Below are 1,027,917 nucleotides of genomic sequence, written 5' to 3'. Positions count from 1 at the left end.
TAGTAATTTTTTTTTCATGAGATAACTTGCCTTATCCCCTGAAGAGTTAAGAAAGTTATAAACAACTTGTATACTATTTCAAAGCAACAGCTTCTTTGTAGATCACTACTCATTGATATGCCCAGTCCTTTTGGAAGACTATATTATTTCATAACTGCAATTACCACATCAAAAAGGTGTGAAAGTATCTTCTCTGGGTAGGTACTATTAATTAAAATTAAACTTACAGAGTCTGTGTAGCTTATCTCTGTATGATTTATGAGCTCTTGTATGATCTTCTAGAATATATCATAGAAAGGAAAGATACATACACATTTATACATATATGTATCTATATATGTTATACAACAAAGTTAAGCCTTTAATAAATGCCATTTACAATAAGGCTATTTGTAGGGCCCTAGTACACAAGGAGCAAAGGTAAAGAAAGAGAGAATATAAGGAAGATATCATTTCAACTCACATTCAAGAAATTTACAATGCACTTTTAGGTGCAGCACAAAGACAATTATTTTTTGATACTGGAGATTAGCTTTTCTAGAGTTCCCTAGCCCAAACTATGCTGCAACCTGTTATCTAAATGTTCTTCTTTGGGTTTCCACTGTCTCTTTGCTATTCCTGGGATACTGATCACCAATTTGTTATTATTTGTCCTTTATTCTTCAAAGAGGACCATGACATCAAGAAGATGATGTCATGATATGCAAATAAATTGGATTGATATGAGGGAGGACTGTGCAAGATCACACCTCACTTTCCCCTCCAGAGCCATTTGGGTCCAGTGGCAGATAGAGATCTGAACAACTAGAAATGGCCCTGGATGTAGTAGGAGCAGATCACCTTCTAAGAAAAACAACAACAAAAAGGTTTATTAAGCATCTATTACCCAAAGAGTAAAGTTTAGATGAGATTCAGTCCTTGCCCATAAGGCAGGGAAGTCTAGTATGAGTATAGAAATCTAACATAGAAATCTATAATGAACAATATTCTTACTAATAATAATGTTTTCAGTATAGCAGTATATTGAATATTTTCAGTATAGCACTTTGCCTTAACATATCTTATGTCTCATTCAAAGAAAACAGAGTCCTTCCTAAGATTCAAAAGAATATTGATCTTGGGGGAAGGAAGGAGGAGTGGTAATCTACATTTCAAGAAGTTTCTGAACTTCTCCCTGCTTCTGTTTTTTTATCTATAAAGGGAATGGACTGGATGGCCTCTGAGGTCCTTCCAGCTCTGAATCTATGATCCTATGGAGAAGTCATAGTAAACCTTAATCCTCTAAAAAAAAAAGGGGGGGGGGGGGGGGAAGGGAGGAGTGAAGGAGCCTGGTCAAGAAAGCAGGAAACAGCTTTTTTTTAAGTTTTAAGAAGAGCCAAACTTTGGCATTAAAAGTTTTATGAAACAAGTTAAAGATTATCCCACATTCCCCATTATGGAAATGACAGTTAGTAAAAAGAAAGTCTAGTCTAGTCAAAATTCCCTTCAATCTCTCTCTCTCTCTCTCTCTCTTTCTCTCTCTCTCTCTCTCACACACACACACACACACGCACGCACGCACACACACACACTCACACACCAATTTTACAGAGAAGAAAGTTAAATCCCAGAGAACTTAAAATAGCTCAACAGAGATAGGACTAGAACCCAGATTTCACTTTCTTAGTCCACTGCAATTTTCTAACTGTACCATTAGAAGTCATTGAAAGTCACAATTTTGAGAGACATCATAATGTGCATTTAATATACAAGGATGCCTAAGTGCTTAAAAAAAAAAAAACACTGAGGGATGAGCTGGAGGAAGAGGAGGTTTATGTAAGTCAGGTATCAAATCCTTAGAGGAGAGGTGAATTTTTGATTCAGTGTTTTAATGCTTATTAACAAGTAACAAGTATTAACTTGTTACTAGATCTGTAAACATTAAAGAAAAAAATGTCTCAAAGAGTTTCATTTATGAACATCTCTAAAGCTGTTAAGTATTGTTTATTGCCAATGAATCTATCGGTGGTTCCCAGGAAAGAATTTTTCTCGACTTTATTGATAGTCTTCAATTAACAAAGTGCTTATGTTTTTTTTAAGTACTAAGAACCCTGAGGTGAAAATAACAGACAAAATTTTCATTACTTTTATATGATTCATTCGAAATTCTTTTAAACATCTCACCTCTACATGAAGTTTGATGGCAAGATTTGTCTCTTCCCAAATCAAATTTTTTGCATTTTCTTTTGTGCAGCATATACTTTAGTTTCTAAGTCTGTCAATCAAGGAATATATTTCTCCAGAATTGTACTAAACATTTTTAAAGTAGCATTGAGAGTCTTGGTTTATTTTGAGTTTTAAAAATCAGTGTTTGCAAAGTTGTGGTATGCAGTCAATACATTCAATAATAGGGTTATGGTTAATAGAAACAGCCATTTCTTACAATTTCAAAACCTGCATACTAAAACACCTAGCAAGATTATCCAAGATCAGAGATCATAATATTTCCCTGTAAATATATATGTGTAAATGGGGTAAAATTAGAGAACAATTCCTAAAGTTTTTTTAAAGAAATTATGACTTTATTATTTACAATGGAGTAACTTTTTCACATCTCTATAGGGATTCCATTAACTCTATCTTTAATTATATTATTCTGCAGTACACATTGCAACAATAATGCAACAAAGTTATGTATTATAGAACTATGATATACATGGATCTCAACTGGTAACAGTTGGAATTATCCAGTGCGTAAAGGTTAGCAAAGAACTTTAGATATATTATCTTATCATAGCTGAAAGGCAATTCTTGTGAAAATTTACCTAAGATTTTTTGGGGTGTGGGGTAGGGGGATTTCTTGTTGTTATTGTTTGCTTTTAATGCTCTACAATATGAATGTGGAAGCTAGAAAAGCTAAAGAAGTCTTAGACTTCATTAAGAAAGCAATAGTAACTGAGAATGATAAGCTAAGAGTCTACATGCATTCCAGCCTGGTCAAATCACATTTGGACATTGATAAACTGCAAAGTGTCCAGAAGGAGGCAAATAGAATGGTCAAAATCCCTAAGTTCATTTCACATGAGAACTAACTGAAAAAAACAACAACAAAAACTGGGAATGTTTAGCCTGGAGAAGAGAAAGGATTTAGAAGAAACATGATGTTTGTCTTCATATTTTAGGTCTATCACAAAGAAGAGGGAATAGATTTCTTTTATACTTGATCCCAGAAGACATAAGTAGGGGCAATAAATCAAAATACAAAATAGCAAATTTATCCTTGATGTAAATTGAGCTATACAAAAGTTAAATAAGCTAAATGGGGAGGTAATAAAATTTTCCTCACTAGAAACTTTCAAGCCAAGGTTGGATAACTACTTATCAAGTATATTGTAAAAGATATAGATTTCTGTTTCAGGAATGAATTGTACCAGATAGCCATCAAGACCCCATCCCACTCTGAAATGTTGTGATTCTGTAAACTTCACAATAGCCTTTTAGGCAAGTTCACAGGTGTTAACCAATTTTACAAATAAGGAAACTGAAACTCCTTACAACTAGTCCTTACAACTTGTCCTTACAAACTTGTCCTTACAACTAGTGTCATACATAGGGCTTAAATTAGATTTTTCTGACAAGCTTCAGTATTCTATCCATGACACCATGCTGCCTCTGCTGCCTACTTAAACTAATGTTAATGACTCACTTTCATCTGCAACAAGTTAGTTACTAAACTGTTCATTCTTTATCCCACAATCTAATGATTTTTCCCCATTAACTGTCCTCATTAAGGACTGTTAGTACAAAAGGAAAATTCTCAAGTTCCTGTCAGCCATAGAAATAAGAGTAAGCCAGAGAAAGAGAAAGGTCAATATAGTTATGATTTGCTCTTTTTTATATTGTTGTTGATCATTAGGGTTCTCTATTAGATCTAATCACAGGTTAAAGACTTCTATACATCATTTAGTCAGGCCCTCCCCTACAGGTAAATAAAGTGTTATTATTCTCATTGTCCAAATTCTTCAGTTTCATATTTGAAACCCTCTAGTACCTGATCTTAAACTTTCATTTCAATCTTATCTCCATTATATTAATCCAGCCATTCCATTTAATTTATCTATTCATTTGGAGCTCATAAACTAGTGATATTTCCCCAAATACCTTTGTGCTTACTTGTTATGAGTTCTCTACCTGTATGAACTCTGGGTGTATATCTGATCAATTTGTTTGACTTTTTAAAAGACATGTTATAGTTATAACTGCCATATCAGGCAGATAATGGAGAATTGAAGATCTTAATTAATTAAAATCTACAATCAAATTACTGTGAAACAAAAGTAAGTTTCAGGCCCAGTTTTATCCAGATTTCTTTATCTATGCTATTAAAATAAGCTTAATTCTTATCTATTCTCCGTCAATTTGCCAGTATACACTCTTAACAAAGGATCAGCTGTACTAGGTAAAAACTCTACATTTCTATATGTTCTATATTCTTTTCCTCAATACTGAAATTTAAGTGTTTTGCCATCTATAAATTTGTGCAAAATACAATACAATCATTTACTATTATATACAAAATATTATGCTAGATGCTGTAGGAGATACAAAGTTCAGATATAACACCATTACTTCCCTGAAGACGTTTATAAACAAACTAAATAGGGAAATGATACCAATATAAGTAGTTATGGTAACAGTAGAAAGTTACAAAATAAAGTACTATGTGAGAATTGAGGAAGAAAAATTGGGGTGGCCAGAGATCAGGAAACAACTTCCTCTTCCTGTAGAAGATGGCATTTGAGTTGACTGACAAAGAATGACTCTTTCACCTAGAAAAAAAACTAAATAAATCTAGGAGGGGAAGACCCTCAAGATTTCTGGCCAAAACAGGTTATAGAAAGCCTTGAGTATCAAGCAGAGATATTTGAATTTTACTCAGGCAATAGTTTGTTCCTGGAAATTTTCAGCTGAAGAGTGATGCAAGCCAAAGTACATCACCCTCCCCAAAATTCCTCCTCCAAAGAGATCTATAAAATACAATAGATTGAGTCCTAATGGGAAAATCTAAGAAAAAAATATCAAGAGTCATTTTTGTACCAAGGGAGATAGAAAGGTCTTCCGACACTAGGAACTAGGTCTTACCAAGAACTCAATGTTCCAAACACTCCAACACAAGGAAAGAATATGCTCCAGATCAATACAAGGGTACCATACTTCCTGAGGGGTATAAGATCAGATGCCAACTGGCTTATTGGACTACCTGAAAGTCGTGACCAAGAAAAAGCCTAACCTTTGAGAATTTTTAAAAGAAAACTGCCCAGATATTTTAGAACCAGAGGGCAAATGGAAACAGAATCTACTAATTACCTTCTAAAAGAAACTAAAATGAAAACTTCTAAGAACATCATAGTCAAGAATCCATACCTTTCAAGTCAAAGAAAAAAATACTCCAAGCAGCCTGAAAGAAAAAATTCAAGTATCAAGGAGTCACAGTAAGTATCACAGATGATTTAGCAGTTACCACTATAAAGTGAGAAGTGTCTCAAAAGTCAAATCCAGAAGTAAAGGACATACAATAGGCTTATAGCCAAGAATAGCTGACCAGAAAAGATTTATTTTACCGGGAGAAAAATGGAGAAGGTTTACTAATTCCTGATTTAAGAGCTCAGAGTTGTGTAAAAACTCTGAAATTCAAACACAGGAGTAAATAAAATATAAAAAATAATAATAATAATAATAAACAAGAATGAGTAATCATAAAGGATTACACATGGATCAACTGCTTATAGGAAGATGATATGTAGCCCCCCTAAACTTTATCATCATTAAGGATTATAGAAGGAACCTAAGGCCTGGGAAGGGTTCTATTATATCTTGATTATCTAATAAGATGAATGGAAAGAGAAAAGAATGCATTAGGAATACAGAAGGGAAAGGAGGATTAGGGTAAATTATCTCATATAATTGGAGTGCACAGGTAGAATTGTATACAAAAGAGAAAGAAGGGGGAATAGTTGACTTTTGAACCACACTCTCATAAGAAGGAAGAATACACACAAACACACACACACACACACACACACACACACACACACACACATTTCACTCAACAAGGAAATAAGAGAATGGGAGATTAGAAGTAAGTTGGTAAAAAGATTTGTTCTAAGCAAAATAAATTAGTTATAGCTCTTTATGCTATTTATAGCTTTATGCATTTTGAGGTGGCAAAAAATGGAAATCTGAGGACATGCCTATCACCTGAAGAATGACTGAAGAAGTCATGGTATAGAAATGTGATAGAATACTATTGTTCTGAAAGAAATTGATTGGGGGGGGGGTGATTTCAGAAAAACCTGAGAAGAATTGTATGAATTAATGCAGAGTGAAGTAAAAAAAATGAGAGAAATTTATATGATGATAATAATATAATAAAACAACTTTAAAAGACTTAGGAACTCTGATAAGTGTGATAACCAACCATACTTCCAGAGGATTAATGCCACCTTTCTTCCTTCCTACCCCTTTCTCCTCCTTATATATTTTGCCCCAAGAAAAGAAGAATCTGTGTTGATGCATCAGAAAGAAATATAGAAGGAATTAAATGGTGTAGCATTAAAGATATTTTTTTAATTTTTATTTTTTATTTAATGATTACTTTATATTGACAACATTATTCCTTGCACTCCTTTCTTTTCCGATTTTTGCCCTCTCCCTCCCTCCACCCCCTCCTCTAAATGGCAAGCAGTCCTTTATATGTTGGATATGTTGCAATATATCCTAGATACAATATATGTTTGCAGAACCGAACAGTTCTCTTGCTGCATAGGGAGAATTGGATTCTGAAGGTATAAATAACCCGGGAAGAAAAACTAAAATGCAGATAGTTCACATTCATTTCCCAGTGTTCATTCTTTGGGTGTAGCTGCTTATGTCCGTCATTTATCAATTGAAACTTAGTTAGGTCTCTTTGTCAAAGAAATCCACTTCCATCAAAATATGTCCTCATACAATATCGTTGTTGAAGTGTATAATGATCTCCTGGTTCTGCTCATTTCACTTAGCATCAGTTCATGTAAGTCTCGCCAGTCCTCTCTGTATTCATCCTGCTGGTCATTTCTTACAGAACAATAATATTCCGTAATATTCATATACCACAATTTACCCAGCCATTCTCCAATTGATGGGCATCCATTCGTTTTCCAGTTTCTAGCCACTACAAATAGGGCTGCTACAAACATTTTGGCACATACAGGTCCCTTTCCCTTCTTTAGTATTTCTTTGGGATATAAGCCCAATAGAAACACTGCTGGATCAAAGGGTATACACAATTTGATAATTTTTTGGGCATAATTCCAGATTGCTCTCCAGAATGGTTGGATTCGTTCACAACTCCACCAGCAAGCATTAAAGATTTGATGGATGCCTATGAAACAGAATTACAGAATCTAAAGCTAGAAGGAACCATCAGGACTTAGAAATCCAATTCTTTCTTTTATAGATAGGGAAACAGAGTTCTATAGAAGTGATATGCCTTATTCAAGCTTAGGCAGCAAGCTAGTGGCATAGTTGAGAGGGTCCCTGGTTTCTAGTTCTATGTACTTTCCTCTATACAATACTTTTTCAATAAATGGTGACTGGAGAAATGTTGACTTGTTGAGGTAGCTAGATGGTACAGTGGCTCTGGAATGAGGAGGACCTGAATTCAAATCCAGCCACAGATACTCACTGTGTAATCCTTCAAACATTTACTAGCTATGTGACACAACCTGACTGCTCTCCTCTGAAAGGTATGTTGCAATGTAATATGTTACATTAAAGAAACATACTAAAGTGATTGTTCTTATACAATACCATGGATCCTTCAAAAGTCAAATTCCTCTCTTACAGCCTTCGTTTCCCTAATATCTAATTTAGATAAATTTTATCTAATCCCCTATAAAACCTACAGCATCAAATCGAATGCCTTAGAACTGCATTGTAGCATCTTTAAGAATGCACAGAACACTAATAAAGTGTCCAAAGAAAGCTAGTGAAGTGTAAATATAACAGAAAGGGAAAGAAAGGAAAGGAAAGAAGAGTTTTATTGAGAACCTATGTTCTTGCCACCACAAATACCAACAATAATAACTCTTTTCAAAGATTTTTATCTCATTTAAGACTTTTGGCACAATCATTCCATGTTGCTGGATTATTTCTTAAAATGAGAAAATCAGACTAAATCATAAAATTTCCTTTTGTTGCAGTGGAATTCTGTGATCTCTCCAAAAATGAGGAGAAAGTGCTTTTTAAATCATGGGAAAGAAAAAGGGAATAAATAAAAATAAAAGCTACATGTTGTTAGCTTCTATTATCTTTAGAAATGCTACCTCTGACACTTATGGTACATTATATGACCCTAACAAGTCAGCATCACTAAGACTCAGTTTCCTCATCTGTCAAATAAGGTGGTTGGACTAGATAGCCTCTGAAGTCCTTTCCAGTTCTAGAATATAGGATCCTAGAATCTATGACTTTATGAAAGCCTTCTTTGAATAACGTATACCCAAATATGAAGGGATAATGTGGATAAGACTGATTTGAATCTCTATATTGAATTAAGAACTTGACTATGGAATTTGATGTGGCTTTGGCCAACTCTATTCTGCTCTCTGAGTCTCTATTTTCAAAACTGTAGGAATAATATGGTTGACTTAGATGAGTTCTAAAAATCCTTCCAACTCTGACTCAGTAACTTGGTTTGGAACTTTATAAATGAAGTAGAACATGTGTAGAAAAACTACAGAATAGCTCAGAGATGAAAGTGCCTACAAAGGAAAGTTAGAAGAAATTGGTTTATGCAGGCCAGAAAAGTATTTTAGGCTAGCCAAAGAGAGACATTTACAATCTCCCAATGAAAGAGAAAATGTTTGGTTAGTGTAAGCTAGCAGCTATTAAATTTCTGCTGACAACAACTCAAGAAAAAAGAGCTAAACTATAGTAAAAGATCTTTAGGTAAGATGTATGCAAAATGCTTCGTAACTCAAAGTTCTGTCAGTAGTTGGAAATTGGAGTATATGACTTGTGAGACATGTTATAATTCTACGATTGTATGATCTTCAGAAGTAGGATAAAATTAAAATTGTAAAACCAAAAGGCAGAGATGAAAAATAAATCTCAAGAAAATCTATATAGACATTTTTCTAAAAGGGAAAATCTGATGTTCCCTACTTTGCTATAACATTAGTATTTTTCAAGTCATATATTTGTAAATTAATGTTTGGAAAAAAAACAAAAATATAAAGTTTTAAATTATAATATATTTTACATATATATTACAATTAAAAGTCTTAAATTATAGCTGTGCATCTAGAATTATCTCTTCAGTTTGCTAAATGACTCAATTCTTTATTATTACAGGTTTGACTAAACGGCTTTTTGTATTGTCATAATCAAAATACATTTATAGTCCTTGTAAAAACACATGTCATTTGATAAGGGTATAGCACACACACAATACAGTATCTGCAGAATGACATTTTAAAAACAAAAGACTTCAGAAAGAGTGATGTAGTAGGAAAAGTACTAGCCTTGAAGTCAGGAAGCCTAAATTCTAATTCTGGTTCTGCTACCAAATCGTTATATGACTTTGGACAAGTCTACCTCTCTGGTGATAAATCATCTGATTGGCTATATTTCTTCCTCTGTGAAATAAAAGCATTGAACTACAGCAGGCACGTAGTTGCAGATTTAAGAAGTAAGAGAGCCTTAGAAATTCAATCTCTTAGGAAAAGGACCTATATGTATAAAAAAAGCTCTTTTCTGGGGGCAAAAAAAAAATGGAAATTAAGGGGATGACCAACAGTTGGGAAATGTCCAAATAAATTGTGGTATGTAATTATTATGTAATACTATATAAGAAATGATGAGCAGCTAAATCATTATTGATTAGAGAATTGCAAGTTAAGGCAACTCTGAGGTACTATTTTACAACTCTCAGATTGGCTAAAATGACAGAAATAGATAATGATTAATGTTAGAGGTAATGTAGGAAGTCTGACATGCTTACATTGTTGTTGGTGTTGTGAAATAATCCAATATTCTGGAGGACAATTTGGAACTATGCCCAAAGGGCCATAAAACTGTGAGTGTCCTTTAATCTAGTAGTGCCATTACTAAATCTGTTTCCCAAAAAATATCATAAAAAAGGGAAAAGGAAGAACATTCACAAAAATGTTTGTAGCAGCTCTGTAGTGGCAAGGAACTGGAAACTGAGTGGATGCCATCAATTAAGGAATAACTAAATAAGTTATGACTATGAATGTAATGGAATATTATTGCTCTTTAAGAAATGATGAGCAAGCTGATTTCAGAAAAGCCTGGAAAGACTTACATGAGCTGATGCTAAGTGAAGTGAGAAGAATCAAGAGAACAATGGACACAGTAAGAAAATTATGTGATCAACTGTGTGATGGACTTGGCTTTTCTCAGCAATGCAGTGATTCAAGGCAATTCCAATAAACTTATGATGGAAAGTGCCATCTGCATCCAGAGAATTATAGAGATTGAATGTGAATTAAAGCACATAGTTATTTCATATTTTTTTGTCTTTTTCTTTCTCATGGTTTTTTCTCCTTTTGTTCTGATTTTTTTTGTACAACATGACAAATATGGAAATATGTTTAAAAGGATTGCACATGTTTAACCTATACCAGATTGCTTGGTGTCTTGGGGAGGGAGGGGGTGAAGGAGGGAGAAGGAAAATTTTGGAACACAAAATCTTACAAAAATGAATGTTGGGAGCTATTTTTATTTGTATTTGAAAAAATAAAATACCCTTGAGGTTTAAAAAAAAATGATAAGCAGGATCTTTTCAGAAAAACTTGGAAAGCTTTCCATGAGTTGATGCAAAGGGAAATGTACTATGTACAAAATAACAGCAATATTTTAAGGTGATCAACTATGAATGGCATAACTATTCTCAGCAATACAATGATCCAAGACAACTCTGAAGACTTATGATGAAAAATTCTTTCCATACCCAAAGAATGAACTGATAGTGAATGCATATTGAAGAATACTTTTTAAAAGTTTATTTTTCTTGAGGATTTTTTACCTATTTTCTCTCACAACATGACTATTATGGAAATATTTTGTATTACTACATGTCATAACACATGTCATGTTACACATGTATAACCTTTATTCAATTACTTGCATTCTCAATGGGGGGGAAGAGGGGGAAGGAAGGATAAATATCTGAAACTCAAAATATTAAAAACAAATGTTAAAATTTTAATGGTACTGGAAAAAATAAAATACTAAATTCAACAAAAATTTAAAAATACATGTTAGGTTTAATTGACAAAAAAATCTAATCTCTTCATTTTATAAATAAGAAAAACTGAGGTCCATGCTAGTAAAGTCTTTGAAATGACATTCAGCTCTAACAATCCATATAGTTATAAGAATTTTTAATAGAAAGAAGTGGTGGAGAGGTTTGGGGAGGGAAGAATTTATTGCTTAGAGAGAATTTTGAAATTAAAGTAAAAATTTCCATGGCCAATTAAAGTGACAAGAGAAGTTGTCAAAATATTACGTAAGTAAATTGGAAATTAGTATGGCAGAATCAAGGCATTGACCCACACTTAACACCATACACCAAAATAAGGTCAAAATGGGTTCATGATCTAGGCATAAAGAATGAGATTATAAATAATTTAGAAGAATATAGGATAATTTACCTCTCAGACCTGTGGAGGAGGAAGGAATTTGTCACCAAAGAACTAGAGATCATTATTGATCACAAAATAGAAAATTTTGATTATATCAAATTGAAAAGCTTTTGTACAAACAAAACTAATGCAGACAAGATTAAAAGGGAAACAACAAACTGGGAAAACATTTTTTACAGTCAAAGGTTCTGATAAAGGCCTCATTTCCAAAATATATAGAGAATTGACTCTAATTTATAAGAAATCAAGCCAATTTCCAATTGACCAAATGGTCAAAGGATATGAACAGACAATTTTCAGATAAAGAAATTGAAGCTTTGTAGCCATATGAAAAGATGCTCCGAATCATCATTAATTAGAGAAATGCAAATTAAGACAACTCTGAGATACCACTACATACCTCTCAAATTGGCTAGGATGACAGGAAAAGATAATGCTGAATGTTGGAGGGGATGTGTGAAAACTAGGACACTGATACATTGTTGGTGGAATTGTGAATACATCTGCCATTCTGTATAGCCATTTGGAACTATGCTCAAAAAGTTATCAAAATGTGCATACCTTTTGATCCAGCAGTATTACTACTGAGCTTATATCCCAAAGAGCTCTTAAAGAAGGGAAAGGGACATGTATGTGCAAAAATGTTTGTGGTAGTCCTTTTTGTAGTGGTTAGAAACTGGAAATTGAGTGGATGCCCATCACTGGAGAATGGCTGAATAAATTATGATATATGAATGTTATGGAATATTATTGTTCTGTAAGAAATGATCAGCAGGATCATTTCAGAAAGGCTTGGAAAAACCTACATCAACTGATGCTGAGTGAAATGAGCAGGACCAGGAGATCATTATATACTTCAACAACAATACTATATGATGATCAATTCTAATGGACATGGCTCTCTTCAACAATGAGATAAACCAAATCGGTTCCATTTGTTCGATAATGAAGAGAACCAGCTACACCCAGCAAAAGCTCTGGGAAATGAGTGTGAACCATAACATAGCATTTCCAATCCCTCTATTTTTGTCCCCCTGCATTTTTGATTTCCTTCTCAGGTTAATTTTACTTTATTTCTAAGTCCTATTTTTCTTATGCAGCAAAATAACTATGGATATGTATACATATATTGTATTTAACATATACTTTAACATATTTAACATGTATTGGTCTACCTGCCATCTGGGGAAGGGGGTGGGGGGAAGAAGGAGGAAAGTTGAAACAAAAGGTTTTGCAATTGTCAATGCTGAAAAATTATCCATGCATATATCTTGTAAATAAAAAGCTATAATAATAAAACAAATACTATATAAGTGTCTTTTCCCCAGTGTCAATGTCAGTATCTTCTTTAGGATCTGAGAGAGAGAGAAAGAGAGAAAGAGAGAGACACCACTGTGGTGTCATATAACTACCAAATTTGGGGTTAGAAGACCTAGAGTCACATCCCAGAATTGCCACTTCTTTAGTCTTGTCACATACTCTTTCTGAGCTCCACTTTCCCTATCTGTAAAATAAGGGGACCAAACTATGTAGCCTGTAAAGCCCCTTTCAATTTTAAATCTATGATCTTATGAAATATATAAATAACAGAAATACAATTTTTTCACCAAAATATATATTTTCCCATCAGAGGACTATATAATAAGCTAGGTTTTCCTCAATATACCTTGATGGTGTCTCTAAGATCACAAAATAAACTGTGGGCTCTTTTGTCAAGACTGAATGGGTTTGGAACTGTCCAAGGTGTTCTAACTTTGACAAGCTAAAAGTATAATCCAAGATCCTTATTTCAAAGGAAAATCTTTTATACTGTCTTCTGATGTAACTAGGGCAGTTGTTTTAGTCTGTTAAGTAAAGGATCTTGCAGCTAGTCTCCTTAAATGAAAGCCATATGAAATTGTAAGGGTTGTGACTGGAAATTTTCGCTGTTGATTGAATTCTGACACTAATACTGTTTCTGATTTAAATCACACATGAAAAGAAAAAAGAAAGATTCCACCGGGGTTGTATTCTTTTTATTCTTATTCTTATTTGATTTGATTTTGAAATAACAAGCAGGAATGAGTAAAAGAAATTCTGAGGAGACTTTTTTTTCCCTAAACTAGTCCATGAATTGAAAAGTTTAAGGATAACTGATGCAGATAGAATTCAAATCCTACCACTTCTACATTCAAAATTATTTCCACAAAAAGAGAATGGAAAAGAACAGAGAACAGGATTAGTTTAGACTTGTACAGATTAGGCATCACAAAAATTTTGGTCAGGAAATTCAAATTTTGATTAACTCCACTTGACAGCTAGCCAAAGAACTAGTTCTAGAAGTTGACTTCAGAAAAATTTGCTTGTCTGCCCTCAAAGGAGATAATAGATAAGATTATCATCTTTCAAACAAATGTATTGACAGCAAAAGGAGCCAAACAGTAAGCCAGCTGAAAAGAAAAAAGCCAATAATTTCATATAATTTTTTATAAGTATGATTAAGCTTATGTTAATATGATTGATCTTTTTTATATTTGTCAATACAGAAGACTCTACAGAGTCTAGTTCAAAAAACATTTTGAACTAAAAAAATTATTCCATCTCTTTTTGTTTTATATCTTGATGATGCTGGGGAGTAAGAGGTACTTTAAGCAAATCCAACATGTAGTGCTAGCATGTGGTCACTATCATTTTTTCTTATAGTTTAACTTTGAAATTTACTCAGAATTGCAGTGGTGCCACAGCTAAAGAGTAATCTAGCATGGGAAAAAGGACTTAACTAATTTGAAATGTACATCAAGTCATTGGGAGAAACAGAGGGAGAAGTTGCTGAGTGCAGATCCTAGAGGTGTCTTTTGTGGTTTGTTTTCTTGCATCAGCATGTTATATGTAAACATCAGAACATCATCTTATTTTAATAACACATTTAACTGCTAACACATACACAGGAGATCATGGTGTTTGCCAATAAAAAAAATAAGTTTTAATCCCAGATGCAGGTTTCACAAGCCAGCAAGTTTTGTAGATTATATATAGCTAGTTCTAAACGGTCTATAATTTGCTACATAAGATTGGAGGCATTAAAAATGAAAGCACTGAAATTGGCATCACAATGCTTTTTATATCAAAGTTACTTTTGGGGATGGAACAACTTGACATCTCATTGGGAAATGTGGGGAAAGAAAGGGCAGCCATGCATTACTTCTATTCATGTATCTCATCCACCTGACCATAAAAATAAACAAACCAAAAACCTGACCTTTTTAGTGACAGCTTTTATGAATTTCATTTTGTACAGTCTTTAAAGTTGAACCAAGTGAAATTATTCAGATCCACTTCATTTATGGATCAGGGTGTTGTTTTTTAAATTCCTTGTTCAATATTGTCTTCCTTCTCACTCTTAAACAAAATGCTATCAAACTTCAATTACTGGAAATGTTCCATGTAATAGTACATTGTGAATAATTGGAGTTTCTGAAGACTGACTTTTTTGGGTCAAACATTTTTATTAAATAGCAACAACCTACAGCTTTCCAAACTGAGTTATCCTCATCTTGATATAGTGATGAGAAGCATGGAGAGTTGGTTTTAGAGCCAGGAAGATATGAATTCAATTCCCACCTCTGACTATGTAAGTCTGGGTAAATCAGTTAATCTCTTTCTCACCACTCTAAGCAACTCTGTAATACTACAAGTTGTAGAGAAGTTGCAAATCCACTTTTGTAGGGAGTTTCCCCTTTGGGAGTTCCCTATATCAGTGAAATCATGTCTAGTCCCTGATTTTGATTTTTTTTAATCCAATTTAATATTTCTTTTAATGTTCACAAGTAATTTATTACTATTGCTATTCTTCTTATGTATTAAATTTTGATCTGAGCATTAACAAATCATTGACTTGTTATTGACTACGCACAAACATCTGACTCATGGATTATAAGGGTTTTTTTCCTCTATTTGATAAAATGTAGTCAATTTCATATTTTTATTTTGTTGTATTATTTGATATTCACCATATCATGTACTTACTAATTTTTTAATTAAAAAAAATTCATAAGATACAGCTAGTTGGCACAATGGATAGAGCACCAGCCTGAAGTCAGAAGGACCTGAGTTCAAATCTGGTCTCAGACACTTAACACTTCCTAGCTGTGTGACCCTGGAAAAGTCACTTAACCCCAAATGCCTCAGCAAATAAGAAAAAATGTTCATGAGATAGAGGTATAAGATTTCCTTATAAATGATTAGTCACTAGTTCCTCTTACTTCTTTGCCTTGAATCATACTTTCATATATATTTCTCCCCATCTTTACTTTTTCCCAATTTTGAAATGAAGGCAAGTTATGTAATAATATATAGATTTGATTCTCCATATAATTTCTCTATACTTTATTCTCAGTTAGTGATGCTGGGATGTAAATTATAATTATTTTGTTGCAAATACTTTTCATTACTATATCATGGCACAAGAAATTCTTTTTAAAATAACTTTTGAGTATATACAACCCACTCTGTAAAACTCTTTTCTTTGCTTCTCCTGTAATACCTGTGAAATCATCCTTCCATTTAGTGGAATTTTCATTTTCTACTGGTTTCTTTCAGGTCCATAGCAATGTATCTACTAATTGAACAATGAAAAAGAATGTCACATATGGAATACCAATAGTCAAATTAAAGTTTGTTGATGGCTCAAGAACTTTGTGATTCTTCAGAGTCTCTGTTGTCTTTTCTTTCCATATGTCAGTGACAGTGATAAAGCAGAAGGATCCTATTGCCATCAAATTTTGCCATGACCAAAGAAAATATTTTGTCACCAAGTGGCCAATTTATTAGTGATATATTTCTTGATCAGCTAGATGTAACCTGTTATTAGGGCCATTTTAAAAGTCTTTCCAGCATAGTAAAAATTTCGAATAGCCTTCAAAGACCCAATCTATCTAAACACAAAGTGGAGGCGTCTGCCACTGATCTGTCAGGGCGAAGATCAGAATTTATAATAAATAAGAACAAAAAATAATGATGAGGAAGAGATATGGTATACAACTAAAAATATGTACATCAGAATTACTTAATCTATCAAAATAAAAAAAGAAACATGCAGTAAAAATGGAACTTTCCTTGACTATAATAATTTTATATAGAAATGGAATTAAGAGTAAATTAATTAAAGAATCCAGAAAGTCATTAAATATTTTAAATACTTGCCAAACAGAGAAAGAGGACTATAAACAGAAGAAAATGAAAAATACTTGTAAAAATTAGCATGAAAATTTTTTTCTTTCAAGGATAATTGGAAATATAATCCTAATAGTTTCTGAGGTATTTATGGAGAAAGTAGAAATGGTTTAAAGGCAGAACAACCAGATCATATCAACTCTTCATAGATAAATTCTTTCTGTAGGCAATATGATTATAAGACTATTGAAAGATCTCTCCCTTTAAATAAGGGAGAGATACCAACGGTGTAGGAGGAAAAGAATCATGGGATTCATTGATTAAAAAAAAGGTAACCAAGAAAATATGAGCAACTATTGATCTATATATTTCCTTTTCAATCTATTTTTTAAAATCTTTATAAAAGATAAATCTTTGGAAATTTTACCTGCTTTAATTTTAAAGATTAAAAGAAAAATGAAATTCATAAAGAATTCCACTATGAGGCATTTGTTTATTTTGGTCATGTAGATGAGGTACATGGGTAGAACTGAAACACTGATGCTTTATCTTTTTCCATACTTCTCCAAAAGATGATGGCTCTTTAAAACAAATATCCCTTAATGCTGTAAAAATTACCCTGGCATGCGTTCTATCAATAAAAAATTATTAAAAAAAAAAAAAGTAAAAAAAAAAAAACAAAAAAAAACAAATATCCCTTACCTTATAGAGCTAGAAAAAAATAATAACTAAGTTCATCTGGAACTACAAAAGGTCAAGAATTTCAAGGGAATTAATTTAAAAATGCAAATGATGATGGCCTAACTGTAACAGACCTAAAACTATATTATAAATCAAGAGTCATCAAAACCATTGGGTACTGTCTAATAAATAGAATAGCTGACAAATTTATAAGAATTCAAACCATTCTCCAATTGATAAATGGTCAAAGGATATGAACAATTTTTAGATAAAGAAATTGAAACCATTTCTAGTCATATGAAAAGGTACTCTAAATCCTTATTGATCAGACATGCAAATTAAAACAACTCTCAAGTACTACTACACACCTGTCAGATTGGCTAAGATGACAGGAAAAGATAATGATCAAAGTTGAAGGGGATGTGGGAAAACTAGGACATGAATACATTGTTGATAGAGTTATGAACTACTTCAACTATTCTGATCCAGCAGCATTTCTACTGAGCTTGTATCTCAAAGAGATCATAAAAGAGGAAAAGGGACCAAAATATGCAAAAATGTTTATGGCAGCCCTTTTTGTAGTGGCAAGAAACTGGAATCTGAGTGGATACCCATCATCAGTTGGAGAATGGCTGAATAAGTTATGGTATATGATTGTTATGGAATATTATTGTTCTATAAGAAATGATCAGCAAGATGATTTCAGAGAGGCCCGGAGAAATTTATAAGAACTTATGCTAAGTGAAGTGAGTAGAACAAATAGAACATAATACACAGCAACAACAAGATTTTACTATGATTAATTTTGATGACGTACTCTTTTCAACAGCAAGGTGATTCAGGCCAGTACCAATGGTCTTGTGATGAAGAGAGACATCTACACCCAGAGAAAGGACTATCAGAACTGAGTGTGGATTACAACACAGCATTTTCACTCTTTTTGTTGTTGTTTACTAGCATTTTTTTTCTCATTTTTTTTTCCTTTTTGATCTGATTTTCTTTGTGTAGCACAATAAATGGGGAAATACATATAGAAGAATTACAATGTTTAATATATTTTGGCTTATTTACTATCTAAGGGAGAGGGTGGGAGGAAGGGAGGAAAAAATTTTGGAACACAAGTTTTTGAAGGGTGAATGTTCAAAAATTACCCATGCATATGTTTGGAAAATAGAAAGCTTTAATAAAAAAAAATTTTAAATAGTGTCGTTGATTAGTAGAATAGGTTAGGTTCACAAGACACAGTAGTCAATGACTACAGTAATCTAGCATTTGATTAGACCCCAACCTCTGGAATAAGAACTCACTGTTTGACAAAAATTGCTGGGAAAATTGGAAAATAGTATGGCAGAATCTAGGCATTAACCAACACCTAACACCCTATACCAAAATAAGATTTAAATGGATTCTTGATTTAAATATAAAGAGTGATACTATAAGCAAATTAGAACAACAAAGGATAGTCTACTTCTCAGATCTGTGAAGAAGGTAAAAATTTGTGAATTTGAAGAATTAGAGTACATTATGAAATGCAAAATGGATAATTTTGATTATATTAAATTTAAAAGGTTTTGTACAACCAAGACTAATGCAGAGAATATTAAAAGGGAAGCAGAAAATGGGGGGAAATTTTTACCTCCAAAATTTTTTACCTCTAAAAATTCTGATAGAGCCTCATTACCAAAATACGTAGAGAATTGACTCAAATTTATAATAAGAGCCATTCTCCAATTGGTAAATATCAAAGGATATGAACAATTTTCAGATAAAGAAATTAAAACCATTTCTAGTCAAATGAAAAAACAATCTAAATCACAGAATGATAGGAAAAGATAATGATAAATATTAGAGAGGATGTGGGAAAACTGAGACATTAATATATTGTTGGTGGGGTTGTGAACTGATCCAACTATTCTGGAGAGCAATATGGAACTATGCCCAAAGGATGTGGTGATTGTCTTCTTTAAAATATTTTAAAAATAAATATGATGGTTCTCTCTGGGAGAAAGCAGGTTTCTCAGGGGAGGTTTTCTGGAAGCAGCTTGAGTTGCAGTTGAAAGTAATAATCACCTCAAAATGCAGCTAGGTGATAAAAGTTCAGATCTTTTATTGCTTCCAAAATAGCCCCGTTAGTTGAGGCCTATCTCTCTGCTTGGTTCTAAGAGCTCTTGCAGCTTTGTCCTTTGCTTCTGCCTCTAATTTCTTCAGCCTCCAGAGCCAGCACCAAGTTGAATCTGTCTTGCCTCTGAGAGAGGGCTTCTGGCTCTCAATCTCCCAGAGTGCTCCTCTCTGACCTCAGTCAATGTTCTGAAGTAAAACTCCTCACTCAGAGGGCTTCTGGCTGAACTCACTTGATGCTCCCCTCTCAATCTAATCAGCTGAACTCCCGACTCATAGCTTCTTCACTCTGAAAAACTTCCTTGACTGGCCCATTGAAGCTCTATTTATGCTCCTTCGAGAGAGAGGGATTGTGGATTTTCTCCCAGAGTGCTCTCTGGCCCTAAGAGCTTCAAGGTGTGAATTCACAAAGTTACACAGTTAACTTTGTGAATCTCCCATACTTGTGAACTCCAATGAGTAAAGGTGTAAACACAAGCATTGTATCAATTAGTTCTATTTAGTACCTTGTTTTCTTCTGGCCCATAACATCTCCTTATAGGATTAGATCAATCATACTGAACCATGCTAAATTAGATAATTATTATCTCTACCAACTCTAATGACTTAACAGTTTGTAAAGATTCCAACAAAAGGGTATCCAACTGTGCATGCCCTTTGATCCATCAGTATCTCTACTGGACCTGTATCCCAAAGAGATCATAAAAACGGAAAAAGGACCCACATGTACAAAAATATTTGTCACATTTTTTTTGTAGTAGCAAGGAATTACAAATTGAGTGGATACCTAGCATCTGCAGAATGTGAATAAGTTATCTCATAGGAATGTTTTGGAATATTATTTCTCTTTAAGAAATAATCAACAAGATAATTTCAAAGAGACCTGGAGAGACTTGCACGAACTGATGCTTAAGGAAGTAAATAGAACCAAGAGAACTCTGTACATAGCAAAAACAAGATTATAAAATGATCAACTTAGCTCTTTTCAGCAATGAGGTGATATAGGCCAATTCCAAAAGACTTGTGATGGAGAGATCCATCTGCATCCAGAAAAAAGGATTGTAGAGACTGAATGTGGATCACAACGTGGTAGTTTTACCTTTTTGTTGTTGTTTGCTTGCTTTTTGTTATTTTTTTCCTTTTTGATCTGATTTTTCTTGTATAGCATGATAATTGTAAAAATACATATAGAAGAATTGCCCATGTTTACATGTTGGATCACTTACTGTCTAAGGAAGAAAGTGGGAGAAGAAAAGGAGAAAAAATATGGAACATGAGGTTTTGCAAGGGTGAATGTTGAAAATTATGCATATATTTTAAAAATAAAAAGCTAGAAAAAATAAATAAAAAATAAAACAACTATCTCATACCAGAAAAATGTCTTGTATAATTTTGTGCATGGTTTGAGAGCATCCTTACTGAAAGTGTTTGTAGAGTATAAGTAGAATTTTGCAAATCATATTCAACAATAAGATCATATATTTATTATCTCACAACTGGCTGGAAAACATTAAGAATTTAAGACATTCTTTTGCATATTTTTCTGATTATCCACACATACACAACAAAAGGAGTTTTGACTTAGTAAAAACAAAATACTATCTTAGGTTATTTTACAAGTTGTCTCTTATTCACATATCAAGATCATTTAAGATTCTTTGGAAGACATAACAACATAAGTCCAGTTCAATAATCCTCTGATAATAAACAATACCAGGACATAAAATAGGCAGATGCATACTTGCCAAAGTATAAAAAAGATCTATCACAGATCTGCTATTGTAATATATCTCTAATGCCATCTTTGTTCTGAGATGAAGTGGGTTCCTCCAGCTTATTCCCAGATTTTACCATGCTAGGAATGATTTAAATATTGTCCCAGGGCCACAGGTCAAGGAGAGATTCCCTATGGAAAGTAGGACTTCAGATGTTCCTAATAGTAGATGACATTGTGTTATTTGTATACGTTCCCAATATATTAGAGAGGCTTCTGGATGCTATGCAGATATCAAATAAAGTTTGGGCTTTTTATTCTCAAAGAAAATGTAAAATAGATGAAAAATTCCTAATGCCCAGATTTCAACAAGCATCAAAATGGATATCCTATAAAACTCACTAAAGACTATGTTTCTTTAGGATGAAATACAGGTAGATCAATAAGCTGGGCCCAGATTTGAAAGCAATAAAGACAATGGGTTAGGTTACTTCTGGGAAATCACAAAGCTTTCCTACACTCATAAAACCAATGTAAATATTTTTCCAGCAAAAACTGGAAGAACTAAAAAGGGGCATCACAAAGAAAGAAAAGGAAAAATACATAATAGATGTGATCAAGCTGCAATATAACCAACTAATGAGAAACTCTGAAGATGAATAAGAGTTTAGAATGCCATCCAAAAATTATAGATAAAAGAGATGGTTCACAACTAGCAAGAGTGAGGGGTTATGACAAGTATATGTCCAGAGTAGTACTCTACCAATTTCTGTTAATGTAGAGAGAAAAGGAGAAAGGGCTTCAGCTCATTGAGTGTGTCCCCTGTAATGCACCTTTGGGAAGAAATGGATAAGCGTTGTTTGTGCAGGATGAGCAGATATGTATAGATTATAATTTATATCATTTGGTTCTTACTCTAAATTTAAAATATTTTTGGTGGGCAGGAAAAGACCCTCCTTCAGTTCCTTCATTCATAGAATGAGGGAGTTGTAGAAAATGATCCAGTTTGATATTCTATGAGTCTATGATTTATGAAATGAATCATTGAATGCTCATTATTTCTGAAATTCAAGTAGCTACTCACTAACTGAATGGTAGTGCCTAGATTTGGCTGTCTTATCCAAACATTTAAATTTTCCATAAACCTGGATAACTGAGCCAATTATAATCAATTATGGTTATTAATAAAAACAAGTTCCTTATTAAATTAATACAAAACAATGAATGAAGTAGAAATTAATTATTATAGAGATTCAATTCTAAAAACAATTTGAAGAAATACAAACACATGGATAAAATGTTATATCCTCCTCACTAAACTTCAACTCAATAATCTCTGTTTAATCAATCTATTTATGAGACTGAGTAAGCAAGAAAAAAAAAAGAGGGTAAAATCTAACTTTTGACGGATTTTGTTATTTTACCTTATAATTGATTAAAGTTTGACTCTGGTATAATAAGATGAGGAATAGAAAGTGCCAGGCAGATTTTTTTTTCCAAAATCAAATATGAGAATGTTGTGGTGAGTATGCATGTATGATCATAAAATAGATCCTGATTTCAGTATGACCTCTGAAATGCTTTCCTCCTACTCTATCTCAATCCTATTCCCCCTCCCCAATATAAATCCTATCTATATTTCAAGGCCCTTCCTATTTCTTCTTTGAGTTTTTCACCTAATTCTTAAGCCTACTCTGATATTAACCCTTCTCTGAATCCCTATTGTCAATACAATATAAATACTATTTTGTATTATCCTATAGTTTATTCTTCTGTCTCTAACTAGAATGAAAGTTCCTTGCATTCTATCTCCCATAGCACCAAACATAAAAGGTTTGCAACAAATTATAATGATGTGGAAAAATGGCAAAGCAGAAGAGATCATTCTGAAGAATCTAGGACTACCTTCCAACAAAGAGTTAAAGAGTTAAAAATAAAATAATATGAATGTGAGTGAAGATCTCCATTTTCTAAAAGAGAAAAATCTTACTATTGTTCTCTTGTTCTGTTTCTTTAAACTTGCTTCTTTATGGACATGAGAAAAATTAAAGAAGTAACCACACTAACCAAAGATCAGTTAGTTAATGCTGGATTGAATAATTTAATATTTCAAATAACCTCTCAACATCTCCTATTCAGCAATAGAATATTAATGTTTGGCTCATGTAATGCTCTGCAGTAGAGAATTAAGTACATATCTCTTAGTACCTCAAATAAGAATTATTTCTTTTTGTTATAAATTCAATTGTCTACTGACCCAACTTATTTATTCTCAATCATGGATATTTTATGTTACCAAGCTTCCATTATAGAAACCTAGGTTTCCTTTTCAATTCAAAATCAGAAATAGCTATTATAAAATATCATAGAATAAATATTCTGAGTGTTACAACCTCAGCCCAAGATTCCCTTTCTTGTAAAATAATAAACACCAGAACCAAGTAAGCCAGAAATCAGTGGTGTAGCATTGTTCTCAGGCTCAGGTGCTGTGCGCAATGTTCTCATCTGATGTGTGTAACAGCCTTACTACTTCTGCCTTTAAAATTAAAATAAGCTGTCTAAACTATTTCATATTCCAAAGCGAGTAAAAAGGAAGAGAAAAACCACAAATTCCAATGACAGGTAGTTGGATAAAGGAGAATTCACAAATCCATTACTTCTACTAACTCCAACATTTTGGAAGAAACTTTATCTAAAGGCTATCCTTATCCTTCCCTTTGTAGGTATGAATTAATATTCATTGTTTTTACATCCAGCCATTCTGGAGAGCAATTTGGAACTATGCTCAAAAAGTTATCAAACTGTGCATACCCTTTGATCCAGCAGTGTTTCTACTGGGCTTATACCCCAAAGAGATACTAAAGAAGGGAAAGGGACCTGTATGTGCCAAAATGTTTGTGGCAGCCCTGTTTGTAGTGGCCAGAAACTGGAAAATGAATGGATGTCCATCAATTGGAGAATGGTTGAATAAATTGTGGTATATGAATGTTATGGAATATTATTGTTCTGTAAGGAATGACCAGCAGGATGAATACAGAGAGGACTGGTGAGACTTACATGAACTGATGCTAAGTGAAATGAGCAGAACCAGGAAATCATTATATATCTCAACAACGATACTGTTTGAGGACGTATTCTGATGGAAGTGGATCTCTTCGATAAAGAGAGCTTTAATCGATCAAAGATGGACAGAAGCAGCTACACCCAGAGAAAGAACACTGGGAGAGGAATATAAACTGCTTGCATTTTTGTTTTTCTTCCCGGGTTATTTCTACCTTCTGAATTCAATTCTCCCTGTGCAACAAGAAAACTGTTCGGTTCTGCACACATATATTGTATCTAGGATATACTGTAACCCATTCAACATAAAGGACTGCTTGCCATCTGGGGGAAGGGGTGGAGGGAGGGAGGGGGAAAATCGGAATGAAAGTGAATGCAAGGGATAATGCTGTAAAAAATTACCCTGGCATGCGTTCTATCAACAAAAAGTTATAATATATATATATTCATTGTTCTTTTCTCTCCACTTTTCCCCGTCCATGTTGGCTTTAAACATGGATTCAGTTCCAGGATCTATGTGAATTAGTATCTGTTCTTTTTTTTTCTATCTATTATTCCCATTGAAAAATAAAGAATGGGAAAATAACGTATTTGGGCAAAGTTTTTAAAGTGGTCTCCAGGGATTTCCTTCCTCCATCTGAGTCCCATTTAGCACAGGTGTTAATATTGAGTTCATGCTGGTAAACTCATCTTTGAGCAGTTTAAACAAGTCCAAGTGAAAACAACCCCAGTGAAAGAGAGGTTAAATCCACAAGACAAAAATTGGAGGGGGCAGTTTTTTAATTGGGTAATTGCTCCCCAATCAATACCTACTTCCTAATCTTTAATAATGTTCCCTTTCTAGGAGGAACAACACAACTTTGCTAAATCATTCCTAATATGTTATTGTTAACTCGCAGGGGTCCTCAAACTACGGCCTGTGGGCCAGATGCACCAGCTGAAGATGTTTATCCTCCTCACCCAGGGCTATGAAGTTTCTTTATTTAAAGGTCCATAAAACAAAGATTTTGTTTTTACTATAGTCCGGCCCTCCAACAGTCTGAGGGACAGTGAATTGGTCTCCTATTTAAAAAGTTTGAGGACCCCTGTAAGAGTTTGTCCCTGGCTAGGTAACAAAGTAATAAACTCAGTTGCCAATTTAATATCAGCTAGTTGTTTTTGTTTTGTTTTGTTGTTTGGTTGGGTTTTTTTTTTTTTTTATTTGTTTGTTTTTGAATAGAAAGGGAAAGAAAAAAGTTGGGGATTTAAGAACTTCACAATTAGAGAAATAAGAGTTCCAATTAGTCCCCAACCTTAAATTACAACCTCAAAGACGAATGCTAGTTTGGGAGCTAAAATGGGGATCTTTGAAGGCAGTAGGAATCTGTCTTAATTAGATTATAGTAGGTTTTAGTTTAACCTATTTTCATTTCCACATTAAGCTTTCATATTCCATCTTCTATACTCCTTCAGACTGACAATGATCTTCTATGCTTAGAAATCAGTATTAATGAAGTAGGTGGACCTCCTCTAAACAGGACTCACTGCATTTTTATGACAATCTAGTCACATATTCCTATTGATATCTTTTTTTGCAATTTATTTATTAATAAAAGTTTCATTCAAATGAATCATAGTTTATTGAGGTTTTGCTTTCATTGCACTTTACAATCTGCCTTCAGTGAGGACCCAAGGGAACAGGTGATGTTTGCAGTACTATTCAATGAGTGGGTTGATGACTTAGTTTAAATATGATTCTTGGGATTCTCCTGCTCTTCAGTCCTTTGTGCCAGCCCTGCTATATAAGGGTACAAGCTGCTGCCTTCTTTCCCATTTAGCTGACAATAGGAATTTCTACAGCAGCAACACAACTGGAAAAGAGGCCCTAAACATTTTTTGATGATGTTTGTTGAATCAAAAAATGTTAAACCTGTCTTATCTCCTTTTGACCATACCAAAGAAGAACCAGGAAAAAAGAGATCTACAACAGGGATATGTATAGAGTATATCTAAAAGTAAACTTTGCTTTTCCAAAATGCGGTAGAAGCTGTGGGACCAGTTGTGGTTCAGAAACTTCTAGTTGGGACCTCCAAACCTGAAAAGTAAATGAGATTAGATGAGCTCTGCTTTCTTTATTAAAGCCAAGGGGAAAGAGATGAAAATTACTGGACTTAATTAAGGATTGTATTTTTGACTCATTAGGTCTAAAAATGCCCATAGTTCATATTTAACAAGTTTTAGCTAATTTTGTGTGATGGACCAAAGTAAAATCATTATTCTTAATTTCAAATATATGGTCTTCCTAGAAACTCAGAAAAAAAATTAGATTTTGCCCTGCTAATTTATATTATTATATTTGGTGAAGTTTTGAGGAGCAAAGTAATTTGGTAAAAATAACACAGAAAAACTTTAAGAAGTTATATTAGGTTTTACCTAATTTTTGTTTTTTGTTTTGATCCAGAGCTGTGATTTCATCAGTTTGATGAGCTCATAATATAGAAACTCCTGTCACTGAGCAAATTATTTATGATTTGTAGATATTTAGAGAGTCACCTGAAGCACAGAAAGATTAAATGATATAATCATGTTCACATAGCTATCAATCAGCAAGCATTTATTGGCTGCTATGTGCCAGGCAGGGTCTGTGGTAGACCCTAGGACACAAAATTAAAAATTGACTATTCCTACTTTCTAGGAGGAAACAACATTTTTAGGAATTGCAAGTAGGATTTAAACTCAGGTCTTCCAAACTCCTAAGATACCTAACATCCACTATATTATGCTGCTTCCCATATATTGTAAACTATTTTTTTTTAAACTTGAGGCTAGAAATATCAAAGTAAGCAAAGTTAAGATCAGTATGAGAGCTATACTCTTAATTTGAACATATTCCCATTTTCTATAGAAATCTGATCTAGGGATCTTACAGTTATATTTTTATGATGTCTAATGGCAATAGAACAGAACCACAGAATTTGTTCAGAGGAGACTCAGAGATTAGAACATTTCACATTTGATTTTCTTGACAGGCTAGAAATATGAGCAAGATCTAATAAGATGATATTTAATAGGAATAAATATAAAGTCTTATAGTTAGGCTTAAAAAATTAAGCTATGCTCCAAAACGATAGCAATTCATCTGAAAAAGATCTTAGCATTTTTAATAAACAAGTTTAATGTGAGTCAACAATGTGAAAAAAAGAATGTGTTTTTAGGTTATGTTGAGAGATATGTCAATTATTTGACAGTTGACAATCTGTCCAAGTCAAACCTCATTTTGAGTTTTGTGGTCTGTTCTGGGTGCAACATTTTAGAACAATGATATGCTAGAGAGCATCATGAAGTAATTAACCAGGATGTATAGGTTAATTCATTATCCAATGAGTTTTAATCGAAGTTTCTGGTTGCCATTTAGCCAGAAATATGTATCAATAAATATTTTTATCCAGGAAAGGAAAGGGGAAGGGGAAGGGGAAGGAGAAGGACAAGGGGAAGGATAAGGGGAAGAGGAGGGAGAGGGGGAAAGGGAAAGGGAAAGAGAAGGGGAGGGGAAAGAGGAAGGGGGAGGGGAAAGAGGAAGGGGAAGGGGAAGGGGAGAGGGAGAGGGAAAGGGAGAAAGGGAGGGGGAAGGGGAGGGGAAGGTGTTTAGAGACAGGTCAATTCTCCGAGAGCCTCTACAGTTGTGGATAACAACATTGGAAGGGGTTGCAAGGCAGCCTTTGCTGACACAGGTGTTGCGCACTGGGAATGAAATAAATTAAAGGCAGAGGGAAGAGGAGAGAGGTCAGATGATACAACAGTCTCTCAGTCAGAGAAATCACAGAACAACTGCCTCTCAGTCTCCTTGTATCATCCTTTCACAAGAGGAGATCCATTCTGGGTTGGATCTCCAGCAGCCACTGTTAGGTGGCTCCCATGTATTTCAGCAACTCTCCCATGTATTCCAACAGAAAGGAAAGGAAAAAGGAAAGGAGAGGAAAATTTAAAATGTGCAAGGAGTTTATTTTCTAAAATGGGGAAAAACATAAAGGACATTTTAGCTTCAAATCATATGGAAAGAACTAGTGCCTCAGAGGGCAGAAGTAAGGAAAATGTTAATAATTACTCTCCTCTAAAGTCATTTTCATTGATTTAAAAAAATATATCTTTTTCTGATGTTGAACACTGTTAAGAACTTTGATGTCAAGAACTTTCTTTTCAGGATGTTGAGGCACTGTGGCTAATAAGGAAATATGTGTTATAGTGCCTACAAAGGCAGTTGTTATGTTGAATCTCACAACGTTTTCCTGAATGATAACTTCAAGGGACTAGGATGAATACAAGTGTGAGTAACACGGATATTCCTAGTGTTGTTGGATTTACCTGCTCATTGCTGGCAATTGGGAGGCAATTAATATTGCTGCTGGAAAAGATGGCAGCCTCTTCTTCACAAGGATTGCTCCCCTCAGTGAAGGTGAGGTGGGGGAAAGATAGATTGGAAAGCAGAAGGAGTGGTAAGGCACTGCTAATCCTTGAATTTTTCAGTTGAGGGACCTAGACTGATGAAAACGATGGGAAAATTCAGAAGTTGCTAAAGGAAAAATGATAACTCCCCAGGGTGTACCAGTATGATAGTTCATCCATCCCTAAGAAGATAGCATTCAATTCCATCAAAACTTAGAGAAATGCAGGATTCTTGACTCAGTAAGAAGACAGATAAAATTCAGTTTTATGCTAATAGTAACAATACAAAATATTTTTATGATGCATCGAGGGTTATTTACAGACCAAAGATCTATGAATCTCAACTACTCAGTGCTGATAATGCCATACTGATTAATGATAAGGACATGATTCTAGAGAGATGGGCTGAACACTTCGACAGTGTTCTCAACAGATTATTATCAATCAATGCTGAAGCTTTTGACCATGTCAGAGGTGTTGCTTGTCCTTCATTCTTGAAGAAGACCATGACATCAGGGAGGTGATTCAAGATGTTATAGGAACTATGTCTACTCAATTAAGACTAGCTAGTTTTTTCCTTAAAACAGTCACTTTTAAACCCATAACATCTTGAAAACAGGTCATAGAAAGAAATGAGAATCCTTCTAGATTGGTAACCACACAGCCACCAAAGTGATTTTTTTAGTTCTAACTATGCCATCTCTATGCCTCAATAAGGGTTAATGATTACTTATTATCTCTATGATAAATAAATTCTTCTTTGCCATTTAAAATTCTGTATACCAGATCTATATCCTTTTCCAGCCTTTATGTCTACATTACTCTGCTCCAAACACATTATGATCCAATCTTATTGTCCTACTTGCTATTCTTCACACATTATTCTCCATTTCTCATCATCATTCTCTGCAACAGATGTTCATACAAAAGTTATCTTCATGGTGGTCTTTTTGTTCATACTCAATCATAAGCACTATAAGACAAGATGATGAAGTGCTTCATGAAATTACATCACTGATTGCTTTTGAACTCAATGAAAATAAAATTTTAAAAGTATTTTAGACTGCCTTAACTAAGAAAATCTGAACTTTCCTTTAGATGCAACTTTATTTTATCTTCCAGTTTCATTTGTTTAATATTGGTATATGTTAGTTCTCCAAGTGATATGCAAATTTGTTGTTCATTAAACAAAGACTTCAATTTATAGGGTGATAGTTATGTTAATGATTAGAAATAGTCTAAGAAGTGGCTCTCTTCAACAATGAGATGATCCAAACCAGTTCCAATTGTTCAGTAATGAAGATGGCCATCTATACCCAGAGAGAGGACTGTGGAAACTGAATGAGGATCACAACATAGCATTTTCACTCTTTCTGTTGTTGTTTACTTGCATTTTGTTTTTTTTTCTCAGTTTTTTTTTTCTTTCTTGATCTGATTTTTCTTGTACAGCAAGATAACTATAAATATGTATTCATATATTGGATTTAACATATATTTTAAAATATTTAACATGTATTGGACTACTTGCCATGCAGGGGAAGGGGTGGAAGGAAGGAGGAAAAAATTTGTAACAGAACGTTTTGCAAGGTCAATGCTGAAAAATTACTCATGCTTATGTTTTGTAAATAAAAAGCTTTAATAAAAAATTTTTTAAAAGAGTTTAATAACTGTGTGACTTAGCTTCCTTTTATACTACTTCTTCTTTGATATCATAGAATAACTGAGGAACGTTTTACATTTTTCATTGTTTTACAAGTTACTCTAGCTAAAGGATTGCTGATGAGCCTTTGAGGCAGCTTGATAAGTGGAAAGGGTACTTTGGAGTCAGAAGTTCTATCTGTTTGATCTTGGACATAGCACTTCACCAACCTAAACCTTAGTTTCCTCATCTATAAAATGAAGTGGTTGGACTAGATGACCTCTTAGGTTCCTTCAGCCCTCAATCTGATCTTCTTTAAAATTCTTATAAACCTCCATCCATTAAAAAACAAACAAACAAACAAAACACTATAATTCCTAGTAGAAAAAAAAACTTAAAAATTAAAGTGTGTGTGTTCAGTGAATTCTATAGATGGAGAAAAGACGATCAGAATGAAAAGGAACCATAGAGATCATATCTTTGGTCCTCTATTAGGCTTCTGACTTTAACAGTCTGAAACTATTCTTCAAGTCACCAATATATATATATATATATATATATATATTTTTTTTTTTTTACTAAATCTAACAGAGGTGTTGTATGGTTTTTTTAATGTCCTTATATTTCTTGACTTCTTTGCAGCAGTTGACAACTTTTCTCTTTTCTGAGTTTTCATGACAACTGCTCTCCTACCTCCTAGCTGTCTGACCAACATTTCTTAGTCTCTGAAATGTATGGGAGTATCTAAGGGTGAAGATCTCTTCTCTGTCTACATTCTCTTAGTAATCTCAGCAGCTCCCATGGGCTCATCTATACCTCTAAGTAGATGATTTCCATATCTACATATCCACCTATTATCTCTTTCCTGAGCTTCAATTCCACATCACCAACTAGATGTCCCATGAGTATCTCAAACTCCATGTATGAAACTGAACTTACCATCTTTTACCTTACCTTAAACCTACTCCTGTTTCTGCCACAATCCTAACTTCTTAATTTCTCTGAAGGGCAATCACCCAGGTTCATCTTGGAGCCATTCTCCACTCTTTCATGTTCCTGACTCCCCATATCTAATCTATTGTATTGTATCTAATCTTCTTGATTGTATATCTATATTTCTTACATTAGATTGTTCATCTTCTCTACACTCATATAATCACCACTCTGGTTTAGTTCCTCATGACCTTTTGCATGAATAATTACAATAACCCCATCATTGGTCCCCCTAATTTCAATCTATAACCTCACTAATCAATCCTCCATGCAGTTGTCAAATTGGTATTTAAAATGCACAGGTTTGACCACCTCATACTTTTGTGCAAGAAATTTTACTAACTCTCTATGCACTCTTCTGTTGATCATTTAAAACCCTCCACAATTTGGCTCCAGCCTCTTTCCAGATATTTTTCACATTGTTCCTTTTCACAAACTATCTTCCAGCCAAACTGATCTATTTATTGACCTCCATAAATGACATTCTATCTCCACAAGTTGCACCCAATTCCTACAATGTTCTCCCTCTTCATCTCTGATCCTTGGAATCCATTCAAGGCTCAGCAGAATATTGCTTCCTATAAGGTTTTTTCCTTACAATATTATTAATTCCCTCAATTGTTATTGTTGTCCCTCCCCAAATAATTTTATATTTATTTTGAAGATAATTTATACTTATTTAACTATATTTTCTTAATAGAATATAAAATTCAGGGGGGAAGGATAGAGTGAAGACTATTTCATTTTTTTTGTCTTTACATCCTCAATATTTAGCATAGTATTTGACATATAAAATTAATTAAATAGAATGCTAGAGAACCATAAGAAACTAGCATGAAGAATCCAGAGCATAATGGAAAGATTTATATGAACTAAAACAAATTGACATGAATAAAAGTAGGAAAAAATGTGAAATGATAACTATAACCTAAATGAAAAAGTGATAAAATAAAACTGAATGCTGTGTACATGTTATGACCAGTCACAGAAAAGAGTTGATAACATGTACTTACTTTCCTTATAGATATGGAATATTATCAGATATAGTTGGTGTTATGCTTAGGAGTGACTTAAGGGCAGGTAAAGAGATATAAATGAAAATAAAGTTGGTATATAAACAAAAATAACAGTGAAATACAATTTTTAAAAGCATTGGAAAGGACAGTTTAAAAGGGAAAATAAAAGTTTTCCCAATGAATCATAGAAGGCATTTCTTTATTTGTTTTATATAACACAAAAAGATTTTAAAGTATCCCTTGGAATCTAAGGTGTTTATGGCACCTTAAAGAACTTGGCCAAAGTCCTTGCCCAAAAAATGCCTCTGAGACAAGAAATGAAAGAAATGTTTGTGTTCTTTAGGTTATGGCTGTTTATAAAAAGGGATCTGAATTTGTTTGGCCACTTATGACTGTGACTAATCATATTTTAATTCTTATTTCACTAAATATTTCTACTATGGGGATTGGGGTCATAGTATAATTAGGGGATATGAACAATAATATTTGAACCAAGAGTTACAAATCTATTTAAATTCATTGAGCTTCAAGTTTGCCTTATATCTAAGTCTGATTTTTCTTGTGCAGCAAAATAACCATATGGACATGTATACATATATTGTATTTAACATATACTTCAATATATTTAACATGTATTTGTCTGCCTGCCATCTAGGGAAGGGGATAGAGGGAAAGAGGGGAAAAGTTGGAACAGAGGGTTTTGCAAGGGTCAATGCTGAAAAATTACCCATGCATATATCTTGTAAATAAAAAGCTATTTAAAAAAAATAAATAAATAAATAAATTCATTGAGCTTAAAGGAGGTTATGAGAGAGAAAGGTAGGTCTCCATATAAAAAGTTGGAAGTTGAACAAGGAGCAGGTGCATCATAGCATTATTTAGAGAAAATGTATATTAAAACATATTGTATATAAATGATACTAATAAACATTAGAAACTCAAGAATAGCAGATAGTTCAATCAAGATTTTAACTCATTATTCCTCCCTATGTACTTATTGTTAAAATAATTCAAAGAATATATTACCAGATAAATGGTTTGAGCCTACATTAAATGAGTCAGATAAAATCAATTAATTTGTGAAATCTTATTTTTGGAAGTCATCAATCTTATTTCTGTCCTTTTCCAGTCAAGTGATATTTGAAGTTGATTTGCATACATTTCTTGAAGCTCAAGATATGAATGAGTTCACTTTTAAATACAATATTTTTTATCCTTGGGAAATGGGGTGGTATGATTAAGAAATTAGTTAATGATCAGATAACTACCATGAGCCTAGTTCTAGGCTAGGTATTATATAGATTATAAAACAATTATAAGACATAGACCCTATTTATAAGAGCTTAAATCTAGTTAGGAAGACAAGTCCTTTGTACAAGTCAACTAGAGAAAAGGATAATATACAATTATCAGTTATACTGTACAGCCAGTAAATATATAGGACCTAAAGAAATGATTGATTAAATACTGTGGTTAGGAGAGTTAAATATCATATATATATATGACTTCAGGAAGACCGGAGTTTAAATCTGGCCTCAGACACTTAACACGTCTTAGCTGTGTGACCCTGGGCAAGTCACTTTAACCCCAATTGCCTCATCCAAATATATATATATATATATATATATATATATATATATATATATATATATATATATATATATATAACATGAAAATTGCTCTGGATGTATTTTAATTTTTATTTGTTGATTTAAGAAGGAACTTCAATAAATTACAGACCTTCAGGATCATCATTCTAAATGGAGCTATAAATGGTAAATCTGCCACCAGGGGCAAATTCAATTATTGGTAAATATCTCAAAGATTGTTCAATCATTTCTGACTCTTCATGACTATGACTCCATTTGAGGTTTTCTTGGCAAAGATACAAGCAGTTTGCCTATTCCTACTCCAGTTCATTTTATAAATAAGGAAATTTAGACATATAGGGTTAAGTGATTTGTTCGGAGTCACACATCTAGCAAGTGTCTGTGGCCAGATTTGAATTCAGGAAAATAGTTTTCCCAACTTCAGACCCAGAACTTCCTAACTTCAGACCTTAGCTGCCTAAGGCTTATTCTATTGTTGCTATATGTTATAGGTGACCAAGTCAAGAAGCGTAAGGGCAATCTGCCCTATTGAGTCAAGTTACATAGGAGGGGGAAAGCTGGTCCAGTAGAGGGGCAATAAAAGAATAAAACCTTGGACTTGTGAGGAGAGGTGTGATGTGAGGGTGCTTCTTCCATACAGAAGGACATGGAGATAGAAGTTAGAGATGGCTTCTCCTTTGATGTGATGTTGTGCTGCCCCTAGATTATATTACACAATTGCCAAAGAGAAGGTCATATTTCCCCTTTATGCTTTCAAACCACAGGAGTTCAGCACCTTGAGATAAAACCTTAATCAATCTGTGAAGGGAACACTTCTGATTCTGAACATCAACTTTCACTCTAGTGTAAGTAGAGGTTAATAAAGTCTTCTGGTTAGTGGAATGCTATATAATAAAGACTAAATAAAATTATAAAAAGAAACCAATGAGCCTTTAGATTGCTCAAGAAAAAGCTAAATATTTCTTCTGCTATTATGCAGTTCCAATAGTTAATGTGATTTAACATATATAGGACTGCTTGCCATCTAGGGGAGGGGGTAGAGGGAGGGAGGGGAAAAATAGGAACAGAAGCAAATGCAAGGGATAATGTAAAAAAATTATCCTGGCATGGGTTCTGTCAATAAAAAATTATTATTAAAAAAAAATAGTTAATGTGATGATTAACACAGAATGGTAATATATATATGTAAAACAATCTATAACTAAAATATAGCAACAATGTTAATGATGGCTGTATTTCTTAGAATGGTCAAATCAATTAAATTTTTCATTATAATCTCTTACTTTGTCAGCCATATTGGGTTTTTTATATAATTGGTCCAAAGGCAAATCCTGTCTTTGGATAGATGGTTACAGTATACAGTCTTACAATAGGATTTCCAATTGGTCAGAAAATCTTAAAAGTTGGAGTCTTCATACATATTCTTCCAAAGAAGACTAAATTAGCCCAATGGGGCAAAGTATCACAGGGCAAAATTTTGCTGCTTGTTCAACAACTTTTTATTGAGCCCTTACTATATGTTCAGTATGATGCTTTTGGCTAACAGATGGTTATGTGGAGAAAGATTTAATGTTGGGCATTTAGCTGTCCTCATTCAATAAATGTAATACAACCATAGGTCTTCTGATATAGTCTGAAGTTAAAAAATAAATATGTAATGTTTCTGCTCCCAAGACACAAATTGAGAAATACCCATAGTAACATAGAATATTTTCAGAAAAATTCAATAATGGGTGAAGGATGGAGATTTTTAAACATTTTTTTTTCTGTTAGAGAATTCTCTAGAATTTTAAGGCCCTCAGAGATAGGGAAAGGATAGTAGCAAAAACACTCACTAGAAGTGTTTTTTTAATATATAATTTTAAACTCTGTTGTTATAAAACCAGGATTCTATAAACCCTCCATTACTAAAGGAATGAGTTTTCTATCTCCTAATAACACATCATTATTTCTGACTACTCTGCGTGGAAACACTTAACCAGGACTTATATTTCTCAGTTCACATGTATGCTTTTGTGTAACATAAAACTATTTGATTGTAAAATCATAGAATTTTAAAGTTAGAATAGATCTCAAACACTATGCAATCCAAATATATGTTTTTAAAAATCTAGACAGGTGAAGAAAATTGTCAAATAAATAGTAAGGTAATTTTAATTGAGAATTTTTATTACTAAGTGATTAGATAATATAGAACATGGATGCTGATTTAAAAAAGAAATAGTCTTTTTTTATGAAAATGAAATATAATTTAGGTTTTAAAATAACTCCTCCTAAACTTCCTGTGATAAAGGTTACTTGATGTTCCATACATTAATATCTAATAAAATCTGTTAATTCATTTTTAAATTTTTAAATCTTTTACCTTAAAAAATTTCATTTTATGACAATACTATCTAAATTAACCTACTTACTCAGTATCATATCGATCAAACTCCCAAGAAATTATTTTATAGAGCTAAAAAAATTAACAAAGTTCATCTGGAAGAACAAAAGGTCAAGAATCTTAAGGAAATTAATGAAAAAAAATGCAAAGGAAGGGGGCTTAGCTGTATCAGAACTAAAATTACATCATATAACAGCAGTCATCAAAATTATTTGGTACTGGCTAGGAAATAGACTAGTCAATCAGTTGAATAGGTTAGGTTCACAGGACAAATCGGGTGTTTGACAAACCCAAAGACCTTAGCTTCTGGAATAAGAACTTACTATTTGATAAAAACTGCTGGGAAAATTGGAAATTAGTATGTCAGAAATTAGGCATTGACCCACATATAACACCATATACCAAGATAAGGTAGAAATGGATTCATGATTTAGACATAGTGATATTATACCAAATTAGAAGTTTACTTCTCAGATCTATGGAGAAGGAAAGAATTTGTGGCCAAAGAATTGAAAAACATTAAATACAAAATAGATAATTTTAATATATTAAGTTAAAAAGATTTTGTACAAACAAAACCAATGCAGACAAGATTAGAAGGGAAGCAATAAACTAGGGGGAAAAATTATATTCAAGGGTTCTGATAAAAGCCTCATCTCTAAAATACATAGAGAATTGACTCAAATTTACAAGAATTCAAGTCATTCTCTAACTGATAAATGGCCAAAGGATGAACAATTTTCAGATGAAGAAATTGAAATCATTTCTAGTCATATGAAAATGTGTTCTAAATCACTATTGAGCAGAGAAAGGCAAATTAAGACAACTCTGGGGTACCACTACACACCTTTCATATTGGCTAAGATAACAGGAAAAGATAATGATGAATCTTGAAAGGGATATGGGAAAACTGAGACACTAATACATTCTTGGTGGAGTTGTGAACTGATTCAACCATTCTGGAGAGTGAGTTGGTATTATGTCCAAAAGGTTATCAAACTGTGCAGACACTTTGATCCAGCAGTGTTTCTACTGGACTTGTATCTCAAAGAGATCGTAAAGGAGGAAAAGGGACCCACATGTGCAAAAATATTTGTAGCAGTCCTTTTTGTAGTGGCAAACTGAGTGGATGTCATCAGTTGGAGAATGGATGAATAAGTTATGGTATATGAATGTTATAGAATATTTTTGTTCTATAAGAAACAATCAGCAGGATGATTTCAGAGAGGCCTGGAGAGACTTACATGAACTGAGGTTAGTGAAGTGGGCAGAACCAAGAGATCATAGTACATAGCAACAACAAGATTACACAAAGATCAATTCTGATGGATGCAGATCTTTTCAACAGCAAGGTGATTCAGGCCAGTTCCAATGTCTTGTGATAAAGAGATTCATCTGCACCCAGAGAGAGGACTATGGGAAGAGTGTAGATCACAACATAGTATTTTCACTCTTTTTGTTGTTGTTTGCTTGCATTTTGTGTTGTCTCATTTTTTTTCCTTTTGGATCTGATTTTTCTTGTGCAGCATGATAATGGTAGAAATATGTTTAGAAGAATTGCACAAGTTTAACTTGTCATCTAGAGGAGGGGGTGGGGAGAACAATGGCAGAAATTTGGAACACTAGGCTTTATAAGGGTCAATGTTGAAAAATTATCCATGCACATGTTTTGAAAATAAAAAGCTTTAATAAAAAAAAGTATCTGTGAAACATTAAATAAAATAGACATACATATATATACTAAAAATATTTTCATTTTAGTTTATCTCCAAAAGGCTACATTATAGACTTCTACCAGGCCCCATCTTTTCATTCTGAAACTTCATTCCAATGCTAGAATTCACTCATTGAAGTACCAACATGTCTCCCTCTAATTGGATGACTCCCCTTAGAAGCCCATCTAAGGAGGGTTTTCATATGAGTCATATCTTATTCCTCTCCAAGATCTATTATCTTCTACCCATTTCCTCACACACATCTTTTCTAGCTTCCTCTCTTTTCCGTATTTTTTTTTTTTTTTTTTTTTTTTTTTTTTGCTAAGGCAGTTGGGGTTAAATGACTTGCCCAGGGTCACACAGCTAGGAAGTGTTAAGTGTCTGAGGTCAAATTTGAATTCAGGTCCTCCTGAATTCAAAGCTAGTGCTCTAACCACTATGCCACCTAGCTGCCCCTCCAGCTTCCTTCTATGTATTATATTTCCCATTAGAATATAAATTTCTTAAAGACAGAATTTCTTTCTACTCATATCAATATTCCCATCACTTAACATAGTTAAGCATTAATTAATGCTTAACAATTAATTAATCAGCTTGTTGACCAATTTTATTCAGGCAGCTCTTTTGCTTCTCACTGTCCTAGCCAAATAATAATAAGAGTCAGACTCACTACTAAAGGAATTAGATTTCTTACAAGTCATGAACTGAGGTGCATATATATAAAGAGACAAGAATCTCTGCAAGATAAGAGGGAATTCTGTTGAGTAGCTCAAATCAAAAAACTTTTAGTAAAAGTTTACTATGCACTATACCATAGTACAAAGGAATACATATACAAGGAGAGAGAAAGAATCCTTGCCCCCAAAAAATTTACATTTAGGAGTGGGATTGAAAATGAATGAAAATGAAAAAGCCTAAGTACTTTCTTTAAAATGAAGGTTCTAAAAGGAACCAAAAAAATCAAAGGAAGGGGGTATAGGGACAAAGCATACTTTCAATGTAAGATCTCAGGTAATGTAAATTTCCAGAATGAGAAGAAAGCTATGGCATGTAGAGAGGGTAGGAAGGGAGAACAAGAAAGATAATTTTGAGAAATAGCAATAGTAGCTCTAGGAAACAGGTAGTTGCAACAAGTCAGTGGGTGTTGGTGGAAAGACAAATAGCCACAAGTATTTGAAACAAGAAGGGAAGAGCTACAGAACAGGCTAAGGAGGAGATGTAGCTAGATGAGAGGTTCCAGGGTTATAGGAGGAATACAACTGCAGAAGTGGACTAGAAGATACTACAAACCATGGACAGAATTCCTCTCCTACTATTAAAGGTGATAAATGGAAACATATAATTTGTATTTGCCAAAGGATTCTGGCAGAAATATACTGAGGCTACTAGGACTTTTTCTACTGATGTTATGAATCTGCCGTGATACTAAAATGAAATTCTTGGGAATAGGTAGAGGAAGGGGAGGAAAAGGAAATGATGCTCACCTGGGATAGGATATATTTGTATATAGCTATTCCCTTTAAAAGGGGTTAAATTCTTCCTCTGTTCACAGCCATTCTAACAATCTTTTATTTAATACTTATCATTAGACTGTGGTTTGTAGGAAGGACACTAAATAATAGAATACCTCCAGAAGAATACTAAAAATTAATCAAAATCAGATGTTCTTAAGGGAAACATTAGTAGTTGGGTAGAGGCTATGGTCATCTATATAACATGTCTTAAAATTCAGAGACTGTCTCAGGAGAATTTAGATGTAATATTCTTGAGCAAGGACAGACATTGGCTCCCACAACTAATTGAGAAGTGATCAATGAGTCTTTGGAGAGATGAATGACATTTAGTTTTTTCTCTGACTTAGGTTGCAACAATAGCGAGTTTCTACAGCTTCTTGTATAAATGCATAGTCTATTCTACAATTAGGATACATTATTTATAAATACTACCTGCATAGCTAATTAGATATCCTATGTCAAAACTTGAACTCCACTGTATCATCTTTATATATTCATAGTACTATTTTGTTCAACCTAATGATTTATGTATATTCCCACATGGCTATCCAGAACAAAAAAGGGAATAGGATCATTTCTCCTGATGATCTATGGATCACTGTGAGTATAATGTGGTATTAGCATATTAGAATTTGGTTTGTAGCTCAAGATTGGTGGTTCCCTTGGAGACTGGTCAGTCACCATTCTATCAAGTGACCAGGACTAAATGATAGTATCTTTGAGGATAATGCAACCTTTAAATTAGAAAAAATGTAGACAAGAAAGAGTAGGCAGGCTGACTCTAGTCCTTTCTTTTGATATGTAGGGGATTTTCTGATTGGACAAACCACAATCCAGAATTAAGAATCTTTTGATCCAAAATATTTTGGTAGCTATGTAGCTGGTAAATCATGAATACTTTCTATATATTCTTTCTTTCCTATTTGCATTAAATGATTCAGTTTAATTCCATTTAACTTCAATTCAAATTTAATCCCAAGAACTAATAAAGAGCACAAATTCAGGAATATGATATTTTTGAGATTTTGTAGATAATTCTTGTTTATATACTACAGCCATTTCCTAATATCACCTTTCTCTATTGAAGCTTCCTTAGTAAAAAAGAAAAAGTTAGATAAAACCAACTAACACAATTTTTATGAGTGGTAGTACATGTAAGATTCTAAATAAGTAATCCTCCTCACCTCTTTACTAAAAGTAGTGCTTTCTCATCTCTTCTTCAATACCAAGTCCAGATCATTAAAATTAAAGAGTTCAAATGTTTTCTTTGTGATGCTTCCATTTATATTATTTTACTGGTTATGCTTTTTTTTTTTTGCATCAATTCATGTCTCTCCATAATTCTCTGAAGTACTAATATTTGTCATTTCTTATGGTACAATAGTATCTTATTTTAAACTAGAGTCTTATACTACAACTTGTCATTCTCCAGCTGACAAACATTCCCTTTCCCCTATTTGTTGCTTCTACAAAAGAGTTGCCATGAATATTTTATTTTATATGGAATTTTTCAAATCTCATACCACTTTCAGAATGTGAACTTTGGTACATATTAGTCCAGAGCTGCTTTTGGCCATGAATTATATTTATAAAAACATATACAATATTAAAAACATAGTTACAGAGCAACTGGACTAGATGGGAGACTTCTTGTCATCATTTTTTCCATTTATACTTTGAAATTCAGGATGAAAAAATATAACTTCTGTTGCTAAGAAGACTCAGTAAATGAAGATAATTTTTCTGCCCACAGAGATGCCCCCATGAACCAAACTTTACTGTTCTCCCCAAAGCCATAATAGGCACAGATGTATGTCTGAGAGACATTTGTTATGACTAGTCATTTTAATTTTGAATTTAGTTACAAATTCAAAGTATAGAAAGCAAAAGAGAATCTGAGTGAACAATATAGCTTCTCTTTACCAGGCAGATTTTACTTATCTGTTTCACATCTAATCATGGAAAGGAACATATGGAAAGTTCCCTTGAATAAGAATCAAGAAGTCTGAGATCAAGTCCTAGTTGCCAATAACTGGGTAACCTTGCACAAGTCAACTTCTATATACTTCAGCTTCCTCATCTGTAAAATAAGAAGGTTTGAGTAAACAACTTTTAAGATCCCTTTTTGTGAAGAAAGGTGTCCTGGCAGTATCAGATTTCAAATCATATTATAAAGAAGCAATCATAAAATCAGTTAGTACTAGTTTAAAAAAAAAAATGAAGAGATGGGTAAATGGAATACATTCAGCACAGAATACACAGTAGTAAATGACGATAGTAATGTAGTGTTCAATAATTCAAATATTCCAATAATCCAAAAATCCAAACTTTTGAGGTAAGATCTCACTATTTGATAAAACTGTTGGGAAAACTACAAAACAGTTTTGCAGAAAGTAGATATAGGCCAACATCTCATATTATATATCAAGATAAGATCAAAATGGATACATGATTTAAAAATAAATAATGATATCATCAGCAAATTAGGAAAGCAAGGAATAGTTTACCTGTCAATCTATGGATAAGAAAAGAATTTATGACTAAAGAGATAGAGAGGATCATGGGAAATATAATTTTGATTACAATAAAAAGGTTTTGAACAAACAAGCCCAATGCAGCCAAAATCAGAAGGAAAGCAAGAAAGTGGAGCAAAATTTCATAGTAAGTTTCTTTGGTAAAGGCTTCTAGGTTCTCCAAATACAGAGAATCAAGACAAATTTATAAAAATAAGAGCTATTTTCCAATTGATAAATGATCAAAGAACAAGAACAGGCAGTTTTCAGAAGAAACCAAAGCTATCTATGTTCACATTCTCCTAATCACAATTTGTATTTCATTAATCAAATAAAGACAATTTTGAGGTATAGCCTCTCACCAATCAGATTAGCTAGCATAACAGAAAAAAAAAATGATAAATACAGGAGTGGGTGTGGAAAAAATACAATACTAATGTACTATTGGTAGAATAAATTGATCCAACTATTCTGGAAAACAATTTGTGACTATACTTCAAGTGTTCTAAAACTGTGCATATCCTTTGTCCCAGAAATACCACTACTAGGTCTGTATCACAAAAAGATCAAAGGAAAAGGAAAAGGACCTGTGTTCAAAAATATTTATAGCAGCTCTTTTTGTGGTGGCAAAAATTAGAAATTGATGGGCTACTCAGAAGAAAGTTAAGGTATATTATTGTTATGGAATATACATGCTATAAGAATGACAAATAGAATGGTTTCAGAAAAAAACTTGGAAGATTGATATGAACTGACAAAATGAAGTGAACAGACCAGGAGAACATTATACAGAGTAACAGCAATATTGTAAAATGTTCAATTGTGAAAGACAGCTACTCTGATCATCCAAAACAATCTAAAAGACTCCTGGTGAAAAATACTATCTATCTCCACAGGGAGAACTGATGAAGTCTAAGTGCATATAAAAGTATAATTTCTTTATTTTTCTTTCTTTCTTTTTTTTTTTAATAACATGACTAAAACAGAAATGTTTTGCACGATATCATATTGCTTGACTTCTCAGAGGGGGAGTGCCTGAAGGGAAAGAGTGAATTTGGAACTCAAAATATTTTTAAATGAAGGCTAAAAATAAATTAATAAATAGAATTTTACACTCTTCTAACAATCTATGAACCTAGGATGATCTGTTAGAATAATAATAGAGCATTTGTATAGTACTTTACAATTCATAAAGCAATTACTTCATATCAACTATGTTAGATTAATGTTATTTCTGTTTAAAAAAGAAAAGTTGAGGTACTGAGAAAAGTCATTTTCTCAAAGTTCCTCCCTCAGTTGTTACCTGGCAGAACCAACATTAAAGCCCAGTTCTCTTGATTCCAGAGTCTATATTCTATATTGAGCTCTGAAACTAAGAGTGAGGAAACAGAATTTGAAATTGCTACATAAAGATCCATGACTTCCAACATGCAAAATGGTAAAACTAGATATCTAAACCCCACAAATCCATTTGATCTTTCACTCTAGGAACAACTTTGGGAAAATATAATTCACCGGAGATTTAAAGCAGGAAAGAACCTTAAAAGTAATCTAGTTCAAGCCTTCCTCATTCTATGGATGAGAAAAATGAGGCTCAGAGAGATTAAGTGGTCCAAGATTACATATGGAAAGCCAAACTCTGAATCTATTTTTGACTCCAAATCCAACAATCTTTCCCCTATATTACTATCTTTTGCAGAATATCACAAACTGGATAGACTAGGCCCCTTCGCCCAAGAAGAAAGGCCAGAAAGAGCTAGAATAATTGAAGCCTCCATTAGTATAGATCTTTGATACTAAAAGAATTTGTCAAGCTTTATAATTATCTTTATCTAGCCTACTAAAAATTTAGGTATATTCAAATGTGGCTGATATCTACTTGCCCTGGAGCATGTATCAAAAACTCTTTTCCTTTGTCCTAGTATAAAGGCACCAATCAAGCCTAACTAGCTCCAGGAAAAGTCAGAATCCACTTATACTTTTTTTGAGCTGGGCTATTGAGCTGGGATTATTGTATTGTTGCTTTATCTCCTGAAACAAGATCAAAATGTAGACACAAGATGTAGGCAGGCAAATTGACCACAGATTACTTTATATGCTTGTTTGTTTTTACTACTGACTGGTGTATATAATCAAGAATAAATATTTTAATTAGGTTAACTGAGTGTGGGGTCTTGTCTCTCTTCACTGAGGTCCCAGACTCAAATAGCAGAGTAATATATTTGGAAAATAGAATGGAATTCCTTTCAAAGAAAGTAGATTAATTCTTCTGTAATGACTCAAAACATTATACTGTTGTGCCAAAGTTCCCTTTTTAATGTCGTGACCCAGTTTCTCCAATTGTCCTATTTAGTTATTCTGCCTTCTAACCTTTCCCTCTTAATGTTTGAGATAAAGGTTTTATAGACATTCCTTCTTAATGTTTGACAAGATAAAGGTTTATCTATTTTAGATGTCATTAGAATATCAGTAACCTCCCCCACCATTAGGTTATCCCCATTTAGGTGCCTCCCCCACTATGTCATTGTTCTTGTTATCCTATAAAAAAGCTTGCTGTCTCTGGGCTAGACTCTTTGAAATGATAGTCTCATCTTGGCCTGGGATCAAACATGGATCCATTGGTCCCAGTATTTCTCTCCATTTAATAAACTATTGAATTGGTCTCAAATCTCTTGTCCTGCTCAGTTTCTTCGGCATTACATTACATGCAAATTCCAAATCAATCTCATATCTATAAGATACAAAAACAATTCTATCAATAAAATTCCGACATCATATGCAATATTTTACATTTACAGTAATTCTATATTGAGCTCTGAAACTAAGAGGAAACAGAATTTGAAATTGCTACATAAAGATCCACAACTTCTTTTTTTTAATAATACATCCAACATGCAAAATGGTAAAACTAGATATCTAAACCCCACAAATCCATTTGATCTTTCACTCTGAAAACAAACCTCTGAAAACAAACAAAAAAAAACAGAGAAAGGCACTTTCTTATATCACTTCTTTGAGGCCTAACTTGATCATGCAAAGGTAGCTTTTGAAAAGCTAGCAGTTTTGTTTTCATCTATTTTATCATTCTTCATATTTACTTAAGTCACTGTGCATATTATCTCCTGGTTCTGTTTCCTTCCAGTTAGTTATGGCTCCTGAAAACAATACATTGATAAATGTAGGCTAAGGTTATGAAGGTTAAGGACTGTTTTGTATCTCTAGCACCTAGCATAAAAGGACCCACTGATTTAGTATATTGTACATACTTAATAAATTCTTATTGAATGGACAAAAGGTCAAGGTTCAAAGCCAGCTTACTGTTTTATCTATAACCTGAAGGAGTCTGTTCTAGGTAACTAGGTTTTCTCAAAAGATGAAAATTAAAGAAAGTATCTTAAATTCAATTGTAATGCCCAAGAAACTGAGCAAGACAGAGGTTAGAGACCAATTGGTCCCAGGGCTGGAGGAGACTATCATCTCAAAGAATCCAGCCCTAAGTATCAGAGAGCAAGCTTTTTTATAGGATAACAAGAACAATGACATAATGGGGGAGTTACCTGGATGGGGATAACCTAATGGAGGGAGGCACCTAGGATGACACAATGAAGGAAGGTACTGGAGAGATTACTGATATTCTAATCACATCTAAAATGGATGAACCTTTATCCTGTCAAACATTAAGAAGGAATGATTATAACCTAAAGATATAAAACCTTTATCTCATCAACCATTTAAGAGGGAATGATTATAGTCTAGGGTTTGGGGCAGAGCAACTGAGGTAGACCTTTATCTCATCAAACATTAAGAGGGAAATGTTATAAATCTGAGGCAGAGTAACTAAATAGGACAATTAGGGAAACTAAGTCAGGACATCAAAAGGGAACTGTGGCACAACACAATTATTTGACTCAAAAGTTCTTGTGGTTTTTCATAATTTTGTGATTTTTATCTACTTGGATTTGATAATTTTTAGGATTAATTTTCTGATACCAGCTTCTACTAACAAAATACAAACTAATAACAAGAAAATAAATATATTTTACTACCCCTTTCTTTGAATCTATTGCAACAATCTATAATCAACCTAGCCCTTATTTGTACACTTTTTGTTGTTATTGTCTTTGATGTGTCAGACTTGTCTTTCCAATTAGATAAGTTACTTTAGAGCAGGGTCATGTTATTCTCCTATAACTCCACAAGCCAAAGCTCAGTGTTGCACAAATAGTAAGCACTAAATGCTGATTGACCGATTGATTTGCAGTCAGTGTTATTTCACATCAATTTAGAACTCCTTTGAGTTTTTGCCACCTAAAGCTTTTAAAAGAACAACCATCTGTCATGGCTTGTTTAGTCATCTTCCTTACTAATGTTGGTGGGAGAGCAGAAGGGAGTATGACTGGATCATATGATCTCTTAAGGGCTTCCCCAGGTCTTTCCATATGCTTCAGCAGATATGTCTGCCTTGTAAATTCACTGTGGTCATTACTGAGGCTATATTTTACTGTTTCAAGAAATTAATGAACTAGAACTGAGATTCCTAAAACTGAAGCTCATATCCCATACATTTTTTCAGACACTGTTCTACTTTAAATTCAATAAAAACTAGTAGCTAGCATATAGTAGGTGCTTAATAAAGGCTTGTTGGTTGATTGATTAAATTTGATTACATTATCCAATATCTCTGCTAATGCCATAACATTTTCTAATTTGAGATACTAATACTTTAGTTCTAAGTGAGTTGTATAATCTCTAAAGGTCAATTTAAACCACCATTAAAATAGATTTATAAATTAATTCTGTACCTTAAACATTGTGATGAATTTCAGGCATTTTAACCTTAGTTACTGCCTCTTTTAGTATAATATTGTACCTTTGATTGAATTTCCTATAAAGTAAACACATTCAAAACAAAGGTAACAAATTCCATGAGCTGTATTTCTAGGATTTAACAACCTCTTAATTCCAGATGACATAGATTCCCTGAAATTTACTAGTATATACACAAAATTGGGCTAATTTTAAATCTTTTTTCTTAATATTTTAGATCCAAACCCTAGACTGATCCCCCAAAAGACAGGAGGAGATTGGAGTTTTTCTTTTCCGTTTCCACTTTGGCAGATTTTCATTTTTTCCTATTTAGAAGACTTTCAAGAGGGTCCTTTAAGTAACAAGTACTTCATCCACATTATTACAGATTTTGTCAGAGATTTCTTTCAGCTGACAACCTTTCTGCTATAGATCATCTCTTACTGTTGCAGACATTATCAGTCTAGTAGTCACTTTCAGAGGATGAGACACATAAATCCCATTCTTTGGTGCAAGATGTTACATCACTCAGATTATTATATATATATATATATATATATATATATATATATATATATATATATATATATATATATATATATATATATTTCTATATGATGCTGATGTCTTATAATTCTGTAACTATGAAACATTTCCTATACAACTTTAAAAGCACATGAAGGTACTTAAGCATCTCTACTCATAAGTAAATTTGTGATAAAAAAAATTAATGAAATGCATATCAGAGAGAACAGATATTAATTATATATTCACAAGAAGAAAAATAATTGGTGATACATTTTAAAAAGTTAAATGATAGCCCACACAATGTTTCTTCTAAAACAGTAATATTTATAATCATAAGGAGTTTTGTTAAAGCTCTAATTTTCTGTAATTTCAAGATTTTAAATTTTATATTATTAATGTCTTATGTCTACGTATACCATCCATATAGCTATTTCAATGCTATCTTTTTTTTTAAGTACATCCTAACAAATGTTTCAATGCTATCAGAAATCACATAACTTTCATATTAACAAAGCTTCAAATCTGATGACAAGTCCCATCATGATTTTCTTATATATGATTCCCCTTTTGTGGAAATACACAGGAGCTATTGGAATACACGGGAGCCACCTGACAGTGGCTGCTGGAAATCTGACTCAGACCTGCAGAATGGATCTCCTCTTGTGAGAGGATGATACAAGGAGACTGAGAGGCAGTTATTGTTCTCTGACTGAGAGGCTATTACGTTGTCTGACCTCTCTCCTCTTCCCTCTGTCTCCAATTCATCTCATTCCCAGTCCACAACACCTGTGTCAGCAAAGGCCACCTTACAACTCCTTCAGATGTTATGATCCACAGCTGTGGAGGATCTCAGAGAATTTACCTGAACAATTCCCTGTTTTTTGTTTTTTGCTATTATTTTCCTCCCACAGCATGGTCCACACACTGAGGAATGCAAGCAGCACTATCATCTCTGCATGGTTGTAGCTGGTGTTGATCTTATCATGGAGGCAAACTTTCAAAAGGAGAAGAGGATTGTACTCAGAAAAGACATTTAAGTCTCTTAGTCTCCTGGCTCAGCCCTTTGATGTATTGGCCTATTTAGTTACCCCAACTAAAAAAGTCTTACTAGGACTCTTCTTCCTTAACTCTGGAAGGATCCTTCTTACAAACAGCTCTGGTTCTTCTTGTAATTCTTACCCCACGTTCAGGTGCCATATGTTGGAATACATGGGAGATGTTGGAACACACGGGAGCCACCTGACCAGTGGCTGCTGGAGATCTCACCCAGACCTGCAGAATGGATTTCCTCTTGTGAAATGATGATACAAGGAAACTGAGAGGCAGATGCTGTTCTCTGACCTCTGACCTCACTCCTCTTCCCTTTATCTCAAATTTATTTCATTCCCAATCTGCAACACCTGTGTCAGCAAAGGCCACCTTGCAACTCTGTCAGATGTCATGATCCAGAGTTGTGGAGGCTCTCGGAGAATTTATGTATCACTTTATATCCCTTTCCTCTCCATTTCTACCATAAATATTCTAACTTAAGCCCTAATCCCCTCATAACTACATTTCTATAGTTTTATAAACTGGTCTCCCTGATTCAAGCACCCTCTTATTACAATCTCTGCTGCTAAGAGATGAATCTTTCTAAAGCATGGTTTACTACTCCAAATTAATTTTCTACCATTTCTTAATATATGTAGAAGTCCTAGGCTTAAGTTAGGTTAATACCCTCCACCAGATTCCATGCTGATTTTTTTCTTTATTGTCACCTTAGTCTGTTCTTCCTTCTAGAATTCCTTCTTTCTCTCTACTTATTAATATCTTATATATCCTTCAATTTTTGTCACCTTCTTTATAACTTATTTTTATTACTCTTGCTCATAATACATAATACATGAAGCTTTCTCTGAATATTGTCCTGTTTCTGAATTCTAATTGTAGTTATAATCAGTATAGTTTGTCCTGTATTTTCCAACTTCATTTAATTTTCTTTGCCCAACTGAGTTAGTTGTAGGTTCCATGAGGCTATAGACCCCATTTTAAAAATCATTCTTTGTATCTTACACTTTGTTAAATAGTATGGGGCATATGCAAAATGATGAATCCTTGACTGATTATATGATTTTACCATTTCTCCTCTCCCCACCCAGGATCATGGAAGTGAGAAGTGAAATTTCCTAAATTTGTATGATAGTCATTTCTCTTATTGGTAATGTAATTTAATTTTGATGACCTTAATAAGAATTCAACTTTTTCTTATCCTTCCACCAAAAATGATATTATTTGTAGTTGGAAAGGACCTTAGTCAAATCCCCCTCATTTTACATATGAAGAAACTGCTTCCCCGAGATTATAGATTATAACACAAATCTTCCAATTTCCAACTTCCAACTTCCAACTCTAAATTAAGGATTTGTTCCACTATACTATTGATGGCTTTAGATAATGGATAAAACTCAGAAGCACAAACAAGAAAAAAAAATTGGTGAATGAGAGAATTGGAAAGAATGGAAGGGCAATTAAATTATTCCACAAACATCTTTTAATTGCCCATAATGGGCAAAGCACAGTACTAGGCGTTTGGAATACAAAAGCAAAACTAAAGAGACCTGTATATTATTTCTTACATTTTACAAGGACACAAATACATAGGTAAGACATGTATAAGATCATTTAGAAAAGGAGAGAATATTAACAATTAAAACTACAGAAGGCACTGGGCTTATACCCCAAAGAGATACTAAAGAAGGGAAAGGGACCTGTATGTGCCAAAATGTTTGTGGCGGCCCTTTTTGTAATGGCTAGAAACTAGAAAATGAATGGATGCCCATCAATTGGAGAATGTTTGGGTAAATTGTGGTATATGAATGTTATGGAATATTATTGTTCTGTAAGAAATGACCTGCAGGATGAATACAGAGAGGCTTGGAGAGACTTACATGAACAGATGCTAAGTGAAATGAGCAGAACCAGGAGATCATTATATACTTCAACAACGATACTGTATGAAGATGTATTCTGATGGAAGTGGATTTCTTTGACACAGAGACCTAATTCAGTTTCAATTGATCAATGATGGACAGAAGCAGCTACACCCAAAGAAAGAACATTGGGAAATGAATGCAAACTGTTTGCATTTCTTTCCTGGGTTATTTCTACCTTCTGAATCCAATTCTCCCTGTGCAACAAGAGATCTGTTCGGTTCTGCAAACATATATTGTATCTAGGATATACTGCGATATATTTAACATATATACGGCTGCTTGCTATCTAGGGGAGGAGGTGGAGAGAGAGAGGGGAAAAATCGGAACAGAAGTGAGTGCAAGGGATAATATTGTAAAAAATTACCCTGGCATGAGTTCTGTCAATAAAAAGTTATTATAAAAAACAAAAAAACTACAGAAGGCTTTGTGGAATAGATAATCTTCTAACCTAGATCTTGAATGTAAATATTGAGAGGAATGAATACATAAGGAATACATTCCAGGGATGGGGGATACCTTGTGGAAAAACTCCGACACGTATGTAGTGAACTCAGGAAAGAGTTAGGTAGTCTAGTTTGACTTAAATGTAGAACATGAAAAGGAATAATGAGAGATAATTAAGGCTGGAAAGGTAGAAGAGAGACAGATTGTCAAGGATTTTAAATTCAAGAATAAATAGTATGCATTTTAATCTACAGGCAGTAGAAAACTACTATAGGAGTGACAGTTATATCTATACCCTCAGAAAATTATTTTGGTAGCTGTGGGTAAGAGAAATAGGAGAAAAAGAGAGACTGGAAGATTAAGAAGTTGTTACAATGGTTCAGGAAAGTGACAAGAGCCTGAAATAGGGTGGTAGCCCTGTAATTACAAATAACAAGTGGGGAGAAGAGAGATTATGGAGGAAGAAATCATTAAGACTTGGGAACTTCTTTGAAAATGGGTATGTAAGGAAAAAGAGTCAAAGAATAACTCCCAATTTATGAACAAGAATCATTAAGAAGATAGTAGAATTTACCCTTGACACAAATAACAAAGTCTGGAGGACAGGTGAATTTGGGAATGAGAGAGGAAGAGAAATGTTGAATTTGATTTTAGATATGATGAGTTTAAGATAGATCATTCAGATAAAGACTAGGGATCCAACTGTGAGAATGCCCCATAAAGACATCAATCTATTCTAATTTTAGCATTTTTATTCCATCATATAAAAAAGATGTATGGATTATTTAAATAAGTAATATAAAAAATAAGTAAATGAGAGATCCTAAATATTAGTTTCCTGTGAACTGCTTAGTAAAGACTAAATCTGCATGTCTTTATAGAATTCTAATGTTTAATGAGTAATGTTCCATAAAAAGTATTAAATTTGAAAGATAACAGGGTCTTTCAGAAACCAAAGTGAAAAATTTAAACCTTTTAAATTATTCATGAAACTACACTCTCACTGTTCAGAGTTGGAAAATGAGAATCAGAAAATGAGAAAATTGGAGCACCTATAACTAATCCAAAAGAATTTTTTCAGGAAACAAGAAAATGTTGAAAGGAAGGGGGCCATAAAAATGGATATGTTAAAAAGTTACTAAAGAAATGAAATTCAAATTTGTGAATTTTCAAATGAAAAGAAAATGAGCATTAATTTTTTAAAAATAACTTAAAGGTTAAGTTTAAGTTTACAAAGCAAAGGAAATTTCAGGTTAGGGACATCAGTAATTCCATATATATCCCTTCCCCCAAAAGAATAGTATATTATAGAATAAAATTTAGGAATAGACACAATTCTTTACATATGTGACATCCTGAAGGAAGATTTTTTAAACCAATAAGTATATAGTAGGTAACCAAAAGTGAATTTTAAGAAATCACTGTCCTTTTCAGGGATTCAAAATGCTTTATTTTAGATTCTGTATTCAAATAAGTGAATAGGAAGTGAAAGTATCTTTTTTGTGGCTTATACAAAATCATACAGTGATCTTTGTCTGATTGTAGTTCCAAATGTTTAATTCTCTATAGGCTTTTTTATTTTTAAGATCAAAACTGAAGCATAAATTAAAATTCAGCAGACTGCAACAATTGTTTTTAGATAGACCTACAGATTACAAAAAAGAAAAAAATTAACCTTAAATGACATTAAAGCACCTAAAGAGTTGCAGTGACCCCAAAAGGACTTAAAGAAAATAAATTGATTACTGTATGGAAGAATGGAACAAGATACATTGAAAATTTGAGGAGCTGTTAATATTTTCACAAGAAACAGGAAAATATTTGGTGACAGTTTAGCTTTTTTTTTTTTTTTTGTCACACACATGATGTTACTAGTGAGTTAGATGGAATTAAAGTAATAACTCTATTCTTTGGATCCAGTTGTTGGCAAACCCAGGAATAAAGAAGAAAAATCTTATAAATGATAAAAGTTACACTATCAATACTTTACTTTGTAGATTAAGACCTATAGGTTTTTATTTTAGTATTTTTTTGACAAATTGGTTGAATCCATTTTATACACATTCTAATAAGCTTATTAAGTTATACTATTTCCATGTCCATAACAAATATGAAGGAATATATTAGGGGGCACTAAGGTAACCTGTAGAGGTAGAAACATTGACTGCCATAAGAAATAACAGCTGACAAACAAAAGGAGAGAAAAATAAAAATTAACAAAAAAGTTAGAAAATCACAGCAGTTTGTGGCTATGGAATACAAGGGCAAATAGTCTCCTAAAAAGTGATAGTCACAAAGATAATTGAGGTATTGTGAAAAAGATTAAACTCTTATCTAGTGGAATTATATAATAAGCTTAACTCTCATGCCATCTGTTACAAATGATAGATACTTTTATCTTTTTTTTATTTTTTTAAAACTTTATAAGAAGTAGCCAGCTTATGTACCAATTGCTATAGATTGCCAACTTCCCTGTTAGGCCTCACTATGTCAATGCCATTTATTTTACCTAAAAATTATCTACATGTTCATTGCCTTTCCCAGTTCTCTGTAATATACATGGTGGACGCTGAAATATTCTAATTCAAAAAAGATTTAAGACTCTATTATGTGTTTTTGTTCTGAAGAAAATATGGATAAATAGGACATGATGCCTGCCTTCAAGAAGTTTGCCATCTGGTAGGGGAAATATTACTATTTCCTAATATATATACACACAAATATTAAACTAAATATAGTCCTCCACCAAAATCCTTCCTAAATACTGCATCATAACAAAGTGATGATGGGTTTTCAAAGCTAACAGTGAAATTCAAGCTCTGTAAGCTAGAAAGATTATGAGAATAAGCCCATGCTACATAATTTCAAAGAACTATATCTGACATTCATTTTAGCCACATTCATTCATTAAATTAGCTAGGACATGGAGTTTCAATATGCACTAGATAGAAGAAGCATGCAATGGTTCTGGTCAAGTAATGATGTTTCATGATCCAACCATTCTGGAAAACAATTTAGAACTATGCCCAAAGGGCTATACCCTTTGATCCAGCAGTGCCATTATTAGGTCTGTATCCCAAATAAATCATAGAAGAGAGAAAAGGACCCATTTGTGCAAAAATGTTTGAAGCAGTTTTTTTGTGGTGCCAAAGAATTGGAAAATGAGTAGATACCCATCAATTGGGGAATGGCTGAAAAAATTATAATATATGAAAGTAATGGAATATTATTGTTTTATGAAAAATGTACAAGCTGATTTTAGAAAGGCCTAGAAAGATTTATATTACATGAACAAGAACCAGAAAAACACTGCATGCACCAACAGTAAAACTACCATGATCAACTATGACAGACTTGATTCTTCTCAGCTATTCAGTAATCCAAGGCAATCCCACTAAATTTTGGATGGAAAATACCATCTGCATGCAAAGAGAGAACTTCGAAAACTGAATATAAATAGACACATGCTATGTTCACTTTTTTTCCTTGCTTTTTTTCTTTTGTGGTTTTTCCTTTTTGTTTATTTTTCTTTCCCAACATATGGAAATATGTAAAAAAAAAAAAAAAAAAAAAAAAAGAATGTACATGTATGACCCCACAAAAACCTTTTTACGTGTAACTGGGGAAAATTTTTTTTAAATTAAAGGAAAACTATAACTCACTTTCTGTGAGAACTCAGGCAAGTAAATTAGCCTTACTTGGTCTCAGTTCATTTAATTTGTAAAATGAGGCTGTTGGACTAGAGATAGCCTCTATGAATCCTTTCCAAATCTAAATTAAGATAATTTAATTTATAGATAATACTTAAGTAATAGTCATGAAACCTCAGAAGCAAAGATCATTTACAATGAAGTCAGGATCAGGGGTAATTACTAAAATGCTGCATTTAAACCAAGCTTCAGTGGATAGAGAAATCCACACTTCCATTAGTTAGCATTGGCAGGCATGGTCTTACTTTGTGAAAAAAAACAAGGGAAGGTATATTCCAGGAAAGGCAAGACCAGAAAATTCTCTCCTAGAAGGCTGGTCTCATCAAGTCCAACCTTTTAATTTTACAAATGGGAAAACTTCGGCCCCCAAACCCAATCCCTGGGCCTCTGCATTTTACATGCTGCTGTAGTGCTTTCCTATATGTGTCAGGGAAGGTGGTGTAATGTGAAGGAACACGGGGCAGTGGTATCTTGGAGCATGATTTGGAATCTCTAGGTCGCTTTTTTTTTTTTGGGGGGGGGGGGGAAGGGGGAGGTAGGGAGGGTGTTTGAAGTGTCCTTCTCAAGGTCACACAGTGCGTGGGAACGCAAGGCTGGGCAAGACTCTCAGTCCTCAGTCTCCAAGGCCTCAGTTCTGACACAGAGCCACGAGGGGCATTATCATCGACAGCCTTTCAATATTGGATGGGACTCTTCACGCAGCTAATCAGGTTCTTCTTCTCCAAGCTTATAAAATGCCCCAAATTCCGCAGGGATTCAAAGTGGGGAAGGAGACGTCGATTTGTCGAGCCCGGTGCCTTCTAAACGCCTTTCAGCCCGTCCGCAAGCATCTTCCGTCCAGGCCCCGAAATAGAGCTCGGAAAGATCGATGTTCAGCAGTCTAGACCTCCACAGACGAGATTAGTGGCACCTGGAGCTGATGACTCCTTCGCCCTGCCCCGCCCACCCCGTCCCGTCCCGCCCCGAGCAAAGGGCACTGAGTCGAGACCGTTTTCTTCATCACTTCTGGTCTTTTCCCCTCATCCAGATTCCACTCAGGTGCAAGTGACATGTCCGAAATACAGAGGGACATTTTCTCCGAAGCTCGTGGCAGGACGCTGGGCGCTTTCCCTGAAGGTATGCTCATCCCCGGCGTCTTTCTCTCGCCCTGGGATGGGGGGACGGGGAGGAGCCAAGGCCGCGAGTGGAACGGATCTTTCGGACCATGCTATGGAGGCGGAGGGGAGAGAATGTCTAGCCGGCCCTCTTTGGCTGATGGTCGAGGCAGCTCTTGGGAGGCGGAAATATCCGTCGCACTGGGTCCCTTCCTTGTGGCGTTGCCAGGGTCCCCTTGTAGCAATTGAGCTTTCCGCTTCCTGAACGCCTGCCTGCGGCTTTAGGACGTGGGAGAGTTCTCGGGTCCCTTCTTTCGCCCGATCCCTTCCCCGGCAGGATCTCTCCGCCTTCTACTCAGAAACTCTACGAAGGGCAGGGGAGGATAGGGGCCGTCAGAGGGAAACAGTCTCTTCTGATCCTTCTAGGTTTTACGGGCGTTCTTCTCGAGTTAGGGGAATTCCTATGTCTAATGCTGCGTAAAAAAGTTCCGAAAAGAAACATGCATGGCCTGCGGGCAGTGTCCGGGTGGGCGAGAGCTGGGTAGCCCTTTTATGTTGGGCTGGGGAAAGATGTTAAAAGCGGAAGCTCTAAATCACCAATTATCTTAACGTTATGTTCTATTAATAATTACTTGTACTCTGTGTTTATTTTTATCTTTTTTCAACCCTGAGAATACCTTTGATCTATAATATTCTCTTAAACTGCAAAAGATGAAGTTAATTTTAAAGCTAGAGGAGAGAAAGAGTATTTTGTTCTATTTTGACTCTAAAATAAAACTTTATTGGGAATAGAATTGAATCCTTATAGAGAGCCAGCCTCATTTCTAAGGTTTAAGCAAAGTTTGGTTCGGTAGTCTTAAGATATGAAGCACCTTCCGTATGCGTAGCACTGGAGCAAAAAAAAGAAAAAGAAATAAAAACTACCTTGCAGTATTTAGATTCTGGGGGAGGAGGATACAAGTTATTCGTTGATAAAAAATAATTACAATTCCTGGGTAATTGGAACCATAGTGACAACCAGTAGGTGATTTGGGTTCAGCCATAGCATTAGAGTAAAAGTTAATGAGTTTCACTTTGGAAATGGTCGTTTGAGATGTTGTCCATACATCCAGGTGCAGATTCCAGAAGACAATCATTGAGATGAGACTGGACAGGAAAGATAAGTAAAAGGATTATAGAGTCGGAAGGGATCTTAGAGATATCTATGTCAACCCCTTTCATTTTTAGTCCCCTCTGGGCTACCTCTTCTCCAACTTGAAATTAAACTCTTGACTTGGGTCCCCTAAAGGGCCCTACTACTCCAGGTTGAAAGATAAGAAATGGGTTTACACTCCTAAAACTATAGCTCATAAGCTCCCAATAGCATTTACTTTTAATAGTCAATTAGCTAAAATTCATTTACAAAGAAGACATAATAAAAATTGTCATCCCATGAAGCTGAAGTTCATTCTCCCATAAATAAATAATGTTAGTAAGAAGCGTGGGAATACATTTATTTTTGTTCCTCTTTTGACTTGCAAGTGAAATGGACATAAGTGAAACAGCTGAGTAAATTCATCACTTACTTTCTTCTCCAGAATCATAGGAGTTATGTGATGAAACTAAGTATTGATGATTGTTAATGGCCCAATGTCATGTCACCTTGGTCTTTTAAAATTAAGACTCTCTTTTTCTGAGGGACTACCCATTCAGTAGTTAAGGATTAGATAAAAATTGAAACCAAAGTTGCTATCACAAAAGAATCTGATAAATAAAAATTTAGACCAATGTTGCTATCACAAGAGTCTTTCTTTGAGGAGAAAGATCTTGCTGGTTTCTGGAATGACCAACAATGGTTGCTGTACACTATATGTACAAAACCAGAACTAAAGGTGGGGACAGCTTGGACTAGGTGTGGCCTTTCAATGAAAGCCCAATGATTTGTATTTAAAGGCTTAGTCCAATTTGAATTGCAATGGGATTTTTAAGTCTTTTCCCACCAGAGCTCCAAAAATTGTGAACTTTGCTTTGCTAATCCTAGGAAAGGTGATTAGCATTGGGAAGGTAAGGGGAAGAATTGGCATTTATGTCACAGCCACATTTTTATAGCTGTTTTTTTTTTTTTAATTCAAATAAGTACTTCAATAGTGTGTAGGTCAGAAACCATTAATAAAAAAAAAACTGGATAGATCTCTAGAAGCAAAGCAAAATTTATTATGCGTTCTCCAGAGAGTCCGCTGTCCCACCCATCCTGCAGACAATCGAAGGGAGGAAGCACGGTAGGGGGTAGGGTCATCGCTTTTAATCCCTAATGCAAATTCCCCCTCCCACCACTCACCCTCATTCTTATTGGCTGAAGACTTACATTCTAAATGCGGTAAGTATTCAAGAAATTGAACTTGACCAATAAGTACATAGGTGCCCATAGTTGGCTGAAATAGGGAGGATAACTAGAAGGGGGCTTAAGTATGTCCTTGGGGGATAACAGGGAGGGAATAGCAGGGAGGAGACTTTAAGTATGTCCTTAAGATAGGAGGGAGGAGACTTTAAGTATGCCCTTAGGAAAATAACTGGGAGGAGAAACTTTAAGTATGCCCTTGACTTAATACTTAAAGTCCTTCAGGCCTACTCAAACTTTGAAATAGATGAAGCCATACTGCATTTTCACAACTTTTTTGAAAGATCTCACTTTATCTCGTTCAATAGTTATGTACCCATTTTTACAACATCTTATGTCTCTTGTCACTTCAGATTCAGAATTTCTTTTTCTTCTTGAGCTGTTCTCTTGGAGCTTCCTTCAGGAATGTCATCTCTGCTGGGCTGGTTAGTCATCTGACTTCCTGAATTTGACTTATTCCTCAGATCTCTTGTTAATATCTTTTCTACTGCTAGAGGTTACTCTTAGCCAGAGCCTTTGGTGGGAAAATGTGCAGAAAGGTCACACTCCTAAAAATTATTTCTTGCATTGATGTTCAATTCTGACAAGCTTGCTTTTTAAAGACCACCAGGAATGTGGCCAGTTTGCATGTGTCAACCTTTTTTTCCTCCCCAGAGTTCAGGCCACAAAAAACAAAATAGATTGTCTTTGTGGTTTTATTCCTACTAAGTAGGCAGGCACATATATATAGGAGCACAGTTAGAACTGAGCTCAAAGTAGGCAGAGGCAGGAGGGGTTATAAAAACAAAAAAATCACAGAGTTGGGGTGTAAGTTGTCTTCTGAGGTTATCTCTGGATTAGGTTGTTTTTCAGAACTGAGAGTTAATATGACTCAGTTGAGGTTCAGTATGCCAATACTGCAAGAAAATTCCTAAATGCTCAGTTTTATCTGATTCCTAAGTTAGGTCTCTTCTGGATAATAAGGGAGTTTGAGCAAATCAAGGTGATTAGTAAAGTCATTAACTATTCCATTTTCACAGATGTTAGCAAACTGTCTCATTCCATCAGGGAGAATTCCTTCACACTTTATAGAGGCGTAAAGCTGCAACATTATTCCATTCAGTTGACACATTAATAGTTCAGCTTTCTGCTACTTTCCATCTTCTTTGATTTCAATAGGGTTTGGGTAAAATCAATCAGCTTCGACTTTGCCTCCTTAAAGTTAATGCTGAAGTTACAAAAGTTAGTAAAAAATCAAGGTAAGTTTTCTGATATCTAGTCAAATGTCATTTTACAGTCTTTGAATTTGAATGTTATCTTCCTAGAGATGATAATTGAATCCCTAGGAACTGATAGGTTCACTGTGGAAAAGGCTATGGAGAAGAAAAAAAAAACCCTTCCTAAGAATAGAGACTTGGGAGACTGGTACATTTGGAGATGAGAGACAGATGATAATGCATCAAGGGAGACTGCGAAGGAAAAGTTGGACAGGTAAGAAAATGAAGACAAAGCCAGGTTTGTGGAAGCCAAATAAGGAGAGTCAGGTTTTGTGTGTATAGTTCTGTAGATCTATATAAATCAGTAGAAAAGATGGAACTCACTATTGTGACCTTGATTATCTCATTAAAGTAGGTAAAATGGGTCTGCTTAAGAGTGGGGGGGGGGGGGTAAGTGTAGTGTATTGTATGTACTGTAGTGTAGTGTAAAAAGTTTTTGCAATTAAATGGGATAAAGTGAGTGAAGACCTCATAAGAATATGGCCTTGACCTGATCCCTAATTGTGACCTGAGACTGCAATAACAAGTTGTACTACAGCCCAAAGTTGCAGATGTTGGATTATCTTAGATAAACTCACATTCCCTTCCTGCCCTCTCCCCCTTCCCCCACACTTTTCATCAGCATTCATTTCATTAAGCATTACATATGGTAAAGAGTGTATTATTGACTAATATTCTTTGTAGATTTCTACTGGAATAGATTTCACATTTAGGATCTGAGCCTGGACTTCCCTAGCCAATGGGAGAAAAGGTCAGAAGAGTATCAGGGTTCTGCGTTAGGGTCTATATAATCTTGTGGTTTTTAGTTTATGCTTTGCACTCTTTCCTAAGGACACCTTATCTGTTGTGAGTTTCCCTTTCTCTTGTGATCATAATAAATCCCTTTTTGCTTTTCTATCTTGAGAGTCTCTGATTTTAATTTGGATAGAGGTCATAGCTGTCCCACACAGCAGGAAGTAAGAGGTTTGGAATAGCTTCTTGGAAGTATGAGTCAGAGAAAAATAAGGATTTTTGTGTAACAATGAGTGCCCAATTGAAATTTTTTTTTAATAACTTTTTATTGATAGAACCCATGCCAGGGTAATTTTTTTTTACAGTATTATCCCTTGCATTCACTTCTGTTCCGATTTTTCCCCTCCCTTCCTCTACCCCCTCCCCTAGATGGCAAGCAGTCCTATATATGTTGGATATGTTGCAGTATATCCTAGATACAATATATGTGTGCAGAACCGAACAGTTCTCTTGTTGCACAGGGAGAATTGGATTCAGAAGGTATAAATAACCCGGGAAGAAAAACAAAAATGCAAGCAGTTTATATTCATTTCCCAGTGTTCTTTCTTTGGGTGTAGCTGCTTCTGTCCATCTTTGATCTGTATTAACTCTCTTTATCGAAGAGATCCACTTCCATCAGAATATAGCCTCAAACAGTATCGTTGTTGAGGTATATAATGATCTCCTGGTTCTGCTTGTTTCACTTAGCATCAGTTCATGTAAGTCTCACCAGTCCTCACTATATTCATCCTGCTGGTCATTCCTTACAGAATGATAATAGTCCATAACATTCATATACCACAATTTACTCAACCATTCTCCAATTGATGGGCATCCTTTCATTTTCCAGCTTCTAGCCACTACAAACAGGGCTGCCACAAACATTTTGTGCCCAATTGAAATTATCACGAACAGATATTGGACCCAATTCTGCAGTATTATATAGAGAAGAACATAGAGAAGGTTGATAATGTTTAGGATAATGGGGGAAGGAGAGAAGTTTGTGATTTGCTAAACTTGCTAAAGTATCAGTGAAAATGGGATTAGAGAACAAAGGTGGGCATCTGGATATAATTTGCCTACTATGTTTAGTAGGATTAAATTGTGAAGGAAGGAAATGGAACCCCAAAGCAAGACTGATTAATTGAGAATATGGAATAGGAGAGACTAGAACAAAGAATTAGGAAAAATGAGGCAGAGAAAGAGATGGAAGATTGTAATGGGCTGAGGCTTGAGTTGATGCACTGAGGTCCCAAGCACATGAGGCTAAATAGTAATTGGACCATACTCTATTAATATATAAGCTTGGAGAAAGAATGGCCCCCACCAACTCTTTGTGCAAGTCCTGATGTGTTGTATAGGAAATGACGATTTTGGTGGGTGGAGGCAGGGGAGTGGAAAAGGAAGGGGAGGAGAGGCTTTTGGGATTGCCATTGCCACGGTTGGCTCGGCTCGCGTCCCTCTCTCTTAGCTGGCTTCCTGTCGCAACTGCCTATATTTGCTATCGCAATCTTTCTTGCCTATATTTGCTATTGCAATCTTTATTCACCTCTTCACTTCAATAAATATTGAAGATTTTTCCCTTAACCTGAATTCCTGACTCCGGCTGATTTTAAATACGCGGTCATTACAGAAGATTAAGGAATTGTTATCAGAGAAAAGAATTTCAGAGTTCAAGATCCTAGAGGGAAAACAGTTATGTGTGAAAGATAGCAAAATCTAGGGTTTGGCCATTACTAAGTTAAAGAGAGAAAGGAGGTTGATGAACTGGGAAATCACTGAGTTCCCAAGTGACATCAGTTTTTGTACTTCAGTTCTTGACTTTGAAAGAAGCCACTGGAGTAGAGAGAAGATACTGCCAATCAGTTACTGAACTCTTTAAGAAAGGGAGGAGAGTGATTTGAAGGTCTATGGAAACTTCTCTTGTATATCATCCAGAAATGTAAATATTTGCCCATAGCCAATTTTGTAGGATTTCATGCCAAAACTTGATAACTGCTAATGATGCTAATAATCGGCACAGGGAAGAGAATTGTGGGAACCCCTTCTGGTCAGTGCAGTTTGTAAAAGAATTTATGAACTCAAAAAGTTGGACTGGCAAAAAGAAGTTTATTGGCACTGGGAAGTCAGCTTTTGCTAGGAGGCTGACTTCCTTAGTGGCAAGGTCCTGACAGAAAAGTAAAAGTCTAGCAGAGGAATCCTGGCAGAGAGATAAAGGGGTTAATGCTAAGAAGAGAATGTCTTCTCAGCGGGCAGAATCCTTGCAGGCAGCTATACCAAACTGAGAGAGAGGGGCTCCTTGGTATGGCATGTTCCTGTTTTGGGCCTCTGCAAGGTCCTATTAGGGAAATGGGTGAGAGAGATAAAGAAGGGTTTAATGCTGAAAAGAGGGAGTCTTCTTATTGGGCAGAGGATCCTTGAAGGTAGTTACGCCAAGGGGAGACGTTCCTTGCTATAGCATATCCTGCTTTTGGCCCTCTGCAAAGAAGTGCTCCAAGTTGCCCCTTTTTATATTTTGAAACTTGGCAAGAGGCTGAAGGCAATTTGAGTTGAAATCAGACCAAAATCTTGGAATTGAATAGAAATTTTTCCAATTGAATGAGTGTGCCTAGACTAATCTCCAACTCAGCAGAGGTCAATAGAAATCTGGATCTCCAGCTCAGGCTAAGTAGAAGTGGTCCTGAACTCAACTAGTCCCATCAAGATAACAGAATGAAACCACTTTATCTTGATTCCTTGGGGCTGATCTCTCTGCAGATAGTTTCACTGAGGGGTTTAAGGAGTTTATCTCCTTTAAGGAGTTCTCAAGCATTTACCCCAAAGTCAGGACAGTTTCAGGGTTCCCCATATCACTAATGCAAAAATGTATGTGTATATATATATATATATATATATAATTGAGTAGTCTCATTAGGGAAATAGGCCATGCTTTCTTTTCCCCAGATCTGTCCTATGTGAAATCTAAGTGCAACCTGTCATAGGATCATAGATTTATAGGAGAAAGGCATACTAAAGATAATCTAATACAACTCCTTCATTCTACAGATGAAGAAAATGAGACAGAAAGGGAATGTAGTTTGTTGAAGGTCACAGTTTATAAGAAGCAGATCTTCATGACTTAAACCCAGGTTCTACTATGTAAAACTTCCTAGAATAGGTCATGATGGTAAGTGGTAGTTAGTGTTATTGTTAGGCCTCTCTATATTTTTATCTTTGGAGAGATTTATTTAGGCATATCACCAGTCTTCAGATCATTACTATGTTGATGGATCTTGTGTGCCTAGTACACTCTCAAGTATTGTAGGGTACCACAAAGTGGTCTATTCACAAGGGTCATATAGTCTGCAATTTGGAAAAAGGAGACTTACTTATGTGAAGTAGTTACTGAACAAGATTATAATATAATATGCATTTTTTTTTTTTACTTTATTTCATTAATTTGGGAAGGACATTCCTCAAAAGGAAATTACCTTAGCCAATGAATAGAGGCAAATTGTAGTCTTAGATAATTGTCTGATTCTGGGATAGGTTAACTGACTTCTCCAAGATCACATAGTCAGTATTTGTCTGCCTTTTCTCCCATTATTTAGGGGAGTCTGGACTTACATTCTAATCCTGGAAATTTAACCCAGAAACAACAACAACAAAAAAATTGCCTTTAAAAGAGGTACTTAAATACTGTAGCTCTACTTGTTATTATAAAGTGTCAAGTCATAATTAAGGTATAGATTAAGGCTATATTCCTATGAGAGTATCTCCACTCAAGTTAATTCCATACAATCCCTCCTTTTATTTATTAACCTTTGAGACCTCTCACACCATTCTTGATATATTTTCTCAACCATCTTGTTCTCAGTGTATTTCCTCTTTAAAGATAAAATATGAAAGAAAGGGAGAAACATTTCTTTTTTTTTTGCTATAGATATTTTTTAATAGTTTTTTTTTATTTACAAGTTATATGTATGGGCAATTGTACAGCATTGACAATTGCCAAACCTTTTGTTCCAATTTTTCCCCTCTTTCCCCCCACCTCCTCCCCTAGATGGCAGGATGACCAGTAGATGTTAAATATATTAAAGTATAAATTACATACACAATAAGTATACATGATCAAACCATTATTTTGCTGTACAAAAAGAGTTGGACTCTGAACTATTGTACAATTAGCCTGTGAAGGAAATCCAAAATTCAGGCAGGCAAAAATATAGGGATTGGGAATTCAATGTAATAGTTCTTAGTCATCTCCCAGAGTTCTTTCGCTGGGTGTAGCTGGTTCAGTTCATTACTGCTCCATTGGAACTGATTTGGTTCATTTCATTGTTGAGGATGGCCATGTCCATCAGAATTGATCATCATATAGTATTGTTGTTGAAGTATATAATGATTTGGCCCTGCTCCTTTCACTCAGCATCAGTTTGTGTAAGTCTGGGAGAAACATTTCTAAGCACAAGGGCATACTTAAAGTGTCTCCTCCCTGCTATTCTCCTAAGGGCATACTTAAAGTCTCCCTGCTATTCCCTCTCTGTTATTCCCCTAAGGGCACACTTAAGTCCCCTTCTTGTTATCCTCTCTATTTCAGCCAAATATGGGCAACTATGTACTTATTGGTCAAGTTCAATTTCTTGGATAGTTCCCAGGTTTAGAATATAAGATCCTCAGTCAATAAGGATGAGAGTCAGTGGTGGGAGGAGAATTTGCATTAGGGATTAAAAAATGTCGACCCCGCCCCCTACAGTGCTTCCTCCCTTCCACCGTCTGCTGGAAGGATGGGCAGCCTGATCCTCGTGAGAATGCAGAATAAACTTTTCTTTGCTTCTAGAGATCTCTCCAGTCTTTATCATTTTTATTGCCATCAGTTTTTCTTAAGAAAAAGATGTGAGTGCCTTAAAAAAAAAAAAAAAAGATAATTTTCAGACATTTTAAACCTTTCCAACTTCAGGTGCACAGAGTATGTTTAGTATCCCTGAATTCATCTCTTTGATTCTTTCTGGGGAAATCCTCCCATGCAATACTGAATAAATACTGCTGCATTAAAATGAGTCATTGCATCTTTTAGGATTTACCGTTATCATTATATCTTTTGTTTCCTCCTAATTCCTAAAGGTATTGAATTAAATAAACTCTAAAATCTCTTTCATTATCAGTATATTTCATGATTTATCTCTTAAATCTAGAAAATTCTGTGGCTGCAGAAGTGGTAGAGAACTAGATTTTAAAATGTTTCTTAAAAACATAAAGGAGAATATGAAGAGTATTGAAAATATAATTCCATGATTCTTTTAAAAAAAATCTTTAAAGGCAATGAATACATGTTTTAAATAATCAGCTAGCTACATTGGCTGAATCATTACTAAATCAAATATGAGAGAACTACTAATGTTTTATAAAATCTAAGTTTTATCTGTTGATTATCTGAAATATTTTAAAATTTAGGCTATGACTTTTATGTAGGCTTTAAATTTATAAAGAACTTTTATCACCATAACCCTGTGAAGTAGACAGTGACAGGTAAAGGAGATATGACCAGAAATATGCTTGAGCAACTTAACAAAATTAAAGGATGACGTTTTTTGTTGGGTCTCTGAAAGGTAGAATGTCCTCACTGATCATATTCTTGATTAGGGGTAGAAAGTACCTGTGGCTTTTCTAATATTTTAATTGGTGACTCCCATGAATTCAATTATCATTTCTGTGCAGATGACTTCCAGAGATCTATCCAGTCCTAGTATCTTGAGCTCTAATATCCTATCACCAGTCATTACATATTTCAAACTAAATGTCCTTTAGGCATCTTGAAGGAAACTTAGTGGCCATCTAATGTTCTTAGTCCTTTAGTTATGAAGAGGACCAATTATATTACAGGATGATGTCTTGACTTTATGTGAATTGGATTTGCGAGACAGTTGCATAAAGTCATCAGCCTCATTTTCTCTTCCATAGTAATTGAAGTCTAGTGACAAGGCAAAAGATAGGAAGACTGATGATAGCCTAAGATACAGTGAATGGCAATGTCTGGCCAAGCTCTAAGCACCCCTTAATGTCTGCTTCAGGTGCTCATGAGCAAATTGTTTTTATCTACCAGTTCCACTGAGGAAGTCTTCACATGCTTGGGGTAGGCACTTCCCTAATTCACCAATGAATTTGTGGGCTGTTGGTTATTCTCAACCTGGTTTAGTTTGTGTGCTGAGACAGTTTATTGGGGTGTGATTACTGTGCATGCTACAGCTTTTTGAAGCCATAGATGAGAGTTGCGTGAAGGTAGACACCCAAGGTAGAGAAGCAGCCCTCACACCAGAGATGCTAGTCCTCCCTGAATACCTTATTCACCTCCCATCTAGTTCTATCTGTATGAAAAAGTAATCCTTACTATAATGTGCCCAGCAATCAGTCATCCATCCTGTTTGAAGACTTCCAAAGTAGGAAGGTGGAGGATTGCCAGTTTTTTTCTGTTCTTCAGCAGCCCATTCCACCCAGTCCTTTAGATGCCTCTAGTCATTAATAAGTTCTTGACGTCAAATCTAAATTGTCTTTTTTCTACCCATGCCTTCTGAGGTCAAAGAGAACAAGTATTTTCTCTCCCACTTGGCAGTTCTTCAAATAGTTGAAGACAGCTATCATTATCCTCCACTGATCCCCCCAGTCTTCTCTTTTTCAGGATAAATATGCCTAGTTTGTTCAACAAATCCTCATATGTCTTAGACTCAGGGCCCTTCAGTATTCTGGTTGCATTGAACACATTCAAGTTTATCAATGCTTTTTTAAACTGTGGTGCTGAGAACAAAACAGTAAACTACTGTCTGTGCCTCTCCTGTCATATTAATGAGGCATACATTAATTTTTATTTTCTTTTTTGGGTATCCAAGTGTAACATTTTACATGTATCCCTATTGAATTTCATCTCATTAGATTCAGCTCAATTTTTTCACTTATGAAGTTCCTTTTGGATTGTGACCCTGTCAGATAGATACCACGTTAGCTGTCTTTCTCAATTTGATGTCTTATGTGAATTGATATGCAGATCATCTATGCCTTCATCCAAATTATTAATTAAAATATAAATCAATGCAGGGGCAAGCACAGATTCTGTGGATCTCCACTGGAGTCTTTCTTTCCACATTGACGGTGAACCATGTGTGACTTCTCCTTGAATCCAGCCATGCAGCCACTTCTCAATTCTTCGGATTATATTGTCATCTATAGAAAGCGAATTCATCTGAGTACTTGATAGTTTTTCATACTCCTTTCAACTAATAATTTCTTTCTCTTTATCATCCTTTTTGGTAGATGTAGAGACTCTGGGAAATTCAGTGATTTGTTTTGTTATTTAATTACTTAGTATCAGAGCCATTAAGATTTCACAACCATTTATACTTTGTGGCATGCTCTCTGGCTTCCCTTTAAGTCCCAACTAAATCTCACCTTTTACAAGACGATTTCTCCAACTCTTCTTAATTTTAGTGCCTTTCCTCTTTTAATTATTTCCTATTTATATTATATGCTGCTTGGTTTGTTTATTTGTATGTTATCCTCTTCTTCTCATTAAACTATAAGCTCCTTGAGAACAGAGATTGTCTTTTTTAACTCATTTTCTATCCCCAGTGCTTAGTATCATATCTGGTACATCATAGGAGTTTAAGAAATGTTGATTGATCGATTGGTTGATAAAGCTGATTTTTAGGTAAATCATAGTTTTTCTGAGCAGCTAGAAAAGTGAAAAAGAAGAATTAATTGGTATATCCAGGGAAAGGTGAAAATTTTTGAAAAGGTGATAACTGCCTTTAGTTATCACTTGCCTTTAGAGACTTTGAGAGGTATTAGAAATAGTAGTTTCATAATATGAACTAATAATGTTGAAAGCTACTCAGTAGGCAGAAGTGTGATTTGTCCATTTGCTTTACTGCTTCCTTGAAGAGCTAGTACTTCTGGATTTTGATAGGGCACCATTGTTGGATTTCAGAATTTCATGTGACCATAGAAAATGCCTGATTACATTTGTATGAGAAAGTGCATACATTCTCACTGGTTCTTGAGGCATATAATTTAGAGAATGTTTTTCTTGGCATACCAATCACAAGAATAAATTCTAGGGTACCTATATGTAACTATTATATTTAATTTGAGTCAGGGACCTATTTCATAATAAGATTTGATTTGTTGTACCTAAAAGAACTCAGGAGAAGTGAATAATGTTAAAGACAATATTTCTATTACAAAAATGGGATCAATTCCAAGATAAGATTAAAAGTATTGCTGAACACATTTTGGTTATGATTCATTGCAGAGTACAACTGTGACAAATTGCAAAAATTTAGTTTTATTGGCATTTGTTATCAAGCTAAAAACTTTTCCATTTCTCTATTAAGGTACTCATCATTCCCATTTCTAAGCAACTGAAACAACAATGTATGATATAAAAGAAGTTTATGTCTAGCCAAATGATTTTTTAAAAAAGAAAAACAAATGTAAAGTGACTTTAGCCAGCCTCAATAATGATTCTTAGTTACATATGTAATAATATTGATTTCTAGTTATGTGTGGCTCCTCTAGGACTATTGTCAATGTCTCCTTGAGAAGGAAGAATTAACAACAATCAGTAGATTAGATTCCTATCACTTATTTTAAATTTGAGTACATCTGAGGTTTCATGGACTAGGAGTAGACACCTAAAACAGTAATGTCATTATTTTTACTTTACTCCTTAAAATAGTTACATGATTAAAGAAATTACTTAAAGAAATAGGATAGAATTTCCATTTTTTAAAAAAGCCTTGCTTTCGATAATGAATCACTTGAGGTTGTTGATCACTTGCAGTTTTAGTAGATGATAAGAGCATAAAGTTAGGCAGTATTTACATAGTCCTAGATGAATGATTAAAAACTTGATTAATTTGCTTTTATTGCACTTTTATTATGGTATGGCATTGATTAGTTGATAATACCCAATAAATACGTAATAGCTGATAACAAACAAATAAATTGTTTTTGTTAAACACAAAAGTGTTTAATTTATTGTGTGCAAAAAAAATCTACTTCATTAACAATTAATAAGCATGTCTAAAAGGTGAAATAAAAATGAAGGTAAAATACACTTGCACAGAAAAATTCAGAGAAAGTATATAATAAATATTAGATATTAAAAGTCAAAATGATTGGTTTTAGTTATATATGTCTTTTAAATAGGATATTGTATTGTAAATTGAATGATTTATAGATATGAAAAACAATCTTAAGCTAGTTTAGAAATATTATAACGAGCAAGAATTTAGGAAAAAAAAGTTGTTGAAGCCTTATTTTTAGCATAATCTATTTCACAGATTATATGTAGTCTGTTTATTTCTGGGATATAATTTGTCAGCCTTTCCTTACGTCAGCTCTAGCATGAACCATTAAAAGGGGAAATGACTGGGGTTGGAAGGATGAAGACAGCAAATATTATGCTAGCCCAGGACTAGGCCAGTTAACAGATTAATTTGTGGAATACATAATGTCCAAAGGGCTAAAGAAAAGTACTGATCAGAGATTCCAAGGGAAAGGAAGAATTAAGAAGCCACAGCACAAGACATAGTAGGAAATTCATAGTCTTTTTTTAAAAATGCAAACTGCTTCTTGGAAGCCTACTGCCATTTATTTTGTAGATTTACTTTCCCTACCTCATTCATCTTTTTGGGCCCAATTTAGGATTCCAATACTTTTTGCTGGTTCAGTTAAAACTACCTTTTTTCAGTTGGCACACCATCCCTTCCCCTATAACACCTCTCTACACCTCGAGACTCTAGCTTGATGGAGTAGCTTCCTTCAGTAGAAGACCTCTGCCAATATTCTAAGGTATGTATTCCGTATACTGACTTCCGTGTCCTTTCTTTGGACTCCTAGACATGTCAGTCTAATAGGTATTGGAAATAGAGGTGAATAGGAAAAGACTTCCACACCTAGGGGGATAGTGTGTTCGAAAGATGGAATGTTCTGTACAAAAATCACAAGTAAGCGAGTTTGGCTGGAATGTAGAATGCAGGAGGAGGAGAAAGTAATATGAACTAGTCTGGAAAGATAATTTGTAGTCAGGTTGTAGAGGGTATTAAAGCTTAAGAGAATAGTTTATATTTTATCCTTAAAATAGGGAGCCACTGAATTTTCTCAACAAGAAGTGACACTCAAACTAGTGTTTTAGTTATAATAATTTGTAGCTGGGTGGAAGATGGATTGGAGAGAGGGAGAGACTGGAAGCAGGAAAATCAGTTTGGAGCTTATGATGTTAGTCTTAAGTAAGAAGATGTGATCCACCACTATGGTAGTGGCATGTGAATAAAGAAAATGTAATGGATTTAAAAGATGTCACACACATAAAATCAACAATACTTGGCAATTTATTGGGTATGAGGAGTGAGAGAAAAGGAATAGTCATGGGTGTCTCTAAGATTGAAAATATGAGAATGATGATGGTGCCTTTGAAAGAATAAGAAAAGAGAAGAGCGTTTGGTAGGGAGAGTAGAGTGACAGAAGGGAAAATAACAATGTTTTGGGCATGTTGAGTTTAACCTGTCTGTAAAGCATCTAGGTGAAGATGTCAAGAAGATAGAATGAAATAGGGCTTAGCAATCCATATTCTGCTTCAGATACTTATGTGGTGTGTCAGAGATCAGCTTAAGTACAAGGACTGTGAGAGCAGGGAGGGAATGTGGATTGAAATTAGTTCATCTAGAAGATCATGTTTGGGGTGAACAGGTGGGCTGGCTTTTTATAACAAATCTAAAATGTGCCATAGAATCATCATTATGGTAGACATTATGACAACAGAGATATTAAGTACTCTGTGCTTCAGACAGAAGTTGTATGCTATATAAAAAGGAACCCTTTACCTGAAGGATTGTTAATAGTTCAGGTCAGAAATGTTAGATGTAATGGGATTTCTATTTGAAAGCAATCATCATATTATCAGGACTTTGAGCTTGAAAGGTGTAATGTTCCTGTTGGATTTTCTTGAGGTCTCTGGACCAGCCTTCTTTTCAGTAGAGAATAGCCAGGTGTTAAAGTCCAAAAGTCTTTATTGTGTCCTTCACCTGGTGCTCAGCTAGCTTTCTTGTGGCCTTCAGAGGGAACTTGGTTTCAGTGGAGAAAATGCAGGAGGACAGGCCAGCCACCACAAGGCTGATGAAAATGGATATGAATCTTTCTCTCCCTTGGCTCCCGGAGCTTGGGCTCCTGCAGCTTGAGCTCCCGCCTCCACTCCACTTGTGGCTCTGTCTCTCTCTCTGGCTGAGGCTCCCAGCTTATATGCTTTCTTAGAATTACATTATCATAGGTGTGTGAATCTAAAACTGTATTAAGTACTAAGTACATGTGCTGAACTAGAGAATTATTAAGCACCATGCTAAACTAGATAATCATTGTCTTTATCAATTTCACTGACACCTTGTAAGAATCTTTGTTTCAGAATTCTGGCCCATAACAGAAAAGAACATCTTAACCTATTCATTTTACACATGAAAAAAATTGAGACCTGATATAGTTATTTGACCTGTTGAAGATTATACAGGAAACAAAACTGGTATTTGAATGTGAATTCTCTGACTCTGTGTACTTGGACTTTTTAGTGAAAAGGCTGTGGAAACTTAAGATTTCTTTCAGGAGTAGGCAGGCAGGAATTCTCTAAATTAGAAGGTTTGGGAACCATTTTAAGTTTAATCCATCATTGCCATGTGACATCATGTCCCTTGAATCAGGAAAAGTCAGTAAAGAAATATAACATTGTCATCTTGCACAGTTACTTGAGGGAGAAAAGAGAATATGTTTGGGTCGGGGGGGAGGTAAGGCTGCAGAAACTTGCTAGATATATTTCTGGGTCCATAGATCTACCACACAATAACGATGGATGCCTTTGAACATCCACTTCCCCATTTTATGCTTGGACTTATTGTTCATGATCAGAGCCTTTTTTTTTTAAACAGGCTTATCTTAGCTTCAAAAATTAGAACCTATTATACATATTTATTACAACAAAACTGAAAGTTCAAGGGAAATTGATGAGACAATATAAAATAACCAAACTAACAAAATAAGAAGTAGAGATAGTAAAGGACCCTGTTGCAGAAAAAAATGATTGAGCAAGCCATAAACTACCAAAGGAAAACATCCATTCCACACAGACCAGGTCAATTAATAAGTACATTTTCTCAAACATTAAGGAACATTAGTTATGCTACAAAAACTATTCTCAGAAATAGAGACAGAAAAAATAGAGACAGAGCATATTATCATACTTTTATGAAACAACTTTTGCCTTTTTCTTACCTATGTATTTTGTCATGGATCGAGAAATTCTAACATCTCATCATATTTTAGATTTATTTTACAATTATGCATTTGTGCTGTTCTATTACATCAAATTTCTATTCTAATGTAATTATAAACCTCTTCCTTTTTTGCATTTTATTGTTGAGGACTCTTAAAAAAAATAAAATAACTTTTGGCAAAGTGGTATGCAATAATAGGCGTGTTAAACAAAACTAGCAGGTAGCTCTTATCCAGTGAACTATTTTATAGTTCATTCAATCAAATTTCACATTATTCAAACTCATATTAATTGTGTCCCAGTTGTACTTTATATAACCTGATTAGGATGGAATATAGTAGAACTATAACTTCCCTTTTTATGAACAGTCTGCCTTTTTTGAAGCTGCCTAAGATCACATTAATATTTTTCGTGACTATATTGTATCATTGAATTTCAGTCCCTCAGAAGTCACAGATCTTTTTCATATGAACTATTCCCATGTCTTTTCTATTTTGTGGTGTAAAACTCATTTTTAAAATTTGAGTATAAGATTTTATATTATGCTTATTAAATTTCATCTTTTTAAATTCTTCCCAGCCTCTAGGCTGTCAAGTTTTTTTTTTTTTTTTTTTTTTTTTTTTTTTTTATCTTCTCATTGTCATCTATTGTGTTAGGTAGAAGTAGCTAATACTTCTAGGTTTTTGCATCTCCTAATTTGACAAAAGTGCCTTATCTAAGTCATTGGATAAAAATGTTGAATAGGACAGAACCAGCCAACTTAGATCCCTGTTGGGATCTTCCAAGTTGGCATTAAACCATTGATAACTACTCTTTGGGTAGAGTCCTTCAATCAGTTCTGAATCCATTATCTATGAAATTGTCTACCCCATATCTCAATATCTTGTCTATGAGAATAGGATAATAGACTTTGTAGCATGTTTTGCTAAATATATGTATTTATATATACATATGCATATTTATACATACATGTATATATGTGTGTATGTATGTGTATACACACACACACACATACCTGTAGCATTCTACTTATTTACTAATCTGTCAATCCTTATCAAAAAGTAAATAGATGTTAGTCTGGCATGGATTGTTTTTTGTTTTTTAATTGAGCCATGCTAGGTTTTCATGATCACTGTTTCTTTCTGTATATATTCTCTAATTGTGCCTTTAATAATGTATTCAGGAATTTCATAAGGAGCCAAAGTCAGCCTCTCAAATCTATGATTTGCAAGTTCCACTTTCTCCGAGTTTTTTTTTTTTTTTTTTTGAAATGGAGACATTAGACATTTTTTTGTCCTATGCTAACTTTCTCTTTTTTTTTTTTTTTTTCAAAAAAACAGTGACTAGCTCAACAGTAACATCTGCTAATTCAGTATTCTTAAGTAGTTTTTCTGTCCTACCAACTTGAACTCCTAAGGTTAAGGTAGATATCTATTTATATTGGGTTTCAACTTGTTTTTAACCATTTTTGTTTTGTCATTTGCAGACCAAAGATTATTCTGGGCAGAAAGAATAAAACCAAAACGAGTTGATTAGATCTACCTTCTCTCTTCTGGTATCTGTTATCTCTATCTGGTATCTTTAAGATCTGGTATCTTGCAGCAGTGGTCATTAGGATCATATAATCAAATATCAAGAAGGAACCTTAGACATTATGAGTATCTTGTCACTTTCTCCTTGATTTCCATTAATTCCATTTCAACAGACAGTTCCTTCTTGGTGAAATCAGATCCATATGAAAGCTCTACTTCTTGGTTCTTGAAGGATTTTGGATTTAGGATTTTTTTAAGGATTAAATTATCACTAAGGCAAAGTAAGAAACTTACTTAATTGCTCTGTTTTGAACAAAGAAAAACTTTCAACATATGTCTAAATAATGGAAATTCACCATCATTTTTATATGTAGCTGTGGTAGGCTGTAATCTATTCCCCAAACTCCTCATTTATTTCTTTCTTGTATTTTGTAATATGCTTTAATAACAATATCATCTCTGTTGATCTTCATTCAAACTCTCTCCACCACGATTCTCTACTCTGGTCTCTGGATTTTATATACATGCATGCACATACATACATATACATGCATGTGCATGCATGCACACACATACACACATACATATATTTGTGTATGTGTATATACGTATATATGTGTAGACATACACATAGTCATATATGAATATGAAAAGGAAGGAGAGAGAACTTCAAATATACACATAGGGTATCTGTCTATATATACGTATACACACAGGTAGATATATATTTGTGTGTGTGTGTGTATATGCATATATATGCATAAAATTGCATGTGTGTATATATGTATATGTGTGTACACACACACACAGAGAGTTTTCCCTCTTTCTCTTTCAATTTAAAGTCCTTTTGGTTAGATGTGCTCTCTCTAGGGAAGTGCATTCTTACTAGTCCTTATTAGGCATATTCATCTTTGGCTAGGAGCATGTCATTCCTACATTGTAAGCCATGATTTGGATTGATATAAAGAATAATTTATTAGAAATTGTGGCTTTCCCCTCATTTTTAAACCAAATAATTCTTCTAATTTTTTCCTTTAATGTTCTTGAGATCATTGTTTGACTGGTGCAGGTTTTTTTTTCATCCACCACATCTCCCTGTTTAATGAGGCAATACTACTCATTTTCTTCTATCTTATCCTCTTTAAGAGCCTGGAAATGAATTTATCCTTTAAATTGTTGTTCTTGGCTGCCATGTTCTCTGCTTGGCAAGGATATTAAGTGCTTATCAATCAAAGTGGTTCTTAGGTTTGTTATTTCTTCTTGATGTGCTAGTTATTTTACATTCATCAGCTCATGTAAGAAATGGTTCATATTGATGTATTTTCCTTTATCCAGTTCTCATTATCCAGTATCTCAGTATCTCATATCCAGCAGACATCCAGCTCTGTCAGTAGCTCACTTATCTAAGTTAAGTTCGAACTATTCTATTTGCAAATCATATATTCTCAACTTTATTTTAATTGTTGTTTTAATCTTTGCTCTACCTGTTTTTAGTCATTTCTTATTTGTTAAAATTTAGTCAGTTTTAAAATTTTTATATTTGTGTTAGCTATGCTCAATGAAGTTCCTTTCTTGGAAAAAATTAAGTCTATATAGACATTTTCTTTTTCTATACCCACCTTTGCGTTGAAACAACAGTATTTGTAGCGTCTTACTGAGTTTTTGTAAAAATTTATTTTATAATTTTAATTTATTCACAATTTATTTTCTTATTCTTCACAACAGATATAATTTTCTTCATAATGTTCTTTTTGGTTAAGCTCATGAATACTTCAAAACAAGAAGACTAAGTATGCTATGAAATGATGTTTGAATATATGATATATGATAAAAGTAACCAGTAATTGTTTTATTTGTGTTAGAGTTGGTTGTGACAGCCCCTTTCAAGTTACAGTTCCTCACTGTTCTCCCTTTTGTTATTTAGTATGCAAATAAAAGTAGAAAATAGAAAAACTCTAGTATCATAATGAGCTACTATAAGGATTGCAGTAGGTATGTCCCATAAGGGCTATTATAAGGATTGCAATAGATAGTAAAGCTCCATGATTCTTAAAAAGAGAGTACAGTGGTTTTTGCTTTACCTATGGAGACTCATGAGCATCTGTGGGTTAGACAAGCAAAGCTTCTATCTAGTGTGTCCTTTGTAGAAATACTGGAGAATATGGGCCCCCCAACTGTATTCCCTGAGTCAGCTGGCTTACATGTTCAATGACTGTCACTTAGCTCTAGGAAATTTATTGTTCTGTTGTTTTAGTCATATCCACCTCTTTTCATGACCCCATTTGGAGTTTCCTTGGTAGATACTGAAGTAGTTTGCTATTTCCTTCTCCACCATTAGGAAATAAGAACAGACAACTGAGAACCAGAAAGCTTTCCTCTGAGATAAGGACTAGGAACAAGCTATTCCTGAGATAGATATCCTTCTTCTCCTATGAGACTTTGAAAGCAAAATGTGCAGAGTGCTTACCTAAAAAGCACTCAAATATGGACACAAAATCCATTGCAGAAAATAAGATATGATAATCCATGATACCGGCCTTACTGGCTATGCTCAGTTATTAAGAAGTTTTAATGTCATATTTCACTTCTGATTTCATTCCATAAATGTACCTATATGTAAATGAGAAAGTCTTTTCAAATTATGCAATTTTGTAGCAAGATTAGAATTGCAAGGCTAACAAGAGCCAAAAAACCCCAGTGAATTATTGTTGGGAAAGTAGCCATACCTCTAGATTTGGCTAACCCAGGTTTGGGATATGGGAATCCTCGGATCTAAGTAGGTCCTTTTGCAAAGGACTTTAACAGGCCCATATGCAAAAAAGCTTAGGACATGGAATGATTAGGCCATGTTCACTTCTGTTTATACTTATATCTGTGCAGAAGGAAGCCCTTGCAGTTTGAAATCAAAGCCCCTTCTGGTAGGTTATTGCCCCTCTGAATACTCTAATCCGGCTTCTCTCTCTAAATGTCAGAGTGATACAAGTGATCTTCTGGATATACCCCCACCACCTGCTCTTTACATATGCTGACTCATCTAGAATGTTTCATTGAGGAGATCATAACTAAGGGTTTTTTTTTTTTTTAATTTTTAATTTTTGTTTTGTTTCTTCCTGCCATATTCAAATGCCAGACAAAAAAAGAGACGTGAGTTTGACCTAAGCCATTTAATTTCAAAAAAGTTGTTTAAAATCATTCTAATATCATACTGTTAGGAAAAGTTTTTAAAAAGAGAAAATCTTCCATGGCAGGGGGGAAGAGTGGGGATGAGAAGATGGTCCAGAGAAAGATGCATGAGACACTTGAATAACACTTGTGCCTGACCATGTGCCCTCTGGTGGCCAGCTGGAGGTTATGCAGCAGCTCTCAGTCTTAACTACTGTTCTTGAATGAACAATGAAGAAATTCACCTAGCAGTGATTATGGGCCAGCCAATAGAAGGTGTAATGCAATAATATGAGATCAGATATTGTATTGCAGCTTTCATTTCTGAGAATAAAATGTTTATCAGTGTGATCTGTAGGTACAGCTAGAAAATACCAGTTGTGAAGAAAAGTGGCTGGGGCAAATTGAGATTTGGGGATTTTATATGGAGTGATGACAGTTCCATTTAGAAGTTTTTAGTCTGTATGTCATTTTCACTATAAAAATGACCACAGAAAAGTTGAAGTTGCAGATACTATCCAGGAACAGCCCTGTGTCCTATACTTTGTTCATTTCAATTCTGCTTTAATTAAATGCTTTTAAATCACTCTTACAAATGAGTAATTCTTTGGAGTCGGATTGTTGAGAAAGAGATCAGACTATCTAGGGGATGAGGACTGAGTCATTTGTTAAATGATAAATCTTAACCTTTGATTAAACAGAACCTGGGCCGAAGGCTAAAGGGAAGGATTGCTAACAGGACCTATTCCAAGTTCCAATATATACATACACAAAGGGACTTAGAATCTAGAGTGTAGTGAGGCTTTAGTGAGAAAATGGATTTAAAACACTTTGCAAACCTTAAAGCAATATGCAAATATCAATTATTGTTATGTTTAACACTACTGTTAAAAGGTTGGCTGATGATTACTTCATTCCCCCTGAGCCTCTGAGAACAAGGGAGGGGAAAGGAGGGGAGTGAATACACAGATTCTTAAGTTTAATGTGCAATATTATTAACATTTTTGCAAGTCTAGACAAAATAATAAATCAATACCATATTTTTAGCTTTTATCAATCTGAGGTATAAATGTTTGCACTTCCAAGTGGTTAAGAAATGTCTTCAGCACATCCCTGTTTAGGACTTAGCTTCCTGGGTCAAGTTCTGCTAGAAGTTACTTGATCTGATTCAGAGTTTTAAGTTTCATGTGTATTTGTGTGTTTACACACATACATGTACATGTGTGTAATATATACATTTATATAATTTATCAAACTTTTCAGGCTTAGCCCTGAGTAGTATCTCTTAATAAAGCAAATACTCATACATAATAGCACCCCACTTTATATTTTTCTTTCCAAAAAAAAAAAAAGTTTATAGGTTATACTTCCCTTTAGTTGCAATTTCTTTATAGCCTTTGGTTTTATTTGTTGTGGTGTTGGAAAGACCTGCATTTTATTTGTAGTGACATTGTCAATATTGCTATAATTCACTTCTTCCAGTATTTTAACTCATCAACAGTTAATCTTTGTTTTGTTTTGAGGTAATTGGTGTTAAGTGACTTGCTCAGGATTACACAGGTAGGACATGGTTAGTGTCTGAGGCCAGCTTTGAACTGAAGTCCTCCTGAATTCAGGGCCAGCCCTCTATCCACTGTGGCCATCTGACAGCTTCACCAGTTAATCTTTATAGATGGACAATGACACCTGTGTGCCCCATTGTCATCTCAAATTCAGTATTCTCAAAATGAAATATTTTCCCCCTAAACCTACCTCTCTTCCAAACATCCCTTTTTCTGTGGAGGTTGCTACTATACTTTTAGTCACTCAGATTAGTAAACTTGGAATAATACTTTCTCGGCTACTTTATTCCTCATACTCAATCAGTTACCATGTCTTATAGGTTCTACCTCCATGTTTTTCTCTTTCTTTTCATTTAGCTTTATTACAGGCCCTCATCACTTCTCACTTGAACTATTATAACAACCTTCTAATTGCCTCCCTGTTTCATCGTTTTCTGCTTTTTAATCCATTTTCCTCACCGCTGTCCAATAGTCTTCCAAAGGCATAGTTTGACTATATCATTTTCCTGTTCAGAAACCTTGATGGCTTCCTCTTGCCTCTATAAAAGGGGTTCTTAACTTTTTGTGTGTGTCCTCTTTATCAATCTGATGAAGCCTATGGACTGACTTTCTCTCAAAATAGTGTTTTTATATAATAAAACAAAATATATAGGATTACAGATGTAACGAGTTATAATAAAATAGAGTTCTCAAAATTTTTTTAAAGTTCACAGGCCTCAGGTTTAGATCTTTTCCTGGAGTCTAGGGCAAAGTTTAAGCTGTCTAAAGCCTCTTATCCACAACCTTGAACTAGTCTGCTTTTTCAGTTTAATTTAGTAGACATTTTTAAATCATATGCAAGAAACTCTGACTTAATACTGTGGATAAATTTTTTAAAAATGAATCTTTTTTTGCCTTCAAGGGGACTTCCATATCTGGGAACTTCCTTTTGGCTTCTCAGCTTGCATTCAAAGTTATAAACCTTAAGTATGAATTATCAAACCACTCGGCTCCTGTTTTCAAATGCTACAGAGCCTCAAGAAAGAAGACATTTGAGAAAAGGCCACTCAGTTTGCCAATTAGAGATAATTGTTGACTTTGTTTCAGTAGAGGAGTAGAAACAGAAACAAAATTGCAGGGAACTGGATAATGAGTAGGTAATGAACAAATAGAAGGAACAAGTGTAGACTACTTTTCTGGAAGTTCAGAAATAAAGAGGAAGAGAAATATAGAAAGCACTTGAGATTGTAAGGGTTTTCTTCCAGAGTATGCATGATCCACTGATGGATGATTTTAGTGAGATAATTTTACAACTCATTAGAACATCAACTATTTTTGTTTTTTCATTTTCTTAAACTAATTATTTTTATAAAACCTGTTCATATATTATATCAGTATAGTAAGTACTTGACCTTCAAAAAGTTGAATTTTGATGACTCATTGAAAGAGACCTTGAGTTCTCAAAGGCTAGGCTAACAGAGCATAAATGTTATTAGAAAATCTTAAGAGTGTGTTCCCTAAAACAGACTGTCTATTGTTTAAAGACCAACTAGTTAATTAAGAGCTTATCCTTTAACCATGATAATAATTGGTTGTTTGAACAGGGTACCCAAGATCCTATCCAGATCAAGGACAATAATCACAAGCGATTATTTACTCTCAATCTTCTAGTCAACATTGCCCTCTCTCCCACTTTCTCTTTTCAGCTAGACACCAACTTATGTCTGTCCCTAACAATGTCTGAGAGAACTCTAAGATTCCCTCCTCCATTCAGATTTCCTTCTTCCTAATGATGGGAATGAGGGTAGGCTTCTCCAGACTCACTGTCTTGAAGGATGAACATGAGTGATCACTTATTGCTAATGATCTGGAAGTCAGCAACTGTATATTTCCTTTAGGTAAGAAAGGATCATCTGGCCGTGCTATATGACCTCCTACAGTATCTAGGCCTGCAGTTTTGCTAGGATACTTAAATCTGATGTATTAGTCTACTCTAGTAATTTTTGAACATAGTGTGTTGTAATGACTGCGTATTTAAAATCAGCCTGAGTCAGGAATTCAGGTTAAGGGAAAAATCTTCAATCTTTATTGAAATGAAGAGGTGAATAAGGGTTGCGATAGCAATATGGGCAAGAAAGATTGCGATAGCAATATGGGCAGCTGCGACAGGAAGCCATCTAACAGAGGGGGATCTGAGCTGAAAAGCCGTGGCAATGGCAATGTAAGCAGTCTCTACTTCCCCTTCCTTTTCCACTCCCCTGCCTCCACCCACCAAAATCGTCATTTCCTATACAACACATCAGGACTTGCACAAAGAGTGGGCGGGGCCATTCTTTCTCCAAGCATATATATTAATAGAGTATGGTCCAATTACTATTTAGCCTCATGTACTTGGGACCTCAGTGCATCAACTCAAGCCTCAGCTCCTTACAGTGTGTGAGTAACTCATATATAGAAACTACCTCACTTGTTAAGTTTGTATCCCCAGCACAGGACACATAGTAAGCAATTAAAAGAATTTTTAAAAATTCATTGATTCATAAACAAAAAAAACTATATAATGTTTAGCATTTGTAAAAGAAAAATCATAACAGAAGACTACTTCTGGTTCTGAAATAAAGTTTTTATGGCAGAGTGGTGAGAAAGGAGCAAGCTGAAGGTGCCAATAATCTCACAATTTTCAGGTAGTCTTTTTGATTTAATTCATTAAACCTTAAATTCAAGGCATTGAGCTAGCTTGTGGGCATACTGGAAGAAAAAGAAAAGAATCCTTAACTACAAAGAATTTACTTTGGGGGGCAGCTAGACTGCACAGTGGATAGAGCACCAGCCCCGAAGTCAGGGGGAACTGAGTACAAATCTGCTCTCAGACACTTAGCACTTCCTAGCTGTGTGACCCTGGGCAAGCCACTTAACCCCAATTGCCTCAACAAAAAAAAAATTTTTTTTTTTTACTTTGCCCTGAGAAAGACATATACAGTAATCGTCAACAGAGGTAAGGTTTGGTTTAATGCCTACCACACAATAGGTGCTTCTTTTCAATCTTTCCTCCTCTGCTGAATGCTTTTTCTCCTGTCCACAAAAATCCTCACTTGATCATCCACCCATATTGTCATTCTATATTTCTTCTGCTGTTTATAACTAAACTCCTCCAGAAAGTATTCTACAAACTGCATCTCCATTTCCTCTTCTCTCTCTCTCTTCTTAACTATGGTTTTTCTCATCATTTTTTAGCTGAAACTCTCCGATGTTACCCGTGATCTCTTAATTGCCAATTCTGATAATCTTTTTTCAGACTTTATCCTTCTTGACTTTTGCTGCAGCCTTTGATACTTTCAATCATCTTCTTGACAATATTCTCTTCTCTAGGTTTTTTGGGACACCACTCTCTTCTTGTTCTCTTCCTGCCTTTCCACCTGTTCCTACATTCCTTCATCCAGATCATACCTGTAAGCCATCTATATCCCATACCCATGGGCTTTTTTATCTTGGATTCTCTTCTCTTTTCTCTCTGTATTTCTGTACTTGGTGATTCTACTAACTTCAATGGACTCAGTTGGTATGTCTCTGCAAATGATTCTCAAATTTGCTTATCCATTCTCACATTTCCAAATGCCTATTAGACATCTTAAACTGGATGCCCAACAGAGAAAAGAGGGGAAAGAAAGGGGGAAAGGGAGGGGTTGGCAGAAGGAAAGGGAGGGAAAGAGAGAGAGAGAGAGAGAGAGAATTTTAAGGTTGTTTTTTGTCCTTAATTCTCAAAGAGGACCTTAACATCAGAGAGAAGATGCCATGACATACAAGTAAATTGGATTTAACTGAGAGAGAGCTGTGCAGTTACCACTCCACTTTCTCCTTTGGAGTCATATGAGTCTAGTGATAAGATAAAGATCAGGATGACTGGAAAATGTCTTCAGAAGAGATAGTGCAGATAAACAGTGAGTTTGACTCTTACCAAGAAGCATAAAGATTTAGGAAACTGAAAGGCTCTATTAGTGTTCTCAGTATTTCCCTTGTTTTGAAGGTAACTTTCTGAGAAGTGCCTTGATTATAGTCATCAAACTAGTAAAGGCTTAGGACTAGGTTTCTTGACTCCAAATCCAGCATTCTACCTAATCTGTCTACCAACCAGCTTTGGGAACTCTCTTGGAAAGCCTTAAAAGAGGTTATAAATTTAGCCTTAGAAGGTACCTTAGGCTTTAATTTCCAACTTACGGAATGCAAACAATACATATGGAAATTTTTATCTTTTGCCATTTTAACCTTGTAGAACTTTAGCTAAATAATAATTAGACAGAACTACAGTTTTTATAATCTTTACTAAATATAAATAATGAAAGCACCACAATTTATTTACCTTCAGAAACTAAAGCCAAAAAAAAAAAAAATAGATATAATATATAAAAAAAAAAAAAATTACTGTTTATCCAGGATTCAACTAGGTTAAATAGAAAAAAAAAACATTTAAATGACAATCCTTACCCCCCCCCCCCAGTATTTCCTTTTAAGGTTTTAGTTTCTAAAGGTAGACATTAATGACTCACGAAATTCATTTAAACAGAATAAGGATTCAATAATGAAGTATCATTATCCCCATGCGTATGCACATTAAACTTGCAGTCTTCAAAATGTTAACATTTTACATGTTGACTAATTTCAAGATTTCATTATGGCACTATATATTCAACCAGACAGTCAAATTTCCAAGTTCCCTATTTTATAATTAAACTGCTGGCTCATCCCTCAATAGTGAAAACAGTGATATTATGGCAAGAATAGAAAATTTTGATGTATTAATATGTTTCAGAGAGCTGATGTTCATGGCATTTTTAAATCTGGCTTTAAAATTTGCTATTGAAAACTAATATTCTGTGTATAATATTATGTTGATGCTCTTGAATTCATTTTGATTCTATAATTCTTAAACAAAAAAGTTTGGTTTCATTTGCTTATACAATTATATAAGTTTGAATAATGAGTTCTGTGAAGTGGACATACTTATTAGAGTTTGCACTATTCAAAGTTAAAATTATTGGTTCTAACTAACTCATGGGATTCTTTTTTTGCATTAATTAGGGCCTGGCTATGCTCTTCCACATATTTGTCTTCAGCCTTTGGGTATCAAGTCTCTTTTATTTTTCTATATCAGACCCTATTTCTCTGACATAGGAAGCTGCTGGGAGATACTTCCTCTTCCAATAAAGAACTGTGGCTTTTCTGCAACTTAGTTTTAGAGTTGCCTGGAGCATTGAGAAAATAAGTGACTTACTTGCTCAGGTAAACCTTTCCTATATTTTGGAGGCAAGATTTGAATCCAAGACCTCCATAGTTGAAATCAGCTCTCTAGATACTAGGCCACATGGCTTTTCAGAATTAATATATATCAAAATGCTCTGCACCAGAGATTTTTAACTTGCAGCTTGCAACTTTTATTTATTTTATTTATTTAATTTTTTGTGGGTGCATTGTAATATAATTAATTTCTTTAATAATACCGTATATTTTGTTTTGTGCATTTAAGAACATTCTGAGAAGTAATCTGTAGACTTTCAAAGGGGTCAAAAAAAAAGGTTTAGGAATGTCTGTGATAGAAAAATGGTTTATTTGAACAATAGCTTGTTAAAATAACCTACTTAATTTAAGAAAATGCTATGTTTTAACCTGTCTGCTTTCCCTGAAAAATTTTATATTTCTTTAATTTTCCATTTAAGAAAAAGAACTTCAGTGGAAATCCCCATTCTACTTCATCCAAGGAGCAGATCCACAATTTGGACTTATGAAAGCCTGGGCACTTGGTGACTGTGATAATTGTGGTGATGAATGGGAAGAGGAGATCAGATTAACAGAACAAGCTGTTCAAGCTATTAACAAGCTCAACCCCAAGCCTAAATTCTTTGTTCTGTGTGGTGACCTCATACATGCTTTGCCCGGTAAGACATAAAAAATTAATGGTGATTTTTCTTCTTTAACTAGTAGCATATATTTAATATATAAATGAAATGATTGGTCAGAAAAGAAATCTTTATTCAGCAAGTGTTCATTGCTTCTCCTTGTGAACATATCAGCATTATGGAACATGTGAAAATTTATTTAATTGGGTGACAATTTTCATAAGTTTTGTTAAATGTGAATAATTGAAAGAATCATAGATTATTTTCTTTCATTCATTTCCAAAAATAAAAACATGAATGCTCTTAGGTGTCCATGTCTATAAGTGAGATTTTTTTATTGCTTTCCTCCCTCTCATTTCCTATGAGCCTTCTTTTTCCTTTTTTTTTTTTTTTTGGAATCATTTTCTCCATTCCTATCCCTCTATCTCCCTTCTCTTTGCTTTTTTCCCATTTATTTTGTTCTGTTTTCATCACCCTATTATAACATTGTATAGGAACAAGCCTAGGTAAAAAAGTGGCAGCAAAAGGAGGTAGCTATTACCTCGTGAAGAGGTGAAGGACAAGCTGTATCTGGGGCCAGGCCTCATAATTTACTCCCAGCACACAGACTTTCAGAAGGTTCACTTCTGCTCTTTTCAGCAAACACCATCCTTGGACTTCACATCTTTATCCTTTGTTAGAGCCCCATCCAGGTGGTAGCCCAGGATCAAATCCTTACCCACATTGCATTCTTCATCCGGAACTGGATTGTAGAATGGATGGGCCATGCTCTATCTATTGTGGTCCGGCTGTCCACAGCATTACCTTTCTCCCCAAATCCCACTAATTTTTGCCTTGACTCAAAAAATCACTAGCTATACTTTTGGTTATAGACAGTGTCTATTGTATTACTGCTACTTCAACAACTGCCTTTGACTTTTGTGCCTTTCAGCTTAATAAAGAAAAGGGGAGAGGGAAGGGCAGGGAAAGGAAGAGAAGAGGCCTTTATTAAGGGAATAAGCATTATCTATTTATTAAGTACCTCCTGTATACCAGGTACTATGCTAAATACTTTTTACAAATACTGACTCATTTGACTCTCACAATGACCCTATGAGGCAAATGAGGCAAAAAGAGGTTAAGAAATATGCCAGTAAGTATCTGAAACTAGATTTGAAACCAGAACTTTTTTCATTCTAGGCCCAGCACATTATCATTTGCAAAATAATTTTAAGAATACAATTTGAAAAACTAGTAGTAGCAAGGGCTCTGAATCACCTACTGAGTTTAGCTTCTACAGTAAGACCCTATGCTCAACAATTTCTGCTAAAAATTCTTACTACTTTGAAAGCTACTTTAAAACTTGATAGTTTAAATGTCCTATTTAGAGATATCATAGTTCTGAGGTTCAAATGGAAGTCCTTTATAAACATGATAATACTGGCATAGAGCCTGTGAGAAGGGGTTTACTAAGATTATTTTCCCATTTTACAAATAAGAAACTAGACCCAGAGAGATTAAATAATTTGCCTGTGGTTCTTTGCCCTCTAATGTCCTGCCTTAAAGACTTCTCTGTTTCCATATTTGGTGACATTAAAATTTTTACTTAGTTACTCTTCAGAGACTTTTTTTCTCGTACTGCACAAAATTGTAACAAGCCTACTACATTGACCATCTTAATTAGAAATTCAGAGTTTTGACATGTTTTGACTTCCATTCAATTCAATTCATTTCAATCCAACAAGCATTTATTGTATGCCAGCTGTATATAAGATATTTTTAAAAATTATGTAAAGTCTAAAGTGACTTTACATAATTTGGCTTATAAAAATAAAGCTAATTTCTTTGCTAAGGATTTTTAGAACAAAGAATTCCATAGGTTTCTAAGCCTTCCTCAGATTAAAAGTTTCAAACTATATTCAAATATAAAAAGACTCCAGTAGCTAGTACTCTGACAGTAGCTGCAAAAAAAAGGAAGAAAGAAAGAAAGAAAAATTGTTTAAAAAAAAAAGGAACTCAAAAAGCACAGCAACATGGAGCTGTTGTTACTGTAACAGATCCCAATGATGATATGTTACAGTGTATTACATGACATTTTATTTTCCAAATGATCATCGTGAATCATCAAAAATAAAATTTTGTTGTATACAGAGGTAAATTTTAAGTAATTAGGAAGAATCCTGCTAGTCAAAATTGCTTATCCACTGAGGTTTCCAGAAAATTGAAATTTAACTACATTGTAAAGGCTTAAGATTAAGGAGGACAAAATATCTGAAAAACTTAATACTGGTTCCAAATAATCTCTTTTGACTTAGGTAATTTCTTTAAACCTTGGTGGGGTTTAGCTTATTATCTTCTTCAGTACCAGGCAGGATAGTTCACTCAAAAACACATTATGAGTTTACTTTGTTTTTTGCTTGGTTGATTTAGGGAAGATATAGGACTTAGCATTTCTCTATCCAGTGGATTCCTTGTTTAAAAAAAAAAATCATTGTGAAAGGACCCCAAAACTCTAAAAATCCTTGAAGGAGAAAATCTTCAACTCTGCCTCAGTGAGGGACCCTACCAAGGGAAAGCAAACAAGACAGATTCATTCTGTTATCTAGGTGGGGTCAGGTCAGTCCTGAAACTCATTGAATTCTATTCAAATTCCAGCCCAAGCTGAATCCCAGATTGTAGAACTTCACCCGCTAGCTCCCTTCAACTTGTAGCCAAAGCTCCTATTGTAAAAGAGCCAATCTAAAATCCTCTCTTTGTAGAAGTTCCAAACGTGCTATGCTAGGCTATGCCATGCCAAGGAGCTTCTGCCCACTGGATAATATTCTTTTCCAATGCCACCCTCTCTTTATCCTTACCTATTTCCCTAACCAGATTTTATGCCTCTCTGTCAGGATTTCTAACCTTACTTTCCAATTCCTAGAATAAATCTCTTTTATCAATCTAGGTTTTTGGGTCTGTAAATTCCTTTATAAAGAATCTCTGTGCCACCAGAAGGGAGTTCCCCCAAATTTCCTATCCTTTCACCAAATTCCAAGAGGGTGTAGAGGAGCCAAACCTCTCCATTTGGTTCCCTAAACCCCAAACCTGCCACTAAACCTTATCATTTAACTCCCTGACCACCAGAAACCCTAATCTCATTTTGGTTCCCTACTAAAGGAAACCCTCAAACCTAAACCTCATCAATTGTAATACATTTTCCAGGATGATCACATAAAATGTTCTTATGAGTGTTAATCTAGTTTATTCTAGATTATGTTAATGTATTTTGGTATATCATTTCAAAGTGGGAATTTTTTTTTAAATTTTTATTTAATGATTGCTTTATATTGACAACATTATCCCTTGCACTCGTTTCTTTTCCGATTTTTTTTTTCCCCTCCCTCCCTCCACCCCCTCCCCTAGATGGCAAGCAGTCTTTATATGTTGGATATGTTGCAGTATATCCTCAAAGTGGGAATTTTTAAAAATCTTTCCATGAAATGACATTCCTCTTTAAAATGATATACTGAATAAGTAAATTGCAAAATATATTTGCAGTGGTTAACAGACCACATGTCAAACTATTTCCCAAATTGCATCTAGAAAATTTTGAACTTCTGTCTTGTTGTATAAGAACACAGTGTTATATGAGTAAAATCAATGTGAAGGTACAATTTTCTGTTTTAAAAGTTTGTACTTGTAGTATTATAAGATCTGGTGAAAGACCCATAATATTTCGAATATTTTAGTTTGAGATTAAATATAAAGTTTTAAAACTAGTCATTCATTTTTTAATACATATCCACCAAGGAAGATTGAGGATTCTGGGCATTGTAAAACTCTGCTTTATTTATTGATTTATGTAGATCAGAGTTAAAGGCGAATTGTTAATTATTTTAGTAGCAAACAATGCAAATTTTAATACCCTGTAAATATAATTATTTCTCTGTAAAATGTTTCAAGTTCAAAATAAATAAAAATAGCCTTAGTAATAATAATTATTACTAGTTAGCATTCTTTCCATAAATACAGTCAATAAAATTTCCTTTAATAAAAATGAAAGAGTTGGATCAGAGAATGCCTGAAGTCCTTATAGAGCTAAGTGAGTCTTTTTTTTTTTTTTAATTTTATTTTATTTAATAATAACTTTGTATTGACAGAATCCATGCCAGGGTGATTTTTTACAACATTATCCCTTGCACTCGCTTATGTTTTTCGAATTTTTTCCCCTCCCTCCCCCCCACTCCCCAAGATGGCAAGAAGTCCTATAAATGTTAAATATGTTGCAGTATATCCTAGATACAATACATATTTGCAGAACCGAACAGTTCTGTTGCACAGGGAGAATTGGATTCAGAAGGTAAAAATAACTCGGGAAGAAAATAAAGAATGCAAATAGTTCACATTCGTTTCCTAGTGTTCCTTCTTTGGGTGTAGTTGTTTCTGTCCATCATTTATCCATTGAAACTCAGTTAGATCTCTTTGTCATAGAAATCAACTTCCATCAGAATACATCCTCATACAGTATCGTTGTCGAAGTGTATAATGATCTCCTGGTTCTGCTCATCTCACTTAGCTAAGTGAGTCTTAAGTAAGAAGTCTGGTAAGATTTCTTTCCCACATTTTCTTTATTTGGGACATTTTTATTTCATTGTGGAACAGCTATTCTAATTCACTACATTTTGTGGGATATGCCAGCATTTTCAAACATCTGTAAGATAAAACAGATAATAATAAGTAAAAATTACCAAAATTTTGAGGCTTTAGTTTTAATCTTTGTCTCTTGAGCTCAGTGTTACTTTTCAAAACACTTGAAGTTGAAGCCTTGACCTACTTATTATGCTCAGGAGTTTTATTAATTTTAAACAAAGACAGACATATGAGAGTCACTGAGAAAATTTGAATATAAGCTTTTTCATTGAGTCCCAATAATGTTTTTGGATAATATTACAGATATGTTTTTTTTCTTTAAAATATAATGGTTTTCTGTGAGCAGGTTTCTTGGGGAGGTTTTCTGGAGGCACCCTTAGTTTCAGTGCAGAGTAATAATCACTCCAAAATATAGCCAGCTGATAAAATCCAAACGTGTATTTTCTCCTGTTTCTGAATCTTCTTCCTGAGGCCCGGTTAGCTTTCTTAGAGGCCTATCTCTCCTTGGTTCCAAGAGCTCTTGCCTCTAATCTTTTGCCTCTGCCAGCTTCAGCTTCTCTTCTTCCAAATGTCTCCATCCAGCACCAAGGTGAAAGTTGGAATGAATCTGACTCCACCTCTGAGAGTGGGCTTGTGAGCTTCTGTATCTCCCAGAGTGCTCCGTGTCTGTCCCAGAGTGCTCTTTGGCCCTAAGAGCTTCTTGCTTATATGAGCTCTCTAAAGGTGTGAACACAAACATTGTTTCTCTCAGTTCCATTTAGTACCTTGTTTCAAGTTCTGGCCCATAACATCTTCTTGTAAGATCAGATCAATCATACTGAACCATGCTAAATTAGATAATTATTGTCTCTATCAACTCTAATGCGTTAACACTTTGTAAGGATTCCAACAGGGACATTTTTATTTCATTGTGAAACAGCTATTCTAATTCACTACATTTTGTGGGATATGCCAGCATTTTCAAACATCTGTAAGATAAAACAGATAATAATAAGTGAAAATTACCAAAATTTTGAGGCTATGGTTTTAATCTTTGTCTCTTGAGCCTCAAGTTTTCAAAACACTTGAAGTTGAAGTCTTGACCTACTTATTATGCTCAGGATTTTATTAATTTTAAACAAAGACAGACATATGATAGTCACTGAGAAAATTTGAACATAAGCTTTTTCATTGAGTCCCAATAATGCTTTTGGATAATATTACAAATATGTTTTCCCCCATATGTCCAAATACATGCTTTAATTTGTCCATCTAATTCTTTTTTTTATGTTTTAAAATGCAATTCACTTCTTTTTTTATATATTATTACTATAACTTTTTATTTACAAGATATGTGCATGGGTAATTTTTCAGCATTGGCCCTTGCAAAACCTACTGTTCCAACTTTTCCCCTTCTCCCTCACCCCCTTCCCCAGATGGCAGGTAGACCAATACATGTTAAATATGTTAAAATATATGTTAAATACAATATAGGTATACATATCCATACAGTTATTTTGCTGCATAAGAAAAATCGGACTTAGAAATAAGGTAAAAGTAACCTGAGAAGGAAATCAAAAATGAAGGCAGACAAAAATAGAGGGATTGGAAATGTTATGTTGTGGTTCACACTCATTTCCCAGTTTGCTGGGTGTAGCTGGTTCTCTTCATTATTGAACAAATGGAACTGATTTGGTTCATCTCATTGTTGAAAAGAGTCATGTCCATCAAAATTTATCATCATACTCTATAAATTCATCAAAAAGCATTTTATATAGGTTATCAGAATTTATAGTACAAATAATACATTAACAAGGAACTGTCCCAACCCAGGCAAATAGATCAAAAAAATAACGGGAGTGAGGAGAGAAATAGCAAGCAAAAGGAAAACAAAACAAAACAAAACAAAAAGAGGTTTTCCTCTTCAGAGAAATTCTGATTCTGAGGATAAGCTCTCCCCACAGAGATAAAAAGCCTGGGATTGCCTGGAAATCATTCCCTTCTTATCCTCACAGGAAAAAAACAAACTGTTCACAATTCTTCCCTGATTCCTTTCAGCAAAGTGTGATCTAACTGGAGAAGTGGACAAATCTCTCCAGCTGTCCTTTTTCTGTTCAGACTAAATTCTGAAGATCCAGGATAAAACAACTTCTGGATCCTTGGCTTACACTTGAAATGTCTTCAAGTAAATCCTTGCCACTAAAAAGGTAATCCTAAGGGAATTCCCAACGTATCCCCAAATAGGACCAGCAGACTTAAGTCAAAAGAAGTTAAACAGAATCTGGTAAACTTCAGCTTCAGGTGGCACTCCTAAAAAGCATTTGGTACTCCAGGTTCCCTTGGAATCAACTCTTGAAAACCCCAACAAGGGCTCTGATAACCTAGTTCGGTTTACAACATCCCTTTGGAGGCTGTATCAGAGACTACAGGTTTAAATTACATGCGTAACAAATTACATAATAGCAAAAAATAACAACCAACAAAAATGAAAAGCAATTTAGAGAATTCAATTGGAAGTAGGGAAGAATTGGGGATCATGACAGGAGAATGAACAAGGCTTATCCCTAGTGGTAGACCTTAATATAGGTACTGGGAAAGGCCATCATCCTTTACTGCATTCTGTCCTTCTCTGCACTCTTCTATCTTCCACTTCCCATAGAAGATTCTTAATGTTATTTGAATAAAATGTCTACAAAGAAAATATTTGCATATATCATTTTATGAAAAGTATGAAAAAATTTTATGTTTAAAAAAAGGAATTAATGTCATAACATAAGCTAAACATAAAGTTTGGAAACCAGTCTTCTAATAAGACCTCCTGCTTCTTATCCTCTTCTTTTCATTGAAATATCTCCTTTTATAGTGTTATTGGTGTGAACTTTCATCTACCTGGATCTATGAATTTAAAATCTTCAGGCTCTTCATATTGCCTCCCAAGTAAAATTTAGACTTATTAGCCTGGTTTTTTTGGCTCTCCATCATCTGATGGTGGAGATCATCATTCTTTTTTTTTTTTTTTTTTTAATAATTTTTTATTGATAGAACGCATGCCAGGGTAATTTTTTACAGCATTATCCCTTGCATTCATTTCTGTTCCGATTTTTCCCCTCCCTCCCTCCACCCCTTCCCCCAGATGGCAAGAGTCCTTTACATGTTGAATGGGTTGCAGTATATCCTAGATACAATATATGTGTGCAGAACCAAACAGTTTTCTTGTTGCACAGGGAGAATTGAATTCAGAAGGTGTAAATAACCTGGGAGGAAAAACATAAATGCAAGCCGTTGATATTCATTTCCAGTGTTCTTTCTCTGGGTGTAGCCCATCTTTGATCAATTAAGGCTCTCTTTATCAAAGAGGTCCACTTCCATCAGAATACATCCTCAAACAGTATCATTGTTGAGGTATATAATGATCTCCTGGTTCTGCTCATTTCACTCAGCATCAGTTCATGTAAGTCTCGCCAGTCCTCTCTGTATTCATCCTGCTGGTCGTTCCTTACAGAACAATAATATTCCATAATGTTCATATACCACAATTTACTCAACCATTCTCCAATTGATGGGCATCCTTTCATTTTCCAGCTTCTAGCCACTACAAACAGGGCTGCCACAAACATTTTGGCACATACAGGTCCCTTTCCTTTCTTTAGTATCTCTTTGGGGTATAAGCCCAGTAGAAACACTGCTGGATCAAAGGGTATGCATAGCTTGATAACTTTTTGAGCATAGTTCCAAATTGCTCTCCAGAATGGCTGGATGTGTTCACAATTCCACCAACAATGTATCAGCGTCCCTGTTTTCCCACATCCCCTCCAACATTCCCCATTATCTTTCCCTGTCATTCTAGCCAATCTGACATGTGTGTAGTGGTATCTCAGAGTGAGATCATCATTCTTTCATGTAATCTCTCATTTTACTTCCCACTATATATACTGAGCATTCCCTAACCAAACTGTACTCTTGTCAGTCTGCTCCCAAAATTTGGGTGTGTATTCGAATTTCCTCTTCTTTGTCTCTTTTTTCCTTCCTCAGTGGTATGTCAGAACTAGCATTCAGGACAGACATTGGGGCTAGACATATAGATCTGGGAATCCTACCTCTGTCTAGAACTAATTATTGAGCCCAGTAGAACTGATGAGATTACCAAGGGACAAAGTATAGAAAGAGTCGAGATCCTTGGTATAGACCCACACCTAGGGGATAAAATAAGATCCTGCAAAGGAGAAGGATTAGCCAACAAGTGGGAAGAGAACCAAGTAGGTTAGCAGCATCGTTGAACTTAAGGGAGGAGAATGTGTCTGATAGTGTTAACTATTAACAGCTTCAAAAAGTTCACTTCTAAAGCAATAGTAATTGCTAACATCTACTCTTAGTACCAGAAAACATAAAGATATTTATGGCATCTACTATGTGCCAGGTATTATACTAAATGCTTTACAGATATTCTCTCTTGATTTTCACAACTGTGTGAAGTTATCTGCGTTTCACAGATGAGCAAGTTTAAAACAATTAGTGACTTGCCCAGGTTCTATGTTTGAAGCTAATTTTGAATCCAGGTTTTTCTGACACCAGACCTGGAATTCTGTTCATTGCACCATCTGTTCATAACTATATAAATATTACTAGATTTTAGAAGGAGATTTACACAGTACATTGTTTCTTTAAAGATCCCTTCTACTGTTAATACCCTAATCCTTTGCTTTTATTCATATTTGGAATTTGTAGATCACTGCAAATAAATGCAATTTATTAAGTGTTCACTACCTTTCAAGGCAATATGCTACTAAAAATATTGGGAATACAAATACAAAAACATAACATTCTCTGACCTCAAGAAACTCACATTCTAACAGGAATTGTATTCCATATTATACAGTGATCACCAGGGAATAGAGAATCTGGAGCCACTGGGACAGGGAATTATTCAGTTACTGCAATCAAAGGGGAAAGAAGGTGGATAGCAAGTCAGTAGAGATGAACAGGCATATAAGATATGAAACAAGGCCTGGTCTAATAGTCTGGATTATTTTAAAACATGCACTTTGAAAAGCAGAAGCCACTATTTCATATTGTGATTTCCCATAGAACAGAACCTTTGCTAGAGCTGAGCATCCTTTATAGATTTTTGTTGTTTTGGTTGCAGTTTTCATTTTATATACCATCATCATTCAAGTGATAAAATACTTTTGTAAATATTGAAGTCTGAGCTTTGCTTTGAAAAATATTCTTTTAGTCTAGATTTATTACTCCAACAATATAATTAACCGTAACCTCTTAATTCTATGTTTGGTGCCAAGGGTCCTTCCCAAATTTAAATATAACCTATTTCCTTTTTGATATATAGAAATAAGATTTTATAAATTAAGTATGTTACTTAAACTAAAAAAGTTCTTTCAAATGGGGGCTGTCAGAAAAGACAGATGATATGCAGAATGAAGAGCAGATAACCTAGGAAGCAATCAGCTGAAATGCCTGGATTTGTTACCACTTCATAGCCATTACAAATGCTATTGAGGTAGCTAAATAATCAGTGACAATGCCTCCACAGACTGATGCTGATTAAAAGTGATTTGAACTAATTTACCTAATATTACTAATTAGGAAACTCAGAATATTACTTAAAAAGTTGTTTTGATTGAGTATGTGACCAGAAATAGTATTTTCGTGAAGTTATTACTGTCTATGGAAATTTTTCCTGTTCTTTCCTCTGCATCCTTGCTATTGATTTCCAGTGTTTGAATTAGGAATAAGAAAACTGAAAATTGATTATTTAGAGTTTGAGAGAGAAAAGAGTTTTTTGGCAAGGAATCATTATTCATATGGCTTTATTTTCTATTCACCATTGCCTTCTCCTTTGTGTCATACTCTTGATTCCTGTCATAGGTGGAATAGCACCAAAGAAATCTGTTGTCTGTCTTTACTTGTAGGATTCTTTAGGAAAAAAAATTATAAATTCAGAAATAATCAAATTTACCAGAGGATTGTAAAAAATCTGATGAGTTTGTGTAGCATAGAATAGACCAGACATATACATCCTGTCTTTTAGCTTATTAAAATATGCAAACCTCCTTGCTTCTCTTTTAGTTTTTACTCTAAACACTCATTTCCTGGGAATGGTACACTTTACCTCCTTGATAGGCTAGTTTTCTGGTACTAAGTGGAAACACTAAAAAGAATCATGATCCCAAAAGGTTTGAAATATCAAGTAATTGGTCATATGATCAGAATGTATAATAATAAAGGTAAGGGGTTAGAAAATGGAACTCATTTAAATGCTAAAACTGCTGAGGACATACATGTCTATAGAATACTAGAATTTAGAAACCAATTTAACTAGCTTGTTTATTCTCTTATTTTCTGCTTCCTAAGGAGTTTATCAGTAACTATGGTAAGACACACACACACACACACACACACACACACACACACACAAACACACAAATACATTACATTTTATTTGAGTTGCATTATAAATCAATTACTTTTTTTTTTTGTAAACCATTTGTTATGTACATAATGCATACAAAGGGTTTTCTGTAATAGCTAGGTGACTCCATATTGCACAGAATACTGGGCCTGGAGTATTGAAGACATAGCTCAAACTGCCTCAGAAGAGATGCTTACCAGCTGTGGGATCCTGGGCAAGTTCCTTCACATCTCTCTCTCTCTGACTCAGTTTCTTTAATTGTAAAATGAAGATGATAATAGTTTATACTTCCCAGGACCAAATGTGATAGTATTTATGAAAATATTATGAATAATACTGTGATAATATGTGAAAACAAGAACCTGGAATGTAAGAGACACTATATAAACACTTATTCCTTTCCCTTCCTCAGTGCTATCTTGGTAATTCATACATTTTAGTGTATGAATAAAGTAACTTTACATTAACCACAACAACAATTTTTTAAAAAAATTCATTTGTAGTATACATTCTTTGACCTTTCTTTAAAATATATTATGCTGTGCCCTGCCAGGTAGTTAAATCTACTTAACTAACTATAAAGCTTGAAATAGTGGGTAATAGAACTATGACAGTAAATTAATTGAAAGGAAAAAAAAAGAACTTCTAGAAGCTCTTGCTCTAATAAGCTATATCTGTTAGAAGCTCAATGAAATGAATCTTGCCTAATAATGTGCATAATTGAAAAAACTGCAGAATCTGGTTAAGCTCAATCTGTCAGTAATATGATTATGCTTGCGAAGTTTCGGATCAATGAATTTATATACAGATGCTAATTAGGAAAGATTAAAAAATCAAAAATGAGATTGTTATAGCACTGAAAATTCACTATTTTCATTATTCACTATATGAAAATTCATTATTTACTATAAGAGTAATCTGTTTAAATGAAGAAATAAATCATAGAATTCAGTTCAACAATTATTTATTAAAATGTTGCTGAAGTTCAAGGCACTATGCTAGACACTCAGAATAGAAAGATGAATTTTAAATAATGCTTTCTTACTGTGATGGTAGTTATAATATTTTGCATTTTAATCCCATTTTTCATTAATCATAATTTTAAATTTTGAAGACATGTTTTTTCTTTTTAATTTCTTGATTTCCCTGGATTCAAATGATCTTGAAGTTGTCATTTTAAGAAGTAGTAGCAGGAGGGAGAACTTTAGAAAACCTTTTAATTAAACAACCTTATCTGGAACAATAAATAATATACTTAGTTGAATAAATAATTTCTTGAAAGTAAAATTTTTAAGTTACGTGTAAATTAAAGTTATTATGTTGCAATTCCAAAATGAGAGATCCAAAGAGCTAGTTTAGTCTATCTCCTTTTTTTAAATAGTTAATACTCAAACACAAGTGAAATAATCTATATTTTTAAACATCCACAAAGAAAGAGATTGCAATTCAGTTATTAGACTACTATTACTTCTTTTTTTGCCAAAGTACTACTCCCATGCCTCATCATAGTATGGATATGACTGTGACTGGGTTTTTGAACCTTCTAAACATCTAAAACACAGCTTTTGTCAGGTCTAGTCAAGTTGAAAAGGCTTTGAATGCATCACAACAATAAGGCTATTTGTCTTTTAGCCATGCACAATACATTCTTAGTTTGATCAACAACAGAAGGGCCATTTTTTCCCCTGAGGCAATTGGGGTTAAGTGACTTGCCCAGGATCACATAGCTAGGAAGTATTAAGTCCAGATTTGAACTCGGGTCTTCCTGACTTCAGGGTGGTGCTCTATCCACTGCACCATCTAGCTGCCCTAGAAAGGCCATTTTTTTAAAGGATGAAGGAAGAGCAGCATCAGTGGAAGAAGCCTGCTCTGAGTCATTCTTGAGTCTTTTGAAACAAATTAAATTAATTAGCTAATATGATATATCTCAGCAAATATATATTTTAAAAATAATTTAGCTCTTGAACAGGTACTGTAATGAGTTCTTTAACCAGAATAACTGGGGGTTAAGAACTTTTGAAAAATATTTTAAAAACCATTTTAATATAACTAGTTTCCTTTGTAATTCTAGGTATTTTATTGTATGTATTTAAAAACCTTTTGAGAGGGAACCCATAGATTTCCCCACACTGCCAAAGAGGTCCATGACACCAGAAAAGGTTATTAACCCCTGGTTTAAAATGAACAATACCATGTCTGTGACATAAAAAGAATTTGTTAGGACTCCTTCATTCCCTATTTTTTCAAATAGTTTATATAGTATTGAGATTAATTGTTTAAATGTTGGGTAGAATTCACATGTAAGTCCATCCAATCCTGGGGATTTTCTCTTAGGGAGTTGATTAATAGCTTCTATTTCTTTTTCTAAAATGGAACTGTTTAAGCAATTTATTTCCTCCTCTGTTAATCTGGGCAAACTATATTTTGTAGGTATTCCTCCATTTCACTTAGGTTAGCAAATTTATTGGCATAAAGTTGGGCAAAGTAACTCCTAATTACTGCTCTAATTTCCTCTTCATTAGTGGAAAGTTCTTCCTTTTCATTTTTAAGACTAACAATTTGATTTTCCTCTTTTCTTTTTCTAATCAAATTTACCAAAGGTTTATCTATTTTGTTGGTTTTTTCACAAAATCAACCTTTAGTTTTATTTATTAATTCAATCCTTTTTTACTTTCAATTTTATTACTATCACCTTTTATTTTTAGAATTTCAAGTTTAATATTTGATTGGGGGGGTTAATTTGCTCTTTTTTCTAGCTTTTTTAGATGTAAGCCCCATTCATTGGTGTTCTCTTTCTCTATTTTTTTTATGCAAATAAGCCTCAAGAAAGGTAAGATTTCCCCTTATTACCCGCAAATTTTGGTATGTTGTCTTCTTATTGTCATTCTCTTGAATGAAATTACTAATTGTGTCTATGATTTGCTGTTGTGTCTATGATTTGCTGTTTCACCCATTCAATCTTTAGGATGGGATTATTTAGTTTCTAATTACTTTTTGGTCTATTTTCCCCTGGCTTTTTATTGAATATAGTTTTGATTGCATCGTGATCTGAAAAGAATACATTTACTATTTCTACCTTTCAGCATTTGATTTTGAGATCTTTACGTCCTAATATATGGTCAATTTTGGTATAGGTTCCATGAGCTTATGAGAAGAAAGGATAGTTTATTCTATCTCCTTTCTGTCTCTATTTACTTTCTCCAAAGATCTATCATACCTAACTTTTCTAGTATTTTATTTACCTCTTTAACTTCTTTCTTATTTATTTTGTGTTTTGACTTATCTAATTCTGAGAATGCAAGATTGAGATCTCCCACTATTATAGTTTTGCTGTTTATTTCTTCTTGCAGCTCTCTTAACTCCTCCTTTAGGAATTTAGATGCGTTACCACTTCGTGCATATATATTTAGTATATTGATATTGCTTCATTATCTGTGGTACCTTTTAGCAAGATATAGTTTCCTTCCTTATCTCTTTTAATTAAATCAATTTTTGCTTTTGCTTGATCTGCGATCAGGATGGCTACCCCTGCTTTTTTTTTTTTTTCTTCCTCTGAATCATAATAGATTCTGCTGCAGCCTTTTACCTTTACTCTGTATGTATCACCCTGCTTTAAATGTGTTTACTGTAAACAACATATTTTAGGATTCTGGCTTTTAATCCAGTTTCCATTTTATGGGAAAATTTAACTCCATTCACATTTATGGTTAAAACTACTAATTCTGTATTTTCTTCCATCTTATTATCCCCAGATTATAATTTTCTCTTTCCTTTCCTCCTTATCCCCCTCCCCAGTATTTATGGGCACTACTTGACTCAAGCAGCCCTCCGCCTTTGGAGTCTATCTCCCTTAGAGTCACCCCCCCCCCCTCTTATACCTTTTCCCTACTATTTCTGTATTCCATTCTATTTAGTCTACTCTTTCCTTTTTCGATTTTCCCCTTCCACTTTTCATTGAAATGAGAGAAGTTTCTCTGTAAACCAAATGTCTAATATTTCCTCTCCCAGTCAAATCTGATGAGAATAAGATTTACACAATGTTCATTTTCCTCCTTTCTTTCCCTCAGATACAATAGGTTACCTTTGCCTCTTCATGAGATGTAATTTCCTTCTTTTTACCTCCACTTTTCCCTTTTTCTAGTACGATCCTTTTTCCACCTCTAGTCCCTTTTTTATATTATAACAGTAAAATCAAATTATATATGCACTCTATGTATACTCATAACAGAAATGCAGTTCTCATGAGTTCTTTTTACCTTTTTATGTTTCTCTTGAGTTCTGTATTTGGAAATCAAATTTTTTGTTTAGCTCTGTTTTTTCATCGGAAATATGAAGTTCATTGAATTTCCCATTCATTGAATGCCCATCTTCTTCCCTGGAAGAAAATGATCAGTTTAGCTGGGTAACAGTTTATTCTTGGCTGCATTCCAAGTTCCTTTGCCTTTCAGAATATCAGATTCCAGACCCTTCTATCCTTTAATGTGGAAACTGCTAGATCCTGAGTAATCCTTATTGTGGCTCCTCTGTATTTGAATTGTTTTTTTCTGGCTGCTTGTAATATTTTTTGCTTGGTCCAATAGTTCTGAAATTTAGCCACAACATTGCTTGTAGTTTTAATTTTGGGGTCTCTTTCAGGGGGGTAATTGATGAACTCTTTCAGTAGCTATTTTACCTTCTGATTCTATGGCTTCTGGACAGTTCTCTTTGATGGTTTCCTGGAAAATGGTGTTTAGACTCTTTTTTTATCTTGATTTTCAAGGAGTCCAATAATCCTTAGATTATTTCCTAGATCTATTTTTCAGGTCTGTTGTTTTCCAAAGTAGGTATTTAACATTTTTTTATTCATTTTTTTGGTTTTGCTTGACTGATTCTTGATGTCTCATTGACTTCCATTTGTTCAGTTCTTATTTTTAATGAATTATTTTCTTAATTTACTTTTTTATTTCTTTTTGTATTTGTCCACTTGAGTTTTTAAATGAGTTGTTTTGTTCTATGAAATTTTTTTCCATTTCACAATTTTTTTTAAGGAGTTAATTCTCTTTTTCAGATTCACAAATTCTGTTTTCTTGGGGTTCTTTACCTTTTCTATTTCACATTTCAAGTCATTGTTTTCTTTTTCCACTTTATCAAATATTTCTTTTAATGAGTTATACCTTTTCCAAACTCTCTTGCAGAGCTTTCCTTTCCTTTCCTCATTCTTCTTGTAACTTTCTTTTAAGATCTTTTAAAATTTTATCCAGGAAAGCTTTGTGTGATGGAGATCAGATTATATCCCTCTTTGGTGCTTCATCTGGACACAATCTTCTTTTAGTCTCCTCAGGGTTTGAAATTTGTTCTCTTTTACTATAAAAGCTATCTACAGTTAGAGCTCTCTTTGCCTTTTTACTCTTTTTTTTTTTTCTTTTAAGGTGGGATGAAGCAGCAACAGCTGCTCTGGGATATAGCACTGAATCAATCCCGATGCTGGGTAGGTGTGGCTAGGTCCTATAAGACTCTGGCACTTTGGGGTACACTCTTTATCCTCTGCGTTTGTGTTGGATATTTTATAACTTCTCTGTTGATCTATTAGCTTACATCCAGGGCAAAGTAGCCAACACTATGGTAGAGTCCTCCCCACAGATTCTTTGCCTTGAGGCAATTCCCAACTCCCATCCCCAGTCTACTCAGTATGCGCTGGCCTCTGTGTGTAATATTCTTCTCTAAAATGTAATGTTCTCTGGGAGCAGGTTTTTTGGAGGGCTTCTGGAAGCAGCCTTTGTTTTAGTTCAAAGTAATCACCCCAAATGCAGCCAGGAGTTAAAGTCAAAATCCTTTATTTTCTCTTTCAGGTATTGTCTCCTTCCTTAGGCCTGGTTAGCTTTCTTGGAGGCCTCTCTCTCTCCTTGGTTCCAAGAGCTCTTGCCACTAGTCCTTTGTCTCTTTCAGCTTCTGCCTCTAGCTCCCTCCGATTCTCTTCAGCACAGGATTGGAAAATGGAATGAATCTGTCTCCTTCTCCGAGAGTGGGTTTGTGTGTCTTGCTCTGAGAGCTTCTTGCTTATGTACTGGACACTGAGTACACACCAATCATTATATCACTGGGAAACCATTACTTGTTGTAGGATTAAATTAATTCTAAACTAGATTTAACCATTGTCTCCTCAATTCCACTTAGTACCTTGTTTCAAGTTCTGGCCCATAACATCTCCTTGTAGGATCAGATCAGTCATACTGAACCATGCTAAATTAGATAATTATTGTCTCTATCAATTCCACTGTCTTAGTATTTTATAAGAATCTTAACATCTGTGCCTACCTTTCTGCCTGCACCTAGTCATCTCCTCCTGTGCCCACACTGGATCAAAACAGACCTTTTCTGGTGATCTTTGGAAATTATCTTCTGCTGATAATTTGCTGTACTCCCAATTTCATGGATTCTGTCAGTCTAGTATTAATTCACAGGTTGAATGTCGTAATTTGTGTGAGGGTAGCAGGAGAGCTCAGAAAGAAGCATGTGTCCTCTCCACCATCTTGGCCAAAGATCCAGAACAGAGATGTCATATGGCATGGGGGAGGGGAGAGGGGAAAGACATGAGGCAGAGTGCTGTGATAGATTATAACCCCAAGAGGGAGTCAGGAAAGATGGTGTGAAACATGGACAGATTTATGGGGAAATTTAACCTTGGAGATATGACACAGCTTGGATTTCTTGGCTGGACACAACAAGATGGGACAATAAGGTTAAACTGATCCCCATCAGTGTCCTTCCTGCTTGCCTCAGGGAGCAATTCCATCAATATTTCATTCTTTCTCTGCCAACTGCATCCAATTATTGAGGACTCTATCCTAGATACATGTTCATATATATATGTGGATAAATGTGTTTTGTGTGTGTGTGTGTATAAAACATAGGTTTTTGCATATGTGGATTTATACATACATAGATATAAAGCTTTGAAGTCAGTGTTTGTGCAGTTGTGATTTTGTGTTTTTACCTATCATCAGAAAGGCAACATGAAACAATAGAAAAAGAATTAGTTGGATTTGGAATCAAAGCATATTTGGTTCAAAACCTTGGGTACATCACTGTGACCCAGAGAGATTAAGTGAGAGTTTGAGAATAGATTGTCTCTAGAATCCTTTCCAGCTCTAAATTTGTGATCCTATTATCACTTTATTGAAGTCTTTATATATATATATATATATATATATATTTCCCTGTATTGTTTCATCATTATATATTATGCCAATATGCCACAACTTATTCATCTAGTTTCCAGTTTGGGATTTTTTTTGGACATGTGAGCATGTCTAAGGTTATTTGTTTTTTGCTCTTGAAAATACAAAAAAAAAAAATTTCCTTTTTTCCCTTGAAAAATAAGTATATGTTTATGCATGTATAATTTTGCAATATTTTTGCATAAGTAAGTTCATTTTTCCTCTTCATGATATTTTTGGAAGAATCCTAGAAATGGAATCTTTGAGTTGAAAAGTATTATTGCCACAAGATTCTTCAAAATATCAGCACCTGAATGTACTGCCAGCCACAATATCTGTTTTTTGTCTTACGTTATTGGACTTTACAGTTTTTGTTATTTATTCCTCTCTAATGGATAAAGTAGTCTATTAAGGTCATTTTTATTTTCATTTCTCTGATTATTAGAAAGTTTGACTATCTTTTCATATGTCCATATGTAATTAAGTTTATGCTTTCTCCAGCCTAAATTGACTTTTCATGACTTTTTACCTTTGTTCTTTTGAGGGTTATGAAGAGCTTGTTTTATCACTTTTTGTTAAATTTAAAATCCCTGTGAACTGTTAAAATGGAAGAAACCTCAAGTCCAAAATGGGGAACCTGGAATAAACCAGAGAGTCAGATCACAATTTATAAAGGTTACAAATGGATTTATTGCCTAAGAAGGAGTTTATAAACTGAAACAATGAGATAAAATCATTAAACATCTGTTCCAAAATCTAGTTGGAAAGGGTTTTCAAACTTTTCAAACCGAAAAATGCAGGGAATTGGGCAAGTCCTATAGAGAAATGAGGCAGGGAAACCCCTTCTGAAGGAGAGGGGGAGATCTAGGAAACCTGGAGGAGTGAGGAATTCCAGGTGTCTAACTTTGGCTCTTTGATATACAAGTCAGAAGACATTCTTGGTAATAAGCAGTTCTAGGCTTCAGCACAAATAATAAGAGCCCTATAACCAATAGTAAGGGGAGTCTCTAAAGATAAAGATGTCTCTCCAAAGTCTATAAACCACCAAATAGCTCAGGGCAAACCCTGAAGTAAACTTCAAAGCTGGTATGAGCTTAATTGGCTTCAAAGTTCATGATTTTCTGCATGTTCAGCTGATTTATTCTGACTCACAGCAAAGGATTATTGGTATCTCAAGCTACTCTGTATCTTATCTAATGTATCTAGTCCTTATATAGCCCTTCTCAGTTACTTGAATAATTGGAGAGGCTCACATTAGCCTATCCTTTTTCATACTGTGCATCAGTTCCCTATATAGTCTTAATGTCAAAACTTTATGCCATATGTTTGAAAAATATTTTTCTATTCTGTTTCTTTTCATTTCATTTAAAACATTATTTTTCATATGGAAACATCATTTTATGTTTATTTAATCAAAGACATCTATTTTTGCCTCGTGATTTCTTCTGTTTGATAAAAATGGTATATTATTCCATTTGTTTTTAGTTTTCAAATCATAATTTAGTGCATGATGTATGCTCTAGATCCAAATTTTTTTTTTCTTCATATCATTTAAGATTTTTTTTTTTAATTTTTGTGATTCTTTTATATAAATCTTTTTATTGACAAAACATATTCATGGGTAATTTTTCAACATTGACCCTTGCAAAAACTTCTGTTCCAACTTTTCCCTTCCTTCCCTCCATCCTCTACCCTAGATGGCAGGTAGTCCCATACATGTTAAATATGTTAAAAGTGTATGTTGAATACAATCTATGTATACATATTTATATAGTTACCTTGTTTCACCCAAAAAAAAAAAAATTGGATTTAGAAAGAAGATAAAAACAAAAATGCAAGCAAACAATAACAGAAAGAGTGTAAATGCTATGTTGTGGTCTATACTCCCAGTGTTCTTTCTCTGGGTGTAGCTAATACTGTTCATCACTGAGCAATTGGAACTGATTTGCATCCTCTCATTGTTGAAGAGAGCCACTAACATCAGAATTGATCCTCATATGGTATTGTTGTTGAAGTGTATAATTATCTCCTGATTCTGCACATTTCACCTAGCATCAGTTCATGTAAGTCTCTCCAAAACCTCTCTGTATTCATCCTGCTGGTCATTTCTTACAGAACATATATTCTGTAGCATTCATATATCATAATTTGCTCAACCATTCTCCAATTGTTGGGCATCTATTCAATTTCCAGTTTCTAGCCACTACGAAAAGGGCTGCCACAAACATTTTTGTACATACAGGTCCCTTTCCCTTCTTTAATATCTCTTTGGAATATAAGCCCAGTAGTAACAATGCTGGATCCAAAGGGTATGCAGAGCTTGATAACTTTTTGAGTTTAGTCCAAATTGCTCTCCAGAATGGTTGGATCCAAACTTTTCTTTGTTTTTTGTTTTGTTTTGTTTTATTTTTGCATATTTCCCACACTGTTTTTACTGAAGAGGTTCCTTTCCCAGTTTATTAAAGTACAGGTACAGCAAATACAAATTTTTTATATTTAGTTGATTCTGTTTCTCAATTTTCTTTTCTATTCCACTGGTCCATTTTTTTATTGTTTTATCAGCAGCTTTTAAAAAAAATAATTATTCAATTAAGGTACATTTTGATATTTGCTAATGCTTATCTTTTTCACTTATTTTCGTAGTTCTTTATGTTCTTGTTAATGTTTTTTTTCCATATGTTTTTTGTTATAATTAATTCTGTCCTCTTAGTATTTTGGTTGACATTTTATGAAATCTCTGTATTCAGGAAATTTTGCCATTTTTACTGTATTTTCTTGACCTAACACATCAACATTTTCTATTAAAGTTTAGCTAACATTTTATTTTGGCAATATCTGTCAACACATGTTTGAACCTAATTTTTTTTTTTTTAAGTTAGCAGCAAGAAAAGTTTGGCAAGTCAGCTAGAAAGAATTTAACTTATTGTAGGTCTAAATTATCAAGCATGTGTGACCCCATTGCTGCTTCAATCCCAGAAGGAAGTGCTAGTATTATTTGCTGGTAAAAGTCCCAGTATCAGTTGTCATAGATCTTATGATTGATTAGTAATTTTTAGCCTTTGATAGCAAATATGTGTGCAGAATATTTAGAAAAATATCAATATTCTATGTTTGCATAATTGCAAATAGAGGAAGACCAATAAATGTTTTCACTCATATATAAACATTTTCAAAAACAATGAAATCCTTTTATAGTTCTGCTGTTGGGGAAACCCAAATATTTTTGTTTTATAAATTTTGATTTTCATCTGTTTTTTATTTTAAATTATTTATCTATTTTTTTAACATACATTGCTTTATGAATCATAGTGGGAGAGAAAAATCAGAATGAAAAAGAAAAACCGTGGGAGAGGAAAAAAAAAAAACAACAGAAAAAAGAAGTAAACATAGCATGTCCTGATTTACAGTCTCCTTAAATCTTTTTCTGGATGACATTTTTTTTTTTTGTCCAAAGTCTATTGGGATTGCTCTGGATCACTGGGCCATTGAGAAGAACCCAGTCTTTTATAGTTGATCATCAAACATTCTTGATGTTATTGTGTATAGTGTATTTTTTCATCTGTTTTTAACTTTTTTTTTTTTTTATCTGTTTTAAGTGGGCTTACTTGTAGTGTTCTGATTAGCTTTCTGGAGGTCTCTTGGACCAGCCTTGGTTTCAGCAGAATAATCACCACAAGAATAGTCAGGAATAAAGTCCAAAGTCTTTATTATCTCCTTCATCGTCTTGTCAGTCTGTCTCCTTCACCTGGGATCTGGCTAGCTTTCTGGAGGCCTTCTGGAATGGGTCTTGGTTTCAGTGGAGGAATGCAGGAGACAGGAGAGCCACCAGGAGGGTCTTTATCTTTGAGTCTGTGTTCCTCTCAGATCTCTTAGCTCTTATACTCTATTATAAATACATCATCATAGGTGTCAATCTTGTAACAATAGGTGTCAACTTGCAACTATACTAAGTACATGTAAACTAGAGAATCCTTATCTTAATTCCACTGAATTAACATACTGAACTAGAGAACTATTAATCACCATGCTAAACTAAATAACCATTGTCTTATCAGTTCCACTGAGTTAACACCTTGTTTCAAGTATACTTCTCCAGAGTTCTGGTTCTCTACACTTACCTATCTAAAAGAAAAAAGTCAAGAAGAAGAATTATTGATGTAATAATTTCATTATAGTCTTCTTGTGGTTGTTTAATTGAAATAATATCCCTAACCAATAAATAAGTGCTATGGTATTCACCATCAAAAAAAGGGCTTCATCAGTTTTTTTTTTTTCTTTGTATTTGTCCATTTTAATAAAATAATCAGAGAAAAGATTTTAGAATTAATATTTATTTTTTCACTACTAGTGAATAGTGTCCCACAAAGGAGGCAGCAAGGTGGTAGAGTGGGTAGAGAATGAGGCTTGGAGTCAGAAAGACTCATTTTCCTGAGTTTCAATTTATCCTTAGACATTTACTACCAGTATGACTTCAAGCAAGTAACTTAACATTGTTTTCCTCCATTTCCTCATCAGTGAAATGAGATGGAAAAGAAAATGGCAAGTCAATCTAGTATCTTTCCCTAGAAAGCCACAAATGCCATCACAGAGTCTGACATAACTGAAAAACAACTGAACTATTGTTCAAATCAAAACAAGATTCCTGCAAAAGCCATAAATTTTAAAATAGGGTTTTGGTTTTTTCCATGGGGAAGGAAGAAATAGCTAGATCTGTGATTCAACTTAGCTTAAGTCCATTTATCCTTTTCAAAAATACTGTTTTGAACCATTTAAGAAATATTTTTTACATTTCTTTACACTTAAAGAGGGCAGTGTTTGTCTTTTTTTTTTTTTTTTTTTTTTTGCTACAAAGCAGTGTGAAAAATAAGGTCCAATTCCACGGAAAACTAGAAAAAGCAAGAGTTAAGCTAAAAGCAGAAACCAAAAGAAAAAGGAAAAATATTCTTCCAGATAAGGAGCATAAGTTATAATGAAGCAAATTAAATTAAAACTTTCCCCTAACCAAAATCCAGTGTTAACTAGTTATTAAATATCACCTTCAAAAAGACTCTGGAAACCATCAGACCAGCCTCCTAGGGTCAGGGCTCTGACAGTTCTGGGAAAACACAAAACTAAGATAGTATAGAAACAGAAAGATTCTTCTTTAGATCCTGGGATTCCGACCAACTAAGAGGACTTTTGGATTTGTGAGCCCTAGCTTTTATATATAGTTTATTTAATATTCAAAAAAGGCAAATGAACATGTAAGATGCTTCCTAAATAGCATAGATATTCATTTAATAAATACACAATGAATTGAACAAAATTTCTCTGTTAGAAATAATAATGGGCATTACCCATCCCTCCCCTTTTTGAATACTACATTTTAATACAAATTCTTTCATAGAATATTAAGCAATTCAATAGCCTTTCAAAGACATTTTTATTTCTTAATTTAATTATTAATTTAACTCTTTAAATTTTAATTTCTCTTTTAATTTCTTAACAAGGAAAATAAGGAAAGATGGTTGTTTTGTGACAAAGTAGTAAGTAGTACATTGGAACTTAAAGCATTCGAACAGGTTTTACTTAACTTACTTATTCATACTTTACTTTGCTTAGACTACAATACTACTTCATTAATATTTCTATAAAGGGAGCAGCAAGGTGGCATTACTTTGCTCACATCTAAAAATTAAGATCACCTCTATACCTATAGCAATTTCGAAACACAAAAAAAATATAATTTTAACTTTTCACGCATCCATTCTCCCCTTTCTGTTCATTTGTTTACCTATCAAAGCTGGCATACCAATTATTAATTTTCAAATCTTAACAAAATGATGCATCCTGGCAAAAATAACATACACTGGTTTCTTTTCCCTGATATTTAGACATTGAGGGAAAATTTAGTGGAAGCTGTCAAACCAGAGCTGTCTATTCTGGACAGTAAAGGGTCATAGAGAACAGGAAGGTTGGTTATCAAGCATGGTAAGTCAATTAAAACTTGAAAAAAGCTGCTTCATATGTAGAAATAATATACATGTCCCATACAAGGTAGTTTTTTGAGTTCTAGAAGACTCTTCTCCCCAAATCTAGTCACAATCTATAGTGTTCATTTACAAGATTTTTCCATTGAAATGACATGTAGAAAGTCTTTCATTTCTACCTTATCAGCTTCTAATTCTAATGTTATTTTAATAATAGATTGTTATAAAGAATCCTTCAGAGCTTTAATGAAGACATTATGGTATTGAATTGACAATAATCAATTTTAGGGGATTTCTTATTATTTTTGTTGTTGTTGTTTACACTCATTTTAGGTTTTAACGTTTTTAAATTAAATTTTCTTTAATGTATATAAACAACTGCATTAAAATTTCGCTTTCAATTATATCACTTTCTTTTAATATCTTCAGCTGGTGAAATTGTTACAACTTTTCTAATCCTTCTTGAGAATTATGAATCCCAAGGTTATTTAACATACTTCATTGTCTTGCCTATAAATCTTTGTGTAATTTGCTAAGCTATCAGGCTAGTTAATCAAGCAGTTGGCATTATTAATGCTTCTTCAAGTATTAACTAATTCATTGATTAAATTATAAAATGAAAACAATTTGGGAAATATATGTAGGTTACCTTTGGATTTTTTCTGCAAATATTATAGCTACTTCTGTATATTATTTCTGTATTTGTTTATAGGAATCAATCTGTTTCATAATGTATTAAGCATTTTAGCTCAAAACTGAAATGTTGTCATCTTTGTACATTAGCAACTATTGTGTAAACATGCATACAAATAACTGTGATAGGAATTATAATAGTGTCAATACACTTCCTTTCATATATTTCTCAGATGCCTTGCTCATACAGAACAGAGATTTCCATCATCTAGAAGTCATTGCTGTGAAGGTTTTTTAAGTCAGTATATGGCTGCAGGGATCCTTTTGTACTTTAGTGGCCTCCATTTCTTTCTCTTTTTTCATTTTTTATTATAATTTTTTTATTGACAGAACATATGCCTGGGTAATTTTTTACAACATTAACCCTTGCACTCACTTCTGTTCCGACTTTTCCCTTCCCTCCCTTCACTCCCTCCCCTAGATGTCAGGCAGTCTTATACATGTTAAATATGTTATAGTATCTCCTAGATACAATATATGTATGCAGAACCGAGCAGTTCTCTTGTTGCACGAGAAGAATTGGATTCAGAAGATAAAAATAACCTGGGAAGAAAAACAAAAATGCAAGAAGTCCACATTCATTTCCCAGTGTTCCTTCTTTGGTGTAGCTGATTCTGTCCATCACTGATTAATTAGAACTGAATTAGATCTTCTCTTTGTCAAAGATATCCACTTCCATCAGGATACATCCTCATACAGTGTTGTTGTTGAAGTGTATAATAGTCTCCTGTTTCTGCTCATTTCACTTAGCATCAGTTCATGTAAGTCTCTCCAAGTCTCTCTGTATTCATCCTGCTGGTCATTTCTTACAGAACAATAATATTCCATAACATTCATATACCACAATTTACCCAACCATTCTCCAATTGATGGGCATCCATTCATTTTCCAGTTTCTAGAGTGGCCCCCATTTCTATTTGAGTTTGTCATTACTAGCCTGGTACAAATCTCTTAATCTGGGTTTGCCTCAGTTTCCTCATCTGTAAAATGAAGATAATAATATCTGCCTCACAAGACTCTTATAAGAATCAAATAAGATATTTATAAAAGCGCTTAGTACAGTGCCTGACATCGAAGGCTTATTCTCTTCCCTTTTCCTTACTTCTTATTATAGAAGTATACCTTTATCAATTTATCTTTGATTTTCTCTGATAATAGTCATGGTAGCATTGTGCTTAGTATATTTCAACTTTTTTAAAACAGATCAAGAGTAAAACAATTAATTGCTTTGTCACAAAGGAAACAAACAGTTCTGGATATTTAAAAACTTCTCCCTTTCCAAAAATGAGCCTAAAGTTTTAAATCACAAGTACAACAAATAGAATTTATTTAGTTCTCCTAATGCTGATACCACTAGTATCCACTTGTAGTCATATCTGAATATTCTTAGTGATTTGTAAATATGCATATGGTCTTTCATATAGTTTATCAAAAGACATTTGAACAGTGATTTGTGTTTTTGCTTGTTCTTAAAACATGATATGAAATCATTCTGAGTGTCTCAGAAACCATTTATGAAGTAAAACTTCCCTTTCCTGCCCACAGTATGAAATTCTAAGTACTAGTTGACTAGTTGGCCCAGAATGACTGTCATATTTTGTCATAATTACTCCCTCTTACATTGCTACAATAGGCAATTTGCCCTGTACAGAAATGGGAATATTATATAGTACAATGCTAACTCCTCAAAACTATTAACTAAATTACTTACCAGGCATGATAAATGCAATATGGATTCCTGGCTCTTTCCTTTGTGATTAGGCCCAGGAAAGCTATATAAAAATAGAACCACAAATACACAGAAACAAATAGCTTTTGTAGATGTCTGCATTCAGATGAACAAATGCTTTATCATTTAGTAGAAATGGAAAAAATTTCCCTCCTTTACATACGTCATTGATTTATGTTTGTAATAGAGATGTTAGGATCAGATTTTCAGTATTTTTGTTTTTGACAATTTGCCAAAAGGTCAGCAATGATAAACATTGTCAAGATCAGCTTCTAAAGGTAACATGTTTTTATGGAAGAAATTTGCTGATAGATCCCACTTGTAACTTTAGGTGATTATATATTTCAGGATTGGCTAGTTTATCTTTATTTTATGAACACAATTAAAATGTGATTTTTGCTTAGCAGTTAGCATAATACCATACTAAATCTATAAATACTTTGAATAAATTTTTTGTACCTTAGTAGACAAATTATTTTCTCTTAAACTTTTTAGTCCTTTATAGCTCCTTAAAGACTAGCATTTCTGTATTATTATAAACTAAGTACTTTATTCATGACCATAGCCTGCCATTCATGTTTTTGTGAATTGAGCTAGAATGAGAAATTTAATCTTTGCTACATAGTTTTTAAATGTATACATTGAATTATCAATAATCTAATACTTCAAATAAGTATTAGCAAATACTGTATCTACATACTGTGATCAGTGAGATCCATTTCAGCTCTCATATTCTGTTTGTTTGGTTTTTTTGGGAGGAAGCCAAAAACTATTTCATGTACGTAATTTGCCTTTCTTCTTGGACTCTTGTCAAAAATTTTAACCATCTTCATTTCATATCGTTCTGTTTCTATATCTGAGCCTACCTGGTCTAGAATCTAAATTCTTCTCATTCTCTTTGCCTTAAACCTATCTCAATGAAATAATTGGAAGATTAGCCAAGTCATCTCAGGCTTGGCAAGAGAGGTCTTCAAAGCCAAAAGTCCGAATCATTAACTTATAAATTTTTCCTATACTATATACTGGAAGAATACTTCCGGGAGAACCACTAGTTCTATTAAGTATCAGACCTATACAGGAGATCTAAAGTTAAAAAAAAAAAAAAAAAAAAAGTGCACATTCTTCTGGAATTCTCTCTAAGGCTGGCAAGAAAATTCAAAAATGAATATTACATCTTGCTACCATCCCATATATTGACTTCAGGCTTTCAGAATCTGTTTTCCCCTCCTTAACTCAGTTTCCCCCAGTTTTACTTAACTTTGAATTGGGAAAAAAAAATGTTTATAGGACAATTCCAAAATGAAAAATCCTTTGATTCCTGTTATGTTAGATTTTATCTAAATTGTTCAATGATTTTTGCCTTGCTCATGTACTTCATGGGAATTTTATACTGCAAGAGGATTTTGATCATAAGACAGTTTCTCTCCTGATATGTCTTATAATTTATTAATACAACTATTATACTAGATCATATTATAATAATTTTAAAATGTCTGTCTCACAAAATATTCCGTAAGTTTTTTTTCAGGTAATATTGTGATATTAGCACAGAAGAGAGATGATCTCTGGAGGCAAATGGATGCTGGACATTAATGAGAGTGGAGAAAGAACAGAGGGAAGAAGTGCCAAAGAGATATAAATTTAGATATTTATTCAAATTTAGATAAAGACTAGGAAAACAAAGAAAATTGTTAGAAGGAAAACAAACCTGGCAAGTCAGACACTTTAAAAAAAAAAAGTTATTAGTGATCCATTCACTTTATACAGAAATCTTATCTGTCTTAACTATGAAATTATATTTATAAAATTTGAACTACCCCAAATTTAAAAGATAAATTTGGAAACTATAGCAAATTCAGTAATTTCAAAATAAAATGGGAAGTAAGGAGAAAATGTAATGTACAAATAGCAAGATAATGTAACTTAGTTACAATTTGAAGATTTTTAAGCTTAAAATTAAACCATTTTATGTCATAGTTAACATAAACCATACATATATATCAAATAAAAACAAAATGATATTATAACCAGAAGAAAATTTGAATGTTTTTTGTTACACAGAACATGACTACCCCTTATGTTCTCTGAATCATCTACTTAATGATCTAATAAAATGTGTTTTTTATTACACTCAGCATTTTGGAGCTACTAAAGAACTGGATGCATCATTTTCTGTAGCCTGCATTACCTACAAAATTACCAGATACATTATAATCCAATACCTTTATTAGTCTTGATGGTTAATGATGAAGTACAAACATGAGCACAATGTGTGCTTTTTTAAAATGTCACTCTGGATTTTCAGCGCTCTACAGTATAGTCTAAATCTTTAAATTAGTAATATTATGACAAAGTACAGACAGTCTCTGAAATATAAACACTTGACTTATGATCTTTTTATGCATGAAAATGGTTATCCCTATTACCAAAGCCCATAGTGCTACCAAAGTAATCACTGCCCACCATGTCAGGTCAGTGTGCTTAATCCACTATATTCCAAGGCCCAACATTCCCCCAAGGGAAATTGGTCTCACATGCATCCAAGTTCAAAACTGGTTAGCCTAACCCCAAAGAGGGTTAGGTCCTCCCTCTATATTGTTAATGTTCCCATTAAGGGATTCTTCCTGGAAAATCCTTAAAACAAGGTTCATAATTGGAGTCTCTTCAGGTTTGGGTCATAGTATCCTTTCTCATAAAGGCAACATGGACGTGAATTATGGAACAGCTTTTATTGTTTTCACTACATAAACTGTATAATAGACAAGAGATTCAAAGGACTTCATAAACAAATAAAGGAAACAGGTCATTTTAAAACAATAGGTCATTTTAGTGATTATATTTCCCCTAGAAGGGAAAGCCATTTTGTGGGACTATCAAAGAAATAGTTCACATTCCCTTTGAAGTTTTACTGTCTGAACAATTCACAATAATTATTGAAGAGCACTGACAAGATCCCCATCTCCTGGTCCTTTATCACCTATCTTTAGATGTCTAGCTTCACAGCAGTCCTACTGACTGTCCACTGAGATACTTGGCTTGTACTTCTTTCCTTTTCTTTTTAATTCTTTTTTAGAGTACAAACTTAGTAGGGGTATTGATTAGTCAAAGGGATATGTCCTATATTATAGGCCTTTGAGCATAGTTCCAAATTGCATTCTCCTGAGTGGTTGAATCAGAATACAACTTCACCAACAATACATTAATTTTTCCACAGCCCCTCAAAAAATTTTCATTTTCTTTTTCTGTCATTTGTGAGGTAGTAGCTAAAAGTGGTTTTAATTTGGATTTTTCTCATCAGTAATGATTTAGAGCATGTTTAGTGGATATAGATTTGATTGCTTTGTCTAAAAACTGTTTATATTCTTTAATTATTTATTGAGAAATGATTCTTATTTCTATAAATTTAAGTCCATTTTCCACATGTTTAAGAGAAATTCACTGTAAACATTTTTTCTTTCACAATAATTATTACTCTCCTTCATTGCTCATGATGTTCTAAAGCTGTAAACATCTTTCTATCATTGCTAACCTATGTGCAAAAAAAGAAAAGCAGATGTCCACAAATTGGGGCATCTTTGGATCCCCAGTTTCTAGTTATTTGGACAAGTATGTTTCCCAGCTTAATATGCTTTCACTGCTAGACTCAATTGCCAATGAGAGGAAAAGAGAAATCCCCTACTCCCTTCTTGAAAGACAAAGAGAAAATGGTTCAAAAGAGCCAAAATGACTTCTTCAGATCACTTCTCTAAGATAATAGAAAGTTCTCACCTTTCTCACTTTCCCCCATTCTCAGTTATCAGTCATCTTCAGTGTCTTCTGCATATTGCTAAGTCATAGGGATAATCAGGAATTCCATGTCATGTCAGCAAAAATCACCCTCATTACCTGAACCCCCTACCACCTTATGTGGTGGCAACTTGATTTTTAATGTACAGACAATGTTAAATTATGGTTAAGATCCTGTTTTTTTAAAGATGGGGGAGCCTCCTATGTGCCAGGTAATAAGATTCAAAGGTAAAAGCCCCTAAATTCAAGAAGCTTATGTTTAAAGGAAGAAGGAGTAAGAGAGGGAGGGGCAGGTAATGTGAAACATTTAAACATTTATAATTAACCTGGGGATAAGGGGAAGAAGACTTAATGCAGAAAGATGGTATTTAAATCTCAAAAGAAACCAGAGCTAAGGAGGGAGACTATTCCAGGCAAAAGTGTCAATCAAGGATGGCTGTGTATATATCTGTGCGTGCGTGCGTGTGCGCGTGTGTGTGTGTGTGTGTGTGTGTGTGTGTGTGTGTGTGTGTATCTAGATATAAATCTAAGAACCATTTTACAATGACAATTGAATTCATGGAATAAGATGAGGTTATCAAGTGATAGTAGAAATAAAAAAGAGAGGAGGACTCAGAACTGATCCTTAATGTACACGGACAGTTGTGGAGTTAATGTAGGTGATCTAGTAAAGGAGACCAAGAGAGAAAATCCAGAGAGAAAAGCACATCCAGGAATTTCTAAAATAGGGGGGTCTTTTTTTATTAAATCTTGTTACCTTTACTTTTTAATTTTTATTTTCAGTTCTAAATTTCCTTCTCTCCACCCTACCTGCCTTATTGAGAAATAATGAAATAAAATACCCATCATACATATGAAGTCATGCAAAACATATTTGCCCATTAGCCATGTTTGGAGTCGGGGAAGGAACCAAGAGTAAAAAAAGAAAGAAAAATATTTCAGTCTGCATTCAGAGTCCGTAAGTTCTCCATCTGGAAAAAGATAGCATTTTTCATCATGAATTGTATTTATACAAATAAATCCTTTTCCTTATTCCAAATTGTTCTCTACAATGGCTGGACTAGTTCACCAGCAGTGCATGAGTAATTCCTATTTTCCCTCATCCCCTCCAACATTTGTCATTTTCCCTTTTTGTTAGCCAGTCTGATAGATATGAAATAGTACAACATAATTGTTTTAATTTAATTCTCTAATTATTAGTGGTTTTGAGCATATTTTCATATGATTATTGATGGCTTTGATTTCTTCTGAAAATTGCCTGTAGAACAGTTCTTAATTTTTTCTTTGTCATGATCCCTTTTGATAATGAAATCCCTTTTCTGAATAATGCTTTTAGACTGATAAAATAAAATACATGAGACTCAAAAGAAACTTAAAACATTGAAATAAGTATGTAATTTTTTTCTCATCCAACTTCATAAACCATCTGAAATCTAAACAAAGAACATTGGGCCCCAGCTAAAGAACAATTTTTCTAGAAGGAAGTTATCAGAGTAAAATCTGACACAGCCAAAGAGGTTATGAATTGAGATATATCCATTAAAATAATTAGTAATTTTGTAGAAAATAATTTCATTTGAATGATCATGTTGGAAGCTAGATTTCAGAGAGTTTAGGAAAAATGAGAAGAGGAGAAACCACACAAAATAGTTTTTTCAGGGAAGAGATGGTAACATCAAATAAACAAATAATAAAATTGGAGGAAAGGGGATTCTCTATGAACAATGCAGAAAAATAACAGAATCCTTACAGTTAGGAAATTCTATCGAACCATAAACTATAATTTCATCTTTCTTTCCCTTAGCTTGTGTCATCTGCGAGAATAATTTGGCTTTCAAAGATCAGTCTACTCACTCCAACATCATATTGATTTTGTTGTTCCCTGACTGTTATTGAATTGGGAAGTCCAATTTCAGAAAATAAATGAAAGACTCCCATTAGCGGCTCCTTACATTGTTTAGCTGCACTCAACAGTTTTTAAGGTTGCCTTGCCATTTAAAATAAATTTTCCTGTTCGAAGTTTTTCTTTCATGCTTGAAATCTGTCAACAAGCATTTAAGTATTTGCACTATGGTAGGCAGTCTTTATGAAGTAATATCTTGGAATTCTAGGAATTGGGAGTTGGAAAACTATTACCTCCCTGTGATATTCGTGGATAAGGAATCTTCTCTTGTTTAGACTCTCTTTTTTGTAAAATGGCTTCTCTGCTCCTTCCTAGAAATTATTTGTTGAAAATTTTCATATTTCTGCTTGTAAGCAGCAGTTTTTTCCCCAGCTAGCCCCTTCCATACCTTGATATGTGGTATTGAAGAGGAGTGAACATCTAAATATATCTTAGCAAGATTTCATTGTCTCCTTTGATTCACAGGTGTAGAAGTGATAAAGCACTTGATTGTGCCATCATCAGCTTGGAAGAATAACCAGAGGTTAGGATATGGATTATCACTTGAGGTAGTAAGTAGGAACATCTAATAGAATCTGCTACTCAAAGCAATAAGCTTGTTCTTTTCCTTAAAAAGCACTGAAATTATCCTTGAGACTTAATTGGTTTAGGAAATTATATCTTAGAGGTTGACTTAACTTCCTGATTCCCTGACTACAGAGATCCATGAGGAGTTCCACTGAGTAAAAACTGTTAATGAGATCTTAATGAGATAAGATATAAAGGAAATGATCATCTTTTTCTATTTTTTATTTAGTTGATTTATTTAATACATATTCATTTCCCCTTTCAATGAATATTTAAGTTTCTATTATGTTCAAAGTATCACTCTAGGTACTGTGAAGAATTTAGATATTTAGACATGGTCTTCAAACTTTTAGTAGTAAAGGTGAGGCATTTTTTAAAAAAGGCATAACATTAATGAAATATTTACTAAGTGCTTTCTAGGTGCAAGTTTGTGTTAAGTCCTAAGGAAAAGGATGAAATGAAATAGATCTTGGCATTCAGGACCCCCTACTAAACTGGAGAATACCACATACACAGATGAGTCAATAAGACAAGACTATTTCAGGAAGAAGAAATCACTAACATGTAGGAAAATCCTTAAAGGGGGGGGAGGGAGGAATGTAGGATCTGAGCTTAGTTCTGTATGAAGAACAAAATGAAGAGATAGATAGAATGTGCATTTTAGTAGTTGGCCAGACTGTGAATGGCCTTAAATGCTAGCCTGGGAGATTTTGTTTTTGGCTTACGTGTGTTGTTAGTAGTGGTAGAGGGAAGAACATATGAAAGAAATTGATTTGTTTTCTTAAGTAAAACCTAGGATTCTTTTAAAATTTTATCTTTATCAGAGAAAAGAGAAAACATTAGAAGAACCAAAACATCCAGACTGCCTGATTATTATTGCCTCAATATGGCTTCAATCAGCCAAGGGCTTCCATAAACTGATTTTTCCTTTTGAATTATTACTATTTATAGCTAATTTTGTGAGTACTGCAATATTTATTCATACATAATGATAGGCTATTGTTCAGTATAATAGAAAAAAAAGAATTAAGAATTTCTAGCAATGAAGTTTTTTTTTTTTTAATAGCTTTTTATTTACAAGATATATGCAAGGGTAATTTTACAGCATTGACAATTGCCAAACCTTTTGTTCCAATTTTTCCCTCCTTTCCTCTATCCTCTCCCCCAGATGGCAGATTGATCGATACATGTTAAATATGTTAAAATATAAGTTAAATACAAAATAAGTATACATGACCAAATCATTATTTTGCTGTACAAAAAGAATCAGACTTTGAAATAGTGTACTATTAGCCTGTGAAAGAAATCAAAAATGCAGACAGACAAAAATAGAGGGATTGGGAATTCTATGTAGTGGTTCATAGTCATCTCCCAAAGTTCTTTCACTGGGCATAGTTGGTTCAATTCATTACTGCTCTATTGGAACTAATTTGGTTCATCTTATTGCTGGAGATGGCCAAGTCCATTAGAATTGATCATCATATAGTATTGTTGTTGAAGTATAATGATCTCCTGGTCCTGCTCATTTCACTCAGTATTAGTTCATGTAAGTCTCTCCAGGCCTCTCTGAAATCATCCTGTTGGTCATTTCTTACAGAACAAGAATATTCTATGATATTCATATATCACAATTAATTCAGCCATTCTCCAATTGATGGACATCCACTCAGTTTCCAGTTTCTAGCCACTACAAACAGGGCTGCCACAAACATTCTTGCACATACAGATCCCTTTCCCTTCTTTAAGGTTTCTTTGGGGTATAAGCCCAGTAGAAACACTGCTGGATCAAAGGGTATGCACAGTTTGATAACTTTTTGAGCATAGTTCGAAATTGCTCTCCGGAATGGCTGGATGTGTTCACAATTCCACCAACAATGTATCAGTCTCCCTGTTTTCTCACATCCCCTCCAACATTCCACATTATCTATCCCTGTCATTCTAGCCAATCTGACAGGTGTGTAATGATATCTCAGACTTGTCTTAATTTGCATTTCTTTGATTAATAATGACTTGGAGCATCTTTTCATATGCCTAGAAATAGTTTCAATTTCTTCATCTGAGAATTGTCTGTTCATATATTTGACCATTTATCAATTGGAGAATGGCTTGATTTCTTATAAATGAGAATCAATTCATATATAATTTTGGAAATGAGACCTTTATCAGAACCTTTGACTTTAAAACTGTTTTCCCAGTTTATTGCTTCCCTTCTAATTTTGGCTGCATTAGTTTTGTTTGTACAAAAACTTTTCAATTTGATATAATCACATTTTTCTATTTTGTGATCAATAGTGATCTCTAGTTCTTCTTTAGTCATAAATTCCTTCCTCTTCCACTAGTCTGAGATGTAAACTATCCTTTGCTCTTCCAATTTATTTATAATATTATTCTTTATGCCTAGCTCATGAACCCATTTTGACCATGTCGTGGTGTACAGTGTTAAGTGTGGGTCAATGCCTAGTTTCTGCCATACTAATTTCCAATTTTCCCAGCAATTTTTGTCAAACAGTGAGTTCTTATTCCAAAAGCTGGGGTCTTTGGGTTTGTCAAACACTAGATTATTAAAATTATTGGCTGTTTTGTCCTTTGAACCTAACCTATTCCACTGATCAGCTAGTCTATTTCTTAGCCAATACCAGATGGTTTTGGTAACCGCTGCTTTATAATATAGTTTTAGATCTGGTACTGCTAGGTCACCTTCATTTGATTTTTTTTTTCATTAATTCTCGTGAAATTCTTGACCTTTTGTTTTTCCATATGAACTTTGTTGTTATTTTTTCTAGGTCATTAAAATAGTTTTTTGGGAGTCTGATTGATATAGCACTAAATAAATAGATTAGGTAGTATAATTTGCTCGCCCAATCCAAAAGCATTTAATATTTTTCCAGTTAGTTAGATCTGACTTTATTTGTGTGGAAAGAGTTTTGTAGTTTTAGCAATGAAGTTTTCAAGGTTTACCTCTGATATCTACAAATATTCATGTTTACAGTAATCAATTTAAGGAACGAGTACAATTCATTTATATTTCAATCTTCTGGGATGTCAGGTGTTCAGAAAAATGATGTTCCAAATGACTGCCTTTATTTTTAAGACTCCATTTAAGCAGTATCAACTTTGGAATCAGTAATGCCACTATATTTTTCAGTACCATTTGGAGCTTTATTTGTGATCAGGTGAAAGGCAACGGATGTTTCATAGTCAAAGAGCCTCCAAACACAGCTCTCAAAATTACGAAGTCAGAGACAAAATACAGAATGCCTCCCAGAATGGCTGAAACAGAAATTACTTTTCTTCATCTGTGTATCAGAAATTCCATATCAGTGTCAAAGATAGAGTAAAGTGACAATTAAGGGACAATTAAGTTAAAGGGACAATTAAGTTAAAGGGACAATTAAGTTAAAGAGATTACAGCATGGTATATAATCCATATATATATATTTGGGAATATAAGCCCAATAGAAACACTGCTGAATTAGGGAGTATGGACAGTTTGATAGCCCTTTGGGAATAATTCCAAATTGCTTTCCAGAATGGTTGAATCAGTTCCCAAGTCCAACAATGTATTAGTGCACCAATTTTCCTACATCCCCTCCAACATTCATCATTATATTTTCCTGTCATCTTAGCGAATCTGAGAGGTGTATGTAGTGGTACCTCAGAGTTGTTTTTCTTAATTTATATTTCTTCAATCAGTAGTGATTTAGAGCACCTTTTTGTAAGACTAGAAATGGTTTCAATTTCTTAGATTGAAAATTGTCTATTCATATCCTTTGATCAAATGGAGAATAGCTTGAATTCTTGTAAATTGAGTCAGTTCTATATATATATATTTTAGAAATGAGGGAAAACTTATTTTCTTATTCTTGCTAACTTGATTTTGTTTGTGCAATTTTTTTCCATTTTATATAGTTGATAATGTCTTTTAATCTTTATCTCCCCCCAGACTTGTGATTTTTAACAATTTTTTTTAATGCTGTGGACTGCTTTTGCAGTCTTATGAAGCTCAGAATTTTTAAATGCATAAAATGAGATTAAAAAAGGGACCAATTATGTTGAAATACATTATCAAATTTTATTTTAAAATTCATGAATCCTAAGTTGAGAATGCCTGCATGAGACAAAGCGATCGTTTAATTTTCTCTAATTTTTTAATGGCTAGCAACCTTGCAAATATTGCCAATGTTACAGAGTGACCTGGACAACAGCTTGAATGGCTCCACACACCAAAAAAAAATTAAAATAACTAACATTTATATAAGAGTTTTAAGATTTGCAAAGCACTCTATACATACAGCCTCATTTAATTCTCACAACAACACTGTGGAATGGGAAGTATAGACTGAGACTCTTGAGAGAGAGACTTATTTGGTCACAAGGCTACTATGCACTAGGAATAGGATTTGAACTCAGTCATCCTGTCTCCAATATTCTATCCATTTTGAAATCCTGCCTTTCCACAACTAAAAACACAAGTTCTACTGCTGATCAATTTTAGCCCCATCTTCATACACAAATAATAGGAGAAATAATCCAAGTGTCAGTTGAGTCTTAGTCTTTCTAATTGAGCAGCAGGTAAATGGAATGCAATTCTTGAATACAAATTTAAAATTCATTCATTCAGCAAACATTTATGGGGGTCTAATATGTGCAAGGCACTGGAGTATCAGTTTATTTGTTTTCCTTGGGGCCATACTCAGAAGAAGCATTAAAACTTAAGCTTCCTCTTTCATTATTGATGAATGATTCTGTTCAAAGAATTTTAAAGCAAATTATTTGTGGAAATATCATGCAGTGACTTGTCTTGGTCAATGTACTATCTTTTTTTCTTCAGGTTTTTTTTTTTTTTTCAATCAGACAATTCTCTACACATATGGTATATTGAAGTCTTGATTTAGATCAAGCATACTAAAATGCTATTAAATCAAATGATATACTTCATGATGATGCAAATGCTTTATATAATTATTTCACCCCACAATTAAACATTTTATGGTATGGTAAATTAAACAACATAAAAAAAGTAAATATAATGGCAGTTAATAAAAGATTGCTCTAATACTTCAGCTACCATAGTAAAATCCCAAATGGATGAGGTGACCTTTCAGGAGTGTAGTTATTCCCAGAGCTTTAATGCATTACATTACATTGGTTATTGTGAACCCAGGCTGCTTTTCTTTTTTTCAACTACATAGGTGTCCACTTAACTACCCATTTCTTCAGATTATGGTTCTACCTTCTGCTGTGAAAATAATCACTATGCTTCATTTAAACATATCTCACCCAGGACTCCAAATATATACCTCAGTGATTTAGTCCTTCTCTGTCAACTTAATGTTTTTTGGTACTTTGAGAAGTAGGTGAGTCTATGTTAATAATAGAAAAGTTTGAATAATAAAAGTACAGTGAAATCTCTAGCTACATTTATCTAATTTTTCTGTTTAAAGATTTTCTCCTCTCCCCCTCCTCCCATTCATGGAAACTTTTTTCCCCCATATATAAACAACTATTCAAAACCCATATACTGGCTTCCACCTTTGAGGCCTTCAAAATATTTTCCCTTTCCCACTGAGGAGCTACCAGGTTGGCTAAATAATGGATACTGCAAATAGATTTTTTTAAAAAGCACATAAAAAACTAGGAATCTATTTTCACTTGTAGTTCAAAGTTTCTTTTTATGAAAAGTAGCAGTGGTTTCCATAGCAAATAGATGAATAAAGGCGGGAAGTAGAAGGAAGTACTGGCATGGGAGTCAAAAGGTTTTAATGCTAATTTCAGTGATTCTACTGGCCAGTTATTAGAAGTTGTGACAAGTTTTTTTTTTTTTTTCACCAGCTCTAAGTTACAGTACATGAATGTTATGGAATATTATTGTTCTGTAAGAAATGATCAGGAGGATGATTTTAGAAAGGCCTGGGGAGACTTATATGAATTGAGGCTAAGTGAAATGAGCAGAACCAGATCATTGTACACCACAACATCGATATTGTACAATGATCAATTCTGATGAACGTCTATATTTCCAACAATAAGATGACTGATGCCAGTTCCAATGATCTTGTGATGAAAAGAACCAGTTACACCCAGAGAGAGGACTGTAGGAACTGAATGTCAATCACCACATAACATTCTCACTCTTTTTGCTGCTGTTTGCTTGCATTTTGTTTTCTTATTTACTTTTTCTGACCTGATTTCTCTTGTGCAGCAAGAGAACTGTATAAATATGTTTATACATATTGGATTTAACATATATTTTAACATGTTTAACATATATTGAATTGCTTGCCATCTATGGGAGGGGATGGGGAAAGCAGGAGAAAATCTGAAACACAAGGCTATGCAAGGGTCAGTGTGTCAAATTATCCATGCATACGTTTTGAAAATAAGAAGCTTTATTAAAAATAACAACAACAATATAGGCTACACCATGTTGTGATAACTATCTATTAATTCATTGGCATCATTTCAAAAATAAGTTCAGTAAAAAATTCAGTCAAACTAGTGGTTTAATATCACTTCAGTAAATAGTCAGTTGAAGAATTGTTCTATTTTCAACTGTTAGCATTGAGGGACAACCATAGATAAAAACAGGGGATGGTGTGATAGTACCTGACAGGATTGGTAAGCAAGTGGTAGGTATTCAATAAATAATTTTTTAATGGAGTCAATGAAAATGGATCTTAGGAAGACAGCTCATTTCTATGCTCAGACATCATCCAATTAATACTAGATCTGTCCCCTACTGAACAGAATTTTTTAAGGGTTTATTCTAATTCCACCATTGATTTACAGTTTTGTGACTCTAACAGCATGATAGAATCTTAACAGGATAAGATGTGCCCAAAAGTATTACTGGACTTTATCCATGAAGAAACTTTCAGTTCCTTTTACCTCTAAATCTCTTAAAAATTCTCTCTTCCTTGTTTTCTCCATTTCTTTTTTTTAATTTTATTAAAACTTTTTTATTTACAAAATATATGCATGGGTAATTTTTCAACATTAATCCTTGCAAAACCTTTTGTTCCAGATTTTCCTCTCCTTCTCTCCATCCCCTCCCCTAGATGGCGAATAGTCCAATACATGTTAAAGGTATTATTAAATGTTAAATCCAATATATGTATACATCTTTATACAGTTAACCTGCTGCACATAAAAACTCAGATCAAGAAGGAAAAAAACTGAGAAAGAAAACAAAATGCAAGCAAATAATAACAGAAAGAGTGCAAATGCTATGTTGTGGTTCACACTGGGTGTAGATAACTCTCTTCATCTAAAGATGAACTGAACAATTGGAACTGGTTTGAATCATCTCATTGTTGAAGAGAGCCACAACCATCAGAATTGAACATTGTATATAGTCTTATTGTTGCCATGTATAATGGGATCTCCTGGTTCTGCTCATTTCACTTAGCAACAGTCCATGTAAGTCTCTCCAGGCCTCTCTGAAGTAATCCTGCTGGTCATTTCTTACAGAACAATACTATTCCATAACATTCATGTACTATAGTTTATTCAGCCATTCTCCAATTGATGGGCATCCATTCAGTTTCTAGTTTCTGGTCACTACAAAAAGGGCTGCCACAAACATTTTTAAACATGTGGATCCTTTTCTTTCCTTTAAGATCTCTTTGGGATATAAGCCCAGTAGAAACACTGCTGGGTAAAAGGGTATGTATAGTTTGATAACTTGTTGAGCATAGTTCTAGATTGCTCTACAGAATGGTTGGATCTGTTCACAGTTCCACCAGTATTCCCCAACATTCATCATTATCTTTTCCTGTCATTTTAGCCAATCTGAGAGGTGTGTATCTCAGATTGTGGTATCTCAGAGTTGTTTTAATTTGCATTTCTCTGATCAGTAGTGATTTGGAACATCTTTTTATATGACTACAAATAGTTTCCATTTCTTCATCTGAAAGTTGTCTGTTCATATCCTTTGACCATTTCTCATTTGGAGAATGGCTTGAATTCTTATACATTTGAATCAATTCTCTATATATTTTAGAAATGAAGCCTTTATATATCCCAAAGAGATTTTTAAAAAGGGAAAGAGATCTGTATGTGCAAGAATGTTTGTGGCAGCCGGCTTTATAGTGGCCAGAAACTGGAAAATGAGTGGATGCCCATCAATTGAAGAATGGGTGAATAAATTGTGGTATATGAATATTATGGAATATTATTGTTCTGTAAGAAATGACCAAAAGGATGATTTCAGAAAGGCCTAGAGAGATTACATGCACTGATGCTGAGTAAAATAAACAGGACCAGGAGATCGTTATATACTTCAACAACAATACTATATGATGATCAATTCTGATGAACATGGTCCTCTTCAACAATGAGATGAACCAAATCAGTTCCAATAGAGCAGTAATGAATTGAACCAGCTACACCCAGCAAAAGAACTATGGGGCATCACTATGAACACTACATAAAATTCCCAATCCCTCTATTTTTGTCCACCTGCATTTTTGATTTCCTTCACAAGCTAATAGTACACTATTTCAAAGTCCGATTCTTTTTGACCAGCAAAATAACTGTTTGGACATGTATACTTATATAGTATTTAGTTTATACTTTAACATATTTAACATGCATTGGTCAATCTGCCATCTTGGGGAAGGGGTGGGACGAAGGAGGGGAAAAATTGGAACAAAAGGTTTGGCAATTGTCAGTGCTGTAAAATTACCCATGCATATAATTTGTACATAAAAAGCTATATAATAATAATAATAAAAAGAAATAATAATAAATAATAAAATAATAAATATAATAATAAAAAGAAATGAAGCCTTTATCAGAACTTTTGAGTGTAAAAATGTTTTCCCAGTTTATTGCTTCCCTTCTAATCTTGTCTGCATTAGTTTTGTTTTTACAAAAACTTTTTAACTTAATATAATCAAAATTATCTATTTTGTGGTCAGTAATGATTTCTGGTTCTTCTTTGGTTACAAATTCCTTCTTCCTTCACAGATCTTAGAGGCAAACAATCCTGTATTCTTCTAATTTATTTATAATATCATTCTTTATATCTAGATCATAAACCCATTTTGACCTTATCTTGATATACGGTGTTATGTGTGGATCAATGCCTAGTTTCTGCAATACTAGTTTCCAATTTTCCTAGCAGTTGTTATCGAATAGTGAATTCCTGTCCCAAAAGTTGGGGTCTTTGGGTTTGTCAAACACTAGATTGCTAGAGTCATTGACTATTTTGTTCTTTGAACATAACCTATTCCACTGATCAGCTACTCTTTCTTAGTTAGTAGCAAATGGTTTTAATGACCACTGCTTTATAATATAGTTTTAGATCTGGTATAGCTGGGCCACTTTCATTTGCTTTTTTTTTTTTTTTTTTCCATTAATTCCCTTGAAATTCTTGACCTTTTGTTCTTCCAGATGAATTTTGTTGTTATTTTTCCTAGGTCAGTAAAATAGTTTCTTTGGAGTTTGATTGGTATAGCATTGAATAAATAGATGAGTTTAGGTAATATTGTCATCTTTATTATATTGTCTCAATCTGTCCAAGAGCACTTGATATTTTTCCAGTTGTTTAGATCTGATTTTATTTGTGTGGAAGATGTTTTGTAGTTTTGCTCATATAGTTCCTGACTTTCCCTTGGCAGATCGATTCCCAAATTTATTTTAAATGGAATTTCTTTTTGTATCTCTTGCTGTTGGATTTTGTTATTGATGTATAAAAATATTGATGATTTATGTGGATTTTATTTTGTATCTTGCAACTTTGCTAAGGTTGTGGATTATTTATAATAGTTTTTTTAGTTGATTCTCTAGGGTTCTCTAAGTATATCATCATATCATCTGCAAAAAATGATAATTTGGTTTCCTTATTATCTACTCTAATTCCTTTAATCTCTTTTTCTTCTCTTATTGCTAAGGCTAGTATTACTAATACAATATTGAACAGCACTGGTGATAGTGGGCAACCTTGTTTCACCCCTGATCTTATTGGGAATGGTTCCAGTTTATCCCCATTACATATGATACTTGCTGATGACTTTAAATAAATGCTACCGACTATTTTAAGGAAAAATCGATTTATTCCTATATTCTTTGGTGTTTTTAATAGGAATGTAGGTTGGATTTTATCAAATGCTTTTTCTTCCTCTATTGAGATAATCATATGGTTTTGGTTAATTTGGGTATTGATAGAGTCAGTTATGCTAATAGTTTTCCTCATTGAACCAGCCTTGCTTTCCTGGTATAAATCCTACTTGTCATGGTGTATTATCCAAGGGATGATTTTCTGTAATCTCTTTGCTAATATTTTATTTAATATTTTTGCATCAATATTCTTTCTGGAGATTGGTCTATAATTTTCTTTCTCTGTTTTTGTACTACCTGGTTTAGGTATCAGTACCATGTCTGTGTCATAAAAGGAATTTGTTAGGAGTCCTTCATTCTCTATTTTTTCCAAATAGTTTATATAGCTTTGGAGTTAATTGTTCTTTAAATGTTTGGTAGAATTCACATGTAAATCCCTGTAGTGCTGGGGATTTTTTTCTTAGGCAGTTGATTAACAGCTTATAGGCACATCTGCCAAACCACCTGCTTGCAACCAGGATAGAGTGGCCTAAGACTCTCACAGGAGATTCCCAGGTGCCTGGAAGCTACAATGCTTTGACTCCCGGCCCCAGCTTCTTGCCCCAGTCTCCCTGCGCTACAGTCTGGGCTTGGCAGACTGTCCATTTGAAACAGACCTGTTCGGAAGTTCTTCCAAGGTATCTTCTTTTGGGAATGTGTTGTATTCCAAATATTTGTGTATTCTTTGACGCCACAATCAGTTTAGAGGCTTAATCTGCTGTTAGTTTGAGAGGTCAGAGGAAGTCACAGAGAGTCATGCCTGCTCTCTATCATCTTGACTCTGTCCCACCCCACCCCATCCCCCATATCCTGACTTCTTAAACTCACATAGCTGCTGTCATGGTTAGGAATTTCCAGCTCTCAGTCTTCTATTTATGCGTGAGGAGGGACACAAGGAACAAAAAGGCAGCCAGAAAATATGCAAATTATGTGTCATTAAAGCAAAGCTGAAGAAGGTACCTAGAGGCCCCTCACTGAAGTCTGAGAGAGACAAATGCAGTGAGAAGGATAGGGAAAAATAGAGAAAGTGACAGACATAGACACAGAAAGTACAAGGAGTGAAAATGGAAGCTACCTCTTTTTTGAACCTTATGCAATCCCTCTAGGCTCTTAGAGAAGACCAAGAACTATCCTTTCAAGAGCCCCTGCAAATACAGTGACCTCTGTAACACCCTAAGTTGTTCTTTAGCACAGATTTTAGACAAATTCAAAATTTCCACCTGAAGGAGAAGTGCTGCTAAGGGAAATCTCTTATTATCCTCAATTTTTAAAATTAAATTTTTAAATGACCATTTATATTCATCTGAAAGATGACTCTGGAGCAGAAAGTAAAGCTGGTGACTTTGCACAGCCCTCTCTCACTTAAATCCAATTTATTTGCAAGTCATAGCATCACCTTCCTGATGTCATGGTTCTCTTCAAGAACAAAGGACAAACAACAATGTGTGAATAGCTGTAGCTGCCCCACTGGAGACCCAGTTGGCCAGTTCCAGATGGGCCAAGTCAGTTCCTTCCCCTTCCCTACTGCTTCAGACACTGAAAGGAGATCATATCCTCTGCATAGCTAGAACATCTTCCACTTTCAATAAGATCCATTCCAAATCAATCCTGTATCAGCCATGCCAACTGGCATAGGACAGAGGCCAAGTTGAGCTAGTGCATAAGTTTTGATATTAAAATAAAACACTCATAGCACATTTTACAGCTTTTAGGTAGTCTAAATATTCTTATATTTTCTCTTCTTGATCTATTCTTTAAATTTTTTTTTAGGTTTTTTTTCTGATCTCTTTTAGTTTCACAGGCTTCCCCTTGCCTAATTCTAATTTTCAAAGAGTTATTTTCATCGTTAATACTCAGTATCTTGAGGAAGGATTCTGGGAAGATGGTGGAGTAGGTTGATAAATTTGAAGCTCTCCAGATTTCTCCAGCAAACAGAACAAATTTGCATCTCAGGGCCAGCATAGACTGATGAAAAAATTTAGGAGACTTGGGGTCAAATAGGTGATTCTCCTGATACAACACAAGAAGATTTCAAGAAAGTCCTGAGGCTGGGAATTAACCTGTATGAAGTACAAACATCTCTGCATAAGTTCCACAGAAACACTTAGTGGGTAGCCTTCAACCAGCACCACAGAAACTTTTACCTCTTGAACTGCATGTAAAGTCGGGGTCTGAGTCCAGGAAGACTGAGTGAATCTCAGCTGATGAGGAGCACAGGCCCAGCTGTGTTGCAGAAATGCAACTCTGGAAGGGAAGGAATCAGCACACCTGTTGCATGCAGAAGCAGTCTGACAGGGACACTGCTTGCTGGAGGCATTTGCTGGAGGGTGTTCCAGATCTGAAGGAAGAACTGAAATAAAAGCCACAGGCATCATTCCCACCCACCTCCCCCCACCCCAGGATTAGAGGTGAACTTGAAGAGGGAAAAAAAAAAAGAACAATCTTAGAAACTTTCTATGGGAACAGGGAAGAGCCAGGTTCATCTTCAGAGGAAGATAATGAAGTAAAAAAGCTTCTACCCCAAAGAGTAACATGAAATGGCTCCCTGCCCAGAGAGAATTTATAGAAGAATTCAAAAATCAAATGAGAGACAATAAGAAAAACTACAAATAAAAATAAAAACCATTCAAGAAAAACAAGAAGATTATAAAAAAAAAAGTTAATCATTTAGAAAAGGAGATAAAGTTTCAAAGAGGAAAATAACTCTTTGAAATTTAGAATAAGGTAAGGGGAAACCAGTGAAAGAAGATTTGAGAGTCCAAGAAATAACAAAACAGATTCTAAATAATGAAAAAGTAAAACAGAATGTGAAATATAAGAAAAATAAGGCGAGATCTGGAGAACAGATCAAGAAGAGAAAATATAAGAATAATTGGACTGACTGAAAAAGAATCTTGTCATAATAATGCAAGAAATAATCAAAGAAAATTGTCCTATATTGATAGATCATGAGGGGGAAGTAAAAATAGAAAAAAATCCACCAATCATCACCTCAGTGAGAGCCTTTGTGGCAAACATTATTGCCAAATTTCAAAAATTCCAGATCAAAGAGAAAATTTTGCAAGAAACAAGGAAAAAAAATTCAAATAAGCTGGAGCAACAATTAGAATAGTATAAGACTTTGCAGCAGCCAAAGTATAAGACTCAGGTCTTGGAATTACATCTACCAACAATCAAAAGAACTTTGTTTGTGGCCAAAAATAGCATATCCAGCAAAATTATCTATTAATATTGAATGAGAAAAAAATCGACAGTCAGTGAACTTGCAGATTTTCAAAACTTCCTGTCAATCAATCCAAATTTAATAGAGTATTTAACATATAAGCATCAATAGCAAAGATCGATGATGAGGAACTCAACATAGACAATTTTTTTTTACATGGGAAATGTATACCATATTTCAAGATTGACATCAACAGTAGGGTAGCTGAAAAAAAAGATTGGAGCAGAGTTAAGGTAAAAATAGTAAAATTATGCAAACGAAGTACAGAGGAAGATAGACATAGAAGCATTAGAAGGGGAAGGAGGGCTTGTAGTTCTGAAAACCTATTCACGTGAAGAATGAGTTAAATAGGCAACACCACACACACACACACACACACACACACACACACACACACACACACACACACACCCACCCTATACCATGAAGGGTATAATACCCTCCAAAATCTATTAAAAAAATAAAAGGGGAAGGATGAGTGGATGGGGAAGTAAAGGGTGAGAGTAGAAGAGAAAGGAAAGATCCATGAGTGGGAGGAGGTGAAATAATAACAAGGTAGGAGCAGAATTAAAGCAAAGGGTCAACAGGGATAGGAAAGATGTGTGTGTGTGTGTGTGTGAGTGTGTGCACGCACATATGTATATGTGGTGGGGTGGGGTGTGTGTATGTATATGTAAGTATACATCTATATAAACATATCTTTTTTTAACTATAACCTGCTTGGGAGTAGAAGAGGTAGAAGTAAGTACTTCTAATTGTGGAGAGAGGCGATGCCTCTAGCTTCACTTTAACTCCAGGCCCTCTGACCTGGAACACCAAACCAAGAGCTCATCCATCCTCCTTCAGTTGCTCACAGCCAGCAGCTTCCCTGCCTCATTGCCTCTGCACTCACAGATGTGCTGGTTCCCTCTCGCCCAGGGCAGCATCTCAGCAGCACAGCTGAGCCTGGTGTTCCTAATCAGCCAAGATTCCCTTGTGTCTTCCTGGATTCAGGCCCTGCCTCCTCAGGCATTCAGGAAATGAAAGTTTCTGGAGTTTCTCCTGTTCTGTCCCAAGTCTTCTTGATTTTTCTCTAGTCTGTATTTGCTCTGAGGAGCAAATTTGTCCTGTTTATCTGGAGAGTTCAAAATCTACTGGCCTACACCGGTATCATTCCAGAATCCTCCCCTGTTAGCATCTTTAAGACAGCCATGATGGGAATCTAGGTTTTCTCATTCTGGCTTGTTAACATCTTTAAGACAGTCCCAATATTTCAGTTCATATTCTTGTCATTCCCAAGATTCTACCTTTACTTCCCCTTCCTTTATAGTTCTGTCTGAATTATAAAAGTAGGCCCCTTCCAAAATCATATCACAAAATCATCTTTAGATTTTGTGCGTGGCCTTTTCTCATGAATAAAAGCACCTTTTGATAAAGAGAATGCCATTGTGATTTCATCATATGCTCCTTGCACCTTGTGCCTCACTTTTTTAACTAAGAATTGCTTTCTTGATCCTCATCAGTATCACCAGGCCATAGCAAGAGTGTCTAGCACATAGTAGGAACTTAATATGTGATTCCTACAGTTGAAAAACAAGAGTTGTACATTTAAAAATTCTGTACATCTTTTATTATGCGTTTTTAAATTAGTTATCTTTTTATTTTAATTTTTGTTAAGATGATACATTTAGGCATTTCGAAGTGCTGAGCAACATTTATTATAAATCTAATTTATCTTGCAATCAGGGGCACATCATTGAATTTTTATGCAGTGCCTCATTTCATTCCTGCCCATCAGTAGAAATGACAATGTTTAAATGTTTATTAACTGGAAATTCTTTTCTCTTAGCATGTCTCTTCTACATGTTTACATGGCAGAACATTTTCAAGAACAACTTGCATATAGCACAGGTGGATAAGGCAGACAGGACAGTGCTTTTTCTCTAGATCCAAAATACTTTTTTCTCTTAAAACTAAATAGAAAATTGATTCTTTCTATTTCAGTTCCTATATATGATAACAAATGTCAATCCAGTGAGTAATGTAAGTTACAAAATAAAGTCTACAAACAAACCTCAATTATCCAAATGATTTGCTAAATGATATTCTTTAGTTACGGGAGCTGGAGATGGAGAATGATGCAAGTCCCCAGGTCTGCTTTTAGATTAGCTGTAGCTATAGTTAAAAAATGTGTTATCAGATTTTTTTTTTAAATAGAAGTCCCAACTCTGTTGCAAATCAGAGATATTTCACCAATTTTCCTTACTTCTCAAGAGTTCCAAAACAGTGATTGGTAGTATTTTCTCTTCAGCTAGATTTGTACTATATTTTGGCAAGAACAATGTGTGATTCAAGAGACCTGGGTCTTAGTCCCATTTCTGTTCTGGTAACTATATGACAATAGGAAATATACAACTATGTGCACCTCAACTTTCTTATTTATACATGGGTTGAACTAAATGCTCTAGAGTTCTGAGAATTATTTAGTAATCAGAAAAACCTACATCATGGAATTATGCTTCCTGTGTTTCAGTTTCTATTTTTAGTAGTTCATTGATTTACTAATTTCTTCCATTTCCTAAGTGCCTCATTTCATATTTCTTAAAAATATAATTACAATCTTAGAGGTAATTTGACAAAAACTATTTGAATCTAAGCAAAACTGATGTTGTGATCCTAAACAGATTTTTGAAAAATGAAGCAGTGGAAAAAGTTTAAAATAATTTAAATATTTTCATTAAGCTTGACTTGCGATGTGTTCTAGAATTGAGTTATTCATTGAGCTGCAATTCCTGTATGAGTACTCCTAAATTCTAATCTAAGAACACTTCACATTTTGTATTTCACACATTAGGTTTTTTTTCATACCAAATTATTGGTGAAATATTCCCCCTCCTCTCCAACAGTTCTCTCTAAACAATTGTCATGTTAATCTGTGCACTATAACTGCTTTCATTTTAAATTGCTTTAATTAGTTTTTCCAAGTTTTGAATAGCCCTTTATATTTAAATACCAGTTCTGTTTGTAGTTATTAGCTAGGCATTAATCAGTTCATGATTTCTCTAATTCCAAGTAGGTTTGTGAAACACCATTAAATGTCCCTTTAAAATAGAAAAATATAGATGGATAGATAATTTCAAAGCATATTATAGAATAGATTTCCTTTTTTGATTTTCCTAAAAAAGATTGTTTCCTGTGCAAAATCAAAGGAAAAAAAATTAATAGGAATAAATGGAAAGTTTCTGCATGGGTTAAAAAAAATAACCTGTAGAAATACAGGATAAGGTTATCAATATCAGGGGACAAAAAGAGATATGGACTTCTGTTGACTACCTGCAATCTGACTCAACATTGATATCATAGTTTTTTTTTTTTTTTTTTTTTAAGCTAATAAAATCTTACATCACATTAAGTTGAGAACATGAGATATTCTCCTGTAGTCTGGAATATGGTGACTAATATTGAGTTCCATATTATGGAAAAGTAAGCTCTTCACAAATGAATAGAAAAGTTTCCTTTTAAGATAAGGGTTGGGCTAGAATCTCTTCATAGCGCTGAGTTTTCTTTAATTCTGTGAAGTGGCAGTTTATTTGTGACTTATAATGGCTAAGGTGAATGTAAAAGGTGAACTTAAAATAGAAAAGTATTATGTATCTAGTGAAATGAAGAAAATTTATCATCCTTAATGTGGTTTTTTATTTGTTTGTTTGTTTTGTTATTGACAGGGATCATTCCCATACCTTACTTGAGGAGTAAAATGAACTTTTGGAAGCCACACTAAAACATTTTAGAAACTTCATAGAAGCAATGAGTTACTATATTAAAACTCCAAAAGGACTTAATTTATTCACTGGGAATTGTTTAGAACAGAATAATTAGCCTCATAATGTAATATTCCATTACTATGTACCAATTACATAGTTCTCCCTTTAGAGTTTAATCTCTTAAGAAAATCCCAGTTAAATGTAGGCTTTTGATCTTTTACAAAGTCAAATAAGAAAAGAAACTAGCTATATTGAGTAGAAAATCCAAATTAACCTTAGTACAAGGAAAATCATGTCACCCTAGAGATTTCTATCAGTCCTGAGAAAAGTAAAGGGTTTTAATTAAGAGAATGTTATCATCTCCATATCCAAAAGCATTCTTGACTAAGAATAAATAAATTGTCATTAAAAAAAACACCAATTCAGCAAAAAGAAACAGTCTTATTAGAAAATCACTTCCCCCCAATGGATGGAAACTAACTCTTTCTCACTACCAAGACAAACAGAGGCTTGACTACCTTAGGTCTTTATTAGCCTGTAAGGCAGAACATAAAAGTTTAGAATCACTTCCTGAGCCACATTTTATTTTTCTTGTCAGGATTTAGATAATTTCAAAATTAAATGAACCCTAAGATTATTAGCAGTCAGTTCCTATGGACTTTACAGAAGGGGAAACCAACCAGTTACTAAATTTCTAGGCACATTAGTTCTAATATTAGATTATGCTATAACCCCAGTCAATTAGTATTTATTAAGCACCTACTATGTGGCAGCCACTGTGCAAAGTGCAGGTATGAACAATCTATTAGCTTCCTATCTTGATGACATAAAGTATTCTTTACAATAAATGCTTTCTGGGGGTGGGGCAGAAAGCAAAAAGTTAATTAATACAACTTAAAGCCTTTTGTGACTGTTAACTATTATTCTTCTAGGAACTCGATGGAGAGCAAATCAAACAAAGGATTTAAAGAAAGTTCTTAAGGACATTGACAAAGAAATCCCATTGGTATTTGTGAGTGGAAACCATGACATTGGTAATGTTCCTACATCAGAAGCTATAGATGAGTATTGCCAGACTTGGGGAGATGACTATTTCAGCTTCTGGGTTGGAGGAGTGCTTTTTCTTGTCCTTAATTCACAACTATATGTTGATTCCTCTAAGTGCCTCAACTTAAAACAGGCCCAAGACAAATGGCTTGACACCCAGCTAGCTATGGCAAAAGAGAAGATGTGCAAGCATGCTATTGTATTCCAGCACATTCCTCTTTTCCTCAAAAATGCTGATGAAGAAGATGATTACTTCAACATAAATAAGCCAGTACGCCTAGAGTTAATGAACAAGTTCACCAATGCAGGTTGGTAGTTTTTGTACTTTTACAATTCTTTTTCTTTATTTCTCATTTTATTTTTGGAAAGTTATTTCTATCTTTTGTAGAAATTAAACTGCCTCAGGTTTTGAAGTAGTGAAATTTACATCATTGCTGTCCATTTTCAAAAATAACCTAAGTAAGGAGGAAGTATAGTGCTGATTGGAATGGAAATTTGGGATGTTTCTGAGGAAAAATGCTGTCATGTTTAAGAACACTAGACTTAAAGTTAAAACATCTAGTTTTCAGTCCTGATTCTACCACTTGGACAATCCCTTTCCCTTCCTAGGCCTTAATTTTCTCTTGCTAAATATGAAGGTAGCAGATCTAGAAGATCTCTAAAAGTCTACCAGTTTTTTGATTCTCTTAGATTTAAGCAATAAAGCTAAGTTTGAATGGAGACAAGCAACGCCCCATCAGTCAAACACCAAGTTAGCTTTATTCTCTGAGAAAGAAGCTGTAATGGCTTTCATCATCTGTACAAAGAACAAGTTCAGTCAGTGCAGGAATATACATTCCAGTTTCCACAGATTGCATATGCTTCTGTAAGGAGGCTACATGAATAGATGAGAATTAAGAATAAAACTTTAGTACCTAGGAAATATAGAATAATGACCTGGGGGGAGGTATAAAGAAGATATTTAATTGTTTTTGCTTTAATGAGATAGGTTAAGTTCTTTTCATAATTAGTAATATATTTGATTTGAATCCTTACCATAATCTGCTATATTAATGTCCCAGTCACAATTGGGTATTTATTTGATAGGGAATAACAGATAATGGGCTAGCCTTACCAAAAAAAAATTGGTAATAATAAAGTAAACTGATTTCAGTTAAAATGTTGTTTAAAATATTAGGAAAGTAATTACTATTAAAAGAATATATAAAAAAAAACCTTAACAGAGTTCTTGTAATCTTTATTCATTAAAGTAGTATTTACTTGTGAAGAGTAATAAGCACTTCTCTATTTGAGAAGATTTTCACATAAAGCAAGCATAATAGAGACATTTTTCAACTGTAGCACAGTTATGTAGTTGGGCAACTTCACTTAAGGTCTTTGAATTTTACTCCATGCTTGAAGTAGTGCAGAAAACCATTTCATTAACAAGTAAATTAAGTATCAAGATAGCATCAAAGCCTCTTTGTTTCATTTTCATAGAGACTGTTTTGCAGTGAAATTATTTTCCACTGAAATTATTTCTTTCAAATCAAATGTTAAACCATGTAAATGCCATCAGTGTGACTGTTATTTGTTAATGCTGTATTTATGTCTGTTCCCTATTCTCTGTTTTTGTGGATCTCCCTTTGATAAGAATAAAAGACCAAATTTCCCTGCAGATCTAATTATTTTTTGTAAGCATAAACCTAATAACTCATCTCACTTTATGAGATTGAAATTTAAGTCTAAGAAAGGCTACCTCTTTCTATATGCTTTCATATTGTGGTGAATTCTTAATAGTCCTGAAATTTTACCTTGGAGAATTTAGAAAGAGGACATCCTTCAAACAGATTTCATATTAATCCTTGATTCTAATTTTGTTAGCTTAACAGATCTCCCCTTTTAATTACTTCTTAAACACTTCCCTGCCCTGCCCCCCTTCCCTTCCCCCCCCCCCCCCCAAAAAAAAAAGACAATTGTGGGAAAAATAATTTAGGGTTTCATTTTGACACTACTGTGTCCAATAGGCAAAGTACATGTTTGGTTTAGAAATGTAATTAGTGATAGATGATAGACAGAAGCAGCTATACCCAAAGAAAGAACACTGGGAAACGAATGTGAACTATTTGCATTTCTGAGTTGTTTTTACCTTCTGAATCCAATTCTCCCTGTGCAACAAGAGAACTGCTTGGTTCTGCAAACATATATTGTATCTAGGATATACTGCAATATATCTAACATGTATGGGACTGCTTGCCATCTAGGATAGGGGGTGGAGGGAGGGAGGGGAAAAATTGGAACAGAAGCGAGTGCAAGGGATAATGTTTAAAAAAAATTACCCTGGCATGGATTCTGTCAATATAAAGTTATTATAAAATAAAATAAAATATTTTAAAAAAAGAAATGTAATTAGGTGGGTTATAATAATACATGTAAGCATCTATGAGCAATTTTTTAAAAAATTGGTTCATAGCAAATTAATTTCAACCCGTTTTGGAAAGCCAGAAGTTTGTGATATTTATTAACTTAAAGACCATGGTAAAATTATAGGTGATGATGGCAGATTGTATTTAATATTGCCTCATACTTTTTCTGAGTAAAATTTTTTTCTAATACTATTTCAGTCTCATTTTTCTAGTTGTGCTGAAATGCCAGTACTCAAAAATATGTCAAAAGCTCATCAGAATATTAGGATAGCTTTTAATTATGATAATTGTGTTGTGATAAAACAGCCTTTTAAAGAACAAATCCCTCCCCAAACGACCATGGAGGCCAAACCCAAATCTTTTATAGCTGTCTTAATGAATAATTCTGAATCATTGTGTGGGATGAATAAATGATTTAATAAGGAATACCAATAATCTTCTCACATTGTTGTATTAAATTTTTTTTTTTAAATAAGAGGAGGCCTGTGAAGAGAAGGAGGAAGAAGCATACAATAGGGCAACTGAAGAATGCTGAGATGAGTTCTCTTTATCAAATAGTGTGAGCTCTTCATGTCTGCAGGTTTCCTTAGTAACAGATACATTTAGTTCCTACATTTTGGTCTCATAAAAAACTTCCTTTGTGTGTGTATTAAATGTTGTCAAATAGATAGTACAAATAAACAGTTATCATGGCAGGACAGATATATGGTTATGAAATTGTACTAGTTAGATTATATCTTTCTGCCTTGCTTAGGAATAATCAATTTCACCGAATTCACAATTATGATCCTTTTAAATCACTTGATACCTGTTTTGAGTTCTAAGAAACAGATAATAGGCAATGATGCCCTAATTGTAACTTTGTATTTTCGTTAGTCATTATATTTTTTCAGTATGAAGTTACTATCTTGAGTAATTAATATATATACCAATTTTTAAAAACTTAATCCCCCAAAATTACTTTAGCTTTTAATGAACATTTCCCCCCAATATCCTTTGTGCCTTTTTCTCTTTACAACATAGTAATTAGAACCATGTTTTGAAGTGCCCCAAGAAAATTTAATAATTATTCCTGCTAAAAGTTATGTCTTTTCTCAAGTAGAAGTGGAATGTTGTTATTTACAGCGATGGTTTTAAAATCATCAAAATTTGGAAAACAAGACACATAGTTTATAGGGTCTAAAAGGTTGTCTTTAAAGGCATTTTAAGCCACAAAAGCAGGGCCCAGATCTGGTCACCAAGATAGACTGAGGAAATATTTTCTACTGATCTTCAGAAGGTGAAACCTCCATTACTTGTGGGAATATTTCCCATGCCAAGTCCCGAAAGACTTAATGAAATCATTCATAGTTCTATGCCAATTAGTAAAGATGCTGAAAAACTACCAATAAAGCAGTTCCTAGAAATATTTCAGAGGAAGCCCCTTCTCCTTACCTCCTTCAAAATATTCATTGTAATTTGTAGAAGCATCACTATCCAGTTGCATTGACATAAACCTGCATATATGGTGTAGAAAAATCTCTTAACAAAATCTGTTTATTATTCATAGTCTGTCTGCTCTGAAGGAATTTCTCTGGAATTCTTTAATATATAGCACTAAATTTACATTTTTAACTTAATAACTTTGATTTATTGGCAAACAAGCTTATTTACAAACTTTGTACTGTATCCCCTACATGATGTTAAAAAAGTTCCTCACCTAAAAGCCATGAAGCAAAGTTAGCAACTGTATATTATTGCCATTAGTTTCAAATTCATTCCTTAAGAAAATATTTTAATGTAACATTTTATCAATCTTCAGATTAAAAAACAGGGAAAAAATAACAAACAGTCCTTTTTATTAACATTTTCACAATACAAAGATTCTGGGAGCAAATCTACTTTAGAAATTTTAGCCTTTTGATTTCATTTTCCAAATTTAGATCTCATTTTCATGTGGTTAGCTACATTTTTATGTTTCAATCAATTTTGTATAAACATCATGTTTTAGTCATTTGATGTCTGTATTTCATTCACTATAAACGTACATAAAAGACCGACTGCAGAAGCTACATCTGGTGTGAAGTGATGAATTGCATTTCTCACATTGGAGGTATCCTTAACAGTTGGGCTAATTAAACTTAAAATCATGTCCTTATGATAAATATTTATAAATTGAGAATCTGGTGTTTGTAAATGTGTACTATTATGTTTGGAAATTCAATAGACAACTCTTCCATTTAAAATAAATTATTTTCTTTATTATTTTATTGTTTCCTTCCTACCTTCCTCCCCCCTAAAAAATCAGTGACTTTTGAAAAGTGCTATTTTTTTTTCAGTTGTTGCAAATAACAAAGGACATAAAAGTACCGAATCAGTTGTAACTAGATCAAAACTTAATGAAATGAGAATACAAGAATATTATCAAGAGTCAACATATTTTTGCAATTATCAGTTGAAAAATTCAAAATATTCTAAAAATTCTAGTTTGTCATTTGAATAAACATTTTCATATACCAGAAATTTTTTTTTCACTTACCAAAAATTAGATGTTCATCTTAAGAAGAGATTTGTTGCTTTTCTACTTTGTGAATGGGTGGGGCCTGGGAGGGGAGCTGACTTCTTTGTCAAAATGATCTAGGTTCCATTCCTAATTCTGATACATATTATCTCTATGACTTTAAGCAAATAATTTAACCTCTATGTTTCCTAGGAAACTAACTCTCTAATACTTTAAATTGTGTCTCTTAATTCTCAATGCCTAGCAAAGTGCCTCACATAGTCTCTGAGGCATAATAAAAAAAAAAAAAAAAGATGACAAATTGTTCTTTCACTACATATATATGCCTCTGTGTTTGTGTGTGTAGTATATGCATGTAGGTATCCAGTACATGTAGAATTATATATAACACAACAACATTCCAATCCTTTGAACTGACTTAAATTACCTAAAAGGAATCATTTTTGGAGAATAATTTACACAATGGTGTCCACTTTTCATTTCACAGTTTGGTCATATATTTGTGGTCAAATATCTTGTGGCACTCTAGGTTTACTTAGATTCTGAAACTATAACAGCAACTCCCTCATTGTCATGTCAAGAGCAGTTTGGGGATACATTAGTGTAGCCAAAAATTAGTTTTCTGAGAATTTATAGTTATAGTTATCAATCAGGTAAGCCAGCATTTAGTAAGTACCTCCCAGTATAGACTGTGCAGATGCTCTGCTAAGCTCTGAATATACAAAGAAAGCTTAAGAAAAAGTCCCTCTTCTCAAATTGTTCACAGAATTCCTCGGAACTATTGTCAAGGTTCCATTTTTACAATATGTATCACAGCATGTATCACAATAGAATCAGAATTTTGTCTCTGAGAGAAGTGACAAGTGGGTTGTTTAATCAATGGATTTTTCACTACTCAGTAATTCAAATATAGGATTGTTCTTTACTCAAATAATTACTTCAACCCTCAACTTCAAATTGCATACTTTCGTATACATAAATAGTACAGCTAATCTGTCCAGTAGAATATACACTTAAAGTTGTTTTTCTTATAGAGACAATAATGAATTTATAGTGTTCTACCATATTATCTTGTTCTATTTCTGTTTTGATTATTTGCATTCATACCAAAAAATGCTGGTCAAAGTTAAGAGATTACCTTTGACCATGGATCAGAATAAAAATTATCTGCTTCAGACAATAATTTAGACTGTGTGCTCATTGGCATGAAACTGCAGTCATCTGGCCTAAAAGTATGAGTCATATTTTGGTAGAACAGAATTCCTAGATAGGTACTTTGGTAAGTATTTATTAGTTAATTTTAAAACATGTCATACCTATCATTTTTCAGTAGCAAAATTAATCATTTCTACTGTTAAATCATATTAGAGCAAAGTTCTTGGAATAAAAATTCTTATATTTTAAGGAATAAGTTCACAATTGGATTTGATTTCAACTGATTTGACTGTATTTCATATTTTGCTATGGAGCTACATGTGGTACACTGAAAATAGAAAGTATAGTTTGTAATATAATTTGGATTTATTTTGCTTATATTATTATTGCATCTCTCCATTGAAACCCTACTTCAGTGACTTGTGGTGGGAGGCAGACCTGTGTTTCCAAAGGCTATACCAGAAAAGCAGAAGGTTTCACCTTCCTTATCAGGTTGGAAGGGCTTAAGGTTTAAGCCCAGCATCTATATTAAAGAGGCCCCTTGCCTAACTATGTACAGATGAGCATGTCCCCAGAAAACTAGCTGCTATAATAGCTAGCATTCATATGTGCCTACTATGTGCTGGACACTTAAGTGCTGAGCAAATATTGACTCATCTAATCCTTCCAATAACCCTGAGAGATAGATATTACTCCCAGCTAGTAAGTACGTTAGGTCAAGTCTTCCTGGCTCCAGACCCAACATTTGCTCTCCTGTGCCACCTTACTGCCCACATCATGAACAGAGAACTGTGGCAAATCTTGAAAATGATTACTAAGAGTAAAAAATTGGGGCCAGCTAGATGGCATAGTAGATAGAGCAATACTCCTGGACTCGGGGAGCTGAGTTCAAATCCAGCCTTAGGTACTTAATAACCATGTGACTTCAGTCAAGTCACTTAAATTCCTTCTAAAAAGAAAAAAAAAAATTCTTACTGAGGTAAGGAAAGATTAGAATCTCCATTAAAGTACAAGATGCTATACTCGAGATCATAAATCTTTTGAAGTATTGTGTATCACCCTGGGTTTTTTTTTTAACATAGAATTTTTTGTGTATTTGTATATATGTGAATAATTCACTTGCTGCATATAGAATTCTTCTGCCCAGCTGATAATATTCTTATTTTCATAAATATGCATAACCATCTGTCATCAATGAATACTCTTATACAAATTTAATTTCAAAATGAGATAATAAATTTACTACTTTTAACTCAGTTCTTTAAAAAAAAAAAACAATAACAACAAACTCTAACCATCTATTTTTTTTTTTTTTATGGCTTTGTCTACACAGAGCCAATAGCACAAATGTTTTCAAAAAAAACTTCCTTTGGCATCCTTATACACAACAGCAGCAATGACATTTCTAGGACCATTAAAACACTTTTATGTGTGGGCCCACCTGCCTCCTGCAAACGATCAGTTTAGTGGTTCTACTCATCTGAGTAAGTTGTGGAAGCCTGACTGCTTAAAATTAATTATAGAAAGCTCAAAAATGATCATATTTAAGCATTCAATTCTTTTCACAAAGAACATCTCAAGAATTAGCCAGCTGTCATTAGAATGTATGCAGCCATTTACAAGGGAGACCAAGAAAGAGTATTGATGGATCGGAGATCAATGCAAAGAAAAGCTTTTCATAAAAGGAATTGATAGTTATAAATAACATTATATTTCAGATATATGCCAATTGTTTTGCAAATATAGAAGCATATAGCAGAGGAAATGTAAACAGCGGTCAAACTTTTTCATGTTTTTCATTTGGTTTTTAGTGTGGGTTGTTGTTATTTTTATTTTGTTTTGTTTTTTAGCAATAGTCCTGCATTTTCAGTGACAGTATTTTGGATGCCTTCATATGTAGAATCTCACTGTGCTGGGGAGGTGGGAAAAGGATTCACTTCATTTCCAAAATGTTGCATAGTTGTTTATTCATGGTTACTGTGCTTTCTGTCACCATCCAAGTAATCCCTATTTATTGGCAAAGATCACAATATCAGAACACAGAAATAATAAACCGATTGTATTTTTGTCAACTTTTAGAAACTTTTCAATTTATGCTACTGTTACATTGCCGTCTGGTCTGTAGATTGCTTTTATTGCATATATACCATCTATAACAAAAAGAAAATCAATTTCATGAAAGATGGAAATGATGTCAAGGAGGTGACTAAACACTGTCATTTACTGAATACTACAACTGTGAAGATTGCTATTGAATTCTGGCTTAAAGGAAAGAGAATTGTGTTGAACTTTTCAAATGGTATGTGAACTCTGTCACCCTGTAGGAGCTTCATGAATTAAGTTTTAACATGGTTCAGAAATTGATGATTACCTGTCATTGGTTACCCTTACAATGGCAGGTATGCCATTGTGATATCCTGTACCTGATTACCAGGTATGAATTTAAATGAGAAGGAAAGGATCACTTTCAAACCTTTTTTTTTTTTTTCCAGAGAAATTGTTCAAAAGCATTTTATCCCTAGCTTGGAAGTCATTTTATGACTACTTTTATAACAGCCACTTGTAATTCTTGTCTTTACTAGAATTGTATTAAATTTTGAAACTCTCTTTCCCTTAAAGAACAAATAGAAGGAAAGGTATATGAAATGTTATAAAACCATAGCCACAGATGTGTTTCTTCTTGAAGCAGTATGGACCTAACCTTCATTAATATGCTAAGAACTTTATTTTGTTATTCACACAGTGTTGAGTTCTGTGTCAGGTGTCATATTATGGCTCACAAGACTTTTTGCCTTTCATTTTGGGAGAGAAATATTCATATCTATAAAATCATATTTACATGAAATTTCATTTCTATGAAGTTCATAATATATGCCTCTTGAGCCTATATGGATTTCTTGTCACTTATGCTAAAATTTATCCTATCAGTTTGATACCAGTTATTTCCAAGAGACTTAAGGAAATAAGTTCTTAAAGGAATATCTGTCATCTTGGGATTTCTTTTCCTAGTTATTAAGACTGACATTAACTTATTTAAAGAATCCACATTTTGGTAGCTTCAGAGCTCTTTTGTTAAGAAACATTTAGCTATTCAGAGGTAAAATGCTTTCTCCCAACAAGCTCCATCTTTAACATATTAAAGGACTTTTGTTTTCTGTGGCCATATAGACTGCACCTTTCCAGACCTCCCTCAAGTATTTTCGGCCCTTAATTCAGATTTCCAGTTTGATACATGAACATTCCATCAGTCAAAACAATCTTTTTAATGAGCCTCTTGTCTTGACAGCTGTGTTTAGAATAGAACTTGGAATCTGTGTATACCCTGTAATGTAAATCTAGAAAATTGTAGATTTTGGACTTCCAATGGGTTCCAAACTATACTTTATATGCAAGCCAGCTATCTTCTTTTAGAAATGAAGATTAATTCTGAACTCTAAAAGACTTAATATCTAACAATAAAGAAAAGATATTATGAGCTACCTACTCCATCACTTTTTAATGGCAACTAGAAACATATATGATGATTTTAGTGTAATAAAATGTGCCTTCTCCTTAGTCACCTCCTTTCACATTCACAAACAGGTTTGATTGACCATAGCATCAAGGGACAAAATAAAAATCCAGAGAGATTTTGCATAACTTGACTTGTAGCATTAATATAAGTTAAGCTGAAAATTACAAGAGCATAATTAAGCAAGGCAGTGTAAAGGCATTGTTGTTATGGTATAATCATACTCCTGGGAATTTTGATGCATGAGTAGAGCAAGATACTTCTATTCTGTCAGAGTGTAATTATTTCATAAGAATGCTGTCCATTTCCCTGGAGTTTGGGAAGTGTTAGACTCACTCACAAGAAATGAAAAGACAGAATTTTTTTTTTTTAAGTGGATGAGGTATTTTTGAGGTTTAAAATATTATAAATAGGAGCTTTTTCTCTCAGTAGTAATTTAAAAAAAGGAATCTTCTGTTTCAGGGTATCCATTGTACAAATGGAACTCCCTCCCCCCATGTTATTACTAGTTATTTTTTCAATTTCTTCAATTTTCACTTTTAAATTAAACTGAAAATAAATAACAATATTCTCTTTTCTGTTTTTGCACCATGAAGAACTTGTGATTTCCATTTCTCCCCCATTCTCTGATACTTAAATTGGGGAAAGCATTTAAAACTATTTGAATAATAATATTTTTTATCATTACTGCTTGGCATAGAAACAATCATTATGCAAGATAGTTCTTAAGCAAGAACTTGCAAAGTTTGATAACTTTGTGCTGATGCACAAAAAGAGAATATCTCCAACATTATAAAATACACCAATCAAGCATCTGTACTCTGGAAGGACCTCAGGTAAAACCTCATTTCAACAGCTGCTTGATTTTCTTCTGAAAAAAAGAGAAAAATACAAGAAATGAGAGCAAAAACCATTATGCCTTTAGGCAGTCTGAATATTTAGTGTCACATAGACCAAACAATCTGGACAAGTGACTGAATTCACTATCTGAATATTATAGAGTTCCAACAAAGGGTGTGAATGTAAGATTTCCTAAAATGACAGCTCAGGAAAAATCTGTTCCCATGAAAATTATGCATTTTTTCTTTTTTTTCTTATAGCTTTTTATTTATAAGATAGATGCATGAGTGATTTTACAGCATTGACAATTGCAAAACCTTTTGTTCCAATTTTCCCCCTCCTTCCTCCACCCTCTCCCCCAGATGGCAGGTAGACCAATACATGTTAAATATGTTAAAGTATATGTTAAATACAATGTGTGTATACATATTCATACAGTTATTTTGTTAATTATGCATTTTTTCATACAAACAGGGAAGCCTTACATGTCTTCTAGGCTCTCAGATTTTTCAAAAGGCTGTAATTCTGTTTTTGATATAAGGTTGTGTTTCATCAGATGTTGTTTAACAATCTACATATTTGGCTGGTACACTATAATCCAAGAAATTTTGGATTTAATACTATTGAAACACACCTACTGGATTCCCCTCACCTGAGAATTGTGCAATAAATAATCCATTGAAGAGCAAACATTTTCTCTCATGGTGTGATCTCCTTTGAAATACCTTCAGGACAGAGGAAAATTATGTTCTTTTTAAGACTAGTAGGACATTTAAGTTCATTAATGCTCTAGGATACTTTCAAGTCACATACAGACTTAGAGTAATCCTAAAGTATTTTACTTTCTGGGTTTAAATACTTTTGTAAAAATATTTCTTCATAATTCAGGGAGCCTTGACATATAGTACAACCCTATTACCACCAAGTAGGGCATATTCAACAATTACTGTGGCCCAACTGTGGCATCAACATCTTGATGCCAGCCTGCTGATGACTCTCACAGAACTCGGGCTGGTCCTTGGGGACATATTTTCCAATAGTTGGCCTTTCATTGTAATAGAACCTATCAACACTTGTGGCATTATGGCCATAGAGAATTCAGGGTTAACTTCAATAATTCACACGTTGTTGGGAGTTTTCAAAATAATCATAGTTCCAAATTTCATTCATTTGGAATTTGGTTTTAAATATTTCAGACTGCAATGGTCAGCTAGCTGAAGGTCCATTTGAAAATTTTTTTAAAACATTTGTTGTCTCATATGTTAATGAAAGAGAGGAATATGTGCAAAGAGAAGGAAGGTTATTCATAAATTCTAGACTTAGCTGAGTTTATTCCATGTTGTCTTAGATGACTCATACTTCCTTTTGCTCTCTTTAAATCCTTGAGGAATCAAAGGGCAGAGATTTATACTTGTAAATCACCTATGCTTGTGAGACACATTTTTCCCCCGGTAAAATAAATAATAGCATTCTATAAATTAAAGTCTATTCTAACCCCAGTATAGTATGATAGTGCTATTTGTAGATTTAGCACCAGTTCCAGGTACTTGATTAAAGATTTCTATTGAGGAATATCAAGCAAGCTACTTTTGTTTCAGGACCTTTGATATCGGTAAAGTGCCAGGGAGCAAAATTTCTTCTGTACTTTACCTTTTCACTGTTTATCAAGGTTATATTTCTTTTTCCTTGAACACTACTGGAAAAAGCATATTGTTGTTCCCTAGCTTTTGATTGACCTTGAAATGATTACTGAATATTCAGAAGTGTCCACTGATGTGTCATTTTCTCCTATTTTTCTGACTTCCTGATGAGGAAAAATGTTTTGACACTGTCCTCAGATTCATACTTTAAAGCAAAATTGATTTAGAGATCAGTTTTTTCAGTGAGTTTGTTAGAAAAGCATATTGCAACACACCTCACTGGAGAAACAATATAAGCTACACCAGCCTAGCTTTGCCAGACTTAAAAGTATATAATAAAGCAGCAGTCATCAAAACCATACTGGCTAAGGAATAGAGTAGTTGATCAGTGGAATAGATTGGGTTCACAAGACAAAATAGGCAATAACTATAGCAATCTAGTGTTTGACAAACCCAAAGATTCTAGCTTTTGGGATAAGAACTCATTATTTCACAAAAACTACTGGGTAAAATGGAAACTAATATGGAAGAAATTAAGGCTGAATCCACATATAACACCACGTACCAAGATAAGATCTAAATGGGTTCATGATTTAGACATAAAGACTGATATTATAAGCAAATTAGAGGAACATGGATCGTTTACCTCTTAGATCTGTGGAGAAGGAAGGAATTTGTGTCCAAAGAAGAATGGGAGCTCATAATTGAACACCAGATAGATAATTTTGATTGTTTTAAATTAAAAAGTTCTTGTACAAACAATTCAGACAAGATCAGAAGGGAAGCAATAAACTGGGAAATCATTTTTACATTTAAGGGTTCTGATAAATCCTTTCTAAAATATATAGAGAATTGACTCATATAAGAATCCAAGTCCTTCTCCAATTGATAAATGGTCAAAAGACATGAACAGACAATTTTCAGATAAAGATATTAGAACTATTTGTAGTCATATGTCAAGGTACTGCAAATTAAGACAACTCTGAGATACCACTACACACCTTTCAGATTGACTAAGATGATAGGAAAAGACAAGAATGAATGTTGAAAGGAATGTGGGAAAACTGGAACATTAATACATCATTGGTAGAATTGTGAACAGATCCACCCATTCTGGAGAGACATTTGGAACTATGTTCAAAAAGTTATCAAACTGTGCATCCCAAAGACATCTTAAAGAAAGGAAAGGGACCCACGTGTACATAAATGTTTGTGGCAGCCCTTTTTGTACTGGCAAGAAACTGGAAACTGAGTGGATGCCCATCAGTTGGAGAATGGCTGAATAAGTTATGATATATAACATGAATGTTATAGAATATAAGAAATGATCAGGAGAATGATTTTAGAAAGTCCTGGAGAGACTTACATTAACTGATGCTAAACGAAATGAGCAGAACCATGAGATCATTGTACACGACAACATCAATATTGTACGACGATCAATTCTGATGAACGTGACTCTTTCCAACAATGAGATGACTGATGCCAGTTCCAATGATCTTGTGATGAAAAGAGCCAGTTACACCCAGAGAGAGGACTGTAGGAACTGAATGTGGATCACAACATAACATTCTCACTCTTTTTTGCTGCTGTTCACTTGCATTTTGTTTTCTTGATCATTTACTTTCTTTTTTTATCTGATTTCTCTTGTACAGCAAGAGAATTATATAAATATTTATACATATTGGATTTAACATATTTTAACATGTTTAACATACTGAATTGCTTGCCCTCTAGGGGAGGGAGTGGGAGAAAGCAGGAGAAAATCTAAACACAAGGCTATACAAGGTTGTTAAATGTTAAATAATCCATGCATATGTTTTGAAAATAAAAAGCTTTGAAGTGAAATGAGCAGAACCAGGACATCATTATACACCTCAACAACAATACTGTATGAGAATGTATTCTGATGGAAATGGATATCCTCAACAAAGAAAAGATCCAGTTTAGTTCCAATTGATCAATGGACAGAATTGGCTACACCCAGAGAAGGAGCACTGGGAAATGAATGTGGACTACTTGAATTTTGAGGGTTTTTTCTCAGGTTATTTTTACCTTCTGAATGCAATTTTTTTTGTTTGTTTGTTTTTGTTTTTTTGGTTTTTTGCTGAGGCAAGTGAGGTTAAGTGACTTGCCCAGGGTCACACAGCTAGGCCAGATTTTGAACTCAGGTCCTCCTGACTTTCAGGGCTAGTGCTCTATCCACTGCACCACCTAGCTGCCCCCTGAATCCAATTGTTCTTGTGCAACAAGAGAACTTGTAATGGGCTGAAGCTTGAGTTGATGCACTGACGTCCCAGGCATGGGAGGCTAAATAGCAATTGGACGATACTCTATTAATATATGCTTGGAGAAAGAATGGCCCCACCCACTCTCTGCAATTTTTGATGTGTTGTATAGGAAATGACATAGAGAGATTTTCATGGGTGGAGAGAGAGAGGCAGAGAGGCTGCTGGTCGGGTTCGTGTGGCAACTGCTCTCACTTCCTATCGCCATCCCCCTTTATCTTCACAAAGAATAAAGATCGAGGATTTTCCCTTAACCTGAATTCCTGACTCTGGCTGATTTTAAAATACACGGTCATCATAAGAACTGTACGGATCTGCACACATATATTGTATTTAAGATGTACTTTAACATTTTTAACATGTATGAGACTGCCTGCCATCTAAGGGAGAGGGTGGAGGGAGGGAAGGGAAAAGTTGGAACAGAAGTGTTTGCAAGGATCAATGTTGAAAAATTACCCATGAATATGTTTTGTCAATAAAAAGCTATAATAAAAAGAAAAGAAAAGAAAAAGCTTTATTAAACAACAACAATATAGGCAATACCATGTTGTGATAACCTATTACTTCATAAATAGCAGGAATACAAAACAAAATGCTGTATGATCTCCAAGGTGAAGATTCTAACTAGTAGGGTGGGGCTGGACCAGGAAGTCTTCATGGAGGTAGCAAAATTTGCTATGGATTTCACAGTCAATGAATGTTATAAAAGAAAGACCTCTGCTTCCCCACTCTATCCCCTAAAATAGCAAGAAAAATGAAGTTCAAAAAAAGGATTCTCCAGTTTATATTCAAACTCCATCAGTTCTTTTTTTGGAGGTGGACAGCATTTTTTCATCATAAGTCCTTTGGAATTGTCTGAGATTCTTGTATTGCTGAGAATAGCCAAGTCATTCATAGCTATCATTATACAATATGACTGTTACTATGTATACTGTTGTCCTGGTTCTGCTCACTTCACTTTGTATCAATTCATGTAAATCTTTCCAAGTTTTTCTGAAGCTTCTTGCTCATTTTTTATAGCACAATTCTGTCACAATCATATAGCACGGGATAGGATGAAAGGAGAGCGCACATAGAATAAACAGGAGGGAAATAGTTAGCAATAGTAATTAGGAAAAGAATTTTGAATTAAGTTTCTTCGAAGAAGGCCTCATTTCTCAAATACATAGGGAATTGAGTCAAATTTATTATTTGTTTCATTTGACAAATATCATTTATAAGAGCCATTCCTCAATTGATAAATGATTTAAAAGATCTGAACTATGCCCAAAGGGCTATAAAACTATATATATCCTTTGACCTAACAATACTACTACTAGGTATGAATCCTTAAAGAAATTTTTTATAAAAAGGAAAAGGTTCTGTATGTAGAAAAATATTTATAGCAGCTTTCTTCTCAATGCAAGTCATTAGAATTTATGAAGGGATACCCATCAAATGGGTAAATAAATTGTTGTATGTGATTATGAGAGAATATTATTGTTTTGTAGGAAACGATAAGCAAATTCTTTTCAGAAAAACCTGGAAAGTCCTCCATGAATTCAAGCAAATAAAATGTAATGTGCACAATGTAATAGCAATGTTGTGGGATGGTCAGCTGTAATTGACTTTGTAATTCTCAGCAATACAATAATCCAAGACTACTCTGAGGACTTATGATTAAAAATGATATCCATACCCAGAGAAAGAACTGATTGTGTCTGAATGCAGATTGAGGCATACTCTTTTTTTTAAACTTTATTTTTTTTGAGGGTTTTTTTTTTTTTTTTTGGGAGGGAATGGTCTGTGTTTTCTTTCACAACATGACTTCTTTGGAAATGTTTTGCATAACTTCACATGTGCCATCTTAATGGAGGTTGGAGATGGGGGTGAGGGTATGAAATAGGCAAAGAATCCAGAACTTAAAGTTTTAAAAACAAATATGAAAAAAAAAGTTTTACATATAATTGGAGGAAATTAAAATTTAAAAAGAAAAAATCACATACCACAGCTTGTTCAACCATTTCCCAACTGATTGGCATCCCCTCAATTTCCAGTTCTTTACTAACACAAGAATTGCTATAAGGTATGAGCATTTTTGTACAATGCTTTTATATTAGCATTTTTCTTTTTGCTTTTTTATCTGTGATTTATGGACTTAGAGACTGCTGGATCAAAGGGTATGCATAGTTTTATAGATCTTTTGGATATAGTTCCAAATTGTCCAGAATGGTTGAATCAGTTAACAATTCTATCAACAGTTCTTTAATGAGACTTGGTTTTTCCACAGCCTCTCAAACATTTGTCATTTTTCTTTTCTGTCATATTAGGCAATCTGATGATAGATCTCAGATTTGTTTTAATTTGCATTTCTCTAATAAATAGTGATTTAAAGCTTGTTTTTTTTCCCTATAGGTAGCTTTGATTTCTTATTATGAAATATACATATCTTTTGATCATTTATCAATTGGGGAATGACTTATATGCATATGTTCAACTCAGTTTTCTATATGATTGAGAAATGAGGCCTTTATCAGAAAACTTGTTTTAAATTTTTTTTCACTGTTATGATTACTGTGTATGTCTCCCTATTCTATTTTTCCTCTTTCTCCTTTCATCCTATTCCTCCTCAAAAGTGTTTTACTTCTGACCAGTGGCCTTCCCCAATCTGCCTTCCTTCTATCAGCCTTTTCCCTCCTCCTGCTATTCCTTCCTCTTCCTATTTTCGGGTATAGGATAAGATAGATTTCTATACCTAACTGAGAGTGTATTGGCTCTTAGAGCTAAACCTGTTAAGAGTAAGGTTCAACTTTTGTCTGCCACCATTATTCTCTTCCCCATCACTGTAAAAACTTTTTTCATAGATCTTTTATGTGAAATGATTTATTTATTTGGCTTCTCCTTTTTTCCTTCTCCAAGTATATCCCTTTATCTCACCCCTCAGTTTTTATTTTTTTAGATATCATCCCATCCTAGTCAATTTCATATCCATGTCTTCCATGTTTCTTCCTTTTGGCTTAATAATAGTTTACTAATCCTTAATAATTCTGATTTAATGATAAAGTTCTTTTTTTTTTTTGCTTGTTATTATATCTAATTTTTTTTTAATAATTTTTTATTGACAGAACCCATGCCAGGGTAATTTTTTACAGCATTATCCCTTGCACTCACTTCTGTTCCGATTTTTCCTCTCCTTCCCTTTACTCCCTCCTCCAGATGGCAAGCAGTCCTTTACATGTTGAATGGGTTGCAGTATATCCTAGATACAATATATGTGGGCAGAACCGAACAGTTCTCTTGTTGCACAGGGAGAATTTTATTCAGAAGGTATAAATAACCCAGGAAGAAAAACAAAAATGCAAGCAGTTTATATTCATTTCCCAGTGTTCTTTCTCTGGGTGTAGCTGTTTCTGTCCATCTTTGATCAATTAAGGCTCTCTTTATCGAAGAGATCCACTTCCATCAGAATACATCCTCAAACAGTATCGTTGTTGAGGTATATAATGATTTTGTGGTTCTGCTCATTTCACTTAGCATCAGTTCATGTAAGCCTCGCCAATCCCCTCTGTATTCATTCTGCTGGTCATTCCTTACAGAACAATAATATTCTATAACGTTCATATACCACAATTTACTCAACCATTCTCCAGTTGATGGGCATCCATTCATTTTCCAGCTTCTAGCCACTACAAACAGGGCTGCCACAAACATTTTGGCACATACAGATCCCTTTCCCTTCTTTCGTATCTCTTTGGGGTATGAGCCTAGTAGAAACACTGCTGGATCAAAGGGTATGCACAATTTGATAACTTTTTGAGCATAGATCCAAATTGCTCTCCAGAATGGCTGGATGTGTTCACAATTCCACCAACAATGTATCAGTGTCCCTGTTTTCCCAAATCCCCTCCAACGTTCTGCATTATCTTTCCCTGTCATTCTAGCCAATCTGACAGGCGTGTAACGGTATCTCAGAGTTGTCTTAATTTGCATTTCTCTCATTAATAATGATTTGGAGCATATTTTCATATGTCTATAAATAGTTTTAATTTCTTCATCTGAGAATTGTCTGTTCATATCCTTTGACCATTTATCAATTGGAGAATGGCTTGATTTCTTATAAATTAAGAGTCATTTCTCTATATATTTTGGAAATGAGGCCTTTATCAGAACCTTTAACTGTAAAAATGTTTTCCCAGTTTATTGTTTCCCTTCAGATCTTGTCTGCATTAATTTTATTTGTACAAAAACTTTTCAATTTGATATAATCAAAATTTTCTATTTTGTGGTCAATAGTGATCTCTAGTTCTTCTTTGGTCATACATTCCTCCCTCTTCCACAGGTCTGAGAGATAAACTATCCTATGCTCATCTAGTTTATTTATAATCTCATTCTTTATACCTAGTCATGAACCCATTTTGACCTTATCTTTGTATACGGTGTTAAGTGTGGGTCAATGCTTAGTTTCTGCCATACTAATTTCCAATTTTCCCAGCAATTTTTGTCAAATAATGTGTTCTTATCTCAAAAACTGGGAACTTTGGGTTTGTCAAACACTATATTATTAAAGTTATTGGCTGTTTTGTCCTTTGAACCTACCCTATTCCGTTGATCAACTAGTCTATTTCTTAGCCAATACCAGATGGTTTTAGTAACTGCTGCTTTATAATATAATTTTAGATCTGGTACAGCTAAATGATAAAGTTCTTGTAAATTACAGGTATTATCTTCAGTTTAGCCTTATTGAATCTTTTCTGATTTCTCTTTCCTATTTGTATAGGACTTTGTACCTTTGTACATGTACATGTACATTTATTACCTTTGTAATGACTCTTGAGTCTTGTATTTGAAAGTCAGATTTTCTATTTAGCTCTGATGTTTTCATCAAGAATGCTTCAAAATCCTTTATATCATTAAATGTTTTTTTTTTCCACTCTTGAAGTATTATACTCACTTTTTCTAGGTAGGTGTTTCTTGGTTGTAATTCTCCTTCTTTTACGCTCAAGAATATCATATTCCAAGCCCTCCAGTCTTTTAATGTAGAAGCTGTTAATCTTATGTTATCCTGACTTGGTTCCATGATATTTGCATCTTTTTTGGTTCATTTTGTTTTGTTTTTTCTGGCTGCTTAAAATATTTTCTTTTTGACCTGGGAACTTTGAAATTTGACTCTAAAATTCTTGGGAGTTTTCATTTTGGGATCTTTCAAGAGGTGATTGATAGATTCTTTCATTTTCTTTTTAACTCTCTGAATCTAAGATATCATGACAGTTTTCCTTGATAATTTTTGAAAAATGACGTCCCTCTGTCTCTCTCTCTCTCTCTCTCTCTCTCTTTGGTAACGGCTTTCAGATAGCCCAACAGTTCTTAAATTATCTCTCCTGGATCTATTTGCTAGGTCATTTGTTTTTCCAATGAGATATTTTACATTTTCTTCTTCTTTTTTAAAAATTATTTTTCTTTTGTTTTATTGTTTCTTTGTATCTCATGAAGTCATTCATTTCCGCTTGCCTAATTCCCAGTTTTAAGGAGTTCTTTTCTTCAGTCATTTTTTCTATATCTTTTGGCCAATTTTCCCCTTTAAGGAGGTCTTTTGGATTTTTGTGCCTCCTTTACCATTTGGCCTATTATGTTAAGTTTTTGTTTTCTTTAATATTTTTATACCTCCTTTACCAAGCTGTTGACTTTTTTTCATGATTCACTTGCATGACTCTCATTTCTTGTCCCAGTTTTTTTTTTTTTTCTTTTTTACTTAGATAATTTTTAAAGTCCTTTTTGAGGGCTTCTGTGAATTCTTTTGTGGTCTTTATGTTTTTCTTTGAGGCTTTGGATATAACAGCCTTGACTTTTGTTATCTTCTTCTGAATTTGTGTTTTGATCTTCCCACTCACCATAGTAATTTTTTTTGAGGTAGAGATGATATATGACTTGAAGACCACACAGGACAGTTGCCTGAAAGTATGGAGGAAGAACATTTTTTGATCATCTCTTTTTTTGTTGTTTGCCCTTTTTTTTTTCAGTCCATTTAGGCTCTCTTCCCAGGGTAGAAGGGACGTAATCCCAAGTTTCAGGAGTTTTTGTGCTACTGTTTTCAAAGTTCTGATGGTCTGTAAGTTTTCAGTCCTTCAAAGGTGGTAAAGGTCACTGCTCTCATAGTCTGTTATCTGGTCTGTGAGCCCTGGAGCTGTGATCAGGTTCTCTGCTATCCTGCTGCCACATGTTCCTCCTTGCCCTGAGACTGCAGCTTGGAACCACATATGGACATATGCTCAACAGAGCCCTGACCAGAATACTAGAAAATACTTCTGATCAGTTGTCCAACTACCTTATGTCTGTGGGTTGAGAACCCTCAAGCTGCCACTGCTCATTCAGTTTGCTCCAAAAGCATGCTGCCTGCTTGCTGGATATGGTCTGCTCTGAATTGGGCTCTGTTCTCACCCCAGTAAGATAGATCTTACCTACTGATGTACTGAGTTGTCTCAGGTTAGAAGATTGTTTCGCCCTGTTTGTTGGATGGTTCTGCAGCTCCAGAATTTGTTTTGAAGTATTATATTCTTTGGAAGGAATTTGGAAGAGCTTAGGCAAGTCCCTTTCTTTACTCTGCCATTTTCCATTTTTCTTGTAAATCCCACTGCTGTACAGTTCTTTGGTAATAAGCTGCAACTTTCTCACACTCATCATGTATCTTTCCCATGCCCTGTTAGATAATCAATAGCTTTGATTATTTAAACACTGTGATATTCCCTGCGTCTCAGTTATATAGCATTAGCAGAATAATATTTGTGGTTAAAAAAAAACGGTACTTTTTTCAAGTGAAAAACTTAAGGGGTCATCAAAAGTACTACCACAGTTTCCCAAATGCAATCCAATCTCCTCTCAACCTCCTCTAAACTTCTAGGCCCATAACATCTGTTCAAGATATGCATACTCTTCAACCAACTCAATGAGCTATATACCTCATTGTATAATATCATTCTCAAGATTAAGAGTTTGCATATGGGCCACATCTACCCCACTGCCTGTTTTTGTACCAACCTATGAGCTAATAATATTCTGTCATTACTTTCTACCATTATCATTTTGCTATCAAAATGTAAAAATAATTTTTAGCTCATGGACTATACAAAAACACAGGACAAACAGTACAGAATTAGACACTGGACTAGATTTGACCCTCATGTAGACAGTAGGTATTCTTCGTTTGTTTAGTTCCTCCTAACATAGGAAGTTAAACAAGTTCCAAATTATTAGTATATGATAATGGTTCTTATTTAAGAGATGTTGCAGCATCCTCAGACTTAATGCAATTGTCAGTGCATTTTGCAATATCTAGAGGTTCTCACATCTATATAAGAAATTCTTTCTGGATTCAAAAGTAGACATCATACATGTCAATTAAGAAGACTTTTGAACTGTATGATCTTTTGTATCCTTTGCCTACTTTTTGGGTACTATGATACTGAGGGCCATTTTGTGTTTTTTTTTTTTTTATTTTTTTTATTTTCTGGGTTGTCATTGCCAGATCACCCAGTCATCAGCCTTCTCATGATTAGTCTCTTTAAATTTGGCTACCCCTAAGATAACAGCCATGCATATCATTGGGATCATGATCAATCAATTGATAAGCATTTATTAAACATTTGCTGTATACTAGGTGTTGTAGTAGGCTTTGGGGACATAAACACAAAGATGAAATACTCTCTGTCCTCAAGGATCTTAAATTCTATCAGGGAAACAACATGTATACCTCTAAGCAAATATAAGTATAATTTCATATATGTTACATTTTTGGTATATGGGCATAGTAAATGTGTGATGGTATGATGGTTATGAGGAGGCACCAATAATCGGAGGAATCAGGAAAGGCCTTTTGTAACAAATAGCACTCAAACTAAGCTTTGAAAGGGCTTTTTTGAAGCCTTTCCAGAATTAATAGCACCTGTCATAGTTTGTCCATCAGTGGCACTGCCTCTCAGGACCTAGAATCACTTCCACATTTCAAGAAGGCATCAGAGCAGGTTCACATATGGACCTTGTATAGCATAAGTGCTTAATAAAACTGTGGGAATGAACAGCCTATTATGAGTAGTAACTACAGAAATTCTACAATTGTTAATGACTGCTTGAATGAAAATGACTAATGAATAAGGAAAAAATGGCAGCCCTCTTGTTTCTTATCTGAATTACTTTCTAAAGTAAAAGGATAAGAACATCGATGCCTAAGAGAGTGAAATCTTGAACCTCAGAGCAGAAGCATCTCCATTTGATATTAAAATAATTGTTCTCTATTCAGTCACATATAGTCTCACCTAACTATTTTAGTCTCTTATTGACATCCATAACTTAAATATACTAAATGTCAAACATCTGATTCTTTTTTTTTTTTTAGCACGTAAACTTCTGTTTTAGTTCTATTATTGATTTTCTGAGAACAGATCCCTAGGATATTATGTAAAAAAGAATGGGCAGAGTTAAGAATGTATCTTTCAAAGAAAGACATTCAATGAAATTGCATTTATATACCTTAACAGGGGTCTTAATATGCACTTTTTAGTTGTTACTTAGTAAAGAAGAGGAAAAGTCTTATATTTATTACCAATCTACATAGAGTAAATCATCTAAGTTCTCTGAGTTGTGTAAATAGAAAATAACCCAGCCCAACGTCATTCAAACTATCTTCAAACAGTCTTACCATGACCAGGATGGTGGAAATGATAGATTTCAGGGTTGCGGTTGACAGGTACAGGGAATATGGTCTGATAAATGAAGCCCTTAAAACTATAGACATTGATCATTGGGACTTGATTCCATCTGGTCTGGTATCTGATGAAGCAAAAGCTGACCCTCTCTGAACTCCAAAATTTAGGAAGCTCACAGTACAGTATCTTCTCAAATATTATGTATGTCCTTACAGGAATGTCTTTTCTGTTTCCACTTTGCTTAGGCTTAGGTTTCTAAGCCATTCTGCCATAAGTTAGAGTTGCAACTTAAGTTCATTGCAAATCATTTTCAAAAAGAAATCAAACAATCTGCTTTTTGCTAATGTAATCTGTGGTCCAAGTTCTTTATACCAATATTCAAATGTATTGATAAACATTTAATAGTAACTCATGATAAGTAGATCCTAACCAGTATAAACAATTATTTGGTCAGTGTAACCAGGCATGTTTCTCATAACTATATAAGTCCTATTCAAGCTATTGCTTGCATTTTTAAGAGTTTTGGATGTTCATTTCAAATTCATATTGATATCACTCACTCACCCTACTCATGTGACTCTTATGACACCTTCTAGAACAAAATTTTTCAAAGCAGTGGATAGAGCTGATAGATGAGAAAGCAGTTTGGAGGATGTAAAAATCAGAATCAAAACACTTTTAAGAATGGACAAAACAACAAAGTAAGATAAATAGTAGAAATACAATGGAGGGAAATACATAGTTGGTAGTCTTTACTGTGAGGAAAAAATTTATTGTAAATTTCTCTTATAATATTTCAGTTTTCAAACATAGAAAATGGAATTAAATTTATAGAAATAAGAGCCATTCTTTGGCTGATGATCAAAGGGTATGAACAAGAAGTTTTCAGACAAAGTAATTAAAGCTATCTATAATCCATTTGAGCTACTATCTCATACCTGCTAGATTGGCTAATATGACCAAAAAGGAAATGGGGATGTGGTAAAATTAAAGCACTAATTAAGGTACTACTGTTGAAATTGTATACTGATTCACCCTTTCTGGAGAGCAATTTAGAATTATATCCAAAAGGTTATAAAACCATGCATATCCTTTGACCAAGAATACCATTACTAGGTCTGTATCCCAAAAGCAAACAAAAAGGATCTGTGTGTACAAAAAGTATTTATAGCAACTGTTTTAGTGGTGGCAAAGAATTAGAAATTGTGGGGATGTCTGAAGAAGTTATTGTTTATGGTTGTGATGGAATTCTACCATGCTTTAAGAAATGATAAACAGAGGGGTAGCTAGGTGGTGCAGTGGATAGAGCACAGCCCTGAAATCAGAAGGTCCCAAGTTCAAATTTGACATTTAACACTTCCTAGCTGTGTGACCCTGGGCAAGTCACTTAATCCCAATTGCCTCAGCCAAAAAGAAAAGAAAAGAAATGATAAGCAGGATATTCTCACAAAAACATGGAAAGACATTACGGATTTATGCAAAGTGAAATAAGCAAAACCAGGAGAACATTGTTCAAAGTAGCAACAGCCTTATATGATGATTTACTATGAATAACTTAAGTATCCTTTGAATAATTTAAGTATCCTCAGCCATTCAGTGACCCAAGGTAATTGCTATAAGATTTATGATGAAATGTGCTGCCCATCTCAAGAGAAAGAACTGGTAGAACTTGGGTGTAGATCAAAGATAACTTTTTTCTTTATTTTGGGGGAAGAAAATGTTGTGTTTTCTTTCGCAGACTGACTTATATAGAAATATGTTTTGTACAATTACAGATGTAAAACCTGTATCAAATTGCTTGTCTTATCAATGAGATGGAGAGGGGAGGAAGGGCAGGAGAGAATTTGGAATCAAAATTTGAAGGAAAAAAGGAAGATTTAAATTGGTTTTACCTATAATTGAGGGGAAAATATAATATTAACAGAAACTAATCAAAGCAATAAAAAAGAAAAGAACCCCAAAATTCTAAAGAAATAAGAAATTTAAGTATCTCAGAATTTATAGATTAAGAGGTAGGTATTTTTAAAGTATTGTGTAAATTAGTCCCTGACTATTTTAATGGAATTGTTCTTTCAGAAATAGTTTGAAAAATGTTTTCTGAAGGCCCAGTTCTATTGAACTTAATTTCAAAATTTCTGACTGATATTAGTAGGAAAGATGAGATTTTTTGATTTTTATTTGTACTGTGGTTTGGATAGTAAAAACTAGAAGAGGGTTGTCTCAGTGTGAAATGAGAGAGTTTTCAATTTTCAGTTTATATATTTTCAGAGGCAAAAAGATGAAAAAATAATTGATATATTTTCCAAACCCTGGGACAAGTTACACTTAACAATGTTGAGTAAGTAAGTGACTATGAGCTGTTCCAGCAATAAGAATTCTTTCGTCTAGACTAGCAGAGTGAATGAAAGATAAGCTCCCTTGAGGAGAAGACAGGAACCAGATCAACTTTTTATTTTGTCATGCTATAGTTCCAGAAATCTTGCTATGTACAAAAGTGGATTTGTTTGCATACTTTTCTTTTTGTGAACGAAAAAGAAAATTAGGAGATTCCACATTTCCTCCGTAATATAGAACCTCTTCAGGGGAAGTTCACTCTCCTATACACAGGGAATCATTGCCCACTTAGAATCTCTGCTAAAATTTAGCCTCCATCGTGGGCTTCCTAGCCAGTAGTCTCCTCATTTGTATGTACAGTGGAATTTCAGTTTATGGAATCATATCATGAAATTAGAATTTAGATCCAATGTTTTAGGAAGATTGAGAGTCTTATGGTCATTTCCTATAATTACTTTGCACCTAGAATTATAGAAATGCCAGAGGTTTGATCAGCCAAACCACTAGAGCACAGATCTTTTAGTTTCTCTATAATACACTGCGGGTCTTGGATAACAGATGTTTTGTTTTATTTTATTTTTAAATGCTTATTAGTGAAATTCTGGTGAGGGTAATTATACTGGAATTCAAAGTTCCTAAGCTGGCAACCAAAGTATGTTAACTTAAAAATGAGCCTCTTACTGAAAGTATTCATTGGTATTTAAACAAGATTTTATGTTAGCAATTTGCACCTCCAAAGTCTACTTGTTAAACATCTGTCACTTCTTTTTGGTCTCTTTGATGTAAAAGTGGTTACTTATATCTGATTAGGTAACATTCCCAGTCAGGCCAGACTTCACCTGCATCTCTTTTTATGAATGTTTTACACCCAAAGTATACTTTAGTTATTTCTCTTTTTCTGTAGGTTTCTATTTGTTGTTAAATGAATTTCTTATCAAGGAATTTATACTTTGGATGTGACTAATGATACCTATGTAGAATTTTATAGAATTTTAAGATATGCAAAGAGCTTTTACAAATATTATCTCATTAACTTCATTTAGTGCTATTATTATTCCACTTTTAAAGATGAGAAATCTGAGGCAGAGTGGTTATGCCCAGGGTCATCTAGCCAATAGGTATCTATGACTAGATTTGAACTCATACCTTCCTGACAGGTCTGACACTCTACTACTGCCACCTGCCTGTCATATTTACAACATTTTCTCAATGATTGCTCTGGCTGACTATGCAAGATCTATGTGGTATGTCAAATAGATGTGCTTATGGGGGGGGTGGGTGTATGTATGTATATGTGTGTGTGTGTATAATATACATGTATATTCAAATAGAATAAAAATATGAGATTAAAAGAAAATAAGTGACTTATATTCTTAGTACTTCAAACATAACTTTCATGAAATGGCTATTTCTATAGATAGCTTTTATATATTAGACCATGGTGTTAAACTGTGAATTCTACTTTTCTATCTGATTTGAAATGGATCTAAATGGAAACATTTGAAGTGGAGCCAAGATGCAGAATAGAGGGAGCATTCTATTCCAGCCTAACTCTCCCAAAATCCCTTTCCAAACATCTTTAATGTATCAAATTAAATTCTGGAATTACGTGACCAACAAAAAATTAGGATGAGATATTTCTTAGAGTGTTCTCTAGCACTGTTGTGTAGGGACTGGTCAAGACCATGTGATAGCATCATCTGTGGGTCTTGGAGGCAACAGTGACAGCAGCAGCAACAATATTAGGAATTCTCAGAAGTGGACCCCTCTGCTGTCACTGGGTCCGCAACTGGATACTATTTGACAACCCCATTGCCTTAATTTTATATCACAATTCCAGGTCAGAGGAGCATTTATGGTTACAAGAAAACAAGGACCCTCATTAGTTCACAGTTCCAGTTCACAGGGAGCAGGGTCCTTACATAGGCATTGGTTACAGTTCCAGGGAGGAAGAGTTGTGGAATAAGACAGCAGAGGTCATAGACCAGAAGAGAGCTGTAATTATACCTCTTACACCACCTGGAAAGCATCAAAAGCCTACCAGACCCTCTAGAATTAATTGTGAACATAACAAGGCAAAAAAGCCTGAAGCTTGGTATAGTGCTTGGACTCCCCAAGAGTTGAGTTGGGCACAATTCTAACAAAGAATTCAAAATTAAGATCTAAGCTAGAAAAAAAATAAGCAAAAAAGAAGAAGAAGAACCAACTATAAAAAAATTTTCATTAGTTAGTTAGTTGTCCTTAAATGACATCACTATGTTGGGGTCAAAGTAAAGTGTGTTTGACTTGGACTGATCAGATCAATACAAGGTCAGACACAATTCATTTGAACATTTGGAATAGAGATGTCTATATTTATGCATCTCACATTTCTTTTGTGCTATTGCAATTCTGCTTTGTTCCTAGAATACAATACCATCTTTGATGAGGATATACCATGCTGGGTATGGTTTCCCGTGTGTCCCACATCTCACAATTCCTGAGATTGTCTTTGTACTGATGTTTCTGACCATCATGTGAGCACTTCCCTTGTGTGAGTTCTCCATAAAATAGTACTTTTCAGCAAACATACTTTTGGCATTCAAATAACATAGTCAGCCCATCAAAATTGCATTCTCTGCAGTAGAATTAGCCATTCACTCAAAAAAGGATCTCGGTGTCCAGTCCTTGCCAGAATCTTCCTCAGACAATTCAAATGGAAGCGTTTCAGCTTCCTATCATGGTGCTGGTGGACTGTCCAGTCTTAATTATAAAACAATAAGATCAGCACAATAATTCTGCAGACTTTCAGTTTGGTAAGCAGTCTCATACTGCTTCTCTCCCACACTTTCCTTTAGAGCCTCCCAAACAGCGAACTAATCTATAGTAGTAAAGAACTTCTTGGGCAACCAAATTTTGCCATACTTTCCCACAAATCCTCATGATTAATAGTATTAAATATTATAAATATTTAATATATAGTAGTTAATTAATACAATAATTAATATAAATAGTATTAAAATCCTCATGATTAAAAATATTTTTTAAATAGTATTAAAAGTATTAAAATTTTCATTAGAGTAATGAAAATAGTATCCAGACCTATATTCTGCAGCTGGCATTTCTCCTGAAGTTGCCTAGCAGCACACATTTCTGAACTCTTTCTGAAGCCACACTGGCTCTCAAGTAGGTGACCATCTTCTAGGGAAAGGACCAAGTTGTTAAATTAAGGAGGACTTTTGAAAGAATCTTGCCAGCAATGACTTAAGAAAGTCATAAGACAACTTATATTTCTTTTTTTTATAAAGATGGACAATGGAGGCATCTTTAAATTCCTGGGAGATCACCTCCTCTTACCATATAACCCAGAAAATTTCTGTCAACTTTTGTATAAACAGTGGACTCCCTTCCTTGTCTGGAATAGAATCGGTCTGCTGTTACATTCAATCACATTCAGAACTTATTCTTTAGTTGGAAGTTTACCTAGAAAAGGATTGACTTCAATCTGAGTTATAAAGTCAAAGGCTTCAGCACTGATGGGTTTATGAGGGTCTTTTGAGGATACTATGGAAATGTTCAGCCCTGAAAACAGCTTAGCCTCTTTTGTACCAGAGGTATGAATCTTCCCTGAACATTCGATGCTTGAAAAGAAGGAATAAGGAAGTCAGTATTCAAAAGCAAAACAGACTTTTGAGGAAAGGGCTGGGGAAAATGAGGGAGAGAAAGAAAGGAAGAAGAAATAAAATAAAATAGGATTGAGGGAAATGCACAGCAATCATAACAGTAAATGGGATAGACTCACCCATAAAATGGAAGTAGAGAGCAGAATGATTTAGAAACTAACAAACTTTACAAATTAGAGGATTGTAGTTTACAAAAAACACTTGGAATAGAAAGACTCTCACAAATTTAAAATAAGGGGTTTGAATAGAATCTATTATGCTTGAACAGAAGTCCAAAAAGGCAGTGGTAACAATCATCTCACACAAAAGCAAAATTAGACCTAATTAAAAGAGTTAATAAAGATAACTAAATTTTGCTAATTAAGTTTGTTAAGACATTGAAGTAATATGAATACAAATATATATCTACTAAAGGACAGAGCATCCAACTTCTTACAGGAAAAATTAAATAATTATAAGAGAAAATAGACAATAAAACTGTACTAGTGGGGGACCTCAATTTTCCTATCTCAGAATTAAATTAATCACAATATAAATTTTAAAGTTAAGAAAAAGAATAAATATTTAGATATAACTCCGGAGAAAATTGGGAATAGAAAGTAATATGCCTTTTTCTCACTTGCACATTGCACCATAAACATTGGCCATATAATAAGATATAAAAACTACATAAACAAATAAAGAAAAGCAGAAATATTAAATGCATCTTTTCCAAACCACAATACAATAAAAATTACATTCAAGAAAGGGCTATCAAAGCAAAGATTAAAACTTATTTGGAAACTTAAATTATTTAATCATAAAGAATGAGTGGGTCAAAGAACAAATACCAGAAACAATAATTTCATTAAAAATAATGACAACAATGAGACAACATAAAATTTGTAAGATGAAGCCCACATAGAAATTAAGAGAAAATGTATAACTTCATATACATCATTTTAAAAAAAGAGAGAAAGAGCAGAGCAATGCAATTTTAAAAAGAAAAAACCAAATTGAAAATCCAATTAAAAACCAAATTGGGAAACCTGAAAATTAAAAGGAGAAATAAAATTGAAAGTAAAAAAAAATATATTGAACAAATAATACTGTGAGCTGGTCTAATAAGAAAAACAATAAAATAGATATAGATAAACCATTACTTAATTTTTAGAAAGGAAGGAAAGAAATCAGGAACTGGCTACCAATGAAGATGAAATTAAAGCAATCTATATTAGGTATTTTGTCCAGATGTTAAAAAAAAACAAAACTCATGTATTAAGTAAAATAGTTATATTTATAAAAATATAAATTCCCTAGATTAACAGAATAGGAAAGAGAATAACTTTCTCTCACCTAACTAACCCCATTTTAAACTGAACAAACCATAAAAGGGCTCTCTAAGAAAAATCTCCATGACCAGATGGATTTGTAAGTACATTTTACCAAATTTTGTTTTTAAACAATAATCAATTCTGTTTATAAGGTATTTGAAAAGTGAGTAAAAGAATCCTACAAAACTTCTATGGCACAAATATTATTTTGATAACTAAACTAAGAAGAGCAAAAGAAGAGAAAATTATTGACCAATTTCCCTAGTGAACATTGATGCAAAAAAATTAATAAAATACTAGCAAACAGACCACAGCAGTATATCACAAAGATCATATATTATGATAAGTGGGATCCATATCAGGAATGCAGGGCTGGTGTAATATCAAGAACATATATATCAATAAAAAAGTAATTATAATTAATGGTGCAGAAAAGACTTTTTAAAAAATACAACACTGATTTCCATTAAAAAAGAAATCATGGGAACAAGTGGAACTATTCTTAATATGATAAGTACTCTCTATTTAAAACCAAGAGCAAGCATTATCTGTAATGGGGATAAACTAGAATTGGCATCAGCCCAAGTCCTTGGTCTCTAGGTGAAGAAGTGATGAAGGAAGGAGAGCCGCTACAAGGCTGGTCAAAGATAGAATGTCTCTCTTCCAGTCCTTCTTTGGCCTTATATACCTTATTACAATTACATCATTCTATCATACTATTTATGTGTGGACTAGAGAACCATTACATCACCATACTAAATATTAAGTATATATGTGAATTAGACAACCATTATTTATCTCATCAGTCACACTGAGTAAACACCCTGCTGTAAGCATCTTTGCTTCAACTATACTTTTCCAGGATTCCCCAATATCTACAGTCCTCTATCTCCCGCTTTCTTTTATTTTAGAACACAGGTGGTTACGTCCTCCCTGATATCTCAGGAAGGGAGGTGGGCACCAAAGAGAAATAGTGAGTCAAACCAGATACTGTTAGCAGGTTTTCTCTGGGCTGAAATTGAAAAAGATACACATAAATCCATCAGCATGAGAGGTATCACACAAGCACAACATAACTTTTGAAAATGCTTTTCTTTCTGGAGTAAGAGCAGCAGCCCATACATTTGACACATAGTAGGGCTATTTTCCATTCCCTGTGGCAAAACTGCCCATTCATATCTTTTGTAAGGCTCAGCTAAATTAAGACTGGGGACTGAAAAGGCAAACCTTTTCATATCCTTCTGATCCAGAGGGATAAAATAGAAACAATCCTTAATGTCTATAACCCAAAAAGGCCATTCTCTAGGCAACTGAGTAGGAGATGGAATTCCAGGCTGAAGAGTTCCCATAGTTTTCATCTGTTTATTTACTTTTTTTAAATCAGTCAACATCCTCCATTTTTCCAGATTTCTTTTTTACAACAAATACAGGAGAATTCCAAGGAGTTAGAGAAGGTTGTAAGTGTCCTTGGTCAAGTTACTATGTAAAATAAGGCCTGAATTTATTCATTTGTTAAGGGCCACTATTCTACCCAGACTGGTGTATCAGTTTTCCATTGAATGGGAACAAGTGAGAGTGCAGGCAGGCCTTCAACAGCAGCCCTGCTTAAAATGCCGAAGTACTCATTTGTAATTCTAACTACTGTAAAATGTCTCTTCCCCATAGATTGATGGGGATTTTTTCTACTACAAAAGGAGTAAAAACTTCTGTTTCACCTTCATATATCCATCTCAAAGGAGTAGCACTAACTTCAGCTGCTATTGATCCTCCTACACCAGACATGTAGGTGTCTGCCGTGATCTTTGGCCAATGACTTGTCGTTGGCCAATCACATAAAGAAATTTTAGCCAAAAGAAAGAACTTTTGGAATGAGATGATGCTGTTGCTAAAGACTAAGGTCAACAAAAAGGACTTAATTATATTAGTGGTGGTGGCAAGAGGACTAATGAAAAAATAGAGCCCCTGGCATAGGGTAAATGATGTTTTAATGAGTGAACAAAAATTGATCATCAAGAATTGAAAACCCTTAAGTAGGAAGATAATAAGAAGTCAGCTCAATGAGTTTGAATGATTAGGCCTAGGCAAACTGAATGCAAGCATATAAAAAGAACTGATGATAAGGACACAAAATATACTTGAAGCAAAGATGCCTACCTGTTTCCTGAGAAGTCAGGGAGGACGTGACCACCTGTGTTCTAAAATAAAAGAAAGTGGGAGATATAGAGGACTGCAAATATTGGGGAACCCTGGAAAAGTATACTTGAAGCAAAGATGCTTATAGCAGGGTGTTTACTCAGTATGACTGATGAGATAATGTGTAGTTCATGTATATACTTAGTATTTAGTATGGTAATGTAGTGGTTCTCTAGTCCACACATACATAATATGCTGTAATGATATAATTGTAATAGGGTGTGCAAGCATATAGAAAGAACTGGTAAAAGAAATTGATAAGGATATAGTCTTTGAAAGATTGTGGAGAACAGGAGAGATGCTGTAGGAATGAAGGAGCACAAATGTTTGGAACAGAGTAGTGTCAGAGTTCAGAATACTATTGGGCAATAAGTCTGAGTCCAACTTCTGACTAAACTGTAGAATGTATTCTGGAGGAGATGATTTTTAAAGATCTGAAAAGGAAAAGAGTGATGTTTTAGAGTTACATTGCTTTACCAAGATTAGATCATATCTAACTAAGGAAATTTCCTACCCAAAAAAAAAAGATGGCTAAACTAGTTAAAGGGATATTGTAGAAAATATTTACTTAGATGTCAGCTAAATGCTTTGCTGACATCTAAGTAAACAGTTTCTACAATACAGTCTACGTAAACAGTTTCTACAACTCTTGAAAATGGAATTATGTGGATGAGATGATAGTAAAGTTAGGTAATATTAAGAATTGGTTGCATAGTTGACATAAGGGTAGTCAAAAGTCATCTTTAAGGATACGCCTCTAGTGGAATGTCTTGGATTTGTTTTGGGGGCTATTTTATTTTTGGCAATGACTTTGATAAATATATAGATGCTGTACTTATTATCATATTTGAAGATGACAGGAGGGATAGCCATCTTTAATTATAGTGTAAGGATCTCAAAATGTGTCAGAATATGATAATTATTTCCATCTCAGATTGGCTAAGATGACAGGAAAAGATAATGATAATTGTTGGAAGGGATGTGGGAAAACTATGCATCTTATCTTGTAGAGGACTGCAGATATTGGGGAACCCTGGAAAAATATACTTGAAGCAAAGATGCTTACAGCAGGGTGTTTACTCAGTGTGACTGATGAGATAAATAATAGTTGTTAGTTCACATATATACTTAATATTTAGTATGGTGATGTAATGTTTCCCTAGTCCACACATACATAGTATGCTGTAATGATATAATTGTAATAGGGTATATAAGGGCTAAGAAGGACTGGAAGAGAAACATTCTATCTTTGACCAGCCTCATGGTGGCTCTCCTTCCTTCATTATTTCTCCTGGAGACTCTCAGAGTGTTTTGGGGTGGAGGCCGAGGGTGGGAAGGTGTCAGGGAGTAAGGCATAAAAAGTCTGGTAGAACAGGAGGAGGCCGGGGTACAAAGAGCTGTAAAAGTCGATCGGGATTCTGTATTTGATCTTAATGTGATAAGAATCCACTGAAATTTATCCAGTAGAGGGTAACGTGATCAGACCCATACTTTAAGGAGATCAGATTGATAGCTAAGTAGAAGATGAACTGGAGTTGGGGAAGAGACTCGAGAAACCCTCCAGTGGTAATCTGGGCAGGATGTGGTGGCCTGCACCAGGCTGATGATCAGAGATGTAAGAAAAGTAGCTTAGGACAGTTCTTAGAAGGAGCTCAGGAAATGCTTAGTGGTTGGCCTAAGTAAAAAAGAAGAGAAACCAATGGGGGGAGAGGAAGGGTGGTGAAGGTGAATGCTAAGAGAGTATATGGGGGCCTAAGGATGCCCTCTGGGTTGGGAGTGTGGCTGACTGAGGTGGGAGGGTGGTAAGCTCCATAGAAATAAATGAAGGTAGGAATAAGGAAAGGTTTGGAAAGTGTGTATTTTGGCCATGTTGAGTTTTAAGATGTCTAAAACGTCCAGTGTGAGATGTTCAGTAGATAGAGATACAAGATTGGAGCTTGGGAGATAAATTATAAGATAGTTATTTACAATAGGAGTTCATAGAGAAAAATATTTTATCTATTTGAGGGGAACAGAAGGCTTCAGGAAGATCACATTCAAGTTGGGCCTTTGAAATGAGTGTGATCTTTTTTTTAATTTGATCTTGATAGTTTGAAGCACAGGTGGTAGGCATTCCAAATGGGAGAAACAAGCAAAAATCTAGAAGCAAGAAAGCATTTCACATGTTCAAAGAAGTAAACTTGACAAAAGAATAAAATAAGCTATGATATTGAAGGGAAAGCATGACAGAGTGAGAAATAACAGAGAAACATTAAAATGAAAAGAAAAAAAAGATTCAAAAGCAGGAGAGTACTTGGGGTAGTTAAGTGATGCAGTGAATAATGCTGGGTGTGAAGTGAAGACTTAAATAGAAGTTTGTCTTAGCTTTTTAAGCAAGAGACCATTTAAGAATTTCTATCACATTGGCAGCTACATGAAAGATGGAGACATTAAGGGAGGGAAACCAATTAAGAAGCTATTTCAGTAGTCTAGGAAAGTGATAAAGACCTGAACTAGACTTGTATATGAAGAGAAAGATTATTGCAAGAAATGGAGAACCGACAACACTCCAGCTGATGGCTATGGAAGGCAAGGTAAGGGACAAGGAGAAACGAAGTGTTTCTGAGGTTTGCAGATCTCTGTGGAAGAATAGTGGCACCTAATAGAAGTAAGTGATAATTGTTCTACTTTGAACATAAGAATTCTAAGCTCTTACCACTAACTCTTTTAACTGGGACAGTTCACTTCATATCTCTGAGTCTTAGTCTGTAAAAATAAGAAAGGTTGGACTAAAATTAATCTTTAGAATTCCTTCTGTTCTGACTTGTTATGATTCTGTAATTGGTTCCCTTTATCTTAGTTGTATCTGGAGTAAAGCAGAGCCAACACGACTAGACATAGCTGAAAACATATTTTCAGTTTCCATTCTCTGGTATTAGGGCCAAAATGCTCATGTTTCAAATTATCAGTGGCCAAAAAAAAAAAAAAAAAAAATTGTTTTGTCAAGAGCCCTAAAGATAAGGGGAAAATAAGACAGTTGCTTATTTGTTGTTTTTCTTAAGGTTTAGGTGATAAAGTTTGACAATTAGGTAAGGACTAAATTCTAAAGAAATAACAACAGGTTGAAAAATTTAGACTTTATACAGTAAAAATTGGAACTGGACAGTTTTTTAACTGGGAGAATTGTAGGATCATAACTGTCTTGAGAAGACTCTCCAAGCAATCATATGTAGAATATATTGGACGGCATTAATAGTGCCACAAGAAGTTGCATACTTTATTTTTTATTTTATTAAGCAGGCAGCTTCTTTGTAAGAAAAGGAACAGGTTATGAATAGGACTGATTAATTCACAAGTTGTCTTTTTCATACATATCCCTAGAGTTTTTAAGCACCATGACCAATCTGAGAATGCTTCTGTGATTATATTTGCTGTTATTTACTATAAGCAGGACAGTACAAGACAACAAAATTTTTTAAAGTATCATATCGTTAAAACCTAAAATATCCAATTGGATTCTTGGTTTAAAAAAAAAAAAAAAGCTTTGCTGTTCACATGAAAAATAACCATTAATGTACTTTTCTTTGAGAATGCCAACAAAAATAGTATGAAATTTGAACATAAAAGAACTTATTTACAATTACTAATTTCAAATACTTTCGAAATTGCCTGACTTCCTTCCAAAATAGTGTAGTTTACAACTATGAATTAAGTATAAAAAGTAAAATTTCAAAAACATAGTTTACTGTGCAAAAAGCCAACTGCTTTATATGTCAGGCTTTTGCAAGCTCCTCAGGCAGGCTTAATTCTAACTATCTTATTTCCCTTCAAAAATCATAGGGCAAATGACTTGGAAATTCTATCTAAGAATGCTATCAAAGTCATAATGAATTGCAAAGTTCGCAGCATGTATATAATTAGTGCATGTTTAATTCTCCACATATAGAATGACCCATTCAATCACAACATGTATATTCTATGCACAGTGGAGCATGTATGCACTATACTTTTGTATATATTTGTCTCTTGACTTTCTTTGGAGTCAGAAAGCTACTGGTGTTATTTTCTGGAAATGAGTTGGGCTAACAAAACCAGAAATATCACTTAAGTAGTCTGATTTCTTACTATTTATGATACCATACATAAATAGTTTAAGTACTTATTGATGTGAATGGTCGACTTTCATGTCTCACAATTATGAAGATTTCTTTTTTTTTTTTAATTAATAGGCATTAAGGCTGTATTCTCTGGACACTATCATAGGAATGCTGGTGGATTCTACAACAACCTCGACATGGTGGTATCATCTGCAATTGGCTGCCAATTAGGTGAAGATACCCACGGACTCCGAGTTGTGGTGGTCACAGCTGAGAAAATTGTGCATCGCTACTACAGCTTAAATAAACTAAGTAATGAAGGAATAGAGAAAGATCTGATGGATATGATTAAGCAAGAATAACAACTTTTCTTTAAGTGCCACTCATTTTGCACTTAAATACTTTGTTTTTGCACTAAACAGTATTTCGAAGGAATACTTCACTAAAGTAGAGTAGCAGAGCCTTGAAGGTTTATGATTTGGAAACACCTGTGCATAAAAGTTAGCATTATTCTCTCCTAAATAAAAAAAAATGAAAGGCTTTCCTCTTTATGGAAGAAAATTCAATGAATGATCATTATGATTAGAATCCCTCTTGCTTGCTGTATGAAGAAATTATTCTGAGGATATGTTTATTGAGTCTTTTATGATAGCGTATTGTCAATGATTTCCCATTGTCTTTAATTCCAATTCAGATCTAATCTTTGAAAACACCTCAGTCAGACTACAGAAAGAAATCAGAGGAAAATTATTTTTAGGAAAAAAAAGTGTTACTTGTGTACTACCATTTTCCACATTGATTACTTGTACTTGTTAATTGTTTGAATTTCTGTTGGCAAAATGATGTGTATTATTCAGGATAAGCAATTTTTTATATAGGGAAGTTTCCAAATATATGAACTAAAATTCCTGATCCATGTGTTAATTTCCTCCATTTATTCCATTCTTCTATTATTATTGATTATCTGATTACTCTGGTACTGAAAGGCAACCTCAGATTGCCACTAAAAGTTACTGTCAAGGCCATTAGATAGTGCAATGGATAGAATACTGACCAAGTAAATCCAAGCTTCAGCACCTGGGTTAGAAATCGAATTCAAGTATATGTTTGTTCTAGGACCCAAAAAGCAATTATTGGGAAGCCCCCTTACTATTTTATGGTATGACAGCTCTTTGGGAAACTGTAATAATGAAAATAAGTCCCCTGTTCACTCTCTTTATCTAGGGAAGAAGACATTATTAGTTAAACTGAGATTGAAAAATCATTCTGAAGCATTTGGCCATGGGACAAAATTCTCCTTTCAGTCAGTACTTTATAGAATCAAACTCCACTCAGTATTCTAAAACTTCAGACTATATTCTGTTCTCTAGCAAATCTGACCTACTGTCTTGAACACTCATGTACTTCCTATACTTTCCTGTTTCTCCAATTTTGCCTATGTTCCTTCCTCTTAGAATACCTTTTCCCCATACCTCTACCTATCTTGAGCACTGTCACGAAGCAAAATTAATTTTAATTTAAATATAAACATGTCACACAATATTTTTATTTGGTGGGGGAAGAAGGACATAGTAGTGCCAAAAAATTATTTTTAATACAATTGTAACATGTTGAAATTCCAGAATTTGTGGAATAAATTATTTATCTTAATGTTGTCTTCTGGACAATAATGTCACTATGATAATATTATAGAGACCTGAAAATATCATCTTCTAAAGGTATTTCATTGGCATTAAAAAGTAGATAGAAAATAGTCACGTTAAGATTTTACTTTAATTTTTTCAATTATAGGATTACCCACTTTTGAGAGAAAGTAGGTTAAGAGGAAAAGTGTTGACTTCAAGCGTAAATATTATGACAATTTTGGAAAAAATACATTATTTTTCATAGAAAGATGCCTAGTTACAAATCATATGTAATTGGATTTAGACATAAACACAAATACACATACACACTTTTTATCTAACTTTGTTCAGACCTGAGATTTCATTAGCATGGGAAATTTCTGATTTGGAAATTTACAACAATGTAAAACAATCTTTACAACAATGTAGATCAGCAATATATCTAAAAATTATTGCCTTGAAAACCTAAGTAATCAGTTACTTGTGGTTCATAACATAGTAGATATGACTTGCTGAATTTCAGCATATTGTACCTTTTTATTGTTTGTCTGGAGAACTGAGTGACTAAACTGCTTACTCTCAGTCACATAACTCATGTGTATCAGGCAAGACAGGAACTCAATTATTCCAAAGCTAGTAGTCCTTTATTTAATTCATAGTGTTGTCTCCCTTATGTAGACACATATATGTAGTGTAAGCTGTATTGCTTCTATAAAAATTTATGGTAAAGGCAACAGGAATACTGTCACATTTATCTGTCTTATTCCATAAGTAGTAATAAAATCTGATTGTTTTAAAGTATAGATATTTTATTGAATTTTTAAAAAATTATTTAGAAATAAAATACACTGCATCTTTGTAAAACATACTATTTTTCAATTAACATTTTAAATTTTACTTGCATTAGAAGAAATCCTTTGTTACCTATTTTTATTCATACTTTCATTTGACATGTATTAACCTACTATGTATAATACATATAATCTTAAAAAATGCTACCTTATGACATCATAGATGCGCTTGGCATTCTTTTTATGTTTTGTAGAAATTAAGAAAATATCATTTTTTTAGATCTATTTTCTTACAATAAAGATTTTTGTCATCTTGCTAAAAGTCTTTTAAAAGAATGAATTCTCTTTTCCCATTGATGGATTTTTGTTTTCTTTAGTCCAGATGGCATAGTTGTTGGTTTTTAAAGTTTTTGCTTCAAGGCTTAATCTGGATAGGTAAAATTAATAGCATATAATCAAAACTTTCACATGTAATCCTACTATAATATTTGAATAGTAAACAGTGATTATTTTGATGAAGCACATTCATTTTCATACATAGCAATGTTATTTTCACAAAAAGTAAAATAAAGAATACCAAAACTTGTAAACTTGAATCCACCTTTCATATTCCTTGATGCAATTAGTAAATTCTACTAAGGGAGAAATGTGATATTAGTGGAGCTCATTTCATTCTGAAATATGTTCCCAATTGTGTATTATTAATTTTTCAGTAAAACTATAGACTTAATTGATAAATATGCTATCATGCACTTTTAAACAAAGTAAGCAGTTACTTATGATTCATAACAAAATAGATATGCCTTTCTGAATTTCAGTATGTTGTACCTGTTTATTGTTTGGCAAAATACAATAGCATTCCCACCATCTGTTTAGAATTTAGAACCATCTGCCTCTCACTTAGAGACCTAATGAACAATAAATGTGGCACAGTGTATCCAAGTCTTAAAGGTCACAGGCAGTCATAAAATCACAAAATTACAGAACTAGAAAGGATCTTACAGGTTAGATAATCCACATACTAGTTTTTCTAAATAAGGGGACTGGACATAAGATTTGCCCAAGGTCATAAGAGTAGATAATGGAAAAACTTGAACCCTAAATCTGATACCTAATTTTTTCCATTACACTATAGTATATTTGAAAGATTGCACCATTTAAAAACAAAACCCATAGCTAACAAATTAATTCCATATGCTGTTGTATATTGTATAACATATACACATATAACATGCACTCTTTCAGATTTCTTGAAAGTTGCATAAATAAGACAAGTTAATAGTGTCTCTAACATCATTGAACTAAGTTTTAAAATATCAATTCCAATTTGTGGAAATTACCATAAAAAAGAAATCATTTTCTTTTTGTCTCTAGCATACTCAGAAATCAAGTTAGGTTACAAAAATTTGTGTGTAAAATTATAATGTGTTGCATTGGGTAAGATGGGATAAAAACTGATTTTTAAAAAGTTAAAACTATTCATATTTTGTGACTAAAAGAATGACCTTTGGGCTGGAGAGATCAAGGGAAATAAAAATAGTGTATGAAATCCAGGGTGGATGATAAGAGAGGACTTTGACAAATTCAAAACATCAGACTCAGGTTACACGTCAGTGCAACCCCACTCTAAAATAAAGTGGTCACTTTTCTAAAAGCTCATAGAGAATGGGAATAGCAAATAATCTCCAATTTTCACCAAACAGAAAATGAAATTTCTAATAAAATAAAACAATGAGATTGACATATCCCTTGCAAAAGTCAAGAACATTAACTAATGTTAGTCAATTAACTACTTAACCGATTACAATTAAAATTAATCAACAGATGGAAAAAAGTGATCACACAGAACCAGCATAACTTCATCAAGAACAAGTCATGCAACACTAATCTCAATTGCTTTTTTCAGAAAGTTGCTATAAATGAAAGGAATATTATAGATGTTATTTACTTAGGTTGTTTTTGGAGGGGTTTTGGTTTTTTGAGTTTTTTATTTTGTTTTAACAATACAGCTGACAGAACTTTTCATGCTACTCTTGTGCACAAAACAGAAAGATTTTGAATAGGTCATAATATCAGTAGAATATTCAGAACAGGTTGGATGGCCAGACTACAAATAGTTGCTAATGATTCAATATAAACTTGAAAAGAGGGTTCCATTGTCATGTCCCCCAAGAAAAGTGCTTGGCTGAATGATGTTGAAACTTTTATCAATGACTTGGATAAATATATAAATGCCATGCTTACCAGTTTCACAGATTACACAACAGATGAAAAAATCAAAATCCAAGAAGAATGCAACAGGATAGAAATGTGGGACTAGATCTAAGTAAAATAAAATTTAACATGTAAAAATGTAAGGTTTTATAAATTGGAATTCAAATAATAAATTTCATAGTCAAGAATGGGACATTTCATCTGAAAAAAGGGAGGGGTGTTTTTTTTTTGTTGTTGTTTTGTTTTGTTTGTATGTTTTTTCCCTGAGGCAATTGGGGTTAAGTGACTTGCCCAGGATCACACAGCTAAGAAGTGTTATGTGTCTGAGGCCACATTTGAACTCAGGTCCTCCTGACTTCAGAGATGGTTCTCTAACCACTGGTTCACTTAGCTGCCCCCAAAAAAGGGAGTTTTAAAGGACTACAAGTTCAATGTAATATGAACAACCAAGAAAACAATGAATATGATCATAACAATCATACATTAATTATACTTTCCATGAAAGGGGGTATGGTAGAATTTTGTGCTGAACAAATAATATATTCCATATTTTTACTCAATTCTGGAAACCAATCTTTTTTAAAAGGTTAATAAGCCAGAGAGCATTTAGATGGTAGCCACCAGGATGGTGAAAGGCATCAAGTCCATTTCATAGAAAAATTAATGGAAGGAACTGGGAATATTTAGTCTGAAAAAGAGAAGACTGGAAATATGAAAGCTGCCTTTGCATGGAATAAAGAATAAATTTGTTCTGCTTTGCCCTGTAGGCCACAACTAAGAGAAATAGGTAGAAATTAAAAGGCAAAATTTTAGTTGTGTTATAAAGAAAAACCCAATAATTTGAGCTATGCAAAAGTGCCTTCCAGGATAGTGAATTACCTTTGCCTAGAGGTCTTTAAGCAGAAGATGATCATTTATTTGGGTGTATTGTGGAATTAGTTGTTCTAAATGAAGAGTGGACTCCTAACTACTCTCCAGAGTTATTTTCTCCTCTTCACCAACTTCTTGCCTCCTCAGGAAACCTATATCCTGAAACCACTAGTGATTGGTGTCTGCCTGCCTGTTTATTTCAGTAGAGACCCCCAAGAATCCTTCTAACTTTATTCTCCAGAGTTCATTTCATTTCTTCCTTTTTGTGTATGTACCCTTCTTTCCCCTCCTATTTTCTACTTCCCCTGTATGTGTTTATCTTTTCCCATTAGAACATAAGCTCTTTGAGGGGATGGACAGTCTTATATATATATTTGTATGTATGTCTATATAGATATAGACATACATACAAATATGGACATATATCCGCATCACTTAGCTGGTACACAGTAAGCACTTCACAAAAAGTTTATCAATCTTTGTAGATGACCTCTATGATCTTCTAACTCTGAGATATGATATATAAGATTCCATGATAAATGCAACTATAGGTACAACTTTGTTCAATGATCCTTTAATTCATACCAAATCTTAAACTGTACTCCAAAATAGTAATCACCAAAACAGTTTAATTAAGATCAATCAAGGAAAATTAGGTATGTCATTTATAAAAGCACATAAGCACGGTAGCCTCATTTTATAAATCCAAAGACTGACCCCAGCTATTCTGGATAGAAAGAATTTTCTATTTTAGCAGAACTGCTGGGAAAAGGGAAAGCAGTTTGGTAGAAGTTATGTATATACACTTCACTGTATAGTAAGATAAGTTCTAAATGCACATAAAGTTAAGACCAAAAAACCCCCACATAATTTAAATTGGAGAAATAAGAGGAAAATTACCTTTCAGATATATGCATAGAGAAAGAATTCATGACCACAGGAGATGGAATCTGAACTGCAAATGAATAATTTAATTACATAAAATTAAAAAGATTTTTGTACAAGCAAAACCAGCACAGCTAAAATTAGAAAGGAAACCAATAATTGGGAAACATCTTCTTAACAAGTTTCTCTAAGCATCACATTTCTGAAGTATATAAGGAATTGATCCAAATTTATAAACATAAAAGCCATTCCCCAATTGATAAGTCCTAAAAAGATCCAAACAGTTAACTAAGAACTCCAAGTTGTCAATAGTAATGTTTAAAAAAAAAAAAAAACTGCTTCAAATCACTAGTAATTAGAAAAATGCAAATCACAACATCTCACCACCATCATTGACCAAAAAAGGAAAAGGAAAAATATCAGCAAAATTGCAGAAAACTAGGTACATATATACTATTGACAGAGTTCTGAATTGGTCTAGTCATTTTGAAAAGCAAATTTGGTACTATGCTCAAAAGTTACTCTGTTTCTTTCCCTCAGCTATACAACTTCTAACCTTATGCTCCAAAGTTCAAAAAAAGAAGAAAAATGTAAACTAATATACAAAAATATTCTCTGTGGTATTATGGGATTTGAGAGCAATGTGATTCAAGCCATTCATTTGTTCAAGGTCATATAGTTAAATAAGTAGTGGAGCCAAGCTTTATATCCATATCCTCTGACTTGAGATTCCCAAGATTCTAATATTCTTCCTTTGTCTATTCTAGCGACAGAAACAAGAGCCTTGATATAATTTTTTTTTTAAATTTCCTCTTAAACTTTATATCCTCCATGAGAAAGATAACTTTGTCTAGCATGGATTTTCTTGTTTCATGCCTTACCTGGTACTATTTGCACATTGTTATTTATTCTGTTGTGTCTTTCAAAGAAGTTTATATGATTTTAAAATATGCATAAAATACCCATTTTATGTGGGAGGAAAGACCTTAAGGCATCACTTTGCTATATGGAATCATATGTTTCCCCCCAATCAATAAACAATGAGTAGTGAAATCTTGTATCCCCTGCACATCACTGTATGTGACTAAAGAATAGTGTTTGCTTGGTGCTAAGTGAAATGAGCAGAACTAGAAAATCATTGTATACAGCAACAGCAAGATTATACCATGATCAATTCTGATGGACATAGCTCTCATCAACAATGAGGTGATTCATTCCAGTTCCAATGATCTTGTGATGAAGAAAAGAAAGGACAATGGGAACTGAATGTAGACCACAAAGTATTTTCACTCTTTTTATTGTTTTTGCTTCCATTTTGTTTTCTTTCTCATTTTTTTCCCTTTTGGATATGATTTTTCTTGTGCAGCATGGTGGAAATTTGGTTATGCAGTATGATATTGTGGAAATATGTATAAAGGAATTGCATATGTTTAACATATATTGGATCACTTGATGACTGGAGGAAAGGGGGGCAAGGGAGGGGAAAAATTTAAAGCACAGGGTTTTGTAGGGGTAAATATTGAAAATTATCCATGTACATATTTTTAAAATAAAAAGTTATAATTTTAAAAAGGAATAGCATTTGCAAAAGTTTGCTATTAACATTTAGTCATTTTTCAGTTGTGTTTGACTCTGATCCTATTTGGGATTTTCCTGGCAAAGATACTGGACTGCTTTGCCTTTTCCTTCAGTTCATTTTACAGATGAGGAACTGAGGCAAACAGATTTAAGCGATTTGCCCAGGATGACAGTCTAGGAAGTGTCACATTTGAACTCAGCAAGAAGAAATTGGACAACCTTTTCAATGCTCCTAAATTGTTCCCTGCCCTAACAATCTTTTTTTTTTTTTTTAATCACCAATATTTTCCTGGTGATAATGAATGACTACAAATCATAGAACACCAGACTCCTCTCTATTGCCCTTTAAGTAAACTATAATTATGATTCTTTAGAGACTGGTGTTCTGTGATTTGTATTCTATTATTGTAAGCAGACTGTAGCACATTTGCAATGATGTATGGAAGAAATGTTGGTATAAGGTTGGATTTGAGGGTTGTAATTTTTTGAGGCCATATTTCTATAAACAAGTCCAGGTTTCTAGCTGCATAGTGCTATCTACTAGATTGTGAAGGATATTTATGAGATAATGAGTTATTAATCAAAAAGTCATACTGCATAACCAAAATGGTGAAATACAGAGTGGGACATGGCTGAATTCTCCCAATATTCTCCTCCAAACAATTTTAAGATAACACCTCAAAGTTTTGAGAGTGGCAGAGCCAACAAAAAGTCCAAAGGAAAACACAATTGAAAGAGTTCATATGCAAGGTCTGTACTAGGGTGGGCAAAGGCACACCTGGAACACTAGTGGTGGTACAGCCACAACAGCAATAGGGGTCAAATACCTGGTCAGAAAGACATTACACGGGATCCTTTGCTAGAATTAGATGCAGCTGGGTGGCAACGGCTCACAAGTAGTTCTGTCCTACAGTTCCAGAACAGAGAGGAGTACTTGGGATCATTAACGAGAGCAGGGGTCCTGGTCACAATTCTAGAGTCCAAAGGAGCGCAAGCATATGCAGCTGCAGCAGAACAGGGCACTTGGTCATATCACTCCAAAAACCAAAAGGAGCACTAGTATTTGTGACTGCAAGGGTTCTTCCTGAATAAAGACCAGACCATAAACCAAGAGAGCAGTGATCACACCTCTCCCAGAATAATCACTGAAATAGTTCTGAAAACAGCAACACAAAAAAAGTTTGAAGCTTGGTACACTGCCTCCCCATCCTCAAGTGAACAGAGTCCAACTTTAATATAAAGTTCAAAATGAAGAAAAAGGCTGGAGCAAACAATAATAATAATAACTTGTTGCAGGGAAGACCAAAACATAAACTTGGAAGAAAATAACATTGTGAAAATGTCTATAAGCAAATCCTCAAAGAAAAATGCTAATTGAACCAAATGCCAGCAAAAATTTCTGGAAGTGTTGAAGAAAGAGATAAGAATGGTAGAGGGAAAATTGGGAAAATAAATGTTACAAGAAAATTATATGAAATGAATGAAATTTAGTAAAAGTGGCACAAAAGAATAAGAAAATAACACCTCAAAAATAGAATTGATGATATTAAGAGACAAAAATTCACTGATTAAAAAGAACTCCTTTGGGGCAGCTACATGGCGCAGTGTATAGAACACTACTCCTGAAGTCAAGAGGAGCCAAGTTCAAATATGGCCTCAGACACTTTTAACACTTCCTAGATGTGTGACCCTGGGCAAGTCACTTAGCCCCAATTGCTTCAGGGGAAAAAAAACCCTCCTTTAAAAACAGAAAAGGCCAAATGAAAAAAAGTATTTCTTGTTTGTATTTCAAAATCTCAGTGAAGAAAGTAATTCCTTTAATTTTATTTAAATTAATTTGGAGAATAGAATGGAATTGGACAACTAAAAGCTAACAAATCCCTGAGTCAACAAAACAAACTCAAAATACTGGGGGAAAAGGTAGAAGAAAATGTGAATATCTCCTTGGAAAATTGTTTGAGGAAAAATAATTTTCAAATTATTGAGCTACCTAAAAGCTGTGATCAAAAAAAATCTACATCTTTCAAGAAATTAATAAAGTAAATAAACTAAATTAAAGCACAGCGGAGAACAAAAGAATAATCTACAAGGAAACAAAGGAAGATGGACAGTCAAATATTATATATGCTTTCTTAAAATGGAAATTTATTATTACATATTTTGAATCCTTTGAGATATTTTTCTGGAGAAGTGACAATATTTGATTTAGTTTTTTTATTTTATTTTTCTGTCTGTTTCTATTTTTTTCTTATTTTGTATTTAAGCTTAAATAAAGAAAAAAGAAAGAAATTATCAAGGAAAATTGCCCTGATGTCTTATATCTAGAGGGTAAAATAGAAATTGAAAGAATCTATCAATCCCTCCTGAAAGAGATCCCAAAATAAAAACTCCCAGGAATATTTTATACTAAATTCCAGAGTTCTCAAGTCAAATTGAAGATATTGCTAGCAACCAGAAAGAAACCATTGATATATGCAACCTCAGTCAGGGTCACATGAGATTTAGCTTTTTCCATGTTAAAGAAGTGGAGGACTTTAAATATGATATTCTAGAGGTCAAAGGAGCTAGGATTACAACCAAGAATAACCTATTCAGAAAAAATTGAGTATAATCCTTCAGGGAAGAAATAGATAATTGATGAAAAAGAGAACTTCCAAGTGAAAAATAGAATCCAATAGAAAGTTTGACATTCAAACACAACAGTCAAAAGAAACATTAAAAGGAAAACATACAGAATAATCCTAAGGGATTTGATGGAATTAAACTATTAATGGAGTTTAACTTACATTCCTGTGTGGGAAGATGACACATGTAACTAACTTCTAAGAATTTTTTCAATATTTGCACACATAGAAGGAGGCTGCATAGATAGGGGGCATGGGCATGAATTGATAATGCTAGACTAATAACCCCCCAAAAATGTAGGAATGAAAAAGAAGGATGAACTGGGAGAAGAGAGAATAGAGTGGGACAAATTTTTTCACATAAAGGAATCATGCAAGGAAGAGCTTTTGTAGTAGAGAGGAAAATGAAAGGAGGTGGTGGCAAGCACTGGAATTGGTTCAAAGAAGGAAGACTATATATGCATTCATTTGGGTATAGAAATCTTTCTTATCCAATAGGGAGATAGGAGGAGAAAGGATAAGAGATGTGGGAGAGGGAGAATGATAAAAGGAAAGGTAGATTAGGAGAGGCAGTGATTGGAAACAAGATAGATTTTGGGAGGCAGGACAGGATAAAAAAGAAAGAATAAACAGAAGAAAATGGGAAGGAGGGAAATGTACATTTAGTAATCTAAGTATGAATGGGATGACCTAACCCATAGAACAGAAGCAAATAACAGAATGGATTGGAAACTAGAATTCAACTATATGCTATGTACAAGAAACATATTTGAGACAGAATGACACATATAGAGTTGAAATGAAACACTGGAGCAAAGTCTCTTGTACTTCAGTTGAAGTGAAGAGGGCAAGAGGGTAATAATCATGATTTTAGAAAAAGCAAAAATTAATCTAATTTAAAGAAATAATGAGGGAAACTACATGTTGCTAAAAGGTACCATAGACAATACAATAACATAAATTTTACAGCAAGTTTCTCTGAAAAGGCCTTATTTCTCAAATATTTAAAACCTGAATTAGATTTTTTTTTTAAAAATAGGACCATTCCCCCAACTGATAAATGGTCAAAGGATAGAAACAAGTTTTCAGAAGAAATCAAAGCTGCCCATAGTCATATAGAAATGTTCTAAATCAATATTGATTAGAGAAATGCAAACTAAAACAATTCTGAGATATGTTGAGAAATGACAAATGATGGAAAGGATGAGAGAAAGTAGGTACATTTTGTTTAAATCCAGTCACAGACATTAAATAGCTGCGTGATCCTGGGCAGGTCTTTTAACCTTGTTGTCCTCAGTTCTGAAATCTATAAAGTTAGCTAGAGAAAGAATAACAAAGAAATAACAAACCATTCTAAGATCTTTGCCGAATAAATTCCAAAAGGAGTCATAAAGAATCATACTCAACTGAAAGGACTGCACAACCACAAAAATAAATGAGGAAACTGAGACAAAATGATTTTAAGTGACTTGCTCAAGGTAACATAGCTAGTAAATGTCTGAGGTCAGATTTGATCTATGAGTCCTTTCTGACTCTAGGTCCAGCACTCTCTCCACAAAATCATTTAATACGAAAGGAATATAGTATTCCGTTTTCCAAGCATTTAGTCATTTGGTCAGTTTTCTTGCTTTTTAAAAGTTTTATATCTTCTTTTTAACCTAAGCCTTATTCCTGATGTCAATAGAAACCTGCACATTGCTAATTATTCTTTTTATTGTTATTTTATTTAAGATGCTTATTGTTTTTAAGGCTTGTTCTTTTTAATTAAATGTGGTGAATAACATTTTTAAAAATCCAGAAAGGGAATTTGGGCATTACTGTAGACATTCCCTAAAGATCTGTTGATCTAAAATAATGCTGTAACCAAAAAGGCTAGTAAAATGCCAGACCTTATAATGAAGGAAAGAGGAGAAAAAAGCAACATAGAAAAATGTTATTTTTAAATTGCATCTCCCAGCTTAAAAATCCCAATAAATCCTTGTATCTTGCTATCATTTCTTACAAGAATGACCCAGTGGCAGCCACAGTCTTCTTTATGTCTACACACACACACACACACACACACACACACACACACATATACACAATCATATACATATACACATTTTTAAAGTTTTTAAATTTTCTTATTACCTTTTGTTTTGACATTATTTTACATCATTTTTAAGCATCAATCATCAGTTGTCATCCTTTTGAGGCCTTCCTTCAACAACATTCTCCATGAGAATCCTTGGCTTTCACTTTCCAACACCTCCAGTCTATCTTAACAGAGAGAGAGAGAGAGAGAGAGAGAGAGAGAGAGAGAGAGAGAGAGAGAGAGAGAAGAGAGAGAGAAGAGAAAAATCGACAGAGAGAGAGAGAGAGAAGAGAGAGATCAACAGAAAGAGAGAGACACTGGTAGACTGATGTTCAAAAACAACATTTGCGTCATGTTACTCCCATGGCATATTGGATAGACTTGGCCTTGAAGCCAGAAAGACCTGGACACAAGTTCAGTCTCTGACCCATAAAGGTTTTGTGACATTAGTGGGAATTCTGCATGTTGGAGTCTCTATTCCAATGAAATCACAGGGTCTCATTCATATCCCTGTACTTCCATGTTCAAAACCATCATTGGTCCTTAGTTCTATATGATATCAAAACCAAATAATTTAGCATAGTCTGGCAGTCAAGATCTTCCATGAACTTCTGAATATTGATCAAACTTTTCTCTTACTATTCTCGATAAATCTTTCCTTCTAACTAGTTTCTCCTCCCCCTTCCCTAATCTCTACATCTATGTTTAGACTGTTCCCTAGACTCAAATACTCTCCCCACTACAAATTCAAATATGGCATTTCTTTAAGGAGTCACCACCACCACCATGAGGGTTTCCATGACTACTGTAACCTTTGCCGATCTCTCCTTTCTCTGACATCCTACACAAACTTGCTCTTGATGGTTTATGTGTATGTTTGTATAGGTGGCCGTGTGGATGGAAGAGAGGAGTTGTTTGTATGGATATATTGTCCTCTTGCAGATAATTAGCAACAGTTTTCTAGAAAGCAGTTTCCTAGAAAGTCAAGGAAATGATCCTATTAGCCAGACTATGTCACGCAGTGGAATGAAAAACCTTTAACATTCATCCACTGGTGGTTGATAGCTGTAACAGACATTGTAGAGAACAAATAATGGACCACTTTCATGATTCACTGGTTGACACCAGTCCTAAGAATGTAAGGAAGCCCCCAGTAGATGGGGAAAAGTCCCTGTGGCGGATTTCTGAGAGGATGGAGAAAAGAACTTCAGAGAAAAGACAGGGATGATAGGTTGTTTTCTGTGTCATAGGAAGGAGTTCACTGTGTTGGAATATGTGTGTGTGTGTGTGTGTGTGTTGTGTGTGTGTGTGTGTGTGAGAGAGAGAGAGAGAGAGAGAGAGAGAGAGAGAGGAGAGAGAGAGAGAGAGAGAGAGAAGGGAAGGAAAGAAGGGAGGAAGAGAGATAGAGATAAAGACAGAGAGAGAATGGGCATGCTTGTAATCATGTGTAATAGTATAATGTGTATCATTAGAATGGAAAAACCTTGTGTGGAAATTTCATCCAATAGTGCTAATGTTTCTTATTTATTATTGAGTCCACTGAGACGCTGGGAGGTTCAAAGACACGTCCCTGATCTGTAGAACTGGTAAGTGTCTGAAGTAGAACTTGATCCAGGGATTCCTCACTCCAAAGCTAGTTTTCTAACTCTTCTAACTCAATACCTCTCTAGATATCTTTTATACAAGTACATGACCAACTCAAACAAGATCATACTTATATAGTCTTGTTTTCTTCTCTCTTTTTTTCCTTCCTCCAGGGCAAAAACAGAACACTTTTATCATCGGCTTTAAAATATATGTGGAAAAGTGCTTTATTTTTTATCCTTTATTAGTGTATTTGAACCTAGATTTATGCAGCTAGAAAATTGTCAAACCAAAAAGTTTATTGACCTGACCTGTAGAGGTCAGTTGATCTCAAAGACACTCCAAGGAGAATGATTGTAAGGAGTACTTAAATTCCACTCAGATCTTGTTTTAGGTCCACCCATAACTTATATTTTGGAGTCCCCAAATTAGATAAATGTACCTGTTGACATACATCTCAAACTGCCCTACTCTGGAGACTATTGCCTACATGATACAAATTAGCCTAATGCCCATATGCTTTTGTCTAAACTCTAATGATCTAGACTTCACAGAGTCTAGATGAGGGAGCCACCTCTCTTTCCTGGCTCTCTCCTCTATCAAATAATCAAATAAATTTCTTTCTAAAACTATTTCATTTTCTTTCTCATGTTTTTTTCCCGTTTGATCTGATTTTTCTTGCATAGTATGATGAATATGGAAATATGTTTATAAGACTTGCATATTTAACTTATGTCAGACTGCTTGCTGTCTTGGGGAGGGGAGAGAGGAGAGCAAAGAGAAAAAATTGGAACACAAGGCTTTGCAAAATTTGAATGTTGAAAACTATCTTTGCATATATTTGGAAAAATAAAATACTATTTTAAAAAAATGTTTAAAAATTACTTCAGGTTTGGGAGTGTTTTCATGACTAAATATACATGTGTGTTTGTGTATGTATGTTATAGATATAGAGATATATGCAGTCTCTGAAGCTGAGATGCAACAAAGTATGGGTCAGTTCTCTGCTGTTTGTGCTAATGTTGGTCTAACAATTAACACCAAGAAAACACAGACACTCTATCAGCCAGAACCACACCATCCATATGTGATCAGTTACATAATATGTACATCATCAGTTACAATAAATGGTGAAGTTTTGAATTCTGTGGATAAATTCTCTTACCTTGCAGTATACTTTCCAGGAATGTCCACATTGATAGGATTGACACATTCATTACCAAAGGAAGCTCAGTGTTTGGGAGGTTCTGATTGACTACCACACTGAAGTTTTACAGAGCCATTGGGCTGATTTCATTTGTTGTGTATCTGTGAAACTTGAACAGTGTGCCATTTCTATGCCACGAAACTTAATTGCTTCCATGTGAACTGACTTAGGAAGAGTTTGAAGATCACCTGGCAGAATAAAATACCAGACACTGAAGTCTTTTCTTAGTCTAAACTGCCAAGCATTCCAGCTCTACTGCAGAGAGCACAACTCTCTTGGGCTGGCCACATTGTTCAAATGCCAAATGTATGCTTGGCAAAAAAATTATTTTATAGAGAACTCACCCAGGGCAGGGTCAGAAAAAGTGATACAAAGACATTCTCAAGGTCTCTCATAAGAACTTTAGAATTAACTGTATGACACAGGAGATTGGCACAGAATTACCCAGCATGGTGTGCCCTCATCAAAGAAGGTGCTGTGCTCTGTGAGCAAGGAAGAATTGAAATGTAAGATGTGCAAAATTAGAGAAGCTACCCCAAATGTTCATATGGACTATTTGTGTTCAACCTGTGGCAGAGCACTCCGAGCCCATTTTAGTCTGATTAGCTACACTAGGACACATTGTAACTTGACTTTAACATAGTGATGTCATTTTGGTCCTCTTCAAAAATGGACAATAACCAATATATTTATATGTGTATATTCATACACATATGTATATTGTGTATGCGTATGTATCCTCCCCTAGTATCTACTAGAGTCCAACTTCATAGTACCACAGTCATTGCTCAGTATATACCTCAGAATTCAAGCCCGTGGTGGTCCATCTGTAGTGTGAATCCATCTCACATCTCACAAATTGCTTTTCCAGTGTCATAGTACCCTCAATTAGGTCTTTATTAAGTTTCACCTTAGAATTTCTAGAACAAATTTTTTTTCACTGACCCTCTGAAAAACAAATTCCAAAATCTATTCAGTCTTTACTTGCAAAGTGAAATTTTTTAAATTATTTGTTTGTCTCTTTGTTTGTTTATTCATTTAGTTAAGCCTTTTTCTTCTAAGGAGTTCTAATAATGAATAAGGCAACCAAAAAGATCTATAACAATGAGATTTCTGGGCAGCCTTAACTAGTTATTTAATGGGAATGAGAAGTTCCTAGCACAGATTGGAGGTGGGGAAGAGTGGGGGAAGTTTAGTTAGTTTGATTTACTTCAGCGGATGTAATTAGCCAATGGACTATTAATACTGCTGCCATGTCTAATTAGCAGTGGCCTGTACTCTGTTGGTCACAACATTTCATCTTGTTTGTTTACGTAGAAGAAGAGACTTCACATGAAGTTCCCTTATGAAACAGTCCACCCATGGAGACACTCTAATTATCATTTAAGAAAACAAGTTATTTGATATTGTGTAGACATTTTGGCAGTGTCCCCCCAACAGGGTTGATAATTGTAACTCCTGTCAGAGGATGATTGGCTTTTCCAAGTGTGATACCGCTGGATGCTCACACTGCTGGGAGATGAGAACAGCTACAAATTCTCCCTTGGTTTTCTCTGCACTAGACAATTTGGTAAAATGTACAATAGAGAATTCACAGCCAACTGCTAAGTTTTTGAATTCTGGGAAGGTAAGAAGTTATCTTTACATGAATATGCTGTGAATCAAAAATTCACATTTCAACAATAATTGTACAGCTAGCAGGTGAGATCGAATTCCAGTTAGTCAAACATAACAGAAAGAAAGAATTCAATAACTGGTGAATTATAGAGAAATTGGGAAAAATTAATTGATGCCAATGATAAATTTCTACAATGTCTTTGGCTTAAAAAAATCAACATAGAATAGATTAATTTGAATATCCCTATGACAGAATTCTATTTAGTTTTTGACAAGCAAAGATTTTCAACAGTTAATTATGCTCTGAAAATGTCAGCCTCATGGCAACAATGACTTCTCCTCTTACTAAATGAGTGGGGCCCAGAAAAATTGCTGAGATGGCAACTACATACCCCCAGAGAAGGTAACAAGAAGGCTTCAATCCAGATTTTGTTACCATAATAAGGTCCACCTGCATTTCTAACTGAGGGCCACCTGAAACCTGATGTTCTAGATTTTCTGGCTCATGTGCTGCTCATTATGAATAGAATATTAAACAATAATTCTTTCTTACTTTTATTCTACTGAATTAGTCACTTTAGTCAATTGTAATCCACAATGTGGGCCAAACAACATTGTTAAAATGTACACACACCTGAAAAGTAATTTGATGCTATGACAAGACTTGGTTCCTTCTGGTGTAATCAGAATGCTATGATACAGACACATGGATTGATTCATCTCATCTCTTCCTTCTCCTTCTCCTCTCCTCCAGAAAGATGGAACTGATACCCAAGCGGGGGCCTACCATATTGTCTTGTCTGTAGGTCTTATAGGGGCTTCTCAGAGCCCATAAAATTTCCTTTTAGCTGCTTTTACTCCTTAATAGAAGAATGAGACATTTACCTCTTAATAAAAAACTTTAACAGTATCCTTAGGCTACAAGCCTTCTATTAGACCAGATAAGGGTCATCTCTTACCTGGGGAATGAAGTCAAATTAACAAATACCTCTGAAGCATCTACTTTATGCCAGACACTAAGCTGAGCACAAGGGATACAAAGAAAGGCAAAAACAGAGCTTACAGTCTGAGGGATAGACAACAGGCAACCATAAACTATATGGGATAAATTAGAGATAATCTCAGAGGGAAGGCACTTGTCATTAAGGAGTACAAGGAAGTTCCTTCCACTTTGGACAACTTGACAAAATGACTGATATGGTAAAGGGAGCACTGATCTCCAATTAATGAGACAGCTTGGGAAAAAGACATGAACACTGACTGGTTCTGGAGGACTTGTGTTCAAACCCACCTGACACTTGATGTTCCTGAGCTTCATTTTTCTCCTCCCTGTAATGATGGGAGAACAAGTGGATGAAGTGGTATTCAATGTTCTCTGAGGTCTTTTCCAGCTCCTTAAACTTCTATGAAGCATTTGAGCTTTCTAACACCAAGAAAGTGAGATAGAAATGGAAAAGAACCAGGAAGGGAATCTCTGCAAGTCATCCACACATAGACAACAAACAGATAAAAGAAAAACTAAGAAAAAATGTCATTGAAAATGAAAGAGGAGTACCTAGGAGGAAAGGATAGTGCCAACAGTGTCAAACACTGAAGAGAAAACAAGAATAAGAATTTGTATTCATATAGCTCTTTGAGGTTTATAAAGTATTTTATATACATTATCTAGATAGCATAGTGGATAGAGAGCTAGGCCTAAAGTCAAGAAGACCTGAGATCCTGGGAATGTAATCTCTGCTTCAGGGTCTTCATCTGTAAAATGGGGATAATAATAACATCTATCTCACACAGTTGTTACAAGAATCAAATGAAATAATATTGAGAGATAAAGGGCTCAGTACAGTACCCAGAATATTGTAGATATTTATATTTTTATAATATAATATTTACATGTATATTATCATCATATAATATAACTTTATATAATAATATAACATTTGTATTATGTTATTATATAACATTATATAATAATATAATATTTATATAGATAAATATTAACTATTATTATTATCTCAAAGACACTGCCCTTTGAGGTTGGTACGATTATTATTCCTGTTTTACAGATGAAAAAAATTGAGCATCAGAGAGCTTCAATGATTTATCCAATGTCACATAGAAATATTATCTAAAATAGGATTTGAACTCATATTTACCTAATTTTCTGGGCCACAGTCATTTAGTAAGAGGGGAATTCATTGTTGCCATGAGACCGACATTTTCAGAGCATAATTAACTATTGAAAATCTTTATTCATCAAAATATACCTGATTTACCAGAGGTAACAATTAAGAGATTATTCATAATTTTGGACAGACCAGTTTCAAACTACTTGAAGTCAGGTTGTAAAAGATTAAGAAAACAATGGAGTGAGAGATGAGCCACCAAAAACAATTGAGCTTTAAGCCATATCTAAGTAATAAACTAGTTCTAGTCACAGAAATATTTCTGAATATTTTTCACTTATAATTACTTTAGCTCCATGATGAAATTAGTATAAAATTGTCTTTGGTTTGACAGAACTCTTTTGGGCAAAGAAGACTATGTCATCTATATTAAAGGAAGACCTGAAAGGAACCTTAGAGAAATCCAAAAATAGAATCATGGATCTAAAGTGGAAAGGAACTTTAGTGGTAATCTGCTCCAACCCCCATGAACTAATAGTTGAGGAAACTGAGTCCCAGAGAAGTTGACTAATTTGTCTGAGATTACACAGTTTAGGTAAGTGGCACAGTTAGGATTTAAAACCAGGTCCTAAGACACCAAGTTCAGCACTCTTTTCACTGTGAGCTATATCTTTGTTTTACAGATGAAGAATATAAGATCCAAAAGAATGTGCTTGGTAGAAACAGTACTGTCTGTAGGTTCAGAAAACTTCAGTGTGAGTCCAAATTGTACTCTTCACTAGGTCTGTGATTATAAACAAGTTACTTTCCTCATCTAAAAAATGGGAGTCATTGATGGATCTATCTTCTGCCTTAAGAGTAATTTTGAGGAAAGGAAACTAAAGCTCTTTATCAGTTGACTTGCTTTTAATGAATTGAGAAATATTTGAAGAGAGAAAAAACATCAGGCTGGATCTCAAAAGTCAAATTATCAAGAATTTGGCTCTTATCCAAATGACAAACATAATTAGAAAAGAAAAAAAAGATTATAAAGGCCCCAGATTAAAACAAGAGACATATATATCAAGTATCTGTGTGTGTGTGTGTGTGTGTGTGTGTGTGTGTGTGTGTTTATGTGAAAAGTCTAAAAGGTTACCACATGGTTGAAAAATTATTATTGTAATTATTGGGATACCAGAAATGTCAGGCTAAGTCAGACCTATGATCCATCTAACCCAATATTCTATGTATGACATGGACATCAAAAAAGACAAGCTGTGGAACAAAGAATATAATTAATCCTCCAGTAACATTATATTTCTAAAGATTAGTAAGACATCCCTAAATTCCTTGATTATTCCATGATGAGGATATCATGGATCTGCCATTCATTAATTCACCTAGAATCCCTTTAAACCTACATTCAGTCTTATCATCCTGTAGGGAGTCCATATTTTTAAAAGTCATTTTCATCATCATAATCTAGTCACATATTAAACAGAAGGCATTTATCTGCTTTTCCGCAGACAATAACCTCCTGACTCCAAGGAGATGGCCTTACAGTGTTTTCACAAAAAACAAAACAAAACAAAAACAAAACAAACAAACAAAAAAAAAAAAACAACAAAGGAAAGAGTAAGTCATTTATCACTACCGATTAGTTTAGGATAGCAGCATTTAGATATGCCAAATCATTTAAAGTTAATCTCTCTAATCACTCCCCTCAAAGTTTGGGGAGGAGGAGGGAAGGAGAGTTAGAGAATACTGGAAAATAGTAGAAAAGAATAAAATGGCAGTTACAAACCAGAAAAATCTCAATATTCCTGCGTGAGTCAAACTTTTGTCACAAGAAAGGACATTGAGAGATCATCTACTCCAAATCATAATTTTATAGAAAAAGAAATTGAGGTTTGGAGAGACAAAGTAGAGAAATCATCAGACTTCAAGTCAGAAAACTTCAGTCTTTGGGGACTTAATTCTGACAAGATTTAAAGAGCCTTTTTGAGTTCTCTTTTAGAGGAATAGTTGGCAACACACTGTTAGTCTAAATTTGATGATGGATGGTATTAAATGAATCACTTGCAAGTTGTTGAACGTACAGTGGCTGATTTTGCCCCAACGCAGCAAAGATATAGAACAAGGACCCAAAAATACACGTAGTCCATTGAGTTACATATGATTAGAAGTTTTTATGCCCTTAGACCCTTTTAGATGACCTGGAAACTATCAGGGAAGGCAGGGCCAAAAACAATTGTTCTAGACCTTTTCAATGTTGTCTGGGGGTTTGGGGTGAGGAAACTGAATTTGGGTTAATCAGGTCCTGGGAGCAGCTTTGTTTTCAAATAGGTTAGCTGGAGCTGGCTCTAATGATGGTTAGATTTTTAATGCGAACCACGACAAATCAGGGCTTGGTTTATTTGTGTGTGTGTGTGTGTGTGTGTGTGTGTGTGTGTGTGTGTGTGTGTGTGTGTGTTTGTGTATGGTGTAGACTGAAGAAAATATTAATAATGCAGATTGATACTTTTTTTTTAGAGAGTCCTGTTATTAAACATTTACCAGCACACCCCTGGGCAAAACCTCTCCACATTGTGAGGGAGAGGAAAATAGCTGAATCAGGGAAATGCTGGTACTGTTACAAAAGTGGAAAATAGGTCTTATAATGGAAGTTTAAAAGACTGAAGCCTATTCAGTGGCAGGATAAGGAGTAGTTTCTATTCCTGTCTTCTAAGGTCTGATCATGCTGCCACTCCCTTTGCTAAACAAACTCTCCAGTCTCCCTTTAGGCCCAAGCAAACAAAAACTCATCTATTTGACATTTAAATCTCTTCACTACAGGAACCCCTTCTTTTCTTTCCAAACTTTGGATGCTTTATTATTCACTGTTCTGTATCATGGACACTCACTCTATTCCCCTTCTCTCTGCACTTTTGCACCTGCCTGAAATTCCTTTGGCCTCTCAGAATCCTCTAAGCCTCAGCTCACCTTCTCTATGAAACCTTTCCTGATCTCCAGTACTGGTGCCCTCTGTATCAAAACTACCTTGCATTTATTTTGTTTAAATTATGTATGTACTTGCTTGATTGTTTTAATTGTACTTAACTGTTGTTTTTGTCTTTGTATTATCAGCACTTAACACAAGGCCTAGCAATATACCATGTTTCCCCGATAATAAGACCTATCCCGAAAATAAGCCCTCCCCTTACTATGTAAGATTCTTCTAAAATAAGCTCTCCCCCGAAAATAAACCCTATTGAGATTGCTACTGTAGTGAAGTTGATCCCCTGCACTACACGCTACATTATGGTACCCTCTGTATGCACTGTCCCTCCCCCTCCCTTTTCCCCCCCCCATGAAACACACGCCGTGCTCCGAGCTGCATCCAATCAGAGCTGCAGCAGTGAGCGCGTCATCCTGTTCTTCCTTTTTTTTTTTTTTAAATAACTTTTTATTGATAGAACCCATACCAGGGTAATTTTTTACAGCATTGTCCCTTGCATTCACTTCTGTTCTGATTTTTCCCCTCCCTCCCTCCCTCCCTTCCCTAGATGGCAAGAGTCCTTTACATGTTGAATAGGTTACAGTATGTCCTAGATACAATATATGTGTGCAGAACCGAACAGTTTTCTTGTTGCATAGGGAGACTTGAATTCAGAAGGTATAAATAACCTAGGAAGAAAAACAAAAATGCAAGCAGTTTATATTCATTTCCCAGTGTTCTTTCTCTGGGTATAGCTGCTTCTGTCCATCTTTGATCTATTGAAATTGAATTAACTCTCTTTCTCGAAGAGATCCACTTCCATCAGAATACATCCTCAAACAGTATCATTGCTGAGGTATATAATGGTCTCCTGGTTCTGCTCATTTCACTTAGCATCAGTTCATGTAAGTCTCTCCAAGCCTCTCTGTATTCATCTTGCTGTTCATTTCTTAAGAACAATAATATTCCATAACATTCATATACCACAATTTACCCAGCCATTCTCTGATTGATGGGCATCCATTCATTTTCCAGCTTCTAGCCACTACAAACAGGGCTGCCACAAACATTTTGGCACATACAGGTCCCTTCCCCTTCTTTAGTATCTCTTTGGGGTATAAGCCCAGTAGAAACACTGCTGGATCAAAGCATCCTGTTCTTCCCCAGTGATTTGCTTGCTGGCGCCATTGAGAGCAGTGCCGCGGTGGAGAGCTGAGGCAGGACAACATAAAAACCCAGTATGTAAGCGGGAGTGAGGGGGCATGATGGAGGATAAAAGGGGCATGATGGAGGATAAAAGAAGAACTCAGGGGGCATGATGGAGGATAAAAGAAGAACTCGGGGGCATGATGGAGGATAAAAGAAGAACTCAGCCAGCACTCACCGCCCTAAAGAAATGAAGAACTTCCTTGCAGAGAGAAGAATAGGTCAAGTAATGGTTCCTGCAGGAACGACTGCCTATCTCCAGACCCTTGATATTGCAATAAACAAGCCATTCAAGGACCATTTGCACATGGAAGTCAATGACTATATTGAAAATAGAATGGAAAGAAATCAGCGTGGAAACTTTGTGAAGCCCTGTCTGCAAGAAGTCGTGACTTGGGTGAAGAAGTCATGGGATAAAATTACTGACATCTGTGTCACCAAGGCACTATGAGCAGGTTACCTGGACAAGACATGTTCATTTAAAGAGAGCTATATTGCTGGACATGACAGATTGGGTCCACTTCTTCTGAAGAAAATAGAGGCGTAAGACATCCAGGATGGAAGTGTCAATGGACACTTATGACGATGTTGTTGAAGAAGATGACGTGATCATTATTGAATAAAGGTACTTTTTTTTTGTTCACATTTACCTGTTTATTAAAATTGCTGTCAATGTTCATTAAAATAAGCCCTCCCCTGAAAATAAGCCCTCTGGTGTTTTTCTGTCCAAAAAAATAATAAGACAGTGTCTTATTATCGGGGAAACACGGTAGTGAATGTTCAATAAAGGCTTTTTGATCAGTTGAATTTATTAAGAGTTTGTTTTTTTTAAAGTTGCATTTTAAGAAAATTCAATACGAGAACCCATTATTAAGCACCTACTCTTTGCACAGCCTGAGGGCTTAGTAACCTAAGGAGGCTGCTATGTAAATTTAAAGTAGAAGAAAAGAGTCTAGATGTAAACAATAGAGAGATCTAAGGCTGGTTATATAGAACAGCTTCCTGGCTGTCATGTTGATAAAACCCCTGGAATGAGCTAGCAAGGAATATGAAGAGTTTGTAGTTTCCCAAGAGAATAGTTAACAACCACATAAATGGTTCAAGCATTCACCTTTATAGAAGCAGGATCCTGTAATAAATATTTTAATTCTATAAGCTTCTTTGGTCAGTCTCACTGGGCATCTATCTACAAGAACTCTCTCGCCCTTGCTTTCTGGCACACCTAGGCAGAGCCAGGAGCTCTGGCTATCAAAAACCACTGAACTTTTCAATGTTTCTAACTTACCCAGCTGCACCCAGGTTCTCTGGGACTTGCCTTGTGCTGCCAAAGCCTGGCTTAGAGACATTCGCCTGGCTTGGTTTCTCATCTGGGTGTCTGCTGCTGCTGCGAACACTGCCTTCTCCTTGTCCTACTCCTTCACCTAAGGTCCTTGAGGCCTTAGGCCTTACAAGCAGAGTACCCATGGTTGTGGGAGAGATCACTGTGCGAGACCTGCTGCCCACTACCTGATTCCCATCGCTGCTGCTGCCCTTCAGCTTAAGGGCCACACGATCCTATGAGGAAAACTTCCAGGAACATCAGTGGTCAATTTTGAAACTTCCAGATCAAAAATAAAATTTTACTAAATATGTAAGATAAAAAAAACTAGGATTTCAGCCAAAAATATCATATCCACCAAAATAACCAAATGAACGAAAAAAGGGAATATTAAATGAATTGCCAGATTTTCTGGATATTGTTACCAAAAACAAAAAACAAAACCCCCCGGACTTAACAGAAAATGTGACTTAAAAGAACCAAGAAAAATAAGTTAAAATCAAATACTAAGTTCATGGGACTCAGTAAGGACAAACTGCTTATGTTTTATATGTGAAAATGTAAACCGTATGTCTAAGATTGTCATTAATAATTGGGTAGTACAAAAGAAAGATTGGGGTAGAGCTGAACATGATGTGATTTTTGAAGGAAAAGGTAAAAACAGTAATTATGTTATAGAAATGTGGGTGTGAGAGCAAGAATCAACACAGAGGAATTAAATGGTACTGGAGGATTGGTAGTTCTGAAATCCTACTCAAATCAGGAATGGGTTAAACAGATAACAATACAAATATATCTAGAATGGAATAAAACTCTTCAAAATTTATAAAGAAATAAGAGAGGTGGGGAATAGGATAAGATGAGGTATAGAAAGCTGAGTAGATTAATAGGAATGGGATAAAGTGTGTAGATTAATCAGATAAAAAGGAAAGGAATACTCAGAAAGCTACAACACGTTTTGTGCAGATTCTAAACATGTCCTTGCTATAGATTTCCAGTCATTAGAGGTTAAGATTTCAAAAACCAAATTCTCTAATAACATCTTAACATAAGAAGATATGGACCCATAAAGAATGCAAACCTTTTTCAGATCTTTGATAATTTCCAAATTAAATGGAATGTATTTTCTTTTTTCTTGACCTGAAGAGTCAAACTTCAATCTCAGGATATACTTCTATTTTAAATCAAATATATCATGTCCTTCATTTTTAGCTTTAATTAGTGCCCTTTGTAATCATGTCACAGGGAGTGGACAAAGCTGCTGCATGTATGGTACTGATAGTATCGCTGCTCTTCCCCCTCCTCCTCCTCCTTCCACCCACAAAGGGGAAATTGAAGGGGGAGGGTCATGAGAGGAGGAATGCCCTAATGGCTCCTGTTGTGAAGCACTACACTCCTTAATTTCATCAGCATTTTAAACTCATTTCTTGTCTAATTCTTCATGCTTTTTAGTTGCTTTGTCAGTACCATCCCCCTTCTCCTCTTTCTTCTTTTTCCTTATTCTAAAAGTCATGTAATTCCTTAAAGCCAATTGTGTTGTGTTGTATTGTATATATAGAATGTTTCTTCAGGAATTGAATAGGACTATTATCATTGTAATATTCAATTAGTTTCTCTCCCACTAGTTTCCACTTATCTGGCTCTAATTTTTCTTCCTTAGAGAACCAAGGAGACATGCACTCTAATATTTCTAAGAGTCCAATGATCTGTTTTCAAGCTACAATCAAACCTTGTTTTTTTATTATTTATTCCATTTTATTATTTAGCTTAACTATGCATTCTACGCACTTTGGTTGGAATGGGGAAGGTTCTTTTCTAAGCATCTGTCCCATTTCAGCTGAAACACTAGTTTAGTCTTTACTAAAGTTTCCTGCTTGTCTGTTTTTGATCTAACCCTATTTCCAGGTCATGGAAACTTCTCCACTGAACTCAGGATTGTGTCAGTCAAACTGCTGAGTGTAAATCCTTATGTCCACATTTGGGCACCAAAATGTAATGTCCAAGCTAGCTTTTGGAGACCAGCCTTGGTCTCAGCAGAATAATCATCAAGAGAATAGTCAGGAATAAAGTCCAAAGTCTTTATTGTCTCCTTCAGTTTCCTAGTCTAAACCAGTTTGCTCCACAGTCTCTTCCAGCAGTCTGACTGTTCCCAGTTTTTTCCAGCAGTCTGCCAGTCTCCCCCATAGTGCAGGAGACAGGAGAGCCACCTCAAGGACAGTCAAAGATAGAATATCTGTAGCTGACTTTGTCCTCAGTTTAAATACCTTATTACAATTACATCAATTCTAGAACTATTACATCACCATGCTAAGTACTAAGTATATGTAAACTAGATAACCATTGTCTCATCAATTCCATTGAGTTAACATGTTGTTTCAAGCATATTTCTTTCAAGTACTGTGTTTCCCTGACAATAAGACCTATCCCGAAAATAAGCCCTCCCCTACTGTGTAAGATTCCTCTAAAATAAGCCCTCCCCTGAAAATAAGCCCTATTGAGATTGCTACTGTAGTGAAGGTGATTCCCTGCACTACATGCTACATTACGGTACCCTCTGTATGCACCATCCCCCCACCCACCCGTGAAACGCACGCTGCGCTCCAAGCTGCATCCAATCAGAGCTGCAGCAGTGAGCGCGTCATCCTGTTCTTCCCCAGTGATTTGCTTGCTGGTGCCATTGAGAGCAGTGCCGGGGAGGAGAGCTGAGGCAGGACAACATAAAAACCCAGTATGTAAACAGGAGTGAGGGGGCATGATGGAGGATAAAAGGGGCATGATGGAGGATAAAAGAAGAACTCAGGGGGCATGATGGAAGATAAAAGGGGCATGATGGAGGATAAAAGAAGAACTCAAGGGGCATCATGGAGGATAGAAGGAGCACTCAGGGAGCATGATGGGGTTAAAACATTATTGAGAGGCAGGATGGAGTGAAAAGAAGGGCTGATGGTCATAATTTTATTATTCTGTCTGTTTTGACCCCCAGACATGAGTACAAAAAAGAAGAGCTATACTGTTGAGTACAAGAAAGCAATTGTAGAGGAGTCACATGGCAAGAATCTTGCAGTTTTCTATAAAGAAAAACTTTTGGATCTTCGAATGGTCAGAAAATGGAGAGCAGATTATAATAACCTCAATCAACAGGTGGATGAGGGAAAAGGAAAAAAGTGCAGGTCTGGATCAGGTCGGCAACCCTTATATTCTGACTTGGAGATCCTCATTGGCAAATGGATTGCTGACAGGAGAGCAAAGGCTATTCAAGCATTTGCCCTTCCAATGGCACCAGAGTTTGAAATGGTCTCAGAAGGATTCAAAGCATCACAACACTGGTTGGACGATTTCCTTCAATGGTATGAACTGTCCCTAAAAAGATCAACAACACTGTTTAAGCTGGAGGATGCTGAAGTTATTAAACATGCACTTGCATTCAAGTCCTTTATTGATAGGATCGACATTTCCAAGTGCCAAACCTGCAATGATTGCTATGGATGAAACTGCAGTGTTTATGGGACAAGGATCTCAAACAACAATTCATCACAGGGGTGCACCGTCAATCTACATTCCCACCACTGGCTATGAAAGTGCATGGTCACCTGTGTTTTGGCAATTCGTTTGGATAGAAAGAAAGCCACACCTCTAATCATCAGTAAGGGCAAGAAGGATAAGACTGAACGTGTATCAGGCATTTATGTTCTTGAAACCGAAAAAGCCTGGTGTACACAAGCCGTTATAAGAAAGTGTGTTGATTTAATGCTGCCACTTGTTATGCAAGGTAACCAAAGAGGTCTGATAATCTGGGATTCAGCCAGCACTCACTGTGCTAAAGAAATGAAGAACTTCCTTGCAGAGAGAAGAATAGATCAAGTAATGGTTCCTGCAGGAATGACTGCCTATCTCCAGACCCTTGATATTGCAATAAACAAGATATTCAAAGACCATTTGCGCATGGAAGTCAATGACTACATTGAAAATAGAATCGAAAGAAATCAGGGTAGAAACTTTGTGAAGCCTTGTCTGCAAGAAGTCGTGACTTGGGTGAAGAAGTCATGGGATAAAATTACTGACAGCTGTGTCACCAAGGCACTACAAGCAGGTTACCTGGACAAGACATGTTCATTTAAAGAGAGCTATATTGCTGGACATGACAGATTGGGTCTACTTCTTCTGAAGGAAATAGAGGCGCAAGACATCCAGGATGGAATTCTGGGTATGGACACTTATGACAATGTTGTTGAAGAAGATGACGTGATCATTATTGAATAAAGGTACTTTTTTTTGGTTCACATTTACCTGTTTATTAAAATTGCTGTCAATGTTCATTAAAATAAGGCCTCCCCTGAAAATAAGCCCTCTGGTGTTTTTTCTGTCCAAAAAAATAATAAGACACTGTCTTATTATCGGGGAAACACGGTATATTTCCCCAAGTTCCACTTCTACAATAATGTTAGAATATTTCTGTAGCATAGGAAATGATGAGTTAGTAGAATTAGAAAAATATGGAAAGACTTGCACTAAGAAGGATGATGTTATACACCTTCAGAGAAACAGAAGACAAACAAGTGTAGTACAAGCTTACATAGATGAGTGTGTGAGTGTATATGTGTAGGTTTTTATTTATATGTATTTTTATGAGTATATGCATATGTATTTATACATATGTATGTATGTACATATGTATACATAAATATATCCATGCTTAACTATAACCTACTTGGGAGAAGCGGGGGTGAGAGGGAGGGAAAGGGAAGAAGGGAGAAAATAGAATAAAATAAAAGGGTCACAAGAGAGAAGAAAAGAAACAATGAACAGTTCTGAATACAATGTGTTCTATTATTATATAACTTTCCTGAAATAGAAAGCTATTTTTACATATTTTGAATCCTCTTTTATGTTTATGTGCTGTGCACATAAAATGTTTTCTTTTTCATTTTTCTCTTTTTTCTGTTTTGTATTTGTTTTAATTAAATATATTTTTAAAAATTAAATTAAAATAATTGATTCTATGACAGCCAAGACCCAAGTGGGAATCACCTGAAATTCTAAGAGGTGATGTGTGACTCAGTTTCTCAGCATTGCAGGTAAAGTCTACAAACTCTACACAGAATTTGCTCCTTAGGGAACCTTGTCTAGATCAAATGACCATTATAATTATTAAGCTGTTTTGTGACCAGTTTCTCTTTATTATGCCTTAACATAATAAATTAAGCAAACAGGCAGACACCAGCACCAGGATCCACATGTATCTCAACATAATACAAGATGAGCTGCCAGACCCCCGTGGCACTGAATATCACCAGTTACCCCTAACCCATTTCACTCATTCAGCCCATCACTAAATGAGTTGATGGACCCTTACACTCTTGCAGCATGAGAGTCTCCTATGGGTCCTAGGGCAGCAGCAATACAGCAGCAGTCAATGCCTGTAGCCCCCAATCCAAACACATACATAAGAAGCTTGAAACAGTGCCCCTTGTGCCCTAGAAACAGAACTCAAATTCAAAAGTAAGGGAAAAGACTAAAAAAGATGAAGCAAAAAACAAAAACAAACAAAAAGAATCTGACCATACAAAGTTATTATGGTGACAGGGAAGATCAAGACACAAACTCAGAAGAGGACAATAATATGAAAATGACTATGTGCAATCTGTACCCTCCTCCCAAAAAATGAATTGAACTTAAGCCCCAAAAGAATTCCTGAAAGAGCTCAAAAAGGAGTTTGAAAATCCAAAAGAGAAGTAGAAGAAAAACTGGGGAAAGAAATGAGAGTGATGCAAGAGAATTGTGAGAAAAAAAAACAAACAAACCGCAAGAACTTAGAAAAAGAAAACAAAAAAAATTCTACAAAAATTAAAATTGGTCAAATGGAAAAGGAAGTAAGAAAGTTAACTGAAGAAAATAACTCCTATTATAAACTGGTCCAACCATTCTAGAAAACAATTTGGAACTATGGCCGAAGGGCTAATAAAACTGTATATACCTTTTGACCCAGCAATTACACTACTAGGTCTATAATACAAAGAGATTAAAGAAAAGGACCTATATACATACCAAAATATTTATAGTAGTTCTTTTTGTGGTGACAAAGAACTGGCAATTGAGGGGATGCCTATTAATCAGGGAATGGCCAAACAAGTAGTGGCATATGATTGTGTTAGAGAACTATTATGCTATTAAGAGATTACAAGCAGGCATTTTTCAGGAAAAAACCTCAAACTGTACATGAGATGATACAAAGTGAAGTGAGCCCAACCAGAAGAACATTGTACTCCATAAAACAATGTTGTAATGATTATCAGCTGTGAAAGATTTAGCTACTCTAATTAATATAATTATCCAAAACAATTCTCAAGGACAAAATACTATTTGCCTCCAAAGAAACAATCAATGAACTCTGGGGGCAAATTGAAATATACTTTTCTCACTTTATTTTCTTGTGATTTTGTTGTTGTTATTGTTCAATGTGGCTAATATGGAAATGCTTTGCATGATTTCATATGCATGATTTATATTAAATTGCTTGATTTCTCAGTGAAGAGGGAAGGGACAATAGGGAGGGGGAGAATTGAAACTCAAAATTCAAAGACAAAAATAAATAATACACTTTAAAACGATATAAAAAAACTTCTTAAAATTAGAATTAGACAACTGGAAGCTAATGATCCTATGAGACATCAAAAGTCAATGAAACAAAATCAAAAGCGAAAAACAGAAGAAAATGTAAAATACCTCATTGGAAAAACAAGTGACCTGGAAAATAGATCCAATAAAGGTAATTTTACATTTATATATGATTATATATAAATATAATACACATATACACATACATACACACATGCTTATTTAAATTTTTTATTTCTCCAATTACATGTTAAAACAATTTTTTTTTTAACATTTGGGGTGATTGTTTTTTTTTTTTTTAGGGTTTTTTTTTTTTATTTTGAGTTCTAAATTCTATTCCTTCTTCTTTCCCCTCTTCCTTCCCTGAGATGGTAAGCAGCTAGATATAGGTTATACAGGAACAATCACAGAAAACATTTCTAGGAGAGACAATTTAAGAAACATTGAATTACCTGAAGGATATAATTAAAAGGAGGTCCTGAACATCATACTTCAAGAAACAGTCAAGGAAAGCTGTCTGGATATCCTAGAACTGACTGTGGGTCCCTGATATTTGAATTCTTCCTTTCTAGCTGCTTGCATTTTTTTCCCCTTGAACTAGGAGATCTGGAATCTGGCTATAATGTTCCTAGGAGTTTTTGTTTGGGGATCTCTTTCTGGAAGTGATTGATAGATTCTTTTAATGTTTATTTTATTCTTTTATTTCAGGCATTTTCTTTGATTATTTCTTGAAGTATGATGTTTAGGACTTCCTTTTAATTACATAGGACTTAGCAGCTTCAACATTAAAGGATCAGAGGTCATGGAATGTGACATTCTGGAAAGCAAATGAGCTAGGTCTACAACAAGAGCTGAACAAAAGAAAAGATTCCTTTTTTAAAAAATAGGGCAGAATTTTTACTTGTTTATTTTTTGTTGTATTAGAACTTTCGCTTTTTAAAAATTTTATTTTTCTTCGTTATTTTAAAAAACAACAGTTTTTTCTTATATATGTACATTCTGTTTTTCATATTTCTTCATGACTCGTGTTGGAAGAAAAAAATCAGAACAAAAGGAAAAAAACACAAAAGAAAAAAGAAACAGAAAAAGAAAAAAAAAGTGAATACAGCATATGTTGATTTACATTCAGTCTACATGGTTCTCTCTTCCAATGTGGATGGTGTTTTCCACTAAAAAAAATTGATTTTCATCATCAAATCTCAAGAGAAGCATAAAAAGCTAAAAAAGAAACAGAAAACAAGGTATATGATAAGGCTAAACTATTTACATCTTTCTACATGGATATATGATACTTGTAATTCTAAAGAATTGTATCACAAATAGTGTAATTAGAAGGAGTTTAAATAGAATGTATGAGTAAAAGTTAACTGTGAGGGGATAACATAAAAGATTAATTATACAGAGGAAAAGAAGATTATACTAGGAGTAGAAGAGAGAGAGAGAATAGGGTAAATTATCTTACCCACAGAGGCAGGAAAGATACCCTATGAAAGGGTGAATTCAACATCAATGAAGGAAAATTTAAGCAATCATCAGGAAATACTTTACCCAATTGTATGCCAATAAATCTGACTGAGCAAAATCAATGAATATTTACAAAATATAAATTGCCTAGATTAATAGAAGAGGAAAGAGAATACCTAAATTACTCTACCTCAGAAAAAGAAATTGAACAACCCATCAATGAACTTCCTAAAAAAAAAACCCGGTGCCAGATGGATTCACAAGTGAATTTTACTAAACATTTAAAGAACAATTAATTCAAATATTGTCTAAATTTTTGAAAACATAGATGAATATGGTATATGAATATAATGGGATATTATTGCTCTATTAAAAAAAAAAAACGATCAGCAGAATCATTTCAGAAAGATTGGAAAGACTTACATGAACTAATGCGAAGTGAAGTGAATAGAACCAAGAGAACATTGTACATAGTAACAAGATTACATGATGATCAACTCTGATAGAGTTAGCTCTTTTCAACAATGGGGTGATTCAGCCAATTCCAATAGACTCATGCTGGAGAGTCATCTGCATCCAGAAAGAGGATTATAGGCACTGAATGTGGATGAAAATATATTATTTTCACCTTTTTGTTGTTGTTTGCTTGCCTTTTTTTCCTTTTTGATTTAATTTTTCATGTGCAACATGTTGAATGTGGAGGATTGCTTGCTTTCTGGGGAAGGGAGATGGAAGGAGGAGATAGAAAGGGATTTGGAACACAGGTTTGCAGGGATCAATATTGGGAACTGTCTGCATGAATTTTGAAAACAAAAAACTATTATTATTAATTTTTTTTAAAAAATAGGGGAAGGAGTCCTACTAAATTCCTTTTTAATGGCATAACCATCTAATATCTAAACCAGGAAGAGGTAAAACAAAGGAAGAAAACTATAGCACAATTCTACTTAAGAATATTGATGTAAAAAATTAAATAAAATACTAGCAAGCAAGGAGATTACAGCAATATATGATGAAGATTACATAGTACACTATGACCCTGTGGGGATTATTCCAGGAAAGCAGGGTTGATTTAATACTAGGAAAACTATCAGAATAATTGAACATATCCATTACGAAACCAACCAAAATCATATGATTATCTCAGTAGAGACAGGAAAAGCTTTTGATAAAACACAGCACCTATTCCTATTAAAAATACTAGAGAGTTTACAAATAAATGGAGCTTTCCTTAAAATGATATGTAACATTTATCTTAAACTATCAGCAAGCATTATGTGGAAGAGGGATAAGCTAAAAACCCTCTAGAAGATCAGGGAGATCTTATCATTAGTATTATTCAATATTATACTAGAAATGTTAGCTAGAGCAATGAAAAAAAAACTGACGGAATTAAAATCAACAATAAGGAAACAAAGCTATTACTTTTTGCAGAAGGTATGATGGTATATGATGGTATATGTTCTTTAGGCTTACCTAAAGAATTAGTTGAAATAATTAACAGCTTTAGCAAAGTGACAGAATATAAAAGAAATCACATACATCATCAGCATTTCTGTATCTTTACCAAAAAACCCAGCAGCAAAAGATAAAAAGAAATGCTATTTAACATGACTAAAAAATATAAAATTCTTGGGAATATGCCTATATTATGTACATACATTAAGTTCATTACAAAATGCTTTTCACAAAAATAAAATCATATCTAAACAATTGGGAAAATATCTATTGCTCATGGGTAGTCGGAGTCAATATAATAAAAATGACAATTCTGGCTAAATTAATTTACTTATCTAGTGCCATATCAATCAAACTACCAAAAAATTATTTTATAGATGTAGAAAAAAATAACAACAAAGTTCATTTGGAAGAACAAAGGCTCAACAATTTCAAAGGGAATTATTGAACAAATGCAAAGGAAGATGGCGTACCAGTCAGGGGTCCTCAAACTTTTTAAATAGGGGACCAGTTCACTGTCCCTCAGACTGTTGGAGGGACGGATTATAATAAAACAAAAACTTTGTTTTGTGGGCCTTTAAATAAAGAAACTTCATAGCCCTGGGTGAGAGGGATAATCGTCCTCAGTTGCCGCATCTGGCCTGTGGCTGTAGTTTGAAGACCCCTGGACCTGTATTGAACTATATTATACTATAAAAACATAATATAAATATATATAATATAAAAAATTATATTATAAGGTCACAACCATCAAAACAATCTGGTGCTGCCTAAGAAATAGATTGGATCAGTGGAATATATTGAATAAAAAAAAAAGTAGCAAATGACCATAGTAACCTAGTGTTAGATAAACCTTAAGACCTTAGCTTCTAGAATAAGAATTCACTATTTGACAAAAACTGCTGAGAAAACTGGAATACAATATGGCAAAAATTATATGTAGACCATTTTAACACTATACAACAAAGTAAAAATGGGTGTGTGATTTAAAGATAAAGATAAGCAAATTAGAAGAGCCAGGAATAATTTACCTGTCAGATATTTGGAGAAAAGAAGAATTCATGACCAAACAAGGAACAGAAATCATTTAAAATATAATACAAATAATTTTGATTATATTAAATTAAAATGAAGCCAATACAGCCAACATCAGAAGGAAATCATAAAGCTGGGAAACATTCTTCATAGCAAATGTCTCTAATAAAGTCTTCATTTCTCAAATGCATGGAAAATTGAGTCAATAAGAATACAAATCATTTCTCAGTTGATAAATGTTTAAAAGATATGAGTGTGCAATTGTCAGATAAATCAAAGCTAAGAATTTATATATATATATATATATTTGTTATATAAAGAATGTCATATGAAGAAATGTTCTAAATCATTTTTGATTAGAGAAATGTTAATTACAACAACTCTGAGGTACCATCTCACATATATCAGATTAAATAATATGACAAAAAAGGAAAATGGTACATTTCAGAGAAGATGTGAAAGAACTCAGACATTAATGCACTGTTGGTGAAATTGTGAACCTATCTATCTATTCTGGACAGCAATTTGGAACTATGTCCAGAAGGGCAATCTAACTATGCATATCTTTTCATCCAACTGCTAGTCTATAACCCCAAAAGGTCATAAAAAAATGAAGGGGACCTACATGCACAAAAATATTAGTTCTTTTTTGTAGTGGCAAAGTATTGGAAATTGAGAAGGTGCCATGAAAAGGGAATGATTGAAGAAGCTATGATATTTGAATGTAATGGAATACTATTATGCTATAAGAAATGATGAACAGATGGATTTCAGGAAAACCTGGACTTACATGAACTGATGTAAAGTGATATGTACAGAGCCAAGAGAACATTGTAAACAGTAACAGCAACATTGTGTGATGATCAAACTATGAATAATCTGCCTTCTCTCAGCAATACAGTGACCCAAGACAATTACAAAGAACTCATGATGAAAAATGCTATTCACATCCAGAGAAAAAAATGATGGACTCCGAATGCAGATCAAAGCATTCTATTTTAATTTTCTTTGCATATGTGTGTTTCTTTTGACCTGTTTCTTCTTTTACAACATGACTAAAATGAAAATGTTTTACATTATTGCACATACATATCATCTGTGTTTTAGGAAGAGAGGGGAGAGGAGAGAGAAAAAATCTGAATTCAAAATTTTATAAAAATGAATGTTAAAAGTCATCTTCACATATAATTGGAAATAATAGAGTACAATTTTTAAAATATACAATAATTAGTGATTGCTACCTTTCATTATCTGAGATGAAGAAAAACAATTTCTCTCATTTTGAAGGAACACGTATATTTGTGTCATTTAAATTAGCAGAAATGTCTTCACTTCAAATCTTACCAAGATATGGGACCATACTTGAGATACACTGTACATGAAATGAGACCACATGAATTTTAAAACATTTTCTCTAACAAGTTTTAAATGATATGTCCACCATAAGACCTGTAGGCAGCATAATACCAAGAAATTTCTAGGTTTGGTCCCGGAGCAAATGAAGTGGATTTATTTTGAAATTAGTTTATCCTGCAAAAAGCAGTGTAGTTTTCTGAGTTTATCATCCTATATCTTTTTTACTGTCATTGTTAGAAGTTGCTGATCAGCACCAGTTTCACCCAGTGCCAGCAAAGGGTCCCTTATAATCTCTTTCTGACCAGTTATCAAATATTAGCACCTATCCTTTCCCCCGATCCTGGAACTCATGCATCTCTGGGCTTTCCATCTCTGGGCTAAGAGCTCCTCAAGTTGCTTCTGCTCTTATCACAGCTGCCTCCAAAGCCTGCCTTTTGTGATGCTACCATGGGTGCTCTGAGCTAGCCCCAAATCTGGTGTCACAGATCTCGCCTAACCTCCTAAATTGTTTTAGGTTAGAAAAATGTTTCACCTTTCATTGACTTTGTCACTCCAAAATTCAATTTGAGGCATTATTTTAAAGTTGTTTAATGCAGAATATAGGAGAAATTTGAATTAATACCTCTTAAATGAATTACAATAAAATAAAATATAGTATAATATAAATATATATAAAATATAAATTGCCACTAAGCAAGTCTAATTGTTCGGATTGATTTTTACTGTTGTTTTAAATAAAACTTTTATTACATTATTATAGTTATTTTATTTTATATTTTTCCACTTGATCATATTTTTATTGATACCGTGTTCTGACATTATATTTACTTCTGATTACAACCTTCCTTAATCCCCTACCCAGTAAGTCTTTTCTTGTAAAAAGATTTTGAAAGAGGGCAAAAAGTGTTCAGTAAAACTGAGCATAGTCCTTTGTAAGCTCTAGACTTACTCTTCCTAACCCAACTCTGCTTGTTCTAAAGGTATAGGTTCCTATAGCTTAGCTACATTTCCTTTCTAGGGGAACCTATGAGGAATTAGAATATTTTTCTAATGCCATTACTTAATTTCCCCATTCCAACATATTCCTCTAAATTATCAAAAGTGATTACTACTCCAATATTGGTTAACTAATTTATATTTCAATTTAATTAGAAAGAAATTAACATTTATTAGACTTTAAAAAGGAATATTTATTGAAAAGATACAAAATGAACAGAAATATAAACACTTCACTCCCCCAAATTGGAACTCATTCTTTCCTCTTCTGCCTCAGTTCCTGAGATCTATAGTGACTATTAAACTTTTCCTGCTAAATTACATTCCAAATGGTTATAGAACAGTTTCTTTCTTGTAGTGGGACTTAACCTTCTGGACTTATAGGTCAACTCATTCCCTGGGCTGAATCTCACAAGTCACTTCTTGAGGCTACACTTCTCATCTAGGCTTCACAACTGACAAACTGATAGGGTCTCCAGTTCTTGAGCCTCTGGTGACTCTTCAAACTTTTCCAAGTTCACATAGTCACTTTATATCCAATATTCCTTAATTTAAGATCAGAAATGTTTGCAACGAGTATTTCTGATAAATGTCTCAGTTCTCAAATATATAGGGACTCAAATTTATAAGAATACAAGTTATTCTCCAATTGATAAGTGGACAAAAGATATGAACGGGCAGTTTTCAGATAAGAAATCAAAGCAAATCATATGCTCTAAACCTATCAGATTGACTAGTAATATGACAAAAAAGGAAATTATGATGTACTATTATGATGTTATAAGAAATTACAAGTAGGATGATTTCAGGGGAAAAAATGTAAAAACTTACGTGAACTAATGTCTAGTAAAGTGAGCAGACTCAGGAGAACTTTGTATATAGTGATATTGTATGATAGAGAACTATGAATTACTATTATCAGCAATACAATGGTCCAAAATACTTATAATATGAATGTTATGGAATATTATTGTTCAGTAAGAATGATCATTTCAGAAGGGCCTGGAGAGACTTATATGAACTGACACTAAGTGAAATGAGCAGAACCAGGAGATCATTATACAAAGCAACAAGATTATATGGGTGATCACTTCTGATGGACGTGGCTCTTTTCAGCAGTGAGATGATCCAGGTTAGTCCCAATGATCTTGTGATAAAGAGCCATCTACATCCAGAGAGAGAACTATGGGAACTGAGTGTGGATCACAACATATCATTTTCACTCTTTTTGTTGTTGTTTGCTTGCATTTTATTTTTTTTCTTTTTGATTTGATTTTTCTTGTGCAGCAGGATGGTTGTATAAATATGTATGCATATTTTGGATCTAAATATTTGTTTTTACTGTGTTTAACATATATTGGATTATTTGCAATCTTAGAGAGAAGATAAATGAAGAAGGAGAAAATTTGAACACAAAGTTTTACAAGGGTTAATGTTGAAAGATTATCCATGCATATGTTTTGAAAATTAAACATCTTTAATAAAAAAAGAAAGAAAGAAAGAAAGGGACATCACAAAAAGACTCATAATGAAGCATGTTATTTACTGCCAAAGAAAGAACTGATATTGTCCTAATATAGACCTAATCATGTTTTCCATGTCTCCTCATCCTTCTCCTTCCCTTTCTCCTCCCCGTTCTTGTTTCCCTTCCTTTCTCTTTCCTTCCTTTCCCTTTCCTTCCCTTCTCTTCCCTTTCCCTCCCTCTTTTCTGTTCTAGTTTTCTTGTACAAAATGACTTATATGGAAATGTTTTACATGTCTGCACACATATAAACTATATCAAATTGCTTACCATCTTAAAGAGTGGGGAATAGGGAGGATAGAATTTGAAACTCAAATGGGGGGTATTCAATTTTATTTCTAAAAAAATTTCAGGCCAAAAAAAAAAAAAAAAAAAACCACAAGAGAGGAAGAAAAATGCCAGCATCAGGCTTCATGGCAACCAGGAAAGAGAAGGGCTGATGTTCCTCTTCTACCCAATGGTTCATCATTATTTGTATTTTGTATCTTCCATATGATTTGTTTAGTAAGTAAATATCTTTCATATACACATTTAGTTCTGATCTGGCAGTCAGTTAAAAGGTTTGTCTTCACCATTTAATAAATGGAGAGAAAATAGTCACAGAATAGCAGTGTACATCTTGAATCTGAGGCAGATACCTCTCTATTTCATGCTATTACACATTTCCAAAAAGAGGTTTCCAAGACTCCAAGGGGGTCATCATCAGGAAGAATAGATTGTGCTCGCTCTGAGGACTGGGCTCCTATTAGCAAATCTCCCCCCAAAAATACGCTATCCACATTTGACAATGTAAGTAATATTCTATACCCCTGCTCCCCAATTTGCTAATGAAAGGAAGGTAGTGCATCATTTCTTCTCAGAAAAAAAAATCCTGGTCATTATAAAGGATTCCATTTTAAATATATGTTCTTAATCTTCCTGGAATAAGAGTAAGTTGTAGCTGTAGTTTTGAAAATCTTTTTTGAACATCTGTGATTATCACTAACCAGATTCTTATGGAGGAGTACATGTCAGACTCATCTCCCCAACAGAGGAGGATTGTTGAAAAGCAGAAGAATATCTTATATGTGGAACATGTAATGTGGAACCATTATGCCCAATGTGGAACAAGTCTAAGTGAATTGCTGTTCTTAGGTATGGGCTTTGGGATAGTCTGATATATTAGTCAACACTTACAGAGAAACCTGCACTAAAATCTGGCATGCCTTTCCCAAGAAGATCTTTTGAGGAAATATTGGTAAATATCCTACATAATCCTATTTAGGGAACAGAGGAGGTGAATTTTCCCCAGAGAATAAAGATAAAATTAGCTTCCTGAATAATAGTAATCTAAACTTGAGGCAAAATGCTTGCACAAGGAATTTTCATCCTTTTCCAATGAAATTTCATTCTTCATTTGGAAAATGGAATTTTTCTTCCACACCGCCCCCAGAACATCCAGTTTAGGAAAGTCATGCCTTTGAACTCCAAACTTGAGAGCAATGACAAGTTTCTTTTTAAAGTAAGCATAGACTATATAGAATCTAGAATTACTCTCAACCCACTCATATTGGCAGCCTGCAACCCCAGAATTCAGCAATTTCTTGTCCCTCAGAGTCTAGGGATAGCCCTGAAGGGTTGGGGGCTGTCTTTCTAATTCTAAATCTAATTCTAATTTCCAATTTCTAATTCTGAATCTATGTCTATTCTAATTCTATAGTTCATTTTTTTCTTATGGTTTTTCCCTTTTGTTCTGATTTTTCTCTCCCAAGAGGATTCATATAGAAATGTGTATTTGAAACGTTAATATACATGTATAATCATAAAAGATAAAAATTAATTAAAAATAATAATTTTATAGCTGATGTAGTCCCATTGTTAAACTTCTCCCTATGGTTATCAGTTGATATTGGCCAGACTTACATAGCTTTTAGAATTGGGTATTTACTGTAATGTCACAGATGATAAAAAAAACCTCTCAGAGTTCAGGGGAAAGAAAGGCTCAGCCTTAGAGTACATAATAGTGAAAATGATAATTCTTATGAATTTCTCTTTGGTCATTCCATCTTTTGCTGATATCTTTGTAAAATCCTGAAATTATCTTATTGCAGTTTCTGATACAGAGATACTATTGCCAGTTTTTGAAACTGCTAGAATGCCAATGCAAAGTATAAATCCTTCAATCTTCCAAACTTCACAAGGTCTTCCTGCAGTCAGGGCGTGGGGAGAAGACCATGACCAAGATAAGGCTTGCACTCTTCCCTGTGCCCCTGCAAGTGATTTCTTCTCAGGGGTTAATGAGTTAATTTTTAAATTGGGTTTCCTACTTCCAAGTTCTCTCTACTCTATTATAGCCTGCATAGCCCTAACAGATTAGTCTTCCTGAAACATGCCTTTACATCATCACTTTGCTCAAGAGGAGAGACTTTCCAGTCTAGAAGCCAGGAAGATATCCTATATTTTGCCAGGTTTGCTCTGTAACTCCGAAAAAGTCTCTTAACTTTTCAGTGTTGAGACAACTGTTTCAGATTATAAATAGCAGGAAAAGTGCCAACTTGCATTGATAGAAGAAATTTATCATTGGGATTCCTTATACCAATGAAAGAATAAGCCTGATCCATATGTATGTGTATATGTGTGTATATATACATATATTCTATGCCTCAGAGAGCAGCTAGGTGACACAGTAGATAGAGTTCTGGGTTTGAAATCAGAAAAACTCATCTTCATAAGTTCAAATCTGGCTTCAAACACTTAATATCTGTGTGATTCTGTGCAAGTTACCTAATTAACCCTTCTGCTTCACTTCCTCATCTGTAAAATGAGCAGGAAAAGGAAATGGCAAATCACACAGTATCTTTATCAAGAAAACTCCAAATAAGATTGTGGAGGTAATGACATGGCAGAAACAAATCTGCAAAAATAACTCTGTAACAACAACAGCGTCTAACTACCCCTTGCATATACATAGAAATAATTAGTGGAATTCCTTGATGAATTTGATGAGCTTACAGCATAGAAAGTCTTTGTGGGGAGGGCGGAGGGGTGATAGAGCCAAGATGGCGGAAAGCACATACACTTCATTCTGAGCTTCCCTCACTTACTGATTACCTAATTCAGCCTCAGAAAAAGTGTTTATTAGAATCCACAATATTGGAAGTACAACAGATTACCAGCCAAAGATAACTTGGAAGATAGCTAGAAAAGGTCTGTCTTGATCAGGTGGGAGAAGGCTAGTGTAGGCAAGGAGACAAAACATGGAGGCTCGCTCATGCTGAGTGGACCAGGGGCGGGTTGCAGTCTCCTCGGGTGTAGAATTTGCAGGGAGGACTCTACCACAGGTTGGCGGCTCTGCTTCGGTTGCAAAGCAGTAAATTAGCAGAGAAGTTACACAAATGCCAAAGGTAGAGTGTACCCCAAAACACTAGAGTTTCACAAGACCTGGCCACACCCACCCAGCACCGGGAGTGACTCAGCACAACCACAGCACAGCTGCGCAGCTACAGATGCAGTCTGCAGCAGAGAGCTCTGCCCAGGACAGTCACACTTCCACTGCTCAGCCACTTATCTCAGAGCAGCCCTGTTCCACATGGCAGAGCTCTGCCCAAGGCAGTCACACTTCTGCACAGTGGGGTTCTTCCCAGGGTAGTAACACTTCCACAGCAGTGTGGCCACTCAACCACAACAGTGTCCTGGTTGGCAAGAAAGCTACTGTCTATCTGTCCCTGTTATGTAGAGGAAGCTGAGAACCTCCTTACCTAAAGGCAGACCTTAAGGGCTTTTTTTAAAAATGATTTTTAAAGTTCTCCCTTTTCATTTTTAAAACTAACATTTTGATTTTCCTCTTTCCTTTTTCTAATCAAATTTACCAAAGGTTTATCTATTTTGTTGATTTTTTCATAAAACCAACTCTTAGTTTTATTTGTTAATTCAATTTTTTTTTAACTTTCAATTTTATTAATTTCTCCTTTTGTTTTTAGAATTTCAAGTTTAGTATTTGATTTGGGGTTTTTAATTTGCTCTTTTTTTTTTTTAGCTTTTTAAGTTGCAAGCCGAATTCATTGATCTTCTCTTTTTCTATTTTATTCAAGTAAGCCTCTAAAGATATAAAATTTCCCTTTATTACCACTTTGGCCACATCCCACAAATTTTGGAATAAATGGGCTTTTCCTTAAAATAGTCAATAGCATCTATTTAAAGTCATCAATAAGCATCATATGTAATGGGGATAAACTGCAACCATTCCCAATAAGATCAGGAGTGAAACAAGGTTGCCCACTATCACCATTACTATTCAATATTGTATTAGAAATGCTAGCTTCAGCAATAAGAATTGAGAAAGAGATTAAAGGAATTAGAGTAGGTAATGAGGACACCAAATTATCTCTTTGCAGATGATATGATGGTATACTAAGAGAACTCCAGAGATTCTACTAAAAAGCTATTAGAAATAATCCACAATTTTAGCAAAGTTGAGGATACAAAATAAGCCCACATAAGTCATCAGCATTCTTATATATCACTAACAAAATCCAACAGAGTTACAAAGAGAAATTCCATTTAAAGTAACTACTGATAGGATAAAATATTTGGGAATCTATTTGCCAAGGGAAAGTCAGGAAATATACGAGCAAAACTACAAAATACTTTCCACACAAATAAAGTCAGATCTAACCAACTGGACAAATATTAAGTGCTCTTGGATAGGTTGAGTGAATATAAAAGATGACAATACTACCTAAACTAATCTATTTATTTAGTGCTATATCAATCAGACTCCCAAAAAACTATTTTAATGACCTAGGAAAAATAACAACAAAATTCATCTGAAAGAACAAAAGGGAACTAATGGAAAAAAAATCAAATGAAGGTGGCCTAGCTGTACCAGATCTAAAATTATTTTATAAAGCAGCAGTCACCAAAACCATTTGGTATTGGCTAAGAAATAGATTAGTTGATCAGTGGAATAGGTTAGGTTCAAAGAACAAAATAGTCAATAACTTTAATAACCTAGTGTTTGACAAACCCTTTTGATATAAGAATTCATTGTTTGACAAAAACTGCTGGGAAAATTGGTAATTAATATGGCAGAAACTAGGCATTGATCCATACTTAACACTGTACACCATACATCAAGATAAGGTCAAAATGGTTCATGATCTAGGCATAAAGAATGAGATTATAAATAAATTAGAAGAACATAGGACAGTTTATCTCTCAGACATGTGGAGGAAGAAGGAATTTGTGACCAAAGAAGAACTAGAGATCATTATTGATCACAAAATAGAAAATTTTGATTACATAAAATTGAAAAGCTTTTGTACAAGCAAAACTAATGCAGACAAGATTAGGAGGGAAACAATAAATTGGGAAAACATTTTTACAGTCAAAGGTTCTGATAAAGGCCTCATTTCCAAAATATATAGAGAAAGTCAATTGACTTTCATTTATAAGAAATCAAGCCATTCTCCAACTGATAAATGGTCAAAGGATATGAACAGACAATTTTCAGACAAAGAAATTGAAACTATTTCTAGCCATGTGAAAAGATGCTCCAAGTCATTATTAATCAGAAAAATGCAAATTAAGACAACTCTGAGATACCACTACACACCTGTCAGATTGGCTAGAATGACAGGGAAAGATAATGCAGAATGTTGGAGGAGATGTGGGAAAAGAGGGACACTGATACATTGTTGGTGGAATTGTGAGCACATCCAGCCATTCTGGAGAACAATTTGGTATTATGCTCAAAAAGTTATCAAACTGTGCATACCCTTTGATCCAGCACTGTTACTACTGGGCCCCAAAGAGATACTAAAGAAGGGAAAGAGATCTGTATGTGCCAAAATGTTTGTGATAGCCCTGTTTGTAGTGGCTAGAAACTGGAAAATGAATGGATGCACATCAATTGGAGAATGGTTGAGTAAATTGTGGTATATGAACGTTATGGAATATTATTGTTCTCTAAGGAATGACCAGCAGGATGAATACAGAGAGGACTGGCAAGACTTACATGAACTGATGCTAAGTGAAATGAGCAGAACCAGGAGATCATTATATATCTCAACAACGATACTGTTTGAGGATGTATTCTGATGGAAGTGGATCTCTTCGATAGAGATCTAATTCAGTTTCAATTGATCAAGGATGGACAGAAGCAGCTATACCCAAAGAAAGAACAGTGGGAAATGAATATGAACTGTTTGCATTTTTGTTTTTCTTCCCGGATTATTTATACCTTCTGAATCCAACTCTTCCTGTGCAACAAGAGAACTGTTCGGTTCTGCACACATATATTGTATCTAGGATATACTGTGACCTATTTCACATGTAAGGACTCCTTGCTATCTGGGGGAGGGGGTGGAGAGAGGGAGGGGAAAAATCAGAACAGAAATGAGTGCAAGGGATAATGCTGTAAAAAATTACCCTGGTATGGGTTCTGTCAATAAAAAGTTATTTAAAAAAAAAAAAAAGGAAAGTTCTCCCTTTTCATTTTTAAGTCTACTAATTTGATTTTCCTCTCTCCTTTTTCTAATCAGATTTACCAAAGGTTTATCAATTTTATTGGTTTTTTCATAAAACCAATTCTTAGTTTTATTTATTAGTTCAATAGTTTTTTTTTTTACTTTCAATATTATTAATTTCTCCTTTTAATTTTAAAATTTCAAGTTTAGTAATTGATTGGGGGTTTTTAATTTGGTCTTTTTCTAGCTTTTTATGTTGCAAGCCCAATTCATTGATCTTCTCTTTCTCTATTTTATTCAAATAAACCTCTAAGGGTATAAAATTTCGCTTTAGCTGCATTCCACAAATTTTGGTATGATGTCTCATCATATTCATTATCTTGAGTGAAATTATTAATTGTGTCTATAATTTGCTGTTTCACCCAATCATTCTTTAAGATGAGATTATTTTGTTTCCAATTACTTTTTGGTCTATTTATACGTAACTTTTTGTTGAATGTAGTTTTTATTGCATCATGATCTGAAAAGAAACTATTTCTGCCTTCCTGCATTTAATTTTGAGTTCTTTATGTCCTAACATATGGTCAATTTTTATGTAGGTTCCATGAACTGCTGAGAAGAAAGTATACTCCTTTCTGTCACCATTCAGTTTTCTCCAGAGATCTATCATACCTAATTTTTCTAATATTCTATTTACCTCTTTAATTTCTTTCTTATTTGTTTTGTGATTTGATTTATCTAAATCTGAGAGTGCAAGGTTGAGATCTCCCACTATTATAGTTTTGTTGTCTATTTCTTCTGCAACTCTCTTAACTTCTCCTTTAAGAAGTTAGATGCTATACCACTTGGTGCATATATGTTTAATACTGATATTGCTTCATTGTATATAGTACCCTTTAGCAAGATATAGTTTCCTTCCTTATCTCTTTTAATTAGATCAATTTTTGCTTTTGCTTGATAAGGATGGCTACCCTTGCTTTTTTGACTTCACCTGAAGCATGATAGATTCTTCTCCAGCCTTTTACCTTTACTCTGTATGTATCTCCCTGTTTTAAATGTGTTTCCTGTAAACAACATATTGTAGGGTTCTGACTTTTGATCCAGTCTGCTATCCACTTCCTCTTTATGGGAGAGTTCACCCCATTCACAGAAAGGAGTATACTTTCTTCTCAGCAGTTCATGGAACCTACATAAAAATTGACCATATGTTAGGACATAAAGAACTCAAAATTAAATGCAGGAAGGCAGAAATAGTTTCTTTTCAGATCATGATGCAATAAAAACTACATTCAACAAAAAGTTACGTATAAATAGACCAAAAAGTAATTGGAAACAAAATAATCTCATCTTAAAGAATGATTGGGTGAAACAGCAAATTATAGACACAATTAATAATTTCACTCAAGATAATGAATATGATGAGACATCATACCAAAATTTGTGGAATTCGATATTTCCTGCCATATTATTATCCCCAGATTATACTTTTCTTTTTCTTCCCCCTTTTCCTCCCTTCCCTAGTATTAAACTTTTTGGTCTCACTTGTGTCATGCAGTTCTCTCTCTTTAGGATCCCTCCCTCCTCCCTTTGAATCGCTTCCCCTTTCTTGTACCCATGTAGTTTCCCTCTTTTTATCTCCCCTTTTCCCTTTTTCTGACAATATCCCCTTTCTATTTCTACTTCTCTTTATGCTTTATCAATAAAAATCAAATTATACATGTGTTTTTTATGTATATCCACAACAGAAATACAGTTCTCAAGAGTTCCTTTTACCTTTTTCTACTTCTCTTGAGTTCTGTTGTTGGAGATCAAATTTTTTGTTTAAGTCTGGTTTTTTCCTTAGAAACAAATGGAATTCCTCTGTTTCATTAAATGTCCATCTTCTTCCATGGAAAAAAAAATGCTCATCTTAGCTGGGTAGTTTATTCTTGGCTGCATTCCAAGTTCTTTTGCCTTTCAGAATATCAGATTATAGGCCTTTTGATCCTTTAATGTTGAGGCAGCCAGATCTTGCATGACCCTTATTGTGGCACCTCGGTATTTGAATTATTTTTCCTGACTGCTTGTAATATTTTTTCTTTAGTTTGGAAATTCTGAAATTTGGCCATGATATTCTTCAGAGTCTTTATTTTAGGGTCTTTTTCAGGAGGTGTTTGATGAATTCTTTCAATGTCTATTTTACCTTCCGGTTCTATTACTTCTGGGCAGTTCTCTTTGATAATTTCCTGTAAAATAGTATCTAGGCTCTTTTTTTCATCATAATTTTTGGGCAATCCAATGATGCTCAGGTTGTCTCTCCTGGATCTATTTTCCAGGTCTGTTATTTTTCCAAGTAAATATTTGAATTTTTTTTCCCAATCTTTCATTTTTTTTGGTTTTGCTTGACTGATTCTTGATGTCTCAATGAATCAGTCATTTCTATTTGTTCAGTTCTGATTTTTAGTGAGTTATTTTCTTCATTAGCTTTTTTTACTTCTTTTTCTATATGTCCAATTGAGTTTTTAAATGAGTTGTTTTGCTCTATGGAATTTTTTTCCATTTCACTAATTTTTTTTTTAGTGACTTATTTTCTTTTTCCAATTCACAAATCCTACTTTCTCAGGAATTCTTAACCTTTTCCAATTCACAAATTCTGTTTCCCTGCACTTTTTGGGAGTTTTTTATCTTTTCCAATTCACATTTCAGGAAATTGTTGCTCTCTTGCATAGCTTCTCTTTCCTTTCCCCATTTTTCTTCAAGTTCTCTTTTAAGGTTTTTACTAGTCTCTTCTAGGAGAGCCTTTTGTATTGGGGACCAACAATTGTCTGGAGACTGTCTGCTATTAATCTCTTCTGGGTTGAAAAGCTGCTCTCTTTCTGTATAGAAGCTATCAATCGTCCTTTTGATTTTTTTACTCATTTTGTTGAAGCCTTTAGGGTCTGCTTTCAGAACCAGGAGGTTACCAGCTTCCTCTGCAGAGCAGCGATAGGTGTATGGACAGGTAGCTGTCCTGCCAGCCGGCTACAAAAAGTGGAGAGGTACTGGAGTGCTCTGGGAAAGAGTTCCCCACCCGAGAGTAACTCCGGCCTGCAGGGCGCAGCTGGGAAAGTGCCCTGTAAAGAACCCCCATTGGGTGGATTAACAACTGCCCTGGGGCTATGGGTATTAGCAGCTGAGCAGTGAATGGCCCTGCAGGGACTGGAAGTGTCTCTGCCCTGGAAGCATGATCTGCTGGGGAAGTTCTATTTCCCCAGGCCAAGCTCCCCACTGTGCCAATTAGAGGCTGCCCAGGCTGTGCCCCGCTTCCGTGCAGATTTGTAACTGCCCCCGCAAAATCCCCAAACTGCAGGATGTGGCTGCAGGGCTGCATTACAGTCTGCCTGAGTCACTTCCGGGTTTGCGGGATTACAGCCAGATCTTGTTAGGTTCTGGCATTTTTTAGACTACCCTCTGTTTTAGGCTTTAATTTCTCTGCCAGTTTACTGCTTTGTAGTCAAGGCAGAGCAGTTAGCCTATAGCAGAGTCGTCTCTATAACTTCTCTAGCCACAGAGATCACCCCTGCCCCTGGTCTGCTCAGGACACTAGTCTCTCGCTGCCTGTGCTAGTCTGTTCCTGGCCCCTCAGGACAAACCTTTCCTGGTGATCTTCCAGAATGACTTTGGCTGGTAAGTTGTAGTGCTTCTAATCTTCATGAATTTAAGCAGTGAGGAGCTATTTTTGAGGCTGAATTTAATAGTTGGTTGTGAGGGGAATGAGAGGAGTTAGAAAGTCACGTGTGTCTTCTCCACCATCTTGGCTCCACCCCCAAAAAAGCTATTTTTACCTTATTTCTAAGTCAGATTTTTCTAGTGCAGCAAAATAACTATACGTATATTGTATTTAACATATACTTTAACATATTCATCATGTATTGGTCTACCTGCCATCTGGGGAGGGAGTTGGAGGGAAGGAAGGGTAAAATTGGAACAGAAGGTTTTGCAAAGCTCAATGCTGAAAGATTACCCAAGCATATATCTTGTAAATAAAAAGCTATAATAAAAAAATATAATTTTAAAAAATGAGATACAAAATACCAAAAAAACCCCACATTTTTGTACATAAAAAAAAAAAAAAAAAAAAAAAAAAAAAAAAAAAACAGAAAGCCTTTTTTTCTGTCTTACTTTGGGGAAGTTAGTAAGGAGAATTTGGATCTGTGGAGTTCCAGGTCCCAACCATGGAGAGGCATCCAAGGCTTCTAGCTCTATTTCCAAATCCAAAAATTAGTTCCAATCTAAGACAGAACTCCCCACTGCATTGGTTCTCTGTACATTCTATGTGCATTCCAGCCTCTTTACTTTTACTCATACTGTTTTCTACCCAGCAGAAAGTTTCCAAAGAGAAGGATGGACAATAACAGCTAGAAATTGTGAAGAAATATGAGAGCCAATGCTTGCCAGTAGTCATGTGCATTGTATGACAGGAAGTGACTAAGGCTACTTCAGGAAAGAGTTACTTATTGTGGCATGTTATTGAGTTCTGTTACAATACCATTTTCTTTGACATGGCTTCTTAAACTTTTTCCACTCACAACCTCTTTTCACTTGAGAAGTTTTTACATGACCCTGGATACATAGGTATGTAAAATAGATAAATAAATCAAACATTTACTGATAATAAATCATAAAGAAATTTATTTTAAAACAATTCTTTAGTACACATATAATTTTACCATTTATTAAAAATGAAAGAAAATTTACATTCCAATGAGATGATGTTCCTGTTTATTTATATATAAACATTTAGATCTTGGTAGAATATTTGATACCTTTTACTGTTACAAATATTTTTAAACTTCCATATTCAGGTAGGCAGCCTCACATGGGGTTGCAACCCACAAACTTTGCTATAAAAGATAAATTTTTCTTTATTTTTTGAGTCTAATATTAGAAACATAGACTGGGTGGTATTAAATAATTAATTTCCCAGATTTCTGAATCAGAAATTCTAGAGGGTATCCAGGCCCTTCTGAGACAAGACCTACCCAAAGAGTTCCAATATTCCAAGGGCTGAATTGTTGACACATGGATAGAAACATATCTCTAGAGGAAATGGTGTGTTTTAGGAAAAATATGAGACCTAGAATCAGGAGGGTGCAGGATTTGAATCCCAGCACTTAATATTTGGGTACCATTGGCAAGTCTCCACTCCTCAATTCCCTCACCTTAGAAATGAGCATAATAATTTCTAGTCATTTGAAAAAATGCTCTAAATCACTATTAATTAGAGAAATGCAAATTAAGACAGCTCCGAGATACTACACACATCTCAGATAAAATGATAGGAAAAGATAATGATAAATGTTAGAGAAGATATGGGAAAACTAAGACACTAATACATTGTTGGTGGAGTTGTAAACTAATCCAAACATTCTGGAAAGCAATTAGGAACTATCCAAAGGGCTATTAAACTGTGCATATCCTTTGATCCTACAGTGTCTCTACTAAGTCTGTATCCCAAGGAGATCATAAAAAAAGGAAAAGACCCACATGTGCAAAAATGTTTATACCACCCCTTTTGGTAGTGGCAAGGAACTGGAAACTGAGTGGATGCCTATCTGTTGGGGAATGGCTGAATAAATTATGGTATATGAATGTAATGAAATATAATTTTTCTATAAGAAATGATGAGCAAGCTGATTTCAGAAAAGCCTAAAGAGACTTACATGAAGTCATGCTAAGTGAAGTGAGTAGAACCAAAAGAACATTGTACACAGCAACAACAAGATTAGGTGATGAACAATTGTGATGGACATGGCTCTTTTCTACAATGAGGTGATTCAGGCCAATTCCAATGAACTTGTTATGGAGAGTTATTTCCATCCAGAAAAAGGACTATGGGACCAAAAATAGATCACAACATAGTATTTTCATCTTTTTGTTGTTGTTTGCTTACCTTTTTTCTTTCTTATTTTTTTCCCTTTGTGATTTTATTTTTCTTGTGCAGCATGGTAAATGTAGAAACATGTTTCAAAAAAGGGCACATATTTAAAGTATATTGGATAATTTGCTGTGGTGGGAGGGAAGGGAAGGAGAAAAATTTGGAACACAAGATTTTGCAAGGGTGAATGATGAAAACTACCTTTGTGTGTATTGTGAAAATAAAAAGCTATTTTTAAGAAAAAAGTTTTAAAAGAATTATTATCTTTTGAAAAAATGAGCATAATAATACCTGCAGCATTTACCTCACAGCATGTTATGAATATCACATGAAATAACAAATGCACAATGTTTTGCAAACCTTCAAGTGCTACATGAAAGGGAGCTGTTGTTAATAGCCCTACCTAAATCATAGGGCTGGGCTTTCAAGATTGTACTAGGGTCAAATTTTTAGCATTATGTACTCATACAATAATGAATCCATTACTACATTGACAAATGTCATCTTGGTTTCAGATTTTAATTAGATCAAAGTGTCAAGAATAATTAGGAGCACCTTTAAACACTTTATTTGAATTTCAGTGATATTGTCGATCTCCCATGGTAAAGAGAATAGGTTCCACTAAGTGGCATTCCCCCCTTCCTCCTTTCCTCCCCAACCCCCCTGCCACTGCTTCTGATTTTAGATGCTTTAAAACAGGTTGCCTCAATGCATCATCTAAGAATAAATTATTAAGACTTGCTTTAATTTTTCTATTCAGAATTATAATCCTGTCATATACTTCTGAAAGTATTATAGTCCATTTCCATTTAGGCCCACCTTCAATATCATTTAATGAACTATGACCTACCCTTTTCTCTAAAATATCCTGAGATCATATCTTTATAACCATTTCTAGGCAAATAGCTTAATGGACATTTGAGTGAAGCTCAAACAGAAAGAGCAAGTGAGCAGAGAGTGAAAAACAGAGGGAGAAGATGTAGAGAACAGCATAATAGAGTGAAAAGAATTCAAAGGACCTGGATTCAAATCTTGCTTCTGCTACTAGCCTTGTGTAGCCTTGAGTAAGCTTGCTTTAGGCCTCACTTTATTCTGTAAATGAAAGGGTTAGACTAAATGACCTCTAAGGTTTTTATCCAACTCTATATCTGGGATCCTTTGGAATTGGAAAGATTGAGACAGGGAAGGGGGAGAGAAAAAAGAAAATAGGAACAATGAGGGGACAAAGAGTAGAGAGAGAAAAGAAATGTGTATGTGGGTATACAGAGAAATAAAATGAGTTAAAATCCAAAGACAGAGACAGAGAGGGAGAGATAAGGGACAAGAAGCCCCAGAAAGAACAGATCCTGCCAAATGGGTGAGTGAGTGAGGTAAGACAGCGAAGTAGCAGAACTTGAGCTGCCTGAGCTAACAGTCCAGGGTGCAGGAAGAGAAGGAAGAGAAGGGGAAAAGGAGGATAAGAACACTCTGTTGACTGCTGTGACCCATTTTTAAAAGTAGACTAATTACTTTTCTGAGAGTATTATTCAAATCCCCAGGTATTTGTTCAGCTGAGGAGACCAAAGTTTATTCAACTCTCCATTTCATTATAATAGCAATTTCCTCACCTTTCCCATGTTGTTAAAGGACCATTTTTTGTCCTCCTTTAAACCATGGAGCCTCCATGAAGAAAGCTTTAGTTGAAGTTAATTACAGGGATAACTTATTTTTCATTATCTCTGTTTGTGAAGACCAAAAATAATTGATGATAAAAGTTTGACTACTTTAATGTGAACTCTGAGGCTAGGAAGGCAGGGAACTTGATGATGTTCATCTTTGTGTCTTCAGTACCTAACATGGTCCTGTCATTATTATTTTCCTTTTTAAGTCTAGGACTGTGAAAAAATCCTTCACTGATGCAGAGTAACAATTCATCTGTAATTTACAAGTTTTAGGACACTGAGAGGTAAAGCCATATGGCAACTGAGGCAGGAGCTGAACCCAAGGATGTTCCTTGATGACAGGTACTTTATTTCTTTTTTTAAAATTCAATAATATTTTATTTTTCCAAATACATGCAAAGATAGTTTTCAATATTTACCTTTGGAAAACTTAAGATAGCATGGATACCAAAGGAGCACATGAGATGCTCTATGTAAACCCAGTCCTCCTTTTCCCTTTCTACATCTTCCTTAGTGATTATCCTTCATGTCATTTCTCTTATATAGTTCTCATTACATATTCACCTCCACTATGTGAACCACTATTGCTGCATTACTGGGTGACTTCCAATGGTGATTTTGAGAGTCCTTTGCCATTTTGTCTTCCAGTCTGTATGCATTTAAGAAATGCTTGTTGGATTAGAGACTGTGGTATTTCAACCATATATCATCACTGGATAAATATTGTTGTCAAAAAGAGGAGTTGTTGTGGAATTGAGAGTTTTTGTGTATGTTTTTTCTGATGCATTTTTCCAGGGAAAATCAGAATTATCTTCCTAAGAATCTAATCGAAATTGAGCACATTTTTAGCTACACACATTTTATTAATTCCACCTCAATGCTAAGTGTATAACCATGACCCTTGGGCAATCCAACCTGCATGACTTTCTTTATAAGTTGCCTTTTGAAGGAATAAGCACAAAAAGTCACATAACTTTAGAACAAAGCCAGGACTTTAAGAAGAAAGTGACGCACCAATAATCTGTAGCCTCAATCATAATATGACTAATTTTTTTTCAGTTAATTTATAGGAACTCAGGCAAGAGAAACTCTAGGTTTATTAGGAGTTTTATTAAGAGATTTTAAGAGGAAAGCCAAGTGTTTATGTTACTAAAGCCTGAATTCACTGAACCACAATCTGTCATATTGTACCCTATGACATTTCCTTAAATATTCCATTCATAAAATTCTCTGCAAAATTACCAATGAACATATTAAATAGATGTTCCTCTGTCTAAGGAAACTTAGCATGTAAAAAAATCTGAGTTTCCAAAATAGATTCCACCATACAAGACTAAACCACTGGGTTCTTTCATATAGTCAGATCTGCTAGCGAATTTAAAATATGAATAGATTGAGTAGGTAATGAGGAAACCAAATTATCATTCTTTGCAAATGACATGATGCTATACTTAGAGAAACTAAAAAATCAACTAAAAATTATTAGAAGTAATCCACAACTTTAGCAAAGTTGCAGGATGCAAAATAAATCCACATAAATCATCAGCATTTTTATACATCACTAACAAAATCAAACAGCAAGGAGAAACAAAGAGAAATTCCATTTAAAATAACTGTCAATAGTGATATTTGGAAATCTATCTGCAAAAGGAAAGTCAGGAACTATATGAGCAAAAAAAAAATTCCACACAAATAAAGTCAAAAGCAATTGGGAAAATATCAAGTGTTCTTGGATAGGTTGAGCGAATATAATAAAGATGACAATACTACCAAAACTAATCTATTTATTTAGTGCTATACCAAACTCCCAATAAATTATTTTACTGACCTAAAAAAATAACAAAATTCATATGGAAGAACAAAAGGTCAAGAATTTCAAGGGAATTAATGAAAAGAAAAGCAAATGAATGTGACCTAGCTGTATCAGATCTAAAACTATATTATAAAGCATTGGTTATCAAAACCATTTGGTACTGGCTAAGAAATAGACTAGTTGATCAGTGGAATAGGTTAGGTTCACAGAACAAAATAGTCAATGACTATAGCAATCTAGTATGTGACAAATTCAAAGACCCCAGCTTTTGGGAAAGGAATTCACTATTTGACAAAAACTGCTGGGAAAATTGGAAACTAGTATGGCAGAAACTAGGCATCTAACACATCTAATACTATATACCAAGATAAAGTCGAAATGGGTTCATGATCTGGACATAAAGAATGATATTATAAACAAATTAGTAGAACATAGAGTTTATCTCTCAGATCTGTGGAGGAGGGAGGAATTTGCGACCAAAGAAGAACTAGAGCTCATTATTGATCACAAAATAGATAACTGATTATATTAAGTTAAAAAGTTTTTGTACAAACAAAACTAATGTAGACAAGATTAGAAGGGAAGCAATAAACTGGGAAGACATTTTTACCTTCAAAGGTTCTGATAAAGACCTCATTTCTAAAATATATAGAGAATTGACTCAAATTTATAAGAATTCAAGCCATTCTCCAATTGATAAATGGTCAAAGGATATGAACAATTTTCAGATGAAGAAATTGAAACTATTTGTAGCCATATGAAAAGATGCTTCAAATTATTATTGATCAGAGAAATGCAAATTAAGACAATTCTGAGATACCACTACACACCTGTCAGATTGGCTAAGGAAAAGATGGTGGCAGATTTTGGAGGGGATGTGTGTGATGACTGCGTTTAGCACCCAGAGTATATTAAAATCAGCTGGAGTGAAAATAACCATCATGATGACTTCAGAGAGGCCTAGAGAGACTTATATGAACTGATGCTAAGTGAAATAAGCAGAACCAGGAAATCATTATACACAGCAACAAGAAGACTATATGATGATCAATTCTGATGGACGTGGCTCTCTTCAACAATGAGATGATTCAAACCAGTGCCACTTGTTCAGTGATGAAGAGAGCCAATCTACAACCAGAGAGAGGACCATGGGAACTGAGTGTGGACCACAACATAGCATTCTCACTCTCTCTGTTGTTTTTTTTTTCCTTCCTTCTTGATCTGGTTTTTCTTCTGCAGCAAGATAATTGTATAAATATGTATATATATTGGATTTAACATATATTTTAATATATATAACTTACATTGAACTATCTACCAGCTAGGGAAGGGGGTAGGGAAAGGAGGGGAAAATTTGGAACAAAAGGTTTTGCAAGGGTCAATGTTGAAAAATTACCCATGCATATGTTTTGTAAATAAAAAGCTTTCATATTTTTATGATTAGATTTATGCCTCCCTCTCCATTTTTAAACAAGTAACTTTCATGGAACACTTATTATTTAAGGTTTATTTCTCTTTTTATGAGAAGCAAAAGGCAGAGTATCTAAATTAACACCACCAAATGAACTGTTGTTCAAATAGCATTTTGACAAATAGCATTTGAACAGCTATCTTTTTTTTAGTTAAAAAGATAATTGATTCCTTTTTCTGATCAGTCGCGATTGCTTTCACTTCGTATCGCCATTCCCCTTCCCCCTTTCTCCTCCTCCCCCCCCTCAAAGAATAAAGATCAACTGATCAGTCAGTTGGTACATTTGGTAGCAAGTGAATCTCCAAATAAAAGATATGAGGGCAAATGAGCCACTATTCAAAGAAAGGAAAAGGAAAAAATTCATGTATAAAACTTAGGTTTCCAAATGAGATCTATTGAAGGATATTCTGTGTAAGACCACACAGGCTGCAAGAAAGGTGAAAAAGGGAGAGTGAAAGTGCTCTAGATCTCCAAATTTGTGTCCAGTAAGTTGAGTTGAAGTGAGACAGGGAAGAAAGGGGAAAAACAGTGTAGAATTTTCAAAAATGGCTTCCTAGCATTCTCCTTTTGTACAGGAAAAGTCCTATCTCTGATGTATGTTAAAGATGCTCCCTCTCTTGTTAGTTCCTAGGACAATGAAATCATAATGATATAAAAGGAGACATTTTCAGTTAGATTTGAAGGTATAAAGCAAAAAATAACTGAGATGCAATTAATATTTTATAGATGTGCAGGAAAATAAACAATTGGGATGGGCAAAGCATCCCCAGGGAGCTTTCTCTGCCTCTAAATCTCTCAGTTGATGCTGGGAGGAGGGCTGTTTTCTCAAGTCAGAGGACAAAGACTTTTTAATTAAGATGGTTTTATATCTTTCCCTTAGGTTAACTATTGGGGATAGAGAAAAAGTTTCCATGGATTTCAATATTAGAAAAACAGGGGGTCTCCATTACCAATAAATCCATGTATAAATATGTATATGAAGATATTCTCTAGTATCATCTCACAATATCATATAATATCGATTTATTTATATTCCTTGAGGATGAATGAAACATACTTAAAATACTTCTAAATAACAATAATATCCTCCTACATCTACAATATAACAGCTAGTATTTATAGTATTCATTTAGTTAGCTAAATGGTCCAGGGGATAGAGCTCTGGTCAGGAGTCAGGAAGATCTGAATTCAAATGTAGCTTCAGATACTTACTAATTGTGCCACTTACCCTCTGTTTGTCTTGGAGCCAGCTAGATTGCAAGGGGATAAGATCACTGGGCCTGGAGGCAGTTCATCCTGACTTCAAATTTTTTGACTTGGCTTAAAGAAATGAGTAGGATTTGGATAATTATAACAACAACACTATTTGTAGTAGTAGTTAGCATTTACATGCTAACTTGACTTGCTATGAAGGAATTCATAGGATTTAGAATAACAACACAACAGCAATAATGATAATGGGAGCTAGGATTTATATAGTCCTTTAAGGTTTACAAATATGATTTCATTTAATTACCCTGTAAGACAAGTACTATTATCATCCCTACTTTATAAACAAATTGAAGCAAACAGAGGTTAAGTGATCTGGAGTCACACAATTAGGCCAGATTTGAAGTTAGGTCTTCTTGATTTCAGGCCCATCTTCCTATTCACATGGGGAGAGGAGTAATCACCTATATGTCTTCAGAGTTGATCTGTTGAAGTACCACTAGATTTGGCACATTTATATTTAAATATAAAAGAGTAAAGGTTTAAAAGTCTGTGATGAACATTGGTAGGTGATGACCCTCTAGCTGAAATTAACTCATTTTCTCTTAATTAAACAAATTTCACTTTAAATATATGGAAATGAGAGTCTCTTATGTTTGTAGTGCAATATATGTAAAGCAAATACATAGATGAGCATTTTATCCAGAGACCCAATCTTGATGCTTTAAAAAATAATCTTCCTTCCTCTAGAAGAAGGTGTGTTTTTTTTTAGACCATAAGACTTTATCTTTCTGAATATTCTTAAGGCTGCACCAATCTCATTTCAAAATCAGGCAAAGTTATGCATGGAACTCTAATCTCCAAAAATGGATTGTGTAGCGAAGTAGCTACATGAATTTAATGCATGAATCCAAACAGGTCCTGGATGTAGGAATAAGGATTTAAGTCACCTTACGAAATAAAGCTAAATGAAGGAAATTTACAATGTGTTGATCAATTTTGCTGATGATTTTTTTTTTTGATGAAAAATATTCTTCATTGTACAGGATCATTCCCTGGTAAGGAGATTGAGAAAAACATAGGGAGTTTACAATGCATGTTTACAATGTCGGTTGATCTTAGGAACTTCCCAAGACACTCAAGGTTGGAGCAGGGAAAAAACACAAAAGTAAGAAAATATACAGGTATGCAGGCTGAATGAAGAGGCTCTGGGGAGAAGATAGAGAAAAGCTGAGTGGAAAGAAGCCAGTATGGATTATGCTGCTCATTCAACATGGGGCTTCAGAAAAGTCACTTTATCTTGCATCCTAGCCAAACTGAAAGATTTCTGGGGAGAAAATAACAACAACAACAACAAAAGTTACTTACTCTCTGTAAGATATTGAGATACTTCTCCTTTATGGGCTATTCCCCCTTTTTTTTTCCTGAAAATTGAGGGAAGTTGAACTGTATGTTTTACAAGGTCCCATCTAACCCTAAAGCCTATGATCTGTATAAAATGGGAAATCAATTGGTGGCCACTCTAAGTGGGAGAGGATAAACAATAAATAGCACCTACTTCGTGCCAGGCACTGTGCTAAATGCTATTTTCAATTATCCCATTTATCACAACAGCTCTGAAAGGTAGATGCGGTTATTATCTGCATTTCATAGATAAGGAAACTGAGATAAACAGAAATTAAAAGACTAGCTCAGGATCATATGATGGTAAGTAAGTAAGGTCATATTTGAACTCAGATCTTTCTGAAGACAGGCCCAATGGTTCGATCCACTGTACCATTTAGCTGTCTAATGATAAGAAGTATAATAATAGCACTGTTGTTATTAGTTCCTACAAAAACCCTCATGGGCTTTTTGTTAATTAATTTTTGCCAAAAATTAATAGCTCCTACAAAACCAAGAAATAACATATTGATCAATATTGATATTGATCGTAGCAAGAATAACCATATGTTCTTTATTTCTAAGAGTCAGGTTATGTGGTTAGAAGAATAGTGGACTTCAAAACTGGAAAAAGCTTGATTTAAATCTCATTTCCAACTCTTACACTGATTTGGAGTCAAGAACCCTTGTTTTAAAATCCAGCCTTGGGTACTATCTCCCTATGTTTTTCTCAATCTCCTTATCAGGGAACAATCCTATACAATGAAGAATGTTTTTCACCAACAAAAAAAAAGAAAAAAATCATCAGCAAAATTGATCAATACAGCCAAAAATATCTCTCATTCTCTCTCATTCTTTGTCTCCTCATCTGTAAAGATTATAGTAACATCTATCTTGCAGTATTGTATTATGATTAAATGAAATTGAAGGTGAAAAATGCCTCATATATTAAATCTCTATTAGTGGTAGCTATTTTGATCTATTTAAAGTTTAGCCAGGCATGGTGGTGCATGCCTAGAATCCCTCTACCAGGAAAACTGAGGCTGGTAGATTACTTGTGCTCAGGAGTTCTGAGCTAAGGTCGAACAGCAACTGATTGGATATTAATACTAAATCAAATTCCAATAATGATGAGATCCTGAGAAGAGGGGACTACCAGGCTGCCTAAGGAGAGCCCAGATTATATAAATTAACCCAGATTATAAACAGATCAGGTCAAACTTCTATGTCAATCAGCAGTGAGATATGGCTTTTGAGTAGCCACTGAATTTCCAGTCTAGATGAGATAAAGAAGACTAAACTCAAAAAATTAAAAATAAATTTAAAATATTGAAGATCTTTAATTACCAAATTCTTTTTCTGATAAAAAGCTATTAGCCTTTTGAATTAACAATCATATTTTTTCTTTCTTTAAAAAATTATTCTCAACCATCTGGAACAATAGCCATAGGAAAGGACTCTCCCTCAAAAAGGGGAAGTATCTCAAAGCCTCACTGAGAGTAAAAGAGTTCTTAAGAGAGAAATCTACAGAGGTAGACTTTCTACCCTCATGCTTCTATTCTATTCCTGTATGGCCCGAGGAATAGGTGGCAGTTCAATTTTGTTTAGAGCTAATGATTTCTACCTTAGTTAGGAGTTTCTCAGTGCCATAATTCATTTTCTGTTCAGCTTTTCCCTCCATATTATGATTTCAACATCTCCTTACAAATGAGAGGTTTTTTCCCTGCTTTGAATGCTTGCCTTATTAACCTGGGCATGCACTGCCAATTCACTTTCTATCACTAAGACAGCTAATTAGGTCCCTGATTGAAAAAAAAAAGTCTGTCTGCTCCTCAATTAAGTGAAATGTCATTTAGAAAAGAAAAGTAGAGGGGTAGAGCCAAGATGGCGAAGAAGGCACACATGACTTTCTAAGCTCCTCTCATAACCTCATGACCAACATTAAATTCAGCCTCAAAAATAATACTTGACTGGTAAAACCCATGAAGATTATAGAAGCACAACAACTCACCAGCCGAAGATAATCTGGAAGATCGCCAGGAAAGATTTGTCCTGAGGGGCCAGGAACAGACCAGAGCAGGCAGGGAGAGACTAGTGTCCTGAGCAGAGCAGGGGTTGGGGGTGACTTCTGCAGCTAGAGACACTCCCATAGACTCTGCCTTAATTATAAAGTAGTAAACCGGCAGAGAAATTAAAGCCTAAAACCAAGGGTACTCTCCAAAAAACACCAGAACCTAACAAGATCTGGCTATAGCCACCCAAAACCGGAAGTGACTCAGGCAGACCCATAACACAACCCTGCAGCCACATCCTGCAGTACAAGGTACAAATCTGCATGTCAGGGGGGCACAGCCTGGGGCAGCCTCTAATTTGCACAATGGGAGGCTCAGCCTGGGGCAATAAAACTTTCGCAGCATGACTGTGCTTCTAGGGGCAGAGACATTTCTGGTCTCTGCAGGGCTATTCACTGCTCAGCAGCTAATACCCACAGCCCCAGGGCAGGATTTGGCTTGGGTAGTGAAACTTTCACTGCTCAGCGTCTAGCCCCAGGACACTAGTTAACCAGCACAGCGAGGTTCTTTGTAGGGCACTTTCCCAGCTCAGCCCTGCAGGCCTAAGTTACTTCTGGGGGAACTCTTTCCCAGAGCACTCCAGTACCTCTCTCTTTGTAGCTGGTTGGCAGGACAGCTACCCCCATACACCTATCACTGCTCTGCAGAGGAAGCTGGTAACCTCCTGGCCCTGAAGTCAGACCCTACAGCAGTGGTCCTCAAAGTGTAGTCCAAAGAATTGTTGGGGTCTCTGAAATCCTTTCAGAGGGTCTACAAATTCAAAATCATTTTTTATTTCTAATATAGTAAATAGCTATAAATATAACCCATGTGAACAAAAACTCTTTGAACAGATCCTCAATAGTTTTTTTAACAATATGAATATACTACTGCAATATAACCAACATATAAAGGACTGCTTGCCATATAGGGGAGGGGGTGGAAGGAGGGAGGGAAAAAAAAAATCAGAACAGAAACGAGTGTCAATATAAAGTAATTATTAAATAAAAATTAAAAAAAAAACAATTTGAATATACTGAGAACAAAAGTTTGAGAACCACTGCCCTACAGGCTTTAACAAAATGAGTAAAAAAAAATCAAAAGGATGATCGATAGCTTCTATACAGAAAGAGAGCAGCTTTTCAAGCCCAAGGAGACTAATAGCAGACAATCTCCAGACAATTGTTGGTCCCCAACACAAAAGGCTCTCCTAAAAGAGAATATTAAAAACCTTAAAAGAGAAGTAGAAGAAAAATGGGGAAAGGAAAGAGAAGCTATCCAAGAGAGCAACAACTTCCTGAAATGTGAATTGGAAAAGATAAAAAACTCCCAAGAAGTGCAGGGAAACAGAATTTATGAATTGGAAAAGGTTAAGAATTCCTGAGAAAGTAGGATTTGTGAATTGAAAAAAGAAAATAACTCACTAAAAAAAAAAAATAGTTTAATGGGAAAAAATTCCATAGAGCAAAACAACTCATTTAAAAACTCAATTGGACATATAGAAAAAGAAGTTTTAAAAGCTAATGAAGAAAATAACTCACTAAAAATCAGAACTGAACAAATAGAAATGACTGATTCATTGAGACATCAAGAATCAGTCAAGCAAAACCAAAAAAGTGAGAGATTAGGAAAAAATGTCAAATATTTACTTGGAAAAACAACAGACCTAGAAAATAGATCTAGGAGAGATAACCTGAGAATCATTGGACTAGCCGAAAATTATGATGAAAAAAAGAGCCCAGATACTATTTTACAGGGAATCATCAAAGAGAACTGCCCAGAAGTAATAGAACAGGTAAAATAGGTGTTGAAAGAATTCATTGAACACCTTCTGAAAAAGAACCTAAAATATAAAAGAAAAGTAGACATTCTCAACTGAAGGTATTACTGTCTGGGCAGAAGCAATACTGGGGCTTTAGGAAGGACAAAGAGTGAGGACCAATTACTTGGAGAGTACAGACTTCTTCAGTAGTCCTGTGAATGAGGAAGCATAGAATAACAGAAAGGGCTCTGGCTATGGAATCAGAGGAGCTGGTTAAAATAATTCTCTATTTTAAAAATAAATTCTTATTGATACTTATTTTCACATTGTCTAAATTTCTCCCTATAGCCTTCTCAATCTCCTTACCAGAAAACAATCCTATAAAATAAAGAACATATATAGATCTTTTTATTTTCAAAACACATACACAGTTTTCAACATTCATTCTTGCAAAACTTTGTGTTCCAATTTTTTTTTATTCCCTCCCTTCTCTTTACTCCCTCCCCTAGATAGAGAAATCCAATATATGTTAAACATGTTCAATTCTTATATACACATTTCCACAATTAACATGCTACACAAGAAAAATCAGATCAAAAAGGAAAAAATAGAGAAAGAAAACAAAATGCAAGGAAATAACAACGAAAAAGTGAAAAGACCATGTTGTGATCCACACTCAGTTCCCATACTCTTCTCTCTGAGTGCAGATGGCTCTCTCCATCACAAAATCATTGGAACTGTCCTGAATCATCTCATTGTTGAAAAGAGCCATGTCTGTCAGAATTGATCATCATATAAGCTTATTATTGCTGTGTACAATATTCTCTTCTTTTTTTTTTTTAATAACTTTTTGTTGACAGAACCCATGCCAGGGTAATTTTTTACAACATTATCCCTTGTACTCACTTCTGTTCCGATTTTTCCCCTCCCTGCCTCCACCCCCTCCCCAGATGGCAAGCAGCCCTATACATGTTAAATAGGTTACAGTATATCCTAGATACAATATATGTGTGCAGAACTGAACAGTTCTCTTGTTGCACAGGGAGAATTGGATTCAGAAGGTATAAATAACCTGGGAAGAAAAACAAAAATGCAAGCAGTTTATATTCATTTCCCAGTGTCCTTTCTTTGGGTGTAGCTGCTTCTGTCCATCCATCCTTGATTAATTGAAACTGAGTTAGATCTCTTTGTCGAAGAAATCCACTTCCATCAGAATACATCCTCATACAGTATCATTGTTGAGGTATATAATGATCTCCTGGTTCTGCTCATTTCACTTAGCATCAGTTCATGTAAGTCTCACCAAGCCTCTCTGTAATCATCCTGCTGGTCATTTCTTACAGAACAATAATATTCCATAACATTCATATACCACAATTTACCCAGCCATTCTCCAATTGATGGGCATCCATTCAATTTCCAGTTTCTAGCCACTACAAACAGGGCTGCCACAAACATTTTGGCACATACAGGTCCCTTTCCCTTCTTTAGCATTTCTTTGGTATATAAGTCCAATAGAAACACTGCTGGATCAAAGGGTATGCACAATTTGATAACTTTTTGGGCATAATTCCAGATTGCTCTCCAGAATGGTTGGATTCGTTCACAACTCCACCATCAGTGTCCCAGTTTTCCCGCATCCCCTCCAAAATTCATCATTATTTTTTCCTGTCATCTTAGCCAATCTGACAGGTGTGTAGTGGTATCTCAGAGTTGTCTTAATTTGCATTTCTCTGATCAATAATGATTTGGAACACTCTTTCATATGAATGGTAATAGTTTCAATTTCATCATCTGAAAATTGTCTGTTCATATCCTTTGACCATTTATCAATTGGAGAATGGCTTGATTTCTTATAAATTTGAGTCAATTCTCTTTATATTTTGGAAATGAGGCCTTTATCAGGACCTTTAATTGTGAAGATGTTTTCCCAGTTTGTTACTTCCCTTCTAATCTTGTTTGCATTAGTTTTGTTTGTACAAAGGCTTTTTAATTTGATATAATCAAAATTTTCTGTTTTGTGATCAGTAATGGTCTCTAGTTCATCTTTGGTCACAAATTTCTTTCTCCTCCTTTATTTATAATCTCATTCTTTATGCCTAGGTCATGGACCAATTCTGCTGGTCATTTCTTACAGAACAATAATATTCCATAATATTCATATACCACAATTTACTCAACCATTCTCCAATTGATGGGCATCCATTCATTTTCCAGCTTCTAGCCACTACAAACAGGGCTGCCACAAACATTTTGGCACATACAGATCCTTTTCCCTTCTTTAGTATCTCTTTGGGGTATAAGCCCAATAGAAACACTGCTGGATCAAAGGGTATGCACAGTTTGATAACTTTTTGAGCATAGTTCCAAATTGCTCTCCAGAATGGCTGGAGGTGTTCACAATTCCACCAACAATGTATCAGTGTCCCTGTTTTCCCACATCCCCTCCAACATTCCACATTATTTTTCTCTGTCATTCTAGCCAATCTGACAGGTATGTAGTGGTATCTCAGAGTTGTCTTAATTTGCATTTCTCTGATTAATAATGATTTGGAGCATATTTTCATATGACTAGAAATAGTTTTAATTTCTTCATCTGAGAATTGTCTGTTCATATCCTTTGACCATTTATCAATTGGAGAATGGCTTGATTTCTTATAAATTAGAGTCAATTCTCTATATATTTTGGAAATGAGGTCTTTATCAGAACCTACAATAGTCTTTTGATTCTATTCACTTTACTTAGTATCAGTAATGAAGAATATTTTTCATCAACACAAAAAGAAAAAAAATCAATCAGCAAAATTGATCAATCCAGCCAAAAAGATCTGGAAATATACACAAGGTTCTACCCCCTTGGACTCCTCATTTCTGCAAAGGAGTGTGTTTGTCTGGGAAAGGGAGAACAGGATATCTTCATCTATCTCTTCTCTGGGACTAGGCTTGTTTTTTGTCATTTTGCAAAATTTACTATGATTCCTTTGTGTTTATTCCCACTATTCATACAATGGTTGTCACTGTAAGCAATGTTTTCTTGGTCTTGTGTACTTCACTCTGCATCCGTTCATGAAAGCCTCTCCAGACTTTTTCATATTCATCATTTCTTACAGCATAGCAATAATCCAATATATTCAGATACCATAATTTAGCCCTTCCCCAAGCAACAGCATCTACTTTGTTTCTAGACTTCCACTACCACAAAAAAAAAGTATTGGAGTAAATATTTTGTTATACTTGAGGATTTTCTCTTTTTCAATCCCAACTCTGTTAATTACTGCTTCTAAACCTGGGACAAGTCACGTTAATCACTCTATGCATCAGTTTCCTCATCTGAAAAGTGAGGAAGGTTGGGCTTGATGGCCTCTGAGGTCTATGTGGCCAGCTAATAGGATGTGCTGGGATCTTTGTCAACCCATCAGCATGTAATTCTGTGACTCTCTTCTATCTATAAACTATATATAACTATGCTATTTCACTTAACTATCAATAGCCAATTGCGGAATGTTCAGCTTCCAAGAACCACTTTGGGACATTCAAGATGTACTAAGCATCAACACACTTGCAACACAGGCTAACTGAAGCAAGTTAACAATTGTGTTATTGACTCCAGGTGAACACATCAACAAGCACATTAGCACAATTTATTAACATAAATGAGACTTGAAAACTTTGTTATAATAAAACTACCAGTTTATAGAGAATTTTCATATCACATTATGTAACAAAAATTTAGATATTGCATATACATATTATGGATAAATTTTATATATTATATAACAGCTTTTTTTTTTTTTGGAGAAAGAGAATCTCAGGAAAGAGGAAGCCTGGTTTAGTGGGAAGAACTGTATACTCATGAAGTGGGTGATGTAGACACCAGGTGATGGCTGGCACCAAAAGTGGGAGTTCAGTCAAGTGAAAAATTCACAATGGGCAAAAGGTAGCTTTATTTAGGAAAGAGGTTACAGACAAAAGGAAGGAATACAATAGACACTAGGAATGGTAAATATAAAATAGAGTTGAGAGAGCATAGAAAGACAAGTTCCACAGTAGAACTCACAATTACCTAATAGAAAAGGAGCATCCCATGAATTGAGGCATATCCTTAGCTGGCAAACTAAGTCCTGAAAGAGAACTTAGTACCCTAAAAGAGTTAGTTAGCTACAAGGAGGTGCACTACTATCAGGATAGATACAACAAGGCATGGTGGGAGTGGTAAAGGGAAAGACACCATGCAACTGAGTGCTGTGACAGGCTGGCCCAAAGGAAGGCAGCAGTAAAGCCGTGATCTACAAGTAGATTTTATAGGGAAAATTTAATTTCAGCTTTGTGACTGGGATTTCTGACAGGGTATGGAAAAGTGAGGCTGCCCAAGATCTCTACTGAGTAGAGCTCAGGGATTTCACATAACTTGAATTTCTGACTGGATGATCTCCCCAGAGGGTCATGGAGATGAACAGCTCTCTACCAATGCCTTCTCCCTGCTTGCTTCAGGATCAATTTTTTTGTTTCTCTCTGTCCAACACACTATTTAGGACTTCATCACTGAGGCAGGAGATCTATTGTGTTCCAGAAATTGTATTTTTACAATTGTTAGCTCATTTGTTCCTTGTTCAGTCATTTTTCTGTTGTTTTATCTCAGTTATTTCATTTATAAAATGAGAAGCATAAGACTCTAACTTGAAGAAAGAAATTGGGACAAAACCAGATGATCACTTATAGTTCTTAGCTGTAGGATTTTTTTTTAACCTTAAAAATCAGAAACAGATAATGGAAGATGGTACTTGGTACCTGGATGGTGACAGAAGAGAAAGTAATAAGTTAGTCAAAAACAAGGATGGTTTGGCAATGGTGGCAAATAGATATATTCTGCAATGTTAGCTTACTCACCTTTAAAGGAAATCTTGGTAGAATAGAAATACTATTGGGTTTGAAATCAGGAGATTTGGATTTGAATCCAAGCTTTCTTCCCTCTTATTACCTATGTATTCCTTTGATAAAGGGATGGAATTGTGGAGCAGTGATAATGAAGCATTTCCTCTTAGAAGAGCAGTGGAGAAGGTGGTTACAAATTGTGTTAGATTCTGACATATATGACTGTTCTGTCAATGTACTTTACGTAACTGTTGTTCTTTATTACTATAAGGATTGGTCTGGAGTGAGGATTGGATGAAGTTAGGGAAAAAATATAACTGGTATAAAAACAAAAGGCAATAATAAAGCTCTAAAAAATAATGAATGAATTGCACTAGAGAGACAATGCAGTTTAGTGGAAAAGTTCAAAGCCCTTCTTGATAATTATGATCTATGTACCCTGGGAAAATCATTTAATTTCTCTAGGCCTCAGTTTCCTCATCTGTAAAATGAAAGATTAGACTAGATGACCTCTAATTGTTCTCCAGCAGTAAAATCCTATGATTCTATACAAATAAAAAAAACACACTTTAGAAAAGAATTAGAAAAATGGCATTTGGCCCATAAATCCATAATTAATATTTTTCATCCATGTGTTTCAGTGTCTCCCACATTCACATCCCAGGTGAGCTATAAAAAGGTGCTTTACATAATTCATGTATAAAACAAAAGACTAAATCATGAAAATTAATGTAAAATGAAAAGTTCATCATCCTGTAGCAAAGTGAACTCATGGCTAGCCATGAAATCTGTGCCATATGCCTGAAAAAGCTGGGGTGACTGAACCCCAGATGCTAGTAAACATTGTTAAACAGTCATTAAACTCCAGGACCAGAGTGCTGTGTAAATTCAAATTAAAAAAAAAATTACAAAGCCTTCCTAGCAACGTTTGAATATTCCTGAGAAGAAAAATAAATGTGAAAATTGTCAGTAAATCTAGTTCTAGTACATTCTCTCTGTCCCCACTCTAGAAAGCTAGAGAGACAAAATGAATGGCAATAGCTAGCATTTCTTTGAGGTTTACAAATATTATCTCATTTGATCTTCAAAACCATTCTGGGAGGTAAGTGTTATTGACATCATTCCCATTTTACCGATGAAGAAATTGAGGCATACACCAAAATCAAATGACTTTAGGGAATAGCTGAGGCCAGATTTGAACTCAGATTTTCCTGACTTCTAGTCTAGTCCTCCATCCACTGCACCACCTAGCTGCCTCTGGGGGATGTACCAGACTTGAAGTCAAGAAGAATAAGCTCAAGTCCTATTTTTGCTACTTTCTATTGGTGTAACCACAGAAGTCAGACTCTGAATTTTAGTTTCTTCATCTGCAAAATGAGGCAGTTGGACTATATTACCTCTTAGGTCCCTTCAAATTCTAAATAAGGCCTCTTGGATTTAAAATGAGATAATATGTACATAAAATTTCTTGCAAACCTTAAAGTGTCATAGAAATGCTATCATTATCAATAATAATAATTATTAATATAATACATAAATAAAATAATATTTAATTATTTCTGATTAAATATATAATTATTTCATTAAACTAATTATATTTATTTTAATCTATTATATACTATAATTACAATAAATATATAATATATTACATATAAGTATATAATCATAATAATTATAATTAATTGTAACAGGACTCATGATTCTGCTTTGGGAAAGAATTGATTATACAGAAGTCATTCTAAGGACATTTGGGGAAAGAGAAATATCAAGGGTCCCTGACCTTAAATCTCATGCCAGCAGTCTAAAGGGCATTCCTATAATCTGTTTCATATTCTCAAGGGATATGGCTTTCCTGCTTTGTATTTCTGGTTCTTTTCCTTTACTTGTCTGGGAGTTTGTTTTTCTTGTAATTTTTCATATAAATCATAGAATCACAGAGAATTAAGTTGGAAGAAGATCCTAGAAATCACAAACTCATCACAATGGAGATCTGAAACCTGAAAGGAAACCTAGCTGTCAGTTAGTCCAAACTCATTATTTGACAGATAAAGAAATTGAGGTCACAACCATGCATGTAAATGGCAGAGTTCCCTCAAGCCCAGGTTCCCTGGTTTCCAGCCCAGGGCTTTTCTCATTATAAGGGATAGAATAAAACTTCTTTTTTCAAAGCAATGCTCCTGTTGCTATGTTGTTTAAAAGAGGAATTTGGGGGAATAGATACCTTTCTGTCATTACAGGAACAATAAAGAGACAGTGTGTAAAATGGAAACTGGTTTGTGAACAGGAAGTTCACAGCACTATTTGAGACATCATTCATTACTGAAGAAAGAACACTTGGTCTAAAGTTAGGGAGAGCTGGGATAGAGTGCAAGTCCTGCCGATTAAAAATAATGTTAATAATATAACTAGAATTTAGATACTCCTTTAAGGCATATAAAGAATTGTGTTGAATAACCCTGTGAGGTACATGCTTTTATCATCCCCACTTTGCAGATGAGGAGACTGAGGCTGAGACAAGTAATAGCTGAGAGAGGATGTGAAGTATAATCTTCTTGCCTCCAAGTTCTGTGCTTTTACTCAGTTATAACAAACAGGGGCTCCAGGCCCCAGATTAAAATATAATTGGGAAGTATTTAACAAAATAAAATTTAAAACCCAGAACATAAATAATGTCAATATGTGGTTTTCTTTTCTGGAGGCAACCAGGTTTAGGTGATATGCTCAGGGTGACACAGCTAGAAAGTTTCTGAAACTGAATTTAAACTCAGGTCCTCCTAATTCCAGGGTGCTATATTCATTGCGTCACCTAGCTGCCTTTTAATATATGGTTTTCTAAGTTGAATACAATGCAGGATTCCTCATGTAGAGTTTAGTGGTTCCTCTTCTATTTGAATTTGACACTATTTTTATCATTCAAATAGAAGAAGAAACATTAACCGATATCATCACCCCTGATCCCTTTCCTGAGATCCAGACCTACATCTCTGCTCTACCTGGATGTCCCGATGGAGCCTCCACCTCCCTGTCTGCAGAGGGAAGTAGTAACTAGGGAGAAGGATTCCCCTTCGAATAGAAGGGGGAAAAGGGGTGGCTGGACTGGGTCAGCAATTGCCCACCTTCCAAAGGTGGAAACCAGAAGAGGGAGAATTTTATTCCTATCAACTTTAGGCTTACATTTCCACCCAAACAGACTGCACAGCTCCACTAGTACTCTTAAAATGATGGCAAATGTTATGGGAGAATATAAGAAATTATGTAGGGAAAAAGAATATGACATAATTTTTTAAAACTCTGAATTTGGAGTCTTAGGTCCAAGTCTTGATTATGTTGTAAAGAACTATAGAGGGTATGCCAAAAGTCTTTATGTAGTTTTAAGCTGTAATAGCTCCCCCTTCCTCCTCCTCCTCCTCTTTCTCCTTTTCCTTCCCTTCTTCCTCCTGCTCCCCTTCTTCTTGTTCTCCCCCTTCTCCTATATCAGGCAGTTATGGTGGTACAGAGTTTCCGCCCTAGAATCAGGAAGGGCTGAGTTCAAAGCCAGTTTCAGATTCTAGCTGTGTGACCCTGGGTAAGCTTCTTGACCCATTCTTCAGTTTTTTATATTTAAATAGGATGACCACCTATCTCTCAAGGTGGTTGTAAGGGTAAAATGAGATATTTGTAAAGTACTTTGCAAATCTTAAAGCACTATAAAATGTTACTATCACTAATTATAATTGCTTATCTTGGTCTGAGTTTTCTTATCTATAAAATGATATCAAAACTGATGATCTCAAAAATCCCTTTCTTTCCACTCCAGTCAATAGCCAATACAGCAGGGAAAAGAGAAGAAACGAGACTCTGGTTGATAAAGAGCTGATTACCAGCTTTGACTGTACCCTCAGCACACCTTTGCTGGAAACACACAGATGATGTTCAATTACGATTGAATGACTACAGACTTCCTGCTGCTAAAGGTGATCAAGCTCTGTTGGGGAAGGCTGAGAAGCCATTTCCCAGGCCTGAGTTGCAAAGACCTTTATTCCTTTGCTGAAGTAGTCATCAAGGACATCTTTCTCTCTTTAGTTTGGACCTGAAGGCTGCTTCGCATCAAACCAAATTGAGGTCACCAACTCAATCTCCCCTTTCCATCTCCCCTCCCTTGCTCCAAAGAGCCAACGGCAGATGGTAACTGTTTTCAATCACTATCCTCTATCTTCATCCTAATTAAGATGCCTATTCTTTTACTGGGGACTCTTTCAGCAGATGGCAAATTGTGACCTGAGTTAGTTGTCAAATAATCCTCAAAGGATAACGGAAACAGGCTTCAAGAGGGTGTGGTCTTTTCCACTTTCTGTGCCAAGGCAGAACACTTAAGACAGAGGATATTGGAAAAAAAAATTCTGTTGGGCTGACTTAGTTGGAGAGCCTAAAATAGTCATTTTTTAAAATGGAAAACAAACTAATAGCAAAGGACTCCTCCCACACTCAATGCTCACACTTCAGTCTGGGTATGTAGCTGGCCACCCACCCATCTGACATTCAAATTGCTATTGATTCATAAGATGACTCTAGGATTCTGGGTCCATCTGGTTGGGGATAAATAATAACAAAAATCAATTAATAAACATTTATTAAACACCTGCTACAGGCCAGACACTGTTCTTGGCACTAAGGATACAAAGCTTAAATGAAATAGCCCCTGCTCACAAGGAGCTTACATTCAAACAGGGAAGACACCATATATATCAGATATATCCAAAATAAATCCACGTTAATGGAGGAGGGGGAAAAGAGGCAACCAGTACCTGGAGAATGTATCAAGAAAGTCCCAACAGGTTATTTATACCTTCTGAATTCAATTCTCCCTGTGCAATAAGAAAACTGTTCGGTTCTGCACACATATATTGTATCTAGGATATACTGCAACCCATTCAACATGTAAAGGACTCTTGCTATCTGGGGGAAGGGGTGGAGGGAGGGAGGGGAAAAATCAGAACAGAAGTGAATGCAAGGGATAATGCTGTAAAAAATTACCCTGGCATGTGTTCTATCAATAAAAAGTTATTAAAAAATTAAAAAAATAAAAAAATAAAATAAAAAAAAAAAGAAAGTCCCAACAAAGCACTACATAAAAAGGACATTGACTGGCATCTGGGTTCACCTTTGACACTTCCAACTGACTTCACTTCCCTAGATCTCAGTTTCCTAATCTGCTAAACGAAAGGTAAGAATAAATCCTTTTCAGTTCTAGATCTAAGATCCCAGGTAAAAAGAGTGTTTAAATTTATTTTTGAAGGAAACCAGGGACTCTTTATATCTTTTGCAAAAGGTCCTCTTCCCACCCCTAGCTGTTAATCCTTCTTTTCATCTTCTCTTCTTAGCAGAATAGGCTCTAGTCTCCACTCACCTAACCCCCCACAAATGCACTCAGATTTGCAGAGGCTCATAGATACCAAACAAATATTCTTATCCTCACCCTTCTCCCATGTTGTAGTGTTCTACTCTCACCATTAAAGTTTGGGGATAAGGAAGGATAGAGGGCATTTTCATTGTTCCTCTATATTTGCAACTCAAATAAATTCTTTTTGCTTTTACTTTTTTTCTGGGATGCCAGAAACCACTTTAGATTTTTAAATTTTATCTAAATATCCACTAATGGAGCAATGGATGATTAGGAAGATTTGGGTTCAAGTTTTACGTTTGACACATAATGAATGTGTGACCATGGGTGAACCATTAACTTCTCAATAACCCTCAGGCAACTCCCTACTTAGAGTACACCCTACTTTGCAGAAAAGATGCCCATTTTTATTAGCAGAGGGAGTTATTCTCCAAGAACTCTATATTAATGAAACTTTTTTAAAAAGGCAAATGAGTATAGTCAACTCTCAGCCAATTTCGGGGGTCAATAAAAAGCAAAAGAAAGATTCTAAAGGATAATATCAACCAAATTCTAATGTTAGAAAGAAACTTGACCTAGAAAGATAAGATTACTTTTCCAAGGTCATACATCTAGTTCCAAAATAAAAGAATCCAACAGTCATTTAAACTTGGATTTGAATCACCCCATATTAATCTTCTTTTGATTTTGTTTGGTTTAGTCTGACATTAAAATTAATTTGCTTTCCTTGAATATAAACCAGCTGTTGTTAGGGAAAGGCAGCCCAATTGTGTATTAGATGGCAGGGAGAATCCACCAGCCTGGGACTAAACAATTTTGAATAGCTAGCAACATTTGCTTGACTTAGTCTGTGCTACAGTATAGTAGAAAAAAGGGGAAAGAAAGCTTTCTCTAAGACACCCTAGGGATCCAAAAACCATATAAAGGCCAAATCTTCCCCTGTCCTAGCCAGGTGTAATATGGAGTCTTTTCATCTTACTAACTTTTGCTCCCATTAAAGAACATACTTTGAAGAGTTGAGTGCATCCTTCAAGTAAAAAGATCATACAGCCCTTAGCTTAGGAATACTCCCTAAGACTCAAGCCATTGAACCTGCTGTATGCTTCATTTTCTACAAATTGCCTTCCTTAGACTGAATTCCATCATGATTCTCTCCCAGGTAATTTCATCATCAGGAAATTCATTATCCTTTGGTCATCAGACTTCATCAGCATCCTCAGTACCCTCTGTCCTCAACTCTCAACTGTGGTTCCAGGAAGCTATCATATGCCCAGCAGCCACATCCAGGTAAAACCAACATGGCAGATGGGCTAAACCAGGTTGAGGAGAACCAATATTGGTGAGTTAGGGGGATATCTACCCCAAGCATCAGAAGACTTTCCCCTGCAAAATGGGCAGATGAGCACAATTTGTTTCAATGGCCATGAAAGTGGCTAAAGCAGGCACTGTGGAGTTCCCAGACCTTGACCAGACATTGAAAATGCCCAAGACTTCAGCTACAGCTTGATTTATCACCTGTAAAACTGACTTTTGTCTTGCCAGTAGCCTCTGATGACTCTGACATCTGGCAGAATCTGACAACTGGGCAACTCTGCCTCACTCAAATTCAATCCCTGCATGAGTCAAGATGTCACCCCAGGTTGTCATTAGTCCTCTTGGAAAGGAAGGATGAACAATCTAATCTGTCCCTCTAATAGAAGGAATAGAAGAGGAAGCAAAGGACTCCTTCCAAAGATTTCATTTACAATGTATTCCTGGACCAGTTAACTTTCCTTTTCTTATAAGCTACACTCTCCAGACTGAACTCTACCATGACCCCTACTGGGTATCTTCTTTCCCTTCCCTTTTTAACTTCCCCCATTAGATTGTAAGCTACTGGAGGGCAAAAACTCATTTTTATTTGTATTGATAGTACAGTGCCTGGATCACAGTGTATAACTATACTGGAAGATCAAAGGAAAGCTATACTTTCCTGGACTTTAACAAACTGAATTGAAAAGAGGTCTCAAAGCCAGAAAGACCTGGCTGAAAGACTTACCTCTGGCTAGATGATCCAGGGCAAGTGACCCAATCTCTCATTGCTCTAGTAACTATAATTTACAAGACCATAAGGTGCCAACCAGCACTGGTAAAGGGACTTTCCTCACTTGGGAATTTATTCAGTGTCTAATCCCATCCTTTCACATTATTATTAAGGAAAAAAAAAAAGTAAGGCCAGAATGGCATACAATTAAGTAGATTCAGAATTAATTGACTGGCCAAGCTCAAATATCTTATCCAAAGGTTGGGTTTTATGGGGTTTTTTTTGGCTGATCTAATATATGTTAAAGTATGAGATACAAATAAAAAGCTTCTCTTGTACTTGTTAATGATTCAGTGTCAACTTGGAAAAAAGTATCTAATGAAACACCCCAGGGGTCTATCACTGGCTCTGTGTTGTTTAGTAAATTCAATAAATCAATTACTTGAATAAAATCCTTGGAAGTCTCCCTCAAATTATCTTTCCAGCCTTGTTTCATATCACTGTTCTCTATGTATTTCAGTGTGTCTACATCCAGTCAATGTGACCTTCTTGCTCTTCCTCATTCATAATTTCTCATCTCTTATCTCTATTTCTTTGCATTGACTGTCTCCACTCCTCATTCCTGAAATGCACTCTTCAATTCTTCCCTTTAGATATTTAGTTTCCTTCAAGGCTCAGCTGAAGAACCAACTACCTTCTTTTTACCTGATCCTACTACCTGCTAGTGCCTTCCCCTTCCCAACCATGCACCCCAAATCATCTTGTAGATATTTTTCATCTCCTCTGAGAAGACAAAGTTCCTTGAGGGTATTTTCATTTTGATTTTTGTATCTTCAGTGCCTGGCAGGACACCTGGTATGTGGTAACAATTTACCAAATGTTTATTGATTTAAAAATTGAAAAACAGCATTTGTATAGCTCCTAAAAAGTTTAATATAGCACTTAATAAGTATTTTCTACATTTATTGTCACAATTACTCTGGGAGATAAGTACTATCATCACCTCCATTTTACTGAAACTGAGACATGAATAGATTAAGTGAATTGTCCAGAATCACACAGCTAATAAGTGGCTGAGGTCAAGATTTGAACTCAGGTTTTTTTGAGTTCAAATCAAGCATTCTATCTGCTATAGTCATGTTTTCATGGACAGGAGAGATTTGATTTTTTTTTTTTTTGCTCTTCCCTTTTCCCCCTTCCCCTTCCCTTTTTCTCCCCTTCTCTTCCCTCCCCTTTTTTTCCTTTCCCTTCCCTTTCTTCTCTTTTCTTTCCTCCCCTTCCATTATCTTCCCTTGGCTTGCAATGCATTGCTTTCCTTTCTCTTCCCTTTAATTTCCTTCCTTTTCCTTCCCTTCTTTTCTATTCCTTTCCTTTCTCTTCTCTTCCCTTCTTTTCCTTTTCCTTGCATTGCATTGTCTTTCCTTCTCTTCTCTTTCCCACTCTTCTCTCCTTCCTTTCCTTTTCCTCTATTCTGAACTTACCAAATACCAAATAAAATGAGAATTTCCATATACATAGTAATACAGAAAAAGACAATTAGACCCATAACTATAGGTCTCTACTTCTACTATGAGAGTTTGCTTTTCCTGTTATGTGTATCATAAGTTCAGTTTATAGCTTTCAAATCTATTTATCTATGGTTCTTTCCAGCTTTCCTGCATTTTTAAAAATTGCAACTGAGTGGTATAATAGATAACCAATGAACTGTGTAACCCTGGACAAGTTATTTGGTTTTTATTTTCTAGTATTTATATAGAGCTTTTCTTTACTATATATATATATATTTTTTTTTTTCTTTACAAATATTATGCCATGCTATCCTTACAACCCTGGTTAGTAACTGGCACTATTATATTTTACAGATGAGGAAACTGAAGCACACCAAGGTTAAAAGATTTGTTAGATTCATACAGCCAAGTTTGAACTTGGTCACATTTGAACTTAGGTCTTCTAGACTCCAGACCCAGCATTCTATCCACTACACTATCGAGTTCACTTTCCTCATCTATACAATGGAGATATTACCAACCTGATCTTATAAGGATCAAATAAGATAACATATGTAAATCACTTTGCAGATCTTAAATGGGCAATATTTACCTGACAGAATTGTTGTGGAAATCAAACAATTCGATGTATTTAAGATATTTTGTATATTTGAAAGTCATATATAAATGTTAATGATTAATACTATTATAAGGAAAGTTGCCTTGGAGGAATAATGAGAGAGCTCATCAGATACTGAGTTTGAATGTAGCCTCCCTGAGAATAGAAGCTGAGCTAACTGACCCTCATCCAAGAGTAGGTTCTATGACACATTATCCTTGCCTCCCCTTCTTTCTCCTGCTGTGACCTACAGACCCGTCTCCCCAGAGGCTCAGGTTCCATCCAGGTTATATGTTCCTTGTTATCTTCATTCCCTGTTGCTCCTGCTCCCAATGGTTTAGCTTTTGCCTTTGAGTAATGCACAATAGGCCTTTATTAGAATATATTATATCTCACACATACAATATTACAATAAAGGCTTATTGCCTTATGCAGGGCTAATCTGTCTGATTCTTTTGTGAAACTGCCTCTGACTTTAACTGACAACCACAAAACCCCCAAATCCTCCTAAGAAAACTCTTCAGTCTGTTTAAAAATAAATCAGGCTGGAAAAGTAATTGTTATAAGTAATTTTTCCTTGGACACAAAGTCAACATCTTTTCTTCATTTATCCTTGCACAACCCTTTTCCAACAGAATGGACTGGACCTGTTTTTCTTATACGATATTAGTCAGTCCGTCAATTATCTCCCTGGGGATTATTTCCTTTATCTATTACCTGTGGTATAGTTAAAAATCAGAGGCTGATTTCTCTTCTATCACACAGCAGGAGCCCAGGCTACCTTTCCCTAATGGCAGTTGGTTGCATTTCCAGGAAAAACAAATTAGTCTGCTTTTTCTGGGAGAAAAATAAGTACCACATAATGCATTCCAAAATTAAATAGGTAGGTTTGGGATTATCCATCGGTGTTTTGAATTATCCATGCTGGTGCTCTTCTGTGTTGACATGAATCAGAGTTGACTGTATATTTTTTATTCCAATTATAATTGAACCTATTTTGAATGGAGACATATAAAGGACCTGAGATTTCATCAGTATGGGAGCTTGCTTCACTCAAAATCCATCTATAATTCATAGTTTTTGAGAGATGTCTGAGGCTCAGATAATTTAAGCTACTTGTCTATCATTACATAGATAGTAAGGGTCAGAGGTAAGAGGGCTTGACTCTTGACCCCAAAACTAGAGCTCTATCAACTCTACCACAGTATCTTTTTCCAAACAGATATTGTTGTTCAGTCATTTTAATTGTGTCTGACTCACTATCACCTCTTTGGGGGTTTTCTAGAAAAAGATATTGTAATGTTTTACTATTTCTTTCTCCAGCACATTTTACAAAGAATGAAACTGAGGCAAATAGGTTTAAATGACTTCTCCAGAGTCACACAGCTGTTAAGTATTAAGACATCCTGATTCTAGACCCTGCACTCTATCCTTTGCATCATCTAGCTGTCCCTATGACCAAATATACTTAAAGTCCAATCAAATATAATTAAAATCAAATTATCTTCCCATCTTCTCAAACATGGTTAGATGGAATAAGTTCATAAGATGATAATCTGTAGAGCAAGTTTAGTGTTATCTTACTACTAGCATCATGAATCAGGGATCACTGGTGCATTTAAAGCAGAGGGAAGTTTCAGTAAGCATTTGCCAATCATTAAATCTCATCTTTAGAAACAAATATAATAGAAAAGAAATAGACAAAACAGAGTGTGGGAGAAAGTACTCAGTTGGGAGTTAAAACAGCTAAAAATCTCATGACTCCCAAGGTCATTAGTCCAGTAATTTAATAACTGGCATAAGAAGTAACAACTGAAATAAGAAGTAGTCAGAATCTTGGGAGCTTCCTCTACTCTCAGTTTTCAGAATTATAGGTTCCTGGGAGTTGCCTCTGCCAGAGGTCAAGCCCAGCAGGAAGAAATTGGCCTTTCCTGAGGTCCAGGTAGAATGCTTGGCCTTGACCTGACCCTGTGTCTCCATTTTCCCCATGGCTCTAGGAGTGGAGTGGAGGAGTTAGGCAAGTTTTCCAAGGTACCAAAAGTCTCCAGATAAGATTCAGGTTATTTTCACCATCCCACTGAGGACCTCACATCACCTATTTCTCCCCCTTTTACTTAAGAATTGTGAATGTATTGAATGGCATCCCTCACTTTGAGCATATTCTGGAACCCCCAAACCCAGACTTGCACAAAATAAATTAACTGAGGATTATTCACTTCATAAAAGGATTCAACATAGGATATTCTTAAAAGAATACAGTCCCTAAGGTATTAAAAATTATTTCATTTACAAAATCATGTGTTTCTGAAAAACTGGAGCACAGGGTTCAATACAAACTTGTTAATTGATTGAATCATCTCCTCAAAATAGTAATAAAGCAATAATCATAGATAACCTTTATATAGGGCCTCAAAGTTTGTAAAGTACTTTATATATGGTGGGTTGACCCTTACAACAACCTTGTGAAGTGATGTCTTTTTTAGACTCATCCATCAATTGGATTTGTGAAGCAGAATTACTCAAAACTGTCAGCTTCACTCTCTCTTCCAGAATCACTGAAGTCCAATGGCAAGACAAAAGTCAAGATGGCTTGGCTATGCCTCAAAATACGATAGATGACCTTGGCTTCTTCAATGGCTAATAAGCTCTAACACCTGCTTCTGTCACTTCATGGCCTGTTGGAATGCATTTTTTATATCCACCTAACCCTCTAGGGAAGTCTTCACATGCTTAGGTAGCCACCCCCTAAGTTACTGGCGGGTTTGAGGACTATTGGTTGTCCTCAACCTGATTTAACTTGTTTGTCGAAAGTTTTATCAAGTATAGCTGCTATGCATGCTATAGCATCTTGGAGCCTCAGGTGAGAATTGACTGGCAAGTAAACAACAAAGGGGGGTGAGTAGTCCTGAAAGGGGCTCAATAAGCCTTCACACAAGAGGTGCTAGTCTTTCCTTAATCCTCCATTTTGTGAGGTAAATTCTACGGGTGTTATCACCCCCATTTTACAGATGAGAAAGCTAGGATTCAGAGATGATGTCAGTGATTTGCCCTAGATCACACAGGAAATAAATGTCAGAATAGGGATTTGAATCCAAGCCTTTTTGCTTCCAAATCAAATTCATTTATCACAAAGCCAATGAATAAAGCAAAGCACTTATATAGAATGAGTGTTCCTTGAACTGTTTCCATGGCACATAGGCTAATGTTATTGTGCAAGCATAGAACATTAAAAAACAGACATTATGAGGTGATCGAGCTTTGTGTTTTATTTAGGGGTGAGCTACAGAGAAATGTCTGTTGTCTCCCTCAATAGATTGTTAACTTCATAAGGGCAGGGACCAACTTTTGCCCCTTTTTTTATATCCCCAGCACTTAGCACAATGCCTAACACATAGTAGGTGCTTATGTTTACTAACTGATCAGCTTCAACTTATTTTAATTAAATAGTTACTATGACTAAAATATTTTAAAGTGATTTCTGCCCTACTTGCTTCAGTCTGCAACATTGGTGCAGAGACTCTGTTGTCAGTTGATGTGAGTTTGAATCCAGCTCTGACATGTATGGTCTGTGTGATCCTGGGCAAATCCCCTAACATCATTAAATCTAAGGAGAGTCATTTCCAGAGGGGAAGAATGTAAATAACTGGTGGGAATGGAGGGAGGGGCAGGAAAGGAGGTAGCACCTGCTCTAACATGGAAGGCAGCTGTGCCCTGGTTCTGCCCCATTCCTGGAATTCACTCCCTCCTCTTTCCCACTTTTAGGAATCCTGAGTTTAGGAATCCCAGCTTAAGTACCACCTTCTTTAAGGGATTCTTCCTGGTCCCACATGCTGTTCTTGTCTTCCCTCCTAAGGATAGAGTGTGTCTGTTTTGTACTATTGAGAATTAGCTGATTCTTTTTAGCTGGTTCCCAAGACTTGTTTCACATCCCATCTAGCCATCAATTCAGGCCATGTTGAGATAGACCTTGCCCCAGGCCATTCCCCTTTCTGACTTTTGCTGTGGCCTCAATAATCAAATCAAAATCCAAACAAAACTATGTTTTTATTTATTTTTTTAATAACTTTTTATTGATAGAACTCATGCCAGGGTAATTTTTTACAGCATTATCCCTTGCATTCACTTCTGTTCGGATTTTTCCTCTCCCTCCCTCCACCCCCTCCCCCAGATGGCAAGCAGTCCTTTACATGTTGAATGGGTTGCAGTATATCCTAGATACAATATATGTGTGCAGAACTGAACAGTTTTCTTGTTGCACAGGGAGAATTGAATTCAGAAGGTATAAATAACCCGGGAAGAAAAACAAAAATGCAAGCAGTTTATATTCATCTCCCAGTGTTCTTTCTTTGGGTGTAGCTGCTACCCATCTTTGATCAATTGAAAGTGAATTAGCTCTCTTTATTGAAGAGATCCACTTCCATCAGAATACATCCTCAAACAGTATCATTGTTGAGGTATATAATGATCTCCTGGTTCTGCTCATTTCACTTAGCATCAGTTCATGTAAGTCTCGCCAGTACTCTCTGTATTCATCCTTCTGGTCATTCCTTACAGAACAATAATATTCCATAACGTTCATATACCACAATTTATTCAAACATTCTCCAATTGATGGGCATCCATTCATTTTCCAACAAAACTATGTTTTTATAATGGGCATGTAAATGATTATCACGTGCATGGATCAATTCACCATCCTGTGACTCCCCAGATTAAAATGTCTTTTCTTGGCCACCACTGCCATATGTTGTCATCCCCTTTAGAATGAATGCTTCTTAATGCATTGCATCTCTTTGTTTCTGTATTCCCAGAGATGGCACAGCACCTAGAATATGTCTTTAACAAATGCTTTTTTAATTCATTCATTTACCAAATATGATCTTCAGATCCTATTCACAATTATCACATTGATTAGTACTTTATTAGGTTCATAGTCATCTCTATCCCATGAATCTTCATTCATGTTCATAGTTCCTTTAATAACCTGCTCACACAATTCCTCAACCTTCTGAATTCTAGCAATTCCTCTTCTGCTCTACTTTAGCTATATACTAATGTGGATATATCTCAGACATCATCATCTTCTGGGATCACATTATATCTTTTCAATGACAACCTCTTATTCTCCAAGTTATTTACTGCTCTTATTCATAATAAATTTATTCTTCATCCTTACTATCTCCTGATTCCTTGGTTGATTCCTGTTTATCTGGTCTGTTTTCCCTCATTCTAGCATCACTTGCCTTCATATACATTTCTGTCCACATGATCTGGTCCTTTCAAAATTTCCCCAGCCATTATTCCAGAATTCTTTGAATCTCTTATCTTTTCCTCTTCTTAACCCATAAATATTTATCTCTAAGTAATTCCTATCATTTCATTTCTTCATTGCTGCTTTAAGGCTGAGTATCCCTGAAAAAAAAATGATGAAATAGAGCTAATTTTATTCATTAGAAATTCACTTATACATAATTTTTATTTGGTATCATAGTTGGCCATGATACTAATTAAAATAGAAAGTATAAATGAATTTTAAGGAATAGAAAAGCTTTGGATTTAATATCTGCCTCATCAGGCAGAGAGGTATTGAGAAAGGTTGTAGGGAGAAGAGGGAGAAGAAACAACATATCGATAGCTTTCATGAGATCTCCCAAAGAGAAGACTTAGAAGAAAAGAAAAGAAAATGGGGCAGCTAAATGAGGCAGCGGATAGAGCGCAGGCCCCCTGAAGTCAGGACCTGGGTTCAAATCTTCCCTCAGACACTTATCATGGATAGCTATATGACCCTGGTCAAGTCACTTAACCCTAACTGCCTCCCCCCAAAAAAGGAAAGAGAAGAATTAGGCATTAGTTTACCTCAGCCATGTTGGATAGAGTTGGCAGTAATCATTAAGTAGAGTTGGCAGAGGCAACTCCTCATATGCTGGCCATGCTAACTAGTTCCCTTGATGCCCTGCTCACTACCCTTCTCCAGTCCATCTTTCTCAAATCCTCCACCAGGTTTCCCCTTCCAGATCATTCATGCATCATCCTTGCTCAGGCTTGTGACTTTTTTACATGACCATTTCATACAAGAGCTTCTTTTCCACATGAGAGGGCAAGTAAGATAGCCCTTTTAAGACTATGGATCATAATAGTGAGAAATTTCCATTTCAACCAACAGAACATTCATTTTTAGGTGCATAGGTCCTTAGCCGAGGAGATAACAAAGACTACACTTAATTTTCTCAATCCTAAAAAGGCCTTTGTATAAATCCACTAAATTCAGTTTGGGTCACAAGCAGAAGAGATTATTGGCATGGGACACAGTGGAGAGAAGAGTTATAATAGCTTTGTAAAAGGCTTTCAGAAGACAGACTGAATTAAACCCACACCTAGTTTCAAGCCTCCCTGTATTTTGCCTCCTGATCTAGGTCAGAGAATGCAGCCTCAGTCTAAGCTCAGCCATGAGTATTCCTACTTACCCAGCCCTTTGGATTCTCTGGAGCCAACTTGGCCTGGCTTTTTAGTTTACACCTGACTCAAACCTTACCACCTCAACTCCCAGGCAGTCTTGTTCCATCTGGATGTTTGCAAATTTGCCATTTCAGCCTTAGGCAGGATACAGCAATGTAACTTGACTACCAAATTGATAGTCTGCATCTGACATTGGCAGCTCATACTTGTCACTCTGAAGGCAGCAAATTCAAGCTTAGATTGGGTAGTTCTGTCCCCAGGTAGTACCCAAAACCCCAATCCTACTCTCTTGTTGAGCCAACAGCTTCCCAATGCTGCTAAGTACAAGGGATTTTTGAACTTTTACCTACAAGAATTTTCCCATGGATCAGACCAAGGTGATCCTCATAGTGTACTATGTAAAGGGACAAATTTTCCTCCATTTCATCTTTACTTTACTGAAAATAACCCACTATTAGATAACATGAAGCTCTTTCATCAGAAGTGTAGGAGAACTGGGAAGATTGCTAACTACCAAGTTCCTTGACTCCATTAGAGCCAAGACACCATGATGTGATAGGCAGGTTCCTGACCTTTAATCAGGAAATGGTAGAATAATCTTCCTCTGGTGGTTCATTTTTGGGGGGCTGGCTTGGCTTTAGGATAAATGATTTGGGGAGGACATTGTAACTGACATCTATTTATCCTACAAGGTGTTTGTGTCAAGTCCCATCTTTAGCTGAAATAAAAAATTTAATGGAAACTCCAACACTCTCCCAGGAAGCTATTGGAAGCTGATTGTATGACATAACAAGGAAGGAGCCAGTTCCACTCAGAGAAGACTGTTCTCAGTTCATTACCACTGCTGAATGCAGAACCCTATCCAATCAGGAACTTAGCTAACCATAGACTAGCCATTACAAACAAAGGACTCCTTAGGTTTTTTTTTTTTTTTTCTTATTTCCCACTTAATGGCCTACCTACTTATGACCTTTGAGATAGAGCTGCCATATCCCCATATAGGTAGTACAGCAAAGTAGAAAACCTGTCTCCATGATAATTTTGGTTGGTATGGCTAATAGGGCTTTACTCCTTGGTCAATCCAAAGAGGATGTCTTTTTGAGAATTCTTGCAGCAAGACCAGAGGAAAAGGTTCACATGGCATTCAACTTCTCTGACAGAGCTCTATTATATCTTGTTAATGAATGAAAATAATAGAATGAAAATATTAAGTGCTACTATATGCTAAACATTATGAATGTAAATTAAAAAATAAAAGTCTTTGTTCTCAATGACTCAAATTCTAAGTTGGAGAGAGAACACAGACAGCATCCTGGTAGATGGAAAAGCATGGTATTTCCCCTGTAGTATAGATGACAGGGCTTAGGGGTCACTAAAGGGGCTTAGCAGGTTCCTTCAACTGTAAAATACAGATAATAGCAGTACTTTCTTTCAAGGGTTGTGAATACCACATAAGATGATATGCATAAAGCACTTAGTAAAAATGGATGAATATTTACAAAAAAAAATACATTATCCAGATTAACAAGAGGAAATAAAATACTTAAATACTCCCATTTTAGAAAAAGAAATTGAACAAGCCACCAATGAACTCCCTAAAATATATGTACACCATTCAGCACAATGCCTGGCACACAACAAATATCTAATAAGTATTTATTCTCTTTCCTACCCTTATCTCTAACAAATAGTACTATGTGATCCTGGGCAAATCATTTAACTTTTTAATGCTCTGGGACAAAGCTTCTTAAACTTTTCCCTCTCATAATCTGTTTTTGCCCAATAAATTTTACACAATCCTAGGTATACAGGCATATAAATCAAATCCTGGTAATAAATCATAATTTTGTGACCCCCCCCCCATTCACTTATGAGACCCTATATGGGAATATGACCCACAGTTTAAGAAGTTTTGCTTTAAGCAACTCCCTAGGGTTCTAAGTGGCAGAGAAGATGAATAAAATCATAGTTCTATCTCTATTACCTATATTTTCAGACAGTGCAATTAGCTAGCAGATGAATCATTACCAAAACCTGAATTTGGATAGTTGACAGATGAATCATCCCAACATGCTCTTCTATGGATTTTGCAAACACTAATCCTTAAGCAGATCTATTAGAATTCATCTGCCAACAGCAGATGCAGACTCCCTATGTTTAAACTCCAATTGTCTATCATCCAAGGGAGCAAAATGCCTACTTCTGAGTATTGGTTTCTCTCACCGGGTTCAAGTCCTGCATCTGGCACATTCTCTCTAGATGGTTTTGAGTCATTTAACCTCTCTGGATTTCAATATTCTTAGCAATAAAAAATGTTAGAATAGATTGTTTTAGCTTCTTTCTTCACCTAAATCCTATGATCCCAGGACCTCTGCATATACCTACGCTTCCTTCCAAGCCAATGCTTCATCCTTTTCATTATAAACTAGCAGTTGTCCATTAGGCTTATTAAAACTTTTGTGTTCCATCATCTGTAACTCTTAGAGGCTGGGAGTGCAATATAATGCTAATAAATATCTAATGATATGGACTATATGGTCTATCTACTGTCAACTAGGGCAATCAATCAATAATAAACATTTACAAAGTACCTACTATTTGCCAGGCATTGAGCTAAGCACGGGGGAGACAGAAATAGGCAAAAGTTTCTCTGTCCTCAAGCACTGCACAATCTAATGGGATAGAGAAGAAACATGTACACAAACCATAGGAAATAATTAACAATGGAAAGGCGCTGTCATTAAGAGGGATTGGGAAGGCTTCCAGTAAAAGACAGGATTTTAATTTAGGCTTGAAGAAAAACAGGGGAGCCTGGCAGCACATATGAAGAGAGAGAACATTCCAGGTATAAGGGACAACCAGAGAAAATGCTGAGAGCTAAGAGATGGAATGTCTCTTTCATGCAACAATCAGGAGGCCAGTGACATTGGATTTAAGAATACAAATCAGGCACATGTGCAAAAATTTTTGTAGTAGTTCTTTTTGTAGTGGCAAGGAACTGGAAACTGAGTAGATGTCCATCAGTTGGAGATTGACTATACGTTATGGTATATGAATGTAATGGAATATTATTGTTCTAAAAGAAATGATCAGCAGGATGATTTCATAAAGTCCTGGAGAGACTTAAATGAACTGATGATAAATAAAGTGATTAGAACCAAGAGAACACAACAAGATTATGTGATGATCAATTCTGATGGATGTGGCTTTTTTCAACAATGAGATGATTCAGATCAGTTCTGATAGACTTATGGATGGAGAGAGACATGTAAAAAAAAGTCCCTTGGGGACTGAATGTGGATTGCAACATAGTATTTTCACCTTTTTATTGTTTTTTGCTTGCTTTTTTTCCCTTTATTTTTCATCTTTTTCCTTTCTGATCTGATTTTTCTTGTGCAGCATGATAAATGTAGAAATATATATAGAAGAATTGCACATGTTTAACATATATTGGATCACTTGTCATCTAGGGAAGGGGATAGAGAGAAGAAAAGGAGAAAAAAATTGGAACAAAATGTTTTCAAAGGTTAATGTTGAAAACTATCTTTACATGTATTTTAAAAATAAAAAGCTATTTTATAAAAGAGTATATGTCAGGGTGTAAACTTTAAAAATGCTGTGAAAAGATTAAGATTTATCCTGCATCATTTTCTTATTGATCCTATTTACAAGTAATTAATTTTGCCCTGTATCTGGTTAAGTCATGGCTCCTTGTCTCTGAACTTAGTTCAGAGTTCAGGTGGCCTGTAATGGGTTAAGTTAAATTAATGGATTAAGTAAATCTATCTCTCCTGTTAATCACTGATCTATTCTTGTTTCAAGGAATTTTGCTAACTTTAGGGAATATGTGAAAGATAGGGATATCTGTTCCACCAAGTTATCCTTCAAGCATATTTGGTTTGCTGTACAAAAGTCTGAGCTACTATCTCCCATTTGGACTCAAACAGTGAATAATTCTTAATCTCATGAAAGAAGAAAGGGGTCGTTGTTAGTTCCTATTACTAAATTTCCAACCAATCACCTTGTTCCTTGCACCTCAGCTCTATAAACAGTCATGCTGTCCAGGGTCCCCTGATATGATCTATCCTGTTCTGTTCTTTGTTCTAGAATCCCTCGAACCTATAAAAGTAGAGCTATCCTTTTACTTGAGGTCCTTGGCATAAAGGGAGGCAATGTTTTAATCCATTCATTGATAGATAGTATGCCTCTCCTAATAAATGTTATCTTACTCAAAGACTTGCTTCAATTTTCCCCTTTGTTAAAATCTCAAACAAGACAAGTGAAAATATCCACTATGCCACCTTGCTGCTCATAAGTCAACCTATATGCAGAAAATACAGAGAGATCTAATATTCTTTATGGGCTAATATTCTTAAATGGGCCCTAATACTATGAATATAAAAATGATTATATTTAATTCAGTGAACATTTATCCAAGTTCTAAGGTGTATAAAACATTGTATTAGCTCCTGAGGGAGATTAAAAAAAAAATTGAGTCTTAGTCTTCATGGAGTTCAGAGATAGTTTTTGAAGGGCTTTGAATTCCAAGCAGAGAATTTCATTTTTATTCTAGAGATGATCAAAAGGCATTGAAGTTTATCAAGCAACTCCTTCCAAGCTCCTCCATTCCTAGGTAATGGTAACTCTTTGCCCTCTTCCTAGGGCCATCTTGGTAGTAGTCAATAGCCTGAGCAGATGATTTATTTTTCCCCCTACACAGAACTTTTCATGATGGCTGAGGACATACATCCAGTTCTCAAGTTCCCCAGCCTTCCCTTTTACTTAATTTCTGATAAGAGCCTTAAATCCAACACCTCTTACATGCAGCCAATTGTCAAGTCTAATAGATACTTGTTCTACATTAATTCTTTCATGCATCTTCTACCTTCTTCTCCCACAGGCACCACCCTAGTATAAGCCTTCATCACCACTTGCATAGACTATTCCAGCAGATCTAGCTATCTGATCTTTCCACTTCAATCCTTCCTTGTCATGTTCATCCCTCATATTGCTGATGGAATAAGCTTTCTTCTGCATAGATCTGACCAGCCACTAATCTGCTCAAAAAATTTTAGTGACTATTATCTACAAAGAAAAAAAAAATGAAATCCTTTACTTTGATTTCAAGAACATTTTAGTCTCTCCAGACTCTGAACTTAAGATCTTATGCTCCTCCCTCCTGACACCACCCTACCTTTCTAGCATTATCCCAGATTACTCCTCTGCAGGCACACCAGTCAAATTCAACTACTCTGTCATCCCTGAACATAGCTTGTACTTTCCAGACTATGTTCACACTGGTTTATTTTAGTTTTATATTTGTCTTTCCTGTCCTTTTTTATCCATTGAATACTTTTGTAGCCTTTAAATAGCAACAGGCACACCACTTCCTTCATGAAGCTTTCTCTGAACTCTCTCTTAGTAACAATTATCCCCCTGTAGCACTTTGTAACAAAACTGTATGATGTGCTGGACTTGTAACAGTACCTGACTTAACTATTTGTATTCATGTTTTATCCTACTTTAGACTACAAACTCTATGAAGACAAAGACTCAATTTTGTATCTCCCTCGGGATCTAATACAATGTTCAGTACACCTTAGAATTTGGATAAATATTCGCTGAATTAAATACAATCATTTTTGTGTTCATAGTATTAAGGTCCACTTAAGAATATGAGCCCAGAGGTATTGGAGCTCTGAATGAGTATTTAAAGCAAGAATTCTTTTTTTTTAAATAACTTTTTATTGACAGAACCCATGTCAGGGTAATTTTTTACAGCATTATCCCTTGCACTCATTTCTGTTCCCATTTCTCCCCTCCCTCCCTCCACCCCCTCCTCCAGATGGCAAGCAGTCCTATACATGTTAAATAGGTTACAGAATATCCTAGATACAATATATGTGTGCAGAAGTGAACAGTTTTCTTGTTGCACAGAGAGAATTGGATTCAGAAGGTATAAATAACCTAGGAAGAAAAACAAAAATGCAAGCAGTTTATATTCATTTCCCAGTGTTCTTTCTTTGGGTGTAGCTGCTTCTGTCCTTCCTTGATCAATTGAAACTGAATTAGCTCTCTTTATCGAAGAGATCCACTTCCATCAGAATACATCCTCAAACAGTATCATTGTTGAGGTATATAATGATCTCCTGGTTCTGTTCATTTCACTTAGCATCAGTTCATCTAAGTCTCCCCAGTCCTCTCTGTATTCATCCTGCTGGTCATTCCTTACAGAACAATAATATTCCATAACATTCATATACCATAATTTACTCAACCATTCTCCAATTGATGGGCATCCATTCATTTTCCAGCTTCTAGCCACTACAAACAGGGCTGCCACAAATATTTTGGCACATACAGGTCCCTTTCCCTTCTTTAGTATCTCTTTGGGGTATAAGCCCAGTAGAAAACACTGCTGGATCAAAGGATATGCACAGTTTGATAACTTTTTGAGCATCGTTCCAAGTTGCTCTTTAGAATCAGCCTCAGATTCTTACTAGCTATGTGAGTCTGGGCAAGTCATTTCACACTCTTTGCTTCAGTTTCTTCAGCTGTAAAATGAGCTGGAGAAAGAAATGACAAACAACTCCAGTATCTCTGTCAAGAAAACTTCAAATGAGATCACAAAGAGTCGATCACAATAATAACAGCAAAAATAGTCTTACAATCAAAGCAAAGCTCTGCCCTTAGTGGATGTATGATCACAGTCCCTGAGTCCCACTTTTTTCACATTTTTGTAACATAAGGATGTTGAAATTAATAATCCCTTCTAATTCAAAATCTGTGATCATATGATCTCCTGATCATGCTATTATCAAGGTTATTAATATCATCTACTCCTTCTTGTTTCCATATCTCAGTTGCCTAGACTCCCAATTATGGATATCATCACTTCTCTCAGACTTCGTAATTTAAAGGAAGTGATGTGATAATGAGGACCTCAAGCTACCACAGGAATGGACTAGTTTTAAAAAGGGAATCCTCTTGATCTATTTCCAATCACATTTTTGGGTAAGTGTAATGTCCGGACTAGTCCCTGGGGGGGGCCTCAGGACCAGTCAGAGTCAGGATTAATCAAAGTTCTTGGACTTTAGGAGGACAAGTGAAGGAGGCAGGCAAGCTGCCACGTGGCTTGACAAAGATGTATCCTGGATTCTAGAGTCCAGCTTCTTTCTTCATCCTGCAGCCAAATGACCCTGACTTCTCTCCCCCAGCCCTCTAATCCTTGTCTATGATTATCTCACCACCAAAACATTCAGGAAGCACCAACCATAAGGAGAACCATCACATTACCATCTCATTTAAATATGTATATAGAGCCATTATCTCACATCGAATAGGTAATTAGCCTTAAGTGTTCCACTGTCTAATTCAAGTCTGATACCTTTTCAGAGTTTCAGCCTTCTACAAGTAGGATATGGTTTCTACCATCAAATGAGATAAAAATAATATATACTCTGCTTCGCAAATTTGGATGACCAATTTCAAGCTGGACAGAACCTCAGAGTCCATCTCATCCAATTTTTATTTTATAAACAAGGCAATCAAGGTCCAGATTAAAAAAAAAAAAAAAGTAATTTGCCCAGGATCACGGAGATGGTAAGATGTCAGCTCCTCTAAATCCAAAGTCAGCATTTCTCCATTGTTTCCTATCACCTCCTTGATAAGTAGGTTTACCTATTCTCCCTGTTAACGGCTTGGTTACAGAATGTTCACATTTAGAACCTTCCAGATTAATTTCTCTCACATTTACTGAAAATCTCATGCTCACATGGGCCGCTCATTTGTTTGGATGTGTTTTCCTTTCTCAAAGTAATTTCATTGAGGGAAGAAAAGGAGGGTGTAATTTGGGCCTGCTTATCTACTTTCCTTATTTTAATGCACTTTTTGGCAGCTTCTGAGGAGAGGGAAAAAGAGGGAGGGGGGAAAAGTAGCCAAGAGATTTAATTATGAGAATATTAGGACTTGCTTGATTAGAATCCTCTCAAGTTAAAGTCCCTTAAAAAAAAAAAAAAGAATATAAAGCCAACACAAACACAAAGTATTCAGAGCTCAGTTTTCAATTAGCAAATGATATATTCTCTCATGTAATTACCTCAGAAACCCAATTCAGCACTACCTAGAGTTAGCTGACTGCATGGAAACAGCAAAAAGCTGAAGTTAACAGACCCATCAAGGTAAATTTCCCCCTGGATTTAAGAAAAAAACAAAAATAGTCCACAGATGACAGGGGCATCTAGCAAATGAAGGGGAGAGTGGAGGTTTCAAATTCAGAACATCTAGATTCAAGTTTCTTTCTCAAGTTTCTCTGCCTCCAGATAGATCTCTAAAACTTAAAATTACAGAAAAGGTGCAAACCTGTTTTGGTAAGGGAAGTTTTATGTCATTGAAATCATAGGTCTCCTCCCTCCCCCAATCAAAAAATCCTCAATTATTTAGATGTATTCAGTTGTTTCCTTCCAAAGGAATGTAAACTCCTTGGAGTGGAGAAGAGGAGGAACAGACTATTTCTTTTTCCTTTTTATTTTTCTTTTCTTTCCTTTTGTCTCCATAATCTATTAGAATGTTTGACATATCTGCAGAGCTTTATCACAAAACTCTGATGTAATGTAATGAGAGGATGTAATCCCCTCTGATGGGGAATTACATCTATTCACCTTTCAGTGGAAATAATAATAATAATCATCATTTTACAAAGCACTTTAGTGTTTATAAGGTGCTTTACAAATATCTAATTTTATCTTCACAATAACTTTGTGAAATAGATACTATTATTATCCTTATTTTACAAATAAATAAACTGTGGCTGACAAAGTTAAATGATGTCACACAAATATTGCAGAGCACCATTGAAAAAAGGAATATTTAGATAAGATATATTCCCTGTCCTCAGGGATATAAAATTCAAATACAGATAGCTATAAAGCAAAATAATGCATGATGAGTGAACTAGACAAGTCCAAAACAAAAGAGTTATAAAAGAAATAAAAGTTCTGAAGGTTAAAGTTTTAACCAAAGCTAGAAAAAGAGAGAAACCCTGGCAGGGGCTTTATGAAAATGACATTTGTGTTGGAATTTAAAAGATAACTAAAGTTTAGTTAAAGATAAATTTAAAAGATAACCAAGACTTAATAGGCCAAAACAGAAAGGACTTTCAGTCCAACTTCAAGAACAACAGAAAAAAAAAGAAAGAAGGAAAGAAATAGTCTACCTCCAAAGAGTTCCCATTCCTTTGAGAAGGAAACAGCCTAAACATATATAAATAAATACAAAATATATTAATATATAAAATAATAATTATGTTCAAAAGAACATAAATACAGAATAATTTAGTGAATAGGTCACTGGAAACTAAGGGACCCAGAAAGGCCTGAGAAAGAATCAGCATCTGAACTTAGCCTTGAAGAAACTAGGAATTCTATGAGGCAGAGATGAGGAAGAGGATTCCTTGTTTAAGGCCCTCAAGATGGGAAAATGGATTGTTGTGAAATGGAAATAGCAAGCAGGCCAATTTGGCTAGAATGTAGATAGGATGAAGTAAGGTAATAATAGATAGTGAGATATTCCAATGACAAGGAATAGTATAAGCAAGGCACAAGGATGGAGCATATCTGAAAGGCAGAGTATACTCTAAATTTGAATGGAAAAAAATAAACCCACATAAATAAGTGACATTTCTTTAAGTTTTCAACAAAACCCAGCTTCAAGAGAAAGAGGGAAATCCATTTAAAATAACTATAGCTAATATAAAATATTTGGGATTCCACCTGCTAAGACAAACCCAGGTACTTCATGAACTTTTTACACAAATAAAGTCACATCTAAACAATTGGGGAGGGTTCTGTCAATAAAAAGTTATATTTAAAAAAAAAGAATTGAATGAGAAAAAAATAAAAGATAAAATAAACAATTGGAGGAAAAAAATCAGTTGTTCATGGGTAGGCTGAGACAATATAGTAAAAATGACAATTCTCCCTAAATTAGTTTATATTTTTAGTGCCATACCAATCAAACTGCCCAAAAAAATACTTTCCAGAGCTAGAAAAAATAACATAATTCATCTGGAAGAATAAAAGGTCAAGAACATTAGGGAATTAATGAAAAAAAATTGCAAAGGAAGGTGACCTAGCCCTATCAGACCTAAAATTATATTATAAAGTGACAGTCATCAAAACTATTTACTACTGGTTAAGAAATTGAGTGACAGATCAGTGGAATAAGTCAAGTAAACAAGACCCAATAATCTATGACTATAATCAATGACTATAGTAAGCTACTGTTTGATAAACCCAAAGACTCTAGCTTCTGGGATAAGAACTCACTATTTAACAAAAATCAATGGGAAATTGGAAAATAATAGAAATAATAGAACAGAAATTCTAAAATAGTATAGAAATAATAGAATAAAAAGTAATAGAAACTAAGCATAGACCAACATATCATCCCTTATATCAAGTTTGAAATGAGTTTGTGATTTAGATATTAGATAGGTTACCAAATTAGGAGAGCAAGGGGCAGTTTACTTGCCAGATCTTCGGAGAAACTAGGAGTTTTATGGCCAAAGAACTAGAAAACATTATAAAATGCAAAATGGATAACATTGATTATATTGAATTAAAAGGTTTAATAGGTTTTAAAATAAAACCAATGCAACCAAGATTAGAAGGAAAACTGAAAGCTAGGAAACCATTTTTAAAGACAACATTTCTGGTAAAAGTATTATTTCTAAAATATATAGAGAATTCAATCAAAATTATAATAACATAAGTTATCAAAGGATATAAATAGATAATTTTCAAATGAAGAAATTAAATCTATGTATAGTCATGTGAAAAAATATTCTAAATTACTATTGATTAGAGAAATGCAAATTAAAACAACTCTGAGGTTCTACCACATACCTCTCAGATTGGCTAAGATGACAAGAAAAGATAACTACAAATGTTGGAGAGTACAGGAAAACTGGGACATTAATGCAGTGTTGGTGGAGTTGTGAACTGATTCAGCTATTCTGGAGAGCAATTTGGAACTATGTCCAAAGGGTTCTAAAACTGTGTTATCAGTGTTGCTACTGGGCCTATATACCAAAGAGATCAAAAAAAGGGGGAAAGGAATCATGTGCAAAAATGTTTGTAGCAATTCTTTTTGTGGTGGCAAGAAATTAGAAATTGAGTAGATGCCCATCAATTGAGGAATAGTTGAATAAATTATGGTATATAAATGAAATGGAACATTATTCTATAAGAAATGATGAACACATTAATTTCAGAAAAGCCTAGAAAGATTACATGAACTGGTAATGTTGCTAAGTGAAGTGAATAGAATCAGAACATTATACACAATAATAGCAAAATTTTGTGATGATCCACCATGACAAACTTACCTTTTTTTTTTTTTTTTTTTTTTAGCAATACAATAATCCAAGACAATTCCAAAACTTGGGATGGAAAATGCCATGAATGTAGATTGAAGCACACTATTTTCATGTTTTTTGTTGTTGTTGTTTGCTTTTCCTTTCTTGTGATTTTTCCTTTTATTCTGATTTTTCTTTCACAATGTGACTAATATAGAAATATGTTTAAAATGATTGTACATGTATAACCTGTATCAGACTGCTTTGGGGAGGAAGAAGGGAGGGAGAAAGAAATCTGGAACTCAAAATCTTAGAAAAAATGAATGTGGAAAACTATCTTAACATGTAAGTGGAAAAATAAAATATGATTGAGAACAAAAAATAAGTATGTCTTTTTTAAAAATAGTGATAGTTCTTGGCTTTAAAAAAAAGTACTGTTTACCATATTAGAAGTTCCGTTTAGTTCTATAATTTTTATTGCTTTTTAAAAATGTAAATGAATGCTACATTTTGTCAAGGGTTTTTCCCTAGCTATTTATATAATCATGTGATTTTATTGTCTATATGCTATAGAGTGAGTGATATGTTTAAAGATTGCTCTTGCAATTAGGATTAGAAAATGGAGAAAGCAGATGTAAGAAGACCTTTTAGATGTCTCCTTCAATATTTCATGAAAGTTATAGTGAGGACTAGTAGATTGTTAATAGAGAACATAGACTGTATGTGAAAAAAACATAAAGGGGGAATAAATAGGACTTGAAACGTCTGTTGTGAACTCCCCACCCTCACCTCCAACCCCCAGTTATATTTTCTGGCACAAGAATTCCTAGCTCTAGCTTTGTAATTTGTCATTTGTAAAGGCAAATATTTAGGGAGGGCTGAGTCAAGTGACCAATTGGATTCCACCAGAGCTATTTGTCTTTGGGAAAAATCTTAATCGGGTTGACATTTACAAGATGATCATATTTCTCTCTGTCTTTGCCTTTCAGAAACCAGACAACTTTCTTCTTGTCACCGCTGACTTTTTAATTGCATAGTGGTACCTTAAATGGATTATACTATTTATGTACGAGCTGTTCTGTACCCACAGACTTGATTTCCCTCATTACCAACACAGCACAGTGCAAACCTTAACAGCTCTAATGCTCCTGATGAATTGATTTCCCCTGACAAATGATAGTGATTGGTGAGGCCTGGAATACTGATATTGGAATATTGCAGTCAAGCATATAAAACCTGTGAAGAGACATCATTGTCTTCTGAATTCTTTAATGTAAACTCTTCTCTTTGCCCAGCTGCTTCTTCTCTTACAGACCAGGTTCTAGGAAGGATGCAACCACTCCCAGAAGGTAATAGGATATCACCCACAGAAGGTCTGTGGGATAGCTGGAATATCCGGCATTTGTGAAGAAAAGGGACACTGTGAGGTAGCGTATTTGTAAATATAGCTCAATTGAGTCTGACAAATACTGCATGAGATGGATTCTATAATGATAATAATAATTATTGCTCCTTTTCTTTACAGATTAGGATTCTGAGGCTGAGAAATTAGAAATTTGGCTATGAAAATAGAGCTGGTAAACATTAGTAGATTTGAACCCAGGGCTTGGTGTGTCTAAGTCCAGCATTCAATCCACTACAATACACTTCATATTTTTCTGAGTCTTCTGGGTATATGCCTCAACCTGTTTAATGATAATAACCAAACTCTGTCTCTATAGTAGCCTTACAAAAAACAACTAAGAAGACTTTCTAGAGAAGATTCTAGAAAGAATCAATCAATCAATGAATCAGTCAACAAACATTTAAGTGCAACTAAGTAACCAAGTATCATATTAAGTACTGGGGATATAAAGAAAGGCAAAAGATAATCCTTGACCTCAAGAAGTTCACAATCTACAAAAAGTGAGAATTTTATTTGTTCATTACCATGTGTGTTGTCTGAATTTTTTTCTTATATTTTAACATAGCTCATTTGAAAAACTACATTAAATAATGTTGACAGTGAATATTTTTGCTTTATTCCTTATTTTATTGAAAAAAGCCTCAAGTATTTCTTTGTTATAGATGATGATGCTGACTTTAGATTAAATATTACTTGCCATGTTAAGAAAAAGTCAATCTATCCTTATGATTTTGAATTTTTTATAGAATTGAAATGCATCATACTTTGTCAAAAATTTTTTTTCAGAATCTATAATGTATAATATTTATATTGTTATTAATTTGATCTGTTATAGTTTTCCTAATACAGAACCAACCTTACATTTTTCATATGACTCCAACCTGGTCATAGTGGTCATAATATTTTTTAAAATATTGCTGAAAACTCTGCCAATATTTTGTTTAATATTTTGGCATAGATTATTCATTAGAAACAATGGTCTCTTCTTTTCTTTCCTTGTTTTATGTCTCTCTGCTTTATGAAACAAAAATTTATTTGTCTGGTAGAAAAATTTAATAGGACTTCTTTATCTTTGTAAATAATTTATATAATATTAGAATTGCGCTTTGGATGTTTGATAGAATTCTTTTGAACATTCATTTGGTACTTTGGGTGTTTTTGTTTTGTTTTGGGGAAGAGAAATTATCATCATTATTATTAGTTAAATTTCTTTTTTCTAAACTTTCTCCAATTTTTGTTTTTTTTAATCTAAATGTTTATATTATTTATTTAGATTATTAATGTTGCCACATAATTGAACAAACTTGTTTTAATACTTTCCTTTATTTCTTTTCTATTTTGAATTCTCATTTAACATTTTAAATAATGGTAATATACTCTCTCTTTTTCTTTTTAATATCAAAATAGCTAAGATTTTTGTCTTTTTTTTAGTTGCTTCAAAATTTAAAAGCTCCCAGTTTACTTTATTGACTAGAGTTTTTATTTTCAATCTGTTTATGCTTTGTTTTTCAGAATTGCCATTTTTGCATTGAACTGGATTTTTTTTATTTGTTACTCTACTAATTTCTCTAGTTACAAATCCAGTTTGCTTATGTTTTGGTTTTTTCTCTACATCCAAAACTGCTTTGATATGTTATCTTATTGTCATTTTCTTTTATAAAATTAACTTTGATTTCTTGATTTGTCCTTTAACCATATATATTTTAAGACTTAGAATTTAGAAGACTTAGTCTTCATTTAAGTTTTAATTCTATTTTCAAGTAACTTTAATTAAAATTTTGTTCATCAGTAAAATATATTTATGTTTAAGTATTTCTAAATTGGTTTATGTGACTTTTATGCACAATTTTTGTAAAGGTGCCGCTTACAATTGAGAAATATATGTATTGTGATTTCCATTCAGCAATCACTAGAGTTTCATAACATCCAACTTCACTAAAATTCTAGGACCTTAATTTTTCTTCTTCTTTATGTTTTTATTAGTTTTCTTTATGCCTGAAAAAAAGTGCATTGAATTCTCAAAGTATTATAATTTTGCAATCTATTTCACTTTGATATTTGATTAACATTTCTTTTAATTCCTTAAATTGTATGCCATTTGCCACATATTTATTGAAGTATTGATATTATCTCATTATCGATGCCTTTAAGCATCTCTTATCTGCTTATCTTTTTTAATCCTGTTTCCTTTTCCAGTTACCTTGTCAGAAATCATGACATTCACTCTTGATTTTAAAAATTCTCCTAAAGCATAATGATTTTGTTTTGACCCTTCATATTAACTTTGTTAATTTTTATGTTTCAAGAAAAGTACATATTATTGAATTCTGCTCACCTCCTTTACTTCATAGATGAGTTCATCTCATTCATATGAATAGTTACAGTTTTCCCTTTTTTATTCCTTACATCCCTTTTATTTTACAAAGAAGAAAATAGGGAAAAGAAAAGGAATCCTAAAATATTGTAATTAAAGTGATCTGAACCCATTCTTCTAGCTCATTCCACTGTCTTCTTTTTTTCTTTGTAATTTCCAATGTGGGATCTACCCTTCGAAGTTATTTTGCTTTTAACTATCCTCTACATTCTCTACTCTCTCTCTTACAATCTCATCTGTTTCTTAGTTATATATTTTTATTATATCAAACTGTATGTGAGTTCAAGTTTTCTTTTCATAGAAAATTTCTCCTCTTCAAATTCTGTGTTGGTGTTTTAAAGATTCTACCCATCTCTAATCTCATCAGGAATACTTGAAATGCCTTTAATCTATTAAAGATCCTTTTTCTCTGTCATAGAATTATATTTCCTTTTACAGAATAAGTTTTCCTTGGCAAAAATTATTTTCCTTTTGTCTTTTGGTATATCATATTTCAAAATTTTCTCTCTTTTATCATAGCTGTAGCATAGTTATATCTGATTCTGACTATGGTTCCTTGGTGTTTGAATTCTTCCTTTCTGGTTGAAATATCTTTTCTACATCCTGTAAGCTCTTGATTTTGTCTACATTGTTCCCTGATGTTTTCAATCTGGAGTTTCTTTCAGGAGATGACTTTCTTTTTTCACTTTCCCCTTTATTTTTAATAGATCTCAGCATGTTTCTTTTGTGAGTCTTGAAAAATATGATATGATGAATTTTGTTGTCTTTTTTTTTACATAATCTGATGATTTTTAAATGATCTCTCCTTGACCTGTTTTTCAGATCAGTTTAATATATATATAGTAAATAGCTTAATACTGTTTTAATTTTTCAGTTCTTTGTCTTTGTACTAATTTTTTTTTTGTTTCTTGGAATTGTTGAATTTCAATTCTTTTTATGCCATTATCTTTTTAAGAAAGTTCACTAAATGGATAAAATTTTTCACTTTCTGTTCTGAGCTACTTATTCTCTTTCCACTTTTCCTCCTTTGGGAGCTCTAATTTTATTTGTAATTTCATTTTTTGAAATCATTTAACTCAACTGTTTCTTCTACCCACTACTGAAATGGTCCACCTATTCTTTTCTGTGAGGCTATCTTTATACTTATTGTAGAGTATTTATCTTCTACTTCTTGGGCTTCTCTGAATTCTAATACTTTTTCATTTTATATGGAGTTTTATACTGTTTTTTCATATCTCTACCATCAATTACTAGGGTGAGCTTCCTCCTTTTCCCATATTCTTAGATAGAATGGATAGACCCTTGTTAGTCCTGATCCATCTATAGAAAGGAAATCATTGTTGTTACAGTTCTATCAATTCCTATAAACCCTGGTTTTTATCTTTGTCTGCAAGTGGCATGATGTGAGTCCTAGTCTTGGACCTGCATTTCTTTCCTTCTCCATAACAATACCCAAGCAGCATTTGGACCTGCCTTCCACTGTGATTTTTAGTCAGATGTCAAAGATCATTCTAGTCTTAGGTCTCTTGAAAGTCCCCTTGATGCATAGATTGCCCTGGTGCTGTGCTAATCCTATCTCCTTATTTATCTTAAGTCCTGGCTCAATAGTGGAGCAGATTAGTGGGGCAGCCTTCACGTCCAGCTCAGAGGCAAATTGCCAGATAGGGAAATGAGGTTGTTTCTTAGAGAGAACAGGTAAGACTACTCCTTCCTGTGAGCAAGATACCAAACACAAGGGGCTCCTGTGCTCAAAGCCAGAATTCAGAAAGACACCAGAAGATTGGGACAGCGACCTTTACTTTAGAGCTTGATCATAAAAGACACAAAAGGAGGGAGGGAGGGAAGAGAAGGGAGGAAAATTAGCAAGAAACAGAAAAGAACCTTAACCACAGAACGCTATTATGGTGACAGGGAAGAAAAAAACACAACTCTGACAGAATGTCGAATTAAGAGGAAATTTCAAAGAGTGATATAAATTAAGGCAAATAATATAAAGCAGCTAGGTGGCACAATGGATAGAGCACTAGCCCTGAAGTCAGGAGGACCTGAGATCCAATCTAGCCTCAGACACTTAATACTTCCTAGATATGTGATTCTGGGAAAGTTATTTAACCCCTATTGCCTCAGTTAAAAAAAAAAGTGAGAGGTAGAAGAAAAAATGAGAACAGAAACAAGAAGTATGCAAGAGAGAGTCAGCACCTTGGAAAAGGAAGGGAAAAAATTGCTTGAAGAAAACAATTCCTTCAAAAATAGAATTGGCTAAATGCAAAAAAAAAAAAAATCAGTATTATGTAGATATGCTGATTATTTTTGTGGGTTTATTATATATCTTGCAACTTTGCTAAAGCTGTTATTTGTTTCCAATAGATTTTTGGATGATTTTCTAGGATTCTCTAAGTATATCATCATGTCATCAGCAAAGAGTGATAGTTTTATTTCCTCATTGTCTATTCTAATTCCTTTCATTTCTTTTTCTTTTCTTATTGCTTAAGGCAACATTTCTGGTATAATGTTGAATAATAGTGGTGATAATGGGCATTCTTATTTCACCCCTGTCCTTATTAGAAATGCATCCAGCTTTTCTCCATTACAAATAATATTTGCTGTTGATTTTAAATAGATATTCTTATTATTTTAAGGAAAGCTCCCTTTATCCCTGTACTCTCTAGTGTTTTTAATAGGAATGGATGCTATGTTTGGTCAAAAGTTTTTTCAGCATCTATTCTGTTAGTTTTGTTATTGATACAGTCAATGATGGTAGTAGTTTTCCTGGTATTGAACCAACCCTGCATTCCTGGTATAAATCCCACTTGGTCATAGTGTATTATCCTACTACTAAATTGCTGTAATCTCTTTGCTAATATTTTATTTAAAAATTTTGCATCAATATTCATTAGTGAGATTGGTCTGTAATTTTCTTTCTCTGTTTTGGCTCTTCCTGGTTTAGGTATCAGTACTATATTTGTGTCATAGAAGGAATTTGGCAGCACTCCTATTTTTCCAAATAATTTACATAGTATTGGAATTAATTGTTCTTTAAATGCTTGGTAGAATTCACTTGTGAATCCATCTGGTTCTGGAGATTTTTTTTCTTAAGGAGTTCATTAATGGCTTGTTCAATTTTTTTTTCTATTTAAGTAATTTATTTCCTCTTCTGTTAATTTGGGTAATTTATATTTTTGTAAATATTCATCTATTTTGATTAGATTGTCAGATTTGCTGTTACACAGTTGGGCAAAATAGCTCCTAATTATTGCTTTAATTTCTATTTCATTGGTGGTAAGTTCACCCTCTTCATTTTTGATGCTGGTGATATATTCTCTAGAAATTTGTATGCTCTACCACTTTGTGTATATACATTTAATATTATTGCTACTTCATTGTCTATAGTGCCCTTTATCAAGATGTGCTTTCCCTTTCCTTATATCTTTTAATTAGATCTGCTTTTATTTTTGCTTTATCTGAGATCAGTAAGGCAGAAATAGTAAATGCTTCCTTTTCAGACCACAATACAATAAGAATTACATTCAATAAAGAGCCAGGGGAAGGTAGATAAAAACCATTTGGAAATTAAATAATCTAATCCTAAAGAATGAGTGGGTCAAATAACAAGTCATAGAAACAATAATTTCATCCAAGAAAATTACAATAATGAGACAATATTCCAAAACTTATAGAACGCATCCAAAGCAGGTCTTAGGAGAAATTTCATATCTCTAAATAGTTATATCAGTAAAATAGAGAAAGAGTAGATCAATGAATTGGACATGCAATTTAAAAACTGGAAAGAGAACAAATTTTAAAACCCCAATTATACAAAATTTGAAATTCTGAAACTCAAAGTAGAGATTAATAAAATTGAAACTAAGAAAGGTATTGAAGTAATTAATAAAACTAAGAGTAGGTTTTATGAAAAAAACCAATAAAATAGACAAACTGGTTAACTTGATCAGAAAAAGGAAAGAAAAAAATTATCAGCATCAAAAATGAAAAGAGTGAACTTACTAACAATGAAAAAGAAATTAAAGCAATTTTTTTTGCCAACTCTATGTCAGTAAATCTAACAATCTAATAGAAATGGATGAATATTTACAAAAATATAAATTGTCCAGATTAACAGAAGAGGAAATAAATTACTTAAATAATCCCATTTTAGAAAAAAAATTGAATAAGTCATCAATGAAGTAACTCCTTAAAACAAATCTCCAGGACCACATGGATTTACAAGTGAATTCCACCAATTTTTTAAAGAACAATTAATTCCAATGCTATGTAAACTATTTGGAAAAATAGGTAAGGAAGGAGTCCTGCCAGATTTCTTCTATGAAACTAATATGGTGCTGATACCTAAATCAAGAAGAGCCAAAACAGAGAAAGATCATCATTCCATCTGGTGCTTTTTTGCTGGGGAGTTTAGGGATAGTTATATTTCTAGAGCATTTTTAACTTCACTATTTTTACCACTGCTTTTTTTTAATTGCCATGTGATGATGTCTTCTATAGATTCTAGAGTGTGCCCTGTTGTAATGTTCTTTTTGGTTTTCTGGAGGTCTTCAGGCAGCCTTCCTTTCAGTTCAGTAATCACCTCCAGAATAGCCAGGTGTTGAAGTCCAAATCCTTTATTATCTCCTTCAAAATCTTGTTTCTTTGTTTAGGGCCCAGCTAGTTTTCTTGAGATCTTTCAGGAGTCTTGATTTCAGTGGAGAAGTGCAGGAGGCCAGGCCAGCCACTAGGAGCCTGACTGAAGATGGAATTGAATCTCTCTCTCTCCTTCTCTACTCTTCCCCCATCCCCCAGAGCTTGAGCTCCCAGATTATATGCTCTACATGAGTATAAACCAATAATTACATCACTAGGAAACCCTTATTTGTTGTAAGATTAAACCAATCATACTGAACTTAGAGAATTATTAAGAAAATAGATAACTATTGTCTATAAACTAGACAATCTTCTTTATCAATTCCACTGACTTAGCACCTTGTTTCAAGTTCAAAGGCCCATAACAGCCTATATTATTATATATAATAATAACAAGTATTATTAGATAAGCAGCTGGCTTCATTTGGGGATTTTGTTTTCCTAATACATCTAGATTGGGGCAGTAATAAAAGCACAACACTCACATTATTCAATATGTAAGTATGATAATACAAACTTTTTTTTTTATGCACAATGTGCTCAGCTACAACTCATCAATATTCCCCAGGGTCTTTAACTCTATTCCCTGATTCATCCTTGCTAACTTTGCACTCCCACATTTCTAAATAAGGTATAGTGTAATCAGAGATGCAAATTTGTTGGGGGTTTTGGTTGGTGATGTTGTTATTTTCACACAAATCATTTTCATTGACGCTCAGGGCCCAAACAACTAAAGTTATTTTCCTGCATTTATATTTGGGGAGAACTGTGCGTCTTAATTATTAGGAAAGAAGATTTATATACTCATCTGGCTCCCTGCCTCCAAATGCCTCCATCTTGAATAGCTCTGGGATCAATGAATATCGTATGCAATAGGAAGAGAAAGACTCTTGGTTTCAATTTGATTCAATCCAATGACTTTTTTTTTTAAGCACCTACCTTGTGTCAGGCACCAGGTTAGGTGCTGGAGATACAAAGATGGTTCCTGCCCTTGAGGAGCTTTACATTCTATTTGGTTGCATAGAATGAGTTTTAGAGCTGGAAATTCTCTAAGAATTATATGATCTAACTGCCCCATTTTAAAAATGAGAAAACTAAAGGCCTAGTAGGGTTGACTTGTCTAAATTGCATAGGCCAAAACTGGGCTTTGAATTTTCTTCCTCTAACTCCAAATCCCATATTTATCTTTTGTACTATGCTTAATAGTTTAGGTTTGGGTTTTTTTTAACTCCTTGCATTGGCCCAGACTAGAACTTGGCCTAGAGTCTGGTATGGATCAAGGACCTTTATGCTGATTGACCCTACTCCTTCTATAGTCTTTGAAAAAAAAAACTAACAGGGAGTTCTGATCCAGATAGAAGTTGGGAATATGATACAACCCATTGATTCCAATGATAGCAAAACTTTATTGAATGCTTCTTATAAATGGTTGCATTAGCAGAACCTTAAAAGAACTTTTCAGCTCTAAATCTACAGTCCCGTAATCCTATGTACCAGGCATTGTGCTAGTCATTTGAAGACAAAAGATAAAATTCAAACAGTCTCTGACCCAATTTTATCCTACTGGGACAGGATTTTCATTCTTCTGGGGTCACAAGTTGACTCACTGAAAAAGATTCAGTGTTAGCAAATAAAACCAGGCCCAGATGCAGGATATAAAGCAAAAGAGAAAAAGAAGAGAGATGCTGAGAGGCAAATGTGAGTTTCAGGCTTTAAGAATTCTATTCCTATAGACAAACAAGGAGAGAAGAAAAAAATAAAGGTTTGATTGGATTCAAAGATTGCAGATTAAGCAACTTTTAAGTCTTGACATTTATTGATAGGCAATCTTAAATGCAATAAAGTTCTGTTTGCCCTTATTTCCTTTGTTAAATTCCCAGGCATCTACAACCTCTGTCACAGAAAGACGCCTTGGCTAAAACAACAATAGCCTCAAGCAGGAACGTGTTGCAGCCAACTCAAACCACATCCCAAAGTCTATTGTAAAATTTTCAATTTGATCACTATTGATTAGAGAAATGCAAATTAAAACAACTCTGAGATACCTGTCAGATTGGCTAAGATGACAGGAAAAGATAGTGACAAATGTTGGAGAGAATGTGGGAAAACTGGGACACTGATACATTGTTGGTGGAAGTGTGAATGAATTCAACCATTCTGGAGAGCAATTTGGAACTAAGCCCAAAGAGTTATCAAACTGTCCATGCCCTTTAATCCAGCAGTGTTTCTACTGGGCTTATATCCTGGAGAGAGCTTAAAGGAAGAAAAGGGACTCACATGTGCAAAAATGTTTGTACCATCCCTTTTTGTAGTGACAAGAAACTAGAAATTGAGTGGATATCCATCAATTGAAGAATGGTTGAATTAAGTATGAATTAAGTATATAATTAAGTTATATGAATATTATGAATATTATTGTTCTGTAAGAAATGACTAGCAGGATGATTTTAGAGAAAAGCCTGAAGAGACCTACATGAACTGATGCTAAGTGAAATGAGCAGAACCAGGAGATCATTATATACTTAAACAACAAGACTATATGATTTATCTTGCTGCACAAGAAAAATCAAATCACTCTTGATTTCTTCAGTAAAACTACTTCAAGAAAAAGTATTTGTTGCTTTTTAGTTTTATTGGCTACTTTTGTTTTTACTTTTTGTTTATTCATCTTTAAATATGTCCTTTCCCCCATGACCCTTTCCTTGTAACATATTTAAGAAGAAAAGAACAAATTAGTTCAGCAAAATTAAACAATGCATTAATTCTGTTTGATAGTACATGAGGTATTCCATGACCCTAATTCCTTACTTCTGCAATATATAGAGAGAGGTGTATTTTCTCAACTCTTCTCTGAAATCAAGCTTGGTCAGTACAATAAAGGTGTTCAATTTTGGTTTCTTATTATTTATATTTTCAGTATTGTCATTTGGTACGTTGTTTTCTAGGTTCTGCTTACTTCACCGTATATCACTTCATTTAAGTTTTTCCAAATTCTTCTGCTTTCTTCATCTCCATTAAAGAACAATAATATCTCTTAGATAGTAATGTTCCACTATATTTATGTATCACAACTTGTTCATCATTTCCCAATTACTGTTTCCATTTAATTGGTACTATAAAAGGCATTGCATTTTGGCATTTATAGGACCTTTTGGTCTTTCTTTAACCTCTTTGAATAGAAGCCTAAATAGTAGGACCTTTAGGTCAAAAGGTAGGGAGATTTTAGTCATTTTTAAGCATTGCCAAGATTTCTTTTGTTATTATACCGCAGTCAATTTTTAATTTATCACTCTCTTCATCCAAATTTCCATTGTAATAAAAATAAATAAAACCAACCAATACAGTGAATGTATCTGACAATACACACCGCATTTTGCACCCATATTAAATCACTGTTCTTTGCCCAGGAAAGAGAAACATTTCATCATCTCTTTTCTGAAAATTAGATATCTGAGAATCTGTCTGTCACCAACCACCTACCTGCCTAGATTTCTGCCTATTGCCTATGAAATTTGGTACCACCTCAATTATGCTACTCCCACATCCAAGGAACACTTTAGGTCAGTATCTAGTCAAAACCACAGTTTACAAGTGCTTGCTGATGCTTCTATTATATGAGTAACGAAACAAACAAACCTAGAAAACATGGCATTTAGTTAAACAGAATAAGAAAGGAAAATTCTACATAGAAGTGCATTCTCCCAAAGACTTCTGATTCTGAGCATTTTCACTGCCTACATTACATATTCTCCCTCCTACCTTCCTTTGATTCGTACAAGTCTCAGCTAAAATCCCATACCCTTCCAAAAAAAAAAAAAAAACCTTTTTCAGTCCTCCTTCATCATAGTGCCTTCCCTTTTAGACTACCTTCAATCTATTCTGTACTTATCTTGTTTATATTAATACTTTGCATGTTGTCTTCCCTATTAGACTATGAACTTCTTGAGAGCAGAGACTGTTTTTGCCTTTTTTTATTATACCCAACACAGCATAGTTTTTGGCACATATTAGGTGCTTAATAAATATATGCTAATTGATGTGTGGCTGACTGACTAAGAAGGAATATGTATAAGGAATATATAGAACAAAAGTACATACATAGTCAGGGAACATACATAAAAGAAAGAACACATATAGGAAACATGAATCTCCAGAGTAACCTACACTCTTGAGGCTTCTGCTTCTGAAGTTACTGTTATATCTTGCTATATCCATTTAGTAATTTATTTAGTAAGTTACTATCTCAAAAGAGCTTAAAACTATTTTTTCCACTAGTTTTCTGATGATGTTTACCTGCAAAACCATTGTCATCTATTTCTTCTCTCTTGCCAGCTCTTTGCAATGAGCAGTGGTCACAGTGGATTAAGGCAAATAACTTATATGACTTGTCAAACAACTAGTAAAATAATGTGAGTGTAGATTTGAACTCAGGTCTTCCTGATTCTGAGCCCAATATTTTATTCACTAGCTGCCTAATCTAACATTTTAGTGATTCAAGAGTCTCAGGCAGCCAGCCAGCCAGCCAGTAAAAAAATTTTATGCCATTAAGTCTTTTCTTTTGAACTTTTTGCCTCTTCCTCAGAGAATACTCTGCACATGAGTATTGTTTGTTGGAATTGTAAAAAAATAAATAATTTCTATCATGTCCCTAATATTGTTTGGGTCTTCAATGAACAAAACTGGATAAGTAAATAGAGCTGGTGCCCTTTGTTCTGTATTCCAGAGGCATCAAAAATTACTATTCTCTCATCAACTGCCTCCAGTAAAAATGTGCAGTCTTGACAAACTGGTTCAGTTTGTAGAGGAACATCATAAACATTTACCAAGTAATGGCACTTGCCTCTTGAGAGTTTTTATGAATGTCAAATGAGTTAACAATTATAAAGTACACAGGGTCTGTATCTCAAAGAGATCATAAAGGAGAGGAAAGGCTCCACATGTACAAAAATTTTTTGTAACAGCTCTTTTTGTGGTGGCAAAGAATTGGAAATGCCCATTAATTGGAAAATGGCTGAATAAGCTATGGCATTTGAATGTAATGAAATATTATTATTCTATAAGAAATAAGAAGTGGGCTGATTTCAGAAAAGCATGAAAAGATTTACATGAACTGTTGCTGAGTGAAGCATGAAAACCAGGAGAACATTGTACACAGTAACAGAAAAACTGTGTGATGATCAACTAAAATAGACTTAGGTCTTCTCAGCAATGTAGTGATTGAAGACAATTCCAATAGACTTAGGATGGAAAAGGCCATCTGCATCTAGAAAAAGAACTATGGAGTCTGAATATGATCAAAACATACTATTTTCATCACTTTTTTTTAGTTTGATTTTCCTTTCCTGTGGTTTTTCCCTTTTGTTCTGATTTTTCTTTCACAACATGACTAACATAAAAATATGTTTTAAATGACTGCAAGTATAACCTATATCAGATTGCTTTGGGGATGGGAGAGGTAAGGGAGGAAAGGAGAAAAAACTTGGAACTAAAAATCTTACAAATATGAATATTAAAAACCATCTTTCCATGCAATTGAAAAATAATACAATACTGTTGAGGGAAAAAAATTTATTAAGTACTTAGCATAGTACCTGCCACACCATAGGCATGCTTATTTCTTTGACTCATTATGTCATGTTATCTCTCTTCCTTCATCTGCCAAAAATATCTCTAAGCTTATTAGCTGCTAGACTTCCCTGATTTCATAGATTTTCCTAATTTAGAGATGTATATGTTTTCCTCTATGACTAAGACCTACCCCTGCCCAGCAATTTTGGCTTATCTCTTCATCACGATTCCCTTGGTCAGGCTCATCCTGCTGTCAAGTGGTTTTCAGTTTTGAGGGGAAAGGGAAAGAGGAGGTGATTAAGTTTTTTCTTTTGTTTCAAATTAAAATTTTAAAGCCTTTTACTATTGCTAAAGGAAATTGGCTTTGAGAAATATTGACTTGTAGATAAAGAAAGGGAGAGCTCATGTCATGGTAGAAAGCCCTGCTGTAGAAGAAAGATATCATCCCAGTAGGAGTATACTAGTTTTCAGCTGCCTTATTTTTCCAATATTGTAAAATCCCTTATACTTTGGTTTATTTTCCTTAAATATATATTGATATCTTTTATTTCTACATTATCCTTATTTCTACTTATAATTCTCTCCTCTGACTTTCCCAGAAGGCCATCCCTTATAACAAAGAATTAAAACACAAAAGAAAAAAAGCAGTTCAAAATAACTAACCGATAAATTAAGTCTGATGGTAAATGTAATGTTCATATCCATAATCACCCAACTCTACAAAAAAAGAGAGGAGATAACATTTTGTCTACTGTTCTTCAAGATCAGGCTCAGTCATTATAATTACCCAGCATATTCACTTTTACTGCTTTTATTTCCATTTCCATTGCTGTTGACATTGTCTATATTTTTCCTTGTTTTGATTACTTTTGAGTAGCATTGTATCAATTCATATAAGTCTTTGCACACTTTTCTGAATTTTTCACATTCAATAATTTTTAGTGGCTCGAAGATATTCCATTACACTTATATACCATGAATTGTTTAGCCACTTTGCAATCATAAGACATCTGTGACTATAAAAAAAATAGTGAGATAAATATTTAGATGAATATAAAGTCATTCTTTCTTTGGCATAATCACATAATAAATGCATATTGACTGACAGTTAATTTTCAAAGAGGCAACATAGCATTCAAAGAGGCAACTACCAGGCTTGGTATCAGGAAGATTCATCTTCTGGAGCTCAAATCTGACCACAGATACTTTCTATCTGTGTGACTCTGGGCAAGTCACTTAATCCTGTTTGCCTCAGCTTTCCTCATGTGTAAAATGAACTAGAGAAGGAAATGGCAAACCACTCTAGTGCGTGTGCCAAGAAAACCCCAAATGGGATCAACAAAGCATTGGACACAACTAAAACAACTGTAAAAGGATGATATAATCACTGCAGTGCCTATCTCACAGAGTTTTATAAAGTGTTTTCTAAAACTTAAATAATACATAAATTATTATTATTACTATACATATTTGTTTAAATCATATGTGAAATAATGTATCATAATCTCCATATAGCCTAATACAGATGTAATACTATTATTGCCAAAGGCTGGATCCTTATATATTTTAATTTTAAATAGCAAGATTTCATATTATTTTTATGTATAACCTACACTGCATCTATGGGATCACAAAAGCTAAGTTCTCACACAAACTATCTGGTTCATCTTTCTAGCAAGTGTTGTCCCTGGAAATTAGAAGTTTGCTTATCATTACATGTATAAGGATCATAAGGGAAAAAATGGTCAAGTAGAGCCAAGAAAATTATATATATATATATATATGTATATATGTGTGTGTGTGTGTGTGTGTGTGTGTGTATGTTAATTGCACATTAATTACTACAATGCAAATGGAAAGAATAGCGACACACCAAAAAATCAAAAGTAAATGTAATAAAATTATAAAGGTCAAGCAGTACTCAAAGGAAGATATATGAAAAGATATTTCCAACCCACCTTTCATGTATGTAAGAGATCCACAAGTATTATACACCACACGTATTTTTTTTTCAAAGTATTAATCATTTGTGCTGATTTTTCTTTCTTTTCAAAATAATACTATTTGCCATCTGGGATGGCTCTCTGGGTGGGGAACAGGGTTATGGTGGATGGCATAGAGGGATACTTGAAATAACTGTGATGATGATGTGAAAAATATCTTAATATTTAAGTTTTAAAAATGGATTTTTCATTGAATCTATTTTCCTATCAACTCCTAAAATATAGAGGGCATTTTAATGAGTGACTCTTTTTATTGAGTTCAAAGGAAAGATAATAAATAAAAATACTTGCAAGGAACTTTTATCAGGAATTGTTCCAAATAAACTTGACTCAAGTTCTCCTGAAATAAAAATGCTTAAACATTTCAGTGGTTTTTCTGATTGGATCAAGACTATAAATAGTAAAGAAGGTATCAACCTGCATCAGTAAACATAGTTTCTTCATCGGGGAGTTCCTTATACCAATAAAAACACAGGTACAATCCCTATCCCTATTCAGTTAACTTCAGGTAAATTGGAATCATATATTCTTGAGAGGCATTATTCTCTCTCCAACCCATTAATTATATAATTGAGTCACTACAGTTAGATGCAATTATATAATTATATAATTAGATGTCCTGAAAAAAAAATTAACTAAAGAATAATGTTCTAAAGCTTTTTGGGAGCTAATGGCAGAAATAACAAGGATAGATGAGAAGTCTGAAAAATATGGGCTACAGAAGTCAAAAATGTAGATTTTACTTTTCTGAGGGAATATCAGGGATCTTGAAAAAAGATAATACAGATAGAAAATTGTAGCTCGGGACAGTTAGGTGGTGCAGTGAATACTCTATTGAGCACCAGCCCTGAAGTCAAAAGAACCTGAGTTCAAATCTGACCTCAGATACTTAACACTTGCTATCTGTGTGACCCTGAACAAGTCACTTTACTTCAATTGCCTCAGCAAAAAAAAAAAAAAGAAAGAAAGAAATAAAAAAGAAAATTCTAGCTGAAAATTCTATTTTGACATTGCCTAATAAATTTCTTAAATTGCATTTGATAATTTGATTATATTTCATTGTGGTGTGAGTTGGGGGATACTTCTGGAGAAGGAGTCTAAAGATAATTTAAAATTATTTTAAATCACATTAGTTTTTACTGGAATTTTGTTCAAAGTTAGGCAATATAGAGAACTGAAGGAATAACTAAAGCATTTATTAAGCACTAATATATGCAAAGCACAGTGGTAGGCATTGGGAATACAAATAGAAAGGTTAGATAATCCCTGCTGTCAAGAAGTTCATATTTTAATGGGAGAGACAACACATAAGGAAGATTTCAGTTGCAATTCAGATGGGAAAGTCCCATGATTCTCAGGGTGCAGCAGCAAAGCAGTTAGTCAATAAGCATTTATTAAATGCCTACTGTATGATACTAACTTATATCAATCTGTGATGTTGAATCATTAAACAATGTCAAGGAATTAGGAGGCAAAAATTTCCCTTTCTGAGTATTCATTGTAGCTATAACCTGTAGGAGGACTCCTGTCATTGAACATCCACCAGTTACTTGCTGAATAAACTAAAAAAAAAATCACTTTTACTTTCTAAACCTCCCTCAGTTTTCTCATTTGTAAAACATTAGATTAAACTGCTACATCCCTTCCAGTTCTGACATTCTATGGTCCTATTAAAGGCTTGTAATCAGATTCTGTAAAGGCAATACCAAGACTGATAAAAATCATTGATTTTCTAACATGTTAAAGTAACTAGTTATGAAATCACATAAAAATATAAGTTGATTTAAGGAAATATCATTTATCTCTAAATTAATTTATTTATCTCTAAATTCTAAGATGACCATATCACCTAATCATACCACCTTGCCTTCTGCCCTTCAGCTTTCCTTTCCTTTCTCCCTGCCCAATCTTCAATCAACTTTTGACTTCCATTTAAATAGACAACTGAGTAGCACAGTGAATAGTGTGCTGAATTTGGAATCAGAAAAAACTGAGTTAAAATCCTATCCCATATACTTACTAGTTGTGTGACACTGGGCAAGTCATTTAACTGCTGTCTGCCTCACTTTCTTTATCTGTAAAAATGGTAATTTTTTTCCCTATCTTCCAAGGTTGTTGTGAGGATAAAATTATATAATATTTATAAAGCACTTTGTGATCCATAGTTATATAATATCTACCCATTATCATCATCATTATTATTAATAAGACAGAGGAGAAAAGATCATAGACACCTGTCACAGATATTCCATTTTGTGAGGATAAAATGATAAAGAGTTGTAAAGTAATTTGCAGATCTTAAAGTATTATATAAATGCTAGTTATTATTATTCATTATGTTACAGGAAAAAAGAGCAACTACATGTCATAGGTATCCCTCTAGTGACAAAACAGAGTTACTGCCCTTCCACTGAATCATAAGGCAACAACCATATTACAAATGCTTCTATATATGACTTCTATTTTATTAGTAGTGAGAGCATTAAGACATAGGAAGTATATTAGATCTTCTCATCCAACTCTCTTAGTTTTTGTGTGCTTGAGGCCTTAATATAAGGAGTAAGCAGCAAATCAGGCATTCCAGCCTAGGTCTTCTGATTCAGGAGCCATTGCTCTTTCCATGATATCCTGTGAATATGTGGCAATTTGACAGTGGAGTAGCACACCTCTTTACATAGAGAATTGAGGTAGATGGAAGCCTTTTTCAAAGACAGCCCTCCCCATATAATAAGGCTTATCAACTGCAATTTGGGGGATTGGCTATTTTTGCTACTCCAAAATTTTAAATTTGTAAATCAGAGCAAACAGAATTTCCACTTGACCTATTATTTTGCTTCTTCCAGGATCAGATTGATTGTATGATGACAAAGAGTATAGAGTGATAAATACCTTGTTTTTTTAAGAAAGAAAAGGGAAAAAGTACAAGAAAATGGTAGATTATTAGATAATGATGAAATCAGAATACTCGGAACAACAAAAGGAAGTAAAGGTAAATTAATTTTTCTGAAAATAGCATGTCTTTGAAGAATTGGGTATTTTTCATATATACTGAATACATTTCTTTCTCATGCTTGAGCTAGTTTATTTTGGTACTTAGGAACTAAGGAAGTAGAGAAAACTAAGTTAAGGATGTCCCAAAAGTTGAAAGCCTGGGGAGTTAATAGAATAGTGATGTGCTCAATAGAAAGAGAAATTTGGAAGGGGAAGAGCATTAGTGAAAAAGATAACTAGTTCTATTTTGGATAAGCTGAATTTGAGATAACTCTGAAACATTTGGTCAAATTAGCAAAAGACTTGTTGAAGTGGGACTAGAACTCAAGAAAAAGAGAGACTAGGACTGGATATAAATATTTGGGACTGTATCAAGGAGGAGAAGGTGATAAACTGCGTTATATTGTGCAGAAGTAAAAAAATGATTACAATTGAGAAAGGGCCATTGGATTTGGCAATCAAGAGATCATTAGTAGTGATGAGGTCAGAAATCAGACTGAAGAGGATTTAAAAGAGAATGAGGCTGTTAGATCTATATTCCAAAGACATCCAAAAAAGGGGAAATGGCCTATTTGTACACACAAAAAAATATTTATAGCAGCTATTTTTGAGGTAGCTAAAAATTGAAAATCAAAGGGATGCCCATCAATTGGGGAATGGCTAAACAAACTGTGGTATATTATTGTAATGGGATTTTATTGTGCTATAAGAAATGACAAGCAGAATGATTTCACAAAAAACCTGGAAAGACTTACAAGAACTGATACAGGAACAGAACCAAGAAAATGAACACAGAAACAACTATTATTTGATGAACTGTGAATGACTTAGCTATTTTCAGCAATACGATTATCCAAGACAATCCCAAAGGACTAATAATGAAGCATACTAAACACCTCCAAAGAAACAACTGAATATAGACTGAAGAATGCAATTTTTCATTTAAAATTTTTTTCTTTTATTCACGTGTTCTTGAACAAAATGACTAATATGGAAATGTTTTAACAATTGTACATATATATTTGATTGCCTACCATCTAAGGCAAAAGGGAGGTGAGGGGAGGAAGAGATAGAATTTGAAACCCCAAACTTCAAATAAAAAGGTTTTTTAAAGTTTTTATTAAAAAGTGTGAGAGGAAAAGGGCTATAAAACTGATCCAGCAATGTTTCTATTAGATCTGTATCCCAAAGAAATTATAAAAGAGGAGAAAGGATCCACGTGTGCAAAAAGGTTTATAGTAGTCCTTTTTGTAGTGGCAAGGAACTGGAAAATGACTGAATGCCCTTCAATTGGGGAATGACTGAACAAGTTATGGTATATGAATGTTATGGAATATTATTGTTTTATAAGAAATGATGAGCAGGTTTATTTCAGAAAAGCCTGGAAAGAATTACATGAACTGATGCTGAGTGAAACAGAACCAAGAGAACATGATACACAGCAACAGTAAGATTATGTGATGATCAATTGTAACGAAGTTGACTCTTTTCAACAAAGAGTGAATCAGGCCAATTCCAATAGACTTGTGATAGAGAGGCATTTGCATCCAGAGAGAGAATTCATCTTTCTATTGTTTGCTTGTTTGTTTTCTTTTTTTCTTGTATTTTTCCCTTTTGATATGATTATTTTTTGTTCAGCATGAAGGATATGGAAATATGTTTAGAAGAATTGCACATATTTAACCTATCTCAGATTGCTTGTTATCTTGGAGAGGAGGGTGGAGAAAAAGAGGGAGAAAAATTTGGAACACAAGGTTTTGTGAAAGTGAATGTTAAAAACTATCTTTGCATGTATTTGGGGAAAAAAACACCATTTGAAAAATAAGAGTGAAGGAAGTGGAATCACTGATTATAAATTACTTTCTCAAGGAAGTAGGAGTATTGGTAGATGATAAAGGAGAGATACGGGATGATAACCAGAAGGGATGGTAGGATCAAGTAAAGATTTTATAGGGATGAAAAAGACATAGATGTATCAAGGGGAAAAAAAAGGAAGTAGCTAGGGATAGATTAAAAGTTAGAGTAGGGATGGTCATGTAAATAATCTGCATCAAGGGTGCAATAAAAGGAATTGACTTTAGCAAGGAGAATGGTCATCTCCTCACCTAATACTAGAGTAAAGGAGGGAAGAAATATGTCTGAGTGAAGTGAGATGAGGAAGAGGAGAGATGAGGGAACTCAGTGAAATTTCATTGTACAAAGTGATGATTTGGGGCTGATGCTATAAGAGCATTTGGGAAAGATGAGTTCTGGGACTCTTGCTGTAGCAAGTGGAATGATGAATGGATTAGGAAAAAGAGAATGAATATTTTGTTGCAATGAGGAATCAGTTGAGATTAGTAACATAAATTTATAGAGGACCCAATCTGCATGCATACTTTTGTGATTTCCTCTACCTCTATACTACAACACATGAAGAAGGATAAAGGAGGTAGATAGGTAGTGGGAATAATTTAGAAATAGAGAATAGTGTAAAATTCAATCATTTCATCAAGTGATCAAAAACGGAAAGGTAATAGAGTTCAGCTAATATATTGGAAGTAGCCTGAGAAACAGGAAGGGAAGGAATAAAAGTTATAGTGAGAATGAAGAAAAGAATTAGGCGTTATAAAGCAAAAGAAAAAATAGAAGGACAATAGAATATGGTAAAATAAAAAGAGAATTTCAGAATTTGGCATGAAAGTGGAATATGTGTAGGTGATGACAAGATCAAGGGCATGACCATTTCTGCAATAGATCAGGGGAACTTAGTAGACTTATAACCTATTAAGTTTTAAGGTAAGTAAGGTATTAAGAATACATTAATATTTTGCTGGAATCCTCTAGTATAAGGGCAAGAGTTGAGGATCTTTAACTTCATTGAGGAAAAAAAAGGAAATGTTCAAGATATTGATAGATAATAGCCACCAGAGTCTGGATTGGTTCATAAATTTGGATAATATAAACTTCACAGGAGGAAAGGTTTCTATGTGAAAGTGGTAAAAGAACAATTTTGAAATAGCAATGGAGGAAAAAAATGGTCACAATGGGACAGTTAGAATACTACTAGCTGTGTGTGTGAATAAGGAGTGTGAGAGAAAGAAGAGCCAGTTCTAGAAAAGGGAAGTGAATGAAGAGCCAGGTCTTAATTAGTGCCAGAGGACCGAAGGAGTAAAAAAGGAAAAAGTATAAAATGAAAGCAAGTTCATTACTTAAAATGCAGATATTCCAGAGGACACAGTGAACAGATGCAGTGGCACATTTTGGGGAGAAAGGTAAAGTCAAGAGGGAATAGGATGGACTTGTGAAGCAATCAGCAGTTGGGGATGGGGAATGGGGTTTGCAATTCAGCAGCCTAGGATTTAGAACTACTAAGATTGGAAGGAAATGAGAGGGTGGGAAAATTCTAACCTTTGAGAAATGAGTTCAAGCAGAATATTGATGGTTATTGAGAAGTCCTTTGAGAGAGACACAGTGGTTAGACCACATAAAAGGTGATCCTCATGGCAGGAAATGTATCCTGTGGAGCCCTAGGAGGGTACCCTCCTACCAGGATGGAGGAGCTGGAGGAGATCTGGGATACCAGTCTGGAGGACTTAAGGGAGGGTAGGAGGGGCAAGGGTCAGGGTCTGGGTCTCAGCTAAGGAAGTTAGTGGCAGAGCAGGGTTTTATTTCTATGCTAATTACCTACCTCAGGCTCTAGAGAAGGGCCTAGTCTAAGTTGGATTTCACACAAATCTGAAGTCTAGAAAAGGCAGGGTGAGGTCAGGAAATAGCTGATTGAAAGTCTGGCTTCAATTTGGCATACATGAAGGGAAGTAATATGAAATAAAGATGGAAAAGTATAATGCAGATAGATTGTAGTGGGTTTTGACTATGAGGCTAAGGAGTTTGTATTAAGAAGTCATTTTCGTTCCAAGCAGGTCGATAGGGGCTGTCTTTCAGGGGCACAGAACACCTTTCCAGACCCAGCTTGCAAGCAGCTTATTTATAGAATAGTCAACCGCATTGAGCCAGTGCTTAGCCTTTAATGGGACTGGTTTTATTCTTCATAATAAAGATTTACTACTGACTCAGGGAAAATCATTAGGGCTAAGGTTGTAAATTCAAGTCCCCACCAGGTGTGCTATTTGTCAATGGTCACAAAAGCCCAAATTAAAACACACTGATTACTAATTGGGAAAACATCAAGAGCCTTCATTTAGTTTGAACCAAAAAACTCCCAAACCCCACTAATGAAGTAGTCTCTCTTTTTTCCCCTTCCAACACACGAAAGCAAACATTAATAACATTTGGTTTCTACTCATCTTCATGATCAGCTTCTATGACAGGTCTTATTAGCTACAGTAGTTGATTTAAGAGCTCTTTTTTTGTATTTCTGAAATCTCATTAAAACACAATGTGGTGTGTATATGTATATATGTGAATGGAGATATAGATAAATAAATATATAGAGAGAGGGGGGAAAAAATAAAACTATATATATACTATCTATCTATATATGAATGTGTGTGTGTGTATGTATGCTTAATTGGCAGGGAAAAGAAGGAGAAAAAATAAAGTAAAGGAGGGGAAAAATTGGAACAAAAGATTTGGCAATTGTCAATGCTGTAAAATTACCCATATATATAACTTAAATAAAAAGCTATTTTAAAAAATCTTATATTCTAATGAGGAAAAATAGCATGTACATAAATAAATACATACAAAGTACATAGTATGTGTGGAACATGATAAATATATGCCAAAAGAGAATGGAGTGCCTTGGGAATGAAATTCTGAAGACACAAAGAGAAATAATTGTGATGTGGAGAAAAAAGGAAAATCAAGACAGATCTTATGAATATATGAGGAACTCATCAACCTACTAAAACATTTAAAAGATGAAGAAAAGATAGAAGAATGGGTAAAGATAAATGCATATGCATGACATATTGCTGTAAGAATAGTGTGAAAGACACTTAACAATTCTTAAATATGGAAGGGAAATCTAGAGCACAAAAAGTTTTCTTAAGTTGTATTATAGCAAAGAGAGAACACCAAAAAAAGACAAGTCTTCTGCTCTGGGTGGACAGAATGATGAAAAGGACACAGTAATTCATTCATATTGTTTTTGTTGTAAGGTTTATATTTTATAGGGTTTAGATTAGAGTGCGCAATTAAGCAATTTTGACAAGACAGCAACTTGACCAAAAGACAAAGAACATAAGCGTGGCTAGACCCATTATAAATTCTTGGATATGATAACAAGAATACTCTGGGTAGATCCAGAACCTGGAGGAACCCAAAATACCTTGTAGACTTCTCCAGCATTCCTAGAGAATTACTGGGGTCAGTTGATATATTCTGGATTGAACAACCTTTATTTATATGAGGTTGGATTTAATCAGTGCAATGATTTCCTCCTCATAATAAAAAATCATTTTTCCTACAACTGTAAACTGCAAATGGCTCAACAATATGATAGAACAGCTGCCAAACTAGATCATGTCACCTTGGGTTTTACTGAGAGGAATGTGTCCAGGACCAGAGGGATGATAATCCTATCAAGCTCTGCCATAGTCAGGTTCCAGAGAGCCCAGTATGGTGGTAGTGATGAGACACTATGTGGCAAAAAACCCTCCAAAACCTGAAGATCATGCCAAAAAATAAACATATTAGAAAAAATAGATAGAATGCTGAGTCTGGAATCAGGAAGACTTATCTTTGTGAATTCAAAACCGGTCTCATTTATTAGATGTGTGACCTTGGGATAGTCACTTAACCCTATTTGCCTCCATTTCCTCATCTATAAAAATAATCTGGAGAAGGAAATGTAAACCATTTTGTATCTTTTCCAAAAAAACTCTAAATAGGATCCATCATGAAGAATTGGACATGACTGAAAATGACTAAAGAATAAAACATGTTGAGCCTGAAGAAGGAAGACTTAGGGGCAAGGTGGTGGAACACAAACCTATTTTCAAGTATTTGAAGAGCTGATACAAGAATGAGAGATTAGATTTATTATGTTTAACTTCAGAGAGTAGAATATGGTATTAAATGCAAGCTGCAAAGAGGCAAATTTGAGTTTGATATAAGGAAAATCCAATTGTTAGTGCTATCCGAATGTGTAATTGACAGATTGTAGGTTCTCTTGCTCTAGTCATTTTCCGAAAATGGCTAAATGGTTATTTTTAAATGGGGAAAATTCTTTTTTGGGTATAAGTTGCACTAGATGACCATTGAGATAGATCCCTTCCCACTCTGAAATATTCTAAAAATGATTACTTCACAAGGCAGCCTGCTCTATTTCAGCACTTTTTCTTCCCTTCCTTTCCCTTTTTTTCCCTCTCCTTCCCTTCCCTTCCAGTTCATTCCCTTTTCCCTTCCCTCCTCTTCCTTCCCCTCTCCCTTCCCTCTTCCTTTCTCTTTTTCTTCCTTTCCTTACATTAACGCAAGAAAACTAGTCAACTGAGGATCACATATTGTAGTTACATTTTCCCAAAGGAGCCCTAGTGCCACATTGCACTCCTTTTCTTCCCACCCTGCTTCTGAAAAATAAACACTTCTGATAGAACCATTGGAACCCTTCTGGAATAGATTCTAAGCCACAATAAATAAAATCCATACAGGTGCTGAAGATAATCAAGGTGATAAAAGACTATCATTAGTGACCATCAGCAGTTACAAAACTATCCTTCCAATAAGAATTATATGTTTTCTTCACTTCTAAATGTGACAATCTACATCCAAGGGTACAATGAGCTTGTTGTGTCTTTTTGAATAATTGGGGTCACTGAAAGAGGATGAGATGTCTAATTAAGAGCTGATTAAATGAAAACCATGGAAACCAAGGGCTCCCACAGAATAGCAGACAAAATGTGATGAGGCAATAGGTACTAGAGCTGCCCCCAAACAACTCCCACTGATCCTGTAATCATTAAATGAGATTATTTAGGACAAAACATTCCTAATATTTTGTTTTTCTCTAACAAACTTGGACTTGTAAACAAGATAATTCCAGGTATTTTTGTGAGTAATAACCTCTTACTTAAGAGGCCATGAGACCATGCAAAGAACCTTCCTTCTTCTTGCCCATTCAATTCAACTAGCATTTATTAGCCATCTATTATGTGTCGGGCAATACTAGGTTCTGGGAATACAAAGTAAAAAAAGAAGTTCCTTCCTTCAGGGAACTCATGTTCTCAATAAACTATTGAGCCTATGGTAGGCACAGTCACTAATCAAGCCAAGGATCTGAGCTGACAAGCTAGTTGAGTGATGAAAATACCAAGTCCTAATAGAAAGCAAATGCAAGACTTAGCAACCATCAGCAACTGGATCTTCAGGTAGGACTAGCATTGATGTTAAGTCCACCAGGTCTTTGTTACTGTCTTACCCAACCTGGGCTGCTGGATTAATTTGAAAAGGGAAAGTACAGAGCAGCAAAATGGAGATGTATGACATTCATTTTGGTTGTGGTGAAGATGTCAGTAGGGTATCAAGGGGGGAGGGAGTTGTCTATCATGCAGTTGAAGATGATTATAAGTTTTTTGAGAACTGTTTAATTTTTTAAACTGTATATTTTCAATGCCTAGATGCTTAATAAATGTGTTGTGATTGGTTGGTTAATTGATGAAGGATAGAGCCTAAGAGAGAGATTAAGGCAGGGTGAATAGATCTGGTACTCATCTTCAAAAATAGTTTAATCTTTGTAAAAGTGAGGATGAGACTGCTGCTAGGTGATGCAATGTATAGAATATTGGGCTGGAAATCAGGAAGATTCATCTTCCTGAATTCAAATTGAGCCTCTGACACTTACTAGTGATATGATCTTGGGGCAAGTCATTTTGTTTGCCTCAATTTCTCATTTGTAAAATGAACTGAAGAATAAAATGGCAAACCACTCTGGTATCTTTGCCAAGAAAACTTCAAATGGAATCATGAAGAGTAGGATGTGTGAAAAATTATTAAACAATAACAAAAAAGAAAGGAATAATGAAAGAGGAGGCTATGGCTTAGAAAAGAGGGCATCTACTATTAGGAGGAGGAACAAGGATGATGAATTATGTTGCACAGCAAATAGAGAACTGAACAGAATAGAAGTAATGAGTTTAAATTATTAGCTATGTTACTCAGGGTAAATCATTTAATCTCTGCAAGCCTCCATTTCTTTATCTGTAAAATAGGGATGATGTTAACATCTACCTTTTAGAGTTGTGAAAACCAAGTGAAATATCTATAACATGATTTCTATACTTTATACCATTAAAAAAAAAGCTAATTCTTACATTATGTAGCAAAAGAGACATCATAATTGTTAATATTTTATACCATATTAAGTTTTACAAAGCATTTTTCTTTCAATAATAACTCTGTATGAAAGATAGCATATTATACTTATTTTATAGTTCTAGAAACTGAGGCTCATATTCCCTAATTTTGTTTTGTTCAGTCATTTCAGTCCTATCTGACTTTTTATGACCACATTTAAGGTTTTCTTGACAAAGATTCTGAAATGGTTTGCCATTTCTTTCTCCAGGTCCCTTTACAGATGAAGAAATTCAAGAAAAGAGGGTTAAGCGACTTGACTAGTGTCACAGCTAGGAAGATTCTGGAGTCAGATTTGAACTCAGTCTGTGGGATTTAGAAGACCCTTACCCAAAACGACCATTCAGAAATCCCTCAAAATAGAAAACAGAAAGTTTATTATACCTCCGGAGGATGAGCCTTTCTATCACGAGCTAAGGAAAAGAGAAAGCTCTCCAGATATAGCTGGCCAAAGCTCAAGTACATATGGGCCTGCACATATTATACAGATCGTAGGGGAAACAGAAATAATGAAAATAAAATACAGAAAAAGAATTCACATATTCCTGTAAATTCTTCACCTTTTCTCTTTATTTCACACATCAGGAAGATGAATCTTCCAGACTCCAAAACCAGCACTCTATCCACCACACCATTGATCTGCTTCTACATTCCCCAACAAATTGGTCAAAAGATATGAATAGGAAGTTATTTAATAAAGAAATAAAAGCTATCAATAATATGAGAAAATTCTCTAAGTCACTAAAAATAAGCAAAATACAAATTAAAACAGCTCTGAGATGCCATCTCACAATCAAGAGATTGGCATAGATAAGAAAAGAAAAATGGCAATTGTTGGAGGGGCTGGGGAAGAATAGGCACATATGTTTATGAATTCTGAATAACAGTTTGAAACTTTGTCCAAAAATTAAAACTATACATACTTTTGATCCAGTAATTAGGTATGTGCCACCTCTACTGCAGTTCAAGGAGAAAAGGAAAAGATCCATCAATATAAGAACATTTATAGTAATACTTTTTTTTATTATTGTGGCAAAAAACTGAAAACAAAATGTGTCCATATACTGGAAAATGCCAGTGATGTGTGAATACAATGAAATTTTTTTACACACCACCAAATGATGATTATGACAAATTCAGAGAAATAAGAGGCATATGAATTAATGAAGAGTGAAATGAGTTAGCAGAATTAAAACAATTTACATGATGAACCCCAGTAATGTGAGAGAAAACAACAAAATTTGGCTAAAGTAGCAACCAATCATGACTTCAAAACACTGGTGATGAAACCTTGCTGTACTAGAAGTACAGAACCAGATGCATATTCTCATATGGTCTATCTCTTGATTTGTTTTGCTTGCACTGGGTGTCAGAATCCTTTAAGTCTTGGCTCTATCACTGACTAGCCATGTGACCTTGGGGAAATCACAACTGCAACTTCATATCTAAAATGGGGTAGTAATACCTATCCTATTAATCTCATGGGGCTATGAGGAAAACACTTTGTGAACCTTGAAGCGCATTTAATGAGTAGTTATTAATGCTATGGATTCTATGTGGAGAAAGGAAGCATGCCCACATACCATATGCCTGTTAAAGAAATGAGTGAAATGATGAGTCTCCCCTACTAGTTCCTAAGCTTCAGTATAAATATATATTAGACTATTTGCAATTAGTTGATGTATTCATTTATTGATGTAACAAATCTTATGTCTCACTGTATAATGATTCTTAATAAGAATCAAAATGACTTTTCCAATGGAAAATCTGATTGATTTAAATCAGTGCTGCTACTTGGTCATATGGTCTTGCTTGCTGACTAATAAAGGTGTCAGGTCATAAAATAAATATTTGATGGCGCAAACAGATGGATGGAATCCAGAAAAACAGGAACAAATTGAAATATGTTGCTCTTTGATGCCAATAATCACATAGCATTAATTTTCTTCAAAAGTCTGCAGACAGGTTCCATTTTAAAATGGTTAATGGTTTGTTTCAGGGAATTGGCAACCTCTTGAGTCAGTTGTTGCCTGTGAAAGACACAGAAAAGAGGTTGCCTATTTATACAAACTGATCCTACATTGACTATGTGCTAAGAGGCACTCTGCCTTGAGCATACCCCTGGTTTTAGGAAGTCCATAAGTCTTGGTTTTGATTTGTTTGTGTTTTTTTTTTTAAATCCAAGATTCAGTCATTCTCTGTTATCCTCTCCATGTTGATTGCTCTGCAGTATATTGAACTTCTTGAAGTTAATAACTTGAACTCTGACACCACTACCACTTCCTACAAAGATCTTGCTGTATTTTCATATAAAGTAAGAAAGTTCTTTTGAGGGTCTGAATTGCTCCAAGGCAAAATTAGCTTAAAATGTACAAGAGTTGGAGTGTCCACAATAGTAAGTTCAAATCACATGTTAAGGCATTAATATCAGAAGATCTTCAAACAGCTTTAACAGATTTTAAAGTAAGTTCAGATACATAGAGGGATTTTTTTTTTCTCTTCAACCTTGCACTTATTCCTCATGGTAAATCAATAAATCCACATGACATCTATACCATTGGATTCTAGTCATTCAGGATTATCTTGACTTTACCAAGATGTGTAGTATATAGATAACTTATCAGGCCAGGACATTAAATATTCCCCTGTTGTGCTGCTATCAGTAAAAAGATATTGTGTCCTTGTTAAGACTCTTTATTGTGTCTCAAGGAAAGTGAGATAGAACTTCCACTCAGCAACTAAGATTAGAAGATGAATATTGATGATGATGATGATGATGATGATGAAATCATTTAACTTTCAAAAGCCTAATTTTCCTCAAATGTAGAATGGAGATAAATACCTGCAGAACCTATGTTATGAGGCTCAAATAAAACCAAAGGGGTAAAACATCTAACAAACCTTAAAATACATATTTTTTTTTTATTATTTAAAGAAAATATACCAATCCCAGGTATGCATTTCCTTTCGGATCTAAGATAGAAAAGGAAAAGAAGGCATCCTTAATAATAACAACTCATATTTCTCATACGCTTTAGAGTACACATTGCTTTGTACTCCAAAGTGCTTTACATACAATATTCTCATTTGATTCACTTAACCCTTTGAGGTAGATATTAAAAATGTTCTCACTTTATAATTAAGAAACTAGGTCTAGAAAGATGTATTGACTTGTGCAAAAACACATGGCTACAAAGTGAGTTCCAAGATTGGAACCTTGATTATCCAATACTAATTTCATTAGTGCAGGAAATTCCTGATGAGGAACTTTATCAATACAGATCTGGGGCACTGAGAAATTAAGGGACTTCTGTAGTATTACTTAGTAAGCACAAGGTAGTGGTTTAGTGTACTTTTTGTTATATTTTGCTGCTTCTCTAACACCAGACCATCATTACATCATTTGTGATTGACTTTATTGAAGGAAATGATCTGAAATGATAAGTAAATGAGGTTTGAGTTGGTCCATCTGGCATTTGCCCTTACAACACATTTCATACAAAAGACTAAAATCATGATGAGATTTTAAATTTAATCAGTCAAAGAAAGGATCTTAGGGCTTCAAATTAAAGGGAGTATAAGATACCTTTTCTTAAATAAAAGCCTAAATATATCTTCCCTCTTCTCAATTTGTTTTAAATGAATCATGCGTAACATCTGAGTCACTAACCATTCATGGTATGTGAAAGTCTAGGAATCAGGCTTCAGAAGTCAGGATAGAGATGTTCCATTGCTAAAGTAGATCAATAAAATCAACATCTTTAAAACACTTTTTATGGATTTGATACTCTACTATATGTAGCAAATGATACAGATGATATGATACCTTCAAAAAGTTTGTGACCTAGTTGGGGAGATAAAACAACACACAGGAAGACAGAAGATATTAGAATATTAGAAAAAAGATAGTATACAATTAGATAGTGCAACCAACAAATCTCAAAGAGTTTGATGGAAAGTGAGTTCAATGAAAGCTGGAATTATTAGAGAAAGTTTCATATATTTGAGGGGGGAAGAGCTGAAGAGGCATTCTAGGTGAAGGAATCCAGTAAGTGAAGGTACACTAAGTTTGTAGGACAGTGGGATCAATCTGGGAAACAGAGGAAAAGAGAAAATAATTTTGGATACCAGATAAGTGGAGCCATATTATGGAAGAACTTGAAAATCAAGCTGAATGTATAATAGATATAGTAAATAAGGAATCAAGCTTTAATATTAATGTTATTAGCAAAGCCAATTCTCTTGCCCATTATCTGAGATCACAAAGATTGATTCAAGGTCTTCTTGATGTTGTCAATAAATCTATTTTAAAGTCAACCATTCTTTTAGTTATTTCCCACTTCTGCCCCAAACAATATGAAATGTCTTTCAAAAGTTAAATTCAAAAAACCAAATTGAATCATTAAAACTTTCTGAGGATAGAAATATAGACAAAACCAAACTGACATGCTCTTTGCTATATTTTGAAATCTATATTCCAAACAAATAGTTTAATGTCTACACTATTCCCATTTATAGCAGTATTTTAATTAAGGTTTTCCCTCACCCTCTTGAAACCTGATTTTTGAGTGCCAAGATTTCATTCTGCTTTTAAATGATTTTTGCAAGAAAGGTATTTGTGGGTTCATTACAAAGAAGTATATTCCCAATTATGACATCAAGAACTTCTGGCAAAAACAATTGGAAGGTCCTTATGTTTTAATTTTTGAAAATACATATGTGGTAGAGTTGTGAAATAATACAACCTTTCTGAAGAACAATTTGGAACTATGCCCAAAAGAATATAAAACTGTGCAAATCCTTTGACCCAGTAGTGCCATTACTGGGTCTGTAATCCAAGAAAATCATAAAAGAGGGAAAAGGACCTACATGTGCAAAAATGTTTGTAGCAGCTCTTTTGGCAAAGAATTGGAAAATGAAAAGATGCCCATCAATTGAAGAATGGCTGAACAAATTGTAGTATTGTTCTATAAAAATGATGAACAAGCTGATTTTAGAAAGGTTTGGAAATATTTACATGAACTGATGTTGAATGAAACAAGAAGAACCAGGAATACATTGTACACAATAAGAGCAAGAATGTGCAATGATCAATTATGAAAGACTTGGTTCTTCTCAATGGTTCAGTGATCCAAAGCAATCCCAATGACTTTGGGCAGAAAATGCCATGCAGAAAAAGAACTAAGGAGATAGAATGTAAATCATCATATACTATGATCACTTCTGTTTTCTGTTTTTTCATTTCTCCTATGGCTCTCGCTTTCTACTCTGATTTTTCTCTCCCAACATGATTCATAAAGCAATGTATAGTAAAAATAAATAAATTTACCAGGAAAAAAACAGAAAATACACATATGACTGACTGCTACTTTATCTTCTATACCTTCCTGATATGGGACAGTGTAATATAACGGATAGAAGACCTGGATTGAATATTGTTTTTGTCACTAGTTATGTGACTTTGGACAAATCACATAATTTTTCTGGCCCTTGAGTTTCTCATCTATAAAACGAAGAGACTGGATTCAGTGATCTCTAAGGACCTTTCCAGCTCTAAATCTATTATTCTATGAACATTCATCTATCTGAATGTTCTCTTCATACTTCTCTCATAAAATCAATGCAATGGGCATGTTTTTTGATAATGTAGGATTAACCCCTACATATCATTAAGCTATGATATATCAATCATTTATTATGTGTAATTATGATTAAGAGATAGGAATTGATGTTAAGTTATCTGCAAAATGACATACCTTGTGGTATAACAGGGTTCTACTGCAGTTCACATCAAATAAAATTAATGATGACATTTATCTTAAATCAAAACCAGAAGTCTAATATAACATGGGAAATTTAAGCAAAAGACCTGTGGATGTTAACAATATCCATTTAAAAAGTGAACATAAAATAAACAATCATAATAGAACTGAGAATTATTAATAGGCTATAAACAGTATCTTCTAATTTAAAAAATGTCACTATTTTTATTTTATTATCATAAAGAGGCATATTTTCAACTGGATTATAACAAAATTACCACAGCTTACTTCAAAAGAAATATTTAATACAATTTCTTTTTAGAAAATTAAATACATTTGTTTAAAAATTCTATTATGTAAACCGTAACAGAAGATGAGTTAAAATAATACTACACATTCCAGAACATAAATGCATATCTGTATGCCTTATATACATACTTAGAATAAAAATGATCATTCTTACCAATGACATTCAACTAACAAGAGCCCAATCAATAGATAACCCTGGTTTGGCCAACTGCCTGCAGGTTTGGGTCCAGACCAATGATAATCCTTTCCTGTTGCACTCAACAATCAACACTTCTTGGGACTTATCTTTTTCAAATTGGTGTTTTTTAAGACTACCTTCTTTGATATGCCTGTCTAAGAAGTTAAGCAGTATCTACTCTTCAAGGGATAATTCCAGTGATGGCTAATATATTATTGATACATAGGTGAATAAATTCTTTCCAAGAAGAATTCTAGCTAATGAGAATACATTTTATTTTGCAGAAATGCATGTAAGAGCTTTCACTTTTCTTTAACTGGCAGCAACTCTGATGGCCTCTCTATAAGTTGTTATTTTTGACTATATGTCATCCTGATTATCCTGAGTGCTTTGTGTTCATGAATTCTGCCCCAGCTCTAATTTAATTTTTCCAAGTTGAACCTGGAGCAATGGTATTTTCCATTCTTTTCATGCAGATAGGAAGTAGGACTAATGAAAAAACAAAACATGCTCCAAGGTGGTTGGATATGACCAAGATAGTGGTTTTCCAAACATGATAAAATAACATTAAAATTCTAGTGCTTCTCCTTGAGTATCTAGATCAGTTAAAAAGATTAAGTACAGGACCTTTAATGACTACTAAGCCAACCTTTTCAGACAATAACTGTTCATACAAGCTAGTAGAGCAATCATTTGTTATTATATATAATTATTGCTTTTTTAAAAAAAAATGATTTTAAAAGCGATTGGATTGGTTGGGAAGTTGTTCCTTTTGGATGTTTATGGGTAAAATCCCCAAACTTCCATTTTTGGCATTATTAAAAAATAAGCCATGTGTCAGAATTTAGAGATGTCAGAGACTGACATTTGTCCATAATAAAGCATTTATTATAGGGTAAATAACTGCCAAAATCACATGTATTTAAATAAGATTGGGAAGAATATAACTTACTACGATTAGCCCACATTCCTTTTAACTCTTCAAAAAAAAAAAAAAAAAAAAAAGAACATCAGCTTTACATTTTACACATTCATTCCTATTGATACATTAACTGATGTTTTGTTTTAGAGATATAATCACAATCATATGCTATGGAAACATAAAATGAACTTTTTTGGCACAGAAAGTTCAGATAAAATATACAGTGCTACAATTGTGCAAAAATAGAACAGAGCAAAATTTGGAAAAGCAAACATTTAATGTTAAGTTTAATGAAACAATATACAATATTTTGAAAAGTGTTAATCACAATGGATTTTGTTGAGTATGAAAATGCTTATTTTCCTGGAAGCGTCTTTAGTTCTAAAGGTCTAAGATCATGAAGGTAGCTGAAAGATGTAAACACAGGGATGAGAATAAGGAGAAAGAGAGGATGCCACAATTCAAAACGAAACAAGAGATAGCCCCTTGGCTCTGGCGGCTGAACAACTTTCAATGTGGGTTAGGATTCAATGAAAGAAGCTTTGGCAGAAGATAGCTTATGTCAATTTTCTAAGAAGCCATATAGTGAGACCCAGTTACACAGGTTTTTCACAGATTTCTGACTAGCTATTCCAATTGCTAAGTCACATGACATTAATAGTTTGTCTTATGGCATACAGAGGCAGAAAATTCCCTTCCCTGAAAAGTGGGAACCAAAATCATTGCTACTGAATAAAGGCCTTAATACTTGCCCAAGAATGAGTGGGGGATGGGGTTGGGTTTCAACTATGGATTGAAAGTTATTCTCATAGGAGCATTCTCTAGGCTTCCACTATTGACTTCAAGTTTGCAGTAACTTTTTAAAAGATTACAGAAAGGGAACTCCATTAATATGCTAAAAGAAATGACTGAAAAGCTGAGCAAATTCACCAAAAGTTGTTAGTCAATGAGAAATCAAGCAAAGGAATCTGGGAGAATGTTGCTATACTGTGAGTAAGAATATGGCTGATTTATATGAAGAATTTCTTTATCTTTTACACAATCTCTGAAATGTGTCCCATTTATAGTTGAGGGCAGAAGGGCTGAGGAAAGGAGAATGTAACAAGTCATATTGGTTGATTCCCAACATAAAGCGTGATAGGATGAAAAGCGACATGGGACAAGCCTGGGCCTAATTAGTTAAGACTAGCCTTTATCTTTCATCGATAACTTGAAGATAATGACAGAACCCAGTCCTACCAAAGTTCAAAGGTAACATACATGAATTTTTAGGTCTGTGACTAACCCCAGGTCTCCCTTTTGCTTTGCACATGGTCATCTGTGTAAAGAAATGAGATTTTTCAAGAAGGAATTTTTTTCATTCAGTTTTGTTAGTGAATATCCATCTGTGTCCATAGTATTCACTCTTGTCCCAAGGCCAGGTAACTAACTATGGCTCCTTCTGAGTCATAATAATAGCCTATTTACAAATTTGACCTGTGTAAACCAACTAAGGCCAATTTACAAGAAGTGAGACAGAGCCCCCCTCTCCAAGTAAAATTTGCTCTAATGCTATAATTGGCCATGAATAAGAATTCCTTTGAATAAAGTTGCAGTCTACGGAATTATGCCACGCTTCCTATAATCATGACTTCTAAATACTTGCCAATATTAATTCCCTCTCCCTGATTTACAGCTTTCATTAGATTGTATAAGACCATATAATTTGTTTACAACATGTTCTGACAATCTTTTGTGTAAATAAAAACCTAAATTTGACTGGTCTAGTTATTGTCAAGCTATGTAATAACATAGAAATTACTTAGTAACTTCAATAACTTTCTTTACTAATTTATTATCTTATTGTGGACCAAGGTGGTACTATTTTATATGTATGTGTGTGTTTCCCTAAATAGTAGACTTGTTTTATATTCATGCAGAAAATATGTGCTTGACAATGACAATTAGAATCATCTCCCCATAGATGATATACTTAGAAACTGTGGCCAAGGATGCCTGTTAGTATTGATGATAATAGTATTAATAATTTCAGCTACATAGGTTCAGTTATGCTGTGCTACATAGCTTGTTCAAATAAGTGAACACCCAATAAGACTGACGATAACTGACCCTGATTTCACTAAATCAAACAACCCATAAACCATATTTTCCTTATTGAGAAGGAATAAAATATGCTTTTCAACATAGTATTGAGATTTTTTTCCATAAAGTCTTGAATTCTTTTGAATTAAAGATCAATACACTAGAAGACTAATCTTGAAGAGTTCATAATCTCTCTATTGAGTCCAAGGTAGTCAGAGCCAAAGAAATACCTTTAATTATCTCTTTTGGGTATATTTCTAACTTAAATAACAGAGATGACATCCTTTTCAAAAGGGAACTTGTTCTTAAAAAGTCAACTGGATGCTTGGCTAAGGCCACCTATAACAATTATACAATTAATCGTTTTTCATCTCTATTGTACTTGAACAAAGAATTGTAAAGATGGCTGCCTTTTGAAGGGCCGGGAGAACTGAAATGGGAGATCGTCCTTTAAAAAAAACCTTTTTTCTTTTTTTTTTCTTTTTCAATTAACAAGCATTTATTTTCTCTCCCACCTTCTTCCCTGAGTTGAAAGAGATGATACTCTAAATGGCCTATATGTTCTATACATTTTGACAAAGCAGAATTTAAAATATTCTTGGAGTGATTTTATCCATCTGTCTAGTAGATTAGATATGATCATGTGGATCAGTGGAGAGCAAAAAGAATATTAATTCTCCAGACTGTCAACACTTTTTAAAACTCTTCCTTTTTTTCTTCCTTCCTTCATTCCTTCCTTTCTACTTCCCTCCCTCTTTTTCTTTCTGTCTCTCTTCCTTTCTACCTTCCATCCATCATTATCAGCTACTTATAATACAGACCACAACATCAGAGAAAGATGATATGAGAAGGAGTGAACCTATTGACTCTAATATTAGGACTGTGTTCAAGGGAGAGGACACAGAGCTTTATGATCTTAGGTTCAAAAATGCCATTAGCATTCTTATGGTCTGTGATCAGTATGCATAAACTTATATTTTAGCTCTGTTTCTAAAGAAATCTATTGATTTGTTTCCTATTTGCCTCATTTTCTTACAATTCACCGAACCTCATATGAGGCAATGGGTGAGAAAATTCTGAAGTGTTAAGTGGATTGATAATTGCAGTGAATTATACATGATTCCAAAGTTAAGGCTGTCTGTAGTTGCTGTAATTTTTGTGTCATGTGTTCCTTTGAGCTAAAATTAGCAGAAGACGATCTGTACATTAAAGATGATTCCAGAATTTCTGCACTATCTTGAAATAGGGAGTTGGATGCTAATAGGCAGAACAAGTGCCGTTTGGAACCCTAATGTTTTCCTCTGGGTCATCAACTGAATGATTTTTTTTAAAAAATCTAAATATGGGAAAAGCAAAAAAAAAAAAAAATCACTCAGTGAAGATTGAAGCTAAAAAAGAACAGTGGTTTCAAAAAATATGGACAACGTGCGTAATTCTTTCCCTGTTTAGCATTTGTCTGCCTTGGCTCCTTGATGATGGGCAGATTTTTTTAGTGGGGGAGAATTATGATGAGACGTTTGAAGATGAACACAGATTTACACTGTAAGCAAATTTTAAATCAACCACTCCCCCAAAAACAAGGGGAAAAAAAGCTTGTCAATCAACATTTGGATTTTTATGTGTATCTTAACCACTAGAAATAAAATATTTTCTCTACCTAACAAGATATGGGTGCTGTCCACAGATATTTAAAATGATCCTTTCTGTTGGCACCTGGCTTTTTCTGAGATGTTATTCTTTACCACTTCAAAGTGGGGTTTGTGAACAGAGCCACCAAACTGTTAACAAGAAAATCTTCAAAATAACCAGTATATAATAAACTAAAAACAAGATACAGGATCAAACAGAAATACAGGGTCATTTTGGCTTTTAAACTATCTCTGTTTATGTAACTTACAGATATGTTCAACCTTAGATGTTCAAAGCAATCTTCCATGGAGTACTAGGGACAAATGTTCCTATGACTGGTAATTCAATGTACCTGATAAATGGCCCTTGGGGTTCTCCTGCTATGATGGACTATGCATATTGATTGCCAGGGAAGATAATTTGGTGGGGAACTAAAATATTTTGTTTTAAGGGTAAGGCTTGAGCACTCTTGTCTCTGTCTATCTCTCTCCTGTTGATCTCCCAGCATTGCCCCCTTCCCTTACATTCTGTCTATTCTTGACACATTCTAAAATCCCAGAAAGCCAACAATAAGGTGACCTATTGGTACCTGGGTTTTTAGGGTTGTTGTTGTTATTTTGATCTATTAATTAAATCTAAGTTTTAATTTCTTCTCTATAATTTAACTTTGTGTGAATCACTTGAATGGAGGATTCTGGAACAATCAAAATATGCCCAGTGACTTATTTTTTTTTAAGTTACAGAAGAAGCCTTAACTATCCCTTGGGAAATACCTGGTAGTGACACAAAGAAAGAACTTCTTTTAACAGATAGAGGTTTCTCCTAAATCTTGCCTCCTGACACATATTAAACGCTTAATAAAAGTTTACTGACTGACTATATTTCAAATTGTCTGCAGATTGAGGGCAGTGGTAGTCTTTTAATAATTACCATTCCCATATTTTTACATGATTATGATATTTCCTGTTGGTGTCTTCTATCTCAGATCCACAAATTCATTGACCTTTCTTCACAAATCCGCTTTCCAGCCCATTCTGTACTTCTAGACCAGCTTTAATTTCTGAAGCTTCCAGCTTAAAACTGATCTCCATGGCTATGGAGGATACTGGGAGGATCATCTCATGATTTTGTTTAGGATGTATTGATTTATTCTTTGTATATTTTGGCATCATATTAACTCATAGCATTATGAGACTGTCTCATTTAAGTACAGAGCACCATGAAAATAAAGTTATATTTGGTTGATGGAGGTTACATTTCTTTGTTTTTGGTCCTTTTTCCCTAACTGTTGAGGCCACATATGAAATTCTTATCTTTTTTTCCCAAGTTCCAGGTAGGTGATACCACTTTCCCTAATCTGATATCTAAACCAAATGTGTTTTCAATGATGGGAAAACAAGGGAGGGTCTCCAAATGAAAATATGGCAAGGGAAAATCTACTAAAAACACCTACATTTCGAAAAAGAGGGGGAAAAAAAACAAACCATGATTTTGTGGAGAAGGGAGAAAGGTGAATAATGAGGGCCAAAAATATTTAGGTCCTAAATAGCCAGTGAGATGAGCAGTACGGTATGGAAGCCCAAGAACTCAACCCCTAACTGATTTTTTCAGCCTCTGAGTTACCCTAAGGCACAAGATATATTTTTTCTACAAAGATCGAGTCTTTTTGCCATTTCTAACCTATCTCATATATTGAATGACAAAAGAATGCCCCAAAAGGCTTCAGTTTTAATGCTATAGAGGAATTCTGTAACAGCTGAGTTGACAACCTGTCATGGGACCCAACAAAAGGCTCAGAACTCCATTCAAGGCTAGATTACCTTGGTATTAACTTTCTTATTAAACTGTTCAATCTTATTTGGGGAAAGACCTATATTTAGGGCTGTTCCCCAATCTGTGGCAAAAACAAAGGAATTATTTTTAAAATAAAAAGCCAACAAAATCTTGGACTTACTAGGCGCTTCCCCAAAGGAGTCATAAGATATACCATTAGAAAAGAGATGCCTGGAAAAAGCTATTTGGGTCATTTGTACTATTCTGATTGATGTATTTTTAACATACACAGAGAGCCCCCAAATGATAGCAAGGAGCCTATGGGTAGTAGTTACATAGAAAAAACAAAATAACAGTCATCCTATTTCTCCCCAAAGGAAAAAAGTCAAAGGTTGTTTTCAATCATAGCTTTCTGACAAAGTGATAAAAATCTCAGTTGTGCACCTCAGAAACAAAAGCATCTGGTCTCTTGACCTGGTGCTCCCTGCACTTTCCACCTGCTGCATTATGTGTCTCCTGCAAGAGGCCAAGGGCAGTGAATTTCAGACTGCCTGGGACAGGCACAGCTGGGAAAATTTGAATGCAAATAGGCAGCAGTCAAGGGGAAATCAGTTACAATGCTACTGCATCTCCAGGTGAGGAACCTTTTTCTTTAGGACAATGAGCACGTGCTGCCTTCTGGGTGACCTATTTAATTAGAGTGAGAAATCACTGTGTGGATGGTGTCCTTTTTCCAGGATTAATGTAGCATGACTGATTTTTCCTCTGAGGCTAAGGAGCCAGCTGCCTCAGACAGGTCAGAAGCACTGGGCCAGTTTGAAAAGTACACAGCACCAGCATCTGGAAGCCTACAAAAGGATCAGAGGTCACCACTCTGTGGTTCCACGTTGCGGGGCTCTCTTGGATGATTCCGGGATAACTTAGGGAAACGTGAAGCCACTCTGGTCCGATTGTTTTTGCTCACTTGTTCTCCAGGAGGTGTAATGTCACTGCAAGACAGAAAGAGAATGGGTATGTATTTACAGAGAATTAGTCATTCATTCCAGGTCTTCATATACCAAGACTCTGACTGCCTGATATAGAAATATGTTATAACCTAAAACCAGATACCAAGACAATGATAGCAATCTGAATAGTTCTTTAAAGATTTTCAAAAACAATTTCCTCACAAAAACCTTAGGAAGTACACAATTGAAGTATGGTTCCCATTTATAAATGACAAAACATTCTCAGAAAGGTAAGACTCCTTGCTGGTAATATTTCACAGACAGAAGAGTGTACCAGAATTCAGATTCAAGTCACTTCAGAATAAGCCTAATCCTTTCTTCACTGTTCCATACTGTCTATTTACCAGTCCAACTATACCTTAACCTTTATCTAAAGTACTTCAAGGTATTTGTGAAGCACATTATTTTATTTGTAAAACAAGCTTTGTACAAATAGAGTTTCAAGAAAATATATACAATCCCTGGAGAGACTTAGAGGAACTGATGCTAAGTGAAGTGAGTAGAACCAAAAGAACATTGTATATAGTAACAAGAAGATATGACGATCAACTGTGATCGACTTGGCTCTTTGATTGTGATGGTGATCTCCGCCAATTCCAATAGACTTGTGATGCAGAGACCCATATTCACACACATACATACACCTACATGCATCCAAAGACATATACATACATATGCTTTACTTATACATAGACAGCATTTAAAATAATATTAATATGGCTCTTGATTGAAACTTTAGCTTTATATTTACTTGCTCTATTTTTTCCTAATAAATTCTACTTCTTATCCTTGTTAATGTGTTTGTATATATCTCTTATTTCCTATCCTTGCTAACTTTTCTACTTTAGTAGTGTGTGCGTGTGCATAAATGTTTCACAATTTAACCCATTCCCAATGTGAATAGGTTTTAAAACTACCAGTTCTTCTCCCACATCTAAGGCTTCTATGGTCAGTTTTTCCTTTATACTTAATTCACATAGCATAATTACTATTTTTACCTTTTCCTAAATAGTTTTGCTTTTGAGAGTCAGTTCTTATTCAGCTTTACCTAATCTTTCTTATGAACCCCCAATTATTGTCAATTTTAGACATATGATTTACATTTCTACATATAAAACATAAACAGATTGTTCTTGTTGAGTTCCTTGAAATTAGTCTTTGATTTTTGGTTCTTAGTGTTAAATTTTCTATTAAATTCAGGTTTGAGATAATCCTGAATATCTGTGAGTTCACTGAATGTCCATTTTTTTTTTCTGTTCAATATTATGCTTAATTTTGCTGGATATTTTTGGCAGCAGGCTAGTTTTTTTTTTTTTTTTTTTTTGATTTTGATATCATATTCCTGGGCCTGTAATTTTTAACTGTACCTGCTGATAAATCCTATTCAATTCTAATTGTAACTCCAGCATATTTGAATTGGGTTTGATTGTTTCTTGTAAAATTTTTTCTTTGATCTGGGGGAGTTGAAATTTAGCAATAATGTTGCTATGTGTTTTCCTGGTAGGATTCCTTTGAGGTGGTGATGAGTGGATTTTTTTTCTATTTCTATTTTTCTCTCTTGTCCTACCACTTTAGGGCAATTTTCTTTAATTATTTCTTGGATTATTGTATCAATATTCTTTATTTGGCCATAGCTTTCAGGTGATCCAATTATTCTTATATTTCTCCTTATCTGTTTTCTAGATTTGCTGTTTTCCTTATATTTCACATTTTCCTACTTTTTTGTTCTTCATATTTTGTTTCATTATTTCTTGATCTCTCATAGCTTCACTGGCTTCCTCTCACCCAATTCTAATTTTTGAAGAATTATTTTCTTCCTTCTTTCCTCCTTTTCTAGTTAGTTGACTTTCCTTTCATAATGTTCTTATTTTATTAATTTTTTTGTTTATTTGTTTTTTCCTCAATCTCTCTCATTTGATTTTTTAAGAGTTCTATAAATTATTTTTGAGGAAGTAGCCAATGAACATTCTTCTTTAGAGAAGGAGAAGTTTTTGTTTGTTTGTTTTACTTCAATGTCTTCCTCTGAAATGAATCCCAGTCTTCCCTATTCCCATAGTAACTTATTATGGTTGGGTTCTTTCCCTTTTGCCTCCTCATTTTTGTTTTTTAATGAGAACTTATTAGGTGTAACCATCTCTAATCTTAGGGTGAAGGAGACGCTGCCTCTTACTTCACTTCAGCTTTCCTCCCTGACTTGAAACAGCAAACTAAAGCTCTACTTTCCTGCAAATGCCCACAGCTCACTGCCCCCACTGCTTCTGTACTTCCTAGGTATGCTAGTTCTTTCTTGCTCAATGCCGTGTCTCCACAGCACAGCTGGGCCTGGTATCCTTTATCAGCAGAAGTTCCTTCAATCTTCCTGGACTCAGACTCCTGATTATCTAGGAGATGAAAGTCCCTGTAGTTGACTTGTGGCTACTTCAAAACCCTGCTAGCTCTCCCAGCTTGTTTGAATTAATGTGATATAATTTCTTAAATCTAATTTATGCACAACTCTTCAGATGAACAGTCAATGTTTACACTGCTGTCCTTCAGGTCATAAGACCCGAGTTCAAAACTATTCTCTTAAACATATGGTACCTGCTATTAGGGAAAAATTATTTAACCTAAGTCTCAGGGTCTTCATCTGTACTACCAACTCACAGAATCTGTTCAAGAAAAAATGCTTTGTAAATCGTGAAAATGCTAAATTAGTATTAATAATTTATTTTAAGTATTATTATAGGTTGACAGAAAAAACCATTCCTGCTAAAGAAATATGGTCTCCTAGAAGGAGAGGAAGTAGCCACTCTTACTAGCACCTTTCCTCTCACTATAATAGAAGAAGCCCAAGACCCTGAGTCCAAGTTTAAGAGCCACAGGAATTGCTTCAAGAAAAACCTTTGCAGTTATCATTGAAAGGATGCAACTCCTGTGGTATAAGGCACCTGTCATTTTTGCCATTACCAATAGTAATTGTCTACCAATTGCCACTAACAGGCAGGTAAGCCCAAGGGCTTTGGAAGCAACAGAATCTTCCAGACCATTGCCCTAGGTTCTAGACTGTTCTTGTTTTTGTGTTCCTTTCATTGAGCAGATACTTGCAATACAAGACTCTTGTGGTAAGTATTCACTAATTGATGAATGTAAGTTTTAAAATTATACCCTTTGATATTTGTTTTCTAAGTTATACATACCTGACCCAAGTGTCAGGAGCCTTTCCTGAAGAAGACTGCTGCAAATCCTAGAATCAATACCACTGCATCCCAATATCCCAGGGTAAAGGTTTTTTGGAAGCAGAGATATTGGAGAGAGAGGATTTGGAATTGCAAAAGGCAAAATGACACTGGATCTAAAATAGCAATTTACAATAATGTAAGGGCAGCTAAGTGAAATAATATAGGTTTTCTTGATTTCAATTCAGGTGCTCTAAGTTCAAATCTGCCACAGATAGATACTAGCTATATAAGCCTGGGCATGTCACTTAACCCTGTCTACTTCAGTTTCCTCATCTATAAAATGATCAGGAGAAGGAAATGGCAAACCATTTCAGTATCTTTGCCAAGGAAATGTGATAGACAGTGATATTCAGCTCTGAAAAGTCTGAATGACAACAAAAGGAATAATGTGTGGGACAAGGGAAATAGGGGAAGAGAAAAGGCACTACAAGTCCCTGGATTGTCCTCAGAAGACCATAACTATTAATACCCAGACTGTAACTTTCTAAAGGTCTATTCCTATTCTTTGGTCTTGAAGGAAATTATATCTTTATTACCAGGTGAAATCTGGGGAATTTAAATTCAATAATTATTTTCGCCCTCAAATCCAGTTTATTATATAGGGTTTCCTATGTTCAGGATTTTTTTTTTCAGGATGTAAGGAAAAGTGATTAGGAATTCTATCCTTAGGTTCCTACTCTCACAAACCCAACCATCAATGAAATTAAGAGCTTGGAGAAGATGAGCTTTTTGAATTAGGTTATTAGGTGTTAACATTTTATTATTCTATGAGAACAGCTTGCCTTCTGGGCTCTGAATATATAACAACGAAGGGATATTTCAGTGGCCAGGCTTTTGGTCTCCACTAGGGCTGTGCTACAGTTAAAATCCAAATAAAACCTGGATGCTTGTCTCTTCTAAGAGGCTGCTTTCAAAAGAAAGCAAATTTAGTAGGGGTTTTTGCCTGTAGTCACCATTAGCTCTAAAACACTGAAATAATTATGGCTGCTTCTACTTCTAAAACCAAAGGTAGGAAAGTGAGGAAACATGTTGACAACATCATTCTAAACTCAGCATTTATACACTTAAAATATTAGCAGTAAAGAAAATGCTTTGCTGGAGGCATTGCGGAGTTTGGTGGCTATGTGGTTCTTTTTGCAGAGTAGTTATTGCAGAGTAGAGCCTCATTTAAAATGACAGCTTTAAATAAGAGATATTGATTTTTAGCTAAGGTTCGCTAAAGGCCTCAATACAGCACTAACTCTTCCATATTTAAGTAGAGCATGTATGTCCTCTGTATGAAATTCTTATCCTTCACAATCCTTGTTAGACACAGCTGTGCTGCTACTATGCACCAGTGAGACTTTAAAATGACAATGTCATTTTGTAGTTCACTTTATCAATACAAATCAGGCCACCAAAAAAAAGCTCCTAATCATGGTTGTGTGCCAGTGCTCTCAGAGCTGATTTCTGAGGCTTCTTCGGTATTTTCTTAAAAACAGTTTTGTAGTCCAAACCCCTTTGGAGGAGATAGACTGATTAACAAGGTTAAATGATAAAAAGTCTCAAGCATTGGTGTTTCATTTAAATATCAGCTCTGCATTTTGTCCTGATAGCATGGCTTTCTGCTTCATAAAAAGGGAATAGTTATCAATAGTGGCATAATCCCCACAAGGTGTGTTTTCTGTTTCTACAAATCTACCTCCAATGAGCTTCAAGCTCTGATTGGAGTTAACACTGTTGCTGGATGGAGAGGAACATGGGAAGGAAGGGGGAAAGAGAAATTAAATGTTTGCCATGTAAAAATCCCAGAGGGTAAATGTCCATCCTTTTTCTCGCCAATGAGAGTGGCAGTACTGCTAAAAATCAGTCTTTCTGGCTCAGGCTTGATCTTGCAATTATGCAAGATTCCCAGAGTGGTATGGTCTGAGTCCCATCCCATAGGTTCCATCTGAAAACATACCTCCATTTAGGTCAGAAAATCCCACTACCACTGACTCAAAGGGTCACAGAATCTTAAAAATCATGTTGCCTACCTTCCCCCCCCCACACACACACATTTTATAAACAAGAACATTAAGATTTTAGTTATAACTTCTTAAAGGAAATGCAAGTTAACCAAATAATCAAGACTAGAACCCAAATTTTATGATCCTAATTCAAGATGCCTTTCATCTCTCCTTTTTGTGGAGCACTGATTTCCCTGAATATGTAAATAACTGAAATTCATACTACTTTAAATCCCAAATTCTAGAGTAGGAATGAGTTTCTGATCATTTTTTCTCTAAGAGGAGAAACTAGAGTAATAAGAAAACACCAAGTGCTTTATATGAGGGAGTGATGATGTTGGGAAATGTGTAGAGGAAGGTTGAATATAAACTCTGTCTAGCAAATAGTTGTGCCAAAGGATAGTGCCTATTTGGCTGGTTTCACTCACAAAAAAATTGTCCTTAAGATAAAGTCCCAAGTAATTCATTCTTTGTATTTATTGTCAGTACCTAGCACAGTGCATGGTATACAGTAGGCTACTGATAAATAAGTTCCTACTGTAAAAATAGGTTCCAGAGGATCCAAACAAACAGCAAGGTCTAAGGTAAGGATAATTCTTGGCTTGTTGGTTTTGGCTATTATCTTCTGAACCAAAAACTGGTAGTGGGGAAAAAATCTTTTTTCTAATACAACTTCTTGAATGTATCCCCTAAATGTCAAGAATTTGTCCACCTGCTGCACTTAACTCCTAGATCCCTGAATCTGTGGGAGTTGCAATATTAAAGTACAATATCTGGTCCTAAGTAAATGTTTATTGATTGGTTAGAGATGCCCAAGATGTTTCTTACTTCTTTGGTATGCATCTTGAACTTAGTCTCCCATTCTCTTTGGAATTTCTTACAAAAGCTTGTCTGGCAAGTAGTTTCTGGGAGCATCCTTAGCATCCATGCTCCCCAAGAGCCTATTCAAATGTCACTCTTTTATGTCCTTTTCTTTTCTCTTGCCATAGGTTGAATGAAGCAAGCTGTGGCGATCAATTCTTTGTTTCTATCAGGTCAGTGCTCAGTCTGTAAGCATTCTTGCATTACTTGGCCCTGCATACTTTTCAGAAATCTATTCAGTTTTATTGATCTTTTTCTCCTCCTTGCAACCACTAGGGTCTCACAGTGTCAATGTCTGTCTGAGTGGTAACTGCAGAGAGCATTTGAAGTAATTGTTCTTTTTAATAAGCTTTGGGTCCTTACCTCCTGTCATTGGCATGTATGTGAAATTGATCCAAATGATCTAAATTGCCTGACGGTGAGACTACTCAAGAAAAGAAGTTTGCTTTCCAGTTCACTTATGAACTGGGATTTGAGAGATAGTCAATTTTCCATTCAACAGAAGACAGTTTTCTTACTTTAGGGCTACTGTTTTATCATATGGACTTATTATTTTCCTTCATTGAAATATGATTTCTCTTCTGTAGAAAAGACTTGCACAAAACCCTATAACTTCCATCACTGACTCAATTCCACATGTTTATAAATACTTCTCACAAGTCAAATATTTTGGCAAGTGAAAGGCAAAAAGAAATCCTGAATTGAGTCTTTTTAGAGAAAAAACAGACCTTATATAGGGCTTAGCAGTAATTGGAAAGCCTCTGGAACAGCAGGTGTGGTATTCTATTAGTCAGACAACAAAAAATGCATTAATTGCTTACTATTGAGCATGCTATGAATGTATTAATTGGTTGGCCAATGTGCACGTGTGTGTGTGCATGCACACACACACACACACACACACACTCACATACAGTGAAACCAATCCTTATTCCCAAGGAGCTTATATTAGGGGAAAACATTACTCATAAAAGTCTATTTAGACTGAATACAAAATAAAGAAGTATGAAAAGGTGCTAGCTATCAGGAAGCGGAATCAGGAAAGGCTTTATGTTCAACAAACATTAAGTGCTTAGTATGTGCTAGGTGCTGGGAATACATGGTCAAAAATGCAATAATTCTTGCTTGCAAAGAACTAATAACTTATTTGGGAAATAAGAGGAAATTAGGAAATTAGAGAATTAGAAAAGGATCCCCAAGAAATAGTACTTGAGTTAAATTTTGAAAAAAGTCATTAATATCAAAAGGCAGGAGAAAGAGGGTATATTCCAGGTTTGGATGACAGCTTGTACAAAAAGACACAGAGATGGAATGCTATATATGAAGGACAGCAAATGGGCTTGTATGATGGCCTTAAGTATAAGGTTTGTGAAGAGGAGTCATGTGTAATCTGCTGGAAAGGTAGACTGGAGCCAGATGGTAAAGAGCTTTAAATACTAATCAGAGAAATTTGTATTTTATTCTCATTAAGGTCTCTCAAGTTCTATGAGGTAGGACATGATGGCTATGGTCAGCCCTGTGCTTTAGGGTAAGGCACTGGTGTCACATTTAAGTAAAAACAGATTCCTGCTAATGACAAACTGACTTAGCAAATCACAAATTAGCATTATCTATTTTGTATTTTTTATTTATTTTGGTTTTTTATTCATTCTAATTTGGTTCCAGCTATACTCAGGAGTTTTGCAGCTTGCTGCTGCCAGTTTAATATTTTTGCTTTCAGGATATTAATTTGACCAGCCATGAGGATGAAGAACTGGAGAACAGGAAGGTTGAAGGCAGAGGCCATTCAAGAAGCCGATGAAAGTCTAGGGAATAGTTGAGGAAGGTGTGAACTTGGGTGGTAGCCACTTAAGTGGAGAGAGCTAGAGAGAGTGAGAAGTATAATGATTTCATTGCTCTTTGAGCACTTGTCCTATGAAGAATTAGAGCACCTATATATGATATGGTGACTATTATAATTTTGTGACCCTTAATGATAATTGAGGAGAGATGAAGTTCTCAGGGGCTCCCCACAGAGGAGGACTTATTTTTGTCTGGGATTCACCTCCTTTTCTTTCTTTTTTTCTTTTTTTTAAGATTATACATACATACATATATATATATATATATATATATATATATATATTTAACATATTTCCATATGAAGTCATGTTGGGAGAGAAAAAATAAAAGGAAAAACCACAAGGGAAAAAAAACACAGTAAAGAAAAGTGAAAATGGTATGCTTTGATCTACACTTAATCTCTATAGTTCTCTCTCTCTGGATGCAGATGGCATTTTCTATCACAATTCTATTGGAATTGCTTTGGATCACCACAATGCTGAGAAGAGCTAAGTCCATCATAGTTGATCATCACATAATCTTGTTGTTATTGTGGATAATGTTTCTTGCTTCTGGTCGCTTCACTCAGCATCAGTTCATGTAAGTCTTTCCAGGCTTTTCTGAAATCAGCCTGCTCATCATTTCTTATGGAATAATAATATTCCATAACATTCATATACCATAACTTATTCAGCCATTTCCCAATTGATGGGCATCCACTCAATTTCCAGTTTCTTGCCACTACAAAAAGGACTGCCACAAACATTTTTGTACATGGGTCCTTTTCCCTCTTATGATCTCTTTGGGATCACAGTCCCAGTAGTGGTACTTTGGTTCCTTTTCTTCACAGGCAGAAGTCTTCATTTTGACATGAAGATTGAAACTAATGGCTCATAATGAGGTTGGGGAATACCTGGAAATTCACTTCATAAAGAGTCACTAGCTCTTTGAGTCTCTGTTTCCTCATATACAAAATGATGTGAATAGACCAGGATTTCTAAGCTTCCCTGAAGCTCTAAATCCTAATATCCTATTTTGTTTTTCCTAGAACTGAATTTCAGAGAGTAAGGCTAGCCAAACAACATAAAATTTGGGCAGGAGGCCTGTTCACAGCTGGTTATTATATGAAGTGTGTTTTGGGGCTGGCCACAAGTAAAAACATTAACAAAAACAAAAACAAAAAACAACTTAGCTGGGTGTTTTGCTCAGAGCCTTTTTTTTTTTTTTTTTTTTTTTGGTGACCTTAGTAATGCCTACCTCCCCAGGCTAATCAGTAATCTTTTTAATAGTTTCTACAATGGCTTTTTAAAAAGTTTTATTCCACAAAGGGCTGTTGCCTTTGGAAATATTTATCTTTAGTGCCACTTTGGAGTTTCATGGGTCATTTCATAAATACACACAGAGAGAACACAGCAATATTCTACAGCCACCCATCAAAGGTTAATAGCCAGTGGGGAAGAAAACAGCAACACGGAAACTGGAAAGAAATATTGGAGTGCCTTAATGGCTCTCCTATTTAGAACAACTCATATGTCAGATTGTTCTAATCTGTCTCATTGAGTATTTGAGGTTCAGAAGTTTAACACATCCTTGCCTTCCATAACCTGCCAAGACTTTATACTGATTGTTTAACACTGTGACAAGCAGAGTTTCCACTGGACTTATAACCTGTCTCAGTTGTTTATTAAAGATATTTGAAATGATAATTTGCTTCAAAATCCTGCTGTCTATTAAGAGAGGTTCAGTGTTGACAACAAACAGGATTACCTTAGACCCAGGATAGGAGTCATTATTCTTGTTTCTTCTGTATTACTGCTAAAACAAAAACAAAAACAAAAACAAACAAACAAACAACCAAAAAAAAAAAAAAAAACCAAATCACAGCACCAATAAATTGTATGTAATTTGGCAATCTATTTACTTGTATTCCACCAATAAAATGATAATTGATATTTATAATAATAATGACCATGAACCATAGCAAGGATTTTTAGGTGGCTTCTGAATTACTGAAGGGAAATTAAATGATCTTTAGTCTATTTTAGTCTTAATTGTATTTTATTGTACTTAAATTATTTGTAAATTAGTAATCTATGTAGAATATCTATGGTAACTTCAACCTGAAGAAGATTTGAATAAAATCTGAACTCCTTAGCATACTAATAAAGGTCCTCCATAATTTAGCTTTAGACTCATATAAAATATTGTGTGTGTGTGTGTGTTTTTCCTATTAATCTTAGTATTTAAAGCAAGAATTCTTTTTTTTTTTTTTAATAACTTTTTATTGACAGAACCCATGCCAGGGTAATTTTTTACAGCAATATCCCTTGCACTCACTTCTGTTCTGATTTTTCCCCTCCCTCTCTCCACCCCCTCCCCCAGATGGCAAGCAGTCTTATACATGTTAAATAGGTTACAGTATATCCTAGATACAATATATGTGAGCAGAACCAAACAGTTCTCTTGTTGCACAGGGAGAATTGGATTCAGAAGGTATAAATAACCTGGGAAGAAAAACAAAAATGCCATCAGTTTATATTCATTTCCCAGTGTTCTTTCTTTGGGTGTAGTTGCTTCTGTCCATCCTTGATCAATTGAAACTGAGTTAGATCTCTTTGTTGAAGAAATCCACTTCCATTAGAATACATCCTCATACAGTATCATTGTTGAGGTATATAATGATTTCCTGGTTCTGTTCATTTCACTTGGCATCAGTTCATGTAAGTCTTGCCAGTCCTCTCTGTATTCATCCTGCTGGTCATTTCTTATAGAACAATAATATTCCATAACGTTCATATACCACAATTTATTCAAACATTCTCCAATTGATGGGCATCCATTCATTTTCCACCTTCTAGCCACTACAAACAGGACTGCCACAAACATTTTGGCACATATAGGTCCCTTTCCCTTCTTTAGTATCTCTTTGGGGTATAAGCCCAGTAGAAACAATGCTGGATCAAAGGGTATGCACAGTTTGATAACTTTTTGAGCATCATTCTAAATTATAAAGCAAAAATTCTTAATGTAGGATTCACAACCCCTCAAGGGGCTTCTGAATAGATTTTAGGAGCTCGATGAAACTGGATGGTGTAAAAAAAAAAAATCTTTATTTTTCACTAACTTAGAACTGTAACTTAAAATTATGAGGGTTTTTTTAAAAGCTATTCTAAGAAATTCAGAGGCTTTACCAGCGTGCTAAAAAGGTCTGTCACAAAAAAATTAAAACCCCTTGTCCAAAAGAAATTATTAACTACTTTTTTTCCAATAAATGCTGCGTATCTTAAAGTGAATGGCATATATACAGCAATGGACTGATCCAAGACAATTCCAAGACTCATGATAGAAAATGTTATCCACACCCAGAGATAGAAGTCTGAATGCAGGTCAGAGCATACTATTTTCACCCTTTCCCCCCCTTCCCCAAGGTTTTCTCTTTTGTTCTTTCTTCTTTCATAACATGACTAATATGAAAATTTGTATAATATGATTGCACATGTATAACCTATATCAGATTGCTTGCTGCCCTGGGGAAAGGGAAGGGAGAAAAATCTGGAACATAAATCTTACAAAAAAATTAATGTTGAAAGCTATCTTTATATGTAATTAGGAAAAATAAAATATTATTAATAAAGTAACCATGCTATAACCCAACATGAGTAATTTAGTTTAGATACACAAGTATAAATAGCGGAAAAATTACAAAGAACAAAAGGGGAAAAAAAAGAAAAAGGATGAAAGGAGAGAGATCTAATGGAGATATTTAGGAGATAAACTTGAAAATGTTCATTTTTATAGCCTTTTTGTTTTTATTCCACAGTCCTTCACCTAATGATAACATTAACATTTCAATTTAACAAAGCCAACCAACGCAGAAATTTATTTTATATCTGACAACACAGACCACATTCTATTACCTATAACACCCATATTTTTGAGATGAGGCAAGTATGTTTCCTTAACAAATTGAGGAAATAGAATTTCAGTCTATGATAAAATACTGGTTTTATTTATGATAGGTTCAAAGTTCAAAATACAATTCTCTAATATTTCTTCTCTCATTTCAACAATTTTAGCCATACCTAAGAACCATTCTTTTAAAATCTACAACCAAACAATTGTTTGGTTGACTTAATTGTTAAATGTTGACTTAATTTTTTTGTAGTTACAGAGTTATTTATATTTTCTCATTTGATGCTCTGAACAATCCTATGAGGTTAGTAATGGCATAATTCTTAGCCCCAGTTTACTGAGGCTATGTATCTTGTCCAATGTTATTACATAGCTGATATACAGTGGCTGAATTAGAATTCAATTTTTGATCTTTCAACTTTCAAATTCAGTGTTCTTTCTACTGTTCCAGATTGTCTCCTGTGACAGCAAGGAAGCTTTATTCCATAGATTACTCTGTTCCTCCTCCCCAGTCCCTACTCCCATCATCCCCACCAGCATTCCTGAAACAACACTGACCTTAGTAAAGCTGAGGTTATTACAAAGGCAGAGAAGTTTCCTACTCAACAAAAATAGGGATCAGCATATGAGCAAAAGAGTGCCACTAAATCTGAGGCATTCTGATGAAGCCCCATTTTCTCATATGGGTCTGGAGATAAGAAATATATTCTTCTTTTGCTAAGCTCATCAGTAAAGTTTAAACCAAGTTGCTGGGATATAGTCCATGTGCATGCACACACACACACACAACCTATTTTTCAAAAACAGTAGTAGTCTAGTTATAGGGGAATGCCCAGATACTTAAGTGCCACACAATCATATAGACAGACAACAATGGCTAGACACAGAGTGAAATAGGCAGAATCTATTTGTGTGATTTGGGACCAAAAGGTCAGCAGTTCAAAAAATTCTCTCCACCCCTTCACTGGTCCTGCCATAGTTGCTATTATTTTTTTAATTTTACACACATATGGATCCTGTTAAAAAAATAGTTAGATTCTGAGAGGGTCAACACACTGAGCAATTACCAGACATTAATTAATCTAATCATAATTAGTGAGATTAGTTCTGTCAGAGGCACTGAGATATGTCTGATAGAGTTAGAGCAAATTATAAGGGGAAGCATCAAATAAAGGGTACCTTTGCCAGCATGACAAAGGCAATATGAAAGTTGTGTTTGTGGGAAAGGGAAAAAATTAGAAGGGGCACAGATGACAGGATGGAAGAGCTTACAAGACATAGTTACTCTATTTCACCAATTTTGCCTATGTCTAACTACCTTTTTAGAAAATTTTAGAAAAATTATAAGTAAAGCTCTATAAGTATATCTATATATACAATGTGAATACATGTTTTTTCTGAATGTATTAAGAGGCTTGGTCTAGATTCAAAACTTTCTAGATCTCAACATATTAGTTTTTTACACTACTGGTTTTAAGAATTATCTTCTAACCAGAAGAAATTAAAACTTTTAGAAATAGAAGGATAAATGAAAGGACAGCAAAGAGGCACAGAGTGCTGGGACTAGTGTTGGGAAAACTCATCTTTCTGAGTTCATATCTGGCCTCAGACACTTACTGGCTGTATGATCCCGGGCAAATCACTTAACCTTATTTGCCTCAGTTTCTTCATTTGTAAAATGAGCTGAGGAAGGAAATGATAAGCCACTCCTGTATCTTTGCCAAGAAAACCCTAAATGGGGTCATGAAGTCAGACATGTCTAAAAGACTGAATAATAACAAGGATGAGCGAGAAGGTAAAAGGAATGAATAAATTCAACCTTCAGAAGATGGTGGAAATGACAAGTGGAATTTAACTTGACCTGATTCTCACTTCCATAAGGATGTTATTGCTGAAGTATAAAGGAAGAAATCCTTAGATGCATAAGAGAACTTAATGACAGGTTTGGTATAAGAGAAGAAAGCCAAGCAGAACCGAACATGCACATTGGATTTTTTGTGGGAATTTGGCTCTTTTTTTTAATAACTGAAATTCTCATGAGGAAGAAGGATTAGATTTTTTCACTTGGCTTCAGAAGGCAGAAAAAGGAAGATAAAGAGAAGGAAATCTGGGTTTGAGATAAAGAAAAATGTCCTAATAGAGCTATTCAAAAGTGGAAGGGGCTACTTTAAAGTAGAATGGACGGCCACTTAGGAGGTAATGTGTTTTACTGAAAGTTCTTACAAACAGTCTGGATTGTAATTTGTTGAAATGCTATAAAAAGTACTACTGAACTCTTGGCTTCTGAAATCCAATCTTGTTAGATTCCAAGATTCCTCGAAATCTATATGACCTTTATGTCTTCTATTGTCTCTGCCTCTTCTCTCTGGGAGGTCACACCACTCCCCTTATTGATGGGATTAATATTCTATGATTTACTACTATACATTAAGTGTTTTTTCCTCCCTGTTACAACATTTAAAAGAGAATTCTAATGAAGCACTCCTCTAGTGTGTGGAAGGGATATCTGAAACAGAGAGAAACAGTAATCTCAACTTTGGGCTTTAAGAGGAATTTGGTATGAAATTCATTAGAGCTATGGAATCTGAAGGCGGATAGTACATGATAGTTTAGGCCAACTAGCCAAAAAAAAAAAAAAAAAAAAAAAAAGAAAGTCAACTTTTCCATAAAGGCCAAACTTGCTATCATACTTGGCTAGGGAATTTGTATTCAGAAAATCAATCGGGTCAAGGTCAAAAGAGTACTTTCAGACAACTTCAGAAAAATGAAAGGTGATTGCCAGATTGGTAAAAATAGGTCTCTTCTGAAAGAAGACATTTTTAAAGGTTAGATAATGAAATGATCTCTGCCATCTACAAAATAAAGAAAAATTTCTAAGTAGTTAAAAAGTAAATACAAGTTAACTAACTTGCAAAGACTTGAAAAGTATGGTACAGGACTCACTGAAGAAAGTATTGAGCCTGAGGCTCCCACACCCACTGCTATAGAAACACATTCTTTTTTTGTAGTGGCAAGGAACTGGAAATTGGATGTCCTTCAGTTGGCGAATGGTTGAATAAGTTATTATATATGAATGTAATGGAATATTATTGTTCTAAAAGAAATGATGAGCAGGCTGATTTTAGAAAAGCCTAGAAAGACTTAACATATACTGATACTAAGCAAAGTGAGTAGAATCAGGAAAACATTACATACTGTAAGAAGATTATAAGATGTTCAACTATGATGGACTTTGCTCTTTTCAACAATGAGGTGAGTCAGGCCAATTCCAATAAACTTGTGATGGAAAGAACCATCGACATCCAGACAGAAAACTATGGACACTGAATGTGGATCAAAATATACTATTTTCATTTTTTTTTTTCTTTTTGGTGCTGGTGTTTGTTTACTTGTGGGTTTTTTCTTTCTTTCTCATGTTTCCTTCTGAACGAGATAAGGTAAAATCTTTCAAGACAGTTGTGAAAATCGAATAAGACTTCTTCATCTATTTCAAAGTTTGAGTAGGCCTGAAGGACTTTAAGCATTAAGTCAAGGGCATACTTAAAGTGTCTCCTCCCTGTTATCCCACTAAGGGCATACTAAAGCCCCCTTCTTGTTATCCTCCCTATTTCAACCAAATATGGGCAACTATGTACTTATTGGTCAAGTTCAATTTCTTGGGTAGTCCCGTTTAGAATGTAAGATCCTCAGCCAATAAGAATGAGGATCAGTGGTGGGAGGGGGAATTTGCTTTAGGGATTAAAAGCGTTGACCCTGCAAACTATGGTGCTTCTTCCCTTAGATTGTCTGCTAAATGGATGGGACACCAGATTCTCCGGAGAACGTATAATAAACTTTGCTTTGCTTCTAGAGATCTCTCCAGTCTTTTCTTTTTTATTAAATGGTTTCTGACCCACACACCTTCTTTTCCCGCTCTGATCATGTTTTTTTTTTTTTTTTTTTTTTTTTTAGCAACATGATGAATATGAAAATGTGCACTTAAGAGACTGAATGAGTTCAAATTTTTCCTTGCTTGGAGAAAAAATTGGTACATTAAGTTTTACAAACTTGTCAACTGAATGTTGAAAACTATCTTTGTATATTATTTTTTAAAAAAAGAATCTATTAAACATTAAGATTTACAATATTTGTCTCTTTCCTTGACATTTATATGAAGGGACAAATGTAATTTTAAAGCCTTATAAACGGTCCCTATTATTTATAATTTTAACTCTGTATTTCCCCATAAAATATTTTATGGTAAAACACAAGATTAACAAAGAAAGATTTATATGTTGCTGACAGGAAACAGTTTAAGAAATGAGGTAAAAGATTTTGGAGATGCAAGATAAATACATGCTTTGTTCCTTTTTCTTCTGTTTCTTTATTTTTCTGTTGAGGTCTTTCCCTTTTATTCTCAGATCATATAGCCAGTAAGTGTCTGAGGCCAGATTTGAACTCAGAAAGATGAGTTTTCCTGAGAACAACATGATTCACAAGGAAATAGGTTAAAAAACATATATATATACATTTATAACCAAAAAAAAAGTTATTTTACATTTAACTGAGGAAAAGAAAAAGAAAAAAAAAAAGAAATGACATAAAAGCCATCACATTTCCCTGCAAGTTTAGTGGGGAAGAAAAGAGAATAAGGAGATGTGGCAAGAATAAGAAATCAGTAGAGGGGCATCAACAAGTTAGGTTCTGGACCTTGGTGATCAAAATGTGGCTGTCACAATCCGTTCTACTTTGTTGCAATAGTAATTAGAAGTTATAAAATTGTGGAAAGTTAAATGATCTTAAAGAATCAATTACTCATTCAGAATATAGTTACAATCAATTTATCCACTTTTTTTTGAGCAATAACTATGTAGTCCCGTGAACTGGACACTTAAAAGAACATCCAAAATAAATCCAGAAAGCTTCTACCCTAAAAAAGCTTTCCATTTACAGAGGAAGATAAAACACAGAAAGATTCTTATTAAGTATGTAATAAAAAGTACATATCTACAATAAAAGTAAATGTAAGATGGTAAATGGTGATTGGATGCAGAACAAAGATAACTACCTATCTTTATCTCTTTATCTAGCTCATCTAACTCCATCTGTATCTCTAAAGCTAGAAAGGATTTGTTCATTCAGAAAATCTTTATTAAGTATTTCATATAAATAATGAATGTATTGTTCCAAGCACTGGGAATGTAGGAGGGAGAGGTTAACTATGTTAGACCCATCCATTAGGTCCTCTCTTATTAATAATTATTTGAGTTCTATAAAACATAAGAGAAATACTATAATGATAACTCAAATTTCCATAACATATACAATATATACTTTCTTCACTACAATTCCATGAAATAAACAGTACAACATTAATAGCCACATGTTATGAATGAGTAAATAAAGACTTGCCCAGATAGTTCTAGTAAACATAAATCAGGATTTAAACCCAAGTTGCTCTTGACTCCAAGTGTACTATTTTTTTCCTATTATGTACATATCCCAGAATTCTGACCATTGAATCCCCAGTGTTTTATCATTTCCAAGTAAAAAGAAACAACAACAAAGTAAACAAAATGCAAGTGTGTTTGTTGTCCAGAGTGATTAGGGCACAAGGCAAACAAATTTATTGAATGTTCTCATATGAATTCAGGTCTTCTGAATCCAAAGCCAGTATTTTTTCTCTTCCACTATGACATCTGTCCAGATGAAATCATGTGATTTCAGTCTTCTTAATTTAATAGTACAAAGGGAAAGACACAGCACTACTAATTGAGAGATTCTCTGGGCCATAGTGTTGAATTTAATAAGTAGAAAAGTAAATAAGTTGTCTTCTGGTTTGATTTTTCAAGAAAGTACCCATAATTAAACTTATTCCAGGAAACATTGCCCTGTTAATACTCAAGACAGTCTTTAATGGTGTAATGAATTTCACCTATTAATTATTATATAAAGATCACTTTAAGAGAGATGCTGATAATTACAAATGTTAGCAATCCTGAATGGTTGATGGAGATATACCACTTAACTCACTCTAAACCACTTCAATTAAAATCTCTCATTACCTGCCATATGCATATTCCTTAAGGGCGTATGAACTATGTCAGTGACATTTTGGAAGTTCAGTAGCAAATTAACTCAGGTTGGGGAGCTTTGGAGGAATTTTCTGAGGACAGATAAAACCACAAGTCCTTCATCTTTATTCTCAGTCTTTAGATGCAGGATTGAACAGGATGAAAGCAGAATCTTGTGACCGTCTTCTTGGCATACCACCAAGAGTGACCCTGGCTAGTTTTACTCTACCCCCTCGTCCCTCCTACAATTCTCTGTATACACCAATCATTGAGCCAGCACAGAATAGTGGGAAGGGCCATTTCCCAAGCATATGCCCATACAGTATTGTCCAATTGGTAATTAGCCTCAAGCGCTCAGCAGTCCTGACCTCAGTACATTGACTAAATAATTTCAGCCCTCTACATACAAGGGTTAAACTTCTTCATAATCAAATTTGTTCAGAGAATCTTGTAATATTGTAGGTATTTCCCAGCTACTTCTTTGCGAAAGCTTTTAGACAAATTACACCACCTCCTAACAACTCAGTCGATCAATAATCAATAAGCATTTATAAAGTGCCAAGTAAATTCTAGGAACTGTGCTAGGTTCAGGAAACACAACATTAAAAAAAAGTTTCTTATATCAAGAAACAAATTCTAGAAAATGAAATGCTTATGTCAAAAATAAGCAGTTATTAAGCACCTACCATGTGCAAGGCTCATACTAAGCCCTGGGGATACAGAAACAAGCAAAAAGAAAGGTAGTGTTACTTTATGAGTTGCTCATGGACTTGCTTTAGGTCATGTAGATCATGAAGTAGAGGAGCTGAAATTTGAATCCAATGCTCTCTCCTAGCTTCTTACTCCTCTCCCCCCCAATAAGAATCAGAATGAATCAGAATCAGAACTCATCTGATTTTAATAGGAAAAGATAATACATAAAAAGGAGCTGAAAAGTAGGGACTGAAAGCATGGTCACACTGCTGAGTCTGATATGGAGCCAAGACAGGAACGAAGTGGCAGTCTTAGACCCTTTCTTAAAATTAAGAGTTGGGCAAGACCTTTCTAGTGAGAGAAAACAGTTAGAAAGAGATGTTCAAGAGAAGATAAATGAGACCTGGTGGTAAAGTCAGAGTCAGAAGCAAAGCCCAGAGACGAAGTGATTTAGTAAAGGATAGAAAATGACTTTCAATGGATGGAAGTTATTAATAGGTAAGGAAATCAGGAAAGGTTTCATTTAAAAGTGTGACTTGAAGGAAACTAGGCATTTTAAGAGGTGAAAATTGAGAAAGCAGTATATTCCACACATAGTAGATAGGCAGTGCAAATTCATGAAGATAGGAGATAGGATACTGAACATGAAGAACAGTAAGAAAACCACTTTAGCTGGACTACAGTGTACATAAATGTGCATAATGTGAAACAAAGCTGGAAAGACAGACAAGGTCTAAGTCCATCAAAGGCTTTAAATGCCAAATGCAAAAGTGTCCATTTTCAATCTTAGAAGGTATCCTAGAAGCCTAGGGAAGAGACAGGTCAAGGTAAAAGGACTGGGGTTTCACCTCAGGTTCTCTGACAAGCGAATTCTACGTCAATCAAATCAAGCTGCCTCCTTTTCTCTCCCAATACTTTCTATCAGCCAGTGGTCAGAATTCTTTGGTTTTGCAGTGTTAGTGCCAAAAAGTAATCAACAGAGAATCACATTTCTGGCTCCCCTTTTGAAAAGTGTCATGTTCCTAATTGTATAAAGCCCTGTTTAGAGGTCATAGTGACTAAGGTCCAGAGTGCTAGATGATACAGTCTCTTGCTCTTATGCATGTTGTTAGAGATGATGATTTTTTTTTTCTCTTCAAGGATGAAAAGAAATTTCTGAGTTTTATCATTTTATGGCGGTAGTGTAGCTTAGCATTGTTTAATAGAAGAAAAACTTAGCCTTCAGAAAATGTCTTTTTATCAATGCTGGAGGAAATCTGGCCTTCAAAAATGCCATAGCAATGAATTGACCTATTTTTCCAGAAGAACCAATTAGCCTCCTCTATTTTCTTAGAAGTAAAGTGCTACTGTAGGACATTAAAGAAGGCAGCTTTCTTGGTCAAGAATTTAATTCTGTTGGCTAGATTGGTGGGATGGCAGGGCTGTGTTTCAAAGTTGACTCCTTTGCTGACAGAACATAAAATGGGGTAATATTACCTATACTTGGGATGAAAAAGCTTGGATCCTATCAAGAAGGCATGCATATGAACTTACTTGATCAGAAGGAACAGGTAGGACTCCAGACACCTGATCTTACACTGACCTTGTCTTCTGATAGACAAAATAAAGTAGAATATTGGGACTCTTCAATTCTTCTGCAGGTAGAGGCAAATAAATGATACTCTTTCTGGCAGTTAGAAGTGTGAGCAGCAAGTTTAAAATTTTTTTGTTTCTTTTTTTCCATCTCTCTGTGGCAGGAACTGAGAATATAGGCTCACATATTGTGAGAACCCCTAGGACAAGCATTAATCAGTAATCCATGATCACCCTCTTTTTAAGAATAATTATCCATCATATTTTTATCAGAATAGAAGTCTGAATAATTACAACTGAATTTATACATCATTTAGATTTGCAAATCATTTTACATAAACCCAACTCTCTGTCCATGATGTCATGCTACTTCTCTAGTGAATCATATTAGCTAGAGATCTTATCCATCTAGTTTATGACTGCTTAACTTATGAAATCAGTAACTAATATAGGCCAGGAAAAGAATTTTTTGTGGCTCAATGTGCCTTCTCTAAGGCCCATGATTCAGGCAACTGATAAAACAGTTTGACAAAACAAATGAAATCTACAGATACGGTGTTTGCTTAGAAAACAATCTGAGTATTTAGCAGGGAAATAGACCTGGGAGTCATCAAGTATATAATGGATAAGAGAAAATAAAAGGAATTAGGAAAGGAGAAAAAGGAAATTAGACATTCCACTAAGGTTAAAAGAGACACCCTTCACTGGCTAAGAATTAATAGCATTTTAATTCCATAGAATTTTAACCTGAATTTTAAAGCCAGGTAGATTTCATTTGCTTCTGGGTAACAGAGGATTAACATGACTTCTGTCTCTATTTTGTAATTCCTGTCATAGATGAAAACACCAGGAGATATCCCAGCGGTCTTGCAAAAAGGCCCAATATAAAAACTAGCTTTTGTTTCCTCATCTATAAAATGAGAGGACTGGACAAGATGATCCAAAATTCCCTTCCAGCTTTGAATCTATAATCTTTAAGAACTAATTCTTAGAAAACTACTAGAACAATATTATAGTATTTAATAAGTATATCTTCTGTTCCTTGGGCTTCTCAAACTCCAAAGAATTTTGCCATGGGAATCATAGAATTTATAAGAAGGAACTCTGGAAATTATCTAATCTTAATCCCTCATTTTACCAATGGAAGAGCAGGGGAATTTATTTCTTATCCCTTCCATTAATTTTCTCAACTCTTTCTTCTTCTTTTTGTCTCCAAATAATTTTTATATTTAATCTGGCAAATTCATCATTTTCCATCAAAAATTAGGGGGAAACCATCCCTCTCATTATATACAAATCTTATACATTGACTCTCTAATATCAATTCATTTCCATGGCATTTTTAAGGCTTATAAAATGTTTTACTATTTTTCGAACACCTTGTTTAATTCACCAATTTATACCCTGAGTTAATGACAGTCCTTTGGCCAATGAACATATAAAAGAGTATATATCAGAGAACTTTTCTTTCTTTCTTTCTAGACACAGACCACATGTCTGAGATAAAAATGACCAAAGAAATTAGTTCTTGCTCCCCAAGACTTAAGTGCTTCCAATAGAGAGGAAAGTATGTGTAGCAGAAAGACTAATGTCAAAAGATCTATATGTAAATCCTATCTTTTCTATTTATTAACTGTATATCAATTCTAGAAATACAGCAACATGCTCCTCTGTACCTCAGATTTATCCATCTATAAAATGGGAATAAAGATAATACTTCATAGTGCTGTGAGGAAAGTTATTTTGTAAAGTACAAAGCTTTTACTAGAAGATGACATTTTTCCTTAATTTTACTAGCCTTCCATGATTATGATAAAGAGGAAGTGAGGCTGATGACTTTGTGCAACTCTGCCTCACTAAAATCCAAGTCATGTACGTGTGTCAAGACTTCACACTTAAGATGTTGTTAGTTTACTTTGAAAATGAAGCATGAACAGCAACAAATTAATAATAATTTTGCATGTACATACTGTGACTGTTGATAGATCTGGATCCTACTCCTTCTGATTTACTAAAGTTTGATTTCTTTTGCATGGCATTGTGGCAAGATTCAACTTGACATCAGAATACCTAATTTTGAGGACTCACTTTACTACTTACAAAGTATGTGTCAATTATTTAATTTCTCTGAATCTCAATTTCTTCAGTCTATAAAATGGCAATAATGATCATTGCACTAGCTATCTGACGAAGTTGGTGTGAAGGAAATACTTTGTTAACTGTGGGGTATGCCCTTTTATAGACAAGTAATAAAGTAGAATTAGCCCTGGATTTAGAAAAAGAGGACTTAGGTTTAGATTCTGGCTCTGAGAGGATTTCTCATCAGTTCAGTGATCTTGAATAAGTCATTAAATCTACTTATTAAATCTGTGACCTTGTGTTAGATCAGTTTCTTCATCTGTAAAATGAAAAGATTGTATTAAATGACCTCTAAATTCCCTTCCAATTCCAAGTCTATGATTCTAACAAGACACTATTAGAAAAGTGTTTTAGCATCAGGGAGGTGGGCTTTTTGGTTCTGATCTAACCTTTCCTTCAGAGAATTTTTACAGGATTAGGCCTAGTATGCCCATTCTCTGAGCACACTTATGTTTAGAGTGTTGAGTTTTCAATATTGCCAACCACTGAATGAAAAGTTAAACACAGAACCACAGTGCATGCTTCCCAGACATTCAGATTCATTATAAGTTTGGACAAGTGGTTTCCAAATAGAATTTTTTGATGAATTCATAGAAGCAACAACATAGAGTAAGAAAGGACTGTTTCATCCAAAATTTTTTGGTGTTATTTTGGAAATGGAAAATATCTCTGAAGTGATTAAGTACTATGTTTGGAAATTATGCAACTTTAAATACTAGATAAAAGGAAAATTAGGTAATTCCTATGACGGTTTTATGCATCTTTGAAGTCAAAGATAGCTTTTGGGTTGGAGAACAAATTGGCCTAAGCACTATACAACCATTGTGAACTCTGAAGAAACAAATTTAAATCACCGAAACATCATATTTGAAAAAAAATTACAGACTTGAGTACATTCTGTTCACAATACTTTAACCCTGAGGTCCTTTAGAGATTATCTTTGAGTATGTACTCTATAGTTTTCCATAGTTTAAGACCTTTAGTGACTGTGAGTCATTGTTTCAGTCTTCTAAATTAAGGCTCATTGCAACTATCAGGTAGGAAAATTCACAGGTAATGTTAAAACTCTTCAACTTTCTTACCAAAGTGATGCTTTACTTAGAGGCAAGATGAATTATGAGTAAAATTACAAAGTACTCAGGTCAAAAATAAATTTTTTATTATGTCCCAAATCTTTTCTACATATGGTAGAAATTTATTTTCAGTTAAACACAATCTGCAATTTTGTGCTCTCCTCATGGGCTTCTGCCTAGAAAAAAAAAAAAAAAAAAAACTTTCTTCTTAAGAAAAGTTTAAGGTAAAATAAAACTTAAAAGAATAATCATAAAAGCAACCTCAAAAATACATAGAATTCTTAAAATTAAGGGACTACAGGATAACAGATTTAGAGGATCCCAGCAGGGATCTGATTTGTCACCATCTATTCTAATCTATTACCTTTGTTTTACTGATTAAAAATGAGAAGCTTTAATGCCTTGCCAATGTCATTTGGGTGGTAACCCAGGTCTTCTGATTCCAAATCTAGTATTCTTTCCACTATTCTTTCTTTTTAAGAAGGAATAACGAAAAGAAAGATAACTTGAAAAAGATTTTTTTCTTTTGAAAGGTTTAGACTTCCCAACAAATATTTTAATCTAAACTGATTCCAGCTGTGTGATCCCAATTGTATTTTTTAATGACTATGACAATAACAAAGAGGCATCAATAATGCTCTTGAAGTATGAGGGCCATTAACTAGTCTTTCCTCTGGGAAAAATACCAGTACATTCCTGCAATTTCCAATATCAATCTGTTTGGGACATAGCAGACTTTAGGAGAAATGCTGGAATAGCTCTTGTTCATTGATTAAACTGGCCCCCTGAGAGTCATACATGAATATCAACACACCACACTAGGAGAGAGCTTTAAGCTAGTCCAGTTAGCACTGCTCTCTTTTCTAAAATTAATTTTGAAGTTGACAGTATACAAGAGGTATCTACAGTGGAAATACTGCTAGTTTTGAAGACAAAGGACCTAAGTTTGAATCATCACTCTAATACTTACTACCTGTCTTTTAGCCCCCTTGGGTCTCAGGTTCTTGTAAAATGAAGGGGATGGACTAGATACATCCTGACTTTCCTTCAATCAGTGGATAAAGTGCTAGGTCTAGGGTCAGGAAGACTCATCTTTGGTAGTTCAAATCTGGCCTCTAAGTCTTTCTCTATCTTAGTTTCTTCATCTGTAGAATAATCTGGAGAGGAAAATTGACAAACCACTGCAATAGCTTTATCGAAAAAAACCCCCAAGTGGGGTTGAACAGTTGAAGACAACTGAAAAATAACTAAATGAAATTCCAGAAAAGTTCCTATACATCTTGTTAATTTTGAAGGGAAGCAAAAGGAGAATAGAAGAGTTGATGGAAGTAATTTCTTCCCATAAGCCCAAAATAGGTCCACAAGATCTAGAATTGGAAGGCACTTTAGAGATTATCTAGTCCAGATTTTGTTGGGGGTATTAAAGAAGGCTTCATGAAAGAGGTGGATCTAAGCTGTATCTTAAAAGAAAAAATAGATTAACAGGCATAGTTGTTTTAGAAGTATATTCTAGGAATAGGGAACAGCTTATAGAAATGCATGAAAATAAAAAAGGAGAAGATGAGACCAGAGAACGTATCATAGTCTAAGTTGGATGGAATAGAAAATGCTCGAAAGACAAGTGCAGTAGGGGCAGCGAGGTGGAGGGGACAGCTAGGTGATGCAGTGGATAGAGCATCAGCCCTGAAGTCAGGAGGACCTGAGTTTAAATTTTATCTCAAACACTTAACACTTCCTTGCTATGTGACCCTGGGCAAGTCACTTAACCCCAACTGCCTCAGAAAATAAATAAATAAAAGACAAGTGCAGCAACATATATCTTGAAAGATATGACAGCATGAGACTAAGGAAGTCCTCAATTGATTGGTGAACATTTATTAATGGCCTAATATATAAGCAACATTCTGCTCATATATGGAAATACAAAGACAGAAGTGAAACTCCTTACCCTCAAATAGGTCACATTCTAATGAGGGAGACACAATGATTGATAGGAAAAAGAACAAACAATGGAAACACTTCTGACCAGAGATTGTGGAAACCATCTTAGTTACCTATTCAGTTGTTTTATCATACCAATAGACCATTACCTTTAGTAAGATCAACTCAAAACAACTGGTTAGCAACTTATCCCTTCATGCATGTTTCAAACACTCATGAAATAGTCTTCTTTCCTCTTCATGGAGTTTAGGTAAAAATGACCCCTACTTTTTTAAACTTTTCTTCAAGTATGTTTTCATATACCTTTGTGATCACTCCTATTACTCTTCCCAAGATCTTCACTCTCCCTTCTTTGTTCTCCAATAATTAGGTGGAAGTTTCCTAGAAGACTTTGACTAGTTCTTTGCATACAAAAGACAGTTTACTTTCAAACTTTTGAGTCTTGCTAATAAGGATAGAAGAAACAATATATTAGATCAGACAATTAATTTATTCAAGCTGTTTTCCTACTCCTGAAAATGCATTTCTCTATCATGTTGGAGGGGGAAAATATGTTGGAGTGATTCCTGATTAAGTCACCTAATGTCCAAATCTAACTCCCAAGTTTTTTTGTGTTTTTATTTTATTTTATTTTTTTTTTTTGGTTTTTATTTTTTTATTTTGTGTTTTTAATTTTACTGCCTTTTGAAGAGTCATTTGTTATTAAAGGTCACTGATTCTTTTTTTTTCCTTCTAGACTATTAGTGATCTCACATAAGTAGTCATAATAACTCTAGAATGTATCGACCAACTTGTTCTCAATTTCATCACTTAGGAAGTCTAAAAATCCCTTAAAACTTTATCAGTAATAACTTTAAGATTTGATAATGCCCCACAAGCTAGCACTAAAATGTCAGTCAGCAAGACTCTCAGTGTGGCTCTAACCATCCTTTTATTTCCCCTTTAATATCTATACATAAAGCAGTATTAAAAGACATGATTATTCTTCAGGGATCAGAGTGATCACTTATTTATAACTGACTACCTAGTTCTTGTATGTATGAAAAGCACTGAACGACTGCAAGTAGTTTTAAGAACAACTGGGCAGATGTTGAAACATCAGTTTTACACTGTGGGTCAGAGAAAATGCCAACCATTTGACAAAGAACCCCACAGAGGTTTCACTGAGAGAAAAGTAATGTCATATCAGAGATGATATTTCTATGATAGAAATATACCCACTCTCACACCAATGTGACTACCAGAATGTTTAAGCCATTCTTGGACAAAGAAGAGCCTTTGAGTGATTCTTAGTTTACTGTAACTTCTTGGATTTTATTCAAGTTAGTGCTCCTAAGTACAAGAATGGAATGACCCAGATATCTATTTCATATGACTCTGAGCATATTTTTCTATTGTAGGAGTTTTTTCTTTCATATTGGCATATTTCATATGTGTTTTTCATATTTCATATTTTAATATGTTCTAAATGACATACCTCAGGGTAGAACCATGACCCAAGTCCTAAGTATTTGAAAAAAGGTCGGGGAAACAAGCCTCACAAGTCTTGGCTAAACTGGGAGAAAGTTAAAGCATGGGTTTCAAGAAAAAAGCCCAAGTTACCAACTGCTCTGCTTAGTTCTCTAAGACTATTCAGATATAAGCTCATCTTTATCCCCTTGGAGTTCTTTATCTCCCTTGGAGAAGCACTCCAATAGATGTCCTAACTAGCAAAAGCCCCAGACACATGCTTTGTCTGGAGGCTTTCTGGGATTCAGCAATCCTGATAAGAAAGTTCATGCTTAATCCCAAATCTAAAATTGTGATAGTAAGCAGTATGATTGCTAGTTCCAGGCACCAGATGATTTTTCTGCATAGGGGATCTTGCCACCCTGGTCATAAAAAGCCAGAGTTTGAAAGTCACAAACATTAAAATGGGTGCCAGTTGAGCTACAACCATGATTGTGTCCACACTACTGCTCTCTCTCTGGTACATAAGCTGCTCCTATCACATTTCCTCACCTTCACTCTCTCCTTCTCTCCCACTCCCATGGAACAAACCAACACTGAGCACTTCTCTGTGCATCCTCATTCTCAGGGATCTTGCCTTTTCTTTTATGATTCATTTGCCTCCCCATCACTCAAGCATCCCAGATTGTGTGTGCTGCTATTTCTGCCTAGCCTGGGAATGCATTTGTCAATATTCTTGGTTGTGAGATTGCATTCTTGGCAATATACTTCATTACTATAGCAGAGCATCACAAACAGGGAGAAAGAGAATATATCCCCATTGGAAGCTAAGAATAGGAGGGGAGAGGGGAATGGCAGCCACAGTCTAAAGATAGCCCTTGAGCTAGTGAGAAATTCAAGTTTCTTTAAGTTATGTTCATATTCACATCACTTTCTCTCCTGTTGCATTCTCTTTCTCTTCCCTTCTCTTCCTCCTCCCCTACTCCCCAGGCATATCTTCTCTCCCCTTCCTTTACAGGTAACACAGCCAACTCCCAATTTAGTAGTATAATTCAGAGACACCTGCAGCAGCACAAGCATGACTAACTGTCTGAAGAGTGCCTCTACCAATGAGAAGAGTACATGTCAGTCCCTTGTTACCTAGGAGACAGGAACACTGCTGTAATGACCCCAAACTTTAACTGGTTGCATGTTCTATTTTTGAGAAGAGCATTAATCTATTCCTCAGCTATGGGAGAGCTGACCAGGCTGGCTCCAAGAAGCTGTTTTCATTGCCCAGGATAGGATATGTGGTGCTGGTACACCTGGCAGTGTAGGGGAAAGTACAAAGAGGAAGAAACAAGTTTGATTGTGGGGTGGGTAACATCCCTCAGCCTTTCATCACTAAGGCTGGATACCCGGGAGGCAGAGTACAGTAAGGAAATGACCAGTGTGCATGGAGCTTCCATACAGAGAGAGATATACACAGACACATACAAGTAAACAATTTAATCATGTGGACTGGTCTTATATAATGACTTCACACAGTTCTGCACGAGCTTGTAGGAGGAAACGTGTCATGGGGAGCAAGATACTGACACTAGAGAAACTAGTAGGCAGGCTTGTTAAGCAGCCCACCCCAGAGTGTCATTAAGTAGTTCTACATGTCGTTCATTAAAGGGGGAGGGAAGTTTAGGTGATTAATTGCGGCTTGTTTTCCCTCCCTGCAGACAAGCACTTTGCTGATGGCTTCAAAGTACAGTAGGCAGCAGAATTTAAACACACACACACACACACACACACACACACACACACACACACACACACACATACTGAGAAAAGCATGCTACCTCCAAGAACTCTGCTACCTCTTTATTACTCCTGTATTACCTTATACTCCTCAAAAACTAGAAGTAAAAATATCTGATGTTTCCAAATTTTCATTTGCTCTTTGGAGATCCCTGTAGGAAACTTTTAGTAGAGTGGTCTCATGTCTTGTGATCATTGGGGGACAGCGATAATAGAAAACAAACCATTAAGGAAATCTTGCTTTAACTGTGTCTCTGCCAACAGGTCTTTGCATAGAACAACAGGTATAGCTTTGTTTTGGGGGGAAGAGGTGGAGGCATCTGCCCTTATACTCCTCCAGCCCAGACTAAATTCGTGGCTTACATAGGCTCAGAATCAATACATATATCCTCCAAAATAACATGGTTTATTTCATGATTCAGCAACAACTCCACAAACTAGACCAGCCTCTGTGACTCTGCTGTTCTCTCTGACTACAGCTCATTGTTCCAAGGCTGCTGAAATTAAGCGCGATGTTATGTGAAAACTTGTGAGGCCAGAAAAGTCTCATGTATAGAAGAGCTTCATATACAAGAGTATCCACATAGAAATGTTGATGATGACAAATGTCATTTTATCTATTTGTAAAAGCTGTTGGGCAAAACTTGGCAATTAGCAGCCAAGTTCGAATTTCAACAAGACATTTTTCAACAAGAATACTATAGTTTGAGAGGTTGGTGACTTTGGGTTTTTGGATCCACATCAAGGATTCTTTTGACCATAGACTTGCCTATCTTGGGAGACTATAGTCACAGTGTGGGAGCAGGACACAACAGTTTCTGAGAATCTCACTAAGGGGGAAAAGGCTGCTCCTGTAGAGGTCCCATATCATCTCTTGAGGTTATCTCCAAATGAAAACTAGCAGATTAGGTCCAATAGAACAAGATACTTCCATAAATCTTTTCCTCAATTCTCTAACCAAATAGCAATATCTCAATTTCCCATAAGCATGTATTAATATTTCTCAGTATTTTGAAAAGTTTTAAGGCCCTAGATTCACTTCAATTCAACCAATATTAATTAAAGTTTTACTATATGCAAGACATTGTGCTAAGCCTTGAGAGAAAAAAAAAATGTCTCCTCCCTTGAGGAGCTTACAGTCTAGTATATGTAACACAGTAAATATATATAGTCACACTAACTATAATGCGTGTTGGGTCTTTATAGGGAAAATACTCTGATTCTAGAGACTCTGATGTAAAAAATCTCAATCTACTACATGTTTTAACTTTGCAAGTTCACCAAACTGCACATACTTTTAACTAGATCTAAATATAGGTATTAAAAACAATTCCTATACACAGAAACTATGAAAGTATTATTGTTTTAATATAAAAGGAAAGGAAAGGATGTAGTAATTTGTGTCTTTGTGAATACATTTGCAATTCAAGTTTCATTATAAACACCATATCATGTTAGGATAAAGATGTTTTGGCGGATGGCTTTGCTTTCATGCAGATGTGAAGCTGTGAGGCCGTGGAATCATAGCAACTTGTGTTCAGATTCCAGTTCTGTCCTATAGATTCTGTGTGAGCTTGGGATATCACTTCATATTTCTGGGCCTCAGTTTCCTCATGTGTAAAAGGAGCTGAACTAAATTACTTCTGAGGTTCCTTCCAGATCTAAATCCCCAAATCTGTAAATCTAATTTTACCTCTTCCATGAAACCTTGCTTAATTCCTGTATGCCTCTCAGAAGTAATTTCTCCTTCCTCTGAATCAGCATAACACTCTATAAAACTACATTTACATTTTCCATATTCTTCCTCATTGTGAAAGTTCTTTCCAAGATCTTAAACTTCCAGAAAGTAGAAAACATGGCTTAAGCTTCCTTGTGTTATCCTCAATGCTGAGAACAGCATTGGAAATATCTATTTAAAGAAATTGAATATCTGTTTGAAGGAATGAATGGAATCTTGTATACATCCTGAATCGGCACTGAAAAAAGCCTTGGTTCAAACCCTTTTTCTTCCACTTACTGTGTAACCTTGACTACACAATTTAAACCTCCCTATGTTTCAATTTCCTCATCTATAAAATATGGGGTGAGTTTAGATGGTTTTTAAGATATCTTCAAAGTCTAAATCTATGACTATAATTTTTCTTTTTTCCAGTAATCTTTTAAGCAAAGCATTACTTACCTCAAGGGCAAAATAACTTTTCTTATTACATACATGTAGGGGAAAAAAGTGCACAGTACTCATGATCTTGAGTGTCAAATTCGCCAGGGAACAGAAAAATCACTTCTTCAACATAATAAAAATAAGGGGTCCATCATTTGCCTGGAAAAGTTGCCTTTCATTTGTTAAAAAGACAAATTAACAAAACTAAATCATGATTCAGCAGTTAGGATGCTTCCAAAGTTAGTTTGGACTTCTTTCACTGAAAAGGTTTGGGTGGTCAGAGGATTTTTGGCTTAGACTCATTGGAAACGTTAAAAAACAACAACAATAACAACAACAACCCAAATCTACCCAAGATAAACAACTTTCCTAAGAGGAGAAAAGGAAAAATGACAGGTTATTTTTGACACCTTTTGTATTAAGTAGCTGATATTCAAACAGTTTCTAGTTCAGTGATAATATAACTGGATTTATCTGCTAGGATTTATCTACACTCATGTTTTATAAATAGAACATATATAACAGGCTGCAGTAAGAATGCTACTTTTAGCCTTGTTAAGGAAAGGAAGTGAAGCCTCAAATAAAAGAATACAGTTCCACCACACTTTTTAGGAGTCTTTCTATTATTCTAGTTGGTAAATAATCAGTGATTTAGAATTTTGTCTGGAATCTCTAAACAGATCCAGAATGAGTTATGGTAACTGCAAATATTTCTAGTGTGCAAAATTTCCTACACTGTAGAGAAATGACCATTCTGGGCACCTTCCCAGAATCCCTAGGAAGGGTTTAGTAAAAGTAATAAAAACATAAAAACCCTCTTCCTCTTCCTTCTTCCCACTCTTTCCTCCCTCTATTATGCACACATTTTCTAGACAGAAAAACAGAACTATCAGAAAGTTGTTTCACCCAAGAGTTCAGAATAGTAAGCAGAACAGTGAACCACCAGTAGTAAGGCATAAAGTATACTGGTCTAGGAGCTGGAAATCTTCAGCCATAGTTACAGTTCTGTCACTAACTAGCTGTACAAATTTAAGCAAATCACTTAATGTCTTTGGGTCTCTCTTTCCTGAACAGTAAAATGGGGAGCTTGAAATAAATGGCTTTTGTGAGCTCTCAGAACTCTAAGCTACTAATTCTAAGTTATTCTAATCGCTAATTTCTCATCTCTTCAAATGAGATCATTACTTTTTCAAGCCTGAGTTCCAAATGCAGATTTTTATATCCTAGTTTCCTTATATTGTGCTTACTTCATCCCTTCTAGCTACTGACTGAGTTTTGGTGAGAGGTTGATTCTGTTTCCTACAGTCATGGTTATATTCTATAAGACATATTTTTAACATGGAGCTGCCTTTTCCCCTTCTTTGCTTTCTTCTCATCTCACAAACCACAGGAGCTATAGAGCTACAGCCAAAAGGGCCTGGGGACCAAATATAATGAGGAAAGGACCAGAAAGCTAGTGTTACTGATATATAGTGAATGAAGATAGTAATCTTTGTCTCTGGCTATGCTCAATAAACAAAGAGATTAAAAATACCAAATGCTACCCAGCAGCATCATTGGTATTAGTGAGCTGGGTTAGTGACTAGATATTTCCAGGGGGGCCAGCACACTCGATTGGAAAAGTGAGCATTGAGAGTCATTAAAACGAATTGCCTATAAACATCCCCTAAACTGCTAGGACCAGGCAAAGAGCATTTATTAAATGAATGTGGAAGCATTAATCTGTTTTGTGACTATTCTGGACTCTATTTCCTTCTTCAACATGAACTTCTTAGAGTAAGTTCAATGTAGTATACTGGCCAAATGCATTATGATGCAGAAGCTTAGGGATACACTATTTGTATTTTTTTTTTAATCTATAAACAGTATTTGTTTCCTGTGACTCATTTCCTTTCAAGGAATCATTTCATGAGTTTTGGGTTTTTTTTTAAACCATTTGCTCAAATGATGGAATTCAGAATGCTTGATAAGTAGCAATTATTCTACACACACAAAAGTCCACTCTTGAAGAGTCCCTTTCTTCTATGCCAAACTTTTTTCCCAAACACACCTCCTTTATTACTTCACTTAATTCTTGATAAGTAGGCAACTAGATGGCATAGTGGATAAAGCATGGAGTCAGGAAGTCTTCTCTTTACCTGGTCTTAAACACTTTCTAGCTGTGTGTCCCTGGATAAGTCATTTAATTATGTTTGTTTCATCTGTAAAACAGACTAGAGAGAGAAATGGAAAAACCACTTAAGTGTCTCAACCAAAAAAAAAAAAAAAAAAAAAAAAAAAAACCCAAATGAGACCACCAATAGTTAGATATGACTAAAAAACAGCTGAAAAACAAAAATCCCTGAGAAGTAGGGAAGGAAAAGATACTGTTGTTTTATAGCAGAGGGGAAAACCTGGCATGGATGCAAAATAATTAGTATGAGCCAACATATGTGGCAAGAGTGGAACCTGAACCCACATTTCCTGACTCTTAAGCAGGATGTCCTTTTCATTAGAATACACGGCCTTCTCCTATGTTCTATTTTCTCCTATTTTTTCCTCTGTTCTTAAGGCTAAAGGCCAATAGATTAAATAATAAAGAGAGGAAAAGGAAAGCTCTAGCAGGCCTAAGGACACTGAAGAGAAAAATTTTTGGTGAATTGTGGAAGTATAATGGTATACATAAGGCATACAGCTCTTCAGGAATTGAAGCAGCAAAAGAGAAAGAAGTATAAATTAGTGTCTCTACTGACTTTTTTCCCTAAATGGGAAAATCCAAGTAGCCATATTACTTATCTTCATCTGAGCGACTTGACTTCCTTTTAAACTCAAAATGGTCTTTTAAATCAAATTCAGTAAATACATATTAAGTACTAAATTCAATGCACTGTGGTAGGTATTGAAGATATAAAGAAGTTATAATCCCTGCTCTTAAGGAAATTACAAATAACTAAAATAATTAGAATCATATTCAAAATTTCAAATTTCAAAGTGCTGTAAGAAAATTGAGGAGGGTGGGAGTGCAAAAAGCTGAGGGAAGGATGAGGGTAATTCAAGGAAGGCTTCATGGATAAAAGAGTAGTTGTGAATAGGCTGAGACAATAATCTATCTTATCATATGTAACTTATCAAACTACTCAAGAATTACTTTCTAGAGCCAGAAAAAAAAATCAGTTGGAATATCAAAAGGTCAAGAATCTAAAAGGAAATAATGAAAAAAAAAAAATGGAAGAAAGAAGACCTAGCAGATCTCAAACTATATCACAAAGCAATACAGTAATCATTAAGCTCCTCTGCATAGTTAAAAACCAGAGGCTGATCAGTGGCAGAGATTAGCTGAACAATATAGAAAAGCAAACAAAGAGTAGTATAGATTTACAGAAACCCAAAGACCTCAGCTGCTAAAGTAAGGAGTCACTATTTAACAAAAACTTCTAAGAAAATTGAAAAGCATTCAAGAAGAAATTACTTATAGATCAATATTTCATATCATATATGCATAAGATAAATTGCAGGTGTAGACATGACTTAGGAATAAAAAATGATATCATAAACAAATTAGAGAAGCAAGGAAGAAAACATCTTTTCTAAGCTATGGTTGGTGAAGAATTCATGACCAAATAAAGAATAGAGGGGATCAAAGAAGATAAAATATATAATTTTGATTACATAAAATTTTTAAAGTATTTGTGCAAATTAATATAGTTGAAATTAGAAGAAAAATAATTGATTGAAAAAATTTTTTCTGTTAAATTTTTTCTGATAATTTTTTTTTGATAAAAACCTTACATATGTACAAAAATGTATGTATGTGTACATATATAAGTAGGTAGATACACATTCATATGGAACTTATTCAAATTTATAGGAACAAGAACCATTCCCTAATAGACAATGGGTCAAAGAACATGAATAGGAAATTTTCAAAGAAAGAAATTCTACTTATCAATAGCAAGATGAAAAATGAATGCTCCAAATTACTAATAGATAAATTCAAAAGAAAGTAATTCTAAAGTTCTAATCACAACCATCTGATTCATAAAAATCACAAAAAAGAAGAAGATAAATGTGTTGAAATGGCTGCAGGAAAGCATGTATAATAATACACTCTTAGTGAATCTATGAATTTGTGTGGTCATTCCAGAAAGCAGTTTGGAACTATTCTTCCTAAACCACTAAATTGTTGCATATCCTTTGACTCATTAATATCACTATTTGACCTTTACTCTAAAGAGATTTTGACAAGGCTCATCTAAGCATGAACATTGCTATAATCAGTTAACAGGAATTATTAAACACTAACCATTATGTAAGGGCTGGGATTAGAAAATAAAAGACAATCTTGCACTCAAGGAATTCCCAATCTATTGTGGGAGATAATATTTTTTTTCATTAGAACTTTTATTAAGAAAATGCCTAATTTTGTGTCCTTATTTCAGTCATGTCTGACTTCATAATTCCATTTGGAGCTTTCTTTTTTTTTTTTTTTAATATAAATTTTATTTTAGTGAGGCAATTAGGATTAAGTGATTTGCTTGGAGTTATACAGCTAAGAAATGTTAAGTGACTGAGACTGGATTTGAACTCAGGCCATCCTGCTTCCAGAGCCTGTATTCTATCCATTGCACCATCTAGCTGTCCTTCCATTTGGAGTTTTTTTTGGCAAAGATACTGGAGTGGTTTGTTATTTCCTTTTCCAGCTCATTTTATAGATGAGGAAACTGAGGCAAACAATGTTAAGTGACTTGCTCACTTGACTTGAACTTAGAAAGTGGAGTTGTCTTTAACTCTAGGTCTGATACCACCTAGCTGCCCTAGAATACATAACAAAGACCTTTTTTTTTGAAAACTGTGTTATATGTTTTTATTGTTTTTTTAACTCTTCAAAATAGTATTTTATTTTTCAAATAACATATATGTTTTGAACATTCATTTTTGTGAGTTCCAATTTTTTCTCCTTCCCTTTTTTACTTCCTCCTCCCCCAAACAGCAAGCAAATCCTGATATAGATTATACATGCACAATCAATTTTAATATATTTCCATATTAGTCATGTTGTAAAAGAAAAAATGACAAGAGAAAAAACTATGAGAAAGAAAAAGCCAACAAAATAAAAGGTGAAAATAGTATGCTTCAATTTGCCCTCAGTCTCCATAGTTCTCTCTGAATGCACATAGCATTTTCCATCCAAATTCAATTCAATTGGAATTGCCTTGAATTATCTCAATTGTTGAAAAGAGTCAAGTCCATCTCAGCTGATCATCAAATACTGTTGTTGCTGTGTACAATGTACTCCTCGTTCTGCTCACTTCACTCAGCATGAGTTCATATACCAAAATGTATTCAGCCATTTCCCAACTGATAGATATCTACTCAATTAATTCCTTGCTACCACAAAAAAGAGATGCTACAAAAACTTTTGCATGTATGAGTTTTTTTTTCTCTTTTTATGATCTCTTTGGTATATAAATTCAGTAGAGGTACTGCTGGAACAATTTTAGAGCACGTTGGGCACAGTTCCAAACTGTTCTTCAGAATGGCTGAATGAATTCACAACCCCACCCACAATGCATTAAATGTCAGCTTTTCCACACCCATCCCCTCCAAAATTCACCATTATCTTTTCCTATCCTCTTAGTCAATCTGAGAGGTGTGGGATAGAACTTGATAGTTCCTCTAATTTTCATTTCTCTAATCAATAGTGATTTAGGGCATTTTTTAATATGACTAAAATTGGCCAAAAAAAATTAATTAAAAAAAATAAAGGATGAGCAACATCTACAGCCCCATCTTTAATTAAGGACAACAATATTAGGTTTATTCATTTTAATTCATCTTTTATTTTAGATTAATTGCTATTTTTACCTAATCAACTAATAAAATCAATGTGATAGAAAAAAAAGGCTTTAATTTTTTCATCTGAAAATTGTTCATATCTTCATATCAATAGAGGAATGACTTGTATTCTTATAAATTTGAGTCAATTCTCTATATAGTTTAAAAATGAGGCCTATATCAGAAACACTGGCTGTAAAAATTACTTCCCAGCTTTCTGCTTGTGGGAAAACAACATGTAAACAACCATATACAGATAAACCATATATAGAACAAATAGGAAATTTTTCCTATTTTTTTTTAATAACTTTTTATTGACAGAACCCATGCCAGGGTAATTTTTTTACAACATTATCCCTTGCACTCACTTCTGTTCTGATTTTTCCCTTCCCTCCCTCCACCCCTTCCCCCAGATGGCAAGCAGTCCTTTACATGTTAAATAGGTTACAGTATATCTTAGATACAATATATGTGTGCAGAACCGAATAGTTCTCTTGTTGCACAGGGAGAATTGGATTTAGAAGGCATAAATAACTCGTGAAGAAAAACAAAAATGCAAGCAGTTTATATTCATTTCCCAGTGTTCTTTCTTTGGGTGTAGCTGCTTCTGTCCATCTTGATCAACTGAAACTGAATTAGCTCTCTTTTTCGAAGAGATCCACTTCCATCAGAATACATCCTCATATAGTATCGTTGTTGAAGTCCCTCTGTTGTTTAAACAGAGAGAAAATATTAAAAGAAGTAGAGAAAGGCATCTTTTGGAAGGTGAGAATTTAGCTGGGATTTGAAGGAAGCTGAGGAAACTAAAAGGCAGAAATGAGAAGGGAATATATTCCAGACACAGGGAATAATAAGTAAAAATGCCCAGAATGAAGAGAAATAGAGTGCCTTGTTTAAGGAATAGCAAGAAATCCCGAGTCACTGGATTGAATTATATTTGGGGAGGGGAGAAAAAAAAGTAATCTGTAAAAAGACTAGGAAAATGTGAAAATGATGAAGCATGATGCACATGTCTGAAAAAAAAAGGACAACAAACTACAATTTGGGGAATGACATATATTTTTGGATATAGCAAATGTGGGAATTTGTTTTGTGTGGCTATGCATATGCTATAAGAATTATCTTAATTCTGGTAGGGGAAATAAGTAGAGTTGGTAGAGAGATAAATAGGACTAGGAATAAAATTTCCCCCACAAAAGAGTAAAGAGCAGAAGGAAAGCCAGAATAAACCACAGACAAACAAGATCCCTTTGAAAGTTATATGCTGACTTTTCTATATGCTTAAATAGAAAAGCAAATTCTATATAATAGAGATGCACATTTTCATATGTAATATTTTTCTATCTGATGCTGTATATAATTTTTTTTTAATTTAGAGTAAAAGACAATTGGAAAAAGTATTGAGAGAGGGGTGAGGGAGGGAAAGAGGAAGAAGACATTTGAATTTCCTGCCAAAAAAGGAAATAATACATGAAGCAAGCAAGATGGGTTTGAAGGAGAAGTCAAGATATCACAATAGGAGAAAGAAGAATGAGAATGAAGCATATACCATAGGTCTGTTTGGTTGGAAAATACCATGCATGAAATGGTGAAGTATAAAGTTATAAATATAGGTTAAAAATAAACTATATAGGGCTTTTAATACAGGATAAGAGATTTATATGGCATTTGGTAAATAATGGTGGATCTTTCAAGGTTTCTGAACCAAGGAGTGACATAATGAGATTGCTATATTATAAATATTAATCCTAGCCTCTGGACCTAGCAGAACAAATTTAATCCCTCTTCCACGAGATAGCTCTCCAAAAACTTGAATAAGCAATCATGTTCCCTTTAAGCATTTGCTTCTTAAGGCTAAACATACCAAATTCTTCTAACTGGTCCTCACATGGCATCATTTCAAGATACTTCATGATTGTTACCTTATTCTGAATATTTGATAATATCCTTCCTAAAATGTGGAGCCCATGAATCAACCTAGTACTCCAAATGTAGTCTAATAATGGAAAAGTATGACAGAATTATAAATTCCCATAGTTTCTCCTAATGCAGCTTAAGATCATATTTATTTTCTGGAAGCCATATAATGCTGCTGACTTATTTTGAATTTGCAGCTCATTAAAATCTACAAGTCTTTTTAAAATTAACTGCTCTTTAATATACTCTTGTCCCTCCTATTTGATTCCTGCTTCTAAACTTATATAACTAATCTTTATTTATTTTTTTGGGAGGGGGCAACAATTATTTCATAAAATTTCACAATAATAGATTCAGTTCAATATAATTTTAAAACTTTTTTTGATTCCTGTTTTCTAGTGTGTTAATGATTCCTCCCAGTTTTGTAACATTTGCATTTATTATAAACACCAAGTTTTCAAGTCACTGATAAAAATGTTAAGCATTACAGGGTCAAGCAACAAACCCCTGCCTGACTTCCACATATCATTGATATGAGAAAATATGGCAAATGCTTTTCTAAAATCTAGGTAAACTATACTTACAGTCTAATCTTCTCCAAAGAGAAAAAAAAAGGCTTAGTACTTGATAAAGCCCTAATAAATCTCTGTGATCACTTTTTCTTTTTTATGTTTCCTCACCATTTCTTTAAAAATTCATTTAAGAATTTTGTCAAGAATTTAAGTCAAACTTCACTCATCTAAAATTTTATTCTTTTTCTTCTTTCATTTATTTTTTCCTTCTTTCTCTTTGTTCCTTCCTTCCTTTCTTTTGTTTTTCCTTTCTTCCTTTTTTCTTCCTTAAAATTAAACTATTTATTCATTTATTTTCTCCATAATCTTTTAAAGCCACGAATTCAGTATTCACAACTTCAGTTTTTTCCAATGCCCTGGATCTGGTGACTTAAATGCTTTAAGAGCTTCTAGATGCTCTTTTGTTATCATTTTATTCTATTTTTTAAATTTCCTATGAGTAGAGGAGTCTGAAGCAAAAAAAAAAAAATCATTGAGTTCTTCCCTTTCATTGATGAAGGATTTATGGAACAACACAGGTAAAAATCACAGCAAAATAAAAGACAGGCTGTAATCTGCATGTGTTAAGGAAGTACCATACATAAAATTATGAGTCCAAAGCATTTTATAACTCCCTCCTAGGTAGGGGCTATTTTTCACAACATGGTGTATTGTGTTTGTCTGTGATGCTGAATGAATTAATGAAATGATGAGGAGTATGTATGACAATGGAAATACAGAAGAGTTTGAAAAAGAGCAAGTACAAGTCATTAGTTAAGAATGTCAAACACTGGGGACTTGGCAATGTGAAAGGAAGAAAACTTGCTTTGGGAGATTAAAAAAAAAAAAAGAAAGATGTTTAAAAAAATGTTCACACAATCTTAAGATACAAAAAGACCTTAGAAGTTGTTTGTAAAGAACCAGAACTCTGGAGAAGTATACTTGAAACAAGGTGTTAACTCAGAGGAATTGATGAGACAATGGTTATCTAGTTTACTTATATTTAGTACTTAGTGTGGTGATGTAATGGTTCTCTAGTTCGCACATATTCAGTATGCTGTAATGATGTAATTGTAATATAAGATTGTATAATTGTATATAAGAACTGGAGACAGGAAGTCAGACTGGCAGACTGCTGAGGGAAACTGGGTCAGAATATGACAGATGCAGAATGTAAAAGAGACAATAAAGATTTTGGACGCTATTCTTGTCCATTCTGGTGTTGTCTATCCTGCTGAGACCAAGGCCCTTCCGGAGGACCTCCAGAAAGCTAGCCTGAAAATTACAGTTGTTGAAGTCTAATTTCCTGCTTCTATTTCTTAAATTCTTTCCCTGGTTTTCAAAATGAGATTTCTTTTTTTATTCATTGATTACTGTTGGAATTTCATGCTGAAAAAACTTCATGCTAAACTGAAATTCTGACATACTAAAAAGATGCAATTTAATCTTACATTTTAGTGTTTCGACTAATTTTAAATCCTTTTATTTTCAAGTATTTTGAAAGCAATCTAAAACATTTTCATTTAAAATTTTCTTTAATAATTGTGCTTCCACATGTGGAAATTGCTTGAACTTCACTGCAATTTTCTCACCATGTTTTCTTAGTTTACCAGTCAAAATAACAGATCTGGTAGCAGAAGCTTTATAGATATTAAGAAATTGGGGAGGGGGAAGTTGGGTTCTTTGTCATTGTGTATAATTATTGATCTAGTATTTTAATCCACTTCTGATTATCATGCTAGTGTTAGCTAACACTATACAGTTAACTACACAGCTAAGAGATGAGAAGATAAAATGAAGTTATTTTAACATTTATTTTTTAAAAAAGACATTCAGCTATTAAAACTGATTGAGATCCAAGTTCTGGTTTTAGAATAAATACCAAATATTTGGTTAATAAACTGAAGCAAAACCTCCAATTTTATTTTTCTCTCAAATGACACTTATAGAAAATATTACAATGCTTTACGGTCTTCCTCTGATTATATGACCTTTGTGGTAACAGAGAATGAGATGTGATTTTCCAAGGCCATTGAATTGAAAGGTTTGTAATAAAAACCCAGACCAGATGAAACCTGTCTGGCTTTGATACCAGTGATAAGATTTGGGCTAGGGCCATAGTTCAAATGAGGTTTGCAAGGAATCCAAATGACATTTTCAAAGTAGATTTGTAAATTAAAATCCAATTCCTACAAAAGCTGCATAATTTGTAATAACGTGCTAAGTAACACTTCAAATAATGACCCAAGAATTTACATTTAGAATTTTTCATTTTCAACATTTTTTGGTAAAATATATTTTAAGAATTTCTTTAAATATTTTCAGTTGCATATAAGTTATTTTAATAATCATTAAAAAATTTTTTTGAATTCCAAATTCTCTCCCTCCATTCCATCTATCCTCCATTCTTGAGAAGGCAAGCAATTTGATATCAATTATACATAAGAAGTGATGCAAAATATATGTCCATATTAGTCATATAGCAAAAGCAAACACAGACAAAAAATAAAACAAAAAAAATAAAAGGTTAAAAAAAGTATATTTCAACCTGCATTCAGAGTTTATCAGTTTTCTCTGTGGGCATGGACAGAATTTTTCATCATGAATTCTTTGGAATTGTCTTGGATCATCATCTTGATCAGAATATATAAGTTCTTTGTAGCTGATCATCTTAAAATATTGTTATTATTTTATACAATGTTCACTGGGTTCTAAGTTCATAGAAATCTTCCCAGGATTTTCTGAAAGCAATCCTGCTCACTCATCATTTCTTAAAGCACATTTGTAGTCCATCACAATCATATGTCACAATGTTCAGCCATTCCCAAATGAAGGACATCCCTGTGATTTCCAATTTATTGCCACTACCAAAAAAAATTCTATAAATCTTTTTATACAAATAGGTCTTTTTTCCTTTTCTTTTGGGATACAAACTTAGTAGTGGTAAGGCTGGGTCAAAGGATATCCATAGTTTTCATCTCTTTGGGCTTGGTTTGAAATTATTCTCCAGAATAGCATCTGTCATGTTACTTTTCTATCATGTTAGCCAATTTGAGAGGTTTCAAGTGGCAACTCAGAGTTGTTTTAATTTACATTTCTCTAATCAGTGCAGATCTGGAGCAATTTTTCGTGTGACTTTTGATAGTTTTGATTTTTTTCCCTGAAAACTGCCTGTTCATATTCTTTGACCCTTTATCAACTGAGGAATGGCTCTTATTTTAATAAATTTGGCTCAGTTTTCTATATTTGAGAAATGAAGCTTTAAGAATTCTTGTTTTCCTTCTAATTTTGACTCTATTAGTTCTGTTTCTGCAAAAACTATTTTCATGTAATTTAAATGATCTATTTTACTTATGATTTTCTCTATTTCTTGGCTGGTCATGAACTCTTTCCTTATCCATATTAGATAGACAGATAAGATTTTTTCATGCTCTCTAATTTACTCATGATGTCACCTTTTATGGCTATATCATTCATTCATTTTGATCTGACCTTGGTATTTGGGGTAAGATGCTAATATATGCCTAATTTCTGCCAAATTACTTTCCAGTTTCCCAATAATTTTTGAGTTTTATGCCCAAACTTTAGATCTTTGGATATATCATACACTAGATTACTATGGAAATTTTCTAATATGTATTATTATGCTTTTAACCAAATTATTTTGAATATATTTTTGTAATATAGTTTAAAATCTGGATCCTCTAGACTCTTTTAAAACATTTTTTCATTAATTCCTTTGATATTCTTTATTTTTGTAGTTCCAGATGAATTTTGTTATTATTTTTCTAGCTCTATAAAATAATTTTTTTGATAACATGATTGGTATGGCACTATATAAGTAAATCAACTTTGGTAGAATTATCATTTTTATAATATTGGCTTGCCTACCCATAAGTAATTAATATTTCTCCAATTGTTTATAGGGTTGTTTTTGCGTTTAAATTGTTTTATTATCTCGTTTATAAAATCATCTTGACAGGAAGACTACCAAATATTTGATACTGTCTGCACTTATTTTTAATGAAATTTCTCTATCTCTTGCTGCTGGGTTTTGTTGGTAATATATAGGAATGCTGAAGACTTGTGTTGATTTATTTTATTTCCCTAACACTGCTATAGTTGCTATATTGCTTTAGTTGATTCTCTAGAGTTTTCCAAGTAAACCATCATATCCTCTGCAAAGGATGTTTCCTCACTGCCTGTTTTTTATCCTTTCAATTTCTTTTTCTTGTCTTACTGCTATAGCAAGAATTTCTAGCACAATATCAAATAAGACTAATGATAATGGACACATCTGTTTCACTCCTGGATCATATTGGGAAGGCATCATTCAAGTTTGTCTCCATTAAAGATAATGCTTCTTCTTGGTTTAACTAGGTATTACTTATTTAAGGAAGATTCCATTGATCCTATGCTTTCTAGTGTTGTTAACAGAAATGAGTGTGGTATTTAGTGATATAATCATATGATTCTTTTTTTTACTAACATGCTGATCAATTATGCTGATAGTTTTCCTAATGTTGAACTTTCATTCCTAGTATAAATTTCATCTGGACATAGTGATTGCTCTTTATAATATATTGCTGCAATTTCCTTTCCATATTTCATTTAATATTTTTGCTTCAATATTCATTAAGAAAATCAATCTACAGTTTTCATTCCCTTTTTTCTCTCATTTGTTTAGATATCAAAACAATATTTGTACCCTAGCAGGAATTTGTTAAAACTCTTTCTTTACCTATTTTTTCAGGCAGTTTATATAGTATTGGAATTAATTTTTCCTTAAATTTTGGTAGAGTTTACTTGTAAATCCATCCAGTCTTGAGAATTTTTTCTTAGGCAGTGTATTAATGGCTTGTTCAGTTTCTTTACTTAAGATAGTATTATCAAATATTCTATTTCCTTTCTATTAATATGGATGGTTTATATTTTTCAACTAGTTATCCATTTCACTTATGTTGTCAGTTTTAGTGATCTATGACTGGGGGCGGGAAAACAATCTCCTAATAATTAATTTTATCTTAATTGGTGATGCATTTTCCCTTTTCATTTTTGATAATGATAAATTAGTTTTCCTCCTGTCTTTTAAAAACCAAACTAACCAATGGTTTGTCTATTTTATTGTGTTTTTTCCCCCTATGAAACCAGCTCCTAGTTTTATTTATTAGTACTTTTTAATTTTCAATTTTATTAATCTCTCCTTTGATTTTCAGGATTTCCATTTTGATATTTAATAGGCAGTTTTTAATTTGGTTTTTTAGCTTTTTTTTTTTAGTTGCATGTCCAAGATATGCTCTTCCTTTCTTCTACTGATGTATGTATTCAAAGACATAAAATTTCCCCTAAGTATTGGTATTATTGTGCAAACCACAAATTTTGGAATGTTGTCTCATCATTGTCATTATCTTTAATGAAATGATTCATTGTTTCTATAATTTGTTCACTAACCCACTCTTTTTTTAGGATTATTTACTTTCTAAATAATTTTTAATCTATGCTTTCATGGCCCTTTATTAAATGTTATTTTATTGCATTATGGTCTGGAAAAAGTATATTTCCATATAAAGAAATGAGCTTCTGAATTTGCCATCCCTCCTAAATAATACTGTTTTAATTTTCTTTGTAATCCAAAACAGCATCTGCCATTTCCCATTTACAGGTTTAGTAGTCTAACTATTGTAAAAGATTTAGGTTGTAAAGCTACAATCAATAAATGACATATGTTCTGTATGTAGCTTGTTTACATATTTTATACATTTTTTATCTGATTTTGTTGATGAATTCTATATGCATATCTGTTAGTCTTTTTAAAAAGCATTTCTTTCTTTTCACCAAACAGGCATAATTCCTATTTGCGCATCCAGAATTTCATTCTTAAAAGCTCCCTATCTCTCTTGAATACAGTTTCTGTTTCACAATATTTAGCAATTGGAATCCACCATCTATCCTCTCCTCAAATAATGTTGAAATATGCTGTTCCAAAATATAATGATTGTGTTATGTTATTTTTCTTTCTTCTTTTCTATGGTCAAATAGTCATTTGTCCTTAAGATTCCTGGTCTTTCTATTTCAGTAACCAGTTCTTCCCTATCAGTTAGAGTCAAGTTTGGATTAAAAGGCAAGTCAAAAAAATCATCGGATAGTTTGCTGATGTACTAGCAGATGATGACATAGCTAATGTTTTCCATCACTGCAATATCATGCTTCCATGGCAATACATTTCCTGTTTCCTTCCTTTTTTATTTTGGCAAGGCATAAAGATAAGAAAAAGATGTGCTAACCAAAACTCTTGAAATATTTCTGACTGCATCTGATGGAAGCAGCATAAATTACTATGACTATGGAGAGACAAAAAAGCTGGATTCTAATTCTATATTGATGACAAAATAATTGTGAAATTAAGCAAAAAACACTGAATTTCTCTGGTTCACTTTGTTTTAACATATAAAATAATGGGATATAACTAGATTATCATTCTATATTCAACAGCCTTTTTTTTTGTTCAGCTCAAAAATAATAATCAATGAGTATTCATCATTAAAATTTTTTGTGTATACCAAGAAATGAAATCACTTCTATCTGAATTGTTTTAGGAAGATTCTGAAGATCAACTGGCAGAATAAGATACCAGACACTAAACTCCTTTCTCAAACAAAACTGCTCATCAATTACAGTCATGGGAAAGATTAAGTTTTAGAAATATCTTATTCTTTCAGAATGATATGGGAATAAATATACAAAGATATGAATCTTCTAATTTATGAAGTTAGTCAAAAACTTCTGCTTTAAAACAATTACAGTACCACAGTTGAGAGCCATAAATGCCTATTCTGACTATAGTCCCCTTCTCTGTTTGAAAGTTTGCCTCCATGACATCTCACAAGCTTCAACATCTGCTATAATGATGATTGCACTCCCTAGCATGTGGACTCAGATACCTTAGCATAACAGCTAATGCACAAATTTATTGACTATGCTGTAGGGAAAAACAATCAGGTTTCCATAAAACAAAAAATTGGGAATTGTTAAGGACCATGCCTAGGTGAAAGGGCAGGTCAATTCTCTGAGAGCCTCCACAGCTATGAATCATAAATTTGAAGGAGTTGCAAAATAGCCTTCTAACACAGATATTTCTTGTGGATTGGGAATGAAATAAATTGGAGGCAAGAGGAGAGAGGTCATCTTAATAAAAATTACATCTGAGCAATATATATTCCATTTACATATGGCTCCCAACATAACTTGTTTGACTATAGGCAACTCATTTATACCCTTTTCTCAGTATACAACTGGGAATTAATAACAGTGTATTTCCCAAGTTTTGAGTTATAATTGGAGAAAAGTCAGTCTCTTGTAAGTAAATGCATTTATGTAATTATTGAACCTTGAGGTGGAGAGCCACTATCTGCAAAGAGTGTTGTTGCCTATATATTTAATATTTAATAGATAGGGTTAGACTCTTAATAGTAAATGATCTTCTGAAAGAAATTGAAATTAATAGGAGTGGAAAATTTTTGAGAAAGCAACAGGATCAGAAAAGTATCTAGCACAAATGTAAATGATTCTACTGAGGTATGAGCAAACCTAAATTCTCTGAAGTTTCAAGTCAACTGTGGGTTCTTAATTTGATGTTCTTCTTATACTTCCACTATTAATAAAATCAGAACCATAAGGTTTGAACTAGTTTCCAAAATATGAACTAATAACTGGAGAAGTAAAATTTGAGAGATTCTACTAACTTGTATGAAGATATCTTTTGTAAAAAACTGTAGCAAGAACTTCTAAGCATTCTATTTGGAACCTGAGAAGCAAATCTACAAAAAAAAAGGGGGGGAGGGGACCTAATGCAGAATGTCCAAGAAAAGAAGTTGCACGAGTGCCCACAAATATATGGGTCACCTAAAATCCAAGAGAAGATTTGATAATAAAGTGAACATTAAAACTGGGCTCTTCAAATATAAAAAAGCTTGATATCAGCTATGTTGTTGGTCATATGATTATTATTGCACAACTTTGATCATTTACTTCAAAATATCTGTATATTGAGCTTTCTCAGTTATGTTGGTGTGAAGTAAACTTCCTTTCTAAAATTAGTCCATAACTTTACATATTGATGCTATGGCTTGTACATATTATGTATTGTTGTATGTACATTATAAGTACAATTATATGTACATAATTATGATTGTTCATTCTTCTTATTCATAAAATAAATTGTCAGAAAATGTAAAAGTTTTTTCTGATATTTTACCTAAACTTTTCCTTTGTGCTTACCATATTCTCTCCTCTAAGATAATTGTGTGTCTATATATGTATGTGTGCTTGTATGTGTCTAAGTATAGATATAATTTTCCTCATTAAGCTCTTAGCATCTCAAAAATAGAATCCACATCATAAAAATCTTTGTAGACCCAGAACTTGGGACAATGCCTTACACCTAGCAAGTGCTAAATAGATGTTTGTTGAGAACTAAATTGAATAATGCTTCCTTATGAATAGAAAAGGGAAGCAAATTCTCTAAGTAGAACAATGAGATGCTTATTTCTGTCCTGGGAATTTATCTTCCAAGTCCAAACATGGTCCTTGCTGCTTTCATGAAATTTTTCAGCAGAAATTCTTAGATACAATGACACCCTGAGAAATTATGACAGACTCAATCAAAGCACATATTACTGCAACCTCACCACTACATTGGTTTGTCATAGTTAATATTTTACAAGAAACTTGACTCACCAAAAATAGATTGAAAATACATTTCTAAAAATAAATGATGACTATGAGCAAGTGCCCATATTAAGAAAACTAGTTGGGGATGTGAATATAATTCCTACACATAAATGTATTCTATGGAATAAGTAAAGTAGATGCTTTGATCACCAAAATTATAGTACAAAGAACTACCATTCTAGCTATCATGCTAGCTTCTCTGAGTGTTGAAGTGCTGATTTTGAAGTAACAAAACAATTAGGTTTCTAAATGCTTTTTAAATAAAATACGTCAGTGCAATTATATATATATTTTTTTATATTTATATATGTATGTATGTATATACATATTCACTCATACACTCACTCTGAATTGACTTGTGTCTAGGCCTCTGCTTATCCAAATGAAAACCAGTCAGGATGAAGCAAAACCTAAGGAGTGAGTCTTTCTAAAAGGATACTAGCATCAACTCTTCCCAAACCAATCAGAGGACTATTGTGAGAGGCATTTATTTCATAAATGTTTCATATATATTTGATCTAGAGGGGGATTTAGAGGTCACACAGAGCAACCATTCATTTTGTAAAGGAGGAATCTGAACCCAGTGAGGTAACAAGTTTTTATTAAATGCTTGCTATATGTCAGGCTCTATGTGGTTAAGTGCTGCAAATCCAGAGAAAGGCAAAAATCATCCCTGCCCAAAAGGAGTTCACATTCTAATCAAAGAGACAATATGCAAACAACTACATATAATATTGATCTTAAAAGTAAATTGCATATCTCACAGGGAAAACACTAGCATTTAAAGGGAACTAGAAATAGCTTCTGGCAGAAGATCAGATTTTTGGAGAGATATGAAGGAAGTAAGGGAAAACTAGAGAAAGTGATGAAGAAGGAAAACATTCTAGGCATGGAGGACAGACAGAGGAAATGCATGAAGCTGAGAGAGTATCTTGTTCTAGGAACTGCAGAGACTAGTGTTACTGAATTTGTAGCATACATATGATCAATCAGTGGCTACTACGTGCCAGGGACTAGATTATGGTAAATATTGGGGATACCCCCCCAAAAAAGACATAAGAAAGTCCCTTATCTCAAGGAGATCTTGATCTGATGGAGAAAAATAACTAGCATTTGTATTAATGCCTACTATGTGGCCAGCACTGTACTAAGTGTTTTACAAAAATTATATCATTTGATCCTCAGTTGAAGAAATTGGGCCAGAGAGGTTAAGTGACTAGCTGGAATAGCACTCAAATCTTCCTGACTCTAGGTTTAGTGCTCTATCTACTATGCCACCTAAGCCTGTGAAGGGAAATAAGACGACTGGATAGATAGAAAGGGAGCAACATGCCTAGAACAACCAACAAGAAGTATGAAATGCAAAACAGGCCTGTAGTTACATGTACAAAGCATTGAAAAGAAAGTCCTAGAAGGCCAGGGGTAACATACTACTTAGGTGTGTTACTTTATGACACATCTATGCATTTTTATGTATTACATACATAAAAAATTCTTGGTTTCTAGAAACCCCAAGGATTTCTATTCTTAAAGAACCCAGGTCTGTGAAGAGACATTTCAGTAAGGAAATTCCCTTTACCAACTGCTATGGAAGTTATAGGCTTAGAGAACAGACAGGAGCTACTGAGAGGGCACATAAAGAACTGAACATCACAGAACCAATAAAAGTCAGAAGTTGACTCTAATTCCTAATTTTTTTTTGTCTTCATGGAATCTCTAAGCATAATATGCTTTGATTTTTGTTTGATATAAAAAAGAATGGTGACTGAAAACTGTGGATGTTTTATTTTATATTAGAATTTTACAAATTTAGAGCTAAAAAATATTCCAGAGGTAATCTAATGCAAGGCATTTTACAGATGACTGTAGACTCAAAAGTTAAATGCCCAAAGTCATAAAGGTAATGAAAATCAAATATGGGAATTGAACCCAGAACCTCTCTTAAAATGTAGTGCTCATCTCACTATATCACATTGCCTCAACCCAATATTTTAAAGAATGGCACTGGAAGGCAGATAATATATAATGTTTGTGAAATTACTAATAACCCTTTGGAGGAAAAGTATTATTTTTATTATTGTTAATCTGCCTAAAACATTGTACTTCTTTACTTAAAAGTCCACTGAATGCTCTTGTCAAAACTGGAAAAAATATGATTTTTTCTTTTACAAGCAAAAAATAAGTAAGGCTCTTGGGCAAAAAGTCTAATATATCTTTATATCTTATTTGTGCATCCTTATTTTTTACAAGCCTATAACTCCACATATGTAAAATGAAATAATTTTTAAACCAAATACAAAATATAAAATATGCATTTTATATTGGTGAATTACATCTTATCCCTAGGTTAAGTTCAACTAGAATTAGCATTCCTTAGGTAATACTCTAACCCACCCAGCTTGAAAAATAACTGCTCTGAATTTGATTTGCCTCCACTTCAGTCAGTGGCTAAGGAATACCTTTTCATATCACAGAGCTGCATACTCACAACTCCACTTGACTAAAAGAAAGGAAATAACTATCATACAGAGATATCCATATCTCTATCTTCTACAAATTTTCTTTAAAATTCATGGTATTTGGGTTGTTTTTTTTTTTTTTTAGAAGCAACAGTTTTCCACTGAATTCTTTTTTTCCCTCTATCTTTGTCTTCATAATCCAAGCTCCTGATATAATCCCAAGGAATTCAAAAGTCATTTTGGCAGTTTTGAGGATTTCTCCCTTCAATACACAACACACAAAATAAATAGGGTCTGTCCCTCCAATACACAATTCGTCAGATAAAGCTTAGCACAAAGCACTGAGGGAATGACCTACTTGTCAAGGAAGTAGTTTCTCTACCTAAATTACTAGAATACCCTGGTAAGAAAAAAAAAAAACACAGTTTTATCACAGAACATATCCCTATTTAAAAATTTTAAAAGGTAAAAATATGGATTCTTATTCATTAATTCATTAGCTGTTTTTTTTTTCTGAATAATATTTTCTAAGACAGTTCCCAGATAAGTATCTTATTTGCTCTATTTTAAACATAGTTTAAACTCCCATAGAACTCTGATAGCTCTTTTTTGGAATAGGTCACATGGTTTCACATCAATTATATTAGGATCACCTTAAATTTCCTACTAGCCTTAGTATTCTGAAGGATAGGTTCATGCTCCATATCCTTCATAGCAATGGGCCTTGCAAAGGGTAGGTTCTCAATAAATGTCTGTAGAACATATTTTTAAAGTATTAGAAAGGTTCTAAGCTTTATGTGATAAAATGACAGAAATATATGGCTGGATGCCTAATACTCTTTTGCTAAAGCAAATTTAATCCTGCTGAATTGCCAAAGCTTTAAAACTTTGTTCAGACTCATTTTATAGCCTTTCTGCAATTACTAGGATTTAGTTTTTGAGTTGTAAAGCAAAAGAGTTGAATTGGACAAGCATTTTATATTCCTGAATTACATCTTATCCCTAGGTTAAGTTCAACTAAGGTTCCCTATAACTCTTAACATTCTATGATTCTTTGAGAATATTTTAAACAAGAATGTTGCAGTGATTTAAGAGCTTTGGGCAGGACCTAGGACAGCAACCTATAAAATTCAGGTTTTAAAAGGCACAATTCCACTTTATATAAAACATAGTTACACTTTCACAGCCAGACAAGAGACATATATAGAAAAGTGTGTGTGTGTGTGTGTGTGTGTGTGTGTGTGTGTGTGAGAGAGAGAGAGAGAGAGAGAGAGAGAGAGAGAGAGAGAGAGAGAGAGAGAGAGAGAGAGAGAGAGAGAGAGAGAGAGAGAGAGAGAGAGAGAATGTGTGTTGATTGCGTATATCGATAGATAGAGATAGAGATATATAACAAAGTTGATGGTGCATTCTGGAGAGCAAGAAAAACTTGAGTACCAAATTCCAAAGAATCACAATTTAATCCAGTTTTACAATTACCTAGATCCAGCCTAGAACTTCATATAAGACATTCCCTGCATTATGGGGCCAAGCAGAAATGAGAGAGCATGTCTGGGAAAGTGTGAATTCATTTTTTCATAGTTATTGCTTCTGGATTTAAAAATTAACTTGTGGGCAGATTTTTTTATTTTAAATAGAACCAGTAAGGGAGAGCATATTTATTTTTAATTTTTGATATCTTCAGCTGAACTTCCTTAAAAATGAATTAAGTTCTAAGGTCAGCTTACAATTTATATAAAAAAATTGGTAAACAGACTCAAAAACTTAGGGTTGGTGGTGGTTGTTTTTTCATTTTTGTTTTTGGTAACAGAACGGCTAAGCTTTTCTCAATAGCTAGCATAAATGACAAAAGAAAAAAATCCAAAGAATAAAGAGAATCCTAGAAACATTCTTATTCTATTGAAAAGCAATAAGAATTTCTGAACAAAGGAAAGATTTTGGCCAAAAAACCTTTGCCAATTTTTTCTCCACAGGAAAACTATATCAAATGATTTCTAACAACATGCTACATGGAAACAATGAGGATCTCCTCGAATTCCAAAAGGCATCAATTGGGTGATGTGTTTCCTAATAGAGTCTTTGCTCATTGGACCAGCAACACAATTGGCAGTTTGTCTGCTAATCAAGCTGCACCACCTCTGACCTTCTAGAACAGAAGCCCCAAATTGCATGAAATACTAATCAGCAGAATGAATGAAACATTCCACAATGAAATAATCCCTATTAAAACCAATAAACAATCCACTTTAGCCTCAGCAAGCTGCCAAGCCTTTTAAAACCAATTACTTCTGAGAGAGACATTTCCTACCCAACATGAACTATTGATTCATGTTTCTATGCAGAGCAGCATATCTTATCAAGTTACATCTTAAATGCATGACAAATTATTTGGTGCTTGTTAGGGTACAGCTTCCCCTTTGCTGCCATCAATAACTTGTTCTTAGCAGTTTCCCTACTGACAAGGTTAAACCTGCCTATCACAGCAGCTGTGCTTTGCCACCTGTTCACCTGATCTCCAGCCAAGTTGGTTTGCTATTCTTAATACTCTGGGATTAAGTGTTAATTTCTCAGTTCTTCAAGCTGATAAAAGTTTCCAAATAGTCTACATTTTCCACCATTGTTAAACAATGTGTAGCTTTATTAACCTCCTCATAAGGATGTGCAAAAACACAAAGCAATGCTGTATCATGTTCCAAGGTACCGTCTTTTCGCTGTGACACTGGTCAGACCAAAGGGCAGGGCCAGATGCTTGCAGCTTTGTAATGATCACTGCACATATGTTTAGGAAGAGTATATTCCTGTGATTAAAATCTCCTTCTGCTCCTGACCCTCTAGGCAAGCATATTTAATTTCACTTGCAATCCATAGGCCCACTATTAATAATGTGTACTGCTTCCAAATGTGGTTCAATTTGGAGAAAAAAGAAATATAACCACAGTCCCTCCTAGGTAGTGGATGCTGCAGAAGCACTAATTTGATGATTCAATTAATAATATTATGTACCTTATTCTCTGTAAGGAACTATAATAGACACCATAGAGCTATACAAGGAAGTATAAAGGTACATACAGTCCCTGACTTCTGGGAATATACAATCTATTTGGAAAAATCAAACATATACACACACAATGACACCAAAAAAGAGTGCTTATTTCTCAAATGAATAGTACAGAAAATAAGGGCTATAGAAGTTTACCACATATGTTTCTAAGGACATCAACAAGTGTGCTTCTGTACAGAATCTCTACCAACATTTTGCAAGTCATGCAACTAGATAGTACAGGACCTAGAATCAGAAGACCTGAGTTCAACCCTCTGTTTACCTCAGTTTTCTTATTTGTAAAAGGAAGATAATAATAGCATCTACCTCCCAATGAGATAATAATTGTAAAGTGCTTCGTAAACCTTAAAGTGCTATATAGGTACTACTACTTTTATTATTTATTGCTATGGATGTTCATTTCACCAAAATAAAGAAGTTATAATACCAATAGTCAATGTACAAATTTCCTAGTATATTGAATATTTATAATATTTTGTGTTTCATTTTTTCTTTTAAAAAATAGTATTTTATTTTTTCCAATTATATGTAAAGATAGTTTTTAAAATTCATTTTTATACAATTTTGAGTTCTAATTTTTGTCTTCTTCCTTCCCTTCTACACCCCCTCTTTAAGATGACAAGTAATCTGATAAAGGTTATATGTGTGCAATCATATAAATATATTTCTATATTAGTCATGTTGTGAAAAAAGAAACAAAAACAAAAGGAAATAGCCACAAAGAACAAAACACAAAGAGAAAAAGAGGGAGGGAAGGAAAAAGAGATGCGAGGAGGGAAGGAGAGAGACAGGGAGGAAAGGAGGCTGAGAGGGAGGGGAGAAGAGGAGAGAGAAGGAGAGGGAAAGGAAGAGGGAGAGGAAGAGAAAGAGGGAGAGGGTGAGGAAGAGAGACAGGAAGAAGAAGAGGAAGAGGGAGAGAGAAAGGGAGAGGGAGAGGGAGAGAAATAGTATGCTTTGATCTGCATTCAGAGTCTATAGTTCTTTTTTCTGAATATGGATAACAGTTTTCATCATGAGTCTTTAGGACTTCTTAAATCATTGTATTGTTGAGAACTAGTCTATTATAGTTGATCATCAGACAATATTGCTATTATGCAAAATGTACTCAGCTCTGATCACTTCACTCAGCAACAGTTCCTGTAAGTCAAGGTTTTTCTGAAATCTGCCTGCTCATCATTTCTTATAGCATAATTGTGGTGAGCTTTTTCTTCTCAAAACTTCTCTCTTGCCTTGCCTCAGAGAGAGGGCTTCTGGCGTAACTCTGCTGAAATCTCGACTTGTAGCTTCTTCACTCTGAAACTTCTTTGACTGGCCCATTGAAGCTCTATTTATGCTCCTTCAAGAGAGGGATTGTGGGTTTTCTCCCATAGTGCTCTCTGGCCCAAAGAGCTTCAAGGGAGGGGTGAACTCCCTTGAAGTTACAAAGTTTACTTTGTGAAGCTGGCATATTTGTGAACTCCAATGAGTAAAGGTGTGAACACAAGCCTTGTATTAATTAGTTCTACTTAGTACCTTGTTTCAGGTTCTGCCCAAAACATCTTCTTGTAAGATTAGATCAACTCTAATTAGTTAGCAGTTTGTAAAGATTCCAACATCCCCCCCTTTCTTTTGTTTTTGGAACATAGGATGGTCATGACCTCCCTGATTTCTCAAGGAGGTGCAAACCCCCAAAAAAGGTGATCACGCCTTTCCTGACACCTCAGGAAGGGAGATGAACACACCAAAGGAAATAGGAAGTCAAATTAGATTAACGGGTTTCTGAAGGGGTATACATAAATCCATCGATATGGGCCAGAACTTTGTAACAGATATACATGGTATACATAAATCCATCAATATGGGAGGCATTACACATAATTTACATAAGCACATAGCAATATAACACAGGCTAGTAGTAATGTAACAACATGAATCAACCTGAAAATTTACACATGTCCATAAGTCCTAGAAATAGTCCATAAGCAATCCATTGTCCATTAGTTCATGTGCCAGGAATCTAATAATTCCTGTAAGCTCTGAAGTACTGCAAAAAGTCTCATCAACAATTTTTCATCTTAAGGAATCCAATGATTTTTGCTGGTTTTTCAAGAACTAAAACAGTTTCATCTTGTGTTAGGAAATCCAATGATTCTTGAAGATTTTAAGAGTCCTTTTAACAGTCTCATTGTCAGCCATCTGACTCTCCATCTGTGGAAATATAAGCAGATCCTCTTCCCCAAGCAGTTAACCTAATTCCCTTCTATTTACCAAATTTGGGATTTCTCCTCATCATCTGGTAATTACATTGGAGCCATTTGCACTGGATATTGCCTTGTTGTCTTAAAAGGGTTGTATTCTCCCCAACTGTAATCCTGATTGCTTTTCTGTTGGTTGATGACATCAAAGTCCTGAATTTCTAAAATCTCTCTGGGTGTAACCTCAGCTGCTATCATGCCCCACCTGTCCTTTGATTGATACTTTGGAGCTGGGTCCTGCCTCTCATTCCTCTGGGTCAATATACATTTAGAGGCCCAGTGAAAGCTCGGTTACATTTTGGACATGGGGTTTTGGGTTTTCTCTCACCCTGTCTTCTCACTCTATCTCCATTTCTACATTGGGTTCTCAAATGTCCAACTTTTCCACACTGAAAACATCGACGAATTTCTCTAGAAGTCCCTTGCCAAGAGGGACCCTGTCTTCCCATATTCATCATAGTTTGGGTATAATAAGCATTTGTGCCCACTGTGGCATAGGGTCTAATGATCTCCTCCAAAGAAGCATCTTTGTCTAGCCCCCATATAATTCTTTTGCAAACCTCATTGGCATTTTCCTTAGCCAAATGTCTAGTCATTATTTCTGTGGCAGCATTATCTCCAATGGTTCTTATTACAGCTGTTTGCAAACGTCCCACAAAATCTGCAAAAGGTTCATTGGGACCTTGCTCTATTTTTGTGAAAGCATTATTTCCATCTTTCTGTCCAGGGAGAGAACTCCAAGCTTTTATTGCAGCCTTAGAAATTTGCTCATACACTGTTATGGGATAATAAATCTGTTCTGAACTCTCTGCATACTGACCTTCACCAGCTAGTTGGTCAAAAGCAACTTGTACAATAGCTCCTGTTTGCCTATTGCGTTGGGCTTGAATCCTACATAATTCATGAAACTCTGAAAGCCACAATAAATTTTGTCCCAGTTCTAGACATGTTTTTGCTATGGATTTCCAGTCATTTGGGGTTAGGATTTCATAAGACAAATTATCCAGTAACATCTTCACATAAGATGATGTAGCCCCATAAAGAGTGCAACCCTTTTTCAAATCTTTAATTTTTTCCAAATTAAAAGGAGTGTATCTTCTCCCTTTTTGACCTGAGGAGTTGAGCTCTTCAATCACAGGATATGCATTTATAAAATCAGATATATCTTCTCCTTCATTTTTTGCTTTAATTAATGCTTTTTCTAATCTTGTTAAATTCTGCTTTACAGGAGAAGCTGACTGTGTTTCTGTCTCTCTCCCTCCCCCTTGTTCCACCCATGAAGGGTTAATTGAGGGGGGAGGGTCATGAGATGTGGAATCACCTAATTCCTCTTGCTGTGAAGTATCACACTCAGAATTGTAATTAACTCCATTCTCATCTGATTCGTCCTCCTTTTCACCTAGTAAAGTTGGTACTTCTTCCTCCTGTACTTTCCTTTTCATCATTCTATCACTTAAATAACTTCTTATAGCCAATTGTATTACATTATATGTATTAATTATTGAGTTAGGCCCATTTTTATTATAGAATTGACAAAGATCCTCTCCAACCAATTTCCATTCGTTTAGATCTAATTCCTTATCAAGAGAGAAACAAGGACATATGTCCTTTACAGTTTGTAGAAGTTCAGTGATTTGCTGTAAACTTATAATTAAACCTTGGCTTTCCATAATTTTGACAATGCTCTCTAAACATTTTCCTTGAACAGAAACAGGCTGTTTTCTAAATATCTGTCCCATCTTAGCTGAAATTCTGCTTTAACTCTTCTAACAAAATTTCTTTGTTGTACTCACTCTAATTTCTGGGTTGAAGAAGACTTTTCCACTGGATCAGGATCAGAGGCTTTTCCACTTGAATCAGGATTGTAGCTTTTCCACTGAAATCCACTGAGAGGTCTGTTTGAGAATTGAGAGGGGTCTGTTAGCCCCATGTTGGGCACCAAAATGTTGGGGTTCAGGTGTGGGGTCCCTGTTCGGGCGCCAAAATGTGGTGAGCTTTTTCTTCTCAAAACTTCTCTCTTGCCTTGCCTCAGAGAGAGGGCTTCTGGCGTAACTCTGCTGAAATCACTTCTTCACTCTGAAACTTCTTTGACTGGCCCATTGAAGCTCTATTTATGCTCCTTCAAGAGAGGGATTGTGGGTTTTCTCCCATAGTGCTCTCTGGCCCAAAGAGCTTCAAGGGAGGTGTGAACTCCCTTGAAGTTACAAAGTTTACTTTGTGAAGCTGGCATACCTGTGAACTCCAATGAGTAAAGGTGTGAACACAAGCCTTGTATTAATTAGTTCTACTTAGTACCTTGTTTCAGGTTCTGCCCAAAACATCTTCTTGTAAGATTAGATCGACTCTAATTAGTTAGCAGTTTGTAAAGATTCCAACACATAATAGTATTCCATTATATTCATATATCATAACTTGTTCAGCCATTCCCTATTTGATAGATATCCCCTCTTTGCTACTACATAAAGAATTGCTATAAATCTTTTTTATATTTAAGTCCTTTTCCCTTTTTTAAGAAATCTAAGATCTCCCACTATTATAGTTTTACTGTCTATTTCTTCTTGCAGCTCTCTTAATTTCTCTTTTAAGAATTTAGATGCTACACCACTTGGTGCATATATGTTTAATATAGATAGTGCTTCATTATCCATGCTACCCTTTAGCAAGATATAGTGCCCTTCCTTATCTCTTTTAATTAGATCAATTTTTGCTTTAGCTTGATCTGAGATCAGGATGACTATCCCTGCTTTTTTGACTTCACCTGAAGCATAGTAGATTTTGCTCCAACCTTTTACCTTTAACCTGCACGTATCTCCCCGCTTCAGGTGTGTTTCCTGTAAACAACATATTGTAGGATTCTGGCTTTTAATCCATTCTGCTAACCATTTCCTCTTTATGGGGGAGTTTACCCCATTCACATTTATGGTTAGAATGACCAATTCTGTATTACTTGCCATCTTGTTAACCCCGGTTTATGCTTTTCTCCCTTCTTTCCCCTTTCCCCCTTTCCCAGTATTAAGCTTGTGAGCACCACTTGCTTCTCACAGCTCTCCCTTTTTAGTATCCCTCTCCCCGCCTTAGAGTTCCTCCCCCTATCTTACCCCTTTCCCTCCCAGTTTCCGTATTCCCTTCCGCTTAGCTTATTCCTTCCCCTTTCACTTTTCCCTTCTCACTTTTCAATGAGGTGGGAGAAGTTTCACCATAGATTGAATATGTCTTAAGATTTTTCACTTAAAGCCAATTCTGAAGGCAGTAAGATACCCACTATATTCATCCCCCTCCATTCTTTCTCTCAGATATAATAGGTTTCCTATGCCTCTTCATGAGATGTACTACCCCCACTTTACCCTTTTTCTGGTACAATGTCCTTTCCACATCAATTTCTAGAACAAGGTATACATGTATTCTTTATACATCTATATAGTCGAAATATAGTTCCCAAGATTAATCTTTACCTTTTTAGATTTCTCTTGAGTTCTATATTTGTAGATCAAACTTTTTGTTAAGTTCTGGCTTTTTCATCAGAAATAGATGAAATTCGCTTACTTCGTTGAATGTCCATCTTCTTCCCTGGAAAAAAGATGCTCATTCTCGCTGGGTAAGTTATTTTTGGTTGCATACCAAGTTCCTTAGCCTTTCGGAATATCATATTCCAGGCCCTTCGATCTTTTAATGTGGATGCTGCCAGATCCTGGGTGATCCTTATTGTGGCTCCTTGATGCTTGAATTGGGTTTTTCTAGCTGCTTGCAATATTTTTTCTTTCATCTGAGGGTTCTGGCATTTGGACACTATATTCCTTGGTGTTTTGATTTTAGGATCCCTTTCAGTGGGTGATCGATGAATCCTTTCAATGTTTATTTTTTCCTCTGTTCCTATGACTTTTGGGCAGTTCTCTTTGATAATTTCCTGGAAAATAGTGTCCAGGCTCTTTTTTTCATCATGTTTTTCTGGAAGTCCAATGATTCTCAGATTGTCTCTCCTGGATCTGTTTTCCAGGTCTGTTGTCTTCCCCAGAAGGTATTTCACATTCTTTTCCATTGTTTGATTTTTTTGGATTTGCTTGACTGATTCTTCTTGTCTCCTCGAGTCATTCAATTCCAATTGTTCAATTCTGATTTTCAGTGAAGTATTTTCTTCACTCACTTTTTAAAAATCTTTTTCTAATTGTCCCATTGAGTTCTTTTGTTCTGTGGAATTTTTTTCCATTTCGCCAATTTTGTTTTCCAGTTCACTAATCCTATTTTTCAAGGATTTTACTTCTTTATCCACTCTCTCTTTAACTTTCTCCAGGCTCTTTTGCCAAGCCTCCCTCTCCTTTTCCCAAACTTCCCTCTCCTTTTGCCAAGCCTCACTCTGCTTTCCCCATTTTTCTTCTAGCTCCCTTGTGAGAGCCTTTTTAATCACTTCTATGAGGTTCATCTGTGCTGAGGAACAGATGATCTCCTCCTTTGGGGATTCACCTGGGGACTGTCTGTTTTTAGTCTCCTCAGGATTTAGAGTCTGCTCTCTATCTGTATAGAAGCTGTCAAGGGTTAAAGTCCTCTTCAGCTTCTTGCTCATTCTGTCTAATAATCAGAGACAAACTAGCAAAGAAAAACAGAAAAAAGTGGAGTCTTTCTTTGGGAGAGGGGCTGGGTGTGTTACCGAGCTTCCTCTACAGACTGCAGGAGGCAGCAGTGAGGCACTAGCAGGACTATGTTGCGCCTGTGGTCTGAGATCCCAGAGCGTGCTGAGTCACTGGGGGGGGGGGGGGAGAAGGGGGAGCGGCCAGGTCCCGAGAGACGGACAAAAGCAGCTACACCCAAAGAAAGAACACTGGGAAACGAATGTGAACTATCTGCATTTTTGTTTTTCTTCCTGGGTTATTTATACCTTCTGAATCCAATTCTCCCTATGCAACAAGAGAACTGTTTGGTTCTGCAAACATATATTGTATCTAGGATATACTGCAACATATCCAACATATAAAGGACTGCTTGCCATCTAGGGCAGGGGGTGGAGGGAGGGAGGGGAAAAAAATTGGAACAGAAACGAGTGCAAAGGATAATGTTGTAAAAAAAAAAAAAAATTACCCTGGCATGGATTCTGTCAATATAAAGTAATTATTAAATAAAAAATTAAAAAAAAAAAAAGAAATCTAAGAATTTTAAAAGAAATCTTTTAAGAAACCACTAAGCCTAGTAGTGGTATTACTGTTTCAAGGTAAATAAACACACATTTTGATTGCCCTTTGGGCATATTTCCAAACTGCTCTTTAGAGTATTTGGATTAGTTCACAACTCTACCAACAATGCATCAGTGTCTCAATTTCCCCAAATCTTTTCCAACATTTATTATTTTCCTTTTCTGTCATATAAACCAATCTGATAGATGTGAGATAGTACCTCAGAGTTATTTTAATTTACATTTCTCTAATCAATTTAGAGCACTTTTGTATGACTACAAATAGCTTTAAATTCTTTTATCTGAAAAATGCCTTATATCCTTTGACCATTTATTTTTTGGGGAATGACTTACATGCTTATCAATTTCACTCATTTTTTATATATTTTAAAAGTAAGGCTTTTATCAGAAATATTTGCTATAAAAATTGTTTCCCAGCTTTCATGCTTTCCTTCTCATCTCGGCTGCATTGATTTTGTTTATGCAAAAAACTTTTTAATTTAATGTAACAAAATTATCCATTTTGCATTTTGTAATGTTCCCTATCTCTTGTTTGATCATAAATTATTCCTTTCTTCATAGATCTTACAGGTAAACTATTCCTTGATTTACTAGTTTGTTTATGGTAATACCCTTTATAGCTAAATCATATACTCATTTTGACTTTATCTTGGCAAAAGGGTATGAGATGTTGGTCTATGCCTGGTTTCTGCAATACTATTTTCCATTTTTTTGAGCAGTTTTTGTCTAATAATGAGTTCTTACCCCAGAAGCTGGAATCTATAGGTTTATCAAATAACAGATTACTATAATCATTTATTACTGTGTCTTGTATACCTAATCTATTCCACTGATCCAGCACTCTATTTCTTAGTCATGCCAAATAGTTCTGATGATTGCTGCTTTATAATATAGTTATGAATATGGTACAGCTAAACCACCTTTCTTTTAATATATTTTTCATTAATTTCTTTGATATTTTTGACCTTTTGTTCTTTTAGATGAATTCTTTTTTTTCCCCAGCTCTATAAAATAATTTTGGTAGTTTGACTGGTATGATACTAAATAAGTAAATTAATTTACATAGAATTATCATTTTGATTATATTAGTTTCATCTACCAATAAGTAATTTATATTTTTCCAAATTGATTGGTAATTGTCTTAATAGTTCCTGGTTTTTTCTTGGCAAGTAGATTTCCAAGTATTTTATATTTTCTACAGTTATTTTACATGGAATTTTTCTTTCTATCTCTTACTGTTGGGCTTTCATGGTAATATACAGAAATGTTTACAATTTATGTGAATTTATCAAATTTGTATACTGTGAATTTGCTAAAGTTGTTAATTATTCCAAGTAGTTTAATTTTTTCTTAGAATTCTCTACATATGCCATCATTTTATCTGCAAAGAGTAATAATTTTGTTTTCTCATTGCTGACTCTTAATTCCTTCAATTTCTTTTTCTTCTGTTATTGCTAATTCTAGTACAATATTGAATAATAGTGATGATAATGAGCATCCTTGTTTCACCCTGATCTTATAGGGAAAGCTTCTAGCTTTTTTGCTAGTAGTTTTGGAAAGACATTGCCTATCAATTTAAAGAAAGCTCCATTTATTCCTATGCTCTTTAGTGTTTTAAATAAGAATGAGTCCTATCAAAAAATGAGTCCTGTCAAAAGCTTTTTTTCTACATCTTCTGAATTAATGATTTGATTTCTATTGTTTTTGTTATTGATATGGTCAATTATACTATTCCCTAATATTGAATGCAGTCCTGCATTACTGGTATAAATCACACCTCTTCATAGCCTATTATCCTAATGATAAATTGATGTAATCTCTTTGCTAATATTTTACTTATAATTTTTGCATATCAGAGAAATTGGCCTATGATTTTCTTTCTCTATTTTGATTCTTCCTGATTTAGGTATTAGCACCATATTTGTGAATTAAAAGAAATTTGGTTGGACTTCCACTTCACCTACTTCCTTCCCCCTCCCCCCAAAAAAAGGAAGCTTTTAAGGAGTTTATTACTATCTGAATAATCACTGCCAAGAACTTAATTAAATTGTACTAATAAGTTCAGAGAAGGAAGAGACCAAGAGACCAAAATTGAGGGAACATTATTAAATACTTTGAGAATTCCTAAGGAATAGGAAAAATGTATGGATATCAGAAAAGAGCAAATATATTACTTACCTATATAAAAATTGTCATTATTTCCTATGAAGTATGGAGTTTATTTTTAAAGATCTGTTTACTAGAGGTTATTATTATTATTGTTATCAGATGCTACTTTCTGTTACCTTTCAAATAGCAACCCCAAATACTAGCACCATGCTTCTTACAACTAAATACCATTTAATATGTTACTTTACATTGTTATTGGGAGGGAAGGAGGGAAGGAAAGAGGAAGAGAGGGAGGGAGGGAAGGAAGGAAGGAAGGAAGGAAGGAAGAAAGGAAGGAAGGAAGGAAGGAAGGAAGGAAGGAAGGAAGGAAGGAAGGAAGGAAGGAAGGAAGAAAGGGAAGGAAGGAAGGAAAGAGGGAGCGAGGAAGGGAAGGAGGGAGCGAGGAAGGAAGGAAGGAAGGGAGGAAGGGAGTGAGGGAGGAAGGAAGGAAAGAAGGAGGGAGAGAAGAAAGGAAGGAAAGGAAGGAAGGAAGAGAGGGAGAAAGAGAGAGGGAGGGAGGAAGGGAAGGAGGGAGGGAGGGAGGGAGAAAGGAAGGAAGAAAGAGAGGGAGGGGGAAGGGAGAAAGGGAGAGAGGGCAGAAGGAAGGAAGGACTCTAGCAAATTGGTTCTTTGGGGAACAGTAGAATTTTTGTGTAGGGAAAGGCTCTGGTTTGACTATTCTTCATATGAGATATGGTGGACCAAATTATTCTAAACATTTTCTGAAAGAGTTTTAACTATCATCAATATTCCTATTCAAGCAATATACAAAAAAACATTAGCATAATCAAGAGAGTTTAGAAATTGGGGGAATCGGTATTTCAAAACTCCAATCATAGAAATTGTATAATGAAAAAGATAGAAGAATAAAGCTATATTTTCAGAATGGTTAAATGAACAATGCAAAGACTTCAATGCCTTTCAGTTTTCTACCCTCCAGATAGTAAACATTCATCTCCTGATACAGAAATATTGTGGCCCATGACTTGAGTACTGAGTTCTGCATCCAATTCAGATAGCAGTGCTTACACTAAGGTCAGATTGTTACTCCAAATCAATCACTCACCTCGTATGATGGTTTAAGATGGTATACATTATAGTATAGCTAATGAACATATTGATAAAATATATTTAACAACTTAAAGAATAAATGTGGCAGCAGAAGTGAAAAAAAAATCAACTTAGTTTTCTGCAGAAAAACTTAGTTGGGAATTTGTGCTGTGACCTCCATTATTCTTTCTTCCATCCCTGTAACTATTTTCCCCTCAAGGAACAGCATAACATGATACATTTCCCAAGGATGAATTAGTTTGCTGAAAAACATTTTAATAACCTGTTAAATGATGGAGCAACAAATCATTCAAGACTTTATCATGTGTAATCCAGTGCCACAAAATGAATTCTTATAAGTTCTTCATTAAGGCAATTTCAAAATATGTGACACTCTATGACAGCAACCTCAGTGTATCAGGTCACAGTTCCTCTAATTACAAAAAAGGTAGGAACAATTAAAAGCATAAAATGCTCAGCATAAGGGTTCACTACAGGGTCTTATGTTTGTTTTTTCAGGATAAGACCTTTCATGCAGACTGCTTCATAAAGAAAGTAGAATTCAAAGTAATTGGGACTAGTACACTTTTTTGTCGTCTTATTTTTCAGTAAGAGCTATTTTTCTTGTTAACATGAATAAGACCTGAACGAAAATTTTTATGAGTAATATTTATTTTGCTAAATTTGTAATTAATGTGCTGAATTAATATGATATGTTTGGTCATTAAAGATTTAAAAATTTTCTTTAACAAAAAATAGTCACTGTAACCTTGGATTAAACTAAAAAAATAACAGAGGGAATTTGCTAAGATTTACAATAATAATAAAGTCTTTGGGAGGTAGTTTTCTTAGGCAAGATTTCTATCCTGCTTGATTTCGCCAATGAGAAATGGTTAACTTTTCAGACCTGACTAACCCAAACTATAACCCATTATAGTTTGTAGAAACACAGAGTTCCTTTCAGGTAGAAAACTCCTGCATTCAGAAAACACTGATATGCCAAGGAACCTGGCTGCAAATCTAGTTTTATTATGCCAATATGAATATTTCAATCTCTAAATTTCTTCTTCCTCAAAAAAATGACTTGAAAGAATAAATAAAGTCAAGGGGAGGTGGGGGGGGGGGGAAACCTGCTTTACTGTAGCAACTGAAATATAGACCAATATTTAGTTAAAATTCTGACATCAATATTATTTCATTTGCTAGTCTCCCACAGAATTTCTTTTTTAAATAAGCCCATGAAATTGAACCTTATGTTCTCTATGTTAATCAGGCACAAAATGGTTTTTTCCTCAGCTCTGATTAATGGCAACCAATACAATTGAAATTACACAACGTGCAGAGATATTTACATTAACATAAAATTTTTACAATTCAACTGGATGATGTTTGGTAAACAGGTACTAGAAATTACTAGAGTTGCTTTAATCAGAAACATTAACATCTACAATTTTCCCTGTTTTTTTTTTTTTTTAAATCTCAGAAAGTTTGGGAACATGCTTTATAATGGTCTAGCTCTTGGACTGAGATAGGATTTTACTGACTGTTTCCATTACTGTATTTCACCAAAATATAAAGGGGGAGAAAAAAAATCAGATTATCTAAAAGGTGATTCACATATTAATTTTGTGCCTTTAAAAAAATAACTACCAAAAGAGGTTCAGTTAAAAAAATTTTTTTTTAAAAAAGGAAAATGACCTGTATGTACAAAAAATATTCATAGTAACTTTCTACTCAAGGCTAAAAATTTGGAAATTGAAGGGGGCCCAACTGGAAAATAGCTCAACAAACTATGGTATACGTTTATGATGGAACATTACTGCTCTATGAGAAATGATGAGCAGGATGCTCTCAGGAAAAAAAAAAAAAAACACTTAGAAAATCCTCCATCAACTCAAGAAAAGTGAAATGTACTATATACAAAGTTATAGCAATGTTCTGGGATGACCAGCTATCAGTGACTTTGCTATTCTCAATAGTACAATCAGTACAATCTTCCACAACTACTCTGAAGGACTTATAATAAAAAATCCTATCCATAACCAGAGAAAGAACTGGTTGCATCCAAATACAGATTGAAGCATTCTCTCTTTCTTTCTGTCTTGTTCTCTCTTTTTTTTAAAATTTAATTTTTCTTGAGGATTTTTATTTTCATTAAGGTGGGAGATCTATAGTTTATTTTCACAACTTGACTTTTATAGAAATGTTTTGCATAACTTACTTGTGACTGGGGATAAAAGAGAGAACCTAGAACTCAAAAATTTTAAAAACAAATGTAAAAATGGGGGGAGCAATATCAAATAACTAAATAAAATTTTAAAAATGACTGGGAATGCTTTATGTTTGTAATGTTTGGCCCTAGGGAAACATAAAAATAAGTCATTTATGTCACAAATAATTTGGGACAAAATACAACCTTATTCATGTAAGCAAACTTATCCACTGACTCCTATGGAATAAGGACTTCAATGAAAGACAATAAAATAAAGTATTTCATATAATTTTGGAAATTCCACAACAGGCTAAATTGGACATTTAATTAACAGCATATCTTGATAAAAATTAGTGGCAATTATGACTGAAGGTAGCACAATCTAGTGAATAAAGACTCAGGAGATACTTCTGATATATACTGACCAACCTGTGACTCTAGTTGGGCCACCTGACCTTCAGTGCTACAAGTATTCCAAAGCACTTTTTAGTCTCCAAGTCTAAAAGCTGAACAAAAGATGCCAACCAACTTTTCTAGAATGTTCTTCACCTGAGAATTCCCTCTACAGATGAAATCCTAAAGTCCAGTAGTGGTACAATGTAGTATAGTAGTACAATGAATCTTAGGTTATTTAAGACTATAGTTTAGGATCTTAAAACCACATTGCTAAAGCTCTTATAGCAGAGAAGAGCTGGTAAACACTATACCAGTTGCAAAGGTCCAATTAACAATAATAATTATTATTATAATAATATGCAATATAGTAATATAAAGTTTGCAAAGCACTTTAAATATTAACTTCTTTTATTCTCACAACAGCCTTAGTAGGTAGCTGCTATTATTATTCCCATTTTACAAAAGACAAAACCAAGGCACAAGTTAAATGATTTGATTAGGGGAGTAAAAGTGTGAAGTTGGATTTGGACTTAAGCTTTCTTGACTCCAGGCCCAGTGCACTATCCACTGTGTAACCTAGCTGTTATTACCATATCATTGCCAGTTTCTGTGAAAAGCAACGTTAGGTAGGTGAAGCATGAGATTCTGAATATCTGAACAAGCCGCTTTAAGTGTGCTTATCATCACCAAGAGCAACTCAAGAAAACTGTCTTACTATAAGCATGAAGTAGTACTCACATAAAGAAAACCATTCACTTTGTGAGTACTGAAAAGAAGTAACGTTATACTTTAATGTCAGTGGATCCCAAAAGTCATTTTGAAATGAGAATAATCAAATCTGTGGAGAGAAATTCTTATCATTAATTTTATGGAGTTTCAATGATACTTTTGAAAATGTGCAAATGTGCACTTTGTGATTCAGTTTTATTTTGCAAATCAAATACAAATTTTAATTATACAATGGCTATTTGAAAATTTGGTGCTAAGTGTAATTAAGATAAATTCATAATTGGATAAAAACCACACACAAAATAAGGAATGTATTCTCTGTTTCATGTGTTTTTAAGTTTTTTAAAGTCCATTATGCATATACAGTTGTTTGAAGAAATTAAATAGTACTTCATTCCATGGGGAGGGGGGGAGGAGGGAGGGAGGATTATTTGGTTGTTGTTCTTTAAAGACCACATAGTCATTTGTCATATACTCACATGAAAAATGGCATCAACTGAATAAGAGTCTCTTTTTTGGGATTGGCTGCAAACTCAGGGACAGCCTGAATTATTTTGTTCATAACATTTCTTAAGTAATTCTGTAGTTGTTTTCTTCTCTCTTCTACAAACTTGGCATCCTGGAAAAAAAAAAAAAAAAGATTGGTCTACTGAATTGTATGTACTATTTTGATAAGTATGACAGATGATACTCATGGATCACTTACAAGTGGACTCTACTTGGCTTGTGCCTACCTCACACAGTAGAACAAGTAAACAGGTCTATATCTCTCAGCAATCAGTATACATTTTGTAATTAAAAACTTTTAGTTTTTCTTTTCATCATCAATTATATCAAAGAATAATATAAGCAAAATCAGAGGGCTATATAATAAGAACCTTAACCGTACAACTTCAGTTTTGAGTATCTGAAATATAATTGTCATAACTAACATAACTAACCCCCAAATAGAAAATAACAATTAATAAAGTAGTGTGTTGTATATAATCAATTACAATGGATAAACATGGAATATTGGTTTTATTAAAGTCATTAGTAATTACAAATAAAATGTAGTGATATTCACAGATATGTATGGATTTCATAGGGCTAGGAATAGGGAATTGGAAATGTGATTTAATTGGTATAGAGAACTCCAAGACGATGAATCACCCCCTTATCAATATATGATCGCAACTTCTGTGCAATTTATAGTGTTAGAAAGCTGAATTTTATTCATTTTGCATTTCACCTTGGGAACCCAGACTCAACTAACACTTTCAATGGTAATACTTTCAAAATGCTAAAATCAATAATTAGTGAATGAGGTTTTATGCTGACCTATCTTAATTTCTCACAGAAGAAGTATAAATAGAATCCCCATTCATTAACTTTACAAATATTCCTCCATGATATACACATTAGCTTATATTCCATTTTCAATTGTACATAATACATCAATTATAAAAACTATCAAAAGGAAACACTTTTGGATACCACATAAGATTCACTATAAGTTATATCTTGGATCTAGGTTTCAAGTCTAGAGTTATTCAAAACAGTCTTGGGAGCTTTCAAGAAAGTAATTTAGCAGCAGATATAGATAATATAAAGCTGCTAAAATGGCTTCATAAACTTAATATTTTATTAGCTGGTACCTATGAAAAGACATATTTTTGTGTTGGTCAAAATGTTAGTCCAAGAAAAGCTTCTTGAAAATAGTGAAGAGACCACAAAATAGAAAATTTTGATTATTATCAAATTGAAAAGTGTTTGTACAAAAAAAACAAATGCAGACAAGATCAGAAGGGAAACAATAAACTAGGAAAACATTTTTGCAGTCAAAGGTTCTGATAAAGGCCTCATTTCCAAAATATATAGAGAATTGACTCTAATTTATAAGAAATCAAACCATTCTCCAATTGATAAATGGTCAAAGGATATGAACAGACAATTCTCAGATGAAGAAATTGAAACTATTTATAGACATATGAAAATATGCTCCAAATCATTATTAATCAGAGAAATGCAAATTAAGACAACTCTGAGGTACCACTACACACCTGTCAGATTGGCTAGAGTGACAGGGAAAGATAATGCAGAATGTTGGAGGGGATGTGGGAAAACAGGGACACTGATACATTGTTGGTGGAATTGTGAACACATCCAGCCATTCTGGAGAGCAATTTGGAACTATGCTCAAAAAGTTATCAAACTGTGCATACCCTTTGATCCAGCAGTGTGTCTACTGGGCTTATACCCCAAAGAGATACTAAAGAAAGCAAAGGGACCTGTATGTGCCAAAATGTTTGTGGCAGCCCTGTTTGTAGTGGCCAGAAACTGGAAAATGAATGGATGCCCATCAATTGGACAATGATTGAGTAAATTGTGGTATATGAACGTTATGGAATATTATTGTTCTGTAAGAAATGACCAGCAGGATGAATACAGAGAGGACTGCAAGACTTACATGAACTGATGCTAAATGAAATGAGTAGAACCAGGAGATCATTATATACTTCAACAATGATACTGTATGAGGATGTATTCTGATGAAAGTGGATTTCTTCAACAAAGAGAAGATCTAACTCAGTTTCAATTGATCAATAATGGACAGAAGCAGCTACACCCAAAAAAAAAATATTGGGAAGTGAATATAAACTGCTTACATTTTTGTTTTTCTTCCCGGGTTATTTATATCTTTTGAATCCAATTCTCCCTATGCAACAAGAGAACTGTTCGGTTCTGCAAACATATATTGTATCTAGGATATACCGTAACCTGTTTAACATATATAGGACTGCTTGACATCTGGGGGAGGGGATGGAAAGAGGGAGGGGAAAAATCAGAACAGAAGTGAGTGCAAGGGATAATGTTGTAAAAAATTACCCTGGCGTGGGTTCTGTCAATAAAAAGTTATTTTTAAAAATAATAATAAAAAAATAAATTGCTTTGACTGCATCCCACCAAAAAAAAAAAAAAAAAAAAAGTGAAGGCAGGGGAGAGTCTGTACTGAAAAGGAAACAACTCTACCTGAGATCCAGAGAGAATCTGAGTCTTGGGGCACCAAAGGAACTAGAGAGCTTACACATTTGGGAATTCAAAGACTAAGAGCTTGTGTTGACTTCTAGATGTTCCTTAGGACCTTACATTTGCTTCTATTTATCTGAAAATATTCTTCCTCTTCAACTCCCCACTCCCCACCCCCAACTAGAAGAGCAGATGCTTAGAAGCTAGAAGCTTTTCTCATTTTTGTTTTTATCTCCTCAGCAGCTAGAACAATGTTCTTGCACACAGTAGACATATGACAAATATATGCTGAATTGTATTGCGTCAGGTCAAATGATTTAGGATATCCTAAAATAACTTTCCTGGATTCTTCCATAACTGTCTCTTTGCAGGAGCAGATCAACTCAAAGATTAAAAAAAAAACAATTGCGTTTAAGTAGCAATGTCATATAGAGTTTCTAAAGCCCTGTTAATAAAAGTTCATTATTTGGGAGAAAAGAGACTGTGCTTTAGACAAGTTTGCTTGTAAACCAACTCTTTAAGGAATTCTTGCCTAGAAAGAAACTTTATCTTACTGTTAGATGCCAATTATAAAAATTTTAGGGATAGGGACTGGGTCTGAGATATCATTGGTATAAGGAGCTTCCAGGTGAAGAAACTTCATCTGCAAGTCAACATTTCTCTGAAGTTTATTATCTTTGAGGGTTATTGTCTCAGTGTCAAATCAAATAGAAACAGATTCCTGCTGATTACATATTAATTTAGAAAACCACAAATTAACATTATTTAAGTTGTACTATGTTTGTATGTTTTGTTAAACATTTTCCAACTATGTTTTAATCTAGTTCTGGCTGCACTCTGATAGTTTTGCTCCAGTAGGAATTTGACATTTCTTGGCTCTAAATCATTGGCAGGTTAAGTGAGTTGCCCAAGATCATAAAGTCAGTTTGTGTTGGAGATGAAACTTAAATCAGGGTTTTCCTGGCCTTAACACCAGTCCTCTGGGGTTACATGCCAAGTTGTCTCTCTACTTTAATTAATATTGTATAGAAAATAATCATTTTAAAGCAAATGATTTACCTAATCCTTTGGCTTTAAAGATAAATGAGGTAATATTTGTAAAATATTTAGCACAAAATCAGCACTTAATACTTGTTCCATTCCCTTCTCTCTGTTTTAGATCTGAAAGGTCTTTAGATAGATTTCAGAAGCTCTGAAAACTTGAATGGGAGGGAAATATATCTTTACTTTCAATAAACTCTAACTGAAATTAACAATTCCTCCAATTATTTATAAAGTATTTCAAAATGTTTTGAGAAGGAATTCATAGGTTTCAAAGATTGCCAAAAAAGTTCCATGACAGGGTGAAGGACCCTTATTTTAGACAAATCCTTATCTAAAGATCTCACAGAACCTTTTCTGCTATTTTTTTCACTGACAAAAGAAGAAAATTCTATAACATCTTATACTTCCATCTTAGAACTTTTTGAAAAATTATTTTTTATTTAGTAATTGAGAGGGAGTAAAGATTATGAGGTAGCATGGTATAATGGAAAGCTCATGGGACTTCCAGTCAAGAAAGAATTAGATTTGAATCTTACCATGGACACTTGTTTTCTTTGACTATGGGCAAGTCGGTTAATTTCTGAGCTTTCGTTTATACCTCTATGAAATGGGCATGATAAAACTAGAAATAGGGGTCAGTTACATGGCACAGTGGATAGAGTGCCGGCCCTGAAGTCAGGAGAACCTGAGTTCAAATCCAATCTCAGACACTTAATATTTCCTAGCTGTGTGACCTTAGGCAAGTCACTTAACCCCAATTGCTTCAGAAAAAAATTAAAATTTAAAAAAAAGATAAAACTAGAAATACTTAGCTCATTCAGGTTGCTATGAGGCTCAACTGAGGTAATTCATGAAAAGTCTTTTGCAAACCTTATAAAAAATATAGAAATGTCAGTTTGTTAATATCATTACTGATTTTTCTAGGCATTTTGAGAGATAAAGAAGTCCATAACAATTGTTTTCAGAGAAGGGATTCTTATATTTTCATGCAGTTTAAGTTCTCCATTTGTGTAGGCCCTGGAAATGACATCACTGCTGGCACAACTGAATGAGCGTTGTCTCCTCTGCCTTATCTCATGGTGTGTCTTATAGCCAGAGTACATGACAATGGGCCCAGCTGCTAACATTCTATAATTTTAATAGCAGCATAATCTCCTTCTGTAGGATACACAATGCTCATGGGCTAACATACAATACAATTTGTCAGTAAATGTAGCACATTAGATGATACTAGAATGGCTATTCAGAGAGACTGAAATATCCTTTGTTCAAGAGCCAACCAGTTCTATCTCTTTTATTCAGATATTTGGCTCACCTGGTTTGAATATCAAGATATATTCTGTGGTCTCAAAGCCTCAACCCATTATTGAGCAATTAGAAAGCCCTCAGTGGAAAGATGGTTAATATTCTAAGTTTATGCTTAACTTTTCTAATCAGCCCATGCTTTTAATCTGTACAGGAAATTCCTCAAGGGTTGTAGAAGTGCCACTGCTTTTGACAAAATAGCTAATAAACACAGTAAAGTATGTCAAATTCTTTTTAAAAAAATTTTTTTAATGTCAAAGAAAGGAAAATTTTAAGGTGGCATTTTATCTGCCTTGTTCTCAATTCTGCTTTTGAAAGGGAAAAGGATTTAGTTCTACATCTGATTTAGAATTGAAAGCCAGAGCAAAACCAAGGTCAAAATTTAGCAAAAGGACCTGCCAATCCCTTTAATGTTAGTTCTTTTAGTTCCACTTAACAAATATTTATTCTGTATATATTATATGCAGAATATTGTGAGATGCTTGTAAAAGATAAATGAAAATCCTCACTTTAGAAAATGAGTTTTGTAAAAATGCCTGAACTTGAGAGATGTTAAGTAATGTATAAACCCGGTCAGTTTCTCAGTTAGCAAACTGTCAGAGGTGGAATCTGTAGACCCCATGCCTAGCATTCTAGCCACTTTTCCAAGAGTGGCTCCAGAAAAGATATAAAGATATATGATGCTGATGAAACTCATAATATATCCTGCAAAGCCTTCAGAAGTAAGACAGAGTTGGCATAGGAGAATTATAATTCATTTTGGAGGATATCTAAATTAACTGCCATACATAGCTCTACATGAAAAGATGTAAATGAAAACCATAGGGAAAAAAACAACTTCCCCTCTTTTAAGATGATGTGATTTAGAAAATATGAATTTACACAAAAGATATAGGGAATGATTATTTGTATTTTAAAAGAATTTTAAAATTTATCTTTGGATTTAACAAAGAATTCCTTAAATATTAAGATATAGCTAAATAATTTGATAATTTATCAAGATGATAAAGTAGATAATCCTTCCAATAGTACATATCAAAACCTAGCCAAACTTTCTCACTTTGCTGGACTTTATTTTTCTCTATGTCCTCCCATAAATCATCTACCAGAGTCTACATCCTGGAGATTTTTCCCAGGGTCTCTTGACAGTAAGTAGATGGGTACCAGTGATCTGTCTTAGCCATTTCTTATTCTTGTTTTGCAATCAGTTCACTTCAATCTGGTTATATATCTCTAATTCTATTTAAAATAGGATACAAACTTATATTGTATTTAATTTATACTTTAAGATATTTAACATGTATTGGCCATTGGGGGGAAGTGATGGGGGGGGGGGGAGGAGGAGAAAAATTGGAACAAAAGGTTTGGCAATTGTCAATGCTGTAAAATTGCCCATGCATATAACTTGTAAATAAAAGGATATTTACAAAAATTCACTTGTAAAGCTAAAAAAATAAAATAAAATAGGATACAATTTACCGGGAAAAAAATCTATTTATAAAAAACTCTTCAGTAAGGCATTTTCTGTATAAAATGAAAGACATTAAAATGGATTTGTAATCTCATTGATAGCTCACTCCAATAAGGCAGACAGGAACTCATGCCTGCTTGCCTCATGCTATGTAATCCTTGTATACATCTTCTTAGGAGTTGAAGTAGTATTGCATGGTGGAAGAAGCACTGACAACTGAGTCAGAGGACCAGCATTTGAATTTTACCTCTGATATTTATTACCCGTTTGACTTTAGGCAAATACTTATCACCTATAGTTTGCTGTATTACAGTTAGCTAATTTATAAAATGAGGAAACTGGATGCAATAATCCAAGAAGTCTCTTCCAGTTCTAGCTCCATAGTCCTATTACACTTGTAAAGCCTGTCTGGTAATGAAAATATATTCTTAATACATTCAATCCAATTATGAACAAATTACTTGGAAGGCATTGTATTATGATAGAACAACAACAACAAAAAAAACAAAAAATAAAACCTGGCTTTTTATATTGGCTCTACCACTTACCAGCTAGCTATTTGATATTGGACAGGTCACTACTCAAAAGGTCTTCATCTTTTCATCTGCTTAGTAGGTGGTTTAGATTTTATTGAATGTCCTTTTTTATTTAAATATTTTGTGATTTTGTCCATGTTAGATTCATGCCTTCAGTTTAATAGGACAGTTTTATTTTTCTCTCTGAATGAGGAAGATTTCAGAAATGTATACCTTTTTACCCATGACCATATTTAAATATGGGGTGTGAGTCCCTAAAACCATCCAATGAAGTGTAATATATTGGTGCCTCTTTTTCATAAGAGTGATATAAAACAATATATATCCTTTGACCATAATTTGACCTAACAAATATATTGTCTCAGCATGATTACATTATTAAACTAAATGACCAGATTCTTCTACTGCAAGTTTAAGTGAACTTATAAATCAAAAACCACTATGGAAAAGCTCACTTGCCTCTGCCATGCCATGGTACCATTTGTTAAAAGAGAATCTTTTTAAATGATTTAATAAAATTTAATTAATTTAATTTTAAAAATCTTTAATGATATCAAAAAACACTATACAAAAAGGTCCAAGAAATGCATTTATCAGTGACTCTTTTTAACATATTAATATCTCTTTAATACATTTGCTGACTAAAATAGAACAAAAGCCTATTTTAAAGTTCTTTTTTAACAGGTGATCAGTAGCTCTCAAATTAATCCGTGACCACTGATTAATGATAAGGGTGTTCATGGAGTGTGTTTATCATCAGTGGTTACTGAGCACCACTGATAGTTCCTGGGATGAAAACAGTGAATAACACTTAACTGCACAAATAGCAAGGTTTTCTAAATCAGCATTACTTATTTGTGAGTTTCCTGATTTGGCTCCTTGGGTCTCCAATCAAAAAACAGCATTAGAAGCAAAGAAACTGGATGAAAGCCTAGTGTATAAAAGTGCCAAACTGCTCGGGTAGCCATTTAATGAGATCTAACAGTTTGTCTTCTCTGTTTTTCAGTTGCTGTTTTCCTATCATAATACTATTGTCAATTACACTTTAAACTACTAATAGGGAACACTGGGAATTAGGGCTGACTTTAAAAAAGAGCAGTCAGGACTATTTCAATGGATTTTTCCCCTCAGAAAAGTTAATTTTATTTTGAGCTTAAAAAGGATAAAGATAATCAAATTAAGCATAGCTATTTTTAAAACTATTGAATGTTATGAATAAAGTTGAATTATAAATTCATATAAAAAAGACAAGGGTTTCCCTCTCATCCTTTAGTGTGGAGTAGTAGTTTTCTAGGGCATTCCAGGCAATGCCCTATCTATTTCTATTTTGCAAAGAGGCAATTTCTCAGACTAACTTTTGTATGCAGAAGTTTCAAAAAACTATTAAGTTAAATCTCATTAGTTAGCAGATATTTTATACTTATGGAGTTATGAATCTAAGAATTTCAAAGAAATCACAAAGGAGAATAAAGAAACCAATCCATTAAGTATAATATCTCAACAATTGTAAAAAAAACCTTTTTGAAAGACTAGTATTTAGGGATACATCAGGATGGCACAAATCAATACCCTCCTCAAAACAGCAGATGTTGCAGGGACTAAAGGAAGATACACTGATGCACTGCTGTTGAAACTGTGAATTGGAATATTCTGGAAAGCAACTTGGAACTATGCCACCAAATTTTCTAAAGTACTACCACTTTGAAAGTGGTTAAAAAAAAAAAAAAGTTAACCCAACAACAACCACTACTTGACCTACACCCCAAAGAGAATAAAGAAAAAAGTAAAGGTCTTCTATGTTTAAAAATATTTAAAACAGCTCTCTTTATAGTGGCAAAGAACTGCTAGAGGCTATATTTCTGTGTGATAAAAATTTATAAAAGATGGTTTTAGAAAAGGCAGGGAAGACTTGAAGGATCTGATACAGAGTGAAATAAGAAGAACCAGGAGAATAATTTATACAATAATAAGGTAAAAGTGAGTAATTTTGAAAGTCTTAAAGAACTCTGATAAACCATAGTTTCAGATAATTAATAAAGAATCCTATGCTTCTGACAGAGATGAAATGTATGGATGTTACCAATATGGGAATCTATTCTGTTTCACCATGCACATTTGTTTCAATGTTTTTTTTTTTCCTTCACTGAGGCAGGAGAGAAAAAAAAAATCTGATAATGTAAAATTTTTAGTTAAATTTTTTAAAAAGAAAACTTGGAATATTGAAGAGAGACCTAGGGCTTCCAGTTTTTGCTATTGTACTCAATGATGTTTCTTTCACATGGTTTTTACCTATAGCATCTCAACTTAATAAAGAAAAGTTCCTTAAGCCTTTCAACATTTCTTTTCCTCTTGTTTCAAATCACATAAAAGATATGTATGTAGCTATCCTAAATTGAAGATTAAATAACTAGAATTTGGATAATGAGTCACAATAAAAAAACTATGCAAACATGGAGTGATGCTTCTTTCACATGGTTTTTACCTATTGCACTTCAGCTTAAAAAGAAAAGTGACATATTTTGGTCCTTAAACCTTTCAACATTTCTTTTCCTCTTGTTTCAAATCACATAAAAGCTATGTATGTAGCTATCCTAAACCGAAGATTAAATAACTAGGATAATGAGTCATAATATAAAACTATGCAAACATGTGGAATTCTTTTTTTATTACAATTGTAAATGTCTAAATTCAATGTCAATGCCTGCAATACTATCTTAGCAATTGTTTCTTGAGTCAACAATATGTAATTGCTAATTGAGAAAATTGAGGAAGAGCTTCCTTTTAATGTCAATTTAAAAATTCTCCAAGGAGATCTCACAGTTCAATGAATAGTCAGTCCTTATGGACCATTTTAAGAGTCTTCCAAATATTACTAACTCACTTATATAAGGTTCTGGTATAGTGGTTGTAGCAAAGCTGCATAAAATATATTCGTCCAATAAACTCAGAGAAATAATAAAAATCAAGAACATAGAGAAGAAAATTGTATTTCTTAATTTTGTTTGGAGAATAAGTTCTAAATGTTCACATCAACTGCTTTAAAATTCACAAACTGGGTCATCTGGCTGGATGAGAGAAGTGGGGGTAAAGGTTTTATTGTTCTATTTTCTTTTAAGTCTCTCCTCTTTCATGGGTCACTTTCCCAAGTGTAGAATCTGCTTCGGGTGATGGTGAATGAGAGGAGATACAATGACCACTGGGAGAAGAGTTATTATGGGAAAAAATTCAATCCAAGAAACAGCAAGGTGATTATTGGTTGCTTTTTTTCCCCACACTCTCTCAGAATGCCCATTTCAAGGCTATGATTATCTTTTACTCCAATAAGTAGATAGAAGGGGCAGCCAGTGCAAAGGTACACAAGCAGAAGATAAAATATGGAGTTTGGGGAACAATTAAGCAGTCTAGATTGACTGCAACTAAACGAAGAGGAGTAAAGAGAACTAAAAAAGGAAAATGGAAGCCAGATGGTGGAGGTCATTAAATGTCAGGCTAAAGAGTTTACAGTTTATCTTAGAAGCACCAGAAAGATACTGGAAATTCCTGAACAGAGGAATGACAAAATCAGAACTTGGGAAGATGGCTGTGTGGAGGATGAAACAGAGAGGAGAAAATGAAAACAGTAAGATTAATTAGGAACTTATTGTAACACACCAGCACAAAGTAATGAGGGTTCCTAGATACTGTTTTATGAGCAGAGAGAAGGCGGGTGAACATGATATTGTGGACACAGATCTAATAAACGATGGGCTATTGGTGGGACTAGGAGAAGAGGTAGAAAAGGAAAATAAGATTATGAACCTGGATGATTGAAAGGATGCTGGTCCTTTAAACACATAGGGAAGGTCGAAGCATGATCTAATTGGAGTAGGATAACAAGTTCTTTGGAACATGTGGAGTGCAAGTTGCTGATGAGATATCTCTATGGAGAAGGCAGGCAGGGAGATGTTAGCCCAGAATAGTAGTGCAGAAGAGATTAGGGAGGCATATGTTTGGGATTTATCTGGGAGTTATCTGAATAGAATATTCAAATCCTTAGGAGCTAAAAGGAACACCAAATTGAGGAAGTATATAGAAATAGAGGGCTTAAAACAGAATCTTAGGAAAAATCTATGTGGCCAGACAGATAGAAGAATAAAGAATGAACTATGTCAAGGAAATCAAGGAAAGGGAGCATCTAGGAGGAAGGGTAGAGTGTTCAGAGATGTTTAAAAAAATGGGGACTGCAAAAATAACTTTGAATTTAGCAGTTAAAAGATAATTGGTTACCTTGGAGAAAACAATTTCAGTCAACTGACACAATAAGAAGCTAATATTAGAAGGGAGGAAATATGAATGGAAAGTGAAGGAATGGTATAAACTCAAATAGACCATATCATTCCCCTAGTTGAGTCTAGAGTATCTTAGATTGCCTCTTGGATAAAACAGAACTCCTCAAATTAGCAGTTAAAATCCTTCACAAACAATCTAACTTCAGCCTATACTTTGAGATATTCCACACTATTTCCTTTTAGGCATTCCACGTTCCAACCAAAATGGACAATTAGCTATTTGGTCAAATTTAACATACTGTATTCCTTCTCTGTGCATTTGTATAATAAACTATCCCTCTATTTTAGAATGCACACTCTCCTCAGTTTGTCCCATCTCTTAGAATCCCTTGTTTCCTTCAAGGTTAAGCTAAAGGGATATGTATGTCATTTGTGGATGGAGATTTGTAAATAAGAAAGGAGGAGAACCCTTGCTTTGTTGCAAGTATTCAGCAAAGAGCCAATCCTCATAACCCTCAGTGGATCTCAATCCCCTGCCAGGGCACAGGAGCTGAGAGCCCAATGCCAAGAGCTTTTTCTAAGATAGGTCTCTTGTAGTTAATCTTCACATATGTAGTAGATTACTCTATGTAGGTATTGACTGTCACAAGGAGAAGAGATACAAGAAAATAGTTTGAGGGGATTGAAGAGTAAAGTGAAGGCTTTGAAAGATAGAGTATAATTGAGCATGTTAGTGAGAAGCAGGAAACGAATCAGTGAATTAAGAAGACGAATAATGAGAAAAGGAATAACTGGGAACAAGTTTTTGGAAGAGAGAGAAGAGTCCTATCAATAGAGGAATTGGTATTTCTGGCTCAGTTTTTGCATTAATTTTTATATTCAAGTTTTTGGAGACAAGAGAAGAGCCCTATCAATAGAGGAATTGGTATTTCTGGCTCAGTTTTTGCATAAATTTTTATATTTTACTTTTAGGATCAGGTGAAAACGCCCAGTTTACCATGATTTTCAGCCAACACTGCCCATTAACTCTAGGGATTAATGCCAGCTATCAAGAAGGAGAGAACAAAAGAGGCCAATAAGATCAGCCTATCGTGACATATCTGACATTAATATCTATTTCACTACTTTTCTCTGCCAAAATGCATTGATGATTCATGTATTCTTACCTTATAACTGAGGACTTATTCAAATTAATGTAATAAAAAATGCATCTGTAAAATCATTAGGGATGATGGCTGAGCTTTTTAGCCTCCTTATCATTATGAAGACCATTATAGATGCATATGGTTGGAGAAAAAGCAGCTAGAGGGGGGAAAAAACCCTTTACTCAGTTGAGTTCATAACCCTCTAAAATTTGAGGGCCTATAAAGGGTGTCTAATAAAACTCCATTTACTTTTTCCTATGTCTCCCTATCACCAGTATGCCTTAGTATTTACTAGACAAGATGTGTAGTCGCAAAAATGATCTGTTCAGCTGTTGAAGTCAAGTTCCTATACAAAAATAAGGAAAACAGATGAACAAGGGAAGAGACAAAATGGGGTGGGAGCATTGAAGGTGGGGTCAGAAGTATGATACAGCTTCAAGAAAGAGATGGCAATGTGACTATACAAGACCTAGGAAAATGCTGAATTGTATGATATGGGCAGATGAAAAATGTGGTTTGGGAAGGTGGTAGATTCTTGGTAAAAGTGAAGGAGGTGGGTACATTACAAAATCTCAAATTTGAAATAATCTCAAAGAATCTTAATTCAACTTAGATCTGAGCAAAAACATCTTCTACAACATATCAAAAAACTGCCAAGCAGCCTTTTTAAAAAAGATCTCCAGAGAAGAGGAACTCATTATCTCCATCTCCTTTCCACTTTTCAGTAGCTTTCCTTATAGCAGAAATCTGCCTCTTTGTAATTTCCATCTATTGTACTTAGATGTACCCTTGGAGGCAAAGCAGAATAAATCTATCCCATCTTCTACCTTGAAACCCTTTAGGATAATTGAAGATAACTATCAGGTTCTCCCTAAATCTTCCTAGCACCTGCTAAGTTTATGTACAATGATCTTGAAAACCATAACTTTAACAGTTGTTATCCTCTGGAGGCTTCAAGTGTATTAATGCATGTAACATTCATAACTGAACATAAAATTACAGGATTTTGACCACAATTATGGCAGAACAATTTTGACAAATTTTCCACTTTTGCAAGTTTTCTTATACAAGATTGGATGTTGTTTTTAAATGAGAAAAACCTAGCTAAGGAAATGAAATCTTTTCACTTAGCTAAAACATAATGTCAGGATGAATACCAAGTCACTTACCATGAAGCCTAGATTTTACATTGGTAACATCTGGAAAATTGCTATGGCTCATCATCACATCTGGCCAAAAACATATGAGAAAGAAGTCTTTTTTCCCCCATATAGGAAAATATCTTGGCTATTTACCTACTAGCAAGAGGCTTAAGATTTTCCACAAACACTTCCATTTCACGCACCTGTGGGCACCACGCAATAAAGCTAGAAAGAAGACTGGTTCAGTTAAGTAACCAGTGATCACAGATGGGAGCTGAATGCCAGGCATCTGCAGCTCTGTGTGCGTACAATGATAAGATTGAATGCAGCTGCATAGAAAGAAATTTTCCCTTAGTTATTATAAAAAAATCTTTTCTCCAATTATACTAGTTTGTACATGTACACTACACCTGATGAAATGATTGTCTAAGCCTGGTGCATTTTTTTTTTTTCTGCTAACTTTTAACTAGAAATCATAAACCTTGACCTTATTGATTATAAAGAATAATCTCAACATCTGAAAAATAATTCTTTTGTAAAACGAAGTCGTTGTTACAAAATTCTATGCAATTATATTTTGAAAAATGCTTTCTGATAAACCAGGTATACAGGCCACCATAACAATATTACCTCAACCTTCGTCTGAATCTAAGCCAGGGAAATCAACCTCACTTCTAAAAATCACCTTAAGCTTCCAGACCCAAAATGCCTGGGGTTAAGGCCAAATCCTTAAAAGCCTAGGTCCCTAATCCAATTCAAAAATTGGGCAAGGAAAGGAGAAAAGGCAGATCAAGTTCTAGTCTCCTTAGGAACAGAAAGCTTTTTTCTGTGTATTTCAACCTCCTGAGACATCACATTTCTCTCAGTTCCTACAGCTCTTACAATCAATTGCACAATTCAACACTAATGTATAACACTGAGTAATAATATTATTTAATTATTTTATGTGCGTTCACTTTCCATTTCCCATTAGACTGTAAGCTCTTTGATGCCAGGGATATATTTCATACTGCTGGATCTCTCAGAAACCTATGGCAGAGTTAACCAGAGAGAAAATCTCAATAACAGATTTATTGTTTATTGGCTAGGTGAATGCATGGACAATTTATTTGTCCAGTGCCTTATACTCTGAAAGCTGGGACTTCAATTCTTTTCCTGCTCTCCTTATATAGCTCAGAGAATAAGATTCTTAAATAAAGAAACAATCTTATGATATGGAATAACCTATGGAAAAGCGTGTGTCCTTTTGCTAATGAATTAAAATGGACAAGTCAGCTAATCAGTAATCTATGGGATTAGTAGAACTACTGTGAAATCTTAAAATTTTAAACTTGTTCTGCTCTCAGATTGCAGATAATAGATTGCCATTGAAGGTAAAGCTTTGGTAGAGCTTGAAAATTTTGATACTCATTTATCTTTCCCAGCAATGTCCGAAGCTACCATCACTGCAACATAACACTGGTGAGACTTAACATCAGACTACAAATCAAGCTTCATTTAAACAGATGCATAGAGGGTTTGTAGTTTATTTAAAAAAAAAAAAAAAAGAGCTATTAGGACTCCAATCAGAAGAACACTCTCTCTAATCAAAGATAAGATGGTGTAACAATGGAATCATGGGAACCATGGGGAACAGCAAAGTTCCTTTGCACATAAGAACTGCTTTCTTGCCAAGGACACTTGCATTCTGAATCCTTATAGGAAGTGAGTGTACTGGGAAAACTGAGGACCATTCAATGATAATGCCAGACCCAATTTCCAAGATTCTGTTAATCATTAAGGCTCTGGGAAGGAGAACCAAAGACCTGATCCTCTAGTAGAAATATCTGATCTCTTGGACCTTAACTGCTTAGAGAAGAATCAAACTATTCAATTACCTGGAGATTTTCTAATCTCTATTTGTTGAGGAAGTCTGGGGTAAACCAAGTCTCCTTGGTTATTCTAGTTTAATGAATTACTTACCTCTAAACAAATCTTTTTGTGAGAGGATTATATGGTTTCTTATAAAATCATTAACTAAGGTAGATTGAATTTATAACTTGGATTCAGTTTACCTGGAGAATTTGGGAGATAGGGGGCTTATGTTGGATAAAGTAAGACACTTGTAAAACTTGTGAAACTTACCATTATAAAATTCAGGTCAAAATTTAAGAAGTCCATGTTACTTCCAGGCATAAGGGAATGAAGGGTTGTCATGATCGCTTATGGCTTATGACTATATAAATAAATATATGACCTCCCTTAAACTGGGGACCCTATTTTATTGGATGTCCGGTTCTCATGAGATTCCTAAATAAAGCTTCTATTCTTCACTTTGAGAGACCTCTAAGAAGTCATTTTGAGTTAGGATTTGCCATATCACACAGGAGGCCAAGGCTCCTGATTGTCCTAAAATGCCACTTCTCCTTTTTCCCCACTCTTAGCCTTCTTCCTCCTATTATACTATGGCCACAGAAAATAAGACATCACCTCAGTTTTGTACAAAGGAACAGATCTTTCCTTTGTTTGTTTATTGCCTTGGAGATGGGACCACTATCCTTGAAAGTCCTTGGCTTATAACTTTAGTGTACTCTTGGACTCCACATTCCACACATCTACTTGGTTCCAAATTCTGTCATTTTTTACTATTACAAACTCTTTCATAGTCAGGCCCTCATCTCTATTCAGACTGTATTTTTTAAAAAACTTTTTTGGTTTGTCAGATAATCAGTTTAAATTATTTGCCCAAGATCAGTAGTAAGTCTCAAGTGTCTGAGGCCGAATTTGAACTCAAATCCTCCTGACTCCAAGACTGGCACTCTATCTACTGTGTTACTTAGCTGTTCCCTATTTAATTATTTATTTATTTGTTGCATGTAGGCCAGATGTGCCTAAAATGAAACACAAAACTGTCCTGAGGACAGCAATATTGACTCAGAAAACCACAAATTATCTATGCTGTATTCTATTTTCATTTATTCTATTAAATATTTTTTATGATATCATTTCAATCTGGTTTGGGCCTCTAATTTTGTTGGCTGCATGCTATGGCAGTAAATCTGATACTTCTATTCTTTTAAGAGCTCTATAACAGTCTTCTGGTATTATCATTTCAACTCTTTTTGGTTTACCTCTAAATTAATGCCCTCATTCTCTTCCTAATATGCTGCTAGGACTGATCCAACCATTCTTGTTACAGTGCTCTTTTACTAAAAATTCTTCTATCTTAGAAGTGAAGGATTCCTTGTGAATCTAAATAGATTCTGAGTGGTTCATTGCCTTGTACTTCAACATGCCAACGGACTGATGGTCTTATTATCATTGTGGATAATATGTACCACAATCTTCTCTTCCTGTGTGAGTCTTGTCCATGCTTTCCCACAAATCCCTGCTAGATGACTGGTACACCCAAGAGGCTTTCTTCAAGGTCTCAAAAAAAAAAAAAAGCCTTTTTCTGGGCATCAGAGGAAGATTTTGGCCATCATCTGCCTGTTATCTCCTAATCTTAATACGTTTCTGACTCATTTCCTTTTCTGATTATATATTTACTTACCAACATACCTTATGTCCCTTGCTGACCACAGAGGTGTAGAAAAATAAATCATCCTATTTAGGGCTCTTTTTTTATTCTTTGCTTGATAATAAGCAGGTGATCTTTGCATAATAATTCCTGTAGTAATCATTAGTAATCTTGTATGATTTTAATATATGGATAACTCCTTTTTGGAAAAGAGTTAGGATTTTATTTTCCTCTATGTTTTGCTCTGAATTTCCATAATTAAAATTTAAGTAATTTCTCTGCATTTTTTCAATGTATAAGTATACAGATTTCAATTGCACTAAAGTTTGTATACCAAGTTACAGATCTTTGATATTTCTAATCTGAAAAAGCTCCCAAGTAGAATGATATCAGACCAAATTTAGATTGCAAAATAGAAATGTACAGTTTAAAATGTTGTCATAGATTTTATTTTTCAACTTCCATTGGGGCCCATTGGTCTCTGTCCTTCTGAGCTGGCACTTAAGACCATTATTGGCCCTAGACATGTGCCAAGATTGCCAGCCAGATGGTTAATATTAGTATTCTAACATTACTGATGAGCTAGTTCACTGTGAATTATTTCACAGTCTGTTGAAAATGTTATATCCATAAATGGCATGATTTAGAAATGCTTCTAATGCCTGTAGTCAAAGGTTTAACAACCCCATAATCAACATTTTGGAGGACATTTTTGACTGCCTAACAAGTCCTTCTATGATCAGTGTAAATTCTTCACTACTTATGCCAGCAGGAAAAAAAAATCACATGCTGAAATAAATGGCAGGCACACAGAGAAATATTTTGCAGACTTCCTCATAGCTATCAGATAACATTTCAAATATCTATTTCTTAGCTCACCAATAGCTACAAGAAAGTAATTCAAATGTTGTCTTTCCTTCAGAGCTTCTATTCTAAGTGGCAATCCATTAGGTCTGTTCAATAAAAGCCACAGTCAGCTAAACTAAACAAAGTGTTCACCACTACTTTATGTTGCTTAAATGAATGCTTTAATCTATTTCTTTGGAAATTCACATTCATTTTGTAGGGAAGGAGAAATAGAGAAGCATTATAGGCTAGTGAAAAAAGTAACAGACTTTTATCTAAGACTATCTAATTGATTCCTAAATCCTAGATTCCAGTCCAAAGTATGCTACTAATGAGCAACAATATCTTAAGCTAGTCACTTAAACTCTACCAACTTGAGTTTCCCTAACTAGAGTTTCCTCTTCTGGAAAGGAGAGAGTGTACTTAGTTGCTCTCTAAGGTATCTTTCCATATAAAATGTTCTTTTATTTCATGATATACTGTGCTAGTATCAATCTTAGATGATTCCTCAGTTCTCATTTCACTCCTGCCATCTACAGTACTCTTATTACTGTCCCATAAATACTATTTCCACAACATGCATAACTATTTCTTCAACTATGTCATCACTAAGAATGACAGCAATCTTTTTGCTCTAATCCCCCTCCCTCTTCCCACACACATACCCCTCAATTCCAGAAATCCTGAGGGCAGAAAATAAAAGGGTTGAAAAAAGCAAAGCATAATTTTCTCCCTTATAAAATCTATATCCACATAGAGAAGTCTATGGTTTAGTATTTTACATCTGTGTTATGAGCCAGAACTTGAAACAAGGAGATAACTCAATGGAATTGATGGAAGCAATGCTTGTGTACTTGGCTTTGCACCTTTAAGAGTTTACACATTAGAGCTCACACCTTTAAGAGAGTTTACACATCAGAGCTTACACATTGGAATTTACAAGTATGAGAGATACACAAAGTTAACTTTGTAACTTTGTGAATTCACACCTCCCGTAATCCCACTCTCAGAGGAGGAGTCAACTTTTGAGAGAGCATAAAAAGGAGCTGAGTCAGTGAAGTCAGTTCAGTTCCGAAGATTGCCAAGAGTCGGAGTTGAGCTAGAGGCAGAAGCTGCTAAAAACAAAAGATTAGCAATGAGAGCTTTTGGAAACAAAGAAAGCTCAAGTGAGTACAGTTAAGGAGATTGACAAGCAAAAGACTGCAATCGGGCAGAACTGGAGATTCAGGAGAGGAGAACCAAGATTCAGAGAGAGCTGGATAGTGAAGCTGGCAGATAAGCTGCAAGAGCTCTTGGAACCAAACAGAGAGAGAGGCTTTTAAGAAAACTAACCAGGCTATATTGAAGGAGACAATAAAAGATTTGAACTTTTAACACCTGGCTGCATTTGGAGTGATTATTACTCTGAACTGAAACTAAGGCTGCCTCCAGAAAACCTCCCCAAGAAAACTGCTCTCAGAGAGAACCATCATATTATACAAAAGAAGAGAACACCACACATCTGTTGTAAAGATATATTCAAATTCAATGTATCTTTCAAGATATTTTGTGATCTTCTGAAATTAATGTTTACACAAATACAAAGCAGTTCAGTATGGAGTCCAATAGACTTGCAGTAAATGAATGGTTATGATGGTATCCTTGTTACAAGACAAACAGGAACATGGGAATTCAGAAGATCTGTGGAATTTTATGTCACATGATTTTTGTAGAATATATATGACACTCCATATCTCACGATCCAGACTCTTTTAGATACTGTATACTCCACTGAGTATACAGACTTGGATGCTGTGAGGAGAAAATCAATTTGAAGATGTAAACTATAAAAGTAAATTTCAGTTCTTGAACTGGTTAAAAATGGCCTTTGGAAAGCTTAAAAAAAAAAAAAGCCTCACTTGTTTAAATATATTCTCCAAGGTTCCCTGAATTTCATTCTCCACTTTCTGAATGACAGTTCAACAAGTATTACTCAATTCTCTCTGTACACTCACCTAACAAGAATCAAAAATGGAAAAAGGATGACTGTAGAAGCAATTGAGATTCAAGGTCTGATTCCAATGCCAAGAAGGACCCTCAAAAGCTAGCTCATATTTGATTTTCTTTAGGAATTTTAGCAATATTACTGTAAAAGGACCAGCACGTATGACCCAATATACAAACCACTGGTTAGATAGGAAAATCACTAAGGATGTATCACTGCTGAATACAGATAATGGATGAAACAATTGAAAGAAATTGAGAAAACATTAATATGGAAGAATAGCTCAGATATTAATACTTTTTGAAAAAATGAAATATTTTTATATTCTTCCCAGCAGTTAAAATTTTCAGTGTGACATAATAACTGAAGATTGCAGTGGTGAGAGAAATAGTCCCTCTACTGTGATGACCGCGTATTTAAAATCAGCTGGAGTCAGGAATTCAGGTTAAGGGGAAAATCTTCAATCTTTATTCTCAGTAGAGAGAATTCTCAGTCGAGGTGAAGAAGGATTGTGATAGCACTATGGGCAGCTGCGACAGGAAGCCAGCTAGCAGAGGGGGATCGGAGGTGAAGGGTGGTCCCGATAGCAATGTGAGCAGCTGTGTCAAGACGCCAGCCAGCAGTCTCTCTTGCTGCTTCCTTTTCCACTCCTTGGCCTCCACCCACCAAAATCGTCATTTCCTATGCAACACATCAGGACTTGCACAAATTGTGGGCAGGGGTCATTCTTTCTCCAAGCATATATATTAATAGAGTATGGTCCAATTACTATTTAGCCTCACTTGCTTGGGACCTCAGTGCATCAACTCAAGCCTCAGCCCATTACATCTCCCGCTTTCTTTTGTTTTAGAACACAGGTGGTCATATTCATCCCTGACTCCTCAGGGAAGGTCAGAGCCCCCAAGGGGAGGTGATCACACCCTCCCTGACTTCTCAGAAAAGGAGGTGAAAGCACCAAAAAGGAGGTGATCACAACCACCTGACTTCTCAGGAAGGGAGGTGAAAGCACTAAAAAGGAGATAATCATGCCCTCCCTGACATCTCAGGAAAGGAGATGAAAAGCACCAAAGTGAAGTGGGGGTTGCTAGTAGGTCTCTGGGCTGAAGGGTCTTTTTAGAAACAGGTATGCACAAACCCATCAGCATGGGAGATTTTACACAAGCACACAGCAATAACGCAGAGGCTATTAGTGATGACTCTCCCTACACTCAGTGCAGGCTTGATGTGGTGTAACAAACATGAATTGTACACACAAGTAACAGTATAACAAACAATATAAATCAACATGATGTTGTAAAAGATTGCCAGAAGTCCTAGAAGGAGAGTACGTAAACAGCAGTCACATATACACCTTCTTCATCAGCCAAGAGATAGTCCAAAACCAATCTATTGTCCATTGCTTCATATATCAGGGAATCCAATGATCCCCTCAAGTTTTTGAAGTCCTGCAACAGTCTTTTTATGTGTTAGGGAATCCAATGATTCCAGCAGATTTTGAAGTCCTATAACAGTCTTATCATTTCTCGGAAAATCCAATGATTCCTGAGGGCTTTCAAGTCTTATATCTCAAAGAATCCAATGATTCCTGAGGCTCTATATTTGGTTACTAAAGTATTTGGGCATATTTCTGTATTAAAGACACTATTATCCTTTTTTCATTTTCATTTACTGCTAGCCAGTAAGGATTTCTTGCCTTCAATTTTGATATGACACTGATATAAATGGGAAAAATAATGGGAATTCAAAAATGAGACCAAATCAGTTTAATTGTCAATGGGAGATATATCATGCTGTTATGCCAAATGAAGAAGAATGCATATGCCTAGGGCTGTGGATCACTGTCATTCTATACTGAGGATGCTCTAAGTGCTTTGAAACACTACTTTTCAGCCTGATTTGTTTTCACTGATCAAGTTTGGAGATGGAGCATGAGAAAAGAAAATGAACCCGAAGAGGACAAATCTGAGGTGGGTAGGGCTCTCTGTGTCTTTGTGTATGAAAGTTAATTTGAGAAGGCACATTTGAAGCTATGCAAAACATTTCCACAAAAGTCATGTTGTGAAAGAAAATATATGTATGAAAGTTAACTTGTTAACCTAATGAATGGGATTAAGGGAAGATTTGTCAAAAAGTCTATGAGATGGAGTGGGTCAGACCCTACCCCAACTTTTGGGAAATTATATGATCCACAGGAAGTAGACAGTATTGCTGACCATGGTCAGTGGTTGCTTCCTTTTCAGTCCATTCAATGAATCCAAATTTTTTTCTATTTAACCAATTCAATATTTCCAGCTCACTAAGCCAGGCACCATGCTGGGAGATGAAGGGCCCTCTGGGTCTGCTCAGCTAGTGTGCTTGGGCCACTCTTTGCAAGGATATAATAAATGTTTCTGGTTTGTATATGAAGATGTCTCTGAATAGTCAATTTGGGTGAGGGGTAGGGGGGGTTTAGCACCCATCTCCCACACTAACTTCAAACTTTTTTTTTTAATGGGATTGCTTTAGGCAACTTTCTAAAATTATGAGCTACAAAGGGGCCAAATTGCAACAGTAAACTCAGAAGTTTCATACACTCATGAAGTTTAATCTTTATTCCTACTTCCTCATTCTTCAACAGTTCCCAGACATAGCAGCATAATCTCTATGTGTAATAACTGTTTCCCTGCCTCAGTTGCCCTGAATTGTAATACCTCAATTTCCCTGAATTATTATGCTATACCTTGAATAAAACATTATGGCTATTCCCCCTTTCCTTACCCCATTAAGCTCTGGTCACTCTCACATTCCAGCGAGTCATAAAACTCCAGATGGTTTATCTCTTGCCCCAGACTCCTGTCTCCTGCTCCTGCTCTTCTTGACCCTCAACCTGTTAGAATTTAAAAATTATTGTCCTTCCTGAAATTATGACTTATTCAGTTTTCTGCCCCCACTTACCTTTGTTTCCCTGATAGCTGAAGCCCTAGAAAAATCTCTGGAATTAATTGCTCATGGTTGGATGTTTTGAGGTAAGAGTCCCATTCAGCTGGCTAAGGGAAAGACATTTTTTGGACATGAGATCTGTTCGATCACTAGTCCAAATTCTCCACTATTAAAATATTAAAAATCTAATTTCTGTTTTGCCTCAGTTTCTCCGGCATTACAATGACTCTTAGAAAAATATTTGTGATTCTAGAGCACAGACTAGACTTTGCCAGTTGTCTTGGATGTAGAGACTGCTAGCCTCAGATATCTTACAGTAGTCCCTAAAGATTCTATCATTCCCCTTCTCTGCCCATGATCTCCAACCAAAGGATCTATTGTTTATGTGGCTGCAAGGAGAAACAATACTTTGTGTATGCAGAAGGAAATAGTGTTTGTTAAAGAAAGATGGACTGCCAAGCTCATTTCCAAGGGGATAGCCCCCAAATCAACAGATCAAGGTAATCAGCAAAGAATGATATTTGCATTACTGGTTCCACCCACTGTAAGAGTCTCCAAAGTTCCATGAACATAGGACTGTAGAGCTATAAGAAACTTCAAAGTTCACCCAGTCCAATTCCTCTAATTTATAGATGGTAAAAACAAAGTTCAGAAAAGTTAAATAGTCTAAGTACCCCAGGACATCCAGATAAATACAATCAAAGATCTAGTAAGTATCTAAAATAGGAGTATAGAGAAAATGGGCTGATTATGTCAGAAAATTCCAAGCTATCCAGATTTCCCCCACAAACAAAACTGTGCCTCAGGAGAATGCAGACCAGTAAAACACACATAAGTCTGGGGCAGAATGGCAAACCTCCCACAAGACCCAAATAAAGACCCCGGGGATGGAGGGTTGGCCAGTGTGAATTGTAAATAACTCTTTAGAAACAGCCAGGAGGGAGCAGAGCTGAGGCTAGTTGGGTTTAGAGGCGGCTTCAGTCCCTATAACAACAACTTTAACCTCCAAGACTATGTGGGGAGTCAGGAGTTGAATATGGGAAGACTGAGGGACCTTCTGCTGATAAGGAATGCTGGCAAAAAAAGAATTCAAAGACATTAAAAATCAAGAGGTTGAGAAAAAAATAACAATCTAATAAAAACAAGGTCATGAAAAGAAAGTCAACCAATTAGAAAAGGAGATCCAAAGTCTCAAAGAAAATGACTCTGAAAAATAGTATTGGACAAGGGGAAGCCAGTGAAATTATAAGAGCTTAGAAATAATAAAACAAAACATAAAACATGAAAAAATAGAAGAGAATGTGAAACAATAGATCTCAAAGGATATGAACAGAATATTTTCAGATGATGAAATTAAAACAATCTATAGTCATAGGAAAAAAGCTCTAAATCACTTTTGGATTAGAGAATGCAAATTAAAACAATTTTGAGATACCACCTCAGATCTCTTGGATTGGATAAGATGACAGGAAAAGATAAAGATAAATGTTGGAGAGGATGTGGGAAAACTGGGACACTAATGCATTGTTGGTGAAATTGTGAAATGATCTAACTATTCTGCAGAGCAATATAGAAGGATGTCTAACAAAACTGTGCATACCCTTTGACCCAGCAGTGCCACTACTGGGTCTGTATCCCAAGGATCATAAAGGAGGGAAAATGACCCACATGTGCAAAAATGTTTGTAGCAGCTCTTTTACTGGAAGCAAAGAATTGGAAAATGAGTAGGTGCCCATCAGTTGGGGAGTGGCTGAACAAGTGGTGGTATGAAGATACTGGGTTATTATTATTGTATAGGAAATGATTAACAAGCTGATTTTAGAAAGGCCTGGAAAGATTTACATGAACTGATGCTGAGCAAAACAAGCAGAACCAGGACTACATTGTACATAACATGCAATGTTCAACTATGAAAGACTTCGTTCTTCTCAGTGGTTAAGTGATCCAAATAGTGATCTAAATCACAGTAGACTTTAGATAGAAAATGCCATCTACAACCAGAAAAAGAAGTTCATTTCTTTTTTTATGTTTTTTTCTCTCCCATGATTTTTCCCTTTTGCTTTGATTTTTCTCTCCTAACATGATTCATAAAGTAATGTGTATTTAAAATATATAAATTTTTTAAAAAAATTCACACACACACACACACACACACACACACACACACACACACCCCAAAAAAACAATGGATTGAGAGAACAGATCATGAAGAAAAAAACAGAAAAATAACTGCTCTGCCTGAAAGCTAGAACCAAAAAAAAAAAAACCTTGATATAATAATACAAGAAAAAGTAAAGAAAATTGTCCTGAAGTGACAGAACAAACGAGGAAAGTGGAAATAGCAAAAAATCCACCAATCAGCACCTGAAAGAGATCCTACAAGGAAAACATAAAGGAACATTATTGCTAACTTTCAAAAGCCTCAGATCAAAGAAAAAGTTTTACAAACAACAACAAAAAATAAAAAATTCAAATATGCTGGAGCTAAATCAGAATTGTACAGACTTATCAGTACCTATAATAAAAGACTACAGGTTCTAGAATACTATGTATTAAAAATCAAAAGAATTAGGGTTATGGCTGAAACTATTTTGTCTAGTAAAATTAAGTATATTATTGAATGAAAAAAAATGGACATTTAATGAATTGTAATATTTTTAGGATTTTGTCTCAAACACATCTGAACTCAACAAAAAATTTAACATATAAGAGCTATATCATAGACTAATTTCAAGGGACTTAGTAAGAATAAACTGTTTATATTTTATACATGAAAATGTAAACTACATTTCTAAGATTATCATTAGTAACTGGGTGGCCCAAAAGAAAGAGTAAGGGAGAGATGAATATGATGTGATTCTAAAAAGCAAACCCCTGCACCAAAAATTAAAAACAGTAATTATGCTATATGAATGAAATGTAGGACCAAAAATTGACACAGAAGAATTAGATAGGAGAGGAGGACTGGAAATTCTGAAATCCTACTCATGAGAGAATGGGTTAAAGATAGGGCTGTGTGTGTGTGTCCCAAGAAGGTTATAGGATCCTCCAAAATCCATAAAGAAATGAGAGTTGGATAAGGTGGGTATAGAAGAGTGTGTAGATGAAGATGAGGGGGTTAAGGTGTGTAGATTAATAGGAATGGGATTAAAGAAGGAGGTAAAGGGTGGAGGGAGAAGATAAAGGAGGGATCCTTTGGGTGTGGGCAGTGGGAGTAAAAGTAAGGCAAATTAACAGAAATCAAATGGAAGAGTTAGCAGAGATAGGAAACAAGAGATACACAAACACAATAACAGTGATCAGGAGTAGAATTTATTAGGAAAAAATAAAAGTAGATGTGGTAATCATTGATTGCAGACAAAGTTGGACTTTTAAATGGACTTCTTCAATCAAGAAATAAATCTACATTATATGTCAGTCATATGAAAAGTTTTTTAGATGTATGTGTATGTACATATATATATATGCATATGTATATATGTGTGGAGGTGAGTGTGTATATACATATATAAATATATTCATGTTTAACAGTAACCTGCTTGGGGGAGGTGGAGAAAAGGGGAAAAAATAATAAAGTAAAAAATACAAAGAAAACCTTCAAGGAAGCAAATAAAAAATGGACAGTTATGAATATAACATCTACTACATACACTTTCTTGAAATGGACATTTATCATTATATTTTTTGAATCCTTTCTCATGCTTTGCTGGGCATGTGACAATTTTTTTTTTCTGTTTTTGTTTTTCTACTTTTTTCTTATTTTGCATTTAAGTTTTAAATAAATATACACATTAAAATTAAATTAAATGAGAATATAACCTGTATCTTTCTAACTGAATTCAACTATATCCACTATCACAGTATTTCCTCTCATTATATGTTGACTGTTTTATTTCATAAACATTTTCCACTTCGTAGAATTTTTTTTAATGCCTTAGTTCTCTTACTAGATCTTTAATCATCATGAAGGCAAGTAATAATTTACTGAACTTTCTAACTTTCTGAGCATACTGCTTTGCATGTAATTATGTTAGACACCCAATAAAAAATTGATGGATAAATGGTCACACAAATAACAGATGACCAAGGAAAAAAAGACAAATCATAAAACAGAAGTTAGTTCAAACTTAAAAATGACATGATAAAACAGAATGGGGAAGAATGAACAATTCTTCTTATGTGAGAAATACTAACTTCTACATAACATTTAAACATGCCTCGGAGAAAAGAAAAATAAGTTATAATTTGTCTCAATGTAAGTTTGGCACATATATAGGGAAATTCCCAACCAAGGTATGACATAAGACAGGACTTTGAGTCAGCAGCTTAACATCACAATGACAAATGAGAGAGAGCAATATGTCAGGCACTGCAATATTTTTCCAACAGTTTAATATCACAAACTTTTATGATTTAAGTAAATAATTAGAAATGATACCTTTGGAAATGATCAGTATTAAAGTTAAAAAGAGCACAAATGGATAGGGGCTATCCTTGGTAATTACCCATGTTTAACTGTTTTAATCAGGTATATAAATTAACATTGACTTAGTAATAATAATACACATTACATGTATATGGTACTTTATAATTACAGAGCATTATCACATTCATCATCTCAATTCTGGTCATCACAACAATTTGTCTTATGTTTTCAATTTATCATATGATATCATACAATAAAATTATCTACATTTTTCTTTTTCCTAATTAATTATATGAAGGCATGTATTATTTAATTATTTATGTATTATTTAATCCCTTTCCTCCAAAACTAACACAATGTAGAAATAGTAAATACTTGCTAAGTGCTCTTTGAATGAATTACTGAATGAAATCCAAGTGTCCCAGGAACAATATCATTGAAATATCAGTAACTTTGAAAAAAACACACCAATTCCATAGGAGTGTCTTAGCCCTATAAGCATCTAGCTTTAATGAGTATGTCTTCTAAGTTGACTCTCTAAGAACAAAATTATTTAAATTACCTTACTCAAAAGGTAATGACCCAAAGGGCATTTTATTAATCAATTCTTATTCTTTAATGAGAGAATTTATAATGGCCTATTCCAGTGCTTGTTCAGATACCTGTACTTATTTAGTTGGCTGTTAAAGTGAAATATTCATAATTTCATAACTATACCAAAGATTTTTTCCAAGCTTGTTTTAGGTTATTGATCTGTTTATTAAATAAAGCACTGCATATATGAATTATTTTAGTGAAAAATCTTTAGAATCACAAGATTTTAGAGTTGGAAGGAACTTTAGGGAACTTCTATTCACCTCATTTTGCAGATGATGAGACTGGAGACTTAGTGATAAGACATAATTTGTCCAAGTTCATACAACTAGAAAATGGCAGAAACAGTGAAGTGCCCAAACTGGCCACTTCCCAGTTTACATGATCTTTTTCAGGTCTCTGTTCATGTTTCCTCATATTATTTTAGTTATACTTTAATGAAATTTATCCATTTTTGTTGCTTTTAAACAGAAATAAATAATAATCTAAAACAAAATTATCATATTTTCCACAACTTGAAAATAATTTTACAGCTATATCTACAAACTTACACTTTTTATTTATATTTCAAATGATTTGGGCAAGAGGAGTTGAGGGAGGAAGGGATGATATATAATTCATACTGAAGGTTAAATTCCAAGTGGCCTCCAAATCCTTTCCCTCCTTGGATATTTAACAGCCTACCCTTCCTTTAGGTAACAAACAACTCCCAGACACTGTGTGCCTAATTTACACAATGAAAATATTCTAATGCATATGTTCATCTAAAAATACTCTTTTCTGAGCAGCAGTCTCCCAATGACAACACAGAACCTTAATTTAGATAAAGATATTTCTCTCACACCTGTACTGCACCTAGAGATATGTAATTCTGCTGCCTAAAAAAAACCAGTTACTGTATCGTTTCCAGCAAGTTCTTTCTAAACCATTATTTATCATCAGTTGCCATACAGACAGAGACCCAGCCAAATGCTAGTTACAGAAAAGGCATTGCTAATGGGACAAGGGACAAAGGACACAGAGAACGGGTAAGGTTCAGAGAGAAGTTCTTCACAGAATGCAACAGGTCTTGTCTGAGTCATAGTAGGCACACCTACTTCTATTGAATCCAAAATGAATAGGTTGAACACAAACTACTTCATGCACAGAAAATCAAATACAAAAAGAATGTCTGACATAAAATCCTTCTCTTCCTGTGGCTGATATCACATAAAATTATGAACATAGTGGACTAGTCAAGTCATATCAGTCCATTTTTCTTAAAGGGATGCTACTCAGACCAAGGAAATGATTTACTGCTTTATCTCTAAGTCATTAAAATACAAGGAATACACATCAATTATTTACCATCTTGGATACAACAATTATTGACTGCCTGTCTATCATCTGTAGCACTGCAGAGAAGACCATACTACCAAAAAAGGAAAATAGTTAAATTCAATTATGTACCAAATCAATGCATTTGAGTTATTGGCAGTAATCCCTAAAGCAACAGTGAAAGCATGATTTACAATTTTCTAGATCTGTTAAGACACAAATGACATTACTAAGGGAAATGCCCTGAAACTGAACATTTTTATTGATTGTATTCTTTTTTCTATTTGAAAAATGCCTTCCATTGCCCAGTTTGTGTTTCCACTGGGATTTCCTGTTCTAGAAAAAGGGAAAAACAGAGGGCCTAGGGAAAAAAAAAAATTTAAGGGGAAAATGGAGATTAAGAAAAAATATCCCATTTACCTAACTAGCTAAGTTCTCCTGGTGTCCCCAATCCCTCCCCCGACACACACACTTCAAGTATGGATTATTTAAAATTAAACTGTATATCCATTATAAAAGCATACAATGTTATTGCTTCTTCTCAAAAGCAAGAAATCAAATCCAAAGATATCTTACTGAAAACTTTGGCACTTGCCTGTTTTTAACAATTTGTGTAGTTAACTTTTTGTTCAATACTTGCAGGCAAAAAGCTGATAGGATCACTGTAATTTGTGAATCAAGAACTTTTCCTAAACCAGATTCAGAAATGGAAACCTCTCCAGTCTCAGTTTTATAGCTCAATCACATGTGATGTTATTTTGTCTGTGGCCAATAAAAAGTAAGAGCAAGTGAAAGATGAAGAGCAATACCAACCACTGATTTACTCATCATTCTTTGTAAGGTGTCTTTTTAGTTGCTGTTCTCAAACTTTCATAGTGACTCATATCCACTCTTCCTCTTCCTGCTACTATATTTCTCTTGTTGGTTTTACTCTCTCTCCATGATTTAGGTCTTAGGGAAAATAAAAAATCTGGCAGGAAATGTGTCTTCTAATGTGTCCTCTAACATCTCTTCCTAGTTCAAAGATGTTATATCACCATATTTTACGCTTGCCATCATCCTTCTCCTTTCCATAGTATGTCTATATGTATCTAGATTAATCTAAGGCAAGACTCAGATCGATCCAAACCTGAGTGATATATAGAAACATTCCCTTGTATGGAAATGGCATAGTTAAGTAGTTAAAGAACAGTATAGTGTACAGGGAAGAAAAGTGGGTTTAGATAGAAGACTAGAATTCCTCACTGTGATTCTTACTAGTTAATTTAGGCAAGTCACAGGTTTTTTTTTTTTTTTAATCTGTTTTCACCATAGTTTTTTTTTAATCAGTTATGTAGGAATATTAATACCTACACTCAATTCTTCAAAGAGTTATTTCAAGTAAAGCACTATAAAATATTATGTAAATGTAAACAATTATGTTGTAAAAGCCAATAGAACAGACTCTTCAGAACCAATAGTTTGTTTGTTATGTGTAAAACACAGGCAAATAAGTTTAAGGTGATACAAAAGGAGGAAAGGGAGAAAGAACTTCTGTAGAGGGCTGGAACTCTGAAGAAGTATATTTGAAACAAGGTATTAATAACTCAGTGGAATTGATGAGATAATGGTACTCTAGTTCACATATATATATATATACTCAGTACTTAGTATGGTGAAAAAATGGTTCTCTCACATATATTCAGTATGCTGTAATGATATAATTGTACTAAGGTATATAAGGGCTGAGAAGGACTGGAAATGACACATTCTATCTTTGACCATCCTGGTGGCTCTCCTGACTCCTGCACTAAGATCAAGACTTGGCCAGAATAAAGACTCTAGCCTCTATTCCTGACCATTCTCATAGTGTTTATCCTGCTGAGACCAAGGCCCGTCTGAAGAACCTCTGGAAAGCTAGCGAACATTACAAACTTCCATTATACAAGTGAAAGAGTTAAAAAAAAAAAAAAGTATAAAACAAATTCAAAGAAGTCAAATGAAAGAAGTAACACTGATTTTAGTGTTTACTCATACACATAAACAGCTTGGCCCTTGTTGATTCCCTCACTTCCTAGATACATTGACATTTACAAGAATTTATTTAGCATGTGTAATACAGGGCACAGGTGACTTACAGAATGATTAACTGTCGGCAATTCTTTGCTTAATCTGCCAATATTCTTAATAAATCAGAAGCAAAATCCTAATTCAAGTCTAACTGATATCATACTACTAGCCCTCTATCACAAAAGTCTCCTATTAAAGATATGCTGCAGATAATTTTTTTATTTTTGTCTTGCAGAAGCTCTCTAGTATAAGAAGTAATGTTACAAATGTTCCTATTTATCCTCTTTCCCTCTACCCCATGAGGTTTTTATCCAAAGAAACTCACTCCCTTGAGTTTCCAAAGATGATGAAAAATTCATAGATAATTGGAAATAGATGCATAGTTCAACTCTTAGGTCCTTTTTTTCATTGTGACATCAAGTCATTGAGTTCACTGAATCAAAATCTAAAACAAGAATGACTAAAGTTCACCATTAATAATTTAAAGTCTCAGAGAATCTTTTTTTCTGGGCTTAACAAAGAAAACCTGAAAATTTATAGAAATCTTCATTTCAGAGTAGAAGAAAATATGTGTATAACACCTAATAGAAAGTTACTTGTAATAACTTCTGTTTTCTGTCTTCAATATGGACTGGCATGTTCAGGTTAATCTGATATTCTGGATTATAACATCAACAATCAAAATACAATAAGTTAATTTAAACTTTAAAACTATCATTTAGTTTTATTGGATTTGTTTGATTTGGGGAAAAAAGAAAATAACTTGCAAATTACTTCAGGATTTTACAATGAGTCATCATTCTGAGCATAGATTATCAACTTATCTATAGCATTGTAGCAGTGCTGACTGATATGATACAACCACCAGAGGACAATCTGTTGATCTCAGTCAATTTGCCAATAACAAAATCCCATCCAACAGAAAAAGCCTAATTCACTTAATGAAAGGAACCAAAATCACTGGAATTTCAGTAGATTATAGGCTAATAATGGCTTAGTCCACTACTTTGATCTTTTAGTGCTTCTTGGGTTAATGGAGGAACATATACTTAGTCCCCAGATTCTCTAAGCTTGTCAAAAGATTTTGGTTTTCCCAAGAAACTGGCACAGTTGAAAAATTAAATGAAAAGAAAATTCCACAGGTGTAATGGTCCTAAAATGAAGACTCAAGCTCCAGAAAATATGTATTCTCATCAAAAGCAAAGAAAATCTTAACATTGCCCATTTACTGCAAAGCTTTATGGACCTCTAGACCTTTTCTATATGAAAGATGCATTTGAGCAATAAATCCATAATGTTAGTTACTCTGTGTCCATGTTGAGGAACTTGATCCAGTTCCCAGGCAATTTAATCTCTCTGCCAAGGAGAGAGGATGAGAATTTTCATTTGTGACTCTGGGAAAATGTCCCATTACAAAGTAGTATTTTGAGATATAGGTGAAATTAATTTTATTGCTGTCTATTTGTTTATTTGTTTTTAAAGCAATGTGGTATGATATAGTGAAGAGAGCAATGGAAATATGAGTTCAAATCCAAGTCATACAACTAATTTTCTCTATGATTTTGAGTAACTCATTTTATCTAGTTGATAATCAGTTTCTTCATATATAAAATGAAGCTATCGGAAATGACGGATTCTATGGGCCTTTCTTTGTAGATATAAATCTATGATCCTATGAGATGTAAACCTTAAAAAAAAAAAGTCCCCCTCCCCCCGAGGCAATTGGGATTAAGTGACTTACTCAGGGTCACACAGCTAGGAAGTGTGAAGTATCTGAGTTCACATTTGAACTCAGGTCCTAAAGATTTCTTAATCTCATTTGAAGCAGCTACAAAAAAGGTTGCTAGATATTTGACTAACAGTGGAGTATTCTTACTAGGAGAAGGACTAGATCATTCCATGATATTAATTTTTTTTTTTACTTTTCTTCAGTCCAAACATTGATAATAGGGAGAATATAGTGATCTTATTAGTTTCATCAACATCACCAGGGACTTACTGAGGTCCTGTAATTACAACAACAGATGTCCATCTAAATGATGATGGTGGCAATAAAAAAGTCCTATTAGCTGGATAATTTGAAATTTTTTCACTGTAGTTCCAAATGAGGGAAAGATAAAGGTATTGTTATCCCCATTTTATAAATAAAGACTTTGACAAAGCTTAATTTCAATGATATAGAACAATGAAGTCATTTTTGACCATGAGGAAATAAATAAATTTCCAAGCAGCAATGTCCTGGAGACAGTTTGGAAATATGGGATTAGAGAGTAGGTGAAAGAAAAGTCAGGACTAGAGCTTTAGACTGAAGAATCAATGATATAAGTTCTTACTAATTGTTGTGAGGGTAGGAAAGCATGTTGAGAAGGAATAGAAAGAAGAGAAAAAGAGCAATTCCTAAAGATAAGCAGACTGGGGCAGCTAAGTGGCATAAAGGATGTAGCACTAGCTGTATTTCCCTGGGCAAGTCACTTAACCCCAATTGCCTCAAAACAAATAAACAAGCAAAAAGAAATAAGCAGACTATCTTTTAGCATTCAAGAACACCTGATGCTCTACATCATGTGGTCCCGTTCCCAGAAGATAGGTCTTTCTATCCAAGACTGGGTTGTACCTTGCCTCATGCACACCTGGAACTTCCCTTGAAACTCTGGTCCTACATGGGAAGTTAGCATATTTTTGCTTCCTTATTGTCACTTATGAGCCCTCCCCTTAACATGTTCACTCCACTTCTCCTAACTTGAGGTTCCTTCTGTGAAAATATAACATTAATTTCAGATTCCGTTGGCTGTTACATATCAGAGCAAGGTCCCCTAGGAATCAGAAGACAGTGAAATCTAGAGCACAGACGAAAATAGTTTGCTTTCAAGAAGAAAAAGAATTTCTTCCTCTGAGACAAAAAAGATAAGAAAATATGTGTAGTTCACATAGATATGTATGAATCCTTCAGCATATTCCCAATTCTTTGCCTTTGCTCACATTGAAAGCCTTTTCCCCATCTCCAATATTTAGCTTTTGAAATCCTATTCATTTTTTAAGGACCAACTCAAATGCTGCTTCTTCCCAGAAGCTTTGCCTGATCTTCCTTAACTTGAAGTGATTTCTCCTCATTTGATCTCATTGTATACTAATTTTATCACTTATACTACTCTAATTTCTATCATATTTATATACATATCATCTAATTAGAGCAAATGCCATTTCTTATTTGTAATTCCCAAATCCATTATACACAGTGGACAATAAATATTTGCCTGTTAAATGATTAAGTTAATATAGACATGGGTGTGAACAAAGGAGATTAAGCCAAAAATTCTCAAACTTTTATGGGACATAATAAACAAGGTAAAAGTGAGGGGGGTTTTGAGGGAAGAACATAAAAGGCTTAAAAAGAAAAAAGGGCACCTAGAAAATCTGTCATGAAAACTGTAATAGAAAATCAATTGGAGGCAAATAATAGAATTGATGTGTCTGCAAATGAACAAATTAAAACAAGATATTGTGAGTGTACAGTAGATGAGTTCTAAATGAACTCCATCAATGATCTATAGCCTAGGAATATAAACAAAGAATGCTGATTGTGGAATTTCATTCATTTATCCATTACGGTGGTTCTAACTACCAATACAATCCCTATTTTGGAAGATTCCCTATCAAATTAGAGAAAAACACTTAGTTTAAAGTATAGTCAGTCCATCATCAACATTTAGTAAGCTTCTACTTTATGCCCAGATAACATGATGAGTCCTAGAAATACAAAGAAAGATGGACATGGCTTTTTTCAACAGTGATTTAGGTCAATTCCAGTAGACTTGTGATGCAGAAAGCCATCTGCATTCAGAGAGGGGACTATGGGGAAACTGAGTGTGGATCACAACATTATATCTTTACCTTTTTTGCTGCTATTTACTTGCTTTTTTCTTTTCTTTCTCATTTTATTCCTTTTTGATCTGATTTTTTTTTTTTTGGTAGAGCATGATAAATATGGAAATAAGTATATGTTTAACATTTATTGGATTACCTGCTGTTTAAGGAGGGGTAAGGAGAAGGGAGGGGAAAAAATTTAGAACACAAGATTTTACAAGAGTGAATGTTGAAAATGATCTCTACATCATGATGATTAATTGTGATGGACATGGCTCTTTTCAACAGCAAGGTGATTCATGCCAGTTCCAATGGACTTGTGATGGAGAGAGCCATCTGCACCCAGAGAAAGGACTGTGAGAACTGTGTGTAGATCACAATATAGTATTTTCACTTCTTTTGTGGTTGTTTGCTTGCATTTTGTTTCCTTTCTCATTTTTTTTCCTTCTTGATATGATTTTTGTTGTGCTCCATGATAATTGTGGAAATATGTATAGAAGAATTGCACAAGTTTAATGTATTGGATTATTTGCCGTTTAGGGGAGGGAGCGGAGGGAAGGGAAAGAAAAAAAATTTGCAACACAAGGTTTTGCAAGGGTGAATATTGAAAACTATCTAAGTATATGATTTGAAAATAAACAGCTTTAATTTAAAAAAAAAAAGATTTTTATCTTAAAAAAAAAAAAGAAGAAGAAAAGTGCTATCCATACCCAGATATAGGATTGGTGGACTCTGAATGCAGATCAAAGCTTTTTTTTTTCATTTATTTTATTCCTTGTGATTTTTTTTCCCTTTTGCTCTGTTTCTTCTTTCATAATTATGACTAATATGGAAACAGTTCACATAATGGCACATGTATCAACTAGATCAAACAGTCTAACTTCTTTGTTAGAGGTGGGAGGATAAAAATTTGGAACTCAAAATATTGTAAAAGTGGAATTGCATGCTAAACATATTGCTAAAATGTATCGAGGGAAAAATAATAAAATACTATTATATTCTCCCTCCTCCTCCCAAAAAAAGTAGGAACAAGACTAGAAGTAGGGTAGTACAACCATTTCCACTTGCATGTTAAAGGCTAATAGAGTTCTTTGAAGTGGAATCTACTTTAATTTTCTTAGCACATCTGAACTACTTGCAATTTCTTAGCTAAATTATTAATAGTGAAACCATTTTGTTTCACCTTTATAAGTTTTGTGAGAAATTCATCCCTAAGATAACTTGGGGTTTTTCTAAGTACATTCCCAGGATATTTATTAGCATTTGCATTGTTAGGCTGCCTATTCTAAGAAAACCATATCTATCCCCCAAGGTTAATAAATGAATACTATCCTCAAATTAAAGAGAAACTGGCTAATATAGGTTTCCCATCCAGATAACAAACACCTGGGTCAAAAGCATTGAAGGAGCAAGGTGATGAATGGCAAAAATGGCATTCTTTTCCCTGGGAAACTATTAACCATAAAGATACCATGGTCTCATGATCTACAAGGATCCCAGTCGTACAAGCACTTTCTTAGATTAATACAGATTGACTGGCATCAGTCAGGGAGTCCAGTTTGGATTTTAAACGAGTTATATCAGCTCAAGGGGTGCTTCTTCCTTGATCCATTCAGGGCCTGCTGTGTGCTATAGGCCCAGTGCTTCTAGAAAATAATACAATTTTAAAAGACAAGTTAAGGGGATCCCTTAACATTCCTTAACACACAATTCAGTTGTTGATTTAACTATTACAAAACACCAAATCAAGCAAGTGAATACTTCTAACATGGTATATTAAGATGTCATATTAAGATTCATTAGTGCCTTCTGGGTTTTATCTTTCTCTAGCCAGAATCAATTGATGACATCCAAAGATTGGGAGTTAAAAGGAAACTATTTCCTTATCTCTTTCATTTCTTTAAAGGAATATCATAAATATCACAGATAGGAAAAAAAAAAGGCCTACTAAATTCCAAAAGTCCTCAAGGAACAAAGACAGTAACTGATTAGAAGTGAAACTTTTTGGGGAGCTAGGTGGCACAGTAGATAAAGCACCAATCTTGAAGTCAGGAAGACCTGAGTTCAAATTTGACCTCACACAATTAACACTTCCTAGCTATGTGACCCTGAACAAGTCACTTAACCCCAACTGTCTCAGAAAAAAAAAAGGAAGTGAAACTTTTTGCATGTAACTAAATTCTAAAATTCTTCTCCTTAAGAAAAAAAATTATCTGAGTTCCCAATGGAATAACTGTCGTTTGGTAGTGTAACAAGAAAACCTAATGTCAGAAACAAAGTTGAATTTCTCTCCATTCTCTCCAGCAGTCACAGGTGTAAAACACTAAGTAAAATCTTAAGATTTTTTTATTAATTATTGATGCAGAATATTAATATCCTGGTCCTATCTGAATGCTTTTAGTTGAGCTGACAGGATTATTATAATTTTCACATCTAATTACAGTTTCTATCAGCAGACTTGCTGCCAAATTTCAACATGTGCACCCAGTAATGCCAAACTGATGAAAATCAATATGTTCAAAATGGATTGTGGGCTGGCATTGGTTGTTTGCTTCAAGCAGATTTCTGGCCCAAACCAGCCTTCTCTGCCTTAGTCCATCAGTGCAATACTACAAAAGCTCACTAATAAAAAGTATAAACTAGGGCAGCATCTGCAGAACATACCAATCACCCAAAGCTGGATCTGTTCTGTTTTCATCATCTTTAAGCTTTGCTGAGAGAAGAAAAAATGGCTTTTGGAAACAACTTTGCTCCAAATACAAACTATATCTCTGGTAGAGTGGAAAGGGCAAGAAATCATAAGACTTCTAATGTAACCTTAGGCAGATCGGCTCAGTTTGTTGATCTATAAAATGAAGGGGAAAATGTTAGATTCTCTAACAGTCCATGATTTTCTCAGTGATCTTTTAGGTATCTATCGAGTTCTATACTGATTTACTAGAAGGAAAGGATCTTAATGAGCTTGGTAAAACTGGAATAATAGGAAAGACTAAAAGAATGCAACTCATTTGGGTTAAAAAACAATACTCACTCTTTATCTCCAACTTCTCCTAGGTATAATGAGAAGAGAAATTATAAAATACTTTAATTTTAAATGTTTCAATAACTATGTGAAAACTCAGGATATATATTAATTTTTACTATGTAAAATTTCCAATAATTTCAGAGTCTTATGAGAAAAGGAATGCAGCTTAAAAACTACAGTCTCTTCACACAAAAGGTTTCTTTCAAAGAAACCCCATTTTCTAAGATCTAATAATTTATTTTTGACTAGTTAGAACTCTAAGTTTACAATACATTCTTATGAAATTTAGGTCTATTATAATTTGCTATTTTCTCCATTATCTTACCTAATTTTATTATTACTATCCATTATAATATTTATTAGAATTTTAAATAAATGAAAAGTTTTAAAAATACTCCATTAATTCAGAACTTGCGCTCAGAAGCCTTTCATTATATTTTTCCCACCCCATACACTTTACATTAAACTTTCTTAGTGTAAATAATCCATAATTAGAGATCCTCAACAAATATTCAGGAAAGATCCCTTATGCTTACTTTATTCTATTGGGATAACACAATATTTAATTATAATCATAAAAATATTATGTCATCATTGAAGGATTCTGGAAAGATGGCAGGTTAGGTTGGTAAGTTTCAAGCTCTCTGGATTTTCCCCACAAATAGAATAAATTTGCACCTCAGGGTGAACATAGCCGGTGAAAATCAAGATGATGGGGCAGAACTGGAGTCCTCCAGATACAACCAGAAAAGATCTAAAGAAAGACCTCAAACTGAGAATTAACTTGTCTGAGTGCAAACTCAGGCTAGCTCCTCAGAAGCATCAAGTAGGGACCCCTCAGAGTTAGCTGAATATGGCTGGAGCCTCAACAGGAAACTTGCCAAGTAGGGGGGGGTTTGAGTCCTAGAAGAGAAATGAACCTTGGTTGATTGGGAATACCAGGCACAGCTGTGCTGCTGAGATGTGGCGCTAGGAGAAAAGAAACCAGTATCCAATGAGTGAAGAAACATGGGGTAGATATGCTGCTAGCTATGAGCATTTGTTGGAGGGTTGAGCTTTAGGTTTGGGGTTCCTCGTCAGAGTGGAGAGCTGACAGGAAGCTTGAGGCACGATCCCTCCTCCTATGATTAGATGTGCTTAATACTAATACTAATATCTCTTATTTAAAAAAAAAAAAATGAACCAGCAAAGAAAAAAGAACCCCGCCATTAAAACATATTATGGGAATAGGGAAGACCGGAGTTCATCTTCAGGGGAGGACACTTTAGATTTTTTAAAAAAAAAAAAGCTTCTACTTCAAAGAGCAACATGAAATGGCTCCCTGCCCAGAGATAATTTATAGAAGAACTCAAAAAAGAATTTAAAAAGTAAATGAAAGACATTAAAGAAAAACTAAAAACAAATTAAAAAACCCATCCAAGAAAAACAAGATCATGAAAAAAAGTTAACCAACTAGAAAAGGAAGTACAGTCTCAAAGATGAAAATAATTCTTTGAAAATTAGAATTGGTCAAGAGGAAGCTAGTGAAGCTATGAGAGACTAAGACTTAATAAAACAGATTATAAAGAATGAAAAAATAGAATAAAATGTGAAACATCTTGTAATGTCCGGGCTAGCTCTCTGGTGGACCTTGGGATCAGCCTGAAGCCTTGGGCTTAGTGGAGGAATGAAATGAAGGAGGCAGGAGAGCAAGCCTCTACATGGCTGATCAATGATGGAGTCTGGAGCCTGAAGAAGATCTTCTCTGTGGCTGAGAGCGCCACTGAGAGAACCCTCTGTCTCTGGGACTCCCTTAAATACCCCAGCATGACTACCTCACCACACCACACTGGGCATGTGCAGCTCTATCACCACATTACATTAAGTATACCTCAACTAGATTGACAACATCATTACATCAAGTATGTGCTTAGAAAACCACCATTTCACACCAAGTAGGTACTTAACTACAAGCACCCTGCTGTCTTAAGAGTCAAGTACACCCTTTCAGAGTTCCCGATGTTACACCATTTTATAAGAAAAATGACAGATATGGAGAATAGATCAAGAGAAAATATAAGAATAATTGAATTGACAGAAAGTTGTGACCAAAAAGAGAACGTTGGCACAATAAAAGAGAATCAGGACACAGGAAAAGTGTTCTGGAGTGATAGAACATGAGAGGAAAGTAAAAAAAAAAAAAAAAAAAAAAAATCACCACTTCAAAGGGATCCTTTGTAGAAAACACCCTGGAATATTATTGCCAAATTTCAAAAACTCCAGATTAAAGAGAAAATTTTGCAAGAAACAAGAAAAAAATAATTCAAATAAGCTGGAGCTACAATTAGAATTGTATAAGACTTATCAAATGGTACAATAAAAGACCACAGGCACTGGAATCATATTTACCAACAATCAAAAAAACTAGGTCTGCAATCAAAAAATAGTCTCCAGCAAAATTATCTATAGTTCTGAAAGAGAAAAAATGGACATTCCAATGAATTTGTAGATTTCCAGGACTTTCTATCAACCAAACCCAAACTTAACAGAAAAGTTAACATATAAAAGCCAATTTCAGAGATCAGTTTTAAGGAACTCAACATGAACAAATTATTTAAACATGGAGAAATTGTTTACATGGGAAAGTATACTAAATGTTTAAGATTCACATCAACAATAGAATAGCTCAAAACAAAGATTGGCAGAGTTAAGGTAAAAATAGTAATCACACAAATGAGGTGCAGAGGAAGAATAGATACAGAGGCATTAGAGGGAGAGGAAGGACTCATAGTTCTGAAAATCTACTCACATTAATAAGTTCAATAGGTAACACTATGTATATACCATAAAGGTTATAGTATCCTCTAAAATCTATTTTAAAATAAGGGAGGAGAGGAAAATGAGCAGCTGGAGAAGTAAAGGGTGAGAGAAGAAGACAAGGGAGGGATCCTTGGTTTGGGGAAGGTTAAGTAACAGCAAGGCAAGTAATGGAGCAGAATTTAATTAAAGAGTTATCAGGGATAGAAAAGACATGTGATATGGGGGGGGTGATGAGTGTGTGTATGTACATATGTATACATAAATATATCTTTTGTTAATTTGATAACAGGATAGCTTGCCAATTTTAGTCTGCTAAATAGTAAAGGGATATTCCAAAGGAAGAAAGGAAAGTAAAATGCATTTTTAAAGTCCTTGGCAAATATCAGCAATTCTTAGTCAATTCAAATGAGAATGACAGTTTTATGATGAAAGTGGCTTCTACTGGGCTTTTTTGGGGGGAGGAGGGAGGAAGAATATAAATAAATGTTCAAAAAACATCAAGTGGATCAAATGCATTACAACAAGGATTTCTGGAACTAAATCATTAACTGAATAAAAATAGTCCTGCACTATGGTGCAAATGACCAGGAGGCCCATTAGGGGTAAATAGCTTGCCAAAGATTACATTGTTAGTAGTAGAAGCAAGTAGAAACAAGACTGAAACTCAGTTTTTCCTGCTCCAAAGAGATGTCTTTGCATTATATATATACACAAGACTAGGCTTGAGAGGGCCCAGTAAGATACCTCAGATTCAAAATGGGTTTAGAATGCCACACATAAAAGCCTTAGGCAGCAGATGGAGCTGTTCATGCTCTGGTTTGTTTATTTTTGAGGAGGAGGGCAGAAAGGAGAAAGGGGTTCTCAAATGATGAATAAAGTTATTTCAACAGCTTAAGTACTTAGTCCTCAAAGCCAATAAAGTCTTGAGAATAACCTTGCTGACATGGAGAGGGAACATTAAAGATATTTCTTCAGCCACAACACAAAAATATTCCTTTAGGTTTAGGAACATACACTAAGACTTACTGAGGGATATTATTGTCTAAGAAATCTGCCAGATGTCATTCAAATGGATCTGAAAATGGGTACATGTTAAATCAATGCCTCAGGAGGATATTGAGGTAATGTTGTTTTCTTAAGCTAAAAGGACCTTAAGCTCCAGCATGTTCTACCAAGTAGGGGAAGAGAGGAAGGAAGGGAGGGAGGGAGGGAAGGAGGGAGAGAAGGAAGAGGAGAAAGAAAGGGAGGGAGGAAAGAGGAAGGGAGGGAAGAAGGAGGAAGGAAGAGAGGAAGGGAGGAAGGGTGGTAGGAGATACAATAAAAGTAAAAAGAAAGCAGCCCCTGTTTTCAAGAAGCTTGCATTTCAATAATAGAAGACAAAACATAAAAAAGAGGTATGAGGAATGGGAAACAAAGAATTTTTAAAGTCCTGGAGATTCCAGTCCAAAATTCTTGGAGAGCAGTAAGTTCTGAGAGGTTAGTCAACATGTTGATTTGAAATTTTTGCTCCTAATAACTCTCAAAGATCGCCTACTAAGACAATGATTGGGACTGAATCAGTGATTTCACTGAAATGAGAAACTCCCAGATGAAGACATTCCCTTTACCAATGAAAATCTCTTCAAGTTTTGTCTAAGGAATTGCCTAGAGCACTAAGAGATTAAATGATTTTACTTTGGATCCCAAAGCTATTATGCGGGTAAGAATTGATTTGTAAGGAAATGATCAAGTGGGTTAGTTGAAACAGAATTAGCAAAAGAACAGAAGTATATGAAATATAAATGAGGACATCAATACCAGCTTTTCAATAAGAATCCACAAGAGGTCAGAAAAGGAAGAAAGAAAAGAAGGCAAGCAAACAAGAAAATAAAGCAAATCAGCTGAAATTAGAAAGAATTCACAGTTCAAAACCAAAGAAAGGACTGGTAATTCCATTACCAGCAAGCTAAAGAAATAATCAGGACAATGTAAGGATTAGTGTATCTTGATATGTTCAGTTGATAATACCTGGAAGTGTTATATGGAATTAGTCCTGTTTAAATCATCTCCAAGATATGTAACTCTGTAGGAAACTCAACTGCAGCTGGATTGAGAATCATCAGAGATATTATGATCAAGAGCTTGGTATAAGAATATGGGGTAGATTTTGTGGGGGTTAGTATATCAAATTCTATCCACCTACTCCCACTTTAAAAATAAGCCTCATGTGCTTAGTTACAATAGTTAAGAAAAAAGAACATTTAGACCAGCTAAGATGAAGAGCATGGTCACTAAGAGTCTTCTTAGGCACCTTGGGAATTTATCAAAGGTGTCAGCTCTATATTTTACCTAACTATGCACACATTTACAGCTACTGGAATAAAAAAAAAAAATTGATCTTTGAAACAGGAATCACATTTACAGCTACTGGAATAAAAAAAAAATTGATCTTAGAAACAGGAAGAATGGAAGGTCATCAATCACCTCAAAGTCTGTGTCAAATATTAATTATGCACAATAACTACCTTCCTATCCATTGCTTCAAAACTGTAATAGTAAACTGTGGAGCCAAGAAAACTATAACTACAAATGGGATGAATAATGACTAAGGATTTATGTTAGATACCTCTGATGGCATCTCCTTCAGCAATGATTCACACAGAACTAGATATATAATTCAAAATGGGAAAGAGAGAGTCCTGCTCTGCCTATGTGTGTTTTGGGGATGTAAAAGTGGAGTGGGAATGGAACCAGGAGAAAAGACAATATGACCAAACAATGAACGAAAAAATCTGAATATTATGAAGAAATATAAGTTAAGAGAAGCCTGGAGCAATATTCTATATTCAATATATATTCGATATTCAATAACTATAACTAAAACTAAAGAAAAATGGGAAATATCTGCAAAGACTCCAAGATTGTTTGGAAGAAGTGATAAAAGAAGTGAAGAAAGAGATAAAAAGTAGAATAGACAGATTAGAAGAGAAGCTGGAAAACTTTTTTTTCTATTTTTAATTTTTTTTTAAAGCTTCCCCCCCCCCCCAAAAAAAAAAAAAAAACAGTGGACAATTTTTCAATATTAGCCCTTGCAAAATCCTGTACTCCAATTTCCCCTCATACCCCATCCCCTCCCCTATATGGCAAGTAATCCATTATATGTTAAACATGGTAGAAATATATGTTAAATCCAATATGTGCATACATATTTATACAATTATCATGCTGCACAAGAAAAAAAAGAGAAGCAAAATAAAATGCAAGCAAACAACAACAAATAGAGTGAAAATGTTATGTTATGAATCTCACTCAGTTCCCTCAGTCCTTTCTTTTGGTATAGATGACTTTCTTCATCACTGAACAATTGGTACTGGTTTGAATCATCTCAGTGTTGAATAGAGGTACGTCTATCAGAATTGATTATCATATAATCTTGTTGCCATGTATAATGATCTCCTGGTTTTGCTCATTTAGCATCACTTAGCATCAGTTCATGTAAGTCTCTTCAGGCCTCTCTGAAATCATCCTGCTGGTCATTTCTTATAGAACAATAATATTCCATAGCATTCATATACCATAATTTATTCAGCCATTCTCCAACTGATGGGTATCCATTCAGTTTCTAATTTCTAGCCACTATAAAAAGGGCTGCCACAAACATTTTTGCACATTTCCCTCTTTTAAGATCTATTTGGGACATAAGCCCAGTGGAAACACTGCTGGGTCAAAGGATATGCACAGTTTAATAACTTTTTGAGCATAATTCCAAATTGCTCTCCAGAATGGTTAGATCCATTCACAATTCCACCAACAATGTATCAGTGTTCCAGTTTTCCACATAGCCTCCAACATTTATCATTATCTTTTTCTGTCATTTTAGCCAATCTGAGAAGTGTGTAGTGGTATCTCAGATTTGTAGAACTAGAATTACTAAGAATTATCTTAGTATGGAAAGCTTACTTAATGAGACAACATGATTGATGATCAATGATGATTTAAAAAGTATATATATATATATACATATATATATTAAAAAGTATATTAAAATATATATTATAAAATATATGTTATAATATACACACATTTGTTTTATGTTATTTTTTGTTATATGTTATGTTAATATATATTTCATATATATAAAAACATATATAAGTTATGTTTATAATATATGAATTGATCACTGAATTCACAAGTATATTAGAAGGAATATTTCCTCATAAAGAAACAAACACTGCTGTTAAAAGAATCAACATAAAGAATTAAGTATCTAGGGCAAGTGACTTTATATAATAGCAATGCAACACATTTCTTTTGCATGGCATGGTGGAAAAAATATTGCATTTGGAATCAGAAAACCTGGAGCCTGAATATCAGTTTTGCTCCAACTGTGACTTTGGACAATGCATTTACTTTTTCTGTGCGATGGTTTTCTTACCTTTAAAAATGGGGAGTGAGCTCTGGACTAGATGATCTTCTAAGACCTCTTCTGACTGCTAATTTTACTCAACAATGACTTTCTTTTTTGAACAAAAAAAAGTTAGAGAAGGATGTGTGTATGTTTGTGTGTGTTTTTTGAAAGGTGATGGCGTAAGAGAACTATTATCTTTTAACTGTGAAATGAAAAGGAAAATAATTGAACAATTCTGGAGAAAAATGAGGATAAAAGCACTGTTCTCTGAGCAATATCAGTATCAATTAATTGACAAACATCAATTCCAACAATTTAGCTAAAATAATCCTAATATCTTTTTAGCATACTGAAATTCAGCTTCTCCATTCAAATAATATTCATACTTAAGTTTCCAAAGAACTTCCATCATCTTCCATTTAAGGAAGGAACTCTCATTAAGTCCATAAAGAATTTAGCTTTGGGCTATTTATTGACATCATCCATGATATTTCAGGATTAGATTTTTCCTGAGTGTGAATTTGGATATAAAAGAAAATTTTTTTCCAATTTTAACTTACAAAGTAACATGTTCAAATTTGGGAGTCTACTTATACATCTCTTCTGATATGATTTTTCAGTCAAGAAGTGTTTGCTATCTAATTTCTGAAAAAAGACATTAAAAATAATGTAAATGTACTCTATATAACAAAAATTATTTTTCCTTAACACTTAACACACTTTACACAATGATTACCAGATTGTCAAAACTATAAATAAGCTCAGCTTCTAGGGCATTTAATCTGTAGTTTCAGTCACTTGGACTAATATTCTTCTATTTTATGTTTGATAAACCATCTAATTCTTGATGGTATTTGAGCCACTCTACGCCTCCATCAAAAGATAGTGTTTTTGGCAGAGTTCCCCTTGAGTTTGGTCAATCTACATAGGAACTTGTAAAAATCTGTGACTATCTGCACTAGTAATTCTTAGCCAGAATTTATTCACAAGGTAAGACAAACACATTGTACAAGTGGAAAAACATAGGTCATCTCCAAAATTTTAGGCCAAAAAGCCACTAAGACCTTGAGAGAAAAGAAATAAATGCTTCTTCTATCTCACCTAGTCCCTGCCCTTCTATGACCATTGATAGTTGAAAATTTCTTAATGTACAAGAGAGGAAAAATCTTTTGTGTGCTCTATATGCAGGCACCAATGGGACTCAACATAGATAACAAATGTATATGACACTCTATATTGAATCTTGACTTCTACAGGCTAACTCTCCCCTCCCTTTCCTCCTCATAAGTACACAAAGAAACAGTGGGATTCCATAAGTCTATACATCATCTAAGGTTAATTTAATTCCTGCTCTAAATTCTACTCAGTCACTGTATTTTTTTCTGTGGGAATATTTTAAAATGTATGAATCTAAAAGCTCAAAAGGAGCTTTCCACAATTTAATGAAGTCCAGCCTGATCTTCTATCACACATTGGTATATGTACTTTTAATGAGGATTTAAATGCATAATTTCTACAGTAAGCCAAACACTTGAAGCATATATGAAACAGATTTGCTTTGCCTTAATTTCAGGAAAGCAAGTAATGCAGCCGGATGAACTTTCAGTGAACTAATCTATTAACCCTGAGAAAAATGATAGTTTCTTAAATCTTATTTAGGCTTAATAAATGAATATTTACTGAACCTAGGCTTTTGGTAATGCAAAATTTAGTTTTTTGCTGAAGTAACATTGGCAAATTCTATTCAGACAAGAAACACATCAGTAAGTAGTCTATAAGAGTATTTCAGATGTGTCATTTTAAAATACTATTTTTAAAGTTTCCAAGTACTTTCTTGATCTGGCACTCTCTGTGAAATGACGTGGAAACAGAAGAGAAATGAGAAAAGAAAGAGAAAACAACTTATTAAAGTTGTGAAACAGTTTTTGATCCCAGAATCACAGGATTGTAAGATTCAGATATGGAAAAGACACTGCAGATGATCTAGTCCAAACTTCTCATTTAATAGTTGAGAAAAATGAAGCACAATGGGATATTAAGTGATTTGGCCAAAATCACACAGATGATAAATTAAAAAGCAAGGATTTGAACCTCAGAAAAACAATATGGAATTGTGCAAATAAATTAATGTATGTATACTATACTTTTTGACCCAGATAATGCACTTCCAAGTGTATGTTAAAAAAAGGAAGACTTCATATTCACCAAAATATTCATAGCAGCATTTTCCGTGGTAGCAAAGAATTGGAAAAAAGTAGAGGCTATCAATTAGAGAATGACCACACAAAATGCTACAACAAGGCATTGGAATTGGAGAACTGTAAGAAATGATGAACAAAATAAAGACAGAGAAGACTGGACGTAGAACTGATACAAAAATAAAACAAGCAAGAAAACAACATATACAATAACTAAAATAATGTAAAAGGAAAGAAGAGCTATTACAAAACAATAATAGAATGCATGCTGCAAAATTATAAAGACCAATTTTGTCTCAAAGAAAAGATATGAGAAAATACAATTAAACATTCCTTTGTAGGGGAAGAAAGGAAATTCTATAAGAGTGGAATACTGAAAATCATGTCAGAATTTTCTGGTATATTGCTTGATTTTCTGACTTTCTTCTTCTTGTGCCTCTTTTTCCTTTAGAAGAACATTCTTTTCAATAACAGATGGTTCTCCTGAAGAGGAGATGGAGGAACACAGAGAAATGCAAAAAAATTATCAAAAACCCTATTAAAAATAATGTCAAATTTCTCTATAAGGTTAAACATGAAGCTTTCTTTTCAATCCCAAGTCTGCGATATTCAAAATTAATTATCAATTTTAATGCCCATATACTATAGATATAGATAGCAGCAATGTCTCCTTTAGGAGTCAACGATAAACTAGACAAAATGAGGAAAGGAAACTTTAGGGGCCTATACACGGAACTCAAAATTTAAAAAAAAAAAAAAAAACAAAACAGATTAACTCTTGATTAGTGTTCTTCACAGTATGCCATGCTGTCTTGACTCCAAGAATCAAGTATCAAATTCTACTGTAATTGAACTTTATCATCTGGAATATGAAAGAAAATTATGTTCTAATGTGAACTGCTTGGTAAAGATAAATTCTATACTTACAAAAGATAATGAATATGTTTGTTAACCAAATATTCTTTAGTTTAAAAAAGCAAGTTAATTAACAAATTGCTCATTACTTAAGAGGACATTTTAATACTTGAATACTCTGAATACAGATGATTATTATAACTATTATCAGTGGTTACCGATAAAAACTCAGTCTTCAAAATAGATATTTAGGCAATGAGTACTGAAATAAATTTAGCTAATAAAAGGATAAACTTTGTAGAATGTTTGAATGATATTCTAAAATATATATTCCAGATGTATATTAACTTAGAACAAGTTAACATGTTGTTCTAGGGGTTAAGGTAACACAAGATTTATTATTCAATCAACCCAGATACATCACAGGATCAGCTTGGATATTTCTTCATGATTCTATACCCATCATAAGAAAAGACATGTTTTTTGGTCCCAATGATTTTTCTTTGCCAAGCAATAATCAAAAATTTTTAGAGAATAAGCCCTTAACGATATCAAAGCAGTTAGTAGCCATGTCCCAAAACTCACTAGGCTACCAGAAGCATTTGGAAACACTGAGTTTTGCAGTTTTACCAATGAACCTATTAGTCTTCTGAATGTATTGAGAATTCTATGTCCTGTACTCAATCTGTCGTTAAAAATAATGAAGATCATAAGAATTCCCCAGATCTGTCCTGAGTAGCAGCCAAAGCGGACTTATAGGAAGCAATTATGTCTTACTCAGCCAAAAGGAAAAGAAAAGAGGGAGTCAAAGTACAATTACTATTGGACAGGCCAATTAAAAGGGTGAGGTAACTGGAGGGCAGGAAAAGAAGATCCTCAATTCTAGTACTTCTTAATAAATTAGCAAGTACCATATATCTGAATAGCAACATAAGGCCCTCCTCCTAACTTATTCCCACTCATAACATCAAAGTAGAAGGGAATAAGATATTTAGTCAGAAATTAAAGCTTTTATCTACAAGTATCACTAAGCATACCTTCTAAGAGTTAAGAGACAGGATGCATAAGTAATGTCACCTTTCAAGGCAAAGTTCAAATATTTATATAAAGGATCAGGAGGAAAAAATACAAACAGCTATACCCTCCTTATATAAACTTAGCTTGAAAACTCATTCTGAGAATTGACAGAGATGGATCTTTGCTATAATGTATGTGGACATGGTCACAATTAGTTAACTTCCCAAAAAGCAAGGTGGCAAACTTCCTAGAAAGTTGTATAATCAACAACACATAATATACTTTCTGACAATTCATAAACATGTACTTCATGTTTGCAGTATTTGGGACTAATTGGCAAATTAGTGGCAAAGCATTCTTGAGTTCATATTGGTCTGATCAATCATAGTCAGATAATTACAACTCAACTCTAACAGTTTTGGTCCTCTTTGAGAACAAAGGACAACCACCATCAACTCTGTGAGAACAATCTGTTATCAAAATTATTTTATACTGATAGGCACAATGAACTAAATGGGAATTCTTGCAAGATTTGTTCAATGTGATTTAAAAAAAAAAAAAGAACTGTCTTAAAATAAAATAATTACTTATAAAAACAGATAAGTGATTTCATTAGTATGGGAAATTCTAAGTGAGGAACAAAAACACTACCAGTAGAGATTAGAATTTTCTTCAAGAATGGTCAGTGTCACTAGGATGAAAAAGTTATTTAGCCCAGGTCAGAGAGACTCTGGGAAAGGTGGTGAGAAGGTCATAATCACAGCAAATCAGCAATTAAGATCCTTATTCCTGGCTCAGTAGAGGAGCCAGTGAGGCAGCTTCCAGTTCCAGTTCAGAAAGCAAATTCTGGGATATCAAAATTTTTCCTGAAAAAGTGTAAGCAAAGCTACTCCCTCCCACCCCCTCACAAACACAAGAGGCCCTTCTGCTCAAAGCCAAGACTCGGAGCTGCACAGGGAAGCACAAGAACAGCATCCCCTTTTTACTCCATGAACAGAGCTCAATTATAAAAGCAAAAAAAAAAAAAAGAAGACATACCCAAAGGAAAAAAAAAAAGAAAATGAGTAAGAAACAGAAAAGAACCTTGATCATAGAAAGCTACTATGGTGGATGACAAGGAAGACCAAAACATCAATTGAGATAAGGATAAAATATCCACAGAGGAAATCTCAAAAAATGATATGAAGCCCAAAGAAGCTTCTTAGAAGTGATCACAGAAGACTTTAAAAGGCAAATAAGAAAGGTAGAAGAAAAAATGAGAAAAGAAATAAGAGCTATGCAACGGAGAGTTAACAACTTGGAAAAGGAAGGGGGGAAATTGACTGAAGAAAACAATTCTTTAAAAAATACAATTGGCCCAATTGCAAAAAAAAAAAAAAAAAAAAAAAAAAAATCCACTGAAGAAAATACCTTCAAAAGTAAAATTAAACAAATGGAAAAAGAGATACAAAAGCTAACTGAAGAAAATTACATGTTAAAAATTAGAATGGGGCAAATGGAAGCTAGTGATACAGTCAAACTAAAAAGAATGTGAAATATGAAGAAATCTCATGTGAAGATGTGAAATATCTCATTAGAAAAAAACAGCCCACTTGGAAAACAGATCCAGAAGAGATAATTTAAAAATCATTGGTCTACCTTAAGACCATGACCAAAGAAAGAGAATGGATAGATAGCATTTTTTAAGAGATCATTAAAGAAAACTGCCCTAATACTCTAGAAACAGACATAGAAATACTCATTGAAAGAATCCATAAATCACCTTCAGAAAGAGATCCCACAAGGACAACCTACAAGGAACATTGTTGTGAAACTCCAACAATCTCAAGGAAAAAATATTGCAAGCTGCTAGACAAAAACAATCCAAATATCAGGGAGCAATAGTCAGGATTACTCAAGATCTGACAGCTTCTATGATAAAAGATCAGAGGGCCTAGAACATCATATCCAGAAGACAAAGGAGTTAGTGTTACAACCAAGAATTAACTACTCAGAGAGACTTGGTATCATCTTTCAGGGGAGGCAATGGATCTTCAATGAAGTAAGAGACTTTCAGTCATTTCTATTGTAAAAACCAGAACTGGGGAAGCTAGATAGAGCAGTAGATAGAGCACAGGCCCTTAAGTCAGGAGGACCTGAGTTCAAATTTGACCTCAGATACTTAACACTCTCCAACACTTGCCCTGGGCAAATCAGCTAACCCCAGTGGCTTCAGAAAAAAAAGAAAAGAAATAAAAAAACAGAACTAAACAAAATTTAATCTATAAACATAGAACTCAAGATATATATAATTTAAAAGTTAAATTGTTTACATCCTTAGATGGGAAAATTATATCTGTAACTACTGAGAACTATATCTGTTATTAGGACAACTAGAGGGGAGCATCACATGGATTGAAAGTATGATTGTGAATGAACCCTGATGTGATGAAATTAAAGAAAAAAAACAACAACAAGACATTAAGGGGTGGGAAAAGGTCAGTATTGGAAAAAGAGTAAAGGGGAAGAATAATGGGACAAAGTCAATCACATAAAAAGGTGCAAAAGACCTATTACAATGGAGGGAAAGAAGAGAGAGGGATGAGCATAGTCTGAAAATTGATCTCATCAGTTTTAGCTCTAAGAGAGAATAACTTAGTCATTCTGTTAGGTAAAGAAATTTATCTAACTCTATAAAGAAGTAAGAGTACATAAAGGAAAGAAAAGGAAAGGGCAAGGTAGAAGAGAGTGCAGAAACACTATGAAAAAAGGTAAGAGATGGGGGAAAGGAGTGATAGAAAATAAGGTAGTAGATGGGGTCAGTTTTAAAAAATATTACTTAGAGAAGGGGGAGGGGTGATAGAAGATAAGATAATGGGTTGGGTGGGTAAAAAAATACTCATAAGGACAAGGGGGAAAGGGAACAAAAGTATATAGAGGAGAGAAAATAGGATGGAGAGAAATATAGACAAAGTGGAATTTACACCAGGAATGCAGGGTTGGTTCAGTATCAGGAAAACTATCACCAAAACCAACCATATCAATAACAAAATCAACAGAAATCATATGATAATATCAACAGAAGCAGAAAAACCTTTTCAACAAAATACATCACCCATTCCTATTAAAAAACACTAGAGGACATAGGGATAAAGGGAGCTTTCCTTAAAATAATAAGCAATATCTATCTAAAACTAACAGCAAACATTATTTGTAATGGACAGAAGCTGGATGAATTCCCAAAAAGATTAGGGGTAAAAGAAGGATGCCCATAATCACCACTATTATAAAACATTCTAGTACTAGAAAGGTTGCTTTAGCAACAAAAAAAAGAAATTAAAGGAATTAGAAAAGACAATAAGGAGATTCTTTGCAGATGGTATGATGATATACTTAAAGTATCCTAGAAAATCATCCAAAAACTTACTGGAAACAATTCACAGCTTGAGAAAAGTTGCAGGATATAAAATAAACCCACCTAAATCATCAGCATTTCAGTATATTATTGACAAAGCCCATCAGTAAAAGAAAAATTCCATTTAAAATAACTGTGGACAGAATAAAATATTTGAGGGTCTACCTATCAAGACAAACCCAAGAACTATATGAACACAATTACTTTTTTTTTTTTTCTTTATTAAAGCTTTTTACTTTTCAAAATATATGAATGGACAATTCTTCAACCTTAGTGTAGAGGGATGGAACTCTGAAAAAGTGTACTTAAATCTAGGTCAACAAGGTATTTATAGCTAAGCATATACTTAGTAGTTAGTATATAATGGTTGTAGTGATGTAATCTTACTAAAGTATTTAAGGGCTGGGACAACTAGCTCTCTCAGCTACAGATATAAAAGAAGATGCCAGACTCCAGACTCTGGACCCCATCTTTGACCAGCCGCATTGCGGCTGTCCTGCCTCCTTCACTCCTCCACTAAGATCAAGGACTCGGGATGATCCTGAGATTCTTCAGAGAGCCAGTCCAGACATTACACATTAGCCCTTGCAAAACCCTTTGTTCCAATCTCTGCTCTCATCACATCCCCTCCCCTACATGGCAAGTACTCCAATATGTATTAAACATGGTAGAAATATATTGAACACAATTACAAAACCCTTCTCACACAAATAAAATTAGAGCTAAACACCTGGAAAAATATTAATTGCTATGGGGTAGGCTGAGCTAATATAATAAAAAGGACAATTCTGCCTAAATTGATTGTGTACTTGTTCAGTGCCATACCAAGCAAACTGACAAAAAATTATTTTATAGAACTAGAAAAAATAACAAAATTCATCTGGAAGAACAAAAGGTCAAGAATATCAAGGAAATTAATAAAAAAACACAAAGGATAGCTTAGCAAACCTAAAACTATATTATAAAGCAGCAGTCATCAAAACCATTTGCTATTGGTTAAGAAATAGAGTGGTAAATCAGTGGAACAGACTAGATATATAAAATACAACAATCAAGGCTTATAGTAACCTAATATTTCATAAAGCCCCATACTCTGGCTTTGGAATAAGAACTTACTATTTGATAAAAATTGCTGGGAAAATTAGAAAATGCTATTTCAGAAACTTGGCATAGACCATCTCACATCCCATGCCAAAATAAGGTCAAAATGGGTACACGATTTGGGCATAAAGGATGATAACATTAAAAAAAAAAAAATACTAGAAGAACAAGGGATAATTTACCTATCAGATTTTTGGAGAAGGGAGGAGTTTAACACCAAAGAATTAGAAAATATTATAAAAGACAAATTGAACAACTTTGATAACACTAAATTAAAAAGTTTCTGCATAAAACAAAACCAAAAGAAACAAGATTAAAAGGGAAGTACAAAGCTGGAAAAAATCTTTACAGACAGTATTTCTGATAAAAGTCTCTTTTCTAAACTATATAAAGAACTGTGTCAAATTTAAAAGAATATGAGTTATTCCCCAATTGATAAATGGTCAAAGATATGAACAAATAATTTTTAGATGACAAAATTAAAGCTATCTATAGTTACATGAAAAAAATGCTCTAAATCACTATTAATTAGAGAAATGCAAATTAAAACAACTCTGAAGTATCACCTCATCACACCTCTCAGATTAGCTTAAATGACAGGAAAAGATAATGATAATGTGGGATGTGGGAAAACTGGGACACTAATGCACTGTTGGAGGAGTGGTGAAATGATCCACCCATTCTGCAGAGCAATCTAGAACTATGCCTAAAGGTCTATCAAACAGTGCATATCCTTTGACACAGCAGTGCCATAACTGGGTCTATAATCCAAGGAAATCATAAAGAAGGGAAAAAGACCAACATGTGCAAAAATGTATGTAGCAGCTCTTTTTGTGATAGCAAAGAATTGGAAAAGGAGTCAATGCCCATCAATTAGGGAGTGCTAAATAAGTTGTGGTATAAAGATAAGGAATATTATTGTTCTATGATGAATAATCCAATTTTAGAAAGACCTGGAAAGATTGACATAATTGATGCTGAGCAAAACAAATAGAACCAGGAATATACAGTATACAATTACAGCAAGAATATGCAATGATCAATTATAAAAAACTTGATTCTTCTCAGTGATTCAGTAATCCAGAAGAATCCCAATAGACTTTGGACAGAAAATGCCATCTGGATTCAGAAAAAGAATTATAGAGATTAAATGTAAATCAATATACCCTATGTTCACTTCTTTTTTCTGTTTTTTTTTTTCCCTCTCTCATAATTTTTTTCTTTTCTTTTGTTTTTTTGGCTTTGATTTTGCTATGATTTTTCTCTTCCAACATGATTCATAAAAGCAATGTGTATTAAGAAGAAATAATTAAAAAATAAAAAATAAAAGAAAAAAATCATCACTAAATTGGGTATGGAAACATTTTATTCTACAGGAAAGTAGGAAGGGAAGGAGATAAGAGAAGGGGAGGAGATCAATAAAGAAAGAAGGGAAGATTGGAGGAGGTATTGGTCATAAGCAAAGAACTTTTGAGAAGTAACAAGAGAAGACAGAGTAAAACTAAAAAGGAGGGAAAGAGTTAATAATCATAACTGTGAAGTTGTTTGATAAAGGCTTCTTTTTTAAATATACAGAGAACTGAGTCAAACTTGTAGGAATATTAGCCCCTCCCTAGTTGATAAATGTTCAAAGTATATGAACCAGCAGTTTTCAGATGAAAAAATATAAATTATTTATACTCATAAAAAGGGGAATCACTACTGACTAAGGAAATACTGAATTCAAACAACTCTAAGGTACCACGTCGTACATACAAGATTGGCTAATATGACATGAAATCAAAATTGCTTATGTTGGAGAGGGTGTGGGAAAATTGGAATAATGATACACTGTTGGTGGACTTGTAAATTAAGCCACTCTGGACAATTAATTTGGCACTAAGTGCAAAGGGCTATAAAACTATGTATATCCTTGCAACTAGCAATAGCACTATTTGTTTTATAGCTCAAAGAAATTAACAAAAAAAGGAAAAGCATCAATATATGCAAAAAATTTACAGAAATACGTTTTTACAGTGACAAAGAATTAGTAATTGAGGGCATTGCCATCAACTGACTGACCACATTGTGTTATATTATATAATGGAATAATGTGCTAAAAACGAAAATCAGGATGCTTTCAAAACAAAAATAAAACCTAGAAAAATTTTTAAAAAATTAAAAAATAGAAATTCTGTCTTAGAAAGTTGACTGTAGCACTAAAAGGTTAAGTATTAGGCCTAGGGTCACAAAGACATTACATATGTATAAGATGTAGGATGTGAATACAGGTCTTCCTGACTTTGAGGCTACTTCTGTATCTATTAAGTCAGTCTGCCTCTCTAATAGTTACAGAATAATAATCTTATTTTTAAGAAACATGACATATAATAGATTTGTCCTATTACTGGTTAAGCAGGTTACAATTTTAAAGCATTTAGAGAAATTCTGGAAGGATCCCAAGATTTGTCATAGTCTAAAAATGAAGTTTATACAACTTTTTCTCTTTTTAAAGAAATATTTTACTCTCTCATGGTGTTGCCAAATGAAAATTATCTTACAGAATTTTCAAATTTCACATTTTTATGGGTCTAATTCCATACTTTCTTAACAGAGGGCATCTAGGTGGTGCAGTAAATAGAGCACAACCCCTGAAGTCAGGAGGACCTGAGTTCAAATCTAGCCTCAGACACTTCATATTTCCTAGTTGCATGACCCTGGGCAAGTCAGTTAATCCCAATTGCCTCAAGGGGAAGAAAAAAAGAATGCAAATTTTCTTAACAGATAAAAATGATTTATTTGATCAGAGACTAAAAAGTATTTGATAGAGAAATATGCTTTCTTTCTTTGGTATTTGCTATATTATAATTAAATTTGTTTTCTAATCTGATTTTAATATGTGAAATACTGATAAAACACAATTTAATATTAGATGCAAATCAGTAGCTAACACTGTTATCTTCAATCATTTCTTGAATTTCAATCAATCAATTGTTGTACTGTAATGCAGGATAACAAATACTGTATTACACATGAAAGAACTTAATTATGATTAACTCTAATCATAGATTGCCATGATAAATTTGGTAAAGAAGTGTCTACAGATTAATTCCCAAAATGGGAAAAATCAGAATTTACCAAAACTATTTTCTTCCTTTGACAAATTTTATCTCTTAAAGTCAGAATACAGTATTAAAATGTAGATTAACTGAATGACACAAACAAAAATGGCAATTTGCTCTTCCTGATAGGGTACCTTATTTCCAATGGCCTTTTTAGGTGGAAAACTGTAGGCTCTCACTTGAGGATATTTGTTCTGTAACTTGTGATGCAAACTCCTGAATTCTGCATATCTTCTATATACATTCCATTCATCATCCTTTATTCTGATATAGACCTGTCAGGAAAAGATAGCAAAACATTAAACACTAGGTAGAAAAAGCACATTAAGAGTGCTTCTTAAAACACTTTTGATAGAAAAGCATTCAGGATCTTCAGCCACTGGGATTTATGATCATAGGATCACAGAGCTGTAAGTGGTCATTAAAAGTAATCTAGTTCAGAACGCCCAAATGCAGTCTGAATCAGATTAAAAAAAAAAAGGGGGAAAAGCTTTACAAAATAAGTAAATAAAAATATGGCACAAGGTAGATAATATTAATTTGTGGTTTTCTAATTCAATATGCAGCGATTTATTTCTAGTTGACTTTTACACAACTGATGTAGTTTATATCCTCCTTTTACTCATTCATTCAATAAGCATATTTAAATACCTATTATGGTGGTTGATACTGTGTCAGATACTGGGTCTACAAAGACAAAAAAATTAAGTCTCTGGTCCTCAGAGTCTTACATTCTTATGAGGGAAGAAAGAAGCAACAATATGTACACAGAAAATGAAATACAAAGAAATTAAAGGGGAGAAAATTTGTAAGTGTATAGAAAAGGAGAATCTTCCTACAGGACTTAGTACTTGAACTGAACTTTGAGGTAAACTAGGGATTATATGAGGCAGAGGTGAAAAAGGAGGTCATGTCTGGCAAGGCAAACAAGCTCTGCAAAAGTAAGAAAATGGAAGATGGAGTATCCAAATCCTCTGCCTTCCTCAGTGCTTTCTTCACTATGTCACATGGCTTAAAGGTATCCATAGTTAATCAGTATAGAACATACTCGCTATTGTCATGTAACATTACCAAACAGGAAGATAAATATAATATCACCCAAAGTTCAATGATTGACTGACTTGATCAAAATGGAAAACAAACTACACAAGTAATTTATTCTCATTCAATATAAATGTTTTCAAAACTTCTTTCTTTTTTTAAATGTTTACTTTGTTTATAGCTTTTTATTTACAAGATATATGAATGGGTAATTTTTCAGCATTGACTCTTGCAAAACCTTGTTCCAACTTTTCCCCTCCTTCCCCGCACCCAGTCCCCTAGATGGCAGGTGGATCAATACATGTTAAATATGTTAAAGTATATGTTAATGACAATATATGTATACATATCCATACAGTTATTTTGCTGCACAAGAAAAATCTGACTTAGAAATAAGGTAAAAATAACCTGAGAAAGAAATCAAAAATGCAAGTGGACAAAAACAGAGGGATTGGAAATGCTATGTTGGTGTTCACACTCATTTCCCATAGTTCTTTCGCTAGGTGTAGCTGGTTCTCTTCATTGTTGAACAAACGGAATTGATTTGGTTCATCTGATTGTTGAAGAGAGCCACGTCCATCAGAATTGATCATCATATGGTATTATTGTTGAAGTACATAATGATCTCCTGGTCCTGCTCATTTTACTCAGCATTAGTCCATGTAAGTCTCTCCAGGCCTTTCTGAAATCATCCTGCTGGTCATATCTTACAGAACAATAATATGCCATAACATTCATATACCACAATTTACCCAGCCATTCTCCAATTGATGGGCATCCGTTCAATTTCCAGTTTCTAGCCATTAGAAAAAAGGACTGCCACAAACATTTTTGGACATACAGGTCCCTTTCTCTTCTTTAAGATCTCTTTGGGATATAAACCCTGTAGTAACACTGCTAGATCAAAGGGTATGTACACTTTGATAACTTTTTGAGCATAGTTCCAAATTGCTCTCCAGAATGGTTGGATACATTGACAATTCCACCTACAAAGTATCAGTGTCCCAGTTCTGCCACATTCCCTCCAACATTCAGCATGATCTTTTCTTGTCATCTTAGTCCATCTGAGAGGTGTGTAGTGGTATCTCTGTGTTGTCTTAATTTGCATTTCTCTGATTAATAATGACTTTGAGCCATCTTTTCATATGGCTAGAAATAGTTTCAATTTCTTCATCTTAAAATTGTCTGTTCATATCCTTTGATCATTTAATTGGAGAATGGCTTGATTTCTTATAAATTAGAGTCAATTCTCTACATATTTTGGAAATGAAGCCTTTATCAGAACCTTTGACTATAAAGATGTTTTCCCTGTTTATTGCTTTCCTTCTAAAGCTGTCTGCATTAGTTTTGTTTGTATAAAAGCTTTTTAATTTAATATAGTCAAAATTTTCTATTTTTGATCAATAATGATCTCTCTTCTTCTTTGGTTACAAATTCCTTCCGCTTCCACAAGTCTGAGAAGTAAACTATCCTATGTTCTTCTAATTTATTTATAATCTCATTCTTTATGCCTAGATCATGAACCCATTTTGATCTTATCTTGGTGTATGGTGTTAAGTATGGGTCAATGCCTAGTTTCTGCCATACTAATTTCCAATTTTCCCAGCAGTTTTTATCAAACACTGAATTCTTTCCCAAAAACTGGGGTCTTTGGGTTTGTCAAACACTAGATTATTAAAGTTATTGACTATTTTATCCTTTGAACCTAACCTATTGCACTGAAAAACCAGTCTATTTCTTAGCCAATACCAAATGGTTTTGGTGACCCTGCTTTTAATATAATTTTAGACCAGGTACAACTTGGCCACCTTCATTTGATTTTTTTTTTTTTTGGTTCTCTTGAAAGTCTTGACCTTTTATTCTTCCAGATGAATTTTGTTGTTATTTTTGCTAGGTTACTAAAATAGTTTTTTGGGAGTCTGATTGGTATAGCACTAAATAGATTAGTTTAGATAGTATTGTCATCTTTATTATATTTTCTCGCCCTATCCAAGAGCACTTAATATTTTTCCAATTGGTTAGATCTAACTTTATTTGTGTGGAAAGTGTTTTGTACTTTTGCTCATATAGTTTCTGACTTTCCCTTGGCAGATAGATCCCCAAATATTTTATACTATCAGTAGTTACTTTAAATGGAATTTCTCTTTGTAACTCTAACTGCTGGATTTTGTTAGCATATATAAGAATGCTGATGACTTATGTGAGTTGATTTTGTATCCTGCAACTTTGCTAAAGGTGTGGATTGTTTCTAATAACTTTTTAGTAGAATCTCTGGGGTTCTCTAAGTATACCATCGTATCATCAGCAAAAAGTGATAATTTGGTGTCCTCATTGCCTATTCTTATTCCTTTAATCTCTTTTCTCAACTCTTATAGCCAAAGCTAGCATTTCTAATAAAATATTAAATAGTAACAGTGATAGTGGGTAACCTTGTTTCACTCCTGATCTTATTGGGAATGGTTGCAGTTTATCCCCATTACATATGATGCTTATTGATTGTTTTAAATAGATGCTACTGATTATTTTAAGGAAAAGTCCACTTATTCGTATACTCTCAAATGGTTTTACTAGGAATGGATGTTGGATTTTATCAAATGCTTTTTCTGCATCTATTGAGATGATCAGATGTTTCTTGTTAATTTGGTTATTGATATAGTCAATTATGCTCATAGTTTTCCTAATATTGAACCAGTCCTGCATTCCTGTTATAAATCCTACTTGATTGTGGTGTATTATCCTGGGGATGATTTTCTGTAGTCTATTTGCTAATATTTTATTTAAGATTTTTGCATCAATAATTATTAGGGAGATTGGTCTATAATTTTCTTTCTGTTTTCAACCTACCTGGTTTAGGTATCAGTACCATGTCTGTGTCATAAAAGGAATTTGGTAGGAATCCTTCATTCCCTATTTTTTCAAATAGTTTATATAGCATTGGAGTTAATTGTTCTTTAAATGTATGGTAGAATTCACATGTAAATCCATCTGGTCCTGGGGATTTTTTCTTAGGGATTTGATTATTAGCTTGTTCTATTTCTTTTTTTAAATTTTTAATAGCTTTTTATTTACAAGTTATATGCATGGGTGATTTTACAGCATTGACAATTGCTAAACCTTTTGTTCCAATTTTTCCCCTCTTTCCGCTCACCCGCTTCCCTAGATGGAAGGATGATCAATACATGTTAAATATGTTAAAATATAAATTAAATACAAAATAATTATACATGTCCAAACCATTATTTTATTGTACAAAAAGAATCAGACTCTGAAATATTGTACAATTAGCTTGTGAAAGAAATAAAAAATGTAAGTGGGCAAAAATATAAGGATTGGGAATTCAATGTAATGGTTATTAGTCATCTCCCAGAGTTCTTTCACTGGGTATAGCTGGTTCAGTTCATTACTGCTCCATTGGAACTGATTTGGTTCATGTCATTGCCAGGTCCATCAGAGATCAATTCATATAGTATTGTTGTTGAAGTATATAATGATTTCCTGGTCCTGCTCATTTCACTCAGCATCAGTTCATGTAATTCTCTCCAGGTCTTTCTGAAATCATCCTGTTGGCCATTTCTTACGGAACAATAACATTCCATAATATTCATATACCACAATTTATTCAGCCATTCTCCAATTGATGGGCATTTACTCAGTTTCCAGTTTCTGGCCACTATAAAGAGGGCTGCCACAGGAAGCCTATATTTTTGAAAGTAGTCATCCATTTCATTTAGAGTATCAAATTTATTGGCATAAAGTTGGGCAAAATAACTCCTGATTATTTTTCTAATTTCTTCTTCATTGGTGGAAAGGTCTCCCTTTTCATTTTTAAGACTAACAATTTGATTTTTCTCTTTCCTTTTTCTAATCAAATTTACCAAAGTTTTATCTATTTTGTTGGTTTTTTCATAAAATCAACTCGTAGTTTTATTTATTAATTCAACATTCTTTCAATTTTATTAATTTCTCCTTTAATTTTAATTTTTAATTTTAGAATTTCAAGTTTAGTATTTGATTGGGGGGTTTTAATTTGCTCTTGTTCTAGCTTTTTAAGTTGCAAGCCCAATTCATTGATCTTCTCTTTTTCTATTTTATTCAAGTAGGCCTCTAGAGATATAAAAATTTCCCTTATTACCAGTTTGGCTGCATCCAACAAATTTTGGTACATTGTCTCATTGGTGTCATTCTCTTGGGTGAAATTATTAATTGTGTCTATGATTTGCTGTTTCACCCATTCATTCTTTAGGATGAGATTATTTAGTTTCCAATTACTTTTTGGTCTATTTATCCCTAGCTTTTTGTTGAATGTAGTTTTTATTGCATCATAATCTGAAAAGAATGCATATACTATTTCTGTCTTCCTGCATTTAATTTTGAGGTTTTTATGTCCTAATATATGGTCAATTTTTGTATAAGTTCCATGAACTTCTGAGAAGAAAGTGTACTCCTTTCTGTCTCCATTTGGTTTTCTCCAAAGATCTATCACACCTAACTTTTCTAATATTCTATTTACCTCTTTAACTTCTTTCTTATTTGTTTTGTGGTTTGATTTATCTAATTCTGAGACTGCAAGATTGAGATCTCCCACTATTATAGTTTTGCTGTCTATTTCTTCTTGCAACTCTCTTAACTTCTCCTTTAGGAATTTAGATGCTACAACACTTGGTGCATATATGTTTAGTAGTGATATTGTTTCATTGTCTAGGCTACCCTTTAATATGATGTAGTTTCCTTCCTTGTCTCTTTTAATTAGATCAATTTTTGCTTTTGCTTGATCTGAGATAACGATTGCTACCCCTGCTTTTTTTTTTTTTAACTTTACCTGAAGCATAATAGATTCTGCTCCAGCCTTTTACCTATCACACTGCTTTAAATGTGTTTCCTGTAAACAACATATTGTAGGATTCTGGCTTTTGATCCAGTCTGCTATCCACCTCTGTTTCATGGGAGAGTTCATCCCATTTACATTTACAGTTAAAACTACTAATTCTGTATTTCCTGCCATATTATTATCCCCAGATTATATTTTTTCTCCCTTAATTCCCTCCTCAGTATTAAATTTATGGGCACCACTTGCCTCATGCAGCTCCCCTTCTTTAGAATCCCTTCCACTCCCTTTGAGTCCCTCTCCTTTTCTTATCTTTCCCTTATTTTTTTCTGTATTCCCTTCGATTTAGCCTACTCTTTTCCTTTTCCCTTTTCCTCTCCCACTTTTTAATGAGGTGAGAAAAATTTCTCTGTAAACCAAATATGTCTAATATTTTCTCTTTGAGTGAAATCTGATGAGAGTAAGATTCACACAATGTTCCTCCTCCTCCCTTAATTCCCTCAGATATGATAGGTTTCCTTTGCCTCTTTGTGGGATGTAATTTCCCTCTTTTTCCTTTTTCTGATACAATCCCCTTTCCACTTCTTCTTCCCTTTGTTTTTTATATTATACACATGCGCTCTTTATTTTTGCCTGTAATAGAAATACAGTTCTCAAGAGTTCTTTTTATCATTTATGCTTGAGTCCTATATTTGGAGGTCAAATTTTTTGTTTAGCTCTGTTTTTTTCATTAGGAATAAATGGAATTCACCTGTTTCTTCCCTGGAAGAAAATGCTCAGCTTAGCTGGGTAATTTATTCTTGGCTGCATTCCAAGTTCTTTTGCCTTTCAGAATATCAGATTTCAGGCCCTTGTATTCTTAAATGTGGAAGTTGCCAGATCCTAAGTTGTTGGAATCCTTACTAACTGCTAACTAATTAGAGTTGATCTAATCTTACAAGAAGATGTTTTGGGCAGAACCTGAAACAAGGTACTAAGTAGAACTAATTAATACAAGGCTTCAAGGGAGGTGAAGCTCTTTGGGCCAGAGAGCACTATGGGAGAAAACCCACAATCCCTCTCTTGAGCATAAATAGAGCTTCAATGGGCCAGTCGAGGAAGTTCTTCAGAGTGAAGAAGCTACAAGTCGAGATTTCACCAGAATGACATGAAGAGTGGTGCTGGCTCTGGAGGCTGAAGAAAGCAGAGGCAGAAGCAAAGGACAAAGCGGCAAGAGCTCTTGGAACCAAGCAGAGAGATAGGCCTCTAAGCTAACCGGGCTATACTGGAGATAATAAAAAATCTGAACTTTTATCACCTGGCTGCATTTTGAGAAGAAAAAGCTCACCACACTAAGTGATCCTTATTGTGGTTCCTCAGTATTTGAATTGTTTTTTTTTTTTTTTTTTTCTGGCTACTTGTAATATTTTTCCCTTAGTTCTGAAATTTAGCCACAATATTCCTTAAAGTTTTCATTTTGGCGTATCTTTTAGAAGGTGTTTGATGAATTCTTTCAATGTTTAGTTTACCTTATGATTCTATTACATCTGGGCAGTTCTCTTTGATGATTTCCTGCAAAATCATGTCTAGGCGCTCTTTTTCATCATAATTTTCAGGGAAGCCCAATAATCCTCAGATTATCTCTCCCAGAGCTATTTTCTGGGTCTGTTGTTTTTCCAAGTAGATATTTAACTTTTTTTCAATTTTTTCATTATTTTGGTTTTGCTTGACTAATTCTTGATGTCTCAACGAATCATTCATTTCTATTTGTTCAGTTCTGATTTTTAATGAGTTATTTTTTCATTAACTTTTTTTTACTTCTTTTTGTATATGTCCAATTGAGTTTTTAAATGAGTTGTTTTGCTCTATGGAATTTCTTTCCATTTCACTAACTTTTTTTAATAAGTTACTTTCTTTTTGCAACTCACAAATCCTACTTTCCTGTGAGTTCTTTATCTTTTCCAGTTCACAAATTCTGTTTCCCTGGGAATTCTTTACCTTCACATTTCAGGAAGTTGTTTTCTTTTTCCACTTTATCAAATCTTTCTTTTAATGATTTATATGCCTTGCAGTGCTTCTCTTTTCTTTCCCCATTTTTCTTCTAGCTCTCTTTTAAGATCTTTTATAATTTCTTCTAGGAGAGCTTTGTGTGATGGGGACCAGGTTATCTCTTTGTGGGTTTTTTTCTGGAGACTGTCTATTAGTCTCCTCAGTGTTGGAAATCTGTTCTCATTCTGCATAGAAGCTATCTATAGTGAGAGCTCACTTTGTTTTTTTACTCATTTTTTAAAAAGCTCTTGGGGGTCTACCTTCAGGGTAAGCAGCTTCTCAGCTTCCTCTACAGAACAGGGACAGATAGTGGTTGTCCTGCAAACAGGCTGCGAAGAGTGGCTGCATTTCAGAAGTGTGACTGCCCTAGGCAAAGCTCTCCTTCCCCTCCTCTCCCCAAGTGCCCCAAGCTGTGGACTGCGGTAGCTGCTGTGGTCCCTACTGAGTCACTCCGGTGCTGCGTACGTGTGGCCAGGTCCTGTGAAACTCTGGCATTTTGGGGTACACTCTACATTTGGTGTTTGTGTAACTTTTCTGCTGATCTACTGTTTTGCAACCAAAGTAGAGCTGCCAACCTGTGGTAGAGTCCTCCCTGCAAATTCTCCACCCTCAGAGACGTGCCCTGCCCCAAGTCCGCTCAACATGGGTTACTATTCGTGTTCTATCTACTTGCATGTGCTGGCCTCCTCCCACCTGATCAAGACAGACCTTTTCTCATGATCTTCCAAATTATCTTCAGCTGGTAATTTGTTGTACTCCCAATATTCTTGGATTCTAAGAGTTAAGCACTATTTCAGAGGCTGAATTTGGTAATCAGTAAATAAACGTAAAAGGGAGGTCAGAATGAAGCATGTGTCTTCTCTGCCATCTTGGCTCCACCCCCCAAAAAAACTTTTTTCTTATTTATAGAGAAATTATCTTGGACTGCAGACTTCAGAGATGCTCTGATTTATTCCAACCAGTTCTATGCAAACATTCTGACATAAGCCATGAAAAACCATGTAAACCATATAAGCTTTTCCAACTGAGCTAAGTAATTTGTTCAGTTGGAGAAGATTAAAATAGGAACTAGATATTTACAGAATGTCATATTGCCTAGGTATGACCTATTTAGGGTTTTGTATCTGATGAGGTTAGTGGTGATGAAGTTAGTGGCAATCAGAGAGTTGTTAAAATCCCCTTATGGTCGACGCACAGGTTCTTCATAAAAGAATTCATGAACCTGAAGTATTAACTGGCAAAAATGAAAGTTTATTGTTGGATAAGAAGTCAGTTGGATAGAGACTGGCTTCTTTAGTGGCAAAGTCCTATTAGCGAAATGGAGGCTGACACTGAGAAGAGAATGCCTTCTCAGCAGGCAGTCCTAGTGAGCTGCTTTGGACTTTCTGCAAAGTCCTGTTAGGGAAATTGCCCTTTAAAAGGCATCTTGAGGCTTCAGATTTCAGAAAGCCAAAGTTCCCAGGCCTAGATGTTTATCAGTATCCGGTCCAGATCTCCTGCTGGAATTAACAATACTTCAAAGGAGTGCTTTTTGACCAAGATTTCTAATTGAATTGAAGGGTCTGGCATCCCTGAAAGATAAGTTATCTGGGGGGAGATTCCAAAAGGGATCACAGATCAAAAGGGAACATAGTTTCAGTAAAGGGAACAGTTTTCCTCTCCCTTCATATCCACTTAGCTAGAAATGTAGCAATAGAAGTTAAAAGGACATAATGTCAAAGCTTCGAGATGAAAAATGATAATTCAACAAATCACCAGATTTCTTAGTCTAAGTGATATGAAATATCTGACTATTTGGCCAAACCCATTTTGTTGTTTTTCATCTACAATGTTTTGAGTATAGTCTATAAGTATAGAAGAAATGAGTTTTGGATCTGGTCTCACACTTTAGAAGAAAATGAAGGTAAATTCTAACAGGCATATTTTGGACATAAAACCTCACTGCTTTCATGAAGATATTCTGACTTTCAGAAGTACGGCTTGTGGGCAAGAATGTCAATAGTATTTTATACTGCACTGAAAGACCTTTAAACTTCCTTATAGCAATGTCAGCCAAAGGAAAATAGGAAAGGGAGGAGAATGTATTAAAAATATATTTACATTCATTAATAATAGCCTTGAGAATAAAATATCGATGATAAATGTCCAATATAATTTGCAATTGCTTCATATCAATAAACTTCTAAAAATCTCTTTGTCATTGCTATAACAATAGCCTTCTCTGCTTTAAGTGGATTGAAAAACAGCTGAAATGCTCAATAGCAACAATACATTTTGATTTTGCATTTTTTCATAAAATATTTTGGAGTCAAGAATTTCACAATACAAAGACTCCTTTACAAAGAAGACATAAGTAAAAATCCTAACATGACTCTATGGATAGTCAAAGAATAATATTTTACTCCTTATCACAGGAGAAGCCATTTTCAGTTATATTGAGTTTTTAGGGATATCTATATATACAATGTCTCCAGATGGACCCCATTACTTAAAATTTCTTGCTAAAAATTCCAATGATTCCCTTTAAATGATTATATATGTTTTCCCAACTTTTACAAATCATCCAGATTTATATCTCTTTCAAATGAAAATTGACATCCCAAGCTCCTTAACCCACAGTAGGGAAATGGCGAGGTCCCTTATGTGCTGTACGTTTTTACCACTGCCTGCTGGTCCACTATGTTCTCAAGTTGACCAGTCAGTGGATATACCTGACTAAGCATCAACATCTATAGACCCAAAAGTTACCTGTGTTCAATAAGTAGACAGCAAGAGAGATAAAACAATCACTTCTGGTCATAAGGCCATAAGGCCAATGGGAAATATAAATTTTATCTCTAAGACAATTAGGTAAATCAATCTACTTTTGAAAGAGGGTTATTGATAAAAATTGCATATTACTTGCCAAAACCCAAATGGAAATAAATTTTGAATTATCTTATTTATTGAGATGGCATTTAATATCTGCCCCTATTCTTTGTCACGAATAATTAACTGTAGCTGAAAATCTGGGCATTCACAATTTGACTTATGGGTTCAGGTGACATGCTAAGAATGTAAACAAATACTCAAGATCAGAAGCAGATTATTTTTCAGAACCATATAATGAAAAAGTCACTACCTCATTACTTCTCCCTTCTCTGTGACTACTATAATAGCTTATTAAACAGTTTTCCCACTAGTATCTCACTGCAAAATTTATCATATTCACCAACGCCAGATTAAAGCTATAATTATGTCCCTTCATTCCTCAAAACCTTTCTATAGTTTCCTATTATCTAATGGATTGTATTTAAGGCTCTTCACAATCAGGCTTCCTTTGTAACCTTACCTTACAATCTACCCCTTAAAGTATTCAATATTATATTCATACCAAACCCCTTAGTTCCCAATACACAATGCAACTTTCCCACCTCCCTAACCATTTCTTACATTCTCCCATGTACCTGGAATACCCCTCCTTACCTTTCCATGCTTATGGAATCACAAAGTCAAATTCAAATGGTATCTATTTTATTCTAATTCACTATTGCCCCATTCTTATTCTCCAATCTGGAAATGATCTTTGCTCAATAGCATTTTCTTGTTCTTTTTAAAAATTCTATTTTGTATTGTTGAGAAAGAGCATGGCCAGTATATAAAGTAGAGGCCTGGAATTAAGAAGACCTATGGGTTCATAATCCGTTTGTATTTACTGCTTGTGTGATGACAGGCTACTCATTTAATCTCTCTAAACCTCTTGTTACTTTAAGACTTAACTACAAAGTTATTGATCGGGTTACTTCAAGAAAGATCCTACAACTCACTTTTTTGACTTATTGTTATGTTTAATTTTCCTCATTAGAATGTAAGCTAATTAAAATAAGCAGGTGCTACTTTTATGATTCTACTACCTCCTGTACTTAATCATTGTCCTATTGTTATTTATTTCAAATAGAGCTGGACATAAAATAATGATCAGGAGTGGAATTTATTTGCTTAAAAAAAGATAGTAATCATGATCTCAGACAAAATTAAATCAAAAATATATTTAATCAAAAGAGAATAGGGAAATTAAACTATTTGTCAACAATATTAATCAATATTGTTTTAAACTATTCAAAATAACTAAAGAGTATAAGGTTAAAATGTCGCTATGGTGTAGGAAATGATGAGTTGGTAGATTTGGAAAAATATGGAAAACTTGGACTTATGAAAAAAGATGTTAACCATCTTCAGAGAAATAGGGAACAAGCATAATATATTTTGCATATGAATACAAATATGTATGATTATAGATATATATGTATATTATGTATGTGCATGGGTATGTTTATATATGCATGTGCATATACATGTATGTATATGTATATGACAATGCTTAATTATAATCTTGTGGGGTTGGGGGAGAGGAAGGGGAAAAAATAATAAAGTAAAAAGTACATTAACAGAGCAAAAGAAAATCTAGGAAGAAGCAAAGATAAGACAGAATGCTCTGAACACAATGTATTTTATTTATCATTTATTATATAGCTTACTTGAAATGGAAATTTATTGCTTTATATTTTGAATCCTTTCATGCTGTTTTGCACATGGTAATTTTTTTCTTTTTCTATTTTGTATTTAAGTGTAAAGGGAAAAAAAAAGAAAAAAGAATCTGAAAAAGTCTTTGTGGCAAAATACTATTCTTTAACAGTGGTTTTCTTATCCTTGGGGAACTAGAAACTAGGAAACCTGGGTTCTAGTTCTGGTTTTGATATAATTAACCAGCAGTGCATGACAAGGGGAGCCCTGAAACTCTCTTTCACACTCTCTCTTGGATTTGGGGGGAATGCTAAATTCTCCCCTGAGAGACTGGCCCCAGGGAATCAAGATAAAATGGTTCATTCTGTTATCTGGGTGGGACTGGTTGAGTCCAGGACCACTCCTACTTAGCTGGAAATTGAAATTTCTATCCAGGGAGATTAGTTAGAGAGATTAGTCCAGAGACACTCATTCAATTCCAAGATTCTCTATTCAGATTCCAACTCAAACTGCTCACAGCCCCCACAAAGAGCTACTCATATAACAAGCTTCCTTCAGTTCAATTTCTTGCAGAGGACCCAAAAGCAGGAATTATGCCAAGGAACCTCTCTCTCTCCCCTTGACATAGCTGCGACTCTCTGCCCACTGCAAAGACATTTTCTTTTCAGCATTACTCCCTCTTTATCTCTCTCACCTATTTCCCTAATAGAATCTTATTTACCTCTCCTGTCGGGACTTCTCTGCTTGATTTTTACTTCTGTCAGGTCCTTGCCACTAAGGAAGTCAGCCTGCAAAAGCCGACTTCTCAGTTCTAATAATAAACTTCTTTTGCCAGTTTAAGTTTTGGAGTTCATAAATTAATTTATAAAGGACCTGTGCCAACCATAAGGGGGTTCCTACAACTCCCTGTTCTGAGTTGAACCTCATCAGTGAGAAATTGAAAAAGTTACTTTTTCTTGCTTGGTTTCAGCTGTATTCATCTGTAGAATAAAGAGGCTAGATTACCATCATTCCAACTCTAAAATTCTATGCTTTGGGGGGTGAGAGGTGGGAAGGGAGAAAAATCCAAATACTAGAGGCTTAAAGGTTTTTACATTTTACCTGATTTGATTTTCCATTCATAATCTATAGTTTATTTTATAAGAAGTAAAGTATTTTTTACTTTATGAGAATAGACTTATAGATTCAGTTTGATTTGGGATTTGATTTGACAGAATTGATTTCTATATAAAAAAAAAGAAAATAATTTTTTTTTCTTTAGGCTAAACTCAAGTGAATATGGCAGTTAAAAGGGTATTAGAGCAGTCTCCTATAAATACTGGGCAAAGAGAATGGAATCAAACAACTGACCTAGACAGCAGCAGAATGGAACCACATCATTTCTGTGGACATTCTTACATGCTGCACTATTAGCCTCCATTATTTGAAGCACTCTCAGAGCCAACCATACAGATGAAAATTCTAGGAATATTACTTTTTCTTGCTTGTAAAGTCTTTAATTTATTTGTTTGTTTGTTTTCTCTTTGCAATTCATTTTTTAATTTATTTTATAATAACTTTTTATTGACAGAATCCATGCCAGAGTAATTTTTTACAACATTATCCCTTGCACTCACTTCTGTTCCGATTTTTCCCCTCCCTCCCTCCATCCCCTCCCCTAGATGGCAAGCAGTCCTATATATGTTAAATATGTTGCAGTATATCCTAGATACAATATATGTATGCAGAACCCAACAGTTCTCTTGTTGCACAGGGAGAACTGAATTCAGAAGGTAAAAATAACCTGGGAAGCAAAACAAAAATGCAAATAGTTGTAAAGTCTTTTTTTAAGTGCAGAAAAAATTCATATGAAGAATTATTTGCATATCTAGTAATATTTGTACTAGATTTTTGAGAAAATTAAAATAGGATAACTATACAATTGAACTATTGTGAATGGCTCAGAAAAGTTTTTTACAAATAGTAAAAAACATGAAGATATAATTGTTTGCTGATATTGGCAAATAATTACAATCTTATGACTGTTTTAAAAGTACCCTTAGAGTATGCTATATTTAAAGCAATCTACATTTGCCTCAGATGGAAAGACAATGTGTTGAGGTATAAAGAATGTTATTCCTAACTCCACTAGGAAAATTAGGAATCAAGAGAAATTCTTTTGAAATCTGACTGATTTTCTAGCAGTATTTCCTAGCTCAAAATTGTTTAACCGCTTTCAGGGTCAGGTTCCTCATCATAAAAATGAGGATGATAAATCCAACACTACTACACCTCATGAAGCAATTACAAAGCTAGTATATTGTCTTTTATAAATCCCAAAATGCTGTATAAATGTGAATTATTATCATAATCAATGCCATCATGTAGGCCTCCATCTTTTGCAGCTCGGGCAGATAGGCACAGTGGAATGAACACTGGCTCTACAATCAGGGAAGCAGGATTCAAATTTCACTTGTGATGGCTTCTGATTATCTCTATGACTTAACCTCCAGGTCCCTCAGTTTTGTCTGTAAAATAAAACTATATGACTCAATAGCATCTGAGGTCCCTTTCAGTTCTAAATTTATACCTATGTATTTAACTACCAAATACTTGATGTAAGGCAAAATAACACTATAGGGGGCAGTTTTTATACATCATTTTTATAAATAAGAGATATATTAAGTCTCTAATAAGTTTAAAATAGGGTTTATGTGCAGTGTTCTCTTCAAAAATATGATTGTTCTCTGGGAGCAGATTTCTTGCGGGGGGCGGGGGGGGGGGGGGCGCGAGAGACTTCTGGAGGCAGCCTTAGTTTCAGTTCAGAGTAATAATCACCTCAAGTGCAGCCAAGTGTTAAAGTCCAATCCTTTTATTGTCTCTTCCAAAATCGCCCAGTTAGTTTTCTTAGAGGCCTATCTCCCTCCTTGGTTTCAAGAGCTCTTGCAGCTTGTCCTTTGCCTCTGCCAGCTTCAGCCTCCAGCTGTCTCTGAATCTCCGTTCTACTCATTCCTGACTGAGGCTCTCCTTTTTATAAGCTCTTTTAGAGGTGTAAACTCAAAGGTTGACTCCTCTTCGAGGGTGGGATTGTGGGAGGTGTAACTTTCAAATCTCATACTGAATCCTGACTTATGAATCTCCCAAACTTGTGAACTCTAGTGTGAGCTAATGTGTGAACTCTCAAAGGTGTAAACAAGTACATAAGCATTGTTTTTATCTTTTTCCAGTGAGTTAACACCTTGTTTCAAGTTCTGGTCCATAACATTTATGATTTGAAAGGAATTCATACTAAATAACAGACTAAAGTGAGGACCTGAAAACATATCATGCAAAGATTATTTGGAGAAAATGTTTTTACACAGCCACATCTCAGTGATCTGTATATTCTCTAGTTTCTAACACAAAATTTATACTATTTAACTGTTGGCTGAAATGAATTAAATTGAAGTAAGGAATGGCACAAGTATCTAAGCTTCTTCCTGTGTTCCCTGAGGTTAGTGTCTGACTATGGACTACAAATTCTTAGCTTTGGGCTGCTCTGACTTTCTAGCAAGTGGCTTTTAAAAAAATTATTAAGTAAAAAATTGTTAGGGGTTATGAGTTCTTAGAAAGATCTGTTAGTCTGTGAGTGGAATGACATGTTCTGTTTACTGTACAATAAAGAGCAATAAACTTGCATTAGATAATCTGTATAAATTCTTATTCTTCAGCTCATTAGTTATGTAACCGTGGGCAAGTCAACTTCTCTGAACCTGTTTCTTCATCTGCAAAATAGGAATAATGATGAGGGTTTATAGTACTGTGGAGAAAACATTAACTCTGGAACAAAAGAATCTGGGGTCAAATCCTACATCTAATGATGACCACCTTTGTCATATAGCAGTGGCAACCTTACCTTCTCGGTGTAAAATGAAGGATTTAAGGTAGAATACATGGTCCTATTTATTTTAGAACCATGATCTTAAGTATACTTCTAATTTCACAAAGTTGCTGAGAAAATGAAATACGATATGTATTATAAAGCTTTTTTTTTTTTTTTTTACAGAGGATAAAGGTTTATTTGGTTTATTTATTCACTTATTTTTGATGACTGCTTAAGGATTAAAATATATCCTTAACATAACTACCAGTTTGACCTGGATAAGAACTAACCTCTAAAGTTTATTTGTTTACTACATAAAACACTAAGGCTAAATATGGAGGTAAGAATGGGATAACAAGAGAAACAACCTAGAATTTAGCTAAAATGTATATTTCCACAACTAAGTTTATGTTTTAAAAATATATTCAGTGCCCCTACAAAGAGATACTAAAGAAGGGAAAGGAACCTGTATGTGCCAAAATGTTTGTGGCAGCCCTGTTTGTAGTGGCTAGAAACTGGAAAATGAATGGATGCCCATCAATTGGAGAATGGTTGGGTAAATTGTGATATATAAATGTTATGGAATATTATTGTTCTGTAAGAAATGACCAGCAAGATGAATACAGAGAGGTTTGGAGAGACTTACATGAACTGATGCTAAGTGAAATGAGCAGAACCAGGAGATCATTATATACTTCAACAACGATACCGTATGAAGATGTATTCTGATGGAAATGGATTTCTTTGACAAAGAGACCTAATTCAGTTTCAATTGATTAAGGATGGACAGAAGCTGCTACACCCAAAGAAAGAACACTGGGAAATGAAAGCAAACTGTTTGCATTTTTTTTTCTTCAAGGGTTATTTTTACCTTCTGAAATGCAATTCTCCCTGTGCAACAAGAGAACTGTTGGAGAGGACTGGCGAGACTTACATGAACTGATGATGCTAAGTGAAATGAGCAGAACCAGGAGATCATTATATACGTCAACAACAATACTGTTTGAGAATGTATTCTGATGGAAGTGGATCTCTTCGATAAAGAGAGCTAATTCAGTTTCAATTGATCAAGAATGAATAGAAGCAGACACTCAAAGAAAGAACACTGGGAAATGAATATAAACTGCTTGCATTTTGTTTTTCTTCCCGGGTTATTTCTACCTTCTGAATCCAATTCTCCCTGTGCAACAAGAGAACTGTTTGGTTCTGCACACATATATTGTATCTAGGATATACTGTAACCTATTTAACATACAAAGGACTGCTTGCCATCTGGGGGAAGGGGTAGAGGGAGGAAGGGAGGGGAAAAATCGGAATAGAAGTGAGTACAAGGGATAATGCTGTAAAAACTTATCCTGGCATGGGTTCTATCAATAAAAAGTTAAAAAAACAAAAAAACAAAAAAACAAGAGAACTGTTGGGTTCTGCACACATATATTATATCTAGGATACACTATGGCATATTTAACTTGTATAGGACTGCTTGCCATCTAGGAGGAGGGGAAAAATCAGAACAGAAGTGAGTGCAAGGGATAATGTTGTAAAAAATTACCCTGGCAAGGGTTCTGTCAATAAAAAGTTATATATATATATATATTATATATATATATATATATATATATATATATATATATATATATATATATATATATATATATTCAGTGAAACAGTAGTTGAATCTAGAGAAAACTAAAAAACAAAAGGTAAAATCTAAACTTTCCTGGTAGCCATTTGTACTGTATTTGAAAAAAATTACAACAGGCTGGCTAGAAAATTGAATTATTATAAATGAAGAAGAGGGAGGAGAAGAAAATGGAAGAGGAAGGGAACAAGCAAGCCTATCTATAGCACTTACCATGTGCCAGATACTAGACTAAGTTGTTTTTACAAATCATATCTCATTTTTTCTTTACAACCCTTCAAGGTAGATGTCACTATATTCTTCCTTTATAGCTGAGGAAACTGAAGCAAAAGGAAGTGACTTGTTCAGGGTTAAACAGTTAAGGAGGGTCTGAGGTCATATTTGAACTCAGGTCTTCCCGATTCCAGGCCCATGACCCCATTTGGTGTTTTCTTGGCAAAGACACTGGAGTGCTTTGCCTTTTCCTTCTCATCTCATTTTATAGATGAGGAAACAAGAGATAAACAGGGTTTAGATGATTTGCCCTGAGTCAAATGCTAGTAAGCATTTGAGGACAAATTTGAACATAGGAAGATGAGTCTTCCTAATTCTAGGTCCAGCACTGTATCTACTGCACCATCTACATCCATCAGGGAAACGGAAGAGAAGAAAAACTATCCTCAGCACCTTCCAATATAAGATTATGGCTATTTTCTAAGACAGTTAAACATAACTGGCCTAAATAGTTAACTGGTCTTTGAAAAAAAAATAACAACACATAACTCATTTAGCACTATTTCTCAGTAACTTAGAGATTATTGCTCTGTAACTTTTTCACACTGTACTATTATTACCTGTTGTGTCCTGACAAGAGAATTGTGATTTAAATACTCCTAATCCAGTAACAAGTTGGATAGCACACTCACGCTGTATTAGAGAACTGCCAATAAATGCAATATACCAAGGATTTTGAATTTTTCCTCCCTTATAATCTTCTTCAACTGGGGAGGAATCAATATCTAGTGTTTTAATAGGGGGAAAAGACTTGTTGGCTTTGTACATGGTTTTTAAAAGCAACAGATCACCTTATAGCCATTCAACGAACATTTAACAAAGAATGAAAAAATTTTCTACCACATATATTAGCATGTAAAATAGGTCAAATAAATACCCAACAAGAAGAACTAGACAATTTCTCTAGTTTCAAATATCAACAAATTCCTCACAGAGGAATCCTTACAACTATCTACAAGATAACAAACTAAAAAGTTCAATAAGGCTAAATAGCCTTTGTAATTAATTAACAGCAGAGAAGGAAAATGCAAACATTTCTTACCTTTGTCTCACCAATCTCCGAACTCTAGCAAGGCCCTAGAACTTATTATGTATTCTGTTTTCTATTGTGAGCTTCTGTGTGCTCATCTTTTCCTAGCATCCTATTGCAACTAATGGTGAACTTTGATGTTGTACAATTACTTGTGGAGGCAAGAGTAAAGGAAGGAAAGACTTGATCTCAGTCTATGGTAAGCCTCTAAGTTAGAAAAACCCACAACAATAGAAACTGTCCAAAACATCTACTAGATTCTCTCCCAACACTACAAAAATGTAAAATACTGACAGCCCAAAAAGAAAACCAAAAAAAGGAAGGAAATTGGCATAGGGGATTAATGTATGAGTACTTCAGTGGGCCTGAAAAAATGGGGATTAGTATCTAGTTGGAGCCAGGCCTATTTTCACAGACTGGTTAACATCAATGTTTAAAGAGCCTGAGACAGATGTGAAGTCAATCCTCATGAATAAATCTATTGTGAAAGGCTCATAAAATGAGTCACAACGAAATATAAGGAAAAAAGACTGTAACCACCAAAGATATCAGAAGAAGAAAATTGAATTTAAAAACTAGAAGACAAATAGATCAACAGGGAAGGTGCTCAAATCAAAAAGAAAAATGAGCAACAAGATTTCAAAAAAGATTGAAAAAAGTTTTAAATGAATATTGCAAGAAAAAAAAAGAAATTGAATCAACATTTCAACATTTCAATAGGGCATGGAACCATAACGAGATGATCCAAAATGATTCAAGATACAAATCAAGATACAAATTTGACAGAATTTTTAAAAGAAGAAATGGCAGTATTTATAGCCTTTACAAAAGAATTAATTAGCATTACAAAAACTTGAATGCACAGTGGTCTTTCCAAAGAAATGTGAGAGAAAGCAACAGATTCAGAATATAAATATACTGAAATGAACAACTGGAAGAGGAGAAGGAAAGTGCAATAACATTAAAAAAAACAATTTGTACACAACTAAAACACTGATCTCAAAGACATGATACATAGAGCTAATTTGAGGAGGAAAGATTTCTTAAAAGAACATGACAAATCAAACCATAATATACCATAATGCAGGAATATACCATAATAAAAGAAGCTACCCAGAACTTCTAAATTAAAAAAAAAAATCATCTATTATAAAAATCCATAAATTGTTTTGTTTTTTTTAAAATAACTTTTTATTGACAGAAATTGTTTTTACAAAATAAATGTTTTAGATCTCCAAACCAAATAATGATTACATTTAATAATTGCAATGACAAAAAATTCTGCAAGCTACCTAAAGACCTTCAGATGTAAAGGAAAGAAAGTATGAATAAGACAACTACTCTGTGTACACTAGAAACTATAAATGGAATGAAATAATATATTTCAAGAAGCAAATGTTCTCCAGATATAGGCCAAAATAATGTACCCTAAAAACCTAAGCCTCAGCATCAATGAAAAAGACAAATATCCAGTAAGAGATATTTGAAACACACACATCAAAAAAAAACCAAAAAACAAAAAAACAAACCTATATGATTTTTTCAAATTTCATCTCTATTATAATGCTATGCTACAAATCACAGTCTAAAATAATGTGATAACTTCTCTATTTTTAAAAACAAGAAAAGATGTTATAAAAGAATATAGTAGTCAAAAAGAGATTATGCCAGACTAGATTTATAATTTGACAGAAAATAAAGGTCACATTTACTTCTGTATCTCTTGCAGTGTCTAGTGATAACTTCACGAGATCCATATTTTCATTATTGGAGATCTTCTTTCCACTGATACAACTCATAACCCATTTATAAAAGAGAAATTCTGTATCCGTGTTTTCATTTAAGTAACCTTCAAATTAGGGATCTACTCACAAGGAAAGGGGCCTTTCTCCAAATATGAAATTTACATGAATATCAACAGAGCACAATGACTGTCCATTTGTTACTCCCTACTATTATAACAGGCCTCGGATATATCCTTTTCTAGTCATAGGATTCTTTTTATACTCTTGCCACTTTTCCTGTATAATACTTTTTGGTAATATCTTATAGTTTGTGAATGTTCACCATGTGACTATGGCATTTTGAGTAGCTGACAACTGGAATTATTTGGAACCTGTGATATTCCCTGGCTTCTACGAACACTAAAAGAATACTGATGCTAAAAATATAGGACTTGGTTTCAGAGAAGCTAGAGAGGTGAAAAACATTGGTAATTTCACAAAGGCAATCAATGTGACCCCACTCTTCTTCTCCTATTCTAATCTGAGTTCAATTCACTGTACATCCACAGCATTGGTCCAAGGCCTATGTATGTATAGGCCAATTCCATCCAGCCAAAAGTCTATCACAATCTGGACATTTTGGAGATAGCGTTTTGAGTAGTTTCAGATCTTATTTTAGAAAGCCCTGAAACGCAATTAATATAAAGCCATTCACTAAAAAAAAAAAAAAAAAAAAAAAAAAAAAAAAAGTGTCCACATCCTCCTAAACTATAGGAGAATTCCTCTGAATACAGTACTCAACAAATAACAGATAGGCAAATGAATGGTAACACTAACACTATACTAAACAATATTTAATGTTTATTTGATTATTTTGGACCTTTCAGCACTCCAGAGTTATTGTTACAGACTTCAATTATCAGATATGACAACAAAATTTTTACCTTTGCAAACTCAGATAATATTTGTTTTATCTATACCATTCATCTGAAAAAAAGAGAACATTGTACTCCACACTAAACAACTTTTTCTAGAATAGCTCATTAAGAAGTGCTAGACCAAAGAAGTTTTTTTTGGTTGTAGTTTTGTTATTTTATTTTGTCAGAAACTATATCTGGTGATATAGTCTTTCTCCTTCAGAACCACTGTGGGAGATTCTTTAAAGCCAAGAGGTGAGGCAGAAATTAAGTTTAGATCAATAACTATACCATACATTACAATAAGCTTAAAATAAATTAATGTAGTTTGAATATTAAAGACTATGTCACTAAAATATTAGAACATAAGCAGATCAGCTTCACAGCTATGACTGTGGGAAGAAAGAAACAGATTTTTAACCAAACAAGGGATAGAGGTGACTAAAAAAGAGAAAAAAGATAATTTGAGTGCATGAAGCTAAAAAACTTTTCTGCAAACAAAATTAATGCAATTAGGTAATAGAAGTGGAAATCTTTTTATCTAATAACTTTGATAACAGTTTTGTATCTTGACATAGAAACAAGTAACAAAAATGTAACAGATCAAAAGTTATTCCTCAATAAATAATCAACGGACAGAAACAGTATTCAAGAGAAAAAGTATATACTATTAGTAATCATATCAAAAAAATGTGCCAATCACTAATAAAGAAAATGTCCATCAAAATAGTTCACAAGAATTCATCTCACAATACTGGCAAAGATTTTTTAAAAGATGGGTACAGTGAATAACTGAGGAGTTTTGCAGACAGGAACATTAATGCATTGGTGAAGCTATAAATTTTGGAAAATAATGTGGACTTATGCTAAGAACGTGATTAAAAGATCTATGTAGTCATTGACCCAGAGATTCCATAACCCCAAGGAGATCAATGACAAGAAGGGCAGCTTCATATGCACCAAAATACATATAGCAGAACCTTTTGTAATAACAAACAATTAGAACCAAAGTAGATATACGTAAATAATGGTAAATGAATGAAACAAAATATGACCTTAACTACTGGGTTTTTAAAAACAGCGATACTATGACTGCAGAGAAACATGAAAAACTTCCATGAACTGATGCAAAGTAAAATAAGTAGAAACAATTACACACACATAAACAATAGAAAAAGAAAAAACAACAAAGCAATGGAAACTTAGTATTATAAAATTATAATGACAAAGTTTAGTCACAAAAAAGAAGTATATATTAAGTAATATCTCTTTTTAAATTATTTTTAAAATTCTAGTGAAAAGGGGTATTTAGTCTAAAATTGGTAATTCAAAGAACAGTTATGAAACTAAAGATTCCTTTTTCTGTATCCTATAATTAATTTTTATTTATGAATAGTATCATGTAATATATAGCTACTGTTACTCCATTTTTACTGGCAGTGTTTATTCATCTTACTTTTTCATGTGCTATCCTTGACAACAAAATAGATTTCTTTGAAATATTGTTTTAATGTAAATTTTCACTAAATCATAGTGGACTTCTGTTACTTTTCCAAATGGGAGAGATTTTACAATTTTTTTGAGACAAACAACAATAGTCCAGAACTAACATGTAAGAAATGACATTTGAAATTCATTCACTCATTCAGTCAACAATAAATAAAATACATATTGTATGTACAATACTGTACTGGGAGTTAAGATTCTTATTGTTAGCTTCATTAAGAGTAAGAATGGATCTAAAGTTTTAAGTCATTATGGCTTAGGAAAGAAAAGAAAATTTATAATGCATAGTGTTGCTAAATGACAATGATTATTGGTTTCTGATGGTTCATTGAGACTATATAAAAATTTATTTGCTAGTATGCTTAGAGATAATGTTAAGATACATGAAGCAAACATGTACCTTTTCTTTTTCAAAATGAATGATTCCATCTTAGAAAAAAGTTCCCTTTCCATTCAAGATGAGAAGCAAAAAACTCCTCTTTGTCCTAGTATTTAAAACCTTTTCCCTCCTTTGACCTCACAGCCTTTATTTGTAGGCTAAATAGTGATAAAACTGCATCAAAGTTGAAAACAGGGGCAAGTCCAATTGCAAGGGGAATGCAGATAAAAACTATATACTTAAGGTAAATGAGACCTCTTTAAGGCACATGAGACTTTTACATTTAGGTATAAGAAACCCCTACAAAGAAGTCTCCAAAAGGAATTTTTCCATCTCTTCCCCAATAGCTACAGTACTCCTAAATCAAGCTTCTACTGACCTAGGTCAAAATTGCAAAATGTGCCTTTTGCCATGACAGATCAAATAGACAAGAAGTATGAGAAAGATGAAATTTTTTATTATATCCTCTGGAAAAGGTAAAATACTTTTTAGATACTGTTCAGGTGACTTAGCACTAGATTTCCTGATACTATCTTTTTATCAGTTAATATAAGCAAAGCTTTTCCCTTCTGACACCAAATGTTAATAAAATATGGTGCACTGCACTTTGCTCTATTCAATGACAATGTTGTTGGCATCAAAAATTGGAACTTTTCCTCTAAAAATTAAGTTGTCCTTAAGATACTCTGAACCAAAATGTTTAGCTTTTCTTTTCTTAAAAAAATTTTTAAAGTAATTGTTTTTATGCTCAAAGTCACAACAAAATAAACCCCATCAAAATTAGCTACTTTCTGGTTTCCTTTTAAATTAGCTAATTTTATTTTTAACTTCTAAATTAGCTGTTTAAAAGAATATGTTGATGTGATTTTTAGCCCTTTCCTGGGGTGTCCAGACAAGGATTTCTATAATAATAATAAATAGACTTGCTCCTCTGTCTTGAATTTGTTTTTGGTTAACTTTTACCTGTGGAGCTTGATTTCAAGAAATGTTTCACTTTTTCTCCAACTTTTTTCTTTGCTCTTCCAGTTGATATAATTCTAGTTTTTTGGTTTTTTTTAATTAAGGGATTTTTTTCCCTCTAAAATTCACAATCTTTGAATTTTCAATGATTTTTTTTATTAGATATGGATTAAAAGGTACAATAAGCATCATCTCCTTAAAGTAAGTAATCATCTAGTCATCCTTTGCTAATTTCTTTTTTTTTTAATTTTTTTATTTTTAAAACTTTTTATTGACAGAACCCATGCCAGGGTAATTTTTTACAGCATTATCCCTTGCACTCACTTCTGTTCCAATTTTTCCCCTCCCTCCCTCTACCTCCTCCTCCAGATGGCAAGCAGTCCTTTATATGTTAAATAGGTTACAGTATATCCTAGATACAATATATGTGTGCAGAACCGAACAGTTCTCTTGTTGCACAGGGAGAATTGGATTCAGAAGGTATAAATAACCTGAGAAGAAAAACAGAAATGCAAGCAGTTTATATTCATTTCCCAGTGTTCTTTCTTTGAGTGTAGCTGCTTCTGTCCATCCTTGATCAACTGAAACTGAATTAGCTCTCTTTATCGAAGAGATCCACTTCCATCAGAATACATCCTCAAACAGTATCATTGTTGAGGTATATAATGATCTCCTGGTTCTGCTCATTTCACTTACTTTGCTAATTTCTTGCTTTCAGGTTTAGATTCATTTACCAATCGATCTGTTTTGGTCTATTTGCACATCCAAGATCTTGCTCAGTAAAAAATTTCTCAGGTAGAAATGGTCTAAATTCACTTAAGAACCAATTTTTTTTCTCTTGGAAGAGTATTCCCATTTATGAATAACAGGTAATTTTGGAGTATAAGATAATTTTCCTTACTTCCCCATATACCATATTCTAATCTCTTTTTTAAAAAATTTCTTATATCCTTTGAATTTTCTTATACAATCTGAATGGCTATATTATGTTATGTGAACTATATCTAACCAGATTGTCTTCTTCATACTGAAACTCTGAAGCCTGAAGAGTACAATTCTAGGAGTTTTTAAATGTTGGTAATGTGAGAACTGGTAACCTGAGTATTTTACTAATTTAAATTATCCTGTTTCTGATATTACCAGGCAAATTTCTTGAATGATAGCTTGGAAATACAGAATCTTCTTAGTATCTTTTTCTGGAAGTTCAATAATTCTCATATTGTATCACTAGCTTCTATTCCCTAAACTGTTCTAGTTTGTAGAACTTTCAGAGTTTGGGGATTTTTTTCCCTGTCTTGTCAGTTTAAGCTTTTTGTCCTATTTTTTTTCCATCACTGATTTCAACTTGCCTGCTCTTAAAATGTGCCCATTTCACTGAGATTTTAGACTATGTTTTCTACACTATTCATAATCATGCTTGTCATCCTATAATTTCCCCATCAATGACCTTATTAAAATTTAACAGATGCTAGACTTTTCCTTATATTTTTTATCATGATTCTAAGCCATTTTGGAAATGAGTTTGTTATGTTCATTTTCTTTTCTAGATATGTGGTAATTGTTGATATGGATCTATTCCTTAATCATGTACATTCCTTTTTGTGTTATTTTATCCCATAGCATTTATTCATTGTCCTTGGGCCTCATTTTTAGGCTAATTTATTTTCCTCTGCTGGTTTCTTTCTCTTTGTTTATTATTGTTGTTATTTTACATTTGTCAGGGTTTTTGGAAGGTATATGAGTTACTCTTCATCATAATCAATCACATAATGTTGGAACTCTCCTTCAGTGACCTTAGAAAGTAGATGCCACAAGGAGACCAAAATACCCTTTGAATCTAAATTAGCTAGCAAAAATTTAATTTCCTGACCAAGAGGCTAGGCAGTCAAGTCTGCCTTGCAAGTCAATGCAAACTTGTTTGCAAAGTGGTAAGGAAGTGGTAATGAACATAACTGCCTCCTAACACAGTGACAATTAGCTGAGTTGAAAATGAGACAACAAAGAACTTGATATGAGACTTAACTAAGCCAGCTAAGCTAGAAAATACTTGCAGATGAAACTAGAAATAAGGTTATAGATGTGAAATGAAATATAGTGCTCATAAGCAACCATAATGAAACCACTACATTTGCAATCGATTATCTTGAAACTCAATGATTTATGTGAAGACAAAGTCGAGAGAATAAAGTGAATAAACCTATCTAGATATGACCAAATGTATGTGGAAGGAATCTATAGAGGTAATACAATATTTAGATTCAAAATCAGGAGACTGCAATCTGGGAATCTCACAGTAAATAGCTTTGTGATCCTCATTAAATCACTTAAATTCTCTGCGCTTGAAAACAGGACCAGATTCCAAATACTACTACAAAATATTGATGATCAAAATCATTTGGTACTGATTTAAAGTTGATCATTGGAAAACTTTTAAATGAACAACAAATGGAAGCAAGTGATATTTGATATACCCAAAGATCTCAGATAATGGGTTAAGGACCCAGTATTAGAAAAAATATGCTGGAAAACATGGAAATCATTCTGTAGGAATTAGGGTGAGATTAATATCAGATATTGTAACCAGAAAATTAACTTCAAATGGATACATAACTTAGATTTTTTTTTTAAGGTAACATAAAAAACAGGTATCACTAAATGACAGAGTATACAGAGTATTAGGCCTAAAGTTAGAAAGGCCTAACTAAGTTCAAATAGGGCTTTAGATATTTGATAACTGTATAGTTTTGGTTAAGTCATTTAATTTCTATTTACCTTAGTTTCCTCAAATGTTAAAATGGGTATAATATTATTACCTATCTTCTGGTTAAGAAAATCAAATGAAATAATATTAATAAAGTACTTTTAGTGCAGTATCTAGTACATAATAGATGTCATATAAAAGTTAGATTATTATTATTATATAAATTAGAAGAGCAAAAAAGAAATTCCTTTACAGATTTTTATGAATAAGAGAAAAAAATTCAAGGTCAAACAAGGAATGGAGAGGATCATAAAAGATAAGAAAAATATTTTAACTAAATAAAATTGGAAAGTTTTTTTTGCAGACTACAATAATTTTAGCTATTGATAAAATAGCAGGAAAAGGGGCAGCTAGGTGATGCAGTGGATAGAGCACCAGCCCTGAAGAGTCAGGAGGACCTGAATTCAAATCTGGTCTCAGACACTTCCTAGCTGTTTGACCCTGGGCAAGTCATGTTGGAATCTTTACAAATTGAGTCCTTAGAGTTGAGAGAGACAATAATTATCTAATTTAGCATGGTTCAGTATCCTTGATCTAATCTTACAAGATGTTTTGGGTCAAAATGTGGTGATTTTCTTCTTTTAAATATAATAGTTCTCTCTGGGGGAGAGTAGGTTTCTCAGGGAGGCTTTCTGGAGGCAGCCTTAGTTGCAGTTGAAAGTAATCACCTCAAAACGCAGCCAAGTGATAAAAGTTCAGATCTTTTATTGCCTCCAATATAGCTCCGTTAGCTTAGAGGCCTATCTCTCTGCTTGGTTCCAAGAGCTCCCTCCGAATGTCTCCAAATCCAAAAGTTTGTCCTTCAGCCCAGCCAGCACAAAGGTGAATCTGTCTTGTCTCTGAGAGAGGGCTTCTGGCTCTCAATCTCCCAGAGTGCTCCTCTCCGACCCCAATCAATGTTCCAAAGTAAAACTCCTCAGAGAGGGCTTCTGGCTGAACTCACTTGATGCTCTCCTCTCAATCTAAATTCAGCTGAACTCTCTTCTGCCACCAGCCAGCCAAGTGGAAAATGGAATGAATCTCTCTCTAAATGGACCTCTGCTTTCTTCTTATATATCAGAGAGTGGGATTATGGGTTTTCTCCCATAGTGCTCTCTGGACCTAAGAGCTTCAAGGGAGGTGTGAATTCACAAAGTTACAAAGTTTACTTTGTGAATCTCCCATACTTGTGAACTCCAATGAGTACTTAAATACTTCTTGTTTATATGAGCTCCCTAAAGGTGTGAACACAAGCATTATATCAATTAGTTCTACTTAGTACCTTGTTTCAGGTTCTGGCCCATAACATCTCCTTGTAGGATCAGATCAATCATACTGAACCATGCTAAATTAGATAATTATTGTCTCTATCAACTCTAATGACTTAACAATTTGCAAAGATTCCAACATCATCACTTAACCCCAATTGCCTCAGGAGAAAAAAAAAAAAGGCAGGGAAAAATCTTTGCAAAAAAAATTTCTTTAAGGAAGTTCTTATTTCTTATATAAGAAACTAATTAAAATTTATGAGAATAGGAATCATTCTCCAATTGACAAATGTTCAAAAGATATGAACAGAAGGAAAATATCGAAGCTATGGCTATATTTCAAAAGCCAAAAAAAATTTTGGTAATTAATAATTAGAAAAATGTGAATTAACATAACTCTGGTGTTTCCCTTTACATCTATAAGGCCAGCAAAGTTGACAAAGAAGGGAAATGACAAATATTAAAGTAACTGTAAGAAAATAGACATTGTTTTATTTTTTTATATGCTCCTGCTGAGTCTGTTAAGTGGTCCAGTGATACTGGAAGCAATTTGGAACTAAAACAAAAAAAGTCACTAAACTCAGTCAATAAACATTTGTTAAGTGCCAATTATGTACCAGGAACTGTGCTAAATTCAGAGAATACCAAAAAAGGAGGAAGGGAGTAGTATCCGCTTTTAAGGAGCTCACAATCTCAAGGAGGATATCACAAGCAAATATGAATAAATAAACTATATATGGGATAATTAAATATATATGAAATAATTAAAAGAGGAAGGAACTACAATCAAGAGGGACTGGAAAAGGCTTCCTGTAGAAGATGTTACAGCAGGGGCTTGAAGGAAGAGAGGGAAACCAGTAGCGGAAGATGTGGAAGAAAAGCATTCCAAATTATAGGGGGTCATCCAGAGAAGATGTCCAGAGCTAAGAGATGAAGTGTTTGTTTATGGAACAGCAAAGATATTAGTGTCCCTGGATAAAAGAAAATGCTACTGGGAATAAAATGTGAAAAGATTAGAAAGAGATAACTGTTAAATTATGAAGTTCTTTGAATTCTAAACAGAACAATCCTGTAGCCAATAAAGAATCACTGAGTTTGGGGTTTGGGGTTTGGGGTTGTGGTTGGAGTGTAACATAAACTGAATACTCTTTGACCTAGTGAACCTGAACCTTCTAATATACCAAAGTTTAAAAAAAAAAACTTTTTAACATCAATATGTGCTTTAAGATGCTATATTCCTATGAAATATGACATGATTTTAGAAGAACCAGGACTGTATATTGGTTATCCAAAAGGTAACAGAAAGATGTATATAAGCAGGCTGTAGCATATTACCAATGATGATTTGCATGAAATTCAGTATGGAAGACATTTATGTACAGAAAGAAAAGTTGGGCTGTTGTCATGTAACACAAAAGAGATAATATAGAGATAATCTCAGAATTTCATTGATAAGCATAAAATATTAAAGTTGACAAAGGAAAGTTTAGCACAAGGGAAGAAATTCTCTACTGAAGAATCACACAAATATATGGCCAACATTTTATATAGGATGAAAAGAATAAGATGTGGCAAGTCTGTCTCCTTTAGTGGACACATAAATCACATGGAAGAGGTCACAAATTCATCAAGTATCTGAGAATATACACCAGTTACTAATTTGATCATGCAATATCAATATCAGAAGCTGACGATATAGTTGATTTTATTATGTGCACTGTAGATCCTGAATATAAAATCAATGATTGATTTTTCAAAGATTGATAATAAAGTGTATATATTATCCAGTCCTCTCTCTTATGCTTTTTGATTCAGTCATTTTACTGAAAATTATCATATTTACCAAAACATATTAAAAGAAAATAAACATGATATATCCTATGTGCAGACAAAATGACTTACTTTACCCCAGAAAATAAGCAAGCAAAGAAAACAAAAAGGAAAGCAAATTAAATAATAATTTCAGTAAGGCAGAACAAAGACTAAATCTACAAAAATTATCAGCAATTCTATATATTACTAACAAAAACCAGAAGGAAAGAAACTCCACTTAAGAATCAAAATACTGGATTTTAATGTACAAAAATACAATGAGGACCTGCATAACTAGAAATAAAAAAAAGGTCATTACAGAAAAAAATCAAGATAAATACTTGGAGAATTATTCATTGTTCATGATTGGGTTGTGTCAATATTCCAACAATGATAATCCTATTTATTAATTTAGAGATTGTGTTATGCTACTCAAATTATCAGTGGAATTACTGTCTAAAATTAAGACAAAATAATAGATCTAGAATACTAAAAGAAACAATACTAAAAGGGCAAAGTAAGAATGAGGGGAGCATATCATTATCATATGAAACCATATTCTAAAATAGCAAAAAGCCTGAAATATTTGGTACTAATTAAAAATTTTTTAAGACAAATTAGTGGAACAAATTAAATAAAGCAAAAGAAGAGAAAAGAGGTATCAAAATAAAAAGAAGGTTTTTTCCCTACTTCTTAAAAAATGTAGAAAGAAGGCAAAATCAATACTGGTAATAGGGGCTCTTGAATAAATTATAGATTTTGTTTATCCAGGCTACCATTATCTTTCACAAGAACAGATACTAGAGAATCCTTTGAATTGTTAAAACTTCAAGATTATCCAATTAGGTAAGACTGAACTTTAAGTCCTAATTCAAAAAAACAGGAAAAATTAAGATTTACTTTCATTGATAGAAAGTGATTTGGATAAAATATAGTATTAGGTCACTCATTTCATTTTATCAATGCAAAATTGGTACATAGAATAGAAACAAAGGAAAACTAATGGCTTATTTAGAGTAAGTCAAAATACAGATCTGATCGTTCTGAAATGTAAAGTCATAGTCCTTTATCCTAAATACCAGTTGGTTTTAACTATATATATAAAATATGGTTTATTTCTATTACCTTACTATTCTTTAGCTTTTGTATTTGTGAACTTTGCAATTAAAAAATTAGGATAATTAAAGTACATGCAATCATGAAATTAAAGCAGGTAATTATCATGCTTAATGAATTGTCAAATGTCATGCAGTATTATAAACAAAAACAAAATATACAACAAGTGGGTTGGGCAGTTGTGCAAAAAAGGTTTTGGCTGTTTCCAAAAAACTGTCATTAAGTAATAGTATTTCTGTATACTTTATGTTATGAGCCTCAAAGGGTTTTCAAGGCCTTGAAATGAAAACTGAGAAATGTGACTTGGACTTCCTACTCAGAAAGATATAAGTACACCTCTTCTCTTGTCTTAAAAAAAATAGTCTACCAGTGTATTTTTACAGTACCTGTAATTGGCATTACAATGTACTGTGACAAATATGCTGTTCTAGAATAAAACAAAAAAAGAGAGAAGAACCAATAAAAGGAATTGGGTACCTATAAATGATCATGTGAAATTAATTATTGAAATTAATATAATAGCAGACCTGAAATAACTTCTTGTCTCTTTACTTGCCTTGGACTTAGAAAGAGTACTTGTGGGACTTTCAATTTCTGGGAGCCAACATGGTGAAAGTGCTGTAACTTTCCCATATTCATCTCTAAGCCACCATAAGATAGCACCCCAAAACAAATCTGTTTTGCAACAGAACCAGCAAAAAAAAAGGGGGGGGAGGGATGAAACACTCTTTAAGTCCAAGAAACTCAGAAAATACAGGAAAGGTCTTTCCTTCTCAGATAAAATGTCTAGGAAAGGAAGCATCCCAGAAAGCCAGCACCACGACTTCCTTCCTTCACATGCCTCAGCAGATCAAAGGGACAGGGCAGACTCCAGCTCTGAGAACTGCTTCAGTGTGGCCCCAAGCAAATGGCAACCTTTAAGTCCCTAATTAAACATGCAGCGCCCAGTGGCCAGATCACCCTGAGCTTCAGTGTGTATAGCTGGGGAAAGAGAAATTCCCACCAGCTTCAGCACAACCCAGACACCAGCACTAGGACCCCTGTTCAGCACCAGGTGAGCTGCCAGATCCCTACAGCCTCCAGCAACTCTAGCCACAGCTAGACTCCCATGGGCATTGGGACAGTGTTAATGCAGCACCAGATAAATAGCCAAGGCCAGCAACCCCTGACACAAGAAATCTGAGACAATGCTCCTTCCACCCTGGGAGAAGAGCTCCAATAACAACAACAACAAAAAGAATCTGACCATATTAAGTTATTATGGTGCCAGGAAGATCAAGACACAAACTCAGAAGAAGGCACCAATGTCAAAAAATCTATGGACAAAGCCCAAACAAATACAGGAAGTGCTCTCAAAGATCAAAAAGAACTCATGGAAGAACTCAAAAAGAAGCTTAAAAATCATTTAAGAGAGGTAGAAGAAAAATTGGGAAAAGATGAAAAAAAAGTTCAACAAGGTGGAAAAAAGAAAACTTCAAAAGTAGAATTGACCAAATGGAAAAAGGAAATACAAAAATTCACTGAAGGAAACAATTCCTTAAAAAAGTAAAAAACAATTCCACATAAGAAAAAAAAAAACACAAAAGCTAACTGAAGACAATAATTCCTGAAAAGTTAGAATTGGGCAAATGGAAGCTAATGATTCTTTGAGACATCAAAAAAGAATCAAACAAATTCAAAAGAATCAAGAAATAGAAGAAAATATAAAATATCTCATGGGAAAAAAAGACTGACTTGGAAAATAAGTCCAGGAGAGACAAGATCAGACATAATTAAAAGGAATTAGATCTGGAGTATTAGCTGAGATTAGATTAAAAAATAGGAATTCTAACAGGTGGAGTCACCTCCACCTATTCAAAGAAAAGAGTACATCTAAGAAACCTAAGTAGCAAAGTTCTATTTTGTTCCTCTCTTCTCTATCAATACAATCTTCAGAATGGAAAGGGAACAATAAACCTAGTGAAGAAGAAATTTTTCCAGTGATATAGAGGAATGTAGAGACAACATCTTATACTATTCTCTAAGTGAACTAATTTCAACTGGAAGATATAGATGATAAGTTGGACCCCAGAATTAAGATCTGAAAGCAAAAACAAAAACCCAGCATGCTAGAATTATGAGATAAATTTAATGAAGTGAAATTCAATAAGGTAAGGTATAAAATGTTACACGTGGATTCCAAAAATCAACAGCATAAACATAGTATGAAGGGCACATGGGTACAGAAAAGCAGTTAGGAAGAACAGTAGATAAACCTGAAGGCAGAAAGATTTTAGTTCAAATTCAGCCACAGCCATTTACTAGTTGTGTAATACTGGACAAGTCATTTAACCTTTGTGTGTCTCAATACTCTCATTTATAAAATGTGAAAATAATACTACCTAAGGTTATTGAAAAGATAAAATGAGACAATAATTGTAAAGTGTCTAGCATGTAGAAGGTTCTATTAGCTATTAGTGGTTAATTAGCTATTGTGGTGGTGGTGGTGGTGAAAGGAAAATAAAGGATAATAAAATTAGAAAGGAGGGAAGGGGCCAGCTTATTTAGGATTTTAAAAGCCAAAAAGAGCAAGGTAAAATAGAATTACTAGAATTTACTGAATGTGGATAAAGGATAATGACATGGTTTAACCTGCATTTTAGAATGATCAATTTGACAGCTGGGTGGAAGATAGAATGGAATGGAAAGAGACTTGAGGTACCAGACCACCAATAAGTTATTGCTGTTACTATAATTCAAGCATGAGATGCTGAGGGCGTGCATGCCAACGGAAGAGAGAAACATAAATAAGAAATATTAACAAAGCAGAAAAATCAGGACTTGACAACTGATTTTAGATGAGCAGAGATGGAGTGAGGAGATGGTGAAGAGAGGGATAACATCTTGGTTATAAGCCTGAGTGACTGAGAAGATGGTGCTCATGGTAGTAATTGGGAAGTTAGAAAGAGGAGGGATTTTTTGGGGAAAGGTAATGATTTCAGTTTGAGGCTTTCTAAGTTTAAATTCTCCATAAGACATCTATTTTGAGATGTCTAATAGACAGTTGAACCTTAAAGACTGGAAATGAGGAAAAAATAAAACCTAGATAAGTAGAGAATCTGAGAATAATCTGAGATAATTTAAACAGTGGAAACTGTTTATTACCAAGTGAAACAATACCAACAAGAAGAGAAAAAGGGCCCAGGACAGGAATCCTGGAGAACATTCATGACTAGCAGATGCAACCTGAATGAAGATGTAGCTAAGGAGACTGAGAAGGGGCAGTCAGCTTACAGGAGAAGCAGGAGGAGAACTAGGAGAAGGTCAAGAAAAGCTAAAAAGAAAAGAATATCAAGGCGAAGAGAGGCTCAAGAGACGTCAAGAAGGATGAGGATCAAGAAATGGACATTAGACTTGGCAACTAAAAGATCCTGAATAATTTTGGAGAAAGTAATTTCTATTGAATAATAATGATAGAAGCCAGATTTCAAAGAGTTAAGATAATGAGGGAGAGTAAATGAAGGGGGGTGGGAGCTCTATTATAAACAGCCTTCTCAAGGAATTTAGTCACAAAAGGAAAATAAGATATGAGATGATAACTAGAAAAGATGGATGAGTTAAGTGAGAGGTTCCTGAGAATAGGAAAGGTATGAAAATGTTTTTGGATAAAAGAAAAGTAGCAAATGAAACAAATAAAAATTAGTAATAAAGAAGTGATGATAGAGGAGGAAATATAGAAAAGATGAGATGGAATAGGATCATCTAGGCACATACAAAAATTTGCCTGGGCAAAAAGGAAGGCCAATTCCTCATAAGAGACAGGGGTAAAGATGTAAATATTAGTAAAAGGTATAGAGGAATGTGTGTGTGTGTGTGTGTGTGTGTTTTTACACAAATACATATATATATATATATATATGTATATATATGTATATATATATATTCCTCTATACCTTTTATTTATATATATATATAATAATTTTTATAGTACTAATTAATGTGAAAAAGACCTGAGGGTTTCAATGGACTGCTGTTTCAAGTGGAACATGGCATCTAAAAATACCCTGGAGTATCAGGTTATATTAAAAGAGGCACGGTATCTAGAATAATAGAAATGATGGCTACTATTATAATCGATTTTAGTCAGACTATATTTGGAGTATTACACTTAGTTCTGGGCAAAATACTATAAGAAGGACACTAAATAAAGTGGCACGCATTCTGAGAAAGGTAACCAGAATGCTGAGGGTTGATGAAATACTATTGAAAATTATTTATAAAATTCAAAATGCTACATTAATATAAGATTGTTAAGGGACAGGTCAATTCTTTGAGAATCTTCACAGCTGTGAATCATCAACATCTGATAATGGAGTTGCAAGGCAGCCTTTGCTGACACAAGTGTTGCAGACTGGGAATGAGATAAATTGGAGGAAGAGGGAAGAGGAGGGAGGTCAGACAATGCAATGGTCTCTCAGTCAGAGAGGTCAGAGAACAGCAACTGCCTCTCAGTCTCCTTGTATCATCCTCTCACAAGAGGAGATCCATTCTGCAGGTCTGGATTGGATCTCCAGCAGCCGCAGTCAGTACTACTAATAATATTACTACTATACTATCTTGCAATTTTATGCCAAAGAATTTTTGTTAAAAGAAAATCATGGCTAATCCCCCAAATTTATTCTACTTCCTTAGCAGCATAAGGAACAAAATAATTTGTGTTTTGGTTAGTGGTCTGTGTTAGTGTATTCTAAGAAAACTTTTCTCTTAATGAAATGGCTTCATGTGCTATTAACTATAAGTATTCTCACTGCTAAAACAAAATGACTGAATTAATGTAAGTTCACGCTGATAGTGATATCATTAATGCCAAATGTTGAAAGTAAGATGAATAACTTAATATAAAAGAGATGACTTTTCAGTTCAATGGGTTATGTAAATGTGGCCACCTAACAAAACATTAAATGTATTATTTACTAGGAAACTTCAGCAAATATACACAATGAAAAACAGTTATAGTATAAAGATTTCAGATTAAAACTTTGGAAATTGGGCAGTAAGGGCTCGGTTTATTGTTTATTCCAATTTTAAAAATCATCTTTGATTGTAGTGACAATTCTAAAATCTTAAAATATCACTTACTACACTATTAAATTCAGTAAGAGGTTGACAGAGCATAAACCTAGGTTTAAAACAATATAATAAAAATTGTGTTGTCTGGAGCTTTATGCCAATTAGAAAGAAAGCTCACAATCTGTCTCATAAATCTTCAGGTTGGAGCAGACCTTCATTAGTGCTTAAATATAGCTTGGGGTTAAGTTCTTTATATAAAGATGGGTATTTAGATGTTTTACAAAACCTGCTAATTTATAAGAATACATTTCTTTCACTTAGATGCTAGGGTTTCTAAATCTTTAGGAAAAAGTCAACCTAAAAGCAAAATGAATTAACTTCCTTGACTTGAATTTTAGACTAATTAGTTGCTCAAATCTTTCCACACACTACATATTAAGAATTTTATAGTTCTCCAATAGTTTATCCTATTGAAAGACTTACTTCAAAATGAAATTCGTCTGGGTTCTGCCACTTAGTAGATATGTAATTTTGATTAACTCATTTTCCCTTTTCTGGGCTCTTATTTCCCTTACTCATATTATGAACAGATGGTCTAAATAGTTTTTAGGATTCCTCCAACATATCCTATTTAATAAGAGGATTGGATTGATGAGCGCCTCTCCATGTACTTCAAACACATTAAGTAAAAGGAACATTCAGCATAAAAGGCACTGAAAAGTACATCAAGGATCAATCTTTGGTCTCTTGCTGTTTTACATTTTTATGAATGACTTAGAAGATGACAAAGATGTAATTTATAAATCACACAATTTGTAAATGACATGAAGTGAAAGAAGAGAGTTTACATATTGGACAGAAGAATTAGGATTCAAAAAGATCTTGGCATGGAAAAACAGACCAAATCTCTCAATTAAAATAGCTCATTTCAAAGTTACCAATGATCCCTTTAAGGCCTTTTCCCAATTTCAATCCATATTGAACTCTTAATTGTACTATGCCTTTCGGAGAATACAAAAGGTAAGCCTTGGTAGCCTATAGAGAAAGCACCATATATTATAAGTTATAGATTTTATAGATTTATATATAATTATAAATTTAGAACTGGGAAGGCCTTTGAGGGTCATAGAGTCCAAACATGCTTTAGTGGAACTATTGATCAAGAGGTATGGTTCAAGTACTGGCTCTATATTGCTTAAAAACATGATTTCCTAAAAGACATAATGGCCCTCTGTACCTCAATTTTGTCAACTATAAAATAATTTTGGTGATAATGCCATACATATTAAAAAGATAAGCCTTAAAAAAATCATACAATTAGATGGAGTTGGAACCATTTAAAAGGTTAAACTCAAAGAATTATTATTAATGATTTAATGTCAGTAAGAAGGCGATCTTTACTGGAGTTCTCCAAGAAACTAAACACTTTTATCAATGATTTAGATTAGAAGTGGGGTATGCCCAGTATACAGCCTGAATAAGGCCTAAGAAACCATATACTCTAATCCTGACAAAACAACCACAATTGACAAAAACCTCCCACTGTTTAAATTCTTTAAGTTGATGTTTTTTTAATACAGCCCCCAAATGATGTTATAAATATCTAAATGCACAGTAGAGAACAAAAGAATGACCTCCAAGGAAGCAAAGAAAAGATGGAAAGCCATGAATATATGTTCTATTATTATATATGCTTTCTTGAAATGGAAATCTGTTACATATTTTGAATCCCCCCTGATATTCTGCTGGGCACATGACAATGTTTTGATTTTGTTTTATTTTTCCTTTTTTTCCTTCTTTTTTTTATTTTTGCTTTTTCTTATTTTGTATTTAGTTTTAAATATATTTTTTAAATATCCAAATAACCCTTGGCAGAAAAAAAGATTCCTCACCCTCAATTTAAATAAAGAAGTGGCCAACATGCTTATCAAAATTTGCAGATGTAACAAAGCTGGGAGAAGCAGTACATACATTGATGATGAAAGCAGTATTTTAAAATGTTGGACAATCTAAAACATTGGATTAGATCTAGTTAAATGAAATTTCATAGAAAAAATTAAATATGAGTTAAAAGTTTTAAAGCTGGATTAAAAAAATCATCTTCCCAAGTTCAAGGTGTTACAAAAATGGCTAAAAAGTACTTGATCTTGAGGCTTTAGAGAACTATAAACTCAGTGTGAAATAGTGTGACATGAGTCAAGAAAGCTAATAAAGAATGAAGCAGTAATAATTACATTACCCCAGGTCCTATTCAATGCATATCTAAAATACTGTGATCATTTCTGAATGCCAATTTGAGGAAATATATTGATTATCTGAAAAGTATCCAGAGGAATGAAAACAGAATTGTGAAAAGCATCAGGTTCATGCCATAGGAGGACTGATTAAATGACATTGGAGCTGGGGGGAGAAGTAGCCTGGAGAAGAAAAGATTTAAGAGGAGATGTAGCAATTGTCTTCAAGTATCTAAAGGGCCATCATGTGGTTTAAGTATTATGCTTGCTTGCTCCCAGCATGCAGAACTAAAAGCAGTAGGTAGAGGAAACTAGACAGTATAGTGGCTAAAGGATTGGGCCATACTTAAGTTCAAATTCTGCATTGGACACTAAATAGTTGGGCAATGACTGGTCAAGTCATTTAATGTCTTGCCTGCTTCACTTTTTTCTTCTGTAAAATGGAAGTGTTAATAATTCCCAGGATTGTTCTGATTGCGAGGCAAAAATAAAATAATACATGAACAGCACTTTGTAAGCCAGAAAGCACTATATACACATTAGCTGTTATTGTTGTTGGACTTTGAAAAGAGGTACATTTAGACTCGGTTTAAGGTAAAATTTCCTAAAATTAAAGCCACCTAAAAGTAAAATGGGTTATATCAAGAGGTAAAGGGTTCTCCATTCTTGGGATTTTTCAAACACAGGGTAAATGATCACCTGTCCAATTAGACTAGAAGAGAATTTTTTTAGATCCCCTTCCACTCCTAAAATGTATGTGATTTTGTGCTGTCAGAAGATGATGCATAGCATCTTAGAGCTGGAAAAGTAATGCTAAAGATGATTTAGTTCAGTCCTTTCCGTTTACAGATGAGGAAACTGAGGCCCAGAGAGGGAAAATGATTTCTTTAATTAACATTTCAAAGAGAGAATAGAACCTGGTCTGGACACTTTTCCACTCCCACAATGAAACCAGGTTTTCTGATGCCAAATTCAGTGCTTTTTCCCTTATTCCATGCTGCTTTTTTAATGTAAACCACACAATACTAACCCCTTTTTAAAAATGAAGACTCTAAGGACCAGGCCAAAAAATGATTTCTTTAGAGTAAAACAGCTGTAACTATAAGGGAAAGAACCTGGTCTCAAACCCATCTACTGCTCTTTAACCTATTCCATACTAACTTACAATTGTGTAAAATTTTTACAGGTGTGAACTATCTACATCTTTTAGATAAGAGAGTCATCCAAAGTCACATAACCAGTAAGTGATAGAAGTGGGACTAGGCTCCAGATCACAGTTGCCTTCCCTCTCAAATAAGGGCCATGAAAACGTTTTGAAAAGTTAAAAGCTCTAACAAATTTGTGATAAATATATTGTAGACTCTGGCCCGGACCATCAAAATAGTGTTAACAACCCATCTTTCATAATCTGTTCAGTAAAAAGTGGTAAGTTGGGTTTCAGGAGCCAAAGAGAATCCTTGCTGTAGTTTATTTTACATTTTGCATCGGTATAAGCAAGGAAGGTTTACTGTTTCATGACACTACTTTTAATAATAGTATAAGTTTCTATTTCCCTCTGTGCTGATATTCCACAGTTTGAACTTGCTCTTTGAGAGCACAACTCCAAATGAGTGGGAGGCGAAATCTGTTTCTAACTCTATAATCACAGGATGAAAAAAAATGGAAACACCATCCTTTTAAATGTTATGGGCTGCACATCTTTTTGTACATAAACAAAAGTATAAGGCCTTAGAATGATAAAAGAAGGCAACGCATATCAAAGAACAATTTTCAAATAATTAAAGGGTTTTCAATACCAGAAAACTAACATTAATGTAGAAATTTTTTTTATGTGATTTGGACTCCCAGAAGACTATTCCCATCTCTTAGAGGATATCTCACGTCTCTAAAGACATATTTATCAGAGCCTTTTCTAAATAAAGAGTCAAGTACAGTTTTACATTGGAAGCTAGGTGGCATAGTGGATAGAGTGCCTAGTCTGGAGTTAGAAAATGCATCTTCTTGAGTTCTAAGCTGCCTTAGACACATTACTGCTTAGGAAGCAGTAATCCAGCAATGCTATTCAGCAGGACATTATTTTAATGTCATAAAAAATTATATTCTTATTCAGTCACAATCACTAATCACCTTTTGAAGAATCGGTATCATCTCTCTTCAAATATTTAATCCAAATAGGACTGTACTTCTATTCCACTAAGACATTCATTCCATTTTTCTACCCTCCTACTCATACTGTGAGGCTTTCTTTTCTTCAGACTGGAAAATAAAATGAATCTTCCTAAACTGGTCATTTTCCCCTACAGGTTAAAAACTACAACCATTATCCAGAACATTAACACATAGAGATTCAAATGTATCAATAATTTATTCCAATAATATTCTTCTTCCATCCCACCTGAGAAGTGTCTGTTCACAGGTGGCTTTGGCAACCCTACCAGCCAGATTGTTCCCTACTGAAAGAGATTTAAGAATAATTGATACTATGAGTATAATACCAGAGTAGCAGAACAAATACTTCTGCACTTCAGCTTAGAACTATGACTAGTGCTAACTTTGAAATAAAGTATATGATATCAGATCTCCCTCTCCCCCACACACACACCCAAAATGGAAAAGAAGCCTCATCAAATAGCCTCTAACTTCCATGTGGACAAATAATAAGAGGGTACTTCTCATGAATATTGTGGATATATTTTTCTTTCACAATCACAGACCGTTAGGGTTAGAAAGAGCCTGGAAATCTTCTTTTAAACACATTAACACTCATAAACTTTTATTGCCATTTAAGAGACAAGTCATACATGAAAATACATTAGGGATATTTTACTATAATGGATAAATTGTTCATGAACAACAGGAGAGGACAGTGAAGGATTACTGTGGAAAAACTTTGCAAGTTTTTAATTCTGTTCCAATCATTGCAGTAGCATGAATGTGGTAGATTTATTTTATGACTGGTCTTGTGCTTTCTTTATGTGATATCATTAGTCCAAGGTGAATTTTCTAAAGTTAAGTCTCCCAAAGTGTCACAAAAAAACACAGATGTAAATTGTTTTTGACACAGCTGCAAGATTATGCTTATGGTCTTTAATTTTCCCCTTTGAAAAGCATCCAATTTAAGAATTTCTGCAGTAATCATTTCAGAGTAATAAAAAAACCGATGAACAATAGACATTTCAGCTGTGATAAGAGCAGTTTTTTGTCCTTTCTTTCTAATGTACATTTTACCAAGATTCATTAGTAATTATAAAGAACCCCCTTATTTTTCCACAAAACCAAATTCTTCTTTGCTTGCAGACCACAAACATCATAATACACCTAATTTACACAATACTCTCATTTTTCTCCATAATGATATACATAGAAAATTTTCGAGCAATTTATCTCCAAAGAAATAGCCCCACTTAAAGAAGAGCCAAAAAAAATCTCCTAATTTGCCAGCATTTGATCTCAGCTATCTCTTGACTTCCTGGAAGCCACATACCAAGAGAAAGATTCACCATTTATACTCTGGCTCCATGAGAAGAGGAAAAGAAATAAGAGGAAAATGAGTTTTCAAAGAGTTTATAAATGGGTAAAGGCAGATTTAAGGTAACTTTAAATTAGAAAGAGAATTATCTGCCATATTAGAAGGGGATCCCACTACTCAGCACTATTTCTCCAATTCCTCCATCAAACTCAAAAAACAATAATCATAAGTAGCTACTTTATGTAGTATTCCTGAAGTAGGCACTTAGGGAAGGAGTGATTCAGAAGAAATGGGAAGCACTTTCCTAGTCTCGAGAGAAAAACAGCTTAAGCTCCAAGAAATTATTTTTAATCAACCAGCTACACCATTAAAGCCCTTCAAATTCAGTGACCTACAAGGAACAAAAAAAATGTAGCTCTTTGTGTATAACCTCAGCTGTTAGTAGAAAGCAAAAATATGAGACAATAATAGGAGTATATATGTTCAAGCTAAAAAATCTTATTGACCATTGTTATTTTCTAGTATTAACTCAGGAGTTTTATGATTATTTGAGTCTGTTTTATTGATGTGTCCATAATTCTCTGGGCAAATAAATCTGAGTTTTCTCTATCAGAGGTAAACTTGAATCAAACCAAATGCTGTGGCCATATATACAAAAGCAATTTGATTCAGAGGAAGATAGAGTCTGATCTCTGAATCCAAGACCTGGGTTCTACTTCAGGATTGGCTACTGATTCGAAACCTTGAATCTCCAGTCCTCATCATAATAGAGAAAGAAAATACTGCGTTTTCCCAAGTCACTTATACTCACTGTATTTCTTCTCCATTCCCTCTCAGAGACTCACCAATAAATCTTCCTGAATATTTAGAAAGTCTCTTCTAGAGCTAAAATTTTGATTTTTAACTCTGAAAGGCTCAACTCCAAGGATCTTTTTTTTTAATTAAAAAATTAAAAAGAAGAAAAAAATTCAGCAAAATTAAGTAAGAACTGAAAGTCTAACATATTCAATGCTCTATACTATGTGGCATTTCACTTTTTCAAAAAATGGCATAGTTTCTTCTCATGTGTTTTTCTTTGGAGGCAAACATTTTAATTTTTAAAATTTTATTTTTTTCAATTATTAAAAAAGTCTTCTCTCCTCACCTCTTTCCATTCCAACACTCAACAAGAAAAACAAAATCCTCATAACAAATATGCATGGTCAAGCCATTTGCAATAGCTGTGTTCAAATAATCTCACATCTAAACCCTAAGTTCATTATCCCTCTGTTATGGAAGCAGATATTAAGTTTTAGCCTAAGTCCTCTGGAATTGTGGCTGGTCACTGCAGTGATCAGAATTCTTAGTTTTTAAAAGTTGTTTTTCCTTACAATGTTGTCTGTCCCTGCTCACTTCACTGTTCATCAATTTATATGAATCTTCCCAGGTTTCCCCTTAAGCTTATACCATAAGCAATTTAGTAAAACACAGAATCAGATCTATAGATAACAAAAGCATTACTACCAAAAAAACATAGAGAGCATTATGAAACATAATTGGGTAAATTTGATTACATTAAATTAAAAAGATTTTGCACAAACAAAACTAATGTAGCCAAGATGAGAGGTGGATTTGCTCTTGATAAAAAGTCTTATTTCTCAAATGAATAGAGAACTAAGTCAAATGTATAAGAATACAGATCATTCCCCAATTGATAAATTAGCCAAAAGATATGAACATGCAGTTTTTAGACAGAGAAATCAAAGCTATCTATTAAGTCATGTGAAAAAAATCTTCTAAACCAATATTGCTTAGAAAAACTCTGAGGTTCCATCTCTTACCTATCAGATTGGCTAAGATGACAAGAAAGCAAAATGATAAATGTTGAAAGGGGTATGGGAACATTAGGACAATGGTATAGTCATTTGGTAGAGCAATCTGGAACTATGCCCAAAAGGCTATAAACTATGTATACCCTTTGATCCAACAATGGCCCTACTATATCCCAAAGAGACCCAAAAAAGAAAGAAAGAAAAAGGATATATATCTATAAAAATTTTAATAACAGCTCTTTGCGGTGGCAAAGAACTAGAAATTGAAGGGACATAAATCAACTGGGGAATCCATGAACAAGTTGTGGTTTATGATTGTGATAGAATATAATTATGCTATAAGAAATAACAAGCAGAACATTTTCAGAAAAACCTGAAAAAGACTTACATGAACTAATACAAAGTGAAGGTATAACAAGAACTGTTCATAGTAACAGCAATATTGCAGGAAAATTAACTGTGAATGACTTAGCTAGTCTCAGCAATACAATAAACTAAATCAATTCCAAAAGACTCATGATGAAGGATACTATCTACCCCCAAAGAAAGAAGTAATGTAGTCTGACTGCAGATTAAAGCATAATTTCTTCTACCTTCTTTATTTTTCTTGTTTTTTTTTTTTTTTTTTTTGGGGGGGGGAAGAGGGTGGGGCCAGGGAGGTTGTTTTTTTAAACAACATGACAAATGGGGGAAAATGTTTTGCACGACTAGACATATAAAATCTACATCAAATTGCTTGCATTCTCAATGATGGGGGAGGGACAAGTGAAAGGGAGAGAATTTGGAACTCAAAATTTTAAAAACAAATGTTAAACATTTTTTACATGTAATTGGAAAAAAGCTAAGTATTTGAGAAAATAAAAAACGAAACTATCCTCTTATCATTTCTTATAGCATAGTGGTATTTTTTTATATTTATAGGCCACAATTTGTCATTCTCTACTTGATGGGCTTTTTGCCCTTAGTTTCCACAAAAAGAGCCCTTAAGTTTTTTGAATGAGTCTTTCCTCTTTCTTTGATTTATTTAAGGCATGTTTCATTTTCTTCCACAGAAAACTCCATTTAAGGGTTCAGCTTATATTCTGTAGAAATATATGTGCTTCTATATTTATGTCTGAAAGCATGCCTCAGACTGTTAAGTTTCTAACAAGCAGAAAAAGAAAGTCTACATATATACTTTTCACTATATAGCACCTAGAATACAATGTACAATTAAACATTTAATAAATGATATTAGATGATGTTAATGAATATTAACAGCTGTGAAAATAGGGTTAAGCGTCAGAATACTTTATTAGGCTGTAACAGAGAAAGAGAAAGGAAATCGATAGATAAATAATCAGCACCCAAAATATGAGTGTTTATGAAATAAGATACACAATGACTAAAAGGAAAAAATGTTTCTCTGCTACTACCAGATTCTTCTTCTGTATTCAAAAAAAGGTGGCAGGGTGCTATCACCACCTAGAGGTCAGATGTAAGTATAACTGTTTCTAAATCATTAACCTCAGTTCGTTTGTATGTTGTAGGAGCAAGAAGCAAAGAGATGTTTCAGAACCTACAGAACTGTGGTATGAGTATCAGCCAGATCTTGTATTCACAAGCATAGTTTATTGTTCACCTACAGATATTTGAAAAAGCAAGTTGCAGACCACAGCCAAGCAGTCATCTTACTCTTGCTTAACATTATTCAAGTGCTTTATTTTGGTGACTATTCCATAAATCTCAGGAAAATCATGAAAAATTTCCAATCAGATAACACTTATGTCTTATCAGGAAATTATAGCACAATCTATTAAATGAATTAAACAACGGGTATGAATTAAATTAACTTGCAGTATAACTTGAAAGAGTTGTTTAAGCTTTTCTTGCCACTGTTAAAGTAGATATAAAAGGAAAATAATGACAACAAACTAGCCTATTTACTAAGAGAGAAATGTTAAAAGATGGACAGACTCAAGCTTTAATTCTGACACCATTATCACTAAATCAAGAATTAAATGAACAGCCACAGATAGAAAGATAGACTACTTTCCTGGCCTGAGAACTGACAATGCGGCAGTACAAAAGTGTACATCTCCAAACTATCAATTGATCACATCTCCTCTGGGAAATGCTTCATCATTCCCAGCACCTTCCCTTTCTATTCTCAATCTCTCCTTATCTACTGGATTCCTTCCCTATTTCTTACAATATGTCCCCCAGAAACTACCTTTAAAAAATAAAACGAAACAAAACAACACACACACACACACACACACACACACACACACACACACACACACACAAAATCCTCCAGCTAACTCAGTTACTTCCTTCAGCTTTTGTACAGTATCTTTCCCTTCATCAAACAGCTAAACGTCTATGAAGCTATCTACCTTCATCATTCCACTTTTGTTACTAACTCTTTAACTACTTGTATTCTGTTAATGGTTAAATCCAATGACCCCATTTTAGTCTGCCCTTTCTCCAATCCATCTTCCACATAGCTGCCAAAGTACACTTCCTAAACCATAGGTATTACCTTTGTGACTTTGATATTTAAGAATTTTTAATGGATATCTATGGCCCCTAGTCCAAGAATTCTTTTTTTTTTTTTCTGGATGCATGAACTCCAAGAATTCTTAACTATTTTTATGTTATGGTTCTTTTCAACCATTTGGCGAAGTTTAAAGATGCCTTTGCAGAACAAGATGAAATATGTAAATTAATTGAGTTACAATTGCCAAAAGGATAATTTTTTTTAGCTCACAGATCCCCAAGATAAGAATTCAGTCTGATTCCAGACCACCTTTCCAGCCTTATTTCCTTATTACTATTACTTTTTTACACATTCTACATTCCAGCAAAATTGGTTATTGGATGTATGTTAACTTAGTAATGTTATCTCCCACCTCTATACATATACCTCTGTATCTCAGGACAGCAAAGGCTGTCCTTTCATGTATTCCTTTTTCTTTGGCTACTTTCATGATTCAATTCAGGAGTCACCTCCTTTATAGTGAATTTCTGCCCCACCTCCCAGTTGTTGTTCTTTCTTTCCTTGAATTATCATTATCGTGTACTTATCTGTTTCACTGACATTTAATCCCAGTAAATTCTTTGAGAAAAGGAAGTGTTCTTTGTTTTGCCCAGGACCTATCACAAATCAGATGCTTAAAAATATTTGCTGAAGGTCTAATAAGCTTGTTCTATTTTACAAGGTCTTTGGTGTGCTTTAAATACTTCCAACTAAATAGTTTCATCTTGCATTTATTTTTGAGAAAGATCTGAAACCTGCAGCAAACACTGAAGAACCCAAATATCTACTTGACTCTTTTATTAAGGGAAGTAGGGTTAGGAAAAGGACTAGCATGAAATTGTCAAAATTGTCTCTGAATGAACATTAGAAGATCAAACAAATATTTATTGTTCCAACATACTGGGGAGAAAGGAATAGCATAACATCATAATAAAACATAGGGAAATTCATTTAGAATTGAAAAGGCCTTAATAGTTATCTACTCCAATATCTTCACTTTTACAGATGAAGAATCTGAAGACCATTTCTTACTAGAGATTTGTTGAAAATCCAAATGGTAATAAATAAAAGAAATGGACTTTAAATCTGGGTTCTTTTCCACAGGACTACATTAGCCTGTATTCCTAGAATTATAATCTAGTTGAGGAGTGAACCAAACATAGCCCAAAGGGAGAAATAATTTATTTTTCTTTGCATTATTTGCAATACTTAATGCAGTCTTACATATTGTAGGTACTTGATAAATTTCTGGCATGTAAATAGAGTGAATGAGACTTGCCAAATTAGTAGCACACTACATGACTAAATTCTTCTAAATAGTCCATTTCATCAACAAAAATCCAACACTCTCACTTTGATTTTCAAATAATATGAGTTGGGCAGGTTGGGGGAAAAGAAGTCATGATGTGGATCTTTTGCTCAACAGATCCATTTTTAACTGACAGGATGAATTTTGTGCATTGGGAAAAAAAAAAAAAAAAAACCGGAGCTTAGCAACTCATTTAAATAAACACCACCTCCAGCCTTGAAATTATCCCTTATTACTAATAAATTACTTAAGGTATAACAAAGGACACTGACAGCTATAGTCAGAACACGGTGAAATTTTATTTTAAAACACAACTTAAAAAGGATAAAACTGAGGTAAACGTTAAGTGTGAAATCAACAATTGAAGCTCAGGAATGCAATTCCTGCCAAGATTACCACCCTTCTTTCCTCTCTCCCTCTCCCCGCCTCAGTCCCTAATGCTAAATTATACACATAAAGCTAGCCTTAACTGTAATCCTTCCATGAACATGCTGCCATAATTTGATGTTCAATGGCATATATGTACGCAAAATGGAGAGCAAGGTCTTTCCCAAGTTAATGAGCTTAACTGATATGCAAAAATAGTTTTCTAATCCCTGAAGTGAATTTATGATTATTATGTCTCAGATTCAACATTTATTCTGCTCTAGAGACGCTATAACATAAATATAACTAAATTCTGTACATCTATAGTTACTTAACTAACATAGAAGGTTAGAAGCTGAAGTCAGAGGGATAAAGGGGGAACTTCCTCAAGACCACAACAGAAATAAGTGGCAAAATCAGGAATAAAACCCAAGGTATCTTACACCAGTTCCAGAATTCTTTATATTACTAGTGGTTCTCAAACTTTTGTTTTCAGTATCTTTATCCTATTAAAAATTATTGAGGATCTCTCCAAAGCGTTTTTGTTTATCTGGATTATATTTATAGACATTTACCATATTGGAAATAAAAACTATTTTTGAATTTGTAGACCTTCTAAAAGGGCTTCAGAGATCCCCAGGATTCTCTAGACCATACTTTGAGAACCACTGTTATACTATGGATAACCAAGAGCTTTTAAATTTCATAGACAGGAAGAATCTTATTCCTATAGGAAGGAGACCTTGTTAGCTGCTCTAAATAAATATTGAGTACTTATTTACTTTAAACAATATGATTTTGTCATTTTTATTTCCATTCTGTATTAATGATAAATGTCATGGGATTATAGATTTGGGGGTAAAGGAAGCATGGAGTACATAAACAAAATAGAAAAAACATTCTGTATTATACCCTCACTAATTATTTCACCTTCTCTATACTCTTCTATTGTTTCCTAAGAAGAAACCCTGAATAGAAAATAAATTTAAACCAATTATAGCTTGCAGGGGGAGTGAATTTTCTATTATAGTGAACTTGAGTCTTGGCATACTAAAATTATGTTTCTAAAATAATTTTGTAAACATAATATTTCTTTCAAAAGAACATGGTCAAGAGGTAATGAATGAATGTAAACTAATATTGCTTTTGGACCTTTCCCATTAGTTATCAGAAATGATTATTCTTTTTTTTTTTTTGTAGCAATAGGTAAAATATCTCTAAATCACAAACAGATATCTGTCCCTTTTTATTTTGTCAAAGGCCTTTATTTTCTGTCCCAATTTCTGCTACCTACTGTGCCAGAATTAGAAAAGAGAAATAAATGACTATGAATCAATCAGCTTTTTCTTTTTTTGTTGTTGTTTTCTTCTGAGGCAATTGAGGTTGAGTGACTTGCCCAGGGTCACACAACTAAGAAGTGTTAAAGTCTGAGACCAGATTTGAACTCAAGTCTCCTGAACTTCACAGCTAGTTCTCTATCCACTGCACCACCTACCTACCCCTTTTTCATTCATTTTCTAGTCTAGTCATGCACAAGAATTGTACAAGGTAGGCAATTGAGATCTGCATGAATTAACGGTACCCATTATACTAGCAAAAAGAATGCAGATCAATTGAAAAACTGAAGAAGCTACTTCCATGCCATCTTTTTAAAATATAACTTTTTTAATGACAAAATGTTTTTGGCATCATTATAACATATATTACATGACCTCATATCGGGTAATTTTACCTTCTGTATTGTTCCATTAAATGAGTATTTCCATATACAAAGTAGAACAGAAAAAGATGGTTGTATATTAAACTACAATTTTCTTCTATATACTGTGAGCAAGTATATTTAATTTTTAAAAATATTAATTCAAAAGATAATAATAAATGTTGGATGGGATGTAGGAAAATTGGGACACTAATATAGTGTCCAGCAGGTGGAGATGTGAACTGATCCAACCATTTTACAAAACAATGTGGGACTTTTCCCAAAGAGGTATTAAGCTGTGCATACATATTCTTTGATCCAGCAGTGTCTCTACTTGGTTTGTAGCCTAAAGAGATAATAAAAAAGGAAAAAGAACCTATGTGTGCAAAAATGGTTATAGCAGCCCTTTTTTGTAAGAAAGAAGCTGGAAATTGAATAGATGCTCATCAGTTAAGGAACAGCTGAATAAGTTATGGTATATGAATATAATGGAATATTATTGTTCTATAAAAAATTGTTCTATTAAAAAACAGACTAATTTAAAAAACCCTAGAAAAGATTACATGAACCGATGCTTAATAAAAAATGAAAAGAACCAAGAGAACATTGTATATAGCAACAATAAGATTATGTGATGATCAACTGTGATGGACGGGGCTCTTTTTAACAGGTGATTCAAGGCAATTTCAATAGATTTGTGATGGAAATAGCCATTCATATTCAGAAAGAGGATTACAGAGACTGAATGTGAATCATAGCATAGTATTTCCATCTTTGTTGCTGTTGTTTGTTTGGTTGTGTTTTTTTCCTCTTCATATTTTTCCCTTTTGACCTGATTTTTCTTGTACAGCATGATAAATGTAGAAATATTTTTAGAAGAATCGCATACATTTAACCTATATTGGATTACTTGTGATCCAGGGGAAAGGGAAGATAGGGAGGGAGGAAGAAAAATTTAGAACACAAGGTTTTGCAAGAATGAATGCTAATAATTATATTTGCATGTATTTTGAAAAATAAAGTTTTTATTATTTTTTTTAATTTTTTTTATTTTTTTTATTATTTTTAAAAATATTAATTCAACATACATTTACAAAGTTGTCTAGCTTGTCTGTGCCTCTTTATAAATTCCTTCTGCTCTTTTTTTTTTTGCATTTCTTTTAAATGTTTAAAATACATTTTTCCCCCTTTTCTGTCAATACAATAGTACTGATTATTCCCAAGAAAGCCTCACTCAATACAAAAGAAAAAGGAAAAAAAGCTTATATAGCAAACATAATTCAGCAAAACAAATCTCTGCACTGGTCATGACCAAAAAGTAAATTTGTACTTTAAATCCAACAACACATGGGTAGATAATATTGTGTTTGGTCATTACAATGATAAGTAAGAGTTATTTTAAAAAAATGCATCCTTTTAAATTTTACAAAGTAATTTGTAAACATTAAGTATCACAATAACTTTAAAATTAGATCATAAAGGAATTATTTCCCCCATTGGCAGATATTACTTGTAAAATGCTTAGTACATTGTCTGGAATATAGCAGCCACTTATTAAATTCTTTTTTCTAATTATAGCTTTTTATTTTCAAAATATATACATAGATAATTTTCAACATTCACCCTTACAAAATCCTGTATTCTAATTTTTTCCCCTCCCTTCCACCCCCTCACCCAGTTGGCAAGTGATCTAATATAAACATGTACAATTCCTCTATACATATTTCCACAAATATCATCAGCAAGAGTTCTTACATCTTTCAAAATTATTTTTCTTTACAATGTTGTTAGAGTGTAAATTGTTCTTCTGGTTATTCTCATTTTACTTTGTATCAGTTCACAGAAGTCTTTTTCATTTTCTCTCTTTCAATATTTCTATCAGTAAAGTATCCCAGTATTTCTAGATATTTTTGTACATGTTGATTCTTTACTATTTTCGTACATTACCTTTTTCTTTATTCCTTTCTAGGTATAGGTCTAATAGTAAGTAGTATCTCTGGACCACAGTTTTCTGATTTTTTTTTTTTTTTTAGGTATAATTCTAAATCACTTTGTAGAATGGCTGTAACAAGTCAGAGATTTACTTCTGGTGTGTCTCATTTCTCACAGCCTCTCTGGTTAATTTACTTTTATATCATCTTTGCCAATCTAATAGGTATGAGATAGAAACTTAATTATTTTAATTTGCATTTTTCTACTTATTAGTGATTTAAGATTTTTTTTCATATTGCTATGTATAGATTTTTTCCCTTGAGAAATGCCTATTTGTATCCTTTAGCTATTTCTCTATTGAGGAATGGCTCTTGTTCTTCTTTGTACATTTAAATGAGTTTCTTATATACCAGATAGCAAATGTTTTCAGAGAATCTTTCTTCAAAGATTGTCTTCCACATTAACTCTTCCTTTAACTATATGTTTGTGCAAAACCTTTTCAATGTTAAGCTATAAAAGTTTAGTTAATGGCCTGTGATTTTCTCTTTCCCTTGTTAAGTCACAAGCTCTTCCACCATCCATAGTAATTTGTCTGTTTATGATATATAACAAAATATGTAACCACATATCACTGACATTATTTGGAATTAAAAGTCTGTGTATTTATAAAAAAGTGATTTATAATTGCAATTTTTACTTCATTTTTTGCTCCTCTAATTTGATTATGATTGGACCCTTTATATCTAAGTAAGGGATCCATTTGGATCTTAACTTAGAATAAAATGGTCTAGTTTTCCAAACCATTTTCTTCTTTATCCTAATAATTGGGATCTTGAGATTTATCAAATCTCATGCTATTATATTTCTTTGCATTTGTACCTCATGTACCTAATATGCTTCATTTGTACAATTTTAACTAGTAATGAATCATTATAATGATAACTGATTAGTAGTATAGTTTAAGATCTAATACCCTTCCACACCATCTCAATCTTTCCTGATTTGGTTGGGGCTTGGGAGTGATTAACATCTTATTTATGCATACCTGAAAGTTATTCTTAATGTTTGATTCACTAATTCATGTCTTCATTGCTGTCTCTGGTCTACTCAATGCTAAATGACTCAGAGCAATGTGACTTAACTGATATAAATTGTGTTGAAATGGATTTGTTTGAGTGATCAGATTAATTGCCTAAATATTTTACCTCCTTAGTACTTCTCACTGTTGTAGTACTTTGTAAGAAGGTCCTAGCATTTCCACTTATCCTCTTTCTTATGTTTCTCAGGAAACAGAAATGGAACTTTAACAGTAGAGGTAGGCAATGTGAATTGTTATCAGCATTTGACCCAGTTGCACAAATGCAAAACCTCCAATTTTCCATGACCTTAATATTCACTGCAAATGACTTAATTCCAGAAAGATTAACTTTAAAAACTGCATATACATTGGGAAAACAGGGATATATTAATAATCATGCAAAAAATACTTTAAATCCCTCACATTTAGAAAAATGCAAATTAAAACCAATTTAAGGTTTCATCTGTAAACACTACCAAAGATGACTAAATATTGGAGGGCTCTGAGAAACCAGTTTCACTATTAAACTGTTGATGGAGCTGTGAATTAGTCCAGCCTACTGGAAAGCAATCTGTAAATAAACCCAGAAAGTTACCAAACTTCATTCTCTGACCCAGCTATATCATTTCTAGGCCTTATTTCATAAAGAAAGCAAAGAAAATGAATATGAAAAAAAGTTTATAAAAGCTCTTTTTGACATAACCCAAAACTGGAAATTATATAAGCATCTACTTTTATTGGAAATAGCCAAAATAGTCAAAGACTGTAACGGATTATTGAGAGATAAGAAAAGATGAAATGGACAATTTCAGAGGACACTGGATGAGTTTTATGAACTGATACTAAATGAAGTGAGCGTAACTAGGAGAACAATTTTTACAATGATAACAATGTAATAGAGAAAAAATGATTGTGACAGATTTTACAACTCTTATCAAATTAATGATAAAACATTAATCTAAAAGAATGAAAATAAAAATATCACTCACTTCCTGATAGATTGTTGATAAAATTAAAATGCAAAAAAGACAATAAATTTGGGGTATGGTTAACATGGGAATTTGTCTTACTGAATAATATAATTATATATTGAGGGATTTGTGGGTTTGTTTGTTTTTTTATGTTTGTTTTTAGATGCTTCTGGTTTTGTTTTTTAGAGAGGGAATAACAAGAGAGGCTGATTAATTTTTAAAACTTGCACTTGAAAGCAACTATTTAAAAAAAAAAGACTAAAGAAAACAAGAGTTGGTTCATCTTTTCTTCACACATTATGTGTTAAATTGTAACATAGTTGTTGTACATAGAAATTGTACATAGAAAAAGACTAGTATATAACACAAATGACTGGTTTCTATCTTTCTTGATTCATAATTCTTCTGATCTGAGATCTGAGAAATATACTACAACACTAGAATTTTTTCTAATTGTCAGTACATCTTTTTGGATCACCACAATAATTTTTATTCTCATTATACAGATACAAATTTTGGATAAGAAACGTGAATGCCAAGACTTCTGGTTTTAGGTCCTCCTATTATACCATAATGATAATAATATGATTGAATATATATGTAATGGAAGATGGGACAGAGTCTGCCATTCTAAACATTGATTACATTAACTATGTTCAAATGGATTATGAAAATGGAATTAATGGAATGGAATTGGGTTATATTTAATTCATTCTTTCAATAGTCTCCCCCCAAACTGTGTTCTTGATCTTAGAGACCTTCTATGATAAATGTGGTACTGCTTGGCATGACATACATACAGCTAGTACTTAACAAAAAAACTCTTGATTTATTTTTTTCTTCACAATTTTCTTGCAGTGAAAAATTAAGGAGCAAGAAATGCTTAGCATTCTAACAAAATAAAATCAGATTTCCAGCATTCAAAACACAGAAAAAAGTCATTTTCTGATATTGTGTATTTATGTGGAAATTAGGCATAGTATATATGTATAAAAAAGGTACAGTTTACTTATCTTTCCATTCTAGAGAAGTCATTATTATTCTTGAGATCTGCCATCATAAAATTAAGAGAACAGTAATTTAACCAATGATCCCTTACTGAGAGATCATATGGCACAGTGGAATAAAAATTGAACTAGAAATTAGGTGACTTGAGTTCAGTGTTTCCACTCTGCAACTAACTCAATATATACTTTTGGGCCACTTCTCAGAGACTTCTGTTTCTTTTTAAGATTAAAGGGATAAGTGGGTATTTAGCTCTTCAAAAAAAAATTTTTTTAACTTACTGAATTCTTATTTTATAGGCACTGGTTTCCTACACATCCTATAAAATTTCCTAGCAACAAATTTTGATAAAATATCCAAAAAATAAATAAAAAAGGATCCAGTAGTTATAATTCATCTAATTTCCCCTCACCCAATGTATATAATCAATTGCCAAGCCTTGTCAAGTCTATTTCCACATCTCTTGTTCTCTATCTGTTGCTTTCTACATTTGATCACCTCATTACCTCTTCGTGCATTATTGTTAAAAGCCTCTTAATTGGTCTCTCTGCTTTCAGCATCTTCCTTCTCCCATTCAATTCTGATACAGCGTCAACATATTCCAAATTAAAGCACATAATACTGACTACATCAGTCCCCTAATCAAAAAGTATTAGTGGTTTCCCCACTGACTTCAAGAAAAAATACAGTTCACAATATGAGAAAGTACTAAGCATGAAATAATTAATATCCATATATACTGGTCCATAAATGCAAAACTACAAGATAGGTTCTAACAGCTCCCTAACTCCACCTGACTACTTTTTAAATTTCCCTTGGCAATAATCCTTATAAATTTATCAAAAAGAAATGTTAAAATCAAATAGAAAATAACTTTAAGGGGAGAGATGTGAAGAGGTAAAGCTGGAGGAGGAATGAGATGGGAACTGATAGCAAATCTGATATGAACATGAAAGAGAAGACTATGAGACCCAAGAAGATCTTTTAGTGCCTTAAGATACTTAAGATTCCTTTGCTGCTCTTTTTATCTGCTAGCTGTCAAATAAATATGTTAAATGCTGTGACAATTATTGCTCCTATATTTAAGTTACTTTGACTTCTCAGATCAAGATAAGAGAGAGGACTAGGAATAGCTTTTTTATTTATAAAATGAAAAGATTAGATTAGATGATATTTGAGGCTAGTATCTTTTGTTTGAAAGAGTTGATACAACTTTCAAAAGCATTTAAACCCTTCAAAATAAAATTTTTTTAAACTTACTGCTGGATTACTGGGGGTTGGAGCCAAGATAGCAGAGACAACACCCCCGTTTCTTTCTGACCTTCTCTACAATCCACACACTAATTATGAAATCCAGCCTCTGAATTAGCTCTGGACTGGCAGAACCCACAAATATTGGGAGTACAACAAGTTATCAGCAGCAGATAATTTCAAACATCACCAAAAAAAGATCTGTTTCAATTGGAAATGGGAAGGAGGCGGCCAGCGCAAGCAGCTGAGTACAAACGCCAGCACAGAGAGTGCAGAGTCCCAGGGCAGTGCAGACTCTGCATGGCAGGGAATGTACAGGGAGGAAAAGGGTATATTTCAATCGGAAAAGGGAGGGAGGCAATGAGGCACAAGCAGCTGAGTACAAACAAAAGCCCAGACAGCAGAGAGTCCTGGGGTGGTACAAATTCCACAGGAGTTGCAGACTACGTGGGTGGTGCAGACTCCACATGGCAGAGTATCTACACGGAGGAATTTACTGGAATCTACAGCAGTGTTAACCACTTTGCTCTGATTGCAAGCCAGTACATCAGCATAGAAGTTATAAAGCATACAACACAAAACACAAAAAAATCAATAGTGAACCCCAAAACACCAGAATTTCATGGAACCTGGCCACCCCCACCCAGCACCAGGACGGAATTAACATTGACCGAGTATAGCTAGGCACTTGGAAAACATTCCCAGCCCTAAAGACAGACCTCAATTTTGTTTTAAAAATAAGTAAAAAAGTAAAGAGGACTCTGATGATAGACGGTTTTTATGGTGAAAGAGAACAGATTTCAAATCCTGAGGAGGCTAAAGGTGATTGTCTCCAGATGAAGCCCCAAAAGGTAATATAACCTGGTCCCCATCACATAAGGTTCTCCTAGAAGAAATTAAAAAGGATCTTAAAAGAGAGCTAGAAGAAAAATGGGGAAAGGAAATGAAAAATTTACAAGAGGGTTTGGAGAAGTCATATAACTCATTGAAAGATAGATTTGATAAAATGAAAAAAGAAAGCAACATCCAGAAAAACAGAATTTGTGAAATAAAAAAAGTAAAAGAAGAAAATAAGTCACTAAAATTCAGAATTAAACAAAAGAAAATGAATGACTCAACAAGACAACAAGAATCAGTCAAGCAAAATCAAAAAAAATGAAAAAATTGAAAAAATGTAAAATACGTAATTAGGAAAGCAACTGACCAGGAAAATAGATCTAGAAGAGACAATCTAAGGATTATTGGACTCCCTGAAATACAGGATGAAAAAAAGAGCCTAGACACTATCTTTCAGAAAATTATCAAAGAGAACAGCCTGGAAATCACAGAATCAGAAGATAAAATGACCATTTAAAGAATTCACCAAACATCTCTTGAAAGAGACCCCAAAATTAAAACCCCAAAGGAATATCATGGCTAAATTTGAGAATTATAGGCCCAAGGAAAAAATACTACAAGAAGCTAGAAAGAAACAATTCAAATACCAAGCAGCTACAATAAGGATTACTTAGGACCTAGCAGCTTCCACTTTAAAGGATCGAAGGGCCTGGAATCTGATATTCCAAAAGGTGAAGGAACGTGGAATGCAGCCAAGAATAAATTTCCCTGCTAAACTGAGCATTTTCTTTTGGGGAAGAAGATGGATATTCAATGAAATTGGTGAATTTCATTTATTTTTCATGAAAAGACCAGAGCTAAACAAAAAATTTGATCTCTAAATATAGAACTCAAGAGAAGCATAAAAAGGTTAAAAAAAAAAAAAACACCTCTTGAGAACTGTATTTGTTATGGGTGTACATTGAGATACATGTATAATCTGATTTTACTGTTATACTATAAAAAAGAAGCTAGAGATGGAAAGGGGATTGTCACAGAAAAAAGGGGGGAAAGTGGAGGTAAAATGAGGGAAATTACACCTCAGGAAGAGGCAAAGAAAACATATTATAATTGAGAGAAAGAAGGAAGGGTGAAAAATATTGTGTGAATCAGATTTGGCCCAAAGAAAGAATGTTAGATATATTTGGTTTCATCAAGAAACATCTCTTGCCTTACAGAAAAGTGGAAGGGGAAAGGGGAAAAAGGAAGGGGTAGGGTAAATAGAAAGGAAAAGAGAAATAGTAGGAGAAAGGTATAAGGAAGGGAGAGGCTCTCTAAAGAGAAAGGACTACTTGAGACAAGTAGTGCTCATAAGTAAAATATTGCTGAGGAGGAAAAGGGGAAAAGGAAAGAGAAAAGTATATAAGATGGCAGGAAATACAGAATTAGTAGTTTTAACTGTAAATGTGAATGGAGTGAACTCTCCCCAAAAAAGTAAGCAGATAGCAGACTGGATTAAAAGCCAGACTCCGACAATATGTTGTTTACAAAAAACACATTTAATGGAGAGTAATACATGCAGAATAAAGGTAAAAGGCTGGAGCAGAATCTATTATGCTTCAGGTAAAATAAAAAAAGCAGGGGTAGCCATGGATCTCAGATCAAGCAAAAGCAAAAATTGATCTAATTAAAAGAGATAAGGAAGGAAACTTGATAATGGTACCAACAGGTATCATAAATACTGAAGCAATATCAATATTAAACATATATGCACCAAGTATTGTAGCATCTAAATTCCTAAAGGAGAAGTTAAGAGAGTTGCAAGAAGAAATAGACAACAAAACTATAATAGTGGGAGATCTCAACTTTGTTCTCTCAGAACTAGATAAATCAAACCACAAAATAAATAAGAAAGAAGTTAAAGAGATAAATAGAATACTAGAAAAACTAGAGATGATAAATCTTTGGAGAACATTGAATGGAAACAGAAAGGAATACACTTTCTTCTCGGCAGTTCATGGAACCTATAGAAAAACTGATCATATATTAGGACATAAAGACCTCAAAATCAAATGCAGAAAGGCAGAAATAGTAAGTAAATTTTTTTCAGATCATGATGCAAAAGAAATTACATTCAATAAGGGGCCAGGGGAAAATAAACCAAAAAGAAATTAGAAACTAAATAATCTCATCCGAAAGAATGAATGGGTGAAATAGCAAATCATAGACACACTTAATAATTTCATCCAAGAGAATAACAATACCAAGAGACAACATACCAAAATTTGTGGGATGCAGCCAAAGCAATAAGAAGGGGAAATTTTATATCTCTAGATTCTTACTTGCATCAAATGGAGAAAAAGAAAATCAGTGAACTGGGCTTGCAATTGAAAAAGCTAGAAAAAAGAACAAATTTTAAAACCACAATCAAATACCAAACTTGAAATTCTAAAAACAAAAGGAGAGATTAATAAAATTGAAAGTAAAAAAAAGATTAAATTAATAAATAAAACTAAGAGTTGTTTTTATGGAAAAAATAGATAAGCCTTTAGTTAATCTGATTAGAATAAGGAAAGAGAAAAATCAAATCATGAGTCTCAAAAATGAACAGGGAGAACTATCCACTAATGAAGAGGAAACTAGAGCAATTATCAGGAGTTACTTTGCCCAACTTTATGTCAATAAATTTGATAACCTAAGTGAAATGGAGGAATACCTACAAAAATATAGAATGCTCAGATTAGCAGAGGAAATAAATTAATTAAATAGTCCCATTTTAGAAAAAGAAATAGAACAAGCTATTAATCAACTCCCTAAGAAAAAACTAAAACTATTTGTAGCCACATGAAAAGGTGCTCCAAATCACTATTGATCAGAGAAATGCAAATTAAGACAACTCTATACCATTACACACCTGTCAGATTGGCTAAGATGACAAGAAAAAATAATGATGATTGCTGGAAGGGATGTGGGAAAACTGAGATACTGATATATTGTTGGTGGAACTGTGAATGGATCCAACCATTCTGGTAAGTTTGGAACTATGCTCAAAAAGTTATCAAACTGTGCATATCCTTTGATCCAGAAGTGTTTCTACTGAGCTTATATCCCAAAGAGAGCTCTAAAGACGTGGTATATGAATGCTATGGAATACTACTGTTCTGTAAGAAAGGACCAGCAGGATGATTTCAGAGAGGCTTGGAAAGACCTACATGAACTGATGCTCCCTGAAATGAGCAGAACCAGGAGATTATTATACATGGCAATAACAAGACTGTATGATGATCACTTTTGATGGACATGGCTCTCTTCAACATTGAGATGATTCAAACCAGTTCCATTTGTGCAATAATGAAGAGAGCTCATCACACCCAGAGAGAGAACCATGGGAAAAGAGTATGGAACAAAACATAGCATTCTCACTCTCTCTGTAGTTATTTGCCTGCATTTTGCTTTCTTTCTCAGTTTTTCTTTTTCTTCCTTCTTGATATGATTTTTGTCGTACAACACGATAACTATAAATATGTATACATATATTGGATCTAACATACATTTCAACATATTTAACATATATTAGACTACTTACTAGCTAGGGGAGAGGATGGAGGGAAGAAGGGGAAAATTTGGAACAAATGATTATGAAGGGATCAATGTTGGAAAAATTACCCATGCATATGCTTTGTAAATAAAAAGCTTTAATAATAAAAAATAAAAAATTTACTGCTTTTCTATTTTATAAGCACCAAATTTCTATAAAATCTATAAACTTTTCTAGCAACAAATTTAGATGAAATGTCCAAAAAAAAAAGATTCAATAGTTATAATTCACCTCCTTTCCCCTCACCCAAAGTATCCAATCAATTGTCATGTTTTGTCAAGTCTACCTCATCTCTTGTTCTCCATCTACTGCTCTCTACATTTGACCACCTCATCACCTCTTCGTGTACTATTGTTAAAAGCCTCCTAACTTGTTTTTCTGCTTCCAGCATCTTCCTTCTCCCATTCAATTCTAACACAGTGTCAAGATCTTCCAAAATAAGGCATGTAGGACTGACTACATCAGTCCCCTACTCAAAAAGCATTAGTGGCTTCCCCACTGACTTCAAGAAAAAGCACTTCATAAAATCCTCAATAATTTGGCTCTAGACTTCCTTTCCTGATTTATTCTATATCATTCTCTTTCACATACTTGATATTTTAGTCAAATTAATCTACTAGTTGTGCTCCACACTTAGCAATTCACCTCCCATATCTGAGTCTTTACACAAGTCATCCTCCATATTTAGAAGGAACTCTTTCTTCACCTCAACCTTTGTTTTCCTTTGAGACTCAACTTATATAATATCTATTGAAGTCTTCTGTCATTCACCAAATGTTCTAGTGCTTTCTCCTTTTTAAAAATACTTTGTATGTAACACATACACACTGTGTATCTCCAGTAGAAGGGAAACTCCTCAAGGACAGGAACTCTATTATAAATTTTAGATTTGTATTCCAAAAGTCTATTACAGTGTCTTCCAGAGGTGAAATTCTTTTTCCCTAAATTAAAATTTGTTTTATCAAAAATCTTTTCATGATTTATAGTTCAGAAATAAATTCTTACACCCCCTCCCCCAACACACACACACATATGTAAGTGTAAATAGCATATTCAGATCTTGGTTTATTGTCTTTCTCCATGATGAAAAGGCAGCCTAATGAGGAATTTTAGGTTATTAACAACTCATTCCCCCTTTTATTAATTATTAGGTTATTAACAACTCATGCCCTTTTTCTACTGTTTCAATTAGTTCTAATTAATAATGTATTCCCTTGAGGTAATAAGAAAAATAACTTTGTTTATTTATAGTATTACTGAGAATATCTGTTCACTAGAAGCAATTTTAAGAAAAACCATAAACTTTATTTTTGTACTATGGGAGTTTGCAAAGGTTATTTTCTTTTCCATAACCAAAAGTACAGGTATTGATATTGTATATGTATATATACACACATATACACATACATATATATACATGCAAACATATGTATATGTGTATGTATGTATATCAATCTTTCTTCAGAATTTTATCATCCAATCAAATGGCAATTACATTCTCTTGGAACTGGTTCAAAGTAAGACTTTAGGCTGTGGTACTATTTTATTATCTAGCAGTCATTAGAAAATCTACTTTTGATGCTCTCAATCCTGGAAGAATTACTTTTTAAATTAATTTTTTTATTTATTTGTAACAGTGCTTTATGAATCATGTTGGAAGAAAAAAATCAAAGCAAAAGGGAAAAACCATGGGAGATGTTAAAAAAAAAAAAAAAAAGTGAACACTAGCATGTGTTGATTTACAAAAAAAAAAAAAAAAGTGAACACTAGCATGTGTTGATTTACATTCTATCTCCATAGTTCTTTTTCTAGATGCAGATGACATTTTCTATCCAGTGTCTATTGCTTTAGAATATCTAATTGCTTTAGATAACTGAATAACTAAGAAAAACCAAGTCTTTCATAAGTGATTATCACACTCCTTGCTGTTATTGTATACAATGATATTCCTGATTCTGCTTGTTTCACTCAGCTTCACTTGAGGTAAGACTTTCCAGGCCTTTCTAAAATCATTGTTCATCATTTTTTACAGAATAATAATATTCGATTACCTTTGTATACTACAACATGTTCAGCCAATTCCCAACTGATGAGCATCTATTCATTTTCCAATTCTTTGCTATCACACAAAAAGAGTTGCTACAAACATTTTTGCACATGTGGGTCCTTTTCCCTTCTTTATGATTTCCTGGGGATACAGATCCAGTAATGGCACTGCTGGGACAAAGAGTATGCATAATTTGATAACCTTTTGAACATAGTTCTTTTTTTTTTAAATAGCTTTTTATTTACAAGTTATATGCATGGGTAATTTTACAGCATTGACAATTGCAAAACCTTTTGTTCCAATTTTTCCCCTCCTTCCCCCCATTCCCTCCCCCCGAGGGCAGGTTGACCAATACATGTTAAATATGTTAAAGTATAAATGAAATACAATATAAGTATACATGTCTTAACAGTTATTTTGTTGTACAGAAAGAATCAGACTTTGAAATAGTGTACTATTAGCCTGTGAAGGAAATAAAAAATGCAGGTGGACAAAAACAGAGGGATTGGGAATTCTATGTAATGGTTCATAGTCACCTCCCAGAGTTCTCTCTCTGGGTGTAGTTCATTACTTCTCTATTGGAACTGATTTGGTTTATCTCATTGTTGAAGAGGGTCATGTCCATCAAAATTGATCTGTTGTTGAAGTATATAATGATTTCCAGGTCCTGCTCATTTCACTCACCATCAGTTCATGTAAGTCTCTCCAGGCCTTTTTGAAATCATCCTGTTGGTCATTTCTTACCAAATAATAATATTCCATAACATTCATATACCACAATTTATTCAGCCATTCTCCAATTGGTGGGCATCCACTCAGTTTCCAGTTTCTGGCCACTACAAAGAGACCTGCCACAAACATTCATGCACATACAGGTCCCTTTCCCTTCTTTAAGATTTCTTTGGCATATAAGCCCAGTAGAAACTCTGCTGGATCAAAGGTATGCACAGTTTGATAACTTTTTGAGCATATGAACATAGTTCTTGATTGCTCTCCAGAATGGTTGGATCATTTCATAACTCCATCAACAATGTATTTGTGTCCCAATTTTCCCACATCTTCTCCAATATTTATCATTATCTTTTTCTGTCATCTTAGCCAACCTAAGAGGTATAGTGTGATATTTCAGCATTGTTTTAATTTGCATTCCTCTAATCAATAGTGATTTAGAGCATTTTTTCATACACCTTTAGATATCTTTAATTTCATCATCTGAAAATTGTCTGTTCATATCTTTTGACCATTTATCAACTGGGAAATGACTTACAAATTTGACACAGTTCTTTATATATTTTAGATAAGAGACATTTATCAGAAATACTACCTGTAAAGATTTTTTCCCCAGCTTTGTGCTTCCCTTTTAATCTTGTTTCTATTGGTTTTGTTTGTGCAGAAACTTTTTAATTTAATGTAATCAAAGTTGTCTATTTTATCTTTCATAATGTTCTCTAATTCTTCTTTGGTCATAAATTCCTCCCTTCTCCAAAAATCTGATAGGTAAATTATCTCTTGTTCTCTTAATTTGTTTATGGTATCAACCTTTATGTCCAAATCATGTATCCATTTTCACCTTATTTTGGTATGAGTTGGTAAATGTAGGTTCTATGCCAAATTTCTGATATATTATTTTCCTGAAAAGATTATTTATGTGATTTCTGAAATCATCACCTTGGGTGAATAAAATTAACAAATTAAGTTAAGTTTCATTAAGTTAGTGTCAGTGACTCATTTCTGGCCATACAGACTCAGAAACAAGCTCATTCACATGGGAAGGAAAAGTACTTGTGTAATTACCACATTGTAAATAAACCTTCTAGAATATAATATGAATACTACAAATGAACCGAGTTATTTTTTCTCACTAAGTCAAGGGAAGAAATTATTATTAATTAGCAGTAGCCCAAATGGTAAAAGAGAGCACATGGGGGAATACTGTGCTAATATCTTTAAATTAATCATTAGATTGGTTAATTATCATCATGGAGAGAGATACGAATAAATCAAGAACTTTGAGGAAAATATTAAAATGTGCCTTCTGAACCTAGAAAAAGAATGTCACAAATAATAAAATCGATCAAAGCCAGATACAGAATAATATCCTACACAATCATAACTTGTCAGCTAATAAAAAAGTAATATAGAAGCATTTGGGCAAAAATAATAGCATCTATACACCATAATCATCTAATATATTTTCATAAACATACTCTGAAAAATATGGATGCCTCATGTCATACAATAGATCACAGGATCATAGCATAATAGTTTTAGGGTTCAAAAGAACCTTAAAAGTTACTTATGTTCAGCCTTATTTTTTGGATGAGGAGTAGCAGATGGAGTAATTGCTCATGATTACGGTAAATGAAAGGAAGGAGAGAAGGCTTACTATGTGCCAGACACTATCTCATTTGAACTTCATTACAACACTGAGAGGTAGATATTATTATTATCATCCTCATTTTACAACTGTGAAACTAAGGTAGAAAAAAGTATTTATAATCCACGTAATATAATTCATTAAGTATCTGAGCCTGAGTTTAAACTCACATCTTTCTGATTTCAGGCCCAGCCAGCACTATATTCATTCTGATACCTAGCTATAGCAAATGAAAAATGAAATCCAAACTCAGATCTCTGATTCCAATCATAGACTTCTTTCTGCTATTTTATGTGTCATTCATGGGAAAGCTGCAAAGAAATATAAAGTCCATCACAAATTAAAGTAAATACCAATGGCAAAGAACAATCTAGTTCATTTTTACAGGTTTTTCAGAAACTATAAAAAATGATGATACAATATACTCACAAGTGAACATGTAAAAATGACAAGACAGTTGTAGTACCAAGAAAATATTGCAACTTTGTGACTTGCTAAAAAGGTCAATAGGGGTTTACCATTTCCTAACTGGAAAGGTACTTCAATGGAAAAAGTAATATTCATAGTATCTATCTCAGAGTTTACTCTAAGGATTATATGAGACAATGTATGTAAGTAATAAGTAAAGAGAAAAGTATTATAAAAACAGCTGTCACTGTTAAATTCTAAAATATGTCAGACAGGTAAGAAGATAGAAGAGGGGAATGTTATCAAAGCATAGAAATCAGTTTTTAGTCAATGAAATGAAAAGCTAAACAAGGAAAATAACACTTATGGTGGATAGTCTTTTTAAATAATACATGGGGTTAATGGCCTTGTTAATGTTAACCATAATCTAATCTCTGGTTGAAGGGTTTTTTAAATGCATCCAATTAGATAGTTCTATCAACTGGTTTCCATAGTCTCTATTGCAGTGCCAGAAGGAACCTAATTTTGCTCAAGGAATTAAGGGTTGGTGGAGATGTGAAATGATCCAATAATTCTGGAAAACAATTTGGAATTATACCCAAAGGGTTATAAAATTGTATATACCCTTTGGCCCAGTAGTGACACTAGGCCTCTATCCCAAAGGAAAAGGAGGGGAAAGGACCCACATGTGTAAAAATGTTTGTAGCAACTCTTTTTGTGGTAGCAAATAATTGGAAAATGAGTGGATGCCCATCAATTGGAGAAAGACTCATATACAATTGGTATATGAAGATAATAGAATATTATTGTTCTATAAAAAAAATGATGGACAAACTGATTTTAGAAAGGCCTGGAAAGATTTACATTAATTGATATTAAGTGAAACAAGCAGAACTAGGAATACCATTGTATACAATAACAGCAAGAATGTGTGATGATCAGCTATGAAAAACTTGGTTCTTCTCAATGGTACAGTAATCCAAGATAACCCCAATAGATTTTGGATAGAAAATGCCAAGTGCATTCCAGAAAAAGAAAAAAAACTTTGGAGATTGAATGTAAATCAACACATGCTATGTTCACTTCTTTTTTCTGTTTTATTTTTCCCTGTCCCATGATTTTTCTCTTTTGTTCTGATTTTTTTTTCTTTTAACAAGATTCATAAAGCAATGTGTATTAAAAATAAATAATTTTTTTTTAAAAGAAGGGACCTTAGGATCATAGTTTGATATCTAAAGGGACATTATACATCCCCTAAGTCCACCCTCTTCACTTTACAGATAAGAAAACAGGCCCAGAGGAACACAGTGACCTGCCCAATGTTCTACATGTAGTAAATGTCAAGGTTAATTATTAAATCCCCATTAAAGGAATCCAAATCTAGCATTCTTTCCATTGCATTACAATGTATGCCAAAAAACATATTTACTATTATACATGACACAATTCCCACGTAGTGAAGTCTTCAGAGTTTCTTTCCAAGGTTGTTTATGCTTGTTTTTTTTTACCACAATACTAAGAATTTTTGTGATCCTATCACACACAAGGTCCCCAGCTGAATGGAAAAAGTAAATTTAATGAAAGATGAGGTACTTTGACTAGAACAGCGATGAAGGGGACAGAAAAACTGTAAAAGTAAAAACCAAAATACAAAACCCCCCACAAATGACAGTAGGATGGGACCATCAACCCCCTCAGGGCACCACCACATTCAATGTGGTATGATAATTAATGGTGATGATAAATTTTAACTTATCTGAAAAGAGACTAGTTTAAATATTCTACATATCTCAGTATATGACTGCTCAATAAAATGCAGGCTTCTTGAAGGAAAGAACTATTTTTTTTTTTTTTACTTTTGTAGTTATAATTTCATCAATACCTTAACACTTAAATGATTGTTGAGTTAATGAATGAATGATTTAAGGGGGAAAAATTCACATAGTACATTTTAGAAATTTATTTCCAAAATGGCTGAAATCACAATATTAAGAAAAAAGATTTGGTATTTCAATAAGTTTGTCCTCAACTATCAAGAGAACAGCTTATACAGAATAGATCATTCCTTAAAGGAGTTTTACTGTGATAAAGATAGAGATACTTTAAAAAAAAATTCTAGAAATTATGAAATCATGAAATGAAAAGAGATTGGAGATTCTGCAAATGAGAAATTTGAGGAAACTGTGTAAAACATTAATTTTTTAGCTCCTTTTATAAAATAAAGTAACCATTGGTTTAGGGAAACTACAAATTAAATTTGCGTAGCCCAGTTTGCTCAGCAAATTGAACTTCAAACATAAAAGAAAGTAGAGGAGAAATGTTATTTTCTGTTCCCTTGAACAAGAAATTGAAAAATATTCTTAAAATATTCTTCACCAACAACATTTCTTTTTTCATTCTTATTGCCTCATTACCAGGAGTGAAATAAAGGCAAAACAGGGTTCTTCTTTTATTTGTTGTCTTAAAACTTAATTTAAGCATTTATAAAGTTTTAAACTTTTTAGGTTCATTATATAGAATGATAAAATCATTAAAAATAATAATCATAAGCCACATGTATGTAGCACTTTAAGGTTTGCAACATACTTCATATATGTTATCTCATTTGATCCTCAGAAGAATCCTATAAGATAGGTGCTATTATTATTATTATCATTTTCTAGGTGAGGAAGATCATGCTTAGAGAGACTAAATGACTTGCCAAGAACACACACCTAGTGAATATATAAAGCAAGATTTAAGCTGAGGTCTTCCTGACTCCAGCATTCTAGACACTACTACTACTTTGTTGTTTCTTACTAAGGGATCAGAAAATTAATACAGGTTCTAAAATATCACTTTCCTAATATTATGAAAATCAATCCTTAAGTTTCTTATGATAGAAGTACTAAATAAAATCATCAAAATTCAATCTGTCATTAAAGTTAAAGCAAAAGATATTAAATGTTGTTTAATTATTTTCAGTCATGTCTGACTCTTCATGACCCCCTTTTGGAGTTTTCTTGGCAAAGTCACTGAAATAGTTTACTATTTCTTTCTCTACTTCATTTTACAGAAGAGGAAACTGAGGTAAAGCAAGTTAAGTGACTTGCCAGGGTCAGATGGATATTTAATGTCTGAGGCCATATTTGAACTCAAATCTTCCTGATTCTAACCCTGGCCCTTAGATATACTGTACCACCTACTTATAATTATTGGACATCCTCTGATTTATATGTATATATTTTATATACTCACATATCTATTTCTATTATAATTAACTGATAATTCAAAAATGTAAGATGTTCTCAATCCCTAAGTCATATAGAATAATAGAATAATCTGGAAGGGAACCTAAGATCATTTAGTCAACTCCTATCAATTGCTATATGAGGGATGTGATGCTAGAGAGATTTCTGTCTTTTCTAAAACTGCACAACTTAGTCAAAGAGCTGGAACTAATTTCCTCCCAGACCAGTTGTCTTATGAAAAACCAAAACAATTCTCTTTTTATTGTATGTGAAATTAATATCTCTAGTGTAATGGCTTCTATAGTCACTTTCCCAAATATTATTTTGTATATATTTATAATATATTATGGGGAAGCTAGCTGGAATTGTACATAGAATTCTGGGCCTGAAGGAAGACTTATCTTCCTGAGTTCAAATCTGGTCAGAAGTTAAACTAATTTGTCTGTCATCACACTGTCTATATTAGAACTGCAATTTCTTTAAAAGATTTAGACAGTAGTGCTTGACTCAATATTTTAGAGCTTATAAAGCTCTATATAAGCTCATTATTTCTTTTGATTCATACAACAATATTATGATACAGTTTAGGTAATTATTATTTTACATTTAGACAGATGAGAGACATCAAAGCTCAGTGGAATTAGTTGCCTTGCCCAAGGTAGTTTGGAATCCAAATCCAAAACTTCTAACTCTAACACCAGTATATTTATTATGAATCAATAAATGAATAAAGCATTTATTAAGTACTTATTATGTGCAAAGCATTGTACTAAGTGGGAGTCTTAGTAATTTGCTTATTAAGTAAGTAATAAAAAAAAAAATTCTTTCTAATATCTCACATCTGCCAAATTGGGAAACAATTTGCTTCCTAAAATCATGCTAATTCCCAAAGAGCATTCTAACTATCCCTCTATCATACTATATGTGCAATATGACATATATTATGTGTACCCATTAGACTGAAAGTTCCTGAAGAGCTCTGTAATTGTCCATAATGTCTATTATATATTTATTTATAGGCAACTTTTCTCTCTCTTAAAATGTTTTCAGGCTTGAATAGGAAGGGAGAAAAAAAAAAGGCAATTTTGGGGTTGGTTAAGTTTTTCTATCTCCAGAATTTATCCCCAAAGTATCAAGTTTTGAAACTCAGACAAACACTAGGTTCTCAATGAAGGAAAAGCTAGGTTAGAAAAGATTCTAACCCCCCAAAAAAGCATAGTTAGCAACTTTTTCTCTAAAAATGACAAAAGGTTGTTGCCAAGAAATCTTATGAGGGAAATCCCTTACACAGAGCCAACAGTTTCCAATCAAAATTAGTAAAATATTTATAGGAACATTCTATAAAGTAGAATAGTATATGACATAATTCCTTTCTTTGACCTTTTCAGTTTAGAAAATACAATGTTATTCCTCCTAGTAATAGAAGGTCAAACTAAAAGCACCATTAAACAAAGCAAAATGCATTAAATATGATATACAATGAAAATCTGTTTTGCTTTTTTCAATCTGAAGCTGAAAAGCTTCATGGTAGAATCTTTACTGCTATAAAATAAATGAAAGGAAGAAATTAAGTTTTACAAATTTTCCCAGGTTGTAAGTGATCCTTTCTTATGAAATGAGTCTATGATAAAGGACAAGGATGAATTCTTAATCTTTGGATTAATCTTTGGCTGCCTTCACTGGAAAAAAAGGATATGACTTTAGGGAGAATAAAATAGAAAAATAAAATTAAAATGGGGGAAGCACATCAGATATCAAATGGTAAATATAATGGTTATATAATAAATTACATGAGAGAATGTCTTCTTACCATTAAATTTAGTGATATTAAAACGTAAAAAAGCCATCATTTGTAAAGTGAGGAGACTGATCCAAGAAAACTTTAAGGTTCTTGTTAATTCTAAGTTTGTAATTATGTGATGAAAATATATACATCTATATAAAACATATAATATAAATACAAGGTAATTTAGGGAAAGGGGCATTAGAAAATGAAAATGGGGATAAGAATGGCCTCAGGATGAGAGTAAAGACCTTTAGTGAATATTCTTTACCTTTCTTCATGATTTATTTGGTACTAACAAATGAAAGATGACAAAATAAAATTATTTCTTTTCTTAAAGTTTTTAAACTTGAAGAGCCCTTGGTTAATAGAAAGCCTTTAACATGGTGTTCTGCTCTACCAGATAAAGTTGTTTATTGAAAGCAATAAAAAATAAACACACTAGAATTTTGTATTTTTTACTCTTACTTAAGACTGTAAAGACACTATGGCTGCAAATATGATTTTTCAAAGATTCCTGGTTTACTTCTCATATCTTCATTTTCATATCAGTCTTATATGTGTTTTATAGGACTAAGAAGGCATTTGTAAACAATGGTATCCTCTGTCATCTTTAAAACCCATCTTAATAAGGTCTAATACTTTTTCTGTGCCTTTGGAATTCTTCCATGTTGCAGATACTTTGAAAATGCAGCCTTCTGGAAAGGGACCTGTATGTGCCAAAATGTTTGTAGCAGCCCTGTTTGTAGTGGCTAGAAACTGGAAAATGAATGGATGCCCATCAATTGGAGAATGGCTGGGTAAATTGTGGTATATGAATGTTATGTAATATTATTGTTCTGTTAGAAATGACCAGCAGGATGAATACAGAGAGGACTGGCGAGACTTACATGAACTGATGCTAAGTGAAATGAGCAGAACCAGGAGATCATTATACACTTCGACAACGATATTGTATGAGGACATATTTTGATGGAAGTGGATTTCTTTGACAAAGAGACCTGAGTTTCAATTGATAAATGACGGACAAAAGCAGCTACACCCAAAGAAAGAACACTGGGAAACGAATGTGAACTATCTGCATTTTTGTTTTTCTTCCCGGGTTATTTATACCTTCTGAATCCAATTCTCCCTATGCAACAAGAGAACTGTTCAGTTCTGCAAACATATATTGTATCTAGGATATACTGCAACATATCCAACATATAAAGGACTGCTTGCCATCTAGGGGAGGGGCGGAGGGAGGGAGGGAGGGAAAAAAAAATCGGAACAGAAACGAGTGTCAATATAAAGTAATTATTAAATAAAAATTAAATTAAAAAAAAAATGCAGCCTTCTCTGACTCCACAATTGTGTTTTCTCTAGCACAGATCCCCTAAATGGCTCTTCTTCTAGATTAGTTCCTGTTGGTTTTCCATTGTCAATTCTACTTCTGCATGAAGCATATCTATGGCTATGAATCTAAATGTGAAGATCCCACCGACCTAGATTCTGAAAACACTTTGTTACAAAAATCTTAAGATCTTTTCTACTTTTTTTTTTCAAATTGTTTTCCTTCTTTCAGTTTCATCCTTAAAAGCCTTAGGATAACTTTGTTTAAATGAGATCTTCACCAGATTTTATGGACAAGTTTGCTTAATTGGCAAGGAGAATAAAAATTTGTTCAAAGAAAATAATGGAAAAAAAGTAGGAATGAAGGGAGCCTAGCATTACCAGATCTGAAATTATATCAGAAAGTACTAATCTTTTTTTTTTTTTAAAGAATGAAAATGCTGTTATGAACCACACTCACTCCCCACTGTCCTCTTTTTGGGTGTAAATGGCTCCCTTCATCATAAGATCATTGGAACTGGTCTGAATCATCTTATTGTTGAAGAGAGCCACGTCCATCAGAATTGATTATCATATAATCTTGCTGTTGCCAAAAACAATGATCACTTGGTTCTGCTCATGTCACTTAGCATCAGTTCATGTAAGTCTCTCCAGGTTTCTCTGGAATCATCCTGCTGATTGTTTCTTACAGAATAATAATATTTTATAACATTTATATACCGTAACTTATTCAGCCATTCTCCAACTGATGGGCATCCACTCAGTTTTCAGTTTCTTGCCACTGCAAAAAGGGCTGCCACAAACATTTTTGTACATACGGGACCCAGAAAGCACTAATCTTTAAAACCATTTGCCATGACTTTAAAAAGCAGAAAAGAGTAGATAAATGAGATCCAGGAGCAATTAAAATTTATAAATATATAACGACTAAGCATATTGTTCAAACAAACAAACAAACAAGAATACCTAGTATCCAGAGTAAGAACTCACTAGACAACAAAAATGGCCAGGAAAATTGGAAAGCAATGAGACAGAAATTAGGGTTAGACCAACATTTCACAAATATACCACAATAAACCCTAAATGAAAATGTGATTTAAATATTAAAGGTCATAATTTTTCAAAAGTATAGATGGGATAATATTTCTTAATTAAATAAGAGACAAAGACAATCACAGAAGATACAATGAACAATTTTAGTTATATAAAATGAAAATCTTCTAAATAAGCAAAATCGAATGCAGTTTGAAATAGAAGAAAAACAATAAAGGAAAAATCTTCATAGCAAATTTTTCTTAGAATCATCTAATATCCGGGACATGATATAAGAACAAGCTAAAAGTTATAAGAAGAGCTACTGTGCAATAAAAAGTTAAAGGATACTCATAGATAATTTTCAAAAGAAGAAAGATAACAACTATATGAAAAAATGTTCAAAATCACTACTAATGAAATAGATGTAAATTAAAAGAGCAGGTTCTACTTCACTCTTATCAGATTGGTAAAGATAACAAGAGGAAAGTGACAACTGTTGGGCAAATTGTGAAAAGAAAAGATACTAATGCGTTCTTGTTGTTGCACCATGGGTTATTTACAAAATATTTTGGAAATGTGCATCAAAATTTTTTTAAAAATCAGTAAACAGCATATACCTTTTCATACAATAAAACCACTACCAGCCATATATTCCAAAGACATCAAAGACAAAGGAAAAGAACCACTATGTACAAATGTATTTATAATAGTACTTTTTGTTGTGGCAAAGAAATGGGGGGAAAGTGTCCATCAATTAGAGAATGGATGAACAACTTATGTCATATCAATATAATGGAATATTATTATTCTCTAACAAAGGATGAATATGACACAAATGCAGAGAAATTTGGGAAGACTTGTGTTATTAATGCTGAAGGAAGAAAAAAGAATAATTTGCACACTGAATAATATGAAGGAAACAATTTTGAAAGATTTCTCTGATCAAAGCAGTGATCACCCATAATTTTAGAAGACTGACAATGAAGCAATCTTTCCACATCTTGGAAGAAAATTGATGGGCAAGAAATACAATATTAAGACATACATTTTCAGACACTGTCAATATATTGATCCCTTTTGCTTGAATATAGTCATTTATTACAAGGAATGGCTTCTATTTGGGAGATGGAGATGAGTGAATTGGCAGACAGTGATAACAAGTTTGAAAAGAAAGAAAATAGCATAATACTAACAAATATTTTTAAATACCAGAAGATATCAGAAGTAAATTCAAAAATAGATACAGATAAGAAGAGTTGCAATGTTTTATATAATAAACATTTTTTAAAACTTTATTAAAAGTTTAATCTACAAACTCCCTTTCTGTTTCTCTTTGCATGCAAAAATGTAAAGCTTTGCTCATTTTAAAATTCCTAATAAAAATACCACTTTATTTGTAAAAACAGAGTGATTGGGGCAGCTAGATGGCTAAAGTCAAGAGGACCTGAATTCAAACCCAGCTTCAGACATATAATATTTCCCTGGACAAGTCATTTAATCCCTAGTGCCTCACACACAAAAATAAATTTAAATATTAAAATAAAAATTAAGAAAATTAAAAACAGAATGATTACTGACAGTTTTTAATCTATTATTTGTAGAAGTTGTTAGGTTGTCTCCTTACTATAATAGTTGATTTTACACTAGTTAAACTTTTAAAGAAATGGTCATAATCTGTATCAATACCATTTCCCCACTTACTTTCCATTTGTGTGTATCTGTTTTTGCTGCTCTTACAACCTATGGTTTTACAGGCACAGTAAACTCCCAGTAAGGAAACTCCTCCCCTCTATACAGTTCAGCAATTGCTCAGCAATTTGTAGCCTTAACAAGTTTCCTTGAGCACAATGATAAGTTAAGTTGCCCAGCATTACAGGTAATAGAGGTAAGACTCAGACTGAGATCATAATCAGTAGCCTGACATTCCATTTAATAGGATATAATCCATTTAAATAGAGTTGGGTAGGAGGCCCATTTAACTAAATGGCATATCTTTACTCCGGCATTTTCCTTTCTTATAGTCCTGTATTAATTTTTATTTTTGCTATAACATTTTGCTGCATTCTACACATTCTCTCTTGGTACTCTCAATAATTTACATGATTTAATTACACTGATGACTCCTACATGAATATATTATTTATTCCTATTCTCTCTCTTGGGCTCCAGTCCCATCTAACAAAGTACCTATCAGATGTTTCAATTAGATGTCCTGTAAGATTTTCTAGCTCAACCTGTCCAAAACAGAAATCATTAACAACTTTTTCTTAGATCCACCTTTCTCTCAAACTATTCTATTTCTGTCAAGGGCACCAACCACCATCCAAGTCACTTACTCAAGTACGCAATCCTGGTTCTCATTGTAATAATTCTCATTGCATTTCATTCCACATATGCAAAAAATTGTTCATTCTTGTCATTTCTACTGCTACAATATCTCTAATATCCTTCCCCCATTTTTCCACTTATATAAACTTAATTCTAGTTCACTCCCTCATCATCAATCAGTTGGATAATAGCCAAATTGATTTCTTTGTCTGAAGTCCCCACCAATTGCAAACTGTCCCCATCATAGTTGCCAAAGTTATTTTCCTAAGGTACAGGTTTGACAATGTCACTCCTCTTTGATAAATTCTACAGCCTACCTATTATCTATCTTCCACCACTATACTTTTATACTGATTATTCCTCACAATCTATGTCTTTTAAATGCCTTAATTTCTGTCAAAGTTCAGCTAATGTACCCACCTTCTATGTGAAAAATTGTTAGGAAAACTAAAAAGCAGTGTGATAAAAAGAAGGCTTAGATCAACATCATATACTACAATAAATGTCAAATGAATAAATGATTTAAATATAAATATACCACCATTTACAAATTAAAGGAGAATGAAAGGTTATAGCTTTTATAATTATAAATGGAAGGAGATTTATAACAAGGGATAAAAGAGATCATAAAACAAAATATACCTTTTATGTAAGATGTAAAAGATTTTACACAAATAATAATATAACTAAGAACAAAAGAACTTTAGAATGGAAAAATTATTTGTATTAAATTTCTCTGATAAAAGTATGACACAAAATCTACAGAGAAATGACAGAAATATATGATAGAGTTATTTCCCAATAAACAACTGGAAAGAAATTCAAAGAAATATAAAACTTCCATAAACACAATAATGTTAAAAGTCACTAATAATCAAATTAATGGAAATTTAAAGAAACTGAAGTACCATCTTATATTCATCAAGTTCTCAAAAATGCTTTAAAAAAAAGACAATTTATTCTTTGAGGGCTGTGAAAAGCATACATCCATTATTGATGGAATTGTGGTGCAGTTCAATTATTCTGAAAAGTTATTTGGAACTATGTAAGAAAAGTTCATTATTCATACCATTTTACCCAAGGATCTCCTTACTGGGATCACAATCTAAGAACGTTATTGACAACAAGGCGTAAAGGTACTGAAATCTTAATTGTACTATTATGTATAATAAAAGAAAGCTGGAAACAAATGGGTACTGAACAGCTGAGGAATGGCTAAAAAAAAATGGTAAGGGCATTTAATGGCTTTGGAGCTAACACAAAAGATGAGTATGAAGAATTATTTAGAAATACAGAAAATTTTGTAGGAAATGATGGCAGAATGAATAAAGCAAAATCAAAAGAAAAGCATATGCAATAATTATAACAATGTAAATAGAGTAAATGAAGGGTCAACAAAATCCTGTCAGTCACAAAGGTCAATATTAGGACCAAATTATAAAAATTAAAAGTCATTTTTTCTTATTAACTTCGTCAAGGAATATAGTAAATGGCAAATCAAAACATATCAATTTTTTAAAAATGAAGTATTGCATCAATGGCGGTTGATGTCCTGAAAAAAGTGTATTTATTTACTTTAAACATCTAACTCATTACAAGATAGAGATTTAAACTTTGGTGAAAATAATAGGATGGATAATTGCCCAGAAGGAAACAAAACAGAAACAATCTAAGTCTACCACATGTCCAACCTTTCAGGATCTTTGGCCTTTAGTATCCAGGCTAAAGAGAGGATAACATGCATCTTTTTAAGTTGAAAACTAATAGAATTGTCCCATCCAAGAATGGAAGCCAAATGGAGCAACTAACTCACAAATAGAGTCATCCAGAAGGAATGGCATGAAAGGTAGTAAAATTAAAAAATGATGTGATCCTATATGCCTATCAACTCCAACTTCAATACCAAAGATGGAAGTCACAAGCCTGAGTGGGGTACACAGGCAGTCAATCAATCAGTGTGGAAAGCTGATTTTGTGGAAGGTGTAAAATATTGTACTGACATATTATTATTTCACTTTAAGTGAACATCTGAGGAAAATGTCTTAGTTTTCCTGGGCTATAATATTTATCTTTTTAGAGCTTTAGAAGAAAGCTCTGAAATATACATGATTACTCATTTTTTCCTTCAAAACCTCCCACTCCCTATATGTCCTGTTTTCTCCAAAGTAATAGACAATACAAAAAAGGGGAAAAAAAGATAAGGAGATAAATGAGGAAAAGAAAAGAATGAGACAACAATCAGGGTTCAAGGAGGCAGCAGGAAGTTGAGGAGAGGGAAAATAAACAAAACTGATTATGAAAGGGAAGGAAGAGAGGAAAGGAGATGTAGGTAGTAGCTAAAGGGATAGAAGGAAAAGAGGAAATAGGGATCCAAAGGAAACAGGGGATAGATATAAAAAGACAGAGCAAAAGGGGAAGCTAAAAAGGGCAAGATTAGGTTAGTCAGCAAAAACTGTCCCTCTCTCTCTTTGTATGCTCATCCTACTCTATATAGGAAAAAACAAACAAACAAAGAAATGATAGTATTACAAGAATTCAAGGTGAACTCAAGTAAAATCTAAATAAGCATCCATCAGGAAGAATAAAGAGAAAAATCCTACACAGGATAGAATGCTGTACAATATACCTTTACAACTGAATTCTCCTATTCCAAACAGAAAAACAGATTTCTTACCCTCAAAAGAGTGTATCTTCTAAATGGAAAAATACAAGATACATAAAATCCAACCAGCATTTGCTATTAAATGAAGTCCAAAGTGGCATTAATTCAAATTACAGGCCACCAAGCAAATTTTGTAGAATGTTTTCCTTCCTCCCCCCGAACCAGTCAGGCAGTCATCATTCATGCTATAGATGAAGAGGAGAAAATAAGGGGCAGGAAGCTCTCTTTTTTCATCATTCTCAAGTAATAATACTTGCAGATTAATACAGGATAAATAGGGTATACAGCTCCAGAAGAAATCTGATATAATGAATTCAAATAGGGAAAGATTAATTTGGAATTTAAAGAGATAAAAGATGGAAAAATCATTTTTAAAATACAAAAGGAGGTAAGAATGAAAAGAGAAATGGAGGGTATACGTTTAATACATCTAGGCCACAGAAATAAGCCAGAGAAAGAGATAACCTTAGCAAGGGAGCAAGGACAAACTACTCTTGTTACCCCAAGAGAATATGGATTTGTGATTTCATTAATATAATCCAATATAATCAAGAGAGGTAAAATGCCCTCCTCTCTCTGAGTGCCAGCCACAGTCATCATTTAAAAATCTTAAAAATGATTCATCAACACTTTTCTGAAAGGCCTGTTGTAAATTTGCCAATTATTAAGGCTTTTAACTCTTAAAATGTCCAATGTATTGCTAAACTGGAGTTCTGCATTCATCCTCAGACAAGTATTACAGCACTCAGTATTTCACAAATAGGCATTTAAGGCCTCGACCATAGAGAAATATGTAGTTCCAGATCAAGCAAGTCAATTAGCTTATGCTGACAAATAATTTCTCTTCTTTTCAATATAGTTTGAAAGTATCCAATCCTATTTTGCTTACATTCTTAACAGATGAATATGTGTAGCTAAACTGTAATTTTAAATGTTATCAACTAATAATAGGAGACACTCCCCACCCCCTCCCACCACCAACCTTCCTGCTGGATTTGTGGTATACCACATTACCTTGTGGACAACTTTCTTCTCAATGGTAGCTGTGTGTAAAAAAATCCAATCACCAATAGAAGCAAATGGAACAAAAGGAAAAGTAAGCAACATCACTTGTTCAAATGATTCATTAAAAAAAAAAAAAAAAAAAAAAGTGGGTTTTTCTTGAGCCTTTCTATTCTCAAATTTGGCTACGGATGTACAACAACTTAAGATCTCTGGGTAGATTTGCAACTAATATGTTGTCCATCAGTACTCCAGGCAGCTGATAAGCAGCTGATAACTTGCAAAGCAAATTCTGATTTATCTGTATTGGTAGAATGTGAAATTGCAGGCTCCCTCCAAATCTTCCCAATAGCCACTCCCCCAAAAAATAAAAATAAAAACTACATACACATACCATAGAATCTTCCTTTCTTCCTTCCTTATTTCTCTTTGAATTGGGAGCTAAATAATCTTTTGGGTTATCACACTTTGTTATTTATATTTGCTCAATGCAAGATCATCATCATAGTTGTTGTTAACCTTCTGTTCCTCACAATTCTGTGAACTGCAAGCATTTTTATTCCTTTACCGGATGAGCAAGAGATCTCTACCATAACCCTTAACCTGGAAAAATGATACTGTTGAAGTTTGTTTAGCTATACTAAAGGCTATCTTAGATAATCCAAAGAAAAGAAAAACTCAAAGAAATATCTATGAGTTTGCAAAGCTGAAGCATCCTCTTGAAATAGTGTCTGGCAGCAAAGCAATCAATAGCAGATACTTGCTATCTGCACCAATAAGCATGAAGCACACCTTCTCAAATATCACAAGACATACTCCAAGCTGTCACCAATTCTTTGTACTAAAACCAAAATGGTGTTTCTATCTTCCCTTTCCTTTTCTCCAAGTAAAAGATTCACTTTTGGTATTGTTTGACCTATTTTGCCACTTCTAGAGGGTGCTTACTCAAATACAGCAGACAACAAACTGCCCTCACCTTTGATATCCAGTTATCTAAAGATAAACCATTGATACATCAAATCACAATAAGTTCAGAGAAAAATGGCTCAAAATCCCAAGACTACAGAATTGGAAGTTCTCTGACATGTCATCTAGTCAAACACCTAACAAAAGCATGACGATAAATGAATCTCACAGAATTTCTGCATAAGAATCACTTTTGTATAATGATTTATGGATTTCAAAGCACTTTCATATAAATCATTTTATTTGACTCTCATCCTATGAAGCAGGTAAGATGGGTTAATTATTATATCCATTTTATAGGTGAGAAAATGACAGTGACTTAGCCAAAGTCACAGTGTGCAGCAGAGAGAAACTATTATCCAATATTTTTAGCTCTCATCCATATTCTCTGTGTCCCCATGTGATCGACCCTCAAAAGAATAAGGAACATGAAAGTTACTGGGGTTATAAGGAACAAACTCACCATTAAAAGCTCAGAAGAAAAGCAGAACAATGTCATATAACAAAAATAGCCGCTAATTGGAATGTAAGAGCCCATGACTCAAAACTCTTTTCCTATTGTTCTTCCTCTAAACACCCCTACATACTAGGATTATTTTCATTAAAAAAAAAAAATGAATTGGACCGTTGATTTCCACAATTCTAATTATTTTCTTTTCAGGTAACTTTCTAAATTGTTCATTATAGCAAAAAAGATGGAAGATTTATTTTTCAGGCTGTTGTTTCCATTCATAGAGCTAAATAAAATTAGTGGCAAAAGTCCTGAGCTATGATCACCAAGATACAAGGTGTACACAATTAACCAAATTCAGTAGGTCATTGACCTTCAGGTTCTGATAAACTATTTAAGTTGGGAATTATAAAATCATAAATTCTGTACTTACAAATCTTCCAACTTTTGATCTATGAAAGTACTTGTATGGATTGGACTAAATGACCACCAACATTTGTTGGAATCCTTACAAAGTGTTAAGTCATTAGAGTTGATAGAGACAATAATTATCTAATTTAGCATGGTTCAGTATGATTGATCTGATCTTACAAGGACATGTTATGGGCCAGAAGAAACAAGGTACTAAGTGAAACTGATAGAAACAATCTTGTATTCACACTTTTAGAGAGCTCATATAAGCAAGAAGCTCATAGGGCCAGAGAACACTCTGGGAGATTGAGAGCCAGGAGCACCCTGGGAGATACAAAAGCCCACAAGCCCTCAGAGGCAAGATAGGTTCATTCCAACTTTTATCTTGGTGCTGGCTGGAGACATTTGGAATGGTGGCTGGCCTCCTGCACTTCCCCCACTGAGACCAAGGCTGGTCTGAAAGGCTCTCCAGAAAGCTGCCCAGCCCCAGGCAAGGAGACAAGACTTGGAAGGAGCACTCTGGGAGATTGAGAGCCAGAAGCCCTCTCTCGGAAGCGAGAGAGATTCATTCCAACTTTCACCTTGGTGCTGGCTGGAGACATTCAGAGTTGAGCTAGAGGAGTCAGATCTATTCCATTTTCCGCCTTTGTGCTGGCTGGAGGCTGAAGGACAAACCTTTGGATTTGGAGACATTTGGAGGGAGCTCTTGGAACCAAGCAGAGAGATAGGCCACCAAGAAAACTAACCGGGCTATTTTGGAGGAAGCAATAAAAGATCTGAACTTTTATCACCTGACTGCGTTTTGGGGTGATTATTACTTTTAACTGAAACTAAGGCTGCCTCCAGAAAACCTCCCCAAGAAACCTACTCCCAGAGAGAACCATTATATTTTAAAGAAGAGAACACCACAGACATCCCTTCCAACTCTCCAGTTATAAGACTCTTTGATATTACATATGAACCCTGGAAGAACAGACTAATTTTGGGAAATAAATTGCTCAGTCCTATTTAAAAAAAAAAAAAAAAAAAAAAACCTCTTTCAAGGCATAAAATACGTCTATATAAAAAAGACCTATTTTCAAATCCCAAATATAACCAATTCAAGAAATGTGAACAATTGCTTCTTTCTAGAAGGAATCTACACTTGTTCTTTATGAAAGAATTCTTCTTTCAGATTCTATTCATTTAAGGACTGTGTGAATAATCATTCATGTTCATAATCATGGCAAATGAGTAGCAGAGACAAGAAAGAAGAATGAGAATCCCATTCCTTCAGCTCCAATTCTTGAAGGAACATTCCTTTAAAACAATAAAGTCCTCAGAATCATCAGTTGCCAAGTCTGCCTTCACAATCTCACATCCATACGCTCCTCAACTGCAACTACAACCAGCCTTATTCAGGCTCTTGTCTTATCTTACCTAGTCTATTTTAATATCCCCTTAACTGGTTTCCCATTCTCAGGGCTAACTTTCTCCAATTTATCCTACATACCATTCGCTGAGTAACCCTTTCTAAAGCTCTACTAATATCTAAGAGCAATATATAAAAACCTTTAGTGCAATCAAAAAAACTACAAACACATGGTTCTGGCATTCAAAACAATCCATAATCAAGTTCCAGAATACCTTTCCACATTTATCTTACACTATGGTCTTTCACATTCTTATAGCCTAAATGGATTTCCCTGGCCTTCATTTCTTCCATGTAAAACATATTGTCCCTCAAACCTGAAATGTCCTCCTACCTATATCTGTTCAATGTTCCCTGTTCTTTCAAGGCTCAACTAAGCAGCAGGCACCTCTTTCATGAAGTTTTCTTGAAACTAGTCTCCCCACTCCCACCCCAGCTGAACATGAACTCTTCCCTCCTTGAATTTCTCAAAGTACTTTTTCTTGGACCTTTATTTGCATTTTTTCATGCTTTCTTACACTAATGCTATTTATTAGGGGTTTAGCACTGCTACTAGGTGAAAGAAGTAGGACCCCAGACATCCTCCACATAAATTAGAAGTGCTGAGAGGGAACACAATTTCAAGAAACTTCCAGTTTTATTTCACTTTACTTCCTACTCTCAGTTCTGGAATCAAGAAATTTAGATCAAATCAATTCTATCATTGTTTCTGGATGGAGTATATCTATCTAAACTCCTCTAAGGTCATCCTAGGAATTTTCTAAAATCAAAGCAACCCTCCGTGACCACTAAGGGTAAGTAAATGTCCTTGAGCAGAGGGAATGCTTTTGTATTTGCATACCCTATGCTTATTATCACACTGTGATGGGCACATTCTAACAAATGCCTTTTAATTTATTCATTCTAGTCCTCCTGCTATAGTCTGCTCGCCTAGATTCCGTCTCCTTCAAAGCCATAGGTTTTCTCTTACTCTGAAATATTGCATATTTTTTAACTGACTGCCTACTTCTGAACATTGTCTCCACCCAGATAGTCCATACATATCTAAAATTCAATGTATCAAAAACAGAACTCATGATTCTCTTTGACCACTTTAAATATGCCCCTCTGCCAAACTTCACTTTTTCTACTGAGAGCACATACTTCCAGTCAATGAGGTTCCATATCTCATCCAGAATTAGTTATTCTTGACTCTTCCTTCTCCTTTCTCTCTTATATTCACCTAGTTCTCACCTCTCTTTGATTCTACTTCTATAATATCTATTGCATCTGTCCACCTTAGACCCCCATAAACTCACATCCTTACTTCTGACTCTAATCACTTCTACTGTTGCAATAGCATCCCAAATGAGATCTCAGCCTTCTGTTGCTTTTCTAATACATCATCTAAATAATTGCCAAATTGTTATATTGTTAAAGCACAAGTTTGACCATATCACTTTCCTGCTCAAGAAAGCTCAATGATTATTGCCTCTAGGAAAACAAACACAAAAAAAACCTCTTCTTTTCATCATGTTAAGCCATTGATAATTAACCTTTCTTTTCAAACACTTTTGACATTCTTAACAAAAAATGAGCCAGTAGTTGCTGAAGTACATTTTAAAATGTATGCACCAATAAGAACAAATGACAACAAATCATCCCACTAGCTTCTGTAGCTTCCCTTATTCTTTCATTAATTCATAAAAAAACTGAACCATGGTCATCATCAGTTTCATCAATTATTCTTCCTTTAGCTTAAAAGGAAATTAATCCTGTAAGGATTCCTAAATTCCTAAATTTTAAATTAAAATTCCTAAAAGGAAATTAAAGTAGACCTTCTATAGCTTAAATGTCCTCCTTTCCAGAATACTTTTATTAAAATATGAAATCTATTTTATTTATTTATTTAGATGACACACTTTTTATTTTTTTTCTGTTGTCCACCAAAAGCAAGAGTTTAATTGATTTAATTAAACTTGTGGAATATATCACTGACAAGGTATGGGGATCAATAGTTCAAATATGAAAACACAAAATCTCCTCTTTCCTCTTTGAAATTAAACTGGCAAGAGGAAACTGAAATCTGAAAATCATCTTTTCCCACAACCTTCTGCTCTTTGGTCAATTCCTGATGTTAACAACTCAGCATTTCTTTCAAGCCCACATTGTACTCATTTCAAAAATGCAGGAATCTCCTATCTTGCTCTCTGAATTGGCTCAGTACATAGTTCCTGGCCAGCACTCCAATCACCCTTCCCCTATGCAATTAAATATCGATTACACTTAACTGCAGCTGAGTGTTTTCTTATTTTAATCCATAGAATGGACATCATTCTCAGCTTTGATTATGGGTAATTTAAGCCTTTCATATATCCAAATTGTCCCGGTTGATTTGGAGAGTACAATAATAGCATTTTGTACTAAACTTATTTGCAGCTCAAACACTGTTCTAAACTTGTTTTGATTGCTTGTTTGCTGAGAGGGTAACAGTATAAACTCAACAGAATCACATTTGCATTAAGGATAGTGAGGATGGGAAGTTGGAGGTGGATGAAAAAATTAAGGAAAACTGAATATTCAATCATATCTACTGAGCCTAAAAACTACTCCTGTGTTCTCATTTAGGCCCAACAAATTTTCCTTCCTCAATCCATATGATTTTCATCATATTTAAAGTAAAAATTCAACTGACACAAACAGCTGTTCAACATAATTCATCTTAGGAAAAAAAAAACTTGATCTAACTTTAGTATTTGATCTGATTTTATTTCATAACTTATGTGCTGTTTTTTCTAGGGCCCATGCAGTGAGCTTCCTGGCCTCCTTAGCAATAGCATCATTTCCAATAAAATTCCAACAGGTCTGTCTTTAATTTCACCAAAAGACAATCCACATAGTAGTTTATGGTTTTTCTAAGTTGGAGAGATATGAAACAACCACCTTTATACTTCACTACGGAATTCATTCCAAGTTTCCTTCTTCACTTATCATAATTTTATTTTTGGTTTACTGTTCACCATTAAACAACAAATCAAATAGTGCCGATTGTTATGACATGTCGGTACTGTTTTTAATGGCCAGGATGAGCCAGTGTCATGACAAATGAAGAAAATAATGACTTTGCCCAAGGTCAGAGCTTGAATTTGCAACAAAACCATGTCCTCCACCTGTTATTCTGTGTAGTATTCTTTTTACAATGCAATGTTGTTTTGTTTCTAGAAACGGCAGCCTTAACAACGCAAACCAAGATCTCTTCCCACTGTCCCTTGCCTAGTTTACACATTATTACCTCATGTCTACATTTCTAAAATAGCATCCTACTGAAACACTCTCTGACTTGCTTTCCTGACAGATTAATCATTCTACAATATCGTATCCATTATTTTAATGGCTTGCCAAAAAAATATCCATAACACTTTCACAACATACAAAATAAAATCTAAATTTCTTGACTTGATATTCAAGGTCTACCACAGACTGGCATTAATCTATTTTTCCTGCCCTATCACCCACTGCTTTCCAAGAATGACTCATTCCAAAAAGTGAGATGCAATAAAGGCAGCATGGATGGTGTTATAGAAAAAAGACAAGATTTAGATTTAGAATCTGAAGATCCAAGTTCCAATCTTAGTTTTGCCATAACCTATGCAATATGGGGCAAAGCACTAAATCTCTTGTTGAATTGTCCTGCTTCAGTTTCCCTAATTGTCCTGCCTCAGTTTTCCTAATTGTTCTGTCTTGCAACCCCTCTCTTCTGTCATTAGACTTGAGATAATTAGAGCTGTGGAGATCTGGCATTCCAAAAGATAAAACTTCAGATGTCCTATCTCAGATACCTAATTGGTATCCTCTAAGTCTCTAGTTGGACACTTCCTTAACTCCCAATTTGTAAGAATTTATGGTTCTACCCCCAGCCTGTCAGAACTGGATTGATAGTTCCTGCTTGGAGATTCCTGCTCACTGGAGTTTGGATTCCACTCCACTTTGTGTATCCAAATCATATATATATCATTGAGAACTCACATTTGCTGCTGGATGCTTTGGACATCAGTCTGGGGGTAACATGCCCCCAGCACAATCTCTACCTCTCAGAAATCCAAATAATATATTAAAAACTCTCTAATCTCTATCTTGTCTCAGTTTCTCCAGCACTACAAAAGCAAATATTCAAGACAAAGGTAAAGAGGGAGGGTATTTTAAACCTGAGTGAGATTCAGTGCAAAGGCATGCATATATATAAGAGACCAGCAAGGGAAAAGGAAGGAATAAACATTTATTACCCATCTATTTGCATCATTGCGCAAAATTATGTACATCTGATCCTCAAGAAAACCCTGAGAAATAGGTGGTAGTATGAGATCCATTTTATAATTGAGGAACTTGAGGCAGACTGAGTTTAATTGACTTGCCCAGAGTTACACAGTTAGTAGGTGACAGAAGTAGTATTTGAATTCTGATCTTCCTGAATCCAGATCCCATATTTTATCCACCACCCAGATGCCTCAGGGGAGTAGGGGGAGAGGGGAGGAAGGAGGAGGGGTACCTGTATGAGGAAAAACAAATAGGTCATTATGTTAGACCAAAGGGTATATGAAATGAATTATGGAACAGCAGATGGAGCCTTACTTAGATTTGAAGTTAGGCCAAGCTAGGTTCAAATCCTGTGAGAGGATGGTAATTGGATGAACTTGAACCAAGTCACTTGTACCCACTAGTCAATAAACTCCACTGGTTTCCTATAAGTTCAGGATCAAATAGAAAATCCTCTGTTTAAAATTCAAAGCCATTCAAAATCCGGACCCCCTCCTACCTTTCTAGTTTTACATCATACCCTCACCCACATGCTCTTCAGTTTAGAATCAATATGCTTTTTTTATTTCTCAAATAAAACACCACATTTTCACTTGCTATCATCCTGATCTGAAATTCTTTCCCTTCTCTGCTCTAATTCTTGTCCTCCTTGGATTCCTTCAAGTAAAATAAGACTTTCTACAGGAAGCTTTTCTTTGTTCTCCTTAATGTTAGTGCCTTTTTTTGTTGTTGATTATCTCCAATTTGCCCTATACATATCTTGTTTGTACATAGCTGTTTGAATGTTGTTTCCCTCATTAGATTGTAGGCTTCTTGAAGTCTAATTGACCTTTTTTTGACTTGGATTCCTATCTGTAAAATGAGGGGATTTAACCTAATGTCATCTAAGGAATCTTCCAGTTCTAAATCTTATGAATAATAATGGTCAGGGGTTAGGTTATAAAAAGCTTTCAAAGCCATAGAGTTTCTGTTTTATCTCAGAGCTAATAAGGAACCACTGGAGTTTATCAAATAATGAAATGACATCATCAGAATTGAGTTTTAAGAAAATAAATTTCTTCCTAAAAAATATCTTTTATACATGCTAAGTCATGAATGGGACCAGGTGAAGATTTCTCAAGTCTGAGTCTAGGCCTAAGTCCCATGAACCCTATTCCCAGAGATGGAAAATAGAGCCTTGGGCCTCCTGTTGCAGGAAGTCACACAATCTCTGGGCCTAGAGGTCTCTAAAACCTTAGGTCAGTACAGGAAGTGACAGGAAGAGACATGACCCACAGGAAGCAGACCATACTGGTGAACATTGGTCAAGGATGGTTACTTCCTTTTAGTCTCTCCAATGAAAAGTCTTTTGCTATTAAACTCTTGACAAGCATATAGTGGGAGCTGGGATGCCTCCCTGGTGTTCTTGTGCCTCTTTTAGTCCTACAGGGACTAAATAAATGCTTTCTCTTTGTACCTGAAGATGTCTCTAATTAGTTAATTTGGGGAAAGGGGGTCTAGTACCCATCCCACACAGTCAAAGTAGGAGAGAGAGTTGAGACAGAAAGAGTAATTAAGAGGCAAGTAGAAATGAGACATCTACCAAGACTCTGGAATTTACAAGGGGAAACATTGAGATAGTAATTATTATTGGCACATTCAAAAGACAAGACTATTCTAGTCATATTATAACAGTCATTTCAATATTCTCCATAAGATATTCAAAGACAATATCAAAACCTGAAAAATCATGACATTAAATCCTATTAGGCTGCATACTTTCTAGACAGGAGGAGCTTCTATAAACTATAATCATCATTCACTAGATAGGCCAGTTCCCAGATGGCTAACCTGAGCACAAACCCATGTTTCATCCATGTAAGGCAATTTGGCAAAATAGAGAGAGGGTAGGCCTCAAAACAGGGGGCAGGTCCCAAAACACACATACCCCTGCCCTATACCAGCTATGTAACCCTGGATAAGTCATAACCTCTCAGCGTACTAGGCAACTCTCTAAGAATTTAAATTACTGACATATCAGTAGAAAAAGTTTCTTTACTCACCTGGAAATTCCCAATACCAGTGAAATCATAAAAGCAATCTCTATCTCTATTTTATGTCAGATATAAGACAAGAGTCACACAGAACAAAGTATTCAATTACATCACAGAAGAAACCATATTTATATTTCATATATTTGAAATTAATCTTTCCCTTACTTTTGAGGAAGGATATATTGTAATAGGATTTCACAGCTTAATAAGGAAGAATACTAGTAAACAATTGTGTGTAAATGAAATATAAACAGGATAAACTCTTAGTAATCTCAAACGGAAGGCACCAAGATTAAGACTGGTATCTAACTAGCATGTCATAATTGATATAAAAAAAATCGAGTAAAAAAGAGATGTCTTATAACAGTAAACCACTAGGAAGAACCAAATCTTTCACAGCTAATCATCACACATTCTTGCTATAATTGTGTACAATGTAATCCTGGTTCTACTTGTTTCACTCAGCATCAGTTCATATAAATCTTTCCAGGACTTTCTAAAATCAACTTGTTCATTTTTTATAGAAAATAATATTCTATTACCCTCATATACCATAATTTATTCAGTCATTCTCCAACTGATGGGCATTTACTCATTTTCCAATTCTTTGCTATCACAAAAAGAGCTGCTATAAACATTTTTGCACATCTGGTTCATAAGCAAGTCTTTTCAAAACCTTAGGAATAAAAATGACAGGAAGACCTGAAGGAGTTAAATTTTTTTTCTTCTATTTTGTGGAATTTCTTAACTGATCTAACCAAATCAAACCAAACAAAAAATTAAAAGTCACCCATCCTATTCTTGTGGAAAAGTTGGATGGACTGTGAAAACTGGTTAAAGACCAAACTCAAAGGAGCCATTAAAACTTCAATATTAGTTTGTGTCTAAAGGAGCATTTTAGGCATCTGTGTTTGGTCCTGATATGTACAACAGTTTTAACAATAACTTGAATGAATACATGGATGGCATAGCTACCAATCCATATAAATGACATACACATAAAGGAGATCCAGACAGCACAGCTCCCTGATTTCTTCTATTTTGTTCAGATACACCTGAGGAAGTACAGGATTGGATGACTCAAAGTTGGTTTGGATTTAGTTTAGTGAAGAAAAAACTTGCTAATCATTAGAGCTATCCAAAAATAAAATGGGAGATTTTCAAGCAAAGATTAAGTTGTGTCTCATCAGGCAGGCTGGAGAGGGGATTTTTTTTATCCATGTACTGTTGGAAAAGGTGATCCTTCAGGATCCTTTTGATTCCAAGATGTAGTGGTTCTGTGATTCTCTGTTTTCACACCACCACCAATTCACATCTACTTCTCTCTCATACCAACATTAAAAGCTTAGATGGGAACCAGACAGGTCTATAAAAATAGGAGAGAAATAACAATAAAAACAAATAGCATTTATGAAGCACTTTGAGATTTACAAAACATTTTATGCTTATCTTATAAGGGAGATGTTTGAGTCACTATTTACACTTTAGTGAGATTTATTTTTTTCTAAAATGGCCTTTTGGGGAAAAGTAATATAGCAAAGCTAATTGTTTAAAAATACAATGCAGTCTGCGTCTGTCTTGACAACTTTTATACAATGATTTAACTATAGTGATAATCTGAGTTCATACTTGTAGAAGAATAGAAGAACTATTCCCAAAGAGGTATTTTAAAACAATAGATAAAACAACTAGATAAATACAATAGATGGTACAAATAAACTTTTAAAACAAAGACATCTAGTCATATGTATATTTCTTGCACACACACATACAAAACATAATCAATCATGCTAGGGTTATGAAATTATTGTCATTTTAAATCCTTCTTTCTCCAGGACTGTGAATGTTTCCAGAATTGGACAATATACCATTGCTTTCTAGGGTGGCAAACTGGAAATTTTTCCTGGCTTAAACCATAACACCAGGGTTCAACATAGTTATTCATCAGGTCTAACTGCATCTTTCAAACAATGCAGTACTTACTCTCTCTGATTGAGTGACTCAAATAAGACTGGGTTATTGCCAGCTGCAGGACAAAGATAAGGGAGGTTGTGCAACCAAACAAGCTGCTTAGCTATTTTACTGGCTACAAATCTCTAAGGTAAAGCTTGATAATCAAATTAGTTTATTGGCCAGGGTCTAAAGAAAACAATTTCAAAACCAGCATCACAAAGAAAACTTAACTCATGACATCAGCTAGATTTTTTGACTCAATTTTTAGCAAACTGTGGAAGGTGGAGGTGACATGACAATAAAAAATGTGCCAAATAATCAAAAACAAAAAAAAAAGGAAAGAAATCTCCATTAAAGCAATAAGAGGAGATAATGTATAAAAATAAGTTTCCAGTTCACCCCACTAGTGGGCCTGTCTCATGGCCCATTCCCCAATTAAAAGAGTACCTCTGGTGGGTTCAGATATAATAATGCCAGGACTATCATTAAGTGTGGCAAAAAGCTACCAAGAGCCTTCATTACTATATCCCTGCTTCTCAGACTATCTTCTTGGCTGAAAGCCAACCCTACTCCTTTCAATGAGAGAAATAAATGAAAGAAACAATAATTATATTAAAAAGAATAATCATGATAATAATAAAGGAAATAAGTACTTTTAAAACATCTACTATAGGTGCTTTTATTTTTTATCTTTTAATAAATATTTGATCTCACAAAAACCCTGTGGGAAGTAGTGTTGTGCCTCAGTTTCCTTAATTGTCCTACCTCAGTTTCCCTAAATTGTTCTGCCTCAGTTTCCCTAAACTGTACTGCCTTGGTTTCCCTAAATTGTTTTGCTTCTATTCCTTGAATTGCTCTGCTTCAATCCCCCTGGTTGCAAACCCCCTTCTTGACAATTAGGACTGAGATAATTAGAGCTGTAGCTGGCCATTCTGACATTCCAAAAGATAAAATTCCAGATGTCCTATCTCAGATACCTAATTAGCATCCTCCATCTCTGAGTTCAGAATTCCTGGCTCCTAAGTTCTCCTAAGTTATCAAGAATTTATGGTCCTCACCCCCCAACACTGTCAGAACCAGATTAATGGTCAGTCCCTGGAAATTCCCGCCATTTACCAATGCCTGGACTCCACTCCCTTGCCTTTGGGACCAAAATGGATCCTTTGGTCCCAGAAAATCTCTCCCTCTCAGAAATCCAAATATTAAAAACTTTCTAATCTCTTTCTTGCCTCAATTTCTCCAGCATTACAATAGCTATTATTATTATGCTAATTTTCCGGTTAAGAAAACTGAGTCAGGAAGAGATTAAGTGACTTGCTCAAGATCACATAACTAGTAAATATTTGAAGCTAGATTTGAACCCAGATCTTCCTGACTCCAAACCTGGTAATCTATCCACCATCCCAGTTACCTCTAATGCTATCTAATGAAATATTACACACAAGTTAAGCAATTCTTATGAAGAAATTTATAACCCTGAAAGATATTAACAAAAGAAAAAAGAGAAAAATAATGAATTAAGTATTCAAACTTTAAAGACTAGCAAAGTTACTTTGCTTACAAAGTAACTTTGCTAGTTACAAATGAATAAGCACAAAAACTGATGTGCTAAATAAAACAGATAAAGATTTAACTATACACATACACAAAACACCTATATGATGATGAGAGAGGGGAAGAAAGGAGGAGGAAGAGGGAAATGAGAATTAAAGATTAAAGAACCTAACAGAAAACTAAACAATTTGCTCTCCAAAAGAGAAATCATTAAACTCCCAGTGGTGAGGGAAAAAAAACTCTTGTTATAAATGGATTTACAAGTTAATTTTATTAAACTTATTTCTTTAAAAAGTAACTCATGGTATATACATTGTGTAGGAAAATAATGTTTCCTTACCAAAATTCACCTGTCTTTTATAGAATATATTCCCACTACTTAAACTAGGAAAAGAGTTGTATTTATGCAAAAGTACAAGGATACTTGAATGTTAAGAAAACTATAAACATATATGAATTTAATAATAAAAAACTAAAGATATATAATATAGCACTCATTTTATTTATGCTTAAAAACTTTTAAAGTATTTAAAAGTCCTTATATGACAAAAAATTTCCTAATGAAAAACTAAGAGTTAGCATTATTTAAAACAGAAACTTTTCCAATATGATCAGAGATAAAACAAGGATGCTTATTATCTTTCCACTTCTGTCTGATAAATAGATATAGCAATAAAACAAGAAAAAGGACATGAACTTATAAATACAGGCAAAATGAGAAAAAATTATAATTTAATGCTCTCAATAAAAAACTAATCAAGAAAATAACTAGGAAAGTAAATTACAAAATCAGGAGATTTTTCTCTTTCTTTAAAAAAACCCAGAAGAAATAGGCTGGAAGAAAAATATATTTAAGATAACAAAAATATATTAAATATCTCTGAGCTAACCTATCACACCACATACAAGACATATAAATATATGCAGAAACACTTTTATAGAAATAAAATAGGTCATAAATATTTTTCACATACTATGAAAAGAAATATAGAAAGGATTAAAAAAATTAAAAATTTTAATGGAAAAATTCATAACTAGAGACAAGAAATCATAAAAAGCAGACGGTGACATCAACTTCAATTAATCAATAAGCATTTATTAAGTACTTATGTCCCAAGCACAATGCTAAGTCCTAGGATACAAAAAGAGACAAAAAAGACAAAAAGTCTCCCAACCTTTACAAATATATAAATATACAAAAATACAAAACAAGCTATATGTAGGACAAATAGGAAATAATTAATAGAGGGAAGGCACTAGAATTAATAGAGGTTGAGTAAAGCTTCCCATAGAAGATGGAATTTTAGTTGGCAACTGGCAGAAGCCAGAGACATCAGTAGTTAGAATGAAGGAGGGAGAGCATTCCAGACACAGAAGATAACCAGACATAATACCTAGAATTGAGAAATGGAATAACTTTTTTGTGGAAGAGCCAGGAGGCTAGACTCACTGTAGTGAAGAGTATGTGTTAAGAAGTAAGGTATAAGAAAACTGGAAAGGCATACATATATAATTTACAAGCGTTCACATAAATAAAATCAATAAAGGTAGAGCATGAAGGGGAAAAACAGAATGGGGAAAATAACTTCTATTACATTTCTATGATAAAAGTTGACATCCACATTAGGAACTGATAGAAATATGACTGAAATCCATTCATCGAATAAAGAAATATTTAACAGATATGCATAATTTTCAAAAGAAATACAAACTATCAATAATTACCTTTAAAAATTCACAATTATTAACAATAACAGAAGTGTGCTTTATAACAGATCTGAGATATATCAGGATCATAAACAGGCCTTTATGGATCTTACAAGTCATATTAAAGAAGTAAAATAGGCACCAGGAGTAGCAAATAAAAATAAATTCAGGAGAGCAATAGATTGTAGAAGAATATTATATAAAAATAACATAATAGTGATTCAGTTCATGACATAAATTATATTATAAACATCCATCTCAAGTTACTAAGATTTTGCTATTTTAGTATGTGAATAGCACACTGAAGTTAGCAAGGAAAGAGGTTTTTTAACAATTAACAAGAGGAAAGAATTCCCTACTAGAACTCACAATTTAATCAGGAAGAAGTCATTAAAGGGAAGATGCTATCACAAGGGAGAGAATGAATACCTCTAGGGTTAATCTTTAATAGGAGTTAGAAAGATCTACACCATTCTTCAGTCTTTTATAGGGGAAATTTAAGTGCTAAGATTTGACAACATAACTTAGTTTCTAGAGGTCCTCACTAGGAGTGGAACTGTAACAGAAAACCCACTAGAACAAAATAGCCTAATTAAAAACAAAAGGATAACTAAGGCTAAAATGATCCCTTCATTGGCCTTTCCTACTTGCCTCAGGGAGTATTATAATCTTATCAATGCTTCAGGTTTTCCTTGGCCAACCCCATCTAATAACCAGTTAACTACGCTAACAAGGACTTCATCAATATGGTCCAACCACCTAATTTTACAGATTTTACAGAAGCTCAGAGGAATTAGCAAACTAATAGAGATGTTTAAAGTTGGACAAGTTCATTGTTAAGTTAAAAACATCCTTATTTACTGTTGGTACTGATATAAACTGAGATCTTTTGGGGGGAAATGATGCAACCTTTGCGGGGGACTGGGATACTCCCAAGCCCTGGGAAAAATGTAACTTTCCCAGACAAGTCCTTCCCAAGTTAAGTGGCTTCATTCAATTGGAGAACTTAGTCAAATCACCCAGCATTGAAATAGATCTTTTGGGGGTGGCCCACTTCCTTCAGGAAATTCCCAGACTCTGGTATTCAGGAGGTTTTACCCAGTAAGAGAGCTTCTTCTTGAGCAATAAAATTCCCTTTTCTTGTCACATATTTCAGGTTTGGGAATTCTTTCACATTGGACCTCTGCTGACCAGAGAGGATTCCCCATCCCAATTCTCAACCACTAACCTGATCATTTGTACCTCAGCAGCACAGCTATAAAATGGCCCAACTGTTCTGGAAAATAATTTGAAATTATGCAAGAAAAATTTCTAAATATTTCATATCCTTTAACATAGGTTAGCAAGAAATATTCATCTGTATAAAAATCTTTCATGGTAGCATTATTGTACAATACAAAATATTGGAGCCAAATATTTGGCCAACAATTATGAATCAATGGACAAATCTTGGTATAGAAAAGTAATAGAATGTTACTAAGCTCAAAGGAGTAACAAATATGAAAAATTCAGAGAAATATGGAGATTTGTATGGAGAACTGCAAAGCAAGGCAAACAGTCAAAGGAAAGCGTAAATATACAATGACTATAATTGTGTAAATAAAGTCAATGTGAAGAGATAATAATTAGATTCTAGCCAAATCTAACTGTCAATATCAGTAGTGTCAAATTGAAAGGGATAAAGAAAACCTTCTTCACTTGTGTTAATAATAGGTAATAAAAGCTCTTTTCTTAAAAAATATATTTTATGATATACATTATAAATATATACTATAAATATGTTAAATTAAAGGGATACTGGTCAGGTGTGTTTGGGAAAAATATTTATTGCTTAAAAAAAAAAAATTTAGTAATTAAAAAAAATTCAAACTAGTTCATTTTTTTCTCATTTCACTAAAACTACTCCTCTCCAGGAAGGGGGTTGAGGTCTCTTTAAGAAACTGTATTTCCTATGGATCTGTGACTCCTTTCAGATTCCCAGCCCCTCCTGGCTGAGGCATATCCTCCCTAAACAAGTTGTCTTTCCAGAATGCCAGAGTTTTTGATTCAATTACAAATCCTGGTCAAAAAGTATCCCTTTGAACTCCAGTAGGAGATCCGGGCTTGTCCCAGACCCCACTGGGTCTGAGCCAACTTAGGCTCTCCTAGCCCCCACCAGGACACCCATTATAAAAGAGCCAAACTAAAACTCTCTCTTTGCAGAGGTCCCAAACATGCCAGCTATGCCATGCTTGGGATGCCAATGGCCTCTGTCCATTGGAATATTCTTTTCCAGTGTCACCCTCTCTTCAGCCTTACCTATTTCCCTAACCGGACTTTATGCCTCTGTCAGGATTTCTAACCTTACTTCCAATACCCATAATAAACCTCTTTTATCAATCTAGGTTTTTGGGTCTGTAAATTGCTTTACAGAGAACCACTGTGCTGCCAGAAGGGAGTCCCTAAAACTCCCTATCCTTGCGCCGAATCCCAAGGGGGTACAGGGGAGCCAAACCTCACCATTTGGTTCCCTGAACCCCGAACCAGCCACTAGATCTTATCATTTAACTTCCTGACCACCAGAAACCCTAATTTCATTTTGGTTCTCTAAATCTAAACCTTATCACCCACAAACTTTTATGATTGGATAAAGCTTCAGCCACATGGCACCATGAAAACAGAACTGAACTTGGAGTCAGGAAGATTTGACTTCAAATTTTGCTTTAGGCACTTATTGCCCTGGGCTTCTCAGTATTCTCATCTGTAAAACTGGGATATTGGGCTCCAAAGTTACAGCTAAATCCATGATTCTAGTCATTACCCAAATATGATACTCCATACTCATATATTCACATGAAATACTTCCAAGGCCAAAAGCAAAGCTCCTCTTCATGTCTTCTTCTTGGAATCTTCACATTAAGGACACAGTTCAGGAGCTATCTCTCCATGAAGTTTTACCCAATTATCCCCATTATTATAACTCTTTCTCTCTTCTATTCTTAGTCTATTCCTCCTGTTGTGCCACAGTTCTCTTCTAATTGTTCTGCCTTGGTTCCTCTAATTGATTCTGCCTCAGTTTCTCTAATTATTCTGCCTCAATTCCCTTAGTTGCAAACTCCACTCTGGTTCATGAAGACTGATATAACTCAGGGCTATTTGCTCTAAGGTTAAAAATTGTCAATGTGTAAACTCAGAAAAAGGAACTCCAGACATTCTGTCTTTTGCCAGACACTTTGTGTGTGTGTGTGTGTGTGTGTGTGTGTGTGTGTGTGTTTCTATAATTTATTCTCATCAACAGTAATAGTGAAAATATTCCATGTAATTTCTATTATCTCAGCATCTATTTTATGAAGAATTATAGTGATTCTTAAGAAGATAAATTTAGAAAGATCAGTGGGCCATCAATAAACGTACAAAAGAAATACAAAATACAGGTGACCTAACTTGTAAGTCATTCAGAGGACTTTGTTTTTCAGGTACCATTTGAACTTGATGGTTTCTGAGATCCCACACAATTTTGAGATTTTGTGATTATATAAATTTTGAGATACCACAAAGAAAGAAGATTACCAAAATGTTGGAATCCTTACTAACTGCTAACTAATTAGAGTTGATTAATACAAGGCTTGTGTTCACACCTTTACTGATTGGAGTTCAATGAGTTCACACCTCCCTTGAAGCTCTTTGGGCCAGAGAGCACTAGCATAAATAGAGCTTCAATGGGCCAGTCAAGGAAGTTCTTCAGAGTGAAGAAGCTACAAGTCGAGATTTCAGAGATTCATTCCATCTCTGTGCTGGTTGGAGGCAGAAGAAAGCAGAGGCAGAGGCTGAAGGACCAGACCTTTGGATTTGGTGACATTCGGAGGGAGCTCTTGGAACCAAGCAGAGAGATAGGCCTCTAAGCTAACTGGGCTATATTGGAGATAATAAAAGATCTGAACTTTTATCACCTGGCTGTGTTTTGAGAAGAAAAAGCTCACCACATTTTGGCGCCCGAACAGGGACCGATTCAGATCCATCTGAACTAGATCACAACATTTTGGCGCCCAACGTGGGGCTGACAGACCCCTCAGTGGATTTCAGTGGAAAAGCTACTATCCTGATTCAAGTGGAAAAGCCTCTGATCCTGATCCAGTGGAAAAGACTCTTCAACCCAGAAATTAGGGTGAGTGCAACAAAGAAATTTTGTTAGAAGAGTTAAAGTAGAATTTCATCTAAGATGGGACAGATATTTAGAAAACAGCCTATTTCTGTTCAAGGAAAATGTTTAGAGAGCATTGTCAAAATTATGGAAAGCCAAGGTTTAATTATAAGTTTACAGCAAATCACTGAATTTTTACAAACTGTAAAGGACATAGGTCCTTGTTTCTCTCTTGATAAGGAATTAGATCTAAATGAATGGAAATTGGTTGGAGAGGATCTTTGTCAATTCTATAATAAAAATGGGCCTAACTCAATAATTAATACATATAATGTAATACAATTGGCTATAAGAAGTTATTTAAGTGATAGAATGATGAAAAGGAAAGTACAGGAGGAAGAAGTGCCAACTTTACTAGGTGAAAAGGAGGACAAATCAGATGAGAATGGAGTTAATTACAATTCTGAGTATGATACTTCACAGCAGGAGGAATTAGGTGATTCCATATCTCATGACCCTCCCCCCGCAATTAACCCTTCATGGGTGGAACAAGGGGGAGGGAGAGAGACAGAAACACAATCAGCTTCTCCTGTAAAGCAGAATTTGACAAGATTAGAAAAAGCATTAATTAAAGCAAAAAATGAAGGAGAAGATATATCTGATTTTATAAATGCATATCCTGTGATTGAAGAACTCAACTCCTCAGGTCAAAAAGAGAGAAAATACACTCCTTTTAATTTGGGAAAAATTAAAGATTTGAAAAAGGGTTGCACTCTTTATGGGGCTACATCATCTTATGTGAAGATGTTACTGGATAATTTGTCTTATGAAATCTTAACCCTGAATGACTGGAAATCCATCGCTAAAACATGTCTTGAACCGGGACAAAATTTATTGTGGCTTTCAGAGTTTCATGTATTATGTAGGATTCAAGCCCAACACAATAGGCAAACAGGAGCTATTGTACAAGTTGCTTTTGACCAACTAGCTGGTGAAGGTCAGTATGCAGAGAGTTCAGAACAGATTTATTATCCCATAACAGTGTATGAGCAAATTTCTAAGGCTGCAATAAAAGCTTGGAATTTTCTCCCTGGACAGAAAGATGGAAATAATGCTTTCACAAAAATAGAGCAAGGTCCCAATGAACCTTTTGCAGATTTTGTGGGACGTCTGCAAACAGCTGTAATAAAAACCATTGGAGATAATGCTGCCACAGAAATAATGACTAGACATTTGGCTAAGGAAAATGCCAATGAGGTTTGCAAGAGAATTATATGGGGGCTAGACAAAAATGCTTCTTTAGAGGAGATCATTAGACGCTGTGCCACAGTGGGCACAAATGCTTATTATGCCCAGACTATGATGAACATGGAAAGACAAGGTACTTTTTGGCAGAGGAATTCTAGAGAAACTCGTCAATGTTTTCAGTGCGGAAAAGTTGGACATTTGAGAGCTCATTGTAGATATGGAGATAGAGTGAGAATACAGGGTGAGAGAAAACCCAAAACCTCATGTCCAAAATGTAACCGAGGCTTTCACTGGGCCTCTAAATGTATATTGACCCAGAAGAATGAGAGGCAAGGCCCAGCTCCAAAGTATCAATCAAAGGACAGGTGGGGCATGATAGCAGCTGAGGTTACATCCAGAGAGACTTTAGAAATTCAGGACTCTGATGTCATCAACCATCAGAAAAGCAATCAGGATTACAGTTGGGAAGAATACAGGCCTTTTAAGACAACAAGGCAATATCCAGTGCAAACAGCTCCAATGTAACTGCTTGGGGAAGAGGATCTGCTTACATTTCCACAGATGGAGAAAGAATCAGATGGCTGACTATGAGACTGTGAAAAGGACTCTTAAAATCTTCAGGAATCATTGGATTTCCTAACACAAGATGAAACTATTTTAGTTCTTGAAAAACCAGCAAGAATCACTGGGTTCCCTTAAGATGAAAAAGTGTTGATGAGACTTTTTGCAGTACTTCAGAGCTTACAGGAACTATTGGATTCCTGGCACATGAACTAATGGACAATGGATTCCTTACTTATGGACATGTGTAAATTTTCAGGTTGATTCTTGTTATTTGTTACATTACTACTAGCCTGTGTTATATTGCTATGTGCTTATGTAAATTATGTGTAATGCCTCCCATATTGATGGATTTATGTATACCATGTATATCTGTTACAAAGTTCTGGTCCATGTTGATGGATTTATGTGTACCCCTTCAGAAACCCACTAATCTGATTAGATTTCCTATTTCCTTTGGTGTTTTCATCTAACAAAAGAAAGGGGAGATGTTGGAATCCTTACTAACTGCTAACTAATTAGAGTTGATTAATACAAGGCTTGTGTTCACACCTTTACTCATTGGAGTTCAATGAGTTCACACCTCCCTTGAAACTCTTTGGGCCAGAGAGCACTATGGGAGAAAACCCACAATCCCTCTCTTGAAGGAGCATAAATAGAGCTTCAATGGGCCAGTCAAAGAAGTTCTTCAGAGTGAAGAAGCTACAAGTCGAGATTTCTCCGGAATGACATGAAGAGTGGAGCTGGCTCTGGAGGCTGAAGAAAGCAGAGGCAGAGGCTGAAGGACATTCAGAGGGAGTTCTTGGAACCAAGCAGTGAGATAGGCCTCTAAGCTAACCGGGCTATATTGGAGATAATAAAAGATCTGAACTTTTATCACCTGGCTGTGCTTTGAGAAGAAAAAGCTTACAACACCAAAAGATGGAAAGACTCAAGCATCAGGTTGACCAAGGAGTCATCAGAAATTACCAAACTCGGACCCACTTTTTGATCTCTAGATAGAGATTTTGGGGAAATTTTAAATGTGTATATTGTCAGTATCCTTGATTTTAGAATGGTTTTCATAGATACTGTTATGTACCAGACTTCATTTTCAATCATATAATTGACATAGGTAAAAAATTAAAGAAAGAGAGCGATCATTTATTGTTTACTATGTGCCAGGCTCTATGCTAAATGATTTTAAAATATCATCTTATTTGATCCTCAAATCAAACTTTGGAAGAAATGTGCTATTATTAGTGTAATTTCATAGTTGAGGAATTTGAGGCAATGAAAGAGAAAGTGAAATATTTACAGAGGGTCACACAAATAGTAAATGTTTAACTTGAACTCTCTTCTTCCTGATTTCAGCCTAGTCCTCTATCTACTTTGCCACCCATTTACTTCTTTTATTTTTTTGAGCTTTTAAGTCTTTTTTTTTATATTATTATAACTTTTTATTGACAGAACCCGTGCCAGGGTAATTTTTTACAACATTATCCCTTGCACTCACTTCTGTTCCGATTTTTCCCCTCCTTCTCTCAACTCCCTCCCCCAGACGGCAAGCAGTCCTATACATGTTAAATATGTCACAGTATATCCTAGATACAATATATGTGTGCAGAACCCAACAGTTCTCTTGTTGCACAGGAAGAATTGGATTCAGAAGGTAAAAATAACCTGGGAAGAAAAACAAAAATGCAAACATTCATTTCTCAGTGTTCCTTCTTTGGGTATAGCTGCTCATTCATCACTGATCAATTGAAAATGAGTGAGATCTCTTTGTCGAAGAAATCCACTTCCATCAGAATACATCCTCATACAGTATTGTTGTTGAAGTATATAATGATCTCCTGGTTCTGCTCATTTCACTTAGCATCAGTTCATGTAAGTCTCTCCAAGCTTCTCTGTATTCATCCTGCTGGTCATTTCTTACAGAACAATAATATTCTATAACATTCATATACCACAATTTACCCAACCATTCTCCAATTGATGAACATCCATTCATTTTCCAGTTTCTAGCCACTACAAACAGGGCTGCCACAAACATTTTGGCACATACATGTCCCTTTCCTTTCTTTAGTATCTCTTTGGGGGTATAAGCCCAGTAGTAGTACTGCTAGATCAAAGGGTTTGATAACTTTTTGAGCATAGTTCCAAATTGCTCTCCAGAATGGCTGGATGTATTCACAATTCCACCAATATTGTATTAGTGTTCCTGTTTTCCCACATCCCCTCCAACATTCCTCATTACCTTTACCTGTCATTCTAGCCAATCTGACAGGTGTGTAGTGATATCTCAGAGTTGTCTTAATTTGCATTTCTCTGATTAATAACAAAAGTATTAAATTTTCAAGATATACTTTTGTTTAACAGAGATGGGTAATTTAAGAAAAACATTAGCATGCTTTTATTTCTAATGCTACAGTTCTCTTTCTCCTTTTCTCTTAAATATAGAAAAATTAAATCTGGTATGTAAGTGTTAGGTTCCTGAACAGATTGAACTAAAGTATAAATGCAACAGACCCAACCATTGATTAGCAGTGTACCCTCATCCAAACACTACAGCTTTCAAAATGTGGTTCTTTTTCTCATCTTCAATTCTATACTCAGAAATTAAAGTACCCCAATGTTTCCCTCCAAATTTTTACTCTTTTAGCTCTCAGCTTGTACACCTATCTACAATCTGCCTCACAAGTAGGTCAAATGAATCTAAAATTTTAACCCTACATTTTGTAATGTTCATTTATAGTTTCACATTCTTTTATTTTGACAGCTGTATCCTTCAATACTTCCTCAGACTCTAATCTGTAAATTACACATTTTTCATAAATTTATCTTTGTCATACCCTGACAACATCCTCCAAACCTTCCCTGACTGGCTGCTTCTTCCAAACCCAAACACTCAAAGGCAGTCTGACAACATTTTGCTTAGTGTTGCACTTTCACATGAAGCTGGGATTCACAGTCACTCATGATGCTGCTGTATTCAGCATAAGGAGATAACCTTTAAAGGTTGAAACTAAAATGGCTCTTTATCTACAGGGATTGAATTCACTGTTTTAAGCAGTATCCCTTGACTAAATAATTCATTACATCATTTTCGATGCTTCTCAAAACTCAATGAAGAGAATTCTATCCCTTAGTAATGTGTATAGGAGTTCAAGACAAATTTCAAAATAATAACACATTAAAGCTTATGAATAGTTAGGGAGAAATGGATTGAGATTTATAACAAGACAAATGTTTAGTAGAGAAAAATTCTTGGTGCTATAAACATAAAGGAGACATACGTATATATTACATGTATATGTAAACACATACCATATGCCTTGGGAAAAAACACACAAATGCCAAAATGGACTAAAATGCATAAGGAGTAAGGAGGAAAAGTCAGAAGGAATTTTATAGTGCCAAGAGAGTCAGTTTATAGAATCAAAGAATTAAAGAGTTGAAAAGAAACTTCATAGGTCTAAATAAGTAAAGGAAAAGATACACTCATACAACTTAGACATCTCCTACCCAATCAAAAATCTCTTCTACAACATCCTTGAATAGATCTGGAGCAGCCAAAGAAAATCAAAAGAGTACATGCTTGTAAGAGATCAGAAAAAGGCAAAAAGTCAATAATAGATCAAGTAAGTGATTTATCAGGTCATGAACAAAAAAACAGAAGGAACTTTAAAGATCATCTAATCCAACCCTCTCATTTAGAAACAGAGGACCACAGAAGTGAAATGGTTTATCATGGTTATTCAAGTGGTAAAATAGAAGCAAAATGCTGACTCCAAAATCCAGTGACCTTTAAGTACATTGTGATACCTCAGAACTGCATTTTCCCCATAAAAGGAAAACAAACATCATTAAACTGTCAAGACTGCTACATATGTATAGTGTCCACTTAAAGGTAAAGAGAAGAAAGACTATTAAGCAATTTGGGACAGAAGAAGAGAGTACTGCAGAGACCAAAATATTTGGATGAAATCTCTATGATAAAAACAATTTATTCTCTTAATTTTCCACAAATATATAAAAGAGCACATTGTTATTGATGGTTGCATAGATTACTGTCTATTTAGTAAACAGTGTTTTATATTGCAGGATTCTGGAAACCTGCTATGGATGCTAGTAAAATCTGCTGTGCTAGTATCCAATATACAGAGAAGAAGGTATGTAACCTCAGTTTATAGGTTTTTTATGGCTTTGAGTTGAGGGAATCTATGATGATGAATTCTCCACTCCAGGCATCATCTTCCATTTCATTGCCTGGATTGTAAGGGCTAGGCTGAAGATTAAGGAAAGGAACAGAACTTGGATGGCCTAGTGAAGCTGGAACAGAGTAGAGCCTATAAAGTATTGATAAAGGGAAGTATCTTCAATCAGTGCTCTTTGAGTTTCTTGTTCTTGCAATATCTTTGTTATCATTCATTTTTAGTCCTTACAATCAATTGTATTGGATATTTTTCATAGGAAAGATGCAGGTAGGGTAAGAAGGAAAAATCGGGGGGATTTTTGGTGCCAAGAGTCCAAGTCAGTTTATAGAATCAAAGAATTAAGAGTTGAAAAGAAACTTCATGCTCTGAATAAATATAAGGAAAGATAAACTCACACAACTTAGTCATCTCCCACCCAATCAGAAATTTCCTCCAAAACATTCTTGGCACATAAGCATCTAACTGATAGATCTAGCCAAATAAAAGCACAAGAGCACATACTTGTAAGAGATCAGGAAAAGGCAAGAAGTCAATAATAAATTTCAAAAAGTGAGAAAAAACAACTTATAGAGGTCAAAGTATACAAACAACCCCAAATTTAGGCAAATAGGAAACTGAGGTTAAGACATCGCAAGTCAAAGCCTTGAGACTGAAATCAAGCCAAAGGTTACAACCATGAGTTTCTGAAATGCTTTTTATTTACTCTGTCAAAATAAGCATTATTGGAAAGCAACGCTAGTTTAGAACCCTCGGCTTACTTGACTATAGCAAAAGAATATGATTGAGAGGCCTAATAGGACAACAAATGTGGGTATTTCACTACATATTTTCCTGCAATTGGGGACTAGATCCTTAGAGAATCTTCCAGTCCAACCTGCCTACCCATCGTGGTTCACAACTTCTCAAAACTAGATACTTTTAACATAGTATATCCTGACTCCCTGACATGTGACCATTTTCAGGGTTCCTGTAATCCCTGGGCATCCTATAACTGAATCTCCATTTCCCCTCAGGACTAAAGTCAGAAACATGAAGAAAACTCAATAAAACCACAGCTAAGTGCTGAGAGAAATCCTAAAACTAAGTCTATGATCTCAAAATGAAGCAAGCAATAAGAAAATCATTCATCTTTAATCTTGTTGACTTTTTTTAGGAAACAAGCTTGTTGGCACTGAAGCCCTAATAGAGTAGAAGAATCAATGGATCAGGAGTCAAGAGAACTGATATCTAGTTACCCCAATTAATTGTGTGATCCTTAATAAGCCATCTTCCTTCTTGGGCCTCAGATTTCTCATCGATACATATGAAAGCTAGAATAGAGGATCTCTAAGTTTTTTTCTCTCTGTTATTTCCTATGAGTAAGCATTCACTGTTGATTTTTCATTTGGAATATATTTTGTTTTTTAAAAGTCTGATGGTTTTAATTTAAGGAAAATTAACATGATTTTATAGCAATTGATGAAAAAAAAAAAAAACATTGACAATGCCTAATTCTTTAGCACAAAAATATCACCAGCCATTGTAAAATGTATTTTGAATTCTTAGAGGAACAATTATTAGTCATTAGAAAGTTGCATGTGAATGTTATTAGTAGAAACAATGCAATTATGTCAAAGAGGGAAAATTTTGTATTTTCCAAAAAAAAAAAAAAAAAAGTACTGTCAAATTTAAAAGTTCTCTTATAGGCTGTCAGATTTGCATGTAGATTGGACATTTTGGAAAAAAAGTGTATCACATGCATTGTCATGGTCTAGACTCAATCCCCCAGTTGCTACTTTAGTACTGAGATAATCAGGGCTATTAGAGATCTGACATTCCAGAAGATAAAATTCCAGATGTCCTATCTCATACCCAAATGACATCTCCAAGTCCCAGATTTCCTGGCTTTAGTTGGACACCTCTTTAACTTCCAGTTAAAAAGAGGCTTTTAAACTCACTTTCAGGCAGCCTCTGGAAGTGGTGGCTGAACATCATTTAGACCAACTCCTGCATTCTGGATTTCTAGTTCCTGAACTGCTGGATTTCTAATTCCCGCTTCACCCACTATCAAGTTCTGTTGCTTGATGAAACCACAGTTATGTTTCCTCCTCCAAGTTCCCTAAATCTTGAGACCTTCTTAGTCTTTGACCCACCTGAAACTCCCTTGCATGACTGTACTTCCATTCTAGACACCATCTATACTTCTTGCCCGGACTTGCGAGACAACCCCTCCTGCCTCTGGACTTAACTTTGTTCACAGATGGGAGCAGCATGGTCACTGATGGACAGCACTAGGCTGGTGCTGCAGTGGTCTCTTTATCACTCTATGGACAGAAAACCTCCTGCCTGGCACCTCGGCACAGCGAGCTAAGCTCATTGCTTTGACCAAAGCCTTATAGCTGGCAGAGGGTAAGAGAATAAACATTTATACCAACAGCTGATACGCCTTTGCAACTGCCCACATACACAGCCACATTTACCAACAGCACAGTCTGCTCACTGCCAAAGGTAAAAAAGTCAGGGAAAAGGAGTACATCAAGCACTCCTAGATGCTGCTTGGCGCCCCAGAGAGGTAGCTATCACCCATGTTCCAGCCCACAAGGCCAGGAACAATCCAGTGACTTGTGGAAATGCTGCTGTTTCTGAGGCCGCCAAAGGTGCAGCCAGGCAATTGGTTGGACTCCCTGAAGTGACGGATGAGCCTGTCCCAAATATCTTACTGCTGCTCCAACTCTCATATGGACCTCAAGATCCTCCTGGCCCGGCTGATGGCCAAGGCTAGCTGGGCACCTCAGAAGGACATGTGATTCTTCCAAAAGCCTTGAGCTATCCTTTGTTTCAAAACTGTACTCTCTAACTCACTTGGGGGGACTCCCTTATATGATCTGCTTTCCTGTTTCTTTTTCTTCCCTGGAATGAAAACCTTGAGACTGCTGCCCCCTGATGCCTGACCTGTGCCAAAGTGAACCCTGCCCAACCCCCCATTGTGCCTGTTCTCCGCCCCCAAAGACGCAAGCATGGTGAACACTGGGAAGTCAATTTCATGGATATGGGGATCCGGATTCATGGACATTGTTTTCTTTTAGTTTTCGTTGACACCTTCTCTGGGTGGCTCGAAGCTTTTCCCGTCAAGTTGGTCTTAGCTAAGAAACTGGTGACTGAAATTATCCCCTGGTTCGACCATGCTCTCTCCCTCAGGAATGACAATGGCCCGGCTTTTTTGTATCTAATGTTGTTCACTCCCTGGCACAGGCCCTTGGGTTCAAGTGGCACCTGCACTGTTTCTATGGACAAAGAGTTAGGGTCGGGTAGAAGGAATGACCAGGACTCTTAAGGAGCACATTTCTAAGCTCCAATTGGGAATTGGCGAGACCTGGGTAGGACTCCTTCCCTTCGCCCTCTTTAGGGCTGGGTATACTCCATATCCTTCCGTTCTCTCCCTCTCACCCTTTGAGATCCTATTCAGTGCTCTACCCCTATCCTTCCCCACATGGGGCAGGACGCTCTTATGATGTTAATAATGGTTCCCTTTTCAAGTCCCTACAGGCTCTCCAGGACATCCAGGGAACAGTCAGAGCTCTCTATCATGCCTCTGCCCAGTCTCCCCCACCCCAGCCTGCTGGACCGGAATTCCAACCAGGTGATTGGATCCTGATCCGAAAATATCCTTGTGGCTCTGCATTGGAATCCCATTGGACTGGCCCATACCAGGTCACCCTCTCCAATCCCTTGTGATGTTCTCTTTTTTATAATATAATGATTATCTCTGGGAGCAGGTTTCTTGGGGAGATTTTCTGGAGGCAGCCTTAGTTTCAGCTCCAAGTAATAATCACCTCAACTGCAGCCAGGTGTTAAAAGTTTAAATCCTTTATTATCTCCTTCAAAATAACCCAGTTAGTTTTCTTTTTTTTTTTTTAATTATATATTTTATTTTATTTTATAATAACTTTATATTGACAGAATCCATGCCAGGGTAATTTTTTTTACAACATTATCCCTTGCACTCACTTCTATTCCGATTTTTCCCCTCCTTCCCTCCATCCCCTCCCCTAGATGGCAAGCAGTCCTATATATGTTAAATATGTTGCAGTATTATCCTAGATACAATATATGTGTGCAGAACCCAACAGTTCTCTTGTTGCACAGGGAGAATTGGATTCAGAAGGTATAAATAACCCGGGAAGAAAAACAAAAATGCAAATAGTTCACATTCATTTCCCAGTGTTCCTTCTTTGGGTGTAGCTGTTTCTGTCCATCATTTATCAATTGAAACTGAGTTAGGTCTCTTTGTCAAAGAAATCCACTTCCATCAGAATACATCCTCATACAATATCGTTGTCGAAGTGTATAATGATCTCCTGGTTCTGCTCATTTCACTTAGCATCAGTTCATTTAAGTCTCGCCAAGCCTCTCTGTATTCATCCTGCTGGTCATTTCTTACAGAACAATAATATTCCATAACATTCATATACCACAATTTACCCAACCATTCTCCAATTGATGAGCATCCATTCAATTTCCAGTTTCTAGCCACTACAGACAGGGCTGCCACAAACATTTTGGCACATACAGGTCCCTTTCCCTTCTTTAGTATTTCTTTGGGATATAAGCCCAGAAGTAACACTGCTGAATCAAAGGATATGCACAGTTTGATAACTTTTTGGGCATAATTCCAGATTGCTCTCCAGAATAGTTGGATTCGTTCACAACTCCACCAACAATGCATCAATGTCCCAGTTTTCCCGCATCCCCTCCAACATTCATCATTATTTTTTCCTGTCATCTTAGCCAATTTGACAGATGTGTAGTAGTATCTTAGAATTGTCTTAATTTGCATTTCTCTGATCAATAGTGATTTGGAACACTCTTTCATATGAGTGGTAATAGTTTCAATTTCATCATCTGAAAATTGTCTGTTCATATCCTTTGATCATTTATCAATTGGAGAATGGCTTGATTTCTTATAAAGTTGAGTCAGTTCTGTATATATTTTGGAAATGAGGCCTTTATCAGAACCTTTAACTGTGAAGATTATTTTCCCAGTTTGATGCTTCCCTTCTAATCTTGTTTGCATTAGTTTTGTTTGTACAAAGGCTTTTTAATTTGATATAATCAAAATTTTCTATTTTGTGATCAGTAATGGTCTCTAGTTCATCTTTGGTCACAAATTTATTTCTCCTCCACAAGTCTGAGAGATAAACTATCCTATGTTCCTCTAATTTATTTATAATCTCGTTCTTTATGCCTAGGTCATGGACCCATTTTGATCTTATCTTGCTATATGGTGTTAAGTGTGGGTTCATGCCTAATTTCTGCCATACTAATTTCCAGTTATCCCAGCAGTTTTTATCAAATAATGAATTCTTATCCCAAAAGTTAGGATCTTTGGGTTTGTCAAACACTAGATTGCTATAGTTGACTATTCTGTCTTGTGAACCTAACCTTTTCCACTGATCAACTAATCTATTTCTTAGCCAATACCAAATGGTTTTGGTGACTGCTGCTTTATAATATAATTTTAGATCAGGTACAGCTAGGCCACCTTCATTTGATTTTTTTTTCATTAATTCCCTTGAGATTCTCGACTTTTTATTGTTCCATATGAATTTTGTTGTTATTTTTTCTAGATCATTAAAATATTTTCTTGGAAGTCTGATTGGTATCCCAGTTAGTTTTCTTAAAGGCCTATCTCCCTCCTTGGTTCCAAGAGCTCTTGCAGCTTGTCTGCCAGCTTCAGCCTCCAGCTCTCTCTGAATCTTGGTTCTACTCCTCCGAATCCTTCATTCTGCCCTATTGCAGTCTCTAGCTTGTCAATCTCCCAAACTGAAGCTCCCCTCTCAATCTTTTCAACTGAACTCTCCTAACTGAGCTCAGCTGTTTTTATGCTCTTTTAGAGATATAAACTCAAGGTTGACTCCTCCTCTGAGAGTGGGATAATGGGAGGTGTAAATCCTGAAATCTCCCAAATGTGTGAGCTAATGTGTGAACTCTCAAAGGTGTTAACGCAAGCATTGTTTCTATCAATACTAGTGACTTAACACCTTGTAAGGATTTGCTCTAATGTGTGAACTAATAAGCACTGTATCAATTCCATTGTGTTAACACTAGGATTCTAACAATCCCTCACCAGTGAAGGTGGCCCACCATAAGGTATGGATCCATGTGAGGCCTTGTCCAGCTCCCAACATGCCTACCAGACCCAGCCCCTCCCTACTTCATAGGCATGGGTGTAAATGCCACCTGGAGGACAGAAGCCCACTCCATCCAGAATCTTTCACTCTTGGCCGAGAACCTGCCCCCAGAGTGTACTGTCCATGTTCCCAGATTACCTTTGGGAGGGGTGGAGAAAGGTTATGATCTGGATCTGGGGCGTTCTCCATACAGAAAGCACTGTGTAGTGGTTACTTAATATAGGCCCTGACAGGGTCCTATTTTCCATGTGCCATGAGACTAACCCCTTGTATCACTAAATATACTTTAGCTTTGGAAGAATCCCTCAAGCTTTGCTTTACTTGTGTACGTGCTCCTCAAGTTTATCTGTACTCTGAGGAAGAGGTTGAAGAAATTTTGGTTGATTGGATAGGGCAAGAAGAGCTGCTCCTATTCTCATATCCCTTCTAGTGGGACTAGAAATAGCGGGCTCCACAGCTGTTGGGACCGCTGCCCTGATCTATGGTGACAGCCAGTTGTTAGCTCTGGGTTCCCAGGTAGATCAGGACATAAAAGACCTTGAAAATCAAATATTCTTCCTGGAAAACTCCTTAAACTCCTCAGCAGAGGTAGTCTTACAAAATCACAGCAGCTTGGATTTGCTCTATATTAAATAAGGAGGGCTATGTATGGCCCTTGGGAAAGCTTGCTGTTTTTATGCTAACAACTCGGAGGTGGTAAGGAAGTCCCTTTCTATAATCAGAAGATGCACTGAGGAGCAGGAGACTGCCCGACAACAATCAATGTCCTGGTATCAGTCACTTTTTAACTGGTCCCCTTGGATGACTTCCCTTATAACCTTCCTGATAGGCCTCCTTACTCTATTTCTGCTATCATGTTTCCCTGTTAATAAGACACTGTCTTATTATTTTTTTTGGGAGAAAAACACCAGAGGGCTTATTTTCAGGGGAGGGCTTATTTTAATCAAATCACCGGGGAAGAACAGGATGACGCGCTCACTGTTGCAGCTTTGATTGGATGCAGCTCAGAGCGCAGAGTGCATTTCACCCCGGGGTGGGGGGTGAGGGAGTGGAGGGGGGGGACGGTGCATACAGAGGGTACTGTAATGTAGCGTGTAGTGCAGGGGATCACCTTCACTACAGTAGCAATCTCAATAGGGCTTATTTTGGGGGGAGGGCTTATTTCAGAGGAATCTTACACAGTAAAGGGAGGGCTTATTTTCAGGATAGGTCTTATTATCGGGGAAACACAGTAGCTCTACGAATTGCTCCTTGTCTGATTAATTGTTTAACCATATATATCAGGAAAAGGATTCAGGCAGTTAAGTTGTTTGTTGCCAGGACTGCTTACTACCCCCTGGTCTCTAGTGAGTCCAGCTTCTAAACAATCACAAGTAAAAGGGGGGGGGGGTGAAATGGATGCATACTGTCCCCTATCCTGCACTCCTCAGACTGTGAGAATGTTACCCCTGTTTGAGCTCTGTCTGAAGTCAGAACTATCTTGACAACTCTTCACTCCCTAATGCAGTTGGTATCTCCTGTTTCCAATTACAGCCACATATGGCCCCCAGATATGCCACTCTAACCTTATAATAACCAAAGACCTTGACAACTTGACAAGCATAAAACTTAAAGAAATATTGTTTCCTTGTTAACCTTTGCCATCTGTCTGAGAACGGAATTTTAGTGTGATAAATGTTTCAGAACATTCTTGTAGTTTTCTCTTATAAATATGTGTTCCTGCAACTGCTCAGGGCTGACTCCTCTAGTCTTGTACTAGGGAGACTCAGTTGCTGGCCAGCAATAAAAGCTCTTAAATTTCCATTATTTTGGCTGTCCTATATTTTCTCTCACCCAGGTATTTCAACACATACACACAGGGTCACTTAACACATGTCCATCACAAGTATAAAAGCTGTAAAAATGACAAAGGAAAACTGATTTTTATCTGCATGTACAAGAGACAAAAATACACAGGGAACTTAATGCTTCCTAGCTGTGTGACCCTAGGCAAGTCATTTAATCCTAATTGCCTCAACAACAACAACAACAACAAAACACATAAAAATAAAAAAATACATAGGGAAAGAAGGTGCTTATGAACTAGAAAGGAAGAGAGAGAAAGATAAATGGCTCAAAAGTAACACTGGATTTTATAAATGCATCATCAGAGTCCCTCAAAAGACACCCAAACAACATTGTTTACATGCTACAGAAACATCCTTAGGAGAAACAAGCAAGCAGTTTAGAAATGTCAGTAGAAAATTTAAACAAAACCATATAAATATGCTATTGTAACAGACCTTTGAGATCTAAGAAACAGAGGCAGTTCATGCTCACAGAGAGCTCATCTAATTATAATATATTACTATCAATACAACATAAAAGATACATGCTAGCTTGTGATATAGACACTAAGTCCAGAATAAGAAAAACTTAGGCATCTTTAAACATAGCAATCACAACAAATCCAACCATTCTGGACAGCAATCTGGAATTATGCCCAAAAAGTTACCAAACTGTGCATATCCTTTGATCCAGCAGTGCTACTTACTGAGCTTATACCCCAAAGAGACACTAACGAAGGGAAAGGGACCTGTATGTGCCAAAATGTTTGTGGCAGCCCTGTTTGTAGTGGCTAGAAACTGGAAAATGAATGGATGCTCATCAATTGGAGAATGGTTGGGTAAATTGTGGTATATGAATGTTATGGAATATTTTTGTTCTGTAAGGAATGACCAGCAGGATGAATACAGAGAGGCTTGGAGAGACTTACATGAACTGATGCTAAGTGAAATGAGCAGAACTAGGAGATCATTATATACTTCAACAACAATACTGTATGAGGAGGTATTCTGATGGAAGTGGATTTCTTTGACAAAGAGAAGACCTAATTCAGTTTCAATTGATCAATGATGGACAGAAGCAGCTACCCAAAGAAAGAACATTGAAATGAATGTAAACTGCATTTTCGTTTTTCTTCCCGGGTTATTTTTTACCTTCTGAATACAATTGTTCCTGTGCAACAAGAGAACTGTTGGGTTCTGCACACATATATTGTATCTAGGATACACTGTGACATATTTAACTTGTATAGGACCACCTGCCATCTGGGGAAGGGGGGTGAGAGGAGGGGAAAAGTCAGAACAGAAGTGAGTGCAAGGGATAATGTTGTAAAAAAATTACCCTAGCATGGGTTCTGTCAAAAAAAAGTTATAATGATTAAAAAAAAATAGCAATCACAATACCAGATCCTTACCTGTTTATGAATTCATGAGTTATTACAATTTTATTAGTCCTCAGGTATTACACTTTCTATCTTCATGATATAGTTCCTGTGTTTGAGAGATGGGACTAGTCTCAACAGACTTTCTTATATCACTTAACCTCTATTTGTTTCAGTTTCCTCAACTATAAAATGGGAATAATAATAGCACCTATGTCTGAGAAGTGTTATCAGGATCAAATGAAATAATATTTGTTAAGTTTTTAGCACAGTGCCTGACACATAGTAGGTGCTAGGTAAAAGCTAACTGCTATAATCATCATCAATGAGAAACAGATTTTTTTCATTGGAGAAAAAAATGTCACAAACCAGAGAAAACTCAATTCTCTTCTGAAACTTTGCAAACAATGGTAGATCTAGATGAGAAGAATTTTTTAGTTACCCTTCTACTTATAATATCCACAATCCAAAATAGAGAAAAATGGATCTCTTAATCAGCATAAAAGGAATTATATTCTTTGGAATCATTATGTATACTTGATTTAAAAGAAAAGGAAAGGATTTTTTTTTGGGGGGGGGGGAGTATTTGGGTTGAATAAGCAAAAAAGACAAGGTTAGAGGAAGAAGTCAAAGGGCAAGGAAACTTAGAGGCAGAAAGTTAATGGGAAACAGAGAACTCAAATACAAGCCTATTCAAAATCTTGCAGAAATACCTTGACTGAAAAGAACTTATATGATGGAACACCTTAGGCAACTGAAAATCTAGAGTTTAAAAAAATTATCTTATTTTCTTCATGTTATTCATATTATTTTAGAAATGGTAAATTTTCTTAGGTGATTCTCAGTTCACTTAAAAGCATATTCTAGAATTGCCCAGCCAAAAGGTGAGCCAATTTTTCTTACCAAGGCTAAATTTTCTATTCATAAACCAAGTGCTCTCAAAGGAACAGCTCCTTCTGTGAGAATATGTATGCACATACCTTTCAAGATTTTCAGTATTCATCCACTCTAGAAAGTAGAGAGGTCAGTGCAAAAGACCATTTTTTAATTCTACAGACTAAAGAACAAGTCATCCCAAAGCCATACTTTCAAAGTACACCAAACATTTCCTTTTTCTAATAATACAATAAGCTATTAAAAGGACTTCTGAACCTATCATCCATCAAGATAGACACAGGTATCAGAAAAGAAGTTAAAATATACTTCTCTCCTATATTCAGAAGGTACAATTGCATTCAATAATTCTTTTCTATGAATGGATTTACAAATAAGATTTTCTTTTAAGTCATCTAGTACAATATCTATTCTCCAAAGATATCTACTTAGTAACCAACAACTTGCCACTATGAAAAACAAACCCCACAAAACCAAACAATTTCTAGATAGAGAATATAAAGAAAGATAGACTGTGGAGCTTCATAACCACATTACAGAGAACAGGTATATACTACAGGATTACAGCCAATCTATCAGCTCATCTTTTCCACTGAGATTTCTTGAGAATAATCTAAAACCACTGACCTCCTCTGTTTACATGCCTTAGACTATCTTCTAGCAGTGTGAAATAATGTTCTATTAGATTGAAATTTTCATTCTTCATCCTGCAAATGAGGATAACTAACAGAAAGAAGACAGGGTAAAGGCAGGACTAAATGTCAATGGTAAACCAAAAATCAGACTAGTATTCCAATTAAGAGACTTGTCAGATGGCTGAGAATGTCCTGTCCATCCTCTGTACAGACAGCACTAGAAATACACATGACCATATTCTCTGTGGGGTTTTCCTATAGTAGGTCATCATAAAACAAGGTTAAATCTCCATCCAAAGTTCTAAAATTTCATTTTAGAGAAAACTGTTATTTCATGAAAATTACCGAAGAATCCTTAGTGAGATACCTTATGAAAATTACATGATACCCCTGACCAAAAATGACTACTCAGAGATCTGAAGTTTTAGATTAGAGATTAGAAGTTTTAGAATTAGAATCTTACTATTCTATTCGGTCTGTTCCCTGAGTACTCAAAGAAAGAAGGCCAATTTTACAGAGGCTAATAGCGATTTAAATAGTCAAGAAAAAACAAAATAACAGAAACTATTGGCCCACCCATCTCCTGTTAATCCTCCTAAAATCATTGGCAAACTTGACCTTTATTCCTTTATTTGTCTTTGGAATACAGATGGATTTTTGTGGTACTAGGTCTTGGTTAAGCAATATATGTTTCCAAAAGGGTCTATTCTGTTTCAAAGGTTAATAATTAAGCCAGAGGGGTTAAAGGTTTCTAAAATTACTAAGGAGATTTGGTTTACCTCAGGCTTTTCTCAATCAACAAATAGAGATAGCCAGTTTGGAGACTTCTTTGATATCTTTGGCCATTAGTCAGGTTCTTCTCTAAGCAGTTATATCTTAAATGTTTTCTGCTAGAAGAGTACAGAGCCTAATGATTAAACAGATGCTTGGTGCTGAGTCTTATTATTCTGAGAAGTCCTCAGTTTCCTGTTTCACCCATGGTAAAAGTGTTACAAAGCTGATATGCTTGACTTATTACAAATGTTTGCTCAAGCTTAGCTAGTCACAATACTTAAACTATTTTAAGTTCTTCATCATGATACTTATACAAAGAATTTCATTTTCCCAAACCCATCAATTTACTTCATACATTAAAATCTCAATGGTAGGTTCAATCTACCTTAGTTAATAATTCTTATGAGAAACCACACTTATTCCTTACATTTTTGATACATAAAAGAAAGTGATCGCTAAGTGATTCTCTAACAATTTTTCTTCTGGTTAGTGAAAAGGGATGATGAGGTTCTTGGTACTTGATAGCTAAGTAGGTCATAGGAAGGAGTGTTATCAAGAAAGGACCCAAATTACTGTCCAAATTAATTGAGGCAAGGTTGGAGGAGCACTGACAGAGTAATATCCTTATGTGGGCCTTATTCTTTTCCTTAAGTGAGCCTTTGTTGAATTCAGGACATTCTTTGTATTGACCAAATTGCCATCATCCCACAAGTCACAGTATCCAATCAGAAAGCCAAGTTAGGATGTCAAACCCTGAAGTTATTTTTCTCCTATGGAAGAACCTACTGTAACCCTACTTCTTCACTAACTTCTAGAAGAACTGAGCCCATCTTATGGCATTACTAGTTCATTAGGAATTTGAGCATTTTCCCTTTTGTTAACAGCAAGTTCTGCTAGGAAACTTAGCCTGAGTCCTTCTATTTGTTAACTGCTAACTCCTTTTAGAGTTAACCCATTTACTAAATGGTTAATCACATTAACCATCACAATGGTTAATTCCATTTAGGAACTAGTCAGCTTACTAAACATCATAATGACTGGTTCATTAGAACCTTAACCTGCCTTAGTCTTCTCCCTTGCTATGGCATGTTTCTCCTTGTTAACAGTGAGTTCCACTAGGAAATTCCTCTTATTAATGGCTAAAATTCTCTTTTGGAATATAACCAGTGGAATATAAGCAGTGTAATAAAATCTTTGCCTCTTGATTTGGAGATTATCTAAGCCTACAAATTCTTTTGTGACATCATGCAACAACAGCCAGAAATTTCAACCTAGTTTTGGAGGTCCAATTCCCACACCTCAACATTTAGTGACTCATACAGATAAAGAGTCCTGGGGTTCACTGCTATTGGATCCTCATTAGGGAGACTAGAAAATACTATTTTGGAAGCATTCTGATACTGAATCAAGCTGAAGGTTGAAGACCAACTCCCACAAAGGGTTTCTGATTCCTTGTAATAATTAAACAGTAACAAACCAACGAAGATGTATGTGCAAGAACAGGCTTAAAACAAAGAGGTAAATACTATTAATGACAAATATGAAATTGAATCTTAAACTAATTATTTTCAATTTCCTTAAAGCAACACAATCAAATATATTTAAGTTCTTCTAAGATCCATGATTTCACTGAAGAAGACACTGTTTCCACCAGTTCAAATTGTAATCTCTATACACCCAAGTCACCATGGCTTTTTTTTTTTTTTTTAATAACTTTTTATTGACAGAACCCATGCCAGGGTAATTTTTTACAGCATTATCCCTTGCATTCACTTCTGTTCCGATTTTTCCTCTCCCTCCCTCCACCCCTTCCCCCAGAGGGCAAGCAGTCCTTTACATGTTGAATGGGTTGCAGTATATCCTAGATACAATATATGTGTGCAGAACCGAACAGTTTTCTTGTTGCACAGGGAGAATTGAATTCAGAAGATATAAATAACCCGGGAAGAAAAACAAAAATGCAAGCAGTTTATATTCGTTTCCCAGTGTTCTTTCTCTGGGTGTAGCTGCTTCTGTCCATCTTTGATCAATTAAGGCTCTCTTTATCGAAGAGATCCACTTCCATCAGAATACATCCTCAAACAGTATTGTTGTTGAGGTATATAATGATCTCCTGGTTCTGCTCATTTCACTCAGCATCAGTTCATGTAAGTCTCGCCAGTCCTCTCTGTATTCATCCTGCTGGTCATTCCTTACAGAACAATAATATTCCATAACATTCATATACCACAATTTACTCAACCATTCTCCAATTGATGGACATCCTTTCATTTTCCAGCTTCTAGCCACTACAAACAGGGCTGCCACAAACATTTTGGCACATACAGGTCCCTTTCCCTTCTTTAGTATCTCTTTGGATATAAGCCCAGTAGAAACACTACTGGATCAAATCACCATGGCTTTTTAAAAAATCATTAACTGGTAGCCAACAGTCTGATGATATATATCTGCAAAATGATCTAGTGGCTGCATGGCAGAATGGAAAAAAAGGTGGATTTGAAGTCAAAGGGAGCCAGTTTAAATCTAAAAAGGAGTTGGACCAGATGACCTCTACATCTAAATTGCCATGATCCAAGAATGATACCTTACTCAAAATTCTCCTAGGTAGAGAGGAATAATGGAAGATTAAACTTTATTGATGTTACCCTTATTATTTATCTTTTATTCTCCAAGAGGATCAATGACATCATAAAGATAATGACTTGCAGGTGAACTGGATTTGAGTGAAACAGAACTGCACAAAAGAGCTCACTCTCTCCTCCAGAGTAATTGAAGTCTAGTGGAAAGAGAAAGGTCAATATTACTGGTGATGGCCCATTAATGTAGCCCTTAAAGAGTTAAGGTAATCTCTACTATCATAAGCTATACATAGAATTTTATTTTAATTTAAATATTTGGAGAGTGGACAGATAATGAGAACAAGATTTCATCTTATATAGGAAATTCTCATGTGGCAATTCCCTTCAGTAACATATATCAATAATTACACTGTAATTTATAATGTTAAAAAGTTGTGAAATTTACTATGATAATATTGTTCAAGTTTAGCTGTTCATAGTTGTTTTTATTTTTAAATAAGGTGTAAAAAAATTCAAGATCATAAAGAATGTCAGCCAAATGTCTTTGATCTGAGCTCTTTTACCTCCCACTCCTACCTCTGAAATCCTTTTGCATTTGCTTATCTATGTACATGCTTTCTTCAGGAAAATATTAGCTTACTGAGGATAAGACTATTTTCATTTTTGTCTTTTTATCCATAGCAATGAGGATAGTCCCTGGTAAACACTAAAAGTGTTAATAAAGAATTTTTTAAAATTTTGTTGAATTGCTGACCATATATTACTGTCCTCTAGTGACAACATCCTTAAATGGCAGATTGTTTACTTGAATTGCATATGTGTGTTTATTTGTGTGTATATATTGAAATGGACAAAAGACTGAGCCCCTTTCCTGGTTCATGAGACCCTAAATTTTCCAAGAAATTGCTGAAGCCCCAGACTTTCCAAGAAGTGTGCGCCTAACAAGACAGGTCAACATTGCAAAACATGTCAACATGTTCCGTTGCATGCTCACTCACATTCTGACATTTCCCCATTGTAAGCGAGAAACTCTGTCAGTGATTTCCGAAATTTGTAACTGCAAGGCTGTACCAAGAAGTGGCAAATGCGCTTAAAAGTGTACCTCGCTAAAGGTTCGGGGCTGATCTCTACTAGCCTGTCTAGTGGGGTCAGTCACTGGCCAGCTAATAAATGATGCTTTAAATTAAATAATCTGGTCTGGGCAGTCTTATGTCGGTCCATTTCAATATATTTTTAAAGATTGCAAACAGTATTCATGTGCTTTAGCGCAATGCCTGACTGACACATAGTAGGCAATTAATAACTGCTTGTTTATTTGACCTGAGAAAATTTGACCTGACAAAATTTTATCTTCCCATTTGGAATTCCATGTGATGAACTGGATTTATCTGCAAAATAGTAATAACCATAAACTAAAGGTAATTTATTCATGTTCATGCCTTTGTTAAGCAAGAATTACAACTAAACTAGATATTAGTTTTATCAAGCAAGAAAAAAGTTCATTTCCTTAAGAAATCTATCAATAATCAAGTATTTATTAGGCACCTATAATAAAAAGGCTTGCCGAAGCTATCAGCGATCCATAAATTTAACTCTATTGATGTTAGTTTCTCTCTTTGGAATCTCAAAATAGTTCCTGTTACTGCCAATCTACTTCCTAGGGTTGGCACTAAAGTTTGAGTTCATCAGTGAAAAGCAGGCAATAGAATCTACTCTGGAATCTACTCTGTTCAAGATCATTATTATTTAAATTCAATACTGTGTGTGTATGTGTGTGTGTGTATGTATGTATGTGTGTGTGTGTGTATATATATATATATCTGAGGTAAGGGGGTTAAGTGACTTGCCTAGGATCACACAACTATGAAGTGTTGTGTCAATAATATGTTTTTAATGACGATGTCATAACAGACAGATTAAAAACCTGTTACTACTATATAATTGGTAAAGGTATTTACTATAGGAGATCAAAGATCTCTATAACAGATCTAAATACAAACAGCTTTGTGGATGTTTATTAAAATTATCAAAAAAGCCTAATACACTGCATTGAAATAAAGACAGATTTCTGATATTCCTCTTAGGCTAAAAATTTCTTTAACCTATTCAACACATTAAGAGAAACAAATATTCAAGTTTGTATCAGAAAAAGGCAAATGGAAAAGTCAGATTTTTTTTTAAAAGCCTATTTCCATTAGTTCTTTGCTGAATGCACGATGCTAGCAATTCCTACTATGTATAGATAAATTTCCTGAATAAAAAAAGGAAAATTAAGTTTATAACTTCCCTAGATTTAGCCTTAAAGATTTCTTCTTTTTGTTGATAGCAACATTCTTCTTTCTAGTGTTTTACACTCAAATCCATCATTCTGATATTTTCTTCTTCACTTCCCCTGATTCCAAGTTTTATTTTACTTCCACGTCAATACTATCTGATCCCTCCTCTGCGCTTAAAATACTTCTCATTCTAGTCCGGTGTAAAGTCCAGACTAGTTCTCTGGATGATATCAGTACCAGCCTGAATCCTTGGTCTTAGAAGAGGAGTAAAGAGGTGGAACTCCATATTTGACCATCTATGTGGGTTCCTGACTCTTCACTCCTCTTTTAAGACCAAGGACTCGGGTTGATACTGAGATCCTCCAGAGAACTAGTCTGGACACAAAAGTCCAGGAGCTCATTAGCCTTCAACTGGATTATTATAACAGCCTCACTCATCCTATGTTAATCCATCCTTCATACAGCTGCAAAAATAGTCTTTATAACAATCAGATCTATCCATTACTTTTCTACTTAAAAATTATGTGTTTCTTTTCATTATGAAGAAAAAATAAAATATCCCATTACATTAGCAATCTGGTTTCAATCTATGATTACTATCTCCATCTTATGAATTATTTCCTTTTCACTGACTCCATGCTAGCCTATTATGTAGCTTTGCTTGGGTTGTTTTTTGTTTTGTTTTGTTTTGTTTTTGTCTTTGTGGCCTAGAATTCACTGTCCACTTATCTGTGCCATATCCATATCCTATCATACCATCCTTTTCCTTCAGAACCTAGGCTCAAGTACTATCTGACACTAGCAGTCTTTTTTGATCCTCCAGAGCTGAAAGACCTCCTGAAAACATTTTTGATCTCTCAGCTTATTCTACTTTGCAAACATAATATATTTGTGTAAGTATATTATCTACCTATTAGAAGATAGCTCTAGAGTATTAGAGACTATAAAATTTTTCATCTCTGAAGCCTCTATGTCTAGCACAATACTTTTCACATAGCAGACAATTTAAAAATGTTGGTTAAAATGGATTAGATAACTTTTTTTTTTTTCATGATTAGTTGTTCTATAAGCAAAGGCTAAGTGATTAAGATGAACATCTTTCCCAACATCCTTTTTCATTCACCTTCCATCAGATCCTTGGATTCTGTTCCCAGAAGGTGGGCTCTAGATAGTGATCTTTCAACTTCTCTTGCCCAAAACCAAACCTCCATGTTGCTTCAAAGTCATCTCCTAACCCAAATCAACTGATTCCCACTTTTCAGGTTCCCTAATATGTTATCTTCCTCCATTAGAATATAAACTCCATGACAGCATGGGTTTTCTTCCTTTCTAATATTTAAATTCATCATGCTTAACACTGTTGTGACTTATTCTCTTCCCCTGTTCTGAAGAAGCTATTATCAGATAATTGTATTATTAAATAAATCCCAGTAAATTAGGGAAGTTTAGAAAAAATATATCTGTTGGATCTATGGATAAGGGAAGAATTTATGACCAAACAAGAGATAGAGAACATCATAGAAAATATTATGGATAATTTTGTTTGCATGAAATTAAAAAGCTTGAACAAAAAATAATACAGTCAAAATGTCAAGGAAAACAGGAAACCCAGAGGGAAAATTCATAGCAAATTTCTCTGATAAAAGTGTCATTTCTCAAATATATAGGGGAACTAAACCAAATATATAAAAATATGAGTCCTTCCCCTCTTGACAAATGATCAAAGGATATGATTAAGCTGTTTTCAGAAGAAGAAATCAAACCTATCAATGATCACACGAAAAAATATTCTGAATCACTTCTAGTTAGAAACTAGTTAAGAGACTACAAATTTTTAAAACTACACCTGATACCTGCTGGATAGCTAGAAAAGGAAAATCACAAACACTGGAGGTAAAGTAAAACAACTGGGACACTAACGCATTGTTAGTAGTAAATTAGTCTAATCATTCTGAAGAACAATATGAAATTATGCTCAAAGAGCTATAAAACCATATAACATTTATCCACTGATATCACTAGACTATATCCCAAAGTGATCAAAGAAAAGGGAAAAGTACTTATTTATATGAGAATATTTATTGTAATGGCAAAGAACTGGGAATCAAGGGGAGATCCATCAACTGGGAAAAGACTGAACAAGTTGTATATGTGATTGTGATAGAATTACAATCTGCAAGGAATTGTACTACAAGGAATGATGAACAGGATGCTTTCAGAAAAAAAATGGGAAGACTTATATGAACTCATGCAAAGTGAAATGAGTATAGACTGGAGAATAACATACACAATAAAGCTACTCTGATCAAAACAATCACCCAATTCCTGATTTAGACATAAAAAGTGAGACTAAAGAGAACAAGAGATAGTTTACCTCTCAGATCTGTAAAGAAGGAATTTATGATCAAAGAAGAAAGATGTGCACCATGATAAATGTGAAAAGATATTTAGAAGAATTGTACATGTTTAACCTATATTGGATTACTTGCTATCTAGAGAAGGGGCTGGGAAGGAGGAAGAGAGAAAAATTTAGAATACAAGATCTTGCAAAGGTGGATGTTGAAAACTATACATTTACAAAATTGTCTTCAATTATGTATGTACTGGTGGGCAAAGGCATTGGAACAGAGAAATGTCTTAACAAAGTAATTGATAGTATTATATTTGTATATATTATAGGCAAGAAAAGTGTAAAAGCCTGTGGAATGTGGGAAATTAAGAAAAGCTTGTGCACATCCAAGCCTTCCTGTTCCTGAGCCTAAGTCATGGCAACTAAAACAAAACAAAGAAAACTTAGCTGCATCTTTGGAATTCTTGTTCATTAAGTTTTCTTTACTCTCACCTCCTGTAAGACAAGGTAGAGGGAAACCATGACCAAAATCCTTATCTGAGAACTAACAGGGATAAGGGAGATAGAAACAGGAACATAGAATTGAGATTAGAGCACTTCTTGCACAAGACATTCTAGGTAATTTTATATTCTAGATACAGTTATCTCAAAATCTCAACAGCTTTTAAAATTAATTTCTGTCTGCATGTTTTGGAAGCTTCTCAAATTTTATAAGTGCTGTGATTCATGATCAACAAAGAGACAAACATTACTATAAAATATTTAACACTGTCATGTATGATGTACTAAAAAGAATTCTAGAATTTAAGAGCTGAGAAGAGCTTTAGAGGTCCCTCTAGTTCAAACTGTACCTAAAAAAGAAGTCAGTCTATAATAGATCCAACCATAAGGCATCTAGCTTTGGCATGAAAGACTCAAATGAGAAAGAGCTTACTACTTCCAGAAGCAGGCAATTCTACTTTGGAAGAGTTCTTGATTGCTAGCATTTTTTCCCTTTTCCAATAACCCTAAGTTTTCCTCTTTGCAATTTATATCTACTTTCCCTTTGTTTCTAGAGCAAAACAGAACAAGTCTAATCTCTCTTCCATATTACACCCCTTCAGACATTGGGAGATCTCTCGCCTAAGTCTCTTCCCATTTCAGTACCCATAGTTCCTTCCATTGCTCTTGAGGTCTTTGATCATACTGGTTTTCATCTCTTCATAAAAATGTCTTGCCTAGAAACAAATACAGTATGCCACATGTGGTCTGAATGTCACCTTCCTCTTTTTGGAAACTGACTGTTATTAATGAATATTGATTAGCATTTTTGGCTGCCAGATTACACTACTGGTTTACATTGAGCTTATAGTCCACTAGAACACCCAGATTTCTTTCAGGCAAATTATCTAACCTTGCTTCCCTCATCTTGTATTTAAGAAGCTGGTTTTTGAGAGAGCTTTTATGTGTATTCCTATTATGTTATTAGATTTCAGCTTAGCATTTTAGTCTCCTGAGAGAGATCTCAGTTTTGTGTCAATTGAAAGTTTAATAAATGTCTTCTTTGCACTTAAGGGTTGAGTTGGCCCCAAATACTACTGGAGTTTCAAGTGAACTTCCCAGTCCTGTTCATCTTTGTAGGGTGATCTGGCTTTACCTCTATTCCCTGTTTCAGCTCCAAGTCTCAGAGCTGAATTCAGAATGGCTTCACACAACATTGGTACATGCCAGCTAAGAACTCCTGTGGGCCTGAGGTCCCATTTACTAGTGATCAATCAAGCTTCCAAACCTACTTATGTGATTCTATTCGGAGCTCCTATAGGCTCAGACCCTGTTTACTGGAATGTTTTTTTAATCTCCCCAAACTGTCCTCTTTCCAAGAACAAACAGGTTTTTGGCTACCATCTTATGAAGTCCTGAATTAGTGGAAGAATTACTGTTTTTTTTTTTTAATTTGGTCTTCTCTATCACTGTTACATTTGCTGTCCTTGTAGATCTTTGTTGGACAGAGGAGCTCCAATAGTATTTCTTCGTGTTGTCATTTTCACCAGAGTCTCCCATCTCCCATGGATTTACTTTCCCTGTAAAATTTTGTCTATAGGTCGTCATCTAATTTTTCTGTGAACTCTGCAAAATTTATTCTACCAACATGTATGCAGCACATCAGACTATCCAGAGATGTTCTGTTTCCTAACATATTCTAAGTTGGAATAACAGATTCCCAAGGTACCCATTATTTCTCCTTCAGTAATTATAGCTTTTGTTGATGGCATGGATCTTTGCATTCAGTGAGTGGTAAAAGAGGTTAAAGGAGAGTGCTACACCTGGGGCCTTCAGCTTTTAAAAAAAAGCCAAGAAAGGTCACCAAGAGCTTTGGGTTCATTCTCTAAGATTTGTGAGATTACAGGGATTAAAACCATGCAGGATACAGAAATTCTGTGATCTGAACCAAGAAGGGGAATACCTTATATATATAAGTGAGTGTGTGTGTGTGTGTGTGTGTGTGTGTGTGTGTGTGTGAGTATACCATCACTGTAGAATGACCTTCTCTAAAGCCCACTCTGGCTAATATTTTAAAAAAGGTTGCCTCAGTGAACAATGAGAAGAAAGACTCTATATAAACTATCAGAAGTCAAGACTATGAAAATGATTTAATACATTTTTCCTTTTAGAAAAATACAGAAAGCTATGGCTAGAGGTACTTGTCTTGAATTCTCTCATTTCATTAAAATGCCTTCGTTTGTTTTGCTGAAACTTCTAATTAAATTACAAGGTGACTGTATTCTCTGTGATCAATTAAGGAAATATGTAAATATGACTATGAAAACTGCTGGATCTCTCCTCCCCATTAGTAGATATCATGAATACACAATGCCCACAAGCTGATTCTCTTGAATGGTGACTGGATATTGTCTACTGTTCACACTCTGATCACACTTGCAAAAATGTAGAGCAACAAGACTCCATGGCATAATAAACTGGAGCTCTTTACGTACTCTATGAGTCTTCCACATCATTCATCACACCTCTGAGATCAAAGGGCTCATATGCCATGAGCTCTTAAAAGACGGCCACAACAACTGGCTCCTGGGGAACAGGGACAGGAACCTTGATGGATGCCAGAGCGACCACTTCACAATCAAGCACGAGGACTCTAGAGGGAGAGCCTGCTGAACTGCGCTGTTTCCGGACCAGGCAGAGTGAGGCAGAAACAGTTAGTAACCTAAGGGGCAGAAAATAGGCACCCTACTTCCTTCAGACAGGGAAACATATGTCATGACTATATATAAATGTATAAAAAAGCAGGGGTGCACAGTTCAATTAGGAGACATTAGAAAATTATTGGACATTGATTACAAAGCTCCATGGTTATCTGAGGAGGGCTGTTATAATAGTGATAGATGGATTGTTTTTGGTGAACAACTCGCTGCTATTGATAAACAATGCCCAGGAAAAATACAGAAAAGTCATTTTACTATATATAATCTCATTAAACAAAGTCTGAAATCAGAACCAGAAAAGGAGTTCAAGAAATTTACAGTTGGAGTACAGACAGGCCCATCTCTTAGCAGTCATGCCCCTCTTCCTCTCCCAAGCAAGATGATTTTGGTTTCTCCTCTCCTCCACCACCTTCAGCCCCACTTTATCTAGACCTACAGCCTTTCAAAGGATCTCCTAATGTAAAAAACGAAATAAGAACTGAGGAAAAGCAGGATCAGAAATATAAAAGAAAGACCACAGTGACACTTAGTGGACAAAAAGCAAAAGGTAATCAGTTATATTCTTTATCTTCACTTCAAAAAGTTTTGGAGCTGGGTAGAGATCAAGAAAAAGATATGGAGGAGTGGGAAGAATTATATCCTGCTATAGAAGAGGATGACCCTTTTAACTCAGGGAAGAGAAGAAGCAGATATGAACCATTTTCCTTTAAAGTTCTAACCCAGCTTAAAAACTCAGTTCATAAATATGGACCCATAGCACTTTTTGTTATGTTACAACTTGAAACAATGTCATGGTCAATTTTGTCCCCCAGTGATTGGAAAGCATTCACATGTGCAATGTTGACTCCAGACCAGTCAGTGTTCTAAATGACAGAATTTTTAGAACAGACTTGGTTGACTGCTGCTCAAGTTGCTTCTGGAGCAAACATGAAGTTATATTTTGAGCAACTTAGTGGCACTGGGACCCCAAAACCAACCTGGGAAATGACAGCTCAAGTAGGAACAGATATAAATCAGGAATGGAGGAACAGGTATGCAGTTTTAGATGCCAAGGGACAACCACAGTAATAAAACTCAAGAGCTATCCCCTCATGCTGTTTGTGAAGTGCCCATTCAATGTACCAGAGATTCATTAGCTATCCTAATCATACAAATATATGAGAAAGTACTGTGTCTGTAATTATGATTAATACTGACAATATTGAAATATATATTAACAAAGGATAGCTCAAGGAATAGTCATTCCATCTGAACTTACAGTTAAAATAGAAGATAATAAATGTGAATTAGATCCACAGATGGATCCCAAGTCAAAGGTCATTGCATATGCATATTTTACAAAGGCTATCACACTCACTCGACCAATATTAACCCTTACTTTGAATAACCAACAGTTTGAAGGATTAACAGACACGAGAGCTGACAGGCCAGTGGTGGCCTCTTCTCAATGGCCCCTTTGGTGTCCTATCACTTCAGCTAACAATAAAGTGGCAGGGATAGGAGGCAATAAGGAGACTTTGATGTCCGCTAAACCCGTAAATTGGCAAAAAGATGGAAAGACAGGAATCATTTTTCCTTTAATAAAAGTTGGCTTACATATTAATTTATGGGGAAGGAATATATTGCATCAATTAGGGATGAAAATTACCACAGATTTTTAAGAGGGGTCATTGCTGCTGCAGCTTCCATCACTCTAAAATTGACTACCAACATACTGGCATGATGGAGCAATGGACCCTGTTCAAAGAGAAAACAGCTGCTCTACATCAATTAATACAAGAACAATTAGAATTAGGATATAGAGGAAATATATATTACAGGCAGGTTTGCCATCCCCAAACATGATCCCAGGGAATGGCCCTTATGGATAATAAATATTAAGGATTGCTTTTATCTATCCCTCTTCACCCTGAGGACAGGGATAAATTTGCTTTCTTAGTACCAACATATGATTCTCAAAGACCTGTAGGGCTGGGGACTAACCCCAGAGGTGACAGGCCAAATAATATATGGCAAATGGATGTTATACATATGGGAAAAACATGCATTCGTGTTACAGTTGATACTTATTCAGGCTTTGTATCTGCATCCTCTCAACGAGGGAAGCAGCTTCACATGTAATAAATCACGTATTTCACTATTTTGCCTAGATCTATGGGTATCCTACACACAATCAAGACTGATAATGGACCCTCATATACCTCAAAAATATTAAAACAGTTTCTTACAGGAATTCTCTATACATCATATCTAGAGGACAGACCATTGTAGAAAGGATTAATCAAACCCTCAAGAGATTTCTCAAAAACACAAAAAGAGGTAGATAGATGGAGGTAGGATCACACAGAAAGATATAAAGCAATGCACATAATAAATTACTTAAAATTTGATTCCAATGATTTAAGTCCAGTTATAAAATACTCTCTGGTGAACATAGAGAATCACTCAAAGATAATATCCCCATCTTCCTTAAGAAGGCCCCCTAAGAACAAGACCATGGTAATGAAAAAGGGCCCTGAAGAATGGGAGGAACCCCATAGGGTTCTAACGTGGGGGCCAGGATATGCTTGTATCGCCACAGGAGAAAACCTTCAGCAGTGGATTCCCACCAGAACTAAAGAGGAAAAGAAGGAAGAAGAGGCAATCATCCAACAAGAGGAGAAGATGTGCCCCTGAGATTACTAAATAGATGTTTTCTGTATATATAGGATTGCATTACACACAATCAGGATTGACAACAGAGGCCAAAAGATGGGCTAGACCATGAAGAATGGTTGGGTAAATTGTGGTATATGAATGTTATGGAACATTATTGTTCTGTAAGAAATGACCAGCAGGATGATTTCAAAAAGGCCTGGAGAGACTTACATAAACTGATGCTGAGTGAAATAAGCAGAACCAGGAAATCATTATACACTTCAACAACACCACTGTGTGAGGATGTATTCTGATGGAAGTGGATATCTTCAACAAAGAGAAGATCTAATTCAGTTCCAACTGATCAATGATGGACAGAATCAGCTACACCTAGAGAAGAAATACTGGGAAATGAGTGTGAATTGTTTGCTTTGTTGTTTTTCTTCCCAGATTATTTTTACCTTCTGAATCCAATTCTTCCTGTTTAAATAAGAAAACTTTTCGATTCTGCACTCATATATTGTATCTAAGATATACTATAACATATTTAACAGGTATAAGACTGCCTGTCATCTAGGGGAAAGGATAGAGGGAGGGAAGAGAAAAATCAGAACAGAAGTGAGTGCAAGGGATAATGTTGAAAAAAAAAAATGACCCAGGAATGGGTTCTGTCAATAAAAAGTCATAATTATTCAAAAAAATAAAAAAAAAAAGGTCTCCTAAGAACAAGACTATGGTAATGATAAAGGATCCTGAAGGATGGGAGGAACCCTATAGGGTTCTAATGTGGAGGCCAGATTATGCTTGTATCTCCACAGGAAAAAACCTTCAGCAGTGGATTCCCACCAGACATCTCAAAGTTGTCTGTAGAACTGAAGAGGAAAAGAAGGAAGAAGTGAGGAGGAGAAGACGTGCCCCCAAGACCACTAAATAAATGTTTTCTGCATATATGGGCTAGCATTACACACAATCAGGACTGGCAACAGAGGCCAAAAGATGGGCTGGACCCATCATGGTCTAGGATTGTGTCATGGGGGGTGGGGTATTGTGACACATGCTCGGCATGCAAGGGATGCCCCTGTCAAAGCAACACCCTCAATCGTGGGAGGGTGGCAGCAGTGTGTCTGTCTACATAATGGATCATCAGGTTGCACCCACACAAGTCTCCATGAGACATATTTTTGTCACTCAACAATTGGGCCAGCAGTTTGGCACATGGAAAAACATCTTGGTACCTGGTCTATGGAGAAATGGCATGAGAATTGAATATCAATTTTATACAACAGCTTGTCTGGGAGGAAAATATGCATTTATGTCAGGAGACTATAACTATTACCAAAGAAACATTAGATTTTTACAATGTTACTTGTTGGAATTGTATACTGAAATTGAAAATCAGACTGTATCTGTGATTCCTAGAGCTCATGTATCAATGCTTCCTGTCAAAAGTGAGAAACAGATCTTAATCCCATTAGAAAAAAGAGAAGTATCATTAGAAATAGGAGCACAAGTAGAGTTACTGAAACTTCAGGCTCAATTACAATGTGAATTCAGATAAAAATGCTGAAAAATCAAACATTCGTTTGATAATACCTCTTCTCGGATTAGAATCATGGATTGTCCTGCACGTTGTTACATTGTTACTGCTTTGTTATTGTCCTGTAATAATAGGATGCTTTTATAGAAATTTCTCTACCATCCTTTCAAAGATTGCAGCTCAAAAAAAGACTTTTTACCTAAAATATAAAAAAGGGGAAATTGCTAGGCTATGGGACTCTACAGAGAGAGAGTACCAAGGCTACCTCGACTTTGGATGCACAATAAGTTTTCTGCCATATTGCAGAAATGCCCTTGTTGAGCAAGAAGCATTGATTTGTGATTGTGGGAACAAGTGTAAGCTGAAGGTCACAACCAGTAGCTACATGAACAGGGATGCCTAAACAGGGCCTCTTGCCTGTGAGTGAGCTGCTGAATTGATGGATTGGCTCTCTTCCCATGGGTAGATACCATGTATAGGCAAAGCCCACAAGCTGCTTCTCTGAATGATGACTGGGGATTGCCTACTGTTCACAGCTGATCACACTTGCAAAAATGTAGAGCAACAAGGCTGTACAGCATAAAAAAGTGGAGCTCTTTTCACACTCTACGAGTCTTCTGCATCATTCATCTCACCTCTGAGATCAAAGGGTTCATATGCCATGAGCTCTTAAAAGATAGCCACAACAGAAAACAATATTTGTTCTACTTATTTTGCTCAGTGAAAGCATGTAGTAGCACATTCAATATGTGAAAAGCTGAGTGTATCATTAACCTAAGCTACATATAGGGGTGGAGAAGATAGGGTCAGAAGTGTACTTTGGGAAAATCACTTGGGCAGCTATATAGAGATCAAATGAGAGATAGGAAAGACAAGGTAGAGAGGTCAATTAAGAGACTAATGAAATAGCTCAAGCGAAAGCTAATGAGAGCCTGTACTAGAGTAATAATGACTGTATGAGATGAGAAGAGACAGATATGAGAAATGTTGCAGAAGAATGACTGGTTAATTGACAGAAGCAGAACAAAATTAGTCTGGAAATTCAGATTGAAGCCAAATTTTAGAAGGTTTTGCATGGCAGGATGAGTAGTTTATGTATAATTTAGTAGGCAAAACTCAATGGTTCCTTAAAGTACAGTCAATACAGTATGATATAGAGAGAAAGGAATAAATGCAAGGGATATTGGGTAACTTAGACCAGTTGGTAATGAATAACAATAATGATTCACATTTGTAAAAGGCTGAGGTTGGCAAAGTGCTTTCTGTACCACATTCCTGAAAGATAGGAACTATAATGATTATCCCCAATTTATAAGCTGGATATGGGGGTCTAAAGAAGAAAGGGGAGTAAAAGGTAATTCATATACCACAGAAAACATGCAATTATTCCACACATAACAATTTTTATTTGATCAGGCTTAATGGTTTCCCCAATTCCTAATCAGTTAAGCACAAAATAATTGCTTTTCACGATTAAGTAATAAGATTAAAATAAATATGGCAAAGACAAAGAGGGAGACAGCTTTTTGTAATTTCCCATTAGTTAAGGAAAGAAAACAAGACTCTTTAGACCTGTTCCCTTATGCCTTCCAAACCTAGGAGCTATAAAAAGAGGAAAAATGGGCTACAGATTTGTTGGCTGCAATCCACTAAATGTGCCAGAGTTGTATGAATGCCCAAGTTTTACTAGATGTCAAGTTCTTGAGGGGAGGAGGGAGTAATAGCAAGAACAAAGATGGATTTTGCCCTAGTTTATCTTATCATAACAGCACACAAACCAACTAGTGCTGGCTAAAAAACAACAGAGAAATCAAAGACTCAAATGGCAAATTAAATCCAGAGTTGGATTTAGGACCCCTGTGAAACACAAAAGTCACATCACAAGGGATCTAACACACACAAAAAGAGAGATTTGCTAAAGCCTCAATCAAGTTCCTGTTTTTAAAAAGTTGGAATGGAATCTATCTGAAAAGAAAGATTTATGCCAACTCCTAGAGATACCATTAATTTTCACATTTCTGCATCAAATTCAATTTCATATTTTTCTGCTTAATTAATTTTTTATCTGCCTAGCTACAGACCTACAAAGTATAAAAAGAGAGACATCTAGATAAAATAAAAAACAAGTGTCTATGGAGGAAATCTTTGATCTTGAAAAGGAAGACAAAATGGAATATTTGAGAAAAAAACAAAATGTAATGTCCAAAAGCATAATAAATTAACCCAAAAATGCATCCTGCTTATATACTCTAAGATCTACTCTTAAAAGGGAGAGGAAAGATGTCACTTTCCTTAGCCCCATAAATATGTTGATCTAGGACAAATTATTTCTTTTTTTTTTTTTCATAATAATAGTTCTTTTTTTCAAAATACATGCAAAGATAGGTTTCAAACTTCATCCTTGCAAAATCTTGTTTTAAATTTTTCTCCCTCCTTTCCTTCTATCCTGCCTTCCCTAGACAGCAAATAATCCAATATGCAATTCTTCTATACATATTTCCATATTTATCATGTTGCACAAGAAAAAAGAGCAAGCAAATAACAACCAAAATGGTGAAAATATTATGTTGTGATCCACATTCTATACCCACAGACCTCTTTCTGGAAGCAGAAGGCTTTCTCCATCACAAGTCTATTGGAACTGGCCTGAATCACTTCATTGTTGAAAAGAGCCACGTCCATCAGAACTGATCATCACATAAATTTGCTATTGCTGTGTACAATGTTCTCTTGGTTCTACTCCCTTTACTTAGCATCAATTCATATAAGTCTCCCCAGGTCTTTCTGAAACCATCCTGCTGATTGTTTCTTATAGAGCAATAATATTCCATAACATTCATATACCATAACTTATTCAGCCATTCCCCAACTGATGGGCAACTACAAGGACAGATTATTTCAAGAGCAATGTTGTCATTTTTTTTTTAACAGAATTTAAATGCTGAGTAGGTCCTCTTTATTTCAAGTAATATTTAACAAAGATTTTCTGTTCTCTACAGGGAAAAAAGCTAATGCTGAAAGAGATGCTTTTCAGGAATCATGACTACTCATTTTTTTAAAGTAAACTGAATTTTACTAAGTAAATATAAATGAAAACAACAAAAGTTAACATCCCTTACAGCCACATTAAAATATTGAAGCATATCATACAAAGAGGCAGATGATTCCAACTGTCCCATATACACTGTCAAATGGAATATAAATTTCAAACAACATTTACTTCTATACCATCTTGACAACCATAATATTTGCTTCTAAAAGGTATCCATTTCTTTCAGGGACAAATTAAAAATAATCAGCGTTGTGAATGACACTGCATCCTTTGCAGTTACTTTGGCATAACATACGTCAGCATTGATGTTTTGACATCATTTCCTTTTCGCTTCAGATAGGGCCATTTTCAAAAACATAGTGATACACAGGCAAAGTTTTTCCAATATACTTCTAAACATATATTGAGTAGCCTTGTCAATTACTAATCGGACACAATGATCAATAACTATGTTACTGATGTTAATAACTGTGTTGATAATGTTAGAAAATGGGCAAAAGTAAGTGTTGTGACAACACTTAGCAATCTCAAAAAAAAGATATCAAAATCTCAAAAGGGCCATTTTTCCAATAATAAAAGCTAATTAGTAAGCACCATTTTTTTTCTTTTCTTAAATCTGGGTTGCATACTCAAATCTCGGAAGGATGGACAAACCTCTAAAAAGCTCTGAATATAGAAAAGAGAAGTGAGGTAACTTTAATGCTATTAAGTGCTGTGGAAACCATCTCCCTGGCAACTATGTATTTTCTGTATACATTTTATTCTTGTTCTGACTTTCAAAGACTGAAAATTCCCAAATATTTTCTAGACAAAGAAAAATTAATGAAAAAACACTTATTTGTCCTGAAAGGCTGCAGAAGTCTCTCAGGTGATAGAACATTCTAATTTCACTTTAAAATAGAAGTGTTTGTTTTCTTCTTTCATTTTTCAAGCAACACTTTGCTGCTTTCTCGTGACCTCAAAGAAGAACAGGAAAATATCCAGACAGCAGGAGATTTGGGAATTTTTGTTTGTTTTGTTATGTTTTCAGGATTTAGGTGAGAAGAGAAATAAATGAATAGAAAAGGTTATTTGGAAATCTGCTTTCTCTAATTTGATTTTTTTTTAAATCAGGTTCCAGATTTTTTCCAATTTTTATTATAATGATATTGTTGCCTAGCTTAATATGAAAGATAAAATAACTTTCCTTTGCAGAGGAAAAAAATCATTTCTATAAGCAGGATCTCAAATTAAATATATATGCAGCTGCACCTAAACCTGGTATTCATACAATTCATTTATTATTTAACATCCAGGTTAGAAAAATATTACACATTAACATTTTTCACATAGTTCATAAAAAATTAAGTATGGAACTCTTGAAAAGCACCATAGAAAGATAACATTGGAAGTTTGAATCAACCAATTTACAACCCAAAAAGTAAAGAATCAACCAATTTTAACTGTGGATCACTAATAATACATTCTCAAAACAAATCAATCCTGAAAGATGAGAACACCAAGCATTAACTAATCTCTATGTATAAAAGAGAAAATAATATAAGTATATAGGACAATCTAAAACATAAAAAATACAGAATAATTCTACTCTATCACCATTATTAGAACCTATTGATGTTTCCATTCATCTCTTTATTTACCACTGATAACAGTGGAAGATTGATGTTCTAATATGTTTCATATGCATGGTTTCAAGCAGGCTCCAGTGGTTTCAGTATATTTCTTCCTTATGTTAAGATTTTTGCCTGAACTGTCTGACTAAAAAAATTAAAAGGCAAAAGATTTCCTGCAATGGGTTTGATATGAAGAATACAGGGAGTTAGTATACAGAGAAAATAGAGAAGAAAGCCAAGGAAGGAATTGGATCTGATTTATATATATTTAATGTTCTGAGTCTAAGACAGAGAGACTGTATGTGATAGAAATACAAACAATAATAAAATACTGTTAGAAACATTTTGATTTTTCTTAATTATATTTATGAAGTTTGCCTAAGAATAACGGTACTCACCTGATATACATGAAATGCATTAGCAGCCTTCCCTCGAAGAAAAACAGAGGGAATCCAGACATTTATCAGAGCTCGGTTCGATCTAACCAAAATAAAGGGAGAGAAAATGGTCAAAATGGGTCACTGTCACTCATTGTTTTAAAAAATCTGAAACTAAGCGATTTCTCCTTTAACTTAAAATATTGAGGGAAAAATAATTTACAAGAAGATGTGCTTTTCTTTAAAGTAAGAGCTATTTCAATCTAATGTGTCAGTATATAAACTGTCTTCATGGGAAAGTTGGCTTTAAAAGTTTTTTTTTCTCCACTAATGGCTAGATCCAAATTACAGCAGAGCAGACGGCATTATAAGCAATGGGAACAATTCAAAATCAACTGTGTTCCAACTATTAAAAAAAAAAAATTGCATGGTTGTGGAGGTATCAGACCCTCCTGCTCATTAAAGCTGTTGTAGTGGTAAATGCATTTTCAAAAGTGTTCTCTCTAAAGAACAGCTCATAAAAATTCTCTAACTCTTGCACTTAGAGAATAATTTGAGATGTTTACCATGGAAGTAGTTGTGATGCAATGTTCTCTCAACCTCTAGAATAAAAAGCATTTTATTTTAACCAGGAAAACAAAACTCCAACTTATAGTTATCTCCTGAGGAAGGATTTCATTTAAGCTCAGCTCTATGGTAGTGACCCACTTCAAGAAGAAAATAAGACTTATTGATCATATCCATTCAAACACACACAAACATTCAAAATACAACCTGCATTTTGAAGCTTCCAATTCAGGTTGAATGCTTAATGAAATTTCTTTTTTAAAAGTACAAGTGCCCAGAGCTACTGTCTTTAATTTTCCCATGTAGATGTTTCAGGATAAAACTAATCAAGGTATTTTATTAATAAAGATACTTGCAGTTAGAAAGTCATTCCAGTGTCTTCTTTAAAGATTCTCTTAAGGGTCAAAATTTGCTATAAATGATACAGATTTCACAACAAATAGTCTCAATTCTTATTACAGAATTGCCTATCTCATGGATTCTGTTTCAGGAAGCAACAGCTCTCAGAAGAAAAAAATATATATAAATGATGAGAGAGGTTTCATTTAGCCTAAATTCTCTAAAATCACCAGAATCTAGTTATCAGCTTTTAGGAAAGCTGATACCCACAGAATCTGCTATTTGGTTTTAAAATCCACTCATTCATTAGCTACTTCCACTTCACCTTCTTTAGGATATTAACTTGTTTGGCTCCATTTAATTGTAAGCCTTCAACAAGAAATACCCAAATGGAGGTCAGTCAGACATGACTAAAACAAGTAAATAACATCAACAAAGTCTTGACTGCATGGTTAAAACTCAGTACTGCCTTGATACCATAAGATTCTTTTATTTTCTTAATATTCTATTCTTTCTTTCTTACTATTGGGTTACTTCTGTCTTCTACTCCTTTCAACCTCGCCTCTCTAAATGCAAGCCATAAGAGGTCTGTTAAATAAAGTGTTAGAGATGTGAACAACTGGCCTAGAACAAATACATGTTGTTTATCCTCAAGTGGGTCATTTATTGCACTCTCTAAAGAGCTTGTTTGGTGGAGAACTACATTTTCCTTAACCAGTTTTTAACCTACCCTTTACAGGTATCAATCTCTCTTAATATCTTCAATTGATCCTAATCATATGCCTTCAGATATACACAAAAAGCCTTCCCTGCAGAGGATGTGGAAGCAGGGGAGAAGCATTTTATTTTCTACCTCATTTTGTTCCTTAATTTTTTTTATTTACTCTTAGCATATCCTTTGGACTATTTTTCTTATCTCTATCATTTAATACAGACTATAAGTCTATAATCTACATCATAATAAAATTTTCTATTCCTTGTGACTCTACAATATTCTGCATTGATTTCTGACTGATTCTTTGGGAATACTTTTCTTCTTGTCTACCACTAACTACAAGCATTCTCACAGGATTCACACAGCAACTTTATGCTCTTTTTCTCCCTCCAATCATTCTCATGACTTCAATTATCTCTCATTTAGATGATGTTCCAATTTATATCTTAATCCCTCACATTTTCCCTACCTAGTTCCATACCATCAATTTGTCACTTGAAATACCATCATATCATTTCAAACTCATCATATCTGAAAGTCAAACTTAACTTCTCTGCCTCTTCTCTAAAGCTTTCTGTATATATTGTCATAATGATTTCCCTAAAATACCATTTTTATTGTATAACTTCCTGGCTAGAAAACCTTCAACTACAATGTTCTTATGGCTATGTTTTTATTAGTAGTTTTTATTAATATTAAAATTAATATATAATTTTATTGATCATTAAGTCAGAGATTTGGAAAAGAAAAGGAACTTAGATATTATCTGGAACAGTTCCCAAATCAATACATTAACAAGTTTCTGTGCTCTATGCATACAAATATAAAAATTCATTCATTCCTTTTTTGTAGGTTATACACTGTGGGGGATAAGGAAGTATTATTTTCCAATATCCTCCCCAAGTCTCAAAATACTATCATTAGAAATTTTGGAGAAATTATGCTTTTAAAGAAATATTCATGCAAATAGCACCAAAGTTCAAGGCCAATCCTCTCATACAAAACAAAATCACTACAATTCTATTTGTAAACACTTAAACTACAGCCTCTCATAGGTAATGCCTAAAAGATGGTCCCTGATATAAGTCAACCAGAGATTGACAGGAAATGATGAAACTCTTGCTTCAGTCGCTGGTTATTATTTTTCTTAAATCATGAAACAAGTCAAAGCTAAGTCTGCTTCTCAAACCCAAGTCATGTAGATAAAAAAAGGACAAGTGAATACATACAGACAAATTCAAAATACCATGATTATGTTTGTCATAAGCAACTCAGATTGGAAAGATGGGTTTTTTTTCTTTTTATGGTATAATGGCTCAGATATAAACCTGACGCTGGGTGCTGATCAGATCAAACCATTTCCATTTTAAAGTACCTCTTTAAGACTTACATTTCAAAATCTGACAAACTTTGGTCTTCAGATGTTTGACTCAAATCTCCAGGCACCTGCCATCATAAGAGAGAAAAAAAAAGGCATAACTATTACTATGGTATATGCATCATGATGGTAGAATTTGTCATCTGAATGATTCCTGAACATTTTGCTTTAAGAATGCAGCTAAAAGGCCATTACTGAAAAACAATAAAGGATTTGGGGGATAATGGGAGGCGGGGCATCTTGTAGTAATAAAAATATGCCACTAGTAAGAGATATCAATTATCTTTATGCTAATCCTATTGAGATAATCACAGGCATGTAAGAGCATGTAATTTTGAAACTATAACAGGCTAATTAGAATCCCAGGTAGAGGGGGTTCAGATATGTGAATGAAAAATACACATGACAAAGCATCGTATAAGCAGTATGCAAAGATAAGATATCAATGTCTACCTTATCCCCACCTCTATTTTCCCCCCAGTGATAAGTGAACTTATATTTATAAAAAGGAATGTACAGAAAATCCTCTGTTTGAAAATTTAGAGGGGGGAAGGGATAAAAGAAACTACTTGCCTTTATGCACAGGAATCCACTAAGTACTAAGACAGTGATAAGTCCCAGGATCATCAGGGGAATAATCGTATGTTAAACTACCAATCAATCAATAAACAGTGATTAATAAGTGCCTACCATGTGCCAGACACAATGCTGGATAAACAGAACACAAAAGCAGAAAATGAAACTTTACACTCCTAAAGAAACTGTATTTTACTAATAAAGCCCTGATGTCAATAAAAAGACCCAGAAGCAGGTACTGGATATATCTCTGGATTGAGCTTACTAATTTGGTTTGGGCAAGTCAAACTTTGCTGAATTTTCAAGAAGAAAAATAGAATGATAGAGTTGTTGATTAAATCAGAGAAGAAATAAAATCTGTTAACTTAATTTCTATTTCCACTGAGAACAGATTAAAAAGAAATAGACAAAACTGAAGTGTGAAGGATTTAGGTTAGAAAAAGATTATCTTTCTGTTAAAATGGATATTATATACCTGGATGCATTACTGTGATAACAATAAGAGAAGCCACTACTGATGCTGCTACTACCCCTACTACTACTTACAATCACAAAGCGCTTTTAATTTATAACCTTTGAGGGATGTAATATAAGCATGATTAATCCCATTTTGTCAATGAGAAAACTTAGCTTAGAGTCTAAGTGACTTTTCCATGTGACATAACTAAAATGAAAGAGCCAGAATTAAATAAAGGCCCTCCTGACTCCAATTCTAGCATTTTTTCTACTAGATAGCCTCACTGCAACTATGGTCTCTCCTTCATGGAAATCTAAAAATAGGACTAGTACAGTCATTAGATAATAGTACTGACACAATCTCTGTAGATCCATTCAGATAGCCTAAATTAAATTCTTAAGGATCTTTGTCCTCCTAAGATTCATTTGTCTTAAGTGGTTATACTGAGCTTTGTCAAAATAAAATTCCCTATAAAAGGATGTTACTGGGGTGGGTCTTCTTAACTTTTGAACTTTAAAGAATTAAGGTTTAATTATACATATATACTCCCTGTATAACTATACCAATTCTAGTCACAACACAGACATAGTTAATATCCTTGTTTCAAAATATCAATATTATGATAGAATCCTGCCAGGTTAAACACTAGGTACAGGGACATGACTCCAAAAATTACATTTTAAATCAATTCCTAGCAATCATTGAGAAGAGGAGTTTAAAAAACAGAATTGCAAATCAAGTCTCTAGACTTATATCTGGATTACACTGGAAAGGAAGCCTTGAGCAATTTCTTTCCTCTCTTAGCTTCTACTCCATGATCGGGGAAATCAAGGCACATTTCTCTAAGGGATACTATGAGGATTAAGTAAATAGATTTTTTTTAAATAACTTTTTATTGACAGAACCCATGACAGGATAATGTTTTACAACATTATCCTTTGCACTCATTTCTGCTCTGATTTTTCCCCTCCGAGAGAGAACCACACAGTTCTCTTGTTGCACAGGGAGAATTGGATTCAGAAGGTATAAATAACCCAGGAAGAAAAACAAAAATGCAAGCAGTTTCTATTCATTTCCCAGTGTTCTTTCTTTGGGTATAACTGCTTCTATCCATCCTTGATCAAATGAAACTGAATTGGCTCTCTTTATCGAAGAGATCCACTTCTATCAAAATACATCCTCAAACAGTATCGTTATTGAGGTATATAATGATCTCCTGGTTCTGCTCATTTCACTTAGCATCAATTCATGTAAGTCTCGCCAGTCCTCTCTGTATTCATCCTGCTGATCATTCCTTAGAGAGAACAATAATATTCCATAACATTCATATACCACAATTTACTCAACCATTCTCCAATTGATGGGCATCCATTCATTTTCCAGGTTCTAGCCACTACAAACAGGGCTGCCACAAACATTTTGGCACATACAGGTCCCGTTCCCTTTTTTAGTATCTCTTTGGGGTATAAGCCCAGTAGAAACACTGCTGGATCAAAAGGTATGCATAGTTTGATAACTTTTTGAGCATAGTTCCAAATTGCTCTCTAGAATGGTTGGATGTGTTCACAATTCCACCAACAATGTATCAGTGTCCCTGTTTTCCCACATCCCCTCCATTATCTTTCCTTGTCATTCTAGCCAATCTGACAGGTATGTAGTGGTATCTCAGAGTTATCTTAATTTGCATTTCTCTGATTAATAATGATTTGGAGCATATTTTCATATGGCTATAAATAGTTTCAATTTCTTCGTCTGAGAATTGTCTGTTCATATCCTTTGACCATTTATCAATTGGAGAATGGCTTGATTTCTTATAAATTAGAGTCAATTCTCTATATATTTTGGAAATGAGGCCTTTATCAGAACCTTGGACTGTAAAAATGTTTTCCCAGTTTGTTTCCCTTCTAATCTTGTCTGCATTTGTTTTGTTTGTACAAAAACATTTCAATTTGATATAATCAAAATTTTCTATTCTGTGGTCAATAGTGATCTCTAATTCTTCTTTGGTCATAAATTCCTCCCTCTTCCACAGGTCTGAGAGGTAAACTATCCTATGCTCTTCCAATTTATTTATAATCTCATTCTTTATGCCTAGGTCATGAACCCATTTTGACCTTATTTTAGTGTATGGTGTTAAGTATGGGTCAATGCCTAATTTCTGCCATACTAATTTCCAATTTTCCCAGCAATTTTTGTCAAATAATGCGTTCTTATCCCAAAAATTGGGGTCTTTGGGTTTGTCAAACACTAGATTATTAAAGTTATTGGCTGTTTTGTCCTTTGAACCTAACCTATTCCATTGATCAACTAGTCTGTTTCTTAGCCAATACCAGATGGTTTTAGTAACTGCTGTTTTATAATATAATTTTAGATCTGGTACAGCTAGGCCACCTTCATTTGATTTTTTTTTCATTAATTCCCTTGAAATTCTTGACCTTTTGTTTTTCCATATGAACTTTGTTGTTATTTTTTCTAGGTAATCAAAATAGTTTTTTGGGAGTCTGATTGGTATAGCGCTAAATAAATAGATTAGTTCAGGTAGTACTGTCATTTTTATTATATTTGCTTGGCCAATCCAAGAGCATTTAATATTTTTCCAGTTGGTTAGATCAGACTTAATTTGTATGGAAAGTGTTTTGTAGTTTTGCTCATAAAGTTTCTCATTTTCTCTTGGCAGATAGATTCCTAAATATTTTATACAATCAGTAATTACTTTAAATGGAATTTCCCGTTGTAACTTTAACTGTTGGATTTTGTTAGTGATATATAAGAATGCTGATGATTTATGTGGGTTTATTTTGTATCCTGCAACTTTGCTAAAGGTGTGGATTGTTTCTAATAACTTTTTAGTAGAATCTCTGGGGTTCTCTCAGTATACCATCATATCATCAGCAAAGAATGATAATTTGGTTTCCTCATTGCCTATTCTTATTCCTTTAATCTCTTTCTCAACTCTTATTGCCAAAGCTCACATTTCTAATACAATATTAAATAGTAACAGTGATAGTGGGCAACCTTGTTTCACTTCTGATCTTATTGGGAATGGCTATAGTTTGTCCCCGTTACATATGATGCTTACTGCTGGTTTTAAATAGATGTTACTGATTATTTTAAGGAAAAGTCCATTTATTCCTATACTCTCAAGAGTTTTTAATAGAAATGGATATTGGATTTTATCAAATGCTTTTTATGCATCAATTGAGATGATCATATGGTTTTTGTTAATTTGATTATTAATATGGCCCATTATACTGAGTTTTCCTAATATTAAACCAGCCCTGCATTCCTGTTATAAATCCTACTTGATTGTGGTGTATTATCCTGGGGATGATTTTCTGTAGTCTTTTTGCTAATATCTTATTTAAGATTTTTGCATCAATATTCATTAGGGAGATTGGTCTATAATTTTCTTTCTCTGTTTTCAACCTACCTGGTTTAGGTATCAATACCATGTCTGTGTCATAAAAGGAATTTGGTAGGACTCCTTTATTCCCTATTTTTTTCAAATAGTTTATAAAACACTGGGGCTAATTGTTCTTTGAATGTTTGGTAGAATTCACATGTAAATCCATCTGGTCCTGGGGATTTTTTTTTAGGGAGTTGATTAATAGCTTGTTCTATTTCTTTTTCTGAAAAAAAAAAGCAATTTACTTCCTCCTCTGATAATCTGGGAAGCCTATATTTTTGGAGGTAGTCATCCTTTTCACTCAGATTATCAAATTTATTGGCATAAAGTTGGGCAAAGTTACCCCTTATTATTTCTTTAATTTCCTCTTCATTGGTGGAAAGTTCTCCCTTTTCATTTTTAAGACTACTAATTTGATTTCCCTCTCTCCTTTTTCTAATTAGATTTACCAAAGGTTTATCAATTTTATTGTTTTTTTCATAAAACCAACTCTTAGTTTTATTTATTAGTTCAATATATATATATATTTTTTTACTTTCTATATTATTAATTTCTCCTTTTAACTTTAGAATTTCAAGTTTACTAATTGATTGGGGGTTTTTAATTTGGTCTTTTTCTAGCTTTTTAAGTTGCAAGCCCAATTCATTGATCTTCTCTTTCTCTATTTTATTCAAGTAAGCCTCTAAGGATATAAAATTTCCCCTTATTACCGCTTTGGCTGCATGCCATAAATTTTGGTATGATGTCTCACCATTGTCATTATCTTGAGTGAAATTATTAATTGTGTCTATAATTTGCTGTTTCACCCAATCATTCTTTAAGATGAGATTATTTAGTTTCCAATTACTTTTTGGTCTATTTACACCTAACTTTTTGTTGAATGTAGTTTTTATTGCACTGTGATCTGAAAAGAAAGCATTTACTATTTCTGCCTTCCTGCATTTAATTTTGAGGTCTTTGTGTCCTAATATAAGGTCAATTTTTGTGTAGGTTCCATGAACTGCTGAGAAGAAAGTATACTCCTTTCTGTCACCATTCAGTTTTCTCCAAAGATCTATCATACCTAATTTTTCTAATATTCTATTTACCGCTTTAATTTCTTTCTTATTTGTTTTGTGATTTGATTTATTTAAATCTGAGAGTGCAAGATTGAGACCTCCCACTATTATAGTTTTGCTGTCTCTTTCTTCTCGCAACTCTCTTAACTTCTCCTTTAGGAAGTTAGATGCTATACCACTTGGTGCATATATGTTTAATACTGATATTGCTTCATTGTCTATAGTACCCTTTAGCAAGATAAGTTTCCTTCCTTATCTCTTTTAATTAGATCAATTTTGCTTTTGCTAAGCAAATAGATTTAAAGATATAAATCAAAAACTGTTAGGTACCAGTATGATTATATTGCTACAAATCACTAACTCTTTTAAATTCTATCTTACTTCATACATTTATCGAAAAGATTGTTCTTCTGAATAAGCAATTATCATTTATAATAAAATACAATTCCTCCTACATCAAGAAAGGCAGAGGTGAAGAAACAAAGATATGGTAGCATTATTGACAATGTGCTGTTTTTAATGATAGATATTACTTTGTAATTATAGAGATGATTAGCAGTGATAGCTTAATCTTAAAAAGGCATAAAAATTCTCTTGACAGAAATATTTTTCTCTCTTATGATTATTTTTAGTCACATTTTGGATAGATTAATGTTGTGGATGACCTTCAAGTAATTCTTTAAATGATTTTCTCTTCTAGTTTTATAAGGTTCCCTTTGCCATTCCAATTTCAAATTTATTGCACCTACATGAATGCTAAATGGAAATATAATTCATGAAATCCATAACTTTCAAAGAATACACTCATAATCTTCACAGAATACACCGGAATAATCACAATTTGTACTATTATATTTTATAATTATAATTTAAATGTTTTAAGAATTTTTATCATCATATTTTGCAGTCAAAAATTTGTGGTAAATGCTACTGAAAACATTTTACCTAGAGTATATTAGCAACAAAGAAACAGTCAACTATAAGAAATAGTAGGTTTTTACTCATGTAACCAATGAAAATTCCATATGTATGCTAAAATTCCATATTTCTTTTTTTTTAATTATAACTTTTTATTTACTATATGTATGGGTAATTTTTCAGCACTGACCCTTGCAAAACCTTCTGTTCTAACTTTTCCCCTCCCCCACCCCCTCTCCTAGATGGCAGGTAGATCAATACATGTTAAATATGTTAAAATATATGTTAAACACTATATATATATATATACACACACACACACATATACATACAGTTATAAAATTCCATATTTCTATAAAAATATCTATCTCTTGGATTCTGGAGATCTTACACTTACTAGGGAAACTATATTCTTTGTGCTATATGCCTATCTTCTGATTCACCCTTCATATCATTCATAATTTAATGATCATAAACTTGAAATTATCACTTAATTATTATAAATGAAAACATCACTATTTTTTGTGTTCTAATCTATAATCTTATAAAACACACTATGAAAACAGATTTCAAGGCAAGAGGTAGGAATGATGTGAGGAAAAGAAGTGAAATATAAAAAATATGTATACAATAACATTCAAGTTCATGTGAAAGCCTGGCCCTCTGAGGCATTAGAAAGAATATCCATATAGGTCTCTAATAAAGCCATCAGTGCTAACTGCACAATAATATTTAATAGGCACTCTTCTAGTTCTGTCACAAGCCTAATTGCTCCCTCTACCCTGTTCTCCCTGAAGCCCCTTAGTTTAGGAATTCACCAAATATCTCTCTTCTCTTTTCTGTGTGCATGGTCTTCTCTAGTGATCTGATCATCTGGTCTTTCCTGGTGATCTCATCCTCTAGGATCACTTTGATTATCAAGTCTCTGTAGATGATTCCCAAATCTACTTATTCTCCAGAACTACAATCCTGGTGGACATTTCCACTTGGGTGTCCTGCTGACATCTCAAACAAAGTCAACTGATCTCAACTACTTCACAAATACTCTACCCAACTTCTCTCTTTCTGTTTGATGGCAGTTTGAAAGTCTTCTTCAGCAGCATACATCTAATGAAGTTGTTAGGTCCTACCAATACCACTTTATAATATTTCATAATATTTATATAATCACAGAAGATACCAGGGTTTTTTAAAATGCAATTTTCTTATTTTACATATGAAGAAATTGAAATTCAGAGAGAACAAATCATATTCTTTCCAATCATGCTGCCATCACCCTAGTTTAGGTCTTTATCCCTTTTCACTTTGACTATTATAGTATCTATCCCACCCCTAACAAAGCTCCTGTCTTATTAGTCTTTCCTATTTTCCAACAAATCCTCCAAAACTACTAGCAAAATCATACTCTTAACATATCTTTCTCCTGACTCAAGACTACATTAAAAACAAACAAAAATCAACTCCTTGTTAATTATAGGAAATAATACAATCAATCCTATCACTTAAGCCACTTCATAAAGGAACTCCAATCTAGTATTACCTCTTTTCATCCTACTTGCCTCTTCACATAGTCTACATACCAATCAAATTGAACTTCTAACTGTATCCCAGTTATGTTCTACATTTTCACATGTGCAGGCTATCCTTGTGACTAGAATGTATGACATATATATTCCTTCTGATATCTTTACACTGCCTTGGATGACTTTGGTTAACATAACTTCCATGGAATTCATATGTAATGTAACATAAGGGAATCTGGAATAAAGGCCCTTTTCTACTTTAAATCTGTGATGCTACAGTTTTTGTTTTCCTTTTCATTAGGATGGGAGATCTATGTTTTCTTTCTTCACTTTTATGAAAATGTTTTGAATAACTTTACATGTGATTTCTTAATTATGAGTGGGGATAAGAGAGAGAACCTAGAACTCAAAAATCTTAAAAACAAATGTAAAAAATGTTTTGAATGTAATTGGAGGAAAATATTAAATTGATTTTATTTTTAAATAAAAAGAAAATACTACGCTTTGATCAGTCTCCTTACCTTTTTGTTCAGCAGTAGCTGGCACTTTTCATCATAAGTCTATTAAAATTAAGTGCTCTCTCTTATTAGAAAAATTTAACATCTGCCTTTTCCATCATTAGTTATATTTAAGGTAACTGGAGGGAATAAATTAATGTGGCTTGAAAATCATAACCACCCTAGGACCAACTACAATTTTTACTAAAACTAATTTTTCTGCATCTTGCTTTATTTATTTACTTGCTTATTTATATAAATAAACATTCATATCATATGCTTATAAATAAAAATAAATAAAATTTTAGGCCTAGGTTTGTCTCAGTCAGGTTAAAGACTGAGAAACCATAGTGAAGTACATAGCTAATCTAGTGTAAGGAGTCTGCAATCTAAAAACACTCATATCTTCATGTATCTCTAATCAATAAACCCCTTCACAATCATAAAGTATGCAGGACCAAAGATATGTAGTGTGGCACTTAGTAGTAATAGTCATAAATCCCACTGAAGTTCAGCTTCTTCACCTGTAAAATGGGACAATACTTATACTACTGTATTAAAAGGTTGTTAGCTGTAATGTAAATCACATTAGTCAAGTAATCAACATTTAGTAGTAGTGGTGGTGGTAGCAGTAGTAGTAGTAGTAGTAGTAGTAGTAGTAGTAGTAGTAGTAGTAGTAGTAATAGTAGTAGTAGTAATAGTAGTAGTAGTAGTAGTAGTAATGATGATAGAAACTTCACACATTCCAGCCTTATAAAACACCTAAGTTCCTGGAGCTTCGATTTTTCTTCTGCCCGTTCAATAATGGGAATGATTCTGAATTTTCTGCTAAAATGATCAATTGCTCATAGACAAGACAGTGAAGGAATCTATGAATACTTAAAAACAAAAAAATTTAATGGGGCTACAATGCATTTCAGAAAAAATTTTGTGAAACCCCACAGAATAGAAATGTGTAAGACAGATGGTTCAATTAGAAGAAAATCCTGTTATCCACAAACTCAATAATGTTCCATTATGTACTATTTCAAGAATATCCCAAGAGATACCTTAGAGAATGGTAGAATGGCAGCATCGTTAACAATAGAATAGAAATTTAGGAAAGGTAGATTTTATTCCTAAAGCTACTATGTAAACTAGACAAGTCATTTTACTTCTCTAGGCCTCAGGTTTCCCATCGTGAAAATAGAATAATTTCTGGAGTTTCTTACTAATATTCTATGTTCTGAAATTACTAATAAAGCTATTTGGATAGATTATTTATATGTTACCTAACAATACAGACTCCTAAAAGTAATATTTTATATCAAGTTACAATTCAATTTTTACAAATTTTTATTAAAAATGCAAAATAACATCTAAGGTAAAAAAATAATTCAATCCTCCCCCTACCACTCCAAAAAACCTAGAAGAAAACAGTTTTTTTCCCCCCAATCAGAATACCAGCTTTGTTGGGGGAGAGGAAAGGAAAGGAAATATCTTCACCTATTTCATAAAAAAACCACTTAATTTATCTTGTCCACAGACATTTTCATGCTCTTTTGTGTCTGGGTTCTTCCCTGCTACTGACAGGACTCTCTACTTTAGTTTTTGGCTTTCATTTTCTATTGGGGGGAAAAAAAACACATTACTGCTGTTCTTTTGACATCCTAATTTAATTTCTAAATTAGTTTTTATAATGAAAAAAACAAAATTGGTAATATCACTGGATTACCCAACATTGCCTTCAAAGCTTTGCTATAACTGGGGACAGTCTGGTTACAGCCTTTTAATTTATATAATCATGAAAATATCCATGCGACTTTTCCCTTCCAATACCATCATGTCTCAAAGCCTGCTCTATGTTTCCCTTTCATTTCTTATTATAGAAAATAAATCATGCATGAACTGATGCTGAGTGAAATGAGTAGGACCAGGAGATCATCATATACTTCAACAACAATACTATATGATAATCAATTCTGATGGACGTGGCCCTCTTCAACAGTGTGATGAACCAAATCAATTCCAATAGAGCACTAATGAATTGAACCAGCTACACCCAGTGAAAGAACTCTGGGAGATGACTATGAACCACTACTTAGCATTCCTAATCCTTCTATTTTTGGCCTCCTGCATTTTTGATTTCCTTTACAGGCTAATTGTACACTATTTCAAAGTCCGATTCTTTTTGTACAGCAAAATAACTGTATGGACATGTATACATATATTGTATTTAACTTATACTTTAACATATTTTACATATATTGGTCAATCTGCCATCTGGGGGAAGGGGTGGGAGGAAGGAGGGGAAAAATTGGAACAAAAGGTTTTGCAATTGTCAATGCTGAAAAATTACCCATGCATATAAATGCATATAATATAAAAAGCTGTAATAAAAAAAAATAAATCAGGGACATTCATTCTATGGGGTTTTAAAAATAAAAGCAGAGATGACAAGGCTCCTGACTTCAAGTTAAATTCTAGAGAATATGGAGTTCAATATTAGAAATGTGCTCCACAGAAGGATAACTCAATCTGCTTAATATGGAAACAAGTCCTCCTTATAAAGAATAGTTTCTGGGTGAAGGGGGAAGTTAGAGCATTCTATATATTTTCCTTTTAAGTGGGAAAAAAGATGAAATACTAAAGAGAGTGGTTTTTAAATTTCTACCTAGGCATGAGGTACAATATACCTTACAGCCTGGAAATGTTGCTTAGCTTCATCTAACTGTATCCAAAAGGCCAAAGAGCATTGTAGCATTTTTTTTTTATTTTTATTTAATAATTACTTTATATTGACAGAATCCATGCCAGGGTAATTTTTTTTTTTTTACAACATTATCCCTTGCACTCGTTTCTGTTCCAATTTTTTTCCCCTCCCTCCTTCCACCCCCTCTCCTAGATGGCAAGCAGTCCTTTATATGTTGGATATGTTGCAGTATATCCTAGATACAATATATGTTTGCAGAACCGAACAGTTTTCTTGTTGCATAGGGAGAATTGGATTCAGAAGGTATAAATAACCCAGGAAGAAAAACAAAAATGCAAATAGTTCACATTCGTTTCCCAGTGTTCTTTCTTTGGGTGTAGCTGCTTTTGTCCGTCATTTATCGATTGAAACTCAGTTAGGTCTCTTTGTCAAAGAAATCCACTTCCATCAAAATATGTCCTCATACAGTATCGTTGTCAAAGTGTACAATGATCTCCTGGTTCTGCTCATTTCACTTAGCATCAGTTCATGTAAGTCTCGTCAAGCCTCTCTGTATTCATCCTGCTGGTCATTTCTTACAGAACAATAATATTCCATAACATTCATATACCACAATTTACCCAGCCATTCTCCAATTGATGGGCATCCATTCATTTTCCAGTTTCTAGCCACTACAAACAGGGCTGCTACAAACATTTTGGCACATACAGGTCCCTTTCCCTTCTTTAGTATTTCTTTGGGATATAAGCCCAATAGAAACACTACTGGATCAAAGGGTAGTAGCATATTAAAAGGCATAATAATCAAAACACTTAGGATCGAGAGCCACATCCAAAACTTGCTGTATAACTCTAGGAGAGTCATTAAGTCCCACTGAAGTTCAGATCTTCTTTTGCATCCTAGATTCAATGCTCTTATTGATAAGTTTTAGATTTCACAGCATCAATATGAAACATCAAAGAAACTACCATGTGGCATTCTAAGAAACTGAGGCTCTGCATGACTAGCTCAGTCACAAGGTAACTCCAGCATAGTGTTAGACCTAAATGCCAAATTTCCTAATGCTTCCTATACAGGAATGAAAAGTCATTAAATTTTTTCTTTTCATTAAGTTGAGACTCAACATTTAATAATATTAAAAGACAACAAAAATACTTAACTAATAGAAAATTAATAATGTAAACAAAATCTTATTATATAATCTGCTGTCTGATCTATGTTTCCTTTTGAAAAACTGCAAAATGTTCACTATATTCTATAAATTACTGTCTTCTTTTTTTTCCTGTTTTTGTAGTAATTTTATTTATTTTTAATTCATATTGCTTTATGAATCATGTTGGCAAAGAAAAATCTGAGCAAAACAGAAAAACCATGGGAGATAAAAAAAAAAAAACGAAAAAAGAAGTGAACATAGAAATCAACATTTATTGATTTACATTCAGTTTCTTTAGATCTTTTTGTGGATACAGATGGTATTTTCTGTCTATTAGGATTGCTTTGGATCACTGAATTACTGAGAAGAACCAACTCTTTTACAGTTAATCATCACATATTCTTGCTGTTATCGTGTATAATGTATTCCTGGTTCTGCTTATTTCGCTCAGCATCAGTTCGTATAAACCTTTCCAGACCTTTCTATAATCACCTTATTCATCATTTTTTATAGAACAATAATATTCCATTACCTTCATATACCATAACCTATTCAGCCATTCCCCAATTTTCAAATTCTTTGATATCACAAAAAGAGCTGCTATAAACATTTTTGCACACGTGGGTCCTTTCCCCTCTTTTATGATTTCCTTCGAATATAGATTCAGTTATGGTACTGCTGGATCAAAGGATATGTACAGTTTGATAGCCCTTCGGGAATTGTTCCAGATTACTTTCCAGAATAACTGGATCATTTCACAACCCCACCAACAATGCATTAGTTTCCAGTTTTCCCACATCCTCTTCAACATTTATCATTATCTTTTCCTGTCATCTTAGTCAATATGAGAGATATGAAGTGGTACCTCAGAGTTGTTTTAATTTTTATTTCTCTAATCAATAGTGATTTAGAGCATTTTTTCATATAAGTATAAATAGTTTTAATTTCATCATCTGAAAATTGTTTATTCATATCATTTGACCATTTATCAATTGGGGAAAATCAATGTCTTCTTGAAAACAAGATATAATATACCAGCATCCCAGGGAATTATCTCTGTGAAGAACAATTTTAGTGCAAAGAATAAGTACTGTATTAGTAATACCATAGAGAAATAAGTCTTCAAGCACACCAGTCTCTTGAAATGACCCTATCAGTATCTCTAAAAGAGCTAATTAATGAAAATGAACTGACACTGACAAAGATGAAATATTAAAGAAATAAAATTTTGAACCTTGTGGCTGGTCTTCCTTTCAGGCTGATTTATAAGGAGGACTCTATAAAGGCTAGCAAATGGGTGAAAATACTTGCTTTAATGAGAAACTACGATAACGCAATCAGAGCGTGTGCATATGGGCAATTTACTGCTAATTACATGTATATACTATATTTTTAACATTACAAGTGCTATGATTACATCTGCAGCTGATGAAGCTCAATGTTCACTGTTAATTTGCAGATAAAAGCAAAATGACTCCAGAATCTTTCCTTCTAGAATTCTTTCCCTGGGAATTTAATTTCTACCACTTAAAAACTATATCTGCAGCCTAGATGTTGCATGACGTGAACTGATGATACATTTTAAATTAAACTTCTTAGTTAGTAACCCTGTTTACCAATGTAAAAGATGGTATGTTAGGGTCAATACATTTACAGTTACTGCCAGGGACTAAATGTAGTACAGATTTCTTCCATGAAACGTTTGGCTAAGTGGTAAGATAATTCAGTGTATTTCTAAAGCTAGGGTCTAATAACTCTCACTGATACCTCACGTTTTCCAATCTTCTAGCTTTCTTTGAAATTCCTTGCTGAAATTAGTAATAAGAATAATTAACACTTACATAGTTGTTTATGATATATAGATGTATAAAGAGATATTTATGTATGCTATTTCATCTAATCCATACAATAATTCAATGAAGTATATACTATTCTTAGACCTATTTTACAGATAAGGAAAAAGAAAACTATAATAAGAAATATAAGGAGAGATACAAATTGATATTTTTCTTTTTTCCTTTCTTTTCATTTTTTTCAAAATATTTCCTCCATTGTTTTCCCCTTAATTCAACCTCCACCTTCACCCAGAAACTATTTTCTGCCTTTCAGAAACCAAAATCCCTTTGAATTTGTCCCAAGTGCATCTCACCTACAGTTACAAATATGATAAAACAACACTGAAGAATGTATTGGCCATTAGAGAAAGATAACATGCTTTACTGGACTGGCAAACCCCATTAAGTGATTCAGTAAAGAAGAGGAGGTGAAAAAACCCTGAAAAAGCCCAGTTTCTCTTCCAATATATTTTATGACAGGGAAGTTAGGGGCTGATTGTCTATATATCAGTAGTTAAAATCTGGAAGCTGAGCTCTTTTGTTTGTTCTGTTCTTTTTCCTGGAACAATATATCTCTGGAATTTTTCCTTCTTAGCTACTTTATCATTATAGTTAAATGTGGCTTTTGCATTTGCAACAGGTTTTTAAATCAGCAATTGGCTGTGTTATAGCGTAGACTGCATTCCAATATCATAAATAAAGAGAAAGCAAGATTAGGAGACAGTCCAAGGATACAATGAGTCAAAGAGGAAAGAATGCTCCAAAGTACAATTCTACTTTCACTCCTCCAACATGACCAGAATCACCTGACCTTTCTCCCAGACTCTTGTTCTGAGACATAAAACACTCTTGATGCCTTCAAAATTCAGCCTTTTGGATAAAGTGCACAAGAATACTTCACTGACACAAACTTGCTGTGACCGACTAAACAATGACTTCATCACTGCTCAGCAGCGTCTACTATTTGAGATTGATGACTTCTGAAACCAATCACTGAAACCTTCAATTAGAGACAGAAACCATCCCTAATGAAAATCAGAAGCACAGACATCCCTGCCAGAGATAAATCTCCCTAATTTTAAATCTGTCTTTAGTCAATAAGCGATAAATGATGAAGAACAGCTAATTAAAGATATGAACCATTCTGCAATTTTCAATCCTCTTTATAATCACATCTTCTTCAGCTTGATGCTTCTCTCCCCATCCCTCCCCTATTTACAACCTGATTGCTCTTTATACTGATGTTACTCGAGATTGGGTTAAAGCAGTTAAAAGTTACTCAATCCTGACCATATAGCACTTTTGTGCAAAGTTTCTGTGAGTTCTAGTGACTCAACTAACACTTAAAAGGAAAATCAGTCATACTTTCTAAGGGAGAAAGATTTATAAAAATGCATCTGGCCATGACATAAAGAGCTTTCATAGAGTCTCAGTCTTCTACTAAAGATGCAAAATTTATAGGATTACAAGCTACAAAAAGCCATAACTGTTATTCGTCCTATTTGGGGAGTAAGGGTATCATTTCCAATCCAGCCATTTATTTTAGGATATTAAATGCCAACCCTGTCCATATGCTCCTGAAGAAAGAAACACTAAGAGGCCCTGTTCCCCTGCAGGAAGTAAAAAGCCTTCAAAGTGCAAAAGCTGAGCCAATCAGAAGGATGGCCCCCTCACACTCTCTAAGAACTGTGTCAAGATCTATACATATAGTAGAGGCACACATCCAAAAAATAAATAAAAGTGGAGTTTCATCCACACCATACTTCACAAAAAAAGAGAGCACTCTGGCTAAGTTGAGAGCCGCTAAAATAAAATGCAAACATCCTACTTAGAAACAGAAAATAAAATAGACTTTTTCAAACTTCTAAGTGGTACAAAGCCCAAATCATAACACAAGCTGGAGCTAAGAATCTATATCATAATGTTATATATTTATGTTTAATTTTTCGGGTAATTAGAACTTTTTTTCTTCCATTAGAATGGTAGCCCTTAGAATGTGAAATCCTTATCTTTTACTTCCCAGTATCTTCAGTAGTACACTCAGCATCATGCATATGGGCAGCTAGGTGACACAGTGGATACAGCATGTGACTCTTCCTGAGTTCAAATTCTTTTGCAGTCACTTACTAGCCGTGTGAACCCTAGGCAAGACACCTAACCCTATTTGATTCAGTTCTTCATCTGTAAAATGAGCTGGAGAAGAAAATGGCAAACCACTCCAGTATCTCTGCTCAAAAAAAAAACTCAAATGGGGTCACAAAGAGTGAGAAAAACAGCTGAAAAACATCTGAACAACAAACCATGAGCAACAAATATTTGTAAAGTACTGAATAATTGAAGATGGTTGAGGGAAAGAATTTAAGTCAAGGTTCTCTTGTTTTGTTTTTTCCAAAGCCCTTCATAAAAGTTTTAGCCATGAGGTTGAAATTTTCCTTGATCAGTCTCAAAACTTCACATCACACTTAAGGAAAAACAAATGAACAAACAAAACCTCTTTAATGTATTCATCATGTAACAGTAACTATTCTAATTTTCTTCTAGATGATAAGGACAAAAATAGAGAACATGTCTTATCCAAATTTTGCAACTCCATAGCACCTAGTACAATAATAGGTACTTGATAAATATTTTGTTCTATTGGGGACTATAGATAGTCTCTGCTGCTAGTCTCTCCCTATTCTAGTGCAATGTTCATTCACACAGCTACCAAATTAATTTTCCTAATCTACAAATCTGATCCTATTACTCCTTCACTCAAGAAATATCAGAGACTCTCCAATACCACAAGGATCAAATGAAATTCCCCAATCTCGTTCTAATCAATATTTCAATGGGTTACTCGTCTTTTCACACTTTTCATTTTAAAGTAAGACTTGATTGCTCCACTTCCTCTTACTTTCATTACTTTTTTTTTCCTGTCATCTCATCAGAGTTTTAGTGAATATCTTCTCTTATGCCTGGAATGCATTACCTTCTAATCTTTGTCTGTCAAAATTCTTTTCTTCCAAGGTCTAGGTGCTTTCCTATGACATCTTTCTTCATTCTCCCAGCTTAATGAGTATTCTCCTACCACAGTAGACTCTTAATATCTCGTGAAGGACAATAACTATATGGGTTATATCTTTTGTATGCTCAGAATCTAGCATACTACCTTCTAAACAATTTAAGTGTTTTACAAATAGTTCTTAAATTGATAGTTTTAACATGATTTCTTCATCTATTCATTCTGCTATGTGCATATTGTCTGTAGCACTTTCTAGGAAATCATAAAAGCAAGTGAGCAATAAATGTCTGGTGTGTAGAAAAACATCTATATTAGCCTCTGAGACAGAATGAAGAGACGTATCTACCAGGTAACAAGAAGAAATACAGGTTTCAATAGCTTAACAATCTTAATCTAACATTTCAACAATGATAATGATAAGAATCTTAACATCTTATGACTCACAAAAATATGGGATTCAAATATGATTTCAAGCTTCTAAGAAATTCAAAATCAGGAGTGAAATACTTCTATTCCCTTGGTTGGTAATGGCCTTCTTCCACAATCTTTACAATTTTGTTTTACCAATCTTTAATACATTTACCATGTACTACTATCTTATCTTGTGTTATCCCCCTACAATATTGCCAATGTTTATCAGGAAAAGAAAAATTTATATCAAAAAAATTAACTATAGCAATTCTTGTAAACTGGTAAAGCTGATGAAATGTCACCAACAGCAAATTTCTCCCATCTCCCTCCTCCTCTCTAGCATCTAAGATCTTTGTAAATATTGTAAAATTTTACAGCTATATTAATTTGCATTTGTTTGTAAAATTTCATTGTAGGCATTTTGGGTGCAAATCATCTTCATTTTGGGTGCAAATCATCTTCATTATTGTTCCTTGACAGAGAGGACTGTGATCTATTCCAAGGAAATTTCCCCTCAGAGTCAAGGCTCTTCATGAAATGGGCATTTAACGTACATTACCAACTCACTAAAAAAACCTGCCTTTGGTAGGAACACAGAATCTTATTTTGGTGAGAAAGTACGTGACTGGAATCATTTATTCTCACCAATATCCAAATAAATCATTAGTTGCACAGAATCATATGGCCATGATCTACCTCTGGACCTCATCACTCTTTACCTATACTACTACAACAACGTCTTCGTTTTTCAATTCTGCCTTTCCCTTATTCAAACCAATCTCTACACATTTGCCAAATTGATATTCCTAAAATACATGTCTTATCAGGACAACACTTTGCTCAAGAAACTTTAGGCATCCATTATTGTTTCTAGGATAAAATAGAAACTTTTCTGTTTGATATTTAAAGACTTTGACAAGCAGGTTCCACATTATATTTCAGTGTGATTTCACATCATTCCTCCTCATTCACACTATCCAAAGTGTCCAGCCAAAGAGACCTACTTGTTATTTATTTCCCAAATTCCATCTCCCAAATCAGTAGTTTTTACACATCCTCACTCTTACACCTGAAATGCTCTCCCTCTTGACCTTCACCTCTCAGAATGTTTAAACTCATTCAAAGCTCAGCTCCAGTGTTAAATGGAGTGTGTTGGATTTTAAGTCAAAAGGCTGTAAATTTGAATCCTATATCAGAATCTAGGCAAGTCACTTTAGCTCTTATAGCTTCAGGGCCTTCAACTATAAAGTAGAAAGAATAAAAACAGAATCTAGGCCACATTATTGTTGTATGGATTGAATAAGATAAGCAAAATGTTTTGCAAATCTAAGTACTTTGTAAATGTTTGCTATTATTATTATCATCACTTCAGTATCCAGAGCTCCCCAGCTGTCAACATATCCTAGCTCTGAAAATATTTTTTTTTTACTTACATGTGTGCACATGACTTCTGAGATCCTTCTGTGAAGCTATAACTCTATGGAATCATGCTACTTATTCTCAATGAATTGTAGTAAGAAGGTAAACACCTTGAGGGCCGGGATTGTTTTCCTTTTTTGTCTTTGTTTTCTCAATACTTACTCTACACATGACATGATACATTTTGATACATTTTTTAAAAAATTATTGGATCAAAGTGTCTGAAGGAATTCTAGGAGCATTCCCAATTTGATGAAAGATGTTGAACTACTATTACAAAATGGGAATCACTTTTTTTTTTAATGTTTCTATTTATGCCCTTATAAACAGGGAAAACTACTTCCCTCCCTCTCCCTTCCCAATTCACATATTAAGACAACAATTTAGCTAATATTTGAAGTGCTTTTGATTTCCTAGTCATCTTCATGTCACTTTCTTTGCCTCAAGTTTCTATCTTCCAAGACAAGACTTAAGTTCTCAAAAACCTGATGCTTCTTGATTAGTGAACATTCACCTTTACCTCTGCCCCAGATGCAGCACACTACTTCTCAAACATTCCCATGCCCCTGTGTACATAGCCTCCCTTCTTCCCCGGCTTTGCTTCCATCTTCCAGATCTAGTTCTGAGAACTAGATCAATGATTACATTGTTAGAAAGGACATGTAATCACCATTTCCTTTGACTTCCCTACTAAAACACCTTTCCAAGTCTTGCAAACCTGATAAAGCTTCCTGATAAAGACTGGTTTACTTGCTTGTATTTATATTTTCAGCACTTAGCATAGTATTTGATGGATACTTACTTATTAACACATAAAGACCCCAATTCAGGTAAGTATGGAAGTATCCCTGAATTTCCAAAGGCTACCACCTTTGGAAAGTAAGAGAAGAAGTAAGAGAGCTATCCTTCCAAGCAGGAAGAGCTGTGAGCACAAAATAACAATAAGTTGTTCAATTGGCATTTCTGAGTCCAACCTAGCTAAGTTTGGAAAACTTACTACTACATCCTCACTACTGTAAGGCACCAGACAATGATGACCTTTTTTCAGTCATAATTCCTCATATTGTCCACAAACTTAAAAAAGATTTATGTTTTAGTGAAAGATTATCTACATGGATATATTATAGATTCTTGACATATTGAAGTTCTCCAAATAGGAAAAAAAAAAAAAGTATAATTTTTCCTAAGGTGTCTAAAGTGGTTGAAGTAATCACAGAACAAACTAGGAAATTTTATGATACTATGCTGCTAGGCACAGCTATTTCTTCCAGAGGCCAGAGTCTTGACACTTTTTTCTCCCTACTCAAAAAAGAAACAAACAAATAAATAAATAAATATTGATTATCCTAGTAATCACTTGGAAGAATTACAGATGCTTGGTGCAATAATTCAGTACAGCATTTCAGCATTTCCTAATTCACATGCAACTGAAAAGAGGCTCCCCATTAGCTACATAATCAAGTATAAAATTTTCTATTTACTTTAGTGTTTTGACAACGCAATTCCAACCTATCTTTCCAGTATATGACTCTCCTCCATAAACCCAAAGTGGTCTTCTTGCTGTTTCTGAGGCAAGACATTTCATCTCTCCTCTCTAGGATTTTGAATATGCTGTTCTCCATTTGAAATCCACTTCTTTCACACATTTATCTCTCAGAATTCCTTAGATCCTTCCAATTTAAAATAAATCTCCTCCCCTTTATATTAACTTCTTTAAGATTCCCATACACCCAGATACCAGCACCTCTCCCCCAAAAAAAATTTCCTGTCATTAATTTTTTTAAGGTAATTGGGGCTAAATGACTTGCCCAGAGTTATACAGCTAGAAGAGTTAAGTATTTGAGACCAGATTTGAACTCAGGTCCTCCTGACTTTAGGGTTGGTGCTCTATCCACTGTACCATCTAGTTGCCCTGTCATTGACTTTATATGCATTTTGAATATACTTTTCTTTGTACATGTTATACCCCCTGGAATTTAAATTCTTTTGAGGCAATAACCAGTTCAGGGACATCCTTCCACAGCCAAACTTTGATTTTCCATTGTACTGTTCTTTCCATATATATATTCTAGCTCTGCTGACAACCACCACTGATGGTATAACTTATCTTTCTAACTGATGGATAATTTCATGTCACAAGTGTTTAAGTGATGTTTAAAATTGAGCTATCAAAAAACCTCAAGAGCAGCAGAGGTATGATAGCTACTTATATTTGACATATAAATGCAAACAAACATGTTGATCACCTTGGGACAAACAAATATACTGTTATCTCTATGTACTTTCAGAGCATGATCCTGTTTCACTCCAATTTGACCTAATAAATATCTCCATGTTCAACTTTGAGCTAGAAATAGGGAAGACACAAAAGAAGAAGACATGTTTCCTGCCTTCAGACGGGAGCCTCATTCACAAAGATTAAAAAAATACACATGAAATGGTGACAAAGTGAGTGGTACAGATATAAAGAGATTGTGTGAGGTCTGCATGGGGAGTTTTAAAATGTGAGAGATTGATGTATGCTTAGGATGTTGAAGAAGACTTCATAGATTTAAACTAATTACATTTAAGCTGGGTCTAGAGAATAAGTAGATTTTGGAAAAGCAGAAAAGGGAAAGGAAAAGGGCTATGGAAATATAGCAAATATAACAAGGCTAAAAAGTAAGAAATGGAAGTGAGTCGATCATTCAGAGAATCGAGAGAGACAGAGGCGCTAAACTTAAGTTTCAAGTACCTGAAACTCCCCGTGTAATTGAGAAATGTTCAACAAAATAAATGAATCACAATACAACACAGATAATGTTAATTTATGGATTATAGAATCAGAATATGAGCACTCTTAAGAGCCATTTTTATTTGAGTTTGACATTGCCACTGTAGGTTACCACCAAACTGGCAGGAACAGGGGAAGTAGTGAAATGTTGCTCATGCTTCATTTTGAAGGGGGACTAATAACATGACAGCTGATGTTTTGATTTGCAGGTAAACTGGATTTAAGTGAGGCAGAGTTGCACAAAGTTCTCAGCCTTATTCTCCCACAGTGATCAAAGTCCAGTGGCAGGAAAAAAGTCAAGATGACTAGTGATAAACCAAGATGCAGTGCATCATCTTGGCATCTTCAATGTCTGAACAAGCTCTAAGAATTCCTTGCTTCAGCCACCCTTATGGTCTTTGGAACAAAATGTTCTTATCTGTCCTTTCTGCCAAAAGAAATCTTCACGTGCTTGGTGTAGCAATCCCTCTAATAACCCATGGGTTTGAGACCTGTCAGTTTACACTCAATCTGGTTTAGTCCATCTGTCAAGAAAATTTACTGGTGTGTGGCCACTGCACTATTTCTTGGAAATAGTGAATTAGTGGAATAGTTGTATAGTGTATAATATTATTTCAGAGCTTATTGTTGGTAACATTCTAATTTTAAATGTAAGCTTTATGCTGCAAAGGAGGATGCATCAGAAGAAGTAGCAGCCAAGTCAAAAGGAAATTCTTTAGATTTTCAGTCATTCCTCACAATTAGGATCATGGAATCTTGACTGAAAAAGGATTTTAAAGGCATGTGAACATATCACATACCAGGGTTGATACTACTAATATTAATAAGTCATAGGAAAAAAGGTCATTGGAATTAAAGATTGCAAAGAAAATTGTTGTTGTTGTTATTGTTGGAGACCACTGAGATGAATATAAGAACCCTTGAGTTGTGCTTGTCTGCTCCTTGATATTGAAATTTTCTGGTCTCTCTCTTGTTCCTAACAACAAAAGGAAGCAAGGTCTAAGACATTTAGCACTGGGTAGACAGAATTTCATATAATCACAGGATCTGAAAGATGAACCACGGAGAAAGTATATTTGATCCAATATAATCACTGAATCACTACCTTCAGAGAGAAGTGATACAGATATCAATAAAGATATCAAATGCTTTGAAACCTATATGCAACTCGTTAAGCACTCATGTAGCAATTCAAAGATCCCATACATTAAATACAGTGTTGGTGATATCTATTTTTTAGATTATAGAAAATCATTAATAGATAAGTAAATGAAAACCTAGTTTTTACCTAATGGTAAAATCATGAAACAATCATCTAGCACAAAATGGAAACTCACACTAGGCTATACTATTGAATTGAACTAAACCTTAGAGTTCTACCTTATGATTTCAAATTTGGGTTTCTCACGAATTCCATGACTGAAAAAATCACTTTACCTGACTGAATCTTGGGAAGAGGAGAAAGAAAGAGGAGAAGGAGGAGAAGGAGGAGGAGAAGGAGGAGAGGGAGGAGCAAGAAGAAAATTGGGGTGAACTAATTATTTCAGAATTCTCTTTTAAATCTGAAATTAAATGATTCCTAAAAAGTTACCTTATATGTTCCCCTCACATTCAGACAGAATAACATTTGAATCATCTCAATAGGTGAAGTCACTTCAAATTAGTGTCCTTATTCTGACTTGCTATTCTCATTTATATTGTTCAATATTTTCACTATCTCTCTGAGAATAAGAAAAAGGGCAGCTGACACTATAATTTACCTTTACAAATTCATGCACTCAATCAACAAACATTAAATTCCAAGGTTCACTGGGGAAGATACAAAGGTTTGATTAGACACAATCATTAACTACATGGAGGTTATGCTTTAACAGGGAAAAAGACAAAAATACATATATCTATATATACAATAAGACCTAACTCCAATACAACTGAAAAACAAGGATGTAATTAAGAAGAAGTGAATTATTAATCGAGTAGATCAAAGGAGATCAATACTTTGAAATGTGCTTTTTTTTTTTTTTTTTGGAGGCAATTGTGGTTAAGTGTCTTGTCCGGGTTCACACAGCTAGTAAGTGTCTGAAATCACATTTGACATCTGCTTTTTCTGACTCCATGGTCTATGCTCTATCCACTGTACTATCTAACCACCCCTGAAATGTATTTCAAATGCTAAATAAAAAAATAAGAAGTAAAGAATGACAGAGACATTGTAAGCATGAGCAAAAGGAAGAATAAGGCAGAAATAAGGGAACTGGGAAAGGACCAGAATTAGAAGGGACTCTTAAGAATTCACCTTAGTCTCTTCAGAGCCGTAAAAAACAAATCAAAACAACAACAAAGGTACCCAACTGGTCACTAGCAGAGCTGGGAATCAGAACCAAATTTTTTTCCAGTGTACCACGAAAAGATGAAGACAGAAAAAGAGAAATCAAAGTGGCAGAGAAGAATACAAAGAATGTGATATCTCACAAACCAAGAGAAAAAAGAGTATCTAATAAAAATTAAAGGTCAATCATGTCAAAAGCTGCGGAGAAGTCAAAGAAGATAAGAACTGAGAAGCAATTACATATGGAGAGTAAGAAGTCATTGGCAACATTTATGTGGGAAGATTTAATAGCTGGGAGTCAAACTGCAGAAAATTAATGAAAAAGATCAATTTTTCAGGCAGTTTTAATACTAAAGATAGGAAATGGGATGAAAGATAGAAAGGTTAATAAGGTTAAGAGAAGGGTTTTTTCTAGAATTGGGAAGACCTAAGCATATGGATTTTTTGAGATTAGATTGGCCACTAATAGGCTCAATCTCTCATTTAAGCAGCATAGAAGCTCTGGCCTACTCTAATTCTAACTTAGGCCATTTTGCCCCTCCTCACCAATTTCTTGGTCCCTTGCTCCTAGGGTTCACCATGCTGACACTAAATTATTCCATCAATTCAACACACTAAAGCACCGAAAGCCCAGACTTAAATAATCTATCAACTAAAGTCTTCCTTATAGCAAAGATTACAAATAGGTAGTATCATGCCCAGATTAAGATTTTATTTTTTAATTATTGAGGAGAAAATAAAGGAAGGAGAAGAAGGAAAAGCTATAAGAAAGAAAATTATTGCTGTGGCAAATTCTGGAGGTGGGATTAGGGGATTGGGATTAAAGGTATAAGGATAAAAGTTAATAAGGAACAGAAACACTTCTGTGATCTGAGGAAAAAAAATTAGAGTGGGCAGTGATGTTAAGAAGTTTGGAAGAACAGAATAAGTGGGCTGATGGAGCTTAGCTCAGATGGCTTTCATTGTCTCAGTCAAGTAGGAGGCTAACTCATCTGCTTTAAGCATGAGAACCTTTTTTAAAGGGTTCTATTAAAAGGTGTGATTTTAGGAGGGATAGAAGTAGTTTGGAACAATGTGGGCAATGAAATTCAGAGTTGATAAGAATAGAGTAAGATTGGCCAAGAGCAGAGCAGCAAGAGCCTGGTATTTTTAGTGTTATATTTGTAATAACATGTTTACCCTGGGCTACAGTCAGATCAGTTTCATGATTTTTCTCCATCAAAACTGAACAGAAATGGAGCAGAAGCAAAGACATTGTGATGTGAAGGATGAAAGGAAGAATGTGAAGACAATGTAATATGAAGGAAAACAGGAGCAAAGAAAAGTGAATAGACAAGTTCAGGGTCACAAAAGAAATGGATTTTAACCTGAGCTTCCAAACAAGATCAACTGATTTGTCTTCCGGGCACTGCACTTGTAGGACACCAGTTAATAAACATCACATCTTTCTCTTTGCTTTTAAGAACAATAGGCTTGATATAAGAGAAGAAGTACTGTATTTGGAATAAAAAAAAAGGCTTGAATTTCAGACCCATCATTTAGTTGTATTACATGGAGCAAGTCACTTCATCTCTCTGGGAGAGATTTTCTTCAAATGAAAAAATAGGAATAATAATATCCATTAATATCCATTTCTCATTGCCTGAGAAAACTGATGAGAACAGAATAAGATAAAGTATAAAAATTACTCTACAACCATAAAGCATTATGTAAGTGACCGATTATTATGAAACTTCTAATTCTGATATATTGAGTTTTTAAACTTATTGGCATTTTGTATAATCCTTATCTTATATATGGATAAACATAAGGTATTCTATTTCCATCCTTATACTCTAGCTTCTTCCAAAGCAGATAACTTCACCATCTTCTAAGTCTTTTTTTCCCTTTCCATTAGCTGCCTAGAAGACTGTTCTATGCAACATGCACATAAACTCTCACTAACTAGCATCATACAAGAATACTTAAAATACTTCTTTTAACCAACAACTGAAATTATTACAAATAACCATTAGAAAAACATGATTACTTTGTGCCTTATTAGTGCATATTTATACAAACATGGAACAAATGTGAAAATAAAGTTTAACTATGCTGTATTTGCCAATACATATGAAAAAACTTTACAATTCTAGGAAATCAGAATTTAGACTTCTGTGTCTAGATATGTCTTATAAAAGTAGGCAGCCAAATCTAACCCATTTATATTTTGGAACTTCAGGACAGTGTAAAATTTCTCATTCTGATAGGCATACCAGGAAGAAAACGGCATAGAAAGCATAAATAATTTTTGGCATTGTAAAATATTTGGGACATATTACATATCAATTATTCAGATGAAGAAACCTCAAGGAATGTGTAATCAGCTTAGGGAATTGGCTAGTCTAAAGAGACATATGGTTATAGGAGGAAATTCTACTATTCTGTGGGTCTCATGCAGCACTTATCTTTTTAAAAGGATTCCATATGTATCAGATAACTTTTATGTAAAAAATTTATGTTTCAGAATTACTACTGCAAGGTACAGATTTTGCTCATAATCTTTTTTTTCCCCCCAAGGAAATTGGGGTTATGTGACTTGCCCAGGGATCACACAACTAGGAAGTGCTAAGTGTCTGAGGCCACATCTGAACTCAGGTCCTCCTGACCAGGACTGGTGCTCTATCCACTGCAATATAATGCACCTAGATGCCCCCATAATCTCTTTAAAAATAGCATGTTTAAAAATATCTGCTAAAATAAGTGCTATTAAGATAAAAGATATATTTCTTATTAAGCTTCCTTGCTTAAATGGTAACAGCACTATGGTTTCAGAAGCACTAAGAAAGCTCCAAGAAGAGTTTTTATTTTATTGTGAAATTTGTTATAAAACTTTAGATAAGTTTTTCTTCCATGCCTTTTTGCATTTTAAAAGTACTTTTATCTCAATTTAGTAATTTCTGAAACTTGTGATAGGTACTTGTACTTGGATAGACACTTCAGTTAACTTACAAGAATAATCATGTCAAACTCTTATCCTACAAGTTTTAGAAAAGATTATTTAAATCAAATATCCTAAGTGCTCTGGACAATAGAGAGATGAGTTTGAATTCCTGGTATGACAGAGGTTAAAATGTCTACCTTAAAAATGGATATGTTGAGCAGAGATCAGGAAAGTAGTTTGAGCTAAATATATAGATTTGGAATCACCTCTCTAGAGATAATTAAATCTAAAAGACTGGATAGATAACTAAGAAAGAGAATATAGGAGGAAAAAAGAGGAGATGTAGGATAGGGACTTTGAGGATTGCTTACAGTAAGAGTTCCTAACCATTTTTGTCAAGGATATCTTTAAAGTCTAGTGAAATCTATGGACTCCTTTACAGAAAAAAAATTCTAAATACATAAAACAAAATACATAGTATTATATAAAAAACCAATTGCACTGAAATATAATTCTTAAAAAATTCAAAAAACAAATTTGTAGACTCCCCTGAAATTTGTTCATGGGTCCATAGTTCCTGGTTAAGAAGTCTTGTTTTAGATTATAGAGGATGATGAACCAGTCAAGGAGGTGGAGAAAGAATGGTCAAACAGAAAAGAGAACCAGGAGAGGGAAACATCATAAAAGCCAAAGAAAAAAGTACTCAGGAAAAGGGATAGTCAATGGTGTTGAAAGCTACCAAGAGATCAAAAATAACCAACAAGAGGTAATAACTGATAAAGAAATCATGGACTTACTTAACAACCAAGCGACCAATTTGGGTAAAGTGTCTATAGAGGTTAGGGGTGGAGGGTAAGTAGATGTCAGAATTCAAAGTGAGATGTTAGAAAGAAGAGGCTATGAGTATAAATTACTTCTTGAAGGTAAGCAGTTTTGAAAGGTAATGAGTGATTTTTTTAAATACAGCTTGAAAAATATAAAATTAAAGATAAAGTATTTTAAGGACAAAAGAGACCTGATCTTATTTGTAGACAGTTGAAAGAGCCTAGTAGATGAGAGAATACAGTAAGTGACAGGTCATTCTCTTGAAGAAGATACAAAGTGAGGCAAAATCCAGAGTATAAGTGGAGAGAATAGTCTTGGCAAAAAGGATCACCTAATATCTGAAAAAAAAAAAAAAAAAAAAAAAAAAAAAGGCTTTGAAGTGTGGAGAAAGACAAATGAGAAAACTCACAATTGATAGTCTCTCAGTAAATCGAGTCATGGGAAAAGAAAAAGTACATAAAACATGAAATTCATGAATGTTTATGAATCTAAAACCTTGTCTTTTCTTTTTAAAATTTTTTTCAATAAAAAACCATTCATTTTCACTCCCTCCTCTCTTCTTGTTGAAAAAAGAAAAAAAGAAAAGAAAAAATAAACACATAACAAATATGCATAACAAAGAAAGACAAATTCTCATAATGGCCCAAAATTCTGGGTCTCATTCTGAATATTTAATTTATCACTTTATCAGGATATACAATTTCGGAGCAAACTGGGATTAATTTTATGATCCATTCTACCTTTTTAAACTACCTCTCATATTACTACCATTCATGAAATCTGTGTTCTTCCTAGTTAATATGAACTACTTTCATATGCCAAATAGATCAAATAATCAAATTAAAGGCATTTATTAAGCACTTTATTATTTATCAGTCACTTTATCAATCACTAGAAATACAAAGATGATATAGAATTTGCTTGCAAGAACCTTACTTCTATAGGGAAGATAGCATGTAATATACAGTAATATATAATAACACTATGCTATATAATAGTGTACTAATATATAACACTGTGCTATATGTTATATAACAATATCATAGCATGATATATGCGTAAAATAAGCATACAGCATACAAAATAAATATAAAGTAATGAGTAAAGGGATTAATAACTGGAAGGCAATGATCCCTATGTAGGAAATAATGTTTAAGGAGAGCTTTGAGGGTAACCAAGGATTCTAAGAAGCAGAGTTAAGAAAGGATGTGCAACAAATAATGGATGATAGGCATGGGAGATAGTGTGAGCAAAGGCATAGAAAGAAAAAATAAAATATTGGTGGTGAGGAACAGCAAGATGTTCAGCTTTGCTGTAATAAAGAGTACACAAAGGGAAGTAATGGGGGTCTTGAGTTTTCTCTATGCCTTTTCTTACTGTCCCTTAACCTTAGAATGTCTTCCATTCCCCCATTCACCTGTGGGATTTTTACCCATTTTTTTTTTGTATAATATAATCATTTTTAGCTTATTTGTTTTTCATTATAGCTTTTTATTTACAAGATATATGCATGGGTAATTTTTCAGCATTGACAATTTCAAAACCTTTTGTTCCAACTTTTCCCCTCCTTGCCCCCACCACCTCCCCCAGATGGCAGGTTGACCAATACATATTAAATATGTTAAAGTATAAATTAAATACAATATATGCATACATGTCCAAACAGTTATTTTGCTGTACAAAAAGAATCAGACTTTGAAATAGTTTTATTCATTCTTTATAGCTTAACTCAAAGGCCACTTCTCTCATGAAGTTTTTCTGTGCCCCACTCTACTTTTGCCTTGGACCTCACATATCACTTTGTTTTACTCTCTAGAAGACATTATCATATAATTCATTTTAATTTGAATAAACAAATATTTAAGTATATACTATATATAAAGCACTGGGTTAGGTACTAGAGATACAAATGGAACACAAGTATTTTCAACAAAAAGATACTAGTTCTCAATTATTCCTCTTCTCTCTCTGGGCTGGGGTTATCTTGCTCACCCAACCTGAACTTATAAGCTAGGGAAACAGGGAAGGTCTTCATAGAGGCAGGAATCAAAATGCTATCACTCAATCTCAGAGGGATAACCGTGGTGGAAGAAATACACTACTATTCATAACTGCAGCTCCTCATCTCCCATTGGTGTGTTTCACATTTAACTAATCATCATCCATAATTATTAATCAGAATTATTTAGCAAATAGAAGGCAAAGCAAGAAAAATGAAAATTCACCATTCTATTCATAAACCTGAGATACACCTTCTCCTCAATGTACACAGCGTCTGTGAGGAACAGTATACACAAACTTTTGAAAACACTATGATTAAAGCAATGATGTCAAATTCAAATAGCAATGGGGGCCACTAATCCATATATAAAGATCTTTGCAGGCCATATGCTGATTTAGTATAATAAAAAAAAGTATAATATAATCTACATGTTATGGAATTTTTATTTATTTTATTAAATATTTCCAAATTATATTTTAATCTGGTTTGGGTATACTCAAGAGTACTATGTGTCATATGTGCTCTATAGGCTGCATATATATGATACCTCTGGACATAGGTATCTAGGTTAATTCACAAGTCTTGAATTATGGGTCTCAATCAGTCCTTAAATTCCTCTAAGAAACAGTATGTACCCACAATTTACTGATGAATGGACCGTCAGCATTTTCTCTCTCCTGCTGGGTAAGATCAAGTGTCTTTTTAGCTTCTCAGATTTTCTAGTAGCTTCTAATCCTCCTTCTGGGTAACCGAGTCAGTTTTATACTCTATTAGTCAATACAGCAGCCATAAGTCTTGATAACTGTAGAGCTTCTTCACTTCAGTTTATTATATTATCATAGCACCATTATATTCTTTACAAAAAGTAGTTCCACAAAGTCTGTGATCTGCACAGCTTTGCCAGGTCAGCTCCTTTGGCTAGATTGAGGGAGTTCCATCTCTCAGAGAGTAGATGCCAAAGCAAAGTTGAGTCTTTTTCTTCCAGTCAGTTTTTTTAGCAACAATATTTTTCTTCTAATTTACTCTTCTAAGCACTTATCAGCTCTTCTTAGCAACAAGTTTTTCCTCCATTCAGCTTTTTGCAATAAAAGTTTATTGTTCAATTAATTCTTCCTAACAGTCTAACTAACTGTTAGACTTCCTAATAGTAGTCTAGCCTCTGAGGTTTTGCTATACCTAAGCCCCAAGGACTCTTCACAGACAGAATAATTTTAAGTAATTAAGTCTACTCTTAAATCAATCATTCCTAGTTCCAAAGTAGGGTCTCTTACATGAAATGATTATCTTATCAATGGGGGAAAAAAAATTCACATTTTGGTCAACAACCTCAACTAGACAATATACAACTGTCCCACAGTTAAGAAATAATCTAGGTATTAGCAATTTTTAACTATCTATCTCAAAGTCCTCATTTCAGTCATAAGAAGATCAGATCTGGAAAATAGATCGTTACTTTGTCTTTATGCTAAAGCGATGCTTTTTATTTGTGGGGCTGTTTTTTTTTTGTTGTTTGTTTTTTTTATTGGGGTTCAGTGACTTGCTCAGGGTCACACAGCACTGCATCACCTAGCTACCCCGTGGGACTGCTTTAAAAAAAAAATTCTTTTGACAACTATTTTGCTCCTTTCTGTTTATAAAACTGTCAAAAATTAAAAGAGGACACTTCTTTATACAGATAAAAACGAAACGGTCATTGGCTCAAGGAAATTACATTCGTGAAATTGCCCCTATGCTACACTAGATGGCTCAGTGGATAGAGTACTAAGCCTACAGTCAGGAAGGCCTGAGGTCAAATTTGGTCTCAGAATTTACTTGCTGTAGAGTATCCCAGGACAAGTCACTTAATATTTGCTTTCATCCATTGCAAAAGTAAATGGCAAAACATATGGATAGTAAGGCCCACAGGGTCATTAAGAGTCAGAGATAACTGAAAAACAACAAACCTCCATGAAATGAGGGACTTTGTCTTACCTATCATTTGTACCACTCCTGGAATCTAACATACATTTAATACATTAAAAGATACTTGATATATGCTTGTATAAATTAATGAATGAAAGAATGAAGGGACTGAGTTATGTTTGCAGCCTAAAAGAACATTAGACCTGGAGGAAATGGGCTCTAGACTTGAGACAAAAAACATTTTTCTTCACCTGTGAAAGCATCAATTCCTTTCTATATAAAATAGAGTTAATCATATTTGCACCAGATGACTCACAGAAAAAATGCTTTGTGTTATATAAAGTACCATATAAATATATACATATAAGTATACCATATAAATATATATATATATATATAATAAGGATAAATTATTTGTAAATTATTGCTAATTTTTAAAAAAAATGAAAACACACATGAACAGGTTAATTTGGAGGAGACTGGGAATCCTTTACAGTGACCCTTTAACTACACACACGCACGCACACACACACACACACACACACACACACACACACACACACTCTCTCTCTCTCTTCTCTTCTCTTCTCTTCTCTTCTCTTCTCTTCTCTTCTCTCTCTCTCTCTCTCTCTCTCTCTCTCTCTCTCTCTCATTACACAGAAAAGACTGTGGTTTATTGCCAATAGTAAATGAGCTCTGTTTCTTTCCTGAATAGCTCCTAAGTGCACCAGGGAATAATTTTACAAAGACTGAAACTGGACACAGCTGGTATATGGACAGGGTAGGCATGAAAATATGATTACTTATCCCCACACAGATGTGAGCAAACTACCTAAGAAAAAATGTCTGTGTCAGGGGGCATGATGTTTTCCTGCACTTTTAGTTTACTTTCCAGTTTATGTTCCTTACTATCCAACAATAAATCCAATTTGTGGTTATGGATCACAATCATCCTGTAAACTTTTTAAATGAACTCTCTTTAATTATAATAAATAGCTTAACAATACAAAAGTGTATTCAAAATCTGCAAACTAATTGGATACTCTCCTAAGGGGATAAAAGTAGAACATATCTTGTTAATGCAAAATGGTATAAGAAGTCTTCAAGAAAGGCTACTCCTCCAATTTTTTTTTTCCATCTTCTTTCCAGTGATAAGCTGTTTTCTTCAGTTTCTCATCTATAAAATGAACTGGAGAAGAAAATGGCAAACCCACTTTAGTACTTTTGCCAAGAAAACCCTAACTGTGGTCACAAAGAAGGGGATAAAGTTATCAAACTGTGCATACCCTTTGATCCAGCAGTGTTTCTACTGGGCTTATACCCCAAAGAGATACTAAAGAAGGGAAAGGGACCTGTATGTGCCAAAATGTTTGTGGCAGCCCTGTCTGTAGTGGCTAGAAGCTGGAAAATGAATAGATGCCCATCAATTGGAGAATGGTTGAGTAAATTGTGGTATATGAACATTATGGAATATTATTGGTCTGTAAGAAATGACCAGCAGGATGAATACAGAGAAGACTGGCGACACTTACACGAACTGATGCTAAGTGAAATGAGCAGAACCAGGAGATCATTATATACTTCAACAATGATACTGTACGAGGATGTATTCTGATGGAAGTGGATCTCTTCGATAAAGAGAGCTAATTCAGTTTCAATTGATTAAGGATGGACAGAAGCAGCTACACCCAAAGAAAGAACACTGGGAAATGAATATAAACTGCTTGCATTTTTGTTTGTCTTCCCAGATTATTTATACCTTCTGAATCCAATTCTCCTTGTGCAACAAGAAAACTATTTGGTTCTGCACACATATATTGTATCTAGGATATACTGTAACCTATTTAACATGTAAAGGACTGCTTGCCATCTGGGGGAGGGGGTGGAGGGAGGGAGGGGAAAAATCGGAAGTAGAGTCTGCAGCATAGAAGAATGAGTAGGAAATGTAGAATGTAGAAGAATGAGCAGCTTACCACTAGAAGGTGGGTCATTAAATGGTTAATGAGCCAGAGATCCACATAAAATCATGTTCTAATATGTGGCAAATATGTGGCAAGTCTATAATATAGATTGGTAGAGACACACTCTAAAGAGGTATTGAAGTAACAGAATTAACAAAGAGATAATTACATATCTATTAAACTGAAAATAACAGTTATGAACTAAATGAAAGCAGAGAATATTAATTTTTTTAGTGAACAAAGAATTTTCACAAAAAATTTGATATCACTTAGGCAAATTCAAAAAGCAAGAAATTATATACATTCTAAAACACCAGAGCTCAGTAAAATTAAAAACAAATAATAATTAAAATATATGATGCTATATGGTAAGAAAACTTATTAAATAGCAACTAAGTTAAAAGGAAATTTTTTTAAATGCCATGCTTTTGAATATAATTCTATGAACATCATTTAACAAAATGTATGCTATGCACTCAAGCAAACAATGCCAATTTAGAGCACCAAGTATCTACAGTAAACAGGGGGGAGGAAGAGGGAGAGCGGGAAGAGAAGAATCTAAATGAAATCTATACCACAAAATAATATGAAAAGAATAATGCAAAAGACTAAAAAAAAAGCAGAAAAAAGAAAGATCAGAAATAAATAAAATAGAAAATGCCAAAATCTCAATTGAATTAATAAGTTAAATCAAAAGCTGGGCTTGAAGAGCAATGAAATGAAACTAAGAAAACATTAGTAAATTTATTTTTAAACTGTAAAAAGAAAACATATATCACCAAAATTAGACATGAAAACAGGAACACGTAATTATGAAAAACAATGAAACTATCAAAGAATATTACACACACCTTTCTCTTGAAAAATTTTACAACTTAAAAATTAAACAATTCAATAGGCAAACAGATGTAAATTACCAAAATTGGAACTTAAATAGCCTATCTTCAGGAAAAAAAAGAAAAAATAAGTCAAGAATAATTACCTAGCAAAAAAGACTCATATGACTCAAAAGGATTTATGAATGAAAGTTTCCAAATCTTCAAAAGAACAAAACAATTCTGATACTATATATTTTACAAAAAAGTTAAAAATGGAATGCTACCCAATTATCATTATTAGGGAACTATGGCACTGATTCAAAAGAACCAAAACACATAATACAAAGAAACTATAGGCTGATCTTATTAATAAACAAAAAATTCCAAATTATATGTATGTATGTATGTATGTATGCAAACACATACATACACACATATATAGGATATATTTTAAAAATAATTTTTGCTTAAGGGCATAAATCAGGAAGACAAAGTATGATTCAGAAATAGAAATACTACTACAATTATGAAAATATCATAAACATGCCAAATATGATAAGCATCAATTAGGGGAACTTCCAGTATGTAAACTATCTTCTCTAAAGTAGATAATGATTATGATTAAGTTCTAAAAAGTTGGTTGAGGTACACAAAGATTTATTATCCATTCATGACAGAGAGGAAAAAAAAACATATATACAAAAAGAATAGAAAAAGAGGAATTTTCCCCCACAAAAATAATATAAAATATTCACTTCAAACCCAAACCTCCCTCAGAAAATAGCTACTTATGTGATCTTGGGCAAATCGCTCGACCTATCTAGAAATTACATTCCTGATTTGGAAAATGATAGTGTGAGGTGAGATAGCTTAAGTCTCTTCTCACTTTAGTTAAATAAATTATAATTCTAAAGAATATACAAGGCAAAATGTTCTGATTAAATCTAAACTTTAAAACAATGAGGACTATTTTCATTCCTAGCTTTCATAATATTAAGAATTCTAACAACCATAGTTAAGAGAGGAAAAAAAGACATCAGCAGAAATAATTTAGGAAACTAAAAAGGTAAAATATTAGTAGTAGTAGCTGACTCTGGTCTCAATAAAAACAGTGAGAAATGAATATATTAAATAAAACTAATAAATTCACTTGAATTTCAGTATCATTGAAATGACAAACCACTCCAGTATCTTTGCTAAGAAAACCTCAAATGGGGTCAAGAAGAGTTGGACACAATTAAAACGACTGAAAAACATCATCATCATACCAATAACATCAGAAAAAGAACTTGTTTTTAAAAATCATGTCCAATAATGGAAAAGCAAAAAATATCTGTGAAATCAATGTTTTTATATAAACATACATATGATTTTAGTAAAGATGACTTTAAAACATTGACAGGAATAATAGAAGATGTAAATAATATACTCAAATATACTTATGATATTAAAATTAAATTAATTAAATCAAATTAAACCCTCCAAAATTAAAGCCAAGCTTGATCAGTCTCAGAAGAGAGGAAACAATTGAGACTCCTTAAAAGAGTGGAGAGTTATGGATGTGGATCAATGTATATAAACTATCATGCTCTTACTGAACTTTTTTTCTTTCTCTTTTTAAATTATTTTTTATATGGACAGTTCACAGGGGATAGTGAGGAGTATATTCTGGAAAAAGGAAATGTAAAAACAAAAGATATTAATATGATCATTTTAAAGAAAATCCAAGATTCACAGATGAGTCAAAGCACTATAATAAAAATGACAACCCCTAAATTAAATTAGAAATTTGAGACCATATCAAAAACTATGATTTCCATAATAGAATTGAAAATGCTTCAAAATTTATAAATCATTTAATAATTTAAATTATATATTATAAATCAATTTATAATTTATAAATCAATTTATTAAAAAATTAGCATGAGGGAGGAAGCTGATACTGATAAATATTAGCTTCTTTGAGACTAAGGCACTAAATAAAACAATTATAATCAGAACTATCTGGTATTAGGCAAAAAATTTTTAAAAATTAAAAACCCGGTGAAAATGATAAACTTTCAAAAATAGAAACAAAATACCAGATATAAAAAAGATTAATTCTCAAAAAGATCAGCAGAAAATAAATGCTAAACAAATTATTCATTATTAAATAACTATTTGCTGAAATGGGCAAAAAGCTGGACAGAGATATCAAAAAACAAACAAACCACATAACCTGAGAAAAGTATAAGTAGGTCACAGAACTGACAAAAACAAACATACAATCCTATTTTTAAAATCTGTGAAAAAAATTTAAAAGTAAATGCATTTTTATCTTCTGATCACATTGAAGAAATTATAAAAGATGAAATACAAAAGAGTTGATTATTAAAATTATAAAGTTCTGCATGACAAATAATTATATATTTAAACACTTAAAAATCAGAAACATTTAGGGCAAATACAACTCAATGAAAATTAACATTTAAAATACGTAAGGATTTACCAAAAGAAAAAATCCAAGGGCAATATCTAGTTCCCATTAGCTAGGTATGCAAAAGACATGAAGGATAAGCACTTTAAAACAGAATATACATACACACTTAAATCTATTCCTTAAAGTAATTCAATTTCAAAACAACAAAAATAACCAAAAGCCATGAAACTTAATTCTGGCAAGGTTGTGGAAAAAATGGATGCACATTCAATAAAAATTTAAATTAACAACAATCTTTTTTTTTTTTTAGCTCTATCTGGAAATATATGAGTCAGAAAATAAATATATATATTGAACCAATACTTCCATTGTGAGGTAAACAAACTAAGAAGCTATTCTTTAAAAAAATGAAATATGAAGACAGAAAATAGCATTATTTAGAAGCAGAAAGAATGATCAATAAATGTAGAGCTGGTCTATCGATTAAGTGGGGTAATATAACCAATTCAAAAAAAAAAAAAATAGGGGACATATCAAGAAATTTGGAGAGACATATAAAGTAATATGAAATGAAGAAAACACAGGCAGAGAGTAGATACACTGACTATAACTAACAAGAACAATAAAAACAAATATAGAAAAAAATAGATTAAAAAGAGACTATTACAGAAGAAGCAATTACTAAGCTGTTACAGCTATTTTCTAAGTTAATCTTTAAAACGTAAATTGAAAATAAAGTGCTTGTTGACTTACTTTTATTGTTAAAATAAGTAAATAATAAATTCTCTATATTCATCAAGAAAATTTCATTTACTAGCAAGATCAGTCTATAAGTTGTATAAGTCAGGTAACTTGCTTATAGTTACACAGCTTCTAGGTATTAAAGGCAAGACTTAACGCCACTTCTTTCTGTTCACTACTTTGAGCTACTTTTCCAATCACAGAAAATGCCAAATATAAGAAAGAAAGAAATGATGACTAAATGTTTTCTCTCTAATATAATCAAAAGGACTGAGAAGGCAATGAAAATGGGGAGCCATAAGCTTTGAACTTAAATTGACTGAATCTTGGGAGTTTCACAAATAAAGTACTTACTGGTCCTCGAAGATCAATGAGTTCCTGTCTCATTTGGGATACAAGAGCTTCCTTAGCAATCAGAGCTCGATGAAGTCGCTCATTGAATTCGATAAGTTCTCCATGCATTTCTGCCACCTAAAAAAATACAATCCCAACCAATCAATTAACAATTGTTTCTCTGTACCAGGCATTAAACTAGACACTATATGCAAAAACAAAGAAAAACAAAAAAATAAGGACAAGACTCAAGAAGTCAAAACCTCCAAGTCAAATGATGACCTTAGTGTCAAGACTATTGAATCACAAATTTATAGAAAAGTTGCAAACATATAGCAACAATGAATACAATCCACTCATTTTACACTGAAGGAAACTGAGGCCAAATGAGGTGATATGATTTAAGATCACACTGACTATAGTAGACTATAACTAGTAGAGGTATAATTTAGACCCAATTCTTCTCACTGCAAATCTAACACTCTTTTCTAAAATTTAAATTTCTTCTTTATACAGAAGCTAATTCAGAAAAAAGAACATGGTTGCTTTTTTGATAAACGAAAAAAAGCTACCTTTTAAGTATATATTGCAATCATAGTTATATCTAATAATAAATATATTATTATTGTGACTATAATATAATAATATAAAAAAGCCTCTGTTTTTTGAAGCCTAGGAATAAACTCCTTCATGACTTCTTCTCCAACCTGTTCTCTTCATCTTTACTTACATCATTTGATTACATTACATCATTTGATCCACACAAAGAGTATGGAAGGTAGGTGCTTTTTATCTCCATTTTAAATATGAGAAAACTAAGGCAAGAAGAAATTAAGTGACTTGCCCAAGGTCATATAGCTAGAAAGTGACTGAAGCTGCATTTGAATTCAGGTCTGCCTGATTCCAGCCCCACATTCTATCCATTAAACCACCTAACTACCCAAAGATATCTTCTAATAGGCCTGATGATTTGCACTAATAATTAATATATGATTATATTTTTATAGACAAGAGCATTGTTTATAATGTTCATAGTGTTAAATAAATAGAAAACAAATTTTAATAAATTATTTTCCTTACTGGTTATAATTAAGCAAAGAGCTTTAATTCAATGCAAGCCTACAGTTAAAGTATAAAATCGATATAATAAAATTAGGATATCTAAGAGAAATTAAATGCTGCTACTTTTGAGATATATTTAGAAAATGGACTTCAGCAGCTCCAGATAAAGTCAGACCTTGAAAATAGCTTAAGGAAGGAGACAAAAATCTTTGGTACAGAATGATAAAAGTCTAACTTTGACTATGGGGAGGAAAAAGCTTTTTAATACATATCTTTCTAAACGATCACTGGAATTGATTTCAAGTCCAAGACAACATCCTATGTCAAGAATTAGATAAATTTTAACGATGACTTCATTATTTTTCAATAAAGAGTTAAAAAGCATTATAATATTTTAAACTAAGTATCGGATTAGTAAAATAAATGGTATCTCAGAACAGTTATGGGAGGAAAAGGGTAAGTTATAATGGGCCTTTCTCCTATGAAACACAAGTTTAAGGAGATTTTGCTTTCACCAGATACATAACTGTTGGAATCTTTACAAACTGCTAATTCATTAGAGTTGATGTTTTGGGCCAGAATCTGAAACAGATATACATGTTATACATAAATCCATCAATATGGGAGGCATTACACATAATTTACATAAGCACATAGCAATATAACACAAGCTATTTCCTCCCCTAATTACTAGTCCTGTATATCCATGATCTTGTAGAGGCTGGTATACCAATAAATTATAAGAGCAATCTAAATACTAGTATTGATCTCCTTTATGTTAATTGGTGTCCCTTCCTTCCCACACAAAATAGTTGCTTTATGTTGTAAGTATATGGCAGGTTTTTATTTCCAAACATTTAAAATCTGCCAGGGAAACATCGCAGTCAGAAGTGGTAGGAAAGTTAAAATATAAGCAAGCAAGAGCTGCAAGCACAGGTCTGGAAGATGTAGGAAAGTGCTTGGCTGGTGAGAGTGATACCTCCTAACCAATTAAATCTCTCTCCCCACTCTCACCTCTCACCTAGTTTCATGGCAAGAAAGCTGATTTTCATAATTGTTATGCTAACAACCATAGAAACTACTATTGCCTAATTGTATCTGCCCAGGACCAGAGCACCAGATGTCAGGCTGTTCATCTTTAGGTTTCTGGTCCAGGCCATGGTACAGAATGAGAGACTTCATATATTCAGGACTCTGGCAGAAGTGAAGTCTCATATGCCAGGCCAAATTAAGCCCCTCTCCCATAAAGAAGGAATCTTCTGATTGTGCATCATTCACCATTATTTTTATATGAAATAAAGGAAATAGTACAACTGAATGTGCCAGTAAGGACCAACAGGACCTGATCATCAAGTATTTACAGACCTATATGTTCAACATAATCTCCCCTACTCACAGGTCCTAGATTTAGAAGTAGAAAGATTCCTAAAGAACACCTAGACCACTCCTTGTGTTTTACAAATAAATTCAAACTCAAAGAATTTAAGTGTGTGCCACAGAAGGTGGCTAAGCAGAGATTCAAACCCAAATTTAATTTAGTGCATGGTACATGATAAATACTTGTTGGAGACAGGAAACAAAGAGCCAAGAAGAACGTGACTACCTGTGCGTAAACTGATACGGTTAGCTAAAACATTGTGAACAAACAATACTTCCTAAATTCCTGAGACAAGATAACGAGTGTGTCCCAGGAAATTGGCCATATCCTCCCTGGAACTAGATAACGAGTATGCCCCAGGATGTCAGCCACACCTGTGGTCTGACATTCTTCTTTTTACATTGCAACCCCCCACCCAGAAAACGCAGGCAGTCAAACCATATATAACTAAGCTCCTTTTTTCAATAAATGAGACTTTTTTCCACCGCAATGTAGTCTCCCTCCTCCTTCTCGCCCGTTTCTCTTGCAGGTCTTAGTCGTTTCCTCGACACCCCACTAATTACGAGGTCCTGCTGGACGGGACAAATACTTAATAAAATAGAACTGTTTTTCCATTTTTTTCATTATCTCTTGATGATTGAAACAAAAAGAAAAGTTATGATCCTATTCAATGAATCATTTTTGAGAGTAAGAGTCCCAAGAGGTGTTATTCCACATTCTGTAGCTAGGAAATTTCCATCTCTTCTCTTTATCCCTATCATACAAAGTCTGCTACTACTACTAGTCTGCTGCTACTACTCTGCTCACTCATTATTATCCTTTGATATTAACTGCACCTACCCTATGCCCCTGACACACAGAGCCAGGAGGAAGAAAAGGCTTAGTACTTGCTCCTCAGGATTACATCCAGATCCTCTACTCAACCATTACTCCCCAACCTCTATACTTTGGTTCTTTGTTATAGTTTCTGATGAACTGTGACTCTCTTCCTTTCAAGATTAAGGCTTTATGCCCTTGATCTCATCCCTTTTCAGTCTTCTCTAGGAACTTGGCCCCAGTTTCATTTTCCCCTTTCCTTGTCTTCATTCCTTATCACCAGGCCACTTCTAAAAGAGACCTGACCATACTTAAAAAAAAAAAAAAATACTCAATTCTTCCACTCCCTCAAGCAATGATCCATATCTTTGATCACTTTCACACCCAAATTATAAAACACTAAGGACTTTGCCTCTTAATGCCTAGCTTTCTAATATCCTACTTGACTGGCTTTCTAAGATCCTAATCTCACTGATGCGGGTGTGGTCCCTTTAAGAACTGACTTACTCCTTTCTTTCTGATTCCTAACCCCTCCTAATTGATGCATTATCAATCCAGGACTTTTTGATTCACACATCTTGGTCCCTTTGAATTCCAATAGAAGATCTGGACCTGTCCAAGCCCCCATTAGGATCTGAGCCAACTAGGGGTTACACCCAGAGGCCCCTCTAGCTAAATGTCCCATTATAAAAGGGCCATGTTGGGACCCCCTCTCTACAGAGGTCCTGAACATGGCAGCCTTACGCCTGGCATGTCAGGACTTTCTGTCCACTGGACCCTCTGTTTGGTGCCCTCCTTATCTCTATCTTTGCCTATTCCCTTAACCATGCTTTAACCTTGCTTCCAAACCCAATAATAAACCTTTTATCAATCTAGCTTTTTGGGCCAATAAATGCTTTTATTGGGGACTTCCGCTGCTACTAGACTCCATTTACTGCTGTTTCCATTTGCCGAAATCAAGGAAGTTGCAGGGGAACTCTATTTGATTCCCTGTACCCCAAACCTGCCACTAGACCTCAACTAAACCCTAATTTCAATTAGGTACCCCATAGCTATCCCTCATCACCACCATTCCTTTAAAAATGTTCTCTACAAAATTGTCCCCCCAAAATTCTTAATTCTCGATTGCAAATTTTAATAGTTTCTTCTTGATTTTACTTCTCATTTTACTTGACTTTTAGATTCAGTTAAACAACCTCAGTTGGCTGCTCCATTGTCCTGGCTTTCAAGATCCAGCTCTCTCCTGGTTCTTCTACCTCTGACCACTCATAGTCTTGTTAAAATTCTTACAAAGTGTTAAATCAGTTATCTAATTTAACATGGTACTTAACAGTTCTCTAGCTCACTAATGTATTTAATACTCACTGGAGTTCTACAAGATTCAAGAGACAATAAAGGACTGGACTTTTAACACCTGGCTATATTTGAGGTGATTATTACACTGAACTGAAATTAAGGCTGCCTCCAGAAGCCCTCCAAGAAACCTGTACCCAGAGAACATTATATTATAGAGAAGAGAACATTACATAGTCTCGTTTATTGTATATTGTATAATCATGAGCACATTTAACAGATGTAATTCTTCCAAACATATTTCCACGTTTATCATGCTGTACAAGAATTAGCTCAAAAAAGAAAAAAAAAATTGAGAAAGAAAACAAAATGCAAGCAAATAACAATAAAAGTTGTGAACCATACTCAGTCCTCTCTCTGGGTGCAGATGGCTCTAGACTATTAGACCTAGCCACGTCCACCACAACAGATCATAATATAATCTTGTTGTTGCTATGTACAATGTTCTTTTGGTCCTACTCACTTTGCTCAGCATCAGTTCATATAAGTCTCTCCAGGACTTTCTGGAATCATTCTGCTGGTCATTTCCTATAACACTCATATATAACTTATTCACCCATTCTCCAACTGATAGGCATCTCACTCAGTTTGCCACTACAAAAAGGGCGGCTACAAACATTTTTGCACATGTGGGTCCTTTTCCCTTTTTTTATGATCTTTTTGGGACCCAGGTCCAGTAAAGACACTACTAGATCGAAGAGTATGCACAGTTGGATAACTCTTTGGGCATAGTTCTAAATTGTTCTCCAGAATGGTTGGATCAGGAGAATCTTTCTTCTTAAAATATTTATAAATATAATAATATTATTAAAATATTTGTAATTTATAATTTGTTAATCAAGGACCCTACTTTCACTGAAGAAGTCTCTGGTGATCAGGAAATTAGGTGAGTATTTTAATAGACAAACAGGGAACTTACTTTGTTAAGGGCTAAACTAGTAATCTTTTCTGGCTGAAATGGGGCAGATGTTAGGAAAAGATTCTCCTCCATCCCCAACCCCATGTTAGGTGCCAAATATGAAGACCGTGTTAGCACCCTGGATATTTTAAAATCAGCAGGAGTCAGGATAAGTGAAAGTCCTTGATTTTTATTCTTTATCAAAGGGAGAGGAGAGTTGAAGAACACAGGAATCTCCTCTTTCTTTTCCCACTCTGAACCACTTAGCTTGTCCTACTCCACCCTCTAAATCCTGCCTCAATCTCTCTATAAGCCAACAGATCAAAACCTGCACAGAGTAGTGGGCAGGGCCATTCTTTCTCCAAGCATATGCTAATAGAGTATTGTCCAATTGGTAATTAGCCTTAAGTGCTGGGATCTCAATGCATCAACTCAGTTTCAGCCCATTACACATATTCACATAAAAGTAGGAATCCTCAAATATTTTACATATTCAGAGTAAAAAGAAGTAAAAATTTAAGACTCAGAAATACCTTTTAAAGAGAAGAATGCAAATATAAATTATTTCCACCATGATTTTTTAAAAAAGAGCTACACAAGATCAGGATGTCAGAATTCCTGTTTGTCTTTGAGAAAACTCACAAATTCAGTTTGTTCTATGTTTCTTACCTACTACTTAAGCAGATCATCATCACTGGTGAAGCAAAGAAAGTATTTCTAGAGAAGAAGCATGGCTTATATAATAATGTGTGAGTCATGTAGCTAACCTGAACAACACTAAGTAGCTGTATGACCTAGGGCAAGTCAATTTACTTCTAGGGACCTCAGTTTCCTCATCTGCAAAATAAGTACTTTAGGTAAAATATAAAATGTGCACATGTCTTCTGGCTCTAAAAATGTAGGACACTAACATCATTCCTCCTTAGCTAAGCCAAATATACACACATATACACATACATTCATTCATAAGTGTATGCATTTATCTTCTCACACTTTGCTGGTAAAAATGAAAATGCAAAATAATGAAAATATTTCTTAGTTTCACTTAACAGTGATATAAACTCTCTTAGGCATAAAAGAAAGGTAGCTAACGGGGATGAATAACACAAATGCCACATGATTTCAGTGAATATGCACATTCTACAGCAAGCTTTGGTTAATTGAAAATAAATACATATATATTCATTTAAAAATAGATATTTTCTTAGTACTCAGCCCAAACTGTCTCACTTAACATGCTCTCATACCTAATACAAAGGTTACTACCTCTTAACTGTTTTAAAAACCTTTCCATATTCTAAAATTTCTAAATTCAATATTTTAAAAGTAGACTAGCAAATAGATGAGATAATACTTCAAAAATGGTCACTGTCAGTGTAATCTCAAACATGGGATTCCTCTTCATAGTAAATCACAACTTATCTATAATTTCTCATCCTATGGAATTCTCATGCATGATCTCCCATGATCTACATGAAAATCTCTACAATGTGCTGAAAGCTTTCCTTTATGTTTTATTCTATTGTCTAAGGTCTTTTGCTGGACAACAATAAAGGTCCTGTTCACTTTTGTAAAGACTAGAGCAACTGCTCTGTATTCTCTAATCCTCCAAGATCTTGAAAAGCCAGTTGTTACTTTAATTATCAATGGAAACTTCCTGCAACTCAGTCTCACTTAAATGCAAATGAATATATCATCCTGTGATGTTATTGGTCCTCTTCAAAAAAATGATGAACCAACAACATCAACAATGGATATAAAGGAAGAGTGAGGAGACTTGAAGTCACTGAGGTGTTAAATATGTGTGTTCTATCTTTCCCAGTCCCAAAATTATTCTTTTTATCAGAGAAAAGAGAAGTAAATTAAGGATAGAGTAATTTAGCCTTCTCATAGTTATTCATCCTGATCCCATTCACCTAGAACAATGGAAGAAAGATAAAGTGGCCAGAGCTGGCAGGAGAGACAGAAAGATCTGGGACAAGATTTCACCTCACACAGCCATGCGATTTGGGAAAAGTGGCTTGACCTTGAAGTGCCCTTAGACAATTCTGTAAGCCTCTAAGACTAATCCTGCAAGACTATCTCTTCTTTAATCTTCTTCAAGCCACAACTTTTTTAAAAAGTCCATTGTTGTTCTTCTTAGCAATTATCACCAACCTCTGCTCATTCTAAGCTACTTGATATCATTCTTACATCACTGAGCTAAAATTGTATTGATATATAGTTACTTGCCTTTCTTTATTTTCTATATGTTTCTTTTAAAATTGTGAGTTTATGTTCTCTAAAACACTGAAATGATTATTTTAGATAATCCTTTTCCTTTTCTAATGTTGGAATCATTTCTGGTCCTGAATTCAGAAATTGATCCTTGAGAGGTCCCTACTCCTCTCAGATAGACTTTAACTGAAAAAGAAAATATCACTGGATTCTACCTAGACTTTATATGAATCCTCTACATTCTGTTCTTCTAATATCTAATGTATATGTTGATGAATATACTCTCCTTTCTTTTTTCAAAAGTTTAAGTTATTTAAACCAAGTCATAATTACCTCTGTGTATGTATGTATGTATGTATATATGTATGTATGTATGTCAGCAGACAATTCTTTATTGATCAGAATCATAAGCACAATAGAAAATTTCATCACTTCTGTAACTTTTAAAAATTATCATTAAAATAAGTTCCAAAAATGAAATTATCATTTCATTTCATTCCCAAGAATTTTGTGATGTTGTCTTCATCATCAAGTCATCTAATTTCACCTTTTGATGAATTAATCACTAGCTGACAACTCTGCTTCTGTTTCTCCCTTCACTGATCCTTACCCAAATGTTCCATTATTCTTCCCTTATGAATTCATTTTCTGGATAAAAAATGCTACTAGGTCATTCTAGAAAAACAGGCATTTGCTTGGATGCTATCCCCATCCAAAAATAAAAAATCTTACAAGTGTATGAGGGCAATGTTTAACTATTCAAAAAATATTCAATTTGTACTATCAAAAGAAGGGGGAGAGGAAGGAAGAGAGAGAGAGAGAGAGAGAGAGAGAGAGAGCGCAGTTTCAGTTGAGAAACAACCTTTATTTTAAGAATTGAACAACAGCTGAGTAAATGTTATTAAGCCAATGTATATACCTAATATGCAAGAAGATATAGCATAAGAAAGTAGATACAGTAGGCCTGGGAAGCACAAAGACCTAAACTAAACTTATCATGTAACTGAATAATTCAAATAACTGCTCAGTAGCTCCAGTCAAGTCTGTAAGACTACAAATTATAGGCTAATTGCTATCTTGTATTAGTGGAAAAATTTTTCTCAGTGAAATTACCTTCTATCAGAAATTCTTATCATAGAATAAGAAAACATTCAATATAGCAACAACAAGATTATGGGATGAACAACTGTGATAGACTTGTTTCTTTTCAACAATGAAGTGATTCAGGCCAATTCCAATACTCTTGTAATGGACAGAATCATCTGTATCCAGAGAGAGGATTATGGGGACTGAATGTGGATTACAATAAAATATTTTCACCATTTTTGTTATTGTTTGCTTGAGTTTTTTTTTCTTTCTCCTTTTTTTCCCTTTTTGATCTAATTTTTCTTGTGCAGCATGATAAATGTGGAAAAATGTATAGTATAATTGCAGATGTTAAACCTATACTGGATTACTTGCTGCCGAGAGAAAGAGGGAAAGGAAGAGGGAAGAAGAAAAATTTGGAACATAAGGTTTTTCAAGGGTAAATGTTAAAAACTATCTTTGCATGTATTTTGAAAATAAAAAGCTATTATTTAAAAAAAGACTAGGAGCTTAGGGTTGCCTCATAGCATATGGCTGACAGAATGCATTGGTAGTTATTAAGTTATTAAAAATGTTCACCCCAAATCATTTTTCTTAGAGAACTTTATATTTGTTCTATACTTAAGCAGATTAAATTTTAAAACACCAGATGTTTTTTGACATTCTTGTTTGCACTGGAGGTATGCAGGTGTCAGAAATGTCTTTGTAGTAATTACTGTACTATATTACAACTGTCCTATAAAGAATCCTGTGTCTCATATGCCCTGAATTATCTCTCTCTTTTTTTTTTTTTAATCTCATTAAACTAGTACAGTGCTGAGATGGTTTGGCAAGAGAAATGTTAACTTGAATTTTCCTACATAGACTTCTGCAGAAATTAATGTTAGCTCTGCATTAGAATTTTCTGCTTATACTATATCATTCTACTGAGGTAAGGGTGTGGGTGGGAAATACAAGTGGTAGAAGAGCTAAACATTTTAAGCCAAAGGAATAGAATCCATAGCAATAAATTATTTTTGTTATCTTTCTCCTCCCTTCCGTTTTGTTACTTTTCTATCTTGGCCAAACCCAGAATCAGGAAGACTCATCTTACTGAGTGCAAATCAAGTCTCAGACATTTACTAGCTGTGTGACCCCAAACACATCACTTAACCCTTTTTGCCTCAGTTTCCTCATTTGTAAAATGGACTGAAGAAGGAAATGGCAAACCACTCTAGTATTTTTGCCAGGAAAACCTCAAATGGGGTCACAAAAAGTTGAACACAACTTAAAATAATTGAACTGAAATGACTATATTTGTTGGATTAGCCTTATTTACTCAATACAAGTTTTTATGGCCAAGGACCTCACAGACAGGGAAATTCAAACAACATCGAGGACATGGATAGCAAATACCCTAAAACTATAGGACTCCCTAAAACTCATAGAAAATTTCTAGGCACTCCTATCAAGGTTGCCTGCCTGGTATATATCATAAGCATACCAAAGGCCTTGACATCAAAAAACTACATTAATGGCATGATTGGTCATGGAAATTTGGGCAAAGAATATACAGGCTGTATTGCTACCATTTGTATATTTAGATATGGTTCTGAGAAGACATAAGGAGTAGTCTCGTTTCCTCCAGGTCCTTTTATCTTTAACATAAATTTCCTATTTTAATAATGGTAGAAATCCATATAAGTTATTGGGATATTTTACTACAAAATAATTCACTTGTATAAATGACTTTCATATCTTTGAGTCCAATGAACATGTTATTCTAAGATGTGAATTCCTTTAGGGCAGGAACCATCTCACTTTTGTCTTTAAATTTTCAGCTCCTCTCTTTCTCATCTAATCTCCAGTCTCCTATCTCTAACGGGTAGACATTGCTACTTGAATGTCTTAAAATGCATGTCATCTTAAAATCAATATGTAGAAAATTAAACTCATTCTCTATACACCAAGACACTAATTTCTTTCTTACTTATCTTAATCCTTCCATTAATCCAGCCTCTCAATCTAGATGTTATTCTCATTTCCCTCTCATAGCTTATATCCAACTAGTGGTTAACTCCTGTCCTTTCAACTTTCTTAACATCTCTTGTAAAAGTCCCCTTCTTTCCTCTAACAACATAACTACTATAGTATAGACCTATATCACTCATGCCCCATGCTACTGCAATAGCCTGAATGCTGGTCTCCCTGCTACAAGTCTTTCCCCACTCCAACCCCCCCTTCTTTCAGCTGTCAAACTGCTCATCCTAAAACACAGGTCAAATCATGTTATCTAGCTATTCAATAAACTTCAGTGGTCCCCTATTATGTCTAAGATCAAATATACAATCTTCTGTTTTAAAGTCCTTCATAACCTGGACTCTTCCTACCTTTCCAGTTTTCTTATACTTTACTTATACTTTCTTATACTTTTTTTATTCTCCTAACATACTCTGTGATCCAGTGATACTGACCCCTTGCTATTCCTCACATTATGACACTAAATCCCAACTACAAGTATTTTTTACTGGCTGTCCTCAAAGTCTGGAACTCTCCTCCCTGCTCATTTCTACCTCCTAGCTTTCATAGCTCTCCAAATTTCAACTAAAGTCCTACCTTCTGCAAGAAGCCTTTCCCCATAACTCCCCATAACTTGATGCCTTCCTTCTGAGTCTGCTCCCAATTTATCCTGAATAGGTCTTCATACACAGTACTCGTGTGTGATCTCCCCCATAATACTGTGATCTCCCTGACAACAGGAATTGTTTTTTCCTTTCCCTGTATCTATAGTGACTGGCACACAGCAGGTACTTAAAAATGCTAGTTGATTGACTAATAAATGGTTATTGAGTGCCATATTTTCATCTTATCTTTATTTTCCTCATTCAAACCTTTCCCAGTTCACTTTAATGTTAGTGTATTTTCCTTGTGAATATCTCTAATTTGTCATAGATGGATAAAATATAGCTATTCCGTTTATACACAGTTGCTATTTACACATTGCCTCTACTTCCCTTCCCCTAAGTTTAAATAGTGCATTCCTTACGTATAGATAACTTTTGCCTTTTTCTATATCCTCAGTGCTCAGTGCTCAGCACTGGCTTAACACAGTAAGCACTATAGTGATGGCTTGATTTGATCTCATTCATTCTACTTCCACTGGTGTGTATGTTTAAATTGTGCCTTTCAACAATTCCATCAGCTTCAAGACCCAACACATAAATGAATGGTATGCACCTTAAAAAAGTAATAACCCAGTACCACTTTTTGGATTGGAATGACTAGCTTTCTCAAAGGAAAATTATTTTCAGGGGATTAAGGAATATCTTTGACAAAGTTTTAAAATCCTGTTAATATTTTTTTCTTTATATGATAGCAGGAATTGTCACTACATGAAGTAAACATATGTGAATAATAAGTAGAATAATTCACCAGGTGAGCCAAGATGGTAGAGAAAAGGCAAGATCTCAACTGAGCTCTCCCCAATTTCCACTCCAAACAATTTAAAAATCATATTTCAAAATAAATTCTGGAGTGGCAGAATTCACAAAAGGATAGGATAAAACAATTTTCCAGTTCAAGACTGTCCTATCAGGATGAAAACAAACCATAATCCAGCATAGACAATGCCCTGGCAAGATGGTGGCAGGTAATGCCTCCAGAGTTCCCAGACCAAAGACAGTAAGGAAGTCAGAAAATTTGCCAGAAAGAGATTACAGGAATCCCTTTGGTGGCATTGGATGTACGACTCTGTTGCATTGTTAATATAAGAATTCAGGTCACAATCCTGAGGCAAATAGAAACACTAGTATATTAGAGCTTATAGCTGCAGAGTAGAAGGAACCCTCCCCAGTTCCAGGACAGAAAAAAAGAGTGTTTGTGGACATTCACAGACCAGAGCACATACTAAGAGAGGAGTTAATACATCTCTCCTTACCTTAGATCATGCCACCTTGGAAGAATTAAAAATTTATGTATCCCCGGAAGTAGTTTTGAAAACAGCTACACAAAAAACCTGCAACTTGAGATAATGCCCCATGTACCCCAGTAGCAGAGTTCAACAAGAAGTAGGCTGAGAAAATGAGCAAACAACAAAAAAGAACTTAAAAAAGAAACTGCTATGGTGACTGAGAAGATCAAAATAAAAATTCGGAGCAAAACAACAAAGTCAAAACCATTATATCTAAAGACTCAATGAAAAATGTGAATTTATTTCAGACCCAAATAGAATATTTTTACCAAAAATCTTCACACTTATGTAACACTGAATGAACTTTTCCCCAAAATACGTGTTCTGGCCATGAAGATCCAAAAAGTTAAATGATTGTCAAACAACTCAAATTTCAAACAAAATTAAGGAAGAAGTCAAAAGAAATATAATTGATAGATTCCTAAGATTCAGACCTGAAAAGGAACTGAAGATGTACCAGATCTTAATATATCTTAGGTACCTAATTTTTTTTCTTCTGTCACATTATGATAATTTTAAGGAAACTGCAGAGGTGGGAGGCCAATCTGATATTAGACTATATTTTTGCTGTTGTTGTTGCATCAGATGAAAATTATTCCTATATTACTGGCACTTTTCTCTTCTGGAGAAAAGCTGCCAGGTAGATATTCTTCCTTCACTCTTCTAATAGTTTAAGAATTATAATACTATGTAGCAGCTATGAACCTGGTGTAAGTCATAAAGAATCACCTTCTTACAGTCAAAGGAACAATGGATATGAAATCAAGAGATCTAGGTCAAATTATAATACCAGCCTTTTACTAGGTATGTGACCAACAGCAAATCACATATCCTTCAGCTTTTTTATCTGTAAAATGACATAACTGAATTAGAAGATCTCTTTAGTAAAGGTCCTCCACTATCTCCTGAAATCTATCCAAACTCATACTCACTGATTTCTAGGTCACTAGCTATTCATCCTCTGACTTACCCTTCTCCTTTTCTTTTCAAATGAGTCCTATCTTCTCATTGGGCCAAAGTATTTGAGCTTCAGCTTCAATATTTGTCATCTTAATGAGTAGTCTAAATAAGTGTCTTTAAGTATTGACTGATCTGATCTCCTTGCTGTCCAAGGGACTCTCAAAAGTGTTTTAAAGCATCATAATCTAAAAATGTCAATTCTGTAATGCTCAACTTTTCCTTATATTTCAATTCTTACAGCCATACACTGCTGCCAGAAAAACCAGAGTTTTGACTATACAGACTTTTGTCAGCAAGATGCTGTCTTGATGTCTATGCTGTGCAGACTAGCCATAGCTTTCTTTACAAGGAACAAGAGTCTTTTAATTTTATGACTGTAGTTACTTTTTGTAGTAATTTTTGAGCCCAAAAATATAAAACCTAACACTACTTCCATTTCTTTCTCACAGTAGTTTTCAAAAAACTTACAAATTATCAACAATCATATGAAAATATTCCAAATCACCAAAAAAAATTCTACAAGGTAAAATTGGACCAACATATGGAAAGACAAATAAACACTTGATAGAGCTGTGGACTGGTTTACAGGTGAAAAACTATTTGGAAAAATTTGACAGAAGTAACTGAGCTGTTCAAAGATTTTAACCTAGTGATTCCATTGCTAGACCCTCAAGGAGATAAAAAAAAAAAAAAACAGAAAAAAACTAGAAACATATGGTCATATATTCATAACAGTATTTGTTTGTTTGCCAAAAATGTAAACAAAGTAGTTATCCAAAAATCACTGCTACAGCTGAACAAGTGATAGAATATGAATGTAATCTTACAGTACCACAAGAAAAATAAATTTGAAGAACTCATACATGAGAAAACTCATATAAACTAATACAAAGTAAAGTTAGCAGAATCAGAATAGAACAAAATATAACACTGTAAATGAAAACAATTAAAAAGCAAATCTAACTAACAATCATGAACAATCAGCATCCCATAGAACTAATGGTAAAACATTCCTTCCCTATGTCTAATTCCTTAGTTATATGTTTAAAGATCTGAAGTCACCTGTTCAAGACAGTACATATATGTTCATGGTAAAATCAAGAGTAGCACCTGCATTTTAATGCTCTTCCATTAAGGAAAATTGGCAAAAAGATCTGCCTACTTATTAAAGCACAGAATACTGATCTTTCATGAAAAAAAGGTGAAGTATTTAGTACTATGTTGCCACTTGTAGCCCACTAAAAAACATTATTATCATAGTTACACAAAGAGATTATCCCTACTATACAAGCTGGAAGTACAAAGATTAGTGCCCTTGAATTAATAATACAAAGGTCAAAAAAAGAAATCAGAAAAGTTTGAGATTTATATTAGTCTTACCAAAATTTTCTAGATGAGAACAGTAAAGATTGGAATATTAAGGAGGAAATAAACTGAGAAAACATAAGACCAGAGCAAGACATTGGCTAGGACATAAAAAATGTACCTGATTTCTCCTTGAAAAATGACTTCTATCACATGAATGGATTGTTCCCCATTTCTGATTAAATACATGAAGCAGTACCAGAAACTAAGCGGTAACAGTTTATACTGTATAGGACTTTATAGTTACAAATACTTCACATTTTCTCATTTGATCCTGACAATTCTAAGAAGGGGTTATCACAAATATTATGATCCCACTTTAAAGAAAAAAAAATGCAGTTCAGAAATATTAAATGATTTGTTCAAGGTCATACAAATAGGAAGTAAGATAAGGACTCAGGTCAGGTCTGCTGATTAAAAATCTAGTCCCCTTTCCACTACAACATGCACTGTCAAAAGGTGATACTGCAAAATATTAACACAGATATGACATACCAATATAAACAATGTCAAATAAATGTTTAAATAAAAATCAATAGTTTTTATGTCACCTATTACTCTACAATGTCTACCCATAACTAAGGTTCAAATCAAAGAGTAAAAATCAAATGATGCTAAAGGCTTGAGAATTTCACTAGCCTAGCCAAGCATTTGTTTTTTTAATTATTTAATCATTTCAATTTAATTCCAAATTCAATTTTCAGTATCACTATTATTATTTACCTGCTACACTTACAGAATTTGGCATTATAATGATGACTTTTGAGTGCTATAATCCAGGGCTGACATTGCTGAATTGCATCCTCAAATAGTCAGATAACTGTGCTTATAAGAGTAATAAATGGTAGATTTCTTACTGAATGTACCACAGACAGATAATCATGAATGTGGTTTGACTACTAGGCAGAGAAGCTATGTGAAAACTTGAAAGCAAACCCATAAAAACATAATGTTTAAAAAATAGCTCCTAAGTCTACCATATAACATTTTATCTTGAATTGTGTTTGAGATTAGTGATACATAAAACAGTCTGCTCATATTACACAAGTTTAGGATCTTTTCCTCTAATCCAGCCCAATTAGCAGCAGCATATTTCTACGAAAAAGAAGTTTAGATAACTGTAAAATTTCTTCCACCAAGCCCATATGTCCCATTTTGTAAAATGAGAAGTCATTTCATTTGACACATAACCTTTCAAACAGTGCACTCCACAAGCCACAGAAAAAGGTCATGGATAGCTAGAACTAATAGTGAAAATAACACATCTCCTCACCTGCCATCTGCTAATAGCCTCTGAATAGCAGAAAAAACATACAGAAGCTGAATTGCTAAATTATTGACAAATTTGTTCACTTGAGATTATTCTAGGCAAATGAAAATTTGCTGAAGATCTGAGAATAGAAAGATATGATGTTATTGTCTTCAGCAGACAGATACTGCTGTATTATTGCAGTAAAGCAAGGTTACCTACGTTGGAAAAACTTTCATCTTTAAAAGAAGCTATGAAGGATGTAGCATTGTACCTTAAACCAAGAAGACTTGAATTCAAATCATGCCTTACATACTGACTAGTTGCATGTAAGCCATATAACTTGCATTAGTCTCAGTTTTCTCATGTACAAAATTGGAATAATAACACTTTTTGTCCATGGTTGTAGTAAGGTCTATATGAGATAATGTTTCTAGAACACTATGGAAACTTTAAAGTGCTTTACATATGTTAGTAACATCACTACCTCACCTTGTCCTAAAAGAGGAAATAAGAAAAGAATAAATATTTATAAAATGCCTACTCTGTGACAAGTACTATGCTAAGGACGTTACAAATAGTATCTTATTTGATTCTTTGGGAAGTAAATTCTGTTATCTCATTTTATATCAAGCAAATTTAAGACAAACAGGGTTGCTTGGTTTATATAAGCTAGTTAGTGTCTAAAGTTGAATGTGATGTATTGGTCAACCTGCTATCTGGGGGAGTGAGGAGGAGGAAGGAGGAGAAAAATTGGAACAAAAGGTTTGGCAATTGTCAATGCTATAAAATTACCCATGCATATAACTTGTAAATAAAAAGCTATTTAAAAAAAATAAAAAATAAAGTTGAATGTGAACTTGAGTCTTCCTGATTCTAAGCCTAGGACTCTGGCTACTTTGCCACTTGGCTGCCTAAAGACAATTCTTGCCCAAAGGAGGCCATGTAATGCAGTGAACTGTTCTAGAAGCAACAAGTTCTTACTGAACCTCAAGTGCGCTATGAGGATAGAAACAAGAGATCATCACTGACCTTAAAGGGAACATAAAAAGGTGATATAAAGGAGTAAATGCCAAATGACAGAGATGGATGTTATCAGGCAGGAGTCCAGGATCACTGTGGGTCACAGAAGTCAAGAAAGAGACCATCACAGAAGAGATACCAAAAGGAGGCAGAGAAGATCAGAGGGGGGCAGAGAAATGGTGAAGAAAAAGGAGACTTGCCCAAGCTCTCAGAAAAAGATTAGGGTTAAATAACTTTCCAGTCAAAGACAACTTAAAATGTCAGCTGAAAAGGACTGTTTGTTGCCTTGGATGTGAACAGAGCATAGTCCAGCACAGGCTGTAGCAGCACAGAAATAATCCTAGCAAACCAGGAGCCTTAGAAGGTACTTATAGAGTTCTCCAGCCACAGATGTTAAAGGGATCAAACAACTCTTCAGGAGATTGCAGGGCCTAGCACTGTGACTGGACTCTGTTGCTTTGTTCATATGCAGATCCAGATTGCAGTGCTGGGTGGCAGTCCCAGGGCAAGGAGGAGCACTGGTTATCATATCAGAACTTGTAACCACAGTGGAGTGGGACCCTCCTCACAGTTTTAGTGCAGAAAAAAGTGCTTGGGCTCAATCACAGACCAGAGCACATGCCAGGAGAATAGTAAACACACCTCTCCTTAAAACCCCTTGGAAGAACTGAAAACTTACAGATCCCCAGAAGGATGTCTAAAAACAGCTGCATAAAACCTCTGAAGCTTGGCACATTGTATCTTTCCTCTCCAATTCTCGCTCCCCCCAAAAAAGAAAGGCTTTAAAAAAAAACTTAAAGAATTAAAAAAGATTCAGAGGGGGGCAAAGAGAAATCCAGGAGCACAGAAAAATGTCAGTAGAAGTAAAAAGAAAGAAAATAAGGAGAGACAATGAATAGATTGATCTGCCTGGTAACCATTAAGAAATAAGGTCAAAGGTTTATAATAAGACTAGAAGGCAGAAAGACTAATATGCCAGGCTTAGAATTTTAGATTTATTCTGTAAGCAATAAGAAAGTAATAAAAGCTTTTGAGCAGATAAGTGATGTAATGAAAGTATTGTTTTAATATTAATTTGAAAGTGAACCATTGGATATTTGGGAAGGGAAAGAAGAAGTTTAGTTATGAGACCACTCGAAATGGTTCAGGTGTGATGGTTTTACTGGTATGGTGACAGGAGTAATTTTTTATAAAATGGATGTTTATTTTCCAATATCTAAATGGTCAGAGGATATAAAAACACATTCTCAAAAAAAATTGCAAAGATTTTATAATTACATGAAAGAATGTTCTCAAAAAACAAATAATAAAGGAAATGAAAATCAAAAACATTTTTACTTCACATCCTAAAAATTGGAAAAATGACAAAAAATAACCAGTCAATGTCAGAAGGACTTTAGAATTCTAAGCACACTAATGTACTGCACAGGCCTGGAGTATTTCCTCATTTCTAAATGCACAATAGTATTACATCACATTCTTATACCACAATCTGTTCAGACATTCCTCAATTGATGCTTACAGAAGATCCCCACAGTAGAATGTAAATTTTCTTTATTAAAGCTTTTTAATTTTCAAAGCATATGCAATGGATAATTTCTCTCCATTAATCTTTGCTAAACTTTGTGTTGCAATTTTTCCCTGCTTTCCCCACATCCACTTCCCTAAAGTAATCCAGGTAATCCAATATATGTTAAATACACACACACACACACACACACACACACACACACACACACACACACTTATACAATTATCTTGCTGCACAACTAATGCACAGGCCTGGAGTTAAGAAGACCTGAATTCAAATCTGGCCTCAGATACATTGAATTGCCTTGAATCACCTCATTACTGAAAAGAGCTAAGTTCATAACAGTTGATCAAACATGATAAAATTTAAAGACTCATATAAGAGAACTGTATCTGTGTCTTGCCCTCTTTCTCCTCCATGCTCTCACCCTTGCTCCTGCCAAACATAGCAGAAAAAGGATCAAGAAAATGCAACCTGAAAAATAAAGTTCACAGCCATCAAAAGACTAATAAGTCTTTTAATAAAATAGCTATTTAATATTTATTAATTTATTATTATATAATTATATAATTTATTAATATTTAATAAAATAGAATTGCAAATAGATTGGCCTTTGCCCCAAGTTTATTTATACATTTGATCATTTATATATTTTTCAATATTCATTCAATATTCATTTAGTGTCTCCTATATGCAGGGCACTGGGAGAACAAAAAGATACAAAGAAGTATAAAATGACATGGCCCCTATCCAAAGAAGCTCACAACCTAGTAGGGTGAACAAACATGTACACAAATACAGGCACAACATGAAATTACTAAAATCACAATGACATGTCAGTCCAGAAAACCAATTTTTTAAATTCTTGATTTTTGATATTCATGTTCTTTACTGTTAATTACATAAGATATATTCTTGTATTATAGGGATTCTTTTCATTTAGTCGGATGATAAAATAGGATTAGGTATAAAAGTGGTCTTTCAAAGTTAAAAGAAGAAATTAACAAAGGACTAAATTTAATAGAACTTAATAATTCTCTTCAAGAACTTCATAAGAAGATTCAGAAAGTCATAGGGGATAACAATGTAAATCTGTGCTAGTAGTATCTCTAGAATATTTAAAAATAAAGCATGGTACCAAGATGTAGAACAGACTGTAACAATAGGACCTATAACCATTTTGAGAATTTTGACAACTAAATTCTAAATTGAAAAGCAACCAATGGAAAAAAATGAAAACAATTTAATGTTTGGATAATAGGCCTTGTGAAGAAAGACCAAAGTAACTAGAGTTGTTTTACTGAAGAAAAACTTAAGAGTGACTTATTATCTTAAACTTTTTGAAAGGATATTAAACTTTCATTTTCATAAAGAACTAAGTAAATATTCTAAAAAAAAAAAATCACAAGAGTTAGAAAATACTAGAAAAGATCTTACAAATCATTTCATTTGAAAGACAAAGAAATTGAGGAAAAGTGAATTGTGCCCAACCACACAACTATTTAAAAGCAAAGCTGAAGTTTAGACCCATGTCATCTGTGTTCAATGCTAGTAAGATCATATATTGCAAAAACAGTTCTACTTTTGAATTGCTCTAGTATTTCAAAAGTACTTCAGGTCTATAAATTTTAGCCACTAGTTAGATTCTTCAGCTGTACAACAAGTGGGCTGAACAAGTCTTCCATAAAATGTCCCTCCCAGTTGCATATCTGGGATCCTTTGGAGGTAATTACTAGAGCAGCATAAAACACTTCTGATCCAATAAAGGCCCAACTATCACATTCCAGGTCTTTCCCACCCCCTCTTCACCTCAGGTTTAGACACTAGCCATAAGGAAGATTCTCCTTCCTAAAAGAGCAAAAAATAGACAAGATAAAAACAAATGCAATTCTGGTGTAAGCCAGGATCCTTTTTCAGTCTAGGGCAAATCTTTTCATTCTCTAGTCATAGCTACTCAAATGCTAAGTAAGACATTTCCCAACATTAAACAAGACTTATCTTTATTTATAATAATTCTGTCACCTGTAAAAAAGACAAGTTAGGGGCTACTGGGAATTACTGCTGTTTTTCAAATCATCATGAAGCAAATTTACAGAAGCAAAACTTTGACATAGTCATTAAGCTGCAAAAACAAAAAACAGGTATTCACTACAGGCTTGCTAATTTACAAATTCTACAGAAAACATTTCACTCCCAAGTGTTGTTTTTACATTTATTGCTCTGTTTATCATAAAGCACAAAAATTCATTACAAAATAAAACCTGAAATGATTTAGTTCTTAGTCATATTCTAATGTTTTTATAGAATCCAAGAGAACCTATGGCCCATTTTTAATCATATTCCTTCTGAAGGGAATATCAAATAGACTTACTAAATATTTCAAACTGAATTTTAAAAATTGTATCTGAATTTTAAATGAAAAACATTAAAAGAAAAACATTAAATTTCATCAGCTTTTTTAAAATATTGTCTCCTTAGACCTTCAGCTTTTCATATCAAGCAGTATTTCACTAACATTTAGGGTCAACAAACTTGACAACTATAAGGTTTTGAAAGATAAAAGGAGTCTACAAACTCTCCCAAACTTAATTTCTTTTCAATTTACCTGGGAAAGTTGAGAGAAATAAAAACAGCTGTTTACAGGAAAAGATTACAAACATAGGGCAGTCTTACCACAAGCTGCCTTAATTTTTCCCTTCTACTATAGTAAAAAATATATAGATAAAACAGGTAACTGTATAACACTCCACCGCTATTATACACTCGATGGAGATGAACATACTGATATTATAATGCTCTCTTTTATAGAATATTTTATAGAATGCAATACTTCTCTTTTATATTGCTTGGCAATCAGTTATCACTGGGGAAAAAACCCCACCTACCACCTGGAATCTTAAGAGGTAAATTTGAATTCACATCAATGCTTACTAAATTAACGTTTAACAATCTAAACAAATTTTTGAGACATGTTTATTTTCTTCTTGAAGAAAAGCATTCAACTCAAGATTTTCCCTCCAATTACCTTGCCAAAAAAAAAGGAATGCTACTAGCACAATGGTTAATCTACACAGACTTTCCTAATATGATTTAGAGCATGAATAATATGTCAAAAGCACAAGTTGAAAAGCTCCAGTAACTAGTGGATATCTCTTCACTCTATTGCAATCCACACCCAGGATGGTTATTATATAATATAAATCCCACCATATTTGCAAAGGCCATGGAAAAAATATTTAAGAACTATTGAGTATAGAGAGTCACAAAAATGTAGATATCAAAATCATACCAAAAAAAAATCATAAAATATGCCCATAATCTACAGACCAATAAAAAAAAAAAATACTGCTTTCCAAGGAAATAATCCATAAGTACTGGGTAAAGGCAAATTCTAGAGGGAGGATATACAGGTAAAACTAAATTCCATTCAATTCTGCAAATATTTGTGAGGTACAAACATAGAGTATATGTAACCCTAATCTCCTTCTAGAATTCTATCCAGTTCCACATCACCATTACCTACTGAAGATCCTCATTTTCTTTGACTTGTAGGTATCTAGAACTCAATATTATCAAAAGATAATTCATTCACTCTCTTCTAAACTTTTTGCTTCAGAATCACCTTTGATTCCTCTTTCTCACTCTTCTCCCATATTCTGTCAGTTGCTAAATCTTAATAATTCCATCTTCACAATCTCAGATTTGTTTCTTTCTCTTTTTAAAAAATTATTATTATAACTTTTTATTGACAGAGCCCATGTCTGGGTAATTTTTTAAAATAACTTCTTATTGATAGAACTCATGCCAGGGTAATTTTTTACAGCATTATCCCTTGCATTCACTTCTGTTCCGATTTTTCCCCTCCTTCCCTCCACTCCCTCCCCCAGATGGCAAGCAGTCCTTTACATGTTGAATAGGTTACAGTATATCCTAGATACAATATATGTGTGCAGAACCGAACAGTTTTCTTGTTGCACAGGGAGAATTGAATTCAGAAGGTATAAATAACCCGGGAAGAAAAACAAAAATGCAAGCAGTTTATATTCATCTCCCAGTGTTCTTTCTTTGGGTGTAGCTGCTTCTGCCCATCTTTGATCAATTGAAACTGAATTAGCTCTCTTTATTGAAGAGATCCACTTCCATCAGAATACATCCTCAAACAGTATCATTGTTGAGGTATATAATGATCTCCTGGTTCTGCTCATTTCACTTAGCATCAGTTCATGTAAGTCTCGCCAGTCCTCTCTGTATTCATCCTGCTGGTCATTCCTTACAGAACAATAATATTCCATAACGTTCATATACCACAATTTACTCAACCATTCTCCAATTGATGGGCATCCATTCATTTTCCAGCTTCTAGCCACTACAAACAGGGCTGCCACAAACATTTTGGCACATACAGGTTCCTTTCCCTTCTTTAGTATCTCTTTGGGGTATAAGCCCAGTAGAGACACTGCTGGATCAAAGGGTATGCACAGTTTGATAACTTTTTGAGCATAGTTCCAAATTGCTCTCCAGAATGGCTGGATGTGTTCACAATTCCACCAACAATGTATCAGTGTCCCTGTTTTCTGGGTATTTTTTTTTACAACATTATCCCTTGCACTCACTTCTGTTCTGACTTTTCCCCTCCCTCCCTTCATCCCTTCCCCCAGATGGCAAGCAGTCCTACACACGTTAAATATGTCACATTGTATACTAGATACAATATATGTGTGCAGAACCGAACAGTTCTCTTATTGCACAGGGAGAATTGGATTCCTGGTAAAAATAACCTGGGAAGAAAAACAAAAATGCAAGCAGTTGACATTCACTTCCCAGCGTTCTTTCTTTGGGTGTAGCTGCTTCTGTACATCCTTGATCAAGTGAAACTGAGTTAAATCTCTTTGTTGAAGAAATCCACTTCCATCAGAATATATCTTCATACAGTATTGTTGTTGAGGTATATAATGTCAGATTTGTTTCTTGTCAGTACTAGCACAGCTACCAACCTGTTTCTTGCCCTCTTGACACTTCTCATTATGACTATTGCAAAAAATTCCTATTTGTTTGTAGACTTTCTTCTCCCCTTTCCAATTCATTCCATAAAGGATCACCAAAATAATCTTCTTAAAAGACAACTCTGACTATATCACTCCCTTGCTGAAAAATATTTTGTGACTCCTTATTGTCTCTAGGATAAAACAGAAATTTCTCTGGCATTAAAACTTTTTACAATCTGTCTCCTGGCTGCCCTTCCATATATCTTTCCCATTACTTCACACTATCTTCAGGATAAAATGACATATTTATTATTCCCATAGGGTTGCAGAACCCTGTGTCTTTCCATATGCTAATCTTAGTGCCTGGAATGCATCCCTCCTTCACTTCCACTTCTTAGAATCTCTAACTTATGTCAGTCTTCTCTTTCATCACAAATTATCTTGTTCTTACTTATTTAAGTAAATGGTATGCCATCCCATAGAATGTTAACTCAAGGATACACACTGATATTTGTTGTCACCTCAAAAGCTACCACAACAGGTTGCTCAGAAGAGATATCTATTAAATATTTGTTTAGTTGAATTGAACTGAAAATCATTTAACCAAGAAAGCAACAAGCTAGCACTTCCTTGTAAGCAAAAAGTACAGAAATGTTCAGCGTCAGAGAAAAAGTTTTATTAATATATATGTCCCTGTATTAAAACTGTTAATTTGAACAATACTTGTTTCATTCACAAATATTTAGTGAGTACCTGATATATGCAAGGGATTTTGCTGGATACTGGGGGACATAAAAATGAGTCTCTGCCCTCAAAGAGTTATAAGTATATAACGATTATCCTGACATTACTAAGAAAGATGCTTTTATTTCTTTTCTTTAGAGATCCTCAGGGTGAAATTAACAAAAAAGGACAAGTTAACATTGAAAATCATATATGAAAGGTACCAACTTCAAACAATGTGTTCTTTGGGAATGAAATTCTCTCATCCCAGGACCTACGAACACCTAGAGCATCACTGGATAAATTAAAAGCTAAGTCAAAGAAGGGAATCTTTAACATATCCAATTCTACAAAAAGTTCAAGTACTAGTTATAAGAAAGGTATAACTGGGATAATCCTTTTTTTCCCCTTTCCTTTAGCAAAATGGGGGCTTAGAATTGCTTCTTAAACAACTGAGTAGCACAATGGCCAGGCCTGAAGTAAGAAAGATTAATCTTCCTGAATTCAAATCTAGGTTCAGACATTTAATGGTTGTGTGACTCTGGACAAGCCTTTTAACTCTGTATGCCTCAGCTTCTTACCTTTAAATGGGAAAACAAACAGCAAACAACTCCTGTATCTTTGCCAAGAAAACCTATATGGGATCACAAAGTATCTGAAATGACTAAACAAAGAACAACAACAATAAAGGTTTGCCCCCCATACTGCCTATGAAAATGAATAATCTCAAACAATTCCTTTCTCCAGAAAAACAAAAGTTTTGCCATCAGCAAGTTAAAAATTGAGTTTTTTACCAAAACAATTGATCAACATCCCACCTCTCTAATGACTCAGCCTTTGAAAACACAGATGAGATGGATATTTCGGTGGATTTACATAATGCTAAGGAATAAAAATTCATTATATCCCCATTCTACATATTGAATATTCACCAATTGGAGATGATTCATACATTCATTTGCAAGTGGCTGCCAAAAATCTAAACTTTTGCTACAGGGAGGACTGGAGCACATTAAACTTCTAAAAGTCGAGGGTGGGCTATTAAAGTGTTACTCAACTCTTACTCAATCCTGAAAACTTTGATTTCTCACCAAATTTAAAGCTAAAAATCCCTACACAGGTATTCTTATTACAGATCCCCAAAATTATCAGTTTCGACCACCTAAGCAAAATCGTTTATGGAAAACTAACAGGGTAGTACAGCAGATTGTTCACTGACTTTTCAGATCAAAAGACTTCAGCTAGGTAATGCTCCTAAATTGCTTTTTTTTAAGTTGATAACATTTTGTTTTGACCCAAAAGACGTGTCCCAACAAATACTAAAATATACCTTAAATGTGTATTTCAAATCAAATTACTTAATACCATGACAGCAATTATTAATAAATGCCACTGTGCAATTTTGTAATATGTCAATTGTTTGCAGAAAAAATGGAAGTGTGTTATAAATTTGGCAACATCACAGTATCAACCACCACAGTTAGATATATGGGATACGATTTTCTTAATCCTTTCCTGATAAAGTGTTTTCTTTATTTGCATTGTTGTCATCATTGTGCATATTGGGTTTTGCCTCTTTTTCACTCTGCATCACATCAACATAAGTGCCTTTCTATATTTCTCTGAATTTTGGTTGTCTTTTATTGAATTACCATAATAAACTATTAATCCATTAACAAGCTTTTTTAAAAATAACAACAACATAGCCATTCTAGGAGAAAGGTAAGCAAAGACAAAAATCAAATAGTCTGTGCCCTCATGAAGTTTATATTCCACTGGTGGAAATGTACACACATAAATATATCGACTAAGTAAATGCAAGGAGTGTGACAAAAGCAGCATGTCAGGAAATATCTCAAATAGGAAACAGTACTTAAACTGATCTTTAAAGGGATCACAAGGATATAAAAGATGTGAAGAGAAAGTTCATTCCAGGAGCAAGTAAGGACAAGTAAGGATAAAAAGCACATATAGGACATAAGATATGTTCAATGTAAGGAACATGACAACAGTTTGAATGAAACAAAATGCATGGGAAGGTTAGTAAATGCTTGGAAAGATAGGTTGAAGCCAGGCTAAAAAAGACTTTACATGCAAAACAGAGGCGTCTACATTTTATTTTCAAGACAAAAAGAAGTCACTAGAGTCTTTGGAGGAAAGAAGTGATAGAATTAGATGTTTGCTTTAGGAATATCATTTAGGCAGCTATGTAAAAATTGGAGATGGGAGACTTTAGGCAGAGTAACCTATTAGAAGACTAATGCAATAGACTAAGAAAGAGGTGATAAAGATAATGGCATTTTGAGTAGAGGAAAAAAGTACAAATAGGAGAAATACTGTGGAAATAGTATCAAGAAGATATGAGAACTCATTTGGATATAGAAATAAGAAAAAATAGAGAGTAGAAGATGATTCTTGTTTTGCAAATCTGTGTGATTAGAAGGAAACGGGGAAGTTAGGAAAGGGGATAAATATTTAAGGAGAAAGATAATGGGAGCTTTTTCAGACATACCAAGTTTCAGATGCCAAGGGAATATCTAATATACAATATTGCACTGGCAGTTGTTGATAAAAGCCTGAAGCTTGAGAGAGAGAAAGACCTGTATACTTAGAAAAAGGAGTCAGCTGCATACATAACTGAAACCATAAATGCCAATAATATCACTCAGAAAAAAGCTATAGAAAGAAAAGAAGAAAAAGGAACCCAGCAAAGAATGTGGAGGTAAGATACAGATGATAATCTAGCAAAGGAGACAGAAGATATCACCAAAAAGTCAGGAAAGAAAGAAGAATGAACTGGTGAGGAAAGGTTAAAATTGTCAAAATCTATACAAAAATCAAGAAAGATAGAGATAAAGATCCATGGTTCATTGATTTGAAAATTGAGAATTCAATAATCTATATACAAAATATTTATACTAGCTCTTTTCATGACAGCAAAGAACTGGAAACAAAGAAGATTCCTATCATCTGATGAATAGCTAAACAAATTGTGACACATAATTATAATAAACTACCATTATGCTATAATAAATGATGAAGGGGATGATTTTAGAATGTAATGCTGGAGAAACTGAGGCAAGATAGAAATTAGAGAGTATTTAATAATTTATTAAATGGGAGAGATTTACTGGGATCAAATGGATCCATGATTTGGTCCCATGGCTGAATGAAAGTATTGTCCCCAAGAATCCAGCAAACAATGAGAGTTCTCAAGGACCTATATACACATAACTCAGACTCAGGGGGTAGGCTAAGGCAGGGGCAGAGTCCGGGTGCTGAGAGCGGAAAGGGACTCTGACAGGATAGGGTGAGCCTCCTGAGATGGAGGGGAAGAACCACGGACATGGGGAGAGGCATCTTGATAAGTTGGTATCTGATATTCTGATAGCTTAGGATGGGAAGAGGCATTCTGATATTCTAAAACATAAGTTCTTTTATCCTTATCAAATAACTCTGATAAAGAGGGAGGGGAGGTTTTGCAGGACTGAGCTTTGAACTGACAATTATAAACTGAAGCAGAAAAACTTAACATGGACAAATTATTTTTTTTTAAACAAGGAAACATATACCAATTGGATAGCTCATAAGAAATATTGGGGCAGAGTTAAGGTAAAAATAGTGATAATGTTATACAAATGATGTGCAGACGAAGAAGAGACAGAAGCATTTGAGGAAGGAAAAGGGCTTGTCATTCAGAAAACATATAGGCAACACTACATAAATCCAATGAAGGGTATAACACTCTCAAAAAGCCATAAAGAAATAAGGAGGGAGGGATGAATGGACTGAGAAACAAAGGGTAGGGAAAGAAGACAAGGGAGGAATCCATGGGTGGGGGAGGTTAAGTGTTTGCTATGCTTTTTTGAAAAAGGAGTTCATTTACCACAATGGCACAACCATTTAGCTTTGTTGTTTTTTTTAACACTGACAATTTCAAATAAAGATATATAAATTGGCTAGGGAAATCATAGCCATTGTGCCTCCTAAGTGATAATAGACAAAGAGCTCACAGCCATATGAAGATCAAGTGAAAGAATGAAGAATGAGTAGTTTAGAGAAGACAAGATTTAGTTAGGATATGACACTTATATTTAAGTGCCTGAATGACTGTCATGCAGAAGATGAATTTGATTTATCCTACTTGGACCAGGAAAAGGGGTAAGCCTGAAATCAGAAAAACTACCCAGAAAATAGGACTTCTAAAAATCAATTTAATGTTTCATGAGGAAACGGATTCTCCTTACCTACCAACCTTCATGAAAATATTCAATGACTTGCATATTATAGATTAGATTCTCAATCAGGTACAGAAGACTACTAATTCTGAAATTAAGTCTGCAAGTCACTCTTAATGTAATAAAAGACTTTTTCAAATAAATGATGTTTAATAATACTATCGACACATGGAATCAATAAATTTAGAATTATAAAGCACCTTGAAGATCAAACAGAATAACACAAAGTCCAAAAAGTGGTAAAGGGACTTGTCCAGAATAATCACTTCAATTTCAAATTTCTCCCAATGTATTGACTCATGAGGTATTTTTCATCAGTTATCAAAGCAACCAGACTGGTTTATATTGACAAATTAGACAGTTAAATTACACTGAGGGCAACAAGGTTGTGCAGTAGATAAGGGACCAGGCCTAGAGTCGAAAAGATTCATCTTTCTGAGTTCAATTCTAGACTCAGACACTTACCAGTTGTGTGACCCTGAGGAAATCATGTCACCTGTCCCACCTCAATTTCCTCATCTGTAAAATGAGCTATACAGAATGACAAACCAATCCAGTATTTCTGTCAAGAAGATCCTAAATAAAATCATGAAAAGTCAAACATGACTGAAACTGAACAAAAACAACAAAAACTACACTGGGCTATCAGAGTAGGCCAGTGTAACCAGCCTTGGACAATATAATATCTCTTTCTACTCAAAGATGAATACAAAGAAATTCACCATGCTTTCTTTTTTCAAGATTTTCAAATTTTCCAGTTTGCAAGCCTACTGAGGAAAGAATATGGAAGAAAACAGTAAATCTTCATTCTATCCATAGTGCAGTTCCCAAAATTTGAAGTACAGTTCCAATCCAGCTTTCTAGAATTTGTTCAAGATATCTATTTTATATGGCTCCTTAGTTGCTTTATTTAGAGCAGAAATATTTTTAAAGAACAATAAAATATTGCCCAGCAATAAGCACAGGACAGTGAAGTACTGGAATTTTTAACAAGAATTCTTGGACAAGTTAGAAACTTCTAATGTTTTTGCTTGATACAAGTTTTCCTAATAAGAAGGCCTGATGTCCTTTTAATTTTAAGATTCTGAAATATGGAAAATAGGCGTGTTCTAATGAGTTGTTAGTTTAATTTAGTAATGGATTCACTAAAATGGCATTCTAAATACTACTTCTCTCTCTGACTCAATTTGCGGTTTTGAACAAGTCACTTTACCTCTCCTGAGCAAATAAAAAGAGATTTGGGCAGATGACTTCACTTCCCATTTTAACAATCTAAGATTTTATTTCTTGAAATAATATAAATAGAAGCAAAAAGACTAATCCTATAGGTAATTCCTTGGGGAAAAATAATGAACATCTTGCAAGATGTATCAATTTGGCTTCTTTCAAAATACAACTCAAGTTATCGCTTTCTACAGAAGTTTTATTTTCTGATTTTTAAAATTATTTTTCTGATTTCTATTAGCTTGTCAATACTTTGAACCTCATAAAATTACTTTGTGTGTGTATCTATATATACAGATATCTATATCTATCTATCTATCTATCTATCTATATTCTATCACACCCTATATCCCCTATCTTCCCCCTCACCTCCCTCTCAAGAAGGGAGAGATTATTTCATTTCTGTATTTCCATACCTAGAAGATAGCATAATATCAGTATTTGTACAAATTAAATGTAATAAAATTATGTCATTATAAAGTTTAAAAAATATTTTGAAGGCTGATGCTCATCGCTTCTCATTTTTCTTTTGGAATCTATGGAACTTATTCTTCATCAAAAGTGACAAAACACACATGGGACTGAAGAAATAGAATTTTATTCAAGATGGGTCAGTTTATTCTCTTTTGATGTTCTGGCATCTCTTCTCTCTTGTCAAATTTTTCTAAGAGTTATTACATAGCAACATCCTAACAATTAGAACTGTCCAAACACGGAACAGGAGCTGTTTCACAAAGCAATAAACCACACACTTAAGTGGAGGACATCCATTAGGAACGCTATAAAAAAAAGTTCTCTACTTGGAAAAAGATTAGAAGATTATCATTAAAGTCTAATTCTAAAATAATTAGTCAGAATTTTTCCTACATAAAGACATTTTTACTTTGGATTTGAGGTGGGCTTTTCTAAAATCTGCATTAATTCTTCCCATTAACTAGAGGCAGCTTGGTAAATTGTTGCTTTGTCATAGGAAATAGAATCCCAGCTATTCCTGTAGTTTCTCAGATACAAGACTTAGCTGAAACAATACACAAATTTAACTTATGATCTAACTTAGTATTTTATGTGTATGCACACACACACGCACACACACACACACACACACACACACACACACACACACACACCCTACATATGCATGTGTGTGTAGATATTAATTTAGCCAAAAATTGAATGCAATGCTTTTGAAAATCCAACTAAAATGATAGAGCTAAAATAAAAAAATATCGGAATACGGTGTTTTAAAAAAAAATCATATAAATCAAAAAAGATAGAAATTTCAGCTGAAATACATCATTGAGAAGTAAAAGAAAGGGAGAGGGGAGAAAAAGGTATTAAGCAGACAAAGCTACCAATTTTATAAGTTAATGTCTCCAGCTTAAGTCAAAGCTGTTGCCTGAAGGAAAAAACATTTTATTTGACAAGTAAAATGCAGGGGAGATTAGCTGTCCATTTCCCCTAGCAAATGTGAACAAAGATGAAAGTAGGAAGCATTAGTTTTCCTCATCTTATTTGACATGTGCCTGGAGGGACACAACTGTAGTAAAAGAAAATGGCTTGTTAAAAAGTACAAACCCTTAGAGAAAAGTCACTGCCACACCTACTTTTTTTTTTCATCAGTGACTTCCACAATGAAATTTATAGCAACAAAGGAAGATGGATGGATGAATGTTTAAGTTAGTAGTAAGGTATAGTGTGTGATCATTTTTAAGTGATTACTATGTGCCAGGGATACAAATACAAGCAGCAAGATATATTATATTGAATGTCAAAACCTCTTATTCTCTCTTTAAATAGGACTCCAATTTTAAAGATAATCCAATCTACAATTGATAATTTTAAAATGATTTTTAATATTCCAAAAATTAAAAATTTTTATATCTTCACATATATTACTTCTGAAATAAGGATAACAATTAAGTTTAAATATGTCAAGAAGTAGATATGGCAGAAGAGAATTCCTAGTTTCCAAAAGGCTCAATTCTAGTAACATTCATAATTCTCCCTACTTGTTAATTCTCCCCAATTACTTTTGTACATATTTTGTGCTTCCTTATCAGAAAATAATTCAGATATTAATTTATATGTGAGCCCATTTCTAAGCCTCCTAAGAGTTAATATCCTCAAACATAAATTCATTCGGATAATTTTCTACATACTTTGTATTTACTTGCCTATGTATATACATCACCCCAGTAGATCTTCTTGGGGAAAGAAACTATTTTTTTTTTTTTTTATCTCTAGTGCTCAGCACAATGGATAACACACAGTAGACACTTAATAATTGGTTGGTGAAATACTTTAAATTTATATAAATTTATATATTATAAATTTTATTATTTATTTATATTTATAAATTTATATTAAATTATATAAATTCTAAGTATGCTTTAGAAATAAAATTAATTGGGAAAGAATTATAAATGCTAGAATAACAAACATATGAAGTTTTATCTATGGTATTATATGATACTGTACCATATGGTATATGAAGTATTGTTTTTTTTCCAAAGTAAAAGTCAATGGTCTTTCCAAAAAACATGCTATTTGTGTTACAATCATCAATATTTTAAATATTCATTAAAATTTTTAAATTCTATGAGTTAAGAAAAATATGCAAATGAATAAAATGGCTACATATTAATCTTTATTGTACCACAGCAATCTCAAAAGACTGGGAGCTGGATTTTTCCAAGGTGCTAATTGACAGGCCAATTGAAAAAAGAGAGAGAAATTGAATGCAAGTTATTTAAACTTTCCAATGGGATTTTACTTTTGTCAAAAAAAATAAGCCAAACCTCTAAGTACCATAAAAATTATTTTTTCAGAATGTCAGGAGTGAAAACAGAATAATAATAATGTTAATTACTCTGATCAGCAACTGGAGGGCAGTGTATTTCAAAAAGCAAGATTGAGCTACACAGAAGTTGAGACATGAGAACTAAGAATAGATAATGGAATTGAACAATTTAGAGATCACTGATGAAGTTGGAAAAAGCAGCTTCCGGGGAAAAATGGGCAGATTACAAGGGATTAAGAATTATAATAGAAGGAACTAGAAGCAATTAGCCTTGACAACTTTTTCCAGACTTTTGGTAATAATTGATATAGAATGATAACTTGAGGAGATGATATGGTCAAGCCAAGAATTTTATTTGAAGGATTAGGGAAATGTTGGCATATTTTTACAACAGTAGATAAGAAGTTGGAAAATAAGGAAAGATAGTAACATCTTGGGTACTAGATTTGGAATCAGAAAACTTGATATTCATGCCTGCCACTAAGTAACTGTACTACTTTGGGCAAGTCATTTGAACCCCTGTCTCATTATATGTAAATTAATATTTATGACTCTGTCAGGATCTTTGTCATGAGGAAATTCCTTTTTAAAGTATTATATAAATATTATATATAAAATATTTTTAAAATATTATTTAAAATAGCCTAAATACCTTTCAGACTTATTTTAATCTCTCATATATTCTCTGTTCCAGAGAAACACTTACTAGTTTTCTCTGAACTACCTTTCCAAACTTAAAATCCTGTTTCCCACCTCTAAATCTCTGCCCAAACTGGAATACCCTCCTACCTGTAATACATATGTAGCACTAGCCCAGAAAGGTAGATTTCCCTGCATATTTCTCTGACTTTGGCCTAGGGAACAGAATTATAGAGCTGAGAGTAAGTGCTCAGAACTAAAACAGGATGGGAATGTCACAAAGTGTCATACAGACTGAGACATTTAAAAAGTTTAAATGGATCACATGGCCAAGAGATGGGTCAAGACCAGTAAGAAACAGAGATAGCAGAAGACTATGTGACATACTACTAAGAAAAGATTTCTGTATTGTACTTGCTTAACTTCTCTCTGGTGATAGAGAACTGGGAACAGAAGGAGAAAAAAGGACTAAAAATTATCAGTGCCTAACATAATGCCATGTTCACGGTAAGTGCCTAATTACCATTATTATCATAAAATCTTGGCTTTATTTGAATTCCATTTCACAGTGGTTTGGTCTTTTTTGTTTTGTTTTGTTTTGTTTTGTTTTTTAAACAAGATCCACCATTCCACAAAACCATACCATGACTTATGAATGCTAACCTTTCCTGAGATCATACCCTCTGGTTCTTGGTAGATGATTTGATTTAGTGAAAATGTAAATATTAAATTTTCTGTGCTCCAAAAGCAAGCTAGATGTTCTCTTAATTTAATAAAAGTTTAATGACAGAAAATGAAAACACTGAAATACAAAGTTTCCTATTAATTGTTGGGCCCACAATCATATAAACAGATGATCTTGGAACATTTTCATGTATGCCTCTTGACCCATAGGTCAATGTGTAAAACTTTTTTGAGTAACTGTCACCAGATTTAATATTAAATAAATTACAATAATTAAATTCTAGAGTTGGGATTTATCTCTATAAGGGACTAAGATCAGTTCTCTATTTCCAAGAACTTTATGCGAAAAATTCAAGTCAAAATTTTATAAATCCTAGTCTTGAAGATCAACAAAGAAGATGAGTTAATATTCCCTAGAAAAATCTCTCTTTGTGTTCAATAATCTACAGTTAGGTAAAATTCTACTATAAATTCAATCTCACACTCTGTTCTTCTGCAATATAAAAACATTTCTTTCATTATCTTCACAATTGATAAATACTTGTAAAGTCCATATTCCATAGCAAGGATGTTCTCAAGAATTAAGTCTTTTTTTTTTTTTGCATAAAAACTTCTAATTTAAAGGTATTAGGAGATCTGGCTTCTTACAAAAATGCTGTGATAAGTTTTATATTAAAGATTTTATATGCAATTTATCATGAATCATGACTGCCAATTTACCTTTCAAAACCTGAATATTTGGATTTTTACACTGATCTTTTAAAACAAGATCTCTACTTGAATAGAGAAAATCAATCCATTAATTACATGTCAAACTTCAAAGAGATTCTTGAGCATCCTTAACTAAATGAAATTCCAAGCCAAGAAATAGCTGCTGGAAATGGGGTCAGTCTGATTTTATTTTACTTTGTTTCCAAACATCCTGTCAAAATGATTCAGCTATAGAATAAGTTTTCAAATCAGTAGCTATTATTTCATTAATTTTCCAAATTTTCTACTTCTTCAAAGGCTATATAGAATCACTTAATAAAATGCAATTTTTAAATAATAAAGTAACATTTTCAGATTTTCTTAAATCTGAAAAGAGATCTTTTTTCTTTTTCTATAGGGAAATGAAAAAAAATGAAAAATGATAGTTCTTAAGGGAACCGCTAAATTACATTCTGGAAAGAGTGCCAGGTTTGGAGTCAGGAACTCAACTTTATGAGTTCAAAACTGGTCTTAAACACTTATTAGCTGTGTAATCCTGAGCAATTCACTTGACCATGTTGACCTCAGTTTCTTTATCTGTAAAATAAGCTAGAGAAGAAAATAACAAACCATTCCAACTACATTTGCCAAGAAAACACCAAATAAGGCCAGAAAAGGGGGGACATGACTGCAAACAACACAACAAAAGTGCTTAGGGAGTCAGGTAAGAGAAAAGCAACAAAAATACCAGCAGGGAGAAAAATGATTAAGATTATAACTTCTAATACCTGAAAGTTTTGGATTCAGTAACTTTGCCACACAGTAAACATTTAATAACTTTTTTTCCTATCTCCAACATGATTCTCTGAAACCTCCCCCCAATATACTATCACCATGCTTATAATTTTCTTTTCAATTTAATTCAATATATGTGCTACTATGTACTCCATAAAAGCCTAAGTTTGTAATGGAGTCAAGAATTTGTCTGGATTCAAAGTCAAAACCCTAAAATCCCAGCTCTGTTACCTGTATAACTGAAGATGAGTCATTTTAATATGTGAACATCATATTTCAAACATGTAAAATGAGGGAACTAGTACCCAAAAGAGCTCAAAAATTCTATTAGTTTTGAGAAGACACAAAAATAAGTAAAGATACAAGAAATTTTAAATGATACAATTCCTATTCAAAGTGCTTACAGTCTTATAGAGGAATAAGACATGGACACATTCTATAATAGAAGAGAGAATATAATGTTAATATAAGAAGAATCACAGGCACAAAAAAATTCAAGAAGGAAGGGATAATTTTTAATTACAAAGATTAAAAGAAATACTTCATAGAAAGATGCTATCCAAGCTGCCTCTTGACAGAAGGGAAAGATTGCAAGAGGCATGATATGAAAAGAATCTATTCCTAGTATGGAGGATCCAATTAAGGATTTACTAGGCCTGTGAAGGATACAATATGACAAAGTTCCCCTCTAACAGCTTATAACTTAGCTAGAAACACAGGGTAAGTATATAAGTATAAAAGGATGACTAACAGAGATATTAATTGTTGTATGAGAAGGACTACAAGAGTTTTTAAGAGAGAAAAACTTATGAATTGAGATGAAGAGAATCCAAGGCAAAGGTAAGGTTTTGATGTGGGTCTAGAATGAGAGGCAGGATTTCATAAGTTAAATTTCACTTTGTTTAATTAAGCAAGATTTCAACTTCTCTCTTTCCCATTCACCCTCTCCTCACCAATTAAAAAAGCAAAGCAAAGCCCTTGTAACAAATATATATATATATATTATATATATATATATATATACACACATGTATGTATGTATGTATGTAGAATCAAGCAAAATAAAAACAAGTAGGGATTTTAGATAAGTAGAATGATAGGAGTGAGAGAATTCCAGGTATGAGGAATAATGAAAGTATAAGAGCACAAGGAATATTTGGCAAATAATTAATTAAAAAAACAAAACAAAACAATTTAGCTATGGCAAAGTGTGGTGAATAGGTGTAGACTTCTCAAGGGAAAGGACTTGTTTGTTAAAAATATCCAAAAAAAAAATTTCTTCTTGTAGATCTAGCTGAGCTATCAATCAGTAGATATATCTGGAACAGACTATGAAAATAGATAATAACTAGGAAAGAATACTAACTGTTAAATCAGAGGACTTTGGAAACTGAAAAAAACAGGGTCAAATGACTTACTCAAGAGTTACTCAATTAGTAAGTATCTGAGGCCACATTTGAACTCAATTTTTCCTATGCCCTCTGAGCTACCCATCTCTTTTCTGGACAATGTTTAAGTGTGACAAGGTTACACAGCTTGTTAAGTATCTGAGGCTGGCTTCCAACTCAGTTTTTCTTGTCTCCAAATCCATTGCTCTAAATCACCAAGCTGTTTTCTGGGATTAGTGGGTCACAAGTACTGAAAACATCTACAACCTTTTCAACATTCACTGTTTTATTGACAACAGAAAGCTCAACAGGTCTCACAGAGAAAAGTAAAGTCCCTTCTTATTCTCCTCAGTTCAGACTGAATGTCTTGTGAAAGGTCAAACTCTTCAGTTTGCAAAGTCAGACTGAATTCCTAATATCCAGATGTTACTTCTGGAAGAAGTCCTTACCAAACTGGGCATCTGGGCTCTGAATCTGCCAAGTTCACACCAGCTATTGGCTCAGAGAAACATTACATTCCCTGCCAAAAGAAGGAATATGCTAGGCATCAAGTAAAAACTTAAAACTGGATTCACACTAAAATGCTTTAACACTAAGTTGTTTTTAAGTACAAGCTGAGATAAAAGAGAAGTTAAAGTCAAAAGAAGTAAACAAGAATTTCTGCTATATAGAGAAAATTATTTTTCTTTCAAACATTATACCCACCAAAAGAAATACAATTAGTTTAAAGTCAAATAGGAAAAGAATTAGGAGGAAATGTAATGACAATTTTAAAATTACATCTGATGCTTATCCAACTATGTAATAATTTTAAATTATTTAATTGGATCATGGATTTTAGGTTGATTTTGATTTTGATTTTAGGCTGAATTTGACATTCTCTTTATTTTGACCATAAAGAAACAAAACCATAAAGAAAAAAAAGGAAAAGTGACTTAGGATACTACAGAGAGTCAATAGCAGATTCAGGGACTCTGATTCTAAATCCCACATTATAGTCACTACTAGACTGCTAAGATGTCTCACAGTAAGGTTAATATTTGCAAAAATAGATATCATGATATAAACACATGGAGGGGAAATTGACAATTTATAAATAGCTTATACAGAAGAATGGTCTGGATCTCATTGTCAAATCTTTTCATATTTTTTCCTTTTATTTTTAATTGATATTGCTTTATGAATCAGGTTGGGAGAGAAAAATCAGAACAAAAGGGAAAAACCATTAATACCTTTCTGCATGACAAAATGAATTAAAAAATCTACAAGCACCCTTTTAACCTCCAGTTGTCCTTGAAAGAATGCTCATCTTGAAAAACAGAATATGTTTCCAATGTGGGCGAGGGAGCAATTTCAAAATTAATTTAAGGTGTATCTTTCATGAGGCCTTTAAGCTCTAGCAGAAGTCTGATAAAGATAACCTGTACATTAGAAAAAATTGGAGGCATCTATATCTGCAATTCATCCAAGGAGCTATTCATAATTCCATATAAAAACAAGACAGTGCAGTAGAAAGAGAATAAAACGTTGTTTTTAATGAAGCCCTGTGCTTTTAAACTATTGCAAAATAAGATAATTCCTCTTACCTTCTTCTGAATGAAAACCAGCTCCAGAAGCACCTCAAAAGAATAACAATGATATTGATTCATAGTTTGATAGCATAAAAGGAAATTACAATGAGTTTCAGACAAAAACTTCACCTCCAGTGTGACACAGAGGAAAGAGCAGTGGCCTTGAAACCAAGAAGACCTCAGTCTTTGACATCCACCTACTGAGGGAACCTAGACAAGTCTCTTAGACTGGCATTGCTCTAGGCAACTCTAAGACTAAGTTACAGAGAAGGCAAATATCTGAACTGATAAAGAAAATTTTCTTAGCTGGGAATTTTATATATCAATGAAATCACACATTTATTCCCTATCCATAGAGAACAACTAATTTGGAGTCAAGAAGTCTTGGATTCAAATCTCAATTCTGATACTTACTATCTCTATTAGGCCAACTATTATACCTCTTTGAGACTCATTTCATCAGAAAAGGAGTATTTTTACTAAATAATATCTAATAGTTCCCATTCAGAACTAAAATCCAATGATTCTGGTAATACTATATTAAAGACAGTTCATCCATGTCAATACAATTGTTGAGATTGCTTATCCTAACCTATTCTAAAATGTCTGCAGTGTTGCAGGTGGATGACTGTGGTCTAACATGACAAATTTAGAATAATTATGATCAATTTTATCATTGTAGGTAATAAATACTAAATTAAGATAATAAATTCCACAGCACTTTTCTCCCACACCTCTCTAATGTCAAAGTAAGGAGCTTATTGTGACTCCTATAAAATAATAGCTCCTTCCCTCAAATTTCAAGGTTTGGAACCAATTAAAAAGCTTGAAAATTTTTCCAACAATTAATTCTCTGTAACTTTATTTAATCATCAAAAAAATTTCAATATTCTTCCCAAGAAAAGTACAATGGGTTAATATGGAAGGGGGTACAAATAGCTAACAAAATCCAAAGTTTTAAACTTCTCTATTTCTTTCTAATGTGCTCAGAGTCATAATATAACTAACCCTCAACTCCTCTATCTCACCAACGATATCCAATAAGTTGAAAAGTCTTCTGAATGACACCTCCATAACTCTATCCCTCACTCAAATACTTACAATCCTAAAAAAGCCTTTCATGTTCTCTCACCTAACCTATTACACAACAACCAAAATAGACTCCAGGCTTCTAGTCTCTCCCCATCCCAATCAATCTTCCATAAAGATGCCAAAATAATGCATCTGAAGAATGTCATCTCAGCATTCAAAAAACCTTAAGGGATCTCTACTGATTCCATGATAAAACATGAACTCCTCAACTTGGCATTTAAAATCTTCATAATGTTACTCTGTGCTGTATTTCCAATTTTTCAGGATTATTCAGTCTCTATCTTTGCTATGTATTCAACAATGATAAACAGCCACAAACATTTCAATACGGGAAGGACAGAGATGTGAATTATGGAAGGGAAAAAGAAAGGGAGAGAGGGAGAGAGGGAGGGGAAAAGGAAGGAAGGAAGGAAGAAAGGGAGGGAAGGAAGGAGGGAGGGGGAGAGAGAGAGGAGGGAGGAAAGGAGAGAGGAAGGGAGAGAGGAAGAAGAGAGGAAGGGAAGGAGGGAGGGAGAGAGGGAGGAAAGAAGGAAGAGAAGGAAGGGAGGGAGAGAGGGAGGAAGGAAGGGAAGGGAGGGAGAGAGAGAGGAAGGAAGGGAAAGAAGGGAGAAAGAAGGGAAGGGAGGAAAGGAGAGAGGAAGGGAGAGAGGAGGGAGGGAAGAAGGGAAGGGAGGAAGAGAGAGGGAAAGGGAGGAAAGGAGGGAGGGAGGGAGGGAAGAAGGAAAGGAAGAGAAGGAGGAAGGGAAGGGAGAGAAGGAGGAAGGGAAGGGAGAGAAGGAGGGAGGAAGGGAAAAAGGGAAGAGAGGGAAGAAGGGAAAAAGGGAGAGAGGGAGAGAGGGAGGAAGGGAGGAAGGGAGAGAGGAAGAAGAGAGGAAGGGAAGGAGGGAGGAAGGGAAAAAGGGAGAGAGGGAGAGAGGGAGGAAAGAAGGAAGAGAAGGAAGGGAGGGAGAGAGAGAGGGAGGAAAGAAGGAAGAGAAGGAAGGGAGGGAGAGAGGGAGGAAGGAAGGGAAGGGAGGGAGAGAGAGAGGAAGGAAGGGAAAGAAGGGAGAAAGAAGGGAAGGGAGGAAGGGAGAGAGGGGGGAAGGGAGGGAGGGAAGAAGGGAAGGGAGGAAGAGAGAGGGAAAGGGAGGAAAGGAGGGAGGGAGGGAGGGAAGAAGGAAAGGAAGAGAAGGAGGAAGGGAAGGGAGAGAAGGAGGAAGGGAAGGGAGAGAAGGAGGAAGGGAAGGGAGGAAAGGAGAGAGGGAGGAAAGAAGGAAGAGAAGGAGGAAGGGAAGAGAGGGAGGAAGGGAGGAAGGGAAAAAGGGAGAGAGGGGAAAGGGAAGGAGGGAGGGTGGGAAGAAAATGTTTATATAAGCTTAACAAAATGTTTATTTAGCACCTCCTTATTCTAAGTAGGTGCACTGCCTTATGCTAAATATATAAATTAAAATACACCAAATCAATACATAGTGTTTGAGAATATATTTCTGGTTCTATACCTCTCCTATGTCTCTTCTCTGCCAAAAGGCTTCCCAAGTTTATTTCACATGATTCTCCTTTACATAGCACATTCTAGTACAAAAGGGAGGCTTCCATTTTTGAGAACTCAGCATGCCAGTTCATTTTTGCAGACACCTCCCATGCCTAGAATATATTCTCTCTCTTACTTTCTATATTAGTTCTCTTTCTCCTCAAGTAATAACATATTTATTTTTCTGTGTGTATATTTCCCCAAAAGGTCCTTGAGGGCTTAGAAAGTGTTTTTATTTTCTCTATGCAACCTCAGCACCTAACACAATGTCTTATACAAAATAAACATTTGAAAATGCTTTTTTGGATTGGATGAGATAATCTTATAATTAAATTATTAGGAATTATAGCAATACAAAATAATTTCTGAAAATCAGTATGCTATATAGTAACAATAACTGGGGTTGTTTCTCTTTCCCTCAAAAAAATAGTAAATTCAGAACAAGATCATCGAAAGACACCTTTTGGTACAAAAATTGAGATACTGATGTTCTTTTAGTTCTCAAATATTCAAGTAGATCTGTGATCTTTGGCATCGTTCCTTCAAAAACAAGTCATAGCCCATATATTCCTTCCTATGTGACTCACTTTATTGCTGACAATTGTACATCAATCAAATTACAAGTTCTCAAAGTGTTTTCATATCAACAACCTCACTTCACCACCAAATGCCCCATCCCTTTAAAACTAGTAAGATATATAATATTATTTTCATTTAACAAATTAAAAAACTGAGGCATGGGGCACCATAGTAATTTGTCCATAACAAGGAAAGAGTTTTCAGTGAGTGAAAATTAGAAGCCAGATCTAACCAAGAACTCAGGTCTGACTCCTAGTTTTACATCTTTCACCTGGAGCATGCTTCATTTCATAAATGCATTTGCTCAATTCATTTCTAATCCCATTCCATTCAATCACTACTTCCTATAAATTCCACACAAATAGAAACATTGGGAAAAAATGGATAGAAAAATAGATCTAAACATATTCACTGCTTCACTGTTAAAAATCACAACAACAGACACTGCCATTTATAAGTTCTTTTATTCTCAAAAATTACCAAGACATCAAATGAGAACCATAATAATTACACAGGATTTCTCAAATATTTAATTAATATATTTTATCTGTTTCACTACTTGGGAACAATAGGACATAAGTTAGAAAGATAAAGGCCAAACTCTAATCATGACATTTTGGATATTTTTTCTTAGTAATACTTAGATATAGCTTTTAATGTTAATAAAAATTAGATTTTCCATAACCACCAGGATCACAATTAGCCTGCAAAGATCAGCTGCCAAAATGCATTTAGTAATTTTTTGTAAAGCAAACCTATTCAAAATCTTATTTCATTGGCCTCTTGATTCTTCATTTAGGCAAATGTTCAATGTTAGTCTCCAAAAAGTAATGTATAAAGTAATAAGTCTAGCAAGTATTTTTTTTTAACAATAACTGATTTTTTTAAACTATATGACAGAGGACCAAAATTAGGATGGCTAGAGGCAAAGTTTAAATATTTTAATGTCAATTTTTAAAATAATTGCATTGATTTGTGAGTATGCAAAATTTTACAAATATTATAATGTACAATTAAGCTGGCAGAGTGTGTAGTTGGTAAGCAATACATATTTTAGCACTATTGCAGCATTCCTTTTGCATACAATATGCTACAAGAAATTATGAGAAAGATCAATCAAGAAAAAAAATTCTCACTAGAATACAATTTTCTACAGAGATCTTCCTACTTTACAGTTTGGTTTTATATCCAACCTCCTCCCCCCAAACCTGTTCCAAGACCTCAGAAGTTACTAAAAAATTCTGTCCCTACACTCAAAAAAGTCTATTACAACTCAAACTTTCTTTGCGAAAGCAAATATAATCATAACAGCTAGCTTTTATATGGTAACTTAAGGTTTACAAAGCACTTTAAATTTATTTCAGTCAATTCTCAAAACAACTCTGTGAGATTATTATCCTCATTTTACAGATTAGGAAACCAAGTCTGCTTGTCTGACTCTAGACACTTCACCTTTCTTGGACACAGTTTTTTCATCTGCACTGTGGGGTAATAGCACCTTCTTCCCAGAATTGTTTATAAGTTTATAAGAGTCACCACATTTAAAGCGCTTCGAATGCCAAAGGTGGTGGTGGTGGTATGATTTGCCCAAGGTTACACAGCTAGAATTTGAACTCAGATCTTCATGACTGCAAATCAAGTACTCCATCCAAGCTGCCAAAAACACTTTTAGAAGGTGAGAATCTTAAATCCGCTCCAAAAGCAATTCATTAGCTTAACCATCTCCATGGTTCTCATCCTGCAAATCTGACTTTCTCTTTATATACACATGCTTGTGCACATACAATTAGGTACACACACTGTGGTATGCATGCATTCATATCATACATTCACAAAAAAATAGAACAGCTACCCTGAATTTGGTTTTTAATGTTTTGTCTTGCTTTTGTCATTTTTTTTTAAGAACTACATCTGAGATCCTGAGAAAATGTCCTGTTCTAAAATATTTCTTCTCCACATGGAGTTCATTACTTACTCCAAATGTTATCAATCTGAGTCACTTTCTCACTATCTCTCCCAACATTCAGTCAAAATCCTTTCAGTCTTACAATCCTATACATTCAATCTTGTCTCCTTATATCAAGACCACCTGCACAGCCATAAAGGAGGCAATATTTTTCCAAATTTCCTTTTTGCTTTCAAAATCTCTAATGAAAGAAAATGAATGTTGACAGAAGGCACAGCATTTCACATAACATACTTCATTTCCTGCCATATCCCACCCCGCTCGCTACCAGTCTCCCACCACTCAGTCTCCAATACATCATCACATCAAAACTGGAGAGCCCAAACTCCAGATGTAGATACATTCTTAAGTTTCGGGGGATCACCTAAATTCTAATGTCAGGAATAAGTGCTATTTCCTAACTCAATCATTAAGACAGAGTAGGTGATTTTTTTTTTTTGCTGAGGCAATTGGTGTTAAGCGATTTGCCCAGGGCCACACAGGTAGGAAGTGTTAATTGTCTGAGATCAATTTAAACTCAGGTCCTCCTGACTTCAGGACTGGTGCTCTATCCATTGTGCCACCTAGCTGCCTCCTAAGTCATATTTTCCAGTTGTAGAAGATTTCAATGTTACAGAAAGCTTGTAGAAGTGGCTAAAAATGTTTCTCACACTTGACATAGGGAAGAAGAAAACACAATTTTTCTATACCTGTCTTCATAATTTTTAATTTTCTTTCATTATTTTAATTAACTTAGTCCTGATTTCAAGAGAAAACTATTCTGCCTGAATTTAAATCCCATCACAATGTATGAACAAACACATTTGTTCCTGAACAAGTAAAATATCTTCTATTCTGGTTCCTGAAATCCTAAAAGAGTGCTATGTATTATTCAAACATAAAGTTGGTTATTCAGATTCAAGGACTTGTTTTCAAGGTCACTGAAAAGGCTTTTATAATATGATGAAATCTGTAGCGGTCCATAAAGAAGATGGTCCAATTTATCTTTTTATCACTATCTTTTTCTACTTGAAAAAGCCCAATCCTGAAGATAATGGAGCCTAAATTACTTGACTGGGACATTGTTTAAAAGCCTGTTCACAGGCAATCCCTTCTCTTGCAATGCACTCCCATCTCCTGTATGCTTTCTGGAACCTTTAATGCATTTCAAGATTTATTTTCTATATCATTTGTATTTCTAAAGCATAGAAATTTGTATTTCTATGTATAACATAAAGGTCAGAAAGCCAAGCTCACACTCAGAAAAACCTGTTGGCCTCTAACATACACTGTATGAATGACCTTGTAGAGATGATCAAATAAGCTCTCAATGTCTAGGAAATTCTTCAAAATAATAAAATGGGGGTCAATTTCTGATCTTTCTTGATTTGAGGAGTGGTTTCCTCATGAAGGGTTGCTAGCAAATTGAAAGTAAAAGAAAATGGGGGTGGCAAGGATGAGATGGATAGATAATGTCAAAGAAACAATGAATATGAACTTGAATAGACTTTGAGAGATAATGGAAGAGATAATGAATGGCTGAACACCGACAGCTACCCTAGTTCTTGTGGAAATATTTTATATTTTTGGTCTAGGCACATATGCCTATTTTAGTAGAATGTAAAAGGCAATTAGTTGTTAATCTTTATATTCCAGTGCCTAGCATAATTCCTGGAGCATAAGTTTTTAATAAATATTTGTTGAATTATTGGATTGACTTTTCCTACTTAAAAACAATTCCAACATTAAGTGTTGGAGTATGTATCCTAAGTCTTAAAACTAGAACTAGAAAGAAACTTCAGAGGTCATCTATTCCAATCCTTTCATTTTTCAGGTAAGAAAATTGAAGTACATGACCTTATGCAAGTCATTTAACTTCAATTGCCTCAGCAAAAAAAAATTTAAAAAAAAAATTACGCATATATAAGTAACTTGAAGACCTAGGATTTGATTCCAAATTCATCACTTTTTCTAATGATAGAACAATGAGTCTCAGGGCTGCAAAGATCCTTCTAGGATGTCCTGGTAGAATTCAGTGTTCTTAACATTATCATCAAAAGTTATGTCAGATATAATTTTAGGAAAATACCCATTCCTAAGAGGAGATTACAATTTTGACACAAAAAAACCCCGACTAAAATAAACCACATGAAATTAAACTACAATTAGAGAAAAACAATCTTCCCAGGTTATCTCATTATTTACTGATATCTTAAAAATTACCATATGTTCAAATCCCCCATTAAAAAATGAATTAAAGAAAAGAGATAAGCATGTCATTAAAGATTCCAATTCCACTGAACTAGAAATTTTTCTGAATGATAAAATATACTCTTATCAAATTTCCACTAGCACTGAAATATGGATATTGCTTGATCAATTCAATAGGGGGACTGAAAAAAATATTGGAACTCTTACATAGCATCTGAAAAGAGTTTCATCCAGAGAACGAATGATTATCAAGTATAAAAGAATATGTAAATATCCTTGAAAAGTGTGATAACAGGAATGGGAAAGCAAAATCTCTCAGAATATATGGATAATTCAGAATGGAAATAATTTTTGAAAATAAAATTTAATGTTAACTCTATCATTATCTCCTAAATACAATCTTAAAGGTATAATGCATGAGGTAACACACTTCAAAATTTTTTTGGTTTTGGTATTTCAATAAATGAAATTGTAATAATTTGAATCTATGTCCTATGTGTTGGGGAGAGGGGGGCTTCTACTCCCCCAAAATGTATCACATCATCAATATATGCACAATTGATTTATGCTAATTAATGTCTTGTTTAGAACTAAATACCTTTTATTAACATTGCAATTATTTGCAAAAAAGTACCTCAAGTGCTAAAAATACATATATAAATATTCATTTTAATATAATCAAAGTCATGAAAGAATAATAAAAATAATTTGATGGGGGAAAAATGAAACAACATTCCGATTAAACATTTATGGCATGCCTAATGGGTAAGCACTGGGTTAGTTTATGATGGATACATTAAAAAAAAAAAAATAGAATGGTTTCAAAGAGATTTACAAAGTAGTTCTGAGAAGAGAGGGAGAGAAGGCTATAAAATGACAACAAGCACTTATATACAAGGCCTCTAATGGAGAAGACACTATACTTAGTCCTAGACTTCCAAAGTGCAAAAAACATAATTTCTGACCACTAGAAGATTAGTCTATTAAAACAATAAAAGTAAAACAGGAGGTTAAAAAGGAGCAATGATCATTTCAAAGATAAAGGATATCTTAGTTTCAAAGATTTGGGAGGTATATCTACAACAAGACCACAGATATATAAATACTATACTTTTGCATATTTCAGAAAAGATAGAGTTCTTTGTTAGTCATCTGTGTGACTTGCAACTAACAAATAAGAAGATCCTGTTGTAAATGTTTGCTTGGGAACCCAAAATTTAAACTTATATCATGTGTTTATATGAAAGGTACAGAGTCTTGTCAGGTAATGAAAACTAATGTTAACGAAGTTATCATTTGTGTTTGCTAGGTCCATCCTTTCTGTGTCATTTCTTTTGAAATAATTTCTTTTTTTGTTTACACAATATTTTTAACTAAGTCATTCTTCAAATCTTCCATCTGAGAAATTCTATTTTTTACATATTAATAAATCATAGTGTGCCCCTGTGATACAATATATCAATAGCAACAACATCCAAGGGTTTCAATTATTCTGAGATACAGAAAGCCTACTTAAGACTATCTCAAAGTGAAGTACTCTGCCTATTCCCAAGAAGCCTTTCTGCAAATAAGGCTATTTTACAGAAATTCAGGACAACTAGGAATTCCCAAAGTGCATCAAATATGCAAAATGCTGTTGGTCAAAACAGCCTTTTTATTACACAGAAAAGAATTATCACATGAACAATTCAAGCCAATTCAAACCACAGCCTATTGTTTTTGAGACAATCTATTAGGCAACAGGGATATAAAAGTAAGGGGAAACTAGAGGGAATAGTACCATCCCTATTCATAAAATGCTTATAATCTAATAAGAAGTAGGTGGGAGTATGAAGATACAAAATTAATACCTCTTATATAAGGAAGATAGAATATTATTGCAACAAAAGAAATGTCAAGACAGAGTTGGGGAAGGGAATAACATTTTCAGCTAAAGTAATCTAGGGAAGGCTTTAGGAAAAAGTACTTAAGCTAGGAACTGAAGTAAGAAAGGAGTTAAAAGATATAGAGATAAGGGAGGGAAGTGTGGGACAGATATGGGCAATGGTTTTCATTAAAAATAGAGACCTAGGAAAAGGAATGAAGATATTAGTATGATCTGCTTAAAATATAGAATGGAAGAAGGGGAATAATAAGAAATAAAGTTGGAAGGGATAAGTTAGAATCATTGAGGGAAAAGGAAAATGCCAGGATAAAGTGTTTGCATTTAATGTCATAGCTAAAAGAGAAGCAGGGAAAGTTTTTAAGAAGGAGAATGGCCTAGATAGGCTATTCATCAAAGAGATTATTTTGACAAGTATGTGAAAGACAAAATAGAAAGAGGAGAGAATGGAGACACAGGCACTTGCTAGACCATCAAAATAATTCATGCAAAAAATAATGAGACCCTAAACTATCATGGTGGTCAAGTACAATAACAAAGATGATAAAATTTGGCAACTAACTGCATGCAGGAATTGAGGAAATATCGAAGATAATTCCTAGGCTATGATGCTGGCTGGATACCTGGGGGAATGATGAGTATTATCAGCAAAGATTGAGAAGTCAAAGAATTAGTTTAGGTAGAGAAGATGCTGGCACTTTCATACATGTTCAGGGTTGGGTATCAACGTGTAGACACCCAAAAAGCCATGTCTACTAGAAGCTGAAGCTATGGTACATGAACTTAGGGGTGAGAGATGGACTCTCAATGTACAGAATTGGGAATCATATAGAGTAAATCATAAAAACATAGAAGAAGAAGAAAGGAAAAAAGAGCCAAGGACAGAGATTTGATAGATATCCACAATTAGGGCACAAAAAGATAATGAAAAAACAATGGAGATTGAGAGGGAATGTTCATTCAAAAAGGTAAAAGTTGGCAAGAACTGTGCCACAGAAAACAGGGACACTGATACATTGTTGGTGGAATTGTGAACACATCCAACCATTCTGGAGAGCAATTTGGAACTATGCTCAAAAAGTTATCAAACTGTGCATACCCTTTGATCCAGCAGTGTTTCTACTGGGCTTATAACCCAAAGAGATACTAAAGAAGGGAAAGGGACCTGTATGTGCCAAAATGTTTGTGGCAGCCCTGTTTGTAGTGGCTAGAAGCTGGAAAATGAATGGATGCCCATCAATTGGAGAATGGTTGAGTAAATTGTGGTATATGAATGTTATGGAATATTATTGTTCTGTAAGGAATGACCGGCAGGATGAACACAGAGAGGACTGGCGAGACTTAACATGAACTGATGCTAAGTGAAATGAGCAGAACCAAGAGATCATTATATACCTCAACAACGATATTGTTTGAGGATGTATTCTGATGGAAGTGGATCTCTTCGATAAAGAGAGCTAATTCAGTTTCAATTGATCAAGGATGGACAGAAGCAGCTACACCCAAAGAAAAAACACTGGGAAATAAATATAAACTGCTTGCATTTTTGTTTTTCTTCCCGGGTTATTTATACCTTCTGAATCCAATTCTCCCTGTGCAACAAGAAAACTGTTCAGTTCTGCACACATATATTGTATCTAGGATATACTGTAACCTATTCAACATGTAAAGGACTGCTTGCCATCTGGGGGAGGGAAAAGTCGGAACAGAAGTTAGTGCAAGGGATAATGCTGTAAAAAATTAGCCTGGCATGGGTTCTGCCAATAAAAAGTTATTCAAAAAAATAAATAAATAAAATAACTGTGCCACAAAAGTATTCAGAAAAAAAAAGAATTGGTCACTAACTGTCAAAGACATGGAAATGTCAGGAAGGAAAAGAATTGACAAAAGGTCAATGGCAATTACTTCCTCAAATATACTACAAAGTATATACAGAGTTTGGCATATTCAGTGTCACATAAGCACTCTGGGGCAATTTGGGGCTCCCACCCCTATCACATATAAAAATTTAAGCATTTTTAGTTCTTTATTATAAGAACCACAAACTAAACTCATTGAATTAGCAGCTTCTTAAAGGGCATAAATTAGTTCTAACTCTTTTTTATTTTCTTCACAACTCTCTAACACAATGGCCTGGGATACATGGTTAGCATTTAGTCAGTCACTCACTATATGCCAAGCACTAAGCTAAGTGATGGTGATATAAAGGTAAACATAGATAGATAGATAGATAGATAGATAGATAGATAGATAAGCCTGTCTCTCAGAATGATCTTTTGCTTTGCTTAAGTTGATTCATTGTCACTTTTCTTCTGTCTCAAGAACATCAGTTGTTGGATTAAGATTCTTGTGAGATTTTTTTTTCAACACAGAAAACTTATTCTGAATATATTAAGAAGTCTGTCGGAAAACTCTAATGCTTACAAAATATTAAAGCAGTGATTTAAAAAAAAAAGCACCAAATAGTAATAATTAAGATATGCTCAGAAAATTAGGGAACTGAATTACCTATTAAATACAAGCACCAGAGCAACTTGGCAGGACATGTTGTTTGCTGACATTACATCTATTTTTTTCTTTTTTTTTTTTATTATAGCTTTTTATTTACAACTTATATGCATGGGTAATTTTTCAGCATTGACAATTGCCAAACCTTTTGTTCCAATTTTTCCCCTCCTTCCCCCCCACTCCCTCCTCCAGATGGCAGGTTGACCAATATATGTTAAATATGTTAAAATATAAATTAAATACAATATAAGTATAATGTCCAAACAGTTATTTTGCTGTACAAAAAGAATCGGACTTTGAAATAGTGTATAATTAGCCTGTGAAGGAAATCAAAAATGCAAGTGGACAAAAATAGAGGGATTGGAAATTCTATGTAGTGGTTCATAGTCATCTCCCAGAGTTCTTTCGCTGGGTGCAGCTGGTTGAATTAATTACTGCTCTATTGGAACTGATTTGGTTCATCTCATTGCTGAAAATAGCGATGTCCATCAGAATTGATCATCATATAGTATTGTTGTTGAAGTATATAATGATCTCTTGGTCCTGCTTATTTCACTCAGCCTCAGTTCATGTAAGTCTCTCCAGGCCTTTCTGAAATCATCCTCTTGGTCATTTCTTACAGAACATAACATTACATCTATTAATAATTCACAAACTACTCAAGTACTATTCAGACAATAAGGGAATTCTATATTATAGATTTTCTAGAATTAAAATGAATTACTTTGTATGTGTATTTTTAATATGTATATATGTTCCAAAAATATTAATTTTTATTCCCCCTTTTTTCTTTTTCCTCCACTAGTTTTAATTATTGTAAAATAACTCATATATAAAGAACTAATACTATGGCATAGTATAATGGAAGGAGCAAAAGACTTTGCATCAGAATATCTAGATTAGTGTCCTGGGGTTTTCACTTGCTAAAGATTCATAATGTGAAGCCCATAACCTCTAATCTCTCTCAGTTTTAGTTCTTTATCTGTTTTTAAAAGGGAAATAATGGTACTTTTACTACTTCATGAAGTACTAGTCATGAAGTAAAGTGAGGATAAACTGAGTAATGTATTTATCCTTAAAAGTATCATATAAATTTTAGCTACTAGTAGTGAAAGTAGTAATAGCAACAACAAATATTTTGTCTGACCTCACAAAGCAAAATATGCTACATGTATTCAGCCAGATTCTATGAGCATATAAATTATCACCTGAAAATAGCCTTGTAAAAGTGACTTTTGGTATAGTGAAAAAGTTTATAATCTTTTACTAAACTCTTTTTCAAAATTTTTCAAAAAATAAAGTCTTTTTTCCAAAATGGCTAACTAACTAACAGGAAAATAATTGAGGTAATTGTAGAATCTAGATGGCTGAGATGAAAAAAATTGGGATCAGAGTACCACTGATTTAAAGCCAGAAGGGATCTTAAAGATTATCTAAAGTAGTGGTTCTCTAAAAGTGATATAAGGACCTCTAGATGTCTCCAAACCCTTTCCACAAAATTAGAACTATGTTCATAATAAAATTAAGATATTTTAATTTCTAATATAATCAATATCAATAGAAATAATCCAAGTAAACAAAATCCTGCTCTTTGCAGGAAGAGGAATTTTTAAAATGCTAAAGGATCCTAAAACCAAAAAGTTTGAGAACCTCTGAGCTGGTCCAACTTCTCTCTTTTACAGACTAAGAAACTGAGGCACAGATTTGTCCAAGACAACTCAAAAAGTAACTAAGCCAGGATTTAAACAAATAAGTTAAAAGGATAGTAAATAAAAAAATAAAAATTTGAAGCAGATTCTCTGATTATAACTCCAACACATTCCATTAAACTATTCTAAAACAATTCCTCTTCCTGGAATCTAACATTCACAAAGAAAAAAATTTAGTCCTGGCAAAACAGCATGAAAAACGGGAGCAGGGAAATAAAGATATCCTATACAAACAGTACAACTTCCCGTTTAATTTAAATATCCTATCAATTGGTTAAGGACTACCTCTAAAGTCCATGAGGATCATATCTAAAACATACCAGGTGCTCTATAAATGCTAGTTATTATTATTATTATTATTGCTATCTAAGACACTCAATTCTGAGCCACAAATGAAATATCAAAATTTTATAAGTTCATTATAAAGGGTATATTAAAGGTGATGGAAGTTTTTCTCACTCTCTCCTTCATCAAGGATACATGTGGAACACTCTTGTCACCTTTTGCTTCCAGCACATAACTAATTCAGTCTTTCTTATCTATTTTCCTTGATAACATCTTTAACACTTCTTTTTTTTTTAATTTTTAATAGCTTTTTATTTACAAGTTATATGCATGGGTAATTTTACAGCATTGACAATTGCTAACCTTTTGTTCCAATTTTTCCCCTTCTTCTCCCCATCCCCTCCCCTAGATGGCAGGATAACCAATACATGTTTAACACTTTTTTTTGTTCTTTTCTTTATTAATTATATATTGTGGCAAGCTCACATTCACCATGTGTTTCTCCCATGACTCTTTCTATGACATTCATTTTCACTTCGACAAATATTGTTGGGTTCCATGTCTTACAGTCATATAGCAACACTGGTAGAATGTTGCTTTTAGAAAGATAAATCTTTGTTTCCAGGAGGAGCTTAGGGTCTTTAAAGAAATACTGTAATTTTGTTCAATTTTTGGCCCAATTCACTGTCCATTTGAACTGTCTGACTCTGATTTACATACTGATTTCTACTGTATCTTGCTTCAACATCATGACGTCATTAGTCCTCATTAAGTATGAAGGACAAACAAAATACTGACAGACAAGCTCTAGATTATACATTCAAATGCATACCATAATATACACAACAGATAACCTTTATCCACTTGGTCTTTCCTATATAAGAATCATTGATTATTAATCATGACTATATGATCCTTAGGCCTATAGTAAAACAAGTATTTTACATAGTACTTTAAGGTTTGCAAAGCACTTTACAAATATCTCATTTTAACCTAGGAAGTAGGTATTTTTTATTCCCATTTTACAGAGCAGAAAACTGAGGCAGACAGAGATTGAGTTACATGACCTGTAAGTGTCTGAGGCAAGATTTAAACTCATGTCTCCTTGATTACAAGTCCTGGGCTTTAAGAATTGTTCTACGTAGCAGACAGGATAATTGTTCCAATATAATATGCTTCTTTCTGACAAGATTTCAAATGAAAAGTATTATTTCTCTGCAATATTTCTCTCTTATGTGGAACTGATTATAAATGATCACTCCATGTTTATAACTTTCTTTTTAAAGGAAGACTCAATTTTTTTAATACAATTTATAATTTTGTTGTGTTATGTCCATGTCTTTTCTCATCATATACTCCTTCATTTATTCTACAGAAAGTGTTTATAAACCTCCCCTACAGCAAAGTGCCACTTTCTCTATTATTTTTTATCATAATGACATGTTTTCAAGCAAGATCCTCAAATGTAAGCCTTCTAAACATGTTTAGGTATCATGTATAATTTCAAATTTAATTATTAATGCTATATTTCACCATCTCTTTGTACATCACATTTCTCCACCCCTCAATCATATGTTAAAATCAGGTGCTGGATTTTTCAGACCTGTTAGCAAAAGTTGTTTTGCACTTGAATATCTTATACATACTCATTTCCCAAATAAATTACACTTCCAACTACTTTGGCCCCTTCCTATCCTATCTCAGAGATGACCAGGACTCTAATATAACATTTCCAACTTTAAACAGAACAAAATTCACTTTTGTTCCTAGCTCTTCTACTTACTGCCTATAACATGAAAGTTGAACTAGATTAGTCCTACAATCGTAACCTTCTCTCTGAGACCTTGAAACTTGTTCAATTCTAAGACTTGGAAATTTAAGAAAAGCAACCCAGCTACAGACTAAATCCAAGATCAAAAAGTTCTTTATTTTAACATGTTTTAATATTTTTATAACTGTATATAATTGTTTTCATTTGTAATCCTGTGTATTTTACTGAATATGTTTCCAAACATAATTCTGAGATATCTACAAGCTTTTCCAGCCTATTAAATGGATCTATGACTCAAAAATCATTAAAAACCTTGAATTTAGATGAACTCAACCTTTCCTACGGTGACTGGTGAATCAGGGCCCAAAATCTTAAACTGTGGTTTTGGAAGCACATATGAGATTTTGTAACTGAATATGGGACTTAGAAAATTATGATTTATTATCAGTAAATGTTAGATTTATATACCTATTTTATATAGACATATCCAGGACCATATAAAAATTTCTCAGTTGTAAAGGAGTTCTAAGTGGAAAAAGCCTGAAGAAGTCCTAATTTGGGAGATGAGAAAAGTTCAAAAGGGAAGACAAATCCCTCAAATTTTTACTTTTCACCTTCTCAAAAACAATGATCAGAGCTCAGAATTTCAATTAAGTACAATTCAGTTCAAATCAAGGGTTAATAAGAAACAAATAAAAAGGATAAATTGTCCAGATCACAAAAACACTGGGTAGTTAGATAATCATACCTTTGACCAGTTTCAACCAAGTAATTTAATCTTCAAGTAAAAAGAAAACATTCCAAATACTTCTTTTACAGAAATAGATTTCTTTTAAAATAGTCTCAGTGTTTGCCAATCAATGAATTTTATTCAACTTGAAGCAAGAAAGAAACTTATTTCCCTAAAAGGTTTTTCTCATACAAATCCATCCCAAAATCAAGTAAGATGGTATAAAGAGGGGAAAAAAAAGAAGAGGACCAAAGACAGAGTCTGTAAAATCACGTGGGAGTACTCTTGATGAAGAAAAGGAATAGTCAGACAGGAAGAAAGAGAATGAGAAGAGCATGATATCACAAAAACAGAGAGAAAAAGATCTAGAAGAGGTTGATAAAGAGTATTAACAGTAGCAGATAAAGATTAAGAAAAGTCAATTAGATCATTAATAACTACTTATCCACCAATACCACTACCACCATACCCACACTTTGTACGTGTGAACTGTTTTTGTCTGTTTGCCTATCTTCGTCTGTCTGTCTCTATCTGTTTCTCTCTTTCCTTAGCCTCTCCATCACACATGTATATACTCTTCCTACTGACCTTCTCTTTTATACCCATACCCCCATATATCCCAATCTACCACAATTTTTACTTGCTGGTCACTAATTATTTGTGTGTCAATGTATATATAAATTGATCATATATAAGTTCTACCTCTGTCAAGAACAAAGGAAATATCCTACCCTCCAGCATCTAGTAGTTTCTTGTTCAGAATAGGCAATGTAGTAGATAGAATATCAGGATAGGAGTCAGGAACAATTGAGTTCAAATCCAGTCACAGACTCTTGATATTAGTTGTCCTACTCTACATAAGTCTTCTAAATGCCTTTTTGCCTCAATTTCTTCATATTAAAATAGAGATAATAATAGCACCTGCCTCCCAAGGTTGTTTGTGAGAATCAAATGTGATAACTTGTAAAGCATATATAGCACAGTGACTAGTACAAAGTAAATGTGCTATAATGTGCTATTATTATTATTAAATACTGGTATAAATAGAACATGTTATTTCATTTTCATAAATTTTTGAGATGAGTCACATAGGTGTCATTCTCCCCAGTTTAATGATAATGATAATGCTGAAAAGAAGCTTTGCATAGAGGATATAGGACTAAGATAAGCTACAGACATGATAGTTAACAAATTCACAATACCTTCTGGAATCTTTTGCTATGAGAGATATGTGATTTTTCTCTTGAGCCAACAAGTATGCCATGATTTTTAAGTAGCAGCATGGGGAAGCCAACTGGACTTGGAGACAGAAAACTGGATTGCTACTTCCTATCTATGTGATCTTGGGCAAATTACTTCAACCTTCTGAGGCTCAATTTTGTCATATTTAAAATGAGAGAATTTTAAATGAAATGAGAGATTAGAGCACTTCTAAGACACTTTCCATCTATAAATTCTATAAACCTTTGAGATCTTGACAATCAAGAAATACATTCTTATCTGTTTAAAAAGAAAAAGAAAAAAAGAAAAAATTCCAAATATCAATCACCAACAAAGCATTTTGAAAAATGAGTCACCCAGTACATAATCAAGTTCTTCCATTTATAAAGAAAGAGTTGATTCTCAGAGAGAAAGGAACTAGATAAAGCACTTGTTTTGTGGCATTATTTGTTGTCTTCAATTAGTTGTAGCCAAATCAATAACTCATTGTTTCTATGGTTTATCTACAGGGACATGGAAATAGCTTTGTTATATAAAATCTCTGTAATGATATGCTTGTAATTAGGATGTTACCCAGAGTTTTCAAATATCACAAGGCTGCCAATATTCCATTTTAATTAGCCCCACTTTTATTTCCCTGTGTCATACTTATTCCATTTCATTCTACAGCTCTCCAAATCACTAAACCACAACAATATATGTGATCCTGGGGAGAAATATAATAATCTTGTAATAGATGGTGATGAGGAGATCATGTCCATTTTACAAATGAGAAAACAGCTTCAGAGAGGATAAGTTGCAAGGCAAGGTTTCCAAATTATTTTTTTCATGACCCAATATGTTTTTCACTACATTGCTATTATTATGATTATTATTATTATTATTTCCAAGTCCACTCCAGAACACTGAAGACTATCTTAATATCCCAGGCAAAGGGATCTACACTATGGGACTGACAGAAATCAGGGGGTAGGGGGGAATCTCATGCTGATGAGAAAATGTTTGTGATCTTCTTTTAAATTTGACTGAGCTTCTATATATGCAAATCTACAGAACTATAAAAGAAAGACTGTAGTTTGTTATGTTCTCTTCTCTAAAATATAATCTCTGGGTGCAGATATCTCGGGGGGCTTCTGGAGGCAGCCTTAGTTTCAAGTCAGAGTAATAATCACTTCAAATTCAGCCAGGAATTAAAGTCTAGTCCTTTATTGTCTCTTCCAAAATAGCTTGGTTAACTTTCTTAGAGGTCTAGCTCTCTTCTTGGTTCCAAGAGCTCCTATTGCTAGTCCTTTGGCTCTGCCAGCTTCAGCCTCTCGTCCTCCCACTGTCTCCAGCCAGCACAAAGGTGGAAGTTGGAATGAAATCTGACTCCACCTCCTCCGAGAATGGGCTTATGGGCTTCTGACTTGTGAATCTCCTGAAGTATCTAGTTGGCTTGTCCTTTAGTGGGTTCCTCCTTATTTATGCTCTCTACAGGTGTGAACTCTAACATGTGAACTAATGTCTGAACTCTCTTAAAGGTGTGAACTCTAAAGGTGTGAACTAAGTACATAAGCAATGTCTCTATCAATTCCAGTGACTTAGCACCTTGTTTCAAGTTCTGGCCCATAACAGTAGTTTTTGTAGAAACCTTCCTCAAACCATGTATTTCAACTTCACATTATGATTCCTTCATCAATATCTTTTATCTTTCACATTTATAAAAATAGAGTGGACGAAGCCTTGCCACAGGAGCCAATGCCTCTCTTGTTCATCTTGCCTTTATTAATTTCAAATCAATATCCCAAATACTGTGGTAAGGGAATCATTCTAATATTCAGTTTAGCAGATTTGATTCTTTTTGTTTAGACAAATTATTATTTTGCTGAAATTAACTAAAAAAGTATATATAATTTTATATATAATAATATTATATAACATAATAGTTACATAATAATAAAATCTAAGGCATTTTTTTTTCATTATTCTATTACAGAAGAACTATCTTCCTGGGGCTCTCAATTAACTTAATTTGACATTTCTCAGCCCCATGCAATTAAAGTGAGATAAAAAGAAAAGGATTAAAGAACTACTACTTTTCTATCTTTTTTTTTCCCCATTTTTTTCCTTTAGGATTTTTCCCTAATTCTTAAGAACAGGCAAGAAATAAGAACCAAGTAAACTGAGATAAAAGACAAAAGTAGAAAGGATAAGCAAGAATTAAGAGTGAAACCACAATAAGTAAAAGAACCAAAAAAAAGTGTTCTTTCCTCTTCAAAATAAAGGAAACCGCTAATAATTGCTAACATTTATGTAGCTTTTAAAAGCATTTTATAAGATAAGATCCTCTCATTCGGTCCTCTCTAAAACCCTCTGAGGTAACTCTAACAAATATTGTTGACCTATTTAATAAAGAAGAAGAAATTCTGCTTCATCATTTGGGGTAAAATGATCCTGTTTAACCATCTAAAACCTCTTCTTAAAACTTTCTAACTACTTTAATAAGAGGGAGGGGGTGAAATATCATATCAATATTCTCCCTCAGTTAAACATTTAATCAATAAGAGAGCTTAGGGAAAAGTGCTTAGTCCCAAAAGCTGAAGTGTTCTCTAGTAATGAGAGGACGTTCAAACACTGTCTTTTTAGAATACTTCCCCCAGGGCCTTATATTAAACAGTCTCAGAAAAGAGAGTCATAAAAGATATTATCAAATATGGGATAAAATAAGATAATATTTGAGTATCAAATTAGAAAATATTTTTAAAGAATTTTATTAATGTTAAGATATTTTTTAAATATTAATTTTTATTATAATGGAGAGCAAAGGTACTCAAATTTTCTATCTTAGAATATAGATAATATAGTAATAAAATGGTCAATATGATTTTACTAATCAACTTTAATGTGTACATTAATGCTGGCAGAAGTTTGGTCAGTCCAGAAGAATGGTTAAGTAGTTTTAAGACAATAAAATATTTAGGAGAAATTATTTTCATGATATTTCTTTTAAAATACACCCTAGAAACAGATTAAACAAAACATTTAAAATATTTCTTAAAGTTAATGATTTCAAGAGATCATCACATACTAACATAAACAACAATAAACTAAAAATAATAGTCAAACAAGATGAAAAATTTGTAGAATTTATGTTGCTTTTACCAGTTGAGCCTATTTTAACTATGCTATTTCTCTATTTAGCTTAACTATGATCTAAATATTAAAGAAAAATGCCAAATTTTGATCCATTAATATTGTCAGTTCTAACAATTAAGTTATTTAGTTTATTGTCTCTCTGAGAATTATTACATACTATGCTTCTAAATAAATATTAGCTTTTAATGTCTTTGATAACTATTTAAACCCTGAGGGCAAGATAGCTTATTTACTCTCAAAGGAACTCAATATTTCACCTGCCTAACTAGTGTTCTAAATACTATAGAAAGGTTATGCCTTTGGTGGTGTTGATTAATAACAGAAATGTTTAACCCAAAAAGAAAATCTTAGGTTTAAGAAAACATTTAGGACATAATGTACGCAAAATTTCTTGAGCTTTGGGGGAAAATAATGTTAAAAGCATGCAAGGGCAAAGGAATGGCAACAGTAACAGCATGAGATTGAGACATTTGAGAAACAGCTTACATCAGAAAGAGATGAACAAAAATCTTTAAAGAATGCTTATTGATCACAAAATAGAAAACGTTGATTATATCAAATTGAAAAGTTTCTGTACAAACAAAACTAACGCAGACAAGATTAGAAGGGAAGCAATAAACTGGGAAAACATTTTTACAGTCAAAGGTTCTGGTAAAGGCCTCATTTCCAAAATATAGAGAGAATTGACTCTAATTTATAAGAAATCAATTGATAAATGCTCAAAGGATATGAACAGACAATTCTCAGATGAAGAAATTGAAACTTTCTAGCCATATGAAAAGATTCTCCAGGTCATTATTAATCAGAGAAATGCAAATTAAGACAAGTCTGAGATACCACTACATACCTGTCAGAATGGCTAGAATGACAGGGAAAGATAATGCAGAATGTTGGAGGGGATATGGAAAAACTGGGACACTGAAACATTGTTGGTGGAATTGTGAATACATCCAGCCACTCTGGAGAGCAATTTCAAACTACGCTCAAAAAGCTATCAAAATGTGCACACCCTTTGATCTGGCAGTTTTACTACTGGGCTTATATCCCAAAGAGATACTAAAGAAAGGAAAGGGACCTGTATATGCAAGAATGTTTGTGGCAGCCCTCTCTGTAGTGGCCACAAACTGGAAACTGAGTGGATGCCCATCAATTGGAAAATGGCTGAATAAATTGTGATATGTGAATATTATGAAATATTATTATTCTGTAAGAAATGACCAGCAGGATGATTTCAGGAAGGCCTGGAAAGACTTACATGAACTGATGCTGAGTGAAATGAGCAGGACCAGGAGATCATTATATACTTTAACAACAATACTATATGATGATCAATTCTGATGGACGTGGTCCTCTTCAACAATGAGATGAATCAAATCAGTTCTAATAGAGCAGTAATGAAATCAACCAGCTACATCCAGGGAAAGAACTCTGGGAGATGACTATGAACCACTACATAAAATTCCCAATCGCTCTATTTTTGTCCGCCTGCATTTTTGATTTCCTTCACAGGCTAATTGTATACTATTTCAAAGTCTGATTCTTTTTGTACAGCAAAATAACTGTATAGACATGTCTACATATATTGTATTTAACTTATACTTTAACATATTTAATATGTATTGGTCAACCTGCCATCTGAGGGAAGGAGAGGAAAAGCTGGAACAAAAGGTTTTGCAATTATCAATGATAAGAAATTACCCATACATATATCTTGTCAATAAAAAGCTATAATTAAAAAAAAAAAAAAAGCAGAAAAAAAAAAAAGAATGCTGGAAGGAGCTGGCATGGCTAGAGCTAGGAAACAGTTATGGATAGTAGATGAGGGAAAAACAAATGTCTAAGATGATGAATAAAGAAAAAAGAGTAAGAGAAAGCAGTGGGGAAAAGGCCATGACAAAATTTTTGCTTGGCAATATTCTTAAATTTTTAATTGGCTTTGCTGTAAGAACAGAGAGGAGATCACTACAAGTAAAAATTCTTTAGTCTTCCCCTATGTCTTGATGTGATTTAAAACTTAAGCAATGGATTAGGAATCAAAAAACATGACTTTGAACATACAGGTTTTGCTACCTACCCTTTGAATGACTTTGAGCAGATCAAACTTCTCTCCAGGTCTCAATTTTCTCATCTGTTAAATGAGTTAGACTAGATATTCTCTAAATCCCACTTCTAGTATTAAACTTTAAGAAGTAACAAATGCCAATTTGATTTATTTGGTTTTTATAAACTTTCAACCAAATTGACCACAATGCTTTGCTTCAAAATTTATACCAACAAGGCAATTCATACCTCAGACACTGTAAAAACTAGTTGTCAACTCATTTACCACTAAATTGATTATTTTCTCTATTCCCCTGAGCCAAAGAGAAAGGGAGAAATATATATTCTCCAGTAATTTAAAAAGCCTTTACCACTGAATGCAGAGAAGATATTTCAAGAAGACAAAAAGGCAATATTTTAGCATTTAAATCCAGTTTCCCCCACAAAGGGAAAATAATTTCTACATATTATATAGAAAAAATTGTGCTGTTACTGTATAACACATTCCATTTACAGAAGAGCTGAATTTAAAAGACTCATTTTCAATAGCATTAATCTCAATCTTCTGAAAATGAAAGAATTGAGTGTAAAAAAATGGCCTTTGTGATGAAAAAGCCTGAAAGTTTTTGCAGGATTTCCCTACCATATATGAACTTATGTATTATTAAAATTTGGTTTTAAGCTTCCTACAGAAAATCCAACCATGAAGCAACTTATATAGTCTCAGGTAAACAGATGCCATTTTTCAACAGGAGCATGGCAAAAAGTTACCTGTATTAAATGGGATGTTTGTAAATTGGGACTTTTTTAAGATTTTATTTTTTTAAAATACTTTTAAAAAGTACTTGTCATAATATGTGAAAGGCTGACAGTTTACCCTAACAGAGACTAGTATTCATGTACTAGAAATGGAAGGAGTGAGTCATAGCAAGTAGGCCTAAGGAAATGAGGGATATTCAGCCTTGTGCTTTACCGGATCTTGAGTCAACTTTTACCTTCAACAGAAGCCACCAAAAGGAAGAAAACTGATGGACAGAAATCAGTCACAGAGGAAGTTACAAAGAATAGTTTTTCAAATAACAAAATCAAGGAAGACAGGGAAAAGTTGGTAAAAGAAAGTTCTCAAGTTAGTGGGAAGAGTTGGAATTAAAGATTCAATTATCCTTTCTGAGAAAGTCTTCACTAAATAGAAAGAAAGCCCCCTACTCAGAATATATATTTGACAAGGAGGTTGAAGGTACAGTGGGAAAAGTAAAGCTTCAGTTATTCAGGTATTCAAAAATCAAATGATATTAATCAAAATCCACTGTAATATATGGTAAGAAAAAATGTTTAGGGAGAGAATTAAATAGGGTTCATTTTAGTCTTTGCATCTGCTCTTATATGGCAAGATACAGATCCAGGTCTTACTTTTCCTTCATTGTTTTTTTCCATTTTATATGTGGACACAATCAGATGAATCACTTGACAAGTTATCATATGCAGTGTCTCACAGAACAACTAAATAGCTCAGAATTAATTAAGGAGGGGAGAATTCAATACTTTAAAAAGCCCAAAACACCACCAAAATAGGTAAAGCAATGTTTAATTTATTCTTTTTACATAACTATTTCAAATTACTTTAACAGTAACATAATACAATTAATTTGTTAAATTAATACTAAAATAAATAAGACTACAATCTCAGAAAAGATATCCAAAATTCCAAGTTCTGGAATATATAATACTTTAGAAGATGAACAATTTCAGGCCAAAGAAAGCCTCCAAGTTCATTTTCAAGAAAACTCAACCTCTGCTGAAAATGTCAGTGAATACACATTCTTTAGTAAATACATCTTCTGAATCAAAACATAGAACAATAATAGATTACTTAAAGTAATAACTAACTCTAAGAAATCAAAAACAATGCTTCATAATAAAATTAGCTACAATAATGTTCTAAGGCAGACTGGTTTTAAAACTATCATAATATTGCTAAAAGGGAATAATAACTAACATTTATATGGTACCTACTATATGACAATATACTATATCTTAGTTCTAATGAAGGCATGCTTGCATGGGTTATGAATAATAGAGGATATCACAATTTCCTAGTCACCAATGGAATGAAGGTGGACTACATGCTTGCATCCTGGCATTTTAGCATGGCATTTACTGCAATATTGTCAGATGCCTTCAATAAGGATGAAAGATTATCTACCACACTGACATTTAGTTATTTAACTTGAAAATGCTCCATATTGAAAATGCTACAGTTGAGGAAAAGTTGGAACACAACTTTTTATTCAGAGATAAACGAAGATCAATTCTCTGTTGCTTCTGCTAATTTTTGGGTAATAATTAACACTTAAGAAAATAGAGGTTCTCCATAAGACAGTTCCATACCATCCATACTCAGAACCATCAGTCACAGCAAATGGAGAGTGTTTCAATATTTTTGATAAGTTCCTTTACCACGGCTGTATACTTTCCAGGGAAGTACACACATGAATAATGAGGCTGATGCCAGAGCTAACTCATTATTTTGGAGGCTCCAAAGGAAAGCGTAGGAGAAAAGAGGTATTAGACTACCTAACCAAATTGAAGGTCTATAGAGCTGACCTGATTGTCATGTAACAGTATACCAGTAGCACTGTCTTAGGAAGATTCCAAAGATCATCAGGAAAGATAAAATGCCCAACAGTGAGGTCCCTTTTTGAGCTAAACTGCCAAACATTCAAACTCTACTGCAAAGGGCACAACTCTGATGGGCTGATCAGGTTATTCAAGTGTCACCTGTAGATTCCCCTACAAGACTATTTAACAGAGAACTCAAAAAAGGCAAGCACTCATATGAAGGTAAAAAGTGATACAGGACATTCTCAAGATCTCTCTGAAGAACAATAGTGAGAAGGGGAAACGCTGGCACAGGACCACCTAGCATGTCATGTCAATATCAAAGAAGGTACTTGTGCTCTATAGCCAGAGCAGAATTTCTTTAGTAGTTCAAAAGAAACATTAGAAACATCTCCACTGCAAATGTTCATATGGACTTTTTGTGCCAGATATATGAGAGAGCTAACCAATTCATACTGATCTGATCAACCAAAGTAAGACACAATGTACCTTGAACCCCAACATAATTATGTCATTTTGATCCTCTTTGAGAATGAAGGATGACAACCAATCAGCTATATGTCAGGCATTATATTAAATGCAGAAATATTATCTCATTTGATATATTGAGATCATATTATAACAAAGTACTTCAACTTAGTCTTAGATTGATAAAACTACCAGAATTATATTAGGCTACTTGGATATGTCAGTGGGAAACAGGAATATCAATTAGTGAATAAGCATTTATTAAATGTCTATTATGTGCCAGACACTGCTAAATGCTAAGAATATTAAAAGAGGCAAAAAAGCATTCGGCTTTCAAGGAATACATAATCTAATGGGGAAGAAAACAAATAAATGAAAACATATAAGCAAGTTACGTGTGGGATAAATAAATAAAAAAAGTTAACAAAAGGAAGGTACTAGAATTAAGAGAGGTTAGAAAAGGCTTCCCATAGAAGATATGATTTTAGTTGGGACACAAAGCAAATGTAGGGAAGCCAGGAATCAAAAATGAGAAGGAAGAACATTCCAGGCACAAGGGACAGCCAGTTTGGTCTAAAGATGGAATGCCTTTTTGGAGAAACAACAAAGATGCAAATAGCAATGGACTGAAGAATTTATAAAGGGTATTAAGATGTAAAAAGTTTTGAAAGTTGGGGATGGTTCTCTGGGGAAGGGGGGTGAGGGAGAGGAGAAGAGAAAGAGAGATAAGTTGTTAAAGCCTTTAAATAGTCAAAAAGAGGACTTTGTTTTTGATCCTGGGGTTGCCTGGGAGCCAATGGATTCTATTGAATCGGAAGATAATTTGGTTGGATCTTCAATTTTAAAAAATCACTTAGGCAATGGAATGGAGAATGAATAGGAATGAGAAACATTAAAGGCAAGTAGACCCACCAGTAGGCAATTGCAATAATCCAAGCATAAGGAAATGAGGACCTACACCAGGGTGATACCAGTGTCAGATGAGAGAAGGGGACATATTTAAGTAATTCATCAGAAAGAAGGCTGCTTATAAGTCAGAGGAAGTTAGAGAGAGAGGGTAAAGGGACACAAGTAAGCTGTCTAGATAACAAGAAGCAGTTTTAGTGAAATGGAGATTAAGGACTGAGTTCAAATCTCTACTCTGATAATTACCATTTGTATGATCTTAGGCAAGTCACTCAACCTTCTTGGGACTCATTTTCATCATCAGTAAAATGAAGATTTTTAGACCACATGTCTTTTAACATGCTTTCTAGGAAATAAGATGAGTGTTCTGCAAAAAGATTGGAAGATCCTTACAAAAAAAGATCCTTTCTGATCATGGATTCCCTAATCTACAGTTTAATTCCCTCATCTTATAGATGGAGAAACAGAGGGCAGGGAAATTAAGTGACCTAAGGTCACACACTTGGTTGATAGAGGTACAAAATTTGAAACAATATGCTAGCGCAAGCATGCTTTCTCTCTCTCTCTCTCTCTCTCTCTCTCTCTCTCTCTCTCTCTCTCTCTCTCTCTCTCTCTGTGAATATTTCTCTCTCCAGTTTTCTTTCTTCAATACCATATTCTTCATAATTTTGTAATGAATAACATAATTTAGTTACTAAGCTCTGTATTTTTAAAAATAATTCCAGCTTAAGTCTTTATTAGTAATGGCTTTTAAAACAGACAAACAAAACATTTTTACAAGTCAAAAGTCTCTTAGGTATGGAATTTCATGATGAAAAAATTTTAGGAACAATTCAGAAATGGCTGTTCAGGATTTAGAAAGTGACTTAAATGATATGCATATGTCAAAGACAAGCTGACATGCAGAAAGAAGACAAACATTTTTCTTCCTTACATATTTTGTTTAACATGTCATCTACAGTAGCATTGAGAATTTTCAAGGTATATAGATACTATTGAATGGAAAATATACAAATTACAGCTGTATGGTGAACATTTAGGAATATAAAAATCAATAAGTATTATCTAGCCTGAAGAAATAAATGAATAATAAATTCTTAAAACAGATCTCAAAGTTTTCCAGAGGAACTAAACCTCTTGATTTCTTCTTGATTTCTGCTTGAAATAACCATTCCTTGGGTGGATCTCATGGGCTACTTCTAAATCACCACTGCAAAAAGCTCTTTACTGTGTTAAAAGTTTAAATTAAGTTTATATAAATAAAGTTTAAATTTTTGCCAAAAATTGCATGCCTTCCTAGATAGAAAAATAGTAACAAAGAGACCAGATTCTAAGCAGTAAAAAATACAAGTTACCATAGTGACCATGTTAATAATTATAAATAATGAGGGAAAATGTCTGGAATTACCTGACAAGTACTCTACACGTTGGGAAGGGAAAATTTCACAGCCCTGAATAAAGAATGGATATAAATCCGTAACTCAACATTCATAAAATTGGCTTAAAAGAAATTTAAGTCTAGCAAAAATGAAATTCTGATAACACAACTTATTTTTTGAAGATTATCTTGAAGATTAATTTGAAGATTTTTTTTTTTTGAAGAAAAAGTTATCTAAAGAAACAAATAAATTCATTGGCAAACTGAGGCTTAAAAGTTTGGCAAAGAAAATGAAAGCAAGAATTGAAAAGGGTAGAGGAAAAGAAAAGAAAAGAATTAGAATCTTAGTGGTGCCTTGGATTGGGGATTGGTTAAATAATTGTGGTGTAATGAGAAATAATTGTGTCATAAGAACTAGCAAGACACAATTTCAGAAAATCCTAGTAGTATAAACTGATGCAGAGTGAGGTGAGCAGAATGAGAAAAAACAAAGATTGAAAAAGCAATAAAACAGAGAAGATACCAATGAATGATAGAAGGAAAAACTGCTTAATTCTCATTTGCTGGCTTTCTTTTGCTTCCATAGGTACTATTTACTTCTTCCACATGCCCATGTCATTTAAAAGTAACATATACAATTTTTAAAAATATTTTTAAATGGAGATACTATCACCATGCCTAGTGATTTGAAATGACTGGAAGTGTTTACAAGCTTTCTTATCATCTTCTCAATTATCTTATTTTTGTTCTTTGCTAAACATTTTTACTTTTTATTTTCCATTGAAGAAATTGGGGTAGTGTAGCCTGAAAGGAGAGATGGGAGAGGAGGAACACAATAAAATGATAATTCCAGAGAATAGAAATAGAAAAAATAGATAGAACTTACAGGAAACAACAACAACAACAACAACATTTTTGCTCAATATATGGAAAAACTTCCAAATACATCTATCCCAAAGTGGAATGAATTCTTTCAGGAGGCAAGGAGTTCTCCAACTACTAGAAATCTTCAACAAGAGGCCGGATAGGAGGTAGTGAAGAGAGCAGAGAGGAAGGCGAATACCCAAACTCTTAACTAAACTTTTTCTATAAAAATCTAGAAAATGTATCCATTGCATTCTAGTTAGAAAAATGAGTAATTTTTCCAATTCAGAGAGGCTTAGAGAGACAGGCTTGGAGAGGTTTGTGGACAGTGGGCACAGGATCTGTCCCAGAACACATTCCAACACCCACAGCTTGAAAGAGGGCTGAGAAAGGGCAAGAATCAATGTGGCAGAAAGATATGTTAGAAGATTCTTTAACTAGAGTTGGGTACTCAAATGGATGCTATCTGGTGGCTTTGTTACCTACTACACAATTGCAAGTCACAAATCCAGAATAGAGAGAAATGATTGGAAACATGAGCCCTAGCTCTGCAAGGAATGAATTTGAGAAGTAAAACTTCTGGGTGGCTCTGATGCTATTAACAGAGCAACGACTGAGGTCTAACCTCCAGGCCAGCATGGAAAACTGCTATGGAATAACCAGCATAGGAATTTGATACCAAAGGAAAACCTGAGGTTCAGTCTCTGTAAATCTGCACACTCTCTCAGTGGCCAAATTTTGGTGGCTGAGTCTAGCAGCAATTTATGTAACTCCCAACCAGGGACAAGCTAACAGACCAAAACCCAAAACAAGAATAAAGGAGAATTCAGACCAGGAGGCTAAGAACAGACTTTCCCTTTCATTCAAATCACTATGAAAGACAGCCTGAGTTGTAAAAACAGTAGAAGGATATAAGAGGACATAGATGATCAGAACAGACATCTCCCCCGACACCAAAAGTATGTAGAGCCCAGCACTAACAAAAGACCAAAGTCAAAAAGTAAGCTGGAAGAATGAGCAAATAAAAAAAATCCAACCATAAAAAGCTAATGTGGTGACAAGAAAACTCAAAACACATACACAGAAGAAGAGAATGACTTAAAAAAAAAAAAAAAAACTACAAGCAAAGCTCAAAAGAAAAGCCAAAGCTAGTACACAAATCCAACAAAAATTCTTCAAAGAGAGGCGATGTGAAAACAAGGGGAATATACAGTAGTAAGAATAATTATGAAAAGAATTTTAAAGCAAGTTTCTCTGATGAAGGCTTTATTTCTCAAATGTATAGGGATCTGAGTAAAATTTATTTAAAAAAAAAAAAAAAGCCATTCCCCAATTGATCAAAAGATATCCAGGGGTTGCCTGGGAGCCAATGGATATGATCTATGCCCAAAGGGTTATAAATAACTATTATCCTTTCACCTAGCAATGCCAGTAGGCATGAATCCCAAAAGAGATTTTTTTTTTTAATGGAAAAGAACTTATAGGTATAAAAGTATTTATAGCAGCTCTTTTCTCAGGGCAAAGAACTAGAAATCGAGGGAATGTGCATCATAGAGCCTAAAGCAAATTTTTTTAAATTTTTTTTTAAGTTTATTTAACTCCTTGAGAGTTTTTGGGGGGAGGGAGGAAATATCTATGTTTTCTTTTGCAACGTTAACTTTTAAAAATAATAATAATAATACTTTTTATTTTTCAAAATACATGGAAAGACAGTTTTCAACATTCACCCTTGCAAAAACTTCTGTTCCAAACTTTCCCCTCTCTCTCCACTTCCTGCCTCTCTTAGACATCAAGTAATCCAATATAGGTTAAACATCACCAACTCTTCTAAACATATTTCCACATTTATCATGCTGCACAAGAAAAATCAGATCAAAAAAGAGGAAAATGAGAAAGAAAAAAAAAAAAACAAACAAACAAGAAAACAACAACAGCAAGGTGAAAATACTATGTTCTGATCCACATTAAGTCCCCATAGTCTTCTTTCTGGATGCAGATAGCTCTGTACATCACAAGTCTATTAGAATTGGCCTGAAACACCTCATTGTTGAAAAGAGTCAAGATGATCATCACATAATCTTGTTTTTGCTGTGTACAATGTTTTCTTGGTTCTACTCACTTCACTTTCCATCAGTTCATGTAAGTCTCTCCAGGCCTTTCTGAAATCAGTCTGCTGATCGTTTCTTACAGAACAATAATCACATTCATATATTATAACTTATCCATGGTTAAAATTTTGGGCATCCACTCAATTTCCAGTTTCTTGATACTACAAAAAGGGCTACTACAAACATTTTTGCACATGTGGGTCCTTTTCCCACATATCCTTTGACATTTATCAACTGGAAAATGTTTTGTATTCTCATAAATTTGAGCGAATTCTCTATATATTTTAGAAATCAGGTTTTTATTAGAAACCTTGGATGTAAGAAAAATTTTTCCCAGTTTTCTACTTCCTTTCTAATCTTTGCTGCATTGGGTTTGTTTATACAAAAACTTTTTAAATTTAATATGATCAAAACTATTCATTTAGCATTTCATAATGTTTTTTAGTTCTTCTTTGGCCATAAATCATTCCTTCTCCACAGATCTGATACACTATTCCTTGTTCTCATAATTTGCTTATAGTATCACCCTTTATGTCTACATCATGAACCCATTTAGAACTTATCTTGATATAGGGTGTCAGGTGTTGGTCAATGTCATACAATTGATTTCTGTCATGCTATTTGCAACATGATTTTATGGAAATGTTTTACACAGCTTTCCATGGGCCCTCTCAATGGGGGGGGGGGGTTATGGTAGAAACGGGAAAATCTGGAAATCAAACAAAATTTATTGCTTTATCAATCATTTTGGGAAAGAAAAATCAGAGCAAAAGGGAAAAACCATGGGAGAGAGAAAAAAAAAAAAAAAACAGAAAAAAGAATTGAACATAGCATGTGGTGATTTACATTCAATCTCCATACTTCTTTTTCTGGACGCAGATGGCATTTTCTGTCCAAAAGCTATTGGGATTGCTTTAGATCACTGAATCACTGAGAAGTCTTTCATAGTTGATCACTGCACACTCTTGCTGTTATTATGTACATCATATTCCTGGTTCCGTGTGTTTCCTCAGCATCAGTTCATGTAAATTTTTCCAGGACTTTCTAAAATCAGCTTGTTCATCATTTTTATAGAACAATAATATTCCATTATCTTCATATATTACAACTTATTCCACTGTTCCCCAATTGATAGGCATCTACTCACTTTCTTTGCTACCACAGAAAAGGGCTGCTACAAACATTTTTGCACATGTGGATCCTTTTCCCTTTTTCTGGTTTCCCTGGGATATACACTCAGTAATGGGACTGCTGGATCAAATTCATACACAGTTTGATAGCCTTTGGGCATAGATTGAAAGTCAAAAATTTTTAAACAAATGTAAAAAGAATTGTAACTGGGAAAAATAAAAATATTTAAAATTTTCTCAAAGAGTTAACACAAGAGCTTGTTTTGTTTTTTTAAAGCTAAAAGAGTGATAGAAGAAAAAATAACAATGGAAACAAGATATGAAAAGAGAATTGACAGCTTAGGAAAAGAGATAGAAAACTTGACTAAACAAGAAAAGATAACTCTTCATGGACGATATAGAAGAGAAACTTGATTCTAGAAGGGGCTGAAATTATTGACCTATGAGGTTTCTTCTAACTTTATGACTCAAGGAGTGAGGGCAATAAGGAATATGCTCCTTAGAAAGATATACATTTCTTTCTCTATAACTTTTCTCATAGACATCTTCTCTCGTCCAACCCACTCACCTCTCTGGTAGCAGGTTCTCATTATTCCCCCTGCTGTCCCCCATCCCTTCTTCCAGTATTTTTTTATACTGATTTCCTATAATCCAGCCATACTGATCCATTTGCTATTCCTAACATATAATGACCATCTAGGCCTTTGACTTGGCAGGGTAACTCTCTTCTAACTTTTGACTCTTAGAATCCCAGCTCTTTTATTAAGGCTAGCTCATGGGCCACCTTCTACATGGCTTCCCTCTCCTGCTCTCTTCCCTGACATAATGCTGCTACCTTCTGCGTATTTTTCTTACTTTCTATTTTAGAAAGTAAGGTCTTTGAAGGCAAGAACTGTTTCTGCTTTTCTGTTATATCCTTAGTCCTTAGTACAAAGCTAGCAGATGACAGTAAGACTATAAAAGTTCAGTAATTGATTCTATTTACTTCCCCTAGCTTCATTACATCCTCTAATTTTCTTTTGTCCTGCTTCTCCATGAATTCTGCTTCTGGCCTTTAATTGATCCTTCCAACTTTCGGAAGGGTATTCTATTTGATTAGCAGCAAAAATTTTCACTGACACCAAATATACTATCCATTACTGACCCAAGTCCAATTCAATCACCTCACTTCCTAGATTTAGCCATTTCATACATTCCCCAAGTATGCCTTAAGAGCTGAGCTCCACCCAGAGGAAACTGTGATTCCATCCTACAATCCCTTCTCTTCCTAGGAACACAGAAGTGGCTTTGATAGAAGCCACTTTCTGACTCAAAGATGAAAGCAATTATGAATAGGGCCCAAAATAGTGCAAGCCTGAAAAGCTAAATTCCAGCCACTATAATTATAAGCATTTTCATCCATCTCCCTAAAAAAAGGAACTAGATCATTTCCTAAGTGGTTCTCTGAGAGCACCATCTATTCTTTCTCAAGAAATTCAGACTTCTACTCAAGACACCCCAACAAAAGTAAGGGCTTTAACAGTACTGGTATCCCTACACATACCAGAATTCACAATGGGGCACTATCTTGGAGTAAAACCAAAACCATGTCTCCTTTCAAAATCTCAAGGAAGAATGAAATGTCAGTAGTCATTGAATTCTTAATATGTAATTGAGGTCTAAAGTTTATGCCCTATTGATCTGCCATGCTCACTATTTGATTACCAGTCCCAGCCTAAAAGCAGGTTTTTTTTCTATGTATAAAATATCTATAAAAATGATGCCCATTCAAATTATATTTTGCCTGACTGCTGATGTACACACAAAGAAAAAACAGGTATGAAAACACAGCTATGGAAAGAAAATAAATAGCCAGCTTCTTTCACCTGTACTGGAAAGTTAAAATACATCATATAAAGCCATATCTAAAGGCTAGAAAATCTCAGCATAATTACAAAATTGTACTATTCTCCCCATTTATTTGCCCACCTATGCAAATATTTCAAAGCCATAGTTTTGGCCTCCTTATTTTTAAAATAAAAATTGCAGTCAATATACAAAAAAGAATAATTCATTAGCAGAAATGGCCTAAACCAAATGTATCTTGCATAAATGGGGTGCCAAGGTGAAGAATGAATGCTGTTACTCTGGTGTCAGGAGAGGGACAATAGGCAAGCTGCACAGAGACAGAACCACCTACTGAAAATTTTTCACCCCATAGTTCTGCAAATTAAATATTAATTTAGGCTAATATGCTCCTATTTTAAAATGCATAATAGTGATGAAAATAAAATAATTATTTATGAAAAGCCTTAGGGCTACCAAGTACTATATAAATACATCATATTGCTGAGTGAAATGAGCAGAACCAGGAGATCATTATATATCTCAACAATGATACTGTTTGAGGATGTATTCTGATGGAAGTGGACCTCTTTGATAAAGAGAGCCTTAATTGATCAAAGATGGACAGAAGCAGCTACACCCAGAGAAAGAACACTGGAAATGAATATAAACTGCTTGCATTTATGTTTTTCCTCCCGGGTTATTTATACCTTCTGAATTCAATTCTCCCTGTGCAACAAGAAAACTGTTTGGTTCTGTACACATATATTGTATCTAGGATATACTGCAACCCATTCAACATGTAAAGGACTCTTGCCATCTGGGGGGAAGGGGTGGAGGGAGGGAGGGGAAAAATCGGAACAGAAATGAATGCAAGGGATAATGCTGTAAAAAATTACCCTGGCATGCGTTCTATCAATAAAAAATTATTTTAAAAATAAATAAATAAATGAATGAATGAATAAATACAGCATATTCTCATACAAGCCTCATAGCATTATTATTCTCATATAATAGATAAGCATAATGAGGCTCTTAAAGAATTAAGGAACCTACTCAACATTATAATGATAATAAGTGGTTGGGTTGGGACAGAGATATGAAATCTCCTGACTCTAATTTCAGAGCTCTCTGTACCATACAACATCTGGCTATCAAATGCTCCGTAGAAGAGTTAAAAATCATTTCCCTCTTACTGTCAAGAGCTGCCACCTGAGAGTCAATCAATATTTGGATGAATTCAATTGATATAATGGTCTATCCAAGAAGACAAAAATACAGAAGATTTGCCTCCCTGCAAACATCTAAACAAATACAAAAACAATACAAGTACAGGATTTTGTGTCTTCTGCTATAACTACTGATAATAGGTACTGTCCAGAGTGTAGAACTGATTTACCTTTTACCCCTTGTTCCATATCACCAGACACTCAGTTCCCTGATTCCCCTAACACTGCTGCTAATAAATGCTACCATAACTTCTGATCTCTGTAACTTTTTTTTCTTATCCTTTTTTCTCTTTTGCCCCATCTTTACTTCTCTCTTCTGGGTTTTCTCCCATGTTTCTTGATTTTCATGAGAAAAAGGCAGCCTTTTGATTAAGCATAATAATTAAGACTTTGGATCTTTTTCCACATTTTTCACTGTTGCTTGTCAGCAAGTAACACAGCCCCAAACTGACTTTGTTCCCTCCCCACTTAGTGAAAAGGAGATGTGATATACTTCTGGGCATATGGTTGAATGGACTTAAATTCATAAAAGCTTAAGTGTATTTAAATCCAAACATTTAGAGTAAAGATTCTTCACATACCCCACTCCCCAACCCAGATTAATATTGATCATATCCAAGTAATTTAAATGTTTAGAGTTATTTTAAGAGCCATGTCACTTAAAAGTAAATGTTTTCAATTCTTTTACCTTTCTAATATACATTCAGAACTTAATCAATACTTGGCATGTGTTTAAACAGCTTGTTGTTTCAATCAACCCATTAATAAAACTACATAAGATAGCAATAAAAAATACACAAAAACAACAATAAAAGATACAGGCATAAGTCTATTTGTGCTGAATACTCTTACACCTCCAAAGCAGTCTTACCTCTATGAGCTTTCTTTCATAGGAGCTTGCTAATTCCTCATTGACTTCTACAGGTTTTTGCTCAGGGACTGTAACTTCTCCATCAATGTTCCAAAGATTTGGCACAACTTTAGAAAAAGAAAGACACTATATGAATATTTTAACAATATTAGGAAATTATATTCTCAGGAAAACATTTTATTTATTTCTAAACTGCTTTTCCAGAGAGAGTGCTCTTTTTACAATCACAATTGCTAATTACTATAACAGCAAAATTTTCACATAAGTACAATAATATGAATCACAAGAAGCAAAAAATACTGTAAGTGTTGTCATGAGGACAAATGCAAGAATCCTGGGGATAGAATCCAGTGAAAAATATCTATCACCTTGACAAAATATATCACTTTTATTCTTTAAATCTCATGAATGTTCTCATTATTTAATCAAAAAAAGTTACACATTGATGTAATTAATTACTGCATGCATAAATCATGTGGTCTGATAAGGATAAAAGAAAGAGGGTAGGCAAAACAGAGAGGATAAGGAAGATGGGTTTTATAGAGATATCTAGAAATGATTTAAACCATAAATATCTCAAAATTAAAACTACTAGAACTACAATTTTTAAAATAAAGACCAAAAAATACAATGAAAAAATCAATTTCAACTTTTTAATCACATCTTCTCAAACTGTAGTTAGAAAATAGCTTCCATTTTTAAAAGAAGCTATCAGTAATAAAGTTTATTCAAATATTGTGCCTTACAATTACCAAAAAAAAAAAAAAAAGAAAGAAAGAAAAAGAAAAAACCTTATTATATTCCCTATCATCTTATCCTTACAGCTGCTCTACTATCCACCTGCCTCATTCTATCAAGGGATCAGTGTACCTGAGTACATTAACACTTAAGGGGTGGGATAAGGATGATGATCCAAGGACACGGAGGAGCAGTTAGTAGATAGAATGAAAACCAAGAGAGAACAAAAACCCAAAAAGGAGAGCACATCCTGGAGGAAAAGGTGTTCAGTTATGTCAAATGCCACAGAGAATTTGAGAAGGATAAGAATTAAGGAAAAAAGCTATCAGATTTGGTTATTAAGAGATGACTAATAACTTTGGAGGAAAAAAAAGTTTCAATTAAGGGATAAGATTGTAAGGCAGATCAAAGTTTCAGAAGAGAGAAAGAGAAGATCAAGTAGGGGTAAAAAGCTTTTTCCAAGTGAGTTTGGTTGAGAAAGTGGGCAGAACTGAGAGATTAAAGACTGAGGGAAGCATCAATTGGAGAATGGCTGGGTAAATTGTGGTATATGATTGTTATGGAATATTATTGTTCTGTAAGAAATGACCAGCAGGATGAATATAGAGAGGCTTGGAGAGACTTACATGAGCTGATGCTAAGTGAAATGAGCAGAACCAGGAGATCATTATACACTTCAACAACGATATTGTATGAGGATGTATTCTGATGGAAGTGGATTTCTTTGACAAAGAGACCTAACTCCGTTTCAACTGATAAATGATGGACAGAAGCAGCTACATCCAAAGAAAGAACACTGGGAAATGAATATGAACTATTTGCATTTTTGTTTTTCTTCCCGGGTTATTTTTACCTTCTGAATCCAATTCTCCCTGTACAACAAGAGAACTGTTCGGTTCTGCAAACATATATTGTATCTAGGATATACTGCAACATATCTAACATATATAGGACTGCTTGCCATCTAGGGAAGGGGGTGTAGGGAAGGAGGGGAGAAATCAGAACAGAAGCGAGTGCAAAGGATAATGTTGTAAAAAAAAAAAAAAAAAAAAACTACCCTGACATGGATTCTGTCCATATAAAGTTATTATACAATAAAATAAAATATATTTAAAAAAAAAAAAAAAAGACTGAGGGAAGTGATAATGAGAGCAAGCCATTGGAGAGGACAGAAAGGGACAGTATCCCTTTGGTATCAAAGACATATGTAAAGTAGTTAGCCTTGGCATGGAGAATTATCTAGCTTTTCATCAGAGATTAGAGGAAAAGATAAAGTGGATGATGATATCAGGGTATTCTGAAATGAAGAGGAGGGGAGAAGAGGAAGTTCAAGGCTTTACTTGGTAAAGTAGAAAGTCCACAGCTTTTGAGGGTTAGGGACGTGACAGAATTGTGCTAAAGAGGGAAGAGAAGCTGCTAAATAGGTATTCCTAAAAACAGTTTATCACTTTCTTGATCAAAAATCAGGTAATCTTATTCAGTGAATAAGAAGAGATATTATTTTTTTTAAATCTTCAGTGGCTCATTACAAAATATTCAGTCTGGCATTAAAATTCTTCTACAATATGGATTCTACTTACTTTAGTTCACATTGCACTTCATACAGTAAAAAAAAAAAAAATTCACATACATACATGGCATACCGTTGCACTGTTAAGTGATCCTCTGGAATGTATTCTCTCCTCATTCTATCTTCCTTTAAAGCATAACTCAAAAATCACTCACTACACAAGAACTTTCCTAATCCCTTTCTCTTTCAACTTGTTAGTGTCACCTCTATCACTTTAAAGGATTTAATATTAAATAATAGATAAACCATTAGCTAAATCTGAAGTAAGAAAATCCTGAGTGCAAAGGCAGCCAGGATACTTACTAGCTATGTGTCTGGGAATATCACAACTTCTATCTGGCATAGTTTTCTGAACTGTAAACAAGGATCATAATAGCAGTGAGTAGGATACAATGAGTTATCTTTGAAAAACAAAGCACAGTGACTGGCACACAGTCAACATTTAATAAAAAAAATTCCCTCTTTCTAGAAAAATACAAACAACTTGAGAAGAGGGATTATTTCAATTTTTTTTTCTTTCAATATTATACCATGAGAATAATAGCTGTTTCGAAAATGTTTAGTCAATTATATTGACATAAAAGAACTGGGATTCCAACCCACTTTCTCTTTTTCCAAATCTAAGGTTCGTTTCTATTATGCTTATACAGAGATTTAGCATCTCTTGCAATATGCATACAGTTACTAGTATTAGGAGCTTAGGGCAATTGTTGCTAAATTAGAAAATGTCCACTTCTACTCCCCACTTCATCCCCTATATAATTACAGATCAAAAATTATGTTTTCTAGACACCTAAATTTATACCCCTGTAAATACATACCAATGGCTTGTTATTTCTCTAATTAGAAGCTTCCATTTTATCTCTGAAGTTAACAAAAATGTTATTAGTTACTTAAGCTGAAAGTAAATGACAAAAATTCTCAGAAACCTTACTCTCTCAGAGTTCACAAATAAACAAGCATTCCATGGTTTTGCTATCTAGTACTGAGTGAAGTGCAGTGTCATAGAAATAGCATATAAACAATAAACATAAATAATATCTAACTGATCAAATAGAAAAGGAAAAAAAATACAGCAGCTTGTTTGAGGGGAAGACATTAATTTTGAAATCAAATGAGTGACAATTTAGTACCCTACAAGAAAATCATGCTTCTCTGTTATCAATAAATATGATCTCTCATTATACACTTCGACAACGATATTGTATGAAGACATATTTTGATGGAAGTGGATTTCTTTGACAAAGAGATCTAATTGAGTTTCAATTGATAAATGACGGACAAAAGCAGCTACACCCAAAGAAAGAACACTGGGAAATGATTGTGAACTATCTGCATTTTTGTTTTTCTTCCCGGGTTATTTATACCTTCTGAATCCAATTCTCCCTATGCAACAAGAGAACTGTTTGGTTCTGCAAACATATATTGTATCTAGGATATACTGCAACATATCCAACATATAAAGGACTGCTTGCCATCTAGGGGAGAGAGTGGAGGGAGGGAGAGGAAAAAAATTGGAACAGAAACGAGTGCAAGGGATAATGTTGTAAAAAAAAAAAAATTACCCTGGCATGGATTCTGTCAATATGAAGTAATTATTAAATAAAAATTAAAAAAAATATAAAAATTAAAAAAAATATGATCTCTGAATTTAAGAAAAATGATGTTTCAAAACATTTATTAACAAAATTAACTATGAACAATTTTGGCCTATTTTCAGAATTGTTTTGACATCACCAATTAAAAAGTAGCCTTTGTCCAAAATAACAGGGAAAAGTAGAATCACCAGTGTTTAATAGTGATATTACAGAGAAAAGAACTTTGGGATTCACTGAGTGAAAAAGGACCTTGGAAAATGTCTAGTGCAAAGCTCTCGATGTACAGATAAAAAAAAAAAAAAAAAAAAAAAAAAGCCTGAGGTCCTAAAGGGTGAATTGGGGCAGCTAGATGGTGCAGTGGACCAGGCCTGGAGTCAGGAGAACCTAAATTCAAATACGGCCTCAGACACATAATACTTTACTGACTGTGTGACTCTGGGCAAGTCACATAACTCACTTAAATAAAACAAAAAAACAACAGCAACAACAAGAAAAACAGAAGCATCAGAAGGGTGGATTGATTTGTTCCATGGTCCCACTGAAAGACTGTGCTAGCTCTTTCTGTGTTAGGAAGGAATTGGAAACTGAGTGAATACCCATTAATTATGATATATGCCAAAGAAGTTAAGGGAAAAAAAATAAAGAGTCTATATGTACCAATATATTTATAATAGCTTTTTATGACAGTAGAAAAAAATGGCAATAAGGTAGATGTACATTAGTTGAGGAAAAGGTAAAGTACAGTACATGAATGATGAAATATGACTATACCGTAAATAAATATATCAATACAGAAAAGCAAGAAAAGACTTATATGAACTGATATAAACTGAAGTTGGATGGGGAAAACAAAATATATAATGACCACAATTATGTTAATTGTTAGTTATGTTATGTTAGTATGTTAATGTAAAGAACAACAGTAATGACCCCAATGGAATGTCACAGAGTTATTATAATGACCTAGATTATGTTATATAAATAATATCATATTTTTTCAATATATTGATAAATTTTGCTGAATTTTTATTTCTCTGTTTAAAAATTTTTCCTTCTAAAAGAATTCATTTCACTCTGAGACACTGGGATGAGAGATTAGATGATGCAAAAAATAAAATAAAATAAAAATTTTTGAAAAAAATTATAGTATATGAATGTAATGGAATATTATTGTTTCATGATAAGCAGGCTGATTTCAGAAAAGCCTGGAAAGACTTACACAAACTAATGCCAAGTGAAGTGAGCAGAATCAGGAGAACATTCTACACAGTAATAGCAAGATTATGTGATCAACTGTGATAGATTTAGCTCTTCTCAGATTTATCTCTGTATAAGCATTCTCAGCAAGACAATTCCAACAGATGGGATGGAAAATGTCATCCACATCTACGGAGAGAACTATGGAGACTGAATGTGGATCAAAATATAACTATTTTTACCTTTGTTGTTGTTTACTTTTTCTTTCTTGTGATTTATCTCTTTTGGTCTGATTTTTCTTTTACATCATGACTATTTTGGAAATATGTTTAAAATGATTGTGCATGTATAATGTATAATCAAGTTGCTTACTGTATGGTGAGTGGGGGAGGTAAGAGAGGATTAGAGGAAAAAAATTAGAATTCAAAATCTTAAAAAAAAAAATCTTGAAAACTATCTTTACATGTAATTGGAAAAATAAAATACTACTGAGAAGAGAAAAAAAAAAAAGAAAGAAAGCCTGTGCTAGCTATATTCAAGGGAATCTAGGTTTCCCAAACCCACTGGTTTTTATGCTATTACCACAATGTATTTACCAATATGTCTCTTGAAGAAGTTATTTCCTAGTATCCTGAGAAAGTTAATATCTGAAGATGATAAAAATGGTTTACCTTCAGACAGTGACTTTAAAGTTTACAAAGTACTTAAGAATGTAATCCTCTAGGATCAGGCATCCTCAAACTTTTTAAATAGGGGGGCAGTTCACTGTCCCTCAGACTGCTGGAGGGCCGGACTATAGTAAAAACAAAAACTTTGTTTTGTGGGCCTTTAAATAAAGAAACTTCATAGCCCTGGGTGAGGGGGATAAACGGCCTCAGCTGCTGCATCTAGCTCATGGGCCGTAGTTTGAGGATCCCTGCTCTAGGTAGTAGACATTATTATTTAGACTTCACAAGTAAAGAAAGGGAAATGTAAAGAGTTAAAGTGATTGGCATAGGTTCACAGAGATAGAAGCAGAGCCAAGACTAGGACCCAGGTTTTCCAAATAAATAAGACAATTAAAAAAAAAAAAAAATAGTGTGGTGATACTACACCACCACCATAAATTCTGAAAAAATATTTTCATATGTTTATGAAAGGGGTTTTCACATATGAGGCAGCAAATTAACTTGATAGGTAAGTAGCCTTTCTCAGCAGGTACTATTCCCATCAAAATCTTATTCTAATGCCTCATCATAGAATAAAAGAGAAGTTGTTCTGGCCATAACATCTACAATAGATTTAGAGGTGAAGGAGACTTACAGAGCATTTAATGCAACATCCTCATTTTACATTAAGATAACTTATCCAAGTTCACTTTAGAAGGATATCACATTATTTAGGTCTCCTGGCTACAAATCCAATACTCTTTCCACTTTACTTATTTGCCTCTACTAGGCCAAAGGAACACCATTTCTAGAAGGACCTGGCCAATCTACAAAGTTTCTGAATACAAGCACAACATTAGACTATATATCTTTTGTTGAAAAAAGTTTGAAGAGGCTCAGCACCAGAAAGCTAGCCATCTAGTGCTAAATGTTTTAAAGTTAATTTTTAAAAGCATAATATGTAAATTTTAAAATGTATGAACATATAAAAATGCATAGAACCTATGAAGAGAGATATTATCTATATCCAGAGGAAAAAACTGATCAAATTTTTTAAAAGTTGGTATAGAATAATTTTACAAATATAAACCTATTTGTCTATAATGATAGCCATCTTCAGGAAAGATATGCCCTGGGCAGGGGAAAAAAGGGAGAGCAGGAGGCAGGGAAGAAAATAAAGAGGAAAAAAAAATCTACATGATAACTTTGTTGAATATTTAGAGGGAACAGCAAGTTATACATGGTAAATGTGCAGTTTCATATGTAATCATTTTTTTTATTGTACTGTATTATGGAAATGCTAGCTTTGTTCCCTGAATTAAATGTACATTAAAAAAAAAAAAACCATATTAAGTTTTGCAAAGAACTTTACATATATTACCACATTTGAGTCTCATAATTAATATGCAAGGTACACAGTATTGGTATTTATTTTACAGATGAGAAAAATGAAACAGGGGTTTAATGACTTTTCCAAGTAAGTTATCCTAAATCCAGAATTCTATTTTGAAGACTCTCTACTAAAACACAAGAGTTGGCAATCTATAGCAGTAGAAGGAGTATTCATATTATTGAAGTGATGCCTAAGTTATTGTTTTATGCCCATTAATAGTATTAATGCTGGCAATATTCTAATTGTTTCTAATAAAATCAATGCTGTATGCATTAAATATACTCAGGATAGTCAAAGTCAATTTTCTCCTGCCTTTCCCTGATTATATAATTACAGAAATTAGAATACACACTGAAAGGACTCTGGGGGGAGAGGAGGAAGGGGAATGTAGAAAAAAATAACAAATCTCTTCTTTAAGCTTTATCATCAGAATCCAAACTGTATTTTGCTAAAAACCAAGGAAATAGCATATCCTTTGTTTCAGAAAGCTTTTTGTTATTGTTCCTCAAAAAGCTGCCAATTTTGGTGAAAACATTTAAATCCTTTTAAACTTATAAACCACTTTCTAGTTCATAGTCATTTCAGAATATTTGGAAGAATTTCTTATTGAGAACTTTGAAATTAAGTGGTTATTTTGTGGTTGTTTTATTTTCGTGACACAGAAAGCAAATAAGCTTTTTTTTAAAAAAATTATTCATTCAATTAACAAGCATTTGTTAATCATTAGTATTTACGATATGTTGGTTCTTTTTTTTTAATAACTTTTTATTGACAGAACCCATAATTTTTTACAACATTATCCCTTGCACTCACTTCTGTTCTGATTTTTCCCCTCCCTCCCTCCACCCCCTCCCCCAGATGGCAAGCAGTCCTTTACATGTTAAATAGGTTACAGTATATCCTAGATACAATATATGTGTGCAGAACTGAACAGTTCTCTTGTTGCACAGGGAGAATTGGATTCAAAAGATATAAATAACCCGGGAAGAAAAACAAAAATGCAAGCAGTTTATATTCATTTCCCAGTGTTCTTTCTTTGGGTGTAGCTGCTTCTGTCCATTCTTGATCAATTGAAATAGAATTAGCTCTCTTTATCGAAGAGATCCACTTCCATCAGAATATAGCAAACAAGCTTTTCTGTCTAAATAATAATTGATTAAATTTCTAGGTTCCATAGAGATTCTCCCTCTATAAAGAAGGAAAATCAATGCAAAATAACAAGGTTATTTTTAATTTTCTTTTTTCGTCCCTCTTTCTTTGCATCCCCAGAACTGTACCTGAACTTAAATGGAACTGAGTATGGATCACAATACAGCATTTTCACTTCTTTTGTTGCTTTTTGCTTGAATTTTATTTTCTTTTTCATTTTTTTCCTTTTTTATCTGATTCTTCTTGTACAGCAAAATAATTGAATAAATGCATATGCCTATATTGGATTTACATATATCTTTACCATGTTTAACATATATTGGATTACTTGTGGTCTAGTAGAGGGGGTAGGGGGAGAGGTAGGAATTGGAAACAAGGTTTTTGCAAGGGTCAATGTTGAAAAACTATCCTTGCATGTGTTTTGAAAATAAAAAGCTTCAATAAAAAAATAAATAAATAAGAATACAGCATCTTCAAACCTCTAGAAATAAAGGAAGAAAATTAGCACATTCAACAGATCAAACTTCAATTCTTCCTTCAGTGAAAAACAATTTACTGCTTGTAGAAACCCAAGCAAGCAAGGGAAAGCTAAATAGGTCCAGGATTTAAAATTAAAATTAAAATTCTTTGTAATGCATCCTTACACCACACAGAAGGTAAAAAATTTGATGCCAGCAAATGCCCACTTCTGCTCTGTAGCAATTCATAAACCTTTTTTAAGCTTCTATTGTATGCTAGGCATTGTACTAAAGTAACAAAGAATGGAACAACTCTAGACCTCAATAAGCTTATTCAAGAGAAAGCAAGAGAGAAGGGATAGTAAATGTTTATATACAATAAATTCAAAAGAAATACAAAGTTATATTGGAAGGGAGAGCATTAACAGCAGGAATGATTTTTTAAAAATCTTGATATACAAGGTGACACTGGAAATCTTGAAGGAAGAGAAGGAATTTAAAATACAGAAGTGCCGAAGGAGGGCATTTTAAGCACAGAAGTGAGAACAAGAAGGGCAAATTGGCAAGATCATAGAGTAAAGAAAGATGAGTAAAATGTCTAACGCTCCAGGTACCACTACCCCAGCTAACAACATGAACTTCAGTGTTATCCTTGACTCCTCTCAATCACTGCACATATCTAATTTGTTGCCAGTTTGTCATTTTTTACTTGTATTATTTCTGTGTGTGTGTGTTCTCTTTTTCTCATTGAACATATAGTCACCATCCTAGAGCAGCCTTCTTCACCTCACTCCTAGACTACTATAGTACTCCTATACTACAGTATAGTACGTTGTAGTACTCCTAGACTACAATAGCTGATACCTGTTCTCTTTGCCTCAAATATCTCCCCACTTCAAGCCATTCTCCACTAAGCTATCAAAGTGTGCTTCAAAAGCAAATCTATCATGATACTTCCACAAGCATCCAGGATCAAACAAAATCCTTTGTTTAGCATATAAGGCCCCTTCTACTTTTCCAAACTTTACTCCCATTTGTGCACTCTACCATCCAAAAACACTGGCTTTCTTATTGTTCCTCATATAAAATGTTCCATCTTCCAACTCTTTGTCTGCAGGCCTGAAATGCTCTCCTTCCTTCTCTTAGCCTTCTAGTATTTCTTGCTTCATTCAAGAGCTCAAATTCTTCCTTCTAAAAGAAGTCTTTTCTCCTTATGGTTATTCCTTTCTCTCTGAGATTATCTTCCATTAACATTATAAATATCTTGAATATACTTTTTTTTCTTCTCCCCCCTTAGAATGTGAGCTCCCATAAGATAGGGATTAAGTTTTTGCTTTTCTTTCCATTCCCAGCACTTAGCATAGAGGTTGACACACCATATGTACTTAAATGCTTGTTGACCAAGTAAATCTGAATTAGAATCCTGCCTCTGTCACTAATTACTGATGTGACCTTGAGCAGATCATTTTCTTTCACTAAAACCTTATCTGTAAAATGAGGAGGTCGGACTATATGGTTCTTTCTAGCTTTATATCTAACATCCTGTGATCATCTGAAAGATAATTCATAACCTTTGATGGGAGACAAAAGAGAGAGAGGAAAAATAATTAAGAGGCCAGAACCTAAATGTCAAAGAAAAATGCAGACTGAACTACACCATACAGGATCAGGTAGGCTGTACATGCCAGAGAGTCTCAGACTGTTCAGCTAGAAATGAGTCTCATGCTTATCACATTCTTATTTTACTGATGTTTGTAAATAAGATTTTTGAGACATGTTGACCAGAAGCACTGTGGTTATATGATGATAAACATAAAGAGCCCAAGGATTATACTTCTCCAGTTTTTGCACATCAGCCACTCTCACACATTAACCTTTCAGCTTTCTTCTCATGAGAGTTTTTCCAGAAAAATCTGCTCACCTGCTTAAATGCCTCATCTTCTTGCAAGATATATTATCTAAATTTATAACACATGCAGAAATACAGCTGGGAATGACTATTTTATAAAATCAGAACTGTCATCACACCCTTCACAAACCACATTTTCACCTGCTCATGTGATGCAGGATAGCAGAATCTTTAATACACATTTTAAAATTGTGCTGAGTGAAAAGCAGTTTGACAGTGAAAACTACTTTTGAGCTGAAATAAAATATTCAGACAGCCATGCCAGACAAAGTCATTTTTCTCATGTTTATCCAAGGACAGAAAAGTATTTGTTTTATAAAACTCTGGACATAAATGCAATTTAACCTATTAAGGTCACAGAACAAGCAACTATAATGACAAAAATGCATGGTGGGGGATAGAGATACAAAAGAACACTTGGTCTTCACAAGAGTTTTAAATATTCATTTTAAAAACAGCATATTCTATGTTTACCTCAAAAACTGGGTGAAAATAGCATCTTTATAATATGGTCCCAATAATGGCAATAGAACTGTTAAAATGGTATATATATGTATATATAAATTCATTCTTATCCAGTAACAATCTCTGATGAAAAATTCACATATTTTCTTCTTAATGCAGAATGTCTGGGTTTTTTAAGGCCACACAGAAAAAATAAGAAATAAATACTACCTATTGCCTCTCTTACCACAAAGAATTTTTACCAAATATTTTTAAGCTACAAATCATCTACAATTTTGCTGATTATTTCAAACAAATTCGTCTTCTTTCTCTAAGTATAAACTTCTGAACCAGGACAAGGATTATGTGTATGATTTCTTTTGTTTCCCCTATAGCTACTAAAATAGAGAAGGCAATTAATACTAAGGCAAACAAGCTACTGTATTAATTCACTGATCAACAGCTCTTGCTTCAGAAGGCTGTCTAAATGTATAAAAGCTGCAATAGAGACTGATCAAACCAGAAGCTGACATTTTATTTGAGAAACCCATTCTAATCACCAGGGTATGTCTGATATGAATTCTCAGATCTAATAATCAAATCATGACATTATCTTTGTCATAAACTTGTTTACCACTCTAATCAAGAAATCTTTTTAAAGTTTAGTATAAAAGTCTATCATAGAACAGTCGATCTACGGATAATAATTTTTACGCTTGCCAATGAATTTATTTGCACATTGATTATCTTAATGCACACAAAATGGCACTGTGAAATAAGGGAAGAGAAATAACAAGAAATCATAGGAACAACACTCCCATAATATTAGCTTTGTCCAAGATGGGCAGATAATTTATACTATAGAGGCAAAGCTGAAACAAACTAAAATCACAAATTATAGGGATTAAATTCATGAAACATATGGTAGTAAAAAGAATACAAGACTAAAAAATCAGGAAAGCTTATTTCTGATTCCAGCTTTGCCACAAATTAGCTATGTAACTTTGAAAAAGTCTCTTAACTCTTTGGGACATTAGTTTGCTAAATTATAAAAGGATTGAACTAAACAATTTCTAAGGAAATGTCCAGCACCGACAATTCTATCATTCTATTAAAGCCAGACATAAAAAGAGAAAGAAAAAGAGTCAAAAGAAGATGATTGAAGGAGAAATAGATTTAGAATAAGTGCTCTTCTATTTAGGCTGGCAACGACTTTAGATATCATTTAGTCCAAATCCTCATTTTACAGATGAGGGAAATAAGGCCCAGAGTCATTACATGACTTGCCTCACATTGACAAGATCATGCAGTTTTCAAAGTGGAGAACTATAATTTGAACCCAGATTCTTTAACTCCAAATTTAGTGCTTTAACTCCAAATTTCCACTAATCAAATTGTTCATAGCAAACAAAATTACTCTCCAAAAAAAGTCTGACTGAAGAAGACAAACCAAGAAAACTAAAATGAGAGCAGAGTTGTTCAATAAAACTAAAACATTATCAACAAAAACGGAAAGTTGTAGGACTGAGACACAGAGTAGGGGAATGCTTGGACATGAACATAAAATACATGGGGAAATGTGCTAATAAAGGCCAGTTATATAAAATGGTCATCATCCATAGAAATGATGTGCCCTACTATGAATAATTATTTCAAAAGATATGGGAATTCAATAAACCATATCATAAGTTAGTCAAGGAGGGCAACAATAATTTACAAAAATGCCAGGAACAAGAAAGTTAGAAGGAAGGAAGAAAGACTACAACTAATGATAAAACAAATAAGCAAATAAATTAAAAACACTAAATTATATCCATGCTAAGGATGCATCAGGAAAGAACAATGACAAGTCTAAAAAAGAGAAAATTTGCAGTATGAGAAAAAATATCAATTGTGAAACTCAAGGTCATAAAAAAGCCATTTTTAGAGGGAAAATTATGATGGAGTATAAAAGAACATAACATTGGAAGCCAAATATTTATGAATTCTAAAAAGTGCCATGAGGCTTTGGAAGAAGGTCATGGTAAAAAGAAAAAGGCCATGACAACGGGTCAGCTGGTTTACACATGTGCATACAATATAGATTTAGATAAACACTGGCATCTCAGGGAAAGACAAAAGAAGGACAAAGAACAATAAATATACATCTTGAAAAGATGAAGTCATAAAAATCTTATTTATACTAGACAGAAACAGTTCAAGGGCAGGATGACAGGGTCTGTTAATGTTCTAGGAAAAAGGAAATTTGGAAATCAAGATGAAATAGAAATCTGAATTAAGTGATTTGGGTTAAAAGGTAAAGATCCAACAATAAATATAAAGCCAAGAAAATAGGAAAAACATACAACTTCCCTAAACTGCATAGGGTCCAAAATAAAATTACAGAAAACAATCATTCTTAGTCATTTGATGTGTGTCTAATCACACAAAAATAACATGGGTCAAGAATCCACAATAGGAGAAATCCTATAGTGAATAGTCTAGCGTTCAAGTCCATTCAAGTCCTACAGCTGACACATATATGAAAGTTGGATGACTTTGAAGTTATGTGTCCCTGAGCAAATCACTTCTTCATGACTCAGGAAATAATATCCATCTATAAAGTTTAAGGGAATTGCTGAACATTAGACTTGGAGTGATGAAGATAAGACAATCTTCCCTCAGACATTTATTAACTGCATGTCCTATAATAATGAATATTCTCCAAGTTTTTGAACTGGGCCTTCTTCTTTTCTTATAAGCTCCAATTGATTTAATCATCTTCTCTATAACTCTCAAATTGTCTTGTCCTAACTTCTCTTCAAACTTCAGTACTCACATCTATAACTACCTGCTGGAAATCTCAAAAGTGAATGTTATAAACATCTTAAAAACAACATGTCTAAAATTCAACACATTCTCTTTCTCCCCAAATCCTCCTGTCTTTTTAATTTTCCTTTTATTGTTGAGGAAATTAGGTGTCATCCTTAACTGCTGGCTGTCTCATTCTCTACATCCAATCAGGAGTCAAGCCCTATCACGGGCTTGTCAAATCAATCTTCATTAATATCTCTCATACATTTCATCTTCTCTCCTTTAACATGGCTACCAGCCTTTATTTACCATCTCACAACTGGGCAACTACACTAGCCCTTTGTTTGTTCTCCCTGCCTCGAGTCTTCGATGATAACCACAATGTTTACTCCACTCAGCTGTCAAATTAAACTTACACAAAACTAACCATGTCAATCATTAGTCAAAACTCCAGTGTCACCACTAAGATAAAATATAAAATCCTCTACTGGACATTCAAAGTCCTTTAGAACTTCTTTTTACACTTTACTCTTCTCTTCATACTCAGCAATCCAGTGACACTGACACTTTATTTCCTGACTTCAGACATTTTCACCAGCTGTCCCTATTATATAGGGATATATTCTCCCAACAGGCTTTTGTTTTCTTGAAGTCCCAGTCAAAAATCATACCTTCTAAAAAAGTGTTCTCCTAATCCTTGTTAATGCTCTTCCCTCTCTTGATTATCTCTAATTTTTGCTGTGTGTCCATATAGACACACACATGTGTGTCTTTATACACACACATTTAATATATACATAGTTGTTGGTACATTATATCCACTATTAGACATGAACCACTGGAGACCAAGGATTGTCTTCTGCCTTTCTTTGTATCTCTGGCACTAAACACAGCTCCTTACAGGGAGGCTTGGTAAGCCTTTTTACAATAGTCTTGATTTGCTCATGAAGAATTCATTTTACCTCTCTCAGGCTCAGTTTCCACCTCTTAAAAAGGGGATAACTTGTCTCCCTAGATTATTGTGAAGATTAAATGATAATATGTGTAAAGGGCTTTGTAAACCTTAAAGCACTATAAATGCTAGCTATTAATATCTACAACTATGAAGGGAGTTTCTGCAGGAAAATTTCTCTTTAGTGATGAAATTATATGTTTAGACCTCCCCACCAGAAAAAGAGTTCATAACTTCAGAAATAAGAAAAAAATGCTGATTTGCCAATATCATATTCTATTTTAGATAACATGTAAATATAAAAATTTGATGTACTTTCTCATTTAGGAAGGAAAATGCTGGCATATTTAAAATATAATCATGAGAAATTATAGCAGAAAGCCTACAAAGGACCCTGCAGTTTCCTCACAAAAATTTTAATTTCATCCAGAGCAAGCAAAGAAAAGTTAAAAAGGGAAAAGTCTTAAAAACAAAAACAAACAAACAAAAAAAACTGGGTTATCATAGAAAGGTATTACATATAGCCTGGTAGTACAAATTTATTTATTAATCTTTTTATGGACTTTTATGTACTTTCGTCCCTTTTTTCACATTATATACTATATACATCATATACTATATAATTGGAGTATACAACACTAATAATAGATGAAAGTACTACTAGAGAAAAATAACAATTCTTTGATGGAAGAGAGAAAGAGACAGGGACAGAAACAGAGACAGAAAAACGAAAACAGGACTTCCGGTTAAGATGGCGGAGAGGAGGCTCACAGTTGCATAAGCTCCGCGCTTTCTCTCACTATCCACTTCATTACAAGCCTCTGAATCAATGCTTGACTGAAAAAAACCCACAAATAGTTACCAAGAGAAGCCATCCTTGAGATCCGCCAAGAAAGGTCTGTCTTTACTGGAGGGCTGGGGCGGTTTTAGATCGGGCGCAGGCGGCGGGCAGCGGCAGTGAGAGCACGGGAGCAGACTGGAGAGGGGGTGGGGAGTGATCGCAGCCGTCTCTGCGGGGAGAGCTTCGCTACAGGTTTGGAACCTGCAGCAAGTCAACAGCCCAGCAGAGAAGCTAAAAACACCGGGGCTGAAGAATACAACCGCAAACAGCTGGAGTCTCTCAGGACCTGGCCGCCCCCCCCTTCCCCCCCCCTCAGTGACTCAGCACGCTTTGGGATCTCAGAGCGCAGGCGCAGCACAGTCCTGCTAGTGCCTCACTGCTGCCCCCTGCAGTCTGTAGAGGAAGCTCGATAACACACCCAGCCCCCCCCCAAAGAAAGACTCCAGTTTTTTCTGTTTTTCTTTGGTAGTTTGTCTCTGATTAATAGACAGAATGAGCAAGAAGCTGAAGAGGACTTTAACCCTTGACAGCTTCTACACAGATAGAGAGCAGACTCTAAATCCTGAGGAGACTAAAAACAGGCAGTCCCCAGGTGATTCCCCAAAGGAGGAGATCGTCTGTTCCTCAGCACAGATGAACCTCATAGAAGTGATTAAAAAGGCTCTCACAAGGGAGCTAGAAGAAAAATGGGAAAAGAGCCTGGAGAAGTCAGTTAAAGAGAGAGTGGATAAAGAAGTAAAATCCTTGAAAAATAGGATTAGTGAACTGGAAACAGAAAACAGCTCTCTAAAAAACAAAATTGGCGAAATGGAAAAAAATTCCACAGAACAAAAGAACTCAATTGGACAATTAGAGAAAGATTTTAAAAAAGTGAGTGAAGAGAATACTTCACTGAAAATCAGAATTGAACAAGTGGAATTGAATGACTCGAGGAGACAAGAAGAATCAGTCAAGCAAATCCAAAAAAATCAAACAATGGAGAAAAATGTGAAATACCTTCTGGGGAAGACAACAGACCTGGAAAACAGATCCAGGAGAGACAATCTGAGAATCATTGGACTCCCAGAAAAACATGATGAAAAAAAGAGCCTGGACACTGTCTTCCAGGAAATTATCAAAGAGAACTGCCCAGAAGTCATAGGAACAGAGGAAAAAATAAACATTGAAAGGATTCATCGATCACCCACTGAAAGGGATCCTAAAATCAAAACACCAAGGAATATAGTGGCCAAATGCCAGAACCCTCAGATGAAAGAAAAAATATTGCAAGCGGCTAGAAAAACCCAATTCAAGTATCAAGGAGCCACAATAAGGATCACCCAGGATCTGGCAGCATCCACATTAAAAGATCGAAGGGCCTGGAATATGATATTCCGAAAGGCTAAGGAACTTGGTATGCAACCAAAAATAACTTACCCAGCGAGAATGAGCATCTTTTTCCAGGGAAGAAGATGGACATTCAACGAAGTAAGCGAATTTCATCTATTTCTGATGAAAAAACCAGAACTTAACAAAAAGTTTGATCTACAAATATAGAACTCAAGAGAAATCTAAAAAGGTAAAGATTAATCTTGGGAACTATATTTTGACTATATAGATGTATAAAGAATACATGTATACCTTGTTCTAGAAATTGATGTGGAAAGGACATTGTACCAGAAAAAGGGTAAAGTGGGGGTAGTACATCTCATGAAGAGGCATAGGAAACCTATTATATCTGAGAGAAAGAATGGAGGGGGATGAATATAGTGGGTATCTTACTGCCTTCAGAATTGGCTTTAAGTGAAAAATCTTAAGACATATTCAATCTATGGTGAAACTTCTCCCATCTCATTGAAAAGTGAGAAGGGAAAAGTGGAAAGGGAAGGAATAAGCTAAGCGGAAGGGAATACGGGAACTGGGAGGGAAAGGGTAAGATAGGGGGAGGAACTCTAAGGCGGGGGGAGGGACACTAAAAAGGGAGGGCTGTGAGAAGCAAGGGTGCTCACAAGCTTAATACTTGGAAGGGGGGGAAAGGGGAAAGAAGGGAGGAAAGCATAAACCGGGGTTAACAAGATGGCAAGTAATACAGAATTGGTCATTCTAACCATAAATGTGAACGGGGTAAACTCCCCCATAAAGAGGAAGCGGTTAGCAGAATGGATTAAAAGCCAGAATCCTACAATATGTTGTTTACAGGAAACACACCTGAAGCGGGGAGATACATGCAGGTTAAAGGTAAAAGGTTGGAGCAAAATCTACTATGCTTCAGGTGAAGTCAAAAAAGCAGGGGTAGCCATCCTGATCTCAGATCAAGCTAAAGCAAAAATTGACCTAATTAAAAGAGATAAGGAAGGACACTATATCTTGCTAAAGGGTAGCATGGATAATGAAGCACTATCTATATTAAACATATATGCACCAAGTGGGGTAGCATCTAAATTCTTAAAAGAGAAACTAAGAGAGCTGCAAGAAGAAATAGACAGTAAAACTATAATAGTGGGAGATCTTAACCTTGCACTCTCAGAATTAGATAAATCAAACCAGAAAATAAATAAGAAAGAAGTCAAAGAGGTAAACAGAATACTAGAAAAGCTAGATATGATAGATCTCTGGAGAAAATGTAATGGAGACAGAAAGGAATACACTTTCTTTTCAGCAGTTCATGGAACCTATACAAAAATTGACCATATATTAGGACATAAAAACCTCAAACTCAAATGTAGTAAGGCAGAAATAGTAAATGCATCCTTTTCAGACCACGATGCAATGAAAATTACATTCAACAAAAAAGCAGGGGGAAGTAGACCAAAAAATAATTGGAAACTAAATAATCTCATACTAAAGAATGATTGGGTAAAACAGCAAATCATAGACATAATTAATAACTTCACCCAAGAAAACGATAATAATGAGACATCATACCAAAATGTATGGGATGCAGCCAAAGCGGTAATAAGGGGAAATTTCATATCTCTAGAGGCCTATTTGTATAAAATAGAGAAAGAGAAGGTCAATGAATTGGGTTTGCAATTAAAAATGCTAGAAAAGGAACAAATTAAAAACCCCCAGTCAAACACTAAACTTGAAATTCTAAAAGTAAAAGGTGAGATCAATAAAATTGAAAGTAAAAAAACTATTGAATTGATTAATAAAACTAAGAGTTGGTTCTATGAAAAAACCAACAAAATAGACAAACCCTTAGTAAATCTGATTAAAAAAAGGAAAGAGGAAAATCAAATTGTTAGTCTTAAAAATGAAAAGGGAGAACTCACCACTAACGAAGAGGAAATTAGAGCAATAATTAGGAGTTACTTTGCCCAACTTTATGCCAATAAATTCGACAACTTAAATGAAATAGAAAAATACCTCCAAAAATACAGCTTGCCCAAACTAACAGAGGAAGAAGTAAATATCCTAAACAGTCCCATCTCAGAAAAAGAAATAGAACAAACTATCAATCAACTCCCTAAGAAAAAATCCCCAGGACCAGATGGATTTACATGTGAATTCTACCAAACATTTAAAGAACAATTAACTCCAATGTTATATAAACTATTTGAAAAAATAGGGATTGAAGGAGTCCTACCAAACTCCTTTTATGACACAGATATGGTACTGATACCTAAACCAGGTAGGCTGAAAACAGAGAAAGAAAATTATAGACCAATCTCCCTAATGAATATTGATGCTAAAATCTTAAATAAAATATTAGCAAAAAGATTACAGAAAATTGTCACCAGGATAATACACTATGACCAAGTAGGATTTATACCAGGAATGCAGGGCTGGTTCAATATTAGGAAAACTATTAGCATAATTGACTATATCAATAACCAAACAAACAAAAACCACATGATCATCTCAATAGATGCAGAAAAAGCATTTGATAAAATCCAACATCCATTCCTAATAAAAACACTTGAGAGCATAGGAATAAATGGACTTTTCCTTAAAATAGTCAGGAGCATATATTTAAAACCATCAGTAAGCATCATATGCAATGGGGAAAAACTGGAACCTTTCCCAGTAAGATCTGGAGTGAAGCAAGGTTGCCCACTATCACCATTATTATTTAATATCGTATTAGAAACACTAGCCTCGGCAATAAGAGTCGAGAAAGATATAAAAGGAATTAGAGTAGGCAATGAGGAAACCAAACTATCACTCTTTGCAGATGATATGATGGTATACCTAGAGAACCCCAGAGATTCTACCAAAAAGCTATTGGAAATAATTCATAATTTTAGCAAAGTAGCTGGCTACAAAATAAATCCCCATAAATCCTCAGCATTTTTATACATCACCAACAAAACCCAACAGCAAGAGATACAAAGAGAAATTCCATTCAGAATAACTGTTGATACCATAAAATATTTGGGAATCTATCTACCAAAGGAAAGTCAGGAATTATATGAGCAAAATTATAAAAAAGTCTCCACACAAATAAAGTCAGACTTAAATAATTGGAAAAATATTAAGTGCTCTTGGATTGGCCGAGCGAACATAATAAAGATGACAATACTCCCTAAACTAATCTATTTATTTAGTGCTATACCAATCAGACTTCCAAGAAAATATTTTATTGATCTAGAAAAAATAACAACAAAATTCATATGGAACAATAAAAAGTCGAGAATCTCAAGGGAACTAATGAAAAAAAAATCAAATGAAGGTGGCCTAGCTGTACCTGATCTAAAATTATATTATAAAGCAGCAGTCACCAAAACCATTTGGTATTGGCTAAGAAATAGATTAGTGGATCAGTGGAAAAGGCTAGGCTCACAAGACAGAATAGTCAATTATAGCAATCTAGTGTTTGACAAACCCAAAGCCCCTAACTTCTGGGAAAAGAATTCATTATTTGATAAAAACTGCTGGGATAATTGGAAATTAGTATGGCAGAAATTAGGCATGGACCCACACTTAACACCATATACCAAGATAAGATCAAAATGGGTCTATGACCTAGGCATAAAGAACGAGATTATAAATAAATTAGAGGAACATAGAATAGTTTATCTCTCAGACTTGTGGAGGAGAAAGAAATTTGTGACCAAAGATGAACTAGAGACCATTACTGATCACAGAATAGAAAATTTCGATTACATCAAATTAAAAAGCCTTTGTACAAATAAAACTAATGCAAACAAGATTAGAAGGGAAGCAACAAACTGGGAAAACATTTTCACAGTTAAAGGTTCTGATAAAGGCCTCATTTCCAAAATATATAGAGAACTGACTCAAATTTATAAGAAATCAAGCCATTCTCCAATTGATAAATGGTCAAAGGATATGAACAGACAATTTTCAGAGGATGAGATTGAAACTATTACCACTCATATGAAAGAGTGTTCCAAATCATTATTGATCAGAGAAATGCAAATTAAGACAACTCTGAGATACCACTACACACCTGTCAGATTGGATAAGATGACAGGAAAAAATAATGATGAATGTTGGAGGGGATGCGGGAAAACTGGGACACTAATGCATTGTTGGTGGAGTTGTGAACGAATCCAACCATTCTGGAGAGCAATCTGGAATTATGCCCAAAAAATTATCAAAATGTGCATATCCTTTGATCCAGCAGTGTTTCTATTGGGCTTATATCCCAAAGAAATACTAAAGAAGGGAAAGGGACCTGTATGTGCCAAAATGTTTGTAGCAGCCCTGTTTGTAGTGGCTAGAAACTGGAAAATGAATGGATGCCCATCAATTGGAGAATGGCTGGGTAAATTGTGGTATATGAATGTTATGGAATATTATTGTTCTGTAAGAAATGACCAGCAGGATGAATACAGAGAGGCTTGGAGAGACCTACATGAACTGATGCTAAGTGAAATGAGCAGAACCAGGAGATCATTATACACTTCGACAACGATATTGTATGAGGACATATTTTGATGGAAGTGGATTTCTTTGACAAAGAGACCTGAGTTTCAATTGATAAATGACGGACAAAAGCAGCTACACCCAAAGAAAGAACACTGGGAAACGAATGTGAACTATCTGCATTTTTGTTTTTCTTCCCGGATTATTTATACCTTCTGAATCCAATTCTCCCTACGCAACAAGAGAACTGTTCGGTTCTGCAAACATATATTGTATCTAGGATATACTGCAACATATCCAACATATAAAGGACTGCTTGCCATCTAGGGGAGGGGGTGGAGGGAGGGAGGGAAAAAAAAAATCGGAACAGAAATGAGTGTCAATATAATGTAATTATTAAATAAAAAATTTAAAAAAAAAAAAAAAAACCAAAACAAACAAACAAAAAAAAAAAAAACGAAAACACACACACACACACACACACACATAAATACATTATGTAAAACACACTCTTCATGTTCATAATGTCTTCACCTGAACATATCCAAAATGCATCTAAGTCCTTACTTTTAAATTCTGAAATTTTATGTGACAGATGGGAAGAATTTATTTCCACTTAAGCTAATGAGCAGACTGAGAGATAGAAAAAATTAAATTACTTCACCAAAAGACACCCCAGAGCTGTTTACCTTCCCCTAAATTAACATACATTAGAATAAAAAGTATCATTTATGACCTTCCCTATAGAACAGGACTTCCTAGCAAGTGGTCTACAGATCCCTAAGAAGAACATGAAAAGATCTCAAAGGATCCATGAACTTTGATGGGAAGAAAAATTAAATCTTCGCTGTAATTACCCTTTACCTGAAATTTAGAATTTCCTTGAACTAAAAAGAAAAATGTAAGTTAAGAACTTTGCCTTGTTTCCCAAGTGGTAGAAATGACCAAGAAGTTAAAGTACCAAAAACCACTTGATGTAGACTTGAAGACTTCCCCAATTAAATGTAACATCCTCAGCACCTCCTCCAAAAATATATGTGCGGGTATATATATATATAGCAATCCAACAATTTTTTTAAAATGGCTTCGGGGGAAGAAGCTAATGCACTTAAGGAATAAAAAAAAATGGATATTAAATCTGATGAGCAATTAGATAGCTGGAAGAGGCAGCTGCTTTCAGTTATTGTAGGCAAAGTGTACAATCTGTACAATCAGCTGGTACTTCATTGAAGATGCTGCATGGCAAGGTGCCAAAAGCCCCCTTAAACTGAGTACTGCCTTTTAAGTTTGCTTTTACAGATTTGAACACAGTGAACAAGATATTGTTCATTAGGTTTCCTCATTTGTAAAAAGGATTATCTCTAAAATCCTTTCCAGCTCTAAATTTGAAGATCACACATGATAACTAAGGAAAAATTGGGATATTTAAAGGATATCCCTAATATTTTGAGCCTAAGGTCCTAGGATATAGATAAGACCTCTTTCAACAAATATACCTTAGGTTAATTGGCTGCTGTTTTTTGTTCTGAAGGGAACTAAAATGACATCACTATGTTAGAGTTGAGTTTACAGTTTGTCCAACTGTGGCTGATCAGACCAATACAAACTTCAAATGATCTGCCACATATTAGACACAAATAGTTCATGTGAATCTTTAGGGTAGTTTCTCTAATTTTGATCTCACATTTCTTTTGGGCTAATTCAAATCTACTTTGTTTATAGAGTACAGCATCTTCTCTGATGAGGGCATACCATGCTGGATGGTTCTGGGCCAGTGTCTCCCATATCATACAATAGATTCTAAAGTTCTTAAGAGATACCTTGAGAGCATTCTTGAATCACTTTTTCTGACTACCTTGTGAGTCTTGCCCTGTGTGAGAGTTCTCTACAAAATAATTTTTTGGCAAGCATACATTTGGCATTCAAACAATGTGTCCAGCCCAAAGGAGTTGTGCTCTCTGCAATAAAGTTGGAATGCCTGGCAGTTTAATTCGAGAAAAAACCTCAGTGTCTAGTATCTTATCCTGCCAAATTATCTTTAGAATCTTCTTAAGACAATTCAAATGGAAGTGATTCAGTTTTCTGGCGTGGACTTAGCATACTTTCCAGGTATCACAGGCATACAACAATGTGTAGTCTACACAGCTACACAACAGCTCTGTAAACTTTCAATTTGGTAGTCAGTCTAATACCAACCCTCTCACATTTTCCTTCAGAGCTTCTCAAACATTGAATTAACTCTGGCAATGAGTATGTCAATCCTATCAATGTGGACATCCATGAAAAGTATACTACAAGGTAAGAACTTTGCTTCAGAATGCAAAACTTCACCATTCATCATAACTGATGGTTACAATATGGATGGTATGGCACTGACTGATGGAGAACATCGCTTTTCTTGGTGTTGAACAGCTTGGTGATGAAATTTAAGTGGTGTCCAAAGTAATATCTTCTGAAAATTTAAACTTGTTCATCTTCCTCATACAAATCATAGCCGCAGGGTTGTGTACTATAGACTTAGCCACCAATATAGCCAAAAAAAAAAAATTGTATCCACCTAGAATCTCAGGTTTTCTGAGAAGGGAAGAAAGACTCAGACAACCCACACAGTGAAGAGTTGATATTCAATGTTGAGTGAGGTTAGCAGAGAGAGATACTGAAGAACTGATAAAAATTAATCCCTGAGGCAGACAGGGAGAAGGCACAAATAGAGATCAGTTTAGTTCCATGGTCCCACTCTTTGGAAGAGATCTCCAGTCAGAAATCCTAGTTATGTCAAATCCCTGAGACCCACCCTCTGTAAGGATCTTGGGTAGTCTTACCTTGCCATGTCATGTCCCTGAGGTAAAACTCTCCCTGTAAATTTTCTTATGGACCATCCCAAGGAGGCTGACTTCCTTCTGCTCAGTCCTTCACAGCATTCCTGGTTTCCTGGTAGCTTTCCCCTTCTCCATCCCACCCCACCCCATGCCACATGATATCTCTCCTATACCCACCATGCCTTGTGGTGTCTTTCCAAACTCTACTTCTTCTTACAACTAATTCCTTTAAAGGGCTAAGTTCCTTTCAGGATTTAGACTGCTAGCTAAGGGCATGCCCCAATCTCATGGGGTTCTCTCTTTCTGCTGGATAATTGTGAGTTCCGCTGAGGAACTTGTCTTTCTATGTCCTCCAAACTCTGTTTCATATTTAACATTCCTGGTGTCTCTTGTATTCCTTCATTTTATCTGTAATCTCTTTCCTAACTAAATCTACCTTTTGCCAAAGAGAAAGAACATTGCGAATTCTGCTCATGATCAATTCCAACTTTTGATGCCTGCCATTATCTAGTTGTCTCAAAGTAGAAAGACATACATTCTATAACGACTACTAAAGTTTAGAAAACTAGAGTATAGTAAGCATCTAAAAAGAAAATTTTTGGCTAATAAATGTAAGAGCCAGGAAAGTTGTTTTATCCTTAATTGTATTTTCAACAAATGAACTATATTTAAGAGATAGAAAGGGTTTAGGTGGAAAGATTTCCTTCCGAAGCTGTTTCAAAATTCTCTTTTTTGTCTTGTAATTCCCCACAATTGATATTCACTAATATGACATTCAAAATAAAAAAAGGCTAAAGAGTTTGGAACTCCATTCTTTAGACAACTGTTAATTCCTGAAAATTTCTAAATGGTATAATTAGCTAGGTGATATAGTAGATAAGCGTGCCAGCCCTGGAGTTAGGAAGATCTGAATTCAAATTTGGATTCAGAAACTTTACTAGCTATGTGTCCCTGGGCAAGTACTACAACCCTGTCTGCCTTTGTTTCCTCATATATAAAATGATTTTGAGAAGAAAATGGCATCTTTATCAAGAAAACCCCAAATAGAGTCTCGAGGAACAAATCAACTAAACAACAACAAAATGAGAAATTAGGAGAACCAAGAGATCATTGTATACATTAACAATCATAATATACAATGATCAACTGTAAAAGACTTATTCCCAGCACTACAATGATCCAAGATAATTCTGAAGAACTTTATGATGACCTGCCTAGCACTGCACAATAATTAGTGTGGAAGCCTAAATTTTAACTCAGATCTTCCTGACTTGAGGCTTGTTACTCTATCCACTATGCTGCCTACCTATCTACATATCATGTAAAAGCAGAATTTGAAAGGCTCTCCAATTTCTTGGAAAGAAATTGCTCTAACAGCTAAAAGTTCTCTTTTATATGTCAAATTTTAACTTTTTTGTGATTACATTAGCTAATTGCTCAATCTTCTACTGGACATTTTCATGTGATATATGATGCTCTTCAAATAACCCAGAGCTTTAAAAATTCTAATAATGTGACTAACAAATAACAAAGGAGATGGTTGAGAGTATCTTGAATGGATGATTACTACTATATAGCATTACAGATCTTTCCATTTTAAGAGTCATAATCATGTAGGACTTGTTTTCTATTGCTCATCCGGACATACCAATTATACTTAAGTTCATCAAAACCCAAACTTTTCTCTTTACAGTATATAAAGAAACAATCATATGAATGTAGTTGGAGACAGAGTTTTATTTGGATTTTTCTTGAGAAGAGATAAAACAAATTATAAAAATAAGATGTCAATTTAAAAAAATATATCTCCTAATTGATGGAGTTAAATAAAAACATGGCCCCAAGAAAACTCTATTACAATGATCATGGGGACAAAGGTCTGAGGAAAGCCCATATGGAATACAAAAACCAGCATAAAGGCTAAGACAAACAAAAGAGAGTAGTTCCTTATAGATGCCTCTGAATTACGTAAGTTGCCCTTGATAGAACATTTTGCAAACATTCTAAATGAAAGCAAATGCCAACACAATACATAAAGAGGGAAAGAAAGCATAGTGTAATTGTTTCAATGATACCAAAATCAGTCAGTTAAGAAGCACTCATTAAGGATCTACTACATTACAGGAACTGTGCTAAGTGTGGGGCATACAAAGAAAGATACTTAATCAATGCTTGCAGGCTGTGTTAAAACTAATAAATCAAACAACTGAAAAATAGAACTAAATGTGGAGTTATCTAATGGCAAAAACAACACACATAGAAAAATAATCAAGGAGGGATAATTTTAAAATCATCGAACTATCTGAAGACCATGACCAAATGAAAAGCTATATTTAAAGAAATAATATTGGAAAGAACCCAAATTTACTAGAATCAGAAGCAGTAAAAATAGGAAGAAATTCATAAGTCAAAACTCCTGAAAGAAAACCCAAATTTGGGAATGTCCAAAGTTTGAAGGTTAAATGTTGCAAGCTTCCAGAAAGAATTTATGTCTCAAAGAATCATAATTTAGATCTTATAAAACTTGGTAGCCACTACAATAAACTACCAAAAAAAAGTTTTTATAATATAATATTGCAAAATGTAAGCTATAAGAATTTATCCTTAAAAAAAATTTATTTTACAAGGGAAAAACAAAACTTTAATGAAACAGAAGACTTCCAAGCACCCCTAATCAAAAGAGACCACTAAGTAGAAACAATATGTTGCAAGTACTAGAATCAATGGAAAGATAGAATGGTATAAACTTTGTGTAAGTAGAAGAGACTGAACAATGAGAAGGAGGCAGCTTGGTAGCTCAATGGACAGAGAACTATATCTTGAGTCAAGAAGATCTAAGTTCAAATCTAGCCTCAGAAACTTATTAGTTGAGGGCCCATGGCCAGCCAATTCACTTAACCTCTGTTTGCCTGGAGAAGGATATGGCAAACCATTCCAATATCTTTGCCAAGAAAACCGCATAAGCAATATTGATTTCCAGGATCCCAAAGAGTCAGACATGACTGAATAACAATAAGTAATGATAAAGTTCTTAGCCCCATTATTGAGAGATAAGTAAAGTGTCCCATCAAAATCCTTGTCTTTATGGGTTACAAAATAGATGACCAACACAGGGAATAGAAGTGGTTTTGTTCTATTTCAACGGTCTAAAGAAAGAAAAGAAAAAAAGGGGGGAAGAGGGGAGGTGTGAATAGACTATGGGAGAAATAAAAGGGAGATATAACTTCCTGTGTCTCATTTTTGAATTGGTGGGATTAAGATATACCAGAACTTCTTAATTAAAGAGGACAAAAAAGGAATAACTCACACACAGACCCAAACATATGCCCAGTTTAGTACAGTAATATATTACACTAAAAGCAAAACAAAAAGCAAGCAAGAGAATTTAAAGGGTGTGTGTGTGTGTGTGTGTGTGTGTGTGAGAGAGAGAGAGAGAGAGAGAGGAGTCGGGGGGGGGGGAGAGAAGAGATGGAAGGAGAGAGAGGGAGGGAGAAAGGGAGAGAGAAAAGCCACATACAAAACCAATTTTAAATATAGAGAGAATAGAACAAAAAGAAAAAATGTAAACATTTATGATTGGGGGTCTAGCCAAGACTGAGAGAGTAAAGTGAATGGAACCAAGAGAACAATATATGTAACAGCATTACAAAGAAAAATAACTTTGAACAACTATAGAATTCAGATCAATGGAATGACCAAACATGACAACAGAGAATTACTGATAAAGCAAGTTTCTACCTCTTGATACAAAAGTGATGATCTAGAGGTACAATATATAGCCATTGAATCCAATTGGTTATTTGGCTTGCCTATGCTATTGTTACAATGGAGATTTTGTGCTTTTTTTTTTCAGGATGGGAAGAAACTGGAGAAGAGGAATATAGTAATAGTGATGCCAAAAGAAAGAAAAGAGCAACAATAAAGGATCTGAATGCATGGAAAATAACAGAAGATAGTTCAGAAGACAACACAAGCAAGAAAGCTTTGGTATTAATGTGCTAAACTGAATACATACTTTTTTAAAAGTTATACTAAATAAGATTCAATTTCATATGTAATCCTCTCACTTATTTTTTAATGTGAAAATGTCTGAATTTGTTGGGATTTGCAAAATCAAAGATAACCAAAAAAAGTTTAATTAGACTGTACAATGGTGTCATAAAATAAGTAGATTTAAATGGTACGGATTCAACCATGTAGATTTGGTAGATGGAGTTGGAGAAAGGGAAAAAGGGACAGGGAAAAGAGAGAGACAGAAAGACAGAACTACCTAAATAGTTCAGATTGATTCAACCTATTCAATTAATATACGTCCCAGAGTAAGTCCAAAGCTTCTTAAACTGTGGGTAACTGAATATGAAGGTTACAAAATATTTGGCAACAGTAATAGGTTTCTGAATACAACAACCAAAAATTAATTCAAAATCAAATGCATAATGAATCCAAGGTACTTCTGGCAGCATTTGCTTGTGCTGCATCACTGACTTCATTGCAGCGTTGGTTCTGAGTATTTAGATGCACAAACAATGCCAGAAAAATGTTGGCTAAAATTTGAGAAGGAGGAGCATAACAATTTCTCAGGGTTAAAAGAGGTCACGAGGGTTAACCAAATAAGAAATTTCCTGTCTCCTACTAGGCTAGATGATACAATAGAGAGATTATTGAGCCTTAGAGTTATGAAGTCCTGAGTTCAAATCTGATCTCAGACATTTACTGTGTGACTGGGCAAGTCACTTTTCCTGTTTGCTTCAGGAAACTGTAAATGGGAAGCACCTACCTCCTAAAGTTTTTTGTTAAAAAGAAACAGTGCTTTATTTAGTAGCTGGTATATAGGAGATACTTAATAAATGTTTATTTTTTTCCTTCCTTCCTAAGTTTTCATCTGTTTTTGTTCTGATTTATTTGAGCCATATTGGTTCCAACATTTATCCTGATCAATAATTTATGTAGGTGTAATGAAAAATAAAATTTACATTCAGCTTTTTTCACAACTACCACCTCTGATCCATTTGCTCTCTGATACAGATTGTCTTCTTTTAAAGTGATATTAGACCCTTTGCAACCATGATTTTTAAAATGCTGCACTACATTTTATGGTCAATTTCATGGATTTCCAAAAGTAATTCTGACAATATAGAATTTTTAACTTAATGTGCTTATTTATGTTAAAACTTAAACCTCATGTAAGATATGAGTTTCCTGTACCTTTTGACTTTTTAAAAGCCCTCAAAATGATGCCTTTTCAAAAGATGGGAAGAGGAAGGGAACAAGAATTTATTAAAACATTTACTAAGTGCTCGTTTGGCCAAAATTTAGTGATGGAAAAACCATGTAGGCCAGCAAGTGTATCCACCCTCATAATACAGGAGGAAATTGAGGAACAGAGTGATTAAGTGACTTGTCTAGGATCATGAAATTAACAAGACAAGAATTTCTTGTCTAAATTTTTGATAGTTAATATCAAACTTCCTAAATACTAGCTTGGGCAGCTAGATTGCGCAATGGATAGAGAACTGGGGCTGGAGTCAGGAAGACTCCTTCTTTGTGAGTTGAGATTCAGTCTCAGATTCTTCTTACGTGTGTAACCCTGGGTCATTTAACCTGGTTTACCTCAGTTTCCTCATCTTAAAATAAGCTGGAGAAGGAAATGGCAAACCATTCCAGTAGCTCTACTCTAAAAAGAGAAAACTCTAAAACGAGTTAAGAAGAATTGCACACAAATGAAAGAATTGAACAACAACAAACGCTAACCCTTAGGTGATTAATTTCAGCTTTCTTCATCTTTAATGAAAAGACTTAAGAAGCAAACACACATCATTTTTGTCAGGGCAACATCTGATTTACATAAAATAAAAAGAAATAATAAAAGTCTGACAAATCAAAGATAATGATCTACATCTTTATTCACTATCCCAAAGATAGTGGCTATAAAGGAGAAATAAGATTAACAGTGGAGAAAACTTCAAGAGAAAATAACCAAAAAAAGTATCAGAAATAAAATCCAGGTCCCCATATTTCTATAAACTAATATACAACATATGGTAGAAAAGAGAAGTGAACTAATGACTCTGATAAAAATAGACAGATTTTCCTCATAGATAGATGAGAACAGAGCAATGGAATATATGAAATGTGGCTGTGTCAGGGTAAACTTCATTCAGGAGGAAGAGAACAGATGTGAGGCAGGAGATGAGAGAGAAAATGTAGATTTTCATTTGGGAGAAAAAAAAATACAAAATAAAAAAATAATCCAGGTGAGGAAATCCAAGAAGCAACGATAAAATGCATAACAGAAAGCTTTTGATTGAGAATCAACAAAAGTAGATACAGAAGTGGCATTGTCTTTGAGATACAATGAAGACTACATTTAGGAAAATGATGCGAAATTAGAAAAAGGTGCCACAAGTTTTGTTACTTTCCCTTGCATCACAACATTGATATCCATTTGATCGGTGAATGTTTTTTGAGAACTAACATAGCATACTACTAAAGAGAATTAGAACATTTTTTTCATATTTCTCTATGCTAGTTAAACACAGGGAGGAGTGAGGGATAAAAAGGCAAAAAAAAAAAAAAAAATGAAGACATTTCATAGGATCAAAAATTTAGAGAAAGAAGGGACCATAGAGGTGATCGAATACAACCTCTTCTTTTTACACATGAGAAAACTAAGCTCCCAAGAAGTTAAGTGATTTGCCTAGGATGGAAAAAAGTCAAGATGGGAACACAAGTCTTCCTGACTCATAGTGCAGAACTCGATTTACTATACCATCCTGACTCTTACCAATCATTTTTTTAAACCTTTTAAATCTGTTTTCCAAAAATTTAGGATGCATTTAAAATTGTGCCTTCTCCACCACAAGGTTTAAGATGGAGAGGTCTTTTATCTTTGGCTCCATTGCATCTAGAACAGTGCCTGACAAAAGACTTAATGAATCTTTGATGAAATAAATTCCCAAGACAAAAATTCTATAGACAGTCAACACAAGAAAGATGAGAAGTTCTCAAAAATAAAATTCTAAAGAGAAACAATTCTAATAACAAGAAAGGAGGAAGCTGTCTAAAGAGATTGATGAGAATACACAGGTAACTCCATCAACCAACTTCTATATGCTTGTTAATATAAATATACCATGTTATATCCTTTAAAAACATCATTTGATGGAATCAAAAAAAAATAAAAGGATTAAAAACAGAAGTCTTGTATAGTCATATGAGAATACTGTCAGTACAAAAGCTCAGGAAGAACAAGAACATTGAGGAGCAATAAGACAACAAAATAGGGATCCTGAAAAATGGAGAAGAGAAGAAACAAGACTGAGAAAATGGAGAGAATGATAACGAGCAACAGAGTGTAGACAGGACGATCCAAGTTTAATTTTACTTTGTTTTTCTCTAGCAAAAATTAAAAAAGAGCAAAACCAAAAATGCATATTTACAAATTGAAATCCTAGGTAAACAAAGAAGACAGTAATAAGTAGTTAGCTGCCCTAAATAAATTCAAATTATAGTTTCATAAACATAGAGGTGAAAGGAAACTCACAAGTCAGGTAGTCCAATGTCCTGATAAAACTGAAGTCTAGTTAGGATGAGTGATTTACTTAAAGTTACACAATTTATTAATTGACAGAGCTAGTATTCAATCTGCAATCTTGCGACTTCAAATCCAGCATTCTATCTACTGCAGAGCACCACCTCATCAAGCACAGACTAAATGCATTCCAGAATAACTGGCATATTCTATTTCTAACCCATAGTGAGGAACCTTTGAAAGATACTGAAGAATAGAAAAGGTGCTTGAGAGCCAGCAAAGAACAAATGTCTCATTTTTCAGTAAAGGCAAACTCTAGGCCCTTAGGTTCAAGCTTAATTCCTGGCAAAGTTCTAGAACAGACAACAAATATCCAGAAACTGTTCATTCATAAAGAGCTGTAATGACTTCATAAAAAAATAGGTCATACAAAATAAACTTCTTTTCTTTTTTCTACAGGGAAACAATACAGATACAGTTTATATTCAAAGAACCTAAAACTAGCTAAGAAACAGTGGGAATAAATACCTTCCCTCTTTCAAAATTCCACATATCTGGAAGCTGTCTCCAGGCCAAATTAAATATCCTGTCATACTAGATAAGAAGTCTTTCCACATATCAAGTCAAAATTAATTCTATGGAACTTATTACAGTGTCCCAAAATACCAGCTTTTGAGGCAACTAGCAGATCCCATTTTACTAGTAGCTGCTAACAATTTTAAACAACTATCACCATAACTTATCTCAAAACACAGGTTCTTGGCACCAGACTTAAAGAAGACATAGACTTTTTCCTTCTCCGTTGATTCTAGTATACAGTTTATATTTTAGACATCTTAAAATTTTTTTTCTGACTTAAATGCCCAAATAAATCATACAGGGGGCAAAAATAATGAACAAAGATTTTAGAAAATCCAGAAATCATAATGGTCTAGTAATACTAGTCCAACTCGAAAAAAAATTAACTTTACTTTGTTTTACTTAGTATTATAGGGTCATAAATATAGAACCAAAAGAATTCAGAAGATAACCCTCTATTCTCTAAGTAAAGACATTTAAGACATAGAAAGGCCTTTGCCTGGTATCCCAAAATAAGAATCACAAGCAGTATTTGAAATCATGTACTTAAATTTCAGAACCAATATTCTTCCCACTATATGCTTTTTTTCACCTCACATTTGCCCCCAGATAGTCTAAATTTTATGAGACTTGTCGAATGATGATTCAGTACAGACTGAATATTAACAAAATTGTTAGGTTTCTCAATCTTCCCAGAATCAAATTCTCTAACCACAGTTCCAGTACAGCACAAATATAATGAGTATTTATACTTGAAATGTGCACAGCATTATATTAGGTGTTTGCAATAAAGAAAAAGTGAAAAGTTCTATGTCTGAAGAACTTATGTTCCCCAAAGAGGATATAACATGTAAAGTAGATAAGTATATACCTGATAATTTAAGGAAGGAGAAATTTCTTCTTAGTTAACAACTAGGGGAACTAGGAAAAGCTGTTCATGAGCTGCCATGTCAGCTGTGTGTTTAGAAAGCCCAAGATGTAGTGTGGCAGACACAAAACTTAGTGTTAGGTTCAAATTCCAATTCAAATATTTCCTAACTGTGTGACATTTAGGGAAGCCTCATTCTTCTATAGGAGCAGACATAATAGCCTCTGAAATTTCATTAAGCTCTAAATCTATGATACTAAGAGGAAGAAGTGAAGAGGAAAGGTCTTCTAGGCATGCAACATAATTTGTGCAAAGACATGGGGAGAGAGAAAGTAATGGAGAACCACAAGGAGGGAGTTTAGCAAGAATGGAGAATACAAGAAGGGAAGTAACAAGAAATAAACCTAGAAAGGTACTCTGTAGCCAAACTGAAATGGAAAACCATGAAGTGTTCACAATATCCCAGAGACAATAAGAAATCAATAAAGTTTATTGAATACAGGACTGAGATGGTGAGATGTGTGCTTCAGGAAGATTTTGCCAGTACTTTTGTTAGAGAATGGATTAAAGAAGATAAAAAACCTAGAAGCTAGAATTCAAGTGAGAAAATTGTAATAATCTGATGAGAAGAGATAAGGCCTGAAAATGAGTTGCAGTTGTATAACTAGAGAAAAATATATTGTAGAAGTATTTGATCAGACCTGGCAACTGATTGCACAAGGCAATAGGAGGGAAAGAGAGGGAGTAAAACAGGGAAGGAAGAGTTGAGGATAACTCCACAGTGGCAAAACTTGGTGTCTGAAAGAATAGTAATATCCTCAAAAGAAAGAAATTTAGAGGCAGGCCTAGTGAATAAAAAGAACAGGATAAATTCCATTATAGTCATGTTGAGACACCAATTGTGAGACATCCAGATCTAGAACTGGAGCTCAGGAGAAAGATTAGAACTGGCTGCACAAATGACTATTAAATACAAGGGAGCAAGACAGAAATTACCAAGACAGATGATGTAGAGAAAAGCTTCTTAAATTATGGGTTGCATGTGATCCCACATGGGGTTGTTATCTGAATGTGCGGGCCACAAAAAATTGGTTAACAGCAAAGGTTTTTGAACGCAACAATCAAAAATTAATTAAAAATCAAATACATAATGAATCCAGGGTATTTCTGGTAGCACTTGACTGTAGCCTTGGTTCTGAACACACAACATATGCAGTTTGCACTGCACATGCACAAACACTGCCAGAACACCTGGCTCATATTTAAGACAGGGTCACATAAAAATTTCTTAGGCAAAAAAGGGCTGCAAGTGGAAAAAGTTTATGAAACCCTGGTATAGAAATGGAAAAGAAAATTATCCAAGACAGAACTATCGAGGATCACAAAGTTGTGAATTATGATCCTGCAAAGGACCAAGAAGGATTAGTCAAACAGGTAGGAGGAGAATCAGGAGGAAACAATGTCATAAAAACCAAGGAAGGAAAGAATACCTATGAGGTTAATAGTATCAAATAATACTATGATCAACAACAACAACAATAATAATAACTAATATAACTTACTCTGTCCTAGGCACTGTGCTTTATAATTATCTCATTCGATCCTCAAAAAACCCTAAATAGTAGGTAAGGATTAGAGGGTGGGGTGAGACAAACCAGGCTCACTGGAGGGTGGATGAGGAGGAGAAAGGTAGACATTCTGGACCCCAGAACCGAGAAGAGATCTTTGGCTAAACTCCTGGCAGTTTGCCTGCTTCTCACTCTAAAGACCAAAGACTTGTACTTATCCTGACTCAAGCTGATCCTGAGGCCTCCAGGGAACTAGTCCGGACATTACAGGGGAAGGAGAAAAAGTTAGAACACAGGTTTTGCAAAGGTAAATAGTGAAAACTATCTTTGCATGTTTTTGGAAAAATAAAAAGAACTTGCTTTTCCAATTTTATTGGGAGAAAGAGGACAAATTGGACAAAAATCTGAGGAAAAGGCAAGGGAAAGTTTTTTGTTTTTGGGGGGCGGTTGCATGCATGCATGTGTGTGTGTGTTTTAAGTAGAAAGAAAGAAGGGGGCATAGAGGAAAGGGTAGAGAGAGAGAGAGAGAGACTAAGGATTAGGAAAGAGGAAAGAATGATTAGAGAAAAAGAACAAGGGGAATGCCAGGAAATTTAGGGACAAAACTATAAGAAGCTAGCCATCACCAGAATAAGGGCTTTATCAGAGACTGATGAGAGGATGAAAAATGATATCAAAGAATTCTGACATGTAGATTAGAAGAAATGAGGAAGTTCATGGTGAAATGACTACCATTTTTTCAGTGAAGTATAAGACAATGTCTTCTGTTTAAAGAAGGGAAAAGTATAGTGAGAAGCTTAGGAAGAGAGTAAATAGTGGTTATTTGGTCCTTTTTTTGAAGTAGAAGTGAAATCAAGGTAACTAAATTAGTGTTATGATGGAAAAGGCCCAAACCTCATAAGATCACTGCTTGTGTTGAAATTTGATATAATTTAATTTAACTAATTTACTCCTATTGAATTGCAGTGGAAAGTATGTTGGGAGTAGATTCTTTTCTAATATTGTGATATAAACAGAGATATCAATATTGGAAAATAACCTAGGAAAACAGAAAAGCAGAAATAGTGATTTCTATAATAAATCTCCTAAAAACCTGTTAACAGGAGTATTCAAGAAATAGCTTACCTATAATGTATTCATCTACCACTCAGAAAATTTACTTCCCATTCTTAAATTTTATTACTATAGATAATTTCAGAGAGGCCTGGAGAGACTTACATGAACTGATGCTAAGTGAAGTGGGCAGAACCAGATCATTGTACACAGCAACAGCAAGATTATACGATAAGCAATTCTGATGGACGTGGCTCTTTTCAACAATGAGATGATTCAGGCCGGTTCCAATGGTCTTGTGATGAAGAAAGCCATCTGTACCCAAAGAGAGAGGACTGTGGGAGCTGAGTGTGGATCACAACATAGCATTTTCACTCTTTTTGTTGTTGTTTGCTTGAATTTTATTTTCTTTCTGATTTTTTTTCCTTTTTGATCTGATTTTTCTTGTGCAGCACAATAATTGTGGATATATGTACAGAAGAATTGCATATGTTTAACATATATTGGATTACGTGCCATCTAGGGGAGAGGGGAAGGGGAAGAGAGGGAAAAAAAATTGGAACACAAGGTTTTGCAAGGGTGAATGTTGAAAATTATCCATGCATATGTTTTGAAAATAAAAAGCTTTAATAAAAAAAGAAGAAAAAAAAGAAAAATGCTTAAAAATAAAATAATTTTTAAAATGAAAAAATAAGATTTATTGCTATAATATCTTAACTAAATCTAAAAAATAAACATGGATGATCCTGGGAAAAAAAGTAATTAAATACAGAAAGAATAATGTGTTACAATGCTTACAAAAGAATGACTTTTGTGAACTCAATGGTCATAATACTAAAAAGAAAAAGAATATTTTAATGCCTCCTTATATTGATCAAAAATGGGGAAAGAGAACAAGAGGTAGAAAAGAAAAATAGGAAGCAGGGCTCCAGACAGTCAACAAACACTTTTTAAAGGGACTTATTATATATCTGACACTATCCTTGTCCTGAATTATCTAATTCTAATGATGAAGACACATAAAAGAAAACTAAGAAGAAGCAGAGTATGCTAGGTAAGATTAGTGAATAAAAAATGACAGCATAATTCCTACTGTAAAGAGGATACTTAACCATGCCTATCTAATAAGGTAATAAATATATTCACAGATAAATCTAATACAACTTAGAATATAAGAGGTGTTCAGGAAGGATCCAAAAGGGAAAACTAAGAACCTGAAGAACTAGAGGGGAGAGAATGGAGGAGAAGTAATGAGAATTTCAAAAAATGTGTCTGTACAAACACATAGAAAAAGAGACAGAATCAAATTAAGAAACAGCTAGTGTACATAGGAATAGACCATAATAAAAATGAAAAACTAAGTTCAAACTATCTGATGGAGGATCTTAAAAACAAGGACGATGGAGTCCTATAGGCACTATAGTGTCACTGACAGTTGGAGAAAGGAGGATGGCATCATTGTACCTACAGATTATGATTACTTTTACCAGACTTTGAAAGATAAGAGCAAAAAGAGTAGCAGCAGTTAATGTTCACAGGGAAAAATCAATTCAGCTGGAAACATATCACATTTGAGGTACCAGTAGTACATAAATGAAGAGATGTCCAATAGAAATACGAGAGAACAAAAGTTCAGAAGACAGAGCAGGATTTACAATAAAAATTTGCATGTCTGTGAGTTATATGCAATCATCAAGTAGGAGAATTTGGGAAAGGAGAAGATCTGAAGGCAAAGGGCAAAACCTTGGCATATGACCAAACTCAACAAATGAAAAAAAAAGATCCAATAAGGATATTCAAAAGCACTGGATTGAGATAGACATAAAGAGGAAAACATGTCTAGAACAAGATCAAGTAAACTAAGGGAAGGAAAAATATCAAGTAAGGAGGTGTTCAACATAATAAGTGAAGTAGAAAGGCTAAGGAAGATGAAATGCAAGAAGCCACATAATGAGGTAGGGAAAAAGCGAGTGCCTGAAAGACATCATCAGTTATCAGTTCACACACAGAATCACATGGACAATGGAGTAAAACAAGGAACAATATAGGGCCATTGTAAAATATCAGTTTCTTGACTGGGACCTGAAGATAGTACACACACCATAAAGGGTTCAAGACTTCTCTGCTTCAGTTCAACAAAATTCACATATATTAACTGTTAGGAACTGTGAAAAGTCCATTTGTTTATTGAGACTTTTGTCTGGTGAATGGGGGAGGACCAGCAGAAAAGAGAACAAAGATTTAAGAACTAGGAAATAAATATTCAAAGAATATATTTGGCTTTAACCAAATACCTGGTGACATATTTTCAAAGAAAAGAAGACGACAATGTTATATGTTCCTTGATCTTCCTTCAAATGCAGAAATGTATTATAAAAAAGCAACACTGCTGATTTCTAAATCCTTAATTTGAAGTTAAATCCTGCTGTTTTGTTTTCTAAGTTTTCTAGGTACTGCCAAAAGAAATTGTGATTATGTAAGCTGAATCCAGTCTCCTAATTCAAGTACTAAGATGAAACTGATGATCTGTTTTTTCAATCTATATTTTATTAAGTTTTCTGTTCAAAACACTGATTAATTTTCCTTTCATTGCATATTATGTTGAGCACAAATCATCTTAACCTAGGAAATTTTTTTCTATTTCCTTCATATGTTTTAGTTTGAGTTGAAGTGAAAAGAATACTGGGAGTAGATTCTTTTCTAATATTGTTATATGGACAAAGATATCAATATTGGAAAATAAGCTGGGAAAATAGAAAAGCAGAAATAGTGATTTCTATAATAAAGCTCCTAAAAACCTGTTAACAGGAGTACTCAGGAAATAGCTTATCTACAGCATTTTTATCTATCATTCAGAAAATTTACTTTTTATTCTTAAAATATATTGGTATAATACCTTAACTAAATCTCAGATTAAACATGAATGATCTTAGGAACAAGGCAACTAAATACAGCAAGAATAATGTGTCACAATACTCATCAACAACAGTCCAAAGTGATATGGGCCAGAACTCTGAACTTGAAACAAAGGGATTCTTACAAGGTACTAAGTCAGTGGAATTGATAGATAGATAGATAGCATGGTTCAGTATGATTGATTTAATCCTACAAGGAGATGTTATGGGCCAGAACTTGAAACAAGGTACTCAGTGAAATTGAGGAGACAATAGTTAATGGTTTCCTAGTGATATAATGATTGGTTTGTACTCAGTGTGGAGCTTATAAACTAGAAGCCTCAGCCAGAGAGATTCAGGACAAGCACACAGAAGGCTGGAGGCTGAAGGCTGGAGCACAAGCCCTTGGACTTAGACCAATTCATCCCATCTCATACTACCTTAGTGGCAGGCTCTTCTCCGCTTCTCCACGGAAACCAAGACTCCAGATTCTGGAAGCACTCCAGGAAACTAGCGGAGCCCCATGTGAAGGAGATAGGACTTTGGAAGAGATAATAAAGGACTGGACTTTAATACCTGGCTGCATCCGTGGTGATTACTGAACTGAAATGAAGGCTGCCTCCAGAGACCCAAGAAAACCACAACAGAGAAGATTACATTTTAGAGAGAACATTACAAAAAGAATGACTTTTGTGAACTTAATGAATGTAATACTAAGAAGAAAAAAATATATTCATCAAAATCTCCTTATCTTGATTATCTCCTTGATTAGTATCTTGATAATCTCCCTATCTTGATATCTCCTTATACTGATTAAAAATGGCTTGTAAGACTTGCCATCTAGGGGAAGGGCTAGGGAGAAGGAAGAAAAATACAGAACACAAGGTTTTGCAAGGGTCAATGTTGAAAAATTATCCATGCATATTTTATAAAGCTTTAATTTTTAAAAAGTTTTTTTTTAATGGCAATAGGAGATAGACAAGAAAATAGGAAGCAGGTATCCAGATAGTCAACAAACATTTTTTAAGCACTTATGTGTCCAAAACTATCCTTATCCTAAAGTAGCTAATTCTAATGATAAGAAGACACATAAAAGAAAACTAAGGATCGAAGAGTAGGGGAAAAGAGGAAATTGGGCATAGAGACATGATAGAGAAGGTCCAAAGTGCAGAGTAGAGAGGAATGAAGCAACACTAGTCATCCTCTTTAAATGGAGTTTCTGAAATAAGATATCCAATTAAAAGGGAGAGGTCCCTGGGACAAAAAAGTGTTACCAATGTGTGATTCTACTCATGGGATCATAGAGGAAGAACTGGAAGGGGCTTTGGAGGCACTAAATCTAAGCTCTTCATTTTATAAAGTGAAGCCCAGAATGGTTAAAGGATATGCCCATGTCCCACAGCTAGTTAGTATCTAAGGTTGGGCTTAAACCCAGATCTTCCTTTATTCTATCTGTTCTACTACAGGGCCTCTCAATGTTCTGGAATATCACATGATAGGATATCACATGACATCTCAAAAGAAAGTGAAACAAAAAATGAGATTTATAAGAGGGCAATGAAGTAAAAGTAGGTTAAGAAGAAATGTTTTCCATAAAAATCTCAAAATTTAGATTACATGATTAATACATTTGAAAGGATATTAAGTTCCTAAGAGATCAGGGAATCACAGCCACTATGGCAGTGGTTTCCTATCAAAAGCCTAAAGAGAAATGAAAGCTCACCTCCTTTCATTATACCCTGACATTATGCCTCCTATTCTAAACCATACCTGAGCATTTGGCAATTCTTTGTAGTCTCTTTATAGTTGTAAGAAATATGAGATGGGGCTAAGCTACAGAAACAAAATGTTTCTCACCATTACACCAAGCCACTTGAGGCAAAAATCTCAGCTAATAGTTTAATAAAGAATTGGGATATGGCTAAGAGAGGAAAGAAATATTTAAGAAATAAAAGGCATCTATGTGAAAGAGAGATTCAAGGGATACAAAATAACAGAAGTAGGATAATGGGTTTAAGAGTTGGAACTTTAAGAGCCAGGAACTTTAGAGAACAGCTAGTCTACCCACTGTATTTTATGATTATAGGGTGAGAAGAAAAGAAGTAGAAGGGTCTACTATAGACAGTCTTCTCAAGAAAATTAGCCACAACAGACAGAAGAGATGTAGGATGACAGTCAAAATGGATACGTGATTTTTTCAACTACCTTCATTAAATAGCATGTGTATGTAGGAGAACATGAGAGTGAGTCAAAGCTAAGACTTGGCAGGACATAATTGCTGATATGTTAAAGGGAATAGAGGTGGGGAAAAAAAGGATAATTGATCACTAAGGGATTCACAAAGGAATCAAGATGAGGAAAGGAGGAAAAATGGCTACTAATCCCAGGTGAGGGCCTGGGAGAAATCTAAGAGGTCAAGAAATTAGAGATCAGGTGTGGATAAAGAGAAGGATTTGGTATAGGAAGGTAGAGAGATGAAAGTCAATAGATTGTGTTCAGATATGGAATTTCAAAGTTTTTATGCATGGTACAGGAGGGATAGAAGAAGGATATAAAAAGTCTCTGAATCTACAAGTGAAATGAGAAGTGAACTGGGGGAGTAGAACTCAAGATGAGGTAGAGACTTGGAGAAAGGTATGGAAAACAGATTTCAAATTCCATTTTGTTGAACAATGTACTATTTTATTCCTGAGATCAGAGATTCTTAACCTGGAACCCAAGAACTTAGGTGATGGAGAAAAAATGCTTCTTTATTTTCACTAATCATTTTCTATTTTTTTAATTAATCATAATTTACCACAACTTTCAATTTTTTAAAAGCATTATTCTGAGAAAAGATCCATAGGCTTCAAAAGATTGTCAAAGAGATCTGTGACATGACTTAATTGAGACATATGAGGGATTCAGATCTGCTTTATTATTCCCTCTTCCCACACAAACTCAGAAGTGGAGGAAATGGTTTGGGCATTTGTAGACAACAGGGCATACTTCTATTTATCAGAAAAGCACTATATTCAAAGCACTGTCAAGGCTGGCCTGGTCACTCAAGCAAACTATCACCTAATAGAAAATTCAGATACTGCATTTTACAGAAGACAGCACACCAGTTGCAGTACCACATATCTAAAGAAATTCCAGCCCAGTGTTATTTTTTCAAGATAACAGAAGAAATACTTAGCAAGACTAGATTTGAGCTTCAATTCAAATTTGACTGTGAATTTGACTTTAGATTCAGTACACTTGACAACCTATTAGGATAAGTTATGGAAAGAGTTCTAAACTAAAAGATCTTTAGAGTTTATTTAGTCCAAAGCCCTTATTTTATGGATGCAGAACCAGAATATCACAGAAACTAAAACTATTTGCCTACGGTCACATAGGAATTAAATCACAGGGACTGGATTCAAATTTAGGTACAGTGACAACTTCCATGCCATTTTTATTGTATCACATTGCCTCCTATTTTAGCTTTTAGTTTATCACTGTAGCATGAGATTTTAATATCTACTATTAATATATTGTCACAAATGCTAACATAGAATAACTAACACAAATCTAGGTGGAATTTGTCCAATTCAGCTTAATCTGCAAACTATTTCTATTTCTTAATTATAACTATTTTTTAAAGTAAAATGACTATGAAGAAAAATGAGCCAAGGTAATCAGGAAAGAAAATATTCAAATTCAAAACTAACAATTTATCAATACCTTGACTATTTTGTCTCTAATTTACTGTAATTTCCTCAAGGGCAGGGAATGTGTCCTGTATTTCTTTTACACTTCTTCCAAGCACCCACTATTGGGCTAAAAGTAAACCAGCTATTTAATGATATTAACAATTGTCAAAATGTCCTTAACTGCTATCATGAACTCCTGCTTAATGTTCACTATAATTGGCAATACAGAGATTCAACACCAAAGTTTTTGTTGCATTCTCAAGAGCTGCCAGACTACCTGGAGTTTCAACTATTCTGCTATTAAGTTCTTTGGGAGATGAAAAAAGGAATATTGTTCTCTTGTTTACTAGTGGAAATTTAAATATAGTGTTCAGTCTTCTGAATCATAGACTAGTAAAGCAATTATCCTGAAGCAGAGATCATAGTGAGATTATAGCAAGGCTTACTACACATGCTGGGGTTTTTCCTAATGATCACAAGTACTGTGGAGCACACTACAAAGAAAATGCTTAAAATGCTTATAGGACTCTCCCTAGGAATTTTGACTTTTTGTTTTTATTTCCCATTATGTAGAAACTGGCCTATTTATAGATTGGCTGCATCCATCTGCAAATAGATTGATGGATCCCACCTGAACACAGAAGAACATTTAGCACAATTACATTCAAAGCCATAAAAATTGTTGCATAAACATCCCCCAAACAAGCCCTCATTAAGTATGACCTAGCTTTGTTTATTTTCTCTGGAAAACTAATCAGTACTTGGAACCTGAAAGTCTCACCAATATTCCCTAATGAGTTTCAATTTTTAAATAAAAATTTCCTATTAATAAAATGTCTTCTTTTCAAAATGTGTTGACATTTCATTTGCTTTTAAATGGATACTATTTTGCATGGAACAAAGCTCCCTGGAGAAGTCAGAAGCAGACAAAGCCAGTATGCAAAATGGTTAATTTCTATTTTTGAACCTTGTTCCAATAACATTCTATAATGATTTCCAATTTTTCCTATTCTATCCGAAAAACCACTACAGTAGGATTAAGCATGTAAAGAATATTTTTTTAGACAAGAGAAAAGGCATTGACATTGGATAATTTCATAAGGAAATTTCACCAATGTAAATAAATTGCCATGAGGAAAGCAAAAGAGGTTAGAAAATACCTCAGTCAGTAAACATCTGCCCAAAGAGAGATGACTACCAAGTTAGAAAATAAACTTATTTATAAAATCTCATAAAGACGGATAATTAGGAGTCATATAGTCTCAGAAATAGAAAGAAGTGATAAGACAGACAAGATAATCAACTATGCAAAATAATAACGTTTAAAAACAAAAGTGGAAGGAAAACAATAAACAGAAATAAAATGGAAACAATTGCTGGAACCATAAAACTTGAAGCCTACAAAACAGATAAAATGACACAGAAAAAACAAGACTGGAAAAGTAGCTGGATTGGACAAAGTATACAGACAAGATCCATATTGAAGTTGATACAATAGTGAGGGATTGAAATATCCCTATAGGTGGGTACTGATGTAAACTGTGTCTCCCTGATCTCTGGAGAGGTGGGGTGGACCTAAGTTAGAGAAACCCTAAAATCTCAAACCCTCCTGGCTCTGGGAGAGGTACCAACCCATACCAATCTTCACCTACAATTCAATTGGAGATCTTGGCCTGGGGCACAATCATCACCCTTTATTGAATTGAAAATTCATCCCTCAAATTCATCTGGAGATCCCTCCCTAGCTTCAGACCATAAAAACCCAATATAATCAATCAAAAGCTGAGCCCCAAACCTTTGCTAAAAATCCTAACAGGATTTGGCCCACTGGGAAGTTGTTTCTTAGTGTAATAAACCCATTTTTTTGCCACAAACCTGGCTGAATGGGGACTGTGAATTCTTTTGCAAGAACTTACAACACTAGCCCAGGGATCTCTCACCCTCATTTCTCACACCTTAACAGTATGAAGGAAGGAACATGCAAAAGGTATGGGAAAAAAAAAATCTGAGATCTTATTAATTTCTTTAAAAAAAAAATTCAAATTAGAGAACATCTCCAATTTAAGTAAAAGCTTCATAAGTAATTTATACAGGAATTTAGGAAAAACCTGATAAGAGAAGTAGGAACTAAGACTATCAGGATTACTACACCACAATGGACCACATTTTGATCATTTCAAAACTATCTGAAAAATGTAGAGAATATAAGATCCTATAGTACTTACTGTTTGTTGGTAAGAAAAAAAGTATCTAATTCAACAAAATGAAATGCCACCTTACAAACTGTCTTTTCACAAAATGTCTTCTATCCAGTTATTTAAGTTTCATTCAAAAATAAAAGAAGAGAAAAATACCTGTCTTCTGATCATAAATAGCAGGAAAAGCATAAAAAGGAAGACATAAGCTCACTAAAGACGTGCCATACAATCATGAGTATCAGCACAGAATGCAAATAAAAGAGGAGTTCCTCACAGATGGTGAAGTTCTCTAAATACGGATGACAATGTATGATTATATCAACTACAATAATTCAGAGTAATTTGGCATGACCATCACTATAGTAAGGGTCAAGCTAATGAAGAATGTTGTCCAAATTACATCATGCACTTGGATAAAGAATTATGATTTTGTCTATTTGTTTATATATTTAGGACAGATAGTACAAATAGATAAAGAAGCAGTATCAGAATTGAGCAAAAAAGAACAAAAGTAGAATGCAAAATCCATTTAATGATCCCACAAATTCCCTCAATAAGAGCAAAGGCCTATATCTAATACTAATATTCAAATAGTGCTCCTAGAGACCTACATGGACTGATGCTAAGTGAGATGAGCAGAACCAGGAGATCATTATACACTTCAACAACAATATTGTATGAGGATGTATTCTGATGGAAGTGGATTTCTATGACAAAGAGACCTAACTGAGTTTCAATGGATAAATGATGGACAGAAACAGCTACACCCAAAGAAGGAACACTGGGAAACGAATGTGAACTATTTGCATTTTTGATTTTCTTCCCGAGTTATTTTTACCTTCTGAATCCAATTTTCCCTGTGCAACAGGAGAACTGTTTGGTTCTGCAAATATGTATTATATCTAGGATATACTGCAATATATTTAACATATATAGGACTGCTTGCCATCTTGGGGGGAGGGGGGAGGTGAACGGAGGGAGGGGAAAAAACAAAACATAAGCGAGTGCAAGGGATAATGTTGTAAAAAATTACCCTGGCATGGATTCTGTCAATACAAAGTTATTATTAAATAAAATAAAATTAAAAAAAAAAATACTGCTCCTATATCAATGGATGAAAAAAGTATTTTTTAAATAACCATTATGTATCATGTTAGGACAAACAAAATACAAAACAATAAAACAATCCCAACTCTTAAGGAGTTTACAGTATGCTAATGAGGAAAAGAATAAGTATATTCAAAATATAAGGAAAATAAATTAAACGAATAGAGTCATAAAATCCAACATAGTTTGCAAGGGAAAATATTAGCAATTGAAGAGAACAAGAAAGACTTCAGGAAGAAAATGCTACTTGAGCTGAATTTAAAAGAAAGGAATTGTATGAGATGTAAATGAGGAGAAAGTACCTTCCAGGGAGAAAGAAAAATAAGTGAAAAAGAATGGAAATAGAAGATAGAATGTTTAAGTGAGGAACCAAGGTCAGTTTGGCTGGACCAATCTCAGAGTGTTATGCCACAGTTTTCTTTAACTGTCCTGACTCAGTTTCCCTGTCTCAGTTTCCTTAACTGTTCTGTCTCAATCTCTTATAAATTAGCAAGATAAGAGAGTAGATTCCTGACTGTTTTGTGTCCTCAAGGATTTACAATATTCCTTTAGAATATTCCAAGATAACCCACGATATCTTTACTTCTTTGTCTCCGGATTTTTTAGGGTTTTATGGCTTCCCCTCTCTGATAAAAACTTTCCCTCCCTTTCTCTTCTTTGTCTCCAAAAAGGTATTTAAGAAGTTGGGGTTCCTCCATTCATTGCTGGAGAATGGCGTCTGGCAGCTGGATGCTGGACGCTGGATTCTTTGGGTCCTCCAGCCCTGGGACCAATATGGATTCCTTGGTCCCAGTGTACTTATCTCTGTCTGACTGGATAATCTGAGACGAGAGTCCTGTCCAGTCAATCTTACTCTCCCATTAATAAAAATATTAAAACTCTCTAATCTCTCTCCTGCCTCTGTTTCTCCAGCATTACAAGAGAGCATAATGGGAAAACATGTGAAATGAAAGGGAAAAAGAGGTTGATATCTTGTGGTAAACAGCTTTAAAAGCTATACAGGACTTTTTATTTTATCCTTTGGCAAATTTATTAAGTAAAGGAGTGTCACTAAGTCTGTATCTCTTTGCAGTGGCAAAAAAAGTGGAAATTGAGGGAGATGCCTCTCAATGGGCAACAGCAGTTAAACAAGATGTGGTAAATGATTTTAATGGGATACTACTATGCCATAAGAAGTGATGAGCAGTATAGTTCCCAAAAAATCTAGAAAGACCTATATGAACTGATGCAAAGAAGTAAAGTTAGCAGAATCAGGAGAACATTGTATACATTAACAGCAATATTATAGGCTGATCAGCTATGAATAGCTTAGCTATTCTCAACTGAGATAGTTCCAAAGGAGTCATCATGAAAAATACGGTCCACTTCCAGAGAAAGAATTGATGAAGTCTGACTGCAGATCAAACCATATTGTTTTTCACTTTCTGTAATTTTTTCATTTTTTTTCCCTTTCGGTATGTGTCTTGTTTCACAACATGACTAATATAATAATATGTTTTGCATGATTGAACATCTATAAATCAATATCAAATTGCTTGCTGTTTCAGGAAAGAGAAAAGAGGAAAGGAGAGAAAAAAACTGGAAGTCAAAAGTTTTTTTAAATGAATGTTAATGAACTAATGCTAAGTGAAGTAAGTAGAACCAAGAGAACACTATACACAGCAAAAAAAAAAAAAAGGTCATGTAGTTATGCCAAAGTTCCCTTTTTAATGTCCTGACCCAGTTTCTCCAATTGTCCTATTTAGTTATTCTGCCTTAGGTTATAACCTTTCCCTCTTAATGTTTGAGATAAAGGTTTAGGTTATAGACACTCCTTCTAATGTTTGATAAGATAAAGGTTTATCCATTTTAGATGTCATTAGAATATCAGTGATCTCCCCCACCATTAGGTTAGCCCCATTTAGGTGCCTCCCCTACTATGTCATTGTTCTTGTGATCCTATAAAAAAGCTTGGTATCCCGATACTCAGGGCTAGACTCTTGGAGATGATAGTCTCCTCTAGCCTTGGAATCAACCATGGATCCCTTGGTCCCAGTATTTCTCTCCATTTAATAAACTATTGAATTGGTCTCTAATCTCTTGTTTTGCTCAGTTTCTTCCGCATTACAATATGATGATCAATTGTGAGGGAATTGGCTTTTTTCAATTATGAGGTAATTCAAGCCAATTCCAACAGATTTGTGATGGAAAGAGCCATCTGCATCCACAAAGAGAGGTATGGGGACTGAGTGTGGATCATTATAGTGTTTTCACCTTTTCTGTTGATGTTATTGTTTGCTTGCTTGTTTTTTTTTTCTTTCCCATATTTTTTTTTTCCTTTTTGATCTGATTTTTCTTATACAGCATGATAAATGTGTTTAGAAGGACTAGACATGTTTAACCTATTTTGGATTACTTATTGTCCAGAGGAATAAATGGGAAGGGAGAGAGGAAAATTTGGAATACAAGGTTTGCAAGAGTGAATGTTGAAAACTATCTTTGCATGTACCTTGAAAAGTAAAAATCTATTATTAGAAAAAGAAAATGAATGTTAAAAATTGTCTTTACATATAACTGGGGAATTTTTTCTTCATGTAAGGGAGTACCATGATCAAATTTGACATTAAAGAAAAGCATTTTGGCAGTAGTGTAGAGAAACAAATGACTTGGGAAAGCCCTCTAAGTAAACTAAAATCTAGACAACAGGTGATGGGAACCTGGAAAAAACTCTTGAGTTCTGAGAATGAGTCAGATGTGAGATATGTTTGTCAAGTGGTTGATTATTTAGGGTAAATGAGAGTGAGGAATGCAGGATAATACTAGTTGATGAACTTATGAAAACTTGAAGAATTTCAACAGAAATAAAGTACTTTGAAAGAAGGGTGGGTTTGAGGAAAAAAGATCAAGAGCTGTTTTGGATATGTTGAGATTAAAATGTATAAAAGATATCCAGTCAAAAGTATCTAACAGACAATTAGTCATTTAGGACTAAAGCTTTAGGGGGAAGTTATGCCAAATGTAGAGATTTGGGAATTATCTGTATAGAAAGATGATAAAATCTAGAACTAGTAATGTCATCAAGTGAGAGTACAAGCTAGAGAAGTTCAGAATACATTCTTGTATTGGCATGATAGTTAAATAGCTAGATATTTAGATAGATAGTTAAATAATAGATAGTTACATAGAAGAAAAGAAATGACTAAGGAATCATTAGACAGGTAAGAGAAGATTAGCAGGATTAGGAGTATAAAATACAGCAGACAGAACAAGAAGGATGAGGATAAGGAAAAATATCAGATTTTACAATTAAGAAAGGAATTACATCTTGGAGACAGCAATTTCAATTAAATAACGAGGTTAGAAGCCAAATTACAAAGAGTGAGGGATGAATATGAGAAGTAAAAATGGAAACAATGAGTACAGTTTTTTTCAAGGATTCTTGCTAAGAAAGGGATTAAAGCTACAGAATGATAACTTGCTGGAAATAATGAACATTTTTTAAAATAGAAAAAATTTGAAGAAAGTTAAAAAAAAAAAAAAAAAAAGGAGCCAGTAAATAGGGAGAGATTAAGATTTGGGGAGGAGAGATACAATCTGCCTGAAAGAAAGATGGGATGGAAGGTACATTAGAGGGATTGGCTTTGGCAATAAGAAGAACACAGAAGAGAAATGGAAAGATGTCACTGTAACATAAAATAAGCTTTTAGGGGAAAAAAGGAGTAAAAATATGCTAGATCAAAGACGTCTACAATAAGAACAGATGATGGGTTGGTCATGTGATAAGGACAAGGAATGGCATTTGAACAGCAAGAGTGCGTCTCTAGTATCTTCATGAAGTCAAGTAAAGGCAAGGAAGGCTTCCAGCACACTAAATGGACAACATATGAAAAATTCATGGAGGGAAATAGACAATGAGTCACAAAAGGGGAGGTACAGGTGGGATGCAATCGGCATCATGGGAGGAAATACCCAAATCGAAGATGTATTAGTAAATATGAAAGTAATTACCAAGGAATTACGTTAGCATGTTAGTATGTTAACTAAGAACAAGCAACAATATAGAAATTAGAAGATTAATCAATAATGAAGAAACATGATTGTTGAAAAGTTAAAACCATTATTTTGTAGATGATATATTATAATGTGAATCCCAAGTAACAAGCCAAATACAAGGGTGTTTCTTTAACCCTAATCACTGTGCTTCAAAATGGTTTCAATGCCATGCTTTCTCAGTGTACTGTACACTTTCATTGAGTAACAAAAAAGATAAAGAAAAAACAATCCTAATAATCATAAATTCAAGGCAGTCATTTGTACCATTCCAAGGTTATAAGCAAGACATGTAGTGATCCACAATAGGAAGGAAGGAAGGGAGGGAGAAAGGGAAGGAGGGGGAAAAGGAGGGAAGAAGGGAGGGCAAGGAGGAGGGGGAGGAAAATGTGAAATTTAGCAATGACAATGGGATTTCAAAGGAAACCAGAAGTAAAAATACTTGTCTTCACAAGTTGTCTATATGTCCCGCATAGTAATTACAAATCCACCAAATTTCAATTTGCAATTCTCTGAAATCTTCATATCCACAAAATAGGTATTTGATAAGTGATTATGAATAAATAAATATAATATAAAGAAAAATATGGAATTTACATGGGGAAGGAAAAGTGCATGTTATTTTCTGTTAATATTTTTTAAAAATAAGGAATTATAAATTTTTGTTTGGAAAGCTCTAAAGTCATATACAAATGGCTCAGCTCCTCATGCATATTGCAGTTATCTCATGTACAATAATTAAATAGCATTAATACAATCTGGTAATATAATACTACCCAATTTATGGAGACAACTAAAGAAAGATTTTTTTTTTTTTAAATTCACGTTGGATTACTCCTTCTCAGCATATGAGCCTTGGGTAGAGTTAAGAAAAACATCCAGAAAAATAAAAGACTATTCATATGGAAAAACAAAAGGTCAAGAATTTCAAGGGAATTAATGAAAAAAAAAAAATCAAATGAAGGTGGCCTAGCTGTACCAGATCTATTATAAAGCAACAGTTACCAAAAGCATTTGGTTAACATTTAGCCAATAGGCTAAGAAATACATTAGTTGATCAGTGGAATAGGTCAGGTTCAAAAGACAAAACAGTCAATAAGTTTAATACTCTAGTGTTTGACAAAGCCAAAGACCCCAGCTTTTGGGATAAGAACTCACTGTTTGACAAAAATTGCTGGGAAAATTGGAAATTAGTATGGCAGAAACTAGGCATTGACCCACACTTAACACTGTACACCACGATATGGTCAAAATGGGTTCATGACCTAGGCATAAAGAATGAGATTATAAATAAATTAGAAGAACACAGGATAGTTTACCTCTCAGAGCTGTGGAAGAGGAAGGAATTTATAATCAAAGAACAACTAGAGATCATTACTGATCACAAAATAGAAAATTTTAGTTATATCAAATTGAAAAATTTTTGTACAAACAAAACTAATGCAGACAAGATTAGAAGGGGCTTCATTTCCAAAATATGTAGAGAATTGACTCTAATTTATAAGAAATCAAGCCCTTCTCCAATTGATAAATGGTCAAAAGATATGAACAGACAATTCTCAGACAAAGAAATTGAAACTATTTCTAGCCATATGAAAAGATGCTCCAAGTCATTATTAATCAGAGAAATGCAAATCAAAACAACTCTGAGATACCACTACACACCTGTCAGACTGGCTAGAATGACAGGGAAAGATAATGCAGAATGCTGGAGGAGATATGAGGAAACAGGGACACTAATACATTGTTGTTGGAATTGTGAATACATCCAACCATTCTGGAGAGCAATTTGGAACTATGCTCAAAAAGTTATCAAACTGTGCTCAGCCTTTGATCCAGCAGTGTTACTATTGGGCTTATATCCCAAAGAGATCTTAAAGGAGGGCAAGGGACCTGTATGTGCAAAGATGTTTGTGGCAGCCTTCTTTATAGTGGTCAGAAACTGGAAACCGAGTAGATGCCCATCAGTTGGAGAATGGCTGAATAATTTGTTATATGAATATTATAGAATATTATTGTTCTGTAAGAAATGATAAATAGGATGATTTCAGAAAGGCCTGGAGAGACTTACATGAAATGAGTGGGACCAGGAGATCATTATATACTTCAACAGCAATGATCAATTCTGATGGACCTGGCCATCTTCAGCAATGAGATGAACCAAATCAGTTCCAATGGAGGAGTAATGAACTGAACCAGCTATACCTAGGGAAAGAACTCTGGGAGATGACTATGAACCACTACATAGAATTCCCAATCCCTATATTTTTGCCTGCCTGCATTTTTGATTTCCTTCACAAGCTAATTGTACAATATTTCAGAGTCCGATTCTTTTTGTATAGCAAAATAACGGTTTGGACATGTATACTTATTTTGTATTTAATTTATACTTTAACATATTTAACATGTATTGGTCATCCTGCCATCTAGGGAAGGGGGTGAGGGGAAGGAGGAGAAAAATTGGAATGAAAGGTTTGGCAATTGTCAATGCTGTAAAATTACCCATGCATATAAACTTGTAAATAAAAAGCTATTAAAAAAAAATTTTTTTTTAATGAAGACTAATGAATAGACGGAAAGGTCAATATCTTAAGTCTACTATGAGATAATTTAGTTTTATTTTAGGTTTTAGAAGTTATATATCTCATTATCTTGATATATTCATTTTGTATTCAAAAAAGACACAAATTTTTTGAATGGCTCTGATTTTACCAATAGGGGCTTTATCTTTACATTAAAGTCTGTAAAAAGATAGAAATGAGTCAGGGTAAACAAAAAGAAAAAGTTTCCAGGGCCTTTCTAACCAAGTTGCATTATGACCACAGTTGCACTTTCAAACACTCCCTATGAATTCTCATTGGTAGCTGGGTCACTCCATGATTATTTAACCACAAACATAGCTACTCAAAAGCAAGTCCAAATTTTACTCACAGCTACTGAATCTTATCAGGTCTGAATAATGGAACAGAGCCAACCCCTGCTGCCTACAGACAGAATCAGTATATTCAGTAAACCATGCCAAAACTCCAACTGTTCAGACTGGGGCAATAAACTTCCTTTGAGTAGGAAGCCACTGACAAATTGTAAACAGAGAGCAGGGGACAGAACACTGACAAAAGATATGCTCGAGTACTGTCTTCATATCCATCATTTGTGCTACAGATTTATTTTTTAAATCAACAGTAAGGAAGCTTTAATTTTAAAGAGTTAATGCTATACATTAATTCTAGATGTCATTTAAAAAAATTATGGACATACTGACATACAACACAATTATTTGATTCACGCTTTCAACTAACATACACTTCTCTTTGAGGCTTCTGCTAGTTACTATGTCACAAATTCCCAGTGAATATTAATTCAATTTGTTCTCCATCTCTCAAAATAGTTAAATATTAACATTAAACACACACATACCATGCTCTCAGCTTTCCATATTTAACAAGGCTTTTCTTTAGATAATGATAGAGCATAAAGAATATTAATCATCACTGAAATTAACTGTTGTAATGGGAAGTAGCAACAAAGAAATCATTACTAGTACAGATTCAGAAACACTTCTGATAAATTCAGCTTTTGCAAAAGTAAGATTTCTGGGTAATTTCCAGTATAAAATACAAAACAATTATTTCACCTACAATCAAGGCAGAAAACTCACATTATTAAATTTAATTTATTAGTATGAAATTAAGTACATTAAGAAAGAAGATGAAGGCAATGTGAGGCTTTCATTGAATGATTCATAACAATAACAAAAAAAAAAAAAACACTTCTAATCAATGTATTCCTACAGAAACAAAAATCATGTTTGGAGATATCTTGGTGTTATCAAAGAAAAAAAATTAACTTACTAAAATCTAAAATCTGTCCCTTAAATTTTCAAACAATGTCCCTTCCCACAGATATTTCTGCTATAAAACTTGCTTTCTGACCAACTCATATGCGATCTTTGTTAAATACCTTGAATATTTCAATCCTCCACAGAATCTTTAATTTTCTTAATAAGGACATTCTCAACATCTGTTCAAATTACATCCTATCCATACTTTGTTATCCTCAATGATTCTTACCATTTGTCTTTCACAGAGTAGTCCAATAAACTGGAAATCTTGAAATCTTGTTACATTTTATCGAATACTGTATCTTCAATGCATCACTTTCACTTAGATGTAGGCCATCACTTTTTCCAGTCAAACATTTACTCACCAACATACAGTGAAAGCACTTCTTCAACATTAGTCATCACTAGAAATATACTATAATGTACATGCAACCATAGCTCTTTGGATCACTCACAAATTTGATTCCTTGAGATTATGATTTTCAAAAATTCAGTCACATAGCATAACCAAGAGAACAATTAAGTTAAAAAAAAGTCTTGAAAAATCTGGGATGGTTAAGAGTATCATTCAAATTTCTCAAATGTAATTCAGCCTAATTCCTCCTGTTCAACTGTAAATTTAGCTCATTATCTGTCTTCAGTACTGGTCCCAGATAAATGAATTGATAAAAACTAATTCACTGATGGATTTCTCTCCATAAATTTAACATCTCATCTAAGAATTAAGGTGATGGTGTTTTTTATTTAATTTTTTTCACTAGTTAAAATAATTTTTAAGTTTGTTTTTTTTTTTTTTCCAATTTTGGGGTTTAAATTCTCTCCTTATCTTCATCCCATCCCTACTCAAGAAGGCAATTTGACATGGATTATATATGTATGATGATACAAAACATATGTCATGTTATGAAAGAAAACATGAGATCCCCCCCCAAAAAAAAACTCCAAGAAATATAAAGAAAGTTTTTAATAAATATTCTTTGCTCACATTCTATCAATTCTTTCTCTGGAAAAAGAGAGCATTTTGGAATTATCTTAGATCATCACATTGCTGAGAGTAGCTAAGTTATTTACAATTGATCATCATATGGTATTAAAGTTACTGTGTACAATGTTCCCCTAATTCTAATCACTTTGTGAAGATTTTCCAGATTTTTCTGAAACCCTCCTTCTCAACATTTCTTATAGCATAATAGTATTGAAATGGATTGATGATACTTATTGATAAATCACAATCATATACCACAACTTATTCAGCCATTCCCTAATTGATAGGTATTCTCTCCATTTCCAAGTCTTTCCTATCACAAAAAGAGTTGCTATGTATTCTTATATATTATATTTCAGAGAAACCTGCTTTAACAAATTTCAAGTTTAATGCTTCCCTTCTAATCTTGCTGCATTAATTTTATTTGTGCAAAAACTTTAATTTAATGTAATCAAAATCATCCATTTTACTTCCCATCAAGATGTCTATCTCATGGTCATAAATTCTTCACTTATCTTTAGATCTGAAAGATAAGCTATTCCACATTCCTCTAATTTGCTGATGGACTCACTTACTCATTTTGACCTTATCTTAGTATACAGTGTAAGATATTGATTTGTACCTAGTTTCTGCCAAAGGACTTTCCAGTTTTCCAGCAATTTCTGTCTTAACATCTTGTTCCAAAAGTTTGAATCTTTGTGTTTATTAAACACTAAATTACTATGATCATTTAATACTGGGAAATATGTACCTAATCTATTTCACTGGACCACCACTATATTTCGAACCCTTTTTTTTTTCATGCAAAGGCAATTGGGGTTAAGTGACTTGCCCTGGGTCACACAGGTAGGAAGTGTTAAGTGTCTGAGATCAAATTTGAACTCAGGTCCTCCTGATTTCAGGGCTGGTGCTCTATCTACTATACCATCTAGCTGCCTCACACCACTATATTTCTTAGCCAATACTGGATTGCTTTAATAATTACCTCTTTGTCAAACAATCTGAGATCTGATATGGCTAGGCCACCTTCATTCATATTTTTCCCCCATTAATTCAAGGATATTCTTGACCTTTTAATTCTCTTAAATAAAATTTGTTGTTTTATTTTTTCTAACTCTATAAAGTAACTTTTTGGTAATATGATTGGCATAGTATTGAAAATGTAAATTAACTTTGATAGCATTGTCATTTTCAGCCTATGCATGAGTAATTAATGTTTTCCAATTATTTAAATATGACCTTAATTATAAGAAAAGTGTTTTGTAATTTTTTAATGTACATCCTGGAATTGTCTTGGTAGATAGATTTCCAAGCATTTTTTGTGGTATGCAGTTACTTTAAATGGAATGTCTTTATCTCTTCCTGTAGAATGTGGAAAACACCCAGAAATTTTGATGACTTATATGTTTATTTTACATCTGCAACTTTGGTGAAGTTAAAAATTATTTCAACTAGTACACTAGTTGAAATTCTCTAAGTGTACTATTATGCCATTTGCAAAGAGCAATAGTTTTTGTTTCCTTGATGCCAATTCTAATTTTTCTTCTCTTATTGCTACAATTAACCTTTCTAGTACAGTACTGAATAACTGTGGTGATAATGGACTTCCTTGCTTCATACCTGATACTATTGGGAAAGCTTCTAGCTTATTCTTATTAGAAATCATGATTGATGAGAACAAAAGAAAACATACAAGAAAACAAAAGAAAGATGGCAAGTATTCTATTATATATGTTTCTTTGAAAGGGAAATTTATTGTAACACATTTTGAATCTTCTCTTATATTCTGCTATATACATGACAATCTTTTTTTTTTTTCTTTTTCTCTTTTATTTGGATTTTGCATTTAAGTTTTAAATAAATGAATAATTTTTAAGAGTTATTGTGGTGATCTTCTTTATTATATAATCATAAGATGGTTCACTCTGGGAGAGAGCAGGTTTCTCAGGGAGGTTTTCTGGAGGCAGCCTTAGTTTCAGTTAAAAGTAATAATCACCCATATGCAGCCAGGTGTTAAAAGTTCAGATCTTTTATTGCTTCCTCCAAAATAGGCCGGTTAGTTTTTCTTAGAGGCCTCTCTCTCTCTCCTTGGTTCTAAGAGCTCTTGCAGCTTTGTCTTTTTTTTTTGCCTCTGCTTTCTTTAGCCTCCAGCCAGAACAAAGGTGAATCTGTCTTGCCTCCGAGAAAAGGCTTCTGGCTCTCAATCTCCCAGAGTGCTCTGTATCTGTCCCAGAGTGCTCCTCTCCAATCCCTGGAAATGTTCTGAGTAAAAACTCTCTCTAACCTGAAGTAATTCACTAATCCAAAGCTAAGAGCCTCTTCATATATGATCTCCCAAAGGTTGACTCCTCCTTCTGGAGGCAGGGATTAAGGGAGGTGTGAATTCGGATATCTCATACTAAACCCTGAAATCTCCCAAACCTGAGAACTCCAATGAGTACTTAAATACATTAGTGAGCTAGAGGATTTGCTAAGTATCATGCTAAATTACATAATTATTGTCTCTATCAATTCTAATAACTTAACAGTTTGTAAAGATTCTAACAAGTTGTGAATATATTATCTTGCCATATAGAAATATAAACAGTTTAACCTTGATGAATTTCATATATTTTCTACTTCTTGATTTTTTTTTAATATTTCCTTAAGCAAAATTTGGAGGTCAAAATTTTTTTCACTACTTGTCTTTTAATTAGGAATGAATGAATTCCTCTATTTCCTTAAATGTCCAATTTTTCCCCTGAAAGCCTATATTCAGTTTTCTTGGGTAGTTGATTCTTGGTTGTAATTCTAACTCCTTTGCCTTCCAGAATATCCTATCTTAAGCCCTCTGGTTCTTCAATGTGGAAACTGTGAAATTCTGTTTAATGAATTTATGAATTGTTTCTTTTTGGCTACTTGTAATATTTTCTCTGTGATATTTAAACTCTGGAATTTTTTTTTTATATATTTTTTGTTCCCCCTTCACCAACCTGTTGACTTTTTTTTCAAATTTTCTTCCATCACTCTCATTTCTTTTTCCCATTTTTTCTCATACTTGTCTTATTTCATTTTTAAAAATTCTCTTTGAGCTCTTCTAGGAATTCTTTTGGGGGAAAGGGCAGAGGTTGTGACCAATTCACATTCACATTTGTCTTTGATGCTTGGCATTGGCTATTTTTGCTTCATTGCCTTCTTCTGAGTTTGTGTCTTGAGCTTCCTTGTCACCAGAGCAACCTTCTATGGTCAGTTTTTTTGTTTCTTTGTTTGTTTCCGGTTCTTTATTTCATTTTCTAGGCTATTTATTGACATATAACTTGATATCAAAATTGTCCTAGAAAGGCTTCATATTCCTGAAAGGGCATCAGGCTGATTTGTTTGATAGGGAAGAGATGGAAAGAACATTAGTGGAAATACTAAATGATAAAGAGAAGTTTGTTTGCTGGCATAAGAGCAGGAATTTCAAGACACAGAGCACAATGGAAAAACTGGGTAGAAATGGGACTGAAGAAGAGTAGCTCTGATTAGAATAGAAAAGAGGTTCTTAAAGAGAAAAAACAGCGAATATTCCTATCTCTGAACTCTTAATCATTTAATCATTTAATTTAATCCTTAATAAGAATTTTCTGGTATTAGGTGATGATAATTTTGCCTAGATCCTGAGACAAAAGCTGGAAATACAAAGACAAAAGGTTCGACCCTCAAAGAGCTTACAAACCACAGTAGAGACAATACCCCCCTACACACACACATATACACAAACATACACAAACACACACACAAAATATAAATCACACACACAAAATGAACACAAAGTAATTCTGGAGGGGATTACATAACAGCTGCTGAGGAAAGGAAGGTTTTGTGAAGAAAGTGGCACTTGAATACAGTCTTGGGGGAAATCAGAGATTGCAATGAGGCAGGTAATTGAATTAACAGAGCAAATGCAACCCATCCACGCTTTCCTATCCTGTAATTATCTTTTCCATGTCTTCTAGTAAACACTTCACAGTGGGTTTCTGTACTATCCTAAGGATTTTCTACATCTTTTGATAGCAACTAATTCCAATGGTGCAAGTAGTCTATTCCTCACTCTCACTACATGCCAAATGTGGTATTCTTCTTTTCTAAAATATAATGGTTCTCTCTGGGAGCAGGTTTCTTGGGGAGGTTTTCTGGAGGCAGTTTTAGTTTCGGTTCAAATCAATAATCACCTCAAATGCAGCCAGGGATTTAAGTACAGTCTTTTATTGTCTCTTCCAAAATAGCCCAGTTAATTTTCTTAAAGGCCTATCTCTCTGCTTGGTTCCAAGAGCTCTTGCAGCTTCTCTCCCAACTTCTGCCTCCAGCTCAACTCCAACGCCTGGCTTCTCAATTTCCAACTGACACTCCCCTCTCAATCTTTTCAACTGAATTCTCCTGACTGAGCTCAGCTGTTTTTATTCTCTTTTAGAGGTGTAAACTCAAAGGTTGACTCCTCCTCTTAGAGTAGGATTATGGGAGGTGTGAATTTGGATATCTCATACTGAACCCTGAAATCCCCCAAACGTGTGAACTAATATGTGAGCCAACGTGTGAACTCTCAAAGGTGTTAACTTAAGCATTGTTTCTATCAATACTAGTGACTTAGCACCATCTAAGAATCTGCTCTAATGTGTGAACCAATAAGCATTGTATCAATTCCACTGAGTTAACACTAGGATTCTAACAGACAACATACTTCCTCTAGTCAAACACTAAGGTGGTGAACCTGATACCCACCATGCTCACTCTACTGCCAAGTGATTCTCAACTTTTTGGAAACTGTGATACTTTATTACTTACTATTATAAACACCAATAAAAGAATAATGGTTTTTAAAAGATGGACTTTGATTGCAAGGCGAAGTTAGGGTTATTAAAAAGCATTGTACAATTACCCAAATGCAATGAAACCCACTATCTTTCCCCTATTCATTTTTATGCTCTTATGATATTCTGCTTTGTGTGAAGTTATTTACATAAATTAAGAGTCTATATATTCTATTCCCATCTAAACTATAAACTCACTGAAGGCATGGTCATCTGTATATTTTTAAGATATTTAGATAGCTCAGCATAAAGAGTGTAGGTTGTGGAGTCAGAAAGATCTGAGTTTGAACCCTGTCTCAGATATTTCCTTTTTTTTTTTTTTAATAACTTTTTATTGACAGAACCCATGCCAAGATAATTTTTTTTTTTACAACATTATCCCTTGCACTCACTTCTGTTCCAATTTTTACCCTCTCTCCCTCCACCTCCTCCCCCAGATGGCAAGCAGTCCTTTACATGTTAAATAGGTTACATTATATCCTAGATACAATATATGTGTGCAGAACTGAACAGTTTTCTTGTTGCACAGGGAGAATTGGATTCAGAAGGTATAAATACCCCAGGAAGAAAAACAAAAATGCAAGCAGTTTATATTTATTTCCCAGTGTTCTTTCTTTGGGGGTAGCTGCTTCTGTCCAACCTTGATCAAGTGAAACTGAATTAGTTCTCTTTATTGAAGAGATCCACTTCCATCAAAATACATCCTCAAACAGTATCGTTGTTGAGGTATATAATGATCTCCTGGTTCTGTTCATTTCACTTAGCATCAGTTCATGTAAGTCTCGCCAGTCCTCTCTGTATTCATCCTGCTGGTCATTCTTTACAGAACAATAATATTTCATAACATTCATATACCACAATTTACTCAACCATTCTCCAATTGATGGGCATCTATTCATTTTCCAGCTTCTAGCCACTACAAACAGGGCTGCTACAAACATTTTGGCACATACAAGTCCCTTTCCCTTCTTTAGTATCTCTTTGGGGTATAAGCCCAGTAGACACATTGCTGGATCAAAGGGTATGCACAGTTTGATAACTTTTTGAGCATAGTTCCAAATTCCTCTCCAGAACGGCTGGATGTGTTCACAATTCCACCAACAATGTATCGGTGTTCCTGTTTTCCCACATCTCCTCCAACATTCCACATTATCTTTCCCTGTCATTCTAGCCAATCCGACAGATAGTGTAGTGGTAGTTGTCTTAATTTGCATTTCTCTGATTAATAATGATTTGGAGCATTTTTTCATATGGCTAGAAATAGTTTCAATTTCTTCATTTGAGAATTGTCTGTTCATATCCTTTGACCATTTATCAATTGGAGAATGGCTTGATTTCTTATAAATTAGAGTCAATTCTCTATATATTTTGGAAATGAGGCCTTTATCAGAACCTTGGACTGTAAAAATGTTTTCCCAGTTTATTGTTTCCCTTCTAATCTTGTCTGCATTTGTTTTGTTTGTACAAAAACTTTTCAATTTGATATAATCAAAATTTTCTATTTTGTGGTCAATAGTGATCTCTAGTTCTTCTTTGGTCATAAATTCCTCCCTCTTCCACAGGTCTGAGAGGTAAACTATCCTATGCTCTTCCAATTTATTTATAATCTCATTCTTTATACCTAGGTCATGAACCCATTTTGACCTTATCTTGGTGTACGGTGTTCAGTGTGGGTCAATGCCTAGTTTCTGCCATACTAATTTCCAATTTTCCCAGCAATTTTTGTCAAATAATGCATTCTTATGCCAAAAACTGGGATCTTTGGGTTTGTCAAACACTATATTATTAAAGTTATTGGCTGTTTTGTCTTTTGAACCTAACCTATTCCATTGATCAACTAGTCTATTTCTTAGCCAATACCAGATGGTTTTAGTAACTGCTGCTTTATAATATAATTTTAGATCTGGTACAGCTAGGCCACCTTCATTTGATTTTTTTTTTCATTAATTCCCTTGAAATTCTTGACCTTTTGTTTTTCCATATGAACTATGTTGTTATTTTTTCTAGGTCATCAAAATAGTTTTTGTGGGAGTCTGATTGGTATAGCACTAAATAAATAGATTAGTTTAGGTAGTATTGTCATCTTTATTATATTTACTCGCCCAATCCAAGAGCATTTAATATTTTTCCAGTTGCTTGGATCAGACTTAATTTGTGTGGAAAGTGTTTTGTAGTTTTGCTCATAAAGTTTCTGATTTTCCCTTGGCAGATAGATTCCTAAATATTTTATACAATCAGTAGTTACTTTAAATGGAATTTCTCTTTGTAACTAATTGTTAGGTTTTGTTAGTGATATATAAGAATGCTGATGACTTATGTGGGTTTATTTTGTATCCTGCAACTTTGCTAAAGGTGTGGATTGTTTCTAATAACTTTTTAGTAGAGTCTCTGGGGTTCTCTAAGTATACCATCATATCATCAGCAAAGAGTGATAATTTGGTTTCCTCATTGCCTATTCTTATTCCTTTAATCTCTTTCTCAACTCTTATTGCCAAAGCTAGCATTTCTAATACAATATTAAATAGTAAAAGTGATAGTGGGCAACCTTGTTTCACTCCTGATCTTACTGGGAATGGTTGCAGTTTGTCCCCATTACATATGATGCTTACTGCTGGTTTTAAATAGATGCTACTGATTATTTTAAGGAAAAATCCATTTATTCCTATACTCTCAAGAGTTTTTTATAGGAATGGATATTGGATTTTATCAAATGCTTTTTCTCATCTATTGAGATGATCATATGATTTTTGTTAATTTGATTATTAATATGGCCAATTATACTGATAGTTTTCCTAACACTAAACCAGCCCTGCATTCCCGGTATAAATCCTACTTGATCATGGTGTATTATCCTGGGGATGATTTTCTGTAGTCTTTTTGCTAATATCTTATTTAAGATTTTTGCATCAATATTCATTAGGGAGATTGGTCTATAATTTTCTTTCTCTATTTTCAACCTACCTGGTTTAGGTATCAGTACCATGTCTATATCATAAAAGGAATTTGGTAGGACTCTTTCATTCCCTATTTTTTCAAATAGTTTATAAAGCATTGGGGCTAATTGTTCTTTGAATGTTTGGTAGAATTCACATGTAAATCCATCTGGTCCCGGGGATTTTTTTTTAGGGATTTGCTTAATAGCTTGTTCTATTTCTTTTTTCTGAAATGGACTATTTAAGCAATTTAGTTCCTCCTCTGATAATCTGGGAAGCCTATATTTTTGGAGGTAGTCATCCACTTCGCTTAGGTTATCAAATTTATTTTGGGCAAAGTAACCCCTTATTATTTCTTTAATTTCCTCTTCATCGGTGGAAAGTTCTCCCTTTTCATTTTTAAAACTACTAATTTGATTTCCCTCTCTCCTTTTTCTAATCAGATTTACCAAAGCTTTATCAATTTTATTGATTTTTTCATAAAACCAACTCTAGTTTTATTTATTAGTTCAATAGTTTTTTTTTTTTTTACTTTCTATATTATTAATTTCTCCTTTTAATTTTAGAATTTCAAGTTTAGTAATTAATTGGGGGTTTTTAATTTGGTCTTTTTCTAGCTTTTTAAGTTGCAGGCCGAATTCATTGATCTTCTCTTTCTCTATTTTATTCAAGTAAGCCTCTAAGGATATAAAATTTCCCCTTATTACTGCTTTGGCTGCATGCCATAAATTTTGGTATGATGTCTCACCGTTGTCATTATCTTGAGTGAAATTATTAATTGTGTCTATAATTTGCTGTTTCACCCAATCATTCTTTAAGATGAGATTATTTAGTTTCTAATTACTTTTTGGTCTATTTACACCTAACTTTTTGTTGAATGTAGTTTTTATTGCATTGTGATCTGAAAAAAAAGCATTTACTATTTCTGCCTTCCTGCATTTAACTTTGAGGTCTTTATGTCCTAATACATGGTCAATTTTTGTGTAGGTTCCATGAACTACTGAGAAGAAAATATACTCCTTTCTGTCACCATTCAGTTTTCTCCAGAAATCTATCATGCCTAATTTTTCTAACATTCTATTTACCTCTTTAATTTCTTTCTTATTTGTTTTGTGATTTGATTTATCTAAATCTGAGAGTGCAAGATTGAGATCTCCCACTATTATAGTTCTGCTATCTATTTCTTCTCGCAACTCTCTTAACTTATCCTTTAGGAAGTTAGATGCTATATCACTTGGTGCATATATGTTTAATACTGATATTGCTTCATTGTCTATAGTACCCTTTAGCAAGATATAGTTTCCTTCCTTTTCTCTTTTAATTAGATCAATCTTTGCTTTTGCTTGATCTGAGATAAGGATGGCTACCCCTGCTTTTTTGACTTCACCTAAAGCATAATAGATTCTGCTCCAGTCTTTTGCCTTTACTCTGTATGTATCTCCCTCTTTTAAATGTGTTTCCTGTAAACAACAGATTGTAGGGTTCTGAATTTTGATCCAGTCTGCTATCTGCCTCCTCTTTATGGGAGAGTTCACCCCATTCACATTTACGGTTAAAATAACCAATTCTGTATTTCCTGCTATCCTAATATCCCCAGATTATACTTTTCTTTTTCTTGCCCTCCTTCTCTTTTTTCCTAGTATTAAACTTATTGGTCCCACTAATGTCACGCAGCTCTCCTTCTTTGGTATCCTTCCCTCCTCCCTTTGAATCTCTTCCCCTTTCTTGTACCCACCCCTTATTACTCTTTTTCCTTCTCCCTTTTCCTCTCCTACTTTTTAATGAAGTGAGAGAAGAATCTCTGTAAAACAAATATGTCAATTATTTCCTCTTTGAGCCAACTCTGATGAGAGTAGGATTCACACAATGTTCCTCCCCCTCTCTAAGTTCCCTCAAATATGATAGGTTTCCTTTGCCTCATTGTCGCATGTAGTTTCCCTCTTTTTATCTCCCCTTTTCCCTTTTTCTGACACTATCCCCTTTCCATTTCTACTTCCCTTTTTTATGTTGTATTGGTAAAATCAAATTATACATATAGTTTTTATGTATATCCACAACAGAAATACAGTTCTCAAGAGTTCCTTTTACCTTTTTCTACTTCTCTTGAGTCCTGTTGTTAGAGATCAAATTTTTTGTTTAAGTCTGGTTTTTTCCTTAGAAACAGATGGAATTCCTCTGTTTCACTAAATGTCCATCTTCTTCCAAGGAAAAAAATACTCAGCTTAGCTGGGTAGTTTATTCTTGGCTGCATTCCAAGCTCTTTTGCCTTTTGGAATATCTGATTCCAGGCCCTTCGATCCTTTAATGTTGAGGCAGCCAGATCTTGCGTGACTCTTATTGTGGCATCTCGGTATTTGAACTTTTTTTTCCTGGCTGCTTGTAAAATTTTTTCTTTAGTCTGAAAATTCTGAAGTTTGGCCACAATATTCCTCGGAGTCTTTATTTTAGGGTTTTTTTCAGAAGGTGTTCGATGAATTCTTTCAACGCCTATTTTCCCTTCCAGTTCTATTACTTCTGGGCAGTTCTCTTTGATAGTTTCTTGTAAAATAGTATCTAGGCTCTTTTTATCATCATAATTTTTGGGTAGTCCAATGATCCTCAGGTTATCTCTCCTAGATCTATTTTCCAGATCTGTTGTTTTTCCAAGTAAATAGTTGACATTTTTTCCCAATCTTTCATTTTTTTGGTTTTGCTTGACTGATTCTTGATGTCTCAATGAATCAGTCATTTCTATTCAGTTCTGATTTTTAGTGAGTTATTTTCTTCATTAGCTTTTGTTACTTCTTTTTGTATATGTCCAATTGAGTTGTTTTGCTCTATGGAATTTTTTTCCATTTCACTATTTTTTTTTTTTTTTAGTGAGTTATTTTCTTTTTCCAATTCGCAAATTCTGTTTCCCTGCACTTCTTGGGAGTTTTTTATCTTTTCTAATTCACATTTTAGGAAGTTGTTGCTCTTTTGCATAGCTTCTCTTTCCTTTCCCCATTTTTCTTCTAGTTCTCTTTTAAGGTTTTTAATAGTCTCTTCTAGGAGAGCCTTTTGTATTGTAGACCAACAATTGTCTGGAGACTGTCTGCTATTAGTCTCTTCAGGGTTGAAAAGCTGTTCTCTTTCTATATAGAAACTAACAATCATTCTTTTGATTTTTTTTACTCATTTTGTTAAAGTCTGTAAGGTCTGCCTTCAGAGCAGTGAAAGGTGTATGGAGAGGTAGCTGTCCTGCCAGCCTGCTACAAAAAGCAGCGAGGTACTGGAGTGCTCTGGGAAAGAGTTCCCCACCCTAGAGTAATTCAGGCCTGCAGGGCTGAGCTGGGAAAGTGTCCTGCAAAGAACCCCCACTGTGTGAGATAATGACTGTCCTGGGGCTAGACACTGAGCAGTGAGAGTTTCACTTCCCAAGCCAAAACCTGCCCTGGGGCTGTGGGTATTAGCAGTTGAGCAGTGAATGGATTTGCAGGGACTGGAAGTGTCTGCCCAGGAAGCACAGTCTGCTGGGGAAGTTCTATTGCCCCAGGCCGAGCCCCCCCACTGTACCCATTAGAGGCTGCCCAGGCTGTGCCCCCCTGCCAGGCAGATTAGTAACTGCCCCTGCAAAAGCCCCAAACTGCAGAATGTGGCTGCAGGGCTGTGTTACAGTCTGCCTGAGTCACTTCCGGGTTTGAGTGGTTACAGCCAAATCTCATTAGGTTCTGGAGTTTTTTAGACTACCCTCTGTTTGAGGCTTTAATTTCTTTTCCGGTTCACTGCTTTGTAGTTAAGGCAGAGCAGTTAGCCTATAGTAGAATCGTCTCTATAACTTCTCTAGCCACAGAGATCACCCCTGCCTGGTCTGCTCAGGGTGCTAGTCTCTCACTGCCTGTGCTAATCTGTTCCTGGCCCCTCAGGACAACCTTTCCTGGCAATCTTCCAGATTGACTTCAGCTGGTAAATTGTAGTGCTTCTAATCTTCATGAATTTAAGCAGTGAAGAGCTATTTTTGAGGCTGGATTAAATAGTTCGTTATGAGGTGAAAGAAAGGAGCTTAGAGAGTCATGTGTGCCTTCTCCACCATCCCTCAGATATTTCCTAGTCAAAAGTAATTGAGTCTGGATTGACCTTGAGCAAGTCAACTAATTTCTCAGTCTCATTTTCTTCTTCTATACAATGAGGATAATAACAACACTGGTTTACACACAAGGAATACCAAGATGAAATAAACAGTCCTTGCTTTCAAAGAGTGTGTAATCTAACAGGAAACCCAAGAAAAGTAAACAAATAACAAGCACAAAATCAAGGGATTCTGGACTATCAAAATGAATTTTAAAGCCCAAAAGTTATCTTTGCCCCTTATAATCTTGGGCAAACAACTTCCTACCTCCCAGTTTCTGCATTTGCAAAATAAGATGACTGCACAATAAAATCATAATGGTACTTTCCAGGCTCTAAAGCTAATGTCCAAAACTGAAATCATCTTTTTCACTAAACCTATTTATCTTCTTTATTTCTATTAACAGCATCACTATTAATCCAGGTATTCATTCAAATGATCCTAAAATCATCTTTGACTCTTTCCTACTCTCTTCTCCCACAATGATTCAATTGCAAAATTCCATGATTTTTGCCTCCATAAATTCTTTCACAAGCAATCATTTTCTTTCCATTCCCCTTCAATCCAAGCCATTTCTTAAGAATAATCTAAGTCTCCAAATGTGTTTACAAGAAACAATGATCTCTAATGAGATCATTAGAATGATTCCCTGTTATCAACCAGATAAAATATAAATACTTCAAAACAGACATTCAAGTAAGTAAGTCTCTCCATAGTCTTGTTCTAATCTGTCTAGCCTTAGTTCATACTATTATGTTTCACATATTTTATATTCCAACTACTCTGGACTATGTTTTCCTTTCATCTATGCTCAACCTCCTCTCTAGTACTGCAGTGGGTTCACCATATATAAACATATCCTCTTTGCCTATTGAAGTTCCCCCTTCCTTTAAGATCAAATTCAAATGCAGTTTCTTCTGGGAAGCATCCTATAATTTTTAAGTCACCATATGAGTGTCCTTTTAAATGTAAAAGTGTTCTCTATCTTCCTCATGTTTGCATGATGCCTTTCCTGTTCCTTTCTTTTTTTTTTTTTTTTTTTTTTTTTTTTTTTTTTGGACAAGTCCTCCTTCCCATTAAGCTGTATACTCCTTGAATGGTTGTGTTTTGAATATCTGGACATTCCCAGAACCTGCCATAGTAATTTGCATATTGTAAGTACATATAATAAATAGAATAATACACCCTCTTGAATTTATGGCTGTAAATTTCTGATCTGCAGCATTTTCTCCCTAGATTTCTAAAGTTGAATGACAAGGAGACTTGGAAGCCAAATGGTCAAAAAGCAAATACCATGTGGTGGTGATGATAGTGGTGATGTTTTTTTTTTCTCATTCTCAATTAAAGGCAGAGAGATTCATGTTTAACTGTGTCTTACTTTTTTTCCTACTGCCATGCCTTCTCATATTCCTCCCCTTTGCCTTGCCTGTATTAGTGCAGGGATGTCAAATTTTACACAGCACAGGAGATTACTATAAAGTGCCTAACAGAAAATGCTGACTGGAGAGAGGGAAAAAAAGAAACCTCCTTTGCCTTTCTGAAACATTCACATATGGAAAGGAGCTACAACAATTCACTGCAAAATTAATTCTCCCCTCTGCCAACAAAAAGAGGGTATGCCTTAGTGTAGACTGTAATAAAGCCCACTTAATGTGTAACAGCACATATTTATTCATTTTTGGAAATTTTGCTACTTTTCCATCCCCCTTTTCTCTTATAAAATCTGACCATCCTACTCAGTTTCTATTCTTAACTTTCTCTCATTTGCGTAATTTTAACACTGAAGAAGATAGCGAAGCCTAAGAATATTTTTATAATTACACCCATCACAGAAACTGTCAGTTTCTAATGAAAGATAATTTCAGCTATTATAAGAAGCTTAAAAGATCATTTTCATGAATAATTCTTAATATGAATCATTAAATTCAAACAATGTCAGGTTTTTTCTTAATTTAGGTATCTAAAAACAACATTTCCTTATAAAGACGGAGTGTAGTTTCTGATATATTCAATGCCTAGAGCACTGAAAGAAATTTACACTGTAGGCAAAATTAGTAAATAGGATGTCACATAACTAGAGTGGGGGAATGAGGAAGTACAATTGTATGTAAATGTAACTAAATTGACCATTGCCACAAATGCAGTTTGCCCTTGCTCTTGAAATTACTTATAAAAGGCAAGGAAAATTCTTTTACTATCATGTTCTTGTCCTGAAGGAGAAAGGGAAAATACTTAGTAATTCAAGCTGATATTTAATCAACAAGCATATCTTAAGTGCTTACTATCTGCCAGGTATTCTACTAAGTGCTAATGGCATAAAGAAAAGCAATAATCAAGAGGATCCCATTCTAATAGGAAGAAGATTTGTTTTAAAAAAAAAAAAAGATGTATCTGGTATGACTGGAAAGTAATCTCAAAAGGAAGACACTGGGGAGGGGAGAGAAAACACCTCCTATAGAAGAAATTATTTGAGCTGAGTGTTGAAGGAAGCTAGCCAGAAAACTGAGGGGACAAAAAAATTTCAGCATCAACAATAGTCAATAAAAAGTCAAGGAGTCAGGAGATAGAGTGTCATGTGAGAGGAACAGAAAAATGACCAATGTAAACATTTATTAAACATGTCAGACCCGGTGCTAAGGACTGGAGATATATAGAGGGAAAAAAGTATCTAACCTCAAGAAGCTCAGTGATGGAAGGAAACACACACACACACACACACACACACACACACAAACACACTAATTCTGCCAAGGATCATCAACTTATTTGTCAATGCAGCTTTCTTCCCTTTTAAAAACTGGAATATTTTTCCACTATCACATATCTATTATTTCTATGACATTTCAAATATTGCTGATTGTGTTTCTGGGAACACATATGCAAGCTTTTCTAATATCCTGTGATATCATTTATCTAGGTGTAAAAACATAAAGTCATTTAAATCAGCTAAGTGTTTTCCTACTACCTACACAACGATCATTAGTTTCAAAAACCTCATTAATGATGCTTTCTTTACATCTTATGATTGCAACGCTGGTTCATCTTAGAAGGAAAAAAAATTGGTGAATTATATTGCCTCCTCTCTATCATGTGTGATATTCTATCATTTATCCCCAAGAAATGGTTCTGTGTTCATCATTTCATGCCAAACTGCTTTAAAATAATTTGATTAAATATGTCTGATTAGTTTCCCAAGTGTGATAACATAGTCAGAGATGTTGCATATAACAATTAACTAAAAATTCCAGCAAACCAATTCCAAATATAGTTCTAGAAACTCTGGGCAGTGTAGGGGTGTCAGGGAGAAGAAGATGACAAATATAGATCTGATGTCAGAAAGGAGGAGGGAAAATGGAGGGGACAGAGCTACTATAATCTCAAAATCACTTTCAATAGTTCTTTTAATTCCATAATGATTCTGTGCTAGTTCATAATTCATATCCAATTGTTCTTCTTAATGATAACTTTTTAATCATATATCCAAATAGCAATAGTCAAGAATAGAACAATAATGAACTAGGACAACAGAATAACATGTTGAGTAATGAGTAATTCAGTATCAAATATACAAAAGAAAAGTCTCTCTTCTACTTTTGTTAAATTAGCATTTAATCCTTAAATGTTTTCATTAAAAACCCCTATATGGATGGAACAACTCCAGCAAAATATTCAAATATCAAATATCATGAAGTCTTCAGCATGTAGTTCTCATTTAAGATTAAAAAAAAAAAAATTAAAGGTAAAAGCCATATGATACTGATGTAGTTGATTTTATCCTGAATCTAAACACAAACTAATATCTTCTACTAAAACTTCTAAGATAGTAAAAGAGAGAAAAATTAGGAAATTATCTCTCAGCTAGAATGTATATAAATGTAAAGGATTAAAATGTTGCTATTTTAACTGAACAACTTCTTATTAGTAAGAAACATCAGAACTAGACTTTATCCTCAAAAGTTAAAATGGGTCTCTAAAGACTAATTTCATGGCTTTTCTATGGGGTTTTGGGATATGGCATAAATAGTAAGTCACTGAATAAACTACTATGAGAAAATTTTACAAGGCAATGACAATGATAATGATTAATAATAACTTATATTTGTACCTCATTTACCATTTATAAAGCATTTTATCTCATCAGCTATCCATAACCACATAAAGAAGGCAAAGCAGGCATCATTATCTTCTTGTTCAAGATGAAGAAACTAAAAGTGAAAGGTTAACTCACAGTCACAAAGATAATACAGGATTGAACTGAGATTCAAATAATTAAGTTTAGTGCTCTTTCTACAATGCTCCTGAGACCAATCCTAAGTCTTTGGTGTTAGAATATTGTTAAGACAGTGTAGTTCTCTGCATACTTTCATCCTTTTGGAAAGGATCCTTTTCATCCAGGGATCCTCTGCATCCCTTTCCTACCTTTTCCCTTTATCCTTGAAGCTATCTAGAAGCACCTAGTAAGCTAGAAATATTGAAATAAATCCTTCAGCAATAGTATTAACCTACTGAAAAATATTCCTTGTTTATAATGTAAGAAAAAGTCAGGGCATATGTTGGCCCTTACCAAGTTCACATATTTTTGAGGCCAAAAGCAAATGAAGCACTAAATGTTTTATTATTTCCCTATAAATCTCTATAAAAAGGCCACTTATCACTCTAAAGTTATGAACTGCTCCACTGTGGAAAAACAGGAACCCAAATATATTTCCCACACTAGAAAGAAACATGAGTTGGCCAAACTTGGTATGCCAACATCTTTTTTTTTTTTTTTTTAATTTTTATTTAATAATTACTTTATATTGACAGAATCCATGCCAGGGTAATTTTTTTTTTTTTACAACATTATTCTTTGCACTCATTTCTGTTCCAATTTTTTTTCCCCTCCCTAGGGGCAAGCAGTCCTTTATATGTTTGATATGTTGCAGTATATCCTAGATACAATATATGTTTGTAGAACCTAACAGTTCTCTTGTTGCTTAGGGAGAATTGGATTCAGAAGGTAGAAATAACCCCGGAAGAAAAACAAAAATGCAGATAGTTCACATTCGTTTCCCAGTGTTCTTTCTTTGGGTATAGCTGCTTTTGTCCGTCATTTATCAACTGAAACTCAGTTAGGTCTCTTTGTCAAAGAAATCCACTTCCATCAAAATATGTCCTCATACAATATTGTTGTCGAAGTGTATAATGATCTCCTGGTTCTGCTCATTTCACTTAGCATCAGTTCATGTAAGTCTCGCCAAGCCTCTCTGTATTCATCCTGCTGGTCATTTCTTACAGAACAATAATATTCCATAACATTCATATACCACAATTTACCCAGCCATTCTCCAATTGATGGGCATCCATTCATTTTCCAGTTTCTAGCCACTACAAATAGGGCTGGTATGCCAACATCTAAAGGATTATTAAGATGTGACATACCTAGTTCTTCCTTCTCCTATCATGACCTAAGAGCACCATATCCAAGGCTTTAGTAACAGATCCAAGCGAACTTTTTGTCCCAAATTCCATTTCATTTATTGTTCTTTTCCCCCTATTTCCCTATTCCTGAGTGTTTCTTTTTAGGCCTTGATGAGTTAAACATGTTTTGATAAAGTTCCATTTTAAACATTTTGCACTTATTCTTTGTGAAAAGCTCTTAGTCCCTGAGGGAATTAGGTCCTTTCTACATTATATAAAAATGCTACTTCTATAAAAGGCATTGTTGAATGCAAAACAAAAAGTTTCCCAATAAGAATCTTCATCCAATTCAATTTCTTCAACTAAAATGAACTATATATGATATATATAACTGCATATTCATCCACAGCAGACAGTGTCTTTATCATTAAAATCCTAACTAATAAATATATCAGTGCTTCCCTTAGGATACTGCAGTGTAAAGTGATTATGGACTACAAACTCATCTTACTTCTAACCCTGTCCTTTCACCTTTATACCTATTATTATTTTCATATATTCTATGGTCCTGTTAAACTAGACTAATGGCTTTTCACCTTTTGACTGAAATTGTATAGTTGTTGTTCAGTCATATTTGACTCTTTATGACCCCACAAACCATGCTTTCCATGAGGTTTTACTTGCAAAAATAATGGAGCAGTTTGTCATAAACAGAGGATAAGTGGTCACATAGGTATAATAGATCAATGACCTACATAGCTCAAACCCAGTTTAGGACGGGGTTTGAACTCAAGTCTTCCTGATTCTGGGTACAATGCTCTATATACTTAACGACTTAGCTGCCTCCTGTATTTTTTTACATCTTTACTATCATGTCCACCTCTAAGCACTTCTTCAGGCTAATATCTCTATGTTTTTCCTTTCTCCCCATACCAAATTTCTAAATGTTGAAATATTCATCCTGCAAGGCTAAAACTAATGCCATGTTTTCCAAGATGCTTTCTCAACCCTAATTCACAAAAATATATTCATCTTTGAAGCTCTTATGGCATCTTGGACTCTTTTATGCACTTACTGTTTCTTATCACTTATACTGATACTATTTAGTATCTATTAACTATTCATTCACAGAAGGCAAAGGCCTGATATTATAATAATGATAACAATAACAACATATATTCAAGTTTGCAAAGCACTTTGAAAATATTATCTCATTTGATCCTCACAATAACCATCAGGAGTAGGTACTATTACTATCCCCATTTTATAGATGAGGAAATTTAGAGATTAAATGCTTTGCCAAGAGTCCCACTACCAAATGTCTAAGGTCATGTTTGAATTCATATGTTTCTGGCTACAGGTCCAACACTCTATTTACTGCCATCATCCTCCTACTGATCTTCGCATCTTCTATAACCTAGAACATCTTCCATAACTTAGAAGAGTACTTAAATATATCTTAATACTGACTTTTATCAACATAACTAACTTACACAACAAGAATACTTTTCCTTCCCCAGAACAGAAGTTGGTTTCATGAATTGAACTGATCAAAAAAAAAGAAAGAAAAAAAATCATCTGACAGCCTAAAAATGAGCTTCTTGGAATTTCCATCGAATTCATCACAAGCCAAAACTTAAAAATATTTTTATCTTGGTAGAACCTGTTATAGCTTTTATTCCATTGGCACAGTCTTTGAGTACACAAAGTTACTTCCGTATTGAAATCAGTATGATTCATTTGATTATGACTTTTGTGGAGGAATAGATAGATAAATAGATAGATAGATAGATAGATAGATAGATAGATATCATTTAAGAAATGTTTCTTGATGTGAACTATTTGCATTTTTGATTTTCTTCCCGAGTTATTTATACCTTCTGAATCCAATTCTCCCTGTGCAACAGGAGAACTGTTCGGTTCTGCAAATGTGTATTGTATCTAGGATATACTGCAACATATCTACATATATAGGACTGCTTGCCATCTTGGGGAGGGGGTGGAGGGAGGGAGGGGAAAAATCGAAACATAAGTGAGTGCAAGGGATAATGTAAAAAATTACCCTGGCATGGATTCTGTCAATATAAAGTTTTTATTAAATAAAATTAAATTAAAATTAAAAAAAAAAAAGAAATGTTTCTTGAAGTGAGTTTACTTTTCTATAGTACTTTAAGATTTACATAGTCTTTTTTCTACCACAACACACTAAGTTATGTGTTGCAGTCAGAATCAGAGTAAGTAAACACTGATGAAGAGCCCAAGTGCTAGTCATTTGTGCTAAGGGCTGAGGAGACAGAGGGGATTAAAACAATCCCTGCCCTCAAGGAGCTAACAATCTAATCAACATTAAAAAAAAAAAACAAAACTGGAAAATGAAGAGCCAAAAGAAGGAAGCAAAGTACCTTCAGAAGTAGGAAATGACCTAAGGAGGTATGAATTACAGTTAAATTCATCTTCAGAATGATGAATTTCTAAAGATCATAAAGTCCAAGGTAGCAGCCAGGAAATATACTACTCTAACATGTTATTGCCAACTTTGGCATTTTACAAATAAGGAAAATAAGTTACAGAGAAACTGAGTGACTTGGAACCAAGACAGATCCTGATCTCTTGATCCCTGCTTTACCATACAGGTTTTCATGTCAGATAAATGAACAGAAAGAAGCTAGAGAGGCAAGGGTGCTCTAATTTTTTCAAGAAACAAAAATTCCATCAATAGATATGCACACTCACTAAGAGAGAGAGAGAGAGAGAGAGAGAGAGAGAGAGAGAGAGAGAGAGAGAGAGAGAAAGAAAGAAAATCACCTGGAAGAAAATCAATATTGTTAATTACAGTGGTTCCCTATTACACTCCCAAAGGCCACCTATGTCAGTCTGACAAGAACTACCTCCCCACATCACTGCCAGTTTGAATCATGAAATTATATTTTGATCAAGGACTTCAATCACCCATTTCTCATCCTATTCCATTTGGTTCCAGGCTAATCGGCTCCATAAAATACACCCAATTTGGTCTCAATCTACCATGCATGCCTCAAAAAACTGGAAATCAGTAATTCCTCTTTCTATATTCTCTATATAAAAGTTTAGTTCCTCTAGTCCCTTCATCCAAATACTTATCCTTAAATGAAAAAAGGCCCTAAATTCTCTGCCTTAATGAGGTCCAAAGAGACTATCTTCAAACTGGTATCCTAAAGGAACAATGAAGCCTACTACTTGATGGTCTCCGTGGCATCCCAAGCTTAACTGAGCAAAAGGGAAATTCCTTTCCCTCCTCCACCTAATATACTCAATCTAAATTCAGGATTTCTTCAAAAGTCATTCTGCTGAAAATATAAACTTCCTCACTCTTCCTAGGCCATACTTTGTTATATTCCTCAGCTGTTCAACCCTAACCCTCCAAAAGAGAGGACATAACTGCCCACATTTAGTCAAAGATTCAGGGATATAAACGTTTAGTCTAAAATATATCAGGTTAATTGCCAGTTCAAAAATTCAAAATTGAAAATCAAAAGAAAGAGAGTGATAAGACATTTCAAAATAATGATAAGAAAATAAATAAATGTATGTATGGTGGGAGTGGAGAAAGGGTAGCACAAATATTTAGATCTCTGATTTCACTACTTCAGGGAAATTCTGGTGTGAAAAATTCCTCCACTGATGCAAATCATCAATTCATATGTTATTTATTATGCTAGAAAATTATCAGGAACACTGAGAATGTTACATATCCAAAATTATACCTATCATATGTCAGAAGATGAGTTTGAATCCATGCCTCCCTGATTCTAAAGAATGCTATTTCTACTACATGGCAATACCATCTCTCTTAAAATAACTTACTACATAATTAATGGTACTATCCATCCATTTTCAAAAGGTAATTTAGAAAAGTTTTAGTGACATAATTGGCTATATGAATAGAATACCTAAACCATTTAATTCTAAACTATTATTTGAAAATATGTAATATTTATCAAAAAATATAAAACTTAAATAAAAAAAAAAGACTCAGGGGGAAAAAAAAGTAGCATTCTTATATGATAGTGATAGAGAAGTGCAGGGGAATGGGTATTGGAAGGTCTTCCTCCTTGATGTTCCTTGCACATGACTATTCATCAATACATCTCTTTGTCTTGGCACCGGATGATTCTTATTCCTGGAATGCTCTCCCCTCTTTGTTTCCTTGGCTTCCTTTAGGAACAAGCCCTAATACTGCTTTTTGGGGGAAGAAGAAATGGGGAGGGAATTTTCAATATTCATTTTAATAAGATTTTGATTTCCAATTTTCTTCTCTCTCCTCTTCTCTCCTCAATCTCACTAAAAACTGCCTTTTGCAGGAACTCTTTCCTACTCCAAATGCTAGCATGTTCCTCTTCATATTACCTCAATGTATTCACTATATATAGAGAGACATATACTATTTACATCTTGTAAGAAGACCTGGATTCCATTCATTTTTTTTTTTTTTTGCCACTAACAGTGTCAACAACTGGAACAAGTGGACTGTTAAGATTTTTTTGCCATTACTCTGATATGAGTCCAAAGTCAAGTCACAACCTCTAAGTCTCACATTCTTTATCTGTAAAATGGAGATAAAAATTTTTGTACTACCTATTTCCCAAAACTATACATAGTACATAAATGTAGACTATTATTTTTACTCCTGGGCTATCGGTAAAATAATTTTTGAGTTATTTTTCATATTGCAATGCTGAATAATTCAAATACCTTCAACCATCTCATACCACTTGTGCTACGTATATATCAATAATGGAATGGACTGGAAAAGTATTTAATAAGCACTACAATATACCAACCACTATGTTAAGCACTGAGGATACAAAAGGAAAGCTAGATAGTCCCAATGCTCAAGAAGCTCACATTCTCATTAAAAGACAAAACATACTATAGAATTCAGCTTTAAGGCAGAGGGGAAAAAGTAGAATTACAGCAGGTATAAACCAATTTTAAAATCTGGAACAAAACAATTTTCTCACTGAAATTCATCTTAGAGATAAAGAAAGTGAGGCAAACAGGACTAAGTGACTTGTCCAAAGTAACAGCTAGGAAGTGCCTGGGGACTCGGGAACATCAATCTTCCTGACTGTAGGCCCAGAACTCTATCTACTGCTCTATCTAGCTGCTCACTAGACTTCTGGATTTCATGAAATAAGTTTCTTTAAAATAAGAAAAACACATATGTAAATGAAATACTATTATGGACAAAAGCATTTGCAGTCACAAGGATTGATTTAAGTAAAGACAGAAACAAAAAAAATACAAGATACATTTAGGGCACATAGAAGTTATCCCAGTAGAGCTAAAATATACCATAGATATAGCATGGAAGGAGAAAAGATGAAATAAACCCAAAGAATGGAGTGATAATCAGATAATGAGTGTATTAATGTATCTTATACTCTTGGTGGCTGTAGTCTTGAAACAACCACATATTAACCACAAATTCCCCAAAGTAATACAACACTCCCAACTACATAAAGCTTATCTTTTATTTATATTCAATGCCTGTGTAAAAGATCACTACTCAAGTGGTTTTTCTATACTTTTTAATCTCAAATTATTATCAACTTTCAACACAAGTAAAACTGTCTAACAAAAATGAATTCAGAGACACACATTGAGTATTTTCATAGTATTAAAAGAGAATAAAGCTAATTAAATGTTTCTCCTCATTACTATGTGTAAGAGCATTGTGCCAAGCACTTACATTTTAAAGATTTAAAAAAAAAAAAAAAAAGCCCTCAAAATCTCTGGTCTCTAGGAGCATAGATTTTACTGGAAGAAACAAAATATAAATAGCTAGGTACATACAAGATATATACAGAGTACATGAAAACAATTTGAAAGGGAAACACTTTGGCAGCTAGGATAGGAAAGAGTGCCTGCAAAAGGAAGTATTAGGGCTGGGTAAAGTAACCTGTAATGTTCTGGTTAGCTTTCTGGAGGTCTCGGGACCAGCTTTGGTTTCAGCAGAATAATCATCACGAGAATAGTGAGGGATAAAGTTCAAAGTTTTTATTGTCTCTTTCAGTCTCCCAGTCTCTGTCAGCCAGCCAGTCAGCAGTCTGCACATCCAAATATAATGTGCTACTTTCTAGAGGCCCCAAGTTAGGGTGACAAAACATACTGTTGATTTCTAGAGCCCCCACACTGGAGTGGATTAAAATATAGTGTCCAGACTAGCTCTCTAGAGGATGTTGGGCCCAACCTGAGTCCTTGGTCTTAGTGGAGAAGTGATGAAGGCAGGAAACCACCATGAGGCTGGTCAAGTCTTCTCTTCTGTGGCTGAGTTCGTCCCCAGTTTATATACTCTATTATAATTAAATCAATTCATCATACTGAACTAGAATCATTATATCACTAGGGAACCATTATTTGCTGTAAGATTAAATCAATCATACTGAACTAGAGAACTATTAATCACCATGCTAAACTAGATAACCATTGTCTTATCAATTCCACTGAATTAACATCTTGTTTTAAGAATCCTCGCCTTAAGTATATTTCTCCAGAGTTCTGGCCCATTACAAGAACCCAGAAAAACAAAGGCAGGGAGGTGAGTGGGCAGAGCATTTCAGGAATAGGGAACTTTAGGACAGATTTCAAGATTCATTTCTGTAAGAATCCATGTTCCAAATTTTTCTCCTTCCCTCTTTTACCTCTACCCTTCCCAAGACTGCCAACAATCTGATATAGGTTAAACATGTACATCCTTTTAAACATATTTCCCATAATTGTCATGTACAAGAAAAATCAGACCAAAAGAAAAAAATGAGAAAGAAAAATCAAACAAACTAACAAAGGCAAAAATAATATGCTTCAATCCTTATTCAGTCTCCATGCTTCTCTTTTTCTGGATGCAGATGGAATTTTTCTATCCAAAGTCTATAAGAATTGCCTTGAATAACCTCATTGCAGAAAAGAGTCAAGTCCATCACAGTTTATCATCACATAATCTTCTTATTACTGTGTACAATAGTTTCTTGTTTCTATTCACTTCACTTAGCATTGGTTCATGTAAGTCTTTCCAAGCTTTTCTGAAATCAGGCAGCTCATCATTTCTTATAGAATATTACATTCATTACATCCCTATATCATTTCTTGCCACTACAAAAAGAGCAGCTGCAAAAAAATTTTGCACATGTGGGTCCTTTTCCCTCTTTTATGATTTCTTTGGGATACAAACACAGTAGAGACACTGGTGGATCAAAAAATATGCATAGTTTTGTAGTCCTTTCAGTATAGTTCCAAACTGCTCTCCAAGAATGGCTGGATCAGTACACAATTCCACCAATATTGCATTAGTGGCCCAGTTTTCCAACACACCTTCCAACTTCAGTCATACTTTTCCTCTTTGACTTAAGTTATACTTTTTCTCTCACTGGTATAGCTTCTATTTTTCTGGTCATTAACCAAATCCTAGATTTCAGCTTCTGTTATCCCTCTTCCATGAAGTTTTCTAAGGTCATATTAATCTTGCTCACCTAGGAACTTTTATTATTTTTTGGTTACACAGGTAAATTTATTTTTTACACTTTTCCATATGAATGAGAATGAATCCGAAAAATCAGAACAAAAGGGAAAAACCACAAAAGAAAAATAAAACAAGAAAAAAAAAATGAAGTTTGTATGGTTTTTGAAAGTAATGGAATATTGTTATTCTGTAAAAAATGATTAACAAGCTGATTTTAGAAAGGTCTGGAAAGATTTATACAATCTGATATGAAGCAAAACAAGCAGAACCAGAAATACACTGTGCACAGTGTGCACAGTAAGATTGTGGGATGATCAAATCTCTGGACTTGGTTCTTCTCAGCAGTTCAGTGATCAAAAGCAATCCGAACAAACTTTGGATAGAAAACACTATGTGCATCCAATGCCAGAATTATGGGGACTGAATGTAAATCACCACTTGCTATGTTCATTATCTCCTCATTACCTAGTCTAATTTAATTCCTTTTTCTTTTCTTATTGCTAAAGCTAACATATCTACAACAATACTGAATAATAGTGGTGATAATGAGCATCCTTGTTTTACTCCTGAACCATTTGAAATGTTTCTAGTTTGTTCCCATTATATATAATGCTTGCTGATGATCTTACTGGGAATGCTTCTAGCATCTCCCCATTACAAATGCTTGTTGATGGTTTAGATAAATGCTGCTTATCTAAATGCTAATCTAAAATTGGAAAACTCCATTTATTCCTATGCTCTCTAGTGTTTTTAGTAATAATGGATGCTATATTTTATCAAAAAACCTTTTTTTTTTGCAACTATTGAGATTATTATATGATTTCTGTTAGTTTTGTTATTGATATGGTCACTTATGCCAATAGTTTTCTTGATATTGAATCAGCCCTGCATTCCTGGTATAAATCTCACTTGGTCAAAGTGCATTATCTTGCTGATAAGTTGTTGTAATCTCTTTGCTAATATTTTATTTAAATTTTTTCATCAACATTCATTAGGGAGGTTGGTCTGTAATTTTTTTTTGTTTTGTTTTGATTCTTCCTGATTTAGGTATCAGAACCATATTTGTGTCATAGGAAGAATTTGGCAGGATTCTTTTTTTGTCTATTTTTCCAAATAGTTTACACAGTATGAGAATTAATTGTTCCTTAAATGTTTGAAAGAATTCACTTGTAAATCCATCTAGCTCTGAAGATTTTTTTCTTAGGGAGGTTCACTGATGGCTTGTTCAAAATTTTTTTTCTAAAATGGGGTTATTTAAGTAATTTATTTCCTACTCTGTTAATCTGGGCAATTTCTATTTTTGTAAATACAACATCTCTGGAATGTATGGCTTACTTCCACTTCTCAGAATCCCCATTTTCTTTCAAAGTTCAGTACCGAAATACTTTCAACACAAGACCTTTTTTAATCCTACAAAACTGGTAATTAGTACCTTCCCCATTCCAAAACAAATTGCCTTGATTTTATTTTTCATCCTATTTGTATATGGTTTTATATATGTATATGATATTTCTTTAAATCCCAAGTGCCTAGTACAGTGTCTGACATATAAAAGGTACTTAATAATTGAGTAATTGATATCCATCACCAATGTCATTCTGTCAGTTTTTCAGGCAGCATTAGGTGGACAAAATGCTGGACTTAAGAATGTGAAGGATTGGATCTCAGAAAACTTGGATCTATATCCTGCCTCTGATACTCTGTATCAAGTCATATCCTCTCTGAAACCTCATTTGTAAAATGGGAATAAGAATATCTATAATATCTAAGATATCTAGACTCAAATGAGACAATGTATCTAAATGTTACATTATTATTAAGCTATGATGTAGGTAATAAGAAGTAGCTAGCACTTGATGGGGATTTAAGATTATATAATCCAAATGTCTCATTTTACAAGACCACAGAAATGAATTGCTTCCCCGACTTCATAGAACTATAAGAGCAAGGATTCTAGGATTCCCCCTCTGTGTATAGAATCTGTCACTTAACCTTTGGACATTCAAAAACTTAAGAAGCATTAAAACAATGAAAGGAGTTCTGTATCTAAAGTTAGAGGCTGTAGATTCAAATCTTAATTCTTCAACTTAACATTTATGTGCTGTCATGCACCTACCTTTGTTTAACAGAAATTTAGAAATATAAACCTGAAGCTTACTCAAAAAAAAAAATTATATATGCTTTTCTTTTTAAAAAAATCATGAATGCTTTAAGAACACTTGTTTCTCAATATTACAGACCTCATAACTTGTTCTGACCTAGTTCCTGAGAGCCTAGGTGTTAGAATCCTTACAAACCATTAAGTCATTAGAATTGATAGAGACAATAATTATCTAATTTAGCATGGTTCAGTGTGATTGATCTGATCCTACAAGGAGATATTATGGGCCAGAACTTGAAACAAGGTACTAAGTGGAACTGATAGAAACAATTGCTTGTGTTCACATCTTTATTTTATTTTATTTTTTTAATTGACACTCATTTCTGTTCCGATTTTTTTTTCCCCTCCCTCCCTTCACCCCCTCCCCGTGTTCACATCTTTAGAGAGCTCATATAAGCAAGAAGCTCCCAGGCCAAGAGGCACTCTGGGACAGACACAGAGTACTCTGGGAGATTGAGAGCCAGAAGCCCTCTCTCGGAGGCAAGACAGATTCATTCCAACTTTCACGTTGGTGCTGGCTGGAGACATTCAGAGTTGAGCTAGAGGCAAAAGACTAGCAATGAAAGCTCTCGGAACCAAGGAAAGCTGAGGCCTCTAAGAAAGCTACCCGGACCCAAGGAAGGAGAAAATAAACATTTGGATTTTATCAGCTGGCTGTGTTTGGAGTGATTATTACTCTGAGCAGAAAGTAAGGCTGCCTCCAGAAAACCTCCCCAAGAAACCTTCTCCCAGAGAGAACCATTATATTTTAAAGAAATCATTTCTAAAGAAAATGGATGGGATCTTTGAAAATATAGAGCTGGTTGATTACCAAGCATGCAACAGATTAGCAATGACACAAGAGTGGATAAATGTTATGGGCAAGAACTCAAAACAAGGTAATAACTCAATGGAATTGATAGAAGCAATGTTTGTGTGTTTAAGTTAACACCTTTGAGAGTTCACACATTAGCTCACACACATTAGTTCATAAGTTTGGAGGATTCACAAGTGTTCACAGGTATGGGTGTAACTTTGTGAACTTACACCTCCCATAATCACACTCTCGGAGGAGGAGTCAACCTTTGAGAGAGCATAAAAAGGAGTCAAGTCAGTGAATTCAGTTCAGTTCGGAAGATTGCCAAGAGTTGGAGTTGAAGCTGCTAGAGGTAAAAGATTAGCAACGAGAATTCTCGGATCAGTTCAGAAGACTGACAAGCTAGAGACTGCAGTCGGACAAGACTAAGGATTCAGAGGAGCAGAACCAAGACTGAGATTGAGAACTAGAGATTCAGCGGCAAGAGTTCTTGGAACCAAGCAGAGAGATAGGCCTCTAAAAAAGCTAAACCAGGTCCAAGGAAAGAGATAAGACTTGGAAGGAGAAAATAAACGTTTGGATTTTATCAGCTGGCTGCATTTGAAGTGATTATTACACGGAACTGAAACTAAGGCTGCCTCCAGAAAACCTCCCCAAGAAACCTGCCTCCCAGAGAGAACCATCATATATTATACAAAAGAAGAGTACACCACAGATCCCAACACAGTTGGGATCTTTTTCTTTGTGTTTCTTGGAGCTACTACAATCTAAACATTTAAAATTGTTTCCAATGATGATTCATTCATTATATCATTCCATTTTCCCCTTCTTTTCTAGTTTGTTGCTGATTCCCAGGATTGCTTCTATCAATGGGCCATTTCTCCTCCCCAGTGTCCCTATGCATACTGCAGATTAATTAAATAAATCCACCAATGAGAGCTTATAACTTTGAAATTAATCACTGTGGAACAGGGACTTTTGACACCAGGAATGAAAAACAATACTGAACATGCCTGGTTAGAAAGAAGGAGTAACAGAGAAAGGTTTTGTTGACAATGGGACAAATATTTAGAGTAAATCAAATAAAATAAATCTAAATTTAAGCTTATGAAGATTTATCCAAAATCATGTATGTGTTGGTAACATTATTTGGTACAGAACCAAAGACATACATAAATTCCCAGGTTCAACTAAACAAGCAGGAAAGTCTAAAAAAAAGGAGGATTTTATTTCCATCCAGATGATTCTTTAGATCAAACAGATATAGAAATATTCTTCCATGAACAAACCCCTTCCACAAGATGTTGCTGTTAACCCCTGGAATAAATGATTAAAATGTCACTGGGTACATATGAAGACTTAACAGAGAATATACTTAGCTCATTTAGAGTCTCATGCAAAGTTAACTCAAATTGAACATAAAAAGTAATATGGTACAATAGAAAAAGCAAAGGGCTCATAATTCAAAAGCTAAATCTGCCAAATAAAAACACTGATATTCCATCTGTTGTCAATATCTATCAATTCTACCTTCACAACAGAAACTTCTTTCTCTTTTTTGACACTGCCACTATCCCCTAATGCCTGGATGATTGCAATGACATCCTGGTTTATCAACTTGTCCCAAAATCCAATCCATCCCAGACTTAATTACCAAAGCAATTAGACCTAAAACAGGTCTAATCATGCTATTCCTTATTTCTCCCATTCAGTAAACTCCAGTAGCTCTTTATTTAATACCTTCAGGATAAAATATAAAATCTTCTATTTGAAGTTCAAAAGCCTTTATAACCCATTCCCCATTTACACCTCTAAAGTCATCTCATATCTCATTCATACCCACAAACTTAATAATCCTCAAACACAATATACCAACTTTCTAATCTGTGCCTTTGCACTGCAATCATATTACAAGTTAGGAGACCCAATGTATAGAGTGTCAGGCCTTGAGTCAGGAAGACATCCTTCTGAATTCAAATCTAGTAACAGACACATAAAGGCAATGTGACCATGGGTATGTCACTTAATCCTGTCTACCTCAGTTTCCTCATTTATAAAATGAGCTGGAGAAGCAAATGGCAAAACACTGCAGTATCTCTTTCCCAAGAAACTCCAAATGAGGTTAGAAAGAGTCAGACAAACTAAAAACAATACAACAACAATAGTCATACCTGGAAGGCTCTCTCTGCCTGTGTCCAATCATGAAAACTTACTTTGAATTTGAAAGGTTAAAGATTAGATCAATTTTAATAATAGAAAGAGTTCTGAATTTGGAGCAATTTGACCCAAGTTTGAATCTGAGTCTATGTGGGCTGCTTGGTTGTCCTTGGGCAAGTTGTAGTACTTCCCCTATCACATGACTTATTCATTGCCAATCCCCTCAATTATTTTATCCCAGCCTTTCCATTTTCTAACTTCATCTATCCTTTCCCATAGGAAACAAATTTCCCTTACCTTAAATTTCTTTTCCACTCCTATATGTTTCCCTCTTGATGACTCAGCCTGTGGCCAAGTCATTTGGCCAAGTTTTCTCATAATGGTTGTGCTCAAATTCATTGTCCTTGGCTTAGTGGCTAAGATAGAGAATTGACATACTATTTCTTCCCCATTTATGTTTCCAGGTTCTCCATTTGGACTTCATTCAATAACCTCTCTTCTTTTGAAGTTCATGTTATTCATATCTATTTCCCCATCAAAATTCTGGGACAGCTGTCTACAGATATTCCCCCTCTCCCAACACTTTCACCTCTTTGCCACTTCTACTTCCTCATTATAACTGACTCATACTTTGTCTTTCTTCTTCAACTTCTTGCCCTCATACTAAGGAAGTTCAACATACATACTGATTCTCCCTCAAATATCCCAAATACTCAGTTTCTCAACCTACAAATCTCCCATGAGCTGTACCTCCATTTAACGTCAGCCATACACAAAGATGGTCATACCTTGATTTTGCCATTACCTCCATTTACAAGAATTATAAAATCCCCTGATCAAATTCTTCTGGCTTTTCACACCTCCTTTGCTTTCCATTATAAAACTTTTGTCTTCATATGCACTATGACCTCCAATGCCTTGAACTCTTTAATTCTCTCCTACGTCATCTCACCTACACTAAGCCGTTCTTTTCTCATCATCTTGACCCTTTGTTATACACCAAGGGTTGTTCATTGTCAATATCTTTTGCTATACTTTATCTGTCAGTTAAACTACTGATTTTATTGTCAATTTCAACTATTATAAAATGTTCTTGAGTAAATCATGTTGCATAAACATAAACATTACAGACCAATTAGAATCAAATTTAAATTAAAAGAAACTCAACCTTCAAAGTAAAAATTCATTTGGATTTTGTACAATTTAATGAGTTTATGTAACAAAGCATAACCACCTATCAGGTGGCAAATCCACATAATGTTACTAGGAGAATATAGTCTCATAAAATAACCTCAAATTAACTTGTTAAAACATTCTTTATAGAAAATCGTATTTCTTATATATACATTTAGTATTTCTGCCAGGAAAAAAATATGTTGAGTTATCTTAGATTCCAATGGCAGCTAGGCAGTTCAGCAGATAAGAGTTGTAGGTCTGGAGATGGAAAGATTTGGGTACAAATTTGGCCTGAGACACTCACTACCCATATGATTCTAGACAAATCACTTAACCTCTGACTGCCTCTGTTCCCTCAATTAGAAGATGGAGATAATAATATCTACCTTGCATGCCTGTTGTAAGGATCAGCTGTTTGTGCAGTGTTTAGCATATGGTAAGTGCCACAGAAATAATAACTTTTAATACTCATAATAAACTCAAAGTCAAGACTCCCTTTCTTGATGATTTTTTTGAGAAACACCTAATAAACATCATCATGGTTAACTTAGGCCCAAAGATAGAAGTCAAAAATTTTTCTTTCTGTTCTCCGTGAGTTTGGATTTGTGTCTACCTTATTTTCTGGTTTTGGAATATGAGTACTGATAATCAGTTGCCTTTTCATCATAATTTTCCTGGATTTTTTATTTCTAAATTCTTCAGATTTGAGCTATGTTAGAATGTAGGCATACTAGTTAATATCTCAGAAAATAAATATCCCTCGCTGATTAATAGAATTTAAGAACTAGAAATATCCTTATAAGGTAAAAAGCCTACATTTTACAAGACAGAAACATGAAACATATAGGATTAAGTAAATTTCCCAAGATTAACAATGAGGGAGAGCACATCTAACATTAACCAATCCAATGGTCTTATTACATCGATAACATCTTGTAAAAATTTCTAAAAGCAGTTTTCATGAAATTAATTTGCCCAAAGTGTGTTCAGGTTGTCTCCTCTTTTTTCTCACCTTCAGTGGTTTGTCCTTCTCTTTTCAGCATCTGGACAGCTCCTACATACTTCTTCAGTTGTACTTTCAGCACTTCATTTTCTCTAAAAAAATAAATAAATAAACAACACATGAGCAAATTAGAAGCAGAAAAACCTATATAATTTATAGAAAAACATGTGGTGTTCTTCCTATAAATACCAATGTCTAATCTGTCTTAAAAATTACTATCAATGGGAAAATGCAGAAATGAATTTGTTAACAGAAGAAAGATGAGTCGAGAGATATTTTCACAATAGGGCAAATATTAAGTTAAGTGACTCTAGCAAACAGTAATTCAATACATTAATTCTACAGTCAGGTTGTTTTATTTTATAAATGAATAATGTGGCTTCTAGAATTTTTAAGGTTTTTAACACCATTTTCATGTTATCATTTAATCCTCATTATCCCATTTTACATATGGGAAAACAGACTCCGAAAAGTAAAGTGACTAGTCTATATCATTTAATTAAAAAGTAAACAAGAGAAACATGTATTTATCTAAGGAATAAGTAGGGTCTGCTTTGTTTCATGGGCTATGCTTGGTTTTACCTGGATAAATCTGTTAAGTTCCTATTGTCTACTGTTTTAACTCCCTCTAGTGGTGTCATAAGCCTAGATTTCCACTGTTTTGGTAAAGACAGGAAAAAACTCACTGTATTAGGCCTCAAAGCCTAATATAAAACCTTATACATAACCACTGAACCAACTGGCCTCTCTAAGCCTAAGTTTCCTCATTTATTTAATGAGGAATAATAACACTTGCATCAATAAAGTTCACAGGTATTTGAGGAAGATTCTCAATATAATTATTTTATTTTGTCTCTGATCTTTTACATATATGAAAGGAGTATAATAGTCATAACATCATGGATTCTCTATCAAAAGGACCCTCAAAGACTTTTATGTATCACTTTAAAGTTTACAAAGCATGTGATAGCCATTATCGTTAGAGTCTCAGAATACTGTGAGGCATGTGCTATATGATTAAGCCTTTCCTCAAGACTCTAAATTCAATATGAAAGCTCTGAAAACTACAAATAACACGTTTTCCTTTACTAAATAAATCAATTATATTCTTCAGTGGTGCTTTCTAGAGATATATTGATTTACTGTATCTATAATAGGAAGAAATATTAGCAAACTAAATGATGTAAAACTAAAGTATGTAAAACCACAAAGGTTGAAAAAAACACTGCCTCAAAAAAATCTTTTATTTTCTTTTCTTATTTCGAAACTTTTTCTCTCCATTCCCAAGCTCTAAATTTGTATTCAAGTCACAGATATTTTTTAAAGAAAAAGATAAAGTGAAAAATACAATTTAGATATATTCCTATATTATGAAAATTTAACAAAATCAGTACATAGAAATACATTATACACATGACTGAATAGATAGGTTATCTGTTTATATTTGCTGAAATCCCCAAACTGTTGCTCAGCTCATTTATTGGTCAGACACCCTTCCAGCAAGTTTGTTTAGCTCAATCTACCATTCCAAACTGAAGTATTTTAAGGACACTTCCTTTTTTTTCTTTAAAAGTATCTTAAGAATCCATTTAAAATGCAATAGTATTTCTAATAAAAGTATAATTCCAAACAAAACGATGGGGAACCTATAGGTAAAATATCAACCAGTACATGAAGATGTTTCAGACTTGTAAAGACAAAAGAAAAGTTTACATTGAAAAAATAGCTGAAGATAGAACTGATCACTTCAGGAGTGGGGGTAGGAGGGTTGCTAAGTTAACTTTTTTGGCCATTTATTAATGTAATACATAAATTCTGTAAGTGAATGATATCAAAATACAATTCTCATGCTTAGAAAGGTATTCGGCTCTAAATCTATGATCCTTCATAATCCTCATAAGCAATTAACTCCTGGACAAAAAACAAGCCTGATAGCATTTATTTTCCAATCAACAAAAGAGCAGGTCATTTAAACTGGTTGAAAATGAGATGGGAGAAAAAAAAAACCTTAATATAAATAGGCTGCTTTGGGAGCAAAGTTGCCCTTTCCAAATTTACCCAACTATCTCAGCAATTCTTAGAATTGTTTATTCGCCTCCTAACTACATATTTCAATAGGGAAATTATATGAAAGACAAACTCTTGATAGGAAAAGATATAGTAGGGGCAACTTCCCACTGACATAAGGGTTTAGGAAATTAGAATTGTGCTCACGTGTTCCTTCAGAATTCAGGTCACAGCCTGACTTGGAGTCAGGATCATTCTTGGGGCTGCTCTTTAATGAAACTAACAAGTCATTTACTTGTTGGCAGCTAAACTACCACCAATGGTTGCTTCTTTCATCTTAGCTTTATTAACAATTACCTGTTAAAATCAAGTAATTCACTTTTCTGAAGACCATCCCACAATGTAACAGAATAGCAACGATGTAAAAGGCAAAAGTAGACACAAAAAAGAAATAAATATCTCAGGAAGGCCATAATCATTTTTAATAAGTTCCTAAGACTTAAAGAAATATTCTGCCTACTATTTAAGGTGTACTTATTCAGTGTTCATAGATTTCACTTGTTCAGTAAAGCAATTTTAATTATCTTAGTATTAGGTAAATATAGAGGATAAAACTATATATCACAGGGAGGAAGAATACAATTCATTTTAAAAATATGCATTGAATTACTATTGTGTGAATAGCCTTTTACTAAACCTAAAATAAGATCAATTTTGTAAAAAAAAGTGTATTTAAGAGATTGTCCCTCCTTGTACAGAACTTATACAACTGAGTAGGAAATAAAACAAAACAAAAAACAGTACTAAACATTATATGAAGTCAAAGCAGGTTGGAGCCTGACTAATGAAAGCAGGAGTTGTTTTTTTGTTTTTTGTTTTTTCTTAAAGGAGGAGGTTGAATTTAAGTTGGACTTTGCCTACTGAATATCTGTCCATATTTCAAAGTAAAGAAGCTGGGCTGTTTTAGGTAAGAAGCGAGAGAAGAAATAAGCAGATGAGTTTATAGTATGTATGGAGGAGAGTATCCTGAGATTTAGAGCCAAAAAGGATATCAGAAATCATCTGGCCTAATTATCTCATTTTTAAGGTACAGAAGTTAAGTGGCATGCCCAAGTTACCCAGAGAGCAAGACAACACAGAATTTAAATCCACGTGAAATGACTATAAACCCAATATTCTTTCTAGAACATGTGCTTGTGGTGAGCTTTTTCTTCTCAAAACGCAGCCAGGTGATAAAAGTTCAGATCTTTTATTATCTCCAATATAGCCCGGCTAGCTTAGAGGCCTATCTCTCTGCTTGGTTCCAAGAGCTCCCTCCGAATGTCGCCAAATCCAAAGGTCTGGTCCTTCAGCCTCTGCCTCTGCTTTCTTCAGCCTCCAGCCAGCTCCACTCTTCATGTCATTCTGGTGAAATCTGACCGAGAGCCTCTGTCTGTTTCTTTTATCCAAGAGGGAGGAATTGTGGGATACCAGAGAGAGGGATTATGGGTTTTCTCCCATAGTGCTCTCTGGCCCAAAGAGCTTCAAGGGAGGTGTGAACTCATTGAACTCCAATGAGTAAAGGTGTGAACACAAGCCTTGTATTAATTAGTTCTACTTAGTACTTTGTTTCAGGTTCTGCCCAAAACATCTTCTTGTAAGATTAGATCAACTCTAATTAGTTAGCAGTTAGTAAGGATTAAAACATGTGCTGATTTTCTCTGATCTGATATCATGAGACTAATAATATTATAACAACTTCCAAAGAAAGTACAGATGCATATGAAATTATACATCCAACACTGCTTTGAGTAAATGAACAATTAAGATTTGGGGGAAAATATTTCATAATAAGTTTACACTATAATGAGATCACTTATGGAATTTTAACTCATACTATCAATCAGGATTCCTAATCAGATAATCCTTTATTTTAAATCTAGTTATTTTAAATGCTATATTTACTATTTTTGGAAGTTAGATCCTATGCCTAGTATTTTTTCTTTATTTAACTCTTCTAAAGAGATTGTTTTTAATAAACAAGAATAAAGAACACAGTACCAAATTATGAAGAACCTTGAATGTCAGAAAAAGAAATCTGAACTTTATTCAATGAGCAAAATGCTAGAATCACTTAAGATTTCTGAAAAAAAGAATGACATAGCCAGAGAAATTAAAATATCTTCTTGTTTTAAAGGAAATAAACTGAATAATAATAGCTTATATTTCTGTAATTATTATTTCCTTTACTAAAATGCAAGTTCTCACGGTCTTACATTTCTATTATTTCCTATAATTTATGTGTACTTAGCACAGTACTCTCTGCATTTAGTTAAGTACTTTGTGCATTTAAGTTAAGCACTTTGTTATTTGATTTGAGCCATACAATAACTCTGTGAGGTAATGAAGAAAGGACCCCGAAACTTTAAAAATCCTTGAAGGACAAAATCTCCATCAACTCTGCTTCAGTGAAGGCCCCCACCCAAGGGACAAACAGTTTCATTGTTTTATCTGGGGGAAGGGGCGGGGAGAAGAAGAAGGGGGGGCCGTTCAGTCCTATAACTTATTGAATTCTATTCAAATTCAGCTTAAGCTGAATCCCAGATTGTATAATTTCCCTTCAGCTGGTAGCCAAAGCTCCTATTATAAAAAAGCCCATCTAAAATCTTCTCTTTGCAGAGGTTCCAAACATGCCAGCTATGCCACGCTTGCTATGCCAAGGGCCTTTTTCCTCTGAAATATTCTATTTCTAGTGCTACCCTCTCTTTACCCTCACCTATTTCCCTAACCAGACTTTATGCCTCTCTGTCAGGATTTCTAACCTTACTTCTCAATCTCTATAATAAACCTGCCACTAGACCTTATCATTTAACTCCCTGACCACTAGGAACCCTAATTTCATTTTGGTTCCCTAAATCTAGACTTATCAGTAGGTTCTATTATCATCCTGATTTTATAAATGGGAAATATAAATCTGGAAGAATAATTCAACCCCAATTACATGACTATTAAGTATTTGAGACACTTTAACTAAGGTCCTCATGAATTCAAATTCTATACTCTATCTAGTCTTCTTTCCCATTTAATTCAAGAACTTGATTGTGAAGCACCAAAAACTTCCCAAAGTTTCTTTTTACAAAACAGAAACTGAATTTTTAGCTTACTTCAGGGCTCCTTAAATTTCTTCTACTTATTCACCCAAGAAATTTTTATATAATCCCAGGTATACAGATATGTAAAATAGAAAAACAAATAAAAAAATTTATTGATAATAAATCATATGGAAACTTATTTTAAAATAATTATTTGATATGCATATAATTTTACCATTTATTAAAGATGAAAGCAAATTCCCATGCTAATGAGATAAATATATTTGTTTTTTACATTAAGGATTAAATCTTGGTGGAGAATATAATGCTTTTTACTATTGACAATTTTTTTTTTGCCACCCCCATATTCAGCTACACACGGCCTATATGGTATTGCCACCCACAGTTTAAGAAGCTTAGGCTTACTCCACTTCCCATCTGCAACTCTGCTTGATTTCAACTCCACAGAATAAGATCCCAAAGTACCCTTTGTGTGTCCCACTCCTCCCACTTTTCCAGCTTCTTTTTGTTTGCTACCTTTCCCCTGTAGATTGAAAGGTCTAAAAGGGCAGAAACTGTCTTTCTTTTTCTTCTTTCTATTCCCTATATTTAGTGGTACCTGACATAGTAAGCAGTTAAAAATGTTTATTATATTGAATTTTTAAACTTTTTAGTATCAGGATCCCTTTGTACTCTTAAAAATTACTGAGCATCCCAAAAAGCTTTTGTTTATATGGATTGTAACTACTCATATTAGCCAAAATATAAATTAAAATTGATCATTTAAGTGTATTAATTCACTTAAAATAATAGGAAACCCATGTCATGTTAATATAAACAACATTATTAAAAATATTTTCCAACATAAAAGAATTTAGTAAGAAAAGAATGTTATACATTTGCATATTTCTTTGATGTATAGCTTAATAGAAGACCAGATTCTCATTTTGGTTTCAGCATTCAGTCTATTACAAAATACAATATTAATCTCACATAGACTTGTAGTTGGAAAATAAGAGAAGTATCTTTATTTTGTTTTTTTATGCTGAGGCAATTGGGGTTAAGTGACTTGCCCAGGGTCACACAGCTAGGAAGTGTTAAATATCTGAAACAAGATTTAAACTCAAGTACTCATGCCTTCAGGGTTGGTGCTCTATCTACTGCAGAACCTAGCTGCTCTGAGAAGTAATTATTTTAATAAGCAAATATTGTCTTAGTGTAATCTTTAAAATAATTTTGACCTCATGAACTCCTGATAAGGCGTCAAAAACCACCAGAATGCATTATTTATACACACACACACACACACACATACCCCAAAAGCACCTAGACCTCTCAGCTAGAGCACAATAAGCCCACTTAAATGGCTGTGTGTCCTCACTGGAATTAGAAAGATAAATTAATTCCAGATAGAATGCTGCAAAACTGAATGGTAAGGCATAATTGAAACTATAAGGAAATACCAGAGCAGAAGTTCTTAACCTTTTTTGTGTCACAGATTTTGAAAATGGGATGATATTTACAGACCCCTTCTCAGAATAATGTGTATAATGTGTATTGTCAACATTATTTGACAGAAATGCTAAATTTCAGTCACAGTTTAGGGAAAATAAAGATGCAATATTTTTTCCCATTCAAGTTCAAAGACCCCTTGAAATCTAGCTACAGAAGCTTTGGGATGTATGGACTGAAGGTTAAGAATCTTTATAATTGGGGGCAGAAGACTTTGGAATGATAGATTCCATCTTGCTAATTGCAGAATACAATATATCACAGCTAAAATTATGGAAACATCCTCATAGGCAGGTGAAATAATTAAAATGCATTCTTTACGTACATTTGTCTCCATGTTTTATTCTTACAATTGACAGCATGTCATTTTTTTTTCTCTTTTGCTTTCTATATGGAAATGAGGAAAGGGGATAAAATTCTGGATTCCTTTCAAAAATAGATTTTAAAACTATCAAAAAAATCAGCACTATATCAACTCTGCTCCACATTCAACACTATAAACAAGGATGGTAGTTTTCAAAAAAAAAAACAAAACATTCCTTATTGTCAGTCAAAAAGTTCTTAATTACTTATTTTTATATAATTTATAGCATTATTATATAATTATTTATTACAAGTTTACTATGTGCTAAGCTCTGGGTAGACAAGAATAAGCACAAAGAAAGATGGTCCCTACCATAAGGATCTTATGTTCTCATGCACAATGGCTTACTTTTAAAATACACAAGGATAAATATTGTTTCTACACTTTGATCATAAAATGTTACATGCCACATACTTTCAAACACACAAGATCATAAAAATACAAAATAAAGCCTAATGATCTGAGGTGGAAAAATGATGGCCCTAGAAATATCACCTTGAAAAAAAATTATTTTTTACACATGAGCAAAAACAAGATCAAATCTCCTGTTGGCAAGATAGCTTTGCTTTGCAACATAGACACAGACCATATCCCAGTCTACAACCAACTGCCTCATAAATATGTATGACTGGTCACAGGTAAAACAGAGAAAGTGATAGATAAATAACCACAAGTCTATTACTAGTGCTGGAGAAGAAGATTCAACAGTAACATCTTCAAATATAAAGAACGATATAACCTGATATAGGGGATAAAAAAAAAAAAAAAAAAAAAAAAAAAAGGTCTATTATATGTTTTTAAACTTAAAATAAAAGAAAATTATCTGACTACTAAGAATAATCTGTAACCAGATGGCTCCATTATTTTTGGTTTCCTTCTAAAGCATCTTTTTGCTTTCCCATTTTTATGCAGAAAATAATGATAACAAAATAAGCTTCTGATAGAACAGATTTATCTTCCAAAATTCTTTTCCTTTTAAGAGAAATGATTAGGAAAATGTTAGTGTAAACATAAGTATCAGAATTGAATGTGACATTGATGGAGAAGTGTAGGGACTTTTTTTAAACTAATACTCAGAGTGAAATCTGAAGTATAAGGTAATAAAACTAAATAAATAAATTCTCACCAAGATTCTGTTCTTTTACATAGGGATCTCCATTACATAGTATGTCCACATATATCAAGAGCAGTGACTGGTATGCATAATGATGAACCTGAAGACCTGAAATATCCTAATATGTTTTTAAATTACCAAAGGGAAGACAGGTAAAAATTTCTCAAAGAATATTTCATATTAAATTTGCTTTTTATTAATTTTAATTATTTGAAAACTATAAATCAATATGTGGTATATGTGATAATATTCTATATGCCAGAATAAGTGATTAAGGAATATTCCATTCTTCATATCATTCTTGATTATGAAGAATTTATAACAGGGCATTTTTTAAGTTAATATATTTGTATGCTTTAGACATATTCCATGAAGATTATTTTCTTCTTTCTATTAAATGTGTCAGAGTTCAAATGATGTAAAACAGATGCATCAAAAGAATTTTATAATTATATTTAGTTTTCATTTCATCCAGCATACTAAAATAACTACTGGATTTGACAACCAGCAAATCTTATTCTTTGCTTGCAGTATAGTTACATCATCATCAAAAACAAAAACAAAAACAAAAAAAAATCATGAAGTATCTGCTCTAAATATAACACCACAAACATTGATGGGAATTTTTCAAAACGATATATTCTTTACTCTCAATCAACAAACATTTTATTAAGAGCTTATTATGTACCTGGCACTGTGCTAAGCCCTGGGTATAAAAATATAAGCAAAAAGACACTCACTGCCATTAAAGAACTTATGTCTTAAAGTAAATTCTAATTATCCTCCAGTTACTTACTGTTAATATAGATGAGGAAAAGTATTACACAAAGACTGTTGTCAAAAAATGTTACATACTGCAGATGACATTGAAGAGGGCACCCCTAAACTCTGAAAATCCTTAAAGGAGAAAATCTTCTTCAACTCTACCTCAATAAGGGACCCTGCCCCAATGGACAGTTTCACCTTTGTTGTCTGGGTGGGGTCGGATCACTCTGGAAACTCATTGAATTCAATTCAAATTCTAGCTCAAGCTGAAACCCGGGGAGGAGCCAACTTGGGACTCCACCCACGGGCCCCCTTCAGCTAAATCTGTCTCATTATAAAAATAGCCAAACTAAAACCCTCTCTTGACAAAGGTTCCAAACATGCAAAGTTCCATGCTTGGCATGCTAAGGGCCCCTGTCCACTGGAATACTCTTTCCAGTGCCATCCTCTCTTTACCTTCACCTATTTCCCTAATCAGACTTTATGCCTCTCTGTCAGGATTTCTAACCTTACTTCCAATACCCATAATAAACCTTTTTATCAATCTAGGTTTTCGGGTCTGTAAATTCTTTTACAGAGAACTTCTGCACTGCCAGAACGGGGTCCCCAAAACTCCCTATCTTTGCGCCAAATCCCAAGGGGTTACAGGGAAGCCAAACCTCTCCATTTGGTTCCCTGAACCTCGAACCTGCCACTAAACTTTATCATTTAACTCCCTGACCACCAGAAACCCTAATTTCATTTTGGATCCCTAAATCTAAACCTCATTAACATCATAGCCATTTATGAATACTAATGGCAGTAAAAATCTTCACTCATATTTATATAGTACTTTTCATACATTATCCAAAAAATAATTAGAGAATAAAGATCACAAAGTATATGAACCTCTCTAACCACCTGAAAAGGGCAAAGCATATTTCATATGATCAGAGACCATTAAAAAAATTAAAGTAACAGTAACAAATACCAATACTCTTTCACAAAAGAAAAATTGCACTGGGGACAAATGCATATTAATTAACCTTGACCTATCAGATGAATCTTACATAAATATATATCTTGAATAACTATTGTTGATAGCTTTAAAACAGCAGGAAGACAAAACAAAACATCAAGTAAATTGCAAATGCCTGTGAAATCTTTGCAAATTACTTCAATAATTAAAGTTTCTAAGTTGAGGTAATTATTACTGCCCCAGTGTCAGGATAAACAACTAATATCAAAGACAATACTGCTCTGCAAGAATAATTACTTGAAACAAAACTAATGAGGTTCTTTCAATATATCTGCAAAGGCACAAGTGTCACAACAGCACAACAAATAGCTACAAAAGCATCCGCCCCATTCCCCAACAAAAATAAATTTGGCATCATGTGTCTTAGATCAAGAACATGACACTATACATGAATAAGCAACAACCAAACATTTTAACCAAAAAAAGGAAATGATCATCAGGTACCAAGTTTATGATTCAAAGAAATAGTAAAAATTAATAAGTTGTAAAAATGCTCGACTATAATGGTCCTACAAAAGCAGACAAAGGGAAAGGGTAAAAAAAGGGAAAGAAGGAAGGGAGGCAGATTCTGAAGGTAAGAAAAGTTTGTGAGTTGAAAGAAAGGGATATAAAAGAGAGATCCTATAAAGGTTGTAAAGGGGATATATACAAAAGATAGTTGTCAGTCACAGACATGTGAGGTGAATGTAAGTGAAGAGTAAAAGATAACCCTGAGGTTGTGGGTTTGTGAAACCAGAGGGTAGTAGTTCTCTTACCAATAAAATTGATCATCCTTACTTTTCAAAGAAGACCAATGATAACATAGGTAATACCTTGACTTCCATGTGAACTGGATTCAAGCAAATGAGAGTGGCACAGTTATCAGCTTCACTTTCTTCAGAGACTCAGATTCTTCCTCATCACAGTCCAATGACAAAAGTCTAGTGATGGTCTGGGATACAGTAAATAATTTTAGTGTCTCCAAGATCTCACCCAAGCTCTCAGCACTTCACAGAGCCTGCTCTGACTGCCTTCCTAGCCTTTGGAACCAATTGTCATCATCTGCCATTCAGCCAAGAGAAGTCTTCCCATGCTTGGGACAGACATCTCCTTAGCTCATCCACAAGTATGAAGACTGCCAAGAGTTAGACCAGGGTGTGGCTTCTGCAAATGCTACAATTTCTTGGAGCCACGGGTAGACAACAAAGGTGGAAGCGCAGCCTGGAAAGGACTCAGCAATCCCTCACACCAAAAGGGTTAATTATCCCCAACAACCTCATACATCTCTCTTGAAGATGGGTGATGAAATTAAAAGGAAAGCTTTTAAAGGGGGAAGTTTTGGAGAGAAAATATGAGTTCATTTTGGGACATGTTGAATATAATCTATATCTATATATTTATATCTAATATCTAGATATATATAATATAATATATAGGCATAATATATATGTCAAATAAGCAATTGGTAATTCAAGGAGAGATATAGGACAATAATAAGCCACAATGGAAGGTTCGAGATTTTTTTAAGGATAGGAGATACATGAATAGGTAAAGGAGCAGCCAGGCGATGGGAGAAAAATGAAGATTAGTAAAAGAAGAGACATAACAGAGGACGCAATCTTATGGAGAAGAGTGGATGGAATGAAATTTAGGTGGCTAAGGAGGAACTGCCAATTAATACTGATTAGGATAACATCATTGTCCCAAAAAACTAAGACATTCAGAAGAAAAATTTGAATTAAGTTCCCTCCTCTATAAAGTGAGGATGATGATATTCAAAGCACTAACCTGATAATATATGAAAATACTGTGGTCACCTGAATACTTAATATCTTTCCTTTCTGATCAACTTTATTCTCAGACTTTTCCTACCATCTTTGTACTTGCTTTTCTTCCTTTACAATTTTTTCTTAAATCCAAACTCTTTTCCATCTCCAAAAAAGACCTCTTTCCATTATTTTCTTAGGACTCCTAATTGCCAGCTAGAGAGCAGCATGATGAGCTCCACTGGGCCAGATAATCAGTATCTGACTGCTCTGAGGGTCACAAGTCATAATCATCAGCAGAATGCTGATGTTTATGAGTTTAACCTATACAGAAAAATTGAGAAAATTCGGGAAATTGAGTAACAGCTTTTTTCCTCTATCAATCACAAGGAATAAATATTGTTTAACTCTCCTTTGTATTTTTTCTCCTATAAAGGTGGGAAAACTAAGCAGATAAAAAATGCAATTGCTTAAATTTCTCCTTGACCTTTTGTTACATTTTTCTATGCAATTTTTAATTTCTGCCACCCAGAAAGAGAAATACATAAAAAGTTTCTCTGGTTGTTAGTGCACTCTGATATTTCTATCGTTATACTATTTCTTTTATAAACTCCATCTGATTAGCCACCTGGTAAATTCAGTTGCAAAGCAAGCTGTTTTCCCCATTTCATAGCCAAGGCCAGGAAAATTAGGTGAACATATCAAATCACTCATAAAAATAGTTAATTATAGGTGATAAACCCCTCCCCAAAGGCGTTAAATGCAACATGTACTAACTGTAATGTTTTAATCTTAGAACCCCATTTTGTATTCTGTTCTTATTTCACACACACCCTGTATCCAAGCACTCTCCATGGCACATGAGACAAGACTGCAGCAAAAAATTTTCACAAATTAATACTCCATTACTACTCTACCTCACAAAAAGAATGTTTTCTTGAACAACAAAAGGAAAAAGAGCACCTCAGAAAAAATCTTTAGGGCTCCAGGAGAGTAGACAGCATTTCTAGGGTGGAAATCCACTACCATTTCATTCAGTTCTAGATAAGCTGTGTTAACCCTGTAGGTTCCACTGCTCTGTGTGAATTGTAGAGCAAAGGTTAACTGTTATATAAAATGTTCTTTTAAAATTTAAAAAAAAAAAGACATTCAGGCAGAATAGGTATATGGTCCTTACCCTCTAAAAGCTTAGAATTTACATTGGTAAAAGAAAAAAAATAATAATAATAACATTTATAGCCAAATATACAAGAGATAGAAAATAAGAAAAATCTCTTATCATAGAGCTATTAGCCCAAAAAGCAATATTAGGACAAGAGCTTCAATTATAAAATACACTAAAAATTAAAATTACAATAAATAACTACTAAGAAGACAAAAGAATTAGGAAGAACGTAAATTGAAACTCTTGGTCAAGAATATGGATACCCATTAAGAATAACTCAGAATAAATTTGACAATCAAGCAGAGATTACCAGATTCCTTCTGGAAGAAATTACTAGTATATATGCACATCATCTTTGCTGCCTGAATGACTTTATGGAAGCCCAGATGACTTACTATGCTCAGTGCTATCAGTACATGCTAGACCTGCAAAAACAACTTGGGAATTTTCCATCTGTCTTTGTATGACAATAATCAGTCTTCCACAACTTTTATATTAAATATCTTCACTTCCTCATCATTTGCAGTTACCACCTTTTGCTTTCCTTCAACAAGTAATACAGATGTTATTCCTGCCTTCAATGACTTGAAGAAATCCAGTGGAAAGTAGGAAAGTCAGGCTTTGTCATCATATGATTATGAAGTTGCAAACAAAAATGAATTATCACTACTTGCAGATCAGCACGGATTCAGAGTGACTGATGGATGAAAAGGGAAATCAAAAGGGCAAAGGACTAATCACTACCTTACACCTGCTCAATTAAGTAGAAGGCATTTAGACAAACTACCAGTTATGATACTATATTAATATATGATTAACTATGTAAAGCAGTTTTAAGTGTCTTCCATGTTAATGTCTTAAGAAACTCAGGAACTACTAGCCATTAGAAATGGGCTTTTCTGCCAATAATGTTGCATGGTAAATTTTTCTTGCTTCAGATTTGGTGTTAAGAGCTTTTTACTTTTGTTTTCTTAAGGATGTTTTTCCTAAAGGATTCGGTTTCTACAAACATTTTTACTAACAAGTAGATTCTACTTTTGAGTAAAATAAATCAAAAGCAGATATTTTCTACTGAATTTTTCACTAAAAGAAAGCCTCCTTATTTATGTAAAATGAATTTAATATGCCTTTTAAAAAAAAAAGAATATGGGTTCTCTATCCTCTTTGCCCAAACACTTTTACCTCTTCACTTTGATTTTCCCAACTGCAATGTGGACAGCACGCTTGAAAGCTATCCACTGTCAGAATACAAGCATAAGGGAGAAACTATTTATAAATATATACTCACTATTTAAGCTGAATACTTGGAAAGATTGAACAATAGCTTGAAAACACTCATACTATAAGAATGTTTGCTTTGAAAACATATACAACATATTAAATATAAAATAACATTTGAGAATAACAACATACATGTTTTTTTTTTAATTTTTTATTTAATAATTACATTATATTGACACTCGTTTCTGTTCCGATTTTTTTCCCCCTCCCTCCCTCCACCCCCTCCCCTAGATGGCAAGCAGTCCTTTATACAACATACATGTTTTATTATTATTACCATAATAACGATCATGGTTCTCTGAAGTTTACAATACCTGACAACCTACTTCATGGGTATGTTGTAAAGATTACTGTGGGAGGAAAAATCTATAAAGTCCTTCAAGAAGTGCCAGATAGCTGTCAATAAAAAGTTATTTAATAAATAAATTAATTAAAAAAAAAAGAAGTGCTAGATAAAAACAAAATGTAATTAGTATTATTATTTAGCAGACTGTTTTGATGGAAAAGAAAAGTATTCCCAGAATATGAGAGGTATCTTTTTACAGATATAGCTACAGATATAGATATGTAATGCTAATTCAAAATTATTGAAAGACCAGAAAAAAAAAAGAAATATCTAAATTTAAGAAGAGTCAGTACTGGACTCATGGGTCCCAGCATGGTAAAGTCACTAAATACAAGAAAGTCAGTAAAGAATACCTAAAAATCTAATTTTAAAAAAACTTTATAAAGGCTAGGCTGAAAAATAAAACTCATTCCAAAGGATTACAAGACTCTCACTAGGCAGAGTAGGCTTAGAGACCACTGAGGAAATAGAAATCCAATAGTAAAACATTATCAATAGTAGTACTTTATAATATTAACCCAAAGAAGTAAAGGTTTATAAAAGATGGGAACAAAATAAATATTTTATCAGAAATAACTATCTTAATCAGTTTCGAGCTGTCAATAAATTCTGACCCATTATGATTCAGCTTGTGCTATTATTAACAAATTACCTCCACTTATTACAATCATGGATAGATTCCTTGATTGGTATTATAATGACTAAGGAGGTAAATTCAGTTCTGCAAAAGGTATCCTGTATACTCCTATTTATACAAGAATTTATACAAGAATGAAAATTGAGATGTTCTGGGATTAATGCTATACTTAGAAGTACTTAATTGTTACCACATATACCATACATAAATTATCAATTTTCAAAAAGCCCAATTCAACAAATGCAATTCAACCCAATGAACATAAGCCCGAATCTTCATACATCTTTTCGACCTGACTAATTTTTTTTTTAAGATTACATAATCTCGTTTTTCAACAGTTTGGAAATTTTTTCCATCAAAACACATCACAACTAGTTTTTTTTAAGTCTTGCTTGATTCTTAGAGAAGTTAGTGTCTTAGCCAACACATACAAGTATCACAGATGATCTCTCAACTATTATTCCTACCCATTAAACCATGCAAACCATTACAGCAAAATACAACTGTAGAAATGAATGAATATTGATAGCCCAAAAGACCAGATGCAATAATTCACTGCATCTAATGGACTTTGAACAAGAGTTGCTATAATGTTATAACTTCTAATAGCTCCTAGTTTCTGAAAATTGTGAATACAAGACATCTGAAATGAGAATAAATAAGTAATGAGACAAGGAGAAATGAGTCAAGTGCAAAGGACCTCTCAAGACAAACCACTAAAAAGGAATTTTAGGAATTCACCAGTAGAGTCAAGTAAGCCTTTATGAAAGAGATGCCTTTTGAATTGTGCCTTGCAGGAATGAAGGAGTTTCACTAGATCCATGTTATATGGAGAATTGAGTCCATTACAAATATGTAGAACAGTATGAACAATGACACTGAAAGAGGACTAAATTAGAAGATAATGGAGGATAGCGCCTAGTACAATCTAGCTAAAGAAGAAGGGATGCCATTATTCAACACAGCACTGGATTAGCATAGTTCTGATCAAGTTTCCTCACTCCAAGTCCAGTGTTCTTTGCATTTTTCTGCCTCTAAAAATAATTTAGATAAAAACATGAAAATGAGAATTAAAAACTGATCAGTACAATTTTTTTTCCTCAAATCACTTCTCCTGAAGTTACACAAGAAAAAAAAATTAATATAAAATCAGCATTCTCTTCTACTATCCTAATTATTCACCTTGGGGAAGGTGGACAAGAAATTGTTTACTTACTCATAAACATCTGGGGCAAAGGAATTACGTTTTAAATATATTTTAAATGACTTTGAATTTGTAAAGTACCTTTCTTTGAAAAGTCCCAGATCTAAAATAAACAAAGAGGAAAAAAATTTTTAAATATGCTGATATTTATAATTAAGAAATGGGAACTTGGCAGCTTTAAACAGGCCCCATGATGGAAACTTTATTTTCATGTATTCCAAAAAACATCTAACCCATTTATTATTCATTATTTGTGAAGCAGCAACAGTGTAATCTTGTGTAAAGTAAATCTATTCCTTCTGTTTTTAAATGAGCTTTTGTTTGTACTGGTTCAGATGCTTCCTTGAAAGTCTGTAGATGCCACATAAGGTGGTCTGCCTGTCATCATTAATTCTCTCTCCTATCCTGAAGTGGGTCAATTGAAGAGCCTGTACGTTTGCATGGTTGGTTAAAACTCATTGTTAGAGCCATCCACCTTCCCTCTGCTGAGCAACAAATATTCCCGGCAGCTGATGGGAATGATGAAAATGAGGTGCTAAAGAACTTTTTGTTTTACAGAGGTCACAGATGAAAACCTAGAGTTACTTATCAAGATAAGGTTTTTTGTTTTTTTTTTTTTTGTTTTTTTTTTTTGGCCATCTTTACACAGACATGGCAGTTTTCTAGGTTTGCTAAGGTCAAAAGGAAAACTGCAGCCACTTGCTATCTGGCAGAACTGTATTCCACAATTTGCTTATTTAACTTACTTTAAGCAACCTGAGCCATGGAAAGGAAATGTCCTAGTTATTTCTTGACAGAAGGAGCATTTGATTAATTGGTAGTACGAACAAGATAGCAAGGGAAGCTTTTAATCTCTATACTCCTTGGGATGCTTACTACACTGGATCATGCCAATTCAGACTTACTTTTTCTGCAGTATCAACAAACAACAAAGGTGTGGACACCATAATTACAAAATGGGTCAAGTGAAGGTAAAAATAAGTTTAAGCATAAAATATTAAATGTATTTACAAATATTTGTAATAATAGTTTTTAATTTTAAAAATATATGCAATGATAGTTTCCAACATTCACTCTTGCAAAACCTTGTGTTCCAATTTTTTCTTATTCCCTTCTCCCTACCCCTTTCCCCTAAACAGCAAGCAATTCAATATATTTAAATATGTCCAATCCTTTCTAATTATTTTATATATGTAATGCTAATAGATCTCCCAAGCCACAAAGGTAGATAATGTTCCATCACAAGAATCCCTACTTAGCCAGGTTAGAATGGCACCAGTATTTGAAACCTACATGAACACAGGCCTTACATGATCAATCATTTAATTATTTTAGCCCATGACAGTATTTAAACAAAAGAAATGTTTTGACTCTTGGGGCTCTATCTAGCCACATTTATATAATTTTTGCTTCAATCTTACCCCTAAGCTGAATGTGAATCACAATATAGTATTTTGACTCTTTTTGTTGTTTGCTTGCTTTTTATTTTCTTCATTTTTTATTTTTTGATCTGATTTTCATCATACAGCATTATAAATGTGTAAATATGTATAGAATCATTGTATGTGTTTGATAAATATTGAATTACTTGTCATGGGGAAGGGGTGGGGGAAAGGAAGGGAGAAAAATCTAGAACAGATTTTGCAAGGGTTAATGTTGAAAACTATCTTTGCATATATTTTGAAAATAAAAAATCTATTATTTAAAAAAAATAATAAAATAGTCCTTTTTGATCCCCCTCAAAACAAGCTTTTCCATATTTTTTTTTATTTTTTGTCTCCTCCTCCTCTTAAATTACCATGTACACACACCCTCCCACTTTGCTCCTTTTCAAGTTCCCAGCAAAACCCCACTTAAGCAACACCAAATAACACTAAACTGAGCACAGGAATAAATATGTACTTCAATTTTATGCAAAACTTTTCCTTACTAAATAGATTTAAAAAACACAAAATTCAAAAAAAAATTATACTAGAATAAATATTTGAGAAATTCTATGTATTTATACTTACAAAAACATTGAGGACTAATTCAATAGTCAGACATACTGATAAACATTTGCATGCTAATGGTTAACAATAAAATGATGATTGGTGACAAAATTTTTAAAAGGAACCAAAAATGTTGACGACTACAGAACCATGTTACAATGTTCTCTGCTCTACAAAATCTCTATGACAATGGTCTATGCATGCATAAAATATAAGATAATGGACAAAATTTCAGATGATTTTCGATAACAGATTATATCTTCAGACTCATACAATTGACTGGAAGATATAGAAAATATGCTGTTTAATGTTAAGGATTGTGAAAAATTTTTATTCGGTAAAGCAAAACTTATCTTAAAGGTTCTCTTCCAATAAAGGATCTTGTGTACATGTGCTATTTTAAAATTTCTTCTTAGATGCAAACACAGAAGATAACTTAATTCAATGATATCCAATTAACAATATCAAAATAAAATATGAACCATGAGAAATAAACCATGAAACAAATGAACCATGAAAACCTCTTTTTCCAAAAGTGTTTGACATTTTCCCCTAAAGATGATGAGATCTTTCAGAAACTACTATCTGCAAATGATACACTGCCATCAAACCTGAGAACATACTCAATGAGATTCTCAGTCATTCACAACACATCTGCCTAGTAAGGTACTTGGGAAAAATCAATGTTCCACATTACACTCTAGCCAGCTTCTTGTCATTTGCCTTGCTTGACATTGCACCCTCCCAATCAATCTAATTAAAGAGACCATGGTCTGGGTTCCCAACTCTCATCCTTTTACCTCTCCCTCTGGATACTAAAATCAAATCAATAAGCCAATGCTTCAGGAAAGAGCATTCCAATCAATACCTATGGCTCCATTTACTAGATTATGAATTGCCAAACAAAACACCCTTCCCTGACTACCAAACTCTTCTATATGTTGTCTTGACTATTAAAATTAAATTCTTTGAAGACAGTGACTATCTTACCCGGCACACAGAATTAAAGAAATTCATTTTTGTTGATTTTTCACTAATTCATTCAAAATAGCAAATTGTTCATAGTACTTCACTGTCTTCTCTTGATTCAAAATAATTATCTAGATTATTTAATATGCAATCAGACTCCCAAAAAACTGTTTTGATGACATAGGAAAAAATAACAACAAAGTTCATATGGAAAAACAAAAGGTCAAGAATTTCAAGGGAATTAATGAAAAAAAATCAAATGAATTTGATTCTAGCTGTACTTAGCTGTACCAGATCTAAAATCTGTTTATATTATAAAGCAGTGGTTACTAAAACCATCTGGTATTGGCTAAGAAATAGACTAGTTGATCAATGGAATAGGTTAGGTTCAAAGGACAAAACAGCCAATAACTTTAATAACCTAGTGTTTGACAAATCCAAAGACCCCAGCTTTTGGGATAAGAATGCATTATTTGACAAAAATTGCTGGGAAAATTGGAAATTAGTATGGCAGAAACTAGGCCTTGACCTACACTTAACACTGTACACCAAGATAAGGTCAAAATGGGTTCATGACCTAGGCATAAAGAATGAGATTATAAATAAATAGGAAGAACATAGGATAGTTTACCTCTCAGACCTGTGGAAGAAGAAGGAATTTATGACCAAAGAAAAACTAGAGATCACTACTGACCACAAAATAGAAAATTTTGGTTATATCAAATTGAAAAGTTTTGTACAAAAAAACTAATGCAGACGAGATTAGAAGGGAAACAATAAACTGGGAAAACATTTTTACAGTCAAAGGTTCTGATAAAGGCCTCATTTCCAAAATATATAGAGAACTGACTCTAATTTATAAGAAATCAAGCCATTCTCCAATTGATAAATGGTCAAAGGATATGAACAGACAAATCTCAGACGAAGAAATTAAAACTATTTCTAGCCATGTGAAAATATGCTCCAAATCATTATTAATCAGAAAAATGCAAATTAAGACAACTCTCACTACACACCTGTCAGATTGGCTAGAATGACAGAGAAAGATAATGTAGAATGTTGGAGGGGATGTGGGAAAACAGGGACACTGATACATTGTTGGTAGAATTGTGAACACATCTAGACATTCTGGAGAGCAATTTAGAACTATGCTCAAAAAGTTATCAAACTGTGCATACCCTTTGCAGTGTTTCTACTGGGCTTATGCCCCAAAGAGATACTAAAGAAGGAAAAGGGACCTGTATGTGCCAAAATGTTTGTGGCAGCCCTCTTTGTAGTGGCTAGAAACTGGAAAATGCATGGATGCCCATCAATTGGAGCATGGTTGAGTAAATTGTGGTTGTTATGAAATATTATTGTTCTGTAAGAAATGACCAGCAGGATGAATACAGAGAGGACTGGTGAGACTTACCTGAAGTGATGCTAAGTGAAATGAGCAGAAGCAGGAGATCATTATATACCTCAACAACGATACTATATGAGGATGTATTCTGATGAAAGTGGATTTCTTCGACAAAGAGATCTTACTCAGTTTCAATTGATCAAGGATGTACACCCAAAGAAAGGACACTGGGAAATGAATATAAACTGCTTGCATGTTTGTTTTTCTTCCCGGGTTATTTATACTTTCTGAATCCAATTCTCCCTATGCAACAAGAGAACTGTTCGGTTCTGCACACATATATTGTATCTAGGATATACTGTAACCTATTTAACATATATAGGCCTGCTTGCCATTTGGGGAAGGGGGTGGAGGGAGGGAAGGGAAAAATCGGAACAGAAGAGAGTGCAAGGGATAATGTTGTAAAAAATTACCCTGGCATGCGTTCTGTCAATAAAATTTTATTTTAAAAATAATAATAATAAAAATAAAATAATAATAATGATGATTATTCAGTATGGGAATATAAGAAATTTTCAACAATCAAGAATTTCAAACCCCTTTTTCCAGATTAAATTGCACTCATGTTAACAATATCTATTTTATTTCCTGTTTTGGTTAAAAAAAAATTTTAAACATGGTTGTTGGAAGGTCTAGTCTCAGTCTTTTATAAATGTCTAAAATTAAGTCAATTGCTAGTGACTGTTAACAGATGTAACTATTGATACAGCTAAGAAAGTTCTTCTTTGTCTCCCTAAGATTCTAAGATATAACATTCAAGTATGAATTCCTTGAATAAAAGAATACTCTATCCTTCATACCATACCCAGTGCTAGCCAGTAACAAAGGCATTTTTTTCATTCCCTGGGTCAAATCACAGACATTTCTTTTTCATTTCAAACATACCAAATCCTACATGGAAAAATTTCAAAAATGTCCACTTCAAAGCCATTCAATTCACAATAAACTGGATAAACAACCTCTGATAATCCTTCAAAATTCTCAGCTATAAATGCAATAAAACCACACACCACTTGTATAACTACAATCTATTCAATTTAACAAGCACCTGATATATTTAATTAGGAGTCAAGAGACTTGACCAAAACTTTGTTTTTTACACAAAATTTTTGATACAAAACCTAACTAAAGTTAAGCCATTGACTTCTATAGATTTCAGTTTTCACAGTTATAAAATGAAGAGATTAGACTAGATGATGTTTAAGATTAATTCTAACAATAAAATTTAATTAATCTACAAAAATACTTCATTAATATAAATTGTCCTTACTATTATTACCATGTTACTACTATTCCCTAGTTTTCCTTTTGCATTAACTTTCTTTTTGCATTTGATATTGTGACACATGCCCATGGTATAATAAAAATTTCTAATGTTAGGTTAAATTCTCAGGGATTACATTTTGTGATGAATGTTTTTAAATATTAAAGATAAACCTTTATCTCATCATTAAGTTACCTCCATATCATTTCAGAAGAGTTCCCTTTGTTCAGGGTTCCCAATGACATTTAATTTGTCCATTATGTGTAAATTTTAGCTAGTATCAAATAGAAAAAAAATATGCTCTACTGACTAAACTAGAGGAGCAAGGAGAGAAAAAATATAAATAGGGTGAGGAAAAAGTCTAGATTTTGGGGTATATTTTGCTTTTTCAGTCCTGGAGCTTATCTATATAAATTACAATTAACATTCTATAAAAAGTCTTTGAATGCTTAAACTAATAACACATCATTTTCCTAAAGCATCTTTTATTTTATTAATTCTGGATATGTGAAACTGTCAAGTATTTGGTCTTCTTATGCTACCATTAATAGTCTGAAACATCTTTTTTTTGAGGTCTCTCTACATTGCTCTTGAGTACAAAACATCTCCTAGATTAATATTTCATCAGGATCATAGGACAGATGCTGCAGATACAATTTAATCCAGAATTCTGATAATTTTCAAACAAATTATTTTGTTCAATTTTTTTTCTCTTTTCAAATGTCTTCCCAAAATCAGAAAGCAGTTTGCCAAAACATATTTAATATGAATTTATTTAACAATTTTATACAAATTGAGAAGCTATAATAAAAAAATACCAGACAGCAGAAAGAAAAAAGAGATAGGAAAATGTAGTCTAATAGCCTCATTATTAAAGATAGAAGAGTTTCCTCCTCCAGTTAATTTAGAAAATCAAGCCATTCTCCAATTGATAAATGGTCAAAGGATATGAACAGACAATTTTCAGATGATAAAATTGAAACTATTACCACTCATATGAAAGAGTGTTCCAAATCACTATTGATCAGAGAAATGAAAATTAAGACAACTTTGAGATACCACTACACACCTGTCACATTGGCTAAGATGAAAGGAAAAAATAATGATGAATGTTGGAGGGGATGCGGGAAAACTGGGACACTGATATATTCTTGGTGGAGTTGTGAACGAATCCAACCATTCTGGAGAGCAATCTGAAATTATGCCCAAAAAGTTATCAAACTGTGCATACCCTTTGATCCAGCAGTGCTACTACTGGGCTTATACCTCAAAGAGATACTAAAGAAGAGAAAGGGATCTGTATGTGCCAAAATTTGTGGCAACCCTCTTTGTAAGAGCTAGAAGCTGGAAAATGAATGGATACCCATCAATTGGAGAATGGTTGAGTAAATTGTGGTATATGAATATTATGGAATATTATTGTTCTGTAAGAAATGACCAGCAGGATGAATACAGAGAGGCTTGGAGAGACTTACATGAACTGATGCTAAGTGAAATGAGCAAAACCAGGAGATCATTATATACTTCAACAACAATACTGTATGAGGATGTATTCTGATGGAAGTGGATTTCTTTGACAAAGAGATCTAACTCAGTTTCAATTGATTAATGATAGAAGCAGCTATACCCAAAGAAAGAACACTGGGAAATGAATGTAAACTATTTGCATTTTTGTTTTTCTTCCCGGGTTATTTTTATCTTCTGAATCCAATTCTTCCTGTGCAATAAGAGAACTGTTCGGTTCTGCACACATATATAGTATCTAGGATATACTGTGACATATTTAACATGTGGAGGACTGCTGCCATCTGGGGGAGGGGGTGCAGGGAGGGAGGGGAAAAATCAGAACAGAAGTGAATGTAAGGGATAATGCTGTAAAAAATTACCCAGGCATATCTTCTGTCAATAAAATTTATAATTATTTAAATTGGATTATTAGTCTTTATTATTATAGTCTTGGAATACTATATGCTGTAGAGCAAAAGAGTTGGGGTTAAGACCAAGCCTAAACTTAACCAGTAAATTAAATATGTTCCTGAAAGGGGAGGGAGAGAAGAGAGGGACATTTAATCAACTGAAAGACTTTCAGGAATTTGTCTCAAAAAACAGCTGAATTTAAGAAAAAAATTGATATATAACATTCAGGAGAAATATAAGGTAAACATTAAAGACTAAACTAAAGGAGAAATTGTTTACTTCTTTTATATGAAAATATCAGTATTTTCATGACTGTCATTATTTGGATAGCTTGAAAGAAAGGCTTCGGCTGAGCTCAATGTGATAGGATGATTCTAAAAAAAATAAAACTGTAGGAAGAGATAAAAAGAATTAATTAGCTGAAATATTACCTTATTCTCATTGAGAATTGAAAGGGAACATCATATATATCTAGAAGAGTACAGAAGTCTTCTAAATTCAGAAATAAATAAGAGGGCAAGGTGATGGGAGAGGAAATAGGTAAATTAAGGAATCGGACAGCAAGGCAGAAGTAAACTAGAGGAGTGAGGAGAGATAAAATATAAATAGGGTGAGGAAAATAAATATTATTTAAAATAGCTAGAGAACATAAAATACCTGAAAGTATACTTGTCAAAACAAACACAGAAATTATATGAATATAAAAATGAAACAATTTTATATGAACAGAAGTAATATTTATTGTTTCTGAATAGGTAAAGCCAATATAATAAAAAAAATGTTTTACCTAACTAATCTATTTATTTAATGCCATCCCATTTAAATTACTAAATGATTACATGACTAAGTTAGAAAAAATAATAACAAAGTTCATTGGGAAGAACAAAGGGTCAGAAACTTCAATGAAACCAGGTGGAAAAGATATAAAGGAAGCAAATATCATAAACTATAGTCTAATGTGAGAGTACTATTGAAATATAAAATGGATAATTTTGATTATTTTAAATTGAATTTTTCTTATATTAATAAAACCTATGCAGCCAAGAATAAAAGAAATGCAGAAAATTGAGGGGAGACTTTCATAGACAATCTTTCAGATAAGATATGATTGGGTTAGAATACTACACTATAGTATAGAAAATGATGAGCTAATTTAGAAAAACATGGAAAGACTTGGACTTGTGAAGGAAAATGCTAACTAACTTCAGAGAAAAAGATGGGCAAGTATTAGAAATAAGCATAGTACAGTTTTATACATATGTGCATGGGTGTATATGTATAATCCAAAAAAATGCATATATATATATATATATATATATATATATATATATATAAACACAAACATATCTGTGTTTATATAGATATACATTTAATTGTAGCCACCTTTGGAGGGGGGAAGGGAGATGGGAAAAATAAAATAAAAAGTACACAGCAAAGAAAAAGAAACCTACAAAGCTGAGCAGCTTTGAAAAGAATGGATAGTGTTTAAGATATAGGCTTTTTTGAAATGGACAGTTACTGTTTTATATTGAATCCTCTCTTACATTCTGCTGTGCACATGGTACTTTTTTTTTTCATTTTGTATTTAAATTTAAAATAGATTAAAAAATTTAGCCCCTAAAAATGTGAAATGTGTCTTCCTTCATTGCAAACACTTATTTTACATGATTGGGCATTGATTTTACAAAATTTTGAAACATTTCATCACAAATTTTTTACTTTTAGAGAACCGTATATTAACAAGTGTACCTTTGACAGACAATCCATTTTTTCTAAATTCAGCCTTGATAATAAGCAACAGATTTTTTCAATGGAATTTAAATCAGGTGAGTTCCCAAGCCATTGAAACATATTAATGTTTTGTGACATGTAACATGGTGCAAGGTTACCACTTGTTCTATGCATAGTAACACTCACATTGGATTTAATCATTTCTGAAATAGAAATGCCGATACTCCTCTATCTGATCACAATTTATTATTTGACCTTCCCCTCTACTTTAATCACATCAGACCCCCAATCTCTCCTTTCCTAAGTAATTCTTAAGCCTTTACCCCAATTTTGCTTTCAATTAACTTTCTTTCTAATCTTGATCTTTATAAGTGATCATTTCAACTCCTATTGTGCTGGGCTCTTGAATTCTTTGATGCCTTGTCCACCCCTCATTTCTTGTCAAATCTCAGACCGAATTACTCCCACCATCTGGAAAAATTACTCTGTCCTCTTGTAATACAGATTTTTACCTGCTTTCTATGTATGTTCACTTTGTGCAAACTGAAATAGGCATTCCCTTTTTAGCTCTGAAAGAAATGTAAATCATGTCAGTAGGCTGGTGAACAGTTTTTTCTTACCTAAGTATATTTAGGTACTCTATTTCTTGTACTGGTGTTTTCTCTTATTAAAGTAATTAGGAAAATTAGGAAAAAAGATCCAAAAGCAGCATAAATTTATTTGCACTATTGTACACTTATTATTGTGATCCTGGGCAGATCATTTACCCCTCTTTGCCTCAGTTCCTCATCCATAAAATGAGCTGCAGAAGGAAATGGGAAACAAGTTCAGAACCTTTGCCAAGAAAACCTCAAATGGGGTCTCAAAGAATTGGGCACAACTGAAATGACATGTTGGAAACATGTTAGTTTCCAAACTGTCCAATTGAGGCTGAAATAATTAATGTATACCCCCTCAAAAAAATTTAAGTGTTTAATCCATGTCATGAGCTCTGTTATGATACTTGGGGATACAATTATTAAAAACGAAACAATTTCTATTCATAAGAATGATGTGAAATCAACACAAAGGCCTGCATGGGCAAAACAAGTTGATAAGTCTCTACTAGGTTTGTCCTCAAGAATTGTGTGATCACAAAAGGGTGCCCTTAGCCTTTTAGAACAATCAAAAAAAAAAGGCAGAGAAAATATGATTAGCTCTTTCCAGAGAGGTAAGTTTAAGCATTATAACTACACTACAGAATGGATAGACTTGATTTAAGCAGCTGTCAAATGATTCCCAGGACAAAATTATTAACATAGATAAGACCTGGATCAGATTTCTTATCATCTTCTCTGGAAGTTGATGAAAAACAAAAAGAAACTAGCCTACAGAGACCTTGCTAAATACATAAATGGCTGAATGGAAGATGAATTTTTTAACAAGGCTACAATTTTTCCTAAGAGACTTGTCTCTGGTCACCAATTGGCCAGTTAGTAAAATTAGAATTAAATGGAAAACAACTTATGTAATTTTATCACAAAGACTTAATGACTGCTGATTGGTTTCTGAAAGAGTGAATCATACTTCAAAATAAGCAATTCATCAATTTTATAGGCAGAAGCTAATAAAGAAAGTAAATGGGAGAAAGAATTTTCTGTTATTTTTTTGGCATCAATTGTTTTTAAGAGGGAAGGTACTTTTACTCAATTTGCCAAATGATGATTTAGTCACTGCGATTAAATGTTGCTCAAAGACTTAGGTCAGGGGGGGAAATAGCATTACTGGTTTGGGGCTCCAAGACATTTAGATATGTGTTCTGCTATATTTACCATCATTTAAGTATTGCTATGACCTGAAGACAAGACAAAATATTAAATCAATTAATTGAAATGAGAGTGGCTTTATACTACCAAAATCCAGAGCAATTCAACAGAAAGTGCTTGGAAGAGGCACTTTGGCCAGAACTAGTTATTTCAAATCATTAACAATGATGTAATCACAATTGTTGATGGCACTGTAGCTTCTGAGAATCATTATCATTATATATTATTGTGATTGCTAGAGCTAGTAAAAAAAAAAAAAAATCAAAGTAAAAAGTAATTACTCAACATCTGACCCTAGGGTATCTTAAAGTGTATTGTGGTTTAGTGGGTAGAGGCCTGTCCTATTAGACAGGAGGACTTGTAGTCAAATCTTCCTGTTGACACTTGTTAACTATGTGACTACTAGTCAGGTGACTCACTTCTTTGAGCCTCATCTATCACATAAGAAAACTGAATCATAAAGAATTTCTTAATTTAAAGGTTAAACTATAATCCTCCAAACATTAAATTCATGATTCTATCATCTAAAACTTATGACCAGGGGAGGGGGTAAAGGGAGGGAGGGGAAAAATCAGAACAGAAGCAAGTGCAAGGAATAATGTTGTAAAAAAAAATTACTCTGGCATGGATTCTGTCAATATAAAGTTATTAGAAAATAAAATAAAATATATAAAAAATAAAAATAAATAAATAAATAAAATTTTTGAAAATAAACAATAAAAAATAAAACTTATGACCAAAGACAGATATTTGAAAAATGGTGTTGCTGGAATTACAAATATAGTTCTCATAATAAGAAAGAAATTCCTATATCACTGATACCACTTTTTAGCCCAACTAAAATTCTAATTCTTTGCCTGACTAGAAAATCTAGATTCTCAAAGTGACACATTTTACCTATTATATATTAGCTTTTCTTTAAAATATAATTTACTTTCATCAACAATACATATTTTTATATAATTCTCCCACCTCAGAGTCACTTGGGTCAGTGACCCAATTCAGATGAATAGATTGGGTTCTCACAATTACTACTATTTTCAGGGCTTAGCCAGATTTGCTTCTTGTAAGACACAATAAGCTGAACAATAGGAATGACTCATATTTATATGCAGTTTTAGATTTTATAAAGGATTTTCCTCACAACAAACTGTTGAAGTAGGAATATCTAAAAGATCTATGGTTTTTGGTCAAGTTGGAGACCTTCCTATCTATGAATGAGTAGGCAGTTTCTTTTTGCTGTTAAGTAATTTTTCAATCACATTTGACTTTTCATAACCAAATTTCGGGTTTTCTAGGCAAAGACAATGGAGTGGTTTGCCATTTCTTTCTTCAAGTCATTTTATGGAGGAAGAACTGAGGCAAACAGGGTTAAATGGTTTGCCCCGGGTCACACAGATAATAAATGTTTGAGGACAGATTTGAATTTACAAAGATGAATCTTTTTGAATCCAGCCAGTGCTCTATCCACTGTATCACCAAGTTGCCCAGACTTAAATAACTAATATCAGCGACAAGACTGAACTTGACAATTGATTGTGCCCAGCATTTCATTCACTAATTCTTTAGACAAGGTGATATTAAATATGAGATAAATAATGTAAATATCATTATTCTTGCTTAAAGACAGAGAAACTGGAGCAAACAGAATTTAAGTGACTTGCTCATGGTGACAAAGTATTAAAGTCAGTGTTAAAGAACTGGAAACTCCAGTTTTTCTTATTACAAATCCTATGTTATGTATTATTTTATTGATCTATTTCATATCACTAAAAGGTATTAAGCAGTAATTTTAAAATATTGCCTTTTTATACTCAGTTACATTTATTACTTCTATTTATTAGATTATTACAGTTAGAAAAATATCTGAGAATCTTAAATCACAGAGAAGTAAAAATGATTGTCTTCAGTTAAAAGAGATGTTTGCAGGCATTAAAAATGAAGTTTCACAAAAAGTAAAATATTCTACATGATAATTTAATGAAGTATTTAGTTGCATAAAGCTAAGAAGACAACAAAATAAAAATTGCATGTCTACCTACTTGCTAAACATATTTATAACTCATTTTTTCATGTAATAGAAGTAAATATCTCTTCTAAGGTTCTCACAAAAATATTCATTATCAGTTCCTCAAAGGACTTGTGAGCACGACAAATGTCTGATTCACTCAAGTGATGTCAATGCAAACTGAAATACGAACTATGTGAGAAATGAGTCAAAAAATATGAATAAACAAATTCCGTGCAAATTTCATTGCCTAAAACAAGAAAATTAAATGACAAAAACAACCCAAATGTTCAAATTGTTGGTAGGCTGTGGAATGCCAGGCTCTTTTAAAATGAGAAATTTTTTAGATCACCAACTAAAAAGAAGCACAAAGAAGAAAACAAAGTTATATGTTTTCTGAATGGTGAAAAGTCAGAAGCTGAGCTTCTAAAAAGACAAAACCTACATAATTCAGAGTTTCCAAGCAAATAGTACAGAACCCCATTAATTACATAATGATGGGGGAAAAAACAAGTACATATAAAAATATATAATGAAAAATATCAAGTTAATAAATGTCCTTGAGGTAAAATTTTCCCTATAAAATCTACTTATGGGCCATCCCATAGCTGCTGCCCTCCTTTGGCTCAGTCCACCACAGCACTCTGCTTTATGGCGTCTTTCCCCTTACTCTTTCCCATGCCACATGGTATGTCGTAACCCTACCATACTTTGCGGTGTCTCTCCTGATCCCACTTCTTCTTATAGATAATTAACTCTTTTAGAGTGCTATGTCCCTTTCAGGATTTAGTCTGCCAGTTAAGGACATGCCTCTACCTCCTGCAATGTTCCTTTTCTGCTGGGTAATTGTGAATTCCATTGAGGTACTCGCTTTTCATATGTTCTCCCACTCTATTTCATATTTATCATTCCTGGGGTCTATTGTATTCCTTCATTTTATCTGTAATCTTCCCCAAATAAATCTGTCTTTTCCCATTGCGAAATCTTCACAGGACCAAACCCCAACTTTTGGTGCCCACCATCATCTAGTATCTATATCACCCATATCAAAAGTAGTGAAATAATAATAATGATGATATTTTCAAATTTGCAAAACATCATAACACTGAGATTAGATGTATGATTATGAATAAATAACTTCACCTTTCTAGTTTCAGGTTCTTCATCTTTAAAATTGGATTAACAACAGCATATATTTCACAGTGCATAATCAAATGATATAATGCATATAAAGTCCTTAAACTTTAAAACACTATAAAAATGTGAGACTAATTAACTCTTTTTAGTCTCACAACAATCCTAAAAAGATACATGTTTTATTCCTACTTTGGAGAAGAGGAAACTCTGGTTAGGAGTTTACATGACATGCCCATTTTTCAGCATTTGTTTTTAAAGAGTTTTAGACTCCTTCATCAATTTTTTTTTTTTTAAGCCTTAAGATGAAAAATTCAATCTTACAAATTCCAGGAAATCCTATACCCAAGATAAGTAAATAAAATGGCCTGAGTTTTTCAAAATTTTCTTGGACTTACTATCTATGATAGCACAGATATATATATATATATATATATATATATATATATATATATATATATATATATATATATATATATATATATTCCCAAGACTTTGAAAAGTAAAAAATTTTTGTAAAAATACTGTCTTTAGTTAAAGTCACATTTCTGGTTTTGCACTATATCAGAACATGAAGTTCCTGTAAAGAACCTGTACTAAAAAAAGATGGACTATAAATCAGATACACATTACAACTCTTATTTCTGAAGCTTAAGGAAAGGAAAAGGTCATACAGACTAAAGGTTTCTATATAAGAAAGAAAAAGAGAACAAATACTTATTCCCCATACTTGACCTAGACCTAAAACTCCTATTCCCCATTTATTATCTGAACTTATGCATTCCTCACCTTCTTAAAAAATTGGAGAAAGGAGTGCATGTATTAATTTGGGATCCTAGGGAGTGGAAGTTTAACCAATGAAGTGGACCTGCAAGCAAATGGGGAATAGCCTCCAAGTTTCTAAGGAAGAAATTAGACAACATATGTAAAGTGCTTTGCAAATCTTAAAGTGTTGCATAAGTGTTGGTTGTGGTTATTATTGTTATTAATATAATATTATTAATTAATTATCAGTGTTAAATAGTAAATTCAAAACAAGAATACAGGTAGGAATCAAAATAAAAACCTTAAGAACTCTGAAAACCAAAACCAGAATTAAGAGCTACAATAGGTCACTAGTAGTAGACAAATACCAGAAAGTTTCTTTTACTAAAGAACTTAGAAGACTATGTACTCAACCCTGTTGTGGCCCACCAGGGAGATCACTAACCATACAATTTCTACTCTTCATATTCCCTGGCCAGGGATCTTTCTACAAACATTGATTTATTCTAGGTAATATGAAAACCTGGAGGTTTCAAAATCCAAACCCCCACTTATCAGCATCAAGATCTTTCTCAATATGTTGAAGTGACCTAAACAGAATTTGTTTCATTCACTTCACTTATCTATTTGAATCAGCCAGGTCTCTCCTATACTATACAAAACAGCCCTCTAGAGACCATGCCCAGAAGGAACTAAGAGGTAAATCCTGCCCTGAATACCTTCATTCTCCCTAAAGAGAGACCACAGTATTTAGCTACCTCCAGACCCAATTGTACTTCAAATCTAGCCATCTTCTCCTCTACTGCCCCACTACCAGCAAAATGCCATTCCCTGACCAATACTCCCCTATTTTTGTCTTTCACTATCGGACACATTAGACACAATTAGAATGTATGGTCCTTCAAAGTTGGTAATGCCTTATTTTTATATTTATATTCCCTAGTCTAGGACCTAGTAGGTATATAATAAATGCCTTTTCATTCTCTCACTCAATTCTCTTCTTTACAGATTATCAACTAGATACAGGAATAGCAACATACAAGATTCAACTAGACAATTCTCTCTTCCAGGGAGAACACTGCCAAATTTTACCAAAATCTGTGTCTGGTTTTTATTCTTGCTGTTAAATCATGTTAGTCTTCTGTCTCATTTGGTGTCTTCTTGGAAAAGATACTGAAGTGATTTGCCATTTCCTTCTTCAGCTCACTTTACAGATGAGGAAACTGAGGCAGAGTTAAATGACTTACAGCCATTTATACACCTTACAGTAAAGTGTCTGAAGTGAGATTTGAGCTCAGATCTTCCAGACTCCAGGACTCTATCCTAATATGCTGCATTGGGTTCAGTGCTTAATAATTTCTCCTTTTAAAAAATATTTTTAACTTTCACTTTTGAAAGATAAAAAGTAATATTTTATACATAACATCTCTATTTTTAATATAAAGGTTTCTGATGAAGCAGAGTCTAACATTTCCATCTTCTAGGCAGTAGATCAGGCTTATAATTTAGAGTCTAAGGAAAAAGGTAAAAGAACATAACTAGAACACAAATTATTTTGCATTTTTCTTCAATTTAAAAATAAACTATTTGTCTTCTTGCCACAATGCAGACATACATTAAATATTCTGAACAAAATACCAAAGAATTTGGCATAAGGATTTGATTTAAGGAAAGGGGAAAACAAATAGCCAAAGGTGGGTGGGCATACTACTCAATAATTTCATGGCATAGTTGTGCAAACTAGCTGGCATCTCTAAGTCCTAGGGACAGGAAAGGGTGAGGCAGAGAACTCAAGCTCTGAGGATAGAAAATATTTTAAAGGATAATATATCATTACCATAGACATAAGCATTGGATCAGGATTTGAAAAAGAAATATAACTCTTTCCTAATTACCACAAGAATTCCTCAGATCCATCTAGAAAAGACATTACCTAAGATATAAGAAAAGCACAGTGATCTCCAAGGGTCTACTGATCAATCCACTGTTCCCATATTCCATACTTCTTACATAATATGGCCACCAATGATGTATGTTGAAGATGCAAACAAATACTTAAGCTTAGAATAAGGAGAAAGAACTTAAAGAATGCCACTCTAACCTTTAACTTATTAGAGACATAAGAATTTTTAAGATGGAATAAATACTATATCAAAGAAATGTGGAGGAAGGACAATCCAAGAAAATGAAGCAGAATTCAAGAAAGAGTCAGAAAGTTTGTTAGGGGAAGAATGTGACACAGAGGGAAAAAAAGAGACCAGTCCCCTCATAACAGAAGTTATCTTAAAAGCTCTCCTCTTCATGGAAAAGAGGGTTGGGAATGTGGACCTGGGACTTCTAAAGAATCACAGAATCTCAGAGCTAGAAGGGGCCTTGTTAGCATTAAAATAACAGTAATAAAACAAGGGATACAAGAATCTCTCAGTATTCCTAGCTTCCTAGCATGACAATCTTTTGTACTCTCTCTGATAACTCCTCCTGAAAATTTCTAGATGGTGACAATCTATATAAGAACAAAATCTTCTCTACAACTGAAAAGGAACCATCCAACTTTTGTCTGAAAATAGTGGTAAGGCGGAAACCTTGGCTTTTAAAAGTAGTTCATTCTACTTTGGGAGAGATCTAATCATTATGAAGTTTTTCCATAGAACAAAACAAAATTTGCCCCTTTGAAATTTTGACCTGGTCCTCTCAGGCTAAGTGGCATTTCAACTATCCTCCATATGATAGTCCTTCAAATACTTCAGGTAGCTACTGTGTTTCTCCTAAGTCTGCTCTTCTTTGGGTTAATCAAAACCAGTTCTTTCCTTATATGACATGATCTTAAGTATGGTCCATTACAAACACTTTCCAATTTATCAATGCTTTGCCTAAAAGATGACACAGCCAGACCTAAACACAATATTCCAGACACATGGAGACTGCCATATGTAGACATGTTATTGCCAATCATGAGGTATGCTAAGCAACAAAGAGACGGGATTAAAATAAAAGCCTGTTAAAATTCATTAAATCTATCAAGCACACCCTGCTGACTCATATAGAATAAATGATATAGTAAGAAGAAAGCTGGAATGAATCTTTAATGACTTTAGATAACCAAATAATGTCCCTGGGAAATTAAGAAACATGGGGGATTATTTCAATCTTTCTTCAAGTTGAAGATTTTTAGAAGGGAAAAAAAAAAAACTTCTTAAGAAGTTAACATTTGGTTTAAAAAAAAAGTGGTATTTTGTCCCCCATTAAGTCTGTTCCTATTTGACAGGACCATTCCAAAATGACAGACTTTTAGCAAGAGTTAGAAAGCATAATTCATTAAGACAAAGAATATATTCATCAGGAACCTAATAGTTTCTTAACTTTTCAAGGTACTTTTTGTTTGAAGCTCTCAAAGCCTTTCACCTTCATATTAGTCCTAAATAACTCTGTGATACTGTTATTTTATGGTAAATACAATTTCCACAACCCTCTCGCCTGGAGGAAGCCATAAGAAATGGAAGCAAATGGCCTAGGTGTACCATGCCAACAAACCAACTACATCATTTCAGTCAGTAATGCTGAGCTCACAAACAATATCAGAATACCTACTTATAAAGAGCTGATTTAAGAAAAAGAAAAGAAATTCAACCATAAAATGCCAAGTGAGTTTGAGCACAAAACAAAAATTACATTTTAACTGTCATACTGGAGGGAAAAAGGAATTATCACAAGAAAATAACTTTGAATAAAAAGAAGGAAGGAAAAAAAGAATCATTTCCCCTCCAATAGAGGGTCAGGTCACAGAGAAACAAATCAGAAAAAATTATCATAAGAACACAAAACTAGAACATACTTGAAAAAGATGAAGTATCTTGTAAAATATGATCCATTGCTCTCTATTTAATGGAGAAAAAAGGTTCTACCTCTACTAGTATACAGCTCTTGAAAAAAAGTCCTTTTCTCTAAAGGCACAAGCCTGTGCTCCAGTCCAAGCTCTGCCAATTACCAATTATGTGGCCATAAACAACTGTTCCACTTGCTGATTCACTCTAATTCATCCTGTATATCCATCAATTCCTGAAAAATTGATCTATAACATGAATCTGACCATATCACACCATGACTCCTAAAAAACAATCTTCACAACTTTTCTTATGACCCAAAATTCAAAGTCTAATATTTAGTCTCATATAATCTAATGTACACCTATATTTCCAGTCTTATTTTAAATCAATTATCTTCATCCAGTTTTTTTCAATCAAACTGTCATGTAAGCTTTTCCTGTTATTCCTGCCTTTGTAAAAAATGGTTATCTACAGTATATATCTGGGAAGAATTTCATCTCTACTTCTAACTTCCACGCATATAACACATACTACCTAAGGCTTTCCTGATGTGCTTGGTTATGAGTACTCTAAAAGTTACAGAAAAGGTAACGACCTGCATAGGTAAAGGTAGTTTTCTTACCCAGTAATTCTCTATACAAATGATATCACCAGGGCAATTCCAATACCTATTATCTACTTCACAAAGTTGTCAGGAAAGTGTTTTTCAAATAATATAATGCAGTAGAAATGTGAGTTTTTATTACTGCTGTTAGCAATTACAGAATAAGCACAGTGAATAGAGAGATGTCTATTTCAGGAGAACCTGGGGTCCACATTCCGCCTGTGAAAAATACCAGTGGTGTGACTCTGGCAAGTGACTCAACAAACTCCTCAGAATCCTGGGCAACATTAGGACAATAAAAGTTGCAGAAACAGTTGCTAAACTGTTGGCAAAACTATGAACTTAGTCCAACTATACTGGAAAATAACTGGGCATTTTTCCAAAGAAGCTATTAAATTGTGCATACCCTTTGACCTATAAATACCAGAAGGGACAGAGTGGAAAGAGAGAAAAAAAGGGGATAATCATAACTATGAAGATAAATGGAACAAATAAATCCAATAAAACAGAAACGAATAGCAGAGTGGATTAAAAAATAAAATCCAAACAGTTCTACTTGTGCAGTGGTGAAGAGAACCATCTACACCCAGAGAGAGAACTATCGGAACAGAGAGTGGAACACAACATAGTATTCTCACGCTTTCTGTTGTTATTCGCTTGCATTATTTTTCTCAGTTTTTTTTTCTTCCTTTTTGATCTCATTTTTCTTGTACAACCAGGTAACTGTGTAAGTATGTATACACATATTGGATCTCACATGTATTTCATCTTATTTAACATGTATTGAACTACCTGCCAGCCAGGGGAGGAGGTGGGGGGAAGGAAAGGAAAATTTGGAACAAAAAGTTATGCAAGGGTCAATGTTGGAAAAATTACCCATGCATATACTTTGTAAATAAAAAGCTTTAATAAAAAATAATGCAAACTTCTGTGTGAATTATGAACTGTTGGATTCTACATGCGTATTCATTTCTCTTGTAATAAACCTAGTCTTCACATTAAAAAATAATAAAAATAAAATAAAATCCAACAATCCTTTCTGTAAACAACATATTTGAAACAGACAGATACATCCAGCATAAAGGTAAAAGGCTGGAGCAGAATTTATTATGCTTCAACTGAAGCAAAAAAAAAAAAAAAAAAAGCAGGTGGAACAATTCTGATCTCAGATATAAAGCAAAAGCAGAAACAGATCTAATTAAAAGAATTTTCTATGTTTCCCCTTTCAGAAAAAGAGAAATCTAATTACAAAATAAACAAGAAAGAAACTAGGGAGATTAACAGAATCTTAGAAAACCTAGATATGACAGACCTCTGGAGAAAACCGAATAGGGACAAAAAGGAATACAGTTTTTTCTCATTAAGTACATGACACCTACACAAAAACTGACCATGTATTAGAGCATAAAAACCTCACAATCAATGCAGAAAGGCAGAAATAGTAAATGCTTCCTTTTCAGACCACGATGCAATAAAAATTATATTCACTAAAGGGACAGGGAAAGATAGATTAAAAACCAATTGGAAATTAAATTCCAAAAAAATGAATGAGTCAAACAATAAATCACTGAAATAATCCATAATCCAAGAGAATGACAATAATAAGACAATATACCAAAATCGATAGGATGTAGTTCTTAGGGGAAATTTTATATTTCTAAGTAGTTACATGAATAAAATAGAGAAAGAAGAAATCAATGAATTGACCATGCAACTAAAAAAGCTAGAAAAAGGAACACATTAAACTCCCCTCAATTAAATTCTAAATTAGAAATTCTGATACTCAAAGGAGAGATTAATAAAATTGAAACAAAGAAAACTATTGACCTAATTAAGAAAACATAAGAGCTGGTTTTATGAAAAAAAAAAAAACAACAAAATAAAGATAAATATTTAGTTAATTTGATCAGAAAAAGGAGAGGGAAAAAAAACTAATCACTAGCAACAAAAATGAAAGAAATTAAAGCAATAATTAGGTGCTATTTTGTCCAACTGTATGCTGGCAAGACTGACAACCTACTGAAAATGGATCCACATTTACAAAAATATAAACTGCCCAGATTAAAATTTTCCCAGAAAAGAAAATAAATTACTTAAAGAGTCCCATTCTAGAAAAAGAAATTGAATAAGCCATCAGTGAAGTCCCTAAGAAAAAATCTCCAGGGCCTGATGGATTTACAAGTAAATTCTACCAAAAATTTAAAGAACAATTAATTCCAATACTATGTAAACTATTTGGAAAAACAGGCAAAGGAGTCCTGCCAAATTCCTTCTATGACACAAACACGGCACTAATACCTAAGCCAGGAAGAGCCAAAATTGAGAAAGAAAATTACAGACCATTCTGCCTAATGAATATTAATGCAAAAGTTTTAAATAAAATATTAGCAAAGAGATTACAGACACTTACCGGCAGGATAACACATTATGACTAATGGGATTTATATCAGGAATGCAGGGCTGGTTCAGTATCAGAAAAACTATTGCCAGAATCAACCATACCAATAACAAAACCAAAAGAAATCATATGATAATCTCAACAGAAGCAGAAAAAGCTTTTGACAAAATACATCACCCATGCCTATTTAAAAAAAAAAAAAACAACATTAGAGAACATAGAGAACTTATTATTAAAATAATAAGCAGTATCTATCTAAAACTAACAGCAAGCATTATACGGATGCATTCCCAATAAGAACAAGGATGAATCAAGGAGGCCCATTATCATCACTATTATTTAATATCGTACTAGAAATGTCAGCTTTAGTATTAAGAAAAGGAAAAGAAAAAAAAAATCAGAATTGCCAATAAGGAGATAAAACTATCACTCTTTGCAAATGATATGATGATATACTTAGAGAATTCCAGAAAATCATCCAAAAACCTACTGGAAACAATTCACAGTTTTAGCAAAGTTTCAGGACATAAAATAAACCTACGCAAATCATCAGCATTTCTATATATGACTGACAAAGCCAAGCAAACAAGAGATAGAAAGAGAAATTCCATTTAAAATAACTATAAAATATTTGGATGTCTACCTGCCAAGACAAAACCAGGAACACAATTACAAAACACTTCTCCCACAAAGTCAGATCTAAACAACTGGAAAAACATTAATTGCTCATGACTAGGCCAAGCTAAAATAATAAAAATGACAATTCTACCTAAATGATCTACTTGTTCAGTGTTATATCAATCAAAGTGCGAAAAAATATTTTATAGAGCTAGAAAAAATAATAATAAAATTCATCTGGAAGAACAAAAAGTCAAGAATATCAAGAGAATCAATGAAAAAAAATTATATAAAGGATGGTGGTCTAGTAGTACCAGACCTAAAACCATATTATAGAACAGTAGTCAAAAGCATTTGGTACTGGCTAAGATATAGAGCGGTGGACCTCTGGAATAGGTTAGGCATAAAAGACACAATAATCAATGACTATAGTAATATAGTATTTGATAATCCCATAAACTCCAGCTTCTGTAATAAAAATGCACAAACTCACAAAAAGTGCTGGAAAAAATGGAAAATAATATGTCAGAAATTAGGCATTCACCAGTATCTCAGACCCCATACCAAAATAAGGTCAAAATGGGAACATGATTTGGGCAAAAAGGATAATACCATAAGCAAATTAAGACAATAAGGGATAATTAACCTATCAAATCTTTGGAGAATTTATGACCAAAGAAGAATTAGAGAACATTATGAAATGCAAAATGGACAACTTTGACTACAATAAATTAAAAAACTTCTGCACAAATTTTGAGATACTACCTCATACCTCTCAGACTGGCTAAGATGACAGGAAAAAATAATGATTTTAAAAAAGAAAAGATAACGATAAATGTGGGAGGGAATATGTAAAAACTGTAACATTAATGCATTATTTGTGGAGTTGTGAACTGATAAACCATTCTGGAAAACAATTTGGAACTATGCCTAAGAAGCTATCAAAGTGTGCATACTCTTTGACCCAGCAATGCCATTACTGGGTCTGTTTTCCAAGGGAATCATAAAAGAGGAAAAGGACCCACATGTACAAAAATATTTGTAGCAACTTTTTTGTAATAGCAAAGAATTGGAAAATGAATAGATGCTTATCAGTTGCAGAATGGTTGAATAAATTGTGGTATATGAAGGTAATGGAATATTACTGTTCTATTTAAAAAAAACAACAACAACAACTTGATGTTAGAAAGACCTGGAAAGATTTACATGAAATGATGCTGAGCAAACAGCAGAACCAAGAATGCATTGTACATAGTAACAGCAAGACTGTGAGATGATCAACTATGAAAGGCTTGGTTCTTCTCAGCAATTCAGTGATCCAAAGCAATCCCAATAAACTTTGGAAAGAAAATGCCATCTGCATTCAGAAAGAGAATTATGGATATTGAATATAAATCAATATATGCTATGTTCATTTTTTCTTCCTGCTGGGGTTTTTTTCCCTCCCATGGTTTTTCCCTTTTTTTTCTGATTTTTCTCTCCCAACATGATTCATAAAGAAATGTGTATTTAAAAAGTTAAACTACATGTATAACCAGAAAAAATAAATAAAAATATTTTTAAAGGGAAAGAAAATGAACACAATGTTCAACCACAATTCCAAATCACTAACGTATGAAACATAATATCCACCTCCAGATAGAGAGTTGTCTGAGTCAGTACAAATTGAAGGATATTGACTTTTCTTTTTTTTCTTTCTTGTTTTTTGGGTTTTTTGGGAGAGGTGGGGAATAAACTAATACAGGAACGTACTTACCATAATTATGAATATTTCTAATGGATTTTGTTCTCAACTTCTCAAAGGGTAAGGAAAAGGGAGGTAAATAATAAAGGGAGACAAATTAGTACCAAAAATAAAATAAAATTGAATTTAAAAAAAAAGAAAAGAAACAATTATTGATTTGCCTTGGTACAGAGAGGTTTCCCATGGGGAACTCTCAATACAGATTAACTTGCAGTTTTGACCCAAAAAAAGCAGCACATATTTATATGGTACTTAACAAGTTTACAAAGTAAATACAGATTATGTGTGCATAAATGTAAATTGTGCATATAGTTTTATTGGATCTTATCAGTGATTTTTTTCTAACATGCAGTTTGTTGTCTGTTCGTTTGCAAAAACAAATCAATCTTATATAAAGCTACATAGTGTATACAGGGCATTGCTTCCATGCCTGGCACCACATTAATCTACCTGACCCTCCACTTCCTCCCCCACTCCCTAACACACACACACACACACACACACACACACACACACACACACATTCTCTTACATTTTTCCCATGAGATCTGGGAATCCAATCATTCATATAATATCAAATATTCTAGTTTTTAACTTTATTTTTCACCACTATATGGTTACATATTATTTTAAAAAAAAAATGAACATGCTTTTCCTAACAATAATTCAAGGGAGACATTATTATTATTATTATTATTATTATCATCACTAATCATCATGATTTTCTAACAGCAGCTCCACTTGGTTCTCACTCCACAGAACAACGTACTTCTGTACAGGATATCTCTGTTCATGCTTCCTTACCTTTTTCAGTTTCTTTTTCTGTGTTGTTTTCCCCTTCTTTAGATCTTAAGTCTCTTGAGAGTAAGTACTATCTATTTTTCTTATTTGTATCTACAGCATTTAATGCCTCAAACATAGTAGGCATTTAATGTTTTTTTTTTATTTTTTTTATTGAATATTGGTAGAGGTATTCCTTCCCACATATGCTGCTTCATAATTTTTTTTAAAAATGCACTGTTGGAGTTTCTGATCCAAACATTCTGGAAAGCAATTTGGAACTCTAACTAAAAGGCAATAAAACTGGGCATACCATTTGACATACCAATACTACTAGTAGGTCTATATCCCTAATTATGGCATGATTGCACATGTATAATGTTTATCGAATTGTTTTATGACTTCAGGGAGGCAGAAGGGAAAACACAGAAGAGAATTTGGAAATCAAAATTTTTTAAATTGTTTTTACATGGAATTAGGGAAACTAAAATTTAAAAAAAAAAAAAGTAATTAACATGAGCAGTTGTTAGTTTCCAAGGTGCTAAGATTCCTGCTGGGTCTTATGCAGATCGAGAATGGGCAAGGTATTTTTTTACAAGAGAATGTTTAAGAACATACCTGGCATTCAGCAATTATATCCAAAAAATCAACAAAAGAATTCAGGGAAATAAACTTTCCTCTCAAAGGAACTCTCAATGAAAGGGAGCATGGCTTGGTGGAGAAATGTTTGGGCTAAGCTGTGGGTTCTCCATCTGCTACAAAATGACCAAATAATCTTCAGAAAATAGCATAATCTTTTAGTTTCCCATTTTTTTAAAGCAGCTCAGTGTATAAGAGGAAATGGTATGAGATTTAAAACTGAGATCCTTTGACTTCCCAGAACAAAAAAGGTGCTTGAGAAATTAGAAGCTAAGAGTTAATCTGGCTGACATTGGTCACTTTCTTAGAATAACCCACCACCATGGATTTCTTTTTACTAAAGGTTCTAAAATGGTTTACTATACATTTTCTAGATACCTAGTGTATGGAAAATACTCTGCTAAATAATGTGGAAGAAATAAGGACAAAGATCATCCCTTCAGGGAGCATCGATATCATGTCTACAAATAAATTACAAGAGGGAATGGTGTTGCTATATAAGGTGTAAAGAATTTCAGGCCAGAAAACTTAGTTTCAAATTCTAACTTTGATATTTATTATTTATTACACCTGACAGCAAAATCTCATAGTGGATGGAGTTGTCCTCCCATGGACATCTATTACCAAGGTGATTCTGGGAAAATTACTTAATGTCTTTTTCTAGAACTCTTTTCTCATCTGCAAAACTAGATCACAAAATCATGAGAGAGCTAGTGTCTTACCAAAGAAGTTATCTAGTCCAACTCCTTCATTTTATGAATTAAGAAAATAAGGCCCAGAAATGTTGGTGACTGGTCCAATGTCACAAAAGTTAAGTGTCAGGACTTGAATTTAGGTCCAAGAAGTATAGGATCATAGACTGAAAGCTAGAAAAGGACACCAGGAATCATCTAGTCCTTCCTCATTTTACAAAGAATCAAGGCACAGAGGGATTAAGTCATTGACAAAAGTCACATAGGTAACAAGTGGTTTTACATTTAGAACTCTCTCTTTGGTACAAGTAGTACACTGCCACCCTTCTACTTTATTTTGATTCTAAGACAGAATATGGTAGGTATCATAAGAGAGACACAAAATGTTTCACCATTTCAAAGTTGAAAAAGACTATTTTCAGGCAGGGGAAGTAGGGAAAACTCCATAGAGAAAGAAGTAATTATACTAGCTTTGAAGGCAAAGCTCATGGGACAGAAGAACTGAACTGTTTCAAGCAGTAGGAAAGAGATTGGGTAACAACAAATAGTTCAATTTGGTTTAGAAGGAGAATGTATAAAGGGATGTTCTGAGAGAAAAGGTTATAAAAGTAAACTGGGTCAATATCTAAATAACTAGTTTCTATATTATTATGTGTTAATTTTATAATAGTAAAACATCTTAAAGATTAGTTTTGTTGTTTTTTTAATAAGTTGAGAGCTATTCTCATTCAGGGTCGTATATATATCTTTCCAAAAGAGCAAAGAATCGCCATGTTATTTTCAATTTACCTATGAGAAATCTATCCTCTAAATAGGTTAAGTAATTCAGAAAGCCAATGTGCCATTACTGGCAATAAAGAATCTACAAATATTCAGCCTACTCCCAACCTAGTGTTGCAGCTACTAAATGACACCATCTCTTCATGCTAAGCTATCTCTAGCAGGAATAAGGAAGATATGCAAGACCAATGATCTCTAACCAAGGCAATGAACAGAACTCATTCTCTGTGACTAGGCAAGTCCAACAGGGAAAAACATCTCATGCTCATAGGTTGCAATGGCAGTAATTAAGAAGAAAATTTAAGTTCTCAAATAAAATCTGGCTCAAGGTAACAAGGAATTATTTCATTACTAACCAAAACCTATAACTATTAAAACATTTTTTATTATTAAAATACTTCATAATCCTCCCTTCCAGTCTTCCTATGTTTACTTTTTTGACACATTTTAAGATTTAGTAATAATGCCTTACCTGTCCTCATACACCATTCCCTCTTTATTTCAGAACAATCTTCTCACCATGCCTAGAGTATTCTCTCCCTTTACCTCTGAATTCTGGATACATCCCATCTTCTGCAGGAATCCTTCCTGCTTCCCCAGTTTCTCTAGGAAAATACTTTCCATTTACAGTGGGTACACAACTTGCATCTACATTTTTGGGCATGTTATCTCCCCCACTATAATGTAAAGTCCTTGGGTGCATCCCCATTGTTTAGCCCAGTGCCTAACACAGAGTAAATAACAGAGTAAAAAAGCTGTTTTATGTATATCTATACTTCAATACCCAACTGTTTGGATCCCACTGTTTTGGGCAGTCTCTTCAAAGTAGAAGATGCCTTCAACAAATGTGTAAACTTTTCACAAAGATTTTGTAGAGAAGAGAAAGTGTCCAGGGTTGTTGGGGATTGTTGACCTCGTCTCTGTGACTTTTTTCAACTCTTAATAAAGATAACTTTTCAGGTTTTCATTATCCCTTCAGACGTCCTTTATCCCTTCAATGTCCTCAAAACTGTGATGCCTCCAACATGTACCTCTTCTGAGGCTCCTTGATCTTGTTCACATATTCTTCTCAGCTATCGTTATTGTGTCAATTCTACTTTAAAATGTGATATGCAACCTGGATTCTTGCAGTGCACATTTCAAAAAGTTCAGTGGGAGAATAGGAAAGATGCTTAGTATCAGCTAAAATTTTATGGACAGTTAGCTCAAGGTGTGGAAAAATTTCAAGAACTAAATTTCAAATATATAAACAACTCTAATGAGTAAAATTCTGAAATGCCTAAGACCACAGAGAACAGAACAACCAACTTGAGTTATTCAAAGTGACATACAAAAGATGAAAACAAGTGCAGATATCAAAAATTGATTACAAAAGCATGGTTTCATACTGTATGAATAGTGTCAATGACAGTAATGCTCAGAAGAGGCTTAGATGAAATAGGACACTTCAGGACAAAAAAAAAAAAAGAAAAGAAAAAAGAAAAAACACTCCCATATTGTTGAAAAGAGTTGAATTTTAAAAAAATAAAAATAGCCAGAACTGCTACTAGGAAACTTAATAAAGGACAAAAAAAGCTTCCTTAGTTATACTGGTTAAAAGAGCAAAAAAGAGTTAAGAGTGAAAAGAGTTAAAAGCAAAACAGGGATAAGACTCGATAAGACTTCAGATGGATGGGATGGTGATAAGAGCAAAGAGAAATCCAGATTATTCCATTTTTATCTTGCTTCTGTTTTCTCTACCAAAGCAATTGATGCTTGAAATGGGAAAATAGATATATAGCTGATTGGTAATTGATAACTAATCTGTATATAAGGAGAAAGTGTAAGAGAGAACCTAACTTTTTTTTAAATCACCTGTACCTTATGAACTACAACCTTGAACACTGCAAGAAATGGAAGATTTCTTGATGGAAAGAGATAGAAGAGTCACCATCAATAAGGGAAGAGATAACAAAGCATCAGATAAGGATAAATGTTGTCCAAATGTCCAAAAAGGGGAGGGTGGGGTAAGAAAAGCATCTGCAAACTGTAGCCAATAAGTTTGAATTCAATTCCTGACAAAAGTTCAAAATGTGTTAAAAGAACAGCTAGAAAAAGAGTTGCAAAACTGAAAGAAGAGATCATACCAGATAGACTTAAGCTTATTTCTTTTTTGACAGGGTTATTAAACTGGTAATTCAGGAGAAAGCTATATGTAAAGTTTGCATAGGTGTCAGTAAAAGATGTGATAAAATGTTATAGAGATCTATACTGCCAGAATATAAAACAATTAAATGGATTCAAAACTGGTGGAACAGCAAAAAATAGTCATTAATGGGTCAATTCAAATTGGCAGAAGATCTCCAGGAGCATATCCTAGGGCAGGGGTCCTCAAACTACGGCAGTGGGCCAGATGCAGCAGCTGAGAATGTTTATTCCCCTCACCCAGGGCTATGAAGTTTCTTTATTTAAAGGCCCACCAAAGTTTTTGTTTTTACTATAGTTTGAAGGACAGTGAACTGGCCCCCTATTTAAAAAGTTTGAGGACCCCTGTGACCTACGGGATCTATTCTTTTTTAGCTTTCTATTGTTTCTTTTATTAGAAACCTGGGAAAATAGATAGATGCTTATCAAATTTGTAGATGACAGAATCTGAAAGGGATAGCTAGCAAACTCAATGGATGATAAAAATAGGATCCAAAAATATCTAGACAGGAAGAATGCTGAGCTAAATCTAATAAGAAAAAAATTAAATAGGGATTTAGTTAATTAAATTAGTAGGGATTAAATTGAATTAAAAAATAATTTCACAAGTAGACTGAGGGAGACATGATTATACATCAGTTTCTATGAACTATGTGTAAGGATTTTAGTGGACTGGTTTAGTTTGAGTTGAGAGTGACATGACAGCCAAAAGAAAAAAAAAAAAAAAAAAAAGCTAATTCAATCTTAGGCTTTAATAAGAAAGGATTAGCGTTCAGGACTAGGAAAGTGATATTTCCCTTGCCCTCCATTTTAGGTAGAACATAAATATCCTGAATATGATGTGCTCAGATATATACTTCACTATAATTGTGAACTATAGTTCAAAAAGAATATTGATAAAATGGAGAACATACAAAGGAGGAAGTTAAAAGATCAAGACCACGTCATTTGAGGCCAACATGGAAATATTTAGCTTGAAAAATAAAAGATATAAACATGATATTGTCTTCAAGTACTAATAGGCAGTCAAGTAAAAGAGAGATTAGATTTGTTCTATTTGGTTCCAAAGACAGAAAGAGGAGAAATGTATCTTAAAAATAAAAATCATCTCAAAATGGAATGGATTACCTAGGCAAATAGTCAGTTTTCAAGCAAGTGCTGAATGGCTATTTATCAATTATATTATAGTGGGTAGATATGGGTCTAACTAGAAAGACAGATAACATATTTTTAATCTGTCATTATTACTTGAAAAGATTTAACTTCCTTTTTTTTCCCATTAATGCCCTTGATATTCTTGACCTTTTCTTTTTCCAGATGAATTTCAATTTTTTGGCAATTTGATTGGTATGGCATTTGAACAAATAACTAATTTGGGTAAAATTGCCATTTTAATTATATTAGCTCCTTTTCAACAATGAGATAATTCAGATCAGTATCAATGAACTTGCAATGAAGAGAACCATCCACATCCATAGAGACTGTGGGAACTGATTGTGTTTCACAACATAATATTTTCACTCTTTTTGTTGTTTGCTTGAATTTTATTTTCTTTCTTATTTTTTTCCAGTTTGTTTGATTTCTCTTGTGCAGCAAGATAATTGAATAAAAATGTATGCATATATTGAATTTCACATATATTTCTACCATGTTTAACATATATTGGACAACTTACAATCTAGGGGAAGAGATGGAGGAAGGGGGGGATTTGGAACACAAGGTTTTGTAAGGGTTAATGTTGAAGAATTATTCAAGCATATGTTTTGAAAAATAAAAGGCTTTAATAAAAAAAAATTTAATTATATTAGCTCAGCCTAACCATGAACAATTGATACTTTTCCAATTGGTTAGATCTGACTTTATTTGTGTAAAAAGTGTTTTGTAATTGTATTCTCATAGTTCCTGGGTTTGTTTTGCCAGGCAGACACCCATATAGTTTATTTTGTCTACAGTTATTTTAAATGGGATTTAAATTAAATAAATTTAATTCAATTAATAAATTAATTATATATAATATTTTAAAATAATAAATTAATTTAATTTAATAAAACTTATTTTTCTATCACTTGCTGTTGGGCATCAGATTTATTTTATATCCTGCAATTCTGCTAAAACCGTTAATTATTTCAAGTACTTTTTTGGGGTGATTCTTTAGGATTCTCTTGAGTATACCATTGTATCATCCGCAAAGAGTGATAGTTTCATCTCCTTATTTCCTAGCCTAATTCCTTTAATTTCTTTCTTTTTTTATTACTAAAGCCAATACTTCTAGTACAATATTGTATGATAATGATGACAATGGGCATCCTTGTTTTACCCTGATCTTATTGAGAATGTGTCTAACTTCTCCATAATTACAAATAACACTTGTTGAAAACTCCATTTATAAGAATACAAAAGTTATTCCCCAATTGGTAAAAGGTCAAAGGATATGAACAGACAATTTTCAGATGAAGAAATTACAGCTATCTATAGTCATTTAAAAAATGCCCTAAATCATTATTGATTAGAGAAATGCAAACTAAAACAACTCTGAGGTACCACCTATCAGTTTGGCTAAAATGACAAGAATGGATAATGACAAATGTTAGAGGGGATATGGAAAAATTGGGATACATTAGTGAAAGATGATGAAGTGCAGTATGAAATGATCCAAACATTGTGGAAAGCAATTTGGACCTATGTCCAAAGGGCTATAAAATTGGGCATAGCTTTTGATTCAGCAGTATTACTGAGTTTGTATGCCAAAGAGATCATAAAACAGGGAAAAGGACCCACATGCACAAAAATGTTTGTAGCAGCTCTTTTTGCAGTGGCAAAGAATTGGAAAATGAGTGACTGTCCATCAATTGTGCAATGGCTGAATAAGTTATGGTATATGAAAGTATTAATATGATATGATAATATAATATGATAATAATATGAAAGTAATAAATGGAATATTATTGTTCCATAAAAATGATCAACTAGATGTTTTTAGAAAGGCCTGGACAGATGTACATGAACTTTTACTCAAGGAAACAAGCCAAATCAGGAAATCATTGTACACAGTAACAGCAGGATTGTGGGATGAATAAGTATGACCGATGTGGTTCTTCTCAGCAGTTCAGTGATCCAAAGCAATCCCAATAAACTTTGGATGGAAAACACAATCTGTATCCAGGGAGAGAAATATGGAGACTGAATGTAAATAAACACATGCTATTTTCATTTTTTTTGTTCTGGCTTTTTTTTTTTTTCTTCTCTCATAATTTTACTGTTTTTTCCTGTTTTGATTTTCCCTGTTCTGATTTTTTTTTTCTGCCAACAGGATTCATATGGAAATATGAAAAAAAAAAAAAAAGATGAACATGTAAACCAAAAAAAATGTTGCTGTACATATAACTAGGGAAAATTAAAATGTAAAAAAAGCTTTTAAAATTTTTTCACTTTTTACATCAGTTTGCATGATGAATACTCTGCTCACCCATGGGTTTTTTTTTGAAAGCTTCAAAAGTTTGCCTTTTACCAAATGGTCTATTATTTTCTGTGAATGAAATTCTTTAGCTTTGCAAAATATACTATTGTGGATCACTAAGTGATTCCCTTTGCTTTCTGGAGTATCATATTTCAGTTTTTCTTTTGAATTCTTGAAACCTCAGAATAATTTTGTGCTTTTCTAATTAATCCTGCTTAGAAAGGGATAGCTATCCTCCTTATTGACTAAAAAAGCAGAGCTTTGAACACAGTGTTTAAATAAATGATTTTTCCTTCATATGGTTGTTCATTTACTAAGATCCCTTCCAACTCTGAAATTTTTTGATTTGATAATAATGCCTCACCCAGCACCATATCAAGGACTATTAGTGGCTAATATATGTTAACTGATCCGCAAACATTTTGTTGTAATTTGAACAGATCTTTTCCCTTTGTTTTATTTGTTGTCTTTCTTTCAAAGTTTCTTCCAAGCTCATCCTTAAATGCTCTCAAGATGTTCTGATTTAAGTGGATAACATAAGAAATGTTATGTAAATTCATTTTTCCTACTTTACTACTTGTTAAAGTTTTATAAACTGATACTTCTCATAATCTTCAATCATCCTTCTCTATAATATTTTACAAATGAGTTTATAATTTAAATGTGTTGCTTTTACTATCATATCTTTCCATGTGGCAAATGGATCAAGTGTTTCTTGGCTGAAGGCTTTTTCAATGTCCTACTGGCCTCCTCGCTGGGGTAATGAATTTCCAACCATTAAACTTCCTTTGAAAACAATGATAGTCTGTATTGGTACCTGATTTTTTTCTCCATTTATCATTTTTCTGTGCCAAGAGTTATTTAATCAGATCAAACTGTTTTATTTGCATCTTCCCCTTTTATTCTATTAATATGATATTATTTTGGTCATTGTTCTAACAATTAATCATCAAACTGTATACAAACAGTTTGTAAACAGTTGATTAGGAAATCATTTCCCCCATTGTTTCCAACCTATTGACATATAGCCAATATCCCCACTATAGTTTTAGATTATTCAATGAGATTATTAACAAATATCTAAAAAGAAGAACTAATCATTTAGACATCAGAAAAAGTCATACAACTATGCAAATTGCTTTGTGCAAGAAACACAATTTTTTCTAGAATTTTTTTTTTCCTGCCACTCCTAGTAGAAATAACAAAGTAAAAATGAACAAAAGGAAAGGGGAAAACAGAAGAACCATTATTTTAAAAAAAAAAGACAAATGGCATCACTGCCATGTATTAAAAAAAAAAAAAAAAAAAAAAAGACAAAAAACTAGTTCGTGGCCTCCTCTTTCTCCTTTCTCCCAAATTAATTTCTGCATGTTATCATGATCCCATTTATGGAATAAACCGACTAGAAAAGAATCTAAGAGTTTTAAAGGGGAAACGTTGATAGCTCAAATCAACACAGATTTCTTTTTTTTTTTTAATTTTCTTTTTTTTTTAATATATTTTATTTTACTTTATAATAACTTTATATTGACAGAATCCATGCCAGGGTAATTTTTTTTTTTACAACATTATCCCTTGCACTCGCTTCTGTTCCGATTTTTCCCCTCCCTCCCCTCCATCCCCTCCCCTAGATGGTAAGCAGTCCTATATATGTTAGATATGTTGCAGTATATCCTAGATACAATATATGTTTGCAGAACTGAACAGTTTTCTTGTTGCACAGGGAGAATTGGATTCAGAAGGTAAAAATAACCCGGGAAGAAAAACAAAAATGCAAATAGTTCACATTCATTTCCCAGTGTTCTTTCTTTGGATGTAGCTGCTTCTGTCCATCATTTATCAAATGAAACTGAGTTAGGTCTCTTTGTCAAAGAAATCCACTTCCATCAGAATACATCCTCATACAGTATCATTGTTGAAGTGTATAATGATCTCCTAGTTCTGCTCATTTCACTCAGCATCAGTTCATGTAAGTCTCTCCAAGCCTCTCTGTATTCATCCTGCTGGTCATTTCTTACAGAACAATAATATTCCATAACATTCATATACCACAATTTACCCAGCCATTCTCCAATTGATGGGCATCCATTCAATTTCCAGTTTCTAGCCACTACAAACAGGGCTGCCACAAACATTTTGGCACATACAGGTTCCTTTCCCTTCTTTAGTATTTCTTTGGGATATAAACCCAGAAGTAACACTGCTGGATCAAAGGGTATGCACAGTTTGATAATTTTTTGGGCATAATTCCAGATTGCTCTCCAGAATGGTTGGATTCGTTCACAACTTCACCAACAATGCATCAGTGTCCCAGTTTTCCCGCATCCCCTCCAACATTCATCATTATTTTTTCCTGTCATCTTAGCCAATCTGACAGGTGCAACACAGATTTCTTAAATGCTTACAAGAACTTAATGATTGTGATAGATGCTGAGGAGGACTCAAATACAAAACAAGATCCTTGCTTTAAATCCAAGAGAAGAGAACAGAGTCAATTTATTAAGCCCCTACCAAGTGTATTATAATAATACTAGATCATGAGAGGAAGAAGAAAAAAAGAAACAGTTCCTACCCTTAAGAAACTTATATTTTAGGCATTTTGAGGAAGAAAAAAAATGCTAAACCATACAACACAGTGGAGAGAGAGGCAGGAAAAGCAAGCCATCCTTTAATAAAGGTGCCCAAGTTGAGCTTCTAATGAAGACAATGATTCTGAAAGGCAGATAATACTTTCTAGGTATAATTTTGGGCTAGCTTTCTGGAAGTCCTTTGGATGGGCCTTGGTCTCAGCAGGATAAACACCACGAAAATGGTCAAGAATAGAATCTAGAGTCTTTATTCTGGCCCAGTCTTGATCTTAGTGGAGGAAGCAGGAGAGCCACCATGATAGAATGTCTATGGCTGACTTTGTCCTCAGTTTAAATATCCTATTACAATTGCATCAACTATAGAACTATTACATCACCATGCAAAGTACTAAGTATATGTAAAGTAGATTACCATTGTGTCATCAATTCCACTAAATTAACATCTTTTTTCAAGTAAACTTCTCCAGAGTTGAGACCTCTATACTTAGGCATCCAAGAGAAAAACTAACAAAGGCACAGATTCAGGGAATCATATGCTGATGTTGGGGATCAATTTGCTGGAATTGAGTATGTGAAAGGGAATAATAAGAACTACACCATACAGTCTTTCCCCAAGACTCAGCTGAAGCATCTCCTTTTATATAAATCCTTCCCTCCTTCCCAATTATCTCCCTTCAAAAAGTATCTTGTACCTAAGTTATATATGCCTCTATCTCCACTCTCTAATAAAAGCAAAAACTTCTTGAGGGAAGGGCCTGTTTCACTTTTATCTCTATACTCCATAGTTCCAAATTCTGTCACAATGTAGCACTTAATAAAGTACATTAGAGGGGAGCTTTAGATATGAAAGTATTAAGCTTATACTTTACCCCAAAAGCAAGAAAAGCAGTGAAGATTTCTTGAGAGAATGAAAAATAGAGTTAGGTAGATGCATTAAGATTATTTTGGCAGTGATAGGAAAGTAGAGAAATGTGAGCAGGGAAATCAACTGAAGGATGTCAGGTCAAAAATGATAAAAGCCAGACCCAGAGTATTAGCTATGTAAGTGAAGAAAATGGGGAAAGGAGAAAAGAGAAGGAAAAAAATTAAGGGATGCTATGGTTGATAGAAGTAGCATTAAGCCTTTGCAAATGATTAGACATTGGTGCAAAGGGAGGTGAGAAAGAAGGAAAAGTCAAGGATTGTTGGAATCTTTACAAACTGTTAAGTCATTAGAGTTGATAGAGACAATAATTATCTAATTTAGCATGGTTCAGTATCATTGATCTGATCTTACAAGGAAATGTTTTGGACCAGAACCTGAAACAAGGTACTAAGTAGAACTAATAGAAACAATGCTTGTGTTCACACCTTTAGAGAGCTCATATAAGCAAGAAGTATTTAAGTACTCATTGGAATTCACAAGTATAGGAGATTCACAAAGTAAACTTTATAACTTTGTGAATTCACACCTTCCTTGAAGCTCTTAGGGCCAGAGAGCACTCTGGGAGAAAACCCATAATCCCACTCTCTCGCATTCCACAATCCCTCTCTCGAAGAAGGAGCATAAATAGAGCTTCAGTGAGCCAGTTAGGAGAGTTCAGCAGAATTAGATTGGAGAGGAGCACTCTGGGACAGACACAGAGCACTCTGGGAGATTGAAAGCCAGAAACCCTCTCTCAGAGGCAAGAAAGATTCACTCCATTTTTCACTTGGCTGGCTGGAGGCTGAAGAAAGCTGAGTCAGAAGCAAAGGACAATCTGCAAGAGCTCTTGGAACCAAGCAAAGAGATAGGCCTCAACTAACCGGGCTATTTTGGTAGGAGAAAATAAACGTTTGAACTTTTATCATTTGGCTGCATTTTGAGGTGATTATTATTCGTAACCGAAACTAAGGCTGCCTCCAGAAAACCTCCCTGAGAAACCTGCTCTCACCCAGAGAGAACTATTATTTTAAAGAAGAAAAACACCACAAAGGATGACTCTGGTTTTAAAGCAGAGAGATGGAAAAAGAAATGGGAGAGTTGAAATGAAGAGAAGTTTTTGTTTTTTGGGGTTTTTCTGCAAGGCAATTGAGGTTAAGTGAATTGCCCAGGATCACCCAGTTAGTTAGGTGTTAAGTATCTAAGGTAGTTTTTGAACTCAGGTACTCCTGACTCCAAGACCAGTACTGTAATGACCCCATTAGCACTCTGGATTTTTAGAATCAGCTGGAGTCAGGATAAGCAAAAGTCCTTAGTCTTTATTCTTGGTCTTTAGAGGTAGAATTGAATTAGATGGAAGCAGAATCTCCACAACCTTCCTTCTTCATAGGGCATCCAGAGTGACCTGGCTAGTCTTACTCCATCCCCTAGTCCCTCCTACAATTCTCTGTATATACCAATTATCGAGCCAACACAGGATAGTGGGAAGGGCCATTTTCCAAGTATATGCTTATAGAGTATTGTCCAATCGGTAATTAGCTTTAAGTGCTCAGTTGTCCGGACCTCAGTGCATAAACTCAAGAGTTTCAGCCCTCTCTACACAGTACTCTATCCACTGTACTATCTCGCTGCCCTGAAGAGTACTTTTAGAGAGGAAGATGTATTTTGGATATTTTGAGTTTGAGATGCCAATGGAATATCCAAACAGAAAATTACAAGAGCATCAAAAGATTTAGAGCTAAGACATAAGATATCCTTTAAACCACATCTTCCAATTTTTAAGAACAAAGAAACTTAAGTCCAAAATTTTAAGGTACTTGAACTAAGTCATGACTATGTTAAGCATAAGAGCAGCTATTGGAACCTAGATCATACAAATCCTAGTCTACTGCACTTTCTACACCATATTCCTGTGATATATTAAAAAAATGTATTAAGAACAAATATAACAGAGAAACACAGTAACATGATGATTGAAATGAAAGAGATAGTTTATAGCTGGGGGATACCAAGAAGCCTTCATTAACATAGAATCTAATCTGGGTCTTGCAGAATTAGTCAGAATTTCAAAAATCAATGACAAAGAAGGAATTAAAATATTATGAATGGCATAAATAAAGTCACAAAGTAGAGAAGTAGTTGGAGATCGATGAATAATACAGTTTTCCAACGTGTCTGAAACAAATAATAACTGACATTTTTACCATGCTGTAAAGGTGCTTTACATACATATTCCATCTGAGTCTCATAAAAATGGATCCTATGAGATAGGTACTAATGTCCCAATTTTACAGATAATTAAACTGAATTTTGGAGAGACTGAATGAGCTCCATATTAGAGCAGCTAAGAAGGAGGGGCAGAATTTGAATCTATTAAATACTGACTTCTTCATTTTATTTTTCTGGTCTTTAAGTTTGAGCCAAAAAGAGAAGAGCCTTGAATGCTAAGTTTAAAAAAATAAGTAATCTTTATAGGCAACAAGAAAAAGGCAATGAGAAATCTGTGAGTTTTTATGTAATAAATGGGGAGGGCGCAGGAGGTGGGGAAAAATGAAATTAGTCCAGTTATATAACTCTGGCTTCATTGTACTTATTTTATTTCATAGAAGTGTTCCATTAGGGAATAATCATTATGACACTTTGGAAAACAGCACAATATACTACAAAACTGCAGTTTTTTCCCATCTTCTAAGTACCCTCACAAACAAAATTCCTACTCTTTCAACAGGGGTGACTCTGCCACCTCTGCGGCTCCCTATCAGATTGATTGTTAGATGTGATGACCGTGTATTTAAAATCAACCGGAGTCAGGAATTCAGGTTAAGGGAAAAATCTTCAAACTTTATTGAAGTGAAGAGGTGAAAAAGGATTGCGATAGCAATATGGGCAAGAAAGATTGCGATAGCAATATGGGCAGCTGCAACAGGAAGCCAGCTAACAGAGGGGGATCTGAGCTGAAAAGCCGTTGTAATGGCAATGTAAGCAGTCTCTATTTCCCCTTCCTTTTCCATTCCCCTGCCTCCATCCACCAAAATCGTCATTTCCCATACAATACATCAGAACTTGCACAAAGAGTGGGCGGGGGACATTCTTTCTCCAAGCTTATATATTTATAGAGTATGGTCCAATTTCTATTTAGCCTCATGTGCTTGGGACCTCAGTGCATCAACCCGAGCCTCAACCCATTACAGTTAGACACATGCTGCTATGTCCATTAATAACAGGTTTTTTTGAGTCACTGCAGAAGACATAGAGATTATCTATGAACTTGGCAGAGACTATCATAAAGAGGAAAATGTCGAGTTATATCTCAGCTACTCTGACAAGCCATCATGAAAAAGTGATTAAAAAAAAAAGAGAGAGAGAGAAAGAAAGAGAGAAGAAAAGAAACAATAGCCTCCCTCTACCACAAAGAAAAGCATCAAGTCTGCACAGCTCTGAAACTGTGGTCCCCTGGAAAAATAAATCTGAATCCCCTTTCCATCACTTAGAAGCTGATTATCCTGTCTGTGACTCATTCAGATCTCTCAGTACTCTTTCTGGCCCTTGATTTGGGGGTAGCATATTACACTCTCCTCAAGAGCATGAGGAGGAAACAATGAAGATGAAATTAGTCTCAGTCAGTTTTGCTCCTTGTTAACAGTCACTGAAAGGCCTTATGGGACGAATAGTGGAAATGATTACATTAAATGAAAATGAGGTTTTCAGATTATCAGTGGATTTCAATTACCCATTCTATCCCCTTTATTTCCCATTACCATAATCAAGATATGACTGGGCCCTTAGAGCAATGATTTCCCTAACTTTCAAAAGCCCTGTGGACTTGGCAGTTGTCTTTCTTTGTCCTGAATTGTTGATGCTGCCAAGAATATCTCCTCTGCTCAGCTTCCTGCTGCTTCCCTCACCAGCACTGAAATAACAAGAACTTGCTTGGCAGTGATGTCATCAAAACTGTTACAGCCTGCAGGGCACTCACATGTTGGCTTATTTAAGATCCAGTCTTTATATTCAGTGACATGGAAATTGCTACTTTGTGAGTTACCAGAAAAGAAGATTCAAAAAATTATCTTCTAGGAATAACCAGGTTACATTATTGCCTGCCCCAAAGTGGAGAGGAGAAATAAAGGGTTTAAACTGAGCACCATGGTCTCAAACTATTGAGCTCAGCAAAGGACAGATATGTAATTTCAATAATTTCTTTCATTGAATGCAAAAAGTACCATTCATCTGGCCTCATTATCCATCTCCTGTGTTCTGCAGTTATTACTCACAACTGCTCTGTGCTTTGTGTGTCTTCAAACAGATTTTTCAGACACTTCAAGTTACACAAGACAGCAACTATAACGTTAATGTATGTAAATACATTATTATTCCCCATGGATAATTACACTTACCTTTTAATGAGAATTGTATCATATATATTGCTTTGTGTAAATTTTTATCTCTTCTTGTTTGTTCCTTTTGATGATTAGAGAGAAAGATTCGAAAATAATGGGCTAAAACAATGACTCAGACTTAAGCTTCTTTCTTCCTCCTTAACAGTGGCACATTTTCAGCATTCTGATGAACCACCCAAGTCCATATTTGATGCAGGATTTTTAGTGAACATCTGGTGTGGGTGCTAATGATTTTAACACTTTGCTAATTCTATACCCACGCATGCTTCAAATACAGCTGTTCCTTCAAATACCTTTCTGTTTACCCCCTAAAAAATTTAACTCATCAATTTAAATAAACTGAACCTGTGCTCTTGATTGGAATGTAGAGTTAACAGAGAAAATAAATATGTTCATTTCTTTTTAATCTGATACATCAGGAAAAGATGCTCACTTCTGCATCTTCTCTTCCACAACTTTCACGTGACTAACCAATGAAAAAGCTGCCTGCTATCTATGTATGCCTCTCTTGCCATGGTTAAAATATGCTGAATTTGTAGAAAGAAAAACCTAAGTTCGTATCCCACATCTGATGCTTATTTTTTTGTATGACCTTGGACAAGTCATTAATCTCCTGTTGGTCCTCAGTTTACTCATTTGTAAAATAAAAAAGTTAAAGAAGATAGCCTATGAAGTCACTTCCAGCTTTAGAATTGTTCTCCTATATGTAGGAAAATTTCTTAAAAGAGGTTTTTCACCTGAAGGTTCATAATTAGATTTCAGGGGTCAGAGACCCTAAATGGGGGGGAAAAAAATCCATCATTATTTGGCTAACCTTTATTTGAAATTTAGCATTTCCTTAGATGACAATTTATTTTTAAAAACAATATTCAGAGAAAAAAAAAATCACAGACTTCAATAGACTGCCCAAGTTGTCCATGACAAAAAGGAGTTTAAGAACCCCTGCCATAAAAATCATATGGTTGAATGAATGCATGGTTAGTTATATACTCTTAACATTTTGAGAAGACGATTTCATAAATTCAAACACAGGCATAAATAAACCTAGATTTTACTTATTTCATTATTTGCTTGACTCCCATTTTTAATTACTCCTAAGAGAAAAATTAGCCATTAATTCCCACTAGAAAGGGCAGCTTCACTTTCCATGACTCTGGGACCTAAAGTGACTAGAAGCAGATAGTTGGCTCCATATATTATGAATTTCCTACCTCATAGAAAAAGCATGAACCCTTTCCAGAGGTCCCAACCAAATCAGGGATCAGTTTGTAATCCTCAGTGAAGAGCCTATTCAAAATTAATGATTCCTAATTTAAAAGTTTTCACTTCCTAACATCATCCTAACATTCCTTCTACACTTTTCAGGGTCCAATCTGCAAAGGGTACATTGCTTAAACAGCACCAACAAATTCATTACTAAAATTCTCTAAATAAATATTTAGTGTTACAAACAAAAAATCATTTTTAGGAATTCTTTGGAAGTCAGCAAGTCATGTTACCTCTGGAAAACATTATCTATCTGCTGATGTGAAACAGCTAAATAGTTCATCTAACTATTATGAAAAATCTAAACCAAATGAAGAGACAAAAGGACATGCTAGTATATATCAAGTAGGCAATGAGTCCTTTTAGTCAATAGGAGACAATTCAAGCTCTTCAGATGTTTCTTCAAATAAAATTGAATAAATATTCATTAGCAAATGACCTCTTATTCCCCAGACTCTCAGAGATGACAAGAAATGTACTATTGACTTCAGGATTACATTTTGGAAGAGTCTAAGTAAAATAACTGTTTTAAATATCTCTCATCTTATCCAAAATCCATGTTTTACATTCATATCTCACAAAACATATTCATTTCCTCATTCTACATACTTCCTATGCCTGTTGTAGTATGATTTATTATAGATTTGTCAGTTATTGATATGGTTTGTGCTATGAAAGGAAGAAGAAATACCACTTACTAATCAAATGAAACAATCAAATAAATTAGCCAACTATACTACTTATCATCTAAGAAAATAAAATTATCAAAGAATGACAACATTAGATTATAACTACAAACCAATTGACCGAAGGTATAAAATAGACCTCAGGAAGACTGGAAAATCTGAAAATTGTAAGACAAAGGGATTAGGCCTAGATCCCTAAACCTAAGTTTAGTTTTAGTTTTAAGGTAAATAGAATGAGAAAGAAGATGGTTTCTGGTCTCTGTTCACTTCTAAAATGACTTTAAAGGGAAGAACATTAAGCTTTAATTTACATATATAATGGGTTCAAAAGAGTACTCAATAAACTCAAAGATTTCTATTAATCATTGGATATGATTAAGAAAATTGGCTATTTTCATATGTCTTCATTCTCTAAGATAGGAGTTCTTAAACATTTTTGCATCTTGGACACTTTTGGCATAATAGTATCTTTAAATGGCATAAAACAAAAAAATATTTAGGAAACCAATCATATTGACATACAGTCATCATAAACATAACAAGTTTATGGATCACAAGCTAAGAACTTTGTGGTAATAGAACACTGTTCCATGGTACAGCATGAAATGGTATATGAAATAGTGCTGGATTTAAAATCAAATAACCTGCGATCAAATCCTGATTCTGCTACTTTCTACCTATGTAAATATAGAAAAATCATTTAATGTCTCAAAATCATATGTCTTCATCTTTAAGATAAGGGGGTTGGACTGGATGGACTCCACGATCCTTTCCATTTCTAAATGTCTCATCCTCTGATTTTAATGATCCTGTGAACATTTCCTACTTGGAACCAAAAAGAATTGGGACTGGAAGTTCACAGGCTCTCCTGAGGAAGTGGCTCCCAAGTTAATTCCCCACTAGTTACCTAAGGACTTTGATTTTCCTCTTTAGACTTGAATTCCATTTATCTCTTAAAGAAAATTGACTCTAACTGACTGAATGGCTTTTTTTCTCTTTAAAACTTGGGGGAAAGAGTCTGTGAGCAGAAGTACAGCTTTAGGGTTTTCATAAAAGGCCAATATCTGACTAAACATAATCCAGAAGAGAGTAACTCATTCTACCTGTCTCTTTCAAATATGAGGTAACACTCTCCATGAATAAATCACAAGCCTCATCAGTCAGCAATTCACAGAGGATAGATATACCAAGAAGAAAGCTTAGAAGGCATTCAATGCCTGAAAAACAATAAGAGTATCATGTCAAATAAAACTTAGTGGTTCTGAGTACTAAATGAAATCTGTGGTTCCCTGGAAGGAAACAAGGAAAAGATACTTTTATGCTTGGCATAAGAATCACCAGTCATCCCAAATAACTGTGGCATGGAGACCAATTAAGGACTAAACAGCAGCAATGTTTAGGGAGAATAACCTAGAGAAAACAGAAAGGTACGTTTAGCCATGATATCTTAACATGCCTTCAAAGATGGACTCATTATAATTATGTAAAACATCTCATAATTTATCTCAGTCCTACTCAATACACTGCTCATTCACTACTCCAAAATTTTACCTATCCTTGATATATACCAAATTATTATCTTTGAAGTTGCTCCCAACTCTAAGAGTCTGTGTTTGAACTCACCCTAGCTTGATTCAGAAGACTCTCACCTAAATACTTCCTCTTTTTATGCACAAGGTTGATCTATTAGATATGCAAAATTGTAGTCATAAGTAGGCATGCAAGTGTTCAAGCTAAATTAAATATTCGGATATCTAAGGCTTCTGTTGATACAGGAACATTGCTTTGTGACACAGTGCTCACACTGATTGAATGAGGACAAAAGCAAAGGAGCTTTGTCACAGAATTTAGCTGCAGTTGGAAAAAAAAATAAACATCATATTGCGTAATAAATACCACAACCATCTAACTATTCCGTTTCAGTACTTGCTGTTTGTTCATTCCAAGTAACTGTCTGTTTTATAGATAGCCTGAAGTGTTAGAAATTTTTGAGTGCAGTAAACTGAGTTCTTGGGCTGATTTAACAAAGCTGGAGGGAAATAATGGCTTATCAACTTCACTGCTTAAGAAATAATTACATTAAATACCAAACAAAGTTTGCTGACATTCAAAAAAGCTAGAATAACAGAATCAGACTTTCAGAAAGGGCAATAGTAATCATCTAGCACATACTCATTTTAGAGATGAAGAAACTGAGATCCCAAAGAGATGAGCTCTCTTGCTCTAAGTCATAGAGTTAATTTCATCTTTTTCTGATGAGTCAGAAAGTATTTCATAAACTTGCAGAGCCACAGGGGTTACCATTATGAATATCTAATTCCTGCACACTACAGATTTGCAAGATTGTTAGTTGAAACAGAAAATTGCTGAATTATAGAATCTCAGAGTTAGAAGGTGACTGATGTCATTTATCCCAACAGAGCCAATCAATCTCTGTTTAAACATATCCACTAACAGAAAACTCCTATTGCCTAAATTTGCAGCACATTCTACTATGGGAGAGTTCCAATTGTTTAAATAAAAAAAAAAAAAAGTACTTCCTCATGCTGAGATAAAAATCTGCTAACTTCAAACCTTACTCCTAATTCTGAAGCATGGAACTACATACACATAGTAAGTTTAATTCATCTTAAATGCCTGAGCTCTTTAATCATATATGCCATAGATTTTCTCTGTTCACTAAGTTATAAATGCCCATTCCTTTCAAGTTCTCTTTATATAATATGGCTTTGAGTTTTCTAACTTATGTGTTTCAAATTGACACTGTCCTTTTTTAAAGTGTTGTGCCAAGAACTGAACACAATGAAGAAAATGAGTTCTAATCAATAGGGATGGGAAAGAACAGTCAACTCCTTCCTTTTTGACTTTTTTTTTTATCTCTACACCTCTACCAGTACATAATGCAACTTCTCTATTCCTTTAAGAAAGTTTTCAAAAATTACTATAACTTAAAAAAATTTTTAATCACCTAATGTTCAGTCAACTTCTGATGATAAAAGTTCTTCAAATTAGTTAGACTTAGTCTTTGAATAAAAGTCATGTGATCCACTTAAAAGACCTACCATAAATCATAGGGTTTGGAAGTAGGCAGGCCCTTAGAGATTACTTTATGCAACCACTTTATTTTTATCAATGAAGAAACCCAAACCAAGTAAGTAATTTGCCCCACATCACATTAATAAGGGGAAAAAAAAAAACTGGGACTCAAAGCCAGATCTTCTAAGTATATATCTATTACTTCTTTTATACTATATGTACTATATACTATATATACTTATATACTACTATTATAAATTAGTAGAAACTGATGGAGTGCATGTTTAATTGGCATAACCCTTAAGTACCAACATCACTTTCATACCACAATAAGGAAATCAAGTAGCATTTTAGTGGAAGTTTTGGCACAAAACAACTATAAATATAGCATATATAATTTGTAGTTTTTCTGTACTGTTGTCTCTTTCCTTTCAGACTTCATTTTAAAACCCTAAAGTAATTAAGGATAGGTTGGAGGAAGGGAAAGAAAACAAGGGAAAAATAGGGAGGAGAAAAAAAAATGAGGGTGAGGAGATCAAGGATTTCTCTGTTTTTATAATAAAATTAAAGAATCGTCATTATCAAAACTAAGACAGCAAACACGTGCTCAACATGAATACAGAATTCCATCACAGTGGCAATTGTATATAGCAATATAATGTTATAAGTCTATTAAAGATTCGTATCTTTATGCTTCATATGTATCCCAATTCCTAAGGACATATATTGAGAACCAGTCAATTTTTATGTTTCTCTTGCTATTCTTCATGAAAGCATTTTATATCCTGTTCTCTTCTAAAATGTATTTCTAAAGAATATCAGGTTATTTGGTCAGTGTCCTTACAGTCTATATTATTCAATACATGAATCCATACACAATCAACTCCTTGCTCTCAAGTTCATTTTACCCACCTTGCCAATGCCTGTATCTTTGCTACATGTCGTTCCTCCTGTTCTGACACTTTTCGTTTCAAGTTGTCAATTTCTTGCCTGAGCACTGCAGAATGTTCCATCTCTCCATCAAGCAGGTTCCGTAATGATCTAGGGGGTAAAAGGGACTTCTTATATTTAGACATCAAAAGCAAAATGCCCACAAAGTACAAAATAGAGCTACCACTAAAAATCCAGTTGATTTTTTTTACTCTGCTCTAAAATAAAATTATATTTAAGCTCCTTCAGTAAAGTTATTTAAAGAGTGTTCCAAAATATGTCATGGAATCTCAGGACAATAAGAACACTGAATGTTAAAGCTAATGAATGAGAATCTGTAAGACCAAGAAAACTTATATCTAAGTCACCAATTTGAGAGTTTCAGTGAAAATAAAACAAATATTAGACTGTCACTAATTGTAAGAAGTGTCAAATAGGCCATATTTAAACTTTTATTGCATTAACCTTTTTATTTTGTTTTGCCTTTTTTTTTTTAAATAAGGGTCATCTTGTCAAAGTCTTACTGAAAAGAAGTTTAGCAAAGAAAATGAAAGCAGAGGTTGGAAAAATAATCAATGGCATGCAAACAAGCACAGAATGTGCAAATCATACAAAAGATGTTTTCTTTAGAAGATACACTTTATTATTATCCATTAAAGACATTTTATGCTGACATTCTATCATTTCACAATCAATTATGTCTTGCCTTCCAAAGGTTATTAATTTGTTATGTGCCTAAAATCCAAAATCAGAATATATTACACTTCATGCAATTATGTCAGCAATGGTTTTGGAAAACTTTGCTAAGCATTTTTTGGAGATTTTTAAAGGAAAAACATGGCCACTCTTCAAATATTAGGCAATTTCTTATTTACTAGGTGAACCATGGGAAATGCATCAGGATAGACATCATTCCATCTTTCCAGAATCTGATGTCATAAGACCTAATTTCTAGTCACTCCTCTAGCCTTGATTTAACCATTCCGGACTAAAAATGAGAAGAGAGAGGTAAAAGTATTTCTTAATTGTTCAAAGTACTCTACAATTTAAGGATCTCTTATTAACAAGAGTGGTTCAAAAGACCGAGAATGTCCCCCTTGTTATTCTGGGAAGTAAACTTATGCAACAAAACATAGACACAACAAAACTTTTTTAATGCTACTTTGTACATTTTGCATAAAATAGAGCAAGTTTCATTTAATAGACAGACAGACAGTCACTTAGCCTCAGACATGGAATACTAAAAAGTGGTTAGGCGAGAGTAAAAATTTCTAGCTGCAAGGCCACAAGATACCTGTTTTCTTCTTCCAGTTCATCCTTTCTATTCATCATAGCCACAATAGCTTGACGCAGTTCACCTAAAAGGGAAAAAAAGCAAAGAAAAATTAAGTAGCAAGTCAAGCCTATTACATCACTTCATATCTCAGCATTCTATGTCATTAAAATAACTTGTCTGAAGGAGGATCTTTATTCTATAGAGAAGTAACCCCCAACAGCTTAGCTGAGAGAACAGAAAAGTTAATTTTCAAAGTGGCTACCATGAGTGGGATTTCAAATCAGGAAATATTTATTAAATATATTTAAAGTGGGGGATATATATGTCAGCCATCAAAATTTATGCAGCCCAGTTAAATAGGCAACATATATTGATAGATATATAGATATATACACACATATTAGTATAAATATATGTATATGTGTATGTTAGTAGTAAGTACCAAAAAGTTAAAACTAATAAAGTCTTAGGCTGCATTAACAGAAGTACTTAGTATTTTTAAAAAGAGAATTTAACACTGTTGCCTGGTCTGTTGAAAGTTTATCTTTTCAGTTCTGGGAGTCATTGACAAAGTATTTAGAGTCAGGAAAAAAAATTAACAATGGGCTGCAGAGTCTGGAAACTATGCCATATGAGAATAGGTTTAAGAAACTATGAAGAGCTATTTAAAAAAAAAAAGAAGAAGAAGAAGAAGAGTAGAGTTTTGCAAGGGTGAATGTTGAAAATTATCTTTGCATGTATTTTGAAAACAAAAATCTATTATTTAACAAAAAAGTAAAGAAAAAAAAGATTAAGGAAGAACCCAATAGAAAGCTCATCATCTAGAACAAAGCTTCTTAAACTGTGAATAATGACCCTATATAAGGTCATATAATTGAATGTGAGAGTTGTGAAATTATGATTTATTATCAGTAAAATTTTTATTTATATACCTATTTTATATATCTATATATCTGGAGTCATGTAAAAATTTCTCAGGTGAAAAAGGGTAACAAGTAGAAAAAGTTTAAGAAGCCCTGATCTACAAGAAGGATCAGACATTCCATTTTGTCACAAAGAACATAACAAAGGTGTAATGGTTGCAAATTGCAGGAATGCGGATTTTAATCCATTGTAAGGAAGAGATTTCAACAGACTGAGAAGTCTCAAAATTTATTGTGTTCTTCAACACGGAAGTAACCAAGAAGATCTGTCAGAGATCAAAAAGTGTCCTGCTAGTGATGACTGGTTTACAAATTTTTTTTCCTACAAAAGGACTAAATTGAAGTGCTCTATGTAACAAATCAACAAAATGTATCCATCTAGACCTAAAGGGAAAGGGGAAAATAGAAACAAAGATTTTTTAACTAACCTCCAAATACTGAAAAACAAGTTTCTAGCTAATTTTTTTTTAATTTTAGCTAATTAATTATTAATAAAGAACAGCATTGCTTTCCCTTCATATGTATTAAAACATACAACTTACATAAACTTAATGTTTCAGTCACCACATATTCAATCACTAACACTCAAAAATGAAATAATATGATATTCATTTTCTAGTGTTAAACTTTAAAAAACTTGTGGAAATATTGAAAACCAGTATCTATGACAGATTCAAATGATTCAGTTTAAATCATGACACTATGGCCATGAAAAAGGTCAGATTCAAACATCTTTATCTAACATAATGTATTTTTGCAAGAAGACATCCTTAATTTTTATCTCAATGAAACCTTGAAAACTCTACAAGCTTTCAGTCGTGCACTGAGGATTCAGGAAATAGGAAAATTGTTTAAGCCAAGGTTTGTTTAAGCCCTAAAAGGGACCAATAGAATGGTTTTTCATTCACTGCTATTTTTATGTCAGATAAGTCTCTGTGACAAGGATTCCTGGAAATCTAAACAATGTAGTTAATATGAAATTATTCAGATTTTCTACCTAAAATCCAGAAGAAAATAGGGTGAGTGTACTCTCCTGAGAACTAAGTTGACCTACCTAAGACTTTTAGAAACAACAACAACAAAAAAAAGTCATTTTAGACTTTTTAGATTTAGGGAACCAAAATTGTTATCAGGGAGTTAAATGACATCATCTAGTGGCAGGTTCGGGGTTCAGAGAATCAAATGGAGAGGTTTGGTTCTCCTATACCCCCTTGGGATTCAGTGCAAGGGTAGGGAGTTATGGGGACTCCCTTCTGGCAACTGAGAGATTCTGTGAAAACCTAGATTGATAAAAGAGGTTTATTATAGAAATTTGGAAGTAAAGTTAGAAAACCTGACAGAAAGGCATGAAGTCTGGTTAGGGAAATAGGTGAGGGTAAAGAGAGGGTAGCACTGGAAAAGAATATTTCAGTGGACAAAGGCCCTTGGCATAGCAAGCATGGCATAGCTGGCATGTTTGGAATCTCTGCAAAGAAAAGATTTTAGTTTGGCTCTTTTATATTGAGTCTCTTTGTGGGAGCTGGGACAGCCTGAGTTGGCTCATCAGTTTGGGCTGGGATTTGAATAGAATTCAATGAGTTTCAGGACTGAATTGACCCCACTTAGATAACAAGGAAGAAACTGTTTGGCCCTGGATAGGAGTCTCTCACTGAGGCAGAATTAAAAATTTTCTCCTTTAAGGATTTTTAGACTTTTGGCGTCCCCTCTTCCATTTTACCTAATTAACACACATAAACCAGTAGTCCATTAAGAAAAAAGTATCTGAAATTTCTGACTATGACCAAATTCTGCAATATTTAGATTAACATGGTTCCATTGATAGGCAGGGGAGAGAGAGGAGTAGAGGGGCAAAGAACCCTGAAACTGTCCTCTCTGACTTTGGTGGGGGAAGGCATGAGGTGAACTCTTAAGAAACTCTCCTCTGGGAGAGGCCAGCCTCAGGGAATCAAGATAAAGTGGCTTCATACTGTTATCTTGGTGGTAACTAGCTGCACCCTCTATTGAATTGAAAATTAGTCCAGAACCATTCCTTACTTAGCTAGAACTTAAGTGGTCTCATTCAACTGGAAACCTAGGCCTGGGGGTAGTGACAACATGGAAGGAATCTATCTTTTATTAAAAAGGCCATTTTAAGCTCATTTCCTTACAGAATGTCCAAAGCAGGATTATAACTTGTCAAGGAACCTTTCTCTCCTTGGCACAGCTCCCTGCCAGGACCCCTGCCCACTGTGATGACATTCTCTTCTCAGTGATAACTCCTTCTTATTTCTCTGCCAGGATTTCTCTGCTAGGACCTCTACTTCCCTACCAGGACTTTGCCACTAAGGAAGTCAGTCTTCCTAGCAAAAGCTGGTTTCTGCAATAAACTTCCTTTTTTTGACACTAATATTTCAGGTTCGTGAATTCTTTCATTGAACCTCTGCTGACTAGAAGGGGATTCACACATCTCAACTCTCTGTACTGCCACTAACCACATCACTGTGAACACAATTTTCATCATGAAAACACTGAAATCAAAGCTGAGAGCTGTGATGGTTTGCCCTGCTGCTGTCTAATTTATTTCCCAACTACTACATAACCCTCTGGACTGAACCTCAACACATCATGCCCTCATCCCTGGGGAAATTAACTCAATTTTGGAACTCAAACCATGGACCTAACGTGTTTTTGTTTGGGAGTGAGTGAAAACTCATTTATCCTATTATATCTAGTCAGCCTAGACACAATTCTTCCAGCCCTCACTCTGGGCCATCTTGCTATCTACTCAGCCACCATTCACATACTACCAATCCCACTCTTCATCTCCTATTTTGTACATAGTAACCAAATCACTACTACCATTTCTTCAGGAAAGAGAATGTCAACAGGCAATCCTGTCGATCAATTCAACATCCTTGAACCTCCCCAAAATGTTTTCTTCCCATATTAAAATCCTTGAGAGCAATGACTAGATCATGTTAAGAACTGTTAAGTCCTGTTAAGGACTGTATTAACAATGCCTAGCATGTAGTAAGTACTTAATATTTTCTTTCAATTCATTCTTTCATGTCTCCTGGAAGGAAGATAGAAATATACACTAAAAAAAACTCATAATTCTCAAGAAGAATTTATCTAATACCAATAATTTCATCAACTTAATGAAAATTTATCATTGATCAGCATCAGGTCTATAACTACATTTTTAATATATAAGGTTAAGCTGTTTTCTGATTTGCACTTGTACTATCCTAATACCTAACTCCTTTAACCCATCACTTACCATGTCTTTTTCACTCTACCAGTACATAAATTCATCCCCATTTCTCCATTCACATAAACACCACTGTTAGGTCCTTATCATATTTCACCTGACATGCTGCAACTGTCTGCTAACTAGATTCCTTGCTTTGAGTCTCTCCCCCTTTCCAATCTAGCCTCCAAACAGATAGCAAAATAATCTTCCCAAATGACATCATCACACCCCTGTATAAGAATCTTCAATGACTACCCATTGCCTCTAAAATAAAAAATAAGTACCTTGATTTGGCATTTAAAACACTTCCCAAACTAGATCTAGTGTACATTTCCAAAATTATTTCATCTTAATACACTCAAATGTCCTAGCCAAACTGGTTTATTTCTTATTCCATAATTTTGACATCTGATCACCTATTTCCATGTCTCTGCACAGGCTTATTCTATTGTATGTAAGGTACTCTCTTCACTTCCACCCTTTGGAATTCTTACCTTCGGGACTCAATTTCACTTATATCCATTCCTCAAAGCTGTTGTTATTAGCTTTAACTTATTATTAACTTTTAGTTGTAGTTACTTAACTTCTGGCTGCCTCAGTTTCCTTATCTGTAAGATGAGGATGATAATACTAACTCACTCCCAGAGTTGTTATAAGGGAAAAAATGAAATAATTGTGAAATGCTTTGCAAACCGTAAAAGCTCTATATAAATATCAGCTATTATCATCATCATTATTATTCAAAACCATGAAAGATCCATAATTTTAGCAAAGTGGAGATCTAGCACAGTGGGAGCTTCCTCTAGTAATAAAGATCAATTCATGACATGAACACAGAATCAGAAAATCTGAGAGTTTAAAGGCACATTAAAAATCATCTAATCCTACCTGTATAGGTCACTTATTGTTCTATTTAAATTTTTCTGGACCCTACCCCAACACATCTTTGGGTCATCTGCAAATTTAACTATTCCATTTCCTTTAACTTTCCCCCAGGTCACTCATAAAGAATACAGACTCATCAACCCTGAGGCTCTTCATCAGAGAGCTCCTTCAAAACTAACATTGTACCATAAGAGACCAATCTATGAATTAAGTGATTCAATTCCCAATCCATCATGCTGCCCTATTATCTAGGCAAAAATCACTCTTGCCTGTCCATGAGAAGAGCCCAAAAGAAAATTAAATATTTTGTTGAAAGCAAAAATGTAACATCATCATAGTTGGGTTTGGCAATCATATATAAGATAGATAGGAAGGAGAAGATACAAGAAATGGAAACATCAATCAGGAGGATTGTTCAGGAGATAATGGAGCTCAGAACCAGAGATGTGGTGTAAGAAATGGTTAAAAAAAAAAAAAAAGTTTGGATATGGAGACATATCTTAAGTGACAGAACTGAAAGGATTCTATAAATTATTAGATGCAGGAGGAAAATAAAAGGGAGCAAATCAAAGATCACTTACTATTTCAGCCTAAGTGTTATGCCACAGTTTTCTTTAACTGTCCTGACTCAGTTTCCCTGTCTCAGTTACCTTAACTGTTCTGTCTCTGACCCAGTAAAACTAAGGATTATTCACTCTCGGGTTATAAATTAGCAAGATAAAAGAGTAGATCTCCTGATTCTTTTAGGGATTTACAATATTCCTTTAGAATATTCCAAGATCAACCCATGATATCTTTACTTCTTTGTCTCTGGAATTTTTAGGTTTTATGGCTTCCCCTCCCTGATAAAAAAACCTTCCCTCCCTTTCTCTTCTTTGTCTCCAAAAAGGTATTTAAGAAGTTGGGGTTCCTCCATTCATTGCTGGAGAATGGCGTCTGGCAGCTGTATGCTGGACGCTCGATTCTTTGGGTCCTCCAGCCCTGGGACCAATATGGATTCCTTGGGCCCAGTATACTTATCTCTGTCTGACTGGATAATCTGAGACGAGAGTCCTGTCCAGTCAATCTTACTCTCCCATTAATAAAATATTAAAAACTCTCTAATCTCTCTCCTGCCTCAGTTTCTCCGGCAATACATAAGGAATTGATAAATTGGTGATATTGAAGGGGGAGGGGAACTGTTCCCTTTAAGATTAAGCTGTGTTCCCTTTAAGATTATCACTCTTGAGATTGTGTCCCCTTTTCTGATCTCTGATCTCAAAGATCAGGATCTCCCAGACTCCAAGGACAGGGCCCATCCTTTCAGGATAAGAGAAGCAATACTATTCAGTGGCAAATCAACTCCCATAGAAATTCTAAATTCTAATTCAATTGAGGAATCCTGGTCTGATCAGCTCTGGCTGTTCCAGCCCCCACCAAGATACTCAATATAACAGCTTCCCTCAACTAAGGTCTTTGCAGATGGCCCTTAGGTAGCTTGCTCAGCTACCAAGACTCTTCTGCCCGCCTAGAAAGCATGCTCAGCACTAAAACTCCATTTCCCAATAGGTCTCTGCCACTATAAAAGTAGCAAATTGATTTCAGTCCAACAATAAATTTTCATTTTGTAACTAATAATTCGGGAATGAGTGAATTATATCACTCTAAACCTGCAGCTCTCTTATTGACACTAACCTCTCGCCTACCAGAGATTGAGAGCATTCAAATTGCACCAATACCATTTATAAAGTCAAGAGAACAAGTGATTTTTTTTTTTTAACTGTAGGTGGGGTATGGAGTGGGAAAAAAAATAGTTCAGTTCTAGATATATTTTATTAAAGATCCATTCAGATGGGAAAGTCCTATGGATTTCCTTAATGCAGACAGAGGTTAAGTGATTTATCTAGGGTCAGATATTAAGTAATAAAGGTAGGATTTAACCCTAATTTTTCTTGAGTTCACGTCCAGCATTTATAGTGTACCATGCTGCCTTTCTTATTCATTTTAGGTCCTGATTAAATATGATAACTGACTAATTCAGCAAAATCTCTACTATTCATTATTTTATGACCTAGAGCTTTTTATTAACTGGCACTTCACAGCTATACCATGGTATCTCTTACTGATAACAATGACCCTAAACGAATGTAACATTCCAAAGCATTATTATGTTCAATATATCTTTATACTTATAATTTACTTATCTTAATTCTAAGAAAATTGATATACACAAATAGCATGTAGAATAACTTTGTACAAAGTATAATATTTCCTTCAACAAGTATAGGCACTCTCCAACTAAGTTCAATTTTTAAGTAAATTATTTTGGAATTATTTTCATATAGAAACAACATTATAAATAACAGCAAATCATACCATGCTTAAAACATAAGGTACTTAAATAATAACAGTAGCCCTAAATTTCCACATCTCCTTCCTTGAAATCCTTATCCTTGAGACAGCCTCAATTCCCTCTTCCCTCTTACCACAGACCTGAGAAAAATAAGATGTAAAACAAGGGGCACGAAAATCATATGGAAGGTCTAGAAAGGGGTCAGTGTAGGTTGAAAACTACAGTAGCAAAAAGGTGGAAAGAGGGCTAGAAGAGACTTGTAAAAATTTCTACCCTAACAGCCATGAGTTTCCAAAGACAGGCACCTCCAGAAAAGTATGCTAACAAAAATAGAGGACAGTAACAAAAACCCTTTCTCTGTAAGGCTTATTGACTTATTTCTGAGTAGAGTAATTATAAGATAAGATTATAATTTCAAACCATGCATAGAAGAGAATATTTAGGTAAACATTGTAAATACAGACAAGTAGATTCAGTCTCCAGAGAATCTGCAAATTTTTAAGGTAAATGAATTTTCTAATTTTTCATGATATTAGTACAATTTCAGGTTAAAACTGTTATTTAAGGGCAAGACACTTTCACAAATATAAATAAAGTCAAATAGAACCTCCTTAAGTGTCTAGGATAGAAAATGAAAAGAAATTACACTTCAAGCAACTAGGTCAGAAATGATTTCGGAAAAGCTTGGCAAAACATTTTTTCAGAGAATTCTAAAAGGAAACATGAGCAATCTTAACACAGAAGGCAATTTTTTAACATAGTAAATACAGAAAAGTAGTCTTTGCTTCCAGAATATTTGCAGCTTCTCTGGGAAAATGGATGTTTCTGTCATTTCAAACATAATCACCACATTCACTGTGTGAAATCAGAACCAGAGTATAATCTTCAACTACGGGACAAAGAACATAGACTATTACATATCTATGAGTCATCCAACTGAGCACAAAACCAAGCACTAAGAACAAAGAACAAAATATAGGAATTCCAAATAATCATTACAAATACAGCAAGTCAAGATCCCATATGAAAGAACTGAAGGGAAGAAGGGAGGGGGAGAAGAGAGGAAAGAAGAAAGGGAGGAAGGGGAAAAGGAAGGCAAGGAGGGAGAGAGGGAAAATGAGAGAGGGAGAAATTTTTAAAAACCATCACTGTGATAGGATTTAGAAAACATTCCCTCTCCCTTCCTAAAAATAAGATGGCACAATTCTTGGAAGACTTAGGCACAAAAATGCCTTTGAATAGCACAAATTATACAGTCCCAAGCCACCCACTGGAATATAGTATATTTGACTAACACTGATGTGATCTATGCCACAAGTGATTAAACATTGACTATCCCTTTCATTCCTTTGTGTGCATTTTCATCTCCAGAATGTCTATATAGTTGTCATCATCAGAATGACTTGTAATAGCATTTACAAATAGCAAGAAAAGTAGCATTTCAATATTCAGAATTTAAAAAAAAAAAAAAATCAACCTCAGCAAGAACCTCACTGCTATTTCTGCAAAGGAACTTTTATAATGACCTGGGAAAGGTTAAAATCTAAAATCCTAATAAAATCCACTTTTCTGAGGGTTTTACTAATTTTTTAAACATGCATTCAAAATTGATACTCATTCACATTCTGCCACAGTGCTTTACAATTATTGCTGTCCTCAGACAATAAAGCAGGTAACTTAGAGGTTTATTTTCATAGAACTAATAAATATTACACTTCACCAACCATAAGTGACATACAATAACAGAACTACTGTCTATATAATGTAATTTTCTCTCTTATTTCCAACATTGCACATTTCATTATTTGCTCAATCTCTCTCATTGGGATTTCCTTTATCATCTGACATAGTACAAATCTCAAATGACAACTGACTGTCTTTTATAATTCAATGCCTTGAAAAATTTGACCTAGAGGGTTCCCCAATTCTCCTTATATAATTCACTATTAATCAGACATGGAAAAAATGATTTACTATTTTTTTCATATGACTAAATGGTAAATTTTCATTTATCTCAAAGACTCATTATCAGGGAGGTGATACCACTAAATCAAATGCAGCCAAAATTTTAATCCGGCTAGGATGAATATCAATTTCAAATGCAATTCTCAGACAGGATCTAGTCACACTGTCACATCACTAGATTCTTGAACATGATCAAATAAAAATTAAAGGTAAGATAAAAAAAATGGATGTTAAGAAAACCCTTAAATTATAACATAATACAACTAGGAGTTGCTTTTATGGAAAAAAAAAACACAAAAAAGACAAATCATAAGTTAATATAATTTTTAAGAAACAAGAAGAAAACCAAATCATTAGTATGAAAATGAAAAGGGGAAACATACAACTAAAGAAGATTAAATCAGCAATTATAGGAGTTATTTTTCCACCTACTTGCCAATAAATTGTTTATTTGGGGATTGTTGGTTATTGGTGTATGTTTTTCTGGCAAGCACTCAGGGTTAAGTGACTTGCCCAGGGTCACACAGCTGATTAAGTGTCAAGTGTCTGAGAATGGATTTGAACTCTGGTCCTCCTATCTCCAGGATCATAACTCTATTGACAGGGCCACCTAGCTACTCCTCCCAATAAATTTAACAATTTAAATAAAATGGAATATTTACAAAAATATAAACTGCTTACAACAGCAGAGCAAGGAAAAAAAATATCTAAATAGACATTTTAGAAAAAGAAACTGAACAAGTCATAAATGAGTTTTCTAGCAAAAAGAAGGAATTACATGTTAATTCCATAAAAAAATATAAAGATCAACTAATTACAATATCAAATAAATTATTTGGAATAAGAGGCAAAGAAGAGATTCTATCAAACTTCTTTTATGAAAGAAAAATAATGATAACTAATTCAGGAAGAATAAAATTATAGAACAATTTCATTAAAATGGATGCAAAAATCCAAAATAAAATACTAAGCAGAAGAATGAAACAATATATTACAAAGATTATACATTATGACTAAGCAGAATTTATACCAGGAAAACAAGACTGATTTAACATAAGGAAAACTATTACCATCATTGATTGTATGAACAATAAAAGTAACAAAAATCATATGATTATATCAATGTAGAAAAAGCTTTTGATAAAGTATAATACTCATTTCTATTAACACCCTTGAAATGGATTTTTCCTTAAACTGATTTTAAAAACCCATTTCCCTAAAGCCATTAGCAAACATTATTTGTAACAGGGATAAGCTGGAACCCTAGTAAGATCAGATGTGAAACTAGGATAACCACTCACTGTCACCTACATTATTCAATATTGGAACAAAAATCCTAACAACAGCTATAAGAGAAGAAAAAGAAGTAGAAGGAATCAGAATGGATAAGGAGATAATAAAACTTTTTTTTTAAACAAGCAATACGATGATATACTTGGAAAATGCCAAAGATTCAACTTAAAAACTAATTGAAACAATTCATAATTTTAGCAAAGTAACAAGATACGAAATAAATCTGTATAAATCATCAGTTTTCCTATGTGTCAAAAACAAAAACCTCTAACAAGAAATAGTAAGAGATACTATATTTAAAATAACTCTGAACTAATAATTCCTGGCAGTACATCTGTCATGACATACCCAGGAATTATATGAACAAAATTATTATTATTATTTTATTTAATTATCTATTATTAAATTAATTGATTTCTCTATTATTGATTCTATTAATTAAATTATTGAAATTATTAGTATGCTAATATATTAATACAAAATAGTATTAACTTAAAATTTAAATATTAAAATTATTCTATTAAATTACTTATTACATTAATTGACTGGTTTAATTATTTTTAAAACTTTATACAAATAAAATCAGATTTAAATAATTGGAGAAATATTAATTGTTCATGAGTAGAAAGATCCAAAATAATAAAAATTACAATTTTACCCAAACTAATTTACATATTCAATGATATCTCAATAGTACCTTTGTGTTTAAAAAGAGTAAAGACTTTAGTTTTCAGAAAAATCATTATTTGGTAAAAAAAAAAAAAAAAAATGTGAGAAAGCTGGAAAGCAGTCTGGCAGAAATTGGGCAAAGATCAATTATCTTACACCATTTAGGAAGACAAGGACAAAATAGATGACTTAAATAAAAGATATTACAAGAAAATTTGAAGAACATGGAACATACTACTTATTAGATTTATAGATAAGTAAAGAATTCATAAATAAAGGAGAGCAACATAAGGTGTAAAATAGGTAAAATTAAATTTTAAAAATTTAATATAAATAAAACCAATGTAGGATCAGAAGGAAAGTGAAGGGGGGGAGGATTTTAAGGCAGTCTCTCAAATAAAGGCTTCATATCTCAAATATTAAAAAAAAAAAGTCAGATCTATAAAAATACAAGTCATTCTATTTAATAAACAGCCAACAGATATGAGCAGGCAGTATTTAGATAAAGAAATCAAAGCAATTTCTAATCAAGTGAAAAAATGCTCTAAGTCATTATTGATTAGAGAAATGCAAATTAAAACAACATTGACATTTTACACTTATTAGATTGGCTAAAATGACTAAAGGGAAAAGCAACAAATGCTGGAGGGGCTATGGAAAAATTGAGACACTACCCATTTTGGAATTATGCCAAAAGAATTATTAAACTACTTGTACCCTCTAATTTAGCAAAACCACTATTAGGTCTGTTTCTTAAGACAATTAGAGAAAAAGGAAAAGAACTGGTATATTCTAAAATATTTATAAGCAGTTTTCTTTGTGGCAACAAAAAACTAAAAATTACAGAAACGCTCATCAATTGGGAAATAGCTAAACAAGTTGTGGTATATGGGCAGGATGGAATATTACTGTGGTATAGGAAACAATTAACTTGATGGTCTTAGAAAAAACATAAATAGAATTGTATGAAATAATGAAGAGCTAAAATGAGCAGAACCAAGAGAATGTTGTATATATTAACAGTAATATTATCTACATCCAGATAAAGAACTGATAAATAGAAGTATGTATAGAATGATAATACATATATAGATATACATAATCACATCTGTATGTATATATGTATGTATGGTTATATATGTATGTATCTAAAAGTAGCCACTTCATAAGTCAAGGAAGAGAAGAGGGAAAGAAAGTTAAATAATTATGTATTTAAAAGGAAGAGCAAATTCTACATAATAGATTTGCATTTTCATGTGAAATCATCTTTTTTTCTATTCTATTATGTTGTGGCAAGCTTGTTTTATTTCTTAAGTTTGCTGTCACACATGAGAATACCTTGATGGTGGATGAATATGCAAGAGTAAGCACAAAGATATGAGAAGACCCTCCCCAGTTTTAACTTGGCTATAGCTCTTTAGGTTTATATGTAGCACTGACAGCTATAGATATAAAAAAGGAGGCAAGCAGAGAAGCAGAGAGAGGAGTTCCTAAACATGTAACAGATTGGCAATAAAGCTGTCTTGTCTTTTGTTGGAATCTTTACAAACTGCTAACTCATTAGAATTGATGTTTTGGGCCAGAACTTGAAACAAGGTACCGTGTTTCCCCAATAATAAGACACTGTCTTATTAATTTTTTTGGACAGAAAAACACTAGAGGGCTTATTTTAATGAACATTGACAGCAATTTTAATAAACAGGTAAATGTGAACCAAAAAAAATACCTTTATTCAATAATGATCATATCATCTTCTTCAACAACATCGTCATAAGTGTCCATACCCTGAATTCCATCCTGGATGTCTTGCGCCTCTATTTCCTTCAGAAGAAGTGGACCCAATCTGTCATGTCCAGCAATATAGCTCTCTTTAAATGAACATGTCTTGTCCAGGTAACCTGCTCGTAGTACCTTGGCGACACAGCTATCAGTAATTTTATCCCATGACTTCTTCACCCAAGTCACAACTTCTTGCAGACAGGGCTTCACAAAGTTTCCACGCTGATTTCTTTCCATTCTATTTTCAATGTAGTCATTGACTTCCATGCGCAAATGGTCCTTGAATGGCTTGTTTATTGCAATATCAAGGGTCTGGAGATAGGCAGTCATTCCTGCAGGAGTCATTACTTGATCTATTCTTCTCTCTGCAAGGAAGTTCTTCATTTCTTTAGTGCGGTGAGTGCTGGCTGAGTTCTTCTTTTATCCTCAATCATGTCCCCTGAGTTCTTCTTTTATCCTCCATCATGCCCCTTTTATCCTCCATCATGCCCCCTCACTCCCACTTACATACCGGGGTTTTTATGTTGTCCTGCCTCAGCTCTCCTCCGCGGCACTGCTCTCAATGGCACCAGCAAGCAAATCACTGGGGGGAGGGGGGAGGGAGGAGGAACGGTGCATACAGAGGGTACCGTAATGTAGCGTGTAGCACAGGGGATCACCTTCACTACGGTAGCAATCTCAATAGGGCTTATTTTCGGGGGAGGGCTTATTTTAGCAGAATCTTACACAGTAAGGGGAAGACTTATTTTCGGGATAGGTCTTATTATCGGGGAAACACGGTACTAAGTAGAACTAATTAATACAATGCTTGTGTTTACACCTTTACTCATTGGAATTCACAAGTATGGGAGATTCACAAAGTAAACTTTGTAATTTTGTGAATTCACACCTCCCTTAAAGCTCTTAGGGCCAGAGAGCACTATGGGAGAAAACCCATAATCCCTCTCTCTAGTATATAAGAAGAAAGCAGAGACCCAATGGAGGGAATTCAGCCAAATTACATGGGGAGGGGAGTGTAAAGTCAGAAGAAGCCAAGAGTCACAACTGAGCAAGAGAGACAAATTCATCTTTGTGCTGGCTGGAGGCTGAAGGGGGCAGAGGCAAAGGACAAAGCTGCAAGATCTCTCAGAACCGAGCAGAAAGGCCTCTAAGAATCTAGCTATCCAGGTCCAAGGAAAGAGACAAGACTTGGAAGGAGAAATAAACATTTGTATTTTTACCAGCTGGCTGCATTTGGGATAATTATTGATCTGAACTGATACTAAGGCTGCCTCCAAGAAAACCTCCCTGAGAAACCTGCCCTCACCCAGAGAGAATTATCAGATATTATATTTTAAAGAAGAAAAACACCACAGTCTTTCCCACTTCTCTAGCTCCTTACTCTTCTTCTCAAGAACACGGCTAGCCAGTTCCAATAGTACTCTGAAGACCAGTAATGATAAAACCATTACTGCCCCCAGTGGGAGGATCTGGACAAGGGGCACCCGAATTCAGGAACTCTGAGTTGGCAGCAAGTTTAGAGGGGGGACGCTTCAGTAAGAAGGAAGGGAGGGAGAGTGGCTCATAAGTAGTGAGCTCAAGACCAGGCGGGAGGATGGGAAACACAATCCCAGTAATTAAGCAGGAGAAGCAGGAAATATGGGCTTTACATATAGCTTTACAAAGAAATAAAGAAACAAGGAGTTACTTTGCCCCTAAAACACTGGAGAGGGTTTATACAGAAAGTATTAGTTGTTTCCCCTTGGATACATGATACAGGATTGGATAAAGAAAAATAGGAACTGGTAGGAGAAGAGACCACAAGTTATGAGAGCACCATACCAGGGTTTATAGGGGATAAGGATTTTATAATATAAGGGTTAGTGAAAGTTGCTTTTCATGGGCCTGATAGCCCTACACAAAGTTTGGCAATAGAAGTACAGACTTATCAACAACTAGAAGGAAATAAAGATACAAGATGCAAGAAAGAGGATATATTCTCACAATATAAGCCCATATAGCCTCATCTGAACGATCTGACAAAAAGAGATAAATATACAAGAATACCTCATAGAAGTATATAAAGAAGTAAGAACAAGCAGGGAAAAACAAGAAAAATATAGTTTAGAAAAGGCATTAAGAGGAGGTCAGGAAAAATGCTGAGGATATGTCAAGAGGGTCTCTTTGTCCTGTGGAGGAAATTGATGACCCTAACAGCTCAGGAGGGAAAAGGAGGGTACATGTCCTTATTTAATGGAAAAAGATTAAAGAATTGAAAGAAGCAGTAGTGAAATACAGGCTCACTGCTCTTTATGTAATGATACAGTTTGAGAACATTTTTAGGGATTTTATTTTTAAACCTAATGACTGGAAGGCTCTTGCACGTGCCTGGTTGATCCCTGGACAGTCTGTTGTACGGATGTCTGAATTTACTGAAATAAGTAAAGAAGAGGCTAAGAGAATAGCATATTCTAACTGTCAATGAGCCTGAATCAATTCTTTTTCTACAAGTCAGGATGCAAGCCTACTAAAGAAGGCAGGACTAAATCTGGCAGAATGACACAGTGGAAAGACAAATAAATGTGATAAATCAAGAAATTTGCTCTTTCAAAGGCAATGACAAGTTTCTCTTTACCACTTCATTCATCTGTCAAACAAGGGAACTGAACTAGATCAACAGTTCTTAATTTCAGGTCTACAAAATTATCTTAAATGCATTGGTAACTGTATTTCAATATGATTGCTTTCCTTTCTAATTCTATGTATTATATTTTATTCATTTAAAATTAATATTCTAATAAGAAATCCACAAACTTCTCCAAACTGCGACAGGATTACATGACACAAAAAGGTTAAGAACATCTGAACTAAATGACCTTTAAGTTTCTATAAAGTTTTAAAATTCCATATTGCATCATCATTTTTAAAATATCATCTTAGAATCATGTGAATTAACCACAAATAAAAGGCTACAATTTTCAAATTGACATAAACAAAGTAGGGAAGCAAAAAGTCTCCAATCATTTTAATTCTCTGGAGAGTGTAGTGTTGTATAACTTCAAGCGACACAACAACACTAGAAGAATACTGTATTTGAAAGATAGGACTTTCATTTTTCCTAGGGTGTATGGGGTGCTCAGAAGGACTACAACTCTGGTGTGAGGGCTTCTTAAGCCCTTTGCAGAGCTATTATTACCCATTTGGTGTCACCCTGATTCACCTTTAGCTCCAAGAAGCTATACCATACATAGCAGTAACACCCTGGTAAAGCCATCTTGGTTGATGGGCTAAAGCAGGTTAAGAGTAACTGATAGGCCTCAAACCTATATAAATAAGAACCTGTTTAACCCAAGTGGGTGAAGACTTCCGCTGGAAGAAAGGGCAGATGGGAACAATTTGTTCAACAACTAGGAAGGCATCGGAAGTAAGCACTATGAAGCGCTTAGAGCTTGGTTAGACACTAAAGACACCAAAGTCATTCACTGCATCTCTGGCCATCACCAGTAATCTTAATTTTGTCTTGCCAATGGACTTTGATGACTCAGAAAAGAGTGTGAAACTGATGACTTTATGCCATTCTGCCTCACTTAAATTCAATTCACCCCCTGTCATTGGTCCTCTTCAAAAACAAAGAACAAAAGAAGGATTGTGAGAAGATGATGGAGTAGGTTGGTAAATTTCAAGCTCTCTAGATTTCCCCCACAAATAAATTTGTGCCTTAGGTGAAAAATCAAAAAGACAGGGCAGAACGGGAGGCTTCCAGGTACAATCCCAGAAGATCTGAGGCTGGGGATTTCCCAGTATGAAGTGCAAATATCTCTAGGTTAGCTCCAGAAAAAAACCAAGTAGGGAGCCCCTAGAACTAGCTGGGTATAGCTGGAGCCTCAGCAGGAACCACAGAAACTTTCACCTTCTGGACTGTTTGTAGAGTCTGGGGTCAGAGTCAGGAAGACTGAATGAACCTCTGGCATGAACCTAGGAATGCCAGATTCAGCTGTGCTGCAGAGATGCAGCCATGGGCAGGAAAGAACCAGCACACCTGGTGAGTGCAAAAGCAGCAGGGGAGGGGTACTGCTGGATGTGGGCACTTGCAGGAGGATGAAGTTCTAGGTTTGGGGTTCCAGGTCAGAGTGGAGAGCTAAAATGAAACTTGAGCTACCATCCCGCCAAGCCACACTTACATTAATATCTCTTATTAAAAAAATAAAAGGTATCAGCAAAGAAGAAAGAATTCCATCACAGAAAATTTTTATGAGTACAAGAAAGAAGGAATTCATCCTCAGAAGAGTATGCTGAAATAAAAAGTAAAAAAAGCTTCTACACTGAAGAGTAATATGAAATGGCTCCCTGCCCAGAGAGTATTTATAGAACTCAAAAAAGGATTTAAGAATCAAATGAGAGATATAAAGGAAAAAAAAATTTTAAATCCAAGAAACACAAGATTATGAGGGGAAAAAAAATAACCAACTAGAAAAGAAAATCGTCTCAAAGATGAAAATAGCTCTTTGAAAATTAGAAGTGGGCAAAAGGAAGCCAGTGAAGCTATGAGAGACCAAGAATAAGAAAAGATATTCTAAAGAATTAAAAAAAAAAAAACAGAATGTGAAACATAAGAAAAATAACAGATCTGAAGAATAGATCAAAAAGAGAAAATATAAGAATAATTGGACTGTCTGAAAGTTGTGTAAAAAAAAAAAAAGAACCCTGACACAATAATGCAAGAAATAATCCAAGAAAATTGTCCTGGAGTGATAGAAGAGTCAAGTAGAAATAGAAAAAATCTACCAATAACCACTTCAACAAGATCCTTTGTGGAAAACACATAGGAATATTATTGCCAAATTTCAAAACTCCCAGACCAAAGAGAAAATTTTGCAAGAAACAAGGGGGAAAAAACAATTCAAATATGCTGGAGCTACAATTAGAATTGTATGGGATTTATCAGCAGCCACAACAAAAAACTACAGATCCTGGAATCAAAGCTATAATGACAATCAAAAGAATCAGGCCTGAGAAACTGGAAACTGAGTGGATGCTCATCACTTGGAGAATGGCTGAATAAACTGTGGTATATGAATGTTATAGAATATTAGTGTTCTATAAGAAATGACCAGCAGGATGATTTCAGAGAGGCCTGAAGAGACTTACATGAACTGATGCTGAGTGAAATGAGCAGGACCAGGAGATCATTATACATTTCAACAACAATACTATATGATGATCAATTCTGATGGACGTGGCCCTCTTCAACAATGAGATGAATCAAATCAGTTCCAATAGAGCAATAATGAATTGAATCAGCTACATCCAGCAAAAAAAATGAGTATGAACCACTACATAGAATTCCCAATTCCTTTATTTTTGTCTGCCTGCATCTTTTATTTCCTTTACAGGTTAATTATACACTATTTCAAAATCCGATTCTTTTTGTGCAGCAAAATAACTGTATGGACATGTATACATATATTGTATTTAACATATACTTTAACATCTACATGTATACAATTGTATACAATACATGTTAAAGATTGGTCTACCTGCCATCTGAGTGAGGGGGTGAGGAGAAGGAGGGGAAAAATTGGAACAAAAGGTTTTGCAATTGTCAATGCTGAAAAATTATCCATGAATATATCTTGTAAATAAAATATTTTATATATATATATATATATATATATATATATATATATATATATATATATATAATATATATATATATATATATATATAATATATATATATATATATATATATATATATATAAAAAGAACCAGGCCTGCAGCCAAAAAATATCATATCTAGCAAAATTATCTATACTGTTGAATGAAAAAAAATGGACATTCAACAAACTTACAGATTTTCAAGCCTTTCTATCAACTAAATTCAAATTTAATAGAAAATTTAATATATAAGAGCCAATATCAAAGATCAGTGTTAAGGAACTCAATATGAACAAATTATTGTTTTTTTTTTAATATGGGAAATGACATCAACAATAGGGAAGGTGAAAAGAAAGATTAGGGCAGAGTTAAGATAAAAACAGTAATCATGTTATAAAAATGAGGTGCAGAGGAAGAATAGACACAGAGCCATTGGGAGGGGAGGAAGGACTAATACTTCTGAAAAACTATTAACATTGGGAATGGGTTAAATTACATGAATATCATGAAAGGCATAGCACTCTCCAAAATCTATAAACTAAAAAGGGAGCAGGGTTGGTGAAAAAAGAAGCAAAGGATGAGGGAAGAAGACAAGGGAGGGATCCATGGCTAAGGGGAGGTTAAGTAATAGCAAGGCAAATTAAGGAGCAGAATTAAAGGAAAAGGACACTCAGGAATATAATTTCTTCTACCAAGATATATACTTTCTTGAACTGGTAATCTGCTGTTATATATTTTTAATCTTCCCTGTTGTTCAGGGATGATGCTCTCTTTTATTTTGTTTTGTATTCCTTTTCTGTTTTTCTTTTTTCTTATTCTGTGTTGTAAAATAAAGTAAATTTAAAAAGAAACAAACAACAACAATTTCCTGAAAGCAATTCAGCCACCTGTTTTCTTCCTAGTTAATCCCAAGCCCAACTTTTTTTTTTTTTAAAATAACTTTTTATTGATAGAACCCATGCCAGGGTAATTTTTTACAGCGTTATCCCTTACATTCACTTCTGTTCCGATTTTTCCCCTCCCTCCCTCCACCCCTTCCCCCAGATGGCAAGCAGTCCTTTACATGTTGAATGGATTGCAATATATCCTAGATACAATATATGTGTGCAGAACCGAACAGTTTTCTTGTTGCACAGGGAGAATTGAATTCAGAAGGTATAAATAACCCGGGAAGAAAAACAAAAATGCAAGCAGTTTATATTCATTTCCCAGTGTTCTTTCTCTGGGTGTAGCTGCTTCTGTCCATCTTTGATCAATTAAGGCTCTTTTTATCGAAGAGATCCACTTCCATCAGAATACATCCTCAAACAGTAACGTTGCTGAGGTATATAATGATCTTCTGGTTCTGCTCATTTCACTCAGCATCAGTTCATGTAAGTCTTGCCAGTCCTCTCTGTATTCATCCTGCCGGTCATTCCTTACAGAACAATAATATTTCATAACATTCATATACCACAATTTACTCAACCATTCTCCAATTGATGGACATCCTTTCATTTTCCAGCTTCTAGCCACTACAAACAGGGCTGCCACAAACATTTTGGCACATACAGGTCCCTTTCCTTTCTTTAGTATCTCTTTGGGGTATAAGCCCAGTAGAAACACTGCTGGATCAAAGGATATGCACAGTTTGATAACTTTTTGAGCATAGTTCCAAATTGCTCTCCAGAATGGCTGGATGTGTTCACAATTCCACCAACAACGTATCAGTGTCCCTGTTTTCCCACATCCCCTCCAACATTCCCCGTTATCTTTCCCTGTCATTCTAGTCAATCTGACAAGTGTGTAGTGGTATCTCAGAGTTGTCTTAATTTGCATTTCTCTGATTACTAATGATTTGGAGCATATTTTCATATGTCTATAAATAGTTTCAATTTCTTCATCTGAGAATTGTCTGTTCATATCCTTTGACCATTTATCAATTGGAGAATGGTTTGATTTCTTATAGATTAGAGTCAATTCTCTATATATTTTCCAAGCCCAACTTATTAATCATCTGTGCTATCTGTCAAAATACATATTTAGTAATAGATTAATTCTATAAGCTGTCCAACCAACTACATAACACAATCTAGACAACAGACATTTTTAATTCAATAAGTTTTTATTTTGTGAATGGTTAAGCCAAAGTTTGGTTTGGTTTTTTTTGAGTAGTTATTATTCTCTTCCATGAATATCACAAAGAAATACACAAGAGATACACAATGGGTAAGCACAATAAATAAAAAAGTCTGGTGGGGGTTAAGTAAATGAAATCACCATAGAAATAAGTGAAATACTGTTGTTCTATAAGAAATAATGAGCAGGCTGATTTCAGAAAAATCTGGAAAGACTTACTGATCTGATGCTAAGAGAAGTGAGCAGAACTAGGAGAACATTGTACACAGTCAGGACACCATTATGTGATGATCAACTATGACACTTTGCTCTTCTCAGCAGTAAAATCATCTAAGATAATTCCAAGAGACTCATGATGGAAAATGCTATCCATATCCAAAGAAAGAACTATGGAATCCGAATGCAAATCAAGACTAGTATTTTTCCCTTTTTTTTTTTTTCCTCATGGCTTCTTTCACAACATGATATATGAAGAAACAAGGATAAGAGAGAGACAGAGAGAGAGAAATATGGGGGGGGGGGGTGGGAAAGAGGGGAGGAGTAACTAAGCAAAAGATAGAGCAAAAGATAACCCAATGGCTGCTCCATGGTTATTATCCATACAATGTCAAGAGAAAGAGAGTAACACCTACCAGAATTCTGAGTGGATATCCCTTCTCTAAAACTTACAAACAAGATTCACACAGGGTAGACAGAACTGAAGAGGTTTAAATATTTGTTATTAGTGGAACCATCCACATTGGTGAAATTACAGATCAATAAAAATCCTTTGAGAAGTTTTTAAATAAAAAGGGGAGCCTACAGTTTACAATGATTAATCAAATACTGGCTTCACTGTTACATTTGAAACAAGAATTAAGTTACAAAGCTTGGAGATTTGAACAAGCTTTTTTCAGGGAATAACTACTAAGTGAAGGTAAGTTACGATTTATTTTTTGCATGGTTCCTCAATTCAGAGATAATTACCTTCAGATTTTAAAAGTCTTAGCTAGGAGAACTCCAAGCTAGTTGGCACTATCATACCATCTACTCTATAAAATTTCTCAGTATTCACATCAGAGTTTGCACATCTACCAATGATACGTATTCTGACAGAATCTCAGAGTTGAAAGAGACCTCAATTAGTAACCACCTGATCTAACCCATACCTAAGAATCTTAGCCAACTAGGCCATCCACAAGTAACTAAGTCCACTTTTCTATCAATCAAATAATTAGGAAACTTTTTCTTATGTCAAAGGAATATTATTTCTATCCAACTACCCCTTGTTGTTCTAAACTATGTCATTTGGAGTTACAAAGAATAAGTTTTATCCTTTTTTCACATGATCTACCTTCCAAAACTTGAAGGCAACTCCACATCCCCTTCCTAATCTCCAAGTTTTCTCTTCTCCAGATCAAACAACCCCAGTTTCTTCAACTGTTCCTGATATGGTATGATTTTGAAAACCATTCACCAGCCTTGACAACCTCCTCTGGGCATTTTTCAGTTTATTGGTGTTTTTCCTAAAATACAAAATTATCTTTATGTTTTAAATCAATTAAAATGACAATTACTGAAGAGAACAATGCTGAAAAAAGTTCTCCATGAAACCACTATGCTAGGACATGGTAAAAACATGCATTTAAAGCATGGGTTATTGGTATTTAAAAGAGTTGTGGTATGACATAAGCAGAAAGAGAAATACAACTGTTATGAGTAAGGCAGTATCATGTAATAAAAAAATTTTGCATTGGGAATTAGGAAGCTTTGGCTTTAGCCCTGATTTGACTAATAACTCATCATTTGAGAATTTCTCTAGACTTCCTTTATTTATCTTTAAAATGCTGAATGAGTTCTAAGATTCCCTTTAGTTCCGAGATACCCAGATTCTATTATCCAAAAAGAACCACAGTAGAACTATCCAGTCACTGCCATCAACCTTTGTAAAGTAAGTCCCCTTCATCTATTATGGTTCCACTTGGCTAGATGAAAAGCCAAATCTAACCTAGGGAAATCATGACTCTACTTTAGCTAGAAACTACAAATAAACATGTCCTCAAGGGAACTAGGTACTAACATCTGTTGTAATGGCCCACATACCACCAAACAGTGGTTAACTGGTAGCAAGGAAGATTAATTGCATGTCAAATACTCCTAAATAATTAGAATATAAAGCTGCACAGATTCTCTGCTCTCTGGCCACAGTATCATATGAAGAGGCAATTTCCATACTGCCTCACTCATGTAATTTGCTCTAAATTAAAAAGTAAAGTTACCAAGAGGGCAAGGAATTAATTCTCATGCCCAGACTGGTTTTCACATAGTTTGCAACTGTAAGTAGGCATGTATGCAATATAATCTGCTATTATAAAATAAGGGCAATAACTCTTTAATAGCTCTTTCCCAATGCTCTTAAGATATTTTTAGTTCAGACTACTAACCATCTATAGTGGAAAGGGACCTGGATGTTTTATCTGCTATTTTATAGATAAGTGATTTGAAGTTTTTCAAGGTTAAACAAAAGATTTAAAGTATACACAGCATGTTACTAGCAATGGGAAAAGTAATATCTAAATCTTATAATAACTAGTTTAGAAAAACAATAAATTAAAACAATAATTTTCAATAATTGATATAACATCTATTAAGACAAGGAACTCCATGGTATATCAAGATGATGCTATATAATATAGTATATCTTCAAATACCAGAACCCTTTATTGCTTTTAACCAAGTTAGATTGAGACTATGGCCTTACACCAAGATTCTCCAACCCCAAGAGAACATGTCTTTTCCTAGTTCAGAAGATCTATTAGTTATAACAATGTTGCCTTTATTATAATTGAGTTTTGAAAGTTACTCACTTAGAAGGAAAGACAGAATTGAAACTTATACAGTAAACAGTTATGAACAATGTTCTATTCATCAATTCAATTCAATAAACATTCTTAGTTACCTATTATGTATAGAGTTCTTTCCTGAATGCTGAATAAAACATAAAAGTATGAAAAGATATTACCTAACCTCAGGGAGTTTATTGCTAAGAAAATGCAAGAGAAACATAATGAAAAATTAGATGTAAATAAATTCAGGAGAGAAGCACTAAGCATTTAGGATATGTATAATACATTATAATCCACATATATAAAATATAATATGTATAACATAATATTTAAAATATGTTAAGATTCAAATTAAGGTCTTCTGACTGCGCTCAACTCAGTGAGAAGCCATTTGACATTTATATAATCTGTAGCCTTGTTTCAAAGTATTCTGACCCTTGAGTTCGTATTTAATGCTCTAAAAGGATTTCAAAACCCTGAAGTAGACATGCCAAAGGAATTTAATGTGCATATATAAGAAACATAAATAAGCTTCATTATTCATACTGAATTTATATATATTAGCATACAAATATTTGTGCTATGTATCTATGTGTACATGTGCTTATATATAACCAATCAAGGAATCTTAATCAGCTTACTTACAAAAGTATTTAAAATAATTTGATTTTAATTTAGATTCTATTTAAAACTCATTGTTCCTGTTGGGTTTATTAATATGTTTTAAAACTTATTTAGGATATAAAGTACATATTACTGAAGGGATGAAAGATTAAAAAAAAAGAAAAGAAAAGAAAGAAACACATACCTTTTGAACTGGCTAAACAAAATGGCAAAGAATTTCACCGTGGAAAATGTGTTGACTATTTTTCTATCAAAAGAATTCAGGGAATACCTACTGTACATACAAGACCTACTGCACCTTTAAAAATAGTTCCCTCCTGGCCATTTCCTCTGGCATTGGATGATAAAATAAATATCTGGCTTGGAGTCTACATGTACTGATCAATCTAAACTCAGTTTATTGTTGCATACCCAATTAGGACTCCCTAACTGAAGAAGATTTCAGGAGTCTTTAGAAGGCAGATTTCTTTACTATAGTCTAATAAAAGAAACAGCCTCCTCCCTATTCAGAAAGAAGTTAGATATGTGAATTTATATAAAGATGTTAATCAGATTTGAGAAAAGAAAGCATCTTCTCTCTTCTTCGAAGTCAGTGAAGGGCCACAAAGAAATAGTTTCATTCTAAGGAATGAAAAACAGTTTTATTTTCATTGAGCATCAATAGGGGTTTAATTTTCTATAAATTTATCCCATTCTCTCTCCAACCCAATCCTGTATTGTCAAATATGAAGTACTCCCTAGATCTGCTTTAATCCCCTTTATGCACATATGTTGCTGGATAAGAAGCTTTTAAATATTATGAGTAGGAAAATAATTTAATTTTTCTTCTTCCAAAATGAGCCACTGTATGGACTTCCCAACTTCTAAGGCAGGGATTAAGGCATCATTTATATTATTACAATGTTTTTTCACATTTTGTATCTGCTTTTGTGGAATTTGGTCAATACCTAATGCTTTTTTTTAATCCACTATATATACAGAAATTATATTCATCTATCTTTTCTAAATTTTCTTGACCCCATGAAGCTTCTGTCTAAAGCAATCAATAAAACAAGCTTTTTGCTTTTCTTAAGTGACTTTTATAGCTTTCATGTCTCCCTTACACAGTTTCTCTCTCAACACCCAAATGAGTTCTAGCAGTACACCCAAATGAGTTCTAGCAGTACAGTAAATGCTACTGAAACTAAAGCTCTTTGGAAGATATGGTCCAGCAAAGCAGACAGAAAAAGTAAGTCCTAATACCCAGAGCTGGGCTCAGTCTCCCTCTGTTCTTCCCAGTGAGATTGAGTTCTCCAACTCAAAAGAGGTAAAAAGTATTTGATCAAAGCCTTATTAATTGAAAGCCAAGCTTGCTCCATTTTATAAAGCATCCTGATTTGAAAACGAAAAACTCTGTAGCAGACATAGAGGTAAATAGAGAAAGACACTACAATTGAAAGGTATTGCTGTGCTCTTCTTAAAAATAATCTTAATGCTGATCAACCAAGCAGATGAGTTTTCTGTAACATAACCTAAAATGCATACTGAGGTGAATATTTCTTTTGTTTTATAAAATATTCTGATCCTGAGACAAAATATGAGAACTCCTAACATCTCACCCTGAGCAGCCATTCTGATCTCAGATCAAGGAAAAGCAAAATTTGATCTAATTAAAAGAGATAAGGAAGGAAACTATATCTTGATAAAGGGTACCATAAATAATGAAACAATCAATACTAACCATATATGCACCAAGTGGTATAACATGAAAATTCCTAAAGGAAAAGTTAAGAGAGCTGCAAGAAGAAATAGACAGGAAAACTATAATAGTGGTAGATCTCAACCTTGTTCTCTCGGAATTGGATAAATCAAACCACAAAATAAATAAGGCAAAAGTTAAAAGGTATATGGAATACTAGAAAAGCTAGATATGATAGATCATTGGAGAAAATTGAATGGAGATATTAGGGCATAAATATTAGATATTACGGCATAACGATCTAAAAATCAAATGAAAAAAGACAGAATTAGTAAATGCATTTTTTTCAAATCACGATGCAATAAAAATTACATTCAATACAAAGCTAGGGTAAAATAGAGCAAAAAGTAATTGGAAACTAAATAATCTCATCCTAAAGAATGAATGGGTGAAACAGCAAATCATAGACACAATCAATAATTTCATCCAAGTGAATGATAATAATGAAACAAACCTACCAAAATTTGTGGGACAGCTAAAGTGGTAATAAGGGGAAATTTTTTATCTCTAGATGCTTACTTGCATAAAATAGAGAAAGAGAAATCAATGAATTGGGCTTGCAAAGCTAGTAAAAGAACAAATTAAACCCCCACCCCATCAAATATCAAACTTGAAATTCTAAATTTAAAAGGAGGTATTAATAAAATTGAAAGCAGAAAAACTATTGAATTAACAAATAAAACTAAGAGTTGGTTTCATGAAAAAACCAACAAAAAGATAAACCTTTACTTAATTTGATTAGAAAAAGTTAAGAGGAAAATCAAATTGTTAATCTCAAAAATGAAAAGGGAGAACTATCCACCAACAGAGAGGAAATTAGGAGTTACTTTGCCCAATTTTATGCCAATAAATTTGATAACCTAAGTGAAATGGAGAAACACCTATAAAAATATAGATTGCCCAGATTAACAGAAGAGGAAATAAATTACTTAAATAGTCAAATTTTAGAAAAAGAAACAGAACAAGCTATTAATCAACTCCCTAAGAAAAAATCCCCAGGATCAGATGGATTTACATGTGAATTCGACCAAACATTTAAAGAACAATTCACTCCAATACTATATAAACTATTTTTAAAAATAGGGAAGGACTCCTACCAAGTTCCTTTTATAATACAGACATGGTACTGATACCTAAACCAGATAGGACAAAAACAGAGAAAGAAAATAATAGACCAGTCTCCCTAATGAATATTGATGCAAAAATCTTAAATAAAATATAGGAAAGAAATTACAAAAAATTATCCCCAGGATAATACACCAATATTTATACTAGGAATGTAGGGCTAATTCAATATTAAGAAAACTATTAGCATAATTGACTATATCAATAACCAAATTAACCAAAACAATATGATTATCTCAATAGATGCAGAAAGCGCATTTGATAAAATTCAACATCCATTCAAACACTAGAGAGTATAGGAAACAATGGACTTTTCCTAAAAATAATTAGTAACATCCATTTAAAACCATCAGCAAGCATCATATGTAATGGGGATAAACAAGAACCATTCCTAATAAGATGGGTGAAACAAGGTTGCCCACTATCACCATTACCATTCAATATTGTATTAGAAATGCTAGCTTTGGCAATAAAAGAAGAAAGTAAAGTAATTAGAATAGGTAATGAGGAAACCAAATTATCACTCTTTGCAGATGATATGATGGTATACTTAGAAAACCCTAGAGAATCAACTAAAAAACTATTAGAAATAATCTACAACTTTAGCAAAGTTGCAGAATACAAAATAAATACATATAAATCATCAGCATTTTTATACATGCAAATCAAGACAATTCTGAGATACCAGTACACACCTCACAGATTGGCCAAGATGAAAGGAAAAGATAAAGAATGTTGCAGGAGATGTGAGAAAAGGAAGATATTGATATATTTTGGGTGAAACTGTGAACAGGTCCAACTATTCTAGAGAGCAACTTGGAACTATGCCCAAAAAGTTATAATTTGTGTGTACCCTTTGATCCAGCCATGTTTCTACTGGGATTATATCCCAAAGAGATCTTAAAGGAGGGAAGAGGACCTGTGCAAAAATGTTTGGAACAGTCCTTTTTATAGTGGCAAGAAAGTGGAAACTGAATGGATACCCATCAATTGAAGAATGGCTGAATAAATCATGGCATATGAATATTATGGAATATTATTGTTCCTTAAGAAACGATCAGAAAGATGATTTATGAGAGGCCTGGAGACACTTAAATGAACTGATGCTAAGTGAAATGAGCAGAACCAGATCATTATACACAAGAACAACAAGATTATACGATGATCAATTCTAATGGATGTGGCTCTCTTCAACAATGAGAAGATTCAAACTAATTCCCATTGTTCAGTGATGAAGAGAGCCATCTACACCCAGAGAGAGGACTGTGGTAACTGAGTGTAGACCACAACATAGTATTCTCACTCTTTCTATTGTTGTTTGCTTGCATTTTGTTTTCTTTCTCAGTTATTTTTCTTCTTGATCTAATTTTCCTTGTACAGCAAGATAACTGTATAAATATGTATACATATATTAGATTTAACATATATTTTAACATATTTAACATGTATTGGACTACCTGCCATCTAGAGGAGAGGGTGGGGGGAAAGGAGGGGATAATTTGTAACAAAAGGTTTTGCAAGGGTCAATGTCGAAAAATTACCTATGCATATGTTTTGTAAATAAAAAGCTTTAAAAAAACCAATCTTACCCTCACTTTAGATGTACCACAGTCACTGACACAGATGAATATGCATAGCAGAATGGACTTCTATAGCTAAATGGCACACAGGATAGAGCACTGGGTTCAAAGTTTAAAAGACTTTAGTGCCAGACTTCCGGCCAAGATGGCGGAGAGGAGGCACATAGCTGTGTAAGCTCTGCGTTTTCTCTCACTATCCATTCCTTTACAAGCCTCTGAATTAATGCTTGACTGAAAAAAAAACCCACAAATAGTTACCAAGAGAAGACATCCTTGAGATTCGCCAAGAAAGGTCTGTTTTTGCGCGAGGGCGGCGATGGTTTTAGATCAGGCGCAGGCTGAGGGCAGACAGCTGAGAGCATGGCAGGCACTTCACAGCCAAGCAGATCGGAGTGGGGTGGGGTGTGATCGCAGCCGTCTCTGCAGAGAGAGCTTTGCTACAGGATTGGATACTTTGCCCTGGCAGCAAGCCAGCAGCCCAGCAAAGAAGCTAAAAACACTAAGGGGGGGTGGGGGGGGTGAAGAATACAACCCCAAACAGCTGGAGTCTCTCAGGACCTGGCCACCCCTCTCCCACAGTGTCTCAGCATGCTCTCAGAGTCTCAGAGCGTAGGCGCAGCACAGTCCGGCTAGTGCCGCGCTGCTGCCCCCGCAGTCTGTAGAGGAAGCTCGGTAACACCACCCAGCCCCTCCCCCCAAAAAAGCAGAGTCCATTTAGGGGTTTTTTCTCTTTTTTTCTTTTTGCTAATTTGTCTTTGATTCTTCTCTGACAAAATGACCAAAAAATTGAAAAGGACCTTAACCCTTGACAGCTTCTATATGGATAAAGAGCAGACTCTAAATCCTGAGGAGACTAAAAACAGACAGTCTCCAGGTGAATCCCCAAAAGAGGAGACCATCTGTTTCTCAGCATAGATGAATCTCATAGAAGAAATTAAAAAGGCTCTCACAAGAGAGCTAGAAGAAAAATGGGAAAAGGAGAGGGAGGCTTGGCAAGAGAGTCTGGAGAAGTCATCCCACTCATTTAAAGACAGAGTGGATAAAGAAATAAAATCCTTGAAAAATAGGATTAGTGAACTGGAAACAGAAAATAGCTCTCTAAAAAACAAAATTGATGAAATGGAAAAAAATTCCATAGAACAAAAGAACTCAATTGGACAATTAGAAAAAGATATTAAAAAAGTGAGTGAAGAAAATACTTCATTGAAAATCAGAATTGAACAGTTGGAATTGAATGACTCAAGGAGACAAGAATCAGTCAAGCAAATCCAAAAAAATCAAACAATGGAAAAGAATTTGAAATACCTTCTGGGGAAAGCAACAGACCTGGAAAACAGATCCAGGAGAGACAATCTGAGAATCATTGGACTCCCAGAAAAGTAGGATGAAAAAAAAGCATAGACACTATTTTCCAGGCAATTATCAAAGAGAACTGCCCAGAAGTCATAGAAACAAAGGGTAAAATAGACATTGAAAGAATTCATCGATCACCTAATGAAAGGGATCCTAAAATCAAAACACCAAGAAATATAGTGGCGAAATGCCAGAACCCTCAGACAAAGGAAAAAATACTGCAAGCGGCTAGAAAAACCCAATTCAAGAAACAAGGAGCCACAATAAGGATCACCCAGGATCTAGCAGCATCCACGTTAAAGGATCGAAGGGCCTGGAATATGATATTCCGAAAGGCTAAGGAACTTGGTATGCAACCAAAAATAACTTACCCAGCTAGAATGAGCATCTTTTTCCAGGGAAGAAGATGGACATACAATGACGTAAGCGAATTTCACCTATTTTTGATGAAAAAGCCAGAACTTAACAAAAAGTTTGATCTACAAATATAGAACTCAAGAGAAATCTGAAAAGGTAAAGATAAATCTTGGGAATTATATTTCTGATATAAAGATGTATAAAGAATACATGTATACCTTGTTCTAGAAACTAGATGTGGAAAGGACATTGTACCAGAAAAAGGGTAAAGTGGGGGTACTACATCTCATGAAGAGGCAAAGGAAACTTATTATATCTGAGAGAAAGAATGGAGAGGGATGAATATAGTGGGTATCTTACTGCCTTCAGAATTGGCTTTAAGAGAAAAATTTTAGACATATTCAATTTATGGTGAAACTTCTCCCACCTCATTGAAAAGTGAGAAGGGAAAAGTGAAAAGGGAAGGAATAAGCTAAGCGGAAGGGAATACGGAAACTGGGAGGGAAAGGGGTAAGATGGGGGAGGAAATCTAAGGCGGGGGGAGGGATACTAAAAAGGGAGGGCTGTGAGAAGCAAGTGGTGCTCACAAGCTTAATACTGGGAAGGGGAGGAAAGGGGGAAAGAAGGGAGAAAAGCATAAACAGGGGTTAACAAGATGGCAAGTAATACAGAATTGGTCATTTTAACCATAAATGTGAACAGGGTAAACTCCCCCATAAAGAGGAAGCAGTTAGCAGAATGGATCCTACATTATGTTGTTTACAGGAAGCACACCTGAAGCAGGGAGATACATGCAGGTTAAAGGTAAAAGGTTGGAGCAAAATCTACTATGCTTCAGGTGAAGTCAAAAAAGCAGGGGTAGCCATCCTGATCTCAGATCAAGCTAAAGCAAAAATTGATCTAATTAAAAGAGATAAGGAAGGACACTATATCTTGCTAAAGGGTAGCATGGATAATGAAGCAATATCAATATTAAACATATATGCGCCAAGTGGTGTAGCATCTAATTTCTTAAAAGAGAAATTAAGAGAGCTGCAAGAAGAAATAGACAACAAAACTAAAATAGTGGGAGATCTCAACCTTGCACTCTCAGAATTAGATAAATCAAACCACAAAATAAATAAGAAAGAAGTCAAAGAGGTAAATAGAATACTAGAAAAATTAGATATGATAGATCTCTGAAGAAAATGTAATGGAGATAGAAAGGAGTACACTTTCTTTTCAGCAATTCATGGAACCTATACAAAAATTGACCATATATTAGGACATAAAAACCTCAAACTCAAATGCAGTAAGGCAGAAATAGTAAATGCATCCTTTTCAGACCACAATGCAATGAAAATTAAATTCAACAAAAAGCCAGGGGAACGTAGACCAAAAAATAATTGGAAACTAAATAATCTCATACTAAAGAATGATTGGGTGAAGCAGCAAATCATAGACATAATTAATAACTTCACCCAAGAAAACGATAATAATGAGACATTATACCAAAATGCAGCCAAAGCAGTAATAAGGGGAAATTTCATCTCTAGAGCCTATTTGCATAAAATAGGGAAAGAGAAGGTCAATGAATTGGGCTTACAACTAAAAATGCTAGAAAAGGAACAAATTAAAAACCTCCAGTCAAATACTAAACTTGAAATTCTAAAAATAAAAGGAGAGATTAATAAAATTGAAAGTAAAAAAACTATTGAATTAATTTAAAAAACTAAGAGTTGGTTCTATGAAAAAACCAACAAAATAGACAAACCCTTAGTAAATCTGATTAAAAAAAGGAACGAGGGAAAATCAAATTGTTACTCTTAGAAATGAAAAGGGAGAACGCGCCACTAACGAAGAGGAAATTAGAGCAATAATTAGGAGTTACTTTGCCCAACTTTATGCCAATAAATTCGACAACTTAAATGAAATAGAAGAATACCTCCAAAAATATAGCTTGCCCAAACTAACAGAGGAAGAAGTAAATATCCTAAATAGTCCCATCTCAGAAAAAGAAATAGAACAAACTATCAACCAACTCTCTAAGAAAAAATCCCCAGGACCAGATGGATTTACATGTGAATTCTACCAATCATTTAAAGAACAATTAACTCCAATGCTAAATAAACTATTTGAAAAAATAGGGATTGAAGGAGTCCTACCAAACTCCTTTTATGACACAGACATGGTACTGATACCTAAACCAGGTAGGTTGAAAACAGAGAAAGAAAATTATAGACCAAGCTGCCTAATGAATATTGATGCTAAAATCTTAAATAAAATATTAGCAAAATGATTACAGAAAATCATCCCCAGGATAATACACTATGACCAAGTAGGATTTATACCAGGAATGCAGGGCTGGTTCAATATTAGGAAAACTATTAGCATAATTGACTATATCAATAACCAAACAAAAAAAACCATATGATCATATCAATAGATGCAGAAAAAGCATTTGATAAAATCCAACATCCATTCCTAATAAAAACACTTGAGAGCATAGGAATAAATGGACTTTTCCTTAAAATAGTCAGGAGCATATATTTAAAACCATCAGTAAGCATCATATGCAATGGGGAAAAACTGGAACCTTTCCCAGTAAGATCTGAAGTGAAGCAAAGTTACCCACTATCACCATTATTATTCAATATTGTATTAGAAACACTAGCCTCTGCAATAAGAGTCGAGAAAGAAATTAAAGGAATTAGAGTAGGCAATGAGGAAACCAAACTATCACTCTTTGCAGATGATATGATGGTATACCTAGAGAACCCCAGAGATTCTACTAAAAAGCTATTAGAAATAATTCATAATTTCAGCAAAGTAGCTGGATACAAAATAAATCCCCATAAATCCTCAGCATTTTTATACATCACCAACAAAATCCAACAGCAACAGATACAAAGAGAAATTCCATTCAGAATAACTATTGATAGACCAGCAGGATGAATACAGAGAGGCTTGGAGAGACCTACATGAACTGATGCTAAGTGAGATGAGCAGAACCAGGAGATCATTATACACTTCGACAACGATATTGTATGAGGATGTATTCTGATGGAAGTGGATTTCTATGACAAAGAGACCTAACTGAGTTTCAATGGATAAATGATGGACAGAAACAGCTACACCCAAAGAAGGAACACTGGGAAACGAATGTGAACTATTTGCATTTTTGATTTTCTTCCCGAGTTATTTTTACCTTCTGAATCCAATTCTCCCTGTGCAACAGGAGAACTGTTTGGTTCTGCAAATATGTATTATATCTAGGATATACTGCAACATATTTAACATATATAGGACTGCTTGCCATCTTGGGAGGGGGGTGGGGGAAGGGAGGGGAAAAAACGAAACATAAGTGACTACAAGGGATAATGTTGTAAAAAATTACCCTGGCATGGATTCTGTTAATACAAAGTTATTATTAAATAAAATAAAATTTAAAAAAAAAAAAGAATAACTATTGATAGCATAAAATATTTGGGAATCTATCTACCAAAGGAAAGTCAGGAATTATATGAGCAAAATTACAAAAAACTTTCCACACAAATAAAGTCAGACTTAAATAATTGGAAAAATATTAAGTGCTCTTGGATAGGCCGAGTGAACTTAATAAAGATGACAATACTTCCTAAACTAATCTATTTATTTAGTGCTATACCAATCAGACTTCCAAGAAAATATTTTAATGATCTAGAAAAAATAACAACAAAATTCATATGGAATAATAAAAAGTCGAGAATCTCAAGGGAATTAATGAAAAAAAAAAAAATCAAATGAAGATGGCCTAGCTGTACCTGATCTAAAATTATATTATAAAGCAGCAGTCACCAAAACCATTTGGTATTGGCTAAGAAATAGATTAGTTGATCAGTGGAAAAGGTTAGATTCACAAGACAGAATAGTCAACTGTAGCAATCTAGTGCTTGACAAACCCAAAGATCCTAACTTTTGGGATAAGAATTCATTATTTGATAAAAACTGCTGGGATAACTGGAAATCAGTATGGCAGAAATTAGGCATGGACCCACACTTAACACCATATAGCAAGATAAGATCAAAATGGGTCCATGACCTAGGCATAAAGAACTAGATTATTAATAAATTAGAGGAACATAGGATAGTTTATCTCTCAGACTTGTGGAGGAGAAAGAAATTTGTGACCAAAGATGAACTAGAGACCATTACTGATCACAAAATAGAAAATTTTGATTATATCAAATTAAAAAGCCTTTGTACAAACAAAACTAATGCAAACAAGATTAGAAGGGAAGCAACAAACTGGGAAAACATCTTCACAGTTAAAGGTTCTGATAAAGGCCTCATTTCCAAAATATATAGAGAATTGACTCAAATTTATAAGAAATCAAGCCATTCTCCAATTGATAAATGGTCAAAGGATATGAACAGACAATTTTCACAGGATGAAATTGAAACTATTACCACTCATATGAAAGAGCGTTCCAAATCATTATTGATCAGAGAAATGCAAATTAAGACAACTCTGAGATACCACTACACACCTGTCAGATTGGCTAAGATGACAGGAAAAAATAATGATGAATGTTGGAGGGGATGCGGGAAAACTGGGACACTGATACATTGTTGGTGGAGTTGTGAACAAATCCAACCATTCTGGAGAGCAATCTGGAATTATGCCCAAAAAGTTATCAAACTGTGCATACCCTTTGATCCAGCAGTGTTTCTATTGGGCTTATATCCCAAAGAAATACTAAAGAAGGGAAAGGGACCTGTATGTGCCAAAATGTTTGTGGCAGCCCTGTTTGTAGTGGCTAGAAACTGGAAATTGAATGGATGCCCATCCATTGGAGAATGGCTGGATAAATTGTGGTATATGAATGTTATGGAATATTATTGTTCTGTAAGAAATGACCAGCAGGATGAATACAGAGAGGACTGGCGAGACTTACATGAACTGATGCTAAGTGAAATGAGCAGAACTAGGAGATCATTATACACTTCGACAACGATGTTGTATGAGGACATATTTTGATGGAAGTGGATTTCTTTGACAAAGAGACCTGAGTTTCAATTGATAAATGACGGACAAAAGCAGCTACACCCAAAGAAAGAACACTGGGAAACGAATGTAAACTATCTGCATTTTTGTTTTTCTTCCCGGGTTATTTATACCTTCTGAATCCAATTCTCCCTAAGCAACAAGAGAACTGTTCGGTTCTGCAAACATATATTGTATCTAGGATATACTGCAACATATCCAACATATAAAGGACTGCTTGCCATCTAGGGGAGGGGGTGGAGGGAGGGAGGGGAAAAAAAATCGGAACAGAAACGAGTGTCAATATAAAGTAATTATTAAATAAAAAATTAAAAAAAAAAGTTTTTACTAATAAAAAAAAAATGATATTGTATGAGGATGTATTCTGATGGAAGTGGATTTCTTTGACAAAGAGACCTAACTCAGTTTCAATTGATAAATGATGGACAGAAGCAGCTACACCCAAAGAAAGAACACTGGGAAACGAATGTGAACTATTTGCATTTTTGTTTTTCTTCCCGGGTTATTTTTACCTTCTGAATCCAATTCTCCCTGTGCAACAAGAGAACTGTTCGGTTCTGCAAACATATATTGTATCTAGGATATACTGCAACATATCTAACATATATAGGACTGGTTGCCATCTAGGGGAGGGGGTGGAGGGAGGGAGGGGAAAAATCAGAACAGAAGCGAGTGCAAGGGATAATGTTATAAAAAAATTACTCTGTCATGGATTCTATCAATATAAAGATATTATAAAATAAAATAAAATATTAAAAAGAAACTTTAGTGCCAATTCAGCCTCTCATATATATTATTTGTATAACCCTGGACAAATCACTTAATGTGTTTGTCTCAGTTTCCATAACTGTAAAATAAGGATGATAGCATCTACTTATGGAGTTATTGTAAGGATCAAATGAGATAATATTTGTAAAATACTTAACACAATGCTTGGCATATAGTAGGTAATATATAAATGTTTATTTCCACCCTAATCCCTACATATGAACTAGAGGTTTTGAACTCATATAACAGAAGCATTTCTTAGATAAGAATATATTAATCATCTCCTATTTTGCATATGGAGGCCAAAAAAATCTATGAATTCACTGTAATGATACTAGACAATTCTCATTTTTAAATAAAATCCTATAATTTGTATCTCTTTACTTTTGATTTCATATTTCAAAAACAAACACTGGCTTAAGATGTTAAAGCTATTATAAACTATAAAGATAACCACTAGATCTGTGATTTCATTGACTTAGGCACTCCCAGATGAGGAAACTCCTTCTACCAATTCATTTCTTCAACTTAAACCTTAAAAAGTTGCCAGGTGAACTGAAAAGTTAAGTGAATTAACCAAAGTTGCACAGCAAGCTCTTGTTAGAAGCAATGTTCCTGGCACATAATAAGCACATAACAAATGCCCGTTGACTAAGGACTCTGTATCAACTTGCTATAGTAGCTAACAAGCTTTTAATGACTACTTTGTCAATCCATATGTCAGAAGAATTCCAGGTCTTCCTGGTTTGTTAGTCATTACAACATACTACCTATCCATTTGAATAGATTGCAAAATACCACAAAGCAAATGACATTCTAAAGTACTGCTAGAAAATAGGAAAGCCATATACCCCAAAGAGATACTAAAGAAAGGAAAGGGACCTGTATGTGCCAAAATGTTTGTGGCAGCCCTGTTTGTAGTGGCTAGAAGCTGGAAAATGAAAGGATGTCTATCAATTGGAGAATGGTTGAGTAAATTGTGGTATATGAATGTTATGGAATATTATTGTTCTGTAAGGAATGACCAGCAAGATGAATACAGAGAGGACTGGTGAGACTTACATGAACTGATGCTGAGTGAAATGAGCAGAACCAGGAGATCATTATATATCTCAACAACGATACTGTTTGAGGATGTATTCTGATGGAAGTGGATCTCTTCGATAAAGAGAGCCTTAATTGATCAAAGATGGACAGAAGCAGCTACACCCAGAGAAAGAACACTGGGAAATGAATATAAACTGCTTGCATTTTTGTTTTTCTTCCCGGGTTATTTATACCTTCTGAATTCAATTCTCCCTGTGCAACAAAAAAACTGTTCAGATCTGCACACATATATTGTATCTAGGATATACTGCAACCCATTCAACATGTAAAGGACTGTTTGCCATCTTGGGGAAGGGGTGGAGGGAGGGAGGGGAAAAATCGGAACAGAAGTGAATGCAAGGGATAATGCTGTAAAAAATTACCCTGGCATGCGTTCTATCAATAAAAAAGTTATTAAAAAAAAAAAGAGAGAGAGAGAGAGAATAGGAAAGCCAGAAGTTACTGACAAGCAGACATTTGGGAAAGATGGATATGCTCTCTACTTTGTTCTCTAATCCCCATCTCTAGCACATCTAAATAAGTAAATAAATGAAACAACTAAAAGATTCAAGTAGGTGAAAGAAATCTATTCATCAGCTATCAGGGAATTAGGTCTCAAATAAATGCATAAAATTCAGTACATTTAAGACTAGGGAAAGAATTTAGTCTGGGGAAGCAGATAATATCTCACCCTTCTTAGATGAACAGAAGAAAGAAGGCAGAAGACCCTTTTCCCTTTCTACTTAATCCAAATCCTGCTTAACTCTCTCAACATTACTGTGTTACAGTGAAAAGCATACAAAGGTCTGGGCTAGAGACCTTGGTTCAAATCCCAAGGTTGTCATTTATACCCTGAGTGCCACCTGTTTGATCTATCTTTATCTGTAAAATTATGAGGTTTAGCTAAATGACTTCTCAAGTCTTCTGATTCTAAATCTAAGATCCTAGCCTAGCCAAACATTCTTCTTCTTTTTTTTTTTAATTTTTTCTAGGAGAACCTTGTGTGATGGGGACCAGATTATATCACCTTTGGGGACTTTATTACAAGAGAATCTGTCTTTAGTCTCCTCAGGGTATGAAATCTTTTCTTCTCTTTCACCCTAAAAGCTGTCTACTGTCAGAATTCTCTTTACTTACTCATTTTTTTGAAAAATGTTAAGGTCTGCTTTTAGAGAGGGGGAGGTTTTCCAAGCTTCCTGTACAAACAGTGGCTTCCTCTGTAAGCAGCCCCAGCTGGCTGGGTCAGTGCTGAGTGGGCGTGACCAGGTCCCATGAGATTCTGGCATTTTGGGGTTCCCTATTGATGTTTTGAGTTTGTATTGGATGTTTTATAACTTCTCTGTTGATCTACTTGGCTTGCAACCAGGGCAGAGTGGCCAATACTGTTGTAGATGCCTGTAGATCCCTCCCCCAAGACTCTTTGCCATAGGGTGTCCACACCATCTACAGCGTCCAAACTGCCCAGCACCACCCCAGGGCTCTGCTCTGTGTGAGCTAGCGTTTGTACTCAGCCACTTGTGCTTCTCTGTTTGCCTCCCATTTCCAACTGAAACAGACCTTTTCTAGTCTGTTTCCTCCCTAAAGATTTCATACCACGTGAAGTCTGCACTACCCCATGGAGACTGCACCACCTCAGGACTCTGCACTGTCTATGCTGGCATTTGTGTTCAGCTGTTTACACTGGCCACCTTCCTCCCGTTTCCAATTAAAACAGATCTTTTCTGGTCATCTTCAAAATTGTCTTCTGCTGTAATTTGTTGCACTCCCAATATTTGTGGGTTCTGCTGGTCCAGAGCTAATTCAGAGGCTGAATTTGCTAATTAGTCTGAGGGTTATAGAAGATCAGAAAGAAACATGTGTCATCTCCGCCATCTTGGCTCTGCCACCAGAAGTTCCTAGCCAAACTTTCATCAATTAATCTAATCCCCACTAAGTGAAATCAAAAAACTGGCTCCTGCCATAGTTTAAGGTTACAGTTCCAGGAAAAAAAACCCTTGTTTGTATACTTGCTTAATCTGGCAAAATTTACATATATATATATATATATATATATACTGCTTTATAACTGCTTTTGTCCCTCTGTTTTTGTATTCTGAGGGTGAAATGGATTCCTGTGATAAACTGTCAGTCCTGGTATGAAGTCAGGAACACCTGGAGCCCTAGATGAAGTAAAAAATTTGTTTTAGGGTATAAAAAACTGTGTTTTGTTGTTGTGCTTTACCTCCTTTCACTACAATATTCTGATGAAGGTGAGGCCCCTTTTCTGCAGGAATTGAATAAACTGCTTTCTGCTCTGGCTCTGAGAAACTGTCTATTTGAATTATTTTGGATTAGTGGTTGCTATCCCGTACACCATCACTTTTCTGAACTTTGCCACAGTTACTATCTGCACTATGCTTTTCCTTATCTTTTTTCCTACAAATGTTTCATGTATGTAAAGTGATGCTATGGAATCAGGTTACGAGATCCTTGGAGATGAAGCAAGGGTTCATTTCTTATACTTCTGTCCTCCCCAACAATGGGTGCAGAATAATAATTTTAAAAGCCTATTAGTTGGGGCAGCTAAGTGGTACACCAGACAAGTCAGGAGGACCTGAGCTCAAATCTGGTCTCAGACACTTAATACTTCCTAACTGTGTGACCCTAGACAAGTCACTTACCCCAATTGCCTCAGGGAAAAAAAAAAAAAAGCCTATTAGTTAATTGACTGATTAAAAGAAAAGAGGTGCTTGCTAAAAAAGGCCTGAACAAATAATCTTTCTCTTCTTCTAAATCCCATCCTCAGATACCACTGAAGAAATCGCTGGCTTGAAGAGATGTTTTGGGCGTTTTAACCAGTTAATACTCCAAAGAAGGAAATTGTCAAATTTCCCATTCAGCTCTGCAAATCCACTTGTAACATAAAGTGGGGCAGTCACTCCTGCCTGAATAGCAAACAATAGCAACTACACATCAATAATCATCAGTTTGACATCACTTAGAATAAGTTGGATATCCCCTTTAAAAGGCAGTAGAAATTTAATTCCAACCTGAACATTGAAGATTAGTCCAAGGTGCTACATGTGCCACCTTTCCTAATCTAATGTTACAAAATACTTATTGCAAAATCTGAAGGACTCCATCTTCTTTTCTGGCATGTTTTCAAAGATTCTCAATGAGGGCTTTCCTTGTTCTTGGAGTTAGGAATGGAAAGCATGACTTTAGATTCTAAGTTCAGTCTATCATTCCAGGTAGAAAGGATGTTATCCTCTTTTAAACATGATATTCATAATTTTCCTAAACATTAACATCAAGTAAAAATCTACTAAGAAAACTGCCAGCTCAAAACTGACCTTTCAAATTTATTTCTTCTAGTTTTCTCTGAAATCTTAATGAATGCAAGATCTATTGCAGTCATATCAATCAAAACAATAAAAATATGTGATTAACTTTATTTTCAAAGGAAATAATAAACATAAATGTGTTTTTCTCTCTAGTGTGTGTAGTTCTTAACACAATGACCAAAGCATTATCAGCATTCTCACCCGCACATGACAGAAATAAGATAAAATCAAATTATATAACCAAAACTTTTAAATTCCCTAGTGAATCCCAATACTAATATGTGATGATCTAAGCTACTCATCTCATTACTGAAATAATGAAGAGCAATCAGTCCCTAAAGGAGAGACATTATAGAGTAAGAGAAACTTAGTGAAGATAGATGATGGTAGAAAACCTCCTGAAAGCAATAATTCTTAATCTCCTCCTACACTCACCAAGCACAAACCAAACATTACTGCCCACTACAGAGCTCTTTATATTCATGGGTACCTTTGGCTTTGACTCCTCAATTCAATCACTTTAACTAAATATTTATCAGAGTAATCCTTTTGCAAAACTGTTTTAAACAGAGCATTCTCCCCGTGAAGAACATTTTTCTTCTATTTGACAAATGCTTAACTGAAACCCAAGGTTTCTGGGAGAGATGAGAAAATCTCTTTAATAACACAGTACTTTCTTTATCTTAAAAGTGGTGTCTCAACCCATTATGAAGTCACATAACTGAATGTGGAGGTTGTGAAATCATGATTTATCATCAATAAATGTTTGTTTTGAATACCTATCTTATATACCTATATATCCAGGGCTCATAAAAAGAAGTAATGAGTGGGGAAAAGTTTAAGAAGCCCACTACTAGATTACCTGAAAAAAAAAAATTACTGTTTATGCTCCAACTTCAAAACTAAAACTAAAATCCCATTTGCATGGTTAAGATCCCTGATCATTGTTGGAGTTTTCTGGTTGTTACTGTTTTTTTTAATAGATGCAATTTTCACAAGTTGGATTTTTAACTGAGTTCCGTTTCACTTTTTGATGAGCTATATGCCCAACTTACAGGAAAAAATACTGATTTACTTGTCTCACTCTGAAGATTTAGACCCTTCAGTTTTTCTTGTTATAATATGAGTAGAGAAGTAATTTGCTTTTACATAAGGAAATATGACAAGATATTTTGTGGAATATTAAAACTCAAATGACATACTTTTTTTTTATTCCTTTGTCTTTCATTGTAAATGTACCTATATTTCCTATCTATGCAAAACCCAAAATAAGTCTAATACAATCTTAAGGCATGAATTACAAAGGATTCAAACTGCTTAAAAACATATTCTTATACCAAATATTACAAGGTCATTGTAACCATGTTGTTCTATGCACCAACCTTAACCAGTAAAATGGTATGGGCTGTCATATCAATGAATAAATAACTAACAAGAAATAGCAACATGTAAAAAAAAAAGAGTAAGAAAAAAAACCCTCAACAAGAATTTAAAAGTATCCTTCAACAGTCCTGTGCTAACAACCATCAAAAGATAGCTTGACTGAAAAGCAAAGTAATCTTTCAGGGTATAAATGTCAAACAGTCAGGTTAAATAGGACAGGTCCAATTTAAAAATCATAGAATTTAAGAGCTAGAAGGAACTTTAGAGTGTTAGAGTCCAACCCACCCACAAAAAGAATACCCATTATAACATCTAAAAAGTACATTTTACCTCTGTTTAAATGCCAACAAGGAGGGAGCCCCTTCCAGTTTTGGCCAACTCCAAATTACCAATTCTTAGGTAGTTTTCCCTGACTAAATTTGCTTCCTTGCAGATAAAACATTCTATCACTGTCAGATTTAGAAACTTGAAAAGAAAGAAAAAAAGCTTTGCTTTCATTAGCACAGTAGGGTATTTAAGATAAAGTCAATTAAATAGCTCAGTGTTGCATTATGGATTTGTTTTTCCTTAAACACTCTTGACTTCAAAAGTAACACCCTAGTGCAGAATGTCAAGGAATATCTCAGTGAGGAAGGTAGATTTGTAAGAGAATGAAAGCAAAGCTTTTCCATTTACAGTAAACTGATTTACCTACTATGACATACAGAACAATACCAAAAAAAAGCATCGTTTGATTGTATCTAAATAAAATACCTATTAGGTAGTCAATCCCAACATCCAATGTTTTTCTAATTTCAGTAATATGTTTAAGAGAGAAAGATTTCAGGAAGAACAATCAAGAAGAGATCACAAAGAGCTGAAAAGTAAAAAGTCCAAAGAAAACATGTCCCAAGCAAATTAATGAACAATTAAAAAAAATTTTTTTCTTCCCAATTTAAGAACCAATTACTGTATTTCCAGGAGGTAAATTTCTCTTTTGCCATCATCATTCTCCTTTATTCTCCTTACAATGAATAAAATCATTCTCAGATTCTACACCAGGAATGAATTTAATATTACCTATTTATTTTCTACATTTCTCTAATGCTGATAAAACTTTAAAAAGCAGAATCTACTCACAAATTTTTTTTTTTTTGACATAGAAAAAAGACTGAGCAGGTTTGAATTTTTACGATTTTTGAATTTTTAAGGTTTTTATCAAGCTTGAATTTTTGGAATGTATATAAGTTATATGGCTACAGACCTTCCATAATTTGGTCCAAAATAGCCATACTTCAGGATCCAAAAATTTGTCAAAGGCTTATCTAGCCTATCTGAGCACAATGGGACATTTTGTGAGAAAGGCTAATAGTAATAGCTAGATTTCCAAGATAGCATACTCAAAAAACAGAGTAGGAACGGAACTTTTGGCTAACTACTGATTAATGACCTGATTCTAACAAATATCCTGTCTACCCCAAAATGAATCAAAAGCTCACTACCTCTATCTAGCTATACAACTTCATAAAGCTCTATATTAACCTAAGAGGTATATCTCTTATCTCAAAAAAATTTGATTTGCCTCCTCAAATGAGCAACCATTCCATGTAAAATAACTCTGCATTCTATTTTATAAACTTCTGCTTAACACAGCAGAAAACAGAGTTTAAAAATAAAAATATCATCTCAGGTTTTTCAGAGATTAGGGAATAGCATGGTTCTATAATGGGCGCTTTTGCTAATGGGCTCCTGTGAAATTTTATAACCCCAATCTTAAAAGACATAGGTAAACCAACTTGAAAATCAATAAGGCAAAAAAGATAACTAATTCCTGAAAAATACTAGGTAGTATAAAAAGAGATCAAGAGAAATAAAATCATAGCTGTTAAAAAAAAAAAAGGCAGGTTTAATCATCAAATAGTTTGAAAGGTGCAATCTAAAACAGGACTGAATTTTTTCATCATAAAAACTTGAAACTAGACACCCTGTCATCCATATGTAGTGTTTTTCTTTAACAAAGTCATTAGAATTGGAGAATAACAGAATTAGTGGACTGTCAAGAAACATTAAAACATTTTTTCCCACCTACCAATCATCTGTATTTATTATAAAACTTGAGCTCATAAGAGAAGAAAAAGAAAATGAAGAAATTAAGAATAAATAATGAAATAAAATTAACACTCTTTGCAGATGATATGATGGAGTTAGAGAATCCTAGATAATCAACTAAAAAAACTACCAGAAACAATTAACAAAATTAGCAAAGTTGCAGGATATAAAATAAATCCACATAAATCATCAGCATGTGCTCTATATGTTACATAGTCCAGCAGGAAGTGATAAGAGAAATTCCATTTAAAATAACTGTAAATAATATAAAATATTTGGCAGTCTACCTACCAAGGAAAAATCAGGACTTATATGAATACAATTACAAAACATTTTTCACACAAATAAAGTTACATCTAAATAACTGGAAGAATATCAAGTGCTCATGGATAGGCCAAGCTCATATAATAAAAATGATAATTCTACCGAAATTGATAAGTGCCATACCAATCATACTGCAAAGAAAAATAATAGCAAAATTAATCTGGAAGAACAAAAGCTCAAGAATCAAGAAAATTAATGAAGGGAAAAAAAAAAAAAAGGAAATGAAGGTGGCCTAGTTCTACCAGACCTAAAATTACATTATAAAGCAGCAGTCATCACAATTTGGGTCTGGCTAAAAAAGAGAGTAGTATATCAATGGAATAAGTTAGGTTCACAAGACACACTAGTCAGTAACTAGAGTAATCTAGTGTTTGACAAACCCAAAGATTTCTGATTTCAGCTTCTGGGGTAAGAACTCACTATTTGACCAAATTTGATGTGAAAATTGGAAAACAGTGTGGCAGAAACTAGGCATTGAGCAACATCTAACACCCTATACAAAGATAAGGTCGAAATGGGTTCATGATTTAGACATAAAGAGCAATACTATAAGCAAATTAAGAGAACAAGGGGTAGGTAGTCTACTTCTTAAATCTAAGGAGAATGAAGGAATTTATAGTCAAAGAAGAACTGGAGAACATTATAAAATGCAAAAGGGATAATTTTTACTATATTTAATTAAAAACGTTTGATTACAAACAAAACCAATGCAGGCAATATTAGAAGGGAAGCAGGAAAGTGGGAAAAATGTTTACATCCAAGGATTCTGATAAAGGTCTCACTTCTAAAATATATAGAGAATTAAACTATAAGAATAGAATCCATTCTCCAATTGATAAATGGTCAAAGGATATGAATAGACTATTTTCAGATGAAGAAATTAAAGCCATTTCTAGCCATATAAAAAGGTGCTCTAAATACTATTGCTTAGACAAATGCAAATTAAGACAAATCTGAGGTACCACTTCACACCTCTCAAATTGTCTAAAATGACAGGAATAATAATAAATGCTGTAGGGGATGTGAGAAAACTGGGAGATTAATACATTGTTGGTGATTCAACTATTTCAGTGCTGCTACTGGGTCTGAATCCCAAGGAAATCATAAAGAAGGGAAAAGGACCCACATATGCAAAAATATTTGTAGCAGCCTTTTTTGTGGTGACAAGGAACTTGAAAGTGAGTGGATGCCCATTAGTTAGGAAATAAGGAATACTATTGTTCTATAAGAAATAATCAGCAGAATGATTTCAGAAAGGCCTGGAGAGACTTACATGAATTGATAATAAATGATGTGAGGAGAACCAAGAAAACAATATATACAGCAATAAAATTATATGATGATTGATTGTGATGGACATGGCTCTTTTCAAAAATGAGATGATTCAGGCCAATTCCAACAGACTTGTGCTGAATAGAATCATCTGTATCCAGAGAGAGAATTATGAGGACTGAATGTGGATCACAACATAGTCTTTTCTTTTTGTTGTTGTTTACTTGCTTTTCATTTTCTTTCTCACTTTTTTCTTTTTTGATCTGATTTTTCTTGTGAAGTATATAAATGGGGAAGTATATTTAGAAGAATTGCACATGTTTAACTATATTGGACTATTTGCTGTCGGGGGAGGGGAGAAAAATTTGGAACACAAAGTTTTGCAAAGATAATGTTGAAAACTAACTTTGCATGTATTTTGAAAAATAAAAAGCTATTATTATTTTTAAAAAAACTTAAGCTCTTCAATATCTGGAACAAAATACATAGCATGTAAACAGACTCTTAATAAATTATATACTTCTTTATGATGATAAAAGTAACTTAAAAGGTTCCTCAGTCCTTGGGCCCATCAAAAGCATCGTCACAGAAGTGTAAGTAAAAATCAGTTAATCTAATCCATTATGCCTATCCCCAACATAAATAATTTAATAAAAAGATTTCCCTTTCATAAAACTTCTTAAACTTTACCAATAATCTTTGAAAAGTTTTTTTTTATTGTTTATTTTATCAATTGTAATCACTCTTTGTAATAAAGAAGAAAAAATTCCAGTTGCAGCCAACAAAACAGCAGGTTCACTACTCTTTCCTCCTATGAAGGACAAACAACAACCTCTGTTAATTATGAAGTCTACAACCAAAGAAAACAAATATTTATTGCTCTTTGGCATCTCTTTATTTTCCTTATTATAAAAAAATTCCCTTTCCTGAACCATCTGAATGTTTGGAGTTACCTTGCCATGTAACAAGTTAGAAATCTTCACTAGCAACCAAAATACATTCTTCAGTTGATGGTTGACTAAAAACCTCAAATAAAACACCTTGACTATTTTTACTGCTCCACAAAACATCACTCTCACCAAAAAAAAAGAAAAAAGAAAAGAAAAAAAGAAAAAAAAAGATAAGAAGGAAATTACGGCTTGAAAATTTGCAAAAATGTTCATGAATAATATGTTAAATATAATATACAATACTAACACTTACTAATTAGATGAGCATCTCTTTTCAAATAAAAACAAAATAGTTATCTTTTTTTTTAGTAAGTCAATTTATTATTTTTATTGGTAATCAGAATATCAGCATACAAAAATCTTTTTCTATATAGGTATTTTATTAGGAACTGAATCTACTGAAATAGGAAACACTAGTGTTGTTTTGTTAAAAACCAAGTTAGGAACGGACAATGTTAAAAGTAACCTAAGGAAAATAAAAATCACTGCTCCCCCTACTGGCCCCTGATTCCGATCTGTATAACTAAGTAAACATTTATTTCTACTTCAGATCACAAAATAAAAATATGTACTTTAAACAGTATTTTGCCCAAAGTAAAAACAAATACCTCTAGAAGACTTAACTCTAATCAATACAATAGCCAACCAGAATTTCGGAGACTTGAGACAAAGCAAGATATCCACCTCCTGTGTGTCAGAGAAAAGATGAAGTCATAGTACAAATTGAGCTGAGCCTTTGAACATAGTGTTTTGCGTCGTCATGCATTTTTGTTTTATGAGGATTTTGGCTTTCTTTTTTGCAAGTTTGGGAGAATGAGAAAATAGGTTTTTATTCACTGAAAAACAAAATATTATTTTAAAAAATAAAGAAGAAAAAAATTAAATAGCTAAAAATCAGGAATAAGATTCAAGAGAATGTGAAGTTAGCAAGAACATTACATACATACATTAAGATGTCTTTTTTATGTTGAAAAACTATGTTTGATGCCCATTTTAATGTCCAATTTTGTTGTTGCTGTGTATAATGTTCTCTTGATTCTACTTATTTCATTTAACATCTGCTCATGTAAGTCTCTCCAGGCCTTTCTGAAATCATCATGGTGACTGTTTCTTATAGAATAATATTCCATAACATTCATATACCATAATTTATTTAGCCACTCTCCAAATAAAGGGCATCCACTCAGTTTCCAATTTTTTGCCACTACAAAAAGAGCTGCTACAAACATTTCTGCATATGTGGATTCTTTTCCCTCCTTCATGACTTCCTTGGATACAGGGACTCAGTAGAGACACTGCTGGATTGCATAGCTTTATAGCCCTTTAGGCATAATTCCAAATCACTCTCCTGAATGCGTGGATCAGTTCACAACTCCAAAAACAATGTATTAGTGTTCCAGTTTTCCCACATTGTTTTCCCACATTCCTTCTAAGATTTAATCATTTTATTTTCCTGTCATCTTAGCCAATCTGAGGTGTGTACTGATACCTCAGAGTTGTCTTAATTTGCATTTCTCTAATCAATAGTAATTCAGACCATTTTTAACTTCTTCATCTGAAAGTTCATATCCTTTGACCATTAAAAATTTATTTGCAAAAAATAATCTGTGGAAAAAGGAAGGAAAGTACATTTGATGAGTCCCAACAACAATGAGATTATAGGATCTGTAATGTTGTCACCTTGTTGAAAGAACATAAAACACTCCTGATGGGAGGGAAGGGGAAGGAATTTCTCAAAGACAATTGACAGCAGAAAGTTGGGAGTATAGATTTTCACCTCTTCCCCACTGGTGCATAAAAGCAGGCTGTGAACTAGCTTGTTATCCTTTTTTCATGCTTTCTCCCCTCTGGACTCCCAGACCACAGTTAAAACAAAGGTGAAGGCAAAGAATTTCTTCCACCACACACATCAACATTTACCACCCATGATAGTACCTTGAAAACAAAGCACATAGGGCAGCAAGGTGGTACAATGGATAAGAACACCAGCCCTGAAGTGAGGAGGGCCTGAGTTCAAATATGACTTCAAACACTTAACACTTTTTAGCTGTGTGACCCTGGGCAAGTCTCACTTAATCCCAAATGCAAGAAAGAGAGAAAGAGAGACAGAAAGAAAGAAAGAGAAACAGGGAGAGAAAGAGAGACAGAGATAGAAAAATAGACTGACAGAAAAGCACATGATAAGGTTTCTGTTCTGATCAGATGGCCTAATGTCCCTTAATCTCAGGTTCCCAAGTCAGGGGACCTTTTATCTTTCTGTTTCCTTTTCTGAGCATAAGGCAGAAACGTCAAAGAAAAAAATTAATATTAATAATGAATTCTATGATTTAGGCTTCAATCTGACAAAAACAATTTTTAAAAACATATTCAAACCATTCCTAGTTAGCAGAGAGATGAACAAATTGGCATAGTACCTATGATTTCTGACACAATTCTCTCTATGCCAAGATTTCAGATAACATTTATAGGAATTTTGAACAAGGAAAAGATATGTTAAAAAAATAATATGGGGTTAACATGTCAGGAAAATCATCACTCAGTTCCTTAAAGAACCACTTCTCTTAAGAGTTCCTTCCTATGATCAATACCTTAAATATCAAATTTCAAAGAAAAAACACACCATCCTCAGTTTGGGTCATGGTACTGATCACTCCAAGTGGATGGGAAGGGAATGAAACTATCTATGGAAAAGTTAAAGTTTGAAGCTAGCAATTCTAATTCGTATCAAAGGAAGTCATTGTTCTTTCCACTTTTCTAAAGGGAAAGTTCTGAAAAGAGTTTTAGTCTAGAAAAACAGGTTATCTTAGTATTTCTAGAAAAACAAAAATGGAGGCTTTTAAAAAATATACTTCCATACTAGAGTTGCTCATAATGGACCATTATCTTAAATCTGAGGGAAAAGGAAGTACTTGCTTAACAATCCCCTAAGTGTAGTTATCATTCAGGTAAGTGGAAGGAACAATATATGGATGCTTCATTTCCTGAATTTGTTCATGGGCTCCAGTTAAGTACTTGTCAGTATATGGATTTTTCTGGAAAGATGAAATAAAAGTTGTCTCATAACTTATACCCATAGTGTATGCACTGAGAGAATGTGAAGTAATTAAGTAAGGGCTTATTACCCATATTTGTAGAAATCTTGACTCAGGCAATATATGTATAATGTAAACTTCTACATATTAAAATCTGGAGGTGGGAACAAGAAGCCAAAGAAATGAACTGATCCTCTGGGGGTCATCCCCAAAGGTGAAATTTAGAATACTTAATCAAACCTTTTACAATTCTGTGAGATCAGAGAGTTTCATGAGTCCCGAGATGCAAATTATGTAATATATTTGTTACACTCGTTAAAACAAAGATAGTTTTAACAATTGCTAATTTATTTAATACTTATATTTGTAATTTGTTTTTGTAATTTGTAATTTCAAGGTACTGACCACAATAACCACCTTTCCACATAAGCAAATCATACTGCAATGTTACTGACCTTAATTCAATATCTAATAACCTAGTAGTAAACCTCTCTGAATCTATACAAGTACTATGACTACAGACAGATGATCCATTAATGGACCTGAATTGAAAGTTTTTTAGCTAGGCAAGACCTGTCAAAGCATGTACTCACTAGGCATAATCTTAAAGAATTCAAGGTCATCTCCATGCTACAACTAGGATAAGATTTTATTGGAAAATTTTAACACTATCTGGAGAAAAATCTGAGTTTGTTCAATTTCTGTATTTGTTTCAGTATTTTGTACTCCACAGCAAAAACAAAGCATTTTATAATTTTCAAATCAATGAAATAATGAGATTCAGCAAAGTATGATCCTTTATTCAGATAGAAAAGCATAAACAGAGACAACAGAACAACGGGATTGACTTTCAAACAAACACATCCAAACTTATTCACAGAATTGAACATCATATTCTTTTGAAGTAGGCAACCATCCTGGGAGGCCACATCATTACTTCAAAAATCATGGCAATACTCAAAATGTTATGAAAGCAGAATACACTGTCAAAAGTGAATTGTGTAGTGGCTGACTTCTGTCAAAAGTGAATTATGTAGTGGCTGACTTTCTTTAACTATTGAAAGGAAAGGTTCAATTTGGGGCATGGGAGAAATAGATTATGGAGATATCAGTGGGGCATTAAAAATAAAAGGTATCAGGGCAATTAGGTGGCACAGTGGGTAGAGCACCAGCCCTGAAGTGAGGAGGACTTGACTTCAAATCTGGTCTCAGACACTTAACACTTCCTAGTTGTGTGACCCTGGACAACTCACTTAACTCCAATTGCATCAGCAAAAAATAAAATAAAATAAATAAAAGGTATCAATAAACTATTAAATAAAAAAAAAAGCAGTATAAAAATAAAGTACAACACTCCATTCAGTGGAAAAAAGGAGGAATACGATTAATAGAATTGTTTCTTTTAATTTTCTTTTTATCTTGGTGTCAAACGCCTCCGGAGATTGTAACTGATTTCTAGAAAAAGCCAAAAGTAATTAGGGCTAAGTCTAGCAAATATGGATAATGCAGAATGGCAACATTTCAGGTTGTTCAGGGAGGGAAAGGTGATAAGATATGTCTACAAATTAATTCTTTATTTTCTTTTGTAGTTATAGAAGCAATATCAAAAGGAAAATTTCAGGGAGGATTCTGGGAAGATGGGGGAGTAGGTTGGTAAATTTCAACCTCAGAGGATTTCCCTTATAAACAGAGCAAATTTGAACCTCAGGGCAAATAGTGAAAAACCAAGAAGACTTGGGTCCTCCAGATACAATCAAGATGATCTGAAGAAAGACCCGGGACTGGGATAAACCTATCTGAAGAACAAATACCTCTGGGCTACCTCCTCAGAAACATCAAATGGAGAGCCCTGGAGCTATCTGGTTGTGGCCCCAGCAGGAACCACAGAGACTTTCACCTCCCCAATTGAAGGGGGGGGAAGGGTTAAATTTAGGAAGACAGAGTGAACCTTGGCACAGGGCCCTGGGAGAGAAGGAACCAGCACCTGGTGAGTGCAGAAGCAGCAGGACATAGATGCTGCTTTGCTGGGGACACTTGCAGGAGGGTAGAGCTCTTGATTTGGGGTTTCTGGTCAAAATGGAGAATTGAAGGCAAGCTTTAGGCATCATCCCCCCCACTCCATGATTAGAAGTGCTTACACTAATATCTTTTATTTCACCTCCCCAATTAAAGGGGTGGGAAGGGTTAAATTTAGGAAGACAGAGTGAACCTTGGCACAGGGCCCTGGGAGAGAAGGAACCAGCACCTGGTGAGTGCAGAAGCAGCAGGACATAGATGCTGCTTTGCTGGGGACACTTGCAGGAGGGTAGAGCTCTTGATTTGGGGTTTCTGGTCAAAATGGAGAATTGAAGGCAAGCTTTAGGCATCATCCCCCCCACTCCATGATTAGAAGTGCTTACACTAATATCTTTTATTAAAAAGAAAAAGAAAAAAAAGAACTGGAATAGAAGAACTCCATCATTGAAACATATTATGGGAATAGAGAAGACCGGGATTCATCTTCAGAGAATGGCACTTTAATTTAAAAAAAAAAAAATCTTCTACCCCAAAGAATAATGTGAAATAGCTCCCTGCCCAAAGAGAATTTACAGAACTCAAAAAAGAATTCAAAAATCAAATGAGAGACATTGAGGAAAAACTAAAGAAAAAAATTATAACCATCCAAGAAAAACAAGAAAATTATGAAAAAAAAAAAAAGACTAATCAGAAATGGAAGTATAGAGTCTCAAAAATGAAAATAATTCTGAAAATTAGAATCAGGCAAAGGGAAACCAGTGAAGCTAAGGGAAGGCAGTGAAGCTATGAGAGGCCAAGAAATAACAAAACAGATTCTAAAGAATGAAAAAATAGAACAGAATGTGAAAAAAAAAATCTCAGGAGAAAAACAAAAGAGCTGGAGAACAGATCAAGAAGAGAAAATATAAGAATAATTAGACTGCCAGGAAGTTGTGACCAAAAAGAGAATCTTGATGAAGAGGGGACCCCGAAACTCTGAAAATCCTTAAAGGAGAAAATCTTCAACTCTGCTTCAGTGAGGGACCCCAACCCAAAGGACAAACAGTTTCATCTTTGTTATCTGAGTAGGGTCCGCTCAGTCCAGAAACTCACTGAATTCAATTCAAATTCTAGCTCACGCTGAAACCCAATGAAGAGCCAACTTGGGACTCCCCACACGGGCCCCCTTCAGCTAAGTCTTTCATTATAAAAGAGCCAAACTAAAATCTTCTCTTTGCAGAGGTTCCAAACATGCAAACCTCCATGCTTGGCATGTCAAGGGCCTCTGTCCACTGGAATACTCTTTCCAGTGCCATCCTCTCTTTATCCTCACCTATTTCCTTAACCAGACTTTATGCCTTTCTGTCAGTATTCCTAATCTTACTTCCAATCCCCATAATAAACCTCTTTTATCAATCTAGGTTTTGGAGTCTGTAAATTCTTTTACAGAGAACCTCTGCGCTGCCAGAAGGGAGTTCCCAAAACTCCCTACCCTTGTGCTGAATCCCAAGCAGTTACAGGGGAGCCAAAACTCTCCATTTGGTTCCCTGAACCCCAAACCTGCCATTTAGACCTTATCATTTAACTCCCTGACACCAGAAACCCTAATTTCATTTTGGTTCCCTAAATCTAAATCTCATCACTGACACGATAATGCAAGAAATAATTCTACAAAATTGTCCTGCAGTGATAGACCATGAGGGGAAAATAGAAATTTTAAAAATCCACTGATCACTACCTCAAAGAAATCCTTTGTAGAAAACACATAGGAATATTATTGCCAATTCAAAACCCCCAGGTCAAAGGGAAAATTTTGCAAGAAACAAGAAAAGAAAACAAATTTAAGTACGCTGGAGCTACAATTAGAATCGTACAAGACTTATCAGCACCTACAATAAAAGACCACAGATCTTGAAATCATATCTATATACAAGCAAAAGAACTAGGCCTGAAGCCAAAAATATCATATCCAGAAAAATTATCTATAATTTTCAGTGAGAAAAAATGGACATTCAACAAACTTGCAGATTGTCGAGATTTTCTATCAACCAAACCCAAACTTAACAGAAAATTTAAGATACAAAGTCAATATCAAAGAACAATTTTAAGACAAACTTTATGTTTTTTAATATGGGAAATATACACTTTATGTTTAAAATTTACATCGACAACAAGATAAGCTCAAAAGAACGATTGGCAGAGTAAAGGTAAAAATAGTAATTGCACAAATGAGATACAGAGGAAGAACAGATACAGAGGTATTAGAAAGGGGAGGAAGGCTCACAGTTCTGAAAATTTGCTCACATCAGGAATGGCTTAAATAGGCAACGATATATATATTCCATGAAGAGTATAGCACCCTCCAAAATCTATAAATAAATAAGGAGGGGAAAGATAGGTGGATGGGGAAGCAAAGGTGAGGGAAGAGGACAAGGGAGGGATCTCTGAGCGGGGGATGATTAAATAATAGTAAACAAAGTTATGTAGCAGAATTTAATGAAAGAGTCAGAAGGAAGAGGAAAAACATATGTATATCCAGGTATGTAGGTGTGAGTGTGTGTATATATGTATAAATCTACATATATACATAAATATAGCTTTTCTAAACTGTAGTTTGCTTGGGAGTAGAAAGGGATGAAAGAGAGATCCTTATCTGTCGATGTGTGTGTATGTATGTGTATGTATATATCTACATATGTATATATAAATAGATCCTTTCTTAACTATAGTCCCCTTGGGGATAGTGGGAGGAATGAAAGAGGGGAATAAGAATTAAGTAAATAAGGTGGGCAGGAGAGAACAAAAGAACAATTTACAAGGAAGTAAAGAAATAAAGAAAAGACAGACACTCATGAACATAATTTCTTCTACTATATATACTTTTTAAAATTGGCATTTGTTGGCATATATTTTGAATCCTCTTTGATGTTCTGCTGAATATATACTCTTTTGTTTTGTATTGCTTTTTTGGTTTTCTTTTTGATTATTCTGTTTCTTCAAATAAAATAAATTTTGCAGGGAAAAAAAAGTAAAATTTCAAAACTCTTTGGGACAGTAGAGGAAACCATAAGAAAAAGACTGTCTCCCCCTCCCCCTTTCCCTTTTTCCCCTTCCTCCTCCTCCTCTCTCTCTCTCACAGACACACACACACACACACAATCACTTTAAGCATCAATTCTTATTTTGAGGTAGAATTCTGATATATTTATTGGAAAAAATTCAATCCTGTTAACTTCATGATCTTACCTTCAATATGACTATACATAACCACACTGATACCCAAATTTTGTTTAACAAGATATTTAAGATTTTCAATTTTTTTGGCCTGAAATAGAAACTCTAGAATTCAATATAAATAAATGTAGGAATAGCAGCTTAGATTTAAAAAATTAAAAAAAAAAAAAACTGAATTCAAGCGTACAGAAATTCTACGTATAGTGCCAGGAATTTTTCAGAAATAGCATGTAAGCAAAAAAACATATTTTTAAAAAATATCATTAAATATTATTTTTTTCAGATGGTATATTTTTTAAATCACGCTTTATTTAGGCAATTAAGATTGAGTTGTTTTCTGCGACTAGAACGTCACTGGCAAGGAGAATTAGAGAATGGTTATGGTTGGTCAAGGAAAATCCACCTTAGGATTAAAGATATATCAAAAATTTTCATATCAATTTAATTCAATAAATATTTATTATCATCTAGTCTGTGTAAGTGCTAAGAGGGGTGTTGATGATACAAAGACAAAATAAAAACATCCTTAAGCCCTCTAAGAATTTATATTCTACTAAGGGAGATAGGATATAATATGTACATAGCTAAATAAATACAAAGAAATTTGTTGAAAGAACAGTAGTAACAGGGTTAAGAAAGTGGGGGCAGGGAGGAATTCAGGAAAGAGTTAAAAGAAAAGCAGGTGAGTAGCTCTTTGAAGAGAACTTTGTTTAGTCATGTCCATCTTTTTAGTATTTAGTTGGCAAAGATACTCCAGTTTTTGCCATTTTCTTCTCTAACTCATTTTACAGATAAGGAAACTAAGGCAACCAGAGTTAAGTGACTTGTCCAGAGTCATCCAAATAGTAAGAGCCTGAGCCTGAATTTGAACTCAGATCTTCCTGATTCCAGGCCTTGTATTCACCTACTGCCCTACCTAGCTGCCTTGCTCACCTAGTATTCTACAAAAGACCATTCTAGGCATAATAATTATTGCTGTAAATGTTGAGAAGATACAAGAAAGGAACAGTTGAGTTTATAGCTTCTAGTCCAAGCTGAAATATAGTGTGCATACAAGAGAAGTAATAGAAAGGTAACCTACAGCAATGCTACAGGGAGCTTTGGAGGCTGGGAAGTTTGTATTCTATTCCAAAAGCCAGCGGCAATCACTCAAGGCTTTTAAGCAGAAGAATGCTAAGTAAGCCTATCCCCTTAGGAAATTTATTTGCTGGCTAAGTAGAATATAAATTGGAAAAGAGAAAAAGTGGGAGAAAGAAGATGAATAAATTGCCATTGAGAAAGTTGAAGTAAGAAGTATTAAGAACTAGAATTAGGGTGAATAGAGAGAGAAAGAAACAAAGAAGAAGTTATGGTAATAGCATCTGCAAGACTTGGCAACTGATCAAATGTAAGTGATGAGGTTTGAAGGCTCTCAATTCCTGATGGTCAAGACATTAGTGGCAATAAGAGAGTTGTTTAAAAAAAAAAAAAAAAAGCCCTTTAGATTGCCTGCAGGTTTAGAGTGAAAGAATTCACTCATTCCCAAAATTTTAGTTGCAAAATGAAAGTTTATGATTGGATAGAAATCAGTTTACCAAGGGACTGATTTCTATAGTGGCAGAGTTCTATTTGGAAATGGAGTTTTGGCACTAAGAATGCTCAGCGGACAAGATCTAGCAAGTGCATGGACCATCTGCAAAGAATGACTCTAGATACTGCCCTTTTTAAAGAGTCTTGGGGCTTCAGGAGCCAAGGTTCCCAGGCTTAGATTCTTATCAGTTTTCAGGCCGGATCAACTATTGGAATTAACAACACTTCAAAGGGGTGCTTTTGACCAGGATCTGTAATTGAAATAGAGGGCTCTGGCATCCTGGAAAGATAACTTATCTGGAGGGGGATATGCCTTTCCCAGGAGGGGCACAGAATCTGAAAGGGATCACAGATCAAAAGGAAATACAGTTTCTTAAAGGGAACACAACTTTAGTAAAGGAAACAGTTCCCTTCTGCTTCATGAGGAGTAAGAGAAAGAAGAGTCCAGAGTCATTCCCTAAGTGAATAAAAGGATGGTACCACTCCTACCAGGAAAAGAATCACTAGGAGGAACACCAACATTAGCAGAAAAGGTATTGAGTACCATTTCGGACATTGTGGAGGGCCATGTCTTAAGCTCAGCTCAGATACAAGGAAGATGCAAGATCTCTTTCTACAGACATAAGTCCTTAGACTCTCTCCCAGATGCATAGCAAGTAGTAATAACCAAAGTTCAGAAGAACAGGTGCATACATTGTAACTGCCAGTGCTGGGAAAGTACAGGAACCAGTCAAAATAATGATATGAAATGTTAACAATATAATATGCTATCCTTGCATTACTGTTTTTCCCATGTAAACGAGCAAGAGATATAAGGACCTTACTTGCTTGAATAAATTAGTCAATTCTAGTATTGTATCTTCACTCACTTATCACAAGCCTTTTCTTTTTTCTATTTGTTTTTCCTCACTGCTTCACCCTACACCCCATGTCAGATGCTGATAGGACATGATGAATTTGAAATGCCAATGGAACATCTAAAAAGAGGTATCACCAGAAATCTGATGATATAAGACTAAAGTTCGGGAAATAATACAGATTTGGGAGTCATCCTATTATATAAGGAAGGTACCTAATTAGAACTGGCAATGAACAATCCATAAAAAAAAAAAAAAAGAAAAAGAAAAAGAAAAAGAAAAAAACAAGATAAGCAGATAAAGAATTAGAAGAGAGCAGATAGAGGGAAAGCTCTGTTCCAACCAACCAATAGACATTTATTAAGCATTGGACTCTGTAATATTTACAGAGCATTTAGAAGAAAAGAGAGAAAGCTGTTATGTGGGGAGGAGGGAGAAGACAGTCTAGGTAAGAATTGAAGGATAGATGAAGAAAAGTTACAGTAAGGATAAAGATCAAGGTAAGGGATGTTAAAGAACAGAGAAAGATGGAACAATAAAAGATTATATAGTATTTAAGTAATTTTTATTTTGAACCTGAATTCTAAAAACTTCTCCCTTAAGGAATACAACCATTTCAAGTGCAGCAATTTGACACAAAGTCTCATGATTTCAGTTACAGTTACCAACAAGACTCAGGTGCCATTTCAAAGTGCTAGGTTATAGCATTTATCACTTGAAATTCAGTCAGCTGGAACAAGTTGTGGTATATGAATGTAAAGGGAAAATACTGTGCTATAAGAAATGATGAGCAAGTGGATTTCAGAAAAACCTGGAAAAACTTATATGAACTGATGCTGAGTGAAGCAGAACCAGGAGAGTACAGAATAACAGCAATACTATATACATTGATCCACCAAGCTATATCAACTTAGCTCCTCTCAGCAATATAATGATCCAAGACAATTACAAAAGACTAATGATGGAAAATGCTATTTACATCCAGACAAAGAACTATGGAGTCTGAATGTAGAACTAAGCATACTATTTTCACTTTTTTTGTTTTTTGCTTTTTTTTCCTTTCTGACTGATTGGTTTTTCTCTTTGTTCTGATTCTTTCACAATATTGACTAATATAATATAATAAATAATATAATAAAATAATAATATAATACGACTGTACATGTATAACTTACATATACATGTATAACCTAAGTCAGATAACATGGGGAAGGGGAAAGGAATGGGAGAAAAATTTGGAGCTCAAAATCTTATTTAAAAAATGAATGTTGGTGCGATTACTGGGCTTATATCCCAAAGAAATACTAAAGAAGTGTTGGAATCTTTACAAACGGTTAAGTCATTAGGGTTGATAGAGACAATAATTATCTAATTTAGCATGGTTCAGTATCACTGATCTGATCTTACAAGGAGATGTTTTGGGCCAGAACCTGAAACAAGGTACTAAGTAGAACTAATTGATACAATGCTTGTGTTCACATAAGTACTCATTGGAGTTCACAAGTATGGGAGATTGACAAAGTAAACTTTGTGAATTCACACCTCCCTTGAAGCTCTTAGGGCCAGAGAGCACTCTGGGAGAAAACCCATATTCCTATTCTCTCAGAAGAAATCATATACAAGCCCAGTCAAGAGAGTTCAGCTGAATTAGATTGGAGAAGAGCACTCTGGTGCAGACACAGAGCACTCTGGGAGATTGAGAGCCAGAAGCCCTCTCTCTGAGGCAAGACAGATTTAACTTGGAGTTGAATTGGAGGCTGAAGAAAGCAGAGGCAGAAGCAAAGGACAAAGCTGCAAGAGCTCTTGGAACCAAGCAGAGAGATAGGCCTCTAAGCTAACCGGGCTATACTGGAGACAATAAAGGATCTGAACTATTATCACCTGGCTGCATTTGGGTGATTATTACTTTGAACTGCAACTAAGGCTGCCTCCAGAAAACCTCTCCGAGAAACTTGCTTTCTTCCAGAGAGAACTGTCTTATATTATATATTTTAAAGAAGAAAAAGAACGCCACATTTTGGCGCCCAATGTGGGGCTGACAGACCACCTCCCCCACTTCCCCCCCCCCAGTGGATTTCAGTGAAAAAACCTCCGATCCTGATCCAGTGGAAAAGCCTGTGATCTTGTTCCAGTGGAAAAGACTCTTCAACCCAGAAATTAGGGTGAGTACAACAAAGAAATTTTGTTAAAAGAGTTAAAGTAGAATTTCAGCTAAGATGGGAGAGATATTTAGAAAACAGCCTGTTTCTGTTCAAGGAAAATGTTTAGAGAGCATTGTCAAAGTTATGGAAAGCCAAGGTTTAATTATAATTTTGCAGAAGAGCACTAAACTTTTAGAAACTGTAAAGAACATATATCCTTGTTTCTCTCTGGAGAAAAGAAGAAAATCACCACAAAGAAGGAAAAGGGACCTGTATGTGCCAAAATGTTTGTGGCATCCCTTTTTATAGTGGCTGGAAACTGGAAAATGAATGGATGCCCATCAATTGGAGAATGGTTGGGTAAATTGTGGTATATGAATGTTATGGAATATTATTGTTCCGTAAGAAATGACCAGCAGGATGAATACAGAGAGGCTTGGAGAGACTTACATGAACTGATGCTGAGTGAAATGAGCAGAACCAAGAGATCATCATGTACTTCAACAATACTGTATGAGGATGTATTCTGATGGAAGTGGATATCTTCGACAAAGAGAAGATCTAATTCAGTTCCAATTGATCAATGATGGACAGAATCAACTATACCCAGAGAAGGAACACTGGGAAATGAGTGTAAACTGTTTGCATTTTTGTTTTTCTTCCCAGTTTATTTTTACCTTCTGAATCCAATTCTTCCTGTTTAACAAGAGAACTATTCAGTTCTGCACACATATATTGTATCTAGGATATACTATAATATATTTAACATGTATAAGACTGCCTGCCATCTAGGGGAGGGGGTGGAGGAGTGAGGAAAGGGAAAAATCGGAAAAGAAGTCAGTGCAAGAAATAATGTTGTAAAAAAAATTTACCCATGCATATGTATTATCAATAAAAAGTTATAATTATAAAAAAAAAAGAAAAAATGAATGTTGAAAATTATCTTTTCATGTAATTGGAAAAAAAATACTACTTATAGGAAAATTTAAAGAACAAAGAGAAATTCAATGAGTTGCTAAAAACAAACCACATAATTTCCTTCAAGTAAATCAACTAGAAAAGAAAAACCATAGGTTATATGAGAGAAGTAATGGGGGGAAAAAAGATAAACCTATATAGTATTAAACTTAAAAAAAAAAAAAAACTAAAAAAAGGTCATATGTTTCCAGAGAACAAAGCAGGAAAGAAATTAAAGGGTATATACATCTCCTCTCACAGGCCAAGACAGATAATTGAGGAATTTAGCTTAAGGAAGAAACATTGTAGTAGCATAATCCAAGCAGAGGATATCTGCCAATGAATTGGCCTAGTCTTTGCTAGTCAAAGAAAACCTCTTATCACAGAGACCTTGGCTGTCACAGGTCATTATAAAATAACATTATAGAATAATTTAGTAAATTAATAACTCAGATGATTTGGGAGGAGTGACTATTATGAGAGAGTCAATGAATGTTAATGTTAAATTATTAATTTTATTAGTGTTGAAAATATTATTAATGTTAAAAGAATATGTTAATAGAACATATTGAAATAGACAAGCTATCTCATTCCTTTCTGAGATCTATTATCAAATTATATAAAAAGTAAAGGCCAATAAACCAATCACTGGTATAGAAAATGAAATGGATAGAACCAATAAAGCAGTAATTAATGTCTAAACCAGGAACATCTAACTTGGAAAGCTTGATTTTTAAAAATATCTTGAGAGAAATGCATTTCAATACAAATTTTCTTATGTATATTATTTTATGTATTTTACAATATTCAGCTAAGAGGTTTCACCAAACTGCTAAAGGATCCCATGACGGAAAAAAAGGGATAAGAAACCCTTTAGCCTAGACCAATAATATCAAACTTAAATAGGAATGGAAGGGACCAAACCATACATAAGGATTTCACATTGACTTAGTTTTAAAATGTAGCAATTGTTTTACTACATATTTATCTTATTAAATATTTCTCCATTATATTTTAAGAGACAACCCTGTGATATTAGGCACTTTCTTTGCCGAATAAGGACCAGACTTGCCTCATTGCCTATTGTTCAGGTTCTGCTGGTACCATGTCTTGAATTGGGGCTATACTCGGGAGCACTTGGGTCACATTGGGACTGCAGGCCATGGTTTTGATTCTTGTGAACAAGTCTATAGACATCTTGTGAGTGAACAGCAATGAATAGCAGCTTAGATAAGATCCAAGGCCTACTGGCCTGGGAGTCAAGAGTACAAGGTCACAATAGAAGTTCTGCCATAAACGTGCTATACTACCTTGGGAAAGATACTTCACATTTCTGGGCCTGTTCCTTCATTTATAAAATATTATATTATGTATAATATATAATATATTACCTCAAAGGTCCCATCTAGCTTAAAAAGTTTAGAATTCTATAAATATCAAGGAACATATAACAACATTATATATCCCTTTCAAAATTCAAGACAGAAATACCTGACATTTTTACATGTCGCTTATGGCAAAAGCAAAACACTCATAGAATAAACTCACTATCCTACGGTCACTGTAAATTCTTTTTCATCATTTCTTCCTGCAAATTGTCAGATTAAAAATCAACACCTCCATCACTCTGTTTCCAGAATCTTCCGTACCATTGAGGTGGATGGAGATTGTGATGAAAATCCTAAAAGCACTTTTACAGGTTTTTAAGATTGATGGCAGCACTTCCTTAGTAATGTATAATCTCATTTCAAAATTCACAGTTTCTCATTATTTAATATAAAATTCTTACTTCCAATCTTAAAGACATAATATATTTGATCCCAGAAGTAATAGATAGCCACCAAAGTTTATTGAATATGTTATATAAGTAGTCTTCTATTTTAAGGAAAATACTTTGCCAGTTGAATAAAGAATCATTTTAGAGTAGATAAAGACTTAATGCAGAGAGACCGATTAAAAGACTATTGCAGGGGCAGCTAGGTTGCACAGTGTATAGGGCACTAATCCTGAAGTCAGGAAGACCTGAATTCAAATCTGACCTCAGACATTCAACACTTTCTAGCTGTATGACCCTAGGCAAGTAGGGTCCCCCACTTCTTCAACCCCAATTGCTTCAAAGGTAAAAAAAAAAAAAAAAAAAAAAGACTATTGCAAAGACAACTTTGAATGCTTTAAGATTTTTGAAACTAATAAAATTTAAAAACCTTTTTAATCTTGAATTATGAAGTTTTATGAAAATAAGATTTAAACCAGAAAAGGAATATAATCTCCCTTTAGAATTGACAGTTTCCTTTTCTTTGAATAGATATATAGCTCACTCCTCTCATCAAACATGATTAGTCATTTTGAGGCACAGAGTTTAAAAGGGGAAAAGTTAAAAAGTAGGAAATATAAGTAGACATATGTTCTTGAAATTAACAGAAACAGTTTAAAAAGAGATGGGAAGAAGGGAAAAATATTAAAAAGGATACATGCATCATTATATTGATCACAGTTGGCCTCCAGGAAACAGCTGAAAAAACAAATGACTGTCTGTCTTTGCAGAAGTTGAAAACAAAAGATATAGAATACCACCTATACTACCAGAAACAGCATTGGATTTTTGAGTTGCTGAAAATATTTTTTTTCCTCTTTCTTTCTGATCTCTGTTACAGGGAGTGGCTTTCTGAGTAAGAGAGGAAGGAAAAGTATATTTAGAAATGAGAACTGAAAAATGACATCAGTTAATTTTTTTTTCTTTTTGCTAAAGAAAATACCTGTCTGAAATGGAAATAATTGACCATGGGCAATAATAAACAAATGCAAGTAAGAAATATGGCATGTGTGTAATTCCCTTCACAGGGAAAAGTCAGAGAGAAGCATATTAGATGATCTCCAATGCCAGATACTAAGGTCAGAGTGGTTTCAGGATATTTGGGAGAAGGAAGAATAGAGGACGATGGCCATCCAAAGAATGGCATATTTGTTTGCAGGCAATGTTAAAAAGTAAAGGAGAACCTGAATTTAAAAAGCATGCTTATGATATTTCTAAATTAACTGATATGCTTATTCTAAAATTTATGGACCACTTATATTTGTATGGTTATGCAATTTCATTTTTAAGAAAATATAGAATCCATGAGCTCTAAATATCAAAAAAATGCTACTTTTTATTGCTGACTTTTAGTGGGCCATATATGTTTCTCTAGCTAGGTAGAGAGGTGTTTTTTGTTTTTATTTTTATACACTGATCAATTCAATTCAATAAATGAGTGTGGGTTGTTTTTAGTACAAAGTACATATTCAAAAAAGAGAAAAACAAAACAGACTTAAGTGGAAAGGATAGGAGAAGAAAAAGAGGGCAATTTTCATTTCAACCAAAAAAAGTCAATTTGTCTTTATTGAGACCTTTAGAAGTCTAGTTTCATTGGACAGGAAAAAAAAAAAGAATACCAGTCTTCAAAACTTCTAATAGAAATAGACAACAGCATTAGTAGGTGTCTTTCATTGCCTGAATACAAGAGTGATCTCAGACAAAATGACTGTCTAACTGGGAAAGAACAATTTCAAACAACCTTCGAACTTCAGATGGCAGAACATAACAGAGGTTATCTCCCTATATTTCTATGATAATAAAAAGAGGAAGGAGAATAAAAGGCAAGAAAAAATAAATAATGCCAGAAGTTTGGGTTAGCTGTTCCTTTCATCTTCCTCCCATATCCCACTTTCACCTAAGGGTCCCTATGAATGGCAAAGTTGTCTAAAATTCATCTCTATTTTCAGGCCTCTTGACACAAAAGGCAAGGTTTACTAATGATCAGTATAAAAGGAAATAAGGAAGAAACAAGCAATTATTAAGTACCTACTATGTTCCAGGCACACACTAAGTGCTTTACAAATATCCCATCTGATACCCACAATGACCCTAGAAGGTGGATACTAATGTTATCTGCATTTTATTGTTGAAAAACTGAGGTAGACAGTTCTCAGTGACTTGTCCAGGATCACACAGTTGGTAAATATCTGAGGCTGAATTTCAAGTCCATTGCTCTTTCAAGTGGTCTACCTAGCCATTTCTAAGGGTGCAGAGCACAAGATAAAAGCACAAAGAGGAATGGGCAATCTTTACTTGAAGAGAAACAAGGATTGTACCCAAAAAAAGTCCTAAAAGAGGAAAGTGACTTGATAGAGGCAAAAAGGAGACATAGTGAATATATAGTGCTAGACCAGGAGAAAGAAAATCTAGCTTCAGACACTTACTAGTTTTGGACAAGTCATTTAATCTCAGCTTGAATCAGTTTTCTTATCCATAAAATGGGAATAACAATAGTAGCTTTTAAAAAGAAAATCACAAACCCATGATACATATTTACATTTTATTTATTACAGAAGATGCAAGTACAAGAAGTTTTCAAGTACATGCACTTGAAACTCCTATACATAGGAATTCACAATCCAGACAGAAGCTTGAATATTTATGAGCTATGGAAAGGGAGAAGTCTCATAAGAAATTTGGAGGGCAATACATTCTCAATGGGAAGTGGCATGGGAGAAAAAAGGCAACAGAAAGGGTCGGGGAATAGGAGTGAGTAGGATGGCACAAGCAATATTCTTTCCTGAGAGAACTGCTAAACTCTGAAGATATGATGGTAAGCCTTTCTACAAAGGTCCCAGCTGCACAAACAGGTTATCAGGATGGTATAGACTGACTGACTGGTAACTTACAGTTGGTTCCACCCTCAAGGACACATCAAGACTCTAAATAAAGGGGTGCAAATAGCAAAAGAGCAGCTGGGAGGGGATCTGATCTTTGACTTGTTAAGGACCTTCTATATACCCTGAGATCCTACCTTTCAGAAAAATATGGCAACTCAAGAAAATAAGTTGGTTTCAAGAAAAAATACCTACCTCCCAGGATAACTATGAGAATAAAATGAGATATTTGTAAAACATTTGCAAACCTTAAAGCACCATATAAGTACTTGCTAAAAACCTTAAAGCATCTTATGAGTACCAGTTTTTAGGTATTAAAATCAAAAGCAAAGAGAAGGAATTTCTAAAAGGGAAAGAAAAGGCGCAAGCTAAGTGGTCTTGTTAATTACAATACAATTTTCTGTGTATGAAGAAACTAAATCTCAGGATTATTATAGCTTCAGACCATTTATGAATTAAAAGAATTTAGAGAAGTAACTCTTGAGAAAGACTGAAAAGATCTCTCAAAATAAATCAGTTCCTCTCTGTTGGATGGCTCTGTGGTTACTCTGAATTTCTGTCTAAATTGAAATTCCATGTCCTTTATATACTGGGATTGGATTCAAATCTGATTTTTATCAGGCACTCAAATAGGTCTGCTCTTATTTTTGTCTGTTTTGATGTAGAAAATTAAGCCGAAAGCAGTCTATACTCAAAATTTCTAAGAATCTGAATCTCTCAACAAATACATTCTATTCTGAAAGAAATAAGAGGTACAGTGGTTTATAAATCTACCTTGTCAAACTGGAACAGTATGCAAGTTCAAAGTAAGGCAGAGGATGGACTGACATTTTATTTTAGACAGTGAAGTTTGTAAATCTCACTATGTTCTTATTAAAGACATCAACTAAAAATAAATGTATATTTCTTGGAAACTGTAAAAAAAAATAGGAAATGCTTTCAAGCTTGACTCTAGTAGCACAAGACTGTCCCAGGACCACATTTAAACAAACTACATAAACTAAAGTCATCACTATTTTTAAAAGCCAAGAAGGCTTTGACTATGAACTGTTATGGAAAAGAAGAAGAAAATAGATTGTTACTCTGTGTATGTAAAATAGGGCCCTACGTATTGTATGAAGATCAGAGATCCAATCCACCACCTCCTTTTATAATCTTTATTTAATGTTAGAGCTCTGCATTCATTTACTAAATGACACCTAAAATGACAAAGTAATCTGTGGCAAAATTAAAGGAAACAATGATTCTATAATTATCTCAAAGAAAATAAAACCAAAAGCCAAGATTAATCAAAAGATCCCAATCCTCTTCGGAAATATATGTTAGACCCCTGGCTGTTCTGCTCACATCACTGTGTCTATTTGCTCCTGACACCAGGGCACAAGCATCCCTACTGAAGATGAGTCCCTTGGTGCTGCTCCTGCCAGTATAGGACAGGAATTCCACAGGAACCCAAACCAGCAGGTTCACTAAAGTAGATATAAAGTGAGAAGACCACAGGCGAAAGTAGAGACTAGACTTGAAGACAAGATAAGATGATAAATGTTCCGTTCGCCTGCCTTCCTCAACTGAGCTCCTTCAGTTCACTGTATCTCTACCAGGACAAGACCCCCAATAATTCCTAATCTTGCTTAGGCTAGGAATTAAAAGTAACTTGAGTTTGAATTTTGGCTCCATGGTTTAGTAACTTTATAACCAGAAGAATTACACATATTTAGCATACATCCAGATTGCATGCTGTTTAAGGGAGGGGATGGGAGGAAGAAAAGGACAAAAATATGGAACATAAGGTTTTGCAAGGGTAAATGCTGAAAACTAACTTTGCATATATTTTTAAAATGAAAAGCTATTAATTAAAAAAAAAAACCTTTATAACCGAGGCCAAACCTTATTAGATCATTGTTTGATCGCTGAATAACTGAGATTGAATGGAAATAGCAATCATTTCTGATTTGGCTAGAAACCCTTAGGTTCTCCCCCTCCCAGATTTATTTGTTTATTTATAATTTTTTGTGGACTAAACCAAAAGAGATCTTTTGTCTCTATTGCTACCTATTCTTAATCAATGAATGGATGAGGTCTGTTAAAGATCTTAACTTAAAAATGTCAACATGTCCCATTTTCAGTCATTTTGATTTACATCTGGCTCTAGACTCATACTGTTCTGTAGGGAAAAGTGAAGCAGGTGACCTGCTCAACCCTCCCTCACTTAAATCCAATTCACTTGGGCCAAATGCCAGACCTCTCAGACAAAGGAAGAAATACTGCAAGCGGCTAGAAAAACCCAATTCAAGTATCGAGGAGCCACAATAAGGATCACCCAGGATCTAGCAGCATCTACATTAAAGGATCGAAGGGCCTGGAATATGATATTCCGAAAGGCTAAGGAACTTGGTATGCAACCAAAAATAACTTACCCAGCTAGAATGAGCATCTTCTTCCAGGGAAGAAGATGGACATACAATGACGTAAGCGAATTTCACCTATTTTTGATGAAAAAGCCAGAACTTAACAAAAAGTTTGACCTACAAATATAAAACTCAAGAGAAATCTAAAAAGGTAAAAATTAATCTTGGGAACTATATTTCTGCTATAAAGATGTATAAAGAATGCATGTATACCTTGTTCTAGAAACTAGATGTGGAAAGGACATTGTACCAGAAAAAGGGTAAAGTGGGGGTACTACATCTCATGAAGAGGCAAAAGAAACCTATTATATCTGGGAGAAAGAATGGAGGGGAATGAATATAGTGGGTATCTTACTGCCTTCAGAATTGGCTTTAAGAGAAAAATTTTAGACATATTTAATTTATGGTGAAACTTCTCCCACCTCATTGAAAAGTGAGAAGGGAAAAGTGAAAAAGGAAGGAATAAGCTAAGCGGAAGGGAATACGGAAACTGGGAGGGAAAGGGGTAAGATGGGGGAGGAACTCTAAGGTGGGGGGAGGGATACTAAAAAGGGAGGGCTGTGAGAAGCAAGTGGTGCTCACAAGCTAATACTGGGAAGGGGGGAAAGGGGGAAAGAAGGGAGAAAAGCATAAACAGGGGTTAACAAGATGGCAAGTAATACAGAATTGGTCATTTTAACCATAAATGTGAACAGGGTAAACTCCCCCATAAAGAGGAAGCAGTTAGCAGAATGGATCCTACATTATGTTGTTTACAGGAAACACACCTGAAGCAGGGAGATACATGCAGGTTAAAGGTAAAAGGTTGGAGCAAAATCTACTATGCTTCAGGTGAAGTCAAAAAAGCAGGGGTAGCCATCCTGATCTCAGATCAAGCTAAAGCAAAAATTGATCTAATTAAAAGAGATAAGGAAGGGCACTATATCTTGCTAAAGGGTAGCATGGATAATGAAGCAATATCAATATTAAACATATATGCGCCAAGTGGTGTAGCATCTAATTCTTAAAAGAGAAATTAAGAGAGCTGCAAGAAGAAATAGACAACAAAACTAAAATAGTGGGAGATCTCAACTTTGCACTCTCAGAATTAGATAAATCAAACCACAAAATAAATAAGAAAGAAGTCAAAGAGGTAAATAGAATACTAGAAAAATTAGATATGATAGATCTCTGAAGTAAATGTAATGGAGACAGAAAGGAGTACACTTTCTTTTCAGCAATTCATGGAACCTATACAAAAATTGACCATATATTAGGACATAAAAACCTCAAACTCAAATGCAGTAAGGCAGAAATAGTAAATGCATCCTTTTCAGACCACAATGCAATGAAAATTACATTCAACAAAAAGCCAGGGGAAAGTAGACCAAAAAATAATTGGAAACTAAATAATCTCATACTAAAGAATGATTGGGTGAAACAGCAAATCATAGACATAATTAATAACTTCACCCAAGAAAACGATAATAATGAGACATTATACCAAAATGCAGCCAAAGCAGTAATAAGGGGAAATTTCATATCTCTAGAGGCCTATTTGCATAAAATAGAGAAAGAGAAGGTCAATGAATTGGGCTTACAACTAAAAATGCTAGAAAAGGAACAAATTAAAAACCTCCAGTCAAATACTAAACTTGAAATTCTAAAAATAAAAGGAGAGATTAATAAAATTGAAAGTAAAAAAACTATTGAATTAATTTAAAAAACTAAGAGTTGGTTCTATGAAAAAACCAACAAAATAGACAAACCCTTAGTAAATCTGATTAAAAAAAGGAACTAGGGAAAATCAAATTGTTACTCTTAGAAATGAAAAGGGAGAACGCGCCACTAACGAAGAGGAAATTAGAGCAATAATTAGGAGTTACTTTGCCCAACTTTATGCCAATAAATTCGACAACTTAAATGAAATAGAAGAATACCTCCAAAAATATAGCTTGCCCAAACTAACAGAGGAAGAAGTAAATATCCTAAATAGTCCCATCTCAGAAAAAGAAATAGAACAAACTATCAACCAACTCTCTAAGAAAAAATCCCCAAGACCAGATGGATTTACATGTGAATTCTACCAATCATTTAAAGAACAATTAACTCCAATGCTAAATAAACTATTTATTTGAAAAAATAGGGATTGAAGGAGTCCTACCAAACTCCTTTTATGACACAGACATGGTACTGATACCTAAACCAGGTAGGTTGAAAACAGAGAAAGAAAATTATAGACCAAGCTCCCTAATGAATATTGATGCTAAAATCTTAAATAAAATATTAGCAAAAAGATTACAGAAAATCATCCCCAGGATAATACACTATGACCAAGTAGGATTTATACCAGGAATGCAGGGCTGGTTCAATATTAGGAAAACTATTAGCATAATTGACTATATCAATAACCAAACAAAAAAAAACCATATGATCATATCAATAGACGCAGAAAAAGCATTTGATAAAATCCAACATCCATTCCTAATAAAAACACTTGAGAGCATAGGAATAAATGGACTTTTCCTTAAAATAGTCAGGAGCATATATTTAAAACCATCAGTAAGCATCATATGCAATGGGAAAAAACTGGAACCTTTCCCAGTAAGATCTGAAGTGAAGCAAAGTTGCCCACTGTCACGATTATTATTCAATATTGTATTAGAAACACTAGCCTCTGCAATAAGAGTCGAGAAAGAAATTAAAGGAATTAGAGTAAGCAATGAGGAAATCAAACTATCACTCTTAGCAGATGATATGATGGTATATCTAGAGAACCCCAGAGATTCTACTAAAAAGCTATTAGAAATAATTCATAATTTTAGCAAAGTAGCTGGCTACAAAATAAATCCCCATAAATCCTCAGCATTTTTATACATCACCAACAAAACCCAACAGCAAGAGATACAAAGAGAAATTCCATTCAGAATAACTGTTGATACCATAAAGTATTTGGAGATCTATCTAAAAAAGGAAAGTCAGGAATTATATGAGCAAAATTATAAAAAAGTCTCCACACAAATAAAGTCAGACTTAAATAATTGGAAAAATATTAAATGCTCTTGGATCGGCCGAGCAAACATAATAAAGATGACAATACTCCCTAAACTAATCTATTTATTTAGTGATATACCAATCAGACTTCCAAGAAAATATTTTAATGATCTAGAAAGAATAACAACAAAATTCATATGGAACTATAAAAAGTCGAGAATCTCAAGGGAATTAATGAAAAAAAAAAAAAATCAAATGAAGGTGGCCTAACTGTATCTGATCTAAAATTATATTATAAAGCAGCAGTCACCAAAACCATTTGGTATTGGCTAAGAAATAGATTAGTGGATCAGTGGAAAAGGTTAGGTTCACAAGATAGAATAGTCAACTATAGCAATCTAGTGTTTGACAAACCCAAAGATCCTAACTTCTGGGATAAGAATTCATTATTTGATAAAAACTGCTGGGATAATTGGAAATTAGTATGGCAGAAATTAGGCATGGACCCCACTTAACACCATATAGCAAGATAAGATCAAAATGGGTCCATGACCTAGGCATAAAGAACTAGATTATTAATAAATTAGAGGAACATAGGATAGTTTATCTCTCAGACTTGTGGAGGAGAAAGAAATTTGTGACCAAAGATGAACTAGAGACCATTACTGATCACAAAATAGAAAATTTTGATTACATCAAATTAAAAAGCCTTTGTACAAATAAAACTAATGCAAACAAGATTAGAAGGGAAGCAACAAACGGGGAAAACATCTTCACAGTTAAAGGTTCTGATAAAGGCCTCATTTCCAAAATATATAGAGAACTGACTCAAATTTATAAGAAATCAAATATAAGAAATCAAGCCATTCTCCAATTGATAAATGGTCAAAGGATATGAACAGACAATTTTCAGATGATGAAATTGAAACTATTACCACTCATATGAAAGAGTGTTCCAAATCATTAGGAATCATTAGGAATTAGGAACACAAAGCTCCCATGATCTGGAAAATGTAAGCAAAAATTTCTGGTCCTTCTTACCAGTGAAGAAATCTGAATAATGATGGTATTAAAAGATAAAATACACTGATGTTATGAAATACTATACACATATTTTTTCTACATTTCTGAGTTTCTAAATTTTTTGTGTCATTTGCTTGCCTTCATGTGTTACCTGCACTTCTACAAAACTTCCCAAAAATTCCAATTTAATTTTTTATGCCAATCCATGATATGGGGAAACCATGATAGGAAAAGTGATAATATGAAAGGGATAACTTCTTAATAATTAAAGAAATAACAATTAAAATAACTGCAAAGTTCTTCCTTACATCCATTGTACTAGCAAAGTTGACAAAAATGAAAAATATTGGAGAAGGTGCAGGATTAATGTACTATTGGTAGGACTGTGAAAGCAATTTGGAACTTTGACCCAAAAGTTACTAAAGTGTGCATACCCTTTCACTCAAGACTATTACTACTATGCCTATACCCCAAAGAAATCACACAAAAAGGATAAAAAACTCATATGTAAAAATACAATAAATAAAGATATTCCAAAAGGCCTAGTGCCATTTTAAACTATTAAAGCTTAAAGCAGCACTAAGACTTTTGGAATACCCAGAATTTATATTAGCTCTTTTTGTGGTGGCAAAGAACTGGAAACAAGAAAATACCCATCAAGTAGGGTAAAGATTAGATAGATTATGGTACATGAATATAATACAATACTGTTGCTCTAAAAGATATTATTAAGAAATCATTTCATAGGGACTGTTTCAGGAAAATTTGAAAAGCTTATATGAAATGATGAGGAATTAAATGAATAGAACCAGGAAAACAGTTTCTGCAACAATTCAAAAACAAATAACTTAAAAACTCTCACTAACACAGTAACAGGTTATGTTTCTAGAAGATGGATAATAAAACATGCTACCTGTTTACTGACGAACAATGGAGTCAGGATACAGACGGAGACATTTATTTTCTGGACATGGCCAATACAAGAATTTGTTTTGCTCAATTATTGTATATTTGTTAATAAAGATTTTGTTTTATTCTTTTTTTTTCCCAATAAGGGGAGGCAGGAGTGAGATAAAATATAATTTTGTTGATTGAAAAAATTAAATTAGACTTTAAAAAACTATATTGATTGAAAAGGGAAAAAAAAAAAAAACCCACACATTCCTTGCCAAACCTCAATCTTTTCCCTTCTCTGCTCCTGGCTCTGTGAAACTTGGCTTATACTGCTAAAAAAAAGTTAGTTGTCACACCACCATGTTTTTTGGTTTGTTGCAAACTAATGCTATTGAATCTCATTTGGAATCTCACTGAAGTAAGGAAAACTTTTTCCTCTCTCAAGTATTCCACCCCCATCCCTGAATCCTTCTCATACCTTATGAAGAACATAAAAGGCAACTTAAGAAGAGCCGTCCTTTTCCCCTTCCTCTTTATCACTCGATCCCTCTTCTTCTTCTCATACTGAGATTTTCTTCTTTTCTCCAGGTTCTAATAAAGAAGGGTACCTTCTACTTCCTTAGGCCAAAGATGCTACATCTGACATTATTGCCTGTCAATATTCTCCTTCCTCTCTCTCTTCCCAGTATGTATTTACTGGCTCTTTCCCTACTGCCTATAAGCATATCTGAGGGCCATCTCCAATCGTCCTGACCTCTATCTGGCCATTGGGCCCAAATGGCTTTGGAAAAGAAAGTGAGGCAAGTGACCTTGCACAGCTCTCCCTCACTCAAATCCAATTCATTTGCATCATCTCCCTGATGCCATAATACTTTTTAAGAAAGAAATACAAACAACAGCAGTAATACAAACAACATCCAAATCTCTCCATCTTTTAAAAAGTCCTTGCTAGATTCCATCATCCCTGCAAACTATTTTTCTTATATCTTTCCTCCCTTTCCCAGTCAAACTACTTGAAAAATAAATTCTACAGAGAGTGCCTCTATTTCCCCTTCTCTTCTCTACTTAATTAAATGTAATCTGAATTCAGCCTCATCCCTCACATAAAACTGATATGTCCAAAGTTCTTAATGATCTCTTCAATGTCAAAACAAATCATCTATTCTCAATGTTCGTCCTTCCTAATCTCTTTTCAGAATTTGAAATTGTTGACCATTCCCTTCCATTGGACATTCTTTCCCCTCTGAATTTCACTGACATTGCTCTCTCTTAGTTCTCCTCCAAACTGTTTGATTTGTTTCTCAGTTTCCTTTGTTGATTACTCATCCATGTGAGTAAACTCCAAAGTTCTGTCTTGGCTATCTTGATTCTATATAATGTCATTTGGTGACCTCATCAGCTCCCTCTGAATTCAATTACCCTCTCTTTGCAAATAATTCCCAGATCTATATATCTAGCCTCCACTACTCCTAAACTCCATTCTGGCAATACCACATAATTATTAGATATTACCTGGATGTCCCATAGATACCTAACTCAACATGTCTAAAAAAGAACTATCTTTCATCTTAAATCCTGTTTTATTTCAAATTTCTCCATTACTCCACCATCATCTAAGCTACTCAAATTTACAACTTCAGTGTAATCCTCAGATCTTTACTTTTTTTTTCTTAATTAATTAATTAGTTTTATTTTATATTAACTTTTTATTGACAGAACTCATGCCAGGGAAATTTTTTTACAACATTATCCCTTGCACTCGCTTCTGTTCCGATTTTTCCCTTCCCTCCCTCCACCCCCTCCCCTAGATGGCAAGCAGTCCTATATATGTTAGATATGTTGCAGTATATCCTAGATACAATATATGTTTGTAGAACTGAACAGTTCTCTTGTTGCACAGGGAGAATTAGATTCAGAAGTTAAAAAAATAACCCAGGAAGAAAAACAAAAATGCAAACTGAGTTAGGTCTCTTTGTCAAGAAATCCACTTCCATCAGAATACATCCTCATACAGTATCGTTGTTGAAGTGTATAATGATCTCCTGTCCTGCTCATTTCACTTAGCATCTTCATGTAAGTCTCTCCAAGCCTCTCTGTATTCATCCTGCTGGTCATTTCTTACAGAAAAATAATATTCCATAACATTCATATACCACAATTTACCCAGCCATTCTCCAACTAATGGATATCCATTCAATTTCCAGTTTCTAGCCATTACAAACAGGGCTGCCACAAACATTTTGGTACATACAGGTCCCTTTCCCTTCTTTAGTATTTCTTTGGGATATAAGTCCAGAAGTAACACTGCTGGATCAAAGGATATGCACAATTTGATAACTTTTGGGGCATAATTCCAGATTATTCTCCAGAATGGTTGGATTTGTTCACAATTCCACCAACAATGCATCACTGTCCCAGTTTTCCCACATCCCCTCCAACATTCATCATTATTTTTTCCTGTCATCTTAGCCAATCTGACAGGTGTGTAGTGGTCCGATCTTTACTCTTTACTAATAGTAAAGTTACCCCATCTTATGGTTATATCTCCACAATATCCTTTATATAGGTACCTAATTTTCCATTCCAACATTAAAACTTAGCTCGGGCTCTAATCACCTCTCATTGACAATGGCTACCTAAATTATTTAGCCTCTATCTCAAGCATTCCCTCTTCCTCAGTGTCTCCAAAGTGATTTTCCTAAAGGACAAATTTGATTATGTCACCATCCTACATAATAAATTGTAATTTTTCATTTGTTCTCCCTATTACTATTAGGATAACTATCACTACCTCTGTTTGGCATTTAAAAGTCCTATCTTTCTGGTATTTTACATATTACTCCCCACCACACACCTTCCACAATCCAGATATACTGGCCTATTCTTACTCTTCTACACATATGCTCTTCCATTTCCAATCCCCACACCTCACTTTGTATTAGCTGGCTCTGATGTCTTAAATGTACTCCTTCTTCTAATTTCTGAAATAGCTGGTTTCCTTCAAGACTACATTCAAATGCCACTTTCTATAGAAAGACTTTCTTTACTTTTGCTTTTATAACTTAGTAATAAGCACAGGATAAGTACTTAATAAATGCTTGTTGAATGACTGGACATATTTCATAGTAGGTATAAAAATAAGACAATTCGGTAGAAACTAATAGGCTATGAACTTCCAGTATAAATAATTCAGAAAATACTTACTAATTGTCATTGATTCTGGCACAGGTGTGGTAGACAAGAGGCTGTTTAAGGGACTTCCTTGGACTGGAGGACTGGCTTCTACACTGAATTTTTAAAAAGAGAGAGAGAGAGAGAGAGAGCAATGTTAAATTCTAATAATGTAGATTTCAATCCAAAATCTAAATCTGGAAGACTATTAAAAAGATGGAAATCTATTCAAATACCAAGGAGCAAAAATATTATACTGATGGAGAAACTATAGACCAAAGGAGTTAGATAATTTAGGATAAAAAAATCTTATTAGAAATCAGGAATTAACACCAATATTTATTTCCCAACATCAAGTTCTATATTTCACCTATTCAAATATGCTGCCAACATACCATTTACTTAAGAGATGCCATGGCTAATTAATATCCAAATCTATGCTACTCTATAATAATTCATATACAGGTCTCGGAAACTCCCTTCTGTCCCAAGTCTATCCATTATTTTGCTAACCCTGTCCACAATGATATCCATCGTATAATATAGTCATGTCTTACTACTCAGTCTACTCAAAGTAGTCATGGAACCAAAAATGGATTATGTGAATAATATGATTCTTCACATGAACTTCAAACAGAAAAAAAGGTTTATATATTCTTTGAATGAAAAAAAATTAATAACCTATAATGAAAGCAGTCAAGGGAGGAAAAGGGAAAGAGCAAAGAGTGAGGGAAGGGAAAAACATCTTTTCACTTATATAAAAGACAAATGAATAAGTCTTTAATCTCAGTAAAATAAAGTACCGTTCAAATAACTAGATTAATATTTTAATGCCAAAGAAAGTAATTTTCATATGTACCTGTATTGATTTTCAGACCCAGTGAGAATGCTGCTCTGGGGTCCATTGCCATTTTCCAGATTATTTAAGGTGGCATCTAAAGAATATAAATCAATTAGAATGAGAAAACTCAAACAATATATGGAAGCAAAATAATCCTATGCTCATTTACTGAAATGGATAGCTTATTTCTTGTTCCAATTACATACTGAATTTTTTATTTGCTGCCCAATTTTTCTTTTTACATCCATACATCATCCTGACATGGTGGAAAATGAGCTCCCTGGGGAAAGAACACCTGGGTTCAAGTTGAACTTCTGATATGTGCAGACTGTGTATAACCCTAAACAGATCACCTAAACTCTCAGTACACTAGACATTCTTTAAAACTATAAATTACAAAACAGTTGGGAATCTACATTGTCATAAGGAATTTTCTCACTAGAATTTTCCTATATCAATGATTTCACAGATCCAGGTTAAAAAAAAAATCCATAATTTTAGATGTAATCTTGTCCATTAAAGGAAGTAGCAAAATTCATTTCAAACCCTGAGCCATGAATTGTTCCCACCCGAGACTGCCTGTATCCTCATTAGGAGTAAGAAGTCATTTAGGATCAACTGTAAGAACTGTGGAGTCATCATAGATTGTGATACAACCAAACATGAGCAGCCAGCAAGTATGGCCTACTGATATCAAACTATACCATATTGGAGCTCGGTTCCCAGCTGCAAGAATGTAAAATCAACACTAGAGGGCAGTAGAGCCTAATTCATAAAATTACCTGGTGCATATTTATAAAACTCCCATTAAAGCAACAAAGGTTTTAGGTTTGATTTTTTTTGTTGTACTTTTATCTTTGTCTTTAGGAAAATGCCCCCAAATCAATTTGCATTTTGAGAAGGCAGTCACAAGAAATGCTGCCATAAATAAATTCTAGATAACAGCCATGAAAGAACATTGGTGATTTTCATAAATAGAAGAGTGGCTACTAATTTCCAAGGAAAATTACCTGTGAATAAATCAGGCTCTGCATTTTTACCCCATAAACCATATGCCACAACTTTTACTGGTTCTACAACTAATATATCTCCCAGTGGTATCCAAAATATCTAAATAATAATTCAATTAAAAAGCAACTATATGAAGACAACCTCACTACTTATTCCATCCATTCTTTCTTACCCTTTATAAGGCTCTTCCTATCTATTGGTTTTCTGTCAATTTCCCTAAAATCTATGGCAATAATCAGGTCTACTCATACTTTAAAAATCCTCACTGACCCTTGTCATCTCTTTGAAGTACGAATCTCTCTTCCTGCCAAACTGCCAAGCACCTAAAAATAAGGCTCTGATAGAGATCAGTGATCCCCCACTCTGTGGAGGTCTCCAGTCTGAAATTCAAATTATGTCAAACCCTTAAGACCCACACTCTATAGAGGTCTCCATCAGGCTCACCTTGCCATGCCCTAGAGATTAAATTTTTCCTATAAAATCTACTTAGAGGCTTTCCCATAGCTGCTGCCTTCCTTTGGGTCAGTTCCCCAACAGCACCCTGCCTCGTAGTGTTTTTCTCCTTACCTCTTCTCTTCTACCTCATGGTATCTCCCCTAACTCCACTATGCTTCCCAATTTCACTTCTCCCTACAATTAATTAACTCCTTTAGAGGGCTAAGTCCCTTTCAGGATTTAGCCTGCCAATTAAGAACATGCCCCAACCTCATGGGTACTCCCTTTCTGCTGGGTAATTGTGAGTTCCACTGAGGAACTTGTCTTTCTACAATCTTTAAACTATTTTGTATTTGCGATTTCTGGTGTCTATTGTATCCCTTCATTTTGTTTGTAACCTAAAATAAAACTACCTCTTCCCAAAGAGAATTCTTCACATGACCGAATCCCAGCTTTTGGTGCCTACCATTATCTGGTATTTACTTCAACTATATATCATTTTGGTCCTTGAACCACTAAGTATCATCCTCCAAGTATACCTCCAAGATCAAATAAAGTTCTTCCCAAGCTGGTTCCTTCATATTTCTCTGGGTTTCTTAACACCTTATTCTCCTTCATACACACACTAAGAACCAGCTACACTAGCTTTAGTTGATGTTTCGCATATACAACATACTATCTCCCATGTCCAAGAATTTTTGCACTGACTGTTCTACTGCTCACTCTACCTTCTGACAATTTCCTTAGCTCCATTCAAGGAACTAATCTCAAATTCCACCTTCTGCAGGAGGTCTTCCTGCTAGTGGTTTCGACTCTCAGATTACCTTCCTTCTACTCCACACATATGTAGCAAATACTTGATTATATGTAAGCTTCTTGAAAACAGAGATTGTTTCTGCCTTTCTTTCCATCCCTAAGTGCTTAGCCCAGAACCTGGAATGTGCTCATTGACAGACTAAGCAATTCACTGAGCTACCAAAAGTAAAGCCAGCAATAAATTATCTATGTCAAAGCAGTTCTTCATGTGATCATTACTTAGAGACTATGATTAGAAAATCCAGAGCCAGGTAATCCCTATACCACCAAATCAAGGATTTCTGCACAGTATACTGATATTCAAAACAGGTCTACGTTGAAGGAATTTTTTCTTTTTATCTGTTCAATTAATTGTAAATGTTTAATTATGGCTTAAAGAAAAGTTTATTCGTTTGGTTTTGCTTGTTCTGTTTTTATTTCTTAAGAATCCCACTAGAACCTTAAACAATTCATAAATCTCGGCCTACAGAAAGTACAATTGATTTCCCTCTGAAAGAAGAGAGAACAAAATAAGAATGAACTAAAACACCAGATTCTGATCTCTATTTGAACTGCCCTGGGTGACCTTGGAGGAGTAACTTGGTCTATTATTGCAATAATTTCATGCTTTGGCAAAGGAAAAAGAGGACAGATAATGAGTCAAATCCGGAACAATTTTATGTTAGTCCTTCACAAACAGCAAATGAACTGAAAAGGCTATGACAAAGTACAATAATAATGACAGAAACTGCAGGACTGCTATTTCTCCAGAACTATACACCTACTTTATATTAATTTTCATTTATATTGATTCTGTATAGACATATACAAACTTACTATCTCTTTTTAGAATGTAAGCTCCTTGTGAACAGGATATGCTTTATTTGGTACCTTTTTTCTCCAGTGCCTAGCATATAGTAAGAGGTTACAAAATACTTGCTGATTGATTAATGCATTGGTTGAGTATTATACTAATTCACTGATATTCTCCACTTAGTATAAAGTACAAATGAAGTATTATAGAAGGAGATGAAACACACTGGCAGAGCCAGAATTTAAAAACTCAATATCTTAACATCTAGCTCAGGCTAAGATGACTTTAAAAAGCACTGGCACCCAGATGGAGTCTCAGAATCATCTTTATTGCATCCTCTAAATAGGCAGGCTGCCCACTGGAAAAGAAGCCCATGTGCATCCCAAATAACAAGTACCAAGTTTTACTGCCCAGGATGCTCACTGGCCTTCTTTCTTAAGAAAATTACATGTCAGAAAATTACATTCTCTCTCAAATCCAAAATTTCTGATGGGGTGGGGAGGGGAGGAGTGGAGGGAGGGTGAAAGGGACCCAAACTGTAATTTTTACTGGTTTAGTACTCCTAAGAAAAAAATTACTCCAACCATCTGAATCAACAACTATGCCGCAGCTTCAAGTATTGCCTGGGGCACTCACTGAAATATCAAAAGACTTGCCCAGGGATACACAGCCAGTATGAGTCAGAGATGGAAGTTCAAGAGGCAGTCTCCCTGACTTCCAGATCAACTAGCTCTCCAGAGATACCACAGCACCTCTACTAAGAATCAAAAGCTTTACAGCTAACAAAGAGACTGAAAATAACCCACCTGCTGGGGAATAAGATCCCACTCCACTGAGAGGAAAAAGAACATCAGAATCACCATGAAGCACCTGCAAGGGGGCCCAGCTGTGCATTTGTGAAAGACAGGTGTTACCATCCAGGGGCCTAGGATTGTGAAAGAATGCAAATGTAAAACAGATCTCCTAGCTCTACAAAGGGCTTGAATGATAACCACATCTATTTATCATGCTTTTCAGCCAGGTAGTCAGGACATGTCAAATGAATGTAACATGAATGTAACAATTTCAAATGCAAAAAAAATAGCAATGGGTAATAAATACATTACAAATGCCTCCAGAACATGGGCTGGACTTTTTTTTAATTATTCATTATAGATTCATAAATGCACATCACATAAATGAGCAACTAAGAAATGTTAATAATGATGACAACATCATTCCTCCATTTTGATGACAAAAACTATTTTTGTTCCATGCCTATATACCAATTCTCCACATAGAGTATTACTTATTATATATAGCCTGAGTAGTCATTACTCTCTTTGGGATGTGAACTCAAAAGATTATAAAATAATAATAATAATAATAATAACCTAAAGGAATATGAATGTCCATGGTCAAGAAATATTTTCCAACTTTGGGCCTTTTGTTGTAGTGTGTTACAACGTAGACTCTTACCATTTAAGAACTAGGCCTGCACAGTAAACAATAAGGGAAAAAAAATTGTCCTTTAATATCCTGGTAATCTACATGTAATTGGGAAGAGTTGACAGTGTCTGTATTCTGAATTACTGATCAACAGCTTATTTTCCTTTAGCAAAATAGGCATTATAAAATCTTTAAAATCAATCTTAATAGCATCTTCTTCACTGAAGGGTTTCTAACATCATAGCTGTTCTCTTCATTTGGTCTGTCTATTTCTAGTTCTTTTATAAATATCCATCTAGCATGGCAACTAACTCACTAAATTTAAAGTAGCATATATCTATATTACGGGGCCATTCACTTGGTTTTTAGCTTATCAAAGGACCTAACCAAAAACATCACTTGCTGAGCCATTACATTTTCCTCACGCTCTTTTTCTAGGATGGTTGTGAAGGATTTTTCAAATGGTCCACCTGTGTCACTCTGGAAGAAGAGAAGTTAGTATTTTCTTCAAGCTGATGGACCACTGACACTACAGCCACTCTGAGGACATGTAAAGTCACACTAGCTTGTTTGTTTTGTGTTTCTACACATCATAATGCCAGTTAGCTTGACTTAAGGCTCAACCTCTTCAATCCTCCAGTCTCTCTCCTTAGCATAATACTGGAGATACTGGAGTACAAAAAAGAACTTCTGAATCAAGGGAGAAAAAATCTAATTGATTAGGATGCTATATACATAGTGATGAAGCTAATTTTCTAGGCCATAGAATAGAAATGTTAACTCCCAAATTAACGAAATTAAGAAATACAGGAAAAATTATGAGAGTGAAATAAAACAGAAATACAGTCTTAAACTTTGAGAAAAGGAGAATATAGTAATCCATCAGTACAGTAGTGGGAAGAATACTGCCTTCAAAGTTGGAGGGGGTGGGTTCAAATCTCACTTTTGATTACCATGTGACTTTCAAATCTCTGTTTCCTTATCTACAAAAGAAAAGTGTCCCTTCCAGCTCTAAATCTAGGATTTCATGATTCTTATGTAACAGTGTGGACAAAGAGTGTGGATAAACAAACAGAAAAGCCAGCTGAAGAGCCAGAAAGACCTGGGTTCAAGTTCCACATCTGGTACTTTCTCACTATTTAAATGGGCATTTACTTAACTCTAAATGATTCCAAATAACGCTCTGAAACTAATCAATTTAAGAACACTCAAGGGTTGAGGAATCTCTTCACCAAGAGACATTAATTAAAATAACAATGGCATTAATAATAGCAACTTACAAAAAAATAAAATAAAATAATAATAATAATAATAATAGCAACTTACTTTTATAGTATAACTCTTTACAATTTAAAAAAAGGCACTTTCTTACATATTATCTTGTTTGAACACAACTACCATCCTTGAGGAAAAAAAGTAACAGTTATTTTCATCTCTATGTCACAAATGTTAAAACTAAGGCTCAAAGCTGTTAAATCATATTAAGGCTCACACAGCTAAAAAGTACTAGAACAAAATCTAACACCATATCTCTGAACTGCAAGTGAGGTACTCTCTTGCAAAGTCCTTTGATGGGCTATGTTGTTCTACACAATGAAAAAAATGATGTACATTATCCCTATGTAGTGATGTAATGCACTAGACTAAACAAGTGAAAAAAAATAAAAAAGGTTGGGTAACTCATGCCAGAACTCAAATAAATTTAAACTTGATTTCCTAAGTGTTCTGCATCTTGCATCAGTTTAATGGTCCAAAACACAAGGTATTAAACAAAAAGTTCATGAATTAACAACAAAGACCAGGTGAAAATACCACTGCTCATATATTAGCTTGAAGAAACGTAATAAATGTACCAATCTACATCTTTTCCTTAGTACAAGCCTACCCTCCCCTTGAGTTTCGTTCCCAGGCTATTCAGCACTGACAGCATATTAAGAAATATAAAACTGCATGAAATTCATTAGAATTCTTTATTAATGACAAAATTATTTCCATACATAATAGTATTAATAATCAAAATGGCCTTGTAAGATAGGCAAGAAAGATATTTTTCTCATTTTACTAATTAGGACAGACTTTTCACAATTCTACAGCTTCTAAGAGCCAGAAACAGTACATAAACATAAGTCTTCACTCCAAATAAACACAAGATTTAGTGTCAAAAAGTCACTAGAAAGTCAAAGAAATTTGACCCAAATAAGACAGTAGACAAAAAGTGATACATTCCTCAAGAATGTCAAAGTATCCACCCATAATTTTTTAACAGTAATCTTAGAATATTCTCCTTTCATCTTATTAATTCCCATGAGGTAGCAAGACCATTCCTGCTCTCCAAATAAAAATACTTGAAATGAATTGAGTAGCACTCAAAGAACAGAAACAGCTTAGATTCCCTTCTCTACCAAAAGTTTTAAAGAATACAAATGAAGATGAACTCTGAAGTATTTACTCAACATGGAACTCCTTTAAAAAATAAAATCTAACTTACTTCTCAGAAACTTCAATGTGATCTTCCATGCTTTTTTGCCCAAGTAGTTTTCCATAAACTTCATCTTCATTTTCATCAATATCTTCATCATCAATGCTCTTCACATCCAGCTTCTGGTATCCATATTCCCCATTACAAGACATAGAATCAATTTTCCAGGAGTTGCTACTCTGGCTTCCATTAGAATTTGGCCCAAAGGGACTTTCAAAAGTGGATATGATATTAACTGATGATCGATCTGAATTCTCTTCTGAACTTTCTCCTGTTCCACCTGTCTTTTTTAAAATGTCCCCAAAGTTTTGCTCATCTTCCTCATCATCAAATGAAATTATATTAGTCACCTTCTTTTTCTTTTTTCTATCCTTTTTATATTTTGAATCTGTCAAAAAGAAAAAAGTCTTCAGAAGAAATGAAAAACTACCACATCTTCTCCATGGCTTAGGGCAATTCCCTAAATCTTCTGAAAAAAACCTATAAAAACAATTTTTAAAAAAAACTAGATGTTTCAAAATCAAAAAGTCCCTCAAAAGGTTACTTCCACAAGGCTGAATGTGTAGCACAGTTATTAAATACTAAAGCATTCTTTAATAGAATATATGAGCATTGTCTTCTAAAATGATCATCCTAAGAAATCGTATACCAATCTAAACAATCCTATCGTTACTCAAAATACCTGTGTAATTTCTCTTTTTTAGGTTACCTTATGGTCTAATTCTACAAGCTGTGAAAGAAAAATCAATGTTTGCTGCATATAATCATCAGAGCATGCAAGTCATATTCTTGTTTTTACCAAAAACCAGATTTAGTAGCTTTATCACCCTCCCTATTCACTAGATTTGGCTATAATCAATGCTTGTTCCATTTCAAAAGGTAAAAATGTACTACTACTAAAGACATTTTAAAAATGTGTCAAATGTTCTAAAGGTGATTCCCAAGGAACTGTTCCCCAAATATTTTAAGAAATAACAACATATTTGGAATAAGTGCAGCCCTTCCTAAAGGGACTAAAGAGCTAACCTCAATTGGATACATGATTCTAGTATGCTTGTTTAAAAAAATCAGTCATAATGCTTTGTGCCTCATACATCATTCAAAAAGATGGGTGTGTATGTGATTCTTTTAAAATTTCCAGTAAAGAAAATTTTATATTCTGGCTTATCTAAGAAGCCTGAGCATCAAATTTCAGGTCAAAATAAATAAATAAATAAATAAAGGGAATAAATTATCTTTTAAAAGATAAACCTATGACAAAACATAACATGATTTGTACACATCACTGGAAATCCCAATGTGGCTACAGTTAAGTTTTTAAAACCCAAAACATCATAAATAAGATCCTAAATACAAGGGGATGCTGAATTCTTGATCATGTGATTACTACCTCTCCAAAAGGAGGACCATAAAATTTTCAAAAGAAAAAAGCATAATTAAAATATCAAAGGAAGGAGAAAGGTGAAGAGGGAAGAAGCACATCTGAAAATTAATATAAAAATCAAAAGTACCAATCATTTTTTTTTTAAATAACATGCATGTATATGTAAAACACAGTACTTTTAGGAGCGAGTCAAGACATTATCAAATAAATAAGAAGCGAATGGCACAATTCCTACAAATTGGGAGTCAATGCCCATACACTCCATTTTTTGCATACATTGATTTTCCAAATGATATTTCTAAAATAAACCAATGGTAAAGTAGCTTTCCATGAGGATACCCTACTACAATTTATAACGATTTTCACTACAAAGAAGGGCAATTATTATTTCAAATCCCTCTATTTAAAACCATATTAATCTCTGATGCCTGACCTAACCAAGATACTTACCAGTATTGACATTTCTAGATACAACTGGTAAAGGGTCAGATTCCTGGTCGGGTTTGATTAGGATGGAGACAGCAGAAGATGCTGTGATCTCTCGAAGAAGGCTGCTGACACCTTGAGTGGATTCTTTCAGCAAGGAGGTCATATTTTGAGTAGACTCCTTTAGGAGGTCAGATACAGTTGGTGTATACTTATTCTGCCCATTCAGGTCCTTGTTGTCAATATTGATTGCAAAGAGTATAGAATTCAGACCTGATGATTGAGAAAAAAAGGTGTGCTAATATAGCATTTATTCCTAAGCATACATCTCTAAATATAACAACAAAGTAAAGCAATAACTTCTACCCAGGTTACTCCCTGCATTATAATTATAGCACATACACTTACCTTTAAAAGTTATTTTTTAAAAAATTTTCCCCTACTGTGCATACCCTTTGATCCAGCAGTGTTACTACTGGGCTTATATCCCAAAGAGATCTTAAAGAAGGGAAAGGGACCTGTATGTTCAAGAATGTTTGGGGCAGCCCTCTTTGTAGTGGCCAGAAACTGGAAACTGGGTGGATGCCCATCAATTGGAGAATGGCTGAATAAATTGTGGTATATGAATATTATGGAATATTATTGTTCGGTAAGAAATGACCAATAGGATGATTTCAGAAAGGCCTGGAGAGACTTACATGAACTGATGCTGAGTGAAATGAGCAGGGCCAGGAGATCATTATATACTTCAACAACAATATTATATGATGACCAATTCTGATGGACCTGGCCATCCTCAGCAATGAGATGAACCAAATCAGTTCCAATGGAGCAGTAATGAACTGAACCAGCTAGGCCCAGCAAAAGGACTCTGGGAGATGACTAAGAACCATTACATTGAATTCCCAATCCCTATATTTTTGCCTGCCTGAATTTTGGATTTCCTTCACAGGCTAATTGTACAATATTTCAGAGTCCGATTCTTTTTGTACAGCAAAATAACAGTTTGGTCATGTATATTTATTGTGTATCTAATTTATATTTTAACATAACATCTACTGGTCATCCTGCCAATGAGGGAGGGGGTGGGGAGAAGGAGGGGAAAAATTGGAACAAGAGGTTTATCAATTGTCAATGCTGTAAAGTTACCCATACATATAACCTGTAAATAAAATGCTAGTAAAATTTTAAAAAAATATTTTCCCCTAAAGTTGAATTAATAGATGCTGAGCAAAGAAACAATTTAATCCTTCTACCCTGGCTAACAGTGGCTATAACCAGCCCATTTCAGGCCTTCCCTCCACTAGTATACTATGAAAATAGTTGCAAACAAGAAGCTGCAGACACTTGGGCTGAAATGATTTGTATCCATATGATCTTTGTGTGCAAGCAAATACAAAACAAACACTGAAATCTTTTGGATCATATGATGGTCTATCTTAAGACTGCATAATAAGTGGAACCTGCAAATTTTTTAATTTATTATGAAAAGTAACAGTAATTAAAGAATTTGGAGCTCTCTTTTTTATTTTAGTTATATTAGCTTCTGATTTTTTTTTTAAAGGAGCTCTAAAAAGTCAAAATGACAATTTAAACCATAAAAAAGGAGTAAGAAAGCAAACTATATCTATTACATTATTTATTTTCTATGCTACTGAATTCTTATTTAGCAAGCTAAAGAGTTGGATTTCATTATAGGAAGGTCAGTAACAAATGTATTCTAGGTCAATAAAGAACTGGGAAAAGTCTCAATATCCCTGGTAATTAAAAAGAATCTATTAACTACACATTCATAACTTAGTACAGGCTAACTGCTACATTTAAATAATTATAAGTAGAGAAAAGCCTTTAAATCTGGATCTATTCACTACTGGCTTTAAGACTCTAAGGCTTACCGGCTGCCATGGTAGGGAGCATACTAGACCGTTCTTCATCCATCACAAAAGCCCAATCTTCATAGAAAATGCTAGCAAACAAAGAAGAAATACAAAACAATCTATGGTACAATGCCTGTTTTAGAAACACTTTATGAAATGGCTAATTGACTCTATTAACCAATTGATTAAATTAAAAGAAAACCTAGAAAACTCATCTTAGAACTTCTAATGCGGCATTATGCTTGATGAAATGGATATTGTATATATAGAGAAAGATATATCTGAAGGGCTGTAGATACTACTAATTCAGCAAAGGATAAATACAGAATCTGTAACCCATAAGTCCTGTGACTTCCTGGATGTTCTCTTGGGAGGTCAAATCATAAAGAACTAAAATAAGTATATGTCAATGCAGTGCTTATAGAATTTAACCTCAAGAGTCCCTGACAAAAGAGTAATTACCATTCAAAAATTCCCTCAGACAGACAATCCCCCAAACCAGGGTAGAATTACCAAAGAGACCTACTGGCTCAGTTAATTGAAAAGAAGAGAGAGAGAAAAACAGAGAAAGCTGTCAGAGTCCTCTCCAGGCTCTTTAATCCATTTGATAAACAGTTGGGGGAGAAGGGGAAAGAGGGAGAAGGCAAACCAGTGATTTCTTGGTGATGGAGGCCAAGTAAGAAACTCCCTCTACCAAAAATGAAAAAACAAGTTTTTCTGAAATTTATTTTCTTCGTCTTATACTCATGGAAAATGGCCTGGGCCACAAAGAAGGGATATAGAGAGTCATATAGTAAGCATCAGAGGTGAGACGTGAAGTCAAGGGTGTTCTTACTCCAAGGTTAGCTCTAGTTCTATTACACCAATCTGAGGTGTTTCTCTCTCCCTCTCTGTTTCTCTCTCATATATGTGTGTGTATGTATGCAAATATTCACACATACATAATATAATGCATATTCATAAGCAATATTTCAGAGCAAAATATGAGCACCAAGAAACCACTATAAGAGTCTATGAAGCAAATGTAACTCTCAGGAGGATGTATGAGAGCTATACTAGTTCAGTTCATTTAATTTAGTCCCAAGAGTCATAATGAGCTTAGGTAAGACATTTTCATGGAAATTTCAGTCAAGTATCATGATAGACACAAATACAGTAACTATACTACACAACATTTCACAATAAGGATATTATTGTTGCTCTCATTCAGTCGTTTACTTGTGTCTGATTCTTCATGACTCCATTTGATGTTTTCTTGACAAAGATACTACATTAACTAACCATTTCTTTCTTTAGCTCATTTTACAGATGAGGAAACTGAGGCAAAAAGGATTAAGTGACTTGCCTATGGTCAGACAGCTAGTAAGAGTCTGAAGTCAGATAGGAACTCAAGAAAGTGAATCTTTCTGACTCTAGGCCTAGTACTCTATCCACTGTACCATGCAAGAATACAGAAGTACAAAACAAAATGTTTCAAGAGACTCAGAAAAAAAATTATAAAGTCATAACAGACTTCAAGAAAGTTTCAAGGGAGAGGCAGAATCCAAAATGAGCTTTAAAGGACAGGTAGTAGTTCAATAGGATAGGAAAGAAAGACAAATATTTTAGCCACAAAAATAGAAAAGGACAAGGTGTGCACAGGAATAAAGATCATCCAATTTGACTAAATGATCACAGTAGTGAATAACTACAGAAAGCTGGAAAGGCGGGGTTGCACCAGATCTTGGAGGGCTTTGAATGCTAGGCAAGAACTTTGAACATACAGTTCCACAAGAGAACCAAGATTTTTTTTTTTTTTAAACAGTGGGATGATGTAAACTACTGGATTTGTAAGGACAAATGAAAAAGGTCTACTTTGTGTCTAGTTGAATCAGTGGCCTGGCAATTTGGAAATTAAAAGATATCTCTTCTCTTTTCCAAGGCTAACCTTTCTATATGAAATCCGGTCTCTTTCTGTTGCCTATGAGCACTTGTTTCTTAATCCCCCTTGCAAATCTGATCTCATTTTTTCCACTGACTTTCTTTTGCTTACATACATACTCTGACCAACCTTTTCTTTAAATAAATAAAGCTCCTCCTCTCTGTTGTGCACACACCAATACTATTTCCCAAGCTTCTTTAAAGGGAATCTTGTGGAATATGTCACATCATGAAGTACTAAAGTCCACTTCTACTAGAAGTGAAGTACTCAAAAAAGTTAAGTAACTTGGGGATATCATTAAGACAGCATTATTAAATCAAAAGGAGGACTGGTCTAATGAACCTGTAAGATCCCTTCCAAATCTAAGATATGATATCATAGTTATTCTTCATTTGCTTTTTTTTTTTCACTACCAACTTCGTCCTTACTGCTGCCCCAATTATCATACTATTCTTTCAAAGAAAAATTCATTTTTTATCAGTTCACATCTACTTTTCATCTTTATAGCATTTGATCCTACTAATAACTTACTTTTTCCCTGATATTTTCTCCTCTCTCAAAATCCACAACACTGTACTCTCCTAATTATCTTATTTCTTCCATAGCTTCTCTAGTTTCCCTTCTTCTTCTTGCCCCTAACCCCAATTCACCTGCATGTCACCTCCCAGATATTATGATCTCTTTTAGAATGAAGTATAAACTATAACAACTCACTAGAATATGTATTTTGACTCTGGTGTCTCTCCTGAATTCTAGATCCACATTTCCATCTGCCTGATCAATAGCTCCACCTAAAAATTATTTTAGAGCTTGAAAAAACTTTCGAGATAGTCTTATCTAACCTCCTTGTCTGATGAAACAAAGGCCCAGAGAGAAGATGTAATTTAACCAAAACTACAAAGCTTAAAAAAGCAGAGATAGGATTCAAAGCTAAGTTCTCTGATTTTAAATCTATAACTCTTTCTATTCTAACCTACACACCACAATTTTCACACACACACACACACACACACACACACACACACACACACACACAAATATTCCTCCTGAAAATTCTGTTTTTGATAATGGTACAACCACCGTTGTCCCAATTACTCACGTCCAATACCTTAATCATTGATCTTTAATGCCTCCTGTCTCTTCCTTACCACAAACAATCAACTGCAAATCCCTGTATATTCTACTTCCAAACTCTCTCCTATTGCCTTCTTTCTAGTCTGCTGCCATTTCATTTTGGACCTTGGTTACCCCTCAACAGAGATATTCCAACCTCCTGGCCTTCTTAGCTCCAATTTTTCCTACAAATTATAAATTAAGCTTCCTAAAATATAGCTCTGATTATTCAACTCCTCCCCTATTCTACCCTTATCAACTTGAAAACTTTCAGTCACATTTCACTATTTAATAAATGTATTCCAAATCCCTGAATCTGACTTAAAATTAAGTAATTATTTTAAGAAATTATCTCAGTATGAAATTGAATTAAGGCCTACAACTCTGCCAACTTTGTGGTTTACTATATAGTAAAAGATTAAGATATTCCCCCTTGCGAGAGCTTACTAGCTCTTTAACAATCTTAAAGCCAACTTATTTATTACATTATTATATTATATTTATTAAACTCTGTCATATTTAAACTAAAATCAAAAATTATATAATGAAAAGAGCCTTGGACAAACAGCCTGGATTTGAATCCTGGCTTAACCATTTTCTCTATTGTATAACTTCAGATAATTCAACTTCTCTAAAACCTCACTTTCCACCTCAGGAAAAATGGGATTAAAATGTCAGACTGTCTACCACACAGGAGGGTTAAAGGGATTAAAGAAAATTATGTATATTTTGGATGATAAACATAAGATATATGTCAGCTGATATTGCTAGCAATGATATTAGGGATGTTAATAAAGCACACAACCTGTCTCTTATTCTTTAATTTCTGACTAGAGTAGGACATTTAGAAGTAGTTCAGCTTAAACTGTCAAGGAAATAAAAGCCACCCTCACTTCTAAAGAAAATAATCTCCTGACCTAAAAGCCTTGGAACTGTGTCCAAAGAGCCAGGTCTGTAAAGCACCTTCTGAGAGTGTAGGGTGTATAAGACTGCTTCAAGTTCTTGGCTACCCAGTTACCTCAGTCTAATTTTGTCTGCCAACAGCATGTGGATGTAGCGCTCCAAGGAGTGTTCATTGAGGGCACAACGTAGCCAAGCTCGCCCTCTTCCCACATCTGTGCTGATGTTTCTCAGGGAGTAGAAGCGTTGTAGTTCATGCTTATTCAGGACTTCCTTCACATAGTACCAGAACACAGGTTCTGCAAAAGGTAAAGGACCAAAGGTAAAGAACCATCACCTCTAATTATGCCTAGAAACATTTTGTCAAGTATATTCAACCTCCTGTGGGACCTGGGTCATTTCTGCTACATATTAACAAACTGTATAATCAGCCCAACCATACTCAGTGGAATTCTTTCCACAAAATGTTTCTCTTTTAGGAGAAGACTGGTCAGAAGGAATTTGCCATGTAAAATACCCAGACTACTCAGCTAAAAAGTTGTTTTTAAATAAATGTTTTTAAATTTAAATGATAAACCATCTGTTCATCCATCACACTTCAAATCAAATGACTCCATCCAGCATAGCCAGTCTTTCTAGAAATTGTAATCACCTACTCTTGACCTTGAATGCAGGTAAAATTTTCCCAGTATGTTCTCATCCTTCAATTTAAGAAACTGCTTATTGCTACACAATTTTTCTGTAGTTTGTCATCAGCAGTGCTTGACAATTATCCCAAGAGGATTCCTTTGCCACTGCCAAATATATGCAGTATATTCAAAGTTCACTTCACCCACCACTTAAATTCATGTAGGATTCAAAATTTTCTTTAGAAACTATGATATTATATACATTGCTGTCTCTTGCATTTAAAAGTTGAACTAATTCCAAAATGGGCAAAGACTAATTGACGACCAGGACCTCTGAAATTTCACTTCCAAGGAATAAAATGAGGAAGAGAGAAAGAGGGAAAGAGGAAGAGGAGAAAAGAGACAATTTCAGAGACAGAGGCATTTTTAATGCAGTTTGGTTGACAGTGAAGGTCTTTCCAAAGCTGATAATACTCTCCAAGTTAGTTTAATTAAAAACATGATATCTGAAAAACTGAAAGAGTGACTCTAAGTCTGTTATAGATAGTAATCTATTAGTGGAATACCTCCAACATGTCCCCTGCTCTCAAAGTTACATAGGAAAGAAAACCCCACCACTTACCATTCCCATAAAGGGAAGTAACATCAGATCCTCCCACCTCAAAGGACATACACTGAGAACAAGTTTATAACACTATATCATGATACTATACTATGTACTCAGCAGTTAATGAGTCCAATCATCAAATTCTAATGAAGATACAAAGGGCTGAAATGCACAGAAAGATTGACAAAGCAGACCTTCCTCTGAGGGGTCATGGATATTATCTTAAAATATATGTATGCTACAAAAAGAAAATAGCTTCAACCCCCATGCCAGACTTAGGGGGCAGAAATGAGATCACATACATTTAATTTCTGCATTGTCCATAGTACAATTTCTTGTACATGGTATGGACTCAGTCAAAACAAATCACTTTTTAAGGTTTATTTTACAATTTTACAGTTTCATTTTACAGTTAAAATATGTGTCATTTCATTTGATTTCATTTTGTGAAATTTAGGTGACTATTAACTTTAGTGGATAGTGATTTATACAGTTTACTCTGTTTACATAGAGAATAATACAAAACTGTTGCTCCTTTCTGATTCACCATTCAAAGAACAAAACGTACCTAGGAAATATATTACATATTCATATATAGATAGATATGCCTCAATATAAAATGAATATAATATCAAGGAAAATATGAAGAAATATGAAGAAAATATGAATAGCACAATTGAAATCCCTACCAACATCTTACCAATCCTTAACAAAACTCGAGATCAAGATATATAGCAGAACATTTCCCAAATTAACAAATATGGGAAGGTTTTCAATCCTTGTATATATATTCTCCTTCATTAAAAAATAATAATAATCTTTCCTTACAAGTTACTTACTTATTTCTTTCTATCCATTCAGTTTTTGGTAACCTTCCCAAAATTTGTCTTTCATTCAAACTAACATGTATACTTTGCAATTATTGACCCTTTTCTCCCCCATTTTAATATAATTTTTTGAGAAAACAGAGAATAAAATTCCTTTCTTCTTGTTAGCAACTTTATTCCCAAGTTTAAAAAAGAATTAAAAGAAACAAATTCCTAAATGCAAATTAAGAATCCTTGTCTTCATTGATCTAGATATTTGCTTTCCTATATACCTAGAGAATGGTTATTAACTTTCATCGCCTGGGCACCTCTGGGCTTTATTATTGGCTCCCACTCCCATCTGTTCAAGGTTGCTATTCAAAGAAAATGCATTTATTAATTTTTCTTACTAAAGCTATTCCAGGCTTCTGTTCCATGAATAATATCCTCCTGTCATATGACTTTGAAATATATTCCTCTAATATATTTGCATTTCATTCTTAGTTATTTACTCAATTTGTTCTCTCTCCCCCTTAGTAACTGATTACTCCAATTTCAAGTAGATTTTTCAAAATGCTTTTTATAGGTATTTTTTTACATAACAATCAATTCCAAATAAACTCTTCCTCATATGTTCGTCATTAATAAAAAAAAGAAAAAGTTCTCAATCATTTTATACAGCAACATCACAAAACATAAATATACAACGCTCTGCATCTATAATACATTACTTCCTCAAGAAAAGGAATTAGGTTCCAAAATCAGTCCTTTGGAACCAATACAAGTCTTCCCATATTTCTCTACATTCTTTATATCTGTCATTCTTTATAATATAACAAGGTACCATAATAGTCATATATCACGATTTATTCAGCTAGTCTCCAATAAATGGGCACTTGGCCGATTTATACTTTTTTGTAAGTATAAAAAGTATAATTTTAAATTTATTTTCAACTAACATTTCACTTGTATCTCCTCATATTATAGCTCTACCACTGAGATCTTATACCTTATTCTCTAATACGTACTCTTCTGTCCTGTGACAATGGCTTTTCACTATTTTACCATTAAGACACTCCAGCTCTGGGGCTTTGAGCATTTTCTCTGGTTGTTGCCTGTGCTTATAATGCTCTCTTTCATCTCTGCTTTCTGCCTTCCCTGACCTCAAATCCCCAGCTAAAACCTCTCCTCCTGGAAGCCTTCCCCAACCCCTCTAAATGCCTGTGCCTTCCTTCTGTGAATTATATCCAGTTTATCTTGTACAAAACTTGCATGTTATCTCCCTAATTAAGTTGTCAGCTCCTTGAGGGCAGGGACTGCCTTTTGCTTTTTTTTATATTCCCAGAGTTAAAAAATGTTTAATTATTAAATAAATAGGCCCTTAATAAATATTTATTGATTGATTGGTTTGTGAGCGAGACTTTGATTTAAATCCTACGTTGATATTTATTAGTTGTGTGAACATGGGCAGTTTACTTAAATATTGTATTAGAAATGCTAGCTTTGGCAATAAGATTTGAGAAAGAGATTAAAGGAATAAGAATAGGCAATGAGAAAACCAAATTATCACTCTTTGCTGATGATATGATGGTATACTTAGAGAACCCCAGAGACTCTACTAAAAAGTTATTAGAAACAATCCACACCTTCAGCAAAGTTGCAGGATACAAAATAAACCCACATAAGTCATCGGCATTCTTATATATCACTAACAAAACCCAACAGTTAGAGTTACAAAAAGAAATTCCATTTAAAGTAACTACTGATTGTATAAAATATTTAGGAATCTATCTGCCAAGGGAAAATCAGAAACTTTATGAGCAAAACTACAAAATACTTTCCACACAAATTAAGTCTGATCTAACCAACTGGAAAAATATTAAATGCTCTTGGATTGGGCAAGCAATTATAATAAAGATGACAATAATACCTAAACTGATCTATTTATTTAGCACTATACCAATTAGACTCCCAAAAAACTATTTAGATGACCTAGAAAAAATAACAAAGTTCATATGGAAAAACAAAAGGTCAAGAATTTCAAGGGAATTAATGAAAAAAAAAAATCAAATGAAGGTGGCCTAGCTGTACCAGATCTAAAATTATATTATAAAGCAGCAGTTACTAAAACCATCTGGTATTGGCTAAGAAATAGACTAGTTGATCAATGGAATAGGTTAGGTTCAAAGGACAAAACAGCCAATAACTTTAATAATCTAGTGTTTGACAAACCCAAAGACCCCAGTTTTGGGGATAAGAATGCACTATTTGACAAAAATTGCTGGGAAAATTGGAAATTAGTATGGCAGAAACTAGGCATTGACCCACACTTAACACCATACACCAAGATAAGGTCAAAATGGGTTCATAGCTAGGCATAAAGAATGAAATTATAAATAAATTGGAAGAGCATAGGATAGTTTACCTCTCAGACCTGTGGAAGAGGGAGGAATTTATGACCAAAGAAGAACTAGAGATCACTATTGACCACAAAATAGAAAATTTTGATTATATCAAATTGAAAAGTTTTTGTACAAACAAAACAATTGCAGACAAGATTAGAAGGGAAACAATAAACTGGGAAAACATTTTTACAATCAAAGGTTCTGATAAAGGCCTCATTTCCAAAATATATAGAGAATTGATTCTAATTTATAAGAAATCAAACCATTCTCCACTCAATAAATGGTCAAAGGATATGAACAGACAATTCTCAGACGAAGAAATTGAAACTATTTATAGACATATGAAAATATGCTCCAAATCATTATTAATCAGAGAAATGCAAATTAGACAACTCTGAGATACCACTATACATTTGTCAGATTGGCTAAAGTGACAGGGAAAGATAATGTGGAATGTTGGAGGGGATGTGGGAAAACAGGAACACTGATACATTGTTGGTGGAACACATCCAGCCATTCTGGAGAGCAATTTGGAACTATGCTCAAAAAGTTATCAAACTGTGCATACCCTTGGATCCAGCAGTGTTTCTATTGGGCTTACACCCCAAAGAGATACTAAAGAAGGGAAAGGAACCTGTATGTGCCAAAATGTTTGTGGCAGCCCTGTTTGTAGTGGCTAGAAGCTGGAAAATGAATGGATGCCCATCAATTGGAGAATGGTTGAGTAAATTGTGGGATATGAACGTTATGGAATATTATTGTTCTGTAAGGAATGACCAGCAGGATGAATACAGAGAGGACTGGCGAGACTTACGTGAACTGATGCTAAGTGAAATGAGCAGAACCAGGAGATCATTATATACATCAACAACAATACTATTTGAGGATGTATTCTGATGGAAGTGGATCTCTTTGTTAAATAGAGCTAATTCAGTTTCAATTGATCAAGGATGGAGCAGCTACTCCCAAAGAAAGAACACTGGGAAATGAATATAAACTGCTTGCATTTTTGTTTTTCTTCCCGGGTTATTTATACCTTCTGAATCCAATTCTCCCTGTGCAACAAGAAAACTGTTCGGTTCTACACACATATATTGTATCTAGGATATACTGTAACCTATTCAACATGTAAAGGACTGCTTGCCATCTGGGGGAGGGGGTGGAAGGAGGGAGGGGAAAAATTGGAACAGAAGTGAGTGCAAGGAATAATGCTGTAAAAAATTACCCTGGCATGGGTTCTATCAATAAAAAGTTATTTTTTAAAAAAAGTTGTTTTTTATATGTAATTGAAAAAAGATTTAAAAAATTTTTAAAACATGTCTAATAAATTTCCAGGTCATAATGTATAAAGTCACTTAACTGGATATGCAAGATTAGGAATCAGCAGAAAGACTGGAGCAAGATAGGGAAGAATTGAGAATCATTAGCATAGAAATGGTAACTAAATCCATGGAAGCTGCGAAGATAACCAAGTAGTACAAAGCGCAAAGAAAAGAGGGCTCAGGAGAGAATCCTGAGGGTCACTTAAGACTCTCTAAGGCACATGAAACTTGGGTTTTATGACATGTTGTTTCTATGGAATAAGGACAGAGGCAAGGTGTAAGGGAAAGAAAACTATCTGCAGTCTAAAGACCCAAATCTGAATATTGATATTGCTATCTCTTCCCTATGTAACCTAAGTCATTTCACTCATTTGGACTTCACTTTCCTCATCTGCAATATATGAAAAGTGAGCTAAGTAATCTTAAAATCACTTCCAACTCTATTACATGATTCTATAAGGTACCTATCTCTTTCTTCCCATTAGATTTCTTGAGTTCTATCAGGTAAGCCAGGAATTTTGCCTTACTTCATTAACTTAAATTCTTATTAAATTCAACAGTTCCTAGCACAGTGCTTGAATGAATTAGGCACAATAAATGTTGGATGAATGTATTAGTTTAACATGGCATAAACAATCATCAAACAAAATGGCAAAGAGAGACATTAAGGGGAAGCAAAACAAGTGACAGGAAGACCAAGATGGAAAACTTTATTACCAAGTGGGAAGATGAAATGAGGAAACAAGTTCAAAGAGTTTAAATAATTTGCAAATGGTGGGCAGTATTATTAAGACTGGAATACAAGTTTCTTGACTCCAAGGCAAAGATTCTTTCCACTATACCATTCTGCTTCTCATTAAATCTTGATCAAACAAATAAATATACAGTAATTTCAAATTCTGATAGAACTCTAAAATATTGAAGGGCTAGTATACATAACCAAAATCTATATTCATATTAAACACATAAGAACCCTATTGTTATATGGGGACCTTTATTAGATGGAATAGATATTGATTCATCCATTAGATTTTAAAGATGGAAACAATCACTGAGATGATATAATCTGAGCTTCTTATTTTATATGATCAGAAATTGAAATCTAGAATGGGTATGAAGCCTATGAAACTAGAAGGGGAGACTCTAAGTTTAAATCTAGTCTCTTGCATGTTGTATTTGCTAAATTGAACCAAAGGTTCCAGTGTTCTTTCCATTACACCATAAAACTATACTATACTTATATAACTGCATTAGTAAAAAACCCAACAAAATATGATTCATTCTTCTTTTAGTAATTTTATAAATGGATACCATTTTGCATCATTTTAACAAAAAATTGAAATCTTCCCTACCACCAACTCTTAAGAACAAGCAAAAATTGCCTCATTTGAGTTTCATTTCCCTTTACTGTCCCCAATTCACCATCTGCTTACAATAACAAGTCTAAAATATCCAAACTACTACAGCAAAATAAGTGGCCTAGAGAGTTCCTGGATGAATTACTAAATCCTAAGCAATCCTACACTTGTGATAGAATTTGTATCTTGCATTCATCTTTTACACATCTAAAGATTTTCTTTATAATTCCAACCGCCATCCTTTCAAGATTATTCCCCAAGAACTTTTTGTGTTTTCAAAACAGAAATTTTAAAAGAGAACTGAAATTATTAAGGGAACAGGGTACAACAACAAAAAAAGGAGACTTCCTCTTTTGATCAAAAAAGATCTACTAATCTAACTTTTCAACATAAGCAGATTATCCAGAATTTAGCATGTTTTCTTTTTTAAAAAACCATTTTTCTCCAAAAAGTAAACAATATTTTACCTGGGCTTTTTTTTTTTCCTGTCACTCTTTTGCTAATTCATCTGAATGTATCGATGTTTGTCTCTGTTCTTATATCTGACAATCCCATCAAATAAAATATGCTATAAAAACCCCATCTGACATCCTAGATAAGACCTGAGAAATAGAGAGGACTTAAACCTACCAAAAAGCTAAATATCAAAAACTGACACCAAAATAAAGATAAAATTAAGAACTTGCTCAGATAGATCAAATTTACATTTTATTGCTCTAAAATTAAAAACAAAAGTAAAAAAATCCTCTATGTACAAAAATATTTATGGTAGCTCTTTTTGTAGTGGCAAATAAAAGAAAACTAAATAAAGGCCTCTCAACTGGGGAATGGCTAAACAAATTATTGTATACAAATGTAATGGAATGTTATTATTTTATAAGAAATGAAGAAAAACAATTTTAGGAAAACTTGGGAAGACAGAAATGTTGAAGAGAAAAAAATGAGAATTGAAATTTTCTAATTTTTTATAACAATGCAAATAAACAATTTTAATATAAACAAACATAAAGTTTACCCTCAAAAATAGATCTCCAATTTATCTACCTTTTAGATTTACTACATATTACTCTCCTTCATGGTAATTACATTCTGATCAAAGTAGCCTGCTAGCTATTCCCTGAAGTCAGCATTCCACCTAGTGGCCTTTGCATAGACTATCTCCTATGCCAAGAATGCATCCCTTCTTCACGTTTGGCTTTCAAAATTGTGTTTCCCTCAAAGCTCAACTCAGGAGTTACTTCGTATGTTGTCTTCCATTTTCTCTTCTTTTTCCTGACCTCTCTCACTCATAATTATTAATAATCTCTTCCTCCTTAAACTATCTTGTACATACTTATCTGTGTATAAGTTGCAACTCCCAATATGTAATCCAAGTCCTAGGAAAGCAAACTGCTTCATATCTCCGTTGTCTAGCTTAAAAGCTTGACATAGATTAATAAATATGTGTTAAGGTGCATTAGTGGACCAAGTAGATCAGCTTCTATAATTTTATGCTTTAATAAAATAAATATATAAATAAAAATAAAATAACATTTTAAACATTGCTAAACACATTTAGACTATGGAGTTCAAGAAAGAATAAAAGCTATTGGCATTTTAGAAAATAATTACAAGCACTTTCATATCTATCATCTCATCTAATGTTTACAAGAATGTATTACCTCCATCTAACAAATGACAAAACTGGAGATTCAGAACGGATGACTAATTTGGATGACTAATTTGCTCCAGCACACACAGTCAAGAGAAAGAGCTAGAACTAGAACTCTAGCCTTAATGTTTTCCATATCACAACAGTGACTTTCAGAAGCCAGCATCTAAGAAACATGCTCTTCTCATCAAACAAGGGTCCACACTCTACAATTATTTAGCCACTTCTTTTTAGTCTGGCATTCAAAGCTCTTTAAAAATAAATAATATTTTTAAATTTTTTAATATTTAAAATTTTTAAATTTTTATTTTAATTTTTAATTATTAAAATATTTTTTAAAAATAAAAATAAACTTGAATATGGTTCTAAACTATAGTACTTAAAATACATTTCATCAGGGTCAAAAATCATTTCTTTGATATGTTCTTAACATTATTAATGTTAATAAATAATTAATTTTAATATGACCCTTGACAATGATGTCAAGGTTTTAAATTGTGGCTAATAATGAATAACCATAAACAATATGAAATAAAAGGACATTCCATTCTCAGGAGTTGATAAGATGATACTCCATTTTAGCACTGTTTTTATTTTCTCAAATTGTTTCCTATTCTCCTTTCAGCAAAACTGAAAAGGCTTTGTTTTTCCAACCCAGTCTCTGCTGAGTGATCCTATATGAAGAAATATCTTGTGTAAACAATCACAATGTTCCAACTTCTGCTCTCCTCACAATAGCTATAGAATATCCTCTACTTATCTTGTATAAGATTTTCCTAAAATCAATTTTTCTTTTAATGATTAATACAATTTCAGGACCTATCTTATCTCAGCAATTGCATCTATCTCTTGGTAAAAGTTAAAGCAGATGATATGCCTCATCGATGAGAATTTACCAAGGAAAATCCAGTCATACCGTGAAATCTCTGGGTCTTTAGTAATAGAAAACTCCTAATTATTTTATCTCCTTGGTTGAATCAAAATCATCTGTGACTATTATTCCAAAGACATGTGCCTTTAAAAACTACTTTTTCTTTAAGTATGTCACCTACTTTTTTAGTGATAACAACAATGCTACATAAGAGAAAGAATGAACAAAGTCATGGAATAGTATCACTGAATTATGAAGAGGTAACCTTATATTTCACCAGCAAATAAATAATTCTGAGAGTAATCAAATCATTCATTGGTGAAGGCTCAACTCAACACAAAAGTCCTCCACTTCTAGAGACATGGCTTGAATACTAACAATTTTCCAAATTATGACAAATTGGGTGAAATTGAGCTGGTCCTTAAAGAATATGGGGCAATATACTTGCCTAATCTATTCCAAAAGGCTTTAAAGGAGATAGGATGTATATCTCTTAGATAAATGCTTCACCACTCCACAAAAGCCAAATATGACATGTCCTAATTCTTGATGTCTCTGGCCAAGATTTCCTTGCTGTGGAAGTTTCAAATACTCCAATAAACTGTATAATCCCACTGGAAAATGATATTTCCTCCAACAATGAAGACTGCAACCTACCTACACCTGTCCATCCTATGAGAATTGTTCATGGAATTCCAAAAATCTGACTGAAAGGGACTTGTGTTTGGCATATTGGGAGTTCTCTTTTAGTCTCTTAACACTGTCGAGATAACAGTGGTGCACATGGGATGTCCTTCGTTTGTCTTATGTAACTTGTCTGTGTTTTTTCTAGTCATACTTTCCTCTGAAATCCTTTACATTATTTCTCCTGAATAATTTCTCATAAGTGATGTGATGTAACTTCTTTACACTCACAACTCCACTGCCCTTTGAGTAATAAGCAACTTTAATCTCTCAGATTCTGTAGTATACTTGTGATTTCAAATTTTACATTAGAAGAAGAATAATATGTTAAAAAAAAAAAAAGATAGTACTTTATTTCAGGGAGAAGCTTGGTATCATTAAAAGAGCTGTGCAAATTATCAAAGACAATCTAGGGGGCAAGCCAAGATGGTGGAGAGGAGACAAGACTTTACCTGAGTTATTCCCATGTCCCTCAAATTAATAGCAAATCCAGCCTCTGAAATGGTTTTGGAATGACAGAACCTACAAATATTTGGAATATAACAAATTTCTAGCAGAAAATATTTTGGAAGAACTTCAGAAAAGGTATGTTTTAATCAGGCAGGGCCTGGGCACAGGCACAGCACAGTGACCTGGGGAATCTATGGGGAGGAATCTACTACAGCAATGTTGGCTACTCTACGCTGGTTGCAAGCCAGTAGATCAGCAGACTAGTTATAATACATCCAACACAAACACAAAAGGCAAATAGTGAGCCCCTAACTACCAGAGTTCCACTAGACCTGGCCACACCCACCCAGCAGTAGAAATTAGTGCTGACCCAGTGCAGCCATGGTCGCCTACAGAAGAAGCGTAGACAATCTCCCCTTTGCCCTAAAAGCAGATCCCAACTTTAAAAAAAAAAAAAAAAAGAGTCAAAAATCAAAAAAGAACTCTGACCATCGATAGTTTTTATGCAGAAAAAGAACAGATGTCAAACCCTGAGGAGACTAAAAGCAGATCGTCTCCAGATGAAGCCCAATGTGAATCGGTTCCCATCTCACAAGGATCTTAGAAGAGAGTAGGAAGAAAAATGGGGAAAGGAAATGAGAACTGTGCAAGAGGATTTAGAAAAGGAAACACAGAAATTATCTGAAGAAAACTCTTTACAAAATAGATTTAGTGAAATGAAAAATGCATATAATTCCTTACAAAATAGATTTGACAAAATGGAAAAAGAAAATAAGACTTTGAAAAACAAAATTTGTGAAATGGAAAAAAAAATCCATTGAACAAAACAACTCATTTAAAAATTCAATTGATGGGCAGCTAAGAGGTTCAGTGAATAGAATACCAGCCCTGAAGTCAGGAGGATGTGAGTTCAAATCCAGCCTTAGACACTTAACACTTCCTAGCTGTGTGATCCTAAGTAAGTTACTTAGCTCCCATTGATTGCCTCAGGAAAAAAAAAAAAAAATTCAATTGGCCAAATATAAAAGGCAGCTAAAAATGGTAACTGAAGAAAACAATTCGCTAAAAATTAGAACTGAACAAATGGAAATGACTGACTCAATGAGACAGCAAAAATCAGTCAAACAAAATCAAAAAAATGGATAGAAGAAAATATAAAATACCTCATTGGAAAAACAATTGACTTGGAAAATAGCTATAGGAGAGATAATCTAAAGATTATTGAACTTCCTGAAAATCATGATGAAAAAAAAGAGCCTAGACATCATCTTTCAGAAAATCCTTAAGGAAAATTTCTTTAATGTTCTAGAACCAGAAAATAAAATAGCCATTGAAAGAATTGACCAATTACCTCCTGAAAGAGACCCCAAAATGAAAAATCCAAGGAATATCAAAATTAAATATCAGAATTATCGGATCAAGGAAAAAATATTGCAAGCAGCTGGAAACAATCCAAATATTGAGGAGCCACAATCAGGATTACCCAGGCAGCTTCCACCTTAAAAGATCAAAGGGCCTAGAATCCAATATAACAAAAGGCAGAGGAACTTGGATTGCTTCCAAGAATCAACTATTCAGCTAAGTTGAACATTATCTTTCAGGGAAGAAGATCAACATTCAATGATTCAAGTGAATTTCATTATTTCTGATTAAAAGACCAGAGGTAAACAAAAAGACAATCTAGAATCACCTGCTCCTCCTGATCAATTCTGAACTCAGGTCATGATGCTTTTGCAGAGTCAATCCCAGAGACACATCTAACTAACATGTGCAGAGTCTCACTATACCAAAAAATACATACTACTTGATATGTACAAAGTCTTAAACATAGAAATAAACAAAAAAATATTAAAGAAAGCTAAAACAGGAAAGCAAAATAAACTAAAATATGAAACAAATATGAGCTAAAATGAAAATGAAAGAAAAAGGAACTTTGGATGATTCTAATCAAAAACTTTATGGCTATTTTAGTTTTATTTTTGTTTTAAGGGCAAACTTGTTCACTGAGTGGGTTAAATACAAATACATTCCTTTATAAAGGAAATATCCTCAGCAATTGACAAAGAAACTAGATAGATTTCAATGCATAACTCATTCAATGCAACACTGGCAGAAAATGAAAAGTCAAAATTTGAATTCAGTTACAAGTACATGAATTTATAAGAGAACATGTCCTTTCTTTACCTCTATTCTAGTCCCACAGAAACTAGCTAGTAATATGGATTCTATATTGTCAAGAGTAATCTTTTCAAATCAACATTCATCTGTAAAACAAAGGAGATGAAAAATTCCTCAGGTATGTTCCAGAGCTACTATTATATGACTTACTCAGGTTTTCTATGTTCAGAACTTACTATTAAAAGTAACTGAACATCCTCTTTTCTTGATAAAAATAATAATTCACTATTATCACTTCCAATCTAGCAAATGTAATTAAAACTGTATAGAAGAGACGAAGCACTAACATTTTTAATGCTACTTTATTGAACCCTATTTGATTCATATGTCAGTCTTATCTTCCTATCTAAAATTCATATTCATTAAGTGTAGAGACCACTATTCCTATTTCTCTCATATTTTTAATGCATCACATATTAGACACAAAACAGATCCTCAATAAATATTAGTCAGTAAATTTTGGATAATAATTTTAGATCACAAACTCCTGCAGAATAAGGATTCTTCTCTGTCTCATCCTTATTTGGTGTTCATTCTTCATACTCAAAGAGGACTGGTGACATCATAATATTGGAGTCAAGATCAGTCCAATATGAGCTTGGAAGGCTCTATCATAGGTCAGGATCAAATAGTCCATATGACCATTTGGGATGGAGATGTCTCTAGATTTGTGCATCTCATGTTTCTTTACAGCTACTGCAATTCTGCTTTGCTCACCAAGCACAGCAATTTCTTTGATAAGGGATGCCACACTGGGCAGTCCTGTGCTAGTGTCACCCATGTCTCACACATGATGTTCTTCAGAGAAACCTTGAGAGTGTCTTTGTACCATATCTTCCAACCTTCATGTGAGCACTTGCCTTGTTTCCATAAAACAGTCTTGTAGGTAAGTGTATATATATGACATTTAGACTATATGATCAGTGCCTACTCTAATACTATGCCTAGAAGCTTAATAAATTTTCATTATTTACTACAGAAGATCATAAATCTATACACAATCACTTAACTATCTCCAAAACTACATTTCTGTCCACTTTTTCCTACCTGTATATTCATAATATACAATGTGTTCTATATACAATCCCTGTTCAACAGGAACTTTATTGAAAAAACACAAAATATGGCTATGAGATGAAGCAAAAGAAGACAACAGAGTCCCATAAATTTATATACTTTAGAAAAGCTTAAGTTCTAGATTTGTTACTTTCTACAGAAGTGTTATGATGAATGTGCAGTAAGTGATGTTTTATTGAGGAACTTCCTTAGTTGCTGACCATAACCATCATAAATGAATGTACTTTATCTCACCAAAAAAACAAAAAACAAAAACAAAAACAAAAAAACCCACCTACGTAGCAAAGATTTATTAATTCAAAGACTACTATTCAGAATTTGTGTTCCTTTGGACACAGATTAGGCTAAAGTTTATCTTAGCTTACTTAATTAATCATTTCTTAAAGGATAATAGAAAACTTCATAGTTATCAAGAAAAATTTAAAGTTATTTAAAACTTCAAGTACTTCAGAAGTACTTATATTTATTTATATACAATTGATATGGTAACCTAAAGTTATTCTATTTCCTATAATAGGGTTGCTAAGGCCCTCAATGTATACTAATTGTCCAAAACAGTTTATTCAAATCTTAGGATTTGAATACCTAATAAAAGACAAACAGCATTTCTTTTTAACTGTTGTATAATTAATACATTTCATTAATTCAAACTGCTTTTGAGCATAAGAAAGTTTGAATAATACTCAAGAGAAGCATTAAGTTGATGCTATTTACTTCTCTGTATCTCGGTACCTCTCTGACATAGTCAGACAAAGTCTAAAGATTGCCTTTTCATTATGAAGAATCAGACAAAGTAGATACTTGCACAAGAAAGAAGCTGCTCAGTTGGCAGAAAGTTATCTTTCTCCTAATAAGAGAAAAAAATTACCTTTCTTCTTTACCATCCTTTCCATTATTTAGTATGATTAAGTTTTTCTTCAAGATCTCCTTCAATAACTTAACATATCCATGCAGTTTTTCTGACTGTATCTAAAAATACTTCCAAAAATCTTCCCTTCTATGACAGTCCCTACTATTACTACTACTACTTAGTGAAAACAATAAGCTTTCAAACTGTTTCTAATCACAGTTGTGATTCTACCTATTTCAATTACTCCATGAGTATAAATTAGTGAGGTTTTACTGAATGAACAATAGAAGAGATCAGATTTTATGCCCTGCATAGATAAACAGCATTTAGCATATTCTGAATGTTTAATTAATATTCATTAAAGACAAGAATCATAAAAAGCATGTTGACAAACTATCAAAAATGTTTTCCCTTTTTTCTAATTTGTTATAAAGCTACCAATATATGCTTATCAGAATAAAACAAAGATAACAGCTTTGAGAATTAATTAATCTATTTTTAATTAATGCATAACAATACAGCTAGACTTTGATGAGGAAAGGAATGTGTTCTATATACAATTACTTTCAGAAATAGCTTTCAGAAATTGAACTCAGACTCTAATAGAACTACTAGATAACTTCCCACAGCCTGGTATAAAAATAAATGGTTGCATATGGATAGTTGAAGAATTTCTCAAGCGCAAGCTGTGACTAGATTCCTGCCCTGTCCTATGTAAACCACTTTGCATTTATGCTTATTTTACCAAAAACTTTGTCTCAGAAATTCTGGTGCAAATGATCTCAAGGTTGCTTCTTCTATTCCCAAGAATAAAAGGAAGAAAGAAGGAAGGGGGAAAGAGGCAGGGAAAGTTGGGGAATTATCATATTCCTCCAAAACAATATAAAGTCTTAAATTAGATGCTCTCTTATAACAAGAAACCTGGTGTAGCAAGGACTTATTCTCTATTATAAAAATCATAGACATCTAGAGGTAGATAAAATAAGATGAAAGAGCAAATATAGGATCAATCAAGAATTTAACTATGTGTTAAACAGTGGGATACAAATACAAAATTATTCTGTCATTGCATTCCACTTGCCCACATTCAATCAGTGCTACAAGTAGACTTCTTATCAGACTGAACCAAGAACATAATATGACTAAGAGTCTCCTGTAAAAAGTAAGTCCTAAAAAAATTATTTTGCTCCCTCAAATCAACTAGTACCCGCACTACCCCCACCTACTCAGAGATGCATCTCATTGCCTCATAAAAATATCACAAAAATTGGGAAAAGGGGAGAGGAAACACCTATATAATATCTTGTTATTATTGTTCATCCTTCATTTTTTAAAAAGGAGCAACAACACAATGGGGTGATGCTTTAACTTGCTTTGAAGTTGCACAAAGCTATCAGCCTTATTCTCCCTTCCTGAATCCAGTGGCAATCAAAATGACTGAAAATTGCCCAGGATGCAATGGATAACCATGGTATCTTAGATGTCTGACCAAACCCTAAGTGCTCCATAATTTCTGCTTTACTGCCTTTATGGACATTGGAACAAATTGTTCTCATTTATCCATTAACCAGAGAAAATCCTCATATGCTTTCGGTGGAGATTCCCCTAATTCACCAATGAGTTTAAGGCCTCTCGTTTATCCCCAATCTAGTTAAGCCTGTCTACCAAGACAGTTTTGCTAGAATGTAGCTGCTCTCCGTGCTGAAGATTCTTGTAGCCAGAACTGAAAATTGAATGCCAGGTAGATATCAAAGGTGATAAACAGCCTTAAAAAGGGTTCAGCAAGAGTGAAATGAGCAGAACCAGGAGATCATTATATAACTCAACAACGATACTGTTTGAGGATGTATTCTGATGGAAGTGGACCTCTTTGATAAAGAGAGCCTTAATTGATCAAAGATGGACAGAAGCAGCTACACCCAGAGAAAGAACACTGGAAATGAATATAAACTGCTTGCATTTATGTTTTTCCTCCCGGGTTATTTATACCTTCTGAATTCAATTCTCCCTGTGCAACAAGAAAACTGTTTGGTTCTGCACACATATATTGTATCTAGGATATACTGCAACCCATTCAACATGTAAAGGACTCTTGCCATTTGGGGGAAGGGGTGGAGGGAGGGAGGGGAAAAATCGGAACAGAAATGAATGCAAGGGATAATGCTGTAAAAAATTACCCTGGCATGCGTTCTATCAATAAAAAATTATTAAAAAAAAAAAAAAAGGGTTCAGCAAGCCCTCACAACAGAGGTACTAGTCCTATCTGATACCACATATGCCCTACCCATAGAATACATGCTATTATCTGAGGAACTAGTTGGGTTTTTTTGCTAAGAAAAAAAAGAGTCATCAAGGCACATAACTAAAAATACTTGTTAATCAGAGGAAGCAAAAGAAAGAAAAAAAATAAGAAAAAGGAAAAAAATGAGAAACAAGTATATAGAAATCTTTCTAAACTTTCAATTCAGTTTAAAGTAAATTAAACATTTATAATATGGAGAACACTTGGAGGACTACAAGAATAAACAAGCACTGTCACTATTCTCATGAAAAATTACTATCAAATAGAGGAAAATGGCAGTAATACAACTAACAATAAAAAATAGAAAAAATAAGTATATAAGAGAAGCACAGTGCCATGCCAGTATAAAAAATAAAAAATCATTTCTAACTATTATGAGAGAATCATAGAAAACTTCATAGAGAATGTGATAAGTGGTCTGGGTATTGAAGGGTAAATAGGATTTTAAATTAGCAAAGAAGACATTCATTATAAGGTTAAGAAATAGTGAGTTAAGGCCAGGACATGTAGTCCACTTTTAGTATAGTGTAAAGAAAGTGGTAAAGATATAACAAAAACAATTTCAGATGAGGTGGTAAAAGTTTGTACATGACCCTGAATATGGCCAAGGAGACTGGACTTTATCGAATTCAATTCAACTCAACAAACATTTCTGAAATATTTACTGTGCACAAGGTGTTAAAGATAAAAAAGACAAAAAAGAAATAGCTCCTGCCTTTAAGGAACTTCCATTCTATGGATGTATTAGGTAGACTCTAGAGAGTCACTGAAATAAATTCTTTGATTTCTAAAACTGAGAAATAAGTCAACAAGCATCTATTAAGCCTTTACCATGTGCCAAGTTTTATGATAGATAGGCAATAGTGACACAGTGCCTAATCTCAAGAACTCTGAATTCTGTCAAAATGAAAAGGTAATCTCTGTGTTTCAGTGAAGAGTAGCCAAGATAGAAGAGAAAAAAATAAAAACTACATCAAGCAGAGGCAGAATCTAAAAAACGTAAAATATATATCAGAAAGAATATGACCTGGGAGCCAGGAATCCTGTGTAATAAAAGTTCTGCCATATACTGGCTTTGTGACCTTGAACTGGACATTTTGTTTCTCTGGGCCTCAGCAACCTGATCTATAAATTGAGAGTTGGATTCAATGATGTCCCAGGCCCCTTCCAGCCTGATGCTAAATATTTAAAAGTCTGGGTATACATTCTCAACAGAAATTGGTCACAATTAACTCTCATTTCCATTATGAAATGATGGCAATTATAAGACAATGCATTTTAATTAGCAACAACACAAATATTACCATAATGCTGAGAAAGATTCCAAAATCTTGAACTATGTTGGGAAGCACAGACATGACCTGAAATACAAAATACTTTTAAACCATGGCTTCTTCCCTAGAACTGATGTAATTATAAATGACAATTTCAAATATAGTCAAAATAAGTTATACAGACTGCAGTATGGCACACATGGATAATCTTCTTTAGCAACAGAAACTTAAAAATATATCACACAAAAACGACTGCAAACTGAGGCTTTAGTTTTTAAAGACAAAATTATGAAATACCATGTTGTTCACATGCATAATATTAAAAGAAAGAAAAAATTTCCTGCCAACTGCCATGCCACATTTATGAAATAAATACATTTTACAACAATATCCTGCTGCAGGATCCTGGATTATGTTCAGAACCTAATGTGGCTTTGAGAATTCTGCATCAAGGAAATTAGGCATGGACCCACATTTAACACTATATACCAAGATAAGCTCAAAATGGGTCCATGACCTAGGCATAAAGAATGAGATTATAAATAAATTAGAGGAACATAGGATACTTTATCTCTCAGACTTGTGGAGGAGAAAGAAATTTGTGACCAAAGATGAACTAGAGACCATTACTAATTACAAAATATAAAATTTTGATTACATCAAATTAAAAAGCCTTTGTACAAACAAAACTAATGCAAACAAGATTAGAAGGGAAGCAACAAACTGGGAAAACATCTTCACAGTTAAAGGTTCTGACAAAGGCCTTATTTCCAAAATATATAGAGAACTGACTCAAATTTATAAGAAATCAAGCCATTCTCCAATTGATAAATGGTCAAAGGATATGAACAGACAATTTTCACAGGATGAAATTGAAACTATTACCACTCACATGAAAGAGTGTTCCAAATCATTATTGATCAGAGAAATGCAAATTAAGACAACTCTGAGATACCACTACACACCTGTCAGATTGGCTAAGATGACAGGAAAAAATAATGATGAATGTTGGAGGGGATGCGGGAAAACTGGGACACTGATGCATTGTTGGTGGAGTTGTGAACGAATCCAACCATTCTGGAGAGCAATCTGGAATTATGCCCAAAAAGTTATCAAATTGCGCATACCCTTTGATCCAGCAGTATTTCTACTGGGCTTATACCCCAAAGAGATACTAAAGAAGGGAAAGGGACCTGTATGCGCCAAAATGTTTGTGGCAGCCCTGTTTGTAGTGGCTAGAAACTGGAAATTGAATGGATGCCCATCAATTGGAGAATGACTGGGTAAATTGTGGTATATGAATGTTATGTAATATTATTGTTCTGTAAGAAATGACCAGCAGGATGAATACAGAGAGGCTTGGCGAGAGTTACACGAACTGATGCTAAGTGAAATGAGCAGAACCAGGAGATTATTATACACTTCGACAACGATATTGTATGAGGATGTATTCTGATGGAAGTGGATTTCTTTGACAAAGAGACCTGAGTTTCAATTGATAAATGATGGACAGAAGCAGCTACACCCAAAGAAAGAACACTGGGAAACGAATGTGAACTATCTGCATTTTTGTGTTTCTTCCCGGGTTATTTTTTACCTTCTGAATCCAATTCTCCTTGTGCAACAAGAGAACTGTTCAGTTCTGCAAACATATATCGTATCTAGGATATACTGCAACATATTTAACATATATAGGACTGCTTGCCATCTAGGGGAGGGGGTGGAGGGAGGGAGGGGAAAAATCGGAACAGAAACGAGCACAAGGGATAATGTAAAAAAATTACTCTGGCATGGATTCTGTCAATATAAAGTTATTATTAAATAAAATAAAATAAAATATATATTAAAAAAAGAGAATTCTGCATCAAGAATAAAGATGAATGAAAACATTCATTTAGCAATGAATTATTCGCTGAAGTTAAAAAATAAAGTCTTGAGATTTAAGTTATTCTCTTTCTCACTCCCTTCCATGTACCAAATACCTAGACAATATAGAATAGGAGTAAAATGTCATCCTCTGCTCAAAAGTGCATTCAGTACCTGTCTCTGTCTTGCTAGAGAATCCTGCTGCCTGTTTGATTGCTGCCGCAGTTAATGCTAATCCACGACTCCTCTTCAAGCCATGCTGTAACACAGATTCAAACTGGGCACACAGACAAGTCACTCTGCAACAGAATAAATGATTAAACAAACCATCATGTAAAAAGAATAACAAATATCATGAGAAGAGAATAACAAACACATCAGCAGCAACATCCTGATGCACTTGATTTGGACACTAGGCAGGAATGCATAACATCAATGTAGACATGGATACCAGCATACTAAGGAAACACTTGGTAATTAACTTCTGTGGGACATATCAGAAACAATTTTTTTATGTTAATTTTACTTAATACATGGGAGCACCAGAAAGTTTAACCATATCATTGTACTTATTAAAACTCAGTAACAATTCATACAATAAGGGAAATGAAATTTGTACAAGCAGGAAGAGAAGAAAAAGCCAATTTAGAAACAAATTAGTTCATGTGGGAGTGTTAATCATTTCCTATTCACGAGTTACAAATTTGGCTTTAATTCACTTCACACTTTTACAGTAACAAGTTTATATTTTCACAGACTGAATTTACAATGTACTAAGTTCTGGCTGTTTTCAGCAAAGCACTGATTCAAGACAATTCCAGTAGATTTGGGAGGGAAAATGCCATCAACATCCAGAGAGAAAACTATGCAGACTGAATATGGATTTAACTCCTTTGTTTTTTTTCTTTCTCATGTTTTTTTTTTTCTCCTTTTGGTCTGATTTTTCTTACACAACATAAAAAAATATAGAAATATGTTTAAAAGGATTGCACATGTTTAACCTGTATCAGATTGCTTGCTGTCTTGGAGAGAAAAATTTGAAACCGAAGTCTTACAGAAATGAATGCTGAAAACTATCTTTACATGTATTTGGAAAAATAAAATACTAAATTGAGGGGGGAAAAAACAACAATGTACCAAGTTAGAGATTGTATGGAAGTTTATGCCACATTCCATCTACTACTGACAAACAACAGAACTTCAAAATTCTTGTTCCTTGCTTTGTTAGGTATATGATTGATGTTTTGCCATAGATTCAGTTTTATAAGTTAATGCCAGAATTGGTAAAAATCCTCATCTAAAAATAGTTGGTAACCAGGATACAAAACTATTTAGAATAATGATGAGTGATAATGGTATGGCATTGTAATGTCCGGGCTAGCTTTCTGGAGAGCTTTGGGATCAGACTCGGTCTCAGCAGAATAATAACCAAAAGAATAATCAGGAATCAAGTCCAAAGTCTTTATTGTCTCCTTCAGTCTCCCAGTCTCCCCCATAGTGCAGGAAGGAGGAGAGCAACCACTAGGCTGATCAAAGATAGAGTGTCTGTGGCTGACTTTGTCCTCAGTTTAAATACCCTATTACAATTACATCAACTGTAGAATTATTACATCACCATACTAAGCATATGTAAACTAGATAACCATTGTCTCATCAATTCCATTCAGTAAACATCTTGATTCAAGTACACTTCTTTCAAGTTTACTTCTCCAAAGTTCCTCTACATGGCATAGTGGAAAAGGCCCTGGACTTGGAATCTGGAAAACCTGAATTTGAATCCTGCTTCACAAAGTAGGTTACTTTGAGCAAATCACTTAAACTTTCTGGATATCAGTTTCTGTAAAAAGAGAGTTGGGCTATAATGCCTTCAAGCTCTTTTCTAGCTCTAAATTTATGACCCTGTTATCACAGGGTATTAACAAAGTGAACTGGAAAAGCACAAAAATCACATTTTTCTACAAATTCCTCCAATTCTTGCTGCTCACCAATTCAGAGAATCATAAATTTAGGGCTGAAGTTTGTGAAGTCCAACTTTCTCATTTTTCAGATGAGACAATAGAAATCCAGAACTTTGTTTAAGATTATATATTTGGTAAGTCTGAGGGAGTCAAGAATTCCATGCTTGTTGATAGAAGGGCTAAGTCCACCACTTGACACAAACAACCTAATTTCCTTTCCTATACCACTTTTCCCTACATCCTTGGCTCCAGCTATGGAAAATAAACCTACTTATCCCTGATGGAGAAGAGTCCATTTCATTTTCCCCTCTATCAAGGCAAAAGGAAAAAAAAAAATGTAATAGAGCTTGGAGTCAGGAAGATCATGGTTCAAATCAGCCCTCAATAACTTATAAACTATGTGACTCTGGGCAACTAACTAAGCCTCTGTCTGCCTCAGTTTCCTCATCTGTTAATTGGAGATAATAAGAGTATCTACCTCCCAAGCTTGTTATGAGGATAAAAGGACAAGACATCTTTAAAGTGCTATTTGTCAAGTGCTATGCAAAAGCTAGCCATGATAATGCTGAGTCCTAAACTACATCCTCTCTAAACTCTTTTCTGTGTATCACTGTATATCATATTCAATTAGTCATATCTCTATTTAGATCATTGGAAACCATGAACTATATGGCTGCAGAGTTGTCTACCCAAACCATCTCACACGAATACTGAAATCCCTCTAAAAGGAACTCAAATTTTTTTGACAATTTCAGATAAGTTTAATGAAATAAAATTTTCTGGGTCTATGTTTCAAGAAAACAGAAAAAGTACAAGAGAAAGAGCACTGATTCTGAAGTCCAAGGGATTTGGTTCAATTCCCCACTTTGATGTTGACAATCTGATGTTGATTTGTAAAGGGCAGGAACTAAGTAATCCTGCAATAAGGTATTAACTCAGTGGAATAACAATTTAGCATGTGAGTTCTCTAGTTCAGTATGATTGATTTAATCTTACAACAAATAATGGTCCCCTAGTGATATAATGATGGGTTTACACTCAGTATACTCTAATGAAGTAATTGTAATAGATTACAAACTGGGACAAACTCAGCCAGAGAGACTTAAAGATAGAGACTCTCCTGGTGTCTCTCCTGCTTCCTTGAGAGAGAAGATTTGACCAGCTTATGGTGGTTCTCCAGCATTCCTCCACTGAAACCAAGACCCATTCTGGAAGGCCTTCAGAAAGCTAGCCCGCATCCAGGTGAAGGAAACCGACTATGAAGGAGCTAATAAAGACTTTGGACTTTATCCCCTACTATTCTTGTGGTGATTGTTCTGCTGAAAACAAGGCTGGTCCCGAGACCTCCAGAAAACTAACCAGAATCTTACACTGATTAATATAATATCAACAAAAGATTGATCAGAGGTATGAGATACTAAAAGCAGACCAGTGAAAATCACAGTGCAAAAGCCTCAGCAAAAAAGCAATGAAGGCCTGAATGGGAATGGTGGGAGTGGGAATGGGGAAAAAATGAAAGCAAAATTTTAAGGTATATTGTTGCTTCAAATCCAAGCAATTGTCTATAAGTAGTTGCAGATGGTAACAACTATAACTTGCTATTAAAGCTAGCCAGAAAGCCAGATGAGATTATGGCTCATGACCATGCAGCTAGCAAATAAACTTTGTCCTAGAGACAAATCACTTTGGGAGAACTAAAAACTCATAGGTGCTGAAGCGGAATTGCCCCTGGAATCCCAGAATAACCCAACACTCAATAACCCAAGAAAGCAACAGGACTAACCCAAATATTCCCTATAGAAGTGCACTAAAGCCTAGTCCAAACATAAACTCTGAAGTCAGAAAGGAGAATGGAAAAATGAGAGGAAAAAAAGAAAAGAAACATACTATAACAAACTAGGTTTGCTCAAAACATAAAACTAGAAGACAATAATTCCCAACATCTGGAAACAAAGCCTCAAAGAAAATTTGAAACTTTGCACAAAAAGTATATAAAACCTTGACCAAGCATTAAATTTCCTGAAAATTAGAATGGACCAAATAGGACACAATGGTTCCATAAAACAATATGAAATATAAAAACAAAATCAAAATACTGAAAAAAAGAGAATAAAAAGTAAGTCATCACATAGAAAAAAGAAATGACCAGAAAAGTAGATCTAGGAGAGGAAAATCACTGGACTGAGGTGGGGAGAGGGGGAGAATCATTGGAATATCTGAAAGCCACGACCAAAATAAAGGATCTAGATATCATATTTTAAGAAATTTTCAAAGAAAACTGTCAATTAGAACCAGAGTGCAAAGTAAAAACAGAAGACATGAGCCACCACTTGCTGAAAGAAACCCAATTAAAATTTAAGACAACACTAAACACAGAAACAGAGGTAATCTGTACATAGTATATTTAATCTTAAAATAAAAGTTAAATAAAAGGTCTGAAAGGAGTTCTTATCTTTAAAAAATGGAAAGAAAAGGAAAAGATAAGGGGATGAGGGAAAGCAGAAAAGAAGATTAAGAAAAATTCTTACATATTTGGAGTATATAAACAGAAATCTATACAAACAATAAGAAAGGGGAATAACAACTAATATTTAAACTTCACTCATCTCATCTTAACTTCTTAGAGGAGGAAAGAATGCATACCCCTCCCTATATACATATATAATGACACAAAATTGGGAAATTAGGGAATAGATAGTGTCAATAGTTAGTAAGCTCCCTAAAGTCAATTATGTCTTTGTATCTTGGATGCTCGGCATCTATTAAGTATGTGATAAATGTTTATGGGGAGGAAGGAAGAATATAAAGGATATGATTGAAAAGAAAGCTAGAAAGAGTTGCATAATTGACTCAGACTAAAATGAAGAGAAAAATTTATACAATGACAATCCTTTACAGATAAACAACTTTGAAACACCCAGAAATGCCGATCAGCATACTACCAGGATGCCAGAGGACTCGTGATGAAACATTCTATCCAACTCCTAACAGAAACATGAAGAACTCAGTGCAGTATGAAACATATTTTAGATATTAGCTAATAAAGAAATTTGTTTTACTTAACTAAATATGTTTGTAACAGGGTTCTATTTTGTTTTTGTTTTTTTCTTTTTCAACTTGAGATGAGAATAGGTGAGGGGAGGAAAGGTAAATTTTTTTATTTTAAATTTATTTTAATTTAAAACTACATTAAAATTAAATTAGATTAAAATAATTTTTGAACTGTTTTAACTTTCTTACATGTCTTGCAAGGAAACAATTTCACATTTCATTAAGACAAAAGACACAAAATATACCTATTAATTAATAACAATCATAGGCAGCTTAAAAATTATCTAAGACAAATTTCTCCTAAATTCCAAGATCTCAGATGAACATTCAAATCATTTAAACATAAATGTGGACTGGTTTGTTGAGCCATAGCTGAAAAACTTGTTATAATTTGCTGTCTAGTTGAATAAATAGGACTGAAAATGAGTAGGATAAATTTATAAAACTATAAGTCATTCTTCAATAGATAAATAGTTAAAGGATATGAACAGGCAACTTTCAGAAGAAATCAAAGCAATCTAAAGTCATAAAAAAATGCTGCAAGTCATTATTGATTAGAAAAATATAAATTAAAACAATTCTGAGGTACAATCTGATACCTATCAAATTGGCTAATATGACAGAAAAAGAAAATGACAAATGTTGGAGACATTAGTTGAAATATTAATTCGCTGTTAGTAGACTTGTAAATTGATCCAACCTTTCTGAAAAACAATTTGGAACTCTGTCCAAAGAGTTCTATAAAACTGTGCATACAAAGCTTCTGAAACCCAACAATACCATTACTAAGGTATTCCAAATCACTAGTAAGCGTATTCCAAAGAGATCAATATAAAAGGAAAATGTGTACAAATGTCTACCAATATGTACAAAAATATTTATAATACCTCCTTTTGTAGTGGCAAAGAATCGAACATTTAAGGGATGTCCAACAATTGGTGATTGGCTGAACAAGTTGTGGTATATGATTCTAATGGAAGGCTACTGCACTACAAGAAAAGACAAGCAGAATGGTTTCAGAAAAATATGGGAGGTTCTATATGAACTGATACAAAGTGAAGTGAGCAGAACCAGAACAACAGTATACACAGTAACAACAATATTATAACTACAATATATCAACTGTGAACATGACAGTTCCAAAGGGCTTGAGAATGAAAATGTCATCCACCTTTAGAGAAAGAAATGATGAAGTATGAACGAAAATTGAAGCATATCTTTTTTTACTTTATTTTTCTTGGGGTTTTTTGGTCTGTGTTTTATGAGCATTTTGTTCAGACTTTTTTTTTGTCCTATTACCCTCATAATTAGTAGTTTTTAAGTCTAACACTTGTTTTCAAATTTTTAATAATCACTTCTCTAGGTTAAGGTTAAAACTGTCCACAAACTTAGTATCTCTGCAAAGAGCATTGACAACCAGCTTATTTTGAGGACTCAGCAAATATTTGTTTTAATGAGCCCTATCCTAGATTGCTTGGTCTACTTAATTGCAAGGAATGTTATACTTTTTACAGCAATTGTTAAAAAGCAAACACTGTTTTAGCAAAAAGTTAACAAAAGCACTGTTTTCCCAGGTTGTAACCAGATAACCTAAATTAACTTTGTAAGGTCATATCAAAAGATCATTTAACATAGCATAGCTTTCAGAAGGCCTGTTTGAGAAAAGCAAGTGCATAAGTTAAATACGATATAAAAATGGGCCAGATTTTCCTTACTCAAGTAATTCTATAATCATCTGATACTCTCATAAGAATGATTACTCTTGCAAGAGTCAATTGAGTCACAATATATCACAAAAGAAGAGATGTGTGCATTTTTAAAAGCATTACTATATAACAGATTTTACAAGAGGTTTGTTTGAAATAGGTCACTCTATAAAGTCTTGGATTAATTATTTAACTCTTAAGAATTAGAATAGTAAGTTAGCTTAATCTTCAGGTTATACATAGAATTTTTAAGTGTTCTTTTCTTTATCACAATAATTGACTACGAAAAACTTTGGGAATTTAAAACTAAAAGTGTAAAAGAATGGACATCCCTAAAGAAATTTTTTGTATATAAATAATACCGCTTGTAACAATTTTCCTACACTGTGCACACTATGGACAAAGAAAATGACAGAATTCTTCCAACAGAAATTAGGATGATCAATCTAAAGATTGATCCAGGAGAAAGAGATAAAGTAAATGGAAAGCGGAGAAAGGTAGACAATATGGCGAAAGAAAGAAAGAAAGAAAGAAAGAAAGAAAGAAAGAAAGAAAGAAAGAAAGAAAGAAAGAAAGAAAGAAAGAAAGAAAGAAAGAAAGAAAGAAAGAAAGAAAGAAAAAAAAAAAAGAAAGAAAGAAAGAAAGAAAGAAAGAAAGAAAGAAAGAAAGAAAGAAAGAAAGAAAGAAAAAGAAAGAAAGAAAGAAAGAAAGAAAGAAAGAAAAAAAAGAGAAAGAAAGAAAGAAAGAAAGAAAGAAAGAAAGAAAGAAAGAAAGAAAGAAAGAAAGAAAGAAAGAAAGAAAGAAAGAAAGGAAAGAAAGGAAAGAAAGAAGAAAGAAGAAAGAAAGAAAAGAAAAGAAAGAAAGGAAGGAAGGAAGGAAGGAAGGAAGGAAGGAAGGAAGGAAGGAAGGAAGGAAGGAAGAAAAAGAAGAGAAAAGATAAAAACTAACAATAAATGAAATGCTTATAATTTTATATTTTTACAACAATGACTCAAGTGGCAACATGGAGTTATATCATTCTAACAACATACATTATAGTATTATAGTATACTAAAGTATACATTAGTGGTAGTAGTGGTGTATATATAGGGACAAGGCAATTATATTAACTTACTCCTAGGAAATACAACTAGAGGAAATGACCCACTTTTCAATGATGTGTCTCTTGTCCATTTTCCAAGCAGTGGTTAATATAAAACAGAATAATCTTCACAACAAAGTAGAAAAAAAATTAGTTTCTCAATACAAATGTTATAGGCAGCTTGCTGCAGATTAGGAATAAGAAAGTTGAGCCTATAATCTTAATTCTCTTATTCAACAGACCATGGGCAAATTAAAATATGCCTGAGCTCCATGTTCCTTATTTGTAAAGTGGAAATAATAAGAGGATATATCAAATTAGGTAACTATAAACAAGGGAAACAGTCAACAGCTCAAATACTCCATAATATTGGTTACTTGCTAGAAGATCTACTAAAGAAGAAGATTGTCAATAAAAAGTTATTAAAAATAAAAAATAAAAAAATAAAGAAGATCACAGAGGGCTAGCTAAAAAGTATCTCATAATCTGTGATTTCTCAGATTTCTTGTCATGCCACTGTCCCAGATACTATAATATTCTAGCATATGGCTTTCTTAAGTTCAATGCTGAACTATAATTAAACTACAACAAACTAAAAAACAAAACAAAATTCTCACTACAGAAATACTTAGTTAAATAGCAACCTATAAAAAATATGAAAGTTTATTCAAATATTGATAAGAAAATAGTACAATACAAACTGGTGAATTATACTATAAAGTCCCCATAGATTTTTCCTATAGAAGTTCCCCAAAAAAGAAAATTAAATTTAAAATAAATTTAAAAATATTCAAAAAACATAAGCCATAAAATTATTTACAAATTAAAGTGCTACAAATTATAAGTAAAAATGGTTTGTCCCGGTTGGAAGTTGGGGGAAGATAGGAATGAATATTATTAAACTCTACAAAATTCTAATAGGGATGACAGTTATAAAACTCCTTTTGATGTCCCCTTGCCTTGAAGCCTAGTCCAGCATGTGAATTCTGTGGTAAGGAAAAAAATAAGAACCATATGATTAATATCTAGAGACATCTAGAAGGAGGAACAGAAACGCCTCAGGAAACCATTACAATTCTTAAGTTCTAAAGTGAATACATATGACATGTCTCAATTGCACTAAGAAGATACTTTTTCCACAGGAGATAAAAAGAAAGAATAATAGCAGCTTTGGGGAGAGGATAGTGGATCAATGAGGATGAAGAAACCAAGTAAATCTCACCTAAAAAGTTCAAAAAAGTCTTCCACTTCAAAAAATCAAAAAAGTTTACACCAAAACTTACTTATACCAAAACACTGAATACTTCATAATGCATGGTGACTTTTCTTAAATTTAATTCAATATCATATTTGCATATAATATCAATTTTTATAGAGGGCACGCTTTTTCCTCAGCTAAGGACTATAAAATTCTAACAAATTTATCTTTCAAAAAAAAAAATCAGTAGGAACATAATGGTGCTACTTATGAAGTAAGGATTTCTGTCAGAAAGTCACAATGATGGTTTTTCTTACTGAATATATATGAAGGTTCTGAACTGTGTAGAAGATGTCCATATCCTGCTATATAATACTCTAAAGTCCCTCTAAAAGTCCCTTTTTTGCAGCAACCAAAGTCTGACTGACAAACTAGGGAATCATTTTAACTAAAAATTAGCAAACATTTTTCTTCTGGGGAAAGAAAATAAATAAAGCTGGGAAAAGGTACCAGTGAAAACTAATCAACAGAACCTGAAGAAATTCTGCCAAACAATGGAGCCACATCAGTGTCTGCCACTTTTTCCCAGGGACACTTCCAAGAACATAAACTTGAAGTCAAAAAAATCCCCCTGTGATTTCCTTTGATATAAACATCTATCTCTTTAAGATTTAATTGCATGACCCATTATATATGGTGACACAACAGAAAATGAAAAAAATTCAAATGTTAGCAAAACTATTTGGATAATGAAATAACAAGCATTTCTGAGTTCTTATTACTTCTAAACAACATTATGCTAGGCACTAAAAGGAATGTAAAGAATGACAATTACTCTCTACCCTCATGGAACTGACACTCCATGTAAAGAAGCCTAATAAAGGAAATAAGATATATATACATATAAACAAAAATAGAATGTAGAATGTAATTATGGATAATAAAGGCACATGCAAAGCACCTTGAAAGCACAAAGGATGGAGGAATTTTGTGTAAAAATAAAAGCTTTGATTTGGTACTTTGCAAAGGCAAGAACAAGGTCATTTCAAATGAGAGGAATGCTGAACAAAGCGGCACAAAGTAATAAATGTCAGCTATAGATAAGAAATGCACAGAATATATTTAATTCAATATATGTTTACATTGTGCAACTCTAGTAAGATTACAAAGACGAAATAAGGCATAATCCCCACTCACACATAGCTTACAATTTTATAAGAGGACAAGATATCTATAAGAAAAGGAAGAAAAATTAGACAAATGGCATAAATATATTGAGTAGGATTTAGATGTGGGAGAAGGTACAAAGAAAAAAGTCATAATAAAAGAACTGATAAATACAAGTTTGTATAGAATAATTTTACATATATACATGCATACATATATGTACATGGAAATACATAGATACACACACCTATTTGTGACTAATAGTAACCATCTCTAAGACAGAGGAGGGAGAAGAGAAAAAAAAAGAGAAATTTACATGATAATTTTGTTATATATTTGAAAAGAATAACAAAATGTGCATTAGTAGATTGATAGCTTCATGTACAATTATCCTTTTTATGTACTATGTTATAGAAAATATTTATTTTATTCCATTAATTAAAAATAAAATAAATTAAAAGAAAAAAAGAGAAGATATTTTCAAGATTTCAACAGGGAATGACTGGAAAATGTTAGCAGCACTAACTGAAATTGAGAAAGCAAGGAAGGCAGAAAAAGTGACAAATTCAGTTTGGGACAAAATAATTGTAAAAGTTTGAATTTTTCAGTGCTTTAAAGTTTAAAAATATTAATAGTTGTGCTATAAGGCAGATAAACAAATAACTCCCTTTTATAGATGAACAAACAGAGGTTTGCAGAAACAGAATAATTTGTACAAAGTCACCAAGTAATAAGAAATAAGATAAGTTTTGACCTTGATCTCATTAATATGAACTGAGTACTCTTTATAGTACACCATGCTTCAGTTGGATTAGACCAGAAGCACTTGGAAATGTGACTCTGGGCCTCAGGAGGCAGGTAGATTTAATAAAAAATAAAAAATAAAAAAAAAAAAGACTTGGGTTTCATCCTCATAATATCAAAGATTAAGGCTGTGAGAGTGGATGAGAGGACAAAGAGAGACTAGAAAAAAAAATAAAGCATTAAGAACAGAGCTCAACTATAAACCCATGCATATCCTTTGACCCAACAACACGAAAGACCTAGCTACTCTGACCAAGCCAAAACTATTCCAAAATACCATCTATGTAAAATGCTACTCACCTCCAAGAGAGCACAGATGAACTCCACAGATTTAAGCTTATTTTTTTCACTTTCTTTATTTTTCTTGGTTTGTGTGTGTGTTTGTGTGTTTTTTTCTGGCAATACAGCTAATATAGAATTATCTTTTGCATGACTTTACATTATACATATATATTGCTATCATATTGTTTGCCTGAGGGAAGGACAGGAACAAGGTAAAGAACTTGACATTCAAAACTAAAAGATTAAAGTTTTTTAAAAGTTTAATTTAATTGGGAAATATTTAAGAATTTTTTTTTAATTTTAAAGAGATATAAAATTTCTCCTAACAACTGCTTTGGCTACATTCCATAAGTTTTGGTGTGTTATCTCATTATTATCATTCTCTTGGATAAAATTATTGATTGTTTCTATGATTTGTTGTTTCATCCACTCATTTTTTAGAATTAGATTGTTCAAAATTTCCAACTGGTTTTCAGTCTATCATACTTTGCCCCTTTATTAAATTGCATCATGATATGAAAAGAATGCATTTACTATTTCTGCCTTTCTGCATTTAATTGTGAGGTTTTTATGCCCTAATACTTCGGCAATTTTTGTGTCGACGCTATGTACCCCAGAAAAATCGTTTATTTCTATCCCCATTCAATCTTCTCCAGAATTCTATCATACCTAAGTTATCTAAGATTCTATTAAACCTCCCTAATTTCTGTGTTTATTTTGTGTTTAGATTTATCTAATTATGAGAAGGGGAAGTTGAGGTCCCACACTAGTATAGTTTTGCTGTCTATTGCTACTTATTAAATGGTTTAATTTCTCTAAGAATGTGGATGCTATACCACTTGGTGAACATATGTTTAGTATTAATATTACTTCATTATCTATGGTATCCTTTACCAAGATGCAGTTTCCTTCCTTATCTCTTTTAATTAAATCTATTTTTGCTCTTCTTTTTTCTGATATCAGAACTTATATCTCAGATTTCTTGCTTCAGCTGAAGCCAAAATAGATTCTCTCCCAGACTTTTACGTTATTCTGTATACATCTTCCTGTTTCAAATGTATTTCTTGTGAACACAAAGTAGGATTCTAGTTTTTAATCCATTCTACTATCTGCTTCCTTTTTATGGGAGACTTCATCCCAATCACATTAACAGTTATTTAACTACTCTTATATTTCTCTCCATCCTATTTTCTCCCCTATATATACTTTTTTTTCTCTTTCCACCTCATCCCTCCTTAGTAGTGTTTGTTTCAGACCAACTCCTCACTCAGTCTGCCCTCCCTATCACCCCTCTTCCCTTCTCTTATTATTTCTACAAGTTTTTCTACTCTCTCTTCTATCTAGCCCCTTCTTTTTCTTTCTCTTATACTTAATGGATTATATTAGTCCCTTTTCGAGCTAAAACTAATGAGATTAAATTTCAGATAGTGTTCATCTCCCTCTCTTCTTTCCTTCTACTATAAAGGCCCATTTTCTGCCTCTTCAGATGATCTAATTTGTCGCATTTTGCCTTCCCTTTCTTCTTTCTCCCAGTACAAATCTTTTTCCATCCCTTCTTTAACATCATCACCCAGAGTCAATTTATACCTACACCCTCTGTCTATGTTCCCCTCTAACTTTCCTGATAAAAAATACACTTCATGAGTATCATTTCCCCATGTAAGGATGTAAACTATTTAAACTTTAAATAATGTGGCTTTTTCTCTTTCCTGTTCACCTTTTTATGCTTCTCTTGAGTCCTATGATTATAGTTCAAATTTTCTCTTTACTTCTGGTGTTTTCAATAGAAATTATTGAAAGTCCCCTACTTCACTGAAGATCAATCTCCACCCCTGAAAGATGATGCTTAGTCTTACTGGGTAGTTGATTCTTGGTTTTAATTCAAGGACCTTTATCTTCTGGAATGCAGTATCCCAGGCTTTCCAATCATTTATTGTAGACCCTACGAAATCCTGAGTAATTCTGACTGTGACTCCTCAATACTTGAATTCTTGGGGGGGTTTCTGATCGCTGGATTCTTTCAATGACTGTTTTGTTTTCTGGTTCTAATACATTAGGGCAAGTTTCCTTTGAGAATGCTATCCAGGTGCTTTTTTTTGCTTGTGGACTTCAGGTAGTCCAATAATTTTTAAATTGTCTTTCTTGGATCTGTCTGTTTTCCAGATCAGCTGTTTTTCCGATGAGGTAGTTTACATTTTCTTCTATTTTTATCATTTTGTTGGCTTTGTTTGACTGATTCTAATGTTTGTTTCCCTTCTAACCTTCCTTCCTTCTTCCTTTTCTTTCTCCTTCTTTCATAAGTATATTTGGCAGGAGCAAAGTCCAAATCAAATACTTAAGTAACGTCATTTTAGAAAAAGAAATTTTAAAAGCCATCAATGAACTCCCTCAGAAAAAATCTCCCGGACCAGATGGATTTGCAAATAAACTATATCAAACATTTAAAGAACAATTAATTCTAATACTATATAAACTATTTGGGAAAATAGGCAAAGAAGGAATCCTGCCAAATTCCTTCCATGACAAAAATGTGGTACTGATATCTAAACTAGGAAGACTCAAAGCAGAGAAAGAACATTATAGACCAATCTCCCTAATAAATATTGATGCAAAATTTTTAAATAAAATATTAGCAAAGAGAATACAACTTACCAGCAGAATAATACAATACAAACTCATGGGATTTATGCCAGGAATGCAAGACTGGTTTAATATCAGGAAAACTATTAGCATAATTGACCATAACAAAACTAACAGAAATCATATGATAATCTGAATAGATACAAAAAAAATTAGATAAAATATAGCACCCATGCCTATTAAAAAACACTAGAGAACATAAGAATAAATGAAGTTTTCCTTAAAATGATAAGTAGCATCTATCAGAAACCAAGAGCATTATTTATAATAAGGAGAAGCTATCAGCATTCCCAGTAAAAGCAGGGGTGAATCAAGGATGCCCACTATTACCACAATTATTTGATATTATACTAGAAATGTTGGAGTAACAATAAGAAAAGAGAAAGAAATAGAAGAACCAGAATAGGCAATGAGGAAACAAAATAACCACTCTTTGCAGATGATATGATGATATGTTTAGAGAACCCTAAAAAAATCAATCAAAAACTACTCAAGATGATTTTAGAGAGGCCTAGAGAGACTTACACGAACTGATGCAAAGTGAAATGAACAGAACCAGGAGATCATTGTACAGAACAACATCAATATTATATGACAATCAATTCTAATAAATGTGACTTGTTCCAACAAAGAGATGATTGATGCCAGTTCTGATGAATTTGTGATGAAGAAAGCCATCTACACCCACAGAGAGGACTGTGGGAATGGAATGTGGAGCACAATATAACATTCTCACTTTTTTTGATGTTGTTTGCTTGCATTTTATTTTCTTCCTTATTTTCTTTCCTTTTTGATCTGATTTTTCTTGTGCAACAAGAAAATTATATAAATATGTAGAAGAAGTGGAGGGAAGGAGGGGAAAAAACACAAGACTATGCAAGGATCAATGTTGAAAAATTATCTGTGCATATGTTTTGAAAATTAAAAGCTTTTAAAAAAAAAAGAAAGAAAACAAATCCATGTTATCAAAATTAATATGGGAAAAGAGTCAGTATTCCTATATGTTGCTAACAAAGCCCAGCAGCAAGAGATAGAAAGAGAAATTCCATTTAAAATAAATGTAGACAAAATAAAATATTTGGATGCCCATCTGCCAAGACAAACCCAAGAACCACGTGAACACAATTACAAACCACTTTTCAAACAAATAAAGTCAAACCGAAACAAATGGAAAAATATCAATTGTTCATTGATTATTGTTCAGGTTAATATAATAAAAATGGCAATTTGATTGAAATTAGTCTACTTATTCAGTGCCATACTAATGAAACTGCCAAAAAATTATTTTACAGAGCTAGAAAACAATAACAAAATTCACCTGGAAAAACAAAAGGGCAATAATAGCAAGGAAAATAGGGGGAAAAATGCAAAGGATGGCGGCCTAGCAGTACTAGACCTAAAATTCTATTGTAAAGCAACAGTCATCAAAACCATAAGGTAATGGCCAAGAAATAGAGTGGTAGATCAGTGGAATATGTCAGATACACATGACACAATAACCAATGATTATAATAATCTACCGTTTGATAAACCCAAAGCCCACCTTCTGGAATAAAAACTCACTATTTGACAAAAAAAAAATTGCTAGCAACACTGAAAAATAATATGTCATTAGATCTACATCTCATCTCATAGCCCATATCAAAAAAGGTCAAAATGGATATATAATTTAGGCGTAAAGGGGTGGTACTATAAGCAAATTAGGAGGGTAAGGGATAGTTTACCTATCAGATTTTTGGAGACCAATTTGTGGCCAAAGGAGAACATTATGAAATGTAAAATGTACAACTTGATTACATTAAATTAAAAAGGTTTTATACACACAAAATAAATGCAGCCAAGATTAAAAGGGAAGTAGAAAGCCCGGGGGGGGAAGAGATTTTATAGCCATATAGTGTTTATAGATCTCATTTCTTTTTTTTCCCATAATTTCTTTTTTTCATTAAATTGTTTTATTTTCAAAATAACATACATGGATAACAACAAGCATTGTTGCTTGCAACATTGATGCTTGCAAAACCTTGTGTTCCAAATTTTCCCCTACTTTCTTCCACCCCCTCCCCTAGATGGCAAATAATCCAATATATGTTAGACATGTTAAAATCCAATATATGTATACATATTTATACAATTATCTTGCCGCACAAGAAAAATCAGATCAAAAAGGGAAAAAAAATGAAAAAGAAAACAAAATGTAATCAAACAACAACAAAAAGAGTGAAAATGCAGTTCCCACAGTCCTCTTTCTGGGTGTAGATGGCTCTCTTCATAAGATCATTGGAACTGTACAGGCCTCATTTCTAAAATATATAGAGAACTGATCCAAATTTTAAGAAAACAAGCTATTCCCCCTTTTATAGATGATCAAAGTATATGAAAAGACAATTTTCAGATGCAGAAATTAAGACCACCTATAGTGATATGAAAAAATGCTCTCAATTACTATTGATTAGAGAAATGCAAATTCAAAAAAAAAAAAAAAAAAAAAAAACCGAATAGAAGCCTAAAGAATTTAGGACAGGAGGGCAGAGGCAAGATGGCAGAGAGCAGACAGGTCTTTGTTTGAACTCTTCCTGACTTCCCTCAGATCAACACCAGATCAAGCCTTTGAATGGGTTTTGGAGCAACAGACACCACAAATATTTGGAGTGTAACAAATTTCCAGCAGAAGATATTTTGGAAGAATTTCAGGCAAGATCTGTTTCGATTGGACAGAGGGATACTGCAACCTCACAAAGGCACAATACAGTGCAAGGAGATCCAAGGCAGAGAGGCTTTCATGCCAGAGTATCTGGTAGGAATCTTAGCAACTTTTGCTACTCTCTCCTGGATCAGAAGCCAGTGAATCATCAGACTGGCTGTGAGGCATCCAACGTAACTATAGAAGACAAATAGTAGCCCTTTCACTCCAATATAACTTGTGTAGCATGTGTAGGACTTGATCACACCCATACAGCATGAGAAGGAAGCCAGCCACACAGAGTAAAGCCCCTGCTACTTGTAGAAGAAGACTAGAACAATCTCCACTTTGCCCTAAGAGCAGACTTCAAACTTTAAAAATAAGCAAGTGTTCTGTCCATACGTAGCCTTTATAGAGACAAGGAAGAACAGACTTCAAATCCTAAGGACATTAAAGCCTCAAAGGGTGATGTAAGTTGGTCTTCATCTTACAAGGCTCTTAAAAGAATTCAAAAAGGTAATTAAAAGAGTTAGAAGAAAAATGGGGAAAGGAAATGAGAGTTTTGGAAAAGGAAACATAGAAATTGTCTGAAGAAAATCACTCCTTAGAAAATAGTTTTGATGTCTCCTTTTATTTTTAGAATTTCAAGTTTAGTGTTTGATTGGGGGGTTTTAATTTGTTCCTTTTCTAGCATTTTTAGCTACAAGCCCAATTCATTGATCTTTTCTTTCTCTATTTTATGCAAGTAGGCCTCTAGGGATATGAAATTTAGTGCTATACCAATCAATCTTCCAAGAAAATATTTTAATGATCTAGAAAAAATAACAACAAAATTCATATGGAAGAACAAAAGATCGAGAATCTCAAGGGAATTAATGAAAAAAAAATCAAATGAAGGTGGCCTAGCTGTACCTGATCTAAACCTATATTATAAAGCAACAGTCACCAGAACCATTTGGTATTGGCTAAGAAATAGACTAGTTGATCAATGGAATAGGTTAGGTTCAAAGGACAAAATAATCAACTATAGCAATCTAGTGTTTGACAAACCCAAAGATCCTAACTTTTGGGATAAGAATTCATTATTTGACAAAAACTGCTGGGATAACTGGAAATTAGTATGGCAGAAATTAGGCATGGACCCACACTTAACACCATATACCAAGATAAGATCAAAATGGGTCCATGATTTAGGCATAAAGAACGAGATTATATATAAATTAGAGGAACATAGGATAGTTTATCTCTCAGACTTGTGCAGAAGGAAGAAATTTGTGACCAGAGATGAACTAGAGACCATTACTGATCACAAAATAGAAAATTTTGATTACATCAAATTTAAAAGCAAACAAAAACAAAAAAACAAAACTAATGCAAACAAGATTAGAAGGGAAGCAACAAATTAGGAAAACATCTTCACAGTTAAAAGTTCTGATAAAGGCCTCATTTCCAAAATATATAGAGAATTGACTCTATAAGAAATCAAGCCATTCTCCAATTGATAAATGGTCAAAGGATATGAACAGACAATTTTCAGATGATGAAATTGAAACTATTTCCACTCATATTAAAAGTATCCAAATCACTATTGATCAGAGAAATGCAAATTAAGACAACTCTAAGATACACTACACACCTGTCACATTGACTAAGATGACAGGAAAAAATAATGATGAATGTTGGAGAGGATGCGGGAAAACTGGGACACTGATCCATTGTTGGTGGAGCTGTGAACAAATCCACCCATTCTGGAAAACAATCTGGAATTATGCCCAAAAAGTTATCAAACTGTGCATACCCTTTGATCCAGCAGTGCGACTACTGGCCTTATATCCCAAAAAGATACTAAAGAAGGGAAAGGGACCTGTATGTGCCAAAATGTTTGTGGCAGCCCTCTTTGTAGTAACCAGAAAGTGGAAAATGAATGGATGCTCATCAATTGGAGAATGGTTGGGTAAATTGGGTAAACGGTTGGGTATGAATGTTATAGAATATTATTGTTCTGTAAGAAATGACCAGCAAGATGAATACAGAGAGGCTTGGAGAGACTTACATACTAAGTGAAATGAGCAGAACCAGGAAATCATTATATACATCAACAATGATACTGTATGAGGATGTATTCTGGTGGAAGTGGATTTCTTGGACAAAGAGATCTAAATCAGTTCCAACTGATCAATGATGGACAAAAGCAGCTACACCCAAAGAAAGAATAATGGGAAATGAATGTAAACTGCTTGCATTTTTGTTTTTCTTTCCAGGTTATTTCTACCTTCTGAATCCAATTCTCCCTGTGCAACAAGAGAACTGTTCTGCACACATATATTGTATCTAGGATATACTGTGACATATTTAACATATATAGGACTGCTTGCCATCTGGGGGAGGGGGTGGAAGGAGGAAGGGGAAAAATTGGAACAGAAGTGAGTGCAAGGGATAAGGTCATAAAAAAATTACCCAGGCATGGGTTTTGTCAATAAAAAGTTATCAAAAAAAAAAAAAAAAGAAGAAGAAGAAGAAAATAGTTTGGCAAAATAGTAAAAGAATAACTCCTTGAAAAATAGAATTAGTGGAATGAAAAAAATCCAATGAACAAAACAACTCTTTTAAAAGTTTAATTGGTCAAATGCAAAAGAAAATTAAAAAGTAACTTAAGAAAATAATTCATTAAAATTAGAATAAAACAAACGGAAACAAATCATTCAATGAGACATCAAGAATCAAACTAAACCAAAAAAAAAAAAGAAAAAGAAAAAGAAAAAATAGAAGATGTTAAAAAAAAAACAAAAAAAAAACCTTCTCTTCCTGAGTTCAACTCTGGACTTAGACACTTATAGCTATGGGCAAGTCCTATTTGCCTCAGTTTCTTTTAAATGAGCTAGAGAAGGAAATGGCAAATCACACCAGTATCTCTGCCAAGAAAACTCCAGATAGGGTCAGAGTCAGACCCAGCTGGAAAACCAAGTGAATAACAACAGAAGAAAATAGGATCAAAATCACTGGTAGAAGTCCATGTATTCCTCCGAGACAGGAGGGTCATAATGGAAAATAAGCAAAGATTCAGATGAACTGAAATTCTACCTCTTTGTAGCTGTGTGACTTTGGATCACCTAATAACTCATTTAGTTAGACTTGGATAGAGATCAAAACTCCTGCCTCGAAATTACAATCTGTATGACTAAATTTCCCTGAGTTTTGGATTTCTCACTGGCAAATGGGTATAATGTAAAGGCTAAATCTAATACCATATTTTAAAATGCCTTTTAAAAACATTCAAATGCCATATAAATGTAACTTATTATATCTTTTCTTTTCCTTGTACTATGCTTAACACAGAATGGGTGCTTCATAAATGTTCATCAACATTCACTGAAAATGTAATACTCAGCAAAAACTTGTAATATGATATTGTCCTTCATACATAAAGGACACCATCAACCACCCACATACACAAGATGATTCATTCTTAAATAATTTTTTTAAAAGCAATCTAACGTCAAAACCAAGGATATTTTCTAACCCCAAACTTCAGATTGTTCACAAAAATAAATAATAATATTTCATCTGGGAAGAGAAGGTGGGATATGTCTTAAAGAAGTAAAAGAGTATAAAGCCAGAGAACTAACAATGAAACACACTGTACACCTCAAGACAAAAATGATAGATTCAAGGTACAGAATAAGACATACATTTTTGGACCTGGACAATGTGAGGATTTGTTTTGTTTAAACAAAGCATCTATGCTTCAAGAACCTTTTTTTATTTTTAATTAAGAAGGTTATTGGAAAATAAATTTTAATAGGAATACAAAAAAAGGAAAAAAACTATTAAGCACTATTTTAAATGCACAGACAAACAACACATGTTATATTCTTAAAAGGAAAGAAGCACAAACAAGACATGTTATATTCTTAAAAGGAAAGTCAAGCTGTACACAAGAGATATTACTTCATATACAATTCTCTTTTTCTTTTTTCTTTTGTATATAGAAATACTCATCTTACTTGATTTTTGTTAAGATTAGAATAAAAAAATGCAAACCATTTTTTGCAAAAGTTAAGGAAGGCTAATTTTTTGAAATTAATTTTTTAAAAAGCAATTGTGGGCTACTTAACACCGTACATCAAGATAAGGTCAAAAATGGGCATAAAGAATGAGATTAGAAATAAATTAGAAGAACATAGGATAGTTTACCTCTCAGATCTGTGGAGAAGGAAGAAATTTGTCACCAAAGAAGAACTAGAGATCATTATTGATAACAAAATAGAAAATTTTGATTGTATTAAGTTAAAAAGGTTTTGTACAAACAAAACTAATGCAGACAAGATTAGAAGGGAAGCAATAAACTAGGAAAACATTTCTATAGTCAAAGGTTCTGATGAAGGCCTCATTTCCAAAATAAATAGAGAAATGACTCAAATTTATCAATCAAGCAATTCTCAAATTAATAAATGGTCAAAGGATATAAACAGACAATTTTCAGATGAAGTAATTAAAACTATTTTTAATCATATGAAAAGGTGCTCCAAATCATTATTGATCAGAGAAATGCAAATAAAAACAATTCTGAGATACCACTATATGCCTCTCAGATTGGCTAGGGTGACAGGAAAAAATAATGCTGAATGTTGGAGGGGATGTGAGAAAACTGGGACACTGATACATTGTTGGTAGAATTGTGAATGCATCCAGCCATTCTGGAGAGCAGTTTGGAACTATGGTCAAAAAGTTATCAATCTGTGCATACCTTTTGATCCAGCAGTGTTACTGTTGAGCTTATATCCCAAAGAGATTTTAAAGAAGGGAAAAAGACCTATATGTGTAAAAATGTTCATGGCAGCCCTCTTTGTAGTGGCCAGAAACTGGAAATTGAATGGATGCCCATCAATTGGAGAGTGGCTGAATAAATTGTGGTACATGAATGTTATGGAATATTATTGTTCTGTAAGAAATGACCAGCAGGATGATTTTAGAGAAGCTTACATAAACTGATGCTAAGCGAGATGAGCAGAACCAGGAAGTCATTATACACTTCAACAACAATACTATATGATGATCAATTCTGATGGATGTGGCTCTTCAAAAAATGAGATGATCCAAACCAATTCCAATTGTTCAGTAATGAAGAGAATCAGCTACACCCAGAGAGAGAACTATGGGAAATGAGTATGGACCACAACATAGTATTTCCACTCTTTCTGTTATTGTTTGCTTGCATTTTTGTTTTGCTTCTCAGGTATTTTTTTTTACCTTCTTTCTAGATCCAATCTTTCTTAAGCAGCAAGATAACTATAAATATGTATACATATATTGTATTTAACATATACTTTAACATATTCAACACGTACTGGACTATCTGCCATCTAGAGGAGAGGATGGGGGAAAGGAGGGGAAAAGTTAGAACAGAAAGTTTTGCAAGGGTCAATGTTGAAAAACTACCTATGCATATGTTTTGCAAATAAAAAGCTATAATCAATTTATTAGTAGGTAAATAATCAAAAAAAAAAAAAAAAAGCAATTGTGGGCTATAGAAAATCATATGAAACATTACCCCAAATAATTTAATGCTATGATTTTAACACAAACAAAAGAAATGAGCAAAAATGAGAAAATGTGGTAATAGTAAATGTTGGAAGAATTATGTAAATACCCATGAATGCAACATTGGCAAATGTTAATCAGTCCAAACACTCTGGAAAGCAATTTGGAAATATTCAATAATCAATAACTTGATTAAGCACTAACTAACTATGTGTCAATCATAGTGCTACTAGGTACTGAGGATACAAGTTTAAAACATGAAAACAATGCCTATTTACAAAAAGTTCAGATTTGACAATTAAGAAAATGTTGGTCACTTTGAAGGGAGTAGTTTCAGTTGAGGGAGGGCATTGAAAGTAAAGGTTACAAATGACTGAGGAATTAAAAGAGAGAAAGAAAGTAAAGGCAGCAAATACAGATAGCTTTTTCAAGCAGTTGACCAAAGGAAGAGCGGTATACAACAAGAGCTTAAGAGTATGAGGATCTACTAAAGATTTTTTTGGGGGAAGGGAGGATGAGGGAAAAGGGGTACAGTGCTAAAGGGCTTTGGTTTTTTAAGATGGGGAAGAAGTGGATACATTTGAAAGCAACAGAGAAGGAATTAGTATATAAGAGGAGATGAGAGATTCAAGAGATAAGAACTCACTGAAGATGCAAATTACAGAGGCAAGCTGGTTTTGGCTAATCAATAGTGCTAATGAAGTGACAGAATTGCCCATATTCTTAATTCCAGATATCCCACTACTAAGTATGTAGGTAAAGGTCAGTGAAAAAAAGAATAGAAACATATTCCAACATATTTGCACCAACACTTTTCACGATCAAGAAGTAGAAAGTAGTTGCCTGTGAATTGGGGAATAGCTAAATAAGCAGTCGTGTATGAACATAATAAAATATTACGATGTACTAAAATATTCCTACTCTGTGAGAAATGATGAATATGATGAATACAGGAAAACATAGGAAGGCCCCTATTCCTGAGTGGTTCAGTGGTAGACTTCTCCCCTGACTTGCTGGAAAGGTATTCCCCAGCCCATGTTGCTTCAGGTCACTAGAAGGCACAGATAATACAGGGGGTGGGAGGGAGTCAGGAAGACCAGAATTCAAATCCTGCTTCATGGACTCTCTAGCTATGTAATCTTGGTCAAGTTAGTAAAAGTCTCTGGACTCAGTTTCTCCATGTATAAAATGAGGGGACTGGATTGATGGCCTTTAAAGTTTCCATTTAGCTCTAAATCCATGATTCTAAGAACCTAGTAAACAGAAGAAAACAACATACACAATGGAAATGGAAACAACAACAGAGCAACTGAAACTGATTATTGTGAAATTATAGCAACCAAGTTTAGTTCTAAAAAAAGAGAGATGAGAAAGCACTAGTTGTCCTTGCCTTTGCAGAGGAGGTACAATGGGTGTGGAGTACTTCACATAATACAATTTTTTTTTAATATGTTGGTTAATTTTGCTGAACTATTTTTTTTCTTTTTTTTAAACTTCTTTGTCATAGGGTTAACTTTTTGGGAGGGGAGAAAAAGGACATGTATTGAGAAATGCAGAGGATATTAAAACAAAAGTTGTCAAAGAATCTTATGAAAATGAAGTATCTCCCAAAAAAAAAAAAAAAGAAGAAGCAGCAAAGGAACATTCATAAAAGAGGAACAGGAAGATGCCAGTTTATCAGTAATTAAAAAGACATATATGGACATGCAGTGGCCTGATGAACTATTAAATAAAGTCGCAATGTTTTCTACAAAGTAAGCATAATAACATCAGGAATTAAAGATGATGACAATGATCTACTCTAAAGAAAAGCTACCAAAAAGAATGTAATCCCTTTGGGCTTCTTGTACAAACTGTATATTCAATTCAATTCACCTGAACAAGCATTTAATGAGTACCTAACAATGAAACTACTAATAGACAACAATCATATAAAGCTTTACAGATTTCAAAGCACTTTCCACATATGTCTTATGTGTCTCACAATCATCTTGTGGAAGTAGGTGCTGTTGTTATCCATTTTGAACAGATGAAGAAATGGGTTATAAGTGACTTATTCAAGCCACTCTCCAATTGATAAATGGTCAAAAGATATGAATAAACAATTTTCAAATGAAGAAATTGAAACTATTTGTAGCCACATGAAAAGGTGCTCCAAATCACTATTGATCCCAGAAATGCAAATCAAGATAACTCTGAGATACCATTACACATCTGTCAGAATTGGCTAAGATGACAGGAAAAGATAAAGACAAATGTTTGCGGGGATGTGGGGAAACTGGGACACTGATGCATTGTTGGTGGAACTGTGAATCCAACCATTCTGGAGAGCAATCTGGAACTATGCTCAAAAGTTATCAAACTGTGCATACTCTTTGATCCAGCAGTGTTTCTACTGAACTTATATCCCAAAGGGATCTATAAGGAAGGAAAGGGACCTGTATGTGCAAGAATGTTTGTGGTAGCCCTCTTTGTAGTAGCAAAAAACTGGAAACTGAGTGGATGCCCATCATTTGGAGAATGGCTGAATAAATTATAGTATATGAATGCTACGGAATATTATTGTTCTGTAAGAGATGACCAATAGGATGATTTCAGAGAAGCCTGGAGAGACTTACATGAACTGATGCTGAGTGAAATGAGAAGAACCAGGAGATCATTATATATGGCAACAACAAGACTATATGATGATCAATTCTGACAGATGTGGCTCTCTTCAACATTAAGATGATTCAGACCAGTTCCACTTGTGCAGTGATGAAGAGAACCATCTACACCCAGAGAACCATGGGAATAGAGGATGGAACAAAGCACAGAATTCTCATTCTCTCTGTTATTATTTGCTTGCATTTTCTTTTTTTGTCCTCAGTTTTTATTTTTCTTCCTTCTTGATTTGATTTTTCTCAAGTAACCGGATGGCTGTGTGAATATGTACACACATATTGGATCTGGCATGTATTTAGGTATACTTGACATGTATGAGGGAAAGAAGGAGAAAATTTGTGGCAGGGAGTTAGACAGGGGTTAATATTGGAAAAAATTACCCATGCATATGCTTTATGACTAAAAAGCTTAAATAAAAATAAATAAATAAATAAAAATAAGTGCCTTATTCAAGATGACACAGCTTGAAATAACTAAGAAAGGATTCCAACTCAGATTCCGAGGCCAGTGATTCATTTATGATATACCAGACACTGTGCTAAGTGTCAGAGATACAAAAAAAAATTAAACCATACCTGCCCTTAAGTAGCTTACCCTCTGCAGGGGTCAACTAACATGTATACAAAAGAGGCACATGGGGCAATTAGTTGGCACAGATAGAAGAAGTTAGGAAGCCCAGAACTGGAATTCTGCCTCAGATACTATGAGGCTAGGCAGGTCACTTAACTTCTCACAAACTCACTTTCCTCATCTGTAATATGAGATTGTACTGAGGATTAAAAGAGATAAAATATGTAAAATGATTTGCAAACCTTAAAGCTTCAGATAAATGCAAGCTATTAAAATACAAAGTAATGCAAAAATCATTGCAGCTAGAGTCAATATGACCGTATTCCACTAAATCAGTTTTTCTTAAATCATATATGTGAAAGCTTAATCTAAAAAACCTTTACAAAAGTTTATTTTCATGCTCTTTTATCTCTGAATAACTTCATTTATTATTCATTTTTATGAATAATACCTTTCATTTATTCTGCTAAACTGATTTTCAAAAAGTTCTCTTTTCTGTAAGGGAAAAAAATTTTGAAATGAGAAAAATCTAATTTAGAAATTAATACCAAGTTACAGTGAAGAAAAGGGGACAAATATGTAAAATCTACCTCCAACATCTATTGAGAACAATGTAAGAAAACTTCTCACAAATATATTCACATCAACCAGAAGCACAGAAAAGCATTTGCACTAAGTAGTATTTCAAAATGGTGAAATCACCTACAAAAGGAGGTCAACCAACTCCTGGTCTTTAACTTATGGTCTTAGAGAGTTGCCTAGACTACTAAAAGGTTAAATGACTTACCCAAGGCCACACACAGTGTGTGTGTGTGTGTGTGTGTGTGTGTGTGTGTGTGTGTGTGTGTGAAAGAGAGAGAGAGAAAGAGAGAGAGAGAGAGAGAGAGAGAGAGAGAAGGACTCAAACCTAATTCTTCATTGCTTTAAACATTATTTGAAATACTGTGATATTTCAAATAAATGATAAATTACACAAGATACAGTAAATAAACCAAATTTGATTATAACACCTGTTAGCTTTCAGGTAAGAAGCATTTCAACTTTTCTATATAATTTCAAAATTGGCTTACAAGAGTTTTTTTAAAGGAATCTTTTACCTGCTATCAGAATCTGATGCTATTTCCTTTCTCCCTCCAAAGCGGATTTGGCACTGCACCAAAAAAAAAAAAAAAAAAAAAAAAAAAAAAAAAAAAAAAAGGCATTAATGGTGAGACATGGAACATTTTAAATCAATCCATCATTAAAATGTAGTAAATACCTACTATGTGCTGGAAACTATGCTAAGATAATATAAAGAAAAACAAAAGACAGTCCCTGCTCTCAAAGAACTCATGGTCTAATGGAAGAGAAAACATAAAAACAACTATGGACAACCAATTCTGAGGGGGAAATGAAAAGAGGGCATAGGAAGGACAAATCCAAGATGCTGAATCAAAATCTTGCTGTACTTTGGCTATTATCACAAGACTAAAAAGTCAACAAGCAAACTGGCCCTCTGATTATTTTTTTAAAAAGTAAGGAAAAGTTCATGTTTAAAAATGAACAAGGAAACACTTATCACCAATTTATTGTCGAAGAGCTACTTGAAAATTACTGAAAAAAACTCGATAATGAACCTTGTAGGTCTCTATAACTCATAAAGGCTGTCTACTATTAATGGCTGAAACCGTGGAAAAAACCTTTCCTACACACAACAACAAAAGGAGAATTCCTTGACATTGAAGACAATATAACTGCACAATCTCACTAATATAGCAGGTTTTTCTCCTTACCTGTTTAACCGCATCCAGTAGCCGTTCTAGCAGAAACTGTCTTTTAGTATCATTACTCTGTGATCCTAAAATTCAACAAAATTATGTTAATTTTATTTATCAGACATATCTTATAACTTGATATATCACACAAATGATTTTCCCTACTGAAGTGATCATCTCTAAAAACAATGTTAAACTATAACCCAAGTTATTCTTACTAAGGAAAACAAATATTAACCAAACTTCCTAAATATTACTAAGATTAATTCCTAAAAAGTACAAGTAAAGTCAACATGCATTTATGATGCATCTATTATGCTTCAGGCCGAATTGACATAAATGTTAAAAATGCAATGTTACATTGAAAAAGTCACCTAAAAAACATTAACCTTTTTTCACACTACTGTCTGCAACTTACCAAAGAAGGATATGTATTCACAGACTTTCATTCTAACCTGATGATATGTTCCCTACTAGCTTTCTCACTCAGGATCCTGAAACACATTTTGAACATGTTTCTATAAATACATTCTGCTCTTTAATTAGCTGAAAGTTTACTTTGTGCTATATTTTACCCAATAGAAATAATAAGTTTTTCTTTCTTTTCCCTGGACTACACTCAGGTCAATTTGCCCTTTAAGTAGTGCCAGTTTGAAACTCAGCATGGTAGTCTGGGTTTTCTTATTAAGACAAATGAGAGCTAATTCAAGTACACAATTAAATTTACTAGAGTATGGTGGAATTTGGGGGTACAAACAATTTGAAGTTTAAATAAATCATGTATATTTATCCAAGAACTGATAAAATAAATTATATCATCCTTTCTAGGGGTTCTCTTTTATTTTTTCAGATTGTTAAACCCTTAAGTTCTTCTCCCTTTAGTACAAAGACAAATAACTGCCTTTAAAAAGTAACCACGGTCTCTAAACAAAGACCTTTTCATTTGGGACAAGTTTTTCTTCTAATGATGAGGTCCTGGGTAGCCAGAGAGGCATTTGTAGAGAAAGCCTGAAGCTCTGTACAGAAACAATCTGGAAAGGAGCAATTCCCAGAATCAAGCAGGGAGGAGTACAGATAGAAAAAAGAGTAAACCTGTTTGATTTTGATCAGGCCTTTTGTTCAAATTAAGTGAAGAACTCTAGTAATTGTACTTACTGTGTCCAATCAGAAACCCAAGTTATGATGTCATCACCACCACTCCCCAGGTTATATTTTCCCTATAAAAGATATGCTTATAATGTAGAAATTTGCTCATTCTTTTTAAGGTGCCAAATTCTTTTGAGGGATAATCAGCCAGTCAATGGCTACTCCTTATTACAGGAAAGGACGTGACCATCAATAATAATGGATGTGGTTCTTTTCAACAATGAGATGATTGAAGCCAGTTCCAATAATCTTGTGATGAAGAGAGCCATCTGCACCCAGAGAGAAGACTATGGGAACTGAATGTGGATCACAACGTAACATTCTCACTCTTTTTGTTGTTGTTTGCTTGCATTTTGTTTTCTTTTTTACTTTTTTTCCTTTTTGGTCTGATTTTTGTTGTATAGAAAGATAACTGTATAAATATATATACTGGATTTAACATATATTTTACTATGTTTAACACAGATTACTTGCCATCTAGGGAAGGGTGTGGGGGAAGGGGGAGAGATAGGAACAAAAGCTTTTGCAAGGGTCAGTGTTGAAAAATTACCAATGCATATGTTTCAAAAATAAAAAGCTTTAATTAAAAAAAAATAATAAGGTGATTCATGCCAATTCCAGTAAATCTGATAATGGAGAAAACCATCTGCATCCAGAGAGAGGATTGTCGATACTGAATTACTGAATGTGAAATACTACAACATAGTATTTAAACCTTTTATGTTGTTGTTGTCTGCTTGCTTGTTTTTTTCCTTCTCATTTTTTCCCCCTTTTGATCTGATTTCTTATACAGAATGACAAATGTAGAAATATGTTTAGAAGAATTGCATGTTTAACCTATATTGGATTGCTTGCTGTCTAGGAGAAGGGAGACGTAGGGAAGGAAGGAGAAAAGTTTGAAACACAAAATTTTGCAGGGGTGAGTATTAAAAACTATTTATCATGTATTTTGAAAAATAAAAATCTATTATTATTAAAAAAAAAAAAAGAAAAAGAAAAGAACACCTTAATGAGAGAATAGGCCAAATGGTAAAAAATACATAAAAATCCAATGAAAAGAATGCCTTGAAAATCAAAATTGATCAAATGGGAAAAGATATACAAAATATTACTGAAGAGAGCTCCTTAAAAAATGGAATTAATCAAATGAAAAAGAAAGTACAAAAGTTCATTGAAAAAAATAATTCCTTAAAAGTTAAAATTGGGCAAATGGAAGCTAATAACTTTATGAGACATCAAACAAAATCAAAAGAATGAAAAAATAGAAGAATATCTCATTTAAAAAAAAAAAAACCATCCGGGGACACTGATGCATTGTTGGTGGAGTTGTGAACGAATCCAACCATTCTGGAGAGCAATCTGGAATTATACCCAAAAAGTTATCAAACTGTGCATACCCTTTGATCCAGCAGTGTTTCTACTGGGCTTATACCCCAAAGAGATACTAAAGAAAGGAAAGGGACCTGTATGTACCAAAATGTTTGTGGCAGCCCTGTTTGTAGTGGCTAGAAACTGGAAAATGAATGGATGCCCATCAATTGGAGAATGGCTGGGTAAATTGTGGTATATGAATGTTATGGAATATTATTGTTCTGTAAGAAATGACCAACAGGATGAATACAGAGAGGCTTGGAGAGACCTACATGGACTGATGCTAAGTGAGATGAGCAGAACCAGGAGATCATTATACACTTCGACAACGATATTGTATGAGGATGTATTCTGATGGAAGTGGATTTCTATGACAAAGAGACCTAACTGAGTTTCAATGGATAAATGATGGACAGAAACAGCTACATCCAAAGAAGGAACACTGGGAAACGAATGTGAACTATTTGCATTTTTGATTTTCTTCCCGAGTTATTTTTACCTTCTGAATCCAATTCTCCCTGTGCAACAGGAGAACTGTTTGGTTCTGCAAATATGTATTATATCTAGGATATACTGCAACATATTTAACATATATAGGACTGCTTGCCATCTTGGGAGGGGGGTGGAGGGAGGAAGGGGAAAAAACGAAACATAAGCGAGTACAAGGGATAATGTTGTAAAAAATTACCCTGGCATGGATTCTGTCAATACAAAGTTATTATTAAATAAAATAAAATTTAAAAAAAAACCATCTAGAAAATAGATCCAGGAGAGATAATTTAATAATTATAGGAATACTTGAATGTTCTGATCCAAAAAAAACCTTAAATATCATCTTCCAAGAAATTATCAAGAAAAACTGCCCTGCAGAAACTAGACATTGACTACATCTAACACTGTATACCAAGATAAGGTCGAAATGGGTTCATGATTGAGACATAAAGAATGATATTATAAACAAATGAGAAAAACATAGGATAGTTTACCTCTCAGATCTGTGGAGGAGGAAGAAATTTGTGACCAAAGAAGAACTAGAGATCATTATTGATCACAAAATAGAAATTTTTGATTAGATAATTTTGATGATATTAAGTTAAAAAGTTTTTGTACAAACAAAACTAATGCAGACAAGATTAGAAGGGAAACAGTAAACTGGGGGAAAAAATTACATTTAAAGGTTCTGACAAAAGCCTCATTTCTAAAATATATAGAGAATTGACTCAAATTTATAAAAATTCAAGCCATCCTCCAATTGATAATGGTCAAAGGATATAAACAGACAATTTTCAGATGAAGAAATTGAAACTATTTCTAGTCATATGAAAAAATGTTCCAAAGCACTATTCATCCAAGAAAAGGAAATTAAGACATCTCTGAGATACACCTCTCTCAAACTGGCTAACATGATAGGAAAGGATGGTAATAAATGTTGGAGGGAGTGTGGCAAAACTGTGTTAGTGGAACTGTGAACAGATCCAATCATTCTGGAAAGCAATTTGGAACAATGCTCAAAAAGTTATCAAGCTCTATATACCCTTTGATCCAGCAGTGTTTCTACTGGGCTTATCTCCCAAGATCTTAAGGGAGGGAGGGGACCCATGTGTGCAAAGGTGTTTATAGCACCCCTTTTTGTAGTGGCAGGAGGCTGGGGACTGAGTGGATGCTCATCAGATGGAGAATGGCTGAATAGGTTGTGGTATGTGAATGTTATAGAATATTATTGTTCTGTGGGAAACGACCAGCAAGATAATTTCTGAGAGGCCTGGAGAGACTTCCATGAACTGACCAGGAGACCATTATACACAAAAACAACAAGACTGTATGATGATCAATTCTAATGGACATGGGTCTCTTCAACAATAAGATGATTCAAACCAGTTCCAATTGTTCAGGGATGAAGAGAGCCATCTATACCCAGAAAGAGGACTATAGGAATTGAGTGTGGTTCACAACACAGCATTTTGACTCTTTTTGTTTCTCTCTCTTTTTTTTTTTACTGGTTTGATTTGATTTTTCTTGTGCAGCACAATAATTGTATAAACATGCATGCATATATTGGACTTAACATATATTTCTACCATGTTTAACATATATTGGACTACTTGCCAAAGGGGAGGGCATGGGGGAAGGAGGAGGAAATTGGAACATAAGGTTGTACAAGGGCTAATGTTGAAGAATTGTTCATACGTATATTTTGAGAAACAAAAAGCTTTAATAAAAATAAAAAAGAAAAGAAAAACTGCCCTAATATTCTAGAACCAGAGATAAAATAGAAATTAAAAGAATCCACCAGTCACCTCCTAAAAGAGATCCCTAAATGAAAACTTCCAGGATTATTATAGCACAATTCCAGAGCTCCCAGAACAAGGAGAAAATATTGCAAGGAGCCGAGAAAAAACAATTTAAATATTGTACAGCTACAATCAGGATAATACAAGAATTAACAGTTTCTACATTAAAAGGACTGGAGGTCTTAGAATATGATATTCCAGAGAATAAAATAGAGAAGATCCAAAGAATGTATAAACACTTCCAAACTAGTGCCACTTAAACAGTAAGCTGTGGAGCTTGCTGGGTTGGGAAGTAACCTCAGCAGCACTCACAGGAATTTCACTTCTGTAACTGAGTTTGAGCTCAGGAATTGATAAGGGACACCAGGCTCAGCTATGCTACCAAGACATGGATGAGAAGGAACCAAGACATACCAGTATGACTACCTCGCTAGCATTCAGGACACCCCAGAATCAGCCGGAGTCAGGCTAAGCAAAAGTCCTTAGCCTTTATTCTTGGTCTTTAGGGGTAGAAGTGAAGGGGATGGAAGAGAATCTTCCCATGGCCATCTCCCTCATCTACCGTACAAGTGTGACTCTGGCTAGTCTTACTCCACCCCCTAGTCCCTTCTATAATCCTCTGTGTACACCAATCATTGAGCCAGCACAGGATAGTGAGAAAGGCCATTTTCCAAGCACATGCCCATAGAATATTGCCCAATCAGTAGTTAGCCTCATCTCATTCTTGAACTATTACAACAGCCAGCTAGTGGGTCTGGCTGCCTCAGGTCTCTCCCTGTTGGAGTTCTTGTTCTTCTTTAAAATAATATAAAAGATGGTTTTCTCTGGATGAGAGCAGGTTTCTCGGGGAGGTTTTTTGGAGGCAACCTTAGTTTCAGTTGAAAGTAATAATCACCTCAAAACACAGCCAGGTGATAAAAGTTCAGATCTTTTATTATCTCCAATATAGCCTGGTTAGCTTAGAGGCCTAACTCTCTGCTTAGTTCTAAAAGCTCTTGCAGCTTTGTCCTTTGCTTCTGCCTCTTGCTTCCAAGAGCTCCCTCCGAATGTCTCCAAATCCAAAGATTTGTCCTTCAGTGTTGGAATCTTTACAATGCTAACTCATTAGAGTTGATAGATTATTGATCTGATCTTACAAGAAGATGTTTTGGGCCAGAACCTGAAACAAGGTACTAAGTAGAACTAATTAGTACAATGCTTGTGTTTACACCTTTACTCATCGGAGATCACAAGTACCCCAGATTCACAAAGTAAACTTTGTAACTTTGTGAATTCACACCTCCCTTAAAGCTTTTAGGGCCAGAGAGCACTATGGAAGAAAACCCATAATCCCATTCTCTCAGAAGAGTCCTATATAAACCCAGTGAAGAGAGATTCTGCAGAATATTTTCCACTTGGCTGGCTGGTGGCGGAAGAAGACTTTTCAGAGGAAGAAGCTACAAGTCGAGAGTTCAGCAGACAACCAGATTCATCTTCATCTCACACCATTGTGGTTGGTGGCTGGGCTCCTGCACTTCCCCCACTGAGACCAAGCTGGTCTGAAAGACTCGCCAGAAAGCTAGCTGAGCCCCAAGTGAAGGAGGCAAGAGATTCATTCCAACTTTGTGCTGGCTGGAGGCTGAAGAAAGCAGAGGCAGAGGCTGAAGGACAAAACCTTTGGATTTGGAGACATTCAGAAGGCTCTAAGCTAACCGGCTATATTAGAGACAATAAAAGATCTGAATTTTTATCACCTGGCTGCATTTTGAGGTGATTATTACTTTCAACTGATACTAAAGCTGCCTCCAAGAAAACCTCCCCGAGAATCCTACCTGCTCTCTCACCCAGAGAAAACTATTCTACTTGTTTTAAAAGAAAAAGATCACCACACTTCAGCCTCTGCCTCTGCTTTCTTCAGCCTCCAGCCAGGACAAAGATGGAATGAATCTCTTGTCTCCTTCACTTGGGGCTCGGCTAGCTTTCTGGCGAGTCTTTCAGACCAGCTTGGTCTCAGTGGGGGAAGTGCAGGAGCCCAGCCACCAACCACAGTGGTGTGAGATGAAGATGAATCTGGTTGTGCCTCCGAGAGAGTGCTTCTCCTCAACTGAACTGATGCTCCCTTCTCAATCTTCAGCTGAACTCTGTCCGAGAGTCTCTGTCTGTTTTCTTATATATGAGAGAGAGGAATTGTGGGATACAAGAGAGAGGGATTATGGGTTTCTTCCCAGAATGCTCTCTGGCCCTAAAAGCTTCAAGGGAGGTGTGAATTCCGATATCTTATACTAAACCCTGAAATCTCCCAAACGTGTGAACTCCAATGAGTAAAAGTGTGAACACAAGCACTGTATCAATTAGTTCTACTTAGTAACTTGTTTCAAGTTAACACTAGGATTCCAACATCTCCCCTCTTCAATCCATCCTCAATTCAGCCACTCTTCCCAAAGTATAAATATGATCATGTCATCACCCATACCCACAACAATAACCTCCCAGTGGTTTTCTATTACCTTTAGCAGCAAATACAAAATGTTATTTGGCATTTAACCTAACCCCTTCTTACCTTTTCAGTCTTCTTACAATTACTCCCCTCCACATACTTTAGTAACACTGGTCTCCTTACTATTCCACACAGAAGACACCTATCTGTTAGCCCTGGACATTTTCTTTGGTTGTCCCCCCAAACCTAAAACACTCTCCTCCATTCCAACTACTGACTTACCCTGACTTTCTTTAAGCCCAACAAAGACTCCTCCTTCTAGAAAAAGCCTTCCCCAATCCCTCTTCCTCCCCCTACCCCCCGACAATGCCTTTACTTTGTACATTTATGCTGTCTGTATATAGTTTGCTTAGTGTGTTATCTCTATCAGATTGTAAGCTCCTTGGAGGAAGAAGGTGACTTTTGCCTCTTTTTTGTATACTCAGAACTTAGCATAGTACCTGGCATATGACATGTACTTAATTTTTTTTTTTGATTGATTGATTAAAACAAATCAACCTTTGGTCTGAAAATAACTCAAACTCAATCATATTCTCTTACATGAAAATAAGCTTCTCTGGCTGTTACAGGGTTACTAAAGAGGAAGACTAACTCACTCACTTTATTCCCCAAAATACTTTCAAAAATAACAATTTTATAGCTGACATATGGACAGAAAAAAAATTCTCCAACTGCTTAATTTTTATTTATCCTTTACTCAATGACAGACACAATTAATAGTGAAGGCCAAACTGTAAACCATACTGAACTCTGCCCTTTGCTCACTCTTCACTTGTTTCTGAGTGAAAAGGCACATGAAAATGTGACTCTCTGGGTGTAACCTCAGCTGCTATCATGCCCCACCTATCTTTTGACTGCTATCTTGGAGCTGGACCCTGCCTTTCATTTCTCTGGGTCAATTTACATTCAGAGGCCCAGTGAAAACCTCGGTTACATTTTGGACATAGGGTTTTAGGTTTTATTCTCTCACCCTATCTTCTCACTCTATCTCCATATCTACAATGAGCTCTCAAATGTCCAACTTTTCCACACTGAAAACATCTACGAGTTTCTCTAGAAGTCCCTTGCCAAAAGGGACCTTGTTTTTCCATGTTCATCATAGTCTGTGCATAATAAGCATTTGTGCCCATTGTGACACAGTGTCTTATGATCTCCTCTAAAGGAGCATCTCTGTCTAATCCCCATATAATTATTTTGCAAATGCATTGGCATTTTCCTTAGCCAGATGTCGGTCATTATTTCTGTGGCAGCATTATCTCCAATGGTTCTTATTACAGCTATTTGCAAACAGCCCACAAAATCTGCAAAAGATTCATTGGGACCTTGCTCTATTTTTGTAAAAGCTTTACTTCCATCCTTCTGTCCAGGGAGAGAACTCCAAGCTTTTATTACAGCCTTAGAAATTTGCTCATATACCATTATGGGATAATAAATCTGTTCTGAACTCTCTGCATACTGACCTTCACCAGCTAGTTGGTCAAAAGTGATTTGTACAATAGCTCCTGTTTGCCTGTTGCATTGGGCTTGAATCCTACATAACTCATGATACTCCGAAAGCCACAACAAATTTTGTCCAGGTTCTACACATGTCCTAGCTATGGATTTCCAGTCATTTGGGGTTAAGGTTTCATAAGCCTCAAATCTCTCCCTACTTAAAACTATCCTCCATTCTAGCAAAATGATATCCTCCATACAAGCCAAATGATCTTCCCAAAGTATTTATCTGACCAAGTCACCCTGTCCCTCACTAGGAACTGTGGCTCACTATTACTTCCAGAATCAAATATATCTTTTTCTTTTAAAGACCTTCACAACCTGATCCTCTCTTCTTTTCCAGTTTTATACTCCTCTTTTTACTCTATATTTCTTACTGTTTCCCAAATAGGATATTCTCTCTCTCAATTCCATGCCTTTTCAGTGGGTATGCCTCAGCTTTGGAATCCTTCCTTCTTCATTTTTGCCTCTAGGCTTCTCTGGCTTCAAAACACAACTCAAATCCTACATGTTATTTTTTTTTTCCTCTTCTTTTTTTTAATTTTTATTTATAACTTTTTATTGACAGAGCCCATGCCTGGGTAATTTTTTTACAACATTATCCCTTGCACTCACTTCTGTTCTGACTTTTCCCCTCCCTCCCTTCACCCCCTCCCCCAGATGGCAAGCAATCCTATAAAAGTTAAATATGTCACAGTGTATCCTAGATACAATATATGTGTGCAGAATCGAACAGTTCTCTTGTTGCACAGGAAGAATTGGATTCAGAAGGTAGAAATAATCCAGGAAGAAAAACAAAAATGCAAGCAGTTTACACTCATTTACCAGTGTTCTTTCTTTGGATGTAGCTGCTTCAGTCCATCTTGATCAATTGAAACTAAGTTAGATCTCTTTGTCGAAGAGATCCACTTCCATCAGAATACATCCTCAAATAGTATCGTTGTTGAGGTATACAATGATCTCCTCGTTGTGCTCATTTCACTTAGCACAAATCCTACATTTTAAAGAGACCTTCCCCACTATTCCCATTTCTGGAGCCTTTCCTCCCATTTGCCCTATGTTTTCTAGTCGTTTATATATTGTTTTCCCACTAGAATGTGAGTTTCTTGAGGTCTGAGATGGTTTTTACTTTCTTTGTAATCCCAGTATTTGCTTAATGTCTGGCACACAGTGATACTTAAATATTAGTTGGCAGACATGAGAAATAAATAAGCTTAAGAGAAAAATTCAGATTCTTAAAAATAAGTTTTATTTTGTGCAACACAGATTATATCAAGGCCTTTTCCACCAGAGTAGAAAGGGCAAAAGATTTGGAGAGTTTGCAGGTTCCCCATTCACCATTTATGTGACATTGTACAAGTCACTCAAGTTTTCTGAGCCTGTTTCCTGTCCTATAACTATAATATATAACTCGCAAAGATATTTTTTAAAAAGTACTTTTAAAATGTGAGATATTACTAATAGAGAAACTTGGCTCATCTGACTTTGGACTATCAGAATCTTCAGTTCAAAATGAGTTTCACCAATACTGGTGAGGAGGGAAGATAAAACTCTTTATATTTAATTTTGCAATCTTGAATCCTTGAATCTACTGTTACCAGTGACAATTATTGTTTCCGGTCTTCTGTTCTCAATAAAATCTGAAAAGCATCATAGGTTTCCCCTTACAACAACATCAGCCTTCTCTTTCCAAATTTCAGTCATAGTCTGCAGAAAAGAAAACTTTCAATCTCCAATTTTTTCAAAAAACTTTTTGTTTGGGTCTTGGGAGAATTCTTTGCTTTATATTTGGAATGACCAGATCGATTTAATCAATTTATTTTTTCTCTAATACTGCTTTATGGTCAGTTTTGTTTACCAATGTCAAATAAGCATTAAAGGTCTAAATGTTTAGATATATATTACCAAAATCTCCTGCCTAAATGAAAGCAATGGAAATTTTCATTAATATAAAAATTTTATACACATCTTAATTGATACTCAACACAAAAAAAGAAAAATATTATCAACCCTATTCTATACATAATAAAAGGAAGACTTTACTTTAAACATGTCAAGTTTGAGATGAGATCTGATGTCCATAAGGCAACAGTGATTTAAGACTAAAGCTCAAAGAAAAATTTAAGGACTGGATTTGTAGATAGATATGTTGGTTTGTAGATAAATAAATCACCAAATCCAAAGGAGCTGATGAGATAACCAAGAGAAAAAGAAGGGAAAGAAGAGGGTTAAGAGGTCTGAGAACCAGGATGAAAGCTCTGGGATACACATGTTTGCAAAGTGAGACAGATAATGATGCCAGAAAAAAGACATAAAACAGGTACCAGACAGACAGGTAGAAGAAGAACCAGAGAAAGTTATGTCACCAAACCCGAAGGAGGAGAGAGGGTTTATGAGAGGTATTCTGTTCAAAGGGACAGGTAAATGGGAAATTTAGCCCCACCTCCTCTTCCCAGAACTCCCCAAATCAGGCCAATAAATCAATCTTTCTGTCTATGTAAGGTCCTGTCAGGTTTCACATATATATGTGAAACAAATCAGAATTCCTTGGCACTATGGGAAAACTTCAATATTTCTCAAAGCAGAGGAATCTCTGCACTCACATTTAAGACATCTCTAAAAGCTTCCCCATATCTTAAAGACAGCCAAGTCCAGAAAAGAAAGCCAAGGAAACTTCTAAGTCCATATTGTCTTCCTGATTCCCCACTTTCCTCCAATCTCCCACTCCTCTCCACCATTCCTCACTTCCCCCTGTCCCCAGAATGTTTAATATTCTGCAGCTGAAGACCACCTCCAACATAAGGAAATGTTTAAACTACAGCACTCAAAAAATCTGGAGAGGCTGATTCTTTACTACTTAATTTAGTAAATAAAGTATAAATTTCTGATCCTGATACTCAAAGCCCTCTACAATCTGAATTCAATCTATCCTTCCAATGTTATTTATGCCACTCCAAGTATCCTAATTTCCATTCAAACTCAGCTACTACTCATTCCAATTCTCACAGGGCCTTCTTGCTATATCCTTGCCTGTAGCAAGACTGTCCCCAGTACAAGGGATGGATTTCTTATCTTCTCCGCCTAAAATATACACTCAATCAACAAGTGTTCATTACACACTTACTGTGTGCCACACACTGGAGAAACATAGAAAAAGCAAAAAACAGTTTCTGCCCTACAGAAGTTATATTCTAATAAGGGAAGGTAATATGTAGTAAATAAAAGATACAGACTAAGAAAGAAGGTAGAGAGGAAGGGGACAAAAGGGAAATATGAAGGAAAATCACTGCCAAGGAATGGGGGGAAAAAGGAAAGAAACAAGATCCTACAGAAAGTGGCATTTGAATTGAATCTCACATTAAAAGGAAAATTAAGAGGATGAGGTGAGGAGGGAGAACATTCCAGACAGAGCAGAACTCAATGTAAGTGCCGAGATGAAAGATGAGAGATGAGATGAGAGATGAGAGAAAGAAGTCACTTTCATACCTGGAAGAACAAAAGGTCAAGAATTTCTTGGGAATTAATGAAGAAAAAATGCAAATGAAGACAGCCTAGTTGTGTCATACCTATATAAAAATATAGGTGCCATACCCATATTTTAAAATATAAAGCAGCAGTCATCAAAATCATTTTATATTGGCTAAGAAATAAGAGTGGTGGATCAGTGGAATAGATTAGGCTGACAAGACACAATAGTCAATAATCTAGTGTTTGACAAACCCAAAGACCCCAGATTTTGGGATAAGAATTTACTATTTGACAAAACTTGTTGGGAAAATTGGAAATTAGTATGGCTGAAATTCTAAAATATATAGAGAACTGACTCAAATTTATAAGAATTCAAGCCATTCTCCAATTTGTGGAGAACTTAGTGATCAAAGGATATGAACAGACAATTTACAGGTGAAGAAATTGAAACCATTTCTAGTCATAGGAAAAATGCTCTAAAGCATTGTTGATCAGAGAAATCCAAATTAAAACAACTCTGAGGTACCGCGACACATATCTCAGATTAGCTAAGGTGACAGGAAAAGAAAATGAATGTAGGAAAGGATGTGGGAAAAGAAAACTGGGATACTAATACACTGTTGGTGGAGTTGTGAACTGATCCAACCATTCTGGAGAGCAATTTGGAACTATGCTCAAAGGGCTATCAAACTGTGCATACCCTTTGATCCAGCAGTGTTTCTATTGGGCTTATATCCCAAAAAGATTTTAAAGGAGGGAAAGGGTATGTGCAAAACTGTTTGTAGCAGTCCTTTTTGAGGTGGCAAGAAACTGGAAACTGAGTGGAAGCCCATCAGCTGGAGAATGGCTGAATAAGTTATGGTATATGAATGTTATGGAACATCATTGTTTTATAAGAAACAAATCAGCAAGATGATTTCAGAGAGGTTTGGAGAGACTTACATAAACTGATGCTAAGTAAAATGAGCAGAACCAGGAGATCATCATACACCACCACAACAAGATTTTATAATGATCAATTCTGATGCATGTGGCTCTCTTCAACAATGAGATGATTCAGGCCAGTTCCAATGATCTTGTGATGAAGAGAGCCATCTACACCTAGAAAGATGTCTGTGGAAAGTGAGGGTGGATCACAACACAGTATTCTCACTCTTTTTATTGTTGTTTGTTCACATTTTATTTTCTTTCTCATTTTTTTCCTTTTTTTAAACTGTGCAGCAAGATAATTATATAAATATGTATGATATATTGGATTTAACATATAGTTTTACCATGTTTAGCATATATTGGATTACTTGCCATCTAGCGAAGAGAGTGGAGGGAAGAGGGAGAAAAACTGCAAAGTTTTGCAAGGGTCAATGTTGAAAAATTATCCATGCATGTTATGCCACAGTTCTCTTTTATTGTCCTTACTCAGTTTCCCTAATTATCCTGACTCAGTCCAGACCTCAGTTTCCCAGCTTCTCAGTTCTGCAAAACCTCCCCTCCCTCTCTATCAGAATACTTGATGAGGCTTATGTTTTAGAATATCAGAATGCCTCTCCCCATCCCAAGCTATTAGAATATTAGATACTGTCTTATCAAGATGCCTCTCTCCATGTCCCTGCTGTCTCCAGCTGACTATGTCAGACCCCTCTCCAGATGCTCACCCGACTCTGTCAGAATCCAGTTCCTCCTCTCAGTACCCTGACTCCACCCCTGCTTCAGTCTACGTGTCTGAGCCATATGTATATATGTCATTGAGAACTCTGATTGTTTGCTGGATTCTTGGAGACCATAGTCTCATAGATCCATTTGATCCCAGTATATCTCTCTATTTAATAAATAATTTAATAATCTCTATCTTGCTCAGTTTCTCCAGCATTACATGCATGTTTTGAAAATAAAAAGTTTTAATTAAAAAAAAAAAGTCACCTTCATGTGTAAGAATGCCAAATAGGCCACTATTTCTGGGCCACAGATAGGGTATATGAAGGGGGAATATTGTATAATTCGAGAAAGAAAAGGTACCAGATGGAGGGGGAAGAATATTAAATATCAAACAAAGGAGTTTATATTTTATCTTAAAGAGAGTCAAAACAGAGAAAGAAAATTATAGACAAATTTCCTTAATATTGATACAAAATTTTTAAATAAATCTATTTTATGCTGGAAATAATAAGAAGCTTTATAGTATACTATGTGAAAGGGTAAGGTAACAGAATCAAACCAGAACAAAGGAAAACACCCATAAAGATTATTGTCTTTCCCTTCCTCCAAGTCAGAGCTCTTCCACAAAGTCTGGTAGGAGGCTTCCTAGTTAAAAGTGATCTCTCCTTCAATTTTTTTTTTTTTGCCCTATTCTTTGCATTTATGAGAAAGTTGATTTAGATGATTTTTTTATGCTGCTTCCAGGTCTATGATCATACCTCTACCTTTTATTTCTGTAGATAACTGTTTTCTCCATTAGAATTACAAATTCCATGAAATACAATGTCTCTGTATAATATCTGTCTTGTATCTCAAGTGTAGCACCAGAATGCACTAAATCAATGTTGTTGATATCAATCAGAATCATCTCAAATACTTTTGCCAGATGAGGCCTGGTAAACTACAATTCACTCAAATTGCTCTTCTCTGAATTATTTTCTCTCACACAACTTGACATGATACTGTCTTAATGTTAAAAGGCAACAAATCCAAATCATATGAGATGAGTAATACTGGTATCATACTGTCCAATACATAGCTGTCTTTTCTGTTAAGGTCTGATGAACTACAGAAAATGGAAAAGGGCAGAGAATCATGCTATTAAGTAAGCAACGTACTTTGGAGGATGGGGGACTTTGTTGGGAAATTGTCTAAAAACAACAAAATATACCAATAAAAGTAAATTATATCTTCTCTTGTTTTTTAATTGCTTAAAGTATGTATATCTTATTCACGAAAATCTATAATAATAACATAATAACTGATTAAGCTTTTCAAAATTTACTTGTACTTCTCTCAGAGCTCCATTCCTGACTCTACTGACTTTCTCCACCATGATGGAGCAGCCTTCTTACCCTGGAAATTCACTTTAACCTTGTAATCCCATCTTCTGATTAGCCATACCTCCCAGACCCTCTATTTTAAGGACAGAGTCTAGCCAGGGGTCCTCAAAGTTTTTAAATAGGGGGCCAGTTCACTGTCCCTCAGACTGTTGGAGGGCCGGGCTATAGTAAAAACAAAAACTTTGTTTAGTGGGCCTTTAAATAAAGAAACTTCATAACCCTGGGTGAGCGGGATAAACGTCCTCAGCTGCCGCATCTGGCCCTGGGCCATAGTTTGAGGACCCCTGGTAGACTAACTATGCCTTATGTCTCTCTCCACTCTTTTTTTCCACTGCTGATTCTTCTTAGTGACCTTTTATGTGTTATCTTCCTCCATTAGATAGGAAGTTCTTACAGGGCAGAAATTGTCTTTTTGCTTTTATATGTATTCCCAGTGCTTAGCACAGTGTCTGGCATATAGTAAACCCTTAATAAATACTTGTGGGCTTAACTTTACAAAGCATAGAGTGTGTGTATATATATATATAATCTCATTTGCAAACCACAACAACCTTGTGAGGTAGGAAAGAGAGATATTATTATCTGTATTATAAATAAGGAATCTGAAGATGAGACAATAATTTCTTCCAGTAATTTAGAGCTGGGAATAAACCAGTAAGATCATCATGCTCTCATTTTACAATAATGAGATAATAATTTTACAATTAAAAAAATGAGGCCAAGAGAGGCTAAATGACTTGGCCAAGATGCCAACGCTCATATGGATTCAAATCCATGTCATCTTGTGGCAAGGGCATGCAGCCCAAAGCATCATATGTAGGGTTTGAACCTGCTGTCCCAACTCTACCATATACTACTGATGTAAACTAAGATCTTTCAGGGGAAAATGATGTAAACTGTGTCCCCTTTAATCTTTGGGGAGGCCCCTGAAACTTGATCCTCCTTTTGGGGGGAAGGGTGTTCCTGGACCTCAAACACCTTTCCCAGACAACACCTTCCCAAGTTCAGTGGTCTCATTCAATTGGAGATCTTGGCTGGGGCATTATCACAATCCTCTAATGAATTGGAGATTAGTCCCTCAAACTTGGTGGGGGAGGGGGCACCTGGGAAAACCCCAGAAGGCTGATAAAATACAACTCTGAACCTCAAATCTTTGCATTAGTCCTAATGGGATTTTGCCCACTGGTGAAGATATTTTCTTCTCAGTGTTAAACCCACCTTTGCCAAATTCCTAATCAGGAGTTTTGCCCACTAAGAAAGCTGTCTTCTTAGTGTACTGTTTTCTTAACCCACCTTTGCTAATTCCTAATCAGAAGCTATTTGCCTTTCTGAACTGGGCCCACTGATGAAGATATTTTCTTCTCAGTGTAAACATATCTTTGCTATATTCCTAACAGAATCTTGTTCACTAAGAAGGCTGTCTTCCTAGCAAGCTGTCTTCTTAGTGTAAATAAATTCTTTTTTGCCACACAGACTTTGGGTACCGAATCCTTTCACAAGGGATCTGCTACATTGACCAGAGAGGATCTCTTACCCTCAATTCTCATCCCTCATCACTATGTCTAGCATACAGCATTGGGATGCCTACGCAGTGAATATTCTGAAATGCCACCATATAACTATAAAGTAGTTTACAAAGGGTTTTCATATTTATTGTATTATTTGCTTCCGACAATCTCTATTAAAAAGATAGCATAAGAAGCAAAATTCAGGATCTGAATGCAAGATTGCAGAGTAAGTGGCAGAAACAAGACTCAACTTCAGATCCCACCAGTTCTAGAATCAAGAACCATGATCAAATCACTTCTGCCATTGTTCTTGAATGAAGTATGTTAACCTACATGCTTATGACTATATTCAACATCCCTATAATTTTCTAAATCCAAAATCCCCTCCTGAGCAGCCATTCTTTTGTATGTGTTGTCCACTTCATGAGAATATAAATCCCTTGAGATCAAGAACTGCTTATTTTATGTTTATATTTCCAATATTCAGGACAGTGCTTGACAAATAGTAATATTATCAAATGATATTTATAATATTTGTAAAACTCTTAGCTCAGTGCTTGTGTTACACAGTACATACTTAAATGAGTACCTACTCAGTCCCTTTAACAAATACTTAATAAATATTTTTTTCATTCATTCAAAACAAGGTCTTTTAATCTCAAACACAATATTCTTCCAGTGCTCCACACAAACTTGTTATTATATACTTGTTAAGCATTTGAACATAGGGTCTCCACGTCCTTTCTACTGCAGCTAGGTAATGAAACAGTTCCTTTGAATGTCCACTTCCTTTGAAACTGCAATCCTCCATCTCACACACACAAAAAGTTTTCTTCAAAATACCGTAAATTATGAAACATTAATCCTATAGCTTCTCAATGTATATCAATAGTAATCAATAAACTTTTTTTAGAAAGCTAAAGCAAGTAAATAGATGTCATTATCTTCAAAGGCAAAATACAAAGAAGAAATAAATATATGCACAAAGGCAAAGAGATACTTAAAAAAGAAAAAGTTCTGATCCCCGCTCAATTGGAGCAAATTGGTAACAGATACACAATTGTTTTCCTGAGTCATTCCCAACTCTTGCATAAACATGCAGGAATGACTTAGCAACAAAAAAAGAGCAGCAAACTTCACAGAATAGTAGAGGGTGGCCAAGGAACCCAAGGCACCAAAACCTAGAGCCAGGCCAAAAACAAAACAAATCTTGTCTCTCAAATTCTTCACACAAGCCAAGACACTTAAGGCAGAAGACCCCAGAAGTCAATCCTAGCTAATGAGTATGACAGGAACGGGGAGGAAATGAAGGTAATAAATCAGTTATGTCAAACCCTGGGCAAGAAATGAAGGGTAATTGTGCTAAGTGGTCACTTGAACAACTAGATTGCCCAAAGAGCAATAACTTCAGAGAAGAGAGGACAGAAGAGCAAACAAACACATGAGCCTGGTAACCAATCAAGAAACTGGAAAATTGGGAGTGACTGGGAAGAAGGGAATGAAATAAGGATATAGTGGGGAGCTGGGATGTCAGACAGCATGAAGGGGCTAAAAAACAAAGAAGTAGACAACCAGTGAGGACTAGAAAGCAGAGGAAACAACAAACAGGGAAAGACTGAGAAACAGAGTGGCAATAGCCTGGAAAACAGGGGGAGGCCAACAACTGGTAGTGAAGTAAGACTACAACTAAGCAGGGAATGTGAAAATTTTGGAAGAGACACAGAAGCATGGGGACAGATGATATGGAGGAAGGCCTGGAAATCACTCATTAAGACAGGAAGGAAAGGTAGCTGAGACGTAAACATGTGGGGGGGCATGGGGCAAAAAAGGTAAAATTGTGCCTGGAAAGCAAAGGGGTTAAGATACCTAAGGGAATTGAAAAAAGAGAAGTCAGGTAATTTAGAAGACACCAAAAATTTGAAAGATCAGACAAATGGGACTGGGAAGCTGGGTGAGGGAGGGGTCAGATAATAAGGGGGTTCTGGAGAGCAGAGGGTAAACACATGGGGATCATGAGGAAAGGAGTCAGATACATGAGAGGACTGAGAAGCAAGGGGTCAGATGACTGGGAGTAAGCTAGAGAGTAGGAGAGTCAGACAACTAAAGGGACTGGGAAACTGAAGGTCTGGGAAGGAGCAGGTAAATACTGGACAGGTGAGGAGTCTAGGAAGCTAGGAGTCAAATGACTGAGTAGGAAGTAGGAGGGTCAGATAAGGACCAGGAAGTCAGGGAATAAATGACAAGAGTCAGGGAGTAGGAGGGTCAGACTATAGAAGAACCGCAATGCTGGGGGCCACCCCACTGGAGGGTTTGGAAAGGTAACTAAGGGTAAGGTAACTATAAGGGCTTGAGAAGCAGAGGGTAAACACATGGGGATTATGGGCAACAAGTGGGTCAAACATGTGGTTGATCTGGGAAGCAGAGGGTCAGATGACTAGGGATGATAGAGGAAGTGGGAGGCTCAGAGAAGTAGAAGACTTGGGGGGTTTTGAAAAGCAGAGAATGAACATGTGGAGACTATGGGGAGCAGGAGTGGGGACAGACAAGTAGCGAGACTGGAAACCTGGAGATGAGACAAAGGAATGGGGAAGATGGGGGCCTGGGAAACAAGAAACACATAGGGGTCGTGGATAGCTAAGGGGATCAGCAAGGAGAAGGGGGATGTCTAAGATTCTGGAGGGTCAGATCAGTAAATGGGAATCTAGGTTGGATATGGAGGAGTCTGGGAAGATAGGACTCATGACTAGGAGGATGCTAGTGAGTACTAGGGTCAGGGAAGTAGGACTGGCAGGCTGGGCGTCAGACACCCCGAGGGGCTATGGAGCAGGGATCAGACTCGGGGGGAGGGGTGTCCAAGGGAGCAGTCATGTGGGCGTCCTGGGGAACAGACATGGGGGTCCCGAAGAGCAAGGGTCAGACACATAGGAGGCCCCCGAGAAGGAGGAGTCAGAGCCTTGGGGGGCCCAGGGAGCAAAGGCTGAGCTGCCCAAGGAACCGGGAAGCAAGTGACAGATACAGGAGGAGCAAGAGTCAGGAGCCAGTGACAGCGGTGGGGCGGCAAGGGGTTGTCGCGACGGGACTGGCCCCGCGACCCCTTTGCCTCAGGGTTCAGGTGGAAGGGCAGCACGGGGCGGGCCCCGCCACTCACCGCTCATCCTGCCGGTGCCGCCTCCACTGCCGCCTCTGCTGCTCCGGCAGGCCGGGGAAGGGGGGGAGGAGAGGGGGAAGGCGGGGGAGAGACAGAAACACACTCCGCGCGCCAGCCCCGCCCCGGAAGTTGAAGAGCCGCCGGTCGCCCTCTGACCCGGAATGTAAATATCCGACTCCAGGTAGCTAAGTGGGCTTGGCCCCTAGAGTTTGACTTCTTCCTCCTCCCTGGGTTGTCCGAGGCAAGTAATGAGGGGACTCGCGGGCAGAAAGTGGTGAAAAGATCTTCAAGCTCGGAAGAAGGGGAGGGGAATGTCTAACCTCTCCCTTGAAGGCAGAATTGGAGAAGGGAAGGGTAGGAAAAATCTTCTGTGGGTAAACCTGGCGAAGCAGCCTTGCGGAGGTGGGATTGGAGAAAGAAGAGATGACCTCCGAGGGGCTTTTGGAGGAATACGAGGCTCGAGGTGTGAGGGATGTAGAAGACCGAGGAAACTAAATTAATTGCCCTAATTAATTTCTACATTAATGGAGCCCGAAAGGACTGAAAACTTGGGGGTAATGGAATACCTGAAACTTATCTTACGATACATTTCGATTCAGCAATCATGTAGTATATGCTTATTATTTGCAGAGCCCTGAATTAGACACCACCAGTTCCCAGGGAGAATAGGTGATCCTCCTTCAGTGGTAGAGATCATCACCTCTCTTGCTCTTTAAATCTTCATTGGAGCCTCCCACTTTGATGGCAGTTCTAATGAAAGAAGTCTTGTGACACTGCATGGCTACAAATGTTGCAAGCAAAGGAGCCGTCATTTGTCCCCTTTGCTGGATGACAACAGAACCAACTTTTCCTATCAGACACATTTTTAATAATATCCTTTATGCTTCTTGTCTTACACACTTCTTTGGTGGTGTGTTAAACTATTCGTACCCGCCATGTATTTTGTTAATTACCCTTTCCACTTTAATTCTTTGGAGACTGTGGTATTGTGATACAGCTTCATGGTATCTTGGGAAATTTGGAGTCATTAAAGGAACTAATTGATTTCCCAAAAACAATTCAACCCGTTTTTTTTCCTCAGAGCTCGTATGCAGTGCCAGTCCAAGATATGTATAGGGATGGACCTATCTTAGAGTTATACTTCCAGTTACATATAATAGTCTGGGCAATAGGCATTCATCTATTTTTTTATGTCCAGTTATGATAAAGTGAATTTTTTTGAGAAATAGATAGAAATAGGGTAATAAAATTTTAGATGTGATATCATACTTGTCCTAATAAATCTTACAGTCCAGGAGTTAGAGAACTGTCCTGAGATAGAGCCTTAATCTAGAAAGGAAATTCTAGCATCTCCCCATTTCCAGTGCCTTTTACATACTTCTATCACATTAAGCTATTTAAAACAGTTATGATTATATCACTCCATTTCTAAAAAACTTTTTAAAATGTTTTAATCAAAGTCAGTGAGAGCATAGTTGATCAACTCTAACGGCACACCTCCTCAGTTTAGAAAATGTACTATTCCAAATTATAATCAGGAAAACCACGAAAAATCTTAATGACTCATTTTTCTAGGCTAGAACAGCTTAAGAAAATAGATCTGTGGACCCTGGGTGGGGACTAGCTTAGAGCACAGTGCAGGGACAGCAGGAGCAGCAGTGGAGAATATGCTAGAGCACAGGTCTAGTCAAGGAACTAAGATTGAATACCAGGATCAGAGGCAGTAGAACAGAAAGAGATCCTAGGAAGCCCCCTGACCCGGGCCTGGGAACAGGATCAAATGCCAGCTGGCAACTCTGTCACCCATGTTCCAGATCACAACTTCAGGGAAAAGAAAAATGATCACAAATAATGATCTGAGATGTGTAACAAGCAAAGGGGACATGTTTTTAAAACCTTGGGCCCTGAACTCAAGAATAAATTAGTTAATCTCTAAACTAATCTTTAACCTCATACATAAGCCTACAGTGAAATAACCAAGGCAGGAAACTAATAGGAAAGGTCAGTTCTCTCACTTTGAACCTGCCAGAACTTACCAGAGGATTGTTAACAGTAATTAAGTCCAGGAACAATCTAAATTGTGAAAACAATAAAAAGTCATAAAAAGATAGAAATTTAGGCCACATCTATGTTCCCCTCTCCACTTCACCCTCCCCACCCCCACTCCCACCAAGTTAACAATTAGTCCGAGGCTAATGGGACTTTTTTCTTATCAGTGATCATAGAGTTTATACCTAGTAATAGATTCTCTATCAAAGAGTATAGACATATATATGTGAAGTCTCCATCGCCACTATTTTCTGTTTTGTATGTACAAATCTCCTTGAGAGCAAGGGCTCGGTTTTTTGTTGTTGGATTTTGGAAAATCTAAGGTAGACTTAGTGCTTGACACTTAGTAGGTTATTAAATAAATGCTTGTTGACTGACAGCTTTTTAGTCACTTTTTAATTTTATAATTTAAACTTTTCCAAAGTGATTTTTTTCTGATTGCTCATCAACAGAGCACTAATGGGTCCATCTTCACACAACTTTTCCATTGTTGACTACTCCCATCTTTTATCATTTTTGCCAATTTGCTCTCCATGAAACACCTAAAAACCTGTTTTGGTTTGCATTTATCAATTTTGTGTGTGTGTGTTTTGGAGCATTCTTTAATATTATCAACAATTTGTAAGTACTTTCTCAAAGATTTTCAGTGCTTTTGTTTCCTGAACAAAGAATTCCAGGCTAAAGAATCTGAAAACCTGCCACTAACTTAGCATGTAATAAATAATTTGCCCTTCCTGGACCTTAGTTTCCTATTATTAGGAAGCAGTTCAAATAAAAGATTTCAAAGATCCATTCCGATTCTAAGACTCTATTAATCTTTAAATACAAATCTTTAGCCAGACTCTAAAGGATGTCCTTCTCTGGTTCCAATCTACCTCTCAACCTTATTTTCTACTATTCAGCAATATTAAGGTCACACTTGACTACTCACTGTTGTGTAATATCTTAGTTTATACCATTCTTCACTTACTGAAGTACCTCTCTATTCCTTTATTCTACCTATCCAAATCTATTTGTTAAACCACAGTTCTTTCTGATCCAGTTTCTCCATTGTCTTATATCGTTACCCTGCCTCAGGTTATGACCTTTCCCTCTTAATGTTTGATGAGATGAAGGTTTTATATCTTTAGATTATAATCATTCCTTCTTAATGTTTGACAAGATAAATGTCTTATCTATTTTAGATATCATTAGAGTATCAGTAACCTCTCCAGTACTTCCCTCCATTGTGTCATCCTAGGTGCCTCCCTCCATTAGGTTATCCCCATCCAGATACCTTCCCCTATTATGTCATTGTTCTTGTTATCCTATAAAAAAATCTTGCTGTCTAATACCCAGTGCTGGATTCTTTGAGATGATAGTCTCTTCCAGTCCTGGGACCAAGATCCATTTGGTCCAAGATCCATTTGGTCCCAGTATATCGCTCCATTTAATAAACTATTAAATTGTTCTCTAATCTCTGTCTTGCTCAATTAATTTCTCCGGCATTACATATTCTTCATGAAAACTTCTCTAATTCCCCCAACCAGGAGTTGTCTCTCCTTCTGAATACATACAGTTTTCTGAATAACTTATATTCTGCCTTTTTATTAACAGTTTTTTACATTATTTTATCTTCCTCAACAGACCATGTGCAATTTTGAACATTATTTTTGAGCTCCAATTTCTTTATAAAATTGATTTAATAATATTTATATTGGTCTAATAATATTTGTATTATCTATCTTATATAGATGTTTGAAAAAAATTGTACAAAACTATTTTGTACTCTTTATACAATATACTCTTCATAATCTGGTTTCTTCTGAAAAAGTTTTTCCAGTTTGTTGCTCCTATATCCATGGCTTTCACTAGCTGTCTTTTCCTCCCCACCCCCACCCCCAACTCTACTCCTACCTTCTCAGTGTTCCATCCCCTTATTTCTGGCTCTTAGTTTCCCCAGCTTCTTTCAAGACTAAGTTCAGATCTTAACCTTTTGCAGGAGACCTTCACTAGTTCTACTGCCTTGCTTTCTCAAATTACTTGCCACATATTTTAAGTATATGTCATATAATTAATTTTTCATATTTCCTCCATTGGAATCTATGCCCCTTGAGGGCAAAGACTAATTTTGCCTAGCACTTAATATAATAGCCTACACATAATAAATGCTATATAAATGATTTGTATTAACTGACCAGCTGATAGTACTATCTTTTGTAATTACCTTCATTTATCAACTATTGTTTATTATCAGTATATAGATCTATAAACTTTATGAGATCAGGGACTGAGTCTTAATTTCAAGTCTAGTACAGTGTGCTGCACCTAGTAGATGCTTATTAAGTATTTATTAAATTACTAATGAGTCAATAGGTATTTGATAAATGAATAATTATTTTAATTAATTTACTCCCATTTTGTAAAATCTGAAAGTCTGACAAATGGATTCCAAAGAACTTAAGTCCAAAGCCACAGACTGTTGGGTATCAAAGATTGTCCTAAAATTCAGGCCTCTTGGGTTTTCTGTTGCATATGTCATGACATGAACCACTAGAAACTCGAAAATAGGCACACTGATACAGCTAAACATTTAGAACAAAGGTTGATAAACTATAACCTGTATAAAAGCAGTGACAGGACCAGATTTGATCTTTGGACTATACATTTTTACACAAATGTAGGTGAACCTATATTCTCAAAAAAAAATTTTTTTTAATACATCCTTTCCAACTAGAAAGGGCTTTAAACTGTGGCCCTAGCAATAAAAGAGATTCATTACAGGGTAATGAATTCTTTAACCACAGCCATTCACAGACTATCTACTAAGGTAGGGATGCTTAACTTGGAGTCCATGAACTTGCATGAGCTTGAAATGTAGAAAACCTGAGTTCAAATTTGAACTCAAATACTTAATAGATCTGTGAATCTTGCCTTAATGTCTTCCACTATAAGGATAATAGTGTTGAGGTGTGAGAAATGAGGGTTGAGAGATCCCCTAAAGAACAATGGGGTCCCCCTTTGGCCCGTGGCAGTTTTGCAAAAGAATCCGCAAACCGGAATAAATACAGGCTCGAGGTTTGTGACTAAAAGGAGTTTACTTATGCTAAGAAAACAGTATACTAAGAAGACAGCATTCTTAGCGGGCAAAACCCGGTTAGGATATTTTTGTTAAAATGGGTTTACACTGAGAAGAAAATATCTTCATCAGTGGGCAAAAATCCTGTTAGGATTTCTGCAAAGGTTTACACTAAGAAAGCCCCAGCAGGCTAAGTCCAGAAGGACATTAGCAAAGATTTGGGGTTCAGAGTAGTCTTTTATTAGCTTGCTGAGGTTTGAGGCCTATGTTAGAGGCTGGGGAGATTAAAGGCTAATTTTCAATTCAATAGAGGACAGTGATTATGCCCCAGGCCAAGATTTCCAATTGAATGAGATTATTTACCTGGGAGTTTCCCTTTTGGACCCAAGGGTGTACCCCTTCCAGAGGCTGGGAGGGTTTGAGACTCAGGACCATCCTTCCCTCACAGTTTACATTAGGGCCTCCCCAAAGATTAAAGGGTTCACAGTTTGTATCAATAGCACCTATTTTGCTGTAAAAGATCAAATGAGATAATAATTGTAAAGCATTTAGCTCAGTGCAAAGCACATAATAGGTACTATATAAATACTTATTCCTTTCCTATTTCCATTTCTACATCCAGGAAGCCAAGCATTTGGTAGGAATAATTACAAATCCATGCTATTTGAATTCAGTTGTGTACTGAGCAAGACAAAGATTAGAAAACAATTTAATAGTTTGTGGTGATTTTCTTTTAAAATAATATAGAAATGGTTCTTTCTGGGGGAGAGCAGGTTTCTCGGAGAGGTTTTCTGGAGGCAGCCTTAGTTTCAGTCAAAAGTAATAATCACCCAAATGCAGCCAGGTGATAAAAGTTCAGATCTTTTATTGTTTCTAATATAGCCCGGTTAGCTTAGAGGCCTATCTCTCTACTTGGTTCTAAGAGCTCTTGCAGCTTTGTTCTTTGCTTCTGCCTCTGCTTTCTTCAGCCTCCAGAGCCAGCACCAAGTTGAATCTGTCTTGCCTTTGAGTGCTCCCAGAGTGCTCCTCTCTGACCCCAGTCAATGTTCCGAAGTAAAACTCCTCACTCATAGAGGGCTTCTGGCTGAACTCACGAGACGCTCCCCTCTCAATCTAAAATCATCTGAACTCTTGACTAGTAGCTTCTTCTGAAGTAGTAGCTCCCTTCTACTAGTAGCTCCCTTCTCCGTGTAAATCAGCTAAATTCTCCTTAACCTGAAGTAACTAACTAACCCGAAGTTAAGAGCCTCTTTATATATGGTCTCCCAAAGGTTGACTCCTCCTTCTGGAGGCACACCTAAAGGAGGTGAAGAATTAACAAAGTTACAAAGTTTAACTTTGTGAATCTCCCATACTTGTGAATTCCAGTGAGTACTGGTGTGAACACAAGCATTGTATCAATTAGTTCTACCTTGTTTCAAGTTGAGTTAACATTAGGATTCCAACAATAGTTTATTAAATGGAGAGGTTTACTGGGACCAAGTGGGACCAAATTTTGGTCCCAGGGCTGATGGTGCCAGGACTATTGTCTCAAAGAATCCAGCCCTGAATATTAGACAGCAAGACTCTTTTATAGGATAACAAGAACAATGACCAACAGGGGAAGTACCTGGATGGGAATACCCTAATAGGGGGAGGCACCTTGGATGACAATGGAGGCAAGTACTGGAGAGGTTACTGATATTCTAATGATGTCTAAATGGATAGACCTTTATCCTGTCAAACATTAAGAAGGAATGATTATAGCCTAAAGATATGAAACCTTTATCTCATCAGGACTATTAGAGAAGCAGACTCAGGACATTAAAACGGAACTGTGGCACAACAGCTGGACCCTTAATAATGTTACAACTTTTTCTGAATTCCCATTTCCAACTTTTCCAAAACATTTTCCATCTTTTTAAGCCCTTAACTCAACTTCATCTCTTAACAAATAAATTCAGCTTCCTACTTCACTGATATCTAGACTATTGTTACCCAAGTATTGATTTAGCTTCATTCTTCCCTATATATTCTCCCCTTTTTCTGTCTGTCAGGATCAAGTACCCTTTCTTTGTGCCAAGGGATAACCCTCCTATCTTTAGTTTTTATCTCATTCTCTCCTCTTCTGAAACTTTTTTTCTATCAAGTATATTTATCTTCTGTCTCCCTCTCTCTCTCATTCTTTCTCTCTCTCCCTTCTCTCCCTTTCTCCTTTCTTTCTCCCTCCCTCCCTCCCTCTCTCTTTCTCTAAGAATCTAGTCTTAGATTTTTTTTTTGTCTAAGTAAAGCTGTCTGTCATAGTTGATCATCTCATAGTCTTACAGTTACTGTTCTACAGATGATTCTTATAATCTTTATATGTAGGTGTATTTTCTCTCCTGAATTTGAGTTCTATTATTTCCAATTGTGTATTGAACCTGGATGAACTTCAAATAAAATTATGTCCAATACTGAACCACTCTTAATTCCCCTCTTTTAGACATTTCCCCAAAATTATCTTGCTGACAAAAAACTATTAATGATGTCACTATTTTCCCAAGAACTCAGGCTCAAAACATAAATCAACTGATTCCTTCCTTCTTTATCTCCTTTCAGGGTTCGAAATTTATACTACTTTTTAAAGGTATATAAAGAGTACCCATAAGTATGAGTTAGATACCCATTCTTTCAAGGTTCCTAGGGGTTTAGAGTTTGGGACTGAGCTTAAACCCAAATCACTTTGGCTCTTATATATTGACTAACAATAGGTCTGTGTGGGCAAGTCCCACTAAGACACTGTTTGGATCCTGATTAACTTAAAATAAATGCAAATAACAACTGTTTCTGTTTTGACCAGAAACCCTGAGGGTTTTCTTCTCCTAGTTTTTGTTGTTGTTGTTGTTTTCACTAGTAAAAAAGGCAATTCTTTGCCTTAAATCTTTATTAGACTTAATCACTCAGTGGACATTGCCTCAGACCTGTTTGAAAGTGTAGCTTAAAAAGACCAAGATCATCTCCAGTCTTTTGATCTATATCTTACCAGTGGATTCACAAGGCACCAGAGGAGAAAGTGATGCTGCTAACTTTGCATAGCCCTTTCTCACTTACATCCAGTTCACTTGAATGCCTACGCATCACTTCTCTGAAGTTCTAATCTTCTTGGATAACAAAAAGCCAACAGCTTTACCTCCTATACACAGTCAATTGAAGAGTCTTTTCAATTCAAAAACAGAAATGATTGTCTTCCAAATCTGTTGTTCCTAACTGCTGTTGGGTTGTTTCATTTGTGCCTGGTTCTTTGGGACCCCATTTGAGTTATTCTTGGCAAAAAAACAATTGTAAAGTTGTGCCACAGTTCCCTTCTAATCATCCTGCCTCAGTTTCCCTTAATTGTTCTGTCTCGATCTTCCTGGTTGCAACACCACTCTTCTCTCCTAATCATTATAACGGATATACTTTAGGGCTGACTAAATTAAGATTATAAACTGTAAAGGTTTGATCCAGATAAGGAAAATGACCTTCTATTTTAGACATCATGACCCCAGCCCTTCCCTACTTATCAGAATGTCCAGTGCCTCTCCCTACCCTGTCTGTTCCTGCTTTCAGTGTTCTGACTCCATCCCTGCCTCAATCTCTTGGAGTCACGTGTGTATGTGTGTGTGTGTGTGTGTGTGTGTGTGTGTATATATATATATATATATATATATATATATATATATATATATACTTCATGGGAATCACACATTGGTGACTGGCTGCTGGATTCTTGGGACAATAGTCCCATTCAGCTCTGGGACCAAACCATGGATCCATTTGTTCCCAGTAAATATCTCCCTTTCAAATAAAATATTTAAAACTCTCTAATCTCTATCTTCCCTCAGTTTCTCCAGCATTACAGTAATAGTCTTTTGAGCAGGCTCCACAATTCTCGTAACTCACATTTCCATTTACTACTTTTTTAAAGAAGACATTCCAGAAAAATCTTCCTAGCACTGATCATGTCATTTCCTTATTTTCAACAAAACACTGGACAGAGTTTCAACTAACCATTTGTAATATTGTCATACAAGTCAGTGGTTCCCAATATTTTTATTCCATGCATGCCTTTTCAAGAAAAGCCAAAAAAATGTGTTGTGACCCTTAGGATAATTTAATATGCGACTCATTCCTTTATTATGTATTCATTAAATGCTTACAATAACTGCAATGATAGCATTTGCCCTTAAAAGCTCCAAAATAAATTTTATATATTTATAACTATAAAAGATAAAATTTATTCTATCTATAATTATAAAAATTCTGAATGTTAAATTATAAAACTCTATATTGATGTGTATGGATTTTGAGCTCACTCTCTTCCTTTGTCACAAAGAAGCCCAACCTGCTATTATCAGGCAGAACCTAGTCCCAGACCATCCTGTTTGTATAAAGTGATTATGAGAATGGAATTCTTTATCTTTCTGTTGTCTATCTCTCAAATCTGGGCATATTTAAACAACCATTGAGATATTGCCTAACATCTTTAGACAAGTGTAAGACCTGGTTTTCCAGGTGCATTCCATCTTGTCCTTTTTAGATCCCTCTGAGCTACCAAATTATTGCCTGGTACTTTACCTCCTCTTCTGAGAAAACACCAAGGTTGTATTACCCTATTTAAAAATCTGCTCATGATCAAGATCTTTGCTAAATCCTTTTCAGGACTAAACCCTCCAAGAGATTCTCTCTCTCTCCCTCATTATACCTTCCCTTTAGTGATCTTTCTCTTTAATATAGCTAACTCTGATTTCTCTGCTAAACTCCTCTATGGATTTGGGTTCCAGTCAATCTCATACTCATGTATTCCTTCAATGCATTCTTCCAAACTCCTTTCCTTGATACCCCTATTACTCTCCTAACTCTTATTTCATATTTGCCTCTCCTGATATCCATTTTACTTCTTCATTTTGTCTGTAATCTCTTCTCCTAAATAAACCTACTTTTTAGCAAAAAAAAAAAAAATTGCCATATGAATTTGTCACAATTATTTTGAACTAGTAACTACTATCCTTTCTTCATCATATTTAATTGTTAACATTTTTGTAGAAGTCTTTAAAAATGAAAAATAATCCAATGAAATTTAATCTACTTCCAATTATCTGCAAGACTTCATAAATCTATTTTACAAATTTAACATAAATCATATTTTTGCAAAAATGAGTTACAAGTTGGAAAATGTATAACCATATAATATAATATATGACAAAAATCATATATAAACTTATTTCAGTGTTCAGCTTTTTATTTGACTTAGCACCAGACAAATACAATCTTAAATCTGGTTCAATTTTGAGTTTATTTTGATTTAAAATGAGAATAAATTAAAATGCTCACATATAACATGTAGTGGAAAATGTTAGAATTTTATAAGTTCTTTTGCTTAGAAATAAAAATTTATTTTTCATTTTTAACCATCTAACCAATTAATGAAAATCAATAACCACTGCTGCTAACCAATTCATTTGAAAATTCACCAGAGAGAAGAATGATGATGTAAAGAAGAAGATAAGTTTAAACCATTAAAAAAAAAAAAAGCTTTATGGAAGATGAAGGAATTTATGAGCAAAGAAGAACTAGAGATCATTATTGATCATAAAATAGAAAATTTTGATTATATCAAATTGAAAACTTTTTGTACAAACAAAACTAATGCAGACAAAATTAGAAGGGAAGCAATAAACTAGGAAAACATTTTTACAGTCAAAGGTTCTGATAAAGGCATCATTTCCAAAAAATATAGAGAATTGACTTTAATTTATAAGAAATCAATTCTCCAATTGATAAATGGTCAAAGGATATGAACAGACAACTCTCAGACGAAGAAATTTATACTATCTCTAGCCATATGAAAAGATGTTCCAAATCATTATTAATCAGAGAAATGCAAATTAAGACAACTCTGAGATACTACTACATACCTGTCAGATTGGCTAGAATGACAGGGAAAAATAATGCGGAATGTTGGAGGAGATGTGGGAAAACAGGGACACTTGTTGGTGGAATTGTGAATACATCCAGTCATTCTGGAGAGCAGTTTGGAACTATGCTCAATAAGTTATCAAACTGTGCATACCCTTTGACCCAGCAGTGTTACTACTGGGCTTATATCCCAAAGAGATCTTAAAGAAGGGAAAGGGACCTGTATGTGCAAGAATGTTTGTGGCAGCCCTCTTTGTAGTGTCCAGAAACTGGAAACTGAGTAGATGTCTATCAATTAGAGAATGGCTGAATAAATTGTGGTATATGAATATTATGGAATATTATTGTTCTGTAAGAAATGATCAACAGGATGATTTCAGAAAGACCTGGAGACACTTACATGAACTGATGCTGAGTGAAATGAGCAGGAGTAGGAGATCATTATATACTTCAATAACAATACTATATGACTAAGAACCATTACATTGAATTCCCAATCCCTATATTTTTGCCTGCCTGCATTTTTGATTTCCTTCACAGGCTAATTGTACAATATTTCAGAGTCTGATTCTTTTTGTACAGCAAAATAACGGTTTGGACATGTATACTTATTATGTATTTAATTTATACTTTAACACATTTAACATGTATTGGTCATCCTGCCATCTAGGGGAGGGGGTGAGGGGAAGGAAGAAAAGGTTTGGCAATTATAAATGCTATAAAATTACTCATGCATATAACTTGTAAATAAAAAGCTATTTAAAAAAAAAAAAACCTTTACTTCTATAAGGCTTGTTTCTACAGAATATTTGTTGTGATCTGTAATGATTCAAGATGTCTTGAAATGCATATGCCCAGGGATCACAGTTTTCAAATGGCCTGACATTTGCCCTGCAAGAATTCAAATGTTTATAACATCTTGATCACATGATTACAAAGCTGATGAGATATGATTCCAGAATAACAGGAATAAAGGAGCTAATCTTGTACAGGGTAAAGAATGCTAGTTAAGGTTTGTAGACAATTGACCATCCTTTTGAAAGCACCTAGCATTGAAATGTCAAATCCTTATAGCAGTTTGGAAACAATTTGATAACAAGTTGAAAAATTGCAAAAATACATTGTGATTAGTCAGAAGTGATCAGAGTTTGATATAATCACTGCAGAAACAATAAAATCATTGTTTGCATAATCATGATGAAATAAATAGAACAAATATGCAAAAAAACAAACTATAGTGCTTCAAACAAGTGGGAACCACTGGGCTAGATGAAAGTAAGAATTAAAAGGATTGAGAATTTATTGATGTGGTCCTATCACACCACCCATTTAGATAATTATGGCACAGTATCTCTAATGGAGCATCCAGGAGTCTTTCCATGGGTCTCTTTTATTCAATAGCTTGGTCAGTGACTCCGATGAATTTATACAAGATTATTTGTGTGTCTAATACATTGTTGGTGGAATTGTGAATACATCCAACCATTCTGGAGAGCAATTTGGAACTATGCTCAATAAGTTATCAAACTGTGCATACCCTTTGATCTAGCAGTGTTACTACTGGGCTTATATCCCAAAGACATCTTAAAGGAGGGAAAGGGACCTGTATGTGCAAGAATGTTTGTGACAGCCCTCTTTGTAGTGGCCAGAAACTGGAAACTGAATAGATGTCCATCAATTGGAGAATGGCTGAATAAGTTGTGGTGTATGAATATTATGGAATATTATTGTTCGGTAAGAAATGACCAACAGGATGATTTCAAAAAGGTCTGAAGAAACTTACATGAACTGATGCTGAGTGAAATGAACAGGACTAGGAGAACATTATATACTTCAATAATAATACTATATGATGATCAATTCTGATGTGAGATGACCCAAATCAGTTCCAATGGAGCAGTAATGAACTGAACCAGCTACACCCAGCCAACAAACTCTGGGAGATGACTAAGAATCATTACATTGAATTCCCAAACCCTATATTTTTGCCTGCCTGCATTTTTTATTTCCTTCACAGGCTAATTATACAATATTTTGGAGTCTGATTCTTTTTGTACAGCAAAATAATGGTTTGGACATGTATAATTATTTTGTATTTAATTTATACTTTAACATATTTAACATATATTGATCATCCTGCCATCTAAGGGAGGGGGTGGAGGGAAAGGGGAAAAATTGGAACAAAAGGTTTAGCAATTGTCAATGCTATAAAATTACCCATGCATATAACTTGCAAATAAAAAGCTATTAAAATAAAAAGTAAATAAAGATTACTTGTGGGTGCGTTTGTTAAATCCAAAGATGAAATAAAACTAACATGTCAGATGACAAAGCCAAGATTCCCAAAGATCCTAACATTGGCTATATATAATAGAAAAAAATAAGTATAACATAAAGTTAAACAATCTAATAAGAAACTATAACTTCACAAATTAAAGGTGGAAGTAGGGGACTGTGGCTACTTCAATGAAAATAGATCTGAAATCTATAACTGGATTGTCAGCTCAATAAAAGTCGTGTCACATGGAAACCAAAAATAATTTTATCCTTCTCCACATAGAGAGGCTTAGCATCCATAATAAAGGAATTAGGAGCTCCTGCCCTAATAGTTTAATTGAGTGCATCACATTTTAATAGTGACACAAAATAGATGGAGATAACTTAGAAGAGGACAATAAGAATGGTGAGAGGACTGGATAATACCTTATATGATGAACCATTGGAGGAAATAGAGTTATTGACCTGAAGTAGAAAAACTTAAGAGAACTTGATAGCAAAATTCAAGTACTTGAAGGATTGTCATTTGGAGTAGGAATTAGGCTTTGGCTTCATTCTAAAGGATACAGTAAGTGAAAGTTACAGAGATAACTTGAGATTAAAAAAAAAATTTCCTAACAATTTAGAGCAGTCCCAAAGTAGATACTACAAATTAAGATTTGATTATTGTTTTGTTGATAATAAAGAGTAAACTTTAAATTACTTTTGTTTTTGTTTTTGTTTTTTTCTGGGGAATTGGTTGTTACATTTATAATCACACCCCTTCTTACTACTCTTAGATTCTGTGATTCTTTGCTTCAAAAATTCAATGACATAAAATAATTCAGTGGTCAGCTGAGCATTCAAGGTCTTCCCCAAAATCTATATTTTTAAACTTTTCTCATACCACTTGATTACATATATTTGTTCTTTATCAAAACTAGATTTCCATCTGTTCCCCAAATATGCTTGGTGCTTATCTGCAAGTATAATTTTATTCATGCTATTCTTTGTATCTCTACCACTAAATTTCTGCTGATTAGAATGCTACTCATACTTCAAGGCTCAATTCAGACATCACCTCCTTCATGAAACCAACCAGATGTAATCTTTGTGACATAAATCCTCAGTACATGCTGAGGGCATTTATATCATGTTTTGCACTGCAAAAGATGTTTAATCAATATTTGTTCAATTGAATTGAATTACAATGCTACATCTTCTAAAGTAAGGGTTCTTAATCATTTTTTGTATCTCATATATATTTCCTATCCAAGTTAATAGATTCCCAAAATTTAACCATAGATTTCTGGAATTCATTGACCCCCAGGTTAAGAGCCCTTACTCTAAAGTTTTGCTTTATACTGTTTAAGTAAACATTTCATTCTAAGTGTTCTATGAAAACCAATATGCATTAGGCTACTGTAGAAGGTCAGTGAACATGATTGGGAAAACAATTCCATCTTTATTTTTTTTTTTAATCTATTTCAGATGATTCAATGCAATTCCAATAGACTTGTGAAAGAAAGTGCCATCCACATTTAGAAGGAGAACTATGAATATTGAATGTGGATCAAAGCATAGTATTTTCACCTCTTTTGTTGTTTGCTTGGGTTCTTTTTATGTTTTTTCCCATATTTCTCTGATTTTTCTTATGCAGCATGATTAAAATGGAAATATGTTTAGAAGAATTGCATATTTTTAATCTATGTCAAATTGCTTACTGTCTTGGGAAGGAGGGAAGGAGGGAGAAAAATTTGAAACACAATGTTTTGCAAAAGTGAATGTTAAAAACTATCTTTACATGTATATGGAAAAATAAAATACTAAAAAAATATATAAAAATCAATTTTATGAATACTGTGTATCTTATTATACATTTTTAAATTATATTCTGAGAAGAGATCCATATGTTTCATTATATTCAATGGGATCCATCATACACAAAAATGTTGAGAATCCCTAGTCTCGTCGAAAGAACCTTATACTTTATTATACTGTTTTTATACTAGATTTTAAGCTTCCAGAAGGAAAAACCATTGCCTAGAAGAATGTCATGTGCAATAGGCACTTAAATATTTTCTGATGATAAACAGTTATTTTCCCATTATTCTCTCTGAAGCTTCTACTTATCATCTGCAAAACAAGATTGAGTACTGAAATAGATAAAAAAAAATTTTTAAACTGCTTTGAATTCTATGGAGGAAAAAATACTACAAATAGCAATTGTTAATGTTTCATTCCATTCATTTTTAATAATTTTAAGGTTTAGTTACACCCAGCAAAAGAACACTGGAAAATGAGTGTGAACCACAACATAGCATTTCCACTCTTTCTGTTATTGTTTGATTGCATTTTTGTTTTTCTTCTCAGGTTATTTTTACTTTCTTCCTAAATCTGATTTTTCCTGTGCATCAAGATAACTATGTAAATATGTATACATTTATTGTATTTGACATATACTTTAGCATATTTAACATGTATAGATTACCTGCCATCTAGGGGAAGGGGTGGAGGGAAGGAGGAGAAAAGTTGGAATGGAAGTTTTTGCAAGGCTCAATATTGAAAAAATTACCCATGCATATGTGTTGTCAATAAAAAGTTATAATTAAAAAAAATAATAATTTTAAGGTTTCCCACCATATTACTTTTCTTCACACCAAGCCTACCTGGTTCCCTAATTTATCATCTCTCAGATTCATGTGTTATTATCTCCCTATTTTTCTTTGTACATTTTAAAATATTTTTTTCCACATGCAAGCTTCTCCAAAAACCTTGGAGCACTTGTTTTTTCTAGTTGTTCTGTTTCTTCTAGCTCTGAAGCTTTAGAATACTTATTTATTCAATAAACTGCTTGCATTTTTGTTTTTCTTCCCGGGCTATTTATACCTCCTAAATTCAGTTCTCCCTGTGCAACAAGAAAACTGTTCGGTTCTGCACACATATATTGTATCCAGGATATACTGTAACCTATTCAACATGTAAAGGATTGCTTGCCATCTGGGGGAGGGGGTGGAGGGAGGGAGGGGAAAAATCAGAACAGAAGTGAATGCAAGGGATAATGTTGTAAAAAATTACCCTGGCATGAGTTCTATCAATAAAAAGTTATTAAAAAAAAAAAGAATACTTATTTATTCATCACATCAGTCAGGGCCAACTCTCAACAAATAAAGAATTGGGAAATATTCTTTTTTTTTATTAAAGCTTTTATTTTTCAAAAGATATGCATGAATAATTTTCAACATTAACTCTTCCAAAATCTTTAGTTCCAATTTCCCCTCTTCCCCCCACTCTCTCCCCTAGATAGCAAGTAATCCTCTCTCTCTCTCTGTCTCTCTCTCTCTCTCTCTCTCTCTCTCTCTCTCTCTCTCTCTCTGTCTGTCTCTCTCTCTCTCTCTTCTCTCTCTCTCTCTCTGTCTGTCTCTCTCTCTCTCTCTCTCTCTCTCTCTCTCTCTCTCTATATATATATATATATATGTAATATATAGTAAAAATATATGTTAAATCTAATATATGCATAAATATTTATATAGTTATCTTGCTGCACAATAAAAATCAGTTCAAAAAGAAAAAAAATGCAAGCAAACAACAAAAAGAATGAGACTGTTATGTTGTGATCCACACTCCCACACTCCTCTCTTTGGATACAGATGGCTCTCTTCATCACAAGATCATTGGAACTGATCTGAATTATCTCATTTTTGGAAGAGTAATGTCCATCAGAATTTATCATTGTATAATCTTACTGTTGCTATATTTTTCACTTAGCATCAGTTCATGTAAGTCTCTCCAGGACTCTCTAAAATCATCATTTCTTATAGAACAATAATATTCCATAACATTCATATACCATATCTTATTCAGCCATTTTCTAACTGATAGACGTCCACTTGATTTCCAGTTACTTGCCACTACAAAAAGGACAGCACAAACATTTTTGCACATGTGGTCCGTTTCAATGGGAAAATATTCTTTGGAAATAATGACAGTGTGTTCTCCCTCCTCAAACTTTTGAAAAGCATTTTGAATCTCTCCATTGTCCTTATCACATTCTACCTTGAATCATTCTTATCTGTGTACATGTAGAACATAAGTTCTTTAATGACAGAGTTACTATCTTTAGATCCACTCTAGTATGCACATAGTAAATATTTAATGAATATTCACAGAATTGAATTACAGACGTATATATACCAGTCTCCAAAAGAGAGAAATACTATATTTGTTAAACATAAATATCTGCTCAAAGAAATGTGTACTCCAGCAAAATAATTGTTTGGACATGTATACTTATTTTGTATTTAATTTATACTTTAACATATTTAACATGTATTGGTCAACCTGCCATCTGGGAGAGGGGTTGGGAGGAAGGAGGGGAAAAATTGAAACAAAAGGTTTGGCAATTGTCAATGCTATAAAATTACCCATGAATATAACTTCTAAATAAAAAGCTATTTAAAAAAAAAAGAAAGAAAAAGAAATGTGTACTCTATCAGTACCAAAACAATAGCTTAGGTGAATTATTCCTCAAGACAATAACCAAGGATGGGTAAGCAAACCATATTACCTGATGCTTATTATCTATGTGACTTTGGGTAAGTCATTTAACCTCTCTAGCATTTATTTTCTGGATCTGTGTAATAGGAGTCAACTGAACTTGATCAATTATTTTCCATCTAGCCTAATTGAAACTATCACAGAAAATATGTGACAAATAAAAAAGGCAACAAGGTATTAAGCTCCTAAATGAATAATGCCATCTTAGTCTTTGCTTTGAGTTAATTGTCTCTAATGCTAGAAGTTAAAAGTAAGCTCACCATTCACTTGCTAACTATAGTTGTAGTAATGTAGAAACACAGGATACCTTGAACCCAAGACTTATTCCCTAGAGATACCCAATCTGAGTACAAGTTTAGAAGTACAAATTTTGAATAAAAGTTTAGAAGTAATCCTAGTAGGAATATTTCATCTATAAAATGAAATTTTAAATTAAAAGGTCTTTGAGATCCCATATATATATATATATATACATACATACATACATGTATACACACACACACACATATATATAACTGCATATCTGTCATCCTTTAAATCCAATGCAGGACTTTCATTTATATTCAATAATTATCAGGCAAAATTCTAGCTAATAATTAGTTTCCTACTTGAAAAGACCTATCCCCCACAAAAATAATCAGTTATTTTGGCTTTTAAATTACAGCTCCTCACAACCTGAATAGGCTAATAAAGTAAAATTCCTGAGCCTATAGATCTGACCACAAAAGCTGACCAGAAGTAACCACTTTATCAGTGTGGCCAGTATAAGAGGCTCAACTTGAGCAATCTACTAGCCAGCCAGCCCCTATCTTCTAATCCTCTTTCTTATCTTCAATAAGATCTATAAAAGGCTACCAAGAAGTTTGTTTGCAAACTTTAAACTATATTTGTCAATTTACTTGTGAGATAATTCACTTTTCCAAAATACATTATTGACATCTGATAAAAAGCAATTCTTTTCTTTCATTTTTCCTTGTTAATGTGTATGTACTCCCCATCTAAAGGGAGAATTCATTGAAACCGTTTTTTTAAAAAGTTCTTTCTTCTTTTTCACTGTAGTCATTTCCTAATTTTTCACTCATTTCTTTAGAAATAAATGAAACTTCAAACCTGTCCTGAGATGTTTAGTTTATTTGTCTATGTAAGTAAATAGTGAGTAAACACACAAATATGAAAACAACTTTAAAACTGACATGTTATTCCTTTTTCTTAGTGAATACAAATACAATAATGACATCAAGCTTTTTGTAATTGGCTCCCAACCAAAAAAAGTAGAGAAATAAATCAAGAAAGAGATTTTAAAATGAAAAAACATTAGAGTTATATTGATGACAGATTGATTGCAACTGTAATAAAGGGATGAGATGTATCACTCTGTTCACTGGCATAAGCTTTGCAAGTGACACTTCCATTCAAACTGGATCATTATGTTGTGAAAATAGATTTCCATATCCCCATGAAAGTATCATTCATGGGACTTGGTGAACTCTTGCAAAAGTCATTTGTTTTTGTAGTGGCAGGGACAGTTGCTCCTTCTTCCATGGCTGAGAGTGGGGAATATGTATCTGAGGTGATATCTCCTTTGCCTAGATTACAATCTTGCATTCTTCTACTATGTATGGCATAGTTGTACTATTTCTAGGAAGGATTCTAGCTTCATCATTTTTACTTCTATCAAGATCAAATTTAGTAATCTCCTGTACTTCAGTTTTTGGCTCTGCAACGACAAACAAGTATAGCATTATCTATATGTTATTCTAAAAGTTTTACCTTAAATCTAAATATAAAGGTCATAAGCTTTAACACTGAGGCTTTATGAGAGGCACATCTTTTCATAAAGTAATCCTTGCACAGTAAGCCTTAAGCTCTTAATAAGGATAGAATACTCTGTAATCACATATTACATTGTGTAATGATTATCCTATAGGTGACTTCAAAATTTGGAGCTAGACACAAAACAATTTTCATTTGGTATATATATTTTAAGTTAATAGATTTTTAAAAGGAATTGGAATTGAGAATGTAATGAATGTCTGTTCAGTAAACATATTTGAAGAAAAATCTTAATATTTTCCATGACATTTCCTGGGAGTGATTCTATGTTTAAAATTTAAAAAAAAATTTTTCATAAAACATCTTCACCTGTCCAAAAGAAAGTAAAAGAAATGGAACAGCTGTCTTACTTCCCTAATTCTATTATAAATAAAGAGATAAACAGTTTATAAATTAGGCACTAAATAGAAAAGCTGGAAACTGACTGATGTATTTAGGGATAAGGTTATGGGTAGAAGTTATATTTCTTTCATAAAAAGTTCTTAAGTGGGACATTATAGACTATTGCCACTTCTTCACTAGAAAATTTTAGATACCTGATGCCTAAAAGAATTGAATTAATAATTCTTCCTCAGTAATAATTGAATACTTAATGTTTTCATGCAAGTGAACCACTCAAATTTGTATTAAAAATATGCCCACAGATGCAGCCAAATGCCTTTTCTTGTCAGTGAGGGGTAAGATTGGCCATTTCTCCTAGTTAGCATTAATCAGTCTGTCAAAAGATACATATGTTTGCTGAAAAATATGTCTATTCTTTGATAGTCATTCCTTATGGAAAAATTTGGGGAGAAGGCAGGGATACTATCAGCATTATAATGAACACAGTAGAAATACAGCAGAATTTGAACTAATTAACTCATTCATCAATGCACTCAAAAGATTTATGACTTAGAAAGTTCTACACAAAAGAAAAAAACTGAAAATCACAACTGCCATCCCATGAAGATATATTTCAAAGATTTCAAATTAAATTCATCACACTTTGTACCTGTATTTTCCAATTCATCTTTTGATCTCTTGGGATTCTTCTTCTTCAGGAGAAGTATTAGCAAGAAAATTGTCAAAGATGAAATTATTCCCACACCTAAGCAGATGCAAAGACTCACATCTGTGATTTTAAGAATACTGGTTCTACCTTTTTCCATAGTCAATGGCAGAAATAATGAAGACAAGACAAAATACAAACACCATTTAAATTTAACATAATTTGTCGAATTTCTTTTGTTAATCAATACTTTCTGTGACCTAAATAGCCCTCTGTTTGAATAACTAGTAAATTACATTGTTCTGATAAGATTGAACAAGTGCATTCAGTTCTATTTTGAATAATTTCTGTCCATGTTTTAATCATTGCAATATGTCATTATCATGTATTATCTAGAAAATGTCACTGTCTTTCTAATGATATTTCATTTGGACAAATATAGAACCTGCACAGCAAGCTAATAAATACATGCAAGAGAAACATTCCATTACTTACTTGCATAACAATAACTCTGACACACCAAAGGTAGTGTGTTGGAACACCGAAGGTGACAGGGTTTGCAAGCAAACAGCAAATTGTCAAAATATTCATTTTGGAAGCACCTTTGAGCCATCTGTATCACTAACCCCCAAACTACAGAACCATAAAAAAGAATAGTAAGAATGAATGAAAAAATTCTTTTCCTGTTGCCCCTAGCAAATGTAGTTAACAATAGCAGCTAAATATCAAATAGCAATTGTGTTCTGAGGGTTTTTCATTAGGCGGATTTCCCTTTCTGACTAAGGCTTAGTGGCTAAGGACTTGAATATCAACTAAATTCATATTTCTAAGCAACCTAACCTGCTGTGGCTTAGAGAAAAGATCAAGTAATGTAAATAGGAAGAGTAAATGATTCATGAAACAGAAACTGTTATAGAGCTATTTCCCAAGCAGGTAAATTAAGTAGAACTTGTACAGTGTAGATAAGCCTAAGAGACATCAGAGAGAAGAAGACCTTCAGCTTAAAGGTTTCATTCATTCATTCAATAACCACTAATTAACCACTCAGTGTGTGCCAAAAAAACTGATAAAGAGATATAAATGTATATAATATACTTGGCATTTGGGAAAATATATATATATATATACATATATGTGCAAACATACATACGTGACAAGACCTCTTGCCCTCAGAGAGCTTGCAATTTATTAGTTGACACAAGGCACATACACACATATTTCAATACATTGCAATTAAATACAGTATATGGTAAAAGTGATATTCTGGTTGAGTCTAAAGAGGATGTGACATTGGAGTTGAGTATTGATGTTGAGTTTATTTTGAAAATAATAACTAACCTTTATGTCTTATTTAATCTTTATACTTCTAAAACTTTTTAAAGATCACTAAGAAATTATATGGGTTATTTCTATCAATATTTATCTTGTTAGAAATTAAAAATGATAATTTTTAAATTTTTATTCATTCCTTCAAAATAACACTAACAAATGAAATTTTTATGAAAATATTTTTAAAGCAAAAACAACAAAAACAAATGAAAATGATATTGTTTTATAAGTTTTTATAAATTTTGTAAATCTTCATATGTGATAATAGAAATGAAATTCTTATATCTACTTTTGTATTCAATCTATCATGTTTCATTGTTTTGAAGTATATGAAGAAAATCTAATCTTACACAGATACCGTAATTGGGAAAGAGAGGAATATTTTAGTAGGCAAATAATGCCTTGATATTTGTTATGGGTCCACAGACTACACTTTGAAAAACATTGGTCAATATTTAATAGTTCTGTGTTCAGAAAAAAGCTATTTAAATTCCCTAATATTCTAATTCCCCACCTTTAAAATGAGTAATAGTAATATTTCTATTACCAAAGGAAATATCTGTAAATCACTTTTTAAGCTTTTAAATGCCGTATAGATGTCAGCTATTATTATTATAGGTTTAAACTCAGAACAAAACTGGGAGTAGAAGAGGCATTGAAAAATGTCTGAGGATAATTATAATCTACATTTTTATAATGCTTGACAATTTATAAAGCACTAAACTTCATCTGCGAAGAAGGTAGTCCAAGGGTTATTACCCCCATTTTACAGATTAGGAAACAGAAGCCTAAATAAACTAAGTGATATATCCACCAGCACACAGTTAAGTCCAGTATTAGAGCCAGAGTTGGACCCTAGGCTTCTTTATTCTCAATAAGCCTTCAGAGACTGATTGAATACCAACATTGAAGGAGAGGGAAGAGTAAAAGGTGATTCTGAATGCCAATGACTTAAAGAGCAAAAGAAACATCTCCCCTTCACAGAAATTCATTTGTGGGACAGAAAATAATCAGAATCACTATCAGGTTGTGAAAGTCCCACTTGCAGAGAAGTATGTAAGAAAATGAATAATAGCTGTAAGACTGCAGAAGGAACATGTTCTCTTCAACGAAGGCTGACAAGCTAGCATCTCAAAGGCAACAGCAACAAACCATTTGCTGCTTGTGAACTGAACTGGTCTAGCTCTGGAGTGAGTTAAGGTCCCTCTTATAGGGTCTATGGAATCCTCAGAAAAGAAAGAATGTTGGTGGGAAACTCTACTGGTTCCTGCATATTTGTGGTTTAAGGATAAAAACTGGGGATTAGACCTGAATTTGTCAGATTGTTTAAACAAGGAGCCAAGGATAAACCTTGGCAACTAAGTAGAGATTTGACCTTGTATCTCAAAGTGAGTTTCTGAGACACCTATCTTTGTTTCTAAGAAATTATTTCAATGTAAAACATTTTAAATTAAAAAAGTAATTGAATTTAGAGGTGGCAAAATGAAACCATTCCCAAGAAAAGATAAAATAAAGCTTCAGTTGTTATTCAATTGTGCCCAACTCTTGGTGAGCCCATTTGGGGTTTTCTTGGAAAAGAGAGAAAAGTGGTTTGCCATTCTTTTTCCAGGTCATTTTACAGATGAGGAAACTTAGGCAGAGAGGATTAAGTGACTGCCCAGGGTAACATAGCTAATAATGGCTGAGGCCACTTTTGTACTTAGGAAAATAAGAAATTTTTCTGACTTCAGGCCCAGTACTCTATCTAGATGACCTCAATAGAGTTTTACCCTTAAGTTTTTTTTTTTTTTATCAATTTAATAATTTATGTAACTGTGAATACATATGACATTGTAGAGCATTTTAATACAATATAATCTTTAAATACTTTCAAAAATAACTTGTTATGTCTTATTCTGCCTAAACTATAATATTTTCAGTGGAGAATGGCATTTTCAGTGCTCTTGGATAGGTTGAACAAATATAATAAAGATGACAATACCACCTAAACTAATATATTTATTTAATTTTATACCAATCAAACTTCCAAGAAACTATTCTACTGAATTAGAAAAAATAACAACAAAATTCATCTGGAAGAACAAAAGGTCAAGAATTTCAAGGGAATTAATGGAAAAAAAAAAAAAAAAAAGCAAATGAAGGTGGCTTACCTCTACCAGATCTAAAACTATATTATAAAACAGCAGTCATCAAAACCATTTGGTATTGGCTAAGAAGCAGAATAGTTGATCAATGGAATAGATTAGGTTCACAGGACAAAATAGTCAATGACTATCGTAATCTAGTGTTTGACAAAGCCAAAGACCCCAGATTTGGGGATAAAATTCACTATTTGACAAAAAGTGCTGGAAAAATTGAAAACTAGTATGGCAGAAACTAGTCATTGACCTACACCTAACACCATATATCAAGATAAGGTTGAAATGGGTTTATGATTTAAATATAATTTAAATATAAAGAGTGATATTATAAGCAAATTAGAAGAACAAAGGATAACCTCTCAGATCTGTAGAGAAGGAAGGAATTTGTGGCCAGAATTGGAGTTCATTATTGAACACAAAATATATAATTTTGAGATATTAAGTTTAAAAGTTTTTGTACAAACAAAACTAATGTAGATAAGATTAGAAGGAAAACAGTAAACTGGGAAAAAAAATCACATTCAAGGGTTCTGATAAAGGCCTCATTTCTAAAATATATAGAGAATTAATTCAAATTTGTAAGATTTCAAGCCATTCTCCAATTGATAAATGGTCAAAGGATATGAACAGATAATTTTCAAATGAAGAAATTGAAACTATTTGTAGCTACATGAAAAAGTGCTCCAAATCCCTATTGATCAGAGTAATGCAAATCAAGACAACTCTGAGATACCTCTACACACCTGTCAGGATTGGCTAAGATGACAGGAAAAGATAATGATGAATGTTGGAGGAGATATGGGGAAAGTAGGATACTGATACATTGTTGGTAGAACTGTGAATGAATCCAATGTTGGGAAAACAATTTGGAATTATGCTCAAAAAGTTATCAAACTGTACATAACCTTTGACCTAGCAGTGTTTCTACTGGGCTTATATCAAAGAGATCTTAAAGGAGGGAAAGGGACCCACATGTGCAAAAATGTTTGTGGCAGCCCTTTTTGTAGTGGCTAGAAAGTGGAAATCAAATGAATGCTCATCAATTGGAGAATGGCTGAATAAATTATGGTATATGAATGTTATGGAACATTATTGTTCTGTAAGAAATGACCAACAGGATGATTTCAGAGAGACCTGGAAAGACTTATATGAACTGATGCTAAGTGAAATAAACAGAATCAGAAAATTATTATACATAGCAACAAGAAGATTATAAGATAATCAATTCTGATGGACATGGCTCTCTTCAACAATGAGATGATTCAAACCAGTTCCAATTGTTCAGCGATTAAGAGAGCCATCTACTCCCAGAGAAAAGACTGTGGGAAATGAGTGTGGACCACAACATAGCATTTTCACTCTTTCTATTGATGTTTGATTGCATTTTATTTTCTTTCTCAGGTTTTGTTTTCTTCTTGATCTGATTTTTCTTGTGCAGCAAGATAACTGTATAAATATGTATACATATATTGGATTTAACATAGATTTTAACATATTTAACATGTATTGGACTACCTGCCCTCTAGGGGAGGGAGTCGGGGAAAGAGGGAAAAATTTGGAAATCTAAGTGTGCTATTGTCCACTGTATAAATAGTATGATCTTCTTTGATGTTGTTTGTTTTTATTTATAAATTAAAATGATATTACTATTTCAACAGAATATAATATGCAACTTTTTAAATATAAAAATGCATCTTATTGATACCTTCTGTTTTTACATCATGCTTTTTTTAAAAATATTTTTCTCTTCTAAATTTAACTTTAACTTGCAAAATAAATAAAGCTACTCAACTCTTATTTTGTTTCTATTGTATGCATTAAAGAAAATTATCTTCAGTTTAGAAAAATTAGAATAAAAGTAATTAAGAAAAGGGGAATTGAAATTCCTCCCAAAATAAGGCATATCTAACATACTTTCCTTAAGTTCAAATCACCAGACATGTTTGAAATAACAAAAATAATGGCAAATGTAATTGCAAACCCATTGTTGCTGATACATGAATAATCATAAAGAGCAAATATGAGAGGTGCTATGGGACTAAATGCAAGCAAATGCTTCAATGGTGGGGATGGGTGAGGTAGGGAATGAATGGGAGGAATCTATAAACTTATGTTGGTTCTCAATAAATTTTTTTTTAATTGGTAAAGTGAAAATTTCAAAAAATTTCTCTACTTAATATAAGAAAAACTGTTAGAGCCATGTAAGAATAAAAAGATTTTACTTAGACTATAGTAGGTTGCACATCATTGGAGATCTTGATTGGTATGATTATTTCTTATGGACGATGTGAAGGTGATTACTGATACTATATAAAATGAACTATAGAACCTCCTAAACTGTCTTGGGGAGGGGAGAAGTGAGGGAGAAGAGAAAAATGGAAATCAAAATCTTGTAAAAAAAAAAAATAAATGTCAATAACTAATAAAGAAATTTTAAAAAGAATCTCTTGAAATTCCATTATCCTGGGTGACTAGCAAATGATGATGTCTTTAACCAGTTATATGGAATTTCAGGATAAGAGCAGATCTGATAGAAGAATGATTTAAAAAAATAGTAGCTTACATTAATATAACAATTTACAATCTAAAAGTTCTCTACATATATGCTCATTTTAATGATGATGAGTTTATAAAGATAATTTAGAGTTGCTAGTTCAGGCCCTTATCACCTCTTAGATAGATTAGTTCAGACTGATTTGACTCCCTAATTCCAGAATCTCTCTTCATTAATCCATTGTTCACATAGTTATAAAACTGGTACATCCAAAATACAAAACTGATAATGTCATCACTCTACTCAAATATCATCAGTGTTTCCATGTTAGCTCTAGAACAAAATGCAAACTTCTTTTTATTAGAATTTTTTAACAAAGATTTTCCTTTTCTTCCTCCCATTTCCTTCTACCGCTTATAGAATGCAAGGAATGAGGAGAACGAGAGAAGCTCAGGTACATATATAGCAAATATATCTTTGGGGAGTATATGCCTAGTATGGTATTGCTGAATCAGCAGTTATACAAAAGTTTAATAATAGCTCTTTGGACATAATTCCAACATTCTTTATAGATTGTCCAGATCAGTTCATAGCTCTACCAATAGTGTATTGATTGGTTTTCCCACAACCCCTATAGCATTTGTAATTTTTCTTTTTTCTTGTTTGGCAATCTGATGGATATGAGTTGTTTTAATTTTCAATTCTTTAAATAACAATGATTTAGAAAAATTTTATATAGTTATGGATAGTCTGGATTTCTTTTTCTGAAATTGCCTGTTCATTTTCTTTGACCATTTGTCACTTGAGGACTGGCTATTATTCTTACAAATTTGAATTCATTTCTTATATTTTAGAAATGAGACCTTTATCTGTGAAACTTGTTTCAAAGATTTTACCTATTTCCCTCCTCTTCTGATTTTAGTTGCATCAACTTTGTACAAAAATGTTTTAATTTTATGTAACCAAAATTGTCCATTTTACTTTCTATGATCTATCTCTATTTTGATCACATGATTTTCCCCAATCTCTAGATCAGAGAGTGTTTGTGATACCATTCTTTATATATTCTTTTTGCCTAGTATGTATTCATTTAGAGATTAATGTATGTGGTATGAAAAGTTATTTTATACCTAATTATTTCCAGATTGTCTTTGTCTTTCCTCAACATTTATTAATAATGTTGAGTTCTCATGGGATCTTTTGGTTTATCAAACACTAGGCTATTGTGTTTGTTTGCCTCTATATATTCTGAATCTAATCTGTTTTAATAATCAACCTCTCAAATTCTTTCTTAATTCTAAATTATTTTCATGATTACTATTTGTAATATAGTTTGATATCTGGTACTATTTGCCCATCCTCCTTCCCTTTTTTTCCCCTAATTAATTCCCTTGATATCCATTATCTTTTATATTTCAGATTAATTTTATTAGTTTTTCTATATCTATAAACTAATCCTTTGGTAGTTTGATTTGTAGGGCACTTAATAAGTAAAGTAATTTAAGCTATATTGCCATTTTACTATATTTGCTTGCCCTATCTATGAGAAATAAATATTTCTCCAAATATTTTGATGTCTTTATTTGTATAGGTTTTTTTTTAATAATTGTTCCTGTGTATGTTCCATATAGTTCCTCTATATGTTCAAGCATTTTATATTTTCTGTAGTTATTTTAAGTAAAATTTATTTTTTTCTTTTTATTGATAAAGTTGTTGATAATACATAGAAATGCTGATGATTTGTTTGACTTATTTTGTGTTCTTATCTTTGTTGAAATTGTTCATTATTTTTACTTGACTCTCTGGGGTGTTGTAAAGAAACCAAACTGTCATATGCAAAAAGCAATAATTTTGTTTCCTCTTTGCCTATGTTATTCCCTCGGTTTTTTTTTCCTTGTCTTATTGATGAGGTTTGTATCCCCTTGATTCCTGGTGGTGATGAGGTTAGTGGCAATAAGAGAAGTTATTAAACTTCCCTTTTGGTTGGCCCGCAGATTCAAGGTGAAAGAATTCACTTTTTCTGAAATATTAATGGCAAAAATGAAAATTTATTATTGGGTAGAAACCAGTTTGCTAAGAGACTGACTTGTATAATGGTAAAGTCCTGTTAGAGAAATGGAGTCTGGCACTGAGAAGAGAATGCCTTCTCGGTGGACAGAGTCCTAGCAAATTGCTTGGGTCTCTGCAAGAAGCGAGTGTGGAAAGTGCCCTTTAAAAGGAGTCTTGAGGCTTCAGGAAGCCAAGGTTCCCAGGCTTAGATGCTTATCAGTATCCAGCCCAGATCTCCTACTGGAATTAACAACACTTCAAAGGGGTACTTTTTGACCAATATTTCTAATCTAATCAAATGCTCTGGCATCCCCAAAGATAACTTATCTGAGGGAATATGCCTTCCCCACGAGGGGCTGACACTCCAAAAAGAATCACAGATCAAAAGGGAATACAGTTTCAGAGTAATAATCTTAAAGGGAACACAGTTTCAGTAAAGGGAATAGTTTCTCTTCCCCTTCATTATCACTATAGCAAGCAGTTCTAACACTTTATTGAATAATAATAGTAATGAAAAACATCCTAGCTTTACCTACCTCTAGTCTTATTGGATAGGCATCTTGTTTATCAATATTGTCATTATCAATAATGTCACTGTTAGTTTTGCCACTTATCATATTAATAAAAGATTAAGTTATTCTTATGGTGTTTAGAGTTCTGTTTTGTTTCTTAAACAGGAATGGGTAACTTATTTTGTTTTTTAAAATTCTGTATTTATTCCTTAAATCATAAAATTAACCCAGCCTGATATTCAAAGCATTTTTAAAATGACTTTTACCTACTTTTTCTTTTACTTCATATTATTCCTCTCCATGTATTCTCTACCCAAACTAGCTTACTAGGTATTTTTTATAGGCAATATTCCATCTACTATCTCCATTCCCTGGCACACATTCCACAATGTCTAGAATGTGATCCTTTCACATCTCTACCAGTAGAATCCAGAGCTTAACCCAATGCCTAACACATAATAAGTACTTAATAAATGTTTATTGACTACTGAGAATCCCTACCTTCCTTCCAGCACAGAGCAGGTCTTACTTTCCAGATGAGGCCTTTCTTGATCTGCCTAGTCATTAGCATTCTTTTCTTCTTGAAATCCTGAAACTTTATCTAAGGTTAATAGAATAAAGAAGAATGGAGTAGCCTAATTACTACACATATACTACACTGAAAAGATAAAATTGAATAATAATTAAGGAATAAAGAAAGAAACTATATGTCTTGATACAGACTAGATTAACAAAAAAGAATACTCAGAAGTATGAAGACATTAAGGAAGGAGGCCCAGAAAAAAGTAAAACATGCATAAGATTCAGAATGTTCCATTAAGGACATTCCAGAAATGTCAGATATATATCAGGGTCAAAGTGCTGTAGAGGGGAACATTTGAAGCCTCTTTCTGGAGAGTGAAAAACAAACCAAAGTGATAGAGATTATTTTGCCTACTTTAGTAGATCAAAGAGTTTTGCAGTCACAAGCCTTTAACAAGAGAAAAGGACTTTGCTCTCTGTACTTGAATGTATAGATAAGGAGCACACAGAAAACACTGCTGAGTGTTTCTACTGGGCTTATACCCCAAAGAGATACTAAAGAAAGGAAAGGGACCTGTATGTGCCAAAATGTTTGTGGCAGCCCTGTTTGTAGTGGCTAGAAGCTGGAAAATGAAAGGATGCCCATCAATTGGAGAATGGTTGAGTAAATTGTGGTATATGAACGTTATGGAATATTATTGTTCTGTAAGGAATGACCAGCAGGATGAATACAGAGAGGACTGGCGAGACTTACATGAACTGATGCTGAGTGAAATGAGCAGAACCAGGAGATCATTATATACCTCAACAATGATACTGTTTGAGGATGTATTCTGATGGAAGTGGACCTCTTTGATAAAGAGAGCCTTAATTGATCAAAGATGGACAGAAGCAGCTACACCCAGAGAAAGAACACTGGAAATGAATATAAACTGCTTGCATTTATGTTTTTCCTCCCGGGTTATTTATACCTTCTGAATTCAATTCTCCCTGTGCAACAAGAAAACTGTTCAGTTCTGCACACATATATTGTATCTAGGATATACTGCAACCCATTCAACATGTAAAGGATTCTTGCCATTTGGGGGAAGGGGTGGAGGGAGGGAGGGGAAAAACCGGAACAGAAATGAATGCAAGGGATAATGCTGTAAAAAATTACCCTGGCATGCGTTCTATCAATAAAAAATTATTTAAAAAAAAAAAAAAAGAAAGAAAAGAAAACACTGCTGAAAGAGAAGATAAACAAGAGGACCTCAGACAATGCAAATGGAGGCCAAAAGAAGCCAATTATCCAGTCCAAGTGTTCAAGAGCATCAAAACCTGACCTTGAAAAAAGAGAAAATCTTAATTCAGGAAGAAAAGTTGTAAATATTGATGTAAACTTAGATCTTTTGGGTGGCCAGGAAACTGGATCCCCTTCAGGGAGTTCCCAGACCCTGGGAAAAGCCTGCAAACTCCCAGTTATTCAATTGGAGATTTGCCACAAACAACTTTCAGCAGTTCAAACTTCCAGTTATTCAAATGGAGATCTCTATCTGATGGTCTTCTATTGAGTAGCCCAGACATCACCTAGCCCACGCCAAGATGTATCCCATATAATCACAATTTGTCAATCTATCTCTGTCAAATTCCTAAACAGGAGTTTTGCCCTCTAAGAAAGCTTCCTTCTTAGTGACAATAAAAATCCATTTTTGCCACACAGATTTGGGGTTTGCGAATTCTTTCTTATTGGACCTGTGCTGATGAGAGGGGATTCCCCACCCCAATTCTCACACCTCATCACAAGTACCACTAACCTCATCATGTGCACCTCATCAGTATGAATAAACAAAAGATATCAATGATAAAGGAAAAAAAGTCAGATAAAGTTTGGGATCCAGTGACATCCGGGACACAAGTCTAGTGGAAGAGGATATTCCTACAGCAATTATAGGGAGAAAGAAAAAAATATAAGAGGATAGAATGGAGGGAAAAAATTAACAATTATTACCTTGAACATGACTAGAATAAATTTACCTAAAACAGAAAAGGATAGCAATATCCTGCTAGTGGGTACACCTGCCTCAAGTTTCTCCCTACTTCAATCCATCATCCAGTCATATAGGTGATTTTTTTTTTTAATTCAAGTCCTATAGTGTTTCACACACACACACACACACACACACACCTCAAATGTCACACTTTTTATTACCTCCAGGAGCAAATATAAAATGCTTTGTTTAGCCTTCAAAACCCTTCATAACCAGTCCTCTTCTACTTTTCCAGTCTTTTTACAACTTACTCCCTCTCATATCATCTTAGATCTAGTGACTGACTTCCTGGTTGTTCTACAAACAAGATCCTCCATCTCTCAGTAATGGTCATTTTCTCTTTTCTCACCTAATTCCTTAACAAGACTTTATACCTCTCTGTCAGGATTTCTCTACTAGAAACTTTACTTCTTTGCCGGGACCTTGCCACTAAGTAATTCAGTCTTTCTACTCATGCATAGCAAAGGCTGATTTCCCCAATGCCAATAATAAACTTCCAGCTTTTTGGGTTCGTAAATTCCTTTACGAAGGACCTCTGTGCCACCAGAAGGGGTTCCCACAACTCCCTACCTTGCGCTGAATCCTAAGGGGATTTAGGGGAGCCAAACCTCTTCATTTGGTTCCCTGAACCCAAACCTGCCACTAACCTCATCATTTAACTTTCTCACCACCAGGAACCCTAATATCATAGTGAGTTTACTGGCTGATTGTTGGAGGTTGTCACTATCTACAGGGATTGGGGGAGTAAGAGAGGAATTTGTGCTATAAAGTAATTGCTAGTTAAAGCACATGCTTAAGTCATTCTTAACTACCTGACTAACAGTGAAATACTAACCCTATAAACAGTAGCAATAGGATGTTTGCATAAAGAAATTTTACTAATATTTTCCCATATAACAAATATTTCCCTTCATTATAAACCATTTAAATAAAATCATTACTTGGTTAAACCTTTGTTTGCTCCAAATAACAAATAAGAAGTTCTTCAACTAAGAAACAAAAGCTAAACAAAATTAACTGTTGGCCTCAAGTGAGTGAAGATAGAGTTCTATGTAGTTAATGTTTCTAGATTTGGGGTACCTAAATGAAATTGGGGTCTAGTTGAGGTCTAGTGCCAGATTTGGGGTACAGGGAGTCAAACAGAGCTCCCCTGCAACCCCCCTGGATTCGGCGCAAGGATATGGCTGTAAATGAGGTCTATTAGTGGTATGAGTCCCCAATAAAGGCATTTATTGGCCCGAGAGCTAGATTGATAAAAGAGGTTTATTATTGGATTTGGAAGTAAAGAGATAGGCGAAGGTAGAAATAAGGAGGGTACTGGACAGAAGGTCCAGTGGACAGAGGGTCCTCACGTGGCTAGCATGTTTGGGATCTCTGCAAAGAGGGAGTCCCAGCATCTCCCTTTTACAATGAGAGATTTAGCTCGAGGGGCTTTTGGGTATAGCCCCAAAGTTGGCTCAGCTCCAGGTGGGGCTGGGACAGGTCTGGATCTTCTATTGGAATTCAAAGGGACCAGGATTTGTGAGTCAAAGGGTAATTACATTAACTGGGGGGGAGGGGGGAGGGAGGAGGAGGGAAGCGAGACGGGGATTGGGAATCAAAGATGGGAATCTTTCCCACATCATTAAGACCTAAGGAAATAAGATTCACATAACTCCCAAGAAGAGACCCACAAAGGGATTTTATGTTAATTTTTCTCGATTGGATCTCATGCATTTCCCTCATTTACATGTTGAAGAGTTTATGGAAAAACAAATAAATTAATATAGTGGATGGAGCTATGAATTGGTCAACAATTCTGGAATTAAATTTTGAATTAGTCTAAGAAAATGACTCAAATTCCTATCTATTTAACTTTTTATCTCCAGAGGTCCTCCAGTAAGTTCAATAATGAAAAGAATCAGTCAACAAACATTTGTTAAGTTCTACTAATATATGCCAAGGGCTGAGGTAGACAATGAGGTTACAAAACAATGAGCTAATTACTATTGTGAGAAACTTTACATTCTAAGAAGACAATATGTACATGTGTTAGTATACAAAGAATAAATTCAATAGAAGCAAATGCAAGATAATTAAAGAGGAAAGACAATAGAAATTGTGGGAATTAAAAAAAAAAAACTATGTAGAAAAGGCGGTGTTTAAGGAAAAGAAGGATTCTCCAAGAGAGATAAGGACATAAAATGTCCAGTACCAAGTCAAAGACATGAGGATGGAATGCTGTGTTTGAGAAACAGTTAGAGGATCATTTTGGCTAGATCATAGTGTTCAGGAAAGGAGGAAATGTTTAAGGAATCTGGAAAGGCATCCTTAGGCTAGGTTATAAAGGGCTTTAAAATCTAGAGGTTTTTGATTTGCATTTTTATCCCTTATGCACCAAAATAATTATAGCAGCACTTTTTATAGTAGCAAAGACCTAGATTCAAAGAAGATGCCCATCCAGAAGAGAAAGGCTAAACAAATAGTGTTACATGAATGCAATGGATTATTTCTATTGTGTAAGAAATGCTGAACCTCCCCTTGTCTCACCAAATCACTGTCTTGTCCTGGCAAAGGACCCGGTATAGCAGAGTTACCAAATATTCACAGGTAATAGTGAAGAGTTCTAACAAAAGGTGATCTACTGGAGAAATAGCAAACCATTTCAGTACGTTTTGCCAAGAAAACTCTTTGGAAAGTACTAAAATGATAAAAGAGATGACACTAGAAAATAAGCTCCTCAAGTTGGAAGGTGTCTAATATGTTACTGGGGAAGAGTGGAAGACAACTGTTAATAGTTCTGCTACCAGTGAAGTGGCTGGGCCAAAATCCAAAGGATATCTAATTGACAAAAAGAAAATCCAATATTGTAAAAATCCAATATTAAATAGGAACCTGGAATGCAAGATCTATGAATCAAGGCAAGCTGGATGTGGTCAAACATTTTGGATGTCAGTGAACTTAAATGAATAGAAATGGGCAAATTTAATTCAAATGATCATTACATATTCTACTGTGCACAAGAATCTCTTAGAAGAAATTAAGTAGTGTTCATAGTCAGTAAAAGGGTAAAAAAAAGTAATGGTAAGTATAATTTCAAAAGTGACAGAATTCAAGGCAACCGGTTCAGCATCATAATAATACAAATCTATGCTCCAACTACTAATGCCAAAAAGGTCAAAGTTGATCAGTCCTATGAAAATCTACAATATCTTCTAGAGATATCAACAAAACAACATATCATATACATCATAGGAAATTGAAATGCTAAAGTAGGAAATTAAAAAATAATTGGAATAGCAGACAAATTTGGCTTTGAAATACAAAATTAATAAGGGCAGAAATTAATATAGTTTTGATGTAAATTGTTCCCCTGATCTTTGGAGGGGAAGGGTCAGAAAGGCCCTCATGTAAACTGTGTGCCTTTTAATCTTTGGGGGTAGGGTGGTCCTGAATCTCAAATCCTCCAGGCCTCTGGGAGGGGCCTTACCCTCCTGTTCATAGAGAAAACTCCCAGATAGTAATAATCTCCCTCTATTCAATTAGAGATCTTGGCCAGGGGCATGAACACCACCCTCTACTGAAAGGTCCCCCAGCTCTGGGTTAACAAATCTAAGATAACCAAAGACCTATCATTCCATCTCAGCTAATTCCTAATCAGCAATACCTGCTAAATTGCTTCTCAGTGTAAACCCATCTTTGCAAAAAAAATCCTAACAGAAGTTTGCCCATTAAGAAAGCTTTTATTTTGGGTAATAAACCCATTCTTGCCACAAACCTTGAGTCTGTATTCATTGGGGTTTGCGAATTCTTTTGCAAAGCCTGTAGACCA

The 1,027,917-nt window shown here is 34.3% G+C and overlaps 3 protein-coding genes, 1 long non-coding RNA gene and 1 pseudogene across 7 annotated transcripts; 3 read left to right on the top strand and 2 right to left on the bottom strand.

Moving 5' to 3' along the window:
- The first annotated feature begins 54,590 nt into the window (after positions 1–54,590).
- On the top strand, positions 54,591–175,170 carry CPPED1 (calcineurin like phosphoesterase domain containing 1). 3 transcript variants are annotated; one of them, XM_051962994.1, is made up of 4 exons: positions 54,591–55,798; positions 84,416–84,634; positions 135,452–135,874; positions 172,291–175,170. In XM_051962994.1, exons 1-4 carry the CDS (start codon positions 55,732–55,734, stop codon positions 172,518–172,520), a joined length of 939 nt encoding a protein of 312 aa, XP_051818954.1. In that variant the 5' UTR covers positions 54,591–55,731; the 3' UTR covers positions 172,521–175,170. The 3 variants fall into 3 exon arrangements, with proteins under 3 accessions (XP_051818954.1, XP_051818962.1, XP_051818971.1); XM_051963002.1 differs by lacking the exon at positions 54,591–55,798 and adding an exon at positions 59,391–59,623; XM_051963011.1 differs by lacking the exon at positions 54,591–55,798 and adding an exon at positions 80,689–83,981.
- A 125,226-nt stretch (positions 175,171–300,396) lies between these two features.
- On the bottom strand, positions 300,397–992,558 carry SNX29 (sorting nexin 29). 2 transcript variants are annotated; one of them, XM_051962973.1, is made up of 21 exons: positions 992,373–992,558; positions 972,454–972,518; positions 971,779–971,831; positions 945,514–945,638; positions 925,128–925,308; positions 921,094–921,164; positions 919,223–919,471; positions 917,398–917,776; positions 914,288–914,406; positions 910,445–910,520; positions 909,619–909,701; positions 834,004–834,067; positions 832,692–832,820; positions 769,980–770,062; positions 683,279–683,385; positions 608,661–608,777; positions 570,677–570,732; positions 567,687–567,768; positions 432,676–432,816; positions 375,726–375,865; positions 300,397–308,079 (listed from the first exon to the last, which is right to left on the bottom strand). In XM_051962973.1, the coding sequence occupies exons 1-21, from the start codon at positions 992,377–992,379 to the stop codon at positions 307,950–307,952; spliced, it is 2,457 nt and encodes an 818-aa protein (XP_051818933.1). In that variant the 5' UTR covers positions 992,380–992,558; the 3' UTR covers positions 300,397–307,949. The 2 variants fall into 2 exon arrangements, with proteins under 2 accessions (XP_051818933.1, XP_051818924.1); XM_051962964.1 differs by lacking the exon at positions 300,397–308,079 and adding an exon at positions 343,220–345,287 and having other exon boundaries at positions 992,373–992,446.
- Positions 308,004–327,537, top strand: LOC127539032 (uncharacterized). Its single transcript, XR_007947810.1, has 3 exons — positions 308,004–308,101; positions 314,293–314,337; positions 323,849–327,537. It is a non-coding gene; the product is annotated as an uncharacterized LOC127539032 (long non-coding RNA).
- Positions 781,795–783,494, top strand: LOC127545946 (endophilin-B1-like; annotated as a pseudogene).
- Positions 992,559–1,011,321: 18,763 nt separating the features above from the next.
- TNFRSF17 (TNF receptor superfamily member 17) lies at positions 1,011,322–1,013,645 on the bottom strand. The gene is given in 4 exon segments (XM_051987713.1): positions 1,011,322–1,011,809; positions 1,011,812–1,011,925; positions 1,013,033–1,013,179; positions 1,013,525–1,013,645. Coding segments are annotated over 4 exon segments (555 nt in total). The 5' UTR covers positions 1,013,643–1,013,645; the 3' UTR covers positions 1,011,322–1,011,633.
- Between the last annotated feature and the right edge of the window lie 14,272 nt (positions 1,013,646–1,027,917).

Source organism: Antechinus flavipes, chromosome 1 (genome assembly GCF_016432865.1).
Source record: "Antechinus flavipes isolate AdamAnt ecotype Samford, QLD, Australia chromosome 1, AdamAnt_v2, whole genome shotgun sequence".
NCBI classification, from domain to species: domain Eukaryota; kingdom Metazoa; phylum Chordata; class Mammalia; order Dasyuromorphia; family Dasyuridae; genus Antechinus; species Antechinus flavipes.
Note: the sequence above shows the minus strand (reverse complement) of the source record. Positions and strands in the feature narration are given on the sequence as shown.

Bases quoted from the DNA above. Each gene is read 5' to 3' on its own strand.
- CPPED1 (XM_051962994.1), top strand. From the start codon at position 55,732: ATGTCCGAAATACAGAGGGACATTTTCTCCGAAGCTCGTGGCAGGACG. The intron at 55,799-84,415 runs GTATGCTCATCC...TTTCCATTTAAG, and splicing joins GCTGGGCGCTTTCCCTGAAG to AAAAAGAACTTCAGTGGAAA. The intron at 135,875-172,290 runs GTTGGTAGTTTT...TTTAATTAATAG, and splicing joins GAACAAGTTCACCAATGCAG to GCATTAAGGCTGTATTCTCT.
- SNX29 (XM_051962973.1), bottom strand. The intron at 770,063-832,691 runs GTGGGTAAAATG...TTATTTTTTTAG, and splicing joins AAGATACAGGCATTGGCAAG to AGAAAATGAAGTGCTGAAAG. The intron at 308,080-375,725 runs GTGAGTATATGA...TCTGTCTTGCAG, and splicing joins CAGTTGATGCCATTTTTCAT to TGACATTACACCTCCTGGAG.